General features: G+C 43.5%; 1 protein-coding gene and 1 long non-coding RNA gene across 2 annotated transcripts; one reads left to right on the top strand and one right to left on the bottom strand.

Moving 5' to 3' along the window:
• Window positions 1–34,586: 34,586 nt before the first annotated feature.
• On the bottom strand, window positions 34,587–40,772 carry LOC147692376 (uncharacterized). The gene is made up of 5 exons (XR_015300028.1): window positions 40,682–40,772; window positions 38,345–38,440; window positions 37,417–37,512; window positions 36,360–36,455; window positions 34,587–35,092 (listed from the first exon to the last, which is right to left on the bottom strand). It is a non-coding gene; the product is annotated as an uncharacterized LOC147692376 (long non-coding RNA).
• Window positions 40,773–357,885: 317,113 nt separating this feature from the next.
• On the top strand, window positions 357,886–842,469 carry LOC147692375 (cytochrome P450 2G1-like). The gene is made up of 10 exons (XM_086939525.1): window positions 357,886–358,080; window positions 384,236–384,398; window positions 468,667–468,816; window positions 574,321–574,481; window positions 658,694–658,938; window positions 809,427–809,509; window positions 809,670–809,744; window positions 838,786–838,871; window positions 841,096–841,237; window positions 841,446–842,469. Exons 1-10 carry the CDS (start codon window positions 357,901–357,903, stop codon window positions 841,637–841,639), a joined length of 1,479 nt encoding a protein of 492 aa, XP_086795651.1. The 5' UTR covers window positions 357,886–357,900; the 3' UTR covers window positions 841,640–842,469.
• Window positions 842,470–864,074: the final 21,605 nt, after the last annotated feature.

Genomic DNA, 864,074 nt, shown 5'->3' with positions numbered 1-864,074 from the left:
GCAGCAACTGATCAAACAGCCAGGTCTTGAGCATACTCCTGAAGGTCAGCAGGTCTTGGGTCTGTCGTAGGCTCAGTGGGAGGGTGTCCCATGTCTTTGCGGCGAGGTGGGAGAAGGATCTCCCACCGGTGGTTGTTCTTCAGATGCGCGGGACGGTGGCGAGTGAGAGGTCGGCGTAGCGTAGCTGTTGGTTGGGGATGTAGAAGGAGACCCGTCAGTTGAGGTAGGCTGGGCCGGTCTTGTGGAGTGCCTTGTGTGCCTGGGTGAGGAGCTTGAAGGATATCCTCTTGTTGACGGGGAGCCAGTGCAGGTTTCTCAGGTGGGGGGTGATGTGGCCGTGGCGTGGTACATCGAGGATCAGTCGTGCCGAGGCGTTTTTGATGCGTTGTAGTCGTTTGATGAGCTTGGTCGGGGCACCCGCGTAGAGGGCATTTCCGTAGTCGAGTCTACTGCTGACGAGGGCCTGGGTGACTGTCTTTCTTGTATCTGTCAGGATCCATCTGTAGATCTTGTGGAGCATGCGAATGGTGTTGAAGCAGGAGGAGGTGTCCGATGTTGTGTGTCCACAAGAGTCGATGCAGCTCCCACGGCCCCTCCACCTCAACCACCACCCAAAATTTCCTCTAGGTAGTGACTGAAGCAGGGGGGAAAGGGGAAGTGGATAGAAAGAGAGTCTGCCTTTGCCTTTGTCCTGTAAAGTTGTCTTCTTCACTCTATGGACGTGAGGTACCTTCTAGGTCAGCACCTGGAGAGGACACAAAGATATTAACACACTACCAGGGACTATTCAAGTGCTTTAACAAGTAATTTACAACTATTTATATATGTCATTACCCATGAGACATTGGCTCTAGATTCTCTCTCGGTTGATAGCTGTACTAGTTTAAGCAGTCTTATGCTGAAAACAATTACACCAAGACATTACAGATAAATGCGTGCCTATGTTCAATTATAACCAGTATTTCTTTAACGTTCCCTGGATTACCTGGTCACTGCTTAAGAGGGTGTTGTAATTCTTCAACTGAACTTCTTTTGTGATTACCACTTTGGCAATTCTTACGTCTAATTTCATTAGTTACAATTCCTAACTATGAGTAAACTAAGGTTATTATGTTTGTCCAGTAGTAGCTCTCAATACACTAAACAAGTTTGGTACCTTGACTGCCAAACTTAATTGACACTACAAATACCAGGCTCAGGAGCTCTGTTTCTTCCTCAAATTCTTCCGAAAATCTCTTTTTCATGTGAAGACTTGAATACCTCGTTGCACATGCGTTCTGTTCCGTCAACGGTCTTGTATTTCGTTAGCGCTAAGCACAAAATGCTAATTCTTGGCCTCATGTGACAGGAACTCCTGCGCACCAAGGAAACGCTACTTCTTGCTGAAAAGCTACAGTTGAAGTGTGCATTTCCAATTAGGAATGCGCACATTGTTGGCTCTGCCGATTGCGTGCCCCTGAACACTAGACTGCCAACCTGCTCTCTGGCGCTCTCGGTCTGCTCCGCCATTTCCTCCGCTACATTGTTGCAATGTTTTCAAGCATTGTTTTAAACTGAGGATGGAAACTAAATATCGCCTCTTCCAACGGAGGTGTGACCTACCCTTCTCCGGCAGTGTGAAGGAGCAACTCCTGGTACAACTACCCGCGGGGAGGCTGCGATACAGAATGGTCAAGTTACTAGTGCCATGAGCCCTAGTGCAAGAAGGAAACAAGCACTGACAAAAGGGTTGCACTTCTGCTCACAGTTGGCTTTCAGTTCCTGTTCCGGTTCTGGAGAGGAGACGCGAGAGGGAGAGCGAGCACTGAACGACTGAACGGAGGAGAGTACGACCACGTTGCCCGGTTGCCGCTGGGGGAGCGTGAGGACTGAGCCCACAGCCCCGCTTGGCCTTGATAGTGACGCTGGTGTTGGCGGAAAGCTGACCACCCACGAGGAGTTGCGATCGGAGCTGCTGAAGCCGCGGAAGACGCAAGCGGCTGTTGTGTGGTTTGGTCCCGCTGCCTGAACCGCCAAAGCAGCAGGGGCAGCGGCAAAGGGAATTTGGGTCCGCCACTTGGCCCCCACTTGGCCCCTTCTTTGGCTATTAGTCCTAAAACGTTACCGGTACCTGAGGCTGTGAATGACAGACAGCGGCAGACTGTAAAAGCAAGCCCCCATTTGGCCCCACCACAGCTGAGGTGAGCGATTGGTCCCTGGTGTTGTGGGGAAGTTTTAAGGGCCAAGGAGGAGGGATGGCCGCATAGGAGAGCTGTATACTAGAACAGACTCTAGTTGTGGGGGGTAATCGACTCCGGCATAGTAGAACTGAACCCTATACTTGGTCCCACTTCCACTTGCAAGGTTCATTGTTACACAAGAAGGCCATCACCCGGTTCTGATCTAACGTTGATGGCCATTGTGGAAACAGTAACACTCGGAGTAACTGGAATTGGAGGAGGACTCATGCTACTTGTAGAGCAGGAGCAGGAGTGGGAACAGGAGAGGTTACTGCCCATTTCCGCACTGCTGATTTTGAGTTTGAATAACCGGTCTGGGGCTGCCCTTCCACCTACCCGCATTACCCCTACCGGCCTCCACTGCTTGACCCCGACGGCTGGTGTTCCCGGTACCTGTAGTGGCCCAGTTGCTGGATGTTGACGCCAAGGCTTAATAACACGCCGCCAATACATCGCGCCGTGCTGTGCTGCCTCTGTGTTTGGTGTTAGGCGGTTCAGCGTTTTTGGCATATGGGCGTGGAGTAGGCATTGGCGGATATATATTTTTGTGACTGGGTCTGCAGGGAAAAAGAGCAGACAGGCTGGGGAGGTGGAGAAGACCTGTTAGGGTCTGTCACGGGTGTTGAAGCGAACGGAGTAAGCGGTCCACCGGTACCCTTTGGCTTTCTCTCTCTCCCTCGGTGCACTTAAAGTTGTATCAGGGGTAAGCCAGAGGTAAGCAGGAGCTAACTGACTATATGTACGGTGACCGGATCACTCTCTCTAACAGAATAACTGGGTGTTCTGGTGAAGTGGATAAAAACGTCTGGTAACGGTGGCAGAGTGAGATACGGGGGAAAGTATTATTCCTGTCAATTCTTTAGTCTCCTAAACCGTTGAGGTCACCAGAATTCTTGAGACAACTGATTACTGAGTCCTGGACTTCGTGAGCAGAGGGTCGCAAGATAACACTACGACATACAAAAAAGGGACAGGCGATCATAAAGGGGAATTATGCGTTATGGTAAGGAGAGGATATCAGGACCAACTACAAAACGTACAAAGAAAATACAACAATCTAGTGTGCTAAAAAAGGTTAAATCAAATACTGTTGGATCGAATCAGACACTAATTTCTCCTATAGCACGGATGTTTGAGAAATCAGGTAAAATACCAGGTAGATTCCAATTCATGAAGGATCCAACTGGAGTTTTGATGACAATGCAAACAGATGCGGAAAATAATAAATTACAGTCCCCCATCAAACCTACAAGCAGTGAAAAAATCAATAGGCAAGTCACACAAAATAGCCTACAAAACGGAAAGTGTAACTTTGAAAGCAAGACAAATGAACAAAATGATAACGAATTCCAAATCACAGACAAAGATATATTAAGTGTAACGATATCTCCAGGGTCAATTCATCAAGAAAAATCTAAAGAAATGGATATATCAGATGCAACAAGTGTACCAGAGGTAATGATTAAGGACACAAACTGCTTTATAAACAACTCTGATTTCAATTTTCCTGAAGTCAACTAGCATATCAGGGAGGTAGGATGGAACAAAAACAGTTTATGATTCCTAAAGAAGTAAATGTAGAAATCAAGAAAAGGTTGCATATAGTTCCTGACGAAATATTGCCTAAACAATCGAGCAATCACAGTGGCAAAACCGGGAATGACATCCAAGAAGACAATGGCCATCACGGAATAAGAGAAGATAATTCAAATGGAGGGGAAGAGTCAGGGAATAAAGTAATTAATGAGTACGACTCTAAAACAAACTACATTTTCAGGGCAGATTACGCAACCTCCTCGGATAATAAATATCAAAATGGCAAGACAACACAAAACAACCAAATGGGAATAAAACAACAAGATATGTGGATAACTTGGGATATTTTCTATCAAACTTCGACTATCACATTGGAAGCATTACAATATCAATCCAATAAAATGGATATTCAAATTGATCTTCTAAAAATGATGGCAAATACAGTTGCGGGGATTGATAATAAACTTGCTCAGCTTAATGGCCTGATAGTTAGAGCTCAGAAAGATAATGACAAAATGACCATGGAATGTATCTAGTCACCCATTATACACAAACTATCAACAATACCAGAGGTTCTGCATAGCATAATAGAAGATACTAAAAGGAAACATCTATGAAAAAGTGAAAGTCAATACTAAAGATACTAGAACGATTGATAAGATTGATAATGAATATATCGGCTGTACGGAAAGCCTTGAGGGCCCAGAAGTAACATCAATAAGAAAGTCGCAAATAAAACTTAATGTACAAGGCGAAAAAATACCATCACTAGATGTACAATTATTGGACCAAATAAGCGATGAAACTACTAGTATTGAAACAAGGGTAAAAACGGGAATATAAGAATAAGGACACCAATGGCTTCACTATGATCTCACAACGACAAAGGAAAAACACTACGTAAAGTAAGGAAAAACGTAAAAACTAAACACTGTCCCGCAATGCAATCGGACGATGACCAGATAACAACCATAGACGCGAATGGACATGATATAGGAAATGATTTACCAAGAGAGGACAAAAAGATCTCATCACCTAATAGGGATGGCAATAACAAATATTTTGCTATATTTGAACACAAGCCATCAAGGGAAAAAATACCAGTAAAATGCGCTAAAATAAATCAAATAGGGATGGAACAAAACAATCGGGATGAAATCACTAAAATGAGGAAAGTAAAGCATAAGGGTAAAGGGTTGAATATAGATCAAGATCCACCATTGGAGGAAAGTAGAAGATTAGAACAGCAGGCTGACATAAGGACCTTAGTTAGCCCATCTCAAGCTGAGGTCGAGCTACAAGAAGAAGATGAGGAAGATGATATTAGCCCGATCATCTACAGTTCTCAAAGAAGGAAGGATAGTACCCCTATAATAGTAACGCTAAAAACCACTCATCATCAAAATCAGTATGCTGATGAAAAAGCAGAAACATTTTTTAATTCGAATGTGAGTGAGGAAGAAAAAATGATTACAAAATTGCCAGAGTGGGATCATTTGTTTAATGAAAACAGGGAAGGGGTAAAAAGAATTACCTATAAAACAAAGCAAGCCAAGGCAACAGATGTTCATAATAACCATCTACCAAATGACAAAGTACAACTTATTTTTACACCGGAATTTGAGGTAGGCAAGATACACTAAATCGAGGGAATATACTCAGATTATTTATGTCTATTCTATCCTTATTCAAAATTGAGAGTGATGATATCGACTCTATTGAATTTATGACAGGAAAACATCGTCTCCAGGCTCCCACTTTAATCACATTAAATTCACTGGTTATAGCAGAACAGATTCTAACCGAACAAAAGACATTTAAAGCCTGGGGCATAATAATTACTAAGCAAGTCCCATAGGTTTATCAGACTCCGCTTATTAGTGATGAAAATCAGGTACAGCAGGTAAAAATAGACAGGCAAATAGTTCCCGTACTAAAAAATGCACGGGGCAGATCCCCTAAGAAAGCAGGAGTAACATTACCGCAAATGAAATTAGGAAAAAAATATTAAAAATTCAGAAATAAATGAAAAATGGATCACCCTGGCATTACATAGTAATAAGGAACAATGAGCGAATAGAACTAAGATCCCTTCAGTTAAAGCAACAGAGATAGGACAACTGAGAATGTGCTCATGGAACATAAATGGATTGGGAACAAAGATTCACAATGCACACATAGACTCTATATTGCTCCCATGTCAGATTATTTTCTTACAGGAAACGTGGGAAACCAAACCCTTTATGTTACATAGATATATAGGTCACTTTGAATATGCAAATAAAATCCATAAATTTGGTCGACCAAGCGGGGTTTTTTTTCGAGTGACCTACAGGTTGAGCACGAGCGACTAGACCTAAATAGTACGAACATTTTAATAATCAAACTGAAATATAAAACAACTAATCAGAAACTAAAGTCTTTATATTTGATTAATGTATTTATACAGCCAACACGCACTAGTAGGGAATCTACTTGTGAAACACTTAATACATTTCTATTGGAGCAAATGCTGGAAGACCCTCTAGCAGACTATATGTTGACTGGGAACTTTAACCTAAATTTAATGTCACCTTTTATAAGGGATGATATTTCTCAATCACAAGACCATCAACGGTCAATACCCCATCAGGAGCTAGGAAAAGAGATTAACTTCCTCAGTAACAAAATAGGTATACAATTTGTTAAAGACATGGAAGCGATGGGTCTGCGAATTCTTAATAGTCGATTTAAAGCAGATATGCCACCAGCCTATACATACTTCACGCACAATGCAATGTCAAGGATTGATTACACGATGACATCACTTAATATTTTTGAGAACATTATCTCATATCAGCTAGAGAAAGTTACGGAGAGTGATCATTGTTAGCAGATAATAACAATCAATATTAGGACTAATACAAACCAACCTTACCAAACGGCCCGGGGTACATTGGAACTGTAAACTATAAAAAAATTGTTTTGGACTGTCCAGAATAAGGATGCGACGAATGAAGAAGTTGAGAGAATAACAGAGAAGTGCTTCAATGATACAACATTGAAAACATTGATAGAACAGTGGGTATATTTTACCAAGAAGCTTGTTAAACCCCAATCTCAACCTCAAATGCGATTGAATAAAAGGAACCAAAATGAGGAACGAAAGGAAAAGAGAACATATATAAATCTTCCATGTACAATTACCAAATTAAAAAGAGCTCGAAATATGTTGAGAAGGCAAATTAAGAAATCCGTCGCTAACGAGGAAATACTAGGCAAATTAAAATCTCTAAATCAAAACTTGAAGAAATTAATATGGAATGAAAAAAAACAAGCAAAACAAGTATTCTGGGCAAAAGTATTCCATGCAAGCAAACAAACAAATGCAAGAGAGTTCTGGAAGATCATAAATGGACTGGTTCGACCAAATAAATTGGTGGTTTCATCTGCACTAACTGAGCAAGAATGGATCACATTTCTTAGAAAACATCTAAACCAAAATGGTTCAATAATGACAAAAAACGAACCACAACCTACATACAGTTATGACCGCAATACGGAAGCTCCAATTTTAATACCAAAAGAACAACTAATAAAGTTAATTAAAAAACAGAAATATGGTGCACCAGGACCGAATGGTATCCCGTTTGCTCTCTATAAAGAAAATCCAGCTCTATGGGCAGTATATTTAGAAAAGCTATTCAAAGAAATTATACAGGAAGGCGTCATCCCTGAGTCATGGCGAGGGTCTTTAATCACGCCAATATTTAAAAAAGGAAACTGGCCACTTCCGGAAAATTATAGGCTTTTTACCCTACAAGACACAGATGCCAAGCTGTTTGCTAGGATTTTGCTTATTAATTTAAATGAATGGGCATTAAAAAATAAGATAGTGCCATTGAATCAAACAGGCTTTATTAAAGGGCTGGGGACAACGACAAACATCCTAGCATTATCTCTTCTAATGGACAAAGCAATCAGAAACAAACAACCCCTGTATCTATGTTTTGTAGATTTTAAATCTGCCTTTGATCGTGTCCAAAGAAACTTATTATGGAAAAAGCTCCAAGAAAAAAACATTCCAATGGTCCTGTTGAAACTGATTCAGCTCTTGTATAGTAAAACATGGGTTAGGGTGAGGATGGGGGATGGCCAAACGCTATCAAAGGAAATCCCAGCAACCGAAAGCCTAAAACAAGGCTGTGTACTGGCCCCACTCCTTTTCAATTTGTTCTTGGCGGACTTAACTGGGACCTTTGTAGAATGAAACGGACACCCTCCGAAATTAGCTGGTACGCATATTTCTAATTTGCTGTATGCAGATGATGCCATCCTCCTAAGCCACACTTAAGTTGGACTACAGCGTTTAATCAATCAAACATTCAAGTACGCAAAGGAAAACGGGATGGTGATAAATGAAACTAAAACCAAGATCATGGTAGTCACCAAGAATATAAAACTAAGACGTAAAAGTAAATGGTACATGGAGAACAACCAACTGGAACAAGTTGAAGTATATAAGTATTTGGGTGTACTATTTGATGAGAAGGACAATTATGAGCCACAAAAAAGGGATATCCAAAGGAAGACAAACGCCTTGACTGCCGCATTCAGAATCTTACAAAAATCACTTGGCAACCTCACATTTGGGCGGCTTTTGAAGATTATAGGGGCAAGACTGCTACCAACCATTACATATGGCAGTGAATCATTAATGGGAAAGGATACTGAATTAATAAATAATGCTCCATCTAAAACATACATATCATTATTCCACCTCCCAACTAATGCCTCGCCTGCACAAATTAGACTGGAGTTCGGTATAAGCAACCAATACTATGCGAGAAAGGGTCATTTCATTAAAGCCTGGAATCGGATAAAAAACGATCACGATAATCAGATATCACAGTTATTATGGAAAGAAAGAAATCATAATGTTAAGTCAACTGCATGGAATTATCTTAAGGAAGCGATAGAGGAGTTTGTGGTTATTACAATCTGGAATAATACGATAAATAACACATTGTTAAAAAAAAATCAATAAAACTACAAACCAACTATCCCTCGTAAAGGACAAAGATAGTCTGACAAAAAAAAAACATGCTTGGACAATAATAAATGGATACAAAAAAAAGAAGGTACAACAATATTTGGAAACACCCTGGTCAGAAAAAAAACAAGTTCTACTCAAAGCAAGATTTGGAATACTCCCGGGACTTTGTAATCTCCCCCCATGGAAAAACACTGAAAGTTGCACATTATGCAGACTTTGTAAAAAGGGAGAGGAGAACATTGTCCACCTTTTATGTGTTTGTCCTGGACTCCAAAATGAAAGAATATCTTTACTTAAACTACCTTTTAATCTACGTGGAATAAGGACATGTAGGCATGCACTTAAATGTTGTCTTCAATCGAATGATATAGGTATGAACGCTACCTTTGTGAGGTTCCTACTAACAGCGAAAAACAAAGTTAGGAGATTAAGGGCTCCATTAGGATATCGGGCGGAGGCAATCCGCCCGACAACCACTCTCAATTACCCCTCTGCCAGATAAGGATGGCGGAGGGGACAGCGGCGGACGGAAAGACCATCCACCAGGCGACCGCGGCGGTAATAGATGTATATGGTGGCGGTGTCCAATGGACACCGCTAGCCATATTACAATGGCAAAATGTGTGGGCCTTTCCGCGGCGGCAATGTCGCCATGGAAAGGCATGCGGTGATTGCTGCGGGCCCCCTGCAGGGCCCCCAGGTTAGCGCCACTGTCGGGGGGGCACATGGGGGGTACCTATGGTACCCCTCCACATGTACATATGCTAAGCGTCAGGCACCGCGCGGTGCCTGCCGCTTTGCATGTCTGAATGCTGTAACTTATGTTTTGCATTGTGGCGGGCGGTGCAGAGAGCAACGCCCGCCACAATGTAAAACATATGGGATGTGCCCGCCACTGTGGCGGCACATCCTAATACCCACAACGGGACCCCCGCCCTTATGGCGGGCGGTCCCGGTCTCCGTTCGCCATCCTAATGGACCCCTAAGTTTTAAAATGAAGTAGTTTAATGAAATCTAATGAATTCTATGGTGCAGCAGCTTTTATTGGTTTTATACACTACAGTATATTTTATGTGTTTACAATATTGTAAGATTTTAAATAATCAAACAATAAAGAATTACTTACTTACTTACTTACTTACTTTAGATTTTAATTTATTTTGGTTTTACGTCTCGCATGACTAGTAGCAGCCACAACAGTCTTGACAGTACCTCTCTCCAAAAAGGGTTCCCCCAATTTGGGCTTTGTTGGATGAACTTTATAAAAGTTTCTGATGAGCCTGGAGGCATGTACATTTGAAGAGGGCTCCCAGGATCTTTCCTCTGGTCCATACCCCTTACATTCCACCAAGAAAAACTATTTATTTCTTGAAAATTTAGAATCTACAATTCTACTGACTTTGAATTCTTCTCCTGATTTTACTCTGATGGGGGAAGGAGCGTCCTTGAGTCTTGCATTGGTTGGATTTTTTTTTTAAAGTGAGACATGAAAGGCTGAATTAATTTTTAACGACTTAGGGAGCTGTAACTTTACCACCATTGGATTTTTAATTTTAATATTTCTGAAAGAGCCTATGTACCGGGGTTGGAATTTTCTGTTACCTCTCAATTTCAGATGCTTAATGGATAACCAAACCTGATCTCCTATCTCAAACTTGGTACCCACTCTTCCATTTGTATCCGCGTGTTTTATGTAGGACACTTTAGCTTGTAGTAAGTTTCTCTGAGCATTTTCGTAAGAGTCCCTTAACGCTGTCATCACATCTGTGACGGCGGGTACTGCATCATCTTTTCTACCAGTTTGTCCGTCCGTTTCAGGGTGGTAACTGGTGGAATACCTTGTGTCAATGCCTAAGCTATGCATGAATCTCTTCCACAAATTTGAAATAAATTGAGTTCCCCTATCGGAAATAATGATTTGAGGAACCCTGTGAGCCTGCACTACATGCTGGTTGAATTTTAATACATATATATATATATATATATACATATCATTAAGAAAACATATACAATAATTTTACCGTAGGTTAGCAAGAGGGTTAAATTTACTATTACCACGCCAGTGAGTGCAACAGTAGAGAAAACATTGGATAGCGCAGGGGTAAAAAATACTATTCCCACTCCAGAAAGTGCAACAGTAGGGAAAGCATTGGATAGCGTAGAGGTAAAAATTACTATTCCCACTCCAGAGAGTGCAAGAGTAGGGAAAGCGTTGGATAGCGTAGGGGTATAAATTACTATTCCCACTCCAGAGAGTGCAACAGTAGGGAAAGCGTTGGATAGCGTAGTGGTAAAAATTACTATTCCCACTCCAGTGAGTGCAACAGTAGGGAAAGCGCTCGATAGCGTAGGGGTTAAAATTACTATTCCCACTCCAGAGAGTGCAACAGTAGGAAAAGCATTGGATAGCGTAGGGGTAGAAATTACCATTCCCACTCCAATGAGTGCAACAGTAGGGAAAGCGTTGGATAGCGTAGGGGTAAAAATTACTATTCCCACTCCTGAAAGTGCAACAGTAGGGAACATAAATACTTCACATATGAATGAAAATTAATTAAATATGAATACCAATTAAAAAATTTTTAAAATAATTTTTAGTTATTTATAATAAATTAATTAATTTCAACAAAAATAAGCAATAAATAAATTAAAAAATGAAATTATTTATAAATAAATTACTTCTCACCCTATTCCACTAAAAACCCACAACCCACTACTGAAAAGAATTTAATACAATTAACATGATTAACATTTAATCAATTCATTAAAATTGATTACCAATTATATTTTAATTACTTACCAATTATTAATTAATTAACAATGAATTACCGATTTTATTTTAATTAATTACCAATTAATCAATTAATTTAAATTAATTACCAATTACATTTTAAATAATTACCAATTAATAATTAAATAAAAATGTAATCAAAATAAGTACCAATAAATAAATTAACATATTTAATTAATTTTATTTAAATTACTTCCCACCCTATTCCCCTATAAACTCACAACCCGCAACAGAAAATTAATTAATATAATTAACATAATTATCAATTAACCAATTAATTAAAATTAATTACCAATTTAATTTTCATTATTTACCAATTAACAAATAATTAACAATTCAAAGTAAATACCAATAAATAAATTAACATATTTAATTAATTATAATTAAATTACTTCCGACCCTATTCCCCTATAAACCCACAACCTGCTACTGATTTATATTACGAAAAAATTAAATAACATAAAATTTATGATTTAAAATAAATTATTAATTAAATATACACTTTTCACACATATAGTAACATAAAAAACACTTAAAAAAATTAATATTAACTTACTTACCTGTAATTCGATATTTTCGTTGTCTATATTCTGTCCAGTCGATATTTTGTCCATTCTATATTTTCGAATCGATATTATTGCTATTCTAGTCGATATTTTTGTTGTCTATATTCTGTCCAGTCGATATTTTGTCCATTCTATATTTTTGAATCGATATTAATGTAAAAAACTCGATATTTTGACTGTACACCCAATTAAGTCTCTGTGGGGCTTGTCTGCTAGGTTTCCCTTTAATGCATAACTCACAAGTTGAAACATACTGTCCCACATGAGCCGCCATGCCTGGCCACCATAAAAATCTCTTGATCAGCTCTAAGGTTTTCTTTACGCCTTTGTGACCAGCCAGACGATCATCATGACATCCTCTCATAGATTTTTCTTGCATTTCTTTCGTGGGAAGATACAATTTTCCCTCATAATATAGAAGACCTTCTGTAATAGTTTTCTTGCCGTCTTCACCAACCCACTCTTTTAACATTTTGTCTGACAAATGCTTCTGGATTTCCTCGCTACACTCTTCGATATGGACCGCTCCTATGATTTTGTTCAAAGGAATAATGGGTTCTTCTGGGGGAATTTGTGCATCGTCAGGTGGATTCATTCGAGATAGCGCATCAGCTTTACCATTCTTTATTCATGGCTTGTAGGTGATCACAAAGTCAAATTCTGAGAAGTACAAAGACCATCTTAATTGGCGTGGTGTGAGCGTTTTAGCTGACTTAAGAAACTGCAAGTTACAATAATCTGTGAACACAGTTACCCGGTGTTTGGCTCCTAACAAGTAAAGCCTCCAATCTTGAAACGCTTCTTTAACCGCTAGCAACTCTTTGTCTGCTATGGAGTAGTTGATTTTCGGTTCCGACAATTTTCTCGACCTATAAGCCACTGGATGAAGCTGGCCCGTTAGTTTATTTCTCTGAGAAAGAATTCCACCAGTGGCAAAGTCGGAGGCGTCAGTTTCCACAAAAAAGGCCAGCTCTGGATCGGGGTGCATAAGAATTGGGGCTGTGACAAAGGTCCTCTTGAGAAATTGAAATTCCTCTTCTGCTTCTTTGGACCATTCAAACTTCTTCCCTTTCTTTAACAATTGAGTGATAGGTGAAACCTTAGCTGAGAAATTTGGAATGAATCATCTGTAAACATTGGCAAACCCAATAAAACTTGTGAAGACTTGAATCCCTCATTGCGCATGCGTTCTGTTCCGTCAACGGTCTTGTATTTCGTTAGCGCTAAGCCCAAAACGCTAATTCTTGGCCTCATGTGACAGGAACTCCTGCGCACCAAGGAAACGCTACTTCTCGCTAAAAAGCACACATTGTTGGCTCTGCCGATTGCATGCCGCTGAACACTAGACCGCCAAACTGCTCTCTTCCGCTCTCGGTCTGCTCTGTCATTTTCTGCGCTATATTGTTGCAATGTTTTCAAACATTGTTTTAAACTGAGGATGGAAACTAAATATCGCCTCTCCCAACGGGGGTATTTAGACAATCTCTTTAGATTTTTATTTATTTTGGTTTTACGTCTCGCATGAGACTAGTAGCAGCCACAACAGTCTTGACAGGAGGCGACGGCGTTGACTTGCCTGGTCATTGAGAGCAATGAATCTAGGATGACTCCCAGGTTGCGTATGTGGTCGGTGGGTGTTGGGGCTGCCCCCAGTGCCATCGGCCACCAGGAGTCATCCCAGGCTGAAGGGTTGGAGCCGAGGAGGAGGACCTCCATCTTGTCCGAGTTCAGTTTCAGATGGCTGGTCTTCATCCAGCCGGAGACGGCCTTCATTCCTTCGTGGAGGTTGGCTTTGGCAGTGATGGGATCCTTGGTGAGGGAGAGGATCAGCTTAGTGTCGTCAGCATAGGAGATTATGTTGAGGTTGTGCTGTCGGGCTACGTGTGCGAGCGGGGCCATGTAAATGTTGAACCGCGTCGGGCTGAGGGAGGATCCCTGGAGTACGCCACAGATGATCTCAGAGGCTTTGGAACAGAATGGTGGGAGGCGGACACTCTGGGCTCTGCCGGAGAGGAAGGAGGTGGTGGAATCCAGAGCGTTGTCTCGGATCCCTGTGGCGTGGAGGCGTGCACATAGTGTGCAGTGGCAGACGGTGTCGAAGGCGGCAGAGAGGTCTAGGAGGATGAGTGCTGAATTCTCGCCGTTGTCCAGCAGGGTCCTGATGTCGTCGGTGGCGGAGATGAGGGCAGTTTCGGTGCTGTTGTTGCTGCGGAACCCTGACTGGGAAGGGTCCAGGATTCTGTTTTCTTCGAGGTATCAGGTTAGCTGTCTGTTGGCGGTTTTCTCGATGACCTTGGCCGGGAAGGGGAGTAGAGAGATGGGCCGGAAGTTCTTGAGGTCTCTTGGGTCTGCCTTAGGGTTTTTGAGTATGGCGTTGATCTCGGTGTGTTTCCAGATCTCTGGGAAGGTCGCGGTCTCGAGGGAGTGATTGATGACGTCGCGCAGATGGGGTGCAATGGAGCTGCTTGCTCTGTTGAAGACGTTGGTCTGATGGAGAGCAGGAGTGGATTGTGCGCATGGTCTTGGTCATGTCATCGATGCTCACGCTGGCCCAGGCTACCAGGGGGTCGTGGTCGATGGTGTGCGGGGGGTCTGTTGTGTTGCTGTCTGTTGGGGCTGTCTGGGTGTTGAAGCTGTCATGGATGTCTGCTATCTTGCGGTGGAAGAAGGTGGCGCGGGAGTCGCACAGGGCTTGCAACGGCGGGATATCGTTGGTGTTGGAGCTGGGGTTGGAGAGTTCCTTCACGATGTTGAAGAGTTCCTTGCTATTGTGTGCATTGTTGTCGAGGCGGTCTCTGAAGGAGGTCCTCTTGGCCGCCCTGATGAGGTGGTGGTGGTTGCGGATGGCGTCCTTGTGTGCTGCGTGGCTGTCCGGAGTTTGTTCACTGTGCCATTTCTTCTCTAGTTTTCGGCAGGCTTGTTTGGAGGCTAGGAGTTCTAGGGTGAACCAGCTGGCCCTCTTGCTGGTGTCTCTGTGGGGGGTTTCTTCACCGGGGTGAGGGTGTTGGCGCAGTTCTCGATCCTGCGTCTGAGGCAGTGGGCAGCGTCGTCGGTGTTGGAGGGTTCGGTGGGTGGGCTGAGAGCGAGGTTTGCATGTAGTTGGTCTTTGGTGATTTTGCTCCAGCAGCGGCGGGGGATTTGTTGGGTGCGGTGGTGTGTGGTGGGTTTCTGGAAGGCAAAGTGGATGCAGCGGTGGTCGGTCCATAGGAGTTCGGTGGTGTGGCTGACGGAGACGTGCAGGCTTGAGGAGAAGACAGGGTCGAGCGTGTGGCCGGTGGAGTGGGTGGGCGTTTTGACGAGTTGCTTCAGTCCAAGGTTAACGATCAGGGTTGTGGAGTTGTTGTCATTGTTAAACATTAAAGAACACTTTCTTAATGCATATATTAAGGTAGGAATCATACATAAAAAGTGATACGGATTTGCAAATGTGTTTGCTTGCACTTGGTTGATATATGGAGAGTTATAGTTGTTCAACTGTATCAGTGACAATCATATGTTATGTTCAATTATGGACAGTAGTATAATTTGTATAAAAAGATATTAAATGAAAGTCTTAAATTGAAAACTATAACTATACTATTTCTATTGTTTGTGTACTTTAAATGTGTTATTTTTGTACTCCAAAAACCCCTAAAAATAATTAAGGTTCTTATTACGATGCCGGTTGGACCGACCGTCCAACTGCTGCGATCTGATTCTGACCGCTGAGGCTGGGAAAGAACCACGCCATATTAAGATGCAATCGCTGCTGCTGCAGCGCCATCATCCATGATATTGGACATATCCCCTGAATATGTGGCTGCAAATGTGTACCAACTCACAGGAAATGTGTGATATGTACACACATGCATGACATACGTTGGAATATGCCTTAAGCTGCATGTACTCCATTGCTGCAGTGTGGCAATCTGTGCACAGTCCAGCCAAAGGGGATACATGGCACCTACAGACTTACCTGCATTCTGGCTTCCACAAGGTCATAGTGCTTGGGGTTCAGCTACCGCTGTTTAGGGGGGACCTAAAGAAAGGGATCCACTTCATAGACTGTCAGGTAGAAGTTGGTTTGGGGGAGTATGCACACAAAATATTTTGTTTCCGATGAGTTCAGGTAGCCAGTTGGATTGCCAAGGTCAGCTCGTCGGAAATTTACCTTGTATTCCAGACGTTGGTCGGTACTCCCTTTATAGCTCTATGGCTGCTACTTTTCTCCAACCACCATTTCATCGGTCGGAGAAAGGATGTCAGAATCAGTGGTCTGTCATCAATCGGTCGGAGTACATGATGCATGCATTGTAATCTGGCAGTTGGACTAACTGATTCCGATGAGCGCGCCGGTCTGACTGCCTCCGACAGTACCGCAGAAGCTGGTCCGACAGTCATCCTAATGAGGCCCGAAGTTGTAATCTTTGGAGTTTTTTTTCAAAATTGTTGGGTTTTTAGAAGAGAAAAGTTTCTAAAGGACTGTCCCTATATAATACAATATATTTATTGTTATGATAAAATGTTAATGTTTTCAAATCTTTTTGATAAAATTGGACTAGTTTTGTAACTGAAAATATTTTCTGTGTTTTTTTAAAACACTAGTTCTATAACTATAGTAACATAACATTTGTTTGCTTAAAAGTACTAGTACTAAGCAGGGTATTAGTTGTGAAGAGAAAATAATCAGTTATCTTTTTGTTTTTTTGGATGTTTTACCGGTACAGCGGTACTATCTTGATGGTACTGCTGTACTCTGCAAGAGTAACACAGATTCGGATAGGCTGGAAACAGTTATTTCCATCCAACAGGAAGGTGGTTTCTATTTTGGATCATATATGTTCTGGTTTTGAGCTTTTCACAACTCAACCAGGCCTGCTGCTGTTTGCTGGAGTTTTGCCTGACGTGGCTGAAGGAGGTCAACCTGCTCTGTTGGAGGAGAAATAGGAGGAGATTACAATGGAAGACTAAGAGTAGGAGCGCCACAAAAAAAAATTAGGTCTTATTGCAATTCATCACCATTCTACCAGGGTAGAAGAAGGCTAACACCATTGGAAGTTGACGCGTTGTTTGTGCAATAAAGTCATTTTGTGTGGAACAGGGCAGCAGTACTCCTTAGGGACAACAGGAACGAGACAGCACCTGTGAAATGCATTCAACGCATTTGGAGCAGGCAGAAAGGAGGCAGGATTTGGAATTTGCTCAAATTGAGGAGGGAATCTCTGGTTCACCTGGGGACGTTCCACCTGCTGCTGTACAATTCACTTCTGGCATGCTGACTCAACCACGGCCACAACCTTCTACTTTTGGTCCACGCAACATACCAGCAGCAGGGTTTCAAGTTGCTGTTAACCGGCTGTGGCAGCAATGTAACATTGTAGAGCCTTATGCCGGTATTGCAACCTGCTTTCTCTACTGTCAGACAGTTATCGTGCGAGGGGAGTGTACTTAAACATTAATCAGAAGCTTGTTATTGCTCAACACCGTCCTTCCTAAAAACCGTAGAATGTTTGCTCTCTTTTCTCTTTTTTTTAGCAGGTGGCTTGGTACCCTGTTGGGTGTGTTTATGTTTTGGTTTATAGTTGATGCCATTGGCCTACAGTTAATGGACAGAAAATTAATACAAAACAAAAAGTAGAAAAAAAAGTTCTTGCTAGAACTATTTTCAAATCCATTTTAATAAAGAGGTGGGTATTGTTGTTCACTTTTCCCTTACACATTCTGGCAGTAATTGGATGTAATAGAAGAGTAAATGTGAAGATAAGTGTATGGTAAGTCCCTTGAAATAGATATGTGTATTATAATAATAAATATAATGGTTACTTTGTAATTACCAAATGTGTTTGCTTTTATTTCAATGAAAACACTACAGTAGAATAGATGTAACATACATTAAATAACATACATACATATTAAAACACACTTGTTTTATTTAATGTCGTTAAGATGTTAGTAACATGAACATCACTAATGTATGCAATCATTTATCACACACCAGAGTGTAGATTAGCATTATCTTTTGTTCATCATAAAACACTGGGGAAAAACGCAAATCAAATGGATTGTGAAAAAAACCAATATAAAACTGTGCTTGTGCGACTGTGATTTGGACTGTTATTTGTAAAGCTTAAACTTAATATTTAACTACATTTCTTGCTTAAAGCAGTAGATTTCTTGAGAGGTCATCGACTAAGCTAGGCTACATAATGGCATATCTACTGTAGGAATGTTCACTTCCTAATCTACAATTTAAATTAATGATTTAAAATCGGGATGTATCAGTTCATTCAGTTGTTTGATAATCTGTGTTTAAATATTAAACTATTGTCATCACATTCAGTCGGCCCAGTATTTCTTAAATATATGGTGTAATGACCAGAAGTTGTGTGATCTCCATGGTGAAAGATTATTTGCAGGGGAAGCAAAGGTGATATTGAATTTTGAGTAGGGGTTAAATCGGTAATAACGGTTTTAATGTTTGTATTATCTGGAACACTTCTTTGTGTCATTACACGTGAAGACATTCACCCCAGTTAATGAAAGTGTTGACACAAGTCTACTTGTCTGCATTCATACTTACCAAAGATCAAGGCCAGGGAGTCAGACCTTTCCAGTTAAAGCAGCTCAGATATGGAATGACTTTCAACACTCACTGAGGGACTCATCGGAGCACCTGCAATTCATAAAGACCTCGAAGACCTGGCTCTTCCTAAAGTAATTCTCACTGATTTTGAAAGTTTGGCATGTTCACTCTCAGCAAGATAGCACTTTGTGCACTAGCACCAGGGTACCAGTTTGGTGATAGTTTCCACTTTATAAATGTTATAAATGAATAAATAAATGCTACCACAGTTTGAACAAAAGTTAGAGTGCACATCATTATATATCAATTTCTTAAATGATATTCATTTACAATCAGGACTAGGAAGATGTGCAAATCTTTCAAATGCTGTGACTGTTGACAAAGCATTTAATAATTGGAAACATTCATGCTCCCAATAGAAGTTTATAGCAAAAAGATTAGCATGAAGGAAAGCAAATTTGTTACTATTTCAAGAATAGCCACACAACATTCCTGGGCCTCCTGATGCTCATTTAACCCAGATCTTTTGACTGGGTGTGAGTGTTTGATTGATTCAGATGCTCCGTCCATCACCACCCCCTTTTGTACCGCTTTTGGGTGCCATAAGTGTGGCAGGGTATGCTCAGACGTGAGTCCCTTGCTCACTTTGCCACTGGATTCAAGCAAGCGGGGCTGAAGACGGCTGGAATGCCAGAAACCGGTCCTCGGAAGCTTGTTTCCGGTCCAGGGAAGACATCGCTTTGCAGTTCGGGCTGGACTGTTAACATGAGGCACAGGGTCAGACTGATTTGCATATAGCCATGTCTGAACTGGGGTGGCAGAGTGGGCTAAAGAACGGTGATGGATTAAACCCAGATCTTTTGACTGGGTGTGAGTGTTTGATTGAGTCAGATGCTCCGTCCATCACCACCCCCTTTTGTACCGCTTTTGGCCGCCATAAGTGTGGCAGGGTATGCTCAGACGTGAGTCCCTTGCTCACTTTGCCACTGGATTCAAGCAAGCCGGGCTGAAGACGGCTGGAATGCCAGAAACCGGTCCTCGGAAGCTTGTTTCCGGTCCAGGGAAGACATGGCTTGGCAGTTCGGGCTGGACTGTTCCCATGAGGCACAGGGTCAGACTGATTTGCATATAGCCTTGTCTGAACTGGGGTGGCAGAGTGGGCTAAACAACGGTGATGGATTAAACCCAGATCTTTTGACTGGGTGTGAGTGTTTGATTGAGTCAGATGCTCCGTCCATCAACACCCCCTTTTGTACCGCTTTTGGCCGCCATAAGTGTGGCAGGGTATGCTCAGACGTGAGTCCCTTGCTCACTTTGCCACTGGATTCAAGCAAGCCGGGCTGAAGACGGCTGGAATGCCAGAAACCATTCCTCGGAAGCTTGTTTCCGGTCCAGGGAAGACATGGCTTGGCAGTTCGGGCTGGACTGTTCCCATGAGGCACAGGGTCAGACTGATTTGCATATAGCCATGTCTCAACTGGGGTGGCAGAGTGGGCTAAAGAACGGTGATGGATTAAACCCAGATCTTTTGACTGGGTGTGAGTGTTTGATTGATTCAGATGCTCCGTCCATCACCACCCCCTTTTGTACCGCTTTTGGCCGCCATAAGTGCGGCAGGGTATGCTCAGACGTGAGTCCCTTGCTCACTTTACCACTGGATTCAAGCAAGCCAGGCTGAAGACGGCTGGAATGCCAGAAACCGTTCCTCAGAAGCTTGTTTCCGGTCCAGGGAAGACATGGCTTGGCAGTTCGGGCTGGACTGTTCCCATGAGGCACAGGGTCAGACTGATTTGCATATAGCCATGTCTGAACTGGGGTGGCAGAGTGGGCTAAAGAACGGTGATGGATTTAACCCAGATCTTTTGACTGGGTGTGAGTGTTTGATTGATTCAGATGCTCCGTCCATCACCACCCCCTTTTGTACCGCTTTTGGCCGCCATAAGTGCGGCAGGGTATGCTCAGACGTGAGTCCCTTGCTCACTTTACCACTGGATTCAAGCAAGCCAGGCTGAAGACGGCTGGAATGCCAGAAACCGTTCCTTAGAAGCTTGTTTCCGGTCCAGGGAAGACATGGCTTGGCAGTTCGGGCTGGACTGTTCCCATGAGGCACAGGGTCAGACTGATTTGCATATAGCCATGTCTGAACTGGGGTGGCAGAGTGGGCTAAAGAACGGTGATGGATTTAACCCAGATCTTTTGACTGGGTGTGAGTGTTTGATTGATTCAGATGCTCCGTCCATCACCACCCCCTTTTGTACCGCTTTTGGCCGCCATAAGTGTGGCAGGGTATCCTCAGACGTGAGTCCCTTGTTCACTTTGCCACTGGATTCAAGCAAGTCGGGCTGAAGACAGCTGGAATGCCAGAAACTGGTTCTCAGAAGCTTGTTTCCGGTCCAGGGAAGACATGGCTTGGCAGTTCGGGCTGGACTGTTCCCATGAGGCACAGGGTCAGACTGATTTGCATATAGCCATGTCTGAACTGGGGTGGCAGAGTGGGCTAAAGAACGGTGATGGATTAAACCCAGATCTTTTGACTGGGTGTGAGTGTTTGATTGATTCAGATGCTCCGTCCATCACCACCCCCTTTTGTACCGCTTTTGGCCACCATAAGTGTGGCAGGGTATGCTCAGACGTGAATCCCTTGCTCACTTTGCCACTGGATTCAAGCAAGCCGGGATTAAGACGGCGTGGTATGCCAGAAACCGGTCCTCGGAAGCTTGTTTCCGGTCCAGGGAAGACATGGCTTGGCAGTTCAGGCTGGACTGTTCCCATGAGGCACAGGGTCAGACTGATTTGCATATAGCCATGTCTGAACTGGGGTGGCAGAGTGGGCTAAAGAACGGTGATGGATTAAACCCAGATCTTTTGACTGGGGGTGAGTGTTTGATTGATTCAGATGCTCCGTCCATCACCACCCCCTTTTGTACCGCTTTTGGCCACCATAAGTGTGGCAGGGTATGCTCAGACGTGGGTCCCTTGCTCACTTTGCCACTGGATTCAAGCAAGCCGGGCTGAAGACGTCTGGAATGCCAGAAACTGGTCCTCGGAAGCTTGTTTCCGGTCCATGGACTGTTCCCATGAGGCAAAGGGTCAGACTGATTTGCATATAGCCATGTCTGAACTGGGGTGGCATAGTGGGCTAAAGAACGGTGAAGGATTAAACCCAGATCTTTTGACTGGGTGTGAGTGTTTGATTGATTCAGATGCTCCGTCCATTACCACCCCCTTTTGTACCGCTCATTTAATGAGCAGCAAATATTCCTCTATAAACATTGACTATATCACAACTTCTAAATTGGTACAATTGTTTGTTGACGGATGTAGGGACTACAAATTACTCAGGGGAACATGCATCAAGCAAAATACCGGTCGCAAACAGGCCGATTCACAGAATCAGCCCCTTTGTGACCTGTATTTTACCATTTGGGATGCATCAACCCAAAAGCAATTTGCAAAATAGGTAATCGCAATGCAGTTAGGGAATCACAAATTGCGCTTATCTAAATGCGATGCATTATGCATTCGCAAATTGTGTTTACGCAATTTGCTATCGCAAATTACCACCTACTTCAAGTTGATGGTAATTTGCAATTCCTTTGAATAATGCAAATAAATTCTTTTTTCAAAGTGCATTGTGGCACATGTGCATACTTACCTTTTTTGGAGGTGCATCGGGTGGTCTTTTGGCCCCCTTGCACACTTGAAATTGCATGCACAATTTGCGAGTACCTATTTGGTACTCGCAAATTGCGAATACAATCCCATTCATTCCTATGGGCCTCCAGGCCCATAGTAATGAATGGTAAGCCATTCCCTATTGGCGAATCGCACTTTGCGTTTCTCTATTAGGGAATGTGTAGGAATAGCAATTTTTTTAGAGATTCCTACATGCATAAGGAATTGTGATTCCATAATAGCGATGTATTAAGGAATAGCAATTCCTTACTTTGATGCATGTGCCCCTAAGAGTGTTACAAAAGTGCTTATCTGTGTTTTCCAAAAGGAAGTCTTTCACGACAGGTAAATATTAAAGAAAATTGACAATGACATTACTTAAGCACTTAATACCATTAACGTTACTAAAATGAAAGCCAAAAATGTAAAGGTTATTTTCCTTCTTTTTTTCTATACAACCCAACATTTTGTAAAGTCTCATCAGTTCTGAAGTTTTCTTTTCCGTTCACACATATTTTACGGTTACCTACCACTGGATATTCACAAAGTGAAGGAGTATATATCTGTTTTAAAAGGTTATATATGCATACACAAGATAGGTCTGCATTAATTTTGGTGACATCAACAGCTGTAATATTTAGTCCTTGTAAAGTTTTCTCACGGGATGAAGCAAAAAATGCCATACCCTCTTTAAATACAGTTGAGGCAAAGTTTAATAATTCATAATCCAAGCTTAAACCCAGGAGATTTATGTATTGTGGCAGCCCTCTTCGAATATACATGTTTTTTAATTATTAGAAATCTTACTAATACTTAATATTGTCAAATTGGACAGTAACAAGTTCAATTTCATCATTACTATTGTATAAATCAAACTATATGTCAATTGCTCCATTGACAAGTCCTTGGTCTACATATAAATTGCGTCGTAAAATAGCATGACTATTTTGGACATAAATAAGTCTTTTGCTAATCCAGTAGTTCATGACTCAGATTTCTTAATGTTTAATAATTTAGTAGATAAGGTTTTTCTAAACGGAATATTTGCTCCATGAGTTTTCAAAGAATCTTTGCAATGTAAACGTATGATTTCTTTATGTTCCATTGATAACATTTTCAAATTTAAATCATTGCATTCCTTTCGGTTTGGCATCAAACAAACAACAGGTAGTGCTTGTAACAGGGTATGTATAACTTCTCATGCAGTTTTCCATTGTGGCAATATAGTGGATATGCTTCTTTTGTGAAGCTTTTGCTTTGAACTTTCTGGAACAATTCCTAGCCTAAAACCATTTAAATTATTTCCATATTCTTTAATATCTACTTCTCTCATATTTGTGTAAATTAATTGTATGAAATATGTAACCAAATATTAACATTACATATACTACCTAAGGAGTTCCTCATTTCTATAGCTGTCACAGTAGATTGTAGTGTAGTTCCTATTTTCCCAATAGGCTCTGCGCATTGGAATAACATAAACAGCAGTGTAGACGTAGGACTGAGGTCATCTAGGTCTCTACTGACTATATTAAACTTAATTTAGGTTTGCGCCAGCTAGCTCAGAGGTCACTGGAAACTTCCTTGAATGAATAGGGAAGGATGAATTTCCCTGGCTCAGACAAGAAGGGATTCAGTTTCCGACAACCGCATAAACATGACAACTTTGCTCCCTCAGAATAAGAGTGTATCTCTAGAGTCGTGTGAAAACAATAGACAGCTATTTCACTCAGTCAGCAGTGCATACATAGGGCCAGATGTATCAAAGGGTTTTGTCCATTCTGTGTCTATGGGGAAATGTGTTGATACATATGGCCCATAGTTTCACCAGAATGCAGAGAAATAGAGAGACAGGCGTTTTCAATAAAAGGTGTTATTTATTGAGCAGTCTTCTTCCTCATGCAAGAGAAATGAATTGCTGCAATTGCAATACTTAAAGTAAAGTAAAGTGCGTACAGTAAAAGTAGTATTATGAAATAATACTGTAAAAGCATTGATATGGTTTCTTAGCCATGTGATACTTTAAAATGGATAAAATATAATATATATACATACACAAATACATTGACTAACGTACTCAACTGGTGCTTCTAACTAAGCCTACCCCGGTGTACCTGACCTAAGCCTAATACATGGGAAGGGATGAGTAAGTAACAGTTTAAGTTAAGTTGGTTAAGATAGTTTTGCCAAGAATCTGCATCAAGAATTCTCTTAAGGGTTTAGTCAGCTCCGTACCTTGGTAATAGAATGTGGGAGGTCTGGTATCTCTTTCCTCAGGACTCGATCTCCCAGCCACCCGCAAGAGTAGGCTGGAAACACCGGAGCTGGATTTTCTCAGCTGGAGAAAAAGACAGTGTCTCTCTCAGTGTGTCAAACGGGAGGGGCGGCTTCCGTGGGCTCTTGCATCAGCTGGGCTCTCAAGAAAGTATTTGGCCGCTATGCTCCAAACCACCGTGTGTTTGCTTAAGGCAACTGTTGGTATTTTATACCTGGAAGGTGCCAGGTTTGACGTAAGTTTGGACATAAGACGTCACTAAGAACTAACAGTTCTTTCTGGACTTCAGGAGTTCTTGTTCAAATCAAAACAAAAGCAGGGGGGATTTTCCCGGGCTGCTGGAGGCTTGGTTTGTTTAAAGAACGCGTTGTGCTTTCTAGGAGTCGATGGGAGTAGCTGTGCTGTGCTTTGGACTGCATGGGCTATTACTGAATATGGATCTGATTCTTATGCCTTTATCATGATATTATTGCTTATAACCTCACAAGTGCATAAATCTGGAATATTGAATTAGGGTCCTAGATATAAACAAGACAAGATTGCTATCACGTCCAGTCTTCAATATTTCTACATAAGTGAACAAAAGCCATCATCAAGCTAGATACCGCACTAACCTTGTCTATAATCAAAATGTGTACATTTTTGAGAACTTTTTTAATTTGACTTTTTTTTTTTTTGATTTGGTTTATTAAGTGATACAACAAACACAGGCAGCAAGCATGTGCCTCAACCTGAGGCGATAGCAATGATACAGTTAAGAACATTAATCTACAGGCCACAGTTTAGAGTCATCCACTCCAGCATTGCATGTATATGGCCAATCTACCATGCAGCGTCCTCGTAGCCTACTGTATCAGGTTCATAGCTGGCTTTTACCTGAGAAGCAACAAGCGCCTGCTTGCAGAGTAAAAACAAAAAGAAAAAAGTGGGGGAGAGAAAGAGAGGGGAAGGGGAGGTGGAGGGGAAGGTGTACCTCTCTGGCAGGGCTGAGGAAGATAGTGTGTCTAGGCTTAGGGTCACCACCCGTAACGCAGAGCTCACTGAGCTTTCCTACCCATCCGCTGCCTGTGTCTGCACGGGGTCGCCCTGAAAAGAAAAGCTCAGCAGTGGTTCCCAAATATTCTGAGGACGCAGCTGCAACAGCATTAGTTCCCAGAACTTAGAGAGCCGAGAGTGGCAGAACGCAGCATCCCTAAGCCAATCATCCCTCTGTGGCCACTGTCTACGGCTCCAGCAGATTGCTACTTGCCTCTTCGCCAGCAACAGCATGATAGTTTCCCAATCCCTACAGGAAGGTTTTTGACATATCCCAGAAAGGCAGTTAACGGGCTGCGCTCAATCTTACAATTCAACATTTCATCCAGCACATCAAATACACATTCCCAGTATTGCGCATGAAAGAGCCCTTTGACACTTCACATCTGGCACAGCGCGCCTCCACACTCAGTCCAGCCCTGTGAAGCCACACAGGAGTTCTGTACAATCTATGGAGAAATTAAAAAAGAACAAGCCTGAACATGTGGTTTGGCGACATATCCCTGGATTGCGCACAGCAGGAGGCCCACACACCGTCCTCGAAGGGGACTCCCAGGCTTTCCTCCCAATCTCGCTGGGCAGAGGGTACGATTATTGGGGAATAGTGCTGCATGCCAAAATAAAGACAGGTTATTAACTTGCGGGGTGAGGGATTAGACAGGAATGCCTCCAAGACGTGGAACGTTGGCGGCGCTATCGGGAATGAGGCAAAATACGCCTGCATGGCTGCCCATAGCTGATAGTACGTCATTCAGTACAGTAGGCCTGTGTGTTCATCTCCCAATGCGGCATCTAGACTAACAAAAGCATAGTCAGGGAACACCCGCCCCATTGTATGGAGCTGGAGCCAACGCAGCCCTGGCAGACCCCCGCCTCGTCTGTAAAGGTCAACCCCAGGTGCCTGCTGAGCGGCATTGAAGATGCAAATAGTGTGTCCAGGCGCGACCTGCGGAGAACAGCTGCAATGCCCAAACCGTGCAGCCGACAGTGTTGATCCTTGCCCGCGGTCAACCCTTGGGTAGGGTGACCAACTGGCATTGGTGCAAATTCAGGACGGTGAATGTAAAAATTCAGGACAAAGGGACAAAATTCAGGATAAAAATTCAGGACAAAGGGTCAAAATTCAGGACAAAACTTCGGGACAAAAGTTACGTTTTACAGACACGTCAGAGTTGGTCGCACAATAGTATATAAGTAAGTAAATAGACAACCACCTAAGTACAAATCAAAATAAGTTTATATTAGGTTGAGACAATCATGCGTGTCACGGTTTTTCAGTATGGCCGCAGCTTGCTACCTTAGACGATTCAAAATTTGCATCTCGCTCAAGCAGGTTCATTAGTCACCAGACAATGGTGAACCACACCTGAATGTAAGTGAGGCCGCTTTTATTGTTGATTGAAAACTACTGGATATACAAGGAGCTTTGCAGTGCCAGCCCCCAGTAACAAAACCGCGCTCCCCTCCTTTCCGCCTCCCAGTGAAACACCCAATGCCCAGGCTGGCCAGTCCGGCCATGCTACCACCCTCCATTGGTGCCCCTCATCTTCACTTAGACCGTCTCTCATGTGTATTTAATTTCTTTTATAGTGTTACTCATCCCAAGTATTTAGGGCAGGGTGTCGGAGTACGTTACATCACACACACATTATATAGGGACAATGACTCATATTAACGTGAAAGTCATTGTATAGGAAATGTTACTTAAGATAATGGGTGCTACAAGGTGTAATCATTCTTTCATCCATCATTCAGTCTTTCACCATTCATTCTGTCCTTCCATCTATGTGCCCATCTATATCCAAACATATTCAACCATTTGCAAACCTATCCACCATATATCCTTCCATCCATCATTTCACTCATCCATCCCTTCATCCACCTTTCACTCATCCATCATTCATCTACCCACCCTTTCACCCCATCCATCCGTGCAGTCATCCATCCACTCTTCCACCCATCCATCTATTTACTCACCCATCCAGCCATTTACCCTTTCACCCATCCATTCACTTACTCATACATACACCCATTCACTTGCCCATCGTCTACCCTTTCACCCATACATCCATCTATTTACCTTTTCGCTCATCCATACTTCCACTCATTCACCCATCCTTTCTTTTATTATCTATCCATTCACCCTTTCATTCATTCATTCATCCTTTCCTTTCAGTAATCCATCCAGCCATTGACACATTCCTTAACTTATTTACTTTCCCACCTTTTCACATTATGAGCTGAGCCTTTGTCTGCAGAGTCGCAGACAGAAGAGGCCTATCAAGAACTTCACCTCGCTGTAGTTCCTAAAGCAAGGGGTGGGGGAGGGTTCACCATGCCCCTGCACAAAGGCAATCTGAAAACTAGAAGTCATGAGTCATGCATGATGCACAGTGCCAGGATGTGAGGTGACTGTGAGATGGTGTTGTTTCCAAGGCTTTAGGTGGTGTAAAAAAAGTGGGGGGTCTCTTCAAAGGGGGTGTTCGATGTAATTATGGGCGTGGTTTAAAACACCTAGGGAAAAAATCTGCGCTTAGCTTAGTCTTCCGCCCTACTGGTATTATGTTGTTTCTGTCATTGCATCCAGATGTATAATACAGCAAGTACCATTACACCAACAAGAAGCCGGGACTATTGGCTTTGTCAATGGGTGTTAGTTGCTTAAAATAAAAAAGCAGTAACCAGGGCTTTGTTGAAAATAATATTGAAAATACCTCACTCTAAAATGATGGGACAGTAAAAGAACGATAACCCCTTCTTTTTAACTTGTTTTTCAGGCTTCTTTAAATAAACAGTTTTTTCACGTTGCAGCAAGGGCGTTTTACCTTTTTTTTAACAGATTGCCCTGCTGTACACTAAGGTAGGGGGAGGCCGCCGCATGCTTTAACCCCCCAGACTGGCCCATTGTCATTCTGTATGTGGCAATCAGCCGCATACGGAATGACAATGGGTGGGAGGGGCTGCTCTTGTGCTCCAGGAGGAGTGCGAGGCGCCAGCATCAAGGGGCTGAGGCCTCTCACAGGGGAGCAGTGCTGCTCCCTGTGATAGCCAAAATTACGGACAAAAGGCGTCCGTAAAAGGGATCCTCACGGACAACGGACGTGAGGTCCCAATTACGGACGGTCCATGAAATTTACGGACGGTTGGTCACCCTACCCTGGGGTCGGAACAGCGCCATATGGAGCGGGACTCGGTCTGCTTGGTCACTTTCAGGAGCCGTGTTTGCCATGAACGGGGTCGGATATATCCAATTGAATGCACACTGGGCCTGAGCACAGAAGTGGTACAGTTCCATTTCCGGCGTACCCAGTCCCCCCTGCTCGAATGGGAGCATCGGAGTCTCCCAGGCTACCTGCGGCTGCCCACCCGCCCAGGCCAGAGTAATCAAGTTGGACCAGAGCTGCTTCTTGAATTCCACCCTGAGAGGAAGCGGGAGGTTAGCGAAAGTGTAAAGGAACCTCGGCAGTATCACCATCTTGGCAATGGCAATACGACCAGCCAAAGAGAGGGGTAGCGACCTCCTGCAAGATAGGCAGCTTTCCAGACACTCCATAAGCCTGCCATAGTTGCCTCTCCACAGCTCCTCATGGTCCCTGCTGAACCCCATGCCCAGTTATTTGACTGGGGAATCCGCCCACTTCAGCAGGAATTCTTACTGAAACGGGTCTGTGGCAGTGGTAATCGGGAGGGTTATGGACACTTCCCCCAGTTTATATTGATGCCAGAGAGGCAACTGAACCTGATGATCTCCTGTATAAGGGGATCTAAATTAGTCACCGGGAGCTGGACGTAGAGGGTACCGTCATCAGCGTACATGACTCAAGGACCACCCTGGGTGTAAAATCCAGGCCTCTTAGCACGTGAGACTGTCGCAGCCGGGCCATCAGTGGCTCCATGGAAATGACAACGAGGAGGGGGGGGAGAGCGGACATCCCTGTCAGGGTTTTTTGAGAACTTGAATATGTTAAAGACGTATCACTATTTTGTTTTAAGTATTACAATTTATTATTTTGCTCCACTGGTAGTAATAGTAGTTGGTATAATGTTATTCCTTTAGTATTATGTGCGGCTAATCTAGTTGGAGCAGTACCTATACAGGATACAGTTTAAGTGGTAAGTGTTTGAAGGTAAGCTGTGACTTTTATACCAGGTACCAGATTGGCTTGATAAATATTTAAATATCAGCTGATATACAGAATATATGCATAAACCCTGTTCATGTTATAGTCCATGACAGCACCTGTTTTAATTTCCTCAAATATTGCACATTGATCAAAATGTAATTGTGATGAAGTTATCATCAACTATATGCATTTTTCCCATAGAAAGTTCTACCTCACCCAGAGCAACTATGCCTTCATTTACCATATTTGGTGACTAAAGCGGGTCTGCAGGACCTGCATTAGAAAGTTTATTTGTACTTGTAATATCTTATATTTCCGACTGGATTTTGTTTAATCTAAGATTTCTTGGTCCATCATATGAACATAAAACTTGAACTCTTTGTGATAGTGGGTTTGTAGTCATATAAAGCTTCCTCATAAGATATACATGTTCAAATGAATTCTTCTTTTTGTTATGGTTAAAAATCTGCGACAGTGCTAAAAAAATCTTTATTTGCAATATTATCACATTTAAGTTTGCGGTGGTTAATAGGGGTAGGTTTGGAATGATGTTTTAAACAACCGTCTGTTCCCTACACATGAAAAACTCCAATATAAACATCCTCAACAACATTATTTCTGTAAGGACAAATCTGAGCTCCTTGATAAAGTGAAAGGTTTTCCAACAAAGGGCTTTTGTTAGGAAAGTATGTGTCTATTACATGTGCTTTCAAAGTGTCCTTGTTTTCTGGATAAAATCGAGTAAGATATTCAATTTCTGGAAAAAATGTCAAGACTCTTCTTCAGAAAGATGCTAATCCTTAATGGAGTAAGATTTAGCATATAAACTGAAAGAGCTTAAATGCATGTTTTCCATAATGTGCGCAGCTACAGAAAATGCACACTTTATTTTGAATTTCTGCAATGGTTTCATTGGATAGCAAAATATTCAAATCATACTTTTAAAGTCCATCCTTGTATTATCCATTGTAGTTTCCTGGTAAAACATTTGAGTGGCGAAGTCATCTTCAGACTCGCCAGCAAAGTATTTTGATTCTATATACTTTGTATTTTATATGATGTTTTTAGGATTACAGTGTAATAAAGCATCATTAATTACCTAATCAAATAATGGTAAGAGACTCAGGTGTGCCAGTACCCATTCTCCTATTTTTGTCACTCATCCTGTCTGCAGTCCTGGAGGTAGGGACCAGGGGGTATTCACCTGTTACAACGCATTTTTTACAACGCAGTACTGTTACAACGCAGTTTTTACAACGCAGGTACTGTTACAACGCATACTTTTACAACTTATACTGTTACAACGCAGGTACTGTTACAATGCAGGTACTTTTACAACGCATATATATATGTATATGTATTTTATTTTATATGTTATTTTTTTAAATTATTTTAAATTATGTCAGATTGTAGTAATATTAAAATATTAATTATATTAATTTATTATTATTAATAATTAATAAATGAATAATTGTAAAATTATGTATTATTCAAAAGAAAAGTATAGGATACATTGTAGTAATATTAATATATTTAAATTTATTAGTAATAATTAATTAATGATAAATATTTTAATTAATAGAAAAGTAATTTATTAATTTAAAAGTATTTTTGTAAGTATTTTTGCAAAAAAATAAAAATTGATACATAAAAATATCTTTTAATATAGTATGTAATTTTATAGTTGATTTCAGGAATCTGTTTAATGAATTTTTTGGATAGTAATAATTTATATATTCATTGTAATTTAATATTGTTTATAATATTGTATAATAGAAATGTAGGAATGTATATTTAATTATAGTAACTAATATTTAGGGTACTAAAAATTAAAATTATTAGAACATATTTATTTCTTATTTGTATTTTTAATTGTTTTAATTTTTGTATATTATTATTATTTTAATTGAAGTATTAATTAGTATGTATATATTAATAATTAAATAAGGAAATAAATATATTAGAAATATATATATATAATATTAATTTTGAATTATTTTGAATTTTAGACATTATTATATATTTCTAAATGTTATTTTTTTTTTTTTTTATGTTTTTAAAAATATTTTGGTCATAGATTATTTTCTATTATTTTTTTATTAAATTAAAAAAATTGTTTTCTACAGGTATACTTTATAAGTATTTTGTTTTTAAAAAAAAATAATTTTTAATTGATTTTGTTGGTGATATACTTATATTTAAGTTTCCGTTCCCACGCTTTACTATTGTTTTCTATGGATACATTTGTCCTTCATTTATTTCCTTGACACAACTAGTTATGTAGAGCGGCTCGGAATAAAAGGAAAGGAAACGAAAGGAAAGAGGAGGAAAAAAGCGGAACAGAAAGAAGAAAACAGGTATAGTATGGAAGTATATATTTTACATTATATTTTAAAAGTTAAGATATACAGATTTAATTAAATAAATACGTAGAGATCTGTTTTTGTAAATATAAATAACTTTTTATTACATATAAAAAATATTAATACATTCAACACTTTTTAATACATTTTATGTATATTTTTCTAAATTTTTATATATACATGTAATCATATTTAAAAATAATATTTGTTTATAAATTGCAATATATTACAATGTACAGTAGTCCTTTCTTTATTGTTGCAGCTTATTCTGACGTTTTCACGTATACGCGTGCGTCGTCGGCCATTTTGTGGGTATCCGGAGCTGGAAGCAGGAGGAAGCAGCAGGACGCTGATCTACGTCCAGGTAGGAAAACAATTTAATACTAACTAATAAAGTTAAATAATAGATATGCATTTATTGTAAGGATAAGTTAAGTAGAGGTTGCTCGAAATAAAAAAAAACTTAAAAAAACAACATGTCGCTACTCGTATTAATAGAATATGCCGATGTTGGGTCGGATGGGCGTGGGGAAGATCGGTAAATATAATTAAAGTAAGAATTAGTTGAATTTTAGTAAAAAAACCTGAAAAGGGTTTTTGAAATGTATAACAAATATTTTATAATGTATTTATGTATGCAAATTATTAAAATGCATTTTCGAGTGATATAACAGTTTGTAAATATTGAGCTTGAGAATGTTAGTTGCTATGTGGTTAAAATATCATATGAATGTGAATAAAGATATTTCCAATGTTATCCTGGTGCTTTTTCGAAAAAAAATTGTATTTTAAGAAGATTATGATGTAGGGTTTATTTCCGATTCACTGGTTGTCTGATTGTTTATATTGGTTACATTTCAGTTATTTAATATTCATTTCGGAAATATTATTGCTTTGTTTATTCGAGCCTTTGTATATTGTGGTATAGTAGTTTGAAAGGCATAACTGATGTATATTGATTTGAATTTAAAAAATTCGAAGTCTGTCTTTTTTTGTATTGGGAGGAGTAGAGAATATATAAATGTTAAAAAATAACATGAAAAATTAAAAATAATTTTTCTATGTTTGGAGAAATGTTGTAGGAATTATCAATTGAAGAGGAAATATGGAAATATCAATATATCGAATACATTTATATTTTAACCATTAATTTTATGGTGTGGTTTTCAAAGAAGACTTTATGATAAATTTGAAAATGCATTTTATTTTTTTTTGCAATGTACTTTAATATTATTCAAAAATGCAGGACCAAAATTTATTTCTTTTGGAAAATATTGCTTCAGTTATTGTTTCTAAAGTCTTATGTGATTCAAAAATTAAAAAAAAATATCTCATGTAAGGGATTTATTTTTAAAAAATTGTTTATAAAAAAAGAGGAAATATGACCCAACATATAATATTAAAAAATGTGTTTGTAAAAATGTTTTGACGAATTAGAATTAGAAAAATATTTAAATTTTGGTAGAAGCAGGAAAGTAATGTAAATTATAGATTAAAAAGAAAGGATGTTAGCTAGATTCTCAAGGTAATCTAAAGCCACACACAACGAAAATTGTTGTAGTAGTGCCAATAGTCGTTCAGACATATCTTTAGTTCTTTGGGTAATCCGTGAGTTTAGACTACCAGTGAGAGTTTGAGAAAGTCTCATTTCTTGGAAACTTTGCTCCTTCTTCAAAGTTTCCAGAAATGAATAGAAATTAGGGTGGGGTTTGCCGATTAAATGGTTGAAGGAGTTATGCCATCCCTCAATGGCATTATTTGTTTTTGCCTCTCCCTCTAGGCAACTCGAGTAACAGTTCCACCACTCCACATGGAAACGTGGCTTCCTCCTGCGACCCGATCTGCCTAGGTGTCCAATCCATGTGTCTTCCATATAATTTAAAATGGGTGCCAATTTATCTTCGTTACTTAAATAATACTCTGATTCTGTAATTGCAGTGTAGTACTCGTCTACACTTTCGGGAGGGACAAAACAAAGAGCAGTTAATTTTTTTAATTCGACTTGTAGTTTGCTGTCCTCTGAGTATTCAGTAACTAAGGATGTTTTTTGTAATTTACGCCAGAATGCCTGGGAAAAATGGAAAAAACACCCTTGAATTTGGGTATCCGTGTACAGTTTGGTGATCACATTGATCATACTCAATTCAAAATCAATAATAATTTTCCTAGGACTTTGGTTTGTTTTAGATTTAATCACAGTTAATAATTCTGTGTAAGTTGCTGAAGTCTTATCAGGCAGCAAACTATATACTAGGGGTATTACACTGTTATTAATTTTACCATGAATAGTATAAATTTGGGTGAATGGATGGGGCGTGCTTTTAAACGTCCCATCCATCATCCAAATTTCACTTGATTCAAGTTTAACAAGGTTGCCTGGGGTACTAAAAATTAAGATGCGCTTAAGAGGGTTTTCGTTGTCATGCAGGAGGAAAGGTTCATTAGAAAAAGTAATAGTAAGTTCAGGAGGAATAATAATATCAGAAAAGGTATGAGGTGTGTTTGTTTGTGTATTACTTGCCTGCTTTTGTCTTTGTATAATTCTGCGCAAATTATGTACGTTAGGGATATTGCTAGCAATATGAGTAGGGACATGTTGTGCAACCTGTCTTAAAATTGATCCAGTGGATTCATTGGAGGTGCTTGCAATAGCCTTCATCTCATTCACAGTTTCTCTCACATCAACTTCCATTGCAGAGGCAGAGTGGTTATGGTCAGTTGTTCTTACAATAATATCATTGACCGTAACCGCTCTGCCGCTGCAACGAGTTGTATGGTATTGCACGCATCTCCAATGAATCCGTGGATTACTTAACCTATCCTTACAATAAATGTATCCTTGATGTGCTAGTAACTGTTTCCCTTTCCTGGACGGAATATACTTAGCAGTTTGTTGTTGTGAAGACATTTTCTGGAAAGAAGAAAAGATTGTTTTAGTATTTGAATTATAGAAATGGAAAGCATAAAATTTGTATGTATTTTTCTTTTTATAAAACTCTCAATTCTGCACTTTTCTTAATGTAGCACTTTTTTGAGTTGAATTAGTAATTTACACCTCTAGACTATCCAGCACTTTCCCTACTGTAGCACTTGCCTGGAGTTGGAATAGTCATTTACACCTCTATACTATCCAGCACTTTCTCTACTGTTGCACTTACCAGGAGTTTGAATAGTAATTTACACCTTTAGACTAACCAGCACTTTCCCTACTGTAGCACTTACCAGGAGTCGGAATAGTAATTTAAACCTCTAGACTATCCAGCACTTTCCCTACTGTTGCACTTATCAGGAGTTGGAATAGTAATTTACACCTTTAGACTATCCAGCACTTTCTCTACTGTAGCACTTACCAGGAGTTGGAATAGTAATTTAAACTTTTAGACTATCCAGCACTTTATCTACTGTAGCACTTACCAGGAGTTGGAATAGTAATTTACACCTTTAGACTAACCAGCACTTTCCCTACTGTAGCACTTGCCAGGAGTTGGAATAGTAATTTAAACTTATAGACTATCCAGCACTTTCCTTACTGAAGCACTTACCAGGAGTTGGGATAGTAATTTAAACCTTTAGACTATCTAGCACTTTATGTACTGTAGCACTTACCAGGAGTTGGAATAGTAATTTACACCTTTAGACTAACCAGCACTTTCCCTACTGTAGCACTTGCCAGGAGTTGGAATAGTAATTTAAACTTATAGACTATCCAGCACTTTCCTTACTGAAGCACTTACCAGGAGTTGGGATAGTAATTTAAACCTTTAGACTATCTAGCACTTTCCCTACTGTAGCACTAGCCTGGAGTTGGAATAATAATTTACACCTCTACACTATCCAGCACTTTTCCTACTGTAGCACTTGCCAGGATTTGGAATAGTAATTTACACCTTTAGACTATCCAGCACTTTCCCTACTGTAGCACTTGCCAGGAGTTGGAATAGTAATTTACACCTCTAGACTATCCAGCACTTTCCCTACTGTAGCACTTGCCAGGAGTTGGAATAGTAATTTACACCTCTACACTATCCAGCACTTTTAATATTGTTGCACTTACCAGGAGTTTATATAGTTATTTACACTTATACATTTTAGAAACCTTTTTGCAAAAATACCATGTGTTATTTATTACTGCATATGCATGTATTAAAAATGTATGTGGAAAAATGTTTTTAACTTACTCTTAGTGCTTTGGATCTTTACTTTGATTAAAGATGTCTTGGTTTTTTGGTGTTTGTTGTCCTGGAGGTTGGTCAAGTTTTAGTTTGGATGGAGATCTAAAAGAAAGAAAAGTTTGTTTAAAAATGTGTAACACATACTTTTGGAGAAGACTTATTTCTAAGTTTTTTTCACAGGCATGAGGTATTATATTGAAGTTCACTTTTGCACTTTCCCTGCTGTAGCATTTGCCAGGAGTTTGAATAGTAATTTACACCTTTAGACTAACCAGCACTTTCTCTACTGTTGCACTTACCAGGAGTTGGAATAGTAATTTACACCTTTAGACTATCCTGCATTTTCCCTACTGTAGCACTTGCCAGGAGTTGGAATAGTAATTTACACCTCTAGAGTATCCAGCACTTTCCCTACTGTTGCACTTATCAGGAGTTGGAATAGTAATTTACACCTTTAGACTATCCAGCACTTTCCCTACTGTAGCACTAGACTGGAGTTGGAATAATAATTTACACCTCTACACTATCCAGCACTTTCCCTACTGTAGCACTTATCAGGAGTTGGAATAGTAATTTACACCTTTAGACTATCCAGCACTTTCCCTACTGTAGCACTAGCCTGGAGTTGGAATAATAATTTACACCTCTACACTATCCAGCACTTTCCCTACTGTAGCACTTGCCAGGAGTTGGAATAGTAATTTACACCTCTAGACTATCCAGCACTTTCCCTACTGTTGCACTTACCAGGAGTTGGAATAGTAATTTAAACCTCTAGACTATCCAGCACTTTCCCTACTGTAGCACTTGCTTGGAGTTGGAATAGTAATTTACACCTCTAGACTATCCAGCACTTTCCCTACTGTAGCACTTGCCAGGAGTTGGAATAGTAATTTACACCTCTACACTATCCAGCACTTTTAATATTGTTGCACTTACCAGGAGTTTATATAGTTATTTACACTTATACATTTTAGAAACCTTTTTGCAAAAATACCATGTGTTATTTATTACTGCATATGCATGTATTAAAAATGTATGTGGAAAAATGTTTTTAACTTACTTTTAGTGCTTTGGATCTTTACTTTGATTAAAGATGTCTTGGTTTTTTGGTGTTTGTTGTCCTGGAGGTTGGTCAAGTTTTGGTTTGGATGGAGATCTAAAAGAAAGAAAAGTTTGTCTAAAAATGTGTAACATATACTTTTGGAGAAGACTTATTTCTAACTTTTTTTCACAGGCATGAGGTATTATATTGAAGTTCACTTTTGCACTTTCCCTGCTGTAGCATTTGCCAGGATTTGAATAGTAATTTACACCTTTAGACTAACCAGCACTTTCTCTACTGTTGCACTTACCAGGAGTTGGAATAGTAATTTACACCTTCAGAATATCCAGCACTTTCCCTACTGTAGCACTTGCCAGGAGTTGGAATAGTAATTTACACCTCTAGACTATCCAGCACTTTCCTTACTGTTGCACTTACCAGGAGTTGGAATAGTAATTTACACCTCTAGACTATCCAGCACTTTCTCTACTGTAGCACTTATTAGGAGTTGGAATAGTAATTTACATCTTTAGACTATTCAGCACTTTCCCTACTGTACCACTTACCAGGAGTTGGAATAGTAATTTACACCTCTAGACTATCCAGCACTTTCCCTACTGTAGCACTAGCCTGGAGTTGGAATAGTAATTTAGATCTCTACACTATCCAGCACTTTCCCTACTGAAGCACTTACCAGGAGTTGGGATAGTAATTTAAACCTTTAGACTATCCAGCACTTTCCGCTCTGTAGCACTTATCAGGAGTTGGAATAGTACTTTTCACCTGTAGACTATCCTGCACTTTCCCTACTGTTGCACTTACCAGGAGTTTATATAGTTATTTACACTTATACATTTAAGTAACCTTTTTGAATAAATACCATGTGTTATTTATTACTGCATATGCATGTATTATATATGTATGTGGAAAAATGTTTTTAACTTACTTTTAGTGCTTTGGATCTTTACTTTGATTAAAGATGTCTTGGTTTTTTGGTGTTGGTTGTCCGGGAGGTTGGTCAAGTTTTGGTTTGGATGGAGATCTAAAAGAAAGAAAAGTTTGTATGGAAATGTGTAATACATACTTTTGGAGAAGACTTATTTTTATGTTTTTTTCACAGGCATGAGGTGTCATATTGAAGTCCACTTTAGCACTTTCCCTGCTGTAGCACTTGCCAGGAGTAGGAATAGTAATTTACACCTTTAGACTAACCAGCACTTTCCCTACTGTAGCACTTGCCAGGAGTTGGAATAGTAATTTACACCTTTACACTATCCAGCACTTTCCCTACTGTTGCACTTACCAGGAGTTGGAATAATAATTTACAGCTCTAGACTATCCAGCACTTTCCTTACTGTTGCACTTACCAGGAGTTGGAATAGTAATTTACACCTCTAGACTATCCAGCACTTTCCCTACTGTAGCACTAGCCTGGTGTTGGAATAGTAATTTACACCTCTAGACTATCCAGCACTTTCCTTACTGTAGCACTTACCTGGAGTTGGAATACTCATTTACACCTTTAGACTATCCAGCACTTTCCCTACTGTAGCACTTACAAGGAGTTGGAATAATTATTTACAGCTCTAGACTATCCAGCACTTTCCTTACTGTAGCACTTACCTGGAGTTGGAATACTCATTTACACCTGTATACTATCCAGCACTTTCCCTACTGTTGCACTTACCAGGAATTGGAATAGTCATTTACACCTCTAGACTATCCAGCACTTTCTCTACTGTAGCACTTATTAGGAGTTGGAATAGTAATTTACATCTTTAGACTATTCAGCACTTTCCCTACTGTACCACTTACCAGGAGTTGGAATAATAATTTACACCTCTACACTATCCAGCACTTTCCCTACTGTAGCACTTATCAGGAGTTGGAATAGTAATTTACACCTTTAGACTATCCAGCACTTTCCCTACTGTAGCACTAGCCTGGAGTTGGAATAATAATTTACACCTCTACACTATCCAGCACTTTCCCTACTGTAGCACTTGCAAGGAGTTGGAATAGTAATTTACACCTCTAGACTATCCAGCACTTTCCCTACTGTTGCACTTACCAGGAGTTGGAATAGTAATTTAAACCTCTAGACTATCCAGCACTTTCCCTACTGTAGCACTTGCTTGGAGTTGGAATAGTAATTTACACCTCTAGACTATCCAGCACTTTCCTTACTGTAGCACTTACCTGGAGTTGGAATATTCATTTACACCTTTAAACTATCCAGCACTTTCCCGACTGTAGCACTTACCAGGAGTTGGAATAATTATTTACAGCTCTAGACTATCCAGCACTTTCCTTACTGTAGCACTTACCTGGAGTTGGAATACTCATTTACACCTGTATACTATCCAGCACTTTCCCTACTGTTGCACTTACCAGGAATTGGAATAGTCATTTACACCTCTAGACTATCCAGCACTTTCTCTACTGTAGCACTTATTAGGAGTTGGAATAGTAATTTACATCTTTAGACTATTCAGCACTTTCCCTACTGTACCACTTACCAGGAGTTGGAATAATAATTTACACCTCTACACTATCCAGCACTTTCCCTACTGTAGCACTTATCAGGAGTTGGAATAGTAATTTACACCTTTAGACTATCCAGCACTTTCCCTACTGTAGCACTAGCCTGGAGTTGGAATAATAATTTACACCTCTACACTATCCAGCACTTTCCCTACTGTAGCACTTGCAAGGAGTTGGAATAGTAATTTACACCTCTAGACTATCCAGCACTTTCCCTACTGTTGCACTTACCAGGAGTTGGAATAGTAATTTAAACCTCTAGACTATCCAGCACTTTCCCTACTGTAGCACTTGCTTGGAGTTGGAATAGTAATTTACACCTCTAGACTATCCAGCACTTTCCTTACTGTAGCACTTACCTGGAGTTGGAATACTCATTTACACCTTTAGACTATCCAGCACTTTCCCTACTGTAGCACTTACCAGGAGTTGGAATAATTATTTACACCTCTAGACTATCCAGCACTTTCCCTACTGTAGCACTTGCCTGGAGTTGGAATAGTCATTTACACCTCTATACTATCCAGCACTTTCCCTACTGTTGCACTTACCAGGAGTTTGAATAGTCATTTACACCTGTAGACTATCCAGCACTTTTTATACTGTAGCACTTACCATGAGTTGCAATATTAATTTACACTTGTACATTTCAAAAAATTTTAATTATATATAACATGTGTTATTTATTATTGCTTATGCATGTCTTACGTATGTATTTTGAAAAGTATATTTCACTTACTGGTATTGTTTTGGTTCTTTATTCTGAAAAAATTTGTTCTGGTTTTCTTGTGTAGGTTGTCGTGGAGGTTGGTCAAGTTTTGGTTTTAATGGAGACCTAAAACAAAGAAAAGTATGTTTGAAAATGTGTGACTTGTAATTTTAGAGGAGAATGATTTTAATTTTTTTTTTCACAGGCATGAGACATCTTATTTAACTTTACTTTACTATGTTCTCTTCACTTTATGTATACATCTATTTTTCATACTGAAGCAATGTTCAATAGTTTTTTTTATTTGGTGCAAGATGGTAAAGTTTTCGAGACTTTTACACAGTTTGAAATTATTCGTTTTATTTATTACTTATTAACAATTTATATATACATTGCGCAATTTTTTTTAAACTTACTTTTCGATTAGGTATTTTGAATAGTCGAAATGTGTCCTTTCCCTGGCTGTTCGTTTCTTTTTCTTACTTGGATTGGTCTACTATTCTGAAAGATTTTTAAAAAAAACATCATTTTATTTTAACCTGCTTAAAGTGATGTATGTTTTCCCTTTCAATAGTAGTGTTTAGTTTCATTTAAAATATTTAATTTACCTTTTAAAGCGGAGTTGTAATTTTTTATCTGTCCGTTTTTTTATGAAGAAATTATTTATATGTAGTATGTCTGTGAGGGAAAAAATTTTGAACAGTTTACTCCTACTGCGGCGTTTTACATTTTTTAAAAAATAAACTAATTTTTAGACAATTAATGATTTACCTTATGTTTTCTTGCGAAAACGGGTCGCTTTCATAAAACAATGAAATGTACACGGATTTTGTGTGTAACCGTTTTGAATCGATTTCTAAAAGAAATATAATACATTATAAATCTATTAATACTACTGTATTATATTTGAAGCACGACTGGTTTTTTAGATTATTAATTTAAACATTTATGTATAATGTTATTTAGGACGTATTTACATAATATCGCATTAATCTCTATTCATTTGTAAAAAAAGCAGACATATATTTTTGAAACATTGCCATTTAAAAACATATAGTTAAAATTAAAATAGTAGCTTTTTTATTAACATGGCTCTTTTTTATGGGGTTATCGTTTTCCGTACATATTACTTACTTGTAAATAGTTCGTAGTCGTAGTATTATATAGTTTTGTATTATCGATAGGATGATAGGGTCAAAAGTTCATAGAGTGCAATCTTACGTCTGCTCTCTCGGGTAGTTGAGAATCAACTAATTTCAAAATGGTTCCTCACTACTATTTATAAGTTTGGTGTAGTATCGCAAAAATAATCTTAAAAATACGCGGTGGAAATCGCATTAAATTTTACATTTATTTCTCTGAGAACATATAATTTAAAAATTCATTTCATTAACTTTATATTCCGTAATCTTTGCCGTTTTGGCATCCATTTTGGTTAATATGTTGTGGTTTGAAAACATTGAAATAAGAGTAGGACTCATTAGTATGATACTTAAGCAAAATGGCGTCCATGAAAACACTATATATGTTTCTTTTATACGAATATTGACATATTATGTAAAACAATATGTATCAATATATTTTTGAATCGTACTAAGTTAGTAGGTATATTGTTTTCATTTTTAGTTACTTAAATAGTGTGGAAAGTACTGTACTATCAAAATTAATACTCGAGTAATTATTTAATAAATAAATAAATTGAATTCGCGTTAATATGGTAGTTTTTCATGCCGTCTTTTAATACACTTACCCACCCAAAACCCCTATTTTCCCTGCATCCCGTTGCCAGATTTTTTTTTACAAAAAAAAAAATAATATATATTTATTGGTGAATTTTTTTAGAAGGGTGAGTGCGTATTTATTAAATAATAATGAAAAATAATACTCGAGTAATAATTTAATAAATAATTAAATGAAAATTGCGTTAATATGGCAGTTTTTAATGCCGTTTTTAATACACTTACCCACCCAAAACCCCTATTTTCCCTGCATCCCGTTGCCAGATTTTATTTTACAAGAAAATAAAAAAATATAAATTTATTGGTGAATTTATTTATAGGGTGAGTATGAATTTAGTAAAAAAAATGAAAATTAATACTCGAGTAATAATTTAATAAATAAATAAATGAAAATTGCGTTAATATGGCAGTTTTTAATGCCGTTTTTAATACACTTACCCACCCAAAACCCCTATTTTCCCTGCATCCCGTGCCAGGTTTTATTTTACATTGTAATTTTTTAACATATAAATGCGTTGTAATGGTACACGTTGTGAATTGTTGCGTTGTAATGGTACTTTTCCTATTAAAGTACTATTTTGCGTTCTAATAGTACTCGTTGTCATAACATGCGTTGTAGTAGTCTTTGCGTTTTAATATCCGCGTTGTAACGGTATGCGTTGTAATAGTATGCGTTGTAACATCATATATCCGGACCAGGGTGCTATATATTGAGCACGATAAGCAGTGAAAGAATATCAGAAACAAGTATATGCGTACTCTAATAATCATTGGCTAGAATGGAGTGACAAATGAGGCAGTGCGATACACAAGTAATACAGTCTAAGCAGCTGCTCTTAGACTTGTGTTGGACTGGGTACGACTACATAGAAACTCACATGCAGCAATCTAATTAAAATCCGTTCTAGAGATGGCCAACTAGTTTGGAATAGGTGGAAGTAATTGGTTGGCTTAGATTAGGACAATTTTAACAACCTTACAGTTAGGGCACCTCTGAAAGGACCTTTCTCTGATCGGTACAGTTATGAGAGAGGCCTTCAAAAATCGATGCTGGTTTCTAAGACTAAAAGTAAGAATTTTGAACACGAGATGGAACTGGGGGGGGGGGGGGGGACTCTCTGCTCGTGGGAATATTTAGTGAGATGCTGCAGACTACAACATTAAAGTAAATATTGTGACTGCACCCTTGGCAGTAAAGAGGCTATTAGCAGTTTATGTTAATTTGCACTAAATATATCCACGTCAACCAAAAATGGCATGTCCCTTAATTTAATTGGTATAAAAGCAGGTCGAAGCTGGATGCACTTGCACTCTATTGTAGGATAGATGATCTAATAATATTTAACATCATATCGACATATATGAATAGTGAGGCAGGTTTTTAAACATGAGGGTGGACATTAGATCAGTTCAAAAATCTTTTGTAGCTGTAATCTTATGGCTAGTAACCCTCACTGATGTAAAATGCTCAAGGAATTCAGTGTGGAAGGTTTAACTAAAGAACTGTCTATTGAAAATATATCCTTGTTGAATGGAGTTAACGTTGTCTTGTCTGCTAGTCGGCATTTAAATTTCAATGGCATGTAAAATTAATTAGGAAAGTAACTGCAATTGTACAACTGATGCTTTATGAAATATGTAATCATTTATGGAAGGCCCATTCCAAGGAGGAGGTGAACATGGTATCTATGTTTTATGATTTCGAAAGAGAGAATCATGGTATCATGGCTAGCTGCACAAGGCCAGTCACCACCTCCTCAATTTATTGAACATGAGTTTTACCTGTTTTAAATTTGGCGAATGTCCCATGAAGGAAGTGACTAATGCTTATCCATGTGGGAAGCGACACCAAGGCACCTTCTTCTTTCTTGCAAAAATACTTATAAATTGGCTAATGTTGCCCACCTTTTTAATTCAAGGATTTGTTATATTCTTCCAGTCAGAGGCATTGAAGGTTTAAATAACTTGTTTAGAAAGGATGAGTTAATAGTCCCATGATAAATAGCTCCACAAGTTAGGCAGCATGACTACTTGTTAAGTAAGGACCTGACCATTATGACTGTTTGTATAGTAGTGTGCTATATTATGATAAATTATTAAGTGAATGTGAGAGGTTAATTTTAATGCACTAATGAATTTTATACGTTTTTTATTTTGTAAGTCTTTTTTGCTGATGACAATAAATGTAGTGATTGATTTATCGATACAGTCTGAGCAGTGAACGGACCAGTGTGGTCATTGGATGGAGTAGTTTGAGAAGTGATTGACTCATAATGTGAAGGTAATGCTCCACTTGCTCCACTTTCTCATCAACATCCTTATAGAATGAGGGTGACTTTTAAGTAGGAAGACGGCAAGGATGCTAGCCCTTTAAAAGAAAGAAAACAATTTAGCACAGTCCACTTTGAGAATACAAAAATAAACGATCCTTCAATCTGAATTCTTAATTAAAAATGAGCAAGAAAACCCACAACAGATGAAGATAGAAAACAAAGGAGGAAGAGAAAGAAGGAAATTAGGGCTTTGATGAGCAAGTGGAGGGTTCAATTTAACAGTGATTACTGGATAATTTTCAGATTACCTCTTTGTCCCACTTCTTTGGTGCGACCTATACATGAAGAAGAAGTACTAGGTTGTTGCATGTGTTTCAGCAGTTACACTTGGCACATGTCATGCGCAACTAATTGACCTTCTAGGACTACTGGTTCTAAAAGAACCACTAAGGAAGCAAAGTGACTGTCCAATAAGCCATCAAATCCCTGTTCAGAGAAGAGTATCACTTTAAGTCCTTTAGAGATGAAGAAACAATTCACACATTAACAGGAATTGCTATAAACACATCAAAAATAACTCAAACACCAGAGGATTTAAACCAGCATAAACCAGTACCTGTAGGTACACAATAATATGATTGCAGGCAAATGACTGTCCTATCTCAAGGTGCAGCAGTGCCTTAACTATGCCAGCAGGAGGCAAAATGCCTATTTATGCATTCCACAAGGGGAAATGCATCTAGACATTGCACCTGTCAATAGTTCACTTGTAAGGGCTTACCTTACAGAGAGACTGGGAATAAGGGAGTAGAAATTTACATTGAAATTTGTCAACAATCACAGTGTTAGACCTTACAGGCTTAGTGTGTTCTTCCCCAAACTTTTTGCCTGATTACCTTCACTTTTTGATTTATTCTTTAGTTGGCCTTAGGACTTTACCACTGCTAACTAGTGCTAAAGGACATGTGCTTCTTCCCTAAATATGATTTCATTGACTTATCAACAATTTGTATATTTAATTTATCTGTAAGTCCATAATATGGTTAACTACCTGTGCCAAGGGCCTGTAAATTAAACACTACTAGTAGGCCTGCAGCACTGATTCTGCCACCCACACAAATAGCCCTTTAAAACATGTCTAAGGCCTGATGCTGCAGAGCCTGAGTGTTACACTGCCATGTCGACTTGGTATTTAAAATCCCTAGTTAAGCCTTAAACTCCCTTTTTATAACATATAATTAATCACTAAGGTAGGCCCTAGGCAACCCATAGGGCAGGTGGCTGTGTAACTAAAAGGTAAGACATTTAATTTTAACTTGTAGATATCCTGGTAGTGAAACCCCCCTACATTTGTTTTTCACTACCATGAGGCCTAGCCCTCTCATAGGTAAACATTAGGAATGTCTTATTATACTTTTAAACCGTCATTCCTCACTGAGAAGGAGTAGTTCTGTCATGTATCATATCATTGGAATAACAATAATGAATCATCTTTGCTGGAAAAGTTAGATTTAACATTACTATTTTCAAAATGCCACTTTGAGAACATGCCAGGCATAGTGCCAACAAGGGATATATTTAAAAATGTATTTAAATAAAGCTAATCATTACTTCATAGTTGTCCCTCAATAAATCAACAATTAATGAAAAACAAAACAGTGTATATATATTGAAGAAAAAGAATGGAACAATACAAGCGGGTGTATTTCGTAGTTCATTGTATTGCATTCAAAGAAAAAAAGATCGTATTTTAGCATTCAAAAATAGGAAGATACTCCAAGAGCATTAATAACAGATCAAAACACATTTTTGCACTTAGATTTCACTAGTCATCAATGAACATAAACCCATACTGAACTGCTAACAGGGTTCTTTTTTATCATCTTGAATTCCCCACAGGAATAGTGTGTGATAGTATTAAGGTCCAAAAAGGGGTGATGTGGAACTGTATTAATGTTGTCACTGGGATGGTGTGTGATTATATTGAAGTACTCACAGGCAAGGTTGTTATTGTATTGAAGAACTAGAACAAAACCTCTCATAAGTCTACAATCACGGAATCTATAAAATTTCTTTCATTTACCTTTATATTAACATTGTGCCAGACCAAAATTATTTCAACATATTTACCATCAGGTATTAAGGATCACATTCACACAAAATGTGATCCTTAATACCTGATGGTAACAGTGGGGCATTCCCATCTATACTTTTCCTTGGGTCATTTGGGTTTATTCTTTTTCTTGGGTTATCCTATTTCATGAAGTGTTTTTTCTAAAGTCACCTTTTTTTCTCTAGTTGCCCTTGAGATATTTGTGTTTACCTTCTATCTAATTTGTGAGATCTGACCAACCTTTCACTTTCGCTTTTAAACACTTCCTTTGCATGTAGTGCTTTACACTCACAATCTGGATTTTGGTGACGGATTCCTCAGCAATTATTGGTACATGAAATTATATTTATCATTGAGATGTATCCTTGTGTCCTATTGTCCCACACAGATGATATTGTTAGTCCCGTTACAAGACTCAAGATTGAGCCCCCAAGATATTCATTTGAATTGAATAATTTGATTAATATTTAAAAGGACAACCTATGTCTACAAAGAATTGATTTACTGCGCCCTGACGAAGGATTTGAGGACATCTATCATTTTCCGAAACGCACGTCAGCGCTTTACTTGTGTTGTGCTGCTGTTTTGTGTATATTTTTGTTATGTGATCTTATTGTTAAATTTTGTCTTTAATGTTTCTTTGTTCTTTAGGTTTACTGGTGATTTGCTGATGAATGTTTGGTTGATTGGTGTGATGAGAAGTACGAATGGTTTTGTCTTGATATGGATTCTCTTTGGGGGTCAGTGTTTATAGTATGATATCATTTTTTGTAAAGATTGTACATATAGAATGATTATGATTATGTGTTTTTTATGCTAAGAATATTGCTTTTTGAACAATAAAAAAGAAATAATTTTGGTCTGGGACAATGTTAATATAAAAGTAAATGAAAGAAATTCTATAGATTCCGTGATTGTAGACTTGTGAGAGGTTTTGTTCTAGTTCTTACGTTTACCCTGCCTCCCTCTCCTAGTATTGTATAATTCCAGGGACCCTCTGTTGTTTTTGCTGTTATTGTATGGAAGCCTGCACAGTGGTGATGTGACATACTTGAACCCCCATAATGATGAGGTGTAATCATATGATGCTCTCAGGGGCGTGTTGGGAGATCATGCTAATATCCTCTCAGTGTTCTGTGTTATTTTTTTTAAATTGTTTTTATGCTTGCATTAAAGTCACAGTTACAGACATGTATTCAGCATATTATCAGTAATACAGTGTATTCGTTCAGTGCCCTCAGCGTTCTGTGTTATTATCTACAGATATGCTGCATGACTATATTGAAGTCCTCAAATGGATGGTGTGTGATCATATTGAAGTCCCCACAGATATGGTGTGTGGTCAAACTGAAGACTTAACATGGATGCTGTGTCATCATATTGAAACCTGCCCAAGGATGACATGGTTATACCAAAACCCCTAAGGAATGTGTGTGTTCATCATCATCATAGTAAACTGTATTCGATCTATAAAAATAGACCATAAAAGTACAATTAAAAGGAAAACACTACAGTACAATAAATAAACAACAGTATATTTTCCAGGGCATTATAAATATGGTTCATAAAAGGCAGTATCACAATTTAACAGTATACCCCTGTCTATGACATCCTAGTATTAGTTTTACATTTTGGGCTGAAATCAAAAGGAAATGGGGAGGGCAAAAGCCTTGACTAGAGGTCTGCTATGCAGTCCACCTGCCTGCGTTTCTCTTATCAAAATGCATTTAGAGAATGTCACCCCATTCATGGAACACCTGCACTTTATCTACAAATCTCTGAATGCTTTACGCTGATGACCACCCGACCACGAACCAGATTTACCAATCTCATCAACAACTTAGTCACTCCTCTCACCATTGACTGCAGAGCCTCAATTCTCCTGGTGACGTCAACTTCCACCTGGAACACCGAAAGGACTCCTGCTCCACATGCACTGTTTGAAAGCAAGAACAACATCTGGATCACCCATCTGGTCTCAGACTTAACACACACTGCAGGATACAAACTGAATGCCATATTCACCACAAACGGCAGCATCAAATACAACTCCACCAAACCACTCACATAGACTGGCCACTCAAACAACTGCTTCCAAACCAACACACCTCAATACAAAACCCCTACCAGGGTTCAGAATTCCAAACCCCAGCAAGGGAAACATCACAGAAGCAGACTGGCTTAGCGTCCTGAGCACAGATCAACCTATTCCAACACACAACAGCGACAAGGACATCAAGAACTTCAACAACTGGATCAAGGACCGCACTCCCTCGTACCCATGAAACCCAACACGCATAGTAGATCAAACAAGCAGGCCAGCTGGTACACAGATGATATCTGTGACCTCAAACTACACTGTAAACAGCAAGAAAAGAAATGGAGAGCCATCACCAACAGCACTACCTACAAGGCTGTACTCAGACGCTATCACCAGCAAATAACGGACACCAAAAAAAGCACAAGTGGACTGCATCAAAGGAAGCTCTAACCACTGGAAAGAGATCTTTTAGATAGTCAAGGTTTTCGCCTCACTCTCAGACACTATCAACAACATTGCTGCTTCCCAAAAGCTCTGTGACATCCTATCCAACTTGTTACACAGCAAAATCACAAACATTTAAAGCAACTTCACACACTAACCCAACCCAAAAAACCTCATTGCTAACCTACCCACCACCAAGCAAGACGACCCCCGGACCAAACGGAAAACCCTAATCAGAAATGACACAGTAGCAATCAAGCAGACCATCCACTCAGGAGCCCCAATGGACCCATGCCTCCACCACATCTACAACCTGAGAACATCACCAATCAGTACTACTCTGACCCACATCCTCAACACCTCCATCACGTCAGCCACTTTCCCGGAAGAAAAGAAACTTTAAGAAATCCCTCAGCCAACCCGAATCAATTGAGCAACTTCTGACCCATCTCCCTGCTCTGCATCTAGTCAAAGTGGTTGAGCAGGCTATCAACAAGCAACTCACAACCCATTTCGAAATTTACCATCTTCTAAACATCACTCATTCAGGATTCAGAAAGAACCACACAACTAAAACAGCACTCATCATGACCACTAATGATATTCAAATCATCCTGGAATGACAAGAAACAGAAGCACTCATCTTGCTCGACCTCTCCTTGGCCTCTGACCCTGTCTCCCACAATACTCTCATCAGAACACTCCAAGATATTGCCATACAAGAATCCGCTCTCAAATATATCTGTTCCTTCGTCACTCTAAGAATCCAAAGGGTCAGGCTTCCACCCTTCACACCAGAGACCAAGAAACAGATATGCAGAGCCCCACAGAAATCGCCCCTCAGCCCCACCATTTTCAACATATACATGACACCGCTTGCCAACATTGTCTGATCACAAGACATCGCGTTCATCTCCTACACCAATGACACCCAACTTATCCTTTCCCTAACGGACAAGACAACCACCACCCTAACCAACTTCTCCAACTTGCATGACCATAGTAGCAGACTGGATGCAAGCCAACTGCTTGAAGCTCAACTTTAACAAGACCGAAGTACTGGTCTTCCACAACAAGAACTCTCCAAGGGACTCAACGTAGCAGCCGTTGGAGCTTGTACCAAAAACCAAACCCACTGACTCCACAAGAAATCTAGGGATCATCCTTGACAAGCTCCCCATGACGGCTGTATGGCAACCATCTCTCCACCGCAATCTCTAAATAATTGGAAAACCATGGTAGCCGGCTGAAGGCCCCGTCACAGTAGGGGAGTGATGTAAGACATGCAACTAAGCTCTGCACTTACCGCTGCTTGATGCAGATCCCGTCTTGCCCGAAGTACACGTGGGCTAGTCCCCATCTGGTGAATGATGGTGCCAGGAAGATCACCCTGAGTTGCAGCAGAGGAGGCACTGCGAGACCTCCATGCGGCTCAGCGAGTACTGCCACTGCAAGGAGGGGACATTACTGGAGGGGGCAAAGTCAGCACAAGCAGCGTGCAACCAGTGAAGGATTTGGCAGGACTGGTAGAGCTGGAGGGCCCAGAAATACCGCCCATAGGTGATCTGCAGATTATTGCTGGTAAGGAGCTGAGCCATGAAGAGCATAGTAGTCAGAATGTCTAGATGGAACCAAATAGCCATCAGTTAGGGTTACAGTGGGATAGTTAAGCAATTTAAAGTAAAAAATATAGGAAGAACACAGACTCAACCTGGCAAGGGCTACACGTTAAGATCTCATAACTGCTCCCTGTTGATAGTAGAAAAGGGAAGAGGTTCTGGTGATAGAAAAAACCTGCAGTCCCCAGTGAAATTGCAGGCTAGATAGAAAAAACCTCAAGGAAAGACCGGTACAGTTAGAGATCCATCTAAAAAAAAGTACAATAACAAATTTGGCAAACGCAGTATCGCTAAGGTGGAGACAAATTAGGTTGGTTTTAAAAGCTCAGAAAATTACCCCTTCACTCAGATCATATTTCAAGGTCAGGACTGATGCAAGAAGTGGTGAGGAAAGTATGGAAGGTAAAAGGCTCCCCCAGGGGCGTAACACAGGCCCCCGCAGCCCCAGTGGTGGGGGGGTGGGGCATGCGCTCCAGGGGCCCCCTCACTCAGCGGGGGCCAGCAAGTGCAGCCTCCTAATAAATTAAATGGTGCGCAGCCGCACACCCTGGCTGGGGCCCCGACTGGGCCTGTCAGAGGCTCTTCAATAATTAAATGGTGCGCACTGAGCATGCCCCGGCCTCAGCATTAATTGACCACCCCTGATGAACTACATGGAGACCTTGAAGAGTCAAACTGAAGCTTGGAGGGAGGTGGGGGAGGAGGGAGGGCAGGTTCGGACGGTTTCGAGGCTCGGAGTCTCAATTTAAGTGAAAACCTCTTTCTGGTTCACACGCCGTCCCGAGTCAGAATTTCGCAGAGCCTTTCTCTTGTACACGCGAGAGCGTCACATGCATTATTTGACCCTACAGATGCCAGCATCGGGCTCACAGCGCGAGGACAAGTATGGTGACTGAAACTATCTTCAAAAACACTGAGAGGCTTCCCCCGCCGTCACCGGCGCGAAGCAAGGACACGCCCCCTTGACGAGGCCACGCCCCCCTTTCCTCGCTTCCTATCCCTACAAATATGTGTCTCTACCGGACGCGCAGCGGACAAGCGCAGCGGGCGCGCCGTTTGCGCGCCGAAGGCGCGCCTAAGGCAAGCCCGTCTGTGCCCGTCCGTGCCTCGGCCGGGCCCAGGGCCTGTCATACCGTCCAATCTACGGTATGTACAAATAAAATACCTACATACACCAGAGATAAGATACTTGCCCTAAATCATGACAAAAATCACTGCCACAACAGGATTGACGCTGATAAGTGGTTAGGACCTGCATGCTGCTACATCTGCAGAACTCTCATCACCCCGGAAAAACAGTCAGCCATGATGGAAAACGCGACCTCTCTCCGAGGAGCTCTGATCAATGCTAGGTCAATATGTAAGAATGGGGAGCATATTCATGACCTTATCACAGAGAATGACATTGACTTGCTATTTATAACGGAAACTTGGCTAAAGTCATGGTGCAACCCGATCATAGCCCAAACCGTCCCCCAAGGATACCTCATCCAGAGGACTGATAGACAGGAACTGAGAGGAGGTGGCTTAGCCATTATCCACCGAGACTCTCTGAAATGCTCGACGTTCGAACTCTCGGACGTAAAAGGGGCAGAAAGCATGGGTTTCTGCTTTCAGATAAATGAAGAAAATACCTTTGCGGGAGCCCTAATCTATCGCCCCCCAGGACCTCAGAACGGCTTCTTCGAATGTTTCGAAGATGCACTCAGCACTCTTACCCTGAAATACGCTAACTTTACAGTTTTAGGCGACCTAAATTTCCATCTAGATAAACCAAACGACCCCAATGCAATATGGCTTAAAGACTTAACTGATATCCTGGGGCTGGAAATACTGACCAAAATGCCCACACACAAAGCAGGCCATATATTAGACTGCATCTGTACCAACATCAAAACTCTAACCGTCGAATCTCCCCTGATTCAAACCTGGACCGACCATTGCTTAATCCCCTTCAAACTAACCACCAAAAAGAAAAGACCTATTACTGTCAACCTAAAAATCGATGTTTCGATACAGAAAGACTGGAAAAAACTTGTCAACTCACCCAATCTGCACCTCATCGCAGAGGAATCTAAACCGTCCCTGACCGGGTGTACCGAAACTGACTATAACAACTTCTGTAAATGGGTCACAGATTTCTGTGGTCCGGCTAACTCAGAAAAAGTAAGGAGAAAACAGAATAAAAAGTCGGCACCCTGGTTCTCACCCTCTCTAAAAATCAAACGTACAGAAGTCAGAACCCTTGAAAAGAAATGGCGCCATAACTATGATACAACGGAAGTTCTTGCCTATAAAACCGCTAGGAAACAATATCATTCTATGATAAAAAGCGACAAAAAAGACCATTTCCTAGAAGGAATCAATCAGGCCAACAACAAACAGAAAGAAATATTCAAAATAGTTGATGAGTTCATGAACCCCAGAATCCTCAGGCAAGAGATACCGCCTTCACTGGCACTCTGTAACTCCATAGCAAACTACTTTGAACAGAAAATACTGAACCTCACCAAAGACTTCCCAGACTCTCCAGAACCTCCCCCGTATGATAATTTAGGAATAACCAACAGCAAACCTCAGCTAAAAAACTTTACCCCCATCAGCCTCGACGAAACTCGACAAGCCATTCTCTCCAGCAAATCAGGCTCCCCTTTTGACCCGTGCCCCCCACTGCTGTACCACACTTTGGTAGACACGGTCAATCCAACTATAAATTCCATCATAAACTCCTCTTTGGCCACTGCCGCCATCCCATCTGAATGGAAGCTTGCTGCTGTAAAACCACTGCAGAAAAAGCCCCTAGCTGATCCCACCACGCTCTCCAACCTTCGCCCAATTTCACTGCTTCCACTGCTGTTCAAACTTACTGAGGCAGCAGTAAACAAACAGCTGACTAAACATCTGGAGGAAAACCACCTCCTACACCCCAACCAGGCAGGTTTCAGGGCAAAACACTCCACGGAGTCGGCCCTTCTACATACAGTAGAGACACTTAAGATGTTATGTTATGTTATTTGCATTTTAATGCGCACAGCTGCTCCAGCGAAGGAGCGTCCTGGCGCAGGGAAAGGAAAACACAACACAACACTAAGTCCAGTAACAAAAAGCAGAACATTAAAAGCAAGGAACATTTAAAACAGGAAGGTTTTCAGAGCCCTACGAAAAGATATTAAGTCATTCGAGAGGCGGATTTCCAAGGGGAGCGCATTCCAAAGGGTTGCAGCTTTCACGCGGAAGGAGCGACCCCCCATCCGACTAAGTCTAAAACGGGGGACGACCACCAAGGACTGTCCAAGGGATCGTAGTGAGCGGGTAGGAACGTAGGGAGAGATCAGTGTATTGAGTATCCCGGGTGCCAACTCTCTCAGAATTTTAAAAACAAGGCAAAGAGCCTTGAATTGGATACGCTTACTTATCGGGAGCCAGTGCAAGGACCGCAGAGTGTTAGAGGTAGGGCAGGTTCGAGGCAGACCAACCACCGCCCTAGCCGCCGCGTTCTGGACTCGCTGTAAGCGAAGAATCTCGGCTTGGTTCGCTCCTAAAAGGAGTGAGCTGGCGTAGTCCAGCCGCGAGATGATCATTGCTTGAATGACCAGCTGTCTTGTAGGAGCATCAAAGAATCGCAGCAGGGGTCTTAGCCCGCGTAATACTCCAAAACAGCAGGCCGCCACTCTCTTCGTGTGAGTCACAAAGCTTAGCGTGTGGTCAAGCCATACTCCCAGATTCCTGAGTTCCAGGACAGGGGCCGGCGCTGATCCCAGCTCCGGAGGCCACCATTCGTCCCCCCAGTGGTCCGCTTCCCTTCCAACGATCATCACCTCTGTTTTTGTCGCGTTCAGCTGGAGACAGTTGTCGTTCATCCAGCTGGCCACCTCTCTCAGTCCACTTCGGAACCTGAGGGCATCCTGCTTGGCATCCCCGCTGATCGTAACCGCCAACTGAGTGTCATCAGCATAGGAGACCATGGTTAGGCCCCATTGCCTGACGACCTCAGCCAGCGGCTGCACGTACAGATTAAAAAGCGTGGGACTCAGCGAGGAGCCCTGAGGGACCCCCAGGTCCAAAGGATGGTACTTGGACTGAAATGGAGGGGTGGCAACGCAGAAGGAGCGATCACTGAGGAAGGAGCGGAACCACTGCAGAGCTGAACCACAAATGCCAATGTCCTGCAGACGGTGTAGCAAGATGCGGTGGGAAACCGTGTCAAAGGCAGCGCTCAGGTCTAGTAAAATAAGCGCTGCCGTTTGACCTGCATCGAGCACACTCCGCAAATGCTCGACCATTGCCAGAAGGGCCGTCTCAGTGCTGTGGCCAGCACGAAACCCATTCTGCGTGGGATCCAGGACATTCACTAGGGTCATATGCTCCGTGAGGGCCAGATTTACATGGGCCTCCATAACCTTGGCCGGCCAAGGGAGCAACGATATTGGGCGGTAGTTTTCAGGTCTCGACGGATCCAAAGATGGTTTTTTTAGGATCGGGGAAACCACCGCTTGCTTCCATTTGGCAGGGACCAGGCCAGAGGTCAGGGAGAGGTTGATCAGAGAGCACACTGCTGTGCGTCCCTGAAAAGCAACGTCCCTGAAAAGAGCAGATCTTACCGGGTCTGCCGGCGATCCAGACTTGACTCGCAGGGCCCACTTAGCAAACTCCTCATTAGAGATGGTAGGAAGGGAGTGCAATGATGGACAGCTGCTCGAGCCGCTCCAGGGAATCACTGGTGTCAGTGTGCTCGGAAACGCCTGGTAGATTTTCCTGACTTTGTCCAGAAAGAAGGTGGCTAGGGCTTCACAGTGGGCGGTGGAACTGTCCAACTGTGGGGGAACTCTCTTTGCCATCAGGTCTTTTATGGTTTTGAAGATGGTTTTGGTCGGGTTAGGGCTATTTCTGAATTCGGCTGCGTAAAACGCCGCCCGGGCCCTACATATAGCTCGATGGTAAAGCTTAACTAAGGCCAGGTAGATGGATTTCTTGTCGGCATCGTACGACTTACGCCACTCCCTTTCTGCCCGTCTGCAGGAGGACTTCATTGCACGCAGCGCGCTGTCATACCAGGGGCTAGCCTGCCGGGGACTGGACTTGCTGGAGATGATAGGTACCAGGACGTCCAGCGCCCTGGTAATCCAGTTACAGAACCGGTCATAGCCCGAGGTGGCATTCAGCAGGGGACCTAGAGGCTCAGCACCCATAATGCGGTGAAGATCCTCTAACCTGAGTTTGTTCCAGTGGCGACGGGGTATCCGCAAAGGAGGTGGTATAGTGGGATTAGCAGGGAGGGGAAGCCAAGCAGATACCAGATAGTGGTCAGTCCATATCACAGGATCAACCGCCACAATCCGCACATCCGAAAGAGTCGTAAAAAACGGATCAAGAGTGTGGCCGGCCACGTGTGTAGGCTGAGAAACAAGCTGGGTCAACTGCAGGGCCTCTAAGTCGGCCAGAAAACCACTGATGGCCAGAGATTCTAACCTGTCAAAGTGGAGATTTAGGTCACCCAAGATAGAAAAATTTGCACAACCACTAGCCAATAGGCTCACAGCCTCCGGAAAAGCACCTCTAAAAGCTACGTCGCTGCCTGGGGGGCGATAAACAACCATACCTGACAACGAGAACTGGGGGCTGATAGAAACCTTAAACAGCGCACTCTCACATCCAGCAATCTGCAAGACCGTCCAGGTGCATGTGAAGGCGGATTTGATAAATAAGGCGATCCCTCCACCTCTAGAATGGCGGTTAAATCTAAAGCATAGATAGCCCGGAGGACAGGCGAGATTGACTATAGCGTCATCAGTGTCTTGTAGCCAGGTTTCAGTTACAGCCAGCAGATCTGGTGTCGTATCCAAAATCAGATCAGCCACGGACAGATGGTGTTTCACTAGAGATCTGGTGTTCAGATTTAAAAATCGTAGACCAGATCCCAGGCTACCAGGCAGCGGAGGGAGACCGGGAGGAGCTCGTGGGGCGGGGGAAGTGGCGAGCTCGCGAATACCCACAGGCTGGACCAATGACCACCTGTTGCAAGCACACTGACACGGGCCACACAGCGGATGGTAGGGAGTGGCAGAGCAGCGTGGGAGAGTATCTCTGATGGCAAGAAGCGAGGCACCGGAATAAGCAATCATCCTGACAAGCCGACAGATGAGGGCACACGGAAATACACAATGTGAAGATGAAAGATAAAATCCCCCGGCGTACCACGCGTACTTAGCGCGGACGGGCGCAGACGGGCAGACTCTGGCTCGACTCCGGCGCGAGTCGGGCGCTACCGCTGCGCGTCACCGCTGCGCTAGCAGAGTGAGCTTTAAGTAGCAGCTCATCTGGGCTACAGGAAGCGCTAGAGCGCTGCAGCAAATGGCACAAGGAGGCAGAGACCACCCCAAGATGGCGGCCAGGCGCCACGAAGAAGCAGACAAAACGGTGAAATTCCGCGAAAAAACGCGGTGGGGGCACAATTTAAAATGCAAGTATGTGGCCAGATACAATTATCCAGATAAAACGAGGCTCCTAAACAGAAATTAAACACAGGTCAAAACGAGCTTTAAAATCGGTAAATAAGCGCAGCACGCTTAAATGCGACCAGTACAGCGCGCATGCAGGCACCTTTCCCAAGAAAGGACAGTGGGAGAGCTCGCCTTAAGTAGCAGCTCACCTGGGCTACAGGAAGCGCTAGAGCGCTGCAGCAAATGGCACAAGGAGGCAGAGACCACCCCAAGATGGCGGCCAGGCGCCACGAAGAAGCAGACAAAACGGTGAAATTCCGCGAAAAAACGCGGTGGGGGCACAATTTAAAATGCAAGTATGTGGCCAGATACAATTATCCAGATAAAACGAGGCTCCTAAACAGAAATTAAACACAGGTCAAAACGAGCTTTAAAATCGGGAAATAAGCGCAGCACGCTTAAATGCGACCAGTACAGCGCGCATGCAGGCACCTTTCCCAAGAAAGGACAGTGGGAGAGCTCGCCTTAAGTAGCAGCTCACCTGGGCTACAGGAAGCGCTAGAGCGCTGCAGCAAATGGCACAAGGAGGCAGAGACCACCCCAAGATGGCGGCCAGGCGCCACGAAGAAGCAGACAAAACGGTGAAATTCCGCGAAAAAACGCGGTGGGGGCACAATTTAAAATGCAAGTATGTGGCCAGATACAATTATCCAGATAAAACGAGGCTCCTAAACAGAAATTAAACACAGGTCAAAACGAGCTTTAAAATCGGTAAATAAGCGCAGCACGCTTAAATGCGACCAGTACAGCGCGCATGCAGGCACCTTTCCCAAGATGGCACTGGATCAAGGAAAAAAGGCCGTCCTCATCTTGCTCGACCTGTCGGCGGCCTTTGATACGGTCTCACACCCCGTATTAATTGGCCGCCTGGCAGAATCGGGGCTAGCAGGAACCGCCTTCAAATGGCTGAAAAACTTCCTAAACAATAGGAAACAAGTCACCATACTAGGAAGCCACTGCTCAGACGAAAAAACACTAAAAACAGGAGTACCACAAGGCTCAAGCTTGAGCCCGGTTCTCTTTAACCTTTATATGACCCCTTTGATTGAACTCATCACATCCTTCAACATCAGTACGATATCCTACGCGGATGACACCCAGCTCATCCTGGTATTGGACAACAACTCATTTAATGCAGAAGAAAATCTGAGAGACTGTATCACTGCAACCTTTGAATGGATGAGAACTCACCACCTAAAATGTAATTCAGGCAAAACTGAAATCCCCCCTTTTGGCCAAAACAACCTTTTTTCCCCTAATCAATGGTGGCCCCTAGACGCCGAAGTACCACCCAACACCATCACGTCGGCCCGCAACCTCGGGATAAGGTTTGATGAAGCCCTATCCTTCAAACAACAAGCAGGTACTGTGGCAGGGTCCTGCTTCAATATCATCAAAGGCCTCAGAAGGTTCTTTGACTTTCTCCCCGTGACAGCCAGAAAGACGGTAGCAGTAGCCCTCATCACATCCCGTCTAGATTATTGCAACAGCATCTATGCAGGTTCCAACAGAGCTGTTCTGCACAGATTGCAGATGGTTCAGAACGCTGCCGCCCGCCTAGTGCTAAGACTACCCAGGAAATCATCTGCCTCAACAGCACTTAAAACCCTGCATTGGCTACCCATCCACAAGAGAGTGCTTTTTAAAATTCTGCTCATCACTTTCAGAGCTTTCCACCAGTCGGGCCCCACATACCTAGCTCAAAGGTTTGGAAGATATATTCCCTCCCGGTCACTCAGATCATCCAACCTAAACCTATTGACAGTCCCCAGATTCAGACTAACCACAAAAGGTGGAAAATCCATCGGAGTGCTAGGAGCCAGAGCCTGGAACAAGCTCCCACCCCAGATGCGTCTGATCCATTCAGAGAACCTATTTCGAAAAGCCCTCAAAACATGGATTTTCAAGGACACTGACACACTCTGCCTAGCGTTAATTTAACTTCACTCTCTACACCCGACTCTCACCCCTCTCCCCCCTCCCCTGGTCTGTTTAGGTAACTCTCCCTCTTTCTCATCTGTGACACGTGATGACTAGCGCCAAGATGCTCCATGGAGTGTAAGCTGCGCTCTATAAAAGCCTATTCCGTTCATATCATATCTACGCCACTGCAGTAAGGAACTCCAAGAAGCGCACGCTTATTTTTGTGCCTGTGCCGTGGGTTGCGCTTGCCTCGTCAGTCATAACTATGGTTGAGGCCTGTGTGTAGTTTGTTTGCTTACGAGCTCAGGCCACACACACTTTCCAGATATCCTAAAGGAGCATTTTCCATATAATGCAATTCGATTTAGGAAAATGTGCTCACTAGATGAGAACAGCCCAGTCCGAGGTCTGGTCTTTCCATGTCAAGACAGGATATCCTTTTCGTGATTTACTCCCAGCATTCGAAGCGCACTGGTTGTCATGTCCTAGTGAGTGCAGAGTACTTCCAAAGCTGGCGAGGTCACCGAGGCTCTTGAGCTGCTATCCAAACGCGTCCGTTTGGTGCTGACTGGAAAATAGATGCTTGCATACTATGAAGGCGTGAATCCTCACTGTCCTTATGGATGTCTTTCACACAAGCCCTCTTCTTCCCTTCCTCCACCAACCAATTGGCTGATTTTAGATAGCAAAGCACCAATCAAGGCCTCGTCATTTTCCAGGCTAAATGGACGGCTCTGGTTGTGGAAGGCACTACTCTCTGCGTTTCTCAAGGATGGCAAACTTTGCATCAGTCTTCTGATTTGTACCAGAATGCCAGACATTGAAATGTAGGGTTCTGCCAAGCAGCAGTTACTCCTGCCCCCCTTACTGGTGCTCATGCATGAGGTCTGCTGGGAATCTGTAGCTAATAATAGTAGCAGCAGATACGAGGGTCACGGATGGTAAACCATCCTTGCTGATGCCACAGAATACACATTTCCTTAATTATAAATGTCTAGCTCATAATATTATAGAGATCAAGAATTTCTCTTTCAATGTCACAAGCCTGATTTTGTAGAGTAGTCCCAATGAATCTATTACTCGCCTCAAAGAATGTCAGGGGTTGGCACTTTATGTGCAGATTACTACTGCACTTGATGAGCATTTTTCCAAAGTGAGAGCACGTGTGACCTGCTTCTGAAGAAATTAACATTGAATTGGACCAAATAGCATGGAATACCGTTGTCCTCTGACCAGAAAGACTTCTAAAATACAAATAGCAGTTTATTGACATATGTTGACTATCGTTTTTTTCTGCTTTCTCTTTAAAAGCATGGCTGTGCTGTTGGCCCGTGATTTTGGGATCTATTCAAGTGCAAGAAAAATAGAGCAGTTGCACTAACATAACAACGTGTATTTGTAAAGCGCACGTATATCAGATGTTTCTTCTTACCCAACTCAATGGTACTCATTTTATCGACCTCAGATGGACCCGCCAGGATTTGAACCTGTGACCATGAGGTCAACACAGGCCCCTGCAGTAGACTCATTAGTCAACTGAACCACCAGACCTGAGCTGCAAGGAGGGCTCTGTTAATTGGCACATCTGAAGCAGGGAACCTAAAGCCCAGATGCTACATGAACGCAAACCTTTCTTCCCCTTTTATCCCTCCGCTATCATTCTCACTCCAAATAACTGACTAATATCCACCACTCAAATTATTTTCATATTTCACCATACTAATTCAGCACTAATCCTATATGGGTTTCCAGAGCAGCGTGCTACAACACCTCATCAGGGGTAACAAGCGCTATTTACATACAAACCTTTTTTCCTCTTCTATCCTTCTGCTATTCTTCCTAATCCAAATAATTGACTAACCTATCCACCACTTAAAATGTACTTGCATGTTTCACTATACTAATTCAACACTAATCCTCTATGGATCCCGGAGTAGCGTGCTACTCCCTGAAAAAAGCGCTTCGACGCCTCGTCAGGGGTAGTAAGCGCTATGCAAATGCAATTACAATACAATACAATACAATACAATATTTATACAGCGCAAACTTGACCCCAAGGTATTGGATCGCTTTACATGAGCACCGGCTACTTACACATTCAGGCACGGGGAGTCAGAGATTAAGTGATTTGCCCAGAATCCCGGCTCTCCACTGACCCGTACGTGTTCTCTGAGGAAGATCTATTTTCCTTCTATACCAGTCCCCTTAAATGGCAAAATACGAAAATGTGCATAGAAGCACCTTAGTTTTCAGTAACGTATTCATAGTGTGTCGCAGTGTCATGCCTCACAATCTGGAGGAGGGTGTGCAAGAGTTTGCTACAGCTGAGGTTACGTGCCAGTCTGGGCCGGATTTCTCCTAAAACTCGGTTTCTCCTAAAACGTTATTTTTTTTGCATGTAAAATTTACATATATGGATTTTCCCTGCGTTGTGCAAATGACGGGTAATTCGAACGCAGTTTACGCCAGTAACTACTAGTCCAGGGGTAGTGTCGGCTCCCATAGACACTGCGGAGTTCCACTGGAAGTAGCGACTGCAGAAAATTTCTCGGCTGAGAGAGGCAGCTAAAGCCTCATGTGGGCTAGTGACCGGAGCCCTAGTCTCTGTCAGCCCCCCCCCCCCCCCCCCACCACCCCCACACCCTGTACTCCTGCTGGGGAGATGCTAGCTGGACACATCATTTCGGCCGCCCCTCACTGTCAGTCCTCTACCAGTTTAAACGTGTTTCTCATTCTTTGACCTCCGTTTTGTTCTAAAAGATCACTGCCCGCCAGGCCCTGCATGCTGGGCGCCATGAAGGTCCATCCTGCCAGCTGCTGCTCACTGCCGCCCCGGCCGGTAATAAATCACAAATAAGTTGTAAATAATGCGGAAAATCAACCGCAGGCCCACCAGCTCTGGCTGAGACTGACTCAGTATGAGGCAGGCCATTGTTACTAAAGTCAGTAAGTGAAGTAAGTGCAGCAACTATAGGTCACATCAGACAGTGTAACTGCACATTCGAGCAGGAGAAACCAAATGTCTCCTGACCCCATCCCACTGCCCGCAGTGCCGTCTCAGCAGCTGCTGTGAGGAGGAGTCTGCATTCTGCATTACAAGTGCCTGAGAGAGTGAGTGCAGGTAAAGTGTATTTTGATTTTTTCCTAATTAAACTAAGTAAACATTGTTTGTGCCACAAATTATATGATAATTGCTTATAGGACTAGTAATGCTGTGCAACTTACTCTTATATTTGTGTGTCTTTTGTAAAATAAATTACAGCCTGGGGCCAGGTTGTTTTCCCTAGGCTGTGAGCGTGCCTTTCCTGCCCTTCCATTTCAAGTGCTTTGCAGAAGTTCTAAGTTCTTCTTAGTGTTTCCTGTTACTCAATTGGGTGTTTTTTCTGATATGTATGTGTTTCCCTGGTCTTTGTTGCTAATTTTGCTTGTGACAAAGTGTCACTCATAGTCGTTGTAATGTCACTCATAATGACACTAAAATTATGAACATGTCAATCAATAGAGATTTGAAACCTTGGCAGCTATGATGGTGGATGAGTGCGCGGTGCGCAGTTGTCTCTGCGTCTGCGCAAGTCCAGGGTGGGGTTGGTGACCAAATCGATTGAATTTGTCATGCAATTAAAGTGCGTGTGACTTGTGAGGTGGGGCATCCCAGGACCCAGCCACGACGGAGACTGAGAAGGACCGTCTGTCACTCACGGGCCATAATTTAAATTATTTCTAGAGCCCCTGCCTGCCTGGCTAGCCTTGCCCTACCCTGTCTCGCGCCTGCCTCCGAAGCTGAAGGCCAGGCCTCAGCTCTTCAGGTGAGTCCGAGTCTGTCTGAGTTATAGGTGCTTCCATTATCTTTGTGTTGCACTATTCACCAGATAGTTGTGATTGGTTGGGGTAATTTCCTCAATCTTATTATAGTACATTTTTACAATAATTTAGCTCCAGAAGCTTTAAACCAAGTATTAAATGACCTTACTCATGAAATTGTTACATTAAAAGAATGTTCTACTGAGGAATGCATGATTGCCTGGTTGGGTGATTTTAATTGCAATATCTGCCAGTATGGGCCAAAGGAACTTTGTGGCATAGATTGTACAATGGATGATACTTTAAATCATTTTAATCATTCAAAAATAGGGGATAGTTTAAATAGTTTTCTTTTTTATTTTTATTTAGATTATGTAAATGAACTGTGCTCACCGTCCATACCTTTTCAAACTACCTTCCATGGAAGAGGCTCAAATACCGTGATTGATTTTACTCTTTTTTCTAAATCACATGCCTCTTTGCTTTCCTTATGGAAAACTTTGGATGGGGTTTATGGAGACCATTACGCTGTAATGTTTAATATAAGAAAACATATAGAGAGGTCACAAACTAATATAAATATCATTAACTATCAACCCCATATCTCCATGGGACGGACAAATGGCTATACAATTAAATGGGACAAAGTGATCCCTGAAACACTTTTTAGAAATGTATTAACCGAAAGACGATCGGAGATTAACACATGCTTATCTCCATCAGAAGACCCGCAAAAAATATTAGGTTCTTTTAACAAAATCCAGCAGTCTCTAAAATCTTTATTGTCACAGCAACCTAAAACTGGAACTAATAAAAAGAGAGGCTGGTTTGACAAACATTGTACCTCTGCTCTAAAAATTCTGAAAAAGGCGTTACATACAACTCCGCGATCTATAGAGGACATTAGACAGGCAAGATGTAATTATCGCAAGGCCATTAAGAACAGAGAAAAAGCCTTGAAACAAAAGGCCTGGGAAACTTTGATCTCTGCCTCAAGAAATAAAGATGCCACGGCCTTTTGGAAGGCAGTAAATGCCCCCTTTGTGCGAGGTAATCAACCAGAAATGATAGATATTGCCATCAACGGGGACACTTGGGTCGCTCATTTTAAAAACTTGTATGATGGTCAGGAGCTACAATCTATTGCTTCTGAGGGTGGCACCATACTCTCTGCCATCTCTGAACCTCATGTGAAAAATCTTCCGCTGGATATTGTTTTTTCATGCGAAGAGGTGAGTCTGGCTATTAGAGAAAGCCCGTCTAGTAAGGCACCGGGTCCAGACTCAATACCAGTAGACGTTTTTAAAGCTAAATTAGATTTTTGGGCCCCACTGCTAGCCTTAGTGATGAATTGTGCTAATACCCATGGTTTAATACAAACATGGTCAGAAGCTATAGTGGTCCCCATTTTTAAAAAAGAGGACAGGCACGACCCGTCCTGCTACCGTCCAATTTCTCTTATTGACGCTTTAATGAAAGTAGCGGGGCGTATTATTTTAAAACGTATGAAAAATTGGATTGAGGAAGCTAATATCCTCTCGATTTTTCAGTATGGTTTCCGTCAAGGTATGGGGACGGTTGAGCAGAGTCTTAATTTACATCTTTTAATTTCTAAATACACTGTAGCAAAAAAAGGGAACCTTTTTATTACTTTTATAGATTTAAGTTCAGCTTTTGATTGCGTTGAACACAAACAACTGTGGGCTGCCCTAAAAAGTCTTGATCTAGATCCCCCCATTTTAAATTTTATTAAAGAGTTATACAAAGACGCTGGAGCAAGGGTTCGCTTTGGACAGCAGGGAGAGTGCTCATCAAGATTCTCAATCAAGAGGGGAGTAAGACAGGGGTGCATCCTGGCACCCCTGCTCTTTTCACTCTATATAAACAAAATTTGGTGATCACCTCAACAGCTTTCCTTATGACTACCCTGTAGTACAAGGCTGCCCTGTCCCCATCCTCTTATATGCGGACGATGCCGCAATTTTATCTCAGACCAGCCTGGGCCTTCAAAGGGCAGTCTCTAAGTTCACTTTTTTATGAGGGAAAAGGGATTGAAGGTCAACATCAGAAAAACTTTCTCTATGTCTTGTCGACAGGGAACGAAGACAATACCCTGACCTATTTTCATAGAGAATAAAAAAATAGAGATCACAGATCAATTCCTGTATCTGGGGATTTGCTTTTATAGGAAATCCACTTGGAAACAAGCTATCTTAGCGAGAAAATTAGCTTTTTCTAAGGCTATTGGTGCCTTGCAGAATTTCGCAATTAAAATTGGTGGAAGACCTGTCAAGGAGCTGATTGTCATTTATAAAGCCAAATGTGTGTCTACGGCCATTTATGGTTCAGGGGTGTGGGGAATCGATTCCGCTCTTTGCATACAACAGACTGAGAATCGTTTTCTCCGGTACCTTTTACGGGTACCAAAATCTACTCCTAACTACTTTATACATATAGAACTTGGCCTATCATATATTTCGGACATTATCATGACGGAACCCATCCTTCTATGGCATAAGCTCTGGTTGACCACTGAAACTGCCTTTAACCGCAACATCATATCCGATTTTTTACAATTGGATGGTGTTAAGCGTATTAAATGGTTGTCGGCAGTAGAAAATATGATGAGTGACATTGGCCATCCAGAGTTTTTTAAGAACCCCTCTACCATGGAATCAATATCAAGGAAAGGGCTACGCAAAATGGTTATGGACCATCTAGAGAATAAAAGATGGAAGACGGAGAAACTAAAAAAGTCTGTCCTAGCCTATCAACACATTACTCCTGAACGGGGTCCCCAATTATATCTTAATAGTGACACTAATAGTTATGCTAGAATGCTTCTATCCAGATTTAGATTGGGTTCCTTTTTTCGATTGATCACATTTCCATCTTGTAATGATTGGCCGAGACAAATGTTGCCCTGTCCCTGTGATGATGTTGCCCTCCAATCAAATTTACACTGCACTTTATTCTGTAAATTTTATTATGTTCCCAGAAAAATTTTGCTAAGACCAATTCTTAAGGAGTGGGGCATCCGTTCTTGTAGAGAGGCGTTTTTTATACTACAAAGGATGGAAACCCCGAAATTAATTTTTACTCTAATCAAATTTTTGAAATTATTGGTGAAATTTAGAAATTCAATGAATTGATTGTACATATTTTTTTTTAAATTGTTTTAATTTATAGGGTTCTGAGAACCGTATAATTTTAAAAAAATTAAAGTATTTATTGTATTCTTTGTGTATGAATATGACTAATATTTCCCCTTTTTTCATCCAAATTGAAATGGTACTGGCTTTTTGTGATATATAGTGAAATGTGTATTGTGTTTTTGATGTATTTTAAATGTATGCTTTTATGATATGAACAATTTATATCGAAATAAAGCTTAATTTGAATTGAATTTGAATTTGAATTCACTTTGGTCTGGGAGATTTAAGAATGTTTCTTACCTTCCTGTGTTTTTCCCCTTGTCATGCAGCCTTATATTTCTTGTTTCCCTCAGTGTTGGGTTTTTGGTCCTGTTCTCCGAGTGTTCAAATGCCTTTGCATCAGATTACTTTCTGCCAACTTAGATTGATTTCCAGAATTGCCCATAGAGAAATTTTGATTTGGGATTTAGGAAGAGTAGATTAACAAACTAGGTCTTGTTTAATTGCCTGCCTTATTTTTTTCTCTAAAGTTCTTCTGTTGGGTTAATTTTAAATGCGACAGTCAAGCATGTTTGCTACAGTTCCAACCTCCACCCCCCTCCCAACGTTCCATGTTATTTTGTATGCCTTTCCACCAGAGATCTCCTGGTTATCTGCAGTAAAATAATGGAGTTCTGATAGGCAGAGATCTTGACTGTGTGCCTGAAAAGCATCCGAATAGTCCATTCTTTTCATCTCCATTGAATAACCTAACCATTATGACAAGCAGACGATTGCTGCATTAGTAGTGACTATGTGTTGGGTCTACTAGCTACACCAACTGTTAAAATAAATAAATCCTATTTTAAAAGTGAGAGACAAGGTTCAACATTTGCTTTGTGTGTTGCGTTGCTCAAAGCCTTCACCAATGTTGTAATAGTTAACGCTGACCACTACTGTTGCTATGTATTTGCGTGGTGCTGTTTGGGTGTCATGCTCTCTGATCACCTGTCGAGTATAAAAAAAAGAAATCCATGCCATTATATGGTGGATCATTTAAAGTAAAACGTCTTCCAGTAGTCAAATTAATGTTTGCAATGTATCTGTAGTTTAGCTCAGTAAATTCCTCTACTACCTCTGAGCAACTAGTGGGGAGTCAGGTCCATTGACTACAAAGCAGATTTCCAGTCAGTTCTCATCTGGTTGTAACTGTGGGTGAATCGAATAATTGGGGAGCTTATTGATATGAACTGTAAGCAGGATCTATGTCATTCCTCCCTGTAATACATTGCAGCTTATGTTTTTCAGGGCATCAGTCTAAACTCCATTTTAATAGAACCTGAAAGTATACTTATAATAACACTAATATAAAAAGATTTTTGGCCACTTGTTATCAGTTAATCAAGCCGAAATATTAATAGTTCTTGAAGCAGCTTACTTGAACAAAGTGCCGAGGGTAATGGAACCCTGTCTGGATTGGCTCACTGAGCATTAGCATCTTGTTTATACTTGGTCCTGGTATTCTCCCTTTGCAAAGGTTCATGGTGTAATTCGACCTGATAAAAATAAGCAGTTGGAAATAAATGTGAGTTCAGTTTTTCTCTTCACCCTCCACACGCTTTCAGAACTTACGAGATTTGTTGGTATAGTTTTTTTTTTAAGGATTATGGAATAAGATCACAGTAATGGGATGTGGCTTTGTACAGAACACGATAATATGCATTTTGGCATTTTAAATCTGTGGGAGATCTGGAGGTTAAGCAGTAAAGAATTTCTGGAGTTATAGAAGGTTGATATTTCATTACCTTAGAACCATATTTTGCAGCAAGTAACCTGTGCATACCTTCTCTTCTGGCTGGAGTGGGCTGTGCTATTGCCTTCCTGTGAGGTGGTTCTTGCAGGTTTATCTGCTTACGGATGTAACTGCACTTTCATAATTATAATGTATACAGTTTTGCTCTTTATCCTGTGCTCCACAGCATTCACACTTTAACTTCCTGCAATTGATTTTTTTAAATCCCTGTAACTTAGAGGGAACTGTGCCTAAGGGGCTCTTCAGTCCGGATGGCAGTGTGCAACTGAAATTACAGCTGCTTGACTTAACCGTTATAACGTGTGCAAATACCTTTAAGGATGTCTTTGTAGTTGTTTTTGAACAAGAGACTTTTTTTTTCAAGAGTTGAAATTTTTAGTGCTGTTGTGAATCTTATTTATGGGATTATACTGGTTGGATTGATTTTATTTCTGAAATAAACACAAGACTACAAGAATGACTAACGTTCTTCTACAGTGCCGCCCTTTTTATCCAGGTTTGTGGGATAAAGCTGCAAGTGTATGTCTCTGTCCCCTACTAGAAGAAGTTGTGTTATGACTGTAAACTGCATATTTTGAGCCAGATGTTGTCGAATGGATGTTCTTTAATAGAGGTTTACTTGAGGATCATATGAACTCCCTGTCACATCAGGTCCACCGGCTTGCATGCTTGAAAAATTGCAAGATGCCCTTTGCTGGTTGACTTGCCACTTGAATTTTGAATGAAGGTTTTTTGTTGATTGTAGCTGGACCTGTGGGCAGGTACTTAAATGAATTCTCGTCCCTTTAGTCCACTCTTATGTAGTGCAATTCACTTCACATGAATGTAGAGTGGCATGATGTCCATTTCCCGCCACATAGAACAGTTGGGCTTCGACCTGATTTCAGTGCCTGCTGTTTGGCTGGTCATGGCACCACAAGTTGCCTGAGCTCTTAGATAATTTTGGCATCATTCTTCAGATCATTGTCCTGACCAAGAGATTTGTGATTCCTTTTTAAGGGAAGACCATTCTATCCACGATGGAGAAGCTGGTCCGGTGGAAAAGAAAAATCCCAAAATATACAGATAACACAGAATAGCAAGTGTCTGGTCTGTGCTTCTCATCCCTTAATTGCGTTGAGGAAGAGTAGCCTGTGTATTACACTTGGAACACTATTCCCTAGGAACTATCCCTCCTTCCTCTTTTGTCCCGAGTAGGGAACCCCTAGCTAAAGTTTACAGCTAGGATATATAGCTCTTTAAATGTAGCTTCTTGGCCATAATTCTGAACAAGGATCACAGCTCCAGAAATCTTGAGCCCAAATGTCCAGTTCTGAGCTGTCCGCCTGTGTAAAGGTATTTCCAAATGATTGGGATACCGCTACCTGGGATACAAAATGAACCCTGGCACTTAAGTAGTCTGTTTAGAGCGATTGGCTCCCCTATTTGCTCATGTAGTCCATACTGGTAAAACCTAAACATAGGGAACCTATGTCTCAAGTGTACTGGTACTTTAACTGCAAGATACAGTAATCAACCTTCTTTTAAAAAACTCATTGTGTTGTAATTATGTTGAATGTGTGTCCTAATTTACCATGTCACAACAAAGCCTGCAACTTTTTGATACAAAGAATGGTTGTGCTAGACTTGTCTAGCATCTGTCTTTGGACTCTTTGTATCTGTCCTAAAAGATTGGGTGTTTTGATGCTCTGCATGTTGCAGTGGCGTAACAAAGGCCTCCGCAGGCCCTGCAGTGCGTGGAGGCACCTGAGCCACAGGGGCCCTCACAGCACTGTCCCCTGGCCCTATGGGCAATTCCTCAGAGTACAGGGGGATTGCTCGAACAGTGGGGATTTCGAGATCCATGCCAAAAACTTAACCAAACAACTTCTTGAGAGACACTACCCACGCTCGCTTGTCAAACGATCACGGAAACAGGCGAGTAACAGCAATCGAGAAGCACTTTTGGAACCTCCGATTTGCAAGTCTCCCTCTGAAAGATTGACTTTGGTGAGCACGTTTAACACCAGAAGCAACCAGATTCAAAAGATAGTTCGCCAACATTGGCGTATTCTGAATCACGGCAGCGACAAAATTGCTCAACCCTTATTTGCTTTCAAAAAATCAAGCAGTATTCGGGATCGCTTAGTGCACACTCGCCCTAAAGAGACACCCAGGAGGGCAGTGGGAACCCTATGGGATTTGCCACCGGTTACAGGGCATCACCCCTGTGGAACCTGCTCTGTTTGTACCCAAACAAAACATTCCAATGAAATTAACATAGGTACACATCGGCCTTGGGTACAGACCCATTTCACAAATTGCAACAGCGAGAATCTTATTTATTTGCTGACATGCCCGTGTTCTATCCGTTATGTGGGTATGACCACACGGAAAGTACTAGTACGGGTGCTGGAACATAAGAGCTCATTCCGCTGCAAAAAGTCAATGACTAGTCTGACTAAACATTACCTGGAAAAACAGCACAGAGAAGTAGACTTCCAATGGACAGTCTTAGAAAAACCTCTAATTCCATCACACACTAGCAATGTCTCTAGATATTTATTCAGGAAGGAACAGAAATGGATCTACAAGCTTTGGACCAACGTGGTGGTACTCAACGATGGCATACCGTGGGTCTCGTTGTGAAGCGTTAAACGTGCACTAGAACTGCTAAATTACCCAAGGAGAGGTTGTAGGCTCACACTACATTAGCCTTATTAGCCTCATTTAGAGATAAACGGAACTGGATGTGCCAAGGGTTTAACAATGGTTTATAATGTAGGCACCATTTCGACCAACGTAGCACATGCGGGTCAAAATGACACACAATGCCTAGTGGATTCTCCCCTTACCACACAGACATCAGCACCTTAGAGCTGGCTTCAAACTTATATACCACGAGATTAACATGCACTGCATATATAGATATTGGAGAGAAAACCGGTACTGTATGTGCCAAGGGGCACACTAAGGTTTATAATGTAGATATTATTGTGACCATCTAAGCACACTGCGGGTTATAAATACATAGAACCACACCGACATCAGCACCATAGAGCTGGTTTGAAACCCACATATCATTAGTTTACCACAAACTGTACATACAGATATTAGAGAAAAAATGGAACTGTATGTGCTAAGGGACTCATAATGATTTATACAGTGTGGAACCATTGCGATCAACTAAGCTCACTGAGGTTTAAACAACCTTTATCTAGTGGACTTAACCGATTGCAGTGAGGGTCTGCATTTGAGCAGGACGGAATAGCGAACTACTTTAAGCGACGCTCTGGCGTCATTTTGTAGTTTCATGATCGTGGACAGTCTCTGGAAGTTACCAGAGACGCGTTCCAACTACTCGCAAATACGTCCTGACGTCATTCTGTAGTTCGAACAAGCAGGAAGTTACCAAGAATATCCTCCCGCAATCCGGTACCAGCAACAACACCTAGGTATGAGGCTTTGAAATTAGCTAATACAAACTTATTTAATACCCGAACCCCTTTTCAATACTAACGGGTGGTTGACTCTGCGTGTGGCAGATATCAGAAGGAGGTTCGTCGGCGATATACGCGCAGGGACACAAAATAGTGCTGACGTGACCTTGCTCCTAAATACGCCTAGAGCCTGCCGTTCGGTGCCTCCCCCAAAGACTTAGGCTTGAGCTTTGAGGCACCGACGGACAGGTAAGACCGGGGAGATCCTGGGGATGTAAGAGAGGTCTAATTAGCCATATTGGTACCACGTTAGGATTTCAGAACTAATGCAAGTGATTAGGGACGACCTTAACACTAGATGATAAGACAATAAACAGTCGCATGGATATTCATATGATACAGTGATGGGCTACTTTGAAATCACGCTATTTACTCAAATGAGTATGGCCCATCAGTATCTGGTGTAAGGATATTAACAAAGTGCTTACACGTTATAGTAATGGGCAACAGACAATGGCCCCCCCTCCTGTTTTGTGACGCGCCATGTTTACATGTTGTGAGAGAATGCACCAGAGAATGTGTATTAGTAGAAAGCTAGCAGGCGCGCTAAGGATATTAGTCAAAGTACAATGATTAGCAGTAACCCCTGAGAAAGAATTGGTGGGCTACTTTTAAATCATGCTACTTTCACAAATGAGTATGGCCCATCAGTATCTGGTGTTGGGATACTGACAAAATGCTAACACGTTACAGTAATGGGCAACAGACAATGCCCCCCCTCCTGTTTTGTGAGGCGTGATGTTCACATGCTGTGAGGGAATGCACTAGAGAATGTGTATTAGTATAGAGTGAGCAGGGACGCTAAGGATATCAGTCTAGGCACAATGATTATCAGAGAGCCATGAGACATGGTTTGTGGCTCGTCTGATTTGTGATTAAACGTAAGATTGAACTTTGAATATAGAGAGTGCTGGTTGCCCTTTCTATTTATTTACAAGTATCAAGAGTATGTTACCTACATATGATGTTGGGTTATGCCGAGTTGAGAGAGAGACGCCATTTCACGGATGGGCTCGGATTTGGTCAAGAGATTAGTTTTGGAAACTGTGATGGACTTTGAGAAATTAGAAGCATAATTGTCACTGTCTTTTCTGGTTGTTGTCTGTTGACCTTCAGAGCGGGGCCTTGAGAAACCTGAGCACGGTCCAGGTGAGGTGAGGTCCAGTCCCCGGTCAAGCTGGGTGAGAAAAAGAATTTTACACACTTGGCATGGGAATGGTGCATGGTTACATTCACATACAGTATAATTATTTGGTAAATGTTACTTGTTTTTTGCATCTCTTTCTAGATGTGCTTATGCATCCATTGACATGGAGGATTAGCCTACCACAGGTTGTATATTTTCCAACCTTTGATATTTGTGTTATACCTTTGATTATAATTCACATCACTTTTCAAGCAGTAGCAATACACTGCGAGCAGAGGCCCTGATGAAAGCCGGGGGACGTTTGCCCCGTTAGGCAGAAACATGTTGGCCTTTTTTTACGACAGATATTTGTTTCCACTGTCGCCTGCACTGTTCTGGTTTTAATTAGGGGGCATGTCCTTTGCCTAATAAATAATTTTCTAGGACATTCCACTCTATTTTAACTCACCACATCCCCTTTTTTTGCACTGCGTGTTCACCACTTTTATAACCATCAATGATTGATCGGCTGTCATATGGTCGTCCATGAGTGCACTTGATCATGCTCCACCATCGAATTCGTGGTTAAATGGTCTCGATGATCAAGGGACCAACCACGTGATATTGGTGAACCAGATGATAGGACTGATCACTAAGTTCATTTTGATGGTAATTCACTTATGAGCTATTGGGATCGAGGAAATTGGCACTGTATGTACGTGATTCCATGCACACAGGCCCATCATTACACTGGATTTTGTCACATAGGTTATCTAGGGTGACTAGGGCACCAACTCACAAGTTCTATTGGAGTTAAGGATAGCTAGCCACACGTTGTGTTGCTTTAGACCCCCTGTGTTCTTTTGTGTATATCATGTATTGAGCTGGGAACTCGAACCAGGAGAGGTCTCTAAATATTTGCATGTCCCTATGACCCTCTCCCCTGTTTGTTATGAGACAGTCCCCTGGCCTGTCCGCCCATGATTGGGTCTAGAGGGGGCCCCCTCAATATGCTTTGCAGAGGGGCCCCCTCAACTTTCGTTATGCCACTGGCTCCCCCCTGAACAGAGATGTTCGGAGAGCAGTGTGAATGTACTGAGCGAAGTAAAGATCATAGACGCGGGAGACACTGGTACTTCTCTAGTACACTTAGCAGTTACAACACAAAACAGATTTTTGGCCCTGAGTATGGAGGAATTAAACCATGGGATAGGAGGAGCCACTGGGGAGCAGTACAATGGTTTGGATGGTATCCCAAGTTCTGAGGGTCCGGGTATGGGCACCAGTCAGTCAAAGAGCTGGGAAGTGGTGCAGGAGATTCTTGGCAACTAACTCAAGAAATAAAAGACTGCTTTAATACCTCCGAAGTGAATCAAAAAGAAATACAGGAAACATATTCTAATCTGGAAAGGAAGATAGAAGGTCTTACCCTGCGAATGCAGGAGTTGTAGTGTGGAGTACAGGAAATACATATTAAAGTTCAAAGAAACACTCAAGAGGTGGTACGTCTGAAGCAGAGAGAAAGGTTACTAACTGAAAAACTTGAAAGGTTGGAAAATAATGCCAGGAGGAATAATATCAGAATTTTAGGTGTGGCTGAAGGGTTGGAAGGTTCAGACATCAAAACTTTTGTGATAAGTCTACTGAAAAACTACTTCCTGCAGGAGGTTTTATTGTTAAACCTGGATACAGAAAGCAAACAAATACACAGAGATACCTTTAAATTACACCCTTGCCGGAAAAACCACAAAAGATCCTGTTGAACTTCATCGTACTCTGTGAAAGAAAAAATGTTGGTGTTAGCTTTAAAAGAAAAATCTCTGCAAGCGTTGGGAGCCACCTGCAGGATCAGATCAGGTATTTCCAAATAAACAGCAGACAGACAGTGGGATCTGGGAAACAGAATATATGAGTTGAAAAAACTGGGATCATCTCTGCAAATGAGGTTCCCCGCCTTTCTAAAGGTTATGTGACAGAACAAGATGCATATTTTCTCAGATCTTGAAGAGGTGGATAAATTAATTTAGGAGGCAAGACTCATTCTCGACCTCTCATGCCACACCCACATCACACCACACCTCAAGAAGTTTCACTGGCTCCCCATTCACACAGCCAAGTCAACTTCTCATGTATGCATACACAGCCCTACACAATACAGGAAAAGGATATCTGAACAGCTGCATACACTTTTACCAACCCACCAGACACCTACACTCTTTCTCACTCTCACTCACACACACTCCTCCATCTGCAAATTCAAACCTGGAGGTTGATCATTTTCCTTCATCACACCCAGGACATGAAACAACCTCCTTCACTTCTTGAGTTCTGCAAGAAGCTGGAGACCTAAGTCTTCATGCATGCACCTTGGGGACCACACACCGACACACCTGCCCAAGCACCTGGAAAACCTCTCAAGTGATTAGTGTGCTATACAAATCAACATAACATAGCATAACATACCATATAACAAACATGAGCGGCTGTGCGAGAGGCTGTGTTGTACATAGTATGTTTAGCATTTTACAGCATTTACATTGAACAGGCATTCACACATTACATCAGACTATTTAGTGAACCCAAGCTTCAATGACCAATATAATATGGTTTTCTTAATGATGTAATATTCATGCAATGCTGTTTTAATATTTATTTGATGTCATAGAATGTTGCCATTAGGTGCTGTTCATCTGGCCAACACCTATATGTGGGCCTCATTTATTCTAGTATGTTAAACAAACATATTATCGTCAGTTAAAGAGTCCTCTGTCTTAACAAGCTTGTTATGTTGTCTTTCATTTAGTGCTATTTTCTTACCGCAAAATGCATCCTCGCTGTCCATGAACACAAGTGTTAATTTTGTGCTAAGAATCTAGCGCTAGATATCAGGGCTAAATTGGGGGAAGGTACTACCCCAAATGCGCAGCTGGTGAGCAGGGGCTTGGGCTTGCTAATCATGTTCTGATGCATTTAGAGGTATTTCTTAGTGCAAATTCATCGTTATGTCCATTTTGGATGCCAGGGTGCATTTTAGAACTAAGAAAATAGAACCAAATGTAGAACTATCTTTCTTGCGTAATTCCGCGTAATCTCACAGGATTGTTAGGTTATTCCATGTGAATTCGCTACACAGAATCTGGACAGTTACTCCTATCCTTTGCTGAAGTCCTCAGAGAGTTTTGTGTTATCTCAATGAAGTCCACACAGAGATGGTGTGCTACCATACAAAAGCACTCACTGTCACAAATGATGGCTATATTGATGTGCACACTGCATTCTCTGTATTAATCTTGAATTCTCCAGAGGGATGGTGTGTGATCATATTAAGGTCCAAATAGGGATGATATGCGAATATATTTATATTGCCACTTGGATGTAGTGTGATCCTCACTGAAATTATGTGTTACTGTATTGAAGTCTGCACAGTAGTGGTGTGTCATAATGTATACCCCATAGTGATGATATGTAATCATTTTGAAGTTCTCGCAGGTATAATCTCTGATTGTACTAACATCCTCTCTCAGTACTATGTTATCATCTTGAAGTCTCCACAGAGATGGTGTGTAGGTGTGTAAGCATATTGAAATCTCCACAACAATATATGATCATATTGAAACCTTAAAATGGATGTAGTGGGATCATGCTCACATCTTCACAGGGTTGAGGTATGATCATATTGAAGTACCCAGATGTATGATTTGTAATCATATGGAAGTGTCCACAGGGATGCAGGGATGGTGTGTGATCATACAGAAGGACTCACAGGCATGGTGTACGGACATACTAAAATGCTCACAGGGTCTACATTTTAATCTTGAAATCCCTACAGGGATAGTGTGTGATCATATCAAGGTCCAAAAAGGGATGATGTGTGAATATATTGACGTTATAATTGGAATGTTGTTTGATTATATTGAATTCTTCACAGACATGGTTGTTATTCTATCAAAGTCTGCCCAGTGGTGGTGTGCCACAGTAAAATCCCCAAAATGATAATGTGTAATTACATTGACTCCCGTCAGGTGCATGTATTCTGATTATACTGAGATACTCTCAGGGTTCTGTGTTGTTATCTACAAGTTCCCATATAGATGATGTGTGATGATATTGAAGTCTTCACGTGGATGGTTTGTGATCTTATATAAGTCCCCAGAGGGATGGTGTGTGATTAAACTGAAGCTTTCATGCGGCTACTGTGTCATCATACTGAAACCCGCACAGAGATGACATGGTTATTTTGAATGACTCACAAGGATGCTGTATGATCATATTGAAGGCCTCAGAGGGATCTGTGTTAAAGGAATGATGGCTCACATGGGTGGTGTATGTTCATATTGAAGTTCCTATAGGATACTTTGTTATCATTTTGAATTCCCAACATGGATAGTGTGTGATAATATGAAGGGTCAAACAGGAAAAAGGTGTGAATGTATTGACGTTGTCACTGGAATGTTGGATGATCATATTAAAACTATCACAGACATGATGTTGGATGATACTGACATACTCTCATGGTTCTCTGTTATCATCTTGAAGTCCCCACGGAGATGGTGTGTGATAATATAAAAGCCCCCACAGGAATAGTGTGCGATCATATGAAGATCCATGCAGGGATAAGGTGGGAATATATTGATGTTGGGACTTGAATGTTGTGTAATCATACTGAAGTCGTCACAGGCATGCTGTGTTACTGTATTGAAGTATAAGCAGTGGTGATGTGTCATAGTGAATATCCCATAGTGATGAACAAACAACACTCCACAGCATACGTATCACTATTAACATAACATAAGTATGTGACGTGTTTTCACAAGTTCAAACATAGATTCTGAACAAATAAATTAGTCTTCCTTCTCCCTTGTTGGTCACTTTGTTATGTGCAATGCTTCCCAGATAGTTTCTTTTACAGCCAACACGTGTTTTGTCGCTAACGGGAGGTTGTCCCGCGACTTTCTCAAGGCAATCTCCTGTGTGTGAGCGTACTCGACTTGGATATTTGGTGGCATGACGGCGTTTCTCTTACAAGCAGAATAAGCGCTGAGAGATTCTTCACTGGGAGAACAAGTAATCCGTGCATCCATTTTGAAATTTTAACGCCACCACACCAGAAACCCATTGCGGGTTGGAAACATCACAGCATAAAAAAAACAATTCACACACAGGAGATAGCCTTGAGAAAGTCGTGGGACGACCTCCCGTTAGCGATGAACCATGCAAAAGAAACTATCTGGGAAGAATTGCACATAATAAAGTGACCAACAAGGAAGAAGGAAGACTAATTTATTGTTGAAATTGTGAAAACATGTCACATACTTATGTTATGTTAATAGTGATACGTGTGCTAAAGAGTGTTGTTGTTCAGGAAGGCTTATGCCCATCTTGAGGAGTGGGGTGGTTCTCCTCACCTTATAGCACCGTCCAATACAGGGTTCTTGAAAATAACTTGTGAGATAATTCTATGTGGCGCCATTAACCTACATCAAATTTCAATTCTTGCTGTATCCCATAGTGATAATTTGTGATCATATTGACTCTTTTAGGGCAGGGGCATGGTTTCTCATTATACTAAGATCTTCTCACAGTTCTGTGATATCATCTTGAAGTCCCCATTATTTTCTTAGCGTAATGAATCCTTGTGTTCATTTTGGGTGCAAGTGTTTATTTTGTGCTGAAAAACATGGGCTAAATACTGTCCATAAATTAGGCAAAAATCCTACCCCGAAACCACATTAAACGAGCAGCCACTCTCTTACTATTCCTGTTCTGTTGCATTTAGCTCTATTTCTTAATGTAAAGTGCATTCTCAAGTTCATTTTGGATGCGAGAGGGCATTTTTGAGCTAAGCAAGTAGCACCAAATGCAAAATTACTCACCTTGAGAAATTCTGCATAATCTTGCATAATCTTTAGGTAATTCAATGTGATGATGCTGCACAGAATAACATCAGTTACACACACCATAATTGAAGTCCTCTGAGGGTTTTGTGGTATGACTATGAGGTCCTCACAGGGATGGTGTCCTATCACATGGAAACACTCACAGGCATCACATATGGTCATATTGAAAGGCCCACTCCATTCTATGTTGTATTGAATTCCCCACAGGATCAGTCTGTGATCATATTACGACCCAAACAGGGACACATAGTGTGATTATATTGAAGTCCTCACAGGGATGGTCTGTTATTGTATGAAAGTCTGCACATTGGTGGTGTATTGCAGTGAATACCACAATGATGATTTGCAATCATATTGAAGCTCTGAAGAGCATGGTGTCCTATCAGACTAAGATCTCTGTATTCGTTGTTGTTGTTGTATGACTTTATTCGATAGAATGTATCATAAAAGTGTACAAGTTCATACATCATTTTAAAAATAGAAATACATCCCCTTTTTCCATAAATAGAACAAATAATGGCGCGTTGTCATGCGTACAATACAAAATAGAATTTAAAAGACAATGTATTTTTAAAAACAGTTAAAAAGCCTTAAAAAACATTGATTTTAGACAATTATTACGCAGGATAACCATAACAAAAGAGAGGGCATAGCAGGGGCTCCATAGTCTGCAACTGATGCACCTAGGGGAGCTTAGATCTAAGTAGCTAAGCGCTTCCCAGATATTTAGCTGTCCCACATATTAAGCTGGGCACAGAGGTGTCTGATGTAAGAATACGCAATGCCTCCTTATTATGTTTTGTCCCTAAATTAGAGCACACGGGTTTTAACCATCGCCGTCTCGCCTGGCCATATGCTGGACAGGCGAAGAGGAAGTGGGGGATGGATTCTGTGGGGGAAGCACAACCAGGGCAACCTCCTTCCCTCTCTTCCAAGGGTTTCCACCCCGCAGTGAAAGCATTCACAGGTAATGTGCCTAACCTGAACTTCAAATACAAAGCCCTGTCTCTAGGGGATTCAATGAGGTCCAGTTTGGGGGAAGGCTTGGAATCTAGGAACTTCTCCGTCAGGGAACCGTGCTTCACATTTCGTATTGCTTCGTTGGACACCCACTCCCAGTAGGCCTTCTTAACTACCTGCTTGGGCGGTGGAGACTGGCTTTCCCAGGCTTTCCCAATTTCCCCCATCAAATACTTAAGATTTGAAACCCAGGGTATCTTGCGGCCTGTGTCCATGCAAAGCAATTCGGTCAAACCGGAAGCATAGTTACATAGTTTGGGGGTCCTTCTGAGGCGTACCCAAAATAAAACAGGGCGCAGCCTTGCTGTGTCTCTGATTGAGTGTCTACCAAAATCGTGTCGGAGAGGGACCAAAGGAGTCCATGGGGGGAGCGAGACCAGGTCCCTGTTCATTTCTGATTTTGTTAGCTCCGCAATGTTCTCGAACCCCCACAATTCTGCCCCCTACAGGGATGAGGGCAGGGCTTTCCCCTCATATACCTTGATGGCTGGGGCAACAGGCCGGCTGGGGGAAAGGTGCCTATGCCTTACTATTGCCCCCGACACACGCTTATGATTGAGTAGCATCTTTGACAAGTAAGAATTCCATTTCATCAAGTTGTTGACCCGTACAACCAAATAGTCAAAAGCCTCCACTAATTCTAAAGGGGAGTCATCCAGCTTGATGGAATTTCTAAAGCGTTTAGATGGGGCCAAAGCCATTAGCTTGGTTTTAGTTGTGTTTATACATAGGCCTCTGGTCTTACAAAACTGACTGAACTGATCCAGCAGTTTTTGTAGGCCCATCGGGCTTTTAGAGATCAGGAGGGTGTCGTCTGCAAAAAGCAGCGTAGGTGTTTTTTCCCCTGCCACCGTTGGTGCATCAGCAGGATCCTCCCTCAGGTAGTCCACAACCCCGTTGATAAAAAGCAAAAACAGGGTTGGGGCCAGGACACACCCCTGACGTACCCCTCTCTCTACCCTAACTCTCTCCGTCAAATGGACCTGTCGGCCCCACCTCACTCTAGTGTAATTCTCCTCGTGAAGACGCACAATCAGATCCAGGATCAGGGGGGGATGCCCAGCTCGGACAGGACCCGCCAGAGGGCGGCACGAGGGACCAGGTCAAAGGCTGTTCTGAGGTCGATGAACGCCAAATAAAGGCTGCCTTTTTCGATTGTTACCGATTTCCAGTATATCATAAAAAATCTAAAGACCTGGTCCATTGTGACCACTCCCTGTCTAAATCCTGCCTGGAGATGGGACAAAATCTCGTCTTCGTCCATCCAGGACCTCAGTTGCGCCAACCACTTTTTGCACTACGTCGATTAAACCAATCTGCCAGTAGTTGGTAGGGTCCTCCCTATCCCCCTTCTTATAGATCTTATAGATCCTCACCACCTCGGCACCCCTCCACGAATCTGGAACAGGATAGCCACCCGTAATACAGTTCAGGACCCGGAGGACAATGCAGGACCAGAGCTTGCCATCATGGCGTAGTAAGTCGCCTGGGAGGCCATCGGGATTTGCCGCCTTGCCAGGCGCGATACTTGCAATGGCAGATTGAATCTCCTTGAGTTCGAAGGCATCACCCTCATTGGGAATCCCAGCGGGGGTCAGCCATCGTCCTAGCTCTGTTGTCAAATTCCCCTCTTCTCCCGAATACAGGCCTTGAAAATGCTCAAACCATTGCCTGCCTGTGATATGATTTGGGATTGGGGGATCACCCTTTCTTGTACTGACATTAAAAAGCTCCCAGAATAGAGTGGAGTCCTTCAGCTGGACGGCAGTTTTGAGCTCCTGCCAATGCGCTTCTTCCCACGCCCGCTTGGCTTTATCTATGGTCCTGTAATAGGCCTTTCTAGCTAGTGTTATTTTTGGCTGGTCCTTGGCTCTAAGGGCCAGAGATAGCTCCTGTCTCTTTTTCCGACAAAGAGCAGTGTACCACGGGTTAGTCGCTTGCAGAGAGTGTGATTTACGGTCCCCACTGTCCTTTATACGGAAAAACTCCCCTATCTTGTCAGTGGTCTCCTGATATATTTCAATACATTTTGAGTCCTGCATGGCCAATGGGGTGGAACTGGGTAGATGTTCTAGCTCTTGGATCTTCAATTCCACTAGATCCTTAATTCTTTCCAGGGTCTGGTCCTGTTTAGCGACCATATGCCACTTTAGTCGCCGGTTACAGTTAGATGGTAAAACCTCCCTGGTGGACTGCAATGGTGTAATACCCGTATCAATAGATAGGGTATCTACGTCTCGGGAGAGTTGCATGGACAGGAGATTGTGGTCACTGTCAAGACTCGGGATGACCTCCATATCGATGAGGTCAGACCGAAGAGACACATCTAGCAAAATGTTATCAATAAGGGAGGGGGAGCTAAAAGTACATGCCCCATTAGGGTCTGAGCGGGTCCTGCCATTTGTCGCTCTTAAGTTGTGTTCTAAGGCCAAGGCGTTAATTTGTATTGCTCTTTGGGACCATTTCTCTATCGGGGGTAAGTTTAATGTTGGTATAGCCCGTTTGCTCCTCGTCCCTAATGCCCAATATGTCTTCATTACTCAAGGGCTCGAAGGTACAGTTAAAGTCACCTGCAACAATGATCCCTGCCTTTTTAGAAATGGCTGACAGCTCCAAGTCAAGGGCCAATAGAGTTGATATCCCTTCGACACCTGGGGACCCTCTGACATAAATATTGAATATCTCCAGGTGGACAGTATCTTTAGCCCTTCCAATAGATAGATGTAGGATATCATGCGAGGGAGTGTTGCAGTTAGATATCGACCAATTCAGTCCAATGCCAATCCAGATCAGAAGCCCTCCTGAAGGCTGCCCTCTGCGCGAACTAATTGCGGGGATATGGTATTTAGTATACCCTGGCATATACAAAGGAACCAGGCTCCATGTCTCCTGGAACAAGCAGATGTCATATTTGCTGATGAGGTCGTTCCATTCAGGAAGGGCTATGTTCTTTTGGAGCCCAGCTATGTTCCAGGAGAGTAACCCGATTACCTTCGTGAAGGTAGTGCTATGGGCTACAGGAATCAGCTCCCCCAACCTAGGTATGTCCAAATTGGCAGTTACAAGCTCCCTGGTGTCATTGCGTGTTGCACCACCTTGCTCTACTGTGGCCATGCACACGCCTTCTCTTCCCTGGGGGCAGCAAGGGGGAGCAGAAGGACAATCTGCTGGGCACCCCCCCTCTAGTCAGTCAACTTGGGACAAGCCAGAGCCATCCCCCTCCGAGACCATTGACCAAGATGGAAACCGACGAATCTGAATGGATGAATGGTCGGGGGGGTTTTTCTAAACTCGAGGGCTACTAGGTTTTCTGCCAACGAGGGGTAAAAAAACTGGATCTCGTACAGTCTGTAGCAGAGTTTGCCATTGTAACCCTCCTCACTTTGGCCTTGTCCTCCCTAATGATAGATCTGCAGCCCCTTGTATACCTCAGCCAGTGTATCGCCTTATTGTGGACTTACTCTCTGCTTTCATAGCCCCCCACTATGTTCAGTCTTGGGACCTGAGTCATATATATGGTAGCCCTAGTATTGTGGCGATGCAATGGGCCACCTTGAAGATTGGAAGCTAGAGGTACCCCACTTAGGACTCTGTTGGGGGGGACCAGAGGGCAGTTCCTAGCCAAGGATGGGGTCTGCTCCTGAAGGCGCCTAGGAGGTACCCTAGACCTTACGGAGTCAGAATATAATCTGCCAGGAGGAAATGTAGTCTTTGTCTTTGTCTCTACAGGGCCCAGTGGAAGATGGCCTAGGGAAGGAGTGGGGTTAGGGAGAGTACCCCTGGATGGAATAGGGCTAGGATTATTAGCTGAATTGCTTGTCCGCCCCAGGTGAGCTGTGCGACTTATCCCTTCATGGGGGGTTGTATATTGACAGGAGTTGTAATGACCCGCCCCTTCAATAGTCCCTCCACCTTATTTCCCAGGGACTCTACTAACTTTTCCAACTCTGTAATTCTTTCCAATAAAATAGGCATAGAAAGCCTGCACGAGTTACAGCTGGCCTGGGTCACTGCAAAGGTTTTTTTTGACAATACAGATGTAATAGCCTCATCAGGTTCCAGATTCAAAGGAGCAAACCTATTTAAGCAGGATACCATGGACGACCAAACATGACCCCCTTCCAATCCCCCCGTAGGTTCCTCTACTAAGTTTTATCAGTGGCGGGGGATCGGTCCGAGCCTTCCTCCAGCGTGATGATGGTAGACTTCCCCATGGTCACTTCACGCTGGCCAGATTTTCGTTTGACAAACATAGAGGGGATTGATATCCCTTGGGCCAGTGGAGAAATTTCAACAGCTTCCAGCTGCGGACTACTACCGGATGTGGGGCTATCACTACTTAAGGCTGCTTCGCAGTCATTTACAAGTTCCTCTATTCTCGTTAGCACACAGTTCATAGCTGAGTGGGGCACTTTTTTGGCTTTTTTCCCTTTTTTATTAGCCAATGTCCCCCCACCTTCCAAAGTCTTCATTTTCCCCATGATGACCGGAGGTAAGGCAACTAAAATGCAATGGAGTGAGAAGATGGAAACAAACAAAACAGTAGCTCCTGCGACAAAAAGAAAACAGCCTCACCCCTCAGTTGAAGACAACGGTCCATTAAACTGCCCCTCTACCAGTGGCCATGTAAGTACAGTACCTTATGGGTTCATAAACCAGATGTAATGGGGGTGGCCCAGCCCGGCCTCCTCTGGCCACGGACAGCCCGCCCTTTGCCCAGGCTTCGCCTGGCGTGCGCCCGTGCGCGTTCTGCGAAGCGGGTCCTTGCGGTAGTGAAGTAGGGTTAATAGGTGGAGCTAAAGCAATTAAGGCCAGGTGCGTGGTCTCCCCGAGGGTCCTAGGGCTTGTAGTCCGTCCGCTCCCAGCAGCAACACAAAGAGCAAGTCCTCCTCTGCGAGCGGCTCCCGCGAAGCGGGGGCCGCAAGAGGTAATGAGCCATGCAGGCAATTAGGGACAGGTGTGTGGTCTCCCCGAGGGTCCTGGGGCATGTAGTCCGTCCGCTCCCAGCAGAAACACAAAGAGCAAGTCCTCGTCTGCGAGCGGCTCCCTCTCTGGATTCTGTTTTATCAACTTGAAGTCCCCACAGAGACAGTGTGTGATCATACTGAAGTCCTCACAGGGATAGAGTATGATAATATTGAAAACTTAATGTGCATGTTGTGGGTTCCCGCTAAAATCTTCACAGGGTTGAGGTTTGATCGTATTGGTCCTCAAATGTATGGTGAGTGATCATATTGAATTCCTTAGAGGGTTTTCTGTTATAATAATGTTGTTCTCACAGAGATGGTGTGCTATCATACAGAACCACTCACAGCCGTGAAGTATTGTCATATTGAAGTGTCCCCTGTTATCACCTTGAATTCCCCACAAGGATAGTGTGTGATATTAAGGCCCAAACAGGGACGAGGTGTGAATGTATTTACATTGTCACTGGGATATTGGGTGATCTTATTGTAGTCCTCACAGGCCTGATTGTTATGGAATTGCAATCTGCACAGTGGTGGTGTGTCATAGTAAAAAAACCCATAATGATGAAGAGTAATCAAATTGAAGGATTCACATGCTGTCCCATTATACTGAGATCCTCACAGGGTTCCTTACTACCATCTTGAAGTCCCCTCAGGGCTGGTGCATGACCGTATAGAAATCTCCACAAGGACGATGTGTGATCATGTTTAATTACTTACAGGGATACTTTATGATCATATAAAGGTCCCCACATTGATGTTGTGCCATTATGTAGATGCCCCTAGAGGGATAGATTGTGTATGAGAGTAGGATCTGCTTACTATGGTTACCCCCACTTTTTGCTGGTGTTTCACTGTTTTTCAACTTTAGCCTGGCTAGGGTCCTGCTATCCAGGACCCAAGCCTAGCTGCTTCCTTTCTAAATTGATTGCAAGTACATTAGGTACACTCCAGTTTGGTTACTGGGGTACCCTTGTAAGTCCCTAGTATATGGTACACTAGGTACTAAGGGCATAGGTACCCCAGAGGCCTACCAGGGGCTGCAGCATGTATTATGCCACCCCTGGGAAGCCTTCCAAAATGACACCACAGGGCTACTACTTCAGCCTGGGTAAGGTGGTGCACGCACCCCTTACTTAGATAAATGCTACCTATATCTACCTTAAATCACTGCACATAGAAACCTATCAGTCACCCCTATGGCAGGCATTATCAATCCTGAAGGCAGGCTGCTTGGTTTTGTGTGAGAGGGTGCCCAGAAATTGAGCTGGGCCCTCTGCAGCATTCGGAGCCTATTCTCTAAGGCTGTTCTGTGATGCAGCCAGCCCATATACTCTTAAGTGCATTATAACCTTGCGGTAAATGCTAACTTTGGAATGGCTGCATGGAAACATGTTGTGTTTGGTGTCAAACACTTTGGAGTCATACCCCTGCCAGTTCTGGCAGCGTGGGTAGAGTTCCACCCTTCTAGAGGGAGAGGCATGTACACACCGGTCAACCCGGTAACAAGTTTAAAGAGCCCTGGCATCACAAAATGGATGCAGCAGCCACAGACCTCCTACTGCTGACCAAAACTCTGGCAGGGGAGGCCTGGACAATAGGTTTCCTGTCACAGGGAGGTGTAACCATCTCCCCGACAGGCTTTAGTGTATTGGGACTGGGTGGGTGCACTCGGAGAGTGCTTTGAAGTCTGAACTGGGGGCACATTTGGTGTCCCTGTGCATAGCGCAGTTCAAACCGGTTACAGGGGCTACCAGCCCCTGCTCTGGTGCAAAACTGGACATAGGAAATGGATGTAGCCACCCCTCTTTCCAGACCCTCCCATAGATGGGTCCCCAGAGTATGTCCAACCTCTTTTATAGGTATAAGTAAGGAACCCCTGGCAACAGAGCTTTAGATTACACCTGGACGAAACTCTGAACCTGAATCCTGGAACTCTCATGCTTCACTAAAGACTAGAGCATGGAAGAATCTCCCTTGGGGTCAAGAAGTGACTCCCCTGCTTGGCAGACACCAACAAAGCATTTGCTAGTCTGCATCTCCAAAGCTCCTGCCAGACTCCAAAGTATTTGCAGCCCAGGAAGAGTATTTCCAGACTTCTCAGAGGCCGACCCGAGTCCCAAACAAAGCTGACACACGTAGCCCTCAAGAGTGACGTGGAACCGGAACCCCTGGACACCATGCACATTTGCAAGTGCATTAACTTCACGACCTTTTTGAAGTTGTGGTTTGGGTTACTTGTAGCCCAAGCCCCGAGCACCATCTGCACCGAAGATTGTGGGCCTACCCTACGCGAGTGTTCTGTGAGCCCACTTCCTGCATTTCCACTTGAGGCTCCTTCGTGACCCCTGGTCCATCGACTGGTGGGTCCCCATGAAGACAACTCTGATTTTCCTTGGGCTTCCCGGGTTGCTCCAGACGTGCCCTGACTCCCCACTGCGTGATGAGTCGCTCGAACCTTGATGGTCCACACCAAAGCCTTTCATTACTTTCTGCATTGGTTGCTGTTGCCAAGGCTTGTTGGGTCCAATCCAGGTACCAACTCTGCAGCACTCGACATCCTTCGTGGGACAACTCTGTAACTTTATAATGTACATCAGGGGGCATTGCTTCCCATATATAACAGCAAGGACCAATTACATAGTTCTCGACATAAAAAGTGGAGTGGATGAACTTAACTAAGGAACTAATAGTTAATAAAGTGTTAACTTATGTACTACCTGACAGCATTAAAGGCTGAGCCAGCCACACCTATATATTGTAATATCTACCTGATACAGAAATATCTGAAGTTAGTGTTCAACCCAGTGACCTCTCTCGTCTTATTGTTGTTTACAATATAGTCTTCTAAAGTGCACCTGCTGTGAGCTTGTTCAAATAGTTGGAAAACTGCATTCATCTGTTATGTTCTTTAGGTCGACAGTCTGCGAATCAGCAATGCGTACGTACAACCATAGAACATCAAATACATTTTTAACAGCGACAGCGCTGTTTTATGGTTTAGCAACCACAAAAACACTGTGGGCCTCATTTATGAGAAATGACGCATCGCTGCGTGAAAGCAGCGATGCGTCACTTCTCAGTGCGCACTCCTTGCGACATACCTGATGCGTCATATTTAATGTATGACGCATCATGCCGCAAGGAGTTACAGATACGTCAGTATTTCTGACGTATCTGTAAGCGCAATAGTGACGCATTGCTGGGGTGTGTCACAAAAGTGACTCAACTCCAGCAATGCGTCCTTTCACATGGGGCAAGCCCCATATGAAAGGGCTTGAGTCAGTCTTACGCCTGCTGTGAGGCAGGCGTAAGATTTTGACGCATTTGAGTCCTAGAAGTGGCGCAGTGAAATCTGGTAGATTACACGGCGTCACTTCTATGACCCTTTCTTGCGTGGGAACACCCCCCCTGCATACATTATACCTGAAGCAGGTATAAAGTAGCGCAGGGGTTTACAAAGTAACGCATCTACCTAGACTCGTCACTTTGGAAATGTGGCGCAACAAGGAGCATTTTTTACACTGCTGGTGCGTCACAAAAAGTGACGCATCAGTGGTGCAAAAGTGAGGCAAGGCCCCGTGTGAGTAAAATTTCCCTCAAAGTGTGCCGTGGAATAAATGTTGAAAGAGATAGTGGAAAAAAGTCAAGGATAAATAACCAGCAGGATGTCAACACACATTACCATGCTTGGATGAGATGCAGTGCTACTTGCTGTGTTTAATTCCTATAATCTAAGAGCAGGCTGATGGCTAATTAGTTACGTCCTATAGCAATAAATCAAGATGGAGGTAACATTGCAATCACAGGTGCTGGGACCTACAAAATGCCAGAAGCATTTTGTGTGGAGTTGGAGGTAGAATAGCAGGAGTAACCAAGGATGTCAGTTTGCATCTGGAGGAGAGGAAAGCAGGATACAGGCAATAATGGCCAGCTGACTTCCTCAGCTCTCAAAAATAACTAGCTAGTGACTAATAATCGATGCTGTGAGCATCTGAAGAAAAAAACGCGTTTAAACTCAGCGAAACTGCATTACAATCTTTAATTATTTCTCAAACTGTTATGCGCTGGTGCCTTTAATCATTATCTTTAACAGTCATAGAGCAAAGGATTTATTTTTACAAAAAAAAATGTTTCGTTTGTGCAAAATGACACTTATAAAAGATTACATTTGTTTTTGAAAATATTTAAGTTGCATATGCATGGTTCATACGATGATGTACACATACTAACAGTTCTAAGCGTTATCTATGCGTTCACAGACGAAATATAGTGAAATTATCACTTTGCAGTTTAAAGTTATTCCTTCTGGTAATTCATGGGGTGTATATCAAATGTAGAATGTCGCAGGCATGTCATTTTTATTTGAGTAAAATCGAAACTCACATGATAGTTTAAGTAAATTCACTGCCCATATTATTTCAGATATTGCTCTCTAGTTTCTGAATCCCCCAGTGCTTCCTCCCCCCTGTAATCCAAATTTAAATTAAAATGTGTTTAGAAGGGCTGGGGGATCTTAAGATGTTCCTGTCATTCTAGTCTTTTCAGGTTAAGCGCTTTGAATGTGACCTCTGCTTCCAGGCTGAAAGGTGAAACACAAAATCCCCAATCTGCGTATGTTACCATTTTAGCGACTGACACCTAAAAGGTTCCCCTAGAAACCTTTGTGCTGTTAATACAGCTGACTCAACCTCTCCCAGACAGGTACAATTTTCGGGGCATATTATCAAGAACGACGTTAGAAATTATCGCCGGTTTAGCGGCAGACAACTGCCGCTAAAGCGGTTATAATGGGCTTGATAATATGCCCTTGTAAATTCCCATAGAAGTCCATGTTCTGGTGTGAACATGGGCTTCTATTGGAATTCTCCAGGGCATATTATCAAGCCCATTATCAGCGCTTTAGCAGCAGTGTTCTGCCGCTAAACCGGTTGATAATTTTAATGCTGTCCTTGATAATATGCCCCTTCATTTGTTTATTTTAGTAAACTGTTGCATGCTGTCTAATGTTTATCAGCTTAATCTTGATGGAGTAATACCAGCTTGTGTTTTATATACAATGTTGTGTACCACAGCTTTACAGTGAAACCAGTGTTCTTATTACTTGCTATTACAAACTTTAAACGCAGGAGAGGAAATACCAATCACTCCAAATCATGTTATGGTCTCATAGCGCTTCTACTTAACCTCTTTCGTGCTCATGACGAGCCCAGCTCGTCATGAGGTATGGTGCTCGTGTGCTCATGACGAGCTGAACTCGTCCTGAGCTGCGCATCGCTCACACGCGGGGCTAATTCCCCCGTTGTGCTGAACGTTCCGAAAAATGGGCGCGGTCATGACAAGCTCAGCGCGTCATGAGCACAGCGCCACCGTGCTGCGTGACGAGCTGAGCTTGTCATGAGCACTGGGGTGCTCTGCTCGCCCCACCGCCCCCCAGCACAGCGGGGGAATCACCCCCACTGTGAAGGGGTTAATAGAACTGAATAAACAATAATTTGGATGGCGGCACACTCTTAGTAATAAGTTCAACGAGGGTCAGCTTAAATCCAAATGTATTCTTATCTTTGGGTGCCGAGGAAAGAGTCCCTCCTGGCCAAGGTGAGGACTCAAAGTTTCAACAAGAGAGCTGGGGGAGTGCAGGAACCACCTGCACTACTTCCGAAGGCACTCCGAATGGAGAAATTCTCCTAAAGCCAATAGTTTAAGTGTAACCAAGGTAGTGAATGGAAATACAAAGTTCATCAGTGAGTCAATCTCTGATATATTTATTTGGGAAGTCACGTATTATAATCATAGTAACTTCGTGAACAAGACGTATTCAATTTCAAGAACAGAAATATCCAATCATGTTGATATAGTCCCTATGCATTTCGGGACAAAGGCCCTTCATCAGGGGACGGTTCACAATCTGAAAGGGAAAGTGAGGAGGTTCAGGGAGAAGAAGTGTCTCCACATTGTAAGTACATTAAGAAAAAACAAGCATAAACGCGGAGTTGAAGAAAGTTAAAATAGCTTCAATGAAAAAGACTACATGCTAGGAAAAACCAAGATCTGGGCGAATCTAATTTGAAAGAAGGGTAGAACAGAACCTCAAAATGCCCAAGAGTGTTGCGTGCATGTTAAACAAAGGGTAAGTACAAATAGACTAAATCGAGATATACACAAAAAGAACTAAATGTGAAACAGAACTAAAAACGAGCCTAGGTTAGTCAGAAGTTGCATGGGTTATTAACGGTGTGATTTTTATAACGCTGCATACAGGTGGTTAGGTGGTAGGCTCTGGTGAAGGTAAATTACGAGCGTGGTGAAACATACCGTGGATCCCGGCGGTAAACATGGACGTGCACATATTAATCACCCGAAGAGCGTGTTGCCAAAGAAAACCAAGTTTGGTGCTTACCGAATACTTCAAATGTACGAAGCGCTTATCAACTCGATACGGCAAGTGAATAGAATCCGCAGGTGAATGCGGAAGTAAATAGTGATGACATGTGAAAGAACAGTGAAAACAAACAACAGACTCGGTGTGAAAGGACCGGCGAGTGAACCAACCGAAACCTGATTCATACACGTAAAAGTACAAGAAAGCACATAATGAATGAAGAAGAATACACTAGTAATAACAAACATGAATCAGACAAAATATACATAATCGGAAGACAAAAAAGAGTTGGGAAATAAATATGTCTAGACATGTAAAATAAAAAAGTAATGTGCGAGATAGAAAAGGAAAAATAAACGGTGAGAGCGAATAAGATGAAAAGAAGAACAAGTGCATAAGAGTTAGAATCGAACACAGTAAATGTCCGGAGAGGTAAAAATAGGGAATGGCTCATAGAGGCAGCCATGTTGGGTGAGGAAGATAGTAGGAATAAGCCAGATTGCAGATGGGTCAAAAATAAGCCAGTTTGCAAATGGGTCTAAAATAAGAGGCTTTGAAAAGTACAGACTCAATTAAAGCTATAGACTTAGAGTTGAAGGTAAGAAAAAATGAAGGTAAACAGGAAACTAAGAGAACATGAATGCAAACAAATGGGTGAACAGCATGTTAGGACAATATAAGAATCAAAGGAAGCAACTATATTCGATCCTGTCATTGAGTCCTTTGGGCTGGCAGGCATCAAGTCTTTTTATCCAAACCGTTTCTCTTTGTAAGAGTCTTTTTCTGTTATCCATGCCTGGTCTCAACGGTACAATCTCCAAGACAAGTAACCGTAATTGGCTGATGTTGTGATGAAAAGCGGTAAAATGAGCCGCAAGTGGTACTTTGGTGGTCTTGTTCCTTATGGTGCTCTTATGTTCGGTCAAACAAACCTTTATTTTCCTCTCAGTTTTGCCTACATAAGGTAATCCACAAGGACATTTGAGTAAGTACACAACATTTTTGGAGTCACATGTGGCGTTAGTCAAAAGTTTAATGGTTTTCCCAGATGATGGATGGTTGATGGTATTACCTTTGATAATGTTGTTGCAGTGACTGCAATTTAAACAAGGTTTGGTGCCAGTATACAGGGTGGCGGGTTTATTGGGTGGAGTTTCCAAATGTTCTTAATATTTCTGGATCTCTGGTATGCAAATAGGGGTCTGCAGTTGAAGATACCATGACAGTCTGGTTCAAGTTGAATCATGTCCCAATTTTTCAAAATGATGTTTTTAATGGCCATACTACTAGTGGAGTATTTAGACACAAACACCGGTCTCTGGTTGCTGGTTAGTTCAGTGTGTGGCATCAAGAGATCCTGGCAATTCTTAGATGAGATGCGTGTTTTGGCTGTTGATAAGGTGGATTCCGGATACTTCCGATCACGGTATTTCTGGAGAATAATTTTTTCAGACACATCATAAGCCTCAGGTTCAGAGCAGATTCTTTTGGCTCTTAATAGTTGGGAGTACGGTAAATGGCATTTTAAAGAAGTGGGGGGACAACTTGTAAAAAAGAAAGCGTTATTTCTGTCAGTGGCTTTTACAAACAAGTCCGTGACTAGTTTGTTGTCCTGCAAAGTAACCCGAACATCAAGAAAAGGTAGACTGTTTGTGCTTATGGTGTGGGTGAACTGTATATGATCATCAAGATTGTTGATGTAAGTCAAAAATTCAGTGATTTCATCTGGAGGGCCCAACCAAATTAAAAAAATGTCATCAATGTATCACCACAGTGAGCGAATGTTGTTTGTCCATTTGTTGTTATTCAAGATGTGATCCAGTTCCATGCGATGCATAAAGAGATTCGCGTAGCTGGGCGCTGCGCAATTGCCCATTGAAGTACCAACGAGCTGCAGGTAGTATTCATTATTCCAACAAAAATAGCTGTGGTACAGGGCGAATTGTATTAGTTCAAGGATAAGAACTTTCAGGTCATCGTCGATGGGAGGAGTTAGCAAGAAAGATTTAATAGCTTCAATAATCCTATTGTGGGGTATCGATGTATATAGAGCACATACGTCGATGGTAACCAAGGTATATGTGGTGTGAGGCTCTAAGGTCACTTGTTGAAGTCGGTTTAAAAAATCAGTAGTATCACGTAAGTATGTAGACATACTCTTGACAATAGTCTGAAGGTATAGGTCAATAAATTTACCCGTAGGTTCGTGAATGGAGTTCTTGGTAGATACAATGGGGTGGAAGGGAGGCTGATGCACATTTTTATGAATCTTCGGTAGCATGTGTATGCTGGGACATTTTGGGTGAGATTGTGTTAGATATTTCAAGTCTTTCTCAGTGATGGTTCCCATTGTAACAGCTTTATCCAAAATGATTTTCAAGATGGCAGAAAAAGTTTCAGTGGGATCTTACGTTAGCTTCATGTATAGGTTGGTGTCATGAACATGTTCAGTCACACTCTTGTGATAGTAGTCGCTGTCCATAATAGCCACTGCTCCCCCTTTATCCGCTTTGCAGCACACGATGTTCTGATTGCATGTAATTTGGTTCAACGCTCTGGATTCCCTACGGTTGAAGTTGTTATGCTTGGGAACTGGTTTTTTTAAATGGTCCTTGATAGAGTTCATGGTGATCGTTTCATAAGAATCGAGAATCTTATGGCTAACTGGAGCCAGAAATGTGCTTTTGCTTTTCAAGTCCTTGCATGTATGTGCCAAGGGGGGACCCGTAGGTGGACGGATATTAGTAAAGAAATGACGTAGTCGTAGGCTACGCATAAATTTGTATAGACACACTTCAGTTTCCAATTCCGTTGCATTGTAGGTGGGAACAAATGATATACCTCGTTCAAGTACAGCCAGTTGAGAATTGGTTAACTGCGTCTTAGAGATATTGATGACTAGGGTTTTTTGCTCCTGGTCGCCTGGGCTATAGATGTGGTAATTTCTTTTGCGGTTAAGTGAGGTAAACACTAAAAGTTTACCTGTGCTCACCCATTGGTGGCTTGGCACAGAGCAGTAAAACTAAAGTAAAGAGGCAAAGTGTAAAGTATTTGTGCACTCACACGGTAACACAGTGAAAACACCACAAACGTACACCACACTAGTTTTGAAAAATAGCAATATTTATGTGAGTAACCCAACATGCACAAGTCAAGATATGAAATTAGCAAGATTACATCAAAATGCAGTGCTTAGGAGTCCACAGCTTCAACTGGGGCTATCTGTTTGTGCTTGACTGTGGCAAATCCAAAAGCAACATCCGACTGCGATGGAACATGGGTGGGATACAAGAATCACGCAGACCCACTGACAGTCCATAAGATGCCTCGATGCTCGTGGACAATGCATTAAAAAATTGAGGTGATGCTTTTGCAGGTGATGTGTCAGTTCCGAAGTTGAGCAAAGTCATTGCTGTGTCAATATCAAGAGTGCTGTACATCGGTGCCGAAGCAGCAATGTCGAACCACTGGACTGAAGGTGCTGTGTTGGCACAAAGCCGGGAAAGCCCAGGAATGCTTCTGAGATGGGGCATCACATATGTCAGCGATGTGTTGTCTGAGACTCAAGCAGCAGCGGTGCTTCGGAGGTGCTGTGTTGACAAAGTCGGGCTGCATTGTAAGTCGAGGTTGTTGCATTGTGCACTCAGCAAGCAGTGTCCACGGCTTTGGTGCAGACAGTGGCAATGTGTCTATTTCACAGGGAATGTGCTGGTTCCAAGTGACGGTTCATTGTTGATGCATTGGGCTTTTGGGTTTGTGCACCTAACACTCACTTGCAATGGCCCAGGACTGGATTTGGCACCATTTGGCAGAGCAGGACTCACAGCAGAGAAGCCCAGGTACTGCCAGTAAGATGCAGAATAAGTCTTTGATATCCCTGAGACTTCAGCAACAGGAGGAAAACCCAAACAAGCCCTTGGAGAACCTTTAGAGGTGCAGGATGCAGTGAGTAAAGTCCAATATTTTCATTCCCAGGCAAGAAGCAGCAGGCAGCAGGCCTACATAGCAAAAGAAGCAGTAATGTGGTAGTCCCTCCTGGAAGCACAACAGCTATTTTTCCTGGTAGAATGTCCTCGGTCCAGACGTGTTATCAGTTTATGGTGTCAGAGGTCCAGTGCTCATTCCCCTTTTAGCCTTTGAAGTAGGGAGACTTTAAAGAAATGTCTCTGTAGTGCACAAGACCCTGCCCTTCCTGTCCCTGGCTCCAGACACACTACAATAGGTGGGTGATTATACAGTGTGATCCCTACCTGAAAATAATACAGTGCTGAACAGAAGGAGGAAGGTAGAGTATGTTTAAGGAGTGAAGACAGAAAAGCAAGATTGGTGGTAACGTACAGATGAACAGAATGCATTCAGATTAAGGTGTGTCTTAAATGTCTTTCTGAACTGTAGACCATTGGCGGCAGCTCTGGTGTCAATGGGAATGTTGTTCCAGATCCTGGGTGCATACACTATCAAGGCCTGCCTCCTGTTTTTTTCCTTTCTGCAATTCCTGATTTGCATACTAGTAATATCTTGGCTTCTACTGATAAAGACCAGGGGGCAGATTTACAAACCCCTTGCGTCACTTTTGCATCACTTTTCCCATGTTAAAAGTGACGCAAAAGTGGCGCAAGGGGCTTGCAAATCTGCCCCTAGTTACTTTGCCAGGATGTTATTTCTGTAAACCTTGTAGGTAATTCAGTTGGTTTTGAAAGTGATAAAGTCTTGGAAGAGGAGAAAAGGACCTTCCTTAGTATTGGGCTTATTTGAACACATTTTATCTGACCTTTGATGAGGTGTGATGCTGCATTTAGGGAACCTTTAAAGGGTGCCAGCGTGGGGTAGAAGAGCACTGTGAGCAGGTGCTTGCTTCATTTAGATGAGAGAAAACGAGTGCTTGAAATGTTGTTTAATGTCTCTTTTAAGTCAGAAGGATTATACTATTTTCAGGAGGAAGAGCTGGTACCATGCCATTTTGGTGGGGGTGTGGTGTTCCTTGCAGAAGAGGTCTTTGTTGAGGGTGAATCTAAGAGCGTAATCATTATGTGCTCAACTAGGCAGAAATGCCATTGATGCTCTTGTTTGCTAACCTAGCTTCAAATAAAACCTTTTTAGTACTGTTGGCAGCCAGCAGGAGTTCTGTATTAGGTGTATGAATTTTAGTTAGGTCTAGATATCAAATTCTGAATGAGCTTAAGACAGCTACTGTGTCAATTAAAGTCAAACCCTGCTGAGATGTTGAAGTAAAGCTTGGTGTCAGAGTATTGGTGAATTTTGATCCTGTTGTGAGTGAGTTAGGTCTCCAGAGCTTCCATGCAGAGGCTGAAGTTTCATTACTCCGGAGGTTGTAACTTCAGAAGTCGTTACATTATGCTTATTACATCAGCTGAATTAGCATTGCAGGTTATAACATGGGGAGTACTTTACTTCGCAGGCAAGGTTGTAAGAATCTCTTTTTCTAAGAGATTTAATGTTAAAGGTTGTAGTTAGGTGAAAATGGCAGTTAAAACATATTGTTTCAAGCAAACAAAAGCACTGAAATTCACCAGTTACATTTATCTCAAGTAACTATAACTTGTGCCCTAATTGAAATAAAACTCACGGCCCTGCCATGTAACGTGTTGTCATCAATTATGTAACTTTTGGTGTTGCAGTGATTTTATCAATGATGTCATAGAACAGGCCATGAGTGATTTATTATGTGAGGTCATAAGCAGTGCATGGTGATGGTGCAAGTTATAATTACTTTGAGGCATGAGTTATAGTTACTTGATATAAGTGTAACTGGTGATTTTCAGTGTTTTTGTTTGTTCTGGTTAATATGTTTAAACTGAAATTGTATCCTTACCATAATGTAAATGTAACCATTGTTTTTTCCCAGTGAATTTCTAAGTCTTTTTGTTAAACAAAAAGTAACATTCTATTACAATGCGTAATGCCAACCCCACATCTTGCATGGGCTCCACCCATGCATAGCATGGTGTCAGCTGCAGAGCCTGTCTGCAAACCCAAACCACACATAGACTTCACCCATGTGCATCGTGAGGCTAGCTGCAAGACTTGGTCTGTGGCCAGGTCCTGCACCCAAACCCTGCAGGTACGCATGACTAACTATGTGATGTTACAAAATAAATGCTGTCCTTTTAGGTAAGGCAGACCTACTGAATTTGTCAAAGAATCAGAACACCAAAATTTAAAATGTAGGCCAATTAGCTTTTTTAAGGTGTCAGCATATTAAGATATAAAAAGCAGAGCTATTTATTTTAGTCACAAAGTCACCAGTAAATATAATCAAATGTACATTATATATTCACACATTGCAATGTTTAATAAAAGTGATTGTCATTTTTCTTTAGTCTTTCCTTTAACATGTTTTAGGTCACAAAGGGCAACAATGGAACTAACCATGAGAGTACTCTAGCTGATGAGCTTTCAGCTCTAGCTTGGGGTGCTTTAAAAAAAAGTGGGAGGCTCTCCTGGAGTCATGGATTTAATGACCAAGAAGACGAACTGTGATGTTTGTAATACTGCTCGGGGATGCTGCCATCTCCCACAACATAAAAAAAATTTAGTGGTGTCTCTGCCCATTCTAGGATCGCCACCAAGCAGCTCCAAAAAGTATACTTAAAAAGCCCATGTTGGTCTTTATGGGACTCTCCTTGCACAGAGTACTGCATAATAAATGATTGTCTTCTGCTGTTCATTTATTATTTCATTCATTTTCTTTTCAAACTATTGTAGGTACCTTGGGCAAACACACCTTTTTTCAAAGTTCAGATGTCCCCACAGCCTCGGCCAGCTTCCCACCTGCAACCATACTTGTGCAGGTAGAATTCAGCAATTTTCTTTCTGAGCAGGTGCTTCAATGGACATCTGGGGCACCCACAATGCTCACTTTTTTTACAGGATTTCACAATATGTTGAATGAATGGAAAGGTAAAGGTCTACTTGATTACTTGGAATTTTAGTTTCTAAAATGTGATCATCATCAGATACCCACATTTTGCCATTTCCAAAAAATACATAAGAGTGGAGAAAACCATCCATGTCCCCCTAACATATCATCAAAAATTAGCCAATTACAGACAACCTCTTTCTACACAGATAACTATTTATTTCACTTTGTCAAGGGTTTAGGCTTATATATTATGAAGACAAAAGACTTCCTGATGAAAATCCTGAACAAACAGTGGGAACCAGACTTCATTGTGACAATTGTGGATATCAACAGCATTTTCACTGGCATTTCACACTAAAATGGATTCAGGGCTTCCAAATATTTTCTAAAGAAAAGACCACTCAAGTATTACCAACACAATGAGATGCTAGTAGGAATACTGACTTTCTGCCTCACTGTAATATCTTCCTCTTTGGTGGGAAACTGCATAGACAAAAGAGAAGTATGGCACTAGGCAGGAAGGGGTGCTTGAGGGTGCACGGAAAGATGGCTGCGCTGTAGTGCAGCTCCACCGGCCGAACTTACAATCCGATAACAATCCTGCTTTCCCGCTAACATCAAGTGCTTGAAACTGGAGAGAAGTGAAGCGGTAACAAAGCGGACAGACTGGGAACGTCTGGGCTGTGGAGTGCTGCCCTAGTCACCATGAATCGTGACTTGTGGCTGCCTACAGTGGCAACATGGCGGCCCAAAAGTGACCTGGAGAGCCCGACTGGCGCTGGCTGGCACAGATCACTGCACGACATAAACTACGTCACTCACTGCGAGTGGTGCCCGACTGAGACCCGAACCGTGTTTGATGGATCCAACACCTTTCGGGAGCTGCGGTGAGTGTACAAAAGGCAGCCTGACTTAGTTAGGAGTGCCAGACAGTCCCCATCTTGGCGACCACCGTATGACGATTTCAGGGCCCTCCAAGGTGATTCAGGCCCCTTCGAGAGCTGGAGCAGTGGGCCGAGCCGCAGCTGCTGGCAGGTATCTCTGCGCAGAAAATATCTACCGGGTGAGTGTTGCAACGCACGCTATGGACGGTGTGGGAGGCCTATGCTAGTGGCGCCCGTGTGCGTGACCTCTTCTGCTGATCCTGCGCGACTGCAACTGTGGCTGGACTTACTTGTGGGCACTCTGCCCTGTGGTTCCACTGACACCCCAATATAGTTTTGCAGCCTAGGTGAGAAATTGTTATTTGTTTAAATCAACACTGCACGCTTTTAGAGAGACGTCGCTGCACAGTTACCTTCAGATACGCAAAGTGAAAATTCACTCCCACTGGTGTGCATGCTGCAACGTCAAGAGCACTGATCCGGCATTAAGACATTAGCGCAACGGACACTTAAGGCCAACATTAACATACATGCTGTGTGGAGACGGTGTCTGGCCCTTCTTGGTGGGTTTCTGTATTTAGAGACACAGCATACAGAAGCATTGCTTTTGTAATGCGCATGTGTGTACATACTTTCTATAGTTCATCCTGAGGTGACGGGACCACTGGCTGAACACAAATAACCCTAGGGCGAGGGGGACGACTGGTCACCCTCGGGTGCAAGGCCGTTACATATTGCTGAGACACACAAACAGCCAGACATGGGTAAAACTGAAAGAAGTCAATCACATCTCACATTTGAGCCACTGAAGCTTGGCAAGTCACAGCAGAGAGCCTCTTCTGATTCGGAGCTGGAAGCTCCCACTGAGATCACATCATCCATTGAGAAAATGCTCCTTGCCCTGCAAACCAGCATGCAGTCCATTGATGGAAAAGTAGACTCTCTTAATTTCAGGATGGATCATATGTCTACGAAATTAGATAAACATGCCATCAGATTAGTTGAGGCTGAAAAACACATTTCAGACAGGAAGGATGGCCAACACAAAGAGTCTCCAAGATCCTTGACATGGAAATAGTGCTCGCTGTCATACAAGCTAAGACCAAGGACTTGGAGGCCAGATCCAGACACAATAATCTGAGGATCACCAGTCTACGGAGTCCACAAACACTGGGAGACTGGAGTCTATATATAGGCAATAGTGCATGAGATTTTTGGGGTGGAACATCTATCCCACGTACTGATTTTGGAGTGAGTCCTCCCCTAGGTGCCTGCCATGACCGAATATTGAAAACCTGTTGAATTACAGGGACTGTGATTCAATCCTGCGCATGTCAAGGGAAAAGAGTACTATAAACTATCAGGGAAACAACCTGGCTTTCTATCCAGACTTCACCGGTGCGGTCCAAGTGGCAAGAAAAGAATGTCAAAAAGTTCAGAGATTGCTAATGGCAGAGAGAGTTCCATATGTCATACTCTACCCGGCTGAGCATTGGCGTAAAGGGTAAATCAAAATCTTTTACTAATCCTAAACCAGCTATGGAATATGCCAAAACCTTCAAATGCAGGAACAGGGAGACCTCCGGCAAGGCAGGGGAAGAAGAGTGATCGCCACGGACCCTGAATATGGACACATCTGCTGTACAGCCAGGCTGAGCAGGGGGATGTCTCGGGCTCCCTGTTACATGGTTATTTTTGTGGACAGATAAATAGGGGATTTGAAATGCTGCCCTTCTGTATAATATTTAGATTGCCTGTTAATCACATTGCTTTACAAGTACGATATAATGCTACTGCAAAAAAAGAATGCTGGTCTCTAGTCTTCTCTAGTTCGAAAGTCAATAGTCAATAGTCAAGGGAAACCTATCTCTATTGTTTGGCCACCTCCAGTCTCATCTAGGAGGTTAAATGTGCTCCAGCGTTATCCCTTGAGTGTCCCCTGCAGCTACCTTCAGATATGTTTTGCATTTAGGGTTTGTTTTCGGATTTCTGGGATGGCTTTAGCAAGTTGGGGGTGCTGGAGTGGGTGGGGGTGGTGCTGGGAGGTCAGGATTTATAAAACTGTTTTACGTGGCTAAATGGAATTCAGAGTTACAACTGGCTATCTATGTTTTGCCTCAATCCTCAGATGGAACACATATGTTGATCAGTAAGGTTACATGACAGTACAAGGTACTGAAACAATCACATCCATGACGACATGAAATATTCGGGGGCTGAGTTCTCCTAAACAAATAAGACAAATGCTAGCCTGTCTAGATAGGCATGATATAAAGATTGCCCTCCTTTAGGAGACACACCTCATGAAAGAATATAAGATCTTGGTGGATATGCAATGGACCGGATATAGACTGGCATCCTCATATTCCTCATACGCAAGAGGGGTGATTACATTATTAAAGAAAAATCTCCCTTTCAACTTGATCACACACTGCACAGATGATGCTGGCCATTATGCAATAACACATGGTAAACTAGCTGATTCCCTACTAACTATAGTGAACGTCTACGGACCTAACACAAATGAACCCGGCCTCTTTTAAGGTATATTTACTATACTGCATGAATGGCCCGAAGCTGAAATTGTATGGGGAGGGGATCTGAATACGCAACAAAGACAAGTCGAGCAGGCAAGGAGGGCAATTACCTAAAGCAGTGCGGGTCATAAATGATGGGATGGCTGAGTTAGAACTAATTGACACATGGCGACTTCATTATATTGAAAGGTTGGAGGGCACACATACTTCTACTGTGCATGGTAGCTGGTCATGGATGGATTTCTGGTTGCTGGGTGAGAGCGTGGATGCATGGGTCTGCACAATGGATGTGCTACCCAGAACATTATATGATCACAACCCCGTTAGGCTCACACTGCGCATCCCAAAGATCGTCCCTCGTAAGTTCACATGGTGTTTCAGATCTGAGGCGATGCTTGATCCATTATATGCTACCACGATCAGGGAGGCGATAGTGGAACATTTCAATTTAAATAAGGGGTCTGTATATAGTGCTGCTATTCTCTGGTCACTATTAATGGTGTGAACTATGCTGTTTCACGTGATTCACATCGGCTCCCGGTCGGCTTCAGTGCTCCGAGTGCATAAGCGCCCTTAAAACTTGCCAAAATTCCCTCAGAGGCTGGGAAAATACTACCCATCCAGTAAGAGCTAAACGAGTGCCATGCATATGGAGATAAGACCTGTTTTGAGCATCGCAGGTGCTCCGAGAGATCAGCAGCGGAGCGGCAAAAAATGGCAACCGCTGCACTTGGAGGGAGGAAGAGCTGATGATCCCTATACGCCTTGTCGGAGCGGACTGGGAGATTTTGTGGTGGCTGCACTCCCATTGTGATCCCTGAATGAGCTGTGAGCTGGAGGCTACATACCACGACCGGAGGAGCTCAGTCGGGACCCTTGTTGCGGACACGTGGTGCCCTGGAAGGCACAACTCTTACATCTGGTGAGGCGGGGATGCACTTAAACGGCCAGGTTTGGTTTTAGGGCAGCTGCAGCAATTTCAGTACCGACAGCCTGACACTGGCTAGAAAACAGCAGCAAACCGGTGCCTTGCCTGACCCTAAAATGGTGGCTGGCACTCAGCAGAAGACTGAATAAATTAAAGGGGCTTTGCACCAGGTGTCCCAGCAACATCCAATACCTCAGGGCAGCAAAAGGGGTTTTAAAGTAGAAGGGGCTCTGTGCCTTCCCCATAGACCAACAAGCACTGACAGCGCTCAGCTGTGAAAATTGCAGTACTTCACATCACCCCTGCCAGTCTCCAATTGCAAGTGCTCTGGAAGATTAAATCAGCAGGCATTTACTTATAAGACCCTAAAAGAATTCCTAAGGATAACCCTGGGAGGCAGTGGGGACCCTCGGAAGCAGAGTTTGTTGGACATGAATGGTGGAAAGCACGCTGCTACCCCGGTCATTATGGTTGCCCTGTTGGAAGTGGTGCCCGTTGGCTCATCATGTCTGATCGTCGGACTCTGCACAGAGGGGGCCCGGAATGCTTCATACCCACATTCGATCTTGAGGTAGCGATGAATCCTATCTATTTTGCAAGTTTCAAGAATGTCCTTGTTCCTCACGCTGAGCTGCTGCTGCATACTTCTGGTTCTTCGGTGGATGCGCCCCAAAGTCAGGTCTGCGGTGAAGGGCATGGGGACCACCATGATCTTTTGGGAAGCAAGTTCTTTTTTTTTTGCCTTCCCTGTTACTACCTGTTGATCCCTTGTCTGACTCCAAAATGGCTATCACTGTGTTCCCTACCACGTCGTGCTACTCCTCTGACAATAAACCGGACTTCGACCAGTGCTCAAACTCATTCCCCATCCATCCTACCCTTCAGGATAACGAATTTGTGAACCTATCTCTGACCGTGGAGACGCAGCCTTTTGGCCGATGCCCGGTGGAGCTACTTGATTGCTATAGAGGAGATGTGCTGTGGACTATCCCTTTGGCCCTCACCTACCCAGCCGGACATTGGGCAGACCTTACTTCGTCTCTCCATCATATTCTTCCCCATACCCCTGTACTCCACCCACTTTCTCCTTTATACCCCATTTATTTCTCCTCTTTGCTCTCTAACTGTTTTCCCATTGAGACCTAGCAGCTTGACTGATGCCCGGTGGAGCTACCTGATAGCCATAGAGGAGATGAGCTGTGTACTTCCCCCTCAGCCATCACCTACCCAGCCGGACTTTGGGCAGACTCTCCTTTAACTCTCCATCCATCCTATCTCATTCCTTTCCGCCTCCTATACCCCACCCCTTTTCCCTTCAAGCTCCATTTACTTTGTATTCTGATGCTCTGGAAATGTTATCGTGAACTGATGTAACTTGTAACTGATGTAATTTTGTAACTTTGTGGATCCTTAAGTAAAGCGCTCTGATACTTCCGGGTCTAGCCAGTGCTATAAAAAACTCATATAAAAAAATAAATAAAAGTGCATTGGCACATCAGCGGAAATCCTAAAGGATATCCTTGGCCAACTTTCGAGAGTGGAAAAAACACTTGTGCAGCTCGAGCGAGACTACGAGACTCTCCCATGCGCATGGACATTAGCCCAAATTAAAGACTCAATCCTGGAGCATAATGAACTGGCGGCCAAAGAAATATGCTATCTGTTCAAGAGGCAATTGCCCCACACATATGGTGAAGGAGGCAGACCTTGGCATAAATTAGCTACTAAGATCAAAATTCAAACAGAGCAGCATGCAATAACCAAAATTAAAGATGAAAACGGGAGGGACCATTACACCACACAAGAAATTGTTGCACAGTTCCGAAATTGCTATGCTGAACTGTACACCTCAAAAGGAGGAATCAATTTCAGGTAACTTGATGACTACCTAGCAGACGTTGCACTTGCATGGCTGTCTAACCGGCAAACGGAATATCTATGTCAACCGATTGCTGTGGCTGACATCCGTGAGGTGATTTGATAACTACCTAATAAGAAAGCACCTGGGATGGTTGGGCTCACATGAGAATTCTATAAGGATTTTGCGGATGAACTGATACCTTACATGTTACAAATGTATGAGGAAGCCTACTAATCGGGAAGACTACCGCCAATGCTCAGAAAAGCCCTGATAATTACTCTGCTAAAAAAAGACAAATCGTCCTCCCGCTGTGAATTATACCACCTATTGTCGCTCATTGATACAGATGGGAAAAAATTGGCAAACATTCTGCCCACCAGACTTCAACCGCTGATGCCGAACTGGGTTCTCCCTTACCAATCTGGAATCATTCCGCATAGGTCCACATCATACAACCTGCGAACAATATTCTCAAAGTTCCATGTACTTGACCCTGAGCTCCAAGCTGCTGCAGTGATTACTCCTTGCTGATTCTTCATTTTTCACTGCTTTCTCATTCCTTTTCCCCATTTTTTGAGTGCTTTCTCCTTGTTTTTCCCTTGTTCTCGCTGCTTTCTCATTGCTTTTCCCCCCATTTTTGAGTGCCTTCTCCTTGCTTTTTCCTCATTTCCACTGTTTTCTCCTTGCTTTTACCCAAGTTTTTGAGTGCCTTCTCCTTGCTTTCCACATGTTTTCTTTGATTGAACAGATCACCACAAAGCAGTTAGGAACTCCAGCACCTCCGGACCCTCACAGGTGATTTGCAACACTTGTGAATTCTTGATTGATTGATTGATTGACAGTATAGGGTTTGGGATGTCTCTGCGGAAAGAACTATATAGGGAGCACTGTGCACACTACCAAACGCAGAGTTCTAGAGCACACGTGTGCAATGGCAAACAGGGACCCCACATAATAGGTGGCGCAATATTTTCAGGCTTTACATGGCAGTAATCACAACTTATTAAGTTTCTTCTGCTAGGATATAATTCCACCTAGCCCTAGGGGAGGCAACCAAGTGACAACACTTATACAGTTGTAGTCACATTACATCATAGAATTTGAGACAGAGATCCTTACTGGGTTGAACACCAATGAGGATTTCACTACCAATTTAGGCTGTGTCTTCAGTGCATCAAAAGAAGTGTTGAAGGTACAGAGCAATTATATTGTATTTAAGTGGTCAAGGGTAGCTAGAGAGGGCAATATGAACTGTGATGTCAGCCCATTATGGCCTTATATATAACTATATATTGCTAGTAACTAAGCTTCTAATGTATTAATTATGTACAAGACACTAGATTGGACATTTTTCTTATTTTGACCAATTTGAAATGTGATTAAAATTATTTGCATTTTGAGATGAAATTCTGTTGATTTCTGCCAAAGGAAGTAATATTATTCATTAGATAACTGACATAATGTGATAGTTGATAATGAATTATGTGATTTTGTGGATTAAATTAATTCAGTGTTTTAGTTAAAAAAAAACATTCCATTGTTAAGCATATAACACAGTGAGATACCACAGTAATAAAATATATGTAATACTTCACTATGCGGAATATACTAGTCCAGGATGGTGGCCAAGTACTAAGAAAATGAAAGCTTTTAGTGTTTACTGTGCACCTTTTTTATATTGTTCTTTTTTAAGAAACACTAAAAAGGAACAAAATACTTGCGTTTGCCACAGTGAGCAAGTCTATAGCCAAAATGAGTATGCAAAGGGATGTAATATTATTCATTACATGACTGAATAATGTGATTGTTGATAATACATTATGAGATTTCATGGATTAAATGAATTCAGTCCTTAAGTGAAAAAAATATTCTAATATTAAACTTACCACGCACATTGAGAAACAACAGTATTTAAATGTATGTCATACTTCACTGTGTGGAATTTACAAGTCTAAGATGGCAGACATGATCTACGAAAATGATAGTTTTAAGCAATTACTGTGTACCATTTTCTATGTCGTTGGTTTTTAAGTAATGCTAACGAAGGACAAGGTATTGGGGTTTGACATAATGAACAAGGTGTAGGACCAAAACTGCGTCTGAGTTTTGCATCCAGTGGTGGCTGGTATTTACTGGCGGTGAGCGAGCGGGTCATGGGGGAAGAGGGGAAGTGGGGAGGGAAAGAAAAAAAAACTAAAACACTTACCTTATGCCAACGCCACGGCCTCTTGCTCCTCTTCACCCACTTCCAGGGTAGAAGGACCCGGTTCCCCATAGCCAATCACAATGCTGTAATGCAGCAATGTGATTGGTCTGAGTGACATGGTTCGGCGCTCAGCCTGGGAATGAGAAGCTGGGCATGTTCTGCACTAAAGCTGTAATGCAGCCTGGTGCTGTTGTAAATAACAAATCCATAGGCAATAAATGTTTTAATTTGCATTAACTAACATAATTCAAACATAGTGCTGAAAAAGGCTAAGTGATCACTGATAAACAATGTAAAAAAGTATTTTATTAATACGAATCACCTAAAAATGTATCATGCATCCTGCCTGCAATTTTACATGGCTAAAGTTAAAAACACAAAGAAGGACAAAATGATTCTTCCTGTTTGTATAAATGTCTCTCAATGAACAAATTGAATCGAACAGTCATTTCTTGTATAATTCTTGAAAAACAAAATTAATATAGAAATATTATAACAAAATTAATTAATTCAGATAATTATTTTCACATACAATCATAACATTCAAAATCATGAATATCTGAATGACAAAAATCAATAATATATGGAAAAAAAGCACAAAATGATACATATGTCAAAGTAGAGAGACAATAGAGTGGCTGTGATCATAGATGGATCCTGTTGTGTTGTTTTGACACAACAGGATTAGAACTGGTGCAGAACATACAAAGTTTGCATTACTGTTTGGCGAGATGGCTGGCCAAAGCATCTTTTGTACTTGGAGTGGGCAAACCATTACTGCCTTGCTGTGTAAGCGGAGCAGACCCACCCTGTCCCTACGCAACTGAGCAAGAATGGAAAGTAAAGTGATAATAACAATGAGTTATTATCATTTTACTTTTTCATTGTTGGCCTGCTCAGTGGGGAGATGCTCCTCCGCCTTAGCAGAAGAGCCGTCACTGTTTGCACCGCTATAATAGATGCACATTAAAAGACTCCGGAGACTGCCCATGTAAATTTTGCTCAAGGATCACTCTCCCAGGGCTAGTAATATTGCAAAAGTGTTTTATTGGACACAAAACTCGCAATACGGTTCAGCCTGAATGGCCTGAATGGCCTTGATCAAATAATGTTTGAGTTGTCATCAGTGATGTCATGAGTGATGTCACTGACCATTTCATGGGTAATGTGATATGTGACGTCATCAGCAGTGCATTGCTGGGACGCAGGTTATAGTTAGCTCAGCTTACTATCATGGCTGAATTTCTCTGATTTTGTATGAGTGAAATGTAGGTCTAACTATAATGTCCTTGAAACCTGTGTTTGTTTTCAGTGAATATCGAAGGTTTTTTTAAATGCTGATTCCTAATATAACATGCCTGAATCCTGTGTTTTTTTGGTGAATTTCTAAGGTTTTATACATGCTAATAATAACTATAACATCCTTGAAACCTGTAGTTTTTCAGTGAATTTCTAAGGTTTTTTAAATGCTAATTTCTAACCATGCCTTCATAGGCAGGACATGTACAGAAAGAGGAAGAAAGACGGAGAAAGAAGCAAGAGAAGTGCAGAAAGATACACAAGAGGTGCAGAAAGAGGAAGAAAGGTACAGAAAGAAGAAGAAAGGTGCAGAAAGAAGCAAGAAAAAGGCAGAAAGAGGCAACAGAAGTCCAGAATGAGGAAGAAAGGTGCAGAAAGAAGCAAGAGAAGTGTATAGAGAAGCAACACAGGTGCAGAAAGAGGCCTACTTTGACTGTACCTTTCCACAGTATCATACAAAGTAGCCTAATCATTAATCCTTCTGCCAAGATGTCTCAAACATCAATGTTCTCTTGAAGATTCAATATTCATTGACTGCTCAGAACGGTAGGCCTACCAAAAGTAAAACAGCAATCCTAACCATGTCACTGTTGTAAGTCTGACCAAGTTTGTGAAGGTCTGCTTTTACCTAGTGACTTATTACATAAAAATACAAATACTGTGTTTCAAACAGCATACTCTGAACATTTGTGTACAAAAAGATGTATATATTTCTTTCTGCTCATAATACAGGGCACATGGGTGTTCAATAGTATGTCTGAGAGGCCCTATACCACCTATATGCATAAAACATGTATTCCTGTGCAACTGAATGACAGAGCAGAACTGAGAAGATTTGACCACCTATAAGAGAAGCTACCCGCTATTTAAGCTACCATCTTCTGATGCATAACACATGTGAGAATACATGTACATGTAGACATATATCTCATTCACAAGAGCACACAGACCTTTAAACTTGACAGCTTGCACTTCCCATTTGAATACAGAAAGAGACAAGAGAAGTGCAGAGAAAAACAAGAAAGGCGTAGAAAGAGTAAGAAATGTGCCGAAAGAGGCAAGAGAAGTGCAGAAAGAGGCAAGAGAGGTGCAGAAAGAGGGAAGAGGGTACAGAAAGAGACAAGAAGGATGCAGAAAGAAGCAAGAGAAGTGTGGAAAGAAGCAAGATAAGAGCAGAAAGAAGCAAAGGAGGTGCAGGAAGAAGGAACAGGGGTACAGACAGAGGCAAGAGATGTTTAGAAAGAGGCAAGAGGGGTACATACATTTGTAAGAGAGATGTAGAAAGCAAGAACAGTACATAAAGAACAAAAAGAGGTGCACAAAGAGAAAAGAGGGGTGCAGAAAAAAGCAAAAGAAGTGCAGTAAGAAGCAAGAGGAGTACAGAAAGAAGCAACAGATGTGCAGAAATCTGCAAGAGAACTGCGGAAAGAGGTAAGAGAGGTATAGAAAGAGGGAAGAGGGGTACAGAAAGAGGAAAGAGAGGTGCAGAAAGAGGCAAGAGAAAGATGGAAGAGGGCTGCAGAAAGAGGCAAGAAGGGTACAGAAAGAAGCAAGAAAGGCACGGAACAAAAGAATAGAGGAATAGAAAGAGAAATAAGAGGTGCAGAAACAGAGAAGAGGGGTGCAGTAAGTGGCAAGAGGGGTGCAGAAAGAAGCACAAGAGGTGCAGAAAGAAGCAAGAGAAGTTCAGAAAGAACTATCAAAGATGCAAAAAGAGGCAAGAGGGGTGCAGAAAGATTCAATAAATATGCAGAAAGAAGTAACAGAGGTGGAGAAAGAGGCAAGGGAACTGCAGAAATAGGCAAGAAATGTGCAGAAAGAGGCATAAGAGGTACAAAAAGAGGGAAGATGGGTGCAGAAAGAAACAAGAGAGGTGCAGAAAAAAGCAAGAGCAGTGCAGAACGAAGCAACAGAGCTGCAGAAAAAGGCAAGATGGGTACAGAAACAGGCAAGAGAAGTGCAGAAAGGAGCAACAGAAATGTAGAAAGAGGCAATAGATGTGCAGAAAGAAGCATCAGAAATCAGAAAGAGTTAGGATAAGTGCAAAATTAAGCAACAGAGGTGCAGAAGGAGGCAAGAGAGTTCCAGAAACAGGCACATGAGGTGCAGAAAGAGGGAACAGGGATGCAGTCAGAGTCAAAAGAGGAATAGAAAGAGGGAAGAGGGGTGTAGAAAGAGGCAAGAGAGGTGCAGAAAGAGGGACGATGGGTGCACAAAGAAACAAGAGAGGTGCAGAAAAAAGTAAGAGCAGTACAGAAAGAAGCAACAGAGCTGTAGAAAGAAGCAAGATGGGTGCAGAAACAGGCTAGAGAAGTGCAGAAAGAAGCTACAGAAATATTGAAAGAGGCAAGAGATGTGCTGAAAGAAGCAACACAAATCAGAAAGAGTTAAGAGAAGTGCACAAAGAAGCAAGGGAGGTGCAGAAAGAAGCAACAGAAGTACAGAAAGAAGCAACAGATGTGCAGAAGGAGGCAAGAGAGTTCCAGAAACAGGCAAATGAGATGCAGAAAGGGAACACAGATGCAGAGTCAAGAGAGGAGCAGAAAGAGGGAAGAGGGGTGCAGTAATAGGCCAGAGGGGTGCAAATATTTACAAGAGAGGTGCATAAGGAAGCAAGAGCAGTGCAGAAAGAAAGAACAGAGATGGAAAAAGAGGTAAGAGGGGTGCAGAAAGAGACAAGAGAAGTACAGAAAGAAGCATGAGAGGTGTGGAAGGATGCAAGAGAAATGCAGTAAGAGGGAAGAGAGTTGCAGAAACAGGCATGTGAGATGTAGAAAATGGGAACAGGGGTGCATAAATAGGCAAGAAAGGTGCAGAAAGAGGTAAGAGTGGTGCAGAAAGAGGTAAAAGGGGTGCAAAAAGAAGTAAGAGAGGTGCAGAAAGAAGCAAGGGAAGTGCAGAAAGAAGTAAGCGAGGTGCAAAAAGAGGCAAGAAAAACACAGAAAGAGGCAAAAGAACGACAGAAAGCATCAAGAGAGGTGTAAATAAAGGGAAGAGGATACAGAAAGAGGCAAGAGAAGTGCTAAAAGAAGCAACAGAGATGCAGAAAGAGGCATGAGAGGCACAGAAGAAAAAAGCAAGAGAGATGTAGAAAGAAGCAAGAGAGGTGAAGAAAAGCGGAATAGATGTACATAAAGAAGCAAGAAAAGTGCAGAAAAAAGAAGAAAGGTGCAGAAAAAAGCAAGAGAAATGCAGAAAGAGGCAAGAGAGGCACAGAATGAAGCAAAAGTGGTTTGCACACCATTAGTACCAATTTAACACCCACATTTCGCAATAAGTAACAGGTGACCATTCCAGCTTCGCAAAGGGTCTTCCACCACGCTGTAACACTTGTAGCTGCATTTATTGTAACGTTTGAGCCATTTGAGCTAGAAACAAGGTTTTGTTTGTTCAAGTCTGCAGATTATGCAGCAGATGATGGATTATGGACACATGGGGAAAAAGTATAATTGTGCAGAAATGGGTGCAGCTTAACAGTCGCATAATTCCAGTGGCCCTTCTCATACCTCTGACTAGGTCAAGATTTGCTCATCAGTGGTCCCTTCTTTGTGTGTCTCATTTAGTGTATAGTTTAGCTTCTATGGAAATGAGTAAGAGTAAGCCTGAGGTTACCACTCCACAACACAGACTACCATTCCACATAATTACTCTGCATAACACATAATCTCACTCTACATAATTCCTGTACACTAAATACCACGTACTTTCTATCCACATAATTCCACTACACACAACATATATCCACTCCATAAAACATTAGTAAAAAAGCGTTTACATTTACAACCCCAATAACGCTAATTCTTACAAATGCGAGACCTATCACATTGCAAATGCTTCTTTAGCTAGTAGTCGTGTTTGCGGAGAGGTGGAGGAAGGGGGGCTTGGCCTCTGAAGACCTCTGAGCAATCCCACTATGTGGGACTTACTGGAGGTAATAGGAGGGGTAGTTGGCCCTTTTCTTGTTTTTTTACCATTTTTCTTGTGACTCGGTTCAACCGAGTCACAAGATGGCTGCCAACACTTCCTGGTTTGAAGCGTTGGTAGCCAATCTGAGTCAAGCTCAAGATTGGGAGGGTTCGCGGATCTACCGCGGTCCCCAGATACTAATATATCTAAATTTATTAATTTCTCAGGAACCACTAAACTCATTTTCACCATTTAACAAAAAGGTCGCTATATATGTACGGCTGTAAGAGACACTCGTCCACATTGCAAACCAACTGCGTGATGGTATCTGCAGTCCATAACTATGAACTGGCCGAGTGTTGTCTGACGAGATATGATGCAGGTGCGCCCCATGCTACTTTAGGAGGGGCAAAATAAATAGGCGAAAACTTTGAAATTTGTAACACCGCAGGCATCTGAAGAGGCTACCGCCGAAACGCGTCATGCCATAAAATTTCAATAAAATGGTTCTCTCAAGACCTGCCATGTCCCCTTGCCTTTATAGAAGGAGAAGATTTGTTTGTATATATATATATATATATATATATATATATATATATATATATATATATATATATATATATATATATATATATATATATATATATATATATATATATATATATTATCTACTGGCGGTCGCCAGTAGGTATATAAAGTTAGGATTTTTTCCTATGGGATTTTTGAAAATTCTATGTCTAATAACTTTAGCGTTTGTGGACGGAATTGGCTGGAATTTTCATGAAAATTGCATATTTTGTTTCTGAGCAGCCCCTGAAAATTTGGGGGGGTTTTGTCAAGCGGGGGCTGAGAAAAAAGGGGGGTCCCAAAACGTGTTTTTAACATTGAGTTTTCCATAGGGCGGTTGGACTCACTTTTAGCTCGAACGGCTGAATGGATTTACACAAAACTTGGCAAAATTGTAGATATGGTTTGCCCGACGTGCCTTTGCTATGTCTCAATATATGTGCTTCAGTGGATTTTGAGAAATTAACATTTTAAAAAACAGATATATCTGTGACAGCGCTCCGGTTCGCGCCCCGGTTCGCGTACCTGACGCGTAACGTAACTTCGCGAGGAGAAGCTGATTGGCTCTCCGGTGTCTGTCAACATTCTAAACAGTCCGGACCGGCCGCCATCTTGTCTCTCGGTAGGATCGAGAGACAAGAGGAGGAGAAAAACGAAGGGGGAATTTAATGAAAGGGGGCAAGGTAGACTCCTCCTGACCCCCTAGGAATGATGTTGGGGTTATTAAAGGGTTCCATGGGGCAAATAAAAAAAATTCGATTTTTCACGGTAGAAGCGCTTCCCGGTACGCGAACCGGGTCGCTTACCGGTAGCGTAACGGGAGCTCGCCATTTTCTGTTTTGGACAAATTTAATCACAAGATGGAGGAAAAACAATGTGGGAAATGGGTATAAGGGGGCACGGGAGACGTATCCTGACCCCCTAGGTTTTCTGAGGGTGGCTGAGGAGGCCTATATATGCGAGAGAAAAAAACACATTTTTTTTCAAATTTTCGCGCGGTTAGCGCCCGGTTCGCGTACCGGGTAGCGAACCGGGAAGCGAACATAAGTGAAAATTAGTGAAAAAAGGTACATTCGAAATTTAGAAAGAGTAATCATAGTTAAGGTAGCTCTGAAAAGAGCTTTTGGGTTCTGTGTAACTTCTAGGTACTTATAAGTAGGTACCAATACACAGTCTTAAATTTTGTATGAAAACTCTGTTTCCCTCATCTGAGAAGTGCACACCATCTCCTCTGTAGATATCTTGCATGTAGTAACGCAAGTTATTGTTGTAGATGGCGCCCATTCCATGGTCTCTCATATAAGCTGAAACAGACTTATTTACATGCTTCCTCGCTTTCTCAATTTGTGGACAAAATTGATTGGACCACCTCCATATTTGTCTTTAGCATATATTGGAATATACCAAGGCAGTTTGAGGAAAAAGTGCCATTAATTGCTCAAAGGTGTCTTTTAAGAGCATTTCCAGACCTACCCCAGTCAAAGTGCCCAAATCATTTCCTCCACAGTGCACTATTATGAGGTCAGGGTTTGGCAAATGCAAAAAGGTTTTCACCAATGGTATCAATTGGTGACATCTCAATCCTCTTTGCCCAATCAATTTGATTTCCACATTTTGTAAATTGAGGTTGTGTAAATTTCTGGTATCAGCATACCTGTGAGCCCAGTGGATGTAGCTATGTCCAAGAATACAGACAGAAAACATGGTGAGAGGTATGTTCTGCTGCAGTCAGATGAAGTGTGGGAATGAAATGGCAGTTGAAACAATAGGAGTTTGTAATGAAAAAAAACTGTGGAGTTTGAGTGCTAATGATTCAGTAGCAGTGATTGGTGGATTTCCATTGCTGAAAACAGAAAGTTAGGGTGCATGGATGTGTTCTTTGAAAGATGTAAATTGAATGGTTAAGAAAAAATGATTTTAAGAAACATTGCAGTGGATTTGCGGGTGGACTGAGAGTTCAGAGTTCATTTGAAACATTGTTGTGTGAACTTATAAACATGAGAGGTCTGCCAGGAGGTGTTGCTATGGAAAAAGGGCAGAAAGGGCAGAGGGGGGAATAGTGTTGATTTGAAAAAAGTGAGGGAAGAGTTTTGATTGGGTGACATGAGAGATATGTGTGATGAATTTCAGCATTTCTGTGCCTTTGTTGGTTGCAGCCTCTGGAGTGCATACCTTTTGCTCGGCTAAAGAAAAATTGATGTGTTTCTGAGACTGTTTTGAAATTCAAAAAGCATTTGCTGAGGTGAGATATGGTTCCTTTACTTTAGAAAGAGACTAGTATGCTTTTTGGAGAAAATAAGGAAGCAAGCTGTGCATTTAAAATGTTGTTTTGCGTCAAGTGTTTGCATTATGTTTTCCAAAAAGATTTTGCTTCTTTTACAAATTGTAATTGGAGATTATGTGAAATATTAGTACTGACAAGGTGTGGTTGTACATAGGAGCTGTGCTGTGTTTTCAAATTATGATCAGAAAATCGTTTTTTAAGGAAAAGGAATGCTTTTAAAATTAATGAGAATTTATTTACTTGTGATGTGACTGCTGCAATGCGTCGCTTTTGCGGAACAGATGCATGATGCATCTTTGTCGTTTTTGCCCCATGGTGCTCCACATTGTAAATGTTAAAAGTGATGCATAAGTGGTGCAAGGGCCTTATAAATACACCCCCATGTTTGCTTGGCCATTTTAAGTCACTTCCCCCTGGTGCAAGGGCCTTCTAAATATGCCCTCATGTGTGCTTGGCAATTTTAAGTCACTTCCCCCTGGTACAATTTCCTTGTAAATATGCTGTCATGTGTGATTGGCAATTTCAAGTCACTTCCCCCTGGTGCATGTGCCTTTTAAATACGCCCCTATGTGTGCTAGACAATTTGAAGTCACTTCTCTCATGAATCTGGGAGACTAATTTGGTAGAGACTAGTATGCTTTTTGGAGCAAATAAGGAAGCCAGCTGTGCATTTAAAATGTTGTTTTGTGTCAAGTGTTTGCATTATGTTTTCCAAGAAGATTTTGCATCTGTGTCGTTTTTGCCCCATGGTGCTCCACATTGTAAATGTTAAAAGTGATGCATAAGTGGTGCAAGGGCCTTGTAAATACACCCTCATGTTTGCTTGTCCATTTTAAGTCACTTCTCCCTGGTGCAAGGCCTTGTAAATACGCCCCCATGTGTGCTTGACCATTTCAAGTCACTTCCCCCTGGTGCAAGGGCCTTGTATGTACGCCCCCATGTGTGCTTGGCAATTTCAAGTCACTTCCCCCTGGTGCAAGAGCCTTGTAAATAAGCTCCCATGTGTGCTTCGTCATTTCAAGTCACTTTCCCCTGGTGCAAGGGCCTTGTAAATACGCCCTCATGTGTGCTTGGCCGTCATTTTCCCCTGGTGCATGTGCCTTTTAAATACGCCCCTATGTGTGCTAGACAATTTGAAGTTACTTCTCCCATGAATCTGGGAGACTAATTTGGTAGAGACTAGTATGCTTTTTGGAGAAAATAAGGAAGCCATCTGTGCATTTAAAATGTTGTTTTGTGTCAAGTGTTTGCATTATGTTTTTCAAGAAGATTTTGCTTCTTTTACAAATAGGAATTGGAGATTATGTGAAATATTAGTACTGACAAGGTGATGCATAAGTGGTGCAAGGGCCATATAAATACACCCCCATGTGTGCTTGGCCATTTTAAGTCACTTCCCCCTGGTGCAAGGTCTTCAAAATATGCCCTCATGTGTGCTTGGCAATTTTAAGTCACTTCCCCCTGGTGCAAGTTCCTTGTAAATACGCCGTCATGTGTGCTTGGCAATTTCAAGTTACTTCCCCCTTGGTGTAAGTTCTTTGTAAATACGCCGTCATGTGTGCTTGGCAATTTCAAGTCACTTCCCCCTGGTGCAAGGGCCTTGTAAATACGCCCCCATGTGTGCTTGGCAATTTTAAGTCACTTCTCCCTGGTGCAAGGGCCTTGTAAATACGCCCTCATGTGTGCTTGGCAATTTTAAGTCACTTCCCACTGGTGCAAGGGCATTGTAAATATGCTCTCATGTGTGCTTTGCAATTTTTAGTCACTTCCCCCTGATGCAAGGGTCTAGTAAATATGCCTTCATGTGTGCTTGGCCATTTTAAGTCAATAACAATAATATCAACAATGTCTGTTGTGGAACAATCTCTAAATAGAAATAGAGTTTCGAAATTAGTTGAAATTAACATATAACAGAGCACAGGTCATATGTAGAAGCATTCCATTCCATTGCTATTTTCTAGCATCAAGTATGTTGCAAAATTCTTCCATTCAATTGTTTGCTTACTGTTATTGATTTACTGTTTGGTAATAGTATTTAATAACATTTTTTTAATAAATTTACCACAGATTCAACTCAACATCTTCGGAAAAATTCAAACATGCCCTCAAGGCAAAGAAAAAAGAAAGAAGCAAAGCGACTTACACCCCACCTTGGTAAAAATGGAGATAATGGACCTTTGCAGCAGTCCTCTACTATCAAATCGTTTCAAGTTGCCAAAAAAGCTCCGGGTAAGAAAATGAATTCATTTTTAAAAAGAATTTGCAGACAAAAAAATACCAGTGTTGAACATGTTTTAGTGCAGAAGAACAGAGACAATTTAAAGGAAAAGGAAAGGCCCGTCAAAAAAGTTTCTGCTAGAGCAGGAGATAAATCTGTGCATGGCAGTAGAAGGGAAAATACATTCAGGGACATTCGTAGGCGAATGTTCCGCAACAGGATAATTGTCAATTTGTTAAAACAATTTAAGAAAGGCCAACAGAAAGTGGCATTTTATAAGAAAAAGAAAAATGTAGAGAAAATTATTGATCAGGCTTTCGAAATTAAGCGAAAGTTATTTATTTTGGTAATCAATAGAATTAGGAAACTAAACAAGGTAATTTATGATTTCAAATCAAATAGTAGATGGAAGAGAGTAGTTAATCGTAGTAATTTTTGTGAAGTTTTCTCAGGAGAATGGATGCATAGTTCAAGTTGTGAGGCAATTTTTAATGAGGAGAGTTATTTTCAGGACAATGATTTGGTGCATGCAGTTGACACCAGTGGTCGAGCATATGAGGTAAAAGATGGTCGTCTGGTTGAAAAAGAAAAACTTGTGTCTGCAGATGCAGAAGAGGTGTTAAGTGATGAGGTTTTAGGGAGACGTCCTAAGGGACCAGTGTACACCTGAAAGTGTAGTTCTATTTGCAGTGTGCGACAGGATTCCATCAATTTGTTTTGTGATTTTGTACGGACATTTAATAAGAAAAGTTTAAAACAAAAAATAAAGTTGTTGCAAGAATTAGATCCTTGCAGAGTGAGAGAAGTGACTGGTTTGCATGGTCATTCACTGGCTTGTCTTTCCAGGAGAGTATGCCAGAGTGTTTTTCATCATTTCAGGATGCTAGCAGTGCATCATAATAAAGTGAGGAAATTAGTGAGAATGTTGTATTATGCTAAGAGTCCAGCAATTATGCTTAAACAATTAAGCACTGCTCTTTTGCATGGTTCTGAAGTAGATGTGAAGAATATTTGTCAAGAAATTGAGTTCTGTTACTTTGTTGGTAAAGAGAACAATGTTGAAATTGACCCATTAGAAGAAGGTAATGTGGAAGAGAGTGTACTGATTTCTAATATAGATAAGTTTCACGAGGAAATTTTCAACTTTCAGGTGAAATCAAGTGAGAGGCCTAATTTCACTTGTGTGTGTTGTCGACGGACTTATTATAAGAATCAGACTAAGTTAGTGGATTTATATGCAAAAAGTGAAATGGAAAACAATAGTGAATGGAAGGATTTTGCCACATACTTGATGGTAGAAAATTGTTTTGATTTGGGATCGGACCAACGTATGTGTACTTATTGTTTTAACAAATTAAACCAAAACCGGATGCCTGCTAGAGCGGTTCATAATAATCTGGAATTGGTTGACATTCCTTCTGAATTGAAGGATTTAAATACTTATGAATCTATTTTGATTCAAAGTGTCCATCCCTTTCAGGCTATTGTACGAATGGAGCCAAAGACAGGGAAATTGTCTCCATCAGATTTACAGAGAGGATTAAAGGGAAGAGTTGTTTATTTGCCTTTAGATTTGAAGAAAAGCATTAATACAATTGGAGTAGAGAAAGTGGAAGAGGAACCTCTGGTTATCCTAGTTAATGGGGTTCCGACAAAGAGTAAGAAAATCTGGCAAGATTTAGTGGATGTTAGGAAAGTCAAAAAGGCAACATTGTATTTGATAAAAAACAATGAGTACTACAAGAATGTATGTGTTGCAGAAGAGGAAGTAAGTGAAGAAGAGGATAGCGATTTGTGTGCTGGGTAAATTGAGAAAGTAGAAGCCTCTAAAAATGAAGAAATATATGAACATTATAGTGTTCATCCTTTGCATTCCAAGGAAGTCATGGGGAATGCTATTGAGTTGTTTCAAATGAAACAAGCCAAAGGGAGTCCCATTAGTGTTTGGGAGGAAAGTTTGGAAGCTCGGTGTTTCCCACAGTTATTTCCCACAGGTCGAGGAGGACGATATGATGAGCGACCTGATCAAATTCCTGCTTCAGAATACCGGACTTTACGATTGTATGCAGAAGATCCTAGGTTTCGTCAATGCATTCCCTATTTATTTCATCTACTGTTTGAAAGTGATCTGTCTGGACTGTCTTATGCAGTGAACCACATCTTGAAAAGTGGTGTACAACTGCGAAATATCTCGGCAAGGGACTTTATGGATAAAGTCAATGTGCAAGACAGTATTTTGGATTCTCACCTGATTAATCTGATGGCATGTCAGCGTGGTACTAATGAGTATTGGTACCGTCGTCATGGTGACTTAAAATGTATGCTGAGGAACTTAGGAACTCCCACATGGTTCCTCACTCTCAGCTGTGCCGAGTATGGCTGGGAAGACTTACTTGAATTTCTACGAGAGGCAAATGGAAACATTGAAAATATCGAATTCAAGACACCCGGAGAACTGTGCTCTTTGGATCCAGTGAATGTATGCAGGTACTTCAATCATAGATTTGAAGCTATGATGTCTTTCATCACGAACAAGAAAAATCCACCTCTTGGAGAGGTGTTGGATTTCTTCTGGAGAAAGGAGTATCAAGCAAGAGGTGCTCCTCATATACATATGCTGCTATGGATCAAAGATGCACCCAAATTTGGAACAGATCCGGATGACTTAGTGATGAGTTTCATAGAACAGTATTCTACATGTGCTGTTCCAAAGACAAAGGAAGATAAAAGTCTAAGAGAACAAGTTTTACGGTTTCAAAGCCATCGTTGTGGAAAGTACTGTCGTCGTAAATTCAGAAACAAGGACAAGTACTACACCAAATGTCGTTTTGGATTTCCACGATCGGTGATATCTAAAGGAAGAGTGAACAATTTGATGTCTTTGCTGTGACATAATGTGACGAGGAAATCACCCAAAAACACATACAATTTGAAAAGAAACGAAGAGTCCAAGTACATTAACGACTACAACCCAGTGATTTTGTCCATGTGGAATGCTAACATGGATATACAGTTTGTGGCTGACAACTGTATGGCTGTGGCTCGGTATGTGACGTCTTACATCACAAAAAAAGAAAAGACAGAACTGAAGGATATGTGGGAGGATATTTCCCATGAAAAGAGCCTCAGTAAGAAGTTGTACAGTTTCAGTCTGAAGATGTTGTCGCATCAAGAAATCGGAGCTTACGAATGTTCTGACCAGTTATCTTCAGCAAGTCTCTATGCCAAATCTAGGAGTATCATTTGGGCGAGTCTTGGGCTTGCTGCAACGCGTAATCAAGTTCTGAAACCTGTACGGGAAATTGAGTATTTGGCGGAGAAGGAGCCAAGCAGTACAGATATTTTGAAGACCAACATGTTGGATACATATTATCCAAATAGAAGCAGTCACCTGGAGAATGTTTGTCTGTATGAGGTTCTACAAAATTACATTTTCAAGAGGAACATCAAAGAAGATATTGATAAAGGAGTGTATGCTGTAATTGGAAGTGAGGGATGTCTGGTCAAGCAAAGAAAATGTCAATTGGTAAATCATCGAAAATTGAATTGCGAATCTCCAGAAAGAAAAGAGTTTTTCTATTTAGCTCTTTTGCAACTTTTCAAGCCTTGGCGTGCAGAAGAGGAACTGCTTGGAGATTTCCTCTGTTACGAAGACTCTTTCAATGCAGCCAAGGAGTACATAGAATGTCCTGTTTTTCCAAAATATCTAGAAATGTTGAATGCAGAAATCGAGCAGGAAGCAACAATTGCAGCTGAGATTGCTAGAGACAGTTCTCAGGACAGTCAGAGTTCTGTTTCATTGAGTCAGGATCCACTAGGAGAACCAGTAATCGAAAATAAAGCTGCCACTGCCATGATTGAAGTGGAAAGAGCCATGGCACATGCTCAGGAGAATGCGGTTAACTTAGAAGATTTGGAAAGACAACTCAACGTTGAGCAGAGGAAAATATATGACGAAGTTACCAAACAAATTGATCATGGATTAAGTCATGAGAAGAAAGAGTGCTCATGTACGTCGTTGAAGCCTGTCAGACTGTACGTGAGTGGAGAAGCAGGAACTGGAAAAAGTTTCCTCATTAAAACAATTTCATGTTATCTGCAGAAAAGGACTGAGTCATCGCTGTCTTGTGTTGTCACCGCTCCAACTGGACTGGCAGCACATAACATTAAAGGTATTATTTTGCATCAGTTACTGATGCTGCCAGTGGAGCATGATAACAAATTACAATACCACAAGTTATCTGGAGATGCTTGTTGTGAAGTATCTAGAGTCCTGAAGAAGATGAAACTTCTTATCATTGACGAAGTAAGCATGGTTTCCAATGTCATGCTTGCCTTTGTGCATTTGAGAATGCAGGAAGTTCTTAAAACAGAGTATGATGTGTTATTTGGTGGCAAACACATCATTGTTTTCGGTGATCTTCTGCAGCTGACACCAGTGAAAGGACAACCAGTGTTTAAACTGCTTACGCATGAAGACACCAGGAAGTGCCTAGGGAGCATTGGCAACGTTAACATATGGTTAAACTTCAATTATGCTGAGCTGCGTGAAAATATGCGTCAGGCGAAGGACGAAGATTACAAGAATATTCTACAAGATGTTAGAATCGGGAAAGTGACCGAGCGTGGAAAAGAAGCTTTACATGCACGATTACTGTCAAGTTTGTATCCAGAAGAAGACGTTCTGCCAGAGGATATTTTTCAGAAAATTACTGAGAAGAAATCTGGAATATGTTTGATGCCAACTCTTGCAGAATGTTCCATCTTCAACAACAAAATGTTGAATTTAGAAAACCAAGAGATTGTGAAACTGGAAGCTATTGACAGAATAGAGCATATGGGAGCAACAATTATTTTGTCTGAGAATTTGAAATCTAAATTGGATTCATTAGAGAAGACTATATCTAAAACTGCTGGTTTTGAAAAGACTCTGAATGTGTGCTTAAATTGCCGTATCATTTTGAGAAGGAATTTACATGTTGAAAGAGGTCTGGTAAATGGATCAATGGGTAATGTTGTTGATTTTGAAAAATACAGAAATAGAGATGGAATTGAATTTTTAAAAATTAAATTTGATGGCATTGAGGAAGTACAGCTAATTGGTCGTTGCTCTGCTAGGTTTTTGCTTGTAAAAGACTTATATGTTCGCCGTAAGCAGTTTCCTGTTTGCTTGGCATATGCGGTGACAATCCATAAATCACAAGGTTTAAGTGTAGACAGTGCTTTGGTGAATATTGGCAGTTCTGTGTTCAAAGAGCGTATGGCTTATGTAGCATTGTTACGAGTCAGAACTTTATCGGGATTGCACTTGATTGAGTGTGATGTCACAAACATTTGTGCGGATCTAGATTGTGTTAAGGAATACAATAGGTTGAGAAGAGAGTATGCGCCACATTTGCCTCAATATCCTTTGTTTGAGAAACGTGTGGTAGGCCGGAAACGAAGAAATGTCACCAATAGTAGGGAGGTTGTAGCAAAAAGACCAAAAGTCGATGAACCGAAAATTGTAAGCAGAAAGAGAATGAATTCTGTTGAAGATGTTGTTGGTTTTCAATTTGAAAATAGTTCTGGTGTCAACTGCTATGCTAATGTAGTGGTTAAGGTTGTCTTTTCTCTAGACACTTTAAAAGAACAGATTGTGATCAATTCGGATCAAACTTTTTGCTGTTTGTTGAATTCTGTGTTAGAGAAATGTAGCGCTGATAGAACAAGAGCAGAAAGTGTGTCTGAAATTCGTAATCTGTTAGATAAATGTTCAGGTCAAACGCAATTCTCTCAAAATATTCAGCAGGATTGTCAGGAGTTTTTAATGTATATGCTTGATGTATTGTAAGATGAAGGTGTAGATGTAGATCATCTGTTTGGCCTTTCTTATCAATGGCAGAATGATTGCGAGAACTGTAGGCTATCAAGTACTACTAGTGTAGACTCAGAAAGATTTATATATTTAACTTTGCCTGACAGTAAATCAGTATCCTTCAATAAGCTAGTAAAAGGCAGCCGATCAAAACATGGAGTGTAGCCAATGTAAGTCTGCAATGCTGTCATCGTTAATTATACAAAGTTATGGCCAGTATGTCATTTTAATGTTCCAACGATGTAGGTCTGATGGAAATAAATTGACAACTTTAATTAAAAATGTTGTGGCTTCGCAGTTGTCAATATCAGGAAGGACTTTTGTAACTACAGCAATTATATATCATGACGGTCCTTCAACAACTTCAGGACATTACACAGCTTATTTAAAATCTGGAAACGGCTGGTCATTCTGCAATGATTCTGTTTTAACTTTCAAAAAAAGATTGCCTTTCCACCTTCAAAATTCTTACCTGGTGTTCTTACAACCAAAATTTTAGGGAAGGAATCTCGGGACTTGTTCAGAGGAATTTCAAGAGGTTCTAATGGCTCCTACTCTATATGGCCTTGTGGATAAGTGTAGTATAGAGTGAAAACTGTTTGTGTTTATAAGCTAATTCAAGCAGCAGATCAAAACAAGGAGTAGAGGAAATGTATAGAAACTTATGGGTAAAATGTCATTTTACAATTTCAACCACATAAACTGGATGAAAATAAGTTGTCAAGTCTAATTAGAAATGTTTTGGCTACACAGTCATCGATTTCAGGAAGAACATTTGTAACTGTAGCTATTATATGTTATGATGGTCCTTTGACAACATCAGGATATTACACAGCTTATTTGAAATATAAAAAATGCTGGTCTTTTGGCAATGATTATAATTTGAGTATGAAGCAATGTTGCCTTTTTACTTGTTTTCAGAAGTGAGAATTTAGGGTAGGTAACTGGACTATAATGATTCTAGGTGTTGTTGTAAATTAGTGTGCTGTTTTAAATTGCTTTGTATGTCTCATTTTTCTTAAAACGATGGAGCTTAACTTTCAGAAAGTGGCGGGCAGAAAATAATAACAGCACAACAGAGTATAAGCTGTTCATAGGACATCCTTTGACGTCATAGAAAGTAAGTTACTTTTGAGGAGTTCTGATTTCTGATTGATTATATTATATGGGTTTTTTAAACACAATCATTTTGATTGTGTTTTTTTTTCCCCGCTGTTATATGATGAATACCTTCAACTCACTGTTTTCAGTGAAATTTGATATATTCTGAGAACAGCAAAAATAAACCATTAAATATGTATAATTAATTTTGTACTTTGAATTGTGATTTTTAATATGTATTCATCTTGTCTCATGCTCACTCATCTTTTACTACCTTCTATTAATTTTAAAATTTTTGTTCTTTCTTACACAGATTAAAAGTATAAAAATAACAAGTGACTAAGTTAACGGCAATTATAAGGTAAGTGTTTAGTACTCTTTACGTTACATCTCTATCACATTTAACTTTTATTAGTTCCACTGCTTCATTTCTTTAACCCTCAGTTTCCTGCCTTTGCTACTTCCCTTATTTCTTTTTCTATTACTTACTTACACTACTCTTTCCACTCCTTTTCTCAGTCCCTCTTTAAACAGTATCTCTGTGTTACTCCCTCTATTTGTCTTTCTTTTAACATTATTCTCTGTTTACTTTCTCTTCTTTTTTAAAAAAAAAAATTTGGGGGAGTTCACTGCCGCTTCGCGTACCGGCGCGCGAACCGGGAAGCGAACCAAAAGAAATAGAGGTTGTCAGAGTGCTAAACATTCTAGCAAATTCTTATAAAGGGGAGGTAGTTCTGAAAAGAACTTTTTTATTATTATTTTTGTTGTTTTATATTTTTTTTATTATTTTTCTGAATTTTTTTTTTTTTGTATTTTTTGAACGGTTTTATATTTTGTTTGTTTTTTTGATGGGGGGGAGAAACAAAAATGATTCATTATGAAGGGCTCAACAGGAGCAACAAAAAAAAAAGATAATTTATTTTCTGGGGCGTTTTGCACATTTGTGATTGTCAATTGCTTTATTAATTAAATGTATGCTGCTCTCTCTGAAGCAAATCAGTTGGCCACAAAAAATGCATACGTACTTGACGTTGCCAAATTTCATTTGAATATTTGGGACCATCTCCCTCGCCTCTGGTCCCATCACTGCCTCTTCATTGGTGGATGTACTGGCCACAGGTCGGGGGTTATCCACCAGATCACGTACTTGTGCAGCACTGTAATTTATCGGGTGCCACCTTTCCATATGGCGATGCATGGTATAATTACCATAACTGTATTTCTTTTCTGTTCCTCTGGACAGTTCATTTTTACAGATCAGGCAGGTAACATACCGGGCATTTACCTTTTTTTGTCCTTCGGGAAATGAAAAAAATTGCCATATATAATTTTCTTTTATATGGGACCTCCTTGGCTGTTCAGGTAAAAACCTCCCTGTCCCTTGATCCTCTTCCTCTTCTTCCTTTTCTTCCTCCTCTTGTTGTAGGATGACCTGAGGAGGTGGTCCTCTCTTCCTAGGAGGTGGTGGTGGTGGTGGGGGTCCACCAGCTGCAGCAATCATTGAAGCCATTTCTAAGGTATTGAAAGTAGGTCTTTCTCTCATAAAAATGAAAGTCAGAGTGAGGAAAAAAGGTGGGGCTTTCATCATTTGGGAAAAAAAAAATGTTCTAAACCAATGAAAAGTGTTATTTTTAGGTCATATGACCAAGCCTTCCATCATTAGGAAACCAAAAGTAAAATGAACCAATGAAAAGTTTTATAAACAAGTCACATGACCTGTTATGCTTACGTTACGCGCTCCGCGCCGCGCCCCGGATCGCTTCCGGGGCGCTGCGCTTCGCGCCTCGGTTCGTGTTCCGGAGCGCTTCCGGGTGCGCTAACGAGACGCGTCATAAGACTCATTACGCGGTAACGCGATACGTCGCGCTTACGCGACGCGTCACGATGTTGCTTTCTAACGCGGTACTTGCGCTAACGGAACGTTTACCGGTTCGCGGACCGGGTCGCGGAACAAATTGAAGCTAACGGGAAGCTGCCCGGTTCGCGGACCGGCAGCGAAACAAAAAAAAAATAATTAAAAAAAATATATAAATAAAAAAATTATAATACAAAAATATAAAATATATTTTTGAATTAGAGTAAGAATACATTTTACAGCTTTTGATATTTGCTATTAAAAAACCATTGAAATTCACTGAAAAAACCATAGGTTATAGACCATATATAGTTAGGAATTAGCATTTACAAAACCTTAAAATTTCACTGAAAAAACCATAGGTTATAGACCATATATAGTTAGGGATTAGCATTTACAAAACCTTATTTTACTCGCACAAAACCATTGAAATTCGCATATATAGTTAGTTGCACTAACTATATATCGCGCACCCGCAATCCACTGCTGATCATGTCACATATTACATCATTCATGACATGGTCAGTGACATCACTGATGACATCACTGATGACAACATCCAGTGACTGTATGTTTCTGTAAAGTTAAAATATGTCTTACATATTGAAGAATGAGTGGATGTATAAGTGTCTGTATGAAGGATTTAGTAGGTGCATGACTGACTGTATGAGTGAGTGATTAAATGTGTCTCACTGAGTGCATGGGTTAGTGACTAAACTGTCTTAATTTGTGCATCATTATGTCTGTTGTTCTGTAAACTGCTGAATGTGTTGATCAGTAGCTATAGGAGTAACTATATGGGTTATTGATTGGTTGCCCAAGTATTTGTATGGGAGACTGAGTGTGTGTGTGGGTGGCTGGGAGGTGTATGACTCTGTGCATAGATGTGTGAGCAGTTGATTCACTAGATGTATGGGTTCAAGAGTGCATGTGGAAATAGCTGTATGGACGGTTGACTGTGTGCATGGATGTGATGGTGAGTGAATGGATATCTCAGTGCTACATGTCAAAGTAAGTACATATGTAAAACACAGTACATGTGAGAGTTGACATATATAAATAACTGTGCATAAGAGCCAGTGAATGTGTGAGTGGCTGTATGGATCATTGTGAACTTGTATCAGGGATTGTATAAGAGAGTAAATATGTGTTAGTATATGTTTGAATAAGTAAGGTGTGTATAACTGTATAGTTGAGGAAATGGAGGTGTGATTGATTCTTTGCATGACTGACTAGGTGTGTGAGTAACTCCATGGATGAGTGACAGTCTGTGAGTGTCTGTTTACACTGAGTGTATCTATTGTTATATTAGAGTCTGAAGAGGTTCATCGTATTATCACATGAATGATGTCATCAGTGATGTGATCAGTAATGTCAAATGAGATGTCATCAGTGATGTGATCAGTGATGTCATTTGAGATGTCATCAGTGATGTCATCAGTGATGTCACTGACCATGTCATGAATGATGTAATATGTGACATGATCAGCAGTGGATTGCGGGTGCCCGATATATAGTTAGTGCAACTAACTATATATGCGAATTTCAATGGTTTTGTGCGAGTAAAATAAGGTTTTGTAAATGCTAATCCCTAACTATATATGGTCTATAACCTATGGTTTTTTCAGTGAATTTTTAAGGTTTTGTAAATGCTAATTCCTAACTATATATGGTCTATAACCTATGTTTTTTTCAGTGAATGTATATATATATATATATATATATATCACCACAATGCTCTCTCCAAAGGAAGAACTGAAATGAAATGTCATTTATAAAGCGCGATGTCTACCCAGGGGCCTCCCATAGCTGCGGATGAGAACAGGAGACAGAACAGTGAGAGATGAATACAGATCTAAAACGGCCAGGTTTTTAAGAGCTTTCAGAATGAAAGCAGATTGGGCTCTTTCCGCAAATGAAGTGTAAGGGCATTCCAACCGATGGCACCATTATATGAGAAGGAGTGCCCACCACATTTGGCTCTCCTTTTTCTGGGTTGTAGAGGCAGTTCACTGAAGGTCTCTCCTCGGTTGATAGGGAGTGATCAGAGATTAGAGAACGGGTGGGCTGTTCTTCCAGAATGCTTTATGGGCCAAGCACATAGCCTTAAACTGAATCCTTTCCCTGATCGGCAGCCAGTGCAAGCTCCTTAGGGCTTGTTTAGATGACTGCCGACGAGAAATCTGGAGGAGTCTGCGGGCGACACAGATTTGAATAATTTGGAGCTTATTGATGGTATACTGTGGGGCTCCGAGATATAAGGCATTCCCATAATCCAAGCGGGAGAGGATCAAAGCTTGGACCATGATCTTTCTAGCATGAAAAGGGAAAAGGAGAAGGACCTTATGAAGCATCCTTAGTAGGCCGAAGCAAGTCGCTGAAAGCTTTGCTGCCTGTTGATTAAAAGTAAGGGATTGGCCAAGCCAGATACCAAGGCTCTTAATCTGGTCTTTAGGGGCTGGGGCCGGGCCTAGGCAGTCGGCCAAAGTGATGCCGGATTGAAGGAGGGGGAGTTGCCAGGTGCATAAGCTCCGTCTTGTCCCCGTTAAGTTTAAGGCATGAGAGTTCCATCCATTTGGTAACCTCCTCTGGGCAGCAGCTTAGGGTACTAGATGACCCCCCGGGGTGGTTGAGCGCTACCATGAGCTGTGTGTCTTCTGCATGGGTGATGATTTTTATGCCAAATGGATGGACAATCTCTGCCAAGAGTGAGGTTACACTTCAGCGCGATTTTGGTATTTTCTGTTTATTACAACAATGGAGTTTGTTCGCTAAACAGACAATGTGTTTCGGTCACCTGGACCTTGTTCATTTAATTTTCCCCACAATTTTGGGGTGATCCATCAAGAGAGGGCCAAGAAAAAAAGTGGTGCCAAAACATAAAATCCCCATGCATTTTCCATAGACTTCTTTAGACACAGCTACAGCAAAAACTGCTAAATAGAAATACACCAAATTCATCAGAAAGCTAGATCCTGGTCTGCAGATTGTGCGTTTTGTGATTTGGTGTAATTTCGTTCAGTAGTTTTTGAAAATAAATGGTTAAAAATGATTGTATATTTAGCCAGTTGTGCTCCAGAGAGTCTATCGGGCCTCCTGTGAAAAAGCAAACTTAACAGTAATAAGTGATATAGCCCCATTCTGGTATTGCATCAGCCAAATAAACAAAGCCTGCTCTTTTTTGGCTACTTTTATTTTCCAGTGGGGCACCATAACCTACCTAATGGTACCCCATTTTGCTTTCATCTCGCTTCAGTTTTGTCCCCTGCTCTTGTTGTTTATGATTCACAGAAATTGGTGCTTTGGTACTATCCTGGATATTTCCTCTTCCCTACCCTTTACCATGGAATTAGAAAGGTCTTTGCCATCATCACTAAATTATCTCCAATGCGGGTTCCTCCTTCCCTCCAAAAAGACACAATTAATTGGTTCTGGATGGGCCTAATTCCTCCTCTTTCATCCTGTAGTAGAAAAGTCCACTTTTGTGGATTAGGTTTTGAAATATCTCTAGATTTCTGAAAGATCTTAACCCCTTCGATGCTCATGACGAGCTCATCTCGTCATGAGGTATACCTCTAGGGTGCTCATGACGAGCTGAGCTCGTCATGACCACACCCATTAACATTATGGCCCAGCACAGCAGAGGATCCTCAAGAGCAGCCAAGGTGGTAAAAAACATATGTAGTCGAGGCCCCTGCCTTTTTAATTCACTGTCCCACCACGTCATTTATGTTTAACTCCCACGACACATACCACCAACACACAAACACTATCATTCACACTTCATGCAACATGGATGGATAGGGGACAGATGACATAAAGTCCCCGATGGTTTAGTAGGTTCCTGGGGTGGAACAAACGCCTGGGGCATGTGTTCCACCCCAGGAACCTACTAAACCATCGGAGACTTTATGTCATCTGTCCCCTATCCATCCTATACATCTGTGGCAACTGTGTGAAGTGTTGCATGAAGTGTGAATGATAGTGTTTGTGTGTTGGTGGTATGTGTCGTGGGAATTTGGGCTATGAATAGGAACTAATCCTTTTTTCCAATTTTTTATCATTGTATATTTATAATTGTTTTTTCTGAACATGTTTGTCTATACTATTTAAATACAAAATGAAAATGAAAAAAATGAATTATAATAATTAATAATAAATACTATTGATAATACACATGTGTTGATTTATTTGTGAGATATCCATTCAGGGTTCAGAGTGCCATTTAGTCCGTTGGACCTCTTGCAGGCCATCCTTTAAAATTACAGGGCAGGTCTCCCTCCTTGTTTGATACTTGTGCTTTCCCCGTCTACCTGCCTTATATTGATGTGGGGTCCCCCGTTCTTTTGAAATACCACTCAAGTATAACACTTCTGCCCCATACAATACTTAGGGGGAGATCATTGCTTCAAATGCCTTTATCATTGGTTTGTGTGTCATGTCTCCGTATTCTTTATTAAACTTTTTTAGCCCACATGTGGATGAAAAAGCTTTTGCTTTTTGAGCCTCCAGATGGGTACGCCATTTTAGAGCACTATCAAACCAGAAGCCTAAGTATCTATATTCCTTAACTGCCTCCAGTTTGTCATCACTCAAAAACCAATTGAAATTCTTCTTTCTCTTTCCAAAACATAAAACCTTAGTTTTTTCCATATTTACAGTCAGTATTTTCCTATCACAATAGTGTTTAAAAGCAGTTAATTTCCTTTGGAGTCCTATTTCAGTTTGGTCCAGGATCACTAGGACGTCAGCATATAAAAGGCAGGGCACTTTATGCCCATTCATTCTTGGACTTGCACTTCTTTCCACTTCAAGTGCCGCTGGAAGATCTGCCAAAAAGATTGAAAATAACAGGAGTGCTAAGACGCACCCCTGTCTAAGACCATTCCCTACTAATATCTTATGAGTTAGTGCCCCATGCGTATCTCTAATGACCTGGGCCCAATTCCCACTATGAAGCTCTTTTAGGATCATCAACAAGCCATCCGGTAATCCATATTTTAACATATCTTCCCTAAGTTTATTACGATCCACAGAATCGAACGCTGCCCGAAAATCAACAAAACAACAATGTAGCTTCCCATTTTGTTCTATCGATTTCCGAGCCAGGGCCAATAGGGCGAAGAAATGATCTATTGTGGAGTGGCCTTCTTTGAAGCCACCTTGTTCCACTGGGATAATTGCTCTCTCTTCTGCCCAAATCTTTAACCTACCTAATATTATCTTGGCAATTTCTTTTCGCATATATCGAGTAGATTAATTAATCTATAATTCCTTGGTGCGTTGACGTCCCCTTTTTTATGGATCGGTCTGATTATCGCACCCTTTCAATTACTAGGTATTGTCCCTAGTTCTAGGATTACTGCAAACATGTTGGAGAAAAGTTCAGCCCACCAAGGTGTACGTGACTTAATTATCTGGGCTGGCAAGTTATCTGGGTCAGCAGCTCTTGTTAAGTTAAGGGTCTTTATCGTATTAAATACATTTTCTACTGAGAAGTCTGGTTTTAGATCGTCTACTAGACCTCTCCAGTACCCCTGCGCTTCCTCTTCAATTTCTCTCCCCGCTAGGTATAGTTCTTTCAAGTAAACCTCCCAAGCACCCTCTTCTACCACACAGATCATTGAAGCATCTGAGGCCTCTGATACTGATCGGGCTAGATTCCAGAACTGCCGTATGTTCTTGGATTCTATTGCCTCCAGCAATTTCCCCCAACAAATATCCTTATGGGCTCTTCTTGTGCTATTAAGAAGCATGATATAGTCTTTCTTTAATTTGGTGAGGTTTTCTGCTCTAGCCTTATCAAATTTTTCACGCAGACTGCGCTGTTCTCTCCTTAGTTCTCTTTTCTTATTTAGACAGTCTGTATTAAACCAATTACCTTTCTTGACCTGTGTTTTTTGGTTACACTTGCTGGCCTTAACGTCCGTTCTAAGTTCAACCTTGATGCTTTGTACCACTTGGTTTATCTTATCAATATACCAGGCCAGATCTAAACCAGCTGCACATCCTAAAGGTATGTTTTGTTGGAGCCTAGTTAACTTTTCTATATATTCTTCAGTTAGCCTTGTTAAAATTCGCCTAGGATAATCCATCTGTTGTATAATTACTTTCTCAGCGACAATTTCGTGGGAATGTACCAACTCCAATTCTAAAATATTGTGGTCACTGTCTTCTATATCATTGACTTTGAATCCCTTTATTAAATTGAAATTCCATGCTGGCATAAAAACATAATCTATGGGACAATTTTGTGACTCTTGTTTAAAAGTTTTCTTTGCCGGGCGGTCTTGTGGAAACCTGCCATTCAAACGGAAGAAACTCTTGGTCGCTAAATAGTTTCCCAAACTTACATCATGCGGAGAGCATGAGCTTTCGGGAAACTTTGATTGGATTATATCGTTTGATTCTAAAATTTCCAGATACATGAGATCATGCCGCTTAGGGTTGAGTTTATGATTAAAATCTCCTACCAACAAACTCAAATCTGAATCGTATTTTTCACACAAAAGATCTACATCATTCTTAAAATTTCCCATTTCAGTTCCATATTCCTCCTGGGCACCGCATTGCATATACATATTTAAAAGCAACGCATTCTCTTTCTTATTACCAACAACAATTAGGATTATTCTACTACAGAGCAGCCATTTACATGTTACAGTGAGCTGGGAAACATTTTTTGCCGATTTTGTAGATAATAACATCAATAAACCCCCTGCCGGGCGTCCCGATCTACATTTTACTGCCGGTCGAAAGGCTTGAGGGAACCCTTCCATTATATGGGGCTTGCCACATAGCCAGGTCTCCTGGATACAAAGGATCACATTATTTTCTGCAAGTTCTTTTAACCGTTCAAGTTTTATTTGATTTCCTAACCCATTTATATTCCAGGAAACTACTTTCAGGCCATATGGCTGACCTGATTCCTATTCCACATCGCTAAGGGGCCCATACCTATTTGATACCTCTAAGTACTGCTTGGAAGATCCTGGGGGGCCAGTACTAAGGCTCCGATTGTTCCAAGAGTCCTCAGGAGCAGAGTTATTTATTATAATATTTAGATTTCCCGAGCCTAGCCCTACACCACTTTCTAACAATCTTACTTGCCTTTTTCCTAGCCCTGCATGGTGCTTTAAAAAAGCTTTGCCTTGCGGTACCCTTTCTTCTGCCACTACTTCTTCGATAGGTACTAACTGAATCCCTGCTTTTAGTATCTCACTTTCTGCTCTCTCGATTGCGATTTTTACCAGGTCATGATAAACTTGAACCTTGGTAAACTCTTTTCCATCAGAGATTGCTTGAAAGCCCACCTGGCTGAGATCTTTTGTGATAATCCCTTTCAAGTTAGGGCAGTGGGCGAATGAATTAAGAAGAAGTGATCTATTTAAATACGAGCTCTTCTTAATTTTTTTCCCGCCCCTACCCATTTTTACTTGCTCAAAATACAGCCATTGGTTTCCTTTAAGCTCCACTCCTTTTGATTTTGGCCCCCTATGTAGTTGTTGTATATTAGTTCTAACTTCAATAACATTCTCGTTGTATTGCTTCCCCTTATTATTTTGTTCTCTCTTACCCATACCTTTTATTACTTGCTTCCTTGCCAGATTCTCTGTGCTTCCTATTCTTGCTCTACTCGCTCTCTCTCTCTTATTTTTTTGGGACTTTAATTTTAACACATGTTCTGTTAGGCTTATTGATTCCTCCAACTCTCTCGCTTTTCCCACTACTCTGCTTTTACCCTTTCTTTGCACTCTTTTCCTAATGGGTCTCCCCTGTCTTAATTGAGTATGTCTCTTATACTCGCCTCTTCTTTTTACAAGCATAGGCCATTTTGAAATGTATACTTCATGGTTTACAACGGGGGGTTCTTTATTCCCAACCTCCCCCCCCCCCACAGTGGGTATTACATACTCGAGGTCAGGAACTGGTCTTATCATTGAGGACATTTGGCCCCTGATTCCTTGTAATTCACCCTGAATTTTTGAGAGGTGCGAATTCTGTGTTTTTAAGATGTCATGATTTAACATTGTCACTTCCAAGATTCCCTGGAGTGTTTTTTGCAACATTAATATCAAATCCAACATAGAGGAGGCTGGGATTGTTGAAGTTTCTGGATTAAGCTGTAGAGATTGATTACAGTCTTTGGTACCCTTGGACCCTGTAGTGTGCTCATCATACACCTCAAGTCCCTTCGAGATTCCACTCTGGACAGAAAAGTCATCCTCTTCGTGTCCTTGATTTTCACTATTTGTTCCCTTTGAATCAAGGAGTAAAGACAATTTTGGGGACGAGGATAGTCAGGGTGACATTATAGGTCCATTATGAACAATTAAAGACTGTAAAGATTGGTTAATTAAGTTTTCAGAGTCCACCATTTGTTCATCAAATATAACAGATGTGCCTTCCTTCCAGGATTCCTCCCCGGCTGTTTCCCGATCCATCGCAAGGGGCTTAACTGGTGAGAAAACCCTTTTAAAGTGTTTTCCCACTAAGTCTTTCAGGGAGTTTGAAGCTATACCCCCCTTACATCCCACTTGCGAAGACTCCTTGAGGGATTTCTCTTTTTTCTTTAGAGTGCGTTTGGACCTTGGTTTTGGCCCCAGGTCGTCAGGGCTTCCCCCCCGAAGCGTTTTGATCCATTGGGGGGATTTTAGAAGTCTTTGCCTGTCTCAAAGCACTTTTATTCTTCCTCGTTGCCATCAAAGGAGCTTTTTAGATAAAAATTGCGTCTGCCCTTAATCTCCAGCTGACTCCGCCCCTTAATCCTAAATACTGTTCTCAGGACTGGGGTGGTCGGTTTTTAGGGTAAATAAAGGTAGTAAAAAAAAAAAAAAGGGGGGAGGGGGTAAGAAAACACCCTTCACCCCACTTACCTCTGTTGTGCTTTTTAAAGATACGCCTGCACCGTGCTTGTGCCCTTTACAGCATTACACTTGAGAGGCCCTTGCCTCTCCTTACTTCTTCAGGAGCCTGGGGCCCCTGGAGCCTTATTCCTGCGCCTTCTTCTGATTTTGCCCGGCGTCTCCCTCCACTTTCTGCAGGTATTCAGGGCTCTGTCTTTGAGGGCTGGAATATACGTGTTTCGCTCGTCTTTTCCCCTCTCTGCTGCTTCCTTTCCCTCACTGGGGTTATCGCAGGTCGGGGGGGCCGGGTGGCGACTATGGCGTCCGATTTGATCTCTGCAGCTTCCTTTCCCTTACTGGGGTTATCGCAGGTCGGGGGGGCCGGGTAGCGGCTATAGCATATGATTCCTTGCAGATTCCTCACGCGCTTCCTCTCGCGTCGCAGCTTCCTCGCTCGTCACGTGATGGGGGTCACGGGTCACGGGCGGTACGCGGAACGCAGCAACGCAGCACAACAGAGCCTCCCTGACGGCTTGGTACTGACTGCTGGTAGTTTTCTGAGGGGGACTGGCTTACATGGAGAGTATTAATACATCATACAAATCTGTCACTTCTAACATGAATGAAACAGAGTTTTGAAATCAAAACACATTTAGGTTATTTTTTAATCTAAACTGTAGCCATTTAATCTGATGTTACTAGACATTTTGGCTCACTTGCTCCCTCTTATTTGTGAATGAAACCAATTTACCAATGTGCCGATTTGAACATCCACTGTATCATAACTGCATTTTATGTATGTCACCTGCAGTAGGGCTGAACCGTACATCAATCACAATAGTGAAAGAGCATCACACCTGACACAATAAAGACTAGTGGCCTGTGAAAACGTACTTGTCGGGGCATTTTGAATCACGGCTGTTGCTGCTGCTCATTCCGGTCCCGCTGCTGGTTTCCTTGGTCTCCCTCCCGCCGCCGCAGCTCCATACCATCACAGCGCGGCCCAAGAGGAGGGGGGGACTACGAGCCCCGGGAGCCTTTGCGGCGGAAGCCGCCACCACAGCCCTTACCGCGCCCGGAGGTGAATAAATTAGAGGAGAGCCCTCGCGTCGCGGGATGGCCCACAGGTCGTGCAGTGTTAAGCCCAGGACAAGGGCGGGACCATCTGCAGCCGTCCGCGGTCGTCAGCGGCCGGGCCGGGCCACCCCTCTAAGCCCTGAGTGAGGTGAGTGTACAATAGCACTATGGGGAAACATACTGCTATTACATCCGCCCAGGGCCCTAAGAGTTCTTCTATTATCTCCTCTTCCTTTGAAAGCATGCTTGAAAATGCCTTCAACATAATTACCTGAGAGATCGAAAACACTGAAAGGAGACTTTCTATGGGCCAATTAGCACCCCATCTACACATGTCTGATGGTTCAGAGAATGGTGATTCTACAGCCCCTTTGCCGCTATCACCGAGTATAATAATTGTTAATCCTGTCCATCACGATAAGTCACCTGTGGGCTCGGTGACTGATAAAAACATAATTGACATTCCAGATTCTCAGCAGGACATTGAAGTTAATATCAGCACCACCAACCCGGCCTCAAATACAAAGACTGCAGGGGAGAAAAGGAAAAGAGGCCCTTCAAAAATGATTATTAATAAGAGGAAACAACCACCCCGCAATAAAACTCAACCAACTCTGCAGAGTATGTGGTCACGAGGAAAAACTGTAACAAGTGGGGTGTCAGTTAGTACGACCATGCAACCAGATGACAGCACTGTAGATCTAACCTCAACGGGAGCAGTATATAATTCCATCTGTACACAAACTGAGCCAACATCTGTAAATGGTACACAAGGAAGGCCAAATGAAAATTTAATTGACACCATAGTGGACTCAACTTTTAATCAATTGAAAAGTCTAATGGATAAACAGTTTAATCTTATTTTTAAACGTTGGATAGATTGGAAAGCCTGGTGAAGAAAGAAGATGCCAAAAGAAAAGGGGCCACTATTATCGATCAAATTAGGGGTGAACGGCTTTTGAAAGACATGGAGGCTGTGAACAAGGGCACTGTGAGGGGAAGTGGTAACTGTATTATATCGGGCACTAACAATGTATGTGAAAAGTGTGATGGCAACAAGAACAGTTTGTCCTCTAATCTCACGCCCAGTGCCATGGTTAGCACGTTGCCTCTGTCAAAAGTATCAGTGGCTAATAGGCCCCCCATGTCATACCCCATCGCTTACAGTAGCCCCACCTGCTTTATCTGTGTCATCTCCCACAAAATCGTTGTCAGACCCAAACAATAAGCCTATTTCTGCTATACGGGTTAAAAAACATGCTGAGGCTGTTCTTCATTTGCCACCAGAAGCATGCCCTTATGTCATAATCTTAACTGGAGTACCTCCTCTGAAAGAAGATCAAAGAGAGTCCTGGGACCAACTTAAAAATAAGTGTATTGACTGGTTATCTAAGTATAAGGGGACGGGTATGGAGATTACTAAGGAAATCTTGATGGTGCGACGGGTGGGATGGGTAGGACCCTCAGTTAAGAACATCATGGGAGACTGCATAGTTGTGAAGTTTAGGCATCCTTTCCTGGTGAAATATATATTAAAAGGTAATACCGACCACTTTAGCACCCCAACCGTCATAACCTCATTACCACTCTGTTTCTTTTATAGACCGCCTCAGAGAGTTTACAACCCAGTTACCTCGACCTATTCTGTACATAACCGGTTCACCGCTCTGTCTGACCTAGAGAGACAGGACTGACTACCGAGCGAACCCTTGTATATTGCAGAATGGCCCCGGGATGTACAAATGGTTAATCAGGCTGTGATAAAACCCAGGTCTACGGTACCTCTCAAAAAGTTCGCTGGATAGAACCGTTGTTATCTTGTCCTGTCATTAGCGAATCCAGATCTTTACATCAAAATTTAAATATACTTAGCTGGAATATCGCCGGTTTAAAATCGAAAATGAATATAGTAGAGTGGACTAACTTGGTTAGTAATTTTGACATTTTAATGTTTCAAGAAACATGGTGTACTAGTGGCTTGCTTCTTGAGGGATTTGCTTGCTATAATAATATTGCATCCAGCCCTGAAGTCGGCCGACCCAGTGGGGGATTATCCACATGGATAAAGATTACTGCAGGAAGTAATATTAAACCCCTAGAGACAAATGATAGCAACTTTCAGGCCACAATCTATTCTAATGGGATTACGTTATGTTTAAAACATTTTTACAGTAATGATTTTATATCACTGCCCAATAGGAATTTTATCAATTTATTTGATTTTATTGATAATATGGTAGATGAACAGAGGTATGGCAAATTGGACGGAATCTGTTTGGGGGATGATTTTAATGCGCATTTGCACAAAGGTATGGATAACCCTGCTGTTACACCTGTCCGGGTAATTCCGTGTAAAAGAGGGGAAGAACTGCATAATCACCTATCCACTCGGGATTTAACCAACGTCATGGACAAAGTCAGTTGCATGTTTGATAAAGGTCCATTGCCTACCTTTAGAGGACGCGGTTGTTCATCGACCATTGATTATGTTTTTATATCCTACTCTCTCGAGAATTGTTTATTCAAGGCTGCAGTTTTATGCACTAGCTACAGTGACCACAACCCAATTGTGATAACTATTAGATTTGTTAATAAATGTATAAAACGGAAAGAAATAGGGGCAAAGAATCTGGATGCATCGACTGACAAACTTAAAGTGATTTGGAAGGGCATAGATAACAAGGCCCTACTTGCACGTACTATAAAATTGTATCCCTTATTTGTGGAGACTTGCTTGTCCAGTAGATGCTCAGGCATAGAGATTATTCAGGCCTTTACCGGGTTATGCGCTGGTATTAAACAAGAAATTTCTAAACCTGTCACAAATTCGAGTAAGAACCCTAGATGGTTCAATGGCATTTGTTCATGGGCGAACCGAGAACTACGTGAAGCATTAGCTCGGGAACCCAGGGACTTGGCTCTGGTTAGAGCTTTGAGAGAACGCTATAAGAAAGCAACTAAATTGCGCACAGAGGAGCTACTGAAGGAGCGGTGGGATTCTCTTGCATGCGCTGCTGCACTTAAAGATGTAACTGGGTTTTGGGGTGAGGTAAAAGCCATGAGGTCTATGGGATTGAACATCACCCCTATGAACAGTAATATAGCTAGTAAGTCATGGGAGGAGCATTTTTCTAGAATATATACAGCTCCAATAACGACTGTCAATAGTTATTGCCCAGTTAATTAGGTTGCTATATCTATAACCGAATTTGAAGATGCCATACTTCAAAGTGCAGGGAATAAAGCGCCAGGTCCTGATGGATTATCAATTGATCTCATCAAATCTGAACCCGACTTCTGGTCCCCTTTAATATGTAATGTTTTTAATAATTTGTCCAATGCTACATCCCGAAAACCTGGTCAACTAGTATCATTGTGCCCATCTTTAAGAAGGGCAACAGACTCAATCCCAGCTGTTATCGCCCCATATCTTTGATAGATAATACTCTGATGATTTTGGGTAGAGTGGTTTTTAATAAGATCAGGAACTGGGCAGAGGACAACCAAATTTTAAATTCTTGTCCGTTGGGATTTAGGAGCAATGTGGGAACTGTAGAACAGTGTTTGAACCTAAATCTTATACTGGGCAAATATACTATCGCTAAAAAAGTCCCACTATATTTGGGTTTTATGGATTTAACTTCAGCCTTTGATTTTGTTAACCGTTCACGATTATGGGAGATTCTTTTAAACTATGGGTTGGATGAGGCACTCGTTCATTTTTTGGCGCATTTGCACAGAGACCTGAAAGCACGGGTGAGGATAAACAATGAAGGAGAGTCCTCCGGGGATATTTTAATTGGTAGGGAGGTCAGACAAGGTTGTGTCTTAGCCCCCCTGCTTTTAATTCTTTATGTAAATGAATTAAACAATTCCCTGTCCAAATCGACATGTGATGTACCAAAAATGAATGGCAAATTGCTCCCCGTACTTTTATATGCGGACGATGCGGTTCTGATGGGCCGCACACCAAAAGCACTTTACACTTTAATTACGGGTTTTGTATCTTTTATGGCAGATTTGGACCTGTGTACTAACTTTAAAAAACTCAAACATAATGTCCTGCGGGCCTAAAAAGCATTGCATTAATCATATAGTGTCAGGAAATGAGCTCCTAAAAAGCACTAGCACTTTTCCTTACCTGGGTTTAGTTTTTTCAGATTCAGGATCATGGCAAGCACATGTGGCCCATGGTAGAAATAAACTCGGTAAGGCGGTTAATTCTATTATCAGCCTACGACAGCCCAAGCAGGCAGAGGTTGTGATACCGTTATTACAGATTTATAAAGCCCAATGTATACCAACGGCGACTTATGGCGCTGAGGTGTGGGGGTATACAAATTGTAGTGGGATCCAAACCGAGGAAAATAGATTTTGTAGAAAGGTACTAGGGGCCCAAATCTCATCGCCTACTTATATATGCCATAAAGAATTAAATTTACATTATGTGGAGGATTTTATTAAATCCCAGCCAGCATTATTCTGGCTAAAGATATGGTGAAATCCCGCTGCAATTTTAAGACAGGAAATATTTATAGATTGCCTTAATTGCGACAGGGGTAGCTGTGTACTTTGGCTCGGCGCAGTAAAGAAAAGCCTAGCCAGTGTGAAGCTGGAGCATACTTTTTCCTATTCCCTAGTCCCAGACGGCATAAATTTAAAAACTGTGAGAGAGGCATTGTATGATTTATACCGAAAGGAAAGAGGACATACGGAGCTCCGCAAACCATCAATTATCAGATATATCCCTACTTTGGTGTCATCAGGCAATAAAAAAATTATGCCACTAGAATATCTCAGGAAAAACATTCATTGGGAGATGGAATAGGAGTTTGCTCTTTTGTCTCAGGGATGGGAGTATAAAATACTCACTTTGTTTTCCGTTTGGTTTTAATAATAACTTGGAGAACCTGTCTTGCCCGTTTGGCATTGGTTGTAAACAAACACTGTTACATTTTCTGTTCTTCTGTAAATTTTATGTCAGATACACTAAACAGTACTTAATCCCTTATTTTAAGGTACATGCTATTATTGATTATAATCTGGCATTTTATGAATATTGCAGCTAGGAAGTGACAATATGATTTTCCGAGTAAGCTCATTTCTGCAATCTGTGGTACGCTCGCGAGCCTCTATGAATACACCATAGATTATGTGAATCATTTGTACATATATTTGCCTTTTTTTGCGCCTAGTCCAAAGTTTACGTATTGCGAATTTGCACAACGATATTGATAGCTGTGTTATTTACATAATGTATATAGCACTTATTTGCACCTTATTGCTATTTTTGCACATTGGCCTCATGTCATAATGATGTCCGATTTGACACATCCAACCCGTTTTTAATGTGTGTGTTTTATGTTGATTGTATATTTATGTCCTACTGGTGGTGATGATTTGTACTTTTATGGATATTTTATATCCGAATAAAGACCATTTGACTTTTGACTTGACTAGTGGCCTGTTTGGTACACTGTCCCTTATATCATAAATGAAACTCATGTTTATTTATTGTTTAGGCAGGCATATGTATGCTTAAACCAGTCCTTTGTTAGTGAACAGAAATCAGGTGGTATCCTTTTCCACAAATCCATAGACAAAACACATCATCATACAACTTCTGCGAAACTTACACCTTCAAAAACTCTTCTTCTATGGTGGACATGTGTCAACCTCAATGTTGATGGCAAAATGAGTTGCTGTAACAGAAATTAGTTATTAAACATGTTGAACTCACATTGAAACTTAACTCCTTGATGCAGCTCTTGTGCTCTTAACTTCACATCAAGGTTCTGGATATGCCACAGCAAGTATGCAGGGTTTTAGGGGGTAATAGAGCAGCCCTCTGCTTTTCACATTGGGAGGACTTGCTGAGCTGGACTTCTGATGACTTCCTGGTGCAGTTTCATAGGTCCTCCCACCTCTTTCTGCAATGGATGCTGCACCGCCTGTATACCCCCAGGTTCAGAACTTTTTTGCTGATGGCCTTCCATATCTCCTTTTTCTGCCTGGCATTGACCTGTACGGCTACAAGAAATGAAAGAAAAAAGTATTGTTAGGACTTGTTGTTTGTGTGTATTGATGTAACAATTTTACTACATCAATCACTACATAATATATTCTTGTCTTTCTTGTTTCCAAAATATGGCAAGAAATAGTACTTTTGCTCTAACCTGTTGACTATACTTATCCCTTGTCATTCCCAAAATTAAATTCAATCATCCTTAACACTGACATCCTCAATTTCGGGACCTTCCACATTTTCTGTAATGATAGCTGCTTTTCATCAGGGAATATCATGAAATGCTGAAGGCTAAACAACTTACACATTGTAACCAGACATCCCAACGGCCAGCTACATTGACTTGAAGTTTAATGTCTATAGAGCAGTTACTATGGTGTGAATTCAATACCATGACTAGGGGCACTATGAAAAGGCTGACGTGCGTCAGTGAGAGCATGCTCTTTGGGGATGTATGAACACGTGTGCGTATAAAGGGGATATATTTGTATGGGTGGCTGAGAGTCTGTAAAATATTAGCTGTTTGGTTAATGAATTAGTTTCCATTTCATTTTCTTCCATTTAAAAGCATTCTATCTGTTCACAACTCCAATTTTGAGTTGACTGTTTTACCGCGACTTTGCTTGTCTGCTGTTTCCACACACCTGCACCACCGGGGGTATTGATTTAAGCCCGCTTGTTGGCCACTGAGCCCGACGCTCTGCTCTGCTGCACCCGGTCTCCCCCGCCGCCGTAGCTTTTCCATCTGTGCTCGGCCGCTGTAGGGGGGAGAACGCGGGTGATTGGAGCAGGTTACTGGGACTGAAAATACCTGGAGCCCTTGCAGCCAGAGCCGCCCACGGAGATTCCGCGCCAGGAGGCGCATATAACTGCGGTCATCCCCTGTGGAGTGGGGGTTTTACCGCGACTTTGCTTGTCTGCTGTTTCCACACACCTGCACCACCGGGGGCATTGATTTAAGCCCGCTTGTTGGCCCCTGAGCCCGACGCTCTGCTCTGCTGCACCCAGTCTCCCCCCGCCGCCGTAGCTTTTCCATCTGTGCTCGGCCGCTGTAGGGGGGAGAACGCGAGTGATTGGAGCAGGTTACTGGGACTCAAAATACCGGGAGCCCTTGCGGCCGGAGCCGACCACGGAGATTCCGCGCCAGGAGGTGCATATAACTGCAGTCATCCCCCGTGTCGTGGGAAGCGCGCGGGCAGCGCCGGGCAAAGCCCGGGCAAAGGGCGGGCCCTCTGTGTCCCTCAGAGGCAGGAAGAGACTGGACTGGGCCACTCCCTTTGATCTTCCTTAATTCGTGAGATTTATATATTATTGTGTTTAATTGGAGTTTTACTTATTGTTGTTTTAAATATCAAACTGACTCTTCCTAACTGCTCCTAATAACTCGAGCTAAGCATAAAAACCAGTAAATGACAATGACATCAAAAAACACTAAGGCGAACAAGGCAGGAAACAAGGCGATGGGGTAACTGGCACTCTTGACGCATTTATTACTAGGGCTACGTCTATATTAGAAAAGGAGATTGCTCAAACCGAACGGCGTATATCCTCCGATTTTATGTCCCTGAGAAGATCCTCCCTGGGGGGGATAGCCTTAGTACCTTCTCCTGAACAACCAATAGTCCTAACCTCTTAGAGTGCAATCACTACACAGCAACAACAAGATTTATCTGTAATTTTTGATACAAGTGGACCTGATTTAAGTATAGAATAATTTATGGTCTTACCCAGAGCATCCATAGCCCCGAGTGATAAAATAGAAATAGTTAAAACACCAACCCTAGACTCTAATCACAAAATACAAGCACAGGCGCCAGATATCAACCTGAAGCGGAAGCGGCGCGGTAATATACAGAAGGGCGGATGTTCGAAGAAACCCAAAGTTTCGTTACCTAATGCGATTAACAGGTCAAACACAGATAGGTTTAATAGACTTAAGCAAGCAGGGAATTCTAACATTAACTCAAGTAGCACTCCTGTAATTATTGAGGATACATTACAGAGAGAATTGAGCAGCAAAGATTTTTCCTTAGATAATATTGAACATCTAGTAAGATCGCTAACTTTACTGTTATTGGAACGTATAAAAAGGATTAGCGAACAGCTAGGGACACTTGAAAAGACCACCCAGGCCAACTCAGCGATGCTGGAGAAGATGGCTGAGGTTAAAACACAGACACATAGTACTGAAAAAACACTTCCCGCTAAACAGGTAATAGTCCCGAAAGGGAAACCAAGGCAAGTAAGGAGTGACACACCAAAGTTAGACTGTGGAAATACTGCACATACGGTCCCAACAGCAATTACTAGTGAAGTAAATAAAGGGCAACAGGGCGGACCAAAAAATTGAGTTGCTAATATTACTGAGACAGCGGAAACTATACCGGGGACAAACAAAGCAGTTACTAGTAATCAAAATGGGCCCAGGATGAGAGTTGATCTTCCCCCAGCCTCATACCCATACGTTATCATTCTGGCGGGAGTCCCAGAATGGACGCAAGATAGGGTTGAATCTTTCCATGAGCTAAAAAACAAGGTCATGTTTTGGCTAGCTAATAATAGACCACTTAGACCAGATTTGCGAGGGGAAATCCTAAATGTACGTAGAGTGCACTGGGTGGGACATAAAGTTAAGGACATTAACGGTGACTGCATTATAGTTAATTTTATAGATCCCAGAGTAGTGCAGCACATTATTAGTTTTACCAATTATGAGAATCCGGGTAGCATTCTTTCTTTTGATCTGAGCTATTTTTATCCGTTAACCCCAGGAGTTATTAGTGGAATATGGCTATACAATCGACATTATACTAGGGTAAATTCCCGTCGAGGCCATCAACTCCAGGCCCCATTGACAAGAAATATAGGATTTGTTCCACATGACTTTTATCAAAGCGGAAATGATCCTCAAGGCAGGGATTATTTTAACGTTCAAACTAGTGACAGTTTTGAACCTTTATCTGGGCTCGGGGAGGTGGATTGACCAGTAGCTGAGACTTTAAAGGTTAGTTATAATGTGGAACTGACTCCCCCACCAGATAGGGTTATACAGGAGTTTCTGGAACCCTCAAACCCACTGGATACAGAACTTGTGAGCAATGTAAGCTCATACCATGATATGATCACTGTGCCCGAAGTAGGTCTGTCAATATTTACTCCTGAAATCCGTTCATTACATGGCAGAGCCAAGGGTGGGCTCTGCACATATGTTTCAAATTCCTTTCAATACATAAGTATGGAGACTTTTTATAATAACTGTTTTTATCATATAGTAGGGTTACATCTAAATAATACTATTTGTCTTTTGATTGTGAATATGTACAACAATGTCCCTTCAGCAATATACTTGGTGTTTTCAAAGCCCTGAAACATGAACTTAGCAATATAATTAGTAACAATAGCAAAGAGTTTCTAATTATATGGGGGGGGGCGATTTTAATGTTGGCCTCTGTAATAGAATAGGTAAGGGGAACTGTGGACTAACAGTAGATAGAGATTTTTCATTTACCCACTTAAAACATACAGCAACGGGGGTTATTCTGAATGAAATAATGTTAATGAATGACCTTGGTTTTGCTAATATCCTGTGTCAACCAGAAGTTCCTTTCTCCGCTACCTTTATGGGTAGAGGGTTATTATCAGTAATCGATTATATTTTGATATCTATTTGTTATAAAGACAGTGTTGTGTATTTTTCATTGCTGGATATTACCCTTAGCGATCACTACCCTATAAGGGGGGATATAACAGATCCGCGTATTGATTCTGGTACAACCGAAAATGTATCTAGATTATATTCAAGACACATTGACATTTCAAGGCAAAATGGATATGCACTTAAATGGACCAAGGTGGTGCCTGAAGAATTCCTGGGCAAAATTATAAGGGCCTGTAAAGAGAGTTTTAAGATCTGCCTGGATATGGGCGCTGATAATGCAGAAATAATCTCTAGTTTTAGGGAAGTAACAATATGCATTAAAAATAATCTATGGGTAGAATTAAAGAACCCAAAAAGCAAACCTAAAGGCTGGTTCGATCCAGTATGCACTAAGGCACATTCCAACTTTAAGAGGGCTCTGAAATGCCAACCGAGGGATCAGAATTTGATCAGGGACCTTCGCAGAATTTATAAAACCGCAATAAAAAATAGAAGGGATAAAATGAAGAAGGAAGCGTGGGGGGCTTTAGTTGATGCCTCCCAGCTGAAAGATATGACAGCCTTTTGGAAGGCTGTCAATGCACCCTATTTTAAAGATAATACTAAGGCAAGGTTAGAAATTGCTATCTCTGAGGACGATTGGGTAAACTATTTTAATATACTGTATGATTCCCCGTGCATAAATGGTCCACCATCAACTGAAATGTTAGCATTGGATAAGGATCCGACCTTTGCGAATAAACATAAAGAAGAGTTGAAATTTACTAAGGGGATAAATTCCAGTCTGGGTGGTAAGGCGCCCGGACTGGACGGTGTTCCTGTGGATGTCTTTAAAAACAACACAGCCTTATGGGCACCTCTACTTACTGTATTATTTAATGCAGCAGATAAGGCGGGATTAGTTAGCACATGGTACAAATCAATTAATGTCCCTATTTTTAAAAAGGGGGATAGGGCTAGATGTGCATGCTACCGCCTAATATCTCTGCTTGATTCAACAATCAAAATAATTGGACGGGTTATATTAAACAGGCTGCAGTTATGGGCTGAGGAGAATAATGTTATTAGTGATCTCCAATATGGTTTTAGAGAAGGGATAGGGACAGTTAATCAATGCCTTAACTTATTTATTATTCAAGAGAAGTATACTAAGGTGAAAGAAGGCAGGTTATATTTTACATTTGTGGACCTTACATCCGCCTTCGACTGTGTAACACACAGCAAACTATGTCTGATCTTGACTCAGTTGGGTGTGGACAACAACATCATCCAGTTCCTTAGAGAATTATATAACGGCGCAAGAGCCACGGTTAGATATGGCAAAGGAGGGGAGTGTACTAGAATGTTCAATATAGCGCGGGGTGTGAGGCAAGAATGCGTTCTCACACCTTTTTTATTCTCTATATATATTAATGAGCTAGAGAGCGTCCTGCTTCAAGATTGTCATGATATGACCATGGCACAAAAGCAATCAATACCTCCATTCATCTATGCAGATGATGCAGTTTTAATGGCAAGGACCCCCTCGGCTATGCAATTGATGATATCATCATTCAGTACTTTTATGACTAAATTGGATTTGAAGGTTAACTGTACAAAAACTTTTAGTATGAATTGTGGCCGAGGAACTAGTTTGAAACAAAAAACAATGTTTATAAACTCAAAACCCTTAGACCACGTTCAAACCTTCCCATATTTAGGAATTCTTTCTGACCGCACTGGACAGTGGGGTAGTGCAGTTAAAAGTAGAAATTTGTTATTTGCCAAATCTATTATGGCCCTTAAACTGTTTAGTAAAAAGCTAGGGAGTAAGCCTGTGAAAGAGCTCATTTACATATATAAATCCAGTTGTATAGCGGTTGCTACGTATGGAGCGGGAATCTGGGTGGATGCTAATGTCCTTGCTCATCAGCTAACTGAAAATGGCTTTATTAGATACCTTCTATCTCTACCTGAAAGATTTTCCACTTATAATTGCCATATTGAACTAGGCTTATCCTACTTAGAGGATATTATTAAGGTTCAGCCAGTTCTTCTTTGGCATAGGGTATGGACAACAAAAGAATGTCAACTAAATCGTCTCATTTTGGAAGATGTATTGAAAATGGACTGTGTTCACCGAGTGAAATGGTTGAGATATATAAAGTCATTTCTCGTTAACATTGATCAACTGGAGTACTATGACGACCCTCTATCAATGAATCAGATTCCAAGAAAAGTATTTAAAAAGTTACGCTTAAACTATTTGGAACAATGCAGGGAGAAAATTGAGTTTACCAAGAAAACTGTGATCTCTCAACAATTGATACTAATTCCGCAGGTTATCCAACCATATTTAACTCTGCAGATGAGAGATCATGAAAGATTTTTGATCATTCTTTTCAGATTTGGTATCCTTTTTAGACTCCTGAGCTTTCCCTCTATTAATAATTGGAGTAGTAACCTATGTAATTGTCCCTGTGATAACTTGTCTACACAATCAGATATCCATATTTTATTTTTTTGTAAATTTTACTCTAAACCGAGGAAAAGGTGGATTTTACCGATACTAAGGTACTTAGAGCTTAGACAATGTCGACCTGCATTTTTAGCAATAATGAAATTAGATGACATTTTTACTGTGGCATCAGTCTCTGCTTATCTTAAAAGAGTTTTTTATTTCCGGAAATCAATTCTTTTATGATTTTACATGTAATTGAACTGTGGCATTTTATTGTGAATATTGTATGTTTTTTAAGTAATACGAATTATGTGATTTATTTGTTGTAATATAAACTGTGATTATGTGCAAACTTTTATGGTTATTATCTAACGTAACCGAATAAAGTCTCTTGAATTGAGTTGACAAAAACTTTTATCTAAGACTCCAATACCTCAGTGCTTCAGTTGTTCACCTCTGTGACTCAGCCAAGCTTGACCCACAAATCTGGCAGAGCCCTGCTCATTGTTAGGCCCTGATATCTGCAGCCTGAAGATCATGATGGCACATGAACACAGCCTTTCCTTAACATTGACATGAAATAATGACCTAGTGCTCATTTGAAAAATAACTCAAGGCTGTGAGCTACTCTGAAGGTGTCTGGGAGCTACTGGCAGCTTACAGGCGACTGGTTGGAGACACCTGATCTAGGTTGACTAATATGTGTTATAATGCACATAGCACACATCATTTTGTTTTGGTACATATATATATTGATCAAGACAGCTTTTGCTGTCGAAACGCGTAGCCTTTGCTAAACAAACTGTGGCATACTCTGAGTGCGAGTATTTTCTTTGAAGAAAGCTGCTGTGGAGTTATAAATTTGCTGAGAGACCTACTCGGCATTCTCTCGCCATCTGTCTATGGCCCACGGACTTTGTGCATACGGGTCGTTTGGAGAAAAAAAAAAAAAAAATATATATATATATATATATATATATATATATATATATATATATGTACAGGTCTAAATAAGATGGTATGTGTTCCTTATTTTGATGCAATATGAAATGTATACAATTCACATGAAATTCATACATATACATCACTTTAACTCTAAATACACACCCAAAATTCTAATGTTGAGGTTTTCACTAATCATGTTGTGCTTATAAATTCACACCATCATTGTTTTATGTATCGTTAAAAATAAATTACTCTTCACTTCATTCACCACAATTCACTCAGGAACTCAAAGATACATTGAAGCCTGTGCTATTTAAAAAAAAAAGAGTTTGAGAAATTTACAAATGCATTTTAAACATCTACCTGTTCCTCTGGTGAGCTATAAAGTTGGCTGTACAGGGACAGATCCTCATTTTTGAGCAACTCCAGCTTCTCTGACAAGAAGGCTGGGGCCCTATCACCTGCTCTTCCTGGCACCGTGGCTCCCAGAGGTCCGAAACAGCAGAAAAAGTTGAAGTCTTGTTTTCTACAGTGTTAGGAGGTAAGTGAACTTGTTTTAAAATGCTGAGTACATGTACACGATATACGCGAGTGTCAATGGTTACAGACACATCCCTTAGCTGTCGTACACTGCTTTCGCACATGTTAGCCTATGGCTCTGTCTGTCATTGTCATGGAGTTTTTCACCCACTAGGCGGTCAAGTACCACAGTGGTTTTCTAATTCCAAATGTCCTGACGGCGAGGTCAGGTGGCGCCATTTTAGGTAGTGGAATAGTGTGCATCACCACCACTAAAAATGCTGGCTACTTTGTTTATACGTCAAAAATGTTAGTTTTCTTCATTTGTTTTTGCCAAAAAGTGTAATGTAGTGCCTTGGTGTGATTTTAAGCAAGAATTGCGCTGTGGTGTGTATACCACCATTGATGATATGTTACAGAACAAGTTTAAATATAGAAATAGGAATGTGTATATAAGACATTAACAATGTATTATTTACACATTAAAAAAATTAATAACTTACTCACATATTAAATGTGAATTAAAAGAGTAGACTAAACGTAATAGGGTTCTGTATAGTTAAATATTAAACATTTATATGTATTCAAAACTAGATGCAAAGTGTGGTTTAATTTGAAAATATGTTAACAAACATTTGCAACAACTTCTTTCTCCACTGCAGACATATGAGCCCAGGGAGAGTGAGGATACGGAAGCCTCAAGTGTTCCAACCATTTCCAAACCTAGCTTCCATGGAAGAACCGGATATTATTTAATAAAATCAAATTGGGAAGTCAGACAATTCTTGATTTATGTCATCAGCTGCAGCCAGATCTTCTGCCTCACAATATGAATCTCACATCAATTGTCAAAATAACGGCAGTGGGTGGAGGAGCTACGTCAGCAAGCAAGATGGCTGCTTAGGCTCCCAGCTCCGCCGACCTCCGTAACCAGCCACGATATCCTGTACATTATCCTGACTTTACGCCTAGTCTCTGTGTGCATGAACTGTTCCGCACTCCGATGGTGAAAGCCGGAAACTTTTATCGGCTTGTTTGATGAAGTTCCATCGAGTTGAAGTTTGCGGCCTACTCCAGTGGTGAAGCCGGGGCCTGGAGTACTCTCACAGCCGGGCTGTAGTGCAACAACATTGGCCAGGGAATTGGGCTGGGTCCGGTCGACCGGAGTGGAGGCTTTAATTCAGCCCGAAATTGGCAGCGATCGTTTTCATTGCTCAGCATCGACCGAGGGGTGAGTCAGCTTGCTGCCGGCTGCGGGTGGGGGCCCCCGTAACGCGGACCCGGTTTGAGCCCGCCGGGGTTCGGTGGTTCGGGGTCTCTGGCCTGCAGCCTTAACTGGGTTGACGGTGGCTGCGGACAAAGACTGGTCACCCTTCGCATTTGCACGTTCGTGGTCCTGTCTGTCCCCCCCGAGGATGCCAGATTCACCCGGGGAGGTGATTGTGACTGATATCGGGCATGAGAATATGGCTCGAACGGTGCATGAGCCATCGCTGAGGTCAATACTGGCAGAACTTTGGGCATTTCGCTCACATGTGGATACTCTGTTGAGCAAATTGGACACGCGCCTATCTGAGATGCTCCTGGTGGAACCGGGTCCAGCCTTATTGTTGGAACAGGAATCCATAGCCATTCAAACCGCGGCCATTTTGACTCCGTGCGAGAACCCCGTGAGGAACCAAGTATTGGAACCATCGGATGGTGCCCTGGGAGACGGTGTTCCCGAGGATATCATGGTATTTCTGAACCTTCCATTACCACCGGCTTTGGAGATAACGTCAGGCGTTCCCCTCCCGGAGACTTTTGTTTGTGACTTTCCATTCATTTTGTGGTCATTTTCTCCTTTCCTGGTGACGCTACGACTCCTGTGCAAGACACATTGGGACTGTTCAACTAGGAGGGAGAGTTCGTCTGCGTCTACAGTTCCTGTGGACTCACTGCCTGCCGGTAGCCATGGGCTGCTTTCTGATGACTCTCTTCTTCTTTACTGCTTCTTTGTGTGCCTTTGGGTCTCGCTGGGAGGGGTTCGTGTTCTTGTTCGGAAGGGCCAAGGTTAAGATCGACTGGGTCGGGAAGGGTTGGCGTGGCTTTCATAAGTGTTGGACCTGCAACTGTTTGCTCTAAGAGGCTGGGTGGTGTCTCACGGTACCCTCTAATTTCTTCTATATTGTTGTCTTCAACTTGTTTTTTAGTGATAGGGGGTGGCTGTTTCTGGCGCTGGGTCTAAAGGGGCTGGGAGCCCACATGGATATGCCCTCCTCCGTTCTATCTCCTACCTTTGGGGTTTTAGTTATTAGGGGTGACAGGCACGCTGCTAGTGGGGTCAGGCTGTAGCCATTTGCAGGGGTGCAGGGTGGGGGGCTGGAGGTTTTTTTTTTATTTTACCCTTTTTATTTTCTATGGCCTTTCTTTCTTTCTCTCTCTTTCTTAAAGGATCAGAATAGCTACGAATCATTCGGATTCTTATTGTGTGCTTGTATTTCGTGCTTATGCTCTTATGATATCCTGATTCCTGGGCGGGCAGGCTCCGAGTACTGGCGCAACATGGAATGTATATTGTGTGTTCCTTTGTACCGATCTATATGCTCTGGCGCCAATTCTCCATCATAGTGGTTATTACATGCATATCCTGTTTCTTGCCCTGTCCCCCGTATTCTGTTTGATTATATGGCACCTGTTCCTCTCTTATAAAATATAAAATGAAACCTCTGTCTCATCCTGGAACCCAGTTGTGCATTCTAATACAAGTTGTATCCTGAATCGCTGCTGGACCTCTGGGTTGTCGGCTGATGAGCTGTGTCATACTGTGATATGGGAGATTTTAATTTGTCTAGCGGCCGGCCCTCGCGGTTGTAGGCCCATACTTGTATTTTTACTGAATGCTACAATAAAGGTTTTTCCCCAAAAAAAAGTGGTGTTCCATTTTGTGGCCACAGGATCATTCCAATACAGTGTGGCAGTATCTGGTGGAATGTCACAACCACCTATCAGTAGTTTGCGACACAAAGTTCTTTTTTCAATGAAGATACACATCAACAGCTTCATTCAGTTTCCTGCAAACCAGGATTTGGCCAGTGTGAAGGGGAATTTTTATGCCTTGGGTCACCTACCACATGTAGTTGGAGGAATTGATGGCACAAATATTGTCTTAGTGTGACGACATGCCAGGGAACAAGTGTACCAGAATCAGAAGCACTTCCATTCAATTTTGTGGAAGTTGTCTGCTTACCTGATTTATAAATCACAATTGTCTGTGCGCATTTCCCCGGATGAGCCCATTGTTCCTTTATACTAACTACAGAAGACCAGCATGCCTCTGCAAGTATCACAACCTGGCTTGTTGGTAAGTACAATCTGTCAATATATGATGTTTGGTAAATTTCAAGTTTCATGATCTGCAATAGTAATACATTTTGTGACTCTTTTTTTGTCATATAGGAGACTCAGCTTATCCAACCAACCATGGGTTTTGGCACCACTGGGGAATCCAACAATGCTAGGGGAATTCCACTTCAATGAGGCCCATGGAAGAACATGGAGGCTAGTGGAGCAGGTTTTTGGGCTTCCGAAGGTCATATTTCAATGTCTGGATGAGAGTGGTGGAGCCCTCCCTATATCACCCAAGAAGGTGTGCCAAATCACCATGGCTTGCTGCATGTTGCACAAGATAGAAAGAGACAATGAAGAGCCACCGGACAAGAATGTTGAAATGCCAAATGAAGATGATATTGGTGAAGAGGAAGGAAGTGACTTACGTCAAGATGTCACTGACAACTTCACATGAGTGTAAATATATAACTGCATTTTATAAAATGAAATGTTATACCAACTTTTAATGTAATGAGGATAAATGTCTGTGCTGGACATTTTTTTAGAAAGGCCAAGTAAAATGGCATTCAGGGAAAAGTTGTTGATCAAAGTTTTGACACATTGACTACATTAGCATTGTTCATCTTTGATTGTTTCTAGAAAAGGTGTATTCAAATATATTCATTTGTAAGGTCTCTATGTTGTAATGTAATTTAATGAAACTTTTAGTTTTTCTCTATTTTAGGATCCTGCACCATGTCATCTTCATTTGAATATTTAAAAGTTGTGACATTTGCAGTTGTATGCTGCTGTTGCGAAGTACAAAGGGAACATGGATTGAATGGATGTTTTTAAGATTGTTTTTGACTTGTTTTCTGTTGAATGGGGACATCAAACCAATATGTGCTACTTGATTTGCTCTAACCACATGCGGTAGTCAACCGAAACCATAGGCATCTCCCCTCATATTGGCAAAATGTGAATTTTGTGTTAAGTGTATGAACAAGTTGATGTGTCTCATCATTGTAGAAATAACTTCTTGTAGCATACCACTTAAAGTTGGTTGTGACATTCCCACAGATACTGCAACAGTGTATTGGAATGCTTTGCCTGACAGTAGGGGCTGGGATGAGGTATAGTCCGAAGTACTCTACTAAAGCTGAATGCTCACAGCTGCACTGTGCCTCTTTTAGATGGTGACCGGCAGCTCTGATCCCTATGCTGAAACTGATAGTAGGCTAACCCTGAGCCCATACTGGAGAGCTCCATTCTTTGAAAGACGTCACTGCCAAGTCTGAGTATACTCCTGCAATAGTTCAGTGGTGAGGCACCGCCACCAGTCTTCCCGCGCCCGGAGGCGCATATATTCGTCTTGCGGCGCCCGCAGCGTGGGACGTGCCCGGGCCAAGTGCAGGCCTGTCTGCACCTGTCTGCAGCAGGAAGAGACGTCCTGGGCCACCTCCCTTGGCTCTGCAATAGGGTGATCCTTCCTGGCTCAGTGGACTAAATCAGAGACTGGTACTGTACCTCTTCATTTCATATTTAACCCCTTCCTAATGGAACTGAAGCTGTACAGCTAATTTCACTTTCTGCTAGGTGCCCAGCCGTGTCTGCCCTTTCTTGCTCCGGTGGGAATGAGGGTTGAGATAGTGTTTTGAGCACTTTACTATAAAATTGCCGTGGCGGGTTACTATTAACAGATTAACCAACCAAGGGAATCCGAGGAAGATGGGCAATAGGAAAAGTCATGATAAGGCTCAGGGCACGGACAACTCTAAAAGGAAAAGGAAGTCTCTCGGCGCAAACTGCCATGAAACTATGGACCGAATTGAGTCAATATTAACTGAGTGCCAGAAAATAGCAGATATGGGTCCACTGAGCTCTCCTGTTCAGACAGGCAGCACTGCTAAGCCAGTTATGAATATAGATGAGGATTCTGGAGCCCCCTTGGTCACTTCAGCCAACACCCCATAAGGGGGAAACCCCGCCAAGCTAATTCCACATATGTTTAAACAATGTACTAAAGGGAATAGTAGGGGTTCAACAAAAAGGGTCTACAAATCTGGAACCAGACCTGGTCATACCTGAGCGATGTGCTGAGTCAAATGGATCATCTAGCATAGCTCAAGCTACCCTAATCGAATGTCTTAACAGATTTGATGTTCTTGTTCATGAGGAGGTTGGGTGCCCAGGAGTGGGTCCAAAGGATTCTGTTGTGTCTTGTAATGCCCTGGCCCCTGAGGTGCTTGTACTGAAGTCATTGATCGAGTCACTGAGGGATGAGGTGGCTGCCCTTAGAAGGGAGGTCACCACTCTAACTGAGAGGGTAGCATGCAGGAAGGAGGTGTCACTCTTAATACTTCCATCAACATTACAATCTACAGTAGAGGATAGGGGCACAGGGCATCATTCCTGGGAGATTATTGAGACATGCATTAAAGTTAACCTCCATAGTACTTTATACCACCCCTCAGATAGCTCCAGGAATCATTATCCAAAAATTACAGATGCATCAGTAACTAAAAGCACACAGCCAGGAGTCATTCATGTTAAGGCTTGCTCTAAGGCCACAGATAGAGGTGAGGTGACCCTAGATGAAGGGAACACCCCTACACCCATGGGTGGGGAAAAGCAGGAGATGGGGTCAGTAAGGGATGGTATTTACACAAAGCAGAGCGATCAGGATGCCCAAAATGTGGTTTACCTCACTGAAATGCCCAAACTCTCTCGGGCTGGGTCCGAAGAATCACTAAAAAACAAAGTCATCCATTGGCTGAGATCCACTCACCATTGATAATCGATAATCAGACATGACATTAAATATGCAGGAGGACTCCCCTTAGCCGGGATTGCCTGGGTCTTGATCGAAGTTAGGTTCTTTGATATGGTCACTGGAATATTGGCGGTAGATTCTCGTACCATTCCCCTAGCCAATACCTCTATCTCTATTAGGTATAGGCGCCCTTTAAGGTTGGAGTTAGTGCCCCACAGATTCATTGGAGGATGGATGACGCACCTGTCCTTGTGGATCAAGGAATGGCCTAAGGTGACTACAATCTGGTGAACAAAAATTAGGGAACCCAGGGTCCCCGCTGAATTTGCCCCATCAGAAATTCTGACACCAAGAAGCTTAGCCCATAATACTGAGTATAGAAGCGGGCCTCCGATTCATAATGGAATCAGTAGTTTAGTCCCTAACAGTGGCACAGTGAATGGCAGGGTATCAGTTTCTTTTGAAGCTCCTGATTGCCTACAACATTGGTGGTGTAGCCCCTAAACCCTCACCAGAAGGATGGGCACCTGCCTCTTCTGATCTAAGGGTTTTAGTATGGAATGTGACAGGGATTTTAAAATTGCAATCAGACCCAGACTGGTTTAGTATTGTGGACACCTTCGATGTAATCCTGTTCCAGGATACATGGAGCTTGTCCACCCCTTTCAGAAGCGGGTTCTCCACATATGCCATTGAAGCTATTAGTAAAGATCAGAGTAGACCCTCAGTGGGTCTTGCAGTGTGGAAAAAAAGTTTACTGGCGTCCAAAGTTAAGCTTCTTTATGTTGATTCACAGGATATTTTGGCCTTCGAGCTGACCCTGTTTGGTGGCTGGATGGTCAGAATTTTTAACGTTTACAATAGGGTGGACCGTGCATTGGTGGAAACAAATACCAACCATATATTAGATAACGCCTTGGTCAAGTATTTTAATAGTGCCCCTGTACTGGTGGCAGGTGATTTAAACTGTACCTTTGAACCCCTTGCTACTACCCCTCCAGACCTAACTGAGGACTGGGATTATGAGTGGTCAAGTGCTCCCCGAGGCCTCCCAAAAGTAGGGCGGACGAAGAGAGGAAGTCAGGTCCTCGCCCTTACTTTACAACATGATTTACGAGCAACAAATGGTAGAACTAGGTCGGATCTTAAAGGGGAACACACCTATACTGTACAAGGTCACACTAGTAGAATCGACAATTGTTTAATTACCCCCAATCTTTGGCCCTTAGTGGAAGATATGGCAGTGCTGAAAAGATCTGAGAGCAACCACAATGCCCCTGCTCTTCTCCTCACAAAACTTGGCCCGCAGAGACTGTTATTACGGAGTGCCAGGACCTGGGTGGGCTCTCGGTTGCAAACAATCAAAGAGCTGTCAAGTGGGGCTGGGTGGAGGAGGCAGCTGATCAAGGAGTTGGTCAAACTGCCACTCAAGGAATCAGTTGGGAGCTTGGGGCCCCATCATGACCTGTTCTTTAGCGAGATGAGGGACATTCTTAGTCGACTTTCTATAGCGTGGGGGATGGGGGGGCAATGTACTGATCTGGTGCAAGACACTAAGAGTCCCTGGTACAATCAGGATTGCAGGAAGGCAAATGGGGCACGTATTAGTATACTAAAATGAAGGGTATGTGGGGAGATTGCAACCTGCAGAGCTGTTTACAGAATGTCCATTGGTAGAGCTAAAAAGGAGTGGGAGGGTTCTCTTTGGTCTTTCTTACATATTGCATTAATTCATAAAGACCCCAAGGCCTTCTGGAGACAAGCAGCATATTGGCAAAAGGGGACAAGGCAAATCTTGGAATACACCATTCAGCCCGAAGAGTGAGTTGCTTCTTTTGGCTCTCTATATGGTAAGGGAACTCACGCAAGTAGTGAGACTAGTGAGATGAGGGATGAGCTTCTGGGAGGGGAAGGAGAAACTTTGGTTTTCTAAATGGAGGAAACACAAATAGCGATCTCATCCTGTGTGCTATCGTGAGTCACTGGTCTAGATAGAATTTCCCAATGACCTGTATAGAGAGGACAAAATGCTCTAGGGTTCGTTCATTAATCTGGTTACAAATCTGATCTTGTCCTGTGGCTCTAGCCCACCATCCTGGCAGATTGCAGATCTATAAAAAAGGCCATAGATCTAAGCCGATGAGTTATAGGCTGATAAGCTTTATAGACTCCCTCCCAAAATATTTTTGAAAACAGGTTTTAGGAAGGATGCAGGACCGGATGATGGAGTCCCAAGTCCTGAGTGATTTCCAGGCTGGGTTTTGTACTGAAGTCACTACTCTGGATCAGGCCTACCGCCTTATTTGTTTTTACTGGAAGGAGGTAGTTGACAAGGGGGGGGAATTATATGTGGCCTTAGTTGATTTGCGCACTGCATTCAATCTAGTCCCTCGGGCTAGACATTGGAGGGATTTAAAAGAGATGGGCCTCCCTCTTAATCTTTTAAACATTTTAATTAGATTACATTCATCCAACACAGCACAGGTTAGGTGGGGCGCGAAAAACCAAGTAACGGAAACTTCTGCTGTCCAATGTGTAGGGAGGCAGGGATGTGGGTTGGCGCCCAACCTTTTTACTCTTTTTATCAATGGAATTGTTGACTATGTAGATAGGGACGGCTGTGATGCCCCTAAAATTGGTGTAAAAAGAGTGCCTGCACTATATTTTGCAGATTACACCTTTTTAATTTCCAAATAACTGCAGGGTCTCCAAAAACTCATGAATTATTTTTTAAGGTTTTGTAACGATAGGGGCCTGATTCTCAACGAGGCAAAAACCAAGTATATGATTTTTAATAGAGGAAGAAATAAACCAATAACTAGATCTGTGTGGGCTGGTAGCACTAAGTTGGAGCAAGTAGAAGTCTTTGACTACTTGGGCACTCAACTGACTCCATCGATTGACTGGGGTGCATGTATGGAAAAAGCAAAGTTACAATAAATTCATCAATGTGCCTATATCAGCAAAATACATAGGAAGACGGTATCTCGTAAATTGCCCCTGCACTCGAAATCTATAACACCAAAGTTCTGGGAGGAGTACTTTATGGTGCTGAGTTATGGGGCACGAACAATCAGTCCCCCCTTACTATTGTCGAAAACCGCTTACTAAGATCACTGGTTGATCTTCCTGCTAGCTCCCCTCTGAAACCCCTGTACTTGGACCTTGACCATAGGCAGCTGAAGCATAAGCTGAATTGTAACTTGCTAATGTTTTGGTTTAGGCTATGGACAGTGGAAGAGCTGGAGACTTATTGAGAGGCTTTGAAGGAACTCCTGAAATTTTCCCAGGCAACATCGATCAGATGGCTCATCTCCTTAGGAGAATTATTGGGGAGGCTGGGAATGGAGACCTTTTGGTCCAATCCGGAAAGTATGGTGCAAATTTCAAGGGTGAAGCTGATAGAATTGTATTGGGAAAAGATGCTTGCAATGGATCTGGCAAAACAGCGATTGGCTTGACAAAAGACTTTTTGAGTTTTAAATCTGTGCCCTTGTTTGAGTCAACTATTGATGAAATCACTCCATCGATGGCACGTAAACGTTTCTTACAGTTCCACTACAAGACTTTGCCCACCAGAATATTTTGTTCTAAGTTGTGTTTTAGTGCTTCTCTTGATGATTTGTGCCCTGCATGCAAAGCCTGTCCAGAGTCAATTGTTGATTTACTTTTCTTTTGCCCTCATTATTCATCATTGAGGAAAAAATTGATATTTCCATTGTGAAGACTGGTTGGTCCGGGCGATTATCTTGAGATAATCAGATCATTGTGTACAGATACCTGTAGACTAATGGTCTTTGGCCTTTCTAGATTCTGGTAAACACTGTGGATCAGGAGTGGGAAGCTACTTGCATGAATCACTTTGATTCTCTAGAAATTGCTGTATTTCGCTCTTTGCACATTTAACTAATGAAATTGTTTTTAAAACATTTATTCCCAAATCTTCTTATCTTTGATTTTATTTAGTGTTGTGTACTTTTTTGGATCCTGGTGATCGTAATAAATGGTATTGGAATGATCCCGTGGCCACAAAATTGAGTACTGCCAGGATTTATGACTATTGGTGTTATTTGTGCGGTTATCCTGTTGTGAAGCACAAGGTATGGCTCCATCTGATATCATAATCCAATAATATTTTGCATATTGAATATCATTGTTTTGATTATATCCCTTTCTTCCATTGTCTCAAGGTGTGGAACTGGAAATGTAAAACATGGCACTGAGCCATTGTGTTATGTATGGCTTGTTCCGTTTGAGAATAATGTGACAGAACAATGTATTTCGGATTTCATAAAAGATAAGTTGATGAGTTTTGTATTTGAATTCTGTTATCATGGTAGCCATTTGTGAGAAACATGATCTATGTGCAATTCATGTATAACTAAAAAATCATTTGGTTGTTTATAATTCAAAATGTATGATGGATAGAAAAACAATTGAATGAATACAGAAAATAACTACAAAACCAGCCTTTGACTTTGTTATTTTTGCTTTTAGTAAACAAAACCACGTAAACTAAGCAGGATGAAAACCAAAAAGCAAACAAAAAAAGGATCAATCAGTCATGGTGACTGACACCATATTTGTTGAGCCAAAATTATTTGCATCCCAATGTCCGAAATACAACAGACCTCAGAAAGGTAAGTGTGCCTAGAAAATAGTCCACAGTATGAATGGTAGTCACACACTGGAGGAAATTAGTTTCTGCATCTCTTGGTGGTGGTGGTCTTGCCAAACTCTCCTGCTGGTCGGGAGGAACGTGTGCTCCTGCAGGGGGCTGGTGGATCCACAGTTGCAGGGACTGAGGTGGGTCCCGGTTTTGCCTCTTGTGGCAGGGCCTCCCTTTCAATGGCTGAGGGAGATATAGTTGGGCCAGATGTAGTAAGACCACAGAAAGGGTAAGATGGTACTGGGATAGCCCTGCACATATGGGTGTAAATGTCCTGCCGCACCGAAGTGATGGAGCCAAAATTGGAGTTGATATTCTCCATCTGTACATTGTGCACCCTCTGCAACTGATCCATGTACCGGAGCTCTCTAAGGACCTGACCCATCATGTCTTGGGACTGATGAAGGGGTCCCTAGACTTGTTTGATAGTGGCCTGGGTGACAGTGATCTCAGTGACCTCACTATACTGGTCTACAAAATCCCTCCAATGACCCGTACCCTCACTACCATGTGCCCTTGATCTAGTGTACCCCATCACACTGGTTCCTGGCTGAACTGGAGGTGGTTATGTTGCTGTCTCAACAGCAACCAGGACTGGGGCACAAGATCGGTGTGATGGTGCTGTGGACACAAGAAGTGGAGGTATATGTTAGCTGGAGCGTTGCAACAGCTGGGGTGGGCGGTATCTGTGTGGGCCGACTGAGACACACTGGAGCTGTCTGACCAGATGGACCAGGCTGCTCCTCTTCATCCAGACTTTCAGGAGTGGAGTTCTCCCTGGAGGTTTGATTCTGGGATGGAGTATAGGAATCCTGAGTGACAGATGTTTGGCCACGTGCTCTGGCTGTTGGACCTATTATGAATGTAAAGAAAATATTGTTTGGTAAAAGTCCTGATTACACATCCAATGCATTTCAAGCAAACAAATTTAGCAACCAAAAAGGGAAAAGCAAAGCAATATCATGATAAGACCGTACAGTGGAATTGTAATTAACAACACAAACCATGCAAAACTACTTCAAATAAACAGGTAAGAAGAGGTCCTGAAATGAAAAAAAGAACACATTTGTAAATATAAATGAAATGTACCAACCATTCAGTAGAAAGGAGAAATGTAAAATTAACCATTCAAAAGCCTAGCAGGCAAAAAAACATAAACATTTACAAAACTTAGAGGGATGTTTAGCAATAGTCATCATAAGAACTGTGCAGAGGGAAGTTTTCACATTTACCACTGAATTCAGCATACACATTTACATGGCTTACATTTTGTAGGTCAACAAACTTTGAGTTGCAAAACTAATGACATCAATTCAATTACATGACAGGAATAGGACAACATACAAAAATCAACACAAACAATTTCCAGAAGAGAATATTTAATGGAGATTGATCAACAAAGAACCCTATACCATATGTGAACATATGATAGAAAAGGGAGAATGAGCAACAATAAATGGCAATATTATTGTCATAAAATTGGAGCAAGGCATCATGGTAGTTGCAGTTATTTCAATGAAACATTCACAATACTTTCAAAATTGTTACTTGAGCATACCTTGTGAAATTCTGCTAGAAGGAGAGAACAGAAATCTAATATGTAAAACACATATTTGGTATTATTTGGAGTACAGACACTTCCAAGCACCATAACATCATGTGAAATGTGATAGTTATTGAAATCTCTTATCTTAAAAACAACTCAATACATTCAAACAAACAAGCCAAACAAGATGTTACTGATATAATGTGGTTTCCATGTAAAACAAAATTGTGCTGAACACATTAGCTACAGCTAACTTCAAAGCAAACAGAACATTTAGGTTATTGTCACATTGCAAATGATAACTTACCAGTCTCCACTCCACAAGAGATTCCTCTCAAACCTTCAGGATGTAGGCTCGGCAAGACCTTCTCCTCCCATGGAAAGAGTTGTAAGGGGGGGCCTGGGAGAACCACCATCAGTTCTCTGGGCTGCCAGGTGACGCTTGGAGGCCAGGGAACACGCCTTTCAACTCAGGTGATTCCACTTCTTCCTGATTTCCTCCTGTGTGCACAAGTTGTTTGCTACAGTATGAAATCTGTCAACTATTCTGGCCCACATTTGCCTTTTCTGAGATGTGGTGTATTTTAGACTTGGGCTCTAAATAATTGATGCTCTACTCTTATGATTTCAAACACCATGACTGACAATTCTCCCTCAGTAAATGTGGGTTCCTCTCTGCCATTAGTAAATGATGAACTTAAATGACTGTAATATCCCCCAAAAAATAGATAACCAAAGTAACCAGTCAATCAAATCCGCTTTATTCGGTTTTCACATGACATTTACAAAACCATAAAAGCACAGTTTACAACAATAGTTAAAACGATTTCTCAGTCATATTAAACAATTAGCTAAAATATTAACAGCAATTAATAATTCCATGGCGTCACTATTGTGCACTGTAAATAAGCAAGGAAGTTAAAAAGTCTAATACATAATTAAATAAACATAGTCAAAATACAGAATTCATAATAGGACATTCTTCAAAGATGCTTTATATGCCTAATGGTTCTTTTCAGGAACTGTGAAGTGTTTCTCGTAAAGCATTCCGAATCTAAAAATTGCAGTTCAAGGTAGGCTGGACGACATTGTCTCATGCCCCATATTCTCAATATTGGTTTAATCCATTTTTTCCTTTGTTCTTTGTAAAATGTGCAGAACAGGATTACATGCATCGACATTTGGGGCGAGACCTCGTCACATGGGCAATTAGATCGTTTTGAAGCCCAGTCGTTCATTTTAGGAAAGCTTACCAAGCGATGGAATACATCAAGCCTAAGACGTGTTAACACGAATCTGTCGTACCCACTTAATGTAAATGTTAGATAGGGTTAAATACTAAGTCTAGATTGCATCATTACGTTATTTTGTACTGTTCGCTTATTGGCCTCAGCTGCAAATCTAATCGCCTCCATGTGGGTCATACATTGTTTTTTAAAGGTTTTCCTGGGGATAGAAGCTAACAATGTAGGATTTTTATAGTAATTTGATAGACCCAGGTGAGCCAGAAACTCATTTATATAATTAAGCTACCCAGTCTTTAGAACGTTCTCCAAACCTAGACTGTCTCTCAATACATCTTGATTAAATAATGTTCTGGGGGACGACCAGATACAATGCCATAATAAGGCAGGATTAACTTTTATTATGTCTGTGATGTAGGGTATTCCCAACGCTGTATGACATATATATGTTGAGGTGCCTCGTGGGACTGCCAGTAAATATCTTAAGAAGGCATTCTCCACTTTCTGGATTTCATTCACATCACAATATCCCCAAACTCCTGCCCCATAGGTCGCTGTGCTGACACACTTAGCTTGATAGATTCGGAGCATCTCAACTGGAGGCCTCTTACCTAACTTCTGTGGAAAGTTCACCAGGGCCGTGTTGTCCTCATAAAAAGCAATTTCCTGGCTTTTATTGCTTGGCGCCATGAGCCCTTACTGTCAATAAGGATACCTAAATAAGGGTATGTTTTTGTAAACTCCACCTTTTTATTCTCTATGTAGATATCCTTCTGTTTACTTCCACCTGTCCCACAGCTCATTATGACATTTGTATTAATATTAATTCTTAAATCTAAGTTTTCCATGTATTTGTGATAGGTGTTAAGAGAACAAAAGTAACAAAATAAACAAGTAAAAGGGAAAGCAAAAAAAAAAAACTGACGTGTGAGAAATCGCTGTTGAACAATGTTGTGCTGCTATAGAATGGCAAAGGATAATGGTCTGAAATGGAGTGTGCTTTAGAGTGTGGTATGCAGGTACAAACAATTAGCCAAAACACATCAGTTGTGTCATGCTAGCATCCAGCCTACAGCCACAGGAATAGTCCAATGTTGACCGCATCTCATGATGATTTCACTCTGTCAGCAACCCACTGCTCGAACACCACCAGCACAAATGTGGAAGCTAATTAGGCTTGGCACAACCCTGCTGCCCTGATGGCAACAGAGTATATTTACCAGCATTGGAGTCTGCTGCATCAGCAACGTTGAGCCACGTACACAGCGGTAAACACTCCGTCGATGCGGATGGAGAGTCATCCTGCATACATCTCAATAGGAAGTCACAAGATTCCATAAGCTTGACAAAATACTTAGGACCCCCACCATGGGGGAACCACCGTAGTCCCGCCAAAATCTAAATCAGGTACCTGGTGTAGTATTTTCTTCTAGTTCTGTATCTGCAAGAACAGTATTTACGATATATGTTGGGCTGAAATTGCAGCACTTGCTTGCTTAGGGTTTTCCTCAGACTTATTTGAAAATTTCACATTAGATATTCACTAATAAATGACAGTACTGACTCATCTGCATTCTGTCTAAATGTTGGTGCACCTTTTGCCAATTGAAACATGTTAATATGTGGAGCACTTAAAGCTTGGTATTTCATCCTCAAATAGTTGTCAACCTCCTCTAGAGAAGGGTTTCTTTTGTTGAAGATAATAAGAAGTATAGCTTTAAATGCCCCATGCATTTGTTGGATGCACGAGGCATCATTCTACTGGTGTTTTAAAGTTGATGTTAGCAGTGTCGAAGTTTGCTTCTCTGAGGAAGTTGTGAAAATCATTCCAGGCATATTCAAACATCTAAGAATTACAAATAATGGGTCAAATGTATTATTATTTGTGATAATGCAGCAAGACAACTTGCTGCACTGTTTTAAATGGAGAGCGAATAATTGCACCATATTTACTATACATATGGCACATTCCAACTCTCTCTCCCTCGCTGGCGCACTTGTGGCTGCTAAAGGCCAACACAGACACACTTGTGCCATGGTGCAAGGGGGCCTGTTTTACAAACAGGATTGTTTTTGCGCAGGAAGAGGCTCCTTCCTGTACAAAAACAACCCTCTGGTGCATTTTCCTCTTTCTGTGTATGCTGCAGAATGGAGCACATGTAGAAAGAGCAGAAAAAGGAAAACCATATAAATGTATTTCTTCTCATTGCACCTCACTTGGGAAGGCATAACATTTTTATGCATTCCTAGGTTTACTACTGTTAGTAAAACTTGTACAGCACCAAAAACTATAGGTGGATGTGTGGGAACACACACTCTACCCATGGAACACCTTCCCAACATAAAGTAATGCAAGGCCGCAACCTGTGTTACCTTGCTGTACTCCAGATTTACTGTGCAACACAGAGCCAAGCACAGTGCCTCTGCTTAGCATGGTAAATATGACTTAAGCTCTTGTGCTACCTTGGGTTGCTTTGTATATCACAACAGTGATGGTAGCCATTAGTAAATCTGGGCCCAAGTTGGTGCATCTAAGTTATGCAACATGCCCTTGAGCTCAACATTCTGACGGAACCAGTAGTCATTTGTTAGGCACTGCCATGCCATTAGATTCATGAGGTCTTTCTACACAAAGTCACCAGCCCTCATATTTTGAAATTGTGCTCCTTTTTCATATCATGCGCAGCAGCATATAACAAAACAGAGTTAACTTTAAAAAAGAAAGTGAAAATATAAGGAATGTTATGTTTGAATCGCTGATCCTTAGAGTACAGTCTAGTTGATTTGTACTTTGACGGAGGAATCTGCACTTGCGAATCACAATAATGATTGTTGTTCTCCTGTTGGAAACAGATGTGGAAAACGACAAGCTTCTAAACTCTTTTCCACACACGAAGTTCAGCTTTTGCTTGTTTCATTTGATATAATTCTAATGCATCACCCATTACATCCCTAGAGTGTAAAGGGTGATTCCTGTAGTGTTCATATATCTCTTCTGCTTTTGCAGAATCTATGCTTCCAAATTGTCCTCTATCAGTAGAGTTTGAACTGGGTGGCCCAGTGAAGTTATTAGCTGATCTACATCTTCATCTCTCCATAACATGTTTTCTTTTTTGAGGTATTCTGTGGCTTTATTGACTTTCTCCTTAATAACCAAATCCTGCCAAATCTTTGCATTCTTTGCCGACACACCGTTTACTAGAACCACTAGTAGAAAACGGGGCTCTGTGTTTATGAACCGGCCTCTATGTGAAAGTCTCATTTCATTGAAAAATGTTATGTAGAAGAATCTTATCCAAGTCATGGGGGATGGCAGTGGTAAAGGACTGGCCTCTTCTAGAAGAAATAAGTGCAGGGTGAATACTGAACAAAATATGGATTTGGCCACATAATGGGACACGACTTTACCAAGAGAATGGTTTATCTTGCTGCAACTCCAGACAGGGTGAGCATTGTGTGTAGTAGTAGTTTGGCCATGTAGTGATGCATATATCTTTTAAGAGACTGGGTTGTCCACAATGGGCTCCCTGGGACATAAGGTAACGCAAGGGCAACACAACACTAAAGTCAGATTTACAAAGCCATTCAAGCCTACCTTGTATGGCCCTACGGTTCTTGGTAAATTTGGAGTATAGCAAGCCAGCGTAATCCACTGCTTTGCATTACTCTTCCCTATGCAGGTGTTCCATGGGTGGAGAGTGGATGTTCCACGCATCAACCCATGGATTTTTGTGGATTTCCAGATTTACCAAGACTGGTAAACCTGGGAATACGTCAAAATGCTATGCCTTCCTAAGTGAGTCATAATGAGGAGAAATATTTTTATTTCTCCTGGTTTTTTCCTCTTTCTATGGGTGCTGAGAATGCACCATGATGAAAGGGTCACTGCATTGTTGCCAGGCAGCCAAAAGTGTGCCAGTGCAAAGAGATGACAGGAATGTGCCATATCAATTTAAATATGGTGCATTCCTGCCCTCTCCCTTTCATGCAAGGAAGCAAGGTGTCCTTCTGCATTATGTTTCATGAAATGTTGATAAATCTGCCACCCTATTTGCAGTATGATCTATTTGTGAATACACTAGGGCCTCCTGCTACTGGATGAGTTCCTTTATGCAGGGATCAAATATAATCAGACCCCCCAGGATATAGCGGCATGGATTAGCAAATTTAGCGGCACAAAAATGGAAATTTAGCGGCACAAAAATGGAAATTTAGCGGCAATTTTGCGGCATTTTATTTGGCCCTGGACCTTGATAAAGCGGCCTCCAGTGACCCCATCCGTCACCCGTCCTTCCTTACACTCTTTCTTCCTCCCAATTCTCCCTCTCTTAGTTGTATTTTGCCGCTTTTAGCTCCTCTATCTTCCTTCCTGTTACACTCTTTCCACTGTCCCATTCAGCTTTCTGTTTCTCATGCCCCTTCCTTTCTGTGCCTCATTCACTCATCCTCTCTCACACACACACACATCTTTCTCTCCTTATCGATATCTCTCTCATCAGCCCAGTCTCTTATCCCCTGTCCCTCTCTCTTTCCATCTTCGGATCTCTCTAGCACCCTGCCTCTCTAGTCTCCCTCTCTGCCTTCCTCGCCCTCTCTTCTCTCTATAACTCTCATACTTTCGTTCTTCCAGACACTGTCTTTCTTCCGCTTCCTCTCTCGCCCTCTTTCTCGCTCATTCACCCTCCCTCTTTCTCTCCTGCTCACTCCTCTCTACTTTTCTCCACCTTTCAGTTTCATTCGCCCAGTTTCTCTCACCCCCTACTACCCTTTCCTTCTTTCCCACCTCTATGACTTCTTTGCTCACCCCCCCTCTCTTTCACCCCTTCTTTCTCGTCTCACCTGCCCCATACCCTCCGTTTTCATTCTTGCTCCCCCTCTTTACCTTTGCGCTCCACCTTTCACCTTTATCCTCCCATTTTCTTTTACCCCTGCCCTTTCCTTCTAAACGCCCCACTCCCCCTTGCTTTCACCCCTTTCCTCTCCTCACACATGTGCCCCCAGCCACTCTTCCTTTCTTTCACCCCTTTCTTCTCCTCACACGTACCTCCAACCCCTCTTTCTCTCTCCCTCCTGTCTGTGATCCTCCGTGCAGGAAGCCGTTGGTAACTGTCGCTCGCATCCTCTGGAGAGAAACCCCGGGGTCTCGCAGTACTAGAGCAAGAAAAAAGAAAAACAGATTTTTTTTCTAATTTAGAAAAAAAATCTGCTCTCCCTCTCCATTTAGCAGGAACAATGATCACAAGCGTTATCTGGTCATTTTTAATGCTGTCTGAAAACTTGACCCCCAAGGAACTCTGCCACAAGTATTCTTAACTCATAGGTTATTTCTAAATACAGCGCCCCTTCCCTGAGGTAAGCGCCCAGTTGCTCATCTAGTCCAAAGAAAGACTCGATTGAATGAACCTGGGAAACTCCAGAGCTCAGCTGTGTCTAAGGAAAAGAATAAGCTTGCAGTGACAAAGCCTTAGCTGCGCCTTTTGTCTGCGTGTGAGAAGCGTGCAGAACTCTTGACCATTCTCCCTCTCATATGTGTAATGAACTTTACACATTTGCTGCTTGCTCTGTATATGTACTGTCTGATGAAAGCTTGCACCACCGCAAGCCCCTGACACCTGCCAGAGCTGAGGATAACAGGCGGGGGCGTGAAAAACTAAGCCTCATTAACAAGTGCAAGGTCTTTAAATGACCTGTGAAGTACTCGGGTGCGGCTGGCAGCTTTGAACTGCCAGCCGCACCCGAGTACTTCACAGGTCATTTAAAGACCTTTCACTTGTTAATGAGGCTTAGTCTGACTGTCTGTGTGTGTCCCAGGAACTGGAAGCTCCTGACACACACGAGTGGGGGGGGAGGGCGGCGCGCACAGCCAGGCATTGTTTGTTTTGCTGTCTCACTTGTAAATATCGCGGCCAATGTGGGTATTTTCGCGGCCATCGCGGTAATCTGCCGATTTCGCGATTTTTTCGTGAATCGCGAAATCGCGATAAACTGGAGGGTCTGTATAATGGCAAAGAGAGATGGCAACTCAAATATGATCACAAGCATGACAATCATCATTGATGATGTACCACATTGGTTGGCTTACATAAATTACTAGCAACTGATTGTCATCTACCACAGCTCCACTTTTAAAACATTTCCCTTGTTATTGTGCTCCAGAGGCCTTACCATATTCCACTTCAGAGATTCCTGTATATTGTGGAATCATTAAATTGTAAATTGTGGCTTTTCCTGATGAAGGCAATCTTGTGCCGAAATGCTCGTAGACACTATATGGTTTCTAGTCACTGATGTTGTCGAAATTAATTTGCTTATCAAGCATTGTATAGAAACCGGCTCTTAGCCATTCATGACTGTATCATGTTTATGTAGACATAGTAGATTCTTAAGATGAAATATGTATCGTTAATGAGAAAAGATAAGATAATTTCTTGCTTCTTGTCATTGTTTATGTCCTTGTGTTTTCTGTCTTGACTGTACAGAATGATGTTAGAGTGAATGTTTGATACATGTGGAGTTTGCATGTGGATATTTTTATCATCAATATTTATGTATTGCTTTAATAAAATTAATATGTATATTGATTTATAATAGGGTGTCCTTGTCCTTTCACCTTCAGGTATGAATTATTGTCATGTTTGTGATCAAATTTGAGTTGCCCTAGGTTTTTGCAATTATATGCAGTATGATCTAGTCCATATAATAGAACAGTGCTCACCCTGTGCAGAGCTTTTGAAAGGCAGTCCAGTGCCTCAGTACACTTATGCCCTATTATGTGAGACATTCCCTGGTACTTACAACTTTGGCCCTGATCAAAGCTCTTCATGGAGAGGCTAGCCCACCACCACAGATACCCTGTAGTAGCTGGGCATGCCTCTTATACATACATTTTCACCATGAACATAGGTCTTCATGATGTGAGAGTCCCCCACCAGAGTCATCACCTATTAGTTAGCTTTGTTCAGGGTGAAAGTGGTAAGTAGAAGAGGCTCAGCCCATGATTAGGTGATTGGTGTGCCGGGGGACTAGCTTCTTCATAGTGACCTTTGTTCAGGACAAGACCTCTACTTAGAAGAGAATTGGCCTACTAATATGTAATGTGTGTGGTATGGGACTATCCTCTTCATACTTAGCTTTGTTTAGGGTAAGAGCTCTATGTAGAAGAGCATCAGATTGCAGGTAGGTGATTTGTGTGCTAGGGGACTGCGTCTTTATGCTGAGCTTTGTTCAGGACAAAAGCTCTACTTAGAAGAGTCTCAGCCTACTAGTAGGTATTGTGTGTGGTGGGGACTAATCTGTTCACGCTGAGCTTTGTTCAGGGCTAGAGCTTTATGTAGAAGAGGCTCAGTCTAATACAGGGGATTTGTGTGCTGGGGAACGGCACTGCAGGGGCTTCTTCATGCTGAGATTTCTTCAGGGAGAAAGATCTATTTAGAAGAGGCTCAGCTAAGCAACAGCTGATTTGTGAGTTGTAGGACTGGCCTCTTCATGCTGAGCTTTGTTCAGGGTGAAATCTGAATGTAAAATAGGCACTGCCTACAGATAGGTGTTGTGTGGGGTGAGTACTGGCCTCCTTCTGTCGAACTTTGTTCAGGGTGAAAGCTGTATGTACAAGAGGCTCAGCCTATCAATAAGTGATTTCAGTACTGGATGGCTGGCCTCTTTATGCTTAGCTTTGTTGAGGGTGAAACCTGCATGCAGAAGAGGTTCGGCTTACTGATGAGTGTTGTGTGCGGGAGGATAGCGGCCTGCTCATGCTGAGTTTTGTTCAGGACGAAAGCCGTGTATACTAGAGGCTCTTACTAAATGTAATATGTGGTAACTTTTGATTGGAAATTGGTAGACATGGTAGAAATGCCATGTTTGGTCTCAAAAGCCATGTCACTCTAATATGAATTTACCATGAACAAACAAAGAGGCGTTTGGCAAAACAGGAACAGTTTGTTTAATCAAACACTACGGGAGCACAGTTACAGAGTTGGGGTCTGAGGACTATTTCAAGGTACAATGGTTTTGAGCGTCTTTGTATACCTTTTTTGAAGCATAAAACAATTCATAGACTATGTTTTTAGAGACAAATGTAGGCCTGGCCATGGAGCCATAAATGATTCCTACCTGATGACAAAAGGAGGTGGGACTCGATCTTGCATAGACACAATGAGGGCCAGTGGGTAATGTGTCCAGATGTCCTGCATGGGGAGCGTGTGATCACTGTGTGCGCTATGTGTGCTGTGTTCTGATTGGCTGAGTGTTCCTGACGTCCTGTGGCAACTTAATGTATGGTGCTTTAGGAACATATGCTCCTCTCGCCATGTGTGTTTTATTGGGGCCAATCTCCCCAGACCATTGTGGAAATACTGCCTGTCATCTGTTGGACTAATCTGTCTTTTTCCTGTTCGCACATTTGTTCTGCTGGTTACGTGCCACCCAACTGTGACCTGTCAATCAGTAGTCCCATTCCTAGGTTACAGGGCCTGCCTGACTCTGTATTTCTGACTCTGGATTGATAGAGAGGTCATATCGGGAGATTTCGACAACAGTGATTGGATTTAGTTTTTGTACACATGTATCATTGAGTGCACCAACATCAATATTAAAATTCCCCCCTTTAGGTGAATGTTCGATTATATAATTTACCTAATACTTCAAGACACATTGGGGCATATTATCAAGAACGGCGATAAAATTATCGCCGCTTTAGCGGCAAGAAACTGCCTTGATAATATGTCCTGATAAAAAATCCAAAATACACAGTTAAAAATATGACTTTCAAAAGGTTTCAAGAACTTGTACCATAGAAAACTATGGATCCGTGACTTTTATGCAAAGTACCTATAGTTGCATCAAAATTCACATGGACAAACAGCTGCAGAGTGAAGAAGCGTCAAAAACAAAGAGATGCGTCAGTTCCTGAGACCTTGGGGAGGCAATGCGGCACTACTGCTGCACACAAGAGAAGTGATGTGTCGAATCCGGTCTGTAGGGGGGAAATGATGCATCGATTGTTCATGACAGTTCCGGTCCACAGGTGATGCGTCAGGAAAACTTGTCGCACAGGTGCGATGCATGGAAATCTGGGATGCATCGGTAATCAATGCAGAGGGCAGCAAGTCGGTTTTCTTCAGCCGCGACCCCTCGAAGCGTAATACTTGTAGCGGCGACAGGTGCTGCATCGGTTTTTGTAGCAGCATGGCAATATGTAGAAATTCTTCTTGCGCGGTGGAAATGCGTCAGAAAAACAGCCGCAAGAAGAGCTGTTTTGTATTTCTTCAAGTTCCTTCTCTCTTCCAGCTCCCAAACAGCAGCAACAACCTCCAGAGGTCCAATACTAGCACAGACACCTCCTGGCAGATCGGAACTCACAGCTGCAAAGTTCAAGGGAGCTGAGGGTGAAGTCTTTGTGTCCCTGAGACTTCAGAACAGGAGACCAGCACACACAGCCCCTTGGAGATCTCCTTCAAGCAGGGGACACAGCACAAAGCAAAGTCCATCTCCTTTTCTTGGCAGAAACAGCAACTGCAGGCCAACCCCGCACAGTACACAGCAAAGGGGCAGTACTTCTCCTCAGTTTCTCTAACTCTTCTCCTTGGAAAAGGGTCTTCTTGAATTCCAGGGATGATCTAAAAGTCAAGGGTAAGGGTCCCTCTTTTCATACAGTAAATCTCTTTGTTCTCTCCTGGCCCAGAGCTCTGATCCTAGTCCAAACTGGTTCTGGCGGGCAATTTGCAAGTGCACAACAACCTCCATAGTCAGTGTGAGCCCTGGCTCCAGACACACCACAGGGTGGCAGAGCCATCATTGTGGAAGGCAGACACAGCTCAATTCAGGTGCAGGTGCTGCCCTGTCATCCAAAGTCAGGCAGTCAATACACATCCTAGCGGAGTCACACTGGATAGCTGAGCAAGACAATACATACTTTCTAAAAAATTTATTTTCAAACACAGAATGTGAAAAAATCACCCTCACTAAAAGATGCATTTTAACATTCTGAGTTCAGGCATACTAAACTTTATTTTCCAATCTGGTTCCCAGGGGCAGTTATGCTTATAAGATGTTATAGGCAAACTCCCCATTCTATCCTATGGGAAAAGATAACATTACAATAGTGAAAAACGAAATTGGCAGTATTTCACTAGCAGGACATGCCACAAACATCAGGGCATGTCCTACCTTTCAGGTACACTGTACCCTGCCCACAGGGGTACTTTGGGCCTACCTTAGGGGTAACTAACATGTATGAAAATTGAAGGTTAGGGCCTGGCAAGTGGGTGCACTTGTCAGGACAGCATGGCAGTTAACAAATTGCTCACAGGCATTGCAGTGGCAGGCCTGAGACATCTTTTCAGGGCTACTCATGTGGGTGGCACAAATAGTGCTGCAGGCACACTAGTAGCATTTGATTTACAGACCCCGACACACTCAGTTTACTTCACAAGGGGCTTATCAATAAATCATATATGGCAATCATGGATAACCAATCATAATAACAATTTACACAGGGAGAACTCACACTTTGACACTGATCATCACTGGCAAAGTGCCCAAAGCATCTAAGCCAGCAAAAATGAAATCCAGCACAGCATCAAAATTATGGGCGGTAGAGGCAAAAAGTCAGGTGAAACCACACCAAGGATGCCAGGTCTAAGAGATCTTCTTCTGGATTGACCAGGGTAGGGTTGTGTATGGTGACCAGGGAGCACAGGCCCCGCCATCTGGGGATAAGCTGAGTGTAAGCAAATTAACTCCATTGCCAGGAGGTACCCTATTGCATGACTGGTACATGCAGTATTGTGCCATATCCAAACACAAAGAATAACGTGTAAGTTTCCGTACAGCAGAACTTTCAATCAATTGTGGCATCTGCTCACCTTCCTTGCTGCGCTGATGTAAATGCGTCAGAGCGGGGTCCTTTCTGTCAGCTGCATTAGGGTTGGAAGCACCAATCACTCCTAGTTGGTTCGCCAAAATGTTGCTCTAATATGAATTTACTTTGAAAAAACAAATACAAGAGGTGTTTGGAAAGACAGGATCAGTTAGTTGAATTAAACACGATGGCCAGGAGCACAGTTACAGAGTCGGGGTCTGAGGACTGTCTCAAAGTACAATCATTTTGAACGTCTTTATATCCATTTCTTGAAACATCATGAAACAATTCATAGATCCAGTTTTGGGAGAGGAATGTAGCCATAAATTACTCCCACCCGTTGACAAAGGCAGGTGGAACTGGACTTAGCATCGACTCAATGAGGGCCAGTGGGCAACTTGTCTAAAATTTTAGTGTGGGGGCGTGTGATCATTGTGTGTGAAGTGTAATGTGTTCTTATTGGCTGGGTGATCCTAGCTTCATGTGGCATCTAACTTTATGGTGTTTTGGTAGTACGCGTCTCTCCGGCCATGTGTGTTTTATTGGGGCCAATTTCCCCAGACCATTTTAGTGTCACTGCCTACCTGTAGGACTAATCTGTGTTTTTCCTGTTCGCACGTTTGTTCTGTTGGTAAATGTAAATGTAAATGTACAGGAATTTATATAGCGCAAATCACTGAGCGGTTTCTAAGCGCTTGCTTAGGGAACCCGTCCTGGTATTCCCCTGTGAGATAGCCCCGGCAGGGTATCCGCAAGGTGAAAGCCAGGCATTCCACCGCGAGCAGCCGTTGTGGAGATTAAGCAAGCTATTGCCCAGAGTCGCAGAGTGTGAACCCGTGAATAAAGTAGGCACCGGAACGAGAATTGTCGAGTCCATGGGCATTTTTTTTTTTTTTTTTTTTTAGGACTCAAGACCCCGCCGAGCCGGGAATTGAACCCTGGTCCTGGGCTGACCTCTGCTTCCAGGTCTGCCTCCTCTAACCAGTGAGCCACACTTCTCACACACTGTTGGTTATGTGCCACCTGTGATCTGTTAATCAGTAACCTCAGGCCTAGATCGCGGGACCTGCATTACCACATATTTCTGACTTGGGGTTGATGCAGAGTGTCCTATTGGTAGATTTCGATAACAGGGATTCGTTTTTTGTTTGTGCATACACGTATTGTTGCTTACATCAACATCAATATAAACAGCCATTTTTAGAAAGTTGGTATTTTCTTGTCCTGACCATTTAGTGCAGAGGTCTTCAAACTTTTGTAGGCTAAGCCTCCACAGTTACATTTTTTTAGATGTTGGTCCCCCCACCACCTGACAGAAATTTCTGGAATCTGGTACACTACATTATCGACCGCCACGCCATATCACGGGTCATATCCGGCAGATAATGTTCTACATAATAACAGTGTTTAGTAAACTGCAGGTTTGTGGGTGGTTGTGGTGAAATTGCAGAGGCTTATTACACAGCTCAATACACATATTCCAAGATAAAATGTGCGCAAATTGTTTTTACTAGGATGCTTTGTTATAAACATGACATAGATTAATAATAATACCACCAACATAAATGTGACGGGTGTGCCTGTTTTTCACCACAGAGACAGTCAATCTGTGGATGGATTTTTGCTACTGCCAACCTCAGGTTGTGCTCCACATCCAGTCTTGAACGGTACTTAGTCTTTAATGCTGCAAGTGCTGAGAACCCAATCTCGCATAAATAGGATGAGCTGAAAAGCAAAGAGAGTTTTGATAGCAGTTTCTCTCAAAGCTGAATATTCTGTAGTCGTTTTCAGCCAAAACAGTGACTGTAAGGGAGACAGTGTTATTAGATATATCGACCACTCCCTAGCTCAGAGTTGGTACATGAGAAATAATTCTTCTCTAGAAATCATTACCAAATGTTTTAGGCAGCATTATAATGGGATAATTTCCCTTAAACCAGTTATGGATACGAAGACAAAGGTGAAAGTCCACAGAGAGGGTGCTGAACAAACACCTAATTGAGAATTCCTTAGTGGTACGAAAAGTTTCTTGCGTGAAGCAGTGGGGGCTTTAGGAAACCTAGGGCTTATGTTTAAAAAAAATAGAACTGATAATAAATTAATGATGTTGCCTATTTTACTTCAGAGCAATGTTGTCTGACGAACTTTGTGGTGGCAGGGACATGTTAAAGATTTTGGGTGCCCTGGGCCAAAACTATATTGGGGGCCTCAGTTCAGAACAGCTTTGAGTTTAAATGATTCACTTTCAGCTCTGCCATACCCTCTTTAGAAAGGCTACTAACGGTACACAGGCACTATGGTCCACATTCTGAAAGTATTTACATCTAACATTCAGGTATAGTGATGTGTGTTTTCACTGTTGTAACAAAGCAGCAGTCCACTAATTTTAAAGCGAATAATATCTGCAGTATCCGCCAATTTCTCATATGTGAGGACCTGTGTTGATCTAAAATAACGTTTTTTTGTGGTTGTTGCATGAAACAAACACATTTCTCTGCAAATAGTAATTGACTCTCTCACATCAATCACATCAAAAAGAAATGAAACAAAACGGTATTTACAAGAATCTAATTAGGAATTAGTCTAGGCCATCAGGGCAAAAACACAGCTGCCTCTATCAAGGGCCCCTCTGAAAGGCTGGATTGCAGTGCACGTAAATGTGTCCTTTTGTAATTTAGAACGAAAACTTTGATGGGGCACAACATGCCCATACTTGTGTACATGGGCACAACTAGACCCGAACTTTGGGTGGAGGCTAATACTCCCAGCCTGGCTGGCGCTAGCACTGGTCACACACAGTGCAACAGTCTGTTTTGGCACCCCTCCCCCATTTCCTCCTTCTCCATGAATTTCCTCACTACCACTCACCAACAATGCACCTCATCTCTCTAGAGCACCTTTCTGGTAAACATTTCATTTTTTTATGGCACTACTCATTGTTTACACACACTCAGTGGTTTGATCTGCATGGTACACGTTCTTCGTAGCAGGCACATTAAACCTCTGCATTGTGTGGGTGGAGGGAATACCCATGTGAGTGCACGGTGAGCCATGCAGCAGTGTGAGAGTAGGGTAAGAGTAGTGACTGCAGGGTGAGTGAGGTGACCATATGAATTTGCGTGTGGATGTAAGTGCAGAGTGGGACGAATGAATGTATGGTTAGTGATGGACTTATTTGAGTGAGATTGCAGATTGAGCAGTGAGGGGGACAGGTGAGTGAAGTGTCACATCAGTGCAGGTTGAGTAGTGTGCTTGTGTGACTGTAGGGTGAGGTACAGGGTGAACAGGTGAATAGTGGGAGTGCATCAGGATCTCCTGTGAGGGCATTGTGATCGCTGTGTGCACAGGGTGAGCGTGAAACTTAATGGCGAGAATGAGGAGCGAGTTGTCTGAATGCAAGGTGCATTCCCAGACACTTGAAGTAACTCAGCAGGTTATTGATGGTGGCGTAGGGTTTCAGATATAAGTTAAACTATTGCTAGTATGGCATTAACCAGGGATCAGGGTGGAGGAAATAAATGTGCTGATCTTGCAACAAACTTCCAGTTTTATGATTAGGGCTGCCAGCTCATTATTTTGATGTCCGAGGCGGTACAAAAATAAGCAGTCACCTAAAGCTGTATTGTCAGCACTTGCCGGTGCATACTTTGAACAGCAAATATAAATAGAAATCTCTTTTGCTTGTGTTCTAGGGCTGCCTGAATGATACATGACTGATAATAAAAGGGGACAAAGACAGAAAAGTCACATTACAAATGAATACATACTTCTTTCTTTATAACCATATTCAGTGTGAAGACAAGCAATTTGCAAGCTGTTTTAACAACAGATGGCTGGCTAGCATTTTTCTTTTGGCAACTTGAAGCCATTTTAGCCCTGTGGCGTTGCGTGCCTGCCTGTGTAGTTTTAAAAAGAAACTTTGTCTCCTTTCTGATAAGAGCTAACCCTCCCAGGACGGGGTTAAATTGGTAGAGCTGGAATGCTTCAGCTGCAGTGGGAGGCAGGATGTCTCCTCTGCTAAAACTGAAAGAAAGTATTGTATTGTATTGGAATCACATTTATATAGTGTTTACTACCCCTGATGAGGCGTCAAAGAGCTTTTTCGGCGAGTAGCATGCTACTCCGGGACCCATAAAGGATTCGTGTTGAATTAGTATAGTGAAATATGAAAGTAATTAAAGTGGTGGAAGGTTAGTCAGCTATTTGGATTCAGAAGGATGGCGGAAGGATAGAAGAGGAAAAACAGGTTTGTATTTATATAGTGCTTGTTACCCCTGACGGGTCTTGAAGCACCTTTTTTTTTTAGCAGTAGCTATTTACTCCGGAAACCCATAAAGGATTAGTGGTGAATTAGTATGGTGAAATATGAAAGTACTTTGAGTGGTGGATGTTAGTCAGTGATTTGGAGTGGGAAGGGTAGTGGCAGGATAGAAGAGGGAAAGAGGTTTGTATTTATATTGTGCTTGCTACCCCTGATGGGGTTTGAAGCGCATTTTTATGGTGAGAAGCACGCTACTCTGGAGCCCCTAGGGATTAGTGTTGAATTAGTATAGTGAAATGTGAAAGTAATTTGAGTGGTATATATGTTAGTCAGGTATTTCGATAGGGAAGGGTAGTGGAAGGATAGAAGAGGGAAAGAGGTTTGCATTTATATAGCACTTGTAACCCTGATGGGGTGTTGAAGCGTTTTATTGGCGAGTAGCACAGTACTCCACAACCCATAAAGGATTAGTGTTGAAAATTAGTATAGTAAAATATGAAAGTAGTTTGAGTGGTGGATGTGTTATTCAGTTCGATAGAGAAAGGTAGCGGACAGATAGAAGAGGGACAAATGTTTACATTTATATAATGCTTGCTTACCTCTGATGAGGTGTTGAAGCACTTTTTTGGCGAGTAACACGCTACTCTGGGACCCATAAAGGATTAGTGGTGAATTAGTATAGTGGAATATGAAATGTGAGAAGTGGACATGTTAGTCTGTTATTTTGATTCAAAAGGATAGTGGAGGGATAGGAGAGTGAAGGATTTTTATTTTGTATTTTTTTGGAGGTCAAAGCAGCACAGACAGAAGCAGTGCAAACAAGACAAACACATCACCAACAGCAGCAGTGCAAGCTTCTCCCACACACACAGAACAGATGTAGCATAGACAGAGGCACTGCAAATGAGACAGACACGTCATCATCAGCAGCAATGCAAGCTTCTCACACACAGAACAGGTGGAGCACGGACAGAAGCAGTACTAAACGAAACAGACACACCGACAGCCGCAGCGTAAGCTTCTCCTACACACACAGAACAGGTGCAGAACAGACAAGCAGTACAAATGAGATAGACATATCACCTACAGTAGCAGTGGAAACTTCTCTCACACACAGAATAATGCAGCACAGACGAAGTCAGTGCAAACGAGACAGACACATCCCCGACAGCAGCAGTTCAAGCTTCTCTCACACACACAGAACAGGTGCAGCACGGACAGAAGTGGTACAAACGATACAGACACATCACTGACAACAGCACTGCAAGCTTCTCTCACACACACATAACAAGTGCAGCGTGGACAAAAGCAGTGCAAACGAGACAGACACATCACCAACAGCAGCAGTGAAAGCTTTCCTCACACACACAGAACAGGTGCAGCACAGACAGCAGCAATGCAAATCTCAGTCACATACAACAAGTACTGTAAAAAAAGGCCCAAGTATATTTCTCAAGTAGGCGGTGTAAGCATAAACAGTCCAAGCCGTCATTATGCACAACAAACATGCATGGTATCATAAGCAGCACTATAAGCTTACTTATGGAGAGACAACACTTCCAGAGATGTATATGCAAACATACCACTCCCAGAAGCAAACATACATGCAGAGCAAAACACACATAGATGCACATGCAGTCAGAAAATCCAGATTGGCACTAGGTGGATGTTGGTGAGATACCTAGATGGATCGATCGACGGCTGAATGACTATATACAAGGATAAACGGATGGCTGCCTGAGCACAAAATGGATGGGTATGGTTATATACATGAATGGATTCAATGTGTGTATGGATATATGTTTAGTTGTGGGTTAAATGAAGAATGGCTGGATGTGAATGGATGGTTAGGTGCTTGGGTAATGAACACATGGGGATGAACCAAACAAAAGTACGATCAGTTTTATATACTATCACTTCATGTTCAAGCAATATATATATGCATTTAAATACGAATGATAAAAACTGAATATATCTATAGTACTAACTATACCCAAAAAAATACAAACATTGGCACATACAATGGACAATGACAGAGCTATTAACCCAATAGAAGAGCACTTGAGTCTGGAACCCACAACATGGTTCATGAATACACTTTATTCTCCTTCGTCCCATACCCTCTGATTTTATTGGATATCTTGCTTAGTATCAGCCATTTCAACTGCAGTGGGAGGCAAGGAATCCCCTCTGCTATGAAATCAAATGAACAGGACTTACTGTTTCTTTGCTTTCAGTTTTAGCAGAGGAGACTTCCTGCCTACCACTGCAGCTGAATCATTTCAGCTCTACAAATTAACCCCGTCCTGGGACAGTGAACTGTTAGCTCTTAACAGACAAAGGCATAGGCTCATCATTCCCCATGATTTCCCCTCCCTCTCTCCCCCCTCCAACCCTCTGTTACCGGAGTTCTCTAATGAAAAAAAATCCCATTTGAAATGGTTGAAGACTTCGACGGGGAAGACTGGAAGACAACAAAGGTAAGATTTTAGGGTGGAGTGTGCGCCCCCTCTGAGATGGTGTCGCTCCCCCTTTGGGGCGCACCCCAGAGATTGAAGAACTCTGATTTAGTGCCTGCAACCTGTGTCCTGGGGCACATGATTTTGAATCGTTGGCAGTAGACCTTTGTGCTTTCCTTCCAGATAGTGAGATGCAGGAGCGCTAGGTGTTAGCAGGTTGGGCCACTCTGCCAGGGCGGGTGGAGTGGAGCAGTTCCCTGACCCACTTACTTTCATAAGGGCTGGTACCACCAGCCTTTTTTCTCCCTAGACAGCTCTGAGCCTGAGAAGGGGATAAAAAGAAATTTCCAGAACCAGATGACTTTAACATTGCTGCATCCAGACATAATCCTTTGGATTTTTGTGTATGGTAACAGTATATGCTAAACATAGAGCACATTTTGCTCTGTGGGCATAAACATATTTTACCAATAGGAATCAGGCCTGCTTCTACCTACTTGTTTGGGGGGATAAGCTAGAGGTTTCTCCCACTTCAGTGGCTGGCACCAGGTATGAAGATGTTTCTAGTCAGTCAGTGGTGTAAGTGTTGCAACTTCATTATCAGGGTTAAAAGCCCAATGCTGCAGCTGGAAATAATTAATGTGATCTATCTTTTTGAGCTGATCTTCTTACTGACATTGAGAAATGTGTTTAGTTTCAGTCCCATGCCGCAGGTCTCATAGCATTCTACAACCCCCATTCTGTCCATCATTTATTGTCTCATTTGACAAGACCAGGAATTACATATTTATTATCCGAAAATGGTGTATAAGGAGATGGGAAGGAGGTCAGTGTTTGCTTTTTTGTAAGGGAGTCCATACTATGATGGCAGTTTTCAGAACTTCTGGGTAATAGAAGACTGGGTGTCGCACATTCTTGAGCAACCACAGAACAGCACTTGGGGCTTGGTTCATCATGACAGCATCAGTATAGATCCAGTGGCATTCCGTTTTGTAAAGGGACCACTCAAAAAAAAGTCTGAGCTGAGAGGCCTGATAGCATTTCTTAACATCTGGCAGCCCCAGTCCACCTGAATGTTTGTGTGCTTTCAGTATTTCCCCCACAATCTTTGTTTTTTGACCAGTCCATTTAAAGTCATCAGTCGCTTTTTGTATAGACCCCATGTCAGATTTGGTGAGAGTCACTGAGAGTGCTTAGATTAGGTAAGGCAGTTTTGACAATATATTCTGTATTATGTTTGCCACCCTGCCATCCATGAGAGAAACAGATTGCTCCATTTGTATAAATCACTAGTGATAGCATTAAGCAGGTGAGGGTAGTTTGCTGCATACAATAAATGATGATTTGGAGTTATATAGATCCCTAATATTTTATTATTATTATTTGATATTATTCTTTCAATTTATTCAATTCAATAAATGGGCATATGGAAATTTGTTTTAAGAAAAGTAACATTTGTGAGACGTAGTGGGTTGGATATTTTTTGGGAGGTGGTAGGGAAGATTTGGGGTTCAAGGATGGGTATTGTTTAAGGGTACAGACAATATTTTGGTCCGCACACAACAACCAAGGAGTCCCTTCACAAAATAAGATAGTTCACACAAGTCTTTATTCCTTGAATCTTACTTTTCTTTTTATTTCTTCCCAGTAGCCAACGCGTTTCGTCCAATTGAAGGACTTCTTCAGGGCTCATTAGTCTACATATATTTTTCAATGCATGTTACCTCCCCTTCAGTTCAGGCAGACCACTCGGTCCTTTTTCTGTATTGCTAAGCTATTTGAATCTTCCGATTCTGGACGCACTGATCTTATGGCTCACTATGGAATTCAGTTCTCAATAACGCAGCTTCATTAGCTTGACTTCCTCAGTCTGGAATTTTTCTTCAGCCTGGAGTCTTGGCACAAAAAAGTGTTATTAGGGAGGTACCTCAAAAAGTGTATGGCCAATGTTGACCCATTCCTTGAAAATATGTTCTGAAGTCCTTCTTTTGAGATGACACACCGCCAAGGGTAGGAAGTCTGTTTTCAGGGTTCAGGGATGGAGAGTGCTAAGGGGTAGTAGGGTGGTTTTAGGTTCCAAGGATTCATTGTGTTTTAGGCTCCAGTGATTCATTGTAAGGAGTTTTAAGGGCTTGGGAATGGCTAGTGTTTTAGGGTAGCAAGGTGATTTTAAAGGTTACAGGATTGATAGAGTTTAGGGAAAATAAGAGGTGTTAGAGTTCAGGGACAGGTAGTGCAGGGGTGTATAGTTTTCGGGGTAATAGGAATTCTTTAGGTTTCATTGATAAGTAGCCCTTAGTGGTAATAGGGTTTTCTTGGAGAGGTTTAGGGATGGGTAATATTTTGGGATAGCTTGGAGTTTTGAGGGTTCTGAGATGGGTATTGTTTATAGGAAATAAGGGATTTTCATGGTTTAGTGTTTGATAGTGTTTTAGAAGAGCATGGGATTTAAAGATTTGGAAAGGGGTAATGTAAAATGTCATTTATAGTCTTAGGTTTGTGACTGGGAGTTGCAAGTGACATAGAACAGTATGTTAGGTAGCAAGTAACTGCCTTTTCTTCTGTGATTTGTAACTGGAAAAGAGAGTTCTAAATGTGGTGTTTGCTGTTATTGGTGTAATGTCCTTACTAGAACAAAAACATGGCCAATTGGAGAACACTATGCTTGGTGAATTTTTGAACTGGAGACAATCTTGTAACTAGCTCTTACTTTATTGTCTTAGAAACTGGTTTAGAGTAGCAGAGTGGGGTTCAGTGTTGGTTTAATGTGAAATATACTCTGCAGTTTTGAAGTTTAATATATGCTTTTCAATTCAAGTAGAATTGTATTGAAAAATTGTGTTTACCTACATATTGGTAATGAAAGTTAGAAAATGAATGAATGTTACAGAAAGAGTGGAAAAGGGATTTCAAGTTTGTGACTACACAACAAAGGAGAACACATTGAACATAATCAAAAACACACTTTTGTACTATTATTTGAACTGTTTTTTTCAAGTATAAGTTAACTAATAAGGTGCAGGGGTGTGCTATATGGTGGATGTGTTAATTTACTCTGCTATTTTGACATGACCCAGTAACCTTTTCTAGTAGTTGTGTGCTGCTTTAATGTAGACAGGTACAGCATGATAGGTTTAAAGAGATTTGTCTTAGACCAAAACAGGGTTTAAGGTGGACAACTGTGTGTTTTACAAAGTAAGCGTGGTTTGGAGTTGGGTGTCAGGAAGCTCCATAGCATTCCATATAGAGACATGTTTACTCTCCTCTCCTGTATGTAGACAAATAAATTGGAGCTGAATGCTTGTGGAATCTCTTAAATGCACTTTTGAAAATGTTAAAACACGAGGCTTCATCTAGGCCTACCAAGTGAGTGAGATTCACTTTAACAACTGCACAGAAATCTGACTTTTTACTATAGTTATCCACTGAAGACAACTGTGGTATCATGTTAACCTTGAGATAACTATAAGGAATATTGTGCTAGGAACTCATGAATATATGCGAAATGAAATTTGATAGTAGGCAGATAACTACTGAAAACAACTTAATGTGTAATCAGCTCTAGGGCTTTAACTTTTTGTGGTGTGCATAATGAAAACAGTAGGTAGGAAAGGAAAATGTAAAGTGAAAGTGAAGGAACTCTCCTCTTTTACCTACATCTTTCATTTGAAAAGTCATAATTGAACACAGCAGAAGAAAACAGGGTTTATGGTGGAAAGTGTGCATTCTTCAAGTACTCTGTCAACAGAGCTGATGGGGCCTCTGTTGATGGAATATTCCACCCAATACAAATGAGGTGGGCAGACTAACGGTGTGGCAGACAGGGTACTTGGCACATTTGCGCCAGAGTACCCTGTCTGCTAATCTCTAAATCACCCTCATTGTTCTTAATCAGCACACTGAGTTCTTCTGGGACAGAATATTCTATTAGTTTTAAATTGTCAAGGTAGAAGGAAATACTGGTAAATGGAGCCCTAATGCCGTTTTACAGCCCTATTTGCAAAAACAACAGGTGATGGACCGAATGAGGATCAATGTCACACATTCAACCCAGTCAAAAGATCTGGGTCCTAATCCATCGTTTCTTTGCACTCCACACCACCCTGGGTTAGACAATGGCGATATGCAAATCAGCTCTGAACCTATGCCCCATGGGAACAGTCCAGTCCGAACTACAAAAGCCATGTCCTTCCCAGAACGGAATCAAGCATCCGAGGACCAGACCGGTTTCGAGGTAACACCTCTCATCAGCCCGGCTAGCTTGACTCCAGTGGTGTGGAGTGCCTGGGACCCACGTCTGGGCATCCCCAGTACACTTATAGCGAGTTTGCAAAAACAACAGGTGATGGACCGAATGAGGATCAATGTCACACATTCAACCCAGTCAAAAGATCTGGGTCCTAATCCATCGTTTTTTTGCACTCCACACCACCCTGGGTTAGACAATGGCGATATGCAAATCAGCTCTGACCCTATGCCCCATGGGAACAGTCCAGTCCGAACTACAAAAGCCATGTCCTTCCCAGAACGGAATCAAGCATCCGAGGACCGGACCGGTGGATTTGGGCCCAGATCTTTTGACTGGGGGAATGTGTGACATTGATCCACATTCGGTCCATCACTTGTTGTTTTTGCAATTGCCGCCCTAAGTGCGCTGGGGATGCCCAGACGTGGGTCCCAGGCACTCCACACCACTTGGAGTCAAGCTAGCCGGGCTGATGAGAGGTGTTACCTCGAAACCGGTCCGGTCCTCGGATGCTTGATTCCGTTCTGGGAAGGACATGGCTTTTGTAGTTCGGACTGGACTGTTCCCATGGGGCAACAGGGTCAGAGCTGATTTGCATATCGCCATTGTCTAACCCAGGGTGGTGTGGAGTGCAAAAAAACGATGGATTTGGGCCCAGATCTTTTGACTGGGTGAATGTGTGACATTGATCCACATTCGGTCCATCACTTGTTGTTTTTGCAATTGCCGCCCTAAGTGCGCTGGGGATGCCCAGACGTGGGTCCCAGGCACTCCACACCACTTGGAGTCAAGCTAGCCGGGCTGATGAGAGGTGTTACCTCGAAACCGGTCCGGTCCTCGGATGCTTGATTCCGTTCTGGGAAGGACATGGCTTTTGTAGTTCGGACTGGACTGTTCCCATGGGGCAACAGGGTCAGAGCTGATTTGCATATCGCCATTGTCTAACCCAGGGTGGTGTGGAGTGCAAAAAAACGATGGATTTGGGCCCAGATCTTTTGACTGGGGGAATGTGTGACATTGATCCACATTCGGTCCATCACTTGTTGTTTTTGCAATTGCCGCCCTAAGTGCGCTGGGGATGCCCAGACGTGGGTCCCAGGCACTCCACACCACTTGGAGTCAAGCTAGCCGGGCTGATGAGAGGTGTTACCTCGAAACCGGTCCGGTCCTCGGATGCTTGATTCCGTTCTGGGAAGGACATGGCTTTTGTAGTTCGGACTGGACTGTTCCCATGGGGCAACAGGGTCAGAGCTGATTTGCATATCGCCATTGTCTAACCCAGGGTGGTGTGGAGTGCAAAAAAACGATGGATTTGGGCCCAGATCTTTTGACTGGGGGAATGTGTGACATTGATCCACATTCGGTCCATCACTTGTTGTTTTTGCAATTGCCGCCCTAAGTGCGCTGGGGATGCCCAGACGTGGGTCCCAGGCACTCCACACCACTTGGAGTCAAGCTAGCCGGGCTGATGAGAGGTGTTACCTCGAAACCGGTCCGGTCCTCGGATGCTTGATTCCGTTCTGGGAAGGACATGGCTTTTGTAGTTCGGACTGGACTGTTCCCATGGGGCAACAGGGTCAGAGCTGATTTGCATATCGCCATTGTCTAACCCAGGGTGGTGTGGAGTGCAAAAAAACGATGGATTTGGGCCCAGATCTTTTGACTGGGGGAATGTGTGACATTGATCCACATTCGGTCCATCACTTGTTGTTTTTGCAATTGCCGCCCTAAGTGCGCTGGGGATGCCCAGACGTGGGTCCCAGGCACTCCACACCACTTGGAGTCAAGCTAGCAGGGCTGATGAGAGGTGTTACCTCGAAACCGGTCCGGTCCTCGGATGCTTGATTCCGTTCTGGGAAGGACATGGCTTTTGTAGTTCGGACTGGACTGTTCCCATGGGGCAACAGGGTCAGAGCTGATTTGCATATCGCCATTGTCTAACCCAGGGTGGTGTGGAGTGCAAAAAAACGATGGATTTGGGCCCAGATCTTTTGACTGGGGGAATGTGTGACATTGATCCACATTCGGTCCATCACTTGTTGTTTTTGCAATTGCCGCCCTAAGTGCGCTGGGGATGCCCAGACGTGGGTCCCAGGCACTCCACACCACTTGGAGTCAAGCTAGCAGGGCTGATGAGAGGTGTTACCTCGAAACCGGTCCGGTCCTCGGATGCTTGATTCCGTTCTGGCAAGGACATGGCTTTTGTAGTTCGGACTGGACTGTTCCCATGGGGCAACAGGGTCAGAGCTGATTTGCATATCGCCATTGTCTAACCCAGGGTGGTGTGGAGTGCAAAAAAACGATGGATTTGGGCCCAGATCTTTTGACTGGGGGAATGTGTGACATTGATCCACATTCGGTCCATCACTTGTTGTTTTTGCAATTGCCGCCCTAAGTGCGCTGGGGATGCCCAGACGTGGGTCCCAGGCACTCCACACCACTTGGAGTCAAGCTAGCCGGGCTGATGAGAGGTGTTACCTCGAAACCGGTCCGGTCCTCGGATGCTTGATTCCGTTCTGGGAAGGACATGGCTTTTGTAGTTCGGACTGGACTGTTCCCATGGGGCAACAGGGTCAGAGCTGATTTGCATATCGCCATTGTCTAACCCAGGGTGGTGTGGACTGCAAAAAAACGATGGATTTGGGCCCAGATCTTTTGACTGGGGGAATGTGTGACATTGATCCACATTCGGTCCATCACTTGTTGTTTTTGCAATTGCCGCCCTAAGTGCACTGGGGATGCCCAGACGTGGGTCCCAGGCACTCCACACCACTTGGAGTCAAGCTAGCCGGGCTGATGAGAGGTGTTACCTCGAAACCGGTCCGGTCCTCGGATGCTTGATTCCGTTCTGGGAAGGACATGGCTTTTGTAGTTCGGACTGGACTGTTCCCATGGGGCAACAGGGTCAGAGCTGATTTGCATATCGCCATTGTCTAACCCAGGGTGGTGTGGAGTGCAAAAAAACGATGGATTTGGGCCCAGATCTTTTGACTGGGGGAATGTGTGACATTGATCCACATTCGGTCCATCACTTGTTGTTTTTGCAATTGCCGCCCTAAGTGCGCTGGGGATGCCCAGACGTGGGTCCCAGGCACTCCACACCACTTGGAGTCAAGCTAGCCGGGCTGATGAGAGGTGTTACCTCGAAACCGGTCCGGTCCTCGGATGCTTGATTCCGTTCTGGGAAGGACATGGCTTTTGTAGTTCGGACTGGACTGTTCCCATGGGGCAACAGGGTCAGAGCTGATTTGCATATCGCCATTGTCTAACCCAGGGTGGTGTGGAGTGCAAAAAAACGATGGATTTGGGCCCAGATCTTTTGACTGGGGGAATGTGTGACATTGATCCACATTCGGTCCATCACTTGTTGTTTTTGCAATTGCCGCCCTAAGTGCGCTGGGGATGCCCAGACGTGGGTCCCAGGCACTCCACACCACTTGGAGTCAAGCTAGCCGGGCTGATGAGAGGTGTTACCTCGAAACCGGTCCGGTCCTCGGATGCTTGATTCCGTTCTGGGAAGGACATGGCTTTTGTAGTTCAGACTGGACTGTTCCCATGGGGCAACAGGGTCAGAGCTGATTTGCATATCGCCATTGTCTAACCCAGGGTGGTGTGGAGTGCAAAAAAACGATGGATTTGGGCCCAGATCTTTTGACTGGGGGAATGTGTGACATTGATCCACATTCGGTCCATCACTTGTTGTTTTTGCAATTGCCGCCCTAAGTGCGCTGGGGATGCCCAGACGTGGGTCCCAGGCACTGCACACCACTTGGAGTCAAGCTAGCCGGGCTGATGAGAGGTGTTACCTCGAAACCGGTCCGGTCCTCGGATGCTTGATTCCGTTCTGGGAAGGACATGGCTTTTGTAGTTCGGACTTTACTGTTCCCATGGGGCAACAGGGTCAGAGCTGATTTGCATATCGCCATTGTCTAACCCAGGGTGGTGTGGAGTGCAAAAAAACGATGGATTTGGGCCCAGATCTTTTGACTGGGGGAATGTGTGACATTGATCCACATTCGGTCCATCACTTGTTGTTTTTGCAATTGCCGCCCTAAGTGCGCTGGGGATGCCCAGACGTGGGTCCCAGGCACTCCACACCACTTGGAGTCAAGCTAGCCGGGCTGATGAGAGGTGTTACCTCGAAACCGGTCCGGTCCTCGGATGCTTGATTCCGTTCTGGGAAGGACATGGCTTTTGTAGTTCGGACTGGACTGTTCCCATGGGGCAACAGGGTCAGAGCTGATTTGCATATCGCCATTGTCTAACCCAGGGTGGTGAGGAGTGCAAAAAACGATGGATTTGGGCCCAGATCTTTTGACTGGGGGAATGTGTGACATTGATCCACATTCGGTCCATCACTTGTTGTTTTTGCAATTGCCGCCCTAAGTGCGCTGGGGATGCCCAGACGTGGGTCCCAGGCACTCCACACCACTTGGAGTCAAGCTAGCCGGGCTGATGAGAGGTGTTACCTCGAAACCGGTCCGGTCCTCGGATGCTTGATTCCGTTCTGGGAAGGACATGGCTTTTGTAGTTCGGACTGGACTGTTCCCATGGGGCAACAGGGTCAGAGCTGATTTGCATATCGCCATTGTCTAACCCAGGGTGGTGTGGAGTGCAAAAAAACGATGGATTTGGGCCCAGATCTTTTGACTGGGTGAATGTGTGACATTGATCCACATTCGGTCCATCACTTGTTGTTTTTGCAATTGCCGCCCTAAGTGCGCTGGGGATGCCCAGACGTGGGTCCCAGGCACTCCACACCACTTGGAGTCAAGCTAGCCGGGCTGATGAGAGGTGTTACCTCGAAACCGGTCCGGTCCTCGGATGCTTGATTCCGTTCTGGGAAGGACATGGCTTTTGTAGTTCGGACTGGACTGTTCCCATGGGGCAACAGGGTCAGAGCTGATTTGCATATCGCCATTGTCTAACCCAGGGTGGTGTGGAGTGCAAAAAAACGATGGATTTGGGCCCAGATCTTTTGACTGGGTGAATGTGTGACATTGATCCACATTCGGTCCATCACTTGTTGTTTTTGCAATTGCCACCCTAAGTGCGCTGGGGATGCCCAGACGTGGGTCCCAGGCACTCCACACCACTTGGAGTCAAGCTAGCCGGGCTGATGAGAGGTGTTACCTCGAAACCGGTCCGGTCCTCGGATGCTTGATTCCGTTCTGGGAAGGACATGGCTTTTGTAGTTCGGACTGGACTGTTCCCATGGGGCAACAGGGTCAGAGCTGATTTGCATATCGCCATTGTCTAACCCAGGGTGGTGTGGAGTGCAAAAAAACGATGGATTTGGGCCCAGATCTTTTGACTGGGGGAATGTGTGACATTGATCCACATTCGGTCCATCACTTGTTGTTTTTGCAATTGCCGCCCTAAGTGCGCTGGGGATGCCCAGACGTGGGTCCCAGGCACTCCACACCACTTGGAGTCAAGCTAGCCGGGCTGATGAGAGGTGTTACCTCGAAACCGGTCCGGTCCTCGGATGCTTGATTCCGTTCTGGGAAGGACATGGCTTTTGTAGTTCGGACTGGACTGTTCCCATGGGGCAACAGGGTCAGAGCTGATTTGCATATCGCCATTGTCTAACCCAGGGTGGTGTGGAGTGCAAAAAAACGATGGATTTGGGCCCAGATCTTTTGACTGGGGGAATGTGTGACATTGATCCACATTCGGTCCATCACTTGTTGTTTTTGCAATTGCCGCCCTAAGTGCGCTGGGGATGCCCAGACGTGGGTCCCAGGCACTCCACACCACTTGGAGTCAAGCTAGCCGGGCTGATGAGAGGTGTTACCTCGAAACCGGTCCGGTCCTCGGATGCTTGATTCCGTTCTGGGAAGGACATGGCTTTTGTAGTTCGGACTGGACTGTTCCCATGGGGCAACAGGGTCAGAGCTGATTTGCATATCGCCATTGTCTAACCCAGGGTGGTGTGGAGTGCAAAAAACCGATGGATTTGGGCCCAGATCTTTTGACTGGGGGAATGTGTGACATTGATCCACATTCGGTCCATCACTTGTTGTTTTTGCAATTGCCGCCCTAAGTGCGCTGGGGATGCCCAGACGTGGGTCCCAGGCACTCCACACCACTTGGAGTCAAGCTAGCCGGGCTGATGAGAGGTGTTACCTCGAAACCGGTCCGGTCCTCGGATGCTTGATTCCGTTCTGGGAAGGACATGGCTTTTGTAGTTCGGACTGGACTGTTCCCATGGGGCAACAGGGTCAGAGCTGATTTGCATATCGCCATTGTCTAACCCAGGGTGGTGTGGAGTGCAAAAAAACGATGGATTTGGGCCCAGATCTTTTGACTGGGGGAATGTGTGACATTGATCCACATTCGGTCCATCACTTGTTGTTTTTGCAATTGCCGCCCTAAGTGCGCTGGGGATGCCCAGACGTGGGTCCCAGGCACTCCACACCACTTGGAGTCAAGCTAGCCGGGCTGATGAGAGGTGTTACCTCGAAACCGGTCCGGTCCTCGGATGCTTGATTCCGTTCTGGGAAGGACATGGCTTTTGTAGTTCGGACTGGACTGTTCCCATGGGGCAACAGGGTCAGAGCTGATTTGCATATCGCCATTGTCTAACCCAGGGTGGTGTGGAGTGCAAAAAAACGATGGATTTGGGCCCAGATCTTTTGACTGGGGGAATGTGTGACATTGATCCACATTCGGTCCATCACTTGTTGTTTTTGCAATTGCCGCCCTAAGTGCGCTGGGGATGCCCAGACGTGGGTCCCAGGCACTCCACACCACTTGGAGTCAAGCTAGCCGGGGTGATGAGAGGTGTTACCTCGAAACCGGTCCGGTCCTCGGATGCTTGATTCCGTTCTGGGAAGGACATGGCTTTTGTAGTTCGGACTGGACTGTTCCCATGGGGCAACAGGGTCAGAGCTGATTTGCATATCGCCATTGTCTAACCCAGGGTGGTGTGGAGTGCAAAAAAACGATGGATTTGGGCCCAAATCTTTTGACTGGGGGAATGTGTGACATTGATCCACATTCGGTCCATCACTTGTTGTTTTTGCAATTGCCGCCCTAAGTGCACTGGGGATGCCCAGACGTGGGTCCCAGGCACTCCACACCACTTGGAGTCAAGCTAGCCGGGCTGATGAGAGGTGTTACCTCGAAACCGGTCCGGTCCTCGGATGCTTGATTCCGTTCTGGGAAGGACATGGCTTTTGTAGTTCGGACTGGACTGGTCCCATGGGGCAACAGGGTCAGAGCTGATTTGCATATCGCCATTGTCTAACCCAGGGTGGTGTGGAGTGCAAAAAAACGATGGATTTGGGCCCAGATCTTTTGACTGGGGGAATGTGTGACATTGATCCACATTCGGTCCATCACTTGTTGTTTTTGCAATTGCCGCCCTAAGTGCGCTGGGGATGCCCAGACGTGGGTCCCAGGCACTCCACACCACTTGGAGTCAAGCTAGCCGGGCTGATGAGAGGTGTTACCTCGAAACCGGTCCGGTCCTCGGATGCTTGATTCCGTTCTGGGAAGGACATGGCTTTTGTAGTTCGGACTGGACTGTTCCCATGGGGCAACAGGGTCAGAGCTGATTTGCATATCGCCATTGTCTAACCCAGGGTGGTGTGGAGTGCAAAAAAACGATGGATTTGGGCCCAGATCTTTTGACTAGGGGAATGTGTGACATTGATCCACATTCGGTCCATCACTTGTTGTTTTTGCAATTGCCGCCCTAAGTGCGCTGGGGATGCCAAGACGTGGGTCCCAGGCACTCCACACCACTTGGAGTCAAGCTAGCAGGGCTGATGAGAGGTGTTACCTCGAAACCGGTCCGGTCCTCGGATGCTTGATTCCGTTCTGGGAAGGACATGGCTTTTGTAGTTCGGACTGGACTGTTCCCATGGGGCAACAGGGTCAGAGCTGATTTGCATATCGCCATTGTCTAACCCAGGGTGGTGTGGAGTGCAAAAAAACGATGGATTTGGGCCCAGATATTTTGACTGGGGGAATGTGTGACATTGATCCACATTCGGTCCATCACTTGTTGTTTTTGCAATTGCCGCCCTAAGTGCGCTGGGGATGCCCAGACGTGGGTCCCAGGCACTCCACACCACTTGGAGTCAAGCTAGCCGGGCTGATGAGAGGTGTTACCTCGAAACCGGTCCGGTCCTCGGATGCTTGATTCCGTTCTGGGAAGGACATGGCTTTTGTAGTTCGGACTGGACTGTTCCCATGGGGCAACAGGGTCAGAGCTGATTTGCATATCGCCATTGTCTAACCCAGGGTGGTGTGGAGTGCAAAAAAACGATGGATTTGGGCCCAGATCTTTTGACTGGGGGAATGTGTGACATTGATCCACATTCGGTCCATCACTTGTTGTTTTTGCAATTGCCGCCCTAAGTGCGCTGGGGATGCCCAGACGTGGGTCCCAGGCACTCCACACCACTTGGAGTCAAGCTAGCCGGGCTGATGAGAGGTGTTACCTCGAAACCGGTCCGGTCCTCGGATGCTTGATTCCGTTCTGGGAAGGACATGGCTTTTGTAGTTCGGACTGGACTGTTCCCATGGGGCAACAGGGTCAGAGCTGATTTGCATATCGCCATTGTCTAACCCAGGGTGGTGTGGAGTGCAAAAAAACGATGGATTTGGGCCCAGATCTTTTGACTGGGGGAATGTGTGACATTGATCCACATTCGGTCCATCACTTGTTGTTTTTGCAATTGCCGCCCTAAGTGCGCTGGGGATGCCCAGACGTGGGTCCCAGGCACTCCACACCACTTGGAGTCAAGCTAGCCGGGCTGATGAGAGGTGTTACCTCGAAACCGGTCCGGTCCTCGGATGCTTGATTCCGTTCTGGGAAGGACATGGCTTTTGTAGTTCGGACTGGACTGTTCCCATGGGGCAACAGGGTCAGAGCTGATTTGCATATCGCCATTGTCTAACCCAGGGTGGTGTGGAGTGCAAAAAACCGATGGATTTGGGCCCAGATCTTTTGACTGGGGGAATGTGTGACATTGATCCACATTCGGTCCATCACTTGTTGTTTTTGCAATTGCCGCCCTAAGTGCGCTGGGGATGCCCAGACGTGGGTCCCAGGCACTCCACACCACTTGGAGTCAAGCTAGCCGGGCTGATGAGAGGTGTTACCTCGAAACCGGTCCGGTCCTCGGATGCTTGATTCCGTTCTGGGAAGGACATGGCTTTTGTAGTTCGGACTGGACTGTTCCCATGGGGCAACAGGGTCAGAGCTGATTTGCATATCGCCATTGTCTAACCCAGGGTGGTGTGGAGTGCAAAAAAACGATGGATTTGGGCCCAGATCTTTTGACTGGGGGAATGTGTGACATTGATCCACATTCGGTCCATCACTTGTTGTTTTTGCAATTGCCGCCCTAAGTGCGCTGGGGATGCCCAGACGTGGGTCCCAGGCACTCCACACCACTTGGAGTCAAGCTAGCCGGGCTGATGAGAGGTGTTACCTCGAAACCGGTCCGGTCCTCGGATGCTTGATTCCGTTCTGGGAAGGACATGGCTTTTGTAGTTCGGACTGGACTGTTCCCATGGGGCAACAGGGTCAGAGCTGATTTGCATATCGCCATTGTCTAACCCAGGGTGGTGTGGAGTGCAAAAAAACAATGGATTTGGGCCCAGATCTTTTGACTGGGGGAATGTGTGACATTGATCCACATTCGGTCCATCACTTGTTGTTTTTGCAATTGCCGCCCTAAGTGCGCTGGGGATGCCCAGACGTGGGTCCCAGGCACTCCACACCACTTGGAGTCAAGCTAGCCGGGGTGATGAGAGGTGTTACCTCGAAACCGGTCCGGTCCTCGGATGCTTGATTCCGTTCTGGGAAGGACATGGCTTTTGTAGTTCGGACTGGACTGTTCCCATGGGGCAACAGGGTCAGAGCTGATTTGCATATCGCCATTGTCTAACCCAGGGTGGTGTGGAGTGCAAAAAAACGATGGATTTGGGCCCAGATCTTTTGACTGGGGGAATGTGTGACATTGATCCACATTCGGTCCATCACTTGTTGTTTTTGCAATTGCCGCCCTAAGTGCACTGGGGATGCCCAGACGTGGGTCCCAGGCACTCCACACCACTTGGAGTCAAGCTAGCCGGGCTGATGAGAGGTGTTACCTCGAAACCGGTCCGGTCCTCGGATGCTTGATTCCGTTCTGGGAAGGACATGGCTTTTGTAGTTCGGACTGGACTGGTCCCATGGGGCAACAGGGTCAGAGCTGATTTGCATATCGCCATTGTCTAACCCAGGGTGGTGTGGAGTGCAAAAAAACGATGGATTTGGGCCCAGATCTTTTGACTGGGGGAATGTGTGACATTGATCCACATTCGGTCCATCACTTGTTGTTTTTGCAATTGCCGCCCTAAGTGCGCTGGGGATGCCCAGACGTGGGTCCCAGGCACTCCACACCACTTGGAGTCAAGCTAGCCGGGCTGATGAGAGGTGTTACCTCGAAACCGGTCCGGTCCTCGGATGCTTGATTCCGTTCTGGGAAGGACATGGCTTTTGTAGTTCGGACTGGACTGTTCCCATGGGGCAACAGGGTCAGAGCTGATTTGCATATCGCCATTGTCTAACCCAGGGTGGTGTGGAGTGCAAAAAAACGATGGATTTGGGCCCAGATCTTTTGACTGGGGGAATGTGTGACATTGATCCACATTCGGTCCATCACTTGTTGTTTTTGCAATTGCCGCCCTAAGTGCGCTGGGGATGCCCAGACGTGGGTCCCAGGCACTCCACACCACTTGGAGTCAAGCTAGCAGGGCTGATGAGAGGTGTTACCTCGAAACCGGTCCGGTCCTCGGATGCTTGATTCCGTTCTGGGAAGGACATGGCTTTTGTAGTTCGGACTGGACTGTTCCCATGGGGCAACAGGGTCAGAGCTGATTTGCATATCGCCATTGTCTAACCTATGGTGGTGTGGAGTGCAAAAAAACGATGGATTTGGGCCCAGATCTTTTGACTGGGGGAATGTGTGACATTGATCCACATTCGGTCCATCACTTGTTGTTTTTGCAATTGCCGCCCTAAGTGCGCTGGGGATGCCCAGACGTGGGTCCCAGGCACTCCACACCACTTGGAGTCAAGCTAGCCGGGCTGATGAGAGGTGTTACCTCGAAACCGGTCCGGTCCTCGGATGCTTGATTCCGTTCTGGGAAGGACATGGCTTTTGTAGTTCGGACTGGACTGTTCCCATGGGGCAACAGGGTCAGAGCTGATTTGCATATCGCCATTGTCTAACCCAGGGTGGTGTGGAGTGCAAAAAAACGATGGATTTGGGCCCAGATCTTTTGACTGGGGGAATGTGTGACATGATCCACATTCGGTCCATCACTTGTTGTTTTTGCAATTGCCGCCCTAAGTGCGCTGAGGATGCCCAGACGTGGGTCCCAGGCACTCCACACCACTTGGAGTCAAGCTAGCCGGGGTGATGAGAGGTGTTACCTCGAAACCGGTCCGGTCCTCGGATGCTTGATTCCGTTCTGGGAAGGACATGGCTTTTGTAGTTCGGACTGGACTGTTCCCATGGGGCAACAGGGTCAGAGCTGATTTGCATATCGCCATTGTCTAACCCAGGGTGGTGTGGAGTGCAAAAAAACGATGGATTTGGGCCCAGATCTTTTGACTGGGGGAATGTGTGACATTGATCCACATTCGGTCCATCACTTGTTGTTTTTGCAATTGCCGCCCTAAGTGCGCTGGGGATGCCCAGACGTGGGTCCCAGGCACTCCACACCACTTGGAGTCAAGCTAGCCGGGCTGATGAGAGGTGTTACCTCGAAACCGGTCCGGTCCTCGGATGCTTGATTCCGTTCTGGGAAGGACATGGCTTTTGTAGTTCGGACTGGACTGTTCCCATGGGGCAACAGGGTCAGAGCTGATTTGCATATCACCATTGTCTAACCCAGGGTGGTGTGGAGTGCAAAAAAACGATGGATTTGGGCCCAGATCTTTTGACTGGGGGAATGTGTGACATTGATCCACATTCGGTCCATCACTTGTTGTTTTTGCAATTGCCGCCCTAAGTGCGCTGGGGATGCCCAGACGTGGGTCCCAGGCACTCCACACCACTTGGAGTCAAGCTAGCCGGGCTGATGAGAGGTGTTACCTCGAAACCGGTCCGGTCCTCGGATGCTTGATTCCGTTCTGGGAAGGACATGGCTTTTGTAGTTCGGACTGGACTGTTCCCATGGGGCAACAGGGTCAGAGCTGATTTGCATATCGCCATTGTCTAACCCAGGGTGGTGTGGAGTGCAAAAAAACGATGGATTTGGGCCCAGATCTTTTGACTGGGGGAATGTGTGACATTGATCCACATTCGGTCCATCACTTGTTGTTTTTGCAATTGCCGCCCTAAGTGCGCTGGGGATGCCCAGACGTGGGTCCCAGGCACTCCACACCACTTGGAGTCAAGCTAGCCGGGCTGATGAGAGGTGTTACCTCGAAACCGGTCCGGTCCTCGGATGCTTGATTCCGTTCTGGGAAGGACATGGCTTTTGTAGTTCGGACTGGACTGTTCCCATGGGGCAACAGGGTCAGAGCTGATTTGCATATCGCCATTGTCTAACCCAGGGTGGTGTGGAGTGCAAAAAAACGATGGATTTGGGCCCAGATCTTTTGACTGGGGGAATGTGTGACATTGATCCACATTCGGTCCATCACTTGTTGTTTTTGCAATTGCCGCCCTAAGTGCGCTGGGGATGCCCAGACGTGGGTCCCAGGCACTGCACACCACTTGGAGTCAAGCTAGCCGGGCTGATGAGAGGTGTTACCTCGAAACCGGTCCGGTCCTCGGATGCTTGATTCCGTTCTGGGAAGGACATGGCTTTTGTAGTTCGGACTTTACTGTTCCCATGGGGCAACAGGGTCAGAGCTGATTTGCATATCGCCATTGTCTAACCCAGGGTGGTGTGGAGTGCAAAAAAACGATGGATTTGGGCCCGGATCTTTCGACTGGGGGAATGTGTGACATTGATCCACATTCGGTCCATCACTTGTTGTTTTTGCAATTGCCGCCCTAAGTGCACTGGGGATGCCCAGACGTGGGTCCCAGACACTCCACACCACTTGGAGTCAAGCTAGCCGGGCTGATGAGAGGTGTTACCTCGAAACCGGTCCGGTCCTCGGATGCTTGATTCCGTTCTGGGAAGGACATGGCTTTTGTAGTTCGGACTTTACTGTTCCCATGGGGCAACAGGGTCAGAGCTGATTTGCATATCGCCATTGTCTAACCCAGGGTGGTGTGGAGTGGCTTTTGTAGTTCGGACTGGACTGTTCCCATGGGGCAACAGGGTCAGAGCTGATTTGCATATCGCCATTGTCTAACCCAGGGTGGTGTGGAGTGCAAAAAAACGATGGATTTGGGCCCAGATCTTTTGACTGGGGGAATGTGTGACATTGATCCACATTCGGTCCATCACTTGTTGTTTTTGCAATTGCCGCCCTAAGTGCGCTGGGGATGCCCAGACGTGGGTCCCAGGCACTCCACACCACTTGGAGTCAAGCTAGCCGGGCTGATGAGAGGTGTTACCTCGAAACCGGTCCGGTCCTCGGATGCTTGATTCCGTTCTGGGAAGGACATGGCTTTTGTAGTTCGGACTGGACTGTTCCCATGGGGCAACAGGGTCAGAGCTGATTTGCATATCGCCATTGTCTAACCCAGGGTGGTGTGGAGTGCAAAAAAACGATGGATTTGGGCCCAGATCTTTTGACTGGGTGAATGTGTGACATTGATCCACATTCGGTCCATCACTTGTTGTTTTTGCAATTGCCGCCCTAAGTGCGCTGGGGATGCCCAGACGTGGGTCCCAGGCACTCCACACCACTTGGAGTCAAGCTAGCCGGGCTGATGAGAGGTGTTACCTCGAAACCGGTCCGGTCCTCGGATGCTTGATTCCGTTCTGGGAAGGACATGGCTTTTGTAGTTCGGACTGGACTGTTCCCATGGGGCAACAGGGTCAGAGCTGATTTGCATATCGCCATTGTCTAACCCAGGGTGGTGTGGAGTGCAAAAAAACGATGGATTTGGGCCCAGATCTTTTGACTGGGTGAATGTGTGACATTGATCCACATTCGGTCCATCACTTGTTGTTTTTGCAATTGCCGCCCTAAGTGCGCTGGGGATGCCCAGACGTGGGTCCCAGGCACTCCACACCACTTGGAGTCAAGCTAGCCGGGCTGATGAGAGGTGTTACCTCGAAACCGGTCCGGTCCTCGGATGCTTGATTCCGTTCTGGGAAGGACATGGCTTTTGTAGTTCGGACTGGACTGTTCCCATGGGGCAACAGGGTCAGAGCTGATTTGCATATCGCCATTGTCTAACCCAGGGTGGTGTGGAGTGCAAAAAAACGATGGATTTGGGCCCAGATCTTTTGACTGGGGGAATGTGTGACATTGATCCACATTCGGTCCATCACTTGTTGTTTTTGCAATTGCCGCCCTAAGTGCGCTGGGGATGCCCAGACGTGGGTCCCAGGCACTCCACACCACTTGGAGTCAAGCTAGCCGGGCTGATGAGAGGTGTTACCTCGAAACCGGTCCGGTCCTCGGATGCTTGATTCCGTTCTGGGAAGGACATGGCTTTTGTAGTTCGGACTTTACTGTTCCCATGGGGCAACAGGGTCAGAGCTGATTTGCATATCGCCATTGTCTAACCCAGGGTGGTGTGGAGTGCAAAAAAACGATGGATTTGGGCCCAGATCTTTTGACTGGGGGAATGTGTGACATTGATCCACATTCGGTCCATCACTTGTTGTTTTTGCAATTGCCGCCCTAAGTGCGCTGGGGATGCCCAGACGTGGGTCCCAGGCACTCCACACCACTTGGAGTCAAGCTAGCCGGGCTGATGAGAGGTGTTACCTCGAAACCGGTCCGGTCCTCGGATGCTTGATTCCGTTCTGGGAAGGACATGGCTTTTGTAGTTCGGACTGGACTGTTCCCATGGGGCAACAGGGTCAGAGCTGATTTGCATATCGCCATTGTCTAACCCAGGGTGGTGTGGAGTGCAAAAAAACGATGGATTTGGGCCCAGATCTTTTGACTGGGGGAATGTGTGACATTGATCCACATTCGGTCCATCACTTGTTGTTTTTGCAATTGCCGCCCTAAGTGCGCTGGGGATGCCCAGACGTGGGTCCCAGGCACTCCACACCACTTGGAGTCAAGCTAGCCGGGCTGATGAGAGGTGTTACCTCGAAACCGGTCCGGTCCTCGGATGCTTGATTCCGTTCTGGGAAGGACATGGCTTTTGTAGTTCGGACTGGACTGTTCCCATGGGGCAACAGGGTCAGAGCTGATTTGCATATCGCCATTGTCTAACCCAGGGTGGTGTGGAGTGCAAAAAAACGATGGATTTGGGCCCAGATCTTTTGACTGGGGGAATGTGTGACATTGATCCACATTCGGTCCATCACTTGTTGTTTTTGCAATTGCCGCCCTAAGTGCGCTGGGGATGCCCAGACGTGGGTCCCAGGCACTCCACACCACTTGGAGTCAAGCTAGCCGGGCTGATGAGAGGTGTTACCTCGAAACCGGTCCGGTCCTCGGATGCTTGATTCCGTTCTGGGAAGGACATGGCTTTTGTAGTTCGGACTGGACTGTTCCCATGGGGCAACAGGGTCAGAGCTGATTTGCATATCGCCATTGTCTAACCCAGGGTGGTGTGGAGTGCAAAAAAACGATGGATTTGGGCCCAGATCTTTTGACTGGGGGAATGTGTGACATTGATCCACATTCGGTCCATCACTTGTTGTTTTTGCAATTGCCGCCCTAAGTGCGCTGGGGATGCCCAGACGTGGGTCCCAGGCACTCCACACCACTTGGAGTCAAGCTAGCCGGGCTGATGAGAGGTGTTACCTCGAAACCGGTCCGGTCCTCGGATGCTTGATTCCGTTCTGGGAAGGACATGGCTTTTGTAGTTCGGACTTTACTGTTCCCATGGGGCAACAGGGTCAGAGCTGATTTGCATATCGCCATTGTCTAACCCAGGGTGGTGTGGAGTGCAAAAAAACGATGGATTTGGGCCCAGATCTTTTGACTGGGGGAATGTGTGACATTGATCCACATTCGGTCCATCACTTGTTGTTTTTGCAATTGCCGCCCTAAGTGCGCTGGGGATGCCCAGACGTGGGTCCCAGGCACTCCACACCACTTGGAGTCAAGCTAGCCGGGCTGATGAGAGGTGTTACCTCGAAACCGGTCCGGTCCTCGGATGCTTGATTCCGTTCTGGGAAGGACATGGCTTTTGTAGTTCGGACTGGACTGTTCCCATGGGGCAACAGGGTCAGAGCTGATTTGCATATCGCCATTGTCTAACCCAGGGTGGTGTGGAGTGCAAAAAAACGATGGATTTGGGCCCAGATCTTTTGACTGGGGGAATGTGTGACATTGATCCACATTCGGTCCATCACTTGTTGTTTTTGCAATTGCCGCCCTAAGTGCGCTGGGGATGCCCAGACGTGGGTCCCAGGCACTCCACACCACTTGGAGTCAAGCTAGCCGGGCTGATGAGAGGTGTTACCTCGAAACCGGTCCGGTCCTCGGATGCTTGATTCCGTTCTGGGAAGGACATGGCTTTTGTAGTTCGGACTGGACTGTTCCCATGGGGCAACAGGGTCAGAGCTGATTTGCATATCGCCATTGTCTAACCCAGGGTGGTGTGGAGTGCAAAAAAACGATGGATTTGAGCCCAGATCTTTTGACTGGGGGAATGTGTGACATTGATCCACATTCGGTCCATCACTTGTTGTTTTTGCAATTGCCGCCCTAAGTGCGCTGGGGATGCCCAGACGTGGGTCCCAGGCACTCCACACCACTTGGAGTCAAGCTAGCCGGGGTGATGAGAGGTGTTACCTCGAAACCGGTCCGGTCCTCGGATGCTTGATTCCGTTCTGGGAAGGACATGGCTTTTGTAGTTCGGACTGGACTGTTCCCATGGGGCAACAGGGTCAGAGCTGATTTGCATATCGCCATTGTCTAACCCAGGGTGGTGTGGAGTGCAAAAAAACGATGGATTTGGGCCCAGATCTTTTGACTGGGGGAATGTGTGACATTGATCCACATTCGGTCCATCACTTGTTGTTTTTGCAATTGCCGCCCTAAGTGCACTGGGGATGCCCAGACGTGGGTCCCAGGCACTCCACACCACTTGGAGTCAAGCTAGCCGGGCTGATGAGAGGTGTTACCTCGAAACCGGTCCGGTCCTCGGATGCTTGATTCCGTTCTGGGAAGGACATGGCTTTTGTAGTTCGGACTGGACTGGTCCCATGGGGCAACAGGGTCAGAGCTGATTTGCATATCGCCATTGTCTAACCCAGGGTGGTGTGGAGTGCAAAAAAACGATGGATTTGGGCCCAGATCTTTTGACTGGGGGAATGTGTGACATTGATCCACATTCGGTCCATCACTTGTTGTTTTTGCAATTGCCGCCCTAAGTGCGCTGGGGATGCCCAGACGTGGGTCCCAGGCACTCCACACCACTTGGAGTCAAGCTAGCCGGGCTGATGAGAGGTGTTACCTCGAAACCGGTCCGGTCCTCGGATGCTTGATTCCGTTCTGGGAAGGACATGGCTTTTGTAGTTCGGACTGGACTGTTCCCATGGGGCAACAGGGTCAGAGCTGATTTGCATATCGCCATTGTCTAACCCAGGGTGGTGTGGAGTGCAAAAAAACGATGGATTTGGGCCCAGATCTTTTGACTGGGGGAATGTGTGACATTGATCCACATTCGGTCCATCACTTGTTGTTTTTGCAATTGCCGCCCTAAGTGCGCTGGGGATGCCCAGACGTGGGTCCCAGGCACTCCACACCACTTGGAGTCAAGCTAGCAGGGCTGATGAGAGGTGTTACCTCGAAACCGGTCCGGTCCTCGGATGCTTGATTCCGTTCTGGGAAGGACATGGCTTTTGTAGTTCGGACTGGACTGTTCCCATGGGGCAACAGGGTCAGAGCTGATTTGCATATCGCCATTGTCTAACCTATGGTGGTGTGGAGTGCAAAAAAACGATGGATTTGGGCCCAGATCTTTTGACTGGGGGAATGTGTGACATTGATCCACATTCGGTCCATCACTTGTTGTTTTTGCAATTGCCGCCCTAAGTGCGCTGGGGATGCCCAGACGTGGGTCCCAGGCACTCCACACCACTTGGAGTCAAGCTAGCCGGGCTGATGAGAGGTGTTACCTCGAAACCGGTCCGGTCCTCGGATGCTTGATTCCGTTCTGGGAAGGACATGGCTTTTGTAGTTCGGACTGGACTGTTCCCATGGGGCAACAGGGTCAGAGCTGATTTGCATATCGCCATTGTCTAACCCAGGGTGGTGTGGAGTGCAAAAAAACGATGGATTTGGGCCCAGATCTTTTGACTGGGGGAATGTGTGACATGATCCACATTCGGTCCATCACTTGTTGTTTTTGCAATTGCCGCCCTAAGTGCGCTGAGGATGCCCAGACGTGGGTCCCAGGCACTCCACACCACTTGGAGTCAAGCTAGCCGGGGTGATGAGAGGTGTTACCTCGAAACCGGTCCGGTCCTCGGATGCTTGATTCCGTTCTGGGAAGGACATGGCTTTTGTAGTTCGGACTGGACTGTTCCCATGGGGCAACAGGGTCAGAGCTGATTTGCATATCGCCATTGTCTAACCCAGGGTGGTGTGGAGTGCAAAAAAACGATGGATTTGGGCCCAGATCTTTTGACTGGGGGAATGTGTGACATTGATCCACATTCGGTCCATCACTTGTTGTTTTTGCAATTGCCGCCCTAAGTGCGCTGGGGATGCCCAGACGTGGGTCCCAGGCACTCCACACCACTTGGAGTCAAGCTAGCCGGGCTGATGAGAGGTGTTACCTCGAAACCGGTCCGGTCCTCGGATGCTTGATTCCGTTCTGGGAAGGACATGGCTTTTGTAGTTCGGACTGGACTGTTCCCATGGGGCAACAGGGTCAGAGCTGATTTGCATATCACCATTGTCTAACCCAGGGTGGTGTGGAGTGCAAAAAAACGATGGATTTGGGCCCAGATCTTTTGACTGGGGGAATGTGTGACATTGATCCACATTCGGTCCATCACTTGTTGTTTTTGCAATTGCCGCCCTAAGTGCGCTGGGGATGCCCAGACGTGGGTCCCAGGCACTCCACACCACTTGGAGTCAAGCTAGCCGGGCTGATGAGAGGTGTTACCTCGAAACCGGTCCGGTCCTCGGATGCTTGATTCCGTTCTGGGAAGGACATGGCTTTTGTAGTTCGGACTGGACTGTTCCCATGGGGCAACAGGGTCAGAGCTGATTTGCATATCGCCATTGTCTAACCCAGGGTGGTGTGGAGTGCAAAAAAACGATGGATTTGGGCCCAGATCTTTTGACTGGGGGAATGTGTGACATTGATCCACATTCGGTCCATCACTTGTTGTTTTTGCAATTGCCGCCCTAAGTGCGCTGGGGATGCCCAGACGTGGGTCCCAGGCACTCCACACCACTTGGAGTCAAGCTAGCCGGGCTGATGAGAGGTGTTACCTCGAAACCGGTCCGGTCCTCGGATGCTTGATTCCGTTCTGGGAAGGACATGGCTTTTGTAGTTCGGACTGGACTGTTCCCATGGGGCAACAGGGTCAGAGCTGATTTGCATATCGCCATTGTCTAACCCAGGGTGGTGTGGAGTGCAAAAAAACGATGGATTTGGGCCCAGATCTTTTGACTGGGGGAATGTGTGACATTGATCCACATTCGGTCCATCACTTGTTGTTTTTGCAATTGCCGCCCTAAGTGCGCTGGGGATGCCCAGACGTGGGTCCCAGGCACTGCACACCACTTGGAGTCAAGCTAGCCGGGCTGATGAGAGGTGTTACCTCGAAACCGGTCCGGTCCTCGGATGCTTGATTCCGTTCTGGGAAGGACATGGCTTTTGTAGTTCGGACTTTACTGTTCCCATGGGGCAACAGGGTCAGAGCTGATTTGCATATCGCCATTGTCTAACCCAGGGTGGTGTGGAGTGCAAAAAAACGATGGATTTGGGCCCGGATCTTTCGACTGGGGGAATGTGTGACATTGATCCACATTCGGTCCATCACTTGTTGTTTTTGCAATTGCCGCCCTAAGTGCACTGGGGATGCCCAGACGTGGGTCCCAGACACTCCACACCACTTGGAGTCAAGCTAGCCGGGCTGATGAGAGGTGTTACCTCGAAACCGGTCCGGTCCTCGGATGCTTGATTCCGTTCTGGGAAGGACATGGCTTTTGTAGTTCGGACTTTACTGTTCCCATGGGGCAACAGGGTCAGAGCTGATTTGCATATCGCCATTGTCTAACCCAGGGTGGTGTGGAGTGGCTTTTGTAGTTCGGACTGGACTGTTCCCATGGGGCAACAGGGTCAGAGCTGATTTGCATATCGCCATTGTCTAACCCAGGGTGGTGTGGAGTGCAAAAAAACGATGGATTTGGGCCCAGATCTTTTGACTGGGGGAATGTGTGACATTGATCCACATTCGGTCCATCACTTGTTGTTTTTGCAATTGCCGCCCTAAGTGCGCTGGGGATGCCCAGACGTGGGTCCCAGGCACTCCACACCACTTGGAGTCAAGCTAGCCGGGCTGATGAGAGGTGTTACCTCGAAACCGGTCCGGTCCTCGGATGCTTGATTCCGTTCTGGGAAGGACATGGCTTTTGTAGTTCGGACTGGACTGTTCCCATGGGGCAACAGGGTCAGAGCTGATTTGCATATCGCCATTGTCTAACCCAGGGTGGTGTGGAGTGCAAAAAAACGATGGATTTGGGCCCAGATCTTTTGACTGGGTGAATGTGTGACATTGATCCACATTCGGTCCATCACTTGTTGTTTTTGCAATTGCCGCCCTAAGTGCGCTGGGGATGCCCAGACGTGGGTCCCAGGCACTCCACACCACTTGGAGTCAAGCTAGCCGGGCTGATGAGAGGTGTTACCTCGAAACCGGTCCGGTCCTCGGATGCTTGATTCCGTTCTGGGAAGGACATGGCTTTTGTAGTTCGGACTGGACTGTTCCCATGGGGCAACAGGGTCAGAGCTGATTTGCATATCGCCATTGTCTAACCCAGGGTGGTGTGGAGTGCAAAAAAACGATGGATTTGGGCCCAGATCTTTTGACTGGGTGAATGTGTGACATTGATCCACATTCGGTCCATCACTTGTTGTTTTTGCAATTGCCGCCCTAAGTGCGCTGGGGATGCCCAGACGTGGGTCCCAGGCACTCCACACCACTTGGAGTCAAGCTAGCCGGGCTGATGAGAGGTGTTACCTCGAAACCGGTCCGGTCCTCGGATGCTTGATTCCGTTCTGGGAAGGACATGGCTTTTGTAGTTCGGACTGGACTGTTCCCATGGGGCAACAGGGTCAGAGCTGATTTGCATATCGCCATTGTCTAACCCAGGGTGGTGTGGAGTGCAAAAAAACGATGGATTTGGGCCCAGATCTTTTGACTGGGGGAATGTGTGACATTGATCCACATTCGGTCCATCACTTGTTGTTTTTGCAATTGCCGCCCTAAGTGCGCTGGGGATGCCCAGACGTGGGTCCCAGGCACTCCACACCACTTGGAGTCAAGCTAGCCGGGCTGATGAGAGGTGTTACCTCGAAACCGGTCCGGTCCTCGGATGCTTGATTCCGTTCTGGGAAGGACATGGCTTTTGTAGTTCGGACTTTACTGTTCCCATGGGGCAACAGGGTCAGAGCTGATTTGCATATCGCCATTGTCTAACCCAGGGTGGTGTGGAGTGCAAAAAAACGATGGATTTGGGCCCAGATCTTTTGACTGGGGGAATGTGTGACATTGATCCACATTCGGTCCATCACTTGTTGTTTTTGCAATTGCCGCCCTAAGTGCGCTGGGGATGCCCAGACGTGGGTCCCAGGCACTCCACACCACTTGGAGTCAAGCTAGCCGGGCTGATGAGAGGTGTTACCTCGAAACCGGTCCGGTCCTCGGATGCTTGATTCCGTTCTGGGAAGGACATGGCTTTTGTAGTTCGGACTGGACTGTTCCCATGGGGCAACAGGGTCAGAGCTGATTTGCATATCGCCATTGTCTAACCCAGGGTGGTGTGGAGTGCAAAAAAACGATGGATTTGGGCCCAGATCTTTTGACTGGGGGAATGTGTGACATTGATCCACATTCGGTCCATCACTTGTTGTTTTTGCAATTGCCGCCCTAAGTGCGCTGGGGATGCCCAGACGTGGGTCCCAGGCACTCCACACCACTTGGAGTCAAGCTAGCCGGGCTGATGAGAGGTGTTACCTCGAAACCGGTCCGGTCCTCGGATGCTTGATTCCGTTCTGGGAAGGACATGGCTTTTGTAGTTCGGACTGGACTGTTCCCATGGGGCAACAGGGTCAGAGCTGATTTGCATATCGCCATTGTCTAACCCAGGGTGGTGTGGAGTGCAAAAAAACGATGGATTTGGGCCCAGATCTTTTGACTGGGGGAATGTGTGACATTGATCCACATTCGGTCCATCACTTGTTGTTTTTGCAATTGCCGCCCTAAGTGCGCTGGGGATGCCCAGACGTGGGTCCCAGGCACTCCACACCACTTGGAGTCAAGCTAGCCGGGCTGATGAGAGGTGTTACCTCGAAACCGGTCCGGTCCTCGGATGCTTGATTCCGTTCTGGGAAGGACATGGCTTTTGTAGTTCGGACTGGACTGTTCCCATGGGGCAACAGGGTCAGAGCTGATTTGCATATCGCCATTGTCTAACCCAGGGTGGTGTGGAGTGCAAAAAAACGATGGATTTGGGCCCAGATCTTTTGACTGGGGGAATGTGTGACATTGATCCACATTCGGTCCATCACTTGTTGTTTTTGCAATTGCCGCCCTAAGTGCGCTGGGGATGCCCAGACGTGGGTCCCAGGCACTCCACACCACTTGGAGTCAAGCTAGCCGGGCTGATGAGAGGTGTTACCTCGAAACCGGTCCGGTCCTCGGATGCTTGATTCCGTTCTGGGAAGGACATGGCTTTTGTAGTTCGGACTTTACTGTTCCCATGGGGCAACAGGGTCAGAGCTGATTTGCATATCGCCATTGTCTAACCCAGGGTGGTGTGGAGTGCAAAAAAACGATGGATTTGGGCCCAGATCTTTTGACTGGGGGAATGTGTGACATTGATCCACATTCGGTCCATCACTTGTTGTTTTTGCAATTGCCGCCCTAAGTGCGCTGGGGATGCCCAGACGTGGGTCCCAGGCACTCCACACCACTTGGAGTCAAGCTAGCCGGGCTGATGAGAGGTGTTACCTCGAAACCGGTCCGGTCCTCGGATGCTTGATTCCGTTCTGGGAAGGACATGGCTTTTGTAGTTCGGACTGGACTGTTCCCATGGGGCAACAGGGTCAGAGCTGATTTGCATATCGCCATTGTCTAACCCAGGGTGGTGTGGAGTGCAAAAAAACGATGGATTTGGGCCCAGATCTTTTGACTGGGGGAATGTGTGACATTGATCCACATTCGGTCCATCACTTGTTGTTTTTGCAATTGCCGCCCTAAGTGCGCTGGGGATGCCCAGACGTGGGTCCCAGGCACTCCACACCACTTGGAGTCAAGCTAGCCGGGCTGATGAGAGGTGTTACCTCGAAACCGGTCCGGTCCTCGGATGCTTGATTCCGTTCTGGGAAGGACATGGCTTTTGTAGTTCGGACTGGACTGTTCCCATGGGGCAACAGGGTCAGAGCTGATTTGCATATCGCCATTGTCTAACCCAGGGTGGTGTGGAGTGCAAAAAAACGATGGATTTGAGCCCAGATCTTTTGACTGGGGGAATGTGTGACATTGATCCACATTCGGTCCATCACTTGTTGTTTTTGCAATTGCCGCCCTAAGTGCGCTGGGGATGCCCAGACGTGGGTCCCAGGCACTCCACACCACTTGGAGTCAAGCTAGCCGGGCTGATGAGAGGTGTTACCTCGAAACCGGTCCGGTCCTCGGATGCTTGATTCCGTTCTGGGAAGGACATGGCTTTTGTAGTTCGGACTGGACTGTTCCCATGGGGCAACAGGGTCAGAGCTGATTTGCATATCGCCATTGTCTAACCCAGGGTGGTGTGGAGTGCAAAAAAACGATGGATTTGGGCCCAGATCTTTTGACTGGGGGAATGTGTGACATTGATCCACATTCGGTCCATCACTTGTTGTTTTTGCAATTGCCGCCCTAAGTGCGCTGGGGATGCCCAGACGTGGGTCCCAGGCACTCCACACCACTTGGAGTCAAGCTAGCCGGGCTGATGAGAGGTGTTACCTCGAAACCGGTCCGGTCCTCGGATGCTTGATTCCGTTCTGGGAAGGACATGGCTTTTGTAGTTCGGACTGGACTGTTCCCATGGGGCAACAGGGTCAGAGCTGATTTGCATATCGCCATTGTTTAACCCAGGGTGGTGTGGAGTGCAAAAAAACGATGGATTTGGGCCCAGATCTTTTGACTGGGGGAATGTGTGACATTGATCCACATTCGGTCCATCACTTGTTGTTTTTGCAATTGCCGCCCTAAGTGCGCTGGGGATGCCCAGACGTGGGTCCCAGGCACTCCACACCACTTGGAGTCAAGCTAGCCGGGCTGATGAGAGGTGTTACCTCGAAACCGGTCCGGTCCTCGGATGCTTGATTCCGTTCTGGGAAGGACATGGCTTTTGTAGTTCGGACTGGACTGTTCCCATGGGGCAACAGGGTCAGAGCTGATTTGCATATCGCCATTGTCTAACCCAGGGTGGTGTGGAGTGCAAAAAAACGATGGATTTGGGCCCAGATCTTTTGACTGGGGGAATGTGTGACATTGATCCACATTCGGTCCATCACTTGTTGTTTTTGGTTTTACAGCCCTATGGCATTAGCTCAGGCCTGTAACTCTTGAGCAGGCCTTTATTTAGTGTTATAATCTACTACAGTAGGTAGGTACAGTAGGTAGACCTGGCTACATCCGTGGTTGCTAGGAACACACGAGTTCCATTGCTCCCCTTAGATATAAGTTTCTCATTAGACGAGGTAGATTGTGCTATTAATGCTAGTGCATCGGGCAAAGCTCCAGGGCCGGACGGAGTCCCTGTAGATGTGTACAAATCTAACTTTTCTCTATGGGGCCCGCTATTAACCAATGTCTTAGATACCTGTTAGCAAGGTCTGATTCCCTCATGGTCAGACTCAATACTGATCCCAATTTTTAAAAAGGGAGATAGAAATGATCCAGCATGTTATTGCCCAATTTCCTTATTGGAAACTGGTCCTATCCGACCTGCCACCTTAAGGTGGTAGATCGGGTAGTTGTAAATAGGCTACAAAACTGGGCCGAGGAGGCTGGGTTCCTATCAAAATTACAGTATGGGTTTTGAATGGGCCTTGGGGCCATTGAACAGGGATTACATTTAAGTCTAATAATAAGTAAATATGCTCAGGCTAAGGATGAACAGTTGTATTTGGTACTAGCTTACCCGTCGCGTGTTGCTGCGATCTCAGAAGAAAGGAAATTTAAGGAAACTTGTTATGACAACATTCAATTTACATTGTGTCATTTTTATTGAAACTTATTCATTTTAATATGGAAAACATTTTAAAGTGTTGTTTTAATTCTGTCTATTTTATTCAAGTGCTTGTGGATACACAGTATTTTTTGTTTTTTCGTCTGGTGCGTACACGAATAAATCAGAAGGTTTTCCGACTCATGAGCTGGCCACATACAGTTGTCCATGTGAGAAGCATGGATTCTCCAAATCTAGTCCACACACTTGCAGCGATTGTACTTTGTTGATGGTCATTGCAAAAACGAGGCGCACCGGAAACTGTAAACGTTAAGTATTGGAAAGATTGTGAGGGCCCTTGGGGGCCGGGGGGCCGATATTTAACAAATGGTTTTTTTGCCAGAAACTTTCGCGAGAGTGTACTCAACAACTTTTAACAATTTTTTTAAACCTTCGCGGGGGTGTACTCAACAACTTCCCAAAGTTTCATGCCGATCGGATGAATGGTGTAGTGATGCATAAAGGACAAACAGACAGACATAAATACGTTTTTATATATATATATTTGTTGATCTTAGTAACGCCTTTGACTGTGTGAAACATGATAGGCTACGGGATATTCTTAAAGATTGGGACTTGATCTTCCACTTATATATTTTCTGAGAGAATTATATAAAGATGCAGGAGCGATAGTCCGGTTTGCAAAAGAGGTGAATGTACTGCTAAGTTCCCAATCAGCAAAGGAGTGAGACAGGTTTGTGTGCTCGCTCCTTTTCTTTTTACTTTATATTTCAACAGCCTTGGCCACTTTTTAACAGAACATTCTCAGGATCTTCCGAGTATTAATAATAGTCCAGTACCCGTGTTATTATACGCAGATGATGCCGTTTTAATAGCAAGAACCCCCCTAGGGCTACAAAGAATTGTATCTAGTTTCACTTCTTTATGCAATCCAGAGGTTTGTGTGTAAATACTACCAAAACCTATTTTATGAATTATTGGAAGAAGAGAGCTAAGTGTCACAACATTTTTATTAATAATGTACAAAATTAAAAGCGCAAACAGGTTTTCGTATTTAGGGATCAACTCTGATAATAAGGAGTCTAGGCTCCCTGCAGTTCTTGCTAGGAAACTGTTGTTTTTAAGAGCCACAGGTGCTGTGATAAATTTTGCAAGAAAGTTAGGTCACAGACTTGTCCCCGAATTATTGCTTATATATAAATCTAAGTGCCTAACAACAGCCCTGTATGGTGCAGGAATTTGGGTCTTTAAAGACGTACAGCAATTAAAGTGACCGAAAATGTATTCCTAAGATATTTGCTAGCTGTTCCAAGTTCCACTGCAAATTATATCTGTCATTCTGAACTTAGCTTACCATTTGTATCAGACCTGGTCAGAGTTGAACCCATTCTGCCATGGCACAAGTTCTGGGTAACAACTGAGACAAGTTTCAATTGCAACATTATTAAGGACTGGATAAGACTTGACAATCATCTCGTAACCCCTGGTTTAGATATATCAAGCCACTAATGAGTGATATGGGGCACCCGGAACACTTTGAGAGACCAGACAGTATGGGATGTACTCAGAGAAAGGTATTGAAAGCAGAATGTATAGCTTATTTGCAATCTGAAAGGTGGCTCAGCAAGAGTGTAAAATCCACTGTTATGGAGAATCAGCTGATGCTATCATGCCCTGGCATTCAACCATATCTGGTCCAAGTACAAGGAAGTTATGATCACATGTTACTGACTCGCTTTCACTTGGGAATTTTTTCATAGATCTACAAGCTTTCCTGTTTTATATGATTGGTCTAGGAATCTGGATCGCTGCCCATGTGATGATGTGTCAAGTCAATCCATGCTCCATACTCTTTTATTTTGCAAGTTTTATTCCAATCCCAAAAAAAGGCTCATATTACCCATTATAAAAACCTTGAGATTAAGACAATGCCGTGTTTTTTTTTTGATTATACAAACTCTGGATAATGAACACATGTAGCTCTTTTTTTTAAAAACGTTATTAAGTTTAAGAAATCTATGTGTATCTGAAACTCTGGTTTAGGATCATGCAGATCTGATGTATTTTAAGGTTATGTGTTTTTTTCCAATTTTTTTTATTGTAAGTGTGTACTGTATTTGTGCTTTTATGTTTATGTTTATGTTTATGGGATTTGTAAAGCGCGAAACTACCCTTGGGCATCTCAGCGCTACGATGCAATATAGCAGGAGGGAGAGACTAGCCTTGTGGAAAAAGCCAGGTCTTGATTTTTTTCCTGAACTGGGTTTCATTTTGGATGGATCGGATGTCGGGATCCAGGCTGTTCCAGAGTTTGGGTATTAGATGGGAAAAGGATCTACCCCCCCATCTGGCTCTTTTGGCAATAGTGTTCTTCATGAGGAATTTTGAGCTGGATCTTAGTTGTCATTGGGGAATGTAGTGGGTAACCAGTTTTTGGATGAGTGCAGGGCCCCTCCCGTGCATGGCACGAGGAGCCAGATTGAGTGCTTTAAATTTGATTCTTGCCTGAACAGGGAGCCAGTGAAGTTCCTCCAGTCTGGGTGTAATTGACTGACGTCTGGGTATGTTTAGTAGTAGCCGAGCTGCTGCGTTTTGGACGACTTGCAGACGATTAACTACATATTTCAGGGAGCCCAGGAAGAGGGAATTGCCGTAGTCCAGCCTTAAGACACCACTAAGGTCTGGACCACCGTTTTTTTATCATCTTCGGCGAGTAGGGGCATAATCTTTCTGAGCAGGCGTAGTGTCCAGAAGCAGGTGCTGGAGAGCTTTTTAGCCTGTGTCTCCATTGTGAGATTTGTATCTAACCACATGCCCAGATTTATTATGGCCGGTTTGGGTGAGGGGGATGGTCCCCAGCTAACAGGCCATGGGATATTCACGTGGGGATTCAGGTTGTTGCCCAGAATCATAAGCTCCGTTTTGTCCCCGTTCAGCTTAAGTTTGCAGTCTAGCATCCAGGATCCAATTCTCTCAAGACACGGGACGAGCTGCCGGAGGTCAGAATTCAGGGTGTCTGAAATTGAAAAGAGTAGTTGCGTATCATCCACGTAAGACATGACGGAGATACCAAGGGACAGATTTACAAGAAAGTGACGCATCTATAGAGATGCGTCACTTTCCTTGCGCCTCCCTAAAAAATACTTGCTCCACCATGGATGCGCCATATTCACAATACGGCGCACCATGGCGAAAGGATTGACAGATGCGTCTGTTGGGGCAAAAGTCACGCATTGCTGGAGTTATGTCGCAAGCACAACGCAACTCCAGCAATGCATTTTATGGCCTATTCCCACTACACTGCGTCACTCCTTACGCCTGCTTCAAGCAGGCGTAAGGTTTTGACGCAGTGGCATCCTAAAAATGACACTGTGAAATCTTGTAGATTTCACTGCGTCACTTTTACAAGGCTTTCCTGCATAGGAACGCCCACCCTGCATACATTATACCTGATGCAGGTATAATGTGATGCATGGCTTTACAATGTGACGCATCTCCCTAGATGCGTCACGTTCTAAATGGGGTGCATTGTTTGCGCCACCGTTGCGCAGTGGTGTCCCAAAAAGTGAAGCAATGGCGGCATAAAGAGGCGCAAGGGGCTTGTAAATCTGCCCCATGCAGTCTTCCTCACCTTGCAAAACACTTGAGGTCAGATTTATGATAACTGGCGCATCCCCAGGGATGCACCAGTTATTTTGCGCCGCTGCTCCGCCACCCATGGTGCGTCGCATTTACAATGCGGCGCACCATGGGGCAAAAACGGCACAGATGCATGACGCAACTGTGCCGTTAAGGTGGCGCATTGCTGGAGTTGCGTTGCAAGCGCAACGCAGCTCCAGCAAGGCTCGGGGTGCCCCATCTTTACAATTCTGTGTCAAGACCTACGCCTGCTTCAAGCAGGCGCAGGGTTTTGACGCAGCATTGTCCTGAAAGTGACTGAGTGAAATCTTATAGATTTCACTCAGCCACTTTTGCGAGGCGCACCTGCCCCTGAACGCCCACCCTGCGCCGGAACGCCCACAAGCGGCGCAGGGCTTTACTACATGACGCATCTGCCTAGAAGCGTCACGTTGTAAATCGGTCGTAGGGATGCGCCACGTTTACACCGCAGTTGCGTGACGCAAACGTGGCGCATTCCCAACATAAATCTGCCCCCAAATTCTTGAATGATCACTGCTAGGGGGCTGAGATAAATATTAAAAAGGGTACTCTCCAGGGAGCAGGGAAGGGATCCGACTTGAACCCACCTTCCACACATTGGAAGGATCTGTCCCTTAGAAAGGAGGCCACCCATTCTTTTGCCGTACCTTTTATGCCCACTTCTTCCATTCTTTGTGTTAGCACTGCGTGGTCAACCGTATCAAATGCGGCGCTAAGATCTAAGAGCACCACAGCTGCCATTTTTCCTTGATCTAGGATGGATTTGAGTTTTTCAGTGACCACCAGCAGTGCTGACTCAGTACTATGCTTGGGTCGAAACCCCATTTGTGTCTGGTGGATTATATTATTATTTTCAAGGAAGGTGGAGATTACAGAATTAACGTGTTTCTCTGCCATTTTGCCTACTATTGGCAGAAGGGATATTGGTCGGTAATTGGAAAGTTCAGCTTGATCTGAATGTGACTTTTTTAGCAGAGGTTTGATAACGGCATGTTTCCATTCTTTTGGAACCTTGCCCTGCTCAAACGAGAGGTTGATGAGGTTCCTCAGTTGAGTGGCAACAGCTTCCCCACCCTGGGCAAGAATGTTAGGAGGTGCCGGGTCTGAGGGAGAGCCTGATTTGATTTTTTTTAGTAATGCTATTGTCTGCTCTAATTCCATGGGGGGGATAGTCATGAGGACTGTTCCGTCTGGCAGAGCAGGGCTTTGGGATTCGGGTGATGTGGGAAGAAGGTTTACCGGCGACTCTGGGGGTTTGTGCTGGAAGGAATTATAGATAATTTTGATTTTATTTTTGAAGAAGGTTGCCAACCCATTGCACCTTTCTTTGGAGTGTTCTGGGCTGTTGGGCTCTTGGGCTGGGCTATTGAAGGCTTTTACAATCTTAAATAATTCCCTCGGGGAGTTGGAGGATTTGGCAATTCTTTCTTCATAGAAGATGGCCTGTGCTTTCCGGATGCTACTTTGATAGCGCCGGATGGCCGCTCTATATGTTGTTTTTAGTTCGGGGTCATATGACTTCCTCCACTCTCTCTCCAGTCTTTTGCAGTCCTTTTTCTCCTGTACTAGCGTGGGGGAGAACCAGGAGGATCGGTTGGTATTTTTTTGTAATAAGGGGCCTGGCTACCTAAAGTTCCTATTGATGGAGCTGCTTATCCATGTATGCCAGTTACTATGTGCCTCGTGCAAATCTTTAGTTTCAGGGGGTGTGGTGGATTCCAGATCAAGGATCCAGGCCTCCGGCACAATTTTGGGCCATTTCCGTCCCATGACCGTGTTGGTTTTGTTAGGCGCGGTAATGGGGATCTGGAGCTCAAATGGAATGAAGGCATGATCTGTCCAAGGCATCCAGATTGGGTCTGATACTTTTAGTTTTCGATCGTTGGAAAAGATGGGGTCTAAAATATGTCCTTTCTCATGTGTGCCGGAGGAGACTAGTTGTGCGAGTTGTAGGGCTTCCATGTCGGTTAGGCACCTCTTAGCACAGGGGTCGTGGGGATCATCCTGATGGAGATTAAAGTCGCCTAGCACTGTTATGGTGTTTTTCTCTATAAGCATATTTCCGATAGGTCTTGGGCTGAGTCCAGGAACCCAGTGACGGGTCCTGGGGGCCTATAGATTAGCCCCCCCGCAAAGGAGTTGGTTGCGGAGAAGGATAATTTGAAGCCACAAGCTTCGGCGTTATTGATGTGCAGAGGGGCTATTATGCACTCCCGTTGTGACTGGTGTATAATAGCCAGTCCTCCTCCTATTGCTCCTTTCCTATCAAGGCGGGCAATTTTGTAGCCCGGAGGAAGTGCTTTTGCAATATCTGGGGCTGAGCTGTCTCTAAGCCAGCTTTCAGTGATGAAGAGAGCCTCTAAGTGCTCTTCTTCCAGTAGTAGATTAATTTCTAGCGCGTGCTTGGGTAGGGATCTGCAGTTAATGAGTCCCATCTTAGCTATTTTCCATTTGGCCTCTGTGTCGAGCCTATGGTTGTTCCTCGTATCTCCTGGGAACTTACAAACCGGACAATGCAGGGCTTGTTCTATATTTAACAGGTGCTGGCACTGCGGGAGTGCCGTGTCTTTTACTTTTAGAAGTTCTGATCTAGTGTAGGTGAGGACTCTTCTCGGGGATATGGAATTAAGGGCAGGGATCCTGGCCCCTGGTCCCGGAAGGTCGCGGACGGGCGCAGATGGGCTTTCCTTTGGCGCTCCTTCGGCGCACCCGCTGAGCGCGTCCGCTGCGCGTCCAGTGGCCCATGGGTTTAATGTAGGGAAGTCCAAAGTGCTTCCTCCCCTTCCCCGCCCCTGTCGTGTCAGCTGTGAGAGTCTGGCCCCGCCCTCCACTCAAACGGCTCCTGCCGCGGTGGACCGGGGCTGAGGGCAAAGTCCAGAGGAACAGAAGCTGTGCAAATACGCAGGTAGTGGGATAGAGGGGGATTTAAAAGTGACGCTTTTGTTTTAAAAGTTACATACAGTTTTAAAAAAGGAGGGGGGTGCTCTCTGGCAGCGTTCAGCTCTGGCGGCAGAAATGACTCGGTTGCCTCACCTCGCTCCGCTGTGGTCCCAGAGCCCCGGCGCTAATGTAGGGAAGTCCAAAGTGCTTCCGCCCCTTCCCCGCCCCTGTCGTGTCAGCTGTGAGAGTTTGGCCCCGCCCTTCACTCAAACGACTCCTGCCGCGGTGGACCGGGGCTGAGGGCAAAGTCCAGAGGAACAGAAGCTGTGCAAATATGCAGGTAGGGGGATAGAGGGGGATTTAAAAGTGACGCTTTGTTTTTAAAAGTTACATACAGTTTTAAAAAAGGAGTGGGGGGTGCTCTCCGGCAGCATTCAGCTCTGGCGGCAGAAATGACTCGGTTGCCTCACCTCTTTATGATTTAAGTTTAAATCGAATAAAGCTATTTTTGATTTGATTTGATTTGCTACAGTAGGTTTTAGGTATATATTAGGATGTTCTGCCTTTATGGGTGAGAATGTTCTAATAGAGTTCTAGCCTGCTGTGGTTGGCTATTACAGCCATTAAAGTCCCCTTCCCTTATTATAGACCTTCACTTTAGGGTCTGTATTAACTGATATATCCTGGCCCACCGGTATATGAATCTATATTAGATGATTCTGTTGTCATGGGACATTATGTTCTAATAGAGTTGTGGCCTTTTGTACCTTGCTATTATGGCCATTATAGTGCTACTCTTCTTTTATAGGCCTTCACATTTAGGCTTGGTGTACAGTGGTTTGAACCTTCAATGTTCAGTATAGCCTGCTAGAGTGAGCTTTAAGGCAAATTTAAAATTAAGCGCTAGACATGAAAATATGTTTTATCATCATTTAACGAGTAAAAGGGGTTCTATAAAGAGCCTTTGTTTTTTTGTGACATCAATTATGACATTTGAGAAGTCATCAGTGATTTAATCAAATATGTCATTTAACATATCCCCAGTGATGTCATATATGAGGTCATAGGTAGTGCATTGCAGGGGACCAAGTTATAGTTATGTCACTGAATTATAACAGGGGAATTTAAGTTACGTTTTGTGTGGTTGCATTATCTAGCTGTAATGTCAGTTTAACCTTTGTGTTTTTCAGTTAATGCACATATATAAATACTGCTTGCAGTAATACTTAACAATGTACCTATGAAGAAAAGGCACTTGCAGTGTAAGAAACCAAAAAGTAAAGGTACTCCAGATATATGTAGTATGATGTAAAGACGCACAGATACATAATGCTTATGTGTGTTAGTAAAAAGTAATTTACATCTCAAACCAGGGTGGTAACTTGTTTGTGTCAGAGTGAAAGAACTGGCCTTAGTTGCACTGCATGTTGCTGGCAAGCAAACTATATTTGGTTTGAACTGGATCCCAGAATGTGGAAATGTGGGAACAACAAGAAACACATGATAAGCTTTTGCTGAGGATTTAGTTTTTTTTTCTCTCTGTGAAAGAGCAACATTTATTTGCCTTACAATATGGTGCTAGGAACAGCTGCATCACTAGTGTGTGCTGTTTTCATTGCCTGCCTGCTCTGAATAAATGCCTGGGTTAAATGTTTTCGAAGGGGGATCTGCCCCAAGGACCATCCCCTCGTCCTGTGTTGCAAACACTGTCCCAGATGAAGAGAGCTAGACTCATAAAATACCTGAGATCTCGCAAGAACAGTTTCACTATGTTTGTTACTCAAAGCCCTCGTTTTGCGGAAAGCAAAGGGAATGCGCGGTCAGGGGCAGGGTTAACTAAATTGCCTGAGTGGTGCTAGTTTAAACAGAGGTGCTATTAGCAATATATAACATTTTATAATTATGAAATAGTACATCTGCTATGTAATGTTGAGCTTTGACTTCTGAACCATAAAACTGTTTTGCAAATAGTTTCGGATACACAATGCTTATGTGTGTAAGTAACAAGAAATTTACAAACCAAACCAGGGCGGTACCTTGTTTGTGCCAGAGTGAAAGAGCTGTCCTTAATTGCACTACAGGCTGCTGGCAAGCAAACTATATCTGGTTTGAACTGGATCCTAGTATGTGGAAATGAGAGAACAATAAGAAACACATGATAAGCTTGTGCTGAGGATTTCATTTTTTTTTCTCTCTGTTAAAGTGCAACAGTTATTTGCTTCACATTATGGTGCATGGAGCAGATGCATTCCTAGTGTTTGATGTTTTCATTGCCTGCCGGCTCTGCATAAATGCTGGCTGAAAATGTTTCAGAGGGGGAATCTGCCCCAAGGGCCATCCCCTCTTCCTCTGTTCCAGATGAAGAGAGATAGACTAATAAAATTCCTGAGATCTGAAGGAACAGTTTAGCTATTTTGGGAATTGGGCTTCTTTCTTAATGAATGCCCTTGTTCTGCAGATGGCGAAGGGAATGCGAGTTCAGAGGCAGGATTACCTACATTTCCTGAGTGGTGTAAGTTTGAACAGAGGTGCTACTTGTCAATATACAACACTTTGTAAAATATGCAATTTTGCTCCACTTTTTTTGGGATGTGGCAGTGCTCTTTCTGGCCAATTTCTGTAATCCATCCATTTACTATTGTGAGGGATTTAGGGGGTTTTAGGCCATAAACTGCCAATGAGGAGCTTAGACAACTTCTTTTAAATAGGACATCCAGAGCCAGACTTATCAAGGAATAGTGTTGCTCTTTCAGCACACAAGGTGACACAAGGGCAACGCAATCATTAAGTTAGATTTACCAAGCCATGCAAAGGCATCTTGCATGGCCCTGCGCGGCTTGATAAATCTGAATTAATGTAAGGCAGAGCAAGTGGTTGTCTTGTGTTACTCTGAGGCATTATATGGTTGGATCATGGGTGTTCCGACACATCCACCCATGTATTGTAGGATATTCCCAGATTTACCGAGACATGTAAACCTGGGAATGCATTAAAAATGTGTGACTTCCCAACAGTGTCATAATAAGGAAAAATATATTTTATTCTCTCTCTAAGTGTGCTGAATTCTGCAGCACTCTTAAAAAGAGGAAAATGTGTCTCAGGGTTATTTTATGCAGAAAGGTGACCCTTCCTGTACAAAAACAATCCTGTCTGCAACACAGGTACCCTTGCACCATGTTGTTAGGGTGCCTGCATTGGCCCTAGTCAGAACACAGTGTGCCAGTGCAGACAGCGAGCAGGACTGTGCCATATGTTAGTAAATATGGTGCATTCCTGCTCTCCTCATTTGATGCAATGCAGCAAGTTGTCTTGCTGCATGGCATTGCATCAAAAATGGCTAAATCTGGGTTCCAGTTGGTAAGTACTAAGACAGTGGCTGTAGTGGACTGTAGTGATTCCCGGGGTCAGATTTACAACCCTGTCACATACACAACACCGCACCCAAAGTTTCTGAACACCTTGACACGTTTTAAGGAACAATGGTCCCTAACAGAAAAAACATTTGCAAAAATTAATATATATATAGAAAGAGAAGAATTTAAGTCTATATTTTGGCTGTCTAACTGGACATCATCATTTAATGAGACAGTAAAGGAAAAAATTCAAGTGGGGACATATATATCATTAGAACAGAAAAGGCTCAGGCAATACGAGAAGGTGAGGACAGAAAAGATTATAGCTATTAGGCCAACAGAAAGTACATTAGAGCACCCTAGCACATATTAATACAAAATGTACATTCATGTCAGAAGGCAAAAAGTCAACAAAATTTCGCTCCTTTAACTTAATGCTGGGATCATCTTCAGGGCAAAACAAATTTGTGCCTGAGGCAATTGCCTGTTGAATGAGGTTCTGTAAGGGGGAGGAAAAGAGAGGTGAAAAGGAAAAAAAGCATAAAGAGAGGGATGAGCAATGGGGGAATTGGAGCTTCTTGGCAAAATAATTATACGTGGATTGTGAGGCATGCTACACTTATTTGTATAAGGACTGTGTTCATGAAAGTGTTACCTATCTGGGCATGCGACATTTTGAGGGGGTGATTTGTACCTGGAATTCAGCAAGCTTCTATGCACTATTATGAACTAATGGTGATAATAACGTTGTCAGTGATGAGGAGTTACCTGGGACTCAACTCAGAGTCGGAGAGGGATGCTAGGTCCAGGTTAATCTAAGAATTATTGTGATGCAAATGGATGAGGAAGCGATGTGTAGGTGAAAAAAGGTGAACAAAATTCTCTTTAGAATTGGGAAGAGTTAGTGTGACTGGGGTCAAGGTGAGTGACACAATATTAGAAACTCAAGAATTGTCTTACAGAGATGAGTAACCAGCAAGTTGCTGGTAGTGGGGCTGTGGCAGAAGATGCATAACGTTAGCTGCAAGATTCAGGCTGATGAACAGCCGTTGGGCCTTGTGCGTGTCTGTTAATTCTTCCAATGAAGGGTAGGTGAGCTCCGAGATAGGGTTGAGTCCGCTGAGGAAGATGTAGGCGATTTACAGCATGGAGGCGCTTGAGCCAGCGGAACCGCAAGTGCGGGAAGGAGATTAAAGGAAAGTGTTGGGTGGAATTGGAACAATTAAGCTATGAGAGACAGACGTGATGACGCAGTGTTAGTTCTAGTAGGAATAGTTTCAGAGTGAAGGCGGAGAAGGGAGGCCATGTTGAAATGGAGGACAAAGTATAATGTTATTCCAACTTACATTAGAGGTTAGTGTCAGAATCAGCTGTAATATATATACAATGAAACATCAACATTTAGTATTGTGAAAAGGAGGCAGTAATCATCAGTAAATTATCAAACAAAAGAGTCATGCACCTAGTACATATCGCTGTGTATGATTGAAAGAAGGCGGGGTTGTCTCAGAACGAGTCACACATGATATTGGCTGAATAGTACATGTTACTAGACAATATATACAGATCATGTATTGTATGAAAAATCAACTGATCAGCATATATTGTTTGACACTATACATGGTGGATCAGGAGCATTAAATGATTCTACTGAGTGCATGAGTAGACATTAAGATCAGTTCTTATTGGTAGGGCCAATCAAGGTACAGGGGAAGGTTACAGTGTAAAAGTTCACAATGTAAGGGGCTGATTGTGCAGCATTCACTCATTTGTTATAAGGAAAATTAATCCTGAAGCAGTTATTAATTTTCAATATTGGGTTAGATAAGGGCACTTCAGTCCTCCAGTCGGTTTAGGTCTCTGTATAGGTTCTTGGTCTGAAGAATCCATTTCAGTTCCTCCTTATTCAGGATTTGTTTAATGTTTGCTCCTCTGAATTGTGGTTGGACCACATTGATAACTTGGCAGGGGATATTGTTGTAAATGAATCTTGGACCCTAGTGTAATTTTCTCGATTCATGCCCTTATATAGGTATACTTTATCATATCCTTATATAGCCATAGAAATCACTACCATATTTGGCCTGAGGCATACACCCCAAATACGGCATGGCTACTTCCACTAAGTTCCGAGAATCAACAACGATTTCTTGGAAAAACCTGCCTTCAGCAGCTAGGGACTTCCCCCTGCTTGTATATTAAATTCTCCAAGAACTCCTGGCGTTTTCCAAGAAATGAGTCTTTGAGTGACGTTATTAAGTCCAAACATGCGTCAAACTCTTCACCTTCAAATTATAAATATGCCCAGGTTTGCCCAGTCAAACACACAGTGGTTTGGAGCAGATCGACTATCTACTTGCCCGGCGCCCTGCAGCAGCAAGTGCCAAAGGAAGCTGACCCTCCCACTGCCGCACTGAGAGAGACGCTGTCTTTTCTCCTAAAACCAAGGTACACAGCTGATTAGACCTCTTAGTGAATCGTTGGAATAGATTCCTGGCAGAGAACTACTAAACTTAGGCTACTCTTCTTTTACTTCTTCCCTCGTACTAGACTTAGGTTAGGTACACCGGGGTAGGCGTATTTTAGAAGCACCAGTTGAGTACTTTTAGTCATTATTTATTACTGTATGTATTTTATACCTTTTATGCACTTTATGGCTTAGAAACCATATCATGCTTTTACAGTACTACTTTATAATACTGTTTGTATTATATGCCTCTTACTTTATAACCAGTATAAAGATTGTAGCAGTTCATTTCCAATGCTTGAGAAAGAACACTGTTCAATAAAAACCTTTTATTGAAAATGCCCGTCTCCCTATTTCTCAGCACCTCTGGTGAAACGAAGCATGCATGATTGACTGAGTAAAATAGTTATCTATTGTTTCCGCGACTCTAGAGATACGTTTCATTCTGGGGAAACAAAGTTGTCATGTTATATGGTTGTAAGAAACTAATCCCTTCTTGTAATTTCGATAAAGTTTCTAGTGACCTCTGAGCTAGCTGGCACTCACTATTAAGTTTAATATATTCGGTAGAGACCTAGTCGACTTCAGTCCTACGTCTAAACTAGAGTACATATTATTCCAATGCGCAGAGCCTATTGGGAATATAGGAACTACACTACATGGCCCCCTTTGGTAAGGCGATAATTTAACGCTAGATACTAGAGTAAGTCAGTCGTGCTTTTCATACAGACCCCTTTTTCCCGTAAAATACTCCAATAGACGTCTGGAGTGGGAAAAAGGTTAATATCCGCCAGAACTGAGTAGGAAAAAAATCCTATGTATTAGTTTTTGGTTTATTCAACGTTGAAGGATACAGTGTTCCAAAATATTGTTCACCTAATCTTTGTTTCCTTGAAACTTGTTCTGCAAACTTTTCAGTCAGTAAAATAATAATGTCTGACGACAAGGTAGCTGCACCAGCAGCTCAAGCTGTCTTAGATGACACAAACCTCCAACAAAATAACTCGGATGCAAAAATCATCCTGGTAAATATAGGGAAAATGATAACTATAAAACCTATAGAAAATGGGGTATCATCAAGAGGTGGTAGAGTAATCTTTGTTATAGAGGCACATGAATATCGGCAGACAGAGGTATTCTATTCATGGATTCTATTTCCTGCAGCAAATACAGTAACACACGAGTTCCACTACTACAAGTTAGAAGAACCTCCAGAGGAATATGTTCCTTTTGAGGACGTTGAAATTCCATTAACTTACCAGGAGCATCAGCTCTGGTTTAAAGGCGCCCTACAACATCAAAATCACATTACCAGGCTCGGTCCACTAGGTAGACCAGGAGCAACATGGCCGGTACTAGCCAGCTACACACCACATCCTGACATTAACGGAATGACAGGTCCAGAACTGTTAGCTCAGCTAAAACAGTTAATTAAAATACACAAACAATTGGTTCAATATGTCATGCGCACTTTAACGGTCCAAACAGCTATAAAAATTTATCAGCACACCCCTCACCAGGGGAACACAAATAAAATAACACCACAGACTATACAATCAGTCATTGGCAAATTACCCGCAAAGAGGGAACAAATTCCGTTCTGGTTAGCTCAAAAAATTACTCAGATAGAGGCAGTATTTCCTGATAGTACACCTCATGAGAAACACAGAATTCTGACAATCTTTTTACCAATGGGGATAGCACCACATGTGGAGGACTATGACACTTGGGGTACAGTTTTTGCTTCAATCTACACAAAAACACATGGTGTACCGTCTATGGCGGTAATACCAGATGTTCTGAGACAGATTCAAAATGAATACGTTTCGGAACTGGCCTTAAATCTAGGTATGAAACTGCTGAAAGATTTCAAACAGGTCTCAGCTATATTATTAGCTAACATTAAAGGTGAAGCAGCATCCGTGGCAATACGCCAAAAGTTAAAAGAAACAGATATAACAGATCAACCATATGAGCTTGCTAGAATTATTGAAAAATCTTATGAAGAATTAGGAAGAGATAGTTTGGGTGGGAAACCAGTAAAACCTGAATTAACAGAAAATCCTGAAAAGGTATTTATTAAAAATAATCTCACTACTCCTAAAAAGAAGTGGGAAAATACAAAACAGACTCTTCCTAGAGAGAAACATTCTCAGTCCAGAGGAAGATCTCCCAAAGGGGAGATAGGTCTTCCCAAAGGGAACCCTCCGAAAAAAGGTATAACCTTAGGAATAGGGATAATTGGAAAAAATCTGACAGATATCAAGATAATGATACACGTCCCTCTCGATCTTTTCAGACTTCCTCGCAGAAATCGGAATATAGAGGACGGTCAGAACACAAGGAAGAACGCGTCAAGTCCAAAGACAAAGAATCCGTTCACCAAAGTAAAAAGCTCAATTTCCTAAAAAGAAGGTAGCAAGCAAAAAAATCAGACATGCCTACGATCTTGATGACACAACTCAAGAACGGGGAATGGGCTCAAACGATGCTAGACAGCGCAGTAGAAGTCACCATAGTTCGCAGGATCCTGAAGGATCATCTGGAGACAGTGGACTTGAATGAATCCATTCAAGTTGAAACTGCCAACACCAGGGTTAGTGTACCCCATAAGTTATATGAAGTAACACTCCGGATGGAGGGGGACATTACTAGAAGAATAAGAGCACTCTTTTGGGAGAAGCTCTCTAAGGGCTATGACATCCTTCTAGCTGAACAAGACTGGCCCCTTGAATTTGTCAGGGAGTGTCCACATGGCGAAGAGATAATTATGCCGGCCTTCTCAAATCATATTCCAATTCACAAAAAATACACATATGCCAGAAAATGGGCTGTGGCCCAGGCTCCCGCATTATATGAAAATCATGTAGGATGGGATGAGGATTCTCCTCACCATAAAATCCAGTTAAAAAAATCACCTACTGCACAAAGGCAGTACCCAGTTAAGCAAGAAGCCAAAAAACAAGTCAGGGAGATTTTAAATCAACTTGAGTACCAAGGGGTGATTGAAACATGCACCTCGTCAACGAACAATCCTTTGTTTCCTGTCTCCAAACCAGAAAATTCATATTGTCTAGTTTTGGATTACAGACATTTAAACTCCTGTTGCAAAACATTCGTAGTACAAAATGCACATAGTGCAGCACTGATGAATAACATCGTGCACAAAAAATATAAAACCACATTAGATATTTCAAATGGGTTTTTCTGTCAAAACATTGCACCTAAAAGCAAGCCTTTGACCGCTTTCTCAATTATGGGGACACAGCAGCAATTTTGCCGTCTCCCCCAAGGATTCAAGAATAGTCCAGGTTTATTTTCAGTCAGGGTAACAGATTTACTACACACGTACGATGATGATGCATTATCTTATGTCGATGACATCTATCTTACAGATGACGACTTGGACATACACGTGAAAAGAGTGAACACCATAATTCTTGGGTTCGCATCTGAAGGGTATAAATTCAATATTAAGAAGTCACGAATTGCCCACCTCAACGTCCTATTTCTAGGATACGAGTTATCAAGTGAAGGCAAAAGCCTGGCAGCCTACTTTCTAGAAAAATGTGCGCTGCCCCAAACTCCAAAAATGCTGAAAAACTTGCAGTCTATTCTAGGTTTCTTGAATTTTGGAAGAACTTATGTTCTAAATTACGCAGAAACGGTTAAATCTCTCTACGAACTAATCAAACCTGATTTCAAACCAACAAATTGGACTCAAAAACACGCAGAAATTCTGCGTTCAGTCCAAACAGACATGTTAACAAAAACACAGTTACAGGCACGCGAAAACGTGCGCAATCTTGTGATCCGAATCATCCCAGGGAGATGCGGATTCACGTACCTGACCTTTAATGAAGGAGAAACGGTACCAGTAGCATACAAATCACACTTGTACACACAAGCTGAAATGAAGTTTACTTCTACTGAGAAAATTCTGACAGCGGTTCAAACTGCAGTAGCAAAAGAGAGAGCTCTCGCGCAGGGTAAACACATAATGATCGTTACATCTGTACCTGCCTTTGAGGCAGTTACTAAAGCAAGAATCCCAAATAATAAAGCTCTACAACCGAGATGGATACAATGGTTTAAATCTCTTGCTGCGACAGACGTTGAATACGTTTTTGACCCCATCTTGAAAACACAAGAATTTCTCCAATACGAACACGAATGTCCTCTGCCGACCGAAATTCTGCCTCTTGAACATTACAGATGTATAATCTATACAGACGGATCAGTACAGTCCACAATTGGGGGTAAACAAGCCTATAGTGCTGCGTGTGCGATTGTGAAAGGTCGCTGGCGCGAAGGCAAATTCAGACCTATGGTCACTTAAACTCAATCACTCGGAGACTGTACAGCTCAGCGAGCTGAACTACAGGCTTTCAAGATGGCGCTTGAAAATACCGATCGCAAATTCCCCACACTAATAGTGTGCGATTCATATTACTGCGTACAATCTTACAATGAATACTTGCAGAACTGGGTTCAGAATGGCTTCAAAGACGCTAAAGGTGCCACAATCAAGCATACAATGCTTTGGGAACAAGTAGTTCTTTTACAAAAAAACTACAAAAGACTCACATGATTCATACACTGAGTCATCAGCGTGATGGCGTTCACGTTGCAGGTAATTCATTGGCTGATGAAGCCTCGAAGGCAGCTGTGCAAACGGCTTCCGTAGCTGCAATCACTCGGTCAAAAACAAAAATAGACAGCGAAATAATGCAAGCTGTCACTGCTTCAATCAAAGACATTGGTCAGACACTCCCGAAAGGCTTTCCAGTAAAGTACTCATATATAACTGATGCGAATAATGTTCCTTTTGATCGAATCCCTGGAGTGGGGGATAGAGCAATTCCAAACATGGAACATAGGTTAGGACTAATTGTAGCAGCACATGAAGGGTTCGCCTCTGCACACGCAGGAGTTTCCGCTACAGTGTCATTATTAAAACAGAGATACTGGTGGTCTCGCATGAGGAAACAAACTAGAAACTATGTTCTAGAATGTGAAATCTGCCAGAAAATAAAAGTTTCTACAGTGAAATGTCCTGCACAGACGCCCCTTCTGATTTCAGATAAACCACTAGCGTTTGTTTACCTGGACCTCTGTGGTCACTTAACAAGGGATGGCAACTATGAATATATCATGGTCGCAGTGGATTCCTGCACAAGATTTATTTGGTTATGGCCCCTGCACTCGGCTGACGCCAGAACTGTTATAAAGGATATGCGAGTCTTTATCGGCACATACGCAATCGGCACACTACATTCTGACCAGGGTCCTGCGTTTAGCTCTCGAGCTTACAAGGAGGCCATGGTTAGCTTGGGCGTCGCATTGCGGTATTCTAGTCCCTTCCATCCTGAGGGTAATGTGGTAGTGGAAAGAAAAAACCGTGACATAAAGCAATCCATAATAGCTAAGGTATTAGGTTCGGGTGATGGGTGGGTCAAACATCTAATAAGTGTCCAACCTAGTCTTAACAATCTGCCAAGAAATTCTCTGGGGAGAATCACTCCTTATAAATTACTGTTTGGTACTAGAATGATAATCGAAGGTCTCGATTGTCAAACTTCAGTGGTGGAACAAAAACCCTTTGATGTCAAATATCGTTTGGCTGTTTTACAGGACTTAAATGAAAAAAGAAGAAGTCTGAGAAACACAACACAAAAGCCAACAGCCACTGAAGTAAAACCACCTGTCCCAGCAAGACCTGTCTGGATTCCAAAGATTGGGGATCTAGTCAGAGAAAAGATAGCGGTGAAGAAGGAATTCGGGCCTTCTTACAGAAAACCAGTACCTGTCTTAGCAATCCAAGGAACAAGATCAGTAGTACTACCGCCCCTTGCTGGTAAAAAGGAGAACCAGGTTGTGTCCATCGACCTGGTAAAACCACAACATGTGGCCAATAATAAGTAGTAGGCCCAGTGGACTCCCAAGATGTAGCAGAAGACCAAATCGTGCTACTATCCAAGAGGTTCAGACTGAAAGACTTATCACGTTTGATAAACCTGCAGTAAGAAAAGAAGGACTATGCAACAAAGCCATGGAACTTGTGCCTCTTGAGACCCAAATAACAGTTCATCAAGAAAAACCTGTCTACGATGATGTAGCCTCTGATTACACCAATATGACAAAGGAAGAAGCAACTCCAAAGATTAATAACAATCCTGATGCAATTCCAACAATTGACAGAACTGCTTCTGGCTATTTCATCAACTTTTATACATTTTCTGAGGATCCCAGCGAACCTGAAGAAACACCAGTAAATAAAACTCTCAAAGAAAAAATAACAGAACTCTTTCATCGACTTGAGAAAATATATCTGGTTTCACCATGGATTGAATTTTAGATTGGTTTGGGTGTATTTTTCTCCTGCTATGGCTGATTTTAGTTTTAAGCTTGGGACAAATGATAGATGGAAAATACAGTACAATGGACACAGCAAGTCAGAAAATCAACTTGGTCCTAAAACCTCAAAAATCATCCCATCTTGAAAAAAGTGATCTGTCATCAGTAAACATCACAGCCGTTCCTATACAAGGTGGTATGGGATAGAACTGATTATGACATCCATAGCCCGGTGGAGCTGCTGAATATTCCACACCAGTTCATGGTTTCTTTAAGTGACTTTGTATCACCCAGCACATTTTCAGATGATTGGGACTTTAAGACTATTAACAATATGATATCAGTTTTAGAAATGTCTGCAAAATTTACTGAACATGACTATTTAGAAGGGTCATCAGATTATGAACAAATGTATTGTTTTAACCACTATGGTCACCATTATTTGCATAAATCTGCAAGTCCTAGGAATGTTTTTACATACAATCAATGGGAACATTGTCCCACTCCACCAAAAGGCAGTTCAAAAACATTTCATGAAAAGTTTTCGTACTTCTCAGGGTTTAATGTTACAAATCCAGAAAGGTTTTATTTAAAAAATGTAAATAAGACAGAATGAAAACAATGTTGACCAACACAAAACAAATTTATTCTGCAAACTTTTATGCTCAGCTGTCTACATTAGGTTTCGACTTTTGGAAAGACAACATTGAGACAAAAACTGTTTGGGGCACAAAAGAATGGCAGTTACAAGGTTCAGAAGCCTTGTTCAGAGCCTGCATTATACAAGAACAAATAATGTTTTTAAATGACACTGTTCAACAGACTTCTTGTCTTGGCCTGGCTAAGATAGAAGAATTAAATAAACCGTCTATACCTAAACCCTCTTCTTAGAGTGAAGATACTACAGAAAAGGAGGTAGACATACCATATATTTTAACACAAAACAGAACTGATTGGAAAAAATGGTTAATCTGGCCCACAGACACCAATAACTGTCATGATAGATTCCTGAACAAAACACAGGGGTTAAAACTGAACAGGCCAGATCCGAGATACTCCCAGAGACAACATCCAGGGATAGTAACAACATACAGTGTAGGAAAACTATGCCTAGATTGGCTAAAGACATCCACACTTCCGGAAATCAAACAACACTTATCTTTACTTAAAGAAAGCAATGATTTTCAAGATTTCTTAACCTCATCACTGCTAGAGATATTCCCCTCCTGTGCTGAGGGACAATGATAATGGGTGTGGTCATGACGGAACGGTTCCGTCAGCAGCACAGCTCCACTGTGCCTCATGACGGAACCGTTCCATCATGAGCATCGAAGGGGTTAATGGGGCCTCGCAAACCACGGCAAAAACGTTTCATATACGCCGGTATATACGCTGCTTACAACGAAGCTTGGAAAATAACGCAAATGGAAACTGCAGAAAGAATACGAGAAATTGATCAAATTAATTTAGAGAAAGCTCTCTCTGTAGTGGTCAATGGGTTAACGACTCTGTCCTCCAGGATAAATTCATCGGACAGCATTGTATCCTCTGCAATTGTTATAATGGAACAGGACTTGCTAATGTTACAACATGGCCAGTCTTAATTACGTTCTATAATGCAGTTAGGCTGGACGTTGAAAAATCTTCGTTCGGGCTACGTGCCATGGCGTCTAATCAACACAACGTCATTGTTTGCTGTATTTAACCTTACAGATAAACAAATCTCTTTGGCACAAAGAGTAGCAGACTATACGGTGCTGAGCATTGAAAAACTGGAAAGATTACCTTTGACAGTTTCTGAGAAGCCTGTCATTGATTGGATAATTCATGGATAATTCTTGGCACCATCATGATACCAGTGACGATTTTCCAATTTCAGTATTGTCTACATCATATGCCAGCGGGCCTGTATGAAAGGTTGGGTAAAGAGTACATTAAGTCGACATGGACTTTACCTTACACACACAAATGTTGGAACATGGGAAAAGAGGTATTCCTTAGTGGAAAACATTGTAAAAACTCACTAAGTCGTACACTTTTGTGCAAAGGTATTAATTTACACGGAGACTGCAACGGTTCTGAAAATAAACTCTCTTGCCACCTGCACTGTACTCTCCTCCACTGTGATAGAACCCATTTTCAGGCAGCTATCCAATGGCAGTTACATTATGTTGAATGATCACAGCTGCTGTGGCATGATGCCAGGAAAACTTTATCTAGTTAGTGTGTCGTCCATGGTCACTTGTTGTATACAAGTATTGTATCCAACTCAAAAGACAGACAGTGGGACTACAACATGGCCTTCACTGAATATCTCTTCTATACGAATTGATACTTTAAGCAGAATAAAAGCCATTCTTTTGCAAAAGTCTGTGCCACTGACCTCGTCTAGAGAAACGTATGGTCTGCAAGTTGCGAGGACATCTGCAGAGATACATGCATTACTATCAACAAACTGCCCAGTACATTTCGCAGAAATGTTAAGTCAAATCTTAAACATGTCTGATACCAATGGCATCGCACATGTATTTAAGACAATTTTTTCGGGACTGTAAACACCATTTGAAGCAGTCCTCGGCATTTTTCCAAATTTCGTTGACTCTGTGTTCGGCGGCCTGCCTCTCATCTTGGGACTCGTAGCAGGAATTCTATTTTTATTCCTTCTGCTCCGATATGGCAAGTCCGGCAACCAATGATATCCAGACCACCATGGAAGGGATCCTCCTTGCCACGAGATATCGTGAGAGGATTTTGCAGATTCTTGGCTTGGTTCGATTAAGAGTGATAAGTCCGACCTGGTCCTGATTGAAGAGAGAAGCACCACCATGACCTTCTATCCATAAGGTCTTGGCCACACAGAAAGATCCTTCTGTGTCCTTTCCACTTATCCGCTCATGCTGCACCTTTGTTTTTGATTTTACCCATCGACCGGGTCGGAATTATCACTGGTTCTTAGCTCCCGGACCCTTCACAATTACAGCCCTGAAGAGTCACAGGTATCCTCCTGTTGACGAAACACGTGTCGGCTGGCGATATATGTTCATGAAGAAAATGTTCACATAAACAATGTGTTTATCACACAACCGGTGTCATCTTGTGTTTCTGCGAATTGCTCTGTATCATTACTGTTTATCCTTACACATGTGCACAGTACCTGTTGTATAGGGGAGGAAGTTGTGATGCCAATTAAGCAGTTCTGATTGTCTTTTGTTTTGGGTATAAGGAGGCTTTTACGTGGGCAGTATCAAGCTCGCTTGATAGATCTGCTACTAATTTGCGTTGGTCTCCTCTGGCCTGTACTTTGTCTGCTGAGGTGTTTGCTTTGCGGAAGTGATCTTCCTTGATTTAATAGTTTCTCCTAATCTGGAGAAACTGTGAGAACAGGAGTGAATACCGTAGGGTGTGCGGATGGTGGCTAGCGTAGGGTAGTAGAGTGTTTCTTTCTGTGGGCTTCTTATAGAGTGCAGTGAAAAGTTCCCCTTCTGTGTGTTTAATCATCAGGTCCAGGAAAGAGATTTCCATCCTACTATTTGTTAATGTGAATCGTTGACAATATCGTCAACATGGAGCCTCAAAGTTAGTTTGTTGTTCTGGTGCGGGTTAATTAAGATCAGTATTTTGGTAGTCTCTAGGTTGTCCTTATAAAGTATCGCAAAATTTGGGGCAAAAACGGCACCAATCTATGTTTCCTGTATCTGTTGGTAAAATTGATCATTAAAGAGGGAAAAATTCCTGGTGAGGCATACGTTTAGTAATTGGTAAATTAAGGTAGTCGTGGCATGTGGGCCTATTCTATTATTAAAGATTTAATATTAAAGAATTTTATAAAGCGCCTGTTTACGCCATGTCAGCGTGTCCCCGCGCTAAGATAAGTGGGACAGGCAGAGCCAAAGTACCTAAGATGACGTCAGAGTAAGCTTTTATTGTGAGAACAGGTAAGTTTTGAGATCCTTCCTAAACTTCATCTCAGATGACTCCAACCGGAGGTTGAGAGAGAGTCTATTCCAACTCTGGGCCGCCAAAAGCAGAAAGGACCTACCACCCATCCTGGCCTTCTTGACCTTCGGGCCTAACAGCAGGGGTTCTGAAATAGAACCACAGCCAGAAATGATAGGATGCCGGGGAGGAGTCTCAATGTTTTTATGAAGTTTGGGCATGGTGTAAATGACTGGTGTTCCAGGAGATTTTGTGTTGAGGAACACAAATTAATTATTGTTAGAACTGGCATCTTTTGGTGTGTTTCCACTGTCTTTTTGCGTTCTGACCTCCTGGATTTGACTCTGTTTTTTTCTGGTTTAGTGTCTCCGCAAACTTTCTCACTGCTGTTCATTGTTAACGTGCAAGTGCTCCTGTTGTAAATTGTTATTATGGATTGGTGTTTCCATGATTGGCAAATTTGATTTACTGGTAAGCCCCTAGTAAACTACATTGAGTGTGCCAGGGCCGGTAAATCAAATGCTACTAGTGGGCCTGTAGCACTGATTGTGCCACCCACAAGAGTAACACAGAAAAGGTACCTCAGACCTGCCACTGCAGGGTCTGCAAGCAGATTGTAACTGCCATGTCAACCTCGGAAGTGCACCCACTTGCCAGGCCCTAATCCTCCCCTTTCTTACATAAAAGTCACCTCTAAGGTAGGGCCAAGGTACCTCTGTGGGCAGGGTGCTATTTATGTTAAAGGTAGAACATGTACTGATGTGTGTGGCATGTCCTGGTAGTGTATTACAGTGCATTTTGTTTTCCTTTCCACTATTGAAAGGCTATCTGTCCCATAGGGTAGAATGGGAGTTTAATTATAACATCTTATAAATATAACTTCCCATTTGGACAAGATAGAAAGATGGAGTTTAGTATGCCTGCAATCAGAATATATAAATGCATCTTTTAGTAAAGACGATTTTTATATTGTGTGTTTGAAAATACCACTTTAAGAAAGCGGGTGTTTTCTTGCTTATCCTCTGCTGGTTCGTGGTATGACTGTCTGGTTTTAGAGTGGCAGGGGCTGGGGATGTGCATTCTCTCAGACAGACACTATGGGGGTTGTTGTATGTCCTGCCTTTCCTGAATGAGTGAGGGCTAGACTGAATAGACCTGGGCTGCATTCAAAGTAGTGGTAGGAATTTTCACTAGCAATTAAATAGACCCGGTCTGCATTTAGAGTGGTGGGAAGAGATTTCCCTTGCACCTGAATAGGCTCTTTCTGCCTTGGACAACGCTGGGTCCGCCTCCTGCTGGGATGCTGTAACAGAGAGGACAGAACTGGTTCGGACTAAGCACAGACACTCTTTGCCTGAGAGAACAAGGGCATTTTGAGTATAAGTATTAGGGTCCAGACCCCAGAACTTTAGAAGTTGTTGGAATCAAGGAACCTGCCAAGAAGAAGAGCTGGAAGAGCTGCCAGGAGGAGTACTGCCCCTTTGATGTGTGTTTGCTTTGTTGAGTTGGCCTGCAGTTGCTGCTTCTGCCTTGGGCAGTTAAAGGACTGGACCAAACGTTCTTAACTTGTGCTGAGTTTCCCCAAGGGCTTTAATTAGAGCTTGCTTCCTGTTCTGAAGTCTCAGGGGGTGCAAAGACTTCACAAACCTCTATGTAACACTTCTGGAACTGCTGTTTCAGTTGCAACAGAGAAGGGAAAAGCAACGGACTCAGTCACCGACTCCTTCACTGGCTCCATGTCCTGAAGTCACTGCAGAAGGCACCGCTGCATCTTGCTGGAATTCAAACAGAGTCCATGCATTTATTGTGAAATAATGGTGTTTCGGGGTCGAAGAGGGATGCTAGGTCCAGATTAAGCTAAGACTGATTGTGATGCAAATGGACGAGGAAATGTTTCCACATCCATTTGCATCACAATAATTCTTAGATCACCTGGACGTAGCATCCATCTCTGACTACGAGTTGAGTCCCACGTAACAGACTTTGGCTGATTCCGGGTACATATCACCCTCTCGAACCGTTGCATGCTTTAATGAGCACAGTCCTTATACAAATAACTGTAGCATGCCTCATCATCCACATATAATTAATTCATCGAGAAGCTCCAATGACCCCATTGCTAATCCCCTTCTTTTCACTTGTCTTCCTTTTCGCCTCTCTTTTCAGCCCCCTTCCAGATCCTCGTTCAACAAACAATTGCCTCAGGCACCTATTTGCTTTGTACTGAAGATGATCTAAGCATTAAGTTGAAGGGATCAAAACGTCAACGACTTTTTGCACTCTGATAAAAATGTATAGTTTGTATTAATATGTACTAGGGTGCTCTAATGTACTTTCTGTTGGCCTAATATCTATAATATTTTCTGGCCATGCCTTCTTGTATTGTCTGAGCCTTTTTCTGTTCTAATGATATATATGGCCCCACTTGTATCTTTTCTTTTATGTTCCCATTAAATGATGATGTCCAGTTGGACAGCCAAAATATAGACATCATTGGATCACTATATATCTGAATTTTCGCAAATGTTTTTACTGTTAGGGACTGGTGTTCCTTAAAACATTTCGTAACCAAGGTCCCTGACCACCATTTTGGTTCCCTCGTATCTGCAAAATATGTACTGCGTGACATGGCATGAGGAGGAAAACACCCTATCTACAAAGATAAGCAACACTTTTCAGCTTTCCCTAGTGAGAGCTAGTGCACAATCAGGGGGCCAAGCTCCACACGCACACATTTGCACCATACTGCAAGAATGTCTACTAAAATCTAGCATAGGTTTTTATCCTGGAATGGTAACCTTTCAGTACAAAATACTGTGCCTAGACAAACTTTTTCTCCTTTGAACACCTGCTCCAAAAAAAGCAGTATTTTTTGCTACAAAACACAATTTACTATTGTTAGTAGATAGGGTTTTCCATCAAAAAGCATAGGTGGGTGCACGGGAATGCCCCTCTACCACCTGTGAAACGTCCCTCTGACAATGAGTAATACAAAGCATAGCTTTGTGCTGTGTTGCTTTAGTTGTAGGGAGCACTCCAGTCCAAAACAAGTTTTGTGCTGAAAAGTAAATACAACAACTACCTTTTTGAACAGGTTTTCTTCACATTTGTGATGCTAACCCAGCTCAAAAGGTTTGTATATCAGGCCCCTGGTGTCAATTAGGCAAGGTTATTTGAAAGAACATTGTATATGTGTGCGACATAAAGCAGAGTTGCTCAATGCTCACATGGTCTTCGAAACTCAAACCGCATCAAAAAAATAATATATAGACTAATTAAAAAAAATATTTCAGGAATGGTTTAAAACCATTTGTATTATATCATAGCGATGGAAATTAACATGGAACTGCAAGCAGCCCTCACAACAGAAAAGCATGGACCTGGAAATATTAAACAATTTCTAAATTCATAACAGCTACACATATTTTTGATGACATATATTTTTTACAAATAATTGACAAGTTTGTTCCTATTCAAACCAATCTCCAGGTATCAATAATAAACCAACCCAAGTTTAATGACAATATCGTTCAGCATTTTTGTTTGTTGGGTGCAATAAACCTTTCTTATACTTTAATGAACAAAATATTGGGATGATTTTACACTGGTGTAATGTATTTTTATCTATTTGTCTCCTTAAAACATGTCTCAGGTCTGTCATTGCAATCTTAATGCAGTTTTAAGCTGCCAATTCAATTTGGCAATATAACCCCGCTGACAAGTCCAAAACTTCCCTTTTATTGTGCATAAGTCACCCTAAAGTAGGCCCTGGGTAACCACAGGGCAGGGTGCATTGTAATTAGGGCTCCCGGTTTTATTGTATTCATTTTTTGGCATTGCTGTCTGTATTCATCCATATTTACTTTTTGTCAACTTTATCTTTATTTATGCATATTTATTATGGGCATTGTAAAAACAATAAAACTGAAACTGGTATATTTCTACATTTATTTCTTCAGTAAATATGCAGTCATGCTTGAAAGCCTGCCAGGTTTCAGTTATATGAACAGCCGCAGAAGATAAATCAATACACTTATATGAAAATATGCACATTTCAGTGTCAGCGTTGTCCATATTTGCTGTTTAAGCTTATTTACTAAAATGTCTTTAATTTTTAACCCCCTCACCTATCAATCCACACAGTTATTGGCCTAGCAGTCATGACAAAGTGTATTTAGAAACACTAAAAAAGCGCCCAATTTCCGTTTTTATACACATTTACAAATAAATACAGACAAGAAAATCATTGTTTCTCTGTCTGTATCAGTAAAAATCAGTAAAAACGAAAAACAGGGTGCCTTAATTGTAATTAACAGGTTAGATGTGTACTTTTAAGTATTAATTGTCCTGGTAGTGAAAAACTCCTAAATGCATTTTTCACTACTATGAGGCCTACCTTACATATAGGATAGCATTTGGTTGCCTTGTTAAAATTAATAAGTGCTTACATTTCATTGGGACCTGGAGTTCTGGACTTTTTGGTTCCGTCCAGAGGTGTCAGGGAACAACACCCAAAGACCCCGGAGTTCCACCTGCCTTGGTGCACAAATGAACAGAAACACGGGCTTCTCGATGGTGGCGTCAAAGACCAAAGGTTTATTACTGCAGGGACACAGAAGTCACAGAAACTACGCATGGGCAGTAACTAGGAGCCTGTTCAAATTGTACAAAGAGGGTTGCTCCTTATATACTAAATTTTGGCCTTCAGGCGAATTCTTTACATGTTGGTACATTCCCAAAACCTTTGTGTCATAAACAATAAATATTTGGCGTACACAGGAACCGTTGATAAAATCTGATACGAAACATCTACGAAGAGGGGTTCCCACTAGTTCATCACAATCCCTTGTCAATATTGCATTCAAGAGCCGGACCGCCTCATCGTAAATTTCGTTACCTCCCCCTAATAAAGATTTGGAAAGAAAGGAACGGAGCCAGGTGTGGAAGATAGAAAAGTGGGATAAGGGATGTTTGTGGGTTGTAAATGGGCAAGGCTACCGGCTTCGGCCGCCTAATCATGATCGGGACAATGGACACGAGAACCAGTTCAGTTGGGCTGGCCTCGGGCAGAGGAGGCAGCCTTTGTCGAGTCATGTAGCTACAGCGTGATCTGGTTTAAGGTGCACGTGTCATGAAAGAGGTGAATCTCCGGCTAAGGCTACGTGTCCTTAATCGAAATGAAGTGATCAGAGGTTATTGCGTATGTGAGGGCAAGAAACACAAAATGGCTGCCATGATCTAAGATAGATGCCGTGGGTAGATCAGAAATGTGTTCATAACATGAGTACTCTTGCTCGTATCGTAGCGAAAACACCAGGATATGCTAAATGGATCATTTGCGGTTCGCTGATACCAATATTATGTATTTCCGACAACATTGAAAACACGGGTTCAAATCGTCACGGAACCTCAGACCCTCCTTTTGCCCTTACATAGGCAATTACTCAGTCTATGTCAGAATCTAGTTCTATGCTCATCAGGTCAGTGACATGTTGTTGTATCATCATCCTTTCTCGTGCCTTTTCTCCAAACGCAGGTGGTTTCCTAAAACAGGTTGCAGCACAAAGACTACACAGGGCTGGACCACACTGGATAATCAGGCAGCATGAGAAGAGGAATACTAAAATGACACCAATGACCATTAGAACCTTCCATCCCCATGCTGAGATCAGAGTCCAAAACCACTCCATGAAGGACCAGTTTCCCTTGTCTACGTGTATAAAGTCGGAAATCTTGTGTAGCTTAGAGATCGCCTCATAGACTGTTGGAGCATTATTAGGAATAAAGACACAGCAGCTCGATTGGATCATTCTGCATACCCCACCTCGATCTGCAAGTATAACGTCTAGAACCATACGGTTCTGCAACGTCATGAGTCTATCCGCCTGAAGCTCAGCTGTCAAATTGCTAAGGGCACCAGCAGTTTCGGTAATAGTAGATTCAACTACCCGTGTTAGCTGACGTATGTTTCTACTATTGGCCATAGGCCCCCAGAACGGAAGGAAGCCTTTGAAGAAGTCTCCAGCTTCCTGACCAGCGGTATCTTCCTTGCTGAAGACACCTCTCGCTACTCTAGTCCTGTGGTAGTCAGATGAAGCAGTGTATGTTGGAGGCAACAATCGAGCAATATAACATGAACCTGAAAAGTCAGCAGGTAACCATGTATAAGCTCGGTCTTGACAGATGAAGTAGGTACCCCTAGCAGTAAGGAAAGAAGGGGAAGAGTTAGCCGGAAACACATAAGTCTCTACGCACTCACTCCTCCCTAGCTGAGCTCTCGGATTTCTCCCATTACCTTGCAAACAGACCTGACCTCGGTGAGGTACGACCCAGACTGGAGTTGAGCTTTTACGCTTGCTTTCTCCCAAACTAAGGCGATACTCAGAAGAATTCCAACTTAAATATACTCGCAATTCGTCTCTAGGGTAAGATGGAGTATTATTGACGTCCTTCATCATGTCAATAATTCCCTGGACTAAGGCTTTGTTGGCAGAGTTATATTTAGTGGAACGTGGTGGACGCGGAGGATAGGTTTCAAGGGCATAAGCAAAGATGGTTTGAAGGGCCTGAAATGATCCATTGTAGCTGAAAGGCAAAACCAGATAGGGAATGCCTTTATCCATAGTGTGGGGTATCAAGCCACACACCCAGCAGTCTGTAGTGTTAACTACCAGTTGGTGTTGGTGCAAGAGCTGTACAAAAGTGTTATTAATGAATTCTGAGCGTCGGGCTTGCTCATGTTCAGGAAACGAGTGAAAAGAGTGTATAGAGGAAACAGTAGAAGTAACAGGATTAAGGGGAGGTACTGTAGTTACTGGCACATAAATCAAACTTATACCGAAAATGATTCCACCCACCAATATTATCAAAACAATTAAAAATGTAATGGCACATTGCATCAAAAAGCATTTGCTGTGAAGAATTCTGTAAAGTCTGTTTCTGCGAACATAAATCACATTTTCTCGTTGCAGCGCAGGAAGCTCCATCTTCTACAATCCGCTCGCGACCACTGATGATGTGTACGTAGATGAAAATGCCTCTATCAGCCCTGGGAGTTCCCAGAACTAACAGAAAGATCGACCTTGTGTCAGACCCCCGCAGATTCAACTAGGCACACAGCCACGACCCTACGGCTACCCAGACGGCAAGGCAATTTTAAAAACAATAAAACAATAGCAAACTTCCTGGCTGGAGGCAAAAGTTCAATATTTCAAAATATCACAATATGCAGTTGCCTGCTTTATTTGTCCATTTTACGGTTTCGTAAATTATATCTTTGCTTCGCAGGTACTGTTTGATCGGCAAATAACGTATCACTGGTATCTGTTGCAGTGTTCAAGTTCGCAGATGACAGAGTTTTTTCTGATGCAGGAGACAAATGTTCAGAGTTCAGAGGAGTCTTTTCAGGAGGAGAGTCAGAGCTTGGAGTGTCGGTAATCAATTCGGCATCGCTGAAAGGGATGAACTTTGGTGTGCGTTCAGACTCGGAGGTACCAATTCCCTTCTTCACCCAGTCGTCGTAAGGAAGTGGCAAAGGTACACGCTTAACATGGGATGCGTGCACCCAGTGCTTGCGACCAGCTACACGAACTGCTGTTCTCGTTGCAAGCAGGACCTGGAAGGGACCGATGTATCTGGGCTGAAGATTCTTCGTCCTCGCGAAGTTCCTGATAACCACTTGATCTCCGGGTTTCAGTTGATGTCCTGGACTCTCCGGAGGCTTTGGTAAAGCATCGAAAACCTGTTGGTGAATAAGACTCAATTTAGCAGTCAAGTCGTAAAGGTAGTCTATTAACATAGGATATTCTAGAGAACAAAACTCCTTAGGCCTTGGCACACCCCAAATATTTGCCGGGCGGCCAAACACTATCTCATAAGGGCTAAGCCCCACTCTAGAATGTACAGTTGCTCTCGTTGATAACAAAGCCAAAGGAAGTGCGTCTGGCCAGGCTAAACCTGTGGATGCTTGTATCTTAGCTAATTTTAGTTTGAGGGTGCCATTGTAACCCTCCACTAAACCAGCAGACTGGGGGTGATTCGCACTGTGGAACTTTTGTTTCAGACCTAGACCTGCACACACACTCTGCATAACTTTCCCTATAAACTCACTTCCGTTATCTGACCATACAATCCGTGGCATACCGAATCTAGGGAAATATTCTTTGAGAAGAATTTTGGCAGTTGATAGGGCAGTGTTGTCCTTTAGTGGGTATGCTTCGATCCACCTGGAAAAAGCACAGACTACCACCAGGACATATTTCAAATTATTACAGCGATCCATGTGAATGAAGTCTAACTGAATCACTTCAAAGGGGCAGGAAGGAGGAGCGAAGTGACCAGCAGGAGTTGGAGTTCCCTTGCCGGGATTATGCATCAGGCATACCATACAATTTTTCACCACTCTCTCTGCACACTTACTGATCCCATCATTCTTCCAGACTGGAGCCAACATCTTACATATTCCTTTAGAACTTATATGCGCTACTCCATGCGCCATCGTCACCACTGCAAGCACATACGCATCAGGCAACATCCAACGCTGCTGTTCTGTCAAATCAATCCAACACCCATTCGAATCCAATTTGCCCGTACTCTCTCTCCATACACGTTTCTCTTCCTCAGTTGCCTCTTTCTGAATCTCTTTCACACTTTCCATTGTATTCTCACACATTCCAGATTCAGCAATCCACCTTACAGACGTAGCAACATACATTCTGCTCATCATGTCTCTAGCTGTCTGTTTAGCGGTCTCATCAGCAAAAGCATTTCCACGACCAACATCATCCGTGATTGCTTTATGAGCACTGCACTTCACAATCGCAACTTCAGTCGGCAAGGTTAGAGATTCCAACAAGTCGTTAACTAGCTGACCATGTTGAATCTTAGTCCCATGGGACGTAATGAAACCTCTTTCTCTCCACAAACGGCCAAAACTATGGGCCACGCCAAATGCGTACTGACTATCTGTAAAGACATTCACTCTCTTTCCCTTAGCTAAAACACACGCTCTGGTTAAAGCTATTAATTCTGCAGCTTGGGCAGAATTCTGACTCACTCTTGCAGTCTCCACAATCGTCTTCAAAGTCGTTACTGCGTAAGCAGCAGTCACATCACCATTCTCCAATTTAAAACATGACCCATCCACATACAATGTGCCATCTGGATCTGATAATGGAGTGTCCTTTAAGTCAATTCGTCCTTTTGTCTCTTCCTCCGTTCTAAAGCAACAATCATGTGGCTCGGAATCACTCGACTCTTGATTAGCCGGCAACAACGTTGCTGGATTCAATACATTACATCTTTTGATCTGAATATGACTCGCTAGTAATGTCAGCTCGTAACCAGATAATCTCGCACTAGTAAGGTGTTGTGTCTTCGTTCGATTCATGAGTGTATCCACCGCATGAGGAACCATGACCACTAGCATGTTGTTCATCACCAAACCAGCAGATTGTCGAATGGAAGCCGCAGCTGCCGCTGTAGCTCTCAAACAACTAGGTAATGCTCTAGCTACCGGATCCAATGTTGATGAGAAATACGCACAGGGGCGTTGTTTATCACCAAACTTCTGTGTCAGAACACTCAACGCGCAACCTTCTCTCTCGTGAACGTAGAGCGTGAATGGCTTACTGTAATCGGGTGTACCCAATACAGGAGCTGAACACAGTGCTTTTCGTAACTCAGTAAAACTCTCCTGACATTCATCAGACCATGGCACCGGACTCGGAACATTTTTCCCAGTCAAAGCTACCAATGGTTTCGCTAAAAGAGAAAAATTTGGGATCCACTGCCTACAGTAAGAGGTAATACCTAGAAAGGCACGTACTTCTCTCTGTGTGCGTGGAACACTCATTTGCGTAATTGTTTTTATTCTCTCTGGGGTCAACTTCCTTCCCTCCTTTGACAAGAGATGACCTAGGTAGGTCACTTCTTGGCAGCAGTATTGCATTTTTGAAGGTGATACCTTGTGATTCAAATTAGACAAGTGATGTAATAACGAAACCGTAGCTGCTTTGCAAGTTTCCTTGTCATCGGCAGCCACTAGAAGATCATCTACATACTGCACTAGAGCAGAACTTGGAGGAAGGACAAAGGAATCTAACTGACTCTTTAACGCTTGACTATAAATAGATGGGCTCTCACAGTAGCCCTGTGGAGCACGTTTAAATCTGAAACTGCGACCTCCTAGACAGAAGCCGAAAATATCTCTGCTTTCCTCGGCTATCGGAATGCTGAAAAAGGCATTCTTCAAGTCGATAACTGAAAACCAAGTAGCTGTAGCAGGAATCAATGTTAACAAGGCAGTAATGTCTGGAACCACAGGAAACTGCGGGACCACAATCTTATTGACTTCTCTGAGGTCGATGACAAACCTATACACTGGAGGCTTTGTAGGATCAGTTCGTTTCAAAATCGGTAATACAGGACTATTACAAACATTTCCTCTAGTTTCTTCAACTACACCTTTCTGAATCAAATCTTGCACAATCAGTAAAAGTGCACGCTCACCTTCACTGGATATTTTGTATTGAGGGATTCTTGGAAACTTCACATTTGCTTTCAAAGTTACTACATATGGTGGTATTTCTAAAAGGCCTACATCATTAGGACCAGTCGCCCAAAGAGAATCAGGGAGTGAACGCAGCTCTGGCGGGAGTGCATCCATTGACAAGTACATCGGAGAGGTGATTCTTTTACCCAATGTAAGCTGTACCCCTTCCGGAGAACAGTACAATGTCGCATATAGTCGTTTTAACAAGTCTAAACCAAGCAGATTTTCATTACAACCCGTCGTCAAAATCAGGGGTGCTTTCAATTGACACGGTCCAACAGAAATAGACAAAGGGCCAGATATGGGGTTGTAAACAGGGGCGCCTGAAAAACCTACAGAAACATTTGTTGAGCCGGACAAAGGTGCGCCAGGGAGTTTCGCATGAATGATAGAACTTTTTGCGGCACCAGTATCCAACAGAAACGGTTCGACTACACCTGATGTTGCTACTGCGACATAAGGCCCACTCTGATCCACTGGAACTGATACTACTCCCTCTCTCTGTCCATGGCTGTCCTAGTACCCATTTTGCTGAAATCCCTCATCCGCTTCACAATAGTCGTCAACAAGATATTGTTGAGATCTATTTTGCTGAGTAGACTGTCCATTTCTTTGATCAAAGTGATTGGAAGGACGATCATTCGTCTGTGGAGGCATAGCACCTCGCCCTCGACCTCTAGAATTCTGCACAAAACCACCACGACCTCTCTGAGCTGCTGCTGCATTATTTTGCGCTAAAATCGGACATTCATTCTTGTAGTGACCCTCTTTCTTACAATACGCACACTGGTTCCATTGATATTGAGGCCTCGTTGACCTATAATCTGTCCTTTGATACGAATTTTGTTGCATATTAGTCTGATTCGTGCGAGGCGGATACGCCTGTTGCAAAAGAACTTTAGTCTTTAAATCTTTCGTTTTCTTGTCAGATTTCTCTTTTTCCTCTTTATCCCTATTTTCGTAATATTGTGCAGTTGCAAGTATTTGCGCAGTTGTAGAAACAGCCCACGCACTCTCTGAATCCTTTAATTTATTGCATAACTCAGGTAACAAATTATGCACAAATTTATCGACAAACAGTCTCTGTCCTCCTTCTGTACTCATATCTTGACCACTATGATCTACAAAAGTCTCTTCGAACCTCGTGAAGAAGTCGGAGACACTTTCGTCTTTCTTCTGCCTACATGCGGATAACTTATCCCAATTAACACGCAATGCGGGCATCAGAGTCTTCATTAAGTCGATTATCCTACCCGGAAGATTAGCAATTAGGGGTTCAGGTTCTGCACCACCCGTTTGCTGACCATCCGCTGCAGTGATAGCTGCCCAATCACCACCTAAGGCAACTTGATGATCCTCTCTACGAATTTTAGCCCACACTGGTTGAGGAACTACATTTCCAAATAACATATCAATGTCTGCTAAGTTCATTATACAAGCCTCAACTGTTTGCGTCAGTTCTTTATAGTATCCAGCAGGATTCTTACGCGGGTCTGGCAAAGCCTGTTTCACGGCTAGCACTTCGGCTCGCTTCCACGGAATATGTATCCACACCCTTTGGAATTGGGCTGGAGCAGCTACAACACCATTAAGAGCATCAGCTTGCACAGCTTCGCGCCAAATCGGAGGAACCAGACATGAGTCCTCCAATCGTGAGTCACTGTTGCAACCGAAACAAGACAACATACAGTTTCTCCGACTTACCATTTTTCAGTCCGGAACACAAAACAAACAAAACACGAAACAAATATGTGCACCTGAACCAAGAACTTTTAGGCCTACCAAAACGAACTGATGTATCGATACCCAAACTAAACCAAATAGATTATCGTAACCAGAACAACAAATGATAATCTTACGAAACTAAACCAAACCAAGGACCAAAAAGGATTTTAACAACCCTCACAAAATAAGCAGCTAGCAACCACTAAATACTTAACTGAGGCACTGAAGACGTCACCAAGGAGAAACCCGTCACGTTTCGCTGTACTAAGGACTGCACCTCGGGTCCAAGACAGGGCGACGGTCAAGGCAACGGCCCACTGCAGCCGTCCTGAACGGGAACCCTCGTGGAAGAGAACTTCGGGCCACTTTTGCGATATGCCGGGATCGATGAAGTGGGGCGCCTCCCTCAGGAATCTTCACACGAAGCTTCTCGAACTCTTCAGGCTTTTGGACCGGTACCGAATGACGTCGCCCTACGTTGGGCGCCAATTGGAGTTCTGGACTTTTTGGTTCCGTCCAGAGGTGTCAGGGAACAACACCCAAAGACCCCGGAGTTCCACCTGCCTTGGTGCACAAATGAACAGAAACACGGGCTTCTCGATGGTGGCGTCAAAGACCAAAGGTTTATTACTGCAGGGACACAGAAGTCACAGAAACTACGCATGGGCAGTAACTAGGAGCCTGTTCAAATTGTACAAAGAGGGTTGCTCCTTATATACTAAATTTTGGCCTTCAGGCGAATTCTTTACATGTTGGTACATTCCCAAAACCTTTGTGTCATAAACAATAAATATTTGGCGTACACAGGAACCGTTGATAAAATCTGATACGAAACATCTACGAAGAGGGGTTCCCACTAGTTCATCACAATCCCTTGTCAATATTGCATTCAAGAGCCGGACCGCCGCATCGTAAATTTCGTTACCTCCCCCTAATAAAGATTTGGAAAGAAAGGAACGGAGCCAGGTGTGGAAGATAGAAAAGTGGGATAAGGGATGTTTGTGGGTTGTAAATGGGCAAGGCTACCGGCTTCGGCCGCCTAATCATGATCGGGACAATGGACACGAGAACCAGTTCAGTTGGGCTGGCCTCGGGCAGAGGAGGCAGCCTTTGTCGAGTCATGTAGCTACAGCGTGATCTGGTTTAAGGTGCACGTGTCATGAAAGAGGTGAATCTCCGGCTAAGGCTACGTGTCCTTAATCGAAATGAAGTGATCAGAGGTTATTGCGTATGTGAGGGCAAGAAACACAAAATGGCTGCCATGATCTAAGATGGATGCCGTGGGTAGATCAGAAATGTGTTCATAACAGGAGTACTCTTGCTCGTATCGTAGCGAAAACACCAGGATATGCTAAATGGATCATTTGCGGTTCGCTGATACCAATATTATGTATTTCCGACAACATTGAAAACACGGGTTCAAATCGTCACGGAACCTCAGACCAGGTAAGCGCGTTATGTTTAGTATCTATGAAACGGTAATGAAAAATCCTCTTTAATGGTAAAGGTAGATTTTAAGTTACAACTTTGAAAAAGCGACTTTTAGAAACTTGGCATTTTCCAGCCCTAACTATTTAGTGACTGCAGTTTGTTCCTGGGTTGCATGTCTGGGTATAATTGAAAGCTGAACTTTGTTTATTACTCCCAGATGGCCACACAACTGAGGGATTAGATGTGTCTGGATAGGCCATCACTGGCAGGACGGATGGATGGAGTTGGGTATGTCCCCACTTAAAACTGGATAGGTTTTACTCTGCCATCACACATAGAATTTTCGCCCCTGCATTGTACATGTAGCCAGCTTGGACCAAGGGCAGGGGCAGCAGGAAACATCAGGCAATTCAACGGGAATTCTCTACAAACATTTTCTACTACAAAGGTGGAGCCAGGTATAAAAATAAAACCCTCAGACCCACTCTTCAGTTCACTTTCTGGACCTGCAGAAGGACTCTCAGATGAGTGCCTGCTTTTGTGGCCTGCTGTCTACTTCAGAGCACTGTTTTGCTGTCCTTGGAAGGACTGATTTGCATTTTCGAAGTATGCTTTGATGCTTTTCAATTCAAGTAGAATTGCCGTCTGTAAAGAATTATCACCTCTGCATTGTACATGTAGCCAGCTTGGACCCAGGGCAGGGGCAGCAGGAAACTTCAGGCACTTCAAAGGGAATTCTCTAGAAACATTTTCTACTACAAAGGTGGGGCCAAGTATGAAAATAGAACCCTCAGACCCACTCTTCAGTTCACTTTCTGGACCTGCGGAAGGACTCTCAGAGAAGTGCCTGCTTTTGTGGCCTGCTGTCTACTTCAGAGCACTGCTTTGCTGTGCATGAAGGACTGCTTAGCATTTTTGAAGTATGCTTCTATACTTTTCAATTCAAGTAGAATTGCAGTCTGTTTACCTACATATTGACATTGAAAGTTAGAAAATAAAATGAATGTTGGAGACATAGTGAAAAACGGGTGCAACATTAGTGACAATATAACAAAAGTGAAAAAAGTCAAAATGATCGATTAAAAACACACTTCTGTACAACTACGTGGACTGTGTTTCAAACATCAGTCACCTAGTGAGGTACAAAGGAGCTATATATGTTGAATGTGTTACTAGACTCTGCTATTTTGACATGACACTTGAGCATTTATTTAATAGTTTTGTATTGCTTCACTGTTGATAAGTGCAGCATGGTAGGTTTACAGAGATGTGTCTTAGTCCAGCACAGGGTTTAAGCTGGACAACTGTGCATTCTATAAAGTAGGCATGGTTTGAAGTTGGGTGTCAGGCAACTCTAAAGCATTCCATGTATAAACATGTTTTCTCTTCTGTATGTTGACAAAGAAATTGGAGCTGACAGCTTGTGGAATCCCTTTTAAATATACTTTGGTAACTGTTAATACATGGGGCTTCATCTCGGCCAACAAAGGAGAGAGGTCCACTTTTATAACTGCACAGAAAACTGACTTTTTACTATAGTCACCCACTGAAAACAACTGTGGTAGCACTTTAACCCTGAGATAACTATATGGAATATTGTGCTAGTAACTCAGGAACACATTCAAAATGAAGTTTGATAGTAGGCCAGAAAATTACTGAAAATGATTTAATGTGTAATCAGCTCTAGAGCTTTAACTTCTTGTGGTGTGCATCATGACAGGAGTCGACGAGTAAAGAAAATTCAAAGTGAAGCTGAAGTAACTCACCCCTCCTTCCTACAACATCTATTTGAAAATGTATAATGAAATAGAGTAGAAGACAACAGGGTTTACCATGGAAAGTGTGTATTCTTCAGGTAATCTGCATACAGAGCTAATGGGGCCTCTGTTGAAGGAATACTAAAATTCCTCCCAATCCAAATTAGGTTGGCAGACTAAAGGTTTGGCAGACAGGGTATTTGTCATGTTTACACTAGCTACCTTGGCTGCTCTAAATCACTCTCTTTGTTCTTAATTAAGACACTCTATTCTTATGGGCCTAATGTTCTAATAGTCTTTTAGGTCACAGTAGAAGGTTAAACTGGTCATTAAAGACCCAAACCCTTCTTACAGTCCTTTGCCATTGGCTTGGGCTTGAAACGCTTAAGAAGGCCTTTATTGGCTGCTATAGCCTGCTACAGTAGGTTTTAAGAATGTTTTCAGCTGTTCTGCCTTAATGGCTCAGAATATTCTAATAGTGACTAGCCTGCTATAGGTGGGTATTATAGCCATTAAAATCCCACTTCCTTAATCAGACCTTCTTTTTGGCACAGGTCTATAACCATGGAGTGGGATTTTAGCGACTGTTATAGCTTTGTACAGCAGGGAATTAATCTATATTAAAACATTCTGTTGTCATTTTATTAATAAAGGTGGTTCTAAAAAGAAGGGTTTTATTGTGACATCAATGATGACATTTGTGACATTTGAGAAGTCATCAGTGATTTTATCAATTATGTCATTGAACATGCCCAGAGTGATGTAATATATGAGATCATAAGCAGTGCGTAAGTTATAGTTATGTCATTGAAATATAACTGGGGCATTTCAGTGGTTTTTTTGGTGTATAAAGTTAAATTTTTTGTTATTCATTATCTAACTATAACATTACTTGAACCTTTGTTGTTTTTCACTGAATACATTTACTGCTACAAATGCTGCTTGAAATAATGCCTACCAATATACCTGCAAAGTAAAGACATTCCTGATGTAAGAAACTAAATAGGGAAGGTACTCCGGATATATTTAGCATGATGTAATAAAGTACTGTAGCGTCTAAGATTCTCTTGTGACTCTTTTAATTGCCCCGCAAGATTGTAACCTCACTCACCTCTATTACAAAGCCCAAACTTTCAAATAGTAAAACTGCTATGGAATGCTGAGCTTTGACTTTTAAACCATAAAACTGTTTTGCAAATAGTTATGAATACACAATGCTTATGTGTGTTAGTAACAAGTAATTTACAAAACGAACCAGGGCTGTAACATGTTTATGCCAGAGTTAAAGCAGTGGTCTTAGTTACACTGCATGCTGATGGCAAGCAGCTTGTATTTGCCTTGAACTGGATGCCAGAGTGTGGGAACAACAAGAAACATATGAGAAGCTTATGCTGAGGAGTTAGGCTTTTTTTTCTCTGCTGAAGTGCAAAATGGATTTGCTTTCCAGGTGCTTGGAGCTGCTGCATCTCTACTGTTTTCATTGCTGGCCTGCTCTGCATCAAAGCCTTGAGGAAGATGTTTTGAAGTGGGTGTTCGAATTGTCCATTTTCGCATGGCTACCCCAAATGTTTTGCCTTCCTCCTCCTCTTGTTCTGGCCATCTTTTTGATAGAGTTAGGACTCTGAGTACTTTGCCACTGCTGACCAGTGATAAAGTGCATGGGAGCTCTGCTCTAAACAGGGTATAATTGGGTTATACCTGATTGACATATTTAGTTTACCTGTAAGTCCCTTGTGAAGTGGTATACCATATACCAGGACCTGTAATCTACCTGCTTTTAGTATGTCTGCATGACTTGTTGTCCCACCCACATAAGTAGCCTTTCAACCCTGTCTCAGACCTGCCATTGCGTTGTCTGTGTGTGCAGTTTTACTGCAAGTTTGACTCTGCATTTAAAACCACTTGCCAAGCCTATAACTCCCTTTTATTACACATAAGTCACTCCTGAGGTAGGCCTTTAGGTAGCCTTATGGGGATTCCGCTATGTAAGTAACAAGTAGGACATGTACTTTTAAGTTCTACTTGTCCTGGTAGTTACAAATAGCTAAATTCATTTTCCACTACATTGAGGCCTACTTCTCCAATAGGCTAACATTGGGGATTCCTTAAAACACTTTTAAGCTGTAATTCCTGATTAGAAAGGAGTAGCTAAATAATGTTTCATATCTTTGGAATGGTAATGATAAATCCTCTTTAGTGGTCACGTTGGATTTAACATTACTATTTTAGAAATGCATGGACATTTCTCTGCCCTTAACTTTGCTCTGTGTGTCTGATGCCTGTCCCCTAAACACGTCTGTGCTGGGTGACAGCTACACTTTGGTAATTTCCTGTAGACAGCCAGAAACATAGGAAGGGTGGCTGTGACAAAGGACTCATCTTCATTCATCTGCATTCTGAAAGCCTTCCTGGGTTGGAAGGGCAGGAAGGAGCTCACACATACATCTGAATAGATTGTGTCCTGTCCCCACACAAAGGACTAACTATACCCCACAGATACCCTGCCAGACAGGGCTGGGATGAAAGGAGACCTGTGCAATTCAAAGAGCTTTCATTAAATCATTCCCACTTCAAAAGCACATTTGGGTAAAAGTAATTGGTCTCGGACCCAACCAAATGACAACACTACTAGAACTAGGAAGAACTCTGCTGGAGTAAAGACTGCTGTGTTGTAAGGATTGACACTTTGCCTTGACTGACTGTTATAAGGAACTGCTTCTCTGCTTTCATCAGCTCTCCTGCTGCCTGCTGATCTCTGCTCTGCTGAGGACAAGAACTGGATCCATCTCACATGAACCCAGAGTGACTCCAAGGCCTTGCTGCTTTGCCTCCTGTTTTCTAAAGTCTCAGGGACACAAAAGACTTCCTACAAACCTGCTAATTCTGTTGGACTCTGACATCAGCAAGTCCTACTCTTGCCTGAGGTGCCACCTTCAGTCCTCAGAAGTGGGTCCTGCAGCTGATTTTCTACAAAACAGACGCATCATCACCACTGCTCCTGTTGAAACCAACACCTCATCCACCAACTCCAACGCAGAGGCTGTTCAACGACAGCGGTTCTACAGCCTGTGTTGCTCAATGATGACTCTCTGCATAGCTTGACAATGATGCATTCCCTGTATTTCAATGGAGCTCGATGAGGACGACGCAATCACCAGACTGCATGGACAAGATCGAAACATCATTTAGTCAGCGTCAACACTTTGCTCCACCGAGGTATTGTTTCAGCGGAACCTGCATGAGTCTCATAGCCGGCATGCCCTCTATCGAGGTCAGCCTGAATTTGGGTTTACCCCCGTCCCACTTGACATCAAGTAACGTTTTAGCGCTATTGACTTCTAAGCAATGTTTTTTCATTTATTCTTTAAAAATTCATATTGCTACTTCTACTGATTGGATTTTTGTTGTTTTGATATTGTTTTACTCAGATAAATAGTCTCTATTTTTCTAAGTCTATGTGGAGCCTTTTGTGGTGTTTTCATTGTGTGACTATGTGTGTGTGTTTGTGTGTGTTGTGCAAATACTTTACATACTGACTCTTAAATTAAGCCTGCCTTCTCTGCACAACACTGCCAGAGGGTGTGCACAGGTTCATTTAAAGTGTGTATCTGCCTTGTGGTCCCTACTTGGACAGGGTGCAAACCTCTGCCAAGTAGAGACCCAATTTCCAACAGGGGGAATCTGCCTCCCAGCCGACCCCTCCTCCTCTGTTGGGCAACCTGTCCCTGATGAAAAGAGCTGGACTGGCAAACTATCTGATATGTGTAGGAACCGTTCCGGTATTTTCTGAATAACACTTGTTTGGAACTAAAGGCCCTTGTTCTGATACTCAAGGCCCTTGTTATGCAAAAGCAAAGGGAATGCGAGTTCTGGGGCAAGATTACCTAAATTGCCTCAGTGGTGATAGCGTGAACAGAGAACATGTTTAGGACTATATAACAGTTTGCTAATTATGTAATTTTGATCCATTTCTTTTTGAATGTGGCAGTGCTCTTTTTGAGAAATATCAGTCATCCACACCCATTTACCATTTTGAGAGGGTTAGGCAGGTTTTAGGTCATAAACTGCCAATGGGGTGTTCAGACGGCTTCTCTTAAATAGGACACCCAGGGTTCGATATATCAAGGGAGTGCATTGCCCTTGCACCACGCCAGGTGAGGCAAGGGCAATGCAATCCTCTAATCACATTTTCCAAGCCACGTAAAGCAGCCTTGCATGGGCCTGCATGCCTTGGTAAATCTGAAGTAACGCATGGTAGCGCAAGTCTCTGTCTTGAGTTACTCTGAGGTGGAAAGGTCTTACAACAGTAGATTGTGGGTGTCCCCATGCATAGATCTATTTCTTTTGGCACCTACCCAGATTTAACAAGACAAGTAAACCTGGGAATGCATCAAAATTGCACAACTTCGCATCATAGGCACAATGAGGAGAAATATTTTTATTTCTCCTAATTGTTTCCTCTTTCTAAGTGTGCTGTATTCTGCAGCACACTTAGAAAGAGTTGGACATGAACTTTTAAATGTACTTGTCTGGTAGTGAAAAACGCCTAAATAGTTTTTTTACTTCTGTTAGTCCTATCTCTCTCATAAGATAACATTGGGTTGCAGTATCACATTGAAAACATACTGACTTTTGAAAAAATAAACATTTTGTGTTTCATGTCTGAGAATTTGTAATTGAAAATCCTCTTTAATTGCAAAGTCAGATTTTAGTTTCAATTTTGCAAATGCCATTTTTAGAAAGTTGGCGTTTTCCTGCCCAATTTGGTGCCTGCAGTTTGTTCCTGGGTCACATGACTGGGTGTATCTGACAGTCGAACTTTGTTTATTCCTTCCATTCAGCCAAACAATTGAGGGATAAGGTTTGTCTAAATGGGCCATCACTGGCAGGATGGAGGGATGGAGCTGTGCACACCCGACTTGCAAATTAAAAGGCTATGCTCTTTATTCACACACATACCTGTCACTCCTGCATTGTTCATGCTGTCAGCTTGGAACAAGGGCAGTGACAGCAGGAAAGTTCAAGCACTTCAAAGGGAATTCTCTAGAAACGTTTTCTACTTAAAAAGAGGGACCAGGTATAAAAATAGGACCCTCAGACCCAGTTTTCAGGTGCAGAAGGACTATCAGGGTACTGCCTGATGCTATGGCCTGCTGTCTACTTCGAAAGACGGCTTTGCTGCACCTGGAAGGACTGCTCTGCTTCCTGACACTTGCCTTGAACCACAGATGCCTGCTCTGCGGTTTGAGCCCTGGTGTACTACTGAACCCAGAACTACCGGAGTAACTCCAATGGCTTGTTGGTGGGCTTCCATATCAGAGCCCCAGGGACATAAAAGTCTCCAACCATCTTGAACGTGTACCTGCACCCAGCCTCAACGAGTCCTAACCCCTAAAGCAGTGCCCTCCAGCCCTGGACCCTTGGTGATGGTGCTATAAGTGCCCAAATAGCCAAAATCCAAAAACTTTTTACTAAAAACTGCTCTAAGTATTGTGAAGCGACCGGGACCAACCTGTTGTTTATCCACCCAAGGTGCATTGCCGGACAGCCTGACTTTGCTGTAGCTGCCGCTACATTCTTATCAGAAGCAGCAAATCCTGTTCAGCAGTCCTTCAGCAAAGGGGTATCCATCATCATAGTACTCTTGCCGGCTACAGCCTCATCACAGTGGAGATTTTCGACTTCCAAAACAGTGACAACGTCTGCAGAAGAAAACATCACCACAGCTTCATCCCCAATGACAATACTTTGTCCTCAAGCACCGCCTGCAGCCTTGCCCCATTGAACATTACCGTCTCATAAAACTTTTCTTCAAATTTTTTCTAAGTTTGAAAATAAGCTACGATGGGGCCCACTCCACTTATATCCGGCTTGCACTCCATTGCAGTTAGCCATCTTTTTCAACTTTGACCCGGTCTTGCACGTCTAGATGTCCTCGGTTGGTGCTTTGATCTTTTAGGTGCTAGTTTATACCTTAAAAATGAAAAATTCATGACTTCAATTTTACTAATCGGATTTTTGTCACTTTGATTTCAAATTATTTATTAAAATATATTGTATTGTTCCAAATTTATGTAGGATTTATTTTGGGTTGTGTTTTCACTTGTTACTGTTTTTATTCTGCAGAAATACTTTACACACTGCCCCTCAGTTAAGCCTGACTACTTTTGTGCATGGCTACCAGAGGGTTAAGCACTGATTAATTTAGTGACTTGTGTGGTTCACCCTGCTAGGGAATGAGGCTGTTGGTTGAGCAGGGTTTACACTCCACTCAACCAACAACCACATTTCCAACACTACCAGATCCCAGGGACCTAGAAATGTTTCCAACCTATCAAGTTCATCATGCAGGTCATGTCCTGTGAATGTTCTGCAGTTATAAAATATGATCATTTCCAAGAGCATATGTCCCATATTTTTTCACCTCCTCCTAGCGACTAGGCAGACTGGGCTGGATTGAGGACTGGAAAAATCATGATACCACTCTGCAGATGTTGTTAATATCAAATGTAGCTTAGAATAAATAAACAAGTGTTTTGAAATACATACATAAAGACTTTAAAGAGAACTAAAATAGTCCAAAAAGATAGACGTGCAGTCAATTACCATATAATCGATAAAAAGGTTTGACACATGCAGGTAGAATGTAACACAGATTACGGGCATGCAAGAAGAATAGGAAAATTATTGATTCCTTCAAATCTACTAAAAAATATGTGCATTCAGAGGTTAAAATGGGGTCTCCCCTAGAACAAATGCTAAAGACATTTCTAAGCGACAAGAAAAAAATAAGCACATGCAATCAAGAATGGCACAAGGAAACTACAAAAAATACCACTCATTGCCAAAAGATGGTTAATTTGACAATGATCTTGTAGCGCACACATTAACATTCATGAGGGCTAAGTATAAAGGAAAGAAAATAAACACAAGAGAGGTCATTCTTAGCTTATGGTCCACATTTAAAAATAGCTCTGAGAATAAAGAAGATTTGCCAAATAAAAGCCTCTTTGAAGATAAGAATAAAGACACAGAGGCAAAGCCCATGACTCCCCCCCACATCCACAGCACCTCACACCCCCTGCATATGTAGGAATGTACCCACATCTATTAGCCCCAGCAGCAGGATATAAAAACACTCCAGAAGTACAAACTCCTACAACTATTAAGCAAAGCCCAAAACCTACACAGACACAAGAAAGAGGGTTAGCTGAAAGACATGTGGGTAAAGGACTCAAAAAGTGGAAAGCAGGGCACATTTTGTGTAGAGTAAATGAAAAAGGACATGGCAAATTAGCACATAATTGGGTCCAGTATGTGGAGCAAACAGATGGTGCCTCAGAAGGAGAATGGGACACAGAGGAAGAAGATGAAGAACTAGGAGACCTAATACATACACCAACACAAGCACCATCAAACTATTACTCAATGCCCGCATCCCCACACCCACTCATGTCAGGGAATATACATAACCATAAAAATATGCCACCACCCCCACCAACAAAAATGTCATATGCAGATACAGCAGTAGGAGAAAACAGAGACAATACAGCACCATGGATGAGAACCACAAACTTCAATAGAATAGCAGACAAGTTACTGGCACATTTAAGAGGGAAAGTAGGAATACCAGGAATGACTACTAGAAGCATGAACTTGATTGTGAGAAATAAAGATAGAGTAAGAAGTAAAGATCTCACACTTAAACAGATAATACTCCGGAAAAGAAGAGGATATATATGCAGACCCATTATGTGAGTTATTTAGCTGGATGAAAAGAAGGACAGGCCCCACAAAGGAGACCATGGCCCAGGGAAGGATCCTTTGACCCAGATGACATGGCAAAACCAGAACGGTGCATCAGGGATGAGGAGGGAAATCCTGACTGGAATTATGATTATATGCAAAAATGTCTAACAGTTTGGGAAACATATTCAATACGGCAATCTAAAAAGCCAAATTCAACAAGGATTTCATGGCAGGGAAGGATATAATGATATGACACAAGTGCACAAAATAATAGAATGATACTGTTACCACTGATTCAAAAAGGAGCAGGCCAGTTAAATTATATACCATGGCCACAAATGTACAAAGAAAGACTAAAACACAAGTAGCCACCCCTGTCAGATGAGGCAGATAAGTGGATCAGTAGCTTTGAGAGACATACTTCAGGGTTGACCTTAGCTATAGGAGATATAAAAAGTCTATTGAGTGTCAAACTCATAACATTTTTGAAACAGGTAGAAATCCAGGGATAACACTTACGGAGAATAAGGTTAATGTATCTCAATTTAACAATTACAGAACAGAAATATGGGAAGAACTAAGGAAAAAATATCCCAATAAACCAGATATAGGAGGCATGATGGCAGAGACAATGAGACCGGATGCAAATTTAACTGATTATGTAAATACAATGAAATAAAGATGGAGTCAAGCGACAGGAAAAGAATGGGAAAATGAAGGAAGAAACACTATATTCTGCTATAACATAATAAAAATAGGGCCACCAGCAGATGTACAGGCCAATTTAGAAAATATAGTGGGATTGGAAACAAAGCCCTGGATGGAAATCCTGGCTCACTTTTACAAAAAGAAAGTAGGAAAGGAGAAAGAAAAACAAACGGAAAATGAAAGAGCAGCTGCTAGATTAGAATAACATAAATTTAAACAATGAGCAACAGAAGGGGCAGTATTGGTTGCCACAGCACCTCAAAATACAATGTCATAACCACAGCAGCAATTTTACAGAGGGAACCAGTCAAGGAATGGAAGGGGAAGAGAAAGATTTGGAGGAAATATGGGTAACTGTAAGGCAATAGAATGCTTTTGCTGTCACAAAATATGCCACATGGCAAGAGAGTGCAGATACAACAAAGCAGGCATACAGACACAAATAATACAGATACAGTGGCAGAGGCAGTGGCGGAGACAACAGATACAGAGCACACCCCTGCAGAAAAACATGATACAAGGACAATAAATTCTGAGTCCACCCCAGCAAAATAATTTCCAAGGTTATCAGAATCAGAATACACAAATCCATTAGCTGCAATGCACCCCCTTAAGACAGCAAAGACAAGGAGGAATGGTAGTGATGGCAGGAACAAATCAATTCTATGGGAATTTGGGAAACAAAGGTCAACAACAACAATACATACAATGAATGGGCCCACAGGGCATTCAAATGTGTCTAGTATTATCAGTGACACACAGATCGGGTGAAGAACCCACTGTGACAGTTGCCATAAACAAAATTCCATACACCTTTCTAGTAGATACAGGGGCAACAAAATCATGCATCAAAGAAGGAAAGATCCCATTATCAAATACAGCTATGGACACACAAGGAATCTCTGGGGCAGCAAATAGGGTTCCATTTACTGTAACAGTTAAGATGGAAATAGGAGGAGATTTAGTAGATGGAAAACTGTTATACTCACCATCATTTCCAGCTGATCTTTTAGGAAGGGATTGGTGTCCAAAATAAATATTACACTATATTTTGGCACAGATGGCACAAATGTCTGCACAACTCCTGGGGTTTCAGAAAAAAGAGCAATGGTGATACTTATGAGATCAGAGATCAATAAACAGTACCGAGTCAGGCCCATTGATGAAAAAGGGTTTCTAAGGGCAGTATATGCTATATTAGCACATGTACCCCACTTAATAATATAGTGGTACCCGTGTTCCCAATGGTCCTGGATCCGTCAATAATTTTGACAAACGTTCCAGCTGATGCAGCACATTTCCCAGTGATTAATTTGAAAAATGCTTCCCATTGTGTCCCCCTGCACCCCGAAAGTCAATACCTAACAGCATTCAGCTATAGAGGAACCCAGTATTTGTATACTTATCTACCACAGGGGTACTGTGAGCCCCCTAGTATATTTAACAGGGTATTGAAGAATGGCCTTTCAAACCTCCGGTGTGACAGCGTGCTGCTGCAATATGTTGATGTCATCCTAGTAAGTAGCAGGTCAGAAGAGCAGTGTAGAAATTATACCACCAATCTGTTAAACGTCTTAGCACAAAGAGGGTACAGAGTTGAAAAAGATAAAGTACAGTACCCAGTCCCTGAGGAGCATTACTTGGGCCAAATAATATCCGCCTCAGGATGAAAAGTTACACCAGAAAGAGCAGAGTGTATCAGAAAAAAAAAGACAGAACCTAAAACAGTGAAATAGATGAAACAATTCTTAGGACTCTGTAATTATGTCAGACAATGGGTGTTTGATTACAGCTCACTGATAGCACCATTATTGCAGGGAATGAAAGAAGCAAAACAAACGAAAGAAAAAATACACTGGACAGAGGAAATGACAGCAATGTTCAAGAAACTAAACGAAGAGACAAGTATCACCCCTGTGCTTGGTACACCAGCTTACATTAAGTAATTCTACCTGTTCTGCCATAGTAACAGTACTACCATGACAGCAGTACTAACACAAAAATACCGTTGAGTCATAAACCAATTGCCTACTATAGTGCATTATTGGATCCAATAAGGAAAGAACACTTTCCATGCAAACAAGCACTGGCAATCACACTTATTGGTGTTAAAAAGAGCACACCTATTGTGAAGGGCTCTTCTCTTACTTTGTATGTGGAACATGCAGTATTTGCCATAATACAAAAAGCAAAAGGCACATTAACCACACAACGAGTTTCAGCGTATGAAATAATATTATCTTTACCTTCATTAAAAATAGTGAGATGTAATACTGTAAATCCCGCCACATTCATTACACACCCAGAACAGGAAGGAGATGAGATACATGACTGCACTACATTTACCCCAGTTGAGGCTATAAAGGTAGAAGAAGAACCAATATCTGACAGTACCATATACTTTGTTGATGGCTCATCCATAATTTACTAAGAAACAGGAATACGACATTCCAGTGCAGCAGAAGTGGAAGGTAAAATACACAGTGACATGTTCTTGATAACAGAGCAAATAACACTGCCCTCCCGTTATTTGGCACAGGCAGCTGAACTCGTAGCTCTGCTGGCTGCTCTGGAACATGGGAAGAGAGATAATTATACATTGTATTCAGATTAAGCTTATGTCACCCCACAGTGCATTCTAGTATCTCTAGATGGAAAAGTAGGGGATGCCTCAAAAGTGATGGTACACCAGTAGCACATAGAGATTTGTTAACACTCATCATTGAAGCACTAGAATTAACAATTAGAGTGGCAGTAGTAAAATGTTCAGCACACACAGGAGCACAGCACTTTGTGTCCAGAGGAAATGAGTTAGCAGATCAAACAGCAAAAGAAGCAGCTAGAGGCACACAACCAACATACCAATTGTTCTATGCAGGATCAAAAGAGGAGAATGAAGAGAATAAAAAAGATGAGATAAACATATCCAGAACAACACCATATGTTGAGACTTACCAGCTACATCTCAGGGAAACGCAAGAGGCAGCACCTTAGTTTGAAAAAGATCTCTGGAAACAGAGAGGATGTCAACAATCTAGTACTGACTGAATATTTAGACAAAGCACTACAGGCAAACCAGTGATGCCCCTACAGCTATTGATCATTGCTTTAGATCAAATACATCCCCCTGCACACACCGCTATCACTCCTATATACAATTAGTTGTAATCAGAATGGTTCATATCAAATATGCATGAGATGGTGATTATGTATTTAGGTAATTGCCAAACCTGTTGTAAATATTCCCCAAAACCAATTCTAAATATGATTACATCAACAATACCACGGCCACAAGGTCCCTACCGAGCTCTGCACATTGTCTTTGTAGATATGTTAGATAAATGCAACAACTACAGATATCTATTAGCTGTAGTCTGTCTATTTTCAAGATGGATAGAGGCAGGCCCATGTGTACACTGTGATGTAAAATCAGGGGCTAACTTACTAGTAAGAGTGGTTATACCAATATGGGGAGTCCCAGATGCAATAAGATCAGATAACGGAACTCATTTCTCAAATGATATCTTCAAGCATATCACAGAAATATTAAGAATAAAGCATATTCTAACTTCAGAATATTACCCACAAAGTATCGGAATTGTAGAACACCTTAATGGCCTTCTAAAAAACAAAATTATCAAAATATCAGCAATTTTAAACAGAAAAGGGGGAGGCTGAAGAAAGGAGAAGCAGCCGGAGACATCCTCCCCTCCAACGTGGCATTTGGACTTTGTTTCACCACAAAGAAATATGAGATATGTATTTTGCCCATTTTTCTGTTATGCACGGCTAGGTTATGTATGTATATATATCATACAAATTCACCTAAAGAATCAATGAGCAACAATGATAGGGATAATAATAGCAATAGTGACATTGATAGAATAAACAAGCATGCACATAGGGAAAGTAGAGAAACAAATAGCGTAATTTCAAGCAGTTATACTAAGGATGATAAGATTCATACAGGATTAAAGGATAACACATGGTATGCACATATAAAGAACATTGGAGAACAGACCACGAATACATAACGTTACCTGTGTTCATTAATACTTCACTCAAAGTTCGCCCCAATTTTATACTTTACTAAAGAGGCAGATCCAAACATCACACTCTGCTTGATACATTTGCTTGCCTGTAGAGGTCAAATACAGCCTTATTTATTCCAAGCAACAAACAGATTCATGAAACAAGTAACAGTTTAACCAAAATCTTAACACATAGATCCATGATACGTGAAGCACTAGAAGATAGAGGGACAAGCGGACAGATTTTAGGAAGTTATGAAAGACATGAATTCCTGAAAGAGAATATAATACAGCGGGGAAAGCTAGCAGTATACGATCCCGATCGTAGATGTATATTTACACAGACATTAATGAGACTCCCCAAGATGGATGTGAAATAAGGCCAACAATGCTAATAAATGGATCCATTTACTCACAGGAAGGGTGGAGTCATGGTGCCATAATTTCCTGCCAAGGGAGGTTCCTGTGGGAGGGGAGCTAAATGCCGCACACATAAAAAGGGTGTAAGCCCATTTGGAACACTTATGCCTCTAGTTGCATCATTGTTAGCCCTGCTCCAAAAAATATAAAAGTGATTAAAATAAAAAAGAATTATGTTTTAAGGGCAATGGTACAGTTCCAGTGGGGATCAACCATAACTGCGGCACCACTAAAAATCTAGGATGTTTACAACAAGGCACCTCTGGGCTAATGAACTACTGTTGGCAGTGCAGAGTAAAAGTCTGTGCCCAACTGTCACCGGGATGGCATAGCATCTATTCCCTGCTGACTCTGCATACCCCAGTGCTAATAATCGAAGGGGAGGATATTTCAGCATTGCATAAACACCCAATGAGGAAAAAGATTACCCTTCTTCAGCAGGAAAGAACAAGAAGAGAAAGTGAGTATTTTGAATGAAACATATAGAAAAATATCCCACAAGAATTCTGACTTTTCAGTGAAAGCCATGTGAATGCAGGAGGAGCATTACCTGTATTCACCTTGCAAATAAAAGTATCTGAAAGGTGGTTTCAGATCACAAGGTGAGAACTTTTAAAAATGATGAGTGATACAGAACACAGTTTTAATGCATTTAGTGAAGAACTAAGAGCCATGAGAGTGATAGTAACTCAAAACAGATAAGTGTTGGATTACTCACAGCTATCGATGGTGGAATTTGTGCAAAAATAGGAGCTTACTGCTGTACATTTATACCAGGAAATGATGCCAAAAATGGGTCTCTAACCAAAGCCATACAGACTTTACATAACATGCAACTGACTATGCATGAAGAAGGAGGTGCCCCAAATGAATGGTTCTCAAACTGGTTAAGTTGGCTTCCGAATTGGGTCTTGGAACTGTTCAAATCTTTACTTCCAATAATAGTAGTGCTGCTTGTTACATTTAGTCAAGCAACACAAAACTGTTTTGCAAGCTCAACAATGCCATGGAGATGCTATGTTTGCAGCTTGGAGTTGCAAGGAGACCACCACCACACCACCACGACATAGGCAGTGCACGAGAAGGAAGCACATTATTTAGCAGCGGACTACTCTCATTGACCTCAGGGAGGATGTGTTCATCACACACTGCAGACACAGGAGGTAGTCCATAATAGAACTTCTGAACCAGAAAGTGCCAAGGCTCCAGTCACCAACAGCCAGGCCCTCCAACATCCCATGACTTCCTACCGTCTGTCCTGGATGCCATCATCCAATGCGCACCACAGTACCTCCTCTTTTCTAAGACACAACAACAGTAGCTGGACATCAAAGAAGGCTTGTAATGCATGTGCTGGGTGCCGTAGATTGCAATTGCAAACATGTTCAACTTGTTCCCCCACAGCAAAATCACATGTGTACAGAAACCGGAAGCACACACACTCTATCAACATCCAGGCCATCATGGACCATCTGTAACTGTGTGCAAATGCACTGACAAAATGCCAAGGGAGTGCGCAAGATGCCTACAACTTCAAGCACTCATCATCAGCGACACTTCCAGAATGGCAAATATGGGAATGGACTATGTGTTGGTAAGCAAAAACAGAAATGCATTACATGCCTCCTGACAGTAACACATACATGACATAATAGCCATCTTTGTCTCTGTGTACAAAGATAGAGCAATATGTCTGAGGGTGTGCCTCATATATGCACCATGCATGATGGAACAAGTGCAATACAACAAAACACACAAGATGATGCACGGAATGTTGCACAATGGCAAAACATTCACCCCCAATCACAGATCTGGGTTTAATCCATCGTTATTTTGCTCACCAAGCCACCCCAGTTCAGACATGGCCATATGCAAATCAGTCTTGACCCTGTGTCTCATGGGAACAGTCCAGCCAGAACTGCCAAGCCATGTCTTCCCTGGACCGGAATCAAGCATCCTAGTACCGGTTTCTGGCTATCAGCCATCTTCAGCCAGGATAGCCTGACTCCAGTGGCCTAATGAGTAAGGGACCCACATCTGGGCATACCCCTCCCACATAGGGTGAACAGCAAAACACACAAGATGATGGACGGATTGTTGCACAATGGCAAAACATTCACCCCCAGTCACAGATCTGGGTTTAATCCATCGTTATTTTGCTCACCAAGCCACCCCAGTACAGACATGGCCATATGCAAATCAGTCTTGACCCTTTGCCAGATGGGAACAGTCCACACCGAACTGCCAAGCCATGTCTTCCCTGGACCAGAATCAAGCATCCTAGGACTGGTTTCTGGCTATCAGCCGTCTTCTGCCAGGATAGCTTGACTCCAGTGGCCTAGTGAGCAAGGGACCCACATCTGTGCATACCCCTCCCACATAGGGTGAACAGCAAAACATACAAGATGATGGACGGAATCTTGCACAATGGTAAAACATTCATCCCCAGTCACAGATCTGGGTTTAATCCAATGCTATTTTGCTCACCAAGCCACCCCAGTTCAGACATGGCCATATGCAAATCAGTCTTCACCCTGTGCCTCATGGAAACAGTCCAGCCAGAACAAGTGCAATACAAACCCTCAAGTCACATTTGTTAAGACATGCAAAGACACTTTGTGTGCCTTTGAATGGCGTAAAGGTACAAAGCAATGCAGTGCCAACCAAAATGCAGTGTAGCATCACTGTGTATAAGGGAGGGGTACCATGGGCATTGTGCGGGTCTCTCCAAGCAATTCCCATGTTTCATGAGGCATGTAATGTATCCCACACCAGGTAACATTTTGAATGGAACAAATCAAATGGTTTACTCAGGTGATGTGCAGCAAGGAAAATGAACTGAAGCCATCCAAGTCACTTCCTATGTGTGCTGCAGTCTGTGGAAAACATACATAGACGAACATGGCTCTGAGGATTCATCACATGCAGGAAGGTGACCCCTCCTGCACAAAGACAATTCTGCATGCAATGCAGGCACCAAAGTACTGTGGTGTGATTGTATCTGTGTTTGTGCTAGGCAGCACATTATGTGCCAGTGTAGGGGGAAATGTCGGGAATGTGCTCTATGGCCTGAATACAGCACATTGCTGCCCTTTCTCAGTGATGCTGTGCAGTGCGGTCAGCTGACTTACCACACTTCACAGTGCTATTTACCAAAAAATCTGGGCTATTGTCTCATATGTACGTACTAGTGACAAATGCACTGCAACATGGAGACAATGATGTGCCACATTGACATGCACTTACTAATCTGTCAAAGGCAGTAGCAACAGATCATCAGTGATTAGCAATGTGTGAATTCACTCAGTGTTGGTGGATGGAACCATATCAACTGCACTTGGTAAAGAATCTTGAATTAAATTGTTTGGCATAACAGACAAGGCAATTATGAGTACAAATGCATTACAAGATACAAATCTGAGGTGAATGTTTCTTAAATGGCATACCTACTCCTGCCATCATTCAAAGTTCAACAAGTTCAGTGGTGTAAGAAACAAATGCTGTGGACCTGAGCAAGTGTGTCACACATGGCAGTACATTTGTATTTTAACCAGTGTCAGGAGCAACTCAGGAAGAAGTATAGGAAAAGGTCATGTGTGGCATGCCATGTTAGTATAGGCCCCAGACATATATAAATGTCAATACTGGATAACCTTGTGACACCAACAGTACAAAACACACATATGTTTCAGCAATACTGACAGTCTATGTACACACATACAGGTAGGTTCTATGATGTCTCACCTGTTCTGTGGAGTAATTAGAGCAAACGTAAAACACATTCATCCAGCAATGTGAAACTCACTAAGTCTAACACAATGCTGCTAAACGTGTCATACATCAGTCACCACCTTAGAATAAATTCCAACCTGGACAAAGCACAACAGTTTACCAATCCACAGCAATGAAGAAAAAATCAAGGCATAGAACTACACAATCCCCTACAATTTAGAGTCATACACATACATGTGAATAACTAATGTATTGTGTCTATATTTGGAGTAGGCAGCTCCTGGTAACGTCAGTGTGTCTCACATAGAGATGGGTACAAACGGGGGTGGTGATGGACGGAGCATCTGAATAAATCAAACACTCACACCCAGTCAAAAGATCTGGGTTTAATCCATCACCGTTATTTAGCCCACTCTGCCATCCCAGTTCAGACATGGCTAGATGCAAATCAGTCTGACCCTGTGCCTCATGGGAACAGTCCAGCCCGAACTGACAACTCATGTCTTCTCTGGACCGGAAACAAGCTTCCGAGGACCGGTTTCTGGCATTCCAGCTGTCTTCAGCCCGGCTTGCATGAATCCAGTGGCAAAGTGAGCAAGGGACTCACGTCTGAGCATACCCTGCCACACTTATGGCGGCCAAAAGCGGTACAAAAGGGGGTGGTGATGGACGGAGCATCTGAATCAATCAAACACTCACACCCAGTCAAAAGATCTGGGTTTAATCCATCACTGTTCTTTAGCCCACTCTGCCACCCCAGTTCAGACATGGCTATATGCAAATCAGTCTGACCCTGTGCCTCGTGGGAACAGTCTAGCCCGAACTGCCAAGCCATGTCTTCCCTGGACCGGAAACAAGCTTCCGAGGACCGGTTTCTGGCATTCCAGCCGTCTTCAGCCCGGCTTGCTTGAATCCAGTGGAAAAGTGAGCAAGGGTCTCACGTCTGAGCATACCCTGCCACACTTATGGCGGCCAAAAGCGGTACAAAAGGGGGTGGTGATGGACGGAGCATCTGAATCAATCAAACACTCACAACCAGTCAAAAGATCTGGGTTTAATCCATCACCGTTCTGTAGCCCACTCTGCCACCCCAGTTCAGTTGGTGAAGTGGATCACTTCAAGGACCCCAACTTTACTGGTGAGTGTCTTCCTTAATGCTAATTGTGTAGTGCAATGATTTAGTGTGATGTCAGATGCTGTATGACTTGCCAGATTAATGTGCATCCCTATCACAAACAAACTTTTGAAAAAAGATAAATAGGTCAAAGAATGTTGATGTTAAGCCTTGCATGTCTATCAACCTCTGATTACTGTCAAGGAGAACACTTTGCCAATCTGGAATGGACCACTCGATAGAGTTTTGACAGGGGAGACATGATCACAGTGGCAGGCTATGCAAACATTTGTGGTAGTGGATACATATCTGAACATGGATGCGGTTGTGAAGAATTTGGGAAGCATGTCAGTTGCACATGCTATGATATTGGGAGCATGTAATGATCGGTGGAAAGGTCCACCATGGACTTACAACAGTCCAGATAGGAGAGGTTTCATAGGCCTCTGTGTGATGTGAGGTACTTATTCAGTGTCCATTGTTATATGTTATACCTGCCAGGTGTTCTCTATAGTTAGCAATGTGCCCTGATATGGGGCCTTGTCATATCAGTTACACTACCTTGTGAGGCAATGCATGTACTTTGCAGACTTTGCACATCTTACTGTGGCAAATCCGTATGACATAAAGGCCATTGCAAGATGCAGAAAACACAAATGTACATTGACGGTGACATGTGTACCATTCCATGAGTACTGAAGAGCATTGTTACCAAGCATACTAAGTACTGACATGTGCCATGCTGTTTCAATTGCATTATTCAACAATTGCCCTGCCTTTATAATTAGGGCTTAGTACTTCTGATAAGACTGATAATAGGCATGAGTTTCTTCACTCTAAGCTGCAAGAAGAATTAAGGATGTGGGGTCTGATACCTTAGATGTTGTGTAAATAATGATTTTTCATTATATTGGTACCTGTTGCTAGTCACCCTTAGACGTACAGTTATCCTAATTGCTTTAATAGACAACATGACCCCAGACCAGCCGAGGCAGCACAACAAATGCAAGGAATGCTACTACCATCTCAGACATGTTGCAGAATCACACAGGGTCATGAAGAGAAAGTACGAGGAGGAGAAAGCACAGGGCAAGTGGCACAGCTTTTCCACTTGGACCACCAACACTGGACAAGGGGAGTGCTGGCAGAAATGGACATTCCAGCACATTTACCACTAAGCCTCAGTACCAAGTACTTCTACCAGTAGACCATCACACCCACCTGGACCCACACCTCAGGCCACAGGAGGGCATAGATCTTATGAACTAGACATAAAATAGGCCATATCAGATCTGAAGCTGCGGTGGCAGTTTTGGAAAATAAAACTGACCAGGCGTTGACATTGCTCCATGATTATATCATTGAACAGTGTCAACACCTGGTCCATGCAGGCAGTGTCAAAACCCAAATGACTCTAGCCACAGGGACCCTTTCTGGCTTGACAGTTCGGGCTGGACTGTTCCCATGAGGCACAGGGTCAGACTGATTTGCATTTGGCCATGTCTGAACTGGGGTGGTGTGGAGTGCAAAAAAACGATGGATTTAGGCCCAGATCTCTGTACTGGGGTGAATGTATGACATTGTTTGATTCAGAAAAGGGGGTGGTGATGGACAGAGTATCTGAATTAAGCAGAACACTCGTACCCAGTCAACAGATCAGGGCTTGATCCATCACCGTTTTTTAGCTCACTGCACCATCCCAGCTCAGAACCTGGCTACATGCAAATTAGTCTGTACCTGGCCCAGTGCATCATGGGAACAGGGCAGACCAAACTACCAAGCCAATTCTTTTACTGGGAAGGAAACACGCTTCCGGAGACCGGTTTCTGGCATTGCAGCCGTCTTCGGCCCGGCTTGCTTGAATCCTGATGGTGCAATGAGCAAGGGACTCACATCTGAGCATACCCTTCCACGCTTGTGGTGGACAAAACGATTCAGAAAAGGGGGTGGTGATGGACAGAGTATCTGAATTAAACAGAACACTCGTACCCAGTCCACAGATCAGGGCTTGATCCATCACCGTTTTTTAGCTCACTGCACCATCCCAGCTCAGAATCTGGCTACATGCAAATTAGTCTGTACCTGGCCCAGTGCATCATGAGAACAGGGCAGACCAAACTACCAAGCCAATTCTTTTACTGGGAAGGAAACAAGCTTCCGGGGACCGGTTTCTGGCATTGCAGCCGTCTTCGGCCCGGCTTGCTTGAATCCTGATGGTGCAATGAGCGAGGGACTCACATCTGAGCATACCCTTCCACGCTTGTGGTGGACAAAACGATTCAGAAAAGGGGGTGGTGATGGACAGAGTATCTGAATTAAACAGAACACTCGTACCCAGTCAACAGATCAGGGCTTTATCCATCACCGTTTTTTAGCTCACTGCACCATCCCAGCTCAGAACCTGGCTACATGCAAATTAGTCTGTACCTGGCCCAGTGCATCATGGGAACAGGGCAGACCAAACTACCAAGCCAATTCTTTTACTGGGAAGGAAACAAGCTTCCGGGGACCGGTTTCTGGCATTGCAGCCGTCTTCGGCCCGGCTTGCTTGAATCCTGATGGTGCAATGAGCAAGGGACTCACATCTGTGCATACCCTTCCACGCTTGTGGTGGACAAAACGATTCAGAAAAGGGGGTGGTGATGGACAGAGTATCTGAATTAAACAGAACACTCGTACCCAGTCAACAGATCAGGGCTTGATCCATCACAGTTTTTTAGCTCACTGCACCATCCCAGCTCAGAACCTGGCTACATGCAAATTAGTCTGTACCTGGCCCAGTGCATCATGGGAACAGGGCAGACCAAACCACCAAGCCAATTCTTTTACTGGGAAGGAAACAAGTTTCCGGGGACCTGTTTCTGGCATTGCAGCCGTCTTCGGCCCGGCTTGCTTGAATCCTGATGGTGCAATGAGCAAGGGACTCACATCTGAGCATACCCTTCCACGCTTGTGGTGGACAAAACGATTCAGAAAAGGGGGTGGTGATGGACAGAGTATCTGAATTAAACAGAACACTCGTACCCAGTCAACAGATCAGGGCTTCATCCATCACCGTTTTTTAGCTCACTGCACCATCCCAGCTCAGAACCTGGCTACATGCAAATTAGTCTGTACCTGGCCCAGTGCATCATGGGAACAGGGCAGACTAAACTACCAAGCCAATTCTTTTACTGGGAAGGAAACAAGCTTCCGGGGACCGGTTTCTGGCATTGCAGCCATCTTCTGCCCGGCTTGCTTGAATCCTGATGGTGCAATGAGCAAGGCACTCACATCTGAGCATAAACTTCCACGCTTGAGGTGGACAAAACGATTCAGAAAAGGGGGTGGTGATGGACAGAGTATCTGAATTAAACAGAACACTCGTACCCAGTCAACAGATCAGGGCTTGATCCATCACCGTTTTTTAGCTCACTGCACCATCCCAGCTCAGAACCTGGCTACATGCAAAATAGTCTGTACCTGGCCCAGTGCATAATGGGAACAGGGCAGACCAAACTACCAAGCCAATTCTTTTACTGGGAAGGAAACAAGCTTCCGGGGACCGGTTTCTGGCATTGCAGCCGTCTTTGGCCCGGCTTGCTTGAATCCTGATGGTGCAATGAGCAAGGGACTCAAATCTGAGCATACCCTTCCACGCTTGTGGTGGACAAAACGATTCAGAAAAGGGGGTGGTGATGGACAGAGTATCTGAATTAAACAGAACACTCGCACCCAGTCAACAGATCAGGGCTTGATCCATCACAGTTTTTTAGCTCACTGCACCATCCCAGCTCAGAACCTGGCTACATGCAAATTAGTCTGTACCTGGCCCAGTGCATCATGGGAACAGGGCAGACCAAACTACCAAGCCAATTATTTTACTGGGAAGGAAACAAGCTTCCGGGGACCGGTTTCTGGCATTGCAGCCGTCTTCGGCCTGGCTTGCTTGAATCCTGATGGTGCAATGAGCAAGGGACTCACATCTGAGCATACCCTTCCACGCTTGTGGTGGACAAAACAATTCAGAAAAGGGTGTGGTGATGCACAGAGTATCTGAATTAAACAGAACACTCGTACCCAGTCAACAGATCAGGGCTTGATCCATCACCGTTTTTTAGCTCACTGCACCATCCCAGCTCAGAACCTGGCTACATGCAAATTAGTCTGTACCTGGCCCAGTGCAACATGGGAACAGGGCAGACCAAACTACCAAGCCAATTCTTTTACTGGGAAGGTAACAAACTTCCGGGGACCGGTTTCTGGCATTGCAGCCGTCTTCGGCCCGGCTTGCTTGAATCCTGATGGTGCAATGAGCAAGGGACTCACATCTGAGCATTCCATTCCGCGCTTGTAGTGGACAAAACTATTCAGAAAAGGGGGTGGTGATGGACAGAGTATCTGAATTAAACATAACACTCGTACCCAGTCAACAGATCAGGGCTTGATCCATCACCGTTTTTTAGCTCACTGCACCATCCCAGCTCAGAACCCGGCTACATGCAAATTAGTCTGTACCTGGCCCAGTGCATCATGGGTACAGGGCAGACCAAACTACCAAGCCAATTATTTTACTGGGAAGGAAACAAGCTTCCGGGGACCGGTTTCTGGCATTGCAGCCGTCTTCGGCCCGGCTTGCTTGAATCCTGATGGTGCAATGAGCAAGGGACTCACATTTGAGCATACCCTTCCACGCTTGTGGTGGACAAAACGATTCAGAAAAGGGGGTAGTGATGGACAGAGTATCTGAATTAAACAGAAAACTCGTACCCAGTCAACAGATCAGGGCTTGATCCATCACCGGTTTTTAGCTCACTGCACCATCCCAGCTCAGAACCTGGCTACATGCAAATTAGTCTGTACCTGGCTCAGTGCATCATGGGAACAGGGCAGACCAAACTACCAAGCCAAATCTTTTACTGGGAAGGAAACAAGCTTCCGGGGACCGGTTTCTGGCATTGCAGCCGTCTTCGGCCCGGCTTGCTTGAATCCTGATGGTGCAATGAGCAAGGCACTCACATCTGAGCATACCCTTCCACGCTTGTGGTGGACAAAACGATTCAGAAAAGGGGGTGGTGATGGACAGAGTATCTGAATTAAACAGAACACTCGTACCAAGTCAACAGATCAGGGCTTGATCCATCACCGTTTTTTAGCTCACTGCACCATCCCAGCTCAGAACCTGGCTACATGCAAATTAGTCTGTACCTGGCCCAGTGCATCATGGGAACAGGGCAGACCAAACTACCAAGCCAATTCTTTTACTGGGAAGGAAACAAGTTTCCGGGGACCGGTTTCTGGCATTGCAGCCGTCTTCGGCCCGGCTTGCTTGAATCCTGATGGTGCAATGAGCAAGGGACTCACATCTGAGCATACCCTTCCACGCTTGTGGTAGACAAAACGATTCAGAATAGGGGGTGGTGATGGACAGAGTATCTGAATTAAACAGAACACTCGTACCCAGTCAACAGATCAGGGCTTGATCCATCACCGTTTTTTAGCTCACTGCACCATCCCAGCTCAGAACCTGGCTACATGCAAATTAGTCTGTACCTGGTCCAGTGCATCATGGGAACAGGGCAGACCAAACTACCAAGCCAATTCTTTTACTGGGAAGGAAACAAGCTTCCAGGGACCGGTTTCTGGCATTGCAGCCGTCTTCTGCCTGGCTTGCTTGAATCCTGATGGTGCAATGAGCAAGGCACTCACATCTGAGCATACACTTCCACGCTTGAGGTGGACAAAACGATTCAGAAAAGGGGGTGGTGATGGACAGAGTATCTGAATTAAACAGAACACTCGTACCCAGTCAACAGATCAGGGCTTGATCCATCACCGTTTTTTAGCTCACTGCACCATCCCAGCTCAGAACCTGGCTACATGCAAATTAGTCTGTACCTGGCCCAGTGCATCATGGGAACAGGGCAGACCAAACTACCAAGCCAATTCTTTTACTGGGAAGGAAACAAGCTTCCGGGGACCGGTTTCTGGCATTGCAGCCGTATTCGGCCTGGCTTGCTTGAATCCTGATGGTGCAATGAGCAAGGGACTCACATCTGAGCATACCCTTCCACGCTTGTGTGGGACAAAACGATTCAGAAAAGGGGGTGGTGATGGACAGAGTATCTGAATTAAACAGAACACTCGTACCCAGTCAACAGATCAGGACTTGATCCATCACCGTTTTTTAGCTCACTGCACCATCCCAGCTCAGAACCTGGCTACATGCAAATTAGTCTGTACCTGGCCCAGTGCATCATGGGAACAGGGCAGACCAAACTACCAAGCCAATTCTTTTACTGGGAAGGAAACACGCTTCCGGGGACCGGTTTCTGGCATTGCAGCCGTCTTCGGCCCGGCTTGCTTGAATTCTGATGGTGCAATGAGCAAGGGACTCACATCTGAGTATACCCTTCCACGCTTGTGGTGGACAAAACGATTCAGAAAAGGGGGTGGTGATGGACAGAGTATCTGAATTAAACAGAACACTCGTACCCAGTCAACAGATCAGGGCTTGATCCATCACCGTTTTTTAGCTCACTGCACCATCCCAGCTCAGAATCTGGCTACATGCAAATTAGTCTGTACCTGGCCCAGTGCATCATGGGAACAGGGCAGACCAAACTACCAAGCCAATTCTTTTACTGGGAAGGAAACAAGCTTCCGGGGACCGGTTTCTGGCATTGCAGCCGTCTTTGGCCCGGCTTGCTTGAATCCTGATGGTGCAATGAGCAAGGGACTCAAATCTGAGCATACCCTTCCACGCTTGTGGTGGACAAAACGATTCAGAAAAGGGGGTGGTGATGGACAGAGTATCTGAATTAAACAGAACACTCGCACCCAGTCAACAGATCAGGGCTTGATCCATCACCGTTTTTAGCTCACTGCATCATCCCAGCTCAGAACCCGGCTACATGCAAATTAGTCTGTACCTGGCCCAGTGCATCATGGGTACAGGGCAGACCAAACTGCCAAGCCAATTATTTTACTGGGAAGGAAACAAGCTTCCGGGGACCGGTTTCTGGCATTGCAGCCGTCTTCGGCCCGGCTTGCTTGAATCCTGATGGTGCAATGAGCAAGGGACTCACATTTGAGCATACCCTTCCACGCTTGTGGTGGACAAAACGATTCAGAAAAGGGGGTAGTGATGGACAGAGTATCTGAATTAAACAGAAAACTCGTACCCAGTCAACAGATCAGGGCTTGATCCATCACCGGTTTTTAGCTCACTGCACCATCCCAGCTCAGAACCTGGCTACATGCAAATTAGTCTGTACCTGGCCCAGTGCATCATGGGAACATGGCAGACCAAACTACCAAGCCAATTCTTTTACTGGGAAGGTAACAAACTTCCGGGGACCGGTTTCTGGCATTGCAGCCGTCTTCGGCCCGGCTTGCTTGAATCCTGATGGTGCAATGAGCAAGGGACTCACATCTGAGCATTCCATTCCGCGCTTGTAGTGGACAAAACTATTCAGAAAAGGGGGTGGTGATGGACAGAGTATCTGAATTAAACATAACACTCGTACCCAGTCAACAGATCAGGGCTTGATCCATCACCGTTTTTTAGCTCACTGCACCATCCCAGCTCAGAACCCGGCTACATGCAAATTAGTCTGTACCTGGCCCAGTGCATCATGGGTACAGGGCAGACCAAACTACCAAGCCAATTATTTTACTGGGAAGGAAACAAGCTTCCGGGGACCGGTTTCTGGCATTGCAGCCGTCTTTGGCCCGGCTTGCTTGAATCCTGATGGTGCAATGAGCAAGGCACTCACATCTGAGCATACCCTTCCACGCTTGTGGTGGACAAAACGATTCAGAAAAGTGGGTGGTGATGGACAGAGTATCTGAATTAAACAGAACACTCGTACCCAGTCAACAGATCAGGGCTTGATCCATCACCGTTTTTGAGCTCACTGCACCATCCCAGCTCAGAACCTGGCTACATGCAAATTAGTCTGTACCTGGCCCAGTGCATCATGGGAACAGGGCAGACCAAACTACCAAGCCAATTCTTTTACTGGGAAGGAAACAAGTTTCCGGGGACCGGTTTCTGGCATTGCAGCCGTCTTCGGCCCGGCTTGCTTGAATCCTGATGGTGCAATGAGCAAGGGACTCACATCTGAGCATACCCTTCCACGCTTGTGGTGGACAAAACGATTCAGAATAGGGGGTGGTGATGGACAGAGTATCTGAATTAAACAGAACACTCGTACCCAGTCAACAGATCAGGGCTTGATCCATCACCGTTTTTTAGCTCACTGCACCATCCCAGCTCAGAACCTGGCTACATGCAAATTAGTCTGTACCTGGTCCAGTGCATCATGGGAACAGGGCAGACCAAACTACCAAGCCAATTCTTTTACTGGGAAGGAAACAAGCTTCCGGGGACCGGTTTCTGGCATTGCAGCCGTCTTCTGCCCGGCTTGCTTGAATCCTGATGGTGCAATGAGCAAGGCACTCACTTCTGAGCATACACTTCCACGCTTGAGGTGGACAAAACGATATAGAAAAGGGGGTGGTGATGGACAGAGTATCTGAATTAAACAGAACACTCGTACCCAGTCAACAGATCAGGGCTTGATCCATCACCGTTTTTTAGCTCACTGCACCATCCCAGCTCAGAACCTGGCTACATGCAAATTAGTCTGTACCTGGCCCAGTGCATCATGGGAACAGGGCAGACCAAACTACCAAGCCAATTCTTTTACTGGGAAGGAAACAAGCTTCCGGGGACCGGTTTCTGGCATTGCAGCCGTCTTCGGCCTGGCTTGCTTGAATCCTGATGGTGCAATGAGCAAGGGACTCACATCTGAGCATACCCTTCAACGCTTGTGTGGGACAAAACGATTCAGAAAAGGGGGTGGTGATGGACAGAGTATCTGAATTAAACAGAACACTCGTACCCAGTCAACAGATCAGGGCTTGATCCATCACCGTTTTTTAGCTCACTGCACCATCCCAGCTCAGAACCTGGCTACATGCAAATTAGTCTGTACCTGGCCCAGTGCATCATGGGAACAGGGCAGACCAAACTACCAAGCCAATTCTTTTACTGGGAAGGAAACAAGCTTCCGGGGACCGGTTTCTGGCATTGCAGCCGTCTTCGGCCTGGCTTGCTTGAATTCTGATGGTGCAATGAGCAAGGGACTCACATCTGAGCATACCCTTCCACGCTTGTGGTGGACAAAACGATTCAGAAAAGGGGGTGGTGATGGACAGAGTATCTGAATTAAACAGAACACTCGTACCCAGTCAACAGATCAGGGCTTGATCCATCACCGTTTTTTAGCTCACTGCACCATCACAGCTCAGAACCTGGCTAAATGCAAATTAGTCTGTACCTGGCCCAGTGCATCATGAGAACAGGGCAGACCAAACTACCAAGCGAATTCTTTTACTGGGAAGGTAACAAACTTCCGGGGACCGGTTTCTGGCATTGCAGCCGTCTTCGGCCCGGCTTGCTTGAATCCTGATGGTGCAATGAGCAAGGGGCTCACATCTGAGCATTCCATTCCACGCTTGTAGTGGACAAAACTATTCAGAAAAGGGGGTGGTGATGGACAGAGTATCTGAATTAAACATAACACTCGTACCCAGTCAACAGATCAGGGCTTGATCCATCACCGATTTTTAGCTCACTGCACCATCCCAGCTCAGAACCTGGCTACATATAAATTAGTCTGTACCTGGCCCAGTGCATCATGGGTACAGGGCAGACCAAACTACCAAGCCAATTATTTTACTGGGAAGGAAACAAGCTTCCGGGGACCGGTTTCTGGCATTGCAGCCGTCTTCGGCCCGGCTTGCTTGAATCCTGATGGTGCAATGAGCAAGGGACTCACATTTGAGCATACCCTTCCACGCTTGTGGTGGACAAAACGATTCAGAAAAGGGGGTAGTGATGGACAGAGTATCTGAATTAAGCAGAACACTCGTACCCAGTCAACAGATCAGGGCTTGACCCATCACCGTTTTTGAGCTCACTGCACCATCCCAGCTCAGAACCTGGCTACATGCAAATTAGTCTGTACCTGGCCCAGTGCATCATGGGAACAGGGCAGACCAAACTACCAAGCCAATTCTTTTACTGGGAAGGAAACAAGTTTCCGGGGACCGGTTTCTGGCATTGCAGCCGTCTTTGGCCCGGCTTGCTTGAATCCTGATGGTGCAATGAGCAAGGGACTCACATCTGAGCATACCCTTCCACGCTTGTGGTGGACAAAACGATTCAGAATAGGGGGTGGTGATGGACAGAGTATCTGAATTAAACAGAACACTCGTACCCAGTCAACAGATCAGGGCTTGATCCATCACCGTTTTTTAGCTCACTGCACCATCCCAGCTCAGAACCTGGCTACATGCAAATTAGTCTGTACCTGGCCCAGTGCATCATGGGAACAGGGCAGACCAAACTACCAAGCCAGTTCTTTTACTGGGAAGGAAACACGCTTCCGGGGACCGGTTTCTGGCATTGCAGCCGTCTTTGGCCCAGCTTGCTTGAATCTTGATGGTGCAATGAGCAAGGGACTCACATCTGAGCATACCCTTCCACGCTTGTGGTGGACAAAACGATTCAGAAAAGGGGGTGGTGATGGACAGAGTCTGAATAAACAGAACACTCGTACCCAGTCAACAGATCAGGGCCTGATCCATCACCGGTTTTTAGCTCACTGCACCATCCCAGCTCAGAACATGGCTACATGCAAATTAGTCTGTACCTGGCCCAGTGCATCATGGGAACAGGGCAGACCAAACTACCAAGCCAATTCTTTTACTGGGAAGGAAACAAGCTTCCGGGGACCGGTTTCTGGCATTGCAGCCGTCTTCGGCCCGGCTTGCTTGAATCCTGATGGTGCAATGAGCAAGGCACTTACATCTGAGCATACCCTTCCACGCTTGTGGTGGACAAAACGATTCAGAAAAGGGGGTGGTGATGGACAGAGTATCTGAATTAAACAGAACACTCCTACCCAGTCAACATATCAGGGCTTGATCCATCACCGTTTTTTAGCTCACTGCACCATCCCAGCTCAGAACCTGGCTACATGCAAATTAGTCTGTACCTGGCCCAGTGCATCATAGGAACAGGGCAGACCAGACTACCAAGCCAATTCTGTTACTGGGAAGGAAACAAGCTTCCGGGGACCGTTTTCTGGCATTGCAGCCGTCTTCGGCCCGGCTTGCTTGAATCCTGATGGTGCAATTGAAATTGAAATTGAAATTAAAATACTTATAAAGCGCACGTTCACCCTGCGGTTTCTTGGCGCTAGGAGCACAGACCATCAGACAGTGGGGAAGGCAAACTACTCGGGAGGGAAGGCTTGGGCAAAAAGAAAAGTCTTCAGAGCTTTACGAAACTCAAGATAGTGGGGGGAAGACCTAAGGGGAAGGGGAAGGGTGTTCCAGAAGGTAGGCGCAAGAGTAGAAAATTTAGCGCCACCTGACCTCTTCTTCTTAAAACGGGGAACAATCAAGAGGGATTGTGAGGAGGAACGTACGTCTCTGCTGGGGAGATATGCCTTAATCTCAGAAGAGATAAAGCCAGGAGCCGTCCCAGCCCTCGCCTGGAAGGTGATGCAACCCATTTTGAACAACGCTCGTTCCCGGATAGGCAACCAGTGCAGAGCTTTGAGCAGCGGGGTGGCATGATGGGACTTTGACAGATTGTACACAAGTCGGGCTGCCTGGTTCTGCACTAGTTGGAGTCTCCGAAGGTTGTATGCGGGGACACCGGAATACAAGGCATTGCCGTAATCTAGACGGGAGATCACCATCGCAGACAGAATGAGTTTAAGGGCACTGAAGGAGAAAAAACGGGACACCTTGCGGATTGTGCGAAGAGTAAGAAAACAGGAAGAAACAACTGAACTGATCTGAGAGTGCAGAGTGAGATGAGCATTGAGTTTGATTCCTAAAGTTTTAACTGAAAAGGAGGGGACAGGAGGGGGACCCAGGGAAGACGGCCAAAAGGAAGAGTTCCAGGGACTGGAAGTACCACCCGTCAGAACCAGCTCGGTTTTGTCGGGGTTGAGCTTTAGATGGTTAGATCTCATCCAGTCCCTGATAAAGAGCATGATGGAATGGAAGTTGTGAATAGAATCTGGAGAAGAAGATAAATTAAAAACCAGTTGAAGGTCGTCAGCATAAATGTAGATGCTGACGTCCATCAGCTGAAGTGCAAAAATAAGAGGGGAGACATACAAATTAAACAACAAGGGAGACAGAGAGGATCCTTGTGGGACTCCACAGTGGACCCTTTGAGAGGGAGCTGAGAAGTTGGCCAGATGGACGGCCTGAGTGCGGTCCCTCAGAAAGGAAGCCAGCCAGACCAGGGCGGTCCCCCTGATGCCAGTCGCCTCTACACGGGAAAGGATGGAATGGTCCACCGTGTCAAAGGCGGCAGACAAATCAAGGAGGACCAAGGCCTGGGGCCGACTCACATCCATGCCCTTTCTGAGGTTGTCCATCACCGAGAGAACTACAGACTCCGTAGAGTGCGCTGGGCGGAAACCCGCCTGGCGAGAGGCTAAACAGCCATTTTCCTCCACAAAGGCACTGAGAGTACGGGTGACGTGGCGCTCCAAAATTTTGCCTAGGAAAGGGAGAAGAGAGATAGGACGATAATTAACAAGTGAAGATGGGTCAGCACCAGGCTTTTTCAAAATAGGGATGATGATGGCGGATTTCTGGGACTGAGGAACAATACCATGGACCAAGGAGTTGTTAAGGAAAGTGAGCGGAGGGAAGGGACAGGCCGTGTAGATTTGTTTTAAGATATGTGCAGGGCAGATGTCAGATTGGGAGCCAGATTTAACCATAGCAAGAAGGGAGCGAAAAGCTTCTTCAGTCAAAGGGGGAAAGTGGTCAAGGTGTGTTCGGGAAGAGAAGGGCTGAGGATCCGAAAAAGAAAGGGAAGGAGGGGCAACGTTAGACTTAATGGCAATAATTTTCTCTATAAAATGACTATTGAGTGAGTCACAGAGAGTCTGGGATGGGGAAGGCTTAAGGGTGACTCTGTCCGAGAAAGCTAAGTCTTGCACGTTAGAGAATATCTCTCTCGGCTGATTCTCGGCGAGCAGAATTTTGGAAGAGAAATATTCTGTTTTGGCGAGAAGAATGGATTTTTTGTATTTATTTAAAAGCGTAGAATATTGAATTTTGAGAAGAGGGCAGTAGGCGCGGCGCCAAGCGCGCTCCGCTTGCCGAAGGGCCATTTTTTCCTCTTTAAGTGTGGCATTAAACCACCTGTTGGCGTCGTAATCGCGCCTAGCAGTGACTCGTCTGAGTGGAGCCACCTGGTCGCAGCCACTGCTAAGCCAATTATTTAGGGAATCCATTTGGGAGTGAAAAGGAGAGTCAAAAAGATTGGGAGGAGAGGCAGAGAGGGAGGAACACAGAGATGACATGTCCACATGCGTCCAATTACGGGCCCAAACATTCCTCAGAAGAATTTTTTTATTTACCAGGCTAGGGTGTAAGGAAAAGGAAATTAAAAAATGGTCAGACCAGACACATGGGGAGACCACCGGGGGAGAAACGGGACATCTAAGCGACCAGACCTGGTCTAGAATATGACCGTGAACGTGGGGGTGTGAACATGGGACACGAAGTTGAGGGAACAGAGGAAGTCGGAAAATTCTTTGGAGGAAAAATCCTCACCCGGATCAGAGGGCCAATAATTGAAATCCCCAAGTATCAGTATAGAGGAATTATTCACGGCCAATGTGGCCAGCAAGTCTTGGAAAGTGGGGAGGAAGTGCGAAGCAGATTGTGAGGGACGGTACAAAAGCAAGTAAGTGAGAGGTGGCAAGAAAGATGCAGATCGGACCACTAGATAGTCAACTGTAGCGATAGGAGGGGTAGGTAATGACTGAAAGTGGATATCGGCGCGGGCAATGATAGCCACACCGCCGCCCGCCTTACCAGCCGGTCTGTCGGCTCGGATGGCGTAATAAGGGGAGGGAAGGGCAGCCAAGAGAGCTGGAAGTGAATCTTGACAGAACCAAGTCTCCGTAAGGAATAATAGATCGGGTTGACGGGTGTCTAGCAGAACAAAAAGTTCGTGAAAATGCTTGACCGCCGATCTAGTATTCAAGAGGAGGACAGAGGTTGCAGGGGTCACAGGGCAAAGGAGGGGCGGCTCGGGGGGGCTAAAGGAAGGAGGGACTAAGGCCAAACCATGGGAAGTAGGGGCAGTTGGCGTAAGGCCGAGTTTAGAGATTTTGGCAATGGTGGAATCCGCCAAAGTCCACGGGCCCTGCAAAGAATGTAGTTGGGCAGATGTAAAGGTTAAAAAAGATGAAAATTGGGCAGGGTGGAGTGCCCCTAGCCCCGGCCGGCCGGCCGCGGACGGGCGCAGACGGGCTTGCCTTTGGCGCGCCTTCGGCGCGCCGCCAGCGCGTCCGCTGCGCGTGCGCATGGGGCGTCCCTTTTGAGGAAAAGGGAGCGCGAAGGCTGCAGCGCTCACCTGTACCCCACCACTGTCCCACCAAAGATGGACCCCGCAACCCCGTCAGCCCTCCGGAAACAAGCGGCACTTAGCCGTGCCGGACCGGGGCTTGGGGAGCGGGAAGACAGCAACAGACTGCGGCGGGAAATGAGGCAGACAAACAGCAGAATCGTAAGTTAAAAGTGTTTTAAAAATGGTGCATAGACCAAGCAAGCAATAGTTTTGTCCACTACAAGCGTGGAATGGAATGCTCAGATGTGAGTCCCTTGCTCATTGCACCATCAGGATTCAAGCAAGCCGGGCTGAAGACGGCTGCAATGCCAGAAACCGGTCCCCGGAAGTTTGTTACCTTCCCAGTAAAAGAATTGGCTTGGTAGTTTGGTCTGCCCTGTTCCCATGATGCACTGGGCCAGGTACAGACTAATTTGCAAGTAGCCAGGTTCTGAGCTGGGATGGTGCAGTGAGCTAAAAAACGGTGATGGATCAAGCCCTGATCTGTTGACTGGGTACGAGTGTTCTGTTTAATTCAGATACTCTGTCCATCACCACCCCCTTTTCTGAATCGTTTTGTCCACCACAAGCGTGGAAGGGTATGCTCAGATGTGAGTCCCTTGCTCATTGCACCATCAGGATTCAAGCAAGCCAGGCCGAAGACGGCTGCAATGCCAGAAACCGGTCCCCGGAAGCTTGTTTCCTTCCCAGTAAAAGAATTGGCTTGGTAGTTTGGTCTGCCCTGTTCCCATGATGCACTGGGCAAGGTACAGACTAATTTGCATGTAGCCAGGTTCTGAGCTGGGATGGTGCAGTGAGCTAAAAAACGGTGATGGATCAAGCCCTGATCTGTTGACTGGGTACGAGTGTTCTGTTTAATTCAGATACTCTGTCCATCACCACCCCCTTTTCTGAATCGTTTTGTCCCACACAAGCGTGGAAGGGTATGCTCAGATGTGAGTCCCTTGCTCATTGCACCATCAGGATTCAAGCAAGCCGGGCCGAAGACGGCTGCAATGCCAGAAACCGGTCCCCAGAAGCTTGTTTCCTTCCCAGTAAAAGAATTGGCTTGGTAGTTTGGTCTGCCCTGTTCCCATGATGCACTGGGCCAGGTACAGACTAATTTGCATGGAGCCAGGTTCTGAGCTGGGATGGTGCAGTGAGCTAAAAAACGGTGATGGATCAAGCCCTGATCTGTTGACTGGGTATGAGTGTTCTGTTTAATTCAGATACTCTGTCCATCACCACCCCCTTTTCTGAATCGTTTTGTCCACCTCAAGCGTGGAAGTGTATGCTCAGATGTGAGTGCCTTGCTCATTGCACCATCAGGATTCAAGCAAGCCGGGCCGAAGACGGCTGTAATGCCAGAAACCGGTCCCCGGAAGCTTGTTTCCTTTCCAGTAAAAGAATTGGCTTGGTAGTTTGGTCTGCCCTGTTCCCATGATGCACTGGGCCAGGGACAGACTAATTTGCATGTAGCCAGGTTCTGAGCTGGGATGGTGCAGTGAGCTAAAAAACGGTGATGGATCAAGCCCTGATCTGTTGACTGGGTACGAGTGTTCTGCTTAATTCAGATACTCTGTCCATCACCACCCCCTTTTCTGAATTGTATGACATTGTTCTGCATTCTGTCCATCAACTGTGGTTTTTGCATTTGTCACCCCGAGTGGGATGGGTATGGTTATTGTCAACAGTACTGTTCAATACACTTATACCACAGTGAACCATTGTTGTTTGCATTTGAGTACAGGTCAGAGCAATGATAGGCTCTATTTACAAAGTCATCCATTCTAGATTCAGGTAACATGTTAAAAATTGTGTCTCTCTCCTCCTTTAACTAAATTAGAGACACCGCATTTATTCTAAAACTCCAGTGTAAGTCAAGCAATCTTCAACCAACATTGGACATATATAATACAATTAACATGAAACTGTAGGGGGATCCTTAGTTACTTCAAAGCCAATCTGTTGGAAATGGCGGTCTCTAGTTGGCCATGATTTGCACCTTTTGTCCAAGTAGGGACCCTTCCTTCTAGTCAGGATTAGGAAGTTACAATCCTTAAAAATCCTGCTCACCTCCTTGTGAGCTTGGCACGAGCAGTCAGGCTTATCTCAGAGGCAGTGTGTAAAGCATTTGCACATAACCAACAGTTATACAGTGCAAACACTACAAAAGGACACCACACCAGTTTAGGAAAATATCCAATAATTTTATATATCCAAAATAAGACAAAACGATAAGAATTCAACATACAGTACTTAAATATATATACTTTGCATGATATCCTTAAAATTGCAGAAATTTCTCAAAAACACAGTTCTTCCGAGTTGGTACATTCTCAAGCAAAACACAGACACAAAGAGAAAGAGGGTCCCCACTCATGAAGTTTAATCCACGTTGGAGCTAGAAAAAATGTATGTGTCTAGAGCATGGGGAAGGTGGACTGAGGTGGGAAAGAACTTTTTGTAGGACGATAATCCTCACTCATCCAGGGGTAACATGCTTCATCATAGGGCTCCCTTCTCACACCGGGGTCACAAGGTAGATGGTGTGGGCTACAACTCTTCTGATCTAGAAGAGGATCTGAGGTGTTTTCTAACCCGTTAGAGTCTCAAGGCGCTGAGGGGGGGGGTCGCTACTGCTCGAACTGCCAGGTCTTGAGTTGTTTCCTGAAGGAGAGATGGTCCAGGGTCAGCTGTAGGTGAGTGGGTAGGGAGTTCCCTGTCTTGGCTGCCAGGTAGGAGAAGGATCTTCCTCCGACGGTGGATTTGCGGGTTCGTGGGACGGAGGCGAAGGCGAGGCTGGCGGAATGGAGCTGGCGGGTGGGTGTGTAGAAAGTGAGTCGGCTGTTGAGGTACTTCGGGCCCGTGTCGTGGAGAGCCTTGTGTGCGTGGGTGAGGAGTCTGAACGTGATCCTCTTGTTGACGGGGAGCCAGTGCAGGTCTTTCAATTGGGCAGAGATGTGGCTGTGGCGAGGGATGTCCAGGATGAGTCGTGCTGAGGCGTTCTGAATGCGCTGGCGTCTTTTCTGGAGTCTGGCTGCGGTTCCAGCGTAGAGGGTGTTCCCGTAGTCCAAACGGCTGGTGACGAAGGCCTGGGTGACTGTCTTCCTGGTTTGGTGGGGATCCATCCGAAGATCTTTCAGAGCATGCGCAGGGTGTTGAAGCAGGATGATGAGACGGCGTTGACTTGCTTGGTCATCGTGAGGGAGGAGTCCAGGATGAAGCCAAGGTTGCGTGTGTGGTCCGTTGGCTTGGGTGCGGTGCCCAGGGCAGGGGGCCACCAGGAGTCGTCCCAGGCGGAGGGAGATGGTGCGAGGATGAGGACTTCCATCTTGTCTGAGTTCAGTTTCAGACGGCTGATCTTCATCCATTCCGTGACATCTTTCATTCCTTCCTGGAGGTTGGCTTTGGCGGAGGCGGGGTCGTTGGTGAGGGAGAGGATCAGCTGGGTGTCGTCGGCGTAGGAGATGATGGAGAGGTTGTTTTGGCATGCGATGGCTGCGAGAGGGCTCATGTAGATGTTGAAGAGGTTGGGACTGAGTGAGGATCCTTGAGGGACGCCGCAGATGACTTCGGTGGCTGAGGAACGGAACGGGGGGAGGTGGACTCTTTGGGTTCTTCCGGCGAGGAACGAGATGATCCACTCCAGGGACGTTCCTTGGATTCCGGTGTTGCTGAGGCTCTGTATCAGGGTGAGGTGGCATACGATGTCGAAGGCTGCTGAAAGGTCCAGGAGGATGAGGGCAGCAGTTTTTCCGTTGTCGAGCAGGGACCTGATGTCGTCTGTGGCTGCGATGAGGGCGGTCTCAGTGCTGTGGTTTGCTCGGAACCCAGACTGTGAGGGGTCGAGGGATCCGTTGGTCTCGAGGAAGGCGGAGAGTTGTCTGTTGACGGTCTTCTCGATGACTTTGGCTGGAAAGGGGAGGAGCGAGATGGGGCGGAAGTTCTTGAGGTCCGTGGGGTCCGCAGTGGATTTCTTCAGGAGGGCGCTCAGCTCTGCATGTTTCCAACTCTCCGGGAAGGTGGCAGATGCGAAGGAGCTGTTGATGATGTTCCGGAGTTGGGGTGCGATGATGGAGTCAGCTTTGTTGAAGATGTGGTGTGGGCAAGGGTCGGTAGGGGAGCCGGAGTGGATGGTGTTCATCAGGCGGGTGGTGTCTTCAGTGCTGACTGGAGTCCAGGTGCAGAGGGTGGTGGTGGGTGGGCGTTGGTTCGGTGGTTGGGTCCATGGTCTGCGCGCCGAAGCTGTTGTGTATGTCGGCGATCTTGCGGTGGAAGACAGCCTCTATTTTTGGTTTGTCACCATCACCAAAAAAAGGGGACTTAATAACACGCCAGAAAGCAGTGGTGTTGTTACAATGGCTATCCTCATACAATTTCTCCCAAGTATCCTCTTTTAGTGATCTTTGCGATTTTTTAAGGTAAGCTTATAATCCCGCCTCCAGTGCTTAACCTCCTCATTGTTCCTGGGATTGTTTTTCAGAGATCCTATGAGTTTTTTATGGGTCTCACTGCACGCATGATCAAACCAACCCTTCTTCTTTGCCGTTCCTAACTTTTGTCTGGATGTTAACCCCACTTTGATAGCACTCATAATTTGTCCAAAGAACTCCACAATAGCAGAGGTCTCCCCCGTAAAATCCAAGCAGACATCAAAGGCACTCTTTTGCTGCTGGATTAAGTTCTCTAGGAAGTCAGTTGGGCTAATCATAGACCAGCGTAGAGACCACCCATTAACTTGTCGGAGCTCTAAACTCTCCATGGCTAGAATGTGGTGATTGACCCTCCGATCTTTTACTAACCAGGAGTTCAGCACTATGCTCTGAGGATAATGGTCACTCATTGCACAGTCATGTAAAGTAAAATTGATAATGAACGCTGAGTAACGGTTCGGGAAGAGTAAAAAGCCTATACCGATTTTGCCCATGGTGCCATCAAAGGTACAAAGTACATCAGTTGGGCTATTACTAAACTTGTTACTGAAACCTGGATCATATTTAAAAGTACGCTCATTGAGCTTTTTACCATAATATGAGTGTAAAAAGTGACTTTGAGGGCAATTTACAGAGCTGAATATTGAATTCCCCCAACCAAAGTAAACAAAAATCCCCATTACCCTTTCGATAAAATGCATTCCAGATCAGTATCTAGTAAGGTCAGTATGGCCAATATTTCTGAATAGCCAGCATTATTATGGAAATTAACTAAAATCAGTTTGAAAGATGCAGAGAAGTCAAAACTAACAATTTGATAGAAAGTACTAGAGGGCAGATTTACAAGCACTTTGCGCCACATTTCCGTCACTTTTCCCATGTTAAAAGTGAAGCAAAAGTGGCGCAAGGGGCTTGTAAATATTGCCCTAGATGTCTTAAAATTTACAGTAGTGGACAGAAGTTCGTTTGACACATAAGTGCAAAGACCTCCTCTATTTCTACCATGTCTAGATGGAATTGTGGGAGAGTTGAAAGTTTTTAAACCATTAAGATGATAGGGTTCAACCACCCAAGTTTCTTGTAAACAGACAATAGTAAAGTTAGCTATAAAATTAAGCCAATCAGGAGAGTTAAGCTTACTACGCAGTCCCGCTACATTCCAGGATAAAACTGTGATGTTGATCAGTTCTAGGGGCACAGAATACACAATTAGCTCCATGTCTGGTGGGGGTAATGTCAAGATTGTTAAAGCTTCAAAGTTCATATCTGGTTGTATAATGTTAATAGAGGTTGAGATTGCAGGATCAGGATTTTGCATGGCAGTAGCCACCAATGGCTTATCCTTTAGTCAATCTAACCCAGAAAGATTAGAGAGAGTGTCAAATCTGTTAGAAGTTGCAATAGGGTATGGGGGGTATTAGCATCATTAACAATTGTAGGTGATTGTTGCAGGGTACATTGTGTCGCAGAAAATCGCTGTCTCAAAATCTTTGGCTGACTGAACAGTTGCCTAGGGGGCTTATAAAAGATCTCCAAAACAATAGAGGAAGTGTAGAGGTAATGATAGAATCACCCTCCTAACAGATTTATATAAACAAAAGTTTCGTAAGCAGTCCCCTACTGCTTACTCATCAGGACCTTCTACTGGTCCCTACTACACAATGCTCGGTTGTAAAGTGGTAAGCCTACAGTCCTACAAACAGGTAGCAAAAATAGGCGGCCTGTTTGAGCTTCAGGGCATGAGCTGGCCCTAGTTGAAGCGTGATTTGTTGCCAAATTTGTTATCAAAAATATTGACCTATTGCGGTCTTAGTTCGACAATTGTTGCATGCCCCATGAGCTGGCAGGCGAAGGGTGTTCCACGCGGTACAATATACTGCATAAGTGCAATGCCTTATTCCTACCCTCGTGCCACTCCGTGGACTGCTGGCTCTACCTCAAAAACCCCTTCTTAATGTTCCCAGCTCGAGAAGTGAATAAAATGTATTTTTTCTAATAGCCAGGGAATTTTTAATTTTCTTTTTTACTTTCACTCACATATTTAGGTCCCTACACTTCACTGACATCACTTACACAGCACCTACACATAGCCTTCTGTCACAATAACTAGTGCTCCCGCGTAGTTCGTAGGTCGTAGCACGCCCCACCCCGTAGAGGGACGGGAAGACCCCCTTGATGAAGCATGACACTAAAGGACTTTTTAGTGTGTGAGGGGTATTTTAAAAAGCACATAGTGCTCTCGTCCTTTCAGATCTAAGAGAGAGCCTAGTATCACACTACATATTGAAAATCAAAAATAAAAATAGTCACTGTTACACATTGATAGAATCCTTTTGGCTTATAAAAGAAACCAAGTGGCAGAAATGTAACTTGGTTTCGGTTTGGACACATAGACTTGACCCGTTCCAGTATGTTGTAAACTAGTCCTGGAGATTTAAAAGTGAGGACTACACAGTCACCTTGAAACACTTTGCTATCTCTGCCAACTTACCCAACCTGTCTAGCCATCTTAAAATCTGCAAAGAGGGTTCCCCCAATCCCACTTTAGAATTTAACTAATTGAGAGATTTATTCCTCAGTGAGTCCCATGTTTCATGGTGTGGAGCATCAATGGGTGGGACATTTGTCAAGATGACAACATAAGGTGTAACATCAGGTGGTAGATCTAGTCGGTCCCTGGCAGATGGGGATGTTTATGGGTTGTGCATCCCGCATAAGTATTGGGCTTGGGGGTTGATGGTGTCACCTTGTTACAAGCCCTTGTTGCATCCGTAACCGGAATGCATTGTGTCTGGGTCACTGTAGTTGGTACTTCATAGAGGGATTGAGTTGGTTGATGAGACACCCGGCAAGTCTCCATTGTAAATTGCTTTGCTGGGAGGTTTGTAAGTGCAATAAGATCGGCGCCAGCAATATTGCTGTGGGCAGTTAACTCTTCCCTCCCTTTCCCAGTGCACATATTCACAGACCCAATCTCTCTGCACATGATAATACAGCACATTCAACAGCTTTAAGACGATCCGTTATGCTACATACAGACGTTTTCATGAGATCTATCAGTTCTTGCACAGAAGTCCTTATTGAGGAACAGTCCAAAGAGTCAGATGATACAGAAGGCAATCTTTTACTCAGCTCTTTCTCGGCTTTTGAGTTTAGTTCCGTTTTTATGGCAGGTGCCCTTTTAGTTGCCTTCATTTTCCCATCACACACTGCCATATTGACCTTAGCAGAAGTAGTTTTGGTGGGTTTGAAGATTTTGAGTTGTTTAGACATTTGGCCTAAATATGAGGAAGAAATACATTTGTTTGAAGGTTCAGTGCCACTATCAGTGCAGGTATGTTAGTATTTCCCCCACACTTTAAATGTGTTTCTTTATGGCTCCAATTGCCCCTGTTATGAAGTTCATGATAGACTACAGTGATTTATGAGGTGATTTTGCTAAGGCAGAACTCGGTTGTTTCCTTTTCCCCGTGACTAGAAAATAAAGCACATCACTATATGAAACCCAGACTGAGCACAGTAACAATGGAACAGCAGTGAAACTAAGTATAAACAGAGATTATAATACAGTTGCAGAAGAAGTCAATGCAAACTCAGGGAGCAGAAAGATAAGATGTTGGCGGGACGCACAACAAAGAGGAGGGGGGTAGCCCTGCTTCCTCCTGCCGCTGACGGGTGCAGACAGGCCCACCCTTGGCCCGGGTATTGCAGCACATGTCCAGTGCTATGGGAGCCCCTTGGTGATTTTAAAGCGCCTCCTGGCACTGTAACATGTGTTGGCGGCAGGCTGGCCGCAAAGGCTGCAGGGGAGTGCAGTCCTCACTCCCAGCCCCCAGCGAGAGGCAAAGTAGCAATCAAACGGGCGTCCCGCGGTGTGGGAACACCCTCGCAATTTTAAAGTGCCTCCTGGCACTATGACATGAGTTGGCGGCAGGCTGGCCGCAAAGGATGCAGGGGAGTGTAGTCCTGACTCCCAGGGAGGGGCAGAGCAGCAGGGGAGCTCCTTGGTGATTTTAAAGCGCCTCCTGGCACTGTGACGTGCGTTTGCGGCAGGCTGGCCGCAAAGGATGCAGGGGAGTGTGGTCCTGACTCCCAGCCCCCAGCTAGAGGCAAAGGAGCAAATAAACAGGCATTTTTGTGTTATGCATTTTTCTGCTTATTGTGGCACATATACTGCATATTAGAGCACGTTAGTTAAAATAAATATTTGAAACTTGTTCATGTCTCAGTCAGATCTTATTGTGGAGAAGTACAAGAGTGTGAGCGAAAGGGTGTGTCTTGCAACCGCAATTCCTGAAAGTCAGAGTGTTGTGTTCTGGGGTGTCTAATCACTTGTTCCTCTGCGAGTGAGTAGGAGGGCAAGTGGGACACTATAGCTAGTCAGTCGCGGGCTCATGGGTACTAAGGTGGTACGATAACTCAGTCCCTATATACTAAGGTCCCATAATCCTACACATAGTTCTGTGTTTGCGCAGAATCCCAGCAACAACCTCTGCAGTGTATTAACTAATAAAGGTTTCATAATGTACTACAGTGCATTTCCTACTGAGTCACAACATTCTAATTTTTTTTTCAATTAAGCGGCCTATTATTTTATATACAGCTACCTGATGATGAATGACCTAAAAAACTTACAGAATTTTTGGGGGCATAATTATAAGAGGCTTGCGCCGCCAGAGCATCACTTGTTTTGAACTCTCCTGCGGCGTAAGCATCTACCTGCATGGCTTTGTATGGCCTCAGATGTGGAGTAAGACAAAGCAGTGTAAGTCACTGTGTTGCCTTACTCTGAGTCAAGGAGGTGTTCCATGGCCGTTGTGTGGGTGTTCCCACGCAACACCCATGGATTTTGATGTTGCATCAGATTTAAAAAAGCTCTTTATCCTAGGGCAGTGCCAAAACCTTACACCTCCCCAGCTGAGGCGTAACAAGGAGAAAGGTTTTCATTTCTCAGCGTTTCTGCTTCTTTCCATATGTGCTGCATTCTGCAGCTCACATTGAAAGAGGAAAACAACTCTCAGGATTGTTTTTGTGATGGAAGGTGCCCCTTCCTCCACAAAACAATCCTATCACGTTGGTGCTAGGCAGCAATTTGTGTGCCAACGCAAGGGCAAAGGACAGGAATGCACCTGTTTTATATATACAGTGCATTCCTGCCCTTTCACATTAGAGGAGAGCAGCGCAGCAAGAAGACTTATGGGGCTGCCCTACGCCAAGTCCTCATAAATGAGGCCCTTCGGGGCAGATTTACTAGCCCCTTGCATCTCCTTGCACCGCCATTGTGTTAGTATTTTTGACGCAACGGCGGCGCAAACAATGCAGCCTACTTACAACGTGACGCTTCTAGGGAGATGCATCACATTGTAAAGCTCTGCGTTGTAAAGCCCTGTGTCACATAATACCTGCGTCAGGTATAATGTCTGCAGGGTGGGTGTTCCCACGCAGGAAGGCTTCTTAAAAGTGATGCAGTAAAATCTACAAGATTTCACTGCGCCACTTTTGGGAAGGCACTACGTCAAAATCTTACGCCTGCTTCAAGCAGGTGTAAGGAGTGACGCAGTACAGTAAGTATAGGCCTCAAAATACATTGCTGCAGTTGCTTCGTGCCTGTGACACAACTCCAGCCATGCGTGACTTTTGGGGCCAGCAGATGCCTCAGAATTTCTGACGCATCTGTTAATCCTTGCGCCATGGAGCACTGTATTGTAAATACAGCACATCCATGGGGGGGCAAGGACATTTGACGCTGGCGCAAGGAAACTGACGCATCTATGCAGATGCGTCAGTTCCTTCTAAATCTGCCCCTTTTTTTTTAGTTTGAAGACCTCTGCCATAGTCTATACTTTATTTTTCCACTTTGCACCCAGATATTTTAGCAATATCTAGTTCAAAATGTTCATTTTATTACTAAACTTATTGTTTAGGCATTTTAACATTTATATCTTAATTGCACTGCATTATGATACATGCTACTTTATCACCTTCTTTGGCAGATATAAGCCTTAATTTTCAAGGGAAGTATACTTCAAGAGGCTTTTGATCCACAAGTGTATTTCAGTGGAGTTACATTTCAGTGTAAGCTTGTAACGTGTTTATCTAAATCGAATGTATATTCTATATCCGCATTACACATTATCACCTAATAAGTTACCAGCTCTTTGGATCTGAACCTCTGATATTCGATTGTCTCCTACTATTGATTTCATTGCCTTCTGAACTTGTCCTCAGACTATTCTGCTTCAGATCTAAAGTTATAGCACAGCTATGTGATTATGCTGCCATCCCTTTGATCCATCAATGGTCTGCCCTAATCTGCTCCTAGCTCGAGAGATCACGTAGGCCAGATTGCAGCACCCTGTGTCATTTATTTCAGTTCAGCTAAAAAATGGTTCCAAAAACCACCATATATTCACAACTGACTCTCTTTTGTATTTTCAACTAGGAACATCTGATCACAAGTCTTTAGAATGTGAAAGCCTACACTGGTTTCCAGTTACTGAACGCGTTGATTTGTGATAGCAAATCCTAGTGTGGAATGATCTTCATCCAGTTGGACTATTTTTCCTTTTGCAATGTTCAACAGCAAAGTGTTTGAGGATCTTAAGAAACATAAAGAAATGAAGGGGATTTTCACAGCCTGAAAGTGATAACTGGCAGCTAACTAATAGAAACAGCTCAGTAAAGATTCAAACTTTAACATGGCTAATAGTATTTCTGCTGGTTCTGCCCCATCTCAACCTAAAAAACTACAAATACCTGAGAGTTTCCCTCATCGGGATGGTATTAACAATGTATTTACCTAGGTGCCCTAAAAGGAGACTTACAAGTCAGCACACTTCACTTGACTCTAAATACTAATTAACTAGCATGCAAATAATATAATACTTAGGCAATACATTTTATCATGTAATTGAAAATAATGTTTAGAACACGTTTTCACAAGATATAAGATGTAGGGGCATATTAGAAAGGACATTATCGCCGCTTTAGCTGGACTTTTTCCTGCTAAACCTGCAATAATTTTATCACCCTATTAGCAAGCTGTCGCTAACAGCATTAAGCGACAGCTCCTAGGCAATAGCTACAGGTTTGGGGCCCGCTTTGCATGTCAGCGATTGTGTTGTATGTACTTTATTTGATATAAAACATATCATAAAAGCAAGAACAAAGGGGATTTAGCAATAAAAGTCCATCGTTTCATACAACTGTTGAGCTTATTAAAAATGTCTAATACCAATATAAAAGGAGTACAGTATATACAATAAAATCAAACATCATCAGCTGAAAGTTAGATGGTAAACGTTTGGGCCTTTGGCACACTAGCTCATACTGGCCTTTAGCAGCTTAGTACATGTCCACCAGGCGCTGGCTAGGTATTTAGCTACCGCACATGTCGTGCCAATGGAAAAAGTGTCCGTTTTAAATGAACGCAATGCTGCCCTATAATTCGTAAACCCCAAGTTCAAGCAAGTAGGTGTCAGCCATTTCCTCCTGGCAGCCCGATAGGCGGGACACGCAAAGAGAAAGTGGGGAATGGATTCTGAGGGCGCTTGGCAACCAGGGCATCTCACAGAAGTTGAACACTGATTTCTCCAACCCGCTGCCAACACATTAAGGGGGAGAGTTCCTAGCCTGAACTTCATATACAGCATTCTATCTCATGGAGATTGTATGTAGTCGAGATAGTGTTCAGATTTAGCATCAGGCTTGTGCTCTAGGAACTGTTCTGTGAGGGTCCCCCAGTTGTATTTTCGGGCCTCCTCCCCTTTTACCCATTCCCAGTAAGCCTTCTTTACCACCTGCTTGGTTGGTGGGATCTGGGTTGCCCATGTTTCTCCAAACCCAATTTCCGTAATCAGCTGCCTTAATTTGCAGATCCATTTGATCTTGTTCCTTGAGTCTAGGCCAATGATCTCCCTCAATGCAGCGGCATAGTTGGCCAGTTCCGGGGTCCTTCTCAAACGCACCCAGAAAAGTAATGTCCGTAGTCTTACAATGTTTGTGATGGAGTGCTTCCCAAGGTCTTTGCGGAGTGGTATCAGTGGAGTGGATAGCGGGAGAGAGACCAACCCTCTATAGAACTCATTCTCTGATCTTTCCAGGTCGCTTACATTCTCAAATCCCCAGACTTCCGACCCGTAAAGTGCTGAGGGCAGTGCTTTACCGTCGTAGGCCACGAGGGTCGGGCCTACTGGTCTACTGGATGAGCGCTGCTGCTCTCTTAAAATTGCTCCTGCCAACCGCTTGTGGTTGAGAAGCATTTTGGCCAGATGGGTATTTCATTTCATCAGATTATTCAACCTAATACCCAAATAGTCAAATGACTCTACGACTTCCAAGGGGGTGCCATTTAGATTAATACTATTCTTAAAACGTTTGGATGGAGACAGTGTCATCAGTTTCGTTTTGCTGGTATTGATCGATAGACCCCATAGATCGCAAAATTGACTAAATTTGTCTATTTGTAAGCCGCTGGGGGTCTTTGACACCAATAGGGTGTCATCGGCGGATAGGAGGGTGGGGGTTTTCTCCCCAGCCAGGGTTGGGGCATCTGCTGGATCCTCTCTCAGATGGTCTATCACCCCGTTAACGAATAGGAAAAAGAGAGTCGGAGCCAAAACACAACCCTGGCGAACCCCCCTATTCACCGCCACCCTTTCAGTTGACTGTCCTTGGTTGCCCCACCTGATTCTGGCATAATTCCCCTCATGGAGACGTTTGGTGAAATCGAGAATCAACAGCGGGATCCCCAGGTCGGACAGTACTTGCCAGAGCTTAGCTCGTTTGACCAGGTCGAATGCGGCCTTGAGGTCTATAAAGGCCAGGTATAAACTACCTTTCCCAATAGTCACTACTTTCCAGTGAAGCATGCAAAACCTGAACACTTGGACCATCGTACCTACTTTCTTTCTAAACCCAGCCTGGAAGTGCGAAAGGAAATTTTTATCATCCATCCATATCCTTATCCTCGTTAGGAGGACGCTGCCAACCACTTTTTGTGTTACGTCGATTAAACTAATCGGCCTGTAGTTGGCAGGGTCCTCCCTGTTGCCCTTTTTATATATTGCAACTACCTCTGCGCCCTTCCAAGAGTCAGGGACTGGGTGGCCTCTCGCTACCAAATTCATTACAAGCAAAATCAAATCAGCCCACCTTTTTACATCCCTTAGCAGTAGACCACCAGGGAGGCCTTCGGGACCAGCCGTCTTTCCTGCCGCTAGTCCAGCTATAGCAGATGAGACCTCAGTTAGCTCAAAAGGTTCAGCTAAGCTGGGGCCCTCTAGCGTGTAATCTATTCTAAAATGTAATGTAATGTAATGTAATGATGTCTTGTAAAGCACCTGAATCACCCCACATGGGGTATCTCCGCGCTGTAGACCGCTGGGGAACCCGTCCTGGCTTTCCCTGTGAGATGGTCCCTACCGGGTATCTCCAAGGTGAAACCAGGCATCCCTGGCATATGTGGGGGGCCGTTGTGGAGATGAGGCAAGCTAATGCCCAGAGTTGCCGAGTGTGATCCCTGGTTAGAGTAGGCACCGAGGCGAGAATAATCGAGTCCGCTGATCCTGGTCCACGACCCTGCCGCGTCGGGAATTGAACCCTGGTCCCGGGCCGTCCTCTGCTTCCGGGTCTGCCGCCTCTAACCAGTGAGCCACACCACTCCACTATCCCCGGTTGTTGATGAATTAATTTCACTGTCACCTAACAAGTTGTTTCCAGTGTCACAGTAGAGGCCGAGAAAATGGGCATGCCATTCGTGTTCAGTGATGTGATTTGGGATCGGATCTGCACCCTTCCGAATGCCTTCGTTAAGTATTTCCCAGAACACAGCAGTATCTTCTAAAGGGGAAGCAGCTTTAAGTTCCTGCCAATGTTGTTCTTCCCAATTACGCTTGGCTAGCTCTACTGCCCTTGCATACTCTTTCCTCGCTATTCTAACCAAGGGGGGATTATTAGTTTGTAGAGCTGCAGAAAGGCTACGCCTCTTTTCCCTGCAAACGTCTGAGTACCACAGGTTAGAAGGCCTGGGAAGATGTTTTTTTTAGGGTACTCTGATTGCTAGGGTCCGGAATGGTAAAAAACTTTCCCAGTTCGTCTATCATCTTCTGATACAATTCAGGAAAGGGAGAGTTCTCTATAGCCTTTGCAGTGACACTGATTAACTCTAGCTCTTTGGACTTCTGCTTGATGAGTTTGCTTATCCTGTTCAATTTGTCCTCCTGATGAGCCACCTTATTCCATTTCAGGCGGTGGTTGCAGTGAGAAGGGGCTACCTCTTTTGTTGTCAACCTCGCTGAATTAGAGGGTTTGGAAACGGCCCATTTGTTTCCTAATACCATACAGAGGGGATTATGGTCACTATCCTGGGCTGATTTTACTTCCATATCTATGAGGTCCCCCCAGAGCCGGATATCGAGCAGGATATAATCAATCCTTGAAGAACAACTGATCCTGTTATATGTGTTGGTTCCATTTGGGTCAGAACAAGTCCTTCCATTTACTGCTCTTAAGTTGTATTCCATGGTTAGGGCATTCACTTGAATAGCCCTTTGTGACCACTTTTTGATTGGGGGTAGGTTGAGCGGTGGAATGGCAAATTTACTGTCTTGGTCCCCAGTACCCAGGACATCCTCCCCACTTAGCGGTTCGTATGTGCAGTTAAAATCCCCCGCCACAATGATGACAGAATTCGGGGGGGGGTGGTAGACAGTTTCGATTCTAAAAGTGCTAATGTGGCCGATACCTGGTTCCCGGGAGTCCCTCTGGCATAAACATTGAATATCTACACATTAGGACCACTTAGGGGACCTTTCACTGACAGATGTAAAATGTCGTTTGATGGGGTGGTATGCATAACAATTGACCAATTTAAGGAAATACTTAGCCAAATGAGGAGACCCCCCGATGGACGCCCCCTCCCCGGGCTTATAGCTGGAATAGAATAGGTGGAAAATCCCGGTTTATATTAGGGGATCATACTCCAAGTCTCCTGGAACAATCAGATGTCTTGGTTATCATTAAAATTGTTCCACTCTGGGAGCAACATTTTTTTTTGTAAACCTGCTATGTTCCAGGAGAGAAAACAAATAACTCCAGAGCTTTTCTCCGTTCCAGTGGGCACATCATTAGTGAAGCCCCCCTCCTAACTACCAATCCCTTGCCCACTAGGACTGGCGGGCTCATCTTCCCCTAGCCCATCCTCTGTTTGCTTGCGGGAGTCTGATGACCGGACCTTATTCAGTCAATCCACTGCACTTAGTCCAGACTCTCTCCCCACCCCTCTGATGACCATTGTGGAGTGTTGCGGAACTGTATTGAAGAGTGCCCGGGGGGCGAGGTGCGGAACTCCAATGCTACCAGGTTTGTAGCGATTATATCATTAAATAACTGTATCTCAAAACAGTCAGTCTGAGAATTACCCAGCGAAATCCTCCTTACTTTTGCCATATCCTCCCTTATTACCGACCTCCAGCCCCTTACATATCTTATCCAATGTATCACTTTATTTTGCAGTGTTTCGCTACTTTCATGGCTTGAATTACTCGTGAGTTTTGGAACCTTTGTCATGTAAATTGTGGGAAAGGATTTCTCTGAGGGGATTATTCCCATATGTGGGCCAGACCTAGGCAGGATACCCTGCCCTTCCCTAAATGAGGTGCTGCTGTGATGTCTTGCTTCGGTAAGTTGTCAATCCAGTACAGCCTGTTTGGTTCCAGCAGGTATACCTTGATCGCACTGGGAATTTGGGTTTCTAGGAGATCTAAACCTATCGGGCTTTGCCTGTGCAAGAATGTATTGCCCTAATGCTGGCCTCAACCCTACCCCCTCGGTGACCCCCCAAAGGCCTGCCGTGTAACCTGCGGGGAATAGGAAGTGAAGGAGGAGCGGGGATAACAGACTGACAATACCCACGATCGGAATTAGATGATACTGAGGGGGTAGAGGTGTCTTTACGAATGTGACTGATTGCATCCACCTTCTCTCTCAGATAAGCTAGTTCTCTTTCGAGCAGTTCTACTCTTTTTAGTAGAGTACTATTACTAGAGCAATATCTACATATCATAGTGATACCAGGAGATTCTGCAGAGGTTTCTATGCTCAGGATCTTGTCACTTCTACCCTCTTCTATTAATTCTAACGCTGCAAATCTATTTGAGCACAATAGTTGAACAGCTGTTGTATCTTCTTCTAAGATCCCTTTGTGCTTATCTCCTGATGTTATACTGATATTTTGTGCTGAAGGAGAGGATGCTAGTACTCCCTCCACTGCTTTATGGACTTCGCTGATGATTTGATTTTGAGGTGCTTTCTTGTTAAAAATTGAAGGGATTACTCTTCTATGCCCCTAGCTATCGCTTCATCCAGTATATTATTATCGGCGACTGGGACAGGTGAGTTATGACCCCCCAAGACTTCTTCACATTCATTTACAATAGCTTCAATTCATGTTAGGACACAGTTACTAGCCGCATGCAGTACTTTCTTTGGTTTCTTCCCTCTTTTGGATGAAATTGACCCACCCCCCTCCATTGTCTTTCTCTTGCCCATGGTTAAGTACGACGTGAGGAAAGGGGCAGCCCCTTAATTTTCAGCAAAGTTCTCTTAGCCCCAAATAAACTATGGGTTAAAGAAACACACAACAATCTCGAAAGAGAGTCACCAAACAGCCTGGGCCACTAGCAACAGAAAGTACCTTGTTTTTTGTCCATGGGTCCGCTGTCCAGATGGAAGAGGGGGGCCCAGCCTGGCCTCCTTTAGCCCTTGACGGCCACAGACGGCCCGCCCTTTGGCCGGGCTTTGCCTGGCACATGCCCGCGCTCGTCCGGCGGGGTGGAAGAGGAATGTTGGGTATATCCGGTAGGAGGGGGCGGGGCTGGTGTGGCGCTGCTGTCTCCTGGGACCGAGAGTCCCTACCGCTGCTTCTACCGCCGCCTTGCTGCTGGGGTCAGAGGTCCTGTGCGCTGCGTCAGCGATTGTTAGATCTGGGGGTCTCTAGTTGGCAATGGTATTCACCTTTGTCCAAATAGGGACTTACTACTAAGTCAGGATAAGGGGATTTCATTCCTTAATAACCCCTGCTCACCCCCTTGGTAGCTTGGCACGAGCAGACAGGCTTATCTCAGAGGCAGTGTGTTAAGCATTTGTGAATATACCCAGTAATACAGTGAAAACACTACAGATGGACACAACACAGGTTTTATAAAAATACGTATTCTTTATATAGACTTAGCACAAGACCACAAACTACAAAAATCCACAATACTACACTTAATATTGCTTAAAAGATGATTAAAGTCTCTTAGTTCAAGTTGATGGTAAATGCAACAAAGTTCTCAATAAAGTACCTGGATGCATAATGCAAAGTAAACTAAAGGGCTTGCAGAAGGGGAGATACGTCGGTTCCGTGACCCGGGGGAACGGTTGTGTCCTTCCTCAATGCTTGCGCACAGCAGGGGAATTGTCGTCAGCCTTACCGGTGTGGAGGTGATGCGTAGATTCTCAGCCTTCAGGCCTGTTTCTGTGCGCAAGATGGCACCTTGATGCGATGCAATGATCCGGTTGCGATGCGAGAAGATGGCGCCCTTGATGCGGTGATGCAATGACAATGCGATGCGATGACGCCCTGGCAGCCTTGCGACGACTCTGTACTTTGGAGCTGAGACAGCCCCTGCGCACGCTTCTCCAGTGATGCAATGGTGACTCTCTCGATGGCGTCACGCTTCTCCGGTGATGCGACAGCAGACAGCTTCGATGAACACACGCTTCCAGGGAGATACGACGAAGGCTCGCTTCTCCAGCGATGCAACGATTTCAGCTGCGGCGGTGACACGCTTCCTCTCGATGCGTCACGCTTCCAGTTCCCAGCGGCATGCAAGTGACTGGAGTCAGATTTCCCAGCAAGAAAATTCAGGAGGGAGCTGGAGGTGAAGTCTTTTTGCCCTGAGACTTCAGCAGGAGGCAAGCACAGTTCAAGCCCTTGGAGAATATTCTGTAGATAAATGAAAGTCCTTAAAAAGTCCTTCTCCTTTCCCTTGGCAATGAAGCAACCACTGCAGGCCAATCTAGCAAACAGCACACTGGCAGAGGGGCAGTCCAAACTCCTGCAGCTTCCTAGGTTCTTCTCCGTGGCAGAAAGGTTTCTTGTTCCAGAAGTGATCTAAAGTCTTTGGGACTGGGTCCCGATATTTATACCCCAAACTCCTTTGTTCTATGAAGGCAGGGAGGCCTCTGCCTAGTTCAAACCAGTTCCTGAGCACTGTGTTTACATGACTCTCCTCTTCCTTTCACTGTGCAGGGCAGAGACATCAGCCGCCCCACAGGAGGTTGACCCAGCACAGGGGAGGGAAGATGCAGCTCTGGAGCACTCTGTTGACATGATTCCTTCTCTTCTTTCACAGTGCAGGACAGAGACATCAGACAAGCCACAGGGGTGGAGCCAGTATTGTAGAGGGAAGAACCAGCCCTATTCAGGTCCCAGGTGTACTCCTCCCTCCCATCTGAATGCTGATCTCTCTATTCACCACTGGGCTGCCCCAGCCTGTCTCCTGGAATTCCCCAGCCCTATCACTCACAAACCCAGACAAGGAATACACAACCCAGCAGATGCAGGCTCAAATGGCTAGGCAAGCAAATACCTACTTTCTAAAAGTGGTATTTGCAAACACAGAATATTAAAATAAACTTTACTAAAAGATGTATTTCATTATTCTGAGTGCAGGCATACTAAATTCAAATTTCTACCATGTTCCCTGAGTCAGTTAGGATTATAAGAATGTAATAATCTAACTGCCCATTCTGGCCTATGAGAACAGGTAGCCTTCAATAGTGAAAAACGAAAATGGCTGTAATTCACTATTAGGAAATGCTGCACACATCAGGGCCTGTCCTACCTTATACTTACAATGCACCCAGCCCTTGGGCCTACCATATGGGTGTCTAATATGAGGCAAAGGGAAGGTTTAGGGACTGGCAAGTGGGTGCACTTGGCCAAGTCGACAAGGTAGTCACAGACTACACAAAAGCCTTGCAATGGCAGGCCTGAGACACACTTTACAAGCTGCTTCTGTGGGGGTCACAACCAGTGCTGCAAACCCACCAGCAGTATTTGATCTACAAGCCCTGGACACACGATGCACTGTTCTAGGGGCTGACAGTAAATCAAATAACCCAATGATGGAATAACCATTAGCACATACATCTAACATAGGGAGCACTTGCACTGTGGCACTGATTAGCAGTGGCACAGTGTCCAAAACATATAACCAGCATAAACATATCAAAACAGAGGAGGAAATCCGTCAAAAATGAAAGGGAGACTCACGCCAATGATGTCAGTTCTAACACGTGTCCCCTCCAGCTGAAATGTGGGGAGAACTAGCCTTCCCCTTGGGAGTTCTCTTCACTCAGGTGGAAAAATCTGGACAGACCATCAGCGCTGGCGTGTTCTGTACCAGGGCGGTGTTCCACCGTAAAGTCCATACCCTGTAGGGAAATGGACCACCTCAACAACTTTGGATTCTCACCCCTCATCTGCATCAGCCATCTGAGGGGCCTATGGTCAGTCCAAACCCAGAAGTGAGTCCCAAACAAGTATGGTCTCAACTTCTTCAGCACCCAGACCACAGCAAATGCCTCACGCTCAATTGCACTCCACCTCTGTTCCCGTGGAAGTAACCTCCTACTGATGAAGGCTACAGGTTGTTCAAAGCCCTCTTCAGTAATCTGTGATAGAACAGCCCCCACACCATGCTCTGAAGCGTCTGTCTGCACAATTAATTCTTTTGAGAAGTTGGGCGCCTGAAGCACAGGTGCTGTGCACATGGCAGCCTTCAGGGCATCAAAAGCCTTCTGACAGGTGTCAGTCCAGTTCACTTTCTTGTGCTGCTTCCTGGAAGTCAGCTCAGTCAAGGGTGCAACAATGTTGCCATACCCCTTGACAAACCTCCTGTAGTACCCCATGAGTCCTTCAAAGGCTCTCACCTGTGTCTGAGTCTTTCGGGGGTTCCCATGCCAGGATGGTATCAATCTTGGGTTGTAGGGGCGTCACCTGGCCACTTCCTACCTGGTGACCCAAGTACACAACGGAACCCTGCACTATCTGGCACTTACTCGCCTTGATCGTGAGGCCTGCCTTGTGCAGTGCCGTCAACACTTCCCAGAGGTGCTGCAAGTGTACTTCCCAACTGTTGCTGAAAACTGCAATGTCATCTAGGTAGGCGGCACTGAAATCGTCCAGTCCAGCCAACACCTGGTTGACCAACCTCTGAAAGGTTGCAGGGGCATTCTTCATCCCAAAGGGAATTACTCAGAATTGGTAGTGCCCATCTAGTGTGGAGAATGCTGACCTCTCCTTAGCCCCATCAGTCAAGGCGATCTGCCTGTACCCAGACATCAAATTAAACGTGCTGAGGTACCGTGTAGCCCCTAACTGATCAATGAGCTCATCAGCTTTGGGGATGGGGTGTGCATCAGTCCTGGTGACTGAATTGAGCCCTCTGAAGTCCACACAGAACCGGAGTTCAGGTGTGGCAACCGGCGAGGCAGCCTTTGTAACCAAGACCACTGGGGTGGCCCAAGGACTGTTGGAGTATTCAATGACCCCTAAAGCAAACATCTTGGAGATTTCTTCCTTAATGTAAGCCCTAACCTTGTCAGTCACTATGTAAGCCTTGTGCTTCACAGCACAGGAGGACTGTCTCCAGTGCCCACATCATGGAAGCACTGTCATGCCTGCTGGTTGCAGGACGATTCAAGTAGGTGTCAAAGAATACCATCGTAAACAACATACCTAATGTCACAGGTTGCAAGTATTGACACGGCGTACCGTGGTTGGCGTTGGTTGGCAAAATCCGATGGTATGAGCCAGGACGCATGCGTCAGTATAGCGCATGCGCAGAGAGGTAGTGTTCTATGTTTTTAAACCCGCCCCCTTACGGAAGTGCTTCGCGTTTAGCTAGATTAGTTTCCTGTTCGTTCCGGGTTTCCAGTGGCGTCCGAGGAGCTAGGTGATCGTAGCGTCTTGCGGGATCATCGCTGTGCGTGTGAGTCTTGAAACCGCTTGCTCCACGAGTACTTTGGTTTGTTGCAGTTATATTTCAGTTCGTGTTACCGCTGTTGTTTTGTGCGGTTTTCCTCGGTGTAGGAAGTTCTGTTCCTCGTCATAGACAGGGGTTTTTTCATTTGAGTTCTTTAGCTGTTAGTGTTCTCATTGATGGGATACCGTTTGTGGACAGCTGTTGGAAGCCAATATTTCATTATTTCGGTGAGTGTTTAGTGGAGTAGCGATATCTGTGTTAATCCCGTGTTGGGACAATTACATGAGCTGTTATCTTTTTGTTTATAGTACAGAGTCTATGTACAGGGCACATTCATATGGTCTACAGAGCTTTTGGCAGTATTCCTGTGTTCGCTATCAGTTCCTCCTAACACATCAAAAGGTAAACTATAGGAATTGTCATACATTACTGTAAGGTAGTTGGGGGGGGGATTAGTTCTCACTTATCTCTTTTATATTTCACTACAGTGATCTTTACCACAAGCCAGAACGCACCTGAAGTGGAAGAAGACTTTGAAGTGCCATTCTTTTGTTCCCCTTTCCTACCCTTGTTTTGTTCCCCTGTGTTCTCCGTGGTCACTCTTCGGGGGTTAGTGTATATTTCTGATTCCCGGGGAGTGGCAGGGGGAAGGCAGGGTGCATATCTTCGTGGATCCCGGACACTTCCGAGGCAAAAAGGTGCGTGCATGACAGAACGCGAAGCCTTTTATTTAATTGTCTCCTAGGTGTCATGGATCTCACTTTACAGGATGTGGCTAACATGGTAGGGAATCTTCAAAGAGAGACCCAAAGTATTGCAGACAGGTTAGAGGCATTAAGTGTACAGGGAGGCGAAAGGGCAGGCGCCGGTAATTCAACCCCCGTAGTGCAGGTAGTTACACCTCATACTATTCCCTTGGCACCCCCAGAACGGTTTTACGGAGATCCCTCTAAATGTGCTGCTTTTCTGACACAGTGTCAACTACATTTCTTATGTAAGGCTGCTTGCTTTCCCAACGACCAGGCGAAGGTGGCTTTTGTGCTATCATATTTAGGTGGCTCAGCAGCTAATTGGACAATTCCCCTAATAGAGAAGGATGACCCCATGTTGTTAGATTATGATGCTTTTCGCAGAGAACTGCGTAAAATGTTTGACAAACATACGTTTACTCACGCTGCTGATACGGAGCTACTAAATTTGAAACAAGGTTCAAAAGACCTGATTACATACATCTCTACATTTAATAGATTAGTAGTAGAGGCAGACTGGCCAGCTAATAAACGTAGTGCTCTTTTTTACAAGGGCTTAAGAGATGAACTCAAAGACGAGTTGGCCCACGTTGTTGATCCCCCTGCCACTTGTCCTGAATTAATAGATTTGGTGGTCAAACTAGACCATAGATTAGGGGAAAGGAGAAAAGATAGAGCGCGATATGATTATCCCAGATTCAGCCATAGAGAAAAGAAACTAGAACCAGAGGCCAAATCAGAAGAACCCGAGCATATGCAAATAGGGAGTCTAAAAGGGCCTTTGAGTGAGGCAGAAAAACAAAGACGCAGGACTAATAGATTGTGTCTATATTGTGGCAAGGCAGGGCACTTCTTGAGAGAATGTCCCGTGAAACCTAAGACATCCCGTAAGTCGGAAAACTAGCAGACCCTAAGGTAACAGAGACCTTACCGCCGGGTCCTATAGTTCACATGGTCTCCTCATTGATGAACAATGAAGGACATTTTTATATTACAGCTAGATTGTCCTGGTTGTCGCAATCTATTACGCAAGCTGTTATGATAGACTCCGGGGCCTCGGGTAATTTTATGGACAATGAATGGGCCCTTGCTAATGCTGTCCTAACAGTGAGTAAAAAAGACCCTGAAGAAGTATACACCATAGATGGGAGTCCTCTAAAATCTGGACCCATTACACATTCCAGTCTTCCCATTGAGCTACACATTAAACCTGCACATTGGGATACTATAACTTTTGATTTGATTGAATCCCCCCAGTTTCCAGTGGTTTTAGGTCTTCCATGGTTACGCCTCCACAATCCTCACATTGATTGGCATACTTCTAGTATCACTTTTCCCAAGAATACCGAACCACCTGTAACTTGTAACTCCTTGACTCTTCCAGTATGTTCGCCTGATATTACTGAATACCCCATAGAAAACACCATTTCGGTGATATCAAACACTCATACTGAAAATGATTTGGTAGAACAACCAGATGAGATGCTTCCTTCTGTATACCAAGAATACCAAGCAGTCTTTGACCAGAAACAAGCCACCAGTCTAACCCCCCATAGAGTATACGATTGCAGGATTGATTTGCAGCCCGGAGCACGTATACCTACCAGCAGAGTATACTCTCTTACAGAGACAGAGAATGTGTATTTAAGAGAGTACCTCGACAATATGTTAGATCTTGGGTTTATTCGACCGTCCAGATCTCCTGCTTCTTCAGCTTTGTTTTTTATCCCTAAGAGGGAAGGGGGTTTACGTTGTTGCATTGACTACCGCTCATTAAACAATATCACAATTAAGAACAAGTACCCGTTACCACTCATCGCTTCTCTGCTCGACCAGGTGAAGGATGCCCAATGGTTCACGAAATTAGATCTGCGCGGGGCATACCACTTGGTTCGTGTCAGAGAGGGCGATGAGTGGAAGACGGCATTTTGCACCAAATTCGGGCTGTATGAGTACTTGGTGATGCCCTTTGGGCTTTGCAATGCTCCTTCAGCATTTCAATATTTCATCAATGAGGTGCTGAAGGAGTACCTTGACAAACACGTCATAGCTTATATCGACGATCTCCTCATATATTCTAACACCCTGGATGTGGCTAACATGGTAGTGGGTGCACTTGGCCAAGTCGACAAGGTAGTCACAGACTACACAAAAGCCTTGCAATGGCAGGCCTGAGACACACTTTACAAGCTGCTTCTGTGGGGGTCACAACCAGTGCTGCAAACCCACCAGCAGTATTTGATCTACAAGCCCTGGACACACGATGCACTGTACTAGGGGCTGACAGTAAATCAAATAACCCAATGATGGAATAACCATTAGCACATACATCTAACATAGGGAGCACTTGCACTGTGGCACTGATTAGCAGTGGCACAGTGTCCAAAACATATAACCAGCATAAACATATCAAAACAGAGGAGGAAATCCGTCAAAAATGAAAGGGAGACTCACGCCAATGATGTCAGTTCTAACACGTGTCCCCTCCAGCTGAAATGTGGGGAGAACTAGCCTTCCCCTTGGGAGTTCTCTTCACTCAGGTGGAAAAATCTGGACAGACCATCAGCGCTGGCGTGTTCTGTACCAGGGCGGTGTTCCACCGTAAAGTCCATACCCTGTAGGGAAATGGACCACCTCAACAACTTTGGATTCTCACCCCTCATCTGCATCAGCCATCTGAGGGGCCTATGGTCAGTCCAAACCCAGAAGTGAGTCCCAAACAAGTATGGTCTCAACTTCTTCAGCGCCCAGACCACAGCAAATGCCTCACGCTCAATTGCACTCCACCTCTGTTCCCGTGGAAGTAACCTCCTACTGATGAAGGCTACAGGTTGTTCAAAGCCCTCTTCAGTAATCTGTGATAGAACAGCCCCCACACCATGCTCTGAAGCGTCTGTCTGCACAATTAATTCTTTTGAGAAGTTGGGCGCCTGAAGCACAGGTGCTGTGCACATGGCAGCCTTCAGGGCATCAAAAGCCTTCTGACAGGTGTCAGTCCAGTTCACTTTCTTGTGCTGCTTCCAGGAAGTCAGCTCAGTCAAGGGTGCAACAATGTTGCCATACCCCTTGACAAACCTCCTGTAGTACCCCATGAGTCCTTCAAAGGCTCTCACCTGTGTCTGAGTCTTTAGGGGTTCCCATGCCAGGATGGTATCAATCTTGGGTTGTAGGGGCGTCACCTGGCCACTTCCTACCTGGTGACCCAAGTACACAACGGAACCCTGCCCTATCTGGCACTTACTCGCCTTGATCGTGAGGCCTGCCTTGTGCAGTGCCGTCAACACTTCCCAGAGGTGCTGCAAGTGTACTTCCCAACTGTTGCTGAAAACTGCAATGTCATCTAGGTAGGCGGCACTGAAATCGTCCAGTCCAGCCAACACCTGGTTGACCAACCTCTGAAAGGTTGCAGGGGCATTCTTCATCCCAAAGGGAATTACTCAGAATTGGTAGTGCCCATCTAGTGTGGAGAATGCTGACCTCTCCTTAGCCCCATCAGTCAAGGCGATCTGCCTGTACCCAGACATCAAATTAAACGTGCTGAGGTACCGTGTAGCCCCTAACTGATCAATGAGCTCATCAGCTTTGGGGATGGGGTGTGCATCAGTCCTGGTGACTGAATTGAGCCCTCTGAAGTCCACACAGAACCGGAGTTCAGGTGTGGCAACCGGCGAGGCAGCCTTTGTAACTAAGACCACTGGGGTGGCCCAAGGACTGTTGGAGGATTCAATGACCCCTAAAGCAAACATCTTGGAGATTTCTTCCTTAATGTAAGCCCTAACCTTGTCAGTCACTATGTAAGCCTTGTGCTTCACAGCACAGGAGGACTGTCTCCAGTGTCCACATCATGGAAGCACTGTCATGCCTGCTGGTTGCAGGACGATTCAAGTAGGTGTCAAAGAATACCATTGTAAACAGCATACCTAATATCACAGGTTGCAAGTATTGACACGGCGTACCGTGGTTGGCGTTGGTTGGCAAAATCCGATGGTATGAGCCAGGACGCATGCGTCAGTATAGCGCATGCGCAGAGAGGTAGTGTTCTATGTTTTTAAACCCGCCCCAGACCTTACGGAAGTGCTTCGCGTTTAGCTAGATTGGTTTCCTGTTCGTTCCGGGTTTCCAGTGGCGTCCGAGGAGCTAGGTGATCGTAGCGTCTTGCGGGATCATCGCTGTGCGTGTGAGTCTTGAAACCGCTTGCTCCACGAGTACTTTGGTTTGTTGCAGTTATATTTCAGTTCGTGTTACCGCTGTTGTTTTGTGCGGTTTTCCTCGGTGTAGGAAGTTCTGTTCCTCGTCATAGACAGGGGTTTTTTCATTTGAGTTCTTTAGCTGTTAGTGTTCTCATTGATGGGATACCGTTTGTGGACAGCTGTTGGAAGCCAATATTTCATTATTTCGGTGAGTGTTTAGTGGAGTAGCGATATCTGTGTTAATCCCGTGTTGGGACAATTACATGAGCTGTTATCTTTTTGTTTATAGTACAGAGTCTATGTACAGGGCACATTCATATGGTCTACAGAGCTTTTGGCAGTATTCCTGTGTTCGCTATCAGTTCCTCCTAACACATCAGAAGGTAAACTATAGGAATTGTCATACATTACTGTAAGGTAGTTGGGGGAGGGATTAGTTCTCACTTATCTCTTTTATATTTCACTACAGTGATCTTTACCACAAGCCAGAACGCACCTGAAGTGGAAGAAGACTTTGAAGTGCCATTCTTTTGTTCCCCTTTCCTACCCTTGTTTTGTTCCCCTGTGTTCTCCATGGTCACTCTTCGGGGGTTAGTGTATATTTCTGATTCCCGGGGAGTGGCAGGGGGAAGGCAGGGTGCATATCTTCGTGGATCCCGGACACTTCCGAGGCAAAAAGGTGCGTGCATGACAGAACGCGAAGCCTTTTATTTAATTGTCTCCCAGGTGTCATGGATCTCACTTTACAGGATGTGGCTAACATGGTAGGTAATCTTCAAAGAGAGACCCAAAGTATTGCAGACAGGTTAGAGGCATTAAGTGTACAGGGAGGCGAAAGGGCAGGCGCCGGTAATTCAACCCCCGTAGTGCAGGTAGTTACACCTCATACTATTCCCTTGGCACCCCCAGAACGGTTTTACGGAGATCCCTCTAAATGTGCTGCTTTTCTGACACAGTGTCAACTACATTTCTTATGTAAGGCTGCTTGCTTTCCCAACGACCAGGCGAAGGTGGCTTTTGTGCTATCATATTTAGGTGGCTCAGCAGCTAATTGGACAATTCCCCTAATAGAGAAGGATGACCCCATGTTGTTAGATTATGATGCTTTTCGCAGAGAACTGCGTAAAATGTTTGACAAACATACGTTTACTCACGCTGCTGATACGGAGCTACTAAATTTGAAACAAGGTTCAAAAGACCTGATTACATACATCTCTACATTTAATAGATTAGTAGTAGAGGCAGACTGGCCAGCTAATAAACGTAGTGCTCTTTTTTACAAGGGCTTAAGAGATGAACTCAAAGACGAGTTGGCCCACGTTGTTGATCCCCCTGCCACTTGTCCTGAATTAATAGATTTGGTGGTCAAACTAGACCATAGATTAGGGGAAAGGAGAAAAGATAGAGCGCGATATGATTATCCCAGATTCAGCCATAGAGAAAAGAAACTAGAACCAGAAGCCAAATCAGAAGAACCCGAGCCTATGCAAATAGGGAGTCTAAAAGGGCCTTTGAGTGAGGCAGAAAAACAAAGACGCAGGACTAATAGATTGTGTCTATATTGTGGCAAGGCAGGGCACTTCTTGAGAGAATGTCCCGTGAAACCTAAGACATCCCGTAAGTCGGAAAACTAGCAGACCCTAAGGTAACAGAGACCTTACCGCCGGGTCCTATAGTTCACATGGTCTCCTCATTGATGAACAATGAAGGACATTTTTATATTACAGCTAGATTGTCCTGGTTGTCGCAATCTATTACGCAAGCTGTTATGATAGACTCCGGGGCCTCGGGTAATTTTATGGACAATGAATGGGCCCTTGCTAATGCTGTCCTAACAGTGAGTAAAAAAGACCCTGAAGAAGTATACACCATAGATGGGAGTCCTCTAAAATCTGGACCCATTACACATTCCAGTCTTCCCATTGAGCTACACATTAAACCTGCACATTGGGATACTATAACTTTTGATTTGATTGAATCCCCCCAGTTTCCAGTGGTTTTAGGTCTTCCATGGTTACGCCTCCACAATCCTCGCATTGATTGGCATACTTCTAGTATCACTTTTCCCAAGAATACCGAACCACCTGTAACTTGTAACTCCTTGACTCTTCCAGTATGTTCGCCTGATATTACTGAATACCCCATAGAAAACACCATTTCGGTGATATCAAACACTCATACTGAAAATGATTTGGTAGAACAACCAGATGAGATGCTTCCTTCTGTATACCAAGAATACCAAGCAGTCTTTGACCAGAAACAAGCCACCAGTCTAACCCCCCATAGAGTATACGATTGCAGGATTGATTTGCAGCCCGGAGCACGTATACCTACCAGCAGAGTATACTCTCTTACAGAGAAAGAGAATGTGTATTTAAGAGAGTACCTCGACAATATGTTAGATCTTGGGTTTATTCGACCGTCCAGATCTCCTGCTTCTTCAGCTTTGTTTTTTATCCCTAAGAGGGAAGGGGGTTTACGTTGTTGCATTGACTACCGCTCATTAAACAATATCACAATTAAGAACAAGTACCCGTTACCACTCATCGCTTCTCTGCTCGACCAGGTGAAGGATGCCCAATGGTTCACGAAATTAGATCTGCGCGGGGGATACCACTTGGTTCGTGTCAGAGAGGGCGATGAGTGGAAGACGGCATTTTGCACCAAATTCGGGCTGTATGAGTACTTGGTGATGCCCTTTGGGCTTTGCAATGCTCCTTCAGCATTTCAATATTTCATCAATGAGGTGCTGAAGGAGTACCTTGACAAACACGTCATAGCTTATATCGACGATCTCCTCATATATTCTAACACCCTGGAGGAACATATTGGCCATGTTAAATCGGTGTTACGTCAATTACAGAACAATGATCTGTTTTGTAAATTGGATAAATGTTTCTTCCATCGCCACCAGGTTGCTTTTCTGGGGTTCATTGTGTCTGCATCAGGTTTACGCATGGATCCCCAAAAGGTTAGAGCTGTCTTAGAGTGGCCACCACCCAAGAATGTAAAAGAAATACAACAATTCATTGGATTTTCAAATTTTTATAGGCGCTTTATCCACCAGTTCTCGGATTTAGTAGCTCCAATCACCCGTTTGTTGAGAAAGGGAGTTTCCTTCGTCTGGTCGGAGGAAGCTGACAATGCTTTCAATATTCTCAAGACTGCATTTACACAAGCTCCTATTCTCAAGCACCCTGATCCGTCTAGTCCCTATATAGTGGAGGTAGATGCCTCTCAAGTAGCTGTAGGAGGGATATTATCGCAGGCAGATAGTGACACTGGTGAATTGCATCCTGTGGCCTATTATTCGCATAAATTAACCCCAGCTGAAGTGAATTACGCTGTGGGCGAAAGGGAACTCTTAGCCATCAAGAAGGTATTGGAGGAATGGAGACAATACCTCTTAGGTACAAATCACACAGTCACTGTCTTGACAGACCACCGAAATCTACAATACCTGAAATCGGCTAGAGCTTTGTCCATGCGACAGTTGCGATGGACACAGTTCTTTAATGAATACGACTTTACCATACACTTTAGAGCAGGCAAACAAAATGGTAAGGCAGATGCCTTATCACGCCTGGGGTTCGAACCAATCCTTGGTGATGAGACACCTCCCTGTATCATTGCCCCCCAAAGAATAATGGGAGCCTTGACCTCTGAGGAAGAATTCATCAGAGGGGTGAAGAATGCTCAACAAGAAGCTATCCATCGCGACATATCACACCAACATCAGTCCTTGGTGAAAAATGACCTTCATTACATTCAGGGAGGGCTGTTTATCCCTACAATAGCCCTTCAACAACAGGTGATGGAATGGTGTCATTCACATGGGGTGGCCGGGCATCCAGGATACAAAAGAACCTTAGAGTTGGTCAAAAGACACTGCTGGTGGCCTCATATGAGCAAAGATATACAACACTATGTGCAGACATGTCATATCTGTGCTCAGGGTAAATCCTCGCATGAAGGCCTGGTGGGTTTATTACTTCCCCTGCCTACACCTGTAGCTCCCTGGCAGTCTGTTTCAATGGATTTCATTGTGGAGTTACCTCCGACACCAAGAGGCAATACCACTCTTTTAGTGGTAGTAGACATGTTCCCCAAGTCGGCTCATTTCATCCCATTGAAGGGTCTACCCACTTCTCTTGCCCTGGCTGGTATCTTTTTACAACATATAGTGAGACTCCACGGATTACCGTCTGTACTGATCACTGACAGAGGCTCTCAGTTCATATCTAAATTCTGGAAACAGTTATGTAAAACCATGCAAATTGAAGTCCGTCTGTCCTCTAGTCATCATCCGCAGACAGACGGACAAACTGAAAGAGTAAATCAAAGCCTCGAACAATTCATACGGTGTCAACTCGTGCAAGACCAAAAAGAGTGGGATGAATTGATTTGGTTGGCAGAGCTGTCTTACAATAATAGTCATCACTTTTCCACACTGTTCTCCCCATTTTTTGCCTCTTATGGTTTTCATCCCAAAGTCCTTCCTTTTTCTCCATTGAGACCTTGTACCATCCCGGCTGTTCAGGATTTAGTCTCACAGTTAGAGATAGTACATTCCACTATTCATAACAATCTTGACAAAGCCAAAACAGATTACAAGAAGGCTGCAGACGCACACAGACATACAGGACCCGCTTATCAACAACACGATAAGGTGTGGTTATCCACAAAACATCTTTCTCTGAGAGGTACCTGTAAATTCAAACCTAAATTTATCGGCCCTTTTTCCGTTCTCAAAGTCATCAATCCTGTAGCATTGAAATTGGATTTACCCCCTTCTATGAAAATACACCCTGTTTTCCATATTTCTCTGCTAAAACCTGTGCAGCCCAATACTCGTCTTCCATTAACTCCTCTTCCCTCTGTGATTGATAATGAGGATGAATACGAGGTAGGGACTTTTTTGGACTCCAGGAGAGTAAGGCGTCGTCTCCAGTATTTGATTCATTGGAAAGGGTTTGGAGTAGAAGAGAGGTCGTGGGAACCTGCTAGTCAAATACAGGCTCCTCGTCTGTTACGAGCTTTTCATAGACGATTCCCTCATAAACCCAAACCGGTGGGGGGCGTTGTAGGAGGGGTGTTCTGTCATGCCTGCTGGTTGCAGGACGATTCAAGTAGGTGTCAAAGAATACCATCGTAAACAGCATACCTAATATCACAGGTTGCAAGTATTGACACGGCGTACCGTGGTTGGCGTTGGTTGGCAAAATCCGATGGTATGAGCCAGGACGCATGCGTCAGTATAGCGCATGCGCAGAGAGGTAGTGTTCTATGTTTTTAAACCCGCCCCAGACCTTACGGAAGTGCTTCGCGTTTAGCTAGATTGGTTTCCTGTTCGTTCCGGGTTTCCAGTGGCGTCCGAGGAGCTAGGTGATCGTAGCGTCTTGCGGGATCATCGCTGTGCGTGTGAGTCTTGAAACCGCTTGCTCCACGAGTACTTTGGTTTGTTGCAGTTATATTTCAGTTCGTGTTACCGCTGTTGTTTTGTGCGGTTTTCCTCTGTGTAGGAAGTTCTGTTCCTCGTCATAGACAGGGGTTTTTTCATTTGAGTTCTTTAGCTGTTAGTGTTCTCATTGCTGGGATACCGTTTGTGGACAGCTGTTGGAAGCCAATATTTCATTATTTCGGTGCGTGTTTAGTGGAGTAGCGATATCTGTGTTAATCCCGTGTTGGGACAATTACATGAGCCATCGAACTCTGGAACCTCCTAGACGCCACAGCCCCTGACGTTGCCTTCCTCACGGAGACCTGGATGAACGCCTCTTCAGCTCCCGACATCGCCATCGCTATCCCAGAGGGCTACAAGATCGTCCGGAGGGACCGCAACGCCAACCAGATGGGATGAGGCATCGCCATCATCCACAGGAACACCATCCGTCTCACGACCAGCACCGACAACACCCTGACCACCGCCGAACACCTGCATTTCCAGATCCACACCGACCCGAACACCACCCTCAGAGGCACCCTGATCTACCGACCCCCGGGACCACGCACACAATTCAGCGAGGACATCGCCGACTTCGTCAGCCCGCATGCCCTCCCCTCCGCTGACTACATCCTCCTGGGGGACCTCAACTTCCACCTGGAGAACAACAACGACCGCAACACCAGCTCCCTGCTCGACAACCTCGCCAATCTTGGACTCAAGCAGCTGGTGTCCACCCCCACCCACCTCGCCGGACACACACTCGACGCAGTCCTCTCTTCCAGCACAGACATCGACTTCAGCCACGCCACAGAGCTTCAATGGACGGACCACAGCTGCGTCCACTTCACCTTCAAGAGAACGACGACCCACCACCACCAGCAACAGGCCGCCCGCAGAAGCTGGAACAAAATTACAGCACACCAACTCGCCACCTCCCTGAGCCACCACCCTCCCGCCAGCTCAGCGAACCCCAGCCAGGCTGCCGACAACCTCACGAAGTAGATCAGCATCTGCGCGGACGAGCTCGCCCCGCTGAGGACCCCGCCCAGCAGACCCGGCAGCAAGAAAGCCCCGTGGTTCACCGACGAACTCAAGAGCTCCAAGAAGAACTGCCGAGCCCTCGAGAAAGTCTGGAGAAGGGAACCTACACCGGACAACAGGACCACCTTCAAGCTGGCCACCCGGAAGCACCACCAGCTGATTCGCGCCGCCAAGAAAACTGCATTCAAGGACCGGCTGGACAACAACGCACACAACTGCAAGGAACTCTTCAACATCGTGAAAGAGCTATCCAACCCCAGCGCAGGAAACAACGACATCACCCCATCGCAAGACCTCTGCAACTCCCTCGCTTCATACTTCCACAACAAGATCGCAGACATACACAACAGCTTCAACAACCAACCAACGCACACCAAGACTGAACTACCACCCCCCACCACCACCCTCCACGCCTGGACCCCGATCAGCACCGAAGACACCATCCACACGATGAACTCCATCCACTCCGGATCACCGACCGACCCCTGCCCTCACCACGTCTTCAACAAGGCCGACGCTGTCATCGCACCCCACCTGCGAGACATCATCAACACATCCTTCGACACCGCCACCTTCCCTGAGAGCTGGAAGCACGCCGAACTTAGCGCTCTACTCAAGAAACCCACAGCGGACCCCACCGAACTCAAGAATTACCGCCCCATCTCGCTCCTCCCGTTTCCAGCCAAAGTCATCGAGAAGACCGTCAACAAGCAGATGGCCGCCTTCCTTGAGACGAATGGATCCCTCGACCCCTCACAGTCCGGCTTCCGAGCCAATCACAGCACCGAGACCGCCCTCATCGCCGCCACCGATGACATCCGAGCCCTGATGGACAACGGAGAAACAGCGGCCCTCATCCTCCTAGACCTCTCCGCGGCATTCAACACTGTCTGCCACCGCACCCTAGTACAGCGCCTCAGCAACGTCGGAATCCAGGACAAGGCGCTGGAATGGATCATCTCCTTCCTCGACGGAAGAACACAGAGAGTCCGCCTACCACCGTACAAGTCAGAGGCCTCCGAAGTCATCTGCGGCGTCCCTCAAGGATCCTCTCTGAGCCCCACCCTCTTCAACGTCTACATGAGCCCCCTCGCGGCCATCGCACGCCAACACAACCTCAGCATAATCTCCTACGCCGACGACACCCAGCTGATCCTCTCCCTGACCAACGACCCCGCCGCCGCCAGAGCCAACCTGCACGAAGGGATGAAAGAGGTACCCGAGTGGATGACGACCAGCCGCCTGAAACTGAACTCGGACAAGACGGAGGTCCTCATCCTGGGCTCTTCACCCTCCGCCTGGGACGACTCCTGGTGGCCTCCCGCCCTGGGCACCGCACCCAAACCATCAGACCATGCACGCAACCTGGGCTTCATCCTGGACTCCTCCCTCTCCATGACCAGGCAAGTCAACAACGTCTCCTCGGCGTGCTTCAACATCCTACGCATGCTACGGAAGATCTTCTGGTGGATCCCCACCGAGACCAGGAAGACCGTCACCCAGGCCCTCGTCACTAGCAGACTGGACTACGGCAACACCCTCTACGCCGGTACCACCGCCAAGCTCCAGAAGAGACTCCAGCGGATCCAGAACGCCTCTGCCAGACTCATCCTCGACATCCCACGAACCAGCCACATCTCCGGACATCTGAGAGACCTTCACTGGCTCCCCGTCAACAAAAGAATCACTTTCCGCCTCCTCACCCAAGCACACAAAGCCCTACACGACCAAGGCCCGAGCTACCTCAACAGCCGAATCAACTTCTACGCTCCCAAACGCCACCTCTGATCAGCCAACCACGTCCCCCGCATCCGAAGAGCGACTACAGGAGGAAGGTCCTTCTCCTACCTGGCCGCCAAGACCTGGAACTCCCTCCCGACCGACCTGCGCCTGACCCAAGACCACCTCTCCTTCAGGAAGAAGCTGAAGACCTGGCTGTTCGAGCAGTAGCGGCACCCCCCCTCCCCCAGCGCCTTGAGACCCTACGGGTATGTAGTGCGCTCTATAAATGTCATTGATTGATTGATTGATTGTTGTTATCTTTTTGTTTATAGTACAGAGTCTATGTACAGGGCACATTCATATGGTCTACAGAGCTTTTGGCAGTATTCCTGTGTTCGCTATCAGTTCCTCCTAACACTTCAGAAGGTAAACTATAGGAATTGTCATACATTACTGTAAGGTAGTTGGGGGAGGGATTAGTTCTCACTTATCTCTTTTATATTTCACTACAGTGATCTTTACCACAAGCCAGAACGCACCTGAAGTGGAAGAAGACTTTGAAGTGCCATTCTTTTGTTCCCCCTTCCTACCCTTGTTTTGTTCCCCTGTGTTCTCCGTGGTCACTCTTCAGGGGTTAGTGTATATTTCTGATTCCCGGGGAGTGGCAGGGGGAAGGCAGGGTGCATATCTTCGTGGATCCAGGACACTTCCGAGGCAAAAAGGTGCGTGCATGACAAGCACCACTCTGTGACACCAGGAACCAAGGAAAATAGATCAGAGAATTGTCAGTGTGGCAGAGAGGCTGACACCACCCACTGACCCATCTTGCTCTGTTGCAGACAGTTGGTCAGGAAGAGGCTCTGTCTCCTCCTCCATTCCATCATCTGTCGCTAGGAGCATGCCCACTTCGGACCTTTCTAAGTGGGTCTTCAGGCGGTTAACATGCAGGAACCTCAAAGGGTTCCTGGGAGACCGCAAGTTCAAAAGATAGGTGACATCACTCTTGCGCTCCACCACCTCATAAGGACCAGTCCACCTGTCTTGGAGCGCACAAGGCTCCACAGGAGCCATGACCCAAACTTTCTGTCCAGGCTGAAGCTCAATCAGAGTGGCATTCTGATCGTACCACCGCTTCATCTCTTCCTGGCTGGCTTCCAGATTTGCCTGAGCGAGATCCCTGAAACGCCGGGTTTGGTTCCTGAAGGCCAGCATGTAGCTATACACATCCTGGGGAGGTTTCCTAGGAGATTGCTCCCAGCCTTCCTTTTCCAAACTCAAAGGTTCTTTTACCGGGTGACCATACAAAAGCTCAAAGGTGCTGAACCCTAGAGACTTTTGTGGCTCCTCACGGTAGGCAAACAGAAGGCATGGCAAGAAGACGTCCCACTTATGCCTCATTGGTTCTTCAAGACCCATTATCATGCCCTTAAGGGTCTGGTTAAAGCTTTCGACCAGCCCATTACCTTGTGGGTGGTAAGGAGTGGTGAACTTGTAGGTAACACCACACTCCTTCCACAGAGACTTCATATAATTAGAAATGATGTTTGTTCCTCGGTCAGACACAACCTCTCTAGGGAACCCCACACCACCACGGGGGCCGTCACAGTCCTGAGCGGAATGGCTTTTTGGTACCGGCTAGCATGGTCCACCAAGACCAGGATAAACCTGTTGCCCATGGCTGTCTTGGGGTCCAGTGGTAGAACAATGTCAATGCCCACCCGTTCAAAGGGGGTACTGACTACAGGGAAAAGTTGGAGAGGGGCCTTGTGCCTCCTTTTACTTTTACCACTTGCCTGACAAGTTTTATAAGTTTTACAATGAGTATCTGAACTCTTTCGCATCTGGGGCCAATAAAAGTGGGGGACAAGCCTTTCAAAGGTCTTGTTCCGCCCCAGATGACCAGCTAAAGGAACATCATGAGCCAAACCCAGTAGGAAGGCTCTGAAGCGCTGGGGTACCACAAGCAAACGGGCTGACTCAGGCTCAGCAACCTTAGATCCCAGTAGATCCAATGTGATCCAGACTGATCACCTGCTGCCTGGTTTGTGGCCTGTTGCCTCAAACCCACAAGAGAAGGGCACTTCTGCTGCACTTCACAAAATTCCTCCCTGGAGGGACCCCCCTCTTGCTGCCAATGGGTCAGCTCAGGTAGGCTCCTCAGTTCAGAAACTTGCTCAAAATAGGTTCCAGGGCATCCCCCTCATGGTCTGCCTCCTCCTGGACTGTGGGAACAATGGGGGCTAATTTCCTGCGCCCCCTACCTCTTCTATTTAAGGCAGGTCCCTGGGCCATACTTTCAGGCTCCAGGGTCTCTTGAACACCCTTAGCTGCCATAGACCGAGTGGTCACACATGCCCACTCAGGCAGACCCCACATCTCCAAATGCGCCTTCCTCTCCACCTTAGCCCAAGGGGAGCTTTCTAAATCATTGCCTAACAGACAATCAACAGGCATGGATGGCCTCACAGCTACCTGAAGAGTACCAGAGACTCCCCTCACACTTAAAGGGAACTTGGGCCACCTTTCAATGGCACTCTGTGTTGTCAGCGGCAACAACAGGGAAGAATGCATTGGGGACCACCTGCTCTTCAGAGACCAAGTGACACTTGACAGCTGTCACACTTGCTCCCGTGTCTCTGAGAGCCTCCACTCTATGGCCATTGATGGTCACCCACTGCCTGTATTTTTTAGTGTTCTCAGGCAGCTGAGTTTTAGGGACCATCTCAATGTCCCCTAATGAGACAAGGGACATTTCTGCGGGACCCCACCCACCTTGGGCACCCTGCTCCTCCCCACCCAGGGCTACACTGGCCATCTGATGGGGTGGTGCATGGGGTGGCACATACTGTCCCTTCTGGGGACACTGGGGATCATACCAACGGTGTCCCACCTGCTTACACTGAAAGCAGGTAACAGACCCCCTATGAACAGGTTTACCTGTTGGGGGTCCTGGCTTTTTCTCAGGGGGAGGCTGGGTACCCTTACCTTGGTTCCTTGAGAATTACTTTGGGGACCTTTTTGGAACTCCCTCTGTTTACCCTTGTCCCTCCCACTCTTTTGCAGGGGACCCTGCCCACCTTTAGCGGAGTCTCCCACCACACCCTTGTGGACCCTGGTACTGACCCAGCAAGTTTTCTAGGGTTAGTCAACTTGCTATCAATAAGGTGCTGGCAAAGCTCTGGAAAACAATTAGCAGATAAGTGCTCCCTGGCAATCAAATCATAGAGAGCTTTAAAATTATCAACATTGCTACCCCTCACCCAACCATTCATAGCTCTGCAAAAGAAAGACACATGCTCTACCCAAGTGGTTCCCTCCAGTTTCTTACAATTCCTGAACCTCTGTCTATGGAGCTCTAGAATTAACCCATACCTTGTCATCAGTGCTTCCTTCATGTGGTTATAAGACATCCTATGCTCCCTGGGCAGGTCTAACAAAGTATCCCTATCTTCAGTGACAAAGTGGCCCCACAACCCCGCTCCCCAATCCGTCTCAGGGACCCGGTGGGCCAACATTGATATCTCATAGGCTGCAAACCACTGCCCAATATCTTCATTCTGGTGAAAATCTTTGATGACATCCTTGGGAATATGTACTGAAGTACCTAAAAACTTCAGACTTCTTCTCAGGGGTCTTACCAATAAGTAGTCCATTCAAAAGCAGCAAAGAAATCAACAGAGAATCTGAAATATGAAAAGACATCTTTATTACAATTAATTGTGAGGCTACGTTGCCCAGTCACACCTAAAGCAACTGAATGAGGGAGCCTCCTGAATGGTCTCCGCACAGACCTTTTATACTATTTATTATGCCCTAGGCAAACATTCCTTGTTTTACAGTGTATCATACAAATATTTTTACTACAAAGAAAAAGCAGAGTCATGATGACAAGCCCGCAGTTCAGTTTGTCCAGTTCATGATAGATTACTCGGCAAGGCCCAACATTTTCATCAGATATCGGTGTACCCCCAATAAAACCGGGCTGCTCCTCATCATAAAGCAAAAGAAGAGAAAAGAGCAGGGACAGGTATGAGCAAGATTTGGGCGGGGGTGTGTGTGTGATGGGAACAGTTTATGGCCTGTTGTGCTTTGATGCTATCTCGTTCGGCCACTGGGAGAGGAACTGACCGAACAGGTTTGGCTTGGGGCAATGGTTCCAGCTTGGTCAGGTCACAGAGAAGTCAATTAAGGTGTATGTGTCCTTTGATATCGGATTCAGCTGTAGTTACAAGCCTATGTGAAGGGCAACTCACAAAATGGCTGCCAAGCGTAAAATGGAACCCAAGGGTCCAAAAACGAAAATGACGATTTCGAGGTGAAATCGTTACTCGATTATGACGAAAATGCTTGTGCATAGTGTACTAGCCATTATCGGTCTTTTGATATAAAAATCATCGTGCTACGACAAAGTTTGTTGCACGAGTCCAGAATTTTTCAGAACTACAAACCCTCCTTTTGCCCTTACATAGGCAATTTAACCTAATATCATGCTAATCTGAGTCCAGGTCTATATTCATAAAGTCATTGAGATGTTGCTGTAGCATCATCCTATTACTTAGTTCATCTCTTGATACAGGTTTCCTTACACATGATGTAGCACAGAGGCCACATATTGCAGGAGCACACTGCACACACAAACAGAACAGGAAAAGAATGACTAAGATCATCCCAAAGAATCTTCCATCCCCAGGCAGAGACCAGTTCCCAGAACCACCCCATCAAGGACCAGTCTCCTTCATCCATGTGAATGGATTCAGAGATCTTATGCAGTTTGGAGGTGGCCTGGTATACTGTCGGAGCGTTGTCTGGGATAAAAATGCAGCAACTTGATTTGCTTTTTGCTCGCTAGTTCTCACTCAAAGCAACTCCATATTTTGTTATATTCCATCTAACGTAAGCTTGCAACTTATCTCTAGGAATCGTTCTGTACGAGTCAATTGTTCTGCTCATATTTGCAATTCCTACTACCAACGCTTTGTTGCTTGAGTTACTTTTCGTGGAACGTGGGGAATATGGTTCGATGACAAATATGAACATTGTCTGAAATGCCCACAAAGAACCATTGTAGCTAAATGGTAAGACCAAGTACGGGATACCCTTGCCTGTCCTATGCAGCATAAGACCACACACCCAACAGTTAGTTGTATTCACTACTAATTGGTGTTGGTGTAAGAGCTGAATGAATGAATTATTGACAAACTCCAATCTTCTAGCAGACTCGTGTTCAGGCAGAGGGTGAAAAGAGTGCGAGGAAACAGTAGGAGGAGGTATGGGTTGTGTAGTGGGTGCAAATGAAACTCGAAAGGTGAATAAAGCATAGCCAATTAAAAACATCATTATACTACACAACATGAAAATGCATATTATTAAAAATTGTGTTTTTGCCATCACAGTGCATATTCTGGTTTCAAAGTTCATTGATCTGGCAGGTCTCTCAATCTTGGGAAACTCCATCCTCTAAGTTGCTGCCCGCGGCGGGAGGTTGATTCTGCTAAGGGGTGCTTCTGTCAGTCCAGGGCAACTCCCTTAGACCAACCAGAACCGTCGACCTAACCGTCTTCGGCTGCACCCCAAAGACTTTGGGCAGCCGCGGCCCTAGCAGCAGAAACGGATGGCGGTTCGAAAAACAAAAATGAGCAAGTTTCCAGGATGAGAGAGCTGCACAATAAAAAGTAAAAAAAAGGAATTTATTTGTCCATAGTCATAGTTCTTGGCCATCAAATCCGCTTCCATTGCTTTCTTCCGCGTTGAGCCTCTTTGATTCAAGCCTTTTCATGAGAAAAAGTACTGTTTAGTTGGAGTGCCCTCCTGGCAAACACCCACAGCTCACTCGAAAGTCTCAATGTCTCAAAACAATGCACCAGTGTCTCTTCTTTGTGGCAGACACTACAAATGATGTGCCCTTCATTGATCATGGGCACAAAGCATCTAGTGCAGATCCAAGCACTACTGAGAAACAGCCTTTCAAGATCAGCAGCACTTTCAGACTCCAACACTCATCATTTAGTGTCAGAGGACGCTCAAGCTGCTCTCTCATGGGCAACAGAATGTAGTGCCTTTTTCCAAACGTGGATCCTTTCGTGCACTGCCTTTCCGCTGGAGCAAAGCAAAAGAGGTGTGTGTGTGGCCAAAACTCGGGCCAAGAGCTCAAGGGACTGTACACTGACAGAGGTTTCCAGCACATAACAGGTACAAGCTCAAACGAACAAACTCTCATTCTGTGGCAAATAAGGAACCAGCTTCTTTTTTCTGCGACGCCTTCCGATGAAGCAAATGCTTTGCTTGGGAGGTACCATTGATGTCACGCTGATGATTGTTGTCCAGCCTCGCGACTTTCTTGTTGCAGGAATTGTAGAGCCAAGAAATCTGTCATTCATCTGTAGCGGTCACTGATGGGGAGTGGGTTTAGTCTCAATCACAGGTCTGCAGGGTATCACTCTTCCTTTGACTCTGGAAGATCCAGCAGAACCTAGTGATATAGGAAATGTAACACAATTGTTAGTTTCCTTCAAATCAAGCACAAAAAACAGTTCATGGGTTTTAACAAGGGAACTGCAAGCAGGTGGCCTGCAATCTGAAAGGAAGTGGCAATACGTCATAGGAATCTAAATGGATGTCCTCACACAGTGGCATTGTCTAATGGGGTAAATACATATTTTCCTCAATGGTTAAGCCTAGGTGTTCCTAAATTCCTTATCTAAAACATCTCAAATAGAGAAATGACATAATACATATTATCAAGAACATGAAGAAAAGTCCCTTTTAAAAATTGTGCATTAAGTGCACTATGAAATCCAAAAGCTAATGATCAAATGTGCAGACAAAAAGATAAGCACTAGAAAGTCCTGGTATTTGCATGATTAGAACACATCTGATCCCACCAAAAATTAAAGCAGCAGGAACAAAAGGGAACTGAAAAATTTAAAATAGACATTGAAAATTTGTCATGTTCAAAAAGGTAAACTTAAGATATCTCCTATTGAGATGGAAAACTTGTCTTACTATAATATTGGGTCAGTTAACCAGTCTATCACTACCCCGACAGTCCGTCTGAAAAAACATTGAAGTAGGCCTAAGGAAAATTCTTGAAAACCAGTCTGGTCATACAAAAGGGAATTATACATAACATGGGAGGTCCCTGATACATCACTATAGTCTAGAAGTGTGAACATAGACAATAAACCCATAATAATAAATGGGCTGAAAGGAACATGGAAAAGGGGAAATGGAACTGGGACACAACTCAAATCCCTAATAACTGAGCATGATGCGACATTGGTCAGGGGAGAAGCAACAAAATAAAAATCTATAGGAAGAACAAGAGTTTGCTTGGGTGCCTCAGGCATGTGACACAGCACCAAGAGTACGGGGAATACACAAAAGGCCAAAGTTACACAAATTTTAACTCTACTGCTGGCAACTACACCATATACGGTAATCCTAACTAATGTTCCTGTTCTCTCTTCAGGGAGAGAAAAATGAAACCTAGTTTCCTTTCAAGGGACAAAGCCATATGCTATTTGGGAAACAGAACATGAATAAATAACGCAATATAGAAATTAGGTCACCATGTACAAGAGTCACAGATCTATAATTTTATCCTTACGTCCAATCAGGATACATAATTTTAGGGCTGCCTGTTCCTTTAAGGGAATGTGCAGTCAGTGACTAGCATCAGATGACACACTCGAACCTGTATATCTTTTTAGTTTTCTTCAATATTATTATAGCCAAATTTAGGCATGCACTGGTAAAAAGTGCTGCCTGTCTTCCTCACAGTATGAAAACCATATCTGTGAAATTTATCATTATACCAAATCCATCCAACTGTAGTGCAACGATACGTATCGTCATACGGATCCCTTCACAACACTGGGGAACTTGTAATAGTAACAACATAAAACAAAACATACACAACATAAAAAATGCACATGTCAAGCCATCAGATATACCTGCTGTATATCAAGCAGCACAGGCAAAACAATAACATGTGAATAAGCGGTGACACACAGCAACATGGCACATGTACTTTATGCACTGTAAACCTGCAGCTCAAAACGCAATATTTGGGCCTGTCTAAATTTTGTCAGGTCTAAACTCCATACCCTCCTTTTGACAGTAGAACACAACGCAGTTGGAGTCCACTGTCAAATATAACTTTACTGTCTCTCTTCTAACATACAGGACCGACTAAAATATTTCACGACAGGGCCAAATACTCAAACGAAAACATGAAAACACATTTTTTAAAGATATTACGCAAAAATACATCTCCTTTTAATGAATCAAACTCACGTGTCTTGTCAGCTTCAGAACAATCCACGAATAATCTGTAAGCAGAAGCAGAAAAATACACAACACAAAAAACATTTTAACATACACAGAAATAAATTTTCATTACTTAACTGTTACTCTCTTGTCAGTTCACCTCGCAACATCAAGCCACCTTATTTTTACCGTTCTAAAAGAAATGGTTACACTTATACTCCATATTAATTTGGCACCTATAATTTGCACTGAAAAATTATTCCTAATTAGCAAATCTTTTTACTTAGGCCTGTAGCCTTCAAAATGTTGGAAAAAGGGCTGCATCTTATTTTTTTATATCTAAGACTTAATGCAACACTTCCTTTTCTGTAAAATAAACGCGACTAGAAAACATTATTTCTCTTAGCGTGAAGACACGGATTTTACAGTTCTGCAGAGCAGTTAACACGACGTGTGGGATTTTCAAAGAAACCTCTTTTATTTTCCCTTTTAAATTAAGTTCTTTCATTTTATTGATGTTCTCACGGAGAAACCAGAAACCCCAGTTTTAGAGGCCCGTCCAAAGACGTCATTCTGCATTCCTCAGAGGCAAAGTCCTAATTAAGAGGTCACAAATGTCAACATGACATCCTTCTCCATTATTTACAGGGAAACTAAAAGATAACATCTCAGCCGTGCAATTCCTCAGCCCTCAGCTTCTGCCACACCTAAACTGCCAGAAGACTCTAACCTGCAATAATTCACTCTATTTTGAAAAACAATTTCTTTGTTTTAGGCGCTAAAATTATCTCTATTCTTAGATTTTTAAACTACATTTACTGTCAATAATTCTCAAAATCTAAGGACATACATACCATTTTTTTTTCAGTAAATGCTTGTTGCAATCCTATGATATACACTTCATCAGTTCTTAAATGAACAAACTTTTCCGTAGGCCTAGCTGTAGCTAGAACCTTCAACCCTGATATTAAAATGAGCCTTTGTACTGGCACATTAACCCACTGAATCATAAGAAGGCACAACCTGCAAATATATATATATATCAAAACCTAAATATATGCATTTGCTTAAGCCTGAGACACTTTAAAAAAGTACTCTGAATGAAAGCAAAATGCAGTTTAAACAGTGTTTTTACTCAAAATCGACTTTCATATTTTGGGCATAAAAAATGAATATCCTACAATTTTCTTGCATAATATTTGCATTACTAGAATGTCTATTACATAACCCATGAGTCAGGCATTTGAAAATAATAACTTATACTTTATAAAAATGAGCTTGCTTGCGCCTATGCCAAGGGGAAAATTATACACACGAATGCTTGTCATTTTAGTGATGTAACATAACTTAAATCAAATTTTAATGCTAGGAGGTCATAGTATGAGTGTTAAGCTTTATAAATACCAAAAAACGATTTTTGTAGCACTTATTTTTAATAATTATTTTTCATAATTAATAATTTTTTCTTCTAAAAAAAACCCTTAATATTCCTTTTTGTGATTGTTCTACATATAAGAGCCCGCTGCATCCCTTGCCTATCATTTAGATGCATTAACTCACAAACCTAAGTGCATATGCCTAACTTAAAACGCGTCACATTTCTGCGTCACATTTCTGCTTCACATTTCTTTAAAAGAACAGTTATGCAAAATTCCACCCGTGTTTAACTGGAAAAAGTGCTGGCTGAATGAACATTCCTATCAAATATACTGCAGCTGAATTTTTGGCTGTGAACATCTAATACAATGCATCTAAGGAAAATGCTGTAAATTTATTTATTTTTGCAAAAAATAGATAATTTCGTTTTTTTCCGGGCCTTATTTATATCTATTGAATGTGACCCACACACACATTGAGCTCATTTCAGACAAACAGAAAGTGTTGAAAACATTCAGAACAGACAATACAGCGCATTTAGGCATTTTTTTCATAAATTGCGCGAACGCTATCCACATACCGAAGTTACACTAATGAGAAGAAGCCACATAAACATTTAAACATACATTAAACCCACAAATCAACACTCAGGACAAAAACAGTACAGGCCAGAGTGTACTTAAACCAGGTAGCTGTAAGTCATACTTACAAGAAACACTTCTCAATAGTGTTCCAAAAGACTATATAAACATCCCAACAGCACTAGCTGTATGTGCAGGAAAACAAAAAATACACTCAATTCACTAGCTTTAGCTGGCAGAACACCAAAAAATCGTTCTGCATATCTCCATTCATAAAATTGCGCAGAACAAAGGATCCTTGTTTTGTGTTATGTCATATTTTAATTCCCTGGGATACAAAATCACCAAGGAAGAAATATGTTTGTAAATCTAACCTATTTAGACATTCCCTTTAGCGTAAACCGGCTAATTCAAACGTATACAAAGTTGCCCAACACAAATCTTCAAATTTGCTAAGATCAGGCATCTTATAGCTCGCTAATCTAGCTTCAAACTTCAAGGGGTTATCTCTATCGATACACTTGTAAATATACAAGACCCTTGGTTATTGAAAATTGCAATCTTCAAATAGAACAAAGGACTAAGCAAAGAACAACAAAGGACTGGGAGCGACCCACTTATACTTCAACTAAAGCAGATGGAGAAAAATCCCTTCATTATCTGCCTATACAAATTGCAATTCGCATATACAAACCTATACAAACCTATCAAAGCTATACCAAACAAATAGTTGTCCAAATTCGAACTGCCAAGTTCTAACTGCACTAACAGTCTCTTTTTTTAAAAAAACTTACGCCAAAAGGGTTCCTCAGTCAGGAGTGACATCTTTTGGAGAGTTTAAGTCAGAAAAATCTAAAATATACTGGGCCGCAGAGACAAAGAATCCCCCAGAACCTCTGTGCACAGAGTACCTCTTTTAGTAGATTTCTGTCTTGCCTTCCCCAGTAGATTTCTGTCCTCTGACAAGATTACTCCTCCAGATAGTCACTTCTTGATGAGGCCCACCGTTGGTCGCGCCAACTGAAGTACCTGAAAAACTTCAGACTTCTTCTCAGGGGTCTTACCAATAAGTAGTCCATTCAAAAGCAGCAAAGAAATCAACAGAGAATCTGAAATATGAAAAGACATCTTTATTACAATTAATTGTGAGGCTACGTCACCCAGTCACACCTAAAGCAACTGAATGAGGGAGCCTCCTGAATGGTCTCCGCACAGACCTTTTATAATATTTATCATGCCCTAGGCAAACACTCCTTGTTTTACAGTGTATCATACAAATATTTTTACTACAAAGAAAAAGCAGAGTCATGATGACAAGCCCGCAGTTCAGTTTGTCCAGTTCATGATAGATTACCCGGCATGGCCCAACATTTTCATCAGATATTGGTGTACCCCCAATAAAACCGGGCTCCTCCTCATCATAAAGCAAAAGAAGAGAAAAGAGCAGGGACAGGTGTGAGCAAGATTTGGTCGGTGGTGTGTGTGCAATGGGAACAGTTTATGGCCTGTTGTGCTTTGATGCTATCTCGTTCGGCCACTGGGAGAGGAACTGATAAAACAGGTTTGGCTTGGGGCAATGGTTCCAGCTTGGCCAGGTCACAGAGAAGTCAATTAAGGTGTATGTGTCCTTTGATATCGAATTCAGCTGTAGTTACAAGCCTATGTGAAGGGCAACTCACAAAATGGCTGCCAAGCGTACAATGGAACCCAAGAGTACAAAAACGAAAATTACGATTTCGAGGTGAAATCGTTACTCGATTATGATGAAAATGCTTGTGCATAGTGTACTAGCCATTATCGGTCTTTTGATATGAGAATCGTCGTGCTACGACAAAGTTTGTTGCACGAGTCCAGAATTTTTCAGAACTACAGTACCCTGCCTTCTGAAGACACAGCTGGTGCGCTGCCACCAGAGGAACTGATTTCTTGGCCCTTGGCTTTGATCTCTAACTCCCTCAACATTCTCTCATGCTCCATTCTCTTTCTCTCTCTTTCCAAAGACAACCTGTTATTCTCTGTTTCCCTCTGACCCTCCATCATAAGCTTAGCTAACTCCAGCTTCAGGGCCCTATTTCTCTCCCTGTCTTCCAGTTGTCAGCGGGACAGGTCTTTGGAAGAGAAGCTTGTTTCCGGTCCAGGGAAGACATGGCTTGGCAGTTCGGGCTGGACTGTTCCCATGAGGCACAGGGTCAGACTGATTTGCATATAGCCATGTCTGAACTGGGGTGGCAGAGTGGGCTAAAGAACGGTGATGGATTAAACCCAGATCTTTTGACTGGGTGTGAGTGTTTGATTGATTCAGATGCTCAGTCCATCACCACCCCCTTTTGTACCGCTTTTGGCCGCCATAAGTGTGGCAGGGTATGCTCAGACGTGAGTCCCTTGCTCACTTTGCCACTGGATTCAAGCAAGCCGGGCTGAAGACGGCTGAAATGCCAGAAACCGGTCCTCGGAAGCTTGTTTCCGGTCCAGGGAAGACATGGCTTGGCAGTTCGGGCTGGACTGTTCCCATGAGGCACAGGGTCAGACTGATTTGCATATAGCCATGTCTGAACTGGGGTGGCAGAGTGGGCTAAAGAACGGTGATGGATTAAACCCGGATCTTTTGACTAGGTGTGAGTGTTTGATTGATTCAGATGCTCCGTCCATCACCACCCCCTTTTGTACCGCTTTTGGCCGCCGTAAGTGTGGCCGGGTATGCTCAGACGTGAATCCCTTGCTCACTTTGCCACTGGATTCAAGCAAGCCGGGCTGAAGACGGCTGAAATGCCAGAAACCGGTCCTCGGAAGCTTGTTTCCGGTCCAGGGAAGACATGACTTGGCAGTTCGGGCTGGACTTTTCCCATGAGGCACAGGGTCAGACTGATTTGCAAATAGCCATGTCTGAACTGGGGTGGCAGAGTGGGCTAAAGAACGGTGATGGATTAAACCCAGATCTTTTGACTGGGTGTGAGTGTTTGATTGATTCAGATGCTCCGTCCATCACCACCCCCTTTTTTACCGCTTTTGGTCGCCATAAGTGTGGCAGGGTATGCTCAGACGTGAGTCCCTTGCTCACTTAGTCACTGGATTCAAGCAAGCCGGGCTGAAGACGGCTGAAAATGCCAGAAACCGGTCCTCGGAAGCTTGTTTCCGGTCCAGGGAAGACATGTCTTGGCAGTTCGGGCTGGACTGTTCCCATGAGGCACAGGGTCAGACTGATTTTCATATAGCCATGTCTGAACTGGGGTGGTAGAGTGGGCTAAAGAACGGTGATGGATTAAACCCAGATCTTTTGACTGGGTGTGAGTGTTTGATTGATTCAGATGCTCCTTCCATCACCACCCCCTTTTGTACCGCTTTTGGCCGCCATAAGTGTGGCAGGGTATGCTCAGACGTGAGTCCCTTGCTCACTTTGCCACTGGATTCAAGCAAGCCGGGCTGAAGACGGCTGAAATGCCAGAAACCGGTCCTCGGAAGCTTGTTTCCGGTCCAGGGAAGACATGGCTTGGCAGTTCGGGCTGGACTGTTCCCATGAGGCACAGGGTCAGACTGATTTGCATATAGCCATGTCTGAACTGGGGTGGCAGAGTGGGCTAAAGAACGGTGATGGATTAAACCCAGATCTTTTGACTGGGTGTGAGTGTTTGATTGATTCAGATGCTCCGTCCATCACCACCCCCTTTTGTACCGCTTTTGGCCGCCGTAAGTGTGGCAGGGTATGCTCAGACGTGAGTCCCTTGCTCACTTTGCCACTGGATTCAATCAAGCCGGGCTGAAGACAGCTGAAATGCCAGAAACCGGTCCTCTGAAGCATGTTTCCGGTACAGGGAAGACATGGCTTGGCAGTTCAGGCTGGACTGTTCCCATGAGGCACAGGGTCAGACTGATTTGCATATAGCCATTTCTGAACTGGGGTGGCAGAGTGGGCTAAAGAACGGTGATGGATTAAACCCAGATCTTTTGACTGGGTGTGAGTGTTTGATTGATTCAGATGCTCCGTCCATCACCACCCCCTTTTGTACCGCTTTTGGCCGCCGTAAGTGTGGCAGGGTATGCTCAGACGTGAGTCCCTTGCTCACTTTGCCACTGGATTCAATCAAGCCGGGCTGAAGACAGCTGAAATGCCGGAAACCGGTCCTCGGAAGCATGTTTCCGGTACAGGGAAGACATGGCTTGGCAGTTCAGGCTGGACTGTTCCCATGAGGCACAGGGTCAGACTGATTTGCATATAGCTGTGTCTGAACTGGGGTGGCAGAGTGGGCTAAAGAACGGTGATGGATTAAACCCGGATCTTTTGACTAGGTGTGAGTGTTTGATTGATTCAGATGCTCCGTCCATCACCACCCCCTTTTGTACCGCTTTTGGCCGCCGTAAGTGTGGCAGGGTATGCTCAGACGTGAGTCCCTTGCTCACTTTGCCACTGGATTCAAGCAAGCCGGGCTGAAGACGGCTGAAATGCCAGAAACCGGTCCTCGGAAGCATATTTCCGGTACAGGGAAGACATGGCTTGGCAGTTCGGGCTGGACTGTTCCCATGAGGCACAGGGTCAGACTGATTTGCATACAGCCATTTCTGAACTGGGGTGGCAGAGTGGGCTAAAGAACGGTGATGGATTAAACCCAGATCTTTTGACTGGGTGTGAGTGTTTGATTGATTCAGATGCTCCGTCCATCACCACCCCCTTTTGTACCGCTTTTGGCCGCCGTAAGTGTGGCAGGGTATGCTCAGACGTGAGTCCCTTGCTCACTTTGCCACTGGATTCAATCAAGCCGGGCTGAAGACAGCTGAAATGCCAGAAACCGGTCCTCGGAAGCATGTTTCCGGTACAGGGAAGACATGGCTTGGCAGTTCAGGCTGGACTGTTCCCATGAGGCACAGGGTCAGACTGATTTGCATATAGCTGTGTCTGAACTGGGGTGGCAGAGTGGGCTAAAGAACGGTGATGGAATAAACCCAGATCTTTTGACTGGGTGTGAGTGTTTGATTGATTCAGATGCTCCGTCCATCACCACCCCCTTTTGTACCGCCATGTGGGGACGGCACCCCTCCCCTGGCTGGAAACTCTGGCCCATCAATTTTCCCAGCTGCATCCCCAACAGGCTCCACCATAAGATCAGGGACATTTCTGGCTTCTACCCAGGCCCTCAGCGCATTTTGGTAGTTTTCCTTTTTAGAAATGCCTGGTGTAGCAACTTTCAATTTCCTGCAGAGATACTTGAGCTGTTTCACAGTGTAGGTTTCCAACATTTCTTCCTCAAAATCAAGATCCATAGATGTAACAGATGCTGGTTTACTCATGGTAGTAAGAATTGGGAGTCTTCAGAAAATATAACAGTTCCAAGGAAAAAGATTCTATCTAAAAAAGTATGTGGCCTCGTTTCGTCTGCACTCACTAGTATTGTACACCAATCACTGTATATGAAACACAAATGCAAAGTCCAAATCCTCACCGCTGACCACCAATGTTAGATCTGGGGGTCTCTAGTTGGCAATGGTATTCACCTTTGTCCAAATAGGGACCCATGCTTCTAAGTCAGGATAAGGGGATTACACTCCTTATAACCCCTGCTCACCCCCAAATACCAGAGAGTTTCCCTCATCAGGATGGGATTAACAATGTTTTTGCCTAGGTGACCTAAAGGGAGACTTACAAGTCAGCACACTTCACGTGACTCTAAATACTAATTAACTAGCATGCAAATAATATAATACTTAGGCAATACATTTTATCATGTAATTGTAAATAATGTTTAGAACACGTTTTCACAAGATATAAGATGTAGGGGCATATTAGCAAGGACATTATCGTCGCTTTAGCTGGACTTTTTCCCGCTATAGCGGCAATAATTTTATCACCCTATTAGCAAGCTGTCGCTAACAGCAGTTAGCGACAGCTCTTAGGCGATAGCTACAGGTTTGGGGCCCGGTCTGCATGTCAGCGATTGTTAGATTTGGGGCTCTATAGTTGGCAATGGTATTCACCTTTGTCCAAATAGGGACCCTTACTTCTAAGTCAGGATAAGGGGATTACACTCCTTAATAACCCCTGCTCACCCCCTTGGTAGCTTGGCACGAGCAGACAGGCTTATCTCAGAGGCAGTGTGTTAAGCATTTGTGAATATACACAGTAAAACAGTGAAAACACTATAGATGGACACAAAACAGGTTTTATAAAAATAAGTATTCTTTATATAGACTTAGCACAAGACCACAAAAGACAAAAATCCACAATACTACACTTAAGATTGCTTAAAAGATGATTAAAGTCTCTTAGTTCAAGTTGATGGTAAATGCAACAAAGTTCTCAACAAAGTACCAGGATGCGTAACGCAAAGTAAACAAAAGGGCCCGCAGAAGGGGAGATGCGTCGGTTCCATGACCCGGCGAAATGGTTGCGTCCTTCCTCAATGCTTGCACAGAGTAGGGGTCTCATCGTGAGCCTTACCGGTGCGGAGGTGATGCATAGATTCTCGGTCTGCGGGCCCATTGCTGTGCGCAAGATGGCACCTTGATGCGATGCGATGATCCGGTTGCGATGCAAGAAGATGACGCCCTTGATGCGGTGATACGATGAAGATGCGATGATGATGCGATGACGCCCTGGCAGCCTTGCGACGACTCTGTACTTTGGAGCCGCGACAGGCCCTGCGACGCGCTTCTCTGGTGATGCGATGGCGACTCTCTCGATGGCTTCACGCTTCTCCGGTGATGCGACAGCAGACAGCTTCGATGAACACACGCTTCCAGGGATATGCGACGAAGGCTCGCTTCTCTGGCGATGCGGCGATTTCAGTTGCGGCAGCGACACGCTTCCTCTCGATGCGTCGCGCTTCCAACTCCCAGCGGCATGCAAGTGACTGGAGTCAGAATTCCCAGCAAGGAAATTCAGGAGGGAGCTGGAGGTAAAGTCTTTTGGCCCTGAGACTTCAGCAGGAGGCAAGCACAGTTCAAGCGCTTAGAGAATATTCTGTAGATTAAAAAGTCCTTCTCCTTTCCCTTGGCAATGAAGCAACCACTGCCGTCCAACCCAGCAAACAGCACACTGGCAGAGGGGCAGTCCAAACTCCTGCAGCTTCCTTGGTTCTTCTCCTTGGCAGAAAGGTTTCTTGTTCCAGAATTGATCTAAAGTCTGTGGGACTGGGTCCCAATATTTATACCCCAAAATCCTTTGTTCTCTGAAGGCAGAGAGGTCTCTGCCTAGTTCAAACAAGTTCCTGAGCACTGTGTTTACAAGACTCTCCTCTTCCTTTCACTGTGCAGAGCAGAGACATCAGCCGCCCCACAGGAGGTGGACTAAGCACAGGGGAGGGAAGATGCAGCTCTGGAGCACTCTGTTGACATGATTCCTTCTCTTCTTTCACAGTGCAGGGCAGAGACATCAGGTATATTCAGGTCCCAGGTGTACTCCTCCCTCTCATCTGGATGCTGATCTCTCTATTCACCACTGGGCTGCCCCAGCCTGTCTCCTGGAATTCCCCAGCCCTGTCACTCACAAACCCAGACAAGGAATACACAACCCAGCAGAGGCAGGCTCAAATGGCTAGGCAAGCAAATACCTACTTTCTAAAAGTGGTATTTGCAACCACAGAATATTAAAATAAACTTTACTAAAATATGTATTTTATTATTCTGAGTTCAGGCATACTAAATTCGAATATCAACCATGTTCCCTGAGTCAGTTAGGATTATAAGAATGTAATAATCTAACTGCCCATTCTGGCCTATGAGAACAGGTAGCCTTCAATAGTGAAAAACGAAAATGGCTATAATTCACTATTAGGACATGCTACACACATCAGAGCATGTCCTACCTTATACTTACAATGCACCCTGCCCTTGGACCTACCATAGCGGTGTCTAATATGAGGCAAAGGGAAGGATTAGGGACTGGCAACTGGGTGAACTTGGCCAAGTCGACATGGTAGTCACAGACTAAACACAGGCCTTGCAATGGCAGGCCTGAGACACACTTTACAAACTGCTTCTGTGGGTGGCACAACCAGTGCTGCAAGCCCACCAGCAGCATTTGATCTACAAGCCCTGGGCACACATGGTGCACTGTACTAGGGACTGACAGTAACTAAAAATAACCCAATCATGGAATAACCAATTAGTAAATACATTTAACATAGGGAGCACTTGCACTGTGGCACTGATTAGCAGTGGCACAGTGCCCAAAACATATAACCAGCAAAAACATATCAAAACAGAGGAGGCAATCCATCAAAAATGGAAGGGAGACTCACGCCAATTATGTCAGGTCTAACAGCGATGTTTATCGCTAATGACATGCAAAGTGTGCGTACCCAACCTGTTAGCGACTCAAAACAGTCGCTAACACAGCGATCGCCTATTAGCAAGGCAGGCGAAGCGATTAAAAAATGTGCGCTAAGCACGAATATCGCCAGAACCTGATGCCTGCTCAGACCACTTTTTAACCTGTATATCCAATGGGAGTTGGATATTCAGGTTAAGTCCCTTTTGGTGTTAATGCCTGAATATCACAGGATTTCCAGCGATATTCATGCATTGAGCCACTATCGCCGGATATTTTATTGCATTAGAGATAAACGTTGCTAATAGCACGTTATCTCTGCGATAATATCCGGCGATGGGCAGCGATAAAAAATAATTCGCTAAACGCATTTAGCGATAAATATCGCTATTTGTTGCAAATATGCCCCGTAGTTCTTTATTATTCAAGAACAGAGAATACCGAGTCTAGACTGATACCAGTGTAAATCTCTGGACTGGACCACACGAAAAGAGCCCTGGAGGTGCTTATTTAAAGTATCGTCTCTGCCATCATTTTAGTCTGAGTACTGTCTTAATTCGTTGAAGAATGGCAGCAGTGGTATGTTACTGCCTTAGTCAGTGGCACATGGTTGTTTTTCACCGCAATGTAATTGATGTGGGCTTTTCGTGTCAGGAAATATCACAAAAGCAGCCGAGCGAGGTCTCTAAAACGATATCACAGCACAGCATGACAGAAAACAATAAGATGTAACATAGCAAAATAAGACCACAGAAAAGACAAAACAAGGTATAGTGCAACACAACAAAACAATCAATACAAAATGCAATAAGAGAGTACAGAATAACATTAAAAAAAAGTGTAGAGTGCACGGCTACTCAATAGAATGTGAGCAGCTAGAATCTGACAGGGAACATATCCTCTGTAGAAACCGATTTACAGACTCTAAGGGCTTGCATTGAGACTTCCAAAAAAAAGGGTGAACTCCAGCGGTGAGCTCCCCGGAGGAGGGGGAGTATTCTGGAAATTGAGTCCTGTTCAACTACGTTCTTGCTGTACTCTTGTCTGACCAATTAAATGGTTTCTTATTGATCTCAGTACCAACCTTTTGTCCCGAAATGTGAGTTATGTATTCTGAGCCTACACCACCCAATTACTCCACAATATAAAGACCTTACAGATACCCAATTACTCCACAATATAAAGACCTTACAGATACTTGAGAGCAGAGCTTAGGTGAAGCTTCTAATGTCTGTAATTTTGAGAACCTCTTCAGGCTTATTTTTGGAACCTCAGAATTGGCTAAGTAACTCGCTTGCGCTATTTTTATTCCTCTTTAATAAGAAGAAAGCTTTTTTGTTTAGCGCTCTTTATCCACTGGTTGATAATGATTATGGCAAGTTCTTTTGAGCTTTTTGCACTGTTGTCTCAAGGCTTTAAGTTAATCGTTAAACCAAGGAGATGGCGGTCTTCTCCACATGCTAGAGCCTATGCAATATGGTGCTACCTGGTTGGCCAATTGGTGAGCCAGGTATTAAATGCCAGTCTTTAACACTATTGGAAAACAAAGGAGGACTGTCCTTAAGGGCTAAAGCAATTTTCTCCACCTTGGACTTCACCCAATTGAGATGTGGGCGAGAGGAATTAATCCCTCTCTCACTATACCCTTGCTTCAACAATCAGCAAACGTACACTACTGAATGGTCAAATCACACATTACTCAGGACCTCACCCACCTCAGTATGACTATTAAAAAAAATAGAGTCAAGGAGATGACCTGCACAATTGGTAAGTCTGTCCACTAATTCAGCCATATTCCAAGTGGTCATTATGTCCCATAAACGGAAGGCATGGGAATTATCAAACTTATCTAAGTGCATATTCAGATGACCAAGCATCATAAAATAAGAATGATTTACCATGAAGCTTGACAATCCTTCCTTCGATAATGACATAAAGATGAAAGCCAAACCTGGAGGGTGGTAAATTAACAACTCTGGAGAGTGGCTTAACAAAGGCTCCCACATCCCCCGCAGTGCGAGGCCGAGCTCCAGAGGCGCCCCATCAGCACGGCCCCCTGGCCTATAAGTGCTGAAGAAAATCTGGAAGGGGGCCCCTCTAGGCACTTTGCTGGGGTTCCCCCTCAAGTTTCGTCACCCACTGCTCTGGCACTTTTTTGTTCGGGGACAGGAAAAAACAGAAACCCAGACATTCTGACCCCAACAATTCTGGACTTGTAAAGGAACTCAATTTCAAAGATAATTTAAAGATAATGGCAACACGTCTCCCTCTTTTTCGAACTCTGTAGGGATAAACGATTGAATACCCCTAAGGCACCGCAAAAGTAATATCAGGTGCTGCATAGTTACTCATTCATGTTTCCGTCAGAAAAATAACGTTCATCTCTCAGGAGCTCAGAGATATGAATTGCATTTGTATGAAGCGACTGGACATTTATCGTTGCCGCCTAAATCCTAATATACTCACAGCTAACTTGGTAATGCTAGAAGGGCAATTGCCAGGAGAGGCATTAACAACACAAAAACACAACATCCCAAATAGAAGCACACATCATCACTGCAACAAAATGTGACAAATTAACGCAAAAGAGCACACCAAGACAGCACAGAAGCATAACCTAAAAGCACATCACAAAAATTCAAACCCATGCATCACACAAAGAACACAACAGTACCAAAAATTATTATAACTCAACTACAAACTTGAACAGGCTAATGACAGGAGGACACAGTAGCAAATACTAGACCACAATACGCCACAATTATACAAAAATATATGTACAATTGCACAACGATGCAACACAAAGCAACTCGACAAACCACAACAAAACAGAATATAATCCACTGCACTATAACACTAAACCACTTCAAAAAAAAGCAGAAACGTAACACTAACACAACACAATTGGAAATCAGCCACCGCCCGTGGAGGGAGTTTTGGGGGGGCGGAGAGGCGGGGCGGGGAAGGGGCAGGGTGGGGGGTGCTAAAAACCGGAGCATGGATAATTGAAGGTAAGTAAATAATTTAATTACAAAAATGAATTTCGTGGCGCGCACTGCATCGTAAAATGTGATGCAGGGTGTGCTACGAAATTCGTTTTATTAATTAAATTGTTTACTTACCATCAATTATCCATACTCCGGTTTTTAGCACCCCCCACCCTGCCCCTCCCATGGCTGTTGGAAATGTATGAACACACAGAATGCAAAAACCGAAAAGCATTTCTGACTATAGAGAAGCTTGTGTTGCGTACTTATGGAAGCATAATTGAAAGTAGTCAAAGGCCTCAGAATATATAGGTTATACAAAAAATTCCAACACGTGATTTGTCCCTTTGTGGAGTGTGGGCCTGGGGCTTTTTCAAGGCTGTAATGCTGAATTACGAAATTATATCTTGTAAAAAAAACGAATTTGTTTTGATCGTTTTCACACAGGTACTTTCCTATTTCTGCGTGTGATACAGAGGTCCTCACAAATAGGAGGAAATAATGAAACAAATAAGACTACTCATTACACCAGAATGCTTTTGTTCAGGAAGGTATCCATTCCTGCACACAAAAAATCCTGCCCGTAAGGAAGGCACATTTGCATTATGGGTCTAGGTGTCACGCCATGCCTCAGTGCAAGGAGAGACCAGAAATGCTCCATATGTTGGTAAATATGGAGCATGTCTTCTCTCTCCCTTTTCATGCAATGCAACTGCAGTATTTATTAATAAAATTTAGATTTTATATGAAATTAAGGCCTTTTTAATGCTTGATAGCAATCCTAAATCATCAAGAGAGATTCCTGGACTAAGTGCTGCCAGTTTAGGCATTCAAAAATAATCATCTCATTCTTTAAATTGCTTAAAATGGCTCTAATATTGATTTGAAGACAGGGGATCCACTTTGCAAATCTGGAATTGCATCAAATCCATGGGTGGATGTGCGCAAACACCCATGCTCCTCCAACAGAATGACTACCAGCTTGAACTGTAAAGTAACACAGCACAAGGTCCTTGCGTAGCTTTGTAAATCTTACTGAAGCCTTTGCATTTTCATTGTGTCACCTTGCACCAAGCAAGGAAAATGCAAAGGCTTAGTAAATCTGGTCTTTGGTGTTTTATATAAGGCCTGCAATGCACGCTATTTATTTATACAGTTTCCGCTTTGTAAAAAAAGATAGTTCAAAACTCCTTTTTTCTCTTAATTTCACAGAAGGTCTACAATAAATATGACAGGTCTTCCAACATGTATAAACCAGTGGCTCTGTGGGGATTGGCTTGCAGCTGAATGTGTCAGTCGGTGGAGCTAAACGATGCTCAGGCATCAGAAACCAAGATATATCTGTTGTACGATTCCTATGACTTAAGTAGGACGGTTTGTCTGGACAACATAACCATCAGAATATGGAGACTGAGTCCATCTTTACCATCTGAGTATATTGCACCATTTCCTGGCTAGCTCAAGTGCCCCATCCTGACCCCTAACCATAACAGGATACCAGATGGTATCTGCAACCTCAGAACAGGACCACTCTGATTCCCAGAGGAAATCATGGAAACATTATCTACCTTTTTGTTGGTTACTTAGGCATGCCCAGAGGGTGACACAAGAAATGTACGAATTGGCTTTTCAAACATTTATTGAAGCAATTGTATTCTTGTGTAAACAACATGAGCTGCAATGAATAGCAGAAGGAAACAAAGCATTGTTACCTTCATTACAAGAATGGTAAGAAGAAGATGAACAATTCAACCATCATTTTTTCTTAAGTTCAAAGTAACAATACAAAGTACAATACAACAAATAATCACATAAGTCAAACTAAAATTAAGAAGCAAAGTAATTGGATGCATGAATCAGTTTAGCATAGCTTGAAAGAGAAAATGGCAGAGGTATGCAAATTGATTGGTGCAAATAAAAGAAGGTTACAATTCATGTAACAATATTAATACAAAATGCAAAAAACATAGTTAATATAATATCAACGTGAGGAAAGTGAAGGAGGTTTAGAGACTTCTTGTTGCACTGGAGTCAGGGAGAAGGAGAGTCTAGCACTAGCATCAATGAACAATGTGATAGGTAACCATAAATTCAAGCGCTTTGTTGCCATGTGAATAGGGTATACAAAAGTTGTATCTAATCTATGGTTATAACAGACAGCATACCACCATGCTAGATAGGATAAATTGGTAAAATCTTTCACATTTTTGGTTATTTGTTGAAGAGCAACTGCTGACAATAAGTCTATTATCTTTGTGTTTGAATCACAATCTGCCCAGATAGGGGATAAGCTTCCCAAAAAAACATGAGAAGTAGAAAAGGGCATCGGGAATCAAACATTAAATTGATGTGAGACACAACATTTCTAAAAAAATTATGAACGGGGGCATGTAAGAAGTAAGTGGTATAGATCTGCATGTGGAGAGGAACATGTCCAACAAGCATCTAAGAGCTCAGCGTGTCTTGCACTTAAAGTAACCAGGGATAACTGAAGTCTAGTGTATATAAAGAAAAGTGTATGTGTTGTGTTCGCTGCTCTAGAGGACTTCCTAATTTTAGTCCATATTTTGTTCCATACCACCGTGGACCATCAAACCTGTAAATCTTTTTCCCAAGACAGCTCCACCTTAGTATGTTCTCATGTATTACATGAAGTATGTAAATAATTATAAATAACAGAGGCTTTGGGGGTTAATGCCTAGAAGAGTATGTAATTTGTTAACCTGAGGGGAGGCAGGATCAGTGGGAGGGTTTGTAAGTATGCATTGGGCATGAGCGTTTAAAATGGCTTGTTTCAGAAGAGATATTTAGGGTGGAAACATGTAGGTAGGCCAAAAAGTCTACTAGCTTGCAAGAAAGACATAATCTCATCTTGTATATACAGTTGATGTATCCAAATTAAACCTCTGCACCTCCAGAATGTCCAATATAAAGGCCTGCCACATATCAATATCATGTTATTGTGCCATATTGTGGATCCATAGGATCTAGTGGAGAATTATGCTTCAAAATCTTTTATGTGTGTTTAAGTACAGGAGTAAATAAAGATTGTGGTTTGGGAGAGAAAGATAAATATTCTTGAAATGAGAAAGGAGAGATAAAAGCTCATTCAAGTTCAGCTCAAATAAGACAATCCACGAGAGACTCTGAGAGCCATCTGGACGCTTGAATAAGTGAAAAAGAATTTATGATATGTAGGGAAATCAGGAAATTAACACCACCTTCTGACTTTGGACGAGTTAATTCTGATAGAGAAATACGCAATTTTTTTATTACTCCATAGAAAAGAGGACAATATAGAGTTAATTTTCTTTAAAAATTTCAAGGAAATAGATACTGCGATATTGGAAATTGTGTAGAGAATTATAGGGGGCAACATCATATTTATGGTATCTAAATGGCCCCACCAAGATATGTATAAAGGGTGCCATCTAGTGGTCAAAGAGGATGTTTTCTGTATACAATCTTCTATACAACGTGAAATTGTATCAGAAAAAGAAGGGGTGAACTGTAAGCCTCAATACTTAATATGTTAAGGGCTTCATGTGAAATTTGAGATAGCAAAATCGTCTTTGAAAGTATATTTTGTTAAAGGTAAGATTTCACATTTATCTTTATTTAATTTATATCTGGAGGCAGCTGTAAAGGAATCAACTTCTTGTAGGAATGTGGGGAGAGAGTCTGAGGTTTTGAAATAAATAATCAGACATCATCAGCGTGAGCCAGCAATTTGATTTGAATATCTTTAAAGTCAAATCCATGGATATCTTTATTTTGATGGATTCTTCATAACAATAAGTTCTTCGGCTAAGTTGAAAAGGAACGGGGACAATGTACAACATTGTCGGACACCTCCACCTGAATTAAGGTAAGAAGATGTACCACCATTTGCACACGCTGGCGCTCATGGATTAGAGTATCCAATTGTTAATAAAGAAATAGTTTTAGGACCAAAGCCAAACCACTTATGTGTGTGAAAACGGTAAGGCCATTCCACTCTATCAAACGCTTTTATTGCATCTAAGGCTATTGCTGCCAAGGAATGTGAGACATGGGAGGATTTGGACAGGATATCAACAAATAAATGAGTATTGTTTGTAATTAGGTGACTCTTAACAAAACCAGATTGTTCCATTCCTAATAAATCAGGCAAATAGGATTCTATGTGTATGGCCAAAGGCTTTGAATTTTTTTGTAGTTGATATTAACTAGGGAAATGGGCTGATAATTTTTACAATACCTTAAGTCTTTACCTTCTTTAGGAGTAAAACAAATTAGGGTGTCCGAAAAGGAGCCAAGGGATCCACCTGAGTGCAGAAAAGATTCTAAAAGATTAGGCAATTTGGGGAGTAGCAAATGTGTAAAAAACTCAACAGTGAAACCACCTGGTCCTGGGGCTTTATCATTCTTGAGTGTCTGTAATGTGGTAAAGAGTTCATTTTGTGATAAATCGGATTCCAAGTGTGTAAAATTCGGTTGAATTTCAGAAGGTTGTTGAATATCAGATAAAAATTGGGAAATTTGATATTCTGAGGGAGGAATTTCTAATGTGTATAATGTCTTATAAAACTGGAGAAATTCATATAAAATATAATTATCTTTATATTTCAATGTTTGATGCTCATCCATAATGGACTCTATGTTAAGTTTGTTATGTTTAACTTTCAAATAATTGGGTAGTACTGTTCCGGCTTTATTCTGACCTCCATAACATTTTGCACTAGATTTCAAGATATATGTTGAAGCATTATTTGTCGATTCCTGACTAAACTGAAATTTGACATGTATAAGTTCTGATAAACAATCTTTTGACTTGGAAGAGTAATAACAATGCTCCAATGTCTTTATCTTGGCTAGGAGGGTTTTGGTGAGCTCCTTGGACTTTTTACGTTTTTTAGAAACATAACCAAAAATAAAATCTCTAGCTGTTAATTTGAAAGCATCCCACACCACATGAAAAGGTAAAGTATCAGATTGATTAAAGAAAAAATATTCATTGGAAAAGGAAACAAAAGAGGAAGTAAATGTTGAATCTAAAAGTATAGCATTATTGAAAAGCCATTTGCGAGGTGTGTTAGGTTTTTGTCGAACATCGAGCTTAATGGTAATGGGAGCATGATCGGATATTAGAATAGATCCAATATCCACTGCCACCAAAGAATCTATTCGTGATTGGGGATGATGGGCCGGAGGAAAATAAGTGTACTCCCTGAAAGTAGGGTTACAGAGTCTCCAGGCATCAATAAGTTTGTATTGTTTAATAGTTTTTATGAAAAGTTTACGTGCTTTATGAGGGACGAAGGAGACCGCTGAATTGAGATCTAAAAAAGGATCAAAAACCTGATTGCAATCACCTGTAAGGATAAAGTTGTCATCAATACAGTGTGTAATTTGTTGAGCCAAGGATGTCCAAAAAGAGGAGTCCCCAGCGGTGGGGTGTATATTTTAAGTAAAGAGACCAGAGCATTCCTCATCAGCAATTTAGTAAACAAGCATCTACCATTTTGATCAGAACACTGTGAGAGCAATTTAACAGGAAGCGATTCACGGCAAAGAGTTAAGACTCCATTACATTGACCATTACCTGGTGAATAAAAGACCTCCCCTACCCAACCTCTCCTTAATTGTATTGATTCCTCTGCCATTAAATGAGATTCCTGTACACAGGCTATATCCGCCCCCAGTTTAGCTAAATGTGTTAACACCCTCTGCCTTTTAATTGGTGAATGTAAACGTATGACATTCAAGAGGCACGTTTTAAGGACATAAGTTGGACATGAAAATAAATAAAGGACACCAATCAAAGCAGATCATCAGACAACAGAAAGCATATCAACTATATGCAAAGTGAATCAAACAGACTAGGAAAAAAGAGAAAGAAAAATAGTGATGTAAGTGTAAATGCGACATTCGAGAGACGAGGAAACAACAAAAAAGAATGAGCACATGAATGATGAGGGATAGAAAGATACAGACAAAAGTAAGGGAAAAATGCAAAAGTACAAGGGATGAAACTACTTAGAAACTTACAAATAATCCAAGACATAGGAAAGGTGGGAGGAGAAGAGGCCACATGGAACAATGACGTGCCCATACTCCAAGTGGGAAGGCGGGAAGGAAAGCAGAACCGATTGGGCAGTACAACACAAGGGAAATACAACAAGGAGATATGACCTGTAAGGTAAAAAAGGAGGTTAATAAACAATCAAAAATATTGAAAAAACAGTGTCATCAACTATTTGTAAATTAAAAAAGTTGTTAACATTCTGAAACAAGTGTCAAAAGACAAAGGCATGGGGAGACCGCAATAGAGGAGTCTGTACCTTTGCCCCAGTCCCTGGGCAGCTACTGCACACAGCACTTTACCCCCGGCCCCACGAGGGCTTCAAAAGACCGGCGGGAGTCCTGCGACACGGGAGACTGCAACAGAGGAGGCTTCACCTTTGCCCGAGTCTCTGGGCAGCTACTGCACACAGCACTTTACCCCCGGCCCGCGGAGGGGCTTTAAAAGATCGGCGGTGGTCCCGCAACGCAGGAGACCTCAACAGAGGAGGCTGCAACTTTGCCGGAGTCCTGGGCGGCTACTGCACACAGCACTGTACCCCCGGCCCCTGGAGTGGCTTCAAAAGACTGGTAGAGGTCCCGGGACGTGCGCGGGGCATGCCGGGTTCCGCCCGGGCCAAGACCGGGTCAAGACGGGTCAGTCTTAACCCGTCATAGACTGGCAGAGACTGGACTGGGCCACGGCGCTAACATTTGCATTGAAAGGTACTGTGACTTCATGATTAAATTGTACCAACAGAGTAACGTGAAAGAACACCAACTCAGTTTGCATAGTTATTGACCCTGGTGTATTTGAAGTAGTAGATGTACGGTGAATACTAAGCACAATTAGGCAGGCAACACAACCGTTGTGGAGGCGACTGAAGAGGGAAGTAACAAATAGTTACTTTGCGGAAAGGCTAAACATGGGAAAGAGAAAAACAATGAGTGTCCCGAATAAAAAGCAAGTCACAACAGGAACACACCCACGCCAAACATTTCTTAGTTATCTAACTGGAGCTGTGGGTGCAATTGAGCACCAGATTATTACAGTGGAAGAGGCCTTAAATCCCGGACACCCACTCTTGGGGGGGCAACTGAAAAGGCTAACACATCAAGCGAAGGGCCCGCATCACTCATAGTAGTACCTAGGAGTTTTCAGGGAGCAAATGGTTGAGTCATAATCACACTAGATAACATCTCAGGCAGCGATTTAGAATCCTAAAGTCAACCACCGAACAAGAAAGCTAGATATCCTGACATTTCAATTTATACACAAGGAGAAAAAGTCCTAACAGATGAAGGGACAACCCCTAAGGCACGAAAAAAGGTCACCAAGAAGGATAAATCATTATTGACACAAAACGTTTTGAATGGGGAAAACAAACAGCCAGTGCTAACATACGCACACAGAATGAGGTGTTAAAGTTAAAAACCAAATTGGATGCTTTAGATTACTTTCTGAGGGAAAGCCTTGGCAGCTTAACAGATAAAATCGGTTCAATGGAAGAAGTGTTATCTGAATGTGTAGCTAAACTTCAGTCCTCCAGTAAAGAGAACTGCAAAAGTGGGTATCCAAGCTCAACTTAATAAAAATGAGAAAGGTAATAACACTTTTCCTGTTTTTAGCCGCCCCGAGGAAACATCTCTTGCTCCACATGATACCGCCCAACACTTCCCCAATGTTACACCCACGGTGTTCTTACCCACTACTTCGACTGCTCCAACAAAGTCCAAACATCCTGTAGCGACAAACGGTAGTATCACTTCTAGCCAGTGGAATGGAATTGGGCAGGAGAGACACATAACACGTTTGGACTTACCCCCTGCCACAACACTTTTCGTGGTGGTCTTGACTAATGTCCCCAATTTACAGAAAGGGGCAGATGAAACGTGGGAGATTTTACGGAATAAGTCTCTACATTGGCTCGGGTCAGGACTGGCATCACCGAGAGTTTATTTGATGAATTCAAAATGGTTAGAAGAGTGAGTTGGGTGGGAATTGGACATAAGAACTTGATGGGAGATTGCGTTGTGTTGACCTTTAAAACTCCCCCTTTAGTACAACTTATCCTGAGTAGAGCCGGAAATCATTCCATCCTTGGGCAGGGTGTTAATTTAATCCCCTTAGACTACTTTTATCAACCTAGATCTCATATTGCCCCAATATATAGGGATCACGAATCCACGTACCCTAGGCATTGGTCTAACCTCCCAACTCACAATCGTTTTGATGTCCTTGCAAACCTCTAGTCAGTGGACTGACAAAAAAAGAACATGCCTACGCAGCCAGAGACTTCAGCTATCGGGAAGGTCCTTTCGAAAGAGTCTGTGTCGGCGACCCCAGCTGGAAATGAAATCACTGTTCTACTAGTTGATACTAAGTTAATGAATACAGAGACCACTAGCGACACAGCCCTAAACACCACGGCTGCTTCCATCGTATCCCCTACCATACTTGTTGGTAACATATCAATGAGTAAGGATGAAGGAGGGAGGGAATTCATCATATAGGAAATCAGATAAATGTCAGTTCTTGTTTCAGAACGATGCAGGACTAGAATCCAAGGTGACAAACAAAACATGGTAGGACTTTGTGTGTAGTTTTGACATTCTTATCCTATAGGAAACCTGGGCAGAAGGGCCCATCCACATTTACGGCTACAAAACACTCCACACTCCAGCAGTCCCATCACTACACAACAGATCAAGGGGCGGTCTCAACACATATATATCTAATTATTTGAACATAGGAAAAAAAATGTAACCGTGTCATATCCGTTTTATCAAATCATTACTCTCCAGATAGATAAAGTTTTTTGTATAGTATTAGTGAATTTCTATAATAACGCTGCACCAGAGCAGATCAGGAGAACTTTAAGACAGCCGAGTAGTGAACTGTATCTTTTACAATCACGTCCATCAAAAGATACCTGTATTATATGGGACAGGAATTTTAATTCATTTATATGTCAGTATTCCATTAAGGGGGTTTGAGGCTTAACATACCAAAAAGGCTCTGGTTTCTCCCATTTTCTCCACACTTTGTATGGGGATCTTTTAAACGACATTATGTTTTCACTCGCCATAGGTTTTGCCAATAACCTATGTTCTCCCTCTGTCCCTTTCCAACCCACATTTAATGGCCGAGGTACTTTCTCGACCATATATTTCCTATTAGTGTCAAGCAGATATTTTACCCGTATTAAGGATTTTATCACACACGAGATCGCATTAAACGACCATTTTCCTATTGATATTGACGTGATCTTGCTTGATAATATCATAAACAACAGAGGCTCTTCTACGCATATTGTGGATAATATCACACTAAATAGACAGAATGCTTACGCACTTAAATGGGCTAATGTGGACTCAGAGGCTTTCACCCATAAAGTTGTCACGACCTGTAAAGAAATGCGTTTATCTTATTTAGAAGAGAAGTCATCCCACTAAAAAATCTTAGAAAACGTTTCTGTTATCACAAGCATCATTAAGGAAACATTGCATGTGAAAGCAAGAAACAACACGAAACGCAAACAAGGGTGGTTTGATAATAAATGCACAAAAGTATACTCTAGGCTTAAATATTCTCTACATGCAACAGTAAAAAACAGGGAACAGATTACATTGCCAAGAAGTGAATATAGGAGGGCAATAAAAGTATTGAAGAAGGCCCTAAAAGAGAAACCCTGGCAGGCCTTACATTAGGCTTCTGTTAATCGCGATTATTCCTCCTTCTGGAAGCCGGTTAACGCACCGTTTTTAGCCGAAGGTGTTAAAGCAACCGTAGAGATTGCCATCCCCGAACATGAATGGATATTACACTTCGCTAGGCTATATAATAACCCACAGATAGATGTGCCGGGGCCCCCATTGACTGGGGCCAAAATGGAGAACTTTGTAAGGCCTACAGGCTTACCTTTACATTTTACTCTAAGTGAAGTCAATATGGCTATTACTCTAAGCCTGGGGGGGAAAGCCGGATGGCATTCCGATAGATCTATTTAAATCAAACTTATCTCAATGGGTGCCACTTTTAACAAACATTATGGTCTGGGAGTGTAAGGATTTGCCAGCCTCAGGACACACCCTATCCCAACACTCATGTATGCGGACGATGCGGTACTCATGGCCCGCACACCAATCGATCTCCAAGAGATTGTCAATGATTTTACAAATGTTATCTCTATTCTGGGTCTTACTGTGAACTGCTATGAATTGTGGAGCAGGACCGAGAAAGAAGACCAACACGCTTTTTTTCATTCAAAGGCAATAGATCATACTAAAACGTTCTCTTACTTAGGGATATTATTTGATAAAAAAGGCATGTGATGCCAGGCAATAAAAGTGAGAAAGCTGCTTTTCACTAAATCTCTGATGGCCTTATTACATTTCAGCAGAAAAATAGGAAGACGTCCCTTCTGCAGAATTGTTACAAAAAAAACTCAAACACAGCGTAATCAAAAGAAACCCGGAAACACTTATATCAGATACTTTTTTCTGTATGTCTAATGGCAACATCATGTCGGACCTAACCTTCTTCACGAACAGGAGGGCCAATGGAGAAAATCTCTCTTATCCTTTTTCCAGTGCAAACAGATAAGGAAAACACCCCTTGGATTTAGTCTTTCTATTACTTCCTCTCTTATTCACAAAGTAGATCTCACCACTACTATCTACAACAATGGGATCGTTCTCATTCAAGCTTCTAATCGTAACCTAGAGCAGTTTGACAAACTCTTTCTGAAGATCAAAGTCTTCATGGCGTACAATTCAACCTCTCTACGACAAGATCTTGATCTAACCACCTCAAGGTCATTCCAAATCGATGCTCCCATTTCCTCCTCTGATTGACTTCCCTCCTCACCCACTACCCTTCCCTTGCCCTTGCCGGTCTCTGATCTGCTCGAACCACATAATGCAAGGCGATTAACCCTATCACCACTACCAATCTCCTGGTGAATGCTTCCTGGAACACCGCTAATGCTCAATGACCAACCCCCTCCTCTGGATTCTCCTGCTTCCGACTCTGACCCCTCTAACATACATAGGCACCCTCCACCCCCTCAAGATCCTCACACTCAATCTACCTCCTGGCCAAGGTTTTCTGGAACTCCACTTACACTCAGTAACCAACCCTCTTCCTTGGAATATCCATTTACCGCCTCTGATCCCTCTATCACACTTAGACACCCACCCCCCTCTCCGGATCTCCACACTCAACTTTCACCCCTTTCCCAAAACCCTGATGTGCTGGCACGCTTGGATGATATCTCCCTCCAACTGCACCTTCTCTCCAGCGAATTCCACGGTTTGAAAGCCCTCTCACTTGAATATCTCCCCTTGTTAGGCTCCCCCTCTCTCATCCAAACCGGCCCAGAACCCCCACCAGTACCATCGACACAGCTCTCTGTGACCATCCCTCCCTCCCTACTATCTTCAATACCGTTCTCCTTCATAATGCAGCTTCTTGCCCTAGATGTTCGTTGACATGTCTTGCGTCCAATGAAATTGACAATCTCCTAAAGTTGTGTTTTTCCAGCATGCATTTGTTTATCTTTGCAACTCAGAGCTGTCTCCAGCTCCAACTCCAACTGAAAACAAGAGTATCATGCGCCAAGCTCTTAGTCTTGGAGAGAGTGCACTAGACAACTTGATAATGTGCCTACGAAGAAATGTGCTGCCTGCAGAACCAAATTTAGGTCAAGCATCAGCTTGCATGCGCTGACTGCAAGACCTGCTGTAATCACTCTACGGAGTGTAATTACACATGCTGCTTGCCATTGGTTCACAAGTCCATCCCTCTTAATTCCTGGTTCCCGATTGGCCGGTGGTCCCGATACATCACTTCTGTTTTTAAGCCAGGAGAACGAGCCAACCACAGCTTTCCTACACCATAGGTTTTCATGCATTTGTATGGGCACTACTTATCTATTTATTACAATGGCATCTGCTTCACTGATTGCCAGCACATCCATTTTAAGTGCACGGGTGCCGTGTTTTGTTTCAGCTTGGCACCCGTTTTCAAGTTAGAAAAACCTGATCTATTTAAAAACATCACCGAGCGGGGGCTGCCGGCCACAGACCTTAGCCAGTGTGAATACTTTAGCCGCACTTCATTTTTCACTTTATTTTGAACTTTTGGTCTGTATGCGTGGCTTAACTACATTCATTTTTGTAATCGCATTGAACTTTAACATTTCTCCCTGTGTGGTGCATTCCCTCTCAACACCAAAATTTACACTCCTACCACCCCCGCTTCCAGGTTAAGTAGACTACCCTTGATCATTGGCCACCTGGGCTCAGCCTCTCCCGGATCACCTCTACAGCCGCAGGGGCCACTGTAATCACCACTCAGTTGGCTTCAGACCTGCCCAACTCTCCTCCTCCCCTACAGTAGCTGATCTACCGCCACAGCTCACACGGCTCTGCAGCACTTGAAATGGCAGGGTGTGGTAAGGATGTCTTTCCACGTTAAGCACTTTAATGCCTTTGTGCATTTAGAGGCAAATATGATTTTATATTTTTTATTGAATATAAGTCCTTTTTAACTTAAACATAGTATATGCATGTGATCTGGGTAAAAAACGTGTACGCATGTAACTCAATTGTTTGCAACTTTACAGAGCCACGCACTTGTAAAAGTAAGCAATTCCTTAATCATAATGACGTTTGTCCCTGTCAGCGGGGATCAGTTGGGGGTTGTGACAGGCCATTCAAGAAGCCCTGCTCGCCCTGGAGATACACACAGCAGACATGCTCTTTGCTACTTGATTATCAATCAATAGATAAAGAAGCCAAAAGCCCTTTTTATTAATTCATGTGCTTTTTAAGAAATGTGATTTTCTCCTTATTTTCCTAATACTGGCTGTACACATGAGTACTAATATAATATGCAGGCACAGACTTTTTTTTAGAGCGGAGTATTTGAAGAATGTGAAAAGTGCCATTCATACAGCAAACCCACTAGTGTTGCAAAGTGCCCCTGTGCTTGTTTTATTCCCCAGTGCTGAACTGAAGCCATCTCTATTAAAGACGGTTGTGCTTTTTATTTTTTATTTAAATCGCCAGTTAATGGAGCAAACTGCCGCCTTTGTTCAATGTGTGTGCTCATTAGTTACATTAATTGTTTGCAGACAAAATATTTTCTCAGATCTATCAGACAGAGATTCATCTCCAAGCCCTTGAACGTGTTTCTGTCTAATGTAACCTAAGTGACACTTCCGGGCGGAAGCGTTCTTACGCTGTGTCGCAATAACAGCACGTCTGGACGCCACGCCAGGCAGCAGACAGGACATCAAGATTGATCGAGAGCACAGTTAAAACGGTCTTATCTTTAAAACAGTACCCATTTTGTCACTTGGAGTTCTGTCAACGATTTTGTCTTTTTTGTATCACCGTATTTCTCTCAGGTCTGGGGTTTTTCCTAATGAAAGAGCTGTATTTGAGCATGCTTTTGTCTGGGCTAACATTTGTTTTTCATTTCGCTCGGCTCGTTTTTTTTTAAAAAAAAGTCAGCAGCTGCTGTTGACTTTATTTTCTTGAAGGAAAAGTACAGTTAGTTGTGCACAACTTTACCAGCGTTTTACAAAACGCAAATGCCCAGGAAGGAAACTATTGCCCCTAAATAGGGCACCTGCATCATGCATAGTCCTTAGCGGAATGTACTCAAGGGAGAACTGTGACCGTTATGTGAATGTTGAAAGTGTCAAAACTTCCACAATATGATGCATGGCTCATTATACACATTTAGCCCTCGCTGAAGGTCCAGCTGGGGCTCTTTTGGGACTATTGATAGCGCTCTTAGTGCAGATGAGTACATGCGGGCCATTCATCACAGGACGTGTAAAAACAACACCTCTTGGTAGGAGTTTGCATTTGTCCCCAATTGAAATTTTTCAGCATGAACCTCAATGGTTTTCTAAATGACCACTTTAACATTTATTTTCTCTAACCACACACCCTTTCATGTTAGAATTGTTTTATAAACTTTGAATGTCCATTTTTTGAGGAAGGCAATCAAGCCTAGTTTAGAATACCTTTCGAGGCGTTAGTGGTCTGATTTAATGAGAAATTCGGAATTCACCCTAAATCATGTGGGTTTTTAATAAGAATTTAAAATGTGCACTATTTGGAAATCTTATGTTATGCAGATTTGTGGAGGGTATTCTAGTGCTGAACGGGTGCGAGTCTAGCCAGACCTAGGAACTAGTGGGACCACTCAAAAAACCGGGTCTTCAGCTTCTTGCGGAATTTAAGAAGTGAGGAGGAGGCTCTTCTATGTAGCTGTAGGTTGTGCCACACTTTAGGAGCATTAAGGCAAAGGCTCGCCCACCGGATCTGAATTTCCGTATGCATTGGGTTTGTGTAAGTGTGTGATGGAATGGCTCCAGCTTCTTTAGTTCTGTTCATATATAGGGTGAACAGCAAAACACACAAGATGATGGACGGAATGTTGCACAATGGCAAAACATTCACCCCCAGTCACAGATCTGGGTTTAATCCATCGGTATTTTGCTCACCAAGCCCCCCCAGTTCAGACATGGCCATATGCAAATCAGTCAGACCCTGTGCCTCATGGGAACAGTCCAGCCCAAACTGCCAAGCCATGTCTTTCCTGGACCGGAATCAAGCATCCTAGGACCGGTTTCTGGCTATCAGCCGTCTTCAGCCAGGATAGCTTGACTCCAGTGTCTTAGTCAGCACGGGACCCACGTCTGGGCATACCCTTCCCACATTGTGGTTTTGCATATATAGGGTGACCATATTTTAAGAAACAAAAACTGGCATATTTAATAAACATAGAAGTAGTACTACAATTTTTAAACTGAACGAGGGACACAGAATGACTTAGGACAGGGCTTGCTGACATAGAAAACATAAAGAGTTACAAGGAGTATACATTAAATGCAATTTTTATGCAGAGAATCAGGTGCTAACTTAGGGTCATATGCATGAACACATTTTCCCATAGACACAGAATGGGCAAAACCCTTTGATGCATCTGGCCCTAAATTCCTGAAAAGGCTATACACAAATTGTGCATTGGAAGAAATATAAGCATGCCTCCCACTTTGTTCACTTAACACTCCATAAAAACTGGAACATGAGTTGGAATGAGGGAAATTTACCACCCGCACTTTAGCTTTAAACATCTTAATCTAAAGCGCAGGGGCTGTGATTGCTTCAAAAGTAAATAAATACAAAAAACATCAATTGCAATGCAATAGGTCTCACATTACTAAAAGTTTGAGCTACTGGCGGTGCATTATTATTAGCAATGCCAATAGCTCAAACATTCAGAAATGCGAGACCTATGGCAATGCAAATGCTTGTTAAGTATGCTATCATGTATGTACCGAGCATGTTAAAAATCTCTGTGTAACAAGATGTACCTTTTAACCGTGAAACTAAAATGGTGATCTTGTGTGCTCAGGCCCTGTTTGTCATGTCGTCCCGCCTGACCCTGCCGAGGGACAGGACAGGCGGACAGGAAATAGGAACCGGAAAAGGAGTAAACAGGAAACAGTAGTCTGTGAGCTGGTATGATACTAGCAGGGAATAAAGAAGCACGCATCCAGCTTACCTGTCCCTCGGTGTGTTTATTTTAAGGAGCGCTGCGACAATGGCGACGAGGGTGGGATAACATAAACCCCACACGCAGCATCATCGCTCAGCCATCCTGTGTGGCCGACCACCGAGCCCTGCAGCACCAATCCTGGCCGCGCGGAAAAGAGCGCGAAAGTCAGAGTGCCTCCAGCCGCCCGCCGGAAAACCAGAGAGCGTATGCCGGAGCGCTACACTGTGTGTGGCCAGACGACCTCCAGACACTGCCTGCCGAAGAGAGGGACAAACGCGTGTACCGGGCGCTGCCACCGCGTGTGCCTACAAGCTGCCTACGGAGAGCCGGAGCGCTGCTCCGTGTGTGTCCGGACCCCGCCCCCCGCCTGCCAAGGAAGACGCTGGCTGCAGGTAACGAGCGCGGGCAAACGAGCGCTGTTACCGGTCAGCCCCCAGAGTCGAGCGGTTGGCTCCTCTCAGCGCCGCAGCGCCAGAAAGCAATACAACCCCAGACATCAAAAGAAGAAAAAAAAATACTAGGGTGAGTCAGAGCCCTCAGCGCCGCAGCGCCAGAAAGCAATACAGCCCCAGACATCAAAGAAGGGGAAAATACTAGGGTGAGTCAGAGCCCTGCGAACTGCCAACGCGCCCAGCCACATTTACAGACAAGCCCCCAGCCAGGGAGTCAGGAGACCACGAGGGGAGTCAAAGGACCTCATGTCTCGAACGGCGGCCATGTTGGGGTCAGGCACCAGTGCATAATACAGAATACACACCTTTGACGGTGGCCATTTTAGGGTCAGGCGTTTTGCAAAACAGGGCGGGAAAAGCAAGCCCAGGATATAGAAAGACCCCAGTACCAAGAGAAACACATCAGGAATATATACAAGTCAATCATACAGGGTCAGCCAGCTACAAATGTCAAATACAAACCCTGACAGCTCATCAGGAGTAAACGACGTAGCCAGAACAGCAAACACAGGAGGCCCGGTTCCTCCGGTTAACAACGCGCCCACGATGGCCACCAACCCTATTGGAGCATCGTTCATGCGCCAACCACAACCACTGCCACTAACGCCAGGAAATAGCATGGGCCCGACGTGGAAAACGTGGAGCGAAGACTTTGAAGATTACATGATAGGGTCCCAGGTACAAGACTCTAAGCAAAAACTAGTGGCCTTAAGAAACTTGATAGGCCCGGACATCGCACAAATCATCAAAGAACTACCCAACACAGCAACTGCCAGTTACGAAGAGGTAAAGGTTGCCCTTGATGGGCGTTTCCTTCACAAACGCAATGTAGACTACGAGCGTCACACGTTCAACCTAGCAACACAAGAGAAAGATGAGTGCATGAGTGACTTCATCATGCGCATAAAAAGACTTGCGCGATACTGCGACTTTGATAATTTCTAAACGGAGGATGCGCTGAGACTCCGCATTATTGACGGGTGCCAATCTGAAACCCTCCGCAGGAGACTCTTAAAGAAACCATACTCATTAGATGAGATCGAAGAACTAACGAGAATCAACGATCAAGCAGAAGACTATGCCAAACGGATGGGAACACAGAAACCATCAGACAGGAAAGACCAGGCTCTACGAGTCCAGGCACACAGCTCTTCCAAGACGAACAGACATACGTCAAAATCTCATAAGTCCCACACCACCCGGAAATCATCATCCAAACAGAGTTCGCGACACACGAAATCCACGAAGTCTGCGCCCACCTGCTACCGATGCGGGCAAGACTACCCACACTCAGGACAGTGTCCAGCGATAGGTCAGAGATGTCACCGTAGTGGAAGAGATAACCATTTTGGGATCGCATGCCAGGCCAAGCAGCCAAATCACAGGTCGTCTGGCAAAAGACATGACACGCGTCATCACGCACGAGCAATAGAAGAGAGAAGAGGTCGGTCATCTAGCTCGTCAAACTCCAGTGTCCAGTCAACATATTCCCGGCAATCCAGAGGCCGATCCGGAAGTGGCCACCGTACCAAGCATCATGTGACTGAATCATACCGGTCACATAGAGACACCTCCAGCGAGTCATCTTCACGCACCCCTACGTCACAAGACAGTGATGAGTATATCTGCATGGTCTCGGACCCAGACCAATTGAAGCGATATCCAAAGCTTGACATACTGATAGGCGACCACCCGGCGAAATTTGTCCTAGACTCCGGAGCTTCCTTGAATTACATCTGCGCCCTAGAATACCACAACATGAAGCAGAAACCCAAACTAGAACCAGCTGCTGTTCGCATATTCACATGGATGTCACGCAAACCACTGCCTTGCTTGGGTCGTTTTCCTACCACTCTCACTTTCAAGGATCGGAAAATCGACGCCTATATACACGTGGTAGAAGGGCCAGATGTAGCAGACTGCTTGCTAAGCCTACCCACGGCAGAAAGACTCAAACTTGTAGAACTGCTATACATGACAGAAGATGCTCCCGACATCGTGGCAAAGTTTCCAAACCTGTTCAAAGGCCTTGGCAAGTTGAACCACTTCAAGGTAAAATTACACATCAACGAGAACGTGACACCCATCGCTCAACACCATAGGAAGGTGCCGTTTCACTTACAACAAGCCGTCGATGACGAGCTCCAAGACCTGCTTCAAACAGACATCATAGAACGCACGACAGGACCCACCCCATGGGTATCGCCAGTCGTGGTGGTCCCCAAAAAGGGACAAGACAACAAAGTCAGACTGTGTGTCGACATGCGCGCGCCCAACACCGCTATCGAGCGGGAACGCCACCCTGGGCCCCACATCAGTGACATGGTCACAAAATTAAACGGTGCCACAGTCTTCTCCAAACTTGACCTAAATAAAGGCTACCACCAGTTGGAGTTACACGACAAATCCAGATATATCACAACCTTCACCACCCACCAAGGTTTGTTTCGATACAAACGCTTGAATTTCGGCATTTCCTCGGCCGCCGAGATCTTTCAAGAAGCTATCAGACGAGTTATACAAGGCATCCCAAATGCTTTTAATTACAGTGATGACCTACTGGTATTTGGAAAGGACCAGACCGAACACGACACCGCACTGGATAGAGTCTGCCATGCATTACTGACCGCAAATCTAACACTCAACGCTAGCAAGTGCGAATTCCACAGAGACACTTTAAAATTCTATGGCCACATATTTTCCAAAGACGGAATGCGACCAGACCCTGAAAAGGTGGCAGCTCTTGCCGACACCCCAACAACCAGAGACGTGAGTGACCTTCGCTCTTTCCTTGGGATGGCAAGTTACTGTGCACGGTACATTCGAGATTATGCCACAATCAGCTATCCCCTACGAGAGCTCACTAGTCAAGGTCAGCCATTTGAATGGACTGAAGCCTGTCATCAGGCTTTCACCGTCATCAAACAAGCCGTCGGGTCTGCCATCAACCTGGCATATTTTGACACGAAGAAAAAGACAGAAATCACGGTAGACGCCAGCCCGGTGGGTCTGGGTGCCATCCTGGCCCAATATCGTGAAGACTCTGATCAGAGACACATCATAGCATACGCAAGCCGCAGCCTCACGGACACCGAGAAGGCGTACTCCCAACCGGAGAAAGAAAGTCTGGCTGCCGTATGGGCATGCGAGCATTTCCATCTCTTTGTCTATGGCAAACATTTCACGATCATCACGGACCATCAGGCACTCATCACAATCTTTGGAAACCCCAATGCGAAGATGCCACCACGCATCGAGCGATGGGGCCTCCGCTTGCAAGACTACATATTTACCATTGTTCACAAGCCAGGCAAAGCTGAAAACCCAGCCGACTTCATGTCACGCCACCCACTACCCGGCAGGCGTGCTGCACTTTCTGTGGCGGACGAATACCTTCACTTCGTTGTTGGCACCGCATGTCCTCCCACAGTTCCAGTTGAAGCCATTCAAGAAGCCTCTGCACTTGACCCCCTCGTGCAAGCCATAATGACTCGAATCCGCACCAACTCATGGAGGGACGTGAAACAACACTCCCAAGAATCTGCACAACTGCGTCAAGACCTCACTGCATTCCAACGGGTGCGAGATGAACTGTCCATTAGTGACAATGGTCTCCTCTTGAGAGGGGGGAGGATAGTAATTCCGCACAAACTACGCCAAGGAGTTGTCAATCTGGCACATGAAGGCCACAGAGGCATCAATGCAACCAAGAAAGCCCTGAGAGAGCGTGTCTGGTTTCCCTCTCTCGACAACATGGTAGAAACAACACTGAAAGACTGCATGACATGTCAGATAGTCAGCCGAGAAGAGCCACCGGCACCACTGCAAATGTCGGAACTGCCAGAGGGAGTCTGGCAACAGATTGCAGTCGACTTCTTTGGACCATTACAATCGGGACAATACATCATGGTAGCTATGGATGAATACTCTCGATTCCCATTTGCACACCTGATATCATCCACCCAAGCAAGCACCGTGATTCCGGTGCTTGATGAGATATTCGCAGCCTGGGGCATCCCACTGCGAGTCAAGACAGACAATGGGCCCCCCTTCAATGGGCAGGAATTCACAAACTTCGCAACCCATCTTAATTTCAAACACCAAAAGATCACACCACTATGGCCGCAGGCAAATGGCATGGTGGAGCGATTCATGGGGACACTTAAAAAGGCAATTCAGCAAGCGACATCGTCCCACCGGGACATCCAACAGACACTAAATGAAGTACTAAGAGCTTATCGGAATACGCCACACGCCACCACCAACCAGTGCCTAGCTACGGTGATGCTAGGAAGAACACCTCGAACCAGAAGACCTATGTTAAATGTGGCGTCACAACAACGACCAATCACCATCGATCACAACACACTAGTTGACATCGACCATGCAAAGAAGAACAAGATGAAGGCCTATGCTGACCAGCGTAGACATGCCAGAGACTCCAATATCCAAGAAGGAGACTGGGTAATGGTAAAGAGCGACCGCCGAGCCAAGGCAGACAGTCGATATCTTGACATTCCCTTACAGGTCATCCAGAGAAAAGGAACTATGATCACAGCTAAGGCGGACCATAAACAGATAACAAGAAACATTTCACATTTCAAAAGATATTCCAGGCGTGATCGACATGAGACCTCATCCAGCCAACTCTCAAGCGAGCTGTCCAACCAAAGCGATGACAGTGACCAGAACCACAGTCCCCCACGATTGGTGGAACCGATAAACCATCACAGTCACACACCCAGGCGAGAGAAGCGCCCACAACGCCTAATCAGAAAACCTCGACGCCTCGTGGAGGAAATGTAGGGGAAGTGAGACTTTGTAAAAGAGGGGAGATGTCATGTCGTCCCGCCTGACCCTGCCGAGGGACAGGACAGGCGGACAGGAAATAGGAACCGGAAAAGGAGTAAACAGGAAACAGTAGTCTGTGAGCTGGTATGATACTAGCAGGGAATAAAGAAGCACGCATCCAGCTTACCTGTGCCTCGGTATGTTTATTTTAAGGAGCGCTGCGACACTGTTGAACCCCACTACATACCCTCAACTTGTAAGGAATGAATCCTTCCTTGACACTGCCCTATGTTGATTCGAGTTCTGAATATTTTGGAATTCCAGAAACTCCCATGGGGTTATGGGATACGAAGGGTGAAAGGAGAGGAAAGACTGTTACCACAAGACATTAGTTGAGAAGTGTTTCATCTATTTTTTTTACATATGAGAATAGAGTTTCTTTCCTGAGGTACACTACCTCAAAGAGTAAAAGCTGTTTGAGGAAGAAATGTGTATTCTGTTTTTTTCTCCTTGACAGTCTCAAGCCTATTTTAGGACCCCTTCTACTTTTTTAACCTTCCACAATTCGATAAGAAAACCCAAGATGTTAAATGCTAGAACTCCTATGCAACTTTACTTAGGAACGTAAAACTAATTTAGTCCAATATGTGCTGTAACTACCTTCAACACGAAAATTAGTTCGTGAATTGTTTAGCTTGTCATACTTATTTGTAGATTTTAAATGAAATAATGTGGTACATAGACCTCTAATTACTGGCATTTGTTGATGTAAGAGTTAAGGTTTTAGCCTTAGTTAGCCTGCAGAAATTTGGCAAACTTCATATTTATGCGAGTCCGGTTATATAGGAAAAACAAAGTACGTCCCAACAAGCTTTCTTTTCTTTGATTTGGAAAGTAGTGCCAGAGGCCACACGTGACCCAAATATGCAGTCTTATGTTTGAGAACTGTTTTTTTTTTTATTGCAGAGCTCATTTGCTTTTCACGATGGATCTCGGACAGGCGATATTTCTGCTGCTTGCTGCGTGTTTCTCCTGCTTGCTTTTCTTCAATGCCTGGAACAAGATGTTTCGGAAAGGGAAACTTCCTCCTGGGCCCACCCCTGTACCTTTGTTGGGCAACCTGCTCCAGATGAAGAATGGCGCACTGGTTAAATACCTGCAATCAGTAAGATTCTTATATGTACATTTTTGTATTACACTCGTTTTGTACTAAAAGGGCATTTTTTATTTATCTGTAAGAACAGCATATATAGGGCCGATTAACAAACGTCTGAAGACCATATGTAAAACCTTGTGCACCAGAAGTAGAAGCACTGCATTATGAATATTACGGTCTGATTCATCTTCCTTTTATGCATGCTCTGTGGCTAAGTTTGTTGGTTGGCTGTGGATTATTAGATCAAAATGGTTATGTTCCACTTATTGTAACCAGCCAATTTTATTCTCTCCTGTATATGTATTATATGATCACTGATGGCGATTATTGCTGGCGCCTGTTCCTTCTTTAATTTTATTTTTGTAAATATGTAATGTGAGTTGTGATATTTATTTTTCATGCATGATGTTTTAATATTCTTTTAATTATGTCTTTTATTGATTTACTATTTATAATGCTTTTATGACTATTAATGTCGAAATAAGCTTTTGAACTGAACTGACAGGAAAGTGGGGACTGAATACAGTCCACAGAGAACGAGGCAAGAAGGAGGGTCCAGAAGTAGAGTCAGCAAGCCGGCCACGTATGGAGGCTGGTGGGGACAGCAAGCCATCCACAGAGAGCTGACAGGATGAGGCAGGGTCACGTAGATGGTGAATGGAGGGTAGGCCGATGTGAACAGGAGCAGCAGTCTGACCATGGCAAGCAAGCCTACATGGGCAGGATCAGAGCAATGGACGCTGGAGGGAAGGACAGTGGGGTAGTGAGCAAGAACATGGAGAACAAAGCAGAGAGGTGGGGGATAGAGACAGGGGTAGCAAGCTGACCATTGAGGGAAGGCTGGCATGTGCAGCACAATCGACTACAGAGAGCAGGCAGAAGAGGCAGAAGCACACCTAGGAAACAAAGGCATTCAAAAAGGGGGGCTTTGGAAACAAGCGGACCACAGAGACAGGAGGTAGGCGAATGCTGATTTAGAACAGAGACAGCCGCGGTCGGTAGTGGGTGTACCTGCAGGGCGGTGACGTGGGGATGGGGAGGGGCAGGGTGGGGGGTAGTAATGTATGGATTATGGAGCTTTACAGGTAAGTAAACATTTAAATAAATAAAACGATTTTTTTTGCGCGCACTGCCTCGCATTTGGGGATGCGAAATTCGTTTTATTTATTTAAATGTTTACTTACCTGTAAAGCTCTGTAATCCATACATTCCTATCCCCCACCCTGCCCCTCCACCTCCCCACGTCACCGCCCTGCAGGTACACCCACTACCGACCACGGCTCAACAGAGACCAAGCATAGGGGAGGAGGGGCTGAAAGCAAACTACTGGAATTCAGCAGTGATAGTATCCTAGTTAACTATCACTCATGCCATACAATAGCTATACTTGCGCCCCCGTCATGCACAGTGTTGTTATAAATGATTTCAATTCAGATGATGCAGTGGGTTTACTGATAGAATATTAATGTCAAAAATATTAATGTTTTAATTATAGAAAAAAAAAATAGAATGAAAAAATAACGACTCCTATACCCAAATAGGTAAATACAAAAATAGTGATGTAAAAAATATCGATGTAAAAAATATTGATGTAAAAAATGTTGATGTAAAAAATATAAATTTAAATATAAAATATATATATATATATTACCTACTGGCGGTCGCCAGTAGGTATATATAGTTAGGATTTTTTCCCTATGGGATTTCTGAAAATTCTATGCCTAATAACTTTTGCGTTTGTGGACGGAATTGGCTGAAATTTTCAGGAAAATGGCACATTTTGTTTCTGAGCAGCCCTTGAAAATTTGGGGGGGGTTTGTGGAGGGGGGGCCGAGAAAAAAGGGGGGTCCCAAAACGCCTTTTTCCCATGTTAATTTCCATAGGGCGGTTGGACTCACTTTTAGCCCGAACGGCTGAATGGATTTTCACGAAACTTGGCAAAATTGTAGGGACTGTTAGCCCGATGTGCCTTTGCTAGGTCTCAATATATGTGCTTCAGTGGATTTTGAGAAATTAACGTTTAAATCAAGATATATATCTGTAACAGCGCTCCGGGCAGCGATCCGGTTAGCGAACCTTTCGCGTATCGGAACTTTGCGATGAGAAGCTGATTGGCCCTCCGGTGTCTGTCAACATTCTAAACAGTCCGGAGCGGCCGCCATCTTGTCTCTCGGTAGGATCGAGAGACAAGAGGAGGCCAAAACAAAGGGGGAAATTACCATAAGGGGGCATAGTAGATCCTCGTTGACCCCCTAGGTTTTATGTGGAGGTTTTAAAAGGGCCTAGGAGGGTCCAAAAAAAAAAATTTTTTTTTGCGTGGTAAGCGCCAAGTTCGCGAACCGGATAGCTTTCTGGGCAGCGAACTTTATGGATAAAAGAATGAAAGACTTTTCTAATACTGTATGTTAATTGTTTGTTGTTTTTCTTGTTTTTTTTTGTTTTCTTTATTTATTTATTTTTTTTATTATGATTGTGTTTCATACTTTATTAAATTTTCTAACATTTCATTGTCAGAAATGTCATAATTTATTATAGGGTGTAATTGTTTTTCATTTTGAAGCAAGTTGTCTACTGCTTCAACACATTGTAGAAGTTCGTGGTCTCTACTGTCATCCATAAAGTCATCAAGTTTGTCTTGGCTGCTCTCCTTCAGTTCAATCGAAAATGAAACTTGCTGCTCGCCTTCCATTTTGCCTGAAATTTGGATTAAAAAAATATATATTAGTAGAGATAGGGCACTGTTGGGATTAATTTTAGATAGGCAGTTTTTATCAGTGAATTTATCTTTTGGCAGTGTATAGTATGAGAGTGGAAATAGGACTAAAAAAAAGTGTATGTGATTTAACCAAGACACTACTACTACAGAGGGATAGTGTATATGTAGCAGAAAAAGTCTACTATATTAAGTCATAGTGCACAATATATTAAATTATAACTTACCTTCACAAAGAAGTTGAAGTTTTTTGAAGCTTTTGAAATAGGAGGTACAACAAGAAGTAGTAGTCAAAATGGCTGTGTTTCCTTCTCTCCCTTTATATATATACAGGTATATAACCAATCAAATGTCAGGTAATAAAAGTAGAAAATGAAAGTAACATTTTCATTGGTTGTCAATTCCAACAATTCAGATGTGTTTTGTGAAGTAATTTACCTCACGGTACTTGGAGAGGTCTACAGGCTAAATGGCTAAATGGAATTTCAATGAAATTTGTGAGAATGGAAGGGATTGTTATGTAGTATGAGCTAATCTATATTTGGTGAGAGTGTTTCTAGTCGTTATTCTGTAAATTACTTTCCCGCCTTTTTTTAGGACCGCTTTCCGGGAAGCTGTCCGGTTAGCGAACCTTAAGCGTCACGGGAGTCCACCATTTTGTGTTTCGTTCGCATTAAGATACAAGATGGAGGGCAAATAATGTTTAGAATGGGTAGAAGGGGTCATGGTAGACTTATCTTGACCCCCTAGGTTTTCTGAGCGTGGCTGAGGAGGCTTATATGTGCGGAAAAAAATTTTTACAATGTTAGACACAATTTTATTATGACTTTACATCTTTTTTGCGCTGCTATTGCATCACTATTGTGAGACATTAGCAGTGCAAGAAAAACATCATGTTTCAAAATAGGCCTCAGTTCAGCAATATCAAGATACAGTTTCTTTCGAATATATATCTTTAGGATTGTGTAGGGAACGTAGAGAAGCAGAGACTTCTGTAAATGTCAAAGTTGTTGAAAAACTGTTTGTTTTTGAACCTTTTCCCTTGTCTTTTCTAATTTTTAAATACATGTTTTAATATTTTTTGAAATGTTTGTTCTTTGTTTTACAGATTGAAAGTATGAAAAAATATTTAAAAAAGGTAACAAGAATTATAAGGTAAATGTTTTCCACTCTTTTTACCCGCAATGCACTGCTGATGATGTCATTGACAGTATCTCTCATTTACTCTCTCTAGCTGTCTTTCTTTTTACATTATTCTCTGTTTACTTCCCTTATACTAACTCTTCTTTTTTTTTAAAAAAATATTTTTTTTAGTTCGCTTAAAGTTCGCGAACCGGTCAGCGAACTTGAAGCGAACCAAAAGAAATAGAGCTTGCCAGAGTGATAAACATTCTAGCAATTTTGTTTGAAAGGGGAGGTAGTTCTGAAAAGAACTGTTTTTTTTTGTTTTTGTTGTTTTATGTTTTTTTTGTAATTTTTTGAACATTTTTTGATTTTTTTGTATTTTTAGAACTGTTTTATGTTTTTTTTGTGTTTTTTAAGGAGGGGAGACAACAAAAAACAGGCTTTCAAAACGGCTCAACTGGAGCAAAAAAAAAGAAAATTACTTTTTGGGTGCATTAGGGCACTTATGATTTTCATATGCAATGTTCATGAGGTTGACACTCATGTTGCCATATGACAGCATAGCACCACAGTAAATACAAGACACCTTCATGTGCTGGAAGTTACGTTGGATGTTTGGCACAGTCTCTTGTGCCTCTCTTCCTGTCAAAGACAATGTGGATGTAGATCTTGCCACAGGAGTTGCCGTCGGATTGTCTACAAGATCCCTCAACTCAGCCCGGCTGTAGTTCAAGGGATGCCACCTGCTCATGTGACGGTGCATTGTATAGTTCCCCATACTGTACTTCTTTTCTGTGCCTCTCGACAATCTGTGGTCACAGATGAGGCAGGTGGCATATTTTGCATTCACTTTCTTGGTTCCAGGAGGGATGGTGAAAAACTGCCAGATGAAACTGGTTTTTCGTTTAGAAACCCGGGGCAACTCATCAACAAATTGTTGTCCCTCTCTCTCCTCTTCTTCTTCTTCCTCATCTTCCTCCTCTCTGTTAGTCATAATTTGACTGGGTGGTCCTCTCTTCTTATGGGGAGGTGGAGGTGGTGGTGGGGGTGCACCAGCTGCAGCAACAATGGAAGCCATTGTGGATCTTCAGATAAATGGTCTTTCTCTCACCAAGATGAAAGTCAGAGTGAGGAAATAAGGAGGGGTTTACTTGATTTGGGGAAAACAAAAGTTCTGAGCCAATGAAAAGTGTTATTTTTAGGTCACATGACCTAGTCATACATCATTTGGAAACCAAAAGTGAAATGAACCAATGAGAAGTTTGATAAACAAGTCACATGACCTGTTCCGCTTACGTTACGCGGCGCGCGCCGCGTCCCAGATCGCTTCCGGTTCGCGGTCCGGAGCACTTCCGGGAGCGCTAACGCGGCGCGTCATTAGACGCATTACGCGATAACGTGATACGTCGCGCTTCCGCGGCGCGTCACTGTTCCGCTAACGTAACGTTGACCGGTTCGCGGACTAGATCGCGGCATCAAGATGAGCTAACGGAAAGCTTCCCGGTTCGCGAACTAGAAGCGAAGAAAAAAAATATTAAAAAAAAAATTATCAATAAACATCTAAATATATTTTGGGATTTAAAGAATAATACATTTTACAGCTACAGATGTTAGCTTTTAAAAAACCAATGAAATTCACTGAAAAAACCATAGGTTATAGACCATATATAGTTAGAAATTTGCATTTAAAAAACCATTGAAATTCAATGAAAAAACCATAGGTTATAGACCATATATAGTTAGGAATTCGCATTTACAAAACCTTATTTTACTCGCATAAAACCATTGAAATTCCATATATAGTTAGTTGCGCTAACTATATATCGCGCACCCGCAATCCACTGCTGATGATGTCACATATTACATCATTCATGACATGGTCAGTGACATCACTGATGACATCACTGATGACATCTCAAATGACATCACTGATGACAACATCCAGTGACTGTATGTTTCTGTGAAGTTAAAATATGTCTTACATATTGAAGAATGAGTGGATGTATAAGTGTCTGGATGAAGGATTTAGTAGGTGCATGACTGACTGTATGAGTGAGTGATTAAATATGTCTCACTGAGTGCATGGGTTAGTGACTAAACTGTCTTAATTTGTGCATTATTATGTCTGTTGTTCTGTAAACTGCTGCATGTGTTGATAAGTAGCTATATGAGTAACTATATGGGTTATTGATTGGTAGCCCAGGTATTTGTATGGGAGACTGAGTGTGTGTGTGGGTGGCTGGGAGGTGTATGACTCTGTCCATAGATGTGTGAGCAGTTGATTCACTAGATGTATGGTTTCAAAAGTGCATGTGGAAACAGCTGTATGGGCGGTTGACTGTGTGCATGAGTGTATTGGTGAGTGAATGGATATCTCAGTGCTACATGTCTAAGTAAGTACATATGTAAAACACAGTACATGTGAGAGTTGACATATATAAATAACTGTGCATAAGAGCCAGTGAATGTGTGAGTGGCTGTATGGATCATTGTGAACTTGTATCAGGGATTGTATAAGAAAGTAAATATGTGTTAGTATATGTTTGAATAAGTAAAGTTTGTATAACTGTATAGTTGAGGAAATGGAGGTGTGATTGATTCTTTGCATGACTGACTAGGTGTGTGAGTAACTGCATGGATGAGTGACAGTCTGTGAGTGTCTGTTTACACTGATTGTATCTAAGGTTATATTAGAGTCTGAAGAGGTTCATCGTATTATCACATGAATGATATCATCAGTGATGTGATCAGTAATGTCAAATGAGATGTCATCAGTGATGTCATCAGTGATGTCATTTGAGACAGTGATGTCATTTGAGATGTCATCAGTGATGTCATCAGTGATGTCACTGACCATGTCATGAATGATGTAATATGTGACATCATCAGCAGTGGATTGCGGGTGCGCGATATATAGTTAGCGCAACTAACTATATATGGAATTTCAATGGTTTTATGCGAGTAAAATAAGGTTTTGTAAATGCGAATTCCTAACTATATATGGTCTATAACCTATGGTTTTTTCATTGAATATATATATATATGTATATATATATATATATATATTTATATATATATAATAAAATACTATATATTAAATATATTGAATATTATTATTGATTTTAACAAATTAAATTAAATGTAATATAATTGTTTACGAAATGTCACAAATAAACATAATAATTTATACATATATATATATATATATATTTACTTTAAAATAATTAATAAACTATTATCTTTAATTTATTTCTAAAAAATTAATTATATACAAATAAATTATATAGAGATAAATAATTTAAAATATAAAAACAAATATTCTAGAATAAATTAAAACATTCAACTATAAAAAAAAATGTAACTTAAATTGCCCAATACAATAAGTGCAACAGTAGGGAAAGTGTTTGTATAGCAAAATAATTAAATTTACTATTCCAACTGCAGTAAGTGCAACAGTAGGGAAAGTGTTGGATAGCGAAGATGGAAACATTACTATTCCCACCCAAAACAGAGCAACAGTAGGGAAAGAGTTGATTAGCAGAAGGGTAAAAAATACTATTTTCACTTCAGTGAGAGTATCAGTAGGGAAAGTGTTGGACAGTGGAGAGGAAAAAATTACTATTCCCACTCCAGTGAATGTAACAGTAGGGAAAGTGTTGGATTGTGGCTGGGTAAAAATTACTATTCCCACTCTAAAGAGTGCAACAGTAGGAAAAGTGTTGGATGGCAGAAAGGTAAAAATGACTATTCCCACTCCAGTGCGAGCATCAGTAGGGAAAGTTTTGGTAGCAGAGGGGGAAAAATGACTATTCCCAATACAGTAAGTGCAACAGTAGGGAAAGTGTTGGATAGGGGAGGGGTAAAAATGACTACTCATACTCCAGTAAGAGCAATAGTAGGGAAAGTGTTGGATAGCGGAGGAGAAAAAATTACTATTAATACATCAATCAAGTTATCTGCGGGTCTGCCAAGCTTAGAACAGCTCTAAGGCACCAACAGTAGAAGCATGAGACTCCTACTCAAACATGGTGTTGCGAGTATTCTGTTCCTTCACAGAACTGTGCACAGAGACCCAGGACATTAGTGAATTGTGGTGTGCCAGAAACTCACCTTAGTACCTAGAGAACCCCAACCAGCTAGCATCAGTGTCACATTAGCTCTTCCTCCTATAGCAAAGTAACCAATGATTAGTCAACCTAGCATATGCGACTTAGGAGTAGGACCATCTCAGGAATGGTGGGAAGTGAGAACACTCTTTTGTTATACTCTCATACCGGTCCACAACAGGAGTAAAGAAGAGACACAGTAAGTTTAAAATATTTATTTTAACGATGTGATCTCAAGTGCAGTATTTTGGCTAACATAAACAGAAATATGATTAAAAATAATATGGTCAGCATGGTTACAATTCCATAAACCACAAACGGAGAAAGCATATTATAATGCTGGTGAAAAACAAATTAGTATAACACCCTTCCTATTTAGGAACTATGTATTATAAACTAAAGAAGGTCTCTTAGGCTTGTTTTGGGGGACCCCATTTACCTTTCAGCTCAGTAAGAGTATATTACATCAGGATCAGCATAGGCTCTCTCTGCATCCCTGGAAAAGGAATCTTCCAAGTGTGTGAAATCATGGCAAGTGTGGCATAATAAAAGCGCCAGAATATCACTGGGCTCACAGCTGCCAGAATGTTGTGCCTTGAAAACGTTACACGACATGCTGAGAAACAGCTAACATGTTTTGATAACCTTGATGGCTTTAGCACTCACTGTTCAGACTAAGGGCACAATGTAAGTCTAGAGAAGCTGAAAACAAACCTTTTCTCATGTGTAGACCTTCGTGAAGGTTAACGTACAAAAACAGCTATGCAGTGTTGTGTGCAAAAGTTAAAATGGCGTTTAAACTTCTAATAATCCATGCTAACATAACATGCGCGCCAAAGCAGGCCCTAGCCATACTACAATGGGGGAGTCCTTTCAAGAGAACGCAATCCCATCACCCACCGGTGTGGCATACTTCATCATCTGGGATCTCTTTTTGGTTGCAATTCTTATTGCAACCAAGGGCTACCACCCCTTCACTGTGAGGGAGGAGCTCAGGGATGTTTTACTGATCAGTTTGTCGGATCTACTAAAATCCACTAGATGAAAGCGTTGTAAGTATTTAGGGTGATGGTTGCAGTGCAAAGAAAGGTGATGTGAAAAGTGATCTAAAATTGGCTGCAAAGAGAAAAAAGAGTTTAATAGTTGACTCTTGGTGTCAAGGTTAAAAAACAGCGCATGTGCAGTTTAAGAAACATTAACTGCACTTGTCCAAAAAGCAGGTCTACATGTTTCATGCATGGTGATCGAATTAAGATTGTGGCCTTCCTCAGGCCCTAGACAGTAAATGGTGCTGAAAAAAATGTGATATAAGTGACAATTAAATGTTTGGAATAAATACAATCTACAGAAACCAGTGGTCTAAAATGCAAAAATTCACAATCAGTTGGTGTCACCTGTGGAAGACAAAAGAAAGGTGACTTAAAATCATGATGAGTGGAGACAAATGTTTAAAAATTCTTGTAGTGAGTTATATGCCCTACGTCTGGGTCAATGCCAATCATTTAGTACCTATACAGTTTGCAGTGCGCGATTACTTGGTATTTTGCTGGAGTGTTCCACCAAAGTTGGTGCAGATTAGTGCTGTGATCTCTAGGCACACGCGTTTCTGGATTTTATCCGTCATCAGAAGAGATCAAAAAACGATTTTCATCTGAGGTTGCTGAGCAGGCTGCCAACATTCTTAGAGGTCTCAGTACCTCTCACAGGATTACAGGTGCATCTCCACTAGCCCGTCAGTTCAGTGACTCAAGGGAGCCTTTTTAAACAGGAAGAGGTGGGAGCACACTGCTGACCTCCCAGCACAGTTCGCCCCTTAGCATTATGGTAAATGCAGTTTGTAGTGCGCGCTTACTTGGTATTTTGGTGGAATGTTCCACCAAAGTTGGTGCAGATTAGTGCTGTCATCTCTAGACACATGTGTTTCTGGATTTTATCTGTCATCAATAGAGATCAAAAAACGATTTTTATCTGGGGTTGCTGAGCAGGCTGCTAGCATTCTTACAGGTCTCAGTACCTCTCACAGGCGCACAGGTGCATCTCCACTAGCTCTTCAGCGCAGTGGCTCAAGGAAGCCTTTTTAAACAGGAACTGTGGCCATCTAGATAAAATCAAACGCTCTGCAGTGCTGCAAAATACCCAGCACTTCATCCTTTCATCCTGATGCTGCAGGAGACTCATCTCATGGGTGCTTAGTGTCCGTTGCTAGTTAGTATTGGTTATGACAGAATGTACCATGCTGGGTTCACTAGGGGGTCCTGAGGTGTGGCAGTCCTCTTGTGCTGCACCTCCCACATGGTAGTGACCAATCATGGGCCGACTATGTAGTTTGGTACTTTGCTGCAACAGGCTTGGTGGAGGGCCGCCTGTAGAATCTTGTATGTATTTATGCACGAAGTACAGCATTGGAAATTTTCCTGATGGCACCTCCTAAATTGGTGTCGTGACTCTCGCTGGGACAAACACTAATTGGGGGCAACTTTAACACTGTCCTGGACTCCTACATAGACTCCACTGGCCCACTTTCCCACACTCATTTGACTAGGGCAAGGATACTGCAGAAAATGATGGGTGAGCAGGGCTTGTGCGACATATGGAGAATCGGGAATCCAAGACAAAGCCAATACACTCATATATCTGACACCTACCATGCAGATGCTTGCATCAACTTACGATTCATGCCTGCTGCTGATGCACTGTTGGTGTCTAATATTCGGATACTCCACATGAGATTAAAGAGCACGCCCTAATTCTACTCCACATTGGTGAGGCTGGTGGTGCCCACCACCCTATATGGGGCCTCAATGCCTTGAACCTCCAGAATAGCTCTTATTGAGACGTGATGGGACAAAAGGCATCCTCTTGGCAGTGTGCAAGACAACTGTACCCAGATACAGGAAGGGTATCCTTAGACCCGACAAAAGGGGGAGGGAACGCGGTATCACACAGTTAGAGTCGCTGGCCCTTCATTTAGTGTTGCAACTCCTCTCGCCACAGCATCACCCATTGCACCACCCCAACCATAGTTCGAGCTTTCGCTGACTAAAATACATCACTCTATGCAGTGTCACCACATGCTGCGGAGGAGATGGCTGCTCCTCTTTTGTGTGAGATGTTGCTGTCCTGTCTTTCAGGTGCAGAGTGCTGTGGACTTGAGGAGCCTATTACCATTGAAGAAATAGCAGAGACAATCTCAACAACAGCAACTGGTAAAATGCCTGGTCTCGATGGATACCCTTTAGGATTCTATGTCAAATACCGAGACACCGTTGTCCCCCTTCTCTTGAGCCTTTCTAGAGAGGCGGCAGAGGTTGCCTTCCTTCCCAGGAAATTGACAACACAATTGTTGTTATTACCTAACGCACTTCCTCCGTTGATCTCCTGTGCTAACAATCGCTCCATATCTCTTATAAATTGTGAGGTAAAGATGTTTGCCACTTTACTCGCCTCCTGATTGCTTGGTGTCTTGTGGTCATTAATTCATCCAGACCAATGTGGCTTTATGCTCGCCAGGAGCACAAGGCATTGCTTGAGAGGCCTTCGTCTGGCACTAGCACAACGCCATCTCCTGTCCACTCCCTTGACGTTGTTATTGCGTGACTTTGAAAAAGCCTTCCATACCATGGACTGGGAATATCTGTCGACTGTCTTGAAGAGGGCAGGTTTTGGACCCCAATTTGGTGGTCTTGTACAAGTTATTTACTCCAGTCCAGCAACCAGAGTGCAAATGAATGGCATGGTATCAAAGAGATTCCTATATTGCGCGGTACCCGCCTGTGCTATCTCCTGTTCCCCCTCCTCTTCGCATTAGCCAATGAACCCCTAGTAAGGCTCATATGTTGTGATGTGCAGATTCAGAGGTGGGAATGGATGCTGGGGCTTAAAGACCACATTGCGCTCTATGCGGACAATGTTCTCCTCTGTCTGGCAAACTCGGCCGTCAGCTGCTCACTATTCCTCTGGATTTTGAGTAGTTTTACTGAAGCGTCGGGATTGAAGGTTAACTCATCGTCATCTGAACTTCCGTTACTTAGGTGTTCAGGTCACCTTGGAGCCTACACTGACGTGGTCCCTTAATATTACATGCCTTACTTTCAAGGTTAAAGATGATCTGAAAAAGTTGCAAACATTTCGGTTCAATGAAATGGGAAGGATAATTGTAAAAAATGATGGTTTGGCGCATTTTCTTAATCTACTTCAGAACTTGCCAGCATGATTCCTCTGCTACCGGTTTCGGGTGATGGAATCTGTGGCTAGATCCATTATCTTGCACAATTCAAGACCCCATTTGGCATTTGGATAGAGTAGAGGCACCCCCCTAGGGAGAGTAATTTGAAGGTCAGGGAAAAAGGGGGAAGAGAACGTACAAATTAATATAAATATTTCCCTCTAGACCTATATTTCTTTACTCTTGGCTAAGATAAGCTCATACTAAGGGCACATAAAAACATTGCTCTGCTACATAGAAGGATTCTTTTGAAAAAGTTCTCTTTTATTTTTGTTGTTTATTTTTTCAACTGAAAACATTGCTTTATGAATTACAATCTGTTTTCAACTATGTACATAACTTTTTTTTGGGTGTAAAATAAATTACATTTTTACATTTGTTTTGTGCTACCATTTAAAATTACATTCTATACATGAATTGAAAAAAATGTGAATATAAATCAGTTAGTTCTAACAAAACAAGGAACATTTAGCACCAAAAACTCAATTTATACTACACATAATTAATATCTTCACAATACAAATTATTTCAAAGATCAATATTTATCATCCCCCACACTCAATCACACCTCTACACTCTAAACTTACATATCACATACACTGCATACATACACATTTCATACCCCACCAACAACCTACATACACAGATAACTCCCTAGGGGTGAGAAACTCAACCCTCTAATGCTGTCGTGAGTGGGTTATCCCATACACTCTGCTCAACGCGCGTTTCGATGGTTATGTTTCATTTTTCATACCATCTTCTTCAGGACCTGCTACTTCAAAAAGTTGTAACTGGTTGAAGTGATAAAAAAGGGGGGGGTTGGGAAGAAGGAAAGCTGAAAAGATAATGCAGAGCATGATTTAGCTTCAAATGGAAAGACACTAATGGAGTTTTTTACATTGCTCCTTTAAATATATACAGTTTACACTTGCAAATGCACCTAAAGTCAATGTTCTCATAAAGTGAGACATAAAAGGTGAAACCACCACCTGAAAATTCCACCACATTAAGGGGGTCATTAGGATTGCGGTTTTTCCGCATCCTCGGGGCCGGCGGAAGCCACCGCCGGCCCCGAGGATGCGGAAAAACCGCAGCGGACTGACCAAAGACCCACCGCCACATTAGGATGGCTGGTGGGTCCTGGTTTCCGTCCGCAGCTTTTCCGCCGCGGTCGGCTTACAACCGCGGCGGAAAAGCTCTAATATGGTGACGGTGTCTTCCAGACACCGTCCACCATATTAGGATGGCCAGTAAAGTATGCTTTTCCGCGGCGGGTTTTCCGCCGTGGAAAAGCATACGGAACTTCACTGCGGGGGCCCGTTGCGGGCCCCCTAGGTGAAGGGGGGGTGGGGGGAGCACATGGGGGGTACCTATGGTACCCCCCTGCATTTGCATGCAGAAAGCGGCAGGCACCGCGCAGTGCCTGCCTCTTTCTGCATGCAAATGCAATGCGTGCATTTTTAACATTGCCGCGGGTGCAGCTTGAAGCTGCACCCGCCGCACTGTTAAAAATAGAGGATGTGACCGCCAGGGTGGCGGTCACATCCTAATTGCACAGGAGGGAACTCCGCATGCCATGCGGAGGTTCCCTCCTGCTCTGGGGTCGCGGACGGACGCAAGTCCGTCCGCGATCCTAATGAGCCCCGTACATTGTAAAATCACATAGATCATTGATAAAAATTGGCACATTCTGAACACCAATGAAGAACAGGATGGCATTGAGATTACCCATTTTGTAGCGAGTTCTAAACTCCCGGCTGGTCTCTCCTGTGTATCCTTGCTCACAAGGACAGAGAATGAGGTAAACAAGATTCTTGCTTCTACAGTTTGTGAAATCCATCCTTGGAGAGACCAGCTGGGAGTTTAGAACTCGCTACAGCGAACACAAGTCAGGGATTGTAACCCGAAAAACAATCTGCCCTATGGTACAGCATTTCGTGGATGCAGGACACAATGAGAAGGAAATGAGGTGGCTCATTTTAGAGAAAGTGAGAAATGTACCAGGAAAAAACATTAATGATGTCCGTAAATTACGGGAAACATACTGGATATATACCCTTGATACAGTGAAGAATGGCCTTAATGAGGAAATAGTTTGGTACAGGATGTAAACACTTTTCTAATAGATCTGCAAGGCTTATCTGTATATATATAGTGTGTTTGTAATACACTTATCAGGCAACCACTACATATTGAACTAAGTATCAGTATTCAAGATACTACTTACACTCTGCTACCTTCCATAAGATGAACACGCATCAATATCGAAGGAACATGTTAAGTGTATAAAAATGCTTACTATCCATGCATACCAAATGAGGAAATTCCTCAGGTATGCTACATATTACACTTTCTTGCTCAAGCAACCTCTTAGACATGTACAGAATACATGCTTGGACCCTAAAGTCTCAATACTATTAATAAGCATTAATAGGAAGTATTGCTGTCGTGTGATATGTGTTGACACTTTGTCGGTCTCACTCATGCGCGTTTTATATATGACTTAGACAAGATGTAGCATGCAGGATTTGTAGAGTCGGTATAGTAGAACAAAGACAAGCTAAGCATAAGGACACAATACCTTGGAAGAGATGTACTAAATAAGACACTATATAACATGGATATACAATCTAACCTCTAAAATGGTTAATATGAGCTGATGGGTGACGCATGTTCAACAATCGATTAGATATAATAAGCTCAAAATCTAGATTACCGTTGATGACAAGGAGTTACCTTATCATGATATACAGACTTGCGCTAATACATATAAACACATTACAAGATGGCGACCACATTATATTAGTGTGCCCAATAACGTACATACCCCTTAGAGATCCTTACACCTGAGAGCAAAAGATTTGTAAATGATGCGAAGCATGGTTAAGGTAAGATATCCTAGAAATACCCAGCTGTATTATGCGAAGAAGTAGATAAATCATATACGGAGTTTTCATACTAGAGATAAGGCGCTAACCCTGATGGAACAGAAGTGGACGGCGTACACATTATTATCTACTAATCTGTATAAAATGTGATTAGTATCGAGACTAGGTCAGATGGTAATATTAACCCTTTTTTATAAACCATATAGTCTTATTCAGACACTCACTAGCATGTTTTAAGATGGCGTCTAGTTAACTTCACTCTATTAAAAATAATGAAAGGACTAACAGGCACGGATCCGTCGCAAGCATGATCTCGTCATCATTAGTTACAGCTGTTGGGTACCTGTGACCTGAGTGTTAGCATTGAGCTCAGTAGGGTATATAATCTTAGAAGAGTGTGGCCATTTACCCAGCCGGGATCGAAAGACTAGCAGCAGGACAGCAGGACACGCTGTCGGCAGTAAACTACAAGGTAAGCTAGACCCTGGGCTTATTAATCTATTTGCGCGCTGCACACTGTGGCGAACAGCAAAAGTCTATAGTCATTTAGAGCTAGAATTCAATCATGTTTCGTTGGGGAAACAGTTGGCGGAAGACCAGCAGGTACGCTAGACTCCAGGGTTTTTGGGCTTATTAACTCATATGCGTGTTGCGCATTGTAATGTATGGCAAAGCTTACAAGCTTGGCAACCCCCCTCCCTTTTTTATCACTTCAACCAGTTACAACTTATTGAAGTAGCAGGTCCTGAAGAAGATGGTATGAAAAATAACCATCGAAACGCGCGTTGACCACAGTGTATGGGATACCCCACTCACGACACAGCATTAGAGGGTTGAGTTTCTCACCCCTAGGGAGTTAACTGTGTATGTACGTTGTTGGTGGGGTATGACGTGTGTATGTATGTAGTGTATGTGATATGTAAGTATAGAGTGTAGAGGTGTGATTGAGTGTGGGGGATGATACATTTTGATATTTGAACTAATTTGTATTGTGAAGATATTAATTATGTGTAGTATAAATTGAGTTTTTGGTGATCCATTTTCCTTGTTTTGTTAGAAGTAACTGATTTATATTCACATTTTTTTCAATTCATGTATAGAATGTAATTTTAGATGGTAGCACAAATCCAATGTAAAAATGAAATTTATTTTACACCCAAAAAAAAGTTATGTACATAGTTGATTCATAAAGCAATGTTTTCAGTTGAAAAGATAAACAACAAAAATAAAAGAGAACTTTTTCAAAAGAATCTTTCTTTGTAGCAGAACAATGTTTTACTGTGCCCTTAGTATGAGCTCATCTAAACCAAGAATAAAGAAATATAGGTCTAGAGGGATATAGTTATATTAATTTGCTCATTTGGTATTTGGGCAGTGCCAGCATGCCCCTTATGAGGGCAGCTTAGAAATGTCTAATCTCTACCTATACCACCTAGCATGACGGGTAGTTGATCTGAACTGGCTTTCAAATCAGAACTTCATACCTTGGGTTGACCCAGAATTATGGCAATACTGAGTGGTACTACTTTTCCCATCTTGACACTCAAAGTAACTCAACTAATCTTTATTGGATGCAGGGCGGGCCAAAGACACACTGGGTGTTGGTCTTAATTGATGCAGAAAACCCCCTTGCAGCACAGCACATACTTAATAGAGGAGGCTACATTGGAGTGGTTTGGCAGGTGGGACACCATTAGCATTACACTACTGAGAGATGTTTGAAAGGTCACCCACTTGGTCTCCTTTCATGAGCTCCAACAGATGTACTCCTTGTCTGGAACACAATTTTACAAGTACTTACAAATAAGACATGCATTGCGAGTATAAATTTCTGCAGACACTCTGCTCTCGGAGTTCAGTTCGATGAAGGCAAAGATCATGATGTGGACATAGTGTGGGGGAGGAGTGTCCCAAATCTATTGCCTGCTAATCATAAACACCCCAGACACGTTGATGGCACTCAAGATACACTGTGAGGGAAGGCTAGGGCCGCTAGATGACTCCAACTGGCAGGATGCATTGATGACCCCCCAAGACTCTCACCATCTCAGCAAGACTGTGCCTAGTGCAAACATATTATCTGCATGATACATACCTCTCCCCAGACAGGCCCTATAAGTCAGGGCTGTTCCCCAATTCATAGTGCTGTCATTGCTTCCACATTCCTGCTGATTTTGACCACATGACGTGGTCTTGTCCTGAAATCACATGCTACTGAGAAAGGGTAATATCTGAGCTCTTCGATGTCCTGAGCCTTGAAATAGACTTCTCCTGACTGTTAATCCAGTTGGGAGTACTTGAGGGTGCAGGAGGGATCCGTACAGATCGAGCAATTTTGGAGACATCACTACTAGTTGCCAAGCGAGATATTGTAGCTCACTGAAAAGCCTCTTCTAGACCCCCAGTGTTGGCACCGTTGAGACGTGGGGTGGAATGGGGTGCCCAGCAAGATAAACCAACCTATAAGGTCCAGGGATGCTCGGCTAAGCATGCTAAAATATGGGGCAGGCTGTTTGGGGCAGTGAGAGTAGATCTGCTGTGAGGGGGTATTGTGAGAACAATGTTCAGCTTATGTACGTGATGATGGCTGCTGTTGCTACTATAATCCTAATGGTCACTACCTCACTTGAGGCTTTGTGTCAAATTTTTTTTTGAAAATCAAGTTTATTGGCATTTATAGGAATGCACACAATTACATTGACAGCACAATCAGGCACAATACTTCGGTAATCTATAACAATAAGGCTGGAGACAGAGACCTGCTCATTGGGTTTCAGGTATAAATACACGAGCCGGGTGAGCACAGTACATAAAACACCCCCATGAATCAGGACAAAAGATTGAACCATTTACCCCAGATCTTTCCAAACAGAGGGGCTCCTCTTGGGTCCCACACCAGTCCACCCCCGCCTCCACTTCCATAGGGTAGGAGGCTTAACCTGAGACCAAAGCGCTGCAATGTCTCATTTCGCTACCTCCAAAGCGGTACCCAGAAATTGTTTGTCAGCCCGAAAGCCGTCCAAGCCATCGAACACACCTAAAAGTAGATGCACCGTATTATGGGGAACAACCCACCCCAGGGTCTGCATAAGCTCAGGTTCTATTCCCGCCAAGAATTACGCGATGGCGGGGTATTGCCAGACCATGTGGTAGAAATCGGCTGCACAAGATGGGGAGGGTCTCAGTCGGGCTCTGTATAAATGTGCAGGGGTTAGATAAGCCATATGTAAGTAGTAAAGTTGAATGAGGTGCAGTTTGGAAGAGGTCATCAAGGTCTTGGGGGCCATCTGAGCATCCTGCCAATCTACATCCTCCAGGGGGTCCAGCCACTCCTCCCATCGGGCGCGCAGTGAGTCTAGGGTCGCTGGGCCATTATTCACTAGAGAGCGGTAGATCCGCAACAACCACCCCTACCCAGGTTCCTCATCATCACTTGGGCCTCAAGGGAACTTAATTCCGGAAGGGAGTTGGGAGAGGTAATGTGTGTATGTAGATCGTGCCACAGTTGCAGGTATTTGAAGACCTAGGAAGCATGGAGGGCGTAGCGCTGTTGCAAATCCGTAAAGACACTGATGTGGTCCCCTACCCAGACGTCCCCAAGAAGCGAGATCCCAATGCGGTCCCATTGACAAAAGTTCTGGAGGGCTGAAATCTCACTCAGCCAGGTACCACCCCACAGGGGCGTTTGTTGGGTAAGCTTTCCATCCCATTTCGTGTGATGCAAGGCAGCGCGCCAGGCCAATATGACAGTCCTAGTGATAGGGGGAAGGACCCGCGGTGTGGGAAACCTGTACAAGTAGGCCAAGAGTAGTGGAAAGTCCATCGTCCGGAGCTCGACCTGGTATACCGGGTGGGACCAGCCACCGGCGAACCAGTCGTGCACCACAATAAGTCTCGTGGCCAAATAATAAAGGTGAAGATTGGTCACCCTAATTCGCCCATCATAGGTAGGCATGCGATACTGTGCCAAGGCCATGCGAGGCCTCCCGCCCTTCCATAAGAACTGAGTAAGCAGCCCATCAATGTCACTGAACCAGCTCCCCAGAAGGTGGAAGGTTATGTTTTGAAGAATATATACAAAATGGGGGAGAACCATCATTTTAAAAAGCGCACTTCTGCCCAGGGGATGAAAAGGAAGGGATTGCCATCGCTTGAGGTCTGCCTTGGCCCTACTAACCAGGGGCGTAGGTTACCCAGACACCTAAATACTTGAAGGACTGACTATGTAGGGGAATATTTCGTTTGCCAATCGAAACAGGCACGGGATGGATGAAAGGGGACCAAGGTGGATTTCGCCGGATTGAGCCGTAGGCTAGAAACTTGTTCAAAGGCGGATAGGACTTCCAAGCACCGTGGGCCTGAATCCTCAGGGCCCGCTAAGAAAAGAAGTACGTGGTCAGCATAAAGGGTGACTTTGTCAACTGGACAAGGATCCCAGGCCCAACCCTTGATACAGGGATAGTTGTGAATGAGAGTGGCCAGGGGCTCCATTGCTAACACAAATAAAAGTGGCTAGAGCGGATAGCCTTGGCGGGTGCCCCTCTGGATGGGAAATGCCTCTGAGAGTACACCATTAATTAAAACCCGTGCTCTAGGACTAGAATACAATACTCGGATGAAACGCTGGAATGGGAGGCCGACTCCCATCGCCTCCAGCACATCGTACAGATAGCTCCAGTTGACTGTGTCAAACGCTTTTTTAAAATCAATGAAAAGCAGGGCCAAATATGTGATAAATTGATGCCGGTGAGCAAGGGCTAGGTGAAGACAGTGTATGCATTTCCGGGTACCACGGGCAGGTATAAATCCACATTGGTCGGGGTGGACCAAGTCATGCAAAAGGGGGCGGAGGCGCTGGGCGAAGGTAGTGGCAAAGATTTTCACCTCTGTGTTGATGAGGGAAATGGGGCGGTAATCCGTACATGAGAGGGAAGGCAGTTGAGTTTTAGGAAGGACCACAATGGTGACCACATTGGTCTCCGGGGGGGAAGTACCCCACTTCCACCACGTGGTGGAACAGGTCAACCAGGTGAGGAACCAACAGGTCGCGATAGGTCGCATAATATTCCTGAGGGTATCCATCCGACCCCGGCGTCTTACCCGAGTGTAGGAGTGAGATGGCCCCGTGTATCTCCTCCGGGGTAAAGGGGAAATCCAGGGTCTCTGAGACTGTTTTGGAAAGACGGGTCAGTTGGGTCACAGCCTCCGTCAACATTTCTGTCAGGGAGACCTCGGGAGGCCGGGCCGCAAACAATCTGGCATAATAGTCCGTAAAGGCCTGTGCGATAGCCTGGGAAGTAAGATGATGAGTGACAGCTGTGTCAAGGACCTCGGGGTTTATGCGGTTGGCCTTGGGGTAGAAGACCAGGTTGAGGAGTAGCTTCCCGTTTTTGTTCCCCCATCCGTATACATGCGCCACCGATGAACGCCACAGGACCTTAGCCGATTCCAAAGAGATTCAGCGGATTTCCTCGTGGAGCAGTGTGAGCTGTCGGGTGGAGTGAACGTCAATAGCGGATATCTGGGCAGATTCCAGCTGTGCAGCCTAAGTCTCGAGTTGTACCAGATGGGCGGTCTGGGTCGTGCGTTTAGCTTGAACCAGGCCTCTAGCAAAGCCCCGCATGGTAGCCTTGCCAGCCTCCCATGCAATACCCGATCCCTTGTTGATCACCCAATATTTCTGCAGCTCCTGCCCAAGGGTCTCAACGAAATCCGTCCGCATCCTGCAGGAACCAAGCTTTCATCTGCCAGATTGTGCGGGCCCCCGGGAAATGATCGGCGATGCCTCAGGGAAGGATAGCAACCCCAGACACCAACTGGCAATCGGTGGCCGGAAACAGGAGCAAGTCAATACGGGAGTGGGTGGGGTGGGCCGCCGAAGTGTGAGTGTAATGTTCCTGGCAAGGGTTCCACACCCTCCAGGCATCGCAGAGAACCAGGGCCGAGGACAAATCGGAAAGGTGCGTGGCAGAAGCAAGGCGGGATGCAGAGGGAGTACCTGTTGTGTCACGGGAGGGCTGCATCACAGAGTGGAAGTCACCCCCAATGACCATCAAACCCAGAGGGAAATTAGAGATCAATAGTGTGAGGCATCAGAGGGTAGTGGGCATGGTGGTGAGGGGAAAGTACGCACATAGGAGGTTGATAGGATGGCCCTTGATCTTACCGGATAGGGCCACGTATCACCCTTGCATGTCAGATTCCACCTGCAGCAGATTAAAGGAGAACCCCCTACGAACCAGTATGGCCACTCCCCGGGAGCCCCGAACAAAGCCAGAGTGCCAGACCCTATCAAATCCCTACCTGGCAAGGAAGTTACAGTGTGTCCCCAAAAGGTGCATTTCTTGTAAAAAAAGAATGTCAGGATCTTGGCGTTGGACGCTGCGGAGAACCGCAGTTTGCTTTATATGGTCTAGTAGGCTGTTGACATTCCATGACAGAATGTGGAGGGGTCTAGTAAGAGAGGCCGTCATGTGATCAGGTGGTATGATTGTGGACCAGCGCTGGGGGCCTGGATCTCAGGGTATGTAACATCGCGTGATCTGGGTGTAAAGGTAGTGCTTGTAGTATGGTAGGTCTCAAGTCGGTGGATTTCGCATGTGCCGTCAGTGAGCCGTCACAAAAAATAAAAAACAAGGGCCCAAAAGAGGACAAACATGTTAAATACTGAGGAGACAACGGTCCCCCCACTCCCTGCCCCCAACACCCCCACCCTACACTTCTGAAATTGAATCATCTGTTGCCCTGAAAAGGAATGCAACAAACACAAAACTAAGAATACAAATTAGTTTTAATGCTAAGCTAAAATGATTAGCAGAGCCTGATCTTGGCGAAGATGGACCGCTCCATGTAGATGGATGTGAAATCGTTCACAGCTGCAAGAGAGTCTAAGAAACAAGTCATGGTCCCCAGAACAGCGGGCTACCGTGTCAGACTCTGTCGTCTTCTTCAGATCCACGAAGTGCAGGGCTCCTAGATAAGTCAGAATCAACAGGGCAGGGTGCAAGGTCTCAGAGGGGTCCGGGACCCTGCTCAGATCGATCATGGACCCAGGCAGTCTGCAGGGCTCCAGCATCGGAGACATTCCAGAAGAGATGAGCAGTTGAGACACAGCGTCTGATGAACACGAAGCCCCGCTGCTTCGGTCACCTTTACTGCGGGACCGAGTGTGGCGCTGCTGCAGCTTGGGAAGAGTTAGTGAAGGTTGCTTTGGCTCCCGTCTGGCAGGTGGGGAACGGGGAGAGTCCGGAGGGGGCAGGGCGCTCCTCTGTGAGCCAAGTCCATGCCGCCTGGGGGGTGTCAAAGAAGAGTATCTTATCCGTGAACACAACTCTGAGCCGGGTCGTAAAGAGGAGACCATCGCGGGTATGCAGATCGCGGAGTTTCTGTTTGACGTCGTCGTAGGTTTGTCGCTGAGCCTGCACCTCCTTGGTATGATCCCGAAAGAGCATAATCCTGTTGTTTTAGCAAGACACTGGACTGTGCGTCCTCACCACCTTAAGGATAGTGTCCCTGTCTCGGAAGTTGAGGACCCTTGTGATGATGGGTGGAGGTGGGACCCCAGGCAGAGGACGAGGAGCCAGGGAGTGATGAGCCTGTTCAATCGCAAACCACTGAGAAAGGGAGTCCTTGGGTGTCCAGGATCTTATCCAGGTCTCCAAGAATGTGTCCGCCCGGCCCTGCTTAACCCCCTCGGCGAAACCGATAAGGCGTAGGTTGTTCCGTCTTGTCCTATTTTCGACATCCTCGGCTGCTGATGGAGCTCAGAGGTCTGAGTCTGGAGCTGAGCCACCTGGGTCTACAATTGGCCTATGTCATCCTCGGCCAATGAAATGCGCGATTCCGCCACTGAGATGCGGGTCATTGCATTTAGCAGATCCTGACGATCGAGGGCCATGTCCACCCTCACTTCACCGATCTTATTCTCCACTGCAGCTTGGTGTATGGGGGAGGCAGTCTGCATATGTAGGGAGGAGGGAGCCGACACCCAGGCCATCAATGCTCAGACCCAGGCATCAAGGCCGGTCACCCCCCCAAGGCCAGGTGGCAGACAGCACTAATCCGGGGACTCCCCCTCCGCTTCCGTCTGGTGCGATGGTCGATGATAAAGCCACGGCCAGGGAGATCCACTGTGTGTGCACGGACCGGTAGACATCAAAATGCACCCCCAGATGTGCTGCTTGGCATGGAGGCAGGGAAGGGGGGAGATTGCAAGGGAAGAAGAGGGGAGGGCGGGAGTGCTGACAATGCCCCCCGCACCGCAGCCCGATCCGGCAGCCGATCCCCAGTCCTGGGCCTCACTCATCGGTCGTCCAAAGGTGGAAGTCTCGGGGGATCTCCAAGCATCCCCAGAAGGCAGCAGAGTTTAAGGTTGGGGTGATGCCTCACTGAGGACTTAAAGTGCAGAGGAAAGAGGGGCCCAGACCGGGCCAGATCCAGCATCTCCACAACCTCGAGGCTCCACCAACAGTTCACCTGGCTGCCAGGGAGGGCGGCCACCCTAATGACTGGGGGGCCACGCCAGGCACAGCAAAATCCCCCACGTCTGTTGAGGCACAGCAACGGAGGCCGGAACACAGCGTTCTCCCTTCTTAGCCCCAGCGTGGGGATGGGCCGGCCAGGGCCAAGGCAAAGCAGGCCGTTGCTGCAGGGAACGATGGAGGGCCTAACTCCCATGCCACTACCCGACCATGGTAGCCAAACACCCCACGCCCTCACTCACCGGTCAAACCTTCAAAGGTGTCTGCGGGCTGGGCCCCTCAGGAACCGTCCGGCAGGCCTTGGAGCCGAGGAGGATTTGGCCCGTCCCTCGCCCCCGCAGGTCCAGCAGCACAGGACGTGAGTCTACAGCCGGGGCGTCAGGCACTGGTGCATCGCAGGCAGGCCTCAGCGCTGCAGCGTGGAGTGGCGGTGAAGGGGAGATAGCAAGAATGGAAGAGGGGAGGACAGGAGCGGTGACAGTGCCCCCCACACCGCTGCTTGATCCGTCAGGCGATCCCCAGTCCCGGGCCCCACTCACTGGCCACCCAAAGGTGGAGGATGGGGTGGGGCTCCCAGCACCCTCAGAAGCCAGAAAGTTCAAGGCGGGGGGCTTAAATGATAACTCAGAGTGCGGAGGACAGAGGGGCCTGGGCTGGGCCAGATCTGGCATTTCCGTGCCCTCGGGCCGCACCAACAGTTTACCTGGCCATCAGGAAAGGGGGTTCACCCCAATTACCAGGGGGCCGCACCTGGCACAGCGTTTCCCCCATGTCCAGTGAGGCAAAGCAATAGAGGGCCAGAACACAGCATTCCCCCCACCTCAGCTCCAGCGAGAGGAATGGGCAGGCCGGAGCTGAGGCAAAATAGGCCGCTGCTGCAGGGGAGGAGGGAGGGCCCGACCCCCACGCCACTACCTGACCACAGTAGCCAAGCACCGCACTCCCTCACTCACTGGGTTGAAGCTTGGAGGGTGTCCCCGGGCCGGGTCTCACAGGAATGTCTGGCAGGCCTTGGAGCCGAAGAGGATACAGCTCGTCCTTCGTCCCCCGCAAGTACGGCAGTGTTGGAGGCGAGTTTGCAGCCAGGGCAACAGGCGTTGGTGCGCCGCAGGCGGGCCTCAGGAGCGAAGCACGGAGTCACGATGAGTCACCGGTGAGAAGGGGGGAGAGAACAAACAGGTCCCAGTCCAGCACCTCCTCCCCTCTGCAACACCCAGGGGAACCAGGCAGCTATCTGTCAGGATGCAAGGCCCCGGCTCAGGAGCATTGCGGCAAGGAGGCTGCCAGTACAGGAGTCCCAGGCCTCAGCAGGAAGAAGAGCAGAGTGGGATGGCAGCGACTCCGCTTCGCCCACCAAGGGGATCGGAACGTAGCTAGCAGGACATAGAACCCCCGTGGGTGGTAAAGGGGTATGGATGGCAGCTACAAACGGGCGGATTAGAGGCGGATGACGGAAGGGATCCGGAGCCCTCTTAGAGTGCGACCGCCATCTTGACGCCTCAGGCCACGCCCTCCAGGCTTTGTGTCAATTTAATGTGACATGTTGTACCAGCAAGAAAACAATACAAATGTGTTTATCAAAAACAAGCAAAAAAGTTAAGCAATGCAGGGCATAGCGCTGCCTTGCGTTACTTTGTGTCAAGTAAGTGATACATGAATGGCGAATGGGTGTTCCCATTCATCCACCCATGTGTTGTTGATGCTAACCCAGATTTCCAAGGACTTGTAAACTTGGATTTATGCCAAAACTGTGTGCCTACCCAACTGAGATGTAACAAAGATAAATCTTTTATTTCTCCCTGTTACTTAGCCTTTCCACGTGTGCTCTATTCTGCAGTACCATAGAAAGAGGAATGTGCCTCTAAGAATTGTTTTTGTGCAAGTAGGTATCCTTTCATGCCAAAAGACCTCCTATTCATAATGCAGGCACCCTTGCACCATGGTACAAATGTGCCTGCATTGGTGCTAGCAAGCATGCAGAAGGCCAGTGCTTAGAAAAAGTAGAAGTGCACCATATCTTGGTAGATATGGCACATTTCTGTGCACTCCCTTTTATGCAATGCAGCACAGCAATTTGCCTTGCTGCATTTCGTTGCATGAAAATAAATCTGGCCCATAAAGTTTTAGGAACTTCAATATCCGATGTCAAAATGCTAATTTATGTGAGATCTCCATTCCATTCAGTTATATTAAAGGATGACTGATATGCACTTATATATTTGTAAGATGTATAATATTTTCCAATTCAAAATGTTGTACCTCAGAAAGGAATTCTATTTTAGGAATGCATTATCAAGGTGGTGATAAGGGGATGAGCTAATCTGCATGAAAGGTATTTGAGCCATGATACAAGAACGAGCAAAATTAAAGAGACATTTTTAAATTAGGATTAGATTAGTCCCTGATGAACACCCCTACAATGTATTGATGGTAAGTAATTTTGAGAAGAGTATTAATCATGATGTCAGCTATTTTGGGTGACTTTGTTGTATAAAATTTACGTTTATACCTGCATTTCTGTTAATTGGTTTTTCCAATGATAAAGAAATAGATCTATGACACAAATATTGTAGAATGTGCACTAGAAATTAACCTAAATAGTTCATAATGTCCCATTTTCATTCCAGCTTCATGAAATCTACGGTCCGGTGTTCACCATTTATATGGGTGCACGTCCGGTGGTGGTCATATGTGGATACAAAGCTTTGAAAGAAGCCTTTATTGACCAGGAAGAGGACTTTATTTGCAGAGGCTCACTTCCAGTGCTTGAGAGGATGTTGCATGGTTTTGGTGAGTACCATCTTGAATAACAAGAAAATGTCAAAACAAATATGCTTCATTGCCCGAATATTAAAGGCCTAAGTCTCTGTCTTTTTCTCTGATGCTCAGGTTTTGCTGTGGTTCTGCTATAGATTAGGTTATGTACTGTGTAATGGGTGGTTCAAATTCCAACACTGCGGTGTATTTTGCAGTGGGGGGGACAACAACGATAACTTTAGGGCAGGGAAACTGGGATTTCTGTTATGATGCTGGGATAAAATTAGAAAATAGTTTAGCACTGCAGCTGCTTTTAGGCCCCGACACACGTTAGATTTTGAACTACCCTGATTTTTGCACCATTTATATTATACATTTGTGTGGTGGTTTCAATAGACCTAATTGTGTCTGGTAGCCTTCGACTGAAAAGTAGACAGCCTTACACATTGAAATCATGTGTTGAGGGTAGTACAACGTTGATCATGATCATTTAAAAAATAAATAAAGTTGCTTACAGTTTTTCTAAAACTAATTAACAAGGGTTTCTCTTTGACATCGAAGAGCAGGCAGTTCCAAAGTCTCAGCTCTAACACGGATAAAATCCAGTTTCCATTCAATCTGAGTCATGTGCATATAACCTCCAACAGATCAAATATTTTGGAGTGCAGCATGGGGGAGGAGACGTATCAGGCAATTGCCCTCCGTGATTATACTGGAGTTGCTTCTTAAAGGTCCTTGTACACCACTGGGAATACGAATTTTAAAATTCTCACCATGACAATTCTTAGGCAGGAAAGTATGTCACGCCCTAGTTAAATGTTGTCAGTCTTCGTGATATTTAGATTCAAATGTAAAGATGCATTCTGTACATATTACAACCAGACAGTGCGAAAGGCTCTCCGTCAATACATTGATGAAGTCTAATATACCATTGACTAGTGGCCCAATACGTTCTTAGTGACTGGTCCGGTCATTAGAAAAAGTGCTTACACTGAAAATGGTTGGGGGCATCATAGAACAAATAAGTGAAAACTTATGCCATCCCCAGAATGTTTGCATAATCTGCAAACAATGTGGTGATACCAAACGTGTATGGTTAAGAGCAAATATCAATCAATTATGATCCATTGCTTGAACCCAATAGCAAGACTTCATTCATGGTGTAATTCAGTTTGAGGTCACAGAAGTTCATCCATGCACCCACTCTCTGAAAGCTCTACCTGAAAGTGAAACAGTCTCCTGGAGTCAACTGGCATACTGATCTCTGATATCGGAATGTCTTCTGCATAAGATTTAAATGACAGTTGTTTGGTTCCCAGTATTTGAATCCATGAACCCATGATAGCATATTATTTTAAAGCAGGCTTCAGAGCAGGGCCGCTTGAGGTAAGCTCTATGGCTGCAGTTTGTGGCCTGATTTGTTTTTTTTTTAACACAGACTCAAAGACATGCCGATTTTTTTATGTTACATAATCCTCGACTCTGGCGTAGTTCTGAAACGTTTGCTTTCCAACCCATGGGTGACACTGTGACACTGGTGAACTTGGCTGAATGCACAAACAATGAATGTGAAAGACTAGGTATTGTAAAACCGCAAAACACCATTCAATATGTTATTGAAATAGAGGTAGTGCTTTTTGGGTTACTAACAATCTCTATGAAGAGATCAGAGTGCATCGTGGTAACAGTAACAAACCTATTTCGCTATTCACAGTATCACACAACCATTACACTAAGAAGAATGATCAATTTTAAGTAAAAAGTATTTATTACTACAGGAACAGCCTGTTTCTCGTTACATCTAATACAACTACACAGACTTTTATAAAAACAGCAAGGAGGCACGTTATAAACAACAAGGAAAAAACAAGGAGGCACATTATAAACAAGAAGAAAATTAACATTCCTAACGTTTAAAATGCCAACTGGAACCTAACACTCTATCATCTACTTCTATGCTCTACACTAAGAGAGCATGGAAGACAGAGCAACATGCAGTCTAGAGTTTGTTAGGGAGAAGAGGCACACTGCAAATCTCGTTGACAGCAAAGGCTGTGTGTTAGACCTGGCATCATTGGCATGAGTCTCTCCTCCATTTGTTTGTCTGTTTGCCTCCTCTGTTTACGATGTTTTGCTGGAATATTGCTTTGGGCACTGTGCCACTGCTGATCAGTGCCACAGTGCAAGTGCTCCCTATGTTAAATTGATACATTAATTGGGTTCCATGTTTGGCTTATTTGGTTTACTAAACAACAGAGAACAGAATTTTAAAGAGGGTCTAAGGGGAAACAATGTTTACAGACCAGCTTGCATCCTGTCCCCCAACTAAGCATACAAACAACAAAACAGGGGATGCCAAGGGTCTCTACTGTACTATGGAGAAAACACTCACTTGTAGTGTATGAAAAAGGAAAAGAAGAACAAACCAGAGGAGAGAGACACAGAGAAAAGTACCCATCAGCCCACCCGTAGGCGGAACCTCATCATCTCACTGGAGGATCCCATACAGGCATCCCTTGGAAAAATATCCTAGGAGTTGTCTAGTGGATACCAGTTCTTTAACCCAGATGATGAGGTTCCGCCTACGTGTGGGCTGATGGGTAATTTTCTCTGTGTCTCTCTCCTCTGGTTTGTTCTTCTTTTCCTTTTTCCTACACTACAAGTGAGTGTTTTCTCCATAGTACAGTAGAGACCCTTGGCATCCCCTGTTTTGTTGTTTATTTGGTTTACTGTCAGTCCCTAGTATAGTGCACCAGGAGTGCCAGGGCGTGTAAATACAAATGCTGCTGGTGGGCTTGCAGCACTTGTGCCACCCACAGAAGCGGCCTAGTAAAATATGTCTAAGGTCTGCCTTTGCAGAACCTGCGAGCAGTCTGGTACTGCCATGCTGACTGCGCAAGTACACCTACTTGCCAGTCCCTAAAACCTTTCCTTAACTTCATGTTAGTCACCCCTATGGTAGGCCCAAGGGCAGGGTGTATTGTAAGCATAAGGTCGGACAAGCCCTGATGTGTGTGGCATGTCCTAATAGTGATTTACAGCCATTTTCGTTTTTCACTATTGCAAGGCTACCTGCTCTCCTTAGGCCAGACTGGGCTGCTGGAATTATTACACTATATAATCCTAACAGACTCAGAGAGCATGGTGGAAAGTCGAGTTTAGTATCCCTGAACTCAGAATTTAATAACACATCCTTTAGGATGGATGGTTTTTAGATTCTGAGTTTGAAACTAGCACTTTTAGAAGGTGACTAGTTTCTTGTCTAACTGTCTACCGGTCTCTGCTGGTTTTTTGTGTGTGTGACAGGAGCTGGGTGGCTCCAGAGGTCTGAATGAGTCAGTCTGGGGTGAATGAGGCATTTGCGTTTAGAGTGGGGGAAGAGTAGTTCCTGATAGCCTGCCCTGCCTGACACAATACTGGCTCCACCTCCTGCCGGGTGACTGATGGCCCTGCCCCTGCCAGTGACAACACTGGCTCCACCTCCTGCTGCGCGGCTGAAGACCCTGCCCTGCACAGTGAATAGGCCAGGTGCCTCGGCCTGGCAACACCTACAACAAACCCAGGATGGTGGGAAATTCCCCTGCATGGACAAAGGGATCAAAGCAGAAAAGGGGTATAAGAGAAGGACCCCTGAACCAAAGATTTAGATCACTTCTGACAAGGAAACCTATACCAAGGACAAGAAGCCTGCTGATCCAAGGACTTGCCTACCCCTTCTGCCAGAGTGCTGTTTGCTGGGGGAAATCCTGCAGTTGCTTCTTTATTTTTGCCAAGGAACAAGGAGAGAGGAACTGAGTGTGTACTCTCAAGCTTTGCCAAGAACATCTCCAAGGGCTTGAAGAGTGCCAGTCTCCTGTTGAAGTCACAGGGCTAAAGGACTTCACCATCTGCTAAAATTGGGTGTTGCTGGAACGTGGGAGTCCAGCACACCTAAAGAAACCAGCAATCACGACGTCGCCGAAGCCGCCGAATCCAGCTCCACATCGTGAGTACGACTCCAGTGTCTCGCACCTTCGACGCCGACCGCCGGGCCCCATCGACGCCAGTAGCAACGCCGCTACCGATCGCATCGACATCGTAGCCCCTATCGACGCCGTGAGCGCTGCTCACTCTTGCAACAACGATATCGACGCCGTGTCCAGCTTCGCCACAGTGAGCGCTGCTCCGGCCCGACATCACTCGACGCCGCTGTGGATCGCCCCGACTCCGAAGCTCGATCGACGCCGACGCCTCGACGCCGACACTTCTCGACGCTGTGGATCATCGTTTTCTTCATTCTAAAAGGTACTGTGTTTGTGGGGTCTGTTTCGACTCCGGGCTCGACGTAGCGCTCCTCGCGGTCGACGCCGAACCTTTGGAATATCTTTGCCTCAACGTCGTGTGACTCCTGGGGCGGTTACATTGTTGCCAAGAACTGTGCTTTAGAGAAGAAGAGTTACTTTTGTTGCTAAAGAACCGTTTACTAAGAAGAGACTTTACCTGAACTATTATTTTCCTTCCAAAGAGTATTTATTAAGATTGTGGTATATTTTTGTCGTTATTTGGTCCTGTGCTAAGCCTTATATAAACATCCTTATTTTTATAATACCTTCTGTGTTGTGTCCATTTGTGGTGTATTCACTTTATTACTGTATGTGGTCATAAATGTTTAACACAATGCCTCTGAGATAAGCCTGTCTGCTCTGCCAAGCTACCAAGGGGGTGAGCAGGGGTTATCTGAGTGTGTGATCCCCTTGCCTGACTAGAGGAGGTTTGTCCCTATTTGTCAGAAGTGTATACCTCTGCCAACTAGAGACCAGCCGATTCTAACACTGTGTTTATCAGCGGAGGCTTGAAGATAGTGTTTCCTGCAAAGGGCAAACACGCTGCGGTAGTAGACGTCCTCCGGGACTCAGCTTTATTGACTTCAGACTAGATGTATCATCCGTGAGGTAAAAAGTGTGCTGGCAGTAGGTGAGACCATGCCTGGCAGAATCTTGTGTGATAATCTGGGAGAAGGACTTCTCCTGCCAAGTGGTCATGGTGCAGTCCTTATATACTAAATCTTATCTGAAACCAATTTCAGACATAAGTTTAGCAATGTCTGACATAGATTATGTGCATCAAGGATGTGTCCCAGACGTTGCCTTATGAACATATAAGGTAAAACAATGTCAATTCAGGTGACATCATTTCATCTATATTTGGCAAGGTCACATTTGACCCAGGCAGTTGTTGCATCAGGTCTTTGTATCTATTTCATTAGTTGAATGACTTAACACTTTTAGAGTTCTTAGAAATATAAGGCAGACTGCACCTGGGTCAAATGGCAGACATGACAATGATTCTTCATAAATCAGGAAAGATGGCGACTTCCATTGTCTAAGATTGAGAAGATGGTGATCTCCATTAGCTTAATGTAGCAAGGGCATATATGAAATGGAGCTGGACATTAGGGACTTTACGTAGGCTAAAGTTTTATTAAAATGTTTTCAGACAATAACTTTGTTAAACGTTGCAATTTGTTAAGTTATAAAATATACATTTGATTATAATTAGTTGTGACTTTTGACAAAAACAACAGGTCTGCATTATATATGATGTGCTGATCTTTTGATTAAGCCAAGAAGCCAGCTAAATCTTTGACAAAGCTAATGTGTCTGCCTTACGTAAAATTACACCCTTTTTATTGTTACATCATATAGTCAGCCTTGCATACAAGCAGTGGTTGGCCACACGCTGATGGACATCTTACTTTACATTAAAAATAAAACATAGAAATTCACTGAAAGAAACCAAGATTACAATGACCTTATAGTTAGGTGAAAATGACAGTTTAAATATGCTGTTTTAAACTAACAAAACTACTGAAATTTAAAAGTTATAATTATTTCAAGCAACTATACCTCATACTCTAAAGAAGCTAGAGCTTGTGTCTTCAACATGCCCTGCTTATGACCTCACATAAATAATACTCATGACATGTTCTATGAAATTATTGATAACAACACTAATGACAACTGAACAGGTATCATTATGGATATCACTGTATGGGGTGCAAGTTATAATCAAGAGTGAAGACCCGTTCCTGCTCTTAAAGACATTCCTACAACAGGGCATCATTCAGGATTATGTCTTCCTGTAAGTCAAAGTCAAAATGGAAGCACAAGAAGCCCAAGTGGGATGTATCGCAGTCCTACCACTCTCAACCTGAGAAGTCACAAGGAGGTCAGGGTTGCCCATGGTTTTGTTTCCAGTCTCCTGACAATGATTTTGATGCACCTTGTCGGCGATTTTGCAACAGATCAAGTCCTTTCATGAGGCCATGTCGGTACGTTTTGATACCCTTCCAGCTCCCTCTGGCATGCATTCGGACCACATGTATCAGAGAAGGCCACCAGTGGGATGCCATCGGTGGGCCTGCCCTTGGCGACATCTGTGCCTCGTGAACCCACCTCAAATTCTACTCTGACAAAGGAGCCAAACTTCATTCTGACACAAAATCCATGCTGGTCACTTTAACACCAACACCAACACAGACATCAACTGTGCCAGAGGACAAATCATTTGCATCATTCTTTCGGAATCTATGACTCTGAGAAAAATCCATTCGGGCTGCAACCAAGGCTTCATCTCAATGCCATACTGAGGCACCTGGCTTCAGTTCCTTTAGATTCAGACAGATCTGTACCTTTTATCTTGGAGCTGCACACCTGAACTCCAATAACGTTTTGGTTCAGACTCTGACCAAAGCTAACATGGCAGTGCATCAGATATTTCCCAGGACACTGGGTTGTTTTTTTGCTTTTTTCTTTGACCAGCAACAGAAGTGAATGCCTCCTTGCTGTTGTGCGGAGAAGCACAACTGAGTATTTGGACCTGCAATTGCCACCATTTTAGGTCAAACCCAAAGTTTTAACAGAGGTTCTACAATCTGGATAAACCTCCTCAGAGCCTGAGCTCCCATTTGATAAAGACTCGACCGACACCCTTATGGGCACCTGTTCTAATAAATGTTCCTGTTCACCCAAGAACATATGGGCTGGAAAGGTATACAGAGGCTCTCAAGGTTTGACTCAAAGATCTCAAACTTCTGATACATTGATAGAAACAATGTCCAAATATATTATTAAGAGAAAAATGTTAGCTAATTCACATTTTAATAATGTAAGATGAGTTAATGGAGATGCTACCTCGACAGCACTATGTAAGAGTCTGAAACAGATGTTCTTACAACTTGAGAAACTCATGAATAAAGAAAGCTCTAAATGGTTGGAAGTAAAAACTCCCAAACAATACCTAGAAAAAAGATTAACATCTAGAGATGTATGTATTAACCTATTTTCCTGTGTGAAAGATATGCCTGAAGAAAAGGCGGAGAAGTAGCATCAGAAATAACAGAACACCTCTTTTGATTTGATTGCTATGCTTCAGAACAAGCTGAAGTAACAATTACTAGGCTACTGCGGAATCAATATTATAAAAAAGATATATATGATTTGAAATTTGAAGATTTAACAACTAAGAACTACGAGATTTTGAATGGTAATTTAGATAAATACCAAAATGTGGTGAGGAATAAGAAACAATCCAAATTTAAACTAGAAATTGGGATTATAGCACAGGATGGATCTGTTAATATGCTAAGAAGTATAACACAATATTTAAAATTACAGAATCATGTTCAGCCAAAGACAGAAGTGGGTCAGAAATTTCTTTGAACAGTACAGGCAGTGGGTCAGAAATTTCTTTGAACAGTGCAGGCCAGCTCTTCCGTCTTGATTTCTAAATCTCCTTTTTTAGAAGAATTATGAAGGATGCAAAGAGCAGAGAGAGCAGCAGCATCAATTGCAAGAAAAGACAGTGAGAAAAACGTCTTCAGAAGAAGCAAGAAAAACATAGGGAGAAATAAGAATTAGAGGAGTGAAAAAAGACCTCAAATGAGACAAGACATAAGCAAAATTTGAATTTGGTGTTTAATTTGTCTAACTTTGCTTTAACTACTGAACAAATGTGGATGTTGAGCAAAGATTTGAGTTTTGTGCCATGACAACATATTGATTTTTTTGCTTTTTGAATTAACTCCTCCTAAAAAACCTCTTGAGTACACTTCAGTGCCACCCACAAATCAGTCCATCAGTGATTTAAAAAATATCCAAATGTTATTGTCTGTATCTGAGCCGATTCCAGTAGAGCTTGAAAAAATAGCAACAGGGATTGGCATAGTATTTCATCAGCCTTTAGACAGTGGGAACAAAGTCAAGGTAAAAATGTTCCTAAATTTAGCAATGACAATAACATTGACATTTTTGAGAAATGTGTCTTATGTGGTATCACTAGTACAGAGTTCCAATGGAAATCTCCCAATTTGAACAGAAGACAAAAGAGAGCCTTAGAAATTGTGCAGGAAACCAAGGATATGATCATTCGTAAAGGCGACAAAGGAGGTTCCACAGTTATTCAGAATTTAACAGATTATAACATGTAGGCCACGAGGCAGCTGTCTGATAATCAGTTTTATGAAAAGATTACCCAGACAAGGGTTAAAGCATCTGAAAAAGAGCTAACACTTATCTTACCAAAATGGAGAAGTTTAGGAATGTTGTCTGATGAAGAATATAATTATCTGAACATTCCGAGCCCAAGGATTCGAATAATTAATTTCTGCCAAAATTCATAAAGGTTTAACCAATCCACAAGGTAGACCTATGGTTTCTAGCAATGGCTCACTCACTGAGAGACTGTCACAATTAATTGATATTTATAACACCTTGGGTGAAACTCTTGCCATCTTACATCAAATATACCTTAATCCTCAAAAACCACCAATGAAGCTAGAGACAAACATGCAAAAAAAACTCAAACTTGAGAAAAAGGAAATTAAAGAAAAACAGAAGGACAGCAGATTTATGTGTAGAACTTCATTGCATATGTTGCTGTACACAGGTGGAATGACTAAAGCGAGAAGAGTAAAATAGCAGACCCAATCTCAGGCGGTAGGGGTTAGCACAAGTTATATAAAAACTGAAGGAGATGGAGTGCCCATGCTGTGGTGGGGCAGGCCACCAGTGGGTGACCTGTGGAGAGATGTACCACAAGGGGGCCTCAGGTGAATTAAAGGTTTTTAAAATGGTCTCCAAAAATGTCTGTAAAATGGCAGGGACTGAGAGCTGTGCCTCACCTCGTCTCCCCGCCTGAGGGGTGGGGTGGGCAACGGTGGCACACCTCTCTTCCTTATCTGGTTTTCCCACCGATTCTCCCGCCCAAATGGGGGTCAGAACTGGTGGGGACCAGTTGCTGGAAGCATCAAATGGCTGGGGTAGCTCACAAAAGTGACAGGCCTTTGAAACTTCCCCTACTCTGACCATGCCCATCCTGGGGGAGGAGGCTTGGCACCGCGTCCCAGGATGTGCTTTGTTTCAGGACCCTGGGAGCAACCGGCTCTCGACCCAGGGGTCCATCACTAAGATGCCCTCTGAGTGCATTTTTCATTAAATCCAACACTGGCATCAGTGTGGCCTTAATGTGCTGAGAAGTTTGATACCAAACTTCCCAGTTTTCAGCAAAACCATTATGGTGCTGTGGAGTTCGTAATGAGAAACTCCCATACCATATACTTTTCATGGCAATACTGCACTCACAATATCTAAGAATTGACTTAGACACTGTAGGGGCACAGGGCTCATGCACCTTTACTTTCACCACTGGTATAGTGTACCCACTAGAGGGATAGCTTACCTATGCCAGGGCAGTGGGTTACATGCTTATCACACAGAGATGGGTGCCATGTTGACTCTTCACTTTGTTCTGCACCACAACAGACAGCCTGCAAAGGCAGTGTATGTTTAAAGATACAGGACCTCTAAGGGTGGCACAAAAATGCTGCAGCCCTTAAAGGCCTTCCCTGGTCACAGTGCCCTTGGTACCTAGGGTACAGTTTACAAGGGGATTACATGTGGCCAGAGAGTTGCTAATTGGGTTTTGCAACAGAACAGTTTTAGAGAAAGAGCATAGGCCCTGGGTACCTGATTGGCAGGAACACAGAGAACACTCAGTCAAAGTGGGGGCAACCATGCAAAAAGGAGTGCTGTCCTACATCTAGATATCCCAGTTGTGTAAGAGGTTTAAAAGCTTTAGGTACAACCCTCCCCACATGCATCAAAGGGTCCAGGCTCTAACGTTGTTGGAAAGGCTGGGTTATAGTGGATGGGCATATACATTGAGGGGGGGGGTAGTTCATTATGTAGCTTATTTACTCCATCCCAAAATTTCTAGGTTGTTTTTGTGGGGATGCTAAAGTAAGCATTAGGGGACCTTTCCGCTCTAAATTTCCATAGTGCTTCCTGGATGACCCACCCCACTATGGCTATATCTATATGTAACCAGCAGTTGTTCAATTGCCGGAGGGACCACTCAGTTATGACCTGTAGTTGGGCTGCTTTATAGGAGAGGTGGAAATCAGGGAGAGCCAGTCCACCTGCATCCTTCAGTCTAAGACGCCTATACCTTCAGCCGGGCTCTGGGATTTTGCCAAATGAAACATGTGATGAGCATACCCCAGGTAGGGAGGAAGTCTCATTCCAGAGTTATTGGGAGGCTTTGAAAGAGATAAAGAATGTAGATTGCATTGATGTGATCCAACCATGAGGTTTAGAGACAGGCCCAACACCTAAGATCAACCTTCAATTGATGTAGGAGCAGGGGGTAGTTGGCCTTATATAGGATTGATAAGTCAGGTGTGACTTTGTTGCTTAATCAAGTAATATCTTTTTTTGCCCATTGTTCAACAAAGTCAGATTTTGGAGGAAGTATTTGATCAGGTTGATGCAGAATCCTGCAATGTCTTCAAACCTTCGTAGTTCTTCCTGTAGGGACTGTTGTGAGGAGGTAGGTGAGGTTAGAGTTAAAAGCAAATGGTCCGCAAAAGAGAGATATTTTGTGCTCTATTGCACTAAACATGAGGCCCTGGATCAACAGGGAGGAACGATTGCAGATTGCAAGTGGGTCAATAGTCAAAATAAAGAAAAGTGGGGAAGGGGACAACCTTGTCTTGTCCCTCTCCTGAGATGAAAGGCATCAAAGCTGACCCTATTGATTAACACTCTGGACTTCGAGTAGCATAATGTGCTCAAATACTTATAATGAACACATCACAGAAACCAAATGGTTTCAGTATGAGAAATTAAAATGGCCAAGTCACCTTTTCGGCATTTAAGCCCAGTGCCACCACCAGTATCTGTTTATTTGTGGCTTTCTCAATTGAAGTACTCATCACAGAATATCTTAGTCTGTCTGCCCTTAATGAAGCCCGATTGATCTGGATGGATCAAATACAGCATCATGTTGTCAATTTGCGGTGCTAGTTTTTTTGCAGAGAACTTGATATCCAGATTGAGTAGCGCAATGGGCCTGTAGGAGCCACATGCGTACATATCCTCCCCTGGCTTCAGAATCACCGTCACCCAGGCCTCACTAGTTAAGGGATGGGCTTCCCCCATCCCTGCTAAGTTGTTAAGGAGAGAAGTCAAATGTGGGACCAGATCAGAGGTAAAAGTCCTATAGAAGGAGCAGTGAGGCCGTCTGGCCCAAGTGGTTTGTGGAGTTGTAGGGTTTTGATAGCCTGATGCACTCTTCCTCATTAATAGTTTCTCCCAATATTTAATTTTAAACGCTGTTACCTGTAGAAGCTCCACTCCTGGCAGGCAATCAGATTAAGACTGAGTGTCGACATGGTCTGCTGTATAAAACTTATTATAACAATCCCCAAATACAAAGGCTTTCCCCAAATTAAAGGTCGCCATGAGTACCGATTCTTGGCAAATATCACCTATATATTCCTTTTCTTACTTTATCAGAATTTGTTGAGCTACATATGTGACCACTTTATTACCTTGTGAGTAGGAAGTGTGTTGGAGGAATAAAAGTATCAATTTTGCTGTGCTGTGTTCGTCACTGCAGTTACTTTACTCTGAAGGGCTAGAATTGGTGTGGTTTTGTGAGCCTGCTCACGTTGCCGTATTTCTGATTCAAGTACCACTCTTTCTGAGAGTCCTTGTTTATTAAAGACAGTATTTATCGTTAAGCAAATGCCCTTAAAACACACTTTAAATGCATTCCAATTGTTAGAGGGTGTGGTATCTTGGGGGGGTATTAAGTTGGAAAAATTCCCTAATAGCTTTCTGAAGATCATCACGAAGAAAACGGTCCCTTGTTAGGGAGTTAAGGAAAAACCAGCGGCAATATCGTGTCAGTGTAGTGTCCTAATCTAAAGTTACAGAGACCGATACATGGTCTGAAATAGTGATTGGAAGAATCAACGTATCTCGTAAGTCTTTCACAAGAGCTTGGCTGAATTAAACATAGTCCAACCTAGAGCAGGTACGATGTGTGTGGGAGAAAAATGTGTAGTGTGAACTGGGCCAGAGCGCCCTAAAATCATTTGGAACGCCTGTTTGAGAGCTTTAGGAAAACTGCCTGTGTACAATCTAGGCGGCTGAGTGCTATCTGCAGGTCAGGTGAAAGCCACCTATCATGACAATGTGGCACTCAGTGAATCCTCCCACTAGGGTCAAGGGCAAGTGCATAAAGGGGGCCTGATTAGAGTTGGGGTTATAGATGAAAGCAAAGGTACACAATCTGCCCCTAAGATAGCCATCTAGCATGATGATCCCACCTTCCTCATGTATTTTATAGCCTTACAGCTTGAACTGCAATGAGGAGTGGAATAGGTGTGCAACTCCATTATTTTTAGAGGAGGCCGAACAAGTAAATACCATAGGGTACGTTCTGTCCTTCAGTCCATGGTCCTTATCTCTTTTGAGATGTGTTGCTTGCCGTTCCTCTACATCATGACTTTGACCTAACATATTTTCACAATTTGTGGTGTTTGGCCGGCGAATTGAGGCCCCTAACAGGGGCGGCCTTAGGCATGTTCAAGCTGTGCAACTGCACAGGGCCTCCAAACCCCAGGGGCCGGGCCACGCCAATATATATCCTTAATATAATAATCCTCTGAGGATGGATACATATTTGCGTGGCGGCCCCTGGCAGGGATTTGGCGGCCTCCGGCTCAGTTCCACTTCCAAACACCCTGACACCCCCTCTTCCGGTGCCCCCTACCTATGCTCCCTGCCCAGGGCCGCCATGAGCCTAGAGCCGCCCCTGCCCTTAATAGTCCAAGTAAGCGTAGTAATAACCATGCTTGTGTTAGGGTCTTGGCACTCTGTCCAACTTTACCCAAGGGCCTTCGCGGCCAGATTTATTTTACACCAGCATGATCTGGCGCCATGGCGCACTCAGTTCCAGAACACACCCCGTCCAGTTACCTCCCCTGTTAACTTCTCATCCCCCTGAAAAAATAGTGACCTTTTACTGAAAGATAAAGAAAGAAAGAAACAACAAACCAAGTAACTAATTCAACATCTGGTCTACAAAAAGTATACACTTTGGAGATGACATTCAAGCATGACAGGCGAATCGGTTTAACACCACTATTAGTATCGCATGGCAGCATTCATAGTTAAGGCATTTAACAAAACCTGAATATGTAGACCTGAAATGAGGAAGTCATCATGGATCTTTTCAAGCCCCCTGCACTTTTACATAACACTTCTTCTCAGAGGCTAAATGTTTGCAAAAATGATGCATTTCTATTGTTTATAACTTTATATACTTTCTGAAAAAGATACACAATTGGCACCCCTTGTCAATTAGCAACCACACTGCGCTTCCTGCTGTGCTCTAGTAAGAATATAGGTAAAGACAGCTGCAGAATGGGAAGATAGATCAAAAGGTGTATGATTGAAACTGCAGCAAAAGTATGTAAAACGCAATGGACTATAATAAAATGAAGAAAACACAATGAGGAATGGAGTAAAGGGTGTAAAAAACAAAGGATTCTATATGAAAAAATGTAGGTATGACAGAGAAAGGTCAAGAAAAACTGTTGCAAAATGGGGAAATTAAGAGGTGTTAAAGAGGTGTATGAAATGCAATGTGGGAGGGGGAATTAGGGAGTTAAAAAGCAAAAGATAAGAGATGTAAGCAAAATAAAGCAGGCCATAAATGAGAAAGATAAATATGCAGAGCAAAGTCTGCTAAATAACAAACAAAGTTGTTTGGGCATAAGTATTGTCATATTGGCCTGACGTCAGTACATCAAAATCTTTTTATTGATTTTACAAAGATACACAACATTTGTAGCTCAACCGAGCTCAATGCGCATGCCACATCATCAGTTAGCTAAAGACAGCACACAGTTTGTTCACAAGTTACCTACATGACTGGTGGTCTTACCAAGGAGCAGAAAGTTCCAACAATAAAACGTCTTACTGGCATCATTTGCATGTCTCATGTAGCTTTTGCGCTCTAAAACAGGAGCTAACAAAGTAAACATAACTTAAAACAACCGAAGATTTCCGTGGTGCCATAAGTGCATAATCGTAATGTGGATGAGGGGAGTGAAGGGTGTGAGACACCCAAAACCCAGTGACCCCAGGGAGTTTCCCACCCTGGGGACGGGGGGAGCCGAACCCGGGGAGTTTAGAAGAAAGCCTGGATGTCCCGGCGACCCGGGATCTCTAACCAGGGCCCAATCTATTATGTCAGGAAAAGGTGGAGGGCTCGCAACCTAGGCCCGCAGGAAAATAGTGGCATTCCCTCCAACAGCTCACCCACCAAGGGGCTCCAGATAAAATCAAAACTCTTACCTGAGTCTTCAATAACATTTGTCATCCAGCTAGGGCCCACCACAGACAGGCATGCCCTTGGGTTAGATGGGGCTTCAGGTTTTTTCCAAGCAGCTGCAATGGCCACCTTAGCCGCACCCAGGCACAGCCACATGATCGAGCGGTCTCCCTGTGTTTGGTATTTTAGGCTAGGGTCACGTTTCCCCAAGAGTGTGTGTTCTAGGGAAGCTGCAGCCCTGCCAAAATCTGTCGGAAGTGTTTGGGAAGATGGAGTGTAGTTTCTGGGGGTGGCAATACCATTCGTACATGATTTTATAATGTGATTCTCTCAAGAACATGGAGTGATTATATTTAGTGATGTATTTGTAGAGGGACCCCCAATGTTTCTCTTTTATTGGAGCTTGTAGCATGTCATAGCAGGACCTTCTGTGGTGCGAAGCGTGGGCCGATTGTGAGAATGAGGGAATACAACAAAGAGATGCAGTCTTTAGTCATGGTACCAGTTTGGACAAACCTCTTTATGGGGAGCAAATCCTTTGTTGCAGCCAGCCACACCCAGTGTTTTAATTGGAAATAGTGGAATTCTTCTGTAGGCGATAGCTTAAACAGGGTAGCACAGACTGCAAAGGACCGCATCTCATATATATCATGAGGCACACACCCTCCCTCCAATTATCAAAGGGAACATCTAGAAGCACTGGAGAAAAGATGGGATTGAAATGAATAGTGTTATGGGGGGGAAGGAAAGGTCAGTAACAGCAATGTCTTAGTTAAACTATCCCACAGTTTTAATGTGGTAGCTGTTAAAATACTCAAATAGGTATTGTTTGGCCTGTCTGACTTTGGTTTCCAAGGCAAATCCCAGATGGTACTTCCTGCTATCTGCTTATCCATAAGTAGCCAAAGTTGTCTGACCATTTCCCCAGGACCCGTAATTGAATGGCTCTGTTATACAGGAGATAATCTGGGAGAGAAAGACCATCCTCCAGACGTGGCCTTGTCAAGAGTCGCTGGGATAGGCAAGCCCTTTGACCCTGCCAAATACATGTTGTGGTCATCCTCTGGAGCTACATGAATAGATCTTTGTCTACTGTGATTGGGAGGCACTTGAGGAGGTAGAGAAGGTGGGGTAGGGTGTTCATTTTAATGGTGTTTATTCAGCCTATCCATGTTATGTAGGCAGAGCTCCATTTTTTAAAGCCGGCTTTGAGATTCCCCAGTGGGAGGGAAATTAGCTTTGTAGAGGTCTGCTAATTTGGGGGTGATGTTGATACTCAGATAGGTGACTTCCTTGCATGTGCCCTGAAAGGGGAAAGTACCCTCAATATCCCTCTACATTTCGGGGGGCATTGTCATGTTAAGTTAGAAAGATTTAGAGAGATTAACCTTAAACCCTGACACTCATTAAAAGTGAGTCAGTTCGGCTTGTATAAGTAGCAGGGAAGTTAGTGATAGGTAACTGGAAATCATCCACAAAGAGCGAGATTTTGTGTTTATCTGAGCCAATGCTGATACCGCTAATCCACGGGTTGGATTTTATCCTTGCCACAAATGGTTCAATACCTAGGGTGAAGCTCATGGGACACAAGGGGCAGCCCTGTCTGGTGCCTCGGTCAAGGTTGAAGAAATCTGCGGCTACTCCATTCACCAGACCACTGGATCTCGGGAACCCATAGTTAGCTTTCACCATTCCCAAGCAGGCCTCACTAAACACAAAGTAGCGTAGGGTGCGCAATAAGAAGGACCAATCAAGGCCTTTTCTGGAATTAGGTGGAATATCGTGAGAAGGTTGTCATGGGTCTGGTGACCCTTGATGAAACCCGATTTGTCAGGGTGAATGAGGGTGGGTAAGATATCTTCTAGTCTGCTGGCCAGAATCTTCGAGTATAGTTTGGCTTCTAAATTCAGAAGTGCTATGGGCCTTTATGAAGCACATCATTGGGGGTATTTCCCTGCCTTAGGGATTATTGTGAATAATGCTTTCCCATGCAATTAAAGAGGTCTGTGAGGTGGGGAGTTAGGTCGGCCACAAATGTTCAATAGAGCTAGGCAGTCAGTCCATCAGAACCTGGAGCTTTCAGGTGCTAGAGACTGTCTATTGCCTTTTGGACCTCTTCTTGTGTTATGGGTCGACTAAGTTCATCCTTGGTGGTCGGAGAGACCTGTGGGAGCACCAGTGAGTCCAGGTACTGGGATTGGTCTTGTTCTAGTAGGGGATCTGCAGTGTAGGATGAGCGGTAAAAGTTGCAGAAGGCCCTTGCCTTTACATCCTTGTTAAGGTGTATGGTGCCCTTGCCATCTATTATCTGTTTAACGTATTCTTTTTCTTGTTTCGCTCTAAGCTGTCAGGCCAACAGAGTGCCTATTTTGTCATTGCCCCATATCCCCGGGATTGTAAAGTGCACAATGTTTTTTTCTTCTCTATTGGTTTAGATTGCCTGGAGCTTTCCTTTTAATGTAGTGACTTTCCGCAGGGATTGAACTGACAGAAAGTCCTTGTGTGTCCTCTCCACCTCTCACAGGTCCCCCTCCAGTGACAGTCTTTCCTCAGACTGAAGCTTTTTCAGTATGCATTTTCCCAGTATGACTGCCTTGAATGTGTCCCAATTCTTCAAGTGAGAGGTATCATCTGGGTCATTGGTGCCCAAGAAATCTTTGATAGACTTCCGTAGGTCGTCCCGGAGAAGCCTATCCCGGCAGAGAATATTAGGGAAGTACCACTTAACAAGTTTGGAGCTTGGTGACGGCCAGTTTAGTAAGATTGTTACCAGGCAGTGGTCAGTGAGGCTTATTGGGTGTAGATGGGCACTTGGATTGACTGTAGGAGTGATTGACTGGCAAACACATTGTCAATCCTGGTGTACGATCTGTGGGAGTTGGCGAAAAAAGAATATCATGCTGAGAGGGATTGAGGGCCCACCAGACATCTATCAGTCCCATTTGTTGAAGAGATGTTTTGAGCAATTTACTAAAAACTACCCTTGTTGACCTCTACGAGTGGGTAGTGTCTATAGTGGGGTCCCAACTAAGAATAAAGTGTCCCATTAAGATAATGTCCACCGTCGCTAAGCCCTCCAGAATAGAGAGAAATGTGAGGAGAAAATTCAACAGCCCAATGTTGGGAGCATAGACCATAGCTATGGTGCAAGGCCATCCCATCAGACCCCCTCTAGCCATCAGGAATCTCCCTGCCTTGTCTTTTTTGATGTTGTGGGGCTGAAAGTGAATCGCACATGAAAAAGAAAGGCTATACCATTCTGCTTCGCAGCGTTAGAGGAGAGAAAAATGTGTGGGATTTTTTTTTTGTTAACGTGGAGGTCTTCCCCTTTTTTAAGATGAGTTTCTTGTAAGGCTACCAAGTGGACCTGGTGATCCCCCAGGAATCTCCTCAAACGTTGCCCCTTGTTATGTGAGTTGAGACCCCTTACATTCCATGACATACAATTAACTGCCATTTAAATAGTGTTGAGTGGCTTCCCCATAGGGGCACAAATTCCATTGAATCTATCCGTCCACCAGCCCTCCGACCTACAAGCTCCTGGCACTTTGCCTCTACATCCAAGGTGCTGCTGCCAACTGAGTCCACGTCTGCCTGAAGAGCAACTAGTTTTGTTCCCATCTCTGCTCTTAAGTCATCAAAAGAGGCAACAATGTCAGCTTTGATGTCCTCTCTTGAGTTCCTTCTTAAATTACTTTAAGGTCGCCAGCAGATAATCCTGGGTACATGCCATCCCCGCAGCCCTTAGGTCCTCCCCCCTTCCCCCGCCCAGGCCTTGTCGGGGCAAAATAACTGGTGACTCCATTGGATTGGGACTTTTTCGGTGGCATAAGGGTGTGCGCTACAGTCCACGCAGTGACACCCCTGATCAATACGTGCTGTTGCCCAGTAACAGGAGTTGGGGTGAAGGGGGGTCCTTCTCTGTAGGCTCAAGGCGTCTGTTTGGATGGGCTCTTCGGTAGAGTTTGCCTGGACCCAAGTGGTTGCCTCCAAGGGGCACTTAGTCGACCTCCAGGTTGCACTTTGTAATTGGTGAGACACACTCCCCACTGCAGAGCTCAAGCCCCTCAGGCCAGATCTTTCTCTGAGCAAAATCAGCCACGTCTTGTGGTTACACACTGTATCTGTGGCCTTGCAGGTGCCATGTTGGGGTCAGGCACGCTCTGTCTTGATTTACGGGTATCCCTCCATGACTGCACCTCCCAGATGGGGTTCAGGCTGCAGATGAGGGGCAAACCCAAGGCCCCCCTCCCTCTGCTTCTCAATGGCGCGTTCCCACCTGACTAGAGTGCTGCGCGGTGGGCCGACTTCCCTCCCGGCCTGCTGGAGCAATGGAAGTGCTGCATGCATCGCTGAGGCCCAGATCCAGCCCCTTTTCCGTCCCGGCACTGGTGAGTCCACCCCAGGGGCTAATTTGCATGGTAGGCTCCACTCTGTGCATCCAATCGTGGCTGCGGTCTGAAGTTAGGGATTTCGCCAAAGCGATTAGCGGCCAATGGACGCCACCGCTATTTTGAATTTTCCTCCGCAGATCCGCCGTCCCAGGTCGGGCTCAGCCATTGGGTACCTGCATCTCGAGGCCTTTTCACTGAGTGCCATGGAAAAACACGCTGTGAAGACCAGATTTATGGCGCTCTATGCAGAGCCGGTCAAAGTCATGTCCTCGCAGTCATGATGGTTGGCCATGCCCCAGAGATATGAATTTTTTATGAATAAACACTTTCTAGTGCTTAAAAATTAATAGTGCCAACTTGGGACATCTAGTTGCACTTAACCAGGACAAAGATCACGTTTGAGGTCGACTGTGATGGAGCCCTGGTCGGATAAACTAAACTGGAGGCCACAGTCAAAATTTTAACTTCGCACTTAAAAACTTTTCTGGAGGATTTTGTCTTGATGTCGAGAAAGGCTCTTCTTTAATCCAGATCTGCGTCGTTGGCTTGCATCAGCATGAGGCCTCTGTAAAAGCCTGCAAGTCTTGAGCTCAGGAGCTTTTAGTGGAATAAACCTGAAATGTAGGCCGAGTTGCAATTCGACTTCCCTGAGTTGACTCTCCACATCGGGGCGGTCACCATATGGAGCTGTTGTGGAGTTCCTACCAATCCGTAGGATCAGTGCATTGTTTTGACAACATAAGCGAAAGGTTTGATGTCTAGACTGGTTCCAGAGAACCCCACAGGATATGTTGGCCTACAAACTGGCTAGCTCACAGTGCCACTGTAAGCCCCCCAACTTACCAGAGAGCGATCAATTTCTGGCAACCACTGAACATGACAACCCCGATCACTCAGGGATTGTGGATACAGTACAGAATCTTTTGCTGAGTCATTTGTGCTTACTTTCTCTCAGAGAAGTATACATAATGCACAGTGGGACACTTTCAATATATTTATTGAACCAACAGAGTATCTGAACCAATCAAACATTCACACCCAGTCAAAAGATCTGGGTTTAATCCATCACCGTTCTTTAGCCCACTATGCCACCTCAGTTCAGACATGGCTATATGCAAATCAGTCTGACACTGTGCCTCATGGGAACAGTCCAGCCCGAACTGCCAAGCCATGTCTTCCCTGGACCGGAAACAAGCTTCCGAGGACCGGTTTCTGGCATTCCAGCCGTCTTCAGCCCGGCTTGCTTGAATCCAGTGGCAAACTGAGCAAGGGACTCACGTCTGAGCATACCCTGCCACACTTATGGTGGCCAAAAGCAGTACAAAAGGGGGTGGTGATGGACGGAGCATCTGAATCAATCAAACATTCACACCCAGAAGTGGCATTTTCTGAATTGTAACTTAAAATCTGGCTTTACCAGAAGAGAAGATTTTCATCACAGTTCAAAGACACAATACAGGAACTGGTTTCCTGTACTCATTTGGAAATCATCACTTATTAAATGTATTAAGGTATCTCCAATGTTATCCTTTGAGAGAGGAAAGCCCTATAGTATTGAAAAGTGAGCTTAGGAGTTTTTCACTACAAGAACATATAAAAGTACTTGTCCTACTTTTTCAATACATTGAATGTGGACTGTTAACGGCCTACCCTAGGATTGACTTATATTCATTAAAAAGTAAAGATTTTACCAGGTCAAAATGACACTTTAAATCTATGCACCCGGCTGCATTGGCAAACCTGACGCATGTTTGAAAGGGGTGCTTAAGTGGGGGGCAAAATCAGTGCTTTAGGCTTTCGAGTAGAATTTAATTTACAGGTCCTCGGTAAATGTAGTAACACTTTTCTAGGTACTTATGAGTTAACTACATATACTTTTGGGATAAGCTAATGATACCATGTTTTAGGGAGTGAGCACATGCACTTTAGCAGTTGTTAGTAGTGGCAAAGTGTACAGAGTCCTAAGGTCAGCAAAAACAAGATCAGCAAAAAATGGAGGGGGAAGGCAAAAAGGTTGTGGGAAAGATCACCCGTAGGCTGACAGGTGTAACATATGTCACCTCCAAGCTGAGAGTGGACAGAAATATCCAACATCTGGGAGGTTCTTATCATTAAGACTGAAGAATGTGGATAGACTATCAGCATTAGCATGGTCTTGCCCAGAACAGTGTTCCCTCGTATTGCTCGCCCACCCCTTGAGCTCAATGAGGAGTCTTTTAAGAAGTTGGAAGGACCCTAAAGGGATACCCAGCACCACAGGGGCTGCAAGAGCTTGCATTATGCATCTGGCACTGCCAACTAACAAGACAAGGTCAATGGTAACAACAAGTCACAAAAGTAATTAGTCACTCCAAGTCTACCACACCTCTGCACACTGCAACTTAATGTAGTATTAGCTGGACCACCGCAGAGGTATTTTCCATAGTGACTCCAAGTTGAGGTGGTGTATTGGCAGTTGTTGGGGACGTGAGCAGGCTACATGGCCTGGGCAGGTGAGCCCTCGCCTGGTTCTTCTTTCCCCACCTCAGGGATCTTGCTGGACTCCAGCATGGTAGGGGACAGGCTGGGATGGTGCTCTCCTGGCTGCCTGGCTGTGATGAACTTACAGCAGCTACCATGGCCTGTGATGGGGCATTATCTACTGCCCCTGAAACTGTCATCATCTTCACACTCATTCTCCTTCTCTTTATGTCCGACCACTATTCTTTCTTCTCAGGACACTCTTCTTCTTTCTCTGAGTTGGGATACCCTTTCTCATTCCCTGGAGAGTCGGGACAGGGGCACTCTGCTTCACTGTCTGTTTGTTGTCCATTTGTGGCAGAGATTCGTCCATGCACAGCCGACGGAGAGCAGCAAATGTGCATAGAAGCAATAGGAGGGATGAGGCTGCAGGTGCTCGGTTCACGTGCGATAAAGACTGGATGGCTCTTGGTGTCAGAGTGCACCAGTGAAACTGCTTGGAGTGCAATGCAGTCTAACTTGCCACATATAGCATTGGGTGACATCAGCATCTCGCAATGAGCCTGCACTGGTAAACTCCAGTCTGCCGGACGTTGGCAGAGATTTTTTTTGCAAACTCCATGCTCCAAGTGGAGCTCAGAGTGGCAAAAAATTTGAGAACTCTGCGGGCAGAGCGGTGCTTACAGCCCAACCCTAGTGCTGTACAATGGCCTCCTGGATGGTGTCAAGGATTTTCTGTTGAGGGTGCGCCAATGGTGCCATACCCTTTTAGCAAACCTCCTATAGTATCCTGTGGGGCCCAGAAAGGCTCTCAACTCAGTCTGGGTTTTGGGGGTTGCCTGGCCAGGATTGTCTCAATCTTGGCCTGGAGGGGCTGTACTGTGACATATGGTGCAGCTATATTATGGAACTCTGCCCTATCTGGCACTTACTGGCCTTGTGTTGGAAATCGAGGAGTCATCTGGGAGGATTGCACAAATAACATGACTACATTTGTCCTTCACTGGGAACCAAACACCCAATTGTAGCGTCTGACTCTCAGAGGGTAGCGTTGCAGAGCAGTCTGAGGTTTACTCAAGGGAGAAGTTGTGGGCTAGTAATCGCCATTTGCAAGTCTCGCAGAAATAACACTCAATAATTGATTTTCCAGTCTGTACTTTGCTTTATAAAAGTAAGAGTACATTTATTAAACACACACACTACTCAATATTATGCACCAATTTACAAATATACGTAAGCTGTTGGAATTACTTTGTGGCATTGCATAACATATCCACCCTTCCTGCAAGGGGGGTGGGGTCTAGTACCACCACTCCCATGAATGTACATCATCTTGCCCCCAATGCAGTTAGTGGTTCAAACCCTTGAGCAAGGGCCCTGCGGACTGGCACCATCCCAGTGGCGACTCACCCCAGTACTTCCACCAGCATTTAAAATAGGTAACCCTGCCTTGGTGACACACAACCCTGACCGAGGATTTCCTACTGACCATAAGGTATGCACCTTTTAAGAGCTAACAGTCTGGGTTCTTCACCTAAGTGCAGCAGCAAGAATACATGGTTAAGCATCACTTTAGAGTGACAGTACTCATAACATTTGGATATCATTAGAATGCATTGCTATTACAGCCCCTAAAGGCGTCACAGATAAAATCACAGGTTTAAGTAAATACAGTCAGATACCCTAGCAGGAATGTCGAGTCACTTAAATCTACTTTGCTTATGACTCCACCATAATCATGTACTTCACATTAAACACATGAACTCCAGTCCCTCTATAAAGAATAACATGAGTAAAAGCATTCATGGTGCAATTACACCTCTTCACTTCCAGGGGATGCCTTCTTCCAGACATCCACCAGCTCAGCCTTTCACTTCATGAAGCATTTTTCAATCAACCTCAGCTGAAAAACAAAAGTTCCAGCCCAGAAGGTTTCAAATTCATGCTGAGCCCTTGAGGGGTTATTCTCTCCAATCCCCCAAGACACTTAGGGGGGGACTTTCCTCTTCTTGCAGGGGGGAGACTGCGCTTCTCTAGCAGCTCCCCCCAGCACCTTTTTACCATTGAGGGTGACCCCCCTCCTCTGGGGGGGCCACCAATCCCAACAACAGCAGACTTCCAAATGCCTGGCAAGGCATTATGGGGCGATTGTGCTCTTCTTGATGAATAATCGATGAGCGGCTCTCCCGCTGTGCCGGGGAGAGCCGCGCTGGTGGTGCTGGCAGCTTCGCCGCATCTTCCTGCTTCGGTTGGGGGCCCGGTCCCACTTGGACCCCCAGGTAATGTGATGGGAGCTCGGGGAGCCCACCCCCGGCCGCTCTGCGGTTTTCTGCGGCCCGGACCCCGTGCGGCTCCTCCTGTCAAGGTTCGGGGTCCCGGTCCCACCCGGGACCCCCGCATGCCGCCTTCATTGGAGGGCAGGCCGGGGAGCCCACACCCGGCTGCCCCCGCCGGCTCCCCATGCGGACAGCACCCTCGTGTGCTGCCGCGGGAGCCGGCCGAGCACTTCTGGTCTGCCCGCTCCGGTCCTGTCTGGGACTCGGGGGAGTGCGACAGCACTCCCCCAGCCTTCCCCTCTTTGTTGGGGCCTGGGGATGGGGTCCCGGGCCCCTGGATATTTTCTGGGGGGCGCAACGGCGCTCCCCCTCACTCCGCCACCTCGGGCGGAAAGATGGGGTCCCGGGACCCTCCTCCTCTCGATGGGGTTGCGCGACGGTGTGCCCCATCGCCATTTTCGTCGGGGGCCAGGGTGGGCTCGCCTTCCAACTGCCCATGGCCAGGCTCCAGCACCTTCCGCCTCAGCAGACCACAACCCAGAAAGAGCTTCCCTTCCTGTGCAAGTACTTTTTACAAGTTGAGTAGGGGGCCGGCAGGAAGTCTCTGTGTGTCCTATCAAACAGCGACACATCTCTTCCCTGCCCCTGCTCCCTCCTTCTTGTCCAGCCTCTGGGTAGTTCAAAATGGAGTCATCCAGTGTCTCTGGCCACATGGCCTCTAAAACCAAACTCCTTCCCCCCTCACTGCCTTCCTTCCTAGGGGCAGCCTGGTGCCTGGCACCCAGCGACAGCAGTTGATGGATTGGCTTGTAGCTCCACCTATCTTTTCTCCTTGGAGGGAAGATCTTCGCTCTGGGAAGGAAGGTCATTAATCTAACCTGCCAGGGCCAGACCCAGACAGGGACTCAGAGAAATATGACATTTCTGGACGACCCAGAGGCAGTACAAATATGACTTTGGCCTCTGGAGAATACTCATTTTCACATCGGCTACACTGGACTTTAGTGCGTGTTTGGAATCAGCAGGCCTTGTGGAAGTTACTCTAGCCATCAGTTCCACCTTCCCATAAGGGTATAATGAAGTGAAAAACACAGTAAAACACACTGACTTTCCCTGGCATGTTCCCTTCCGGTGTATAATGCCTATTCCATGTCACTACCCAATTCTGCATAAGTCCTGCCACACCATTCACTCTGTAGCTGCTCCAAGACTGCGCATGCTAGGAATCTCCCCTGCGCAGCCTCTACATGTGTGCACATGCATGTACACCTGTGTCTGCATGTAACCAGCCCAGTGCCCCATACACCAGCTGCTGTGCAGCGGCCTAGTCAAGCCAGGGGGACACCAGTAAAATCTCCTTCATTATGAGTTCACTGTGGATGAGTCCCAGATTATGAGGCTCCCCCACAGTAAAAGCTCAACAATTAGGTGCGCAAAAATCAAAAACTCCGGGCGGCCCCTAGTGTCAGAACCACCTTCTAACACACGCCGCGCCCAGCAAATTCCTACAGGGAAGAAGTAGCCACTCTTCATGGGTATACTTCCTGTAATCAGCGTTAACTAGTTATAAGATACCCACGAATGCGGAGAAGGGAGCAATGGGAATAAAGAACGATGAGGTGAGCGTACCAGAGTACTCTGAATCCCCAGCTCCAATTGTTTTAGCTACGGGGGATTTAACCGCAAATAAGGCATTTGGGGTGGAATTAGAGGCCGGAAGCTCCCCCCCACTCCCTGTTCTATCCTCAGTGAAAAGGGGAACAATTCTCTGATAACTCCCAATGGCCAGGGTAGTATTACAGGCATGCCAAAGGAAAAAACGGCTCGCCTAGTTGTGGATCAGAATGCTGCCGAGATTGTAGATAAAACCCATGATGCACTGGGCAAGTCGTCGGCATTAGATGGAACTGTGCACGACAAGGGATTGCTGCGACCTGTTTTGGACAGCGAAATAAAGGACATGGCTTCTTTAACAGATCTAGTATATACCGACAAAGATAGGCCTGAGGTGGATAAAGAACCTAGTGACTGTTTTTTTTCGTTCTCTGATGGGGAAGAATGGTCGGAAGGCGACCAGAGCTCATCACCAGGTACTAGTACTCTAGATTCTGACCCCGAAGAGAATGAACCGGATCCCCCCTTAACGGCTAAAACAATTAATTTATCTACAGGTCAGAATCAGGGGGGAAGGATTTGAAATGGGACTATTCTTCTACTATCAACAAAAAGGGGGAACCAGGATGGGCGATTTTTAACGGGGTCCAGTGTACAGGCCCTGACAATATCTCAAACAAAGAGAGGTACACAGTTCCCCAAGGCAAAAAGGGAGGTTTAAGAAAAGCAAGCAAGGGAAAGAAAGGGGGGAATGCCCCTTTTGGAACTAAAACCCTCACACACCCAGCGATCTAGGTGTTATGCTTCATCATCTGGGTTTTGCTCCTCGTCAAACTGGCGCTGCAATGTCTGACGGGCACCCTCGAGGGGGCTCTTTATCGGAGATCTTCTGTTCCAGCCATTTTTTGCATGCAGGTATGAGGGTACTAAAAATAGTGTAGACGTGAGTGTGAAAAGCTAGAAAAGGTTGGGTAATCCATGAATTATTTGAATGATGTGGTTGCCCACCTTAGTAAAAACAGTGAGGGAGAGATACACACTGGTACTATGGTCCAGTAGCGTATCTACTGCCTGATGGTCGATATGTTTCATGCTATTCTTGCAATTCGTCAGGACCTAAATAAAAGAACTGTCCTACACACAGAAGGGGCTATACTACCTTCCACGGAAAGTAACTGGGCAGGCCAGCCATTCCTGCTCCCTTGGGTGTGACCCTATAGGGGTTGTAAGTTTGCTTCAACGGTCTGCTCCCGTTTCGTGGCACCTTGGAGTAAGTACCTGTCCGTCGCAAAGACAAGTCCTTTCCACACCTATCCACACATAGTCCCGGCGTGGACAATGAGAGACCGGAAAACTTTCCCATTCATGTTCAAATATAGGGGAGAGGGTGACAAATCTGGAGGAGAGAATAGTGGCAACGGAAACAGAAGCCACCACTGCGTTAGCCCTGGCCGAGGCACATAGCTCACAAATCAGGGACATCCAGTGGAAGCTGGAGGAATCAGAGAATAGACAGAGGAGGAATAACCTCAGAGTACTGGGTGTCCCTGAGGGAGCCGAAGGACAGGACACCAGGACATACATAATTGATCTTTTTAAATCTGCCTTCCCTGAATTGAGTGAATGGAACTGGGTGGCTGAAGTTCGCATTCCGTTTAAGTCCTGAGTGCAAGTAAAAGAGGGAGATAATCCCCGGGCAATCCTTATATTTCCGCGTAATTTCCTTTTGAGACATGCCATATCAGAGAAGGCCAGGCCAGAAGCAAGGAGGTCAAGTGAAGGGGTTTCGTTCTATGTCCACCCTGATTTCTACCTCTCAACGGTGGGGAACGATGGAGATTGAGGCAGCTAATAAAACCATTTCACGATAAGAACATTCAAGTCTACCTCATTAATCTGGCACAACTTAAAGTAATTCATGAGGGGCAGACTCTGTATTTTGCCTCAGAAATGAAAGCTAAAGAATATCTGGATACCATTGCTAAATAAGAAAGGCCCAATGATACGTTCGCTTCACCGAAGAAGCTAAAGAGTTCAAAGGGCCCTGGGCATAAGGGAATGATGGTTTTTGGTAAAGTGGTGAGGGCTATCAGGGGAACACTGTAGTTGGGTGGTTTATATATTATGAGTCAATTGATTTAAAAGAATTCTGTGGGTTTGTGAATTTAAGATTATAATTTTTTCTTGGTCCCAGCCAGCTATTGCTGCATACATCACATGCGCAGACTAAGGTCTGAGCGCCTCGTTAGGCTAGGGGGTGTAGGGGGGAGGGAGGGTAATGCTGGGAGGGTTGGAGGGGGGGTTGAGGGAGTGGGAAGGGGAGGAAAAGCAAAAAAAAGAAAAATTCCTGGTACGATTGTGTTTTTATGTAGTAATGCTTCCGTCTTTGATCAATGTATCGATTTAATTCAGAAATGGTATGATGACTCAACAGGAAAAGGATTAGAATTTGGGGAAACTTAAAATTTGTTCAGTAAACATAGGGGGTTTGAATGACTGGAGAAAGAGGCAAAGGTTAGGGTATTTTGTTAGGTCAAATCATATGGATATGATTTGCCTAAAGGAGACCCATCTCCCATGGGCAAAAACAATGTATTGGGCCTAAGGGGCTTCGACCTCTTGGCTTGCTCCTCTCAGACATCCACAATTAGAGGCGTAGCAATATTGACTAAATCCACCGTTGGAAAAGTAAAGCGCCAGATGACGGATGGTCTAGGGAGATGGGGGCTGGTGGAACACAAAATGGGACGTACAATCTGCACAGTCTGTGGGTCTAACCAAGACCATCCCGAGATCTTTAATTTCCTGGAAGTAGAATTAACGAATTGGCCAAGACCAATTATTCTGTGCAGAGATCTTAATATTTCTGCCGATTTGACTAATAACACTGCCTATGAAGGTCGCAAACCCAAGGTGTTTCGTGCCTTGAGTTCGTTAATGGAATCACATGGGTTGGTGAATGTCTGGGGGAACAAGGAGCCTAATAGTCACAAATTTACTTAATTTTCATGCCCCTATAAGAAATATACCAAACTGGATTATTTTCTAATTTCCTCCACGGAATTAAATAGGGTTGGTATTAAAAAATGACCTAAACTTATCTCCGACCATAGTCCGTTAATTCTGCAGTATGATAGCGGTATCCCCTAGCAGACTCATTCGAGATGGACCTTAGAGAGGAAGTTACTAGCTAACCTGGTATTTGTGGACCACTTACGGAGATGGACAATAGAATATTATCGTGTATCAAGAGGGAGAGAGAGGACCAGTTAGCGAGTCCGTATCCCCAATTTATATATAGTTTAATCAAAAAGAGACTAGCTAGAGTTAAGGGAGGGTTAACAAGATTTAGTATTGGAATCTAAGTGACTCAGTCTTGTTTTGTCAAGGGGTAATGACACCTGGTAGGTGTGCTCATGAAGCCCTCACCCACCAACCTAGTTGGTGGCATGCTTCATCATCGGTTCTGCGAAGGAGGCACTACAGGTCCAAAGCAGGCTCTGGCCAGAAATCCTGGCCAATCCCTTGCCACTTCAAAAACCTTGAAGAAAAAACTCCTTAAAACTAGCGTGTTTTTGAGAAGGGAATCCCCCTCCCATACATAGATACACTTTAGGGCGTGTAGACACATAGTCTGTATCACACACCCACTAGTTTTAATTTAATTACACACACTTTTTATCTGTCCTGAAGAAAGCCAGCATATTCATAAGGCACTGGCTGAAACATGTTGACCCACCAAAGGACGTGGGAGGTCGTAACTCGCCTCTAACGTCCCTCAGCCTTATTTTTAACCGCTGGCGGTGGCCCAGGTATTAAAGTCTAATTCACCTTCGGGTACTGGGATCTCCGCCAAGACGTTTTAAATTCACACTCAAAGCACCCTTCACCGCACACACAGTGATATACCTGCTCCGCTGTAATAAGGCGTCGAAGCACACCCGGGACACGCTAGGTGTCACTGGGTGGGCCCGATGATGAAGCATGCCACCAACTAGGTTGGTGGGTGAGGGCTTCATGAGCACACCTACCAGGTGTCATTACCCCTTGACAAAACAAGACTGAGTCACTTAGATTTCAATACTAAATCTTGTTAACCCTCCCTTAACTCTAGCTAGTCTCTTTTTAATTAAACCCAATAGAATATTATGACATGAATCGATATAGCGCTAACAGAAACAATGTCTGGGATGCATTTAAAGCCGCACTGAGAGGAGAAACAATATGCTTCTCTGCTAGACTAAGAAAAAAGGATTGGGAAGATAATGAGAAATTAATCGCCCAACTTGTAGCGGCAGAAGAACATCATATAAGAGAAATTATCCAGGGCCATAATGCTACTGAGAGTCAGCAGAAGATTTTGGTTATAAAAGCGAAATTATGTAAGGGGATAGCACAGAAAGTGGCAGACGAATACTAGACTCATAAGGGTAGGCTCTATGAGACAGGGGAGCAGTCAGGGAAACTTTTAGCGTTACGAATTAGACAGGGCTCCAATAGGAATGTAATAACTGGTATTCAAGAAGACGCCCAGAACTATACAGAACCAGAAGACATTATAAAGGTCTTTAAAAACTTTTATCAAAAGTTATATATTGAAGAGACGCATTTCGATTTTGTCAACTTAGATTTTAGGGACAAAGGCCCCCAGCTGGCTGGAATAGATAGAACAATGCTTGATAATAATATAGATATAGAAGAAGTGATGTAAGCATTGCAGGAGCTAGCACCAGGAAAGGCTTCGGGTCCAGATAGTATTGTTGTGAACGTATCTAGGACCCTATTTAAAACATTCCCGATTTATGCCCTTATGTGGTTATATCAAATCATATCCTTATAAAGGCATAAGAATCATATCCATATTAAGTCATAGCCAATGCAGTCCAAATACGGCAAGGCTACTCCCATAGACTCCTAGAAATCACAACGCGTTCTTAAACAAACCAAGCCTCCAGCAGCCCGGGAATTCCCCCTGCTTCGGTATTGATTTGTCCTAGAACTCCTGGAGTCCTGAAAGAACTGCGAGTTCTTAGTGACGTCTTATGTCCAACCTTACGTCAAACTCGGCACCTTCCAGGTATAAATATACCAACATCTGCCTTAAGCAACACACAGTGGTTTGGAGCAGATCGGCTATCTACTTGCATGACGCCCTGCTGATACGAGGGCCGAAGGAAGCCGACCCTCCCTGCTGACGCACTGAGAGAGACGCTGTCTTTTCTCCTGCCAAGAAATCCAGCTCCAGTGTTTCCCTGTCACCCTTGCGGGTTGCTGAGAGATCGAGTCCTAAGAGAGAGATACAAGACCTCCTTCATTCTATACCCAAGGTACAGAGCTGATTAGACCCTTAGAGAATTCTTGATTCAGATTCTTGGCAAAAACTATTACTCATCTACTCCTTCCCACGTACTAGGCTTAGGTTAGGTACACCGGGGTAAGCGTATCTTAGAAACACCAGTTGAGTACGTTTAGTCATTATTTTTAAGGGTGAGCGGGAAATCCGTTACGCTCGCGGATTTTGCGGATTTTTGGGAAATCCGCAATCCGCGAATTTTGCGGATTTCCCGCAAAATCCGCAAAAAAAATCTGCGAACGTAACGGGTTCAAAAGTTGAACCCCCACTCATGCAACTATTTTACAATGGCGCCAGCAAGCTGCCAGCGCCGTTGTAAAATAGATACAAAGTTAGCTTGCACAGGAACCATGATATAAAACGAAGCAGGTGCTGCTTTATTTTATCTAAGTGCTTCCGGTGCAAGCTAACTTTGTAACTATTTTACAACGGCGCTGGCAGCTTGCTGGCGCCATTGTAAAATAGTTGCATGAGTAGGCTGGGCACAGGTCTGCAGCTCACTCAAGGGACCCCTGCGCCCTTCGGGCGATTGCATAGTAACACACACATGGTCGCTCGAAATAGTTGATGCTCAAATTCAGTGACTCATTCATTACCCCAAAAACAATCGTGAGCGTCGTCGAGGCTGGACAGGTGTGCCTTCTTCCCAAATCTACCGTGGAAAATCAGCTGTGATGCTGGATAGGCTTTGCATCCTTGACTTTCACGAGCGCAATACCCTTGCTGTTCCTGTGACCAGGAGCTTCTTTCTCTTCATCTGCTGAACTGATCTTTCTCTGACCTTTTATACACACAAGAGGCACATACCCTACTGGGCACATTGTGTTCGCACGGGTTTCTGCAGGGTCGCGAGCGTTTTGTACAATTTTGCAATTTGCGAAATTGTACAAAACCCTCGCGAACTTGCAGAAACCCGTGCGAACATAAAAAAAAAAAAAATCCGCGAGGATTCGCGGATTTTGCGGATTTTGCAGATTTTTGCAATCCGCAAATTCTCAAATCCGCAAATTTGCAGATTGCCAATCCGCAAAATCCGCTCATGCCTAATTATTTTATCATTGTATGTATTTTAGCCATTTTAAGTATCTTATGGCTTAGAAACCATATAAATGCTTTTACAGTATTATTTCATAATACTAATTTTACTGTATGCACTTTACTTTATGACAAGTATTGCAATTTTGGCAATTCACTTCTCTTGCATGTGAAAGAAGACTGCTCAATAACGCCCGTCTCTCTATTTCTCTGCACTCCTGGTGAAAGTAAGCATGCACGATTGACTGAGTTAAATAGCTATCTATTGTTTCCGCGACTCTGGGGATATTCCTTATTTCAGGGGGAACAAAGTTGTCATGTTATATGGTTGTCAGAAGCTAATCCCTTCTTGTGTATTCGAGAACGTTTCTAGTGACCTCTGAGCTAGCTGGCACACACAATTAAGTCTAACATATTCAATAGAGACCTAGTCGACCTCAGTCCTACGTCTACACTATTGTTTATGTTATTCCAATGCACAAAGTCTATTGGAAATATAGGAACTACACTACATGGCACCCAACGTTTGGTAAGGCGATAATTTAACGCTAGATAATAAAGTAACTCAGTCGTGCTTTTCACACAGATCCCTTTTCCCGTAAGACGTCTGGAGTGGGTAAAAGGTTAATATCCGCCAAAACTTAGTAGGAAGAGATTCCTATGTATTTGTTTTTTAGTTTAGTCAACGTTGAAGGATACAGTGTTCCAAAATATTGTGCACCTAATCTTTGTTTCCTTGAAACTTGATCTGCAAACTTTCAGTCAGTAAAATGACAGAAAGTGACGAAGAAAGGGAGAGAGCTAGACTATCTACTCAACTTTTGGCGGAAGACACAAGTCTCCAACAAAATGAACCGGATGCAATACTCATCCCGGTAAATGTAAGGAAAACCATAACTATAAAACTTATAGAAAATGGAGTATCATCAAGAGGTGGTACAGTCATATTAGTCGTCGAGGCACATGAATATCGGCAGACAGCGGTATTCTATTCATGGATAACTTCTCCAGCAGCAAATGCTGTGACAAGCGAGTTCCACTACTACAAAGCTCCAGAGGAATACGCCCCTTTCGAGGAAGTTGAAATTCCACTAACTTACCAAGAGCATGAGCTCTGGTTTAATGGCGCCCTAAAACATAAAAATCACATTTCCAGGCTCGGTCCACTAGGTAGACCAGGAGCCACATGGCCGGTTCTACCCAGCTATACACCACATCCTGACATTGAAAAATTTTCAAGCGGAGAACTTTTAGTTCAGCTAAAACAACAAATTAACCCCTTCGCTGCGGCGGCTATTCCGCCGCAGCGCTAAGGGGGTGGGGCGGCCGCCGGGCTGTTCCGTGCTTGTGACGGAACCGCTCCGTCACGGCACGCGGGTGAGCTGTGCTTGTGACGGAACGGTTCTGTCACGAACCCGCCCGCCCATTAAAACGTCAGCGCAGGTGCGGAATTCGCGCCGCGCAGGCGCGGCGAGCGGGCCGTGACGGAACCGTTCCGTCACAAGCACAGCTCACCCGCGGCTTGTGACGGAACGGTTCCGTCACAAGCATGCAAGGGGTTAAAATACATAGACTATTGGTACAATATGTCATTGCGGACTTTAACAGTCCAACCAGCAATAAAAATTCCACAGCACACTCCTCACCAGGGGAACAAAAATAAAATTACACCACAGACTATTCAATCAGTCATTGGCAAGTTACCCACAAAACGGGAACAAATTCCATTCTGGTTAGCTCAAAAAATTACTCAGATAGAGGCAGTATTTCCTGATACTACCCCTCACGAAAATCACAGAATTCTGACAATCTGCCTACCAATGGGGATTGCGCCACATGTGGAGGACTGTGACACTTGGGGAACAGTCTTTGGTTCAATCTACACAAAAACACACGGTGTTCCGTCCATGGCAGTTATACCAGACGTACTTAGACAGATTCAAAATGAATACGGTCCAGAGCCTGCTTTAAATCTAGGTACGGAATTACTGAAAGACTTTAAGTAAGTCTCGGCTATACTACTAGCCAACATAAAAGGAGAAGCAGCATCCGTGGCGATCCGCCAAAAATTAAAAGAAACAGATATAGCAGACCAACCTTTTGAACTTGCCAGAATATTTGAAATAATTGAATAATTGAAAAATCCTATAAAGAATTAGGTAGAGATAGTTTGGGTGGGAAACCACTAAAACCACAACTAACTGAAAATCCTGAAAAAACATTTATTAAAAATAATCTCATTTCTCCAAAAAAGAAGTGGGAGGGTAATAAGCAAACCACTCCCAGAGAAAAACATTTTCAGGCCAGAGGAAGGTCTCCCCAACGAAGAGACAGACCTCCAGAACGGGGGGGCAAGTCTCCACAACGGGAGCCCTCTGAAAAAAGATACAACCTTAGAAATAGGGACAATTTGAGAAAACCTGACAGATATCAAGATATTGATACACGTCCCTCTCGATCTTTTCAGACTTCCTCACAGAAATCGGAAAGAAGAGGACGGTCAGAACATAAAGAAGAGCGCGTCAAGTCCAAAGACAAAGAACCTGCGGATCAAAGTAAAACATTACTATTTCCCAAAAAGAAGGTAGCCAGTATTAAAGTAAAATATGCCGAGGATCCTGAGGACACAACTCAAGAACGGAGAGTGGGCCCAAACAATGCTAGACAGAGCAGCAGAAGTGACCATAGCTCGCAAGATCCTGATGAATCTTCTGGAGACAGTGGACACAAATGAATACATTCAGCTGGAAACTGCAGACACCAGAGTTAGTGTGCCCCATAAATTATATGAAATAACATTACGTATAGAAGGGGACAAAACTAGGAAAATAAAAGGTCTCTTTTGGGAGAATCTATCTAAAGGCTATGATATTCTTCTAGCTGAGAAAGACTGACCACCAGAGTTTGTTAGGGAGTGCCCACTTGACGAAGAAATGATTATGCCTGCCTTCTCAAATCACATTCCAATTCATAGAAAATACACATATGCAAGAAAATGGGCAGTGGTCCAAGTCCCTGCATTATATAAAAATCATGTAGGATGGGATGAGGATTCTCCTCACCATAAAATCCAGTTAAAAAATCAACCTACTGCACAGAAGCAGTATCCTGTTAAGCAAGAAGCTAAAAAACAAGTCAGAGAGATCTTAGATCAACTTGAATACCAGGGGGTGATTGAAACATGCACCTCACAAATGAACAATCCTTTGTTTCCTGTCTCCAAACCAGACGATTCATATCGTCTAGTTTTGGACTACAGACACCTAAACTCTTGTTGCAAAACATTTGCAGTACAAAACTCACACAGTGCAGCACTAATGAATTTGCATGCACAGGATCCCTGAGGCGGAAGCCGGGGAAGCTCTCTTCGTTTTTTAAACTCTTTTTAAAACAATACTTGCACTATTTACTTGTGTTTTGCACTGAAGGAACTTTTGAAAATACCTGTTGCTGCGATTGTGCCGCACTTGCCCTCACGCTTCCCTCTCACCGCCGCAGCCGAGTTGGGGCTACAGTCAGGTGGGGGGTCGCCATCTTGGACGAGGAGTGGGTCGGCAGACTAGTGCTCGCCCCTCCCGCCAATCCCCTGCATAAATGGCCATGCTTACCAGGAAGCGCAGCGGACGAGCGCAGCGGGCGCGCCGGCGGCGCGCCGAAGGAGCGCCAAAGGCAAGCCCGTCTGCACCCGTCCGCGCCAGACCAGGCCATGGGCCTATGTCCCATATGCCATCAATCTTGTCCCCCATTAGCTACACACAAGAAACTCTCCTCCAGCTTAGGAATACCATCTCCGCATGCTGCCCTCTCACGATCTCCCTAGAAGAACGACAAACGAGATGCCGTCACTGTTTTTATAGCTTAAAAGCTTCCACCTCACCAAAGAAGCACTGGGCCAAGATGGCTTTACTCAACTGCAGGTCCTTACCCAAACATAGCACAGAAATCAACCTGCTCCTGCAGGAGACAGAACTAGAGGTGTTGTTTCTCACAGAAACGTGGCTCACCCCAGCATCCGACCCTGACATAGTCCAAACACTGCCACCAGGATATTTAATCAAACGCCACGATAGACTCTCCGGGATAGGAGGCGGAGTCGCAATCATTTACAAAAATCATCTGTCCTGCCGTTTTATGGACAGCACGATTCAGGACTGCGAAAATATACATTTTTCTATTCAACTTTCCCCACTAAAAACATTCTCAGGTATCCTTGTTTATCATCCGCCAGGACCACAAGGACAGTTCTGCAATTCCCTAGTGGAAGCTACCACCTCCTATGTCTGTCTATCCCCCAACTTTACCATCCTAGGAGACTTAAACATTCACTTTGATGATCTGTCAGACAAAGCAGTGGAAGACCTTAAGGCAGACCTATTGTCCTATAACCTTCACTTGAAAAATCATCAGCCTACTCACACTAAGGGCCACCTTTTGGATCCTATTTTCTCGAATGTTTCCGAATTGACTGCAGAAGAGTCCCTTCCCATCCCCTGGTCGGACCACTACATAATTCCTTTTAAGTATCAAATTTCCATCGAAATCCCAGGCAGACCCCCCCCCCCTCCCCTCAGGCTCCATCCCGCCCATGGCCAAAATTAGACACAGTAGCCTGGACCTGCAAACTTTCAGCCACTGCTCCAATCCTCGATTCAGACCAAGCATTAGCGGATCAACAACTCCGCAACTGGATCGAAAAATCCCTTGACTCAGTCTTGCCTAATAAGCCTCTTCCCACTAAGAAAGGAGCATTTAAATCTCCCTGGTTTACACCCGAGCTGCGCAAATTAAGGAAAAACTGTAAAAAGCTTGAACGCTTATGGAGAAAGGACTGGGCCGCAAAGAGTAAAGGAGAATACAAAGCTGCCATGAAGCGCTACAAAGCCAGCATAAAAAACACCCAAGCGGCCTTCTTCGAAGAAAAAATTCAAGCTGCAGCTTACTCCTCTAAAGAAACCTACCGTATCATCCGTTTATTGATGAAAGTCCCTGAACCACAGCCTATTGCTGATCCCTCAGGCTTCAGATGTAATCAGTTAGCTGAGTTCTTCTCCTCCAAAATTAACAACATCTTAAAAACACTTCCCACCCTCAATACCCTCCCAGACCTGCCATCCTCTCTTATGGCACCCGATGCCCCCCGCCTTGACTCCTTCTCCCAGGTAACCACGGAGGTGTTCCTAGCCATCCTAAACTCAGTTAAGAGCGGAGCACCGACAGACCCTGCCCCCATGAATAAATTAAAACTGGTAGCTCCCACGGTGACTCCCCTCTTCACTAACCTAATTAATTCCTCCCTCAACCAAGACACTGTCCCCCCCAATTGGAAAAGGGCCATAATCAGAGCGCTGCTGAAAAAATCCCACCTTGACCCCTCAGATTTGGCCAATTTTAGACCGTTCTCACTTCTCCCTGGTATCAGCAAGGTGGCTGAAAAGATTGTTAATCAACAACTTTCCACCTTTCTGGAGTCCAATGACCTCCTGCGTATCTCCCAGACAGGGTTTAGACCAGGGCAGGGCACAGATACTGCACTCATAGCCGTGATCGAAGAAGCAAGAACCATCTTGGATGCAGGGGGATCAGTGGCAGTGATCCTCCTGGACTTAAGCGCTGCATTCAACACAGTGGACCACGCCATCCTCATCCACCGGCTTAATAGAGCGGGAGTCACTGGCACAGCCCCGGCCTGGCTCAAATATTTTTTGGAGCATAGAACTTTCGAGGTGGCTGACGGGCATGCTCATTCCAAAGCACTACCCCTTCAGTGTGGAGTCCCCAGGGCTCCTCCCTTAACCCCACACTTTTTAATGCGTATATGTCTCTCCTGGAAGATATTGTGTCACCATTTGGTATAAAGGTAGTTATGTATGCCGACGACATGCAACTTGTCGTCTCTCTAAATCAGTCGGCCCAATGCTTGGACAACCTAGCCACCTGCCTTTAGAACAACTCAAAATGGATGAGTGACTCTTGCCTTAAACTTAATGGGGAGAAAACAGATATTTTACTACTTGGCGACCCATGTAAACTCCCTACCACACTCTCTTGGCCGCCCTGCATGGGAACATCCCCCACCCCTAAAAAAGAAATCAAGAGCTTAGGCATCTGGATTGACCAAGACCTCAACTTTAAAGCCCAAGCGAGGAAAACCGCTGGAACATGCTTTGGCCTCATGCGGACAGCACGGAAAATCCTCCCCCTAATCCCCCTCCAGTCCAGAAAACTCTTTATTCAGGGCCTCATCATTTCAAGACTGGACTACGGAAATGCCCTGTGCCTAGGGGCCCCAAAATTGGTCATCAACAAACTACAACACGTCCAGAATGCTGGAGCCAGGCTCCTCACTGGGACAAAGCCCAGATGTTATGTTATGTAACGTCTCTTTTATAGCGCACGGCTACCCCGAGGGGTGTCCCGGTGCTTTGGCAAAGAGACCTGAGGCAAAAGAACACAACACAGCTACTCGCAGGGGTCAAGAAGAATGAAACGGAAAAGAACCAAGTCTTCAGCTCCTTTCTGAAAGAAAGGAGACTGTTGGCTTTCCTAAGGGCAACAGGGAGCTCATTCCAACCGCGTGCAGCCAGATAACGGAAAGATCGACCTCCGATTTGGGCAAATCTAATAGGAGGAACCTCAGCTCTGGCCAGCAAGGCCGATCGCAGGGTCCTCCTTGGCGCGTAAAAAGCCATGCGCTTCCTGATGTAAATCGGGCCAATAGAGTGAAGGGCCTTAAACGCCAGGGTCAAGATCTTAAATGTGATTGTTTTAGAGATAGGCAACCAGTGCAATCTCTTGAGCAATTCAGAAGCTTTTGCTCTGCGTGGAAGGCCAAAGATGGCTCTTGCCGCTGAGTTCTACACAATTTGCAGGCGAGCCAGCAAATATTTAGGTAGCCCTAAGTAAAGGGCATTGGCGTAATCCAATCGTGATCCTATTAGCGCCTGAACGACAGTTTTTTTGTGTTGCATGGACAACAGCGGAAGAAACTTTCGGAGCATCTTCAGAATGCCGAAACATTTCCCAGCCAGCCCGATGATCTGGGGTCTGAAAGAGAGACTGTCATCACACAGTACCCCAAGATTTTTAGCTTGGGTAGAGACCGTATCAGGGGGAAACATGTCCTGAGGCCACCAAGTTTTCCAGCTAGGGTCAGGTGGACATCCGAAAAAAAGCAGCTCCGACTTATCTGAGTTGCATTTCAGGCTATGCCGCTGGAACCAGGCGAAGTCCGCACTCAGGCAGTCTTTGATCCTGTCACCATCAAAAGCCTCTCCCTTCCTGCAAGTAAACAGGAGCTGGGTGTCATCAGCGTATGATATGATCTGGGCACCGAAAGCCTCCGCCACCGCCGCCAGAGGGGCCATGTAGATATTAAAGAGGGTGGGGCTCAGGATAGACCCTTGAGGCACCCCCACCTCTAGCGACAGCATATCAGAGGAGAAAGGAGGTGCCCAGATCACCTGTCGACGGCCGGACAAAAAAGATTTAAACCAGTCCAACACCGTCCCACGAATCCCGATCTCCCAGAGTCTTAGAAGGAGACCGTCATGGGGGACGGTGTCGAAAGCCGCCGACAAGTCAAGCATCACTAAGATAGCCTTTCCCCCGCGATCAAGAGTTTCTCTGATGGCATCAGTGATCTCAAGGAGGGCAGTCTCCGTGCTATAATTAGCCCGGAAGCCCGATTGAGAGACATGGAGAATGTTATTGCTCTCTATAAAGTTGGAAATCGAGTGCTGCACATGTTTCTCAATCACCTTCGCCAGAGCAGGAAGAAGGGAGATCGGCCTATAATTAGCGTGCACAAGGGGATCTAAAGTGGGCTTTTTGAAAAGCGGCAAGATCAAAGCATGTTTCCACGCTAAAGGAACCACTCCCGTACTCAAGGAGAGATTGAGCATAGGATTAAGCAAGCTGTTAACTGCCGTTGCTACTTTACCCAGGCATTTAGCTGGACAAGGATCCAGTGGCGATCCAGAATGAAGTCGGGACAAAAGATCGAGAGAGGTGGCACAAGACAAAGGCGGAAAAACCAATAATACTGGGCACTTCTCCTCCGATAGTGTGGGGAGAGAAATCGGTTTACCAAACGATGGAATGTGGTCCACATCCGGGAACGAGTCCTGGATAGCCTTGATTTTATGTACAAAGAAATCTCCAAGTTGGCTGATCCAAACTTCGGAATGAGAGTGAGATGGCGAACAAGAGGCAGGGGAAGAAAACTCCTTTACTATTCTAAAGAGTTCTTTACTGATGTTTTCTGCTTCATCAATTCTGCGCTCTAGATACACTTTTTTCCCCTCGGAAATGTGCTTGTGGTAAAGCCTGATTGCATCCCGATATTTTAATTTATCATCTGGCTCATATTTGCGCCGCCAGACTCTTTCAGCCTTTTTGCAGTCCTAACGCATTTTCCTTAAAAAAGGAGTAAACCAGGGGGCAGAGACATGACTAGTCACAGATTTGGCTGGCTTAGCTGGGGCTAGCTCATCAAATCTGGCTGTCAGCCACTTTTGAACCAAGTCTAGATTTTCTTCCAGGTCATCCGTAAGCAGACAAGGGTGTTGGTGGAGGGCATCAGCTAGCATTTCTGCTGTAACTGAATAGAAAGACCTCGATTGTTGTTTCGATTCTTTCTGTACTCTGTGGCCAATCATAGCCAAGAAAGGAATATTGAAATTAATTAAAAAATGATCAGACCATAGCACTGGAAGCGGCAAAGACACATCAATCTGCCTGGTAGAAAAAATTTGATCAATTGTATGGCCTTTGTAGTGGGTTGGGCTATCAATGTATGAAACTAGCCCTAGCAAGAAGGTAATATCCTGCAACTTAATCGTGTCAGGGTCCTCTGCAATGTCCATATGAATGTTCAGATCCCCCAACATAATACAATGCTCAGATCTCAAGCAGGGCATAGAAAGCGCCGCCTGCAAATCGTCAAAGAAAGATCCAATAGGCCCAGGAGCTCTATAAATTAGGAGCCCAGTGCACGTCTGACGCGTCGATAAGCCAAGTGTAAAACATAAGACTTCACATCCTGTGATGTTATCAACGGGAAACGTCGTTCACATTAGACCTTTATCCACAATCAGAGCCACGCCCCCCCTGCCCCCAACTCTATCCTTTCTGAAAATGGTATAGTTCGGAGGTAAGGCACTGGCCAAGTCCGGGCCAGAGCTCTCCCCAAACCAAGTCTCTGTTAAAAATAGGCAGGATATTTTGGAGTCAGACAGTAAATTCCAGATGTCCGTGGAATGTCTGCAGAGGGATCTAGTATTGAGGAGAGCACATTGGCAGTATACCATGGAAGGATCAGACACGGTCCCCGGCGAAACACCTGGCCGCCAACCGCATGTCGGGCAGCCTTTCTTAAGGAGGCGGAAAAACATACTGACAACCAGGGGAATGTTTACGCAGAGCAAAAAGCTCAGCGGAGCTATAAGCAAACATCCAAAACGTAATGATAAAACCAGCAAGAGACCATTACAATTGAACGCCACCAGAGTCCTACCTCGGCCGCCTCCGAGGTAGGACTCTGCTAAACCTGCTCTCACATCACTACATTGGCTCCCAATTCAAGAAAGAATTATTTTCAAAACCCTTTGTATTTCGCACAAAATCCTCCACGGCAGAGGTCCCCCCATCAAACCTCACAAAGCCAATAGACAGCTGAGATCAAGTATCCTCTCCCTGGCCAGTGTCCCTAGAATAAGAAGAGCACGCTCAGGGGGACGCCTCTTCTCATACAATGCCCCAAAGCTATGGAATGCCCTTCCCCTCAATATCCGAAGGGAAACTAACCTATTGGCCTTCCGTAGGTTATTAAAAACCTGGCTCTTCCCCTGAACATCCCCCCTCCCTGGATCTAGCATGTTGAGTAACAGCGCTGGGACGCCCACGGGTAGCTACGCTCTTTAGAAATCCGACTCAAATTCAAATTCAAATTCAAAATGAATAATATTGTGCGCAAAAATTATAAAACAACATTAGATATTTCAAATGGTTTCTTCTGTCAAAACATTGCACCAGAAAGCAGGTATATAACCGCTTTCTCCAGCATGGGGGCCCAAAAGCAATTTTGTCGTCTCCCACAGAGATTCAAGAATAGCCCAGGATTATTTTCAGCCAGGGTAACAGAGTTACTACAAATATATGATGATGAGGCATTATCTTATGTCGATGACTTCTATCTTACAGACAATGACCTAGAGACACACTTGAAAAGAGTGAACACCATCATACTTGGGTTCGCATCTGAAGGGTACACATTTAACTTTAAAAAATCACGAATTGCCCACCTCACTGTCCTATTTTTAGGATATGAATTATCAAGTGAAGACAAAAGCCTAGCAGACAACTTCTTAGAGAAGTGTGCAGTACTCCAAGCTCCAAAAACGCTGAAAAACCTACAATCAATTCTAGGTTTCCTGAACTTCGGAAGAACTTACATTCTAAATTATGCAGAGAGGGTTAAACCACTCTAGGAATTACTAAAACCTGATTTCAAACCAATTAATTGGACTCAGAAACACACAGAAATTTTAAGATCATTACAAACAAACATGTTAACTAAAACAAAACTGCAAACACACGGAAACCCACGCAACCTTGTAATCCGAGTCATCCCAGGAAGATGCGGATTTACATACCTGACCTCTAATGAGGGAGAAACGGTACCAATAGCTATAAATCACACTTGTACACACAAGCTGAAATGAAATTCAGTTCTACTGAAAAAATTCTAACTGCGGTACAAACTGCTGTAGCAAAGGAAAGAGCCCTCGCACAAGGTAAACATCTAATAATCGTTAGACCGGTACCTGCCCTAGAAGCAGTAACAAGATCGAGAATTACAAATGCTATGGCATTAGATCCAAAATGGATACAATGGGTTAGTTCTCTTGCTGCAACTGACGTGATACACGCATTTGATCCCAAAATGAAAAAGCTAGAACATCTAGAATACGAACAAGAATGTCCTCTGTCGATCGAAATTCTACCTCTTGAACAGTACACCTGTGTAATCTACACAGATAGATTTGCACAACACTACGTTGTGGATAAAAAAGTTTACAATGCAGCATGCGCGATTGTTAAAGGTCGCTGGCGCATAGGTAAATTCAGACCTATGGTCACTAAAACTGAATCACTCAGAAACTGTGCAGCTCAGCGAGCTTACCTACAAACTTTGAAGATGGTGCTTGAAAATGCAGATCACGAATTCCCCACACTAATAGTGTGCGATTCGCATTACTGCGTCGAATCTTACAATAATTCCATGCAGACCTGGATTGAAAACGGTTACAAAGATGAGACAGGTGGCACAATGAAACATAAAAAAACTATGGGAACAGGTAGTTCTTTTACAGAAAGAACTACGAAAGACTCACGTGATACATACGCAGAGTCTTCAATGTGATGCGTTCACTTTGCAGGGAATTCATTGGCTGATGAGGCCGCGAAGGCAGCTGTGCAACCGACTTCCGTAGCTACAAAAAAGCGTTCTAAAAAACAAATAGATGGAGAAACGCTACTAGCAGTAAAAGCCTTAATGGAAGGCAATTATGCGGCGTTACCTCTAAATTATCCACTCAGAAATACATACATAATTGATGCGAACTCCGTTCCTTTTGCTCAAATCCCTGGAGTGGGGAATAGAGTAATTCCAAACACGAACCGGAGGGCTTACTTGATTCAAGAAGCACACATGGGAATGGGTCTGAGGCACCAAGAGATCCTGAAATCTCTAATAGAATTGCAATCAAAATACTGGTGGCCGGGAATGAGCGTGCAAGTTTACAACTTTGCAATCGATTGTCAGGACTGCAATAGAGATCGCAGTTATGAACCGGACCAGATATCTGACTCTAGCACAATAAGACCAGCCCAGACACCTCTATTAGACAGCATTAGACTATCTACACGCAGGCGTCCGACCAGACAAATGCGATATTAAGAAGAGATTCATTTGGATGTGGCCCCAGCGCTCGGCTGACGCCAGAACTGTTATAAAAGATTTGCGAGTCTTTATCGGCACATACGCAATTGGCATACTACATTCTGACCAGGGTCCTGTGTTTAGCTCTCGAGCTTACAAGGAGGCCATGACCAGCTTGGGCATTGCATTGCGGTACTCTAGTTCATTCCATCCTGAGGGAATTGTGGTAGTGGAGAGAAAAAACCGTGACATAAAGCAATCTATAACAGCGAGGGTATTAGGTTCGGGTGATGGGTGGGTCAAACATCTAATAAGTGTCCAACATAGTCTTAATAATCTGCCAAGACATTCTCTGGGTGGAATCACTCCATATGAACTTTTGTTTGGTACAAGAATGATAATAGAAGATCTCGATTGTCAGACTTCAGTGGTGGAACAAAAAGCTTTTGATATAAAAGATCGTTTGGCTGTTTTACAGGACTTGAATGAAACAAGAACAAGTCTAAGTAACACAAAACTAGAGCCAACAGCCACTGAAGAAAAACCATCTGTCCCAGCAAGACCTGTCTGGATTCCAAAGATTGGGGATCTTGTCAGAGAAAAGATCGCGGTGAAGAAGGAATTTGGGCCTTCTTACAGAAAAGCAGTACCTGTCTTAGCTATCAGCGGAACAAGATCAGTAGTACTACCTCCCCTTGCTGGTAAAAAGGAGAACCAAGTTGTATCAATCCACCTGGTAAAACCACAACCATGTGGCCAATAATAAGTAGTAGGCCCAGTGGACTCCCAAGATGTAGCAGAAGACCAAACCTTGCTACAATTCAAGAGGTTCAAACTGAAAGACTAATCACATTTGATGAACCTGCAGTGAATAAAAAAGGACTATGCAACAAAGCCATGGAACTTGTGCCTCTTGAAACCCAAATTGCAACAGTTCGTCAAGAAACACCTGTCTACAATGATGTAGCCTCTAACTATAATAATATGACAAAGGAAGAAGCAAATCCAAAGATTAATGAAAATCCGGAAGCAATTCCAACAATTGACATAACTGCATCTGGCTACGTTATCAACTTCGATGACTTTTCTGATGATTCAAGTGAACATGAAGACAAGCCAGCAAACAAAACTTTCAAAGACAAAATTATAGAACTCTTTCATCAACTTGGAGAAACATATCTAATTTCACCATGGATTGAATTGTGGATTGTGTTAGGTGTACTTTTCCTCCTACTCTGGCTCATTTTGGTTTTAAGCTTGGGAAGAATGATTGATGGAAAATACAGTACAATGGACACAGCAAGTCAGAACATCAACTTGGTTCTAAAACCTCACAGGTCCTCTCACATTGAAAAAAGAGAACTATCATCAGTGAACATCACAGCCATTCCTATACCTGGTGGTGTAGCATGGGACAATACTGATTACGAAATCTATGGCCCGGTTGAACTCTTGAAATATCCACATCAGTTCAAGGTTTCTTTAAGTGACTTTGTATCACCTAGTACTTTCTCTGATGATTGGGACTTTGAAAATATTAACAATATGATGTCAGATTAAGAAATTTCAGCAAAATTTACAGAACATGATTATTTACAAGGTTCATCAAATTATGAAGAAATGTATTGCTTTAATCATTATGGGCTAACCTATTTGCATAAATCTGCTAATCCTAGAAATGTTTTCAGTTATAATCAATGGGAACATTGTCCAACTCCGCCAAAGGCAGCTCAAAAACATTTTATGAGAAATTCCCATACTTCTCAGGGTTTAATATCACTGATCCAGAAACGTTTTATTTTAAAATTATGAATAAGACAGGAATGAAAAACATGTTGACAAATACTAAACTGATTTATTCTGAAAAATGTTATGAAAAAATGTCTACATTTGGTTTTGAATTTTGGAAAAACAACATTGAGACAAAAACTGTCTGGGGTACAAAAGAATGGCAGGTACAAGGTTTAGAATCATTATTCAGAGCCTGCATGATCCCAGAACAAATAATGTTCCTGAATGACACCATTCAACAAACAACCTGTCTTGGCCTAGCTAGGATAAAAGATTTAAACAACCCGTCTATACCAAAGCCTATGCCTGATAGAAATAACACTACAGATGAGGGGTTAGACGTGTCCCATATTTTACAACAAAACAGAACTAATCCTGATTGGAAAAAATGGTTGATCTGGCCCACAGACACAAATAACTGTCAAGATAGATTCCTGAACAAAATACAGGGGTTGAAACAGAACAGGCCAGACCAAAGATATTCCCAGAGACAACATCCAGGGATAATACCAACATACAGTGTAGGAAAACTATGCCTCGAATGGCTGCAGAAATCCACACTACCCGAAATTAAGCAACACTTGACTTTACTTAAAGAAGGTGCTGACTTGCGAGATTTCTTACTGGGAACTCGCAAACAGCGTCAAAAACGTTTCATATACGCCGGTATATACGCTGCTTACAACGAAGCTTGGAAAGTAACGCAAATTGAAACTGCTGAAAAAATACGAGAAATTGATCGTATTAATTTGGAAAAATCACTGTCTGTAGTGGACAATGGGTTAACGACTCTGTCCTCCAGAATTTATTCACTTGACAGCATTGTATCATCTGCTATTGATATAATAGAACAGGATATGCTAATGTTACAACATGGCCAGTCCCAATTACGTTCTATTGTACAGTTAGGCTGCACGTTACAAAACCTGCGTTCAGGCTACGTGCCATGGCGTCTGATCAACACAACGTCATTATTTTCTATCTTTAACCTTACTGATAAACACACCTCTTTGGCACAAAGAGGGGCAGACTATACGGTGCTGAGCATCAAAAAACTAGAAAGATTGCCATTGACAGTCTCCGAAAAGCCTGTCATTGAATGGATAATATATGGCACCATTACAATTCCGATAACGACTTTTCAGTTTCAATATTGCCAAAAGCATATACCAGCAGGCCTGTATGAAAGGTTGGGTAAAGGGTACATCAAGTCAACCTGGAATTTGCCTTATACACATAGATGTTGGAGTGGGGGCAAGAAAGAGGTATTTCTTAGTGGTAACAACTGTAAAAATTCACTAAGCGGTACACTTCTCTGTCAAGGAATTAACTTGCATGGAGCATTCGAAGGTTCATCAAATAACCTTTCATGCCACCGACACGGCACCCCTGCTACACAGATAGAGCCTTTTTTCAGACAACTTTCCAACGGCAGCAACGTTATAATAAGTGACCACAGCTGTTGTGGCATGGTGCCAGGAACAGCCTATCTCGTGAGTGTTACTTCCAGGGTCACTTGCTTTATGCAAGTATTGTATCCAAACAACAAACCAGACATGGAGGCAGCAATATGGCCTTCATTGAATATCTCTACTATTCAAATTGATACTTTAAGCAGAATGAAGTCTATTCTTTTACAAACAACTGTGCCTTTAACCTCGTCTAGAGAAATGTATGATCTGCAAGTTGCAAGGACAGCAGCAGAGATACATGCATTATTATCAACAAATTGCCCCGTGCATTTCGTAGAAATGTTAAGTCAAATCTTAAACATGTCAGATACCAGTGGCATCGCATATGTATTTAAGACAATTTTTTCGGGACTGTTAGCACCCTTTGAAGCAGTCCTGGGCATCTTCCCGAATTTCGTACACTCTGTGTTCGGCGGCCTGCCTCTCATCTTGGGACTCGTAGCAGGAATCCTATTTTTGTTCCTTCTACTCCGATATGGCAAGTCAAGTCACAGACAAAACTCAGGCTACAATGGAAGACACGATCCTAGCAATGCAATACCGAGAGCGGATTACTAAAGTCCTCGGCTTGGCTCGGCTAAGAGATCTGAATACTACCTGGCTTCTTTCATTCAGACCAATCTGGCAAGATTGCATCATACCTGTTCTACGATGCCTGCTTTGCGGAGAAGAATGCGTGTTAGACGTCTGTCTCAGACTCCCATCAGCAGTACCTATGGATATCGATACTTTGCTTGGTTCGGTAATGGCTCATGCAACGTGTTGTCCCTAGCGGCTACCCATTCTGATGACGGCATTCGTTGAGACCTCACCATTACGATTAGGTGGCGGTGAGGTACGAGATGAAAGCGGCACACAGGTACAACCTTCCGTGACCATTGCTGATCTAGACACCGATGATGGCAATGCTTCGCACATATGCACTATTTCTACTTTTTCGGACCTGGTCCAACTTTCACCTACTGTTGTAGACACATTTTTTACCAGCCTATCTGAGTTAATGTTCTCTCCTAACAACGAGAATAAGTTTTGAAATAGCGAGCACACAGCGTTCCTTGAACTCTGAATTCGGCCTTCAGTTTTGATAAACAGAACTTCTAAAAAACATTGGAACTATTTTTCTTCCCTGAAAGCGAAATTATTTTTTCCATTTCCAAAATATTTACCTTTTTGGCACATGATACTCTGCTTAAAGTAGAACTATTCTTAGAGAACAAGATTTCTATTTTTAAAAAAAAAAAATCTCTAGAGACAATATTTTGACTTAGCCTCTAGCACGAGAATAGTCTTGTATAAATATGTGATGAAATAGTCTCGACCTTCCCTTCTGTATTAAGAGCCATTTCATAAATGTAAATTTCGTGATTCATTCAGTCAACATTCTAAATGTACAAAATATGCATTATCTGAATGACACCACTGCTTACAAAAAAACGTAAAGTATTATACTCATTTTTCGTGTATATACCATTTCAAATGCTTACTATGTATTTTGGGGTGGGCTGGAAAACACATGCATCGTTATATGTTTAGTATTGCTTAGTATTTAGTAATGATGGACATTATACGTGGAGTGGGTGTTGTGAACGTATCTAGGACCTTATTTAAAACATTCCCGATTTATGCCCTTATGTGGTTATATCAAATCATATACTTATAAAGGCATAAGAATCATATCCATATTAAGTCATAGCCAATGCAGTCCAAATACGGCAAGGCTACTCCCATAGACTCCTAGAAAGCACAACGCGTTGTTAAACAAACCAAGCCTCCAGCAGCCCGGGAATTCCCCCTGTTTCGGTATTGATTTGTCCTAGAACTCCTGGAGTCCTGAAAGAACTGCGAGTTCTTAGTGACGTCTTATGTCCAACCTTACGTCAAACTCGGCACCTTCCAGGTATAAATATACCAACATCTGCCTTAAGCAACACACGGTGGTTTAGAGCAGATCGGCTATCTACTTGCCCGACGCCCTGCTGATGCGAGTGCTGAAGGAAGCCGACCCTCCCTGCTGACGCACTGAGGAAGACGCTGTCTTTTCTCCTGCCGAGAAATCCAGCTCCAGTGTTTCCCTGTCACCCTTGCAGGTTGCTGGGAGATCGAGTCCTGAGAGAGAGATACAAGACCTCCTTCATTCTATACCCAAGGTACGGAGCTGATTAGACCCTTAGAGAATTCTTGATTCAGATTCTTGGCAAAAACTATAACTCATCTTCTCCGTCCCACGTACTACGCTTAGGTTAGGTACACCGGGGTAGGCATATCTTAGAAACACCAGTTGAGTACGTTTAGTCATTATTTTATCATTGTATGTATTTTATCCATTTTAAGTATCTTATGGCTTAGAAACACTATAAATGCTTTTACAGTATTATTTCAAAATACTCATTTTACTGTACGCACTTTACTTTATGACAAGTATTGCAATTGTGGCAATTCACTTCTCTTGCATGAGAAAGAAGACTGCTCAATAAATAACCACTTTTATTGAAAACACCCGTCTCTCTATTTCTCTGCACTCCTGGTGAAACTAAGCATGCACGATTGACTGAGTGAAATAGCTATCTATTGTTTCCGCGACTCTGGAGATATACTCCTTATTCTGGGGGAGCAAAGTTGTCATGTTTATGCGGTTGTCAGAAAATAATCCTGTCTTGTGTATTCGAGAAAGTTTCTAATGACCTCTGAGCTAGCTGGCACACACAATTAAGTCTAACATATTCAATAGAGACCTAGTTGACCTCAGTCCTACATCTACACTATCGTTTATGTTATTCCAATGCGCAGAGCCTATTGGGAATATAGGAACTACACTACATGGCGCCCAACGTTTGGTAAGGCGATAATTTAACGCTAGATAATAAAGTAACTCAGTCGTGCTTTTTACACAGATCCCTTTTCCCGGTAAAACTCCAATAGACGTCTGGAGTGGGTAAAAGGTTAATATCCGCCAAAACTTAGTAGGAAGAGATTCCTATGTATTTTTTTTTGGTTTAGTCAACGTTGAAGGATACAGTGTTCCAAAATATTGTGCACCTAATCTTTGTTTCCTTGAAACTTGATCTGCAAACTTTTAGTCAGTAAAATGACGGAAAGTGACGAAGAAAGGGAGAGAGCTAGACTAGCTACTCAACTTTTGGCGGAAGACACAAGTCTCCAACAAAATGAACCGGATGCAATCCTCATCCCGGTAAATGTAAGGAAAACCATAACTATAAAACTTATAGAAAATGGAGAGCCTATTGGGAATATAGGAACGACACTACAGTATCCCCCTAGAATTGTATAAAACCATACAGAATGGGATCATCCCTATACTGCTGGACTTATTTAACGGCATTATTTGCTCGGGTAACGTACAACAATCGTGGAAGGAAATAAATTTTGTCGTGATTTATAAAAAGGGTAAGCCCAAGGAAAAACCTGTCTCGTATTGTCCAATATCCCTCATTAATACGGACACAAAGATATACTCTAAGGTCTTGGACAGGATGCTCGGAGGGGTCATTGGCAGTCTGGTCTCCCCATGGCAGCATGGGTTTATCCCAGGCCGTGGGACCACGGACCACATCAGACGTGCCATCACGTTATTTGATGTCCAAGGCTGCCGCGAATAGGAAGAGTAAATGTACTTAAAATGACTATGCTTCCCAAGATACTGTATGTCTTTCGGTCGATTCCATATCTGATTGATGAGGCTATGTTAAAAACTATAGAGACAGTCTTTATGAATTTTATCTGGCAGTACGGCAAGGTCAGACGATCGATGAAATATCTATCACTTCCGCAACAAAGGAGAGGACTGGCAATGCCTAACTTTAGATTATATCAACAGGCATGCTTGTTGAGCCAGATGGCTATTTTATTTGAGCCTGCCATAAACCTGTCCGACACTCGATATGGCAATCAAGTAGTACCGTCTATATATGAGATGCTGTTGGGAAGAGAGGCCCTGGGACTCTTGTTACGCAAAAATGATAGACGATACTACAAGAAAATGCGATATAAGATGTTGGGTAGTCTCTGGGAGATATGGAAGCTAGTTCGAAAGGCGAAAGTAATCCCTAAAATGAACTACTATACACCTCTGTGGAACTCCAGTATCTTTCCGCAATTCAGTAATGATAGGCTGGGGAGACTATGGGAGGAAAAAGGGGTTATAAGAATGAGGGATATCTTCGAAGAAGATAATTTGCTGAGCTTCGAAGAAATTCAGCAGAAATTTGGAATCCCTGCGAGTCAGGGATTTAAGTTTTGCAAATCTCTGGAATGTTGAGGGGTATCAGGCCCTGGATTACTCCAGGAGGTCATATCAATATGATTGATTATTTAGTAAGAGTCGGAACTAAAATAAAATGATTTATGGCTCCTTATTGTCAAGTATACAGGATGACCTGGAAAAATGTGCAACGTCCTGGGCAACTAAATTAGGTGACCCAGATGTTGATTTAGATAAGTCATTGCAGTTGGCTGACAAAGTATTTCGGTCGTCGAATCTGAAAGTCCAACAATACAAGACTCTTTTTAATTTGTATTTCACCCCAGCTAAATTATTTGACTGGGGGAAAAGAGAGGATGACAAATGTCCATGATGCCAGGAAGGCCCAGCCAACTTGTTGCATATGTTTCACCAATGTGATAAACTAACTCCAATTAAGGGGGAGATTGAGAAATTCTGGGAGGGGCTGCTAGGTTTTAAGATCAACCTATCCCTTACCCTAATGCTAATAGGAACTGACAGTAATCTGGGGCTTAATAAGGAGAATGAAGCTTTCGGTTTTATATGTGTGGCTCTGCTCCGGATATTGTTAGCTTCCGGTTGGAAAGATGTAGCACCCCCCTCTTATCAGATGTGGTTGGCTAGGTTCTTAGGGATCCATAATATCAAATCCTCCCTCTACTCACGGAGGGGGTAGAATGATGAGGGATTGGGGCGGGCCATATGGGTACCAATCAGGGCTTGGCTGGCCCCTCACATATAAAGATAATGTTTTGTTAAATTCATCTAGAGTTACCTATATATGATTCTGTAACGAAACAGTGATTTAGCACCTAGTGGTATTAATGAAATATCCTGCGTCTCCTTTTTAACTGTCTATTAGAAAGCAGCACTTTAGTCTGGATTTCCTATAGATCTGTCTTATACATTTTTAAAAAACATTTTGTCTAGATTTTAAGCAAGATATGGGATGAAAAATGTATTTATTTGTGTTTGTACTGTTTTTCAATAAAAATATTTTTTTAAAAAGCGAAAAATCCGGGCGGCCCCTAGTGTCAGAACCACATGCTAACACACGGCGCGCCCAGCTGATTCCTACAGGGAAGAAGTAGCCACTCTTCATGGGTACACTTCCTGTAGTCAGCGATAACTAGTTATAAGGGGTTCTGACCAGACCCCCCTTACTCACCAGTTATCCGCTCAGACCACCTGCTCCACCCATCCATGAAATCTCCACCCATGACAGGGATCCCAGATTACCCTAATAACCTCCAGGCTCTAGGTTAGATACCTCCAGGTCACGCATGGTCTACATGGACTAAGCCTAACTTGTCCCACCCTTGCCCTTGGGCATGCAACACTATGCCTACCCCTTCTCTAGACAAGGGTACAGTGCCTCGGCACTGATGCAGTCTCCTGGGATAGGTCTACATCCCATTCCCGGGTCACTAGCTGGTCTCCTTTCCAGAGTTTTTTCCAACCAGGACCCTCTCTCCGTTTTGGTCCTTGCACCCCAAAGGTGCAACAACTCTGGACCCTCACCCTCAGCCTGCCGCTGAGGTCATTTTGCTTCCACCATCCTTTCGGGATGACTGGCTTCCCTAAAGAAAGCACAGCCACTCATGCTTTCTTCACACCGTAAAGCTCCTTTGGCCACTGGCCTGACTCCAAAAATAGGACCTCAGACCGGCCTCACTACTACACTGGCAGTTCTAGGGAGGAACACTGAGGGTGCCTTGTCAGACCCCTACAGCGTTCTCCTCCCGGAGTACCCTTAGAGAGCCTGTGGGCCCGAATTAGCTAGACCCAGGCCCACTTTTCATGGCTCTCCCCGGTCTCCCGGCAGCACCTTGTTAGGCCGTCCAGGGACCTACATGGTCCCTGGATGGCCTGAATTACCCCTTCTGAAGAGCAGGGTCCCTTCACTTAAGATAGGCCCCACCTGCTTTCAGGGTAGTACTACCACGCTCAGCCAGGGACCCTAAAGATCCCGGCTCGGCCTGCAACACCCCTTCGCGAAACACAGGGTCCCTTCACTGAAGATAGGCCCCACCTGTGCTCAGGGTGGTACTACCTTGCAGAAGTCCACCTCCTGCCTCGAGCTAAGGGAACATCCCCATGCCCCTGGTCCTTGGGTTCAAGTCCCACAGGACCTACCTGACTGGTTACCGGCTAGGCATCACCCCAGCCACCACTTCAGGTTCCCTCCACCATCTCCTGGTCCTGGGGTTCTAGTCCCACAGGAACTACCGGACTGGTCACCGTCCACCACTAACCCTTCAACTGGAAACTAGGGAGCACATCACCCCCACTCATATCTCCACTGGGTCAGTTACCTTGCCCACCTAGGGTACCTAGGGGCTACCACTACACACCATCACTAAAGAACTACCCTCCTTTGGGGCCACCCACTACCAGGGGCCAACCCTGGGTTGCTCACCTCCCCACCAGTTAACCTGGGGGGCCTGCTGGACACTCAACTCTACCACACCCTCCTCCCACTATCGGAAAAGTTGGTTGGGGTCCCCCACCATGGGAACCCCTGGGGTGAAGAAACCTCCTGCCCCACCCTTCCAGTGGTTTTGGCCTGCGCCAATAGCAAGAAACTTTCAGCAGGGAAGGATATCTTGGGCCCCTTCTGTGGAAACCCTCCCTGCCCTTAAAAAGCGTGGGAACCTCCCAGGACCCCCTTTTTTCCCGATCCCCATAAAGGTCCATCCACCCCTACACCCCCCTCTGTGATGTAGGTATCAGTTGAAGTCCCTATTTCTTGAGGAGACACCCTCCTCATGCAGGTGTAGTGCGTGTAGTGTTAGGGTTCAACGGTGTACAATATGGTTTAAAACATTTGTTTGTAATAATTTCCCGGAAAGCACCCTCCCGCTAGCACATGATAATCCACATAGCACGTTCATATGAATACAGTTTACATTTAAACCATAATATCTTCACATGACACATATGGGTGCGGGGCTTTTCTTTCCCATACTTTTCGTTTGCATAACCAAAACTTTGAACCCTTCTCAGAGCCTTGCGCTCTTTCATTTGCTCATTACTGCATAGGTAATGTGTGGCTAAATTGGACTAATCAAATGCTATAAATACGCACCAGAATGGGATACTATGTTTCCTGCCGCTAGACACCAATGTTGGAAAAGGAGGCAGCATCTGTGAGGCCTGCACAAACAACATGACTACATTTGTCCTTCACTGGGAACCAAACACCCAATTGTAGCGCCTGACTCTCAGAGGGTAGCGTTGCAGAGCAGTCTGAGGCTTACTCAAGGGAGGTGGTGTGGGCTAGTAATCGCCATTTGCAAGTGCGCAGAAGTAACACTCAATAATTGATTGTCCAGTCTGTACTTTGCTTTATAAAAGTAAGAGTACATTTATTAAACACACACCCTACTCAATACTATGCACCAATTTACAAATATACATAAGCAGTTGGAATTACTTTGTGACATTGCCAAACATCTCCACCCCTCCAGCAAGGGGGGTGTGGTCTAGTACTGCCACTCACATGTATGCACATCATCATGCCCCAATGCAGTTAGTGGATCATACCCAGGAGCAAGGGCCCTGTGCACTAGCACCATCCCAGTGGCGACCCACCCCAGTACTTCCACCAGCATTTAAAATAGGTAACCCTGCCTTGGTGACACACAACCCTGACCGAGCATTTCCTACTGACCATAAGGTATGCACCTCTAAATCTTAAGGGCTAACAGTCTGGGTTCTTCACCAAAGCGCAGCAGCAAGAAAACATGTTTAAGCATCACTTTAGCGTGAGAATACTAATAACATTTGCATATCATTAGAATGCATTGCAATTACAGCCCCTAAAGGCTCACAGATAAAATCACAGATTTAATTAAATACAGTCAGACACCCTAGCAGGAACGTCTAGTCACTTAAATCCACTTTGCTTATGACTCCACCTTAATCATGTACTTCACATTGAACACATGAACTCCAGCCCCTCTATAAAGAATAACATGAATAAAATCATTCATGGTACAATTACACCTCTTCAGTCTTCACCTCCAGGGGATGCCTTCTTCCAGAAATCCACCACCTCAGCCTTTCACTTCATGAAGCACTTTTCAATCACCCTAAGCTGAAGAACAATAGTTCCAGCCCAGAAGGTTTCAAATGCATGCTGAGCCCTTGAAGAGTTATTCTCCCAATCCCCCAAGACACTTAGGGGGGGACTTTCCTCTTCTTGCAGGGGGGAGACTGCGCTTCTCTAGCAGCTCCCCCCAGCACCTTTTTACCATTGAGGGTGACCCCCTCCTCTGGGGGGGCCACCAATCCCAACAACAGCAGACTTCCAAACGCCTGGCAAGGCATTATGGGGCAATTGTGCTCCTCTTGATGAATAACCCTCTTGTGCTGCCGCGGGAGCCGGCCGAGCACTTCTGGTCTGCCCGCTCCGGCGGGCAGACTCGGACTCAGCGGTCCCGCCGGGGTCTCGGGGGAGTGTGGCGGCACTCCCCCAGCCTTCTCCTCTTTGTCTGGGCCCGGGGATGGGGTTCAGGGCCCCTGGATATCTTCGGGGGCGTGACGGCGCTCCCCCTCACTCCACCACCTCGGGGCCCGGAGATGGGGTCCCTGGCCCCTCCTCCCCTCGATGAGGTTGCGCGACGGCTCGCCCCATCGCCATTTTCCTCAGGGACCATGGTGGGCTCCTGGCCCCCCGTGGTGGCGTTGTCACAGGGAGCACGAAGGCGCTCCCCGGCTATCCTCCTCGCGGGGGGCATGACGGCGCTCCCCCGCCTCCATATTCGGTGGGGGCCAGGGTGGGCTCCTGGCACCCCATGGGGGAAACTTCACGGGGAGCGCGACGGCACTCCAAGGCTTTACTTATCCTTGGGGGCAGCCCCCGGGACCTGACCCACCCCGGGGCATCTCTAAGACAGGCGGCAGAGCCCCACGCACTTCGTCGTCAGTCTTCTTAGAAGTCAAAGGTCGCCTTCCTTCTGGGGGACCATATCTCAGCCCCTGGGGCTCTGATCTGCCCCATTTTCACGTCTTCTCACTCCTGTTTGTGCACCCCAGCCACTGGAAGCCCTGTCCTTTGTCCTCCGGGTCTCCAAGAGAGTGCATTCTGCAGGGAGCAGTCTTCACTGGTTCCCTGCTCCTCTCTTCTCCCTGCGCAGAGGCCCCTGCTTCTGCGCACCGGTCCGGGCGCTCCTTCAGGTGCTGTTATGGGCCTGGGTGACAGTCAGGGGGTCTCTCCTTCCAACTGCCCATGGCCAGGCTCTAGCACCTTCTGCCTCAGCAGACCACACCCCAGAGAGAGCTTCTCTTCCTGTGCAAGTACTTTTTAAAAGTTGAGTAGGGGGCTGGCAGGAAGTCTGTGTGTGTCCTATCAAACAGCGACACATCACTTCCCTGCCCCTGCTCCCTCCTTCTTGTCCAGCCTCTGGGTTGTTCAAAATGAAGTCGTCCAGTGTCTCTGGCCACATGGCCTCTGAAACCCAACTCCTTCCCCTCTCACTGCCTTCCCTCCTTGGTGCAGCCTGGTGCCTCGCACCCAGCGCCAGCAGTTGATGGATTGGCTTGTAGCTCCACCTATCTTTTCTCCTTGGAGGCAAGATCTTCACTCTGGGAAGAAAGGTCATCAATCTAACCTGCCAGGGCCAGACCCCAGCCAGGGACTCAGAGAAATATGACATTTCTGGACGACCCAGAAGCAGTACAAATATCAGTTTGGACTCTGCAGAATACTAATTTTCACATCCTCTACACTGGACTTTAGTGCGTGTCTGGAATCTGTAGGCCTTGTGGAAGTTACTCTAGCCACGGGTTCCACCTTCCATAAGGGAATAATAAAGTGAAAAACACAGTAAAACACACTGACTTTCCCTGGCATGCTCCCTTCCGGTGTATAAAGCCTATTCCATGTCACCACCCAATTCTGCACAAGTCATGCCACACCATTCACTCTGTAGCTGCTCCTGGACTGCGCAAGCTTGGAATCTCCCCTGTGCAGCCCCTACACGTGTGCACACGCATGTACAACCGTGTCTGCATGTAACCAGCCCGGTGCCACATACTCCAGCTGCTGCGCAGCGGCCTAGTCATGCCAGGGGGACACCAGTAAAATTTCCATGCAGTCTCCTTCATTATGAGTTCACTGTGGATGAGTCCCAGATAATGAGGCTCCCCACAGTAAAAGCTCAACAATTAGGTGCGCAAAAATCGAAAAAATCCGGGCGGCCTTTAGTATCAGAACCACCTTCTAACACCTTGATAGTCAGGATTGCCAGCCACAGGGCTTGAATTACCTAAAAGGTGGCAGGGGCATTCTGTAAGCCATCAGAGTTCAGTACCAATATTATTACATAATGCTGTTGCTGCTTTTTTGTAGGTAATGCGTAGTGATGTGTCCGACATAAAAAAAAGAAACGCACTCAACCCTCATAAACAGATACCTGTATACATAAAAACATTTAAAAGTAATATGAGTTTTAACACTTATTAGTAAACATTGCATTTCATTTGCCCATTCATTTACGCCTGACATTTAAAGAAAATGGTAACTACATGTGAATTTCCTGCAACTTCTATGCTCTTACTAGCATATCAAGGTTCTATCATGGAACATAGCACTGTTTGTAAGCATGAAAGGGCAGTCAATTACCATTAACTTTCAACATTTCAATTGCAAATAACTAAAACATCTATAGTCAGTCAAAATTAGACTTTGAATATTGCAATGGCATGACTTATTTTTTTTTAAGTGCTTAGCTGTCTGCCCTGATTGTGGATTCACCAAAGTCGTAAACTTACTATTAACTTGCAGATTGTGAATAGAAAGAAATAGTAAATTTGCAAAAAATGTAAGTGTACCGTAGTGAATCTTTCTCTCAGTACTTGCATCCTTAAAAAAATGTGCCTTCAGTCACAGGATGCCTCAATGCAATTACACTAAGAGAGCATACATTTCATTGTGTTGAAAAAAATTACACAAAGCCATTGCTTTAGTGAAAAGGATTCTTAAATGCCTTAAATAATAAATACTATTCAAATATGCCTCACAGTAATAGTGTCCTATTAATTTCTAGTTCATTGCTCATGTATCAGAATCATTATTAAAACAAAGTTCCTGTTAGTTGTTGGTGTTTTTAAATCAGAAGGTAGCTGTCCATGATGAAACCCGTCTTTTTGAACGTACATTTGGTACATTACGATACATTTAGGTTTAACTATGCAGCATCATTATTGAATAAAAAATTGATGTGCATTCCAAGGAAAAGGTTGTACTTTTCCTAAAACAAATGTAATAATGCATAGATAAAGTTATTTGTGTACATGAAAAGGTTTGGGTCCTGATTTAGATGTTGGTAGATGGTTCAGTCCATCACTTTGTGATTGATATCAGGTCCTCCTTATTACACGCGCTGTAGGATATAATGTACTAGTAAAACTGAGGACAACCTATATGTCACATTTGTGGCACAGTTACTCATCTGCCAAACTCAAAATGAGGTCATTAAATACACTGCTTGTGCCAGATGGATTCACACTTTTTATTGCCTTGTTTCTTACTGTGTGAGACAGTGCTTCATTTGTAAAAGAAAAAGGTCCGCTGACCCAGGCTCTTTTCAGTAGCTCACGGCTGGTGCTATTAAATGTCAGTAAGGCGAAAACAAAGGTTGCGTTGTCTTCAATCCACTGTGTGAGTCTTTAATCCAATACCAGACACTCCCTGTGCTTTATCTCACTCTTGCAGGTCTTGCAAGTTCCCTTTCTGGTGGTTTTGCTATCTTTATTTTCCATGCTTTTGCGTTTTCTTTTTTTTCTTTAATTTCCTCTTGGTTAATGTCTGATACAGAAACATAATTGCTGATCCTCAAAAATGAGTGCCAGTAACTGCCTGCCACACCCCAAGCCCCTGCAACCACCTGCTCAAATTAAGCATTTGTGTGAGACAGCTCCCTTCTGAAGATGTTTACATTGAGTTAATGTCCACAAAAATACCTTGACTGAAAAGAAAACATATCTGTTGATGTGAGGCATATTCGAAAAATATTTTTTAACTCAACTTGAAATATACTTTTAACTTATACAGTGTATCCATGTTATCTTTTCAATGTGCGTCCAAGACAGAGAAATGTGTGTATTTAGTATGGGCCAACACCTGTTGCTGAAGTCTTTTTAGTGCTTATTTAAATATTATTTATATTAAGGAGTTGCCTGCTTAGGGGGCTTGGCTAGCTAGCCAAGATGGTGGTCTCAATCTGAAGCGACTCTGCATCATGGCCCAGTTATCCACCTAAATACCTCGACCACTGGCACCATCCCACCTCCTGGTTGAGCTCTCTGCATAGCTCATGCCAGCAGACAGCGGTGAGCCACTCGGATGAACATCGGGGAGCGACCCTGGACCCTGTGAGCACCTTCCTCTGCGGCCTCACATACTGTGGGCTGCAGTCATCTCAAAGGAACAGAGTGTGCTGACTGTACAGATGAGGCCCTACCCCAGGGAGCATGAGGGGTGAGCTGTGTTGTTGATGAATGGCAAGATTACCTCTCTGCTGGACCGGACCTGTGCCCCTGATAAGCGGTGAGAGGTGAGGGAGAGGGAGTGGGCATGCACAGCAGCAGACCACACTGCTTAGACCAATGAGAAACCTCTGTGCTGCTGTTGCAAGACAGCACGCTTTACCTCCAGGCAGCCTGGAACCTGAGCCGTGCACCCTCTCCCACGTTAGGCGGCCGGCGGGGCCCAGGAGCTGAGCCGAGCCTAGGCCCACCAATGAACGACCCACAGTAGCAGCAGATCGGCATGCTGCAACTTGAAGCAGCTTGGGGCCTGGACAGCGAGCCCATTGCCACAGGATGCCCCCAGCAGGCCAGGAGGCTGTGTTGAGCCTATACCCACCCGCAGGAGACCTGCAGCGGAGGATTGCAGTGAGCTGAGCAGTCAAGATGGAGTCAAGTCCACGATCCACGCAGGTAACCGGAAGCAGACAGCGCAAGTAATGTAAGGCCACTCAGCATAAGATAAATCCCTGCAACAACAGGGGTTTAGATAATGAGAAACCCTACCTGCAGCCACGGGACATAGTGCAGTGCCTGTGAGCCCGGGCCTGCTCCCAGAGGTTACGCTTAGGTGAGAAAGGACAGATGCATGAAGCATCTACTGCGCTAAGAGATCGCTGTCACACCCAGCATACATAGCACTTGTACAATGGAGCCACCCAATATTCCTGGTAGGGAGAGGACTGACTCAGGGCCCAGGGAGCCGATAAGGGCAGCGGGCACAGTTCACTTGAAGCAGTTGCTGCCCAGGTGGAGAGATATCCCAGACCGCTGCTATGCAGAGTGACTCAGTAAACAGGCTAGACCCGAAACCGGTAACATGTGCTCCCCACCCTAGGCCCCTTTGGAGGTGGGACACCAGGAGGCTTGCAGGGTAGAAGCGAGGCACCCCTGCCCCTTCATCCATTTCACCCGCAGGAAGTTCTTATAGTATGGGAGGATGCAGTAGACGGGCCATACACTAACTGGTGACCCGTAAATGGACAAACAGTAGTGGAGGAGCCTGTGGGTACGGGTGAGAGTACCTGCCTGGCCCGGAATCTCTGGCTCAAGGAAAAGGCCAGAGCAGTTGACTGGAGTTCATCCCTATGAGGCCGCCCTACAGCATGTAGCAGGACCCTCCAGATGACTGCCCTGAACCCTGTCTGCCTGCAGTGGCGATGTGACAGCACTTCGCAAGCGCACTACTGGGAACAACTGCCCATGCAGAATTAAGTGACTACCAGCAAGTGGGCCATGAACACTCAAACCGAACTACCAACCTGCTGTTGAGAAAAAGAAAAGGCATAGCACAGTTTATAACCCAGGGAGATCCCATTCATCATATAAATAATGCCTGGTCATAAATGTGCTCAGCCCGGCCCGGCATGGAAACCCCACATCCAACTGCAACCACAAACCCATCAGGGCAAAATCATGAGGTATCGGAACCCCCTGTGGCCTTCAAGTTGGAATCCAAGATAGACTCAGTGCTTCAGGCAGTGGCACAAATTGGAGTCACCCGGACAAAAACCTGCACATCTCTGGAGGAGTGCATAGATAAAATCACAACAGACATCACATGACTGCATGCAGTCATTGTAAATTAGTGGAGACGGTCAATGATATGGAGGCAGAGATGGAGGAGATCCTTCCTGTCACCCAGACCACATCCACTGAAGTGCGGGAATTCACAACACGGATCCGCCATCTAAAACAAAGAATGGATGACACTAAGGGCAGCTCCAGGTGCAACAATGTTTGAGTGGTGGGCCTATCCGAGGCACTGCACACCATCTCAGCATAAGCTACCTTGATACACTACAGTGTACACTTTTACACCCCACCCATAAGCACAAGCTTTGAAAGTGTCCAGCGTAGGCACATCGCTCTACATGATAGAGTATGCACAGTGTGTCCACTAAAGTTTTGTTTCAGGGCCCACATACATGCTAAACCCCCTGTAGGCTAGGCCCAACCCCTCCCCTAACAGAAACAAGGCTTGAACTGCCAAAAGCTGCCACATGGCAGAGTTAGTAGTTTAGGCAGACACACAATGCCCCTCTCCTCAATCCCAGTTGAACAGCACATTGTTTATCTCCCTACTTGTCGCATTGCACACTGCAGTCATACACCCAATGAAATTACAGGCATAGCACACACCTGCCACGCGAAAATACAACTACCAGCTCACCCCCAGTGAACTAGGCCTTCCATGTGCACCGTTGTCCCACAAGAATGACAAATGCCGACCACTAACATAATCACCTGGAATGTCAGAGGTATGCACATACCACCGCGTAGATATGAAACCTATGTGTACTTTAAGCATCACACAGACCACATAGCGCTACTACAGGAAATGCACCTGGCGCGACCTGAGATCCTTAGGCTGCAGTGCAGATGGATAGGGGAAATACTCACCACAGGATACTCTTCCTATGGCAGTGGAGCCCCACTATGGGTCCGCACAGGCACTCCAAACACACCTGAGGAGACAGAAAAAGACAAGCATGACCGCTTCGTGTTGACAAAAAGGTTACCTGAATGGTAAGAAAACAGTGCTAGGACCATATATGCCCTGAATATAGAATAGGATGTGTTCTGGCATGCCCGAACGGGCATACTATACTGATGGTGCAACATCCCCTTGCTACTAGGGTTTGATATCAATGCTGTACTGGACAGACACCTAGACAGGCCCTTCCCATCACTGCAAAAAATAGTTGCTACGTCAAGTGCCAGGCCCTTAGGGGATTCGATACGATATTGAGGTTGGTAGACATATGGATGACACTGAACCCACAGAAACACATTTAATCCCTTTTACTCTCACCCAAAAGGACTATAAGCCCACATAGATCGTTTTGTGGGAAATGCAGCACTCCTTGTGGATTGCATTGATACCGACTATCTAGGCCGTCCACACTCAGACCACACTCCACACGCATTACAACTACAAGGGTACAGAGTTGAAAAAATTACTTTATCTTCCACTCTGAGAGACACGAAGCATGGAAATCTATCCTCAGATCGCACCTCAACATTTCAAAAACCACCAACACCTAACATAGCTGCAAACTAACAATATCACTCCCTCACCGCTCAAGGCGTACTGGAAATACCACGGTGAGCATCTACTCTAAAGGCACAGTCCTGATACAAGCCAACAGCGACAATCTAGAGTCCTTTGACACCCTCTTCCCCTCTCTCCGGAAGACACCCTTTCACGTTCCTCCTCTTCCGCCCCTACTCCCCCGAGGAACTGGACCAGCCATTTGAACTCACCTACTGCTTCGGAACTCACTAACAACAGCACTCACACCTAAATACGCAGCTTCCCCCCCACCCTCCCAGGAGAGCACGTCCCCTCCACTCCCCAGTCCGATTCTCACCCCCACAAGTCACCCACATCTTGAGACCCCCTAGCTACCCCCCAAGCCCGCCTCCTTGCAACACCCCACGCTGCTCCCACAGGGAGAACAGGAACCATCTCCTCCCCATCAGTTCTCACCGCCACCTTCCACCCCAATACTACCTCGCAACCCCACATGCCCCACCACAAGACAATCCCCTCACCATCCCCATAAAGAACAGGACCCCCCTACTTCCCACCCTCGGCTCTCACTTACACCCACCAGTTGCCAGCTCTCACCCCCTCCCAACTCTTGCCAGCTCTCACTCCCTCCCACCACCTGCCCCCACAGACCCCAACCCACTGCGAACAACCAGAGCACCCTCCTCCCCACACCCACAGGCAAGAAAGCTGCTACTCCCGAACGAGGCCCCTCACCACACGACATCCCCCTCACCACCTCCAGAGAGAACAGGACCACCCTACTGCCCACCCATGGCGCTCATCCCCATCCATCACCTGCCGGCAGAACACACGACATCCCTCTCACCACCCCATAGAGAACAGTACCCCCCTTATGCCCACTGTTGGCTCTCACCCCATCCGTCACCTACCAATGCTCACCCTCACCCCCAACCTGCCCTCCACTCTCTTCTCCTCGCGCTGAACAACCTGAACACCCGTCCCCCGAACACACAGGCTATATAGCACCCACACCCCCAACAAGACCCCCACCACCCTGAACTCATGGCCCCGCCCAGACCCCACACAGACAACACAGCTTCCACCAAGCTACTGAACACCCCAAGACTCTCCCTCCAAGCCCAACAAACTTGCACAGGTCCAATCCCGTTACCTCAACGAATTAGTGAATGAGCAGCAAATTTCCTCGCTGGAAACCCAGATAACTACTATAATCTGGGGCCTTAGTGAAATCCTAGCCAACCTCGCAGCACCTCAGCAACCGCATCACACTCACTCTTCAATCACTCACACACAAAAAAGACCATCCATTATCCCCCCAAGAGATTGGCAGCTAACCCCTAGACCAAAAAGAACCAGAGACGCAAGGTCTGAGAACGATGCGGCGGATCTCGCCTCTTCATATGACAATCCTAGTGCTGTCACCCCAATCCAAAATCCAGGTGATCACCGGACTAGGAAGAGACCAAGCCCCCCCATAACTCACCTAGACCACTGACCACTCGCACTAACATCCCCACGGCCACCCTTACGAAGAAACCCAAAACAGAGACGACCCCCACAAACTGCATGCTTATAATCTGCAGATCAGCCACCAAACATGCCACAGAATTAGCAGAATCCATCCTCACTCATGACATTGACATAGCATTCATCACCGAAACCTGGCTTAACAACTCCTCCCTTCCACTCCTGGACACCCTCGTCCCCCCAGGCTTTACAATCACCAACAAAGACAGAAAAGACAATAGAGGTGTAAGCGTAGCAATCATCCACAGAGACAATATGTCTGTGACGTAAACAGAATCATCCAACTACAACACCTTTGAGTGCCTAACTGTCAACATCAACACCTGCAACAAATAAAACACTAACCTGCCACCTTATCTACCAACCCCCAGGCAACTCCACCGCTTTCACTGAACACCTGTCTGACCTAATTGCCCACTGCTCCCTACGAGATGCGAACAACCTTATTCTAGGCAACCTCAACCTACACTGGAACGAAGATAATAATCCGCTAATCCAAAACCTGAGTGAGTTAATATGCAATAACAACATCATGCAACACTGCATAGAAACAACTCACAACTAAGGAGCAACCCTAGATGCCATCATAGCCAATCAAGACACAGTGAGGATAAACCACACCCTGCCCGTAGATTGGTCCAACCACCACCTAATCCTCTTCCACCTCACTCAGCCAGCCACTATTCAACCCCCCCCCCAAGAACAGCCCAAATGGACCAGAAATATCACTCAGATCAACATGACTGACCTGGAGGATAAAGTCACCTCTCTCCTCACTTCCTCCTCGGATGATCTATCCACAACAGAACTTACTGACCGCTACAACACATCCCTGACATCTATTCTTGATCAGATAGCCCCTCTGAAACAAAAAAAAAACCAGGAACATCCCATCCAGATCCTGGTTCAACACGGACATCAACAATGAAAGGAGACAACTTAGAGCCATAGAAAGACTCAGAAGAAACAACCCCTCCGCTAGCCTTCTCGAACAACTCAAAGCAGCTCGGAGAAAATACAAAAAACACATCCATAATGAAAAAAACAACTTCTTCTGCTCCGCCCCGGACAATGCAAAAAACAGGCCCAACAAACTATTTAAAATCATCAAGCAACAAACCACTAAACCCCCACACACCCTTCACCCAGGACTCCAAGGAACTCTGCGAAAACTTCGCCATCTTCTTGAAAGAAAAAATCACCAGAATTGAACAATTGCTAGACACCAGCAACAATCCTGCCAGTGAAAGCCTGCCCCCAGCTCCTATAGAAAGCGCATGCCCACACCGCACAACTACATGGAAGTCCTTCACTCCCATCACGGAAGCCGAGATTATCAAGCTAATTTCCACTTCCAAACCCGCTTCTCACCTCCTGGACCCTATACCCACTCAACTGACCAAAAAACGAAATCTCTCCATATCCCCTTTCTAGTACAGAATCATCAACAGCTCCCTGTGATCCGGCATCATACCTGAATGCATCAAAGTTGGCCAAGTCACGCCACTACTAAAAAAACAAGGCCTTGACTGCATGGACCTGAACAACTTCAGACGAGTCTCAAATCTCCCCCTCCAATCCAAAATCCTTGAGAAATGCGTCCTCTCACAACTGACTCAACACATGGACAACATCAACCTTCTTGACCCCCACCAATCGGGGTTTGGAAAAGGTTTCAGCACAGAGACGGCGATCCTCAATATCACAGACGACATCCACAAGTCACTAGATTCCAGTCAATGCTGTCTTCTCATTCTCCTCGACCTATCGGCAGCCTTTGACACAGTAGATCACCAACTTCTCATCAAGGCCAGACAAGAAAGGGTTGGTGCCGATGAAAAGGTCCTCCGCTGGTTCACCTCTTTCCTCCAGAACCGCTCGCAAAAGATAAAAATCAAAAACTTTACCTCCGAACTCTACCCCGTCAGCAGAGGTGTACCCCAAGGTTCAGTGCTCTCACCGCACCTGTTCAACATATACAAGGAACCCCTCCCCACCATACTTAAAAAGGCAAATATCCCCTTCCACCTATACGCTGATGACACCCAGATCTATGTAGAAAACTCCTCCCCAAATGACATCCTCAGACTTAACAACACTTTAAAAGAAATTCACCACTGGCTATCCCAAATTCACCCAAAACTCAATCAGGACAAAACGGGGATATTCCTCATCTCCAACAAAGTAGAGAACCCTCAAATCGCAGAGTGGCTTAAAGCTTTGGACGCTCTAAATGGTAATATCTCCCTGGATAAATCGGTAAAACCCCTAGGAATCACCCTAGACCCCAAACTAGACATGACCAACCACATCAAAAAATCTGCAAAGACTGCCTTCCTCAACCTAAAGCTTCTATACAAAATCAAACCATGCATCCCTACTAAAGACCTCAAGCAAGCCACCCAATTGCTGGTGCTATCCAGGCTTGATTATGGCAATGCAACCTATACCGGCACCACAAAATCCCACCTGGCTCCCCTCAAAACAATCAGCAACGCAGCAGCCAGAATGGTCACTGGAATGAGGAAATATGACCACTTTTCACCAGCACTAAGAGAACTAAAATGACTCCCAGTTGAACAGCAAGTTAATTGCATAACGGCATGCCTCACGCACAAAGCCCTCCACACTGGAAAACCGAACTATCTGGCCGCCAAAATCAAGAGGGCCGGGCAGACAAGAAACCTCAGGAGCTCAAACTCCCTCCTTCTCATCCCCTTGAGAACATGCAAACACAAAACAGCCGGTAGGTCATTTGCTGGAACCGCACCAAAAATCTGGAACTCCATCCCAGCAGACATCAGAACTATCCCGTCCTTCACAAAATTAAAAAAACACCGTAAAGCCCTCCTTCTAAACCGCGCCCTCCCAAATTGATAGCCACCGCCCTCAAGCTATCCCTGATGCCGGTGCTCTCTGACTATACACTGCTCACATCCTCCTCAGCCGCCTCAAGACAAAGGTGCAAAATATTAGGCTGCCTCGAAACCTTCGGTCTACCTCAATTTAGCATTCAATGAGGCTACTTCAGGACTCTACCACTACCTCGGGAAGCCTCAGCACTCTTGGACTGCCGAACTTTATGTTCAAGACTGTTCTAATAATTCAATTCAATTAAATTCATTAGTCTTTATTCGATAATTTGCAATCATAAAAGACACAAAACATACATAAAAAGTGTCGGTAAAATGTTTGGCACCATAAAAACAAACAATTCATAGAAGATTTGATACCAAACATTATCGAATCCTGGCTAGAACTATGAAAATAGAATCATCTGTAGAATTCTCTACAGTTACTCTTTTAAAATAAGCTATTTACATTGTCACAATCAAGTACTGAATCTGCTTCCTCAGCAGCCACCATTTTTTTCTTCCTCAATACCCATGCCCAGCTCAAAAAGGTTGCAATAGCAATGACTATATCTGAGCGGGTATTCGTTACCAGTATACGCATAACTGTCATACAGGATCTCAAGCTAAGGTTTGCGCACAGTGGCCTAAGCCACCTGCTACGAGGGCCCTGATAAGCCGGACACACAAAAAGCAGTTGAGTTATTGTCTCTTTCCTAGTGTAGCAAAATGGACAGTTAGGGCCCGATGCACAGAACTAACTTAAGACAAAATCCTAAACTTACTACCATTTTCGTATTCACAGAAGGCACTTACTCATTTTGGTCTTCACAGAAGACACTTACTCATTTCGGTATTCACAGAAGTTAGGAGTCCTAACTTTAAGACTCCTAAATGCTTTCTGTGAATACCGAAAGTCTTAAAATTAGGATTTTTCTCAATTTAGTAGTAGTAAAGTGAGGACTCCTAACTTTAGGACTCCTAAATGCCTTCTGTGAATACCGAAAGTCTTAAAATTAGGATTTTACTCAGTTTAATAGTAGTAAAAGTTGAGAAAAATCCTAATTTTAAGACTTTCGGTATTCACAGAAGGCATTTAGGAGTCCGAAAGTTAGGAGTCCTAACTTTACTACTTAACTTAACAGATTTATGTCTATGCAGAACCATGTACTTAGTTTTGTCGACATTCACTGCCAACTCATGGTCATTGCAGAACACTACGGTACAAAAGGGGGTGGTGATGAACGGAGCATCTGAACCAATCAAACACTCACACCCAGTCAACAGATCTGGGTTTAATCCATCACTGTTCTTTAGCCCACTCTGCCACCCCAGCTCAGACATGGCCATATGCAAATCAGTCTGACCCTGTGCCTCATGGGAACAGTCCAGCCCGAACTGCCAAGCCATGCCTTCCCTGGACCGGAAACAAGCTTCCAAGGACCGGTTTGTGGCATTTCAGCAGTCTTCAGCTCGGTTTGCTTGAATCCAGTGGCATAGTGAGCAAGGGACTCACATCTGAGCATACCCTGCCAACTTATGGGGAACAAAGCGGTACAAAAGGGGGTGGTGATGGACGGAGCATCTGAATCAATCAAACACTCACACCCAATCAACAGATCTGGGTAATATCCATCACCGTTCTTTAGCCCACTCTGCCACCCCAGTTCAGACATGGCCATATGCAAATCAGTCTGACCCTGTGCCTCATGGGAACAGTCCAGCTCGAACTGCCAAGCCATGCCTTCCCTGGACCGGAAACAAGCTTCTGAGGACCGATTTCTGGCATTTCAGCCGTCTTCAGCCCGGATTGCTTGAATCCAGTGGCGAAGTGAGCCAGGGACTCACGTCTGAGCATACCCTGCCAACTTATGGTGAACAAAGTGGTACAAAAGGGGGTGGTGATGGACGAAGCATCTGAACCAATCAAACACTCACGCCCAGTCAACAGATCTGGGTTTAATCCATCACTGTTTGCAGAACACTATAAATTGATCAAGGGCACGTTGCAGACCAGACTGAGTTTTTGATAAAATTAGCGTGTCGTCTGCAAACATTAATAGCGGAACCCTTGATCCGGCAAGAGATGGAGCATCTGTTGGAAAATTAGAATAATAAGCAATAACCCTATTGATAAATAGGGAAAATAGGGCAGGAGCAAGGACACACCCTTGACGCACTCCCCTATCAACTGGGAAAGGATCAGTCAATTCACCCTGCTGCCCCCATCTTACTGTAGCATAATTTGCCTTGTGCAACTTAATAATAAAACCAAGGCTTTCTAGAGGCATCCCAGCCTCCTTTAGTGAATCCCACAGCTTAAAGCGAGGTACTAAATCAAATGCTGATTTTAAATCAACAAATGCTGCATAAAGAGTTCCCCCTGCTAGTATCACTGTGGACCAATAAATCATCGTAAATCGAAAAACTTGATCAATTGTGCTCACGTGAGGTCAAAAACCCGCTTGATAGGTGTGAGAAGTTAGCCTAGCATATGTTGACCACTATTCTAGTGGGCACCTTGCACCAGTCTAAACGACCCTTATGATGGTGGTTGTAAAGTCAACCTTATAGATCAGCTATCCTAGTGGTAGCATGGACCAGCAGTGTTAGGCTAAAACTTCAGAGAGCATGTGAAGCAAGCTGTTTTACCAATTATAATCCCTTGAATACCAAATGAAAGGACACCACACAAGGTATATATCAAAATATATATGTATTTATTACTAACACAACCCTTCTGAACTCTTTATGAGGTCAGAGCTCGAGATACATCACAAGTTACTCATTAAGAATACTTTAAGTTGCACAAATACAATTCTGCCCTAGGGGCCTCATGAACCATATACTATATAAGTAAGTGGTATAAGAACCACTTCAGGAATAGTAAATAGGCCTAGAGCCTAGGAAATCGCTTGGGCTACACTGGACAACCACAGGATTGGAAGTAGGAGGCCCGCGGGAGACGGGTGCAGTGTCTAAACACAGTCACGAGTTACCATAGAGTTATTATGGGAACGTAAAAGTTACAAAGTAATTGATTAAGGACACTTCCGGATGGACTACGGTAAAACCATTTTAAACTAGGACACTTCAAGAGTCATAACAGCAACACGATGATCAGGTGGGACCCAAGGGAATATTTAAAGACCGAGCTCTGGGAACATTCCCAACAGATACGTAACAACAAAAGAGTACCAGAGGATCTAAAAAGAAAGTGGGTTAACAGTGTGTGCAGCCATTCAACAAGAACCTACTAACTGACCTATAGAGAATGGTAATCAATGACACCCTAGTAGATGGTCAAAGATGCCCATCAGTCACCACTCGGAACCGCCCTTCATCATTTGGGATTCCTTCGAAACCATCTACTCAGATGTGTTATTATCAGAAAGAAGGAGACCAGATCCCTCCGACTGAAAAAACAGGTAGTATTGCGTACCACTTCTCTAGACTAATGAGTGGTAAAATGTAAGATGACTGGTGGAGTGCAGTGCAGAAAACTACGTGAAAAAACAATAAAGTAAAAAGTGTGTTTAAAATTGGATGAGGGAATACAGAACAAATTTTATTCGGGTGGTGCTCACTCTGCCAATGTTAAAAAATTTGTTAAGACAGTTTAGAGAATTGGCTGTCTAGAAATGGAACCATTTTTTCAGTCGGAGGGATCTGGTCTCCTTCGTTCTGATAATAACACATCTGAGTAGATGGTTTCGAAGGAATCCCAAATGATGAAGGGCGGTTCCGAGTGGTGACTGATGGGCATCTTTGACCATCTACTAGGGTGTCATTGATTACCATTCTCTATAGGTCAGTTAATAGGTTCTTGTTGAATGACTGCACACACTGTTAACCCACTTTCTGTTTAGACCCTCTGGTACTCTTTTGTTGTTACACTTCAAGAGTCAACACCCATGGGAGCGTCGGAGTACTCATGTTACCTCACCCAGGGAAGCCGGGTGCATAGGTGTCTTTTCGTGTCGGGTTTCGTCGCTGTTTCCTATGGAGAGCTGCAAAGAAGTGCTGCAGGCGACCAGGAGAAAAGTATCCAGGTGGATCCAAGGGTGGATCGAAGATATGAAGAACCTGAAAGCAGAGGGGACAAAGTCTGGGTCACTAGCCAGTGACCAGGAAGGAACCAGGAAGGAACCAGGCGATGTCGAGTGTTTCAGGTGAAGAATGAGAAGCTTGTCTCTGCAGCCACGAGCACCAGGAGGCATCGATGACAACCAGGAGCTGGATTCGAGCTGTCCCACAAAGGATCTAGTTGACTGCGGTGTCGGTATCCGGATTGGACCCAACGAGCCTTGGCAAACACAATCCATGCAGGAAGGGAAGATTGGCTTCAGTTCAGACCAGCAAGGGTTGGGGAGATTCTCCTTCGCAGGGAAGCTGGAACAAGCCTGGAGCAACTAGGAAAGCAGTGTTGTTTTCAAAAGAAAGTCTTTGAACAGCTAACAAGCCAACAGGCTAGCAACCAGGAAGACACGTCAAGCTGAAATGCAGGAGCAGGCCCCACGCGGCACTCGTGGAGTGTGGAGGGCTGAGCTTCGGTGCAAATGGCACTCGGGTCTGGGGCTTCTCAACCCCAATGCACAACTGCGAGGGTGCCTCAGTAGTTGCACTGTTAGCAAAGAGAAGGTAGTCCAGGATGTCCAGTCCCACGTCTCTCGTGTCTGCCACGGGTCTCAGCTTTGCTGTGAATGTGGATTGGAGTTGGAGAAGTCTGGAAGTCTAGTTCAGGTTCCGGCGGGAGCGTCGACAAAGCAAACCGGCAAGTTAATGTTGGTGTCTGTTTGCACAGGGTGGTCACTCCTTGACTACAAGGCAGATGTCTTCAGTCTTCATGTCGGTATAGAACGTCAAAGGTCCAAGAGTTTCGTTTCGGAGTTTCAGTCCAGGATAATCTAATGTCTCTAGACACAGCTCCTATCTTTATACTGATTTTAGGGGCTGGATTACCTGCTAGGTCCCTCCTATGGGTGGACCCTGAGAAGGGGGTAGTTAAACCCCTTTCCCTTTGTCCAGTTTCGCGCCAGAGCGGGGCTGGAGTGCCCCAGCAACTGGTTTGAACCAGGCTATGAATGGAGCACCTTGTGTGCCCCAGGCAGTGTCTGGAAAAGCATCTTTCCCTTCAACCCACCCTGCCCCAATAGACTACAGGCTGACAGGAAACCTATTGTCCAGGCCTCCCTTGCCGGAGTTTCTTCCAGCTGCAGGAGGTCAGACTTGTGTCTGTGGCAGCAGCATCCATTTTGTGAACTGAGGCTCTGTTTAACTTTAACTGGGTAAAGCAGTAACTACATGTCTTCTCCCTCTAGAAGGGTGGAATGCTACCCCTGCCGCCAGAACTGGCGGGGGGTAGTATTCCAAAGTGTTTGACACCTTACACGACATGTTTTGATAAAGCCAAACCAAAGTTAGCATTAACCGCGAGGATTATAATGCACTTAAGAGTATATGGTATGGCTATATCATAGAACAGCTATAAGAACATGGTTCCGAAAGCTGCAGAAGGGCTCAGCTCATGCTAGAGCACCCTCCCACATAAAACCAAGCACTCTAAATTAAAGGTATATATGTATCTAAATATAAAGGTAGATACAGGTATACTATATCTAAGTAAGGGGTGATTACACCACCTTACCCAAGCTGAGTGATCAGCCTGTGGTGTCAGTTTGGATGGCCAGCCAGGGGTGGCATAATATATGCTGCAGCCCCTGGTAGGCCTTGGATGCACCTATGCTCTGGGTACCTATGGTACACTATACAGGAGCTCACAAAGGTGACCCAATTCCCAATTAGGTATGTACCTAAAGTACATGGTATCAATTTAGAGAGAGAACAGTTGGGCTGTGGGTCTGATTAGCAGGCCCGCAGCCACACTAAAGTCGAAAAACCAGAGTATCACAGCATAAAGTGGGGGTGACCATAGGAAGCAGACCCTACTCTCCTACAATAGGTAGATAAAACATTCTGCTCAGTAATCCATTCATTAACTCTGCCTAATACAAGTCTTGCAGCTATTTTCTGTAAAGTGTCAATTAGGCTTATCGGCTTATAATTGCTGGGACTAGCGCGGTCTCCCTTTTTATAAATGGGAATAATTTCGGCCCCTCGCCAGGTGTCTGGTATTATCGCACCTTTGGCAATGCATTTACGATGATAAACATGCATCAATCCAGATTTTCCTATCCTGTTTATAAAGATCGGACGAAATGCAATCTGGGCCTTAGTTAAGCTTGCCCATCTATCCTCGTCATAATCTTTCTTCGCCTTAAGTTTACCTTTTTATAATTTACCCTTGCTGCTTTAACCTGTTGGGGGACTCCCGTCTTTATTGCCTTGGAGAGCTCTCAAAATGCGGTACCACATGCCTCATTATACTACTTGGACCCTTTTGTATGGAGAGGCTTAAATTGTTTCCTGATTTTTGTAAACAGAGACTTCAGTTTTAGAAAATGATCCTCATGAATCTTCATAGTATCTGGTGAAGTATTACCATTAGGATCTAGAGAACTCATCAAAGCAAGTGTCTCTTCCGTGGAGGATCTAATCTGATTTTGTAGGGCATCGTCCCCTGAGACCACTGCCCATTTTAACCAGCGGCAGTCTTGGGACATAATCACCTCTCCTATCTTAGATACAGTTTTTGCCTTTGGGAGGCCCAAACCAATCCTTGTTAGGGTCAATAGTCGGGGTTATGATCACTCTCTGGTCTATGATGTACCACCATATCCAGAAGTCTAGCCCAAAGTTCTAAACTTGTAAATATGTAAACAATCCTGCTACTTCTGGTCCCATTAGAAAATGTAGAACAACCTTCTGAGTCTGAGAGATTTCTCCCATTAGTAGCTCTAATCCCACGCCCTAGTGATAAACTTTACAATTGGAGCGCCGCCTCAGTCCAGTTATTAATTGGATTTAGCGAAAGTGGAGGCACCCCCCAATTCTGATCCTCCTCCATAGTGAGGCTACAATCGTCTATACCTAATGGCTCAAATGAGCAATTGAAGTCACCCACAATAACGAAGGCACATGAGCCATCCATACCGTCCATAAATGTGTCTAATTGGGCAATGGTTGGTGAGGCTTTCCCACCCGGTAACCCTCGCGCATAGACATTGATTAATATAAAATCTGGTTCACCCTTGTAGGAGATCTTAATAGGGAGGATATGAGGACTGTCTATTGATAGTTCCTTTATTTGGGGGGATTGTTGTTGTTTAGCCCATATGACCAGTCCCCCACTAGGTCTCCCCTTTTTATTTGCGATTGCCGCTTTACCATAAGCCAGAGAGCCCGGCCAGCAAATCGTATCTAATGGTCTCATGGAAAGCGATGAAATCGTGCCCCCCAACAAAGCACGACCAATCAGAGAACGTGGTTTTGTGGAGAAGCCCTGTGATATTCCAAGATAATAGGGACAGTACATGAAAGTGCGGACTCCCTAGATCAGCCTGGGATAAAGGCGGGGTCATAATCTGGTTCTTGGGCTCCGAGTCATTGAATCTATCATTTAAAACTAGATCAGCAATGGGAGAGGAAGCAGAAGATGCAACAAATATCGGGGTGGATGGTTGTAGTCAATCACATAAATCTATGTCGGAGAGAGAGGCATATCTATTGGACAAGGGAACCTCTTGTGGTCTGTTACTAAATCCTGAATGAACCCAGGGACACCTACCCATCTCCAAGTGTTTTACAACATTAGTGTAGTTTGGCCCTGGTTTATAAAAGTACCCCAATGGTAAGATGGACATCCCATCCATAGATCTACCCCTTACTTCACACAGATTATCCAACAAAAATGTTGTTGTGTGCACATTATTAAAACTGACAACAACGCAATCACCATACTCTTCCTTCCTAGAAGGACCAATCCATGATGTTCTTCTGGCCATGATCATAAACATGTCTACTCCCTCCTCCCAAAGCCTAGCCTCCTTAAGTCGAACATTAAACCAGTGCAAAACTTTACACAATAATTGATCTGTGGTTTCAGACTGTTTTTCCCACAGGGGTGGGACATTTTTCAATACAACTACTAAGGGAGTTGCAGCCGGAGGCAGATTAAGAACCAAATAGTTTGTTTGTGCCACACTACATCCGAGACCTCTCAGACCTTCAGACCCGTTGGGTATACAAGCTTGTCGATCCGAGAGGTGTGTATTGCAGATGTTATCCCTTTTTGGAGCTGTTGTATCTCTGTCATCACCCAGAGAGTTTGCTACAGATTGTGCAAATTCGCTGGATTGGTTCCCTGGATCATTGTGAACCCTGGGCACAACGGCAGACTTAATCGTTGTTACTGCGGGCAGGGTTGGATAGTATCATAGCAACTGTTGATTTAGTAATTGTCTTATTTGTGGCCTGTATATTCAGAACATCCGAGGTTGCCACCTCATTCCCCTGGCTAGCGTTTGTATTCATAAATGATTGCTTGGGATGTATGAGGAGGCCCTCAAGAGCAGCAAAACCTGACCTAACCAGAGATTCATGATTGCCCAAACGTTTCTCTATCTTGGCCAGTCTGTGTAATAGGAGTAAGGAAGGTAGTAAAAATACTCTCAATTTTCTTCCACTGTTCTAAATCACAGTTCAAATTAATATCATTCCTGAGTACATAATTAGCATCACAATCAACCGAATCGGCGTTAATTATTAGACTGCTTTCCTCGGCTAAAGCATGACCACAGGTTTTGTTTGACCTAGCCACTTTTGCTGTGCAGGGCCTTTGTGGACCTCCTTCCCGCTTCCTTTTTACCACCGGTTCTAGAGCCATTCACTTGGTAGTATTGTCCTAATATGTTTAACTATCATGAAACACTGTTGTAAAGTGCTCTGATACCCCTGGGTCAGGTCAGCGCTATATAAAACTCCATACATAAATAAAATAAATAAATAAAAATGATCTGAATGTGGAGATTACAACCTGCAGCATTGGAAGACCCCACCTTCAGGGCCTAGCTAGGCACAACTATAGACACCTGTTTCGAAATAAACACAGACTTGGTCCCTGACGCAGGTGTAGTATGGGATGCATGTAAATTAGTGGTCAGAAGTCAGTGCTTGGGACTCAGCTGGAGCATACACCACCAGTTAGACACAGACGACAAATGTATGGAAGATGCACTCATTAGCTTAGAAACCGCTGTGCCATGCAACACTGGCACCCAACAGGCCTTGGATAAACTGAGACAAAAGCATACTGAAGTCATAGTGCGACTGTGTTGCCTAAACTATGGCGCACCCTCAGCGTGCACTCATGCACCAGCTGACAGTGCGGGCAGACTGCTAGTGAGGATGATCAGGCAGGAGCAAGTACAACAGCCGGTCCTCTCATTAAGTTCTACAACAGGGCAGTTACTGACCTGCCTGCAAGACATTCATCAAGAATTCGCCGCCCACTACACTACGGTGTATAAATCAGCTACCAATGTAGATTCCATAGTACAAGTCTCTCTACCATCAGTGTCTGCAGTGAGCTGAGCCAATTACACTTCTTGAAATTCAATCGGCAATTCAAGGACTGGCAAAAGGTAAAGTGCCTGGCCCCGACGGGCTACCAGCAGAATATTACAAACCATATCAAACAGCTTTAGCCCCACAACTACTCGCAGTATTCCCCTGATCGCAAGAGAGATCTGTTTTACCAGTGACACTCTGCAAATCCTTGCTAGTATCATTGCCTAAGCCAGATAGGAATACACAAATTGCTAAGCTCGTATCATCCACTAGCATTATTAAACACAAACTACAAGATATTAACCAAAATATTAGAACATAGATTAGTCCCTTTGGTACTGAACCTAGTGCATGCAGATCAGATTTATTTTGTGCCCGCTCGTAATACATTCCTGAACGTGCGACACTTCTTCAGATTGGCTCACTAACCTGGAGAGTGCTGGCCACACTCAGGTTGGCTCATGCTCAACTTAGAGAAACAGTTTGACACACTAGAATGGGGCTTCCTAGTTGCCACTCTCAGCAAATATGGACTAGGCGCCAACTTCTTAAGACCTAGTTAAGTTATGATACACACAACCTACTTGCCGATCTTGCAAACCAATGTAAATCTGCCCTCTCTTCTCAAACTGACATGTCTGAGGCTCACGTACTCACTGATTTCTACAACTCTACCATCTCTAGCATCATGGATTCCACTGCTCCACTCCAACAAAAAAATGTCTCATCAAAAATATCCAAACCATGGTTCAACGGCAACCTAAACTCGGAACGTTGCAACCTTAGGGGAAATGAACGATCCTGGGGATCCAATCCATCCTCGGACCAGTTAAAAATCCTTAGTTCGGTAAGGAGCTCCTATAACAAACAAATCAAGAGAGCTAAGGCGGACTATTTCAGATCCCAACTCAATCAAGCCGCAAATTGCCCCAGGAATTTTTTTTAACTGGGAAACAAAAATCGGTAGAAGCACCAAACCACTCTGACTCCGAAGTCAGTCCTCCCTCATGTGATGATCCGGCTGCCTTCTTCACTGAGAAATCTAGGCTCATCAATATAAATTTGGAGACCAGGCAGTCTCTACTGCTATCAAATGGCACTGCGCCCCCCTGCCCTATTAGACAAGATCAAGCTGACAGTGCGGGCAGACTGCTAGTGAGGATGATCAGGCAGGAGCAAGTACAACAGCCGGTCCTCTCATTAAGTTCTACAACAGGGCAGTTACTGACCTGCCTGCAAGACATTCATCAAGAATTCGCCGCCCACTACACTACGGTGTATAAATCAGCTACCAATGTAGATTCCATAGTACAAGTCTCTCTACCATCAGTGTCTGCAGTGAGCTGAGCCAATTACACTATTAGACAAGATCAAACTGATGAGTAGAGACATTAATAAGATTGTACAGAGTATTAACCCATCAAATCACTTCAGTGACCCGCTGGCACCATCCATCTTCAAAGAAATCAAAGATGTCATCTCACCCATCTGGGCAAAGATTGTCAACACATCTCTGTCACAAGGAACGTTCCCAGAGTGCCTAAACGCAGCTCAGGTAACACCTATTCTAAATAAAACTACAGCAGACAGCACTGACCTCAACAACTTTCGCCCTATCTCTAACATCCCCACACTAGCCAAACTCCTAGCAAAATGATTCCAATCGCAACACTGTGCTCATATCGAAAATTTTAATCTCCTGGACCAACATCAATCTGGCTTTCGCAGTGGGCACAGCACCGAATAATCTCTTACTCACGTTATGGATGATATTTTAAAAATGCTTGACCAAAATGAATCGTGCCTCATCCTCCTGGACCTTTCCTCTGTGTTATATGCTGTTAATCACGACAACCTACTATTCATTCTAGAGCATAGGATGGGCCTATCTGGTACGTTGTTGCAATGGTTCTCGTCCTTCCTCCATCACAGATCATAAAAAGTGAAGGCCAACCACTCTCTCTCCCAGCCATCACTAGTATCCATGGGGTTCCCCCAAGGGTCCGCCCTATCACCTATTCTCTTCAACCTGTTCTTGGAACCATTAGCTAATGCTCTAAATTCCATGGACATTCTCTTCCATATGAATGCGGATGACACCTAACTTTATCTGAAAGTCTCCTCCCCCGACAACATAATTTCACTCAACACTATCCTATTGACTACTCAAAACTGGTGAACTGAGAACCACCTCCTGCTCAACACTTCCAAAACTGAATTCCTTCTCATTTCTCCTCCGAATCACACTCCTAAGTTAGACCTCTGGATGAACCACCTCACTGCCTTCAACTGCTCCCCCTCATTATTGACTCAGCTAAAGCTCTCAGAATCACTCTGGACAAGCACTTGAACATGACGACTCATATTAGCAATGTTTTCAAGGGAGCTAACCACCTGATGAGGACACACAGGAATCCCAAACCTTTTATCCCAGAAGCTGACTTCAAGCAAGTGGTCCAAGTGCTGGTTTTTCCGAGGATATACCAAGGCAGTGCTACGCTCTGTGGTCTCCCCAAATATACCTTGGCCCCACTAAGGGCGTCATTGAATGAAGCGGCCAGATTGGTCACCGGTACCAAAAACGATGCGCACATCTCCCCAGTCTTAAAATCACTAAATTGGCTACCCTACGAAGCAAGAATACAGCTAAAGATTGCCTGCCTATCACACAAAGCCCTCCATTTCAAAACCCCCAGTTATCTAGTGCAAAAGCTGGAGCTATCCGAAGGGGTTAGACCCTCTAGGAGTGCTACCTCCCTCCTCCTGAAACCTCAGATCTTTCGCAAAAGGAGAATGTGTCACCGAACTTTCTCCGGCTCTGCTCCGAAGATCTGGAACTCTCTCCCACCAGAAATATGGAGAATCTCCTCCAAGGTTACTTTCAAAGTGGTGTGGTAAATATTTGATTTACCGTCCTAATTTCTATGCAGGTAAGTACTTAAACAAAGAATAACTCAATCGGAAAGAAAGACGCAGAGTCCGTGGTGTTAGAGTTCTTAGGGGTTTTATTCCTTAAAGGAATGGTTCTAGAACTGGATATCAGATTCCTGACACCTCTGGGGTTCAGGAAGGGATAGAGCAATGCTTTATTGACAATACATAGCTTTTATACTTAAATCACAGAATGCAAACCAATACAGTAGGCGTAACAGCTGAGAGAAACGAGATAAGAGCATACACGTGTTAGCAATACGTAATCAGAAGGCGTGAACATAGGGGTGTGTGCTAGAAAACGTCACCTAAAAGTGTCATAAATGGGTGGGTTCATAGCAGAATCTTGCAGTGTCAGCAGAAAACTAAGGTCTGGATGCGCGCACAGCTGCATGACGTGTGATTTACGTGAAACTGGAGGGTGCAGGGGACTTGACATTTACACTAGAGGAAAGAGACAGAAGTCTGGCATGTCAGATCAACTCGTACCTATATCATATCTGATATCTGATGTTTGGGAACCATATTATCTGGAAGGAAAGGTCTCTTGGACAGAGGCTATTCTATACTGACTGTGAGTGCGTGTATAAGCGTCTAAGTGTCTGCATGAGATGCGAGGGGGCATGGGCCTACCATGGTAACAGAGCTATGAATTACTTGCATGGAGACAGTAAGGCCGGGCCCTTTGCTCTGCAGCTGGAAGGATGTTCACTTGAACTAGTAGGCAGGAATGCATTTTCGAGGAGCGGAGCAGATAATTCGAAGGTTGAATACAGTCTTGGCAGGCAACAGGCTGAGCTAAGCGCCGTGAGCCGTGCAGGGAGTAAGGCAGAGGTCACGGGTACAGAGGCAGACCCAGGCTGAGGCATTCAGAATCTGAAGGCAGGAAAAGGCTCGATGGCAGAAAACAGGGCCTAGCTCGCACAGAGCCAGAAATACAAAAAGTGCACCATACAAAGACGGTGGCAAGGCATACTTAGGAACGGAATATTCAACCCGTTCAGGGCGGATCTGAAAGAGTACATGTTAACGTTGGACGCAAATGTATTTGCGTCTTCATAGCTGACACAGGAGGGAAGTTACATGCACTTTAAGCTCGTACATGGAGACGGTGGGGTACACGTTAGGGAACATATCTTGACCATAAAATTTATATTTCCTCAGTGGAAGTAAAAAGATTCCTTATGAACAAGTTCCTACCTTAATAGGGTGCTGGATTGTCTGCTCTAATGCACTGGACTTACACCTTTAGGCCCTGCGCTGGATGTTATTCTTGTTTTTTTTTTCCTTCTCAAATCTTTTTTCCCCTCCTAGTTCGCTATGTACCAGTTGTTATCTTACTCTTTTTCAACCCCTTCATTTGTATCCATTCTTGAGCTGCGAGTTCTATTTTGATATGTGCTCTGTTTGGTATCCCGATTTGACCCATGTACTGCAACTTTTACCTTCCTGTCCCTCCAATTGTAAATCGCTGTGATATCCCTCGGGATCATGTTTGCACTATATAAAACTTTATAAATAAAATAAATAAATACTGTTAAAATCAAAATGGGCCCTTGCATATCAAATCAGATCCCAATTGAAGTGGCACCAGACCGTGCTTCCCACTCTCCCCACTGCTGTTTTCACTGGCCATTGAACCACTAGCCGTGTCTTTGCATAGAGTGGGGAAAGTCAGGGGCATCTCTATGGGGGCAGCATGCACTGAGTCTCCCTATACACAGACGACTTGTTAATATACCTCCGGAACAGTCTGAGCTGTGCGAAGAAATAGAAAGAGCGTTATCAGAGTTCGCCTCTGTGTCAGGACTCCGAGTAAACTGGGGGCAATCATGCTTGTACCCATTCACAGAGGCAACTTCTTAGCCAGCTTTGGTTATCAGCAGCACACAGGTATGCTGGCAACAGTCGGCATTCGAGACTTAGGTATCCAAATTTATCAAGAACCAGGGGATCTCCTTGAGGGAAACCTCTGATGTGCAATAACAGCAGTTAGGTCACAAATGACATTCTGGTGCACTCTCCTGTTGACCACAATGGGTCGCATTGCACTTCTAAAAATGGTGGTGCTTCCAAGGCTCCTTTACCATTTTGCAAATTTACCCCTATGCATTAAGCCCACATTCTTCTGCATGTTTGAACATGATATGCAACAGTTCGTATGGCCCTGCATGAGTAGTAGAGTAGCACTGACCAAACTTTATCTGCCAACTGACCCCAGAGGGCTGGCTGTGCCCCACATGGAGCACTGCTACCTAGCGACCCAGCTACAGTGGGTGGCTCACTGGATCAGCAGCCTATGATTAACAGATACTGCCACACATCAACCAGACTCCACCCCTACCCAGATCATAGCGTTATTTCACCCTGGCAGGAAAGGAGCACCGCCTACCCAACTAATGACGAAATTTGCTGTGGTTCCATGAGCACTGTCTCTGCTCTTACTCGGCACACCTAGGCAGAACCGAGCAACCACTACCAAAGAGCTCAACTAATGGGACAAAGCAGGAATCCAAACCCTGGGGAACCTATACCAGGACAAGCAGCTTATGCCGTTGACACGCTATTCTATGAATGCAATTTACCAAAAGGCCAGTTTTTACTGCACACTGCACTGATACAGGCACTGCGGACATTGTGGGAAGAGGTGACACAGGAGCCCACAGCTCACCTCACAATACATTATCTCCATGTCATGGGCACAGGGCAACACCTCAATAGATGGTTTGCAAATTCACTGTGAGTTCACACGGCACATCCACTGACATTACTTAGGCAACGCTGGGACACAGATTTACAGAGACAAACCAGCAATCATGAATGGGCAGCCATCTTAGAGGGGCCCACACCTATTGCTCAGACCACCAGGTTCTGTCTCATACAGTACTTCATACTGCAAAGGGCTTACATGAAACCAGCTAAGGTCAATCAATACTTTGGTCATAATGATGTTCATTGCCCCAGATGTAGGATAATGGATGGTGAATTCCTACATGTGCTGTGGGCCTGCCCTACACTCACCACTTATGGGGAAGCAGTCATAATGCACCTAGCAGTGCACCTGTGAGGTGTGCCTCCTGGGCCTTTATCAGATGTCCCAAAAAAATAAACTGACATCCCGATTCACAGACCTCAGGCTCATTGTAGCCAACAGCCTCATCACCTGCTGCTGGAAGTCCCCAGAAACCCCACCATTGAAAGCCTGGTACCAATCCCTAATGTCCTGGGCCCAGACAAAGAGCTTAGCGCTGCACCGTGAAGACACAATATGGCTGTGGGCACTGCTGCTGGCAGCAGCGTGGGATGTGATACTACTGGATTTCCACAAATCCTTGTAGGGATATGTGGAGCCTCATGAAACCTCTCAAGAGGTAAATGAGGCACAATCGCAAATAATCAATACAGAGTAAGGCAGATGCCAGCATGTGACTTAGATCTAGGGTCTCTACAGCACCCTAAATGGTGGGCGCCTCACATACACACCTGGGCCAATTCATAATCATCTGTAGAGCAAGGACAGATATTACACAAGCCTAACACATAGAAAAGTGGAAGGATGTATCCTAACGGCTAGGGGGGTCAACCTAAAATCTTGGAAACTGGGTTCGAGTCTCGGCAATGATGCTCAACATCCTGTGATTGTGGGCAAATCACTTAATCTCCCCATGCCTAAAAAAAATGAATGTGTCCTCATGTAATGCAACTGGTGCTCATGTAAAGCGCTCTGATACCTGATTTTGGGTCAAGTTTGCACTATATAAAACGTTGGGGAAAAAAAGGTAACACATTCCACTGGACGGTGGCGGCACACTGCATAGGGCGACTGTTAACTCCCCACCCTGTTGATTATGAAGACCTTATCCACAGTTTTAACTTTCTTTTGCTTAGTACCCCATCACGATCGGTATGCTGCATGGAATACATAAACTGAAAATCAAGCATGTTATATGTGTACAGTAACATTCAGTTGACGCTTCTCTTCTGAAATGTATAAATGCAAATGGCCATTGTTGAAATCTGATTGTTAACCATAAACTTTATAAACAGATGTAAACAAAAAAGGAGTTGCCTGCTTACAGATAATGGCACTGCCTGATATGCTGCAAGATCAGTACGCAAGCCGAATGGAAATATAATAATTAATATGCTCTAAAAGAAGTACCATACATCCCATATGGGAAATCTGATAGACCCTGGTTGTCTGGATGAAAATGCCCAACTTTCACTGCTAGATACGCCTAGGTATCTTCAATTCTCCCAGCTCAGAAAGTATCACTCAATTTTCTTACGGACACACTCTTTGCATTTGAGTGAATTACTTTTTATAATTGATCATTGCTCATGAATTTTGAAAAGTGTGCTTTAAAATTGTAAGCTGGCCATATTCTTTGTAAAAAGCTTTGGGGGATAAACAATCCAACTTCACTTCCGAGAAGGATATGGCTTGGTCCCTGTGCTAAATTGCTTGGTGCAATATGGCGATTCTAATACAACATTTTGGGTGATTGGTTTTAGTTCCCATTTCAGCTTTGTCTGTGCATGGAGTAACTAACATGTACCCAACATGATTTATTAGGCTAATACTTCTTGTACAAACGCTTTGATCTCAATCCACATTCAATCTGAAGCATGAGGTTAACAAACACAGAATTAGAGCATGAATATTTTAGGCATTCCTTTGCAGATGTTTGACCTCTTTCTGTGTTTGCAGGAGTATCAATTGCCAACCACAAGAGGTGGAAACAGCTCCGTCAATTTTCCATTATGACACTGAAAGATTTTGGAATGGGAAAAGGTCTCATAGAGGACAAGATCAAGGAAGAAGCCCAGTGCATGGTCCAGGTGTTCAGAAACACAAAAGGTAGGCAGCAATTATTTGGTTGAAATAGTAGATTTTTATTTCATGTTATATCATTGATAAGGAAGCTGAATCATGTGATATTTTGGTCGAGGAATATCACAAGATTTTAAACATCCAGGTGGAAGTTATAAACTTGTTCTAGCACTGTGGTGACAATAGCCTTATCAACCCGTTTGCCGCGGTTACGATTTCGCGGCAGTGCGGCACTTCCGCAAAACGGGCGGGCCGCGTCGGCCGTTGGACATGCGCAGCACTACGAAGGTAGTGCTCGTGACGTCCAGCGGCCGACGGAAGCAATAAAGGGGTTAAAGGATAATATATCTGGGGAAGCCACAGAAAATGGTTAAATCCTTTTCCGTCAATTTTGCAGTTCCACTCCCATATTTAGAAGTGGAAGAACAACATGTTTTTCACCTGTAGAGGCTCATCTGACACTTCCAGTGGAATCCCTAGACCTGGCAACCTGTCTGCCAGTGGACATCTAGATCACAGTGGCAGTCTCTTTGCTATGCATTTTCCTGCTTTATGACCTCCACATGAAGCTTAATTGGTTCAGGGAGGTAAAACAACAGTGGCAATGATGTGCTAGGTTAGGTTACAGCTCTGTGAGAACCCAGAACTCCACATGTATACGCTCCGTTTCAGGCACATTTGCAAAGATCAGACATATTTAGCGCAAGACTTCACTTAATAACAGCCACATCCCATGCAAGTGCTATGTCAGTGCTAGCTTTACATCATGGTGGGTGTACTCTGCAATGAACAGTAATCTGATCTGATCCCACCATCCTATAAATTTATTTTCTAGAGGGTAAAGAAGAGGTGGATATTAACACCTTTACAAAGTGAGGGAAAATAGCGCACCATTGAAATTCTGCTACCCGAGTGGGAATGCTGTTGATGTGTAACCATATGAGAAAGCAAGACAAATATTGAGGCTGACACTGTGGAACCCCATAAGAATCAAGATCAGCAGCATGCTGCCACCAGCAAAACCATCTCCAATTGAGTATGTATCCTCGTGGACCACATTCTGTCATATAGATACTTCTTTGCTATATACTGTGTTAAGTTAGCATGAGCTTATTAAATGTTTAAACGCCATTTTTCCTTTTGGCTTTAGTTTGCACACAACACATATTTGTTATTATAGCTTTCAACCTAGAAGAGCGATGTGATGTACTTGAGAATAATATGTTATTGCTCTGATATCAGTTTTTCTTGGTACACTGTCTGCACAGTGAGTGCTGAAACCTCTAAGAATAACTCGAACACAGTGTTGTTGTGAGGTCTGATCTTCGCACCACTTTAGACATAACACAAATAAAGTTGCTGCCAACATCGTGCTCTAAGCGGGTTTAAGATAGAGTTACTGGGAATGCAAGAAAACACACTTGATGATGCCTTGCATGCAGAGAGCTGGTGGAAGAAGATGTGATCCTCTGCCACTGAGATTTTGAGGTATGGGCCCGCCCTGCTAAAACCCAAAAGAGACCTTCATAGATATAATATATTATGCTAAATAGGGAGGGTGAGAAATAGGTGTTGTTAACTCCTATTCATTTCAGCATTTCAATATGCTATCACCGTTTGCTTACTATGGACTAGTAACTATGCTGATAACTATGATTCTTATAATATGTTTGCTTGTATTATATAAGATACTGCGTTTGAGAACCCTGCATTAGTAAATAAATATTTCAAATATGCACGTGTCCTTTTTTACTCCACGTTCTGGTTTGAAATGATTATAGAGTGAAAGAGTGTTCATGGGTTCCACGATACCTGAGTTAACCTAAGTTCATGTTCTGGTTTGTCTAAGCATTGGGAGTTTGTTATGACCAATGAGACACTGTAGCTAGCTCGGTAAGGGGATTTTGGGTACTGATGTGAGTTTTGGGCCATCCTAATTCACTGAGGTTCCAAATCTCTATGCACAGTTCTGTAGGAGAACGGAATCCCTGCTACATGGCGCCCAATCGTTGGTGGTCTTATATCATGACACTCGAGTAGTATATCATTCAATCCTTAACCCCTTCACTGTCGTTTCCGGAAAACGGTGGTGTCGGAAAAAACCTACCTATTTTTGAAATAGGTCTTTTCAAGCTTGATTCTTACTAAAACTGTTTCCTTGAATTACTACCCAGTTGTGCTACAAAGTTTCCTTTGTTTTTCATGTTTCCTGTGCTGTCATGGCTGCCGTGGACCTTCCGCAGCATAGCCGCATTGCGGTGCGAGATCATTTGTGGATGTACAATGTGCCTTTAGACGGCTTGGCTGTGATCATGGTGGTGAGTGCGGATGCAGCTTACCCTTACAAACTTTTTTATTCGTGGGTGACATTTCCGGAGGTGGACGCTGTTACTCAGGTGTTTCACACGTACACTCCCACGTCTGTACCTAATGAATATACTCCGTACAGGGCACAGGAAGTTCCTATTGACGTTTGGCAGCATCGAGTTTGGTTTGGTGGCGCCCTACCCCATTCTTTGACCGCTCCGAGATTAGGTCCTTTGTCCATTCCAGGCGCTAGTTGGCCTGTTTTGGCTGGATTTACTCCTCATCCTCTACACGGCAATTGTAACCTAGCTGAACTTCGACGACTACATGTAGTCGCAATTGCCGTGATTAGAGCCTTGGTGCATTACATGGGCTGTAATCTTTCGGGTGGAGCCCCGGGGGGTGCGGCGCTTCCGGCCGGACAGGGTGGTTTAAAGCTCAGTCCCGTCATGGTCAATGCCGTAATGGGCAAGAAACCCCAGGATAAGGATGATTTTCCTTTCTGGCTTGCCGAGAAATTTAACCAGCTGGAAGCTGTATTTCCAAATACGACTCCTGGTGAAAAACACCGGATTCTAACGCTTAGTTTGCCGAAAGATTTGGCCCCTGAGCTTGTTGACTGTGAGACATGGGGTAAGACTTTTGCAGCAGTCTATTCGAGGTGCTACGGCACTCCATCTATGGCTGTACTGCCTACGATCCTTAAACGTGTTCAGGATGATCACGGACCGGAGTCTGCAGTTGAGTTGGGTATGCGCCTGTGTGGCTCCTTTGATTTAGTTTGCGATCTCATCCTTTCTTATGTCAAGGGGGATGCAGTGAACTTTCAGGTTGCAAACGCGTTGGCGGCAATTCCCGATGCTGAAAAACCCCATCAGTTAGCAAGAATTGTTGTGGCGGCTTATAAAACCGTGGGTAGCAATAGTAAGGGTCTTAAGCCTTTTTCTGTTAAGGAGAAAAAGCAGCCCCAGGGACAAACTTCGGACACGGAAGTTCAGCCCAAGTCCAAAAAACAAAATTGGCCTAAAAAACAGAAACAGGGAAAGCAACAGCAACAACAACAAACACAGGTTTCTCGTCCTGCGTCTCCGCAACCTGCACAGTCAGAACGTGTTTATGATTTGCGCGATCACGCCATGATTAAATCTCCTGATAGATTTCAGGCTTCTGATCAACGCTCTCCTCGTTCCTTTCAGGAATCATCGGCTTCAACTACCGGTGGTGGAGGGGGCGGCCGTGGCCGGGGTGGTCAATAAGGACGTAACCAGCCCGCCCGAAAAACGGTGCTGTAAAGCAGGATGTCTCGACGCCCAAGAGACCGCAGTTTGCCAAAAAGAAAGTCGCGGCTTTAACAGCGCATCGATATGCCACAGATAGCGAGAACGCGGCTTCGGAATCTGACGTGGGCTCTGACCTTGCTGGACAGCGCGGCGGAGATTACCATAGCGAGAGAGGCCTCCACTACTGAAGGTGACAGCGACTGATACTTATGTTGTGATAGAAACAGCTGATACCAGAGTTGCTCCCCCTGATAGACTTTTTTTGTCCTGTTGATAGAAGGTGACATACAGCGAAACATAAAAGGGGTATTTTCGTCAACGTATGACATTTTGCTTTCGGAGGCTGACTGGCCCCCGCCTTTTGTTCTCGCAGCTCCGCGAGGGGAGGAGGTAATCCTCCCCAGTTTCGCGAACACTGTCTCAAAAGAGGAAGCGCTGCATTTTGCAAAAGAATGGGCTCTGGCTCTTGCACCGGCTGTGTACCGCAATCAATGTGGTTGGGATAAATTGTCCCCGTACCACGAGATTCCTTTACGGTCTCAGCTGCAGCCTCAACCACAATATCCCATACGACGTGAAGCCAAAGCTTCAGTCGCGGCTAACCTTGAACAATTGGAATATCAAGGTGTAATTGAAACGTGTGTGTCACCGATGAATAACCCTCTTTTTACTGTAAACAAGCCAGACGGCTCATATCGTTTGGTATTGGATTACCGGCATTTAAACTCGCATTGCCGTAACTGTGCAGTACAGAATACTCACGGCTCTGCCCTAGTGAATAGTCTTGTGCGTAAGCGGTTCAAAACCACGCTTGACATTTCCAATGGTTTTTATGCCCATAGATTGGATGGTCTAAGTTCCCAATGGACCTCCTTCACGTGCGGCGGTGTCCAAAAACAGTTTCGACGTTTACCTATGGGCTATAAGAATAGTCCTGGGGTTTTTTTTGCCCGCATAGTCTCTCTTTTGGAGAGAATCGACCCGGATGCTTGTTCGTATGTGGATGACATATATCTCACAGACGACGAACTTTGGGAGCATCTGTGTCGAGTCAACGTAATAATTTGTAACTTTGCAGATCTCGGTTACAAGTTTAACTTTGCAAAATCGCACATTGCAGAGTACACAGTGTTGTTTCTGGGCTACGAGCTCAACAATGAGGGAAAGGGTTTGGCTCCTCACTTCCTGGAGAAATGCGCCCAGTGGCGCTCTCCGACGACACTGAAAAAATTACAATCTTTACTGGGCTTCTTAAATTTCGGGAGAACATACATTCCTGAATACACCCAGCGTATCAAGCCTTTGTATGCTTTGATACAACCATCTATTTCCAATTCATGCTGGCTGCCTGAGCATTCAGCTATACTGCAATCTTTGCAAGCTGATCAGCTCGCTTCTGATTATTTACAGACTCGTGATAACCAGATCAACCTGGTGATAAGAGTTATCCCTGGGACGGTAGGTTTCACGTACCTAACTTTTAATGGAGATACAGTACCTATGGCTTACAAGTCACACTTGTACACTTCGGCTGAAATGCGATTTTCCACTGTGAAGAAAGTTTTAACGGCTGTGCAGATGGCAATTCTCAAGGAACGTGCCCTGTCACAGGGAAAACGCATGTTGGTTATTACCCCGTGTCCTGCCTTGGAGGCAGTTACGAAAGCCAGTGTACCGAATTCCAAAGCTTTGCACCCTCGGTGGATTCAATGGGCTGCATCCTTGACATCCCAGGATGTCACGTTTATTTTTGAGGCCACGTTACGGTCGCAGGAGTACTTGCAGTATGAATTCGTTCAACCGGCTCCTTTAGCAATGCGGCCTTTGGAGGATTTCCATTGCATCATTTACACTGATGGTTCGGTGCAGGTTGCGGATGGCTCTAAACATGCCTATGTTTCCGCATGCGCCATTGTGGTCGGTGCCATGGTGAACGATGAGTTCAAGTCCAGTGTCGTGCACACGCAGACACTAGGGGACTGCATCGCACAATTAGCAGAACTTCGTGCTCTGATGCTTGCATTAGAGTACGCTAATCCTTGTGTGACGACTTTGATCGTAAGTGATTCTTACTACTGTGTCCAGTCTTACAATGAGAACTCGTTCTTTTGGATTCAGAATGAATTTCGTGATTCCAAGGGTAGCACAATAAAACATAAAATTATCTGGGTACGAGTGGCTGAACTTAAGGAGAAGTTGCCACTTGTGTTTGTGATTCATACTCTTGGCCACCAGCGTATTGGAGTCCACGCTGTCGGTAACTCGCTTGCTGATGAGGCGGCGAAGTCAGCAGTATCGAAACACTTAGTTGCAGCAGTAACATGGTCCAAAAGTAAGATAGATGATGACATCTTGGCGGCTGTAGCTGCCACTGAGAAGGGAGGTAAATATCCTGCGGGGTTCCCTTCGAAGTACACATACCACTTTAGTCCCGATAAGGTTTCTTATGTGAAAATTCCTGATGTTGGTGAATGTTTGATTCCCAACTTGGATCGCAGGGCTACGTTGATTACAGCGGCGCATGAAGGTGTGGCGTCTGCACATGCGGGCGTCTCGGCCACTGTAACTCAGCTACAACAAAGGTTCTGGTGGCGGGGACTGTACAAACAGATGCGCGATTATGTCCTTCAATGTGACATTTGCCAGCAGATTAAGCCTTCAACTGCTGCGCGTCCGCCTCAGACACAGTTGTACATATCTAATAAACCACTAGGTTGTGTTTATTTAGATCACGGCGGTCCTTTTTCTTCTGATACTGCGTATAAGTACATCTTAGTAGCAGTTGATTCATGCACACGCTTTGTGTGGGTATGGCCCCATCGCAGCGCTGATTCACGGACTGTCATAAGACATTTGCGTGTCTTTGTAGGGATTTTTGCCTGTGGTACCTTCCATTCGGATCAGGGTCCGGCTTTCGCCTCTAAGGCGTATAAGGATGCTATGATTTAGTTGGAGGTCCAAGTCAAGTTTTCGTCTCCATACAGACCTAAGGGTAATAGTGTAGTGGAGCGAATGAACTGTGACTTAAAGCAATCTTTGACAGCACGAGTTATAGGCACTGGCAGAAACTGGTTGGCCCATCTCAATGGCGTGCAGCGTGCTCTTAATAATCTCCCTAGAAGGTCTCTGGGTGGGCGGACCCCGTACGAAATGCTCTTTGGTATCAAGATGTATGTCCCTGACCTCGACGGTCTAAACTGCGTGGCCCAGGCCTCGGCCTTTGACGTAGATGAACATTGCAATGTTTTACAGGATGTACAAAAGACCTGAGACAGTCTTCCTAAGGAACATTTGCCCTCCACATCGGATGTTGCGTTGCAGATCCCGGTAGTTGGCTGGCTACCCCAAGTTGGAGAACTGGTTCGAGAGAAGATCGATAACAAGAAAGAATTTGGTCCTTCGTATCGAGCTCCAGTTCCCGTTCTTGGAGTGAAGGGCACAAGAACAGTTATTTTACCACCACTTCCAGGTCGTAAGGAAAACAGATTTATCTCTATTGACAATGTCAAGATACACAGGGTGGCCGATTCTTCATAGCATGACACCGGCAGTCTCCTGTCCTTCAATTGTGAGAAATTCTGTGTTGGCCACTACTTCTAATGCTGAACCAGAAGTGGCCCTCGAGATGCCTGTTATTTCCAGTCCTTTATTAACTACTTTTCCTGTTAATGACAATGATGACCTGAATTACACCTATCCAACTGATTTATCGATGCCCGATTTGCGGACTTGTTTGGCCACAGAATCCAGGTTCTCCTTTGACTCTGTTTCAGTACATTCGAAAAAACCCTCACGTTTTGCAATTTATGCCAGTTTATTTAAAAAACATTTTTTGATTCCCCCTTGGACATATATTTGGCTGATTCTTTTTTCAATTTATCTTTTTATGTCAATTGGTTTTGTGTTTTATTTTTTCCGTCTGATCGATGGACACTATGTCAAAGAGAGAACAGGCATTCGACACCTTAATGGAACATTGGCCCCACTTTCCTCATCACATTCTGCACACAGACTGAAGAGAGACTTGAATGTTGTTAACATCACTGCTTGGCCTGTTCTTGATGGGATAGTGTGGGATGCAGTTAAATTTCAGATCCATTGCCCCACTGAAGTAGTTAATGTCCCTAATGTGCTCAGAGTAAACACGGGGGATGTAGTGAAGCAAGACATACGTTCGGATGATTGGGACATACAGGCCGTTGAATCGTTATTCTCTGACTTACAATATTATGCTGCCTTTGATGCTGAAGATTTATATTTAGATTCTGCTATTTATGGTGAATTATTTTGCTTTCAACATTTTGGTAATCATTATCTACACAAAACAAGTTCCAGAAGGAATACTGTAAATTATACACAGTGGGAACATTGCCCAGCACCGTTACAGGGCAGCTCCAGTACATTTTTGAAAAAGTACACATATTTTACCGACTTTAATCAATCAAGTCCTGAGTCTTTTTATTTTAAAATGACACAAAAGCCCATGTCCAAGGTTAGACTTACCAATACAAAATTATTGTATTCAAAGTCTTATCTAGACAAATTAGCTGTAGAGGGCTACGAGCTATGGAAGGAAACAATTGACCTTAAATCAGTTTGGGGTTCTAAAAGTTGGCAGGTACAAGGCGTTGAGGCTTTGCACCGTGCATGTCTCATCCGAAATCATATGTTGTTTTTAAATTCAACCATTTTTCAGACAACATGCTTTGGATTGGCAACTTCTAAAAAATTAAATACACCTACTATCCCTGATTTGGAGGAATATTCCGGTTGGAACAATTTTACACAGTTTTCCATTCGCCAGTTGCAAACACTGTTGCACAATTCTTCCTTTAATATATCCAGTTTGGATTAGAAGGGTTGCCTAGTGTGGCACAGAAACTCTGATTCGTGACAGCGACGTTTTTCTGGGTTTAGCTGATGGGTTTACACAGGTCAGGCCTGATCCCCATTTTGATAATGAACATTCAGTCACCACTTACTCAGTGGGCAAATTATGTCAGAATTGGCTTCAGCATTCCACATTGGCTGCAGTTAAATCACATCTATTGAAGCTGAATGATAATGTGGATTTAAATGATTTCATAAAAGGCCCGGCTAGTGGTAGATCAAAGAGATGGATTTATGCGGTTTACAATGAAATCTGGAAACTATCACAGATTGAAGCTGCTAAGCGCCTTAGAGCAATTGATCAAGCAAATTTAGAAAAGGTGCTTGCTGTTGTGGATAACAGTATTAATATGCTTTCTTCACGCATTTACACGTTAAACAATATTGTGACTTCTGTTATTGATATTTTACATGATGGAGTGTCTGTGTTATACCATGGTCAAAATCAATTCCGTTCTGTAATGCAATTTGCATGGACCCTGCAGACACTTAAGGCTGGTCGAGTGCCCTGGATTTACATGAACGTGTTCTCACTCTTTGCCCCATTTAATTTTACAGATAAACAACGCATGCTTTCAATGCGTGATGCATCATTTTCCATGTTACACATTGAGAGGTTGGAGTCTTTACCGTTCTCTGTTGCTAAAGACACTGCTACTACATGGCTTATCCACGGTTTAATCACTTTACCTTTTGCCTTATACAAATTCACAAATTGTATGCGCTATATTGCGATAGGTAGATATGAACCCTTAGGAAGCGCATTTCTCCATGAGGCATGGTCCCTTCCATTCACTTATAGGTGCCTGGAATAAGAGAAAGAAGTTTACCCTAATGGGGAGGAATGCACGGAGTCACCTGACCGTTCATTGATATGCAGACACATCCAGTTACACGGTTCTTGTAATCAGGACCGGCCAAATTTAGCCTGTGTTTTGAAAGGCACACCAGTACCCGCAATCATTCCGACTTTCACTTTGCTGGCGAATGGTAGTTATTTACTGTTGAATAGTGAGGATTGTTGTGGGTTAATAATTGGTATCGCTTATGTGGTAACAGTATCAGAGCGTGTGGTCTGTTGCAAATGTTCTGTATCCTTCTACACATGGGAATTCAGATGTTTCCATCTGGCCGCGCATCCCAACCTTGAAGGCAGAGTTCAATGGTATGAGTAGAATAAGAGCCCTTTTGTCTCAAAAAGAAGTGGCCCTGAGTTCGGCCCGAGAAACTTTTGTCCTTCACATAGCTAACACGCGCACAGAGGTGCAGGCGCTTTTGAATACTGACTTACTGTTTCATTTTTGCGAGCTAGTTCATCAAATCTTTAATGCCTCCTCCACGTCTGGCCTTGCTCACTTTTTTAAAATAGTTAGCAGTGGTCTCGTGACTTCTTTTGAGAAAATATTTGGAGTCGTCCCTGCATTCTTTCATTCTATATTTTCAAGTCTGTTTGGTGGATTCCCTATTTTGCTAGCATTGGCTGCAGGCATTTTGATAATATTTTGTTTTATAAAACATGGATGCCCGTCCTGCACTAGAAGCCGCTCGGCCCCACTTGGCACTGTTTCGTGACCGGATGCTTGATTACTATGGCACCCTGCCGCTTTGCGACTTTAAGCACGGCATTTGGATTATCGTTTCGATTTTCCTATTTCACATGTGTCCAGCCTGTGTTTTATTGCCTGAACTGCGATTTTGACTGGGCCCTTGATTTGTGTCTCTGCTTGACGGTGTCTCCTGCCGTCGATTTTAATCATCTGATGAGCCCCGTAGTTGCTCACAAGTTGGTTTGTTCTGGCAAAAGGATTATGGCCTTGGCAGCGATGCATGGACTAATGGGTAATTGGGACATACTCGCAGCGGCGCATGAGTTCTTGGCTCATAGCTTTCTTGAGAACCCACCGAGTTGTCCTCTGATGATGCTAGAGGATCCAGTGCTGGAGGAGCACGTATGTTCTTTCCCACTACTTAATTGGATGGCTGAACTGTTTTCAGGTGATGACAGTGATTTCATGTTGGAAGCTGTTGCTGCATATTTTGCATATTCTGTCCAATCATGAGATGCCTTGGTGACTTTGATTATTTAGGCACGTACCTGTTTGTATTTTTTGGAAGGTGCCTTTTTCTTACGAACAATTGTTTTTATACGCCTCAGGCCTATTACCTTGTACTAAAGGGGCCATGCGTTGAAGTGTTTTGATAATTTTGTTTGACCACTGTAGGCATTCATATATATTTTTTGAAATTTTGCTTAGCTCATTCTTGTTGAACTCTGCTTTCATGTTATGCCTCTATTCTAGTGTTGGCTTTCCTTATTTTTGACCGTGCTCGGATCATTGGGGGGGTGTCATATAGATACTTCTTTGCTATATACTGTGTTAAGTTAGCATGAGCTTATTAAATGTTTAAACGCCATTTTTCCTTTTGGCTTTAGTTTGCACACGACACATATTTGTTATTATAGCTTTCAACCTAGAAGAGCGATGTGATGTACTTGAGAATAATATGTTATTGCTCTGATATCAGTTTTGCTTGGTACACTGTCTGCACAGTGAGTGCTGAAACCTCTAAGAATAACTCGAACACAGTGTTGTTGTGAGGTCTGATCTTCGCACCACTTTAGACATAACACAAATACAGTTGCTGTCAACATCGGGCTCTAAGCGGGTTTAAAATAGAGTTACTGGGAATGCAAGAAAACACACTTGATGATGACTCTGAGGTTCCGTGACGATTTGAACCCGTGTTTTCAATATTGTCGGAAATACATAATATTGGTATCAGCGAACCGCAAATGATCCATTTAGCATATCCTGGTGTTTTCGCTACGCTACGAGCAAGAGCACTCCTGTTATGAACACATTTCCGATCTACCCATGGCATCCATCTTAGAACATGGCAGCCATTTTTGTGTTTCTTGCCCTCACATATGCAATAACCTCTGATCACTTCATTTCGTTCAAGGACACGTAGCCTTAGCCGGAGATTCACCTCTCTAGTGACACGTGCACCTTAAACCAGATCACGCTGTAGCTACATGACTCGACAAAGGCTGCCCCCTCTGCCCGAGGCCAGTCCTGCTAAACTGGTCTTCGTGTCCATTGTCCTGATCACGATTAGACGGCCGAAGCTGGTAGCCTTGCCCATTTACGACCCACAAACATCTCTTATCCCGCTTTTCTATCTTCTGCACCTGGCTCTGCTCCTTTCCTTCTGGGCCTTTATTAGGGGGAGGTAACGAACTTTACGATGAGGCGGTCCGGGTCCTGAATAGAAAGTTGACATGAGATTATGATGGAAAAGTGGGAACCTCTCATTCGCAATGTTGTGTCATCAGATATTGTCGACGATTCCTGTGCAATACCAAATATTTATTGTTTAGGACACAAAGGTTTGGGAATGTACTAACATGTGAGGAATTTGCCTTAAGCACAAATTTACGTATATAAGGAGCAACCCTCTTTGTACAAATCGAACAGTCTCCTAGACTCTGCCCGTGTGTAGATTCTGTGATTTCTGTGTCCCTGCAGTAATAAACCTTTGGTCTTTGACGCCACCATCGAGAAGCCCGTGTTTCTGTTTATTTGTGCACCAAGGCAGGTGGAACTCCGGGGTCTTTGGGTGTTGTTCCCTGACACCTCTGGACGGAACCGAAAAGTCCAGAACTCCAATTGGCGCCCAACGTTGGGCGACGTCATTCGGTACCGGTCCAAAAGCCTGAAGAGTTCGAGAAGCTTCGTGTGAAGATTCCTGAGGGAGGCGCCCCACTTCATCGATCCCGGCATATCGCAAAAGTGGCCCTGACGTTCTCTTCCACGAGGGTTCCCGTTCAGGACGGCTGCAGTGGTCCGTTGCCTTGACCGTCGCCCTGTCTTGGACTGGAGGTGCAGTCCTTAGTACGGCGAAACGTGACGGGTTTCTCCTTGGTGACGTCTTCAGTGACTCAGTTAAGTATTTAGTGGTTGCTAGCTAGTTGGTTACTTCGTAAGGGTTGTTAAAATCCTTTTTGGTTCTTGGTTTGGTTTAGTTTCGTAAGATTATCACTGGTTGTTCTGGTTACGATAATCTATTTGGTTCAGTTTGGGTATCGATACATTAGTTTGGTTTTTGGTAGGCCTAAAAGTTCTTGGTTCGGGTGCACGTATCTGTTTAGTGTTTTGTTTGTTTTGTGTTCCGGACTAAAAATGGTAAGTCGGAAAAACTATATGTTGTCTTGTTTCAGTTGCAACAGTGACTCACGATTGGAGGACTCATGTCTGGTTCCTCCGATCGGGACTCCCCTATATGACTTATATTGCAAACATGGTGTGGGTCCTATATCTTATAATGAGGTGTGGGTCCGCTACACTGTGAAAGATGGTGTCCTTAGTTGGCCACTACATGGTAGTTTTGAACCTGAAATTCTTGACAATTTAGAAGCGAAATTGTTTAGGAAGAAAGCCTGGCCGGCAATGTTTGATTCTTTCCGTTACTGGCGGAAAGAATCCAAACAGAGAGAAATGAAGAGGTTAAAGAAAGAACAGAAAGAGAAAGAAGAGTTGACTCTAGAGCAAGCAACTAAACAGTTGCAAGATAATGAGTGTGAGAAAGCCATAGAGGTGGCCATTAGAGAGCGTAATTTAGCGATTGATAAGTGCTATCCTGCCTTGCCATCGAAAACAGCTAAGATACTAGAGGACCCCGAAAACGATCCTCTGTTGTCTTATTTGTTACGGTCACCTCCACCGTATGCACAAGGTGCTACGGCTCCGCCTGTACCAAATGTTCAATTGCCGGTTGCTGGACAACTTGGTATTCCTGCTCCTGTCCCTCAGAATCAAGCTCCCGTACCTCCTGTGATTAATGTGAATGTTCCTACGGCTCCTCCTCTTCCTGGATTGCCGACTTCTATACCTGTATCCGTCTCGCTTACACCTAATGTTCCACAAACTATTTTTCTCGATACTCCTACTGCTCCGCTATCTGTTCCTACCTCTACTGCGTTCTCTACATCTGCGAGTGTGTTGACTCCACTTTCTGTTCGTCGAAGAATCACTGATTCCGTGACTAATATGCTGTCTCCTTTCTATAAAACCTTAATCAAAACTCCTACTTCTGACTCTGTTCAGAGACGTAGTCAGCATCCAAGCACTGAGGAACGCGGAATTTTAGATTCCATGGCTCTCAGATGGATTTCGAAGAGTAGAAAATATAGTACGAGAGACGTGTTAGATACATTTATGCAGTGGAAGGAACCAACGCAACGGTACGTCTTCGATGAGATGTGCTCATTGTTACGTGAGGAGATAGAAGAAGATGATGTTGAATCGAATTTAGAAGATTTAATTACGGTGCAAAAAGAGTTTGCTGCTGGCATGATAGTAGGTGAAAATATCGAAGAAGCGATGGAACTGATCCTGAGTTTTAGAAACGACCCATCTCTTCGTTCCCCGAGAGATTTAGAGAAAAGCAAAACAAAGCTGAGTCGCCAATATCCAATGAGGGAGGTTCCTCCAATTTGGCGTGAAGCCGTAGATGCTGATGCCATTAATGGTATTGCGGCCGTTCCGGCGCAATTCCAGAGAGTGTGGATACACATTCCGTGGAAGCGAGCCGAAGTGTTAGCAGTTAAGCAGGCCTTACCAGATCCTCGTAAGAATCCAGCCGGATATTACAAGGAATTATCACAGACAGTTGAGGCTTGTATAATGAACTTAGCAGACATCGACATGTTATTTGGCAATGTAGTACCGCAACCAGTGTGGGCTAAAATTCGTAGAGAAGATCATCAAGCTGCTTTAGGTGGTGATTGGGCAGCTATCACTGCAGCGGATGGTCAGCAAACAGGTGGTGCAAAACCCGAACCCCTGATTGCTAATCTTCCAGGTAGAATAATCGATCTTATGAAGACTCTGATGCCCGCATTGCGTGTTAATTGGGATAAGTTATCAGCATGCAAGCAAAAGAAAGACGAAAGTGTCTCCGATTTTTTTACGAGGTTCGAAGAGACTTTCGTAGACCATAGTGGTCAAGATATGAGCACAGAAGGAGGACAGAGATTGTTTGTCGATAAATTTGTGCATAATTTGTTACCTGAGTTATGCAATAAATTAAAAGATTCGGAGAGTGCGTGGGCTGTCTCTACGACTGCGCAAATACTTGCAACTGCACAGTATTATGAGAATAGGGATAAAGAAGAAAAGGAGAAGTCAGAAAAGAAAACGAAAGATTTAAAAACCAAAGTTCTTTTGCAACAGGCGTATCCGCCTCGCATGAATCAGACTAATACACAGCAAAGTTCGTATCAAAGGACAGATTATAGTTCATCGAGGCCTCAATATCAGTGGAACCAGTGTGCGTACTGTAAGAAAGAAGGTCACTACAAGAATGAGTGTCCGATCTTAGCACAAAATAATGCAGCAGCAGCTCAAAGAGGTCGTGGTGGTTTTGTGCAGAATTCTAGAGGTCGAGGACGAGGTGCTATGACTCCACAGACGAATGAGCGTCCTTCTAATCACTTTGATCAGAGAAATGGACAGTCTACTCAGCAGAATAGATCTCAACAGTATCTCGTTGAGGACTATTGTGAAGCGGATGAGGGATTTCAGCAAAATGGGTACTAGGACAGCCATAGACAGAGAGAGGGAGTAGTATCAGTTCCAGTGGATCAGAGTGGGCCTTATGTCGCAGTAGCAACATCAGGTGTAGTCGAACCGTTTCTGTTGGATACTGGTGCCGCAAAAAGTTCTATCATTCATGCGAAACTCCCTGGCGCACCTTTGTCTGGCTCAACAAATGTTTCTGTAGGTTTTTCAGGCGCCCCTGTTTACAACCCTATATCTGGTCCTTTGTCTATTTCTGTTGGACCGTGTCAATTGAAAGCACCACTGATTTTGACGTCAGGTTGTAATGAAAATCTGCTTGGTTTAGACTTGTTAAAACGACTATATGCGACATTATACTGTTCTCCGGAAGGAGTACAGCTTACATTGGGTAAAAGAATAACCTCTCCGATGTACTTGTCAATGGATGCACTCCCACCAGAGCTACGTTCACTCCCAGATTCTCTTTGGGCGACTGGTCCTAATGATGTAGGCCTTTTAGAAATACCACCATATGTAGTAACTTTGAAAGCAAATGTAAAATTTCCTAGAATTCCTCAATACAAGATATCTAGTGAAGGTGAGCGTGCACTATTACTGATTGTGCAAGATTTGATTAAGAAAGGTGTGGTTGAAGAAACTAGGGGAAATGTCTGTAATAGTCCTGTATTGCCGATTTTGAAAAGAACTGATCCTACAAAGCCTCCAGTATATAGGTTTGTTATTGACCTTAGAGAAGTCAATAAAATTGTGGTTCCGCAGTTTCCTGTGGTTCCAGACATCACTGCCTTGTTAACGTTAATACCTGCTACAGCCACTTGGTTTTCAGTCATAGACTTAAAAAATGCCTTTTTCAGCATTCCGATAGCAGAAGAAAGTAGAGATATTTTTGGCTTCTGTCTAGGAGGTCGCAGTTTCAGATTTAAACGCGCTCCACAAGGCTACTGTGAGAGTCCATCTATTTACAGTCAAGCATTAAAAAACCAGTTAGATTCCTTTGTCCTTCCTCCAGGCTCTGCTTTAGTGCAGTATGTAGACGATCTTCTAGTGGCTGCCGATGACAAGGAAACTTGCAAAGCAGCTACGGTTTCGTTATTACATCACTTGTCTAATTTGAATCACAAGGTGTCACCTTCAAAGATGCAATATTGCTGCCAAGAAGTGACCTACTTAGGTCATCTCTTGTCAAAGGAGGGAAGGAAGTTGACCCCAGAAAGAATAAAAGCAATCACGCAAATGGGTGTTCCCCGCACACAGAGAGAAGTACGTGCCTTTCTAGGTATTACATCTTACTGTAGGCAGTGGATCCCAAATTTTTCTCTTTTAGCGAAGCCATTGGTAGCTTTGACTGGGAAAAATGTTCCGAGTCCGGTGCCTTGGTCTGATGAATGTCAAGAGAGTTTCACTGAATTACGAAAAGCATTATGTTCAGCTCCTGTATTGGGTACACCTGATTACAGTAAGCCATTCACGCTCTACGTTCACGAGAGAGAAGGTTGCGCGTTGAGTGTTCTGACACAGAAGTTTGGTGATAAACAACGCCCTTGTGCGTATTTTTCATCAACATTGGATCCGGTAGCTAGAGCGTTGCCTAGTTGTTTGAGAGCTACAGCGGCAGCTGCGGCTTCCATTCGACAATCTGCTGGTTTGGTGATGAACAACATGCTAGTGGTCATGGTTCCTCATGCGGTAGATACACTCATGAATCGAACCAAGACACAACACCTTACTAGTGCGAGACTATCTGGTTACGAGCTGACATTACTAGCGAGTCATATTCAAATCAAAAGATGTAATGTATTGAATCCAGCAACTCTGTTGCCGGCTAATCAAGAGTCGAGTGATTCCGAGCCCCATGATTGTTGCTTTAAAACGGAGGAAGAGACAAAAGGACGTATTGACCTAAAGGATACTCCATTATCAGAACCAGATGGCACGCTGTACGTGGATGGGTCATGTTTTAAATTGGAGAATGGGGATGTGACTGCTGCTTACGCAGTAACGACTTTGAAAACGATTGTTGAGACTGCAAGAGTGAGTCAGAATTCTGCCCAAGCCGCAGAATTAATAGCTCTAACAAGAGCATGTGTTTTAGCTAAGGGAAAGAGAGTGAATGTTTTTACAGATAGTCAGTACGCATTTGGCGTGGCCCATAGTTTTGGCCGTTTGTGGAGAGAAAGAGGTTTCATTACGTCCCATGGGACTAAGATTCAACATGGTCAGCTAGTTAACGACTTGTTGGAATCTCTAACCTTGCCGACCGAAGTTGCGATTGTAAAGTGCAGTGCTCATAAAGCAATCACGGATGATGTAGGTAGCGGGAATGCTTTTGCTGATGAGACCGCTAAACGGACAGCTAGAGACATGATGAGTAGAATGTATGTTGCTATGTCTGCAAGATGGACTGCTGAATCTGGAATGTGTGAGGATACAATGGAAAGTGTGAAAGAGATTCAGAAAGAAGCAACTGAGGAAGAGAAACGTGTATGGAGAGAGAGTACGGGCAAGTTGGATTCGAATGGGTGTTGGATCGATTTGACAGAACAGCAACGTTGGATGTTGCCTGATGCGTATGTGCTTGCAGTGGTGACAATGGCGCATGGAGTAGCGCATATAAGTGCCAAAGGAATCTGTAAGACGTTGGCTCCGGTCTGGAAGAATGATGGGATCAGTAAGTGTGCAGAGAGAGTGGTGAAAAACTGTATGGTATGCCTGATGCATAATCCTGGCAAGGGAACTCCAACTCCTGCTGGTCACTTCGCTCCTCCTTCCTGCCCCTTTGAAGTGATTCAGTTAGACTTCATTCACATGGATCGCTGTAATAACTTGAAATATGTCCTAGTGGTAGTTTGTGCTTTTTCCAGGTGGATCGAAGCATACCCACTAAAGGACAACACTGCCCTATCTACTGCCAAGATCCTTCTCAAAGAATATTTCCCTAGGTATGGCATGCCACGGATTGTATGGTCAGATAACGGAAGTGAGTTTATAGGGAAAGTTATGCAGAGTGTGTGTGCCGGCCTAGGGCTGAAACAGAAATTCCACAGTGCGAACCATCCCCAGTCTGCTGGTTTAGTGGAGGGTTATAATGGCACCCTCAAGCTGAAATTAGCTAAGATACAAGCATCCACAGGTTTAGCCTGGCCAGACGCACTTCCTTTGGCTTTGTTGTCAACGAGAGCAACTGTACATTCTAGAGTAGGGCTTAGCCCTTATGAAATAGTCTTTGGCCGCCCGGCAAATATCTGGGGTGTGCCAAGGCCTAAAGAGTTCAGTTCTTTAGAATATCCTATGTTGATAGACTACCTTTACGACTTGACTGCTAAATTGAGTCTTATTCATCAACAGGTTTTCGATGCTTTACCAAAGCCTCCGGAGAGTCCAGGGCATCAGCTGAAACCAGGCGACCACGTGGTGGTCAGAAACTTCGCGAGGACAAAGAATCTTCAGCCCCGCTACATCGGCCCCTTCCAGGTCCTGCTGGTAACGAGGACAGCAGTTCGTGTGGCTGGACGCAAGCATTGGGTGCACGCCTCTCATGTAAAGCGTGTACCCTTGCCACTTCCTTACGACGACTGGGTGAAGAAGGGAATTGGTTCCTCCGAATTTGAAAACACACCGAAGTTCATTCCTTTCAGCGATGCCGAATTGATCACTGACACTCCAAGTTCTGACTCTCCTTCTGAAAAGACTCCTTTGAACATTGAACATTTGTCTCCTGCATCAGAAAAGACTTTGTCACCTGCGAACCTGAACACTGCAACAAATACCAGTGATACGCTATTTGCTGATCAGACAGTACCTGCGAAACTGAGATATAACTTAAGAAGCCGTAATATGGACAAATAAAGCAGGCAACTGCATATTGTGATATTTAACATTTTAAACTTTTTCCTTCAGCCAGGAAGTTTTGCTATTGTCTTATTGTTTTTAAAAAATTGCCTTGCCGTCTGGGTAGCCGTAGGGTCGTGGCTGTGTGCCTAGTTGAATCTGCAGGGGTCTGACACAAGGTCGATCTTTCTGTTAGTTCTGGGAACTCCCAGGGCTGATAGAGGCATTTTCATCTACGTACACATCATCAGTGGTCGCGAGCGGATTGTAGAAGATGGAGCTTCCTGCGCTGCAGCGAGAAAATGTGATTTATGTTCGCAGAAACAGACTTTACAGAATTCTTCATAGCAAATGCTTTTTGATGCAATGTGCTATTACATTTTTAATCGTATTGATAACGTTGGTGGGTGGAATCGTCTTCGGTATAAGTTTAATTTATGTGCCAGTCACTACAGTACCTCTCCTTGATCCTGCTACTTCCACTGTTTCCTCTATACACTCTTTTCACTCGTTTCCCGAACATGAACAAGCCCGACGCTCAGAATTCATTAACAACACTTTTGTACAGCTCTTGCACCAACACCAACTGGTAGTTAACACTACAGACTGCTGGGTGTGTGGCTTGATACCCCACACTATGGATAAAGGTATTCCCTATCTGGTTTTGCCTTTCAGCTACAATGGATCATTTCAGGCCCTTCAAACGATCTTTGCTTATGCCCTTGAAACCTATCCTCCGCGTCCACCACGTTCCACTAAATATAACTCTGCCAACAAAGCTTTAGTCCAGGGAATTGTTGACATGATCAAGGATGTCAATAATACTCCATCTTACCCTAGAGACGAATTACGGGTGTATTTAAGTTGGAATACTTCAGAGTATCGCCTTACTTTGGGAGAAAGCAAGCGTAAAAGCTCAACTCCACTCTGGGTCGTACCTCACCGAGGTCAGGTCTGTTTGCAAGGTAATGGGAGAAATCCGAGAGCTCAGCTAGGGAGGAGTGAGTGCGTTGAGACCTATGTGTTTCCGGCTAATTCTTCCCCTGCTTTCCTTACTGCTAGGGGTACCTACTTCATCTGTCGAGACAGAGCTTATACATGGTTGCCTGCTGACTTTTCAGGTTCATGTTATATTGCTCGACTATTGCCACCAACATACACTGCTTCATCTGACTACCACAGAACTAGAGTAGCGAGAGGTGTCTTCAGCAAGGAAGATACCGCTGGTCAGGAAGCTGGAGACTTCTTCAAAGGCTTCCTTCCGTTCTGGGGGCCTATGGCCAATAGTAGAAACATACGTCAGCTAACACGGGTAGTTGAATCTACTATTACCGAAACTGCTGGTGCCCTTAGCAATTTGACAGCTGAGCTTCAGGCGGATAGACTCATGACGTTGCAAAACCGTATGGTTCTAGACGTTATCCTTGCAGACCGAGGTGGGGTATGCAGAATGATCCAATCGAGCTGCTGTGTCTTTATTCCTAATAATGCTCCAACAGTTTATGAGGCGATCTCTAAGCTACACAAGATTTCCGACTCTATACACGTAGACAAGGGAAACTGGTCCTTCATGGAGTGGTTTTGGACCCTGATCTCAGCATGGGGATGGAAGGTTCTAACGGTCGTTGGTGTCATCTTAGTATTCCTATTCTCATGTTGCCTGATTATCCAGTGTGGTCCTGCTCTGTGTAGTCTTTGTGCTGCAACCTGTTTTAGGAAACCACCTGCGTTTGGAGAAAAGGCACGAGAAAGGATGATGATACAACAGCATGTCACTGACCTGATGAGCATAGAATTAGATTCTGACATAGACTGTTTAATTGCCTATGTAAGGGCAAAAGGAGGGTCTGAGGTTCCGTGACGATTTGAACCCGTGTTTTCAATATTGTCGGAAATACATAATATTGGTATCAGCGAACCGCAAATGATCCATTTAGCATATCCTGGTGTTTTCGCTACGCTACGAGCAAGAGCACTCCTGTTATGAACACATTTCCGATCTACCCATGGCATCCATCTTAGAACATGGCAGCCATTTTTGTGTTTCTTGCCCTCACATATGCAATAACCTCTGATCACTTCATTTCGATCAAGGACACGTAGCCTTAGCCGGAGATTCACCTCTCTAGTGACACGTGCACCTTAAACCAGATCACGCTGTAGCTACATGACTCGACAAAGGCTGCCCCCTCTGCCCGAGGCCAGTCCTGCTAAACTGGTCTTCGTGTCCATTGTCCTGATCACGATTAGACGGCCGAAGCTGGTAGCCTTGCCCATTTACGACCCACAAACATCTCTTATCCCGCTTTTCTATCTTCTGCACCTGGCTCTGCTCCTTTCCTTCTGGGCCTTTATTAGGGGGAGGTAACGAACTTTACGATGAGGCGGTCCGGGTCCTGAATAGAAAGTTGACATGAGATTATGATGGAAAAGTGGGAACCTCTCATTCGCAATGTTGTGTCATCAGATATTGTCGACGATTCCTGTGCAATACCAAATATTTATTGTTTAGGACACAAAGGTTTGGGAATGTACTAACATGTGAGGAATTTGCCTTAAGCACAAATTTACGTATATAAGGAGCAACCCTCTTTGTACAAATCGAACAGTCTCCTAGACTCTGCCCGTGTGTAGATTCTGTGATTTCTGTGTCCCTGCAGTAATAAACCTTTGGTCTTTGACGCCACCATCGAGAAGCCCGTGTTTCTGTTTATTTGTGCACCAAGGCAGGTGGAACTCCGGGGTCTTTGGGTGTTGTTCCCTGACACCTCTGGACGGAACCGAAAAGTCCAGAACTCCAACTCGCATGCAGAGAGCTGGTGGAAGATGATGTGATCCTCTGCCACTGAGATTTTGAGGTATGGGCCCGCCCTGCTAAAACCCAAAAGAGACCTTCATAGATATAATATATTATGCTAAATAGGGAGGGTGAAAAATAGGTGTTGTTAACTCCTATTAGAACATTGGAATGTTGGGAGCTCCATTGAAAACAATGGAGTGCTCCGGGCTTATAATGGCTGGTATAAGCCTGGAGCTCCAACCTTCCAATGTTTCTTTGTTCACAGCTCTGGCTGTGAACAAAAGCTTCAGGGAGCCTGAGGGGATTCCAATCCCCTCACGCTTCCTAAAGGCTTTGTTTTTTTGTTAGAACATTCTGTCCTCTAGTGACAGAATGTTCTAATAGCCTTATAGCCCTTCGTAGATGGGCTATACCGCTATTAAAGTCCCTCTCCCTTGTTAAAGGCCCTCGCCTTCGGCTCGGGGCCTTTAACGCTGGAGAGGGCCTTTAATAGCCGGTATAGCCCTCTACGGCGGGCTATAAGGCTATATTCATTTCAGCATTTTAATATGCTATCACCTTTTGCTTACTATAGACTAGTAACTATGCTGATAACTTTGATTCTTATAACATGTTTGCTTGTATTATATAAGATACTGCGTTTGAGAACCCTGCATTAGTAAATAAATATTTCAAATATGCACGTGTCCTCTTTTACTCCACGTTCTGGTTTGAAATGATTATAGAACGATACCTGAGGTAACCTAAGTTCATGTTCTGGTTTGTCTAAGCATTGGGAGTTTGTTATGACCAATGAGACACTGTAGCTAGCTCGGTAAGGGGATTTTAGGTACTGATGTGAGTTTTGGGCCATCCTAATTCACTGAGGTTCCAAATCTCTATGCACAGTTCTGTAGGAGAACGGAATCCCTGCTACAATTCCCTGGGGTGCAAAGATAGCAGTGTACTGGGAACCCCAATCACCAGGGCAATGACTTGTTCTTGCTCTGGTGAGTGTAGACAGGGATTGTAAATGTAATGTGAATCTAATTCCTTGCCCGCACTCTCCCGGCAGGGAACACAGTTTTGATCCTGCCCAGCGGAAGCAGATAAAAAGATGCTCCCCGCTGGGCAGTAGCAAAGCACCCAGGATGAGTGCTGGCTGGGGAGCTAGCAGGGGACTGCAGGGGCCTTTGCTTCCACACACAGTCCCCAATGTATTCAAGAAGTGTGGGTGCCCGGCTGGGTAATGGGACATTCACAATAAAATTAAAAATGACCTGCTCTTGCTGGAACCCAGTGTAGATACTGAATGGGAAGCCAGAAGAGGGCGTGGGGCCATTGGGCTCCCTCTCAATCCCAACACTTAAAAAAGTGTGGGTGCCCCCGGTAGGAAATGGAGTATCCCACAGTACTAATTATAATGTCTGGCTCCCGCTGGCACCCAGGATAGGTGCTGTTTGTTAGGATAGCAGTGGCCATGGGGGTCTTGGGGCTCCCCGAATGGTCCAAAGTGTAAATAAATTGTGCGTGTCCCAAGTGGGACCGAGACACCCTGAAAAACAACTAAAAAGGACTAAAACATTTGCTGCCGGTCTAAAGAGCACAAGAAAAATCGCAAACCAATTTTAAAAACTAGAAGATATTTCAATACATGAAATAAAACAAATACAACAAAAATTCAATCAGTAGAACTGAGTAAAAGATTTACAAAAATCTGAATTAAAAAAATGCGCCAGAAACCACAAAGCGGCAACCACAGTAATCTGATCGCTCTTGAACGGGTCAAAATCAAAAGTTAAAGTCAAAGGCGATGAAGCACAGATCGGATACAGGGACCATGCTCTTCACAGTTGAAATTTCATCGTTGTACTTCAACATTTTTTGGGTGAAAAATGGCCTTTGGCTCTGCAGGTTGCAAGCTGAATTCAAAGTAGAGTTCAACAGCAGCAGGTTGCTGAAGAGCAGAGTCCTTGTGAGGTCGCTGATGAAGGAGGGAAAGCTCTGAGTGACCAAAGTCTAAGGTCTGTGGTAATTAAGGCCTCAAGGAAAATGGGTGGCTGCTCAGCATTGGTCCTAATTAAACCATCTATGTTCAGAGTTAGACACCTTTCCAAAAATCATACCACCTTTAACGGGGCAAAACAGCAAGTTGAATTCAATAAGCAATTCGGCGTTGACTGCTTCCCCGCCACAGCAGTCTCTGTCACCATCTGGTTCTCTGTAGTCAATTTGGCAAAAAATATCAAAGTCCTAGCTTTTGCAGTGTGGGCATGAGGAGTACACTCTAACACCAACCAAGGGCCCAGGACCAAGGGGCACCACTTTGGGGGTTACAACTCACTCCAATAGAGGCCAGCAGCGGGATTCAGTGCAGGTCGGCTTGGAACAGTTCAGCTTGGCAGTTTAATGGAGAAAAACCACTGGAAGCTTGTAATATCCCTGTAGCTCAAACAAAAGGATAGCCAACCAACACTTAAAGTCACTTCTAGTATCCTGGTTTCAAGGCAAGCAGGTCTAGACTTCCATCAGTTCTTCAGACAGCAGGGAAATTATTTTTCTACAGTGCCACATTTATGCCTAGTGGCAGTCTGGGCAAACAGTCTGTGGGTGCGGAAAACTCCTGATCACAACCTAACCAATGGGATGACGGTTCTTAGGGGTGAACCTACCCACTTCTTCAACACTTCCTGTGCTTTATGCAAGCTATACCACAGAACCCCTCTCTACCTAAATCAAACATGGCAGAGCCTTTCGTCCCCTGGTCATATGTATCTGTGCCCACTCAGATGTGTGGCTATGATAATGGCTAGACATTCCCTTCTGGTCACTCCATATGGTGAACAGTCACAATATCGTAAAAAATATATCGACTGGACAGAATATCAAGTTTGTTTATATAGAATGGAAAGAATATCGAATTGCAAAAATATAGTGGTGCAGAATATCGAAATTCAGGTAATAAATATTGATTTTCATAATATCGAAGTTAGTAATATCGACAGTCATAATATAGTTGTTAAAAATATCGATTTTTTTATAGTGTTTTAAGTGTTAAAATATGTGTTAAAAGTATGTAATATTATTGTAAAGTAAGTTTGAATTTTCTAAAAGTAATGAATTTTATGTTATTTAATTTTTGCGTAATTTAATTCCGTAGCAGGTTGTGGGTTTATAGGGGAATAGGGCGGGAAGTAATTTAATTACAGTAAATTAAATATTAATTTTTAAGAATGATTAGTTATTTTTAATTTAATTTTGTGTTTTAGTTCTGTAGTGGGTTGTGGGTTTAAAGGGAATAGGGTGGGAAGTAATTTAATTTAAATTAAGTAATGATTTAGTTTTATTTATTGGTATTGATAATTAATGTATTGTTAATTTTTTATTAATTGTTAATTTTTTTATAATTGGTAATTAAGTTGAATAATTGAGAATTATATTAATTGTAATAATGTATTATTCAGAGTGGGTTGTGGGTTTAAAGGGTAATAGGAAGGGGAGTAATTTAATTTTAATTAAGTAATTATTGAAATTGTTTTTGTTTATTGATAATTTATTGTTAATTAATTATTATTTGGTGATTCTTTTTTATTAATTGAATAATTGCTAATTATATTAATTGTATTAATTTATTATTTAGAGCAGGTTGTGGGTTTACAGGGGAATAGGGTGGGAAGTAATTTAATTGTAATAAAGTAATTCTTGAAATAATTTTTGTGTATTGATAATTAATTTGCTGTTAATTATTACTTTTTTATTACTTATTAACTTTTGGTATTGAAAATTAATTTGTTAATTAATCATTAATAGGTAATTCATTTAAATAAATGAAGTTTATTGGTATTTACAATTAATTAATTATTATATATTTTGTAATTGTAATTAATATTTTATTGGTTTTGATAATTAATTACTTTTTTTATTTAATTATTTAATCATTAGTTTCCCTACTGTTGCACTCACTGGAGTGGAAATAGTAATTTTAACCCCTACGCTATCCAACACTTTCCCCACTGTTGCACTCTCTGGAGTGGGAATAGTAGTTTTTACCCCTACGCTATCCAACGCTTTCCCTCCTGTTGCACTCACTTGAGTGGGAATAGTAATTTTTACCCCTACGCTATGTAATGTAATGTAATGATGTCTTGTAAAGCGCATGAATCACCCCACATGGGATATCTCCACGCTGTAGACCGCTGGGGAACCCGTCCTGGCTTTCCCTGTGAGATGGTCCCTACTGGGTATCTCCAAGGTGAAACCAGGCATCCCCGGCGTATGTGGGGGGCCGTTGTGGAGATGAGGCAAGCTAATGCCCAGAGTTGCCGAGTGTGATCCCTGGTTAGAGTAGGCACCGAGGTGAGAATTATCGAGCCCGCTGACACTGGTCCACGACCCTGCCGCGTCGGGAATTGAACCCTGGTCCCGGGCCGTCCTCTGCTTCCGGGTCTGCCGCCTCTAACCAGTGAGCCACACCCCTCCACTATCGCTATCCAACACTTTCTCTACTGTTGCACTCTCTGGAGTTGGAATAGTAATTTTTACCCCTATGCTATCCAACGCTTGCCCTATTGTTGCACTCACTGGAGTGGGAATAGTAATTTTTACCCCGACGCTATCTAACGCTTTTCCTACTGTTGCACTCATTGGAGTGGGAATAGTCATCTTTACCCTCCCACTATCCAACGCTTTCCCTACTGTTTCACTCACTGGAGTGGAAATAGTAATTTTTACCCCTACGCTATCCAACACTTTCTCTACTGTTGCACTCTCTGGAGTGGGAATAGTAATTTTTACCCCTACGCTATCCAACGCTTTCCCTACTGTTGCACTCACTGGAGTGGAAATAGTATTTTTTACCCCTACACTATCCAACGCTTTCCCTAATGTTACACTCACTGGAGTGGAAATAGTAATTTTTACCCCTATGCTATCCAACACTTTCTCTACTGTTGCACTCTCTAGAGTGGGAATAGTAATTGTTACCCCTACGCTATTCAACGCTTTCCCTACTGTTGCTCTCACTGGAGTGGGAATAGTAATTTTTACCCTCCCGCTATCCAATGCTTTCCCTACTGTTGCATTCGCTGGAGTGGGAATAGTAATTTTTACCCTCCTGCTATCCAATGCTTTCCCTACTGTTGCACTCGCTGGAGTGGGAATAGTAATTTCTACCCTCCCACTATCCAACTCTTTCCCTACTGTTTCACTCACTGTAGTGGGAATAGTAATTTTTACCCTCCCGTTATCCAACGCTTTCCCTACTGTTGCACTCACTGGAGTGGGAATAGTAAATGTTACCCTCCCGCTATCCTACGCCAAAAATATTGAATCTTTTTTAATAATATTAAGTTAATATATATGTATTAAAAAATAAAAAGCATGTTTATTTTTTTAAATTACATTAATTATTTATAAATGTTAAGGATATTTAAGTATTTTTAAGTATGTTTTACTTAAATATATTTATTATTTCATTAATTTTACATTACTTTTAAGGCATTTTGAAAATTCGATATTTTAACATACTATTGGCCCCATGCATCAAACCAAAAACCGGTCGCAAACGGACAGATTCTCAGAAACCGCCCCTTTGCCACCGGTATTTTTGCATTTGGGATGCATCATCCCAAATGCAAAAATGGCAATTTAAGGAATCTCTAAATTGCGATTCCTTAAATTACGATTGCATTTAAGGAATCCCAAATTGAGATTCCTTAAATGCAATGCATGAAAGTAAAAAAATTTGCGATTTCGCTAATAGGAGTAGCAAATTACCATGAAGTTGAACTTCATGGTAATTTGCAAAAACATTTAAAAATGCACTTTTGTGCATTTTTCAAAGTTTCATGTTGTGCACACACATGCCCTTAGGGCATGTGTGTGGGCAACATATGTGCAGAGATCAATTTCAGGGGTGCAACAGGGTGTCATTTTGACACCCTTGCACCCTTGAAATTGCATGAACAATTTGTGAGTACCTACTGGTACTCGCAAATTGCTCATGCAATCTCCAATTCATTCCTTAATTGAGACTAGCAATTTGCGAGTAGCTATTAAGGAATGTTTAGGAATCGCAATTTTTATAGCGATTCCTACATGCATAGGCATTTACGATTCCTAAATAGCGATTCCTTAAAAATCGCTATTTAGGAATCGCAAAAGCCTACGTTGATGCATGTGCCAGTATATTATTCACAACAATATTTTGGATTTGATTTTTTTGTACTTACCTGTTTGTAGATAGGAATTCGATATTCTGGTAGTCGATGTTTTGTCACCGATATTTTTGCAGGTCGATATTTTGCTCCTCGATATTCTGTCAGTGATTCACTCCAAACCAGTGTCCCTCCCATTCCACTGGGTTTGGATCCAAGCTGACTAAGAAGACAAAGGGAGGTAGGATTAGGCATGAGCTACATCTGTCAGTGACAAGGTTGACATCCTTTGAATCTCAGGTAGGGACAGAGAACAGCAAACAGGCCATCCTTTACAAAGGAATAAAAGACCTCTCCACACCCAAGCCCTTTGTCTACTGTCTGGGAGCAATCCACATCTCACCATAGGGGAGCCTTTCACCAATCAGACACCAGCAGACAGGCCCTTTTTGCTTAGGCAGAGACATGACAAATTTCTAAAAGTGTAATTTCTATAATAGTAATCCAACTTTACCAATAAATTTGATTTAAAATTACTATTAAAATATATTTCTTTGAATCCTTTCGTAGCTGCTCCCAAACTGAAATTAAGCATTATATGTTTTTAGAATGTAATGCATTGTATTCCTCTGGGACAGCCAGCCTTGCTAAAGGGAAAAATGACTTTGGAGATGGTTTACTGCCAGGACATGTCAAACATAAAGGGGCCGATTCCGATTCAGGAAAGAAAACCGTCCGACGATTCGTATTCGTAGCCGTTTCCGTACGAATCGTACAAATCTGTCCGAATCGCGTAGTACGATCTGTGTATTAAAAATCTGTCCAAATCATTGCGAACCATACACAAATCATGCGTAAATCCGTACAACACAGACTCGGGGAAATAAACCATACAAATCGTAAACATGCTGTACGACCTGACAAGTACGATCCAGACCGGGGACCGACAACGGGATTCGTACGGGAAAACGTTGTCGCGTATGAACTGCGATTTGTACGGAAAACATTGCGTATGAGCGAGCCACACAATCAAATAGGATTCTAACCCCCCTGAATTAAGCGCACGCGAACCCCGTATAAACGTCGCGTATGAATGAGCCACAAAAGCAAATACGATTCGAACCCCCCTGCATTAAGCGCACGCGAACCCCGTATAAACGGCGTATTAACGTCGGGTATGAACGAGCCACAAAAGCAAATATGATTCGAACCCCCCCTGAATTAAGCGCACACGAACCCTGTATAAATGTCGTATAAACGTTGCGTATGAACGAGACACAAAAGCAAATACGATTCGAACCCCCCCTGAATTAAGCGCACGCGAACCCATAAAAACAGCACAAGGAGGGTGCAAACAACTCGCACAACACCACAAAACATGTCTACTGTGTACAAACTCTTGGAAATGAATGTCCTGGCCAGATCCAAACAGGCAAACAGAGGGCCTAACTCACACCCACCCCTTATAACACACCCACCAAAAGTTAAAAATAAGCCCCACTCACAAAGGACCAATAAAACGGGACCACACACATAAACCATGATCCTTTGCAACAGACCCATTGAGCCACAGAGACTGATAACACACCAACAACTGCATACATCCACCTTCACACATACCCCCAATCACATTCAGACCCACACCCACACCCCCATTCACATTCATACCCACACACCCACATCCATATGTACAGGAATGTAAATGTAAATGTACAGGAATTTATATAGCGCAAATTACCGAGCGATTTCTAAGCGCTTGCTTAGGGAACCCGTCCTGGTATTCCCCTGTGAGATAACCCCGGCAGGGTATCCGCAAGGTGAAATCCAGGCATCCCGCCGCGAGGGGAAGTTGTGGAGATTAAGCAAGCTATTGCCCAGAGTCGCAGAGTGTGAACCCGTGAATCGAGTAGACACCGGAGCGAGAATTGTCGAGTTCATGGACATTTTTAGGATTCAAGACCCCGTCGAGCCGGGAATTGAACCCTGGTCCCGGACTGACCTCTGCTTCCAGGTCTACCTCCTCTAACCAGTGAGCCACACTTCTACACTAACCAGTGAGCCACACTTATCCATACACACCCTCACCCCCCCATCACATTCACCCCACACCATGTCCGCACCGAAGAATCCAAAGTTCACAAAGGAGGAGATGGAGATCCTTGTAGATGAAGTCATCAGAGTCGAGCCACAGCTATTTGGTGCATTGGTCAGACGGACCTGCATAGCTGAGAAAACACGCCTGTGGGAGAGGATGGTCAATAAGGTGAATGCTGTTGCACCCATCAGACATACCAGGAAGGATTGCCAGGCCAGGTGGTACGATCTGCAGAGGATGGTGAAGAGGAAGATGGACGAGGACTACCTCCAGAGCCAAGTCACTGGAGGTGGTGGTCCCCGCAGACCAGTACAGTACCATCCCTGGGAGGAGAATGTTAAGGCCCTGCTACCACCGGTGAGAGTACATGGCATTGAAGGATTCCTAGAGCCTGGTGAGTATACAAACAACTCATGTAACATGGGGGTAATGGCATCTACACTCCAAGTACAAAAAATGGCTGCAACAAGCGCCAAGCGCCAGCTGCCCATAGCTGCAGGCAAAAACAACGCAAATGCCACCAACACGTGTATGCCCCATTGACAAAGCAAGGCCATGCCATGTCCCATGCTACAGGAAGCACAGACCCAAGAATAGACATCCAGTATTCTGGGAGGGTGGGTGTCACAAAATGCATTGTGGGACCCCAAAATAGACCCAATTGTATGTGCGTACACAGGGGGGCAAGGGGGGCTCTTGGCCCCCCTGTATTGCCAGTGTTTCTTGTGTGGGCCGAATCAGGGCCGGCCCTAGTCCATCATGTCTTTTGAAATGGACCCATTGTCCTAGGTGGCAGCACCCTCCATTGGGTGGGAATGGTGCAAGGGTGCTGCCGAGAATTGTGCAACGCAGAGGGGAGGAGGGTGCAAGGCGGAGTGTGAGAAGGTTGCAAGACGGAGGGTGAGAAGGGTGCAAGGGGGATGGTGATGAAGTTAAAAATGTGCCCACCCCAATAAACATCTCTGTGGATGCCAATGTTCAATTGCACTCATCCCATATGGCCCAGGTACACACCCATGCACCATGCTCAATGCACATGGAGTGGGAATGTACTGACAAGATAGCTGACACTGGGCCCTGGTGTAGGCTGCACAAGGCCTCCTGTGACCAGTGCAAACACAAACACCAGGACAACAAGGTCAGATATCTTGTGCAGGAACTCACAACCACTGTCATGGCAGGGAGGGCCCAGTGCCAACTCAGACTCCAACTTCCAGCACGGCCTGACAGACACACCCCTTACACAAACATACCCTCCTGGGACAGGCAATGGAGTGCCCCACTGTCACAATGGTCATGTAACACAACAAAACCAATTCAGATCTGATGAAGCATCCAAGCAACAAATGCACGGTGCACATTCACAAGCCACTTGTGCTTCTTTCACGCTGCCGTTGCGTCACCTTTGTTACACAGCAGCGGCACAGAAGAGGCGCCTTGCTGCAGGGAATTTACAAGGTGACGCATTTGTGAGATGTGTCATGTTCTAAAGCCCTGCACAACAAGTAGGTGTTCTGGTGCAAGGGGGAAGGGGGTGGTGGGTGTTACGGCGCAGCCACGCCTCACAGAAGTGGCAATGTGAAATGTACAAGATTTCACTATGTCACTTTTAAGCACATGCTGCCTCAAAACCCTGTGCATGGCTGATGCAGGTGTAAGGATTGAAGCTACATTGTGCAGATAGGGCCCCACAGACCATTGCTAGAGCCGTCTTGCGCTGGTGACGCTACTCCAGCAATGCGCCTACCCATGCGGCACAGATATGTGACGCAGGTGTGCCATTTTTCCACCACGGTAATCCACAATGTGAATGTGTCGCATCTGTGCTGGCATAGCTGTGGTGCACAATGACTGGTGAATCCCTGCTGATATGCAGGGCTGTCCCAGTCATTGAAAATATGCTCCACCATATCAATGACTCAGGAGCACATATCAATCGCATCCCACAAGACACACATCCACAAATGAACATTGAGGACAATCCAAAGCATGGACAACTACCAGGTGGAACTGTGCCAACTAGAATCTGTATGAAAAATGGATGGTGCATTAAATGGCATTAACATTGTCTGTCTCTCACACCCACAGGGCAACGTGCGGAACCAAACCCCAATGATGGGGAAGATGATTCGCAGTCCCAGGCTCTGCAGGACCCTCACTTCACCAACAGCGACGCCTCTCACCACTCCACGGATGACCCCGACCGACCTGGCACCTCTGGTGACCCAAACCCTGCAGCACCTGGATCAGGGACACCTGCGCCAACCGCCACCACCATTCCTGCCACAGCCCAGCAGACAGCTCGGAGCCCTGCCCACACTCAAGAACTGAGCTAGTCTGACAATGAGGGATAAGGTACGGTGGGCACCCATGAGGGGGCAGACAACACCCCCACAGCCATCACTCAGGGATCCAGTAAAGCCGATGTGCCCACAATGGCAGGCCAGGCTTGTGTGGGCAAGGGTGGTGGGAGTGGCAGCAGGCGGAGGTGAGAACCTGACAAGGAAGCTGCAGGGCCAGGTATGTCTGAGCTCCGCAACATCATGGAGGCATACCTGCCAGACACCAAGGAGTTCAGCAAGGTAGTGGGTGCCCTCCCAGAGATAAAAAACCTGCAGGCCGAGCAACACGCCAGTCAATATCAACACCAAGGACGGATGGAGGCAAAACTGGCTGAGCTCCTGTCGGTGCAAAGGGACATAAGCCATTCACTCCGTCGGATAGCTGACAACATGCAGCACCCTCCCTGTGTCACCAGGCTAGACACTTCAAGGCAAAGACCGCCACCAGGCACATGGAGGGAGGAGGAGGAGGAATCATCCAACGGAGGGTCCCATGCATCGTCAAAGCCTGTATATGAGGGTACCCCAAGGAAGATGGGTCGTCCACGGAAGAGACAGTGAGAGGCAGCGGGCCATGCGCATCTCCCAGGTCACCATGTCTGGCACCTGGAGTCTGTGTGCAACAGCATCACCTCATTGACTGTCCTACTCTCCCACATGGACTTGCTGGTTGCAGTCTGACCAATGATGCCAAGCACTGTGGTCTGGACTCTGTTGACTCAAACTGCAAGGCATCACATCTCCCTCTGTGAACTTTGGATTCCCGCCCTTTTTGTACAGCACCCATCACTAACTCACGTTTCCCGCACAAGAACGATAAATAAACAAAATCAACACAAGTGAATTTGATGTTGCAGTCATTTACCCTAATTCTACAACATACGTGTGGGGATCTGTTAAAGTATGCCAGAGTGCTGGAACAAACTCAAGCCATACATACACTGGGATCTGATTCTGGGCGAGGACACACATAGGTCACGATGTATCATCAAACACATACATGAAGCGCTATACTCACCTATAATTGTTTCTATCTGCTGAGGGGGGTGCTTGCCATACTGCTCAGACAGACAGTTTTGGAAGAGTCTCATGAATGTGTAGAGGTCATGTGTCATGTGGAGGTGCCCAGGGAGGGAGTACCAGGTCTGTTTGTTGATGTGGGAGAACCATCTCCTGCATGCAGTTGTACTGTGGATGTGATGAATGGTGCCCAGGGCAAGGTTGGCTGGACGGAGTTGGGGCAATGGGGTGTTGGATGGAAGACGCCCATGTTCGTCTCCGGGGCTGGGGTTGTGGAGTGCCTCCTGAGTGTGGCTGAGGAGTATGAAGGTGATCCTGCTGTTGAGAGTGAGCCCATTGTAGGTATCTCAGATGGACTGTCATGGTTCTGTGGTAGGGGATGTTGAGGATGAGGTGTGCCGATGCACCCTGGATGTGCACAAGTCCTCCTGGAGTCTGGCTGTTGTTCCTGCATAGAGGGCATTGCTGTAGTTGAGCCGGCTGGTGTCGTGGACATGGGTGACTGTCTGTCTTGACTAGGAGTGGACCTATCTGATGAACATTTGCAGCATGCGGAGGGACTTGCAGCATGAGATAGAGGTGGTGTTGAGTTGCATGGTTATTGTGAGCGAGGAATCTACGATGAGCACCTGCTTGCATGTGTGGCCAATGTGTGCTTGTGCGCTGCCCAGGCTGCTGTGACACAAGGATTTGTCCCAGCCGTAAGGTGACATTCCTCAGATTATGAGCTCAGTCTTGTCCAAGTCCAGCCTCATGTGGCTGATGTGCATCCATATGTCAATGCACCTCATGCCTTCTTGAAGTTTGGATCTGGGAGTGGCTAGGTCTTTGGTGAGGGTGAGGAGCAGCTGGGTGTCAATGGCAGAGGACATGATGATGAGGTTGTGTGCGCATGTGATGTCGGAGAGGGGGGTCATGGAGACAATGTCGATTGTCTCACTGAGAGATGAGGCCTGGGTGTACTACGTGCCGAAGGGGGGAAGTGGACTCTCTGGGCCTTGCTGGTGAGGTACTTGGCGATTTCATCCTGGCCATTCCTCTGGATCCCAGTGTTAGAGATGTGTGATCTGACAGTGTGGTGGCACATGGTGGAGAATGCCGTTGAAAGGTCGATGGGGTGAGGGTGGTGGTCTCACCATTGTTGACCAGGGTCCAAGATGTTGGTGGTGGTGGCAATGAGGGCTGTTGCAGTGTAGTGACTACTGTGGTCTGGGGCGGGTTGCCTGGAGATGTTTAATTGGAGTGAGATGGTCAGTTGCTCGTTGACTGTCTTCTTGAAGACATTTGGCAGGTAGAGAAGCAGGGTGATGTTCCAGGAGATCTGGCCGTACTGCCGTCCGTCGTCAAAGAAGGGCCTGGGTTCCTGCATGCCTCCAGCTCCCATGGAAAGTGGCACACTCAAAGGAGACATTCATGAGGTGCCGGAGGTGGGCTTCAAGGATGGTGTATGCTGTGATTGAGATGATGTGTGGGACGGGTCCAGATGGAGAGCCGGAGTGGATGGTGCACATGAGCCGGGTGGTGTCTTTGCTGCTGACGGGTAGTCCAGGACCTGAGGAGGGTATGTCCTGTGGAAAATAGAGCTGTCTGCCTCTGTGTGGTGAGGCTGTTGTGTACGTCCACCTGCTTACATTGGTAGTAGGTTGGAACGGATCCCCTTGGCCTTGCAAGGGTGGGATGTGTTTTGGATAGAGAGCTGGGGTCAGATAGTTCACTCACAATGCCGATGAGGTCATTCATGTTGTGTGTGTTGGTGCCTAGGCCATACCTGAAGGTCGTCCCCTTGTCCATGCTGATGACATGGTGATGTCTGTGTGAGGTGGATTTCAGGGCTGAAAGGTAACTGAGGGTTGTTTGTCCTACGAGGTGTGCACATGAGTCCGGCTAGACCTACATGAATCCAGTAAGTCTGCCTTGTCCAGGGTGGCTTAACTGTTGTTGTGCTTCACAGGAAAGTCCTCCAATGTGGCAAGAGTGTTGGATCAGTCGCTGATCCAGTGTGTGCGGTGGCAGGGTGTGGCGGTGTCGTTGGTTTGAGTGTCCTGTGTGAGGGTGCCACACAGCTCGTTTGTGTTGACTTAGGTCAAGCGTTCTTGGTGGATCTGTAGCGGAGTGTGGTGCAGTGTGTTGTTTTTTTGTACAACTGGATGCAAATGTTGATGTACCAATGCAGGATAGTGCTGTGGTTGTCCTCCAGCCAAGAGTTGATGTCTCCCTGACCCATGTAGTCTGTGTAGGTGAGGGCCTGCATGCTGATGTAGTCATCCAATGTCTGAGGAGCAATCAGTAAAGCCGTTTCCCAGCTCTGTGGTCTCAGAATTCTTTTAAATTTACATAGTAAGCCACTCTGCTCGAATTGCAGATGTGTAAATCCGGTTCCCCTACTGACCCCTTGCCCGCCAAGATATACAACATCCTTGCTAAGAGTCCCAATCACCATTTAAGCACCATCTGGAACCTTTCCCACAAATTGGGCTCTAATCCCGATGTGTGGAAACACGTGTTCCTCCTGCCCATCTTAAGGAAAGCCAAGGTAGATCCTGAATCTCCTTGCAATCATAGACCTAACTCTCTTTGACCTGCTCCGGACAAAATTACGTGACAATTTCCTGGCAGTAAATGATGGCCTTTGTTGAAAATAATAGCCTCCTTCATGACTCTCAATCCAGCTTCCATGCGAGATATAGTACGGAGTCGGCCCTCATTGAAATGGCAGACTCTATACGCTGTGCTGTCGACAAAGGTTCCAAGGCGGTGTTGGTGCTGTTTGACTTGTCTACGGAATTGCAAAAACAACAGGTGATGGACCGAATGAGGATCAATGTCACACATTCAACCCAGTCAAAAGATCTGGGTCCTAATCCATCGTTTTTTTGCACTCCACACCACCCTGGGTTAGACAATGGCGATATGCAAATCAGCTCTGACCCTGTGCCCCATGGGAACAGTCCAGTCCGAACTACAAAAGCCATGTCCTTCCCAGAACGGAATCAAGCATCCGAGGACCGGACCGGTTTCGAGGTAACACCTCTCATCAGCCCGGCTAGCTTGACTCCAGTGGTGTGGAGTGCCTGGGACCCACGTCTGGGCATCCCCAGTACACTTATAGCGGAATTGCAAAAACAACAGGTGATGGACCGAATGAGGATCAATGTCACACATTCAACCCAGTCAAAAGATCTGGGTCCTAATCCATCGTTTTTTTGCACTCCACACCACCCTGGGTTAGACAATGGCGATATGCAAATCAGCTCTGACCCTGTGCCCCATGGGAACAGTCCAGTCCGAACTACAAAAGCCATGTCCTTCCCAGAACGGAATCAAGCATCCGAGGACCGGACCGGTTTCGAGGTAACACCTCTCATCAGCCCGGCTAGCTTGACTCCAGTGGTGTGGAGTGCCTGGGACCCACGTCTGGGCATCCCCAGTACACTTATAGCGGAATTGCAAAAACAACAGGTGATGGACCGAATGAGGATCAATGTCACACATTCAACCCAGTCAAAAGATCTGGGTCCTAATCCATCGTTTTTTTGCACTCCACACCACCCTGGGTTAGACAATGGCGATATGCAAATCAGCTCTGACCCTGTGCCCCATGGGAACAGTCCAGTCCGAACTACAAAAGCCATGTCCTTCCCAGAACGGAATCAAGCATCCGAGGACCGGACCGGTTTCGAGGTAACACCTCTCATCAGCCCGGCTAGCTTGACTCCAGTGGTGTGGAGTGCCTGGGACCCACGTCTGGGCATCCCCAGTACACTTATAGCGGAATTGCAAAAACAACAGGTGATGGACCGAATGAGGATCAATGTCACACATTCAACCCAGTCAAAAGATCTGGGTCCTAATCCATCGTTTTTTTGCACTCCACACCACCCTGGGTTAGACAATGGCGATATGCAAATCAGCTCTGACCCTGTGCCCCATGGGAACAGTCCAGTCCGAACTACAAAAGCCATGTCCTTCCCAGAACGGAATCAAGCATCCGAGGACCGGACCGGTTTCGAGGTAACACCTCTCATCAGCCCGGCTAGCTTGACTCCAGTGGTGTGGAGTGCCTGGGACCCACGTCTGGGCATCCCCAGTACACTTATAGCGGAATTGCAAAAACAACAGGTGATGGACCGAATGAGGATCAATGTCACACATTCAACCCAGTCAAAAGATCTGGGTCCTAATCCATCGTTTTTTTGCACTCCACACCACCCTGGGTTAGACAATGGCGATATGCAAATCAGCTCTGACCCTGTGCCCCATGGGAACAGTCCAGTCCGAACTACAAAAGCCATGTCCTTCCCAGAACGGAATCAAGCATCCGAGGACCGGACCGGTTTCGAGGTAACACCTCTCATCAGCCCGGCTAGCTTGACTCCAGTGGTGTGGAGTGCCTGGGACCCACGTCTGGGCATCCCCAGTACACTTATAGCGGAATTGCAAAAACAACAGGTGATGGACCGAATGAGGATCAATGTCACACATTCAACCCAGTCAAAAGATCTGGGTCCTAATCCATCGTTTTTTTGCACTCCACACCACCCTGGGTTAGACAATGGCGATATGCAAATCAGCTCTGACCCTCTGCCCCATAGGAACAGTCCAGTCCGAACTACAAAAGCCATGTCCTTCCCAGAACGGAATCAAGCATCCGAGGACCGGACCGGTTTCGAGGTAACACCTCTCATCAGCCCGGCTAGCTTGACTCCAGTGGTGTGGAGTGCCTGGGACCCACGTCTGGGCATCCCCAGTACACTTATAGCGGAATTGCAAAAACAACAGGTGATGGACCGAATGAGGATCAATGTCACACATTCAACCCAGTCAAAAGATCTGGCTCCTAATCCATCGTTTTTTTGCACTCCACACCACCCTGGGTTAGACAATGGCGATATGCAAATCAGCTCTGACCCTGTGCCCCATGGGAACAGTCCAGTCCGAACTACAAAAGCCATCACTTGTTGTTTTTGCAATTGCCGCCCTAAGTGCGCTGGGGATGCCCAGACGTGGGTCCCAGGCACTCCACACCACTTGGAGTCAAGCTAGCCGGGCTGATGAGAGGTGTTACCTCGAAACCTGTCCGGTCCTCGGATGCTTGATTCCGTTCTGGGAAGGACATGGCTTTTGTAGTTCGGACTGGACTGTTCCCATGGGGCAACAGGGTCAGAGCTGATTTGCATATCGCCATTGTCTAACCCAGGGTGGTGTGGAGTGCAAAAAAACGATGGATTTGGGCCCAGATCTTTTGACTGGGGGAATGTGTGACATTGATCCACATTCGGTCCATCACTTGTTGTTTTTGCAATTGCCGCCCTAAGTGCGCTGGGGATGCCCAGACGTGGGTCCCAGGCACTCCACACCACTTGGAGTCAAGCTAGCCGGGCTGATGAGAGGTGTTACCTCGAAACCTGTCCGGTCCTCGGATGCTTGATTCCGTTCTGGGAAGGACATGGCTTTTGTAGTTCGGACTGGACTGTTCCCATGGGGCAACAGGGTCAGAGCTGATTTGCATATCGCCATTGTCTAACCCAGGGTGGTGTGGAGTGCAAAAAAACGATGGATTTGGGCCCAGATCTTTTGACTGGGGGAATGTGTGACATTGATCCACATTCGGTCCATCACTTGTTGTTTTTGCAATTGCCGCCCTAAGTGCGCTGGGGATGCCCAGACGTGGGTCCCAGGCACTCCACACCACTTGGAGTCAAGCTAGCCGGGCTGATGAGAGGTGTTACCTCGAAACCTGTCCGGTCCTCGGATGCTTGATTCCGTTCTGGGAAGGACATGGCTTTTGTAGTTCGGACTGGACTGTTCCCATGGGGCAACAGGGTCAGAGCTGATTTGCATATCGCCATTGTCTAACCCAGGGTGGTGTGGAGTGCAAAAAAACGATGGATTTGGGCCCAGATCTTTTGACTGGGGGAATGTGTGATATTGATCCACATTCGGTCCATCACTTGTTGTTTTTGCAATTGCCGCCCTAAGTGCGCTGGGGATGCCCAGACGTGGGTCCCAGGCACTCCACACCACTTGGAGTCAAGCTAGCCGGGCTGATGAGAGGTGTTACCTCGAAACCTGTCCGGTCCTCGGATGCTTGATTCCGTTCTGGGAAGGACATGGCTTTTGTAGTTCGGACTGGACTGTTCCCATGGGGCAACAGGGTCAGAGCTGATTTGCATATCGCCATTGTCTAACCCAGGGTGGTGTGGAGTGCAAAAAAACGATGGATTTGGGCCCAGATCTTTTGACTGGGGGAATGTGTGACATTGATCCACATTCGGTCCATCACTTGTTGTTTTTGCAATTGCCGCCCTAAGTGCGCTGGGGATGCCCAGACGTGGGTCCCAGGCACTCCACACCACTTGGAGTCAAGCTAGCCTGGCTGATGAGAGGTGTTACCTCGAAACCTGTCCGGTCCTCGGATGCTTGATTCCGTTCTGGGAAGGACATGGCTTTTGTAGTTTGGACTGGACTGTTCCCATGGGGCAACAGGGTCAGAGCTGATTTGCATATCGCCATTGTCTAACCCAGGGTGGTGTGGAGTGCAAAAAAACGATGGATTTGGGCCCAGATCTTTTGACTGGGGGAATGTGTGACATTGATCCACATTCGGTCCATCACTTGTTGTTTTTGCAGTTTGACTTGTCTACAGCATTTGACCCCGTTGCCCATCCCATTCTTCAGAAACGCCTTAAGACCATAGGCGTGGGGTACTCCGTGCTGTCTGGATATCGCCCTTACTATCGGACTGCACACAGCAGGTCTGGACCTATCCATTCATCTCCACAGTCAAACCACTGAAGTGGTGCATGCCATAGGGCTCTGCTCAGAGCGTACAGAGTTTTTAATATTTACTTCACCACGCTGGCTGCATTGATTGGCATGTCTGAAGTCAAAATCATATAATATGCTGAGGATCTTCAGATTCTATTGACCTTAAATGCAGTGTGTGCTGCTAATTTTGATCCACTATGAAATAGTCTCCATATTATTGTGGCCTGGATGTATCACAATTTCTTAGAACTTAATACAAGGACTTGGTCAGGAATCTGGGAGTTAGATGGGACAATCGGCTATCCCTTGCCACACAGGTACAAGAGGTGGTTGCCGCTTGTATTTGAGAAATTCAAGTCATCAAGAGACTAATTCACTATCTGCACAATGTAACCCGGAAAACAGTGATCCACGCACTGATTACCTCCCATTTACACAACGTGAAAGGCTCATACGTACGTCTCACATTAGGCTTGCTCCGTATACTGCAGACGGGCCAAAACGCTGCTGCCCGCATGGTATGTGGAGTCTCACTTTGACAACATATCTCCAAGTATCTTAGACTACTCCATTGACTGCCCATAGCTACACAAATTGATTTCAAGGCGCTTACACTTGCCTTTAGGGCAGGACAAGGCCGTGGTCCGGTCTACCTTAGGAGGAGACTCCGTCCCTATTGTCAATCACGATCTCTACGTTCCAATGACAAGCACTTGCTCATTAGTTCTTGCTTTGCAAAACCTAGATCAGGAGGTAAAACCTTTCAGGTAGGAACCACCCAATATTGGACTGAGCTACCTCTTCCAATGCGTCTGAATCTGTCTGAATGTGAGTCTCGCAAAGCCCCTAAGAGCTGGATATTTAGCCTGCTTGATTAGTTGCTCCTCCGTATGCTGCCTCATTTTCTGCACACTAGAGCGCTGGGACAACCCCATTGGCTTAGATGTGCGCTCAATACATGACTATCATTATAATTGCAGATATCTTAGCAGAATTGTGGTTGTAGGTCTGGAGATCAGTAGATGATAGTTAGACTGAGTGTGGTCAGGGGGTTGGTATAAAACCTGAAGTGCAGATGTTTGACAATGCTGAGTGTGTCCTTGGTGTTGCATGTGACTCTGCGGCAGTACTTCATAAAGAATTGCAAATTATCGTCCTGGATTGTTGGTGTGGTCCCTTTGGTTGATCTGGTGGTAACTGGACATAATATCGACTACATATTATCGAATGGACAAAATATCGACGGAAAAATATCGGCATTAACTAAATATCGACTATAGGAATATCGTTGGACAAAATATCGACTGAAAAAATGACCAAAAAATATCGAATACAAATATATCGACTCAAAAATATCGACCAGACAAAATATCGAAAAATAGTGAAAGTTAAAAATATCGAGAATATGTAGAAAAAAATGTTAAAAAAAATATATATATATATATATAAATAAATATTAGTTAATGTTTAGGAGCGGGTTGTGGGTTTATAGGGGAATAGGGTGGGAAGTAATTTAATAATAATTAATTAATTAATATATGTTTGTTAATTGTTTTAATTAGATTTTAATTGGTAATTAATTAATATTAATTAGTTAATTGTTTTATTAAGTATTTAGCATATTATTTAATTGATTAATTGGTAATTATTTAATAATAATTAGTGAATTTTTTTATTATTGATTTGTATATTATTTTAATTGATAAATTGGTTATTAATTAATAATAATTAGTGATTTATTTTATTATTAATTAGCATATTATTGAAATTTATAAATTGGTTAAAAAATTTATTATAATTATTTAATTATCTTATTAATATTTAGCATATTATTTTTATTCATTAATTGGTAATTAATTAATAATACTGACTTAATTACATTAATTGGATGCATTTAAATTTAATGTATAACTGTATGTTCATGTTAATTAATTAATTGGAATTAAGCAATATTAATTAATCAAATTTATTATTATTGCCAATGTGCTAATATATTTATTTAGTTTTTTTGATTATTATTATTATTTTTTAATTAAATATTAATGTTTAATGTTGTGTACATTATTATTTATAGTGTTCAGGGTCAGTTAAATAATTTTTGGTATAGGCTAATTTTTTAGGGTTCAGGGTCATTTTTCTGTTCGTGAGTAAAGGTGTATTTAGTGGGATTTGGGATATTTTTCAGGTTGTGGGTAAATGGGTTTTTAAAGGGTTCAGGGTCAGTTTTCAGTTTGTGGGTAAAGGAGTTTTTTAAAGGTTCAGGGTCAGTTTTCAGTTCTTGGGTTAAGGTGTATTTTTTGGGATCAGGGTCAGTTTTCAGTTTGTGGGTAAAGGGGTATTTTTGGGGTTCTGGGTCAGTTTTCAGTTCTTGGGTAAAGGGGTATTTTTTGGGTTGAGGGTCAGTTTTCAGTTTGTGGGTAAAGGGGTATTTGTAGGGTTCAGGGTTAGTTTTCAGTTGGTGGGTAAAGGAGTTTTTTAAAGGTTCAGGGTCAGTTTTCAGTTCTTGGGTAAAGATGTATTTTTTGGGATCAGGGTCAGTTTTCAGTTTGTGGGTAAAGGGGTATTTTTGGGGTTCTGGGTCAGTTTTCAGTTCTTGGGTAAAGGGGTATTTTTTGGGTTGAGGGTCAGTTTTCAGTTTGTGGGTAAAGGGGTATTTGTAGGGTTCAGGGTCAGTTTTCAGTTTGTGGGTAAAGGAGTTTTTTAAAGGTTCAGGGTCAGTTTTCTGTTCTTGGGTAAAGGTGTATTTTTTGGGATCAGGGTCAGTTTTCAGTTTGTGGGTAAAGGGGTATTTTTGCGGCTCTGGGTCAGTTTTCAGTTCTTGGGTAAAGGGGTATTTTTGGGGTTGAGGGTCAGTTTTCAGTTTCTGGGTAAAGGGGTATTTGTAGGGTTCAGGGTCAGTTTTAAGTTTGTGGATAAAGGGGTATTTGTAGGGTTCTGGGTAAGTTTTGGGCTTTGGGGTGAAGGGGTATTTTTAGTGTTCAGGGACAGTTTTGGGTATTTTGGAGTGCTGGTGTATAATGTAAAATAAAACACTTATACATTAAAGCTATTACAGGAACATACAAAAAATATAACTTTGCATTATTAAGTTTTAATTTTATCAAAAACAAATATGTATTAGCATCTTTCCAGACAGTAGCTAGAGTGGAGTTGGAATTCTAATTATTAATTGGTTAGTGTCCAGCACCATCACTGATATTACCTACACTGGAGTTGAATTACTAAGTAAACATTGGTCAGTGTCCACCACATTTTATGATATTAGCTTGACTGGAGTAGGAATAGTAAATAATTTTTAGCTAGTGTCCTGCAGCTTCTATGATATTAGCTTGACTGGAGTAGCAATAGGACATATTAAATTGGTCAGTGTGCAGCACATTTGCATACATTTGTTCATTACTGTCTTTTAATATTAAAAAATAATGCTACATGGATTTTTTCAAAAAACTTTATTAACCAATTTTTAAAATTTTTATTGTGTACTACAATACAATCACAAACATAAATAACATCACATTATTTTGACTTTTAGTATTCACAGAATAACACGTTTACATTTATATACATGTTGTCAATAATAAAATAAAATTGTTTACAACATTATTTCAGTAAATTTAACATATTCCCATCATTCACTTACAGTTACAAGTATTTATATTGAAATACATAAAAAATATGTTTTTTAATACATTTCTTACATTAATATTTAATAATGTTAATATTAAATATTAATATAATAAAATATATATAAAACATGTTTTATTTGAACAAGTAACATGACTATTATTACATTTGTTAGAAGAAATTGAAATACAAAATAAAATATTTGTTTGTATATATTTCAGAAAATGTTGTTTTAAAATTAAACATAGAAATGTATTCGGTTGTAAACTTTATAATTGTATAGGGAAACAATATGTTTTATTATAATATCTGCTATTGCAAAAATATTATTTAAGCTATTATATACTTTTGTTATAGTTAGAAATTATTATAAAACATTTTGTAATAATTAATAAAAATAATAACTATTTTATTTATTATTATTATTATTAATTAATAAACATAAACATTCCTTTATTAATTTAAAAAAAAACATACATTCACAGATAAAATAAATACTTTTTTTCTGGCCATTGTTTATATAGTAAATGGTTCAAATTGTTATATTAATAACAATAAATAAGTTATATTATTTATTATTATTAATTATTACCATCAACATTTATAATGTTTACTTTAAATTAAACACAAACTTATTCATATAAATGTACACAATAACAAAATCTTTACATATTTTATTCAAAGTCTTACATATTTATTTAATATTATTAATATATAATAATTATTATATATTAATTTATATTAAATATATTTATTTTTCATAAATAAGGAAAATTGTAATGAGTATAGTGTATTAATTTGTAAAATTATACATGTGTATGTATTATATTTTTTTAATATAACATTGTATTGTCTATTATACTTTTACACAAATGGGTTAAGGGGACTACTTTTTTACCGCGTAAGGTTATTGCGCTCCATTCTGGACTGGAGAAGCTCGCGGTTGGGAGTTGCTTCGCGTGGAGAGAGGTAAGGTTATTTTTACCTACAAATTATAAGTAAGTGGTCATGTTTGAGGGTATAATCGAACTTTGTAGTGTTTTTTGGTGTATGTTTTAATTGTTTAACTAGCATTTTGGTGAAAAGTCTCCGTTATAGATGTGTCGTGATTTTTTTCCTTCAAGTGTTATTTTAAGTGTTCGGAAATGTCTTCTTACATGGTTAATGTTAATTGTTAGTATATTTACAAATGTGAAGGGGGTATTTGTGGGTGGGTTTCGTTATGTATGTTATTTTACAGGTTCCGGTTCCTCGCATGAAAACTACATGGAAGGAAGCGTGTTTTTTTACGGAGAAACAAATGTTTGACTTATTATGCTTATATTTTGACATTTATCTCCTATTTTTCGTGTTTGCCAGGAGCGGTTTTAACACTTTTTCAACCTTTTTCGGGTTTTTTGGAGGGTTTCGAATCGGATTGATACATTGATATGGGTGACCGTTTTTTAAAAGTTGTGTGTATATCACTTTAAATACTAAAGTGTCCACACTACTGTTTTCGGGATTTCCTGGAGCGTTTTTTTAAGTTTTACACTTTATTTTCGGGTTTTTGAGGGTTTCCCATATTGGAATTGTAAGATATTGGATTGGATTGTATGGATTGCTTTTTGCTTGATTGCGTCTTTCTCATCTCCAAAAATTGTAAGTATTTAATTTACAATTTTCCTTGGGTGGGAAATGTCGATTTTTAATGTTATGTGTATGTGTGATGAAATTATAAACATTGCATATTTGTTACGAAATATTTTTCCTAATTTAAATAAGTTTGTCAAACAAATATGTATTATTTATAATTAATTATATATGTTTATGAAATGTAAATTTTACTATTATTGTAAGAAGACATTAGTATATTTAGTTGACATTTTTATAGTAGATTTTTAGCTATTATTGACAGGTATTCTAATCCTCTAGTTGTAGGGTATAGTGTGACTTGACTTTGAAGTAGTCGGAACATTTGTTTAGTTTGTTTAGTGAGTTTTGGACCTATTTGTGAAACTGATTGTTCCATTCTTAGTTCCTGATAGCTTTGTTCTTTTTTCAAAGCTTCTAGAAGGTTATGGAATGTGGGTTTGCCTCTGTTTGTAGTTGCTTGGAAAGCATTATGCCACCCTTCTACACTGTTGTTTGTTTTAGCCTCTTGGTTTAAAGTACTAAGATAGACATTCCACCAAGGGATTTGGAATTTGGGCTGGCGTCGATGTCCAGATCTGTGCAACCTTCCCACCCAAGTGTCTTCGAAATAGTCCAGTAATGGGGTTAGTTTATCCTCATTCCTCTTATAATATGTGCTGTCAATTAATAAATTGTAATGTTCCGCTACATCTGTAACAGGGACGTAGGCCAGGGCTATTAATTTTTTAACTTGATAGGCAAAGGTGCTATCTGTAGAGTATAGTATACTTAAAGTAGATTTTTGGAGATGCCTCCATATGCTCTGATTAAATTGATAATTGCAACCCTGGATTGCTGTGTGGGGAAATGTTCTCAAAATGCTATTAATCATAGCTAATTCGAAATCAATAATTATTTTTTCAGGAAAATAATTATTGATTTCCGTTTTGAGAACATTTAAGATTTCTGTGTAAGTGTTTTGCTGTTTGTTGGGTAGCAAACAGTAAATGAAAGGTATGTTAGAATTATGGTATAAACCGTGGATGGAATACAGTTGATAAAATGGTTTTGGGCATGGTTTAAATGTTCCATCCATCATCCATTGGGGACACTGTTGGATTTTTCGTAAATTACTTGCAGTTGCAAACATAATTATTCTGTTTGTACTGCTTTCATTATCAAAAAGGATAAATTTGTCTTTATTGTGTGTGATGGCCATTTCTGGTGAAATAATAATTTCCTCAAAAGTTGTTGGGTTGGGTTGGGTTGTGCTAGTGAGTCGTTTAGTGCGTGCAATTGTGCGTTTCAGGGAGTCAATAGAGGGTAGTTGACCTGAAGCATGGGCTGGGACTTTTACCAGGTCTTCTTTAAGGATTTGTGTTGTTGGTTTATCACTTTGTGTGCTAGCACTTTTAATACTTTCTAAAGCATCTCTAATTTCAATTTCTGTGACATTTGGGGGATGATTGTGTTCCCTAGTAAATAGCACATTAGTTTCCTCAGTAGTAGCCCTCCCATAACATTTGTTGGAGTAATATTTGGTACACTTCCAAAAAACTTTTCTACCACTTTGTCTTTCCTGATTATACACATAACCCATGTAGCATAATAGTAATTTATTTTTCTGAGACATGACAAATTCTGCACCTTCAGTCATTTTGATTTACTTGTTCTAGGAAAGAGTAGAAAGAAACACAATCAAAACATATATTTTTCATTTTGTGGTGCTAACATCATTAATGATGTTTTTATACTTACAGTTAATCAAAGTAGTAGTTAAAAAAGCAGAAATGTCTTTTAAAGGATTTTCTTGTATGTATGTCTTTATTTACTGTTGGTATGAAAATATAGAAAAGCCACGTTAATGTTTACACATAACAAACGTATTTCCTACTAAAAAGCAGTTGTCATTTTTGCTTATTTGTACATTTGATGTAAACATTACATATACTTACTTGTTTAAATAGTAGAGTTGTAGTAATTGGTGGAGTACATCAAGTTAGTACAGGTCTGATCTGTAGAGTAGATAGAAGAAATAAATGAAAATTATTATAATTTTTATATTGAACCATTTGGAAATGGGATATATTTAAAAGTATACTAACTTCTAAATAAGTCGTTTTCTTTGTTGTAGGCAGAATAGCTGTATGATGTATTCAGAATATCTGTAGAGGAAATATAAAATAGATAACATTTTGTTAAGAACATAGTGTGTGTTATTTTCGGCAGTTTTAGAGAAATGACAAGTATACTTACATTTTTTACAAGGGTATTCTTGTATATTGGTATAGTTTGTGTTGGATGTTTTCATAGGATATGTAGAATAGATGTATGATGTTTTCAGAATATCTGTAGAGGCAATTCAAAATATATAACATGGTGTTAAGAATATAGTTTGCGTTTGTTGGGCCAGTTTTAGACAAATTACAATTATACTTACATTTTTCAGAAGGGTACTCTTGTCTTTTGGTATAGTTGATGTTGGATCTTTCAAATGATCTATAGGGAAGATGTAAAAAACAAGATATGTTGCTTAGAAATGTGCAATATTAAAATTGGCTGTTTCATAACAAACACATCTATACTTACATGTGTAATTAGTGTAGTTTCATCCTTTTTGGTGTAGAAATAGGATAATCTCAGTATATCTGTAAATATAATGTTTTTAAAAATTAAATACTCTTGTAAATTAGTGTGTAAAAACAGCAGTTGGTGTATAACAGAGCATTATTATATACTTACTATCTGATTTTGCACATGAAGAAATATGACCATGTAATAGGAATTGTGTTGGAGTAGTTTCTATCAAAAATGTAGGAAGAGATGAAAATAAAATAAGTGTAAGAGTTAGGAGATGTAAGGAAAATAGTGCACTTCTAATTTAGATTTCTAAAAAATGCAGTGTTACTTACTTGATTAATTAGATAGTGAGCTGGATCTTTAAAGATGTTTATTCAGCAACAAAATCTTCAGAGTGTTGGCATCTACTTTCCAGAGAGGTAGCAGCAACAAATGGTAGAATGCATGTATCCCTTTTATAGTATATGTATTATATGTGCTTTGATTTGATTGGTTGTAGGATGTAAGGAAGCATTGTATAGGCTAGTTTGAATTTTTTTTGTTAATTGGAGTGTTTGTTGATGTGAGAATGGTGGTATGTGGTGATTCCCGCATTAAAGCAGGTTCGTTTTTAAATGAAATAGATTTTTATGTGAAAATAAGTAATGAAAAAGTTTGTTAAATGCAAAGAATATTTAGAAAATGATAAAATGCATGTAATAGAATGTATAGCAAATGTTGATTAATAGTAATTTTATGTAAGTAACAGGTATTATATGTGAAATGTATTTTGTATAGAGCAATGACTTTTATTGATGATTAAGATGGTATTTTAGAAATGAAAGTGTACAAACATGAACTCGATATATTTTTTTTAACGATATTTTGGTAGTCTATATTTTTGTAGTCGATATTTTTGTAGTGTTAGGGCTAATTTCATGTCCAACGATATATTTGTAGTCGATATTTATAGAAGCGATATTTATGTATTCGATATAGTAAGTACTCGATATTTTTTACTCGATATTTTTGTAATTTGTGTAATAAGTATAGAAAGTCGATATTTTTGTCGTCGATAATTTGTCAACGATATTTTGGTAAGTCGATAATGTGACCGTCGATAATATTTCAGTGATCCTGATCTGGTATCCGCCTGTGATGGCAATTTTGATGTAGTGTGCTGAGGATGCGTTCAACCAGGTAAATGTAATGAAGGCGATGTGTGGGGCTGTCGTGTTGATGAGGTGACAGATTCCAATGGCGTGCTGGTGGATGTACCAGGTGGGCAGTAGGAGGCACATGACCTGGTTGTACGGACATGGCCTGTCATGCGTGGCAGCGCGTTGTTGGCAGTAGGAGTTGCACACACAGCCTGCAAAGCTGTAATATGTGCGCTTAGGGGTTTCCTGATAGCAGGTGGATGATTGTCTGGTGTTCATTGTTAGGAGGGTGGCTGGAGCATGAGTCTGTTGTGTTACCTGCGTAATGGAAGGATCAGAGGGTCTTGCACTGTGCACGTTGCAGGCACTGAAGGTCATGCCTTTGGCACGGAGGTGGCGCAACAGTGGCACTGACAAACTGCTGCCTGCATCCACAATGGGGGGAGGGAGGGAGGAGCATCTGGGAGGCGTGTGTGTTGCAGAATCAGGCCACTCAGTGGTGCGGTGCCGCAGAGGAGGCAGCAGCAGGAATGAGTGAACACATGATGGCGGAAGGGGTGAGACACCATGCAAAAACTAGCTCACAAAGACAATGAGAATGTAATGGCACAAAGTAACAGGTGTATGGAAAGGAAGGAGTGTCTGGTTACTCATGGGTCACGGTACAAATATTGCTGACCAATCACCATAAATGACTGGCACAGGATCAAGCCCCAAAAGGCCAAACTGCGCACAGGACACACAGCGTCAGCAGGTGTTGCCTGCCCGTTGTGTGTCGCATGCTGCAACGATACATACACAACCATGTGCTTCATGCACAATATGGATCATTAGCTATGATAAACAGCATGCATGTTGCCACAGTACACATACTCCCAGATGCACAATCTTTGTCAATTATGCCATAGATGACTCATGCAAACTGGCAAGAGATTTGCGGTGACAGCAATGATGCACATTGTACTGTGTGGAACATATTTGCTACACAAATGGTTCAAGTTTGTGTTGAGGCCATGCTGCTTTAGCCAATGTCCATGTCCAGTGGCATTGCGCAGAAGAAAATTACAGTCATGCAAGGAGTTTACCTGTAATTCTGGTGAGACAATGTGCACACGACTGCCTAGGACTGTTGGTTCCTTGAATCCTCATGAAGGTGCGATGATCATAGTGGTCCATCTCCCGATAGCCCCTTGGTCTGAGTATAACTTACTGACTCAAAAGGGTGATCAGGCGAGGGAAGGAAAGGAAGGGAACAGCAGGGAAGGAGATCTGAAGCAAAGGTAAACAAGCATAAGCATTCAACACATCTTGCCACTGAATCACAGAATACCTCAGGACCTATACTGTAACCGTTACACCTGTAAAGGAAAACAACAGCCACTGTATCATAGTTGGCATCTCAGTAATTAAATGTATACTCAATTTGAGGTTTGTACACTGGCACATGAAAGGTAGCAGAGTTTTGCAGCAAAAAGTGAAGGGTGTATAATGCTCTGCATGCTGCTTTAATGCAATTAGAGCCATGCAGTAATGAAGGTGATCACAGCGTATGAATAATGTTCCAATTAACCCAAAAACTAATGTGCTGCAGTGCTGCTCACACAAAGACAACAATCCGTAGTTACCCCTGGCAATCAGTGAGGGTCAAGAAGGGAAATTGTACATCACCTGCAAGAGCCGTAAGAAGCTCATCCAACAAGGGAGGGAATCATGTAAACACATGGAAGCCCCACAAGAGACAGTCATTGTCTCGTCCAACTGGTCTTTCAAATGCCTAACATAAAAAGCTGCTGGTACGGAACTCAACAGAAAGCAATGAGGAGCAATGCCACAAAACCACCCCTACCGTGACCAGGATATGCAGCACGGCACAAGAGAATCCTGGGATTGACGTCACCCGACTGATGCCACGGAAGCATTAACATTTGCTACAGCACAACGTTGTGACGTCATCAGCGCAACATTCCTGGCATCATGGGAATAGAAAGTTAACAACAACTGACCGAGAACGCTTGCAAAGCAGTATTCTCCACCGGCCCTGAGGAAGCAACGTGACAGTGACATGACATAATGGCACAAGGGGCAATGCATCCATACGAACAGACTCACAGGACACTTGACAGAACCTGTGGGACATACGCAGGCCCACACCTTCACAACATGGTAGATTAGAAATCAAACTGTACTGGCACTCAAGATTAAGTGGATGAGCCAAACACATCCAGCTGCACACAGTGAGGCTCCAACTCACCATGGAGCCTGTGGTTGTGATGTCCCACACAATGTAAACCCGTGGAATCCACAATGTGTCAGGGTCAAGATTGACACATATTGATGCCTTCACCAGAGTCAATACTCCACAACATATGACTGTCAAGAAGGGTGACTGTCCTGTCATGGGAGTGGTGCAACATGTAATTAGATCCATGGTGATGAGACATGTATGGATGGTTCTCCAACATGCACAGAAACAGTTCCCACACATTCACAAACCATACCAACCCCAAACAGCTTGTTTGGATCTCTTACCTGAACTGACATTTACACATGTCCGTGCATGGAACGGTGATTGGGACCACGTTGGCATCATCATGAGGAATAGCAGGAGGACAGAGATGACACAGTTGGCGATCCGAACGGCAAGAGCACCTCGGCGGAATCTCTCTGTCCTTGCCCGCACAACCTGACATTGTTCAGTAACTAGCGGATCTTCTCATTTAAGACCGCCCGGAAGGACGTGTAATCTTACACCGCAGCTGTTATCTCAATTTGCCGCGGACCGAGTACCTTCTCGCGCAAGTTGGAACCAAACAAACTTGAAACTCCTAACCCGACCAACGGTTGGAAACTGCGGTTGCTACCTGTAGCAATACGTTCCCTCTCACCCGAGGCGTATTATTCAAACCAGGCAAAATAATCTTATTTGTAGTCCTGATGATGATCCCTTTTAATTAGAGCAATGGATTGAAACGTCGTCGACTTTTTTAAGTGGACATACATGTAACCATTGTTTATTATTGTGTATGGTCTACTCTGGAGAACACTACCTACACTGATTTAAAAAGTGTCCAGGTTGCTCAGTTTCTTTGCCTGTGAAACTCTCTCTTTCAATTCTCTCTACTACTCTGTCCTTTTCACAAGTACGGTATAGGACTGTGCCCTACTTTCAGTAATTGTTGCCTTTGTATTCAATTTTATTCTGTTATTCTATTTAAATAAATCCCTGGTCCGGCTGGACAGGAGAACTATATAGTAACTATCGTGTTCTATATTATATTTGTTTACATTCCCTAAATTGCCTAGGACCTTTGTCTCTTGTCAAGTCAAGTCAAGTCAGAGAATTTATATAGCGCACTACCTACCCAGAGGGTCTCAAGGCGCTTAGAAAGGGGAGGAGGATTACTTGTCAAATATCCATGTTTTAAGTTGCTTTCTGAATGCTAGGTGGTTCTGGGTGAGGCGAAGGTACGCGGGGAGTGAGTTCCATGTTTTAGCAGCCAGGTAAGAGAAGGATCTGCCACCCATGGTGGTCTTGTTGATGCGAGGTACAGTGGCGAGGGCTTGGCTGGAAGAACGTAGTTGGCGGGAGGGGGTGTAGAAGGACAGTCGTGAGTTGAGGCATTCTGGTCCGATGTCGTAGAGTGATTTGTGTGCGTGGGTTAGCAGTCGGAACGTGATTCTCTTATTGACGGGTAGCCAGTGGAGGTCTTTCAGGTGACCAGAGATGTGTTCGTTGCGCGGGATGTCTAATATGATCCTGGCTGAGGCGTTTTGGATTCGTTGGAGTTTTTTCTGGAGTTTAGCGGTAGTACCTGCGTAGAGGGTGTTTCCGTAGTCCAGTCGGCTCGTGACTAGAGCATGGGTGACTGTTTTCCTTGTTTCGGTGGGGATCCAGCGAAATGTTTTCCTGAGCATGCGAAGAATGTTGAAGCAGGATGAGGATACGGCGCTGACTTGTCTGTTCATTGAAAGTGAAGAATCCAGGATCACGCCTAGGTTCCGTGCGTGGTCTGTCGGGATGGGTGCTTTTCCAAGGGCTTCCGGCCACCAAGAGTCGTCCCATGCAGAGGGGGATGTACCTAATATGAGGACTTCTGTTTTGTCTGAGTTCAGTTTCAAACGGCTTTGTTTCATCCATTCGGCAACTTCTTTCATTCCTTCGTGTAGGTTAGTTTTGGCGGTGCTGGGGTCATTGGTGAGAGAAAGGATTAGTTGAGTGTCATCCGCGTAAGAGATGATGTTGAGGTTGTGTTGGCGGGCGATGGCCGCGAGGGGGCTCATGTATACGTTGAAGAGGGTGGGGCTGAGTGAGGAACCTTGTGGTACGCCACAGATGACTTCAGTGGCCTCGGACTTGAATGGTGGGAGGCGGACTCTCTGGGTTCTTCCGGTGAGGAACGAGGTGATCCATTCAAGTGCTTTTCCTTGTATTCCGATGTTATTGAGGCGTTGTAACAGGGTGCTGTGGCAGACTGTGTCGAATGCTGCAGAGAGGTCGAGGAGGATGAGGGCGACTGTGTCTCCATTGTCCAGTAGAGTTCGAATGTCGTCTGTTGCTGCGATGAGGGCGGTCTCAGTGCTGTGTTTTGCTCGGAAGCCAGATTGTGAGGAGTCGAGGGATTTGTTGGCTTCGAGGAAAGCGGCGAGCTGGTTGTTGACGGCTTTCTCGATAACTTTGGCCGGGAATGGAAGGAGCGAAATGGGGCGGTAATTTTTGAGTTCGGTGGGGTCCGCTGTGGGTTTTTTCAGAAGGGCGGTGAGTTCGGCGTGTTTCCAGTCTTCCGGGAAGGTGGCGGAGTTGAAGGAGCAGTTGATGACGTCTCGGAGGTGCGGTGCTATGACGGAGTCTGCTTTGTTGAAGATGTGGTGAGGACATGGATCTGTGGGGGATCCTGAGTGGATGGAGTTCATCAGGCGGATGGTGTCCTCAGTGGAGATTGGGTTCCAGTTGTTAAGGGTGTTCACGGGGGGAGAGTGTTCAGCAGATGGTTGGGTGGGTTGGTCTCCGGGTTGGTTGTCGAAGCTGTTGTGGATGTCTGCAATCTTGTTGTGGAAAAATGAGGCTAGGGAGTCGCAGAGGGCTTGGGAGTGGGTGATGTCGTTGGAGTTGGCCGAGGGGTTGGAAAATTCCTTGACGATGTTGAAAAGTTCCTTGCTGTTGTGGGCGTTGTTGTCAAGTCGATCCTTGAATGCTGTTTTCTTGGCCTTTCGGATTAGTTGGTGGTGAGTGCGGGTGGCGTTTTTGAAGGCGTCCTTGGTGCTAGAGGTTGGGTCTTTTTTCCAGGCCTTTTCAAGGGAGCGGCAGAGTTTCTTGGACTTCTTAAGATCATCGTTGAACCATGAGGCCTTCTTGTTGCTAGGTTTGCTTTGACGTTTTTTCAGTGGTGCTAAGGTGTCGGCGGTGTTGGATAACCATATGGTGAGGTTAGCGGCGGCTTGGTTTGGGTTAGAAGAGTGGGCTGGGGTGTTTAGAAGGAGCGATGCGGAGATCTGGTCGGTGGTGATTTTGTTCCAGTTTCTTTGCAGAGTTGGTTGGTTGGTTGGTAGGTAGTTAAGGACCCTTGGTCCTTAACTACCTTTTGGGTCCCCCTTGTTTTCTTTAAAAACAGACAGACAACAGGCACAGCAACCTGGGAATGACAGACACACAAGGGCTCAACATTAAAAATCTTTGCTAAAACACATGGGCAGGTACAAAACACAAACAATGTAGTACACATGTAAAGTTAAAGCTAAGTCATTAGGCATTTCTGTGTGGCACGACATCAGCACTTGCGTGACACATCAGAACACACATCAAAGTGACTTTGCATACAGTCTGCTGGACACACACACATTGCAACACATGCCACTAAATGTTACAAGCTTGCACACTCATTCGCAGTGACTCACCATTATGAGAAGAAGTTGCATATGAGCTGACTCTGGATATCGTCCTCCTCATCATCAACACTTGCATCGTGACCAAGTCCTTCATCCTCAACGGGTGGATGTTCCTGCTCCTCAGGATCCAGGATGAGCGGCACTGCTTTCTCAACTGCCATGTTGTGCAGCATGCAGCACACGATGAAGATATTACAGGCCTTGGCCGGGGCATATGGGATGGATCCGCCGGTCTTATCGAGACACCAGAATTGGCTCTTCAGGAGGCCAAACACCCGCTCTATCACTCGCCTGGTCTGCCCGTGTGCATTATTGTACCGCTGATCTGCAGCTGTTCTTGGGTTACGTAGAGGTGTCATCAGCCATGGCATGTTGGGATATCCTGAGTCACCTGCAAATATATATCATGTAAATAAGTGGTTCATGAGATGCCGACAGAGCAAAATATACTGAAACGCAAAGGACAAACAGATTTTACCCACCAACAAGACATGCCTGATTGGTGCGCAGCATCATTATTGGCACCCTGCTACGCCTCATGATGAATGCATCATGGCACGATCCTGGAAAACGTGCACAAACATGGGAAATCAGTATGTTAGCAAGACACACCACCGGGGCATTTATTGAGTCTTAATGTTTCCTGTTGCGGTAAGCCTGCTCCTGAGCCTCTGGTGGCACCAAAGCCAAATGTGTCCCATCAATGGACCCAATGATATGTGGCATACCTCCCAGGGCATAGAATTCACCCTTGACATCTCTCAACTCTTCAGGAGTAGGAAATTTGATGAACTCATCAATGTGCTCCAACATGGGTGCTAAAACATCACGCAAGACACGGCTGAACATGGTTTGGGACATTCCACCTACATCAGCTATGGTCAATTGAAATGTACCTGTAGCAAAATAATGGAGGGCTGCCATCACTTTCAGCTTGGGGGTCAGCGCAGTAGGATACCTGTGTAGCGGTTGGAGATGTGGTTCCAGTCTGTTCATCAAGTCCTGAATCAACTGTCGAGTGAATCTGTAACATCGGATGCAGGCAAGTTCCCTATTGGTAGCCAAGTCTGGTAATGGCCTTGGTAGTGGTGGTGCCCTGCAGGACATATTTGGGAAGAATGGAGAATAACTGTCAGACAACCTCAATGGCAAGGTACATAGCACATGAAAAACTGCTACTACACATCAGGTCACAATGGAGTCTGACGTGTGCAATACATTCAGGACTCATACGCCAGCTTGCTGGCACTCCTACAAAAACCCGGATACACCTGTTGGTTTTCTAATTAAACATGACATGCCCTATAACAAGCTGCTGGTGTGGTCTGAGTGAACAGCCCAAGCTATCACTGGAGTGACACACGTCACCAAACCTGCAGTGTTAGGTTGTCAACCCATCCAGACAGCTGACTGCAAAGCACACGTACAGGTCACATGGAATAGCAAATGTACATATCAAACACATTGTGATTAAGGTGTTATTGACAACAAAACGACTCAGCCCTTGTCAGGATGCAGACATGTGTGCCTTGGGAAAAATGATGTCTGAGACCATCAGATCTAAAAGCCATGGGAATGCACATGTGGCATGGTCTGCGTACATATGAAACCATTCCCCATCTCAACACAGACCCATGTCAGATGCACCAACAGCAGATGAAGTTTACATAGCACAAACAACAAGCTCAAGGTTTAACATGACACACACTGGACATAGTCACATAGGGTCATGCTGAACGTGAAATGTCAAGTGACAAAGTGCTCCGGTCCCTTGCATCATGAGATAGGTGCCCGTAGTGATGACTGTGCCATCCCAATGTTGATGTGTATGCCAACATCTGCATAATGGTACACATTTGACAAGTGTCAAGGTGATGTGTGCCACATAGTGCCCCATCACACCTGACATGTGTCAACAGGTCAGCACACATCAATTGGGCAACAAGATAAGATGCCCTGTGCTATAACACTGCATGCCACACCTAGGGCCTGCACATGTGAGTATGCAATGAAAAGAACTTGATAGACATCCTTGTTTGAACTGTACCCCTACATCCCTGCCATGTTTGCGGCTCGTCTCACTATTGTAATGGTGCCATTGGCGAGCGAGCCGTACCCCAACATTACGTGCGTGTGTGCGCCACGTCTCACTATTGTAATGGTGCCATACGCGAGCGAGCCGTACCCCGACATTACGTGCGTGTGTGCGGGACGTCTCACTATTGTAATGGTGCCATACGCAAGCGAGCCGTAACCCGACATTACGTGCGTGCGGCACGTCTCACTATTGTAATGGTGCCATACGCGAGCGAGTCGTACCTCGACATTACGTGCGTGTGTGCGGCACGTCTCACTATTGTAATGGTGCCATACGCGAGCGAGCCATACCCCGACATTACGTGCGTGTGTGCGGCACGTCTCACTATTGTAATGGTGCCATAGGCGAGCGAGCCGTACCCCGACATTACATGCGTGTGTGCGGGATGTCTCACTATTGTAATGGTGCCATACGCGAGCGAGCCGTATCCCGACATTACGTGCGTGTGTGCGGGACGTCTCACTATTAAAATGGTGCCATCCGCGATGTGAAACGCACCGTACACGTGTGTAGATCTCAAAAAATACTTAGGGGACACCTAGGGGACGAGGAGTAGGCCCTGAATGCAGCCTGGTTGTAATGGATACTGAGATTTGAGTGTGTGCTACAGGTGTCCTGCAAAAGTCAGTTGGGCAAAAATATACAATGTTGCAAAAAGATTGTGGAGCAGAAGCTCAAATTTTAAACCATGCAAATGTGTGTCAGGGCCTTATGTTTAAAGGGATTGGATGAAATGTAGGATGCACAGTAATCTGGCCTATCACACTGTACTCCTGAGACTGAAAGCACCTCAGCAGCACCGATTTAACCCCTTCAATGCTCATGACGAGCTCAGCTCGTCATGAGGCACGGTTGAGCTGTGCTCATGACGAGCTGAGCTTGTCATGAACAATGGGATTCATAGATTATCAGCACAGGAGGAAAGTATCTCTAGCAGCCAAGGTGTTAAGGCTGCATGTGGCTGTGAGAGAGCACTTGCCTGCACAACATTGGAGTGGACCACACTTGTGCTGTCTCTGCATTCCCTGGCCTTTTATGTCACATACGATGGAGAGGGCACCAGCATTCTCTGAGAAGGAAAACCAGACCCTGCTGGATGCCCTCCTACCACAGTACAGCAAGCTGTATGGGAGCCCAAGGGAGCAGGTGAGTGCTGACTGCACTGGCTTTGACTGTGCACCTGTTGTGTGAGTGTCACAACAGACATTGTGTATTGGTGGGACAGACATGCAATGTGGTTTTGATAGAGTCCCAGGGGGTGTACATGGTGCTGTCTCTCATGAAGAGCATGATGTAGTTCATGTGTGTTCACTCCTTACTTGCATTGTGCTTACTGTGACATTCACTGCATACTGAATGACACATTCAGCCATGCAAGACCTTGGTGGCTTTATTCCCAAATGTCCTGAGATGTAACAGTGTTCCCCACCGAGTGACAGCTGACTGTACTCTTAGATGTTTATGACTCTTGGGGACCTGTGGTGATATTGTACAAATTATGTGTTTAACCTCATGGACATTGAAGTGTGTGAATGCTCCTTGTCATCTGGGTGAGTGTGTATGTGATGTGTTTCACCACAGCTGCATGGCGTATTTATCAGCTATAGCCATCTGATGTGACAAGTAAGCAGTGCTGTGTGCCTGACTTGCAAAGTTAGCACAACACCTGTGACACCTCTTTGTCAAGTGGCACATGCGCAAAGTGAGGGTTGTATCCACTGTTGTCAGTGAAAAGCGAGTGATCTGTGCCAGGGTGTGTCTGTTTGGTCTGCTGAGGGCTGTTAAGTGGAGTAGGATATGTGACTGCTTGCCACGTGCTGTCCCACACCCTGCAGTTGCATGTGTTGTACAGTGCCATGATCAGTCAGTGTGTTGCATCTGTTACCCCATCTGTTGCCTTTCAATGCCATGTAGTGCATTGGGGTTTGCCCACGGCCTAAATCACATGGACAATGATGCAAGTCCTGTCAGCATCCTATGCCCTGTTCACATTTTCAATGTTGTGCAAGTGTGTGTCTTTGGGACATGGAGCCGGTGTAGTGATGTTGTTTCACTTTGTCTTCCTGGCAGGCAACTGCCTACGAGAAGGGGGAGATCTGGTTGAAGATTGTCAGGGCTGTCAGGTCTGTGGGGGTACATCGCTGGTGTCTGCACAACATCCAGAAGAGGTGGCAGGACATCCGGTGCTGGACCCAGCGTATCGCCCAGGTCCAGCTGAAGCTGTCACCTCCACACCGGCATGGCGGAAGCCGTCAACTAACCCCCAACATGCTCCGGGTCCTGGCAGTGGTCTTTCCAGACCTCGATATGCAGTTGCAGGAGAGACAGCAGCAAGAAGGGGGTAGGTGCATTGTTGTTTGTTGTGTTGTGTGTCACCTGTGGAGAAGTGTGGCTCAATGGTTAGAGCAGCAGACCCTGATGCAGAGGTCTAGCCCGGGACCAGGGTTCAATTCCCTGCCTCTGCGGGTCTTGGGCTCAAAAACTTCCACGGACCTGATAATTCTTGCCTCGGTGCCTATTCCAGTCCCACTCTGCAACTCTGGGAAATAGCTTGCTTAATCTCCACAACGATTCAGAAAAGGGGGTGGTGATAGACAGAGTATTTGAATTAAGCAGAACACTCATACCCAGTCAACAGATCAGGGCTTGATCCATCACCGTTTTTTAGCTCACTGCACCATCCCAGCTCAGAACCTGGCTACATGCAAATTAGTCTCTCCCTGGCCCAGTGCATCATGGGAACAGGGCAGACCAAACTACCAAGCCAATTCTTTAACTGGAAAGGAAACAAGCTTCCGGGGACCGGTTTCTGGCATTACAGCCGTCTTCGGCCCGGCTTGCTTGAATCCTGATGGTGCAGTGAGTAAGGGACTCACATCTGAGCATACCCTTCCACGCTTGTGGTGGACAAAACGATTCAGAAAAGGGGGTGGTGATGGACAGAGTATCTGAATTAAGCAGAACACTCATACCCAGTCAACAGATCAGGGCTTCATCCATCACCATTTGCATGATGCACTGGGCCAGGGACAGACTAATTTGCATGTAGCCAGGTTCTGAGCTGGGATGGTGCAGTGAGCTAAAAAACGGTGATGGATCAAGCCCTGATCTATTGACTGGGTACGAGTAGTCTGCTTAATTCAGATACTCTGTCCATCACCACCCCCTTTTCTGAATCTGCAGCTGGATTCGTACAAGCGCCTTGAGACCCATGCTGGTGAGTAGTGCGCTATACAAGTATCAATTTACATTTACCTGCTTCTTGAGGTGCTCTAAAGCCTGGAAACACTCCCACAGTTGGGGTGTCTGGTCAGACAGGTTATATGTGCAGTGTATTTCCAATTCCCCATATTTAGCTAGTGCTCTTTTTCATCCCTTCCCCTGCCTTAACATGTGTCCCCTGGTCTGTGTGTATTCGCATTTGCACATGTTCATCTAGAGTGCAAGATAATTAGACTGCACATTGATTGGCGCATAATGTGGGAGGGTGGTCTGTGACATGTTTTGGGACCTTGCCTGTGCCATGACCTGTGCGCTGTGTTTGTGCTTCATATTTGTTTGCACTGATGATAAGTCTCAACAAAGGAGTATGAGGTTTCAACTTCACACCCTTGCAGCATGCATGACCCATGTTGTGTTCTCAGACATAATGTACATCATTTGGGAGATATGCATAGTGCCATGACGGTTACTCATGGTACAGTCAGCTCATTCCAGAACCAAGGATCAGTGTGCCCACTACAGTCCCCAGAGACACCATGGCCTCCTAATCATGCGCGTCAGCCAACACTGTGCCCATTCTATGTGTGTTCAGCATGGGTCTGTGGCATTGGTCCCTGGCATCGTTTGTATTTTTCCTGTGTCTGCTACATGTGCCCACTGTACATGGATACAAGATTTGGCTTGTGCATACTCACACTGGGCAGTGCCTGTGTGACTATTCACAACAATCTGTTATTGTTTTTTTGTGACTAATATGTATTGCCAGCCCCACAAGGTGAGCTTGTGTTACTTTTGGAATTGTTGCTGCACCATTTTTGTTACCCAGATTCTGAGTTATCACTTCTTGAGCTGTATCAATCACATTGGTTGAGGGATGGGGGTGGTGTGCAGGAGAGGTCTAATGGGCCTGCCTGATTTGGCCTTGCCAGGTGTGACCTGTGGGTGAGAATTGGCTTGTCAATGTTTCACCATGCACTTCCCCTGTGATGGTGGCCAGTGCTTTCATTTGGGGCTTGATAGACTATGTCATTTGTTTCCAGACATGATTGTGCCTCATTAATTTTTGCCACATGTATGTAGTTCTGGTGCAAAGCTGTTTTGTCTTAGTGTGCACACTACTGTGTTGTCATTTTGCCTTGGGATGAGGGTGTGCCCACGATGCAGCAATGCTTTTGTTCTTCAGAATTGCAGGCCCATTAGCTTGAGCATTGTCCTGATTTGGGACATGTGGGCCATTTCACATGACAGCCAGTAGGTCTTATGTGATAGCAACTGTATGATGAAGTAATAGATGCTCCTGTGAGGACTGACATATTTCTAGGTGTCTCACATTGATGATTTTACCTTGGCACTCCCAACACTTGTTAAAATATGTTTATGTTTTGAATGTGTTCATATGCTGATTGACACTTATGTGCCTGCATGATAGTGGTCTCACAAGGTAGTGCACACAAAACTACATTTGCATTTTTTTGGAAGAAGCAGGCAGCTTTTGAAGGAGGTAAGTGTTAGTGATTAATGTTGTGCCTTGATCTCCATATACATGTCCCACAGTGGTCTTGAGGTCTTGTAACTCCTTTGTTGTCAACTGTACAGACTAATGTGTGTCAAGCCATCAAGACCTCCGTTGGACCATGTATATGGCGAATCTGCTACGCCATTGGTTTATAACAGCATTTCATCTTAAAGTGTGCCAGCTGTTTCAATGAATGTGTATATGTTTTTTTGTGTGCATTTCATTGTGAGACATCTTTCATGCAGGCACATACGTGTTCTCTTCACAAGATGGAGAATTAACACATTCAATACATGTCGAATGTGTGAAGTATGGTGAGTCCCAAGATGCCAACAATTTGTGACATTATTTTTCACCCAAATGTACTTACAGGGCTCTGAGTGTGGTGTCACCTTGGGGAGTGAGGTGGGTTAGTTTGCCCTGAGGGACACCACTACTGTTTATTTCTTTGTGAACTTGAGGTGGCACCAGTTCATTTTATAGATCTGCTCTCCTGTAAACAAACAGAAGCTTCTCAGTGTAATTCTCATTCAAGTTGTTGCCTGGTGTGTTCTTTGGATCCTTGTGTCCAAGTAGCATTGTGTCAATATCAACTGGGCAGTACAAGTCTCAAATATGTGCAGAGCTATCTGGCTGTTACTTATGATGCATGCCATGATTTGCTGTGTGAGCTACTGATTTTGTGCTCATTTGTCAGATGTGTACAGGTGACTGATGCATTTTTGTGTCTTCTCCTTGCCCACAGCATCATCAACAGGGACAGGAGGAGACATGAGCATGGACCAAGAGGAGGGACCCAGCCACAGTGCCACCATCACTGAGGAGTCGGAGGGAGCCAGTGGCACAGAGGGTGAGGGGAGTCAGGCGGCGGAACCTTTGGAAGGCGACACTTCCTACCATGCGGACGGATCCGCTTCTGACTCCCAGGAGGAGGGGGAATACGGGGCAACACCACCTACCATCACTGTGTCTGTCCCCCCCTCCTCCAGACCCATCTTCACCCTCCCAGTTGCTAGGGTCCCTTCTGTCCGTGCTGCCCCCCCATGTCTCCTTCGGCCCGGCAGCGCAGCCCCTGCCCCTGTCTCCCCTGCTGCCCTCAGTGTGGAGTCTGTGGACCTACTCCGGCAGATTCAGGTTGGTCAGACATCAATGCTGACTGTCCTCCATGGCCACACTCGAATACTGACACAGTTGTTGTCATTCATGGAGGGCATGTCAGCTACGATGTCTGACCAACGTCGGATTCTATTGTCCATGGACTCCTCACTGACGGCAGCAGTTTCCCTCCTGCAGCGGTCCGTCCCCCCCTCCTTCAGACCCATCCACACCCCCTCTCTCCCATACCTGTCCAGAGCACACGCAGAACTATGCGCTCACGCACACCAACGGACACAACCAGCACACCACCAAAGAAGTGTAAGGGCAGATCTCCTGGCAGGCAATCTCAGGGGATGCAGGCACACACACAGGGACTGGGGTCAGACGGCAGCCATGCAGCCACAGACAAAGTCCGCATGACTCACAGCCCTCTACCTCCACTCCCATAGTGTTCCCCGGGTGCAGGTGGTGGTCTGGAGGAACTGGCGGCAGTGTGCAGTGCTGAGCTTCTTTCCACCTTTGGCGCGTCACAAGCCACTGAGGAGGATACCAACCCCCTGCACCCACAACACCTACCCTTCCCACTACTGTCCCTGCCGTGCCTGGCCCTGAACCAGATGATGCCCCCCACGGGTCAACAACCCTTTAGGACTATCATGTGCAGGCAAGTTTGGGGTCAACGACCTCCCCAACGTTCCCCCTACCAGACTTTGATGTGGCTGGCCATTGGCATTGTTTGAGCCGGGACTCATTTTTGAAGTTATTCTAATTTGGAGCTGAATAAAGCATTTTATTTTTCATTCTACACAATTGCATTTCAGGTACTTGCTTTATGTGCAGAGGGCCCCGGAGTTGGTGTCATGGTAATGTTTTTGGGTTCTGAAAGATGTCTATTTGTCTATTTTATGATGGTAATGAGGTGGACCATGGTATCTATGTGCCATCACAATGTCTCTGCAATTAATCATTGGTTGTGTGTGTTCAGTTTGGCTAGAGACATTGTCCCAAGGAGTGTTCCTTCCTCTGTGACACCTGAGATCTTCACTACAAACAGTTGCACAATTGTTGTGCTGACATGTGTGCACATTTCCTTTTTAGGTGCCCGTTCCCTTCAACAATGGCCATGCCTGCTCACAGATGACTACTGCTCATTAGTCTGTGCCATCCATGCTACTCACTGTACTTGTGTTTTGAGTATGTACAAATGCCTTCATAAACACATTCACGCTTTTTCCCAACAATGCATGTGTGTTATCACAGCCTACCCCTATGTTGTGATTTGTTACGCAGGGTATTTGGTCACATGACTCACAATTATGTGCATTGTATCTAAGGGGTTTCAAGCCTATTGCTTCAATGAGAAACTACATCTTGGTGGTCTGACCACCACCGGGACATTCAAATCAGCCCAGGGATGTACATGACAGTGTGTGTTCCCTTTCGCACTCTTTGTTTGTTGGGCTGTTACATGACTATACACTATTGTGTCATGATGGTAGGGTGTGTAGGTTGCCAGCAACCTCCATGGGTGGGTATGCATGTGGGATCTGACATCACACCCACATGTAGTGTGTCACGCAGTGTGTGACAGTAATCCATCCTCTGTGGAGTGGGACACTGCTGTAAGTGATGTGTTGCTATGGCACCATCAGGAAACTCACTAGTTAGGGATGTGCACATACCCCCATGTAGTTGTGGTATGATGATGATAATGCCCCCCTATATCTGAGCACTGCTGGGAGTCCTGTACACCCACACCTCTTATGTCTGGGCAATGCTGGGAGTCCTGTGCACCCATCACCATACTGTTGGGCACTGCTGGGAGTCATATCCACCCACCCCCATGCTGTTGGGCACTGTTGGGAGTCATATCCACCCACCTCTCTTATGTCTGGGCAATATTGGGAGTCCTGTGCACCCATCACCATACTGTTGGGCACTGCTGGGAGTCATATCCACCCACCCCCATACTGTTGGCACTGCTGGGAGTCATATCCACCCACCATCATACTGTTGGGCACTGCTGGGAGTCATATCCACCCACCACCATACTGCTTGGCACTGCTGGGAGTAATATCCACCCACCCCTCTTATGTCTGGGCAATGCTGGGAGTCCTTTGCACCCACCACCATACTGTTGGGCACGGCTGGGAGTATTATCCACCCACCCCCATACTGTTGGGCACTACTGGGAGTCATATCCACCCACCACCATACTGTTGGGCACTGCTGGGAGTCATATCCACCCACCCCTCTTATGTCTGGGCAATGCTGGGAGTCCTGTGCACCCATCACCATACTGTTGGGCACTGCTGGGAGTCAAATCCACCCACCCCTATACTGTTGGGAGTCATATCCACCCACCCCCATACTGTTGGGCACTGCTGGGATTCATATCCACCCACCCCTCCTATGTCTGGGCACTGCTGGGAGTCATATCCACCCACGCCTCTTATGTCTGGGCAATGCTGGGAGTCATTTGCACCCACCACCATACTGTTGGGCACTGCTGGGAGTCCTGTGCACCCACACCCATACTGTTGGGCACTGCTGGGAGTCATACCCACCCACCACCATACTGTTGGGCACTGCTGGGAGTCATATCCACCCACCCCCATACTGTTGGGCACTGCTGAGAGTCATATCCACCCACCCCTCTTATGTCTGGGCAATGCTGGGAGTCCTGTGCACCCACCCCCATACTGTTGGGCACTGCTGGGAGTCATATCCACCCACCACTATACTGTTGGGCACTACTGGGAGTACTGTGCACCCACCCCTCTTATGACTGGGCACTGCTGGGAGTCATATCCACCCACCCCCATACTGTTGGGCACTGCTGGGAGTCATATCCACCCACCCCTCTTATGTCTGGGCAATGCTGGGAGTCCAGTGCACCCACCACCATACTGTTGGGCACTGCTGGGAGTCATGTCCATATCCACCCACCACCATACTGTTGGGCACTGCTCTGAGTCATTTTCACCCACCCCCATACTGTTGGGCACTGCTGGGAGTCATATCCACCCACCACCATACTGTTGGGCACTGCTGGGAGTCATATCCACCCACCCCCATACTGATGGGCACTGCTGGGAGTCATATCCACCCACCCCTCTTATGTCTGGGCAATGCTGGGAGTCCTCTGCACCCACCCCCATACTGTTGGGCACTGCTGGGAGTCATATCCACCCACCACCATACTGTTGGGCACAGATGGGAGTCATAACCACCCACCCCCATACTGTTGGGCACTGCTGGAAGTCATATCCACCCACCCCCATACTGTTAGGCACTGCTGGGAGTCCTGTGCACCTACCCCTCTTATGTCTGGGCACTGCTGGGAGTCATATCCACCCACCCCCATACTGTTGGGCACTGCTGAGAGTCATGTCCACCCACCCCTCTTATGTCTGGGCAATGCTCGGAGTCCTATGCACCCACCCCATACTGTTGGGCACTGCTGGGAGTCATATCCACCCACCACCATACTGTTGGGCACTGCTGGGAGTCCTGTGCACCCACCCCTCTTATGTCTGGGAACTGCTGGGAGTCATATCCACCCACCCCTCTTATGTCTGGGCACTGCTGGGAATCCTCTGCACCCACCCCTCATATGTCACGCACTGTACCCCAACATTCATGGCATGTGTGCGGCTCGTATCACTGTTGCAATGGTGCCATACGCGAGCGCGTGTGACACACCGTACGGAGGCCATTTTCCCGAATCGGAATCGACCCCTAAATGTACATGTCCTATCTTTTAAATACTATGCGCCCCTGTATATGGGCATTTACGGCCTACCGTAGGGGTGATTTGTACATATTAAAAAGGAAGGTTTAGACCAAGGGTGGCCAGAGTTCACGGAGTTGAACTCTTCAGAATTCCGCATAGTAGTACAAAAATTCCATGAAAATCCGTGGAGCTCTGTTCTGTTCGTAGTTTCAAATATCACTCCAAATAAGCTGTATAAAGGTAGCTTTGTCGTTTTCTTTTGTGCCTCAATTCAAAAATATAGCAATGTATACATTAATCATTTTTATCCCTAGATACTTTGTGCTAAGCTACTTTAAAATAAATACTTGTGGAAGTCACGGCATGCACTTGTTTTACACATTAACATTATCTAACAATTTACAAATAATAAAATCCCACAATTAATACTTTCCTTTGTTGCCATCTACTGGTCATAATTTTGCATAATGCCAGTTGAGACAACAAAAATTACACAAAATCAAATTTTTTTATTTTCAGTATACCTGTAGGCTGCATGTACTGTTCAACTCTGCACATGCTCTTCGCTTGATGACAGAGGTGAAGTAACTGCCTAGCCAATGGTGCCATTAATTTCTCTTCGCTGGAATATTAAATGGTGTATTTGTTGTATGTCAGTTGGATGCGTAGCCCACAAAGCACGTATTCACTCTGTCTCCGACTCTCCAAGTAAAACGCTTCACTACGTGCTGCCCAGGGAGAGATGGCTATGCTGCCCTGGAACATCTCACTGGCGTTCAAGAAGTAAAAAAATATATATTTGGGTGGCTGAATGGAGAATATTTCTTGGCGTAGATGGATGGAGATGGTGGCAGGGCCCCACATATTGCTTTTGGATATTATCATATTGTTTTTATGAAAATGTGACATCATCTTTTTATTGTAGTGGCTGAGGGGGTTAGACAGAGAGTGAGACAGAAAGTGCCCAATAAAGGTTGGATGTCAAAGTATGGCTATAATCTGAATTTTCCACCTCCACAGATGCTCCATCTCTATGAAGGTCCACGCTTTACAACTTTGCATGTACCTTCTATGTGAGGGTAAAAATGAAGGGTTAGGTGGAGGAATCATATTTGTAGAACAATGACTAATGGTAGAATGATACTGAGGGGGACGGGTGAAGCCTGGTATGGTACCTGAACAAGAAGATTTGTGAGTTTGTACTAATAATTAGTTCCTTTTTGGCTCCCCTCCTTTTGAAATGACCATGTCCCATTATTTGTGGGGGAGAAGTGGGCTTTCTAACGGAGATAGTGACTGTAATTCATGTTCATTAGATTTTTTTCTTGAGTTTAGAAATGTAGAATAATTAGTCACTATTTTTTTCTTCTTTCTTCTGCAATGTAAATTGTGACGCAAGACTCTTTCAAATTTCACATATTTTTATACCTTTTATCAGGTTTGTGCAGTAACAGAGTTGGGGAACTTTAAAAGCATTACAAAGAGACAGCCACAGACCATGGTCTCCTCGTAAGGGACCTACCAAACAAGCAGCGATCAATTGTAGTCTCCTGTTGGCAGAAAAAAACAACGAGTGTTCAATGAGCATGATGTATGATGCTCATCACTTACTAGTTTTACCAACACGCTTACTGTTACAACTAATGGGACCAAACCGATGGAATCTCCGAACAACATTTCGGTAAACAATTCTATGAAGGATGACGTTCTACAGCAAGACTGCAGGTTGTGTGCATAGGTTCATGTTCATGTCTTTTTTGTTTGCATAGCATGCACTCAGAACTAAGTTGCTTCTAGATATTACGACAAATAAAAGAACAGTATAGTGAGATCCTTTTGATGCAATGGGAAGTCATACTGCTGTTCCTCTCTAATGACCTAGATCTTCATTTAAGTAATCTATGTAAACATGTAGAGCACACAATATTTCAAAAACGTAGAAGTAAAATAATTTCATTCTTACATTGTATGGTTGCAGAAAATATAAAAAATGTGGCTGTAAAAAGTTATATTTTCCGAACTATAAGCCAGCAATAATATTTGTAAGACTAATGTGAGGATAATAAATAATGGGTGAGGGGGATGAAGTGGGTATGGTTAAGATACTCAGCCTGCAATAGTATGTGAATTTACAAACATGCTTACTGCTGTGATATAACTAATTAGTCATTATTTCTTCCATATTTAAGACTCCACAGCCCATTGACATGAAGAGCCAGATGACCCAACTAGAGACTGCAGTTTGGAGAAATAAACAAAATAGTAATAGCCTTCACTTGGCTGTTGATATTGGAAGAGAAGGGGGAAGGTAAGAGGAGGCACCAACATCAAATGGCGCACACGATCTGGCATGTGTCCATATTCCATGCCACTACTGCTGCCATATCGACAACCGCATCCACACATCATCCTCAAGAAGAAGAGGATGGCATTAGCTGTGAACAGAGATTTAGAGCCAATCATGATTGGCCCTTCAATATAAAGTGCAACTCGTGCACCTGCTAATTTGTATTTTTGCATGGTTTGGACTAGTGGGGTATTTATTTGTACGGGATTACGTTTCTGACCATGTAATGGAGAATAAAAAGCGGATAGTGCATGTTGTTGTTCATTCCAAAGTGTGCAAGCAACACAAGTATGTTATCTGATTTGTTTTTTGTTTGATAGGTCTTTATTGGCTTTTCGTATATCACGACAATGGGTCAACAAAGTAATGCAGATAGATAACATCACTGAGACTCTTACAGCATGTGGCGTTAGATTTATGAACATAAAAAGCAATGAATACATTGAGCAGTTGGCTGTGTAGTGCCAACTCTAAAGTGGAATGGTGGTTTGACCATCCACCAGCATCTTATCTCACATGGGTGTCGACAAAGACATATCATCATAATGATTAGAGTAAGACGTAATATAAACAACAAAGAACCTGGTTCCTTTAAGTGTGACAGCAGTATGTAAGGATAATCTTTCCCAGTAGCAAGCAGAAGCCCCAGAGTGCACTCACTAGTGGTTTTCATTAGTGCATTTTGTAACTTATTTCTGTCATTGTGCATTTTTGGCCTTATTTTTAAAGCCAAGTGGGCTTTTCCTGAGAATGCCTTGGACTCATGTAAGGAAGTGCAGGAACAGCCTCGGAAATTCATAAGGTAGCAAAAACTTGCCGACGGTCACATTGCACCTGCCCCTCACTTTGATTTGGAGGCGGCATATGGCCTGTGGATGTTTTACAGTTTCAGCAAGGGTTTCTGTTGTATTTTGGTAATACATACTTGTTTAGTATTTAAGTTTCATTAGCCAGCATTTGGTGGGTGGCATTTTTTTTCGGTATGCCACATTCGACCATTTGCAACCATCCGTGCTGCACGGTCCTTCACAGACTGCATTCACTAACTAAATGTGGTTAAAGTAATATCTATTGTAGGATAACTGGGTGTGATTTACAGGTGGGGGATAGTATAAAATGTGCAGATTCTACTCGGATGGGTTAAATCTGCCTTCAGAGTGATTGCTGCTGGCTATTACCTCTAGCAGAACAATACTATGGTCATTTAAGTCACTGAAACATAAAGAAATTGATGCTGATATAAACTATGTGCATCTGTCAAACACTGTTCAAATGTGAGAAACACTGCTTCGTTTACTGTTGATGGAGCAATGACTCGTATAAAAGAAACTTGCTTGGAAGCATTCCTCTCATATAAACACGGAACAAAGTATTAACAATGTATTTTGATACTAAAATGCACCACATTTCATATATTTCTAGATAAAGGAAGCTTGCCTATGTGTTTTACTAACAAGTAACTTAATTGTGAATAAAGATGGCTGCTAACGCGGGAAAATATATTGCGCATGCGTCAACTGCAGCTACGCAAAATGACGTCTTTACCCTTGGAGGGAAATTTCTGCTTCTGCGCAATAGCATCTAAAATGGCCGCTTGGAAACTCACGTGCTACGCATCTGCTTTGCTGAAACTAAAATGAGTTTTAAACTAAATGCTAATGAATAAATTTTCTTTATAAGTAAATGGGATTAGAGTAGAGATAGGTGGTATAAAGTGAAATCATTTTATTTTGAAATGAATACTTTTTCTTTTGACCTCTCTATTAGTTCGTATTTGGGCCTCTGAGGAATGCTAACATCTAACACCCATGTGGTTCCTCAAGCATGTGCAAAGATGACAATTCAGAAACAGTGAGGTCAAGTCTTGAAACTCCGTACATGTCCTGGGAACCAGCTGAACATCCTGAAAATTCAATAGACAACTGTAAATTGTATACAATGCTGTTGATAAAGTTTGCAAATATGGGTGGAAAATAAAGCTTTGGAGAACACATTAATGGGCGGGAACTTAAAACAATGAACTAAAGAAAATTATGGAAAACTTAGCAGTGTGTGATGATCATCCCCTCAGCTTGTCCAATCAGAAATAGGAGTTTCATAAAGTTGAAACATTTAGGGGTGGTACATGCCATTAAGAAAGTATAATTGGGGTAGTCTGTTAGATTACTTACGGCAGTCGCAGCCAAAAATGCTGAGAGACTGAGATGCTGTCCGAATGCTGATCAAATACCCAAAGAAGCAGACTTAGAATTTTGAAGCAAATTAGAATTAGAAGAAGCTTGCGTAAGAATCGAGGAGGTAATAGAATTAGAAGAAGATCGTGGAAGAGTCAAGGAGGAAGTTATTATCAGAGAGGGGTGAGACGCAGGCGTCAAATCCAGAACAGGCCATCTATCCTGTCCTGAAGTTCATGTCACCTGAACCTTCAAAGGGGCCCATTAACTCTTGGCCAGAGGGGTCTGATTTTCACACCATCCTAGGTAAATATATCTCTGTGTTTGTGTCAATGTACCTTTATCTTTCTCTGTCCTCTTTTTCCTGAGGTACTTGTTGTTGTGAAATCTCATGTAATAGAATAATAAAATTGAAATAATGATCTTACTTCCTCGGATATGATGGAGTTATCACTGTAATTTGTTTTGCTCATATGGGTAATTGGATAAACATTTTAAACTTTCCCTAGTCTGTGATTATTTTATAAGATAATAAGGTAAATGAACCTAAGTCATATTATCAATTAGTATTCAACTAAAATTGATCCATTGATTAAAGAGAGGGCTTCAGGTCAGTATTAGACTAGAGAAACGAGTTTACAATTTTAAGCCTCATAAAAATTGACCCCCAGCGGTGTTAACTTGCCCATATGAGTGAGTGTGTTTATGTGCCCATATAAATATATAGTGATAGATGTTCGCAGGTTGGTAGCCCGCTAGATCACTGTACAACGGCTTTCAGCAACATTAGGAATCATGCATCATCCCATTGAAAGGCCCCCCTACCTGCCTCACTCTTATCACAATGCCTTATCAAGACCATCAGTATGCCGAAAAATAACCAATTACACATGTTCAGCACTTATTATAGGCTGCAACCATGGTGTGGGACAGAAATGTTTCACAGAGACACCAGTTATTGCAAGTATTAGCTCCACAGGTCCTGATGCTCTTAGGTAGGTCTCGCCTTGTATACACAACCAGATTCACAAACATATTTCATGTAAAAACTGTTTTAACGCCTTTTCTGTTTTGCTTGGCGGTTATATTTTTCAATTTTGTTTGAAGCCACAGCCACAAATAAGATTTGTGGTTGGCAAAGGTGGTACAGAGTCTAGAGCTCCAAACATCTAATGCGATTCATATTGTTTTAAAACAACTATTTATATAATTATAAAGTGTGATATCATTTAAAAGATGACGTTTTCACACTTATCTACCTATAAAAAAAGACAATCTAAACATGTAGAACTATCAACTGTTTGTTACTTTAACATTACATTGCGGAGCTCGAAAATTCTCACACTCAAAAGTGATTTGCACCCAAATTAAGCCTTTATTTCTTTTTTTGGAACTTTAAAAGTTATTTGCACATAAAAGTTTAAAAGTTAGAAAATAATCTTCACTAAAAGGCCATTTATTGACTAACATAAAAGAATAATTTATGTCTTGATAAGCTTTATACATTTCCAGAAATTGTACATTTGCATTAATGGGACATTGTTGACTTAAAGGATGATATATAATACTTTCTCCTTTATGATTGGCTGATGCAGGGAAATTCAAGCATCTGGGCAGACATGTAGTTTTATTGATAGGATATGGCATTTATTCATGCCGCCTTTTCGTGGAGTTAAAAAGAAGTTTGTATACTCAGTAGTGGTCGTCTTTAGCCTGGGCACTGGTTTCAGTGGTGCACCAAGTGCCTAGATAAACAAGCATTTGAAATGCAATTGGTCTCGCCTTTGGGACCTTATATGTATTTAGTTATGCAGCACATTAGCCTGGGTGCCAAAACATCTGCTGTTCTTTAACATGGAGGGAAAGTAAGCACCAAACTGCATGATAAGCCAGTATGGGAACACAGGGAGAGAAATATTGCCTTTCAGTTTTTAATATAAAATCAGTACCTTCAGTGGTCATATCACTGAAAATATAAGATTTGAAAAAAATATTGTCTACGAGCGCTCATGGAAGACAATTTCTATCGATTGGAATCTAGAAAATGCTAAAGTGATTCTGGTATTTTACTTACCTCTGCTGGTCGTTTTCTATCAAGAATGTTAAATAGAGGCATTTGCAAGAAAAATAAGAAAAAAAAGTCCCTAAGCAGAAAGCTATTCTGGTATTTTACTGACCTCTGCTGGTCGTTTTCTACCAAGACAAATGAATAGAGGCAGTTGAACAGACAAATAGTCCCTTAGCGGAAGCACACAAGTCCTAGGGATGATCTCCAGAGCCAACAAAGTACATACACATATAAGTATATACTAAAGTATATACAAGAGGTTTCGAATGCTCAACCTAAATATGGCTATCATGGGTGAGGTGAGGATTAGTCAACCTAACAGATATTTTCACATATGCAATACTGCTAGCGGGTGTATATAGGAAACACAACCAGCGACCTTTCGTAATGCGTCAGGTCTCAGAAATTCATCAGCCTGTAGATTTATTTTACAGCCATTTTTGAAAGAGCCATGCAAAAGTGTAGATAGTGATTTATGACCCTTGACTTTTGAAAATGTACGTGAATTTAATTTGCCACTTTAGTGCATCACCAGTGTAACAAGTTCCCCACCCCTTGTTCTAGTGAGTGGCCAGGCTTTTAACCAGTAGGGTGGGAGGAGCGGCCTGGATTACCATTCACTCCTATTTCATTGTTATTTCTGTCCTTCTATCTCTCCCATCTTATTCACAGACAGTTCGACAGAGAAGGATAAGGATGAGAGAAAATGTCACTTTTCAGTGTTCTGGGATACCAAACTTGGGTGGGGGGGTGGACTCTGTGGAATTTGCTTTCATGAAATATGTGACATTTTTTGAAAATTACGCATAATTATCCAAAATGTAAATCTGTCATTTAGCTCAATATTATAGGGCAAAAGTGTTGATGTAGAAGACATATTTTGCACTGAAAAAAGTGTGAAAAACACAAGTGCTGTTGGTGTTCTGGTTGTTTGTGTTCTTCCCACGCTTCAGTGATATAACATTACCTCAAACAATAGCATAATTACGAGGTTTGGCATAATGGCATAATTGTGGAACCTCGTGTAATATGAAACTCCCGAAATTACGCAAAATATGCCAGAGCAATTTAAATTTCACCAGGTCCTATACCAAAACTACTGTGATTTATGACTGCTTTCTGAAACTGGATAGTATCCAAATGTAAAGCAAGGCTGTGCAGCACCACTGTAGGGACCAGATTTACTAATGCTTTCCAACAGGTAATGCTAACCCGATGCAAAGTGTTATGCTGGGATTTACTATTGAAAGCAAGTCAGGATTTGCATTGGATAGTTTCACAGTTTTGCTACATGCTGCCTTGCATTACTTTGCATCAAGGGTACGTTCCATGGGTAGTGCATGAGTGTCTTTGCAAAAGGGACATTAGGGCTCATTTTCCTTGCTATCATTAGAGCAGAGGGAACCCTTGCTGCAGAAGAGATGATGTGTGGGAACTATTTTTTTACAGAAATCAAGAGCCTGTGTCAAGACTGAAGTGACAGCCAGGCATGGTGGGGAAGGGGTGAAAGAGGTAAGCGAGACAGCCTGCTACTCAGGAATGCAGCTATCATTCGAAAGCAGGTGGTGTTGCATTGGGGCCCAGGAGTGTGAAGGGCTCACACCTCCCCTCAAATATGAACAGTGTTTGTTGATCAATTTCTGTTTCAAGCATTTACTCTTTTATAAGTCTCATATTACTGTGGATTATGAGCTACAGAAAAAGTACCCCTGCAATGGACTCTGTCCGCAGCCCTGCCCCTCCAGCTCTTCCTGTCCTTACGAACCTGTAAGGATACATAGAACGCCGTTCGAGCTCTTGTTCCAAAACGTCTGGATATCATTTCCAATTTGACAGTTACCTGAGATTAGGTCAACGGATGTGGCCCGATCCTCCCATATCTAAGATTTTATTTGTGGTTGACATTGCGCCCCACGTACACTGCCATCTTCTATCATTCTACTCGGCATTCTCTCAGAAATTCCAGGAAGTTCTTTCAGCATTGAAAAATATCGTCCTGATGATGGTCGTTTTGACCACTGCCCTCTAGACCGAAACGTCGACACTCTATCATCTCCTCAAATGTTGCTTTGACACTAACTTATAACCATTTTTTATTAATTAATTTAGGGTGTTTGCTTTATCCATTAGGAGTTGATGTTTTTAGTTATGAACTGTAGAGAAAATATTGTTTGCTGCTGTTCATGACTTTTGCTCCAATTCATTTGTCTGTATCTATCTCCCCAATTTTGCTTGAGTAAATATAACATTTGTCAAATATAGTTTTTTCTCTGTGTGTTCTCTCTTTTCCTTCCATCAATTTATTTTTGTGTATTAAGACTGTTATCCTGTGGATACTATTGAGTGTGTTACATTTGTACAACTCATCAATCATACTGACTATTCTCTAAGTATATACCAGTCGTAGCCAACATGACTCACAGGGGGGCTGCACTGCCTTCCTCAACATTGTCATCTGCCTCTTAAAGAGGATCATGGCCAGGTTCACTAATTTCAGATAGTGTTTACTACACTTCGTTTTTTTTTGTAATCCCCAGAAAGCACAGCAAGGAGTCTGGGGACAGATCAGTGCTTAATTTGTGCAGGTGCTTTCAGGTGGTCAGCACCTGCACTTCTTTCACAGGGCCGGGGCTACAATTTCTGAACCTGCAGGTGGTGGTCTCTATATTAAATTGTTCAATTAAAAATAAAAAGAATAACATACATTGCATGGTGACTGGCTGGTAAGTGTTCCTAGGCAGGCCCGCATACGCCTGTCCAGGCAGGCATAATTGTGTATCACCACGTTAGTGATGATGTCATCACGCTGATCACAAATTCAAGAAGTCATCGACAAACTATGGCGTGCATTCTATTCCCCTAGTTTGCTGCACCCTGCCACTGCCTGAGCCTAAACCTCCCATTGAATAATTGTAGCTGGGGGCTGGCTCATGACAGAGTTGAGGCAAGGAAGCTGCAAGAGTGCATTTGGAACTTGGTAGTGAGGGCTCTTGAGGAAGAATAAATGAAAGTAAGAGTGGACTTTCCACTTGCTGCGTAGCCAGAGTAGCATATCCGGCAGCCCTGCATTGCTGCTATCCTCAATGTGCTCGATGAGGCTGTGGCCCAACTCAACTTTTGTGCACCATGGCATCACCAGTAGAATCTGTGCGCTGCACCCCAGCATGATTATTGCGGAGCGTGAGTGAGTCCAGTAGGCATCACAGACATACTTACCGGCATTGGGAGCATTACTGTTGGGGACAATGCCTGTGCTGTCGCAGGCAGGATCGCAGCAAGCTGAGCAGTGGATGCCGATGCCGTCGCCGTCCCTGGACCTACTAATTGCAGACAGCACTAGCAGTGACATGACCTGCTGTGCTCAAGCAGCCGCCTGTTCCTCAATAAACTCAGTCATACCACATTGATTAATATATGCAAAAAAGCGGGAGACGCGCGAGCGCGTCAACCAAGATGGCCGCCGCCACCGGAGCTCCGTGAACACCACATCCTATAATTTCTTTTTAACGACGATTCTGTGTCACAAAGTCGGCGAAAATACCGGCGCTTGCCTCTTTATACTACTCCTTACCTGTGGAGTCTTTTTTTGACGAATTTCTTTGGCGGAAGTGCTTTTGCTGGCTCCATGGTTCCTGCTCCCAGCTTCACCTCCAGGTATTGCCGGCTTTGAGTGCCTGGGGGCGGAGTAATATATATGACAGAGCCTGTCTTGGGCCTAGCCACGCCTACAGTCCTATTTAGCTGCTGCACCTGTTGTCTTGCAGAGTTTTTTTGACGTTTTTGTCCCTATTTACGACATTTCTATCACATTTTGAGGTTGTTTTTCTTCATTTTATTAGTCCTACGTATTAGTGAATATTTTTTCACCTCAAACTGGATTCCAAACATTCAACTACTAATAAAAGGAAGCAGCAGGTTTCTCCTCCTCCAACCAAATCTAAGGTGGTAGAATCCTCAGAACCTTCTCTTGCGCTAATTTTGGAGGAAATTAAAGCATTACGTCTGAATACTGACACTATTGCCTCAGAAGTCAAAAATGTTCGAAAAGATATGGCTTCCATTTCAATGAAGGTTTCTGATAATGTCATTAAAATTCAAGATAACAAAAACAAGCTGGACGCTTTTACACCTTTAATAGCCAAAATTGTTCCAATGCATACTCAACTGCTGGACATGGAAAATCGCAATAGGCAATATAATCTTCGCATTTTTAATTTGCCTGAAGATGTTGAAGGGACAAATTGTCGGCTCTATCTAGAACCTCTTCTACCTGGTCCTTTGAATATTAAATTCTCAGAAAAATTTGAGATTGACAAAGCCCATAGAGTCCCGTCACACCGGAATCCTCGACATACTAAGCCAAGGCAAATGATATTTAAGGTGCTGTGTCATCATCATTTGGTTCTCATTCGAAAAGCTGTGAGAGAAATTCCATTGTTGTTGGTGAATGGAACCAGAATCTTTATTCACCAGGATTTTGCTAAACAAACTGTGGCTTTTCGTAAAGAGTTTTCTTCCCTTCGTCCACAGCTGAGGAGCCTTGGTTTCAAATATGGACTTTTTGATCCTTCTACAATGCGTGTATGGAAAGACAATGTCTCCAAATCTTTTCAGCGCCCAGAAGATCTTCGACTATTCCTTGAACAACAAGCTCCTCCATCCATGGATACTCAAGATCCTAATTCTTGAATTGGTATCGTCTGACTTCATGTGTCACATCTCTGCATAAATTTATTCATGGGTTTCAACGGTTATTGGCCATGCTTGAGGAACGGGTGTGCGTTTCCTTGTCTTTATTCATGTTTCTTGTTTGTTCCTTCCTCTCTCTTTTATGTTTCTCCCTTTCCTATTTTCCGCATAGAGTTACTCTTTTAACCTGTCTTTTTCTTCCTTCTTCTTCTTCTGATTCCTTTCTTTCCTTCCTCTTAAATCTTAATGGCTAACATTCATAATATTAAAGTTATTTCTCTAAATGTAAAAGGTTTAAGACACCCAATAAAACATACGAAAATTCTGGATTATTTAGGTAGTTGTAAAGCTGATATTTGTTTTGTTCAAGAAACGCATGTTGAAGATAAAGTTTTACAATATATGAACAAAAAATGGGCAGATTCTAATGTCTCCTCACCTGCTAAAGGTAAAAAGAATGGGGTCGCTATTTTCTTTGCTAAAAGATTGCATTGTCAAATTCTTAATAGGATTTCAGATTCTGAAGGCAGATATATTATAGTTAAAATCAAAATTCATGACTCTATTTTCTTTTTGTTTAATGTTTATGGCCCTACAGCAGATGACCCTGTTTTTTGGGCTACTGTTACAACTGAAGTTTTAAAGTTGGGAAAAGTTCCCTTGATTTTTGGGGGAGATCTTAATGTTTTTGCAGACCCCTTGCTAGATAGATTATCTACCTCTACATTTCGACCATCCAAGATTTTTCATGCCTTTAAGACTTTTCTTCATACCACCAAGTTAGCTGACATTTGGAGATTACACTATCCCACTGGTAAGGATTTTTCTTTTTTCTCCAATCCTCACAATTCCCATTCCAGAATTGATTATTTTTTACTTTCCCCCTCTCTTATTCAATTTGCAAATAATCCTACCATTGGTACTATTGATATATCAGACCATGCCATGATTTCTTTTGTTTTAAATGTTTCGTCTTCTTTTGCTAAGCAATCTAGATGGCGTATGAATACTGACATTGTCCTTAATGACACTCACAAACCCAAGTTGTTGCAAGCGATTCAGGATTATTTTACATTCAATCCGAAAGACTCTACCTCTGTTATTAGTCGGTGGGATGCATTTAAAGCTTATATCAGAGGTTCTACAATTTCTATTATGGCACATGAGAAAAAGAAATGTAATTCTAATATCAAATCTTTAGAGAAACAAATAGCTAATTTTGAACGTTTATTTATTACTTCTAGTGATCCTCAATATAAACTTAAACTACAAAAACTTAGATATGAATTTAATGCTATTCTTAGTACTAGGGCTGGGGTCCAGCTTTCTAAGTCCAATGCTAGATTCCGCTTTAATTCCAATAGGTCTGGTAAGCTCCTTGCTAATTACTTACGTATTAAAAGGGATAAAATGCAGATTACCTCCATTCAAGGTCCTCAAGGTAAAATTGCACTTTCCCACAATGATATTGTTCAAGAATTTTTACATTTTTATTCCACCTTATATAATAAACCAGATTTTTGTGAAGACTCTATAATTGATGCTTTTTTAAATTATTCTTATTTACCTCATATTTCTCCCTTTGATAGACTTGGGTTAGACTCGCCTATTACTACTGATGAAATCCTGGCTGCCATTAAATCACTTCCAAAAAATAAATCTCCTGGTCCTGATGGCATCCCTGCCGAATTTTATAAAGAATTTCAAAATCATCTATTACCTTATTTGTACCAGATTTTTTCTCACTTTTGTTCCTCAGGTACCATTTCGGGGTCTTTTTCAGAAGCCTTAATTGTTGTACTTCCCAAACCTGATAAAGATCCTACCTTTGTCGCTAATTATCGTCCCATTTCTTTGATTAATCAGGATTGTAAATTATATGCTAAAATCCTTGCCTCTAGGTTAGCTCCTGTCCTTCATTCTATTATCCACCCTGACCAATCTGGTTTTATGAAAAATAGATACTCTGCTAACAATACTAGAACGTTATTACATGTTATTGAACAAAGCTCCACTCTCCTTGTCCCTGCTGGTGTTATGGCATTAGATGCAGAAAAAGCCTTTGATAAAATCCATTGGCAGTTTTTATTTAAAACTTTATTATCTTTTAATTTTGGACCATCCTTTATTCGTATGATTTCCGCTCTATACTATGCTCCCACTGCTCGATTGTTTATTAATGGTCAGATTTCTAACCAATTTTCCCTTTTTAGAGGTACACGTCAGGGTTGTCCCCTATCCCCTCTTTTATTTTTATTGGGAATTGACCATTTCTTAATTTCATTCGTAAGTGTGAAAATATTCAAGGTATCACTATTAAAGATGTTACTGTTAAAACTTTGGCGTATGCTGATGATGTGTTATTATTTATTAGTAATCCTGCATCGTCTGTACCATTTTTGCTTGATATTATTTCTAAATATTCAGCTGTATCAGGATATAAATTAAATGTTAGTAAAACTGAATTTTTTCCTTTAAATATGCTATGTACTCCTGATATGTTACCTTCACCGGATATTGTTTGGCAAAAGAGCAAGTTGAAATACCTTGGTATATTATTTTCATCATCCCTGCATGCTACCTTGAAATTAAATTGTGATTTCATTCTTGATTATATTAAACAAAAAACTTCCAAATGGTCTTCCCTTCATCTTTCCTGGTGGGGGAGAATGGAATCTATTAAAATGAATATTGCCCCGAAAATATTTTATTCTCTTGCAATGATACCAACTCAATTCCCACTCAAATTTTATAAAGATATTGATAAACTGTTATCTGAATTTCTATGGAATAATAAACCTCCTCGTATTGCTTATAAAAAATTGAAGATTCCTAAATGCCAAGTGGGTTTTGCCCTACCTGATTTCTATTTATATCATAAGGCATTCATCTTAAAACAGAGCTCGTTATGGTTTAATATTTCACCTATTGTTAGTCCTCCTATTTGGTTTCATATTGAAACTTCCCTTGCAAAACCTTTTCCTTTGCCCTCCTTGTTAACTATGTCTCCTACCTCTAAGATTATACATTCCTCGTCCATAATCAAATCATCAAGATTAATTTTTACTGATTTGGACTCTAATTTTGCATCTCCTTTACTTTCTACGGTGCATTTGTCCTTATGGCATAGCGCTTTAATAAAATTAAATAGAAATGTCTCTTTTTGGTCTTCATGGATTGCTAAGGGCATTTTCTATCTTAAAGATGTTTTATTAGATGGTGCATTTATTCCATTTGCTCAACTCCAACTAAAATTCAATCTACCAATGTCCGATTTGTTAAAATATCAATTTCTGTGTAATTCCATTTTAGACTCCTTCCCAACTGGTATCCCGTCTATATTCTCAGCTGATTTTTTTTAATTTATATCAATACTGTTTCTGTATCTTCTAAAGCAGTTTCTGTATTTTATAAGAAACTTACCTTTTCATTAGGCTCCAACGTTGATATAATTTCCACTTTTTGGAATACTGAACTCTCCATTTCCCTATCAACTGATTCATGGTCATTAATTTGGACTAATAGTATTTCTGGATGGTTACCAGTTTCACTTTATCAAACCAATGCTTATATTTTGTTTAATTCTTTATGGACTCCATTACGTTTATTTAAAGCTAAATTATTACCATCAAACCTATGTTGGCATTGTAATTTACATCCTGGTTCTTTACGTCACATGTTATTTGATTGTCCTATTATTATGAAATTTTGATCTGAAGTATGGAATGTGATATTGAAAATGTTGCCTATTTCTGATTTGCTTTCTTATAAATTGTTAATATGTAAATCAGTTGTTTTGATTAATCCTCTTGAAGATGCTGAAGCAAAGTTATTTAATTGTTTGGTTTCGGCTGCGTTAAAATACATTACTTTTTGTTGGAAGGATGCTACTTCTCTTTCAGTTCATGCTTGGTGGTCTTGGATTATCTTTACAAGAAGAGGTGCTCAATTATCTTTACAAGGTGTTCATCATAATTCTTTGCATTTTCAATCCTTTTAGTCTCCTATAGATTCATATATACAGTTATGATTCCTGTTCTTTTAATGTTACTATTTTATTCATTGATTATCATACTGTTTTTTAGCTTTTTATTGGTAACTCTATTCATCTAATTTATTATGCTATGAAATGTATATTTCCCCTTTCCCTTCCTCCCTCCCTCCCCTTCCTTCCTTCCCTCCTGTTTTTAGTTATCCTTTGATTGACGATGGTACTATGCGATGTAATTTATTTGTGACTGCTTATTTATGATTGTTCTTATTCGCTTCCATGTAATTTAATTAATTAACTTATCAGTTTTCTGTATGTACCTCTGTGTTTTTCCTCTGCCCAAATTCAATAAAATCATTTTGAACTAAAAAAAAAGAAATATATGCAACAAAGCATTTTTATTTGGTGTAGATTTGGTTTTTGCACTCAGTGTAGGTAAGAAAGTAAAACATCCTTTGCTTCTTTAGGAATAACAACAGGAAAACGCAGAGTTCAAAATAGCAGGGACAAGTACAGGCTGACTACAGGGGTCACAGGCAGCAGCAGTGTTAGAGATGAGAGACAGCGTGAGTAAAGAGGAGAAGAAACAACAAGAGAGGAGAGCGATAAAACGGAGCAAAGTAGAAGAAAAGGAGGAGAGCAAATCAGATACAAAGAGAAAGCAGCCATGATGTGAAGAAGAGTGCATTAAGAAGAGGGAAGCTATAGTGAAAGGATCTGGAGGACAGGACAGAAGAAAAAAGCAGACAAATGATAAAATGGAGACACAGCTGATCACTGCTAGAGAGTGATAGTAAGGAGCCAAGATCGAGGGGAGAGAGAGCAGAGCATGGATACAAGTGAAGAGAAAAAAGGGCAGGGCTAAAATGAATAGAGGGCAAATCAGAAATACAGGGTGTGACAAAGGTGATAGAAAACAATTAGAGAGGTGAGAGGATAGACTCTTAGAGCAAAGACTTAGGGGACAGACAACAGATCAAGGTTAGAAGATAGAGACTGGGGCAGTGAGAGTGTTGAAAGTGGGGCTCACCGGAGGAAGACGTGTGTGGTGGCCTCCTTGGCAAAATTTTCAGCACCAGCACTTCTTTTTTTACAACTTAAGCACTGGGACAGATGCATATCCATAATCTCCAAGACATGTTCCATCACTCATACCCATACTGATGCTAGTACTGGGCAGTTCCATACCATGTTTGGGAATATTTCATCTGTCGGTCTACAGAGTGGGGCTACTCTAGGGAATATCCTGTTGAGTCTGTGTGGTGTTAGTTAGGTCTGAGGCAGATAGTTAAACTGTTTAAATTTCAGTCCGGCATTATGGGACACCCACTTAATGTGCTCAAGTGCCATCCTCCACTGCCTGTCCGTCAGGGTCACACCTAGGCACCTGGGAAAAACAGTTATTGAAGACACGTTTTGAAAAATACAAATATTAATGACAGAACTCGAAAGTTTCAAAGTCACAAGTTTACTTGCCAAGATATCTCTAATGTGTATAATGACTATTGTGTGTGACACATTTTCTACCACTACTATCTCGAAAAATCTAAACGGACGTACAGCAAAGTAAAAAAACCCTCTTTCAGAGTAATGTCCTACCTTCATACCAAGATTTGTGTAGATCTGTTCAGTGTTTTTTAATTTAACAGAGAGAAAAATGTCCCAGGGGAGCTAAAACTGGAAATGCATATTTTTCACTTCCCCTCGCATAGATCTGCACACAACAAAGCTGTCAAGTTTTACTTGTCATTCATCAAAAAGCTTTATTCGATTTTTTACAATCATAAAAGCATATACAAACAGCAGTACATCAGAATTACACTTTAAAACAGATGTCTGGCATAAATTCATATAAAACCCAATAAAAAAACAAGATTTAAGATCAATAAAACCAGAAGTTAAAAAGAATAAAACATTGGATTTATCGACAATATATATGTACAGTATAAAAATAGTTAAATCAAGTCAAGGACAATATGCAATTTGACGCGCCCTCAAGATCCATGCCCAGCCTAGGAATTTCGCCATAGCCAGTGCAATCGGTAGCAATGTATCTGTGCGCAAAATTCGATCAGCCTCCGCCGCTACCCTGGTGCCCAGAAGCTTACAGATAGGTAACAGCCAGGCCCGCCTTGGGGCAGCATAGGTATCACAAACCCAGAGGATATGTGCTGTTGTCTCATTATTGGCAGTACATCCTGGGCACCCAGCTGACGTATGTGATGACCATTTCAGGGTGAAGGATCTTACAGGGAGAGACCCTACCCTGAACATACAATTTACGATCCATGGGCTTCGTAATTGCATCCCAGTATAATTCCATCCTAGGGACCAATTTATGGTCCATAAAGCGGCTAGTAAGGGAAGAAGACACTTGTTGTCTTGCATTATTCAATGAACAGTTCCCAGTACTTAGCCTTTAACAAAGATTTAGATGGAAAAATGGAGTTTGCAGGATCGGTCCACAGCACTAGCAGTCCTAACTCCCCTAAAAGATTTCGGACTGATCTGAGCCATTTAATTTGATGTAATGTGTCTGACTTAATAATATCTAGGAAACCCTGGGCATAGCCAATAAGTTCAGGAGTGGTCCACAATCTCCTCCAATAGAGGAGGGGGCGCAGTTTGGCTATAGCTACAAAGGGTTTCTTACCTAGATCTAACAGCAATGGACATATAGGAGAGCTCTGGGGAAGTCCGGTTATATTTCTTAGAAACCTATTCTCTGCTGAGGTAAGAGCTACAAGGTTCTCACAGCCCCACACCTCTGAACCATACAAAGCCGAACTAACAGCCTTCAGATTATAGATTTCAAGGACCGGACTGATAGGCTTAGATAGGGTGTGATTGTACTCCTGAAAAAGCGCCCCAGATATCTGTCTGAGTTTAAGTGAGGCTATGTCGATTTGCCGGCCCCACTTCATACTACCTTGGAAGTTAACTCCTAGATAGGTAAACTCGTTAACTATTTCAAGAGGGCCCTCTTTCATTGCAAATCCTCTTGTGTTTGCCTTGCATGCATTAAACATCATTAACTTTGTTTTAGACACGTTGACCTCCAATCCCCTCTCACAGCAGAAATCCTCAAAAATTTTAAGAGCTTTCTTTAGTCCGCTCGGGGTCTTGGAGAGAATCAACGTGTCGTCGGCAAACATAAGGATGGGTGCCTTTTCACCAGCTAGTATGGGGGCATTAGTCGAAATTATGCTCATGCAATCAGCTATTCCATTAATATAAAGCGTGAACAGCGTGGGGGCCATCACACAGCCCTGCCTAACAGCACGTTCCACTGGAAATGATTCAGTGACTTCCCCCTGTCCCCCGCATCTAATTTGGGCCTTATTATCTTCGTGTAGTCTGTTGATCAGGGATAGAAGATCCAGTGGTTTGCCTAGTTCTTTGAGGACAAGCCATAATTTCCAGCGGGGAACTAAATCAAATGGCGCCCTAAGATCTACAAAGGCGGCATAAAGGCTGCCTTTGCCCAATGTAACTAGCTTCCAGTAAATTAAAGTAAATCGAAACACTTGGTCGATGGTGCTTGTGGATGCTCTGAATGCAGCTTGTAAAGGTGACAAGATTCCGAACTCCTTGATCCACTCCTGGAGTCTATTGATCACCATCCTTCCAACTAGTTTCTGGGAGCAGTCAATAAGGCTAATTGGCCTATAGTTTCCCGGGTGGTCTTTGTCCCCTTTTTTGAAGACAGGGATGATTTCTGCGTTTTTCCAGGAAGTAGGGATTGACGCCCCTTGTGCAATTGCATTGGAAAGCAGAAAGATATATCGGCACCACATTGGTTTATCATGTAACAAGGTGTCGCCCGGTATGCCATCAGGCCCCGGCGCTTTCCCAGGTAAGATAGAGCTCAGAGCTGTCTCGACTTCCCTCATGGTGAAGGTTTCCCTCTGGTACATCACATTCATAACTTCGACTTCCTCCTCCGAGGGGGTAGCGGAGTATTGGGGTTTAAAGGGATTAACCCAGGCTGTAACTGAAACATGATTCTGGGGGCGCTCAGCCTGACCCCTATTGGGCCAATTGTAGGTGTTGCAAAACAGCTTATGGTCCTTAGAAGCACATGCCATCCTCAGATTTTGCCATCTTTGGTCTTCCCAGGCTTTCTTGGCCTTAAGTTTACTTCCTTATAAAAAGCTCTTGTTTCACGAACTTTATGTGGAATACCTCCCTTAATCGCTTTCCCTGGGGCCTTGCGTGCCATCCGGCATTCGTCATTATACCATCGCCCCTCAACTTGTACAGGCACTATAGGTTTCTTCCCTTTCTTTTCAAAGAGAGTACGTAGATTGGTAAAGAAAGCAGTATGCGTATTCCCTGAGCTATCATGGACTCCAATCTGTAAAGCACTGCCCTCAAGCTCTCTACTTGCACGTTGCAGACTTAACGCTATGTTGTCAAGTAGAGTTGGAGATTCTTTAACCTGGACCCACTTAAGTCTCCTTAGGTCATTAGCTTGGACTACCTCTCCAATATAGCTATTGTCCCTTTGATGAAGGGCTGAGATAGTTCAAAGTAGAAACATAGAGCAACAGAGCGGGTTGTGGTCACTTTCGAGCCGATCAATGATCGTCATGTCCTCCACCAATGGCCAGAAACTCAGACTTGCAAATATATAGTCAATTCTGCTTGCAGAATACCCATTATTAAAGGTTGGTGAACCTAACCTATCTGATTTAGTGTGGCCATTTAGGGCCCTTAGGCCTCGCTCAATGCAGATACTATTCATCTGAATGATCACATCAGTCCACTTCCTAATGGGTAATAACTCAAGTGATGGAACTGACCAGTTCCTATCTTCTGGCTCAGCCCAGATGGCATCCTCCAAGGCAAGCGGTTCAAAAGTGATGTTAAAGTCACCCATAACGATTACCTTGGCAATGTCTGGCACAGTGTCAAGGAGCTGTTCCAGAGCCGCTAAAACTCTTGAATGCTTCCCCCTTGTGCCTCTGGCATAGATATTAATTAGCAGAATATCTGAGTTGGTATTGATTGTTAGTTTATTCGCCTGGATGTCATTATTCTTAGTAGAGATAACGTGGACAATCGCATTGAGCTCTTGTCGAACCCACATTGTCAGACCTCCCGAGGCCCTCCCTTTCCCCTCTCTCACAGCAGGTATGGAAAATTCACATAACCTTCACAAAACATGGGTCCACTGCCGAGGTCTCTTGAAAGGCACAGATATCATAATTCTTAATAAAAGAATTCCATTCGGGTAGGGGTATCTTCGAGCTGAGCCCAGCAATATTCCAGCTCAGGAAGCTAGAAGTTCTTAAAACCTCTGCAGAGCTTTCTGGGGGGATAAGAGCTAGAGTCTGGGGGCACAGTATATTAGAGTGTGGGGAACTTAATGGGCCAGAACCCCCTCTGCCACCTAATAGTGATACCGTGTTGCAAGTGTTGCTTGTCAATACCATGTCCTCTCCCCCCAAAACTGTATGGAGCGTGGGATTTATAGATAGGTCCACTGGGGAGCTCGCTTTGTTTAGTCAATCATTGGACTCAAGGCTTGACGAGCCTTGCGGTCTTAGAAGACCCTGCCGGGATTCAGCCCCATAGCCAAAAGGGAAGCACCTAAACTGAATTCCGGACTTTTCAGGGCCGCTTGTGCGAAATTCCAGCGTAAAAAGGTTATCAATAAGATCAACACTGTTTAAGGTCAGTTCAATACTATCTAAAGGTTGATCATGCAGCGTGATTCGTCGTGCAGCCAAGATGTCCTCCCTAATCAATGATCGGCACCCCCTCACATGTCTAATCCAGTGGATAGATTTATTTATCAGTGAGTCAGTAGTCTCGATAGCAGCATAGCCTGGTGGTTTTGGAACATTAACTATATAGATTTTGGGTGGCTCACGTGCTTTTAATCTATTCCCTCTAACTTGCTGCCGGATGTAATCAGGAAGGCTTTCTCCATAAGATGCATGGGCACCATCTCTATGGAAGATGCCAGTGCTACTGTCGCAACCACAGGGTAATTCAGGGAGGGGGGAGGAATCCTTTGGTGTGGTAGACCTTGATGGCTGAATAGATGAACCCATGGTACCTCGTTTGATTGTATTGTTTGAGCCCTTACTCCTAGAAAAATCTGTGGTTACATCAGGAACCGGACATGGACGTGGACATGCGCGCGGTCCCGCATAAACCGCAGGGGTAGGTGCCGTCGGGACATCCGGCTTTTTATGGATCTGAGTAGATGTCCGCTTTTGTTGGTCAGCGCTAGAGGTTAAGAACCGCACCATGTTAAGCAGCTCAGCCAGAGAGCCCTTTAATTCCTGAACTTCACCCTTCAATGATAGCACCTCCTGCGTTAAATGGCCTAAGGTTTGCTCTCGCTCACCAGTCATAGAACTAAAATTACAGGCGGGACTAGGAGTATGCGTTTTGACATGGATTCTCATAGTTTCATTAACCAACCCCCCGCTTGCAGGATGTACTTACCCCAGTGCTGCAAATTTATTAGTGCAAGTAACGATGGGATTGATATGAGCAGCATAATCAGTACTAACACTATCCCCCTCGATGCCGGTAGCCGTGATGCTATCCGGGAGTGCTGCGTCTGACCTGAGTTAATTATCTTATTCTTTCTGAGCTTACAGAACATGTCTGGGATAGCTGGCTGCGCACACTCTACCTGTTGCTTTCTACGTGGGGGGAAGTTGTGTGTGGCGGGATATGAGGGGCTGATTCCAGAATTTCATTACACTGGCTGATCAGTGCATCAATCCGATCAATAACACAGTTGTTGGTAATGGCTTTGCATGACTTGTTTGCTTTTTTCCTATCTTTCCTTTTAGGGACTCCCTCAATTCCCTTCCCACTCACATCCAAAGCTTTCCTCTTCCCCATAGTTCTTGAACAGTAACAATACTATAGCTATGAGAGGTCCTATATGAATAAGAAGAAAGATGGTAATAATAATAATAATAATCTTTATTCGGAGTTTCAAAATTTAGAAATCCATAAAAGCAATACATTGTAAAAACAATTAAAAAAAATAAATGCGAGGTGATTGTATATAACAAGAAGATTCCACAACTGATTTGTAAAATCATTGATTTGCTTAAGAAGATTATTTTAAAGATTTTTTCTATGTCTATGTATACACTTCAGAAAATTAAGAACATGGTAACAAGTGGCTTCAGTGTCCAAAAGCTGCAGGCACAGCATGGCAGGGCGACATTGCCTAAGACCCCAGGATTTTAACAGAGTCAATAGCCAAACTTTGCGATGTTCCTGATAAAACTTGCAAAACAAGACAGTATGGAGGGTAGTTTGTGTTGATTTTTCGTCACAGGGGCATAAAGGTGGATTCGGATCCCAGACATTTGGAGTTGGGAAAGCTACCAGTCTGTGAAACGTATTTAGTCTGAATCTTATCAGAAGGTAGCGATCAAAAATGCCAATGTTAAGGGTTAGATAAGGCTGGATTGAAAAGGTAGATTGGACCATTATCGCGTGTTGAACAGACGGTTTGCCTACTTCTGATTGTAATCTTAAATTTTCCAGATGTTCCAGGGCTAACGTCTTTAGTTGTTTCTTAGTGAGTTCTCCGATTTTGTCAGGATTTAAGTAATATTGCTCTGCCCCAAGGTCTATGAAGAAGTTCCTGATATAGGCTAACCATTTGATTTTTAGAGCGTGGTCTAATGACATTGAATCTACCAATATCATCTTGGTGAGGTAATTTTTTTCTGAGGTCCAAATGCGACGCCATAGGAGTAGCGGTTGTATTTTTGCAAGGTCTTCGATATGTGGGACACCAAGTTCAGCATGGCAGGCAAAAGTTGAAGATCGCTTTGGGGCCAATAGGAGAAATCTAAAAAAGTTATTTTCTGCTGTTTGCAGGGAAGTAACATCCGTGTGACCCCATAGACCTGCTCCATATAGGGCTGTCGATTGGCATTTGGCCTTATATATTGATAACAATTCAATGGGCGGTCGTTTTCCCAGTTTTTGTGAGAACGTCACTAATGCCGCTAACGCTCTTTTGAAGCAGTGTTTCCTGGCTTCCACTGCCTTTTTCCAGGAGAGTTTATTGTCCATTGTAACTCCCAGATAGCAATATTCAGTTGCAGAGTCTATTTTCTGAGTATTAAGGGTAATGTTTTTTTGATGTTTTCTCCCTGTCCCTGCCGTCATCACAAAAGTCTTTTTCACATTTATGTGAAGGTCTAAGGTACCCATGAATTGAGAGTATCTGTTGAGGACCTTTTGAAGTTCGCAGGGAGTTCGTGCCAGGAGGGCAGCGTCATCCGCGTAGAGCAGAGCGGGAATCGGGCGATGTTTTGCCTGTGGAAGGTCCCGGGCGCCCTTCAAAAGCTCAACCTCCAAGTTGTTAGTATAGAGGGAGAAAAGAAAGGGCGCCAGGACACATCCTTGTCTGACTCCACGCTCCACTCTAAAGGACGCTGTCAGCTCTCCCTTTGTGCCATATCGGACTCTAGCAGAGGGATTGGAATACATTTCCCTTAAAAAGTTCAGGAGTGGCGGATCTACCCCCATTTGGGCTAAAAGGGACCACAGTTTGGTATGAGAGACACAGTCAAACGCCGCGGACAGGTCCACGTATATCATATAGAGTTTATCTTTTTTGGCGTGTACATATTTTCCAAGGATAACAGAGAGGTTTAAGGCTTGCTCCACAGTTCCAAAACCCTCTCTGAAGCCAAATTGTAAATCAGATAATATACCTCTCTCCTCCACCCAATCTTGAAGTCGCTCCAGGATCACCCTACCTGCCATCTTCCCTAGTGAGTCCAACAAAGATATTGGGCGGTAGCAAGCAGGATCCTGACGGTTACCTTTCTTGAATATCGGTACCATGACGGACCTTGTCCATGACTCCAGAATTCCTTTCTTTGTCGCTGCGGTGCACACCCTCGTGATGATCAGGGCCCAAAGATCTATTTTATATTTAAAAAAGTCAGCCCGGACTCCATCCGGGCCTGGAGCTTTTCCACTTTTGGTTGAGTTCAGGGCCAGAAGGATCTCAGAGATTTCGAAGTTTATTTCAATAGGGTATATTGGAGATTTTGCTTTCTCCTCTTCTGTTTCTTGGTCGGAGAATGGTTTTTGGAAGATTTTAGCAAAGTGTGATACCCATTCTGACGCATCTATCGCGACTTCGATTTTTGGTACAGTGTCATCAGCCAGAAACGGGGTTCTTATTATTCTCCAAAAAGCCTGGCTGTTTTTTTCCTGAGCACTAGTGTTGAGTTCATCCCAAATGGCTTGCTTAAGTTCCGCTTTTCTCTTTTTTCTAATTTTATGATATTCCTTTCTTAGGGCGGATATAGTATGGGGGTCCCTTTCATCTTTATTTAGAGCTAATTTAAGTTTTGAATGAGCCTGGGTACACTCTTGATTGAACCAACCTTTTGTTCGGGATGGACCAGCTTTGTGTTTTGCTGTGAGTAGAGACTTTATTTTGTCCATGATTTGCGCAAAGTTATTAAGGAGTTCCTCATCTTCTGTCGACGTAGCTAGGCATTTCTTGATTTGGGGATATACTGATTTTATCAGATCTTTAGTGATTTCCTAAGGATTTATCTTCCCCCACTTTATTGAATACCCATTTAATTTGCCCATGTTTATATTTTCTTGGGTCAATGCACTAGCTATCGTCATGGGAAGAGTCTGTTGACGATTTAAAGTCAATTCCATTTTGAGTATGGCGTGGTCACTTTGGGAGTTGGGTATGACTTCAAAGCTTTTTACTCTAGGTTGTAGGCTTGCTGATATTATAATGTAATCGACGGTGGTACTGAAACCTCTTCCTATATAGGTCGGTGCAAGTGAGCTGGTTCTGTGATCCATAGTATTTACTATTTGGAGGTCCAGATCTGATAGGAGATCGTTCATTGTTTTACCCAAATTATTGTGTGCGAAATGGATAAGAGAGTCACCTTCCTCTGTCACCATATCAGGACATTTTTGCTTTGGGTGAGTACATTGATGTAAGTTAAAGTCACCTGCCCATATTATGGATACTACACCCCTTGCTCCTTGTTTCTGTCTAAGGGTAGTTAGTTTTTTATGAAGGTGAGCCAAAACTCTCTGAAGTTGTAATTCCTCAAGGTTATTATAGAAGTTGATGATGGCTACAGACTCTTTTTTTGATAGAGAGATACCGATGATCTGGAAATTGGGGTCCAGCTCAATGATATTTATTTTATGTTTTGAATGGTGTTAGCTACATAGATATTTAATCCTCCCTTTGGTCTTCCCTTTTGTCCCACCAGCGGAGGGGAGAAGTATGTCTTATACCCCTGTATATGCTGTTCTAGTTGTGACCATGTCTCCTGTATACAGACTATTTGATGTCTGTGTACATGGTACATGATAGTCCCATCCTCCACCTTTGACCGTAATCCTGCAATATTCCAGGAGATCAGGCTCAAAGTTGGTGGGTTGCTTTTTGGGGGTTTTATCTGTTTGTTGATTGCTAGGAATAGCTGGGTCTTCAGGGATTGGAGGGGTGTCTGGGAATGGCAGGGAATCAGAAGTTTTTGGGGAGTGCTCTTCTGGCTGTGGTGGTCAGTCGACACACTCTAGGCCACTATACATATTTGTTAGAGGTAGACCGTTCCAGCCATCCCAACGTGGGGGTTCTCTATAATTTCTCCACTGCTCTTGCCCTCTCCATTCGTCCCTTTCTCTGCCTCGATGATGAGGGCCTACTGTATACCAAGGTCCCTCTATTTGCGAGGGGGCATCTTGAAATGTGGGTGGGTAGAAAAAATAGAGACGTTTTATTCCTCCCCCACCCGTTTATGGTATGGCCTTCTCCTGAGCAGATATGTTCTACTATTCTGGGGTCCTCGAAAGTTATTAGGACGCAGTCCCCCTGTATTGATTTTCTACCATGACCGACCCAAGGGGCTCTTCTGACCATCAGGATTCTGGTGGAGCAGTAGGGGGGTGGTGGTGGGCGATTTATGCTAAGCCAGTGTTGTATTTTGTTTTTTAATGACCAGTTTGGTTCGTGTTTTTGATCCGTGAGCTCTGGTACCCCTGTCAGTATAGCAACAAAGGGACTCGCTTCTGGTGGAAGTGTTACTGGTCTTATTACTGGCCGTGTCTCGCCCTGTCGTTGTGTTTCTCTTGGTCGGTGTGATTGAGGTTGTTTAGTTGAAGGTTGTGTACTTTTTGTAGCTGTGGTATTAGAAGTACTGGGGGTGCTATTATTTCCTGGTGGGATTGTTGCAGCTACAGTACCTGATGATTTAGTGTTGGTTGGAATTGTAGCTAAGGATTTCGGAGCTGTAATAAGTACAGGGGTCGAATTTTTTGCAGTAGGTATAGAGGTCGAGTTTTTTGTTTGGGCCACAGAGGTTATGTTTGCCGGTTTTTGTGCTCCGGGTTTTTGTACTTTTCTTGAGTTTTGTTCGCAGTTTGAAGCAGAGTTAACTTTTACCGAGGCTGAGAGTTCTGCTACAGCCTTTTCTAATTTTACGAGGGTATCTTGGATGGGTGAGAGGGATTTATGAAGAAGATTTTCAATTTTTTCCAACAGGTCAAGATTGTAATTACAGTCGGTTTTATTTATTGGGGAGTCCTCAGCTGCTATCATTAAATTAATCGTGGGTGAGACTTCGTGATGTATACTCACAGTATGCCTGCTCTGGTTACCCAGCAAGGGGGGACTAAGTGTGCTTCCTACTTCCTCTGTTGCGGATGGAGTTTGTTTTTTCGTTGGTATTTTATTTGTCTCTGCAAGGTTCTTTTTCTTTTTTATGGCTCCCTCCCTCCTCCCTCTTTCCTGTCTCACCTCCTCTGGTGTGGGGTGTGGAGCTAAATCAGGAGTTTTTTCTAAGTCGGAGTCATCTATCAGTTGGGAATCTGAGAGTTGTGACACCGATAGATCCACTATATTTGGGAGGCTCTGCCTGTTGTTAATCGCTCCCTCGCTATGTCTCTGGCCTTTGGGGGGAACTGGTGTTCTAGCAGTTGCTATGTGGCCCATTGAGGATCGTCGGGCCTCCAGGAGGTCTTGGGATACTCTCCGTTCTATAAGTGTAATGCTCTGATCTATAAAGGTGTTAGCCTTGGTTATAAAACTATCTATAGGGCCTGTTAATTTTCCTTTCTTTGCTGCCGTCTTGCTTCTGCTTCCTCTTGAGGACATATTTGTGCCGGTAGGGATATTGAGTAGGGAAATTGTAGGCTAAAAGTTAGGGGGGTGGCCCAGCCCGGCTCTATCCGGCCTCTAACGGCCTAAAACGGCCCGCTCTTTGCCCGGTCTTAGCCCGAGCTGCGACCCGCGCGCGTCCCGCGTCGCGGGTGAATTGTTGGTAGTTATGTTGTTGTCGGTGATGGGCGTGTCCGTGGGCGTTGCCGCCGGGGGAAGAGGAACCAGCTGAGCAACGTGATGGTTGCTGGTCCTCGCAGTCCCCCGGCTTGCAGGTGATAGGTAATGCCCAAGCCTCGAACCCTTAGGACTCCAGCTGGGAGCGCTAGACTGACGCTGCCGAATGCAGGTCACGCTCACACCAGCGAGTCCTCGGGGAGGCAGCAGTTAGATGAGCTGAGAGCTTTGAAGTTACGCGGACCCTGGCTCCGTCCTCAGCGCAAAACAAGCTGCAGAATTCTATGAAGGCGAGTGAGTGGTAATAATAAGAAGCCTTTCCCAGACCAAAAGTTAATCGGGCGGAGTGCTCAGTAAGTCATAGCAGCATAGGGGAGCACGGAAATGCAATAAGTGAAAGGGCCATCAAAGACAGGATTGTTTATAATGTCAGTACCTTTAGAGACACCCGGGGCAATCCAGTTGTGTATTCCAAGTCCAAGAGGGATGGCCCTGCCCTGGCTCCTCCTGGCTTTGACGGGCACGGACTGCGGGAGGCGCTGCGATGTTTTTAAGCGCCTCCGAGTGCTTGCTGATATTGCTGGTAGTGCACGCCTCTCAGTGCAGGCTGGGAGATGTAGTTTACTGGCCACAAAGCAGCCCCCAGATACAGGAAGCGCGGCCGTCGAGAGTTGCGGGTCGCAGCGCCAGAGCCCCCACGGTGGACCAGAGTCAGCACAGTCAACCCCCAGGGGTAGACCTGGGGTCGAGTAGGCAGCAGGATGGAGAAAAGTAGCCCAGCTCTCCCAACAGAGATGTGAGTCGAAAGATAGCGAAAAACAAAGGAGAGTTTCCTATTGGGCGCTAGAGGGGGACGCAAAAAGTCTCTCAAGCTGTTGAAGTTTGTAAAAGATGCAGAAGGCGTTTCCTTTCCTGTGTAAATCACAACCAGAAACGTTTTGGATCACTAATGCTTACATCTGTCCGAGAGGCTGTGAGAAGTAATAAATCAATTTCCTTCTGCTCTTCAGCTTGGGCTCTCAGCTACATATCAACGCAGAAGAGAAGAATCCAGCGCTGTTTCCCCTTACTTTCGCTTTGGCTCATAGGGCATACTTAAGGCACACAGATACTTTTTTTTTTATAAAGTCCAGCTTAATTTCTCCTCACCTTGGCTTGCCTCACCTCTTTTTGCCACTTCTGCTGCTTCCAGTACCGCTCAATATATTTTTCCCCCCACTAGCTGTGTGTTCTCCAATCCTGGCGTCTCTGCCACTGCAGCTTTAATAGAGAGGCTCCCGAGGGAGGCAGACTGGCTCAGCTCCGTTCTCTCCCCCAAGCCGGCGCGCTCCCAGTCCGGTCACGCTGCTCTTGTTCCGCTCCAAACTGGCCAAAAACCACTTCACTGCCTTGCCTCGCCTCCACCAGGAGAGCCGCCCCGGATCGCCGCCTGTGCCACTAGGTCCGCATCGGTAGCGGCACTCGCCGCCCGAGAAAAGCAATCCCGCCGTCAAAAGCCCCCGTATCAATTTCCACGAGGGCTGCACGTCAACAGGTACAACAGGTATGCGGCACCTCAACATCATGTACATGCCGCCATTGCTGGGGGCGCAGCCAGGGATAAAAAAAAAAGTGTTTTACTTGTCTTTTTACCAAGGTTCTAAAGAATTTCATGCTGATTTGTCAAAATGTACCAAACTTTATTAGCAATCCAAAAATACGCGTTGAATGGAATGCAAGTTATTACCATGGTTGAGTGTGGGAGGGACCATGGCTAATGAGAGGCAATGCTTCGAGCAGATAATGATGTCTTCCCTTCCTCAACCAATGGTAAGAAATAGCATTCAAACAAACACTCAGAGCATAGGCATTCATGATTTATGCCTTTTATTAAAGTACATTTTTTTAAACATACTTTAGCAAAATCAAGTTACCTAGGATTAATTTTGTGCATTTTGTGCGGAAAGGTAAAATAGAGTTGAACAGGCCTTGCAACTACAAGAGATTTTTTCTTCATGTCATGTTTTTGTAAATGCATTCTTAAATGCAGTTTGTGAGGCAGTTAAGCATGTTTCCATATGTGAATTTCACTAAACTAGGATAGTAACAAGACATGGTTTTTAGTGGATTTAAATGTTTGCACTACAATGTGTGAATGTGCCTTTATTTGTACAGATGCTATAAACTAAATAACATGTTGTTGATTATACCTATATCTGGACGGTTTGTCCAGCAGGAGTCTTGTGGGACTCCGGTGGAACCATAAATGTAAAATATTCGTGTTTTTGATTGTCAGAGAGAACTTTTCCTCCTATCAGCCTTTTTGGTGCCATGGGACTGGTACTGGCTCTGATTGGCTTGCCCCAACTTGAAGAAAAAGCGTTGGCCTGTGAAGGGGGCGCTGACCTCAGGTGGGGATGCAGAGTTTATGATTTGCAAGATGACGGGCATATTTGCCCAGTGAAAGTGAGGGAATCGAAGGAAGCGGTAATTAGGTGTGGGGGCGCAAAAACTGATTGTTGCACAGGGCACCACCAGCGCTGAAGCCGGCCCTGGGTACTAGTTCCACATGTCTTGAATTTGTTAAAATATAATGCAACAGGATAGGAACACCCTAAACTCCAGAACTCCTGATGGGGAGTGAGCCCAGTTTGATCCAACAACATTCACACCATGGCTACCACGGTAGTCTCGTTGAACCCAGCTTGGCCTTCCCATCCTCAGACAGGCTTCCACAGTGTTATGGTACAATGGATGTGAGGCCACTCTCAGCACCCAACCTTCTGTTGTGTACAACTGAAGGCGGCACACAGTGGAGGGTTGACTGCATGGAGGAAGTTGGGCACCAGGCCTGGCCAAATGCAGGACCCTGCAACCACACAAGGCCTTCATTTAAGATTAAAGTGACATTGTAGTTAGGTGATGTAATAACATAAAACGAATGTTTAGAAAACAAACACTGAAATTCAACTGTTAATTTTTCGCTGAACTAACTACAATGTGTATCCCCACCACGTGATGTCATCAATGAAGTCATTATCATATCATCAGTGACATAATATGAAAGGACGTTGGCAAGGTATGGTGGGAGTGCCAGTTATTGTTAGCTCAGTACATTATAACTGTTTGATTTCAGGTTATTTTCTTTTTAAACATTAGTGTGTATATTATTACAACAGCTAACTGTAACATCACTTTAACTTTTGCTTTTTTCAATGAATTTCTAAGGGATTTTTTTTTCAAATAAATTAAGATTTTATTACCATACCTAACTATAACATAACTTTAACCTTTTGCTATTTGAGTGGATTTCTTCTTTTTTTTAAAAATATATTCATCCAACTTTCTCACCTTACACAGTTTTTGGCTGTATGTGGCCGGATGTTGGATACCGGGCCTGGTCTGCAGCCATGTCCTGCAACTAAACCCCTGCAGGAGACTAACACCCCACTTCGCATGCAATGAGGCCCTGTGCTAAAACTACGTGGGAAACCAACCCCGTATATAGAGTAAACAGTCGTTTTTTGTTTTGGAAATTGTTTTGCTGGTTTTAACCACTGCTTTTGTGCATTTTGTGATAATATTTAAATATGATTTCATGTTTTTGACATTTTTAATTTTTTTAATATTGTTTTAAACTTTTTTAACTGCTTTTATTACTTGTTTTTTTATGCGTTCTGTGGGCAGATGCTGTTCCACAGCCCTTACATATATTCTACATATACATATATTCTTTTTTTAAGTTCACCGCAGGCAGCAACTTTATTACAGAGTATGCAAAATGTTCCAAAATCCTTCATTTTGTCATAATTTCTTGCTCTACGTTGTGCAGCACTTCCTCCAGTGCAAAGCCCTCGGCAGCTTCTACAGTCCAATGGTTCCCATTGAATACTGTCTTCCCTTTATAGCGTATCTTCTGGCCTAAAGTAAACTTCACTGCCTGCAAACACATCTTTTTCTTCACTGGCTGGAAGTTCAAAAAACTGCTTCACCAGTGATTGCTTCACTGATCTTGCTTCTTGGGGTGCTGCAGAAGTGCTTGGGAGAACACTGACGTCATCGTCTTCAGGCAGTGTACCTCACATGGGCTTGGTCGATTAGGCACCTGCTTTATGCTGATCTCCAGGTTTGACTGAGGCTAACCTTTCTACGGATTGTATTTACGAAAAAAACTGTCTCTGTTAAATACCAATCCAGTAATGGTGATTAGCAGGATGATTTGAGTATGTTTCGAAAGGGTGTGGGATTTTTTATTGTGTAGTGACTCCTGAATGACCAATGTTCTATTTTTATTGGCCTCCCCTAGGTACTCTTGCAGGACCCATAGAACCAATGAAAAAGTCCAGTGGGAATCCCACATGGGCTTACATCCACTTCTGAGTCAGTGGGAGGGCTGCAGGACCCGGTACCTCTAAAAAAAGAAAATGTGTTCTCAATCAAGGGCGAGGTTTATTTAAAGTTTGAGCTTAGAGGTTTCATTACAGGACCAAATAAGAAAAGTGTCTTAAGGGTCTTAGTTTTAGTTGTCTGTTTGGAAATAGAAACAATTATGTTGTTTCTCATGTATGTCTATTATTATTAGCATATGCTTATAGTTTGCATAGCAATCTATAAATACTATTAAAAGGTCAGTCTACTGTTATGCATGCAAGCTAAACACAGATATCAATAAGGAGAGATTTGGACTATAATGACTATAATAGCATGCTACAGAGAACTATAAATTATAAGAACATTCTGATCTATAATGACAGACTGTCCCTTTATACCCTTGCAGCATCAGTGATGTCATTAGTGATGTTATTTGAGATGTGATCAGTGATGACATAAATGAGGTAACAGAACATGTCATGAGTGATGTAATATGTTAGGTCACAAGCAGTGCATGGCGGGGGCCCAGTTATAGGTAGCTATGCTAACAATAACTAGTGAATGTCTTTGTTTTTTGTAGATCAAAACGTTTTGTTGGCACTGATATATTCTCCTATCTATAATGGCATGTTAACCTTTGGTTTTTTCAGTGAATTTATAAGTTATATTTAAACAAAATCAGATATTTGTTCTCAAAGTTACCTCTGACTTTTTTTTACCCTTTCGTTTTTTAGTGAATTTCCAAAGTAAAAAAAAAAAAGTAAAGTAATATTTAACTACCATATGTAAAGCCAACCTCTGCTCTACACAGCCTTTGAGGCAGGGGAACCATGGGATTGACAGGACTGAAGCACAACAGATTATCAATGTACTCCAACTCCATCAAACTCTAAGTGATAATTTTCTTTATTCAACATTGTTGAACTAAACCTTGTAAATGGCTGTAACATTGCTAACCTATTTTTGTTTAACAGCACTACTGGAGTCCTTATTCGTTCCCACGACTATTAAAGAAAGCTATTTTCCATTGGCTCTACATCTTTCACAGGCCACTTTCATCACCAGCCCTCCTCCCTTCCTGCCTTTACCTTTGCTGCTATTACCTAGCCTCATGCCCTGTTCATGCAGACAGCCTGTTTTTACCATGAGTCCTTCAAGTCAGATGTGAACTACATACAAGTTTGCCTCCACCACTCCATCACTTATCTGACCAACCCAAGTAAACAGAGGATAAGAGCAACGTATTGGGGCATATGCCTTGCTTTGACATGTTAGGGTGGTTAGATAAAACCTTGGGCCAAATAGCTCACCCGCAAGCAGCCTATATGTTTGGCTTAATTGTCCTCATCACTCCCTTCTCATCTTTCTAAATCTATCTGCATCATTTTCCTCAGGATTAAAGGTTCACTTTGGTTTCTCTAGTAAATCCCATTCCTGAATTGCATGCCATCTTTGTTACCGACTAAACCATATCATCATTTTCTTTGGTGCCCTGCACTCTGAAAGAATGTTATTGCCTTTCATTTTCATGCTGAGCAGAGTCTATTAAAGGAGCTCACTAGCTGAAAAGTAGACTCAGTAATGAATGTTGATGTCACAATTGCATAAAGAAGGTTGCATTCCCTCTAGGTTTTTGGAGCATGATGCATAAACATTGTCACAAGGATAGGTGGGGTGCCGTGGTTTCTCTCATATTTGCAGCTCAGCCTACCTGGGTGGATCTGAAGAACTCTTTTCTACTAAGTCTGGGGTTGAAAAGGTTTTGGTACTCATCAACAGCAGCAGCTCCTGGAGGGAGTGATGCCAGGTGGTGACGCAGGGCGGGGAAGGGGGAGGGTGGGGGGTAGTAAACTCCGGATTATGGCCGAACGGATGTAAGTATACAAATAAATAAATACAACTAATTTTGTTGCACGCGCTGCATCACCAAATGCGATGCAGCGCGCGCAATGACATTTATTTTATTTTTTATTTGTATACTTACAACCATATCAGCTCCATCCTGACCTCTGCCAACAGAGCTATTTGTTCCGCATTGGACAGGCCTCTCCGTAGATGCCGAATTTTTAGATTTTAGAGTGCTCTGTAGTGTAGAGGGCGCCGGAAAATTGTCTGGCTCGACGATGCCAAAAGACCCACTTTCCTGGCTAATGACTTCAAAAATATCTGGCTGAATAAAGCTAATCTCAGTTCTCTCTACATCGTCCTCACTATTTGGGATGGCAACTGGAGTTGGGTTTGTACCAAGTCCAATTGCAATCCTAGAAATTCTATATATTGACTTGGGCTCAGTATGGATTTTTTTATTTTTACCACAAATATGAGGTCTTGCGGTAATTGGACTGATCAAGAGAGATGAATGAGTATGGTTTGAGGGTCCTGACCCATGATGTTCACATCATTCAAGCAGACAATAGCCTTACACCCCTCATTCTGAGGGATTTCAACATCCATCTCATTAGCTTGGTGAAACACCATGATGCCAATGGGCACCGACTGAAGGGAAGGACTTTCAACGCGTAGCAAGTGTCTTGCCAGAAAGTTAAATAGCCACTCTTTATCTCCAGATGGACTAACTAATCTTGGTCCTGAAGGAGATCTTGAAGGAGATGGATGGCCTCAATCTTGAAATTACAATACAAAATTCAAGCGTTGAACTCCTGTAAATTCAGCACCATTCTGGACCCCCTAGCAAAACTGCACTGAAGGAAAAACTGTGATGGGGAGTTCCCTGACAGATTGACTCTGTCCTTAAGAACTACTGCATCTTGCAATCTTTGAAAATGTGCTCTTGAAGGGAAACATGCAGTTGTCGCAGGGTACAATGTTGGTGTGGTGTATTCTAGAACTCCACTGTGTAACCTTGGATAGTCTCCAGGACCCATATCTCTTATGATAGCTTTCACAAATTAAATTTGAAAAACTGAACTCTGCCCCTCAAAATCACCTTATTTGGAGGCACCACTCTCCCCTGTAAATCTGGCATCTGTTCCTGAATGTGCTGTTCCTTGATAGCTTTCTCTGTTCAACCATTCACAGCCACCTTTCAATATGGACATGAAGAAGGTGCTGCCTCTTTGAACATCATACACACCTCATCAGCCTTGGGATGTATAAACCCTTTGGAACCCTTGAAAGGAGCCACAGCAGAACACACAACCTTAGAAAAATCATTGCCTGCCAAAAGGCTTGCTTTGAACACTTTTTAGGGGAGATTTAGGCCTTGTCCAGGGTGTTGAAGGTGGTCACACATTTTTGGACGTCTCCCAAACCTTTTGCCTGATTGCCTCACTTTGTGCTGATCTGTTTTTGTTGGCCTTAGGACTCTGGGCATTTGACAGTTGCTAACCAATGCTAACGGGTATGTGATCACTCCCCTAAAATTGGTAACATTAGTGTATCCACAATTGGCATATTTAATTTGCTTATAAGTTTCTAGTAAAGTGCATTATATGTACCCAGTAAAATAAATGCTTCCAGTGGGCCTGCAGGACTGATTGTGGCACCCACTTAAGTAGCCTTTTAAAACCTGTCTCAGGCCTGCAACTGGAGAGCCTGTGTGCAGTTTACACTGCTGTGTTGACATGGCATTTACAACTCCTTGCAAAGCCTTAAACTGCCTTTTTATCTCAAATAAGTCAGCCCTAAGGTAGGCCTTAGCTAGCCCATACTGCTCTGTAATTAAGTGGTAGGACATGTTCTTTTTTAAGTTTTAGATGTCCTGGTAGTGAAAAACTCCCAACCTTATTTTTCACCACTGTAAGGTCTACCCCTCTCATGGGTTAACATAGTGTATTTCTTGTTACTACTAATACATATAATTCCTGATTGAGAGAGAGTGGATCTGTCATGTTTGGTACCAATGGACATGTAATATTAAATCCTCTTTAATGGTAAAGTTGGGTTTAGGAGTATAACTTTAAAAATGCCACTTTTAGAAAGTTTGCATTTTTCTGCTTTTAAATCCTGTGTGCCTGCTGCCAGTCTCAAATACATTTTGAGGTTGTCGACAGCTGGGCCTTGTGCATTCCAGCCAGACAGCCACACACAAAGGGAGCTTACATGTGACTGATTGGCCATCAATATCCTGGGAGGGAGGAGCTGGGCACAGCCTCACAATTACATCTGAATGGGCTGTGTCCTGTTCCCATAAAATGGACTGCTTAACCCCCTGTAGTGAGTCTGGAGTCATGGCTGGAAAGGGAGGGCCTCTGTGCATTTTAATTCCCGTCTTTGAAGTCTCCCCAGCTTCAAAGTCTCCATTGAGTATAAAAACTGGACTTCTCACCCTACCAATTCAGTACACTTCTGGACCTGTGGATACTCTGCCAGGAAGAAGGACTGCTGTGCATGTAAAGGACTGCCACTTTGATGGACTGCTGCTCTGGAAAAAAACATTCTCCTGCGCTGACCTGTCTGCTGCCCTCCTTGCCTGGATGAGAAGGACTGGACCTACCCCACTTGAACCCAGAGCTACTCCAAGGGCTTGTCTGCTTGCCTCCTGTTGGAAGTTTCAGGGACATAAAAGACTTCATTCCACTCACCCCATCTGAGAGTCTTTCCCTGCCATGTGGTACCACTCCAGTCCTGGGTCCTCGTAAAGGGTGTTAAAGGGCTGCATCTGCAAAAACCCACACATTTCCAACATTGAGCTGCTCAGGACCCGAGCATCTCCTTCATTGCCGACACTAGTTACTGCTGCCAGGATCAAGGACACTGCATCGCTGGCTGAGCGGCTTGATGATGTCGCATCACCTACATCAGAAGGTTTTGATGAGGGAACATCTCCAACTTGCATGGCTCAGAACCAACGCATCGCTTACATCCTAAGGATCAATACTGACACATTCTGTCCAGCTGCTCCTCACATCTGGTCCTCAACGTCGGTGCAACCATAAACCAAGGCACTGTTTTCAGCAAGTCGTGACCCGTATGTGGGATGGGGGATGTATGCCCCTCACTGCCACTTGTTATGGGGGCCTTAGTCAGCATATCTTTGAGGCTTCAGTCTTTTTTTCTTCTACCCACTGCCATGCTGGCCATTTATCCTCCTCGCCGATGCGCTTCCTTCTACCTCTCTTTTCTTTCCGCTTCATCGTCCCCTGAGGGGGTCCCCCTCATGGGTCTATAGGCAGGATCACCTTTTCTGCGTTAGCATTGTCTAACAGCTTTCTAGGCCAGGGTCCTTCACAGGCCAATTCACTCTGTGGGCCGCTTGTTCCACCACCAATCCTAGCATCCCCTGCCGGGACTTTAGATAAGGTGTGGGATCCCCTTTTGTGCTGGATCCTTCTAGATGTCACCAATCTCCCTGACTGCTCTATGCTCTTCTATTCATAGATCGGGCCCCATTCATCCTCCTATGCCCGCCGATTCCTTATCTCCTGGACTTCCACTCCCTTGAACTAGCCCGCTGTCTTGGAGTCCCAGGCTTCCCCTAGCACTCCTGTCGTATGTCCCGTCTTTGATCTCCTGGGCCATCATGCATGCATCACGCTATCCCCTTTCCTTTCGGCATTTGCAATGACCCAGTACCACTGTAATGCGTGGGCATCACTGTTGGGGTTCATCGTATTTCCTAGCCCCAGACTCACAGTGTGTTACCCTTCAGCCTGGCCCTCCTTTTAATTCACAGCCCCTCAGGCCTCTCCACTAACCAGGGCACTTGCTCAGTCCCTGTCCGCCTCTTGATTTTCCTCTGGGTTCTTCAGCTCCCGCACTGCAGCTCTGATCGCCAAATATGAAGCCATATTCAGCCCCTCACCTTCTGCCTCTCTTACTATCACAGATAACGCTGGCTTGGATTCTCCACTTCTCTGTCTCTCATGCGGTAGCTCCGATGCTGCCAGTGTTCCCTTTCCTCGGATCTTGACGTTGCCATCTGGGGTCCCCGGGCTGCTGTATTGCAGTCACTGTCGCCTGCACTTCCCCAGTGTCACCTTCTGCTGCCTGCACGAGCCGACGCTTGTCACTGCTGATCCTCCTGAGCTCCGCTGTCTGATCTCATAGTGGAAGTCAGTCCTCCATCTTTGTCCGCAGCTTGCGGAATCTGCCCCGGATGCAGATACAACTTCTCTTTGCCCTCTGCGCTCAGGAAAAGTCACCCCCTGCTTTCTCGCTGCTGTCACAATCCTTTTTGAGGACTTTCAACTAGTTTTGGCAGTAAAGAGTGGCTCGTCCGGCAGATGGGAGCGGGGGGACGAACTACACATGTCTTACCCAATCGCCATCTTGGCCACCGGTTATTTGGTTTTAGATGCGGTCTGTTGCCGCTGTTAGCCTGAATATGTATTACCAGGGGCTACTGAATAACTCTGCTTTCAAAGTGCAGAGGGGATGCGCATGCTTAGCCCTCTCCATTGAGATAGAGGACTGCAGATGTCTGACCCAACCACCATAGCCGAGCTCCCCGATCCCACCCCGCTAAATCTCTGAGTCAGCCGGCTCCAAGTGGAGAGCGCTCTTTTGACCTGTCATTAAGACAATGGCAAAAAACATGCAATAAACACTGTAAAAAAAATCTCAATTATCTCCATGTCGGGTACAAAGGTCCCACCATTTGCCCTTAAGAACAAATGCTGAAAAGTTTGGAGGTTGAGATAAAAAAAAAAATTCTCATGAGAAATATATGTAATAACTAAAGAATAAAATAGGCTACTTTGGCCACCCCTATTTTTATTCCCCGCTGGTATAGTTCAAGATGTCAGCCTAAAATGAGAAGCCACTGTGAGTTTGTGTGTATTTGCTATAAACTTTCTGGATGATATCATTATGCAAATATATCTGTATAAATTTTGTATTGATTAATGTATCTATATGGATGGCACATGGATTATGGTTCCCTTTGCATATGGATGTAAAAAATCATATTTTTTCAATGTTTATTTACAGAAAGCTTTTCGAATTGTAATTAGAGACACATTTCTGCAAAAAAAGACTCAGTAATTATCCTGCTGACCTTTTTGAAATCCATCATTCCCACAGTACCCCCAGCATACTCATGTTTCTCTTTCAATTTACTAGGGGGTCTCTGTGAGCCATCTATTGGCCTTGATCCAGCTGCTGCCAATGTCATATATTCTGTCATTTTTGGTGAACGGTATGACTATGAAGATGAGGAGTTTCATACCTTACTGAATACGCTTGTTGATGGATTTCTCATTTGGAGCTCTATCTGGGGAAAGGTAACCTTAAGGCTTAAATAAGATTCTGAGCTTGATTGGAAAACATTAATATTTTGTTTTGTATATCATTGCCAAGCAAGGGATTCTTTATTTTGTACTTTTGCTATGTTTCACTAGGATGTATTTAATTACTATGCCTTAAAAGCAACGCACACTAATGACACATTTGTTATTATTATCAAATCACACTTCCTAGACTGGCAACCAAGAAATCTAGGGACATATTTACAAAGTGAACACACAACACAGTGCAATACAGAACAGCACAGCAATTCATTTTGCTGCTCTGCGTTGTGTGAATGGCAGAGAGCAGAAAGGTGCTGCATCCATTTCATTTCATAAAGCTTTATTCGGAGCATTTGAAAAACATGTCCATAAAAGCACAAATAATACAGACATTTCATACAATTTCATAGAAGAGAACACAAAATATAAAAATATGGAATTAACAATTACAGACAATATATATACAGTACAGACCACATATTACGAAATATCCAGAGGGGGATGGAATAAATATTTAAAAATATACATATATTTTAAAAACACATACTTTTCCTGGCGCTAATCGCTTTAAGCAAAAAGGATGCAGTAAAAAAGCAAATGTCCAGATGGTTCAAGTTAAAAATCAATTACATAGCCTCCTTAATGTTTCTCACTCCAAATCTAATGAATAATGGCTTCAAGTAGAATTTCCGTAACTCAATGTACAAATCACATGTTAACAAAAAGTGCTTAGTGCTTTGTTCAGTTCTATTGTCACATTTACAGGGACCAACAGGGCGCATTTTAATGTTAGGACACGCAACCAGATAATGTACTATACCCATCTTCATTCTGGTTAGTACAAACTGGTGCGAGGTTCTTGTCACCTGTGAAAGATATGGACTAAAACCAGTAAATTCATTCATGCTATTGTATAGTACACAAGTAGTTAACTTAGAATCCTCTAAGAGATGCCTTTCATTACAATGATTTAAAAAGATTGTTTTCACATTAGATTTGGGGATTTCCGAGAGTCTGTAGGGGTCCATTAACACGTTGATCCCGAATAATTTTTGTACACAATCAATAATATATTTGATCCAGGGGATCTTCAAGTGTTGGTCCAGTAAAAGGCAGTCCTTAATAATTGCTCTATTCAATGAGGTACCATCACTGAGCCAGATAGAGCGCCACAGTAGTATGGGCCTTAGCATGATCAGATCGTTTAGCGCTTGGATCCCTGTTTCGTTGTGAACCAAGGAATTGGAAGTAGACTTGGGTAAACATAAGAGCTTTTTCAGGAAGAGGTTCTCCTCTACCTGAAGGCTCTTGGCAGATGACACACCCCAAACTCCTGCCCCATAGAGGGCAGCAGAAAGACATTTTGCTTGGTAAATATTTAACATGTCTTTAATACGTCTATTCCCCAGTTTCTTGGCAAACAGAAAGACCCCATTGGCACTCCTAATCATCTTAGTTCTGACCACCTTGTGTTCAGTGGCCCAGCTCCCATTATTAGAAAAGGTAATTCCCAAATAACAAAAGTTATCCACCTTTTTCACTGGTTCACCATCAATAATGTAGTGGGTTTTACCTCTTCTTTTAACTTTTTCAGGACAGCATTCCATTACATAAGTCTTAGCCTTATTAATCACCAGTTTCCTATTCTTAATGAAGGATACAAAACAATCCATTAAACGTTGGAGACCCAAGGGAGTCCTAGACAGTAGCACTGCGTCATCCGCGTAGAGTAATACAGGTATGTTAAAGTTATTGACTCTAGGGGCATCTGCAGCGACTGCCTGCAGGGCAGATTCGACCTCATTAATAAAAAGGGTAAAAAGCAGGGGTGCTAGAACGCACCCCTGTCTGATACCCCTTCCTATCCCAAACTTAGTAGTACATTCCCCGTTGGGTCCATAGCGGACGCTGGTGCGAAGTTTTTCATACAGTCGGGCTAAGAATTAAATGATTCCTTCAGGGGCACCCATTTCCAGTAATTTTGCCCATAATATTGCGTGGTCTACCAAATCAAAGGCACTACTAAGGTCAGCAAAACAAAGGTAAAGCGACCCTTTTTTCGCCTGGGTATATTTTCCCAATAATAGCTCTAAATTCAGACACTGTTCTATAGTACCACGGCCTTTCCTAAAGCCAAACTGACAGTTACTTAGTATCTCGTTTGATTCTGCCCACTCTTCTAATCTTACAAGGAGGACCCTACTCATAATTTTAACTGATGAATCCAATAAGGATATGGGTCTGTAATTTTTAGCATCCCCCGATCTCCTTTCTTGAAAATAGGGATGATTATTGACTCTTCCCAAGTAGACGGTATATTACAGCAAATAGCTGTGTTAAAGATTTTGGTAAGCAGTGGGCCCCAAATATCTGGCGCGGTCTTGTACACGTCTATGGGAACGCCATCTGGCCCCTGAGCCTTACCTCCTTTACTAGCTCTTATACTAGCCATAGTCTCATTGATGGTAATATCTAAGGCTAGGATGGGCCATCTATCACCATTGGTATCTGTTAAATTGCTAGAGTCAAAGATGTTAGAAAAATGCTGGATCCACGAATCCATGCTCACATTAGAAGTGAGTTCTGGGACCTTGTCATCTTTTAGGAATGGGCTATTCACCGTGGACCAGAACAGGGTACAATTATTCGTGTCTGCTGCTTGGGCGAGATTATCCCATGCTTCTTGCTGTAATTCAGCTTTTCTACGTTTTAGGGTCGTATTAAATCCCTGTCTAAGTTGGACCACCAAAACTTTGTCCCTTGGTTTAGCTGCAAGGGCCTCTTTAAGTTCCTTCCGGGCATTGGAACAGGCATGATCAAACCAACCCCTTGGGCACCTTACTTTAGACCCAGCCTCTTTAGTAAACTTTTTGTTGATGATAGAATTGATACTGTTAAAGTGATCAATACTGTCAGACGAGGTGTCTTCCTGTTCTAAAATTGCTGTGATATCCATCAGACAACTAGAGATAATGGAATCTGATATTACAGCAGCTTTTTCTCCTTTCCACCTCAGTCTATAACCATTCTGTCTATGGGGTTCAATATTATTGATAATACCTTCTTCACAGTCATGATTATTATCCCAGAAGGTTAATTCAGTGCTCAAACAGTTATGGTCACTCAACATAATATCTATCACCTTGGGCATCGGGCATAGCGGGGCAATAGTTGATGACATGCATATAAAATCAATAACGGTATTAGCGCCCCTTCCTTTAAAAGTTGGAATATTTCCACCCATGTCATTTTTAGCATTGTCCATGATTTCCAAATCATAATGAATCATAAAATTATTCAAAGTTTCCCCGTAGGTGTGATGGGGAAAATGGACTTCAGCTTCCCCCTGTCGGTTATACACACCACAAACCTTCTGGGTAGATAATGGGCACACAGGTACATTAAAATCCCCCACAAAAATAAATTCAAATGCACTATTAAAATTCCTCACAAAATTATTCACTGCCGTATCTAATTCATTAATTGCTATATGTCTAGTGTTTTCAAAAACATTGTTATAGAAATTTATCAATAGAATGTTTCTGCCAGATTCTTGTGTAAGCCATAAGATTTGCGTATGCGCCCCCACATTAACAAATTTTTTCACAAGAATGGGTAATTTGACAGAAATTAACACCAACAAACCGGCTTTAGCTCTACCATGAATTGAGGGCAATGCTGGGAGCTCATAGGACACATACCCCTCAATGCCTTTGAAATTTTTACTCCAGGTTTCCTGAAAACACAGGATGTCAAACAAATACACAAAATCATTCCAGCCTAAGGCATCCTCCTTGGCCGTAATTCCCGCAATGTTCCAGCTAGCAATGTAACAGGTAATCTTTTCTCTTTCTTTGCTAGCATTTGGCAATTCAACACTAGATATGGGCATGTTATTCTCTATATTAAAAAGCTCTATGTTAGGTATAAGGGTTGGGATATCTCCCCCAGTCAACGTACAGTTCAAACATACAGTACCCGTTTCTTCAGTTAACAAAATGACTTCTTCATTAGGAGTACTAAACCCTAGATCCCTAGGAGGTTCAATCTCATGTCAATCATTCTGGTCTAGGTGACTCAGGGACTGAAACCTATTCTGAGTAGGGACCTGGTAAACCATTCCGTTATCATACAAAGAGGTGTTACCAAATGGTACAAATGGGTTGGGGGTATGTGTTAAGGGAACATTCCCCCCGAACATAGGGTTCCCCATATGCAGCGGTGGGGTGAATGGACCATTTTGTGGGCCAAAAAAGAAGTTAGGCATCAATGGTCTATTTACCATAAGTGGATAGGTAGGGTTACTCGGAGCCCTCTCCTTACAGTTTAACGGAGGTTGCCCACCGAGGTGGTTATAAAAGTAGCCCAATGGTCTAGCAATTACTTCAGTCTCCGACTGTGTAATTGCGGCCGCTCTAAGCAAGACCGTTGCCACATGTTGTGGGTGCTTAAAATTTATTATCACACAATCCCCCCCGCCGGTTTTTTTGGTGTTACCTATCCAGTTGACTCTTCTGATAGAAATAATTTGGTCAGAATAGCCAACTGGATAGCCACAATGACGGTTAAGCCAGGAAATGGTTTTATTTCTCAAAGAATCAGGTGTCTCATATTCACTTGGGGGCTGAGTGTTAATGGGGACGTTAGTTAAAACCACCACATAAGGTACACAGTCGGGTGGTAGATCAACCGGGCGTCTACAAATCCTAATGGGCACCCCATTAGATCCTCCCGTCGTATCAGTTGGAACTGGCACCACAGGTGCTGATACTTGCGTGGGGGCTTGCATGGGGGCTGATAGTTTAATACCCAGCAAAGTACTTGTACCCCCATTGTTGGATTGGTTTGAGGATCTTCCTACCTCCTGAGTCGATGTTGGTAGTGGTTTCTGCGGTTTTGGTTGATCTTTAGAGGAGTGTTTCCTAGTGATAGGGGGGGGGCACTAGTAGAGGCTTGAGGCTGCTCCTTATCCCTACTGGGAGCAGTAACAGGACAGGTTGACTTTTTAATGTCGGCTAAAGACTTTTCTAAGTTGTCTGCATGCTTACCCACCAAGCCCCTTAACCTAGCTACTTCCTCCTGGAGATCTCCTATCTTAATGACCAATGGCTCTACCACCGTACTAAGTTTACTGAGAATAGTACTCGTTAATGAGCCAATTTGGTCAGGCCTCAAAGAAACATATTTATCTAGGTTCGGGGTTACTAAATCATCGGTATGTTCCAGTTGGGTCGTATCTTTTTTTCTTCTTGAGATATGACTACCTCGCTTGGGAACTGGTTTTCTACAAGCTCGCATAAATTTGGAAGCCCTCCCAGATTGCTGAGGTGTCCCCCCAACATTATCACCTTGGTCATCTTCCCCCATTATTGACTTATCTGAGGCCTTAGTCGCTTCGACATTTATGCTAATGATGCTATTATCAAGATCTACAGGAGCGACCATCTCATTAACAATATTATCAGAGTTTGCATGGTTATTTGCATCGACGGACAAAGTCAAAGGAGGGTCTGCAATAGTACTTTTTCCTAATGACTTCCTCCTGTCGCTGTTGATTTTAGACACCACTTTCAATAAGTAATTATCCGGCAATGTACTTTGGACTGACATTTCTGGGATTGCTTTGACAGTATCCGGTAAACTTTAGGTTAAACAACAAGGGGAAACAGGTGGCTTTTCCACGAATTGTCCTTCAATGGTACTCACAGTTCGTGCCAAGGGGGGTGGCCCTGCCCGGCCTCCTCTGGCCCCTGACGGCCACAGACGGCCCCGCCCTTGTCCCGGGCCTCTCCCGGTCGCTCCCGCGCGCGACTCGCGGGGCGAGAGGGGGTGTCAGCCTTTAACTGGCGCCTCCGGGCGCTCTTTGCGCGTCACGGGCGCGCTGTAGGCAGAGGGCGTGCTGGGGATTGTGGTCCGGTCTCGGGGACGCCTCCCGGCGTGCGCTCGTCCCGCCGTTTCCCTCACGGCAAAGCCCGATGGCCACAGAATGCAGGTAAGCCTCTGGTGTTCCCCCACTGGGCTCCCGGGGGGTCAGCCTTTAACTGGCGCCTCCGGGCGCTCTTTGCGCGTCACGGGCGCGCTGTAGGCAGAGGGCGTGCTGGGGATTGTGGTCCGGTCTCGGGGACGCCTCCCGGCGTGTGCTCGTCCCGCCGTTTCCCTCACGGCAAAGCCCGATGGCCACAGAATGCAGGTAAGCCTCTGGTGTTCCCCCACTGGGCTCCCGGGGGGTCAGCCTTTACCTGGCGCCTCCGGGCGCTCTTTGCGCGTCACGGGCGCACTGTAGGCAGAGGGCGTGCTGGGGATTGTGGTCCGGTCTCGGGGACGCCTCCCGGCGTGTGCTCGTCCCGCCGTTTCCCTCACGGCAAAGCCCGATGGCCACAGAATGCAGGTAAGCCTCTGGTGCTGCATCCATTTAGAAGTGGTGCAGTTCTGCTGGTGTACTTGTAGATGCCATGTAACAACTCAGGGACTCTTGCTCTATGGTGCAAGGGTGTCTGGGTTAAAAAAGTACAATTCGCTACAGAAACTATGCGTTCCTCTTATTATATGTTGTACAGAATTCAGCACACATAGAAAAGAAAAAAATATGAGGAGAAATGAAAACATTTTCCCTTATATGCCTGAATTAGCGATGCACACATTTTTGGAGCAAATCTCTGTCTATAGTTCCTTTCAAATAGGGATTTGCTTCAAAACCCACGGGTGATTGCATGTGAATGCCAATGCACTCCGCATTGAAGGCATGTATTTGAAAACATTACAGACAAAGATTGATCTGTGTGTAATAGTATAAAAGTGGAATGTTAAACGACTCAAGCAATATTTGGGGCCTTATTTACAAGGAATTAACACAGTGTGGTGCCGCAAACCACTTGGCTTCGCTGCGTTAAATCTGAAGCAAAGGGATGCGCCATATCTTCAATGATATGATGGATCCCTTTGCTCTCCCCTGCACTGGCGCATAATCAGCTGCCATGCACCGATGCATGCATCCTTGCACCAAGGTTCAAGGATTCCTGCATTTCGGGGAGATTGATTTTGTGCAGGAAGGGACTCCTTCCTGCACAAAAGAAACACAGGAGATTATTTCGTCTTTCCATGCATGCTGCAGAATGCAGCACCCATGGAAAGAGGGACAAAATTGAGGAAAAATAAAAAAAAATGTCTCCTCTGTGCACCTCCCTATGCTTCCCCTTGGGAGGAGTAGCATTCTGATGCATTTCCAGGTTTAACATTTCTCGTAAATCTGAAAATGCAGCAGAAGCCAAGTTTTCACATCGAACACCCTTAAATACACCCATAACACGCCCCTTTCGCACAACATCTTGCCTGCAAAGGGGCCATATTTACTAGGACACAGAAAGCCACACAGGTTGGCTTTATGTGTCCTTGTAAATATGGGGCAGCAGCTTGCACCGCAGATGCGACACAAAAAGAAATGCACAGGCGGAGCAGGGCTTGTAAATAAGCCCCTTGTTTTCCAAATGTATATCATGCATGCCAACATTTCTACACTACAAAGAGGGAGATTTAGAAAATTAAATCTGGGGGCTTTATTTTTCCCTTTGAAGTACATTGAAGCACAGTCAATTTCAGGCGGGACACCGCTAAAATGAAGCCATTTCTGCTTAACAAATCCCAAGTCTCCCACCATAATTGGGCCTGCTGTCATGTATGATATATTATATTATTTTTCTTCTGAGTATCTTTTCCTAGAACCCTGGATAACACTTTGCAATGATGTTACTGAACCATTGGAGAGGCATGGAATGGGATGACATCCAGGGCAGGGCCGGACTGGTAAGGCCAGGCACCGGACAATCCCCCGGTAGGCTGAATGGGGTGGGTTTTGGGACAGGGGGCCGATTCTGTTGTTGGGGCCAATTTGGCCGGGTCGGACCGACTGCGTGCGTCAGAGACAGTGACATTAGGCACAACCAGGACCAGCCAGCCCAGTGGCTGGTTGGGCCTGGTTGAGCTTAATGTCACTCTCTCTGACTCACGCGGTCGGTCCGACATGGCCAAATTGAGCCCATGCCTGCCCTGAGAACAGCGATTCTCAATCTCAGAGCATAATGCTTCCCTCTCTTCCTATTATTCCATCTCTTTCTGTCTTTCTCCTCACTTACTGAAAACTGTGACTTGAAGAAACGGTTCACAACCTCTCTTTCCTTATTTCATTTAGTTGCTTTCCTGTGAAATGGATCCCAAAAAAACCCACTCTTGCTGGAAATGCCATTTTTCTGACATTTTTCTATTCCAAAGTGCAGCCGCAGGATGGAGAGAAATAAAAGGTTTTAAATATGAAAAATAAATACATAAATAAATAAAGCAAGACAGAGTGGTTGCAAAGTGGCCAGATTGGTTTTATCTACATCCAAACGCGCCAGCCTCACTTTACAGACTTTGCAGTGAAGGGCTACTTGTTTTTTCTCATCTTTCTTTGAACAGCATTGTTGTCCCCAGGTGGGGAAGTGCACCATCCCTGAATGTATTGCAATACCTGGTTGATGGGTGGATTGGAGAACAAAATGTGTACCATGGCTCTACATCCTGTCCGACTTCCTCCTTACCAACAACATTCTGGATGACTCCCAACACGGGTTTAGAGCTGGTCACAGCACCGAGACAGCCTTGCTCAGTGTCTCTGAGGACCTCCGTTCCATTCTTGACACCGGCGGTACAGCAGCACTGGTCCTGTTGGACCTTAGTGCTGCCTTCGATACGGTGTCACATGAGGTCCTCTTGACAAGATTGGAGGAAATTGGAGTCACAGGGGTAGCCTTGGGATGGTTCAGAGACTTCCTGTCTAACAGGTCCTTTAGAGTCTCTACCCCTCCTTACATCTCGAAGGAGCATAGCATTGGACAGGGAGTGCCGCAGGGCTCTTCCCTTAGCCCTACCCTGTTCAATGTCTATGTTCGCCCTTTAGCGGAGGTGGCTAGAAGGAATGGACTTGCACTGGTATCCTATGCAGACGATACCCAGTTGGTGGTGGCTTTGAATAACAACAGTGGTCTGGAAGCCCATCATTTTAAACAGACACTCACTGACATCACCAACTGGATGACGGCGAATTTTCTCCAATTAAACGCCGGAAAAACTGAGATTCTGCTCCTGGGGAAAAACACCGCATCCTGGGGAGACAACTGGTGGCCTGACATCTTGGGCCCATCCCCCAAGCCAAAAGACTGCGTTAAAAATCTGGGAGTATGGGTGGACTCTGCTTTAAAGTTTACCATCCACACTAAGAAAGTGGCTGCCACGTGCTTTGGCATTTTACGTAACATCAGGCCCATTCTGAAGTTCTTTGACTGCCGCACCCGCCAGCTCATTGTTCAGGCGACGATCCTTTCTAGACTGGACTATGCCAGCTCTCTCCTATTGGGAGCGAACCTGGCTGAAACCACCAGATTGCAGAGAGTCCAGAATGCGGCAGCCAGGGCTCTGGTTGGTCTCCCTCGCCATTCTTCCATTTCTGGAGCCTTAAAAAAATTGCATTGGCTCCCGGTGGGCAAAAGGATCCAGTTCAAGGCTCTATGTTTAGCCTTCAAAATCCTTAAAACCGCCTCTCCCCCCTTGCTGAGCCCCCTCCTGTCTGAGTACACCCCTAGAAGATCGCTCCGTTCAGAGGGGCAACATCTTGCGAACATTCCTCGCACTAGACTGGCCAGAGTCGGCGGCCGATCCTTCAGTTTCCTGGCTGCCAAGCTATGGAACAGTCTGCCCGAAGCCATACAGGGGATTCAAGACCTCTTAGCCTTTAGAAAGGCCGTCAAAACTCATCTTTTTCAATAATCTGTCATTTATATGTGCTACTTTCTCTCTGCATTTTGTCTGCTCGCAGCGCCGGGACGCCCCTTGGCTGGGGCAGCCGTGCGCTATATAAATTTCCATAACATTAACATTAACATTAACATGGATGTGGTCTTTTTAAACCATACTGCTTACGTTTTGTAAGGATATAATCAATGGACATTGAAACGTTTCCATTCAGGGCCCTGAAGTTATATCCTTAACTCTTCAGGTAAAACCACTCGCTGATTTCTGAATAGTGAGTGAGAGATCGTAAGGTAACCATGTTGTTTCTGCTTACATTTCACATGCTTTACTTAATCTTGCATTCCCTATGAGAGTTTGCTTTCACTTTTTTTTTTAGGAAGCATATTACTCTTAACAAGTGTAAAATTTGATTTGAGCCACATCCAAGTGGTTACAGCGGGCACAATTAAGTTGTAGCTGAAGGCAGTGTGAGTTTCTCTCAGTGGGGCAGTATGGTGTTCAGTGGGGGAGAGGATGTGGCACTATGGCCAGAGCTGTCGAATTTAGAACTGGGTAACCCGGGTCAGGCTTCATGACCAGTCCACCAGACCACTCTCCTGAGGGAGCATATTCCCATGCTAAACCTTAGAAGGCCCCATTAGACCTTAGAAGGCCTGATGTCTTAGAACAAGCAAGGTGTACCCTAGTGGTGTAAATTGTGGGTTAACCTTTAAGGCTTGTCCACCACAATCCATACTAAAGTTCATCTCCAGTCTTGCGGGCAGGCCTACGAAGCAGCACACCCTTAAGCAACAGTGATCCAGTCACTGTGACTCTGTCACTGAGGATACATGAACCTTGAGCAGGTTAGGGCGGTGCGAACGGTGTGACCGCACTGGGTACCTATTTTGGGTAGGTGCGTAGTGTTGCAAGTATATTATGGTTTTAAAAAAACTTGCAGCCTCCTTCCTGGCCTCCAGCAATTTTCAGAAACAATAAAAATGTTATGATAACTTCTGTGATTAATGTTCTTCCTAGAGAGAGATTGGAGTTTTGTCTAGTGTAAGGGTTGACTCCTGGAAAGGTAGCACAGAGGGTTAATGTGCCTGCTGCAAAGAACATGTCCCATGCAGATCACAAAGTACACATCATGTTAACTAGGTTAGTAGGTTACTGCTTTTGTCAGAGAGATCCTTTTGTTACTTGCAGTTTATAAGCTCAAACCCTGACTTAGAACAGTGAGCTATTAAACTATATTGCCTGCTAGTATGGTTGTCATGTGGCTTCTACACCTTGTAGTCCTTTGTCTTGTGTAACATTTTCTATACAGTGATTTACACACGTATAAACGATTGTCTCTGTGTAGTGTGTGATGTAAAGTGCTCTGACATTGTACACTGGTATGAGTGGTGCTGTAGATCAAATGAAATGCATCTGAGAAAGAGTATGGTTATGGAGACTTGAGGGGGACTGTTAAAGGGTGGTAGTGAGGGAGTCCGAGGCATCGGTGATCATAGGGGGCACCAGCAAACATTGTTGCACAGGGCGCCACCAGCACTAAAGCCGGCCCTGCCATTGAGGCCAGTCCACCACACCCATTGGTAGTTCCATTGGCCTTGTTTCAGCAGTAGTAGCTGCAACTCACCAAGGATCGGCAATGCAGGATTTGCACGCACACCAAACTAAGTTTGCAAACTTCACAGTCTCTCTGCTTCATGCACAAGCACTTTTAACATGTGCTGTCTGCTTTGGAGTCACTGGAATTATGCAGCAATGGGGGACCAAATGATGCTGCAGGGTTGACTAAATTATGCAACAAATAAAAGGCTGTAGTGTAATGCAATATATTTTCTTATACTTTATTATTTAGACTTTTTTACACATGTTACGTCTCTGCAAAGATTCTGCCTCATTAGTATCAGTATAACATACAAATGCAGCAGTGAGAAAGGTGATTAGTCCACCTTTGCAAAGGGCCATCCAGTTTACAACAACTCAAATCACAGTTTTTAGTAACTTTTTATCCGTTTGAGCTACAAAAAGGATTAGTTAAAGCTGTAAGATTATGCAGTGGATGATGTATTATGTGGCAAATATGGCAGAGCCACAATTATATAGAAAACATTTTCAAACTAGGAAATTTTGCCATTCATTTTTTAACTGCTCTTGTGGAAGAAGGGAGGATAAGTGCTAATGAGAGAAACTGCATGTCTTGGAGACAAATGGCTTATGATTCCACTTTTAAGAGTATTTGGGACATTGTGTGATTGGAAATTTATCCCACTTTTTGAATGTATTTAAATGCAAATAACTCCTACTAAACCTTAAATAATCAAGTGAATCCATTGGTTGAAATAAATAACACAATAAGCTGTAACTGGTTGTCCGGATAGCCGATAGGTGACCACGCCCCCAATGGTAATGGCGACGGTTTGCTGCTGATCTGGCATGCTCTGATAGCAGTGTGTGCAGGCGCTGCATATATTGCGGAAAAACATCGGGAAAAGCCGCAGAAAAAAGCCCAGGCTGCCGCTGCTGAGTGGAAGTCCGGCACTTGCCTGCTTTATATTCTATTATATATTCTATTTTAACACCTTGGCTGCTTGAGATATTCCTCTCCTGTGCTGGGCCCTAATAGAAATGGGTGTGGTGAGCACACAAGCACTGTGCCTCATGACGAGCTGAGCTCGTCATGAGCTCCGAAGGGGTTAAGAACGAAGGGACGGTGGAGCAGAGGAGTGATTTTTTTTCATCAAGATCAGAGCTCTGGCTGCTGGGTGCTTTGAAATGCTCGAAAGGCTCTGAAATCATCTGACGAGTCGAGTGAAAAGTGAGAGGTCAGGAGGGGCAGGAGAGGTGGAGTGCGGCGAGGGGAGGAGAGGCAGAGGCAGTCCGAGTTAAGGACTTGAATCTAAATAAGGAATAAGGAATAAGGAATTTAAGTAAGGAAGCTGCAATAAGTACATTGTGCACTGTCTTTTTGTAGACAAGAAAGAAATCTCGGATTAGAGCAGCAATTTTATTTTTTGTTTTCTTCTCCTTTTTTCCTTTTTGCTTTGTTCACTGCTCGTTAGAGGTAGAGGTCGATATGGAGAGGCATAATAGATTAAACCAGCCAGCCACTGGACTAAAAGCAAAAACCCGTTTGGCTCTGGCACAGAAAAAGAATGCATATGTGGGAGGAGGCAAGACAGGATTGCTAGGGAATCATCAGGGACTGAATTCTAGCTTTGTGAGCTCTGAAGAAGAATCAGTGCCGGCAGAGTCTTCTGGCGCACTCCAGGGAGCCAGTACCTCCCCCGCAGTATCTCTGTCTGGTTGACCTAGCCAGGCAGGGACACCTGAGAGTGCCAAATCTGAGAAAAAGACGAAAAAAATTATGAAGAAGTTTCCTCTTTTTGGGAAAAAATTAGCACTAACTGCCCCCACTCAGCTTAATACATCCCAGAATGTGGCTTTAGATCTCGCCCCTCCTGGGCAGCTACCAATGGATTTAAGTGCTTCATCATCACCGGTTAGTCTCATGGAGATACCAGCTCTCTCTACCTCCCAAAACCTGACAGCCTCTCTCCCAACCTCTCTGTCTCCTGAATTGGAATCTAATCAGTTAAACTTGGTCCTGCCTTCTGGTTCAGACTCTTCTGGTTCAGACTCTGTGCAACAGCCATCTGCTCGGCTATTAGACCAGATAAATAACATAGACCGAGATCAGGATTCTAATGGGAGCCGTCCGACACCTCCTATGGGGCCAAAGTGCCAGGAAAATCAGCAAGTGCCACTCCTAGAGACGGAGCTAGTATCTCTTAAAGCCCTAATGGAAGATTCAGATGTCATTGCTACTACTAAACAGATGGAAATCAAAACACTACTTAACCTTATTTTGGAAGAGATTAGGGACATGAAGAGATCACAGGAGAACGAAATCGCCTCTCTTCATTCTAGTTTAGATAAAATAGAAGAGGCAGTTGCATGTTTTCCCGGAAAAATTCAGGAGGCGGAGACAAGGATCTCCCAGTTGTAGGAGCAGATGTCTGGACTGCTCATTAAAGTGCGTAATGCAGCAAAGGATAAAGTTTTATTAGAAAACAAGCTCAAGGAGTTGGAAAACCACTCACGTCGATCAAATTTACATATAGTGGGTGTTCCCGAGAGAATCGAGGGGGCTCAAGCGCCACAATGGGTGGAGTCCTTTATCAAGGAAAAAGTCCTCCCGGAGATAAGTGGAGATTTGACAATTACTAGAGCCATAGAGTCCCTTTTCACCCTTTGCCAAGTTCAACTGGCTCACGCACAATCTTAGTCAATTTCTCAGACTATCGGATCAAGGAGAAGATCCTCGACAAGGCCATACAGCAAAAACAGTTCCCAGTGAACGAGACTTCTAACTGTAGATTCTTTCCAGACATGTCCGCAGCTGCAGTTCAGAGGCAAAAGGAATTCGTCAAACTACTTTTTTTGTTTAAGGCACAAGGGGCACAGGCATCGATTGCCAAACATTCAAAACTATGTGTCCTTGTAAAGGGGTGGTTCCATATGTTAACTAACATAGAGGATACACAGGAGCTTCTCAAGGACATGACAGGGCCTCAATAAGTTGGCGACAGGTCTGTGGTCAACGACTGGCTCCGGTCAAATGGTTTGGTGGAGGGTCTTTTTTTCCCCAGAATTCTAGTTGGAGATGAAAATGCATATATGATTTAAAGGTCTAGCCAGATGGTTTATAATGTATTTACCATAGGGGGAGGGTCAACCTGGGTGCAGATCCATGGCACCCCTCAAAGCAATTGGGGAGTGCAAGAGGTGGAGTGTGTGGGAAATTTGGGGGTCCACTACTAGGGGGAGGAGGTTGGGTAGGACAGGGGTAGGGTTAAGGGGGGTAAAAAAATTTAGCAGTAACAGAGGCATTGAACTAAAAGAATGCGAGAATTGGTGTAGAGAGATGTTTGAAAAACTTAGATAAAAATGAATAATAAGTGTCATATCTTATCTATCAATGTTAACGGTATGCTGAATAAGTCCAAATACGGCGCTCTAATAAGGTGGTTGGCTTTCTGTTCACCACAGGTTTTATTTTTTCAAGAAACCCATCTGAAATCAAATTGTCCAAAACGATATCTTCCCAGGTGTTTTTCCCATGCTTTATCTGCCTCGGCAGGGTTAGCTAAAAGAGGAGTTGCCATATATTTCTGTCGTAGTCTTCCGTGGGAGTTTGGACAAATTAAGGGAGGCCCAATGGGGCAAAGGATTTGGGTAGAGGCCAAGCTAAATGGGATGTGTTTACATTTTGTTAACTATTATGGCCCGATAAGTGACGATACCATGCCACTAATGAGGATTACTGAGCTACTTAGAGGGATCCCGGGAAAATTAGTATTGGGTGGGGATTTTCATTTTATCCAAGATTTAAAAAAGGATACCTCTAATAAAAACAAAAAAGAGTTGAAACCACAAACTAGGAAAGTCTTGGATGCCCTAATGCAGGAACATCAGTTAGTGGACCAATGGCGAAATGGTAATCCGTTAGCGGCAGAATTTACTTGCCATTCTAACCAATTCCATATGGCCTCGAGGATTGATTTCTTTCTTAATTCACGATCATTGTTGGTGTCAGACACTTCTATAAAGATAAACCTCTTCTCAGATCACTCTTTAATATCACTTGAGTGTGTGATTGAAGGGGAGGAGAGGCCCATTCCCGATGGAAGATGGATCGTCTACTCCTCCAAGACAATAACTGGGTGACCCTAACAAAAGATTGGATATTAGAGTTTTTTAACCTAAATGAAGGCACTGCAGAAATCTTCTCAGTCTGGGGCGGGTTTAAAGCAGCTATCCGAGGTCAGATGATCGCACGCACAGCCGCTCAGAGGAAAGAAAGGCGGGACAAGGTCAACAACCTCCACCAGAATGTGGCTAATGCTATGAATAATAGTAATTTGGGAAGGGAGGATGCAACATTACAATTGGCAACGGCAAAGGCTGCTGTTGGACCCGGCCCTTTAGGCAGGTTCACCCCAAGACTTTTAGCTTTTTTCTAGCCTGTTTCTGGAACCTGGTGGTGGTGATTTTAGACCTCTGCGCACTTTTTCACTGTGGTACAGTGTAAAGTGCTTGAGCTCTCTGTGTATGTGTGGTGAGTGACCTGCCCTCCCATAGGAATGAATGGGGAATATGTATGCCCATGGTAGTTCCTGATGTGTGGGGAGTGCAGGGGCGAGTTTGGTATGAGAGAACTCGTGAGACTGAATGCTGCGAAATGGTATATGCGGCATGATTGTGTCTAGTCTAGAAGTGCCACTTTTAGAAGTTGGCATATTTGTGTAATTTGTGTCTGGCGTGTGATTGGCTGGTGAGCCTGGTCCAGAGTGCCTGGGCCTGCTTGTGGATTGACTGTCTCGTTTGAGGGTGACAGGGGCTGGAGAGCCCAGGAGGTTGTCTGAGTCAGCCCATGGATGAAAGGCAGCATCTGCTGCCAGGGAAGTGGGAGGAGATGGCACCTGATAGTGAAGGGCTGTGCCTGCCTGACCACAATGCTGGCTCCACCTCCCGCTGGGCGACTGTCACCTCTGTCCCTGATACTGACAGGACTTCCCTATAACCAGTTCTAGCTGGTTCTCACACTGCCTGCACAAAGACTTCAAAGACTTTCCCTGTATAAGAAGGGGCTGTGTCCCCTTCCAAAATGTTCTTGTTTCTGACTTGAATCTACCAGGGGCGGGTGCTGCCCAGCCCCTGGATGCCTGGAGGACTTCTGGGGGACCCCTCTGCCTTGCCTGGGCTGATGGGGGGCATTTGCTTTGCCCTGGATACTTGATGGACCTGGAAGCCTTGTCCTGTGATGTCCTGCATTCCTGGGAGGACCTTGTGGCTGGACTGGTGACCTTTGGCTGCCTTTTAGCGCTAGGAGCGCTTTATGTTTCTGTTGTAGCGCTTGGAAGCGCTTGACTTGCTATTTTTAGTGCATGGAGTGCTTTAAATTTCCTTTGGCGCCTGGGAGCGCTCTATCTGTGTTCTAGCGCTTTGGAGCGCTTTGTTTCCCCCAGCGCTTGAGAGCGCTTTTATTCCCGTTTATTTACTCAATTTACGGGTGCCACCCCGTTTTTATTTAATTATTTGAGGCCGGTGCCCACCCGGCATTGCCCTGTGTTTGATTCACCGCCGCCGGCCCGGAGATCGTGTGAGGAGCCGCTGAGCCCGCCTCCCTGCCCAGGGCCGCGCTGCCATTGGTGGCCCTGCGAGACAGGAAGCCAGGCAGATCCTCTTTTGACGTGGGAGGGCCTCGAGGCTTCACTTCCGCTTCCCCCCCTGGCCGGGGGGAAGCCTGCTTCTGGGTTCGTTGCCGGTCTCCCGTGTGGAGAGGGAGACCGGAAATGCTGGCCGCATGGAGGGAGCCCGAGCGAAGGGGAGCTGACGCGGCGGAAGGCGCAGGCGGGGCTCAGTTGTGAGGAGGAGAGCCCCGCGCTGCCTAGAGGAGCCCCGCGCCGCCTAAGGAGACCCGGTGAGTGGGGCAGAAGAGAAGGGAGGGGCGCCGGGACACATTGTCGGTGTCCGCCCTCCCCCCCAGTAGCAAGAGCTCGCGCTCACTGTCAGTAGAAAGCCACGAGGGCTTCAAGGGCGGCCCCGGTTAGCAGTGGGTCTCCCCAACGTGTTTTGCAAGCCCAGAGAGGCTCAAGGGGCCTCATCTTGTTTTGCGAGCCCAGAGAGGCTCGTAGGGGCATATTTAACTATGGTGCATTTAGGGCGGCCCCAGATGACAGTGGGTTGCCCCAACGTTGGCTAGAGCCCACGAGGCTCCCCAAGGGCATTTGCAATTTAGAGCCCGGAGAGGCTCCAACGTGGGGGCATCATTGTTTAGAGAGCCTGTGTGGCTCAGAGGGGCCATATTTGTTTTTAGAGCCTGTGTGGCTCCAACATTTGCGACATGGGTGGTGTCCAGAGCCTGTGTGGCTCCAGCAGTGGGCGCAGTTTGCACCCAAGGGTCAGTGAGGACCCTGTCGCAGTTTGGACACCCAGCTGCCCAGTAATTAGTGGGCAGGTGCACCGTTTAGGTTTTGTGATTGTCCTCAGGTGCCCAGCAAGTAGTGGGCACCTGCTACGTTTAGGCTTGTGCTTGGACTGGCGCTGCATGGAAGCGCGCCCTGACATTTGGACACAGGGCGTCTGAGCCCCAACAAGGCCAGTTGGCCTAGGGACTGCCACAGAGAGTGGCTTATGTAAGTTTTGCGCAATTGTATGGTTATTGCACCTCTGAATGTGTTTTCTTGCATCATGTGTTATTCCTGCACCTCTGAATGTTTTTAGGCATCATGTGATTTTTGCGCTATTGTATTGTTCTGGCACCTCTGAATGTTTTAGGCATCATGTGTCTTCCTGCTCCCTGCGCTGCACCTCTGAATGTTTTAGGCATCATGTGTCTTCTTGCGCTGCACCTCTGAATGTATTTTATTGCCTCATGTGCTTTGTTCTGAACACCGCTGAATGTGTAGGTTTATGCATCATGTGTTTCCCTTGTCTTACACCTCTGAATGTTTTTATGCATCATGTGTCTTTCTTTCCCTGCGCTGCACCTCTGAATGTTTTAGGCGTCATGTGTCTCCTAGCGCTGCACCTCTGAATGTGTTTGTGATGCATCATGTGCCTTATTCTTAACACAGCTGAATGTGTAGGTTTATGCATCATGTGTTTCTCTTTACTACTCCTCTGAATGTATATTTATGCATCATGGGTAATGTGTTCTTTCCTAGACCCCTAAACGCTGTGTGATACTTAGGTGGTTGTCCTTTTAGTACAGGTGGTCCTAGTGAGGTCCTGGTACCTGTTCCCAGTAGTTACTGGATGTGATTTATAACTGTTACTTTGTGCTACAGTGATTTTATATTCTTTTATTCTAATTTCTGACAGTATTTCATTTCTACTAAGTGCTGAGTCTGACAGTGGCCCATGTGGCCCTGTCCTGTACATAATCCCTTGTGAATATTGCCCGTGCCAGTTGGCACCATGTATATTGTGTGATACTATCTGATGTGTTTTTACAATACAAAAGTTATTTTATAAATAACCTTGTGTGGAGTTCCTTTTGTGGTGTGCCTAGTATGTTGTTGCTGTTGTGCGCTGGCGCAAATGCTTTACACATTGCCTCCGAGTTTAGCCTTACTGCTTGTGCCAAGCTACCAAGGGGGTGAGCAGGGGTTATCTTGGCGTGTGACTTCCTTGCCCTGACTAGAATGGTGGTTTCTGCCTGGCTTTGGCGTCAGCCTTAGCCTACCAGAAATAGCCAGTTCTAACAGCTGCCTTAAAAGAATTTTTTGTAATTGAAGAAATAAATAGCTCTAGAACGTACCAACAGAGAGTTTATGAGCAGAGCCAAATGGTGGGAAAGATGCTAGCAGGGCAAACTAAAACCAAACAGGACAAAGCCACTATAATTGAGCTCATCGATCCTATAACGCAAAATATTGTTAGAGAAAAAAATGACCTAGCTCGGGTATTTCAGGACCATTATTCTAAGTTATACTCTACAACGTACGCGGTTGGGCTTGATTGTATCTATAAGTATTTTGATGAAGTAAATCTCCCCATTTTACCTGGTCCATCATCAGTACAATTAGAGAGCGAAATTTTAGCTTCGGAAGTTTCAGAGATAGTGAGATTAATTGCTGGGGTAAAAGCGTGTGACTCAGATGGGCTCCCAATCGAATTTTACAAGACTTTTGTTAAAGAACTGACCCCTTTTCTGGTTAAGGTATTTAATTTTGTTCGATTGGGAGGTGCAGTTCCTTTGAGTTTTAAAGAGTCCATTATTGTTAGTTTTGTTAAAAAGGGAAAAAACGAGAAGGATGTCAATTCATATAGAACGATCAGTCTTCTTAATGCCGATTTTAAGATTCTTATGAAAATATGGGCACAGCAGTTTACACCAATTGCTCAGGCGTTAATTCATTCTAACCAGTCAGGCTTCGTTTCAGGAAGGTCCATGTCATCAAACAGTAGAAAAAGATTTTCCCTTGGTGGACAAGACTAAATTACAGGCCCTATATATTGACGTAGGTCATCCAAACATTAACCCTGGGTCCAACACACTATAATACACCCACACGAAAGTACTGTAGCTCAGTATTTATTTTTAAATTAAAAAGAAAAACTTTTTCATAGATATTACACTTTTTCTTATAAAAAACAGTAATACATTACGCGCCTGCATAAAAACACATTACAATTTCATAAACACAGTTTTTGCACATATAAATAGTTAAAAACACATTAGCTTAAAAAATATTTAATCAACAATTAGTTGGCTATACAGAGAAATCACATAAAGGGAGAGACATACAAAGACATTTATAATTAGTCATTAAATTGTTGCACATCTGAGAACTTGACAGTCACAAAATCTAAACCTGGACCCGTTTTAAATCTTGTCTACAGGGTAAATTTTTTCTCTTGATTGTGCAGAGGTGGAGTTGATATCCACATGGTAGTAGAAATCTTCCAAGGTCGTGCAATTACGCCTTAACCTAAGGAATTCCGCTTAGGGGGTGTTATCCTTTTGTGATCGGGGATGGTTGCTGCGATATTGTAGCAGGGTATTTTTGTCTGTTGTTTTTGTAAAGAGTTCTACCTTCAATTTACCCTCTGATTCTTTTATTTTAATGTCCAGAAAATTTATGCTACTGTCACTATAGTGGGCTGTAAAGCTCAGGTTCTTATCCCCTAAGTTAAGCCACTCCAAAAAAGAGACTAAATCCTCACTGGCACCGTTCCATACAAAAATAATATCATCTATGAAACGGTACAAGTGGGTGATGTTCTCAAAATATGGTGCCACCTCATTGTAAATGTGTCTCTGTTCGAAGTTGGCGACATAGAGGCATGCCAGACTGGGGCTCAGGTGGCCCCCATGCTGGTCCCTTTCACCTGTTTTTAGAGCTCTTCCTTAAATAAAAAGATGTTATTTTTCAGGAACAGCTCTACACAACCAAGAATAAATTCCTTGTTACCCCCGTTCAGATCAACCTCCTCTAAAATGGAGGATATTATTGCAATCGTGTCGTCCTGGGGGATGTTTGTATAAAGAGCTTCGCTATCCAAGGTGACCAGAAGCTGGGTCACCTTATCGAAGCTCTGCCCCTCAAAGATGGAGATGGTATGCGCCGTATCCTTTAGATATGACCTCTGGGCCTGTACCAATGGGCGCAAGAAAAAGTCAGCGTATTTGCTGAGTGGTTCCAACAATGACCCCAGACTACTCACAATTGGCCGCATTGGTGGGTTGAATGTGCTCTTATGTATTTTTGGTAATCCGTAGATCGCTGGAATTATTGGGTTTCTATTAAACAGGAATCTATACTCATCCTCACATATCCAGCAGTTGTCCCTGCCCTGATTTAAAAAGTTGGAGACATCTTTCTTAAGCCTATCAATCATATTGAAAGAGGCTGGGGTGTAGTGGTCTGTGACATCCAATAGGAGCCTCATCCTATTATCATAGTCTGTGCTGTTCAAAACCACTACACCTCCCCCCTTGTCAGCAGGATTTATGGTTATCTGGTCACATTCTTGCAAGCTCTTAAGTGCTGACCTCTGGCTCAAGGTTAGATTGTTAGTATGACCCTGATATGAGCCCAAGCAGTTCCTGATTTCTATTTCAACAATCCTTTCAAACTGTTCTACATTTTTTTCAACCTGATTTAAAGTCGGAGCAAATATTGATTTGGGTTTGAACCCTGTTGTATTAGGGGCTTGTTCATACTACCTCTCAGCGAAAAACCTATTTAGCCGTACCTTTCTGAAAAAGCTCTTCATGTCCTTTTCTAATTCAAATTTATTAGGTGGGGCCGTGAGAGCGAAACTAAAACCATACCTCAAGACATTTAGTTCCTCTACGGTTACTATTCTGTCTGAGAGGTTTATGTTAGGAAAATCATTTACCTCCAGTACCTCGCATTCCTGGTTTTTAGTTAGTTTGCTGTCCCCTGATTCGGAGGTGGATGGTTCCTCGTCGGCTCTTCCCGGGGGTAATTCCAGTAGCCGTTCTGTCCCCTGTAGGGGCGGCCTCCTAAAAAAGGCTGAGGTTCTTTTTGGTAATTTGAGGCAGACCTTCCTGTATGTTTGTTCATTTGGTCTTCATCCTCACTCGACCCAGAGGCTTCTGAAAAAGTAATCCTTTTGGTCCCTACCCTAGAATATTCTTGTCTCATGTTCGGGGTTTTTCCCACCTCTGATCTCTCCGAGTGGTATAGTAATCCTTCTGCAGAAAAGGGTACAATATCTCAGCGCTAAAGTTCTCTATGTCTTTCCTGAGTTTGGTAGATTTTCTATTGGTTAAATACTCATGATACCCTTCAATATCCTGTGCTAGCTCCTCAAGTTTCTTTTTAGCATCCTCAACAGCAGTATTTTGTCTTAGTGCAGCCTCTAATTCTTCAATTTGCTGCCATTCCAGGATTACTACTTCCTGTGCTGTTTCTATAATAAGGATTAACCAATCTCTACTGCATCGGTTGGCAATATGTGAGCAAACCTCTAGGAATTTTTTTTTTCTATAAACAGCCCTGGCTCATTTCTAATACGCAACCCTAATGGTATTACACCTGCTCTTAAATATCCCATCAAGAATTCTGCATGGAGTTCAGTTCCTACTAACTTTTTCTTTAAATTGAGGATTTTAATCAATTCCTCATGACCACTTTTATTTGTTATGGTGGTACTCCCCGTTCGAGGGTGTTGATTTAATAATTTGTTGAATTGGTCCTCGGTGAACCCGAAGGTCTTGAAATTATCCATTATGAATTGATTTCAATCACCGGGCAAAGGTAGAAATTTTATAGAGAAACCCAAAGAATATATAATATTTCAAAGGGTCCTCTTATAACACCTCTCCAGTTCAAAAGAACTGTACTTCAAATATTTTAAAATTTGAGAGAGACCCCCTTAGCACACCAGGGGAGTAGGGTACTTTAAACAGTAGAAAAAGATGTTCCCTTGGCGGACAAGACTAAATTACAGGCCCTATATATTGACGTAGGTCATCCAAACATTAACCCTGGGTCCAACACACTATAATACACCCACACGAAAGTACTGTAGCTCAGTATTTATTTTTAAATTAAAAAGAAAAACTTTTTCATAGATATTACACTTTTTCTTATAAAAACCAGTAACACATCACACGACTGCATAAAAACACATTACAATTTCATAAACACAGTTTTTGCACATATAAATGGTTAAAAACACATTAGCTTAAAAAAATGTTTTCATCAACAATTAGTTGGCTATACAGAGAAATCACATAAAGGGAGAGACATACAAAGACATTTCTAATTTGTCATTACATTTTTGCACATCTGAGAACTTGACAGTCACAAAATCTAAACCTGGACCCGTTTTATATCTTGTCTACAGGGTAGATTTGTTCTCTTGATTGTGCAGAAGTGGCGTTGACATGTTTCGATGGCTTTTCTCAATATTCTACCATCTTTATCAAGACTAAATGATAAGTTTCCCCTTGTTACTGGGCACTCAAAATAGAGCCCGCCCATACAAATCCCGAAAAACCGCAAGGGGACCCTGTTCCAAAATTTAAAATATCAGGTAAAAAATAAACAAACCATGAGTACAACTTGAGGGAAGATGAGTAATGGGTTAATTATACTGTAGGTGAGCATATCCCTTCTTATCCCACAGGCAACAAGGTGCATTCTAAACGGAAAGCAAAGGGCGGACTTTATGAAGAGTAAAACTCGCTAAAAGGTAAAAACTGGAGACAGTGTTAGAACTAGACGACAACTAGATAAGAACATAGGATAATGAAAGTACTTTATCTGTATTGTAGAAAGAATACACTACAGTGAAGGGCTGAATAATTGAACCTTGAGAACCCCTGAAAAAACGACTATTTGATATGTAATCAGGTAAATGACATCATTCATTTATAAGCTCTATTTAACGCAGATAGCTTATAGTGGCAGTGTATGATATAGGATACATAAAACTACCAATATATATGGTAACAGTACAGGAGTAAGGGAGAATAGGCAGTTTAATTTTAGATAGTATTAATAGGAGTTTCCTTTAAGAGGGTGTGGGTCTATAGGACTGCCTATAACCCAGAAACTGGTATAAGAGACAATAGCTTGTAGTAAAATAGAATAGAAAAATGGAGGTATTGAACAACAGGTTCGGTCCGTGTTTCTTAACAGGAAATATATAGTTTGATAATTAATATAGAACGACTCAAACTCAGTATCGTGCATGAGGGTGATGCGTGAAGACCAATGTTATTGTACTGCATGGTTAGAATTATTATGAGAAACACAGCCTCCTGTAAAATAAGAATGTACTTTAATTAGTCGAGTGACAATATACAACATGTCTGAATAGAATCAAAATTACATTTATTTACGATAATATGCTTACCCACAGGTATAACATTGTCAATGGCAATCAACCAGTGCCCAGTAACAAGGGGAGACTGATCATTTAGTCTTGATAAAGATGGTAGAATATTGAGAAAAGCCATTGAAACGCGTCAACGCCACTTCTGCACAATCAAGAGAACAAATCTACCCTGTAGACAAGATATAAAACGGGTCCAGGTTTAGATTTTGTGACTGTCAAGTTCTCAGATGTGCAGATGTGTATGTCACTCCCTTTATGTGATTTCTTTGTATAGCCAACTAATTGTTGATGAGAATTTTTTTTAAGCTAATGTGTTTTTAACTATTTATATGTGCAAAAACAGTGTTTATGAAATTGTAATGTGTTTTTATGCAGGCGCGTAATGTGTTGCTGGTTTTTATAAGAAAAAGTGTAATATCTATGAAAAAGTTTTTCTTTTTAATTTAAAAATAAATACTGAGCTACAGTACTTTCGTGTGGGTGTATTATAGTGTGTTAGGCCCAGGGTTAATGTTTGGATGACCTACGTCAATATAAAGGGCCTATAATTTAGTCTTGTCTGCCAAGGGAACATCTTTTCTACTGTTTAAAGTACCCTACTCCCCTGGTGTGCTAAGGGGTCTCTCTCAAATTTTAAAATATAAAATAAAAAATAAAAGAAAATCCATGTCATCAAACACCGGATTTTTAATTCAGGCGTTAGATTTTGTTTCGGTTAATAAAATTCCAACTTTAATTTCAATGGTTGATGCAGAAAAAGCTTTCGACCTGGTGAATTGGGAGGCACTTTTTATTGGTTTATTAAAATTTGGTTTCCAGAAATGATAATAAGCATGTTAAAAAACATATATCAGGATACACAGGCAAAAGTGGTAGTTAACGCCAACGCAATAGGAGTGATTAATATCAACCGTGGCACCAGGCAAGGCTGTCTGATGTCCTCTATCTTGTTTACCTTTTTTATTGAGCATTTTACAATAAGTATACGCAGCAACCCAAATATCAAGCCACCTATAGAAGGAATGTCAAAAGTTAAATTATTCGCAGATGATATTATTTTATACCTTATTTTATACCTTCATCCCGATAAATTTAATTTTGATAATGCTAGTACTGAATTCGGACTGCAATTTTTTATCATCCAATTTAAGATCGCCAGCACTGAATAACGAACCGATCAGATACCTAGGCATTTATATATCCAATCAATTCGATCAACTATATAGCTTGAACTATCTTACTGATTGGCAGGGTCGAACTTATTAAAATGTCGATCCTTCCTTTGTTCGTTTTTCTTTTTTTAAATGTGCCACTAAAAATCAATTTGGGCTATTTTAGGGCAATTGACTCAATGGTCAGGGATTTTGTTTGAAATAAGAAAGTTGCAAGGGTGAAATTAAGCACACTACAGCTGGGAACTACACAAGGGGCCTAGCGTTACCAAATATATGAACATACTACACAGCCGTAATATTGCATCTAGCAGCTTGCTTATTGGCACCTAGTAGACAGCTTGGCGTGTTTTTTAACGAAAAAATGGTCCATGAGGCAAGCTCGCAAGTTCTGATATTTTTAAAAACAGCAAAGTTACCTAAGAAGACCAGATATAAGACCATTAGGGATATAACAAAAAGATTACAGTCCTTTCTTAATCACGAAGTTGGGGGTGGTTTGTACTATTTGAGAATAGAGGAGTGCAAGAGCCTCGGTCTTCAAATCCACTCAAGTACAATTCAAAAATGGATGGAGACAGGCTTTGGGGATTTGGGGTCCTTCTTTGTTTCAGGCAGGCTCATTACTTGGCAGGAGGTTCTGATCAGGTCCGATAATAAACTAAAAATGGGATTTTGGGATTTTTTCAAATCATAAATTTTATACATAAATATAATGTGCCGGCAGGGGAAATGCCACTGGCTATTGCCCTATGCAAAGTAAAATTAACAGGATTAGGGAATTGGTATAAATTCCTTAGGAAGGGGGAAGCTTCATCTTTAGTCGACGGAATCCTGGCCAAAATATCCCTGGAAACCAACTGTTCCTTCTCGTGGCAGAAGTGGGAGCAGATCTCAGAAGTGGGTCGTAAGTCTCTCAGAGCGGCCAATTTTAAAAGAATGTCATTCCTATCCTGTTGGCTGGCGTACCTCACTCCTAAAGCATTAAGCAAACGCTTTTTGGGAGTGGAAAACAAATGCTTTAGATGTCAGCTTCATGAGGGGGGTGATTGGTTGCACATTTTATACACATGCCCGTAGCTGTTCGATTTGTGGTGTAAGATCTTTTCTTCAATCAGCAGGGCCATAAACAAAGTAATTGAACCTGAAGCCGAAATAGCCTTGTTTGGCATCTCAACAAAGAGAAAGGATTTGCTTAGTGTGGAAGTAACTTTCACTGCAATCCGCAGTGTAGTCACCCATTCTCTCATCCTTCAAAACTGGAGGTCAGAGGAGGTACCATCTTATTTTAAATGGGTAAATAAAATGCGAAGGTATAAAAGATTTGTAGAGGCGTATGCTAAAAGAGTAGGGTCAACGAGAAAATGTATGAATATTTGGAAATATTTTCCTATTAGTGCATCTACCACCAGCACATAGCATTTCACATGAGAATATACTAAGAACACACGGGGGCTGAGGTATAGAAACGAATACTATTTAGTGGAAAAAAATAGCACTTTAGTAAAAATTATACGGCACGATTGCAATTTAATTTTTTTTTAGCACTTATGCACTTTAGCACTTGAGCACTTTAGCACTTTAAGTTAAAGGCTCAATTGGAGGGGAGTATTCAGTTTTTTGCACTAGCCGTGTGTCAATTATTGAAGCTGCTAAACTGTTTAAGTGTAACTGAAATTGAATGTTCTTGGTTCTTTGGTTTTAGCTGTGTTTCTTCTCTTGCGCTTGATGTTATTCTGATTTTATTCTGATGATGTGTATAATAATCCCTGCTGAAGTATGTTTGTTATATAGGTACTTTTTTGTATTTCTTGCACTGACCTCTGCTCTGCTCAATAAAAATAAATAAATAAAAAAAAAAAAAGCTGTAACTGGTCGGTGAAATGCCAAACAAATACTAAAAATTGGGATGTTTGGCACATTCTGGCCACACCTCTGACTCCGCCCACTGATCGAATCCTTAGGTTAGCTCTGCACTCGGAGTCTCCACCCACAGTTCCCCTACTTTTTTCCCCCACTTCGACCACTGAGTATAGCGTTTATGCTGCCCAAGCCATGCTGGAGGCGATGAGACACAGGCATCCGGTTGAGACAAACAGCGTAATTATTGTGGCTTGTCATCTTTTGTTATGCTGACTTTGTAACACGTCAGCATGGCCCTACCTTCAGAGCATAATGAAAAGGACTGCTTGGCAAAGAGGTGTTCAGTTATAAAGGGATGTGCGTCACATCAATATATTCAATGTTTGCAAAATGTCTTGCATATTCATGAATTCAAAAATAGCTTTTCTATATGTTTTCATTTATTTTAATGGTTTGCACAGCGCTGGCATGATGCCTTTATGTCTCTCTGCAGTCAGGGGTCAAGCGCAGGCCATTGCGGTGGTGTCGTTCCATCTTTAAGGGCACCCAGTTCAGCCTCCATACTGAGAATGTGTGTGAGGTATGAGAGTTTCAGTAGCCCCTCGGCTCATTTTGCTGTGGGAGGGGTTTGCGTCACACCACTATCTGCAGCTAGGTCTGTGTGATAAGTATCTATAGCACTACGAAGAACCACATGATGCCTTCTAGACGCTTGGCTAGTGAGGAGCTGAGGTCCTGGGGTATGAGGGAGTGCTGAGTGAGTGATATAGCATCCCTCCTTTTTTAGCAGGTCAGTGTGTGACTAGAGATTTACGATTTACCACCTCAGTTGTTTTTACAACAACTTATCTTGCCCTGTTTTGCAGTTTGTGTGCTGATACTTGTAGCCTGTGTTCATAGGAGGAAAATCTACACAAGCAGCTTGTGTTCTTCTTGTCTATTTGATATTGCATTCTGGTAGCTGCAGTCCTGCATTAGTAAAAAGAAAATTGTATTTTTGTAGCATATCTGTGCTTGATAGATTTCACTCTGTTACTCACAGAACCAGAATGAAACTCAAAATTACATAATTTTTTTATATCATACCTTCTCATAGGACATTATTTTATGGAAATTGCATTCCTGCGTTTATAAAATGAAAATCAAAACTGCATGTACAGTGCGCATTGTTGTATATAGGACTTCTGCAAGGCAGAGTGCATTCTGGAACTTGCAGTCCTGTATTCATTTTTATATTGGTGTTCTGTTATGGTATTTTAAAGCATTTATAGTGAGAATTGAAGCGCCAGATGACGCTTATATTGTGTCCTCCCACGTCTGTGTGTGGAAAGCTGTTTTCCTTCATATGTTTAGCACGGACAGGGTGCTGGCCATGATTGACTTGTATGTAGTCTGTGCAGATTAGGTGCTGGGAGTTATGTGCGTCTCAGTCATTTAACATACTAGGCAACCTGCATGTTACATGCCCCACGATGATGAAAAGGTGGCATTGGGTTTGTGCGCACACACTGCCAGTCCAGCAAACCTTGTGACTGAAGATGCTTGGAGTGGGTGCTGCGAGAGGTGTACCCACATGTTAAGGGGTGCTCAAACATGCAAGGACAGTCTGATGTGTGTACAACCATGGGATGCCGGCTGGTTCAGGGGCACACCGTTGCTGGAGGGGGATGGGAAAGAAAGTTGGTGGCACCAGGAAAAGCTACTTGGTAACTGGCATCATGTCAGCAGTACCCTGTAGACCCATGTATGTGGGCACACATACAGAGGCTAAGTGTAGTGAGTGGTAGCTGATGAGGAGGCTACAACACTGTGTCAAAACATTTATTGTCTTCATTTTTCTCACCACTGGTTGATGAAATTGTGATTCGCTTTGAAAAACAGACTGTAAAACGACTCCTGACCAGCGTGTGATGCTTTCACCCCATCGTGACCTTTTAGCCTCAGCACTTTGCAAGAAAATATAGATTCAGGCAAGTAACTGGAAAAACAAAACTACATGTCCTAGAATGCAAGGTAATGTCTGGGAAATAAGAGTAGCCCCTATCGTAATAGCATGTGGTCTTCTGGCAGCACTGCACCCCTGCAGCTACCACAAGCACCCAGCCCAGGAGAGACCATGGCACAAAGATGACATCTTTAATTATTCTCCGGCTCAAGGGCATTGTGATGGAATCATCCATTATACCTATGAACTGGCTCAGTTGTACATGGATGACGTGATCAATTATTGGAATTGCCTCATTCGTTGCAGACATGGTGATGTCATCCGTGCGTTTTAGGAGAGAAAATGTGTTGAAAAATGCTTTGTTTTGGCCTTTCAGTCTCCAAACTTTTCTTGGTGGGACAACCCCCCAAACGCTCCAGAGAACTGGTTGCTCACGGCGCTTGCTCCCTACACACCATGTGGGGGCTGGTTTCACTTTTACTTTGTTCTCTCTGATTCACTACTTGTCTATTTTTGGTGCTCTCTGAAAGAATGTCTATGGCTACATATGACTTGGTGGGTACCTGGTGCTCTTTAAGGTCATCATCTACTATTTATGTGCTTTGAAAGTTGATACAATTGCATATGTAATGAAAAATGTGCTGTAAAATTCACCATTTTGGTCTGCCTTCTTCCAAAATGTTCTTGGGGAGAATCCCCCCAAACCCCCCTAGTAACGGTCGGGCTCGCTTGCTGCGCTCGCTTGCTACTTGCCGGACGGGGGCTGGTCTGGCAAAATTTGCCAGGGCTGCTTTCAGTTCCCAGTCTGGCCCTGATGACATCTCTGGAATGTGTGAGGTATGTGTGTTCCATGCCTCCACTTGTCAGTTGCTTTCTCTACCCTGTAATGTACCAGACCTCTCCAATAAATATCTTTTATTTTCCTAAAAGTTCACGCAACGCAGCACAGTACAGTAAAACTTGGAACTCATCTTTCAAAGGTTGGTGACTGGAAAACTAAAGGCTTGGTGAAAAAGTATGTGAGAACTATGTTTGAAGTGAATATTTCTAACAGCTGTGAATTTGGGACTTTTAAAAAGGCACAGAAACGGGCTCGATTGTGGAGCATATTTGGGCATAGCCTGCATTCATAGGAGGAAAATCTACACAAGCAGCTTGTGTTCTTCTTGTCTATTCGATATTGCATTCTGGTAGCTGCAGTCCTGCATTTGTAAAAAGAAAATTTTGTTTTTGTTGCATATCTGTGCTTGATAGATTTCACTCTGTTACTTACAGAACCGGAATGAAACTCAAATTATATATTTTTTTTATATCATACCTTCTAATAGGATATTGGTTTATGGAACTTGAATTCCTGCGTTTCTAAAAATGAAAATCAAAACTGCATGTACAGTGCGCATTGTTGTATATAGGACTTCTGCATGGCACAGTGCATTCTGGAACTTGCAGTCCTGTATTTATTTTTATATTGGTGTTCTGTTATGGTATTTTAAAGCGAAGCATTTATGATGAGAATTGAAGCCACAGATGGCGCTTATATTGTGTCCTCCCACGTCTGTGTGTGGAAAGCTGTTTTCCTTCATATGTTTAGCATGGACAGGGTGCTGGCCCTGATTGACTTGTATGTATTCTGTGCAGATTAGGTGCAGGGGGTTATGTGCGTCTCGGTCATTTAACATACTAGGAAACCTGCATGTTACATGCCCCACGATGAAGAAAAGGTGGCATTGGGTTTGTGCGCACACACTGCCAGTCCAGCAAACCTTGTGACTGAAAATGCTTGGTGTGGGTGCTGCGAGAGGTGTACCCACGTGTTAAGGGGTGCTCACACATTCAAGGGCAGTCTGATGTGTGTACAACCATGGGATGCTGGCTGGTTCAGGGGCACACCGCTGCTGAAGGGGGATGGGAAAGAAAGTTGGTGGCACCAGGAAAAGCCATTTGGTAACTGGCATCATGTCAGCAGTACTCTGTAGACCCAAGTATATGGGCACACATACAGAGGCTAAGTGTAGTGAGTGGTAGCTAATGAAGAGGCTAAAACACTGTGTCAAAACATTTATTGTCTTCATTTTTCTCACCACTGGTTGATGAAATTGTGATTCGCTTTGAAAAACAGACTGTAAAATGACTCCTGACCAGCGTGTGATACTTTCACCCCATCATGACCTTTTAGCCTCAGCACTTTGCAAGAAAATCTAGATTCCGGTAACTGGAAAAACAAAACTACATGTCCTAGAATGCAAGGTAATGTCTGGGAAACAAGAGTAGCGCATATTGTAATAGCATGTGGTCTTCTGGCAGCACTGCACCCCTGCAGCGACCACAAGCACCCAGCCCAGGAGAGACCATGGCACAAAGATGACGTCTTTAATTATTCTCTGGCTCAAGGGCATTGTGATGGAATCATCCATTATACCTATGAACTGGCTCAGTTGTACATGGATGACGTGATCAGTTATTGGAATTGCCTCATTCGTTGCAGACATGGTGATGTCATCAGTGCGGTTTAGGAGAGAAAATGTGTTGAAAAATGCTTTGTTTTGGCCTTTCTGTCTCCAAATTTTTCTAGGGGGACAGCCCCCCAAACGCTCCCTCGAAGTGGTTGCTCACGGCGCTTGCTCCCTACACACAACGTGTGGCGGCTGGTCTCACTTTTACTTTGTTCTCTCTGATTCACTACTTGTCTATTTTTGGTGCTTTCTGAAAGAATGTCTATGGCTACCTAAGACTGGGTGGGTACCTGGTGCTCTTTAAGGTCATCATCTACTATTTATGTGCTTTGAAAGATGATACAATTGAATATGTAATGAAAAATGTGCTGTAAAATTCACCATTTCGGTCTGTCTCCTTCCAAAATGTTCTTGGGGAGAACCTCCCTAAACCCCCCTAGTACTGATTGGGCTCCCTTGCTGCGCTCGCTCGCTACTCACTGGACGGGGGCTGGTCTGGCAAAATTTGCCAGGGCTGCTTTCAATTCCCAGTCGGGCCCTGATGACATCTCTGGAATGTTTGAGGTATGTGCGTTCCATGCCTCCACTTGTCAGTTGCTTTCTCTACCCTATAATGTACCAGACCTCTACAATAAATATCTTTTATTTTCCTAAAAGTTCACGCAACGCAGCACCGTACAGTAAAACTTGGAACTCATCTTTCAAATGTTGGTGACTGGAAAACTAAAGGCTTGGTGAAAAAGTATGTGAGAACTATGTTTGAAGTGAATGTTTCTAACAGCTGTGAATTTGGGACTTTTACAAAGGCACAGAAACGGGCTCGATTGTGGAACATATTTGGGCACATACTGGTCAATTTAAAGTAATTTAGACTCTTTTGCACTTTCTGGCAACCTTGCGAGAAACTGTGACACATTTAGGCATTTGTGGGACAGTTGGCAAGCTGCATTTCTATCTGAATGTTTGGGAAACCACACATTGCAGCGTCTTAACCCCTTCCATGCAGCAGATGGCTTTGTGCCAACCAACGCTACAGTGCTTGTGTGTGTCGGATGGCTCCCAGCCGTCTGCGCACATGGCACATGAAATCCCTCTGGTGAGGGCACCAGAAGGATTTTCTTTAGTCCAAAACAGCTTTAGGAGCTGGGGAATAGCATCCCCAGCTCCCCAGCTCTAGAGGTTGCTTTGAGGTTTTCAGTGAAATGGGGATCAGCGTGCCTGGAATCTCCCCTTTGCAATATTACCCCTCCCCAGGAGCGCAATCCCCAAGCAGGGAGTCACCCATTAGGCACCAGGGAGCGGCTCATTGGGCAAGGGCCTTTGCACCCACTGTAATTTCTGGGCATATTCAGTCTTTTCCCCCCGGGGGGCATATGGAGGCAATATCCCCACTCAGCCCCCCCCCCCCAGGGGGCCAGAAAGCGCACCAGACAACAGGGATTATTTTAAGTGCAAATTTAGTGGTGGAGGCTGCCCAAAATGGGCATGCCAATGTCCCCACCCACCCAAACAACCTCCACAGTTTTCTTGCTCCCCCCTGGCAGGGGCAGAAATCCTACTAGACACCAGGGATTTTTTTTTTATAAAAGAGGATTGGGGCTGCCCACAATGGGCAAGACCATACCCCCAGACAAATGTATTTGGAAACAATAGCCAATGATCTGAGGGGTAGAAAGCACACTTAGGCACCAAGTATTTTTGTATGTACATTTAGGGGTGGGGTTTTCCAAAATGGGCATGCCAATGGCCCCACCACCCAAAAAAGTGGCCACAGTCTTTCTGCCCCCCCCCCCTCCAGGAGGCAGATGGTGGCAATAGCCCATAATCTGGCCCCACTGGGGGATCAGAAAGCCCACTAAGCAGCAGGGATTATGTTTTTTAATACAAAGGGTTGGGGGCACTGGCATGCCCATGTTGGACACCCCTCACCCCACCTAATTGGATATTCTTGTTGCCCCCTTGGTGACAGATGGTGCAATAATCCTGGATCTGTCTACTGGGGAATCAGAAAGCACACTAGGCAGCCAGATACTTGTTTGTTGTTGTCAAGGGATGGGACCTTCCCAGATGGGCATGACAATGTCCCCATCCCCTAAAGAAATTGCCACATTCGTTCTGCCCACTGGGGGGGGGGGGGCGGAAGGCCCACTAGGCATCATGGATTATGTTTTTTTAATATGTAGGGGTGGGGGCTGCCAAAAAAGGACATGCCAGCTAGAAACCAGAGATATGTTTATGTGCATCTCAGAGAGCAGCCTCGTGGATAAGGGTTGCCCCCTTTTTCTCATAGGGACACATTTTGGCTATTTCTGCCCTCCTTGGGGGCATGTCAGCAATATTACTAGGCTCATCTGACCCCCAAGTGAGGCTAAAAGCCACTAGATACCAAGGAACATTGCTGGGTGTATGTGAACTGGAGTTCTGCTGATGGTCTGCGTGTACTGGTGTTTGGCTGGCTGTGTGTGTACTGGCATTTTGCTGGCAGTGTCTGGACTTGCACTTGGCTGGTGGTGTGTGTGTGTAGACTAGCTCTTGGTAGTGGTGTATGTACACTGGTGCTTGCCTGGCAGTGTGCATGGACTCGTGCTTGGCTAACAGTGTGCCTTGATGGTGCTTGTCAGGTGGTGTGTGTGGATGGTGCTTTTCTGGCCGTGTGTGTGGATTTTCCTTGATGTGCACTGCAGCGGCTACTTCATTATGGCAGAGGAGCGTTATTCACCAAAAATGGCAGGTAAGGATAAATAAAATGATGATAAACTCTCATTTCTTTTTTCCTTACACGCCCAGTCTTCGGGGGATGGCCAGGGGTTGACTTAGAGGTGTGGTAGATGTACTCCCTTCACTACGCATGATGGTTTGTCCGGCTGTCTCATGCACAATGGATTCTGGGTAGGAAACTATTGGAAAATCCACACGAGCCACACCTCCTTGGTCTCCCTTGGGTGTTAAGTTTTTAGAAATATCTGAGTTTGGTACGTTTCCCTAACTGCCCGCCAAGCCTGGGACCAAAAAAGCAGGTGTCTCCCTTGCAGAACCAAGTGTTTGTGTGATTGATAATTTTTAAGTCATAGTAGATTTTGGGGTGTTTCCTGTTGCGGGCACTATGTCTATCCATACAAGTGTGGTTCCATTTTTATCAGGTGACTTGGAGGAATGCTGGGTATGTGGACGTTCGTGGCCCCCCTAGATTCCAGAACATTCTATAACAGAAATATGAAGAAATTCTGTTGTTTGTTTTACAAAGTTTGAGATTTACAGGGTATTCTAGGTAACTGATTCCCCTTGGTGTCTAGTTTTCAAAAATGTTTAAGTCTGGTAGACTTCCTTAGGTGCCAGCTGAGCTAAGGTCCAAACTCCACAGCTAGCGGTCAGTTTTCACTGTAAAAATATGATGGGTCCACATTGTGTTTTGGGCCATTTCCTGTTGCGGGGACTTTGCCTACCCACGCAAGTGAGGTACTATTTTTATCAAGAGACATGGGGAAAAATAGAATAGTAGAACAAGTGTTATTACAGATTGACTTTCGAAAAACATTCAAGAAATACTGTTACCTTAAAGATCCGACGTTTGACTAAGCTGTTGACATTGTAAAAAGCATTGAGTGTTTGTGTGAAGATGCAAAGTAGCTAGAAGTGTCCTAATCCAACAATCGCGATATCAGGTGTAGTATCTAATGACTTGTCTTCAAACCAAAATAGAGACAGCAAGAAACAACTTTTTCCACAGGGAGACAAACACTTTATTCAGGCCAAAACCACCAACCAAAAAATTCACCTGTTACAGGCGTGGTTCTCTGTCATGTCTCATCTTTACAAAAGTGTCCTGCTTTTAATCAACAATGTAAACATTTTGGAATGATGCAGCATTTTTTTAGAGAGTGTGGGGGAGCAAAAAGGAACAGCATTCGCTGTGTGTTGAGCGAAAGTGAAGACCATAATATGATAAATAGTAACTTGTAGTTTATATAGTAGTCAAAAGACACACAAGTTCACAATAGTGAACTGATAGTTGATCCTGATATTGAGGTTTTGATTGATGAGGATCAAACTATACTTCTAGTAGACACAGATGTATGCTTTACCATTGTTTCTCAAGGCAAGTTCAATTAGTTATAGCACCAAAAGATGTTGCACCCTCCCCATGTTTCAACAGTAGCCTTTGAAGAGAGCAAAATAGATCTACGTGGATATTGCTGGGCTTCCATTGGAGTGTTGGGGTAGGTCATTGAGGGTAAGGTTTTTGTGACTAAAAAGGTATCAAGGTCCTCAGTTTGGTACGCCTAGCAGGCTTTAATTTAACTACTAAACCTGGTTGGGACAAACCTGTGTTTATTGACAAGAAATAGGTAAATTTACTTATGAGTAATGGCAGTCAAGGAGGTATGGGAGGAGAAATTTAAGAAAATATTTCAAGACCCTTTAAGAAAAATCATAGGCTATACTCACACCATTAGAGTAAAGCAAAATGCAGTACCCATTAGGCCTAAGTTGCATAATATACCACTAAGTGCTAAGAAATATTTTTTCCTTGGTGTTGAAAGATTAATGTGAACAAGGCAGCATTGAAAAAGTGGAAGCTCTGGCTTTCTCCCATAGTTCCAGCAAGGACAAATACTGGAGACTTAAAAATGTGTGTTGAATTAAGAAGATGTTGAATCAAGCAATCTGCGTTGATAGTTTTCCATTACCAAGGATGGAGGATTTGGTATTTAATATTGGTTGTTCCAGCTTGTTCATAAAATTTAGACTTAAATCTGCCTATTATCAGGTAGAATTAGATGTTTAATCATGCCATCTAACAGAATTTGTTACCCCTGATGGTGTTTTTCAATTTTGCAGATTACCCTTTGGTCTGGCATAGGCGGTAGCCATATATCAGAGATTAATGCAGGAATGTTGCAGTATAATCCTCACGTAGTTGTTTTTAAGGGCGATCCTAATTTTTTCTAAAAATGAGGTAGAGCATAATGCTGTTCTGTTTGAGGGTTTGAGCATCATAGCGCAGAGTGTTGTAACATTAAGGATGGACAAATGTATTTTAAAGCGTAACAAAATAGAGTATTTAGGATACATTGTTTTGGAAAGGAGTTAAACCCAAACCTGGCCTAGTCGGAAGTATTGTCGAAGCCCCAGCTCCAAAGAATAAGAGCAATGTATGTCCTTCTTAGGCATGTGTGAATTCGATGCCAAAAGTTTGAAAAACCTTTAGATCACTTTAAAGAAAATTAGCTGCATTTGAATGGTCTAATGAATGTGAAGAGGTATTTCAAAACATAAAACAGGAAATCCAAAAGGCTCCAGCTTTGCAACTATTTGTGGATGGGAGGAAGACTGTTGCTATTGTAGATGCTTGTGAATATGGTTTACAAGACGTAATATCACAAAGTGAAGATAAACATGAGAACGCTATAGGGTTTGCTTCAATGACTTTACATCCAGTGTTACATAAATATTTGGTTACTGAGAAAGAACTTCATGCATGTGTATGGAGTGTGTTAAAATGTAAACAATATCTGTGGGGAAGACCTTTTGTGTTGAAAACAGATCACCGAACATTAGATGAGATTTTGTCCGGAAAAAGGTAAAACGTACAACGGCGAGCATAGCGAGATTGTCTGCCAAACTTATAGAATTCACATTCACAATTGAGTATATTCCATGAGGGAAGAACTGTGGGGCAGACTATCAGTTTATCTTACCTATTGAAGATGACGTAGAGCAAGACTGGAAAACAGAGATAAAGGAATGATTTGAGGAATGTTTTTTGGCTACATAAAATATAATGGGATTTATATTTCAGTGGATGGGATATCCATCACCATTGTGATAGAGTAACCCATCTGCTAAGATCTAAATCAGGCTCAGTGATACTAACATGTATATTGAGGAAAAGGAATGGGTAGAGGCAATATATAGGTGTAACATTTTGAAAGAAATAATGACTTTGATTAGGAAGTGATGGCCCAAAGAAATACATTGTCAACAGATCTGCAGATGTTCTAGAAAGTCCCAGAACAGTTATCCATTGACGGTGGAAAAGTAGTATGGGGGGAACACATTATTGCTTCCTGAATGATTTAGACCACGCATAGTGTCTACAGCCCAAATGGGTCATTTAGGATCAACCATTACCAAGAGTAAGCTAACAAATGATTCTTAGTGGCCAAGAATGGATGGGGAAATTGATGAATATGTAAAAAGGTGTGTAAGATGCAATATTAGTGATAAAGGGGCCGATTAGGATTGTGGTTTTTCCGCATCCTCCGGCCGGCGGAAGTGTCCGCCGGCCCGGAGGATGCGGAAAAAGCGCTGTGGAGCCTTCAAAGACCCCCCGCCAGATTAGGGTGGCTGGGGGGTCAGGAAGACCGTCCGCCGCTTTTCCGTCACAGTCGCCTTACGACCGCGGCGGAAAAGCTCCAATATGGAGGCGTGTCTAACAGACACCGCCAGCCATATTAGGATGGGGCAGAACAAATGTCTTTCCGCGGCGACTACTCCGCCGTGGAAAGGCATACGGTGTTTACTTTGCGGGCCCCCTAGTGTGACGGGGGGTGGGGGGTGCACATGGGGGGTACCTATGGTACCCCCCTGCATTTGCATGCACAAAGCGGCAGGCACCGCGCGGTGCCTGCTTCTTTGTGTTTGCAAATGCGAAGCATGCATATTAAACCTTGCGGCGGGTGCTGCTTCAACAAGCAGCCGCCGCAACGTTAAATATTGAGGATATGACCGCCAGGGGGACGGTCACATCCTAATTGCTCTGGAGGGAATGCCGCAGCCCCTGCAGACGTACCCTTCACCTCGGGGGTCGCGGATGGACGCAGTTCCGTCCGCGATCCTAATCGGACCCTAAGTTCTAGTCACTGAAGAGGTGTTTGAATAATTTGTTCCCTCACTTAGTAGAGCTTAGCAAAAGATTGATTTTCTAGGACATTTTCATTTACTACCTCATGACATGAAATATTTTCTTGTTACAATTGATCATTTGTCCAGGTGGGTTGAAGTGGAACACATTAGTTTTCTTACTACGAAAAGTGTAAATAACAACCTTAAAAAATGTTTATCAGAGAAGGTTTCCGAGGAGAAATTTTAACTGACAGCTTGCCTCAGCAAAAATGCTTCATTTTCTGAATATTTGTGGGATTAAACACACCAGAACCCCTTTGTATCACCCACAAAGTAATGGCAAAGTGGAGCATTTTTAAAGTGTGTTAGTGGAGTGCATTCAAGCATCACACAGGAACAACATCTGTGTTGATCAAGCTATTAAGGATTTAGTGTGGTCTTACCGCACAACACCACTTGAAGCTGCTTCTAAGAGTCATTTCAAACTCATGAGGTGAAGGAAAGCATCTACAGAGGTATGGTCATTTTGGAAGGTAAAGTTGTTCCCTGAGGGTTGCAATATGGAGGATGTGTGGGAAACAGCAAAGAAAAAAACGAATGAATTCAATATAAAAATAACTAAGACAAAAAATACTACTGAGAGGTCCAGAAACTGGGAGTTGCTTTCTGTGCCCTTTAATGTACCAGGTTTGTCCCATTTATCTCTGCAATACATACCTTTTATTTTCATAAGAAGAGCATGGAACTCATCTTTACACACATTCAAGTTTTTTTAAACAAACCCCAAAATATCCCAGCCTCACAACTGCAACAGAATCCTCTCTGTCTAGATGATCCCAGATTCTTAAATATAAATATTCATTGTGTATTGTACAGGCCACTTATAACAAGACCGAACATTTTGTCTTTCCCTGTCTACCACTTGGGGTTCCCGACTTCCACTGGTTCTTTTGTTGAGCCTAACAACCAGCCAGTAGTCCAAATAAGCCATTGCACTGCTCATTAGCATGTTACCTTATTATTTAAACTTCTCAGAAGGCCACTTTCATATATTTGAGCCCTAATGACTGCCAGACATAACCCTGCCAAGTGTCACTCATTGAGGGCTAGAATAACCCATTCTGAGCATTTCCCCGCATTCCTGCAGCGTTCCAGATTTCTCATACAAATCAAACAAGCAAATGTTATTTAAAAAGACCATTTTCAATGCTTTAACATTTGCTTGCTGCCCTGCTAACTCAGACAGCCAATCATCAGAAGATTTTGCAGCCACATTATCTAATAGCCCAGCCCTTGAAAAAGCATAATCTACTAATTGAGTGACTACCTATGATATTAAATACAGTTTCTGGATTTGGGCTTTACCTGCCTCAAGTGTCTGTCCTACGTTCTGCAGCTGCACATGTGGGTCATGTGAGTGCCTCCTAAGGAAGCCAGGACTTTTGTGAGGTGCAGATGCAAAATGATGAGAGCACTTGGCACTGTCTGGCAATGTCATGATGTGCAGCTGAATTGTCACCATTGTCGGGCCACAAACTCCAGGCAAGTGTAATATTTTTAATTTACTTGACTGCCATTCCTCTACACAGCACGCTCCAACCTGGGAGGGACGGCAATAGTACACCTATGGCCAGCAGGCATAAATCAGCCTGGCCAGTTGGTTGACGCTGCTGAGATCGGAACCACACGAGTTGAAAGTGATATAGCGTTTTGCGGCTACCCTCTCACCATGTGTCCTACGGTGGACCGTTTTAGCCGACTGCAAAGTGAGGAGAGTTAACATTACATTAATCCATTTTAAAAAGAGTTTCACCCATTTGGCTAATCAATAAGGACCAGGAATTGGTAACTATGATAAAGAAGGTTTATTACAACTTAACAATCAAGTTAAGGTGCACACCTCTCAGCGAAATGCTATAAAGATAAGGAATAACAACTGTCAAAACCCAACCTTCTAAAGAGGTTTAGGCATACCACTATCAATCAAACAAGAAGTTCAATCACAGGAATACAAAAGATTAACCGTGGTATCGGATGCTCAGAGAACAGTCTCAGATTTTCTCATCTATACATGAGTAAACCTAATCACTTAACTAAGATTCCAAGCTAAGAGGATGGTGCTGAAGCCTAAACTATCTAAAAAATCAGGGAACTTCAATAAAGGAAAAATAGAGTAGGGCAGGAAAATTAAGTAGGTGATGTCAGCATTTCTGAAGTTCGGTCAATAGTCTTCTTGGGTTAGGGAAGTAGGTGTTAGCCTAAGCCACACATTGGCAAGAATCAAAGGGAATCAGAGGTCTAAACCTCAAAAGGAGAGAGCTGTAACCTCAGACGGTGTGAACAATAGGTATTTCCATCAGGATCCTGAAAGCAACACCTCTCTGTACATATCATCAGGATTACCATAGTCCTTTTCTATTATCACATTGTAGACTGCACCATGAGCAAAAGATCCCACACTGGACATGTGGACGTCATTGTCCTTCCTCACGCGGGCTATGTTGTAACATTGCTGAATAGACCTTTCAGTTAACGCTCTGGCTTTCCATGTTCTTTCGTCCAGGTCTTCTTCTCAGGCTCTCTCCTTCCATCATTAGTACAGCAAAGTATCTATTCTCAGACTAACAATGTGTTGCAATACCGGTAAAATAGTTATGTTAGCAGAAAATGGAAAACAGTATTTTATACATCATGGTAAACCGGCCTACTTCAGGCAACTTTATGTATTAACTCAATGGTGCACATTTAATATGCTTGTGAACCTTTAAACACAAACTAATATAAATTGTCAGTGCATTAGATTCATATTTCATGTGGCATATAGTTAATTCTTAAATGTATACATATAAGTTTGACTAGAAATTACATTTTAATTCTTCATATGGAACATTAGAGCGCACACTACATAAATCAATATTGTTTCTAATATAAAATTATTTTTTTTAAAAGAGGAGGGCTTCTATTCAAATATCTAAACAGTAAACATCACTTAATTATTAAGGCACATATTTTTTTACTTGATTTCATTTTTATAGTTAGGTCATGTTTATTAAGCAAGAATGGTTCATTTATTAAGGGCCTCATTTAAAAAAAAAATGGCTTAGGGCAGCTCCACAAGCCCGAGCTGCCCTTTGCCAATTAGAAAGGGCAAGAATGCACCGTATTTATGAGATATGATGCATTCCTGTCCTTTCAACCAGTGCTTTGGTGCCCAGTGCCAAAGCAGGCACCCTTGTACCATGGCAGTCCAGAAACCAAAAGGAAAAAAGAAACACAAGACCACAGGCATCACTAAGTAAATAGGAAAATATTTTCAAGGCAGTCTGGCTAAATTATGTCTGCTCTCTGTCCCTTGCCCCCATTAAGTATCTTGTGACAGAAGAACGTTACACTTTAGTGTATCACTCTCTAAGAAATGAAATACAAAACGTTGAGGTGCTTCCGAAACTGTAGAAAAATGTAGTTGTCTCATGCCTCTAACTTGGGGCGTAGCTAGAGCTTGTGGCGCCCGGGGCTATCCCTCAGATTGCCCCCCTGGGGAGGAGGGTGAGGGGTGCTGGGGAAAAAGGACCGAGAAACACGTAGAATTGCCACTAATAGTTACCTCGATCATGCGAGTTACATGCACATACATGACACGGCCCAAGGCTACACGGTTAAATACCCCGGTGACAGGCAGTACAAAGGAGAACACACAGACTGCCACCCTGCAGGATTTCAGGAAGGGCCTAAAAACATGGTTATTCGATTAACGTCCCTCAGCAGCAGCATTGCCCCCACCCCACAGTGACTAGATAACCTCACAGCCTATGCAAATAGGTAGCGCTATGCAAATCATGTTTGTTTGATTGATTGACACCAGATTTCCATACATCATTTGTGCGCTAAATTAGTTTTATCTGTAAAACTGTATGCCTCTGCAAGTTAGAAATTACCAACATTCGCAGGGTTCTATACTTTATGGAATGATCTCCGACACCCCACTGTACAACAGACGGCCATGTCTACGTTTCTGCAGTTTCAGGGAAATGCCTGCAATGTTCAGCGCATGGTTTGTGCACGTGGAGGGGCGCAGCTGGCACCGGAAGTACGGCTAACAACAGCAGGCCGGACATGAAGGAAGCATAGCTGCCAAGGTTTCAGATTGCTAAGTGTGACATTTTTATAATGTCAGCGTAACTATGAGTGACATTTCAACAACTATGAGTCACACTTTTTTCGCAAGGAAAATCAAGCAATAAAATCAACGGAAACATAAATATCCGAAATTACACCCATTTGAGCAACGAGAAACTGTAAGAAGATTGTTAAACGGCTGCAAAGCACTGGAAAGGGAAGGGTACACGCGTAGCTTAGAGGTCAAAACCCCTCAGCAGACTGTAATTTATCTCAAAAAGACACACTGAGCAATTTGATAAAAATGAATTTGCAGATAACAGCAGGTTGTGGGGTGCTGACCGTTATTTATTCACAACCTGAGGCTGAAGTTGTATTGCTAGTCTAAGCAATTAACACTGAGACACAATGGAGCATGGGGGTGCATGAAAGCCTCAGGCAGGGCTTTAAGTGGACCGGCTCTCAAAGGGTCTGAGCACCTGCAGTTTTTTAAAGGGTGCCTCGAAACGGGTCTCTATCAGGCTCTGTTTTGAGCCCTGGCACAGGCGGTCCGTTTTTTTTCCTGACTGCAGTTTGCTGTCACTGCAGTTCGGAAAAAAGTGCCAGGGCCCAAAATAGCCCGATAGAGACCCGTTTCGAGACAGCAGGCACATCGATGTGGCCTGTGAGCCAGCACTCCCATATTGAAGCAGAGGCATTTAAGGCAGGAGACAGCTACAATAAAGCAATTTTTGGCATAACAAAATCGGGTGTCTCCTGTCTGAGAAGGGGCTGTTGTTATGTGCATATTTTACTCACCTCAAATGCCTGGCAAGGTATGTGCAACAGAAACTCGGGCTGATTGAAGCGTCATAGAGCATGCAAATTACCTACTTTAGATGTTGTGTATAACATAACAACATGCACATAAGTAAAAACACTTCAGTTCTACTTAGTAGAAACTGAATTTACGCTCCTCCAAAATCATCCTATTTACATATTTCCTCTTTGTGTGTACCTGTAGCTGCACAGCGACTTTTCTAATCAGCCCAGAGTAATGCAACTTCAGCTGATATGACAGTTTCCCAGATCGCCAGGCCTTCGCATAACACAATGTGTGGTAGATAGTGCGCACACCCAGCCATGAAGCACATTGGACCTGCAAATCATTCCATTACTCAAATCTGCCCGGGCCTACAAACTATTTGTAAACAGTGCCACGTGACTGGAGCTACTTTAAAGCGTTTCTTTGGTTCAGATTCGCACTGTATAAAAGTCAAGTGCAAAATAAAGACAAAAAGAATGTGTTGCCAAAACATGGAAAATGTTTTTGTATGTCTACGAGAATTGGATAGGAAGTGGGCTTCGACTCACCATGGTAAAATCATGTGATTGTGAACTAACTTATGCAAACAATTGTAGGTGTTATGTGTTCACGCACTGGTCCCCCACCTCACTCCCATCATTGGAAAGGTCAGGGATTTACTCCTGCTAGAAACATGGGTATTTGGTTCTCCTACATCGTAGAGTGGATATACCAGGAACACTACAGCTGATACTGACACGTCTGCTCATAGCATGTATCTAATTCTTCTAGTCAGTTCTCTCTGCCTTATTCCTTCTCACTTTCTTCCTTCGTCCATCTTCACATGTCCCATTATTCATTCACTCCCTTCGTCCTTAAATTTTCCCCCTTTCTCCCTTCCACTCATTTTCAGAAGCCTCCTTTCCTCATTGTTTAACCTCTATTTTCCCCTTCCATTCTCACTCCTTTACTCCCGCCCTTATTTGCATACTTTCTCTCACAATCTTTTCTCCTTCTGTCCCTCCTGGATTCCTACATTTGCTTCATACTTTTCTATACACCCCTTCTTTCCCTCTTCGACCCTTACCCCTCCCCTATTCCTCTTGCCTAATTCCCGAATTTACAAAGCCCCCCCTCTCCATGATAGGACAGCCTCCAACCCTCTCGGCCCCTATCCCTTTTCTCTAACCCTTCCTCCCCTCTCTCCTTCTATTTCCCAGTCCTTTGCTTATTTCTCACCAAATCTTCCCCCTCTTGCCTCCTCTTCTGTCTCCCTCCCACTCACACGGTCATTCTTTCCTCACTTCTTTACTAATTATTTCCCTGTATCTCCACCCTACCCTTCCCTCTCTCACGTCCTCAGTCCTTCCCTTCTCGCCTCCTTCTCTCTTTCTTACTCTCGTTTTCTCACACTTCTGTCTGCAGTCATCATGTCCCCCAGCCCAGGAAGACTCCCCTTGTCTCCTTTACGCTCTCCTTTCCTTCCCTCTTCATGCCATTGCTCCCTCCTTACATTCTTTTTGTCATTTTCTTTTCCCCCAATCAGCCCTTCCTGCTTTAGTTTTCATTTTCTCCCCTGCCCTTCATTTCCCAACTTCTTACATCACCAACCTTCCACTCACCACTGTCCCAAACCCGTGTCTCATTCCGATCTCCATTTTACGCTCTCCATTCCATTATGTTCGACCCTCTGCGATTATCTCACTCACCCATCATCTACCTTGTTGCTGCTGGTGCTTTCTTTCCCTCTTCCATGACTTACGATCTCTTGTGCCCCCTCTCTTGCTTCTGCTCGCAGCCTCTCCCTGAAGGCTGCCTATTTCTTTACTTTCTTTTTTATTTAGAGCCCTCTTTGGTGCATCCCATCTTGCCAGTCACCAGTCTTCTGTATTCCTCTATTCATTATTTTATCCCCCAAGGAGCGTGTGCCTGACGGCACCGTTTTAAAGATCATGTATTTCTGCAGCAGCATGGTGTTAATAGAAAGTCAGGTGGCTGGTACTTACTTCAAGTCAGTTTGCCACCCGCTTTCTTGGTCCGGGGCTGTCCTCAGAGTCTCAACTGCCCTGGCGGCCGCTGCTGGAACCGCCGGTCACCGACTCCATGATGTGAGCTCAGCTCGCCTCGGTAGTGGATAATTGAGACAGCACACGATGGTGGCCTTGCAGCTGTGAGCAGGAGGCAGGTGCTTCAAGCTCCATAATAGAGGTGGCGCCCGCAGAACCAGGCCAAGCCGCTTCCTGCTCCAAAAACCAACTTCCCCGCCTTTGGAAGCAGGACGTGACATGACGTGACGTCCCCCCACCGTGCCAGACTAATGGATGTGTCATCATTGCACTGCCTTAACGTCAGGATTTTATTTAATGTATTCTTATAAAGTGCGGACTTTACCTGAAAGGTGTCAGAGCACTGTACAATAAAAAGGCCACCGCAACGTGCCGCGCTGCCGCCGCCCCCAAAACAGTGCCGCCTGGGGCGGTCCGGCCCCCTCGCCCCCCCTAGCTACGCCACTGCCTCTAACCCAAAACGCTCTCAGTTTCTCACAAGTGCATGATCTACATTTGAAATGTGATCTCACACATATCCCAGGATATTAGGCATATTTGTATTCCACACAAGCAATAACATATCCATGTGATGCCACAAATCCCTATGCCATAAAGGTTATAGTTTCCATAAGGTTTGCCATGGAAACACATTTCCCTGACACTGGCCAGGTTTAGGGCAGTGTAACTGGGGCTGCAGCACTGGGCACTGACCTGTGGAGGAGGGCGCTGTGACCTCAGGAGGCACTGTGTTTAGCAATATCTTATAATATCTTAGGATAGTAGAGATGAGGGGCACTTTTTCAGGTGGCAGGGAGTGAATCCGATGAGACATAGGGAGCCAAAAGTGTTTGTCGCCTGGCAGCGCTAAAACCGGCCCTGCCATGACAAATGATCAAACCTTTCTCTCTTTTCTTTGCGAGCACAATTTCCAAGTGCTATATAAATGATACGTCCTTCTCTGTCACCTCTGCAAACAAGAAAAACAGAGGTAAAGTGCACAGTTCATACATTTGGAATGGAAACCTAGGGCCAGATGTAGGTACATTCAATTTAGCGAGTCCTTAATAGCGATTTTTACTGAATCCCTATTAAGGACTCACTAAATTGATTGTAGGTAGGAATCGCTAAAATATTAGCGATTCCTTAATAAAGAATCGCAAATTGAGATTCGTTAATAAGGAATCCCTATCCATTCATTCCTATGGGCTAGGAGGCCCATTGGAATGAATGAGAAGATATTCACTATTTGCGATTCGGTATTAAAAAATCACAAATAGCAAAAGCTATTTCAAGGGTGCCAGGGTGTCAAAAGGACACCCTGTTGCAACCCTGAAATGTGCATGTATGCACATGTGGCGCACATACATGCCCTCAGGGCATGAATGTGTGCCATATGGCACTGTTAAAAAAGCAAAAAGGTGCTTTTTAAAGGAAATTGCTAATTACCACCAACTTGAAGTTGGAGGTAATTAGCGATTTGAGGAATCGCAATTTCGGATTCCTTAAATGCAAGAGAAAAATAAGGAATCGCAATTTAGCGATTCCTTATTTTTGTAGTAGGTTTAATCTCACCTACATTGCAAATACTGATCGCAATCGCTGAAATTCTGCGAATCTGGCCCTTAGTCTGCAATTAGTAAAGGTCACTCCTTGTTTATATTCTGACTTCCACTCCACTTCCTGGTAACACATCCCCTGGTGTTATGAAAACATATTTACATCTTACACGGAGTGTCTTTATGAGCCACTAAAGTGTCACTCGAAATGTCACACATTTCACTAAGGAATGATACTCATTTATCCACTAGTACCATACAAATGTCACACAAAAGAAATCTGAACACCAGGCAGATATACGTGCAGTCTGTAGCTTGGTGGGAGGAACTTCAGATTTCAGCAAAAGTGGCAAGTGTTGGCTGTGCTCTACAGGAGAAACTACATTCAGATGGAAGTTGATTGACCATCCACTCACCTCCCCAAAAGCAGAGAGATTATTTATTTGACAGAGGAGGCCGGAAAGAATATTCTGCAGACGTTGTCCCACCCCTACGTGTGCGAAATAAAAGCTGCTAAAGCACAGGGTAAGGCAGAGGAATGTGGGGATGGGAGGTGTATTCTTGTTTTTTAAAAACAAAACACAAGGCAATAAGGGTGAAACCCGCTTCCCATTTTATATGAAACAGGCAATTTGACTGTTTTTAAAAAAAACAAAAGCAGCTGTTTATTTGGATACGGAAACAAGAGTGTCACTGGAATCTTCCCTCAAGTCCAGTGCAGCTTGGAACATGAAAACAAGGGACCAGATTCACAAAAGTAATCTGAGACAAAATCCTAACTTTAGTACTCCTAAATGCCTTCTGTGAATACCGAAAGTCATAACTTTGTCTCAGATTACTTTTGTGAATTGGGTCCAAGGTTTACTATTGAAAATTGACACAAAAAAATCGACAGGTTAGTAATGGAATCTCTATTGGCCACCTTCAAAGACTGAAGAGTATAACTTGATTAAGGAGTATTATAAGCAACAGGGAGATTTTGGCAATGAGCCTGCTTCAGAGAGAAGGGTTCATGTTATAAATCAATTGGAACTGCCATTTTTTTTTGTCAGTCAGTCAGTCAAACCACTTTATTCGGTTAAGTTAAAACCATAAAAGTACATACATACATGTGCAAAATACATACATACATGTGCAAAAATACAATGTAAAGTGTCCACAATATGATACAATCTGGCAATGGGGAGTCTATGTGCAAAGAACGCAATACAGTACTGGACAGGTAAAGTGCATTTACAGGGGAAAAATGACAATACATCCAAGATATTTCATATAAAACTCATTAAGAATACCAATGCTAAAAACCAAGTTTTAAAAAGATAAAAACAAAATTAAAACCTCATTAATTATGGGCTCTCCTCACGGCTATTTCTCAACCGTACCGCTGCCATAAGGAAACTGGCTATATAAAAAATCTCATTGGGATTATTTAATAGTTGTAAATACAGTAAGGCTGGCTTAACTTGGATAAAACCCTTCCTTTTTAGTAAGGGAAAAAGAAACCTCTTCCTGATCTCACTATACAAATCACAGAACATAATTAAATGCATTGTGTCCTGAGCTGAAAAGTTTTCACAAGGGCATGGCCCTAATTCTTCCATCCTACACCATCCCTTGGAGTTCCCTAGCGAAAGGTGGATTAAATTAAAACGGAAGCTTGTAAGTATTATACGATGGAAAGACCTAGTCACAGTTTTCAGATAAGGTTCCATCGACAGCGTCGTTTTTAGAAGTTAATGTGCTTTAACCGTTACTTTTTTCAGCTCCAGTTCCTCCCGTTGTATTGCCCACAAATGTAGAAGCTGTTTCTTCACCCCGCTGGGATCCATTTTCGTGATCAACCCAGGTTCATCATAGAGTTCCTGTCGACCAACAGTTATCAGTGTTTCCCTTACATAAACAAGCCACCTAATCTTGTGTACACAATCCAAAGTGAGACAATCCCTAATCAGTCTGTGATTAAGGTCTAATTCGGGATTGAGCCATAATTTAAGCCAGAATATAACTGGCACCAACCTGAGTGTATCGGTTATATAACCCACCCCCAATTCCTGATGTACAGCATGGGTGGGTGTTGATTGGGGAACCGATAATATGCCCCGTAAAAATGTATTCTCCTCTTGCTGTATCCCCTCCATTGGTCTATACCCCCAGATAGAGGAGCCATATGTGGCAATTGCGATACATTTTGCTTTATAAAAGTTCACAACAGGTTTGCTTCCTAGCCGTTTTGCAAATCCGTTTACGGCCGCAATTGCCCTAGCCAATGCGTTGACCTTAAGTTTATATTGAGCAGCCCATTTACCTTTCTCATCAAAGAGAACCCCCAAATACATAAAAGAGGATACCCTGGTAACGTCGGAGCCTTCACAATAGAAAACCAGGCAATTTTGTTTACTCTGGTGACCTATACTCATTACATGTGACTTGGCTATATTTACCTTTAAATCCAGGGATTTCATAAAGTTACCAAATCGCACCAACAGCTTCTGTAGGCCGACTGCTGTACGGGATAACAAGACAGCATCGTCGGCGTACAGAACCTCCTGACCAATTTTGGGGACATCTAGACTGGCTATAACTAAAAACGTACCTAAATTATTAATATAAAGAGTAAAAAGCAAAGGTGCTAAAATACAACCCTGTCGTACACCACGCCCAGAACTAAAGTGCCTAGTGCAGTTCCGATCTTGATCAATCCTCACCCGTGCAATAAGGTTCTGATGCAGGTCAGCTAGGAAGTGGACAAGACTTTTTTCCATCCCCATCTCTAGGAGGATCGTCCAAAGCTTTGACCTGTTAACCAGGTCAAAAGCTGTCGATAAATCCATAAATGCCAGCTGGAGTACTCCCCCTTTGGCTGAGGTATATTTGCCAATTAACAGGGATAAATTAAGGCACTGATCTTGAGTCCCCCTGCCACTTCTAAAACCATATTGAGAATTTGATATTATATTATTCTCATCTAGCCATCCTTTCATTTTACTTGGACCGCCCTCCCCAGGACCTTTACGGCTGAATCGATTAGAGCGATTGGTCTATAACATCGGGCATCTCCTCTATTGCCCTTTTTAAAAATGGGAATTATAATAGACGTGGCCCCGGATGGTGGATAATTCCCCGTTGCTGCAGTGTTAAAAGTTTTTGTCAGAACTTGTGCCCAAAAAACTGGATCTGTTTTATGTAGATCGGCTGGGACACCGTCTGGGCCTGGGGCCTTGTTACTAGACATGGCCTTAATGGCCAAGACTACTTCCTCCTCATTAAAATTTAAAAGCTGGTTTGAATCTCTTGAAACAGCCCAAAGGGCAGGATCAGACAATGTGGGGGGTATCATATATAGCCTCAAAATGTTCTAACCATTGTGCCTCAGTGATATTACATTCTACCACATTACTGCCGTTTTCGGCAAATAAAGGTTTATTAACAATTTCCCAGAGACTACGGCTATTCTTTAAGACATCAACCGACATCAATGCCACCTAAGCTTCTGTTCTAATGTCCTTTTTCCTAGCCCTTACAGTTAACTTGTAATCATTTCTAAGTATGGCCACATTAGTCCTATTTTGTGGGGTCTCTTTAATGGCTCTCATTAAAAGACTAACAGGCACATGCATCAAGCGATTTAGGAATCGCAAACGGTGCGAATCGCAAAATTCGGCCGTTTGCGATTCCCAAATCACTATTTGGGATGCATTATCCTAAAAGTGAAGAAATCGCTGTTTTTGCGATTTTGTAAAGTGCGATTGCTTTTAAGGAATCGCAATTTTGCGATTCCTTAAAAGCAATGCATGAAACTGAAAAAAATTGCGATTTCGCAATTAGAGAGCAAAAATTACCATGAGGTTGGACCTCATGGTAATTTTGCGAAATGTTAGAAATATGCAAATTTGTGCATTTTTTTAACTTTCATGTTGTGCACACACATGCCCTTAGGGCATGTGTGTACACAACATATGTGCATTGTTTGATTTCAGGGGTGCAACAGGGTGTCCTTTGGACACCCCTGCACCCTTGAAATCGCAATCTCAATTTGCGATTAGCTAATTGCGAATCGCAAATTGAGATTGTCTTCCCATTCATTCCTAAGGAATCGCAAATGCCGAGATTGATGCATGTACCTGTATGTGCCTGCGAACAAGTGGTATCAAACCATTTCTCGGCCATTTGTTGGCCCCTTTTGACCGAGGCCATTAAATTTGAGGATATTCAATTGCAAATGGCAGTGAAGGCCTCAATAACCATCACATCCCCAGATGTCGAATCCAGGCATATATTCAACATGGCCTTTATCAACAAAAAAAGGGTGTCTAAAAAAATGTCTGGGATTATCTTTGTCCATTTAAGCCTTCTTCCCTGATCAGTTGGTTTAACGCTGACCACTGCCCTCATATGTCTCCCGTAATGCACCAGACCACAATCATTTTTTAAATCCAAAATGACCGGATTGTGTTCACTAAAGTGTGAGTATCTTGCCCCATAAAAAATAACACTAGACAACAATACGGGTGACAAAAAATATAATCAATAACAGTGCTACTACCCCTGCCAATAAATGTCGGAGTCCTGTTAATTTGTTCTGATATATTTGGTTCATAGAGATCCACTGCCGCTAAGACTTTCTCCAAGCATTCCCCCTGTCTATTATGCTCAAATGGGGTATAGGATAGGCTGTGGACTCCCCAATATTCAGATACCCCTGACAATCCTGCTCACACGGGTGTATATTAAAATCCCCTAAAAGAATAATCGGGTGATAAGTGGTTTGCTTTTCTCTGTAATCCTCTAAAAATGATTTTAAAATCTGCAAATGTTCATTTCCATTTACACAATCTGGGGAATTATAGAAATTTCCTACCAGAAGTTTTGTAGAGTTACACTCCCGCAATTCCACTGCTAAACAATGGCGTGTGCCTACATCAACCCTTTGATACAGCCACGGTAATTTCACAGAAAATAGCAAAAGGAGCCCCCCTTTAGGTCTACCAGAGGGAACCAATTCCGCTGGGTTGGAAAAGGATGTATAACCATCCAACCACCAATCTCCCTCCGGATCCCAGGTTTCCAGAAGCCCTACAAGATCAAACTGATTTATCAGTTTCAGCCATTTAGGGTCATCCTTTTTATTTCTTAGACCAGCGATGTTCCAGCTTAGGATGCCGAAGTTGGGCCTACTTGATTCACTTTGCCCATGGGGATTGGAAATCTCTGGATGGCTGCTCTGACTACTCTGGTTAAAAATCCCTATATCCAGTCAGTTGTTCTCATCAAGGGTGGTGAATGGTAGTGATGTAGTTGCAATCTGTGTTTCCCCTCGCACATTTACTGGGTTCCTTACCAATTGTGGGCCAGATGCTAATCCCCTATTGTTTGCATGTAGACTATGTCTGGGTAAAGTGTCCCCTTGGCCTAGCTTAATATTTCGATTTTTCCCTTTAAATGGTGGATAGAAAAAGGCCAGGGGTAGAACCTTAATACCCACCTGAGCCCTCAGGTGAGCAGTCCTGCATATCTTTCCTGCTAAATCCCCTCTATTAAAGTTAACAACTATGCAATCGCCCTCAATTTCCTTAGCATTTGGTCCTACCCATGCTATGAGTCTTACCATCAAAATGTGAGGCAATACTTTAAGGATATTTCCCCACTGGTTATAGTCTAGCCAATGTTTTGTCTTCCTCATTAGGTCCTCAGTTGATTCATAGATGTTAGCTTTCAGCAGTGGTACACCAGTAAGAACTACCACTAAGTCATTAGCTTCTGGTGGCAAAAAGAGTCGTCCTACCGTGGGGGGGGGGTATGTTGGTATTAACATTGGCACTACGTCCGGGTTTAGGGGCAGATGATATATCTCTAGCTGTTATATTTGGGGGCCCAACACCTTCTTTAGGTTGGGCCAACAGAGGCCCCTTACTTCCTTTCACCGTACCATTATTCAGTGCTCGTTCCTTACTTTGCTCATTTCTATTCCCCCCCCTTCAACAGGCTACTTGAGCCTGACTCAGTACATCAGGCTAACAATTTATCAGGCCCTATTTTTGTTACCATACAGCAGTTTGAGTATGTACCTCCCCCAGATGTGGCATTATTTACTGTGCTAGTGAGGACCTCCATCTTTAGTTGCATGTCCTCTATTGTCTTGCACAATTTATTTACTGTATTAATTAAAGCAACAATATTGGCCCCATGGGTAATAGGAGACAAAGACGATTCTATACATCCCCCCTGTTCCATAACATCAATTCCTGAGACCACAGATGAGGGACTTGGTTGGTTTAGTTTGGCCACAATCTCAGCGTCAGGGGTATCAATATTAGCTAACACAGAAAATCTGTTTTTATAGACTATGATAGGCTCAATTACTGGTGGGCAGATAACTACTGATTCTATATCTGTATAACCAGTCACATTTATACATGGAGTATCATTTTCTTTTGGAGGAACACTATTGCTTTGCTTTTTCCCCAGGAACATATCCGGAATTACTATAGGGCCTTGTGTGCCAGTCCCCTTTTGCTCTTCAGTAACTCTCCCCACATTTGCTACAACATTCCCATTTAACGGATCATCTGTCCTGAGTAAGACTTCACAGTCCTCCACCAACCCCTCGATGCGACTCATAACGCAGTTTTCCCCCGCGTGTTTTAGGGCTTTTTTGGACTTCCTTGGCTTTTTTACTTTGATTGGAGCATTCAGTCCTCCTTCCGTGCATTTCCGTTTCCCCATTATCCGTGCTACAAAATCAAAGTCCTGCTCAAGTCTTATCAGGGATGTTAGGGGGTTGGCCCAGCCCAGCCTCGTCCTGCCCCGGACGGCCACAGACGGCCCGCCCTTTGCCCGGGCTTTGCCCGGCGCAGCCCTCCCGCTCCCGCGACGCGGGGGCTGTCCTCTCTTTTCTAGCGCCTCCGGGCGCGGAAACGTCGGTGGCGGCTTCGGCCGCTGGGGACACTGGGGGTTGTATTCCCCCCTCCGCACAGCGGTCGTGAGATAGAATGCCGCACCGGCGGGAGGGAGGCCTAAGGAACCAGCAGCAGGTAGGTCCAAATGCCCCCACAAGTGTACTGACAGCCCTCGCTCCACCAGGGCTGTCCTCTCTATTCTAGCGCCTCCGGGCACGGAAACGTCGGTGGCGGCTTCCGCCGCTGGGGACTCTGGGGATTCTAGTCCCCCCTCCGCACAGCGGTCGCGGGATAGAATGCTGCGGAGGCGGGAGGGAGGCGAAAGGAACCAGCAGCAGGTAGGTCCAAATGCCCCCACAAGTGTACTGACAGCCCCCGCTCCACCGGGGCTGTCCTCTCTTTTCTAGCGCCTCCGGGCGCGGAAACGTCGGTGGGGGCTTCCGCCGCTGGGGACTCTGGGGGTTGTAGTCCCCCCTCCGCACAGCGGTCGCGGGATAGAATGCCGCGGCGGCGGGAGGGAGGCCAAAGGAACCAGCAGCAGGTAGGTCCAAATGCCCCCACAAGTGTACTGACAGCCCCCCATTTATTATAGTGGTTTAAAAGTGCTTTCTGTATTTACATTTAGCTACTATTTTGATGAGTTCTCTAATATGCCTCAAAACCTGAGACTGTCACAGCTTTTCCTGCACAGTTCAGGCTAAGTATGGAAATTGCAAAAGTAGTACCTTTGACAGACAGAAAAAATCTAAGCATGTGCTTTGCACAGTTTAGTCATATGATCTCAATGCTTATAAACATGTAGTTGCTAAGTGATAGTTGGGGGCATGTTAAGCCACAAGGAAGATGGTTGCAGCTATTTGAGGGCTCTGCCGACCAGCTGACATCTAAGACATCCTTTTAACTGAGGGGCCCCTGAATCACCAGCCGGCAATCCACCAGAGGATGAGGAGATGCTGCAATACACCTGGCAAACCCGTGAAAGTTTACTGGTAATGAATTTTCAGAAGAGAGCATACGCAGCTTCCGGGGGTCAAAACATCACTCGCCTGCCTAGGATAAATAGGATATTTGTCACACTGAAAAAACTGAACTTCAGGTCCCACCAGAACGGAGCTTGATTGCTTTTGAAGCTGGATTGAGTCCTGTCCTCAGCGGGGTACGCTGACAATGAAATCACCCAGAGGAGGGAACAGAGTCTGGTTGGAACATTATTTTATCTCAAGCGTGCAACCCACAAAAGAAGGGACAACTAAGTGGCATCAGACCGGTGGCAGAACAAGCTGTAGAAGTGCGTCTGTGCACTTGGAGATATGAATGAGACTAAAAGGCAGAAGAACTCTGGGGCAACAGCCACAAAAGCACCACCTTTAGGGCCGGGGCTGGGCATGGACAGTGTGGGCCGCTGCCCTGGTCCCCACAGTCAGCCCCCAAACTTTGGGCTTGGCACTAATGCAAAACAGTCAGGCTACAGCATGAAAAAGTGCCACCTTGCAAGTGCACCACATTAGGAGGGCCCCTCCCCATGCCTCACTGCTATGGTGTAGTGAAGCAAACCTGGGGGTGAGGGGTATTCCCAGTTGCAATAAGGTACATTCCTCAGTTTTGTCCTGAAATTAGGCCTCCTCACCCATGCAGAGACAAAGCAGGAGTACTATTGCCTGGCTGTTTAGCTCTATGGTAGTCTTAACCCTCTCTGGAGATAAGAAATCACCACACCTTCAGCTCTTTATGAGCTGTTAAGTTGTGCTTGCAGGTGGCTGAGAGGAAAGGGCTTCAGTCTCAAGAGTGGTGGCCTCTATTGAGATGCAGACAGCTCTGAATGGGTCATGTCTATGCAAATTAGAGGGGCCTTGCAAATGCCCCTTCTGCCCAGGTCCCCAAAATTCCTAGAACTGTCCCTTACCAACTTGTCCACTTGGTTGTTGAATGCAACTGTCTGAGGGAACCCCCAATGATAGGCTGAGGGTGCTGTGTGCGCAGGAGCAAATACAAAAGAGCACCAATACTCATCAGCTATTTTAGTGTGTAGATCCTTGGGGGAAGCACTAAGGAAGGTTGAGGAACTATGCCTAAAGAAGGAAAGGAATTGCTGCCTTCACATTCCAAATAAAAGAGTTTCGGAGATAACTAGGGCCTCCAGAAGACAAGAAGTCTGCAACAAGGCTTGCTGTTCGGATTCTGTGAATACCCCCACACCCTTCCCCTGGGTCAAAGGGAAGCTGCTCAGGCAGTGGCAACAGCAGTCATGATTTCTGGACAGTTTCACCACAGAGTTGCTCTAGACAATTCAGCACCAAGCATGTGCATGCTGGTCAGAAATGCACTGTTGAAGACAACTGCTAGTTGAATAACCAACCTACCACTAAGAGGCAGTTAATGAACTATACATTTGGTTCTGCCTTGGATTACTCTGCAACTAATTGGGGAGTGACACCATGGGCAAAATTAAGTCCAATGTCAGTTGCCTCAGCTAACGCGTTTCGTTCAAAGGATTGAACTTTGTCAGGGCAATAAAAAAGGATGGGCGAATTCAAGTCGTTGATGAATCTGGTGCGGAGTAGATCAAGCGACCAAGGAAGGCCCAAGACCGGTATGTGATGGGGAAGTCCCTTGTTAATCAGTGACTCCACATACAGCGTGAGCCTCCTTGATAAGGGTCCGATTAGAAAACCTGGAGCCATAATGTTCTAAAGCTCCACCTCTAAAGCATTTTCCCAGGTCTCCCGATAAAAATGGTACCTCACTCGCGTGGGTGGGTCAAGTACCCGCGACAGGCAAGGGCCAAAAACATATTGAGGTGACATCAAAATTACCTATCGCAAAAGAACCTGGTTTTGCCAGGGGGCTCCCTTGAGTTTTGGGCCCCGGGCTCAGCAGCCATCTTGGAAAACTACCAAACCCGTACATTTTGGCAAACTAGACACCCAGGGGAGTCCAGCGAGGTTTGGCTTGCATGGAGCCCCCAACTTTTTCCTACCCTGTGGGTTTGGTAGGTTTCCCTAGATGGCGGCGATCCAGGGGTCAAAAAACCAGGTGCCCCCCCAAAACCAGGTATTTTTGTAATAGGTTACTTTAAGTCTCCACAGTACAATTTGGGCCATTTCCTGTTGCAGCCATTATGCCTACCCACACAAGTGAGGTACCATTTGTATCGGGAGACCTAAAGGAATGCTCAGTGGTGGGAAATTTGTGACAGCCCAGTGACCCATAACTTTCCCACATAGAAATGTGAGAAAAACTTGTTTTTTTCAATAGAATTTGAGGTTTGCAGGGGATTCTGCGTAAGGAAATGTTGGGGTACCCGCACAAGCCATACCTTGCTGGATTCCCTCGGGTATCTAGTTTTCAGAAATGTGTGGGAGAGTGTGGTACCATTTTTATCAGGAGACCTGGGGGAATGCTGGGAGGCAGCAAATTTGTGAATCAAAGCAGATTCCAGAACTTTCCCACAAAGAACTTTGAGAAAAAAGTGTTTTTTTCAGCTAAATTTGAGGTTTGCAGGTGATACTGGGTAGGGAAATTTTGGGGGATCCACGCAAGCCATAACTTGCTGGACTCCCCCGGGTGTCTAGTTTTCAGAAATGTGTGGGTTTGATAGGTTTCCCTAGATGGCCCGCGAGCCCAGGGCCAAAATCTCATGGGACCTCCTTGCAAAACTAGGTTGTTTTGTGATAGGCAATAATTGATGTCGCCTCAATAGGTTTTGGGCCTTTGCCTGTCGCGGGTACTTGAACCACCCAAACAAGTGAGGTACCATTTTTCCCTGAAGACTTTGGAGAATGCGAGGTGTAGGGAATTTTGTGGATTCACACAGATTCCAGTACTTTCCACTACAGAAATGTGAGGAAATATATTTTTTGGGGACAAATGTTGAGGTTTGCAAGACATTCTGGGTAACAGAACCTGGTGAGAGCCAGACATATCACCCCATCCTGGATTCCCCTGGGTGGCTAGTTTTAAAAAATGTATAGGTTTGCTAAGTTTCCCTTGGTTCCGGTAGAGCTAGGGTTAAAAATTTACAGCTAGGCACTTTGCAAAAAAAGGGTCAGTTTCCACTGTGAAAATGTGGTGTGTCCACATTTTGTTTTGGGCCATTTCCTGTCTCGGGCACTAGGCCTACCCACACAAGTGAGGTACCATTTTTTGCTGAAGACTTTGAGGAATGCAGGGTGGGTAGAATTGTGTGGATCCATGAAGAGTCCTGAACTTTCCACCACAGAAATGTGAGGAATATGTGTTTTTTTGACACATTTTGAGGTTTGCAAGGGAGTCTGGGAAACAGAACCTGCTGAAAGCCAGACAAGTCGCCCCATCCTGGATTCCCCTGGGTGTTTAGTTTTAAAAAATGTATAGGTTTGCTAGGTGCCGGCAGAGATAAGGTTAAAAATATTTGCAAAAAAAGGGTCAGTTTTCACATAGAAAATGTGGTGTGTCCATGTGTGTTTTAGGCCTACCCACACAAGTGAGGTACCATTTCTCTCAGAAGACTTTGGGGAATGCGAGGTGGGTGGATTTTGTGGATCGACGCAGATCCCAGAACTTTCCATCACAGAAATGTGAGAAAAATATGTTTTTTTGTAACTAAGTTTGAGGTTTGCAAGGGATTCTGGGTACTAGAACCTGGTGAGAGGCACACAAGTCACCCCATTCTGGATTCCCCGTGGTGTCTAGTTTTAAAAAATGTACAGGTTTGCTAGGTTACCCTATACTCCTGCTGCGCTAGGTCCCAAAATCCACAGGTGGGCACATTGCTAAAAACAAGTCTCTGCCTAGTCTGCATTCTCCTACCTGGGGGGGATTGGGGGGGTTGCCCTGATATGCCCCAAGGGGGGGGAAGAAAAACTGTGTCTATTTTTTGGGGGGATGGGGACATTGGTATGCCTATTCTGGGCAGCCCCCATCCCCACCCCCACCCCCACCCCCACGCATAAATAAAGCCAGCTTAATCGCTGGCGCCTTGTGGGCTTTTTGCCCCCGGGGGGAGATCAGGGGCCACTGCCCCAATCCGCCCCACAGGGGGAGCAGAAAGACGGCATTTTTTGGGGGAGGTGTGGGTATTGGCATGCCCATTCGGGGCTGAGCTCACCCATGAATTAAAAAAAAAATCCTTAGGCCTAGTGGGCACTCTGACCCCCAGGGGACAGATAAAGGGCTATTGCCCCAATATGCCTCCGGGGAGGGGCAGAAAGACTGTGGTAATTGTCTTTGGGGTGGGGGCATTATCTGGGAAGCCCCAGCCCTTTATATTAAAAAAAATCCCTGGTGCCTAGTGGGCTTTCTGCCCCCGGGGGCAGATCAGGGGATGTTGCCTCCATCTGCCCGGGGGGGGGGGGGGGGGGGGGGGGGAGAAAGACTGTTGCACTTTTTTTCAGGGGTGGGAGCATTGGCCTGCTCATCTTGGGCAGCCCAACACCAACGTCAATAAAAATGAAATCCCTGGTTTCTAGTGGGCTTTCTGCCCTCCCCGGGGAGGCAGATTGGGGGCTACTGCCCTGTCTGCCGGCTGGGGGGGCAGAAAGACTGACATTTCTGAGGGGGCGGTGGGGGCATTGCCATGCCCTTTTTGAGCAGTCACTAATCCTCACACCTAGGTGGGGAAGAAAGACAGGAATTTCACGGGGGGGTAGGGGAATTTTCATCTTAGGCATCTTGCTAATAGGCTTGCTGCACCCGCAGGGGGCAGAAAGACTGGAATTTCACTGTTTGTTGGGCCATTTTCATGCCCCCAAGGTGGTGCGCAGTCATTGTGCCCCCTGATAGATGCCCTCTGGAGGACATCCCCTTGCAGGCATGTGCAGTCACCTATTGCACCAGGCTACGAAGGTATCTCTTATCCCTCTTCAAATTGCAGGCGGGCTGCCGAATGCACTGTGAAACATGTAATGGCTTAGAAGGAGCCATGCTGTTTTTCACCTGAATGCGCTGCCCCTAGGACAGCGAGAGTTCACAGCTACCCCGGGGCAGAACATTCACTATAATGCAGCACATTTTCCTAGTTAGCGGTGAGCGCGCCTTTTGAAATGTGCCTCCAGCACTAACCAGGAAAATGCATCCTTCAATGCTTTCCTCATGCAGAATGTCCTCTTTTTGTGACAATCATGAGGATTTCATGTAGTATGCAAAAAACATGCCTGAAAATTGTGACTATGTAATGCTTTATGTTATGATGTCTGGATTTTAACTATCATTTCATATCAAATTGTAATGTTGTATACCTTTCCATGGTTCAGGCTACTGCCCTATCTGTGATTGGTAAGTGTAAGGGAGAAATGAAGACTAGGCCTGATCATGCATAAACAGAATGTACATTACATGTGTTATCATCAATCAATTTTATTTTAACGATACAACTACCACTAAAGCACTCTTTTCTGAGGGCATTAAAGTCATCTCGCCTTGGATGACGAAAAACTTTCTCTAGCTGAATACATACAAGACCGAAATGATGTTCTTTGGTAAAGAGTAAATTCTCTAGTCTACCGAGTGGTGGCCTACAGACTTGGGCGTTGCACTTGCCCCCAAGACAGTGGTTAAAAATCTGTGTGGTCGCCTGTACTGTAGTGGCTACCACTGGCACCTGCTTTCATATGCAGAGTCTTTTCCACAGAGTAGTCCCACTCTTCAAACTCTCTGTATTAAAAACAATGGTACAGGCTCTGGTTATCAGCCACTTGGACTAATGCAACGCTCTTTTAGCTGTGGCTAGTGAGTCTCTACTGAACAAACTCCAGGTGGTCCAGAACACAGTGGTCCACCTTGTCCAGAATATGCCTGCCAGACTGCCTCCCTCCCCTCTTGTGCACTCTACATTGGCTTCCTATGCGCAAGAGATTTATGCCCAAGATCTGCTGTGTAGTACATAATTCACTGTATGGCAGAGGACCTAGTTATTTGACAGAAAAATGTACCCTGTATCGGCCCAGCAGATCTCTGTGACCTGGGAAGACATCTCTTCTCATCCTTCCTTGTTTCAGGAAAACCCGCCCCGGGGCAAAGCATTCTTCTATCTGGCCAAACTTTACTGGAACCACCTACCCTCTCACCTTCAGAAATGCACAGACCATCTTCATTTAGAAAGCTTCTTAAAACTGAGCTTTTCATTAACCAACATTGATTCCATAGTGTCACAGAGATATTCGTTCAGAGGTAATTCAGGTGCTTTATAAATTACAGTAACATAACATAACACTTGGATAGGCTCTGTCTCCTTTGTACAATGATGTCTCCATCTCCTGCAGTGAAGCTGGACCAGGGAGGACAGAACTGGATTTTAATGAACTCAGAAACTCTTGCAACAAAGACTACAAAGACAAAATGGGATATGAATATTAGACCTAAAACCCCAGATCACTTCTGGAAACAAGAGGAACCTATGTCAAAGAGAAGAGCTGTAAGAAGGAGTACTCGCCCTTTGCTGTGTGTTGCTTTGCTGGGTTGGCCGGCATTTGCTGTTTTTGCCATGGTGAGGACAAAGACTAGAGCTTTGCTGTGAAGTTACTTGTGAAGAATCTTTAAGGGCATTTGTGTGCCTGCCTCTTGTTCTGAAGTCTCTGGGACACAAAGACTTCGCCATCAGCTTCCTCGAACTACACTGCCGAGAGTGCTGACCTGCCAGGAGGTGCCTAGTCAAGTTCTGGCCCTCTGGAGGATGTTCCCGTTGCTGGGAGCTGAAAAGAGCTCGAAGAAACCAAGAACTTCAATGCATCACCTTTGCAGCACCTGTTTTTCCGACGCAGCACAGTCGAGCGAGAGAAATTTCCGCAATCTGCCTGCCAGTAGCTGAAGAATCTGCTGCACACTGATTCCTGTGCACTGATTTCTGAAGTCTGAGATCACTGCAATGACTTCAATGCAGGTCCTGAAGTGCGTCTGAAAGAAAAGACACATCATGAGACCGCGGCTGAAGAAAACGACTCAGGCCCTGTTTGCCAACGCTGCATCGACCTCCAGCGCATCCTAGATTTTCACACATCGCACCTGTGTGGCAAGTCTTCCGATGCATAACCCGTAGACTGGAGCCATCTTGGAATCGATGCACACTTACCCCTACAGACCGGATTCAACACATCACTGCTCTTGCATGCTGCAGAACTGTTGCATCACCTCCCAAAGGACTCAGGAACTGACCCATCACTGTGTTTTCAGACGCTTCCTCTATCTGTGGCTATTTGGCCATGTGAATTTTGATGCCTTTGAGGGACTTTGTGTAAAGTCAAGTATCCTTATATTTCTATAAAACAAATTTCTTGAAACCTTTTGATAGTCATATTTTAAATTGTGTACTTTGGATTTTTTCATTTTGGTTTGTTTGGTTTCGATAAAGGCACTTTCTTTTTCAAACTGGTGTGGTGTCCATTTGTAGAATGTTCACTGTGTTACCTGTGTGTCTGGGTGCAAATACTTCACAAATTGCTTTTGGGATAAGCTTGTCTGCTCATGTCAAGCTACCAAGGGGGTGAGGAGAGGTTATCTAAAGTCTGTAACTCTCTTATCCTAACAAGAAGCAAGAGTTCCTTCTTGGACAAGGTGCATGCCTCTGCCAACTAGAGACACCAATTTCTAACATTTATGTACTTCAAATAATAATAATCTCCTAGTTAATATTTAAAATTCTTTTTAAAATATTGCATGTGCGACATTAATTGTGTTCCATCATTTAATGTGAGATTGAAAAATTTAAGTCAGTCACATATTAAACATTATAAGGCTTGATGCGATTTAAATGAATATAATTAATTTTGGGAGTATTCCTGTTATCTTCTAGCGAAATCCTTATTCATCAAACATTCTTTATATCATAATTTTCAGTGTGCTGATGAAATTCAATAACACCAATTATTAAATAAAGCTGACAGGTATTTTTCCTTCATTTTTGTAAGCTTGGGCTTTTTCAAGAATTGATTACTATGAAAAGCCAATGTCAAGTTGTTAAAAGATAACTCTTTGCAAGGCCATACATCATTTTTTGCTAACTGTATTGCCGTTTCTTTAAACTTTGCACACTGCAATACTGCCTCCCATTACCCAAAGCTTGTGCTCTGAACACTAAAAACATAGTAAAACTGACTAATCCCCAGTTGGTGTAATTAACATTCGAGTAAGACCATAGTATAAGGTGCAGAAAAGTACTACAATGGCTGGGAATTTAGGGACCAGAATTACTAATCTTTCACACATCTGCTGTGCTGCGTTGCATGAAACAGAAAGAGCAGAAAGGTCCCATCTCTACTAAGATATGTGCACTTCTGCTCTCTCATAGGACTGGGACACTTCATGCAGCTTATCATCAACACAGATACTCGTGCAGTTTGGTACAACTGTGCCTGCATTACAAGCATAATTGTTTTTTTTGCAGAAAGGGACACAGAAACAATCTCTTGCAGCAGCACACATGGAAATAGGAAATAACAAGGAGAACAAAAATGTCCCTCATTACACCATCCACAGGGAGGTGCAGTGATTTCACACAATCCAAGTTTTATATAAAATCTATAAGTGGATGCACGGAACACACATACTCCACCCATGGATCCCCTCTCAAAACAAACTGTAATGAAATGCAGCGCAAGCCTCTGCATTGCATTTCATTTCTTTGCAAAGCCACACAAAATGACGTAAATAACCCCATTTGTGGCTCCTAAAATATCTGCTAGCATTTTGCATTGTGGCTGCTCCAGAAAAGCGACGCAACCAGAACACAAAATGTGAGCAAATATGGCCTTCAATGTCACCTGTGGACTGCAACACATTTTGTGTCATCCATCAGGCTGGCAAGGAAAAACATGTCTACAGGCCTGCATGTGTAGCCTGACTAGCTGCAAATTTTAACTATGCAAACACACCTTCCTAAAACATCCTACTTTTAACTATTAAGTAAGTCATCTCTGAAATGACTTGTACCCTCCAAGGTAGGGGGCCTTAAAAAATGAAAGTGTGACATGTACAAATGTCATGTTTGCTTGTTCCTACATTGACTGACTACAAAATCCATTTTCACTATGTAGGGCAAGAGCAAATAAAATACATTTTTTGATATCTTTGGTTTAAGATAAGCTACAGAATTTATTCAAGCACTATTTTTAATATTCACTAAAAACACAATTCTATGGTGAAGTGAGTTTTTGTTTTTGTTCAGGAAAAGCAAATTTCCAAAAAGTTAGACTTTCCTGACTGAAACTCCAGTAGACTAATAGCATTTGCCAGTCAGGTGCTGCAGCCATGTCAGTGCTTTTCCATGGTGAGGTTTGAAAACTACCACCAGACCAGAAACTATGTCCCAGATTTACAAACTTTTTGCATCTGGTGTGCATTACATTTTTTTAACACAGACCCTACACACTTTTGCTTTTGTGATTTATAAACTATAAACCAACGCAAATTGTTGTATAGATTGGCATGCAACAAAAAAACACTAACCAGCCTGAAGGGCTGCTTTGTGTTACTCTGCGGTAAGAGTGTGTTGCATGGCTGGTACATGGGTGTTTTCATGCAGCTCTCACGGTTCTTGTCACAAAACCCTATCTTCTAACAATAGTAGAAAAGGCGTTGCACCAGAAATTAACACCACTTGGAAGCATGCATTAAAAACGAGAAATGCTTTTATTTCTTCTAACTTTTCCCACTTTGCATGTGTGCTGCACTGTGCAGCAACACATTCAAAGTGGCAAATATTTTAAAGGTAGTCTAAGCACAGCATTTTGTGCTGGAAGGGAACCCTTCCAATACAAAACCTATGATAGACTCACATAGACAGCTTTGCACTAAGGCTTACAGGTTTTATGAGTGGTGTTATCCAGCATAATGCTGCATCAGTGCTAGGGCAAAAGCAAGTTAGTGCAATTTCTCTGTAGATATGGCCTTTTCCTGCTCTCTCCACATCACACAATGCAAGGCAGCAATGTTGTGTGCTGCTCTCGGTTGTTTGACAGGTTCCTAAATGGGGGCCAATGGCTCTGGGTGTGAGAAGCAGTCTCAATCTCACAGGGCAGTTAGGGAGGTTTCAGCAACTTAGTTAACTTGGAAGGGCCCAGAGGGAGGCCTGCCGATGCATAGTTTACTGATAAATGAGACCTAGAAATGAGGTGTCCTTTGATTCCCTGGGGCTGGCTCTATTCCAGTGGGAAGCAGGGCTGGCCTCTCAGAACAATTAGTTGTGGTTCAGGTGAAGGAAACTGTTCATTTTCTAAACACACCCCTGGCTGTGCCACTAGAATACCCCAGGCATGCTTGATTTCAGTAAGAATGGAGCCCTGTGAAATCAGCTGCATTAAAGCAAACTTGAAGCGCTGTAAAAATGGAATGTTTGTTTTTGGGAAATTGTACCCCAGTGCTTTGGGAGAGCCACCCCAGCCCAGTGGCTATTGAATTGCACAAAAGTGGCACTCCACTCCAGCTCGTCAGAACACATCTTGACCTGCAGAAGAGGAATGGACCAGCCTTCCGTGACCTGCGTGGAGACCTGAAGGACTGGAACTGTTACAATTCATACCCTAGACTAAGAAATTGACTCCAAGGGCATTATTAGGATTGCGGGCGGACGCCATAAGGGCGGGGGTCCCGTGGGGGCAATTAGGATGCACCTGTCACAGTGGTGGGCACATCCCGTACTTTTAACATTGTGGCGGTGGTGCTTTCAGCACTGCCCGCTGCAATGCTAAAAATACATGTTGTGCGTTTCAAAGCACAAAGTGACAGGCACCGCGCAGTGCATGCCATGTTGTTCTTTGAAAGGCAGGGGGGTACCATAGGTACGACCCATGTGCACACCCCGCCCCCCCCAGAGTCCATGGGGCCCCCCAAGTAGACTCTGCTTGCCAGAGATAGAGTCAGAGAGCCCTAAGAAGCTGTGAAAACAGATAATGGCCCCATGAAAAAGACGCTGACAATTGCGCGTCAATTAACACGAAGTATCGGCGGTTTCCGCGAATCCACCGCCAGATGTTGGCAAAACCGGCGGCCCAATGTTGTAAGGAATATCTAAAACAGGCTGAATAACCAGGAAATGATTAGTGAGCATTCAACTAAAGAACGTACAGGATAAGAAAAACAACCCCAGAAAAAGAAAATAAAAGGTACGAGCACACGCAATCAGAGGACTGCCTGTGTAAGAGACACCAACGGCAGGTAGCAGAATAGAAGGACACCCTTCCCTCATAGAAAAGAAAGCGAATCTGTGGATCGACTGTTGCTGGAAAACAGACAAGTTAAGAACAGAGCCCTGATGAGAACCCGAAAATTGACGTGAGAGGGTTCGAAACGCGTCGGCACATTGAGAAGCAATTGACTTGGAAGTCCTTTAGACTAATTAATTCATGTGTGGTCTTATAGAGCGATTTGTTGCTTAGAGTATTTTTTACTTTTTCCCTTGCATTAAGTTGTTATGGATAGTAAATTAACTTGGTGTCAAGATAGGGCACCCCACAATAATTAATGTCTGTTGATGAAATTGTCTCTATGTGATGAATTCTATCTCTATATATTGTTTAATGTTGTAGAATATATATGTTGTTTTGTACAAATTGTAAATATGTATGTATAGTGTTTTTCTTAGTTGAAACAATACAGAAACATTTAAAAATAATGAAATAAAATAGGTATGAACAAAGTATACCTTACAAACTCCAATTGATATTGGTTTGTAGTTCTTAAATGTGAGACATGAAAGAAATGTGCAGCTGGTAATTCTTTGTATAAGTACTGACTTGATGATGGCATTAACCAGGTTTTTTTGGGGCATGACACCATTACCTAACAGGGTACAACCAAGATATTCAACAGATTCACAAAAGAAATTGCCCTACCAATCCTTGAGTGCCAAACCAGAACTTTCTTGTCTTTAACACACAATTTTACCATGACTTAAATGCTCACCATTGTTCTTTGGAAAAATAGGAATATCATCTCGAAAGCCTTTCACAAAGAGGCTCAAGTCTTTAAAGATGTGGTACATCGCGCTCTGAAACACTGACACCGCTGAGGCTAACCCAAATGGCATCCATTTAAACTGGAACAGACCATGTGGGGTTAAAAGGCGGAAATTTCCTGGAATCTTCAGTGCGTTCAAGATGATGATATGCCGAATGTAAATCCAGCGATGAGAAAATGCGAGCTCCTTCTAACATACATACCATCTTATTGATGTTGGGAAGAGGATGACAATATATGACTAAGTTTGCATTAAGTGCTCTTAAGTCCACACAGAGTCTCAAACTTTTATCAGGTTTACGGGTTAAAACAATGAGGGAAACCCACTCTGAAGACTCAAACTCTTTAATGGTGCTCACTTGAATCATCTCATCTAACATATTTTTCAATTCTTGTCTCACAATATTGGGAACACCTTTAAGCTTTTGTTTGACTGACACAGAACCTTTCTTTGTCTTTTGATTTTATGGGTGAAACCAACCAACTTTCCAAGCCTTTCAGAAAAAAAAAACATTTGGATAAAGTTTAGGAAAGTCAATATTGAGAAAATAATCTGCAACAACTGACACATGTTCTTTACTCCTGGGGTTCAAAATAATACCCAATTTAGCTTGGTCACACCAACCCAAGACATTAACACCTTTAACAGTCACATACAATTTGAAGCGGTCTGACCGTTCTTTAAATTCAATATCAAGTTCTTTAAACCCAAGAATGTCAATTTTAAACCCATCACAATATCGGACTCCAAGTTAAGGAAATCAACAAAGCATTGAATGCAATACTCCTTGGTGATGATGGTCCAAGGCAAGCCTGAATCAGGCATAAGTTCTAATTCTTTGCCCAACATGTATAGTAGACAGTTGGGAGGACCAATGTTGGATGTAAGTGAGTCATTGGGAACATTACAAATGGAAACAACTATACCAGCTTCCGTATTCCACTGCATATCATCCTCAACTTGGGACTCACCAGACACACACAACACCTTCCCTTTGGAAGAATTACCAGTTGAATACTTTTTTGTGTCCTTGCACATTTTGGAGAAGTGTCCCAGCTGTCAACACTTACTACACTCCTTACCAATGGTGCGACAACGTAGAAATGAAGCAACGTGACCAGGATTGCCACACCTAAAACACTAGAAACTCTTATTATTATTATTCTTGTTGCCAAAAACATTTTTAGAAGGACCAGGAGTGACACTATTTACATCTGCCGATACAGGGGTTTTAACATCCTAATTGAGAGACTTTATCCACTTCTCTGCTTCTCTAGTGCTTTTGCAGGACTAATGGCAGCTTCCAATTTGAGGATGAAGCATTATCCATACCTGCTCTTGTACTTTTTTGCTTTTAACATGTACAATAATCTGGTCTCTTATCATTTCGTCTGTAATCATACCAAAATTGCAAATAATGGACAAAGCTCGCATACCTGAAAGAAACTCATCAAAACTCTTCCCTTCTTCTTGAGCTCTAGTATAACATTTTAATCTATTAAGAGCAACACTAGTGGTTGGCTTAAAGCGATTTTCAATGCGCCACAAAGCTTCTTCATAAGCATTGTAATCCCCACCAGATCTGACAGGAGGCAAAGTCTCATGAACAACTTGTCCTTTCGAACCCAAACAATGGAGAAAAATGTTTTTCTTTTCCTCTCCGCTGACATCCTTTCTCCATCAATAGCCTTAAGGTAAGTAATAAACTCTTCTTTCCACCTAGTCCATGGAATAGGTGGCTCACCTTTGTTTTGCAAACATTTAGTAGGAGGATCAAACTGCATAATGTTTCAGTAAAAATCAAAGATAAGAAAGGTAAATAGAGAAAAAAATGTAACACAATGCTACTACTCTGAACACACACGAAAATAGTTACGCAATAAAGCAGACAATAAATGCTAGTAACCATATAAGTATGTTAAACTAAAACATGCAGTCATTACCTAAAATGACAATTGAATATGCACAGATAAACAATAAGGACAGTGCAAAGTACAGTACCTGAGATATGCGTATCACAGCTGTAACACTCTAAAAGATATGATATATAAATGTGCACTATGGAAGGTGTGCATCTCACAAAATATAGCTCAGCTAAAAGTCTTTAAGGTGTGTGTGTCACTGTTACGACACGCTATGGAGGCATAAAGCCTTTCAGGCCACAGCTGAGAAGTGACACTATTTACATCTGCCGATACAGGGGTTTTAACATCCTAATTAAGAGACTTTATCCACTTCTCTGCTTCTCTAGTGCTTTTGCAGGACTAATGGCAGCTTCCCATTGAGGATGAAGCAGGGTGTGCGTGTCACCATAGTGACACGCTGTGAGGAAATACAAATGTTGCACGTCTTAACACAGCTCAGTAATCACCAGGTAAAGTGAAGAATAGAGTGGCAGCAAAACAGGTAGAGTTGAAACTTATCACTGAAAACACAGTGCAGGATGAAAGTCACAGATACTGTAAGACCAGCCGCGTTGAAAAAAGCAGAGTTAACAAGGCAACTGAACACGGTGAAAGAAAATGACAGCTGCACGCAGGTTAGGCTCAACTCTCAATGGAGAGTTGAGGACAGAACAGCACTAGAAGCAAGGAGCATCAGTGTTGATGTGTAACCACATACGTCACCATAATTGAAACTGAACTCAAAGAGTGAAGATCTACAGATGGCTCAGCTCAAAGTAAAACAGTCAGCAGTTGATGAACCGCAAAGAACAGGAATGCCAGCAGGAATGCCACAACAGCACATCGGAACCACCAAGAGGGACTCAAGAATAAGTAAGCCAGCAGAATCAGTAAATCCAGTATGCAGGAACCACCAAAGGAAATAAGTAGAATATACGAAAAATCACACAGAGTCCAGAAGACAGCACCGCACCTGTGCTGCTAAAGAAAACATGCGGTACAAAAGGGGGTGGTGCTGGACGGAGCATCCGAATCAATCAAACACTCACACCCAGCCAAAAGATCTGATTTTAATCCATCACCGTTCTTTAGCCCACTCTGCCACCCCAGTTCAGACATGGCTATATGCAAATCAGTCTGACCCTGTGCCTCATGGGAACAGTCCAGCCCGAACTGCCAAGCCATGTCTTCCCTGGACCGGAAACAAGCTTCCGAGGACCGGTTTCTGTCATTCCAGCCGTCTTCAGCCCGGCTTGCTTGAATCCAGAGGCAAAGTGAGCAAGGGACTCACGTCTCAGCATACCATGCCACACTTATGGTGACCAAAAGCGGTACAAAAGGGGGTGGTGATGGACGGAGCATCCGAATCAATCAAACACTCACACCCAGTCAAAAGATCTGGATTTAATCCATCACCGTTCTTTAGCCCACTCTGCCACCCCTGTTCAGACATGGCTATATGCAAATCAGTCTGACCCTGTGCCTCATGGGAACAGTCCAGCCCGAACTGCCAAGCCATGTCTTCCCTGGACCGTAAACAAGCTTCCGAGGACCGGCTTCTGGCATTCCAGCCGTCTTCAGCCCGGCTTGCCTGAATCCAGTGGCAAAGTGAGCAAGGGACTCACGTCTGAGCATACCCTGCCACACTTATGGCAGCCAAAAGCGGTACAAAAGGGGGTGGTGATGGACGAAGCATCCGAATCAATCAAACACTCACACCCAGTCAAAAGATCTGGTTTTAATCCATCACCGTTCTTTAGCCCACTCTGCCACCCCAGTTCAGACATGGCTATATGCAAATCAGTCTGACCCTGTGCCTCATGGGAACAGTCCAGCCCGAACTGCCAAGCCATGTCTTCCCTGGACAGGAAACAAGCTTCCGAAGACCGGTTTCTGGCATTCCAGCCATCTTCAGCCCGGCTTGCTTGAATCCAGTGGCAAAGTGAGCAAGGGACTCACGTCTGAGCATACCCTGCCACACTTATGGTGGCCAAAAGCGGTACAAAAGAGGGTGGTGATGGACGGAGATGGCAGATGGATGTGAGTGTTTGATTGTTTCAGATGCTCCGTCCATCACCACCCCCTTTTGTACCGCTTTTGGCCAACATAAGTGTGGCAGGGTATGCTCAGACGTGAGTCCCTTGCTCACTTTGCCACTGGATTCAAGCAAGCCGGGCTGAAGACGGTTGGAATGCCAGAAACCGGTCCTCGGAAGCTTGTTTCCGGTCCAGGGAAGACATGGCTTGGCAGTTCGGGCTGGACTGTTCCCATGAGGCACAGGGTCAGACTGATTTGCATATAGCCATGTCTGAACTGGGGTGGCAGAGTGGGCTAAAGAACGGTGATGGATTAAACCCAGATCTTTTGACTGGGTGTGAGTGTTTGATTGATTTAGATGCTCCCTCTATCACCACCCCCTTTTGTACCGCTAAAGAAAACATAGCAGGGTGTCTTCTGTGTCCATCGTCACCACTTGTAAAGATGAGGTGATGCAGGTAAGAGGTTTTAAATCTAGATTTAGTGTGAAACAGCACAGTACATCTATCCAAGGAGAAGGCAAACAGATAACTGCCGTTCAGTGATTCCAGAACACTGAACGTCAGGATAACAAGCATGCTCCATGGATTGTAATAATGACATAGAAGGTTACAACCAAGGTAAGGGAAGAATGTAACACATTCCTCCTTAACTGGTAGATGGACCATCTCTAACCCCAATGACTGCTGATCTGGCAATCTGACCGAAAGCTTTATATCCATTTATTGTGACTTGCTTGGCAGTGCCCTGTAGTTTATGAGGTTTTGCACAGTTATAGAGTGGTGGCTGGGCTAGGTTACCAATTTCTTTTACCATAACTGGACCAGCTGCTTGTAAGAAACTGCCTATCTGTACAGTGTACTAAAAGGAAGTACGCTATGTAGAGAGTGAGAAAAATCCCTAAGAGGCAGATAGAGGTATAAGAAGATAATACTAACTCTCTTTTGTGGTAGTGTGGGCGAGCAGTTAGGCTTATCAGAAAGGAGTGTTAAACATGTGCTGTACTCTAAGAGGCAATAAATCAGACACACACTTAAGAACAAATTCAATACCAATTTTCAGGGAACCTCCTTTCTGTAAAGTGTACTAAAAGAAAGTACACTTTGAAGAGAGTGCGAAAAATCCGCAAAAGGCTGATGGAGGTATGAGCACATAATACCAACTCTCTCTTAGGGGTAGTGTGGGTGAGCAGTTAGGCTTATCAGAGAGTGTTAAGCATTTATTGTGCTCATCGAGGTAATAAATGATACACATACTCAAGAATAAATCTGAAACAAATTTGTAAAAATTATATACATGTTGATATAGTTCTAGGGTAAGTACTTTCGGAGATACGATAATACAAAGTTCAATAAATATGTAACTTCTATGCATAGTTACACACCATAGGAAACAATTGGGTAAAAGCAGAAAAATGCATTGAAAATCAGGCAATGATTTCACAAAGTTCACCTTCTCGATTTAGGTCGATGTTGGCGCCAGGTCCAAAGTCCTAGTAAGAGAAATTCAGGAGCATCCCGGATCTGGACATAGCATAGTGAGGAGGGTCTTAGAATCTGGTGTGCAAAGACAAATGGGGCCACTAGAAAGCACACTGCACAGGTGGCTGCAAGGTCCTGGGAGCCATGGGAGTATAGATCGTTGGTTGGTGCTGGTGCCAGTCGGGGCAGGTGAGAGCATACAGGTCAGCATCGTGACCTACCACTGACTGACCTCTTCCAACAGTGGTGTCCACAGTGGGGCATACAAAGTGGCAATACATGGGAAGTGATTTCACTATACATGGATACACTGATGATGCGTTATTATTCCTTTTGGATTTTTGTTGTAACTTGCCTAAGGTGATGGAAGCTCTAGATCTTTTTGGTTCAGTTTCAGGCTTTGGCTGAATTTTATTACATTTGCTTATTTCCCCTTAGGGGTATTCCTGCAGAGGGACATGAGGGCCCTGGCATTTTGGTTTATTTTGGCATTTTGACAACTTCCATTATCTCGGTGTAAACATTTACCACATGGAACGCAATCTGGTGGACAGTAACCTGGGTAGGGCATCGGCCAGGGCACATCACTTATTAGGGTTTAGGAATTCCCTGCCTCTCTTCCCAATGAGCAGGGTGTTCATTGCAAAGATGCTAGAGTTGCCCCTGTTGCTGTGCTATTTCTTGTCCTTTCCTGTTTTTCTTACTTGAATGCTTCTTTAGGAACTTAAATTAATTTCTTGTTGCCTTGATCTGGAGTCCTGGGAGGAAGAGAGTGGCGTTGAAGAGGTTGTTTCCTACATTGGAATATAGGGGTCAAGCATGCTGCACTATGAACTGTACTACACGGCTGCCCAACTGCAGTGGCCCATGCAGTGACTAGGGATGAACCCCACTTCTGAACGGACAGGCGTAGTTCGAGATCTGGGTGGGCAAGATATCCTGAGATGGTTAATGAGTCCTAAATGTGATACAAGACAACTGGGGCACCTGCTCAAGGTAGCCAAGCATTGCTGGGACCGATATGGTGTCATTTGTTTAATATAGGGCTCATTGTAGTTTTCCTTTTGTTAGCCTAAATATGCACACCAACGACCTTATTAGCTTTGCACACGCTACCACATAAACACGTTTGCTTCTATGGCATATTATATTTTCACACAGAACCAATAGTTGTTTTCTCATTATGATATTTACTGGGATTTAGTCTAAACAACAGACAAAGTCAAAGAACAATGTTTCTTGCTATTTTGTTTTGGCCAGGCACTCGCAACTAAACACAACACAGAAATGCAGCTGATGTTTATGAACATGTGAACCTTGTGATATAGGTATGCACAGCAATGTAACACAGAGAGAGAGAGAGAGAGACAGATATTTCCTGTGAGAAGATCACAGCTGTATCTCAAATGTAAAACATCCCTGTGTATGCTCTGGTAAGGGGTCTGCTTCTAAATTCAGACATCTTTGCTGTATAATCCATTTGCATCTGTAGAAGGGGAGGGTGGTTAGTCTATTCTGCCCTACACTATAACATGGGTTTTCATAATATAAGGTTTATTGACAATGCTGATGTTATTTTTGCTAGGCAGTTATTTTCTGATTGTGGCACGTACACTGCATTCTAGAGCACAATAGTTTAAATAAACATTTCAACCTTCCTTTGTGTCTCTTTCATATCTTATTGTGGACGAGTATGAGTGTGTGAGTGAAAGGGAGTGCCCTGTCACCGCCATCCCTGAGAGAGCTGGAAGTGTTGTGTTCTGGGGTGTCAATTCAATTGTCTCTCTGGTTATGGGTAGGAGGGCAATGGAGACACTATAGCTAGTCGGACTCTGGCTCATGGTACTGGGTGGCAGGGTGTCCCAGTCCCTATCTACTAATGTTCTATGGTCCCAGGCATAGTTCTGTTCCTGAGCAGAATCCCTACAACAATGTGCTTCTGCGCCATTGACTCTTCTCATACACTTCCTCCTTGCTGTTGTGGGTATTTCCAGCGGTTCACGGCAGCAGACAACCACGGTACGGGTGCATGGATGGAAGTTGGTGTTTTCACCATGGGTGATAAATATGAACATAAAATGTTGGTGCCCTTCCCAGGTCTACAGGAGAGGTATGAGCTTCAGCATGGTCAATTCCTGATTTACAATGCCTTGGAAGAGGCCATCGGGCCACATGGGACCAGATTTTGCTGTACAACCCACATCGTTGACTTTACAGACTCTTTTGGATCACAGCACTGAAAAACATACAGTTACAGTGATCTACAGTGGATTGTTGGACCCACGTGTGCACATCCTTCAGGGTTTGTGGGACAAATGGGCTTGGTCTGTGGGTCAGGAGCTGACGGACAAACAAAGGGGTCAGGCATTGGCGTAAGTTTGGTGTGTCTCATTGAACTCCCGCCTAAAATACACAAACTTTAATTATATCCACCCGAAATATTTGACCCGATGTGCCTACATCATATCTTTCCAGGTGTTTCCCTTTGGTGCACTTGCTGCCCCAGTGAAGAGGCCAACTTCTATCACATGGTCTGGGACGTCCCGGAGAATGCTTGGTATGCGGAGGCTATTCAGGCCCAGTCCGAGGTCATGAACAGCAATATGCAGTGTGACCCGCTGTACAGTTTACTGGGAAAAGAACAGGGAAAGCAAAATGTAACTTGTTATCAGAAAAATACGGTTACAAAATTATGCACAGGCAGAGCGAGAACTTAATTCAAGGTTGTTTGCCTACTTCATCCAGAACAGAGATATTAATCTTATTGGAAGAGGCACAAAGGATGACTACATGGTTAGTAGAAGCCATAAAATATCTCTTTTAATTGCAAGGGAAGTAGGGGTGACATAATTTGTCTCCAATCTATGATGAAAACAAATGGCATTCCACCAGAACCTGAAAGTAACATTGTGAGCTTGTTTCCAATGTGATGTGATTAGGTGAATTGTAACAGCCAATAGTAAATCTATTAATTGAAAATCAGGGGGCCCATTAGGATGGCGGGTGGATTCCCCCCACCAGGCTGGTGGTAGCCACTGCCGGCCTGGCGGGGGCAATCCGCCTGCCATCCTCACCCCAGCCATATTAGGATGGCGGGGGGACCGCGGTGGACGGAAAGACCGTCCGCTGCTTTTCTGCCCCGGTAGCCTTGTGACAGGAGGGGGGAAAAGGTCCAATATGGTGGCAGTGTCTAATAGACCCCACCAACCATATTACCATGAGCTTTTTTAGATGTCTTTCCGTGGCGGCGATGCCACCACGGAAAGGCATGCGGTCTTCACTTTGGGGCCCCCTGTGGGCCCCCAGAGTGAAGGAGAGGTGGGGGGTGCACACGGGGGTACCTGTGGTGCCCCCCTGCATTTGCATAAACAAAGCGGCAGGCCCCGCGTGGGGCCTGCCACTTTGCTTATGCAAATGCATACGTGCATTTTTAGCATTGTGGCGGGCGCATCCAAATACCCCCCACGGGACCCCCGCCCTTATGGCGGGTGGTCCCAATCACAGATTGGATGGCGTTTGACTAAGTCCGTCCGCCATCCTAATGACCCCCCCAGGCATTGAATGATGCCATCGAGGAGCCAAACTACCTAAGAAAATATTAGTAAAAGAAAAGCAGATGGTGATGAATCTGTGACAGAATATCGACCACAGAAATATCTATGACATCAGAAATATCTATGACTATCGGAGCCGAAATATTGAAGTGGACAATATCGAAGTCCTATCTACATTATGGTAATTACAAAATAATCGCTAAAAATATTGTTGTTAAAAAATAACATTGTTAAAAATATCCTTTTTTAATGTTAACTAAATGAATAATACATATAATTAAAAAAACAGATACAATTATTTTATTATGTTTACAATTATAACTAATACATATATGTTATAAATGAAACATATATATGTATAAAATATAATATATATACTTACTAAATATTATTTATAAATAATAATTTTAATAACTAATGAAGTGGTAAAAATCTATTTAAACTTTATAAATAGATATATACAAAAAAACAAGAATATAAATAAAAATATAAAACATAGATACATATATAACAAATATAAAAAATTACAGTATTTTTAATCTTTTTAAAATAAATGATACACTACATTAACTGAAACAGTAGAGAAAATATTGGATAGCGGAGGGGATAAAATTATTATTACCAGTCCAGAGAGTGCCACAGTAGGGAAAATGTTGGATAGTGTAGGGGTAAAAATGACTATTCCCACTCCAGTGAGTGCAACAGTAGAGAAAGTGTTGCATAGCGTAGGAGTTAAAATTACTATTCCCACTCCAGAGAGTGCAACAGTAGGGAAAGTGTTGCATAGCGTAGGGGTCAAAATTATTCTTCCCACTCCAATCAGTGCAACAGTAGGGAAAGTGTTGGATAGCATAGGGGTAAAAATGACTATTTCCACTCCAGAGAGTGCAACAGTAGGGAAAGTGTTGAATAGCGTAGGGGTTACAATTACTATTCCAACTCCAGAGAGTGCAACAGTGGGGAAAGTGTTGGATAGCATAGGGGTAAAAATGACTATTCCCACTCCAGATAGTGTAACTGTAGGGAAAGTGTTGAATAGCAGAGGGTTAAAATTAACAGGCTTAATAATGAAATACTTTTAAAAAATTAAATAGCCAATTAATAATTAATTACCAATAAATTAGTTTTGAATACCAATACATTTAAATTGATAATGACTTTAATAAAATTAAATTATTTCCCACCCTATTCCCCTATAAACCCACAACCCACTTCTAAAATAAATTAACACAATTAGTATAATTATAAATTAATACAATGATAAACATTAATTTCCAAACAAAATTAATTAGCAATAAGTTAATTGTCAATACCAATGAATAAAAATCAATAATTACTTTATTATATTTAAATTACTTCCCACCCTATTTCCCTATTAACCCACAACCCACTCGTAAAATACATTAACACAATTAATATAATAATCAATTAATACATTAATACATATTAATTACCAAAATAATAATTAAGTAACAATAAATTAATTATCAATACCAATAAATAAAAATGAATAATGGCTTTATTATAATTAATTTACTTCCCACTCTATATCCCTATAAACCAACATCCCACTCCTTAAAAAAATTAACACAATTAGTATAAATATCAATTAATAAAAAATAATTACCAATTGATAATTAATTAACATCAAATAAATGATCAATAAAAAAAATAAAAATGTATAATTACTTCATTATAATTAAATTACTTTCCACCCTATTCCCCTATATGCCCGCAACCCGCTAAGGAACTAAAATGCAAAATGTAATTAAAAATAATTAATAATTTCTAAAAATTATTATTTCATTTACTATATTTAAATTACTTCCCACCGTACTCCCCTATAAACCCGCAACCCGCTATGGTACTAAAATACATATATATAAAAAAATACAATACTTAACAAAAAATATAGAACACATACATATAAAATACATACTAAAATACATAACACTAATATTAACATTAAAATTATTAACAATATTTTTGCAAATGATATTACTGACTTCGATATTAACAAAAACAAGATTTCTTACCTTCAGGTGGATATTCTGGTCACCGATATACATGATGTAAATATTCAGCCCTTTGATATTTCAAACTCAATATTTCTGTAGTTCGAAATTAAAAAATTTGATATTATGTCTGTGCACCGATGGTAATGTTAAAAATTATATTAATTTGAGACCAGACTAATTTTCAGAAATAATAAATAGCAGGGCATTCAAACAACATATTTTTAAGATCTGTGGTGGGACAGGAGCAGGACCAGCAAAAAGAGACAGTACCTGGAGCAAAGGATTTTAAGGTAGCAAGAGTAAAAAGTGAACAGCCATAAATAAAGTAAAGATTCTGAGTAGTGTTTTCAGCTTTTGTAGTTTAGTGGAGTTTAAGCCAAATCTTATCCTAGAAAATGGTAGGCCAACAGTCCCCCAAATCCTGCTCCCAAGCAAGTTCAACTTTTGCTTTGTGTCTATCTGCACTAAGTTGCAACAGCATATAAAGGTAGATGCTGATGGGTTGGCAGTAGGTAAGGGAAAGAGCATGGAAGAGACTGACGAAGGAGAGACATACGTCAGCAAAGTAGAAATATAGTGGTTAATGGAATTGCATAGAAGAGACTATTGGTTTTTGCAGGAGGATGGTAAAGAGAATTGTAACTGAAGCTCAAAATAAGGCAATAGCTGATCATTTGAAAAAAAGTTGGATGATCCAAAATAAACCCTTGGAATGCCATGTTTTCCAGTAAAAGGGACGGCTATTAATACATAATGATTTATTATGCCAGATGGGTAATGGTTGGTAGTTTGTAAGTGCAGGATATGACAAGGGTAAAAGAGGTTATAAGAATGGGAAATGATAGGACAACATAATTGAGAAACAGCAGAAGTGAAGGCAAGATTCTTCTCAAAAGCAAATGCAGAAATAAAGGATTGTTCTAGTTGTAACCACAAAGGAGAATGTGTGGGACATCAGAAGAAACCCATATAGTAGCTTGTTTCAGACAGAAAGCATAATGATATTGTTTCAAATTCGGAAATTTAAGGCCCCCATTGGATTTATCTTTCTTTAATGAGGATAAAGCTATATGAGGAGGTTTACCTTTCCATAACCACTTCAGTAAGAGCGAATCTACTCTCTAAAAATAATAAACGGGGATCTAAATAGGAATCATTGCAAGAAGATATAAAATAAGGAGAGTGAGCAACATTTTATTAGAATCCATTCTACCCCACCAGGATAAAAAAGTGGATGCCAATAAGCAGTGCTATCTCCTAATAACTTAAGAATAAAGGCAAAGTTTAGTTTAAAAATATCTTTAATATTGTGTGGGTGGGATTGTCCTGAGGTCTGTGTATACTTGACAAGGGTTATCAAATGTATGTCTGAGGTTTTTGGTCAAGCCTTGCAATGAGACTCTGGGCAGTGTTTATTAAATGTGTGGGGACCAACGGATTTGGTTAGCAAAGGCAAAATATCGGTGGCTCTGGGCTGCACGATAGCCAAATGAAATATTGCGAGATTGTGGGGAGCAAGTGAGACCCCTGGCCTGCAACTATGCAACCAGGATGTGGACTGATGCATGTTAGGTAGAAGACAGTGTATGTCTCCAGGGGGTGTCCCAAAAAATGGACTCACTATGGTCAAGTTGGAACGAATATCGTGGACATATTTGCATTCCCCCCTTTCCTCTCCTCGCGCCTGCCCTGGATGACCCTATACCACTGGAATAAGACAAAAATGTTTCCATGGAAACTAACCACACCTGTGTCACCCAAACAGACCAAAATGTTTGTGCCTAATGACGATGTTATCAATGTTTGAAAATGTGATTGTATTTACCTTGATATCTTTAATAAAAAGAGTTATAAAAAGAGGCATTCAAGGGTAGCACTTCACACTTATCAGCGTTAAGCCAATAACCTGATGGTTGAGTAAAAGCAGACACTTGGTGAAAAAAGGAGGAAGAGAAGGTATGGGATCAGCACAGTAGAAGAGAATATCATCAGCATATACTGACATTTTAAGTTGATATGACCCCTTAGAGAAGCATCTAATGAGTTCATCTTGCCTCACCTGTTGAAAAAGATTCAAGTGCTATGATGAACAAAAGAGGGGATAGAGGACATCCTTGTCAAACACCTCGTTCTAGGGGAAAATAATCTGAAAGAATACCGTAGACAAAAGTGGCACTTTTAGGACCTGTGTAGAGCAAGGATATTAGAGCAATCAATTTGGTAGGAAAACCAATCCATTTTAATGTCTGGAACATAAAGCCCCAACCAAGTAGATCAAAAGCCTTTGCTTCATCCTGAGCAATAACAGTAAAGGGGTGATGTAGCTTTGAGGCTTTGCTGAAGGTGTTTAAAAGAAACTGAGCATTGTCTGAAGTCCAATGGCCCTTAATAAAACCAGATTGTTCAGGTCCTATTAGATCAGGTAAAATAGGATCCATAGGTAGAGCTAAAATCTTAGCAAATAATTTATTGTTGATATTAGCTAAAGAGATAGGAAGAAAATTGTTACAGACACGTTTATGGTCAAAACTTCCACTGGAACATTGGGTATCAACTCTGGAAAACACGAGACCAACACCTGACCCCAATCCCACTAGTGCCAATGATAATTTTATTAATTTGATTGAGTCATCGCTAGACCTGGTCCTCCCTAATATGCAGATTCATAACACTGTAAGAACAAACAGAACAGTATGGTAATACCCCACGCTCAGTGAGCTTAAACAAATCTGTAAAATATTGGAAAGAATATAGAGAAAGGATTTCTCCCCTGTCAATAAATTGAAATACAGGAAAGCCATTAAAATTTATGAAGGAGAAATTAAATCTGCACAAACGTCATATTATGAAGAAAGAATTACTTTGGCATCTTTCTCTTAGCGAATTTTTTTGCATTGCAAGAAAGCTCCTTAAACTATCTCCACCTCCTGTTATTTCTGGTGATGCTTCCTCTTGTTGCAATGAACTGCAGAGTTTTTTTCAATAAAATACAAGACATTTATACCTCCTTCCCCAGGAGGCTGGCCAGAGGAACTCATTATCTTTGGCCTCAGATCAGTGAGCACTTTCTGAAGGAAATTCCTCCGATGAACCCACAGCCTCTACGAAGTATTTAGACCCGGGTAAAATCTAGCTTGCCTAGAGACCCAGCACCCCCCATCATTCTGAACTAACTTCTTGAAAAAGTCTCCCCAGTGATGTTGGAGCTGATTAATGCTTCAATCTTGTCTGGAGTGGTCCCTTCCCATTGTAATGTGCCATGGTGAAGGTGCTGCTACAAAAACAAGTCTTAATCCTGATCTCCTGGGGAATTTTTGACCCATTTCACTTCTTCCAGGGAACAGTAAGATTGTTGAGAAGCATGTTAACTCAGCTCTTTAGACATTTTTGGAGTCTCTTAGTTGCCTTCACCCCTCACAGACAAGATTTCAACCCCAGTAGGGTACTGAAACTGCCCTCCTAGCTGTAGTCAAAGAGGCCAAGAAAATATTAGATGGGGAAGGTTCTGCAGCCATCATCCTCATGGATCTCGGTGCAACCTTCGACACGATTAACCCCCACACTTAGGTCAGGAGACTTAGAGGTGTGGGGGTGATTGGGAAGGCCTTGAAGTGGCTGCATTCCTTTCTAAGAGATAGGTCATTCCAGGTTTTTGAAGGAGACGCTATTTCAAAATATATGTCTCTCTGATGTGGTGTCCCGCAGAGGTCATCTCCGAGCCCCACTTTGTTCAATGTTAAAATGAGCCCGCTAGCAGAGATAATGAGGCCGTTTTTTCACCTCCACTGATGATACACAACTCCTTGTTGCCCTTAATCACTCCAATAATTCTTCGCCTGGTCTAGGCTCTTGTTTGGAGAAGGTTGCAAAGTGAATCGAGCATTTATACCTGAAACTGAATGGAGATAAGATGGAGCTGATGCTCCTAGGTAATTCTCTCACTTTTAATGTAGGAATGTTATGGCCAGTCTGTCTTGGTCCAGCTCCTACTCCTAAGAACAAGATTAAAAGTGTGGGCGTCTGGCTTGATTGCAACTGGAATTTTAGGCAGCAGGCTTTGAAACTGGCAGCTAGTTGTTATGGGATCCTTAGGATGCTGCAAACAATTCTCCCTCTTGTACCTTTTCTTGCCAGAGACTTATGGTCCAGGCCTTAATTGTCTCTCACCTTGACTATGCGAATGCTCTCTACTTAGGAGCTCCTTGTGCTAACATCACCAAGCTAATCACTGTGCAAAACTGTGCAGCACTTATGCTCCTCTGGATACCGAATCGCCAATCAGCAAATCCAGCTCTTACCCCCCTCCACTTGCTGGCCATACAGATGAGAATTAGGTTTAAGGCTCTCTGTATTGCACACAAGACATTAGCAGGGAAGGGACCGCCTATCAATCAGTCCATTATCTTGCCCCACTGCTCGAACAGGGGCTTGCTTCCGGACAATTGTCGTCTCGCTGTAGTTCCTAGAATAAAAAAGGCAAGAAGTGGTGGCCGTCTGTTCTCCTATAAGCTGCCAGGTTGTGGAATACCCTCCCTCTCCACATTCGTCTTGAACCCAATAATTTGGCTTTTCGGAAATCCCTCAAAACATGCCTTTTTCCTTAATGTTGCTTAGTGGTTTTCACTGTTTGTGCTGCTATTAGTGCTGGGATGCCCTCGGGTAGCTACAGGCTTAAGAAATGTTTTATTCATTCATTCTTTCATTGTGAGAGGTCCTTATTCTCTTTAGGAACTAAACAGATCATGGCACCTTGGAAGGAGCCACGAGAAACCCCATCATTATCAAAAAAGTATATAGAAGTAAGAGATAGGGAAGAAGTTGTTTAGAACAATTACTATAAAATTAAATAGTAATGCCAACTGGGCCAGGAGCTTTCTCTCTACATAAGACAGTGAATGCATGATATATCTCTGAGAGTGAAATATCACTTTCTAATGTATTGATATTGATATGATGTGAGGGAGGAGAATAGATTGAAAATAGGTAATCAAATGTCATTCTGTAGGTTGTGTTTCTGAAGAATGTAATGTGGTATACAAATTAACAAATTCATATAAAATGTATTTATCCTTAAAGATTCAAGTCCCTTCATCATTTCGGATAGACTCAATTTTTGTTCTATCGTTTCTCATGTTTAGATAATTTGCAAGCAATTTCCCCATCTTGTTTTGACCACCGTAATAACAAGCACTGCTTTTCAATAAGAAATTGGAAGCAGTATTCATCATTAACCTATTAAAATGAAGTTTAGCTTTGATTATTTGTGTTAAAGAGTTGTCATTGTTAAAGTGATAATAGGCATGCTTCAAAAATTTAATGTTAGCAAGTAATTGGTCAGATTGGGCTTGCACACACATTTTATACAAGTTTAGCGCTGGAAAGTAAACTGGAAGAAGTGATTTTGTGCTGATTTGAGTCTCTTTTGTTAATCAAACAGGCACAAAATCTTAGTAAAGCTCCTCCTTGGTCGTGAATTTTAAATAGTGGTGTTGTACTACAGGACTTTGTAAGGTCTTTCAGAAGAGATAAGAATATCTTCTTTTGTAAACCAATTTCTGCACCCATTTACCCATTCATCTATCCTTTGACTGAGACCTGCCTTCACCCAAAACCCATGAACACAAACACACATGTAGATTCATAAATCAATCAATTTTCAATTATTAAAAAAAACTGAACTATTGGCCAGTACTATTTCTATATAAGAACGATCTGCTTTGGAATTCACATTTATTCTAGAACTTCTAGGTTAGGGATATTTAGCAATGCAACATAGCTCCTTCCATTTACTTATTGATTTATCTGAATAAATATGCTACAAAAGCATCACAACCTACGATGACTGATTTGACTGAGATACAAAAATATAGCAAACCTTGCCTAATATTTTGCAAGTCATCCTTGACCAGTGGAGGGGTGCTATTGTAATGTGTGCTTTTAGAGTTTTATGAAGAATGGTTAAAGAAATGAGGTTAATCATCTATTGTTTATGTTGTGTTCCAGTAAGTGCCATTGGAAAAGCTTAAATATTTTAATAAATAACGTGTAGGTGCTTTTAGAATTGTACATTAACCTTCTCTATGTGGCATGAAAGTTTAGCATTCCTACTCTGCACTCCAGAAGATGGTCTATACAGTACAACTCTTGATTGCAACATAATATAAACATGTTAGTTGAGTAATAGATGTAGCAACTATAAACTAAGGTGATTTAACTTTAAGATTAAATGTAATAAGTCCAACTTGACTTTATATATTCTATTTTTAGTCCTTGTATGTTCATTCAAGAGTTATTCCTTTCAGAACCAATCTACCTCCAAAACTACAAAAACAGTCCCCATTGCCTCTATTCTGGTTCAATAAATATGTGCAGAAAATATCTTATATCATTATATGTTCTAACAACAAATGGAAAAAGATCAAACATGTCTATGTTTACCTTCACAGCTGTATGATATGTTTCCTGGAACCATGTACTACCTACCTGGACCTCACAACAGAATATTCAAAAATTTCTTGAAACTTGAAAATGTTCTCCGGGAGCAAGTGAAATTGCATCAGGAGACACTGGACAGTAACTGTCCCCGGGACTTCATTGACTGTTTCCTCATTAGAATGGAGCAGGTAATAGTATGGCCTTCAGAACGTACATCGCAAACTTACACGCTAGTCTTATGGCTTGAGGCAAAGGGGCAATTTTAAAATTAGTTCATGCAACTCCAAAAATAAAGCTACTGTGCTGCATTGCATGATAGGAGAGAGTACAACAGTGCCATATCTATTAATATATGGCACAGTTTTCTCTCTTCCTTTAAGCACTTTTGGGTTCTTTATATCAATGCACCCACCCTTGCTCCACAGGTGTGTGCCTAATGACAAGCATCAGTATTGTCCTGGAAGAAAACCCTCCCATTACAAAATACTATGCTTAGACATTAATAAATCATCTTCTAACTTTGAATGTTCTGTACAATATGGCACACATGCAAAATTTAAAAAGAATTTGGGAAAATACACATTTTCTCACTTTTACCTCATGGATGCCTAATATAATGATACAAATTCCTGTCTACTTTTGTATTTGTGATTGCATCAAAAAACGTGTGGTTGCATGGGAAAGACAATGTGCCATTCTTGACCCAAAGTACAGCTTAGTGTTACTTTGTGTTGCTTTAGGGCTGTTTTCCAGCGCAAAACAAACCCAAAATACACTTTGTGGCAGTAGGCATAGTGTGGTAAACAGACATAATATCGATTCCAAAATATCGTTTGGACAAAATATCGAGTAAAAAATATAGACTACTCAAAATATCGACCAGACATAATATAGACTACAAAAATATCGAGTAATATCGATATTAATAGCCAAAATATCGAATCAAAAATATAGACTAGACATATTATCGACTAGATAGAATATAGACAAAAAAAAATCGAAAATAAGGTAGTTTTTAATATTTTTTAATAATTGTGTAATATAAATCTGTAGCGGGTTGTGGGTTTATAGGGGAATAGGGTGGGAAGTACTTTAATTATAATTAATTAATTATGTAAATTATTAATAATTGTTAATTAATTATTAATTGGTAAATAATTAAAGTATAATTGGTAAAAAATAATAATTGATTAATAATTAATTTTTAGTAAATTATTTTCTGTAGCGGGTTGTGGGTTTATAGGGGAATAGGGTGGGAAGTAATTTTATTATAATTAATTAATTATGTAAATAAATTAATAATTGTTAATTAATTAATAATTGGTAATTAATTAAAATAGAATTGGTAATTAATTATAAATATTTAATTGATAAATAATTAATATTTAGTAAATTATTTTCTGTAGTGGGTTGTGAGTTTATAGGGGGATAGGGTGGGAAGTAATTTAATAATAATTAATTAATTATGTAAATTAATTAAAATTGTTAATTGTTAATTAATTAATAGTCATTATAACCCCTACGCTATCCAACGCTTTCCCTACTGTAGCACCCACTGGAGTGGGAATAGTAATTTTAACCCCTACTCTATCCAACGCTTTCCCTACTGTAGCACCCAATGGAGTGGGAATAGTAATCTTTACCCCTACGCTATCCAACGCTTTCCCTACTGTAGCACCCACTGGAGTGGGAATAGTAATTGTAACCCCTACGCTATCCAACGCTTTCCCTACTGTTGCACCCACTGGAGTGGGAATAGTAATCTTTACCCCTACGCTATCCAGCGCTTTCCCTACTGTTGCACCCACTGGAGTGGGAATAGTAATTTTAGCCCCTACGCTATCCAACGCTTTCCCTACTGTAGCACCCAATGGAGTGGGAATAGTAATTTTAACCCCTACGCTATCCAACGCTTTCCCTACTGTTGCACCCTCTGGAGTGGGAATAGTAATTTTTACCCCTACGCTATCCAGCGCTTTCCCTACTGTTGCACCCACTGGAGTGGGAATAGTAAATTTTACCCCTACGCTATCCAACGCTTTCCCTACTGTTGCACCCACTGGAGTGGGAATAGTAATTTTAACCCCTACGCTATCCAACGCTTTCCCTACTGTAGCACCCACTGGAGTGGGAATAGTAATTTTAACCCCTACGCTATCCAACGCTTTCCCTACTGTAGCACCTACTGGAGTGGGAATAGTAATTTTTACCCCTACGCTATCCAGCGCTTTCCCTACTGTTGCACCCACTGGAGTGGGAATAGTAAATTTTACCCCTACGCTATCCAACGCTTTCCCTACTGTTGAACCCACTGGAGTGGGAATAGTAAATTTTACCCCTACGCTATCCAACGCTTTAGCTATTGTAGAATTCACTACAGATGTTACAATAAATTTTTACTATTTTGCTATGCTAAGGTAAAATTATTATATATGTTTATTTAAATAAAAAAAATTATATAAATATATATGTATTATTTTTTTATATATTTTTTTAATTTGCAATAAATATTTAATAATATAACATTAATTTTTTAATTTTAAGTAAGTTTATAATAAATATATTTAATACTACATTAGTTTTAACTTAATTTAAAGACATTTAAAAAAAACAATATTTTTACAGTCTATATTTTAGTAACTCGATATTTTAGAGTCGATATTTTAGTACTTACCTGTTTAAAGATAGCCAGTCGATATTTTGTCCATCGATATTTTATCAACGATATTATGGCAACTCGATATTTTTGAGGTCGATATAATTTCAGTGATCCGCATAGTGTTTATGAAGCAAACCTGCCATAAACTGTTAGTAAGGCTGCCCCATAATTAAATTAGCTTTTTTGACAATAATGCTGTTCAAACAACCTTGTGATAGTTCATGTTTTTTATTTTTTATTTTATTCAGTGCTACAGTGACAAAACAAACATTTCTACTTATCGTAAATAAATAAACACATAGGGGCCTATTACGATGGAGGTCGGAAAGACTTCAACCTTTGCTCGGAGGCTCTACGAATCCAATCATTGGTTTCAATTCTGACCAGCTAATTATGTATCAGCCTGTCAGCATTGATACTGGCCAGTCAGTCGGGCATGCTTCTGATGGGCTCATGGAGCCCATCGGCCAGTCGGAACGTGCTCGCAATCCCAAAGGGCAGGCCTTATCTGCCCTTGGGATTATGATGCCCGATTTCCAGCGTGGTTTTGTCGCAGGGATTTTGCTCAGACACAGAATTGTGCACAGAGACCCAGGACCTCAGTGAATTGTGGTGGACCAAAAAACTCACCTTAGTACCTAGAACCCCTAACCGACTAGCATCAGTGTCACATTGGCTCTTCATTTTATAGCAAAGTAACCAATGATTAGACAGCCCAGAACATGCGACTAAGGGTACTCTCAGGAACGGGGGGAATCAAGAATACTCTTTTGTTTGTTATTCTCATACCAGTCCAAAACATGGGTAAAAAAGAGACACAGTAAAGTTTAAAATGTTAATTGTTATGTTCAAATCGTTTTTATTGGTCAGCAAATGAAGACAAAAAGAATACAAGCAATAGTACATATGTATGTGGTTCTTTCAGGTTGAAATACAATAAAGTAAGTAAGGAGGCAAATAAATTTAATACAAAATTAGTACGAAATACAAAATAACAAATTCAAAATACAAAATAAGGAAAAGTAAGGTAAATGAAAACACAATAGGGTTCCACATAGCTCGTTAAAAACAGATGGATACTTATAATGCCGACATGTGACTTAAGATTGAACGTCATTGTTTCCAAGTATTAACAGCACTTGATTCCCAAGCAGTTTCAACAATGAGAGTGTCAGCATAGGAAACAACAGATCGAGCCCATGCGGGCAAAACTATGAATAAACAATGATTCGTAATGTGTTGTGTTTCATTAACTGTGGTCTTATGTGTATGTTTATGACGCTCCAAGGTAGCTCTAATCCCATCGCCAACATCTTAGTAATGAAATATTGAACCTAGACTACCAGTAGTAGGTTCCACAGTGGCCTATCCTTGGTTAATACGAGATGGTAACTGTATGTAGGGTCAACGAGTCTTGAATACCTATGGTGGATCAAAGGAGAAGGAGGTAGCGTCAAGAGCAGTCCAAAGTTTTTTGCTAGATGCGCGCCATGGGGAAGACTGCAGAGCAGAGTTATCTGTTCCTCTAATGCAAGACATCCAATCTCTCCACATAATAAAAGAGACCTCTGAGGCGCTCTTCCATTTGCACAAAATAGCTTTGCACGCTAGTGTAAGTAGTAGATCGAGTAGCTGTCGATCATGGTCTCTTGATAATCTCGGGTCAATGGCCCCCAGAAGTATGTAGATAAATTCCCTCTTCGGCTTAATCTTAAATATGTGCTCAATGTAATCAAAGACGTTAGACCAATATTTGTGAAGTAAAGGGCAGTGGAAAAGCATGTGTGATAGGTTTCCGTCAGCACTGGAGCAATTCCAGCATGTGGGGGTATCTCTTAGATTAAGTTTGAACAGTTTCTGGGGGGTCCAGAAGACTCTGTTGATTAGCATGTATTTTGTTTGGGAGAGGATCGGGGACACCTTGTGTGTGAGGGCTGAGGCATGAATCTTATCCCAGTCAAGGTCTATGCCCGTAGTGTTGGGCTCATCTTCCAAATTAACCTCATTACGTCTTTGCAGTTTGCCCAGAGCCGGTGAGAGCATTTTGTATATCTTGGAAACGAAGTGGCCTGTACTCTGAAGCCGTGGGAGTAATGACTTTAACCCCGGGTCTGAATGTGAGAACGAGCGTGTGGATAAAGTTGATTTCAGTTTATTAAAATGTTTATTTTTAACGACGTGCTCTAAGATGCAGTATTTTTGCGAGCATAAGCAGGCATATGATTCAAAATAATGCAAGCAGCATTGTTACAATTCCATAAAACACAAAAGGGGAAATCATATTATAATGATGGTGGGAACAGGTCCTATAGTGCCTTGTATGCCACCCCCCTAGCTAGGAACTATGTTTTATAAAATAGAGAAGGTATCTTAGTCTTGTGTAGGGGACCCCATACCTCTAAGATCAGCAGGAGGGAATCACATCGGGATCTGCAAAAGCTCTCTGTCTCTCTGGAAACTGAATTCTTTCAAGTGTGTAAAATCATGTATGCAGTGCTAGATAATAAAGGTACCAGAATTCCAGTTAACTGCAGCTGCGTATATGTTGTGTCTAAGTGTAAGCCGTTCAGCCGGAGCAACAGCTAAACATTGTTATGATAACCTTGGAGGCTTCAGAACTCACTGTGCAGACTAAGGTTGGGATGTAAGTCTAGGGATGTTAAAAACAAGCCATTCTCATGTGAAGATATTCACAAATTCAAAACTTACAATAACAGCTACCTGCAGTTTTGTGTGCAAAAGCAGCAAAAATACAAAATGGCGTTTACACTTCTAAAAAGTTTATGCTAACATAATAATGTGCGCAAGCAGAGGTCTGCCCTCACTACAGTTTACATACCGACTTGTCTGACATGGAAACCATGTCAAAAGGAATGTTTGAGGGCCCCCAGCAGGGCCCCCTTAGTCTGTGCAGCCTCCAGTTGGGATGGAAGCATGTATTACTGCTGGTTTACAGCCGTAATGCATGCTACCAAAGGGAAATGTCGAAATGCGATCAAACAGTGCTTGGTCGCATTTTAATGAGGCTGGCGGGACCGCTGACCAGAGGTTGATTGCTCCAGTCTATGAGATGGTGTCTGGAAGATGCAAGCCTGCCCGACTTTGTAATTGCCCCCATAGTTATTCACCAGAAAACCAATTCCATTAATAGATGGGATGCCATATAGAAGTAAGGAAAGCAGACAGCTGTTTACCCTCAACAGGCCTACTTAACCCCTAGTCAGAATCCCCACCCCTTCTGAACCTCCTTTTCTCCCCAAAATCTCCAAGTAGTACCAACAGTCTTTTTATTCCTAAATCTCACCACACACATCCTTTCCTGTTCCTTGACCTTGTTCATTTTCTCCCACCAATCAGAGAAACAGGGCACAAGGTCGGACCTCCATCTTCGAGGAATCAGGGGCCGAGCCAACAGCCTGGCAATATACAGTAGCTTTTATATTCTTATGGTATACCTGACATAGGGCATTCGCCCACCAGAGCCAGCAAATAGTTTTTCAGTAGTTGGATTCCCTGCACATATTCTGGAAACCTATACCTACCCTCCCAAACATGGCAGAGTTTACAACAAAACCAAAGTATGTGGGCCCAGCCTCCAACTCCTACCATTTCACACCTTAGGCACTGGTTCAGGAGGTTTTGATCCAATTTATGCAAATATTCGGGGGTGGGGGCTTGGGGGGTCAAAATACCAGCCATTTTTAGTACTTCATCCTGGGAAATTTGGCCCTCCTCAAGATAGAAGAGTTAAATTCATTGGTTCTCCACGAATCTCCCTTCAATAATATCACATTGTTTTTCCTGAGCCATTTTGTCAAAATCTGTACATGCAGGCCTACTTTCTCACAGGATAACAGGTATTAATTCTATTGACTTATCTTCCTAATATTCGGGTTTTCCACCAAATTCAATACCAACTCCTTCTTAGTTAGCATATTTTTAGGATTGATCTTATGTAGCACATTGAGTAAAGTGCTATAAGCCCACAACAGCCATCTTGTATCGTAAGTCACCAATGACTCTATCTCACCCCTTGTTTTACATCGATTATTCTACAAAAAATCACTCAGATTCACAAATTCATTCCTGCCCCATCTGGCTCAGTACTATTTCCAAAGTTTCATACGGGATATTGAAGACCCTATAAGACGGTGTTCTTCTCTTTAGAAACCCTTACATGGTCTTATATCTAACTTTCTTTGTCGATTTGACATGTCTAAGCAAGTCTCTAATTTGATATTCTTCTATCATCTAATCCACAAATGTGTTCTGAAGGTGGCAAAATACAGCATTTATCTTAATGAATCTGAACATGTACTGTGCAAAATGTGCAAAATAGTACATCTTGAAGCAAAGGAGAGCTGGCTTCCTCCATGCTGAGATATAAGGTGTGTAGTATTTTCCTTGTGCTGGCATTTTTCCATAAAAAAGAAAACATCATTAAGTTTATTTCAGCAAGAAAGATAGAGTTAATAGTGCATGGTGCTGCGTAAATAAGAAATTAAATAAAGGAAGTATGGCCATTTTAATTAAGGCACCCTGGCTCAATAGCGTAAGAGGATGTGAAAACAGATGTAGAAAACAGATTTTCAACCTGAAGCAGTAATTCTGAAACATAGACCCCTAAATACTGCTTAGGATGGGGCATGACCGCAGTCTCTAAACTGCAGAATAAGCTTTGCAGTTGTGCAATTGCTCAAAATGGCATCAGTTTTGGCTCTATTCACCTTATACCCTCCCAGTGATTAAAAAGCTGTCAGAATATCGAAGGCTCTTCTCTGACCTTCTTCCCAAGGAGTGAGACAAGCATGAGGTCATTGCCATACCATTTAATCTTAGCCCTAAAAGGAACCAGCGCTTTAATAGTTATATTATTCTTAATTGCTGTCGCCAACAGCTCAATGCTAATAGCTTAAAGAACAGGAGAGAGCAGGCAATACTGGCTAGTTCTGAGCTGAACCATCACTAAGCCTATCTCTGTAGAGCTAGTATTAGTGCTCAATTACCTACCAGCTATAAAACTATCCTGATCCTTCTACATTAAGTACAACACCACTTTGTTAATCCTATCTGCCAATAGTTTCATTATGATTTGATAATCTGTGTTTAAAAGGGTAATTGGACGGTAAGTGTTGAGATCAGGTGGATCCTTGCCCTTTGAACAAAAATGAAGGACATTCCCTTGCTGGTGGGGGCGGGAGGAAGGGTGTTCATCCTTAAAAATTCAATTAGCTACCACGAATAAAAAAAGTGTTTAGAGCCACTGAAAAGTTCTTATAAAGTTCTGCAAGGAATCTGTTGGGCCACAAACCTTACCTCCGGACAGGCTAAAGATTGAATTTATTGAAATACCACATTGAATCTCTAAATCTTTCCACTAAACCCCAATCCTCACAAAAACCACTTACCCACCCCCTTTCCTCCCTTCCTTCGGGCACATTGTATTTACTCAGTGAAGAGTTTTGTCATAAATATGTTTTGATGAGGATGTGATTAAATAACATCTCTCTCTAATCAATTGTGTAATTGTTTTTCACTCTAGAATAAGTACAAAGCAGTATTTGTGTTCTCTAAATGTGCATACTGGGATCATTTTCCCCATAACATTGAATACCCAGGTCACAGTACTTTTGGGTTTACCCTTCTGTGTAATGACCTAAGAGATTGAGCAGCGGATACATAAACTATCCTCTCAGTGTAGGGGTAGTGATAGGTAGAATATTTAGAAATCAGACTGCCATAGTTGGACTGTTTACTTTTTTCACCATGTTCATAATGTTGGTCACTCCGTTTTGTTTAAGCTGCCTAATAATCACAGCTCATTCTTTCTATGCATTACTACAATTGTTTCAATAAATGTATCAAAATCCTTATTCCTTTTATTATTATGTTTACAGTAGGCATGCATATGTAAACATTGAAGGGGTTAATATCTGTTATCAGGATTCCCATAGAATCATGTTCAATGTTGCCAAAATCCCCTACCACCCCTGGAAGGTTAGGGGTTTGGGTGGGGCAATGTGAGCTAGCCAGAATGTGGGCTGGCAGTCTCTGATGGTGTAGATGGATTCAGTCCCAACATTCTGAAATTCTGTCATCCTAATATGCAGTCCTAAGAGGGAACCCTTTAACATGGCACCACACATTGTTTATAGGTCAGGTACCATATTTAACGGGACTCCCAAGTAGTTCTTGTGTGTGTTCAAACGGAGACGTCCATGGTGTCAGGGCTGAATCCTCCTCAACATTGTAGGAAGCATCTATTTTTGTCTGTAGGTTGTTCAAGCTTGAACATTTAAAAGGACACCCCTATATTAGAACATTTGAATGTTGAGAACTCTATTGAAGACAATGGAGCAACAGCAGCCTATATGAACTGGAATAGACCCACTGCTCTCACTCGAAATGTTAATGCACTAATGAACTGCCCCTGTCTTTCACTTTCCCCTGCCTTTCCAAAATCTGTGGAGTAGGCAAGGGAAAGTAAACAGCAAATGCGGTGCTGGTGAGCACAACAGATTCTTCCCCCTCCCTGTCTCAGAGTCACTAGAGCCTTGAAGGGAGGGATAATGCTGCTCAGCTCCTGTGTCTCCATGCCTCAGCTGAATGAAAAGAAAACAGTTTAGCCAACCTGGGGAGAAAATGGGCTGACTTCAGTCCCTTTTCAGAGTGTTTCGACCGACAACACAGGCTTCTATGGGGAAAAGGGGTGTTTATGGAAAACCTTGCCCCCTGTCATAGGCACCCCATTGTGCCTGCCATACAGTGCATGGTTTTACAGGGGGGTTCCGTGGATACACCCACAGCCCCAAACTGGAGGCCTCAGTATGAAAGGGGGCCTGCTAGGAGCCCCCAAAGTCAGTTTCTCACAGCCTTTTAATGTCAGACAGTCCGAGTTGGAAAGGCTGTTAGAATCTGACAACGTAATCGCTCAGTTGGCCTGTAGAGCTGCATGATGCAGCTCTGACTTACACAGATTCTTCGAGAGCCGGTCGGAACTGATCCAGAATTATCAAACAGTTTCCCTTCCAACTGCGAACATCGTAATTGGTTGAGCAGATTGCATTCTGACTGAGTCAGGCGGATGGGTTCCAAAACGGTGTAGGGAAATCTAACTGTCAGTCCCCTAGTTATGAAATTCTTTTAATGAAGGTCGATTTGCCACCAGAGGTTGTAAGAGCAGCCCCACAAGGAGAGAAAGTAATTTTGCCATCTTTGTTCTTGTCCCCAAATAGGTAAACAAGCATATGACCAGAATGGGCTCTTGAACAAGCCTTGGCATTATACTGCAACCATGTTGGCTGGGTTAAAGACTTGCCTTTTCACAATATACCCAGAAGCACCAACCTGCAAGTGGAAACATACTACCCAGCTAAACTTGAAGCTAAAGCACATGTGAGAGAAATTCTCCCTCATTTTGATTATCAGGGAATGGTTGAACCCTGTGTATCTCCTTTGAAAAATCATTTAATTCTGGTAATTAAACTAGATCACTCCTAATGCATAGTCTAATACTACAGGCAATTAAACTGTCATACACGCACCTTTGGAATTCAAAATTCGTAATGTGCTTCTTTACTGAAACAACATAGTATATTAAAAATGCAAAACTACTCGGAAAGACTGTTAGAAACCTACATCGTAATTACTCGGTTGGAAACGCAGTCCATAGAGCTGCACGATGCATCTCCGACTGACTCGGATACTCCAAGAGCCAGACAGAACTGATTCAGAATAACCAAATGGTTTCCCTTCCAACCGCAAACATCGTAAGTGACTAGTCGGACCGGATGAGTTCAGGCACCGTCTAGGAGAATCTGACTGTCAGTTGGAGGCTTTCCATATGACATTGTAATCAGCCCCATAATACATGTACATTACTCTTATATCAAATAGCTGTGCACAATTCCCACGTTAAAAACCAATGCACCCACCGATCCCGAACTAATGAACAAAATTATTTTCATCATCTTCCTTTCCAAATCCTGGTCATGAATGCAATACCTTCCTTACTCCTAGTTTGTCCCTAGAAAATTACCCTGACATTGCCCTGGATATCTAATCTAATTACCTTACTGTATGTATTTCTTTGCAGCAATATCAGATTGAGTGTAAGTGTGAAGGAATCAAATCTCTGAGTAAGAAGACATATTCAGCGGTATAAGACTCTGATAACTTGCATCATAGAATATTATTGAACAAGTATACACTAATCGTTTCTATTAGAATATATTCATAAATACTAGAAATCCTATTGCAATCAGATTCACATGTGTTATCTTTCTAGTTTTGAAAAAAGAACAAAATGTGTTTCGCCTGCCATCTGAGTAAGGTGAGGTGTTCGGGTCAGGTACTGTGAGCTAGCCGGGAAATGGACTCAGTCCCTACATTCTAAAGTTCTGTCCTCCTAAATAGTATGTAGTCCTACTGTTTTTATTGGGAAGTGTCTAACAAACCTTTTGGCCATAGGTGGAGTTTTCAAGTAATTTCTACCAGAGTAGTATTCTTGCAGGGCTTCCTTTGTGCTCCCCAGTGCATTCCGCCTACAATCTTAGCTATTCTACAGAAACCTTCTGTGCTGACATTTGATCTCATTCTCCAATCCTGTCTCTTCATCTCTCAAGGCTTTATTCTGAGCTATGTCCCTGGAAATAATGAAGGCCCGCAGGGAGGCCTTCATAGCATACCAAACTATACAAGTCTTATGAAACCCCATATGTTGTTCCAAGAAGCTCTCTATCAATTTTACGGGATCCCACCCAGTTTTTGTTCTCTAAACAATAATTATTAAATACCCATAACTGTTTTCTTGAACCTAATTTTTTAATGATTATTTCCAAATGCCAAAGCTTAGTAGTCAGAAAAACCAATAGGCAGCATATTCACACTTGTAACCCCTAATGTAGGTGTAATTAAAAAGTAATCTAGGCAAGCTGTTTTTTTATACCAAGCTAAAAAACAGGTGTATTCTCTCTTAGATGGATTAGCCACTCTCCATAGATCTATTAATCCTCATTTCCTCTGGAGTTTTCAGATGCTCTTTGCAATCTATGGCTTCAACTACATATTTTTACAAGAAAAGGAATTGAAGTCTGGCTGTTGCAGATAATTAAAATCTCCCTGATAATCAGCTCTCCCTCAGCAACCACGAATGACAAAGGTAAATGATTAAATGGGGCAGGATAATCTTCGACTGGGCTGTATCCATTGACCAGTGTAACCCAATTTTGATCGAACGTGCAATCCACCCAACTCCAACTCCCATCTGTAACTTATTGCAACCTGTTGACCGGCAGCCAAACATTTTTACTGATAAAAATGACTACACCTCTGTGAACCGCTTACACAGAGAAGCTTCGAAAGCAGATCCAATTATTAAACAGATCTAACTTAGACATCCTCCTACAAAGGATATGAGTCTCCTGTAATAAAAGCAATGTGGGTTTGTGAATCTTCAAATTTCCACTGATTGTTTCTTACTAGTATTGTTCAACCCATTCACTTTAAAGGAAAACACCTTCACCATTATTTCTTACTAGCAATGAGAGAACAAAATTGTTCTTGATTTGCTTATCCCCAAATAGCAGAGCAACATTTCACTATGCATGGAAGTGCAAATTAAAAGCTAAATTGAAAGTGCAAAGTGCCTAGTTAAAAAGAGTGCAAAAAATTACAGAAGGCACAGAAATTCATAAAACTCCCCAGCACCTTATAACACACATTCAAAAAACATCCAAGACCAAATTAATGATGTCCTTATGAACTCATGGCACACCTCAAAAGTTATGTAGTCTTGCCACAGTTAATTTACATTTGTGCCGTGCCTTAGTAACATCGAATCTCTCTAGGAGCAAGAGAAGCAACTTAACGAAATACCCAGTGCACATCCGGCATCAAACCACCATTTCCCCCCTTCTGTGCATCATATTTGGAGTCCGATAAATTCAATAATTCAAACACTTCGGAAGTGAGGCAGTAGTACCAGCATGTTATGTACTGTCCACTCTTCATCGCAGCTGTGAGCACAGTTGGCCATCTTTCTCATACGAGGGAGGAGGAACCGAGCGCACTTCCAAAGAGCTAAAAAGGCCTCCTTCAATATTGCCTCTTCAGGGTTCCTAAATGTTCAGATCTACAATACTGATGCCCAAGACATTGTACTGTTTACCCAGTGGCCACAATCAACTCACAATCCAGCCAACTTGCTCAGTGATGTGATGTGTGACAGTATATTCGGATTGCATGGATTTCGACCTCCTCCCTAAAGAAGAACCCTGTGATATTTGTGTTGGATTACATGACAGAATATACAGCAATAACGAATTATATGAATATCCCATCAAAAAATATAATTAAAATAAAGACTGAGTTCACATGCTTTGTATATAATCTACAAAAATACTTTGTCAGAAATATTGTGGAGCAAAATGTCACAACATTTGAGACCATATCAATCAATCAATAGATCTTTATTTAGAGTCATAAAAAAGAACATCCATAAAAGCAATTGCACATAAAAGAAGCAAACAACAGTCCAAAGTACATTGATACATACATTTCGTTTAGATTTCCAATAATGAATTACACTTCTTACAGTATAAAACATGAAGTCCTTGTATAAAAACTTTCATCCAGTTCATTTCGCTTTATGTTAATAGGTTACAGTTGTATATAGTGTAAACACAGGCTCATCTTTTTAAAAAATGTATAATTATAATTGCCTCCTGCTTCATTTCCTTTCTCCTTTATACTTGTGCTTTTTGATGTAAACTATGTGGAAGGTGTTAGACTCAGAGTTTCTGGTCCACTTGTGGTAGCTTGGCTCAAGTGGTCTCGGCTACACCCCCAGAATGCTGTGCTGTGCTTGTAGTTCACCCATGCAGTACCCCAGCGTTTCACCACCAAAAATTACACCACACCGTATTTAGAAAAGGTAGAAAATCTTTATATTTTCTTTTAGTTAGTTTCTTGCGTTTCTTTCAGTTGCAAAACCATTACCTCATTTACATTTCTGACATCACAATTGAGTTCCCTGCCCTTGTAAACATTCACAGTAACATAATATTTCGTTTCTCTAGCAAATCTTTCTTAGTCAAAGCATTTTAAAGCAGGATAGCAGTGTAATTTAACTCAATTAACTTTCCCCCTCCCTCATTTATAAGAGAGATAGGCTCTAGGTAGTTCTGCTGTATTCTGTTACCACGACTAGGTTTTCAACATTAGCATCCATAAATTGACACACACATATGAGGATCAAATCGAGTCACCAGGCAAATCGGCAATTAATTGTTCTAGAAAGAGTACATCCTGGAACAGTAAAGTCAGGCAGACAGTTATTTCCAAATAGTCGGCAAAGCCTGTGTTGATTCAGCAGTTCTCTGTCAACTCACACTTCCTGCCATTTGTCTTCCATCTCCTGTGGAACTGTGTGGGGAAATACTACTGTCTCAAGTGCCCCCACTAAAGCTTTGGAGGCAGCAGTGAGGCCCTCTCAGCACCTGGGGCCCCACACAACACCTCAACGATCTTACCGGGTTTCTGCCAGATTTGTCCCCGTCAGGTCGTTCATCCACTCCCTGCCCAGATCGTGTTTCGGCAGCTCTAATGCGATTTCCGCCCCAACGCTACAGGCTCCCAACAGCTGACCGGGCTGGGACTTCGCAGCGACTCCCTCGGCGTTCCTGTCAGCTCTGTGTACCGCCCTCTTCTCGGTCGTCAGAGAGGGAGGGTACTGTACACGGGCCGGCCTCTTCTGATTCCCGCCCCCTTCTTCCGGCGCTCACTTGACAGTGCTCACTGTCTTCCGCGATGCCGCCTCCGGGGAACTGATGCTCCGCTGACTAAACTGGGCCCCCTCCCTCACCTCTGGATCTCCTCAGCGGGGGCACGTGGACATCACCAGCGCTGGACAAGAGGCAGCAGACCAGCGGCTGGGACTTCAGCGGGCCAGCCTCTCTAAGGTGGGGTTCTTCCAATGATTATATGGCCAAAAGTTCTGGGGGGTGTGGCGGTGATTTACCCGACCCCACGTTCTGTGGAAGTGGTTCAAGTAGGATTGCGGGGGGAACCACCTGACAGGATCCGGGCACTCTAACTCCAGGCAACAGTAAAATTAAGGTGAGCCCGGGCAGGGATTATGAGCCTTTATCCAATGGCAACCCGGCTTCTTCCCCCCCTCCTTTTCTCCCGGGTCAGATGTACTTCACTTGCTAAACCGAAAACAGGGTTACTCACAAGAGTCAAAGGGGAAAGGTGACCCAAAGAAGTCTGAAAGGTTCAGGGCTCAAACGACCAGTAGGGGGTAGCGTCAGTTGAGAGGGCTAGAGAGTCCAGTAATAGACAACCCCCCCTCCTCAGTGCACCGTCCTCCCCACAGGCAGTCTCAACTCCTGACCTCTCTCTCACTCCTTCACAAGAACCACAGACCTAAAATGGCCGCCCCACTCCACCTTTTATAGTCCAGGCCAGGTGAGTCCAGAAGGGTCCAGAAGGTTCTAGAACTCCTCATACAAACCTATGGCCCCAGATTCTGAGGTGATTTGTGTAGGCCACCATTTTATGTTTCCCTACTCTCCCTCCATTTTATAGGAGCACCTGCGCTGCATCATTATTAAGTAATGAGGAGGCGCCCAGAGTCCAAGGGTCAACACCAGTTTAAAAAAACAAAAAATTATAGTGGACACCTAAGAAAACAAATCAGAGGCCAAAAAGAAAAAGGATAAAATAAATAATGGTGAGGAGGGACCACCCAAAGGGCTGCCAGGTCTAACACCCGTCCCCCCCAGCTGAAAGTGGGGAGAGCTACCCAACCCCTTGGGAGTTCTCATCACTAAGGCGAAAATACCTCGAGAGACCGTCTGCATTGGTGTGGTCCACTCCAGGCCGACGTTCCACCCGGAAGTCCATTCCCTGTCGGGAGATGGACCATCTCAACAGCTTGGGGTTCTCACCCTTCATTTGCATCAGCCAACAAAGGGGCCGGTGGTCAGTCTGTACCAGGAAGTGCGAGCCAAACAGGTATGGCCGCAGCTTCTTCAGAGCCCATACCACCGCAAAGGCTTCCCGCTCAATCGCACTCAGCTACTGTTCCCGGGTAAGCAGTCTCCTTGATAGGAAGACAACAGGTTGGTCCCGGCCCTCTTCATTGAGTTGCGATAACACTGCCCCAATGCCATGCTCTGATGCATCTGTTTGGACGATAAACTCCTTGGAAAAATCAGGGGCCCTTAGGATCGGAGCTGCACACATTGCTTGTTTCAAGGTGTCAAAGGCTTGTTGACAGGCCTCCGTCCAGACTACCCGTCGAGGTTGCTTCTTGGAGGTGAGCTCAGTTAGGGGTGCCACAATTGTGCCATACCCCTTCACAAAGCGACGGTAGTATCCTGTTAGGCCCAGGAAAGCTCGGACCTCAGTTTGGGTCTTGGGGGGCTCCTAGGCCATGATAGCCTCAATCTTAGCCTGGAGGGGCTGCACCTTCCCCCTGCCCACCAAGTGGCCAAGGTACACCACCGACCCCTGCCCGATCTGACATTTGCTGGCCTTGATTGTCAAGCCCCAGGGCTTGGAGAACAGCCTGTAAATGACAAGTGGTCCTCCCAGCTGCTGCTGAAGACGGCAATGTCATCTAGATAAGCAGCAGAGAAGGCCTCCATCCCGGAGAGGACCTTGTTCACCAGCCGCTGAAAAGTGGCAGGAGCGTTCTTGAGCCCAAAGGGCATCACACCGAACTGGTAGTGGCCCTCAGGCGAGGAGAAGGCTGACCTTTCCCTTGCTCCATCTGTAAGGGAGATCTGCCAGTACCCTGATGTGAGGTCAAAAGTACTCAGATATTGGGCAGCTCCCAGCCGGTCAATTAGCTCATCCGCCCTAGGGATTGGATGAGGATCAGTTTTTGTCACTGAATTCAGTCCCCGGCAATCCACACAGAACCTGAGTTCCGGAGTGGTGCCCGGCGGGGCAGCTTTTGGTACCAGAACCACCGGACTGGACCAGGGGCTACTTGAAGGTTCAATCATTCCTAGCTCCAGCATCTTAGTGACTTCACTATGAATGCTGGCCTTCACCCTATCTGACAGCCGGTAGGTCTTAGACTTCACAGGTGGGCTATCTCCTGTGTCCACATCATGGGTACACAGGTGGGTCCTTCCCAGGATAAGGAAGAACAGGGAGGAATATTGCTCCATGACTTGGCGGCAGTCCCGCCACTGTTCTGGAGTGAGGGATGGCGAGAGAATGACTCCCTCCACAGGCCCATCCTTCTCTTGGGACGAAAATAGATCAGGGAGAGGCTCACTTTCCTCTTCCTCCGCTCCATCAGTCACCATCATCAAGACGGCCTCGGGCCTCGCATGGTGGGGTTTGAGGTGGTTGACATGGAGCACCCGATGGGGCTGATGGGGGGTCTTAAGGTCCACTAAGTAAGTAGCCTTGCCCTTCTTCTCAATCACCTCAAAGGGGCCTGTACAGCGATCCTGGAGGGCACTAAGCTCTCCAGGCACCATCACCCACACGTTCTGGCCAGGCTCCAACTCCACAGGGTGAGCGTTGTGGTCATACAAATCTTTCATAACTGCTTGGTTGGCTTCCAAGTTGTCAGAAGCTTGCTTCCACAACTTAGCCATTTGACTTCGGAAGGCCAGCATGTAGCTCACCACATCCTGGGGAAGCTTCTTGGAAGTCTTTTCCCATCCGTCTTTCACCAGGCTGAGAGGTCCTCTGACCGGATGCCCATACAGAAGTTCGAAGGGACTGAAGCCCACTCCTTTCTGTGGCACTTCCCTGTATGAGAACAGCTGACAGGGTAGGAGGACGTCCCATTTCCTCCGCAGGCTCTCAGGCAGACTTCTGATCATGCCCTTCAAGGTTTTACTGAACCTTTCCACCAGGCCATTGGTCTGGGGGTGGTAAGGGGTGGAGAAGCGGTAGGTAACCCCACACTCTTTCCACATAGCCCGCATGTAGGCTGACATGAAGTTGGCCCCCCTGTTGGACACAACTTCCTTGGGGAAACCCACTCGGGTAAAAATCCCCATCAGGGCCCTAGCCACTGCAGGTGCAGTAACGGTCCTCAAAGGAATTGCCTCTGGGTACCGTGTGGCGTGATCCACCAGAACCAGGATAAACCTGTGACCAGCTGAAGTGGGTGGATCCAATGGCCCAACAATGTTGATGCCCACCCTTTCAAAGGGGGTGCTAACGATGGGTAGTGGTTCCAGTGGAGCCTTCAGCTTAACCCCTGTTTTCCCACTGGCTTGGCAAGACACACACGTCCTACAGAAAGTGTCAGACGCCACCCTCATCTGAGGCCAAGAGAAATGGGGGACAAGCCGGGCAAAGATCTTGTCCTGACCCAGGTGTCCTGCCAAGGGTATTTCGTGAGCCAACTCCAAGAAAACGGCTCAGTAACGTTGGGGGACTACCAAGGCCCGTGACGAACCATGCACTAGAGCGTTGGGTTCACTGTAGAGAAGACCACCCTCCCAGTAAATGTGGAAGTTCCCTGCAATGTTACCTGCTGCCTGGGCTTCGGCCTGTAGCCTCAGACCCTCAAGGGTAGGGCACTCCTTCTGGCCCTGGCAAAACTCTTCCCTGGTAGGCCCCCCTTCCACATGCCATTCGGCAGGGATAGGTAGGTCCTCCAAGGAGACAACATCCCCCTCAGTGGATTCCAGATCCACCACCTCAGGAGTCCCATCCATCTCACGGGGTGTGGATTCCGAGGCAAGGTTCTCCTGTCCCCGGGTCTTCCCCTTTTTGGCAGCTGGCTGTGCCTTTGTTCCAGGCTCCAGCCCTTGTGAGCTCCCTCTCCGGGTAGTCGCGGACCGTGTGCTTGCACAAGCCCAATCAGGTGTACCCAGCATCTCCGAATGAGTCCGGTATTAAACCTCCTTCTAAGCATTGTGCTCCATATCATTCCCCAACAGACAATCGACTGGCACGGCAGGCCTTACGGCAACTCGAAGAGGACCTGCGACCCCTTCCCACTCAAAGGGAACTTCAGCCACAGGGTAGTGGCCTATTCTGCCATCAGCCATCGCGGCGCGGTGGAGTACGTTTGGGATCACCTGCTCTGGGGACACCAGCTGACTCCTTACCATAGTCATACTGGCACCTGTGTCCCTCAGAGCTTCCCCTCTTTGGCCATTGATGGTGACCCACTGCCCATACTTGGTGGTATTTGGGGGCACCTGGGTCTTAGGAACCATCTCACTGTCTCCCAGGGACACTAAGGTGATTCCCGCCCACTCCCCTCCCTTATCCAAGGGCAACTCCTCCCCGAGCACTACACTAGCCACTCCCAGGGTTTTTCCTCCAGTGGGAGGGGGTGGTCTCTTTGGGCATTTGGCATCTCCTTTATAGTGCCCAATCCCACCACATTCATAACAGCGGACAATCCTTGGCTGCTGACTATGGTCAGGATGAGGGGGTCTTTGTGGGTTGGCCCAAGGAGTGAAACCTGATCCCTTCCCTTGGAAACTGTTTTGGGGGCCTTTTGAGAACTCCCTCTTTTTGTATCCCCCCTCTTTCTTCTGGGGAGCGCCCTGTCCAGTCCTTTGGGAATCCCCTCCAATCCCCTTTGAGGACACCCGGGTACTAGCCCAGATGTCCACCTCCTCTGCAAGCTTCCTGGGGCTGGTCAGCTTGCTGTCCACCAGGTGTTGACGCAGCTCTGGAAAACATTTCACGAGTAGGTGCTCCTTCAATACCAAGTCATACAACCCCTTGTAGTCAACCACCTCGCTGCCTTCCACCCAACCTTCTAGGGCCTTCTTGGCATAGTCTAGGAAACCCACCCAGTTCTGTGTAGTCAGTGTGTGGCTGCTCCTGAATTTCTGTCTGTATGTTTCAGGGGTCTGCCCAAACTTCCTGATCAGTGCCGCTTTCATGGTGGGGTAATTAGTCTGTTCCTCCTGCTCTAGGGCTAGAAGGGCATCCCTCCCTACGGGAGGCAAATATTTGTACAGGCCACCCCCCCAGTGTCTCTCTGATATCCCATGGGTTCTTAGCGAGACCTCATTGGCAGCCAACCATTTGGCGATGTCGTCCCCTACACTGTAACTGGCGACTACGTCTTTAGGCAAGTAGGGTCTGGGTTCCCTGGTTGTTTCTTTGGGTACGCTGCCACCATTAGGAGTACTGGAGGTCCCTACCTGTAGGGCTTTGAGGTCTAACTCCTTTAAGCTAAGCTCATGAGCGAGCCTCATCTCCTCCCTCTCCTTTTCCAACCTAGCTAACTCCCATTTTAATTGTCTTTCCTCCCTCCTGTCAGCTAACTCTGCTGCAGTCAGGCTCCTTCCAGATATACTACTGCCCGCCCTCGAAGATGTCCTAGGACCTGGTAGTAAATTCCCCCCTTCGGTTTGGTACAGCATTTCCGCTTCAATAACGGTGTCACGATCCTCCTCTTCCTCCTCCTTTCTCCCATCGGGGTGAGCTGCCACTCATGCTCTTAAGCTGGTTTGAAATTCCACCTTCTTTGCCCCACGCTTAAAGAACACCCCCTTTTCCTGTCAAAATTCCTTGAGCTGGGCCGCTGTATAGGTCTCCAACTCATCTAATTCAAACTCCATTTTGCCAAGCGGGGCCTCAGACGGTTATTTTGGAGAATTCAAGCAAGAGGCGTTAACTAGGGGCTACCTCCAAACTCCACCAGAGAGGAATTTGAAAAAAACAAAACTTCTAATTAGGGAGTCCGCTAGGAGAAAACTCCAGGTGTAGGTACGTGGTGCACACTAAGCCACTGCTAAGTGGACGCAAGCACAAGCTCTCATCCCACCACTGAACACCAATATGTTAGACTCAGAGTTTCTGGTCCACTTGTGGTAGCTTGGCTCAAGTGGTCTCGGCTACACCCCCAGAATGCTGTGGTGTGCTTGTAGTCCACCCATGCAGTACCCCAGCGTTTCACCACCAGAAATTACACCACGCCGTATTTAGAAAAGGTAGAAAATCTTTATATTTTCTTTTAGTTCGTTTCTTGCGTTTCTTTCAGTTGCAAAACCATTACCTCATTTACATTTCTGACATCACAATTGAGGTCCCTGCCCTTGTAAACATTCACAGTAACATAATATTTTGTTTCTCTAGCGAATCTTTCTTAGTCAAAGCACTTTAAAGCAGGATAGCAGTGTAATTTAACTCAATTAACTTCCCCCTCCCTCATTTATAAGAGAGATAGGCTCTAGGCAGTTCTGCTGTATTCTGTTACCAAGACTAGGCTTCTAACATTAGCATCCATAAATTTACACACACATATGAGGATCAAATTGAGTCACCAGGCAAATCGGCAATTAATTGTTCTAGAAAGAGTACATCCTGAAACAGTAAAGTCAGGTAGACAGTTATTTCCAAATAGTCGGCAAAGCCTGGGTTGATTCAGCAGTTCTCAGTCAACTCGCACTTCCTGCCATTTGTCTTCCCTCTCCTGTGGAACTGTGTGGGGAAATACTACTGTCTCAAGTGCCCCCACTAAAGCTTTGGAGGCAGCAGTGAGGCCCTCTCAGCACCTGGGGCCCCACACAACACCTCAACGATCTTATTGGGTTTCTGCCAGATTTGTCCCAGTCAGGTCGTTCATCCGCTCCCTGCCCGGTTCGTGTTTCGGCAGCTCTAATGCGATTTCTGCCCCAACGCTACAGGCTCCCAACAGCTGACCGGGCCGGGACTTCGCAGCAACTCCCTCGGCGTTCCTGTCGGCTCTGTGTCCCGCCCTCTTCTCGCTCGTCAGAGAGGGAAGGTACTGTACACGGGCCGGCCTCCTCTGATTCCCGCCCCCTTCTTCCGGCGCTCAGTTGATAGCGCTCACTGTCTTCCGCAATGCCGCCTCCGGGGAACTGACGCTCCGCTGACTAAACTGGGCCCCCTCCCTCACCTCTGGATCTCCTCAGCGGGGGCACGTGGACATCACCAGCGCTGGACGAGAGGCAGTAGACCAGTGGCAGGGACTTCAGCGGGCCAGCCGCTCTCAGGTGGGGTTCTTCCAACGATTAGATGGCCAAAAGTTCTGGGGGGTGCGGCGGTGATTTACCCGACCCCACTTTCCGTGGAAGTGGTTCAAGTAGGATTGCGGGGGGAACCACCTGACAGGCTCCGGGCACTCTAACTCCAGGCAACGGTAAAATTAAGGTGAGCCCGGGCGGGGATTATGAGCCTTTATCCAATGGCAACCCGGCTTCTTCGCCCCCCTCCTTTTCTCCCGGGTCAGATGTCCTTCACTTGCTAAACCGAAAACAGGGTTACTCACAAGAGTCAAAGAGGAAAGGTGACCCCAAGAAGTCTGAAAGGTTCAGGGCTCAATCGACCAGGTGGGGGTAGTGTCAGTTGAGAGGGCTAGAGAGTCCAGTAATAGACAACCCCCCTTCTCAGTGCACCGCCCTCCCCACAGGCAGCCTCGACTCCTGACCTCTTTCTCACTCCTTCGCAAGAACCACAGTCCTAAAATGGCTGCCCCACTCCACCTTTTATAGTCCAGGCCAGGTGAGTCCAGAAGGGTCCAGAAGGTTCTAGAACTCCTCATACAAACCTATGGCCCCAGATTCTGAGGTGATTTGTGTAGGCCACCATTTTATGTTTCCCTACTCTCCCTCCATTTTATAGGAGCACCTGCACTGCATCATTATTAAGTAATGAGGAGGCGCCCAGAGTCCAAGGGTCAACACCAGTTTAAAAAAACAAAAGATTATAGTGGACACCTAAGAAAACAAATCAGAGGCCAAAAAGAAAAAGGATAAAATAAATAATGGTGAGGAGGGACCACCCAAAGGGCTGCCAGGTCTAACAGAAGGAACTAGAATGTTTTTTTTCCTAGCATTAAAAAACGGCCCTTAGGAATGATGACATTCTGCAGCACACGTCTAATGTTGTCAAAGATTGTAAAAACACGTATGCAGGGTGACATTGTAGAGGGGACATGTGTCTAATAAGGGGGATAACATACCTCTTTCTATACACAGTGTAAAATTAACCAGAAAAGTACCGCATGCAGAGTACCTTGAGGCATCCTGTCATCACAAGGACAGTTTGGGAGATTTGGAGACCAATTGTTCAAAATGGGAAAGGTAATTAACCTGTAAAATATGACTAATCTTAAACACTTAAAGAATATACCTATGACGAGTATTTAAAACACATTTAAGATATAGCTGTAAATTAAAAGTAGTTAAAATCAGTTGATTTTTTTAAAACACTAGGGGGCATATTACTAAGACTGGCGAGATTATATCGCCCTATTAGCAAGCTGTCGCTACCTAATGTTAGTGACAGCTTTGAGGCGATAGCGAGCAGTTTGGGGCCCGCTTTGCATGTCAGCGATATTTATCGGTAATGACATGCAAAGTGGGCATATCCAACCTGTTAGCGACTAAAAACAGTCGCTAACATCGCCTATTATCAAGGCAATTTTGCATATTCACAAAGATTTCACATTCATAGTGATATTGGTGCCCCTGAGGGGGAAGGGGGGAAGAAAACGTGCAGTAGTGAAGGTATGGTGGGGGGAGGGTTTGGTGACAATAAAAACGTGATATTGATCAGATATTAATGGTCAAATTCAAACTGTTCAATAGTAGACAAATAAACAATTAATCAATGTCATGGTTTACAATAACATGCCCCAATGTCCAATCTATGTAGAAGTAGTGGGTTGAGCGGGGCTGTTAAAGGGTAGGTGGGTATGTCGACGTTTCGACCCTAGAAAGCAGGATTGGTCAATTTCCTTGCACATGGGTCTTCTTCAGGACAGGCGGTAGGATAGGGGCAGCCAACCTGTGTACATCCAGTTGAGGATGGAGTTATTCCAGAGAAAGGTCCATGATGTGATTCCAAAACTATTAAGGAGAAGTCAGAATTCCCTGTTGGGTCCACGTGCTGAGCGGGTTACTGCTCGAACAATCGGAAGGCTTTGAAGTCCGCTGTTGTATATGATTTGAAGAGGGATCGCCGAAAAATCAGGCGCGATTCCGGTCGGCTCGAAAGCTCGGCGTTTCATGCGAGTTCCTTCTACATAGATTGGACATTGGGGCATGTTATTGTAAACCATGACATTGATTAATTGTTTATTTGTCTACTATTGAACAGTTTGAATTTGACCATTAATATCTGATCAATATCACGTTTTTATTGTCACCAAACCCTCCCCCCACCATACCTTCACTACTGCACGTTTTCTTCCCCCCTTCCCCCTCAGGGGCACCAATATCAGCCCGCGAGGAACTCGCATGAAACGCCGAGCTTTCGAGCCGACCGGAATCGCGCCTGATTTTTCGGCGATCCCTCTTCAAATCATATACAACAGCGGACTTCAAAGCCTTCCGATTGTTCGAGCAGTAACCAGCTCAGCACGTGGACCCAACAGGGAATTCTGACTTCTCCTTAATAGTTTTGGAATCACATCATGGACCTTTCTCTGGAATAACTCCATCCTCAACTGGATGTACACAGGTTGGCTGCCCCTATCCTACCGCCTGTCCTGAAGAAGACCCATGTGCAAGGAAATTGACCAATCCTGCTTTCTAGGGTCGAAACGTCGACATACCCACCTACCCTTTAACAGCCCCGCTCAACCCACTACTTCTACATAGATTGGACATTGGGGCATGTTATTGTAAACCATGACATTGATTAATTGTTTATTTGTCTACTATTGAACAGTTTGAATTTGACCATTAATATCTGATCAATATCACGTTTTTATTGTCACCAAACCCTCCCCCCACCATACCTTCACTACTGCACGTTTTCTTCCCCCCTTCCCCCTCAGGGGCACCAATATCACTATGAATGTGGAATCTTTGTGAATATGCAAAATTGCTCCTTTCCTATAATGTGATTAAAACGTTATAGAGGTATTTTCTTTGTTGATTAGTATCATTTTAACAATTTGTATAACTATATGCTCCTCCTTCACTGGGACCCCTTACACCTAAACGTTAGCTACCCAGGTCCCAGCGACTTTCTTGGGTTAACCCTGTTCTTACTCAACGTATTATCAAGGCAGGCGTATCGATGGAAATATTTGCGCTAAGCGCGAATATCTCCAAAAGCTAACGCCTGCTCAAACCAGTTCTTAGCTATTATATCAAATGGGAGGTGGATATTATGGCTAAGACCCTATTGGCTTTAATGTGTGAATATCGCTGTATTCTCAGCGATATTCACGCATTTCGCCGATATCGCCGGATATTTTATCGCTTTAGAGATAATGGGAAAGGTAATTAACCTGTGAAATATGACTAATCTTAAACACTTAAAGAATATACCTATGACGAGTATTTAAAACACATTTAAGATATAGCTGTAAATTAAAAGTAGTTAAAATCAGTTGATTTGTTTAAAACACTAGGGGGCATATTACCAAGACTGGCGAGATTATATCGGCCTATTAGCAAGCTGTCGCTACCTAATGTTAGTTTCAGCTTTGAGGTGATAGCGAGCAGTTTGGGGCCGCTTTGCATGTCAGCAATATTTATCGGTAATGACATGCAAAGTGGGCATATCCAACATGTTAGCGACTAAAAACAGTCGCTAACATCGCCTATAATCAAGGCAGGCGTATCGATGGAAATATTTGCGCTAAGCGCGAATATCTCCAAAAGCTAACGCCTGCTCAGACCAGTTCTTAGCCATTACATCAAATGGGAGGTGGATATTATGGCTTAGACCCTATTGGCTTTAATGTGTGAATATAGCTGTATTCTCAGCGATATTCACGCATTTCGCCGATATCGACGGATATTTTATCGCTTTAGAGATAAACGTTGGTAATAGCACGTTATCTCTGCGATAATATCCGGCAATGCTTGTCGATAAAAAAAAAACTCGCTAAGCCCATTTAGCGATAAATATCGCTAGTTGTTGGTAATATGCCCCTAGGTTTACAAAGTTCAGTAGTCAATTTTAGTGTGTCCAGATGTACCATTGCTTCCATTTTTAGTGTTTTTCTACTAATTTCCAATGATTCCAGTTTCTCAAAGTATTCTGAGTGCGCCATGTCACAAAAGAACCTCTGGACATTCGTCAACCATGCTATCATGCTATACATGGATACGAGGCTGGTTTTAAACCACACCAATTAGTGCACAATTAAGATCTGTGTGGTCTGAAGTCCAGATTGTGTGCCAAAATAGAATTGGTTCTATCTTAATCATGTATGTAACAAAGGGAGCACCAAGTTCAGCATGAGATACGTATAGTGAGGTACTTTTTGGGACTGCCAAAAGGTATCTAAAAAAATCATTTTTACTACTAAATGCACACAGTCGCAATTCTTGTGTCCCCATAGACACTTTGCTTTGTAGATCTTCAACATTATCTCTGGGGGGTTTGAGCCCAATCGTATTGCAAAGGTTCTAGGAGCTGATCATGCCTTAGTGAATAGTTTCTGTCTATTGCCGATTGCATTATTCCAAGAACTGGCTTTATTGAATAGGACCCCTAGATGAGAGAAGGTGTCAGTGAACTCAATCTTTGAACCAGATATTGTTATATCCCTAAATTTCATATTTTTCTTCCAGCATTTCATAATGTACGTTTTTCATTGGTTCACCTGGAGACCCATTACTCTCATATAATTGGCAAACCTTGTAAGCAGCAACTGAAAGGCCAGAGCGGTAAGAGCCATAAAGACTGCGTTGTCTGCCTAACGGAGGGCCGAGGCAGGGCGCACACCTATTTGTGCAAGATCTTTTACAAGTCCTGCTAACTAATCCCCCACACTGTTGATGTATAGTAAGAAGAGGAAAGGAGCTAGGAGACAACCCTACCTCACCCCTCTCTCCACGCCAAACGTTTCTGTGCATTCTCCTCTGGTGCCATATCTGACCTTGGCTCTGCACCCAGTATAAAGGTCTCTCAAGAAACTAATAGTCGGGATCTCTACCCCAAGTCTTTCAGTTTTGACCACAGTTTGTTGTGTACCACGCAGTCAAAAGCTGATGAGAGATCAACAAATGCTAAATAAAGCACCCCCTTTCTCATCCTCACGTACTTCCCAATAATTATATTTAGATTAAGGCTTTATTCTATCATGCCAATGCCGGTACGAAATCCATATTTAAGGTCGTACAGTTTCTGGTGTGTTTCAGCCCAATTCTGTAGCCTCTCCAAGATTATACATCCTGCTATCTTGGCTAGGGACTCAATCAGGGAGATAGGCCTGTAGCAGGCAGGATTTAGGCTATCTCCCTTTTTATAGACAGGGACTATGATTGATTCTCCCAATGTTGTTAAAAGACCTGTAGCACATACAGCCCTCAATACTATGGTCAGTAGTGGACCCCACACAGTAATGGTGCTTTTGTATAAATCTACTGGGAAGGCATCAGTTCCTGACGCTTTGCTATTTTTACTCGCTTGTATGGCTGTGATAACTTCTTCCAAGGAAAAGGAAGCAATGGATGCAGTTAGATAGGGGATTAATGCCTCACTTTTAAGGTCTCCCTTAACCTGTGTCTTTGTCAGGGGGTGCAGTATAAATACTAGAGAAGTGCTTAATCCATTCTTCCTCTAATATTGCTAGTTCAATTTTGGGAAGATCATCTGTACTCCATGGGGATGAATTAACTATCTTCCAGAAGGTTATTTCGTTGTTACATTTACTTGCCTGCTGGAATGTTTCCCAGGCAGCCTCCCTTGTGTGCAGTTTCCTTCTCTTCACTGTGTGTATGTATTGTGCTCTGCAGCGGTGGGCCTCATTTGCACTTCTTGGATTTCTATAAAGTGCCTCCTTCAAGGATGTGTTTGCTTTTGTACATTATTAGAGGAAGTGGATTCACTCAGGCATAGATCACGGGCATCTTTCTTTTAAGTTATCAGTTGTGTGAGTAATTCTTCTGGAATAACCTGGGCCCAGCGTAAGCTATAGCCATTTCGCTGTGCTAATTCAATTCTTTCTATTTATGAGCTGTTCTATCATACCCTTGTTTAAAAAGCTGTTCAAACAATAACTGTACACTAAGGGTGAAATGGTCATTGAGAGCAATTGAATGAATACAGAAATTAAAAACAGAGGAAACAGATTGCCTTGATAATAAAACGTGATCTATAATGCTATTATTTAATCTCCCATTAAAATTATTCTCACGGACAGCATAACGTGTTGAAATCTCGTTTGCCAATGTTAAGTCAAATTTAAGGAGCAATTCATTGATCTTGTCGCCGTACATGGTGTGGGTAAAGTGGGGCTGTTCTTCATCCTCTACATAGGTTATCCCACACATTTTATTTGAATGTGCCATACACAGTCACAAGTTAGAATCACCCCCTCAACAAAATCGTTACATTATTTTTATTTTTACTGACAATACCCTCGAGGTCCTTATTTATTTCCTGTACAACATCCGTTATTGTTTTGTTAGCATTATTAGAGAAGTTAATTATTACTAGACTCATTGTGCCTTTCATATTACAAACCACTAATTGGTAATAGGGGTTATATGTATAACATACAATATTTTAAAAATGTAAAACATTATATATTACCTACTGGCGGTCGCCAGTAGGTATATATAGTTAGGATTTTTTCCCTTTTGGGATTTTTGAAAATTCTATGTCTAATAACTTTAGCGTTTGTGGACGGAATTGCCTGAAATTTTCAGGAAAATTGAACATTTTGTTTCTGAGCAGCCCCTGAAAATGTGGGGGGGGGGTTCGTCAAGGGGGGGCCGAGAAAAAAGGGGGGTCCCAAAACGCGTTATTCCAATGCTAATTTCCATAGGGCGGTTGGCCTCACTTTTAGCCCGAACGGCTGAATGGATTTGCACGAAACTTGGCAAAATTGTAGGGACTGTTAGCCCGATGTGCCTTTGCTAGGTCTCAATATATGTGCTCCAGTGGATTTTGAGAAATTAACGTTCAAAAAAAGATATATATCTGTAAGCGCGGTCCGGGCAGCGCTCCGGTTCGCGTACTTGACGCGTAACGGAACTTCGCGAAGCGAAGCTGATTGGCTCTTCGGTGTCTGTCAACATTCTAAACAGTCCGGAGCGGCCGCCATCTTGTCTCTCGGTAGGATCGAGAGACAAGAGGAGGCCAAAACAAAGGGGGAAATGACCATAAGGGGGCATAGTAGATCCTCCCTGACCCCCTAGGTTTTATGTGGAGGTTTTAAAAGGGCCCCGCAAGGCAAAAAAAAAAAAAATTTTTTTTTTTTGCGTGGGGAGCGCCCGGTTCGCGAACCGGGAAGCGTTCTGGGGAGCGTACTATAAGGAAAAAAGAATGATAGAGTTTTCAAATACTGTATGTTAATTGATTGTTGGTTTTGTTGATTATTTTTTAATTTCTTTATTTTTTAAGCAATTATTTATTATTATGATTGTGTTTCAAAATTTAATAAACTTCCTAACATTTCACTGTCTGAAATGTCATTATTTTCATTGAACATAGTTTGTAATCTCTGAGGGTGTAAAATGTCATCATTTTGAAGGAGGTCATCTACTGCTTGCACACATTGCAGTAGTTCTTGGTCCCAAGTTTCATCCATAAATTCTATATAATTTGGATCAATTATTTCTTGGCTGCTCTCTTGCAGGTCAATTTGAAATGAAACTTTGTGTTCGCCTTCCATTTTGCCTGAAATTTGGATAAAAAAAATATATATTAGTAGAGATAGGGCACTGTTGGGATTCATTTTAGATAGGCAGTTTTTATCAGTGAATTTATCTTTGGGCAGTGTATAGTATCAGAGTGGAAGTAGGAATATAAAAAAGTGTATGTGATTTAACGTAAGTAAATTCATAATTATACAAGAGAAGCCTAACTCCATCCATAACTATAACAGAGAAGTCTATCTAAATCTATAACTACTACAGAGGGATAGTATATAACTATCAGAAAAAGTTTACCATATTAACTTATAGTGCACAATATACTTCAGTTTTAAAAATAACAACTTACCTTTACAAAGAAGTTGAAGTGATTAGTGAAAATCCAATTGAAATGTACAACAAGAAGTAGTAGTCAAAATGGCTGTGTTTCCTTCTCTTCCTTTATTTATATTCAGGTATATAACCAATCAAATGTCAGGTAATAAAAGTAGAAAATGAAAGTAACATTTTCATTGGTTGTCAATCCCAAAACACTTCAGATGTGTTTTGTGAAGTAATTTACCTCACGGTATTTAGAGAGGTCTACAGGCTAAATGGCTAAATGTAATTTCAATTAAATTTGTGAAAATGAAAGGGATTGGTATGTAGTATGAGCTAATCTATATTTGGTGAGAGTGTCTCCAGTCATTTTTCTGTAAATTACTTTCCCACCTTTTTTGATAGTGCGCTTCCCAGGGAGCGACCCGGTACGCGAACCTGAAGCATTACGGGAGTCCACCATTTTGTGTTTCGGTCGAATTAAGATACAAGATGGAGGGCAAATAATGTTCAGAATGGGTAGAAGGGGGCACGGTAGACTTATCTTGACCCCCTAGGTTTTCTGAGGGTGGCTGAGGAGGCTTATATGTGCGGCAATTTTTTTTTTTTACAAATTTTGCGCGGTTAGCTTCTGGTTCGCGTACCGGGTAGCGCTCCGGGGAGCGTATTTTGTTGAAAATTAGTGAAAAAAGTTAGAGTAAAATAATAATTGTGAGTGATCAGATGTAGGGTAGCTCTGAGAAGAGCTTTTGGGTTTATGGTACATTTAGGTACTTATAAGTAGGTAGCAATGCACAGTCTTAAATTCAAAATGAAAATTCTGTTGCCCTCATCTGAGAAGTGAACTCCATCTCCTCTGTAGATATCTTGCATGCAGTAACGCAAGTTATTGTTGTACATGGAGCCCATTCCATGGTCTCTCATGTAAGCTGAAACAGATTTGTTTACATGCTTCCTCGACTTCTCAATTTGTGGACAAAATTGGTTCGACCACCTCCATTTCTGTCTTTGGCATATATTTGAATATACCAAGGCAGTTTGAGGAAAAAGTGCCATTAATTGCTCAAAGGTGTCCTTTGAAAGCATTTCCAGACCTACCCCAGTCAAAGTGCCCAAATCAGTACCTCCACAGTGCACAATTAACAGGTCAGGTTTTGGCAAATGCATAAAGGTTTTCACCAATGGTATCAATTGGTGACATTTTAATCCTCTTTGGCCCAACCACTTAATTTCCACATCTTGTAAATTGAGGTTAGGTAAATTTCTGTTCTCAGCATACCTTTGAGCCCAGTAGATGTAACTATGTCCAACAATCCAGACATAAAACATGGTGAGAGAAGGTTGTGCTGCAGTCAGATGAAGTGTGGTAATGAAAGGGCAGTTGAAACAGTAGGAGTTTGTAAAGAAAAAAAACTGTGGAGTTTCAGTGCTAATGATTCATTAGCAGTGATTGGTGGATTTCCATTTCTGAAAACAGAAAGTTAGGGTGCATGGATGTGTTCTTTGAAAGATGTAATTTGAATGGTCACGGAAAAAACATTTAATGAAAGATTGCACTGGATACGCAGGTGCACTGAGAGTTCAGAGTTCAATTGAAACATTGTTGTGTGAACTTGCAAACATCAGAGGTCTTTCAGGAGGTGGTTGCTATGCAAAAAAGGCAGAGAGGGCAGAGGGGGGAAGGGTTTTGATTTGAAAAAAGTGAGGGAAGAGTTTTGATTGGCTAACATGAAAGATATGTGTAATGAATATCAGCATTTCTGTGCTTTCTATAGCTGCAGCCTCTTGAGTGCATACTCTTTGTTCTGCTGAAGACAATTTGGTGTTTTGAAACTCAAAAAGTATTTGCTAAGGTGAGAAAAGATTTATTTAATTTAGATAGAGAATAGTATGATTTAAGGAGAAAATTATGAAGAAAGCTGTGTTTTTAAAATGTTGCTTTGTCTCAAGTGATATACAAATAGATTTTGTTTCTTTGAGAAATTGTAATTGCACATTCTGTGTAGATATCTTGCATGCAGTAACGCAAGTTATTGTTGTACATGGAGCCCATTCCATGGTCTCTCATGTAAGCTGAAACAGATATGTTGTGTTTAAAAACGTTTTTTGAAATCAATTACATTTCTGGATATGTACTGCTAGAGCTTCATAGGTTGTTTGGGCCATATTTATAAGGCATTTGAGTGTCTATGATGTTATTTTTCCCATTTAAATTGAAGAGCTTTCTCCATGGGGCAAGTTTCTTGTGAATATGCTCCCACCTGTGCTTGGCAAATTTAGATTTTGATTCTTGGAGTTACATAGCCATGTAAAAAATGACCCAAAAATGGTGCAAGGGCAATCAAAAAACGCTTTCATGTGTCTTAAGGACATTTTAAGTCATTTCCTCTTGAATGTAGGTATACAATTGATTTATATGTTGTGTTTAAAAACGTTTTTTGAAATCAATTAAATTTCTGGATATGTACTGCTAGAGCTTCATAGGTTGTTTGGGCCATATTTATAAGGCATTTGAGTGTCTATGATGTTATTTTTCCCATTTAAATTGAAGAGCTTTCTCCATGGGGCAAGTTTCTTGTAAATATGCTCCCACCTGTGCTTGGCAAATTTAGATTTTGATTCTGGGAGTTACATAGCCATGTTCAAAATGACCCAAAAATGGTGCAAAGGCAATTAAAAAACGCTTTCATGTGTCTTAAGGACATTTTAAGTCAATGAGGAAACACAGGTGATGTGATTGTGAAATGAGGAAAAGAAACTCCACATTTTTCAATTACATCACTAGTGTTTCCTAGGTTTATGAATGACATTGTGCAGATGAAGTTTAGGTCTGTCCACGGACACAAAAGAGGTCTGCCCTTTGTTCAAGAGTGAAGTGGACATGACTTACTTCATTGGTAGGCCTTCACATGTATTATCTCCTCTGTATTATTCAACAAGCGAAAATCTCATCTGCAACTGTGAGTAGGCCTCACCTCAAACAAACCTCTGGATAGGCCACACCTTATCGTCATCCTGAATCAATCATTTAAAATGTTAGGGACAGATTTATGATAGGTGTATGCCTGTTTTGTACCACTGTGCGTCACTTTTGTGACGCAGTGGTGGTGCAAAAGATTTGCTATGTTAAATATTAAGTAGGGTGTTAAGTTTTTGATGACTGTTATTCATTTACTGTTTGGTAATAGTGGTTAATAACATTTTTTATTATATTTTACCACAGATTCAACTGCAGATCATTTCAAAATGTGAAAATGCCAACTAAGAATCGAATTAGAAAGGCTACAAAACGTCAAAGACAGCAGGTTCATCTATTACTGCAGCAGTCCTCTACAAAAAAAACTAGTCAAGTCACCAAGAAAGCTCCGGGTAAGACCACGAAATCATTCATAAGAAATATTTGTAGTAAAAAAAGTATTTCTACAGAAAATGTTTCAGTCCAGAAAAAGAGAAGCAATTTAAACGGAAAGGAAAGACCAATCAAAAATGTTACTGCTAGAGCAAGAGATAACTCTGTGCATGATAGTAGAAGGAAACAACAGTTTAGGGACATTCGAAAACGAATGATCCGCAACAGGATAATAGTTAATTTGTTAAAAAATATTAAGAAAGGCCAACAGAAAGTGGCATTTTATAAGAAAAAGAAAAATGTAGAGAAAATTATTGATCAGGCTTTTGAAATTAAGCGAAAGTTATTTATTTTGGTAATCAATAGAATTAGGAAACTAAACAAGGTAATTTCTGATTTCAAATCAAATAGTAGATGGGAGAGAGTAGTTAATCGAAGTAATTTTTGTGAAGTTTTTTCCGGAGAATGGATGCATAGTTCAAGTTGTGAGGCATTTTTTAATGAGGAGAGTTATTTTCAGGATAATGATTTGGTGCTTGCAGTTGACACCAGTGGTCGAGCTTATGAAGTGAAAGATGGTTGTCCAGTTGAAAAAGAAAAACTTGTGACAACAGAGACAGAAGAGGTGTTAGGTAATGAGGTTTTAGGAAGACGTCCTAAGGGTCCTGTGTACATTTGGAAGTATAGTAGTATTTGCAGTGTGCGACAGGATTCTATCAATTTGCTTTGTGATTTTGTACGGACATTTAATAAGAAAAGTTTGAAGCAGAAAATGAAGTTGTTGCAAGAATTAGATCCTTGCAGAGTGAGAGAAGCGACAGGTTTGCATGGTCATTCACTGGCTTGTCTTTACAGGAGAGTATGCCAGAGTGTTTTTCATCATTTCAGGATGCTAGCAGTGCATCATAATAAAGTGAGGAAATTAGTCAGAATGTTGTATTATGCTAAGAGTCCAGCAATTATGCTTAAACAATTATGCGCTGCTCTTTTGCATGGTTCTGAAATAGATGTCAAGAATATTTGTGAAGAAATTGAGTTTTGTTACTTTGGAAGTAAAGATGAGAATGTTCAAATTGACCCAGAAGTAGAGGGTAATGTTGAAGATAATGTACAGGTTTCCAGTACAGACAATTTTCAGAAGGAAATTGCCACGTTTCAGGTGAAATCAAGTGAGAGGCCTAATTTCACTTGTGTGTGTTGTCGACGCACTTATTATAAGAATCAGATTAAGTTAGTGGATTTATATGCAAAAAGTGAAAGGGAAAATAGTAGTGAATGGAAGGATTTCGCAACATACTTGATGGTAGAAAATTGTTTTGATTTGGGATCGGATCAACGTGTGTGTACTTATTGTTGTAACAAATTAAACCAAAACCAGATGCCTGCTAGGGCGGTTCATAATAATCTGGAATTGGTTGAGATTCCTTCTGAATTGAAGGATTTAAATACTTATGAATCTATTTTGATTCAAAGTATCCATCCCTTTCAGGCTATTGTAAGAATGGAGCCAAAGACAGGGAAGTTGCCTCCATCAGATTTACAGAGAGGATTAAAGGGAAGAGTTGTTTATTTGCCTCTAGATTTGAACAAAAACATTAACACAATTGGAGTAGAAAAAGTGGAAGAGGAACCTCTGGTTATCTTAGTTAATGGGGTTCCGACAAAGAATAAGAAAATATGGCAAGATTTAGTGGATGTTAGGAAAGTCAAAAAGGCAACATTGTATTTGAAAAAAAATAATAAGTACTATAAGAATGTATATGTTGCAGAAGAGGAAGTAAGTGATGAAGAGGATAGCGATTTGTGTGCTGGCCAAATTGAGAAAGTAGAAGCCTCTAAAAGTGAAGAAATATATGAACATTATAGTGTTCATCCTTTGCATTCCAAGGAAGTCATGGGGAATGCTATTGAGTTGTTTCAAATGAAACAAGCCAAAGGGAGTCCCATTAGTGTTTGGGAGGAAAGTTTGGAAGCTCGGTGTTTCCCACAGCTATTTCCAACAGGTCAAGGAGGAAGATATGATGAGCGACCTCATCAAATTCCTGCTTCTGAATACCGGACTTTACGATTGTATGCAGAAGATCCTAGGTTTCGTCAATGCATTCCCTATTTGTTTCATCTCCTGTTTGAAAGCGATCTGTCTGGACTGTCATATGCAGTGAACCACATCTTGAAAAGTGGTATACAGATGCAAAACATCTCGGCAAGTGACTTTATGCATAAAGTCAATGTCCAAGACAGTATTTTGGATTCTCACCTAATTAATCTCATGGCGTGTCAGCGTGGTACTAATGAGTACTGGTACCGTCGTCATGGTGATTTAAAATGTATGCTGAGGAACTTAGGAACTCCGACATGGTTCCTCACTCTGAGCTGTGCCGAGTATGGCTGGGAAGACTTACTTGAATTTCTACGAGAGGCAAATGGAAACATTGAAAACATTGAATTCAAGACACCCGGAGAACTGTGTTCTTTGGATCCAGTGAATGTATGCAGGTACTTCAATCATAGATTTGAAGCTATGATGTCTTTCACCATGAATAGGAAGAATCCACCTCTTGGAGAGGTGTTGGATTTCTTCTGGAGAAAGGAGTACCAAGCTAGAGGTGCTCCTCATATACATATGCTGCTGTGGATCAAGGATGCACCTAAATTTGGAACAGATCCGGATGACTTAGTGATGAGTTTCATAGAACAGTATTCTACGTGTGCTGTTCCAAACGCAACGGAGAAGAAATGCCTAAGAGAACAAGTTATACGTTTCCAAAGCCATCGTTGTGGAAAGTACTGTTGTCGTAAATTCAGAAACAAGGACAAGTTCTACACCAAATGTCGTTTCAACTTTCCACGACCGGTGATTTCTAAAGGAAGAGTGAACAGTTTGATGTCTTCTCTGCGACATAATGTGACGAGGAAATCACCCTAAAATACATACAATTTGAAAAGGAACGAAGAGTCCAAGTACATCAACGACTACAACCTAGTGATTTTGTCCATGTGGAATGCTAACATGGATATAAAGTTTGTGGCTGACAACTGTATGGCTGTGGCTCGGTATGTGACATCTTACATCACCAAAAAAGAAAAGACAGAATTGAAGGATATGTGGGAGGACATTTCCCATGAAAAGAGCCTCAGCAAGAAGTTGTACAGTTTCAGTCTGAAGATGTTGTCGCATCGAGAAATCGGAGCTTACGAATGTTCTGACCGGTTGTCTTCAGCAAGTCTTTATGCCAAATCCAGGAGTATCGTTTGGGCGAGTCTTGGTCTTGCTGCAACGCGTAATCGAGTTCTGAAACCTGTGCGGGAAATTGAGTATTTGGCGGAAAAGGAGCCAAACAGTACCGACATTTTGAAGACCAACATGTTGGATACATATTATCCAAATCGAAGCAGTCACCTTGAGAATGTTTGTTTGTATGAGGTTCTACAAAATTACATATTCAAGAGGAACATCAAAGAAGATATTGAGAAAGGAGTGTATGCTGTAATTGGAAGTGAGGGATGTCTGGTCAAGCAAAAAAAATGCCACTTGGTAAACCATCGAAAATTGAGTGGCGAATCTCCAGAAAAAAAGGAGTTTTTCTATTTAGCACTTTTGCAACTTTTCAAGCCTTGGCCTGCAGAAGAGGAACTGCTTGGAGATTTCCTCTGTTACGAAGACTCTTTCACTGCCGCCAAGGAGACCATAGAATGTCCTGCTTTTCCCAAATATCAAGAAATGTTGACTTTGGAAATTGAGCAGGAAGCAACGATTGCAGCCGAGATTGCCAGAGACAGTTCTCAGGACAGTCAGAGTACTGTTTCATTGAGTCAGGATCCACTAGGAGGACCTGTTATCGAAAATGAAGCTGCCACTGCTATGAATGAAGTGGAAAGAGCCATGGCACATGCTCAGGAGGATGCGGTTAACTTAGAAGACTTGGAAAAACAACTCAACGTTGAGCAGAGGAAAATATATGACGAAGTTACCAAGCAAATTGATCATGGATTAAGTCATGAGAAGAAAGAGTGCTCATGTACGTCGTTGAAGCCTGTCCGACTGTACGTGAGTGGAGAAGCGGGAAATGGAAAAAGTTTCCTCATTAAAGCAATTTCTTGTTATTTGCAGGAAAGGACTGAGTCATCGCTGTCTTGTGTTGTTACCGCTCCAACTGGACTGGCAGCACATAACATTAAAGGTATTACTTTGCATCGTCTACTGATGCTGCCAGTGGAGCATGACAACAAATTACAATACCACAAGTTATCTGGAGATGCTTGTTGTGAAGTTTCAAGAGTCTTGAGGAAAATGAAACTTCTTATCATTGACGAAGTAAGCATGGTTTCCAATGTCATGCTTGCCTTTGTGCATTTGAGAATGCAAGAAGTTCTTAAAACTGAGTATGATGTGTTATTTGGTGGCAAACACATCATTGTTTTCGGAGATCTTCTGCAGCTGACACCAGTGAAAGGACAACCTGTGTTCAAAATGCTCACGCATGAAGATACCAGGAAGTGCCTAGGGAGCATTGGCAACGTCAATATATGGTTAAACTTCAATTATGCTGAACTGCATGAAAATATGCGTCAGGCGAAGGATGAAGATTACAAGAATATTCTACAAGATGTTAGAATTGGAAAAGTGACCGAGCATGGGAAAGAAGCTTTACATGCACGATTACTGTCAAATTTATATCCAGAACAAGATGTTGTGCCTGAGAATATTTTTCAGAAAATTACTGAGAAGAAATCCGGAATATGTTTGATGCCAACTCTTGCAGAATGTGCCATCTTCAACAACAAAATGTTGGATTTAGAAAAGCAAGAGATTGTGAAACTGGAAGCTATTGACAGAATAGAGCATATGGGATCAACAATTATTTTGTCTGAGAATTTGAAATCAAAATTGGATTCATTAGAGAAACTATATCTAAAACTGCGGGTTTTGAAAAGACTTTGAATGTGTGTTTAAATTGCCGAATCATTTTGAGAAGGAATTTACATGTTGAAAGAGGTCTGGTAAATGGATCAATGGGTAATGTTGTTGATTTTGAGAAATACAGAAGTAGAGATGGAATTGAATTTTTAAAAATTAAATTTGATGGCATTGAGGAAGTACAGCTAATTGGTCGTTGTTCTGCTAGGTTTTTGCTTGTTAAAGACTTATATGTTCGCCGTAAGCAGTTTCCTGTTTGCTTGGCATATGCGGTGACAATCCATAAATCGCAAGGTTTAAGTGTAGATAGTGCATTGGTGAATATTGGCAGTTCTGTGTTCAAGGAGGGTATGGCATATGTGGCATTGTCACGAGTTAGAACTTTATCGGGATTGTACTTGATTGACTGTGATGTCACAAACATTTGTGCGGATCTAGATTGTGTTAAGGAATACAATAGGTTAAGAAGAGAGTATGCACCACATTTGCCTCAATATCCTTTGTTTGAGAAATGTGTGGTAGGCCGGAAACGAAGAAATATCAGTAATAGTAGGGAGGTTGTAGCAAAAAGCCCAAAAGTCGATGAACCGAAAATTGTAAGCAGAAAGAAAATGGATTCTGTTGAAGATGTTGTTGGTTTTCAATTTGAAAACAGTTCTGGTGTCAACTGCTATGCTAATGTAGTTGTTAATGTTGTCTTTTCACTAGAGACTTTAAAAGAACAGATTGTGATCAATTCGGAACAAAGTTTATGCTGTTTGTTGAATTCTGTGTTAGAGAAATGTAGCACTGATAGAACAAAAGTAGAAAGTGTGTCTGAAGTTCGTTATCTGTTAGACGAATGTTCAGGTCAAACAGACTTCTCTGAAAATATTCAGCAGGATTGTCAGGAATTTTTAATGTATATGCTTGATGTATTGCAAGATGAGGGTGTAGATGTAGATCACCTGCTTGGGCTTTCTTATCAATGGCAGCATGACTGCGAGAACTGTAGGGTATCAAGTACTACTAGTGTAGACTCGGAAAGATTTATATATTTAACTTTGCCAGACACTAAATCAGTGTCCTTTAATAAGCTTGTAAAAGCAGCTGAACACAACATGGAGTGTAGCCAATGTAAATCTGAAATGATGTCAACATTATTTATACGAAGATATGGCCAGTATGTCATTTTAATGTTCCAACGATGTAGGCCTGATGGAACAAAATTGACAACTTTAATAAAAATTGTTGTTGCTTCGCAGTTGTCAATATCAGGAAGGACTTTTGTAACTGCAGCAATTATCTATCATGACGGTCCTTCAACAACATCAGGACATTACACAGCTTATTTAAAGTCTAGAAACGGCTGGTCATTCTGCAACGATTCTGTTATAACTTTCAAAAAAAAATTGCCGTATGACCTTAAAAATTCTTACCTGGTGTTTTTAAAACCAAAATTTTTAGGAAAGAATCTCGGGATGTGCTCTGAGGAATTTCAAGAGGTTCATGGAGTAGAGGGAATGTAAGTCTGCAATGCTGTCTAGATTATTGGTCAAAACTTTTGATTATAATGTCATTTTAAAAATCCAACTATATAAACCTGATGCAAGTAAGTCTGCTTCATAGTAAGCAGTATCAGTGTCATAGGAAAAGTAGAACATGAGTGAGCAAGAAGGGTAAGATATTAGTAGTCCAGGATTGTGAAAGTAATCTTAAATGTTTTCTTTCTGAAAGTTGCGAAAATAGAAAATGACGGGATTTGCTTACAAGAATTCCAAGAGTTGTAAATCGCTCTAACATGATTTGGCCATGTGGAAACATGTGGTAGAATGTGAGAAGTCTTTTATCGTATGTAACATATTTTTCAAAACGATGGAGGTTTTCTTTCAGAAAGTGGCGGGCTGAAAATATTAATAGCACAACAGAGTATAAGCTGTTCATAGGACATCCTTCGACGTCATGGAAAGTAAGTTAATTTTAAGGAGTTTTGAATTCAGATTTCTTATGTTGTATGGGTTTTTTAAACACAATCATTTTGATTGTGTTTTTTTTCCCCCGCTGTTACATGATGAATACCTTCAAGTCACTGATTTTAGTGAAATTTGATACATTCTGAGAACAGCAAAAATAAACCATTTAACATGTATAATTAATTTTCTACTTTTTGTACTTATGATATACATTTAGAAATGTGAGGTAGACATGGAGAAACTGAGACTTCTGTAAGTGTCAAAGTTAATGCATACACTGCTGCACTTCTGGGTACTGTTTCATATGCTGGACTACATCTGCACTATGAGATACCTAAGCAAAGGCAACACAGGTGATGTGATTGTGAAATGAGCAAAAGAAACTCCACGTTTTTCAATTACATCACCTGTGTTTCCTAAGTTTACGAATGACATTGTGCAGATGAAGTTTAGGTCTGTCCACGGACACAGAAGAGGTCTGGCCTTTGTTCAAGAGTGAAGTGGACATGATTTACTTCATTGGTAGGCCTTCACATGTATTATATATTATTATTATGTATTATTTATTATTATAAATTTGATATGCAACCCTGAGTAGGCCTCACCTTAAACAAACCTTTGGAGAGGCCACACCTTATCGTCATCCTGAATCAATCATTTAACATGTTAGGGACAGATTTATGATAGGTGTATGCCTCTTTTGCGCCACAGTGCGTCACTTTTGTGACGCAGTGGCGGTGGAAAAGTTTTGCTATAAGGCGACAAAATTACAAATTGATGCATCTAGGCAGATGTGTCGTGCTGTAAAAAAACCGTGCCACATGAAACCGATGCAGCAGTGATGCAAAAGATGCACCATGTTGCAAGATAGGACTCACTTCATCTGCATCAAGATACTGTTAGTTTAAAATGTATATTTTTAGGACTGTGTAGGGGCATGGAGAAGCAGAGGCTTCTGTAAGTGTCAAAGTTGTTGAAAAACTGTTTGTCCTTCAATCTTTTCTCTTGTCTTTTCTAATTTTTAAAAACATGTTTTAATATTTTTCAAATGTTTGTTCTCTCTTTCACAGATTGAAAGTATAAAAATAACAAATGACTAACTTAATGACAATCATAAGGTAAATGTTTTGTACTCTTTTTGTTATATTTCTATCACATTTAACTTCTATTAGTTCCACTGCTTCATTTCTTTAACCCTTACTTTCCTGCCTTTGCTACTTCCCTCATTCCTTTGTCTATTACTTAATTACTCTACTCCTTCCACTATTTTTCTCAGTCCCTCTCTACTCATACTTCTTCACTCTTGTTCACTCACTCTGTCTCTATTATTGTTACTGTTTCTGACTGATCAAAAAATTTGTTTTAAAAAAAGAACAGTAAGTATAAGGGAAGGAAACAGACAGTTATGTTAAAAGAAAGACAGCTATAGGGAGTAAACTAGGGATACTGTTACCTGCAATCCACTGCTGATGATGTCACTGACCATGTCATGAATGATGTAATATGTGACATCATCAGCAGTGGATTGCGGGTAACAGTATCTCTAGTTTACTCCCTATAGCTGTCTTTCTTTTAACATAACTGTCTGTTTCCTTCCCTTATACTTACTGTTCTTTTTTTAAAAAAAAATTTTTTGGTTCGCTCCAGGTTCGCGTACCGGAGAGCGAACCCGGAAGCGAACTGAGAGAAATAGAGGTTGGCAGAGTTCCAAATATTCTACCAATTTTTTTATAATGGGGAGGTAGTTCTGAAAATAACTTTTTTTTTATTGTTTTTTTTTAAAATTATTTTTCTGAACTTTTTTTAGTTTTTTTGTATTTTCTGAACGTTTTTATATTTTTTTGGTTTTTTTTTGGGGGGGGAAACGAAAACAATTCATTGTAAAGGGCTCAACAGGAGCAACAAAAAAAAAAGAATTTATTCTCTGGGGCGTTTCGGGCAATCATGATTGTCAATAGCTCTGTTGATTAGAGTGATGCTACTTTCTCTGTAGCAAATAAACTGATTGCAACGCACGCACACTTGTTTGATTTCCCCGAACCTCATTTGTATATTGGGGACCATCTCCCTCGCCTCTGGTCCCATCACTTCCTGTACTACTGATCTTCTGGCCATCGAAGGGGGATTATCTTGCTCGTCACGTAACTGCGCAGCACTGTAGTTGATAGGATGCCACCTACTCATGTGCCGATGCATTGTGTAGTTGCCGAAACTGTACTTCTTCTCGGTCCCTCTGGACAGTCTATCTTTACATATAAGGCAAGTTACGTACCGTGCATTGACTTTCTTTTGGCCCCGGGGAAATTAAAAAAATTGCCAAATATAGTTTTCTTTCCGATGATACCTCCTGGGCTCCTCATTCAAAAACTGACTCTCTTCCTGCTCTTCCTCCTCTTCCTGTTCTTCCTCTTCTTGCTGAATTATAACTTCAGCAGGTGGTCCTCTCTTCCTTGGATGTGGTGGAGGTGGTGGGGAAGAACCAGCTGAAGCTACTAATGAAGCCATTGGTCACTGATAACAAAGGGTCTTTCTCTCACCAAGATGAAAGTCAGAGTGAGGAAAGAAGGAGGGGTTTTCATCATTTGGGAAGAACAATAGTTCTAAACCAATGAAAAGTGTTAATTTTAGGTCACATGACCTAGTCTTACATCATTAGGAAACCAAAAGTGAAATGAACCAATGAAAAGTGTTATTACCAAGTCACATGACCTGCTGTGTTTACGTTACGCGCTTTGCGCCGCGTCCCGGTTCGCTTCCGGGTACGCTAACTTGGCGCGTCATATGACGTATCACGCGACAACGCAAAACGTCATGCTGACGCGACACGTCACGATGTTGTTTTCTAACGCGACAGTTACGCAAACGTAACGTTTACCGGTTCGCGGACCGGGTCGCGGCTCCAAATTGAGCTAACGGGAAGCTAACCGGTTCGCGGACCGGGAGCGAAACAATAAAAATAATTAAAAAAAATTGTATTAAAAACATGTAAAATATATTTTAAGATTTAAAGAAGAATACATTTTAAAGGTTTTGATATTAGCTTTTAAAAAACCAATGAAATTCACTTAAAAAACCATAGGTTATAGAACATATATAGTTAGGAATTAGCATTTACAAAACCTTGAAAATTCACTGAAAAAACCATAGGTTATAGACCATACATAGTTAGGAATTAGCATTTACAAAACCTTGAAAATTCACTGAAAAAACCATGGGTTATAGACCATATATAGTTAGGAATTAGCATTTACAAAACCTTATTTTACTCACACAAAACCATTGAAATTCGCATATATAGTTAGTTGCACTAACTATATATCGCGCACCCGCGATCCACTGCTGATCATGTCACATATTACATCATTCATGACATGATCAGTGACATCACTGATGACATCACTGATGACATCACTGATGACATCTCAAATGACATCACTGATGACATCACTGATAACATCTCATTTGACATTACTGATCACATCACTGATGACATCATTCATGTGATAATACGGTGAACCTCTTCAGACTCTAATATAATCTTAGATACACTCAGAGTAAATAGACACTCACAGATTGTCACTCATCCATGGAGTTGCTCACACACCTAGTCAGTCATGCAAAGAATCAATCACACTTCCATTTCCTCAACTATACAGTTATACACACCTTACTTATTCAAACATATACTAACACATATTTACTCTCTTATACAATCCCTGATACAAGTTCACAATAATCCATACAGCCACTCACAAATTCACTGGCTCTTATGCACAGTTATTTATATATGTCAACTCTCACATGTACTGTGTTTTACATATGTATTTACTTTGACATGTAGCACTGAGATATCCATTCACTCACCAATACACTCATGCACACAGTCAACCACCCATACAGCTGTTTCCACATGCACGTTTGAACCCATACATCTAGTGAATCAACTGCTCACACATCTATGCACAGAGTCATACACCTCCCAGCCACCCACACACACACTCAGTCTCCCATACAAATACTTGGGCAACCAATCAATAACCCATATACTTAATCATAAAGCTACTGATCAACACATGTAGCAGTTTACAGAACAACAGACATAATGATGCAAAAATTAAGACAGTTTAGTCACTAACCCATGCACTCAGTGAGACACATTTAATCACTCACTCATACAGTCAGTCATGCGCCTACTAAATCCTTCATCCAGACACTTATACATCCACTCATTCTTCAATATGTAAGACATATTTTGACTTTTCAGAAACATACAGTCACTGGATGTTGTCATCAGTGATGTCATCAGTGATGTCATTTGAGATGTCATCAGTGATGTCATCAGTGATGTCATCAGTGATGTCACTGATCATGTCATGAATGATGTAATATGTGACATGATCAGCAGTGGATCGCGGGTGCGCGATATATAGTTAGTGCAACTAACTATATATGCGAATTTCAATGGTTTTGTGTGAGTAAAATAAGGTTTTGTAAATGCTAATTCCTAACTATATATGGTCTATAACCCATGGTTTTTTCAGTGAATATATATATATATATATTACCTACTGGCTATCGCCAGTAGGTATATATAGTTAGGATTAATTCCCTATGGGATTTTTGAAAATTCTATGTCTAATAACTTTGGCGTTTGTGGACGGAATGGGCTGAAATTTTCAGGAAAATGGCACATTTTGTTTCTGAGCAGCCCCCGAAAATCTGGTGGGGTTTCGTCAAGGGGGGGCTGAGAAAAAAGGGGGGTCCCAAAACGCGTTTTTCCCATGTTAATTTCCATAGGGCGGTTGGACTCACTTTTAGCTCGAACGGCTGAATGGATTTGCACGAAACTTGGCAAAATTGTAGGGACTGTTAGCCCGATGTGCCTTTGCTAGGTCTCAATATATGTGCTCCAGTAGTTTTTGAGAAATTAACGTTCAAAACAAGATATATATCTGTAACAGCGCTCCGGGCTGCGCTCCGGTCCGCTTACTTTTCGCGAAACGGAAGTTTGCGCGCAGAAAGCTGATTGGCTCTCCGGTGTCTGTCAACATTCTAAACAGTCCGGAGCGGCCGCCATCTTATCTCTCGGTAGGATCGAGAGAGAAGAAGAGGTGAAAAACGAAGGGGGAATTTAATGAAAGGGGGCAAGGTATACCCCTCTTGACCCCCTAGGAATGTTGTTGGGGTTATTAAAGGGTCCCATGGGGAAAATAAAAAAAAAATGATTTTTCACGGTAGAAGCGCTTCACGGGCCGCGAACTGGGCCGCAAACTGGTAGCGAAACGGGAATTCGCCATTTTGTGCTTCGTTTTAATTAAATTACTAGGTATAAGGGGGTGCGGGAGACGTATCCTAATCCCCTATGTTTCCTGAGGGTGGCTGAGGAGGCTCATATATGTTGATACATCTCTTCCAGCGGCTGTGCGTGAGCTTTTTTTTTTTTTGCTGCGTGACGTCTGTTAACGTTCGATTCGATGGAAATCAGGAAGTGTTGACCGCCAATTTGTCACTGCGATAAAATATTTTGTTATAAATGAATCCTTATTGATAAACATTGTCTGCGCCATCTTGCCTTTTTGTCCAATACCACAAATTTTGTCGTGCACGGCAGCCATTTTAGATGCCTTGACCAGGCCCACTCTCTGCACGCCGCCGATCCTCAGCATGGCTCCCCACCCTCGCAAGCATCTCCCCCACGCACTGGTCACCCCCGCTCTCTCTCTCATGCATGGGCCATATACTTCCCCCCATCTGCGCTGCTCTTCTCTGAGAATCACACCCTGTGCCCGCCCGACACCTCCCTTTCACCCTATTCACTACCGCACCCTCTGACACTCCTCTTCCTCTGTGTCCGATTGTCCAGGCCGGACCCAGGCTATCACCTAGCCCTGCGGATGTAGTTTATGGCCCCAGCTGTAGAGAATCCAGATATACCAATCCTCCCGATTCAGGCGTGAGACTACTGATTTCAGTGCTTCCGCCTCCCGATTCCTGCAAGGAAAAACCCGGGGGGATATTACCAACAACTATCGATAATTTTTGTCTCTAACTTGTTTAGAGACAAAGATTATCGCCGCACATCGGCGAATTTTATCGCACATAAACCTTGCTATTAGCAAGGTTTATCGCAAATGCGATAAAAAACGGCCGCAATGCATGAATATCGCTGAAAAGTCAGCGATATTCATGCATTATCCAAGAAATGCTCTTAGCCATGTTATCCATCTCCCATTGGATAACATGGCTAAAAACTGCTCAGGGCAGGTGTTAGGTTTTGGAGATATTCGCGCTTAGCGCGAATATCTCCAAAAGTTGGTAATAGGAGATAGCGATGGTTAGGGACTGTTTCCAGTCGCTAAAATCTTGGCACGCCCACTTTGCATGTCATTAGTGATAAATATCACTGACATGCAAAGCGGGGCCCAAGATGGTCGCTATCTCCTTTTAGCTGTCACTAACTGGTGTTAGCGACAGCTTGGTAATAGGGAGATAATTTTATCTCTTTTTTTTGGCTTTTAAAGCCAAAAAAGCGGAAATAGACCCCCTTGATAATATGCCCCATGATTTCTCAGGGGTTTCAGCTGACAGGGCTTGGTATTGTGTTACGTGCTAATTCTTCCAGGAAACGTCAGAGGGTCGATGCAGGGGTTCTAGAAGGGGTGATAAACCATTTAAGCCTCATGAACAAGCGCATGTTCTTTTAAACATTTGTGAAGTACTCGGGGCGGCGGTGTGTGTGTGCCCTCTTTCAGGAGCGGGCGGGGGGGCACTGCCAGCAACTTGCCAGGCCAGGCAGTGTTCAACACGTGCATCACCCTTTCTCTGCCTGCTATTGCGCTCCATGCTTCGGAAAGGTAAGAAAAAGAACGTGCATTTGAGTTTGAAATGTCCGATCCTGTAGCAGTACACTTGCAAAGCCCACACATGACAATAACCCGATTCAAGGCCCCATTCACCCGATTTTTTAAAAATATATAGCACTCCAACAAAGTTGGATTTTAAAACTTTATTAACTTTTAAATATAAGGAACGCAACAAAAACTGTAAATATATTTAAACATTTTTTGAAATTAACCAGAACTATAACGATAACAACAACAACAACAACAACAATAATATAACTTTTATGCCTAAATTACGCAAACATTTAGCTAATCTGCTAAAGGGGGGAGTAGCCATTTCTTTTGATATTTTTGATAATTCATCCGTAGCATCTCTAATCTCCATTACAATATGTTTCTTGCTGTCGCTAGCTGATGAAAAAACTAAAGTGATAACTTCCTCATCCTTATTTTGTCTTTCTTTGTCCATTAAGATGTTATCTGTGTCAACCTCTTCCGAGAATGCTGATGCGTTAGGGATTTCCTTGTGTTTCTTAATAGCATTGGTGTCTGCACACTTCTTTGTCAATTCTGTGAACATGATAACTGCTTCATAAACAGACAATATCTTTGTTTAGTCATTAGTGTTAAGTGTGTCTGAAACTACAGTGCCCTTCTGTTTCTCTTTCTTCAGGCTCTACAGAGTTTTGTGTGTTGTTCTTTTGAGCGACAATTATTCCAGAGGTTTCAGGTTCACTTGTTTTGTCCTGCAGTGAGTTAACAGCTTTAGAGACTTCATGTTTATTTGCTATGTCCTGCTGTTCGTCAACTGCTTCAGAGACGTCAGCCTCATTTGTTATGTTTGACTAGATCCTGGACCTGCCCGGCCGCGCCCAAAATGGCGCCGGTGTAAATGGGACTCGTAACTGCTTGTTGTGTACTGGTTGCCCAACCTTGATATCACGAGATACATATGCAGTTTTGAAGCACATGGCGGAGGCTCGTCTGCTGTAGTGGGGCGCCCCTTTATCGTTTCAGTCGCCATTCCGCCCGCTTTTGCTACACTGTGCATTTTCCGCCATGCAGCTGTTTACCGCCCGCTCTTACGGCTACAGCGTCTCGCTCACCATGTAGTTGAGTTGCTCCCACTCTTGCGGTGCAGCGATAGGCGGCTGCCACAGGACTCTTAAAATGGCGGCCGGCTCTTCGGATTTGGGCCTGGTCCAGTAAAATGGCCCTGGGACACCTTGGAACTCGGACGCTTGTCTGCCAGGGCTTGGGTTCCATTCTCGAAAGCGTCCCCTCAGCCTTGAAGATTGTACAAAAGTCTTGGGGGCCGTCGACTCCCGCAGGCTTCCGGTGGGGAGCGGCTGCCATGATTGCTTGCGGAATGGCCACGACGGAGCTACGAGATGGTGGTGCTCTCATGGTGACGCCAGCTTCAGTCTGAAACATCCAGAAACAAGGTGGGGCTTTCATCGTTTGGGAAAAAAAATGTTTTAATCCAATGAAAAGTGTTATTTTTAGGTCACATGACCTAGTCTTACATCATTAGGAAAACAAAAGTAAAATGAACCAATGAAAAGTTTTATTAACAAGTCACATGACCTGTTATGCTTACGTTACGCGCTGCGCGGCGCGCTCTGGATCGTTTCCGGGAAGCTGCGCCTTGCGCACCGGAGCACTTCCGGGTGCGCTAACGCGTCGCGTCATATGACGCATTACGCGACAATGCAGGTCCAGAATATAGTCAAAATGTCTCCACCAACCAGCGGTCGGAATACAACCGCTTTCAGCAGTCAAAAAAGTTCGGTTAAATCTTAAGAGCGGGAGCAACTCAACTACATGGTGAGCGAGACGCTGTAGTCGCAAGAGCGGGCGGTAAACAGCTGAATGGCGGAAGAGGCACAGAGTACCAAAAGCGGGCGGAATGGCAACTAAAACGGTAAAGGGGCGCCCCACGACAGCGTGTCTTCAGGTCAAACGGATTGTGGGACAAGGTCCAGAATGGAAGAGTCATCAAAAGGGAAAAATTTCGCCGGACCCCGGGAGCCGGCCGCCTATGCCGGGGGCGATCTCAGGCCACACCAGGGCAACACGACTTGGGGAGGGGGCAGGAGCCAAGCGCCCCCTCTCAGTCCGCGCCATCTCAACGCCCCTCGGGGGCCTCCGTCAAGCGGTTTAGGGAGGTACCGTATCACATTGTTTTCCAATGCAGTCAGGTCCACAAACGGACCCCACTTACTTTGAATAGTGAAGCTGCAGCAGGTGGAAATAAGGTTTAAACAGTGTTACAAGCGCTGCTTAGAACTCTGAAGTATGGCACTCAACATCCAGGACTTATGCCATTTGTGTAAGGCAGTGACATCGAAGCAACTCAGGGACAGAAAGCATGAACGAACATTCACGTATGAAAATCTTATTTGGGGAAGGGGTAGAATCCAAACGCCCCCTCCCAGTTCGCGCCACTACACCGTATGTGGAAAATTTGAAGCCATCGTTCTACAAACTCTCAACGCTTGGTATCAGTGCACGAGTTTCATGCTTGATCGATTGAGCTAGCCGGATCGGGCAATAAAAAGTATAAAATAGTTATGTAAATAGTTATTTAATAAAATGTTTTACCCTGTTTCTTTGCTGGTGTGTTGTCTATATTTATAATATTTGCATAGGGTTTGTCGTTATTTTGGGCGGGGTGGGTGGCGGAGTCGAGCTGTCTTGCAGCCCTCATGGTGTGGAGCTCAGTTCATTTCACTATTTTCGTATTTCTCATGAAGGGTTGTTCCTAATGTTTGTATTTTACTGAGGTCAAAAAGAGATCGAATTAGTGGTCTACTGATTTTGCTCGATTACTTTTATTTTTTTACACGATTTTTCACTATCTGCAAAGACTAAACAGAGTATTGCGACTTTGTGCTTGTTTGTATATAGAGAATGATCCAAAGAGAACCAATTCTAAAACAGTAAATGCTTGGATAACAATCAATCAAATGGAGAGACAAGCAGGTACGACGGATTACAACGGGAGTAAAGGTCTGCGTTAACTACCCTTCACTATCTGCAAAGAGAGAGTACTACTAAGAGAAAAGAGGGGAGTGGGGGGGGGCTTCGTTCAAAGCACATCAGCGTGCATAAACACGAAAACGTTTTTACCTATCACGTACTTGACATTTGACAGCTTTTGATATTTGGTATTAAAAAACCATTGAAATTCACAGAAAAAAACATAGGTTATAGTCGATATATAGTTAGGAATTTGCATTTACAAAACCTTGAAAATTCAATGAAAAAACCATAGGTTATAGTCCATATATAGTTAGGAATTTGCATTTACAAAACCTTATTTTACTCGCATAAAACCATTGAAATTCCATATATAGTTAGATGCGCTAACTATATATCGCGCACCCGCAATCCACTGCTGATGATGTCACATATTACATCATTCATGACATGGTCAGTGACATCACTGATGACATCACTGATGACAACTCAAATGACATCACTGATGACATCACTGATGACAACTCAAATGACATCACTGATGACATCTCAAATGACATCACTGATGACATCACTGATGACAACTCAAATGACATCACTGATGACATCTCATTTGACATCACTGATCACATCACTGATGACATCACTCATGTGATAATACAATGAACCTCTTCAGACTCTAATATAACCTTACATACACTCAGTATAAACAGACACTCACAGACTGTCACTCATTCATGGAGTTACTCAAACACCTAGTCAGTCATGCAAAGAATCAATCACACCTCCATTTCTTCAACTATACAGTTATACACACCTTACTTATTCAAACATATTCTAACACATATTTACTCTCTTATACAATCCCTGATACAAGCTCACAGTGATCCATACAGCCACTCACACATTCACTGGCTCTTATCCACAGTTATTTATATATGTCAACTCTCACATGTATTGTGTTTTACATACGTACTTACTTGCACATGTAGCACTGAGATATCCATTCACTCACCAACACACCCATGCACAGTCAACCGCCCATATAGCTGTTTCCAAATGCACTCTTGAACTCATACACCTAGTGAATCAACTGCTTACACATCTATGCACAGAGTCACACACCTCCCAGCCACCCACACACACACTCAGCCTCCCATTCAAATACTTGGGCAACCAATCAATAACCCATATAGACACTCTTATAGCTACTGATCAACACATGCAGCAGCTTACACAACAACAAACATACTGATGCACAAATTAAGACAGTTTAGTCACTAACCCATGCACTCAGTGAGACACATTTAATCATTCTCTCATACAGTCAGTCATGCACCTACTAAATCCTTCATCCAGACACTTATACATCCACTCATTCTTCAATATGTAAGACATATTTTAACTTTACAGAAACATGCAGTCACTGGGTGTTGTCATCAGTGATGTCATCAGTGATGTCATTTGAGTTGTCATCAGTGATGTCATCAGTGATGTCACTGACCATGTCATGAATGATGTAATATGTGACATCATCAGCAGTGGATTGCGGGTGCGCGATATATAGTTAGCGCATCTAACTATATATGGAATTTCAATGGTTTTATGCGAGTAAAATAAGGTTTTGTAAATGCAAATTCCTAACTATATATGGACTATAACCTATGGTTTTTTCATTGAATTTTCAAGGTTTTGTAAATGCAAATTCCTAACTATATATCGACTATAACCTATGGTTTTTTCTGTGAATATATATATATATATAAATAAATATATATATATATATATATATATATATATATATATATATTGCGCACGTCACAACCATGTGAATCCCCAGGAAAGAAATGACAGCACTCGGGGGGTACCTTCAGTCACGAAGTAGTTTATTCAACTACAAGCTAGCCAAAGACGCGTTTCGGCACTTGGCCTTCGTCAGTGTGTGTGTCCACACAATCCACCGGTACATTTATTAATCTCAACAACGTACAAAGGTTACACCCCTCAGTCGATATCGACAGAGGACTAAAACTCTCCCAACTTTCGCAAGCGCCATCTTGTAACGGTGCAGTACACCTTATATTGTTAGTGTCCACAGTGAATATAATCAGCATTGTTACACCTACAGATAGGTAAATATGCTCAAGTGGGAGGTATATAAACAATACTTGTGGTATTTATACACTGTTTGATATAGCCGTGGATCGGCAACCGTCCTCTAAAATAAAGAGAGGTAACCCTACTTACAACCTTTGTACAGAATTATATAAATTGTGAAAAATGAACGTGAAAATATCATACATCGTATAAAGACTAAGAAGTGCCAAAAGAAAACGTGAAAACGTGCCAAAGGTACATTCTTTTCTAATTACTGTTCATATGCCATATGACATTAGGAATCAAAGAGCCCTTTGAACCTACCAAATACATCTTATTGAAAAGAATGTGTATATGAACGTTAAATCCAGTTCCGTGTGTTTTATACTGGAGGGTCAGTTTCTAGATTCATCTTGGTTAGCCACCCTTATAACCACACAGAAACATGTTGTTCATACATTGATCCACATAATCTCAGCTGATACAGAATACAATTAGATACAATAACATCAACATTCCTATTTGCCTAGATGGAAGACCATTTCTTCCCCACTGTTCATACCTTTCGGCCATTTAGTAGAAAGATCTATAATGTAGCGCGATTCAAGTCTGCGTAATCGGCGCAGACGATCACCTCCAATAGCACTATTTCTGATGGTATCAAGGCCAAAATATTGGAGCTGGCTGCGGTCCCTGTTATGTTTTTCGGCAAAGTGCCGAGCAACTGGGTAGGATTGATCGGCCTTGTCGATAGCCCTGAGGTGTTCTAAAATCCGTAGCTTCAGCATATTGATCGTGCTACCTATATAGCGGAGGCCACAAGGGCAAATCAAACAATAGACTGCCAGGGGAGTACTGCATGTAATAAACTGTTTTATTTGCAGTTTCTTGCCAGTGTCGGGAATTTCTACCGAGAGAACCCTTTTGCTTCCGGCACACGCTTTGCATTTTCCACAAGGGAAAAACCCACTCATGGATTTAAGGGTGTTACTTTTTGGGAGTGGTTTCTCTAAATGGCTTGTAACTAGATAGTCTCTTAGGGATCTAGTTTTGTTGAAGGTTATGAGTGGGTGAGCAGGTAGGTCGTCTTTAAGGATATTGTCCGTTTTGAGAATGTGCCAGTTCTTACGGAGCATAGATCTTAAGTCATTAGCTCCAGCAGAGAAAGGGGTGATAAGCCTAAACTTTCCTTTACCATCATTCGGTTTCTCTGTGACGGGTTTGGTTGTAAGCAAGGAATCTCTAGGGATGGCCCTTACCTTACTCAAGGTATTTTTCAGAAGAGACTCTCCATACCCCCTGGCCTTAAATCGGTTCACACACTCACTAGCTGCCACATCAAAGTCCTCTAATCTTGAACAATTCCTGCGGAGTCGAAGTAACTCTCCGTACGGAATGCTCTTGATAAGTTGGGGGGGATGACTGCTGCTGGCAAAAAGAGTGGAATTGCCAGCAGTCGTTTTTCTGTGTAGAGCTGTGTGAATCTGCTGATCTTCTGAAAACACTTTCAGGTCCAGATAGTCTGCTGAGACCGGACTTACCGTCCCTGAAAAGTGTAAGTTGCAAACATTCTCATTCAATTGGTTGATAAAGGCTTGTGCTGTTACTGATGAGCCCCGCCAGACAATAAACAGGTCGTCAATGTACCTGAACCAACCCTCCGTCTTTCCTTCTGCACCATCTGCCATACAGCTCCTGGGTACCTGCTCCTCCCACCAGCCAACGAAAAGGTTCGCATAGCTGGGAGCGTAGCAGGTACCCATCGCCGTTCCAGACACTTGTCTGAACAATTGGTCCTCGAATAGAAATATATTATTGTTCAAACAAAATTCAATGAACTCGAGGATCATAGTATTATGTGTGGTAAATCTCAATTGTCTCAGGTTCAGAAAGTACTGGATAGCCTCTAGGCCTTGTTGATGGTCAATGACTGTGTACAAGCTTGTAATGTCTAGCACAATCAATAGGCAGTCGTTGTCCCATTTCACATTCCTTATTTGGTTCAAAAAATCCTTGGTATCCTGTACATATGAGGGTAAAGTTAGTACCAAGGGAAATAGGAATTTATCTATAAAGCGGGACATGTTTTCAGTAAGACTGCCAATCGATGACACAATCGGATGGCCCGGAGGATGTAGACTGTCCTTATGTAATTTTGGCAGATGGTAGAATGTTGGTGTAAGGGGTTGGGTTGTCCGGAGAAAGAGAAATTCATCCTTACTGAGCATGTTACAGTTGTGCCATTTCCCTATCAGTTTATCATAGCTCCGGATGCTTTCTAAATATACATCATTGGTACATTTGACGTAGAACTTTGTGTCTGAAAGCTGGCGTAATGCTTCATATCTGTAGTATTCTCTGGTGAGTAGTACCACGTTCCCCCCTTTTTCCGAAGGTTTGATTATAATTTTTTCATCCCTCATGAGGTCGTGTAGAGCCAGTTTTTGTTGCTCTGTGATGTTGTGCTTAGTTGGATGGTTTGCTTTTCTATACTGCATGAGTTCTTGGGTCATGGCTTCAGAAAAGGCGTCGATTGCATCCCAAGGCATCTGTGGGATGAATATTGATGGGGGTTTGTATCCACTCTCTTCACGATCTTGTTCAATACCCAAGGCTAGAGCTCTTTGTCCTCTGTTGAGGATTTCGGATGAATTCTGTATAGAATTTTCTTCACGCAACTCCTCAAGGGTTTCAAGAGCTTCGATTTCCCTGCCCGTAAGGGCATCAGTTGCTGTTGCTCTTGTGCCTTTCTCTCCACTTTCTTTTAGGTGGGGCCGTAGTTTGAAATATTTATGCAACTTGAGCTTGCGCGTAAATCTGAAGAGGTCTATTTTTGTTTGGGTATATTCGAGTGGGGTGCTGGGGCAGAAGGTGAGTCCGAGGCTGAGTAGATTTTTCTCTGTGTCCGTTAAAGTTCTTTCAGTCAGATTGACCACCGTTAGATTTTGACTAGTGGTTTCCAATGCCGGAGTCACTTTTTGTTGCCACGTGTCCGATTGTCCCAGTTGTTGGGCTTCGCTCTGCCTCTGCCCTTTCCGCCGCCGCTTGCCGCCGCCCCCTCTCCTTGTGCGCCTTGTTTTTTTGTTTTTTGTTGTTGTTCCGCCATGTCCGGTGGTTTTGACTTGCCGCCTCGTAGTCAGGTCCCCTTGATGACATCGTATTCCTGGTGAAAAGGGGTCTTTTCGCTGTCATGTGCTTCAGTTGGTCGTAGTCTTTGTCGTGTTTTGGCTGGTACCCTTATGTTTTGTTGCTCATCTCCGGATTCGTTCTCCGTCACTTCGGATTCAGATGTGAGAATTTCAGGTGTTGAGGTCGTTCTGGATTGGAGTGCTTGGCGCGAAGCGTCATATTTCCTTGCATATGTTAAGATGCGCCCCTGTTCGTAATCATCCTCATCTCTTTCGTACTTCTCTTGTTTCCTTGTACGGATTTTTTGTTCGTATTTGGTGAGGCGTGATTTCATGTCGGTTTTGAGCTGGAGCACAAGCTCTTTGTCTGGTTCCTCCTCCAGTTTTTCCTCTAAGTTCTTTATCTCTTCCAGCGCCTTTTCACGGTCACTCCAAGCATACTTAATTAGTATTTTGAGGGTTCCTTCCGTGTATGCAGCTGTATGTATTTCCCAGTCAGTGAGCATCTGGGGGTCAGGGTTCTCGTATGATGGCACAGTGTGAACCCTTAAACCGTGCGGTACTCTTTTTACCTCCACGTAGCTAGTGAGGCTTGTGGCTTCCCACCATTTGCGTGTCTCGCGTTCATGCAGCCTTTCCAGCTTTACCATCATTTCTTTTATTTTTACATTCTGTGGATCTGCCACTGGCACATCTTCATTGGTCCTGTCTCGTCTTTCGCGGTGTTTAAATATGTCTTTTGCCGCTGTGCGGCGTTCCGTTTCTGAGAACATTTTACCGGTTTCAATTGCGCTTCTTGCTCGGTATGGTGCAGGCGCATTGGTTAACGGGCTTGGCTTGTGGTGGCTTCGTGAAAAGGTAACCCCCCTGGGGCCCTACCTAAATGTCCGCTCCCTCGTTATATGATTTCCAACGAGTTAGGCAGGGATAATTAAGTTAAGCGATGGTCCGCTTACCCTTCTCGGTGTTCTGAGAAACTCCCGATGAGAACCCAGGGTGCGCCGGTGTCCTCCGAGAATCAGCTCGTACTATCCAAAGTGGGCGTGGGCCATTCCGCAATAAACCTTCCTGCTGGCGGTTAGGCGGTGCACAGGAAACAGATGAGTTCGCCGCTCCTTTCTCTTCAAAAGTCCTGTGCACTCGTGGGCGGGTGCTGTCGGCGGCTCGAAGAACGCCGCGGAACACTGCGCTCATCACAACCATGTGAATCCCCAGGAAAGAAATGACAGCACTCGGGGGGTACCTTCAGTCACGAAGTAGTTTATTCAACTACAAGCTAGCCACAGACGCGTATATATATATACACTGAAAAAACCATAGGTTTCACACACGTTATAGTTAAAAATTAGCATTTAAAAAACCTTAGAAATTCACTGAAAAACCATAGGTTTCACACATGTTATAGTTAGCTGGACATTTCACTCATACAAAACCATTGAAATTCCCTCGTTATAGTTAACTATAACTTGCGCGCCCGCAATGCACTGCTGATGACGTCACATATTACATCACTCATGACATGGTCAGTGACATCACTCATGACATCACTGATGACATCTCAAATGACATCACTGATGACATCATCCTATGAATGTGTGTCTTTCTGAAAAATAAATATGTTTTATATATGTATATCTAAAGGTCGATGGAAGAATAAATGTGTAAATAAGTGTGTAAATGGCTTCTTTTTTTGTAAAAATGATTATATAACTGACTTATTAAGTGTATCTTAGTGAATACATGTATTAGCGAGTAATGTTTAAATATGTAAATATCTGTATCAGTGTCTCACTTTGTGTATAAGTGGCTGCATGGGTTGGTGACTAGCTACATGAGTGTCGATATGGGTTATTAGTTGGTTTTTAGAGTATCAGAATGAGTGTCTGTATGGTTTGGTGGGGGGTATTACTTACCGCATAGATGCATTAATGGGTAACTCACTGTTCGTATGTGTTTTGAATACAGCATGTGTGCAGGACTGTATGGGTGGATGAGTGTGTGTATGGGTGTGTTAGTGAATGAATACCTGTCAATAGTATCTTTATGAGTAACTACATATGTTTTAAACTAGTATATGTGAGTATTGATGTATAAAAGTGATGTATATAAGTGAGTATATGTGAGAGCGAGAGATTGTAAGAGTTCCTGTATAAATAAGTATGTGTTTCTATAAATGATTGTTTAAGAGAGTAAGTATGTGTACGATTCTGTAGAAGTAAGTGTAGTGGTGGGTGTATAGCTGTATATGCAAGTAAATGGATGTTTGATAGTTTATTTGCATGTGTGAGTTTGTGTGTGAGTATTTCTATAGATGCGTGTCGGTGTGTAATATGATGTATAGGTGTATGAGTACATATGATGAGTGAGTACATGTATGAGTGCCTATATAGAACTGTTAGTAAATGACTGGATGTGTATGTAGATTTTAGAATTACTGAATAGGTTGTTCTAACTGGAATTGGTATTTTTTTGAGAATTTTAGTTTCTATTTTTGGATGTGTGAATCAAGTGTTATATTACGCTATTACGCTGAGAGGAGGTCTGTCACTCTTTCACAAGGATGATGTCATCAGTGATGTCACTTGAGATGTCATCAGTGATGTCATGAGTGATGTCACTGACCATGTCATGAATGATGTAACATGTGACGTCATCAGCAGTACATTACGGGCGCGCGAGTTATAGTTAACTATAACGGGGGAATTTCAATGGTTTTGTATATGTGAAATTTCCAGCTAACTATGACATATGTGAAACCTATGGTTTTTCAGTGAATTTCGAAGGTTTTATAAATGCACATTTTTAACTATAACGCGGATGAAACCTATGGTTTTTTCAGTGAATTTCTAAGGTTTTTTAAATGTTAATTTTTAACTATAACGTGGCTGAAACCTATGGTTTTTTCAGTGAATTTTAAAGGTTTTGTAAATGATCATTTTTAAATGTATTAATTGTTATTTTTTTTGTACTGATTTACTACATTATTTTAAATTAATATTTTTTAGATATTTTATTTTTTAAAACACATTACATTTTTTTTATAAATTGAAAAATAAATGTTTTTAAAAATATTGAAATTGTAATTTTATTTTTTTTTAAATATTTTTTTAATTTATATATATTTTATATAGCAGGCAATGATATCCTATGGAAGAAAATTCAAGTTACTGGTAAGTACAGTTAAATTTACTTTTCAGGAACAGTAGTGAGCTAAAAGATGCAGCAATGAGGTCTCTCCTGATAACAGGTGAGTAAATCGCAATTCGTAGTTCGACTGATTTTAGTGGAATTTTTTTAAGTTCCAAAACGCCACACTTAGAAGAATTTCCAAGTAAAACATTCAATGTTAGCCTATGGAAGGAAATTAAAGTTACTGTAACTACGATTAGAATCTTTTTTTCAGGATCAGTAGTGGGCTGAAAGATGCAGCACTGACATCTCTCGTGATAACAGGTGAGTACGTTGGAATTCGTAGTTCGGCTGATTTATTAAGACATTTTTTAGAGGAATATTTTGCTCAATAGTGAAGGAAGGGGGCAGGGCCTGTGGCACGTTTTAGGTTGGGGAATATATTCCTCTTCAATCCTGAGGTCACCTGTGAGCCAACTAGCCCATCAGGTACCTCCAGTTTGCGCCAGGGAGCTGCGTTGTAGAGAGGTGTTCAGAGGGCACACCCCCTTTTTACAACACTCTGCAACGCAGCTCCGTGGCACTTACTAGAGGTACCCGTTGGACTAGTTGGCCCCTAGGGGACCTCTGGATTGAAGAGGAATGTATTCCCCAACCTAAAACGCGCCACAGGGCGTGTTAGCACACATGTAACCTCAAGCCCCGCCCCTACCTTCACCACTGTGCAAACATGCCCCGTAATGCTTTCTAAGTTGGGGGATTAAGTCCCCTTGCATACTGGGGTCCCTGGTGGCCAACTAGCACACCACCAACCTCCAGTATGCGCCAGGGGGCTGCGTTGCAGAGAGGTGTAAAAAGGGGCGTGGCCTCATTACACCTCTCTGCAACGCAGCCCCCTGGCGTGTTTGCAGTGGGAGAACTAATTCCCCTTGCATACTGGAGGCCCCTGGGGACCAACTAGCCCACCAGGAACCTCCAGTATGCGCCAGGGGGCTGCAATGCAGAGAGGTGTAATGAGGCCACACCCCTTTATACACCTCTCTGCAACACAGCCCCCTGGTGTGTTTGCAGAGGGGGAAGTAATTCCCCTCGCATACTGGGGGTCCCTGGGGGCCAACTAGCCCACCAGGAACCTCCATAATGCTCCAGGGGGCTGCATTGCAGAGAGGTGTCATGAGGCCACACCCCTTTTTACATCTCTCTGCAACACAGCCCCCTGGCGTGTTTGCAGAGGGGGAACTAATTCCCCTTGCATACTGGGGGTGCCTGGGGGCCAACTAGCCCACCAGGAACTCCTGTGTGCACCAGGGGGCTGCGTTGCAGAGAGGTGTAAAGAGGCCATGCCCCTTTTTACACCTCTCTACAACGGAGCCCCCTGGCGCTTTTTCAGAAGGGGAACAAATTCCCCTCGCATATTGGGGGTCCCTGGGGGCCAACTAGCCCACCAGCAACCTCCAGTATGCGCCAGGGGGCTCCATTGCAGAGAGGCATAAAAAGGAGCGTGGCCTCTTTACACGTCTGCAAGGGAGCCCCCTGGCCATACTGGAGGCTCCTGGTGGGCTAATTGGCCCCCAGGGACCCCCAGTATGCGAGTGGAATTACTTCCCCCTCTGCAAACGCGCCAGGGGGTGCGTTTGCAGAGAGGTGCAGGGAGGGGGCGTGGCCCCTCTTGATCCCGGAGGGGGGCCGTGCGGCCCCCCTCCCAACATGTATGAAACCCTGGGGGTGGTGGTCCCCAGGGCTGGGGGTTCCATCACGGACCCCCCTATTTGCATATTAGTGCCCCGGGGAGGTGGCGGTCCCTGGGGCGTGTGGGGGGGCTTGAGCATCTCACACAGGTTTTATTATTGAAAACAAAGCCCCGGGGGTGGCGGTCCCCCGGCTGTGTGGGGGCCGTGAGCCCCCCCGCATACTTACAAACAAAGCCCCGGGGGTGTCGGTACCCAGGGCTCAGGGGGCCTTAGAGGCCCCCATCATTAATGTCTTTGCCCCGGGGGTGGCGGTCCCTGGGGTTGCGGGGGGCCGTGTGCCCCCTGCTAGCATAATAACTTTGCCCCGGGGGTGGCGGTCCCCGGGGCAGTGTGGGGGGGATGTCACTGACCATGTCATGAGTGAAGTAATATGTGATGTCATCAGCAGTGCATTACAGGCGCGCAAGTTATAGTGAGTCCAACTAACTATAACGTGGAATTTCATTGGTTTTATGTCAGTAAAATTTCCAGCTAACTATAACTGATGTGAAACCTATGGTTTTTTCAGTGAATTTACTAGGTTTTTTAAATGCTAATTCCTAACTATAACTGGTGTGAAACCTATGGTTTTTTCAGTGAATTTCTTAGGTTTTTTAAATGCTAATTCCTAACTATAACTGGTGTGAAACCTATGGTTTTTTCAGTGAATTTCAAAGGTTTTTTAAATGCTAATTTCTAACTATAAGTCTCACTTTATAAGTAAGACTGTTAGCGCTCTAGTTGTTCTTTAGAACACTCTGGTACATTCTGTCATTGGGCTATAGTTGGGCTACATCTGGCTGATATTTGGGCTACATTTGTTTTTTTTGTCTCTGGTGGCCATCTTTGGGCTACATTGGGCTACATTGGGCTACATTTGGGCTCTAACATATATATAACCCAATGTAGCCCAATATATATTTTTTCAAAGTTAATTTTCATAAAAACCACTTGAGCATATATCTTGAAACATAGAAAGGCACATCGGGCTACCAGTCCCTACAATTTTGTATATTGTTTTTTTTATTTATTTATTTTTTGCCTTGGAGCGCTCCCGGTGCGTGCCCTGGTGAGCGCCCCGGAAAGCGTAGTTTTATGAAGCGCCCCGGGGCGCGCACCGGGGAGCCTCCCGTAAGCGCCAATATCGCGAACGAAAACATGATCGGGACGTATCGCGTAGCCGCATCCGCGTGATACGCACGGCGTAAGCGCACCCGGAAGCACTCGAGCGAATACGATCGCGCAACGTAGGCGTCCGAAGCGCTTATGCGACGCGCCCCGGGGCACGTAGCGTAAGCGCGTCGGGTCATGTGACCTGAAAATAACACTTTTCATTGGTTCATAACAGTTTTGGTTTCATAATGATGAAGCCCCTGGTCATGTTACCTAAAAATAACACTTTCCATTGGTTCAATACATTTTTTTTTTCAAAAGGATGAACGATCCCACCTTTTTTCCTTATTCTGACTTTGTCCTTTGACTTAGGAAGACCTGTTTGTACCTCTCTGTACCTTTTTGTTCTATTTAATGGCTTCAGTAGCAGCAGCAGCTGGTGCATCTGCACCACCACCACCACCACAACCACCAAGAGGACCACCTCAAGATATCATTGGTGGTCAACAAGAGGAGGAAGAGGAGGAGGAGGAGGAAGAGGGGAGGAGAACATGGCTTGAAGAACAAAATACCCCATACCAGCCAAGACCACACATTATATGGGAGTTTTTTTCGATCCCAGAGGGGAAGAAAAAAGTAAATGCAGCCAAGGTGACTTGCCGAATCTGTGGCGTGGAACTTTCCAGGGGAAACCCTAATAAGAAATATTCATTTGGAAACAACACGATGATTCGCCACATGCAGCGCAAGCATCCAATAAACTACTCTGCTGCAGAGATGAGGGAACTGGCCAGTAACCCTCCCCAATCCACAAGCACCACCTTAAAAAGGAAGCAACCCACTCCGTCGGCACCAGAGGAAAGTGAGACGATGCCTTGCATTCAGCCACGATTTGCAGATTTCCGAATTATCTGTAAATATTGTGGGAAGACCATCTCCTACGGAGAACAGAGCGTAAAGCTCATCGTCCTTGCTGGGGACAACCACAAATGCCCCAAGAAACCCTAATTATTTCTTTTCTTTTTTTTTTTGCTCCAGTTGAGCCATTTTCAATTCCCTGTTTTTTCGTTTCTCCCCATGAAAAATACAAAAAAAATATAAAACTGTTCAGAAAACCCCAAAAAAGTACAAAATGTTCAAAAAAACTATAAAAAAATATAAAACAACAAAAAGAAGAAAAAAAACAGTTCTTTTTAGAACTACCTCCAATTTATAAAAAAGGCTTCATTTTTGGAAAAGTCTGTCATTCTTTTTTCCCCATGGTACGCTCCCCGGTCCGCTCCCCGGTGCGCGTACTGGGCGCTCCCCCCGCGCAAATCAAAAATAAAAAATTTTTTTTTGCCCCGCTGGGCCCTTTTATGGCCCCCACATCAAACCTAGGAGGTCAGGGGGGGTCTATCCCTGCCCCCTTATGGTCATTTCCCCCTTTGATTTTTCCACCTCTTATGTCTCGATTTTACCGAGACACAAGATGGCGGCCGCTCCGGACTGTTTTGAATGTTTACAGACACCCGAGAGCCAATCAGCTTTCTGTGCGCAAGTCGCGTGGCGCGCCCGGAGCGCTCCCCGGTGCGCGTACCCGGGCGCTGCCATAGATATATATATTTTTTTTAACCTAAATTACTCAAAATCCACTGGAGCACATATCTTGAGACATAGCAAAGGCACATCGGGCTACCAGTCCCTACAATTTTGCCAAGTTTGGTGGAAATCCATTCAGCCATTCGGGCTAAAAGTGAAGTTGACCGCCCTATGGAAATTAACATGGGGAAAACACGTTTTGGGACCCCCATTTTATCTCGGCCCCCGCTTGACGAATCCCCCCCAAACTTTCAGGGAAGGAGCGGAGCGGAGCGGGCCATATTCTTGGAGAAATTTGCGAAGATTCGTCCACAGGCACCAAAGTTATTCCCAATAGAATGTTGCGGATTTCCTATGGAAAGTAGATCCTAACTATAACTACCTACTGGCGACCGCCAGTAGGTAATATATATATATATATTCACTGAAAAAAACATAGCTTTAACACTCGTTATAGTTAGGAATTAGCATTTAAAAAACCTTTCAAATTCACTGAAAAAACCATAGGTTTCACACCAGTTATAGTTAGCTGGACATTTTACTCATACAAAACCATTGAAATTCCCACGTTATAGTTAGTTGGACTCACTATAACTCGCGCGCCCGCAATCCACTGCTGATGATGTCACATATTACATCATTCATGACATGGTCAGTGACATCACTGATAACATCACTGATGACATCTCAAATGACATCACTGATGACATCACTGATGAAATCTCAAATGACATCACTGATGACATCATCCAGTGAATGTGTGTTTCTGTAAAATTAAAATATGTTTTACATATTGAAGAATGAGTGTATGTATGAGTGTGTGAATGAAGGATTTAGTAGGTGCGTGACTGAATGTATGAGTGAGTGATTAAGTGTGTCTTACTGAATGCATAGGTTAGGGACTAAACTGTCTGAATGTGTGCATCATTATGTCTGTTGTTGTGTAAGCTGCTGCATGTGTTGATTAGTAGCTATATGAGTGGCTATATGGGTTATTGATTGGTTGCCCAAGTATTTGTATGTGAGGGTGAGTGTGTGTGGGGGTGGCTGGGAGGTGTGTGACTCGGTGCATAGATGTGTGAGCAGTTGAATCACTTGGTGTATGGGTTCAAGAGTGCATGTGGAAACAGCTGTATGGGCGGTTGACTGTGTGCATGGGTGTGTTGCTGAGTGAATGGATATCTCAGTGCTACATGTCCAAGTAAGTACATATGTAAAACACAGTGCATGTGAGAGTTGGTATATATTAATGACTATACATGAGAGCCTGTGATTGCGTAAGTGACTGTATGGATCAATGTGTACTTGTATCAGTGATTGTAAAAGAGAGTAAGTATGTGTTAGTATATGTTTGAATAAGTAAGGTTATGTGTGTATAACTGTATAGATGAGGAAATGGGAGTGTGATTGATTCTTTGCATGACTGACTAGGTGTGTGAGTAACTCCATGAATGAGTGGCAGTGTGTGAGCATCTCTATAGGTGTATGAGTGCATATGATAGTGTTGTATTGATGAGTGACTGTATGTATGAGTGACTGTATGGGTAAATGAGTGGATGTGTGTGTAGACTTAGGAATCAGTGAGTGTGTATGTAGTAACTGGTATTGGTGTGTCAATGGTTTCTGGAATGGTAGTCTGTATTTAACACTGGATATATCAAAGGTTAGATTAGAGTGTGAGGAGTTGCATCGTATTATCACATAAATGATGACATCAGTGATGTCATCAGTGATGTCATTTGAGATGTCATCCGTGATGTCATCAGTGATGTCATTTGAGGTGTCACCAGTGATGTCATCAGTGATGTCACTGACCATGTCATGATTGATGTAATATGTGACATCATCAGCAGTGGATTGCGGGCGCGCGAGTTATAGTGAGTCCAACTAACTATAACGTGGGAATTTCAATGGTTTTGTATGAGTAAAATGTCCAGCTAACTATAACTGGTGTGAAACCTTTGGTTTTTTCAGTGAATTTCAAAGGTTTTTTTAAATGCTAATTCCTAACTATAACGAGTTTGTAACCTATGATTTTTAAAGTGAATTATTAAAAAAAAATTAATAGTTGTTTTTATAACTATTAATTATATTATTTTTCATAAAATCATAATTTTTCATTTTTTTCTAAAATAAATGTTTCAATGTATTTTTCCTGTTTTTTTATTTTTTTACCATTTTACCTCGGAGCGCTCTGGGTGCGCGCACCCGTAAACGCACCCGTACACGTAGCAAGAGCGCTATATCGGCGTGCGAAAAAAATATAAGTATGTATTTAAAGTAAATATTAATACAAGACATTCAGTGGCATACTTATAAAAGTTGTATTTTTGATTTTAAATAACTGCATTTTAACTTTAAACGCATTTCCGAAAATCTAACAAAACGTCATTCAGGCTGCGCCGCGTAAGCGCCCCCGGAAGCGCCTACTTACGTGCCGCGTAAGCGCCCCCAGAAGCGCCTACGTACATGCCGCGTAAGCGCCCCCGGAAGCGCTCCGGAGCGTGTAGCATAAGCGCGTCAAGTCATGTGACCTTAAAATAACACTTTTCATTATTGTTAACAGTTTTTTTTACAACTAATGAAAACCCCACCCATTTCCTTCACTACCTCTTTCACTTTGGAGAGAGCAAAACCTATTCCCTTCTTCCCTTCAATTCTTTGAAAAGAATGGCTGCAAGACCATCAAGCAGCAGTGATGACTGTGATGAGTTTCTCCAGGAGGAACCTCCTCAGCCAAAAGTGAAGCAGCACTTCATCTGGAAGTTTTTTAGCATTCCAGAAGGGGAGAAGAAGGTAAATGCTCCTAAGGTGGAATGTAAGATCTGCAACACTATTCTGTCTCGTGGTGACCCAAGACAGAAGTACAGCTTTGGGAACTCCACCATGATCAGGCATGTTCAAAGAAGGCACCCCCAGAACTATGCCCGGGAGAGTGTCAGGGACCTGGCACGGAATGCACCAATAGATGGCGCCTCAACTTCCACCGGAGGAGCAACATCATCGGGGAGAGGAAGAGCAGTCGAGCTGATACCAAACATTCAGCCTGTTTTTACTAACATTACCATTAGGTGTAAGCAGTGTGACAAACTGCTTTGTTATGGGGAGCAGAGTATCCTACTAATTGTTCGGAAAAGAGAAGAACACCGCTGCCCTCCCCAGCCCTAATTGTTCCCCTTTTTTTGCTCCTGTTGAGCAGTTTGGCATTCCCTAGTTTTTTTTTGTTCTGAAAAAAAAAAATTGAAAACGTTCAGAAGAAGTAAAAAATAAAAATAAAACTAAAAAAGAAGAAAAAAAACAGTTATTTTTAGAACTACCTCCAATTCTCCAAAAAGAGCTATATTCTTTATATATTGTAAAGGAGTGAGTAAAGTGGAGTACAGTGAGAGAGGAAAGGAAAAAAGTGAGTGAGGAAGCAAAGAAAGGGACGAGAGGGGAAGGGAAGTGAAGTAGGGGGATTGAAAGAAGGTGAGTGTGGGAGGTGTGTCAGGGGAAGGGGAGTGAACATGGGGAATGAGGATAAGTAAGGAAAGCGGAGTAAGGGAATGGGGGTGAGGAAGGGTAAGAGAAGAGCAGTGAGGTTGAGGAAAGAGTGGTGATAGAGAGTGGATAAAGGCAAGTGAGCGTGAGACAAGGGGAGTGAGGGAGTGAGGAGATAGAGGAAGTGAAGGAAATATTGAGAGAAGAGGACTGAGTGAGGGAGCAAAGAAAGATAAGTGAGGGAGTGTAGGTGAGTTATAGGGAGTAAGTGTGACGGAAGAGGAGTGAGAGAGTGAGTGGATGGAGGTAGTGAAGCTAAGAGAGAGGGAGTGAGGGAAGGAGAATGAGGATATGACAGGATAGAGGTAGTGAGAAAAGAGTGAGTGAAGTGGAGTAAGGTGAGTAGGGTAAGGGGAAAGAGTGAGTGAGTGAGCGAAGGAAGGGAAGAGAGTAGAAGAGGACTGAAGCATAGGTACTGAGAGAAGGTGAGTGGGGGGTGAAAGTAAAGGGAAAAGGAGAGAAAGATATGGAATGAGGGGTAGTGAGGGAACCAGACTAAGAGAACGGGAGTGAAAGAATGGCAGAGAGCATGAGTAAAGAGGGATGAAAGAGGGTGGATAAAAGTGAGTGAGGGTAAGACAAAGGGAGTGAGGGGATAGATGTACTGAAGGAAAGAGTGACAGAAAGGGACTGAGTGAGGGAGCAAAGAAAGATAAGTGAGGGAGTGTGGCTGAGTTATAGGGAGTGAGCGTAACAGAAGAGGAGTGTCAGACTAAGAGGACAGACATAATGGGGGTAAGAGAGAGAGAGTGACGGAAGGGGAGTGAGTAAGTAAGAGGACAGAGGGAGTGAGAGAAGGAGTTACTGAAGTGGAGTAAGGAGAGTAACAGAAGGGAAAAGAGTGAAGGAGCGAAGGAAGGGAAGTAAAACAGGAGAGCTGAAAGAAAGTGAGTATGGGAGTGTGGCTGAGTTATAGGGAGTGAGCGTGACAGAAGAGGAGTGAGAGACTAAGAGGATGGACAGATGAGGCTAACAGAGAGAGAATGAGGGAAGGGGAGTATAGAAGTAAGAGGACAGAGGGAATAAGAGGAGTTAGTGAATTGAGAGAAGAGTAGTGAGGTTAAGGAAAAGAGTGTTGAGAAAGTAAATTTTGTACGTCAAACTTACCTTATTATTTATTATTTAATACTTAAATCACTTATAAAGCGCAGCTGTCACCTGGCAGGTATCCTGGCGCTGAGAGCTTACTCCTGAGCTAGAAGCAGTGGGAGACTGTTTAGGGGGAAGGACGTGACGGGGAATTAGGGAAGAGCCACGTTTTAATTCGCTTTCTGAATGGCAGGAGCTGTGGAATTTGACGAATGTCGGCGGGCAGACTATTCCAAAGCTTAGCAGCAGCCACTCTGAAAGATCTTCCCCCGGTCCTTACCTTGTTAAATCTGGGTACCGTCACAAGGCAAGCTCTAGTGGATCGTAGAGTTCTGGTGAGGATATACCAGGAAAACATTTTTTGTAGGGATCTAGGGCCCGATCCATATAATGCCTTGAAGACCAGGCAAAGAGCCTTAAAAGCTATTCGTTGCTTCAAAGGAAGCCAGTGTAGCTCGGCTAAGGCTGCTGTGCCCGAAGATCTCCTGGTCCAACCAAGGGCCAGTTTGGCTGCCGCCGACTGGACTCTTTGGAGTCTGTCCAATAGTACAGCTGGGGACTCGGCAGGAGAGCATTACAGTAGTCAAGGCGACTAAGAATAGTCCACCTGACTATCAGTGCTCGGGCCTGGGCGGGGAGTAGTGGCATGATTTTACGTAAAGAGCGCAGAAGGGCCGAGCAGGTGGAGACTGTTTTTGTTACCTGCGTTTCCATGCTAAGGTTGTTATTTAGCATAACACCCAGATTGCGGACACTGGTAACCGGCTGTGGTTTATCTGGGTTTTCCGGGGGCCAGAATTCCGCAGGAAATAGGGAGAGATTCGGCTCCCAGGACAGAACAAGACCTCGGTCTTAGAGGAATTGAATTGTAGGGAATTCAAATGCAGCCAGCCGGCTGTGTCTCTTAGGCAGTCATGGAATGCTTCCATCGAGATTGAGTCTTCCCCTTCCCATGACAGGATGAGCTGGGTGTCGTCCGCGTAGTTTACTGTTTTCATTCTGTGGGTTTTGATTAAAGTGACCAATGGTTTTAAGTAAACGTTAAAAAGGATCGGACTGATGGACGAACCCTGGGGTACACCGTGAGGGACTGGGGCGAAGGCAGATTGAAAGGGGGGGAGGGATACAGCCTGTTTCCTATCTCTGAGGTATGAATGGAACCAGAGCAGGGCAGTGCCGTCGACCCCTGCCTCTCTCAGCCTCTTCAGCTGAATCACATGGTTAACCGTATCGAATGCGGCAGACAGGTCCAATAGGATCAAGGCCACAGCGTGGCCCCTGTCTGCACCTATACGAAGTTCTTCCATGGCTGTAAGCACTGCAGTTTCGGTGCCATGGGCTGGTCGAAATCCAAATTGGAAGTCGTCTAGAACGTGACTCTGCTCAAGATGTGTCGATAGACAGGAGCTAACCCAGCGTTCCACCACTTTCGCTGGAAAGGGTAGAAGCGATATCGGTCGAAAGTTGGAAAGACACTCTGGGTTCAAGGAGGGTTTTTCCAGCAGCGGGGTGATGAGTGCTTGCTTCCAGGGGGTAGGGACGAGTCCACAGCACAGAGATTGATTACAGATCCTACGGAGGGTGTGGAATAATTCAGTTCCACACGCTTTCCAGGTTTTAGGGGGCAGTGGATCCAGGGGTGACCCAGAGGTGATTCCGAGTGCCAGCTTCTCGAAAACATCTCTGGGGACCTTATAAGTAATGTAAACTTAATTACATATTTTCAGTAAATTTAATATCTGTGAAAGAGAAAAAAAAGTAAGTTATAATATTTACAATATAGATTTTACAATACAAGAGACAAAGCAGGAGATTAAAAGTCATAAAAGGGTAGTAAGAGATAAAGTAGGAGTGAAGGACTCAGAAAGGAAAACAAAGGAATGGTTGAGGTCAGAGAGAGTGAAAAAGAAATAGAGGGAGAGCAAATTACTAAAAGGATAATGACATGGATACATTCAGTGACAGAGAAGAAGAGCAGGAGAGAGAAATGAAGTGAAGGTGAGTAAGATACTAAAGGAATGTGCATTAGGAAAACTAAAGGAAGAAAGGGGACTAAAGAAAGGGGAGTGAGTGACAGGGAAGTAGGAGTGAGTGACGGTGGATTCATGACAATGAGGGATGGAAGGTGAGTGAGGGTGAATGTAGGGTCGTAAGACAGTGAGGGGACAAAGGGAGTGAGGGTAACGGAGAGGGAGGGAGGGAAGACAAGTGAGACAATGAGAGAACAGAGGGAGTGAGAGAAAGAATGAGTAAAGGGGAGCAAGGTGAGTAAGGGAAGGAGAATGACTGAGGGAGCAAAGGAAGGAAAGAAGGGGAAGAGAAGTGAAGCAAAGGGACTGGGAAAAGGTGAGTGCGTGAGGAGAGAAAGAGGAAGGGGAGTTAAGGATGATGAAGGAGGATAACTGAGGGAACCGGAGTAAGGGAACAAGGGTGAAGGAGGGTGAGTGAAGGGCAGTGAGGTTGAGGAAACAGTGAAGATAGAGGGAGGATAAAAGCAAGTGAGCATGAGACAAGGGAAGTGAAGGAGTGAGGACATAGAGGCAGTGAAGGAAAGAGTGACAGAAAGGGACTGATTGAGAGAGCAAAGAAAAGTAAGTAAGGGAGTATGGGTGAGTTATAGGGAGTGAGCGTGATGGAAGAGGAGTGAGAGAGTGAGAGGACCGAGAGAGTGAGGCTAAGAGAGAGGGAGTGAGGGAAGGGGAGTGAGGATGTGAGAGGACAGAGGGAGTGAGAGAAGGAGTAAGTGAAGTGGAGTAAGGTGAGTGAGAGAAGGGGAATTATTGAGGGAGCAAAGAAAGGAAAGAAGGGGAAGGGGAGTGAAGTAGGGTGACTGACAGCTGGAAAGTGGTGGATGGGAGAGAGGGAAAGGGCAGTGAAGGAATGGAGAATGGGGATAAGTGAGGGAAGTGGAATAAGGGAAGGGAGGTGAGGGAGAGTGAGAGAAGGCCAGTAAGGGTGAGATCAAAGGAGTGATAGAGGGTGGAAAAAGGTGAGTGAGCATAAGAGAAGGGAGAATAATATATATTTGATATTACAAAATACAAAATAATTAGTACAACATGTTATATGATTTATTTTTGCTGTTCTCAGAATATATTGAATTTCACTTAAAACAGTGACTTCAATACTACTCATCATATGACAGCGGGCAAAAAAAGCACAATCAAAATGATTGTGTTTAAAAAACCCATACAACGTTTCAATAAATAATGTAAAATTTAGAAAAATGATATCTTAACTCACTTTTGATCCACGTACTTTTCCACGAGGCCAAATAGTATATGGAAAGTCCTTTTCTTTGGAAATTACTCAAGAGTATTCTTAATCTCCCAATTACCAGAGTTTCTGAAAGAAAAGCTCCAACATCTTTTACATTACGAAACAATAGTTTTATTTCCACCTCTAGCTTACTTTTTATTAATATTTCCTATAATACTCACATCACACACTACGTGATACACTTATACTACCTCTATGAGAACTACATGTTTTTTATTATCTTGATCACTCTCACTTGGAAAGTAATTTTGAACAGCAAACTAAGTTTTATTACCTGCTCCAATCTTCATAGGCCAATTACCTTCCCTAAAATTTTGGATGTAAGAACACTAGGTAAGAATTTTGTAAGTCAGAAGGCAAACGTTGTTTGAAAGTCAATTGAGTATCAATACAGTGTTTCCAGCCTTTTTGACATTATAAATAAGCTGTGTAATGTCCTGATGTTGTTGAAGGACCATCATGGTAAATAATTGCTGCAGTTGCAAAGGTTCTTCCTGAAATTGATAATTGAGAAGCCACAACATTTTTAATTAAAGTTGTCAATTTAGTTCCATCAGGTCTACATTGTTGGAACATTAAAATTATATACTGTCCATATCTTTCTATAAAAAATGTTGATAGCATTGCAGATTTACATTGAGTATAGACCATGTTTTGATTTGCTTCTCTAACTAGATTATTAAAAGACACTGATTTGCAGTCTGGTAAAGTCAAATATATAAATCTTTCAGTGTCCATTGTAGTACTACTTGAAAAGGAACAATTGTCGCAGTCATGCTGCCATTTATAAGAAAGGCCAAAAAGATTTTCTACATCTACACCTTCATTTTGCAATACAACAAGCATATACATTAGAAATTCTTGCTGAATATTCTGTGAAAATTGATTTAGACCAGAACATATGTCTAAAACATTTTGAATTTCAGAAACACTTTCTATTTTTGTCAAATTTCTCAAACACAGAACTCAACAAAGAACAACATGTTTGATCCTGATTTTCAGCAATCTGTTCTTGTACAGTTTGGAGAGAAAAAACAACATTAACCACTACATTAGCATAGCAGTTGACACCAGAGGTGTTTTCAAACTGAAATCCAACAACATCTTTAACTTAATCCTTTTCCTTTCTGCTTACAATTACTGGTTCATCTACTTTTTTTGTTTTTGCTACAACTTCACTACAATTTTTCTCATTTCTTCTTTTTCAGCCTACCACACGCTTTTCAAATAGAGGATATTGAGGTAAATTTGGAGCATACTCTGTTCTTAACCTATTATATTATTTTACACAATTTAGATCTGCATTAATCTTTCCCTCATCAAAATCAATCAAGTACAACCCAGATAAAGTTCTGACTCAAGATAAAGTAACATATGCCATACCCTCCTTGAACACAGAACTTCCAATATTCACTAAAGCTCTATCTACACTTAAACCTTGAGATTTATGAATAGTCACCGCATATGCCAAAGAAACAGGAAACTGTTTTCTGCTGACATATAAATCTTTCACAAGCAAAAATCGGGCACAACAATGACTGATTTGTTGTACTTCTTCAATATCATCAAATTAAATTTTTATAAATTCAATTCCATCTCTATTTCGGTAATTCACAAAATCAACAACATGACCCATTGCTCCATTTACTAAACCTCTTTACACATGTAAATGACGTCGTAAAATTATACGACAATTTAAAGATGCATACAGACTCTTTTCCAAACCAGCAGTTTTAGATATTGTCTTCTCTAAAGAATCCAATTTTGATTTCAACTTTTCTGACAAAATAATAGTTGCTCCTTCATGTTCTATTTTATCAATAGCTTCCAGTTTCACAATCTCTTGATTTTCCATCTGTAACATTTTGTTGTTGAAGATTGAACATTCTTGCAGAGTTGGCATCAAGCATATGACAGATTTGTTTTCAGGAGTTTTCTTAAAAATATTCTAATATATGTTTTTGTTTGGAAACAAATTTGAAATTAATCGTGCATGTAAAGCTGCTTTCCCATGCTCACTTACTTTTCCAATTCTTACATCTTGTAGAATATTTTTATAATCTTCATCCTTTGCCTGTCGCATATTTTGTAGCAGTTCTGCATATTTGAAATGTAACCATATGTTAACATTTCCAATGCTTCCTAGGCACTTCCTTGTATCTTCATGTGTAAGCATTTTAAACACTGGTTGTCCTTTCACTGGAGTTAGCTGCAGTAGATCTCCAAAAATAATGATGTGTTTGCCTCCAAATAACACACCATACTCTGTTTTAAGAATTTCTTGCATTCTTAAATGCACAAAAGCAAGCATTACATTTGATACCATGCTTACCTCATCAATGATAAGAAGTTTCATTTTCTTCAGAACTCTGGAAACTTCACAACAAGCTTCTCCAGATAGTTTGTAGTATTGTAATTTATTATCATGCTCTACTGGCAGCATCAATAACCGATGTAAAGTAGTTCCTTTAATGTTATGTGCTGCCAACCCAGTTGGAGCGGTAACAACACAAGACAGCGATGACTCCGTTCTTTTCTGCAGATAAGTTGCAATTGCTTTAATCAGAAAACTTTTTCCAGTTCCTGCTTCTCCACTCACGTACAGTCGGACAGGTATAAATGATGTACATGAGCACTCTTTTTTCTCATGAGATAAACCATGCTCAATCTGTTCTGTGACTTCGTCATATATTTGTCTCTGCTCAACGTTTAGTTCTTTTTCCAAATCTTGTAAGTTAACTACATCCTCCTGAGCTTGTTCCATGGCTCTTTCAACTTCATCCATGGCAGTGTCAGCTTCATTTTGGATAATTGGTCCTCCTAGTGGATCCTGACTCAATGAAGCAGAACTCTGACTGTCTTGAGAACTGTCTCTAGCAATCTCTGCTGCAATTATAGCTTCTTGCTGTATTTCCTCGTTCAACATTTGCAGGTAATTTGAAAAAACAGGACATCCTATGGTATCCTTGGTTGCATTGAATGAATCTTCATAAGTAAGAAAATCTCCAAGTAGTTAGTTCCTCTTCTGTATGCCAATGCTTAAACAGTTGCAAAAGAGCTAAGTAATAAAATTCTCTTTTGCCTGGAGATTCACAACTCAATTTTCGATGATTAATCAAATGGCCTTTTCTTTGTTTCACTAGACAGCCTTCACATCCAATTATAGCATATACACCTTTATTGATATCTTCTGTGATGTTCTTCTTAAAAGTATAGGTTTGCAGAACTTCATACAGACATATGTTCTCAAGATGACTACTTCTATTTGGATAGTATGTATCCAACATGTTTGTCTTCAAAATATCTGTACTGTTTGGTTCTTTCTCCTCCAAATACTCTATTTCTTGTACAGATTTCAAAACTCGGTTTCGTGTTGCAGCAAGACCTAGACTCACCCAAATGATGGTTCTAGATTTGGCATATAGACTTGCTGATGATAACTGATCAAAACATTCAGAACCTCCAATTTCTCGATGCGACAACATCTTTAGACTGTAACTGTATAATTTCTTGCTTAGACTCTTTTCATGTGAAATTTCCTCCCACATTTCCTTCAGTTCCGTCTTTTCTGATTTTGTGATATAAGACGTCACATATCGAGCCACAGCAATAGAGTTGTCAGCAACATATTGAATATCCATGTTAGCATTCCACATGGACAAAATAACTGGGTTGTAGTCATTTATATATTTCGATTCCTCATTTCTTCTTAGGTTGTATGTATTTTTAGGTGATTTTCTTGTCACAGTATGTCGCAGAGAAGACATAAAATTGTTCACTCTTCCTTTCGATGTTACTGGACGTGGAAATGCAAAACGACATTTTGTGTAGAACTTGTCCTTGGATTTGTATTTTCGACGACAGTATTTTCCACAACGATGAGTTTGAAAGCGTAAAACTAGATTTCTTAAATTGTTTTCTTCTGTACTTTTCGGAACAGCACATGTGGAATACTGCTCATTGAAACTCATCCCTTTCTCATCTGAATCTGTTCCAAATTTTTGTGCATCTTTAATCCATAGCAGCATATGTATGTGAGGAGCACCTCTTGCTTGATACTCCTTTCTCCAAAAGAAATCCAAAACCTCTCCAAGCGAAGGATTTTGTTTGTTTGTAATAAAAGACATCATAGCTTCAAACCTATGATTGAAATACCTGCATACATTAACTGGATCCAAAGAGCACAGTTCTCCAGGTATCTTGTATTCAATATTTTAAATGTTTTTATTTGCCTCTTGTAGAAATTGAAGTAAGTCTTCCCAAGCATACTCAGCACAGCTAAGAGTGAGGAACCATGTAGGAGTTCCTAAGTTTCTTAGCATACATTTCAATTCCCCATGACTACGGTACCAATACTCGTTAGTCCCACACTGACATGCCATGAGAATAATTAGCTGAGATTCCAAAACACTGTCTTGCATTTTTACTTTATCCATAAAGTCATTTGCCAAAACATTTTGTAGATGTACTCCACTTTTCAGTATATGGTTCACTGCATAAGAAAGTCCAGACACGTCACTCTCAAACAGTAGATGGAACAAATATGGAATGCATTGATGAAACCTTGGATCTTCTGCATGTATCTTGAAGTCCGGTATTCAGATGCAGGAATTTGAACAGGTCGGTCGTCATATCGTCCACCTTGACCTGTTGGAAATAATTGTGGAAAACAACGAGCTTCCAAACTTTCTTCCCATACACTAATGGGACTTCCTTTTGCTTCTTTCATTTGAAACAAGTCAATAGCATTCCCTATTACTTCTTTGGAATGCAATGGATGAACACTATAATGTTCATAAATTTCTTCACTTCTAGAGACATCAACTTTTTCAATTTGCCCAGCTGAGAAATCACTGTCCTGTTCTACAGTTGTTTCCTCTTCTCCTACATATACATTTTTTGTAGTAGTGATTATTTTTTACCAAATACAACATTGCCTTTTTGACTTTCCTAACATCCACTAATTCTTGTCAGATTTTCTTACTCTTTGTCGGAACACCATTAACTAGAATAACCAGAGGTTCCTCTTCTACTTTTTATACACCAATTGTATCAATCTTTTTCTTAAAATCTAGAGGCAACTGTATTAGTTTCAGCACTGTCCTCTTTTTCACCAAAGTAACAAAACTCAATTTCTTTACAAATGTTTTTCACATCTAATTCATTTCCATGCAAAAGAGCACTGGTTAACTGTTTTAGCTTAAGTGCTGGACTTTTTGCATAATACAAACTTCTCACTAATTTCCTCACTTTATTATGATGCACTGCTAACATCCTAAAATGGTGAAAAACACTCTGACATACTTTTATTGAAAGACAAGCCAGTGAATGTCCATGCAAACCTGTTTTTTCTCTCACTCTACAAGGATCTAACTCTTGTAAAATGTTAATTTTTTGTTTCAGACTTTTCTTAGTATATGTCCGTAAGAAACTAAGAAACAAAACAATTGAATCCTGTCGCACACTACAAATACTACTACAATTCCAAGTATACACTGGAGCCTTAGGACATCTCCCTAAAACTTCATCAGCTAACACCTCTTCTGTATTTCTAGGCACAATCTTTTTTTTTTTCAACCGGACAACCGTCCTTCACCTCATATGCTCGACCACTGGTGTCAACTGCATGCCCCAAATCATTATCCTGAAAGTAACTTTCTTCATTAAAAAATGGCTCACAACTTGAACTATGCTTCCATTCTCCAGAAAAAACATCACAAAAATTAGTCTGATTAATGACTCTTTTCCACTTACATTTTGATTTGAACACATTGATTATCTTCTCTAGTGTACGAATTCTATTGATTACTAAACAAAATAATTTATTTTTCACTTTAAATGCTTCATCCACAATCTTCACTATGCTTTTTTTCTTGTAAAAAGCAGTCTTTTTTTGATACAGCTTTACATTTTTTAATAAATTTGTAACTATTCTGTTATAAAACATTTGTCTACGAATTTCAATAAATTGATATCTCCTTCTATTGCTAGAGAATATATCATCTCCTTCTACAGGTCTAACATTTTTGGAGGGGCAAAGTTTTTTCTTTCTACTTAGAGATGCCTTATTCTTCTTTGAAACAACATTTTTTTGACATTTCAATAACTGTTTTTCTGTTTTCTTGGACCGTAAATCTTGTTTATATTTCTTTTGACGTCTTTCCTTTGACGGCATATTCTTTTATCTTTCTATAGATGATTATAATCTGTGGTAAAGAAAAAATAACATATTATAGACCACTACAAACATACTACATAGCAATTACAATAAGTAAACAATATAAACACTAGTTTACAACATAAGGTACTTTATACCACAGCAACTGTGTCACATTAACAGTGTAGTACAGTTTCATTATTAATCCTACTTTCTGTCAGCACCATCTCATTCTGTGCCTTTGTCTTATGTCACTCTGTGACTGTGTCTCATCTCAGTCTGTGCTTGTGTCTCATCTCACTCTGTGCCTCCCCATCTCTCTTTCTCTTTCTGTGTGTCATTTGTCTGTTTGCGTGTGTCTCATCTCACTCTGGTAAATGTTTCATGGTAAAAAGTATGACTTTAACATTTTTGACAAGTATCACACTGAGTGTATGAAATAAGGAATTATATTTTCACAATTTTGAATAATGTCACCTGTGTCTCCTCACAGTTTCCATCTCTCTAACTCTCATCAAATTATTCACCCAGATCCATTTAAAATCAAGCTTGATTCACAGTGTGATCCTAGGCACATGACCAGGATGTTACATGTAATCTACCATGTCTGTCTCTAAATACAATATGTGTGTCTCTGCTCATACTATTTCACTGTCTCTACTGGCAAAAAACAGACCACATATATATATATAAGCAAGACATAACATTCCTTTTTAATTTCAACGGCACACCCTGGATCTTGATTGCACAGCTCAGAGCCTATTTGTGAAGTAAGAGGCCTAACAGATATGCTGCCTTACATTCCCTACTAGTACATATGCTAAAGCCTAACTGACATTAAGAAAACATGTATTTCCATATCTTTAAACACATCAACTAAGCAAATTATTCACCCAGATCCATTTAAAATCAAGCTTGACTCACAGTTTGATCTTAGGCACATGACCAAGATATTACATGTAATCTACCATGTCTGTCTCTGCGTGCAATATGTGTGTCTCTGCTCATATATTTCACTGTCTCTACTGGCAAAAAACAGACCACATATATATAAGCAAGACATAACATTCCTTTTTCATTTCAACAGCAAACCCTGAATCTTGATTGCACAGCTTAGAGCCTATTTGTGAAGTAAGAGGCGGAACAGACATGCTGCCTAAGATTCCCTACTAGTACATATGCTAAAGCCTAACTGACTTTAAGAAAACATGTATTTCCATATTTTTAAACACATCAACTAAGCAAATTATTCACCCAGATCCATTTAAAATCGAGCTTGACTCACAGTGTGATCTTAGGCACATGACCAGGATGTTACATGTAATCTACCATGTCTGTCTCTGCATGCAATATGTGTGTCTTTGCTCATACTATTTCACTGTCTCTACTGGCAAAAAACAGACCACATATATATAAGCAAGACATAACATTCCTTTTTTCATTTCAACGGCACACCCTGGATCCTGATTGCACAGGTCAGAGCTTATTTGTGAAGAAAGAGGCCTAACAGACATGCTGCCTTACATTCCCTACTAGTACACATGCTAAAGCCTAACTGACTTTAAGAAAACATGTATTTCCATATTTTTAAACACATCAACTAAGCAAATTATTCACCCAGATCCATTTAAAATCGAGCTTGACTCACAGTGTGATCTTAGGCACATGACCAGGATGTTACATGTAATCTACCATCTCTGTCTCTGCATGCAATATGTGTGTCTCTGCCCATAATATTTCACTGTCTCTACTGGCAAAAAACTGACCACATATATATAAGCAAGACATAACATTCCTTTTTCATTTCAACGGCACACCCTGGATCTTGATTAAACAGCTTAGAGCCTATTTGTGAAGTAAGAGACCTAACAGACATGCTGCCTAAGATTGCCTACTAGTACATATGCTAAAGCCTAACTGACTTTAAAAAAACATGTATTTCCATATTAATAAACACAGCAACTAAGCAAATTATTCACCCAGATCCATTTAAAATCAAGCTTGACTCACAGTGTGATCTTAGGCATATGACCAGGATGTTACATGTAATCTACCATGTCTGTCTCTGCATGCAATATGTGTGTCTCTGCTCATACTATTTCACTGTCTCTACTGGCAAAAAACAGAGCACATATATATAAGTAAGACATAACATTCCTTTTTAATTTCAACTGCACACCCTGGATCTTGATTGCACAGCTTAGAGCCTATTTGTGAAGTAAGAGGCCTAACAGACATGCTGCCTAAGATTCACTCCTAGTACATATGGTAAAGCCTAACTGACTTTAAAAAAACATGTATTTCCATATGTTTAAACACATCAACTAAGCAAATTATTCACCCAGATCCATTTAAAATCGAGCTTGACTCACAGTGTAATCTTAGCCACATGAGACACATGTCATGACACACGCACAAAGAGAGAAATGACACACAGAAAAAGAGAGATTATGCACGTGCAAAGTGACATGAAACACAGGCACAGACTACCTTTTAAGCTAAGAGAGGCAAACTGACAGCAGACACACGTGACATTATTGAAAAATGTGAAAATATAGTTCCTTATTTCACACACACACTCACTGTAATCCTTGAAAAAAATTTAAAAGCCAGACATTTTACCAGAAAGCATATTCCATAGTAAATCATTTTTTGCACAGAGCACAGCCCATTTAAATGACCACTACAAAACAAGGCAGAAACCTAACTCATTCCCAAAATACATTTCAAATATGCCCCATTAAATTTTTTAACAGCATTATAAAAAAACATGACACACAATGCAGGAATAAAGAAGCACAATATTCTTCTTAATCTTCCCCATAGTACATACAGCAGTATATCTTTATTAAAAGAATCATTACTCACCTTTAAAAATGCTTTGGAAGATGTAGAACAGTGTCAGTCACACACACCAGATTTTCTTAAGCAGAATCTCTGAATAATGCTTCTGTCACTGCAGCCTCAGAATATTGACACAGATTACCTCTCATTTCAGACCCATATTGTTGTAAATAACCAATGAAAATTCTTCCCACACAAATTCAAAACTAAACTGCACATTTTAATTGGTTGTACATTTCACCACTTTGAAATTCACATAATATTCACCCATCCCCCCAATGCTCTTTCACCCTGTTACCATGGTAACTCCCACCTAACCCAGCACACAGTTGAAAAGTTCATCATACTATGTTGCAAAAGCATCCAGCAAGGGTGTTTGACCTCTCAATGTACTAGCTAATCATGTGCAATGTTTCTTTCAATGACTTTTTCTCAACCATTAAAATTACTTCTTTAAAAAAAAAGCATGCACTCTAATTTTCAGTGGTGAATTTTAGGAAAGCACCAATCATTTCTTGTTTTTCAAGTGCACTGAATCTCAACCACTTTTTTCATAATTCCTACTTTCAAACTGCCATTTCATTTCCACAACTCATCTGAATACAAGCACATGTACCTTCAAGATGCCAAAAGTCTGGTTTGTGGGTCATAGCTTTGTCTACTGGAGTGAAAAATTTGCAAGTAACAGAGGTATTTACAACCTTGATTTACCAAATGTGTACATTGTGTGGATTGGACAGAGAGGATTAAGAAGTCACCATTTGATACCATTGATAAAATACTTTATGCATCTACTACACCCTGACCTCATAATTGTGCACTGTGGTGGCAATGACCTGGGCACTTTGACTGGGGTAGGTCTGGAAATGCTTTTAAAGGACATCTTTGGGCAATTGATGTCACTTTTTCCAAAAACTGCCTTGGTATTTTCTAATATATGCCAAAGGCAAAAATGGAACTGGTCCAACCAATTTTGTCCACGGATTGAGAAAGCAAGGAAACATGTGAATAAATCTGTTTCTGCTTTCCTCAGAGACTATGGTATGGGTTCTATTTACCACAACAACTTGCGTTACAACATGCAAGGCATCTATAGGAGAGATGGCGTACATTTTACAGATGAGGGGAATAGAGTCTTCCTCTTGAATTTGAGACTCTGCATCGGTACCTACTTGTAGGTGCAAAAAACACCCACATAACTCAACAGCTCTTTTCAGAGCTACCCTACCTCTAAGCACTCTAAAATATTTTTTTACTCAAATTTTTTACACTGTTTTTCCCCGTGGGGCAATCAGGGTGCGCGTACCGGTGATCGTACATGGGAACGCACCCAGCGCTTACCCCGGGAAAATTGCAAAAAATAAAAAAAAGTTTTTTTGCCCTTCAGGGTCCTTCTAGGCCCCCCTCAGAAAACCTAGGGGGTGAGGGGGTGTCTAACCTGCCCCCTTTTAATCATTCCCCCCTTTTTTTTCACCTCTTGTGTCTCGATTTTACAGAGACACAAGATTGCAGACTCTCCGGACTGTTTATAATGTTGTCAGGCACCCGAGAGCCAATCAGATTTCCGCTCGCGCACTTCCGTGGTGCCCCGGGTGCGCTCCCCGGTACGCGTACCGGTGAGCGCTCGGAGCGCACCTATAGATATATGTGTGTTTTTGAAGTTGCTTTTCATAAAAACCACTGGAGCAATTTTAAACAAATATGAAAAAGGCCCTACTACGTTCCAGTGCCTACCATTTTGCCAAGATTGGTGTAATTCCATTCAGCCATTCGGGCTGTAGCCGTGTCTAAATGTCCTATGGAAAATTGCATGGGGAAAACACATTTGAAAGTATTGAAATTTAGAACCAATCAAAATGTTACTTTCGTTTTGAATTTGTGTGTGATGAAGTATGATTGGTTATGTATATATCTTAAATGAGAGGAAAACACAGCCATTTTGTGATACTCCTGTCTGAGGTACTTTTGAGAGGAATTTTGGGTGCTCAATTTCTGGAGTTTTAATTACACAGTACTAACTCTTCTCCTACTTTCAAAAAGGTGAGCCGTTAATTTGTAAGGGAACTATGTTGTACACTTTAATATAATTTGGAAAATGTTTTCTGTTAGCTATTTACAGTCATTCTGTTATAATTATGGATTAAGATAGGCTTCATCACATTTCTAGTTCCTGCCTGATACTATACACTGCCAATTAATTTTAAAGAACTAAATACTTGATTAAGCTACTTTTATTTTATGTATTACTAAAAACGATAAATGAAAGTGATTACTTTTTTCTGCAATTTACAGCAAGAAATTTGAAATTAAAATGGATCAGAATGAGGAGACCAAGGAAATTTCTTTTGAAATTTCAACTACATTTATTGAAATTCAAAATGTCACGTATATTGACAGCACCATTTTATCACAAGGAGGAGATGACAGAAATGATTTTTTTGATGAATCTCTTGACAAAGAATTTATCGAATGTTTGGATACAATAGGATTCCAACAATCAACATTGCACACTTTTCATGAGGAGATTCCTGATCAGATGATTGAAGAGGAAATTCCCGATGAGGACATGCTACAAGTTCTATTAAATTATGAAAATTCTGAACAATAAATTAATATTTACAAATTAAAAATTATTTGACATATTATTCATTTTTATTTCTAATTTATGAGGTAGTAGCGAAGTGATTGTAGTATAATGTGATACTTATAGTATAGAATGCAACATTTTTATGTTACATAGTAAGTTTACTCATATTTACTTCCCTTCTCCCACTATATTTTCTCCAATGTGTATTTGACATCTCTTCTACATCTCCTGCCTTCTTTCTCTCACTGTCTGTCTCTGATGCACCCTATCGCCGCCATTTTGTGTAGTTACAGAAGAGAGTGAAATATAATAGTTCAAAACGTGAAAAGGGAGCAGGGTAGAGTGCCCCTCACCCCCTAGACCTTCTCAAGGGGTCCCAAAAGGATCTGTTTCTGCTTTCCTGAGAGACTATGGTATGAGTTCCATATACCACAATAACTTGCATTACAACATGCAAGATATCTACAGAGGAGACGGTGTACATTTCTCAGATGAGGAGAACAGAGTCTTTCTCTTGAATTTTAGACTCTGCATCGGTACCTACTTGTAGGTGCTTAAATCACCCACATAACACAACAGCTCTTTTTAGAGCTACCCTACCTCTAAGCAATCCAAATTCTTGTTTTACACTATTTTCTTTCACTGTGTTACCCTGTGGTGCGCTCAGGGTGCGCGTACCGGTGAGCATACATGGGAATGCACCCTGAGCTTACCCCGCATAATTGCAAAAAAAAAGAAACGTTTTTTTGCCCTTCAGGGTCCTTCTAGGCCCCCGTCGAAAAACCTAGGGGGTCAGGGGGTGTTTACCCTGCCCCCTTTTAATAATTTCCCCCTTTTTATTTTCACCTCAGGTGTCTCGATTCTACAGAGACACAAGATGGCGGACTTTCCGGACTGTTTAGAATGTCGACAGCCAAACAGCTTTCCGCTCGCGCACTCCCGTAGCGCGCCGGGTGCGCTCCCCGGTACGCGTACCGGTAAGCTCTCGGAGCGCGCCTATAGATATATATGTGTTTTTGAAGTTAATTTTCAAAAAAACATTTGAGCAAATTTCACCAAATATAGCAAAGGCAAATCTGCGCACCAGTCCCTACAATTTTGCAAAGTTTGGCGTAATTCCGTTCAGCGGTTCAGGCTGTAGCCTTGTCAATTCGTCCTATGGAAATTAACATGGGGAAAAAACGTTTTGGGGCCCCCCTTTTTTCTCAGCCCCCACTACACGAATCCCCCGAAACTTTCAGGGGGTCCCAGAAGGACCACCAAGTGCAAAAAAAATATGATTTTTTTTAAAATCGCGGGTACCCCTCGATTTTTTTTTTCTGCCCTAGAAGGGCTAGAGGGTTGGGGATTCTCTACCCTGCCCCCTTTTTGTGTTTTCCACTCTTGTTTTGGGCTCTCTTGTGCCTCAGTTCTCCTGAAAACCAAGATGGTGGTCAACACTTCCAGGTTTGGACAGTTTGGAATGTTGACAGTCGACTGCCAGCCAATCAGAAACTCGCTCGCGCACATAAGGGTACGTGCACGTACCCGTACGGTACGCGTACCATACGCGTACGGTGATCCCATATAGATATATAATTACTGGAGGTATTTTCACCAAATATAGAAAAGGCACTACTGCATACCTGTCCCTACCATTTTGCCAAGTTTGGTGTAATTCCGTTCAGCCGTTCTGGCTGTAGCCGTGTCTAAAGGTCCCATAGAAAATGCCATTTGAAAAATTTCAAATTCAATTTTCTGAAGAACTACTGGAGCGATTTTCACCAAACATAGCAAAGGCACATGTACATACCAGGCCCTACCATTTTGCCAAGTTTGGTGTGATTCCATTCAGCCGTTCGGGCTGTAGCCGTGTCTAAAGGTCCCTATGGAAATTAACATTGGGAAAACACGTTTTGGGACCCTCCTTTCGGCCCCGCTTGATGAATCCCCCTAAAACTTTCAGGGAAGGAGCGGAGCAGAGCTGGACAAAATTCTGGAAAATTACACGCAGATTCCTCAATCGGCGCCAAAGTTATTCCCAATAGAATGTTGAGCCCATATAGATATATAATTTGCTCAAATTCAATTTTCTCAACAACTACTGGAGGGATTTTCACCAAATAAATAAAAGGCATTACTGCATACCTGTCCCTACCATTTTGCCAAGTTTGGTGTAATTCCATTCAGCCGTTCGGGCTGTAGCCGTGTCTAAAGGTCCAAACGGAAATTAACATGGGGAAAACACGTTTTGGGACCCCCTTTTTTCTCGGCCCCAGCTTGACGAATCCCCCCGAAACTTTCAAGGAAGGAGCGGAGGGTAGATGAGCAAATTTAAGGAAAATTACATGCAGATTCCTCAATCGGCGCCAAAGTTATTTTCAATAGAATGTTGGGGATTTCCTATAGTAACTAGGTCCTAACTATATATACCTGTAGTATATATACCGCCAGTAGGTAATATATAAATATATATATATATAAATTAAGCCTGGGCGTAGTTCGCGTAGCCGCACTCCGCGGAGCTACGCGAAGATGCACTTGCACTCCGCGAACTACGCATAACTCCGCGAACATGCGTAGTAGCTTGCTTGACCCGTTCGAGAGCCGTTTTTCATCTTCGGGAGCGCCGTGGAACTCTGGAACCTGCTCGACACCACATCTCCAGACGTCGCCTTCCTCATGGAAACATGGATGAACGCCTCCTCAGCGCCCAACATCACCGTCGCCATCCCGGACGGATACAAGATCACCCGGAGAGACCGCGTCAACCAGACAGGAGGAGGCATCGCCATCGTCCACAAAAACACCATCTGCATCACGACCAACTCAGACGACACCCTCACAGCCGCCGATCATCTTCACTTCCAGATACACACTGACCCCAAGACCACACTCAGATGCACCCTCATCTACAGACCCCCAGGACCTCGCACACAATTCAGCGAAGACATCGCAGACTTCATCAGCCCGCACGCCCTCGCCTCCGCTGACTACATCCTCCTAGGGGACCTCAACTTCCACCTGGAGAACAATAAAGACAACAACACCACCACCCTGCTGGACAACCTCGCCAACCACGGACTCAAGCAACTGGGGAACACCCCGACCCACTACGCCGGACACACGCTTGACCCAGTCTTCTCCTCCAGCAAGTACATCTCCTTCAGCCACTCCACCGGACTCCACTGGACAGACCACAGCTGCGTTCACTTCAGCTTCAGAAAGACCACGACTCACCACCACCCGCAACAGGTTCCCCGTAGGAGCTGCAACAAGATCACCACCGACCAGCTCACCACTTCACTGAGCCAGAACCCTCCCGCCAGCTCAACGGACCCCAACCAAACAGCCAACAACCTCACACAGTGGATCACCAACTGCGCTGACGACCTTGCACTTCTGAAAAACCATCCCAGCAGGCCCGGCAGCAAGAAAGCCTCCTGGTTCAATGACGACCTCAAGAACTCCAAGAACTGCCATACCCTCGAGAAAGCCTGGCGAAAAATCCTAACTACAGACAACATGACCGCCCTCAAGCACGCCACCCGCTAACACCACCAGCTGATCCACACCACCAAGAAGACAGCATTCAAGGAACGTCTCGACAACAACGCACACAACAGCAAGGAACTCTTCAGCATCGTCAAAGAGCTCTCCAACCCCAGCGCCAGAAACAACGACATCACTCCCTCGCAAGACCACCGAACCGACACCCCCCATGACCACCCTCCGCGACTGGACCCCGGTCAGCACCGAAGACACCATCTACACGATGAACACCATCCACTCCGGATCACCAACCGACCCATGTCCCCACCACGTCTTCAACAAGGCCGACTCCGTCATCGCACCCCAACTCCGGGACATCATCAACTGCTCCTTCAGCACCGCCACCTTCCCGGAGAGCTGGAAGCATGCCGAACTCAGCGCCCTCCTGAAGAAACCATCAGCGGACCCCGCCGACCTCAAGAACTACCGCCCCATCTCGCTCCTCCCCTTTCCTGCCAAAGTCATTGAGAAGACCGTCAACAGACAGCTTGCTGCCTTCCTCGAGACAAACGGATCCCTCGACCACTCGCAGTCCAGCTTCCGCGCCCACCACAGCACCGAGACTGCCCTCATAGCAGCCACTGACGACATCTGAGCCCTGCTCGACAACGGGGAAACAGCGGCCCTCATCCTCCTGGACCTCTCCGCAGCATTCGATACTGTCTGCCACCGCACCCTAGTGCAGCGCCTCAGCAACATCAGAATCCAAGAGAAGGCACTGGAGTGGATCATCTCGTTCCTCACCGGAAGAACCCAGAGAGTCCGTTTCCCCCGTACAGATCCAAGGCCACCGAAGTCATCTGCGGCGTACCACAAGGATCATCACACCAGCCCCACCCTCTTCAACGTCTACATGAGCCCCCTCGCAGCCATCGTACGCCAACACAACCTCAACATCATCTCCTACGCCGACGACACCCAGCTGATCCTCTCCCTCACCAATGACCCAGCCACTGCCAGAACCAACCTACACGAAGGGATGAAAGACGTAGCCGAGTGGATGAGGAACAGCCGCCTGAAACTGAACTCAGACAAGACGGAACGGAAGTCCTCGTCCTTGGATCATCACCCTCTGCCTGGGACGACTCCTGGTGGCCCCCTGTTCTGGGCAGCGCACCGAAACCAACGGACCACGCACGCAACCTGGGCTTCATCCTGGTCTCCTCCCTCTCGATGACCAGACAAGTCAACGCTGTCTCATCATCATGCTTCAACATCCTACGCATGCTCCGAAAGATTTTCCGATGGCTCCCCACTGAAACCAAGGAAGATGGTCACACAGGCACTCGTTACCAGCCTACTGGACTTCGGAAACACCCTCTATACCGGAACCACAGCCAAACTCCAGAAAAGACTCCAACGCATCCAGAACGCCTCCGCACGACTCATCTTGGACATCCCCCGACACAGCCACATCTCCGGACACCTGAGAGACCTTCACTGGCTCCCCGTCAGCAAGAGAATCACGTTCCAACTCCTCAACCACGCACACAAGGCCCTCAACGACCTGGGCCCAAGGTACCTCAACAACCGCCTGACCTTCTACACTCCCACCCGCCAGCTACAATCGACCAGCCACGCCTCGCTGCCGTGCCACGCATCTGAAGATCCACCATGGGAGGAAGATCCTTCTCCTACCTGGCAGTCAAGACTTGGAACTCCCTCCCCATCCACCTCCGCCTGATCCAAGACCACCTCTCCTTCAGGAAGCAACTCAAGACCTGGCTGTTCAGCAGTAGCGGACCCCCCTCCCCCAAGCGCCTTGAGACCCTCTGGGTGAGTAGCGCGCTATACAAATATCCTGATTGATTGATTGATTGATTGATTGATTGCCTGCATGCTCGGGATGTGTAGCACGTGAAGTTACCCATGAGGTTTGTCCCGCCCGCTCACGTCCCCTTATTTCCGGTCACTACTAACGTGTTCGCGAGATATTCTGTGCCAGATTGCAGTTTCTGCGTGTTCGGCAACTCGATCTTACCGACAAGCATCCTCGCGCGTCCTAATACATTGCCGGGCACGCGAAAATGCTATTGAGCTCGCGAGAACTACGCTACGCAGCAGTTTGCGGAGTATTCGACAACTACGCGTTCTCCGCTGAGCGCGGAGTTGCCGAAACTCCGCAAACTCCGCGAACGGAGCGTACTTCTTCGCCCAGGGTTAGTAATTATATAATGATATATATGTATATATATATATATATATATATATATATATATATATATATATATATATATATATATATATATATATATATATATATATATATATATATATATATATATTCACTGAAAAAACCATAGGTTTCACACCAGTTATAGTTACCTGGAAATTTTACTCACATAAAACCATTGAAATTCCACGTTATAGTTAGTTGGACTCACTATAACTTGCGCGTGTAATGCACTGCTGATGACGTCATTTATTACATCACTCATGACATGGTCAGTGACATCACTCATGACATCACTGATGACACCATCCAGTGAATGTGTGTCTTTCTAAAAATAAATATGTTTTATATATGTATATGTAAAGGTCGATGGAAGAATAAATGTGTAAATAAGTGCCTTAATGGATGTTTTTTTTTTTTTTAAATGATTGATTAACTGGCTTATTAAGTGTATCTTAGTGAATACATATATTAGCGAGTATTGTTAAAAATATTTAAATGTTTGTATCAGTGTTTCACTTTGTGTATAAGTGGCTGCATGGGTTGGTGAGTAGCTACATGTGTGTGTATATGTGTTATTAGATGTTTTTTTTAGTATCAGTATGAGTGTCTGTATGGTTTGGTGGGAGTGTTACTTAACACATAGATGCATCAATGACTAACTCACTGTTTGTATGTGTTTTGAAGACAGCATATGTGCAGGACTGTATGGGTGGAAGAGTGTGTATATGTGTGTGTTAGTGAGTGAATGACTGTCTCACTAGTGTCTTTATGAGTAACTACATATGTTTTTATCTAGTATATGTGAGCATTGATGTATATAAGTGAGTATATATGAGAGTGAGAGATTGAAAGAGTTCCTGTTTAAAAAAGTATGTGTTTCTATAAGTGATTGTTTAAGAGAGTAAGTATGTGTACGTTTCCTTAGAAGTAATGTGCTAGTGTGTGTATAGCTGTATATGCAAATAAATAGATGTTCAATAGTTTATTTGCATGTGTGAGTATGTGTGTGAGTAACTTTTGAAAGACTGTCGGTGTGTTAACGGATGTAAAGGTGTCTCACTACATATGATAAGTGAGTATATGTATGAATGACTATATAGAACTGTTGGTGAATGAGTGGATGTGTATATAAATGGTGGAATTACTGAATTGGTTGTTGTAACTGGTATAGGTATCTCCACTTTTTTGTAAATGTTAGTTTCTATTTTTGAATATGTGTTTCAAGGGTTACATTACACTGAAAGGAGGTCTGTCACTCTGTCACAAGGATGGAGTCATCAGTGATGTCATGAGTGATGTCACTGACCATGTCATGAGTGATGTAATATATGACGTCATCAGCAGTGCATTACACGCGCAAGTTATAGTGAGTCCAACTAACTATAACGTGGAATTTCAATGGTTTTATGTGAGTAAAATTTCCAGGTAACTATAACTGGTGTGAAACCTATGTTTTTTTTCAGTGAATTTAATAGGTTTTTTAAATGCTAATTCCTAACTATAACTGGTGTGAAACCTATGGTTTTTTCAGTGAATTTCTTGGGTTTTTTAAATGCTAATTCCTAACTATAAGTCTCACTTTATAAGTAAGACTGTTAACGCTCTAGTTGTTCTTTAGAACACTCTGGTACATTCTATCATTGGGCTATAGTTGGGATACATATGGCTGATATTTGGGCTACATTTGTATTTTTTTGTCTCTGGTGGCCATCTTTGGGCTACATTGGGCTACATTGGGCTACATTGGGCTACATTTGGGCTACATTTGGGCTGTAACATATATATAGCCCAATGAAGCACAATATATATTTTTTTCAAAGTTAATTTTCATAAAAACCACTTGAGTATAGCAAAGGCACATCGGGTTACCAGACCCTACAATTTTTCCCATTTTTTAAAAATGTTTATTTACATTTTTTTTTAAATTTTTTTTTTGCCTTGGAGCGCTTCCGGTGCGCGCCCCGGTGAGCGCCCCGGAGAGTGTACTTGTTTGAAGCGCCCCTAGGCGCGCACCGGGGAGCGTCCCGTAAGCGCCAATATCGCAAACGAAAACATGATCGTGATGTATCGCGTAGCCGCGTCCGTGTGATATGCACGGCGTAAACGCACCCGGAAGCATTCGACGCGCCCCTGGGAGCACCCGGGACGCGCCCCGGAGCGCGTAGCGTAAGCGCGTTGGGTCATGTGACCTGAAAATAACACTTTTGATTGGTTCACAACAGTTTTGTTTTCCAAATGATGAAAGCCCCCACCTTTTTCCTCACTCTAACTTTCTACTTTGAGAGAGGAAGACCTGTATATGAATCTGACAATGGCATCATTAGTAGCTGCAGCTGGTGGACCCCCTCCACCACCACAACCACCTAGAAAGGAAGGACCACCATCCCAGTTCCTTGTCCCTGAACAAGAAGAGGATGAGGAGGAAGAACAGGAGGAGGAGGAACAACACAGGAAATTTTTGCCTGAAGAGCCAAGACAGAAGCACATAAAAGTGCATTATATTTGGGACTTCTTCCCCCACCCTCCTGAGCAGAAGAAAGTGAATGCTCCTAAGGTTAAGTGCCTTATTTGCAAAGATATTCTTTCCAGGGGCAATCCCAACAAGAAGTATTCATTCGGCAATTATACTATGATGCGCCACATGCAAAGGTTGCATCCTAATAATCTTGCTCAAGCAGAGGTTCGTGCCATGGCGCAAAATCAGAAGAACCCACAGCCCAGCACCTCCTCTGCCGAAGTATCACATGCAGCACCTGAAGGACGACAAATGGTGCCCAAGGTTCAAAAAAAAATTGGCAGTATCAAAATTGTATGTATCTTCTGTGGCAAGACGCTGTGCTATGGGGAACTAAGCGTGACCTTAATAAGCAATGCGGTGGAAAACCATCAATGTAACCAAAAGAAGAAGCAATAAATCTTTTTTTTTTTTGCTCCTGTTGAGCCATTTGTAATTCCTTTTTTTGTTGTTCCCCCAAAAAAACACCCAAAAAATTATAAAGGTGTTCAAAAAATCAAAAAAAAAAAAAATGTTGAGAAAAACAAAAAAAATATATAAAACAACAAAAAGAAAAAAAACCAGTTCTTTTCAGAACTACCTCCCATTTATATAACATTACTTAAATTTTTAAACTCTTCCATTCTCTTTTCTCCACGGTGCGCTCCCCGGTGCGCGTACCGGGCGCTCCCCCCGTGCAAATCGAAAAAAAAAAAAAAATGTTGCCCAGCGGGGCCCTTTTATAGCCCCCACATCAAACCTAGGGGGTCAGGGGGGTCTACCCTGCCCCCTTATGGTCAATTCCCCCTTTGTTTTGGCCACCTCTTGTGTCTCGATCCTACCGAGACACAAGATGGCGGCCGCTCCGGACTGTTTCGAATGTTTACAGACACCCAAAAACCAATCAGCTTTCTGCGTGCAAGTCGCGTGTCGCGCCCGGAGCGCGTACCGGGGCGCGCTTACAGATATATATATTTTTTTTAACCTAAATTACTCAAAATCCACTGGAGCACATATCTTGAGACATAGCAAAGGCACATCGGGCTACCAGTCCCTACAATTTTGCCAAGTTTGGTGGAAATCCATTCAGCCGTTCGGGCTAAAAGTGAAATCGACCGCCCTATGGAAATTAACATAGGGAAAACACGTTTTGGGACCCCCATTTTATCGAGGCCATTTTGAGGAAATTTTCAGGCAGATTCGTCAACCGGCGCCAAATTTATTCCAAATAGAATTTTGAGATTTTGAGATTTAACATTGAAAAAAATCCTAACTATAACTACCTACTGGCAACAGTAGGCCTCAGTGTCTTAAATACTTTGCCATAGAATCTATTCCGTTAACCAAAAGAGGAGGCGATAGAGAGGCATGTATGCGCAGGCTGGAAACCAAATATATCCTTGAGTTTAATTCCAAGTGGCCAGGGGGTCTTCACACCACGGGGGACCTCCACACATATTTATGACCTGCCTGAACAAATGCTAGACTGTAGCCATATGTTAAACAGCACCTTAACCATAGTATAGGAGGAGTTGGATTATGCATTGCACTTTTTGCACATTATGTATTTATATTTTGATATATTGTGTAATATTTATAAATTAGTGTGATGTGTGTATATATATGAGTTGACTGATTTTAGCCGTCTTTTAAAATATTGGGGTAGCCTTTTATCCTAATGTTTTTTATGATAGCTGATTTTAGTTATGTCACCGATTCCCTTTTTTTATGTACTGGTTTTATGGTGTTGTTTTTTCTATATTTGCTTCATTGGTACTGTATGATCTACTCTATTCTTGAATCAAATGAGTATAACTATTGGTGAAAAAATGCCAAAACTTCTTCCCCTCCCTATATCAACTCATCCCTCTGTAATCCCTCAGCACCAGTCACTTTATTCTCATTGCACTAATTGACACAATGTCACTTTACTCTTATTGCACAAATTGACACGACGTCACTTTATATTGATGCCACAAATCCTTTGTGGCTAATAGTATGTGCAATAATATAGCAATAGTTGAGAATACACTCATAAGTTAAATAATACCAAGTGGTATTATTACCTTCTTTTTTAACATCTAGTGACTGGAAAAATGTTTACTATGGATTCATCTTTTGTTGCATGGTCCTTTTAGATAAATTTTATTCTTTTTGGATCTTGTTTTCTCTATTATTATGGTATAATAGAGATTATTATTTATTATTTTTGGTATTATGATTTAATACACGTTGGTGAGCACCCAATATGCACTATAGTTATTCAATAACCGATGGACTAGACTGAAACAATCTTATCTGCAATTCTTTTTGTGGGAGGAATAAGCATTTATGCTGTTATTCAAATGTTTAAATTTTAAAACATATCTCCAAAGGCGAATAGAGAATTGTGAATATATCTCTATAAGAATAAATGCAGGATTGACAATATGTATTTATACAGTTATCAACTACCATTAGTAATGGGATTGGTATAGTCGCGGCAGAAAAGGAGTGGAAAAAATATATATATGTATTCATACATGTAGTATTTTGTTTATGTCCATCATTGTAACATGTGACTGCACAATATCACTTTAAAAAGGGTCAAAGCAATCTGTAATGCCATATGACCAAGGCCGCTGGGACGGCCGAAACGCGCTATGACAACCTGTCTAATGGCTGAATAAAAGAATGCTGAAAAAAGAGATGGTCCTTGCCTCGTGTTTCGCTGGGAAAGCGTTGCTGCTGCGAGGTATTTGCATATATATATATATATATATATATATATATATATTGCATACAACTTGTCCTGTCGCAGCGGGAGCGCTGTTACAGCCGGTGCTTGCGATGGGACCAGGGCAGTGTCCCAAAATATTCAAACCAAGAAATCGCCGCACTCGCCTTGGGTTTCAATTTGCAGTTTTATTATTCAAAACGTGACAAAACACCTACGCGTTTCGAACCGTAGTTCGTGTTCACGGTAGCCAGTTTGTGTAGTCCCCTCATTAGTTTTAACACATTGATGCCTGTAAAGCACGCCCCTAAATTTTGGGGCATGCTGGGACATGTAGTTCTGCTCTGTTTAAGCCGACACAATTTACAGTGTAAATCATGGGGATTCGCTGCATTGGGGCGAGTTTTGACGCTACATCATCTCAAAGCGGGCCCTCTGTTAACCAGGGCAGGTTGCGCTTTGTGACGCACATGTTGAAATGTGCGTATTGAGTCGGCCCGCGGAGTCAAAGGGGGGCTGGCTCACGTGATGTGTAGCTACTTATGGAGATACTCCATTTGAAATAAAGGGCTGAGTGCCCTACGTCCCCAATGTTAGCGTCCACCCATGAATGTCTTAATTAAAAGTTAATTTGGCAACATGTAAGGAACAAATGAATGCTTAACGAGTAACAAAATACAACTCTATTGTGGTGTCAGTGGCAAATCTCAATAAACATATTAAGGAAGAAGAGTCCCAAATAAAAATCATTAGTGGTGTCCTTCATATGTGTACATAAAGTTCCTCATCGCCATTGAGGCCTCCAGGTTGTTTGGTTTTGAACCTCATGATCAGCTTGGATTCGAGTCTTCGCAGTTGTTGAATGCGGTTGCCACCTCTTTCATTTGGTGCGATCATAGCTAAACCAAAATATTTCACATCCTGCCAGGTTTTATTGTCATGCTGAGCGAGGTGTTTCGCGATGGCATATGAGTTGTCATGATTCTGGATTGCACGGATGTGTTGTAAAATCCGTGTTTTCAGGGAACAAGAGGTGCTGCCAATGTAGGATTTTCCACAAAAACATTGGATCATGTACACTACGAAGGATGAGTCACAGTTGATGCTGCCTTTGATTATAAAGTTCTTACTGCTTGCATCTTTGAGGCTTTTCATGTTTCGGCCTATTTTGCATGCTTTGCAATTTGGGCATTTGTTGAAGCCTTGTTTTCTCATTTCCAGCCATGATGGTACTTGTTTGTATTCAAAATGACTTTGGGTCAGCTCATCTGCTAGATTGCGTGCCCTTCTATAGGAGACCAATGGATAGTTTCCTATCGATGTCCCAATGTCCGGGTCTTTCCTAAGTACTGGCCAGTACTTTTTCATTGCATTTTGAATTTTATGACTTTCTTTGCTGAATGTCATTATCATCCTTGGCTGGTTAGATCTGTCATATTCAGCTAGTTGCGAAAACGCAGGATGTTCCTTGGGTATCAGTGTTTCAGCTCTGGTTTTGCTTCTTGCTCTTATTTCGCAATTTCTTAGGTCCACCTGTTTGTACCCTCTTTGTCTGAAGCGTTCTTTTGTTTCTTTGAACTTTAATTCCATCTCCTTCTCTTCCGAACAATTTCTTTTCATTCGTAAAAGTTCTCCGTACGGAATGCTTTTCACAAGTTTTTGAGGGTGGAAGCTTAATCCGTGCAGGATACTGTTTGTGGCTGTCTCTTTTCTATGAACAGTTGTTTGAATTTTGTTTCCTGCAATATACACTTTGGTGTCAAGAAATACAATTTCTTTAGAGTTGATGGTATACGTAAACTTCAGTCCTTCTGAGTTCTGGTTGAGGATATTGAAGAAGGTGACGAATTCATTTTCACTCCCCTTCCACAGGAGAAATAAATCGTCAATGAACCGTAGCCAGAGTGCTACCTTGGCCATATGCTGTTCGTTTTCTTCCCTCCAAGCCACGCATTTCTCCCACCACCCCATGGTGAGATTCGCGTAGCTTGGAGAAAAGGAAACTCCCATAGCTGTTCCGCAGCATTGTCGATAAATAGTTTTGTTGAATATGAAGATGTTGTTGTATAAGCAAAGGCTTATCATGTCTAAGATCATTTTTGAATGTTCTCTTTGGGAGATCGGTTGCTGGTCTAGAAAGTATTTCATTGCTGCGAGACCAATGTTGTGGTCTATCGACGTGTAAAGTGAGACCACATCGATCGTCACCAATAGGTAGTCTGGTTGCCATTCGGTTTCCATTAGCGTGCGAATAAAATTGCCAGTGTCTTTTATGTGTGAGCTGAGGGTAGGTACTATCGGAGCAATGAAGAAATCTACATAGCTCGACACGTTCTCGTACAGGCCTCCACAGCTGGAAATTATCGGCCTCCCAGGCGGATTATTCAAAGTCTTATGTACTTTTGGTAAAAAGTAAATTGTCGGGAGGATAGGATTCTCAACCATCAAAAATTTCTTTTCACTGTCTGTGATGAGGCCCTTTGAGAACCAGCCATCTAGCTTGGTTTGTAGTTCAAGTTTCATTTCTTCCGTTGGATTTTTCTTTAGTACTGTATAATTCTTTTTGTCGGTTAGTTGACGCATGGCTTCTTCTACATAATTTGTTTTATCCAGGATCACAATATTCCCGCCCTTGTCCGCAGGTTTTATTTCAATTAGGACATTGTTTTTAAGACTCGAAATGGCTTGGCGTTCCTCAATTGTTAGGTTTTCTTTCCTCTTTTTGTTGACGTTTTTTGGCATTTCTTCTATCTCGTTGGTCACTAGTTCGTGAAAAAGATCAATTTTGTTGCCGGGATAAAGGATCGGACAAAATTTCGATTTTGGTTTGAAGGCCGTGGGTTGTCTAACATTAGTTCGAATATCCATTTCATCCAGTACTTGTGTATCAGAGATAGTTGTTTGTTCCATTTCATTCGCCAATTCATGAGCTACTCTTAGACATGGGATTTCAGAGATTAGGTATTCAGTGTTTGTGACACTCTGTTCTTTGTCTTGTGGCGCGATGGGTCTATTCGTGTTCCGTTTGGAAAAGAATTTTTTCAACTTAAGTTTTCTTGTGTATTTATATAAGTCTATTTTAGTTTCTGTTAAGTCATGGTGAGTTTCTGGACAGAAGGAGAGCCCCTTGTTTAGTAATTTCGTTTCAGAAATTGTTGGATTATACTTGGAAAGATTTATTACTAAGTTGGGGGTCTGGTTGCTTGATGATTCTATTGCCTCCTTTTTGTCCGGACTCTGAGGTTGTAGCGGCTTCCATCCACGTTTGCCGCGTCTGGTTTTGCGCTGGCGTTTCCTGGGGCTTGAGTTTTTCTTCCTCTTGTTCGATTCTGGTACTGTCCTCTGCCTCTGGTATTGCCTTGGGGAGTTTGCTGCACATGATAGAGCAGCTGAATTTCCTCTAAAAAAGACATTTTACGTGAACCTGGGCGTCTTTGTTCGCTTTCGCTCCAATCTGATTCCGAGCCGCTTGTTTGTTCGCCTGTAGTTGGTATTCCTGTTGCCCATTGCCTTTTGTAAATATCATATTTCCTGGCAAATGTGAGGATTGTACCATATTTGTAGTCGTCCTTATCACGGCGGAATTTACGTTCTTTGCGGTTTTGTACATCCTCTTCATGATTGTCTAAATTCTTTTCCATTTCGTTCCTTAGCTTTTTAATCGTGCCACTTTCTTCGTTCAGAGCTGTTATTTTCGATTCTATCTCTTCAATTCGTTTGTGTAGGTCCTCAACTTCGATTCTTGCATATTTTATAATTATGAGCATCATGTTTTTTGAGCAGCTCATGTTATTGTTGCCCCACTCTTCGAGCATTTCGGGTTTTGTATCAGGGTGGTTTGGCAAGGTGAAAATACGCAAGCCCCTAGGTACCATTTTCAGTTCAACATATTTTTCTAGTGTTAAAATTTCCCATTCTCTGGAGATCTCTTTTCTCATCAGTTTTTCCAGTTGGGAGAAAAGCACTTTGCAATTGGTTGTGACCGGTAGTGGTGCTGTCACTGTTTCGTCTCTGTTTTCGGGAATTTCGTCAGTTTGAAAAATACTTTCAGCTTTTGTGACTCTTTTGACTCTTCTATCCTCCATTTTTCTCGTTTCTTGGAGAGAAGGAAACTCCCATGGCTGTACCACACTTCTGCCTGTATACCTTTTTATTGAAGAGGAATACATTGTTGTAGAGGCAAAGTCTGATCATTTCGATCAGCATTTTGGAGTGTTCTCGTTCTTTTATTGGGCACTGCTGCAAGAAGTACTGTATCGCTTTCACACCTGTCTCGTGCTCTATTGACGTATATAGCGAGACGACGTCTATTGTCACTAGTAGGTAATTGGACTGCCATTCAGTGTTCATCAAAAGAGAAATAACTCTGCACACACGATATTATAAAAAATATGTCAATTCTTGTAAATAGGAACATGCGTTGTTCACAAAATGTGCAGATCTGAACACTGCCTGGTTGCCAAAAAGTGCAAATTTTGGGACCTTAATTACATCTAAGGCACTCAGCCTTAAAAGAGACATTCAAGATGCTTTTGTTTGAATTTTATGAACAAATGTATAATTTACTATATTTGAAATGTAAGTTAAAAAACTACATATCCCATAATGCACCAAGTAACTACAATCACTTAAATACTGAAAGTGAAGTAGGACAACTGTTTATGCCGCCGTGAGAAGGAACCATCAGGTTCGAAACGCGTAGGCTTGTACTTGAGCACTGCAATAAACCCTAAAATTCAAAACTAACGGAGTGCTGGAAATAATTTTTTCGTGTGAAATACTAACACAAAGCCCTGTCCTGGCTTCGACTCCAGCACCAACCAGCTAAGCGCTCCCTCTGCGACAGGACAAATTGTGTTGAAAGAATATATATATATATATATATATATATATATATATATATATATTACCTACTGGCGATAGCCAGTAGGTATATATAGTTAGGATTTTTTTCCTATGGGATTTTTGAAAATTCTATGTCGAATAACTTTGGCGTTTAAGGACAGAATTGGCTGAAATTTTCAGGAAAATGGAACATTTTGTTTCTGAGCAGCCCCTGAAAATTTGGGGGGGTTTCGTCAAGGGGGGGCCGAGAAAAAAGGGGGATCCCTAAACGTGTTTTTCCCATGCAATTTTCTATAGGGCGGTTGGCCTCACTTGTAGCCTGAACGGCTGAATGGATTTACACCAAACTTGGCAAAATTGTAGGGACTGGTAGCCCGATGTGCCTTTGCTATGTCTCAAGATATAGGCTCCAGTGGTTTTTACAAAAATTAACTTTGAAAAATATATATTGGGCTACATTGGGCTATATATATGTTGGAGCCCAAATGTAGCCCAATGTAGCCCAATGTAGCCCAAAGATGGCCACCAGAGACAAAAAAAACAAATGTAGCCCAAATATCAGCCAGATGTAGCCCAACTATAGCCCAATGACAGAATGTCCCAGAGTGTTCTAAAGAACAACTAGAGTGCTAACAGTCCTACTTATTACAAAGGTATGGCACACCTGAAGCCATCTTGATGGGAATAAAGTGGTAACTCTTAAAACATTTAATTTAAAAAGGAACAAAAAGAGGGGGTTCATTTTGCCATAGAAAGTATGATTAGCGAATATATGACGAAATCCTGCATGTACTATTAGGCCGCAAATTAAAATAACAAAAACTTTTAGAACGAATATGCCTTTAGCATACACTAAACAACTAAACTACCCTAAACCCTAAAACACTACCCCCAGCATGACCCTACACTACACAAACAGTACAACACTACCCTAAACCCTAAAACACTACCCCCAGCATGACCCTACACTACACAAACACTACAACACTACCCTAAACCCTAAAACACTACCCCCAGCATGACCCTACACTACGCAAACACTACAACACTACCCAAAACCCTAAAACACTACACCCCAGCATGACCCTACACTACGCAAACACTACAACACTACCCTAAACCCTAAAACCCTACCCCCAGCATGACCCTACACTACACAAACACTACAACACAACCCTAAACCCTAAAACACTACCCCCAGCATGACCCTACACTACGCAAACACTACAACACAACCCTAAACCCTAAAACACTACCCCCAGCATGACCCTACACTACGCAAACACTACAACACTACCGTAAACCCTAAAACACTACCCCCAGCATGACCCTACGCTATGCAAACACTACAACACTACCCAAAACCCTAAAACACTACACCCCAGCATGACCCTACGCTACGCAAACACTACAACACTACCCTAAACCCTAAAACACTACCCCCAGCATGACCCTACGCTACGCAAACACTACAACACTACCCTAAACCCTAAAACACTACCCCCAGCATGACCCTACACTACGCAAACACTACAACACTACCCTAAAACACTACCCCCAGCATGACCCTACACTACGCAAACACTACAACACTACCCAAAACCCTAAAACACAACCCACAGCATGACCCTACACTACGCAAACACTACAACACTACCCAAAACCCTAAAACACTACCCCCAGCATGACCCTACACTACGCAAACACTACAACACTACCCAAAACCCTAAAACACTACCCCCCAGCATGACCCTACACTACGCAAACACTACAACACTACCCAAAACCCTAAAACACTACCCCCAGCATGACCCTACACTACGCAAACACTACAACACTACCCAAAACCCTAAAACACTACCCCCAGCATGACCCTACACTACGCAAACACTACAACACTACCCAAAACCCTAAAACACTACCCCCAGCATGACCCTACACTACGCAAACACTACAACACTACCCAAAACCCTAAAACACTACCCCCAGCATGACCCTACACTACGCAAACACTACAACACTACCCTAAACCCTAAAATACTACACCCCAGCATGACCCTACACTACGCAAACACTACAACACTACCCAAAACCCTAAAACACTACCCCCAGCATGACCCTACACTACGCAAACACTACAACACTATCCTAAACCCTAAAACACTACGCCCAGCATGACCCTACACTACGCAAACACTACAACACTACCCTAAACCCTAAAACACTAGCCCCAGCATGACCCTACACTACGCAAACACTACAACACAACCCTAAACCCTAAAACACTACCCCCAGCATGACCCTACACTACGCAAACACTACAACACTACCCTAAACCCTAAAACACTACCCCCAGCATGACCCTACACTACGCAAACACTACAACACAACCCTAAACCCTAAAACACTACCCCCAGCATGACCCTACACTAAACAACCACCACAACTCTACACTACACTAACACAACACTACACTACACAACACTACACTACACTACACAATCACTAACCCACAAAAAAATAACACAAACCCACTTACCTCTCTCGTCATCGTAGTTTTCACAACGCAAATGCATTTACCATACATGCCTTTAAAACGTAATTCTTTGTAAAGGCATGCGCGATAAATGCACATGCGTTTTGAAACAATGCGGGATAATGGTATGCGAGGTCAATGACCTTGTGGGATAATGGTATGCGGACTGAAAGTCTGCGGGATAAAAAATGCGGGAAAATGGCTGCAAACCATGATTAGCAGCAGACTTCCCTGGTGAGCACTAGCTTTACTACAGTGATCTAATGAGCAACAGAATTTATGGCAAATGTGTGACACATCTGAATGCCTTCTTGGTAGAACCAAAGTAAACAAGCATTGAAAATGCAATAGATCTCGCCCTCGTTTAAGTTAAAGCCATTCTGTTTGTAATGAGGTGGCTTTTTAGCTTTGCTTTTATTAGTGTTTTTAAAACTTTCATGTAAATAACATGCATATGTATGCATATATGTATATGTATGCATGCATTTATATTTATATAGATATGCAGATTATATATGTTTATATATGTATATTACCTACTGGCGATAGCCAGTGGGTATATATAGTTAGGATTTTTTCTCTATGGGATTTCTGAAAATTCTATGTCTAATAACTTTGGCGTTTGTGGACGGAATTGGCTGAAATTTTCAGGAAAATGGCACATTTTGTTACTGAGCAGCCCCTGAAAATTTGGGGGGGGGGTTCGTCAAGGAGGGCCGAGAAAAAAGGGGGGTCCCAAAACGCGTTTTTCCCATTCATTTTTCCATAGGGCGGTTGGACTCACTTTTAGCTCGAACGGCTGAATAGATTTACATGAAACTTGGCAAAATTGTAGATATGGTTTGCCCGACGTGCCTTTGCTATGTCTCAATATATGTGCTCCAGTGGATTTTGAGAAATGAACGTTTAAAAAAATATATATATCTGTGACAGCGGTCCGGTTAGCGCCCCGGTTCGCGTACCTGACGCGTAACGGAACTTCGCGAAGCGAAGCTGATTGGCTCTCCGGTTTCTGTCAACATTCTAAACAGTCCGGAGCGGCCGCCATCTTGTCTCTCGGTACGATCGAGAGACAAGATGTGGTGAAAAACGAAGGGGGAAATGAAGGAAAGGGGGCAAGGTAGACCACTCCTGACCCCCTAGGATTGATGAGGGGGATATTAAAGTGCCCCGCGGGGCAAAAAATAAAAATATTTTTTTTTTTTTTGCGATTTTACGCCGTAGAGGCGCGTCCCGGTACGCGAACCGGGCAGCTCACCGGGCAGCTCACCGGGCAGCTAACCGGGCAGCTAACCGGCAGCGTAGCTGTCAACATTGTAAACAGTCCGGAGCGGCCGCCATCTTGTCTCTCGGTAGGTTCGAGAGACAAGATGTTAATTAAGACCGTTTAGTCACTAACCCATGCACTCAGTGAGACACATTTAATCACTCACTCATACAGTCAGTCATGCACCTACTAAATCCTTCATCCAGACACTTATACATCCACTCATTCTTCAATATGTAAGACATATTTTAACTTTACAGAAACATACAGTCATTGGATGTTGTCATCAGTGATGTTATCAGTGATGTCATTTGAGATGTCATCAGTGATGTCATCAGTGATGTCACTGACCATGTCATGAATGATGTAATATGTGACATCATCAGCAGTGGATTGCGGGCGCGCGATATATAGTTAGTGCAACTAACTATATATGGAATTTCAATGGTTTTGTGTGAGTAAAATAAGGTTTTGTAAATGCGAATTCCTAACTATTTATGGTCTATAACCTATGGTTTTTTCAGTGAATTTTCAAGGTTTTGTAAATGCTAATTCCTAACTATATATGGTCTATAGCCTATGGTTTTTTCAGTGAATATATATATATATACATATATAAACATATATCATCTGTATATCTATATAAATACAAACATAAATGCATGCATACATATACTTATATGCATACAGATGCATGTTATTTACATGAAAGTTGAAAAAACACTAATAAAAGCAAAGCTAAAAAGCCACCTCATTACAAACAGAATGGCTTTAACTTAAACGAGGGCGAGATCTATTGCATTTTCAATGCTTGTTTACTTTGGTTCCATCAAGAAGGCATTCAGATGTGTCACACATTTGCCATAAATTCTGAATGTTAGCACTCTAGTTGCACATTAGATCACTGTAGTAAATCTACTGCTCACCAGGGACGTCTGCTGCTGGTATTCAAAGTGCATGTTTCAGTCTGCATGTCAGAATTTTTTTAATGAAATAGAAGAGGATTTGAGAAGTCACTCAAAATGATCCCTAATTTTTCTTTCTGAAGCACTAATCATACTTTTTATTGCAAAATTAACCCCCTCATGTTGTTCCTTTTTAAATTGAGTGTTTTCAGACTTACCACTTCATTCCAATCAAGATGGCTTCTGGTGTGCCATACTTTTGTCATAAGTAAGACTGTTAGCGCTCTAGTTGTTCTTTAGAACACTCTGGGACATTCTGTCATTGGGCTATACTTGGGGTACATCTGGGTGATATTTGGGCTACATTTAGGCTCTTTTGTCTCTGGTGGCCATCTTGGGAGACTGTATGTCAGAATTTTTTAATGAAATTGAAGAGGGTTTGAGAAGTCACTCAAAATGTGCCCTAATTTTTCTTTCTGCAGCACTAATCATAATTCATATGGCAAAATATACCCCCTCATTTTGTTCCTTTTTAAATTAAATGTTTTAAGAGTTACCACTTTATTCCAATCAAGATGGCTTCAGGTGTGCCATACCTTTGTAATAAGTAGGACTGTTAGCGCTCTAGTTGTTCTTTAGAACACTCTGGGACATTCTGTCATTGGGCTATACTTGGGCTACATCTGGGTGATATTTGGGCTACATTTGGGCTCTTTTGTCTCTGGTGGCCATTTTGGGAGACTGCATGTCAGAATTTTTTAATGAAATAGAAGAGGATTTGAAAAGTCACTCAAAATGTGCCCTAATTTTTCTTTCTGCAGCACTAATAATACCTTCTATTGCATAATATACCCCCTCATTTTGTTCCTTTTTAAATTAAATGTTTTAAGAGTTACCACTTTATTCCCATCACGATGGCTCCAGGTGTACTATACCTTTGTAATAAGTAGGACTGTTAGCGCTCTAGTTGTTCTTTAGAACACTCTGGGACATTCTGTCATTGGGCTATACTTGGGCTACATCTGGGTGATATTTGGGCTACATTTGGGCTCTTTTGTCTCTGGTGGCCATTTTGGGAGACTGCATGTCAGAATGTTTTAATGAAATAGAAAAGGATTTGAGAAGGCACTCAAAATGTGCCCTAATTTTTCATTCTGCAGCACTAATCATACTTTCTATGGCAAAATATACCCCCTCATGTTGTTTCTTTTTAAATTAAATGTTTTAAGAGTTACCACTTTATTCCAATCAAGATGGCTTCAGGTGTGCCATACCTTTGTAATAAGTAGGACTGTTAGCGCTCTAGTTGTTCTTTAGAACACTCTGGGACATTCTGGCATTGGGCTATACTTGGGCTACATCTGGGTGATATTTGGGCTACATTTGGGCTCTTTTGTCTCTGGTGGCCATTTTGGGAGACTGCATGTCAGAATGTTTTAATGAAATAGAAAAGGATTTGAGAAGTCACTCAAAATGTGCCCTAATTTTTCATTCTGCAGCACTAATCATACTTTCTATGGCAAAATATACCCCCTCATGTTGTTTCTTTTTAAATTAAATGTTTTAAGAGTTACCACTTTATTCCAGTCAAGATGGCTTCAGGTGTGCCATACCTTTGTAATAAGTAGGACTGTTAGCGCTCTAGTTGTTCTTTAGAACACTCTAGGAGGCTGCAGTAGAACACAAAGGAATCAACTGACAGTCTCTGTCCTTGTTGGATGTACATGTTTTACTGAAAATGTCAGACTTCATTTTCACATGACTGAGAAAGATAATGTGAATTTACAGAAAATATGCTTTCAGTTTAGCTTATAGATCCCCTTCCAAACCACTGTGGGAAAATCATGAGATATTAGTTTTCTTTCAAACAATATTCATGATATCAGAGCAGAAGGTTTTTTCACATGGTAAAATCACCTTAGAACCCACCACAATTCCTAAAACGAGTATGGTACCATCAACAAATGATTTATAATGTAACTAAAGTCCTAAAACCCTCTATTAACTACAATGCTTTTTAATGAGGTGCTATCATGTATATTGGTCCCAAGATGGCTGCCAACACTTCTTGGATGAAGTGCTGACAGCCAATCAGATCAGATGTGTGGTTAGGCTCCGCCCAGATATATATCTTTTTTTGAACCTAAATTACTCAAAATCCACTGGAGCACATATATTGAGACCTAGCAAAGGCACATCGGGCTAACAGTCCCTACAATTTTGCCAAGTTTCGTGCAAATCCATTCAGCTGTTCGAGCTAAAAGTGAGGCCAACCGCCCTATGGAAATTAACATGGGAAAAACACGTTTTGGGACCCCCCTTTTTTCTCGGCCCCCCCTTGATGAAACCCCCCCAAATTGTCAGGGGCTGCTCAGAAACAAAATGTTCCATTTTCCTGAAAATTTCAGCCAATTCCGTCCACAAACGCCAAAGTTATTAGACATAGAATTTTCAAAAATCCCATAGAGAAAAACTCCTAACTATATATATATATATATATATATATTACCTACTGGCAGTCGCCAGTAGGTAGTTATAGTTAGGATAATTTTCAATGTTAAATCTCAACATTCTATTTTGAATAACTTTGGCGCCGGTTGACGAATCTGCCTGAAATTTTCAGGAAAATGGTCTCATGGCGGTCCGGTCCTTCCCTGAAAGTTTGGGGGGGATTCGTCAAGCGGGGGCCGAGATAAAAGGGGGGTCCCAAAACGCGTTTTCCCCATGTTAATTTCCATAGGGCGGTCGATTTCACTTTTAGCCCGAACGGCTGAATGGATTTCCACCAAACTTGGCAAAATTGTAGGGACTGGTAGCCCGATGTGCCTTTGCTATGTCTCAAGATATGTGCTCCAGTGGATTTTGAGTAATTTAGGTTCAAAAAAATATATATATCTATAGGCGCTCTCCCGTGCGCGCACCCGAGTGCGCTCCAGGCGCGGCACGCGACTTGCGCGCAGGAAGCTGATTGGCTCTCAGTTGTCTGTAAACATTCTAAACAGTCCGGAGCGGCCGCCATCTTGTGTCTCGGTAAAATCGAGACACAAGGGGTTTGAAAAAAAAAGGGGCAAATGACCATAAGGGGGAAGAGTAGACCCCCTCTGACCCCCTAGGTTTGATGTAGGGACTAAAATAGGGTCCTGCAGGGCATTAAAATTTTTTTTTCGTTTTGCGCGGGGGAAGCGCATGGTACGCGCACCGGCGAAGCACGGGGAAAATCCAGGATTATATTTATGAAGGCCTTGCGCTGTTAGTTTTGCGCTTCCTGTGCGTCAATTTTTGTGACGCACCAGCGGTGTAAAAAAATGCGCATTGTTATGCAATATTTAAAAAGTGACGCATCTATCTAGATGCGTCACTTTTTAAATATAGTGCAACGAGGTACATTTTATTACACTGCTGGTGTTATGCGTCACTTTTCTGTGCGCACTCCTTATGACATTCCAGATGTGTCATATTTAATGTATGACGAATCATGTTGCAGATACAATATGGCGCAGAGTTTTAAAAAGTGACCCATGTACCTAGATGCGTCACTTTTTAAAAATAGCGTCAGGTATAATGCATGCAGAGGGGGTGTTCTCCCGCAAAAAGCTTTGTAATAGCGACGCAGTGAAATCTTTCAGATTTCACTGCGTCAGTTTTAGGATGCTATTGCGTCAAAATCTTGTGCCTGCTTTACAGCAGGTGTTAGACTGAGGCAAGACCTTTCATATGCTGCTTTCCCCATTTGAAAGGACACATTACTGGAGTTGCGTCACTTTTGTGACGCACTCCAGCAATGCGTTACTTGGAATGTCATAAGGAGTGCGCACAGAAAAGTGACGCATTGCACCAGTAGTGTAAAAAAATGTGCCGCGTTGCGTTATATTTAAAAAGTGAGGTATCTAGGTAGATGGGTCACTTTTTAAAATCAAGCGCCACATTATATCTGCGTGAGGTATAATGCATGCAGAGGGGGTGTTCTCCCACTAAAAGCTTTGTAATAGCGACGCAGTGAAATGTTTGAGATTTCACTGCGTCACTTTTAGGATGCTGTTGCATCCTTTAAATATAGTGCAACGAGGCACATTTTATTACACTGCTGGTGTGATGCGTCACTTTTCTGTCCACAGTCCTTATGACATTCCAGATGTGTCATATTTAATGTATGACGAATCATGTTGCAAGGAGCTACAGATACGTCAGTATTTCTGACATATGTGTAAACATAAAAGTGATGCGAGGCCGGCGCAAAATTTTGACGCAATAGCATCCTAAAAGTGACGCAGGGAAATCTCATAGATTTCAGTACGTTGTTATTACCAAGCTTTTTGCGCGGGATTGCCCCTCTGCATACAATATACCTGATGCAGATACAATATGGCGCAGAGTTTTAAAAAGTGACCCATGTACCTAGATGCGTCACTTTTTAAAAAATAGTGTCAGGTATAATGCATGCAGAGGGGGTGTTCCTTGCAAAAAGCTTGGTAATAATGACGCAGTGCGTCACTTTTAGGATGCAGTTGCGCCAAAATCTTGCGCCTGCTTCACAGCAAACCTTTCACATGGTGCTTTTTCCATGTGAAAGGACACATTACTGGAGTTGCGTCACTTTTGTGACGCACTCCTGCAATGCGTTACTTTTGTGTTTACAGATATGTCAGAAATACTCCAGTTTATTCACTGTGTCATAACTTTCTTTTCTAACACTCACCTTCTTTCATTCCTCCTACTTCACTTCCTTTCACCTCTCATACCTTTCTGTTCTTTCTTACTCATTCTCCTTTCAATTATCAATGCACTATATTTCACTTACTCTTCATTTTTTAAGATTATAGCTCTTTGATGAGAATTGGAGGTAGTTCTGAAAAGAACTTTTGGTTTTCTTCTTTTAACTGAAGAGGAACAAAAACAGGGAATAGAAACTGCTCAACAGGAGCAAAAAGAAAAGAAAAAAATTAGGGGTGGGAAGGGCAGTGATGGTTCTCCAATGCCCGAACCATGAGCAGGACACTTTGCTCCCCATAGGTGAGGAGTTGATTGCAGTATCTGCATTTGACGACCCCATGGTTGAATGCAGGTTGAATGTTTGCTACCTGCCCCTGAGATTGTTCTCTTCCAGAAGAAGTTGCTCCTCCTGTTGATGTAGAGGCCCCATCTCTGGGAACCTCCTGTGCCAGAGCCCTGACACTTTCCCGGGCAAAATTCTGGGGGTGCCTCCTCTCCACATGTCGGATCATCGTAAAGTTCCCAAAAGAGTATTTTTTTTGGGGGTTACCCCGTGACAGGACCTGTTTGCAGATCCTGCACTCTACTTTTGGTGCATTCACCTTCTTCTGGCCTTCTGGAAACTTAAAAAATTTCCAAATGAAATGTTCCTTCACCTTTGGGGTAGGAGGCTCTTCATCAATGAAGTCATCTTCACTGCTGGATGGTCTGGCAGCCATGATGAATCCAGGAATATGGAGCAGCAAAAAAGGCAGGTCTTTCAGTCACAAAAGTGAAAGAAGAAGTGAAGGAAATGGGTGGGGATTTCATTCATTGTAAAAAAAAACTGTTAGCAACCAATGAAAAGTGTTATTTGAGGGTCACATGACCCGACGCGTTTACGCTGCGCGCTCCGGAGCACTTCCGGGTGCGTTTACGCAGCGCGATCGTAGGCGCTTCCGGGGCGCAAACGTGGCGCGATCGTAGGCGCTTTTCCGTGCGTTTATGCGCCGCGCACGTATGCGCTTCCGAGGGCACTTACGTTGCGCGCCGAAGTGACGTCATCAATCTTTTATAGAAATGCATAATCATTTTCCATATTAAAAAAAACTAATTTTATTTGTATGGTACGAAATGTTTTGCATTATTATTAACTTTTCATTCATATTTTTTTTTCACGAACGACAGTTGCGCTCTGGGTGCGCTTTCAGATGAGCTCTCGGAGAAGCTTACAGGAGAGCTTAGCTGAAAGCTTCCCGGAGCGCGCACCCAGAGCGCAAAAGAAAAAAATTATAAGAAAAAATGAATACTTAAAAAAAAACAGCAAATTGTAAAAAAAAAAAAGGTTAGAAACTCGATATACAAAGGAATTAGCATTTAAAAAACCTATGAAATTCACTGAAAAAACCATAGGTTTCACACCAGTTATAGTTAGGAATTAGCATTTAAAAAACCTATGAAATTCACTGAAAAAACCATAGGTTTCACACCAGTTATAGTTAGGAATTAGCATTTAAAAAACCTATTAAATTCACTGAAAAAACCATAGGTTTCACACCAGTTATAGTTAGCTGGAAATTTTACTGATATAAAACCATTGAAATTCCCACGTTATAGTTAGTCGGACTCACTATAACTTGCGCGTGCAATGCACTGCTGATGACATCACATATTACATCACTCATGACATGGTCAGTGACATCACTCATGACATCACTGATGACACCATCCTTGTGACACAGTGACAGACCTCCTTTCAGTGTAATGTAACCCATGAAACACATATTCAAAAATAGAAACTAATATTTTCAAAAAAGTGGATATACCCATACCAGTTACAACAACCAATTCAGTAATATCACCATCTAATACACATCCACTCATGTGTATGTATATGGGTTATTAGATATTTTTATTAGTATCAGTATGAGTGTCTATATGGTTTGGTGGGGGTATTACTTAGCACATAGATGCATGAGTGACTGACTCTTTGTTTGTATGTGTTTTGAAGACAACATATGTACAGGACTGTATGGGTGGATGAGTGTCTATATGTGTTTGTTAGTGAGTGAATGACTGTCTCACTAGTGTCTTTATCAGTAACTACATATGTTTTAATCTAGTATATATGAATATTGATGTATATAAGTGAGTATATGTGAGAGTAAGAGATTGTAAGAGTTCCTGTTTAAATAAGTATGTGTTTCTATAAGTGATTGTTTAAGAGAATAAATATGTGTAATTTTAAATAGAAGTAAGGTGGAAGTGTGTGTATAACTCTATATTCAAATAAATGGATGTCCAATAGTTTATTTGCACGTGTGAATATGTGTGTGAGTAACTTTTGGATGAATGTCGGTGTGTAACAGGATGTATAGGTGTATCACTTCATATGATGAGTGAGTATATGTATGAGTGACTATATAGAACTATTGGTGAATGAGTGGATGTGTATATAGATAGTGGAATTACTGAATTGCTTGTTGTAACTGATATAGGTATCTCCATTTTTTAAAAAATTTCAGTTTCTATTTTTGAATATGTGTCTCAAGGGTTACATTATAGTGAAAGGAGGTCTGTCACTATGTCACAAGGATGGTGTCATGAGTGATGTCACTGACCATGTCATGAGTGATGTAATATGTGATGTCATCAGCAGTGCATTGCACGCGCAAGTTATAGTGAGTCCGACTAACTATAACGTGGGAATTTCAATGGTTTTATATCAGTAAAATTTCCAGCTAACTATAACTGGTGTGAAACCTATGGTTTTTTCAGTGAATTTAATAGGTTTTTTAAATGCTAATTCCTAACTATAACTGGTGTGAAACCTATGGTTTTTTCAGTGAATATATATATATATATATATATATATATATATATATATATATATATATATATATATATATATATATATATATATATATATATATATATATATATATATATATATATATATATATATATATATATATATATTACCTACTGGGGTTCGCCAGTAGGTATATATAGTTAGGACCTAATTTCCATAGGGAATCCGCAACATTCTATTGGGAATAACTTTGGCGCCGGTTGATGAATCTTCGCGAATTTCTCAAAGAAGATGGCCCGCTCCTTCCCTGAAAGTTTTGGGGGGATTCATCAAGTGGGGGCTGAGAAAAAAGGGGGGTCCCAAAACGTGTTTTCTCCATGTTATTTTCCATAGGACGATTAGACACGGCTACAGCCCGAACGGCTGAACGGAATTAGTAGAAATTTAGCAAAATGGTAGAGTCTGATTCGCAGATCACACTTTTGCTTAAATGGTGTAAATCCCTCCAGTAGTTCCTGAGAAAATTAAAAGGAAAAACATGTATATATCTGGGCGGAGCCTAATCACACATCTCATCGTGAGATCTGATTGGCTGTCAGCACTTCATCCAAGAAGTGTTGGCAGCCATCTTGGGACCAATATACATGATAGCACCTCATTAAAAAGCATTGCAGTTAATAGAAGGTTTTAGGACTTTAGTTACATTATAAATCATTTGTTGATGGTACCATACTAATTTTAGGAATTGTGGTGTGTTCTAAGGTGATATGATTCATGATATCCCTGTCTTCTGCTGGGATATCATGAATCATGTTTGAAAGAAAACTATTATCTCATGCTTTTCCCACAGTGATTTGGAGGGGGATCTATAAGCTAAACTGAAGGCATATTTTCTGTAAATTCACATTATCTTTCTCAGTCATGTGAGAATGAAGTCTGACATTCTCAGTAAAACATGTACATCCAACAAGGACAGAGACTGTCAGTTGATTCCTTTGTGTTCTACTGCAGCCTCCTAGAGTGTTCTAAAGAACAACTAGAGCGCTAACAGTCCTACTTATTACAAAGGTATGGCACACCTGAAGACATCTTGATTGGAATAAAGTGGTAACTCTTAAAACATTTAATTTAAAAAGGAACAAAATGAAGGGGTATATTTTGCCATATAAAGTATGATATGGCCTGGATACTCGTCACCCCCTCCCAACACAATCCCCAAGAATGGGAAGACGGAGACAGTTCTTGAGCTTTTGGAAGGCGGGAGGGAGTTACCCTCCCGGCCGTATTTATTAAAATATGAAACAAAATGAAAACATTAAAATAACCGTTTCATATCATGTACAATTTCATTTAACGATGTTTATTGGCTAACCTTAACATATCTCTAATACAAAGGTTCTCCTAGCCGATTCTCAAACATCCTGTAAATGCATTTCTCAAAATTCAAATTGTACATCCTAACATTACGGGCCAACGGCAAGGTCGTAACCGGTGTCAGATCCCTAATACCAGAACTCCCCCCCTTACTTGTGAGGGGCGGGCGCACAGAGGACTGTACCTCTGTGCCAACTTCCAATTTCCCTTGTCTTAACGGGGGCCCCATATTTACTCGACGCCATCTTGGTGGTCGTCCGAGGACTCGTGTGAGGTGTCTAGAAGGTAGCGTAGACCCCCCTCCCACCCCACACTGCTTACCACATCCGCCGTCGCGGATGTCCTGGCCCCGGGAAATTCCAAGGAGGGGCCCGTAGCCCCTCGACCCCAGGGAGGGGCCTTGACCGCCTTCCCTTTCGGCGGTCCCATCCTTAGAAGGGTACCACCTCCCCGTGTGAGGGGCCAATGGCCGCCTCCCCCCAGGTGCTCCCATCCAAAATGGGTGGCGCCCCACCTCTAGGGATCTTCCAATTACTGCTCACCGATCATGACCTTACCGCCACAGGCCAGATAGTTGACCGGCTATCCGGACCCCCCATAAAACTCCTACTAAAGGTCATGGTTACGTAAACTCTTTAACCAAGCTACGAAGTCTCCTATGAGTAAGACATTTCCCTCCCGGGACAAATGGACCCCATCCGCCAAATACATATGGTCCCCCCCGGATACATCCATGTGGAATGCAATGCAAATTACCTGTATGAAACAACCTACTCATTTTGTTATTAACCTTCTTTACCGACTGGTTCAAAGCTGACACAGAGAGGGCCCCCCGCCACACCTTCCGAGGAATCATGTGTGACCACGCAATCGTGCACCCCGGAACCCTTCTTGCCAACCAACTTACTGTGGACAAAATTAACTCGAGAAGCACTCGTCGACCAATGGTCACCAAATCATTGCCCCCAAGATGCACTATGATTACAGATGGCAGTGACCTCGTCCGCCCTAAAAGTCCCTCAATGACACTTTGAAACTGGTCAATACAGAGCCCGCCCCTTCCGTGGAAGGTCACCCTGTACCCGTATTCCCCAGCCACGTGAATCATGTCACCTGCTTTGAATACGTCTGCAGCGCGCCTCACGTATGAGTGGCCAACGACCCACACCACTCTCTCCTCAGCCGGTGATCTTTGACCGCTGCTCCCCCGGTGTCGGGTCAACTGCACAGTCCGCCCCGCAAAGCCTGCTCGCGAAACTGTAACCAAACAGAAAACAAGAAGCGTGAGTGCATGACATTAGCTTCACAACATGTGCAACCGCACATACCTTTTATAACAGTTCGAGGACCAACGCCCCAACCGTTTCACCTTTTCAACACTCAGACCCCTGGCTGTAGCCTCTGTAGCAGCCCCTATCCGGAAGGAATGGGTCCCAAAATCGCTCGGGTTCAAGCCCGCCGCTGCGATTGCCATTGTTAGCACCCACTGAAACTGAAACCTAGTCAGTGGGGTGGCGTCGGTGTGCCTCAGCAAGCTTCCCCCCCATGATGCCGCCCTCTGCTCTAAATACTCGTCAACGCATTTTACCGGGCACATGGGAGATCCGGGAATCCGCTGGACTACCACACTGTCCCCGATCGCTCCCTGATCGGTCTTGGGCCTGGCTATCGAGATTACCATTGTCTCCCCCTTAATTTGAATGTGTTCTCGACACAGACCTCCCCCCGTATCCTGCTTGTTCCTTGCTACCAGTTCGCTTACCCGCATAGCCCCATGGAATGCTAATGCAAAAGCGGCCCGGAATAGCACCATCTCTGATTGAGATGAACATGTCGCAGGGAGTACGGACAGTAACAGGGACAACCTTTCTAAACCTATCGGGTGCCTCTCATCCACTCTACGACCCTCAAGGCGTTGCCACCCACGCAGTGCCTTCTGTACGAGAAAGGACGATGTGGGGTCCTGGATGCCATGAGCCCGCGCCATGAAGGAGATGGCGGCCCGGTGCCTATTGGCCGTAGCCACTGATCTGCCTGCCTGATGTAGTGATACCAGAAATTTCAGGACATACTCCTCCTGCCCCCAATGCTCCCCCCTAGCTGAACCCAAAAAGGACCAATAGGAACGGAACGCCCCTTCATATGCCTTCCTTGTCCTGGGTGCTAGACTCTCTCCCACGAGGTTTTGTAATCCGGGGCACTGAGAGACCAGAGAGCTTCGGGAAATGGTGCCGCCACCGAGTCCGCTGAGGGCAGAAAACCCCGGAAGGCCTGCATATGGGAACGAGAGAGTGCATCAGCTGCCTGGTTTAGTACCCCCGGCACGTGTCTTGCCCTAAAGGGGACGTTTAGTCTCATACATAGCAGGACAATTTCCTTCAGCAATCTCAAAATCCATTTGCAGCGTGCTGCCTGATTATTGATACATTCAACTACAGTCATATTATCAGACCAGAACACCACAGAGCGATCACGAAACCCCTCTGGCCATGTTTTCAAGGCCACCAGAATGGGGAACAGCTCCAGAAACCCAATGTTACCTGTGAGCCCATCATCGTGCCACCACCCTGGCCAGGTGCGCGCCGACCATTGATTACCAAATATGGCGCCAAAACCTACACTCCCTGCCGAGTCTGTCCACAACCCCAGCTCTTCAGAGGAAACTGGCGGTTTGTTCCACACGACGCGACCGTTGAAATCTGCCAGAAATGCCAGCCATATGCGCATATCCTGGCGAACCTCTGCTGACAGTCTCGTGCGGTGGTGCCCTTCCTTGAGGCCAACCATGGCTTGTGCGATAGAGCGGGAAAAGGGACGAGCCATCGGTATGACTCTCAGGGCAAAGTTAAGCTGACCCACAGCCTGTTGCAACTGATGGAGAGTTACTTTTCTCTCGCCGAGGCACGTTTCGAGCGAGGCCTTAAATTTCATTACCTTCTCTTTGGGCAAGCGGAAACACCCCTCTACCGAATCGAGCTCAATTCCCAGAAACTCGAGTGTAGTAGATGGCCCTACCGTCTTGCCTGGTGCCAGTGGCACGCCAAATTCTTTCATAAGATTACAGAATTCCTTCAACGCCTGTGCACATTCCGTGTCCCCGGCTGCCCCCAGAAACAGGAAATCATCAAGGTAATGCATGACCAGTGTAAAGCCCGTGGCCCTGGTGAAAGCCCATTGTAAAAAAGTACTGAACTTCTCAAAATACGCACAAGAGATGGAGCAACCCATTGGCATACATTTATCCATGTAGTAGCGCCCTTGAAACATAAAACCTAGGAGACGCTGATCATCTGGGTGTACCGGGAGCAACCGGAACGCTGACTCGATATCTGATTTAGCCATCAGCGCTCCGGGCCCCAGGCGATTCAAAATGGCGACGGCCTCATCAAAGGATGCGTACCGCACCGAACAAACTCCCGGGTCAATCGCATCATTCACCGAAAGACCCCTAGGAGCGGACAAGTTGTGGATTAACCTAAACTCACCTGGGTCCTTCTTGGGGACCACTCCCAACGGTGCACAAACAAAGTCGACAACTGGTGGCATGCCATATGGTCCCGCAACCCGACCTCGGGCCACTTCCTTCGCAATCTTTGCCTGTACCACCGCCGTATGTTTTTGAACCGATAGTTGGTTCTTACATTGTGCTTCCCCCCGAAAATCCCCCGCCGGGATGCGGAAACCATATGAGAAACCGTCTCGCAACACCCCGGCGGAGACATGATCAGGGTATTCGTTCAGCCACGGGATCATTGCCATGATATCAACGGGAGTAGTTACCGGTGCCCCTCGGTCAATTTTAGACCTGTTTGGCGCCTCCTCTACCTCCCGTATCACCATTCTTGGCTCTGCACGAACTCTCGGGATGTGAGGACTGTCCGCACCCTGCACACTCATGCCTGAACTTGCATGTCCCCTGTGGCCTGGTGCACTTGCCTCTGTTAAAGCTCCAACAGACCCCTTTCCTACCTGAGTTCCCATTGCTCTTTGCGTTCTGATCACTGCTTGTGCCCGCCCGAAAGGGCGCCCCCAAAGAATGGCGGGAAGGCTCAGCCCCGCTCCCGCCCAAAGAAGGCGACTTCACCGTGTTCGACCCCACCAGTTTCTGCCAGGAAATGGAGTCGAAACAATCCCACGTCAGGGATGGGTCGTGCTCCTTGGCCTTACGAAATGTGCTATCATAACCAAACCATTGATTGCCTCTGTATGATTCATAAAACTCCATAATACGTGTCTGGTAAACAGCTAGTTCCAACAATACTTCGGGCCTACGTTCTCCCATAATTGCAGTGAACATTCCAAAAGCCCTGGCCCAATTGGCGATCGTTTCATCTACTCTGAACCCCGCCATCTTAGCACGCCATACACTAGGATGTAACAACTCCTTCTGATTTCTCACATGCTCTATCTCATAGTGATCGGTCAACAATGAAAACATGTTCACATATTTATCAGCCCAAATCCTTTCTTTCACATCCATCGGGATATGTTGAACCACTTTTTCCCTTCTTGAGGGTAACGATCCCTCCCCCGCCATTGGCAACGGCTGCTTACCCGAACAAGTAGCTGAGACTGTTGTCGCTGCTGTTCCAACGCTCGAAACTGGTTGTTCCACGGGAACCTGTGGGGAAACAAGAGGACAGGGTGCCTTCGCAGCATCTTTCGATTGCCGCAACTGCTTCATTATCGACCTGGCCTCCTCGGCCGTGGCCCCCTCGTTATCCCTGCCCAACCATGCCGCCAACTGGGCAGCCAGCTCAGGAGGCATATCCCCCTCGCTCACAGGAGTGACCACTACAGGGATCGGTTGTCCCGCGTTCGGGACCGGAACTGGGGCCTCGACCGGTCTGACCGGGCTCGCTGGAGGTGATTCGGGAACCGGAGCCTCCCCTCCTGTCGCCCCCTTCCTGGCCCTTCTACCTCTCCCGGTTGGGACTACTCCCGGCAATGCTGGTCCGATGACTTTTTTCGGTCTACCCGCCCCTTTCATTGCCGCCATCTGCTTCTTCATGTTCGCCTTGTCCTTCACCAGCATACGAAGCATCTGTTCGGTCCCAACCTTCTTTCCGACCTTCTTGCCAGGCATCGTTCACGGATATTCGACTCGAGGTCCTGGATCAAAGCTTCGATATCGCTGAAAGAAGAAACACAAAATTACAAGTTCTCAAAATTGGCTCTTGTTCCGTCACGGGCTCACGTGCAACGAAGAGGTGCAGCTTCCAAGCACAGGAACAAGAAGATGCTTCCCTGGGTTGTTGCTCCTTTTATTCATCTTTGGGAGGGCGTGGACCCTCCTCTGACCGCCTAAAGGGCGTGGCCAACGGTGTAGGTGTCTAGGACAACCCCTCCTGGGCGGGAAAAGGCGCGCCCCGGCTACGCCGCTACGGGCATACCAGCCGTGACACGCCTCCCGCCCAAAATGGTTTCCCGGGGGGATCGGGGCACCCGACCATACGTTCGGGGGGACCGAGTGGTCGCCCCTTTCCATTAGTGCTGCAGAAAGAACAATTAGGGCGCATTTTGAGTGACTTCTCAAGTCCTCTTCTATTTCATTAAAAAATTCTGACATGCAGTCTCCCAAGATGGCCACCAGAGACAAAAGAGCCCAAATGTAGCCCAAATATCACCCAGATGTAGCCCAAGTATAGCCCAATGACAGAATGTCCCAGAGTGTTCTAAAGAACAATTAGAGCGCTAACAGTCTTACTTATGACAAAAGTATGGCACACCAGAAGCCATCTTGATTGGAATGAAGTGGTAAGTCTGAAAACATTTAATTTAAAAAGGAACAAAATGAGGGAGTTCATTTTGCCATAGAAATTATGATTACTGCTTCAGAAAGAAAGATGAGGGCACATTTTGAGTGACTTCTCAAATCCTCTTCTATTTCATTAAAAAAATTCTGACATGCAGACTGAAACATGCACTTTGCATACCAGCAGCAGACTTCCCTGGTGAGCAGTAGCTTTACTACAGCGATCTAATAAGCAACTAGAGTGCTAACATTCAGAATTTATGGCAAATGTGTGACACATCTGAATGCCTTCTTGATGGAACCAAAGCAAACAAGCATTGAAAATGCAATAGATCTCGCCCTTGTTTAAGTTAAAGCCATTTTGTTTGTAATGAAGTGGCTTTTCAGCTTTACTTTTATTAGTGTTTTTCAAACTTTCATGTAAATAACATGCACATGTATGCATATATGTATTTGCATGCATGCATTTATATTTGTATTTATCTAGATATGCAGATTATATATGTTTATATTTGTATGTATATATATATTCACAGAAAAAACCATAGGTTTTACACACGTTATAGTTAGGAAGTAGCATTTGAAAAACCTATGAAATTCACTGAAAAAACCATACGTTTGACACCAGTTATAGTTAGCTGGAAATTTTACTGACATAAAACCAATGAAATTCCACGTTATAGTTAGTTGGATTCACTATAACTTGCGCGTGTAATGCACTGCTGATGACATTACATATTACATCACTCATGACATGGTCAGTGACATCACTTATGACATCACTGATGACAGACCTCCTTTAAGTGTAATGTAACCCTTAAAACACATATTGGAAAATAGAAATTAACATTTTCAAAACAATGGACATACCCATACCAGTTACAACAACCAATTCAGTAATTCCACCATCTATATACACATTCTCTCATTCACCAACAGTTCTATATAGTCACTCATACATATACTCACTCATCATATGTAGTGATACACCTATACATCCTGTTACACACCGACAATCATCCAAAAGTTACTCACACACATACTCACACATGCAAATAAACTATTGAACATCCATTTATTTGCATATAAAACTATACACACTCAACCACCCATACAGTCCTGCACATATGGTGTCTTCTAAACACATACAAAGAGAGAGTTAGTCATTCATGCATCTATGTGATTAGTAATACCCCCATGAAACCATAGAAACACTCATACTGATACTAAAAAAACATCTAAGAACCCAAATACCTACACATGTAGGTACTCATCAACCCATGCAGCCAGTTATTCACAAAGTGAAACACTGATACATATATTTAAATATTTAAACATTACTCGCTAATATATGTATTCACTAAGGTACACTTAATAAGCCAGTTATCCAATCATTTCTTTTTGAAAAAAACATTCATTAAGACAATAATTTAAACATTTATTCTTTCCTCGACCTTTACATATACATATATAAAACATATTTATTTTTTAGAAAGACACACATTCACTGGATGGTGTCATAAGTGATGTCACTGACCATGTCATGAGTGATGTAATATGTAATGTCATCAGCAGTGCATTACACGCGCAAGTTATAGTGAGTCCAACTAACTATAACGTGGAATTTCATTGGTTTTATGTCAGTAAAATTTCCAGCTAACTATAACTGGTGCCAAACCTATGGTTTTTTCAGTGAATTTCATAGGTTTTTCAAATGCTACTTCCTAACTATAACGTGTGTAAAACCTATGGTTTTTTCAGTGAATTTCATAGTTTTTTTGAATGCTAGTTCCTAAGTATGTAATCACGTTCGTAACTACATAGTGTCACCGCCTACACGTCCTGAGAAGCGCATGTAAAGTCACGTGACTTGAAAACAAAACTTCCAATTGGTTATTAGTAGTTTCTGTTCTGGAATATACACGAAGCACTCCACCCACTTTCCTCACAATCTTTTCTACTCTCAAGAGACAACAACGTCGAGCATCTTCCGGAAGTCTTTGCTGAAATGGCTTCCCTACCAGATTCAGCTTCCGAATCTGAAGGAAATGAGCGACCACCGTTAAGAAGAAAAAAGGAATCTTTCATTTGGCAATTTTTCACTTATCCTGAAGATCAAAAGAAAGTGAATGCGCCAAAAGTAACCTGCACGATATGCAATTCGGAGCTCTCAAGGGGAAATCCAAATAAAAAATATTCCTTTTCTGCACACACCATGCAGCGGCATGTTAAACAAAGGCATCCTGAGCATTATACGAAAGCATCGACAAGAGCCCTGGCAATGCTATTACCATCAGAGGTGGCCAGCACATCTTCTGGTGTACGACCTGTATCTCCATCGAGTGCTGAAATGGACTTGAGACCATATCTTGCGAAGGTGCATATGAAATGCAACAAGTGTGGAGAAATTCTTTTATATGGAGAGCAGAGCCTCGTTCTTATTAAACTCAAAATTGACAGTCACAAATGCCCCAAGAAAAGATACATTTCTTCACTTCATTTTCAAACTATTACATACTGAAAAATGTAGTAGCAACTTTAAGTAATCGAAAGCATTATAACACTTCTTTCCCCAAAAAAAAAAAAAAAAAAAAAGTTATTTTCAGAACTAACTCTTTCTACCAAAACGTGCTCCAAGAGCATATTATGAGATATTTTTTCGCCGCTTTATTTTAGTGCGAGACCGGGTGCGCGCACCCTCCTATCGCGTACAGGACCTGACACTTGCATATGAAGTCATGTGACTTCAAAACAACACTTCCAATTGGTTCTTGGTAGTTTCTATTCTGGAATTTACACGCAGCACTCCACCCACTTCCATCACTTTCTTTTCTACTCTCAAGAGACAACAACGTCGAACATCTTCCCGAAGACTTCGGTACAATGACTACCGTTCCGCATTCATCTTCCGAATCTGATGAAAATGAGCGACCACCTTTGACAAGAAAAACGGAGGCCACGCTATTACCATCAGAAGTAATCAGCACATCTTCCGGTGGACGACCTGTATCTCCATCGAGTGCTAAAATGGACTTGAAACCATGTCTGGCGAAGGTGCACATAAAATGCAACAACTGTGGAGAACTTCTTGTATACGGAGAGCAAAGCTTTACTCTAATTAAACACAAAATTGAGAGTCATAAATGCTGCAAGAAAAGTTAAATTTCTTCAATTTATTTGGATAGTATGACATACTGAAAAATATCATAGCAACTTTAAGAAATCAAATGCATCAAAACACTTGTTTCCAAAAAAAAAAAAAAAAAGTTCTTTTCAGAACTAACTCTTTCCACCAAAACATGCTCGAAGAGCATATTATAAGATGTTTTTTCGCCGCTTTATTTTAGTGCGAGACCGGGTGCGCGCACCCTTCTATCGCGTACAGGACCTGACACTCCCATGTGAAGTCATGTGACTTCTAAACAACACTTCTAATTGGTTCTTGGTAGTTTCTATTCTGCAATTTACACGCAGCACTCCACCCACTACCATCACTTTCTTTTCTACTCTCAAGAGACAACAACGTCGAACATCTTCCCGAAGACTTCGATACAATGGCTACCGTTCCGCATTCATCTTCCGAATCTGATGAAAATGAGCGACCACCTTTCACAAGAAAAACAGAGGCCACGCTATTACCATCAGAAGTAATCAACACATCTTCCGGTGGACGACCTGTATCTCCATCGAGTGCTGAGATGGACTTGAGACCATATCTGGCGAACGTGCACATGAAATGCACGAATTGTGGAGAACTTCTTGTATACGGAGAGCAAAGCTTTACTCTAATTAAACAAATAATTGAGAGTCATAAATGCTCCAAGAAAAGTTAAATTTCTTCACTTTATTTGGATAGTATGACATACTGAAAAATGTCGTCGCAACTGTAAGAAATAAAAAGCATCATAACACTTGTTTCCAAAAAAAAAAAAAAAGTTCTTTTCAGAACTAACTCTTTGTACCAAAACAAGCTTGAAGAGCATATTAGCTGATATTTTCTCGCCGCTTTCTTATAGTGCGCGACCGGGTGCGCGCACCCACCTATCGCGTACAGGTGTCGAGACACGCATGTGCAGTCATGTGACTTTAAAACAACACTTCCAATTGGTTCTTACTAGTTTCTATTCTGCAATTTACACGGAACACTCCACCCACTTCCCTAGAAAACCAGTTTATCGTAAATCTTTTAAAGCCTCCTCTTATGAAATATTCGACATCAATCACATAGCAGAGTACTAAATAGCACTATATACACTCCGTCCCTTAATTATAAGAGACTTATTGCTATGTAAAATCAACTTTTGCTCTCCAAGATAATGTAAAATGCTGAGCCTATTACATAATTTTATTACACATATATGTTACTAGTCTCCTTCGAGTACTAACACCGTAAAAAATACCACCAATAGCGGTGATATTTTTTACACCGAGAATGGGCGATTTCTATCGCTTACAGCCCTTACAATTATAAAGTTTTATTTCCTAAGTCTCTGATCTCCAACTGTGCAACGTAAATCCCCTGTGTGTCGCAATAAGGTCCATAAACAAAAACTACAGAGCCAGCATTATAAACATACACAAAACAACAAAACGACAAGAGCCACCATGCTAATATATATCCTTAATATAATAAACCTCTGAGAATAAATACATATTTCCGTGGCAGCCCATAACACAAATGTGGCGTCCTCTGACTCTGCTCAATTACCAAACACCGTAACTCCCCGCCCCCTCACTTTTCACTAAACTCCGCACTCCACCCCAGCCAAACCCCCTATTACAAACCCCCAACCTACCCTCCCTGCCCAAACCCACCATGAACCTCAAACCGCCCCTAGAAAACTTATAAGACACAGGATTACTAAAACTCAAAGAATACGCAACAGGCACATAATGTAAATAGTACATAAAGACACATATTTTTTCCAAAATACTATTTAAAAACATGTTCTATTTTTAATAAATCTATCATGCATCTGACCCTCTAGAACTGCTTTCAAAACATGAACTATAAACCTCTACTTTTCATTTTCAAACCATACACTTTCTTCTGACCCTCTAGAACTGCTTTCAAAACATGAACTATAAACCTCTACTTTTCATTTTCAAACCATACACTTTCAATTACATTATTTTTTTCCACAATTCATGTAATGTTACAAACCTTTTCTAAAATACACCAGTCCGTATCATTTATAAGGATTTATTTTCAGTCTTCATCAGTGACCCTTTCTTCACATACAATAGAAATCACTATAACTTTTTAAACGACAATGCTAACGCGGTAAAAATAACCCTTCATTTACGTTCCTTTAAGAATGCACACTATGTACCCCACGCATGCGTTTCTTAATCTTTGTATTTGGCAGCGAATACCGACCTTGAATCGGAAGACATGAACAAGAGCGCCATTGTCACATTTAAAACTGAACGTTGCATCTGCTCACACACATATCTTTCACTAAGCTAACATTCACAGAAAACAGCATTGATGTAAAAAAAAATTGACCTTGCTTTACAACTCCCTCAAAACACTCCCTTATTTTTTAACGCATCCTCCAGTTCAAAAAAAGCTACTTTTTTAATAACCACTAAGCAATATATAAGTGACTAGACTCCTAGAAAATGTATCAAGTCATTCTGCTCCTCTCCACTGCATAGCCGGCGACCTAATTCTGTGGAGTTGCTATACAACCAGCGGTGCTGCGCCGTTTCCTGTACCATCTTGGGAAATTCAAAATGGATGTCCCTCCTGCCTTCGCAAACGAGCCGGGCCACTTAGAACTATTTCGCCAGAGGATGCTTGACTACTACGGCATCTTAAAACTCTCGACTTTGAATACTTCATATCGATTATCATTTCGATATTCGCATTTCACCTGTGTGCAGCCTGTATTTCATTGCCTGAGCTGTGATTTCACGTGGGCCCTGGATTTATGTCTCTGCAATTTGGTACCTCCTGAACCGAATTACAATCACCTCATGAATCCGTTACTTGATCATGAACAGCTTTGTTACAACGGAGGGTTTATGGCCTTTGCAGCGATACAAGGAGTTCTGGGTCATTGGAATATATTCGCAGCGGCGCAAGATTTCCTAACAGAGAGCTACATCGAAAACCCACCGAGCTGCCCAATGATGGTAAAAGACACTCCAATAATGACAGATCATGAATGCTCCTTTCATCTTCTCAATTGGATGGCTGACATGTTTTCAGATGATAACAATGATTTCATGTTAGAGGCACTTGCTGCATACTTTGCCTACACAATGGACACTTAACTCTTTCCTAACAGCGAGCTACATCGAAAACCCACCGAGCTCCCTCTGATGGTAAAAGACGCTCCGATTATAACAGATCATCAGTACTGCTTTACTCTTTTCCATTGGATAGCTGACATACTTTCCGGAGGGTTTATGGCCTTTGTAGCGATACAAGGAGTTCTGGGTCATTGGAATATATTCGCAGCGGCGCAAGATTTCCTAACAGAGAGCTACATCGAAAACCCACTGAGCTGCCCTATGATGGTAAAAGACGCTCCAATAATGACAGATCATGAATGCTCCTTTCATCTTCTCAATTGGATGGCTGACATGTTTTCAAATAATAAAACTGATTTCCTGTTACAAGCAGAAGCTACCTATTTTCCCTAAACAATGCTTCAATAACTCTCAAACAAGCCATTGACGTCCTCATTTCCTTTTGGTTTTCTATATTCTTCACGTTCTTTTCCAAATTTTCTTTTGAAGAACAGACCTATTTGCTTTACTAACATTGGACATTATAATTTCGTGTTGTTTGACAGCTGATTCATAAAGTAATGATGTATACCCACTTGCATTTTCATATATCGTTCCCAAACTGAAAGGCCAGAGACCTTCTTCCATTTATTAAAATATAATATACTTCCTTATAAGAGTGTACAATGTTTTTTTCCAACTATATTCATTTTTCTTCAACTATAGCGTTTGTATTCCATGTACTACTGACAATACCAATTACTGTGTTTTTTGCAATTTCTGTACTCATATTACATAATGATTTGCCTTTAAAACAGTAAATTTCTAAATAAACATTTCAAATATTCACGGTTTCTCTTTTAATCCATAATCTCAACTGAAATGATTTCATATTGAAAAACTATTCATGGGTTCCACATAACCTTAACTGTAGTCACTGAGGACCTTATTTATGAAGACCTTCCGCCGCCGGTGCCTCAATTTTTTAAAATGGGAAACAGTGACGTCACCGGTGGCGCAAGGCCTTCATAAATAAAGTCCTGAATGTTTTCTTTTCTCGACCTCACTTACTGATACTAGAACCTGCAAACCAATTACGGCCCGTGAACTCTTTCTTAGTAGGTCGCGCACCGTAAAGACAGTTATACCACTGTTAACATTTTTTTTTTACTGTTACTAAGCACCGACACAGTACCGCTTCACTCAGAGTTAATCACTGCTCCCACGCTTCTACAGGCCAGACGCTATGTCGTATTTCTCTCCTTATCACCCTTTCATCTCCACAATAACAAACAGTTGTCCGCCAGCCACCAGAGAACAGACTCATATGCAGAGGCACCAAAGAGTGAACCCATCACCAACTGCCATCTCCGGCTGTTTCCATGGTTACACCTCATTCTGCACCTTGCTGAAGGCACAAGTCAAAAGTTCATGTCTCAACGTTCTACAGCTAACTAAGAAGACTATTTTCCCTCCAGAAACACCTGCCAATCCACAACTCTGTTACATGTCTTGTTTTTTCACACCCAATAGTACTTTTCGTTTAACATAAACATTGACCTGTTCACTCTCCACTTGTTACAATCAACCAATCATTTTTATTTTTTTAACCACACCCAGCCTCTTCCTTTTTCTTTATTTAAAATTTCAACTTCTAACTACCATTCCACTTCCAGAACCGATCGGAGGACGACTACAAATCCCTTGAAAATGAAGGTCTGGCTAATAGGACACAGTTATATTCACTGGAGTGAAAAATATGCAGTAAGCAGACGAATTTGCAACCTCAGCTTACCAAATGTACACATAACATGGATTTCCAAAAGAGGATTGAAATGTCACCAATTGATTCCATTGGTGAAAACTTTTATGCATCTCCCAGAACCAGACCTTATAATTGTGCACTGTGGTGGGAACGATCTAGGCACAATCACTGGGGTAGGTCTGGAAATGCTTCTAAAAGACACCTTTCGACAATTGATGACACTTTTTCCTCGATCTGCCTTGGTATATTCCAATATATGCCAAAGACAGAAATGGAATTGGTCCAATCACCATTGTGCACAATTTGAGAAAGCAAGGAGACATATAAATAAATCTGTTTCTGCGTTCCTCAGAGATTATAGCATGGGTTCTATTTACCACAACAACTTGCGCTACCACATGCAAGATGTCTATAGGAGAGACGGTGTTCATTTTACGAATGAGGGAAACAGAATCTTCCTCTGCAACATCAGGCTCTGCATCGGTACTTACTTATAAATGCAGAAAACACTCAATTAACACAAGGGCTCTTTTCAGAGCCACCTTATATCTAAGCACTCAAACTTCTGATTTACCTCCTTTTCCACACTCTTGTAAATAGGTGTGCGCGACCGGGTGCGCGCACCCCGTATTTTTTTTTCGGGGAAAAATTATATCTTTTTGCGTTTAAGGGCCTTACTGCACACCTCGAGAAAACCTACGCAGGAAGACAATCTCTACCTTCTCCCCTTTCCATGTTTCAACGCTTTGAAATGAACAATATATTTACTCGCAGTGACAAAATGGCGGACAAAACTTCCTGATTTCCTTCGAATCGAACGTTAACAGACGTCACGCAGCCCAAAAAAATACCGCTCACGCGCAGCCGCTTGGGTGCGCGCACGTGTGCGCGCCTATAGATATATAATTGACTTTAACTTTAATTTTCTCAACAACTACTGAACGGATTTACACCATTCCAAAAAAAGCGTAATCTGCGAACAAGACTCTACAGTTTTGGCAAATTTCTTATAAATTCATTCACCCGTTCGAACTGTAGCCGAGTCTAAAGGTCCTATGGAAAATAACATTGAGAAAACACGTTTTGGGACCCCCCTTATATCTCAGCCCCCACTTGACCCATCCCCCCCAAACTTTCAGGGAAGGAGTGCAGCGAACCTAGCCATCTTCTTTGAGAAATTCGCAAAGACTCATCCACCAGGGCCAAAGTTATTCCAAATAGAATGTTGAGGATTTCCTATGGAAAACAATCCTAACTATAACTACCTACTGTAGGTAATACACACATACATATGTATAAATGCATATGCATATATATGCATATATATATGTGTATATGTGTGCGTGTAGAGAGAGGTAGAGAGGTAGAGTTAGAGAGGTAGAGGTAGAGAGGTAGAGCCTAGTAGAGAGAGGTAGAGAGGTAGAGAGTAGAGAGTGGGTAATAGAGAGTGAGTAGTAGAGAGTAGTAGAGAGCAGTAGAGAGAGTAGCAGAGAGTGAGTAGTAGAGAGTAGTAGAGTGAGTAGGTGAGAGTGAGTAGTAGAGAGTGAGTAGTAGAGAGTAGTAGAGAGTAAGTAGTAGAGTGAGTAGTACAGAGCAGTAGAGAGTGAGTAGTAGAAAGTAGTAAAGAGTGAGTAGTAGAGAGTAGCAGAGAGTGAGTAGTAGAGAGTGAGTAGTAGAGAGTAGTAGAGAGTGAGTAGTAGAGAGTGAGTAGCAGAGAGAGAGAATAGTAGAGTAGTAGAGAGTGAGTAGTAGAGTGAGTAGTAGAGAGTAGTAGAGAGAGAGTAGTAGAGAGTAGTAGAGAGTGAGTAGTAGAGTGAGTAGTAGAGAGTGAGTAGTAGAGAGTAGTGGAGAGAGAGTAGTAGAGAGTGAGTAGTAGAGCGTAGTAGAGAGTGAGTAGTAGAGAGAGAGTAGTAGAGAGTGAGTAGTAGAGAGTAGTAGAGAGTGAGAAGTAGAGAGTGAGTAGTAGAGTAGTAGAGAGTGAGTAGTAAAGAGTGAGTAGTAGAGAGAGAGTAGTAGAGAGTGAGTAGTAGAGAGTAGAGAGTAGTAGAGAGTGAGTAGTAGAGAGTAGTAGATAGTGAGTAGTAGGGAGTGAGTAGTAGAGAGAGAGTAGTAGAGAGTACTAGATTAGTAGAGAATGAGTAGTAGAGAGTGAGTATTAGAGAGTAGTGGAGTAGTAGAGAGTGAATAGTAGAGAGAAGTGGAGAATATTCCAAAGTATGGCACAGCACCACTTGCACAACAAGTCCAATCAAATCATATCACTTAGAGTCCTTATTGAAGCGCTGAATCTTGGTGTATATTCAAATGCTTTTATTTTCCTTAAGTTTATGTACCACAGCCAGCCGACACGTTTCGTTCTGTACAACAGAACTTCTTCAGGGGGTTCTTATTTCCTGTGTGGGACTTGTAAAGATGTAAATGTAAATGTGTGGGACTTGTAAAGCGCACTGTTGCCCGTGAGCTTCCTGGTGCTGAAGACCGCTGGGGAACCCGTCCTGGCTTTCCCTGTGAGATGGTCCCTTCTGGGTATCTCCAAGGTGAAAACAGGCATCCCCAGCGTCTGTGGGGGGCCGTTGTAGAGATGAGGCAAGCTTAATGCCCAGAGTTGCCGAGTGTGGTCCCTAGTTAGAGTAGGCACCGAGGCGAGAATTATCGAGTCCGTTGACCCTGGTCCACGACCCTGCCGCGTCGGGGATTGAACCCTGGTCCCGGGCCGTTCTCTGCTTCCGGGTCTGCCGCCTCTAACCAGTGAGCCACACCACACCACTCAAGTTATGTCGGTATCCTGTTCTCATATAACTAGATATTTCTTCCAAATGTTAGACGAGACGTAAGTACATTCTTATTCAAAGTGACTAGGTATCCATTTTACCCACACAATTCGGGCAGACTTGAGTAATTTATAGCATCCTCAAAGTCAGTCTTGCAAAAATTCCAAAGTATAGGACATGATAATCCAAATCCAAATGTTTCTCAAGAAAAGTCATTTTCAATCGTTCGGAATATCGGCGTTTGGGCAGATATGACCCACGGACACGGTTTATGACTTTTCTTGAGAAACATTTGGATTTGGATTATCATGTCCTATACTTTGGAATTTTTGAAATACTGACTTTGAGGATGCTATAAATTACTCAAGTCCATGGATGCTGCTGGGAACGCCCCCAGCAACACCCATTGCACACCCCTTTAACGCAGGACACTGTGTTAAAGGGACTGATATTTATCAGGCAGGATTACGTCACAAAAAGAGGCTTAGTCCTGCCTGATAAATATCACTCAGTCTTCTGCGCCACCGGAACATCACAAAAAGTGCATCATTCATGACATGGTCAGTGACATCACTGATGGCATCACTGATGACATCTCAAATGACATCACTGATGACATCATCCATATGACAATGCAATACACCTCACCACACACTAGTATAATCTTTCATCACGCACTGTAAAATAGAAAGTGCCATATTTGAAACCATTGACACACCAATAGAAATTTCGAAACACCCACTCAGTTATTCATAGAACTATATACACATCTAATCACTTACCTATAGATTCAGTGTTATATGCAGTGAATAATCAACAGAACACTATCAAATATACTTATACGCCTATTTCAACATTACACACCAGTACACTTTGTATTCACTTATAAAGACATCCTTCTGATTTATGCAAACAATTGATTATACTTACATTTACTCACCTACACACTTATACAAACACCACTTCATCTATTTATATAGATAGTAACTCACACTTAGTGTGTTATAAAATCACTATTACAAGTATACAGTTATCCATATAGTGACTCACACAATCACTAAGTCTTAGGCACACTTAATTAGATATAACTGTCACATACACTGCCTTTTTTTTCAAGTTTAATGGAGATGTACCATTGAGAGAAATATTTCATCACCACCACACCCATAAACATATACACTCACTTAAACAACTGTCATAACATGTAGTCTTAACCTCATATACCTACTGAATGAACTATTCACACATTTTTTGGCAATCACACACCTCCCACCAAACCACATAGACACTCATTTACCAATATAAATACTCAGTTAGGAAACCAATAACAAATATAGTCTTTAACATAGCAATTAAGACAAAGCAATAAAGACTTTCACACAGTTTAATAACTACACATTATAAATAGTGAGACTCTACAAATTAGTCAAGGAAACAATGACACTGTTACTAAATCCACCATCCACACATTCATATTTATATATCCACTTATTCTTCAATGCAAAGTAGTGTATTTATAATACATATTTAAATATCAAAGCAAACAACATTCACTGGATGATGTCATCATTGATGTCATCAGTGATGTCACTGACCATGTCATGAATGATGTAATATGTGACATCATCAGCAGTGGATTGCGGGCGCGCACGTTATAGTGAGTACAACTAACTATAACAGGGGAAGTTCAATGGTTTTGTATGAGTAAAATGTCCAGCTAACTATGATATATATATATTTATATATACGTGCGCGGACGTGCGCGGACCTTCGCGTGTGCGAGCTGCATGCTGATTTGCTGCCAATGTCTGTCAACACTCTAAAACAGAAATTGTTGGCAGCCATCTTGTGCCTCGGTAGACTGAGGCAGAAGAAAGCAGAAAAACAAACGTGTAGAATTCAAAAAGGTAGAAGCACCCTGACCCACTAGGCCTGCTCAGGGGGTCCCACTAGGACACGGGTCCGCTTACGTATGCGTACGGTACCCGGACGGTGCGCATACCTTTCCGAGAAAGCTGCATGCTTATTGGCTGTCAACACACAACTCCATGAAGTGTTGGCAGCCATCTTGTGCTCATTAGACTGAGGCACATGAATGATGTAATATGTGACATCATCAGCAGTGGATTGCTGGTGCGCGAAATATAGTTAGTACAACTACCTATATAGGAGCAATTTCAATGGTTTTGTATGAGTGAAATGTCCAGCTTTTAAATGCGAATTCCTAACTATATAAGGCCTGAAACCTATGGTTTTTTCAGTGAATATATATATATATATATATATATATATATATATATATATATATATATATATATATATATATATATATATATATATTCACTGAAAAAACCATTGGTTATAGACCATATATAGTTAGGGATTAGCATTTACAAAACCTTAATTTACTCGCACAAAACCATAGAAATTCGCATATATAGTTAGTTGCAATAACTATATATCGCGCACCCGCAATCCACTGCTGATGATGTCACATATTACATCATTCATGACATGGTCAGTGACATCACTGATGACATCACTGATGACATCTCAAATGACATCACTGATAACATTATCTGGATGAAGGATTTAGTAGGTGCATGACTGACTGTATGAGTGAGTGATTAAATGTGTCTCACTGAGTGCATGGGTTAGTGACTAAACTGTCTTAATTTGTGCATCATTATGTTTGTTGTTCTGTAAACTGCTGCATGTTTAAATCAGTAGCTATATGAGTAACTATATGGGTTATTGATTGGTTGCCCAAGTATTTGTATGGGAGACTGAGTATGTGTGTGGGTGGCTGGGAGGTGTATGGCTCTGTGCATAGATGTGTGAACAGTTGATTCACTAGATGTATGAGTTCAAAAGTGCAGGTGGAAACAGCTGTATGGACAGTTGACTGTGTGCATGAGTGTATTAGTGAGTGAATGGATATCTCAGTGCTACATGTCAAAGTAAGTACATATGTAAAACACAGTACATGTGAGAGTTGACATATATAAATAACTGTGCATAAGAGCCAGTGAATGTGTGAGTAGCTGTATGGATCATTGTGAGCTTGTATCAGGGATTGTATAAGAGAGTAAATATGTGTTAGTATATGTTTGAATAAGTAAGGTGTGTATAAGTGTATAGTTGAGAAAATGGAGGTGTGATTGATTCTTTGCATGACTGACTAGGTGTGTGAGTAACTCCATGGATAAGTGACAGTCTGTGAGTGTCTGTTTACACTGATTGTATCTAAGGTTATATTAGAGTCGGAAGAGGTTCATCGTATTATCACATGAATGATATCATCAGTGATGTGATCAGTAATGTCAAATGAGATGTCATCAGTGATGTCATCAGTGATGTCATTTGAGATGTCATCAGTGATGTCATCAGTGATGTCACTGACCATGTCATGAATGATGTAATATGTGACATCATCAGCAGTGGATTGCGGGTGCGCGATATATAGTTATTGCAACTAACTATATATGCGAATTTCTGTGGTTTTGTGCGAGTAAATTAAGGTTTTGTAAATGCTAATCCCTAACTATATATGGTCTATAACCAATGGTTTTTTCAGTGAATTTTCAAGGTTTTGTAAATGCTAATCCCTAACTATATATGGTCTATAACCTATGGTTTTTTCAGTGAATATATATATATATATATATATATATATATATATATATATATATATATATGTAGCAATAACATAACATCTATTTTAAAAAACATTTTATTATAAATTAAAACATTAAACTATTTAAAAATCTTCAAACTAAAATTTCGGACTCCAGTCAGTGCAGCAATAGGCAAAGTGTTGGATAGCGGAGGGGTAAAAATTACTATTTCCACTCTAGTGAGTGTAACAGTGGGGAAAGTGTTGGTTAGTGGAGGGGTAAAAATTACTATTCCCACTCCAGTGAGTGCAACAGTAGGGAAAGTGTTGGATAGCGAAGGGGCAAAATTTATTATTCCCACTATAGTGAGTCCAACAATAGGGAAAGTATTGGATAGTGGAGGGGTAAAAATTACTATTCCCACTCCAGCGAGTGCAACAGTAGGGAAAGTGTTGGGTAGGGGCAGGATAAAATGTACTATTCCCACTCCAGTGAGTGAAACAGTAGAGAAAGTGTTAGACAGCGGAGGAGTAAAAATTACTCTTCCCACTCCAGTGAGTGCAACAGTAGGGAACGTTTTGGATAGTAGAGAGGTTAAATTTACTATTCCCACTCCAGTGAGAGCAACAGTAGGGAAAGTGTTGATAGTGGCAGGATAAAATGTACTATTTCCACTCCAGTAAGTGCAACAGTAGGGAAAGTTTTGGATTGAGAAGGTGCAACAATTAATATCCTCACTCCGGCCGGTTCAAAATTGAAAACAAACAAAATATTAACAGCAACAAAAATATTTAAATAATACTATAAATTAACAAAATATATAAAAATATGTTAAAAATGTAAATACAAATATATTTAATATTAAAAATGGTAAATACATATGACAAATACCTACAAATATTATTTGAAGTAAAATAGAAAAATGAAAATAAATATTTTTTGTTAGAAATTATTTAGAAACAAAATCATTATTTATGACACAAATTACTTTTTTTTATTTCCTACCCTATATAATATATAATTCACAATACACATCTACACTTAAAAAATATATACTTCATAAATTACCATAATTAATTACCAATTAAATAAATAGTATTAATTATATAACAAATTAAATGTCAGAAAAAATTATGAACTCCTCCACACTTTACCCCTACAATCTCCACAACCAAAGCTAAAAATCAAACAGTAAAAACATTAATTACACAATTAAAACTTATTTTTCAATTTAAAAAATATTAGTATTTAATAACTAATTATAAAGTAAGTAAAATGAGTTTACTCCCCACACTGTACCCCTATAAAAGTAAAACCCACATATAAAAAAATATAAACAAATACTCTATTTGAATATCAATTAATTGATTAATATTAATGACCAACTACTCATTAATTAATAAAACACAAATTTCCATAATTAGTTTTCAATAAATGAATTAATATAAATGAACAACTAATAATTATTTTATCAAAAATTACTCTCAGCCCTTTACCCCTATAAACCCCACAACCCGCACATAAAAAATTGACTACACAATTTCCTTATTTATTTTCAATCAATAATTAATATAAATGAATAACTAGTTATTAATTATTCAAAAATTACTTCCCACCCTTTACCCTATAATCCGCACAACCCGCACCTAAAAGAAAGTACACAATTACCATAATGAATTACCAATTAATTATTTAACATTAATTATCAACTAATTAATAGGTAATTACAAATAAATTACTTCCCAGCCATTACCCCTATAAACCCCACAACCTGCACCTACAAAATTATACAATTCCCATAATTAATTACCAATTAATTCATTAATATTAATTAACAACCAATTAATTACAAATAAATTACTTCCCACAATTAACACTATAAAATCTCAATTAAATAAATATTAATAAATTCAAAATAATAATTTATTTATTATAATTAAATTACTTCCGACCCTATTCCTATATGAACCAACAACCCGCTAGGGAACGAAAAAAAGCAAAATGTACCTAAAATAAAAAAATTGATAACTACTTAAAATTCAACACAGATATTAAAAAAAAAATTCATCACAAACATTTAATATATAAACTGAAATACTTAACGCTACTTAAAAAAGCAATATTTTAAACAACTATATTTTTGTAAATGATAATAATGACATACCTTAAATTCGATATTCTTGAACACAGTATTCCTGCTGTAGATATTTTTGTGTCACAATATTTCCAACTCAATGTTTGTGTAAGTGGACATTTCCAACTCGATATTCTGCTTGAATACCTATCCTAGCATCCAGGAATTAAGGAGTTTAACCTGTTCAGAAAGTATTCTTTCAGAATTTCTGTCTGTTCAAATCCCTTTGATGGATAGAAATTTTAATACCTACAAAACAATCTAAATTCCTTCCACCAGGCTCAGACAGCCAGTGGTTCAAATCATTTTTATAAACTAGCTATGCTGAGTTTGTCAAGAATTAATGTGAAATATAACACTCATGATTTATCCAAGGGGATATTTTAAGGCAAGACTCAGAAGTCTCACCTTCAGTTCCCATTGAATGTTAGCACCCATTACATGATTTCATTCTTGAAAAGTCTGATTCCACTACTCAATAATGTTAGGATATGTTGCGGATATGTGGGTCATAGCAGTGTCTACCCTAGTACATCCAAAGCACTTTGATGTCTTTCTAGGACACTATTTAAACACTAAAGAGGTATATAATAGAAATCCTTTCACATCTCAAAATGATTGATTCTTAGGACCTTTTTACGAATAGGGAGGTCCATGGGTCTGCCATAGTCCTGGTGTAGGTCTGACCACCGCCACATTGCGGGACCACCCGCAATATTATTAGTGTGGTGGTCGGACCACCACTGAACCAATGTAACGACCGTGGATCAAGGATCCCGCAGCGTTCTGGCAGAGGTGTGATGCCAAAATATGCTGGTCGTGTCACAGCTGCACCACCAAACATATTTTGAGTTGGCTCACCGCTACTCTTTTTATGACTTTTGCACCTCCATGAAATAGGTGGCAGTGAGGCAACAAAGGGGGCCATACAAGGCCCCCTTGTTCTTATGTGCATGGGGTGCATGCAGGGGGCACCTGTTCTGCCTCCCTATAGTTTTGCACCCCCAGTTCCTGCACGGGAAGGAATACACAACATGGTGCATTACTTCCCGTGCAGGAACGTGCACTGGCGGTCCTGGGGCCGTGCTGTTTAAGGCTCACAATGAGCCTTTAAACAGCACCACCACCACCTGCCCACCAGACCACAAAATTACTTGTAATGTGGGAGGCAACAGGGGAGATTTGGTGGCCCCGGAGCAAAGCAGTGGCATACTGCCCACTCCAGGCCCGCCAAAAATCATAATAAGGCCCTTAGATAAGACAGTCTTTTTATGACTCTTTTGTTTACTTAAAAATAATTCCATTAAACAAATAGACTTATCGATATTTCTTGATCCTTTACTAGAGAATTGGTCAAAATATTGCTCCTGAATATTTAAAAGGAACTGATTTGAAATTTGTGTTAGCCTCCACTTAGGAATATGACTTAATACCCATTGCAAACAAGAGGAAAGTAGTTAATTGAAATGCAGAAGAATGTATCTCCCAGCTGAAGCTTTTTTTAAATTCCAGCTTGGGAAAAATATATTGTTTCTGCTTGAATATTCGAAAACCTCAAATTTCATTTATTTGTCTTACCACTTTCAATAACAAGGAGCACCAATTGCATACATATACATTGTGTAAAAAATCTGGTAAATTAGGGTTAAACAGTAATGTTGGTTATGTATTAACTTGAGGAACATCAAATCTATTTCTAATATTCAATGTGACACTGCCAAAGGCTTAAATGTCATTTTAAAATTGGCATAGTCAGACATTCTTATGTGGGGGCTTATGTCCATGCTGGAATTTGACATATAAATCTTATAAGAATCATAATATTACTGCTAGCATCTATAATCATAAACAGCTGCAATGTAAAAGCTGCAATAAAGTACATACATTACACCTATCTTTCCTTGTCAAGATGTAACAGAATATAGCTGCTAGTTCTTTGTGGCTTTTTATACTGTCAACCTAAACATTACCAAAATATATACTTAAAAGGGAGAGTGGGATAGCACAAAAAGTATTATTAACACAAAAAACTTTTCCCCTTAATAAGGTTACATCAGCCTATAACACCCAAAATGAAGTCTATCCCACTTCTTCATAAACTCAAGGGCTTCCTTGAATAAAGAGCCATATATCATGGCAGTAGCGGCTAGTGACATTTGAAAGTTGCGGGCGTAAAACCAAATACAACACAAAGCTAGAGGTGCCAATGGCGGAGGATACATGCCGCTATAATACAACACAAACATAGTTGTTAGCCCCATATATAACAACGCCATTGTATTCCTAGACGCTGTAAAGTGCACAGTAAATTGATCTGGTTTCTGGTGCCAACTGCGCCAACAAAAAATGATTTCACCAACTTTAAAAGATGTCAGCTTCCTACACAATGTAGCTCACGCTTGCAGACCAATCAGATATGTTACACTGATGACACATGACAAACAAAATTCCACCTTAAAGTTCAGGTCGCACATCAAGTAAAATGTTAACCACGAACAAACCCCCTTTGTTCTGCATTAGAATTTGCCGCTCAAAGTGGGACAAACCTAGAGAGGGGTGCTACAGCAGCGGCGAGATATTACTGTATCATGGCGAGCTTCATTGGGAAAATTTGCGCAACAGGCATGTGCCGTGTTCCACATGAGAGTTTTGTACTCAGCCACTCCCTAGAAACACTCTTAAGTATGTAAATGTCAGTGGAAGCTTCAGAGCCTGCAACATGGCGCTATCTTGGCTCTGTTTATCGATCCATATCATTTTCAGTGTTTTCACTCCCAGGCATAATTTAACTCTTTAACAGATCAGCAGACTGCTTCATGGAACTATTGGTATTTCTCTCTGCTGATCCATTTTAAGTGTGATATCCAATGGGCGATAACCCGTTCTCAAGTTATAATTTAAAGTAAATAGTGTTACAGTCAGTATGAAAATGGTCTCATGATACAGCCGGTGTCTGAGATATGGATCTTAATAAAATTAGGTCGAAAGTGCTGGAAGGTGGATCCGTAGCACTCGAGCCAGGCTGCATCAAATAACAGTTGTGTTTACTGTTTTCACACAGGCTGCCCGCCAAATGCTTTCAAATCAATTAGTTAAATATCGAGTCCAGCAAACAGGAGTTGAGCAAAGAGGGGAGCTAGCAGTGAAAATATGTATACGAATTAAAGCAGAATAGTGGCATACGTTAACTCAACACTTCCAGTCCCACTCCAGTTACGATGAGGTGCCCGTTCCAATCCCGCTTCAGTCACGATGAGGCCCACCACCAGTCGCGGCCAGCATTACGGGCGGGTGAGGAGGGTGGAAATGGGGTCGTCATGCGGGGAAATGGGGGGAGGCGGGAGGGATTTTATTAAATAAAAATATGAACTAAAACGTACTCAGTTTCTGGATGGGTCAGGCGACGACTGAGTCCCGACTCCAGCCGTCTTGCGCCAATTCCTGCAGCTCCTTGTCCTCAGGAAAGAAGGCAGCCTCCCTCCCCTCTGCCAATCACAACGCTGCAATGGCAAAGTTGTGATTGGTAGGTGCAGAAGGAGAGCGTCCCAGCTGGGATATTTTCTCTGCATAGAGAAAAAGGGAGAGTGGGTGGTCATGCTCGAGGGCAAGGGGGAAGTGGCTTACCCACTGCTGTGGGTACTGACTGGTTGGCAACAGGGGCCGACCAAATAGTCACTACTCACTACAATGGGTAAGCCACTTCCCCCCTGCCCTCGAGCATGACCGCCCACTCTCCCGCCCCCAACCAGGCACTTCTGCTTTCTCGCAGTGCGAGAAGCAGAAACATAAAATGGTAGTTTTTACCATTTTATGTTTCTGCTTCTCGCACTGCAAGCTGTGGGGCGACACCCAAACACCCCTATAGAGGAGCTGCCACTGTGTCATGCTCATAGTCTCCTGCTTACAGGGAGAGACATAGACCCCTAGATACGTAATAGATGATACAAAACAGGTATCAGCTAAGATTGCTCAAAATTTGGGTTTAGTTAGTAGTTTAGCTTGTGTACAGATTCTTGAACAAACTGTATAGCTATATGTTTATTGGCATCAATAGCTGCAATTGGATCTGATATTGAGATACACTTAATCTTCGGCATATGCAAATAGTTTGACTTCTAGTCTATGTAATTTAAGTGAAGGGGTGTAGATAAAATTTTAAGGACCTGAGTAAAGGGCTCAAGATACAGAGCAAATCGGTGAGGCGACAGGGGACATCTTCACCTTGTCTCTTGTTTAAGTATGAGGGTCTTTGATAGTACCAAGAAACATACAGGAGATATAAGGTCAAAATGTGTGCTGTACTGAATCCTTGAGCTAAACGGAGTCATGGAGCATCCAGAAATTACAAGTGGCTGAAAAACTCCCATCAGACCACCATTATGGCGGAGTATCGTCACGTGGGATACGGATGGTAAATCCAAGTCTTACCCAACCCATCAGGTGATGGTGTAGAGATGGATTCAAAGGTGACCCTCTAGCCACAATGTATTTCAATATGGTGGTGATTGTGTGCAATGTGAAAAAGGTGTAAAATTTAAAATTAACTACTGTGACAGAAAATATGTTTAATAGGCACTGTTACAGTGTTAAGACTAAAATAACGCCACATAGTGTGAAAATATGACTTTGTGAAGGCGTAGTGCAGAGTGGTCGACATGTTTCAGCTTAACGGATAAACTGTATCCAGCTTTCTTCAGGACCGTGATCTAATACCAACTGCAAATGTCAGTGAAAAACAACTTGTGAATAGTGAAGCAAGCAAATATCAAGTCAGAATAGTCCTACCAGGAACTTGGGTCCCCAATGTTGTCTGGTGGAAAAATGAGTAGATTATCCTTTCCTGTAGGAAAAATTATACACAAAATATGTGATATCAACCTGTGTTTCCATTCATCCCTCAGAGGCAAAAAGAAAAGCACATACAGCACATATCACAAAAATGAGCAAAGAGTCTCATTCTCTTATCAGAGGCAACAGTCCTCCTGAATTAAATGACGGTAGTCACAGTGATATTTCAATATTATACTCACCCAGCTTTATGTGGGAAGTCGCCTCACCTAACCCGCCACCCGCTCGGGAAAAATGAGGCCCCGCTCTGTTCAAAAAGATGGAAGGAATAATCAAATATATTCCAACCCAATATTTGTATAATTGCGATATATTTCTTAAACTTCCAACAGATTTTTAACAATAACCAGTTGTTCTCATGGTAGACAATACCCCAACAGACCATAAGCCTAAACCCATGCTAGTCCAGTATAGAGGGAAGGCAAAGAACCCTGTTGTTTAAATGCTTGTAGGGTAAGCATGGGCGGAAAATCCGTTTCGCTCGCGGATTTTGCGGATTTTCGGTAAATTCGCAATCCGCGAGATTTGCGAATCTCCCGCAAAATCCGCAAATCCGCGAGCAGCGGATTTTGCTCGCACTGTTCGCGTGAGTTCGCGCCCCGCGAATAAGTGCAAAATTGCAGAAATACGATCTTAGCAAAACTGAAAGTAACTACTTACCAGGTTCAAAAGTTCAGGCTCATCATTAGTAGCCATTTCCTGTAGTGCTTCCTGAGGGGCCCCTCCAGAGTTCAGTTTCCAGTTGAAACTATTATGTGACCCTGCTCTGAACCTCAGAATAGTTACACATATGCCACAAAGGTCCTGAATTACAGCTAAGGGAGACAAGCAGGAGCCAGGCTGGAAGTTCAAATCCATTAATCAGCCCCTAATTCATTATTGTCAGTTGGGGCAGGGCAGGTGTTGTAACTAATTTTGCAACAATGAAAGCACTTAGCAAGTGCAAAAGATCACTAATCAGGAAGCACTAAGGAAGCAGGTGCCAGCTAAAAAAATATTCTGTGACACATTAATCAGCCCCAAATTAATTCAGGTCACTTGAGGCAGGGAAGGTGTGCTTGCGTTGCCACAATAATGTACACTGACTGGACAACCAGAGGGTGCTGTGATGAAACAGAGGGTGGCATGGGTGGGCCAGAGGGTGGCATGAGTAGTCAGAGAGTGGCAGTGGTGACAGAGAGTGGCAGTGATGAAGAAGAGTGTCCCAAACAGGCTGGACACGTAGAAACAACAAGTTCGCGAAACTTGCGACCCGACAGGTAAGTTCGCAATTTGCGACATTGTAAAAAACCCTCGCGAACTGGTAGAAACCCGCGCAAACACAAAAAAAAAAAATCCGCAAATTCGCGAGAATTCGCGGATTTTGCGGATTGCGAGTTCGCAAATCCGCAAAATTCGCGAACGCGAGATTCGCAAAATTCGCCCATGCTTATTGTAGGGTCAACTGTCAAGCTCTGATACAACAGAGAAAGAAGAACCCGATCTTTAAAGAATGGTAGCTAGGTAGCAATGGTAAAGAAGATTAGCCATCTGTGCTCTCCTCTCCGTCGGTACCAATCGCCTGCTTCCAAGTGGGAGTGGAGGTACCGAACAGAAGGAGAGCGCGCCTTTATATACAGAAGGTGATTGATTTAATTAGTTACACCTTCTCCTCGTATGCGTTAATGCGCTGGTAATTACCGATCTTGAAATGCGCAATATCGTAGCTGTACCCACTTCCTAACGCCGCGCATGCGCGGGTGCAATAGGCAAGAGAGGCTAAACTCTCACGCATGCGCAACGAGAGTAGTTGTGTGCGCATGCGCGGTAGTGCGCCAGAGGCCGCTGTCATAACACTCAGCCAGGGGTTGATGTTGTTCCTGGCAAAGGATCGATCTTGGAAGATCGGAAAGAGAGAAAAAGAGAATCTCGTGAGGGGATTAGATGTCCCCTAATCCATAAGAGATGTAGTTTGTGCTCACAACAAACCCGTAATTAATATGCATAAAATACATATAAAAATTGGTGAGATGAGGCGCAATTGATGTCATGGGGATACTCAGCCATATCCATTAAAAGAAAATATAAAGAAAATATACGGCCATCAGCAGATGTAACCATTTTATATACAGATGTTTGAACACAGTCGTCTTGATCTCTCTATGTCAAGAAGGAGAGTTATACAACTCTGAAAAGAAAAGCAGGCTCAAAGTACAGTTCTGAAAATAGTACCTCCATACAGGATCAATGGGCCATCAATGTGTAATAAAGAGTTTGGGCAGTAGAAAGGCAGTAAGGACCAACATCCATAATGGACACAACAATCCATAGGTACTTCCAGGAGACCCCATAGAATACCTTCTCAGCATGCAGCAAAATTATCCTTGTAGGTTTGGTGAGTTAGCCTGCAACCACAATAGTAGATAGTTCAAGATTATTACAGGTGAATTTGTCCATTTCAAGATGAATACAGGTGATTTTGTCTCTGGGTGGGTTAAACCCATGTTGCATTGGGGCTACCAGTCCAGCCATCCAGGTGCTATGCGATTGCAGAGAGCCCTCGTGTATATCTTGGAGTCACAATCGATCAATGAGTTATGTAGATAAGGGGCACAGGTCAGGTTGTAACATTACTCTTTTATAGAAAAACTGAGATATATGTTTCTTGCTATGGATATGGAGTAGCCCACTGCTTCAGTAGAATTAAAATGTTCATGCAAGAAGGATGCCAGGCTCTGAAATGTATAATTCAGTAGGCAACACATCCAGGCCTGCTGCCTACCCTGCTGCAAGTTGAGAAATTGCCATTTCTATTTCAGAATGGCTAATAGGAGATTCTAAAGCTATTCTTTGTTGTTCGGTTAATTCTTTAAGGAAGAAATTGGATGTGTTAATTTGCTCTAGGGTGCCTTCACAGTCCTTTTCATGTAATGCAAATGAAAAAGGTGCACCATAGCTTTTCTTCCGACCACTAAATGACTCTCCTGATTCTTAACAGAGAGAATTAGATTTCTGCTTATTAAATCTCTACCCTGTAATGCTAATAAGAGTCCTTGTCCTCACTGTTTTTCAAAACATTTACACTCTTTTTGATAAGTGCTACAACTTGCCTTTTCCAGATATATTTTATAAAACATCCGCAGGACAGTAAGATCCATTAAATAGGCTCTTCACTATATGTGGCCTACATTCTTTTACACTTTGAGCAACAGACATATCTCTAAGCAAACATGCTCGTAAGTATTCGTCCTCTGTCCTTCTACCCTAGGTTTTTGATTGGCATAGCTCGGGAAACAGCCTTTACAACAGATGCGTTACAAGGCATGCCATTACAACACATGTTGTTACAACGCGAAAGGCTTGTTGCAGGGGGTAGAAGGTGCTGGAGTTAACTTCAACACTTTCCCTACTGTTGCACACACTGGAGTTCGAATAGTAAATTATACTATTCCAACTTCCAGTGCACACCAACAGCAAGTCGGGGTAACGGCATGCATTGTAATGGCATGCGTTGTAACGTCATACAACCCATAGCTCAGAACAAACCAGCATCAGTAAACCTGCAATTTGCCACCTTCATTGCATCCCATCGAACCAAAATCATAGCCAAACATTCATAGGGGCATATTTACAAGCCCCTATCGTCATTACACCGTCACTTTCAGTTGCGTTGTGATGGCGATAGAGGCCTCACGTTATTTACAAGGCAGTATTAAGCCAGTTAACATGGCTTAACACTGCCTTGTAAATAAGGCCTCCTTTCCCGCTATGCTTAGTGTGAAAGGGGAGGACAATGGGTGTTGCTGTGGGTGTTCCACCGCAACAACCATTGATTCTGACACTGCCTCCCATTTACAAGAGAGGTGTAAATAGGAGGCAGCGGCAGATTGAAGACCAGCGAAAACCTGATTTTACCCTGGCACAACAAGGATAAATGTTTCATTTCTCCTCGCTTTTGCTTTTTTCATGTGTGCTGCGTTGTGCAACACACATGAAAACAACAAAAGGCCAATGATAGTTTATGTACAGGATTGTCCCCCTTTCTTCACATAAACAATAGTTTTTTTTAAATACTTGTTTTGCAACTTCTGTGTGTGCATTACGCAGCACACATAGAAGTTACAAAGCGGCATATAGGGATTGTTTCTGTGCAGGAAGGGGGACCTCCCTGCACATAAACAATCTTCCCCTGCTCACAGACACCCTTGCACTATGATGCAAGGGTGCCTGTGTTGGCGCTAGGCTGCTAAGTGTAGCACCAGCGCAGTTGGAAAAGCAGAGCTGCAACATATTCTTATGAATATGGTGCAGTCTTGCGTTTCTTAAGTGGCGGAGTGAGGCGTTAAGCCAGGGAGGCTAATGCCTCAGTACACCACTTCCCTTTTAAATATGCCCCATAGTTTTCTAAGAATTCATCGATGTTCTTACTTAAATAATTTTGATATTTACAATTCAGCAATAGTTAGTTAGTTGTATGTCCAACGATGTATTGGTACAGCTGGCCTGAAATAACTTTCATATTTACAGAGCGAGATGGCCTTGCGGTCAGGTATAATTCTCAAATACAAATTTATAGAGATATGCTTGATTAAAAAACATCTATCCTTGAAAAAGTGTCACACGGAAAAGAACAAAGGGCCTCATTTATCAGGCCCCTTGGGCTTTCAGAACGTCACTTTTTGTGATGTTCTGTGGCGCAGGAGGCTGCTCCATATCCATGAGGCATAACTAAGCCGTTTTTTTAGGCTTAATACTGCTTTGTAAACAGTTTTCCATTTAATGCAGTTTTCTGCATTGAAGGGGCATGCTAAGGGTGTTGCAGGTGCATTCCCTGCAACGTCCATGGCATTTTGACACAGTCCCAGATTTACTAGAAATTGTAAATCTGAGGCAGCGGCAAAAACGTAACCTTCCTCAAGCGGGACGAAAGGGAAGCACAACAAAAGAAATATCTTTTTTTCTCCTTGTTATTCCTCTTTCTATGCGAGCTGCATTTTTCAGCACACATAGAAAAGGCAGAGCACCTTTGTGATTGTTTTTTTGCAGAAAGGTTCCCCTCCCTGGACAAAAAATGAATCCCCTCAATGCAGGCACCCTTGCACCATGGTGCGAAGGGGTCTGCGTTGGAGCACAGCAGCCCATTGTGGTCTGGCGCAGAGAAAAGGACAGAAATGCACAGTTTCTCATTTATATGGCGCATTCCCGTCCATTTTTTTTACTGTAGGGTGGCACAGCTAGGAGGCCTGAGGTGCTGCTCTGCGATAAAACCTCATAAATGAGACCCTGAATCTATATCTGGATTCTCGAGGGCAATATAATTACCATGCAGTCCATATATATGTTTTTAAAATCAAGTGTTGGTTCCATTGGCAAGTTCAAATCCCACGGAGCAAAACTGGCTTCATCCCCCGATTAAGTTCCCCAAAAAGTGAACAAATTAGTTCCGAGTCATCTCTATTTGAAGCACATAATGTAGGTTGGGTGACATTTTAACTACACTGGCAAAATGTGTGTAATCTTCTAATTTAATGTTACACTTGTTATGCAAACATTCCTAAAATGATGCTTTTTTACGTAATTAAACGTCAATCATGTTTCTCTAAATTTTGCAGATATTTTCCACAATTAATGAAAGCAAATTTATGAGAATTTCGCACACCTCCTAACGTAAAGAACATATTATAAAGCTCCTGGGGGCATATTACCAAGCAATAGCGATACGCTATTGCTTGGTTAGCGTGAAACAATTATCGCAGCGCTGCGGCGATTTTTATCGCAGATAAACCTTGGTATTACCAAGGTTTATCGCAAATGCGATAAAAATCGGCCGCAATGCATGAATATCGCTGAAAAGTCAGCGATATTCATGCATTAGCGAGCCAAAGCTCTTAGCCGTGTTATCCACCTCCCATTGGATAACATGGCTAAGAACTGCTCAGGGCAGGTGTTAGCTTTTGGAGATATTCGCGCTTAGCGCGAATATCTCCAAAAGTTGGTAATAGGAGATAGCGATGTTAGCGACTGTTTCCAGTCGCTAACATCTTGGCACGCCCACTTTGCATGTCATTAGTGATAAATATCAGTGACATGCAAAGTGGGGCCCAAGATGGTCGCTATCTCCTACTAGCTGTCGCTAACTAGTGTTAGCGACAGCTAGGTAATAGGGAGATAATTTTATCTCCGCTTTCTTGGCTTTTAAAGCCAAAAAAGCGGAGATAAACCCCCTTGATAATATGCCCCCAGATCCCTTTCTGAACTCCATCCCCCTGAACTGTCACTTTTAAGTCTTGTGAAGATGCAATCACTAGTAGTGCCAAACTACAATGTGGTGCATCAGAATAAGAAATGGCTAGTATCTTACAACCAAAACCTTTCAGTTTGTCTCTTTCATTTTTAAGAAGATGCGTTCTGAAGGCAAACAATTTTAGGCTTTAAAATTTGTATTCGCTTAAATGTATACTTTATCTGTGCCGTAAATATCATATCCTTTATACTTCATGTAATTGACTGGGGAACATTCACATTATACTGTTGTGATTTATGCAATTTCAGAGATTGTGCATTTTGCTTGTTTCATAGCATTCACAAAATGACAGCATAACACCGATATACGTAATTACTTGCCATTTGGGGCAAACATGTACTTCAAATGTGCCATTTGAGGTAAATAATGACCATGGGAAAAATAGAACGCAGATGGTTGCTGTTGGTGGTGCATTAGTATAAATGCATCCTTGTGCCAAAAATAGACGTGAGAATGCATATGGCACTAAAGAATACAGTGAAATCATGGATTTGCATTTTGCGTATTTTCATGTAATTGAGCAGTAATTTCTGGTAATTACATCAAAGCAAATTAGGCGAATTTTGCACACTCATAGTAAATATGGGGCTGATAACGATGTCAGACGGATCCCCTATGGCAGGCTTTTGGTGGAGATCTGCCAAACATCAAACTCAGCAATCCAACCTCCGTATTATAATGCAGTAGGTCAGATCACTGAGGCCTCGGGGGAAAAACCAATGCTTCTGACAGGATTGGATGTCCCGTCAGGCCGTAGGTCGAACACATATTCCCCAAATGGCAGCAGTGCCTGCTCAGGTACACTTTGTCAGGATTATGATGCCCGTTTGGCATAGCTTTTTCATGTCGGCTTTTTCAACATGGAAAGGCTGTCGGAAAGTGATTTTGGGGAACAATAGCAGATCCCCTTCCACCCTTGTCCTCAGCTATGGGGCCTGGAGGTCACCTATGGTGCACCTTAAACATCCCTGCACCATGTGGCGGGCACCGCGTGGTGCCTGCCACACAGTGCAGGGATGTTTACATACATCCATTTTTTAAAGGCAGCTTGTGCTGCAGGCCTTTTCCGCCCACTGCACAAGCTGCCATTGCAAAATCAATGTTCCCTCCAAATTATGCGGGCAGGACCACCGACCTAATATTGGGCGGTTCCATTCTGCAACTGTGTTGTCCGACCGACATCGTAAAAAGACCTATAGTGAGTTTCCTGGGTCCTATGTCAATAATAGTCAGTGGTATGCTTATATTCTATTGGTTCATGTATTATCGATGCTGTATTAATGAAACAATAAAGGTTTTTTCCAAATTTAGATTTTTCCTTGCCACTTAGTGATAAAAACAACCATTCACCTTGCCCCACCATTCCACCAAACACTCACCACCCATCTGACTTCCCACCTCAGTCCCATAATCCAGATTGATAGGATCTAGACATCTCTCCTAACCCCTGAATAGCAAAGAGGCAGACTGCTTACGCTATAAGTGTACAATGGGAGTGCAAAAACAGACAGAAGGAAAAGGTCTTTTTAGAAAAAGATGACGAAAAAAGAAGAGTAGATATCATTTCTTGCTGGAATCAGAAGGAATCTAAAAAAGAAAGTGTTCCCTGCTAAAATAGTACCAAATGACAAAATGGGTGGTGGTCAATTTCTGTTTCTTCATCTAGTCGCTATCTGTGGTATCACCAGAAGTCCACTGAATGTATAACTATTTAACGTTTGCCAATTTTTGGCAGTAAATTATTCTCCCCATATAGTCTATCTTAAGGTTTGCTGGTGCTATCAGACTATCTGTCATAACAGCTCATGGAATGAACCTAATTAGCTGATGAACTTGCCCTCTACACAACATTTGTATGGCAAAAGTTAGACCTAACAAAGAATTCAACATTAGAGTATTTAATATGCTTTAGAGGATGCGACACCTGGTATATCTACTGTCGAAAAAAAAAAATCCTATTGATATTAATGCAGTCCATGGATATTGACTGCAATTCTCATTGCTAGGTTTCTAAAATGGGAAGCAGTGGGCTGTCTGTACTTGACACTAAAAATCCCCGTTCATGAATTAAGGAAATACCTGATGGAAGAGATGCACAATATATGATCTGGGATCACCCCTCTTATTTATTTTCCTCTGAGATCCCTAATACTTGCAGATTATTGAAGCTCATCCAATTTTATAAATCCTTCTTTGTGAAGGCGAGATTCTTTAACTTTGACCTCTAGTTTCCCACCCTGACTTTGTGTGGTACGTAAAGTTTCAGAGATGCCTAAAGTGCATAAATGCCATCCCTAGCCCTCCTTGCTCATCATTTAACCCCTTTCTTTCAGTTAAAAGTATTCCCACTCCTCTGTGACCACAATTAATACTAAAACAAATACTTACGTGTGCGGTGATCTCCTCAGTCAGGGCAGAGATCTCTGCACACAATAGATAGGAAATGTGAAGACCCCTGCACATAAGTGTGACCAATGCAATTCATTGAAGATTAGTGATGCTATTGTAGTACTACTAAACGTACCACAAAATACAGTTTCTGAATAGCTCCATAATCTCTATCCTGTTCATGTGAATAGAAGTATTCCATTACATACATTGTGCTAGTGGTTCTGGTCAATATGCAAGTGGGATGCCTAGGTATGCCAGAGACCTGTTTTGCTATGCTTCTGGTGCTTCTCACTTGCATAGTATTGGTTTACTTATATGATAGTTTTGTGCTGTTTGCTCATGCTAGTAGGGCATATCAGTTATGCCTATTGTGTTTTTCAATTATACTACTGTTTTTTAGAGTTGTAGTACATCAGAAATCCAAACAGTGTTGATCATGTCATTAGTGGTCTTCAGATAATTTTTAGTGATTGAGTGTCTCATGTTTTAGCAGGTACGATGTCCCTAGTTTCAAAATAATCCTTATTTTAATTTATGAGGAGGACGGCATGGGGCTGGACACTAAAAAATATTCTTAGATAGACAGATTCGAAGTTTTCTGTATTAATCTCTCAGATCACAATAAAAATGGTGTATCACAATCAGTATGAATACACAATAGAAAATGATGATTAAAAAGAGTATTGGATTTATATATCTTAAAAAGGAAACATTTGGTTACTGAATACAGAAGTCTAACATTTTATAAGCATTGTCTAAAAATGTTGCTAGACTTGTAATAGCATTGTTTTGTATGATTTTAAAACAATATCGAACAAATTCCATGGTGGTTCCTATATTTGCCTTATATTCAATAGATGGTAAAGGTTTTTTAAATACAAAAGTTTAGGACAGATACATAAGATGTGCATATGAATTTCAGTTGCAAGTCCACAAAGTTGACAAACATATTTTCCCTTACGGGCTTGATTCCATTTCCCCTCAAATTTGTAAATGGGGATATAGAACAGTCTAAATCTTAGGTATTTTATTTTGCTGTGACCAGGCAGATTTAACCTGAAATATTCTTGTTCTGCAGAAGCAAGGGTTTCAGAAACTAGATCCATATGATTATATTGCTATATCATGGCTACACCATTCTCCCTCTGTGTGCTAAGTAGAGTTCTTCATACCATGCATTTATGGGTCACTCGATTTACCTTTGCTAGCGTATCCATGTCAGGTAGAGTTTAGGTTTTTATAGCCTTTTTATGATGGTATGTTTAGTTCCATATCCTTGTGTGATGTTTTCTTAAATTCAAGGTGGATTCGGGATTATAAGATTGTAGGAACTGCTCCTATGTAGTCACATTAGTAATTCAAAGTAGTCCTGTAATGGAGCGACTTAACATTTTTAGAGTCAGCTCTATCTGATGACGCAACAAGGAGTGTTAGTGTGAAGATGCAAAAGATTTTGTACACCCTGTATATAAGTTGTATTAAGATTGGCTATGATCGGTCTGTTTATCACAGACGAAGCATACTGTTGGAGAATCTTATTGTGAATTGAATGATCATTGTGGATTTAAGCTTTCTTGTCAACAGGTGTTTGGTCTATGATAGCCTATGAGGCATCTCCTAAGATCCACGGTACAGTCTTGTTTCTTTTTTCAAAAATCATGATTTTGGTTGTTGATAAATTGACAGTCCTGTCTTCAAGTTGAAATCATTTAAAAGATAAAGGGCCATATATATCATCATGACCATTTGCGATTTCAAAATAGCGATTTTTAAGGAATCGCTATTTAGAAATCGCAAAATGGTATGTATGTAGGAAATCGCTTCTTTTTAGCGATTCCTTAACATTCCTAAATTGCGATTAGCAAATTGCTAATCGCAAATTTCCCATTCATTTCTATGGGCCAGGAGGCCCATAGGAATGAAGGGGAAATTTGCGATTAGCAATTTGCTAATCACAATTTAGGAATATTTTCAAGGGTGCAGGGGTGTCACAAGAACACCCTGCTGCACCCCTGAAAATGACTTGTGTGGGCATATGGCGCACATACATGCCCTAAGGGCATGTATGAGCGTCATATGGCACCTTTGGATTTTAAATAAATTGCTTTTTTAAAAGAATTTGCAAATTACCACCAACTAGAAGTTGGTGGTAATTTGCGAATCCTTATGGGCATTTTTGAATTAATTTTCCTTTGATACATTGCATTTAAGGAATCGCACAATTTGCGATTCCTTAAGTGCAATCGCAAAATAAGGAATAGCAAATTTTGCGATTCCTTATTTTGCTGCCAACATGTTTGATACATACCATTTAGCAAATTAGCATTCGCAAAGGCCGAAATTCTGCGAATTTCGGCCTTTGCAAATGCTAATTTGCTTGATACATATGGCCCTTAGTAGCTATTGCAGCGCTTTTAGAATTTGTGACTATATCAGCTTGGGACAAGTGTGAGAGTTCCTTGTTTCCTAGCTTTGGTGGTACTCCATGGTCTAATTTAAGAGACTCTGACAAGTCAGCTAAATAAAAGGAAAAAATCTAGGGGTCAGGTTACAGCCCTATTTAAGGCAATTCTCTGTGTGGAATTTAGATGCTAGACCTTGTCAGTGGATAGCCTAACTTGTAACCAAGCATCTGTGTGCAGTTCAACAATGACATGTAATAATGAAGGGTATATTCTCCCATTCCTGAGCTTTGTCAATAGTCTTTGGTGAATCACTTTATCAAATGCAGAGGAATAATTAACATATCAGGCATACAGCACTGTTTTATTTTTTAGAGATTTTTTTTAAAGAGGAGTCAGTACCACACTGTTATTAATGAGGGAGTAACCCGAGTGAAATGCCATTTGGGTTGATGGTATTAACGATTTTTCTGTTGCCCAGAGTGGCAGACTGATTAGCAGATGTTTAGCAAATAACTTTCCCTCACAATCCAAGAGGGCTGTTAGGTGATAACTGGTTGGACTGCTTGGACCTTTTTTTGTATACAGGATGAATTACGGCACATTTCCTTGATGTAGGTACCTGCCCAGTCACAGTACATTAAGAAAGACCTACTGCAATACAGAGCTCCAGATATGTGCATCAAGTTTAACCAGGTCTAGTGGAATGCCGATTAGGTCCGCAGTTTTAGCAGTATTGGAGTTTTTGATTAATTTTACTGTCTTCTCCTTAGCAATGGTTGGATATGATGTAAATTCTGGTAGAGATTTCAATGAGCCAATGACAGATGATTTGTAAAGGGACTTTATATGGACTTCCCATTATTTTTTTGATATGTACAGGTCATTGGGCTGTAGATAAGATGTAGAGCCCTCTCCAACCAGGGTCCAGGAAGCTCTTTTATTGTGTGTTGAAATTTTGTGTCAGTTTGAACCATTCATTTTCATGTTTATCTTGTTTTATTTCTGCAATTCTCCTCTAGAGCATGATCTTTGAGTTTTTAATTGCTTCATCACATTTCATTGAAGGGATGTTTTAAGATGGGATGTAGATTCATACGGTGAATCCACTTTGCATTACCTATTTCCTGATTGTTGGACTTATGAACAGGGATTTTCCGTGCATTCAATAATTTTGCCAAGTTTGGATCCAGTTGTTGCTAAACATGAAATAGCACTGTGCATGTTCATTGTGGGACTTAGTGGACAGAGCTCATTGCTTACATTTGAGGCTTTGTTCTTGAGTGTGGTGTTCCATTTCAGCTTTTTTGAATTTTCAACGGTCATACAATTATTATTTGCAGTTTTCCTTCATTCTAGTTGGTCTAGTTTTATATTTGAAGACTATCTTCTGCGTGTCATTGTCACTGTCGGATCTCTGGATCATGGCAAAGCTCTTACAGGTATGGAAGTTGGAATAGTTTGTGAAGGTGTAGTCAATTATATCGTGGCTACTAATTTACCATTAAGTGCTCTGTAGCCTGAGTCAAGCAAAAGATAATAGGTGCATCCATTCAGAGTGCTTAGACCTTTAGGCTTCTCTTTCCATGTTGTTTTCTGAAGGGGAATATTATAGTTTAAGTCTGGATCCTCACGTCTGGATCCTCGAGGTGGGTTCAAGGTCACTGGTTGAAAAAGGTATGGGCTGAAATCCCTGGTTTTCATGATAAATAACTTGCCATGTTTCTCCATAAAAAGAGAAAATTCAGCTCGGACAGCATGATATTCATATTTTTTTTAAAGATGTGTAGGAAAATAAATGTTTACGATCAAGAACTTTAAGATATTGCTGTGTTAATAGGACTGCTAATATATGATCAGAGGATGATGTGAATGTATTACTTTTCATGTTAAGTTTATTGCTAATCATTATCAGCAACCCCCTCCCCCTCACATTACATCTCCCTGAGTCATTCTTTCATGCCAAGATTTCATGGGTGGTCAAATTAGTAATCAGTAAATTTAAGAGGTTTCATGTTTTTGGTATTCAAACCAGACAATGACCATTAAGGAATTCTAACAACGTTTCCTGTGTTAAATTGAACTGGCTGTCAAACCTGCAATGTTGCAGGAGATAACAAAAAATGCATTGCAGCAACATTTTAAGCTTTTGGAATCATAGGTATGGTAATTAGTTTTAGAATTTAGTGGTTGATTAAGTGATTGAGAATTCTCTGGACAAGAAACCGCTCTCAGATTGGATAAAGATCCATTAGTTGTAACTTTTAAGTTTACAAATTTTGCATTCAATTCTGGGTCTTTGGAGTTTGGAATATTTGATGATAACGAAGATAAGGACTTGGGATGCTGTTGTTTATTCCTAAGTATGTGGGGGCATTTTGCTTTTTCAACTTGTGAAACCATTATCCCGCAATATTCGATGAGCAAATATCACTTGGTTTTACTAAATCGTGGGCAATGATTGAGTTTGCCGGCATTTTTTATATCAGGGGTAAGACTGCTAGTGATTTGGCAATGCCATCAATTATGTTTTTAAGCACCTCGGAATCGTTGGTTTGCTTAGGGGTCAAGACTGCATGTATTTGCTCATGAGTTTGGATAACTTTGGTCCTTAAAAAGGGCTACTCTGACTTCAAAATCTCGCTGTAAGTTGGTTGAGTAATTACTGTTAAGGTGGCAAAAGGGATTAGTGGAACTTAGGCAACAGGACAAGAGGTTGACAAGTTTCTTTCTATAGAAGTGTTGCTATTACTGCAGATGACCCTGAATTTTGGCCACCAGGAGGGGTTGAAATCAATTTTACATTCATTTTTGTAGCTTGTTCATCTGATTGTAGTGTGCCAGGCTATGCCATATCCATTGTGGCAGCTGACTTCAATCCAGGTGTCGCAATATTTGTCTCACTTGTATTACAGGAGAGCGTTTGCGACATCGGCTTCTTGAGTACTGGAACAATTTCCACTGTTGAAGGTTCTGCCTGAATATGTCTGATTTATGTCTGAATTCTTTTTAAGTCGTTTTAGCTTCCTGAGTCATCTCTTACCTAAGTAGGGAACAAAGCTTTCAAAGTTTCTTCCCTGATTGATGGTTCTGAGGATGAGTGTAATTGGTAAAGCTGGGGAGCTTGTGTAACTTGTACAGCTGAGTTAGTACTTGTAGTGTTTAATACCCCAGTTATAGTTATTTTGAGGATCAAGTGGCCTAGTTCACTGAGAGTTCTTGTTGTCATGTTTGTGATAGGTGCAGGCTGTAAAAACTGTCAGGATAATGTTCTTCACCTTCGTTGCAAGTGATTGTAGTGAATCGACAATGTTGTCTAATCATTGCAAATTGTTTGATATGATTGGAAGTTAGCTCATGATTTGTTTAAATGAGGATATCATTTTAAAGTTAACTTTCATCATTATCCACTGTCTGTTAATCTGATTTAATAGTGTGACATGCTCTGATGATAGCAATGATTTATTAGTTAATATATCAGATATCTGTGACAGGGTATTACTGATTGCCCCCATTATGACCAGCACAGGATAAGTTGGGGGCATGTCCTTCTTCTTTGAGGTTTTTAAAATGTTGCTTAATCTACCTGTGGGCTGAATTTTGTGATGTATCTCAGCATTTGTTGGAGATTGCATGAGGTGTATGGGCGAATCCCAGTCTCCTGATAATTTCAGTTCCTGAAGTTAATCCAGCGGCATAAACTCATTGAATGAGTTAACAGTTATTTTAGTATGACCATGTTCGTATTCCAGGTCTGACACCCCTACAGCAATTGAGTCATCATGTTCATAAATAGAGTCAGTTTCCAGATGCTCCTCATTAACAGATAACTCTGGAATGGTGATCTTCACTGCAGGGGTGGTCATAAAGGGGGAAGGAAAAGGGGATATCAGCAATCGTGGTGATTACTTTGGAAATCTTGTTGGATGCAATCACAACCCCTTCCAGTGAGGGCGATCCCAGACCAGACTTACAGCACAATGGGTTGTTTAGGATATTACCTGTTGTCCTTAAGCATTCATGGAGGAATTGTTGTCTGGTATTGGGTTTGACAGGCTTGGGAACAGACAATGAAATCTCTTCGTCCCTATCTACTAAAATAATTGTATCATTTACTGTATTCATGACAGTTTAAGTTTGGGCTATGTTTGTTGAAGGCAGTAAGGGCCTTAGTGCAAAGCCTTGGATTTATTCAAGGCTACCAAACTACTTTTGCGTATATGGTGGTTGTTCAATTTAGCTGAGCGTGTTTTCTTCTCCCACAAGTGTCAATCACTTATTTAGGGTAGGTAAAGAAATAGTCTTGGCAACTGCAAAGTACAACATTCCCCACTGTGCAATTGGTTAGGTGCTGTTCTCACCACCCCAGAGAAGAAAAAGTGGCAGTAGAATATGTTTTTTTTTTTTTTTTTTTTAAGACACCTACTGGCGATTGTGCTTTTACTGATTTAAGCTGGGTGAAGTAGCATCAGCTAGGTTGGGAACCCCCTCCTTCTAACCATGTGATTCTTTGTGGAGTGGTGTTATCATCCAAGCCGGTAGTAGTCCAGAAGGCTGCTGACAAGGGCACTGAGGCTGGCAGGCGATTTGAGAAACTGAGAGAAGATGGGTTAGGGTCAAGTGATGAGCAAGCCGCACCAGCACATCGGCAGACCTCATCTGTGTGCCGGGGCCCTCAACCCTGCAGTGCTACGTCTGCTGTGCCACAGCTTTGCCTCCTAATGAGTCCAATCCCAGCTGTGCCATGTCATGGCCTCCACTGGTCAACAGGCCCTCTAGTGGACTTCTGGTCTGACTCCCTACGGAAGGTGGGGAAGGACAGGTAGCACAGTCATAGCTGAGCTCTTGCCAGAGGACCCCGCAGTCCACTTGAGCTGCCATGGAGCTAGACTCCCTCTGAAACCAGGGCTGTACTATAAGCTAGAAGCACCCTCTGACCCCACTGCACTGCTCCCGACATAAGCCCCAACCAACCAGCAAGTCAGTCAGTAACAGGCAGGAGATCTGCAGTCTGAGATCTGTGGTGCCGATAGCTTTGGGCCAACTACAGCTCCTTCAAACAGCACCTGCAACCGGACAGGAGAGAAGGCAGCTGGTAGATGTATGTCATCCAGTAGTTCCTCCAAAAGTGCACATATTCAATGGGGTGCCGCTGAGTTTCCAAAAATATGCAATGGTAAGTCTGGCGTTTTAAGAACTATCTGTACAGTGCCAGAGTACTAATTGTTGTTTCACAGGATTTCACCTGTTCTATATTTGTTTTGTCAAGGAGAAAGCCTTACTCATGAGTGATGCTTCATTTGTCTAAGGTCCCACCTGGAAGGTAGGCTACTTATCAGTCATGAGAAGGGTTTCAGGGCTAACCGTTATGATCTTATATTAGTGGACATTATAAGTGATTAACTTCTGGTTACTTTCTTTATACTTTAAGAAGCAAAGTGCTAAATTATGAATTCATTGAACAACAGCAATGTTGGTCTAGTTCTACAGCGCTCAATGAACCAGTAATATTTCCATATATCAGGGGAGTTGAGTGTTAAAATGTTGCTTTTTTGCTGATAGCCGGGATGTGCTAAATGCTGTTATTTCCCATTCACACTATCTACCTCTTTAAATGTATCCTAAGGGAAGGAGTCTTGCTAGAGAAAGGACAGAGGAGTCGTTTCGTTTCAAAAACTTTATTCGATTCAAAACAAAAGAATCATAAAAGTCAAACAATTACATTTACAAACATAATTTAAAATTCATTTTTAAAGAGAGTCTTACAGTTATAACACTATAAAATTCATTAGTTAATATAATCACAAATAAAGCCCATAGTTTTACTTTCAATTAATTCAGATGATTCATGGATTCTTCGTACCGGGGTATATATTAAAGGGCAGGTAAGATAAGTAATAGAAAATCGCAATGCAACAGTATACAATATACATAATCAAAGGGTCAGCTTCTTGGGGCCAGATTTAGCCATACCGTTTTCTAATCAAAAGTGACACTCGTATAAAGTTTAACATTGCACAACAGACACCAGATGATGACAAAGATAATAAATAATCATAACCCTCTTTGTAATGGCATGGTTGTTTTTCCTTGAGGATCGGCTTAATAAACCTGATTCTCGGGTCCTTGTATAGGGAACAGAAAAGAACAATATGCATCGTGCTTTGGCTGTCTTTGTTATTACAAGGACAGGGGGGCAGTTTCTCGCACCAGCCCCTCTGTTTAGGAAACGCAAAAAGAAAGTGCAGGGTGTGTAACCTAAACCTTGTCAAATAAAATCGCCATTGCACATGATTTGTGAAGGTTAGATAAAACTGGTGCTGCAAAGTGGCCTTGGGAACATAAGGGCTAACCAGGGAGTTCGCAAGCGGTGATTTCCAATAATTTCTTTTAATTACAGTTTTGATATCTCCCTGTATATTTTCGGGATTGTCAAAAATATCTCCCAAGCCTATTCTATGGAGCATTTCGTTTACATAAGATAGCCAGGGGATCTGATTCATATTTGCCAGTTTTAAACAGTCCCGGAGGATATCTCTAGTAAGCTGTAAGTCCTCTGATAGCCATATTTTGCCCCATAACAATAAAGGGGAAAGGCGAATGATGTCACTCACATAGGTTAGACCTATTTCGTTATGGGCAAATCTGTTTGAAGAGCCTGATGGAATAGCCAATACACGTTTTAAAAATGTATTCTCCATAAACAGACAGAGGAGTCACAAGGTGGGGTCTTCATCCTTGTATCTGTGATTTGCATTAGTGCATTAGGCTTCTGGTTTCCACTGAAGCCCACTGAAGCCCTAGCCAAATTCCACATACCTGCAAGCCAGCCACTAACTTGTAATATTTTATGGAAAGCACAGGAGGGTTATGAATTGTCCCTAATTGTATCCTTACAGGTTCAAGATGCACCCAAAAATGTGAGGTACATTTGCAACCACTTCACTGATTAAGACAGGACTCTGAAAAGTCTTTGTATGTTAATGTGGTGCTGAAGATGGGTAAGGGGAAGATAAGTATATGGGTAGATGACAGTGGCTAACACAATCTGCATAGATGCAAAATTCATGCCATATTAAAGCAAATGTTCAGTAACAAAGAGAATGATTAGTCTGCGAAAGATAGTTTCTGTTGTTAAGAGGATTTATTATCACCCATTGAGCATAAAAACGGTACAACAAAAAACAGAGCACAATGTTTCATGGTTTCATACATACAGGGCTCCAAGGGAGATCGTGTAACAAAATTGAACCAAGGGGCTATAGTGATATAGCAACTGAAATTGGAGATAGTGTGCATTTGACCTTCAGAATGACAACAAAAAAATTGTAAACACTCAATGCTGAGCAAAATGTTTAAGAATGATCTTGACTTCGAATGCCAGGCATGAAATCTATGCATTATGATAGCTGTTGCGTTTGCAGCTACACTAAGGCAGTCATTTTTATTTAACACTAGTGAAACCCCCATCCCTCAATCTATGTAGGAATGAGCATTTTATAATACTGTTTGTATGTGTGTCTGAATATAGTGCCAATCTAGCTACACTGCAAATGATCATTCACGGAATCAAGGAGAAAAATATCCTGGTGTGGCACAGTGATGTTGGATACAGGAGGAAGGTTACAAAAGGTATGATGTGTGGGAGGAAGTTGTAACTGTAATGAAAAGCAAGTTGTTATGCAGCATGGAGTTCGAGAGTCAGCTGTGTTGTGGAGTTTATGATGTAAGGTTGCATATTGGTCAGAATATCAACATTTTTCAGATGTGGTTAGTAGCAATGCGTATACAATGGAATACATTATTGCTGGGAGAGTGAGATTTTCAGCTTTAGATGTAAAAGGAGAAATTCTGGCACCCGGTCCTCCCTCTATTGCCTGCCCTGGACAACTATGTTATGTTAATTGTATTTGTGAAACACAATTGCATAGCTTCCTGGTGCTCAGAGAATTCAACAGAAAAAAAACCTAAAAAATCCTTTGAAATAAAAACTGATAACACCAAAATAACTACAAATTAGCTACTTAAACAAGTGAATTCCACAAAATGAGATTCACAATACTAGGAAAAAGACAAAAAGCCAGGTACCAATTTGCCAACTTCAGACATTTTCCATAAATATAGTGTAAGAACAGACAAAGAGAAATTGCATATTTATTACAAAGCCAGATCTTAATACTTTGATTGAAGATCAGTTTTTCATCTGCTTAGAGGAGTAAGTGCAATATGGTGTGTTTCCCATTTTTTAAATTAAAATGATTTTTAAAACAAGGTTACTGTCTTGACTCAGGAAATTTAACAGAGACATATGTGTAGAACATAAATTGCAATCGGGAGAGTGACATTTGAAAATACCCATAAGAAAATTTGTGGTAGCCTGGTGTTTCTAATGTGATTTTCATCTCTTTATAGATTATTCTCTGATGAGTTAGGAGCAAAAAAGTTTACCTAGAAACTTGTCTTTTCCTGTCTCATCGAAGGTGTAGGGATTACCCAAGTGCCCCATTCTGTACTAGCTAGAGTATGTCCAGCATTTTTGCACAAATCCCAAAGAAGAGTATACTGACAGTCTAACCTGGATTGAATGAAGGCATTGTCCACAGATATATAATAACATACATAAACAAGCATTTACAATGCAATGGTCTCAGCATTGTTAAAGTTAGAGCTATTGGCATTGCTCATGACATTTTTTTTATTCATGTTTTTGTTTTTAAAACATAAATAAATGGCATTCTCATTTACAATGCCAATAGCTTAATCGCTCGCAAATGCGAGACCTATTGTATTTGCACCTACACAGAGCCACACACATAAAGCCACCCACACACACATATAAAGAGCCACCCACACAAAGCCACCCACATAGTCATTCACATAGAGCCACCCACACACACGCAGAGCCACCTACACACACACAGAGCCACCTACACACACACAGAGCCACCTACACACAGAGCCACCCACACACACGCAGAGCCACCCACACACACAGAGCCACCTACAAAAAAAGCTACCCACACAGAGAGCCACAGACACACACAGACAGAGCCACACACACACAGACAGAGCCACACACACACAGACAGAGCCACACACACAGACAGAGCCACACACACACAGACAGAGCCACACACACACACAGACAGAGCCACACACACCAGACAGAGCCACACACACACAGACAGAGCCACACACACACACAGACAGACAGAGCCAGTTCATGACACAGAGCTCATGACTTACATCACGGCAAAAACCTTTTTGAAGACTTTCTGTTCACAACATTTCTTTGAGAGGCCCAAAATGTATATAGTATATCAAGGCATACTTGATCCCAGACTATATGGGTCTGTCCCTATCCAAGGACAGGGCCCCATACTTTAAGATTATGCGATAAATGTTAGTTGAAGAGCCTCAGATTTTGAGGCCTGTGCCTTTCAAACAACACTCTTGCATCCTTAAGTAACACTCAAGGGTGTATTCCAGATGTCAGAGAATGTTATCACAATGGTGCAAATTGACTGGACTGTGAATGTGGCTAAATGTAAACATAACTCACCCCTTGGGAACGACTGAAACAATATTATTAGACGGCAAGCGAATCCCAACCAGGGACTCAGCACTTCCTCAAACACCATTAATCGTGCCATGGAAATTTCAAATTTAACAGTGCTTTCAAAATAGAAACCTGGATCTCTTTTGCAGATTACGCTCTTTATGTGAATCACAGAAAATCAGGTTATCCTCTATTCAAGTGTTGCCCCATACAAAGAAACCATGACCTTTCTTCGTCATCTAGCAATTCACTGTAGAGAAAACCTGCAGAGAACATCTGAAATGTGCCACTAAACTCTGAAGGAATTCTACTTCTAAACCTTCCCAAATGTTCTAAAAGTGCACAAAATCTGGCACAAATCGACCATCACAACCCCCGAATCACTCTTAAATTTTAATCCCACACCATGTTTATCATATTGTGTGCAAGAGGTAGAGTGGTTTTCCTAAAATCTTTGCAAATGAGACCAACGCAGCAAAATAAATGACCCTTGAGATCTAAAACGACCAGCCTCCATCTCCCAGAAATCGATTTGACTTCCCCTACTAAGCATGGATATTTTTTTGGTCCAAATACATTTCACATTTGAGGACTTGAGGTTTTTTGGTAAAGAAAGCAAGGGATGCCTCACATAGCTATATTAAAACAGGGCCAGGGGGAACAAACCTTTTCACCAAATGTATCCTGCCAAAAATAAGCATGGGCAATTTACAACATGTCGTATTCATGGTTCTTTAAAACAAGGGTTTATAATTCAGTGCATTTTCCAATGAACATCCAGTCAAGACCCCCCCAAACATTCAACCAGAGAAAGCATGTCTCTAAACACAAAGGTGGAACAAGGCCTCTATCTGCAATACTAAGAGCACTTTATTTTGGTGATGCTGATACAGTACTCCGAATCAATGTTCCATCCTTAAATGTGTGCTAAAATGTTCTCAGTACGGGGAGGCACAGTGCAAGATAAAGCATTATACCATCAGCATAAAGGCTGTTTTGAACTACATTTAGAAGGTAAACTGTATCTTAGATGTCCCCAAACTCCACTTTCATCACAGAAAAAGACTCAATAAACAAAACGATCAAAATTGGGGACAGAGGGCAATCTTACTGGGCTGCCTTTAAGATGTCAATTACTCCAGCATGAGAGCCACTGAAGAAGAGCTAAGGAGTTGCGCCTTCATACATTTTTGCCACCAATCTCGTTTTTTAGGGACATAAGAGCACTGAAACTATGCCAAGTAAAGTAGACAGTCTTGGAACATCTCCAAGGGGCTGCATGAATGTCATGTTCACTAGGAAGAACACTGGGCAAGCTGCAAAAAGTCATGGGCAGTACGGCAACATTTCTAAGCCATATAAAAGAAGTAGTGAAAACTCATCATAACATTAACAAGCAACGAGGGGGCAGGGGAGCAAGTACAAGCAACGAGGGGGAAGGGGAGCAAGCACAACAAATGAGGGGGCAAGGGAGCAAGCACAATCAACGAGGGGGCAGGACAGCAAGCACAAGCAACGAGGGGGCAGGACAGCAAGCACAAGCAATGAGGGGGCAGGACAGCAAGCACAAGCCCCGATGGGGCGGCAGGACAGCAGGCACGAGCAAGGAGGGGGCAGTGGGCAAGCACAAGCAACGAGGGGGCAGGGGAGCAAGCACAAGCAACGAGGGGGCAGGGGAGCAAGCACAAGCAACAAGGGGGAAGCAGAGCAAGCACAACGAACGAGGGGGCAGGGGCAGGAGAGCAAGCACAACTACCCTTCCATATATTCACTATTAAGTAAGGCCTCCAGGCTTCAAAACACCCAGGGTCAATGGTAGTAAATATATCTCAATACAAATCTAAAGGAAAAACCCACTAAAATTTAAGATCGAAAGAATACCATCTTATGCAATCCAACAAACATGTACCAGAATAAGTAACGTAGCTCGTCGTCTGTATCGGCAACCAAGGTCGCAGCCCGAATGTAGAGTGGAAAGTTCGAAATTGCCTCCTGATATAATCAAACAACGGCCTCTAAGTAAAGACACCTGGCCCAGGGACTAAAACGTGATAGTAGAGAGAGGACTATGCTGATTTATCCTTGGGCGCAATATAAATGACGGACTCTAAATAACCACACCTAGTACAAGGACTAAAACGTGGTGCTAGAGAGAGGGCTTCACTAAGATATCCTACAGCGCCAACTTGAAAAATTCGGAAGCAGCCTAATCATGCAAAAACAGACTTAGATCAAAATAAATATTAGAATGGTCCGATGTAAGTCACAGCAATTAACGGCCGACTGATAACCAAAAGATCGATCAAAAAGGCCCCACATGCGCTATAGTCCGAAAGAACTTATTTATTTATTTATTTTTACGGAGATCCATATTTATTTTTATATTTTATATTCTTCTATAGCGCCTGAATAGACCCCCGGAGGGGTATCTCCGCGCTTTGCCAGTAAGAATATCCTCAGATGATTATGGATAGATGAATGGTACATATTAACAGAGGGGGATCAGTTGCTGGGGAATAGATGTGTTTTTAAGACCTTACGGAAGGTCAAATGATTGGTGAGTGTTCTCATCTCGAGAGGTAGGGAATTCCAAAGCTTTGGTCCTAGATGGGCTAGAGCTCGCCCTCCTTGTCTGGACTTTTTTATTCTGTGCACAATAAATGGGGGGCTCAATAAAAAAAACTGAATAGGAAGCCCCGGAACAAAGATCATTATGTCCCGTCAACAACAAATCACTGCCAAACATGTAGAGATGGATATGAACATGTGTCTGTAACAGCGAACTCCAGCGCCTGGGAGGGAACAGACGCACAACAAGCATGTTGAAAAATTCAGAAGCAGCCTAATCATACAAAAGCAAAAACAGACTTAGACCAAAATAAATATTAGAATGTCCAATGTAAGCCGCAGCAATTTACGGCCATGACACTACCATCTTTCTCCGAGGCGAAGCAGAAATGCCTCGGAGAAAGTATCGTATTTTTCAGATTCGGGGGCATGGTTTTCGTTCTCTCCTCTTCCCATTGGCTGGAAGGTAAAATTCCAGCCAATGGGAAGAAGAGAGAAAGAAAACAAGAAAGAAGCCAAAAAAGACGCCCCCAAATCTGAAAAAGACGGGGCTTAAAGGGAGTGATGCCCCTCTCCTCCAATGGCTGGCCTCCGTTTAGGAAGCCAGCCAATGGAGAAGAGGGGTGGGTTATGCCCCACTTTAGAAGACATTAAATCTCTGACCGAGACTGCGCTAGCGCAGCCTACGGTCCTCGACCTAAAAAGGAAAGGACCAGTTTAAGCAGTCTTTTTTGGAAAACCCCAATTATTTAACACCTTTGTCACATGTAATCCTTGAGGCTACTGTCCAGATATGTATCTGAATTGACCATGTTTTATTTAGGGTGGGCTCTTTTCCTGGTAGGTCCTCACTACAAATGGCAAAGTAATTTTCTTAATCAAAATTGCTGTTTTATGAGGATTTAATGTTATAAAAATTGACATCATATTTCAGGGTGTAAGAGACAGTCATTTGCTCCTATTTGCTGAGGAGTCCTATTCTTTGTGGAATATCCCACAGATTCCCTGTCAAAGGTCAGTTGAGTGACGTCCTTATAATTGTATAAGACTTCTGATAGAGTAACTTAACTGGTGGGACCATATAAGTGTTTAATAAGGGATAGTTTTGCCCCCCTATAGGATACCACTTAGTGTCTTTGTGGATACGGAGAAGAAAGAATGTAAGACTGCATGATAACAAACCAAAAGATATGAGCTGAACCATTTCAGGAAAATACCTGTGACACTCACTTGGGCTGATCTGATGAGGGTGAAAGGACCAATGTCATATAAGTGGTTGGCAGATCTAACAATATCAATCCTCCGACTCCATGGCCAATTCCACTGCTGGGCACCTGCCATTTGAGATCATTTATTGCACTGATTACCATTATGTCAGTTCCTCTTCCTTACCAAAATTCATCTGGAAAGTGCTGAGCATTTGATTTTCCTCAATGAAGTCTTGGATCTAAGCAGAAAGCATCTCCCCCAAGATTGTTCTCAAGTTTGGAATAAAGGAGGTAGGATAATACATATTTGGTTCATATAGATCTAAGGATGCTTGTTTCTTTAGAAAATGATTTGCAAAACTGTAAGGAAATGAAACCTTTACAAATTGAACTGTTCATCAATGCGAGCAAGTGATCTGTCAGATATGGGCACAACAGTTTCATATGTATTGCAGGTCAAATATCATTTGCTATGCAAAAAGGTGGCACGTCACCATACAGAGTGAAGGTGTAACTGATCAGCTACTGGATTCAATGGTGTTATGCACAGCAAAACCAAAGGGGATTATGGACGGAGTGTTGAACATTGCAAGCACTCACCCCCAGTCAACTGATCTGGGTTTAATCCATCATCATTCTTTAGCTTACTCCGCCACCCCAGTTCAGACATGGCCATATGCAAATCAGTCTGACCCTGTGCCTCATGGGAACAGTCCAGCCTGAACTGCCAAGCCATGTCTTCCCCGGACTGGAAACAAGCATCCTGACCAGTTTCTGGCTAATCAGCCGTCATCAGCCAGGCTAGCTTGAATCCAGTGGCAAAGGGAGCAAGGGACCCACGTCTGGGCATACCCTGCCAACTTAGGGTCAACAAAGCAAAACCGAAGGGGATGATAGACGGAGTGTTGAACATTGCAAGCACTAACCCCTAGTCAACTGATCTGGGTTTAATCCATCATCATTCTTTAGCTCACTTGGCCATATGCAAATCAATCAGACCTGTGCCTCATGGGAACAGTCCAGCCCGAACTGCCAAGCCATGTCTTCTCTGGACCGGAAACAAGCATCCTGGGACCGGTTTCTGGCTAATCAGCCGTCATCAGCCACGCTAGCTGGAATCCAGTGGCAAAGTGAGCAAGGGACCCACGTCTGGGCATACCCTGCCAAATTAGGGCGAGCAAAGCAAAACCAAAGGGGATGATGGACGGAGTGTTGAACATTGCAAGCACTCACCCCCAGTTAACTGATCTGGGTTTAATCCATCATCATTCTTTAGCTCACTCCGTCACCCCAGTTCAGACATGCGCAGACCAGAAGAACTGGTCTAAACATGTTTATCCTTCTGGCCTATACGTGCCCAGGATGTCAAATTTTTTCTTCAAAAAGACTAAGGGTTTGATTTAATTTTGGGAAAACGGCCCTTTGCTCGGCTAGCGCAACAGAATAAATTACTTTGAGGCATATTCAGTAGCGGTACAAAAAGGTGTGGTGATGGACGGAGCATCTGAATCAATCAAACACTCACACCCAGTCAAAAGATCTGGGTTTAATCCATCACAGTTCTTTAGCCCACTCTGCCACCCCAGTTCAGACATGGCTATATGCAAATCAGTCTGACCCTGTGCCTCATGGGAACAGCCCAGCCCGAACTGCCAAGCCATGTCTTCTCTGGACCGGAAACAAGCTTCCGAGGACCGGTTTCTGGCATTTGAGCCGTCTTCAGCCCGGCTTGCTTGAATCCAGTGGCAAAGTGAGCAAGGGACTCACGTCTGAGTATACCCTGCCACACTTATGGCGGCCAAAAGCGGTACAGAAGGGGGTGGTGATGGACAGAGCATCTGAATCAATCAAACACTTACACCCAGTCAAAATATCTGGTTTTAATCCATCACCGTTCTTTAGCCAACTCTGCCACCCCAGTTCAGACATGGCTATATGCAAATCAGTCTGACCCTGTGCCTCATGGGAACAGCCCAGCCCGAACTGCCAAGCAAAGTCTTCCCTGGACCGGAAACAAGCTTCCGAGGACCGGTTTCTGGCATTCCAGCACTCTTTAGCCCGGCTTGCTTGAATCCAGTGGCAAAGTGAGCAAGGGACTCACGTCTGAGCATACCCTGCCACACTTATGGCAGCCAAAAGCGGTACAAAAGGGGGTGGTGATGGACGGAGCATCTGAATCAATCAAACACTCACACCCAGTCAAAAGATCTGGGTTTAATCCATCACCGTTCTTTAGCCCACTCTGCCACCCAAGTTCAGACATGGCTATATGCAAATCAGTCTGACCCTGTGCCTCATGGGAACAGCCCAGCCCGAACTGCCAAGCCATGTCTTCCCTGGACCGGAAACAAGCTTCCGAGGACCGGTTTCAGGCATTCCAGCCGTCTTCAGCCCGGCTTGCTTGAATCCAGTAGCAAAGTGAGCAAGGGACTCAGTTCTGAGCATACCCTGCCACACTTATGGCGGCCAAAAGCGGTACAAAAGGGGGTGGTGATGGACGGAGCATCTGAATCAATCAAACACTCACACCCAGTCAAAAGATCTGGGTTTAATCCATCACCGTTCTTTAGCCAAACTGTAAGGAAATGAAACCTTTACAAATTGATCTGTTCATCAATGCGAGCAAGTGATCTACCAGATATGGGCACAACAGTTTATATATGTATTGTAGGTCAAATATCATTTGCTATGCAAAAAGGTGGCACGTCACCATACAGAGTGAAGGTGTAACTGATCAGCTTTTGGATTCAATGGTGTTATGCACAGCAAAACCAAAGGGAATTATGGACGGAGTGTTGAACATTGCAAACACTCACCCCCAGACAACTGATCTGGGTTTAATCCATCATCATTCTTGACCCTGTGCCTCATGGGAACAGTCCAGCCCGAACTGCCAAGCCATGTCTTCCCCGGACCGGAAACAAGCATCCTGACCAGTTTCTGGCTAATCAGCCGTCATCAGCCAGGCTAGCTTGAATCCAGTGGCAAAGGGAGCAAGGGACCCACGTCTGGGCATACCCTGCCAACTTAGGGTGAACAAAGCAAAACCGAAGGGGATGATGGACGGAGTGTTGAACATTGCAAGCACTCACCCCTAGTCAACTGATCTGGGTTTAATCCATCATCATTCTTTAGCTCACTCCGCCACCCCAGTTCAGACATGGCCATATGCAAATCAATCTGACCCTGTGCCTCATGGGAACAGTCCAGCCCGAACTGCCAAGCCATGTCTTCTCTGGACCGGAAACAAGCATCCTGGGACCGGTTTCTGGCTAATCAGCCATCATCAGCCACGCTAGCTTGAATCCAGTGGCAAAGTGAGCAAGGGACCCACGTCTGGGCATACCCTGCCAACTTAGGGCGAGCAAAGCAAAACCAAAGGGGATGATGGACGGAGTGTTGAACATTGCAAGCACTCACCCCCAGTCAACTGATCTGGGTTTAATCCATCATCATTCTTTAGCTCACTCCGCCACCCCAGTTCAGACATGCGCAGACCAGAAGAACTGGTCTAAACCTGTTTATCCTTCTGGCCTATACGTGCCCAGGATGTCACATTTTTTCTTCAAAAAGACTAAGGGTTTGATTTAATTTGGGGCAAACGGCCCTTTGCTCGGCTAGCGCAACAGAATAAATGACTTTGAGGCATATTCACAAGGAGCTATTGCCGAAATAACTGCACTTTAGCGCAGCCAAAGTCGGGATAAATGTACCCCCCCATTCACAAGCTGGTGCTAACAGCCCACAGCACCAGTTTACCCACGAAAGCAGCCACAAAAAACATTGCCACATAGGACCCCCACAACTATCGCTAATGAGATGCAGAGTAGACGTTCCCGTGCCAAAAGCCCCAACAACACCACACCACAACATTCACAACGACCATACAGAACTGCGATAAGAACACATAACAGGCGATAAGGCGCTTTAGTAGCAGGAAATTAACACCTGCTCTGACCTGGTGTAAAGTCAGACCACAGTCTGCACCACAAAAGGGAGCACAGCCCAGAGCCACATATGAAGAACAGCAGATGCCCCCGAGCAATTAAACATGCAGCACGGACACCCAAGAGGGCCACAACACCCACCGACACCACACCCAGGCCAGCAACACCTCCCCCCCTGGGCCCACCCCCAACCCCAGACCAAGAAACTGCACACCAACAACACGAATCCCAAAATAAATATTTTGCCTGATGTCGCACAAGCAGGAAAATCAACATACATGCATGGCCAGAAAATGAAAAATCAGTCAAACAGCAATGCAATCACCAACACAAAACACCATACAAACAAAATCCAAAACAACCATTTGGATGAGTCCTAGCGGGTCCTCAATGGACAATCTGTAGGACACAGCCGGGAAGACTAAATCCAAGAGAAGAAGGTGTGCCATGCGCCCAACAAAGGAAAGAGAGGGAGAGAGCTAGGGAGAGAGATGGATTGAGATTGTACAGGCAGCGCAAGGCCTTGCAGGGCACCTGGCTCCACATGCCAAAATATGTGTGTTGGTATCACCATCAGTACACCATGAGCCCAAGGCTGTGTCCCAATCTCAGCGCCAAAGCCACATCACATTTCGAAAACGCAAGTAGTAGTCAGACAAACATCAGGGATGAAAGCTCCATTGTTCCCATGCAGAAGGCGGGAAGACACATGCACTTCTGACCTTGGTCCCGAAAGCGCCTGGAACACCCTGAGAGAGATGCCATGGCAGATGTGGATGACACCCACACCACGCATTGAGCAAATGAACTATCCTACTTATCCACACCCCATGCACAGAAGCCCCTGCCTAAGGTACTCCTGAATGAGATGCCCTTGACACTCACGTAAACAGCAACCCATTCAGCCCAACGTTGCGCACACATTCGAATAATTGTTCAGAGCAGTGGCATGTCCTCCACACAACTGCCGCAGTTCAGAAGAGTGCTGGTTCCACGAGACGCACCAAGGCAATGGCAGGCCATACCGGGCAGATGCACAACCCCTGTCACATGGAACACTACCGTGCACGTATGCTGCATTTACTGGGTGCAGTGCTACGGGAAGTGCTGCGGATCAGTTACCGGCTCAGCTTCCGTATTGCCTACGTCACTTGCATCCAGCCTTGGTTCCACTGCCGAACATGCACATTCAAGTTCCCATGGCTGTTTGCCTATCCAACACAACATCAGATGAATTGGACTATGACTTGTGTCTGCACCCCCTGTTGGATCACAAACAGGAGTGTAACTGAGACAGCCATGCATGGGATGCCTTGACATATGCGTATGTATTGGCAGTTGTGCATGGGAGATTGCACAATTCCTTGTGTGCATTGACCACAATCGAGGCGCTCCCCTATTGGACTGTGTTGCGGATTGGTGAAACGGCATGGGCTGAGCACACCTGCCTTGACCAGTTAATTGATTGGCTCACCCTGGTGTTTGTTGAACATGACAACAACATACTATTGGAACACATTGACAATGAAGCTGCTCGTGCATTCATGGACGAGTAACTACGTTCCTGCAGCCACATCCAATTGTTACCCACAGCACAGGTCCCAACAACTTGTTGCATCGTGGGGATAACTTTATTTCGCTAACATAATGAAGGCAGAAAAGTATGCTACAAATAATAAAGAAAAAAATAAAAGATAAAAACATTCCACATCATTGCAGTACAATACATTTTAAAATACAATAGTCATACAAATTACATATTTATAGTAAAAGTTCATACTTGATTAAGGGCACATTGCAAAAGATTGAATCAGCAGATTGTGCATCTCTTTTTAAGAGCAGATAAAAGAAAGGATGCCACAGGTAAAGAGGTAAAGGGGTTGGACAATAGCTGCAAATAGTAAAAGGCCACAAAACATTGTATAAAATTAATTTTACGCATAATGGGGATTGCTCAGATATCCCACCACAACAGTGGATATGTCTGCCATTGTCCGGACTCTGTATGCATGTGCGTGGAACAACGCGTGTGTACACACACCTGCGCAAGGTGATGCAGGTCCACATGGTCGGAGCAACACAGCATCGTTTTGCAACGTTGCCAATTTGGAAACACTGCTGAGGAAGAGCACACACATGGCAATGAAGCACAACATGTGAACCTGTCAGACCCTTTCACCTGATCACTGTCAGCAGAGCGGACAATAGGCGCACTCTGGTGGCAGAGCACTACGCAGATACCATGAGCACTGAGTCTTGCCCCCTCAAACGGGGCACAGGGCAGACGCCAAACAACACATGACTCATCCAGCAAGGCGAGGTGGGGTGGAGCGTTGCCATCTGTGATGATTGTGGTCCATTTTTGCGCCAACATTTTCTGAACCTCGACATGTACCCATGCTTCGTGTAAGTGTCTTAAGCATGGCTCTGCCGGTTGTGGCCGTTGCCTCGTCCGTACTGACACACACATGCCAATAAAGTCTATACCACCCCACTGGTGTCTAACTGTGATGTGTGTTGATTAGATTGTCCACTCAGGTGCCACAATGAGCATCGTCCCTACATAGGGAGGAACTGACTGATGCATGTGCAATGGGGGTGTGTCCCTTTTGCAAGCTCAACCTCTGTGAGCCAGACATTGTTTTGGGATAGGTGCTGGCCGACATGTGCACTTATGTGACTTCCGCAATGTGAGTATGGTGGTGTCCAACCTCTGACCATGTGGAGCAATGTCATATATCATAACAGAATGTGTCCACACAGATGTGTGTAAGTAGGTATGTGTCGTGAAGTTCTGTTGTCACATGTGATGTAGGACACCACTCCTGGCCTGCTAACGATTTGGTCAGGCCTACACACAGCCTTATTCAACACATGGACGTGTGCCTACGTTGGGGGGGTCGTTAGATTGTTGTTGATGTGCAATGGAGACACAGCTAGTACTCATCTTCACAGTCATCCAATTTGCCATGTGTCTAAGGGATACACATGCGCATACATGTCAGTTACCATGGTGTATCTTCATGTGCAATCATTGTCCCTACATCCAGCTATACTACCATACGGGAGTGAACATAGTAATGACACATCTGTGTGATTTAGAATGTTTTATTCACATTCAGGTGATTGACGGAGCTGGAGCTGTACATGGCCATCCAAGCCCACATCACATGGAAGCCCAGTGGTGGGCCAACAGAGTCCTTTGGGGATTGTGAAGTGATTAGGAAGTGGGAGAGTGGAGTCCGCAGCAGGATTGCTGTGTAATTGGCCAGCAGTGATGAAATGAGAGTCTGTGTTGGGGTCCGGGTGAAAGTCGCAGAGTGTTCATGGGGCCAGTAGGAGGTATTTCCCAGGGCATGATGCATAGGTCATAACCAGGCAGGGACAGGGCATATGGCGGTGATGGATGCTACTGCCTCCTTCCTCACACAGTAATTCCCATCCCCTTCTTACTCCCCTGATATGGGTTCAGTGTCCGGTGTGTCCCGTGTGTGTGGCGGATTGATGGCAGCATCACTGTATGCCACTGACACAACAGACTTGGAAGGTGATGGGGCAGCATCACTGTGTGCCACGGATACATCAGGGGCTGGGGCTGTGTGTGTCGATGCTCCCGCTGCAGTCATCTGGGAATGGCTCAGTGGCAGCAATGGCAAGATGAAGTACTGCAGGGCGTGAAATTCCCAGACACTACTCGCTGGTGTCCAGCCGTGGCAGACCTACTTCCAGCCTACATCTGCTCCATGGTCTCCATTGACCACCGCATCTGTGCCAACTCTGTACTGTAATAGCTGGTGCCTCTCTAACCAAACTGTTCTTCTATTCGATTCATGGCCCAAGCAAGGTCAGCCAAGGTCTGTGGCGGAGCATGGTGCATACAGGGGGTGTCTGATAGGGACTGTACGTGGTCTCTGATGGGACTCAGACACCCACGTATGGCATCGAGTTTGGCTGCCACGAGTTCGAAACTCACCCGCAGCTGTTCAGCCAACTCAATCTGGCAACCCCACACACGTTGTTGGAACTCCATGTATTGGTCGAGGGTACTGGGAGACAGCTGTGGTGGAGTGTGTTTCCTGCTGTGTGGTCTGTGCAGGTGGGGGACTCACCTCAGGGAAGCAGGCCTGCCCTGCTCTTGGGGATGGGGTGCTGCAGCTATCCATTATCCGTTGGAGGGTGTCTTGACATATGTGCAGGTTGTTCTCTTCATCATCAATGTGAAGTGTGGTGTGCCCTGCAGGAGGTGCTGTTAGTCCCTTTGCAATGTGAAAGGGGAGATGCAGGGTAACAGAGTTACACATGTATGTTGAGGATTTGCAGATGTTTACATTCAGACTGAATGCCAATGTACATTTTCACTGTTTTGGTGGAGCTGGCTATTTGATGGCAGTCAGTGTGTTTTTCGACTACATGACTCAGAGCTATTACTACTACAAAATGGATGTAAGGTCTTCTACCCATCCCAAAATGGCTGATTGTCCATAAAACTCAGGCAAGGGGACTCCCCCACGTTCTTTTGGGAACTACTCTCACTCTACCTGAAATAATACCATAGGCTGATAGACAGCGAAATAGGACTTCTCTGACTCTCCCTCATTCTCCATTAAACGGATGGCTAGTAAAATAGGACTACAGTGTTTCCCCCTCACCTGATGGAAATAAACAAAGGACCCTCTACAGTTGAGGAAGAACCCGACTAAAGAGTCGGCCATCTTGGAGTGGCGAGTAAAATAAGACTACATTGTTTCCCCCTCACCTGATGGAAATAAAAAAAGGACCACAGAATAGTTGAGGAAGACTCAGACTAATGAATCAGCCATCTTGGAGTGCCTTCACAACTGTGGTATAGCTCTGATCTACCTTTCACACTGCTGACCACCGACAGCTCTATTCCCTCACCTCATGGTCAGACTGCATTACATCGTCCCACACAGCCCACTCAAAAGCTGACAGCTAGGGAGTTACCCCCACGACCAGCCCAGTAAACCACCGACGGTCACTCTCCCTCACCGCACCACCAGTCATTTGCTACCTTAAACCCTCCTTCCACCCCTTGCCTACCTATATTGACCCCAGTGCCTGCACCCGGCTCGCATGTAACTTCCTTCTTGACAACACTTGATCCTACTCCACTTCCCCCTCACAGCCAATATATACTCAGTGTCTTCTTCTCCCTCCTACCCATGCTCCTCCCCATACTCCTCTCTCCTTAGGTTTTGGATCTCTCCTCATTCCCAATTCCCCGATACACACCTACGCACCCAGCCCATCGCTCCTCCTCACACACACATTCCTACTCTCCCTCACCTTACCTACCCCTTAACACATAGCATGGAACTCACAGGCACACATACTTACAACATCATTTACCCCCAAACTCTCAAAAAAAGCTGCTAAACGCTTCAAACACAATTTTATAAAATCTCATCCTGAAACTCCCTTCGCCGATCCCTACTTCTCATTACACAATGGGACCACAACCACGGATATAATTTTCCACACCAAACATAGAGCCCATTGGAGGAACGCATTCCTAGCCTTATTCTCGATACCTGCCACCCCGAAATCCACACATGGTCTAGTGATTTCTATTGCACCCTTCCTGCTCTTCCAAGCAACAGCAACCATCACCATCTACAATAACGGTATTATACTCATACAATCCACAGACTGTAGTTTAAATCTACTGGATAACATCTTCCCCATCATAAAGGACAAGTGTCTAATCCACATACCTCTACCCAATCCACCTCCACCTCCAATGCACAGGATATCACAGCTCCGACACCGTCCAGCACCCTCTTCCCCCTGCTCTCTGGTCACCACGGATATCGGATCCTTACGCCTCCGCCACCCCGCCCCTACTAACACACCTCTCATCACCTCAGCTAAGCCCCACACGCCACCTCTAACGAACGCAATTAATACAACATACACACCCACAACAGAAATCGAACCCTTACCTGCTATGATCATAGCCCCCCTCATCTATCATAACCCCCTCCATAACCATTTCTTCCCCCACTGCAGTCTCGCTTCACCATGACACCCCCACCACGTACTCCCCCCCACCCTTGCACCAAAATGATTCATGCACCTACGATTGAAGCAGAACCCCTATCGGGTACAATTATTGAAACTGAACCCTGTCTGGACACTATATGGGCTTCCCCACCCTCTAACTTCACCCCACCCCTAACCATCTGTCCCCGTACCCCTTCCCTGCATCACTCCAACTCCCCTAACATGCACTCCCACCATTTCAATATGGATACGATTCATTCACCTACAACAGAATGGGAACACCCTACGGATACAACCATCGCTCCTCTGCCCTCTAACACCACCCCCTCCTTATTCATCTCTCCCCCTACCTCATCCCTGTCCCACAACAGCATCCCTAACACGGACTCCCCTCAGGCCAACCAACACCCCAGAGGCCATTTGTTGGCACCTAACAGGACATCCCACCACCTGATTGCAATCCCGCCTCCAATACTACCCCACCCTGCGCCAGTTCACTCACCTAACCAGGCTAATGCTCAGACACCCACACCCCGTCTCAGACACCAACCACAGCCATATCCGCTACAAACACCAGACTAGACGAGATTATGTCTGCTCTTCACCATATCAAAGAGGAACTCCACGCTTTTAAAGAAATGGTTTTGAGACAACCATGGCAAACTAGATCCTCACATACTCCTTCATCTAGCAAGCTCACTAATCACCCACCTTCCACCCCCACTAACACTTGGCCCTGCAGGAAATCTATTCCCTCCCGCAACCTCTCTACCCGCCCTATGCGAAGCATCAACCCGTTATTGGAGAATGACTAACGGTCTCTCCTACATTCCTACGAACCCCCTCCCACAACAACCACCTCCCTCGCATACATGCCCATCCCCACTATCCTCCTCAACCCTCACAGGCCCTCCACATACAACCACAGAGGAATCACTGACAATAATCTTAGAAGAATCACACTCATGCAGGATCCCACAGTTTCCCTCATCACACCCCGTCTAGAATGCAGACTCCTGAACTGTAGATCGGCCTCTAGACACACAGCAGACATAGCTGACATCATTATCACACATGACTTAGACCTGATAATACTAATGGAAACCTGGCTCACAGAATCCTCCTCGCCACTCCTCGACATTCTTGTCCCCCCAAATTACGATCTCATTAGATTGGACAGGTCCTGTAAGACAGGGGGAGGTATCGCATGTATACACCGGAGCAAAGTCACTGTAAACAGAGCCATATCCCCTCTATTCCCCTTGTGTGGATACATATGCCTTGACATCAACAGCAACGGAAAACCAATATGCTCCTTACACACTATCTATCACCCACCTGGTGACAACCTCCTCTTCACCGAACACCTCATGGACTTGATCATAACGAACACCGGACGACAAAATACCCAAATATTCCTTGGCGACCTTAATCTCCATTGGAACGACCACAACGACTCAGTGGTCAATAGTCTCAAAAACTTCCTCTGCGCTTTAGACCTCTCCCAAATTTGCAACAGCCCTACACACGATAAAGGCTCAATCTTGGATTAAATAATCTCCAAAAATGACTCCATTCAGCTAGATTCGATCCAACCCTGTAACTGGTCTGATCACCATATCGTCACCTTCTATATCAATGAATCATTGAAATTCAACTCAGCTCAATCCACAAAACCCAAGGTCTGGAAAAGAGACTTGGAAAATCTCAACCCTCGCACTCTACCTTCTACCTGTTACAAGCGTCTTCTACCCCCTGCCGACTCATCCAACGTACATGATCTCACCAACCACTACCTCAAAAACTATGACTTCGATAATCAATGAGGCTGCCCCTCTTCAACTAAAGAGAGTCTCCATGAAAGACTCTAAACCAGGGGTCTCCAAACCGGTCCTGGAGGGCCGGATCCATGCCAGATTTTTTGGATATCCCCATTGAGATACATGTAGTAATTTAAAAAATCTGGCATGGATCCGGCCCTCCAGGACCGGTTTGGAGACCCCTGCTCTAAACCCTGGTACAATGGCCTACTTAATGAAGATAGACATTCCCTTAGAACTTCAGTACACAACTGCAGATGAGCACCTTCTGCTAAACACCTCAAAATTCTAAGAAAAAAGAGAAACGCATATTATAGAAAGATCAAGCGCGCAAAAGCTGACTTCTTCAGCCACCAATTAGACCAAGCAAGAAACCGTCCCCAAAAAATGTTTGTGTTAATCAAAACCCAATCTAAGGATGCACCTCAACAATAACAAGACATAGCCCGTCTCCAACCCACATGCGAAGAATTCTTGTCCTTCTTTAATCTAAAGACTGACAACATCAAAAAAAGACCTCTTCAATGACTTAAGCTTACACTCGAGCTCCCTCATCAAAACACCCCCTACACGTCCAAGCTCACCACAGCAAACCCCTGCAAACACTAACCTAAAACACAACGCAGCCTGGTCCTCCTTTGTCACCTACACAGAAGATGCGATAGGCAAGATGCTTAGCACCCTGAAGCCTGCCAATCATCTCACCGATCCTCTACCAGCTAAAGCTGTTAAAGACTGGACCCCACTGCTTCTGCCTCTCTGGACCAAAATCATTAACAGTTCACTGCAACAAGGTTGCATCCTGGACACCCTCAAAGTGGGACAGGTCTCACCCATCCTAAAGAAACCCACAGCGGACCCGACAGACCTAAACAACGATCGCCCTATTTTGAACATTCCTGCCTTGGCCAAACTATTGGAAAAATGTGTCCACCTCCAATTGACAAATCACATTGATCGCTTCGACCTGCTTAACAAACACAAATCGGGTTTCCGAGCAGGCCATAGTACGGAATCAGCTATGACACACATAATTGATTATGCGCTTCAAATACTTCATCAGAACGGTACTTGCCTGTTCATCCTACTAGACCTATCCTCAGCCTTTGATACGGTCTAACACGAAAACTTGATAGATCTGCTGAATCATAGAATGGGCTTATCAGGTTCAGTGCTCAACTGGTTCACCTCCTTTCTTCAAAACAGGACCCAAAAATTTAAGGTCAATAACACCCTATTCAAACCTGTTACAGTAACGTTGGGAGTCCCGCAAGGGTCCTTGCTATCACCGACACTGTTTAATTCATTCATGGAACCACTAACCGAATTGTTGCAAGCATCTAACGTGCAATACCACATGTATGCAGATGACACCCAACTATACCTTAAGATACACACCCCGGAAGACATTAAACTGCTTAATACAACGCTTGGGAAAACACAGACTTGGTTGGCAGAGAACCACCTCAAATTGAATGCTCTAAAAACTGAATTCCTCCTAATAGCCCCACCCTCCAAAGTCCCCATCTTTCAGGACTGGCTCAAACATCTTACGGTATTCAACGCTCAGTCTACCTTGGTTGACTCAGCGAAATCATTAGGTATAACCCTCGACTGCAATATCAATATGCAGAAACACATTAGCAGTGCAACAAAGGGAGCACACTTCCAGATAAATACTCTAAGGAAGTTAAAAACCCTTCCTGCCTTCAATGACTTCAAGTTGGCAGTTCAAGCATTAGTTATCCCGCGGGTGGATTATGGAAATGTCTCTCTCTGTGGCCTGCCTAAAGCAATAACAGCACCCCTTAGAGCCTCCATCAATGCTGCAGCGAGACTCATCACGGACTCAAAAAGAAGGTCCCACATCTCCCCAGACCTAAAATCCCTGAACTGGCTTCCATTTGAAGCCAGAATCCACCTGAAAATTGTGTGCATGACGCATAAGGCTTTACATCACAATGCACCAAAATACCTCTCACAGAAACTCACAATCTCTGGTGGTATAAGATCCACAAGAAGTGCAGAAAATATACTCATGAAGCAACAAAGATTCAACAAGAAAAAAACATATACACGTTCCTTCTCAGGGATGGCACCCAGGATATGGAATGCTCTACCTCCAGCAACCAGACGCAATCCCTCCACTGTTTCTTTAAAAAAGGAAGTAAAATCGATCTTCATGGCTAAATTCACATGAACATAGACTAAAGAAACTCTGATGATCTTTCGTACCTTCACCAGTATTCCTCCTATGACAAGGGTCCACTCAACTACCTATTCATTATAGTTGCCTTGGCCTTGACTCAACAGGACCTTTCGCGCTAGCATATACGTTGCTCTCGTTGCACAAGCTGTTATGTACACCTAATTGATTTGTCTTATGTATTGTAAAACTATCTACTTTTTGTATAAGTAACCTCACTGTGTTGTAAAGCGCTCTAAAATCTGCCAGGCTCTTGTTTGCGCTCTATAAAACTCTCAAAATAAATAAATAAATAAAGTGGACAGATACTACGCATGGGCGGGACCTGTTGTGAGCTGTGTCCTATGGTGTTGGACTTTGTACCTGATTGCCATCATTCCTGATGTTCTGTGATTGCTATTTGTGTGTGCTGCATTGTGGGGGAGTTGCCCCTGCAGCTCTGATTTCGTGTAGCCTTCTCCATTTGAGGCGGAGTGCCTTTGAATTGTGTGCTTTTCGCTGCTGCCATGCTATCGGGCATGCAGTGTTACTTGCATAGTCAGTGTGGGTCACAGAGGCGCTGCTTTGCTGGATTCAGCACATGTGCATAGGTCGGTTGTAATATTGGTGATATGGAGGGGGGCCCCTTTGTGCACATTGTGGACGGGGGCCTACTTGGCGTTTCTATGTGTGCTGCAGTGTGCCAAGGCTATCAGTGACATGTTCCACGATCATTGTGGGTGTGCAGTGTGCTACACATAATTGTGCATGTGTGCCATTGTGCCCATCTCCCCCATCCCCCCATCCCTGGTTATTACTCACCCTGTTGCTGTTGGGTCCGGCCGTATCGTGCTGTATCCAGGCCCCCAATGCCTGCCACTGTCTGCACACTGCTGACTGTGGCCACCATGTCCTCCAGCTCATCAATCTCCTCCTGTGTCGCAGGACTCCAACCTCCAGTCGCCCTTGCTTCCTTCCGGTTGGCGGAGAGCTTCTCCTTGGTTTAGCCGTGCACTTCATGCCAGCGCCTCTTGACCTCCTCGACACTCCCACTGCATTACCGTTGGTGACAATGGCCTGCCATATTGCCATTTGGGTTGCCAGTGCTGAAGTGGAGGTGCCGAACAGTTGTTGATGGTGTTCTATCACCTCTGTGACGATGATCAAGTCTTCTTGCGGACTGAACCCCGCCTTCCTCTTCCTCTTGTCCTTGCCCTTCCCCAAACATGGGGTTCCTGGCAGTACCTCCGTGGGGCTTGTGGAGTTCAGCTTGTCCTTTGCACTCGGTCCGGGTGGATCCATGTTGCAGCGCAGTTTGAATTGTTTTGTTTATTTATTTTTTCTTTCTTTTATAGTTCATTTTCCCGCTAGAGGCATGGGATTTGCAGGCCTGTGGCTGGTTTTCTCAGAATTTTGTACTGCGATTGGCATCATCGCATTTTTTTTGCGTTCGCGTTTCGCATTTTTGCGGCATGATGTTGATTTTCACGCTGACATTTGACGCGTTATCTGGTGACTATTGCATGCTTCTGCCTTGTTGTGAATTCCGCGTTGACACAGGGTTATTTTCCAGTGATGGGCTGCGATGTTGAAAGTTGCATTACGCTAAAATCATATGCCATTGCGGTAGTTATCACACGTTCTTCTGAATAAACCCCTTTGTGCCTTAAGGAGTCCGTAGATCTATGATAATCCTTTAAACTATTTATGAACATGACTACTTGATGCATCACTCTAATTGTCAGTTAACCATGGGGTTGAAAAGGAGGGGATTGTTTATTTTTTTTCTCAGTCAGAGGCCTATGTGGAATTCTTTCTGACTAGTGTTGAAGGTAAAAATGGGTGACTACTTAATGTCATAGAGTTTGATCCCTGCTTTTAACTCTATAAAATGACTGATTGGCCTGGTGTTTTTCTCCCTGCTCTTAGGACCACAATGGTGCGTTATTTGTGCACTCGCATTTCTTTTACCTTGTCCCTTTGTACCGGTATTTCTCGGATTTGCCTTTTTTCCATACATGACTGATCTGTGCCATCTGCTGGGTTCCATACTGTTTCCTCACATCTTCAAACTCTGCATGAAGCCCCTTGGGGCTCTAATCTAAATATAGAATTTAGCATCAAGATTAACTAATATGTCATTAAAAAACAACTTCTAAAATGTGCAATGAAATTGAATGAAATGAAAGATTAGCAGAGCATTCTACTATCCAAAGGTGTCAAGGCACTAAGATTCGATAAGAAAGAGGATAGAGAGTACTAAAAAGAAAGGAGAAGAAAAACCTGAAGTGGGGAAAAAGAAAATTAGATCATAAACCCATTTGTTAAACAACCACGTTTTTAAAGGTTTTACAGAAAGCTAGCAGGTTGGATTCTTTCGTTAGCACGAGTGGCAGAGAATTCCAGAGCCTATCCGTACCAGCTATGAAGCTTCTGCCTCCCCATGTGGCTCTTCTGACTTTTGGTATTACAGGATTAGCTGAGGAGGCAGATTGTAGATATATTGTAGGTACATACCACTGAAAGCTCTGCCTCAAGGATTCTGGACTGTCATTGTGCAGTACCTTAAATCAATACATAGGGATTTGAACCCGGATCCTTTTTTTCACTGGAAGCCAGTGGAGTGCCGGGAGGACATGGGAAACTGATGAAAAATGGGAAACCATTTGACTGCATATAGGGGCAAGAAGATGATGGCTAAAATTGTCACAATTTGTGTACTGAAAAAAGTTTTCATCTCTTATTTTAAGAGATTATTCAGTGGCCTTGAAGAGTCAAGAAACCTGTTGTGCCTACTCGTGGGTGGTGTCTAAATGGGTCAGCTGTCCAAACAGCGAGATAGTGGCTTTGGCAGTTTAGAGTAAACATGGGTTCCTGATGGAGGTGTGATAGTGCAGCCCACCCTGCCCCACTTACCGTCACAGCTCAGGTGGTAATGCATCTCCTTCCACTGCCCTTTGTGACTTGGCATTTTTGTTGGAACCCTCCATCAGGGACACAGTGCTTCAGTACTGCAATGCATTAGGGTTGTGGTGGGCAGCATGGGGATTCATCGAGCAGGAACATGGAAATTCCAGCTCCAACCCTTAGTAGATATTCTGGAGAAAAGGGCCAGTAATAATTTCAATATTAAAGGCATGCAAGTACCTCTTAAGCTCAACCTCTGTGATTATTTGATTCTAGGAATGTTCTTCTTCCTTATCCCAAGAAGGCTGCCATTCAGTCTACTGTCATGTTAGCCTAATCTAGCTTGGAGATCTTTCATGTTACTGCTACAATTCATTGTTGGTTCTTCATATACAACTGAGCCTCCGCTTTTAAACTGCATCGCAACTCAGCCATAGAATATTTCAGCTGATTCACTGACTTCCTAGGTCTTAATTTTTGCCCCTATTTACCCTCCATAGGTCAGCTCTCATTTAGCTGGTACCTTTCAACCGTTGTATTCCTTCAATCCGGACTAGTGCTAGTCCTTCTACAGCCTGCTCCTTCTGTAAGTCTTCTAGTTCTTGAATTGTGAAGACTTCACCATGGACTGTAAACTTTCTTCTACTTTTTCCTAGGTTGGACTAGGAGTATTGAATCTGAACACATCCAGACTCCTGCACTTCTCTCAGTGTTGCTCTGTTTTGAGATGTAATAGTAAATTGTGCCCTCCACCCCACAATAGTATGGATTTTTCTAAATGTCAGTTGTATTGTATTGAGACTATTACTTGTTACATTCTGTGTTATGACCAGATTGGAATTTGTAAATATTTTTTCAGTTGCCCATTACGTTTAACCTTTTACCACTGCATATTAATTACAATGTAATATTAATTTTTAATTATGAATGTTTTGTTTGTTTAGGTAATATGTTTATGCATATTTGTTCATTCATTAGACACTAATATGTATTTAAAAATCCTTTTATATTTTCAATGTTTTTGAAAAAAGTTTTAAATATTTTATATTTTTAAGAGTGTAAAATGCATTTCTTTGTAGGTAGATTTGTTTTCGTTTTCAGATAACTGTTTAGAAAGATTATTTACATTTGAATGGCATATGATTTTATTATAAATTTGAGTAATAAAACATGTAATAGTTGTTTATTTGTAATTTGAGAAAATTGTGGGTAGAGTATAACTACACATTACATTAATTTTAAATGTTATTATTTCATAACAGTAATGCAATTTATTTTAAAAAATTTAATTAATTTTAAATAAATACATAAATATATATGTACATGTATATGTATAAATATATATTTATACACATATATCTATATATTTTTTTAAATCAATATTTCTACATCACATTTTGGTTTAGTATACTAGTGTTAATCTTTCTGAAACTCAAGATTATAGTTATCTTTTTTTTTAGAATCAAAATTTGTGTATGCAATAGGCCTTAATATGATGGCATGGTTTTGGGCTCCAGACCATCTGACAAGGATTCGGCGGTCTAGACAGCCCAATTATAGTACGACCGTCATTTTCTTTTGTGACTCGTGCTGGGGCCTGCCTCTGAAAGGGCCACAGCACAAGCCGCAGTAGAAAATGTCCTGTTTTAAACATCCATGTACCCTGTATCAGGCACCATGTGGTGCCTGGTACAGGCTGCATTGATGTTTGGGGACGCACCACATGTGCCCCAGGGCCCCATAGCAGAGGCCTACAGGTGACAGGGGCCTGCTGGGTTCCCCAAAGTCACTTTCCGACAGTCATTTTATGGCAGTCAGGACGCCATGAAAAGGCTTTCGGAAACTTACATCCTAATACATATGGAAGTGCCTGCGCAGACATCACCTCCATTGTAGGGATTGGTCTATGACAGCTGCCCGATGGACACCTTGAGCCTGTCGGAGGCAGCAGTCTTTCCCTTCGTCCGATGCGCTCCAACCACCGGTAATCCAATCCAGTGGTTGGACTGCTACCTCAGATGTTCGACTGGCCAATGACCTGTCAGTGGCGATCTGCCTTACATCATAATATGGTCTAATATTTTTTAACCAACCTTTTTTTGATTTTCATTAAAGTATAAAGTTGGCCATATTTTGATACTCTGTATTTTGGTTATGAGATTTTGTAAATGGGTATTTTTTTTATTCGATTTTCAGTAGCACAATCATCAGCTGCAACACTACGAGACTCAACATAGTAAATTGTTACCATAATACAAACATATGACTGCATTTTATGTAACTATTTACTAACCACATCCTCAGTCCCTTCAATTGTTGTTTTTTACAAATGCATATATCTTGAGTACTTTCATTTAGTACAGTTGCTCTATTCATTAAAAATCACTGCTGACCACCAATATTTCTTCTGTTAATTGCCCTATGGATGCACTGATTTAAACCACAATTTATATTCAGGACTCTCTGGTCTAACCATTGTACCTATGGTGCCACCTCTGGTCTCCCCTCTTTTGACTTGTGCTGTCAGTCAGTCTGTCACACTTAGGGATCTAGCAACATTACATCAAATTCTCTGAAATAAATATAAAAAATATAAGCAAATGACTTGCAGGTTGCAGAAGTATCTGATGCATACACAATTAGATTCAAACCTTTGAAAAGTATAATATGTGCTTGGAATATAGTTCAAAGCTTTCAATGATTCTCATACTCACAGAACTAGTCTGCTAGGGAAATTTGACCGAAATGCAAGTGTCCAAAACAGGAGAGGTCAAATACTTGTTCTATTCTTTCATGCCTTTACTCTGCAGGGAACAGATGTGATGCCTTTTCTGACGACTGTACTAAAGGATCCATCACAGTTCAAGGACCCAGAAAACTTCAACCCAGAGAACTTCTTGGACAAGAATGGAGGTTTTCAAAAACCTAATGCTTATGCACCTTTCTTTATTGGTAATAATATAAGATATTTTGCCTACAATAATAGTGCTTTCCTATGTACCTTCCTTTTCTCTTAAGTAAGCTAACACTGTGTAGCTCTTGTCAGTTTCATATAAGCCTTTTGTAATGCTCTTGCCTCATTTCATATGCTTCCACTCTGTATTTTCATTCAATTCAGTTTATCTCCTTGTCTTAAAACCTGTCATTTATTTATTTTTAGGTAAGCGGATTTGCCTTGGTCAAAGCCTGGCTCAAACAGAGATTTTTATATTCCTCACCACTATCCTGCAGAATTTCAGCTTAAAATCTCCAATTCACCCCAAGGACATTGATCTCACACCTAAAGAGAGTGGATTTGAGAATATGCCACCACCTTATCAGTTATTCTTTGTACCCCATCAAGGAGGACATTAAGAGAGGACTAGTGACCTGGCACATAACCAAGGCAAGAGTTGAATGATCACTGTGCTTCAATGTTCAGAGTTCTTCTTGTTCATAATTGTTTTAAATACACATTCAAACTTGGAGTCCTTTGGTTCAGGAGGATAATGATATGCAACAATTGTAAAGTCAGGTAATGTGTTCACAAATTGTGTCAATAGGCCACTTGTGGTGCATGACCCCAACATAAAAATTATCTAGCATGTAGTATCATTAACAGCTTACTTCACAATGTATTGATGAAAATAAAAGCCTTGTTATAACTGACATGATGCAACTCCAACGTATTCCTAGTAGTGCTATTACCCATCAGTTATTGGATTTCAAACTGTTAGAGGGCCTGATTAAGATGATAACATATGGTGAATTTTAAAGGTGGCAGATTTGCAACTTTTACCTCAGACAGCTCAACCTTACCTGTAGTAAAGCAATTTAGCAGAAATATCAAGACATTCCCAAAGAAGGCATTCATAGCATTGCTAATTTGAAGGAAAATGCTGTCCAGCATGCTAATGTACAATGACAATACGTATTCACCATCAATGTATATTTCTAAAAGCTACTTATTAGCATCTGTTCGCCCAGAGATTTCTCTGCCAATGGTTGTAAAGACAGGAGATTCACCAATTTTGGAAAGGAAAACTACTCCACCTTGGGTATTATCCTCCCCTGTTTCGCCAGTGGAGGAACTGTTGCCATGAAGGCTAAAACATGTTATGTATGTAGATTTATATAATTGCTACTGTAAACCATAGATTTAATAACAGTAACTGTTATGAATAAAAAGAGAGAAGTCAATGAAATTTCCTCCTTATGGTTAGCTTTGGAAACCAGAAAGTGTATTCAAGATGCACTGTTCATGACTTCACCCTCAATGTGACAGATGAAATTATAAATGCAAAAACTATTGTTAGATTTGGGGGTCTCTAGTTTGTACAGGTAGGTACTTGTGACAAATAGGGACCCTTGCCTCTTGACAGGGTAAGTGGGTACACTCCTAAAATAACCCCTGCTCACCCCCTTGGTAGCTTGGCATGAGCAGAGAGGCTTATCTCAGAGGCAGTGTGTAAAGCATTTGCGAACACATACAGGAATCAAGAGACAAGACTACAGATAGACACCACACAGGTTTTATATCAAAAATAAGTATTCTTTATATAGACTTACCACAAGACCACAAACAACAACAATTCACAATACTGTACTTAAAGTGGTAGGTTTAGCTTAGTTCTGTTCAGTTCTTAAAATGCGACACTTTGAGTCAATGTACCTTACAATGTGTTACGCTTCCACAACAAAAGTGTTGCAGCGATGAAAATGCGGCAAAGTTCCGGTGCAAAGAAATAAAGACGTGAAGATCTTCCAGATGCAGCACTCTTCTCCTATGATGCGAGAAGTCTCGATTCGATGCGTCAGCTGCAGCGGCGACACCCTTGTTCCGCGATGCGACAACAACAGCTTTGGCTGCGACACTCTTCTCCAACGTTGCGAGACGCTTCCACACAATGCGACAACTACAGCGGCGACATCCAAGATGGAACAGCATCAGCTCGGACGGCGGCACGCATCTCTGTGGATGCTAGGCACTTTTCTTGATGCGGTGCAATACAACAGCTACAGCTGCAGCATCCAAGATGCGACGGCAGCAGCAGCGACGGGGACACGCTTCTCCTTCGTTGCGAGACACTTCTCTCGATGCGGTGCAATACGACAGCTACAGGGGTGAAATTCAAGATGCGACGCAGCAGCGATGGTGACTCACTTCCTCTTCGTTGCGAGATGATTCTCTCGATGCGGTGCAATACGACAGCTACAGCGGCGACATCCAAGATGTGACGGCAGTAGCAGCGACACGCTTCTTCCTCATGAGTCGCACTTCCAGCTCCTTGCAACACACAGTCCCTCAGAAGACCAAAACAGCAGCAGGCACTTCCCCAGGAACTCTTGGGAGCTGGGGGTTGAAGTCTGTTGTCCCTGAGACTTCAGCAGGAGGCAAGCTCTGTTCCAAGCCCTTGGAGATCCTTACAAGTTTTTGAAAGTACACAAAGTCCCTTTCTCCTCTCTTTGGCAGTCAGGCAACCACTGCAGGCCAATCCCCCAAGCAGCACTTCAGCTTAGGGATAGTCTCTCCTCAGTTTCTTCAGGTTCCTGTCCTCAGCAGAGGTTTCTTCTTGTTTGTTCAAAAGTGATCTAAATTCTTGGGATCAGGGTCACAATACTTATGCCCCAAAATCCTGTGTCCTCTGAGGGCAGAGGGGCCTTTGCCCAGTCCAAACCAGTTCTGGAGCACTCTGTTCACATGACTCTTTTTTTCCTTTCACAGTGCAGGGCAGAAACATCAGACGCCCCACAGGAGGTGGAGCCAACATTGTGGAGGGAAAGCAGAGCCCTGGAGCACTTTTTTGACATGATTCCTTCTCTTCTTTCACAGTGCAGGGCAGAGACATCAGACGCACCACAGGAGGGGGAGCCAGCATTGTGGAGAGAAGGCATAGCCCTATTCAGGTCCCAGGTGCAACTCCTCCCTCCCATCTAGATGCATATCTCTCTATTCTCCACTGAGCTGACTCATTCTGTCTCCTGGAATCCCCCAGCCCTGTCACTCAAACTCCAGACAAGGAATACACAACCTAGCAGAGGCAGGCTTGGATAGTTAGACAAGAAAATACCTACTTTCTAAAGTTGGTATTTTCCTAACACAGAATGTTAAAACCAACTTCACTAAAAGATGTATTTTATCATTCTGAGTTCAGGCATACTAAACTCGAATAACTTCCATGTTCCCTGAGTCAGTTAGGATTAAACAATGTAATAATCTAACTGCCATTCTGGCCTATGGAGAACAGGTAGCCTTGCAATAGTGAAAAACGAAAATGGCTGTAATTCACTATTAGGACATGCCACACACACCAGGGCATGTCCTACCTTACACTTACAATGCACCCTGCCCTTGGGCCTACCATAGGGGTGTCTGATGTGAAGAAAAGGGAAGGTTTAGGGACTGGCAAGTGGGTGCACTTGTCCAGTCAGTATGGCAGTAGCAGACTGCACACAGAAACGGCAATGGCAGACCTGAGACACACTTTTGCAGGCTGCTTCTGTGGGTGGCACACCAGTGCTGCAATCCCACCAGCAGCATTTGGATTTACAAGACCTGGGCACACTTAGTACACTGTGTTAGGGTCTGACCAATAAACCAAATCAGCCAATCATGGAATTACTCATTCATACACTCGCACGCCGAGGGCTTACCGGCGTCTTCCTACGATCGCTGTGGACATTGCTGTAGCTGTTGCTGCCCTTTGCTACAACTAGCCGCACCCGCTCCGCGGGTGCCGCGTCGCAGCTTTGGTTCGTGAGGCTGTTGGGAGCACGTTTGCTCACAGCCATTAAGAAGGACTCGAGGGAGCAGGGCCACGCTCTATCCACCAGCGCTGCCGCTGCAGGGACTCAAATAACCAGGAGCCCCTGCGTCCCGGCACACCTGCTGACCTCTTGCCCCTCCCACCCCTCGCTCAGAGGGTGAAAAAGAAGCAGAACCCTCCACTCCAGCGGGACACTCGCACGCCGAGGGCTTACCGGCGTCTTCCTACGATCGCTGTGGACATTGCTGTAGCTGTTGCTGCCCTTTGCTACATATAGCCGCACCCGCTCCGTGGGTGCCGCGTCGCAGCTTTGATTCGTGAGGCTGTTGGGAGCACGTTTGCTCACAGCCATTAAGAAGGACTCGAGGGAGCAGGGCCACGCTCTATCCACCAGCGCTGCCGCTGCAGGGACTCAAATAACCAGGAGCCCCTGCATCCCGGCACACCTGCTGACCTCTTGCCCCTCCCACCCCTCGCTTCACGCCCCCACAAAGGAACGCCTCCATCCCGCTGTGCGGGAGCACGCGGGAGCATCGCGGGAGAAGCCCGGGACAAGGGCGGGACCATCTGTGGCCATCAGGGGCCAGAAGAGGCCGGGCCGGGCCACATCTCTTGGCTCTGCTAAGCGGGCGGGCGAATCGTAAGAGCATGGCCACAGGCACTAGAGCAAGCAAATCAAGGAAAGCTGCGGGAGACGTTGTCATAGGCACAATGGACCAATTCATTACTCGGGCTGTCTCCATTGTAGAAAAGGAGATAATCCTTGCTGAACGAAGATTATCCCGGGACTCCAGGGGCCTATCTCACAAGCGCTCATCTTTGGGCGCCCTTGCCCTAGCCCCCAGCCCCGTAAACGTACCTACAACACCATTGGTGGTAATTGACTCCCCGGACATTGATGAGAGAGTGAGCCGGATTAGGGCAAGCCTAGAAAGGGTAACTACCACTGCTCCAGTCATTGCTCATGACCCAACACACCCAAATCCACTCGACCAAACTGACCCTTCGCAGGGGGCTCAAAATTATGATCTTGATTCCGAGATCAATAATGCCCTTAGCCCCTCTGCGTTGCCTAACAAAGCCTCACAACCTCCCCTTACAGTTGTACCCATCGAAGCTAGCACTTCCCTAGCAGTGGCTCAAGAAACTACCCCACTTGGGAAACTAGCTCCAGGACTAGTTGCACAAAAGAAGAGAAAGCGTCCTGCCAGTCCTCGCAGGGGGGGCTCTCAAAAGCCGCACAGTAAAGTAAGTAGGCATAATGTGACCAAAGGGGGTACCACTACAAATCATGTCCCACACCCAAAAACTTCTACCACCCACACTAGAGATATTGTACCTGAGGGCATACCAGGCCCGCTGGCTTCTCTAGGTACCACCACACTCCCCCAGGCTGCGCACACCGATCTAGATGTCGAGAACTTAATCAGGTCTGTGGTGATGCCCCTTGTAGACAAGATTGACAGTCTCACATGTAAATTAGCTACCCTTGAGCAGTCAATGCTGGATAACTTTTACGCTGTGAAATCACTGGTCAAATTCCATGCTAAGGCGCAGGGTGAAGAAAATGGCGGGTCAAGGAGTGGTGCTGTCATCTTAGTTCCCTCTGAGTCAATGCCTCGCCAAAAAACGCCTGCACCGGGGGAGGCCACTCAGTCACATCAATCCAACACTGGAACCAGCCCTGCCCCACAAACTCCCACTCTTGAGCCTAGCTCGGGCCGCCAAAAGAAAAAAAACAGTATCCAAGCGCCTAAGGCCTCCAAGGTCAACTTTGCTCCTAATCCCAAGCCTATAGCGCCCACCTCTAAAGCAGTAGGAAATTTGCCGGCCACGTCGAATGGAAACATAACTCCATCTCTTCCCACTCCTGGTAATCAGGCTACGCCTAAACCCCTAGCCAAACCCTTAGCTAAATCCCCGGCCAAAACACCAATAGATAGGGTAAAAAGGCATACACCCAATGCTAGCCTCCCCCCTGGTTGTAAACCGTATGTGGTAATTTTAACGGGTGTTCCGGAGCTCGAAGAGGGTTCTTGTGAGCTGTATTCTGATCTTAAACACAAGACGCTCTCTTGGCTCAAAGTAAATAGACCCCTCCCAGGGCACATTGATGGCAGAATAGCCTATGTTCGTCGTGTGGGGTGGATCGGCAACAGATGTAAGGACCTAACTGGGGACTGCGTGCTGATCAATTTTAGCGACCCCAGAGCAGCAGGTATGATCTGCAGCCAGCAGTCGCATTACAACTTTTGCGACATTCAAACTAGGGATTTGGGGTACTTTTACCGTCCCCCACCTTCATCGGGGCACAAGAAGTTTATGCCGGATGGGGGCAGAGGCGCATGGTTCCCGCATTACCCAACTTTGGATGTTAGAGCAAGGGCATGGACACCGACTCAAGCAGCCCCATCACAGGGTTGGGGTTGGTGACTTGGTGATAAAGTGGTAATAAACGCCCCCCCACCAAGGGTTATTACACCATGCATAGCCGGGAGGGCTCCCCCGTCACCAGCTAACATCTCTGCGCCCCAACCCACGCCCAACCCCCCCATCCCTTCTTCCCCAGGCTATCGGACTGAGTCCACTGAGTCCGTGGATGGAGTTCAAACTTTGGGTGCACAGGGTGGGGAAGCTGGACGTGCTGAGTCTTCAAATTGCCCCACTCTGAAAGCCATCAGCTGGAATGTGGCAGGCTTAAACAATAAGTTGGATGCCCCGGACAGGGTGGCGCTCACTGAGCCCCACGCAGTCTGTGCATTCCAAGAAACGTGGTGTGTGGAACCAAGGCACAGAGTAGGCTATGCTACCTTCTCTGTCCCGGCAGGTATTCCAGCATCGGGAAGAGGGCGCCCATTTGGAGGCCTCCTAGTCTGGGTAGATATATCTTTAGGTTGGAGAGTACACCATCATCCCCAAAAATCTCCAGATCTGATACGGCTCACTGTAAAATGCCCAAGGAAAGCCGAAAAGCTGGAGATTTTGAACATCTACACACGCGGGGTTTCAGGGAGGGCCTCGTCACCAACCCTCATGGCTTTGGAGGCAGCCCTATGGGAGTGCCATAGAGACTCCCTAATTTTGGTTATGGGGGATTTTAACTGCACATTTGAGCCCCTGTTGACCGATGAATCCTTGGACCTGCACGACGAAGATTCAAGGAGAGGCGTCCCGTCCCTTGATTTACCTATCGTCAAAAGATGGACCCCTAGAATTGTTCAATTAAACTCCCTCACACTTGAGTACGGCTTGAGAGCAGCCAACGGGAGAACACGCTCAGACCTAGCGGGGGCACACACGTACAATAGGGTGGGTCACTCATCTAGGATAGATTACATCCTTTTAAACTTTCCTTTGTGGGCCCACACGAAGGACATGATAGTTTTACCTTCCTTGGATAGTGATCATAATGCGCTCTCATTATCCCTAACATACTGGTGGAGGGACAGTGGCCCATTTTGTGGAGACCGTGACGTTTCTGAGCTAAGGTCATCGGGGGGGGTGGTCCCCTCAAATTGCCTCAGACGCCTAAAATGGGACAAAGTGGCTATCGATGAAGATAAACTATCCTGCGTCAAAGCCGTTACTGCTGCAGCTTGTGAACTTCTGGAAAGTCAGCCTCCCAGTCCGCACAAGATTGCAGCCATGTTCAGCGAGGTTACGACGTCGATTGGGGATTTGTTCATGGTTAAGTCAAAAAAGGGAAACAAAAACCTTGACAAGCGACAGGGCAAATCAGGCTGGTACTCGTCGGAGTGCCGTGCTGGAAAGAGAGCCTTAATACTGGCAGTAAAGAGCGGTGATCCAACATTAATAGCTACCAAACGCAAGTGCTACAAATCTGTGCTAAGGGCAGCAAGGAGAGACTGGGAAGATGCCTTTTGGCAGGAACTCCGTGTCGCCAGTGTAGAAAAAAATGCTAAAGGTTTTTGGGACTTATTGCGAAAGAAAAACAGACCCCTAGATACCGTCATCACATGCAATATAACCGAAGATCTGTGGTATTCACAATTCTCAAAACTGTACACAGCATCTGCAGTAGAAGCAACGGACTTCCCGCTACCACAGATCCTTCGAGGTGATGGGAGTTACGAGGAAAGTCTGTTTACCAGTAAAGACGCTGAAATTGCTATAAAATCTCTGGTTCCTCGTAAAGCAGCCGGTCCTGATGGCCTTCCTGGCGACCTTCTTCGCGCAGACACAGGCGATTGGGGTATGCTAATCGCATCGTTACTAAACGCTGCTATGGCAGGGGCCCCCCTCCCTGCTTCATGGATGGCCGCCGAGGTGGTCCCCCTGCACAAGAAAGGCTCAAGAGACGACCCAGCTAATTACAGGCCGATCAGCCTGATAGATTGTTCCCAAAAAGTAGCGGGCAAGGTCCTCTTATCCAAAGTTCAGCAGTGGGCAGATGAAAATAAGATACTCTCGGACTTCCAGGCTGGGTTCAGAGCTGGCACAGGAACAATAGAACAATCACTAAGGCTGCTCATGATCCACTGGAAGGTCGTCACGATTGGGAAGGGTCCTTAGCATGAGCGGATTTTGCGGATTGGCAATCCGCGAATTTTGCGGATTTGCGGATTCGCAATCCGCAAAATCCGCGAATTCCCGCGAATTTGCGGATTTTTTTTTTTTTGTGTTCGCCCGTGTTTCTGCCAGTTCGCAAGGGTTTTTACAATTTCGCAATTTGCGAACTTACCTGTCGGGTCGCAAGTTTTGCAAACTTGTTGTTTCTACGTGTCCAGCCTGTTTGGGACACTCTTCTTCATCACTGCCACTCTCTGTCACCACTGCCACTCTCTGACTACTCATGCCACCCTCTGGCCCACCCATGCCACCCTCTGTTTCATCACCACACCCTCTGGTTGTCCAGTGTACATTATTTTCGGCAAAGCAAAGCACACCTTCCCTGCCTCAAGTGACCTGAATTAATTTGGGGCTGATTAATGTGTCACAGAATATTTTTTTAGCTGGCACCTGCTTCCTTAGTGCGCCCTGATTAGTGATCTTTTGCACTTGCTAAGTGCTTTCATTGTTGCAAAATTAGTTACAACACCTGCCCTGCCCCAACTGACAATAATGAATTAGGGGCTGATTAATGGATTTTAACTTCCAGCCTGGCTCCTGCTTGTCTCCCTTAGCTGTAATTCAGGACCTTTGTGGCATATGTGTAACTATTCTGAGGTTCAGAGCAGGGTCACATAATAGTTTCAACTGGCAACTGAACTCTGGAGGGGCCCCTCAGGAAGCACTACAGGAAATGGCTACTAATGATGAGCCTGAACTTTTGAACCTGGTAAGTAGTTACTTTCAGTTTTGCTAAAATCGTATTTCTGCAATTTTGCACTTATTCGCGGGGCGCGAACTCACGCGAACAGTGCGAGCAGTGTGAGCAAAATCCGCTGCTCGCGGATTTGCGGATTTTGCGGGAGATTCGCGAATCTCGCGGATTGCGAATTTCCCGAAAATCCGCAAAATCCGCGAGCGGAACGGATTTTCCGCCCACACCTAAAGGGTACCTTATACCTGGCCTTCATCGATCTCCGGACGGCTTTTGACTTGGTACCCAGAAACAACCTATGGAAGGTACTGAGTGACCTTGGCATGCCACCCTACCTGCTTCATTTGATCATGAGGTTCCATGAAAAGAACTACGCCCAAATACGCTGGGGGCCAAATGGTCAAAAGACTCCAAGAATAGAGGTGAATAGAGATGTGCGGCAAGGTTGCGTACTTGCCCCAACCCTATTCTCCCTCTATGTGAATGGGGTGGTGGATTTTCTGACCAAGTTACCAGCAGATGCCCCCCGTCTGGCAGGCCGTCTAATCCCTACCTTGCTCTTTGCTGACGATACTTTACTACTGTCAAAATCCCCAATGGGCCTCCAGCAGCTTCTCTCTGGTTTTGACGATTTCTGCAAGCAGAGAGGTCTCTGTATCAATACAGATAAAACAAAGTATCTCATTTTGAACCCCCCGCAAAAACTCGGCCCCCCTCCAACACTGGGGTCCGTTGCATTGGAAAGGACCAAGATGTTCGACTACCTGGGCATCCGGCTAGCGGACTCCATGAAATGGGACTGTCACTTGACCAAAATGTTGTTGAGCCTGAAAAGAGTGACTGGGGTCCTGTTGAAAGAGCAGAGAGCAGCTTCCACAAAACCAATAGCGGCAGTAATGGACATTTACTCGGCCAGAGGAGTAAGTGCAGCACTTTATGGGGCAGAGCTCTGGGGGATGTCAAATATGAAAGAGCTAATTCGAGCCGAGAATACCTTCCTGAGAAGTCTAATGTCTCTCGGTCCATCTGTCCCCATCCTACCATTGCAACTGGATATGGGCTGTCGGGCGATTGAAGACCAAGCAAAGTTACGCCCCCTGCTACTGTGGGCCCGCATCTGGAGAGTGCCAGAGCTCTCAAGTTATGCGGACGGCCTTCGGGAGATAATCAAATCCTCAGGTTGGGCAAAAATAAAACGGCTAAGGGACATCAAGGCCCTACTTGCCAACCTGGGGCTGGAAGAAGCGTGGCATCAACAGTCAGCCCCGCCCAAATCTACGTTAAAACAACTCTATTGGACATGGGTGGCAAACAAAAGAAACTCTTCGGCAACGACCTGCAAATCGACTAGAAACTTTTTGGAGATCAAAGATGTCCCTATCAGAGAATTGTATTTGGACATTATCTCCGCCCCATGGGAAAGATCCCTGTACTTTAAATTCAGAATAGGTCTTCTCCCTGTAATGGAGCTCACATGCCACTGGAAAATTCCTTATCAGACTGCTCCATGGTGCCCCTTCTGCCCTCAGCGCCGCGAATCTGTCCCCCATTTGTTATTCGAGTGCCCTGCCTACAAGGTTCCTCGTATGAAATGGATTAAACCAATGTGTCTCACCTTGGGCACTAGACATTGCAATGTGGCACTAAGAATACTACTTACAGACACTCGCACATTTTTTGCATGCGCCACCTCAAAATACCTTGGGTGGGCATGGCGGATTCGGTCAAAAAGACTTAGGCAAATTGTTTAATCATGATTTTAAACTTATGGTCCGTTTTTGACCTATCTCTTTTAGGTAATTTATATAATTCCCCCACCAGAAATGGTAGGAAAAAACGCTGATTCCTAGTACGTAAGGGTTTTTTTTATGCTTTTTATCTAGCAATGTTTAAAAATTGAATTTACTATGTATGTATGCTTTTTAAGATACTTTTTATGTCGAAATAAAGCCTATTTGACTTGACTTGACTAATTCATACATCAATTTACAATAGGGGGAGCATATGCACTTTAGCACTGATCAGCAGTGGTAAAGTGCCCAGAGTCATAAAACCAACAAAAACAGGTCAGACAAAGTACAGGAGGAAGGAAAAAAGTTCAGGGATGACCCTGCAAAACGGGTCAAGTCCAACAACTATTGATTTCAGATGCAACATGTACCATTAAAAGTATCAATGAGAACATTTGGGACATTATTGGTTTGAATATGTGTTATGTAATGATTTTCTTTTAGGCGTCGGTACATACTATTAAATTTTGAGTTCTGGGTTCAACTCGATAACTGGTAGCACACTTTCATACAGATCTGGTTCTTACATTATCAGCAAATTAACTAAGTTTTGGCCCCTTCTTTACGATACTCCCACTTGTTGGACTTGCATGAAGATCAAACTGCCTTCATAAAGCATTACTACCATAAAACCATAACAGATATCAAATGATATGTTTATCACAATAGTTGAGTAAAGGAGTAGTCATGATGCATTGACCCATGAGAGTAAATGCAATAAATGTGGTTCTCACAAAGTCCCATAGGAATAGGGACTCTAAAAGATTGTGATACAAGTAGTTCAACTTCCTAGTAGGATGCCCACCTGAATCGACAGTTTTTTAGAGAATGAAGACAGTTAGTCACATTTTCACACTGTATTATCAGAATTCTCTATCATTTTCTTTTGGGAATTAACAGCATGTTATAAAAATCAGCCAGATATTGAGTAAGTATCTAAAAAATTTAATGGGCAAAACTGAAAATCATCAATGCTTAGATGTAAACCTTAAACAGGACCATATACCCAATACAATCAACAATAGAGAGAGTTATTCCACCTGATGCAAAGTGTAGTGCATTGGATGAAAGGAGGAAAAGAAATGTGAATTTCTTTAAAAATAACCCTCACTCACCAACCCAGTTGGTGACATGCTTCAACATAGGGTCCCCACCTAAGTGGCCGAATTCCGCTTGGGTGTGCTAAAACGCCTGATTACAACGGACCTGTCATTTCTGCAGCGTGAATAGTGGTTAAATAGTCAGCCCCTTCTCTCCTCTCTGTTTGTCCTCGTCAAGACACTACATTCGGGGTGTCTCAATTACTATGCATAACCTCCAGAGAAACTTCATTAGTCGCTATCCTTAATTAATGGTTGTTACAGAGGTCAATGTAATGCCGACACTACGTTGATTTTGGGTGACTATTTTGTCATTTTCCATGGTTTTACAGTTAAATGTGTGGATGCCCACCACAAGTACACAATCATTTGAATAATATGCACCATAGTCTGGAAAGCGTATCGAACGGCACGGATGAAAGCACGGTTGTTAGCACCTGGTTGACTAAATGTATTTTAGAGTGTGAATTACCATTTACTGTTATCTGTTCTTGTCTTTCACAGATTACATTTACTTTTCAGAGAATGCTGAGAAGGTAAAATCGTAAATTTGTGGTTTCATTGTGACACAGGGACGGGTGCACCTTAGCGTGTGCAAACCTCTTGTGTCATCTTTTGGTCCTGAAGAAAACCTCGCAAATATGCACACTGAGGCTGAAACATGTAGACCATAGTTTTGTCACTTATTTCACACATTGGATACCACAGGCCAAATAATACCTGACAGGACATCCCCTTTGGTTTTAAACTTGCCTTATTGCTCCAATATAAAACTTTAGGAAATAAGAAAGGCAATTTAACATTGTTATCAACACTATTCACACTGCACAAAAACCAGCTCCCCTGTAATCAGGCGTTGTAGCACATCCGAGCGGCATTCGGCAACTCAGGAGGGGACCCTATGATGAAGCATGTCACCAACTAGGTTGGTGAGCGAAGGTTATTTTTAAAGAAATTCACAATTCTTTTCCTCCTTTAATCAAATGCACTACCCTTTGCATCAGGTGAAATAACTCCCTCCATTGTTGATTATATTGATTACCCAAGGGGACTGAGAGTAGTTCCTCTGTACCCTTTTCTCCCTTTGTGTTTGATCACATACCTAATACAGCATGAGAGAATTGCCAAATATTTAATTCCAGTCCTGAGTCACATCTGGACCGCAGTATCAGTGAGTAACCAAATTGTTCAGCAAGTGCCATGAATGTTTTTTTAATAATTAATTTGGATTTCTCTAAATTGAATCAATAAAACTAGTTTGTGTTGCAATGAAGATCATATATGTCAATATGTGTTTCACAAGATTCACCTCATCAGAACTCTAATATCAGATTTAAATAATTCTTTGGTCCTATTGGTGTATAAATTCTACATATGTTTCATTTTGGATGTAAGAGTGTAGCTGAATGTGGAATTCATGTTTCTATCTGTTTTGTGACTAATAACATTATGTTTTCTTTCTCTTTTTCTGTCAGTGTAATAATTTATCTCATCTTCAAATTATATTTGACATCATATATCATTTGTTATGCCTATTTTTTGTCTAATAATGCACTAATAAAGCCTATTATGTATTCAATGCATATTGATCTATCAATGATAGTCTTGCATGATTTCCATATATGAATCCTATATAGGGTTTCTGCAGAAAGTGGCATTGTGGATCTTCTGTTGCAGATTAGGAGTCACACTTTAATTGCTGATGCTGCACAAAATTGTATTCTCCCATAGAGCTTTATAAACTAGAAACAGTGGTTAAATCTCTCCCTCAATGCAAGGCAGCTGGCGAGAACAGGTTTCTTTCAGAATGGTGCTAACTTTTACTTCAGCAATTTTATATTTTTCTTTTAGATATGTTTAATCTGATTCTGATGGGGGTATCATTCCGCCCACTTTTGGTAGAGGGGTCCTCACTTGTTTTGCAAAATAGGATAAATACTCCTTTCCACCAATTGCTCTGCTAAACACTAATTATTACATTTTCATGAAGATCATAGTAAGAAAAATCAAAGGAGTAATTTCAAGCTTGGTAAGTGCCTATTAGAATGGATTTACACCCATCTGCCAACTGTATTTTAACATGCATTATTTAGCTAAAGCCACAGGTTAACTTTTAACAAGTTGGATCTCTGGGGCTATATTATTTATAGACACAAAAGGTTTTAAACTTTGTGATTTGGCATTTTTCATTTAGAATTCTAACGGCAACAGTTTTTCTGTCCCAGCTCATAAGGGCAGTAGCCACGATTTTGGATGGGTCAACAGTGTCTGCAGTCTTATATGGTAGCACCTTGGAACCAATAAAAAGTTTTTTCATGTTTCTCTGCTTTGTCAGGGCATGGGTTCAACATTTCTGAAACAGAAATAATGTTTTTTAGCTTTAAGGATAATTTTGTTACCACAATATTTAAAGGCACCATATCACAGAAATCCTACAAGGTACCTTGGAATGAAGGTTTCTGAGAACTCTGAAGATTTATACAAGCTGGATTACTCTCCTCTGCTTGTTAAGATCAAAAATATGTGAGAAAGGTGTGGCAAACTATCAATTTTCATCATTAAAATAAAATAAACTACTTATTAGAACAAACATCATCCGCAGATCAGTTCCAAAAAACTAAGCTTTACAGGTGAAAAAGGCAAATTCTCTCTCCCTGATCTGAAGGAATACTATTCTGCAGCATTCATAATAACAAAGTAAACGTTTTATAAGTTTGGTAAAACTATGACATTTGACAGTTTCTTTTTAGAAAGAAAGAAAACTGGGAATTTAATTTACCCAGAAACCGTATACCCTAGTCATGATTCATAAACTATGGTGATGGCTGAAGATCGCTGACATCCAAGCAGAAATGCTACTAAAAGCCATATGTCCGACAGCCTTGCAAAAAGATTAAAACAGATGGGAAAAATATAGTCTTGGGAAAGTACGCATTTAATTTATTAATGATGAATCAGTCACTTAGGAAGTTGTTCAGGTTAAACTTCCATCACCGTGGACTCAGAATAAACCTCCCTACTTTCAGATTGGTACCCTACTTAATAAATATCTGCCTCTCCAAATTGAATCTTCAAGATAGGTAGTCCTGCTTTCTACGTGGCCCTTTTTTGCAATCAGAAACGGTTAGGTCAGTGGGTACACTGGTTACGGGCTTTGCAGAATAAATTTGAATATCAATTTTGTGCTATTAGAGATGGATGGATGATCAAAAGAAACAAATACAAAACTGACAAGTGAAGAATTGGCAGAAGCCTCCCAACTAAATTGTAGAACACTCAGAGAACCCAATTTTTGGAGAATAAAGGTGTATGCCCAATGGATGATGTATTAATACACTCCTTCACTATTCCATAAGTGGATCTTGAATGTGCGGAATCAGTGTCCCAGGTCCCCGGAGCCAGGAAATTCAGTTCATACGATCTGATGATGTAATAGGTTAAGACTATTTTCAAAAGGAGTCTTGTCCAGCATTCAGGTCTCAGTGTGAGTTGAGATTATTCTGGATGTGAACACTACTCTTGTGCGCCAGGAGAATGGGGAAGAGGTTTTCTAAAATGGGAAAATATGCTCTGAACTTTATAAGTCAATACCATCCTTGATATATTGAAAATTGTTGAATGTGTTAAATATGGAGAAATAATTGGATATAGTTGTCATGGATTTGAACTAAATTAATTATTACAGTATATTTTAAACATCAACTCAACTTTGCAAGAAATATTTAACGCTATTATATTTTACACTGGAAGACCACTTTCCAAATCACATGTAGCAGAAAACTAATAAAAATAGTGTCTTTCAACATAAAGCAGCTAAATGAGCTGTGATCTGATTTTATCCTACATCTGTATTAGGCACAGGCAGAGTTCATGTAGTCCTACAACGTGGAACTCAGCAAAGAGGGAAACAACTCTGCTGCTCTATGTGGAGTTCTGCAATCGGATGGAGTTTCCTTGTCCCGCCTGTTCTTGTGACGTTTACGTTACATGTCATCCCAAAGTGTGTTCTCGTTCAGAAATCTTATGCAAACTTCACCACGTGGTTCACATGGGCACACCCATCTTGTTTTTCACTCTGTTTATGGTGCTGGGGCCTACTTTTTCATCCTATCTTAGCATGTTTAATCCTTTCCTTATAAAACGTTTTGTTTCCCTCATTTTAATTTATGATCTTACCTTTGGTCTTTGTGTATATGCATCTTACGTTTTTTCTATTTTTTTGTTTTGCGGGTTTTGTACTTTTTTTTACATTTTTCACTTTACTACCTTATCTGTACCGTCCTTCCTCCTTCTTCTTGTTTCTTTTTTCTCTCTTCCCCCAGTGCCATGGCATAAAAGGTCAAAGGTACCCCAATGGGTGCTATTTTTGCTCCTAATTAGGCCATGCTAAATATGGACAATTTGGAGTCAAAACAAATCCTGCCCCCATGCAACCCTTTCAACACTGTTTTTTCTGTGTGGAAGAGGTATATTGATGAAATTTGTATGATATGGCAAAACTCTGAAGATACCCTGAGACAGTTCCTCCATTGGCTCAAAAACAACTGCCAAGTACTTAACTTCACACTGGCACATACCTAGAACGCCCGTTGTTTGCGTTTCGCAAAATCAAAAACATAAAGGACCATTTGGTACAAGCAGCATTACCTGCCCCCAAACCCATTCGCACATTAAATGAACACTGGGGCCTAGAGCCACTCATGGGTCATGTCAAATGTGGTAACAATGTTGTATGCAAATTTACAACTGAATGCAAAGAATTTTGCTTTGGTAAGATCAAGACACAGTTAAATACATTTTTTAATTGTAATACCTGTAATGTTATTTATGCCATTCTATGTCCCTGTGACAAAATTTATATTGGGCAGACTACACAGAAAGCACGCATCAGAATCTGCCAACACCGCAGCCGATTACGCTGCAAAACACCAAATGCCCAACTTGTAGAACCTTTTCTGGCAACTGGACACACCGAAGATGACATCAGGTGGTCCATCATCAGTGTGAATAAACAACCACCTAGAGGCGCGGAAATGTTGCAACTCCTCAACATAGAAGAACTTAAGTGGATCCTGCACACTGGAAGTATATGCAATGGGCTCAATCGACTTGAGAAATGGACCACTTTACTGTAAGCCAACTGTAATTGTCCTCTATTACATGGTCCTGTCTTCATACTCTCACCTTGCTGGTCTGATAGGCTAGCTCTAACTCTATCCCTTCCAAACTTTGATGTCTCCGTCACATGACCTTGCACCCTGTGACACTTTGCAGCTATTCTACAATATGGTGTGTCCTCAGCACTGATTACCTATGTATACACTTACATTGTAATTCTCACTGCTCTCTGGACAACTCATGGGATTGCCTTTCCTGGAACCACTGTTCCTTATCAGTGTATCATACTGTAAGACTAATTATTATTTTTTGCTCTTCAATTTTTTGAACTGTTGACCATTCTTTAAACTATCCCAAAACTACTTCTCCAACGTAGTCTTTTTGCCTCTGCTTCTACTGCGTCACACACTTCACCTTCACCCCTTCAAAATGGCCACTGTAGTAAACATAGCCTTGTGCACCCTGTATGATGGGTTTGTGTCCGGTCACATGACCTACCACTTCCGTCAGCATATGATTCTCAACAGCGGGCTACACAAAATCTCCATCACTCCTCTGGAGGTGCTGACACTCAAGACGCCTTGACTCTGGCACTTCAATCGGAAAAGTAAGCCCCTTCTGCACTCCTACCACGGCACACTCCTGCTGTCCCTCCACACCAACAACCTTAACAAACTCTCCTTTTCACCTCTATAGGTTGATCCTGACCCTGCCTAACACACCAGTCCTTTGAAATTGTGAACGCAGTTCACAGCAACCCTTGTGTACCTTCCAAGGACCACTGTATGGCTTCCCCTTATCTTCCCTTCACAGTTACCCCAACCTTGGCCCCCCATAGTTATAATCTGAGGTTCTTCATTTAGGTTACATCTATAACCTCATTGCGGCACTCTGCTCTGTCTTGGTAAATACAAGCTCTTTGTGTGTAATACCGTCCTTGCGGTTAACATCCATATCAGTGCTCACGCACTGATTGCAAGTATTACCATTTTTCCCTACTGGTTATACTTATCATTTTGCCGCTATGCACCTCATGGTCACTCCCTGTGTATCCTCCAGATAATGTGTGATACCGCCAACCCGGTTAACTTCTATATCCGCATTGATTGTAAGGTTTATTATTTTTCCTATTGTTTACACTAAGCATGATGCCACGCTGCACATGGCGGTCACCCCCTGTGCATCTTCCCCTAATTAGATAGCTACACATTCCACGCCACATTAAGATCAACGCGGTTTCCTTTCCCTGGATTCAGTTGTGATTTAAACCTCTAACCAACTCGGTTGACTGATCCCTGCATGGTTTTTCATTAGACAATTAAGAACAGCGGTCTTCATGCCTTAGGGCACACCAGTTCTCACACCTCTTCTTGTGACACCACCGTAGAGTGCATTATTATGCCGTAGATTTCGCCTACATGCATTGCATGTTACTCTACGCTGTTTTATACAACTATTTCCTTAAAATCTAATTTCATTTTTCTTTTTCCTTCTCTTTTACGTCCTAATTCCAGGCAATTGTATTCAGGAATGCAAATGTAAATGTCCTGATGATGATCCCAAAATGTACAAAAGAGATCGAAAGTCGTCGACTTATTGTACACCTTATACACTTTTCTACTGAATATTATTTATGTGTAACAGTGTCCCACAGAGTGCAATTGAACATTAGTATATCAAAAGGAGACTAGCTAGAGATAGAGTTAATCTAACATTATTATTATTATTTGCATAGCGACTCAGTATCGTTTTGCCAGTTGGCAGTGGCACCTGTTGGGTGTCTTTGGAAAGCCCTCACCCACCAACCTAGTTGGTGGCATGCTTCATCATCGGGCCCACCCAGTGACACCTAGCGTGTCCCGGGTGTGCTTCGACGCCTGATTACAGCGGAGCAGGTATGTCACTGTGTGTGCGGTGTAGGGTGTTCAGGTATGTGAAGTTAAAACGGCTTGGCGGATGGTCCCTGGGGTGAGGATACTTTATTAAAAGGGCCTCCGTCAGCGGTTAAAAGATAAGGCTGTGGGACGTTAGAGGCGGGTTACGACCTCCTACGTCCTTAGAGTTTCAACATGTTTCAGCCAGTGCCTTATTACTAATCTGGCTTTCATCAGGACAATAAAATATGTGTGGGTTAAAATAGGGGTTGTGTAGTGTAGTCTATGTGTCTACACGCCCTAAAGTGTATCTAACTGTGAGAGGGGGGATTCCCTTCTCAAGATCACCTGTACATTTAACATTGAGGACAGGTACAAGACAAACATGGGAGAGAAAGAGTCACTAGAAAGTATTGGTCAAATATTGTGACAGCCGGCTTAATAGCGAATTAGTGCAGGCTATGAGCGGCTCAAGTGTAATGATACTGGTGGTATCATTATTGTGGAATCGCACTAGAACTACGAGGTGTAGTGATTTAAAACAGCGGTAAAAATACTGCAGTGAATGGTGAAGAATTTTGGCGCAAGGACCATGTCTTACGCTTTCAATGCTTGTTTGTGCTCCAAGGTTATTGAAGTGGCAAGGTGTGGCCCTAGTTGGGAGAAAGAGGTGGGACCACTAGGGTTAGGAGACCTGTGGGAGAAAATTTGGGAAGCGCTTACCTATTGTAGTGATGTACAGCATACTCACAGGATTTCTGGCCAGCAGCAGCCTGGGACCTGTTGTGCCTCCTTCGCAGAACCGGTAGTGAATGACTGCTGTTGCCGGTTTTTATACTGTCATTGATTGAATAATTGAGTGCACCTGGGGGAAAGAGCAATGGTGGAAAGACTCGCTAAGCGGGTCTAGATAGCGCTCAGGTGTGTTCCCTTCGTGGCGCGCAGATGCGCGGTGTAGTGCCTGATCTTAAGAGCCTGCGTGGGCGTGAGATGCTGCCGGGTGCTGGGGCGGCCGTGAATAGCGCATGCGTGGCCGGGAAGTGGTCCGCGCATGTACCGGAGTCAACGTGTGCGCATGCGCGGCCGAGAAGTGGTCCGCGCATGCGCCGTAGCGTGTGTACTGGTGCGCGAATGGGCGGGTGTCCCAGATCGCGCTAGCGCTTAGTTACATATAGCCCTAGCTCGTATTAGATGAACGGGGCAGTTGGCATGGCAAAATGAGTAGCGCTTGAGACACAACAACAACCTATTACAAACCGACGGCTAGAAACTCACTGCTGCATTTCAACAGCTTCCATCCCCGGCCTCTAAAAGAAAACTTACCCTTTGGCCAGTTTCTCCGCATTAGAAGGAACTGCTCGGATGTAAACGACTACAAAACACAATCAGCGGACCTAGCCCAAAAACTAGAAAACCGCGGTTACCCAAAGGCGATCATCAAGAAAACCCAGAAGAGGGCAAGGAACCAGAACCGTGACGCACTACTTGAAGACGTCACCAAAGAAAGCGACACACAACCGACAACATGTGTGACTACTTTCAATACTGCCTCCAATGAAGTGGCTAAAATCATAAAAAAGCACTGGAGAATCATCAATTCAGGGCAAAGGAAATGGGAACCACCCTGGTTCGCCTACAAAAGGTGTCATAATCTCCGAGACCAACTGGTCAGTACCAGACCCAAACCACCACCTAAACCCGACAACACCATCCTTAATACGTGGGGAATGCCCAAAGTAACCGGACACTACCCATGCAATGACTGTAGTGTCTGTCACCTGACATCCCACACCAAAACTCTCAACCTGGAACCGAACAAAGTATGGTCCCAGAGGAGCCACACAAACCAACTCACAGAATGTGATTTACTTACTAACCTGCAGATGTGGACTCAGATATGTGGGCATGACCACTCGTAAAGTGAGGACCAGGATCACGGAGCACCGCACCACAATGCGATGCAAGAAAAATATAAGCAAATTGACAAACCACTTCATCACCCACTGTCACACCCCCAATGACTTCACATGGACAGTCATTGAGCACATACCAGTCAGCCCGATTAACAACGACAAAAAACTATTAAACAAAGAACAAAGATGGATATACCGTCTGTCTACAGCCACGGATGGGCTTAATGATGCCATCCCCTGGAACTCCCTGACCCTATGATGGCCATCATGTCACCCTGCGAGCCACCATCTTGAACTCTATTGAGTAACCCAGTCTGACCAACACTTACCATTGCCTCCCTTATATAGTATGCCCCCCAGCAAGGCGCTACCACCACATACTGTGATAATTTCATCCATACTAACACTTGAGAACAACCTGGTGTCTCAAGAGCCATTCATCTGGCCATGTAACCGCCCCGGTCGCCTATAAGGAGCCAGGGCATTAGGTAACATACACTGTGCTACTCCATCCATACAAGCACTTGAGAACAACCATGTGTCTCAAGCGCTACTCATTTTGCCATGCCAACTGCCCCGTTCATCTAATACGAGCTAGGGCTATATGTAACTAAGTGCTAGCGCGATCTGGGACACCCGCCCATTCGCGCACCAGTACACACGCTACGGCGCATGCGCGGCCCACTTCTCGGCCGCGCATGCGCACACGTTGACTCCGGTACATGCGCGGACCACTTCCCGGCCACGCATGCGCTATTCACGGCCGCCCCAGCACCCGGCAGCATCTCACGCCCACGCAGGCTCTTAAGATCAGGCACTACACCGCGCATCTGCGCGCCACGAAGGGAACACACCTGAGCGCTATCTAGACCCGCTTAGCGAGTCTTTGCACCATTGCTCTTTCCCCCAGGTGCCCTCAATTATTCAATCAATGACAGTATAAAAACCGGCAACAGCAGTCATTCACTACCGGTTCTGCGAAGGAGGCACAACAGGTCCCACGCTGCTGCTGGCCAGAAATCCTGTGAGTATGCTGTACATCACTACAATAGGTAAGCGCTTCCCAAATTTTCTCCCACAGGTCTCCTAACCCTAGTGGTCCTACCTCTTTCTCCCAACTAGGGCCACACCTTGCCACTTCAATAACCTTGGAGCACAAACAAGCATTGAAAGCGTAAGACATGGTCCTTGCGCCAAAATTCTTCACCATTCACTGCAGTATTTTTACCGCTGTTTTAAATCACTACACCTCGTAGTTCTAGTGCAATTCCACAATAATGATACCACCAGTATCATTACACTTGAGCCGCTCATAGCCTGCACTAATTCGCTATTAAGCCGGCTGTCACAATATTTGACCAATACTTTCTAGTGACTCTTTCTTTCCCATGTTTGTCTTGTACCTGTCCTCAATGTTAAATGTACAGGTGATCTTGAGAAGGGAATCCCCCCTCTCACAGTTAGATACACTTTAGGGCGTGTAGACACATAGACTACACTACACAACCCCTATTTTAACCCACACATATTTTATTGTCCTGATGAAAGCCAGATTAGTAATAAGGCACTGGCTGAAACATGTTGACACTCTAAGGACGTAGGAGGTCGTAACCCGCCTCTAACGTCCCACAGCCTTATCTTTTAACCGCTGACGGAGGCCCTTTTAATAAAGTATCCTCACCCCAGGGACCATCCGCCAAGCCGTTTTAACTTCACATACCTGAACACCCTACACCGCACACACAGTGACATACCTGCTCAACTGTAATCAGGCGTCAAAGCACACCCGGGACACGCTAGGTGTCACTGGGTGGGCCCGATGATGAAGCATGCCACCAACTAGGTTGGTGGGTGAGGGCTTTCCAAAGACACCCAACAGGTGCCACTGCCAACTGGCAAAACGATACTGAGTCGCTATGCAAATAATAATAATAATGTTAGATTAACTCTATCTCTAGCTAGTC

The sequence above is a fragment of the Lissotriton vulgaris genome, chromosome 9 (genome assembly GCF_964263255.1).
Source record: "Lissotriton vulgaris chromosome 9, aLisVul1.2, whole genome shotgun sequence".
NCBI classification, from domain to species: domain Eukaryota; kingdom Metazoa; phylum Chordata; class Amphibia; order Caudata; family Salamandridae; genus Lissotriton; species Lissotriton vulgaris.
The sequence above is the reverse complement of the archived record's forward strand: the minus strand, read 5'-3'. Positions and strand labels throughout refer to the sequence as shown.

Bases quoted from the DNA above. Each gene is read 5' to 3' on its own strand.
- LOC147692375 (XM_086939525.1), top strand. From the start codon at position 357,901: ATGGATCTCGGACAGGCGATATTTCTGCTGCTTGCTGCGTGTTTCTCC. The intron at 358,081-384,235 runs GTAAGATTCTTA...TTTTCATTCCAG, and splicing joins TGGTTAAATACCTGCAATCA to CTTCATGAAATCTACGGTCC. The intron at 838,872-841,095 runs GTAAGTCTTCTA...TTTACTCTGCAG, and splicing joins TTCTACAGCCTGCTCCTTCT to GGAACAGATGTGATGCCTTT.